General features: G+C 40.7%; 4 protein-coding genes and 1 long non-coding RNA gene across 9 annotated transcripts; 3 read left to right on the top strand and 2 right to left on the bottom strand.

The window, feature by feature from the left end:
- Positions 1-20,864: 20,864 nt before the first annotated feature.
- On the bottom strand, positions 20,865-39,347 carry Sce (E3 ubiquitin-protein ligase Sce). Its single transcript, XM_067150586.2, has 2 exons — positions 38,298-39,347; positions 20,865-22,405 (listed from the first exon to the last, which is right to left on the bottom strand). The coding sequence occupies exons 1-2, from the start codon at positions 39,280-39,282 to the stop codon at positions 22,185-22,187; spliced, it is 1,206 nt and encodes a 401-aa protein (XP_067006687.1). The 5' UTR covers positions 39,283-39,347; the 3' UTR covers positions 20,865-22,184.
- A 27,999-nt stretch (positions 39,348-67,346) lies between these two features.
- On the top strand, positions 67,347-299,804 carry SecCl (Secretory chloride channel). The gene is made up of 9 exons (XM_067149396.2): positions 67,347-67,415; positions 252,162-252,354; positions 274,101-274,330; positions 274,447-274,529; positions 282,270-282,428; positions 285,937-286,092; positions 291,194-291,359; positions 295,173-295,344; positions 299,472-299,804. Exons 1-9 carry the CDS (start codon positions 67,351-67,353, stop codon positions 299,721-299,723), a joined length of 1,476 nt encoding a protein of 491 aa, XP_067005497.2. The 5' UTR covers positions 67,347-67,350; the 3' UTR covers positions 299,724-299,804.
- A 42,459-nt stretch (positions 299,805-342,263) lies between these two features.
- LOC136876016 (kinesin-like protein KIF19) lies at positions 342,264-722,130 on the bottom strand. The gene is made up of 17 exons (XM_068228307.1): positions 721,909-722,130; positions 703,306-703,374; positions 665,222-665,395; positions 631,101-631,208; positions 614,456-614,659; positions 455,122-455,271; positions 452,165-452,377; positions 435,403-435,660; positions 420,553-420,764; positions 393,310-393,494; positions 390,568-390,725; positions 384,755-384,968; positions 375,819-375,919; positions 367,252-367,313; positions 358,251-358,349; positions 358,016-358,165; positions 342,264-342,426 (listed from the first exon to the last, which is right to left on the bottom strand). The coding sequence occupies exons 1-17, from the start codon at positions 722,128-722,130 to the stop codon at positions 342,264-342,266; spliced, it is 2,742 nt and encodes a 913-aa protein (XP_068084408.1).
- LOC136875792 (putative inorganic phosphate cotransporter) lies at positions 566,991-847,766 on the top strand. 5 transcript variants are annotated; one of them, XM_067149394.2, is made up of 11 exons: positions 566,991-567,126; positions 724,047-724,206; positions 763,666-763,743; positions 765,068-765,210; positions 769,542-769,778; positions 777,329-777,413; positions 796,870-797,252; positions 823,436-823,568; positions 831,242-831,397; positions 835,616-835,701; positions 847,314-847,766. In XM_067149394.2, the coding sequence occupies exons 3-11, from the start codon at positions 763,716-763,718 to the stop codon at positions 847,476-847,478; spliced, it is 1,416 nt and encodes a 471-aa protein (XP_067005495.1). In that variant the 5' UTR covers positions 566,991-567,126; positions 724,047-724,206; positions 763,666-763,715; the 3' UTR covers positions 847,479-847,766. The 5 variants fall into 5 exon arrangements, with proteins under 5 accessions (XP_067005495.1, XP_067005494.1, XP_068084236.1 ...); XM_067149393.2 differs by lacking the exon at positions 566,991-567,126 and adding an exon at positions 614,538-614,661; XM_068228135.1 differs by lacking the exons at positions 566,991-567,126; positions 724,047-724,206 and adding an exon at positions 739,387-739,594.
- A 211,576-nt stretch (positions 847,767-1,059,342) lies between these two features.
- Positions 1,059,343-1,138,317, top strand: LOC136875791 (uncharacterized). The gene is made up of 3 exons (XR_010860515.2): positions 1,059,343-1,059,375; positions 1,104,959-1,105,137; positions 1,138,230-1,138,317. It is a non-coding gene; the product is annotated as an uncharacterized lncRNA (long non-coding RNA).
- Positions 1,138,318-1,153,433: the final 15,116 nt, after the last annotated feature.

Raw genomic sequence — 1,153,433 nt, 5'->3', positions numbered from 1 at the left:
CTACAAGTGGCAGATAAGAGTCCAACATGCAAATGTGGATTTCCCAGACAAACCATCAAACATATCATCCAAGATATACCCTCTCTTCCTACTCTGAAAATGTTCTGTATTTCTTAGATACTACCCCAGAGGAAATACAATTTATAGATAATTTATTGATTAATTTGTAACTTTATTTCCTTTTTTCTTCCTGTATGTTGTATGTTCATTATGTTTGTAATGCTAAATGCTCAATAAATAAATGCATTCCTGAAAAATGGTATCCAGTCCAAATTAAACCTTTCGTTTGATGATATTTAAACAATGCTAACTTCTGTGCATTTTATACAAAATTGTTAAATGTTCTAATCATTTTGTAATGGTTACCTGAAGTTTCAAATACTAAATCACAGTGTATCATGTTTTATGTCCATTTAAGTACATTAAAATACTGAAATCCATCTTTGCCTATACACTAAGAAGGGGAATTAATAAGGAATATGAAGATACAAATGCTTTGGTCAGTCAATTCTGGAAATGTGTTTCCCAATTCAAAAGTAAAGTATACAAACACACAGATAAATCCAGAGGGTCTAGGCTTTCCATCCAGAGACTGAGATGCTAGCCATGCCTCTTGGTAGGTGTGCTAAGTACCAACTGATGAGCCCAACTTAGCACACGGGGGCGAAACGCTGGCAACCAGGAATGAGTTAGCGGAAAATTGAAGTCGTGAACTTCAAATGATGCAATTCCAAATAATTTAGTAAATTATTTCACGATTTTGCTTAAGCGTAAATAGTTTCGCGTTTTTGAGCCAAATCTGTAAAATTTTGTGCTTTGCGAAAAACAGGTGCCTCTAGTGATGAAGCACATTGTATCAGAACTTAACGGCAATGAAGTAACTCTTCAAACACTGACAAAAGGGACTGAATGTTCTCCAAGCATTTCATGGATAACCATTGCTAGTGGTGGACATCCTGAAATAGAATCTGATTATTTCTGACAGCATGGAAGCAACACAACAGTTAATTAATGCAGCAGGTTACAGGATAGAAGTGAATATAGTACGCGCACCTTTTCTTGAGCCCGGATCTCCATAGTAACGAATGGGAACCAGGGCTCAAGAAAAGGTGCGCGTACTATACTTATATTGAAATTGATTCAGATATTCCAACAGAGTGTGAGAGTGGAGACACGAAAACGATTTTTCAGTCAATCCAAGGGAAGGAGGACAAAAATGAAAATTCTGATGAAAGCAGCAGCAAAGGCGATTTTAATGACGACTTTGAAGAAAATATCGAAATTAATGTGCTGCCAAAAAGACTGAAAGAATTCTATTATAAACAAAACAGTGAAAAAGGTGAAAACTTGACACAGGATTTAATTCCACATAGTGAAAATATCATTGCTAAACCGATGTGGACAAAGCAAACAAACAGTTTAAGGATTTTTTAAGTGCTAATGTTTTACTAGAGATTGCTACATATTATTATACAATCTTCCTGCAACAGCTGCAGGTTGCCAAAGGACAGAGAATTAAAGTTTCAAAAACTTGTAGGTTGTTCAAAATTTTAACATGGTGGACAGTGTACTCAATACAGGTTTCCATAGAAGTGTTTTTGTCTCTTTGATACATCACAGCTGCAGTAGCGCATCTACAACCTTCTCATCCGAGTACAGTATATTGTACAATCTATATAAAAAGCAGAATGTCTGTCTGTACCTTATACAAATCCATACCATTGCACCAATTTGAACCAAATTTTGTATACTTAACTTTTAGGACCGTATGGGTAACCCCATCTACAAGAAATTTTAACATCCCTCTCCATTCCCTAGATTTAGGCCCTTTGGCATATTAACATAGGCTAATATATGCGAAACATTCAATTTGTAGTACAAGGATGAGATAAAGCTCATTTTGAGCCTCACAACGTGTAGAACAGAACTCGGTAAGTCCCTATGGGGCCCAAAAACCATGTTTTAAGGGCCTAAAACCAACCGTTTTGGAGATATTGGCATCACATTTCCCCACTCTAGGAAATGGATGAAGAAATGACCAGCAGTAACCATGGCAACGTCAGCTCAAGGATTCTGCAGTAGAATACAGTCCTGGTGTTCTAAGTAGGCACGTGCGTTAATGTAGGCTAAGCAAAGGAAAGATTTTGGTACACATGACTGTCTCAGAAAAAGCACTGTGGGGTGAGCAACCCCTAGGGGTTGTGGTTGGGAGGGGGTGCCATATATAAAAATAATTGAAAATAGTCCGAAATCATAGGTTTTGGAGTCGCTGAGCTGAACAGTGACACTCCGCATGTTGTTTAAGTCCAAGTTCAGTCCCGAACAGGATGGGGGTGAGAAGGGCTGAAAAAAGTCCAAAATGGCCCAGTTTATGGATTTATGTGTGTGCACCCCTCTGAGTGGGAGTGGAAATGGGATGAAGTAAAATAATATAAAAGGACCAATATTAAAGTAGAATCCATAGTTTTTGGCGTCATTGAGATGAATAATGACACTCCAGGTGTTGTTTAAGTCCAAGTTCACCCGCATCGGCACGGGGGTAATAAGGGATAAAAAGGAAAATATCCAAAATAACCAAGATTTTGGGTGATTGTATATTCCAGCATAGCTTTCAAACAAACAAAAATGACTGTGGGGGCAGGATTCCCCCAACACTGTCAAAGAAACATTAATATTTCTTTGACTTTAATGTACAATCAATACAGACCAAAATATGAGAACTATAATGTGTAAGCTATGGATTTGTCGCTAATATTGGTCGTTTTCGATTATTCTTGTACGTTATTCCCTCCCCTAGATTTGCTAGGTGTTTTACTCCTCCAGTATCTTTTCAAGATAGTAATTCGTATTTGTACGAAGTTTGGTTGAGAACTACTCTGGAAGATACTATAAACATGTACATCTACAATTTTGGTAATTTCATCTTTCACACCTTATTCTTTTAGGATTTGTATTACCTGTTTCAAGTGGCTTTTAAGTTTTCTTAATTGTGACGTTGCCGGCCCTGCGGTGTAGAGGTAACGTGCCTGCCTCTTACCCGAGGCCCCGGGTTTGATTCCCGGCCAGGTCAAGGATTTTTACCCGGATCTGAGGGCTGATTCAAAGTCCACTCAGCCTACGTGATTACAATTGAGGAGCTATCTGACGGTGAGATGGCGGCCCTGGTCTAGAGAATCAAGAATAACGGCCGTGAGGATTCGTCATGCTGACCACACATCACCTCGCAATCTGCAGACCTTCGGGCTGAGCAGCGGTCGCTTAGTAGGCCAAGGCCCTTCGGGGCTGTTGCACCATGGGGTTAGGAAATTGTAATGTTGATTGACTGTTTATGAACTCTTTTGCATATCTGTAAATTTAGAAATATTGGTATGTGTAATTGTATGTTCTAGATTAAGATTATTTTGTTTCACCTTAAAGTATTTCCTTCTGGCAGCCTAGATAGTCTGGGAAGTAGTTGATCCTTTCGAACAAATAATAAAAGTAAGTTATAACGTAATGTATTTACGCGTCTCATTATAGATATGATGTACACGGTTCCAACTGTCACTGAGACTGTTCCCAATCAGCCGATCGACACCAAAAACTGTAGATGTATGGCTTTTCAGGCGTTTGCTCTATTAACCAGCGTTTCGTCTTAGGTCTGACACTAGACTCATCAGAGTGGGATGTGTCAGACCCTACTCACTGACGCTGGAGTGCATGCAGGTGAACTTATCATAAGACTATTTAAGAGGCACAGTCTGATAACTGCATACGGGAGATAAAACTCCAGACCTCAGACCTAAGACGAAATGGTGGTTAATAGAGCAAACGCCTGAAAAGCCACACATCTAATTTTAGATCTGATTTTTGATATGCTCTATTGGTGGAAAAATATCTAATTCCTTCCATGGGAACTTAGAATTTCCATTCCAAAAACTGTGTAAATAACTTTTAATATCAGTGAATTTGGACATTATCGCCCCTTCTGAATCACCATGCCGATGGGTGCTGAACTTGGACTTAAACGACACCTGGAGTGCCACTATTCATCTTGACCCCAGAAACTAAGGATTCGACACTAATATAAGCTGTTTTAGATTATTTTACATGTCACCTCCTCCCCCAAGGGTGTCCTACCCCTATGGTATCTTTTCGACATAGTAACTCATATTTACATGTTACAAATCTCATGTTATGGTCCATATTAAAATGTACTTATAGTCAAATAATAATATCAGATTATAAAGTCCACCTGTTCAATACATAAGAGTTTTTGTAATTTAAATTTAAGAAATAGTTCTTAACATATCAGATATAGGGACATGTTTCACCCATAATGAGGGCATCATCAGCCTAAAAATCTCACACCTGAAAGAAAGATAGATCAGGATCCCGATCACTCTTACACGTCCAAAAGAATAAACAAGAGGATACTGTTTTAGGTACAAATGTGTATAAAATGACTAGCAAGCAGAATATAGTAGTTATAAACACTCCTATAAAGTCCCACAATCAATCCTCATTGTAGATCTCAACGGATGTCTTGCTTTTAAAAATATGGTAACAAGTAGTTAGTTAAAAGTTTGAAAAGAACACGTAATCTGCTGCGCTGAAATGAAATCAGGTAAATATGGTGCCTTATTCTGGAGATGGTGTAAGGAGCCTATAATAGTTTAATATTTAGGACAAAAGTCACTCTTAGTGGTAGTTAAATTTAAATCCAAACTGTTACAACTATGTTAAGAACTATTTCTTAAATTTAAATATTAAAAAACTCTTATATAGTGAACAGGTGGAATTTATAATCTAATATTATTATCTGACTATAATAACTCATATCCGTACCGAATTTGGTTGAGAGCTGTGATGGGGTTTGATCTTCAACTTAAATGCATCCAGAGTGTCAGTATTTATCTAAGCGACCCCAAAAACTATGGATTCTGCAGTAATATTCATCGTTTCCGATTATTTTTTAGTATCATCCCCTCCACCAGGGGTGCTGGGGTGTCTTAGCCCACGTAAATTTTTTCTAGATAGTATAGTAAGTCATGTGTGCACCAATTTTAGTTGAGAGCTATGCTGAAATATAACACGTACACCCATAGTCTCGGTCAATGAGTATGGTATGAAAATTAGCCTTTCGAAAACTAAATTGATGTCAGTAGGTAAGAAATTCAACAGAATTGAATGTCAGGTTGGTGATAAAAAGCTAGAACAGGTCGATAATTTCAAGTATTTAGGTTGTGTGTTCTCCCAGGATGGTAATATAGTGAGATTGAATCAAGGTGTCATAAAGCTAATGCAGTGAGCTCGCAGTTGCGATCAACAGTATTCAGTAAGAAGGAAGTTAGCTCCCAGACGAAACTATCTTTACATCGGTCTGTTTTCAGACCAACTTTGCTTTACGGGAGCAAAAGCTGGGTGGACTCAGGATATCTTATTCATAAGTTAGAAGTAACAGACATGAAAGTAGCAAGAATGATTGCTGGTACAAACAGGTGGCAACAATGGCAGGATGATACTCGGAATGACGAATAAAGGCTAAGTTAGGAATGAACTCGATGGGTGAAGCAGACGCATAAACCGGCTTCGGTGGTGGGGTCATGTGAGGCGGATGGAGGAGGATAGGTTACCTATGAGAATAATGGACTCTGTTATGGAGGGTAAGAGAAGTAGAGGGAGACCAACACGACGATGGTTAGACTCAGTTTCTAACGATTTAAAGATAAGAGGTATAGAACTAAATGAGGCCACAGCACTAGCTGCAAATAGGGGTTTGTGGCAAAGTTTAGTAAATTCACAGAGGCTTGCAGACTGAATGCTGAAAGGCATAACAGTCTTTAATGATAATAATGATAACAATTTAATGACAATCTGCCATTAATAATGAGACCGGTTTCGATCCACAACGCACAGTCTACCCTTGACAATCTTAACAGTTTAGACCAGCCATAAACTTGAAAACAGACAATAACAACTTAAAGTTAAAAAACAATGCGTAATAAATATGAGTGTACACTAATCTTATGGATAGTTGGTAGAAATTGACATGATTAAAACATGAGCTGGGAACAATAACTTATAACACTAGCTTAAAAGTTCTCTTTGCTGAAAATATAGCACCATTTCCTTTTTTGAATAAGTAAGGCCTTATACGAAGTGAAAATCCTCTTGATGAAAGTTCACAGAGTCTTGAAATGTGGGATAAAAAATGTTAGGAGCTTCAGTCAAAAAACCATTTTCAAAGCTCTGATTGAAATACTGGTCAATAAAATTGTATGTGATGTTCTTTCTTAAAATAACATAACATATTTTAAAACGATGTAACAAGTTTCTAAATCTGGAAAGAATGTGAAAATTCTTCAAGCTCCGTTTCTCATGATAAAATGCAGGTCTTCTCTAACTGAAGTAACCCTTAACAAAGCTATGGCTGGGGTTGGTCTGCTGTCAATTTACAATTTTTATTATTATTGAAACTTATGAAAACGACGCAGACACTGTATTTGCCCCAGGGTGCTAGAAGGTATTCTCAGTTCAAGGTGGGACCTGAAGCAGAGAGAGGAAAGGGGAAAGTTAGATTTTTTCTTTTTGAAAAAGAAAGAAATGAGGTCCTGTCCTAAAAATTTGAGAAAATATGAGACTCACCTCTGGTGGCATGTGTGATTGGGAGTTAGATAAGACACTGAGAGTTGTATGACACCGAGACCAGTGCGTACTTGTGTTGGGAGGGAAAGGGGAAGAGGATGATCAGGGGAGGTGATGGGAGGGAGCAGAAGAATAGGTAGGGACAGGGGAAGATGGAGAAGTTTGAGTTAGAGATGGGGTGGGAGGGGAAGAAGAAAGAGGGGAATTAGGTAGGGTGATGTGGTGAGAGAGCATGACGTGAAAACGTATTATGTATGCTTTCAAAAACTAATTAGCCCTTGGAAATTTTTCTAAGTCTAAAAAATGGAATCAGAAAGTCAAATTTTTTTTCGGGTTTCTCCGAGATGTCGTTGAGATTTAAACCTGAATTGTAGTATTGGTCTAGGTGAATGTAACAATTCTCAGTGATATCAAGCAAAGGAACTTTATTGAGAACCTGTAGTACTGTGAGACCTTGTTCAATATTAGTAAAATTATGTTGAAGATCCTTCATATGCTGACCTATTGCTGAGAACTTATTGTATCTGACGGTGTTGACGTGTTCTGCGTATCTGATCCTGAAATTTCTTCCTGTTTGTCCTAGATACAAACTGCTGCAATCGTGACAGCATAATCTGTATACTCCGGAACTATGAAAAACATTATTTTTATTTATTGAGGTGGAGTAGTGCAGAATATCAATGCTTCTATTACTAGTTCTATAAGAAATCTTAGAATTATGTTTTTTTAAAGATGTTAATGATAGTGTGAATTTTATTGGTAAAAGTGAGGTTGAAAAAATATTAGCTTTGGGTTTACTTCTCAGAAGGGCAACTTGTTAATGATTTTCTCCATAAAGGCATCCTGGAATCCATTGCTTTTAACTACTGAACAAATTAAATTGAGTTCTTTATTTAAATTCTTATTTTCTGGGCCAGGTATGTGGATGATATGTTTATAATTCTTGATGAACGGTCCACAACGCACAGTCTACTCTTGACAATCTTAACAGTTTAGACCAAGATATAAAATTTACCTTAGAGTCCGAGAATAATAATCAGTTAAATTATTTAGACTTAACAATCACTTGATCACTTTCCTCTTTTACATATAACATCTACAGAAAACCAACCCAAATGGCTATCACCATCAGGAATGATCCTGTGTCAAAAAAGAATTTAAATAAAGAACTCAATTTAATTCATTCGATAGCTAAGAGCAATGAAAAAGCAAAATAAATTAAACATATACACCATGTTAACACTCTGAAAACAACATAAGAGATATAAATAACAGTTTACGTAAGGTAGTTGCGGACGATACGAAACTAAAATTACATATGAGAAAATGGGCTCTCAATTTAGCAAAGAAGTTAAAAAAAATACTCGTTAACATAACACCACATGCAGGTAAAGACATTAGCAAGGAAAAGAAAACATGTTATTTATTAAAAATCCTAACTCAGAGCCGGGTTCCTGGCAACTTGGCCAGGGGCAAGCTTGATTCTGTTATCTTTTAATTCTGACTGGCGAAGGGAGTAGTCATCTCCTCCGTCTGATGGAACCTCCAGCCCTCCAAGGTTAGCACTATTTTTTTCATGTTTTGAATTTAAAAATTTAAATGTAAATTCTTATTTCACCTTCTTTCAGTTGCAAGTTATGAATCTCATTATAAAACTGTATTGGATTTCAGAATAAGAAGTTATTAATATAATTATAATAATATTATAATAATTAATATATTTCTTACAATTTCTTGTTATTAATATAATAACTTCTTTATCTTCTTTCCGTGCCAGAGTTTGCCCAGGGTATCTTCCATTTGCCAATTTTGCTTCAAATGACTTGGCCCTCGCAGTTAGTCATACCCCTTTGTTTTGGAGGCATTCCCCTTTTCTTTGGTTTTGTGTGATTAATATGTACATTTTAATTTGGTTTTGTGATAAATATGTAAATTTAATTTACCTCCGGGATTGCCTCCAGTAGTCCAGTTTCATCTTTACATATTGCCATTTAAGATATGCTCCTTATTCAGAAGGGTTTTTGAAAAGGCGGCTACTTGATCGAGCTCTGAGTTAGGATTTTTAATAATTAACATGTTTTATTTTCCTTGCTAATGTCTTTGCCTGCATGTGGTGTTATGTTAACGTGTATTTTTTCAAAAAACTTCTTTGGTTGTAAAGGGATAGCTCTTGCTAAATTGAGAGCCCATTTTCTCATATGTAATTTTAGTTTGGTATCGTCCGCAACTACCTTTCGTAAATACAATGTCATGACTTCAAATTACATACATACATACATTACATACATTATCATTATAGACTGTTATGCCTTTCAGCGTTCAGTCTGCAAGCCTCTGAGAATTTACTAAACGTCGCCACAATCCTCGATTTGCAACTAGTGTTGTGGCCTCATTTAGTTCTACACCTCTTATCTTTAAATCGTTAGAAACAGAGTCTAACCATCGTCGTCTTGGTCTCCCTCTACTTCTCTTACCCTCCATAACAGAGTCCATTATTCTCCTAGGTAACCTATCCTCCTCCATTCGCCTCACATGACCCCACCACCGAAGCCGGTTTATGCGTACAGCTTCATCCATCGAGTTCATTCCTAAATTAGCCTTTATCTCCTCATTCCGAGTACCATCCTGCCATTGTTCCCACCTGTTTGTACCAGCAATCATTCTTGCTACTTTCATGTCTGTTACTTCTAACTTATCCACCCAGCTTTCGCTCCCATAAAGCAAAGTTGGTCTGAAAACAGACCGATGTAAAGATAGTTTCGTCTGGGAGCTGACTTCCTTCTTACAGAATACTGTTGATCGCAACTGCGAGCTCACTGCATTAGCTTTACTACACCTTGATTCAATCTCACTTACTATATTACCATCCTGGGAAAACACACAACCTAAATACTTGAAATTATCGACCTGTTCTAGCTTTGTATCACCAATCTGACATTCAATTCTGTTGGATTTCTTACCTACTGACATCAATTTAGTCTTCGAGAGGCTAATTTTCATACCATACTCATTGCACCTATTTTCAAGTTCCAAGATGTTAGACTGCAGGCTTTCGGCACAGTCTGCCATTAAGACCAAGTCGTCAGCATAGGCCAGGCTGCTTACTACATTTCCACCTAACTGAATCCCTCCCTGCCATTTTATACCTTTCAGCATATGATCCATGTAAACTACGAACAGCAAAGGTGAAAGATTACAGCCTTGTCTAACTCCTGTAAGTACCCTGAACCATGAACTCATTTTACCATCAATTCTCACTGAAGCCCAATTGTCAACATAAATGCCTTTGATTGATTTTAATAATCTACCTTTAATTCCATAGTCCCCCAGTATAGCGAACATCTTTTCCCTCGGTACCCTGTCATATGCTTTCTCTAGATCTACGAAACATAAACACAACTGCCTATTCCTCTCGTAGCATTTTTCAATTACCTGGCGCATACTGAAAATCTGATCCTGACAGCCTCTCTGTGGTCTGAAACCACACTGGTTTTCATCCAACTTCCTCTCAACGACTGATCGCACCCTCCCTTCCAAGATGCCTGTGAATACTTTGCCTGGTATACTAATCAATGAAATACCTCGATAGTTGTTAAAATCCTTCCTGTTCCCTTGCTTATAGATAGGTGCAATTACTGCTTTTGTCCAATCTGAAGGTACCTTACCAACACTCCACGCTAATTTTACTACTCTATGAAGCCATTTCATCCCTGCCTTCCCACTATACTTCACCATTTCAGGTCTAATTTCATCTATTCCTGCTGCTTTATGACAATGGAGTTTATTTACTATCCTTTCCACTTCCTCAAGCATAATTTCACCAACATCATTTTCCTCCTCCCCATGACCTTGACTGTTTGCAACACCACCATGATGATTTCCTTTTACATTGAGAAGATGTTCAAAATATTCCCTCCACCTCTCCAGTAATTCCCTGGGATCTGTTATGAGTTCACCTGAATTACTCAAAACACTGTTCATTTCCTTTTTCCCCCCCTTCCTAAGATTCTTTATTACTGTCCAGAATGGTTTCCCTGCTGCTTGACCTAGCCTTTCCAGGTTATTACCAAAATCTTCCCATGACTTCTTTTTGGATTCAACAAGTATTTCTTTCGCTCTGTTTCTTTCATCTACGTACAAATCCCTGTCTGCCTCGGCCCTTGTTTGGAGCCATTTCTGATAAGCCTTCTTTTTACGTTTACAGGCTGCTCTCACTTCATCATTCCACCAAGATGTTCGCCTTTTCCCATCTTTACACACAGTTGTTCCTAGGCATTCCCTTGCTGTTTCTACTACAGCATCCCTGTATGCCACCCATTCACTTTCTATATCCTGAACCTGCTTACTGTCTACTGTTCGAAACTTCTCACTAATCATATCCATGTACTTCTGTCTAATTTCCTCATCCTGGAGATTTTCTACCCTTATTCGTTTGCAGACAGATTTCACTTTCTCTACCCTAGGCCTAGAGATACTTAGTTCACTACAGATCAGATAGTGGTCTGTATCATCGAAAAATCCCCGAAAAACTCGTACATTCCTAAAAGATTTCCTGAATTCAAAGTCTGTTAAGATATAGTCTATTATGGATCTGGTACCCCTAGCCTCCCATGTGTAGCGGTGAATAGCCTTATGCTTGAAGAATGTATTTGTAACAGCTAAACCCATACTAGCAGAGAAGTCCAGCAAACGCTTCCCATTCCCATTAGCTTCCATATCTTCCCCACATTTACCAATCACCCTTTCGTATCCTTCAGTTCTATTCCCAACTCTCGCATTGAAATCGCCCATTAGCACTATTCTATCCTTGCTGTTGACCCTGACCACGATGTCACTCAATGCTTCATAAAACTTGTCAACTTCATCCTCATCTGCACCCTCACATGGTGAATACACGGACACAATTCTTGTCCTAATTCCTCCCACTGACAAATCTACCCACTTCAAATTATGACTGTTAAAATTTTCTTTACATTGTTTTTAAAGTCATTGGCGTGAAGCTGAAACTTGCACTATTCACACTATTGATATCTTAAAATTTGTTCATTTACTATATTAATTTTGTTTGTATTTCATTATTGGTTTGTTCTGTAACGTCATTTTACAATTTTTTTTAATTAATTCAGTAAATATAGTGTTCAATGGGGATCACCGTTAATTTCGTTTTCCTGGCAACGCACTACTTTCTCACGGACCTGGCAGGCTTCTCAACTGCTTCCCATCTCTTTTCTTTTAGTCGTCATGTTGGTTAAACTGTTATTTATATCTCTTATGTTGTTTTCAGAGTGTTAACATGGTGTATGTGTTTCATTTATTTTGCGTGATCTAAATTTAATATTATTGTTATCATTAATATTTTGTGCTGTGTAACTCGGAAAGGTTACATAATCAAGTAGCCGCCTTTTCAAAAACACTTCTGAATAAGGAGCATATCTTCAACGGGAATATGTTGAGATGAAACTAGACTACTGGAGGCAATCCCGAAGGAAAATTAAATTTACATATTTATCACACAAAACCAAAGAAAAGAGGAATGCCTCCAAAACAAAGGGGTATGACTAGCTGCGAGGGCTAAGTCATTTGAAGCAAAATTGGTGAATGGAAGATACCCCGGGCAAACTCCGGCAGGGAAAGAAGATGAAATAAGAATTTACATTTAAATGTTGAAATTCAAAACATGAAACAAATAGTGCTCACCTTGGAGGGCCAGAGGTCCCATCAGACGGAGGAGACGACTACTCCCTTCGCCGGTCAGAAAGATGACAGAATCAGGCTTGGTCCTGGCCAAGTCGCCAGGAACCTGGCTTTCAGTTAGGATTTTTAATAAATAACATGTTTTTTCCCTTGCTAATGTCTTTACCTGCATGTGGATTATGTTAACGTTTTTAAAACTTCTTTGCTAAATTGAGGGCCCATTTTCTCATATGTAATTTTAGTTTGGTATCGTCCGCAACTACCATACGTAAACTGTTACTTATAGCTCTTGCGTTGTTTTCAGAGTGTTAACATGGTGTATATGTTTCATTTATTTTGCACAATCTAAATTTAATATTATTATTATCATCATCATTACTATTTTGATGCTGTGTAACACGGAAAGGTTACAATAATAACCAGCTCAGGGATTTGCTCAAGGCAATTTTATTACTGAAAATATTTGTTAACAAGAATGACAAAAAAACAGTCATTTTGATTTTCTATTTATTTTCCTGTAGGAAAACAAGCTTATAACATTCCAGGACATCTATGAATCAAATTCAACCAATCTGTAATGGACATGACAAGGATACAATGTTTTTCCTGTACAAGTATGGCAACAAAGATAAATTGAGCTGTAAGTGTAAATCAAATTCTCAAATTACTAGGTCTACCTATAACAATGACGTTATGTGCTTAACATTCCTTCAACAACTATCGATCTTCAGAGATATCAAAACATCAGAATTTTGCCCCAAAAAGGGGATCTTTCAATGTGCTATTAAATCTAATGATACAGGGGTATTGTAATTCAACATTATAACTACCAACGAGCCTAGGTACATCATTTCTTGATAATGGGCCCCATTACTGCTGTGATAAAATATGGAGGACCAAAGTCATGGAAACAATGTTGCCTGACAATGGCTATAAAAATTACTTCCAAGGCTATCTAATTATTTGTGATTAATGATCTCAGTTAGGCTTACACTTCTATAATTCTCACTTATATTGTATGAAATAAAAACACACTGAATCAAAATGACATTGGTAATCTAAGTTATAATATACATTTTATATGAATGGTTTGTGACAGAAGTTTAGGTCAAAAACACTTCAATATCTAAGTCATCATAAAAAAGATATAAAATAATACTAGACAGAAACAGACTGAAAAATCAAATTGTAGACTAGCATAAAGAACAATACTTGGACCAGTTAATGATCCATACAGTAACATTACAGAGCACTCACCACAAGTGTTGCATTGTTTCCTTTGAACATAGTACTTCTTCTGAAAACTAAATCCAGAAAGTCTTTATAAAAATATTAATATGACAGCAGACTGAATCCAGCAAAAAGCAACTGCATCACTTTAACAAATGTCACAGTCCTCTTGGATCTATATTTATTGACATATCTATCACGTTTTCTTAAAACTGTCTGTAATCACTTGCATACCATTACATTTTAGGAATTTATTTTCAATAAGGTTCCTCATTACACACGCAAATATATTCAAATGGGTAAAACATTAATAAAATAACCAATGAGAACAAGTTTGATATACACTCAATTGCAAAACAAAAAATTAAAATGTTGCACATCATGAATGAATTGCATGACTACAACAAAGGTTGTCACACAGTATCGACATAGGCTGACATGTCCCATCTGCGGGTAATGCCGACTGCGATTAGGGGGCTTACGCGTTCCTCCCTCACTCACAGATTTGACACCAAATAAGACTATAGGAGCAGCGAGGACCACAGAGCTAGGTGGAGCACGCCCCAACGGCTCATGCAACAAGCTTCTGACCAGCTAGACAAGTTGAGAGTCCACATTATTATCCAACTAAGAGAGACAGATTGGATGTTTTGGTGCACTGCTCGCCTCCTGAACCATTCTGACTACACTGTGCATTGATGTTGGATGCAGTGGGAACGTAAGGGTACATGCAGGCGTTGAGAAGGCTTGGGCCAACGCCAGCAGATCACCAGCACGGAGGATAGTTTCATCATGCAACAGGCTGTAAGCACTCCATGGACATCACTATGCACCATCCAGAAAGTCACGGCAGTCGGGGATATGCCTATGTTCACCAGTACCATATCCAAGTGGTTAACAGAGAAGGATCTGTCGTCGCAGCGTCCCTTATGACATCCACTATGACCTGAGAAACATCAAGCACCTTCTAACTTCTGCCAGGCACGAGCAGCATGCCAGCTTGCGGACTGGTGGTGAGTGGTGTTCAGTGACGAATCATGACTGCTGAATTCAAGTCTAGACACACCCTGGTCAGTGCAATGGTCCAGCCTTAATTGCAGAGCAGCACACCGCCCCGATGAGAGGTGTCACGGTGTGGTTTCCACACCCCACTGGGGGCACGGTGTTGCATCCAAGAAATTCTGCCAACATGTGTGCTTCCCTACCGTACAGCTCAACAACCTTGTTTTTCATCAGGATAATACCCAGCCTCACACAACATAGGTATCTCTGGCCTGCCTTCCTTGGTCAGCAAGGTCTCCGGACCTTTCGCCCATTGAAAACATTGAAACCCAGATTGGATAGCAACTGCCACCAGCAACAACTATGGCAAATTTGGAGGGTCAGTCACGCCAGCTGTGGTGTGATTTTTCTCAGGAGAATATCCAATGTGTGCCTCCATGCTTGACTAAACTGCTGTCTATTTCCATGTTATGGATGGTCCAACATCCTGCAGGTATTTGTTACTGTGCATTAAATGCCTGGTGTGGTAAAATATTCTTACTTCTTCTTTATACTACCATGCCCTGTGCCTGTACCCACTCATGTGCCCCTGCGATAGCTCATTCATTGTGTGCAATATTACTTTGCAAATGAGTGTGTTAGTATGAATCAGTGTTGCCAATTCATTTTCTCATGTCCCTACATTCGATCTGAAAGTCTCTTCTCCAGAGAAAATTCCACTGTATGTGAAATATGAAATGAAAATCCAAAGCCAGTTTTTTCAACTGGGTCAGGAATGGAATGAATGAAGCCCCCATCTAGTGGCGAGGATAGGAACTATGCCAGCAGCCAAAGCCTGTCGCTCTCCTCTGGAGCAATGATTAATGACTGACAGACGAAATGAAATGATATTGGAGAGTGTTGCTGGAATGAAAGATGACAAAAAAATCCAGAGTACCCAGAGAAAAACTTGTCCCACCTCCGCTTTGTCCAGCACAAATCATATGGAGTGACTATGGAACCCAGCGGTGAGAGGCCAGCAGGCTGCCGCCTGAGCCACGGAGGTACTTGTACTCTATGTAAATAAAATATCTAAGAATAGTGAATAAAAATATTATAGGAAAAGCACCTAATAACAATGATACTGAATGCATATAGTATACATACAAAGCCCTTTTTTACAAGTATGAAAGCTATACATTAAAGAACCTTCACTTAACAGCCGTTAGGTTCATTTTCTTATTTCCTCACCTGAATTATTATTATTATTATCGACTTTGCTTCTTAGTTCTTTCTAAGTCGTTTTCATAATTCCATTTTCTTTTATGCAATGAAACCATCAAAAGAAATCAACTACTGCTACAGTACCAGTATTTTATCTAACAGGAATTTATAGTTCAGTTATTATGAGTTTCGACTTGACGTTTAAGCACTGCATTTTGGTGGAGGGTAGGTGAATTAATCAACAGCCAATCGCTCTGATAGAGCGCGTTAGACTCCAGTTCTGGTTTCCAGTGTTGTCGGTCTGTTGTTTACTGTAACCACGTGCTATCAACTGTGTGTTGTATTGTGCTCAGTTCTTTTCATAGTCTTTTTGTGTGTCTTTGTGCCAGGTTGTTCATTTATATTTCGTGGTGTAGAGTTTATAAATTTATTGTTTAGTATTTTTTAATAGTGGCCTACAGCATGTTATATTGTGGTGAATAGTGTGTAACAAGGTACAATATTATTATCATACTGAAGATAACGACATCGAAATAATCACCGTGGAGTTAAGCAACATGACCATTACATCTGTGTACAAGCCTCCAAATGAAAAGTTCTCTTTCTTACCACCTGCAAATTTTGGTAATCAAACAAAGTCAATAGTAATCGGTGACTTTAACAGCCGTAGTCACGTCTGGGGATATGCTCAAGAAGATGAGAATGGAGAGATCGTCATTGCATGGGCTGAAACTCAGGAGCTTTCCCTTATTCATGACAGTAAGCTTCCCTCCTCCTTCAACAGTGGAAGATGGCACCGAGGGTATAACCCAGATCTTCTCTTTGTGAGCAACTGCTTTGTGCAGCAATGTTCTAAAGAAATGGGTTCACCAATCCCAAGAACACAACACCGGCCACTAATATGTCACCTCTCTTCACCCATAAGACCACACGAAGTTCGGTTCAGACGGAGATATAACTTTCGAAAGGCTGACTGGAAAAGGTTTTCCAGTATGTTGGATGAGAGGATAAAAACTGTCTCTCCTATACCCCAAGATTATGACAAATTCATTGATATCGTGAAGTTCTGTTCACGGGCATCAATTCCCAGAGGCTGCAGGACACGCTACTTTCAAGGTATAACTCGTGAAACAACTGCTCTGCTGCATGATTACTACAGGCTTCACGAAGAAGACCCATTTAGTGAGCAAACGATTCAAGCAGCACAAAGTGTTCTTTCCTCTATCTCCCAGGCAAAGAAGGAGACATGGATGAAGTTGATGTCTGAAGTCGATATGGGTAGGAGCAGTCAAGAAGCTTGGAGACTTTTAAAACACTTGAGCAATGATCCTACGCAAGGTAACACACGTCAATGTGAGTGCAGATCAAATAGCACACCAACTTTCGCTTAATGGAAAACCAAAGCTTTCCATGAAAGTAGGGAAGAATCCTATAGTCAGACAACCAGATGAGAGCAATGAGTTATCTAAGCATTTCACACTAACTGAACTGGAATTAGCTCTCAGTAAGTGTAAGATTGGGAAGTCAGCAGGACTCGATGACCTTCGAATGGAACAAATTAAGAACTTTGGTCCTACTGCGAAGTGCTGGTTGCTAGAACTCATGAATAACTGCATTCAGTCTTCCATGATACCTAAAATATGGAGGAAGGCTAGGGTCATAGCCATTTTAAAACCAGGCAATGATAAAAATGACCCTAGGAGCTACAGGCCAATCTCCTTATTATGCCATCTTTTTAAGATTCTGGAGAGACTAATCCTCAATAGGTTGACTGATAAAATCGAGCCACTTCTGATTCCACAGCAAGCTGGATTCAGGAGAGGGGAAAGCTGCACATCGCAGGTGTTGAAATTAAGTCAACACATAGAAGATGGCTTTGAAAGCCGGAAAATCACAGGAGCTGCATTTATAGATCTCTCGGCAGCATATGATACTGTTAATCACCGAATTCTCCTTGGAAAGGTATACAGCATGACAAAGGACTTCCATCTGACTTGTGCCATTAGAAACCTACTTCAAAATCGAAGTTTCTTCGTTGAGTTCCAGGGAAAAAGAAGCAGGTGGAGGATACAGAAGAACGGACTACCTCAGGGAAGCATGTTGGCACCAATGCTTTTCAATATTTACACAAATGATCAGCCTCTTCCTGCCGGGACGAATAGTTTCATCTATGCTGATGATTGTGTCATCACATCTCAGGGGGATAACTTCGAGGCGATTGAACAAACATTGTCCACAGCTCTAGACACTCTTGCTGGCTATTACATGAAGAATCAACTAACACCAAACCCAACTAAGACGCAAACCTGTGTTTTCCATCTAAACAACAGAGAAGAGCAGACCACAGCCCATTTGCTGCAATGCAGTTCATGCCCATTCAGCTGCACAACAGAAGACCTGGTTAAAGCAAAGCCAAATGCACTTGATGTTGCAAGGTTTTGGGCTCACATAGTTTAATGTGGCTCTTCGCCATTGGAGTATTTATATTATGTTTTATGTTTTTCCTTATCTTTAATTTTAAACTTATGTATGCTTCTGACACGATATAAATAAAATAAATAAATTAAATGAAAAGCGCAGAATGTGCAAAAACAGTTTTTGTACAGATAGTCAACTATGCTAATGCTTCTTATTATTGAGGTTGTCCTCATTTTGCAGTTTTATGCATGGTATCTTTCACAATGATCGTTGCACAGGTTACATATACAGTTTTCGTTCGGCTGGTGGAAGTTTTTGGTTTGGCAGAATCTGTGGTGAAATCCATGAGTGGCGTAACGTGTAATTACGTGCCGTAGCTCGTAATTTGCTTGCTTCCATTCTTGCGTCATTATAGCGGCCGTGGAATAGAAGGCGGACCAAATAGCATTCCTTTTCTCGTTTAAAATTTGGCGTGCATTCTCGTAGGGCTTGGTGTTTGGTAGACAAACTGTGTTTTGATATCGTCAATGAAGTAGTCCTCCTTGGTTAGAACATACGTTAACCTTGAAGGGGCTGACTTCCCAATGCCTAGTATTCTCTTGAGATATCGGGCCTTGACTTTTTCTATTGTCATCAGGTCGCTGAGTGTGAGTTTTTCCCAGGTGATGCTAATCCCATAGGTACAATAGTGATCTAGTTTATATAGGTAGTAGCTTAGTTTAATATTTTGTTCAGTAGTTATGTAGTAGGTTAATTTTAGGCCCGTGTGTGAATTTCATATTCTGTCATGTCGATTCCTACATCTAAAGATGAAGCTTCCAAGAGAAGCTCCCTAAATCGGTAACGGAATTAGACTCTTTTCATTCAACTATATCGATTCGTCAGCATATTTATGCCTATTACCGTAGGAAAGAATATCCTACTCTTGATAAATTGTGTTGTTCTCTTGAAAACAGTGAACTTTCCAGTGGGAGCAAATCTTCTTTTAGAAAAGTGGTTAGAAATCTGGGTTTTAGGTACAAGAAGTTTAACGGGCAAAGAGTGCTGATAGAGAGAATCGATTTCGTGATGTGGCGGTGCAGGTTTTTGGGAGAGATTATTGGCGAGAATTTTGATTCTATTGTATGGTATTAAAGAAACTTCACTTAACAGCCGTTAGGTTCATTTTCTTATTTCCTCACCTGAATTATTATTATCGACTTTGCTTCTTAGTTCTTTCTAAGTCGTTTTCATAATTCCATTTTCTTTTATGCAATGAAACCATCAAAAGAAACCAATTACTGCTACAGTACCAGTATTTTATTTAACAGGAATTTATAGTTCAGTTATGAGTTTCGACTTGACGTTTAAGCGCTGCCTTTTGGTGGAGGGTAGGTGAATTAATCAACAGCCAATCGCTCCGATAGAGCGCGTTAGACTGCAGTTCTGGTTTCCAGTGTTGTCGGTCTGTTGTTTACTGTAATCACGTGCTATCAGCTGTGTGTTGTATTGTGCTCAGTTTTTGTGTGTCTTTGTGCTAGGTTGTTCATTTATATTTCGTGGTTTAGAGTTTATAAATTTATTGTTTAGTATTTTTTAATAGTGGCCTATAGCGTGTTATATTGTGGTGAATAGTGTGTAACAAGGTACAATAGTGATCTAGTTTACATAGGTAGTAGCTTAGTTTAATATTTTGTTCGGTAGTTATATAGTAGGTTAATTTTAGGCCCGTGTGTGAATTTCATATTCTGTCATGTCGATGCCGACGTCTAAATATGAAGCTTACAAGAGAAGCTCTCTAAATCAGTAACGGAATAAGACTCTTTTCATTCAACTAGATTCGATTCGTCAGCATATTACTGTAGGAAAGAATATCCTGCTCTTGATAAATTGTGTCGTTCTCTTGAAAACAGTGAACTTTTCAGTGGGAGCAAATCTTCTTTTAGAAAAGTTGTTAAAAATCTGGGTTTTAGGTACAAGAAGTTTAACGGGCGAAGAGTGCTGATAGAGAGAATCGATTTCGTGATGTGGTGGTGCAGATTTCTGAGAGAGATTACTGGCGAGAATTTTGATTCTATCGTATGGTTGGATGAAACTTGTGTTAATGCTTCTCATTCCCAGAGCAAAGGCTGTACAGATGACTCAGTAGAAGGCACTATGCCAGTACCTGTTGGGAAGGGGAGCGGAGTCATAGTGATTCACGCCGGTACTTCCCAAGGTTTTGTGCCAAATTGCTTGTATGTGTTCCGATCTAAGAAAATCAGAGATTACCACGAGGAAATGAATAGTGGCACATTCCAGAAATGGTTTTAGGAAAGCCTGCTGAGCAACTTGCTTGAAAAGAGCATTATAATTATGGACAATGCCCCCTACCACTCTGCGACAAAGCACCAACAATGGCAGCTCGAAAGAATGAGTTGATTAAGTGGCTGAAGGAGCACAATATTTCGGTTTTGGATGACATGAGGAAGGGGGATCTCGTGCATCTTATGAAACAAAAGAAGCCCCAGTGCCCAGTTTATGTGGAGGATGAAACAGCCAGGAGGCATGGGCATAAAGTAGTTCGCCTTCCACCATAACATTACCATTTTAATGCCATATAACTGATTTTGGCCTAAGTAAAGGATTATGTAGCTGAGAATAACCAACTCTTCACAGTTTCGGAAGTTGAAAGACTTTTTCGAAGCCATAGGCCGTATAAGTGCGGAGGACTAGAGCAACGTTGTGAAACACATGAAATCCGAGATGATTAAAGCTTGGGAGAAGGAAAGTCTCACAGATGATTATGTTGAAGACTTTATTATCTTGTTAGGGTCAGGCGAGAGTGAAACCTCAACAGACGATGACAATGCCGATAGTGACTCAGAAATGAGTGGTGTGTTCCCTTTTGTAGGATTATTTCCTTCCTGAGGGGAAATTGAATCTAACAGCAACGCGAGCTCTTCTGCAGGGTGAGTAGAAATTTTATTTTATTTTATTTTCTCATGTTTTATCTGTTTGAGCATTTGACATATTTTTATCTTGTAGCCTTATCCTAAATGTGTTGTGTGTTGTTAATCTTATGTGAATTATGTTATGTTGTTACAAAGAATAATTGATTATAGACTTAAATTCCAGTATATACATTTCCATTCGTGTTTGTATCGTAAATCAGCTGTTTGTAGTTGTAGCAATTTGGCACCACCGTCTGACTTCTAGTTAACTGTCAAGTCGAAACTCATAAAAACAGAACTATAAATACCGACTGAAAACTATACTGTATGAACTGCTTATCACTCTAGAACTGAATTCGTTGCTACATTACATGATGTGAAATACTGCAGGCAGGAAAAAACAAGGGGATTCACCTAGCACATATCTCTGAGGATGATAAGATTATTTCCACCAACTTATCCAGCAGAGAGTTTGTCTTAATTACTTTTTGTCTCAGCATTTGGCAAACTACATCCATATAATTTGAAATGGATTCCAAAATCCATCCCTACTTCATAACAACGTAAGTCAAACATCCCTACACATAGGGACCGTAGGGACATGGTTGGCTTGGCAACAATGGTTATGTACTTATCCTCAAACTACTGAAGAACAAATTTAATACTGCTGATGACAATGCTTAATAAGCAAAACAATGTGCTTATTAAGCTTTCTCTGTTCAGCGTTAACAGGTGAACAAGTCGGACAGAACTTAAAAGTATAAATTCTTACTTGAAGAAACTTCAACGATATAATACAATGACATCCATCATAGTGCAAATGGATCAACCACAACATAAAGCATTAGATAAGAGATTCGAGGGAAACATGAAAAAAAGGTGATCATAAAAAATATAAGTCTGAAATGAGGAATGCCCACACAATGTGATGACAGATTTTACACAACCTGAAATACTATACAATTATAACACAATCATACTTTCACCATCATCTCATAAAATTTCAAACCTCGCACACTACACTATAGCTGTAAGTGTTCTCAAAGAGGTTTTTTTAAGAGCTTTTGGCTTGCGCTGATTTTACGCAAGGCTTTGTCCCTAGGACTTCTTCCAAGAGTAATACATCTCCAGGGGTTTGTTCACTTTCCAGAATTTATCGTTCACTTGTCGCAGAGTCTGTGAGCCACTTAACACTACTAGTTGGCCAGGTGTTGGAGCAATATAAATGCAGAAATTTAACAGACGCAAATTTTCTGGAAGATCAGCCTCATCGAGATCCAAGGTAAGTCTCATAGCAAGGTATTTGCTGAGATGATCAACTGTAACAATAAACGTCATAATTATAGTGAGAACCAGAACAATGCAAAAAAAAGAAGAAGAGAAAAAAGGAATAAACTCACCACAGCTGTTTCTTGTACTATTAAATAACATTATTGAATGGTTAGCAATTAATTAGCTTGCTATTACACACCATAAACAATGAAAAAATTTGTACTACCTCAGGATGAGTACATGAATTTGCATTTTTCACAACATGGGAAAGAAAAGAACAAATCATCAGTTAAATATTTACAAACTAAGCAAAAGAAAAACCAGGTTATAAAAACTGATGCTCAACAATAATTCCTTATTACAGAAACTGTCCCTCAACGGGCTTGCTAAAATGACTCAGAATAATTAAACAAATATATTACTATGCATAAAAATGGTGTATACGGAGGAAGCCGACCCTGTTACCTGGGTAGAGTTGCAACGTTTAAAACCAGTTAGATATATTTGGTAAAATACAACAACCTTGGTTTTAAATCATGTAATACCAGGTTCAACTGGTGTAATTGATTAGATTGGAAATTTCAATGCACTTACAGAAAAATAACATCTAGAAATTGTTACAATGAGTGTTTTATTTCACTATAGGCCTAGCAGAAAATATAGAAATACTTCATTATTCGATATGTAACTAGAAATTGTGTGTAAACCATACTTGATATATGAGAAGCAGAAATTTCATTATTACAATGTCAAACGTTTACCTCATATAGGCTACTGTACATGTCAGCAAAGTATAAAGAAGTAATTTTCATTGAAAAAACACAAAAAGAAACAAATTACCAATTAATCTCCAGAACAAACAAAAAATAATGTCTGGTAGTCTCTAATTATAATATTAGACAGATTCATCTTGACACGACGACTGAAATGTTTTGATGACCTGTGTGTCACCCATGTACCTGAGGTTCCACAGTATATAAACAAGTTTTTCAGTTGTTGTAGTGGAGTGAGAATTCATATGTGAGCTCACTTGTTGTTGAGGAAGGTGGTACATTCAAATTCTAGAAGCAATGAACATAGGGGTTGTTTAGTATGTAAGCCTTTCCACCACACAGAAGGAGATACATGTTTTCGGCTGTTCAAAATGAGGCCAAATTTCCCATAATAATGCCACTGTCGTATCCCAATACTTTACCATTATTGCAATGAAGTCTAGAACCTGTGCTTCCTCCTCCTGGCTGAGAGTTTCTCGCTTAAAGCAGGGATCCAAAATATTTGCCGCAGCATGAATAGCTTTACAGATAAACTTGTGCCTCAGGTTCACAGCATTTTTAATGGAATATGTATTACATTCTACAAATGCAGCGTCTACTTACTTCGCCAGAAATGCTATCGCAGAATTCATGTACATCCGAAAGTACAGCATTATTGGCTTCAACCTTGCGTATAGCTTCTGACATTGGTTGCAACAGACACCATGCTTCATCAAATTGCTGCCATGTTTCGTCTGCTAACACAGAAGTTTTAAGTGTTCTGTCGCACTGAACAGTTGGGCATACAATATTTTCTAACATAACCTCTTTATTCTTAAGTAAACTGTCCAAACAAATCACAGTACCTACCCAACGGGTTGGTGATGGAACTTTAGTGTCACAGAGGTATGAATGTATTTCACTTTCCTCTTGGTCTTCAATAAAGCACGGGGGACATGGCGATCCTCAAAGAATTTTACTATTTTCTTTGCTAGATGGAAGCACTCTTGCAGCATTCTTAGTTACATTATGTCCTTTATTAGTAGGTTAAATGTATGTGTTGCATAGCCTATGCAGGACATGTGTGTATATTGCTCCCCTACTATTTTCCACGCAGCACAAATATTTAATACCAATATAATGGTCCGTTATTGGACATTATAAATTTTCCAGCTAACTCATTCCTGGTTGCCTGCATTTCGCCCTCGTGTGCTAAGTTAGGCTCGTCAGTTGGGACTTAGCACACCACCCCAGACGCAAGGCTAGTGCATACCGTGGAGGCCACTGCATAGACTATTTGAAGCCACCAGCAGTGCCAACGCACCATGAGAGCTATGTCTCATTTCCAAAATAGATGCCTGCCCGGCCATCAAATGATGTCGATGTTGATTCCCATAGGGAACCTAAAATATTTGTCCTGAATGAGTAAATTTATAATACCAATATAATGGTCCTTTATTGGACATTACAAATTTTCCAGCTAACTCATTGGTGATGGAACTTTAGTGTCACAGAGGTACGAATGTATTTCACTTTCCTCTTGGTCTTCAATAAAGCACGGGGGACATGGCGATCCTTAAAGGATTTTACTATTTTCTTTGCTAGATGGAAGCACTCTTGCAGCATTCTCAGTTACATTATGTCCTTTATTAGTAGATTAAATGTATGTGTTACTAAATGAGTTAGCTGGAAAATTTGTAATGTCCAATAACGGACCATTATATTGGTATTATAAATTTACTCATTCAGGACAAATATTTTAGGTTCCCTATGGGAATCAACATCTACAGCACGAATATTTTGCGCATTGTCTGCGACCTCTCCTACGAACCTGCACCTATTTCACTAAAACTTCAATTAGTTCAGAAGCAATATAGTGTGCAGTTTCCCTTTCCTCACCAGGTCTTATAGAATTGGCTGAAGTAGTGTCACGATAAAGTTTACGACATTATTCCCTGATGCATCAGCCCATCCATCCAAAATCAATGCAAGAGCAGTTGAACAATCCAACTTCTTTGTGACAAATGTCTTCACAGCATGATATTTGTCAGACAGCAAAGATGTGCAAAGCAGGTGGTGACTAGGAGGCTTCCCGCCAATATTACAAATTAGCAGCTAAAGCATATACAGCCCTAGCAACAGCTTCGTCAATGTCACTATTGGTTGCTTGATGGGTATTCTTATGCCCAGGTGAAGAGGGTTGTGGTGTATCTGTCGTAAGATGTTCACTGAGAGAAGAACCAGAAGGCATGGATGATAGTGTAGATGAAGACGCTGTCCTTGATACAACAATATTCTGCTGCCCATTAATTTCTGACTTTTTTTTCCTTTTTTTTACTTGCGATTTATCATCTGAAGCTACCTGTTTAACAGACTGACAGCGAAGACATCTGATAAGATGTCCTTTAAAGAGTTTAAAACAACGCGTTTCACTGATAGGAAGCATGGCTTTAATTGAAATTTCCTCCAGATATGAATCATTAACATATGTAAATCCTGTACCCACAAATAAACCGTAAACAGTAAAGAATTTAACCAGATGCTTTTCATTGACGTGTGTGGACAATGACAAGTAAGCCAGCTGTTTCTCAAGGTTTATATCTTGTGGCTATTTACATACTCATGTCAAGCCTACCCTTCGTGTACAATTATATCCCACTTATACTGTCATATGGGCCGATGTTTGTACATAGTTGTGGATGGAGGAAGGGCAATTCTGAATTTGGACAGGTTGATGGTAGGCCCTTTGGTTGTTAAATACAACTCTTGTACAATGTTTCGATTGGTAGCTGTTATTAATGTAATAGTAACTAGTCGAAGCGCTCTCAATTTTCAATCAATTCACTACTAATCTGCATTTAGGGCTGTTGTCCAGGTGGCAGATTTCCTATCAATTGTTTACCAAGCTTTTTCTTAAACATTTTCAAAAAACTTGGATATTTATCAAACATTTCCCTTGATAACTTATTCCAATCCGTTACTTCTCGTCCTATAAATGAATATTTGCCCCAATTTGTCCTCTTGAATTCCAACTTTATCTTCACACTAAAAGCTCCACTCAAGCTTAATCGTGTACTCATGTCATTCCATGCCAACTCTCCACTGACAGCTCGAAACATACCACATAATCGAGTATCTCTTCTCTTTACTCCCAAGCCTTCCCAGCCCAATGTTTGCAACATTCTCGTAACACGTAAACAGGATTGTAAATAAAGATTTCTGCACATGGTTATGAGGGTGTTTAGGGGTTGTAGCAAGGACGTAAAGGAGAGGGCACACAAGTCTCTGGTAAGACCCCAACTAGAGTATGGTTCCAGTGTGTGGGACCCTCACTAGGATTACTTGATTCACGAACTGGAAAAAGTCCAATGGAAAGCAGCTCGATTTTTTCTAGGTGATTTTCGACAAAAAAGTAGCGTTACAAAAATGTTGCGAAGTTTGGGCTGGGAAGACTTGGGACAAAGGAGACGAGCTGCTCGACTATGTGCTATCTTGAATGTGATAAAAATCATTATGGTTCCGTATTGAAAGTACCTATATTAAATTAAAAACAATAAATGATTATTACTCGACTACCTTTTCAATACACTTATTGTTTTTAATTTAATATAAGTGCTATGTTCCGAGCTGTCACTGGAGATATGGTGTGGAATGACATTAGTAGACAAATAAGTTTGAGTGGTGTCTTTAAAAGTAAGAAAGATCACAATATGAAGATAAAGTTGGAATTCAAGAGGACAAATTGGGGCAAATATTCGTTTATAGGAAGAGGAGTTAGGGATTGGAATAACTTACCAAGGGAGATGTTCAATAAATTTCCGATTTCTTTGCAATCATTTAGAAAAAGCCAGGAAAACAACAGATAGGGTATCTGCCACCTGGGCGACTGCCCCAAATGCAGATCAGTAGTAACTGACTGACACTACTCCTTTTGTTGGAAATCACCCAGAACAAACCATGCTGCTTTCCTTTTGAGTTTTTTCCAGTTCTCGTGTCAGATATCTTGGCGAGGGTCCCATACACTGAAGCCACTCCAGTCTTACCAGATACTTATATATGGCCTCTCCTTTACATCGTTACTACAACCTCTAAATACTCTCATAACCACGTGAAGAGATCTCTAACCTTTCTTAACAACCTCGTTAATAGGATTTCTCCAATGAAGATCATTCCTTATATTAACACCTCGGTACTTACATTGTTCCCCATGATGTACTATCACTTCATCAACACAATAATTAAAATTGAGAGGACTTCTCCTCTTGGTGAAACACAACTTTTCATCCCATTTACATTCACACCATTGTCTGCTGTCCATGTCACAACAATGTTTAAGACTCCCGCAGATGCTCACAATCCTACGATTCATTTACTACTCCATAAATTTTTTTTTACAATTTGCTTTACGTTGGACTGACACAGATAGGCCTTATGGCGACAATGGGATAGGAAAGGCCTAGGGGTAGAAAGGAAACGGCCATGCCCTTAATTAAGGTACAGCCCCAGCGTTTGCCTGGTGTGAAAATGGGAAACCATGGAAAACCATCTTCAGGTCTGCCGACAGTGAGGTTCAACCCCACTACCTCCCGGATGCAAACTCACAGCTGCGCGCCCCGAAATGCACGACCAACTCGCCCGGCGCTTCTTTATACAGTATAATATCATTTGCAAATAGGCTTATCTGTGATTTCAGCCCTGTCTACTATCAAAGTCCACAATCCATAATGAACAAGAGAAGTTCCTCAATCCAGCCTGATGAACACTTGATTTAACACAAGACGAGTTTATTCAAAACCACCTTGTAATTTATTATTAAATCTGAAGCAAGAAGATACTTATGTTTATAATTATTTTATCTATGTAAATTGTTTAACCTAGTTTACAACTGTTTATGATGTCTTTCCAATATGTATAGATGATTGAGGATGACCCACATAGGGTTGAAACATGTAGGGTCTACCGTTGCTTTTATATGACTAAATTTACCACTTATCTGTAATGCTTTAGTCTTTTGTGTACTGAAAATGTGGACCCACAAGTATAAAATCTTTTAGAATTAACTAGAGGACCCGTGCTGCTCCGCAGCATTTGTTATAAATAGGTCAGATACCGTGACTTGAAAAATACTGGGATAAGAACAGAATGGTTATAGTTGTATTCCTGGATATTGAGAAGGCATATGATCATGTACCACGTAAGCACATATGGTAATGTCTGAGACGTAAAGAAGTGCCAGACGAGATCATAGCTCGAGTAAAACAACTATATCAAGAGACAAAGAGCTGTGTGCAAATTCAAGGAGGCAGGTCAAATTGTTTTAAAACCAAGAGCGGAGTCCAACAAGGAAGTTGTCTATCACCCCTTCTCTTCATTACTATAAGGGACGAGGTTATAAAAGCAGTGAAAATGAAGGATCAGACAACAAATGCACTTGTATTTGCTGATGATGTTATGCTATGGGGTGAGGCAGAAGCAGAAGTTCAAGCTAAACTAGATCTTTGGCAAGAAGAATTTGAAAGAACGGGAATGATCATCAGCCGAACTAAAAACAGTCGTTTTAATGATGATTCGAAATTCTGAAACAGCCCATCTGCGAGTGCAAAATGAAGAAGCAGACACTGGGTGGTGTGAATAAAAATGAGTCTAAGCGAGTGAGCGTATGCTCGCTGAGTGCCTGAGTGTCTCCCTGCCGATGAGCTTCCACTCCACATTGGCGGTGTCTGGAGCAGCCACTCAGTGTCACTGATCAAGGTCGTGCACGTGCCATGTCTATAACACCTTAGACTGTGATAATACTTCGATGACTTCTGGGTAGTTCAATAAATGCTTAACATGGCAGGCGACAGTGTGGAATTCCAGTCCGCGTTTATCTCCATTTTAAAGGAACATACAATTATGTTTTCAATGTCACAGTTACCGGATAAGAAGCACAAGAAAACAAGTGCAATAAATGCAGTTCAGTGTGAACTACTCGCTAAATTTAACTTATACATTTCCGTCCAACAACTGTCCGATTGGCTGAATGGTCAGCATTGAGGCCTTCGGTTCAGAGGGTCCCGGCTGGGTCGGGGATTTTAATCGCCTCTGATTAATTCTTCTGGCCCGGAGACTGGGTGTTTGTGTTTGTCCCAACACTTTCCTCTTCATATTTGCACAACACACTACTCTACCAACCATCTCAGAAACATGCAATAGTGATTACATCCCTCCATCTAGAGTTGGCGTCAGGAAGAGCATCCGGCCGTAAAACAGGGCCAAATCCACATGTGCGACATAATTCGTACCCAGGACCCCACAGAGGTGGGAAAGGCAGTAGAAGGAGAAGAATTTCTGTCCAATAACTGTTGCTAAAAACTTACAAAACGTGAAAACAAGACTGAAATATAAAGTAGAATTAAGGCGTACGGGAAACAAATGCATATCGTTAAAATAATGGGAGAAGCAGCTGATGAATCTGATGCAGGGTGAGAATAACCCTACCATCGGCCATCTGAAAGGTAGGAAATATTACGATATAAATAAATTGAGGAAAATGGTAGGCCTATAACGTAACTGACAAACATTATGTTGAAAATAATATATTGACAATTGAATGAAATTTTTAAGGAGCCAGATCTGCAGGACTGGATGAGTTGGCCATGCCGTTAAGGACACGCAGCTGTGAGCTTGCATCCGGGAGATAGTGGGTTCGATCCCCACTATCAGCAGCCTTGAAGATGGTTTTTTGTGGTTTCCCATTTTCACACTAGGCTGGGGTTGGACCTTAATTAAAAACACGGCCACTCCCTTCGTATTCCTATCTCATCGTCGCCATAATACCTATCTGTGTCGGCGTGACATAAGCAAGTTGTAAGATCTGCAGAAGTTGTCATCCCTTCGACTTCCTACAGAGGCGTCATAACTCTGCAAACATCGGAGTTCCTCCAAATTCGGGAGTCATAGACAGAAATGAAATGGCGTATGGCTTTTAGTGTCGGGAGATCCCAGGACGGGTTTGGCTTGCCAGGTGCAGGACTTTTGATTTGACGCCGTAGGCGACCTGCGCGTCGTGATGAGGATGAAATGATGATGACAACACATACACCTAACCACCGTGCCAGGGAAATTAACCAATGATGATTAAAATTCCCAACCCTGTCTGGAATCGAACCCCGGACCCCCGTGACCAAAGGCCAGCACACTAACCATTTGGCTATGGAGCCAGACGTCACAGACAGTCAGGCCGTGATACATCTACAATGGTTGAATTCTTCCTTTCCATTCCAAGTGGCCTGTACATTAATGCTAGGGATGCCTTTTCTGTAAATGTAGTCATTCCCATGAACATGTGGCTTCTGAATTTGTACATGAGTACAGTCTACACTTCCGACAGCATAAGGGAAGCTCAAACATTCTTGCCATTTAGCCCATGCTTCCTGCATCTAAGGCCGGCCCCGTGGTGTAGGGGTCCAGCCTCTTACCCGGAGGCCCCGGGTTCGATTCCCGGCCAGGTCAGGGTTTTTACCTGGACCTGACGGCTGGTTCGAGCTCCACTCAGCCTACGTGATTAGAATTGAGGAGCTATCTGATGGTGAGATAGCGGCCCCGGTCTAGAAAGCCAAGAATAATGGCCGAGAGGATTCGTCGTGCTGATCACACGACACCTCGTCGCTTGGTAGGCCAAGGCCCGTCAAGGGCTGTAGTGTCATGGGGTTTGGTTTTGTTTGGTTTCCTGCATCCAAGCAACATTTGTTGGAATTTTATCTAATAATCTGCTTTTATTTCTGTTCATGTCAAAACCTGCGAAAATGTTTCTTTACACAGTTCTCTGGGATGTCTTCACCAACTCCACTCGGAAACGCAGGGTCACCAACATAACGCAAGATTTACATTTTTTCTTCATTTGTTAGTGCACCACCTCTTGTTTCTTTGGAGTGCCCAAGGAAATGCTCTGCTAACCATTCAGCATGCTCCTTGAAAATCCACAGCCTGTTTCCAGTCATCTGACCGGGTCAGGAATGGAATGAATGAAGCGGTGAGGATAGAAATCGTGCCAGCTGCCAAAGCCTGTCACACTCCTCTGGGACAATGATTAATGACTGACAGATGAAATGTAATGATATTGGAGAGTGTTGCTGGAATGAAAGATGACAGGAAAAACTGGAGTACCCTGAGAAAAACCTGTCCTGCCTCCTCTTTGTCCAGCACAAATCCCACATGGAGTAGCCGATATTTGAACTACGGAACTCAAAGGAGAAAGGCCGGCGCGCTGCCGTCTGAGCCACGGAGGCTCTTCAGCATGCTCCTTACTGGACCTTTACGACACTCTGTAATCAAGTTGAGATGATTCTCTGCGAAGTTTATATAATTTTCTTTTCCGATTAACCACCACCATTACCTCTGCCATGCTATTGAACTTGACACTATCATTTGGAGTCACCTACTGAGTTAGCTCAAGGAAACATGAGCAGGCGCTTACCGGAAAGAGTGCCTGCTTTATCTTTATTCACCAGAAATCTGGAGTGCCCACTCTGCTACTCGAGCGACTGGAGTGTGTGCTCAAGGTCACAGGTCTGCTGTGAGTGATTGCTTCCGACAGGCGGTTTTTATTCACCTCACTGCGAGTGCCTGCTCTAAATTCGCGAGTAAAGAGTGCATGCTCATTTTTATTCACACCACCCATTATCAACCGCTTCAAATACTTAGGAAGTTTCGTTTCTTCTGATAATACCATAAACCAAGAAACAGGCAATCAAAATTCTACCACTCAGTCAATTACTTTAGGATGACTCATTTCCCCAAGCTCGCAAGCTCACGCTGTACAAAACATATCTTGTACCAATTCTAACATATGGACTGGAAGCAGGAACGTTGACTAGATCTGCACGGTCGCCTACAGGTCACTGAAATGAAGTTCCTTCAGTCATGTCTCCAAAAGACAAGGAGACACAAAATAACGAATGAAAGTATTCTGCAAACAACTTGGATTGGACAGGAGCCTGTTGGAAATCTTAGAATTAAGCAGATTACGATGCTATGGACATATGAGAAGGATAACTCCAATTAGGGCTCCAAGAGCATACTGTGAAAGGAATGTTGTTGCCAAGAGGCCCAGAGGGAGGCCTTGTGATAGTTGGGTAAAGCAAATTTTCAAAGTCCTTGTCAAACGTGATGTAAATTGGCAACAAAAGGTAGAACATCAGCTGTGGATGGACAGGACAAACTGGAAGAGGCTCGTAAACACCCGCACCCGGCTTGCTGGAGCAGAAAATCAATGATGACGACGGTGTCTTGATATGCCTGTCATAGTCATACTGTTTTACCTGCCCTTTTCAATGGTTTTACGAACATTTAATAAGAAGCACGTTATAGTATGCTGCAGTTCGTAGCCAGAATTCATCCATTCTGATGTCGTCATGCTGTCTGATAAAAATCTATCCATATATTCGCTCTTCTATTCTTCAGTTTTGACGTAGGCCTAAAGGTTGGTATTGTGTAGTAGAAGGCAATGGTATTTTTAAATGCAGCTCTTCTACATAGAATGGTTGTTTTGTGAGCTCACAGGTTAGTCACAAAAGAGCGGTTTTTTTTTGCCAGCCAGAGAACTTTTTTAAGATGCATGGCCTTCACTCTTCCTAGTGTAGCTAGGTTATCCTTCGACAGCTGTTTCCAGATAATGTCTAAGGAGTTTGCCATAATGGGGTCTGTTTGTACGTAGATTTTTTCTCTCACCAGCATGTAAGTTATTAGGAATGCTCTGCCATCTGTTGAATATATTTGGAAGCTGGAAAAGGTTAGAGTATCAAACAGTACCTAGCAGGGAATAGTATTCTTCTGTGATCTGGCTTGACATGTAGTAATCAAACATGGCTACATGCAATGACATTACTATGGATGAAAATCACATATATCAGAATATTAATGAAAGTGCTAGTTGCTTAGCAACCTGCTAAGTTGTACAGAATGCATTGCAGGTTAGGGTAAGCCTTCGACTGCAATTCTTGGAGTGATCATTTTAATTTATGATTACATAAAGTTGGCTGAATTCAGAGACCTATCAATGTCTCATGATTCACCGACATATAATTCTGGAGAGAATACACCAAAAATGAAGCAAACTGGCCTAGTAGAATGGACGGATGAATTTACCAAAGCTGTTTTTAGTAAACTCTTTTAATATATAGATATTCAAGAACTGTGAAGTCAATGTGAAACTGCTATGAAATTTATCATCGGTAATTCATCTGGTCTATCAACAGAAACCTACCGATATCCTTCTGTCTATTCAGTACAAGTTTTAGACTATCCACTTAAATCAAAATAAATGGCATATAAAGTCATGTTAAAATTAGTACATGTTTCGACCTTTGTTGGGTTATCTTCAGCTAATAAATGATTATGGAAAATATCTTAAAATTCATAAAATATGTTAGACAAGAGACATGATAATATGAAAGTTTGAAGACATTAACACATTAAAACATTAAAAACAACACGCAGAGTCTTTGTCTTGAGTATATTTTCTTAATCAAGTTAGTCGGTGGTGACAGTGTAAGTCTTATATTATAATAAGCAGAACCAGTGCTAATCAAAAGATCATAATAGGCTAGAGTGAAAATTCCCCTTTTATCTTATGTGGAGGATCTTGAAATCTGACGGAGTACTTCTAACAATGAAAACGTAGAGATGAAACGCTGAATATGTTGTCTAGTAGTAGAGTGCAATAGATCCACCTGTTCAATACAAAATATGCTGCTAATTTAAAATTACAATATTACTTTATTTGGTACCTGTTTCAACGTCTCAGATGTTATCATCAGCCAAAACTGGGCAGGTAAACAAAGATATACACAATGTTAAAATACATTATATAGACCTTTAATGGTTAAAATATTACTGGTTGGATAAAATACAATGCATGATGATGCTTAAGAAGAAAGTCATTCTCAAGATATTTTCACAAGTTGAGTACTTGTAAGTCATTTGTAAAACAGTAGGTGAAACCTTTGCAACTATTTGAATAAGTCTTAGTGGAACTTATAGTCTTAAAAGAGGCATTGTTAGCCACAGGATGAATTTTTAAAATGTTGACGTTTGAATTGCTGTTCCTCCGTAGAGCGCTGACAAAATATGTAGCCTTAGTGGTAACTCCTCGTAACACTAGTCTTCGTAAGGTGAAGTGCTAAGTCGTAATGTGATTGAGCAAGTGGATCTTGTTACAAATATGGATATTAAAGTTGTCAAATGACAGAAGGTTCCCAATCCAATACGGGATCTGAAGTATGAAAAATATAAATCAAATTAGAATCTGATACTGGAAAAAGGGCGAGAAAGTTAATCTTTAGTAAAGGACTCAGCTCGATCGGTCTGCTGTATATTACGGAAGGACGTTACGTATAAATAAGAATGATAAGATCTGTTCAGATAATTTCCAGGTCAGCGACTTTACAAATTCCCCGACTATACAGCAAAAAGAATGTTACATTCTTACTCTAATATTGTTTTGTAAATATTCCTCAAAACATAACTATTGATAGCATTTTCATGCTTTTCTTTCTTTTATCCCTCTCCTCAGATTAATGCCGTGATCTGCACCAAAACGTGAAACATCAACTGCTACCGCCCCTTCCAAAAGGGAGAGTCCTTCCAAGAGAAAAAGACAGGAATGTGCCAATCTGTTTATTGACAAGTGTCTTAATGTGATGATAGAATTTTTAAATGAGGGAATAGAAATATCTAACCGTAAACATTCAGGCAAGAATGCTAAAGCAAAAAAAGTAATGCATGAATGAAAGATCAAGCCCTTTCACAGCAGTGCATCTCATATCTTAAATATATGTCTACTTTCAGACTTTAAATAATAAACTGCTAAGAAATTCTTCTTTCATTTATCCAAAATTGCTTTGGCAACTTCGAAGTTAATATCTTAACACCACTTTCTTTCTAGATGTAATTTATCTATTTCCGTATATGAATTTCCATTGATATTTGAATTTGACGCGAGTTGCCAGGTCACACCACTATGAGTGCCACTTGTGAATTGTCTCCTATTTTAACAAGGTTAAATCCAGAAGTGTCCTGTATTGTCTATACGGTATTTACTTATAATCAACAACAAAGACTCAAGTTTTTAAAGTGTTTTTCTTGCTATATTTTAGATCTATTGTGCTTTAGTGTTTATTTTAAATATTTTATCAATAATGATTTTAATGTAATGGCAGAGGACGACCTCACAATCAAGGTTGAAACTAAGAGGCAGACATGCTACCCTTACACCGCGGGGCTAGGTTTATAATATAGTGTAAAAGTAACAAGAATGGTGTTAGAGACAACTGTGGCAACAAAGCTTGTAACACAAAGGGAATTATTTAACTGACACCATGGTTAGCCAGTTCGAGTCCTGTTGGTTGACGAAAATTTCACCATCAGAATACTGACCAGCAGGGTAGGAGAGGCGATGGTATACAATTTAAAATTACCAGACTGCGTGCCAAAAGTCTGGATTACATTCCAAACCTCTCCGCAGTGCTCATATGGAGTGAGGGCATATGACTCTGTTGATAGCAATTCGTCTGTTGGATAGGGACGTAAAGCCTTGAGCAGAACCCATGGTGCTATTCGACAGGAGAAAGCTATGTTACGGCACCGCGTTTCATCCCCTCCCTTCTTACTGTCATATATATATCATATCATTCATCTCATTAACTCCTCTGATGAAGTTGACGTCAGGAAGGGCATCCGGTCCTAAAAACACACTACGAAGATTAATCTCACTTCATAACTGACCGCGGTGAGAAACATGGATTCCTTATTTCTTAAAATTAAATTTTACGTACAAAGAATTTGCTAAACGTGTAGTCTTGAAGAGAATTTGTAAGTACGTTTCTCTAGCATAAGCAAAGGCTGTGGTTTCTGTTGTATAGGCGAGCTCAAACTAGTACAGGCCTACTGTGTTAAGAGCGGTTAGTTGTTCGAAAGGCAAAACCATTATCAAGCCATGGAACAGCATATTAATTCAGGAATACGTAACAGTGCTAAGTAGCACCCTGTATGCTCTTCAGAGCATCATCATTTCATGTACTTTTACAGTAATTAAACTAAGAATGAATAGATACTGTACCAGTAGACTGCTACAGACCAATGCCCTATTATTGCTAGCAGATTAAGTCAGTGACAGTCCAACTACCAACTGTTAATGAGTTGCCTATTAGTGACAAACCATTAGTGCCATGCATCTGACTCATCGTGACATTTCACTAGCCTAAATTGTCAGGGGTTTATCAAACCTATCTGTATTGAATTCTTTGAGTGGCACCCTCTGCTATAAATTTCAGTGATGGTAGTGGCAGCTGACATGGGTAGAATGAAAAATATTACAGGTAGGCCTAAACATTTGATTGCGGGTATCCAAAAGTTAGGTTAGAAATGCAAAATGGTGCAGCTCAGACGACATCATAATTCAGTAAACAGGGCAGTCAACATTTGTCCATTAACTTTACTTACACACAGCAGGAACAGCAGTACCTTCTATGTTCCTGTTAAATCAGGTATCACTTTACATAATTTGTATATGTTCAGAAATATGGGTACCGGCAACTAAAATGCTACTTTATGATATTCTTCCACAAAAGTAAGTATTTTTGGGGGGGCTAGGTCCTTAGCTTTGAAAATAAATACGACACACTACTACAAGCAAAACAAGGTAAAATATATACAGTAGAGTCTCGCTCATCCGACCTTCGCTTATCCGACATTCCGTGTTATCCGACACTGGTAGACTTAATTGGAACTTTTGGTGGAGACTAAATTCAGGCAGACCCGGTGTGGAGGGTGCGTCCATGGGACAAGCACTGGCCTGACCGCTGGCGGTAGGACAGGTTTTTTTTTCTCTCAAGGACAGGTGCAGTGAGTCTTCAGTCATTGTTCATTGTAGTATTGGTTGGGTGCGGATGTTATAATTTTCATATCCTCTGTGAGTATAGCGAGTACATGGAAGAAACTGATTGTTTCTCTGGAAGACAAGTTGAGTGCATTTAAGTCACTGGGCAAAAATTCTTCAAAATGTTGCTTCAGATTATGGTGTCGGATGTGTTACAGGGGGAGACTGGAAAGAAACAGAGGGAAGAATTTCAAAAGTGGTGCTCTACCAGAGCAGAGAAAAACATTGAAAAAATGTGAATACGAAAAAGTAAGTGAAGCACTATTTCTTTGGTTATCTCAACACCGGGAAAAGGGCCTGCCAATATCTGGCCCCATTCTGCAGGAAAAGGCTGTGTATTTCCAGAAGAAGTTTAATTAAGGGGACCCTAATTTTCCTGCCAATGCTGGGTGGCTTGATCGGTGGAAAAACTGTACGGCATTATGCAGCATAATATCTGTGGAGAAAAGTTTATTTTCGTAAGACATCTGGAATGTTTTCGTTCAATACTGTACAATTGAATTTATAATTCAATAAATAGAGTACCGTAAAACATGTCATTGTGTTAGTACTAGAGTATAGCCTTCCTCTTTGTTTCAGTTCATTTTCAAAGTAATTCTGTATTATCCGACATTTTCGGTGATCCGACGTACTCCAGGTCCCGTTTAGGTCGGATAATCGAGACTCTACTGTATATGATTTATACTTTAAAATGATGTAACTTATGCTGCAGTGCATATAGGCCTAGTACAATCTTACGCCCACACTACTCTTACCTAAAGCTGTTATACAAAGCAGCTAATGGTCCATTTAGGTATCCAGATTTAGTTTCCTTATTCCCCCCTCCACGTCCCATCCCGTAGTACCAGAATGAGGACCCTATTCCATAGTCCTTACTCCCGGCTTTCTCTGACCCACAGGTCCTTTTCTGTATGTATTCCAGCAATGTTTAATACCTTATCTATCAACAAGAATCTAGACATCTTTGTAACGTTTTTTTTCCTTCTGTCATGATATTTCTCATATAACATAATTTTCCTTCTTGTTCTTCCTGTGTTTACTGTAACTGTATTTTGCTTTGTAAATGTCGTTGATTATGTAAATATGTATTATATATGATGGTACAGTTTTTATTGTGTATATTTGTGTCCTTTGTAAATATTTATACATCTTTTATTTTAGATTAATATATATTGTACATAGCTCGGATCTTTGTAATTCAACGGTATGCTGTTGCTGATCCTGAATAAATAAATAAAAAATAAAAAAGAGTCTCTTGCATATTTTTACCTGAGCAGTTGGCTGTAGTCTTGATGTAACGGATAGAATTTTCTTTCAGTGCCTTAATCAATGTGTTGTCAGCTCCCATTTCTGTTGGATGAGGTTTAAACACTAACTCAATTTCATCAAGAGTCATTGGTTCAGAAGGACCTTCTTCACCTTCTCCCATAGAAGAATCTTGGGCATCACCACTCGATCCAACAGATTCAGGTTCCGAATTATGTAACGACTTGGAACGTTTAACACTTTTAGGTACACTTGGACTCTGCGAACGGCCCTGGGTCGAGGGCTGTGACGACTGTGATTGAGATGGTGAAGGCTGTGACAGCACTGGAGGAGTGCCAGCCTGTGCTGTTGGTGGAGGTGGAGTGGCAGGCAATGAAGACGGTAAGGGAGATGGCTGAGCGACAGGCTGATTTGGTACCGACTGCATCTCTCTCGCCTCATTTTGTAAGGGTGTAGGTGTAGTTGGAGCACTTACATTAGGTGTATTATTAGGCGTATTTTCTGGATCAGTAGCAAGTTTCCTTGCTCTCTGTGGCCTGTTCTGAGACTGCAGTTTGATTCCCTCCGTAATTGAATTTACGAGGGCAGCTTGACTGTGACTTTTATTTAGTTTTGCTAGAACCCTCTCTTGATGAGCCTCATACTCATCTCGACTAGGGTATATTTTGGAAATAAGCAAATCAAAATTAGGGTCAGGTCTCAGCGAACGTTTCGATACCAATTTCTTCCGGCAAGTAGGGCACTCCTTGTTGCCGGAACGTAAAGCTGTGATTATACAGTCAGAACAAAACCTATGTAAACACTCTTTAGTAGTCATAGTTTTTTTCAGCATGTCAAGACATATCGGGCACATTAATTCGCTATGCAAACTTCTCGGAGATACAGCTATTTCAGTGTTATCCGTAATAGCTTCTTGAGGAGTACGATGCAACTCATATAAAGAGAGTTCCCAGGTCTTGTTAAGACCTACTTGCTCCGCAGAAGCCATGTTACTACCACATTTAAAACATACACACACTTTACAACTTAAACAGATCTTCTGTTACCATCGGATGTTTGTTTTCACACTGAATGACGCAAGAACGTGTAACTTTTCACGGAATATTTATGGATATCCAAAGAATATTTAAAATATGCAGGGAACAAGTGAAGAACATTTCCAAAGATGATAGCAAAAACAGTAAAGACAATACGCGACACTTATACGGATTTAGCCTTGCTAAAATGGGAGACAATTCTACGGTGGCGCTCCTAGTGACTTGACTTGAAAAAATCGCGCTAAATTCAAATATCAATGGAAATGTATATACGGAAATGGTTAGGCCTAAATAAATTACGTCTAGAAAGAAAGTGTTATTGAGATATTAACTTCGAAGTTGCTAAAGCAATTCTGGATAAATGAATGAAGAATTATGTAAAAGGTTGTTATTCAAAGACTGAAATTAGACATATAAACAAGGTGTGAAAGGGACTCCTGTGAAATCGCTTGATCTTTCATTTATGGATTACTTTTTTAGCCTTAGCATTCCTGCCTGAACTCTTACGGTTGGATTTGTCTTTTTTCTCATTTAAAAACATTGTATCATCACATTAAGAGACTTGTCAATAAAAGGAATGTGCCGATATTTTTATTATCTGTCAAGTCACTAGGAGCGCCACCGTCGAATTGTCTCCCATTTTAGCAAGACGAAATCCGTAAATGTCGTGTATTACCTCTACTGTATTTGTGCACACACAGGGGTGAAGGTGAGATACGACAAAACTACAACAGGCCGTACTTCAGAGCCATGCCACTTGGAAGCGCTGCAAGGGAAAGAGTCGCGACGAGATTGGCTGGCTTGACCTATGCTCCTAATCACAGTCATAAATTGAAAAATGGCGAATGGAGTTCTATACGGTTTAATACGATATAGTTATGGGAAGAAGTTGCGACGAAGGTGTCTGTTAAATTTTTCGGATATGCTTAGTGTCCAAGTTTTGCTAGTCCTATATGTTTGAGTTCTGTAGTTTTGCAATTACATTGTAAGCTACATTTAGTCATAACATAAACGTTGTGAGATGTTATTTTATGCCGAAAGGTGCTAAACACAGCGAAGGTAAATTATGGAAATGTACTTGTAAATTGTGTATTCAATTATACTTTTTCATTCCTTCCATTTCCTTGTTTTCAGTTTTGTAACTTTGTTTTCAAATGTCATGTTCTTTATTTCAGAGAGGTAACACCTTGAGGTTAAAGTACTCCTGCAAGTTTCCAGCATGTACAAGTGGCTTTTATGACCATATGACTGGCAACTTCAACATCAACAATAATCATTTTTATAAATTTCCTAGGGAAACGAAGAAGGATGTCTGAAGAAGTGGAAATACGTGTGTCGTGTGAGTGATGGTGTAAATTGTTCTAGTTTTTTATGTTTGTGAAGATAATTTTCTTGAGAAGGGCTTCGTTATCTACCGGTACAATAGGCACCGATTAAATTATGATGTTGTTCAATCAATCAGTGATCTGCGTTTAGAGCTGTTGCCCAGGTGGAAGAATACCTATCAACTGTTTACCTCATATTTACATTTATTTATAATTGTTTACCTAGCTTTTTCTTAAATATTTTCAATGAACTTGGAAATTTATTGAACATTTCCCTTGATAATTTATTCCTCTCCCTTACTCCTCGTCCTATAAATGATTATTTGCCCCAATCTGTCTTCCTGAATCCCAACTTTATCTTCATATTAAAATTATGAAAATTTTCTCCTATAATCCCTGTAATTTAGAGATTCCCGTGTCAAGTAATAGCATTGCAGAAAATAGAAATCTAGGCCTAAATTTCAGTAATTTTACAAACAGGATTTGTCATCTAGATCTTTCAGTATTAAGTGACGTTGAAGAGATTCAAATTGGAGAAAACAAACAAACTGGTACCGTAGCGGTGTGGATGAAGGTGAGTATCATTTTTTGTCTTCACCCATAATAGAGACCAAAAGTAAGAGTGGTGTTTAAGGGTCAAGTGTAAAAGATCTGATTTGACAACCAAAATAGTCAAGAATAATGAGGTGAGTAAATCATTTATAAGTGCTCAGTTACAAAATGTTAACAAAGCTCCATCCGGTATGCGGTGGAATGTTGAGGATAAGGTTATGGCACTTTCAAATTATAAAACGTGGGCCTCGCTTATATCGATATTTGGCTACTTAATAATCTTCCCTCTGTCAGGCTTTTCAAGTCTTTACTATCTCAAATACATTTTTAAACTGGTCTTAATCCACCCATGGTTGAAGTACGGTGCTGAAAGTATAGGTTCTAAAATTTCTCTTATTGACAAATGTTGTGCCCTCATATTTGATGAATTGTCGCTAGAAAAGGCGTTATATTATGAGGCTAATAAACAACGTATATGTGGGTATGAAGATCTTGGTCCTTTAGGGAGGTCACCTGCTCTAGCAAATCACGCATTAGTTTTCATGTTAACAGGTATTCAAAGAACTTGGAAACAAATAATTGCCTATTATTTCACCATGAATTCAGTACCAGCAAGTAATGTAGCCTTACAACAGCTGATTGTATTTATTATAAGTAAAGGATTGAAAGTTGTTGCACAATTTGAGACCAAGGCTCGACAAATCAGAAAGCATTGCCAAAGTATTAGATAGACACAGTCCATTCCATTTTCTTGTGAATAGTGAAGCAATTGTTGTCATATGTGTTGTTCCCCATCTTCTGAAAAATACCAGAAGTGCTTTAATTGAAAATAATATTCAGGTTAATGATCAAAAGGTGGTAAAATTTAAATACATTAAGAGGGTATTCAATATAGAATTCAATATAAATCAAGTGAAAAGATTTAAAACTTTGCCCAAACTGAGAAAACAACATTTAAACTTCCAGGATGGCAATGTAAAAATGAAAGTTTAAGTTGCTGCTGCAAAGTTAAGCCATACTGTGGCAGCTGTAATTGAAACATATGTAGCTACTCAAAGTGTTGCCCTCAGAAGCTCTCTACAGAGCAGAATTTGTAAAAAAAAAGTGACAACCTTCTGAATTCCTTGAACAGTTGTAACCAGAATGCCCATAAAGGTTAGATGTATAGCTGTGCCCTTTCAGAAAATTCTCCACACATTGAGTTTTGGAACAGTATTCTGGAAAATAATAGACCTTAAAACTGGTAGAGATAAGACATGCACGTTCAGTTCAATCAATCAATCACTACTGATCTGCATTTAGGGCAGTTGCCCAGGTGGCAGATTCCCTATCTGTTGTTTTCCTAGCCTTTTCTTAAATGATTGCAAAGAAATTGGAAATTTATTGAACATCTCCCTTGGTAAGTTATTCCAATCCCTAACTCCCCTTCCTATAAATGAATATTTGCCCCAATTTGTCCTCTTGAATTCCAACTTTATCTTCATATTGTGATCTTTCCTACTTTTGAAGACACCATCCAAACTTATTCGTCTACTGATGTTCTCCCACGCCATCTGTCCTCTGACAGCTCGGAACATACCACTTAGTCGAGCAGCTCGTCCCCTTTCTCTCAAGTCTTCCCAGCCCAAACTTTGCAACATTTTTGTAACGCTACTCTTTTGTCGGAAATCGCCCAGAACAAATGCTGCTTTTCTTTGGATTTTCTCCAGTTCCTGAATCAAGTAATCCTGGTGAGGGTCCCATACACTGGAACCATACTCTAGTTGGGATCTCACCATTCATTGAAGGGTGGCAGCTTACTATAAGATATGTTATGTTTTTGTGGAATAAGCAGAAGAAAGTAGGATTCAGGCATCTTAATATGAAAGCCTCAATCAGGACCCCTTAGAGAATGCATTATTTTGTGTACGACAGCATGGCATTTCCAACACAAAACCTACATGTTTTCAGTTTGTAGCAACTCTATAAAAACCTGTATTGGAAATAATGTGGCTTTACCCTTCAAGACTATGAGTAGGTAAGTGCGAGAGTAATGATTGTTTTCCCCTTAGCAATTTATGTCAGTTATTGAAAAGTTCTGATGAGTACCTAAGTGGCACTGACTCTGTTGATCCTGAAGGCATAAATTACTGTCTAAGTCAGACTAGTGAATCCCACTCTGAACTTTTGGAGGACAATTAAGCTGTGACATACAGTATGTAGCAGGATACATTTTGAAAGTTTTAGGTATAAATAAAAAGTATGATGTGTGCAAGGGAATTCTGTATTCACCTAACTTGACCGAAAGCCATTTATTTACATATTTCAAAGAAAACAGTTTATCAACTAACTTGCAGTATGCCAGTGAACAACTGAAAGATTTTCTGCTTCATATTCATGACCAATCTATATATATAAAATAAGAGTTTTTCTGTACATTTCTCAGAATTTAAAAAGGATAGTAGTTCTATATCGGTCGTGTCAACGGTAAAAAGGAAATGCATTTTTTGATTTTCCATAATGTCTGTCTGTCTATCTGTCTGTCTGGCTGTCTGTCTGTCTGTCTGTCTGTCTGTCTGTACACGCATCGCTAGAAAACGGGTAAAGAGAATTTAATGAAAATTGGTATGCAAAGTCGGGGAATAAGTCGCTACAATCTGGGCCACAAGTAATTTTATTCACGCTGATAGAAATGGTAGTTTAGGGAAGGCCTAAAATTTAATTTTCAAATATTTATGTTATTAGAGGTCCTATCTTAATGAAAATTTGTATGCAAAGTCGGCGAATAAGTCGCTACAACCTAGGCTATATATAGTTTTATAGATGCGGAGTGAAATGGTATTTTAGCGGAAGGCCTAAAATTTAATTCTTAAATATTTGTTATTAGTGGTCCTATCTTAACGAAAATTGGCACTCAAAGTCGGAGGATGAGCCACTACAATCTAGCATATAAATAATTTTATTAACGCTGATTTAAATTGTAGTTTAGGGGAAAGGCTAAAATTTAATTCTTTAATATTTATGTTATTAGTAGTCCTATTGATAAATACTATATAACTTTAGTTATGTAGTATTAAATTTCCGATCATTTATGTATTATACATTTTTACCACACCGGCTATGATAACAGAGATATTCATGAATTTGGGGTTTTGTTGTTTAAGTCCATATCAGCGCCGAGTCACTAGAAAATGGGTGAACAGAATTTAATGATAATCGGTATGTAAAGTCGGGGAATAAAGAACTACAGTGTACGCTATAAATAATTTTTAAGACGCCCTAATATCACAGAGTCAAAATAAAATAAAATGTGAATGCCTACAATATAGAAAGGTTTGATCAACCATAACGTTACATTGACCATTGTTTGTTGTTATATGCTTTGTGTCTTCTGTTGCCAGTCATTTCCGATAGATGAGATTACTGCTGCGTACAGAGTATTTTTTATTTGCTTTACGTCACACCGACACACATAGGTCTTATGTTGACGATGGGATAGGAATGGGCTAGTAGTAGGAAGGAAGCGGCCGTGCCCTTAATTAAGGTACAACCCCTTCATTTGCTTAGTGTGAAAATGGGAAAACATGGAAATCCATCTTCAGGACTGCCGACATTGGGGTTCGAATCCACTATCTCCCAGATGCAAACTCACAGCTGCGCGTCCCTAACTGCACGGCCAATTCGCCCGGTTGTACCGAGTATAACAACCTGCCTGAATATTGGCGGGAAGTAGCTGGGGAGTTAGATAACTTTTTTCTGCTCATAAATTTTCTGATACTACTGCTATGTAACACACTGGTTCATCATAGCATTCGAGCTATTCAGTCCCTACTCTGTGGCACTGATTGGAATGAGCAGGGTGCACACTTACATAAATAATCGCATAGAAGTGTTCACGGCTATATGCGGCCTGGTCATTACAGCACTGGGACTTTGGACTGTTATATCGGCACCCTAGTAATGTTCGTTAAAATGAGGAAATGTGCCGTTTTTCATTTGACCGAGTATTTTATATGATAGCATTGCTTTTAATCGCCACATTCCTACGGACGTTTTCTGTAATGACCTTGCTGACTTCAGTTAGAAAACCATTAAGACGGTCTTTCTGAGCATCCCCTAGCGAAGCACGGGTACATCAGCTAGTTGAAACTATTTTCGGACAAATATGATCATACAGAAGCATTAGAAGATAGCTTTAAGGGTGTATTCTCTAGGCCAACCTACTCCTTTCTTTTAGGAAACATTGTCTTGAAAATGTAATTTTGCAGGCAGCCATTCCATTTTTCATTTAAAAGATTGTAAAAATTTGGTCAAGAGAAAGTATTCAGCTGGACATGGCAAGAAGGTAAAACATTCAAATCCCAGTAACAATTTTTATTCAGAACAAGGAGATAAAGACTTAAGTTAGAAATGAACTTTATGTAGGACCCGCTTTCGGTTGTGGGGTCATGTAAGACTAATGAATGTGTGGTGGTGGCGGTTGTTATTGTTTTAAGAGGAAGTACAACTAGGCAACCATCCTTTATCAACACTAATCAGAGAGAAAAAATGGAAGGGATTTGACACTTCGGAAAGTGAAGGAACCCATCGAAGAAAGAAAAGGGCTACAAAGGGCAGGAAAATGAAAGACTCCCTAGACCTCCATATGTAATAGCATCAGAGTTGGAAAAGAACACGAGTTGACCAATTGAGGTCAGATAGGATAGACAGTGAGGAGCCTGGCACACATAAGTGGAAGCAATGCTAGGACTCAGCTAAGGGCCTCGAGGTCGCCAACCCAAGCTCTCAATTCCAGAGGCCCTTTTAATTGCCTCTTATGACAGACAGGTAATATCGTGGGTGGTTTTTCTGTCGCCCCAACCCACAGGAGGAAAATGGATGAGGATGATTTCTAGGAGAATAATGGACTTGGTCATGGTGGGTTAAGAGAGGTTGGGTGAGACCAAGACGATGATAATGAGAGTTTAGAGGGATTTACCCTGCCTGTCGTAAGAGGCGACTAAAAGTGGCTCTAGGTGCTCCAAACTTTGGAGTGTAGTTTGGCGACCAATGGGGCCCTTAGCTGAGCACCGGCATTGATCCACTTACTTGTGCCAGGCTCCTCACTTTCATCTATCCTATCCGACCTCCCTTGGTCAACTCTTGTTCTTTTTGACACCGACGGTACTAAGTTGCGAATCCTAAGGAGTCATTTTCATGCCCTTCATGACCCCTGTCTTCCTTTGGCCGATATCCTCACTTTTCCAAGTGTCGGATCCCTCCCATTTTTTCTCGGATTAGTTTTATATAGAGGATGGTTGCTTAGTTGTACTTCTTCTTAAATCAATAATCAACACCACCACCAGCACCACCACCACTTAAAGGTCAGAGGTGTAGAACTAAACGAAACCACAGAGCTAGATGCAAAAAGAGGACTTTGAGGACACGTAGTTAACTCACAGAGGATTGTACACTGAACGGTGAAGGGCATAACCGTCCGTAATGAAGATATATGTATGTATTTTATTGATGCTTGTACTTTGGCTGAAGCCATGGTACGGTATTGTCTTCATTAACTGATGAAGGTCTAGGCAATTTTATGACTTGTGTGGTGGTAAACATTGTAATGAAACTACCACCTCGACGACAGCCCTAAATGCAGATCGCTGATGATTGATTGATTGATTTAATTGATTGATTGATTGATTGATTGATTGATTGATTGATTGATTGATTGATTGATTGTCTTCTTTTATGTACATATCCTTTCTCTGTAGGAAAGATCAGTTTCATCTGCTTCTCCTGTTGTCATCTATAATGTTTAGAGTGTTTCGATGTATTAATTAATTTGCATTTCAATAAACTTTAAAAACTTCAAATGTCATCATGATATTGTTTTTATTGGTTGATGCGGTTATTTTAGCGTTTCTCCCACAGAATACATAGCACTCAAAACTGCTTATTCCAAACTGAACACATAATGTCATAGTATGCGACATCGTGGTCCTGTTTCCAGTGACAAAGTTTATTTTTTAGCTTGTAGGTTTCCAAATGGAGTGAGCTGGCCGCGGTGAATAGGTATGAGAATCGTAGCTTGCAGAGTACATCCTGGTATGAAAACGTTCGTTTTGTTATTTAGAATATCCCGCCTCCCCACACGTTTCTCAGTATTTTAACATATTGAATTTCGTTTCATTATGCGTACGAAAGTCTGAAAATACAAAGTAATTTATGAACCAGTATTAAAACATATTGCGCAGTCATGCCATATTCATTATGAGAGAAAAATAGACTGTTACATGTTATTCAATATGTTAAAATACTGAAGAACGTGTGTGGAGGTGAGATATCCTCCTAAATAACAAAACGAATGTTTTCATTCCAGGAGGTACTTTGCAAGCTAAGATTCTCATACCTATAACCACGGCGAACTTGATGCGTCGCTCTCGCTGACGCAGCAAGGGATCTATTCGGCCGTGCTATCACTTAGCAGCTAGGAGCGCTGCGGTCATCTTTGTTTCCAAGCTCTAACATGGACTATGCAATTCTTTTATATATTGGTGGTTTTCCTATATCTCCTAGTATTGTATACATAATTTAATCACTCTCAGTTGTCTAGGTGCTACGTCTTCTAATGAACTATTTCAAGTACTTTGAAACCATTTTGTGAGTCCACTGCACGATCTACTTTACTCAATCTCTAGTACTACTCAATCAAAGAACATTGCGAACTGCATTGGTGTCCTACTTTATCGGAATTGTGTGCGAGTGTCGAACTAGTACAAATATAAAAAAGTATTGTGTCTGGGTGAAATAACGAGCCCAAATCAACTTCAAGAACAAATTAGAACAAATATATTGGTGTTCTGTGACTGCACACGTATCTACCTGGTCACTGGTGCAGCGGCATTTGTTTTTTCGTCTGTTGATAAGCAGAGTGTTTTTCATTTTGTGTGTGTAATTTTGTAATCCTTCCTTTTTACTTGTATAGATTATCGGAGAGTGTACTCACCTTTCGGTGAATAATGTATCTAGATAGTGTATGGGGTATTTTACGGGGACCTCCTGAAACTGGAAATGATTCCAATAATGAGGATTTCCTAATGAACGATCATATTTTTGATTCTCAAAGTGATTGCCCTAAATGCAGATCAGTATTGATTGATTGACTGATACTATTCAAGATCTCGTATGTAGCAAGGATCAAATTCAACAAGTTCCATCACATAAATACACTGTAACTCATCTTGGTCCATACATCGTACACGTGGAATCGAATGACTCTAACAAAAATAGGAGATATACATCCTATGGCTCTAGGGAGGTTATTCTATGAAAGACAAATCGGTGAAGTTAAGGAAATACATAGGAAGGGTAGAAATAGGATTCAGATTACCTTTCAGTCTAGTAAGGCTACAAACGCCTTTCTTAATCATCACATCTTTGTGGAAGATCACTTGAAAGGTTTCACCCCGTCATCGAATATTCATAGAGTAGGGGTATTACGGGACCAGATACGACCCTTTTGGAATCAGATATCTTAATCTATCTTCAATCTCCATACGCAGTTGTTGAAGTCCAACATCTCAATAGACGATCATCGAAAGGCGGAGAAACTGAATATATCTCTACGGGTACTGTGAAGGTCCCTAGAAGTATTTCCACATTTAATGTGATTTTAGAGGTTAGGCATTTATATTTTCAACATTAATATGCGAACGTTGTCAGCTGTATGGCCATACTGCTACAAATTGTCGATCAAGGGAACTTAGATGTGGTAAATGTACCCTCAATCACAATTCAGAAGACTGTAATCAACAATTCTTTAAATGTGCCAATTGTGCAGGTAACCACACCCAAAGGAGCCGAACGATGCGAAGTCCAAAAACAACAAAAAGAAATTAAACAGATTATGAGTATCGAAAATAAGTCATACTTAGAAGATTTCGTAACTAATCCACTCATGGTGCCTCAACACAAAAAGACGGATATTTTCATCAGATAAACGTATCGAAGATTAGAGTCTCAATTAGTCTTTTAGGACTCGAAGAAAAGAAGAACATTGCAAGAAAAGAATACATAAGAGAGAATACGATAGTAATCTATCGCGAAATAAGCCAAGAAATACGTATAAAACGCGTTATCTTCATATTAAATGCTAGGCAAAATTCAATAATCAACCTGCCATTAAACGCCGACAGGATTGAGAAGAATAAATACTTGAGAAGCTACGATAACGAAATAACACTGAGAATTGAGCGCATATTGTTTCACAAAACATGTCACAGAAAAGGCAACTCAAGCAATGATGGCAATGCATGAAATAAAAGACATTAGATCACTTAGTCTGGAGACAGCAATGTTGCTATTCAGAGTAAAAATTCTTCCAATAATGACTTATGGCATTGAAATTATCTGGACACATTTAACAACGAGGAACTTATCAACCTTGGAAAAGGTGAAAGCGAACTATATAAAGAAGGTGATAGGTGTATCAAAAACAACACGATCTAGACTTGTATATCTCCTCGCAAGGGAATCATTTCTCATAGAAGATCTCAGGACAAGTATGCCACTACCGAACACCGGTGCATCAAAGAAACTGCTAGCAAATCTGACGGAGAAGAGAGAAGAAGTCCAACCAGACTTCTATGGCACAGGGGCAATGATAGATCGCTCGTGGACAAAAGCTAATTTTGAATTAAGACATGTCATTACAAGATTAGCAGTTCACGGTTTTCATCACCTACTCTGCAAATCAAAACACTTCCATGACCCAAGTATAGACTGTGAGTGCAAACTATGTGGAAAAACGTGTGAACAGTACCACATTGAATTCTGTACAAGAAGAACAATGTCTATACGTGATTATGCAAATATGTAACCCATCAATGTAACCTATATTCTCTGTTATGGCTATTTGGCTGCATTAAATATATTAATAATTTTCTTTAATTAGAATGATCTGAACATTTAACCATGTATCAGCTGACTATAGATATGTTTTTGATTTGCATGGACGAACTAAGATGGGAGATGGACCGCCTGAGATGACCTGACCCGGGGAATGGCCAGCCGAAACCGAGGAAGACAACTTGTTAGCCCGCTGCCGGTCACAGGAGCCGTTTCCAACAGCGGAGAATGAAACAAACTTAGGCCAGTCCATAAGAAGAGGAAGGAAGATAAGTTTCTTGTACAAATTTACGTAGTTTGATGGAGAATAATTTTATGAGGTTTGATGTTGTCGAAATATAGTTGTAGGAAAGTTTTGGATCTTCAGATTTAACCTTTTAACATGTTAGATTCTCGCCAGTTCATGATAATTCGATTTAAAAGGAAGTAGCCTACATCGTCATCTATGGATACATGATTATTCCAAGAGAAAAGAGAGAATATGACTTAAGTAATGTTATGCCGTAGCCAAAAACGAAGTTCATGTCAGGAGAAAATGTTATAAAATCATTTAGAATCCAAGTGGTAGTTTCGAGATGAACGTAGCGAACGTATTCAGAGAACTATCTGCGCGCTTTTTAGCGATAGATTTACACCCTAGTAATGAAGCGGTCGACCTCGGCAATCTTTGAAACACAAACTATGAATCGCTTATGCATCGCTGTGCGGCGTCTGGCGTACACTTTACGTACTAGTACTGTTGCTATTTACGCAGCAAAGCCAAACTATATAATTTACTCTAAGAATAAGATTCGCATCGAGAAATGTTATATAATGTGTGTGAGACACAGTTGTTGGCTTGAAATAACAAAGGTTTAGAAAATTCATATCGATCGATCATATTATCGATTCAATTCAGATTTCATTTCCATTCAGTTGGCAGTACTAACGGAACCGGAAGAGCTCCCTCCTTGCTCCGCAAACCCGTACACAAATCTATCGCTAAAAAGTGCGCAGATAGTGTATAGATATGTAATACAATGGTACTATAAGAACGATTATGATGTACTGGAGTAAACAAGTAAGATTAATGTTATGGCGAGTTAAGAAGATGATGAATCAGTGTTAAAGATTACTAGTGCGCGCAGGGAATGTGTTATTAGGAAGATATAATGATAATAGGAAATATGAGTTGAAATGGGTGCTTTATAAAAATACGAAGATGATATATGAAAGAAGAAATGAAAGATGATTTAAATAAGAAAGAAGAAAGGGAATGTTTAATGTAAGGAATATCAATATCGACGCAAGCTCGGATCAAATGTGTTAATAATCGAGTAACATGCTATGTAATCAAGAGGTCATATACTTCTGTAACTGCAACATACCCTAACCTCATTTGAGACAGGATAATAGGTCATGATCATCAAGTACATATCCCTACTATGAATAAATATTGGTTATATTTGGACATGACAGTAGAACTTCATATATATTGAGAGCTGCATTCATTTAAGTTGATCTTGGCATAATTTGAGAAGTACGAGAGGATCATTGCTGTTGAATGTGAGAACGTATAAGGGTTAATATTATTTTATGTCTTCGTAAATAAGTTTTCCTAACTGAAAGTGATATATGCGAGATCTTATAGTCTTACTTAGAACTAGTTAAGGTTGTATATAACATGCTTGATTCTGTGATTACATTAGATAGGAATGTGAATTTCAAGCATATTCTTGATTGTATGGTTGGTTTTACTTATTGACAGCTAATTTATGGCTGAGGCAAACAGAAAACTTGTAGGAGTTCCGAAGTCTTAAGAACCATAAAATAATTCATGAGATAATGCAATAGTCAGGCTGGAATTCAGAAGTTGTATTCAGATGTAAAGCTATAAAAATTAATGTTATTGAGCTGTTGTGTGAACAAGTTAGAGTATTACAAATTACTTCGAATGTTAATTGAAAGGAATGTGATTTCAATGCAATCAGATTTCCCATAAGGATATTATATTTATTTAGAAATTTATTTAAGGAATGTTGTAAATAAGATTTTAGCAATTTCAATAGCGATGAAGTGAAGCATGCAGACCAAATTTGATCATTATAAAATAAATTTATCAATCCAGAGATACAGAAATCAATCAATTTCAGATTTTAATTATACTGTTTTTCTTCCAAGATTCATATACATTTTACTTAATGAGTAATGGTAGTTAGAATACTCGCGGTCTTGTTTATAGATTTCTGCCTTAGTTTAAGGTATCTTAGAATTAAGGTATTAAGTTGTTGGGTGGTCATGTCGACTCATTAACGCGTCAGATGGAGACTCCCATCGAATCCTCAGGTACTCAGAAAATAATACTCGGCGTATCAACTTTTTGACCCCACATAAAACAACTTACACATTCGAATACTCTGAGAAGCTGGCTGGGATTCTTTTTACGTGCACCGACTTGGACGCTGTAAGGGCGTGCTATGATCATACGCCAATAAATTCAAGCCATCATGAGATTCGTATAAAAATATCGACCAAATATTTAGGAATTAAAATTGAAAATAAATTACTATGCAAAGCATATATCGATTGTATCATCTCCACATTAGAAATAATAAACGCCCATGGGGATCTTATCCTTACATACTTCTTACGGTATATAAAAATACAATCCGTTCACTTTTAGAATATGGTTGCCATTTTATTGACGTAGCGTCCTCTTCCCACAAACGAAAACTTATACCGTTCAGTTTAAAGTCTTTTCGATTAATGTCCTCATTCCCAACGAGTGCACTGTTAGTTGAAGCATCGGAACCGCCATTAAAGTTTAGACGACAGCTACTTGCAACCAAATATATTCTAAAATTAAATAAATATCGCCATCCCATTCTCCCGAATTTACAGCTTTCAAAAGAGTGTTATCAAAAAAGGAATGTTTATGAAGAACACTAACCTGCTGTATTACGGACATTTAACCAATTTGGACATTTTCGAACTAAAATGGTACAAACCTTAAACCACCCAAAATAGACAATACCTTTCCGAGCTAGTACATTTAAACCCGACATACTTCACACTATATTCGAAGACAACATTCATTACTAAGAAAAAGTAGTCACATTACGAAAAGCATAATTAATCTATAAACATGTTATAGGCTTTTGGGCTTATGCCGTGTCAAGGAAATAAGGTGAAATTCTTTACGTTTCGTAGAGAACTTTGCTCCACGTCTTCTGAAGACGCAGAGCAAAGACCTACGCGAAACGTAAAGAATTTCATCTAATTTTCTTGACTTGGCATAAGCCCAAAAGCCTATATCATGTCTATAAGTACGGGCCGTGAAAGCATCAATGGCAATAATTAATCTAGTTTTAAACAATCACGATCAGTATATTATTTCTATCTCCAACTGGAGTAGGCGCAGCATTTTACTCCCCACAACTGGCAGTTGAAAATAAATACACTGTGCCAGACCTAGCTTCTTCTTTTACGGCCGAAATATTCGCAACACGACAGGTCCTATTGTACATAAAATATTCCGGAATCTTAAAAGCCTTAATATGTACCGATTCACTAAACACTCTCATGGCATTAGAAAAGCATGAACGCGCAAACAACTGGTATATTCAGACTTTACGTAAGTTAAGCTATGACTTATTCCCCCGAAATGTTAAGTTAGTCTTCACGTGGATACCAGGACATTCTGACATTATGAGCAACATCAAAGTTGACACACTTGCAAACGAGGCTGCGATGGGTAATGTATTAGAATATTACGTACCAGTTCCACACACAGACTTACGGGAACACTGTCGAAGATTCATCAATGAAAAGTGGAACGAGGAATGGCGTCGATCGTCACAGGCGAAACGTAAACACCTGTTTAATATAATGAATTATATTCCAAACAAACCATGGTTCGCTTTCGGAAAATACACACGTCGTCCTATTTAGAAAATTATACTGATCCGTTTTAACCATGAATGTACGCCGGAACATCTTTTCGTCTCAATAGTATTGAAAGTAATATATGCCCATGTGGACAGGCACTTGGTAGTATAAATCACATCTTCTTTCAATGCCAGACATATGAACATCAACTGCGTGAGTTCATTACCAACCTACTCAAATCAGGATACCAACTTCCTTAACTTTGTCATTTTTGGTATACCATCCGACAGTTCACATTGCAGAATTATTAACCAAATTTTTAAGTGCATGTAACATCCAACTGTAAAGTTTTCCTTTCACACATGATATGTACAGCAACATCCCATTCCTTATATTTGTGGTCCGGTATTTTTCGTTTGTAGTAAGCCATCGTGACGGATTACACTGACGTGAAGACTTAGAACCTTGTGTCGCAGTGTTTCGTGTAATATCCGGATAATATAGCCCTATTAAAATTGTAATGAACTAATTTAGTCATTTCGCTCTGTGAAATAGTCCCAATAAAAGGCATGCCTTCCATTATGTTGTGTAACTATCTTTTTAAGTTGGCACCTCCAGTAGAATATATCCAGACTGCAAACCAGTGACTGGACGTAGCGTTTTACTACGATGTACAAAAACTAAACAAGAAGGAGAAGGAAAGTTCGGATCGCTTGGTGCAGCTCCTGCAAGGCAGATCCTCCAACGAAGGTGGACGGCAGCGTCCGCCTGTGGGAATTGCGTGATTTTGTAGTGGAGGATTGTATTGTGTGTCAGTTTGTCAGTTGGAGGAATTTGGGGGACAGTACACACATCCAGTCCCCGAGCCAGGGGAAATAACCATTTAAGATTTAAATCTCCCATGCGACCGCGAATCGCTGCCATGGACCTCTGATCTGAAGGCTTCTGAGCTCACAATTCAGCCAAGGAGACGGAAACTGTGATAAATTTAATGCTCTGCATGTTGCCCTGAAACAGTACGAAAATGCCATATTTCGTTTTCACAATGAATCTGCACATATGATGTATAACAGAATTAATAATTTGTTTATTTACAATAATTCTGAGAGTAGACAGTGTGAATTTAAGACTAAAGAATTCTGTAAATTGTGGTGTTTTACTCTCTCATGTAGGTGAAAATTTTAGATATGTGTCCACTGACAAAATATTCAATGCTTTAATAAAATGCTATTTGAATGCAGAAAATGAAAAATGTGAATTGGGGAAGAAACATTAAAGCAGAGAAGATCATGCATATGCATTGGAATATTCAGCTTGGTGATGTTGACTCAGTCAGGACATGCCAGTTTATATATATAGAGAGATAGAGTGTTAGAGATGTCATCAGTGACAAAGCATAGTGTGTTAATATATTCTTATTTGATGAAGAAGATAAGCAAATAACAGTACATAAAAACGAAAAACATTATTGAATTTCATTATTTCTATCAATACTAACGTGCAACTTACTTAGTTTTAAATCTGCCGCCTGCTTTTACAAGGTCTGGCTGCCAGGTTCTCCACTATCAACATGTCCCTCAGTTTAGTAATAAATATTTATACAAGAAAATATGGAAGTTACCAGCACTGTCTATTATGTGTTTGTTTGCATACCCGTGTATTAGTTTTGTTCTTTTATTACCGGTACATAATTCTAAATGATAGCGTTCACAAAACTTTCAATCAATCAATCAATCAATCAATCAATCAATCAATCAATCAATCAATCAATCAATCAATCAATCAATCAATCAATCAATCAATCAATCAATCAATCAATCAATCAATCAATCAATCGTGATCTGCATGTAGGGCAGTCGCCCAGGTGGCAGATTCCCTATCTGTTGTTTTCCTAGTCTTTTCGTAAATGATTTCAATGACATAAATTTATTGAACATCTCCCTTGGTAAGTTATTCCAATCCCTGACTCCCCTTCCTATAAATGAATATTTGCCCCAATTTGTCCTATTGTATTCCAACTTTATCTTCGTATTGTGATCTTTCCTATTTTTAAAGACGCCACTCAAACTTATAAGTCTACTAATGTCATTCCACGCCATCTCTCCGCTGACAGCTCGGAACATACCACTCAACCGAGCAGCTCGTCTCCTTTCTCCCAGTTCTTCCCAGCCCAAACTTTGCAACTTTTTTGTAACCTACTCTTTTGTCGGAAATCACCCAGAACAAATCGAGCTGCTTTTCTTTGGATTTTTTTCTAGTCCTTGAATCAAGTAATCCTGGTGAGAGTCCCATACACTGAAAACATACTCTAGTTGGGGGTCTTACCGGAGAATTATAAGCCTTCTCCTTTACATCCTTACTACAACCCCTAAACACCCTCATAACCATGTGAGGAGATCTGTATCCTTTATTTACAATCCCACTTATGTGATTACCCCAATGAAGACCTTTCCTTATATTAACACCCAGATACTTACAATGATCCCCAAAAGGAACTTTCACCCCATCAACGCAGTAATTAAAACTCAGGGGACTTTTCCTATTTGTGAAACTCACAACCTGACTTTTAACCCCGTTTATCATCATACCATTGCCTACTGTCCATCTCACAACGTTATCGAGGTCATTTTGCAGTTGCTCACAATCTTGTAACGTATTTATTACTCTATAGAGAATAACATTATCCGCAAAAAGCCTTACCCCTGATTTCACTCCTTTACTCATATCTTTTATATACACTGACTGACAGAGCAAATGCAACACCAAGAAGGAGTGGTTCGAAAGGGATGAAAGTTGGGGAAAAAACAGAGACGGCACGGACGAATAATTGATGTTTATTGCAAACCGATATGCAGGTTACACAATGCGCACGGCATCGACTCAGTAGGATGTAGGACCACCGCGAGCGGCGATGCACGCAGAAACACGTCGAGGTACAGAGTCAATAAGAGTGCGGATGGTGTCCTGAGGGATGGTTCTCCATTCTCTGTCAACCATTTGCCACAGTTGGTCGTCCGTACGAGGCTGGGGCAGAGTTTGCAAACGGCGTCCAATGAGATCCCACACGTGTTCGATTGGTGAGAGATCCGGAGAGTACGCTGGCCACGGAAGCATCTGTACACCTCGTAGAGCCTGTTGGGAGATGCGAGCAGTGTGTGGGCGGGCATTATCCTGCTGAAACAGAGCATTGGGCAGCCCCTGAAGGTACGGGAGTGCCACCGGCCGCAGCACATGCTGAACGTAGCGGTGGGCATTTAACGTGCCTCGAATACGTAGTAGAGGTGACGTGGAATCATACGCAATAGCGCCCGAAACCATGATGCCGCGTTGTCTAGCGGTAAGGCGCTCCACAGTTACTGCCGGATTTGACCTTTCTCCACGCCGACGCCACACTCGTCTGCGGTGACTATCACTGACAGAACAGAAGCGTGACTCATCGGAGAACACGACGTTCCGCCATTCCCTCATCCAAGTCGCTCTAGCCCGGCACCATGCCAGGCGTGCACGTCTATGCTGTGGAGTCAATGGTAGTCTTCTGAGCGGACGTCGGGAGTGCAGGCCTCCTTCAACCAATCGACGGGAAATTGTTCTGGTCGATATTGGAACAGCCAGGGTGTCTTGCACATGCTGAAGAATGGCGGTTGACGTGGCGTGCGGGGCTGCCACCGCTTGGCGGTGGATGCGCCGATCCTCGCGTGCTGACGTCACTCGCGCTCTGCCTGGACCCCTCGCACGTGCCACATGTCCCTGCGCCAACCATCTTCGCCACAGGCGCTGCACCGTGGCCACATCCCTATGGGTATCGGCTGCGATTTGACGAAGCGACCAACCTGCCCTTCTCAGCCCGATCACCATACCCCTCGTAAAGTCGTCTGTCTGCTGGAAATGCCTCCGTTGACGGCGGCCTGGCATTCTTAGCTATACACGTGTCCTGTGGCACACGACAACACGTTCTACAATGACTGTCGGCTGAGAAATCACGGTACGAAGTGGGCCATTCGCCAACGCCGTGTCCCATTTATCGTTCGCTACGTGCGCAGCACAGCGGCGCATTTCACATCATGAGCATACCTCAGTGACGTCAGTCTACCCTGCAATTGGCATAAAGTTCTGACCACTCCTTCTTGGAGTTGCATTTGCTCTGTCAGTCAGTGTATATAAGAAAAAATAGAGGTCCAATAATATTGCCTTGAGAAATTCCCCTCTTAATTATTACAGAGTCAAATAAAGCTTCGCCTACTCTAATTCTCTGAGATCTATTTTCTTGAAATATAGCAACCCATTCAGTCACTCTTTTGCAGTGGTGGCGCGTTCTATATGTTCAGTGAACCCCCTAGAAATACATACGTTTAGGTAAAATGGTATATCAGAGCCTATTCCTTAAATTTGCTCCGTATATCAGCGCGCGTAGCGGTATTTTTGACATCAACACTCGCTTGCTCTCCGTAACCAGCAAATACGTTCAATTTCAGGACTGAACGCGCGGGGCCGTGAGACGTAAGGAGGGTGCGCAAGGCGAGGGGTTATGAGAAGCAGGGAAAACATAGCCCAGGAATCGCTGGCAGCTGGACCAGCGATAGACACGAGTTACATCGAGCAGTCCCGAAATTAGCCGAAGCATTGTCAGAGCACGCGGTTAAAATTTGCCGTTCGTGGTAGGTTTTGAAGGGATTTTAATTTGGCGATTTTGCCATTCTGATGTAATTAACCGCAATGGGCCAGAATATTTTGCTAACTACGGTTTGTATAGCATCAATAGGCGTACGTAACCTAAGTTTATGTAATTAAATGAAACTTTTCATTAGTAATATGTGCTTTATGAAAAGTAAACAGCAAAATACGTCAACACATAAATAACAGTAGTCTGCCTAACATGTTCTTGAAGAAGTTATTCCTACGTAAGCAACGTCTTCAAAATGAGGGGAAATTGGATCAGCTTAAAGTAATTGCACCTCATATTTTCTGTCTTTCATTCTTCATCGTTTTGGTAACTTCTTCGAGCTGTAGCCGTGTCTCTGCAAAGCAAAGTCGCGTTTCTAATAAAGCAATGTCACTATTTTACATCTATGTAAACATCAAGTAACAATTTTAATCTGAACACGTTATTTTCCACAACAGTGAACCCCCAGACGTTTCATCCACGCGCCGCCACTGCTCTTTTGTCTAGTCCACTTGCACTCATTTTAGCCAGTATTCTCCCATGATCCACCCTATCAAATGCTTTAGACAGGTCAATCGCGATACAGTCCATTTGACCTCCAGAATCCAAAATATCTGCTGTATCTTGCTGGAATCCTACAAGTTGAGCTTCAGTGGAATAACCTTTCCTAAAACCGAATTGCCTTCTATCGAACCAGTTATTAATTTCACAAACATGTCTAATACAATCAGAAAGAATGCCTTCCCAAAGCTTACATGCAACGCATGTCAAACTTACTGGCCTGTAATTTTCAGCTTTATGTCTATCACCCTTTCCTTTATATACAGGGGCTACTATAGGAACTTTCCATTCATTTGGTATAGCTCCTTCAACCAAACAATAATCAAATAAGTAGTTCAGATATGGTACTATGTCCCAACCCATTATCTTTAGTATATCCCCAGAAATCTTATCAATTCCAGCCGCATTTCTAGTTTTTAACTTTTGTATCTTTAATATCATTGTTATCATATGTAAATTTTAATACTTCTTTAGCATTAGTCACCTCCTCTATCCGGACATTTTCCTTGTAACCAACAATCTTTACATACTGCTGACTGAGTACTTCTGTCTTTCGAAGATCCTCACATACACACTCTCCTTGTTCATTAATTATTCCTGGAATGTCCTTCTTCTAGCCTGTTTCTGCCATAAAATACCTATACTTACCCTTCGATTTTTCACTAAAATTTGTATGACTGCCAATTATGATTGCTATCATGTTATCCTCAACTGCCTTCTTTGCTAGATTCAATTTCCTAGTAAGTTCCTTTGATTTCTCCTTACTTCCACAGCCATTTCTAAATCTATTTCTTTCAAAGCTGCACCTCCTTCTTAGTCTCTTTATCGCTCTATTATAATAAAGTGGGTCTTTACCATTCCTTACCACTTTTAAATGTAAAAACCTGTTTTCACATTCCTCAACAATTTCTTTGAACCCATCCCAGAGTCTGTTTGAATTCTTATTTACCGTTTTTCACCGATCATATTTAAAATTTAAAAACTGCCTCAATCCTGCTTTATCAGCCATATGGTACTGTCTAATAATCCTACTTTTAAAACCTTCCTTTCTATCACATTTATTTTTGACTACGACAAAAACAGCTTCGTGATCAGTAATACCATCTATTACTTCGGTTTCTCTGTAGAGCTTATCTGGTTTTATCAGCACCACGTCCAGTATATTTTTCACTCTAGTTTGTTCCGTCACTTTCTGGAAAGCTGTCCTTCCCACATTAGCTTATTTTCCATTTGTTGGTCATGCTTCCTGTCGTTCGCATTTCCTTCCCAATTGACATCTGGAAAATTCAGATCTCCCGTTACGATCACATTTCTTTCCATGTCGTTTCCCACATAGCTGACTATCCTATCAAATAATTCCGAATCCGCGTCAGTGCTACTCTTTCCAGATCTGTACACTCCAAATATATCAAGTTGCCCATTATCTTTAGAAATGAGCCTTACACCTAGAATTTCATGTTTTTCATCTTTAACTTTTTCGTAGATTACAAATTCTTCTTTCACCAGAATGAATACTCCCCCTCCCACCATTCCTATCCTATCTCTACGATACACACTCCAGTTTCGTGAGAAAATGTCTGCATCCATTTCTCAGCCATGATTCAACTCCTATAACAATATCCGGTAAATATATAACAACTACCGTAAATTACTTAATTCTATTCCTTTCTTTACAGTTCTTCTACAGTTCAACACTAACATTTTAATCTCATCCCTACTTGACTTCCAGATCTCTGTACCTTCATCACCCCCTAGACAGCACCGTTTCCCGGAATGTACCTGCCTATTACCCTTCTATACAAATTTCCTAACTTATACGTACCACTGCGATTTAAGTGAAGGCCATCTGAGCGCAGATCCTTATCTCCAACCCACCCATTAAGATATAGAAATTTCACTCCCAGTTTCCCACATACCCACTCCATAGTCTCATTTAAATCCCCATACACCCTCCAGTCAATATCCCTCCTACACAGTATTCCACTCATAACAATCTCCGCTTTCTTGAACTTCACCCGAGCTGCATTTACCAGATCTCACACATCCCCAAATATGTTGGTTCTTATATTAGCTTGCCTTACGTTGTTGGTACCAACGTAAAAACTACCACGTTCTCCTTCTCCTCTTCCTTCTCTTCTAATTTTCTGAGCATCTGACTCAACCGAATTCCTAGATAACACTCTACCCTGGTTCCCTTTCCTCCAAACACTTTCCCCACGTGTCTAACGATGGAATCCCCCGTGACCAGAGGCTCAACCCTACCCACCTTCTTTGATCCCCTCCCCTCCTGATCAGCCCTATCTTTCCTGATAGATGCAGGAGCTACTTCCTCCTCCCTTTTCTCCATCGCATGACCCTGTTCCACCTGTCTTTTCCTATCCTTTACTCTACATTTTCCTTTCCTACCTTTTCCCTTCCTCCTACTTCCACACATCTCAGCAACAGTCCCCTGTTCCTCATCTTCCCTCTGTTGCTCTAGCTGGAGTGGCTCGTACCGATTTCCCACAGACACCCCTCCTGAAGCTGCCTCTGTGGATCCGTGGTAGAGTGTCGGCCTTCGGATCCCAAGATAGCGGGTTCAAACCCGGCAGAGGTAGTCGGATTTTTGAAGGGCGGAAAAAAGTCCATTCGACACTCCATGTCGTACGATGTCGGCATGTAAAAGAACTCTGGTGATACATTTGGTATTTACCCGACAAAATTAATTAAATCTCAGCCATAGACGCCCAAGAGAGATCCGGTTTACTCTAGGTCCGCTAGATGGCAGACAGAGTAAACCGGAACGTCGAAATTGACGAGCAGACAGCCAGATGGCGTCAAATCGAAATGTCTGCAAACGGTAGCTGAGGCCATACGACTATTATTACCCCTCCTGAGTTCTGATCCTGAATAGAGCCCTTAGCCTGCAATCTCCTTCCCTTAGAAAATTAGACCACCTGTCTTCTACAGTTCCCCTCTTTCCTTCCCCTCCCTCTTATACACCTCCTGTAACCTGTACATTGTTTGAGAGAGTTCTATCTCTCTTCCTGTCTTCTGTGAGAATCCTAATTTTCTCCCTCAAGCTCTCTGTCTGGGATAGTACTCAAGGATCACACGACAATTAGGTAATTAATATACTGCTACAGTATAATACTACTTAGTCATATTCTATGTTTATCCTACAACGCCCTAACTAATAAAAACTACTGTTAATTACTGAATACCGAAAGGAATACACAAAAATTACACAATATTATTCTGCAGTTAAGCCTATCCTAATTACAACAACAGAATTTTAGTAATAGTGTTTCTACAGATACCTCTACTATACTACACAAAACTTTTCAATAATAAAATAAGCACGCCTATTTCTAATAAGATATTACTCGTATACTACTGTACAGTACACTACAATAATTTTAAAATACGTTCAGACGTATCCTAATTACAATACCGGTACCGTATGTCACTACTAAGCACAAACAGAAATTGAAATTGCATTTTGAAATTTACACGAATTACTGTACTCAAAGATTACCAACAAAGCTGAATGCCTAGGCAGATTATTATTAGTACTATGCTCTAATAGATGCACACACAAAGATACACACGAATATAGCAGGTAAGATACTATACTATCTAAATATATCGCATGTGCACTACAATACTAAACTGAAATGTGGTTATATGAATTTTACCGCTAATGGATTACTATTATTTTCCCTACTATGCGGGACGGTGAATATAATTGCCCTTAAATGCCGAAAAGTAAGAGGTTTTCTACAATAATTTCTGTCAAAGCTACGCCGGGGGTTTGAACTGCAATACTAATACGATAGGCCCTATAGGGATTTAATTATTAACTTTTAATCGATGTATGAAAGAAGGTGCAAAGTACATTACAAAGTATTCCGGGACCTTAGGCTATAAATTATCGGAATAAAGTAATCGGCTGATTTTGTATTTGTTTACACAACTACCATGTGCTTGTAGCCCGTACTCTTTGATCTCGTCGGAATGTACGGTATCAACAATCGTCAACAATCCAAAAACTATTAAGTACCATAATTATCCAGTGAAATTACCGTGTAGTCTCTTTAGCTTCTTTATAAATCCAAGTTTACAGGCGTGTCGTGTTTTTAATTTAGTAAATTATTACCTTCGTGATAGTTTGAACGGATATCTATACGAAATACCGGAAAAGTTGAGCGGAAGGTACGGTACTATTCCTTATGGTAATCTGCCTTTGTAAGTATTATATCAACGAACCTACAGATATTTACAAATATCTTTAAAGTTAATATTATTACCTGAAGTATTTCCTAAACCTAAATTCGAAACAAGGTACTCCTAGCTAGCCTACTTAACCTAGAAAACGTAATTTACTGAAGACCAAGTGAATTACTTGTTATAACATTTAAATAAATATCACTACTCCCAATTTCTACCAACAGGCACTGAATTCCACTACCGGTATATAAATAGCACTAAATGAATCACAAACACACAAAATTAAGCTATTTCAATATCACTAGAATAATGCAAGAGCTCTCTCAACAGTCAACCGTTCACAAGCGCAACCTTTGAACACAAACTACGAATCGCTTATGCATCGTTGTGCGACATCTGGCGTACACTTTACGTACTAGTACTGTTGTTTACACAGCAAAGCCAAACTATAGAATTCTTGCTAGGAACAAGATTCGCATCGAGACATGTTATATAATGTTATATGGCGTGTGTGTGACACAGTTGTTGGCTTAAGATAATAAACGTTTAGAAAATTCATATCCATCGATCATTTTATCGATTCAATTCGGATTTCATTTCCATTCATTTGGCAGTACTACCGGAACCGGGAGAGCTCCCTCCTTACTCCTCACCCCCCGTATACAAATCTATCGCTAAAAAGTGTGCCGATAAATACGCCCACAACGATAATGGCGGACAAGCTCAGTTTCAGTTTGAAGAAGGAAACAAAACTGAGCTATGTTCCCGTCTTCAAAATCCACTTTATCGAGAAAAAATAAATATTATCACGTACTAGCCGCCTGAAACCAGGAATTATAGGAATTGTAAAAAAAAAAGCAATTTTTATCTACCCTGTTCTTGTCTTATCAGCTATTTTTCCTTTAATTTCTTTATTTATTAACAAAACACTTAGCTCAAATTCGTCGCGGCTAACCGATTTGCACAGTGCCACAGCGAATACTAGAGACTTAGCATATGCCGTGAGGAAGAGCAGCAGCAGACACTGAGGTATGATTAGGGGTGGTGATTTTTAGCATTTCGAAATCAGAAATTTAGCACTTTGATTTGAACATTTAGCATTTTGCAATGTTTATACTCGTACATTTTCAATTTAGCATTTTATAGCATTTTGGAGAAAAAAAAATAACTTAATCTGGGATAATACTGCTAAACGACTATTACATTTAGAATTAACATCAATATGCCGCCTCTGTGGTGTAGTGGTTAGCGTGATTAGCTGCCACCCCCGGAGGTCCGGGTTCGATTCCCGGCTCTGCCACGAAATTTGAAAAGTGGTACGAGGGCTGGAACGGGGTCCACTCAGCCTCGGGAGGTCAACTGAGTAGAGGTGGGTTCGATTCCCACCTCAGGCATCCTGGAAGTGGTTTTCCGTGGTTTCCCACTTCTCCTTCAGGCGAATGCCGGGATGGTACCTAACTTAAGGCCACGGCCGCTTCCTTCCCTTTTCCTTGCCTATCCCTTCCAATCTTCCCATCCCTCCACAAGGCCCCTGTTCAGCATAGCAAGTGAGGCCGCCTGGGCGAGGTACTGGTCATACTCCCCAGTTGTATCCCCCGACCAAGAGTCTGAAGCTCCAGGACACTGCCCTTGAGGCGGTAGAGGTGGGATCCCTCGCTAAGTCCGAGGGAAAAACTGAACCTGGAGGGTAAACAGATGATGATGATGATGATGATTAACATCAATGTTAAATTAAAATCATGTTTGTGAAAGGTTCATTGTGAGATAATGATCGAAGTAGATTCTGCATTTGTTTTAAACTAAATTAGTATAGGTTAGAGTAGGTAAAACAGAGAAAAATAGAATAATTGATACAGCCTAAAGCATAACACAGGGAAAAAAGTGAGATGTATACTGAAACGAAACTAGAATAATAAAGTGAAAATATACAAACAAACAAAAAAAATCAAGTCATGCAAGTTCATGAATCAGCAACAGTGTTGAATGAAGTCATATGGAATGTACCTCAATATTTTGTTCTGTCATTAGTGTTCTCCTGTCACAACGAAAATGCATTTGCTAAAATATTTTTCAGCATCTAGAGTATGGTTCCAGTGTATGGAACTCTCACCAGGATTACTCCAATCAATCACTACTGATCTGCATTTCGGGCTGTCGTCCAGGTGGCCGATTCCATTTCTGTTGTCTTCCTAGCCTTGTCGTAAACGATTTCAAAGAAATTGGAAATTTATTACTTGATTCAAGAACTGGAAAAAATCGAAGGAAAAACAGCTCGATTTGTTCTGGGTGATTTCCGACAAAACAGTAGCGTTACAAAAATGTTCTGTAAAGTTTCGGCTGGAAAGACTTGTGAGAAGGAGACGAGCTTCTCGACTAAGTGGTATGTTCCGAGCTGTCAGTGGAGAGATGGCGTGGAATGACATTAGCAGACGATTAAGTTTGAGTGGTGTCTGTAAAAGTAGGAAAGATCACAGTATGAAGTTAAAGCTGGAATTCAAGAGCACAAATTGGTGCAATAATTCGTTTGTAGGGAGGGAACTTAGGGATTGGAATAACTTACCAAAGAAGGTGTTCTATAAATTTCCCAAATCTTTGCAATCATTTAACAAAAGGCAAGGAAAAAAGCAGATAGGGAATCTGCCACCTGGGCGACTGCCGTAAATGCAGATCAGTAGTGATTGTGACTGAAAAAAAAAAAAAAAAAAAAAAAAAAAAAAAAAAAAAAAAAAAAAAAGAACTATTACCACACTTAAGTTGTTAGGCTGTGAACTTTTACTTCTCTGTCCAATTTCTCTCAGAGGGCATCAAAAACTTACCATCCCCCAGACCAGGGTACTTCATGTTTTCTATAAATCTTGTTCTCCAACACCACCCCCGCCCCCCCACCATTCCACTCCTCCATTCTAATTCCCAATCACCGCTGCTGGTTTTCGGTCCTATTTTTTAATAACAAACAATGAGTTTCTATATGATAACACACGTTAGGTGTAAAAAGTTAATTTCGACTTTTTGGAGCTTTTTCCTTCTTCAAACTGTTGGTTCATTCTTATATTACATAACTTAATTTGGCACAGAATATGCTCGTTGGTTTGATTTCAAATATAAACGAAATTACCTATTCAGGTATATTGTGTCCGACTCATTGGCTGAATGGTCAGCGTTGAGGCCTTCGGTTAGAGGGTCCCGGCTTCCGTTCCCGTCCGGTTCAGGGATTTTAATCGCGTCTGATTAATTCTTCAATACTTTCCTCTTCATTTTGAGACAACACACTATACTACCAACCACCACTGAAACACGCAACCACCGGGCGAGTTGGCCGTGCGCGTAGAGGCGCGCGGCTGTGAGCTTGCATCCGGGAGATAGTAGGTTCGAATCCCACTATCGGCAGCCCTGAAAATGGTTTTCCGTGGTTTCCCATTTTCACACCAGGCAAATGCTGGGGCTGTACCTTAATTAAGGCCACGGCCGCTTCCTTCCAACTCCTAGGCCTTTCCTATCCCATCGTCGCCATAAGACCTATCTGTGTCGGTGCGACGTAAAGCCCCTAGCAAAAAAAAAAAAAGAAAAAAGAAACACGCAACCCTCTATATAGTGTTGGCGTGAGGAAGGGCATCCGGCCGTAAAACAGGGCCAAACCCGCAAATGCGGCACAGTTCGCACTCGCGACCCCACACATGTGGGAAAAGCGGTAGGTGTACTGTACTATAGAATGGTTTTGTGGGGGCCCGTTAGTTACGCCCCTGTAAGAACAGGTTACTATTTATCACTTAAGCCACCTTCTTGTTTCCACTTTCCAATTCCGTATGTGTGCGTGTGTGAATATTCTGTAGCCTTCCCGCCACAATACGTGAGGTGATAAGACAGTGTGCTTGGACAACCCTGGCGCGTTTGTTATCGGCGAAGAGGCAAGGCAAGGCAAGGTGAGGTTAGGTAGGCAGGACATGGAAGACTTCTGCAGTCAGTCGCACAACATCATGCGGGGCGTTCTCTGGTTGCTCGCCGGCTCCTGGCTTTGCGTGCTACTAGCGGGCGGTACAACGTGAGTACACTGCCATATCTCTAGCAATCGTGTTGTAGAATATTATCGCTGCACTTTATCAGCAACGATATATTCCTTCTTATTTTTTTTTTACATGGGAAACTTCCTTTGACAAACTGACGTTGGAAGAAGCTCCTCGAGTGAATGAAAGGCACATTCAACTTAACTTTCTTACGTATATGCGTTCCGCTACTACTTTCGTATTTTAATTCTTCGGACGTTATGTACATACGTGAGAGTAACATTTTTAGACCTTTTTACAGAGCTAAGGGGTTACTGTTATACATGTAGTTGTTGTTTTGTGCACAAGATACGTTTAAGTGAACTTCGTACCCTATTTTTATATATTTTTAAAATTTTCTACAATCTGCTTTACGTCGCCCCGACACAGATAGGTCTTATGGCTACGATGGGATAGGGAAGGGCTAATAGTGGGAAGGAATCAGCCGTGGCCTTAATTAAGGTACAACCCCAGCATTTGCCTGTTGTGAAAATAAGAAGCCACGGAAAACCATCTTTAGGGCTGCCGACAGTGGGGTTCGAACCCACTATCTCTCGGATTCTGTTTAAAGTAGGTGACCGCTATTTGAATTTTTGTTCTAACAAAGCAAATTTGGTAATTTTGATAAATAAACACATAATAAGAACAAGAAGAAGTAGGTAACCTGTAGGTTACATGTATTCAGTTTTTTTTTGCTACTGGCTGTATGTCGCACCGACACAGATAGGTCTTATGGCGACGATAGGATAGGAAAGGTCTAGGAGTTGGAAGGAAGCGGCCGTAGCCTTAATTAAGGTACATCCACAGCATTTGCCTGGTGTAAAATGGGAAACCACGGATAATCATCTTCAGGGCTGCCGACAGTGGGGTTCGAATCCACTACCTCCCGGATGCAAGCTCACAGCCGCGCGCCCCTAGCAATTCCAAATTTTATAAGTGGTTCATTAGTCATAGAAATCCTGTGAGCTTGCATCCGAGAAATAGTGGTTCCGAACCCCACTGTCGGCAGCCCTGTAGATGGTTTTCCATGGTTTCCCATTTTCACACCAGGCAAGTGGTGGAATGGTACCTTAATACCATGGACGCCTCCTTCCTTTGGGCCGATGACCTAGATGTTGGGCTCCTTTAAACAGGCAGCAAGCAAGTAAGCAGGCAGGTAGGCAAGCAGGCAGGCAAAGCTTCCTTCTTCCTCCTATCCCTTCGTCGCAGTAAGACCTATCTGTGTCCGTGTGACGTAAAGGGAATTGTAAAGCTATATGAATCGACTTCCACTGCTAAGGTGATTTAAGAAAAACAACAGCAACACTTCTGGGATGTCTTTGTGCGAAAGTGAATACTTGCATACTTTTTAAGTTTTCTCTACTTCATTTTCAAGAAATGGTTAGGGGTTCAGGTACACCTGCGTGTGATTTTCCTTAACGTAATTTTGAGACTGAATTCATTAAAGTTTTCTCTGTTTTAGTTTCAACGGATGTTGAGGGGTTTACGTAACCCTGCGTGTGATTTTCTTACGTTAATACGTTAATCTTTGAAAGTGAATGCATTTTAAAAATGTTCTGATTCAATTTCAGCAGATATTCAGATGTTCGCATTATCCAGTGTGTGATTTTCTTTTAAGTATCTTTGTGAGAGTGAACACATTCACATTTACTCAGTTTCAATTTCAGCAAATGTTTAGGGGTTCGCATACCCTAATATTAGCCCATGAAAAGAGTCCTGCAAATAGCTATGAAGTATCTATATATTGCTTCCGAAGTAGGCAATGCAATGCATGGCACAAATAATGTTGGCTTGATTTTAGAAGTCTTTGACCGAACCAAACAATCAGTGGAAGGTTTAATTTGGCCAGCACGTGACTTAGGCAGGAAATGTGCCGTACAAGACATTTTTCCGATTAAACCAGCTAGTGATAGTGTTAGTAGTAAATGTACTTGCATATTCCGTGTTATCTAAGTTTACTTCGTGCGTTTAGGTAGAACCTTTTCTTGCCTTACCCCAATTCATGGATGAGTACTGTTCTCTTATTTTGTAGGCTTGGGGCATTACAGTGTTGAGAATAGTAGTGATTATGAATATGCCGGTCTGAGTGGCTCAGACGGTTGGGGCGCTCGCCTTCTGACCCCAGCTGGCAGGTTTCATCCCGGCTCAGTCCGGTGGTATTTGAAGGTGCTCAAATACATCAGCCTCATGTCGGTACATTCACTGGCACGTGAAAGAACTCCTGCGGGACTACATTCCGTCACCTTGGCGTCTCCAAAAAGCGTAAAAGTAGTTAGTGGGACGTAAAGCAAATGACATCATTATTAGCAGAGTTTATTTCTTTAGGAGGAAATACAAATAGATAGCCGTAGTCCTTGCTAACTGTGATGCGGGCGAAGTGGTTCAGGTGGTAGATCACTGACTTTCTGAGCTCAAGTTGGCGGGTTCGATCCTGGCCCAGTCCTGTGGTAACTGAAGATGATCGAATATGGCAGCAGACTCGTTTCTTTAAAAAATGAGCTTCGTTTGGATATACTGTACTGTGTAGGAGTATTTGAAGCTCTGGCTGGAGAGAGATCCCACCCGATTCCAAGGACACTCAACCCGTAATTTTAACTGCCTTTTTTTTACTAGTGGTTTAAGTCATCTCTGTACAGGCCATGAAGGCCCTTGGAGGGGTGGAAGGTAAAGGCTTTCTTTCTTTCTTAATCCGTTTATCGTCCAGGGTTGGTTTTTCGCTCGAACTCAGCGAGGGATCCCACCTCTACCGCCTCAAGGGCGGTGTCCTGGAGCGTCAGACTTTGGATCGGGGGGGGGGGGGCAGTACCTCCCCCAGGCGGTCTCACCAGCTATGCCGAACAGGGGCCTTGTGGGTGGATTGGAAGATCGGAAGTGAAAGAGAAGGAAGAGGGAAGTAAGGGGCCGTGGTCTTAAGTTAGGAACCATCCCGGAATTTTCCTGGAGGGGAAGTGGGAAACCACGGAAAACCACTTCGAGGATGGCTGAGCTGGGAATCGAACCCCCCTCTACTCAGTTGACCTCCCGAGGCTGAATGGGCTCCGTTCCAGTCCTCGTACCATGTTTGAAATTTCTTGGCAGAGCCGAGAATCGAACCCAGGGCTCCGGAGGTGGCTAACCATTACATCACTACACCATAGAGGCGGACTCACATAATTTTAATATTATAATTATTAATACAATAAAATAAGTTAAGTGTTTAAAATCTTGAAAAGGCTCCAAGTTATTTAAACGTGGATTTCAGGTGCTGCTCCTTTTTCACGAAATGTTCAATTATGGCGCTATAGAAGGCTGTCATCAGCCAATTTCGCAATGCTACATAAAACTGCTAAACGAATGTTCTCAGTGAAAACAATACACACCTCACATACAGACCGGCAAGGGCACTTTGAGGAAAGGAAAGAAATGGGTTCTCGAATTGAGAAATACGGTGGCTTGTGACAATCCACTGCATGCAGAAAGGGTCGTAGCTTTTTTTTTTAGAGCTTACAACTGCGGGTTTCCCCATCTCCTTGTCGTCTCTCCTGCCACGGCTTGTTCCTGAGACAGGAAGGTGCCCCCAGGCTTTCAGAGGCACTGTGGTATAGTTGGGACGGCGAACGTATCCCCAGGCGGCAGCTTCTGATCCCAAAACGTGGCCCGCCCTAGTGATAACGAGGGTTGCCAGCCGGTTTCTTTCCTTTGGATACAAGGAGCGCTTGTCGTCTAAAAAGCAAGTGAACGCTGTCAAGAGCATGGTTGTCATATTTTGCATAGGTTATTTAAACATGATGGCATTTAAATTATTACAAACACAAAATATAATGATCAAAATCTGATCAGGAACCACAGCACAAACCAGTATCGCAGAATATGTTGTTTCGTGCTAAAGCAGTCTGGTGGTCGCAGATGTTTGAAGGAAGGAAGGAAGGAAGGAAGGAAGGAAGGAAGGAAGGAAGGAAGGAAGGAAGAGAAGGAGTAGGAGAGTAGGGAGGGTTTTGAAACCCGGTGCCGGCACATAGCCTACTCCTGACGCATAGCACCAAGAGGTCTGCTCAAACTGTGAGGATTCCTTTCGGGGAATGAGAATTTCCGGTTTAAAGCCCACTACCTCATTTTGGTATTGCCATTGGTTTTTGTGGTTTCCCTATAACTGCATAGCCTTTGGTGATGCTATTTGAGGATCCTACCTGCCTCTGGGCTGATGACCTAACAGACAGACCGTCATAAAGCGCTGGGCAAGCGAGGGGCCAGGAGATAAAACGTATGCCGTTTTCTTTGCTGCAGGCTCAGGATCGGTTGTCCGTCCCAACTATAAAGTGCATATATACTAACTTGCCTAACGTCTGTATACTTGCTTGCAGCTTAACCTGAAAAACTATGGATGTTTGTTTGTTTGTCCAATCCTTGTCCCGTTTCTCTACGGGGTCGGGTATGAGGTGAGATGAATCTGTCATGGCGAGTTTTTATGACCGCATGCCCTTCCTGATATCAACCTCATCAAAGGAGTTAATGAGATGAAATGAATGACGTGATGTTTGATAGTAGGAAGGGAGAGGGTGAAACCCGGTGCCGGCACATAGCCTACTCCTGACGAATAGCACCAAGGGGTCTGTTCAAGGCTTAATGTCTCCATCCGACGGACGAATACCATTAACAGCGTCGTATGCCCCCACTCCATATCAGCACTGCGAAGAAGTTTGGAATTTAATCCAGGCTTTCGGCACGCGATCTAGTGGTTAGAAATTGTATATCACCACCTCCCTTACCCTGCCAGCCAACATTCAGATGGTGAACATTTTTTTGAGCAACGGGACTCGAACCGGCTAACCGCGATGTTAGACCGCTTAGACTTCAACGCCTTAACGATCATGGTCACCAGGTGGATTATGGATATTCTTCTAAAATTATGCGAAAATGTATGTAACAAATATGTTGGGTATCTTAGAGCATTCTCCATATATTCGCCACTGTCAGGTTCATTCCTGGGGCAAAGGCGGCCGGGCGCAGAGCTAACCACTCGCCGAGGTTATGGATAGTACACCCCTCCATGGGCCTTCATGACCTGTACGGAGATGACTTTCCTTGCTTTTTTTTTATCACAGTAAATGTGGATTTAACCTAGTTTTACGGTTGGATGCCCTCCCTACGCCAGTGATGAGTTCAATATTGCATGTGTCTGCAATGGTTGGTAGTGTTTTACAAGTGGCTTTACGTCGCACCGACACAGATAGGTCTTATGGTGACGATGGGATGGAAAAGGGCTAGGAGTGGGAAGAAGTGGCCTTAATTAAGGTACAGCTCCAGCATTTGCCTGGTGTGAAAATTGGAAACCACGGAAAACCATCTTCATGGCTATGGTTGGTAGTGTGGTGTGTTGTGTGTATGTGTTCATACAACAAGAACACTCAGCCAATGAGTCTGAGAAATTATCAAGACGCGGCTGAAATCACCGATATAATATAATATAATATAATATAATATAATATAATATAATATAATATAATATAATATAATATAATATAATATAATATAATATAATCTTTTGGCGTCCCACCAAAATTTGATGCTCTAGCTCAATTTGCAAACATAGCACTTCTTAAACAGGTTCAATAATATGCTCTGCAGTCGCTTAAGTGCGGCCAGTATCCAGTATTCGGGAGATAGTAGGTTCGAATCCCACCGTCGGCAGCCCTGAAAATGGTTTTCCGTGGTTTCCCATTTTCACACCAGGCAAATGCTGGGGCTGTACCTTAATTAAGGCCACGGCCGCTTCCTTCCCAGTCCTAGCCCTTCCCTGTCCCATCGTCGCCGTAAGACCTATCTGTGTCGGTGCGACGTAAAACAACTAGCAAAAAAAAAAAAAAAAAATAATATGCTGGTATATGCTGTGGTGCTAGCCTTCCGATCCCAACTTGGCAGGTTCGATCCTGGCTCAGTCCGGTGATATTTGAAGGTGCTCAAGTACGTCAGCTTTGTATCGGTAGATTTACTAGCACGTAAAAGAACTCTTGCGGGACTAAATTCCGGCACCTAGGCGTCTCCGAAAACCGTAAAAGTAGTCAGTGGGACGTAAAGACAATAGTATACTAGAGGACCCGTGCTCTAGTTATAAACAGGTCACACAACTCGTCTTGATCTGCCTGTCTTAGTCATTGTTTTGTCTGCCCTTTTCAATGCTTTTATGAACATTTAATAAGAAGCGCGTTATGGTATGGCGCAGTTCGCAGTCTGAATTCGTCCATTCTGACGTCATCATGCCGTCTGTTTTGTAAATACCTATCCATATATTCGCTTTTTTAATCCTGTAGTTCTTGATGTAAAGTAGAGGCGGAAAACTATCGATAGTAATCGCCATCGATATTTTCCGATATTATGAGCTCTACTATCGATAGTAATCGATTGTTTTTCAAAAAGTGGAACAAATCATATCATTATGCCCGAAAATAGAATATTTATTGAACACAATCCACAAAAAGATCAATAGAAAGCACAACTATTTCATGTCCGGCTCCATGGCTAAATGGTTAGCGTGCTGGCCTTTGGTCACAGGGGTCCCCCGGGTTCGATTCCCGGCAGGGTCGGGAATTTTAACCAACATTGGTTAATTTCTCTGGCACGGGGGCTGGGTGTATGTGTCGTCTTCATCATCATTTCATCCCCATCACGACGCGCAGGTCGCCTACGGGAGTCAAATCGAAGAGACCGGCACCTGGCGAGCCGAACATGTCCTCGGACACTCCCGGCACTAGAAGCCATACACCATTTCATTTTTACAACTATTTCATGCTATGTAATTTCTGAAATTCAAATCGTAATCACTCATAAATCTCTTCAGTGGCACGTCCGAGACATTCTCGGGCTGCACGCGCTTACCCGTAACGTGACCGCCCGAGAAATTCTCGTTCAGCTGCAGTGTTCATTTTGCGATTGCCCGACATTTTCTCGGGTATTAAAATATCTTTAGAAAAATGTTTTAGAGCGTTCTCAACAAATGGCAGGAGAGTTTTCAGTTGCTTTCATGAAGTCTTTGACATTCTATTCGTCCTGTCTTTGACCTAAAATGTGCCTTATCTTCTCTCGCCTACATACAGTCTCTGACAACATATAAATCTCATTGTTTGCCCCGTATTGGCATCAACTCAACTAAGGTTAGGTTGAATGGAGAATCCCACCTTCCAAAATGCTAAATAGTCTTTCTGCCGGCACTGAAGTCGCAAGTACGCAGAGATACTTAAATGCACACCTATGAATTGGAATAAACTCCTTACTAGTTAACTGCAAACAGCCGTACAATTTCTGTTAGCGCGAAAAATAAGCCAAAGAGGGGAAAAAACTATCGTTGACTATCGATAATAAGTAACTGACTATCGATGTATGACGATAATGGTCGCTATCGAATAGTTTTCCGCCTCTAATGTAAAGCTTCGTATTGTGTCGTAGAATTCAATGGAAGCTCATAGATCAGTCTAGAAGGAGCGTTTTTTGCCGGGCAGATAACTTTTTAAAGACACATGGCTTTCACTCTTCCTGGTGTAGCTATGTTATCCTTCGATAGGTGTCATGTCTCAGGCGTATGTCATGATAGACTCTGTTTGTACGTAGACGTTTTTCTTTTAGCAGCCTATAAATTATTAGGAATGCTCTGCCATTGTTGAACATATTTGGAAGCTGAGCAAGGTTAGAGAATCAAAGAGTATCTAGCAGACAATAGTATTCTTCTGTGATCAGAGGAAGTGTATACTCTTTGGCTTGTCAGGTAGTAATCAAACATGGCTGCATGCAATGACATTATCACATTACTAAGGATGAAGATCACATAAATGTCAGAATATTAATGAAAGTGTTAGTCGCTTAGAAACCTGCTAAGTACAGAATGTATTGCGGGTTAGGATAAGCCTTCGCCTGCAATAATTGGAGCGATTATTTAATTATTTAATTTCATGATTACTCAAAGTTGGCTGAACTTAAAGCCTTATCAGTGTCTCATGATTCACCGGCAGCTAATTACGGAGAGAATAAAATAAAAATGAAACAAATCGGTCCAGTAGAACGGACGGACGGACTTTCCAAAGCCGTTTTAGTAAACTCTTGATGTTGTGGTTTGAGTCAACAGTCCATAGACTGGTTTGATGCAGCTCTCCATGCCACCATATCCTGTGCTATTAATTTCTACGTAACTTCCGCATCCTACATCTGCTCTAATCTGCTAGTCATATTCATACCTTGGTCTACCCCTACCGTTCTTACCGTCTCCACTTCCCTCAAAAACCAACTGACCGTGGTTTCCCATTTTCACACCAAGCAAATGCTGGGGCTGTACCTTAATTAAGGCCACGGCCACTTCCTTCCCACTCTTAGCCCTTTCCTGTTCCATCGTCGCCATAAGACCTATCTGTGTCGGTGCGACGTAAAGCAACTAGCAAAAAAAAAACAACAAAAAAAAACCAAAAAAAACCCCAACTGAACAATTTCTGTGTGTCTTAAGATATATCCTATCATTCTATCTCTTCTTCTCGTCAGATTTAGCCAAATAGATATCATCTCACCGATTCGATTCAGTATCACTTCATTCGTGATTCGATCTATCCATCTCACCTTCAGGATTCTTCTGTAACACCAAATTTCAGAAGCTTCTATTCTCTTTCTTTCTGAGCTAGTTATCGTCTATGTTTCACTTCCATACAATTCAACGCTCCAGACGCAAGTCTTAAGAAACTTTTTTTCTAATTCCTGTAACATGGTTCGAAGTGAGCATATTTTTCTTAAGAATGCTCTTTCTTCCTTGTGCTAGTCTGTATTTTCTGTCCTCCTTACTTCTGCTATCGCCGGTTATTTTACTACAACATTTATCTGCTTCCCCTAGGACTTCATTTCCTAATCTAATATTTCCTGCATCACCTGACTTGGTTCGTCTGCCATCCATTACTTTTGTTTTGGACTCATGTATTTTCATCTTGTACTCCTTCCCTAGTGTATATATTATATAGAGGCTACTAACACGAAAATCTGGAATGTATTTATTCCTAAATGTTCACCGACTATTCTGGTACTCGATCTCGTAACCTCGGGTGTTCCCCACAGCTGTTATTTCTGTTTGGAGCTTCCAGCTGTCTATAAGACAGCATGTCAACATATGGTTGATGTGAAGGTCATGCGTGAATTATTTTACTGATATGATACACAGTACAAGCAGGTAACTCGAAACTTCCCGTGATTGTGTTGTTAAAGAAAGATGAGAAGGTTATCGTACATCCCACGCGAATCTCAAGTTGCGATAACACTGTGTGCAATCGCCAGATTGAAATAAATCATCAACGTGTTGCTTACATTACTGTTACAGCACTGATTGAGACATCGCGCTATCACAATTCCGCGCGCAGGTTGCATTGTACTGTGATGTGTTTGCTGATGACTCACTTCCGAAATGGGAAGGTCGTATGCTAAAATACGCATCAGATTACTTCTGATTATACTACTCAACACATTTGAACTTTTATAATAACATTAAATTTACATATGATAACAATGACATTTACAATAAGATACAAAAGTTGAAAACTAGAAAAGCGCCTGGAATTGATAAGATTTCTGGGGATATACTAAAGACAATGGGTTGGGATATAGTACCATATCTGAAGTATTTGATTATTATTTGCTTGAAGGAGCTATACCAAATGAATGGAGAGTTGCTATTGTAGCCGCTGTGTATAAAGGAAAGGATGATAGACATAAAGCTGAAAATTACAGGCCAGTAAGTTTGACATGCGTTGCATGTAAGCTTTCGTAAGGCATTCTTTCTGATTATATTAGACATGTTTGTGAAATTAATAACTGGTTCGATAGAAGGCAGTTCGGTTTTAGGAAAGGTTATTCCACTGAAGCTCAACTTGTAGGATTCCAGCAAGATATAGCAGATATCTTGGATTCAGGAGGTCAAATGGACTGTATTGCGATTGACCTGTCTAAAGCATTTGCCAGGGTGGATCATGGGAGACTACTGGCAAAAATGAGTGCAATTGGACTAGACAAAAGAGTGACTGAATGGGTTGCTATATTTCTAGAAAATAGATCTCAGAGAATTAGAGTAGGCGAAGTTTTATCTGACTCTGTAATAATTAAGAGGGGAATTCCTCAGGGCAGTATTATTGGACATTTATGTTTTCTTATATATATAAATGATATGAGTAAAGAAGTGGAATCAGAGGTAAGGCTTTTTGCAGATGATGTTTTTCTGTATAGAGTAATAAGTAAGTTACAAGATTGCGAGCAACTGCAACGTGATCTCGATAACGTTGTGAGATGGACAGCAGGCAATGGTATGTTGATAAATGGGGTTAAAAGTCAGGTTGTGAGTTTCACAAATAGGAAAAGTCCTCTCAGTTTTAATTACTGCGTTGAAGGGAGTGAAAGTTCTTTTTGGGGATCATTGTAAGTATCTAGGTGTTAATATAAGGAAAGATCTTCACTGGGGTAATCACATAAATGGAATTGTAAATAAAGGGTACAGATCTCTGCACACGGTTATGAGGGTGTTTAGGGGTTGTAGTAAGGATATAAAGGAGAGGGCATATAAGTCTCTGGTAAGATCCCAACTAGAGTATAGTTCCAGTGTATGGGACCCTCACCAAGATTACCTGATTCAAGAACTGGAAAAAATCCAAAGAAAAGCAGCTCGATTTGTTCTGGGTGATTTCCGACAAAAGAGTAGGTTACAGAAATGTTGCAAAGTTTGGGCTGGGAAGAACTGGGAGAAAGAAGACGAGCTGCTCGATTGAGTGGTATGTTCCGAGCTGTCCGCGGAGAGATGGCGTGGAATGACATTAGTAGACGAATAAGTCTTTAAAAGCAGGAAAGATCACAATATGAAGATAAAGTTAGAATACAAGAGGACAAATTGGGGCAAATATTCATTTATAGGAAGGCGAGTTAGGGATTGGAATAACTTAGGCTACCAAGGGAGATGTTCAATAAATTTCCAATTTCTTTGAAATCATTTAAGAAAAGGCTAGGAAAACAACAGATAGGGAATCTGCCATCTGGGCGACTGCCCTAAATGCAGATCAGTATTGATTGATTGATTGATTGATTGATTGATAATTAATAAAAGAGGCTTATCGTAACTAATTTTGCATGCGCTGAACACGAACATGCCAGTGAATAGTTCGTAAAACGTATCGTTTTTGCGTTATACTAGGTGTATGCATAAGTCTTTTCCGGTTTCACCAAGAGATGGCACCAGCGAACAGTACGCAGGGTATGAATTTGACACATACGTCAGTTTGTTCGTCTGACATTAACCTACCCATAGACACAAGTTGAGTCCGCCAAACACTAGCGTCTGTGTTGTATCGTTCAGTAATCATGTCAACGTTTGTGTCTGAAAAAGAACATTTGCGGCACGAATTGCTTTTCTTATTTAATCAAAAGGAAAGTGCTGTGGAAAGTCATCGATTGCTGGTAGAAACATATGGTGAACACGCCCCGGCCGGAGTCTATATGTGCTTCAGCTCAGTAAAAAGATGATATGTCATCAACATCCGGGCCCTAGTCATGACCATGTGAAGAGATCTCTAACCTTTCTTAACTACCTCGTTAATACGATTATCCCAATGAAGATCTTTACATTGTTCCCCATGAGATACTCTCACCCCATCTACACAATAATCAAAACTGAGAGGACTTTTTCGCTCGGTGAAACTTACAACTTAATTTGTCATCCGACTTACATTCATACCATTGTCTGCTGTCCACCTTACAACATTGTTTGAGTCCCCCTGCAGTTGCTCACAGTCCTGCAATTTAATCACTACTCTATAGTCCGACTCGTTGGCTGAATGGTCAGCGTACTGGTACAGAGGGTCCCGGTCGAGTCGGGAATTTTAACCTTCATTGGTTAATTTCAGTGGCTCGGGGGCTGGGTGTTTGTGCTGTCCCCAACATCCCTGCAATTCACACACCACACATAACACTACCCTCCACCACAATAACACGCAGTTATCAACACATGACAGATGCCGTCCACCCTCATCGGAGAGTCTGCCTTGCAAGGGCTGCACTCGGCTAGAAATAGCCACACGAAATTATTATTATTATCACTACTCTATAGAGTATAATAACATCATGCGCAAATATCCTTATCTGTGATTCCAGATCTCTTACGCACATCATCTATATATCTATATTTATATAAAATAAGAGTTTTGTCTTCGTCGCCTATTTGTGTCGGTGCGACGTAAAGCCCCTAGCAAAAAAAAAAAAAAAAGTTATGTCTCTATATTGTTCAAAATTTAAAAGGAATGGTATTTCTCTATCGGTCGTGTTCACAGTGACAAGGAAATACTCTTTTTCATTTTCCGTCAGCTCTGTCTGTCTCTCCGTCGGTCTGTACGTATGTACGCGCATCACGAGAAAATGACTGAAGATAATTTGAAGAAAATCGGTATCTAAAGTCGGGGAATAAGACACTATAATTTAAGCTATAAATAATTTTATTCATGCCGAATGAAATGGTAGTTTACGGGAGGGCCTTAATGTAATTCTCAAATATCTACGTTTCTTGTTGTCCTATCCATAAATCTACTTAACTCAAGTTATATAGAAATACATTTTCGACCATTTATGTCTTCTACATTTTTTTTACCGTATCGGCTATGAAAACGGAGATATTCGTGAATTTGTATTTTTGGTAATAAGTCCATAAGTCCACGAGAAAATTGATGAACAGAATTTCATGAATATCGGAATGTAAAGTCAGGTAATAAAGCACTACAATCCAGGCTATAACTAACTGTATTAACGTTGGATAATAATACTGTAATTTATAATTTCGTGTGGCTATTTCTAACCGAATGCAGCCCTTGTGAGGCAGACCCTCCGATGAGGGTGGGAGGCATCTGCCATGCGTAGGTAACTGCGTGTTATTGTGGTGGAGGATAGTGTTATGTGTGGTGTGTGAGTTGCAGGGATGTTGGGGACAGTACAAACACCCAACCCCCGAGCCATTGGAATTAACCAATGAAGGTTAAAATCCCGACCCGACCGGGACCTTCTGAACCGAAGGTCAGTACGCTGACCATTCAGCCAACGAGTCGGACATTCACGTTGGATGAAATGGTAGTACAGGGCAAGGCGCTAAAATTAAATTTTTAAATACATATATTATTGGGCCTGTCGAAAAGTACTACATAACAAAAGCTATGGGAAATACAGTTTCCGGTCACTTATGTCTTTTGCAGTTTTACCGTAACGACTATGAAAATGGAACTGATGAATTTGGACTTTTGTTGCTGAGTCCATAACAACATGGAAGTATTGTTCAGTCGTGTTAACTGACGATGGTTTTTATGAAACCCCGAGGTCATCGGTCCGTATCGCCAGGGAAAATTGTGAACATGATTATCTATATATTAATTTTTTTATGAAAACTAAAGTCAGTCAGTCCGGCCATTCTATTCGGTAGATTTCTTTCGTTCTTTTTTTTAACTGAAAGGTATCCATGTTCAGATTTGTCATCAGGTACTATAAATCACTTAACTTCCGCCTTCCCCAAATTATTTGATTTTTGAATGTTTTGTCTCTTTGAAACAAGCATATCTTTGGTTCTAATTGAGGTACGGAGTTTATTTTGGCCTAAGAACACTCAGTGGGTCAAGCTATTTCATTTCAGCTCTTAACTATTCAAATTGGTTGATTCTGAGGAAAGTTATGAGTGCACATTCAATTTGACGTGTCATTTCTTCAACATTTTGTCTCATTGAAGCAATCCTATCTTTCGTTCTAATTGAGATACGCAGTTCGTTTTGTTTTAACAACACTCAGTGCATCAAGCAGTGGCGGCCGGTCAGTACGTGCTACCGGGCTCCAGCACGTAGCTTGGAACTGTAAGGAATATTATTTATGTACAGTACAATTATCCTGGTGCCTTTTCGTTGTTCTGAGTACGATATGAATTTGTGTTTTGTGAAAATCAGGACGAGATCTGTCGAACACCTAGCGCCGTTCTCCCGGGGAACAAGGCTCGTGCTCATGTGAAGTGAGCCCTTGCTTATTGCCTGAAGGAAGCAATACGCAGGCGCAGCCAAGCTTGCAACACTCCCCCTAGCCGACGGAGTATACCATAAACCGGGATCAACTTTCACTGATCCCGTCTATAGTTACTTCCTCTCCCGCAAGGGGGTAGAAGTGCTCGATGTCGCCTGCTACCCGGGGCGTAGCGAGGGATCCAGTCGGCCGTGCTTATGTTGAACGTGGTGAGCGAATCTGCCACTAGAGAGTAGCATCGTCTGGGCTCGAAAGTAAAGCGTAAGTGGAGGCAATCTATCTCACACATGCTTATTAAAATATCCATCTTCCTTTTGTGTCAAAAATAAGGAATTCGTAGGTGACTCCAAGAATCTTTGAGTGACTCTAAATGTTATCCCGCATTACAATGTAATTTACTCTGGTGAAATGAAATAGCGTATGGCTATTAGTGCCGGAAGTATCCGAGTACATGTTCGACTCGCCAGATGCAGGTCTTTTGATTTGACTCCCGTAGGCGACCTGCGAGTCGTGATGAGGATGAAATGATGATGAAGACAACATATACACCCAATGAGTGTTAAAATTCCAGACCCTGCCGGGAATCGACCCCGGGATCCCTGTGACTAAAGGCCAGCGCGCTATCCATTTAGCCATGGAGCCAAACATTTACTCTGGTAATAGGGAAGGTCTCAATGAATCAGTTGGCAGCTCTTTCAGTTGCTTTGTGTGGTTTTTAATCTCGCGGCTATATTGTTGGTGCGTGTTTTTTCTGTCATTGTGTTAGTGCTAAAGTTTATACGGAGATTTGCCAAGTTATTTATCCACTGCAGTGTATATAAAGTGAAATTAAATTAGTGTTCTTAGTGGGGATCTATATTCCCACGATTCTATTTGCACTGATGTAAGTTGCGCCATTAGGTTAGTAAAAACAATATTTCTCGAATGAATTATTTATCTCGTAGACAGTTGTCGAATAATTCATCTGCTTCCAAATTAATGTTGTTTTTGTTTGTTCTGAGTTATAAATTGTGAGAAAAGTTGTATTATTATTATTGTTATTATTATTATTATTATTATTATTATTATTATTAATATTATTACCAAGTTTGAAGTATGCGTTGTTCATCATGGCAATATACAGATTTAAAACAGCGTATTTAGCTTGTTTCTTGTAGCACGTAGGACGATTTTTTCACGAGCCGCCACTGGCATCAAGCGCCTCTTTTTGAGGTAATAACTACTTAAATTGTTAGATTCTGAGAAAAGTTATGAGTTGTTTCCATGACGAAGATCTTTGAAGGACTTTTTAACAGTTCGGCGCGTAGTGTTGTTCCAAGGAACGTTTAATTCAATTTCTTTGTGTGATGTATTTTCAAGTGTTTTGTTGACATAATATTACATTCTATTACCACAGCAGATCATGTGCTTTATTTCATGAACTCGAAACTTCGCAAATACATCCGTGAGGATAGTAACGAACAACACCATAGGCTACATTGCGGGCGGAGGGAAGAAGTAACAACAATGTAAATCGATCAACAATGTCGCACACGTTCTCTCTGTTCGTTGGCACCGCTGACGTTTGTTTCCCCATTTTGTAATCGTCAAATTATTTGTGACATTTCTTTAATATTAAACACTTTCCCTTTCTTTTGCTTCATCTTCACAGCGATGCTTGCTTCGACTGTTTAACAGACAAATTGATCTGAAATCTACAATCTACTGAAAATAGAGCTTGAAAATAAGCTTCACATACATAGTTGTCAACAATCCTCAAACGCGTAACGAACAAAAATCACTATTGGACGTTATAGTCGATACATTTCTCTGAAAATGTGATAAAAATACACCGTTTTATACGATGTCGTAATAAGCGATATAAGTGATTTTTAATACAATGTTTATATAGGACTAGCTGATGTACCCGTGCTTCGCTACGGAATTGTAGGTTACTTACGTTGTGAGTAAAGATCTATTAAATTGCATAGCTCTTAGCGTTACCCCAGAAACCCGTCTTTTCTCTTGTGAAGACTGGGTTAGGGAATTTTCACTGTAATGGTAGGGCCTCTTGCCTACCATCAGTCACAATCAAGTTGGAGAATTTTTATTATAATGGCAGACCTCACTCTCCACCAGCCTTGCAACTGAAATCAACACAGGTCACTACAATGACGTCAGTAGGAATGTTACGATTAAATGAAAAGCCACACATTTCTCACTTGTAACGAAGAGTACTGCGGTGCCAATCTATGCTATTATTCCATTAAGTGTGCACACTGCTCATTCCAATCAGCGCCTCAGAGTAGGGATCCAAACAGCTGGAATACTATGATGAACCAGTGTGTTACGTACCAGTAATATCAGAAAATGTATGAACCAGAGGAATGGCATGCCAAAGAAGAAAGTTAACTAACTCTCCGGGTATTTACCGCCAATATTCATTCAGGATGTTATACTCGGTACGCAGCAGTAATCCCATCTATCGGAGATAAGTGGCAGCAGAAGAGATATCACAACAAACAATGGTTAATGCAATGTTACTGTCGATCAATTTTATGAGCTTTCGATACTGTAGGCCTTCAGATTTAGTTTCCTTCCGACTCTGAAATACCACTATTATCATAGTCGGTACGGTAAAACTCAATAAAGCATAAATGATTGGAAATTGTATTCTCTATAACATTTGTTACGTAGTACTTTTCGATAGGGCCTATAACACAGGTATTTAAACATTACTTTTTAGGCGTCTTCCCCTGAACTAGCATTTCATTCAGGGTGAATAAAATTATTTATAGCCTAGACAATAGTGCATCGAAAAGGAAGTGCGACATCTTCTCCGTTCGCCCGTAAGAGAGCTCAAGAGTTTGGTGGGACACCCGCTTGGTGGCAGCACAGGCGATTGTGATGTCAACAGAGACCCTTGGCCATTAGCCCGTGTTATATTCGCCTTCAGTTGTAGTCATTTTTATTGCTCATTATTGTCGTTGTCAGAGATGTTTCGACAGTTTACATTATTAGTGTATTCACGATTGAGTTGTGTGAGAAGTGTTATGTTTTAAATATCTCGGTCTTTGTCGCTATTGTGCTATAAGGCAACGTATATCAGTGCGGGAGGAAACTACCACATCATGCCCTCGTGTTTTGTACCCGGCTGCAGATCTGGATATGACCGATCGTCTTCAGGTAGGTATTTCTTTAGGCCCCTTAAAGAGAGTGGTGTTTTACTGAAATGGGAGAAGGCTATCCATAGAAAAGACCGAAAATTAACTCGTAACTCTTTCGCGTGTGACATTCATTTTTGCGATGACTTCCTAGAAAAAGTAGACTCGTTTACAGTGAACGGTGAAAGAGTAGAGATACCAAGACAGCGCTGGAAATTAAAACCAGAAGCATTTCCTCACATATTTCCTAATCTACCCAAGTATATTTCTAAGGCTGTTAAGAAACGCAACTCCCCCACGAAGAGATTTCTCTAATAAAAGCCCTGAACAGATCGTAAATATCAGTGATAGTGATCAACCTGTATGCTCAGCAGTTGAAGATAGCTCTAATGTCGCAGATGCTAGGAAAACAAGTACGCTATTAAAGAGGAAATTGAAGAATCAGAAACGTAATTTCATTAGAACGCAGAATCAACTCAATGTCGCTAAAGCTAAGATACATTTGTTTGAAAAAAGACATTTCTGATATAAAATCAAAGAGAAATTTCACTCAGTCAAAACAATTAGGTTCTCTCAGCAAAAAACGGAAAATTATAGTCGGTACATTGTTAAAGAAATATCAAGCGAAATGTTAAAAAAGGAATGATATATAGTGATGAATTTCTTCTTGATGTATTTCTTTTAAAAATAAAGTCTCCCAAGGGTTATCGGCACTGTTTAAACCATGACTTGCTGCCTTTGCCTTCTGAATCCCACTTGGGAAATTTGGTGAAGGGCCAAAAATGTTCGTAAGGCATAAATGAACATGCTACCGCTGCTATAAGAGATTTTTTTAAATGGAAAGGAGGAACATTAACGCTTAGGGATATTGATATTTGACGAGGTAAAGTTACGAGAAGAAATTCGCTTTAACTCGGAATCGTTGCAAGTGAATGGTTTTGTTGATTTGGGGAAAATGTACTGAAGATAAAAGCAAGGGTCAGTTGGCAAATCATGCTGTAGTATTTATGTTTGTTCCTTTTCTATATAACTGGATACAACCCATAGCGATATATGCTAGCCAAAACGCCACCCCTGGTGATATAATTGCAAACATTCTCATTCAAGTCATCATACAATTAGAGCAAGTAGGTGTCCGAATCATTGGTTTCACATCGGATGGTAGCCAGTCGAATAAAAAGTTGTGGAAATGCTTAGGGATATCTGGTAACATAAAGAATCTGAAGTGTTATATGTCCAATCCAGCGACTCCAACAGAAAATTATGGGCATTTTCAGACGCGTCACATATATTTAAATGTGTAAGAAATCATTTTCATGACAAGGGACAGGTTAATTATAATGGCAATATTGCTGATTATTCATTCTACAAGAAAGTTTACGAATGTGACTCGTCTCCTCAATTTTCCGGATTGAAAGTTTGCTACAAACTGACCTCTGCCCACTTGATCCTAATTCATTTCAGCGAATGAATGTTAAGACTGGCATTTCAACTATTCAGTAGATCAGTCGCTAATGGTATAGCATTCTGTCGGGGTATTAAAACACAGGGTTTAGAAGACAGTAAACAAACGGAAATTTTCACAAGCGATTTAAACTGTCTGATTGACGCATTAAATTCGGCTATTCCCACTCAAGCACTGTATAAAGGATCACAGGTACATGAAACTTTAATTAAATGGCAGAATGTTCTCAGAGATACTAAAAATTCATTCGCTTCACAAAGGACACTGGAGTCTTTAAGAGTTAGCGCGGAAAGTACCTTAGAAGTGTATGAATATTTGTGGGAACAAAATTATAGCTACGTTTTGACAGGAAAATTTAATCAAGATCCCCTAGAACGTCATTTCGGCTGAGTCCCCATTGACATCTCTTGTTAATCAAATGCGTATTCTTGCAAGATAAATTGAAAGTAAAAATCGTGCAGTGAAGACACAAGCTGTAGATGAAATCAGGGAAAAAATTGTGAACATCGAAAATGGCATTCAAAAACCAGACTGGGAAAACAGTTTAGCTGAGTTAAGTGGGCGGAATTGTAGCAAAGAGTACGGTACGTAATGTATCATTTAGCCGGATAAATAGTGCGGAATATTTCAAAAGTGATTCAGTGTGATTTATGTCGTCCTTTCCTTTTCGGCAAACCGACTGATAATGTGCCTGCTTCCCTAACACTAATTAAAGATTACGGCTCAATGCAAAGCGTCACATATCTAACGTATGCGTCGGAAAGTGTTTTTATAATATGTTGTTTCGAGTGGAAAATATTGTTGCGGAAAAGCTATCGTGTACCGGTATGAATAGTTTATGGGGTGATACTTTCTTCGAGTGCTTAGATAAATGAGATGTTGTTAAAGTGAAGTCATCGCAGTTGGGGTGCTGTGAAGATCATGTGCTGTGTTTGCTACCAAAACTCGTATTTCACTACTTGAAATGTCGATTCTTCTTCCGCACGAAGGAGGTAAGAAGGTAGCTGGTTACTTCGAAGGCAGCGAAATCATCCAGGAAATATTCCAAAGTGTCCATCAGATGAAATCATTTTCAAACGTAAGTTTTATGCTTGAGTTTCTTAGTAGATTTTGAAGTAGTAGTCCCGATAATGCCTCTGTTATCCTCGCGCTCAGTCAGCACTGTGGATGGCAGTGCGGCGGTCCACGGTAACTCGTGAAGATGCACTTCCTCTTCGATGCCTTATGCCTAGACTGTAGTTCCTTATTCATTCAGTTCTGTTTATCTATTTTCTCGTGGCTCAGAATTGTATGGACTTTGTAATAAAAATACAAATTCATGAATATCTCTGTTATCACAGCCGGTACGGTAAAAATGTATAAGACATAAATGAACGGAAATTTAATTCTATGTAACTTAAGTTATGTAGTATTTATTGACAGGACCACTAATAACATAAATATTTGAGAATTACATTTTTGGCCTTCCCGTAAACTACCATTTCACTTAGCGTCAGTAAAATTATTTATGGCCTAGATTGTAGTGGCTCATCCCCCCGACTCTCCATACCGATTTTCATTAAAGTCTTTTCAGCCTTTGTCATGATGCGCGCACATACATACATACATACAGAAGACAGACAGACAGACAGACAGACAGACAGACAGACAGACAGACAGACAGACAGACAGACAGACAGACAGACAGACAGACAGACAGACAGACAGACAGACAGACAGACAGACAGACAGACAGACAGACAGACAGACAGACAGACAGACATTACGGAAAATAAAAAAAGTGCATTTCCTTGTTACTGTGGACACGACTAATCCAGAAATATCATTATTTTTAAAATTCTCTGTAATGTACAGACTTATATAGATAGATGTAGACGGGACCGTTATATTTCGTCCTTATATCCAGTATGTCGTTACAAGCGATGTCGCAATAAACGGTTTCGAGTATATTTGGATTAAACATCCAGTGATTTCCTACTTCTAATGAAATACTTTGTAGTGGGACTCTAGTGGTTATTGAACGCTGATTTAGTGGGAAATGATGCTTACTTTTTGTCAACATTGCGCACGCGCTAGCGATGGACGACCGTACAGACTGCAAGATTATTTTGCGGTTCTGCATTAGATCAACGGCGTATTTAGAATTGGACTGACCGCATTGAGGAAGTTAATATAGCACAAACATAATGGTATCACACGCATCAAACATTCAATTAACCAACATAAACATGATTTCATATAATGGACTGAATAAGAGTTTATGTGAGATAAAACATGATGTTATCAGTTTTACTGATATTAGGCAATTCCCTTCGATACATTTTACAGTTATACGGATTTGATTCTCGTAGCAGTCAAAGGATCAAACGAGATTTCAGTGTATAGTGTAAATGATCTTGGAATTAGAGTTGCATAAGAATAATGACGTAAGCGTTACTGATCTCGTGCAATACGTATTGTTATATAAGTGGCAATCTGAGTAGCGCTGAAGATGAATGATTTTTTTGTTTGCCGTAATATCCGAAGCCATCTTATTTTTCATTTGAGAAGAGGACGCAGGTCCTAGAAAAATGTACTACAGGATGTAACAATAAAGCACGGCCAAACTTCCAGGAAATACCGAAGGGGCTACGACAGGACTGGCATGTGACAATATCTGCATTCATGCTCAGTGCTGTGGAACCATGACGAATATAAGACCGAGTGTGAGGACTCGGCCATTATAGCATGAGAGTTCGTGCTCCCGCCACTGCAAGCACTGCAAACGATTATATCCAACACGCGCTCCAGTAGTTCCGGCAAGCCGGGTGTAGAAAAGTGCGGGAGACGTTTCTGTGCGAGACATTTTGGTGAATAATTTGAATCTTCTTTGCTTTCAGTTCCTAAACTCAGTTCATTGTGCGTTGTGTACTTCAAGCACGTATCGTATGTGGCTTGATTAATTTAATAGTGCAGCGTGCCGTACAATTTGTGCCTGGCTGTAAGTCAGGCTATGATGGAGAAGTTGATTACATGCTATTTCTTTCACCATCGAAGGATAGAAATAAATTTGAAAAATGGGCCAGACCTATTCCATGGAAGGACACTGGGTTAACGCGTAATAGCAGAATTTGTCATGTCCATTTCTCGGATGATTTGATAGCAAAATCAGACAATTTTGTAGCGAATGGTGAAAAACTGGATATCTCTCGTGTGAGATGGAAATTACGTCCAGGAGCAGTGTCTCACATTTCCCCTAATTTGTCGAAACACCTTTCAAGTTACATTAAGTCCCGTGAAACTCCCAACAGGAAAAGAACCTAGACACCATCAGGAAAAGAAGAAAGAAGATTGAAGATGGGAGTGCAGCAGCGAATGGGGAATTAAAAAGGCCAGTCTAATGTACATCACAATTTGGGTCATTCTGGTGTACATTTTGATGCCAAAAAGACATTATTATCGCTAAAAAGGCGCCTGAACATGCTAATCGAAATTTAATTCGAGTTCGATCCAGTCTGAAATCAGCAAAATCGAGAATTTATTTGCAGGAGAAGCAGGTTAGAAATATACAGGTATTTAATTGCAGAGAAAACGAACACATTAGCGAGAAGGAAAATATGAAAATCGACACCATGCTTAAGAAATGCCAGGTGAAATCGTCTAATGGAATGAGATACAGAAATGAATTCATTTCAGAGAGTTTATTGTTGAGAATAACATCACTGAAAGGATTCCGTCATTGTCGGCGACATAACCTCTTGCCTCTGCCCTAGAGAGTCACTTGAGAAAACTTTGTAAAGGGCTTAAGTGCCCTTATGAAGTTAATACGCACAGCGTTAATAAGATGAAGACTGTAGCTCTTATTTCCATGTATGATTTTTTCATTGTGCCCTGCCGCGGTATTTTAATTGTGAACTTTCATTTCTTTAAAAGGCAGTGTATATTCTTATCAGTTACGGAATAATACGTTTCCTCTGGTATCATTCCTAAGACCAGCTGATCAGTACTGTGGAGCTTGCCCTCTCTAGCGCTGCCTTGCGGGGCGCGCTTGAACTCGAGGAGTCCTCACACTTGTTCGTATATTCGTCATGGAGGGACTATGCGGCTACGGTGGGAGAAGGTTGATGTACGACGCTTATGGCACGCTCAAAAGCCACCGAAACGCATAGAGTGCAAGCCTGAAAGTTCAGGGCAGATGACGTAACAATAGAAGGTTCAGTGAGTAGAGACAAACCATAGCAATGCAGATGGCTGTGTCCGAATGTTTAACTTCACTCTTCTCCAAATCTTTTGACATGAATATATTTTATGCTGGAGCTCATCCGAAAATTTGTGAAACGTAACGAGACAAAATGTGTGACGTCACGTTAGTTGCTACCGTAGGCCTTGGTGCCAAAGATGCTGCGGCTGTGGATTGGTATACATAGATTGTGTTGAAATAAAAAGTGCACCGTCAGTGACGTTACATTAGTCCTTACCGTAGGTCTTGGTGCCAAAGATGCTGCGGCTGTGGATTTGTATAGAGTGTGTTGAAATAAAAAGTGACCGTCAGTGACGTTACATTAGTCCTTACCGTAGGCCTTGGTTGCCTAGGAGTGAAATTTCTAGATCCTAATGGGTGGGTAGGAGATAGGAATCTGCGCTCAGATGGCCTTCACTTAAACCGCAGTGGTACGTATAAGTTAGGAAATTTGTTTGGAAGGGTAATAGGGAGGTACATTCAGGGAAACAGGGTGGCCTAGGGAGTGGTGATAAGGAAACAGGGAACTGGAAATCAAGTAGGGATGACATAAAATTGTTAGTGTTGAACTGTAGAAGTATTGTAAAGAAAGGAATAGAATTAAATAATTTAATAGATATATATTTACCAGATATTGTAATAGGAGTTGAAACATGGCTGAGAAATGATATAATGGATGCAGAAATTTCTCACGGCACTGGAGTGTGTATCGTAGAGATAGGATAGGAATGGTGGGAGGGGGAGTATTCATTCTGGTGAAAGAAGAATTTGTAAGCTACGAAAAAGGTAAGATGAGACACATGAAATTCTAGGTGTAAGGCTCATTTCTAAAGATAATAGGCAACTTGATATATTTGGAGTGTACAGACCGGGAAAGGGTAGCACTGACGCGGATTTGGAATTATTTGATAGGATAGTCGGCTATGTGGGAAACGACATGGAAAGATATGTGATTGTAGCGGGAGATCTGAATTTGCCAGATGTCAATTGGGAAGGAAATGCGAACGACAGGAAGCATGACCAACAAATGGCAAATAAGTTAATATGGGAAGGACAGCTGGTTCAGAAAGTGATGGAACCAACCAGAGGGAAAAATATCCTGGATGTGGTGCTGATAAAACCAGATGAGCTCTATAGGGAACCTGAAGTAATAGATGGTATTAGTGATCATGAAGCTGTTTTTGTTGTAGTCAAAAATAAATGTGATAGAAAGGAAGGTCTTAAAAGTAGGACTATTAGGCAGTACCATATGGTTGATAAAGCAGGCATGAGGCAGTTTCTAAAAAGTAACTATGATCGGTGGAAAACGGTAAATAAAAATGTAAACAGACTCTGGGATGGGTTTAAAGAAATTGTTGAGGAATGCAAAAACAGGTTTGTACCTTTAAGGGAGGTAAGGAATGGTAAAGACCCACCTTATTATAATAGAGAAATAAAGAGACTAAGAAGGAGGTGCAGACTGGAAAGAAATAGAGTTAGAAATGGCTGTGGAAGTAAGGAGAAATTGAAGGAACTTACTAGAAAATTGAATCTAACAAAGAAGGCAGCTAAGGATAACATGATGGCAAGCATAATTGGCAGTCATACAAATTTTAGTGAAAAATGGAAGGGTATGTATAGGTATTTTAAGGCAGAAACAGGTTCCAAGAAGGACATTCCAGGAATAATGAATGAACAAGGAGAGTGTGTATGTGAGGATCTTCAAAAGGCAGAAGTATTCAGTCAGCAGTATGTAAAGATTGTTGGTTACAAGGAAAATGTCGAGATAGAGGAGGAGACTAAGGCCAATGAAGTATTAAAATTTACATATGATAACAATGACATTTACAATAAGATACAAAAGTTGAAAACTAGAAAAGCGGCTGGAATTGCCAAGATTTCTGGGGATATACTAAAGACAATGGGTTGGGATATAGTACCATATCTGAGGTACTTATTTGATTATTGTTTGGTCGGAGGAGCTATACCAGATGAATGGAGAGTTGCTATAGTAGCCCCTGTGTATAAAGGAAAGGATGATAGACATAAAGCTGAAAATTACAGGTCAGTAAGTTTGACATGCATTGTATGTAAGCTTTGGGAAGGCATTCTTTCTGATTATACACTGACTGACAGAGCAAATGCAACACCAAGGAGGAGTGGTTCGAAAGGGATGAAAGTTGGGGAAACAACAGAGTCGGCACGGAAGAATAATTGATGTTTATTTCAAACCGATATGCAGGTTACACAATGCGCACGGCATCGACTCAGTAGGATGTAGAACCACCGCGAGCGGCGATGCATGCAGAAACACGTCAAGGTACAGAGTCAATAAGAGTGCGGATGGTGTCCTGAGAGATGGTTCTCCATTCTCTGTCAACCATTTGCCACTGTTGGTCGTCCGTACGAGGCTGGGGCAGAGTTTGCAAACGGCGTCCAATGAGATCCCACACGTGTTCGATTGGTGAGAGATCCGGAGAGTACGCTGGCCACGGAAGCATCTGTACACCTCGTATAGCCTGTAGGGAGATGCGAGCAGTGTGTGGGCGGGCATTATCCTGCTGAAACAGAGCATTGGGCAGCCCTTGAAGGTACGGGAGTGCCACCGGCCGCAGCACATGCTGCACGTAGCGGTGGGCATTTAACGTGCTTGAATAGGCACTAGAGGTGACGTGGAATCATACGCAATAGCGCCCCAAACCATGATGCCGCGTTGTCTAGCGGTAGGGCGCTCCACAGTTACTGCCGGATTTGACCTTTCTCCACGCCGACGCCACACTCGTCTGCGGTGACTATCACTGACAGAACAGAAGCGTGACTCATCGGAGAACACGACGTTCCGCCATTCCCTCATCCAAGTCGCTCTAGCCCGGCACCATGCCAGGCGTGCACGTCTATGCTGTGGAGTCAATGGTAGTCTTCTGAGCGGACGCCGGGAGTGCAGGCCTCCTTCAACCAATCGACGGGAAATTGTTCTGGTCGATATTGGAACAGCCAGGGTGTCTTGCACATGCTGAAGAATGGCGGTTGACGTGGCGTGCGGGGCTGCCACCGCTTGGCGGCGGATGCGCCGATCCTCGCCTGCTGACGTCACTCGGGCTGCGCCTGGACCCCTCGCACGTGCCACATGTCCCTGCGCCAACCATCTTCGCCACAGGCGCTGCACCGTGGACACATCCCTATGGGTATCGGCTGCGATTTGACGAAGCGACCAACCTGCCCTTCTCAGCCCGATCACCATACCCCTCGTAAAGTCGTCTGTCTGCTGGAAATGCCTCCGTTGACGGCGGCCTGGCATTCTTAGCTATACACGTGTCCTGTGGCACACGACAACACGTTCTACAATGACTGTCGGCTGAGAAATCACGGTACGAAGTGGGCCATTCGCCAACGCCGTGTCCCATTTATCGTTCGCTACGTGCGCAGCACAGCGGCGCATTTCACATCATGAGCATACCTCAGTGACGTCAGTCTACCCTGCAATTGGCATAAAGTTCTGACCACTCCTTCTTGGTGTTGCATTTGCTCTGTCAGTCAGTGTATTAGACATGTTTGTGAAATTAATAACTGGTTCGATAGAAGGCAGTTCGGTTTTAGGAAAGGTTATTCCACTGAAGCTCAACTTGTAGGATTCCAGCAAGATATAGCAGATATCTTGGATTCAGGAGGTCAAATGGACTGTATCGCGATTGACCTGTCTAAAGCATTTGATAGGGTGGATCATGGGAGACTACTGGCAAATATGAGTGCAATTGGACTAGGCAAAAGAGTGACTGAATAGGTTGCTATATTTCTAGAAATTAGATCTCAGAGAATTAGAGTAGGTGAAGCTTTATCTGACCCTGTAATATTTAAGTGGGGAATTCCTCAAGGCAGTATTATCGGATCTTTATACTTTCGTATGTATATAAATGATATGAGTAAAGGATTGGAATCGGAGGTAAGGCTTTTTGCGGATGATGTTATTCTGTATAGAGTAATAAATAATTTACAAGATTCTGAGCAACTGCAACTTGACCTCGATAATGTTGTGAGATGGACAGCAGGCAATGGTATGTTGATAAACGGGGTTAAAAGCCAGGTTGTGAGTTTCACAAATAGAAAAAGTCCTCTCGGTTTTAATTACTGCGTTGATGGGGTGAAAGTTCCTGTTGGGGATCATTGTAAGTATCTAGGTGTTAATATAAGGAAAGACCTTCATTGGGGTAATCACATAAATGGGATTGTAAATAAAGGGTACAGATCTCTGCACATGGTTATGAGGGTGTTTAGGGGTTGTAGTAAGGATGTAAAGGAGAGGTCATATAAGTCTCTGGTAAGACCCCAACTAGAGTATGGTTCCAGTGTATGGGACCCTCACCAGGATTACCTGATTCAAGAATTGGAAAAAATCCAAAGAAAAGCAGCTCGATTTGTTCTGGGTGATTTCCGACAAAAGAGTAGCGGTACAAAAATCTTGCAAAGTTTGGGTTGGGACGAATTGAGAGAAATAAGAAGAGCTGCTCGACTAAGTGGGATGTTCCGAGCTGTCAGCGGAGAGATGGCGTGGAATGACATTAGTATACGAATAAGTTTGAGTGGCGTTTATAAAAGTAGGAAAGATCACAATCTATATATATAAAATAAGAGTTTTGTCTGTACATTGCTCAGAATTTGAAAATAATGGTATTTCTGTATCGATCACGTCCATAGTAACAAGAAAATGCACTTTTTACTTTCCCGTAATTTCTGTCTGTCTGTCTGTCTGTCTGTCTGTCTGTCTGTCTGTCTGTCTGTCTGTCTGTATGTATGTACACGCATCACGAGAAAACGGTTGAAGGGAATTTAATGAAAATTGGTATGTGAAGTCAGGGGATGAGCCTCTACAATCTAGGCTATAAATCATTTTACTCACGCTGAGTGAAATGGTAGTTTAATGGAAGGACTAAAATTGAATTCTCAACTATTTATGTTATTAGTGGTCTAATGAAAATCGGTATGTGAAGTCGGGGGATGAGCCTCTACAATATAGGCTATAAATCATTTTACTCACGCTGAGTGAAATGGTAGTTTAGGAGAAGGCCTAAAATTGAATTCTCAACTATTTATGTTATTAGTGGTCGTATTTTAAAGAAAATGGGTATGCAAAGTTGGGGAATAAGATGCTACAATATAGGCTATCAATAATTGTATTCACGCTGAGAAAAATGGTAGTTTAGGGGAAGGCCTAAAATATTATTCTCAAATATTGTTATTCGTAGTACTATCATGATGAAAATCGGTATGCAAAGTCAGGAAATAAGTCGCTATAGTCTAGGCTGTAAATTATTTTATTCACGCTGAGTGAAATGGTAATTTAGGGGAAGGCCTAAAACGTAATTCTCAAATATTTCTTAATAGAGGTGTAATCGATGAATGCTACATAACTAGGGTTATATAGTATTACATTTCCTATTATTCATGTCTTATACATTGTTACCGTACTGGCTATGATCACAAAGATATTAATGATTTTGGATTTTTGTTACTAAGTCCATATCAGCGCCGAGTAACCAGAAATGGGTAAACAGTATTTAATGAAAATCGCTATGTAAAGTCGAAGAATAAGAAACTACAGTTTATTGTATAAAATATTTTAAAAATCACAGAGAAAACTAAATGTGAAGGCCTACAATATAGAAAGCTCATAACATTGATCAACAAGAACATTACTTTGACCATTGTTTGTCGTGATGTGCTTTGTGTCATCTGTTGCCCTTCATCTCCGGTAGATAGGATTACTGCTGCGTACAGAGTATCTTTTATTTGATTTACGTCGCACCGACATAGATAGGTTTATGGCGACGATGGGATAGGAAAGGGCTAGGAGTGCCTTAGGCCTTAATTAAGGTACAGGCCCAGCATTTGACTGGTGTGAAAGTGGGGAAACAACGGAATACCATCATCAGCGCTGCCGACAATGGGGTTCGAATCCACTATCTCTCGGATGCAAGCTCACAGCTGCGCACCGCTAACCACACGGTCAACTCGCCCAGTCGTACAGAGTATAACAGCCTGCCTGAATATTGATGGGAAGTAGCTGGGGAGTTAGATAACTTTCTTCTTTAGCATGACATTCCCCTGGTTTATAAATTTTCTGATTCTACTGGTACGTAACACACTGGATCATCATAGCATTCGGACTATTCAATCCCTACTCTGAGGCATTGATTGGAATGAACAGTGTGCATATTTAACGGAATAATAGCAGATGAGTGTTCATGGCAATCTGCGGCCTGGTCATCCCAGCTCTGGAACTTTGGACTATTAGATTGGCACCACAATCCAACCGCAGCACTGTTCGTTAAAAGTGATAAAATGTGCGGCTTTCCATTTGATCGAGTATTTTATATGATAGCATTGCTTTTAATCGCTACATTCATACTTACGTTTTTGTAATTACCTTTGTTGATTTCAGGTTAAGAAAACCACAAAGTCAGTCTCTCTGAGAATCCCGTAGCGAAGCACGGGTACATCAGCTAGTATGAAGATAAAGTTGGAATTCAAGAGAACAAACTGGGGCAAATATTCATTTATACGAAGGGGAGTTAGGGATTGGAATAACTTACCAAGGGAGACGTTCAATAAATTTCCAATTTCTTTGAAATCATTTAGGAAAAGGCTAGGAAAACAACAGATAGGGAATCTGCCACCTGGGCGACTGCCCTAAATGCAGATCAGTATTGATTGATTGATTGATTGAGGATGCTGGGGCTGTGGATTTGTTTAAATAGAGTGTCTTGAAATAGAAAGTGTTGGGATAGGAAAGGGCTAGGAGCGTAAAGAAGTAGCCGTGGCCTTAATTAAGGTATAGCCCTTGCATTTGCTTGGTATGGAAATGGGAAACTACAGAAAACCACCCTCATTTTCGACTCACTTAATGTATAACTGTTAGGTCCTTGAGTCTGCCGAAACTTTTTGGTAATGATTTTATAAAGTACCTGAAAAAGAAAACATTGGTAACAGTATTATACTTAATTAAAATAGAATGATATGATTAGTTCTTCAAAGAACATAATCAGATTCTATCAACTCACACTCAAATACAGTATTTAGAAAAGTACATATAAACATATATTTATTGGTGCACCAGTGTCTGAACAGCGATTTATTTTTAACACCTCGCATTCTATGCTAGAGTGGAGAGAAGACATTAAGAAGTTCCAGATTCCAAGTTCGTAAGTATTTAAACAGAAATAAACACAAATGTTCATTTACTCTCAGGTTGTTGTGGTTACTGGTTGAGATTTAGATAATCGTGCACTACATTGTCGAGACGATGGTGGTGATGATTATTGTTTTGAGAGGAAGTACAACTGGGCAAAAATCCTCTATTCGCACTAATTAGAAGAACAAAATATGTCTTTGCTGGCGAGATGTAGTGTTTACAGTGCACTATGACTTCTGGTATGGGCTAGAATAAATTTGTTACTTTCATTGTCCTGTCTCAGTCTTATCGTTGGCTTTGACAATATGAAAGTGACTGAGGTATGAGCGATGCTAGTAATACCATTCCTTATGCAGCCGGTCCCTGTTATGAAAGGTGTGAAAATATCGCTCATAGGGTCAGTTGGTGCATGTATTTCAGTGGGCTTGGCAGACTGATATGTAATAGCAACTTCTGGCTCGGTGAGGAAAGCATCGGGGAACTACATCACTCCTCATTTCCGTAGTATGCCTCTTCAGTGACGCCTAGGCTGTTTGTGACAGCTGTTGGCGGACCTGTGGAGGATCGGGCTAAATACCCAACATACATACAGAAGAAAAATGGGGGAAATCGAAAAATGGAGATATCGGCGTGACAGTGAAAGACTCCCTAGGCCTCGAAAACCTAATACTGCTGGGTCGGAAAAGAACAAGAGTTGACCAGATAGAAAATATGAAGTTGAGGATACTGACAAAAGTAAGTGGAAGGATTGCCATGAATGTCTTCCTTGGATGTTATTGTACCTCTACGCCGCATCCACAGAGTTTACGTGCGAGAATGGAGCCGGAATCATGTGATGGTGAAGGGGTTACGGCATTTCCATTCCTCTGTTTGAATACATATTTTGAATTACCGGTAGTTATCCTCAAAATATTGAAAACTCTGAAGTGACTTCCAAATTTTACTCGAGAGGAATCATTTTGAAAGTCTGATTAGTCTCAGCTAGTAATGCAAGCCACTGTGTCTCTAACTAAAAATCACAAACGGGAGTAATGTACTTTTCCTTGCAAACTTTGGTGTCATTGCATCCCCATGTGAAAAAGAAATCACGGTGATTCCGAATGATTCGCGTCCTAATTGTAATTATTTTTTTCATGTGACTGTAATTGAACCTATTATTTACTTTTATTTTGAAATTTTCCCATCACTGATTGACTAAGCTTCAATTTGTGAAAATAGATAACCATATTATTGTACTTATTTATTCAGTAGGAATTCAGGGTCCACGAGAAAACTAATGGAGTTCCGAATAAATTATTAAAAAATAAACAAATAATCGAATTTCCACTCTGATTTTAAAGATTTGACACGAATTAGGCTGATTCATCCCTTGAAAATGTTTTCCACCCGGGGGAAAATAACAATATTTTAAAAATGAAATTACGTTATAATATGCAGTCTAGGGGAAGAGTGGCCGCGTCTCTCCCAGAGGCCTCGGGTTCCATTCCTGGCCAGGTCAGGATTTTTACCTGGATCTGAGAGCTGGTTCGAGGCCCACGAAGCTTTTGTGATTACAGATGACGAGCCATCTGACAGTAACATTGCGCGGTCCCGGTCTAGAAAGCCAAGAATACGATCAAGGGGATTTGTTACGCTGACCACGCGTCATCTAGAAATTTGCAGGCCTTCGGGCAGAGCAGCGGTCGCTTGGTAGGCGAGGCTGTTGCGCCATGGAGTTTGATTTTTAAATAGCTCTAAGATGTAAGACTTATCCTGAATTTTAAAACATAAATATTTAGCCCTTCTGCGATACTGAGGATGATGAATGTCAACTGAAAGGTAAATCCGGAGAGATAATCCTCCCTCTTAACTCTAATCGCCGGAGAAAGGAAAATATTTCTATCTATTCGAAGGAAAGATAAGAAAAGGGTGGGCCATGAAAGGCGTGACATTGGAAGACTGTAGGTTTCACAGACGTAAAAGGGGAGGACGGATAAAGAAAGGTAAAAAGTGAGGAGAGTGTCAGAAGTATGCGACACAATGCCACGCCTAGCTGGATATTCCGTAGTCCCCTCTCGACTTCGCTAAGTTCAGAACCTCTGTTTAGCCAGAAGGTGAAGAAGTATTACTTTATAATACTAAGTGTGTTTTGTTCACCCTTGTTTCGTGCTCGCGACAAAACGAGTTTGGTTGAAGTCAAGGTCTTTTCATGCGCTGTTTGGCAGATATCACTGCTGTTATTGATATGAAGATAACAAGGCGGTAGTGCGGGCATGTCAGTCCTAGCCCTACAACCATACAGAACCCACATTAACCTGGATGGAGCAGGTCTTGTATCTGTTTGTTTGCACTCAGAAAATAGTGGGTTCGAACACCGTCGTTAGCAACCTTGGAGATAGTTTTTCGTTCTTTCCTATTTTCACATCAGCAAATGCCGGGCCTGTAACTTAATTAAGTCCACGATCACTACCTTCTCGATCTTAGCCCTTTCCTGTCCCATCGTCGAAGTAAAGCTTTGTAATTTCCTGTGATGACAATAATAATGATGATGCTTGCTGTTTAAAGGGGCCTAACGCCGAGGTCATCGGCCCGTAATAGTACGAGATGGGAGGAATTACAATTTAAACTTTATCCACTGATTAGAATTTTAAAAAAATATTATAAATTTGATATAATCAGTGGATCTACAGTAATTCCAAATATCTTATTTTGTTATAAAATCACATTAGATTGATACTTTCATAGTCCATAATTGTAGACATGATAATCAAATCTACATTTAAAACGCAAAGACAGACTAAAACATGCAGTTAAACATAAACAATTTAAAACATATTATTTTTACTTTTAAACACGATAAAACAGGCCACTATCCCTCACAAAACGGACGACGAGGTCTGTTGACTGCTCGTCATCTTGTAGAATGAGGGAAGTTGTGGACTGCGGCGGAGATCGACCAGGTCCGCGCACTCGGTCAGATGACCGCCGCAAGTACACGTCGCAGGATGTTCTCCCTTCGGTACGTCGGCGTGGCCACGGCTGGTCCGACAGTTCTGCTCTCCGACCGACCAACTGAGCAGAGCTGTCCAGAGAATGATTTTCCGTGGTTTTCCATTCTCCTGCACTAAGGCGGGTGCCGGAAAAAGTTCCTAGTATAGGCCATGGCCGCCAACCCCCTCACCTTCTCCACAAATCTCCTTCTCCTATACAAATCTCCTGGCCTGAGAGACGGCGTCATCGTCTAGGGGGCCCACCTTCCCCTTTAGGGGAGGAATGAAAACATCTAGTAGCAGTAGTGGTAGTCCCTTCAGTAAGTAGGAGCGGTAGTGGCGATTGGAAATTAGAAGTGGGGGAGGGGTGAGGGGGCGGGGGAATTTTACAGACAAGAAAAAGTACCCGCGTTTGTTAATAAATAAATAGAATAAAGGAACGAATTAGCTGATAAGACAACAGGGCTTGTACAATTTCCTTTATAACTCCACTAATTCCTAGTTTCAGGAGGACAACATCGAAATGGAATAAAAATGTAATGTTTTCTCCATAAACTAGAGGGGGGAGGGGGAGCGACTGTGCCCCCTCGACCCCCCAATCAACGCCACTGACAAGGGGGCATTCCCTACTCGTCACCACCGATTTCGCTCAAATTTATAGAACATGCAGGGCTAGGCTAGAAATGAAAGTACCCAAAGTGGGAACTCCAGATGGCCAGGCGTATAGAAAATAAAAATAAAAATGTTGACGCGGCTCTCGCACCGCATAAGCCACTTACATTAGAGCGCACGCCGAGCAGTAGTTGGCGAAGCGGTAAGAGCTTGGACTAGTAATTCGATGGTCGTGGGTTCCACTCCCCGTGTGAAGAATTTTTCTCAATTTTTATATTATTCATTTCTTTTAATTTATTGTATGTATTTATTTATTTATATACAAGAGGCATATAGGACGTCCTTTTTTAATGAGCATACAATTGTAGAAAATTTGGAGTTGCGAACTTTCCCGACGTGTTCAAACAGAAATTCTTTTTTTCTCCTTTATTGGCTATCTCCCCTCCTTGGGGAATGTGCCATAAACGTGAATGGTCGTTTCGCTGTAGGATTCGTTTCCACCTGACAAGTGAAGGTTGCTCCTGGTGGCTGTACACAAACAATAGGTTCTTGGCGCAGGTAGAAAAAGTCTGACAACGAAATCGCAATTTTTTTCTTTTTCAATGCCTTTTGCGTATAAATAAATAAATAAATAAATAAATAAATAAATAAATAAATAAATAAATAAATAAATAGTCCGCCTCTGTGGTGTAGTGGTTAGCGTGATTAGCTGCCACCCCCGGAGGTCCGGGTTCGATTCCCGGCTCTGCCACGAAAATTTGAAAAGTGGTACGAGGGCTGGAACGGGGTCCACTCAGCCTCGGGTGGTCAACTGAGTAGAGATGGGTTCGATTCCCACCTCAGCCATCCTCGAAGTGGTTTTCCGTAGTTTCCCCACTTCTCCTCCAGGCGAATGCCGGGGTGGTACCTAACTTAAGGCCACGGCCGCTTCCTTCCCTCTTCCTTGTCTATCCCTTCCAATCTTCCCATCCCTCCACAAGGCCCCTGTTCAGAATAGCAGGTGAGGCCGCCTGGGCGAGGTACTGGTTGTATCCCAGTTGTCTGAATCTCCACGACACTGTCCTTGAGGCGGTAGAGGTGGGATCCCTCGCTGAGTCCGAGGGAAAAACCGAACCTGGAGGGTAAACAGATGATGATGATGATGAATAAATAAATAAATAAATAAATAAATAAATAAAATGAATTATTCACCTCTTTGCTTAATTGGAAAATGAATAATAAAGAAGTTGACATAAAACCGGTCTCCACACGGGGAGTGGAACCCACGACCATCGAATTACCAGTCCGAGCTCTTACCGCTACGCCAACGACTGCTCGGTGTGTGCACTAACGTAAGTGACTTATACGGTGCGAGAGCAGCGTGAAAATTTTTATTTTTATTTTTATTTTCTATACACTTGGCCATCTGGAGTTCCCACTTCGGGTACTTTCATATCTAGCCAAGCCCTGCATGTTCTATAAATCTGAGCGAAATCCTTGGTGACGAGTAAGGAATGCCCCCTTGTGAGTAGGAGTGCGTTGCTGTACCATGGTCGATCCGAAGACGACACAACCACTGATTTTCTCCGAGAAACCCAAAGGGAAGTCGTCTATATCTTCGTAGTTGCTCTAATCGTTCTTAGCTTATTTGAAAGGGGAGTGGCACTCCTGTGATGTCAAACAAATAGACAGATAAAGAACACAGAAGTGGTTAAGGATCCGTTTCGTTCGATACTACTGAACAGGATTTTCTCTTCACCACGTGTGGTGCAGAATACGTCCACGGTATCCCCTGCTTAGTCTGACATTGCTTCCATTGCTTCCACTAACTTCCACCCACCTTTCTGACCTCTCTTGGTCAACCCTTGTTCACTTCCGAACCCGAAGGTTTTCGGTTTGCGAGTCCTCGGGAGTCTTTCATGGCTCCTCCCTTTCCTTCGCTAACATCTTCATTCTTGTAAGTATCGAAGACTTTTCATTTTCTCTCGATTGGTGTTAACAGAGGATGGTTTTCCAGTTGTATATAGTCGGGCTGAGTGACTCAGACTGTTGAGGCGCTGGCCTTCTGACCCCAGCTTGGCAGGTTCGATCCTGGCTCAGTTCGGTGGTATTCGAAGGTGCTCAAATACGTTAGCCTCGTGTCGGTAGATTTACTGGCACGTAAAAGAACTCCTGAGGAACTAAATTCCGGCACCTCGGCGTTTCCGAAAACCGAAAAAGTAGTTAGTGGTACGTAAAGCCAATAACATTATTATTTTTATATTTCCAGTTGTATAATAATAATAACCATAATGGTTGCTAGTTTTCCAGTCTTAGACCCTTCCTCTCCCAGTGGCTACGAGGTTTGAGTCACGTAGTTAACAGCTTGCATTCGGGAGATAGTGGGTTCGAACCCCACTGTCAGAGCTCTGAAGATGGTTTTCGGTGGTTTTCCATTTTCACACCAGGCCATTTAAGGGCACGGTCGCTTACTTCCCACTCCTAGCCCTTTCTAATCCCATCGCCGCTATAAGACCTATCTATGTCGGTGCGACGTAAAGCAAATTGTAAAAAAATAAAATGTAATTTTGTTTGGAGGGGCGGTTGTGGTGCAATAGCACTTTTTGGCCCTGTGAAAAAAGCAATGGCAAAATACCTCGTTGTCCGCCTCTGTGGTGTAGTGGTTAGCGTGATTAGCTGCCACCCCCGGAGGTCCGAGTTCGATTCCCGGCTCTGCCACGAAATTTGAAAAGTGGTACGAGAGCTGTAACGGGGTCCACTCAGCCTCGGGAGGTCAACCGAGTACAGGTGGGTTCGATTCCCACCTCAGCCATCCTGGAAGTGGTTTTCCGTGGTTTCCCACTTCTCCTCCAGGCAAATGCCGCGATGGTACCTAACTTAAGGCCACGGCCGCTTCCTTCCCTCTTCCTTGTCTATCCCTTCCTATCTTCCCATCCCCTACCAAGGCCCCTGTTCAGCATAGCAGGTGAGGCCGCCTGGGTGAGGTACTGGTCATTCTCCCCAGTCGTATCCCCCGACCAAGAGTCTGAAGCTCCAGGACACTGCCCTTGAGGCGGTAGAGGTGGTATCCCTCTCTGAGTCCGAGGGAAAAACCGAACCTGGAGGGTAAACAGATGATGATGATGATGATGATGATAATAATAATAATAATAATAATAATAATAATAATAATAACAACCATAATGGTTGCTAGTTTTCCAGTCTAACTGAAGATCCAGTCAGCCTCCAGACAAATATTATTATTTATTATTATTTTTTATTAGGGCCTCCATGGCTCTGGAGGCAGCGCACCGGCCTCTGGCAGCTGGGTTCCGTGGTTCAAATTCCGGTCACTCCATGTGAGATTTGTGCTGGACAAAGCTGAGACGGGACAGGATTTTCTCCGGGTACTCCGGTTTCCCCTGTTATATTTCATTCAAGCAACACTCTCCAATAACATTTCATTTCAGCTGTCGTTCATTAATCATTGCCCCAGAGGAGTGCGACAGGCTTCGGCAGTCGGCACAATTCCTATCCTCGCCGCTAGATAGGAGCTTCATTAATTCTATTCCTGACCCGGTCGAATGACAGGAAACAGGCTGTGGATTTTCATTATTATTTTATTATTATTGTTGCTGTTGTTTGAGACATCTGCCCATAGACTGGTTTGACGCAGAACTCCATACCACCCTATCCTGTGCTAATCTCTTCATTTCTACGTAAATACTACATCCGACATCTGCTCTAATCTGTTTGTCATATTCATACATTGATCTACCTCTACCGTTCTTACCGACTACACTTCCCTCAGAAACCAACTGAACAAGTCCTGGGTGTCTAAAGATGTGTCCTATCATTCTCTCTCTTCTTCTTGTCAAATTCATCCAAATCGATCTCCTCTCACCAATTCGATTCAGTATCTCTTCATTCGTGATTTGATCTACTTATTTCACCTTCAGAATTCTTCTGTAGAATCGCATTTCAAAAGCTTTTTCTTTCTAGGCTAGTTATCGTCCATGTTTCACTTCTATACAATTCCACGCTCCAGAACAAAGTCTTTAAAAACATCTTTCTAATTCCTATGTCACTGTTCGAAATGAGCAAATTTCTTTTCTTAAGAAAGCTCTTCCTTGCTTCTACTAGTCTTCATTTTATGTCCTCCTTACTTTTACCATCGTTATTTATTTTACTACCCAAGTAGCAATATTCTTCTACTCCCTTTAAGAATTCATACCCTAATCCAATATTTCCTGCATCACCTGACTTCGTTCGACTGCACTCCATTACTTTTGTTTTGGAATTATTTATTTTCATCTTGCACTCCTTTCCTACACATCCGGAGGTGCATATGGCCCTGAGGTTCACTCAGCCTACACAAAAAATGAGTACCAGTTTAATTCCTCGGGGCAAAGGCGGCAGGGCGTAGAGCTAACCACTCTACCCCATCAAGTGCCGAGGTTACGGATTGTGGAAGACCTTACCTTCCACCCCTCCAAGGGCCTTCATGGCCTGTACGGAGAAGACTTTGCTTTGCTTTTTACTCCTTTCCTAAGATTCTGCCCATACCATTCAGCTTATTATAACAATAATAATATTTATTATTGTTATAAGGTTCATGGTGTGGGTTACTCTAGTCACGTCCTAGTTCGTGAACCATGGGCAACGGCTGAGTGGCCTAGTAAGTGGTCCTGAGACTCGGGATACCAGTTGCTATGGAATGGGAGTGGGCATCTCGGACATATTCTGAGTCATGGCCCTCTTTGTGCTCATTCGGCTAGGACTATACAATCCACCGGTGGTCCCTAACCCGTTATTTGAGAGATACTCACTTGGACTATGTGCAAATAGGGTAGCATCCTGCTTCATGAATTTATTGAGCTCAGAACATTTTAAGCAAGCCCCGGACCTATGGGAGTAACGGAGTCCCACTCCTATTTGATAGGCGAGGGACTCCTTGGAAATAACTTGGCGAACGAAATGGAATTCGATGGGGAGATATCAATATTAATCTTATGGAAGAAAAAAGTAGAACTGGCTGAGTCAGCAAAGAGGATGCATCTGGATGTGCTCGGAGTAAGTGATATTCGGGTAAGGGGAGATAACGAGGAAGAGATGGGAGATTATAAAGTGTACTTGGCGGGTGTTAGAAAGAGAAGGGCAGAGTGTGGGGTAGTGCTGTTTATTAGAAATACCATAACACGCAACATAGTTTCTGTTAGGCACGTAAATGAGCGAATGATGTGAGTAGAATTGGCAGTTGGAGGAATTAGGACGAGAATTGTCTCAGTGTATTCACCATGTGAGGTTGCAGATGAGGATGTTGACAAGTTCTCTGAAGCATTGAGTGACATCTTAGTCAGGGTCAACAGCAAGGATAGGATAGTGCTAATGGGCGATTACAATGCGAGAGTTGGAAATAGGACTGAAGGATACGAAAGGGTGATTGGTAAATGTAGGGAAGATATGGAAGCTAATGGGAATGGGAAGCGTTTGCTGGACTCCTGTGCTATGGGTCTAGCAGTTAAGAACACATTGTTCAAGCATAAGGCTATTCACCGCTACAAATGGGAGGCTAGGGATACCAGATCCGTAATAGAATATATCTTAACAGACTTCAAATTCAGGAAGTATGTTAGGAATGTAGGAGTTTTGCGGGGATTTTTCGATGATACAGACCACTATCTGATCTGTTGTGAACAAAGTATCTCTAGGCCTAGGGTAGAGAAAGTGAAATCTGTCTGCAAATGAATAAAGGTAGAACATCTCCAGGACGAGGAAATTAGACAGAAGTACATGGATATGATTAGTGAGAAGTTTCGAACAGTAGGCAGTAAGCAGATTCAGGATATAGTCTAGAAAGAGAATGGGTGGCATACAGAGATGCTGTAGTACAAACAGCAAGGAAGTGCCTAGGAAAAACTGTGTGTAAAGATGGGGAAAAGCGAACATGTTGGTGGAATGATGAAGTGAGAGCAGCTTGTAAACGTATAAGCAAGGCTTATCAGAAATGGCTCTAAACAAGGGCCGATGCAGATTAGCGAAACAAATAGTTGTTGAATCCAAAAAGAAGTAATGGGAAGATTTTGGTAATAACCTTGAAAGGCTAGGTCAAGCAGCAGGCAAACCTTTCTGGACAGTAATAAAAAATCTTATAAAGAGAGGGAAAAAGGAAATGAACAGTGTTTTGGGTAATTCAGGTGAACTCATACTAGCTCCCAGGGAATCACTGGAGAGGTGGAGGGAATATTTTGAACATCTTCTCAACGTAAAAGGAAATCATCCTGGTGGTGTTGCGAACAACCAAGCTCAGGGGGTGGGGGAAGAAAATGATGTTGGTGAAATTACGCTTGAGGCAGTGGAAAGGATGGTAAATAAACTCCATTGTCATAAAGCAGCAGGAATAGATGAAATTATAACTGAAATGGTGAAGAATAGTGGGAAGGCAGGGATGAAATGGCTTCATAGAGTAGTAAGATTAGCATGGATAATTGGTAAGGTACCTTCAAATTGGACAAAAGCAGTAATTGCACCTATCTATAAGCAAGGGAACAGGAAGGATTGCAACAACTATCGAGGTATCTCATTGATTAGTATGCCAGGCAAAGTATTCACCGGCATCTTGGAAGGGAGGGTGCGATCAGTGGTTGGGAAGAAGTTAGATGAAAATCAATGTGGTTTCAGACCACAGAGGGGCTGTCAGGATCAGATTTTCAGTAATTTATCAATGCTACGAGAGGAACAGACAGCTCTGTTGTTGTTTCGTAAATCTAGAAAAATGAAATGGCGGATGGGTTTTAGTGCCGGGAGTCCGAGGACAAGTTCGGCTCGCCAGATGCAGGTGTTTTGATTTGACTCCCGTAGGCGACCTTCGCGTCGTGATAGAGATGAAATGATGATGAAGACGTCACATACACCCAGCCGCAGTGCCAGCGAAATTATCCAATTATGGTTAAAATTCCTGACCCTGCCGGGAATCGAACCCGGGACCCCTGTGACCAAAGGCAAACACGCTAACCAATTAGCCATGGAGCGTAGATCTAGAGAAAACATATGACAGGGTACCGAGGGAAAAGATGTTCGCCATACTGGGGGAGTATGGAATTAAAGGTAGATTATTAGAATCAGTCAAAGGCCTTTATGTTGACAATTGGGCTACAGTGAGAATTGATGGTAGAATGAGTTCTTGGTTCAGGGTACTTACAGGGGTTAGACGAGGCTGTTATCTTTCACCTTTGTTGTTCGTAGTTTACATGGATCATCTGCTGAAAGGTATAAAGTGGCAGGGAGGGATTCAGTTAGGTGGAAATGTGGTAAGCAGTCTGGCCTATGTTGATGACTTGGTCTTAATGACAGACTGTGCCGAGAGCCTGCAGTCTAATATCTTGGAACTTGAAAATAGGTGTAATTAGTGTGGTATGAAAATTATTCTTTCATAGAGTAAACTGATGTCAGAAGCTAAGAAATTCAACAGAATTGAATGTCAAATTGGTGATTCGAAGCTGGAACAGGTAGATAATTTCAAGTATTTAGGTTTTGTGTTCTCCCAGGATGGTAATATAGTAAGTGAGATTGAATCAAAGTGTCGTAAAACTAATGCAGTGAGCTCGCAGTTGCGATCAACAGTATTCTATAAGAAGGAAGTGAGCTCCCAGACGAAACTATCTTTACATCGGTCTGTTTTCAGACCAACTTTGCTTTACGGGAGCGAAAGCTGGGTGGACTCAGTTTATCTTATTCGTAAGTTAGAAGTAACAGACATGAAAGTAGCGAGAATGATTGCTGGTACAAACAGGTGGGAACAATGGCAGAGGGTACTCGGAATGACTAGATTAAGGCTCAATTAGGAATGAACTCGATGGATGAAGCTGCACGCATAAACCGGCTTTGGTGGTGGGGTCATGTGAGGCAAATGGAGAAGGATAGGTTGCCTAGGAGAACAATGGACTCTTTTTTGGAGGGTAAGAAAAGTAGAGGGAGACCGAGGTGACGATGGTTAGACTCAGTTTCTAACGATTTAAATATAAGAGTTATAGAACTAAATGAGGCCACAGGACTAGTTGCAAGTAGAGTATTGTGGCGACGTTTAGTAAATTCACAGAGGCTTGCAGACTGAACGCTGAAAGGCATAACGGTCTATAATGACGTATGCATGTATGTATGTATGTATGTATGTATGTATGTATGTATGTATGTATGTATGTATTGCACCCGCCCCCACCCTAAAAGGCACCGGCATTGAATCTACAGGGTCGCACATGGGTCAAGAAAAATTATAAATAAATAGGCGCTGAACTAAAGTATTCTTAAAGGCGTACAGGGGAGGAGAAGCGGGTCATACTTAACTAAAAATGAGAACACATTCGAATTAAACATTTAACTCACAAACCGGTTTATTCAACCTTAATGATGATGGGGAATGGCGCATTAAGATACACTGATGAACTACATTAATATTCATAATTGTTGTGAATTATCATGTGTACGTCTGTCCATTATGCTTGATAGAAATGAGTACGTTTATCGCGAAGCGATGTATCGTGACATGAAGCGAATGGAAAATTTTACCATAACACTGAGGCTATATTATATCACTAACACATAAAACTAACATGCACCGACAACATGTCTGAGCAATCTCTACTCTAATGAAGACCTAGATTTCCCAATGAAATGACGTAAAAGAAAAATGCACTCATATGAAACAACACGTGGGTTCGAACCGACCCTCGCTAGTATAGACATTAACAGGCTGATGGACAGAACCACCGCTGATCTTATTTACAATCGAACATGACACAAAGAACACATAAAAATCATACATGATATGCAGCAAACATGCGCGAAGCACTTTAATCTTCTGACGCTGTAGGCTTCCAATGCCTACGTTGAGCATCGAACTGACAACCCCTTGTGATGAAGACATGGTCCTGTAATCCCTATCTATATTATATTCAAACAATTAACAATGATTCACTGGCAAACATAAGCATTATCGGCCGGGTCACTTGTTAATAAACCGGGCGAGTTGGCCGTGCGCGTAGAGGCGCGCGGCTGTGAGCTTGCATCCGGGAGATAGTAGGTTCGAATCCCACTATCGGCAGCCCTGAAAATGGTTTTCCGTGGTTTCCCATTTTCACACCAGGCAAATGCTGGGGCTGTACCTTAATTAAGGCCACGGCCGCTTCCTTCCAACTCCTAGGCCTTTCCTATCCCATCGTCGCCAAAAGACCTATCTGTGTCGGCGCGACGTAAAGCCCCTAGCAAAAAAAAACTTGTTAATAAATCCACTACTCGGCGTGTTGAATAAATCACATATTTAGCCGTTCAAAGTGGCCAACTTCCCTTTAACAGAAATGTCCCTCCTTCCTCAGCTACGGGACACACACACACAAAAAGGAAACACAACTGGGGCAAGGTCGGACGGCCACGTCCGCCACCCCAAGGGTCAATAGCCCACATAACAAGCGTAACATTCCCTTTCAAAAGGAAACAAGAACACTTCACACTGAAGTACATCCACAAAATAATCTAAGGGTTCATAACTCGCGCAAATCACCTTGAATTCAACACATATTTTCCCAACAGTATCACGTCACTTTCACAACGCGACTCCGGTATTACAATGCTAATATTTGCGCGATCATTATTATTATTATTATTATTATTATTATTATTATTATTATTATTATTATTATTGCCATTCTACATGACTTACCCGCTGCTTTGATCATACCTGGTCATCGTGCGGAATCTATTTAACAATTACAATATAATTACTTACTCGCACAGCAATTAACATCTAATTACTAACTTCTAGTTAATCGATGGTTAGCACCTGGTTACTTTATCGTCACACGGCAATACATTAATTAATCAATTAATATTCACACGGATTGATATTTGACACTCGTATTATAATCACATCCTGGTAAATTTAATCACTTAATCAATTTAAATCATAACGCTCCCTATCTAAGTATTTCAGGGGGGGGGGCTTTGGTTGTCAGTTCTGCCGGCGCTTCGTAGTTCCGTGCCTTCACACCATATAGTACTTACCATTTTTACTTGCCATGCACTTATCAAATTAGAATAATTACTCTAATTAATAACTACTCTAACTGCAGTCCCCTAAACTCATTACTACCGGTCTTCTGACGCAAATAATCAAACAAAATCTCCCAAGATAAAATAATTGAATAAATCTCTACCACATGCAAAACTAAAGTATTATATTCCCTAAATTATTTACAATCAATGACTCAGGCCTGTCGTCGGCTTCCTACACTAAGAATTAACAACTACGCGCCCATTTCGGCGCTTTATTTCAATTGGACTACTTCTTTAACCTTTTATAGCGTCAGCTTACGATAAACATTTCCCATCCCCACTAGGCATGCCAGATATAAAAATTAATACTCATCTCTATCACATGACGACACCTTTGTCATTTCAGGAGGTCCATCCTGGGCTTACTCTTGGTCCATGGGCACCGCGGTGATTACTTTCATTTCCATATCACCTTGAAGTTGAGAGTCCATGGTTCCTTGCTGGTGGAGCCGCTGGCAGTAAATCCTGTGCACAGACACGTCACTGTTAATTCCACACCCTGGTTAACAGCGTTCAGCGTGAACGTCCGGTCACGATCTCGGATACGACTACGTAGTCCGCGGTTCAGTACCGAATCCCGTCTATCTCTCAGTCACTATTCAGTCTGCCGCTACGTAATACTATCGTGCTATAGTAATGATAATAATATTACTTTCAGCTCTGAATGCTCGCGACACATCACGGTTTTATAAAACGTTAACACTGGTGTCACGGAGACCAAATCTATACACTGTTTATGCGAATTCTATTATTTCACTTGAAATTGAAGTTAAATTCACTTGAACAAAGAACTAATGAGGGCTAAACCAAGCATAGCTTCGCCGTCGATAAGCCGCGAGTCCCGAGTGACCCTCTTCCCTTACTGCAGTGGTGTTTACCAGGGAGCGATTCCCCTTCCACAAATTTGCGTATTGCCTCTCCATGGCACATTAGAGGTGTAATAGTATGACTATCAGGTGACCAATATTTAGTTGATGTGATTGAGACATATCCATTCAATTATCCTTCGGTGGATCTCCTTTAATTAAAATCTGTCCGGCTTCCCCTACCACGCGGGGTGAACTCCCTCCGTCAAGGACGTGTCATGAGAATAAACAGATGGCCCCGGTACTTTTCCACGCAGAAACAACACAATATTCTTTCTTCTTCTGAAAGTTATCAAGACATTAGACACTCTAAATAAATGTCCCAGTGACATTTACCCCTTTTAAATCGGGAGACGACTCCGGAATTCGAGTTTCATTAATTTCTAGATCGATCGCAGGACTGAGTGGCTCAGACGGTTAAGGCGCTGGCCTTCTAACCCCAACTTGGCAGGTTCGATCCTCAGTCCGGTGGTATTTGAAAGTGCTCAAATACGACAGCCCCGTGTCGGTAGATTTACTGGCACGTAAAAGAACTCCTGTGGGACTAAATTCCGTCACCTCGGCGTTTCCGAAGACCTTAAGAAGTAGTTAGTGGGACGTAAAGCAAATAACATTAATTAATTACTAATTCCTGGATCGTAGATAATTAAGTTGGCTAGTCCGAATTCAAGATGGCTCCTATATTTCGTTTCGAAAAAGTTGGTTTCCCCTCATTCTCTGAGTCTTGAGGAGGGATGTCTTCTCTCGAGTGATGTCATGGGGAATCCCCATTCATAACCCCTCCCGGGTCCAGATGGGCTTTCGTTCCGCTGCGGGCCCCCGCTACACAAAGGACAATATGGCGCAATAGGTCACAAACAAAGAAATCCCGTAAAATAACTTTAAAAGACTCAATTTATCTATCTTAATGGTATGAATATTAATTAGTTTCGGTATTACCTGTATTAATGATATGAATATTAATCAATTTCAGTATTGTTTTCCTTAAATAGCATTGCGTGCGTAATTACGAAGATCAATATCGAACAAAGGTCCTTGGATCATGCCCCTGTCGGGTTCAGTATGTATGTATGTATGTATGTATGTATGTATGTATGTATGTATGTATGTATGTATGTATGTACTGTTATAAGGAAAGCTAACTAAAACGTTGATGATGCTAATGTTTGACGGAACTCTCTAACCAGAGCGGCCCACTGAAATAAAAATGATATTGTTAAAGTAATGGGCTGTTTAACAGAACTATGGATTAATTTCTGATGTTTATCTACTGTGACTTCACTGACGTACTCGTAAGAGATATGTTATCTCACCTGGCCTACCGTTATGTTACTGCAGCACGGATTTACTGCTTCCTGGAAAGTAAATACGAATGCCAGCAGAGCTGAAAGTTCGAAATATTATTATAACAGGCTTTCTACACTGGTCAAAAAAATTGCATATTGCCAGATTTTGTATTTCTGAACACGTCCGGTAAATTATGTTGCATGTCTTTGTTTTGTATGATCTTTGAAACGCGTTACATTTGTTTTCCTGACAATGTGCTCATACCACCGCCGTCTCTGACCTGGCCGGGAAGCGAACCCGGGGCCTTCGGGTAAGAGGTAGGCATGCTACCCCTACAGCACGCGGCCGGCCTGTATGCTCTAGTGCTGTGATAAATCAAAGATTAGTGCTGATAATCAGATTGAGTTTATGTTTAAAAAGATACTTAATTAAACATCTCCAGTGGGAATTACTAGTAAGATTCATGATTAAGTCGAGCATGTTTGCACATAAGTAGTTATGTAAGAGTTATAATATGTGTGTGACGTACATATTTATAACAATAATGTGGCAGCCTGCACAGGTTTAAAATGTTTTATACGATATATTTCGCATTATGTACACTAAGCAGTTGACATCTTGTGTTTTAATTGCAACAGAGTGTGATATGCTGTCAGTTTCGCGGCGAATTACTGAAAGAACACTTAGCGCAGCTAAGCCCATAAACGTTTGAGATATTCATTACGTTGCTGATGAACACATTTCTGAAGTAATGCCCTTACGTCAACACTAACAGTAAAAAAAGTATCTACGTACTTTTCACAGATTAGTTTGAATACAAGTTGCATCAAACATAAACACCATCATCAGTCAGTAAACATAATGCGCAGTCCTGAAACACCACAATAATGAATATATGGTTTCAGGTCATTTATTTAAACGATAAATACAGAATTAAGTAATATCAGCTTCCATTTAGAAACACATGTTCAGAGTCAGCTGACGCCTGTACATCTATACCAGCGCCGCGTAGGGGAGGAACCAGCACTGTGTGTATTTATATTCGTCCTGATAGAACACTGCATACAGACACATTCTGTTCAGCAAAACGACGTACTCTGTGACCTGAGATGGGCCACCAACTTAAAAATTGCATTGCTAATCAGACCGACTCGCACCTATTAGTTTCCAGTTCTCAGCAACATCAGCTGCTCTGATTCTAGAATACAAGAAGATCATAGTAAAACCGGGCCTGCCTGACTTAAATATGAACCTGTTAAAATATCCACAAATGAGTTATGCCCGGAGAGCAACAGAGAGTCATTTTGATGATGTGGAGAGAAGAATGGAGGTTGAACACCATTCCTCAGCTTTGGTGTTATTTAAAGACAAACAACGCTGCACCTGGTTTTAATCTACCAAGGAAAGCTTGGACTGCTCTTAACGGGATTCGCAACAATAATGAAATCTGCCATGAATCTGGGAAAGAAAGGGCCAATACTCATTCCATTGTTAAATATGCTACAAATGTTGTTGACAAATGTTGCACATACCCCAGTATTGTCATGCTTCTTGGCAACCAGAAGTAACTTCAATAATGTAAACATTCTAATTAATAAAATTTTAAAATAAAATGTTCAAAATTTCCTGCCCTTTTAACAATATGTCACTGTTTCCTTCATAAGTCTCTTACTGTTTCACGGGTAATGATGATTTTTTTGAAGGTTTCCTCCCATAGTGTTTTACTAAAATCTGTACCTCGTTCAGGTCAATAGGATTTATATTAGATTCGATAAAATATATTTAATTTACAAAAAAACTAATATTTTCAGGTGCTCAGAATAAAAACTCGATAAAAATATATAACTCACAATGTATGATAGTGCTTGAGGTTCATTTTGTAGGTGGAGGTTTGATACACACTCAAGAGACAATCTCAGACACATTTAGGAAAACACGTTTCAAATTTTACGAACATATTCTTACAATGAGTAATCAGAGATTGTCCGGCTCCAAGGACAAATGGTTAGCGTGCTGGCCTTTGGTCACAGGATTCCCGGGTTCGATTCCAGGCAGGGTGGGGAATTTTAACCATAATTGGTTAATTCAATTTCCACGGGGGCTGGGTGTATATGTCGTCTTCATCATCATTTTATCCTCATTACGACGTGCAGGTAGCTTATGGGTGTCATTACAAAAGACATGCATCTGGCGAGCCGAACTTTTCCTCGGACACTCCCGGCACTAAAAGCCATACGCCACTTCATTTAATTTCATTAGACATTGACCTAAATAATTCTGAATTTCACCCTATTAATGAAAGTAAAAACAGCAATTAGTTGCTCAAAGTTGGAAAAAAATCTTCAGGAAACAGGTATCACAGATGACATTATGTTAGACAGATCTAAGTTCGCCAACAAAACCAGGTCAGAAGATCGCGAGAAAAGCCACAGAGAGAGAAAAAGGAAACGTCATCAGTTCCATCGCGTTCCTTAGTCGGGCATAACAAAGAAGGAAGAAATAAATGAATGAATACGTTTGGACTGTACAGTGTGTTTCATGTTTGGAACTAGAAAATAAAAACGCTCGCATATATAGATGGAACCGAGGACTGGAAGAAATACTGCAAGAGAAAGTACTTTATAAAATTCGTACGCGTTTCTAGTTTGCGGAAATATGTCCTTGAACTTTATGTAGCAGTGCAGTTCTTGGAATTTTTCCCTCGGTTACAGGCTAAACCCTATAATTATGCCAAATTTCAATTTTCTAGTTCATCTGGCAGATTGTGCTGTCATCTCGATTTTGGGGAGAGAGTTAAGATTAAGGATTTTCAGGAAACGAAAGCTAAAATATATGCAGATGATCATTACTAAACCTGAAACGGATAACTGTACGAAAATGTTGCCAAAATAGTCAATTTACAGACGCACGGTCGTTGCGATTGTATTTATATAGATACGTATCATAATAAAAATACGTCAACCCCTATTTCACTTCTTTTCAAGTGCCGACCTAAGTGGATTTTCAGAAAACAAAAAATATATGTTTCTTTACTTTTAATCAAGATTCCAAATACCAGTTTTCACGTCTGTAACATCTTCATTTTATGAAATATCAGCATGCAAATAAAAACAATTCAACCTCATTTTCAGTCCTTTTTACGATCTCCCACTACGTAATATTCCGGAAACAAAAATACGTGTTTCTTTATTTTAAAAGATCATATTTTAAAAATTCATCCTTTTTTCACTCCGGTTCACCCCCTGTAAAGTGGATTTTCCGAAAACAAAAAAATACGTGTTTCTTTATTTTTAAAGGAGATTCCAAACAGCAATATTTATATCTGTAATATCTTCAGTTTTTGAGATATAACTATCCGCATAAAAGGTATTGAACCACTTTTTCACCAATTTTCACACCCCTTAAGGGAATTTTCCGAAATCATAAAAGTACGTATTTCTTTATTTTTAAATTAGATCCAAAATACTAATTTTTACATCTGCAAACTGTTAAGTTTTTGAGACATAGATGTACCCATTTAAACAGTTCACTCCCCTTTTCACCCCCTCAGCGACGGAATATCCTAAAATCCTTCCTTAATGAGCACCTACACTGCAATAGAAATGTATAAACAAAATTGCATTTCTTTATGTCACGTAGTTTTGGCTGAGTGTTGATTACAGCCAGTCGGAGTTAACCTTTTATATGTAGAGAGATCGGTAAGCATTTCGAGCATGTCAAAGTACGCCACACTGCAAAATAATTACTGAAATGACACACCCACGTAACATAACTTATGTAATAAAAGTAAACATTGCAAACACCTCCTGTGGTATTGACAGGTATTAAAGGTGGTTTAGAACAGAGTATCCTAGGATATAAACCTAAGTCCAAAGCAGTTCCGTACATTATTATTGCGTTTTTATAGGTATTAATCAGAAATGCACACTACTATTAGTGCCAAACATCTTCTTCGCGTTATTTAGATTTCCTGACGTAATAGGCCGGGTCTTTACAGCTTGACTTTTAGAGTCCTTAGGCCATTGAAGAGATATGTTTAGTGATCATTGATTTCGTTTCATTGTTTATGTATCCTTCACACTGTCATCATCATCATCATCATCAGTGTTCTGCCATGTGTCAGATCTTCACATGGCAGCGCTCCACACAATCCTGTCTCTTGACACCCTCTTTGCTTCCTCATACTTGTATTCTATCCTGATACTGTTGGAATTCAAGAGGACAAACTGGGGCAAATATTCATTTATAGGAAGGGGAGTTAGGGATTGGAATAACTTACCAAGGGAGATGTTCAATAAATTTCCAATTTCTTTGAAATCATTTCGGAAAAGGCTAGAAAAGCAACAGATAGGGAATCTGCCACCTGGGCGACTGCCCTAAATGCAGATCAGTATTGATTGATTGATTGATTCGCATCTGATATCTTCTCCGTCCTCTTTGTCCTTTTCCTTTTCCTTCTATAGCATCTACAAGCAAGCAATCTCTCCTCATCCAATGACCAATTCAACTGTCCTTTCTCTTCTGGATTACTTTTAATATATTTCTCTTTTCCCCAACTCTTCTCAAGACTTCTTCACTCTTTACTTTTTATATCCATTGTATACTTTCCATTCTCCTCCAAATCCACATCTCAGATGCTTCCAATCTTCTTTCGTCCTCTTTTCTCGATGTCCAAGTCTCAGCTCCATACAGTGCCACGCTCCAACAAAGCACTTCACGAATCGCTTCCTCAAGTCTATATCCGTTAATATTTCCGTTTCGTTTCTGTAGCGTGTTTCACCCGGCGCATCGTACAAGCGCGAAAACTTACAGTAAATGATGCTTTACATTTCTCTTTCCCGATGTCCCGCTTGTCAGCTCCCCTCCCCTATAAGTGTTGAGTCACGCAATTCACACTACTGTATTGCTTGTCAACTGCACATGTAAAAAGCTGATACCGTGCGGTCCTCACTCAAGCGCCCATGTCCGTACTCCGTTCTTTAGTAGAGATTATGATCATTTCTGCGTACCCCATGCATTTTCTTTGGGTACTTTTCCTGCTAATATTAACACTCTTCACCGCTAATGTTCTGTTGCGAATTCAGTGCATTACGCCACAGGCCATAAGAGATATGGACCAGTTACCCCTGGCGATTAACCAAACATTTTTAGGAAAAATGGGTGGCGGATCCTCTCTTATAATATTGGGTTTATTATGCCCATAAATCTTTCCGCAACTTATTTTCAGACATCCTGTACATTTCTATACTTTTTGTTCTTCAGGTGGCAATATATTAAATTGTATCAATATAAACATAAGCAGTTGCCCTATAAATTGATTAACAAACATTCTATATACGCTGTATACTGTACATCATTCGCTTCCACTCATTTATCATATTTCTAAGCTCTGTTCGCTGCTTCAGGAACTATGTACACCTGTTTTCGTCTTATCTTCATCTTTAGGGAACAATGAACTATGTAAATGTTTTCCGTGCTACTCTTCAAGGAATTGGGTGAATCACAGGAGTTAATATCAGAATGAAACACATCAACAGAGAAATATTCGCTGACACAAGCCAAGCATACCCAAACGAGTGCTGTGGGTTCGATTCCCACCGGTGTCCTGTTGGCCATCTATAACATCTCTTTGGCTTGAGTTACTGTATATGTACTCGCCACAACCTTATAAGCTTAATAAGTTTAATATTCGAGATCGTTTAGATTGTTTGCTATAGGAGAATGCACTACGGTCAACCATAACCTCTATTTGCTGAAACCATATCTGTTCCAACTTACCGTGTTACTGAGTCCCAGCCGCGACGAGAAAGACGTAGTGGGACACTGATGTGACGCAGCGTTGTCAGATCAACTACATTTATATCTTCTATCCACTGATTTACTGAGAAGGGGATTCCTCGCCCTTAGCGAACGTCACCTCGTGATCTACAGGCCTTCGGGTTGAGCAGCGGTCGTTTGGTAGGTCAAGGTCCATCAAGGCTGTGATGCCACAGGGTTTGATTGTATTTACCGCATGCATGTTGCACACCATCATTTTTTTCTTTCATTTCATTACTTCAAGAAAAATCGTCAAAACCTTGCAAAGATTGTTCAAAATTGCTGAAGGTTTGACAAGATTTTAAAAGATTTGCCGAGGTTTGATAGCATTTTGATTTAACTTGGAGGAAAGGCAAACAGTAGTTATGCATCTTGGACTAGCAGTGGGATATATTCTCAAAAAGAAGAAAAACGCGCAATAATCCATCATTTACTGGGGAAAAATATTAATGAGATTATCTTCAACGTAATTTTTAAAGTGTATTTACTGCCATAACATCATTTTCAAAGGTTATGTTATGCTATGTTGCGTTTACTCACATTAAGTGAATAAAAATAATATCAATGCAACGGAAATTCACATCTTATTACATGGAAGCATAGTAGGAATTCAATAATAATAATAATAATAATAATAATAATAATAATAATAATAATAATAATAATAATAATAATAATAATAATAATAATTGTTACGGAGTTACCCGTGGAAGGCAGAGGTGAAAGAAGGTGCGGGCTGGAATGGGTCTAACTACAAGGCCGAAAGATGAATTAAAATTTCAATAAAGGTTATATTTTCGAACCTAGCAAGGTTTTACAATTTTTACATAGAATTTGGAAACTTAACAAGTACAACAAGTCAACAGCTATCCAATAATCAGGTACAAGGTATAATTTTACGAACGAAAGTACAAGTTTCGGGGTCTTAACAAGTTCTGGGCTTAAGCCCCAATTCCACAATCCTTGACCTACTAGCCCAACTTTACCAAGACACACATTTGTCCAAAGGGCAGAAAACCCCTTTATACAAGGAGCATTAGCTCCAAAAAACATATTAGACCCCCTAGAGGCCCTTTACCACCTCAAAAAGAGCTGATCCACTCTCAATTTTTCTGAGCCTACTAAAGGCCATAACAGATTTTACCAAAAATTGCCCTCAAGGCACCACTTACAAGAAAACAGGGGTATCTTGTACCCAGCCTACTGGGCCTTAATATAAAAATAATAGGTTAATTTAAATGGTCCTAAATGCAAAAGGAATGGAGGCGTGAATTAGCACTCCTAAATACACATTTTAAAACCTCAGAGGCACTAGGCCGATGACACAGGGGCTATTCCCAAACTAGGGAGGTGACTCGTATAAAAACTTTTTTTAACACATTAAGGAGGAGTAGAAAATCGGTTACGAAAACGTAGTCACCTCAAATCAAAATGAAGGGGAGCTCGAGAGGGTAAAGCACTCTCTATCCCCGAATTACAGTTAACGATATATGAAGTTTTACAAAGACTGAAAGAAATGTACATGTTTCAAGAGGTAGGTTACATATTAAAGGTTTCGGACCTGCCCCGCGGGTTAAACTGCTGAGCTAGCAAGAAATAAAGATGTTAATCGGCCATTAACTTGTTGAAGAGGTGCTGCCCGAAGGAAGAGGCGCTACCCGCCCCCTGCTACACGTCCATACACTAAGCTAGATGTAGAAGAATTGGCGAAGAGCCGTGAAAATCAGCAGTTTTTAAACCCTCGGAGAAGTTTTGAGACTTTTCATGAATAATTAAGACACACCCACCGTCTTTTATTAGCTAACATCAAAAGTTACACACAAAATCTGAGAAGAAACACATGATTGGTAGGAAATTAATTACAGAAATTCTTGATTGGTTAAAATCAAAACCGGCGGAAAGAAAAGATTAATACTGCCAACCTACAAATGAAAGAACGAAATTTAGTAAAGAGAAAAACTTATGAATACAAAATTTCTTCAAATAAAGTTCCTTCACTTCGCATCAGGGTGCATGATCATAGTTTTTTTTGTAGAGACATCTATAAGAGAAAGTTCACACTTCTTGATCAATAGAAAACAAAACACGTTGAAATCCACACAGTATTGACAACTTGGTAATCACAAAATTTTACTGTAGTGACATCTTCTGAGAAACTTATAAATTGCTCCAGTTTTTAAGGTTCAGATTTTCTCCAGTAGAGGAGGATTTATTGGCGCAAGATTTAAAATTGCGGCGTAGGGGTTTACCGCCCGGTACAATAATAATAATAATAATAATAATAATAATAATAATAATAATAATAATAATAATAATAATAATAATAATAATAATAATAATAAATATATCTTAATGTCAACATCTGACTGTGGCATCTGGCATGTGACTGGTTTTATGAACACTCCCCCACCCTATTGCATTTCGATTGGCCTGCAGAATCACCTGACTTGAACCCTATTCAAAATCTCTGGGACATGTTGGAACAACGGGTAAAACGCTGATATCAGCATGCCCGCAATTTGGTGGGAATGCGCGAACAAATCTTCAGAGAGTGGCTTAATCTGGATGCGACGTATCTGCACAACCTTGTGGACTCGCTTCCTAACCGAATGTCTGGCTCCATGGCTGAATTATTAGCGTGCTGGCCTTTGGTGATAGGGATCCCGGGTTCGAGGATCAGGAATTTTAACCATGATTGGTTAACTTCGCTGGCACGGGGGCTGGGTGTATGTGTCGTCTTCATCATCATTTCATCCTCATCACGATGCGCAGGTCGCTTACATGCGTCAATTCAAAAGACCTGCATCTGGCGAGCCGAATGAGTCCTCGGACATTTTTTCCTAACCGAATCCAGGCGGTTATCAAGTCCAGAGGAGGAGTTACACGATATTATATGATGCCTGTAATAATTTATCCAGGCGTGATAACTTTTTGTTAGATGAACTTACGTTTTGAATAGGCATGGCTCTAACAACAGGGTCTTTATTTATGCTTGGCAGGGACTTTATCGCTCGAACTTAGCCGTCGACGACAGGCCGCTACCGGCCGCTGGCGCGCGCGGTTTTCGGCACTTCTGCAGTTGCTGAGAGCTGAGCTCCGAGATAGTAGGGTGTTCAATGAAGCTACTGCGTACTGTATATCGCACTGTACAGTGTTTTATTGTGATTGTGTATAGTGCTGTAATGTATGTGAAAAATTCGTTACGTGAACGTGTATATCTCCACAATTAAGTGCAGAAAATCGTGCGCTAGGACAAGACAAAAGTTTCGAGCGAAATTTCCAGGGAGACCCATTCCTATCAATCGGACAATAAAACAACTGGCCAAGAGATTCAAACCTACAGGTTCAGTAAACAATAAAAATAGACTAAAGGTCGTTATCTCCTTACTGAAGCGTGTTTGGTACGAGGATCATAAGTAAAAATCTGTGGCCCCCTCGTAGCCCAGATTTAACGGCATGTGATTTTTATTTGTGGGAAATGTTAAAAAATGTAGTTTATGGGAACAACCCTCACACACTAGATTAACTTAAAGATAATATAAGAGTTGCAGTTGCATCCATCAGTGCTGAAGAACTTGGTAGAGTAACCGAAAACTTCATTAGGTGATGCCGATTATTTTGGCAGGGCACGGGGAACATTTTCAACATATACTGAAAAAAAAAATGGTGAGTAAATGTGATAAATGCATGATAATGATTTTTGAGCATAAACTGTAAACATGGTGAGTAAAATGCGTGAAAATGATTTTGAGCACCGTACTTCTGCCGTACATACGCTCGCGCGGTAACCGGTAACTGAACCGTCACTGCCGGCCAAGGTCGAGCGAGAAAGTCCCTGCCAAGCATAAATAAAGACCCTGTATAATTGTAATGTAGGACACATCTCCAAAGAGCATTAGCAAGATTATTACCAAACCTTACGTTTCTGCGGAAGAACCATAAGTGATGACGGTGAGTCTTCATCATTGTATTGTTTCTTGTGTTGTTATAATGAACTCACTTACTAATGAAAGATAGGTTAGTGTCGTGGCATTTCTCAAGAGTAGCTCTTATTGTATAATTAAATATATCTCTAGTCTTTCCCTCTTAATCAGATGAAAGGTAGATATAATCCAAGTAAATATAGACACGTTATCATAATTTCGTTATCCAGGAAGTCGGCCGATTACGCAGTGATATAATCAGATTAAGTTGAGGTCGTTCGACGCCTTATTTGCCGAGTTGCTACCAGACCGATGTGAATGACCAACTCGGGCAGGGGGGTGGGGTGGTTGTGATTAGGGGGCGTGCCGTGCCATTGCCCTGAGCGGCAGGATTTAGGGGCGGCAAAATCTCAAAACGAGATCAATAAATACATGGTTTACAGTGGATGAATGTGCGTTTTGTATACAAGAGTTCGCTGATACCTAAGCAAGAAACATTTCTTTCATTTAAGCCTTTTAAGAATGCAATAACATTTCATTCAATTTGTTATGTTTCATTTATTTATTTCATGCTTTTCTTGTCATTTATGTAATTTCACCATTTGATCTACTTCTCGCACTTTTGCTGCAGTTTCTTATATGACAGCATATTGAAAGAGATGAGTTCGAAACTTCGTCGTGATGACGCCCTCATTATCTTCGACGCCGTCGTTGTCGCTGCTGCTATTGCAGAAACTCACTAGTTCATTTATAATAGCTTGAATGAAAAAAGCCGGACAAGTGCCCGCGAGGCTTGGGTTAAGTAGCTATCAGTTTTCATTCGGAAGATAGTGTGTTATTTCAAAGCTCGCATATCTGACACATCTTGATCGTCAGATCTGGTTACAGTTCTGAGAGAATGTTTGTAGGGACATCTTCAGGCTTAAGGAAGAATATGTAATCTACAACTTTGACTTTGTATGGATTTTGTGGCCTGGCTGTTCTCATTCGAGCAGCATAATTCAATTTTCGGAAACCTCGTATGTGGAGATTAGCACATGGGAGATGGTAATGCTACATAGGAGTATGCTTATGTTCATACAATTATCCCTCACCCGATTAGTCCTCACATAGGACGTATTCTCCATTGTACAGAAAGTGGAATTCCGAATCCATTGATACTCAAATGTCAAAAATGAATTTTCCGTCACTTAGGAGGTTGTCTATCACCACTGACGATTTAATAATGAACGACTAGGGGCTTTCGTGACATTACAATATTTGCCAGTGTGAAAATGTTCACTTCTTATTCGTAGAACATTTTCGTGCAACACGCATGCGTAACTCCTGAATCGACAATGAAGCCATGTTTACAGCTGTAGTGCAGTGTTATATTTACAATTGCTTCTTACACGCTGCGCACGCATACTGCTTGAAGCATGATACGGAGGGTGGTATAAGCCGGGGGGCCAATGAAGCTACTACCTACATCACAAACATAGCGCTTTACTTCAAGCTCATGTTTCATACACACTGCGCACGCATACTGCCTGAAGGATGATACGGAGGGTGGTATAAGCCGAGGGGCAAATGAAGCTACTACCTACATCACAAACATAGCGCTTTACTTCAAGCTCATGTTTCATACACACTGCGCACGCATACTGCCCGAAGGATGATACGGAGGGTGGTATAAGCCGGGGAGCCAATGAGGCTACTACCTACATCACAAACATAGCGCTTTACTTCAAGCTCGTGTTTCATACACGCTGCGCATGCATACTGCCTGAAGGATGATACGGAGGGTGGTATAAGCCGAGGGGCAAATGAAGCTACTACCTACATCACAAACATAGCGTTTTACTTCAAGCTCATGTTCCATACACACTGCACACGCATACTGCCCGAAGGATGATACGGAGGGTGGTATAAGCCGAGGGGCAAATGAAGCTACTACCTACATCACAAACATAGCGCTTTACTTCAAGCTCATGTTTCATAGACGCTACGCACGCATATTGCCTGAAGGATGATTCGGAGGGTGGTATAAGTCGAAGGGCAAATTGAGCTACTACCTACATCATAAACATAGCACTTTACTTCAAGCTCCTCATGCTTGTTACACACTGCGCATGCATATTGCCTGAAGCGTGGTACGGTCGGTGGTATAAACCGAGGGGAAAAAAAGCTACTATCTAGTTCACAAACATTGCACTCTACTTCAGGTTCCTCCGTCGGTCAATCCATTCGCTAAATGAAGTAAAGGTACTGACTGCGGACGTTATCCTTTCCTTCTATAATGTATAGTTATCTTCCAAACCTCCTGCCTGTACGGACAGCAGTCTTTCTGAAAGTCCAAAGTTACTTAGGGCTGTATGTGCCATGGGTTTACCTAGCTAAATTATAATGACCTCATTGATTTTGCGTCTCACTAACTATTTAATGGGTTTTGAGGGAAGCCCAGATGCTGGAATTTTGTCACACAGGAGTTCTTTTACGTGCCCGTAGATCTACCGACATGAGGCTGGCACCTTCAAATACCACCGGACGAAGTCGGGTTCGAACCTGACACAGTGTGGTAGTACTCACACGTAGTTACTTACCTGATTGCTTACACATACATTTGTTGATGGGCGCCAGCTACAAATCAATGTAACGATAATGAGAGTCTCGAATATCTCTAAGGTGTGAGCTAATAAACTTAGTTTGACAGCATAACATATAGGTTCTGGGAAAAGGACATTGAAGTTTGATTTCCCCATTAAAATGTGAGATTATCTGATTTACTATTGAAATGAAACAATTAATTGCATTTGATACTAAACAAAATATATTCTTTAAATATTGACTTTAACGGATGAGACCTGCTGCGATAACATCAATGATAATATAAAACTCTGAACTAACAACTGAAAGAAACTCTAGGCATTAAATTTGAAATCCTCTTGACTGGACATTTAAAAGTTGTACAAGAAATTTATCCCTCACTGGTTCACGTAACAGTACCTTCAACACTTTGAGTGTTATTACGACGTCGTATTCCTCTGTATTGGTATCAGCTGTAGGTATCTCAAACCTAATTCGGTGATGTATCCTTTTAGTTTCACAAACGAGATATGGCATGACTTGAAATTATATTCACACTTCAGAATCAACTTTACAATTAATTCACTGATAACTGTTAGTTTGCATTACGACTCCCAACATATAATCCATTCGGTCACTGACGATTACGTATCCATGCGACTGCTTCTTCTTCTTCTCCTTCATCTCACTGACTCACTATCCGTCTGTCCGACTCTTTGGATGAATGGTCAGCGTACTGGCCTTCGGTTCAGAGGGTCCCGGGTTCGATTCCTGGCCGGGTCGGGGATTTTAACCTTCATTGGTTAATTCCAGTGGCCCGGGGACTGGGTGTTTGTGCTGTCCCCAACATCCCTGCAACTCACACACCACACATAACACTATCCTCCATCACAATAACACGTAGTTACCTATACATGGCAGATGCCGCCCACCCTCATCGGAGGGTCTGCCTTACAAGGGCTGCACTCGGCTAGAAATAGCCACACGAAATTAAAAAACTATCCGTCTCCTTCTAATTGACTCCGATTGACTTCATGGCAAGTCTCTCCATTCAACACCTTCCAACCAACTGCTTCCAACCAACTGAAATCCCCAACTGACTGACGCTTACGGATACAGCCCTTTATACCGACACAAGTTGTCACACCTACGTCATCTCTCAAAGAGTATATGTCACCACTCCCACCCAGCTACAAATGTTACATATTGTGTTAAAATAGCCTCAGGCAAATTTGGAACTCCTTAAATATTATCTCATCGCTAAAAGCATACAATGACAGAGCGATGACTGGACAGTTACTGTAATAGTATTACACCATACGTTGCAATGTCAAAAGGTTTCACAAAACATATCCATATCTGATATTAGGCAGCAACTCTCACTCTACATAATTGTGATGCTAATATACACACACACACATATATATACACAATATATCAATTACGATGAAGCAAGCGATAATTAATTAATACATAGCGAAATCAGATTATAGAATTGAACCAAGCAATAGTAATAGTTATAATAATAATAATAATAATAATAATAATAATAATAATAATAATAATAATAATAATAATAATAATAATAATAATAATACAGATGAATGCTGTGTAACGGGATTTGAACCCATAAATTTCTGAACAATTCCAATCGTGGCAATGACCACCGCTTTCTGCATGGTCTTGTAGATGTTGGTGTTGACATCCAACTTCTTCAGTCCTTCCACCAAGGTTTTATTTATAGCAGCTGCACTCGAAAGGATGATTGGTACAATGATCACCTCTTCACAGTGCCATATTCTTTGAATATGCTCCACTAGTGGTGTATACTCTTGATTTTCTCGGTATACTTTTAATGGAGATTCCCGATGTTCGGGGTAGCTACGTCGATCAGAGCGGCACGTTTTGTTCCCTTCTCTAACACCACTGTATCCGGTATTCTGTAGTTAGTATTTTTATTTTTAAACCTACATAAGTATTGTAAATAATTGGTATCCCGGAGACGCGACACGGATAATCACATTCCGCGTGTTAATTCATTGCGCATCATGTTAACAACCTTTCCTCTATGCATTATTAAAACTTCAAATTATAAATGTGAATATTATTTTTCCCACTTCTAATGTGCTGAATCTTCCGACAAATACCACCCGACTTTGTCATCATACGAACCAGAAGTATTTCCACACTGGCCGACCGCGACCAAAGAGTGACCGTGACGATAGTCATACGCTCGTGCTTCCTGTGACTGAATCACAGAGAAAAGTCACAGACTTTTTTGTGTCACAGATACGCCTGTCACCGATATTCTGAAATATCGGTCAAGCCCCATTCACAATGCGCCGACGTAAACTTAACTGCGAGTCCGTAAAATTAAGGGGTTGCAAACTCCAAGCTCTTACAGTTAATTTTACGTTAGGTTTAAGAACGAGCCAATCAGAGCAGACGTAAGCATTGTATTTTGTGCGCTATGTAATGACTTCTTTCGACGAAACACTTGTAATTCTCCTTTATCTTTTTGTGTATTTATGTTAAAAGGAAAAAGAATTACAAAGACGCTGTGCCTAAAGAGAATACCTGGAAATAAATATGCTGTAGCAATGAAATCGGACGGTAAATGGCGGGAGACAATCTCGCAGCGCTGACGACCGGGCGAGAGACAATCCCTGCAATAGATAAAACTGTGTCCCTATATATTTCTTAACATTATGACAGACTACTAGTTTGCGAAAACGACATCATCCAAACATCTCATCGGAGTGTGATAGCTAGGAGCATAGATGTTGGTAAAGGAGACCTTACACTTATTTTTATTAGGAAAGGGGAATCAAATCGTAAGTTAGCGTCAAGTAGTTCAGGTTTCATCCGCATGTACAAAACGAACTGATGAGGGTCATTTCTTACAGTAGATTACTGAAATCGGCCTGAGATAACCTTCTTCGATACAAGTGATGAATCCATTTTCCGCACCGTTGTTTAGTTCGCCTTTTCATGTACACAGTTCCCAGGAACAAAGCAAGAGATGTTTGAAGTAATATGAATTCCGTTACCACGTTGTTTGATTCCATCGAGGTCTTAAACTATAAAACAGACAGATAGCCTAAAGCCCGACTTCCGTGCTAAATAATATGGCAGTGTTTTGATTGACTGCTGTGTACTCCTTACGTTCATGCATTGTAAATACTACACATGTTACGTTAATTTTACGGTTACGTCACGTCGTTTTGTGAATGGTGCCTTAAGCTCATCTCTACTCGCAAGCCGGAACAAGTGCTGCTGCAATGCGCCACCTATTGGAAGCAGCAACACTATCTGGTGGTCGTAGACAGTACTATAGTAAATTTTCACGCGTACATCGCCACAATTTCAAATTGAAGGCTCCATGGGAAGAACATGCTAAGTCCATTTTTCATTTTTTTTTTCTGTTATTACTGCTATCATGTGGCTCTAAGAATGTAGTTTCAGTTCTCTGTCCAACAAACCTGTTAAGTTCCTAGATATGAGCAATTTTAAAAACCATACACAGGGAAAGAGCATAGAGTTAAAGTTTGATTAATGCTGTCCTGTAAAATTAGTAAAGTGTGATTTAGCGTGTTCTTCTACTGGACCCTTCAATTGCTAGTTTGCAGGAGTAAAAGGGAGAACGCCAATCAATATTGAACGTATTTCTTCTTTCTTTCTTAATCCGTTTACTCTCCAGGGTTGGTCTTTCCCTCGGAATCAGCGAGGGATCCACCTCTACCACCTCAAGGGCAGTGTCCTGCAGCGTGAGATTTTGGGTCGGGATACAACTGGGAAGGAGGACAATTATCTCGCCCAATTGACTTCACCTGCTATGCTGAAGAGGGACCTCGGGGGGGGGGGGATGGGAAGATTGGAAGGGATAGACATGAAAGAGGGAAGGAACCGGCCGTGGCCTTAAGTTAGGTACCATTCCGGCGTTTTCCTGGAAGAGAAGTGGGAAACCACGGAAGAGCACTTCGAGGATGGCTGAGGGGGGAATCTAACCCATCTCTACTCAGTTGACCTCCCGCGGCTGAGTGGACCCCGTTCCAGCCCTCGTACCACTTTTCAAATCTCGTGGCAGAGCCGCGAATCGAATCCGGGCCTGTGGGGGGTGGCAGCTAATCACGCTAACCACTACACCATAGAGACGGACATAAGATATACTAATAATCTAATGTAGAATTTCCTGTTACCTCATGGATAGTAATTTCGAGTGTCTAAGTGAGGTTTATGTACTACTATAGTAGTGACTGAAAAGCTGTTAAGTTACAAGCAAATCTGGCAGTGCAAAATACAAGTAAAGTAGCTGTGGACAGAAAGGTAGTCTGTTTACTAGAACTGCTTTAAACAAAGCTGCTCTAAATCACCGCTGTCGTCAGAGTTCCTACTTAATGCTGGGCTGAGAGAGAAAATACCTGTACAAACTCTCCGGTCTCTTTGAGTGTAATCAGCCGGGGGATTACAGTAAATACTTCAAGCTAACATTTTGCAATGCTCTATGACGACATTCAGGGTGAGTAAACTGCAGAGGCAGAGTAAAACAAGTGGAACACGGAGAAGCAAGATTAAGATGCCACTCTATCTATGTCAGCTCGAGAAGTGAGGCTCAAATGACGATGCCGACGGAGTTTGAGATTTATCCAGACTTATTTTAGGAAAGTACTAGAAACATAAAAGGAAGTTTCGACCTCATCGTTCTTCTGCGCGAAGAAAGCGATCAAGGACCTTCGGCGGTTGGGAGGTTAATAAACCATGTCGGTGCTTTATATCTAGGTCTTACTGATGTACAGTAATCCGAACTAATTGAGACTCTAGGTTGTCTGAATTAATGAAAGTCCGGATTAAACAAAATAAGTTATGAAATGGGCCATGGCACATATTTAAACATTCTATTCCGTAAAAAGCAATTATAATCATTACAAAAATATCAAAGTCATCTTAGTAAACAGTGCTGAAGAAAGCATTTATTAATCACAAACGGTCGTATTAGCACATTATTTTAATTCAAAGCCGGTTTTTGGGCGCTAAGGTCCATCATCAGTGTTGTTCGGCTCCATGCCTAAATGGTTACCGTGCTGGCCTTTGGTCACAGGAGTCCCGGGTTCGATACCCAACAGGGTCAGGAATGTTAACTATCAGTGGTTAATTTCGCTGGCACGGGGTTGGGTATATGAGCTGTCTTCATCATCATTTCATCCTAATCACGACGCGCAGGTCACCTGTGGGTGTCAGATCGAAAGACCTGCACCTGGCGAGCCGAACACGTCCTCGGACACTCCCGGCACTAAAAGCCACTTCATTTCATCAGTGTTAAAATTATTTAAAACTTTTAAGTCGATATGAGAGTGTCATCACAATGATATGTCGCACCTTTTACAACAACATTGTAAGTTTATACGTAGGCCTAATGTTTTGGCACACGCTTACACTTGTTCTTCTTCATCATCATCATCATCATCATCATCATCTGTTTACCCTTCAGGTTCGGTTTTTCCCTCGGACTTAGCGAGGGATCCCACCTCTACCGCCTCAAGGGTAGTGTCCTGGAGCTTCAGACTCTTGGTCGGGGGATACAACTGGGGAGTATGACCAGTACCTCGCCCAGGCGGCCTCACCTGCTATGCTGAACAGGGGCCTTGTGGAGGGATGGGAAGATTGGAAGGGATAGGCAAGGAAGAGGGAAGGAAGCGGCCGTGGCCTTAAGTTAGGTACCATCCCGGCATTTGCCTGGAGGAGAAGTGGGAAACCACGGAAAACCACTTCCAGGATGGCTGAGGAGGGAATCGAACCCACTTCTGCTCAGTTGACCTCCCGAGGCTGAGTGGACCCCGTTCCAGCCCTCGTACCACTTTTCAAATTTCGTGGCAGAGCCGGGAATCGAACCCGGACCTCCGGGGGTGGCAGCTAATCACGCTAACCACTACACCACAGAGGCGGACACACTTGTTCTTTCTTTTTCTTATTTTACAGGTGATCTCAACAGAGCTCCATTCTAACTTTTAAAAACTTATTTTAACTCATTTTGACGACACGCTGATGTGAACTTAAATGTTGTAAATAATTGTAAATACCGGGCGAGTTGGTTGTGCGTTTAGGGGCACGCAGCTGTGAGCATTCGGATAGCATTCGGGAGATAATGGGTTCGAACCAAACCGTCGCCAGTCCTGAAGATAGTTTTCCGTGGTTTCCCATTTTCACACCAGACAAATGCTGGGGATGTACCTTAATAAGGCCACGGCCGGTTCCTTCCAACTCCTAGGCCTTTCCTGTCCCATCGTTGCCATAAGACCTATCTGAGTCAGTGCGACGAAAAGAAAAATATTAACACTGGTGATGGACCTTGGAGTCCGAAAACCGGCTTTGAATTAAAATAGTGTGCTGATACAACTGTTTGTGATTAATAACAATAATGAATTCCGTAAAAAGAACGTGTGCAGTATTTTAAATTTAAGAAATCTCCCCCTCCTGGTGCAACAGCCCCGAAGGGCCATGGCCTACCAAGCGACCGCTGCTCAGCCCGAAGGCCTGCAGATTACGAGCTGTCGTGTGCTCAGCACGACGGATCCTCTCGGCCGTTGTTCTTTGCTTTCTAGATCGGGGCCGCTATCTCACCGTCAGATAGCTCCTCAATTGTAATCACGTAGGCTGAGTGGACCTCGAACCAGAAAATTCCTGACCTGGCCGGGAATCGGACCCGCGGCCTCCGGGTAAGAGGCAGGCACGCTACCCCTACAGAGCGGGGCCAGAAAATTTAAGAAATACAAAGCTTATTTAGTACACAATGTCCGCCTCTGTGGTGTAGTGGTTAGCGTGATTAGCTGCCACCCCCGGAGGTCCGGGTTCGATTCCCGGCTCTGCCACGAAATTTGAAAAGTGGTACGAGGGCTGGAACGGGGTCCACTCAGCCTCGGGAGGTCAACTGAGTAGAGGTGGGTTCGATTCCCACCTCAGCCATCCTGGAAGTGGTTTTCCGTGGTTTCCCACTTCTCCTCCAGGCGAATGCCGGGATGGTACCTAACTTAAGGCCACGGCCGCTTCCTTCCCTCTTCCTGGCCTATCCCATCCAATCTTCCCATCCCTCCACAAGGCCCCTGTTCAGCATAGCAGGTGAGGCCGCCTGGGCGAGGTACTGGTCATACTCCCCAGTTGTATCCCCCGACCAAGAGTCTGAAGCTCCAGGACACTGCCCTTGAGGCGGTAGAGGTGGGATCCCTCGCTAAGTCCGAGGGAAAAACCGAACCTGGAGGGTAAACAGATGATGATGATGATGATTTAGTACACAATATTGTCTTATGGGTGCAATATAGAATGCAGTGCAGTATTAGGCTCCACAGAATAACTAGTTCAGTACAGAGTTAGAACATGGCAATCAAGACACACCTTCATTGACCACATTGGTTTGAAGAAACTGCTGATCTTCTGATGTCTTCCTTTGATATTAATTTCTTTAACAATCAACAGGGGTTCCTGGCCGAGGCGGTAAAGGCGTGCTCGGTTCGCCCGGAAGGACGTGAGTTCGAATCCCCGTCAGGAAGTCGTAAAATTTAAGAAACGAGTTTTCCACTTCATGAGGTGCATATGGCCCTGAGGTTCACTCAGCCTACACCAAAAATGAGTACCAGGTTAATTCCTGGGGGCAAAGGCGGCCGGGCGTACAGCTAACCACTCTACCCCATCACGTACCGCAGTTAACAATGGTGGAAGCCTTTACCTTCCACTCCTCCAAGGGCCTTCATGGCCTTTCACTTCACAAAGTTTTGCCTTAGCGTTCATAATTTCATCTGCTTCATCCTGGTCATATACATCCGTTTCAGAGCATTCTGCAGCGACCACACTTTGAACGATCTCTTCCTCCGTAGTTTACAACATTGCACTTGTAACTCATTGTCAGCTTTATACTGTAATTGAATTTAAGTATGTCCGCCTCTGTGGTGTAGTGGGTAGCGTTATTAGCTGCCATCCCGGGAGGCTCGGGTCGATTCCCGGCTCTGCCACGAAATTTGAGAAGTGGTACGACGGCGGGAACGGGGTCCACTCAGCCTCGGGAGGTCAACTGAGTAGAGGGGGCCTCGATTCCCACCTCAGCCATCCTGGAAGAGGTTTTCCGTGGTTTCCCACTTCTCCTCCAGGCAAATGCCGGAATGGTACCTAACTAAGGCCACGGCCGCTTCCCTCCCTCTTCCTTGTCTATCCTTTCCAATCTTCCCATCCCCCCGCAAGGCCCCTGTTCAGCATACCAGGTGAGGCCGCCTGGGCGAGATACTAGTCATCCTCCCCAGTTGTATCCCCCGACCTAGAGTCTGAAGCTGCAGGACACTGTCCTTGAGGTGGTAGAGGTGGAATCCCTCGCTGAGTCCGAGGGAAAAGCCAATCCTGGAGGGTAAGCAGATTAAGAAAGAAAGAATTTAATGGCAATGTTTAGATGGTATTTAACTTCACAAAGTTTTGCATTACCGTTCACAATATCACCTGCTTCATCCTGGTCATATTCATCCGTTTCAGAGCATTCTGCAGCGACCACACTTTGAACGATCTTTGCGTACTTTAAACATTGCGCTCGTAACTCAGCTTTATACTGTAATTGCATTTAAGTATTATTATTAAACGGCTGTCCGGATTAAGCGAAGTCCGTAATAACGGAGTCCGGATTACTGCGGTTTTACTGAAAAGTCAAGAGCAAAGACATCCCGTACAGATCTTGAAGACCCCTGGAGGTGTAGAAGTGAAGTCTTCCTCGGCTCTCGGTGGGGTAGAGTGGTTAGCTCTACGCTCGGCCACCTTTGCCGCCATGAATTAACCTGATACTCATTTTTGATGCAGGCTGAGTGAACCTTAGGGCCATATGAACTTCCGAAGTTGAAAATCTTGTTTCTTACTTTTTTCGAATTTGCTAAGAGGAGCCGATGTCCTTCTGGATGAACTATGCACGCTTTTACCTCCTCGGCCACGCAACTTTTTTTCAACTTATTTCCTTTAATTCCACGTGGAACATAGGGCCTCGACGGAATTTCTCCAGTTTGTTCTAACTGCCGCCAATGCTTTTACCTCCCTACATATCTTGTTAACTCCAGCAATCTCCCTGTGTATGGTTCTCTTCCAGGTGATCCTCGGTCTGCCTTGCCTGCGACTTCCTTGTAGATTCCAGCTCAATGCCTGCCTTGTGATACTTTCGTAGGTATTCTCAGGGTGTGCCCAATCCATCTCCATTTTCTTCTCATTATCTGTTCCTGTATGGGACTGTGACTTGTGGTCTCCCAAAGGTCTTTGTTTGAGATTATCTTTGGCCATCATATTCTCATAATGTACCTCTAACACCGATTTATAAAAGTCTGTAACCTTGTGGTGATGTCTTTGGTCACTTTCCAGGTCTCACTTCCATACAGTGACACAGATTTAACATTTAAGTTGAATATTCTTAGCTTCGTTTTTATACGAATGTGGGGGGATCTCCATATTGGTCGTAACTGTGCAATGGCTCCTTTGGCTTTATTTATACGACTCACCACATCTTTAAAAGCACCTGCATCCTGGCTTACCCTGCTTCCTAAGCAGCAAAATTCCTCTACCGTTTCTATATCCATACCATCTAGAGTCAAACTAGAATTGTTACGATGGTTTATCCGCATTTCCTTAATCTTTTTGTTATTAATCTTTAAGCCCACTTCTTTAGCTTCTAAGTCATTCAGTTCGAATTCCATGTCCCGAAAACATTCTGCAAGAAGACAGAGATCATCCCCATAATCCAGTTCTTCCAATCGGTTATTTAATCCCCATTGAATGCCACACCTTCTATTCGTTGCCTCTTTCAGCATACAATCCAGTGTCATGATAAACAAGATTGGCGACAGTAGACATCCTTGTCTTACTCCAGATTTTACAGCAAAAGTTTCAGGCAGCTTCCCCTTATGTTCTACTTGACAAGTATATCCATCATATATTGTCTGTATAAGATTGACTATCTTTTGTGGAATTCCTAACTTCTCCATAGCCTTCCACATTTTCCTCCGGTTGACAGAATCAAAGGCCTTTTCAAAATCCATAGAAAGTACATACAGAGATGTCTGATACTCAGCAAATTGTTCAATGATTAGCCTTAGTGTGTTAATCTGATCCACAGTAGACCGACCTATTCTGAAACCTGCCTGTTCTTGACGTAGTCTTCTGTCAACGGCTATTCTTATTCTGTTCAGTATGACTCTTGACATCACTTTTCCCCCATATGGGAGTAACGTTATTCCCCTCCAGTTATTGCAATCTGAGAGGTCACCCTTCTTCGGTACCTAGATGAGAGCACCCTTCATCCATTCCCCAGGAAGATGTTCTTCGTTCCATATTAGTGTTAGAAGTGGCTCCATGATTTCCGCCGTCAAATCTGGATCACACGTTTAGGGCTTCTGGGATAATGCTATCTACACCTGGTGCTTTGCCACTCTTCATTTGTTTCACTGCTTGTGCAATCTCATGTCGTGTTGGTGGTTCTACCGAGATGTCTGGATCCTCCAAAATGGTTTCAACTTCTTCAGTTCTTGATTCATCACCAAGATTATTGAGTACTTCCATGAAGTGATGTCTCCATCTTTGCAATTGTTGTGTCTCAGATGTTAAGGCTACTCCGTTTGCATCTCTGACTGGTTTCTCCCCTGAAAGGTTCCTCCTCGAAAGCTTCCTCGTAACGGCATATACTTCTTTGCTGTTGCCGACTCTTGCTGCTTCTTCTGCCTGTGTTGCCAGCTGGTCTGTAAACACTTGTTTATCACTCCTGACTTTCTTCTTAACCTCCTCGTTGGCCTCCCTGTATTTTTCCATTGCTACTGATTTCTGGTTTTTTGCTCTACTGGAGTTGACGAGTGCCTTGCACTCTCTTCGCTTTTGGATTGATTCCCAAGTGTCATCCGATATCCATTCTTTCCTTCCTGGTTCTCTGTAGCTCACTATCTCTTAACACGTGTCATGAAAGACATTTAATATTCACCTTTTCATCTGGTTGTTCGGCGAGAGCTTCAAAACTATTCTTCAAATGTATCTTAAATTCACTTTGCACCTCAAGTTTCCCAAATTTCCCGGAGTTGAAACGTTTCATTCGTACTACTGCCACCTTCAATCTAATATCAGCTCTCTACATCTGCTCCATGTTTATTCCTCACATCTAGGAGTGAATGTCTCCATTTGTTACTTATTGCCAAGTGATCAATTTGGTTTTCTGTCTGGAGATCAGGTGACACCCACGAGATCTTGTGGCAGTTCTTATGTAGAAACAATGATCCACCTACAACCAATCCAAAATTACTGCATAGGTCTATCAATCTCTGGCGATTATTATTTTCTTCTCCTATTCCGTGTCTACCCATGCTGACTTCTCTTCCTTTATTTTCACTACCTATTTTAGCATTTAGATCTCCCATCAATACCACAGTGCCCTTCGTTATCCCTGCCAGTGTTGATGTCAGCCCATCATAAAACTCCTCTTTCTCTTCCTCTTCTGCTACGTCTGTTGGCGCGCAACACTGTATTGCACCCAAGGTTTGCAAGGGTGCAGTACTATGGTCACAGGTCTAACTTTGGTTCTTAGTAGTGTGATACAGCCGTCCATTCCATTATGTTAGTTTTTGCTTTCTTTGAGAGTAAGACATCCACTGTACTTGAAGGCTGATTATTTTCTTTTCTTCCAGAGTAAATGAAGAAACCACCCTCTTCTGTCCTCACCTCTCCGTAGAATTTCCATCTTGTTTCACTCCACCCAAGTACCTCCAGTTCATACCTTTTCATTTCTGCCATTACTTCTGTCAGTCTGCCAGTTTCATACATAGTTTTCACATTCCAGAATCCGATTCGTGTCGTGTATTTCATTGCAAAAGTGTCTCCATCAAATCCGGCCGGCACAAATTTCGTCTGGTTTCTGTAATGAGTTTTAATTCAGGTGTGCGAGTTCTTAGCCCACAGCACCCTAAGTCCAGTGGAGAGGCTGTCTCCTGTTTTCGCTACACTGCAGAATTTTTCTGTAGGGATATCCCCCGTAGCCTTTAAAGATCCCTCTTTACCAGAAGGCGGTGGTCTCTTCTTTATTTATCCCCATGAAGAAGGGCTGCCTCCTCCGCCAGCTTCACCGCACCAAAGGACTCCTTCTCCGCCGTTGCTGCCGTTGAGGTCTTCACCAGAACCCCGTTAGCCGTCACTTTTCAGGGTTCCTGTAGGGCCTTCACAGCTACCGTAACGGTCATGGGGCACACACAGTCCCCACTGTACATCACCTAATCCCCTACTTCATGCCGTTGCCCACCTCCCACGACGTGGACGAGGGGTTGGCCTTGTGGGAGGCCTCGGCCACGCAACCCCCTAAAAATTATAGATTTAATTGTTTCTGAGAAATGTGATATTTTTAAAGCTTTCATTCCCCTCCTGTTGAGGTGGGGCGGACCAACAAACACCCTCACTCTGTCCGGGAAGAACTATGCACCTGCGAGGAATTTACACAATACTGTGCCATCCGCCCATTAGAGTGACTACGTTGGCAATTCAATTTAGGTAATTCAATACTGTAGGGTGGCATGCCTGCCTCTTACTGAGAGGCCTCAAGTTCGATTCGAGGATGTTACAAGGGTTGGAATGAGGTTATTTTAGCTTTATGGGAGGAACCGCGGAGTTGTCTGAAACGAGAGCTCAAGAAAGCCTAGCATTACGGCTGGGGATGTCGAAACGAGACACTCCAATATCTCCAGGCATTCTGACTGTAGTAGCGGCCACTAAATCAGGCGGGTCAGAGAAATTTCGCTGCTGTCAAGTTTGGCGCAGAAATGTCTGATTGATTTTGTCTGCGGCAAACATGTAGAAACTCGTCTGTATTAACTGATTGGCTAACTTCAGCAGCTGAAAAGAATGACAACCGTGAGAGATATCGAATTATTTGTTTCATGTTATTTCCGACCACCCTCACTAGACTAACCATCTTTAACAGCATAGTAGGTGAGACAGCCTGGGTGAGGTACAGGTCCTCCTCCCCAGTTGTATCCCCAGACTCAAGTCTCAGGCTGCGGGACACTGCCGTTCAGGTGGTAGAAGTAGGATCCCTCGCTGAGTCCGAGTGAACAACCAATCCTGGAGGGTAAACAGATTAAGAAAGAAAGAAAGAAAGAAAAAAGAAAGAAAGAAAGAAAGAAAGAAAGAAAGAAAGAAAGAAAGAATAAGTAACTATACTTACTATTGGGCTATGCAAATCATCTAAAGTAACAATGTTAAGAAGTATTTAAAACAATTTTATCGTCTTATGTCTTAATCGTGTTAATCTGGCACTCGATAATCCGGCACGCATCAAAATCGAATTTTACCCGTATTTTGGAGGATTTAGCACTTGGCACGGCTGGCAGTACAGTCAGACGCGTTCGGGAGATGTTGGAACCTACCTTTCTTTCTTTCTTTCTTTCTCCTTTCTTAATCTGTTTACCCTCCAGGGTTGGTTTTTTCCTAGGACTCAGCGAGGGATCCCACCTCTACCGCTTCAAGGGCAGTGTCCTGGAGCGTGAGACTTTTGGTCAGGGGATACAACTGGAAAGAGGACCAGTGCCTCGCCCAGGCGGCCTCACCTGCTATGCGGAACAGGACCCTTTTGGTGGATGGGAAGAGGGAAGGAAGCGGCCGTGGCCTTAAGTTAGGTACCATCCGGCATTTGTCTCGAGGAGAAGTGGGGAAACCACTTCCGAGTTGGCTGAGGAAGGAATATAAACCCCCACTACTCAGTGAACCTCCAGAGGCTGAGTGAACCCCGTTCCAGCCCTCGTACCATTTTTCAAATTTCATGGCAGAACCGGGAATCGAACCCGGGCCTTGGGGGTGAAAGCTTATCACGCTAACCACTACACCACAGAGGTGGACGATGTTGGAAGCGTTCAGCCTTTCGTCAGTCACTTGGTTTCGTGATAGTATCACTATGATTCTACGTTCAAGTAGTCCGGCTCGATGGCTAAATAGTTAGCGTGCTGGCCTTTGGTGTCAGGGGTCTAGGGTTCGATTCCCGGCAGGGTCGGGAATTTTAACCATCATTGGTTAATTTCTCTGGCATAGGGGCTGGGTGTATGTGTTGTCTTCACCATCATTTCATCCTCATCACGACGCGTAGGTCGCCTACGGAAGTCAAATCGCAAGACCTGCATCTGGCGAGCCGAACATGTCCTCGGACACTCCCGGTACTAAAAGCCATACGCCATTTCATTTACAGTTACAGTACTTACATTTGCATCAGTGCGGTGCTGGTTTCTTCTACAGTTATTTAATAAATTCATTCTACTGTATCAGAATTTAGCTGTATGTACGATTACAGCACAGTGAAGAGTTCGTACGTACAGTGAATATGGCTGTTCTCTAAACCGAGCACCTCAGGGGCGAGTCCTCACAAGCCTTAAACGCCTTTGTGAAAATCACAGAAAGTAGCCAGCAATACGACGTTTCTGATATTATGCATCTCCACATTCTACAAAACAGTTTTGAAAAAAAAAGCTCAATCCAAGAAACAATAAAATATCCCTACAATGTTTCAGAGGGCTCTGAAAATAATCCCAAGCCACTCCAACAGTCAGACATGTTCCACGCCCTCGACACCACCAGACACCTATGCCAGGCATATATACAGTGATTCAGTTTGAACTGTACCAAATTCTTTGTATTTAACTATTTTTATTTTAATAGGCTACATTAACTTGTTCTTGGTTTTTCAAACGAATGGTGCTTTTTCCTGGTAATAGGTCTACAAAAATGATTTTTACTGATCTTTCCTAAACTTTGAGCCTAAAACTGATTTAACTGTTCAGTACAGTATTTGATTTTTTTAAAAATTTTGTTTTTACAGTACTTTACTGCATACTTTAAATCTTTTTGTACTGTAATATCTTCTGTTGCGGTTAACAAGTAGCAATTATTTATTTTTGTAAGTTAAAACTGCAGTTTTCATTCATATCTCCCTTGTTGCCGCCTCTGTGGTGTAGTGGTTAGCGTGATTAGCTGCCATCCCCGGAGGTCCGGGTTGAATTCCCGGCTCTGCCACGAAATTTGAAAAGTGGTACGAGGGCTAGAACGAACTCCACTCAGCCTCAGGAGGTCAACTGGGTTGAGGTGAGTTCGATTCCCACCTCAGCCATTCCCGAAATGGTTTTCCGTGGTTTTCCACTTCTCCTCCAGGCAACTGCCAGGATGGTACCTAACTTATGGCCGCGGCCGCTTCCTTCTTTCTTGCTTGTCTATCCTTTTCGATCTTCTCATCCCCCTCTAAGGCCCCTGTTGATAGCAGGTGAGGCCACCAGGGCGAGGCGCTGGTCCTCCTCCCCAGTGGTATCCGCGACCCGAAATCTCACGCTCCAGGATACTGCCCTTGGGGCGCTAGAGGTGGGATCCCTCAAATAAATAAATAAATAAATAAATAAATAAATAAATAAATAAATAAATAAATAAATAAATAAATAAATAAATAAATAAATAAATAAATAAATAAATATCCCCTTATTTAAACCAGGTTTTTAAAAATGGCATTGATAATCCTGCATTGGCAGATCCCCGAGCATGGCGGCTTATCGCGATCCTACTCTAAAAGGAATACACGAATATTTATGTAAATTTAATGCATTAATTCTACTCCATATTTTATTAATATTTAATTACATATTTCACTGTTATTTACTATGTATTTATGTACATATTTTGCACTTTCGAAATACATAAAAATCCGGACTTGACTGATGACCAGGAATTCTGTTTCTTTAATGTTTATTTTCAGGCTAAATTACTTGCTTACTTTGCTGAAGCTGTTCAAAAGGAACTTCATAAAATTAGAAAATTTAATCAGTTTCTTTGAAGACTCACTCCACTTCGAGATAGGGAGAGCACAATAATATTTACCGTCCTTTTATCATTTACGTAGCATACTGGGCAATTAGTATTCCATGTGATATCATTACTGTTGATCGGGGGATTAGGTTGACGAGCTTACATGCACTTGATTGCTTCTAGACCTCTTAACCAGAAACATAACGTCAAATATGAATGGTATTTTCCACTGAAATAACTTGCTAATCTTAAATCTCAGTTACTAAAATAAATATTGACAATATGACATCAGAGCCTCCGTGGCTCAGACGTCAGCGCGTCGGCCTCTCACCGCTGGATACCGTAGTTCAAATCCCGGTCACTCCATGTGAGATTTGTGCTGGACAAAGCGGAGGCGGGGCAGGTTTTTCTCCGGGTACTCCGGTTTTCCCTGTCATCATTCATTCCAGCAACACTCTCCATTCTCATTTCATAGCATCTATCAGTCATTAATATATCACTTTGGGAGTGGCGACCCCATCGTACTAACAGCCTATATATGCTTCATTCATTACATTCCTGACCCGGTCAATAACTGGAAAACAGGTTGTAGGTTTTCATTTTCAATATGACATCAATTTGTCAGCCAAGTACCTCGTGACCGACCGAGTTGGCCGTGCAGTTAGGGCGCGCAGTTGTATGCTTGCATTCGGGAGACAGTGAGTTCCAACCCCACTGTTGGCAGCACTGAAGATGGTTTTTCATGTTCGCGCCAGGCAAATGTTGGGGCTGTACCTTAATTTAGGCTACGGCTGCTTCCTTCCTACTCGTAGCCCCTTCCTATCCCTTCGTCGCCGTAGGATCTGTGTCGGTGCGACGTAGAGCAAATTGTTAAAAAAAAAAAAAAAAAAAAAAAGGAAAAGCCCCTCGTGATCTAGTCTGGAGTATAAATATGTCGGAATAAAGTGTAAAACCGTCCGGATATCTGAGTGTAGTTTTCCATCAAGATTTTTTCTTTAACGAGCAATTTATCCCATTTCATCAGAAAAGGCTTCGTTTTACATGCCATTTTCGGAATTGAACATGCACTCATCTCCGATGAGCCTACTTCTGTTTCAATAAACGAATAGATTACAGCCGGAAAGCAGAGGAGAACAATCATTGCTGAAAGAACACAAACTGTTGGCGATCTGGAGAAAGTGTTCGTAACTTTCTCCGGGATAATTAATCCATCCTTGCACATCACGTAAAGCCATACATGCTGATTTTCTTCCCTGGAGTCGATAGGGTCTTCTGCACAAGGCATGTCACACGGCTACAAATGTCTGACAGTGGTTGGGAGATCATAACCAAGAATTCCAAGAACTTTCCTCGCCTCCAAATTCCCCGGTCCTGAACCCGATTGAGCATCTTTGGGGTCATCTTGATGTCCGTTTTCACTCTATGGATTCTTTCCCACGCATCAGCCAGCAGCTGTGAGATGTAATACAGGAAGCAGGGCACCAGATACCTGTGACATCATACCAGTGCCTCACTGTCTCCGTCTAAATTTTGCACACTGTGGCTGTGTATCTTCCACAAGCAGGAACTGGTGCTGGTGATCTTTTTTTTTTTTTTGCTATTTGCTTTACGTTGCACCGACACAAATATGTCTTATGGCGACGATGGGAGAGAAAAGGCCTAGGAATTGGAAGGAAGCGGCCGTGGCCTTAATTAAGGTACAGCCCCGGGATTTGCCTGGTGTGAAAATGGGACACCACGGAAAAAACCCACTCTCTCCTGATTACTGGATACTGGTCGCACTTAAGCGACTGCAGCTATCGAGCTCGGTGATTATTGTTTTAAGAGGAAGTACAACTGCACAACCATCCTCTATATAACACTTCGAAAAATGAAGGCATCGTCCAAAGAAAGACAAGGGTCATGAAGGGCACGAAAATGAAAGACCGAGCTGGATAGCTGCAGTCGCTTAAGTGCGGCCAGTATCCAGTATTCGGGGGAGATAGTGGGTTAGAACCCCGCAGTCGGCATCCCTGAAGATGGTTTTCCGTGGTTTCCCATCTTCACAGTTAAGGCCACGGCCACTTCCTTCCCACTCTTAGCCCTTTCCTATCCTATCGTCGCCATAAGACCTATCTGTGTCTTTGCGACGTAAAGCAACTTGTACGAAAAAAATGAAAATGAAAGACTACTCAGGTCTCGATACCTAATATCGCCAGGGTCGGAAACGAACAAGAGTTGACCAAGGGAGGTCGGATATGATACATGAAAGTGAGGAGCCTAGCACAACTAAGTGGAGGCAATGCCAGGACTCAGCTTAGTGGCCCATGGTCGCAAACTCACTCCCTCAAGTTCAGAGCCCCTGGGACCCTTTCAGTCGCCTCTTACAACAGGGAGGAAATAGCGTGGGTGTTATTCTACCGCCCCCACCCACAGGAAGAGCACAAGCAGGAAGTACCTGATATAGTGTTTATCGGAAAGATAAGGCTGAGAAATAACACTGTCAGTGTCATTTACATGATACCCTCTCACGGTTGTTTGATCTTTAATTACGGAGCTAATTTTTGACATGAATATATCTTATGGCCGGGGGTCATCCGAAAATGTGTATAACGTAACGCGATAAAATGTGTGACGGAAATGACGTCACATTAGTCTTTACCGTAGCCTTGGTGGCCTATGATGCTGCGGCTGTGGATTTTTATAAATAGAGTGTGTTGAAATAGAAAGTGTGCCGTCAGTGACGTCACCTTAATAGTTACCGTAGGCCTTGGTGGTCAAAGATGCCGCGGCTGTGGATTTTTATAAATAGAGGGTGTTGAAATAGAAAGTGTACCGTTAGTGACGTCACATTAGTCTTTACCGTAGCCTTGGTGGCCAAAGATGCTGCGGCTACAAGTTAAGATCCTTTGACGTAGAGTTTCACTTCTCCTTGATATAACATTGAGTTTCATTTATAGCAAGACATATTCATGATCATTACATTTTCAGAAAGGGAAACAACTCTTTTTTTTTTTTTTACTATTTCCCTTATGTTGCACCGACGCAGTTAGGTTTAATACTAATGTTATTGTTGTTACGTCCCACTGACTACTTTTGAAGGTTTCCGGAGACGCCGAGGTGCCGGAATTTTGTGCCAATAAATCTACCGACACGAGACTGACGTATTTGACCACCTTCAAATACCACCAGACTGAGCCAGATTTGAGCCTGTCAAGTTAGGATCAGAAGGCCAGGGCCTCAACTATCTGAGGGATATAATCCCGGCGCAGATATATCTTATGGCGACGATGGGATAGGAAATGGCTAGGATCGGGAAGGAAACGACCGTGGCCTTAATTAAGCTACAGTGCCAGTATTTTCCTGGTGTGAAAATGGGAAACCACGGAAAACCACCTTCAGAGCTGCCGACAGTGGGATTCAAACGTACTCTCTCCGAAATGCAAGCTGCATGCTACGGAGTATGTGACACAAACCACACAACCACATGCTCGATATTGGCTTTATTCAACATACTTTATACCCGGTAGTACATTTTAAGACGAAATCACAGAAGAAGACGCAGGAGAAAATCAGATCAACTTGCCTGTTACTACCACGTGACAATACACTTTTAGAGGAAGATGAAAAGAAATAAGTGAATGTTCTTCATCTTCGTTCACTACTGATCTGCATTTAGGACAGTCGCCCAGGTGGCAGATTCCCTATCTGTTCTTTTCCTAGCCTTTTCTTAAATGATTGCAATTAAATTGGAAATTTATTGAACAATTTATTGAGTGCTAATGTGAGTCAATGTATTGTTTCACTTAAGCACCACTACGAGCGCTAATGTGAGTCAATGCAGAGTTTCACATCAGCCCTTAACTACATTCGGTGTGGATATTTTTCAAAAAATAAAAAACGCCTGAGGGCATTGAACCAATGAACACATTACAGAATAATTCTTACAGTATATCACTAGACTAAAATCACGGTGAGACAAGCCAATCAATGATTTAATTCCTGTGAGATGAGAAGTTAATTTATACTACACTGACTGTTAGCATCAGCTATCTCAACTTATTACATTATTTATATTTGAGAAACGATTTCGAGTGAGTAATGTGTAGTGCCCGTATATTTTTGTAATATCGAGCCGAGAAGTATGTACATAAAAAATATCATTGAAATATGTAACAGTATTAATGGACTATATTTACAAAAATTGTCGTATATTCCTTCTGTTATGACTTATGGTTATGATATGAGACAATAAAATTGTTTCAAATACCTCCATATTTTATAACAAAGTCACCATTGTTGCTTTTGGTAACTTGTAGTCTACTGTTTTCTAACATTGACAGTATTAAATAATCGATTTAAGGGCATAATAAAAATACTTCATATGCTTTAAGCAGTATAATAACTAGTTAAGACGTTAGTGTAGATGTAGGGGGTGCTCTAACATGTGGACTGGACATCCGCCGTGTTGGAGGCAGCTTAGTACGTTAGTGTAGATGTAGGGGGTGCTCTAACATGTGGACTGGACATCCGCCCGTGTTGGAGGCAGCTTAGTACGTTAGTGTAGATGTAGGGGGTGCTCTAACATGTGGACTGGACATCCGCCCGTGTTGGAGGCAGCTTAGTAGATTTAGTTAGGGGTGGTGCCTTACATGGTGTCTGGTATTCCACCCGTGTGGGGGAGCCACCAAGTTAGTTGTAAGATTAGAGGGTGGTAGGGTGGGGCCTTACATGGTGTCTGGTATATCGCCCGTGTGGGGGGGCCACCAAGTTAGTTGTAAGATTAGAGGGTGGTAGGGTGGGGCCTTACACGTGGACTGGTCATCTGCTTGTGTAGGGTTCCACTTAATGCTAAGTTTCAGACTAAATTAGTTGTAGATTTAATTGTAGGGAAGCAGTTAGTCTAACCATGTACTATTTATTCTTTATTTCCTTATACCTATGGTTTGTAACTATGGTGGGGTAATAAAGATGTAATGTAATGTAATGTAAAATGCTTCATATAAACAAATCCATAGTTCTTTAGGCAAGCAACTCAATGTTGAAAACATCCTAGGGATATGAGCTACGAATTTTAGGTAAATAAAATAAAATAAAATATGAGAATGTATTCGTTATTCCTAAAAATTACAATCCGTTTCTTAATCATCGTTATCCGGTCGAATAGATTAGCAGTTTACGTTTTCTGCCACTACGAACGCTAATGTGAGTCAATGCATTGTTTCACTTAAGCACCACTACGAGCGCTAATGTGAGTCAATCCAGAGTTTCACATCAGTGTGGGCGTTTTTCAAAAAATAAAAAAAAATCGCCTGAGAGTAGTGAACCAAGAAACACATTACAGAATGAATTATGTAAATACGTTAATTTGGATAGGATTTGAATAAAAAAGAAAACGAGTAAAACAAGCGATTTTAGGCAGTTTTTCCGGAACTGCATTTAGACCGGAAGTGATTTTCGAAATTTGTTTTTTAGTTTGATAGAGCTATCTAAGACTCCCAATTTTAAATTTTCCCGCTCCCTTTAGTCCTTAAATTTTGGGCACAATTGAGGAAATCGCTTAATTTTACGTTTTTCGTATTTTGTCTACTAAGAAGTATTTTCTACATTCAAATAATGTGTAAATTGCGGAGGATGTTACACAATGTATTGGTACAGATGATTTCCTCTTGCCTTCATGCCCTGAAAATGAAACAAATAAATGTAACTAAATAAAGTTAATATAGAATCTGTCTTTAAATCCCTATTAAGAAACACAAGTAGTACGGTAGCTTTCTATCGTGATGCGCATTATGTCACCAAGTACTTCTACATGTTTTCCATTGTGATGTTTTCACGCATATCCGATAAAATTCTCTTGTAGGCTCAGGAGGACCAGTCACTATCGCAGTAAGTCAGATGAAATTTGGCAATTAGTTTATTGTATTCTGAAAATTAAAAGAACTGACACAATTTTTAAATTGATGAATTACCTAGATATGTATAAAAATGTTACATTCTTCACGTGACATGTAAAAATCTGTAATATTACTAAGAATACGTCAAATGAATCACACGTTCAGGGTCTCTGATATAAACTAAGACCAGTAAAGCGGCGGTTTTACTCTCGGATACGTAAGCTCCAGTATGGGGGGCGCACACATAGCTCTTGACCTTGCAAGGAGGCTGCACGTTTTCCACCTGGCAAGCATCAGCCGCCAATCAGAATTTCAGAGAGGTACGATTTCATATAATATAGTATACACGCTTAAAGCAGGGCGGCCGCGCGCGTTTAAGTTCGACTGGGGCAGCTACTGTAGCGGTTTGAGTTCATATGAGAGACCCGGTATAAGCATATCAAAACCACAATTTGCCGACATTTTTCATTTTCAGTTGTCTACAAATGAAGCAATGGAATATGTAATTGCATAAGAATCCGGGTCTGAGTAATCTATGTGAAAGGGTGACCTGTCAATCTCCCCCAGTGGCAATCTCTCCCCCCCCCCCGACAAGGGACCGTTCTCATTAAAAAGTATTCCTGATGGTTTTCCCCACCACCTCTCTTTACTGTTCGGCAGGCCAGCTACGTACGGGGAAAGTGTTACACTGACTCTGCGAGTCCATCAGTTGTGTTCAGGACGACCAACTTATTCTTTAGGTTAGGTTAGGTTAGGTTAGGTTAAGTTTGATTAGGTTAGGTTAGGTTTAATTAGGTTAGGTTAGGTTAGGTTAGGTTAAGTTAGGTTAGGTTAGGTTAGGTTAGGTTAGGTTAGGTTAGGTTAGGTTTAATTAGGTTAGGTTAGGTTTGATTAAATTGGAATAGGTTAAGTTTGATTAGGTTAGGTTAGGTTTAATTAGGTTAGGTTAGGTTAGGTTAGGTTAGGTTTAATTAGGTTAGGTTAGGTTTGATTAAATTGGAATAGGTTAAGTTTGATTAGGTTAGGTTAGGTTTAATTAGGTTAGGTTAGGTTAGGTTAGGTTAGGTTAGGTTAGGTTTAATTAGGTTAGGTTAGGTTTGATTAAATTGGAATAGGTTAAGTTTGATTAGGTTAGGTTAGGTTTAATTAGGTTAGGTTAGGTTAGGTTAGGTTAGGTTTAATTAGGTTAGGTTAGGTTTGATTAAATTGGAATAGGTTAAGTTTGATTAGGTTAGGTTAGGTTTAATTAGGTTAGGTTAGGTTAGGTTAGGTTAGGTTAGGTTAGGTTAGGTTAGGTTCGGTTAGGTTTAATTAGGTTAGGTTAGGTTAGGTTAAGTTTGATTAGCTTAGGTTAGATTAGATTATGTTAGGTTTGATTAGGTTAGGTTAAGTTAAGTTTGATTAGGGTAGGTTAGGTTTGATTAGATCAGGTTAGATTAGGTTAGGTTACGTTTGATTAGGTTGGGTTATGTTAGATTAGGTTACATTAGGTGAGGTGAGGTTAGGTTGGATTAAGTTAGGTAAGCGCCTCCCGTGACTGTTCATTGATATTTCCATATGAAGCACAACTTTTTATAACTGGCTTTACGCCGTACCAACGCAGATAGGTCTTACGGTGACGGTGGGATAGGAAAGGCCTAGGAGTGGGAAGGAAACGGCTGTGGCCTTAAGTAAGGCACAGCCCCAACATTTGACTGGCGTGAAAATGCGAAACCACCGAAAACCATCTTCAGTGCTGCTGACAGTGGGGTTCGAACTCACTATATCCCGGATGCAAGCTCACAGCCCCGCGGCCGCACGCCCAACTCGGCCGGGTAAGCACAACTAGAATGCACTAGTAAATTATGACCAGAACAGTATGACACCCGGAGCGAAAATGAGAGGAAGCGGGGTGAACATGCAAGTGCATTTTTTCGTGTGAAAGTGGCAGTCCTGTTTATTTTCCCGTGGTCATTATTTCAGGGTACGAGCCGGACAGTGAGTCACGAGCAGGTGTAAACAGCTGGGAACGACTGTCACACATTTTAAGGTTTGAGCTATTGTTACAGGTGGCAAATTACATATATTCGTGTGAATATATCTGGTTACGGAAGCATGGGCATTTCAGTTCCTACATTTCCCTTTCGTTATCACTGCTATGGTAAACAAACGTTTATCATACTCGTATCACCTGTCAGACTACTGACTGACCTTCCATTAGAGTACAGGCGATATCCAAAGCCTAACGTAATTTTTAGTTCTCTCCAGCAAGTTTTATAAACATTCACAAATAAATATTGAGCTATCTGCATATTTCAGCTACAGATTTAGTAAATATAACTTAAATATTCCAGAATGTACTCCAGGTTCTGAAGATACTTCTACTTCCAGGTGTTTCGTCTTCGACTGTGACGGACATGTTCAGTGTCCAATTGGACTTGGTCGAAGTTTCCTTCGTGCCATCAAAATAGTAACTGTAGATTACGGTTCTGTGGCCTGGAGGATTTATTTTAGTGTAATTAGCTACTGAATACTCTATATCCGCCCGATTCAATAGGTTCACACGTTTATATAACGAATAGTTACTGTTAAATGCATATCTCAATCAGACTCGAGGTGTAAATAAGGTGATAGCCCCTTATCTGGAGGCTTCGAGTTATTTCGGAACTGGAGGGTTGGAACGAGGTTCATTCAGCCTCCTGAGTCCAAGTGCAGAACTGTCAGATATGAGAGGTAGCGCACCTGGTCATTAAAGCGAAGTCTTACTCCACGCTGCCCATGTGACACTAATATCTCTAGGACATTTGCCTGGGCAGCGGTCCTCTTGGCCATAATGACCTTCATCCGCCACGGGCTCGTTTGGTTACATATCTCATTAAACCTCGCTGCCTCCACATATTATAGTGAAATTTCAATATGTATCACTTTTGTGGTGATTTCGTAAACTGTATAATATATATATTTGCTACCTGCTTTACGTTGCACCGACACAGATAGGTCTTATGGCGACTATGGGACAGGGAAGGGCTAGGAGTGGGAAGGAAGCGGCCGTGGCCTTAAATAAGGTACAGCCCCAGCATTTGCCTGGTGTGAAAATGGGAAACCACGGCAAACCATTTTCAAGGCTGCCGACAGTGGGGTTCGAACCTACTATCTCCCGAATACTGGATACTGGCCGCACTTAAGCGACTGCAGCTATCGAGCTCGGTGTATAATATTTAGAAATACCATCGTTGAACGTAATGTTAAATTAGAACGCTTACCTTTACTGAAATGAATTCGTACTTAGCCTATGAACATTTAAATATTCCAGGAGACAACGCTTCCTGTTTTTTCCGAACGTTACGTAGAAGTTCAAATATAAGTTAATTTCCCGAGGAATCATTTTTAGTAGTTGGCGGGAAGTTCTTTACTTGCAAAGCAACACTGAGTGTCGACGAAACGGGGATGGTTCCCTAGCTGTATTTCCCCTTAAAACGTTAATTTTCACCACCGTCTCTCGGCGAAACTGTCTAACAGTGAACCCTCAAGGTACAAATATGTCGAGTTTCGTGGTACTGCCTACATTGCCCGTTTTTACTTACCTGACGTTAACAAATCTATGCGACTATTGCTTAACAATAGAGCTATAAAGATAATAGGCCTACTTCACGTTCGGAAATGAGAACCTATGAAAACATGGGAGGTATATAAAATACTTACGGGTGCAACATACAGCCTAAATATCTCACCATTAAGCAGATTCGCTAATGTAATTAGTTCAGTTTAGATTCGGTTCTCGAAATGTTTAATATGACAAAGATTGCATTCTTTTCTGTTTCGGGTGTTAACTAACGTAAGTTGATCGAAGCACGTCGTACAAACTTGTATATTGTTTCGGATGTATAAAATAGGAAAAAGCGAACTATTTCAAACAAGCGGTGTGTTTTAGCAGGATGTAGAGGAGGCAAGGACTCGCTGCGAATATCTTAGAACTATACTGTATACAGGGTGCTGGGGGACAATGTGAACCAGGTATATGAACGTTAGAGGGTTGGTCATACTGGTAAATAGTTTGAAAAAAAAAAGAATTCTTTCGCCGTTGTTATTTCATCAGCTGCTGAAATGAGCAAATCTGGTCACTTCGCGGATGAATTAAAATAGGCTTATGCGAGGCTCTGTTGCTAATTCTGCACGTGGCATAAGACACGCCGAGAAATCAGCATCAAACGCAGACACTTGCTAGCCAGTGTCACTGTCAGCTGGAAGGTCCGTGTTTCAATCCCTCCCCGGCCACGATTGTGCTCTCCAGCCAGCCTTAAGCCACGTCCAGATTTTGCATCACCGCCTCGCAAATCCCATTTTAATCACCCGCAAAGTGATCTGATTGGCCAACTTCAGCAGCTGATAAATTAACAACGGCGTGACATATCGAATTTTTTTTTTTCAAATTACGTGTCAGTATGACCAACCCTCATATACCCGGTTCACATTGTTCCGGACCACTCTGTATATTAATAGAATACGCACGGTTCGTCCCCTTCAATTCCGACTTTATCTGCATATTGTGATCTTTCCTATTTTTAAAAACACCATTCCGATTTATTCGTCTACTAATGTCATTCCACGTAATCTCTCCACTGACAGTTCGGAACGTACCGCTTAGTCGAGCAGCTCCTTTTTCAAGTCTTCGCAGCCTAAACTTTGCAACATTTTCGTAATGCTACTCTTTTGTCGGAAATCACCCAAATCAAAATATTCTAATTGAGGTCTTACCAGAGACTTATACGCCCTCTCCTTTACATCGTTAGCAAAAGCAAATTCATCTCCGTACAGGCCATTAAGGCCCTTGGTGGGGTGAAAGGTAAAGGCTTCCTCTATCCGTAACCTCGGCACTTGATAGGGTAGGATGTACGCCCGGCCGCCTTCGCCCCCAGGAATTAACCTGGTACTCATTTTTGGTGTAGGCTGAGTGAACCTCAGGGCCATGTGCACCTCCGGAAGTGGAAATCTCGTTTCTTGAATTTTACGACTTCCTGACGGGGATTCGAACACTCGTCCTTCCGGGCAAACCACCTCAGCCGGGCAGCCCCTTTTACGTCCTTACTATAACCGCTAAATACCCTGATAACCACGTGAAGAGAGTTCTGACCTTTATTTACAATCCCGTTTATGTGATTACCCCATTGAAGATCTTTCCTTATGTTAACACCTAGGTACTTACAGGGATCCCCATAATGAACTTTCACCACGTCAACCGTCCGACTCGTTGGCTGAATGGTCAGCGTACTGGCCTTCGGTTCAGAGGGTCCCGGGTTCGATTCCCGGCTGGGTCGGGGATTTTAACCTTAATTGGTTAATTCCAATGGCTCGGGGGCTGGGTGTGTGTGGAGTATTCAGCAGTAGAAATCACCTTAGGTAGGGCCCTCATCTTCACAGACATGCAGGTCGCCTAATAGGCTGTCTACGAGAAAAAGACCCGCACCAGGCCTCTTCAGAAGCCATACGCCATTATTATTACCACATCAAAACTGAGAGTGAGTCTCACAACCTGACTTTCTTTTATCTCGTTTATCATGTGTTTTATGTCGTAATTTTACCTGGCATTTTAACAGTTCATACAAATAGATAACATTTTTGAACTGTGAAATTTACTCGTGTCCGCATCTGTGGTGTAGTGGTTAGTGTGATTAGCTGTCACTCCCGGAGGCCCGGGTTCGATTCCCGGCTCTGCCACGAAATTTGAAAAGTGGTACGAGGGCTGGATCGGGGTCCACTCAGCCTCGGGAGGTCAACTGAGTAGAGGTGGGTTCGATTCCCTCTTCAGCCATCCTGGAACTGGTTTTCCGTGGTTTCCCACTTATCCTCCAGGCAAATGCCGGGATGGTACCTAACTTAAGGCCACGGCCGTTTTCTTCCCTCCTCCTTGTCTATCCCTTCCAATCTTCCCATCCCCCCACAAGGCCCCTATTCAGCACAGCAGGTGAGACGCCTGGGCGAGGTACTGGTCATCCTCCCCGGTTGTATACCCTACCCAGAGTCTGAAGCTCCAGGACACTGCCCTTGAGGCGGTAGAGGTGGGATCCCTCGCTGAGTCCGAGGGAAAAACCAACCCTGAAGGATAAACAGATTAAGAAAGAGAGAGAAAGAAATTTACTCGTGGTTTTCTACCCTGTTGACTACTACAAGCTGTTATAACAAAGATATCATTATCACTTTTACAAAACTTTTAAATACGCTATCTAATTTCGACACGGCCTTGTACGATTGGAGTACTGGTGATGCTTTTGGGAAATTGTATTTTCCACTAATACCTTTGATACTACCCTTCAATTTAAAACTTCTTCTTCCCCTTCTTCTAATACCGTTTTCCCAACACCTGTGGTGTTGTGGATGGAACTGTGTCGTGCATGAGAATTTGGCCCTTTTTTGTGGCCGGATTCCCTGTTTGACGCCAAACTACAGAAGCGGACTGTTTGCTTGGTCACTGCACACAGTGTCCGGTCGAAAGACATAAATTCGTTTTACAATAAAAAGTGTAAAATTACAAATATACCTAGATATCTTTTAGAAAGAAACACCTTAAGATATACTGGAAACTTAGAAGAGCAGAAGGAATGGAGGAAGGAAATATGATGACTTACGTTCGAAGAAACAGTGTTTATGAGGGTTTTTAGAGACCATTAAAGTCCAAAAAGTTTACCGCAATTCATTACGGACCGTTCCAGCTGAGAAAAACCCTAATAATAATTGTTACAGAGATCTCCGTGGTAGTTAGAGGTGAAAGAAGGTGCGGGCTGGAATAGGTCTCAACTACAAAAGTTCGAATTAAAATTTCAACAATGTTATATTTTCTAAACTTAACAATGGTAACATAGAATTTTGAGCGTACAACAAATAACAACAGTTAAATCAGGTACACAGCAACTTTACAAATTCTGGGCTACAAGCCCCAAAGTCTGAGCTCCCAGCTCACACCCACAATTTAACAAAGGGCAGAAAACCCCTTCATTACATGGAGCTCTTGCTCCCGCTTAATAATGTCAGGCCTCCTAGAGGCACCTTCCCAAAATACCAGAAAGAGCTGATCTGCTCTCGATTTTTCACAAGCCTTATCAAAGGCCACAACAACCCTTACTCCTAACTGCCCTCAAGGCACACATACAGTGAAACAGGGGTATCTAATACCCAACCTACAGGGCCTTTGCATGAAGAAAACAAAACATCAGGATGAGTTACTGGCCAAAAGTACAGAAAGAACGGGAGGCGTGAACTTGCACTACAAAATACATCTTTAAAACCTAAGTGGCTCTAGGCCGATACACAGGGGCTAGTCCCAAGCTAGGGAGGTGACCCGTATGAGAAAACTTTAATACATTAAGGAAGAGAAGAAACGGTTATAAAAACGTGGTCACCTCAATTTCAAAATGAAGGGTAGTTCGAGAGGGTAAAGCACTCTCTATCCCCGCTTTACAGTGAAAGAGATTTGTAGTTTTCACATAGACAGAAGAGGAATTTACATTTGAAAGTAGTAGGTCACATATTAAAGATTTCGAACCCTCGTAGAGGTGTACCGCCCGGTACAGACCTCCCACCCCAAAAGCCCTTCCAAGGGGTGACACAGAAGAAAACAAAATTTTTTGTTTTAAAACAAAGTCCAAGTTTTTTGCTGATGAGTTGAAGAATTTAGGAGAGAAAATATAACTTTTCAGTAGTCGGAGGTCTCAGAAGTTGTTTGATATAGGTGGGTGCGACTAGATTAAGTCCAGTTTTAGAATTTTTTGTAGTAGTAGAATGGCGAAACAAAAATTAATTCATGGAAGTAAAATTTTTCTAAGATTATCTGGATCTATTGTCTCAGGGACCAAAGGTTAGAGAGCGGCGTGTTGGGTACAAACTTAAACATCAGAGAAGCTGGAGTAAACTTATGGGATTCATGAACCGCCGAATTCAAAGCGAGAGCTAACCAATGCAGGGATGTGTCCCACCTGGAATGATAATCATGATGATAGGCAATAAGAGCCGACCTCAGATTACGATTGACCCGTTCAGCCAAAGATGGTTGCGGATAGTATGCAGAAGTAGTCACATGTGAGATGGATAGGTCAAAACAGAATTTACGAAAGAGATTGGAAGTGAAGTCTTTAGCATTATCCGAAACAATATACTGACACGGACCGAAAGAAGCAAAGATAGAATTTAAACACGAAATGGTGGACTGAGCAGTAGCCAGCTTAGTAGGAAATAACCATGAGAATCTAGTGAAGCCATTTACACACACAAGGATGAACTTGTTGGCATTCCCCTTTGACTGGGGGAAGGGTCCTACGTAGTCGATGTAAAGACGTTCCATGGGGCGCGACGCTTGATGAGAAGACAAAATCCCTTGCTTAGTGGACATGGTGGGTTTACTAAGCCAACAAGATTTACAAGCTTTTACTAATTCACGGATTTCTCCGTCCATACCCTTCCAAATGAACATTTCACGGATCTTTTCACGGGTTTTGAAGATGCCTAAATGCCCCCCTAGTGGGGTCTCATGGTAATACTTGAAGATCATAGGTACGAGAACAGCTGGAACCACAACTTTCATCTCCTTATCATGCCCCGACGGGCAACATAAAACACCATTCCTCAACACATAAGGGACGACATGTTCCCCAGAAGAAAGGGTTTCCATGACAGGGGCCAGCGTCGGATCTTCACGTGATATTTTTCGATATCCCTAAACAACATGGGAGCATCAGTTAGAATAGCACACACCCCATAAGGTATGGACTCGGGAAGTGAAGAGCTGTCTTCCAGAGCAGAGGTATCTACGCCATTAGAAAACATACGGCTAAGTACGTCTGCCACAACATTTTCGGTACCTCTAATATGCCTAACGTCAAACTGGAAGGCAGAAATTTGGATGGCCCACCTGGCTATACGACCAGAACGCCGCGGCCTAGCTAGGACCCAGCTTAAGGCTTGGTTATCTGTTTCCAAGTCAAACTTGACATGTTCCAGATAGAGGCGGAACTTTTCTAGAGCAAATAAGACTGCTAAACCTTCAAGTTCATAGATGGAATACTTGGATTCTTGGTCCGATAATGTCCTAGAGGCATAGGCGATGGGTCGCCTCCCTAGTTCAGTCTCTTGAAGAAGGACTGCAGCTACCGCCGACGACGACGCGTCGGTTTGGACGATGAATTTCTTAGAGAAATCAGGAATAGCGAGGACAAGTGCATTACAAAGGGCTAATTTGAGGTCTCCGAAAGCGGCTTGTTGAGAAGGCCCCCACTCAAATTTGACGCCTTTCCTGCGGAGTAAGTTCAAGGGCGCCGCTCTATTGGCGAAATTTGGAATAAATTTCCTGAAGAAGTTCACCATGCCTATGAACCCGGCAATACCCTTGACGTCCTTAGGAGGTTTAAAATCACGGATGGCCTGCTTTCTAGAATGATCTACAGCGACACCATCGGGCGACACAATATACCCTAGGAATGACATGGACGGTTTAGCGAAGGCAACCTTGGACAACTTCACCGTCAACCCTGCCTTACGAAGGTGACTTAGGACCTCATTCAGATGATCTAGATGTTCTTCAAAGGTCTCAGAAAATACGACGACATCATCCAGATAATGATACAAGTACTCAAATTTGATGTCGGAGAAGACCCTATCTAGCAATCGCGTAAGAACAGCTGCTCCCGTGGGGAGCCCGAAAGGCACGCGGTTGTATTCATACAAGTTCCAATCCGTGGCAAACGCTGTAAGTTGTTTAGATTCTTCCCCCAGAGGGATCTGGTTATAAGCCTGGTTGAGGTCTAAAATGGTGAAGAATTTAGCCTTTCGAAACCATGAACAACACGAGTGAAGGTCTGGAAGGGGCACAGATTGTAACACCACCTTCCAATTGAGAGCCCTGTAATCAATCACAGGCCTGAAGCTACCTTGGGGTTTCGGAACAAGGAAAATAGGCGATGAATACGCCGACTTAGAGGGCCGAATTATACCATCCTTCAACATCTGATCTATGATTTTCTTCAAAGCCTTCATTTTAGGTGGATATAGCCTATAAGGTGGAAGGCGGACAGGAATCGAATCCGTAACCTCGATCTTGTATTCTATGAGGTCAGTAACCCCAAGAGTATCAGAGAAAACTTCTGGAAACGACTGACACAACTTACGAATACTCTCTGCCTGCTCCTCAGGTAGATGTCTAAGATCTAACAACATCTCATCCTGGGTAGGCGAAACAGATGAACATGACACAGAACTACATTTCAATAAAGGGATATTGAATTTACTATCAAATTTGAAAGTGCACTACTTGCTCTGAATGTCGAGGACAAGACCGGTGTGTGACATGAAATCCGCTCCTAGTATAATGGGGCAAGACAAGTGCTTAGCCACAAACAATTTAAATTTCGAAGTAAATTTGGCAATTCTAATTTTGGCATACAGAAAACATAAAATTTCTAATGGAGAGGAGTTTGCCGAAACGCATTGAAACAAAGACGAACAATATTCAGGAAGTTTACAAACAAATTTTAATTTGGAGTACCACTCGGCCGAAATAATGGAACACACACTACAAGAATCTAATAGAGCTGTTACAGGCTCATTATTCAATTCAATTTTGAGAAAGGGGACAGGTGCGGGTGAATCCGCCGTAATCCTAAGACCTTCTTTGGGACATTCAAATGGTAATGTAGAACAGTTCTGACTTTTCCCTGAATTTTCGTCGGATTTAACTTGGGCTGAGCCTTGAAAAGATGAATCTGCCTGCTCAGCCGGAGCCACTAGTCACTTATAATTGTTGGTGGAAGTTGCACCCGAAGTTGAGCAGGAGGGAGTGCTATTCGAATTCGGGCAATTTTTCGCAATATGGGAGAACGCGCCGCATCTAAAACAGCCTTGGAACGACCCTGCTCCCTTGTTTGTCCCATTGGATTTAATCAAGGGGCACTTGTTCCGAAGATGATCTGCTGAGCCATAAGCATAACATTTGCGAGTGGTGACGGTTCGGCGAGGCGGAGGCCGAAAGTTACTTGAAGACGGAGGGGGCTCCCTCGCAACACGTAATGTGTCTGCATACCTAACCCCTTCGGCTGACACAGCCATAGCTTCTAGCTCGGCAAAAGTTTGCGGACGCGACACAAAACACAAGTAGGACCTGTAAGACGGTGAAATTCCTTCCACAATGGCTTGAACGATTTGATCTTCGGGAAAATGAAGGGCAAACACCCTAGTATAGAACTTAATATCCTGGATGAAGTCAGCCAAGTTTTCATCCAACTGCTGTACTCTACAATAGTACTTCTGAATTAGAGATGACCTAGCTGGAGCCGGAATAAAATTAGCTAACAGATGGGCATGGAAGTCTTCTATGGATGACTGTTCAGCAATTGCCCTAACTATCTTGTCTGATAGAACCCCAATTGAATAGGGATAAATGATCTGCAAAATTTGACACGGAGAAAGAAAAAACAAGGGCATGATCCTGAAACTCAACGAAAAATCTTAGAAAAGCAATAACATCACTAGTGGAATTGACGGAGAACTTAGAAATACCTCTGAGCAACATTGCTAAAGGATGGGGCAAACTGCTGAAGCCAAGTGACACAGTAGGTAGAGGCCTAAGTGGCGGAGAAGCAGATTCAGAAGGTACATTATTCAAAAAAGAGGGTGGAACGGATGTGCGACGAATGGACTCTGTTTCTAATGGAACAGAAGTTAATCGGACTTCTACATTTTTCCTACTTTCTTCCCCCGTGGGAGAATGCTCCTCGCTTACAACGTTTACCAGAGAGGGTTGATCGGTTTTGGGGGGGACTGCCCCAGTTAACAATAGGCTAACCTTACTGGACAATTCAGAAAGGTTTCGAGAACTGCACTAGCTTCCTTCCTTGGACTGTCATTTAACTTAAGAGACAATAATCAGTGACCCTATTGTAAAAGTGAAACAATCTAGCTTGCACACGTTTAAGTTGATTTGGAGAGGGATCATTTTCCTAAAAAAAACTAACTACATATGCTAGCTCAGTAGTATTATCAGTGATCGTGGTGAGAGCGTCGTCAATCTCTTTCTCTCCCAAAGTGGGGATGGAAATAGGCAAATCAAGGGACTCTTTAAGCTTGTTGGTATCTACTGCACGCGTGCCAATCCCAAATTTCTTTAATTTATTGTCAGCCAATCATGTATGTCTTCTTCGATACGGATATACATAAGACAATAAGGATTAATATTGCCAACCCAAAAAATAAAAGAACAACATTTAGTAAAGACAACAACTTTTGAATACAAAATTTCTTCAAGAAAGTTCATTCCTTCGCACCAGAGTGCGTAATCACAGTTTTTAGTAGAGACATCTGTTAGAGAATGTCCACACTTCTTGATCACTGAAAAACAAAAGTAAATCAAAAACACTCAGTGACATCTTCTGATTAAACCGTAGAGTTAGTTTGGTTTTTAAAGTTCAGGGTTTCTCCTGTAGAGTAGATTAAATTGGCGCAAGATTTGAACTTGCGTCGTAGAGGTGTACCGCCCGGTACAACAATAATAATAATAATAATAATAATAATAATAATAATAATAATAATAATAATAATAATAATAATAATAATAATAATAACTTGTGGACGACCTAGCAATATTAACTCAACACATTTTAACAGCCCAAAATCAGACTGTACTTCTGAAATAAATTGAGGAAAAATTCGGCCTTCAGATATCTTTTGAAAAGACAGAATACATGACCTGCAACAAACAGGCACCAAAACTCAAGCAGAAAAAAATATGGCGCAATTAAACGAGTATATCAATTAACGTATCTTGGCGAACCGATTCAAGAAAATGGACTCGAAACAAAAGCCAATAAAATTAGATGGCAAAATATGGAAACTGTACATCGACTAGCCCATAATGTCTATAACAAAAATGTATCTCGAAGCACACAAAACGTAAGACATTCTTCTTCTCCTTCGTAATCTGATTACCCTCCAGGGTTGGTTTCTCCCTCGGACTCAGCGAGAGACCCAACCTCTCCCGCCTCAAGGGCAGTGTCCTGGAGCATCAAACTTCGGGTCGGGGGATACAACTGGGGAAAATGACCAGTACCTCGCCCAGGTGGCCTCACCTGCTATGCTCAACAGGAGCCCTGTGGCGGATGGGAAGATTGGAAGGGAAGGAAGCGACCGTGGCCGAAAAACCACTTCTAGGATGGCTGATGTGGGAATCGAACCCACCTCTACTCATTTGACCTCCCGAGGCTGAGTGAAACCCGTTCCAGTCCTCGTACCACTTTTTAAATTTTGTGGCAGAGCCGGGAATCGAACCCGGGCCTCCGGGGGTGGCAGCTAATCACACTAACCACTGCATCACAGAGGCGGACTACAATACAGTCATTAAACCAGAATGTCTTTATGGATCAGAGACGCTAATTTTTAACAGGAAAGCAGACATTGAAAACATTGAGGAAAAGGAACCCAAAATCACACGAAACATTCTAGGCCCAAAACTCACCAACGGACAATACTGATTTAGAGGCAGAAAAGAAATCAAACAATGCACAAATATTCTCAGTGACACTAAAAAACGAATACTAAGATTCTATGGACACATTAAAAAAGTGCATCCAGATAGACTTACAAAACAAATAGGGGCCTAGTCGAAAATAGGAGTAAAGCAAAAACAGATACAATGAAATGGATTGGCGAAATAAAAACTGATTTGAAACAGGCAGGAATTACACCAACAGATGTCTAGAAAGGGTAATCTTCTGATCCAAAATTCTTCTTCTTCTTATGACGCCGTCTCCCGCCGAAGGTTGGCGATCCAATTGATTATGATTACACGCGAAACGGCAGCACGGAAAATTTCTATCGACGTATGTTCATACCTCCGCCGCAAGTCTTTCAGCCAGGAATTTCTCCGTCTTCTCACAGATCTTTTCCCATCTGTCTTCCCTTGAATGATCAGTCGGAGAAGTTCGTATCGTTCACCCCTCATGATGATAGCAAATTGATCAAGAGGAAAGACCAAAGAAGAAGACTGGGACAACCTGCCTGAAGACTGAAAGGAAGTCCATAGTAAAAGAATGAAAGAAATATAGGTGCAAAAGAAGGCAAATATACGCCACTAAGTACTTTGCATAGTACATTTTTTCTTCTGCTATATCCTGCTGGAATCCTACAAGTTGAGCTTCAGTGGAATAACTTTTCCTAAGACCAAACTGCCTTCTATCAAACCAGTTATTAATTTTTCAAACATGTCATATAATCCCAAATAATGTTTTCCCAAAGCTTACATGTATTGCATGTCAAAGCGTCTGGCCTGTTATTTTCAGCTTTATGTCTATCACCCTTTCCTTTATACACAGGGGCTACTATAGCAACTCTCCATTCATTTCGTATAGTTCCTTCATGCAAAAATAATCAGGTAAGTACTTCAGATATGGTACTATACCCCCCTTAGTATATCCCCGGAAACCTTATCTGCTTTTCTAGTTTTCAATTTTTGTATCTTACTGTAAATGTCATTGCTGTCATAGGTAAACCTCCTCTATCTGGACATTATCCTTGTAACCAACAATCTTTACATACTGCTGACTGAATACTTCTGCCTTTTAAAGATCCTCACATACATACTCCCCTTGTTTATTAATGATTCCTGGAATATCCTTCTTGGAACCTGTTTCTGCCTTAACGTACCTATACATACTCTGCCATTTTTCACTAAAATTTGTACGGCCAGCAATTATACTTGCCATCATGTTATCCTTGGCTGATTTCTTCGCTAGATTCAATTTCCTAGTAAGTTCCTTCAATTCCTACTTACTTCCACAGCCATTTCTAACTCTATTTCCTTCCAACCTGCACCTTCTTCTTAGTGTCTTTATTCCTCTGTTATAATATAGTGGATCTTTACCATTCCTTACCACCTTTAAAGGTACAAAAATATTTTCACATTCCTCAACAATTACTTTAAACCCATCCCAGAGTCTATTTATATTTTTATTTACCGTTTTCCACCGATCATAATTACTTATTAAAACTCCCTCATGCCTGTTTTATCAGCCATATGGTACTGCATAATAGTCCTGATTTTAATATCTTCATTTATTTCACATTTATTTTTATCTACCACAAAAACAGCTTCGTGATCACTAATACCATCTATAACTTCGGTTTCTCTATAGAGCTTGTGTGGTTTCACCAACACCACATCCAGAATATTCTTAGCTCTAGTTTGTTCCATCACTTTCTGAATCAGATGCCCTTCCCATATTAACTTATTTGCCATTTGTTGATCATGCTTCCTATCGTTCGCATTACCTTCCCAATTGACATTTGGTAAATTGAGATCATCCGTTACAATCACGTTCCTTTCCTTATCGTTTCCCACATAGCTGATTTTCTTATCAAATGAAATGTCGTATGGCTCTTAGTCCCGGGATATCCCAGGACGGGTTCGGCTCGCCAGGTGCAGGTCTTTCTATTTGACACCCGTAGGCGACCTGCGCGTCGTGATGAGGATGAGATGAGGATGAAGACAACACATCACCCAGCCCTCCTGCCGTAGGAATCAACCAATTAAGGTTAAAATCCCCGACCCGGCCGGGAATCGAACTCCGGACCTCCTGAGCCGAAGGCCAGTACGCTGACCGTTCAGCTAACGAGCCGGACATCTTATCAAATAATTTTGAATCAGCGTCTGCGCTACCCTTTCCTGGTCTGTACACTCCAAAGACATCAAGTTGCCTTTTATATTTAGAGATGGGCTTTACACCCAGAATTTCGTGTTTGTCATCTTTAACTTTTTCGTAGCTTACGAATTCTTCTTTCACCAGAATTAATACTCCCCCTCGTACCAGTCCCATCCTATCTCTACGTTACACCCTCCAGTTCCATGAGAAAATTTCTGCATCCATTATATCATTTCTCAGCCATGATTGAACTCCTATTACAATATCTGGTATGTATATATCTGTTAAATTACTTAATTCTATTCCTTTCTTTACAATACTTCTACAGTTGAGCACTAACATTTTTATGTCATCCCTTGATTTTCAGTTCCCTGTTCCCTTAACACCGCTCCCTACGCCACTCCGTTTCCCTGAACGTACCTCCCTATAACCCTCCTAAACAAATTTCCTAACTTATATGTACCACTGCTGTTTAAGTGAAGGCCATCTGAGCGTAGATCCCTATCTCCTACTCACCCATTAGGATCTAGAAATCTCACTCCCAGTTTGCCACATACCCACTCCATAGTCTCATTTAAATCCCCAATCACCTTCCAGTCAGTATCCCTCCTACACAGTATTCCACTGATAACAATCTCCGCTTCCTTAAACTTCACGCGTGCTGCATTTACCAAGTCCCACACATCCCCAACTATGTTGGTACTTACACCGACTCGTCTTAAGTTGTTAGTACCAACGTGAAACACTACCACCTTCTCCTTTCCCTCCTCGTTCTCTTCTACTTTCCTCAACATCTGCCTTAACCTAATTCCTGGATAACACTATACCCTGGTACTTTTTCCTCCACATACTTTCCCAACATAGCTAACAATGGAGTCTCCCATGACCAGAGCCTCAACCCTACCCAACTCATTTGATCCCCTCCACTCTTGGTCAGCCCTATCTTTCCTGACAGCTGCAGAAGCTACTTCCTCGTCCCTTTTGTCCATCTCATGACCTTGTTCCACCTGTCTTTTCCTATCTACTACTCCACATTTCCCTTTCCTACCTCTTCCCTTTACCCTACTTCAACACATCTCAGCAAAAGGTCCCTGCTCCTCATCTTCTCTCGGTTGTTGTACCTGCATTGACTCGTACCGATTTCTCACAAACACCTGTCCTGAATTCTAATCCTGAATGGAGCCCTTAGCCTGCAATCTCCTTCCCCTTAAAACATTAGACCATCTGTCTTCTACAATTCCTCCCTTTCCTTCCCATACCTTTTTTACACCTACTGTATCCTTTAAATTGTTTGAGGGAGGCCTACATTCCTTCCTGGCCTCTGAGAGAATCCTAATTATCTCCCTCAAACTCTCCAACTCCTCCCTCATACTCCTTAATGCCTGGCCACACCCACAGTTCCTACACTTGCACTCCTTAGCCGTTGGATTGTATTGCGGTTGGCCTGTCTAAGGCATTTGATAGGGTAGATCATGGGAGACTACTGGCAAAAATGAGTACAATTGGGCTTGACAAAAGAGTGACTGAATGGGTGGCTATGTTTCTAGAAAATAGAACTCAGAGAATTAGAGTAGGCGAAGCTTTATCGTCCCTGTAATAATTAAGAGGGGAATTCCTCAAGGCAGTATTATTGGACCTTCATGTTTTCTTATATATGACAGTGATATGTGTAAAGAAATGGACTCAAAGATAAGGCTTTTTTCAGATGATGTTATTCGGTACAGAGTAATAAATAAGTTACAAGTTTGCGAGCAACCTCAAAATAACCTGGATAATGTTGTGAGATGTACAGTAGGCAATGGTATGATGATAAACGGGGTTAAAAGTCAGGTTGTGAGTTTCGAAAATAGAAAAAGTCCTCTCAGTTTTAATTACTGCGTTGATGGGGTGAAAGTTCCCTTTGGGGATCATTGTAAATACCTATGTATTAATAGAAGGAAAGATCTTCATTGGGGTAATCACGCAAATATGATTGTAAATAAAGGGTAAAGATCTCTGCACATGGTTATGAGGCTATTAGGGGTTGTAGTAAGGGTGTAAAGGAGAGGGCATATAAGTCTCTGGTACCACATCAACAAGAGTATGGTTCCAGTGTATGGGACCTTTACCGGGCTTACTTGATTCAAGACATGGAAAAAATCCAAAGAAAAGCAGCTCGATTTGTTCTGGGTGATTTCCGACAAAAGAGTAGCGTTACAAAAATGTTGCAAAGTTTGAGCTGGGAAGACTTGGGAGAGAGGGGACGAGCTGCTCGACTAAGTTGTATGTTCCGAGCTGTCAGTGGAGAGATGGCGTGGGAGAACATCAGTAGACGAATAAGTTTGAGTGGTGTATTTAAAAGTAGGAACGTTCGCAATATGAAGATAAAGCTGGAATTCAAGAGGTCAAGCTGGGGCAAATGTTCGTTTATAGGAAGGGGAGTTAAGGATTGGAATAACTTACCAAGGGAGATGTTCAACGAATTTCCAATTTCTTTGGAATCATTTAAGAAAAGTTTAGGAAAACAACAGGTAGGGAATTTGCCACCTTGGCGACTGCCCTAAATGCAGATCAGTAGTGATTGATTGATTGATTGATTGATTGATTGATTGATTGAGCACTGGACACAGATAGGTCTTATGGCGACCATGGGACAAGAAAGGTCTAGGAGTTGGAAGGAAGCTGGCATGGCATTAATTAAGGTACAGCCTCAGCATTTACCTGGTGTGAAAATGGAAAAGCATGGAAAACCATCTTCAGGGCTGCCAACAGTGGGGTTGGAACCCACTATCTCCCGGATGCAAGCTCACAGTCGCGTGCCCCTAACCGCACGGCCAACTTGCCCGGTTTGCATAGTTCTAATGGGCTCATTCGCATATATAAGTAATAATAAACTAAACATTAGTGTCATAAGTATTTTGATTTTCAGAAGGTAATTAAGTGTCTGAGACTCTTAAACAGAAGGAAGTGTGCATAGCAATAACGATAGTCAGTTACCAAGTGAACGTATAACGGGATTAAAATTAGATTAGCGAAGTCTATTTTCGTCATCCGTGATTTCTTTTCGTTTTGCATCACCTGATAAGGAGTATTACTAAGCTTGAATTGGTAATGTATCAATGATACTATCTTGAAATTCGTCGCCTTAAGACCTATCTGTTTAGGTGCGACGTAAAGCTTATTGTAAAACAATAAAACCCACTAAGTTCAAATTTCTTCAAAGTGATCTGACATCGATATAATACATTCAATTTATTTCTCCTGGCAAAAGTATGTCTGGCTCCGAGGCTAAATGGTTAGCGTGCTGGTCTTTGGTCTAGGAGGTTACGGGTTCGATTCCCGGCCGGGTCGGTGATTTTCAGTCACCAGTGATCTATATTTAGGGTAGTCGCCCAGGTGGCAGATTCCCTATCTATTTTTTACTTAATATTTTCTTAAATAACTGCAAAGAATTTGGAAATTTATGGAACACCTCCCTTGGTGAATTATTTTAGTTCCTAACTCCTCTTCCTGTAAACGAATATGTGCCCCAATTTGTCCTCTTGAATTGCAACTTTATCTTCGTATTGTGCTCTTTCCTCATTTGAAAAACACCGGTCAAACTTATTCGTCTACTAATGTCGTTCCACGCCATCTCTCCACTGACAGCTCCGAACAACACTTAGTCGAGCAGTTCGTCTCCTAAGTCTTCCCAGACCAAACTTTGCAATATTTTCGTAACGCTACTCTTTTTTCGGAAATTACCCAGAACAAATCGAGCTACTTTGCTTTGGATTTTTTTTCCAGTTCTCGAGTCAAGTAATCCTAGTGAGCGTCCCATACACTGGAAACATATTTCCTGTTGGGGTCTTACCAAAGCCTTATATGCCCTCTCCTTTACATATTTACTACGACTCCTAAACACCCCCATAGCCACGTGTAGAGTTCTGTACTCTATTTACAATATCGTTTATGGAATCATATTTCCTGTTGGGGTCTTACCAGAGCCTTATGTGCCCTCTCCTTTACATATTTACTACGACTCCTAAACACCCCCATAGCAACGTGTAAAGATCTGTACTCTTTATTTACAATATCGTTTATGTGATTACTCCAATGAAAATCGTGCCTTATATTAACACCTAGGTACTTATAGTGACCCCTATCAGCACAGTAATTAAAACGGAGAGGACTTTTCCTAATACTGAAATTCACAACCTGACTTTAAACACTGTTTATCATCATACCATTGCATGCTGTCCATCTCACAACATTATCGAGGTCGTTTTGCAGTTGCTTACAAAGGGCACTAGGAAAGTTTTGCAATGTGAGTGAACGCTTTAGACTTTTTCAAAATAATTTCCACTCCACTCAATACACTTCTCCATACGTCGAAACCAGTCACTGAACCAACTCTGCCACTTTTCTTCGATTACATTTTCACACTCTTGATCCCATGATGGCAGAAGCTCCTCGTCGGATGCAAAACGCCGCCCTTTCAGCTTCATCTTCACTTCTGGGAAGAGTGCGAATTCACATGGGGCAAGATCAGGACTGTATGGAGGGTGTTCAAGCACAGTCAACCCTGATCTGGCATGAAAATCCATTGTTACATTAGATCGATGTGCTAGAGCATTGTCGTGATGCAAGAGCCAAGTGTTGAGCCGTGACCTTGGACTGAGCTGCTTGAGAGCCTGGATGACCTGAGGCAGACAAGTCTCACTGTACCACTTCGCAGTAACTGTCCTTTGTGTTTCTAGCACAACCCGAGTCAGGATGCCCCGTTTAGTGACGAATACTGCAATCATCCTTTTCTTCACTGACCTTAACTTTAGCACAGTCACAAGAGTACCCTCACCTTCAAACAGCCACACCTTGTACTGGGATTTTGTTGGGACATCGTAATAATAAAGTCAAGTTTTGTCACCTGTGACGATGCTATTGACGTTACGCGAAGTCCAATTATCAAACTTTTTTAGCATTTTTCGGCACCATTTCACTCGATGTGCCCTTTGTTCCTCTGAAAATGAATGGGGCACCCAAAGGGAACAAGCCTTTCTAACATGGAGATGGTCGTGTAGAATTAAATGAATAGTTGGTGCAGGGATGTGGAGGGTCTCTTCTACCTGCCGATATGTCAACCGCCTCTCTTGCTGCAATATTTTCCTCACAGCTTCAATGTTTCCTCAGTCACTGATTCAGCCGGTCGTCCAGAACGAGGATGGTCTTCAACCTGAAAATTTCCCCTCTGGAACTCTTTGTACCATTGGAAAATTGTTGTCCGATGTGGACAGTATTTCCCCAGCACAGGAGGCTGTTCCTCCAGGCACTGGTCGACAGTAAATCCACGCGCAAAATTGTAGCGGATAATTGCGCGATATTCAGCTTTAGACCACACTGACGTCTAAACTTGCTTTCAATCCCACTGCTTGGCAACAACTGGTGTGAAGGTCACGCCTTGCTGTCTTCTAGACCGGTTTTCACCCCTCTTTTCACCTCCCACCATAATTAAGGTGTCCAGTCAACCGTTTTTGCGTATTGCAAAACTTTCCTAGTGCCCTTTATACAATCTTGTCACCTATTATTCTATACAGTATGACACCATCCGCATAAAGCCTTTACTCTGATTCCAGTTCTTTATTCATATAATTTACACCTATATATAAGTAAACATAAATGTCCAATAATATTGACTAGAGGAATTCCCCTCTTAATTATTATAGGATCAGTTAATGCTTCACCTACTCTAATCTCTGAGTTCTATTTTCTAAAAATATAGCTATACATTCAATCACTCTTTTGTCTAGTCCAAATGCACTCATTTTTGCCAGTGATTTCCTACCAACTACTGTACCTTGTCAAATGCCATGGACAGGTCAATTGCGACACAGTCTGTATGACTTCTCGAATTCATTGGTTAATTCCAATGTCTGGGTGTCTATGTGCCCTCTTCATTATAATGAATCGGTATATGCAAAACGGGCCTGAGCCCACATTTTGTCGAAAATGAGTTTTTCTTAAAAATGGTATAATAGCGTTTATTAAATCGATTTGTAATGAAAGGGCGTTATTCCTATATGCCCAGGCAAAGATATAAGTTGCTAGTGTTAAGTGATATCTCCAAGAAAGGCTTCAGTCCGGGACTGAAGCCCTTTCTTCATATCACAACGAACACACACTACCCACTATAAACTATTATGCTGGCGACAATGTCGCGTTCACTGTTGATACTAATTATTTGGTTTAACAGCTGGATGTTGCATGTTATGTAACGGTGAAAACAGTGATATAATGGATTGAATATTGTTTTTCTCAACTTATCAAATTAATATGGACGAAAGTAGAAGAAAAGGAAAGAATGATCCGAATGTATGGAAAATAAATAAAATAAAAGCAGCAAGGTTAAAGGGGGAAACTACAAAGGCAAAGGAATTGCAGAAAGGAAAACTGGTCCCACATGTGGGTAAGTTTTAGTATCTGTTTTATTCTGTTATTTATATGTTTCTGTTTACAAACATGAAGGAATAAGCATTACCCTATCTCGCATTAATATATTTCAGTCACGTTTAGGTTATATTTTATTTTAATGCTTTGTCCTCTTCAAGAGAAAAGGAACAGAAAAAATAGTTTAATATTCATTCTAACCAATTTATTTTAACGTAAATGCTACTGCGTTTCTGTTTTACAGTTGTAGAATGCAGTGCTTTCTGTCCTTGTCGGGCGCAGATCAAGACTCAATCCTGGTGCGATTTCATGACTTGAAGTCCAAGAATGAGCAGGACATTTTCATTCAGGAATTGATAGACATTCTTCCTGTACGATGTCGCCACAAAAGAAAGGAAAATAGTGATAGAAAAAATTTCAATTTGTTTAAATAGCATGTATTGGTGAATGAGTTAAAGAAGAATGTATGTGTAACGGCATTCCTATCCCTTTTATCTACTTCTGAGAACAGAGTGAAACGAATACGGTTCTTAGCAGCTAACGGGATAAGCCCTCTAGACAAACGAGGTCAAAATGGAAGTGTAAATGTTCTTTCCAGTGAAACACTGGCTCTTATTCGAGAGCATGTAGAATAATTTCCATCAAAGGAAAGCCGTTACTCAGGCAAGTGCATTAAGTACCTGCATTCAAACCTGAACGTCAAAACAATGCACCGGCTATTCAAGGAGAAACACCCTACTGTCAAAATAGCCTATTGTACATTTCATAGATATTTTAAGGAAAACTATAATCTCGCTTTGGTCGACCGCTAGTGGATTCGTGCTGCGTTTGTGAGGAGGTTAGTCTGAAACTCACGAGTCCTCATCTCAATAAAACTACGAAGGGTGTAGCTGCTGCAGAACTACTTGTTCACAAGAACCGAAGCAAAAAATTATATCCCAAGACGCTGAACAAGAAAGGAACGTGTTTGCAATATGTTTTGATTACATGCAGAACATCAAACTGCCACAGATTCCAGTCCAAACAATGTTGTTTCCGACAGCTGAGTGACAGTGTTTTTTGTATATGCAGTATTAAAAAACACAGCAAAACTGTAGCCTATATCTACCATGAGGGCGAAGGAAGGAAAGAGCCTAACGAGGTTTGTTCATTCCTGCATGATTATCTTAAAGGTTCGCCCCCATGGTTAAATGGTTATCGTGCTGGACTTTGGTCACAGGGATCCCGGGTTCGAATCTCGGCAGGGTCGGGAATTTGAATTATCATTGGTTAAGTTCGCTGGCACGGGGGCTGGGTGTATGCATCGTCTTCATCATCATTTCGTCCTCATCACGACGCGCCGGTCGCTTACTGGAGTCAAATCAAAATACTTGCACTTGGCGAGTCGAACATGTCCTGGAACACTCCCGGCACTAAAAGCCATACGCCATTTCATTTTATTTTCATCTGAAAGATATTCCCCCAGATGTAACAAAGATACATCTGTTTTCAGACAATTGCAGGGGTCAAAATAAAAATCATGCTTTACCCAGATATCTGCTTGTCTTGACGGACACAGGAAGGTGCACAGAGGTTTTACACTTCTTTCCAATAACCGGATATTCATATCTTCCGTGCGACCTTGATTTCATTATAATAAAAAGAAACCTTAGACGCTATGATCGCGCTTATACAATCCAGGAACTTGCTGCCAGTATCACGAAGTTTAAGTTCACTGTCAAAGAAGTATGTGCTAATGATATTGTAGATTTCAAGGGCTTGTGGCTGATTTGTTCTAAAAAGACTATCATTTCAGAGGATACAAAGTCAAAAGACGTCCAAAGAGATCATAAAGTTCAATTCGACATCAGTAACGTCCATTTTTTGAAGTATGGAGCAAGAAAGCCTGGCCAAATAACAGCACACACATTTGTCCGAGGCCTGGTAAAAATTACCTTCCGGCTGTCACTTCTCGGAAAGTTTACTCCAATTTTATCCCAAGCTAAAGCTTATCGTGATGGTGAAGTACTCATTAAACCAGAAAATGTAGGCCGGGTTGAGTGGCTCAGACGGTTAAGGCGCTGGTCTTCTGACCCCAATTTGGCAGGTTCGATCCTGGCTTACTCCGGTGGTATTTGAAGGTGCTCAAATACGTCAGTCTCGTGTCGGTAGATTTACTGGCACGTAAAAGAACTCCTGTGGGACTAAATTCCGGCACCTCGGCGTTTCCGAAAACCGTAAAAGAGTACTTAGTGGGACGTAAAGCAAATAACATTAATTAGTTAGAAAAAGTAGAGGATCTCAGAAAGGTATTGCCATACTTACCCAGTGAGAGTGAGCAATTTTACAGATCAATTTTGGATTGGCCGACCAGTGAGGCAAGAGAGGACGAAGACTGAAACACCGACACAGATAGGTCTTATGGCGACGATGGGACAGGCAAGGGCTAGGAGTGGGTAGGAAGCGGCCGTGGCCTTAATTAAGGTACAGCCCCGGCATTTGCCTGGTGTGAAAATGGGAAACCACGGAAAACCATCTTCAGGGCTGCCGACAGTGGGGCTCGAACCCACTATCTCCCGATTACTGGATACTGGCCGCACTTAAGCGACAGCAGCTATCGAGCTCGGTACATTATATACGAAGGGCATACTATATTGTTTTATATTTTATTTTTTCTACCCAAATGAAGTATATTACACATCGGTTGTTACGTCCACCTTCTCAACATAATCTCCTTGTAACTGTATGCACTTTGGCCATCGATGTCAGTCTCTCCAGACCTTCCTGAAACCATTCTTTCTGAGTGATACGTACCCATCTCTTGACAGCTGTGTCCAGTTATGCAAAATCCGCAAAACGGCGACCACGCAGAGGTTTCTTCATGTTCGACATTTCTTTGGTGGTGGACTCTCCGTATGCTTCCATTGCATCGATTGTTGTTTCGTTTGCGGCTCATGGTAATGGAGCCATGTCTCATCACCAGTCGGAAGCCTAGCCATGCAGTCGTCTGGATCTTGATCATGGCGTTGCAGAAGTTCTCTGCATACGTCCACACGCCTCTGCTTTTCGTTTGCAGACAAGAGTCTAGGCACGCACGTGGATGACACCTTCCGCAACTCTAAGTGGTCGTGCACGATCCGCTGCAGGGTGTTTCGGCTAATTCCCGTGGCTGCCTCCATTTCCGTAAATGTGATGCATTTGTTTCCTTGTATGGCCTGTTCGACCCTCGCAATGTTGGCTGGTGTTGTCACTGTCACATTCCTTCCAGAACTGGTTCCCTTGTCCACCGATTTGCGCCCTGTTTTCCAACCTTCCTCACCCAGTTGTAATCTGTTTTCCGAGATGGCGCATGTTCTCCACCGACTGTCACTAAGCGCCGATGAATTTCTGCAGTGGTCACGCCTTCTGTCCACAGGGACCAAGTCGTAAGGCGCTGTCCATGACGATTGCTTTCCATGTTGTCTGCTCCTTCGCTGACAGTGTTGTTATGAAATGGCTATGGCGAGTGCATTCGTTGGCCCCTGTGCGTGTGCTGCTACCAAACGGTGGAACAAGACACTAGTTACACGTCAACACCTTCAAAAATGAAATGTGAACCATACCCGACGTACAAAAAATAAAGTGCAAAACAATATAGTAACTTACGCCCCTCGTATTTTTCTAACTTAAATTTAATTATTCTGTAAAATGCACGGATATTGAAATTTTTAATTGTTCGACAGATTAAAAGTTCTTTATGAGCTTCAAAATATAATATAATAATTTTAATGCAAATTGCACTATGCAGAAAGGGCTTCAGTCCAAATATTCTTTTTACTCAAAAACCGGGCAACGGGGATACGATAAATATAATCGCTACCCTGATACCACTGATAGACATCATCTACTTAAAATTGTTTCCTTAAAGAATCGTCAGACAAAGATACACAGTTTTTTTTAATTTGCCAAAATTTTAACTTTTATGACTGAAGCCCTTTTTGCATACAGCGATTCCATTAGAAATCATCTTAGGCAGGGCCCCATCCTCACAGGCATGCAGGTAGCCTATAGGCCGTCTACTAGAAAAAGACCTGCACCTGGCCTCTGCGGGGCCATACGCCACTATTATTATTGGTGAAATACTCGGTGCTGATTTGCTTTTGTGCTCGTCTATGGGAAGATAAACGTCCAATTATATCTATGTCCTGTTCCGTTTATCACTATAGGCGTCAGTCCCCTTTATCCAGTATTTCTAGGACACGTGTTCAGAGAATGTGACTAGCCATTACATAATTTTTCACTCGCTATGCTTCCGAACTCCTCCAAGTTCCTTTCGTATTTGATGTACTGCTAGTGGTCAAATCGCGATTCGTCCTCCGAGATAGGTGCCATGGACGTTGCATTTACCTAGATGCACAATGATTCGGCACACAAACACATTTTCCCCGTTCGGGTCTAGGATGTTCTGTCCAGCGTCATATTAGACGTTAGGTTATTCGAATTCAGATATTTTCTCATCTTCCTCGTCCACATAGTTTGGAGGTGCCCACGTCTCTTGCGACAAATTCAAAGTGAAATTTAAAAGGTCACAGTTGAAGTTAAATTATCTCAGATCATGTCTGATGATTCGAGAAAATAATTCCGATGCTAAACCTTACCTTATCCTCACCTGAGGATAAGAAAACTGCTTACTGAGGAAGTAAAAACTGCGGAAATATCTAACTACACCTTATACAGCAAATAACATTATATACGATACATTATTCATTAGATCAGGGCCTCTCAGGGTGCACAGTGCAAAAGACGACTTCGCTTAGTTGACCAGAGTGCAGACCCCCACTCCTCGATTTGGAGCAATAGCGCTGTCTCTCTCTTTCCTCACGCCTGTCTCGCTCGCTCCCCCTGTTTCCCTCTTCTTCACTTGCTCCGTAGCGCTCCAAATCCGAGCCGAGCTTAGCCGAGTAGCCCAGAGACGAAGCGTTGGTCCGAGCGGAGCCGAGCGGGACCGATGCACTGTGCACAGGAACTCTGCGCCCCAGTTTGCACGCGTGAGATTTTGGGCCTTTGAGAGGCCCTGCATTAGATGAAATTAACGAGTATGTAACTTATTTTTTGTTATTGGTTTTAGGTCGCACCGACACAGATAGGTCTTATGGCGACGATGGAATAGTAAAGGCCTAGGAGTTGGAAGGAAGCGGCTTTGGCCTTAATTATGGTACAGCCCCAGCATTTGCCTGGTGTGAAAATGGGAAACCACGCAAAATCATCTTCAGGGCTGCCGACAGTGGGGTTCGAACCCACTATCTCCCGAATACTGGATACTGGCCGCACTTAAGAGACTGCAGGTATCGACCTCGGTTTAAGGTGTTAAAACAGCCCTGATATGCTCGTACTAACAGTAAGTCTTTTGTCGAATTCTTTATGATAATACAATGAGGTCCGGTTACTGGCTCTAGAAAGAAATAGAGTTAAGCACACATTTCTGCAGTATAAACAGAGGCTGGCGGAGAGGTTTGTGCAGTGATACGCATGAATGAACAATAATTTCTTCTCTCTTTATTAATCCGTTGAAGGGTTGGTTTTCCCTCGAACCCAGTGAGGTATCCCACCTGTACCGCCTCATGGCAGTGTCCTGGAGCGTGAGATTTTGGGTCGGGAGGATACAACTGGGGAGGAGGACCAGAACCTAGCCTAGGTGGTCTCACCTGCTATGCTGAACAGGGGCCTAGTGTGGGGGGATGGGAAGATTAGGAAGGGAGAGACAAGGAAGAGGGAAGAAAGCGATCGTGGCCTGAAGTTAGGCACCATCCTGGCATTTGCCTGGAGGAGAAGTGAGAAACCAGGAAAAACCACTTCGAGGATGGCTGAGGTGGAAATCGAACCCCCTCTACTTAGTTGACCTCCCGAGGCTGAGTGAACCCAATTCCAGCCCTCGTACCAATTTTCAAATTTCGAGGCAGAGCCGGGAACCGAACCCGGGCCTCCACTAACCACTCTGAACCGAAGGCCTCAACGCTGACCATTCAGCCAATGAGTCGGACATGTTGAAAGCTGTTTAGAGGGGAAAATATCACTCCCTCATTAATCGAAAGGTGAAGAAGAAGTGTGGAAAAGACCAGGAAGGACAGGGATATGGAAGTCCTCCCAGAATTCACAAACATAATACCGTGGTGACACTGAAGAAAGAGTGTTAAGCGCGGTAAGTCGGCGAGGAAATCTCTTAATCCAGACCAGCATCGCCGCTAAGAAGATACTGTACCTTATCCTTCAGTGACATCATTCCTTGCGCAGAAGTCGCAGATGATTCACTCCAAACGATGATGTTCGCTGCAGTTAAAAACCTTTCTCCGTGAATATTGACAAAAGAAGGGAGAGAATCGTATTTGTTGATAATTTACGTGCCACCAAGGCTGAAAAGTCCCACAGAGAGAGAGAGAGAGAGAGAGAGAGAGAGAGAGAGAGAGAAATGTGAACAACGCAAGATAGTTTTAATTTATTCACCAGTCCTATATTTGTACAATCTTGGCACACCTTACAACTTAGCATTTTGTTTTTCGCGTAAAGCCATTCATTTCTCTGGAAGATGTCATTTACCGGGCGAGTTGGCCGTATGGTTAGGAGCGTGCAGCTGTGAGCTCACATCCGGGAGATAGTGGATTCGAACCCCACTGTCGGCAGCCCTGACGATGGTTTTCCGTGGTTTCCCATTTTCACACCAGGTAAATGCTCGGGCTGTACCTTAATTAACGTCACGGCCGCTTCCTTCCAATTCCTAGGACCTTTTCTGTTCCATCGTCGCCTAAGACCTATCTGTGTCGGTGCGACGTAAAACAAATAGAAAAAATGACGTCTTTTTACTGAGTTAATATCCAACAATCGTGCCCAGCATCATCATAATTGTTTCCCCCTTGAACTGCAGTAAATCTACCGCCACTTGCGATGTTTTCTTCACATTCACTTAAAAACAAGTGTTTTGTGATTTGAAAACAACGAAAGCAGTTAAATTTTGAAATAAATTAACCCCAGATTAACTGTAATGGTTTCGTATTTATTATTAACGAAAATGCGCACAATCTGCAAAATACAAAAACTGTTTTACGTTGCTCTAGTCCAAGTTTTGTTATTGATATTAGTCTTTTGCTGCAGATATTGCATGGTATCTTTCACTGTGTCCATCGTGCATTTCACACACACATTTTTCATTCGGGTGATGAAATCTCTTATTTTAGCAGAAATTATAATGAAAACCGTGTATTGCATATCGTGGTATTACGTGTCGAAGCTCGTAATTTGCTTGTTTCCAGTCATACGTCATTATGGCATCTGTTGAATAAAAGTCGCACCAGATATAGCTGCGTTTTTCTATGAGAATTTAGAATGTGGTCTCGTAAGCCTTAGTGTTTGGCAGGTTTATCTGATGTCTTCTATGAAGACATTTTCTTTTAGTAAGACATAGGTGAGTCTTAATGGTGCTGTCTTCCCGATACCCAGGATTCGTTTCATATAACGAACTTTAGCTTTCTCTAGCGTTATCAGGTCGTTAATTTTAAGTTTATCCCAGATTATATGGATCCCATAAGTTGCTATTGGTGCTATAGCTGTTTTAAATAGTATCACTGCTGTTTTTGTTGAAAGTTTTTGTGGTTGTTGAATGTTGTAAATTGCTTTTACTGCTGATGTTGCTCTTTCTTGATAAGATTGTTGAAAGATGCCAATAACTCCGAGATATTTGCATTTTGATAGTAATTCTAGAGGTTTATTTTAAAGGGTCAATGTATCTTTTGGAGAGAATTAACCACCTCTTCTGAAAGTAATTTGTTTAGTATTTTCGTTATTTATTTGTAAACCATTTTAGGCCCCATGAAGTACTGTAAGTCTGTTTAGTACCTTCTGGAGGTCTTCTCTGTCTTCTGAACCTATTACCATATCATCTGCATAGAGTAGAAGTATTGCTGAACTGATATTTGTAATGTCTGCTATCATGACGTCAAACAGTAATGGGCTAATCGGATCTCCTTGCAGAACACCATTTTGAATTAAACTCTTGGATAAGGTGATATCTTCAGATATTTGGATGAAATTGTATTTTAATATTTTTCATATTTACTATTTGAAGGAGAAAACAGCTGGGATCAAAATTAATGGTAAACAAGTACATTCTATAAGATTTGCTGATGATATTTCCATACTAGCAGAAACAGGCAAATGTATGCAGAGAATGATTAACATACTAGCAGAAACTTTAGGCAAATGGAACCTCAAAATTAATACCAGGAAAACAAAACCATGACAATATATAAATCCAAGAGAATACCTATAACACACTTCAAAATTGGCCTGATAAAACTGAATAAGTGAAACAGTTTTGCTACCTGGGAACGCTGATCACGAGTGATATTCGGAGCATATCAGAAGACACGAAAAGGACAGCAATGGCACAGAGAGCATTCCAAGATAAAAAGGATCTGCAGGCCAACAAATGTATAGATATTCAAACTGGGAAGGCCTTTGCAAAAACCTTTTAATGGAGCGTGCTGCTGTACGGTTGCGAAAGCTGGACCTTAGGAGAGCAGGAAAAGAAAAAAACTAGAATCAGTTGAAATGTGCATCTGGAGAAGAATGCAGAGGATAAGGTGGACTGAAATGAAGAGCAATACCGAAATCCATAGAGAGAGAGGAGAAGAATGGAATCTGGTAACTGAAATTGAAAAAAAGGAAAATACAATTTATTGGTCACATTCTGCGGCATGAGGAGTTCCTCTGTAACATAATTTAAGGAAGAACTGCAGGGAAAGGAAGAAGAGGACGACCCAGGGTGTCTTATTTCAAGAACCTTCTTCTGAGGATGAACTGCAAGACCTACGCTGAGTTTAAAAGACTGGCTCAAGATAGATAGCAATGGCTGCGGCGAAAGAATATGATGATGATGATGATGACTATTTGTTTGCTGCTACGTTGCTACTAACGGATACCGTTATATTGTCCTTGATAAGAACAATTTGTTTAAAGTGTGAGAATACCACCCCCTACTCTATTGTATTCCAGTAGCCAAAAGCTTGGAAAGATTAAAAAGAGCAAGAGGAAAATTATCTCTTTCTTTTTCTAACTCCGAAATACGAAATAGTTAATAGGAGAAAATTATGATTTTAGAAGGGAAGTTTACAGAAACTTCAATAATGTTTCAATCATCTATTGAAACGTAACAAAAGCGGACAAACAAGCTTTACTTTAAGCCATAAACTAACACTACAAAGAAAGTATGATAGGAATATCCAGAAAAATATCCAATTCATTTTATTTTGTTTTCTTCGAAAAAAGGTGCCAGTAAGAGGCAGGCACACTACCGCTACACAAAAGGAGGTGACAATAATAATAATAATAATAATAATAATAATAATAATAATAATAATAATAATAATAATAATAATAATAATAATAATGATAATAATAATAATAATAATAATAATAATAATAATGATGATGAAAGAATGAAGGCCTACTGGAACAACAAGAAGAACCCACAGAAAAAGTTGATTGAGTTATTTGGTTACCGTCTTCCAATATAAGGAGATTTCGCTAATAATGATTGTACCGGGTTCACACCTTCCCCGGCCAGTTATACGCGGGTCTTCTATAAGGCCATCTATGTAAACAAACTTGAACTGCTGTACTACAAGATACTTTGGTGTTCAATTGTTAGATGTCTCTATCATCGGTTTAGTTGCTCCCTCTAGCGAGATGAACTAGAACTTTTTCTCAAACGATTGTTTTTTTTGCAGTTGGCAGACCTTAGGATGCTTTTGTTTATGTATCAACGTTTTCAACGCCTCAGCTGGCTCCTTCTTCAATAGTAATCAACCTTTCGGAAGCGTGTAAATATTTTCTTTAGCCAATTAAAATTGGGGGTGTGTACTGGAATTCAGCCTATCAGTAAAGAGTTCTGGAAGCTTCCCCTTACAAGTACTATAAAATCAGGGTGCTTTAGGTGCGTATTTTCTGAATTGCTCCTATGTGAGGAGGGTGAATTGAAGTGAACCATGAGGCAGGGGCGCAGCGTACGTGAGGAAGGCCCGTCGATTCAAGGTAATGGCAGAATGTTCATAGACATGTGATAGTTCCTGCGGATAGTTTGAGGGGAAGGTTTAAACCCCTTTATTTTAATGTAAATGTATAAATTTGGTGCTATAAATGTAGAATCTTCGGCAAATCTGAGGAAGCTGTTCTATTCACTACTGGGAAATATGTAACGTAAGGGAACAAGGAGTGATTACCCCTTTGTTGGTTCCCATTCAACTTGGAATGGGGTGACTAAAGTTTAAAACCTATACATTTCTTAATACTACTTTGGCATTAACGTTTCTCACCTCGTCACCCCGGTGTAGCATAGGCTTAGCCTCTGTATTTTTGGGCCATAAGCCCACTTAGGGTTTTAACTATTTCTAAAACGAGGGCATGTGTTTTGCCTCCTAGCCGTTTGTTTATGGCCAGTCATGTTTACTTTTGCACTAAAGCCACTTAGTATGGGCAATCATGCCCCTGTAAATTCATAGTTGTGTGTAGAGTATTTCTGGGGTTAGTTCCCTTTGGGAACAGTGAAACCTATAACTGTTGAGAAATAGATTAGCCCACATCGGGGCAACTGTGAATAAATACTTTAATTGAGGACAACCGATAGGTTGTAAGTGCGCCATAAGAAAACTGATGCCTTTGCGAGACTGGACTATATTTGCAGCGCAGACTCCGCTGTAGTGTAAACGATAGGAGCAAATCGTGCTCTTGTAAATGTTGTAAATTAACTTTTGTAATTATTTCAAGTTTTGTACCAGATATTAGGACTATATTGTTAGAGCTGACGAACTCATTATATGGTTGTTATTCATTCAGATTGTCTATTTCTCCAATTATAAACTCAGAAAAAAGGACAGAAATAACATTTCAAAATTTGTTTTTTTAAGTTCTGCTATAGTTAATTCCTTGTCCACCCATTCATCCCAGGGGCTTCTTATACTTGTGTGATCTACGGAAACTCCGTAACAACAACAACAACAACAACAACAACAACAACTACAATAATAATAATAATAATAATGATAATAATAATAATAATAATAATAATAATAATAATAATAATAATAATAATAATAATAGCCTCCGTGGCTCAGACGGAAGCGCGTCGGCCTCTCACCGCTGGGTTCCGTGGTTCAAATCCAGGTCACTTTATGCGAGATTTGTGCGGGACAGAGCGGAGGCAAGACAGGGTTTTCTCCGGGTACGCCGGTTTTCCCTGTCATATTTAATTCCAGCAACGCTCTCCAATATTATTTCATTTCATCTGTCATTCATTAATCATTGCCCCAGAGGATTGCGACAGGCTTCGGCAGCCGACACAATTCCTATCCTCGCTGCTAGATGGGGGTTCATTCATTCCATTCCTGACCCTGTTGAATGACTGGAAACAGGTTGTGGATTTAATAATAATAATAATAATAATAATAATAATAATAATAATAATAATAATAATAATAATAATAATGTAATCTCTTTAACATCAATTGGGACTGCTAACAGAAGTAAATGTCAGGGTGACTGAATTTTATTCCATATGCGTTCTGGAAGCTAAATGACTCGGAGTTCTTACAAATAAATACTTTTAAATGGACCGACCGTAAAGAGGATCATGGAAATAGAAGACCTCCGCTAGATGGTATTAATGATGCAATTGTGCTGGGCTGGATCAAGACCAACTACAATTACAACAGACCGTAATCCAGAAAAAATATGGCGGACATCGGTGGGCGATATGAGACGTTGAGGAGAAGGTTATACATGTTTATTCCGAGTCACCTAAAGAAAAGATCACAAGTCGAACGTCATGAAATGCAACTCACTAACTCAAAATTTGAATAATTAAACACCAAAACTAGCGTTATCGCGTATGGAAGTCTAAATGTAATTTCAGAGGGGAAAATAACGAACTACTGGCAAAAATGAGTGCAATTGGACTAGACAAAAGTGTGAGTGAATGGGTTGCTATATTTCTAGAAAATAGATATCAGAGAAATAGAGTAGGCGAAGCTTTATCTGAACCTGTAATAATTAAGAGGGGAATTCTTCAAGGCAGTATTATTGGACCTTCATATTTTCTTATATATGTATATATATATAAATGATATGAGTAAGAAAGTGGAATCAGAGGTAAGGCGTTATGTTTTTCTGTATAGAGTAATAAATAAGTTACAAGATTGTGAGCAACTACAACGTGATCTCGATGATATGAGATGGACAGTAGGCCATGGTATGATGATAAACAGGGTTAAAAGTCAGGTTGTGAGTTTCTCAAATAGGAAAAGTCCTCTCAGTTTTAATTACTGCGTTGATGGGGTGAAAGTTCTTTTTGGGGATCATTGTAAGTATCTAGGTGTTAATATAAGGAAAGATTTTCATTGTGGTAATCACATTAATGGGATTGTAAACAAAGGGTACAGGTCTCTGCACATGATTATGAGGGTGTTCAGAGGTTGTAGTAAGGATGTAAAGGAGAGGGCATATACACTGACTGACAGAGCAAATGCAACACCAAGGAGGAGTGGTTCGAAAGGGATGAAAGTTGGGGAAAAAACAGAGACGGCACGGACGAATAATTGATGTTTATTTCAAACCGATATGCAGGTTACACAATACGCACGGCATCGACTCAGTAGGATGTAGGACCACCGCGAGCGGCGATGCACGCAGAAACACGTCGAGGTACAGAGTCAATAAGAGTGCGGATGGTGTCCTGAGGGATGGTTCTCCATTCTCTGTCAACCATTTGCCACAGTTGGTCGTCCGTACGAGGCTGGGGCAGAGTTTACAAACGGCGTCCAATGAGATCCCACACGTGTTCGATTGGTGAGAGATCCGGACAGTACGCTGGCCACGGAAGCATCTGTACACCTCGTAGAGCCTGTTGGGAGATGCGAGCAGTGTGTGGGCGGGCATTATCCTGCTGAAACAGAGCATTGGGCAGCCCCTGAAGGTACGGGAGTGCACATGCTGCACGTAGCTGTGGGCATTTAACGTGCCTTGAATACGCACTGGAGGTGACGTGGAATCATACGCAATAGCGCCCCAAACCATGATGCCGCGTTGTCTAGCGGTAGGGCGCTCCACAGTTACTGCCGGATTTGACCTTTCTCTACGCCGACGCCACACTCGTCTGCGGTGACTATCACTGACAGAACAGAAGCGTGACTCATCGGAGAACACGACGTTCCGCCATTCCCTCATCCAAGTCGCTCTAGCCCGGCACCATGCCAGGCGTGCACGTCTATGCTGTGGAGTCAATGGTAGTCTTCTGAGCGGACGCCGGGAGTGCAGGCCTCCTTCAACCAATCGACGGGAAATTGTTCTGGTCGATATTGGAACAGCCAGGGTGTCTTGCACATGCTGAAGAATGGCGGTTGACGTGGCGTGCGGGGCTGCCACCGCTTGGCGGCGGATGCGCCGATCCTCGCGTGCTGACGTCATTCGGGCTGCGCCTGGACCCCTCGCACGTGCCACATGTCCCTGCGCCAACCATCTTCGCCACAGGCGCTGCACCGTGGACACATCCCTATGGGTATCGGCTGCGATTTGACGAAGCGACCAACCTGCCCTTCTCAGCCCGATCACCATACCCCTTGTAAAGTCGTCTGTCTGCTGGAAATGCCTCCGTTGACGGTGGCTTGGCATTCTTAGCTATACACGTGTCCTGTGGCACACGACAACACGTTCTACAATGACTGTCGGCTGAGAAATCACAGTACGAAGTGGGCCATTCTCCAACGCCGTGTCCCATTTATCGTTCGCTACGTGCGCAGCACAGCGGCGCATTTCACATCATGAGCATACCTCAGTGACGTCAGTCTACCCTGCAATTGGCATAAAGTTCTGACCACTCCTTCTTGGTGTTGCATTTGCTCTGTCAGTCAGTGTAAATCTCTGGTAAGACCCCAACTAGAGTATGGTTCCAGTGTATGGGACCCTCACCAGGATTACCTGGTTCAAGAACTCGAAAAAATGCAAAGAAAAGCAGCTCGATTTGTTCTGGGTGATTTCCGACAAAAGAGTAGCGTTACAAAAATGTTGCAAAGTTTGGGAGAAAGGAGACCTGAGTGGTATGTTCCGAGCTGTCAGCGGAGAGATGTTGTGGAATGACATTAGTAAACGAATAAGTTTGAGTGGCGTTGGTTAAAGTTGGAATTCAAGAGAACAAACTGCAGCAAATATTCATTTTTAGGTAGGGGACTTAGGGATTGGAATAACTTACCAAGGGAGATGTTCAATGAATTTCCAATTTCTTTGATATCATTTAGGAAAAGGCTAGGAAAACAACAGATAGGGAATCTGCCACCTGGGCGATTGCCCTAAATGCAGATCAGTATTGATTGATTGACTGACTGAAGGGAGAATTATTGTATCAACGTCAGGTTGAAACAGACACAGAGTATTAAAATACTTCACATGTGAAACTCCGGTTACCAAATAAGACATATACAGTAGGTGTCAACAAAGAACATTATTAACCTTACATGAAATGCTATGCGACACCACTATAAACCACAGACCATTATGCGAATCACGCAAACAAATTTCTCCAACAAAATTTGAACCCTCCAAAATCCACCTGTATTTTCCAGTAGGTACAAGCGATATTTGTATGATACATTTGACCATCTAAAGCACTTGTCACCTTAAAACTCACCAGAATTGATGGTACAATTTTATTTTATATAAAAAAAGAACACAATCCTCATGTTCACTCACGGGAATTGGGGTTAGGTTTAGTTTACGCACGATCATTGTAAAACGTTGAAAATTAATTACATTATTCTTGCACCACCGTTTAAGATTAATTTATTCTCTAAATCATAAATCTTGGTCACGATTTTCCGGATCTTTCCGGGGCTGATTTAATTTTCTTTGTAGTAAGGCACGTTGGCTGATAGGGCAAATGCTAGGATAGGCATCATTAGTTTTAACTTCGGAAGTTTGTGCGGCACTCGAATTAGATTACCACCTTCTGTGGGTATATAATATCTTCCCTAACAATAAATTTGATTTCAAAAAATGATAAAATGATTAATACACACAACATTATTAGGCCTATCATTCTGTTCGAAGTTTTCCTTACGAATGCTCTTAGCCTAATTTTGCCTAAATACTAGGTCGATTGGAAACGGGAACACTGAAGCTTGTGTCCTACCTCTTACTTACATCCAAGCACACAGCACATTAAACTATAAACATATTGCATAGATAACTAAAAATAATGCCTTTGCTAGCGAGATGTAGTGTTTACAGTGCACTATGTCTTCTGGTATGGGCTATATCAAATTTGTTACTTTCATTGACCTGTCTCAGTCTCATCTTTGGCTTTGACAATATGAAAGTGACTGAGGTATGAGTGATGCTAGTAATACCATTCCTTATGCAGCCAGTCCCTGTTATGAATGGTGTGAAAATATCGCTCATAGGGTCGGTTGGTGCACGCATTTCAGTGGGCTTGGCAGACTGACATGTAATAGCATCAGCTGGCTCGGTGAGGAAAGCAACGGGAAACTAACTCACTCCTCATTTCCCTAGTACGCCTCTTCACTGACGCCTAGGCTATTTATGACAGCTGTTGGCGGAGCTGCAGAGGATCAAACCAGCCTTCGGGTTGAATACCCAACATACATACAACTAAAAATAAAGAAAATAGTTTCAGAGAAGAACACGAGAATCAACATTAACCTAATCATTACCGATATTGTCCAGATCCATGGCTAAATTGGTTAGCGTGCTGGCCTTTGGTCACAGGGGTCCCGGATTCGATTCCCGGCAGGGTCGGGAATTTTAACCATCATTGAATTTCGCTAGCACGGGGACTGGGTGTATGTGTCGTCTTCATCACCATTTCATCCTCATCACAACGCGCAGGTCGCCTACGGGTGTCAAATAAAAAACGACTTGCACCTCTCGAGCCGAACATGTCCTCGGACAGTCCCGGCACTAAAAGCCATAAACCATTTCATTCACCACCGATATTGTTGGAATAAATAAGCTCTTTGAGAACAAACAGCTTCTTACGGCACTGAAAGATGATCCATAACCTTCTTAAGACTATAAATAAATAAAATGTACGATTAATAATATTCAAATTTCCGTAAATATTTGGTAGCAACACGACTTACACAAATCAAAACAATCGCATGCTAGCACTCCAGCTGACGCCATTATGGACAGTTTCGATAGGTCGGTTAAGGTCTGAGATATTGTAGTTGGTCTTGGCTAATCCCTAGACCACGGAGGTGATAAATATTTTAATTATCGTTGGAATAAACTGCATTAGGAATGCAAACGTAACTGTGAAACGTTCTTGGAGGTCGCCTTATCTCAAATTGACTTTAAAGGCCATAAAATCATGACAGAGAGATAGATTATAAATAACACAAGCTACTTGAAATAAAAAAGTAGTTTTGAGAAATAACTTCACTAGTTTTCCTCTTAAGTTTATTGGGCACTTGAGTTCAAAGTGGTTTCGTTCTTAGTATCGGGTAACTCAGAAAATAATTTAACAACACTAGCCAGCGATGAATCTATCTTCTTCTTCTTTTTCTACCGATTTTTCCCACATCTGTCGGGTCGCGGGCGCGAACTATGTCGCACATGTAGATTTGGCCCTGTTTTATGGCCGGATGCCCTTCCTGACGCCAGCCCTATATGGAGGGATGTAGTCACTATTGCGTATTTCTGTGGTGGTTGGTAGTGTAGTGTGTTGTCTGAATATGAAGAGAGAAATGTTGGAACAAACACAAACAGCTAGTGCCCGGGTCAGAAGAATTAATTAAACGCGATTAAAATCCCCGACCCGGCCGAGAATCGAACCAGGGATTCTCTGAACCGAAGGCCTCAACAGCGATGAATCTATGGTCTCGGTGAAAGTAGGTTAGAGACGGAAAACAATGCTCTGATTTTCAGAGTGCCAACGGTTTTGTCGTAACTCTTACATACTCTTCTGTAACTTGATGTGAATATTACTGTAGACTCATGTCAGCACCACAGCCTTCGGTTCAGAGGATGCCGGTTTCGATTTTCGGCCGAGCTGGGGAGTTAAGCCTCATATGGTTAATTCCCCTGACTTAAGGACCGGGTGTTTGTTTCAATAAATACATCTTCATGTACCGTAGGAGAACACAGTACCAATCACCACAGAAAGACGGGGAGGGTATTCGACCTAAGTTCACGCATGCGACACAGTTCACTCCAGTGACTCCACCCGAATGGTACAGGAGGATAACTGTAGATGTAGATCATCATAACCATGGCTCCATGGCTTTGGTCACAGGGGTCCCGGGTTCGATTCTCGGCAGGATCGGGAATTTTTACCATAATTGGTTGATTCCCCTGGTACGGGGATGTGCGTTTAAGCCGTCTTCATCATCATTTCATCCTCATCAGGACGCTCAGGTCGCCTACGGGCGTCAAATCCAGGCCTTTCCGGATGCCACTTCATATCATAACCATGATAATCATGACACAGTTATAGCAAAGCATGCTCACTCTGTCTCGTGCCTGTCATAAGGGACGACTAGAAAGAGGTCTAAAACGAATTGGTAAGGTCAGCCCCTACTGTGGAAAATACTACGCTGCCAATAAAAATTTCGACAGGTCAAGGTCTTCCCTCCTAAATTTTCCCGTCTTTGAACTGGCAATGAACCGGTACAAATACAGTACCAGTTGGTTGGTGTGGTTACACTGTACTTGTTGAATCTCGCACCAACACATCGAAGGTTATCGGAGACGCATGAATGGGAAAGGGTTACGATTGGGAAGGTACACAACGGAGCTCGAACCTAATATCTCCCAAATGCAAGCTTACAGCTGTGCACCTCTAAACGCACGGCCAAATCGCTCTATCGATGCATCAGCCTAAAACGAGTTGAAAAAAAGAAGGATTTAAGAGTAATATTTGATAGTAAACTTCAGTTCAATATATACATAAATAACGCCGTAATTAATGCCTATAGGAACCTAGGATTTCTAATGAGAAACACAAACAAATTGAAAAATATCAAAGCTATTATACAGGTATACAATATGCACCTATAGTATAGAATCCATCATGTAATAAACGTACAAAAGAGATAGAAAATGTTCAAGGAAAATTTTTAAGATATCTGTATTTCTCTATCTCTAAAACCGGTACAAAATATGTTGCATGTAGTGACTTAATAACACCTTTGGGGATAGATATATTACATGCTAGGAAAACATTAATGAGTGTAAAGGACCTACATAGAATTTTGAAAGGTAAAGCAAATACCGAGAGTTACTCCACCAAAATAAACCTGTATGCACCGTTTGGAAGTAACAGAAATAATTTAACTTTCTTTATTAAAAGGTCAAACACAGATCACCGTATGGATAAATCATTTAACAGAATATGTCAGTCAATTAATAAAATGCCAAACGTGGACATATTTCACGAGGAGAGTGTCTTGTTAAGGTCAGTCAGAGGGGAACTCACACAGAGAGAAGACATAAATTAAATAGAGTAACATACTACTTCTTTAGTCCTTAGATTAATTTACGTTAACAATGCATATTTTAGGAGAAATTAACATAATAAGCTGAAACACACACTTATCGCTGTGCATAGTTCATAAGTACAGTATTAGGTATCATATTTGAATTTTTATTGTAAATTATTTATATCATTAGGAATAAGAAACGGAAATGTTCTGTAAGTGGGCAGAAATGCCTGTTGAACAATAAATCAAATAAATAAATAAATAAATAAATAAATAAATAAATAAATAAATAAATAAATAAATAAATAAATAAATAAATGTCTCAATGGCGTAATCAGTGAAGATTTGAATTTCACATCTTCAGATTGAATCGTCAGTGAAACATTCCTCAACGGAAAGAAAAGAGGGAAACTCGAAGAAATACAGAAACTACTATTTTCTGAATTGATCCATTATTATTATTATTATTATTATTCTTATTATTATTAGATACAATGCGGTAGTTTACTACAATTCCTACTAAGATTGTGGTATTACTAAACGAAATTGATTTAAGATATTGCAAACTAATGCAGTGAGCGTTCAACGGTATTTTGTGAGGAAGAAGTCAGCTCCCGGACGAAACTATATTTGCATCGACCTCCTTTCGCACCGACTCGACTGTACGGGAGTGAACACTGGGTGGATTCAGACTATCTTATTCATAAGTTAGAAGTAACAGGCACGGGAGCAGAGAGAATGATTGCAGGATGGTACTCCAAATGAGAAATTAAATACTAAATTAGGAGTGGCATTGATGGATGAAGCTGTACGTATTAACCGGCTTCGGTGGTGACGTCATACGCAGTAGAAGAGGATAGGTTACCTGGGAGAATAATAGACTCGGACGGTGGGAGGAGTAGAGGGAGACCAAGATGACGATGGTTAGACTAAGTTTTTTAACGATTTAGTGGTACGAGATGTGGAACTAAACGAGGCAACACAGCTGGTTGAAAATAGAGGATTGTAGATAATTCACTGATACCTGAAGACTGAACGCTGAACGGTATACCAGTCCATGATCAATATGTGAGTAAACATATGTCCGCACGTTCTTTGTCAGATATTCTGAGACTCAGTTTACCTACGCCAGAGTAATTTTACAAGTGCTTGGGACTCACCTTACCTCCCCCGCGAGCATCCAAGAAATCCAGAAAACTTCTAAATTAGGAAAACAAGGGGTAATCCTGGACAATATGTGTGATTGTATGTGTCGAATGATAACTAATTATTCGTTATCACGATTTTAAATTACCATGGAATACTTAAATCCGCCTCTAATTGATAGAAATGTCCATGGTGGGATTACCTGTTGTATGTCCGGCGCTCCCTTTCTCGCTCCACCAGCCAGCTGCACGCGCGCCTGTGTATCATTCTGCTAGCTTCGACGCGCAGCCCTCAGTGCGCGTGCCTGACCATCGAGTGTACTATAAATAGGAGCTCCCTGCCTGCTCACTTGCCCACTTGCCCGGTGTCCAGCTCCAGAATACACCCTACGTCGAGCACGGAGGCTACTCCTCTTGAAAATGTGCTTCGACCAGGTGGACTGAATTTCTGGCAGTACGAGGTTTCACCTCTGGTCACCGCTCCCTTACCTGTTTCCGCTGCCTATGTTCCGTAATTCTTTTACAAGCCATTTTCATTCCCTAATTTACGCAAGATCCCTTAGTTTCGCTAGGTGGAATTTCTTCAATCAATTGAACTTGCTTTTTAGGAATTCAGGCACTTCAACAAACAAGGACTCTCAAAGACATTCATGTTAGTGTGCCAGATAGTTCTCGACTATCAACGTGTCAATTCACAAAGACTATCTTTTCAAGATAGAAGTGTATATAAAGACTGCAAACCTGTACATATTGTATAAAGACAAACTTTTCTCAAGATTCAATATTCCTTTTTGCTTCAAAATAAATTTCAGTTATTTGTGTAAATATCATAAAGTGAAGCAATAAAAGTTGTGTTTTGTAAATTTCAACCTTGGTTACAACATTACCCTAGTGGATTAATCTGGGCAACATTGGTCACAAGTCATGGACACCCAGTTAGGTGCCCCAGACAGTCGACTGCCCAGTCCCAGTGTAGCCTTAACAAGTCGGGCTGAGTAGCTCAGACAACAGAGCGCAAGTTGTGTATTGAATCCCGCCTCAGTGCGGTGGTATTTCAAAGTGCTCAGATAGCCTACACCAGCCTCATGACGATAGACTTGCTGCTGTTTGAGTCATCAGTCCATAGACTGGTTTATATAGGCTACTTCATCTCACATCTGCTCTAATCTGCTTGTCATATTCACATCTTGATGCACCCCTACTGTTCTTACCACCTACAGTTCCATGAAAACCCAACTGAACAAGTCCTGGGTGTCTTAAGATGTGCCGTGCCAATCTATCTTTTCTTCACGTCAAATTTAGCCAAATCGATTGATTCAGTATTCCTTCATTTGTCATTACGTCTATCCATCTCACCTTCAGCATTGTTATGTGACACCACATTTCAAAAGCTTCTATTCTCTTTTTTTCTGAGCATATATTTGTGATTCCTATCAATGTTCGGAGTGAACCCGCCAGGTGGCCGGGATCGTTAAGGCATTCAAGTCTAAACAGTCTGGTACCGTGGTAAGCGGGTTCGAATCCTGTTGGTCGAAAAAGTTTTCACCATCAGAATGTTGGCAGGCAGGTTAGGGGAGGTGGTGGTATACAATTTCTAACCATTGGATTGCGTGCCAAAAGCCTGGATTCAATTCCAAACCTCTCCGCAGTGCTCATATAGAGTGAGGGCATATGACACTGTTGATGGTGATTCGTCCGTCGGATGGTGCCGTTAAGCCTTGCGCAGACCCCTTGGTGCTATTCGACAGGAGTAGGCTATATGCCGCACCGGGTTTCACCCTCTCCCTTCCTGCTATCATATCGTACATCACGTCATTCATTTTAACTCATAACTTATCTGATGAGGTTGACGTCAGGAAGGGCATCCGGTCATAAAAAACCCACTACAGATTCATCTCACCCCATACCCGACCCCGTAGAGAAACGGGATAAGGGTTGTACAACAATCAAACAAACAAACAAACATACCAATGTTCGGAGGGAGCAAATTTATTTTCGAAAGCCTTCCCTTGTGTGTGCTAGTCTGCATTTTATGTCCTCCTTACTTCTGTCATCGTTAGTAATAACATTCATCTACTTCCTTTAAGACTTCATTCCTTAATCTAATATTTCCTGCATCACCTGACTTCGTTCGACCGCACTCCATTACTTTTGCTTTGGATCTATTTATTTTCATCTTGTATTCCTTCCCCGAGACTGTTTCCATACCATTCAACAATTTCTAGAGGTCTTCTGCAGACTCAGCTTACTCGTACGTAATGGAACTCCTACGCGACAAAATTCCGGGGCAGCTTGACGTCCCCGAAAATCATAAAGTAGCTAGTGGGACTTAAAGACCAATAACATTATTGTATTAGAGCGTAGCATCACAAAGTGCAGTTCGGTTTCAGGAAGTAAGACTGGTCTATTGGGTATGAAGATGGTACTGGTCCGACCTTGTGCCCGTAGTGTGCACTAAGACAGCACGTTGCACACAATGCATCGCGTGCCTGTCATCGAGAGCGCGAATCTCGCGAAAACACTTGCCAGATCAAGCAAGAGTCGGAAATTCTGTTACGAAAGTGGGTGTGTGTCCATGAAATACCCCAGTGTGTCAGGGACATTCATGTGCGGCTGATATGGTCATGTAGAAACCGATGGAGTAAATAATGATTAATTAGGTTGCAAGGCCTATGTTAATAGAAACATTGGACAAGCTCGTCAGCCCCATACTGTAGGGGTAGCGTGCCTGCATCTTACATGGAGGCCCCGGGTTCAATTCCCGGCCAGGTCAGGGATTTTTACCTGAACCTGAGGGCTGGTAAGAATTGAGGAGCTATCTGACGGTGAGATAGCGGCCCCGGTCTAGAAAGCCAAGAATAACGGCCGAGAGAATTCGTCGTGCTGACTACACGACACCTCACAATCTGCAGGCCTTCGGGCTGAGCAGCGGTCGCTTGGTAGGCCAAGGCCTTTCAAGGGGGTTTGGACAAGTTCGAAATGATTTTTACAGTTATATTTATTTTTTATTTTAGTTGCCTAAAATAGGCACTCAGATATGAAAACATTGGTTCTAAAATATATTTTAGGCAGATTCAATTTTACGTATTTTAATAGACATTTCCATAGTACCAGACTCTGAGGATGAATTAAATAGAATGTTGAATATTTTGTGGGATACATTGAAACATTGCAAACTTAATATCAATAGTAAGAAAACCAAAATTTTAGTTGTGAGCAAAGATGGTAGGGGAGCTAATACAAACATAAGAACAGAAAATTCCAAAGTAGAACAAGTGCAATATTTGTGTTACTTAGGAAGCATTATCACTGAAGACAATAGATGCACGAAAGAAATTAAAAGAAGAATAGCTCTTGCTAAGCAGGCCTTTCACCGGGTGAGTTGGCCGTGTGGTTAGGGGCGCGCAGCTGTGAGCTTGCATCCGGGAGATAGTGAGTTCGAACCCCACTATCAGTAGCCCTGAAAATGATTTTCCGTGGTTTCTCATTTTCACACCAGGCAAATTCTGGGGCTGTACCTTAATTAAGGCCACGGCCGCTTCCTTCCCTTTTCTTTGTTTATCCCTTCCCATCTGCCGATCCCACAAGGCTCCTGTTCAGCATAGCAGATGAGACCGCCTGGATGAGGTACTAGTCCTACTTCCCAATTGTATCCCCAAAGTCTCACGCTCCAGGACACTGCTCTTGAGGTGGTAGAGGTGGGATCCCCCGCTGAGTCCGAGGGAAGAACAAACCCTGGAAGGCAAACGGATTAAGGAAGGAAGGAAGGAAGGAAGGCAGGCAGGCGAAGGAAGAATGGTTGCAGCGACAAGGCTTTAGTGTACGATGATGAAATAGATAACTCTTTGGGGAGGGGAGGGGGATATCAAACAAAATTCGTTCACTTCTTTGCTGCAAACGCCACAGAATATAATTTGACCGTACGATGAGAAGTGCGGAAATCCCTGTAATTAAAGACGACTTGGTAGATGACACTCATGGCGGGCGTGTGCTGCGGGAGGTCGTTATGGACATCCGGAGAGAACGAATTACAGCTTCCCGATTTTAAAACTTTCTTTGAAAAGTATTTCAAGAATATAGTGTTCAACATACTGAAAACGAGTTGGCAAATATTTTAGTTTCTCAGAATAAATTAAAAGCATTTTTAATCAATTAAGGGATAAAAGATGATTAATTATAGGAATATAGGCGAATGTAAGTTCTAAAGTCAATTTAGGCATTTTAGGCAATATAGGACCACATGAAACATTAATGAAACGTGTAAGTACAACTTCATTTTAAGCTCTCTTAAGGAACAAAATAGGTGTTTGCTTAAACTCTGAGGTCTAGTTATACAGCAGGCAGATGATCGAATCATCACTTTAAATGAGTCCTTTCTGCAGAAGGTTTCAACTATGTTAAGCATATATCTGAGAATAAACTAAGATATGGTTTTCATGAGTTTGGTAATGTTTCCTATTTCTAAAAATACTTGTAGCGGCGCTACGAAGAATTGAAAAGACTCTCAAAAATAATAATAATAATAATAATAATAATAATAATAATAATAATAATAATAATAATAATAATAAATTTATTTGCTTTACGTCCCCCTAACTGCTTTCACGGTTTTCGGTGACGGCGAGGTGTTGTACGTTTGTCCCGCAGGAGTTATTTTTAAGTGCCAGTAAATGTTCCGACACGAGGCTGATGTATTTGATCACTTTCAAGTACCACCGGACTGAGCCAGGATCGATCCTGCCAAGCTGGGGTCAGAAGGCCAGCGCCTCAACCGTCTGAGCCGTCAATCCTGACTCAGTCCGGTGGTATTTGAAGTTGCGCAAGTACGTCAGCCTCGTGTCGGTAGATTTACTGGCACGTAAACGAACCCATGCGGGACAAAAATTCCGGCACTTCGGCGCCTGTTAGTCAGTCAGTCAGTCAGTCAGTCAGTCAATGATCATTCATCTGCATTTAGGGCAGTCAGCCAGGTGATAGATTCCCTATCTGTTGTTTACCTAGACTTTTCTTAAGTAAATGCAAAGATTTGGAAATTTATTGAACATCTCTGTTGGTAAATTATTCCGGTCCCTAACTTCTCTTCCTACAAACGAATATTTACCACAATTTGTCCTCGTGAATTCCAACTTCATATTCAAATTGTGATCTTTCCTACGTTTAAAAACACCACTTAAACTTATTCGTCTACTAATGCCATTCCCAGTCCAAACTTTGAAACATTTTTGTAACGCTACTCTTTTGTCGGAAATCACCCAGAACAAATAGAGCTGCTTTTCTTTGTATTAAATAAAATATAAATAAATAAAAAGTTACAAGAAATAACAAAATATAATCTACTAATACATCCGGCTCTTTAGATGAATGATCAGCGTTGTGGTCTTCAGTTCAGAGGGCCCGGGTTCGATTCCTGGCCGTGTCTGGTCAATTTCTATTGCTCGAAGACTCCGTGTTTTTGTTCGTCTTATACACATCTTTATTTACGTACAACACACCACGCTTCAAACCGCCACAGAAACACGTAATGCAGTAAAACTCCGATTATCCACAAGTGCCACGAATTTCTTTTAAAATTATGAACCTCAATGAAACCAATTTTAATTAAAGCCAACAACAGGAAAAGTACAATAGGCCCTACAGTGCGAAGAAGAACAAAGCGAACGTGAAGAAGAGGAGGCGCCCGCATGGATGACACACGAAACTGCTTTGCAGCACGTAGACGGATTGCTTCAATGTTTAAAGGAACAAGATGACGACGCACATCTGGCAGAAAAACTCATGTTAAGGAAAGTACAATCTAGAATAAAGAAAAGGTGTTTCCAAAGCAAGAAGCAAAAACGAGTGATTGATTTTTAAGAAAAAAGCCGTAACTGAATACTTCTTGTCAACAGTTCAGTGTTATTTTTGTTTACTATTCTTTATTTTAGTGATTTAGACATAGAGCGAAGGTTTCTGCTGAACTGTACATATTTTAAAAGTTTTACGTGTTTTTTGTGCTGAAATATTTTTGTTGGTGTTTACACTACAGTTTTAGTTTTTTTTTCGGTTATCCGCGATTTTCATTATCCGCGCTGCCCTTGCCAAACAATTTCGCAAGTGTCAAGACAATTTTAAAAATTAGGAACCTCAGCACCCCCGGATGCTTTGGTTCGATATCCCGCTCTGCCATGAAATTTGAAAAAATGGTACGAAGACTGGAACGGGTTCCACTCGGCCTCTGGAGGAAGGGGGGGGGAGTGGTTGCGATATTATTTCGTGTGGGTACTGATGGCTTGGTACCGCCTTGTAAGGCAAACCCTCCGAACAGTGTGGGCATCTGCTGTGTATGAGAAACTGCGTCTTATTTTACTGGAGGGCAGTGTAGTGTGTAGTTGCAGGTAAGTTGGGGACAGGGGTTGTAGTAAGGATGTAAAGGAGAGGGCATACAAGTCTCTGGTAAGACCTCAACTAAAGTATGGTTCCAGTGTATGGGACCCTCACCAGGATTACTTGATTCAAGAATTGAAAAACATCCAAAGAAAAGCAACTCGATTTGTTCTGAGTGATTTCCGACAAAAGAGTAGCGTTACAAAAATCTTGCAAATATTGATCTGGGAAGACTTGGGCGAAAGGAGACGAACTGCTCGACTAAGTGGTATGTTCCGAGCTGTCAGTAGAGAGTTGGCGTGAAATGACATTAGTGGACGAATAAGTTTGAGTGGCGTTTTTAAAAGTGTGAAAGATCATAATATGAAGATAAAGTTGGAATTCGAGAGAACAAATTGATATCATTATTCATTTATAGGACGAGCAGTTAGGGATTGGATTTATTAAGGGAAATGTCCGATGAATTTTCACGTTCTTTGAAACAGTTTAAGGAAAGTTAGATAAATAATTCATAGGGAATCATTGATTGCTAGTACCATCCGCATATTCGGAACAGGGAGGTGTAGGTGCAATTTTAATAGGCAATCAATCAATCAATCAATCAATCAATCAATCAATCAATCAATCAATCAATCAATCAATCAATCAATCAATCAATCAATCAATCAATCAATCAATCAATCAATCAATCAATCAATCAATCAATCAATCAATCAATCAATCAATCAATCAATCAATCAATCAATCAATCAATCAATCAATCAATAAATCAATCAATCAATCAATCAATCACCTGCATTTAGGGCTGTCACCCAGGTGGCAAATACCGTAACAGTTCTTTACCTCGTCTGTTCTTAAAATACAGTATTTCAAAGACGTTGGTGCTGGTTGTCTGAATAGCGGTAACATCTGCAGATGGCGCATATTCTTTGAAAACCTCGCCGATGAACCGGGCTCCAACACCACCCACTGTAAGTGGCACTGAGGCGGCCATTCGAAATGATCGATGACTGCTTTGGTAATCTCGGCACAATCCACCTCTTATGGTGCATTGTCCCTGTAAACACTCGTGGTACTGATCCAAACAATTTTCCACTATGCCCTCAAGGTATCGGGATTAATCTCATCTAACAAAATGGTCTGTTTATCAACATTACAGAAGTGTGTGGAACATTTTTGAAGCAGGTGCTTTCTTGGGGGAGGTACAGGTAGGCATCACACTTTACACAGTGATTTTACGTTCTACTTGCCATCTGCTGGCCAACCACTGCAGCAAAAACAATAGAAACACACCCTGCGAGCCTTGTAGTCTGTGTTAACGAGGAGAAATCCTATTCCTAGCGCACTACACTTAAAAAATAACAACTAATTCTCAAGATCGTGGGGGTCAGGTTGAAAAGGGCTAGGGAATTTAAATGCCACAAGCTTCAAAGACCCACACCATGGGGAATGATAGAGATATAAAAGAAAACAAATAATTTATATAGACTAATGAGTAATGTGTTTAAAAGCCACAATGTAACTTTAGGGACTAAAATCAGACTTCTGCACTGTTACGTATTTTCTGTTCTTTTATATGGTGTAGAGACATGGACCTTAAATAAAAACACAGAGAAGAAGCTGGAGGCCTTTGAAACATGGCTTTATAGGCGGATCCTGAGAATATCTTGGACCCAGAGAATGACAAACGTGGAAGTAATGAGAAGGATGCACACAACACCTCAATTGATCAAGATAGTGAAATGCCGAAAGCTGCAGTATCTGGGACATACCATGCGCAACACAGATAGATACAACCTACTCCAAAAAATACTCCAGGGGAAAATCAACAGCAAAAGAGGTCCTGGAAGAAGACGAATATCTTGGCTTGACAATCTTAGAGGCTGGTGCAATATGTCATGAGTTGAACTGTTCTCCGCTGCCACAAACAGGACGAAAATAGCCATCATGATCGCCAACATCCGAAACGGACAGACACCGAGAGAAGAAGAAGAATGTAGCAGCTTTTTAATATGACTTTTTTTCATTTTTAATGTGGGAGATTGGTTTGCATCTTCTTAAGCATGAGGCCGAGCAAATGTTTTGAAAACAGTATTTTGTGTTGAATTAATGTGTAAAGAAAGGACATCTTAAGAGAAAATGACAAATAAACAAGAAATATCCTGGGCACATGCATGTCGACTATGGGTGGGAAATTTGGTCTATAATCTTTATTATTATTATTATTATTATTATTATTATTATTATTATTATTATTATTATTATTATTATTATTATTATTATTATTATTCTTTCGAATGGGCCACCAGAGGACCACGTGCCAATTTCAATTCCTTCTTCTTTGTTCTTTCCTTTTCTTCCAGTACGCTTTCATCTGTTCACTATGTTTCTTCTTTCTGACTTCAGACCACTTTGAACCAGTCTTTTTTACTTTCCTACCTTGGAATCCTTCTATTTTCAATACTTTTTCCCGAAAGCCTTCTCTATTATTTATTTCTTCTGTTGTTATATTGTTTTTTTCTAAATCCTTTCTTACTTCATCGACCCAGCTTGTCGTTGATTTCTTACCTCACAAATATCTGAAAATCTTACTGGTTAATCTACTATCTTGCATTCGATATAAATATCCAAAAAACATAAGTCTCCTTTTCCTCATTACATCTGATATATTTTCTATTTTTTGATATATTTCAGCATTACTTCGTAATTTCCAACCTTCTGCTCTGTTTTGTGGGCCTAATATTTTCCTCATGATTCGCCTTTCTAGTATTTCTAGTTTATCTAAATTATAGTTTAATGCCAGACATTCGCTTGCATATAGGCATTCTGGCTTCACTACTGTGTTGTAATGCCTTATTTTTGCATTTTTGGATAGGCATCTTTTATTATAGATATCTTTGGTGACACCATAAGCTCTCTCCATTTTATGTACCCTCTCCTCTACTGCAGATTTTTCTAAACCATTTTCTTGGATTATTTCCCCTAGATATTTGAAATTTTTTTACCCTCTCTATTTGGCCAATATCTGTTTTAAGAAATTTTGGTGCATCCCAAATTTTTGTTAAAAATTTTGTTTTTTCTGCAGAAATTCTTAAGCCAGTTCTGCTGGCGATTCTTTCCAAGACATTTACTTGGGTTATAGCAGATGTCACATTTTCAGAAAGTATTGCAAAGTCATCTGCAAATGCAAGACAATTTATTTCGATCCTTTTGTTTCCTCTTCCTAACCTTATCGGTGAAATGTTGAGTTCAATAAGTTTTTCGTTCCAAATTCTCACTATTTTCTCTAGGACACAATTAAAAAGAATTGGGGATAGTCCGTCGCCTTGTCGTACACCAGTTTTTATTTTGAAAGGCTGTGATATCTCTCCCAGAAATTTCACTTTAGAGATTGTGTCTGTAAGTGTTTCACGGATTAGATTTGCCAGTTTAGACTTTATGCCAAATTCTCGAATTATTTTATATATAGATAGTTTCTCTGTCAACAGAATCAAACGCCTTTTTGAAATCTACAAACATGACTACAATGTCCTTTGAATTAAGTAACCTGTGGCGAATTATTATTATTATTATTATTATTATTATTATTATTATTATTATTATTATTATTATTTAGGATGAGACCTTGCAGGGACAACATGTGAATTTATATTCATCCTTCCTTGTTTTTTATTCCGTTCTTTCCAGAATTCCTTGTTCTTTGATCTATACTTTATTCTTCTCTCCTCTATTCTATTCTATTCTTAAAACTTTCTTTTTTAAAATCTCTCTTTCTATAGTTTGCCCTTCTCTTATTTCATTTCTCTCTACATCTTTCTTGAGCTCTTGTATCCAGCTTGCTGATGACCGTTTCTGTACTTGAATATCTGTTCTGTCAGGCTTTTACCGTCTGTTCTATAGACATGTCTTATTGTGTCTGTTATAGTCGAACCAAGATGTCTCGAACCTCCATTACTCAAATTTTCAGTATTTCGAAGTAACTTAAATTTCTCGTCCGTTTGTCCTGTTCTTCATGTATATTTATTTCTCTATTACTCTAAATTCGGTTACGTGAATTTCTCAATTTCTCGAAGCAAACATTTCCTCCCTTGATGCAAAAAACACTCTGTAATTCGAATTTTGTGCATCATTAGCTCTACAGTGTGGTTTGTGAGGAACAGTTAACAAGTAAAGGTAGGTTTACAGTGATGCTGGGAACTAATATGACGGAAACCGAAAAACTAAAACTTCTAGTGATCGGAAAATCGGCGAAGGCTCGCAGTTTCTCGGGCGTGAATTAACTACCTGTCACGTACGAAAGGAACCCCTGAAATCGCGGATGGCAAGCTCTATTTATGTATCTCCGCTGCGTGGTAATGACGAGAAGTTTCAACGTGAAGGGAGGAAAGGTAAACAGTAACAAACAGAAGAGACTAACGGATGTTTTCCAAAGGTGTTAACGGAGGTATGTGTCTTGTTTCACTACTGTATCCTGTCTTCTAGAAAGTTACGATAATAAAGGTTATAAGAGTTGGTTTGCATATTTTTAAATACTGTTAAAAATAATGTATTCCGTATAAGCCCGCAGATACACATGATTCAATTATGCTGAAAAACAGTATTCTCGATATCTCGAAATTTCGATAACCGATATAAAATATTTCTCCTAGGTGATTCGAGATATCGAATATAGATATAGTAGGTTCGAACCCCACTGTCGGCAGCCCTGAAAATGGTTTTCCGTGGTTTTCCCATTTTCACACCAGGCAAATGCTGGGGCTGTACCTTCGTTAAGGCCACGGCCGCTTCCTTCCCACTCCTAGCCCTTTCCTGTCCCATCGTCGGCATAAGACCTATCTGTGTCGCTGCGACGTAAAGCAACTAGCAAAAAAAAATGTTATATTTCCTTATTTCCTTATTTCTGTTATTTTCATTGGAACTAAGATATTTCTCATGATTCTTCTTTTTAATACTTCCAGTTTATCTAACGTGAAGTTCACCACTAGACATTCACTTGCGTACTGTACTGTAGTGCCTTACTTTAAGACTTTTAGATAAGCCTTTATTGTTGTAAGAATTCTTAGTGATGCCATACGTTCTTTCCATCTTGTGTAATTATCATACATTTATTTTCTCAACTGTTGTCACCCGCAGTCTAGGGGTAAGTAAGGGTTCGGGTTCATTATTCCTGGTTAGGACAGGGATTTTTATCTGTAGGTTCACTGAGCCTACGCGGAACAACTGACGGGCTACCTGACGGTGAGATAGCGGCCCCGGTCTTGAAAACCAAGAATAACGCGCTCACCGCTCGTCAGCTCGTAATCTGCAGGTCTTTTGAACTGAGCAGCGGTTGCTTGGTAGGCCAAGACGTCATGAGATTTGGTTTGGTTTATCCACTTAACTACGTTTCTTGAGGTTCATTCCAGCCCGCTGTAATTCTTCAAAACAGTTCTAAATTCGCGAAACACAATGTGGGCAGGTGCTAGAACGATAACGTGTAGGCGGTGGCGGACTCCCGCTGTGTTCTTGTCAGCAATAATACAGTTAAACAAAAAATAAGTAATAAAAGTATACGTGTTGATAAGAAATGCTATTTTTGATTTGTTAGTTTAGCGTAGTTGACAATGCTGTAAAAAGACATCATTCAGAATGCAGGTTACTCGTAACTTAATGTACATCATTGTGAGGACATATTGCTTGTTGAATTCTAGATCGATTGAACGGAATATACAGTCGAGCCTCCATTAGTCGGATTTTCACTATCTCGAAGTAAGTTCAATTTTCCAGCCGTTTGTCCTATTATTCACGTCTGTTACTCGAAATTGGGTTACACGAATTTCTCGAAGCAAAAAATACTCTGTAACTTGAATTTTGTACAACATTGACTCTGCAATAAAGAATTTGTAGTTTGTGAGTAACAGTTGACAAGTAAAGAAAGGTTTACAGTGATGCTGGGAGCTAATATGACGGGAACCGAAAAACAAACTTCTAGTGATCGTAAAATCGGAGAAGCCTCCGCTGTTTTTCGTGTGTGAATTCATTACTGGTCACGTAGGAAAGCAAATTTGGAAATCATGGATGACAAGCTCCATTTACGAATCTTGGCTGCGTGTTTCGAACCTACATGCCGAGTCAGTCGAATATAAAAGACAGTATTTCTCACAGGAATAAATGTTGTTGAAAAGTATGTGGAAGAAATTTTTCCAAAGGTGTTAACGGAAGTGTGTTTCTTGTTTCACTACTGTATGTACTCTATTGTGTCTTCTAAAAAGTTACTTTAATGAGGGTTATAATTAAAGCGATGCCGTAAAATATGAGTTTGTTAGTACATTTTAAGTACTGCATAGAATACTGTATTCAGTGTAAGCCCGTAGATACATATGATTCAGTTATGTGCTACATATGCTCAAAACGGTATTTCTAAACATTTTGATAACTCGAAATGACATTTAGTTCCCGAGGTGATTCGAGATATCGAGATTCCACTATATTGCTATTTTATCTGAGATTGCAGAAGATCTGGAGAAATCGCTGAATGGTGTGGGCAGAGTGTTGGGGAAGGCATACAAGATGAAAATAAGTAAGTCCAAAAGAAAAGTAATGGAGTGCAGTCGAACGAAGTCAGGCCTATCGACACTGGGGTTTGAACGCATTATCTCCCGAATGCGAGTCGGCAGCTACGTAATCCGAACCAAGGAGCCACTCGCTCAGTCATTGTTACTAGTCACTAAATATCTTTTTCCAGTCCGGCTGCATGTCCAAATGGTTAGCGTGCTGGCCTCCGGTCACAGGGGTTCCGGGTTCGATTCCCGGCAGGGTGGAAAATTTTAACCATCATTGGTTAATTTCTCTGACAAGGGGACTGGGTGTATGTGTCGTCTTCATCATCATTTCATCCTCATCACGACGCGCAGGTCGCCTAAGGGTGTCAAATCGAAAGACCTGCATGCCGAACATGTCCTCGGGCAATCCCAGCACTAAAACCCATACGCCATTTCATTTCGTCTTTTTCCAAACAATGAGATTTCGATGGGTATATACTAGTATGAATGAAGGCGCATCTACTTTTTAAGTCTGTCCGTTCGATATTTTGTAAAACTGGAAGCTGAAGTGAACCGGTAGCGCCGATTGGGAATTAAAAGTGCGGGGACAAAGAAATTTACAGACAACAAACAGTACTTGTGGGAGGAGGGGGTGGTTGAGGAATACATACAACAAAACTGAAGAAACATGCTACAAAATGATCAGTTTTTGATGCTCTCTGAGCGAATTTTGACAGAGAGGTGAAGGTTGACAGTTTACCAATTTAAGTGCGATAACAATAGTTTTTTAAGATTTTGATTCAGTACTACACAATAAAACATTCATCAAAGGAAAAATATTACGCATTTATTACAATCAAGTAGAAGTACGGTGCGATTATACAATTAAAATCATTTAGTATTTGACAGCACACTAAGAAATATGAGACACTAAAGAGATTGTTAGACTGACGAATGCGCGCGGCAAGCGGGTGAATCATGCCTCAGTGTCCGTGAACTTGGCAAAAACAGTATATATACTCCCGCTTCTTTGACTTTTCCGCAACCGCAAAGCAAAACCCACCTGGTTTAAAGAAACTGAAAAGGACCAAGTAGAATTAAAAATTACAGAAAATTCACTATTCGACCGAACAGCTGAAGTAATAACTAAAGGCGAAAACATAAGGTTCCAAGACAAATCTACGGTAAAAACCAAATCTATTATCTCGGAGGGTGAGAGGAAACGAAGATCAGAAGGAATGAAGAAATACTGGGCACTAAGAAAAGAACAACACACAGAGAAATGATTGATTCAACGTACCCCAAAGAGGGCGAAACAAAAGAAGAAAATACCCCTGCTACCCTTGCTCACAGCCGTGTCGTCCCAAAACTCACGAGTTTCAAAACTCACGAGTCTCAAAACTCACGAATTCCAGGAAAAGGATTTATAAGAGCAAGTTTCTCTACCTTGGCCAGTCTCAAAACTCACGAATTCCAGGAAGAGGATTAGTAAGAACAGGTTTCTCTACCTGGGCCAGTCTCAAAACTCACGAGCAGGGCCAGTTCTTCTTTGAATGGATAAATGTCCACCCTGTTAGTGATGGGATAATGGAATTCTTTTAATAATCCAATAACTTCTATCCGATTATTTAAATAATCGAATGAATAATCAAATCAAATAATGGAATGAGTTTCAAATATCATTCAGTTATATGCGCCATGAATAATTTTTTCTCTTTAAGTGTGTCGGGTAGATAATCGACTGAAATAAGCGAATAGATGAACTCTTACGAAAAATAGAAACACGCCTTTTTTCCAAATGAATCTCCAAATGTTGAAACTAAATGAGTGAATTAACTGTCTTGATGTATATCTCTAAATAAAATTCCTTATTGAAGTAAATTCCGCCTTGGCCGCATAATGGATCTAAGCCCCAGTACTACCAACTGACAGTTTCTTTTTATTGACAGCGGGCAATATACCTACTTTAATTTGATGTCGTCCGGCTTTATTCATGAATACTTAGCATGCTGGCCTTTGGTCCAAGGGGTCCAGGGGGTCCCGGGTTCGGTAGATCAGTGTTACACTTGGGGAATTTGATCTTTGGTAGGATGATAATTCCTGTTAATAGTACATGGGAAATACCATTCTAAAAGTCGGTGGAAAAACATGGGTTGAAGGGAAGCGTGATTCATCGCGCAGCTCGTCCCTCCTGCGGTCATCGCAAGCACCTGCTGTCCGGAGTCGTGAATTTTGAGACTCATTCGAATGTTTACTTTAGTGACCAGTTTGTATTCGTGAGTTTTGGAACTCATTAGAATGTTTACTTTAGCGACCAGTTTGTGTTCGTGAGTTTTGAGACTATTTGTTACTAATTTTAGCCCGTGAGTTTTGGGACTCGTGAGTTTTGAGACATAACCCTCACAGCACGTCCAAAGTCTCCACTACTTGCTGTGGCGTTATACAAATCGGTTAGCCGTGACGAACGACATTTTGTGCGCATTTCCACTGATAACTTTCTTAATAAGTACAAATTGCTTTTTTAAATATTCCTAGTTTCAGCCAGCTAAATGAGAATACAAATGTAATATTTAATCCAAAAAGTTGGGAGGGGGGCGACTGCCCCCATTCGCTCCCCCTAATCGCCGTTCAATTTAAAAGAGAACTAAGTCACTGACAGACGGATGGATTTGTTAAATATACGTTTTCACTTGGCAAACCTCTCATGCACAATACCTTCAGCATGAATTCTTCACAGGCTTATTATTGTAGAGAGTGCCAATTAACAAGAAAAACATTGCAGGTACACAGGAAGTATACAAGCACAATCGGAATCGGCTATAACTACTCCCAAGTGACCGGCAATCAACGGTCGTCCCATAAACCGCTTTTCTCGTTGATAAAAATGCCACATCTGAAAGTTTTAGGCTTCACACTTTCATGTAGGCTATAAGTAATTAAACAGAAGTTAAAACATCAGAAATAAGTGTTGAATCAATCAATCAATCAATCAATCAATCAATCAATCAATCAATCAATCAATCAATCAATCAATCAATACTGATCTGCATTTAGGGCAGTCGCCCAGGTGGCAGATTCCCTATCTGTTATTTTCCTAGCCTATTTTTAAAGGATTGCAAAGAAATTGGAAATCTATGGAACATCTCTCTTGGTAAGTTATTCCAATCCCTAATCCCCCTTCCTAAAAACGAATATTTGCTCAACTTTGTCCTCTTGAATTCCAACTTTATCTTCATGTTGTGATCTTTCCTACTTTTAAAGACACCAGTCAAACGTATTCGTCTACTAATGTCACTCCGCGCCATCTCTCCACTGACAGCTCGGAACATGCCACTTAGTTGAGCAGCTCGTCTCCTTTCTCCCAAGTCTTCCCAGCCCAAACTTTGCAACATTTTTGTAACGCTACTCTTTTGTCGGAAATCGCCCAGAAAAATCGAGCTGCTTTTCTTTGGATTTTTTTCTAGTTCTCGAATCAAGTAATCCTGATGAGGGTCCCATACACTGGAACCGTACCCTAGTTGGGTGGTCTTACCAGAGACTTATATGCCCTCTCCTTTACATCCTTACTACAACCCCTAAATCCCCTCATTACCATGTGCAGAGATCTGTACCCTTTTTTTACAATCATACGTATGTGATTACCCCAATGAAGATCTTCCGTTATATTAACACCTAGATACTTACAATGATCCCCAAAGAGAACTTTCACTCCATCAACGCATTAATTAAAACTGAGAGGACTTTTCCAATTTTTGAAACTCACAACCTGATTTTTAACCCTGTTTATCGTTATACCCTTGCCTACTGCCCATCGCACAACATTATCTAGGTCATTTTGCAGTTGCTCATAATCTTGTAACTTACTTAATACTCTGTAAAGAATAACATCATCTGCAAACAGCCTTATCTATGATTCCACTTCTTTACACATATCATTGATATATATAAGAAAATATAAAGGTCCAATAATACTGTCTTGGAATTCCCCTCTTAATTATTACAGGGTCAGATAAAGCTCCGCCTACTCTAATTGTCTGAGTTCTATTTTCTAGAAATATAGCCACCCATTCAGTCACTCTTTTTTCTAGTCTAATAGCACTCATTTTTGCCAGTAGTCTTCCATGATCTACCCTATCAAATGCCTTAGATAGGTCAATCGCAATACAGTCCATTTCGCCTCCTGAATCCAGGATATCTGCTATATCTTGCTGAAATCCTTCAAGCTGAACTTCAGTAGAATAACCTTTCCTAAACCCAAACTGCCTTTTGTCAAACCACTTATTAATTTCGCAAACATGTGTAATATAACCAGAAAGAATGCTTTCCCAAAGCTTAAATGCAAAGCATATCAAACTGACTGGCCTGTAATTTTCAGCTTTATGTCTATCACCCTTTCCTTTATACACAGGGGCTACTATAGCAACTCTCCATTCATTTGGTATAGCTCCTTCAACCAAACAATAATCAAATAAGTACTTCAGATATGGTACTATATCCCAACCCATTGTCTTTAGCATATCCCCAGAAATCTGATCAATTCCAGCCGCTTTTCTAGTTTTCAACTGTTGTATCTTATTGTAAATGTCATTGTTATCATATGTAAATTTTAATACTTCTTGAGCCTTAGTCTCCTCCTCTATCTGGATATCATCCTTGTAACCAACAATCTTTACATACTGCTGAGTGAAAACTTCTGCCTTTTGAAGATCCTCGCATACACACTCCCCTTGTTCATTGATGATTCCTGGAATGTCCTTCTTGGAACTTGTTTTTGCCTTAAAGTACCTATACATACCCTTTCATTTTTCAATAAATTTGTATGATCACCACTTATGCTTGCCATCATGTTATCCTTAGTTGACTTCTTTGCTAGATTCAATTTCCTATTAAGTTCCTTCAATTTTTCCTTACTTCCATAACCATTTCTAACTCTATTTCGTTCCAACCTGCACCTCCTTCTTAGTATCTCTACTTCTCTGTTATAATATAGTGGATCTTTACCATTCCTTACCACCTTTAAAGGTACAAACCTATTTTCACATTCCTCAAAAATTGCTTTAAACCCATCCCAGTGTCTGTTTACATTTTTATTTACCATTTTCCAGCGATCGTGGTTACTTTTTAAAAAACTCCCTCATGCCTGTTTTATCAGCCACATGGTACTGCCTAATAGTCCTAATTTTAATACCTTCCTTTCTTTCACATTTATTTTTAACTACGACAAAGACAGCTTCGTGATCACTAATACCATCTATTACTTCGGTTTCTCTATAGAGCTCGTCTGGTTTTATCAGCACCACATCCAAAATATTCTTCCCTCTAGTTGGTACCATCACTTTCTGAATCAGGTGCCCCCATAATAACTTATTTGCCATTTGTTTTTCATGCTTCCTGTCATTCGCATTACCTTCCCAATTGACATTTGGTAAATTCAGATCTCCCACTACGTTCCTTTCCTTATCGTTTCCCACATAGCTGATTATCTTATCAAATAATTATGAATCAGCGTCAGCGCTACCCTTTCCGGTCTGTACACTCCAAAGGCATCAAGTTACCTATTATATTTAGACATGAACCTTACACCTAGAATTTCATGTTTTTCATCCTTAACTTTTTCGTATCTTACAAATTCTTCTTTCACCAGAACGAATACTCCCCCTCCTACCATTCCTATCCTATCTCTACTAAACACACTCCAGTTCCGTGAGAATATTTCTGCATCCATTATATCATTTATAAGCCATGATTCAACTCCTATTACAATATCTGGTAAGTTTATATCTATTAAATTACTTAATTCGATTCCTTTGTTTTCAATGCTTCTACAATTGAGCACTAACATTTTTATTTCATCCCTACTTATTTTCCAGTTTCCTGTTCGCTTAACACCGCTCCCTAGGCCACCCCGTTTCCCTGAATGTATCTGCCTATAACCCTTCTAAACAAGTTTCCTAACTTATATGTACCACTGCGGTTTAAGTGAAGGCCATCTGAGCGCAGATCCCTGTCTTCTACCCACCCATTAGGATCTAGAAATCTCACTCCCAGTTTCCCACATACCCACTCCGTAGTCTCATTTAAATCCCCAATCACCTTCCAGTCAGTTTCCCTCCTACACAGTATTCCACTGATAACAATCTCCACTTCCTTAAACTTCATCCATGCTGCATTTACCAGATCCCATACATCCCCAACTATGTTGGTCCTTATACCTGCTTGTCTTACATTGTTAGTACCAACATCAAACACTACCACCTTCTCCTTTCCTTCCTCCTTCTCTTCTACTTTGCTCAACATCTGCCTCAACCTGATTCCTGGGCAACACTCTACCCTGGTTCCCTTTCCTCCACATACTTTCCCCACATGTCTAACGTTGGAATCCTCCATGACCAGAGCCTCATCCCTACCCACCTCATTTGAACCCCTCCGCTCTTGGTCAGCCCTATCTTCTCTCACTGCTGCAGAAGCTACTTCCTTCTCCCTTTTGTCTCTCCCACGACCCTGTTCCACCTGTCTTTTCCTTCATGGCTGAGCAAAAATAATCTAGTAATAAGCATCTCAAAAACAAAATACATGATATTCCATAAACTTACACAAATTATCAAAACCTGTAACGTAGTAAAAGTGGCAATGGACCCATTGAAAGAGTAAAGCAATTTTCATATTTAGGCTTGGCTCTGGACAATAACTTAAGTTGGAATGAACGTATCTCAAATGTAAAGAAGAAATTATTAGTGTAAGTGGAGTACTAAAAAGATTGAAGGACTATGGATAAACAACCAATAGGTACTTAAGAAACATACATACCTCCCTCATACATTCGCACCTATGTACATGGATATTATATGGGGAAATTGTTCATAGGAATCTGTAAAGGAACTGCAAATACTCCAAAAGAGAGCTTTAAAAATTATGTACGGATAAGATTTTCTGAAACCATCTGCGAAAGTTTTTCACGAGACAAGCAAATTACCAGTACAATGCCAGATTAAATACTATCAAGCTTTATGATCGGGTATAAAAATAATATGATTTCTGTTAATACAGAACTACGATACAGCAAAGATATTCACACCTACAACACGAGATCAGCAAACCAGTTTTACAAAAATTCCACTAACACTACCAAATATTGTGTTATAATAATAATTTCGTGTGGCTAGTTCTAGCCGAGTGCAGCCCTTGTAAGGCAGACCCTCCGATGAGGGTGAGCTGCGTGTGCTATGCGTAGGTAACTGCGTGTTATTGTGGTGGAGGATAGTGTTATGTGTGGTGTGTGAGTTGCAGGGATGTTGGGGACAGCACAAACACCCAGCCCCCGGGCCATTGGAATTAACCAATGAAGGTTAAAATCCCCGACCCGGCTGGAAATTGAGCACGGGACTCTCCGGACCGAAGGCCAGTACGCTGACCATTCAGCCAACGAGTCGGACAATATTGTGTTAATAGCATTTCTTATTCGGCAAGCACAGCCTTTAACAATCCACCTCTCAAATTGAAACAAATCAATAAGTTGTACAGATTTAAAAACAAGTACACAGGTACTTCCTTGAACAATATGTTGGAGAATAAATCCGTAACCACCGTGTACCTATCTCTACTTTAGTTTATTTCGAATATCTTCTTGTTTTCCGTGTAAACTAGTGATATTATGATGTAAATCAATATTTGTAAAACATTCCTTATCTGTTAACTGATAGTGAAAGGTGCCGAGCTGTGATTGTAAAGGGCAGTCCCTCCTTGAGCCACTGGGACATTCTGTAACCAATAAATAAGTAAATAAATAAATATAGTGTTTAGGATTTATACGGGTCCGTTACATTTCGCCATTATATCCAATGTGCCGTTAAAAGCGATGTCGACTCTATATTGAATCTGATGGAGAAGTAGTTTCATTTTACAAGGAAATGTTGGTGTGGCCAACTACGACTAAAGAGTGTAACAAATTATTCCAATCCCTAACTCCCCTTCCTGTAAACGGATATTTGCCCCAATTTGTCCTCTTGAATTCCAACTTTATCTTCATATTGTGATCTTTCTTACTTTCAAAAGCACCACTCAAACTTATTCCTCTACTAATGTCATTCCACACCATCTCTCCGCTGACAGCTCGAAACATACCACTTAGTCGAGCAACTCATTTCCTTTCTCCCAAGTCTTCCCAGCCCAAACTTTGCAACATTTTTGTAAAGCTACTCTTTTATTGGAAACCACCCAGAACAAATCGAGATGTTTTTCTTTAGACTTTTTTCAGTTCTCGAATCAAGTAATCGTGGTGAGGGTCATACTCTAGTTGGGGTCTTACCTGAGACTTATATGCCCTCTTCTTTACATCCTTACTACAGCCTCTAAACACCCTCATAACCATGTGCAGAGATCTGTACCCTTTATTTACATTTCCTTATATTGACACTTACACTGGCCCCCATAAGGAACCTTCACCCCATCAACGCAGGTATTAAAACTGAGAGGACTTTTCCTATTTGACAAAGTCACAACCTGACTTTCAACCCTGTCTATCATCATACCATTGTCTGGTGTCCATTTCACAACATTGACGAGGTCTTTTTGCATTTGATCACATCTTGTAACTTATTTATTACTCTATAGAGAGACCGAGCTCGATAACTGCAGTCGCTTAAGTGCGGCCAGTATCCAGTATTCGGGAGATAGTAGGTTCGAACCCCACTGTCGGCATCCCTGAAAATGGTTTTCCGTGGTTTCCCATTTTCACACCAGGCAAATGCTGGGGCTGTACCTTAATTAAGTCCACGGCCGCTTCCTTACCAGTCCTAGCCCTTTCCTGTCCCATCGTCGCCATAAGACCTATCTGTGTCGCTGCGACGTAAAAGCAAAAAAAAAAAAAAAAAAAAAAAAAAACTCTATAGAGAATAACATCATCCGCAAAAAGCTTTACTTCTGATTCCACTCGTTTACTCATATCATTTATATATATATATAGGAAAACATGAAGGTCCAATAATACTGCCTTAAGTAATTCCATATTTACAAAATCATATAGTCGAATAAATCAGTTTGAATTCTTAAGGCCAATTCTCTACTGTCTGAGCTATTCTGACCGTGGTAGATCCAATAACATTGATTACTTTGCCTTGTGCGATAACTTGCACATACCGGATTGTGTCATAATGGATAGTTGCGTGTACACCATCACAGGGACTTAGCGGCGTTTCAAGGTGTTAACTTTGCCTGTAGCTGTCATCTGTTTCAGGCGAACATATCACGCAACCTGCAGTGTCAGCCAAGACAGACAGCGCCATCGTGCCTTGAAGTTTGGGGTTACGCTGTACAAGGCTGCAACATCTAGGATGCACGTCGCGGGCCTTGGAACCAGCTGCCAAGTGTGTATCAGTTAGGGCGGACAGGTTCACGGTCCTCAGGAACGTGTCTTCATTCACTACAATATCTCTCACGCTGAATACTAACGCACTGAACTGTATTCCAGGGAGCTTGAGACATTATGTAATGCGAAACACAGTCGTGAAGGAAGGACTGGGGGTTCGCTTCCACTGAAACATCCAGGTGAAGTCGACAACGATAACTGTAGCACCCAGCTATCAGACATCTCGGTGACTGGACTTATGGTAGGGCCTAGAGCAATGTTTCTCAACCTTTTTATGGAGCGGCTCTTCTGTTACGTTATACAGAGTGGTCGAAACAATGTGAACAGGTAGGTGAGCGTTAAAGGAGTGGCCATCCTGATAAAGTATTTGAAATATATTGCTCACTAGCTAATGTACCCGTGCTTCGCTACGGGATTCTCAGAAAGACTGTCTTTGCGGTTTTCCTAACTGAAGTCAACATAGATCATTACAAAAACGTCAGTACAAATGTAGCGATGAAAAGCAATGTTATCATCTAAAATATTCCATCAAATGAAAAACAGCACATTTTCTCACTTTTAACAAACAGTACTACGGTGCCAATCTAAGAGACCGAACTTCCAGAGCTGGAATGACCAGTCCGCAGACAGACGTGAGCACTCCTCTGCCATGTGCACACTACTCCTTCCAGTCAGTGCCTCAGAGGGACTGAATAGCTCGAATGCTATGATGAACCAGTGCGTTACGTACCAGTAGTATCAGAAAATTTATAAACCAGAGGAATGGCATGCTAAAGGAGAAAGTTATCTAATTCCCCAGCTACTTCCCGCCAATATTCAGGCAGGCTTTTACACTCGTATGACCGGGCGAGTTGGCCGTGTGGTTAGGGGCGTGCAGCTGTGACTTGTATCCGACAGATAGTGGATTCGAACCCAACTGTCGGCAGCCCTGAAGGTTGTATTCCGTAGATTCCCATTTTCACATCAGGCAAATGCCGGGGCTGTACCTTAATTAAGGCCAAGGCCGCTTCCTTCACACTCCTAGCACTTGCCTATACCAACCTCGCCATAAGACTTATCTGTGTCGGTGCGACGTAAAGCAAATAGCAAAATATACTCGGTACGCAGCAATAACCATATATACCGGAGATGAGTAGTAACAGAAGACACAAAGCCCATCCCAACAAACAATGGTGAATGTAATGTTATTGCTGATCAGTGTTATGAGCTTTCTATATTGTAGGTCTTCACATTAGGTTTTCTTTTGACTCTATGATATTAGGGCGTCTTATAAAAGTATTTATAGCGTAGACTGTAGTTCCTTATTCTCCGACTTTACATACCGATTTTCATTAAATTCTGTTTACCCATTTTCTTGTGACTTGGCGCTGTTATGGACTTAGTAACAAAAATCCGAATTCATGAATATCTCTGTGATAATAACCGGTACGGTAAAAAAATATAAGACATAAATGATCAGAAATTTAATACTATATAACTTTTTTTATGTGTTATTTATCGATGCGATACATAAATATTAGAGATTTAAATTTTAGCTCTTCCCCTAAACTACCACTTCACTCAGCGTGAGTAAAATTATTTATGGTCCAGATTGTAGTGATTTATTCCCCGACTATAAATACTGATTTTCATTAAATTCTCTTCAGCCGTTTTCTCGTGATGCGTGTCATACATACAGACAGAAGACATAAATCACGGAAAATTAAAAAGTGCATTTCCTTGTTACTGTGGACACGACCGATACAGAATTACCGTCCTTTTTAAATTCTGAGGAATGTACAGACAATACTCTTTCTTTCTTAATCTGTTTACCCTCCAGGGTCGGTTTTTCCCTCGGACTCAGCAAGAGATCCCACCTCTACCACCTGAAGGGCAGTGTTCTGGAACGCCAGACTCTGGCTCGGGGGATACAACTGTGGAGAATAACCAGTACCTCGGCCAGGCGGCCTCACCTTCTATGCTGAACAGGGGCCTTGTGGAGGGGTGGGAAGATTGGAAGGGATAGACAAGGAAGAGGGAAGGAAGCGGCCGTGGCCTTAAGTTAGGCACCATCCCGACATTTGCCTGGAGGAGAAGTGGGAAACCACGAAAAACCACTTCGAGGATGGCTGAAGTGGAAATCGAACCCACCTCTACTCAGTTGACCTCCCGAGGCTAAGTAGACCCCGTTCCAGCCTTCGTATTTCTTTTCAAATTTCGTGGCAGAGCTGGGAATCGAACCTGGGCCTTCGGGGTTGGCAGTTAATCATACTAATCACTACACCACACACAGAGGCGGACGACAATACTCTTATTACATATATATATTGATATCTCGCGCCTGTCATTTTATCAGCCGATCAGGTCTTTTCGTGGACGAATTTAAATAGGCTTTGAGAGGCGCTGTTGTTAAATCTAGACGTGACTTAAGGCTGAGTTCAGAGCACCAATCGAAGAAAAACACTTCTCCCGAGAAGGGATTGAAATACGGAGCTCCGAGCTGACAGGATTGTGCCATCGGCGACATCAGCTGAAACCCACGGTGTGTTTGTCTTTGATGCTGATTTCTTTGTATGGTTCTGAAGCCGATCTTAGTCCGACTCCTTGGCTGAATGGTCAGCGTTGAGGCCTTCGGTCCAGCAGGTCCCGGGTTCGATTCTCGGTTGGGTCGGGTATTTTAAACGCGTGTGATTAATCTTTCTAGCTCGGGGATAACATCCCTCCATATAGGGTTGGCCTCAGGAAGGGCATCCGGTCAAAAAAGCTGGGCCAAGTCCACATACGCGTCACAATTCGCACCCGCGACCCCACAAACTGTGGGAAAAGCGGCAGATGACGAAGAAGAAGAAGAAGAAGAAGAAGTTCTCAAGTCGTTCTTTAGCCACATTCAGTTTTAACAACACCGCCTCGCAAAGCCTATTTGAACTCGCCCACGAAGCTATCTGATAAGCTAAGTTCAGGACCTAATAAATTAACAATGGCGCCAGATACCAAATTATATATTTTAAAATTATTTATCAGTATGACCAACCCTCTAACGCTCAAATGTTGTTTCCGACCACCCTGTATTCATACTGCCCCCTTAAATGTTTAAGTGTGCCTGGCTTAGAGTTAGCCACTGTATCCCACTTGAAGCCAATAATAGAAGCCTTTACTTTCTGCTCCTACAAGGGCCTTCATGGCCTGTATGGCGATGGCTCTGTCTTGCTGTTTATCGAACTTTTAAAATAACGTAACACTACGCATGGAATGCACTTGATATCAATAGATGTATATTTTGTAAAATTATTTTGCTGCAAGTGTATTCACCTGTCAACACATTCACAGTTTATAATAATAACTAGCAGAGGGATTTGTCTTCATGCGGGTTATCAGGAACTGGCTTTAGTTATTCATACTGTGGGTGTGAGCGACTTCATTACTGGTGTACTTACTGTATTTAAGTACGTAGAAATTAAAATCATGTTTGAAATTATACTGCCGCTAGATAGTACCACAAATATAAATATTATTGAATGCACTTGTTTGATCCGACATTTCGTAACTGTTACAAATGTGTACCAATTTTGGGTGGCAAATCTCGCTGCTGTAGTATCCTTGAGTTGACGTTGCCATGGTTACGGCTCGTCGTTTCTTTATCGGATTCCTAGAGCAGGGGTAGTGTGGTGCCAGCATCTCCATAATGGTTGGTTTTAGGGCCTTGAAACATGGTTTCTGGGCCAGTAAGGCTTACCAAGTTTTGTTCTTTGAGTCAAGGGTCTTAAAATGAACTTTGTCTCGTCCCTGTACGACAAATTCGGTATTTTTTCGCCTATTATTTTTATTTCCACCCCCGGCGGCCCCCTGTAATTGTTTTGAAAATGTAAGAGTAGCGTAAGTTACTCCTTATACCATCAGCTAACTGCCAGTGAAAGTCCCGTCAAGATCAGTCCAACCATTTCGGAGATTAACCGGAACAAACAAACAGACAGACAGAAAAAAATTGTAAAAATGTTTTTAGTTATAAGTACCGTATATACTTTAATATAAACTTAGTAAAATGCTGTTATTTTGACATTACAAACAAACACTTCAATTTGATTTATTTGTATAGATAATAATAATAATAATAATAATAATAATAATAATAATAATAATAATAATAATAACGTATGCACAACAGTAAATGTGTAAGGATACAGATGCAGGTTCTTTTTGATAATGTTTCGACAAGATGATCTCTTACTTCCCACTTGCACTGATAAATGGCATTAATATTTCCTCGGACTTCCTTCCAGGCTTTCCTTCACAAAGTACGGTTTTTATTCCCTACAGAGGTTCAAATCCCGGTCACTCCATGTGAGATTTGTGCTGGACAAAGCGGAGGCGGGACAGGCTTTCCTCCGGGTACTCCGGTTTTCCCTGTCATCTTTCAAACACTCTCCAGTATCATTTCATTTCATTAATCATTCATTAATCATTGCCTCAGAGGAGTGAGACAGGCCTCGGCAGCCGGCACAATTCCCATCCTCGCCGCTAGAAGGGGGCTTCATTCACTCCATTCCTGACCCGGTCAAATGATGGAAACAGGCTGCGCAGAGCCCGTTTCGCACCATGTTGCATTGCAGACTTTGCCAAAGCACTTCCAGTCTTACAATCTTGCCCAAACCGTTCCGCACACGTTTTCCATGAATCGTGCTTCGCATAATACCGGCCAATGAACACGCGCTGTTTTATGCTGAGCACCATTTTGTGTTGCTTTAAACTGGTCACTGAACACGTCTGCTCCTCTCACTCATGCGTAATAACTAGGGCCTGGATTTTTAAAAATGCATATGCGCATATGCAAATGCATATTTGAACGTTAGCGCATATTTTGAAAGTTAGTGCATATATAAGTATATTTTTCTCTTACGTGTGATAATTATCTAAGATTTCTGATTGAAATGAAAAATCTAAAGGTCTCTGCATTTGTTGTACATCCCTCGGCAACACGAGAAGCCTTATCTGTTCAAGGGAAGTGTTTTCAGTTTCGCAGACGGATAATAACCCTTTTCACAACACCTATGTCCTTCTTTCTGACATTTAATCCCTGAGCAACTACATAAGTAGAATCAGGCAGTCTTTGTCCGAAGCAGTCGGCGCCAGAGAACAAGTATCACCCAGTTACGTCCGTCGACGTTGAAGGATCATTTTCAGCGTTTAAATTAATAATTTTGCAAGGAATGAAACACATTTATCAATTTAACACTGAATCAGAATTAAAGAATGCGTTTGGTAAGTGTATTTTGTTTTAGTTTTAGTGCATATTTTCATGCATATTTTCAACATTTTTAATGCATATGTGCATGCATATTTTTTGAGTTTTTAGTGCATATGAATCCGGGCCCTAGTAATAACACAGCGACTCTGGAGATGCGCACGCTCAGACATGTGATGGCAATCGACTGGTACATCGAAATCACGGTTTCCAGCGTTTCCTGTGACAGTCACTTCTCCTGCTCATTAACGAGAGTTATTTCCGTGTCAGTCTTATTGTAACTATTTCGCCGGGCTGAGTGGCTCAGACAGTCGAGGTGCTGGCCTTCTGACCCCAAGTTGGCAGGTTCGATCCTGGCTCAGTCGGGTAGTATTTGAAGGTGCTCAGCCTCGTGTCGGTAGATTTGCTGGCACGTAAAAGAAGTCCTGCTGCTTCTTGAGGTCTACGAAACCGTAAAAGTAGTTTGTGAACTGTAAAGTAAATATTATTATTACGAAAATATTTCCCGGGCCAGTTTTGTTTTGTCCACCCGGTACAAGAACATCCACGTTTTATTCAGGTGGATATAGTTTTCCAGATTTTGTAGCCCCAGCCCATCTTTTGAATATGTTGAAGCCGTTTGTAGAGCATTCTATGCTCATCTATTTTTGCGGTCTATCGCTGACGATTTAGGCAGCGTAAGCTTTGACTTTTTTTCATAAAAATCGACGCTACTCGGCGCCGTTTGCAATACAAATAAACGCTGCATAGTAAATGCTCTATACAAAATACATTCTCTGCTTCTCGAGATTATCTCACCAAAACACCGACAGAGACTTTATAACAAGTATGCGGTAGATCAGGCACCAATATTCTACATGCAAACAAAACACTCTGTGGATCAGCGGTGGTGTCGACCTTCATATCCCAAGATTACGGTTTAAATCCATTAAAGGCATTCGAGACCGAGCGAGTTGGCCGTGCGGTTAGGGGCGCGTAGCTTTGAGCTTGCATTCGGGATATAGTGCGTTCGAACCCCAGTGTCGGCAACCCTGAAAAGGTTTTTCCGTGGTTTCTCATTTTCACACCAGGTTGTACCTTAATTAATGCCACAGACATTTCCCACTCCTAGCCCTTTTCTATCCCATCGTCGCCATAAGACCTATCTGTGTCGGTGCGACGTAAAGTCAGTTGATAGCAGTCGTATTTATGAAGTGCGAAAAATATTCGTTTCAGCATTCCATATCTTAAGTTCATCTGGACGCAAAGCACCACAGCAACACGCTCTACTGAATACGTCCAGCCTTGTAAATTTGGCGCTAGCGAGGACGTCCGGCCGTCAAACTTCGTTAAGTCCAAATGTATGGCATAGACTTCGCCCGCGATTCCATCGTGGCGTCAGAAAAGCGGACAAGGCAAGGAATAAGAAGAAGAAGAAGAATAAGAAGAATGTACTGTATCGTACGATTTGAGGGCATATGGAAGATCCCTGGTGGCGAAGTCTGTTTTCGTCCAACAAAATTAATTACAGCTCAGCAAAAGACTTCCAGTATCTCTACCATCTTGTACAGTAAAGCAGAATGTTGAAACTGACAGGAAGTCAGCCTAAACGACCTTAACCATTAAATGCACAGTATTGTATACGTGCAAATGAGGTTTTACTTGCTTGATACGTCTGCTTTACGATTTATATACAATACAATCAATCAATACTGATCTGCATTTAGGGCAGTCGCCCAGGTGGCAGATTCCCTATCTGTTGCTTTCCTAGCCTTTTCCTAAATGATTTCAAAGAAATTGGAAATTTATTGAACATCTCCCTTGGTAAGTTATTCCAATCCCTAACTCCCCTTCCTATAAATGAATATTTGCCCCAGTTTGTCCTCTTGAATTCCAACTTTATCTTCATATTGTGATCTTTCCTACTTTTATAAACGCCATTCAAACTTATTCGTCTACTAATCTCTGCTGACAGCTCGGAACATACCGCTTAGTCGAGCATCTCTTCTTCTTTCTCTCAATTCTTCCCAACCCAAACATTGCAACATTTTTGTAACGCTACTCTTTTGTCGGAAATCACCCAGAACAAATCGAGCTGCTTTTCTTTGGATTTTTTCCAGTTCTTGAATCAGGTAATCCTGGTGAGGGTCCCATACACTGGAACCATACTCTAGTTGGGGTCTTACTAGAGACTTATATGCCCTCTCCTTTACATCCTTACTACAACCCCTAAACACCCTCATAACCATGTGCAGAGATCTGTACCCTTTATTTACAATCCCATTTATGTGATTACCCCAATGAAGATCTTTCCTTATATAAGTGTGCATTCACTTGTACCTTGCAGACGAATTTGCTAGTGTATTGGAAAATGAACGATATTTTATTTTACTATTTATTTTGCTAAACAGCTGGAGTGGAGTGCAAACTTTAAACAGTTCAGGTAAAACAAATACAATGTTGTTTACTTCAGAGATTCGTGAGCCAGAACACCCCTAAGATTGAAGTGTGGCAGCAGCTACAGTAATCGTATAATTTTGCATAACGCTACGTAAAACATTCAAAATTCTTAATATTTTGAGTGATCCAGATAAATGAAAAATATTTATTTTAACGATTATTTAAAAAATGTTTTTCGAATAATAATGTATTACTGTACGTTTGGAATGAAAACCATCATATTTAAAAGAAATAATAAATAGCGTATTTAAGGCTTAAATCAAAATATCTGCACAACGTAGCTGAGAACACGGATTATATTATTATTATTATTATTATTATTATTATTATTATTATTATTATTATTATTATTATTATTATTATTAAATTAACAAGTACTATGGATAGATGACCATTTATAGAAACACACTACAAGTAAATTAATGGCGCTACGTTTGAATTTTTTTTACTGGTTGCTTTACGCCGCACCGACACAGATACGTCTTATGGCGACGATACATTTGAATCATGTCCCACCTAAAGATGTTTACGTACCCCGGAGTTTATTTCCATTTCTTGTAAGCAAACTTCCATTATATGTGTCAGTTCATATCAGCCGCAGTATCTCCAGTTATACCTACTCTACTACCTGAGTCTCACGGGTGTGGTTTTACATTTCGAAACTCCCACATAAGGATTCCACCTGGGCTTCCTTAGAAAGTGAAATGTTTTCTAGGTCAAAACAGTCCTCCCGTGCTTCCCCGATATTAATAGAAGCTATGTCACCCCATTTCCATACAACTTCCAAGAAATACTATAAATGGATGTTTTTACCGAGCTCGATAGCTGCAGTCGCTTAAGTGCGGTCAGTATTCAATATTCGGGAGATAGTTGGTTCGAACCCCATTGTCCGTAGCCCTCAATATGGTTTTCCGTGGTTTCCCGTTTTCACACCAGGCAAATGCTGGGGCTGTACCTTAATTAAGGCCATGGCCGCTTCCTTCCCAGCCCTAGCCCCTTCCTATCCCATCATCGCCATAAGGCCTATCTATGTACATGCGACGTAAAGCCCATAGCAAAACGAACAAATAAGAAAAATGGATGTTTATCTGTTCTGACTGCAACCAATGTTATGTGGTTGTTATGCTGGTTACATAGTTTCAGGAGTCTTGTAACCAAACAAAACCGTAATACATAAATAGCCCATTATTTAGAACTTGGCTCACAAAGACGACTGCTCCCCAGGCAAACGGCCTATGCATACTGGTGAGCATGACGATATCTTCGGCCTATCGCGTGGTTTTCAAGAGAGTGTCCGCTACTTCTCATATCAGACAGCTTACCACATGGCCTCACAAGGCTGAGTTAACCTCGTTCCATTCCTCAGTTGAAATCTAGAATCGCTGGACCAGTCGGGAACCAAACCCGGAACCTCCGAGCAAGAGGTAGGTACGCTACTCGTACCCTATGGTTAATGTTCTGTACGTTAAATGGTTATGTTATTGTTTTTACGTCCAATAACTGCTTTCTGACGGTGTTCGGAGACATCGAGGTGACGATATTTTGTCCCACACAAGTTCTTTTACTTGCCAGTAAATCTACCGACAAGGTGCTGACGTATTTGAGCATTTTCAAATACCATTGCACTGAGACCGGATTGAACCCGTCAACTTGGGCTCAGAAAGCCAGCACTTCCCCTGTCTGAGCCACTCATCTGTCATAAACCACTCCATGGTACTACAACCCTAGCGACCAGTGCTGAGCTCGAAGATCTGAAGATAATGAGGTGATGCGATAAATCGTCTCTGCCGTTATTCTTGCTACTGTATTCTAGACCGCCTTTATCCACCATCCCCACCGCAACAAAAGGAAAGTAAAGCTCAAAATTGAAAGTAATTTTCTTTCACAGTCTGAATTAAATCATCCGTACCAAACGTACAGAAAAATGACATTATTACTTTTTTGTTTTGAACACGCTGTACAGTCTACGGTATGGACTTCCTGTAAGAGTAAAAGAAAGAAAATTGCAAACCTGTTAGGAAAAACAAGCAAAATGAGGGAGAAATTTAAAAGGAAAATATTTTTAACAGTCCAAAGTACAGGCTGTGGAGAAGTCCAAATTACACGCTATGTCAAGTTCAAAATAACAGATAAATAATATCAAAACTATATGAATTAGTTCAATGTAACTTCAGTGGAACTTACTTCAAAATTTTAGTAGTTACTGAGTGTATGAAAGACCCTAATGGCAAATTCTCAGCACACAGTCGGACCAGTGAAAGGAAAGCGAGCGATAAACTTCCTTTCTTCGTTCCCCCTCGACCTTGGATGTTAGAACAACACTACTTCAAAGCTAAAAGTTACCCTTAAGCACCTTGCTCACCACAACTCAGGCAAAGGGTCATTTAACTAGCAAATACAAAATTTCGTAGTGGTCCAAATTACACATCGGTCCAAAATACGCCAACTTCCCCTAATAATAATAAATATTGCATTTGAATAACCAGTCTATAAATGTAGGAATTAGGAATGCGTGTCACACAACAAGTAAAGGAACTGTTGCATTTCGACGTACGATGGTGCGGTACTGCCGTCGTGTTGCACGTGAATCTGAGACACCAATCACGAATGTTTCCTGTACCAGAAAATGCAGAATAGTGCGTGAGAAAGAAAGAAAGAAAGAAAGAAAGAAAGAAAGAAAGAAAGAAAGCTTGTAGTTTTGAGTCACCATCGATATTGTAGTCATAACGCCAGGACCTACAGTTCAACGTGGAATTCGTACGACAGGGACGTGAAATTTTATTTGATTAATCCCCATGGTGAGAATCACCTTGGTGAGAAATCAGCACGACACAAGAGAGAGATTTTTCTCCCGAAGTGAGCTCTGTAAGTGACGGTAACTGATCGTGACTACTGCAGCAGCATGTGGGAGCCGCTCTGGTCATGCCGTTGCTATGCTAATAAAATAAAAACAGCTCGTTTAGTCATTCAGTTCTAGGTAAGAGCTACGAGGCTCAGAGCCGTTAAATTTATTGTTAAGAGCGGTCTGGAATGCCTAGAAAATAGACCGGAGAACGTGCTTTTTACACAAATGAAATGCTGAACAAAAAGATGAACAAAACTAGTTTGAAAGAAAAAAGACAATAACTAAACGAGAGGAGTGTTAACTCGTGTCAATACTGGCTGGAGAAAAATAAGTCAATATCTGTTTTCAAAGACAGTAAGGCATGTATTTCACTTGAGAATGACTTGATAACGGAGAAAGCTCATTTACAGTGCGCTGCTATTTCCCTTTGTGGGTGGAAGAATGGGTTAAACTGGATCCATGGTGTTCCCTGTCTGACTGACCGAGAACGTGATGACTCTCGACCATGGTGATCGCGGGGTCTTTAGCTGAGCTGTGTCTGGCTCCCCTATCCGACCTTCCTTGGCCAACTCGTGTCTTTTTGAGTGACGGCAATACCTTCACAACCTTCTAAGCGTTAGTGAGACGTTAAACAACTAGAAAAAAGGCACACTGAGAACACGAAGAGGTTGACCACGATGTTTCAATGTTCTACGAAGAAGGAGCAGTAACAACAACATCGTCCAACACAGAATTAGATGAAAATCATACACCAGTTAGTCACGCGCCATGCAAATCTTTAAGAAGTGGAAGGTAAAGTCTGCCACTGTTCTTCAACTCAGAACTTACTGGAATTGAGTCGTTCGCATTTATTCCGTCAAGAATTAACTTGGCATTGAGTTTTGGTATAGCTAGAGTGAACGTCAATTCCATTCACATCTCCATAAAATAGAAGTCTAGTGTTTAAATGTCTCGAACTCACTTCCTTTTGGTTGAACGAAGCACGCGTTTTATATCACACCTAAACAGCCACTGAGAATACTTGCTATAGAACCACATAAAACTCAAGATGAGTATCGACTTGATATCACTGGAAATTAATAACAATAAATTGGCTGGAGGAAACAAGAGGCGATCAGAATGAATTGAACATCAGGGAAGACATCATAAAAAATCGCGAAGTCTTCAGGTCCTCAGTAAATAAACACACATTTATGGTCAAAATTAGCAGCAAGACTGGTACAGACTGGTCAGAAGAACGGAAGAGGCAACACAGTGAGTTCATGAAGAGATTTTTCAAGAATAGGAAGGCGAAAGTCATCTGGCCAATGAACAAGTATCAGCGCGGTCTATAAATGGGCATAACGAAATACTACTACTACTTGTTTTTACAATTTGCTTTACGTCGCACCGACACAGATATGTCTTATGGCGACAATGACATAGGAAAAGCCTAGGAATGGGAAGGAATGGGCCGTGGCCTTAATTAAGGAACAGCCCCAGCATTTGCCATGTAAAAATAGGAAACCACGGAAATCCATCTTCAAGGCTGCCGACAATGGGCTCGAACCCACTATCTCCCGGTTGCAAGATCACAGCTGCGCGCCCCTCATCGCACGGTCAACTCGCCCGGTTCTACTACTATTACTACTACTACTACTACTACTACTACTACTAATAATAATAATAATAATAATACCGAGCGAGACGACCGTGTGGTTAGGGTTGCACAGTTGTGAGATTGAATTCGAGGAGATAGTGGGTTCGAATTCCACCGTTGGCAACCCTGAATATGATTTTCCGTGGTTTCCCATTTTCACACCAGGCAAATGCCGGGGCTGTACATCGACTGAGGCCACGGCCACTACCTTCTCAATCGTTTCCTTTCCCATCCCTCCCTTCACCGAAATCTGATGTGTTAGTGCAAAATAGCAAAATAATAATAATAATAATAATAATAATAATAATAATAATAATAATAATAATAATAATAGTAATAATAATAAACCCTGATGAGTCATGGCCTGTCAAAGCCTCCGCTGCTCCACCCGAAGGCCTGCAGATTACGAGTGGCGCGTGGTCAGCACGACAAATCATTTCGGCTATTGTTCTTAGCTTTCTAGAGCGGGGCACGATCTCATTTTCAGATAGATCCTCAAATGAAATCATATAGGCTGAGTGGACCTCGAACCAACCATCAGATCCTGATAAAAATCCCTGACATCGCCGGGAATCGAACCTGGAACTCCGCTACCCCTAGACTGTGGGGTGCCATCAAATTTTTGATCCGTTTTTCAATAATATATCCATCCAAGAGCAGGTTTTCATCCATGGTGGACAAAAAAATGTACTGTGTCACAGTAAGCTATGTTTGGAGCCATGGCTCTCTTGAAACTGTTACTTGGACTATTACTTGGACTACCAGACATCAGAAAATAGTGTCACATCAAACAGGCACGGCCCTTCCATTGAAGTGCTGATGGTGCGTAATCTCTGAATTCTAGAATTAAGATTTAAAATTATTCATTCTTAGTCATTATGCTCGACTAAGTGGTATGTTCCGAGCTGTCAGTTGAGGGATGGCGCGGAATGCCCTTAGTAAACGAATAAGTTTGGGTGGTGCTTTTAAAAGTAGGAAAGATCACAGTATGAAGATAAATAGCTCAAACTGCGGCAAACATTCGTTTGTAGGATTGGAATAATTTACCATGTGGGATGTTGGATAAATTTCCAAATTATTTGCAATTATTTAGGAAAAAACTAGTTTCATGAGGTTACGAGATGCATGAAGAGGTGCCATGTGTTGCTGAGGGTGGAAGCAACCAGAGAATAGACATAATCGCAACTGACCGAGAAAAACACTTTGCATATATTCTGAACCCCACCGTTAAATATGAGGTCGACTGCAGTCAGCCACCAGAGGTGGACGCGGAGAAGCGAGCCATCAGCTACTTCAAAGAATCATACATCTCTTGTAGGACTTTTCATCGGAGCAAGAGGAACCATATCAAAATTCTTAGTTGATTTCTTCAAAAGTGTGGGCATTCCCAAGAATCTGTACTGTGATTTAGCCGTCTTGGCCATTGAAAGGCTCCGCCCAAATTGTTAGAAATCATCTCTATAGTAGATACTGCATCGAGAAGGACTAAACTCTTCATGGTTACACGTACATTAAATATTCAAATGTTATGGTATACTTTGTCAGATTTAGGCAGCCTATCATTGTAGGAAGTGCAAATAAATAAATAAATAAATAAATAAATAAATAAATAAATAAATAAATAAATAAATAAATAAATAAATAAATAAATAAATAAATAAATAAATAAATAAATAAATAAATAAATAAATAAATAAATAAATAAATAAAACAACAGATAGATAATCTGCCACCTGGGCGACTCACCCTCATCGAAGGGTCTGCCTTACAAGGGCTCCATTCGGCTAGTAATAGCCACACGAAATTATTATACCTGGGCGACTGCCCTAAATGCAGATCAGTGGTGATTGATTGATATTTTGATATTGAGTCTAACGTCTAGCGTTTTGTGAAACTTCCATACAAACAGGAAAAGTTGCGTTATTTTGTCATCATTGCATATTACTTGATACAGACACAAACTCTTAAATTTCTTGTGGTGTGCCATAAAAATTGTATTTAATTTCACGACCTTGTCTTAGTTACGATGTGTATTTAAAAGAACGGTTTTTAATCAGTTAAAACAGCCTTAGTAACTAGACAGGTATTTGAATCGGTTATTTTTAAAACTCCGTAAGTCAAAAATTGTAAGTTTGTGAGAAAGTAAGAAAAACTGAAATTAATTTATTACGTACAGAACTTTGAAATGCTCTTACTACTATAAAATTTAAACGTTGATTCAGGATGTCATAGAGATATGTAATTTGCTGGTATAAATATTACAATTGTTGTAAGACTGGTTTAAATGTTCATGGCTTACAGGATTTCAAAAACTAATGAAGAATCTTTTATCATATCTTGGCACAAGTTTCATATCAATTAGTAAACACATCGCTAGAAACTTAAGAAAATTGCGTTTTCATGAATGTGCACACGGTAGAAATGATTTTGAAATGATCAACCTTTTTTAACCACTCTCTGTCAGTGATATCTCAGTCATATACAGTTGTTCAGAACTGTTCATTCGTTATATGCCCTTCCAATTTTTTCAAATCCTCAATTTTCTGTATATTAATTAGAAGATTCTGTTTGCACGTTCTTTTTTCTGGCACCACAATGGCACTGGGAGTACTGTTCAGAAACATGAGGTTTTAACTTATAAGACCATCGCCGTGCTGGGTAGTATTAACCATACCAAAGTGATCCCTAGAATACACGAATTAGTTATATGTAACACCTGAAACTTTATACTTCCATATCCCGAGGCAGGGGCGGCCGTACCTTATGTGCTGAAGTGCTGCAGCACATGGTCTATATGAAAAATAAATTACTTTATTAATATTATCTACAATCAAACACAGTGCATGGAGAAAGGCGTTACTCAAAGAATAGGAAATCATACAACTCCCCTCACAACCAGGTAACTAGTCGCGCGCTTCACGCCGGGTGCTGTACAGATCACAGCTCAGGGAGAATTTCTAAGATTTTTGCCAGAAAGCAGGAACTCTGCCTTTTGCGCATGCGTGCCCAACTTTCCCGATGTGCTGTGGAAACAACAGCCAAGACATCACTCCACAGCTATTCGTTGGACCACAGAGAGGCAGTACTGGTCACACTTGCATTTCGACCGAAATGAGAACGTGTCAGGTGATACACCTCTTGACTCAGCGGCAGTATCGCTCAAAGCAAACTGGAAAACAAAATACTGCAGGGGAAGCCTTCAGCTGTTCCCGCCAGGTCTTTAAATACTCCCAACTTGCCTATTCCATAGCCACATTTGTAAATCGATGAACTATGAAATTGTACTTTTTACGTTCTCAAAATACGGACATAATGTTGTGCTTTCCTTTAATTACAAAATGTCTACTTCATAAATTTCACTATAACAACATAACATGTAAATTTGCACTACGACGTTGCTGGTTTTATTTCAGCGATTTTGGTAATATTGAAAAGTTCTATTTTTGCGCTCTCACGCCAATCGCTTTTGAGTTCATGTCATTGACGGTGTTAATTGTGTGTTTAGTTTTTATGAGGAATGTGTATATGTGTTGGGGTTGTTTGCGTGTTTGTTCAGTATTGAAAACTCAGTGGAAAGCCTCTTGAAAACCGCATATATTTCTAAATACTTTTACTTTTTGGAGGCGGGGCACACAACTGATTTTCTGCACCAGCCGCCACTGTCCCGAGGCACTCCCTTCCCATGGGATTCAATGGGCAGGACAGACTTCTTGAGCAATAGAGATCTCCAGAGTGGTAGTATAATATAATTTCGTGTGGCTATTTCTAGCGAGTGCAGCCCTTGTAATGCAGACTTTCCGATGAGGGTGGGCGCCATCTGTCACGTGTAGGTAACTGCATGTTATTGTGGTGGAGGATAGTGTTATGTGTGGTGTGTGTTACAGGGATGTTGGAGACAGCACAAACACCCAGCCCCCCGGGCCATTGGAATTAACCGAAGGAAGTTAAAATCCCGGACCCGGCCGGGAATCGAACCCGGGACCCTCTGAACCGAAGGCCAGTACGCTGACCATTTAGCCAACGAGTCGGACAGAGTGGTAGTGAACAATAGTTACGTTCAGAAACCGTGCAAATCAAGTATTTACGGAGTTTCGAAACCATTCTCGAAGTTCCCAGTCTTCTCACATCCATTCTCTTCATTAGGTTTCGGGATTTCTGCATAGAATGATTCACCTATGTGCAGCTTCATTTTCTCACATAACATGACAATCATGAAATGACAGAGTTAATGGGTTTTAAAAATAACCGATCATTTATATTTAGGGATATCTTCCTGGGGTTATATTGAAGTTTTAGTTACGAGTGAGAGGTACAATCTTACAGAAGTTTCAGGACCTCTACTTTAAGAAGAAGGCTATGCATAATGCACGCTTGTGTTGAAACGTCTAAAAGTGGTGACAAATGAGCGTACCGCTACCGCTCCAAAACTTTCTCAAATTCAAACCCTCATTGTTGTAGAAGCCTTCCTCGTGAACAGTCGAGACGCGGAGCGAGTTTCACCTTGTTTCCTCTGCACGTCATAAGCCCAAAACCCCATATCCTGTCTACGTTTAAAACTAATTCGTAACCTAATATATGTATGAATCTTTAACAAATGGTTTCTGCTTTATAAATATTCAAAGTGTAGGCATATGTATTATATACACCTCAATATATTAAAAGAACTGCAGAGTAAGCATTTTCTGGTGAAGTAGCCTCACAATTTATTTAGGGGATTCTGAAAGATCTGCTGGCACTCAAAGGACTGAAACCGAGCAGGTTGACTGACCATTTGTGGGGTGCGTAGTTGTCTCTTCATTCGGAAGATGGTAATTTCGAATCCCAGCGTTTATAGCACTGAATACGGTTTACCGTGGTTTCTCATTTTCACACCCAATAAATTCTGAGGCTGCATGTTCACTACCTTTCCCACACTTGCGTCGCCGAAAATCTTCAATGTGTTAGTGCGACGTTAGGCCCCTATCTTCGTTACGCCTGTGAAAACCGCTATGTGATAATAGTTTTGGAGAAATACTGACCCGCAGCACATATATTATGAGGAGGGAGAATTATGTGACGTAAGTCACTCAGTATTGAACCTCAGATGACAGAACATTACCGGCCAAAGTTCTAAGCTGAAATATTTCACACTGAGATTTTTGCAACGGCGTTATTATCTATACATGCAAATAAATAAAATTGAATCGTCTCTTTGTAATGTCAAGTTTACTAAGTTTATATTAAAGCATATACGATACTTATAACTAAAAACCAATTTTTACCATTTTTGCCGTCTGTCTGTTTGTTCCGGCTAATCTCCGAAACGGTTGGACCGATTTTGAAGGGACTTTCAATGGCAGATAGCTGAAGGTATGAGGAGAAACTTAGGCTACTTTTAAATTTTCAAAACAGTTAGAGGGCAGGCGACGAGGGGGTGAGATATAAAAATAATAGGCGAAATATCGAATTTTTCGTACAGGGATTAGACAATGCTTATTTAAGCCCCTGGAAACAAAGAACAAAACTCGGTAAGCCCTACGGGCCCGAAAACCATGTTTTAAGGTCCTAAAACCAACCGTTATGGAGATGCTGGCACCACACTACCCCTGCTCTAGGAATCCGATAAAAAATAGACCAGCATTAACCATGGCAACGTCAGCTCAAGGACACTACAGCAGCGAGATTTGCCACTCAAAATTTTTACACATTTGTAACAGTTACTAAATGTCGGATCAAACAAGTGCATTCAATAATATTTATATTTGTGGTACTATCTAGCGGCAGTATACTTACACCATAATAATTTCAAACATGACAATAATTTCTACGTACTTAAATACAGTAAGTCCACCAGTAATATAAATACCTAATGAAGTCGCTCACACCCATAGTATGAATAACTAAAGCCAGTTCCTGATAACCCGCGTGAAGAAAAATACTTCTAGTTTTTAATAAAAATAAAATCTAAGGGTTGAAATGCAAGCACCAGAGCGAAGTCCCAAGCCAAACCTCAGTGCTCCACTGGCCCTAAGGAAAAGTACAAAGAATGTGTTAAGAAGTGTTTACCAGATGGAAAGTAACACATCTCGATTTCCACAACCTGAGACTAGTCTAATCCTCTTTCTTTGAAGTAAATGTGACCAATTTCACTTCAGAAGCTGTCCAGACCTGGGCTAGAATGTTACATTATCTGCACATTCCCTATGGCACTTAAAAGGGGGAACACTTAGTAAAACAGCCACGCCCAGGCCATTTGGATATTTATTACGAAGACATGATCATCATTCTCAATCTGTGTTTAAGTGTTCTTACGCTGTGTGCATAAGCTATGGCTGCGGTATCCTTCGAGCACCCACGTGTCACTTGTAACAAACAGTGGTCGCCGTATGATGATGTAACGTAAAGAAACCTCTATGATCGTCGTATTTAACGAAGGGACGGTCCGGCTCTTTCTTCCACGCGTGCCTCTTCTTTTAAGGCCTAGGTCATTGAAGTTGATAACGAGGAGAAGTATATATATGAACATTTTAATTATTATACGACTTAGGAATATTCAAAGGCAGTGGTTGGTGTCCGAATGTAGGAGCAGGGCAAACCTCTCAGAATTCATTTAGATAAGTCAGGGTATGAACATAAATATTGTGAATGTAAATAGAAGAGATACACGAGGTTTGATCTGGTGGGTGATGTGAATTTATAAAAATAAGGGATGGATTAGGGAAAAGGATACAGTACGGTGCCTTCTCTGTAGCGAACATTTCACTTGCAGAAATTCACTAAAGAAACGCTAGTGATTGGAAGGAAATTTTTGAATGGTAATGAACGACATACGTTAGGTTAGGATCGGAGGGGTTATAGAATTATTAGGATGATAACCGTACAAGTCTAGTAATCCCAATAAGTTATTAATAATTCTTTTAAGAACGAAACACGCCATTCTATTTTAATTAAGATTTTTAGGTAGTTTATAAATTTGTAAACCGCGCTGGCCTCTCACCACTGGATTCCGCGGTTCAAATCCTGGTCACTCCATGTGAGATTTGTGCTGGACAAAGTGGAGGCGGGATAGGTTTTTCTCCGGGTGCTCCGGTTGTCCCTGTCATATTTTATTCCACCAACACTCTCCAATATTATTTCATTTCACCAGTCAGTAATTAATCATTGCCCCAGAGGTTTGCGACAGGCTTCCGCTGCCGACACGATTCCTATCTTTGCCGCTAGATGGGGCTTCATTCATTCCATTCTTGACCCGGTTGAATGACTGGAAATAGGCTCAGAATTTTCAAATTATTATTTTCGGCGGACTAAAGAATCTAACAGTTATGTAGAAATAAGTAGGGATTATAGCTTTGACCATAGCATATTTTATTGCTGCAGAATAGAGTGGTAACTTAGTGGAACGATTAACGGTGAATTCTGGAATACTTCATGAGATATTAGCCCTATACAGAAATTACACGTAACAGAAATAGTAATAATAACAAGTAGAAAAGACACGAAGACTATTACAATAAGTAAATGCGCATATAAGTTAATGATATTTTTAATTATTACTTTTTCATTCCGTATATTTGGTGAGAAAAATATAACATGAATATGATAATAATAATAATAATAATAATAATAATAATAATAATAATAATAATAATAATAATAATAATAATAATAATAATAATAATAATAATAATAATAATGTGGAAAATCATGAGAATTCTAATATCCATTTGTCATATTTGCGTCAGGCATTATTTCTCAAGAGTTTTAGAACAATTTACCCGAAGTTGGGTTTCGGATGATGACTACATCGAAATGTTCCTTGTATCTGTAGCATAGTGCGTCAGTTTCTATAATTAAGTGAATAAAGAATGTAATCTCTTCTCACTTGGGCATCTGTTCTTGTGAAATTGATGTTCATAATTCACAGTGTGTTTTATCTTTAGTAAACGAATACATAAATATATCTTCTTCTTCTTCTTCTTCAAAATCTGTTTACCCTACAGGGTTGGCTTATCCCTCGGATTCAGCGAGGAATCCCACCGTTACCGCCTCAAAGGCGGTGTCCTGGAGCGTGAGATTTTGGGTCTGGAGATAAACTGTGGAGGAGGACGAGTACCTCGCACAGGTGGCCTCATCTACTATGCTGAACAGGGCCCTTGTGGGGGGGGGGAGGGAAGACTGGAAGGGATAGACAAGGAGGAGGGAAGGAAGCGGCCGCGGCCTTAAGTTAGGAACCATCCCGGCATTTGCCCGGAGGAGGAGTGGGAAACCAGAGAAAACCACTTCGAGAATGGCTGAGGTGGGAATCGAACCCGCCTCTACTCAGTCGACCTCCCGAGACTGAGTGGACCCCGTTCCAGCCCTCGTACAACTTTTCAAAATTCGTGGCCGAGCCGGGAATCGAAGCCGGGACTTCGGGGTGGCAGCTAATCACACTAACCGCTACACCACAGAGGCGGACTACATAGATCTATAAAATCATAAATGTATGAATAAACCTAGAAAAGCAAAAAAAAAAAAAAAAAAAAGTCAAAGTCATCTCCGTACAGGCCATAAAGGCCCTTGGAAGGCTGGAAGGTAAAGTCTTCAACTATCCGTAACCTCGGCACGTGATCGAGTAGAGTGGTTAGCTCTACGCTCGGCCGCCTTTGCCCCACGGAATTAACTTGGTACTCATTGTTGGTGTAGGCTGAGTGAACCTTAGGGCCATGTGCACCTCCGGAGGTGGAAATCTCGTTTCTCAAATTTTACGACTTCCTGACGGGGAATCGAAACAACGTCCTTTCGGGTGAATGGATCACGCCTTTACCGCTTCGTCCAGGCAGCCCCTAAATAAACACACACAAATACATTATTAATATATTTTACCGTCACTTATAACTTCTAATAGTCACAGTTGACACCAGGATATTGGAATTTACCGAGAAGTTGGCGGCGTCATACGAACTATCGAACTGATCGAGTTGGCCGTGCGGTTACCGGCGCGCAGCTGTGAGCTTGCATTCGGAAGATAGTGGGTTGGAACTCACTGTCGGTAGCCCTGAAAATGGTTTTCCGTGATTTCCCATTTTCACACCAGGCTGTACCGTAATTAAGGCTACGGTCACTTCCTTTCCACTTCTAGCACTCTCCCAATCGTTGCCATAAGACCTATCTGTGTCGGTGCGACGTAAAACCAGTTGAAAAAAAAAAGGACCGTGGATGCGTGCATTGGAAAGATAGTGGGTTCGAGCTCCACTTTCGGCAGTCCTGAAGATACAGTAGCTTTTACATGAAGCAAAGCTAGCTAACTTGTTTCCTCAGCCCTAACCCCTTCCTATGCAATTGTTGCCGAAACCTCATCCGAGTTAATGACAAGTTAAACCATTTCTAAAAGAAAATGTTAGTATCTTGTTCCTACGGGAGTTCTTTAACGTGTCAGGAACCAACGGCACGGATTTGTTGCACTTTTTTTGCTAGGGGCTTTACGTCGCACCGACACAGATAAGTCTTATAGCGACGATGGGACAGGAAAGGCCTAGGAGTTGGAAGGAAGCGGCCGTGGCCTTAATTAAGGTACATCCCCAGCATTTGCCTGGTGTGAAAATGGGAAACCACGGAAAACCATATTCAGGGCTGCCGACAGTGGGATTCAAACCTACTGTCTCCCAGATGCAAGCTCACAGCCGCGCGCCTCTACGCGCACGGCCAACTCGCCCGGTTGTTGTTGTTGCACTAAAATATCCTCAAATGTATCGACCACAGCGCTATCTTGGGAGCGGAAGGACAATGATGTGTCACTCAACCGAAATTAACATTGACCTTCTAGATCAATCGAGTTATAGTAGCGGATTCCATTAAAACTTGCCTTTGCAAGAACTAATTCGCCTTGCTTTGCTGATGAATCATCATCCTTATCGGAACTACGTACTTATGTGTCGGTAGGAGGTTTCCGCTAAGTGATACTTCACACGTACGCTTCAAGTGAATAGAAGTTATGTTTCCAAAGGGTAGTGTTAAGTAACACTTCGTTAGAACCCCAGAGCCGGAGAGATTTTGATTAAGGAGACACATCGGAATATGTTTTTAATTTTAAGAATACTCTTTCCTAGTATCTAATGAGACAAGGCAATCCCTAGTGTTTGACTACGCGTGTGACATTACCCTTACGCGATCAACACAAACAAAACTGAAAAATTCACCATCAAGAAACCTGCAAGAAACAAGAACTCCAAAACGACCTAGATAAGAACGCCTTCAATTGACCAATGAGAAGCTAGAACTGATGTTGAAACAGGCTGAAAGGAAGAAGAAGGTAAAGAAATAAGCATACGGTGTTTAAAAGACCAATGGATTATGTAGTCGTGTAAAGCAAAGCAAAGTCACCTCCGTACAGGCCATGAAGGCCCTTGGAGGAGTGGAAGGTACAGGCTTCCACCATTGTTAACCTCGGCACGTGATGGGGTAGAGTGGTTAGCTCTGCGCCCGGCCGCCTTTGCCCCCAGGAATTAACCTGGTACTCATTTTTGGTGTAGGCTGAGTAAACCTCAGGGCCATATGCACCTCCGGAAGTGGAAATCTCGTTTCTTAAATTTTACGACTTCCTGACGGGGATTCGAACCCACGTCCTTCCGGGCGAACCGAGCACGCCTTTACCGCCTCGGCCAGGCAGCCCCTTATATAGTCGTGTGAAAGACCAAATTGAAATGATGATTAGAAGTTTGAAACCATTCTAAGCAGTTTTGACGTAAACTTCTATATCCACTTTCGGTAAATTCAGAGAATGATATCTTGTGTCCCGAGAGTACGCATATGTACTGAATGTTTCACATACATACTTGGCAGTCAGATGAGTGGTCTAACAGATCCCCCGTAGAAACTTTGAGCCTGAAACGGCTACCCGCATCAACGTAAAGTCTGAGACGTTGCCAATAGTTGCAGGGGCTGTAGACCAACCGTGAACTCAATTGGCTGAAACGTTCTCCAGAAGTAGAAATATTTTTCTAAATGTTTTCATTTCCTCAACTACGAACTGCCTCTGCTAGACAACCATTCAGATTTATTCTCAAGCCTTGACACATTAAGGAAATCTAAAGACTTCTGTTTGCAAAATAATCCATCTTGCTGGATATTAGGAAATTCACTTACGTACTTTTCTTATTTTGTTTCTTTCTTCCATTATGACTACTATCCCGTCATTCAGTGCTCAAAGTTGGCGTTCAACAGCCTGTCCTCGTCACACCCGATGTTCTGAACTACGGAGTCAATGGAATAGCGTTTGCTTCATCTCATCTATCTGTTTCATCGAGCAACTTCCAAGAACACTTTGCCATGCAACTTTTCCCGGAATAATGGTTTATCCAGTTTGTTGACGTGGAAAAGAAACCAATGGAGTCCCTGCAGTCCCGATATATATATTATTTACAATTTGCTTAACGTCGCACCGACACAGATAGGTGTAGAAAAGGGCTAGGAATGGGAATTAACCGGCCGTGGCCTTAATTAAGGTACAGTCCCAGCATTTGCCTGGTGTGAAAATGGGAAACAACGGAAAAACATCTTCCAGGGCTAGTGACAGTGGGGCTCGAACCCACTATCTCCCGGATCCAAGCTCACAGATGCGTGGCCCTAACCGCACGGCCAACTCGTCCGCTCCAATAATTATTTAAATCGAACTAAATCAAAGGACTATTTGAAATTATTCTGCTACAGGCGAATGTCGATACACCTGAAATTGAAAATATAACCACCCTCTATTGAATAGACTGCTAGCCAGTGACCATCGTAGTTGAACGCGAACTACATGTTATGGGCATGCGTTTGCTGCGATGGCCAATTAACACCTGTTGCCTTATTTACATTCAAATAAAATTATCAACAGAAAATTGGTATCATTCTGTGTACATAGAATCCAACAGGTCGAAGAACTCTTGTGGGACAAAAATACGGTCGCTCGGCGTCTCCGAAAACCGTAATAATAATAAATCCAACTATATTATTATTATTATTATTATTATTATTATTATTATTATTATTATTATTATTATTATTTTATAATTTGTTTTACGCCGCACCAACACAGATAGGTCTTATGGCGACGATGGGAGAGGAAAGGCCTAGGAGTGGGAAGGAAGCGGCCGTGGCCTTAATTAAGGTACAGGCCAAGCATTTGCCTGGTTTGAAATTGGGGAAACCACGAAAAACCACCTTCAGGGCAGCCGACAGTGGGATTCGAACCCACTATCTCCCGGTATTATTATTATTATTATTATTATTATTATTATTATTATTATTATTATTATTATTATTATTATTATTATTATTATTATTATTAATTGTTGAATCCAAGAAAAAGTCATAGGAAAATTTTGATAAAAATCTGGGAAGGCTAGATCAAGCGGCAGGGAAACTTTGTGGACAGTAATAATCTTAGAATGGGACGATAAATCGGTGAACTCACAATAGATCCCAGGGAATTACTGGACATGTGGAAGGAATAGTTTGAAGATCTAAAAGAAAAAAAGGAAATCTGTCTGTTGAAGTTGCGAATAATCGAGCTCATGGCGCAAGAAGGCAATAAAGTAATTGAAATGAAGCTTGAGGAAGTGGAAAGGGTGGTAAATAAACTCCATTGCCACAATGCAGCAGGAATAGATGAATTTAGACCTGAAATTTTATTAAGGTACCTTGTGATTGAATAACAGCAGTAATTGCACCTATCTATAAGCAAGGGAACAGGAAGGATTGCAACAACTATCGAGGTATTTCATTGATCGGTTTACCATCCGAGGTGTTCACTGGCATTTTGGAAGGGAGGGTGCGATCAGTGGTTGAGAGTAAGTTGAATGAAAACCAGTGTGGTTTCAGAACACAGAGGGATGTCAGAATCAGATTCTCAGTATGCACCGGCTAATTGAAAAATGATACGAGAGAAATAGACAGTTATGTCTGTGTTTCGTTGATCTAGAGAAGGCATATGACAGAGTACCGAAGGAATAGAAGTTCGCCGTACTGGGGTACTGTGTGATTAAGGGTAGATTATTAAAACCAATGTCCGGCGCCATGGCTAAATGGTTAGCGTGCTGGCCTATGATTACAGGGGTCCTGGGTTCGATTCCCGGCAGGGTCGGGAATTGTAATCATCAATGGTTAATTTCACTGACATGGGGACTATGTATATGCGTTGTCATTATCATTTCATCCTCAACACGGCACGCAGGTCGCCTACGGGAGTCAAATCAAAAGACCTGGACCTGGCGAGCCGAACATGTCCTCGGACACTTCCAGCACTAAAAGCCGTACGCCATTTCATTAAAAACAATCAAAGGCATTTATATTGTGAATTGATTTAGAGTGAGAATTGATGTACGGAGTGGAACGAGTTCTTGGTTCAAGGTATTTACGGGGGTTAGACAAGGCTGTAATCTTTGTCTTTTTTGTTCATACTTCACATGGATCATCTACTGAAAGCTATAAAGTGGCAGGGAGGGATTTAGTTGGATATAAATGTATTAAGCAGTCTGACCTATGCTGACGACTTGGTCTTAATGAAAAATTATGCTGAAAGCCTGCAGACTAATATCTTGGAACTTGAAAATAGGTGCAATAAGTTTGATACGTAAATTAGACTTTTCAAGACTAAAGTGATGTTTGTAGGTAAGAAACCTAAGAGAACTAAATGCCAGATTGGGGATTCAGAGCTGGAACAGGAAGATAATTTCAAGTATATAGGATGCGTGTCCTTCCAGGATGGTAATGTAGTAAGTGTGATTGAATCAAGGTGCCGTAAAGCTAATGCAGTGACCTCGCAGTTGCGATCAACAGTAAGAAGGGCAAGTCCTCTCAGTTTTAAATACTGCGTTGATGGGGTGAAAGTTCCTTATGGGGATCAATGTTAAGAAATCAGTATTGCTCTTATGACAACAGGGTTGCCATATCGAACGGGTCTGCTCAACACCATCACGGGAAACGTTACAACGTTTGACTCAGTGACGATGCCTACCTGCAGTCCGTTTAGACGCGAGTTGATCATAATACCAGGTGGCCCGTCAACATCGTACTTATAAGTGTACCGAGTGCACTAATGATGAATGGGATATCCATCAGCTGCTTTTACACGGGTATTCCTGCCTGCGATTTTTACCTGGATCTGAGGGCTGGTTCGAGGTCCACTCAGACTACGAGGAGCTTTCTCACGATGAGACAGCGGCCCCGGACTAGAAAGCCAAGAATAATGGTCGAGAGGATTCGTTGTGCATGCCTTCGGACTGAGCAGTGGTCGCTTCGTAGGCCATGGCCCTTCGGGACTATTGTGCCATGGGGTTTGGTTTGGTCTTTATTACTACGTGCAGGTTAGTTAGGTCGGAATACGACCGATGGCTGCGCTGCCCGTCAAATGCTCCCCCAGGCTTTAGTAAGTCTCGTTTCTGAACGCTCAGCAGTAGGCTGGTATTTGGTAGAGCAGCAGTACAGTTGCTGTCAACATACCGACATGGCTGGTGTTTTCACGATGAATACACAGACATAATATTAACCTATGCAGAATCTGGTCGGAATGCAGCCGAAGCTCGTAGACGGTATGCACAGGAGTTTCCAAATAAATGCTTCCATTCTATACATATATTTCGCCTAAGAAAGTTGCAATTAAAAGTTAATGGATTGTTAAAGGCACACACGACATATAAGCAACATTTTGGTAGAGTGAAATGTCTGTACGTGCATATATTATTGAGTTATTAAACTTTATTTTTTCTGCACCTTTGGCGTGTTTACGAGTGCGCCCTGTTACAGAACGTGTGTAGTAAAGTGGCTGCTATTTGTTTCTCATCCTAAATTCATCATGTTGCAGCGCTCCTTTGTAAACCATCGTTTAGGTATCTCATTCATCATTAGTGCATGCGGGACACTTATAAGTAGAAAGTACGGGGCTGGAGGGCCACTTTATATATGTCTGCTTTGGTCTAAAAAATAGCCCAGACCCGATGAAGATCTTTCCTTACATTGACACCTAGGTACTTCAGTGATCCCCGTAAGTAACTTTCACCCCACCAACGCAGTAATTAAAACTGAGAGGACTTTTCATATTAGTGAAACTCACAACTTGACATAACTCAGTTTATCAACATACCATTGCCTGCTGTCCATCTCACAACACTGTCGAGGCCCCTTTGCAGTTACTCACAATTTTGCAACTTATTTATTGCTGTACACAGAATTCATCATCCGCAAAAATTCTTATCTCTGAATCCACTTCTTTGTTTATATTTATAGGTATACTAGCAAATGTGCCCGTGCTTCGCTACGGTATTCGACATTGTATACGGATATCGAAGGAAACTACTGTTCACGCAGTGAATAATATTTTTGAAATTGCATGTATCAGCGCTAACCAAGAAACAGCACGAGGAGGTCCCCATACGTTGTTTCCAATGCAAAATGCGAGTTCCGGAGTTGTGATGATAATGGCAGGCCGACTTTCCTACTGCCATTCCAATTAGAGTTGGACGTTTTCATTATAACAGAAGGACCCCTTACCTACTGTGAGGTCACAATCGATATGGGGAGTTTTCGTTACAATGGCAGGCCTCCTTTCCTACTTCCATACACGATGGCGTAGGGGAGTTTTGAAGAAAATTGCTGCTCGCTTGCCTTCTGCCAGTCAAATCGGGAAGGGAATTATTCATTAATATGGTAGGCCCTCCTTACTAATGCCAGTTGCACAGGAGTTCGAGAAGGACCCCATTTCTACTGCCAGTCAAAGACGATGTGGGGAGTATTGATTATATTAGCAGACGCCCTCCTGCTGACAATCACTATCGATTTGTGAAGTAGTCATTATAATGGCAGACACACCCCTTCTATATCGCTGCAAATCGACTTCAATGAATATATATAGATCGACATACGAAAGTATATGCATTACGTACAATTTACGTACAATCGAGAAACAGTCAAATCTAACGCATAAGGGATAGAGATACGACAAAACGTCATAGGACTAAAGTTGTAGATCACTCCAAATTGAACTAAGATTGTGCCATCCATTTTGTGATACGACTTACCGTTTAGCCTCGAAATAAATCGAAACGAAGATCTGCGCCGTCATAAAAATTGCCTCCATATTTCAATGTTTTACGGGAGTAAAAGTGAAAAATTTAAACATCTTGGAATTTTTCCGTCGGTTACAGGCTAAAACCAATAATTTTGCCAAATTTCTAATTTTTTGCTCGTCTGGCAGATTGTGCCGCCATCTTGACTTTGGGGAGAGGGGTAAAAATGAGGACTTTCAGGAAACGGAAACTAAAATATATGCAGATGGTAATTATTACACCTGAAACGGACAACTGTATGAAAATTTCGCCAAATTTGTGAATGTACAGACACACTGTTGTAATGCTATGGAGATATTGTAGATTTAACCTCCCTCAAACTAGAGACTTTATATAATCCCACTGTTATTACTAAGGATAATAGAAATTAGCTAATCATGTCATAATTGTGTAAATAATAATCATCATCATCATCATCTTCATCATTCTCCTATTTTTTTCCTTTTTTAATCATAATATTGTATTGTTTAGTAGTTGCAAGATATTTCAATTGTAAGTGTACTTATTTCAATTTTGCACATGTAAAAACTGTCTTTTCTGGTTAGATGGAAGAGAGGGCCTAATGGCCTTAATCTTGCCAGACAAAATAAATCTATTGTATTGTATTGTATTATATGGATAAGTATCATATAAAAATACTTCAACCCCTTTTCACTTCTTTTCAAGCCTTCCTCGCCCTCAAGTGGATTTTTCGAAAAAAATACGTGCTTCATTATTTCTAATTAAGATTCCATATACCAATTTTCACGTCATTAACATATTCAGTTTTCCGGGCGAGTTGGCCGTGTGGTTAGGAGCGCCGCTTCCTTCCAACTCCTATGCCTTTCCTATCCATCGTAGCAATAAGACTTATCTGTGTCGGTGCGACGTAAAGTCACTAGCAAAGAAAATCAGTTTTTGAGATATCAATATCCTAATAAATATAATTCAACCCCATTTTCAGTCCTTTTTACCCCCTCCTTAATTAATTATTCCGGAAATAAAAAATACGTGCATTTTTATTTTTAAATGAGATTAATAATACCAATTTTCACATCTGTAACATGTTAAGTTTTTGAGATATACTGTAGACATGCTCATTTAAAAAAATTCACCACCTTTTTCACTTTCCCCTGAGTGGATTTTCCGGAAACAAATTATGCGTATTTCTTTACTTTTATAGGAGATTCCAAATAGCAATTTTCACGTCTGTAGAATGTTACATTTTTTTAGATATACTCTCGACATCCTCATTTTTAAAATTCACCCAATCTTCACTCCTGTTCACCCCCACCCCGTTAAGTGGATTTTCCGAAAACAAAAAATAAGTGTTTCTTTATTTTTAAAGAAGATTCCGAGTACCAAGTTTCATGTCTGTACCATCTTCAGTTTTTGAGATATAAGCATCCCCATAAAAGGTATTCAACCCATTTTTCGACATTTTTCACCCCGAAACAAAAAATGCGTGTTTCTTTTTAAAGTAGATTTAAAATACCATTTTTACATCTGTAGACTGTGAAGTTTTTGAGATATAGATGTACTCATTTAGACAGTTCACCCCCTTAGCGACGGAATATCGAAAACTCCTCCCTTAGTGAGCACCTGGACCGTAATATAAATGTATTCCCAAAATTTCATTCCTTTATGTCGCGTATTTTTGGCTGGGCGTTGATTAGAGCCTGTCAGAGTTAGGCCTTTTATACCAGGCGGCCCGCGAACGCCGTACTTTCTACTTACAAATGTCCCGCATGTAGTACTGATGCATGGGATGCCTATTCTCTTGTTTTCGACGGAGCACTACAACGTGCTGTATTTCGGATGTTATGAAACAAATAACAGTCATTTTACTGATCACATCCTATAAGAGGGTGCATTTATATATACGCCAAAGGCACAGAAAAGAAAATGTAAAAAGTTATTAATGTATTCACGTGCGGATATTCCACTCTGTAAAAGAGCTGTTTGTATGAAACAAAGCTAACACATACAGTATTATTATAGCTTCAAAGCTCAGAAAATTAAATTGTCTCACTTGGATCTTCGATGCTTGTTGTTTAAAGGGGCCTAACATCTAAAGCCATCGGCCCACACTTGGATCTACCAGAACGTTTCCTTCTACAACTACTCATCATAAGTATGCTCAAAAACATGTCCCTCATGGTGCAGGCAATGCTGAACACGGCTCGCAGTGTCTGCATGGACACGTCTCAACATTTCAGGTGTCACTGCAGCACAGGTCTCACGAATTCTTTGTTGTGTAATTGTTCAGCATTTTCTGGATCAGTTTCGTACATTTTCGATTAGATATATCCCCACAGAAAAAAGTCCAGAGGAGTGAGAGGCATGTACTGTGCCGTCGAAAACGAGGCTTACTAATGCAAGGGGTTGCACTAGACGGGTAGTGCTGAGGAACATGCTGCGAGTGACCGTCCATTGTTATCTCTTCTTATTCTCACGTAACCTGCCTGCTGGCTGTAGTGCCCCTGTGATAATCAGTTAGTAGACATCCCATGCACCATTATTGCATGCGGGACATTTATAAGAAGAAGGTACGGCGAATTGCACTCCTTTCTGCCAGTAGTCTCCCATGACGTACCCTACCAAATGCCTTTGATAGGTCAATCGCGATACAGTCCATTGGACCACCTGAATCTAAGATATCTTCTATAAGTTGCTGGAATCCTACAAGGTGAGCTTCAGTGGAATAACCTTTCCTAAACCCTAACTGCCTTCTATCGAACCTGGGTTTGCCCGCTACCTTTCTTGATTTACTTCTCTTCAGATCGGCACATGCGTGAACATTCCACTGATAAACCCTGTGTTTCAGGTACGGTGAACGAAGTAAATCTTGTAGTCTGGACGAGTTTGCTACGCGTGCTAATGTAATCAGTACTCCCCACATCGTCTTTGACTGGCAGTAGAAATGGGGTCCTTCTCGAACTCCTGTGCAACTGGCATTAGTAAGGAGGGCCTACCATTGTAATGAATAATTCCCTTCCCGCTTTGACTGGCAGAAGGCAAGCGAGCAGCAATTTTCTTCAAAACTCCCCTACGCCATCGTGTATGGAAGTAGGAAAGGAGGCCTGCCATTGTAACGAAAACTCCCCATATCGATTGTTTCCTGTCTAGAATGGGTTAAGTAGGGAAAGTTTAACTGTAGCCTCCCTATTTGATTAGAAACAACGCTCACATTTCAAGTCTCATTTACATTAGGAGAACAGACGAATTTCCACAATTGGCTTTCGCAGCATGAAAGACCATATGAGAAGTTTCACAAAAGCGCATCACACTTGACGGGTGGATATAATGTGGTCTGCAACGATACCTCTCGCAAGTACATGCTCGTTGAGTACAATGTAATGTTGACGGTGACATAATGTGTACATATTTGAAATCCACTCGTCAGTCCCATTCAAATAAACCGCAACTCATCTCATCTTACGCTAACTCTCCCTGAGCTAAACCGGTCCGTTCTAAATTGTTACCAAGCTCGTATTTTCTTAATAAAAAGAAAACATTTTTCAATCTCATTCTTAGGAGTTAAAAGTGTAGTCGATTGCCACACGGAATGTTATTTAAGTATCGAGATCAAGGAACAAGCTCGCATCGCGTGTCCAAGCCTGGAGAACTATGTCACGTTTTTATTAAGTTATTACCATTTGGGCGCGTTACAAGGAACAGTTAAGCTCGTTTGATCGATTTACATTACATCATTTGTTCGTAGAGCAATGCGTGAGAGGAATTCACAAAAAGGTAAAACAGTGCTGCGTTTTGGGTGATCGTGTTTGCTCACTGCTGTCTTGTTAGCAACTCTCTACCCCTCATCTCCCATTCGATTGACTTGAGTTCGAATCCCTAAGACTTGGAATACTACACTTAACTACGTAAGGTTCTGCACACAGTACGAATCGCTTAGCTATAAGCTTGAATTCGGGACATAGTTGGGTTCGAACGCCAACCCTAGTGGTTCTGAAGCTGGTTTTCTGTGGTTTCTCATTTTAATTTCAGACCCGTATAGCAACACTGAACAGATGTAGTATTCACGTATTCTTTGGCTCAGCTTAAAATGTTGACTTTTATTGCCAATTTCATCTTCAGAAAATGTTTTCGTTCTATTTATTCTATAATTTCTTCGTCAGAATCCCGTTAGTTGGTGATGTAGGAACCCTCATATTTCTTTCCACTTGATGACTGTTGATACACAAACTGGCATCCGATTGTTCTTCGTGACTGAAGGCCATAAACACTTTATAATATATTCAATCCTTTCAAAACGCAAATGTCAACGAAAAGTACAAATTCCAGAAACATACAAAAATATAATTGGGATGAAACCCAGTAGTATGCAAAGACTAATGTGATTTTACAGCTTATTTCATAACACGAAAAGTCTAATACTGTATTTCTAGAATTACCTGGTATAATCACGTAAATGGGATTGTAAATAAAGGGTACATATCTCTGCATATTGTTATGAAGTTATTTAGGGGGTTGTAGTGTGGACTTAAAAAAGAATGCGTGTAATTCTCTGGTAGGAACCCCAAATAGAGAATGATTCCAGTGTATCGGACTCTCACTAGTATTACTTGATTCAAGAACTGAAAAAAAATCTAAAGAAAAGCAGCTCGATTTATTCTGAGTGATATCCGACAAAATACATAGTTACGTTACGAAAATTTTGCTAAGTTTGGGCTGGGAAGACTTGGGGTGGAAAGGAGACGAGCTGCTCGACTAAGTGGTACGTTCCCAGCTGACAGTGGAGAGATGGCGTGGAATTACATTAATAGTCGAATTAGTTTGAGTTGTGTTTTTAAAAGTATGAAAGGTCATAATATGACGATAAAGTTGGAATTCAAGAGGACAAATTTGGGCAAATATTTGTTTATAGGAAGAGTAGTTAGTAATTAGAACGAATTCAATTAATTTCCAAATTCTTTGCCCTAAATTCAGATGAGTGGTGATAGATAGATAGATAGATAGATAGATAGATAGATAGATAGATAGATAGATAGATAGATAGATTGATTGATTGATTGATTGATTGATTGATTGATTGATTGATTGATTGATTGATTGATTGATAATTTTAAAATCTAACATCACTGAATTGAATGCCAATTCTATTGTCAAATCGTGACTAGTACATGAAAATCGTTAACTAGGATAGATTTTCGGCGACGCTGGGACAGGGAATATCTAGAACTGGGAAGTGGCTAACATTAAGGAGTAGCCGCTGAATGTACCTGGAGTAAAAATGACAAAGTGCGTAAAAAGTGTCTTAAACGTTGCTGACGCTTGGTTTCGAACTTCGTCATCTCATGAATGCTACTCACTGTACCCGCCGGCCGAGTGGGTAGAGCGAGAGCTGAAAAGGGGTTTTCTGTTCATTTGTATAACTTGCTTGCTAAGAGGGTCAAAACTTGTGATATTATACGGAGGGCAAATTCTCCAGCTCCTTGGCTGAATTATCAGGTTCATAGGCCTCTCGTTGGATTCCCGGTGGAATCGGAAAATTTGGTCGCGTTTTCTTGATTTATTCTAGCTCCGAGCCTGGGTGTTCGCGATTTTTATTAATGAACATATTCATTTAGATACAACAGATCGCAGCAACGTGTAAAAGTGAATACAGCCTGCGACATACGTTCGACGTCAGGAAGGTTAGCCAGCCCTTAAAATGAGTTCCACTTTAATGAATACCCTGGAAAATGGGAGAAAACTTAGGAAAGAAAGAAAGAAAGAAAGAAAAGGAAGCATGGAGGACTAAATAACTTTCTTTTTGCTAGTGGCTTTACGTCGCAGCGATACAGATAGGTCTTATGGCGACGATGGAATAGGAAAGGTCTAAGAGTTGGAAGGAAGCTCCCGTGGTCTTAACTCAGGTGCAGCCCCAGAAGTTGCCTGGTGTGAAAATGGGAAACCACGGGAAACTATCTTCAGGGCTGCTGACAGTGGGATTCGAACCCACTATCTCCCAGATGCAATTTCACAGCCGCGCGCCCCTAACCGCACGGCCACTCGCCCAGTGGACTAAATAACGTCATGGCATTTTGGCATTAATATGTGTTAATGATGGGGGTCATCCGAAAATTTGTGTAACGTAACGGGAAAAAATGTGTGACAGAAGTGACGCCACATTAGTTGTTACCGTAGGCCTTGGCTGCCAAAGATGCTGCGACTGTGGATTTTTATAAATATAGTGTGTAGAAATAGAAAGTGTACCTTCAGTGACGTCACATTAGTCGTTACTGCAGACCTTGGTCGCCAAAGATGCTGTGGCTGTGGATTTGCATAAATAGAGTGTGTTGAAAGAGAAAGTGTACAGTCAGTGACGTCACATTAGTCGTTACCGTAGGCCTTGGTCGCCAAAGATGCTCTGTGAAATGATGCAATAAATTGTCCTTACCAATATTTGAGTTTCATTTATTGAAAGACATATTCATGATCATTAGCTTTTCGCAAAGGGAAACGTTTCTTTTCCTTCAAGTCGAATCTTGAAAGTGGCGGGGAGTTTCAAAATGCAGCTTAAGGGGAAATTTACCTAAAGTTTTCAAAATTGTAACGTGCCCAATTATGGTGATGTTCACTTTTTCCTCTATGCTGAGAGAACAGGGCGGTGATATTAACAGCAGGGCGTGTGTTATACTGGATTTCATGGAAATTAGTGCTGTCATCATTTAGTTTCCTTCAAAACAACTAAGTAATCCACAGACTTGTCCAAGTGTACTAGGTCCGGGGTGCGGTACCTCATGTTAAGTCGTGTTTGAGAGAGGTTGATTTATTACTGACAGGTAGAAGAAAGACTAGAATGGTGTTGGCCAGCTTACTGGACAGAAATGTCAAGCTGAGTGTCAGTGTATTCTCTCGTGTTATCTTGTGTTGATCAAAGCTTGCGTGGCATCTCTAATGTAACTCCTTTGAATAACAAAGCTATTTGCTGCCTACAGACGACCAGCTCATTGTGTGTTTGAGACCATGTTATTGTTATTGTCAATATTCTCTCTCCATGACGTGCTCTTTAAAGAACTTATAGAGTGTGAAACCGTATTCTTTCTCAACAAGGAGAGGTCAGGATAACAAATTAAAATAAAATTCACGTTGTCATGTGACTTGCATCAGTGCTTCGAGAAGTGTGAGGTTACATCTCGATGACATGGTTTCAGAATGTTGAATATCTTCCTGTGGGTGGGGGCGATACATCCCCTACCTGTCATAAAAGATGACTAAAAGGGTTTCCGAAGGGAGAGTAGGTTGACGACCACTAATCCTTTAGGTGAATCTGAAATGGCTTTTACTTACGTGTGCCAAGCCTCCTCTCTTTCGTCTTTCCCATCCGACCTCCCTTGGTCAATTCTTGTTCTCTTTCGACCACAACGGTATTATGTTTCCGAGGCTAGGAGGTATTTCTTTATCACGCCCTTCACCGCCGTTTCCTTTCTTCTGCCGAGAGACTAATTCTTCGAAGGGTCACACCTCTTCCAATTTTCCCTCACATTATTGTTAATAGAGGATGGTTGTACTAACTACCACTGGTGTAGAACACACACATACACAGCTCAGTAAGTTTGGTAGCCTAAGTATCAGGTGCTTTCGAGAAGTAGACTTTCAGACCAAACTCTCGAAGAGTCGGCAACTCCTCTGCTTTACCTATGCTGCCAGACGGTCTGCTCTACTGCTAGAGGTTCATACGAGGGCTGAGAATAAAGAACGTAATTAACTAACAAGTACAATTGCATTACATTCTTTCAGTGTAGTCACGTCCAAAGTCAGTTACCTTTTACCAAATATCGGGAAGCCGTTTGTTGATGACAGCGAAGGAGCGCCCCACTGCGCGGAGTACAAGTGCCATGCCACGTTAGGAAATCGGTGGCCCCGGAGGGATCCTTCAACTTCGGAAGCAGGTCGAAATTCCAAGAAATCATGTCCAGTGTGTACGGAGGGTGTTCCAAGACCTCATTCCGACCCGCAAGAAACGACTTGACCCATCGTGCAGCCGTCCTAACAGTAATGCATTATCGCCACAGGCTTCGCGTAATACTCGACAATATTGTGATGCATTTTTGAATGGGCAACCTCGCTGATCACCTTTTAAAAATTTGCTTTAGAGAGGTGAAATCGACACTCTTCACTTCAACGCCACACATCAACAACAATTCCAACTGGATACCTGTCAAATACGCATTACACATCTACAAGAGCGCCACCTGACCGCTCCCATATCCTATTTGCGCAAGCCCGATCTGCGTTGCCAGTACTTTATTTTCAGCCCTCGTATTAGAAGCAAACACGTCTTTGTAAGACTCACCAAATGGGGGTTAAATCACTGTTCACGTGGGGAAGGGTATTTGTTGATGTTATATCATTACTAAATGTTCCAGTTGCATGTTGTTTGTTATTGATTGGAGCGGGGGCGTTATAGTAACGAGAATTCGGTGAATATGTTCTTCGTGTTTGCGAAAGTCGTAGAATTCGATTTATTTTTGAGAGGCTACATGTGTGACAAAAATTTCGCAAAAAACACGGTTGATGGAATGATGTTGTCTAAGTATTAGGGCACCATGTGAAAGATTCCACCCTTCATGCTGTCAAGGGTGAAAGAAAGTGTAATGATGCGTTTAGTACTTTGTGCCGAACAAGATGGTTTGATGGCACTTCGCAGTAACAAAATGCACTATTTTCTGTATTTACGTATTTTTCCAATCCATTACTAGAAGCTTTCTTCGTTAGTGTAGATCGTCCAGCTGCGGGATAAGGCATAGAGGTTGCCGGCACATCGGGAGTTCCTACTTCTGCAAACCATCTGTTACTTTAGGCTACCCAACTTACTGGGCGTATGTATCTGAAACATGCTGTAGATAATCCGAAAAATATTCTGCAACAAAATACATGGAATATGATGACAGAACTCTGATAGTCAATGGGAGGTATCTGAACATAACAATGTTATAAAACTCCATATTGGATCCTCCGTTGCTCTGATGACGAGATGACCCTCTCTAGGTAAAGAACAGAATACATCTAAGTCGTTGCACAGAACCACTGGAGAGGGAACGTGGTATGGAAGAAACGGAGGCACTAACAGAATTTGGAATTCCACTCACTTGTGCCAGGCTTTCCATTTCCATCTTTCCTATCTCCTATGGGCAAGTCGTGTTCTTTCTGGCTCCCATAGTATTAGGTTTACGAGGCATAGGGGATCGTTTATACAGTGTGTTTGAAAAGTACTTGGCATTATTTTAAGGTTGGATTCCTCACACATACACACACGCGCGCGCGTATACACACACACACAGAAAAGGAAACAATATATATATGACAATAGGACGGAAAATGCGTACTTCCTTGGCCTCCACAATCACCTGATCTAAACCCGTTGGACTTATTTGTGTGGGTATAAGCAAATTCTTTGGTGTACTGGACTGCTGTGGAGGACGAGGCAACACTTTACGGCATAACTTGTCAGATCCTTTCAAACAGCACGTACAACAGAGGACACATACGAGCGTGTTCGTAACTCCATGCGACGTCGAGCAGTAGCGGCGATTAGGGGAGGGGGGGTGGCACTTTGTAGAGAAAACTACATTTCTAGGAATTATTAAAAAGGCAATTTGTACAAGCCCTGTTGTCTTATCAGCTAAGGCTTTACTTTATTTTCTTTAATTATTAACGGAAATACGCACAAAATGCCGTTCGTCGCGGCTAACCGATTTGCATAGCGCCACAGCAAGTAGTGGAGACTTTGCATGTGCTCTGAGAAAGGGCAGCAGGTGTATATTTTTTAAGAAAACTTACCGCGCGCATTCGTCCGTCTGGCAGTCTCTTTAGTGTCTGTTGCCGGGCTGACTGGCCCAGACGGTTGAGGCGCTGGCCTTCTGGCCCCAACTTGGCAGGTTCGATCCTGGCTCAGCCCGGTGGTATTTAAAGGTGCTCAAATACGTCAGCCTCGTGTCGGTAGATTTACTAGCAGGTGAAAGAACTTATGCGGGACTAAATTCCGGCACCTCGGTGTCTCCGAAAACCGTGAAAGTAGTTAGTGGGACGTAAAACAAGTAACATTATGATTAGTGTCTGTTAGTTTCTTAGTGTGTAATCAGATACTAAATTGTTTTTAAATGAATAATCACGCCCTACTTCTATTTAATAAAATTGCAGTACATGTGTATATTAGAGCCTCCGTGCCTCAGGTGGCAACCCGCGGGCCTCTCGCCGCTCGGTTCCGTGGTTCAAATCCCGGTCACTCCATGTGAGATTTGTACTGGACAAAGTGGAGGCGGGACAGGTTTTTTCTCCGGGTACTGAGCTTTTCCCTGTCATCTTTCATTCCAGCAGCACTCTCCAATATTTCATTTCATATGTCAGTTATCAATTATTGCCCCAGAGGAATGCGACAGGCTTCGGCAGCCGGCATAATTCCTATCCTCGCCGCTACATGGGGGCTTCATTCATTCCATTCCTGATCCTGTCGAATGACTGGAAACAGGCTGTGGATTTTTATTTTCATGTGTATATTGTTCCTTTGGTGAAAGTTTTATTCTATAGTTTAGTATTGAATCAACATCTCAAAAACTATTATTACCGCACTTAAGTTGGTAAAAGCTTTACCCCTGTGTGGAAATTCACTCAGAGCGCATCGAAATCTTACCAGTTTGTAGCTTTTCTTTCTTCCATATACCCCGCCGTGCCCCCCCCCCCACCCTTCTACCTCTCTACCGCCCTCTATATCCCACTAACCCGGGTACTTTTTGTTGTCTGTACATGTTTTGACCCCCCATTTTTAAATCCGAATCGCCGCTACTGGTCGAGCATAAGCGTGTAGTATGGCAGGAGGTGGGTATTTTGAACAACTTTTGTAAGGTAATGACCGGAGTACATCAGTAAAAAATGTAAAAAGTTACCTTTTAAACATGATAAAAACAGGCCACTGTCCCTCGCAAAACGGACGTCAAGGTCTACTGACTGTTTGTCATCAGCGATGGTACAAATGATTTGTGAGGCTGCATTGGAAATAAACAGAAAACCGAGGAGATACAACTTTTCAAAATTCTTCTTGCGAGGTGATCGGGACGAATCGAACTTATAACAGTCAAGCAACATCGATGACCACTTCACTACATGGAATTCCCTCCGACATCAACACCAAAAGACGACGGGAACACTGGTACAGTTAGGCGAGGTTGGGTGCACACTCAAAAGAGAGCGCCTCCGCTAGTACCAACAATGGCTGGAAACAACGTGAACCGTGTGAGATGGTTGGTCATACTGATAAATAATTTTAAAAAAATCGATATCTCGCTCCGTTGTCATTTTAGCGAATCAAACCGCTGCGCGGGCGAATTCAAATCCGCTTTGGGCAGCGATATTGCTAGATCTCCACGTGGCATTAAAACTGGCAATAGGAAAACTTCGCCGTGGGAAGGTTTTGAACACGGACCTCCGAGGCGCCTCAGCAAGTGCGCTACAGTGACACCGGCTGAAACCTACGAAGTGTTTGATGCTGATTTCTCGGCATAGCTGTCAAACCCGTCTGAGCTTCCGTAGCTTAACGGTTAGCGGTATTAGTTGCCGTTCTCGGGGCCCCGGGTTTGATTCCCGGTACTGCCAGAAATGTAAGAATGTCACGAGGGCTGGTATGTGGTGAAAGTGGTACATACCGAGCTTGATAGCTGCAGTCGCTTAAGTGCGGCCAGTATCCAGTAATCGGGAGATCGTGGGTTCGAGCCCCACTGTCGGCAGCCCTGAAGATGGTTTTCCGTGGTTTCCCATTTTCACACCAGGCAAATGCCGGGGCTGTACCTTAATTAAGGCCACGGCCGCTTCCTCCCCATTCCTAGGCCTTTCCTGTCCCATCGTCGCCATAAGACCAATCTGTTTCGGTGCGACGTAAAAAAAAAAAAGAAAAAGAAAAAAGTGGTATATGCAACTCACCTCCATTGGAGGTGAGCCTGACAAGAACTGCACTGCTTTAGGATGAGGACAATAGTTTACTTTTTTTGTTTTTGCCTGTGGAATTAGCAACACTGCTGCGCAAGTCCATTTGAATTTGCCCAGGAAGCGATCTGATTTGCTAATATCAGCAGCTGACAACGGCTCGAATCATCAAATTCTGTTTTTTCAACTTTTTTATCAGTGTGACCAACCCTGCAACGCTCATATCCCAGTTCACGTTCTTTCCAACCATCCTGCATAAGTTCGACAGAAGAATTTCGACTTGAAGACATATTGACGATAAAAGGCTCTTGTGTCAGGGAAAACACTGATCCACAGATCACAAGGAAGAGGTGTTTCAATATCCCAGACACAAGATCAGAGTGCAAAAAATATCTATGATGTCATTAGCAAGAAGAAGACCGGGCGAGTTGGCCGTGCGGTTAGGGCCGTGCCGCTGTGAGCTTGCATCCGGGAGATAGTGGGTTCGAATCCCACTGTCGGCAGCCCTGAAGATGGTTTTCCACGGTTTCCCATTTCCACACCATGCAAATGCTGGGGGTGTACCTTAATTAAGGCCATGGCCGCTTCCTTCTAACTCCTAGGCCTTTCCTATCCCGAAGATCTATCTTTGTCCGTGGGACATAAATCCACTAGCAAAAAAAAAAAAAAGGCAAGAAGAAGGCTCTTCTATTTCCTACCTGAATTTTAAGTTTTGGATATTCAGAAAGAATAAAAATGACCACCAAGGATATGACATTTCTATTTATTTCCTAGTTCTGCTCTTATCAAGACTAGTTAATATAAACTGCCACTAATATACCTCTTTGAATATTCTATTAAATGTTTCTCAACAGTGTTAATACAATTGTTTCTTTCTTCTCTCACTTCTTCAGTGCAAATGATGAAGAGTGTTCTCCACTAGAGTCACTAAATGCAACGGGCATAAGTCACACCAAACTCATCAAGATGATGACAGAGCAGTGCCGTTACGATCGACTCATGAGGCCAGGAAAAAAACAGGAACCTCTAAATGTATCAACACGTGCTTATGTCTACCTCATACAGTCTGATTCAGCACAAACCCTGGTATGTAAAGTTTTGCATTACCTTTTGAATACCTAGGAAATATGATTTCTCAATATTGTTATATATCATTAGAACAAGCCTCGTATTTTCTTGACTAACTAATGTAGTACTCATTGTATGACATTAAACATTAAACCTAATAGCCTATAACAACATTATAAACTCGTATACTTCAATACATACATATGTACTGTCTGTGTTAAATAAAATAATGTACTAAACATTTTGAATAGAGCCTCCGTGGATCAAGCGGCAGCGTGCCGGTCTCTCACTGCTGGGTTCCCTGGTTCAAATCCTGGTCACTCCATGTGAGATTTGTGCTGGACAAAGCGGAGGCGGGAGGGGTTTTTCTCCAGCTACTCCAGTTTTCCCTGTCATCTTTCATTCCAGCAACACTCTCCATTATCATTTCATCCGTCATTCATTAATCATTTCCCCAGAGGAGGGAGACAGACTTCGGCAGCCGGCACAATTCCTATCCTCGCCAGTAGATGGGGGCTTCATTCATTCCTTTCCTGACCCGGTGGATTTTCATTTTGACAGATATGAAGTTCATGAAAAATGAATTAAAGTATTGTAAAAATGTTTACATTGGTAATGTACTGAATGTACTGATGTAATCGTCTATCCACATTCCATGTCTGGGCATCCTGGCAAAATCTGGTAGGCAATGCTGATCAAGTGCAGTGTGTATGTGTGTGTAAGGGGGTGGAGGGCATTCAAATGAAACTGAAACAAAGTAAACTCAAATAGTCATCGTCAATGAATGCAATTATATGCAACACATTTAAACTACTCCCCCCTGTGGTCTTCCTCGTGGTCTCTTTCCTGTTAACTTCTCCGACAAAGCTTTTTCTGGCACTTTTCCCTTCCCAGCAAAGTGCGTTCACTCTCTGGCTTCACTGTGGCGTATAATAAATAATAATAATAATAATAATAATAATCGTATGGCCTCAGCTACCGTTTGCAGACATTTCGATTTGACGCCATCTGGCTGTCTGCTCGTCAATTTCGACGTTCCGGTTTACTCTGTCTGCCATCTAGCGGACCTAGAGTAAACCGGATCTCTCTTGGGCGTCTTTGGCTGAGATTTAATTAATTTTGTCGGGTAAATACCAAATGTATCACCAGAGATCTTGTACATGCCGACATCGTACGACATGGAGTGTCGAATGGACTTTTTTCCGACTGTGGTGTATGATTCCTACGTAAATTGCTCGCATTTACGTCATGCTAGCCCGGCCGCACTGGGCTAGTCTCAAGGGGCGCCCTGCTGAGCACCTCTCATCTAGCTGGACGAGGTCTATATTTGCAGCAGGTTATGGAAGAAGACGTCTACATGGACAGAAGTAAATGGAGAGCACTCATTCACTGCACCCGGGAAACAGGAGCTGGTTCAAGATGATGATAGCATGCCTACCATGTTTTTACACAGTAAAGCTGTTTGCTGCTGTTTCTCTTGTCCTTTCCTTCTTGTAAAGTTCTTACTGTAACAGAAGAAGTTATTGCAAGTGAATAGGGACAAATTTGATAATTCAACACTTTATCAAGGCCGTTACAGGAGAGCATGAAGATTAAACAGCTAGGAAGACCAACATCAGCCCCTAAATTCTCACAAACAATTGTAATTTTAATAGAATTCTTAATGCTGGTATGTTAGAAAAATATGACTGACTGTGCAATAGGGATGTCAAGAATGCTCTATTTTGTTTTCTGTGTATTTTGATAAAGTTGCTGCATATGACACTGTTGATGGTGATTTGTCCATTGGACAGAGACATTAAGCCTTGAGCAGACCCCTTGGTGTTATTCAACAGGAGTAGGCTATGTGCCAGCAGTGTATTTCATCCTTTTCCTTCCTGCTATCATATATCACATCATTAATTTCATCTCATTAACATCTCCAACGAGGTTGATATCAGGAAGGGCAGAGAGATTTATTAAAGAAATAAATCATCCGTCCTCCAGTGAGGGTGACCATTTGGATCCGGAATACAGTTTCAGTTTCAATGAAGTTTAAAAATATCAAGAAATGGAAATTAAATCGTTGATGCTGTTATCCTCTTTCTTTCTCCAGGGTTAGTGGGGGAGGAATGTCAATCATGTTCTCAGGTACAGATGGAAATTAATGATTTGCAGAGAGTCCCTCAGTATCTGTATTACTATTTTTTCTAACTCGCAGAATGGAACTTTCAAGTTTTGTAGGAAGATTGATGTCTCACTAGGGAGGTTGCCTCTTGCTCCAAATAGCAGGCCTCTGACAATCCACTGATCGATAGGTATTTTATACTTGGATGAAAGGTAGGGAAAGCATGGAACATAAATAGCTCGCTTTTCTAGGTCCACTTCCCGAGCCTGATTAAGGTCTCTTTCAAAGCGAATAGTAGGATCTAAGACCATCACTTTCTTGTCCTCTCTGTTGATGGCTACGGTGTCCGCCCTCCAATTAGAGTTATCGGTAGAGATGCAGTGAACCTCCTCGTGCACCTCCCATCCACACTGTCTCAAGCCTTGAGCAATCGACGTTCTTACACGGTGGTGGCGATGGTTGCGCATTTCACTTCATATCAACCCCATAGAGGAAAGGGACAAGGGTTGGTCGTACAAACATAATCACATGTCTTCTTTTAATGCAGTAAGGAAAGGCTTTCCAATGCTAGGAAGTAGCTATTTAACTTCCTGTATGTACAAAGCAAGGCACAAAGATAAGAAACAAAAAATCACCAATATCACTAAAATAACAGGGAATGCTCAAGTTTCACCTACAATCAAGTCTCCTCAGTCTCCTTATTGATAAGTTAAACTACATGGCATAACAAAGATTCGTGTATCTGTCACATTCAATACACAGACGGTAACTGGGGTATTTGTCTTGAGGGCAGTGTTGCAAACCACTGAAAATTGAAAAACCATACAGAAATACAAAATAAACTGTATTCTTTATCGTAAAACTGTTCACTACTAATATTCACCCAAATACACTAAAATTCCTTTTTTTTTTTTTTTGCTTTACTTTGCACCGACACAGATAGGTCATATGGCGACGATGTGACAGCAAAGGCCTAGGAATGGGAAGGAAGTGGTCGTGGCCTTAATTACGGTACAGCTCCAGCATTTGCCTGGTGTGAAAATTGGAAACCATGGAAAACCATCTTCAGGGCTGCCGACAGTGGGGTTTGAACCCACTATCCCCCGGAAGTGAGCTCACAGCTGTGCGCTCCTAACCGCATGGCCAACTCACCCAGTATATACTAAAATTCAATAGAAGGTGTGCAATAATAGCAAGTAGCAATAAAATCGATTACGAATACTTAACTGAAACGTATTACTAGAAGTAAGAAAATGCAACATTTACACTTTGCTCTTCCTTCACATGCTGGATCAGGATGCAGCCACTTCTGTACTGTCTATACTCTCCCACAACTGCACTTTTGTTTCCTTTTAACAGGAAGTTTTAATTTTTGGGGTATCAAAGGAACTGCTTTATTTTTGCAATCAGAAGTTAATCGCGTCTTTATTTGTTTAACATTCAAAATTCTCCACGGCTGCCAAGCCAAGACTGAGTGCCTCAGCGTGGTGTGCTCATGTTTATATGTGAGTGCGGGAAACACTCTTCACAACATTGTGACCAACAGCCACACGAACAGAGTTCTGTATTTATATAAAATATAGGAGACATTATTTTTGGGATTACCTTCGTAAATGCCAAAGAAAATAATAAATACTTCATTAATACATAGTAAATTAACCAACAAGAAAATGAAGCATTGCACTCTCATGCAAAAAGATGTCTAAGCATATCACAATATTATTCATAAGTTTGACGAAATCACTTTATCCATAAGCTTTACAACTAGATGCTGCACTGTTACATGTTTGATGATACACCACACTTCACTCTGGTTAAGAAGTGATTGATGGAGTTCAGCGTGGGCTGATTCAAGAGTGAGACTGTAAACAAATATACGACTACGAGATTCACAGTTGATAAAGTTTGAAGTAGGGTAATCCCAGCCGCAGAGTGAGACAGAAAAATCTCACGTGTCAGACTATTCAGGCACTTCATTGGTTGACCTGAAACCAGCTCAAATGTGAATCATGATATTCAAAGCTTGGGAGTCCCCTGGAGAAATGACATCATACATGTCCAGGAAATGATGTATGTTCAAACAGGAGAAAAAATAATTTTGCATACAAAATGTTCATTTAAAAATTTCACAGAACCATATATAATACATACGGGTTTGTTATTCAAATCGTACAGCATACATAAAGGTATGAAAACCGTAAATGTACGGTTCAATCCATACGGTTGGCAATGTTGTTCAATCGTAATGAAATGTGCTGCAGGGAAATAAGTCCTCCAGATAGTGTGTTGAATGTAGGTAAATATTGCAGTTGCTGGTCAAATTTCCCCTTTAATTCAGTTACTATGTGCCCTACAGGACCCTATGGTTCCGGCCTGGCGAATGCCGGTCTCGAACCCAGAGTACAGTAGTGAAAGAACTCTCACAAACGTGAACTTGTGCACATAGTCTTACCTGAACACATATCCCCGCTCGGCCGCACAAACGCGCACTTCTCAGGGATAACATGGGTGAACCAGGGGCAATATTAAGATAAAACACTAGGATATGTGACTAATCAGGTAAGAATCAGCTAAAATAAAATAAAAAAAGAAATATCTAACAGAAAACATCGCTGCATTCAAAGTTTTACAATCAGGGATTTATTACATAAAAAATTACTATTTACAAATATAAGAGCTTTCAAATATGATTGGGGTAAAGATAATGTTGAGCCGATGACAACCAGTTCACTGCCTTCACGGAACAGCTCTGCTGTAACAAGCATGTTACAATTATGTAAGTAATGAAATGTAGAAAAATGGATATCTGCTGAAATACACATCTAACAGTAATTTCCATAAACTCTACTATGCCTCGTGTACCATCGAACCCCGGTGCAAACAAATATAAACACACAAAGTACAGTCTCCTGACTCGGTCTCGAACCCTGGTCCCATGAAGAGTAAGGCGTAGAATATTCATATACAAACAATATAAAAAGGAACACAACCACCAGGTCCAGAGGGTCAATATCAAACGGGCCAGTGTTAAAATTACAGTAGAACAAACAGAACAAAAATCTCTCCCTGCGTTCAAAACATCAAGGTCGTCTTCTCCCCCTTACACACTCGACAAGCTGCAGACAGCCATATAACCAAGTTTCAAGACTGTGACGTCAGGCACAATAACCCTCACCAGTCGAACACTCGACAAGCGGCAGCCCACATAATTTATGAGTCCAGCTGACTGACTAATAGTTGAGTTCTAAGAAACTTCGCCTTTCAAAACACCTCACATAATCTGGCTGCTAAAAGCACTCTTTTAAATACACACGGGCTATCCGCCCTCATCTCAATATCACCAGCAATATAACAAATCTTATTTCCGCCTCCCATGGGCTCAACCTTAATAATACAAAGGCACAAATCAGTAAGCTATAGTCACATGGCCATAATAAAGCATCTCAAATGCATCCAATACACTCTCAAACTGTGCTGGGGCTTTCTCATATCAATTCATACAGTCAGCTACTGTCCGCACACTTTATCTTGGTGCATTTACATCCTAGTGCTGAATCGGTCGACCTCGGCGATCTTCGAGATTCATACTGGCAACCTTTGCAACACAAACTATGAATCGCTTAAGCATCATTGTGCGACATCTGGCGTAAACTTTACGTACTAGTACTGTTGTTGTTTACACATCAAAGTCAAAGTATAGAATTCATGCTAGGAACAAGATTCGCATCGAGAGATATGTTTTATAATGTTATATAATGTGTATGTGACATAGTTGTTGGCTTAAGATGATAACGGTTTAGAAATTTCATATCGATAGATCATATTCTCGATTCAATTCAGATTTCATTTTCATTCAGTTGGCAGCACCAGGCAGCACTATCGATACCGGGACAGCTCGCTCCTTACTCCACACCCCGTACACAAATGCATCAAGATAAAGTGTGCAGACAGTACATGCATAATGCTCACATCTCTCAAACATTCGGACTCGCTCGCCCTGTCAGTAAAGCTAGGTGAATTACGGGTTAAATCCTGGTCTCAACTATACAGCCTACGTCTGCAGAGACAAATGCCTAAACGCGACACAATAAACATTGCCTGCCTGTCTGACTAACCTACCATGGCCAAGGGAGTTCGACCTGACCCATGAAGATAACACGTACGGTAATATAATACTATCGAAATGAAATATAAACACACCAACAAGGAATCTACAAACTATCATCTACCCTAATGTACGGGGTTCGAGCTTGAGGCCTAGCTCTTTATTACCAAGAATTTTCCTACCATAAACTAACCTGTTGGCTGACGGCCCCCTATTCCTATCTAAATTTAAATGACATGCTTGAAACAGAATTGGAAAGCTCTGACCTTATATGATTGATGACATGACGGAGCGGCCCTTCCTGTGGACCACTGAATTTACCACATCATGACAAACTGCGACGCTTGCAGCAGATACTGGTGAACAATTGGAGACATTCTATCTTGCGTGAGTCCTTCGTACAGCTCCTTAGATGGTTGGAAGATGTCCCCTTCGACGTCGCGCTGATCAGGTACGCCCAACGTTCCTGGATCGATTCCCGATGTCGTGCCGGCTTCAGCTCCCGTTGTGGCTCCCTCGCAATGATGATGTAGAAGCTCGTTCTGGCTTGATGCAGGGGTAACTGAAAACAAATTCATTTATTACAGACTGTCCAGACTCGATGCCTGTTTCCACTACTATCGTGCCTCACACGTTACATCGACCAAGTCTTGTTCTGAATTTAAAACCTGGTACACTATAGTTTCTTCATCACTCTTAGTAACACTGTTATTCCATCCTTTCACTCGGACAACATGTAGTGCTAGAAGAACTACCCTGAGCCTATATTTATTCTAGCATTACGTCAGTTACAACTTGACCTCACAGAAATATGAAGCTACTAGTTCATCAGTCTATTATAGGCAGTACCTCATCTCACCATAGCATATCCACAGGTAATATCAAGAATTTAGCTGAATAGGCAAGTTGATTACTTACTTCCTCGCAGATTCAGTAGTACTAGTTGTATGTGCAGCTCGAAGATAAAACGTTGTTCGCGGTGCCGACTTGTAGCATGACGACTTCGTTCAAGCAGCCTTACGGTCAAAGAATGAGGCTGATGTGCCAGGCGGCCTTGCATTTATAATCAGATTGGCGTAGCCATGCCGCTTGATCGCGTGCAGGATACGCGCCCCCGCGACTCGAAGTTTTCCCGCACAAAGCACGTCAAGTACCCTACTTAACGAATGCATTTATGATTACAGCCATATTGCATATCAAAATTAAGCATAAATTATGCAGGTTGCAATTCTTGTATCAGATCCAATGCATCTCTTTCGTAACCAAAGATATTAATTTAATTCTTTCTTCCCTCCGAAGGTTAGTTTTGCCGGGATCCGGGAAGCGTCCCCAATCTTCATTAAGAGGCTTGGCTTGGGACATAACTCCCTTTAATGACGTTCTGGAGATTTTCATAATGACGCTCTAGCTCTCTTCACACGAGAACACTTCTTCTGGAATCTTTTATGAAATAGACTATAAGACAATGACTTCATGGGTGGTCTTATGTAATCCCAATATCCAATACTAAAATCTATACTATTGGTCCATGAACAGAATGGTTCAGTAATTTGTCTTGATGTATCCACAAAGACGCACAAAAAATGATGTCAATTGTGTACACTTTTATTTACAAGTTATTTACACATCGATACCTTAAAGCACACAAGTGCTATGTCCACTTTTTTGGGATATCGACATATTGGTACCACCAGATTGGTCATGAGAAACGGCATTGAATGCACAGTTGTTCTTTGCCCATACCAAGTGAGAAATACGAGAAAAATCAAGAAACCTAAAATTACTATGTCCTCCCCTGTTTTCTTTACAAGCGCACACAAGTACTATGTCCTGATATCTTCCTTGTTGTCAGGTCTCACGTGCTCAATTGTGCTATGTCCGGACATAGTATCAGTGTGCATTTACTTCACGAAACAAGAATGGACGTAGATCATGTTCTTGATTCATTATTGGCCTTGGCTCGTGTTGTTTCGACGGTCCTGTACAGCAATTTGTGACAGAAATTGCAATTGTTCTGGCTATCATAATAGCTGTAGGTGTTAATCGTGAATGAGTGGCATGGTGTCAATACTGACTGTGAAGACTGCTTTTATATTTGTTATACTACACACTAAATCGGTAAGTTATCATCTTATTAAACTCATTCTTTACCTATGAAAACAATCAAAACCTCATATTTGTACTGAAGGCTGTATTAATGTCTTTATTTTGCATATGATTAGAAATGAGAACAGAGGCAGATCAATTGTGCTGGTGGTTGGATGAGTTGGAATCTGAAAATATGACATTTTGTAGACCCTGCAAACTGGAAGAGAAACGTCAAAAAGGTAAATCGGCAGGCTGGCAAAAGTTACAGCGACGTCAATGGCCGAATTATTCCATCCAAGGCTGTGAAACTGTATGGCATTGCATGTAGGTTCAAATGCCTAACGAACATTACTCGAGAATACCAACAAACACTGTTCGACGAATGTTATGGTTTCGAAAATAACGAACGCCAAAAGAGTATGTTGTGCAACTATGTTAGTGAGCAACCTGTTCATCGGAAGAGGAAATGGCAACCTGATTCGGAATTCAATAAAGAAGTCAGTAGGAAGTATACGTTGCCAAATGTATCTGGAAATGCAGTTCGAGTATGTCAAAGATTTTTCTGAATACCTTTGCTACTTCAACGAGTGTGGTAAACGCGGCTTTGCAGTATAAGAGCCCTCACGGATTCTACTTAGGGCGAGATCGGAGGGCTGGACGACCAGCTCGAAATGCAACTCCAGAATGAGTTGTTCGCCACGCTCGTGCCTTCATAACTCGTTTCCGAAAGTTCCTGCTCACTACTGTAGTAAGAAGAGCAATCGTCTCTACTTGACACCGGACATAAAAATACGAACCTTACATTACCCGTACAGCAAGGGTGCGAATCGCCCTCAGGTATCAGAATCTGTATTCCGGGCGATTTTTAATAAGTTCGAACCATCCTAAGCCATTTTCACCCCGAAGAAGGATCAATGCTCGATGTGCACCGAGGCGGAACGCACCAAGACAACTACCACCAACTCGGACTACTTGGAGCACATCACTCGTAAGCTTCAAATACGATAAATGAAGGAAGAAGGTACCTAAACTGCGTATGACAATCCAAAGTTTGTGTGTGGAAGTTTTGACCTGCAAGCGATACTCCAAATACTCTTTGCAGGGGACTTCCAAATTTACTATAAGATAAAACTCTCAGTTTTAACTTTATAGCTTATGATTCATTCAAGAATGGAACCTACTACTTGTGGAATGAGGCTCATGGTAGGAAAGGGAATGCAGAAATTGGCAGCTGCCTGCTGAGTTACATTAAGCAATTGCATCCAGAAATTGAGCATTTATTCCTGTATGTTGATACATGTGGTGGGCAGAATAGGAATTAAATGTACTTTCTGCTTTGCTCTACACAATGAATACCAAAATGCACTCTAACTTGATATGTATGGAGAGTGGCCATAGCTACCTTGAGGCTAACTCAATTCATGCCACAATAGAGAAATGTCGAAAACACAAAACTATTCATACTCCACACGAGTATAAACTTGTAATAGAAATGGCCAGAAAGAAGCCTCGGCCTTATACTGTCATTCAACCGAGCTACAACAGTGTGTACGACTTAGAACAGCTGACAAAACAAGTCATGAAGAATTGAACAAGTGATTCTATGAATGAGAAAGTGAATTGGCTTCACGTAAAGTGGTTTCGTTTCCAAGAAAATTGTTCGACAATTCACTTCAAGTATGGTGTGAAGGACGATTTCCACGAGATTGTGATGAATCCATGTAAAATTGATTGGGCAAACATTTCTCTGAAAGTAAAATACAGTGCTCAGCTGCCCATTTCAATTCAGAAAAAGAAAGATTTGTTGAATCTGGTGAAGAATGGTGTAATCTCATCTGATTAAAAGGGCTTCATCAAAAATTTGCCTTTTGAAAAGGATGTCTGTGTTGAAGCTGTATGGACACCGACAGCGGGCAAGGATGATTAGAACGTACCAAGTGGTGGTCTTTCTGTTCTGTGTCTTTTTTACATTTGATATTCCATTGAACATTTTATTGTATTCAAAGTATCGATATTAAGTGTATCGAGCTCCAAGCTGCAATTCTCGCAGTATCACAGGACAGGTTTTCAAATATCCCACTCATTCCAGATTTTGATCATGACTACTGTACTCATCCAGCATTCGAACAATTGTCCCCATTTGTGAGTGATGTAATGACATATATTGCTGGATTTGTGGTGAGGAAGGTGGAATGCCTTATCAAATGGTATAAATGTTTATCCTTGCGGTTAAAATATTGTATTTGTTGAAAATATCCTGTTTACGCCTTTGTGACACATAATAAAACTGTTAGTACTATGTCCAAAAATGGTGTTGAGAAAAGTGCTTATAATGTAACGTTAACACAATTTAACACAAATGCTCCAATTTATTTACATAAAACAAGTTTACAATTCACTGCACTGACCAAGAGATACATTGTACGCCATGATCTACACCACAACCAAAGATTACACAAACAAGATAAACAGTGTTGTGTCACTTGTAATGTTCATAGATATGCCAGTAAGATATGACACGGCAGTCCATGGAATAAATGTGGTTCCGTAACATCCTCCCACCTTGCAATTGTTATTTTCAATTGCAAAATACTCCGTACCACAACTGAAACAAAAACACATAACACAATAAATAAATGAACACAAAAGCAAGGTCACATCAAGAGTATTCACAAATCAAGTCTTGATGGCACTTTAATTCTCCGCCCCCCTTTTGACAATTTGAATTCTTCGTGTGGAGGCTTTGTCTCAGGCGAAGTGATAGTCACAGTTTCAGGCTGCTTCCACTCCTCTGGAGTTGTGTGCACCTCCAATGGATAGAGACGCTGGAGTGGTCTGATCAGCTCTCCCTCAGATGTCTTCAGTTTGGCTACTCTTGCTACTTCATCCTTCCCTGGATACACTTCCACGACGACCGCGAGGGGCCAGTTGATGCGTTTTGTGGAATCTGCTCCTATCAATACCACATCTCCCACCTTGATGCTGTTGGTCTTCCTCTGGCCGTGGTGAACTAGGAGCGCCAAATATTCATTCCTGAATCTTTGTCGTAGGTCCTCACGTAGTTTCTGGAGGTACCTACATCGTTTAACATAGTCAACCTTGTCAACTGCATCCAAATCTGGAGTCTCATTTGTAGGAATACCCTGCAGAAATGTTGCTGGTGTCAAAGGCTTTAGTTCAGACGAATGGTCCTCAATGTATGTAAGTGGTCTAGAGTTGATCGTCGCCTCGCAATCACATAAAACAGTATATAACTCTTCATAGTACACAGAGGCTCGTCCCAAGATTCGACGCAGTAGTTCTTTCACTGTTCTGATTAGTCTCTCCCACCATCCTCCCCACCAGGCTGCTGTAGGTGGGATAAATTTCCAAGTAATCTTTCTCACAGCCGAGTGGGTGACAATCTCATCCCAATCCAACGCTTTCAGGGCATTATTAAGTCCTATGAAATTGGTCCCGTTGTCTGAGTACAGCACAGAAATTCTTCCACGCCGGGCAATGAATCTTCTTAACGCCAGAATGAAAGCATCAGTTGTCAAAGACTGCACCAGCTCCAGATGTATCGCACGATACACCGCACAAGTAAATAATACAACCCACGCCTTTTCTCCAGACTTCAGGTACAGCGGTCCAGCATAATCCACTCCCGAGACCTCGAAAGCTGCTGTTGAGCCCACTCTATCCTTGGGCAAAGGAGCAAAAGCTGGTGCTGTAGGACTAGCCTTGTACCTTTTACATTTGACACATCTTGCAATAACTCTTTTTGCCACTTTCCTAACTCCAAGAATCCAGAATCTTTCCCTGAGTCTAGCTAACAGCGTCAGTAGCCCTGCATGCTGTGACCGATGATGTTCGTCCCAAACCAATCTGGTCACGATGGCATGGTTTGACGGCAACAAGACGGGTTTCGTGAATGCTTCACTTTCTTCCCCAAAGGTAAGTTTTGTTTCAACCCTCAGAACTCCCATTTCGTCCTTGAATACCCTGACTTTCTTCTGAAGTTCCTGCTCGTGATCTCGAAAGCATTCCTGCTGCACAACTCTCAACAAGGTGTTCTCGGCTTGTTGCATTTCTTCACCAGTGAGTTCACCTCTTCTTGCTTGTTTTGCCTTAGTAAGGTTGCGGAAGAATCTGATGATCCAACCAATCATTCTGACTATCTTGACATAACTTGAGAAATACAAGAGACGCGAGCAAAAGTCAGGTGAACTACACGCCACACTCGATATAACTGTCTTCCGTTTCTCAATATTGACTTCATCTTCAGGTGCGGCAATTTCATAAAAAGGCCACTGCTCTGGATTATCCTTTAGCCACCGTGGTCCTTCCCACCATTTGCTCTCAAAGAGTGCCTTTGGACTGCATCCCCTTGATGGAAGATCTGCTGCGTTCAGAGTCCCCGGTAGGTGGCGCCAATCCTCAGTATTGGTGTACTGTCGTATTTCATGACAACGGTTACCCACGAATGTACTCCAGTTGTCCGCCCGCTTTATCCAAGTCAAGGCTACTGACGAGTCGCTCCAAAAGAATGTTCTGCACCGTTGTAGTCCCAATGCCTCTCTCACTTGGGTAGAAATTCTGGTACCAATGACTGCTGCCAACAGTTCCAAACGTGGTATAGTGACATGTTTGACAGGAGCAATCCTCGCCTTAGCCTGGACCAACTGGACCGATACCTCTGCGCCTCTCCTTGCCCTTAAGAATACACAAGCTGCATAAGCAAGTTTGCTCGCATCACAAAATACATGAAGACTGATATCTTCCGCTCCCCAGTCCACTTGTACCATTCTCCTTGGAAGGCGACATCTAGCTAACCATTGCATCTGCTCCACCCAGTTCTTGAATTTACTTGTAATGCTATCCGGAAGCTCTTCATCCCATCGAAATTTGTGTTTCCATGTTTCTTGCAGCATCAGCTTTGGTAGTAAGGTAGACGGACATGTGAAGCCAATTGGGTCGAAAACACGCTGAGCCACAGACAACAGATTCCTCTTGGTAACTCGACAAGTGGTCATCGCAATGGTTTTGACATCACAGAGAAGCTCATCTGTAGTGACATCCCATAAGAGACCCAGGACTGGAACAACTCCATCTTGCATAGCAGCTCTGTCTTCTTGATGAACGGGGCTGCTGATCCATCCGCGAAGATCAAATTGTGCTGTAGACATCAGTGCAGTAGCTTCCCTCACAAATTTCTGCAACTGTTCTTCATTGGCTACACTGGTAACACAGTTGTCCACGTAGAAAGAGTCTCTGAGTCGCTCTGCAGTACTATTCAGTTCCTCAGGCGCATGTCTCAAGTGATGTGATATAGTCGCACCCAGTAGAAATGGACTAGACGACACTCCAAAGACAACTCTGCAGTGCCTGAGGATTGCCACCTCTTTGTTACGACAGTCCTTCCACCAAAGAAATCTTAAAAAATCCTTGTCACCTTGGGCCAGCTTGATTTGTAAAAATGCCTTTCTGATATCAGCTGTCACTCCAATAGTATGTTTTCTGAATTGTATCAACAGCTTGGGTATTAATTCCACCAAATTGGGCCCTTTTTCCAGACAGCTGTTAAGTGAGTTGCCTCTTTTATCTTGGGCTGAGGCATCGAACACAGGCCTAATTTTGGTGGTCATACTAGATTCCTTTATAACTGGCTGGTGAGGGAGGTAGTGACCATCATTCTTGCTGGCAGAGGGTATCATTTCCACTATGCCCTCCCGCAGCCATTCACGAAAGATTTCATCATACTCTTCCAACTTGCCAATGGTTTCTAGTCTTTTGCTTACACTCAACAATCTCTTCTCTGCTAGATCGTAGTTGTCCCTCAGCTGCGGGTGCCCCTCTTTCCAGGGAAGGCAAACCTCGTATCTTCCTTCTTGGTCAACTTTCACTGTCTTCTCGAAGAATTCAAGTGTCTCTGCTTCTAGAACTTCTTTGGTTTTGACATCTGCCGGGTCACTAATGCCTATGGCTTCCAGACGCCACAAATCAGCTACATTAAAACCTGCCATACTAAAGAGGTCAGTTACTGTATTGCAGTTGCTGAATATTCTACGCTGCCCCATCACCGTCCAGCCCAGCTTAGTTTCGAGAGCAACCATCGTGTCATCTAAAACTAATCTGCAGCCTGTTAGCAGTTGCCCCATTACGTCTGCCCCAAGTAATATCTTTACCTCAGGAACATTATAGCCTACATCTGATAAGATTATGTTGTGGTTTCGAAGCACTGGGTAATACCGCTGTGTCTCAAGCCGGGGTACAAAATCACAAATTTTCTGTTGGTCCAACATAGGAATGGTGCACTCAAATTTGTCATCTAAACTTCTAAGAGTAACTTCATAAATACCATGCACTTCTCGCCCTGTCTCTACTCCACCAAACAGATTATGTATTAACGTCTCTTCCCCTATCTTCTTCAGCCCAAGCTTGTGAACACTGTCCTTCGTGATGTATGATCTTTGAGATCCCGAGTCTAGTAACACTCTTGCCAACTTAACAACCTTGTCCACCGACACTTTAACCACCAAAGTTTGCAACAATGTCTGACCCTTTTGATGAGACAGTAAGTTCTCTGTTCTATCTGGTTCGTTTCCTTTCTCAACTGAACTTTTCTTGCTGCTATCGACTGGAATTATATCCTTTAAACCCTTGCACATAATAGTGTGATGCCCCTTGCAACAAATCAAGCACTTGAGCACAACTTTGCACTTTTTTGCACTATGGCCCACCTTGAGGCAATGGAAACATGCTCCTTTCTTTTTCAAAACTTCTTGTTTTTTCTCTGTAGTGAGACCTCTAGCTTTAAAACAGTCCTGAGACATGTGGTTCCCTTTATCGCACCAAATACATGCCCTATCACCCCTTTTCTCTTCACTCGAGAAAATTACTGCTGCTGTCGGTAGCTTTTCTTTGTTGTTTTGCGATGCACTCCCACAGCCACCTAGGAAATTAGAACGAGCCAGAAGGAGACGTTCTTCACTTTCTACCTCTTGTCTCAAAAATCTCAAAAGTGTCTCGAGATAATTAGATTGGTCACCCTTCTTACATGCCTGCGACATACGAGACCGCTCCCATGCTTTCAAAATGTCATCTGGTAGTGCTGATTCTACAAGCGGGTAGAGCATTGCCGCATATTTATCGCTAGTGACCCCTAGTGACTCTAGTGCCCTTAACTGGGTCTCCAGTTTATCAAAAAGACTCCGTAGACTTATATCGTTTAGCATGCTACTCTTTTGAAGTACTAATTGCAAGAGTTCACGAACGTAAATCTCAATCAGAAGTTCATCTCTTGCAAACCTCGATTTTAATTGCTCTATAGCTTTCTGATAATTTGAAGCTGAGGGTGGGAAACTTTCCACGAGTTCTCTAGCTGACGTCCCGGGTACAGTAGCCTGGCAAAGGTATTGGAATTTATCCTCTTCCTCGATTTCATCATCCTCATGTATCTTTCTGAACTGCCCCCAGAAGGCTATCCAGTTGCGCACATCTCCATCGAACTGTTTAAGTTCTAATTTCGGCAATCTTAAATTTCTTTTACTCCTGGATTTACTAGAACTAGTACTAGCAATACTATTTGCCCCATTGTCACTGAGTGTGTCATCATGCAAAAAATTCTCATACCTGGTCTTTAAGGTTAACCACCTTTCGCGGTATCCCTCCATGATTTCGTATTCGGCAGCGATCTCTTCTTCTTCTTCGTGCTCTCCGGCGTACCAAACATCACGAATTTTTTCATCGAGCACGAATAATCGTTCAGCTTTGTCCTCGAAGATCTTGAATCCTGCGGAGACCTCTTCTCTTGTGGGTTGTTCTGCATTTAACTTCTGTTCAAAGTCATTGCCAGCACGTGTAAACAATCGGCGCAATTGTGTTCGTTCACTTTTCAATTTCGTGATTTCTGCCATATTTACGCGGAAACTAGTCCTGTCACGGTCGCCAGATGTTGAGAAAAGTGCTTATAATGTAACGTTAACACAATTTAACACAAATGCTCCAATTTATTTACATAAAACAAGTTTACAATTCACTGCACTGACCAAGAGATACATTGTACGCCATGATCTACACCACAACCAAAGATTACACAAACAAGATAAACAGTGTTGTGTCACTTGTAATGTTCATAGATATGCCAGTAAGATATGACACGGCAGTCCATGGAATAAATGTGGTTCCGTAACAAATGGTATACTTGTTAGTGCTCAGTTGTGCCATGTCCCGACTTGAGTGAAAAAAACACATTAAAATAAGAACATTTTGAGAATTTTCACTTAAATTCTTTAGAATTTCGGCTCAGATGCATCATGCTTCTTAAAAATCAGTGTAATAGCATATAGAAACAATGGATTATAATGAAATATCAATTTCAAGTTTTGTTTTGCGATGTCCCACAACTTGTTAAAAGTGGACATAGAACTAGTGTGCTTTAAGGTATCGACATATTCTACACACACTCACTAATAAACTGCCATCTTGAAACAAAAGACTTCTACAAAGAAGTAGAAGAAAGTCCGCCACAATAGCATGTAACATACTAGGTACCAATTCACATATCGGTACTAAATCCTTTTTTTTTTTTTTTTTTTGCAAGTTGCTTTACGTCGCACCGACAGAGATAGATCTTATGGCAATGATGGGACAGGAAAGGCCTAGGAATAGGAAGGAAGGGGCCGTGGCCTTAATTAAGGTACAGCCCCAGCAATTGCCTGGTGTGAAAATGGGAAACGACGGAAAACCAACTTCAGGGCTGCCGACAGTGGGGTTCGAACCCACTATCTCCCGAATACTAGATACTGGCCGCACTTAAGCGACTGCAGCTATCCAGCTCGGTAACATACTCGATCAATGACTTGTACTCACAACTCTCGTTAAACAACAACTCTTGCAACTTCCAAGACTCAAGACTGCCTCTTTATATACATTGCCTGGTCAGGCATCTGGAAGAACACGACACAACATCTTTTCTCGTAATTTCGAGAGTCTCCAATAACCTAATTACAATGAATGGAATTTTCTGTAACTTTCTAGTGCCAAAGATAAGTTGTTCTGGACTATTAGCGTGTGTTGCACAACATTGCATTGGATATATACATCATGTATACAGGTAAATAAATTATACACTATTAATTACTTGTTCTTATGTTAAATAAACTCTTATTAATAGGTTATACGGCAGACGTGTTGTAACATAACCTCACATACAACGCACAAATAACAAGACCATGATTTACACCAAATAAAGTATACACATAACTACATAAATAATAATAATAATAATAATAATAATAATAATAATAATAATAATAATAATGATAATTATAATAATAATAATAATCATCATCATCATCATCATCAAGCTCGATATTTTCATTATTTACCCATGGGTTAGAGAATTGTTTCCAAGTTATAATAGTCTATGACACTTCCATCAGTCTATCAATATTTATTCTCCAAAAATGAAAAAAAGTGGCAAAACAAATTAACTAGTTTGATAAAATGTGTGATTACAGGGGAGCCGTGACTGAAAGGTTGCAATATTTACCCAAAATTCAAATTTTCAGTTTTAACCTTAAAAATTCTCAAATTCTTTCTCTCTTAAAACCTGTTATCAGTATTTTTAAAGCACCAGACAAGTTGGCTAAGTGGTTAGGGTTGCACAGCTGTGAGCTTGGATCCGGGAGACAGTAGATTCGAACCCCACTGTTGGCAGCCCTAAAGATGGTTTTCCGTGGTTTCCCATTTTCACACCAGGCAAATGCTGGGACTGTACCTTAATTAAGGCCATGGCCACTTCTTTCCCACTCCTACACCTTTCCTGTCCCATCGTTGCCATAAAACCTATCTGTGTTGGTGCGACGTAAAAAAAATGTTTTAAAGCTCTAAATGCCGGATTTAAAGGGCAGCAGTTCAGCGTAGATAGTTCAAGCCCACATCCTTTTCTATCGCAAACTTAGCCTCAAAGTTCATTTGGACTATCATTTCAGTAATACTGCTGGAATATTTGTACCTTGTAATAAGCCTACGCTGTGTGTAAGAGGAGAAAGACATCTGAGGGAGTAATTTACAAGGGGAGATCAAATGTAAACAGGATTTTATTTTTTAAGTTCATTTATTGAAAACCACAGGGCAATTACAATTTTTTTCCACATAACTTCCTGTTTTGGAAATGCACTTTTCCCAGTGCGTGGGCAGCTTTTTGATTCCCTCGTCATAAAAAGAACAGGGTTGTGACACCAGCCAGTTGCCCACGAAGTCTTCCACACTCTCGTCATCTTCAAATCGTTGCCCTCCTAGAGCTTCTTTAAGTGGTCGGAACAAATGGAAATCGCAGGGCGATAAGTCCAAGCTGTAAGGACGATGATCAAGTGTAGTCCAGTGCATTTCCTGTAACTTGGAGACAGTTAGAGCTGCAGTATGGGGCTGCGCATTGTCGTGGAGGAGGATGACCTGTCGAATCGGTTGGTCTCATCTTTACATAAAAACAATATATATACAATTCTCCACCTTATCAATACGAATTTATTTTACATTACAAATATTCAAGACTAGTTTCGACCCCTTATAAACAATAGTGGTCTCATCTTTTGCGGCGATATGCAACCCTCGCCTTGTTCAACAGCTCATAGTAGTAAGCAGCATTGATTCTGCGTTGCTCATGCAAAAAATAAATCAGCAATAATGTCTTTAACCGCACGAATGTTTTCATCTGTAATGCTGGTCTGAGGACGGCGATCGTGTTGCTGATTTTCCACACGTTCTTGTACTTCCTTGAACTTTTTATGCCAGGCAAACACACGCATCCTTGACAATGTTTGATCACCGAACTGTGCAGTCAATCTCTGGCAAATTTCCACCGCTGTAACTCCTTCACGAGCAAGAAATTTTATAATTATGCATTGCGCAGTGGAGGGGTGCACCTGTTGTTCTGACATCGTGAGCGTTACTGACAAAACGGCAGGATATATCTAACAGCATGCTCTCCCCACCCCTAACGGTCCCGCCTAAGCATAGCAGAACCATGGGGCCAGTCCTACCAACCACTGATGTTCAGGAACAAAAATCCTGTTTATATTTGATCGACATTCGTATCAAACTAATGGTGTACCGAGCTGTAGTCATCAATCAATCAATCAATCAATCAATCAATCAATCAATCAATCAATCAATCAATCCTGATCTGCATTTAGGGCAATCGCCCAGGTGGCAGATTCCCTATCTGTTGTTTTCCTAGCCTTTTCTTAAATGATTTCAAAGAAATTGGATACAGGTATTTATTGAACATCTCCCTTGGTAAGTTATTCCAATCCCTAACTCCCCTTCCTATAAATGAATATTTGCCCCAGTTTGTCCTCTTGAATTCCAACTTTATCTTCATATTGTGATCTTTCCTACTTTTATAAACACCACTCAAACTTATTCATCTACTAATGTCATCCCACGCCATCTCTCCGCTGACAGCTCGGAACATACCACTTAATCGAGCAGCTCTTCTTCTTTCTCTCAATTCTTCCAAGCCCAAACTTTGCAACATATTTGTAACGCTACTCTTTTGTCGGAAATCACCCAGAACAAATCGAGCTGCTTTTCTTTGGATTTTTTCCAGGTCTTGAGTCAGGTAATCCTGGTGAGGGTCCCATACACTGGAACCATACCCGAGTTGGGGTCTTACCAGAGACTTATATGCCCTCTCCTTTACATCCTTACTACAACCCCTAAACACCCTCATAAACATATGTAGAGATCTGTACCCTTTATTTACAATCCCATTTATGTAATTACTCCAATGAAGATATTTCCTTATTTTAACACCTTTCACCCCATCAACGCAGTAATTAAAACTGAGTGGACTTTCCCTATTTGTGAAACTCACAACCTGACTTTTAACCCCGTTTATCAACGTACCATTGCCTGCTGTCCGTCTTACAACATTATTAAGGTCATTTTGCAGTTGCTCACAATCTTGTAACTTATTTATTACTCTATAGAGAATAACATCATCCGCAAAAGCCTTACCTCTGATTCCACTCCTTTACTCATATCATTTATATATATAAGAAAACATAAAGGTCCGATAATACTGCCTTGAGGAATTCCCCTCTTAATTATTACAGGGTCAGATAAAGCTTCACCTACTCTAATTCTCTGGGATCTATTTTCTAGAAATATAGCAACCCATTCAGTCACTCTTTTGTCTAGTCCAATTTCACTCATTTTTGCCAGTAGTCTCCCATGATCCACCCTATCAATCGCGATACAGTCCATTTGACCTCCCGAATCCAAGATATCTACTATATCTTGCTGGAATCCTACAAGTTGAGCTTCAGTGGAATAACCTTTCCTAAACCCGAACTGCCTTCTATCGAACCAATTATTAATTTCACAAACATGTCTAATATAATTAGAAAGAATGCCCTCCCTCCCTTATGTGGATGTGAAACCTGGACACTTTATCGTTCGGTTATAAAGAGAGTGGAACTCTTCCATCAGCAGAAACTTAGATCCATCATGAACATCAAATGGGATGACTATTTAAGCAATGTGGCAGTACTTGAGAATGCACATTGAACAGCATAGAAGCCTTCACCATCATTCATTGGCTTAGATGGGTTGATCACATCTAGTGTATGAATGTTAGCAGACTGCCTAAACAACTTTTCTACGGTGAGATTGCTCATGGTAAAAGGCCTCAAGGTGCTCCTTTGAAATGTTATACAGACCAACTTTAGAAGACTATGAATAGCACCAACATAAATGCTAACATCTAGGCAACAACTGCACAAAACCGTGTTCTTTGGCACAAAGCTACTGCAGAAGGTGTCTCGCTGTTTGAGCAGGCATGTCACAGACAAGAAATTGAAACCCATGAAAAGTGGAAACTACATCAGATCCAACTGCATCCTACACCCATCTTTAGATGTGACCTGTGTGACCGCATGTTTCATAAGAAGATTGGCTTGATCAGTCATCAGCAACATCTCTACAGAGCCAACAGGCCTAAAGAAGAATTGCAGGAGAAAAAATAAATTCTCTGAAACGATTTTTACTCTTGATATAGCACAAAACTAGATTTTTGTCTATTGAATGAATTATTGAAAAAATTATATGCAATGGTTTATAACTGACTGCTAAATATGTATGGAGTTGTTCTTAAATATGTGAGTACTTCTGTCAAGTCTGCCAAATTATAGCCCCCCAGAAATTGAAACTGTGCCGCAAGGAGAATTTTCCATGCAAAATATAAAAATTAAAATTATTTGTCAATAACTTTGCGAACAATTAACTAATGAACTCCAAATTTTGTGTTGGGCTACATCTTATTAATATGTGCTTGTTTTAAATTTGGTTTTTATAAGTGGTAAATTGTAAAAGTTCAAACTTGCAGTCATGACTCTCCTTAGAAGTTAAATATGTTTACAGCATGAATCATTCTTGTGGCAGTGTAATGTTTCTTTCAAATATTATTTCTTACAGCATTTTCAAGTACATTTACTTCTCCAATTTCGGTATGAAGATCCTCGTCTTGCCTTTGGAAATGCAGCCCCACACATCCATGAGATTGTTGGTGAAGCAGAGTTACTGGATCGAATCTGGATCCCACATATCTATTTATCCAATGAACATAAGTCTGATATTATGGGGACACAAGCAAAGGATGTCCTGATATCTATTTATCCAGATGGACTGGTCATATTTGCTCTCAGGTATCAGTACTGTAAACTATTTAGTCTTGATTCAAGATATATCCTGATAACAATTCAAAATTTTAATCTAATATTATTGCTTAGTTTAGTTACATTTCTCTTTTTTTGTCTTTCAGGCTAAAAGCAATCTTATTTTGCTGGATGAGGCTAGAAAAGTTCCCTTTTGATGAACAGAAGTGTCCTCTCGTTCTTGAAAGCTGTGAGTATAATTATTTATCTGCATACTTTTGAATTTGCCATTACAGTTGACAATTTATTATACAATGCTTGACAAACAAGTTACAAGACTAATTTAAGAAATAATTTAGAAGTAAAATTTTTCTTCAATATACCACTGCCTGTTCTATCTTCATACGAGGCATGTTTTTTCAGTAAAGGCCATTTTGTTGCAGACTCTAGTAGTTCATGCAAGCACGTCACAACGAGCATGTGCATCTTGTGCCGGCATGCCTCAGGAACAATGGTGCTCAGTTGCAGCTCTGCTGCTAACCTGTATGGTTCTGTTCTGTGCTTGCTCAAATGTCCAAGATTATCGATTCACCCGCCCTGTGTGAGGTTCGGTCAGTGATGCGATTTTTATCGGAAATGAAACTGTCTGCTGCAGACATTCACCGACAGATTTGTGAAGTGTACGGTGCTAATGCTATGAGTGAAGGCAAAGTGCGTAAGTGGGTACGAGACTTCAAAGATGGCAATGACAACGTCCATGATGAGGCCTGCTCCAGTTGCTCCTTTCTGATCACAGACGATTTGGTGGCTTCAGTTGAAGCAAAGATTCGTGAGGACAGATGCTTTACACCACAGCTCTCTCAAAAGCCTTTTCTGACATGTCTAGGTCAGTGCTTTAAAAAATTGTTTGTGAAAACCTAAACTTTAGGAAACTGTGCTCCCATTGGGTCCCTAAACTCCTAACGGAGGACCACAAAAACAAAAGATTTGAGTGTTCGATGTCGTTTTTGACTCATTATGCTGAAGAAGGTGATGACATGTTAAGTCAGGTCATAACGGGAGACGAAGCAGGGGTTTCGCATATGACGCCCGAATCGAAGCAACAGAGCATAGAATGGAGACACCCATATTTGCCTTCAAAAGTGAAGGCCAAACAGACTGTCCCAGTGCAAGTTCATGGCGTCTGTGTTTTGGGATAGGTATGGTGTTTTGTTGGTCGACTTCATGCAACAAGGAACCACTATCAATGCGGAAGCCTACTGCCAAACCTTGAGAAAACTATACAAAGTAATACAAAACAAAAGGCACGGCATGCTGATGGGAATTGTCCTTCTCCATGACAATGCAAGGCCTCACACTGCAGCTCAGACCCAAGGTTTATTGGATACTTTTGGCTGGGAAGTTTTAGATCACCCACCCTACAGCCCTGACCTTGCACCGAGCAATTACCATCTGTTCCACCACCTGAAACACCACCACAGCGGCAACCACTAACATGATGACGATGAAGTGAAAATGGCTGTGAACTCTTGGCTATCGGAGCAGGTGGCAAGTTTCTATGAAGAGGGTATTCAAAACTTAGTTGTAAGGTATGGTAAGTGTTTAAACAAACTTAACGACTATGTTGAAAAATAGAGTAAATTAAGTAGAATCTGCAAATAAATGTGGTGTTTGAAAATTGTCTTTCTTTGTGTAGTTATTTTCAAATGGCCCTTATTTTAAAACATGCCTCGTAGTTAAAGACATTTCTGTGGTCAAACTATTCACATTCTTCTTTCCTTATGCATTATACAATATTATGTAACTGTGTGCAAGATGTGGAGAAGAGAATTAGTGTTGCCCATGCAGCATTTGGACGACTATCACACTGGGTGTTCATGAATAAAGACCTGACCGTGAAGACGAAACTCGTGGTGTACCACGCTGTTGTCATCATAACATTGCTGTATGAATGTGAAACTTGGACCCTTTAGTGACGTGACTTGAAAAAACTTGAGTGCTTCCACCAACAATAACTTTGATCCATCCTTAGGATCAAAAGGGAGGACCCATTCCACCGACATTGCTGTTCTTGAGAAAGCATATTCCAAGAGCATCGAATCATCTATCATTGGTCATCAGCTTAGATGGATTGGCCATATCCATCAGATGGTGATACCAGATTTCCACACCAAATCCTGTACGGTGAACTTTGTTCCGGCACCAGACTTCCTGTAACCTCTGTGAGGTGCAACAAGGACCAGCTTAAGCACACTGAAGATGACAGGTCTCAATTCACAAACCTAGGACATGCTTGTTCAAGACCGTTCAGTTTTGCGCTGGACCATCCCTGCTCCTGTTATTGTTTGAAGGAGAATGACGCAGATGTGAAGTGGCCAGGAGAGAAACATGAAAACTCCATGCAGCACAACTACGCCCTCCTCCAACAATTCTATGCAGTCTGTGTGAACACTTATTCCATGCTAGCATTGGTCTATTCAACCATCAAAAGTACATCCACAGACAGAAGTGAATTTATTGCAAGAAGTTAATTACTCAGAAACAAATTAAGCCAATGACGACAGTATCATGAATTTTCGGAGAAGATCACTGAAGCCAGAGCAAGGGATATACTAGAGCCTATCTTAGAAGAGGAACAACATGGCTTTAGGGGTGGATAAAGCATAACAGGTCTGATATTTGCTTTGAGGATATTGGCAGAGAAATACTGGGAAAGAAGAAAAGACCTAATTATTGTGTTTATGGACCTTGAAAAGGCGTATGATGATGTTCCTAGATCAACTATTTGGAAAAGTCTTAGCAAACTTGGTGTACCGGAGTACCTAATTAGGAAGATCCAAATGCTATATACAGTAGAGTCTCGATTATCCGACCTAAATGGGACCTGGAGTATGTCAGATCATCAAAAATGTCGGATAATACAGAACAACTTTGAAAATAAACTGAAACAAACAGGAAGGCTGTACTCTAGTACTAAAACAATGAAATTTTTTATGGTACTCTATTTATTGCATTATCAGTTCAACTGTACAGTGCATGCAGTATTGAACGAAAGCATTCCAAATGTCTTATGAAAAGAAACTTGTCAACAATGTCTGCTTGCCTGCTGGTCCACGTTTTCTTGCTGCGAGATCCCGCCATCAACGAAAAATCAGCACCTCCGATGCGCTTGCTTCCGGCTGTTGCTCAACATACAGTAGGTTAATGCCATTTCCAATACACTTAATCCTTCACTGTGAGTCATCGTTTTCTCCCCTTGTTCTGCAATGCCTCGTTCTTCTTCATCATCATCCTCATTTCCATTAGCATTCACAAAATCAATAATATCAGGGTCAGTTAGTTCAAACAGCTGATCTTGTGCACACCACTTACTCACATCTTCAGTCATAGCATCCTCACAGCCAGGAATGCAATTCAGTAGGGGCACAATATTTTCCATGTCTTCTTGTACCACCTCTCGATGTTCAACCTCACTCAACAATAAGTTCCAAGACTTTGGTAATGTCGTTGTTTCAACTTCTTCCCAAGACTGCACTATCCAATATGCCACGTCTTTCATGTTGATTTGTTTTAACTTTTCTATCATGTCGTTGCCATTGTCCATTTCCTCTATCAGGGATGAAAGGAGTTTCCGCCGATATTTCCTTTTCAATGTTTCCAGCAAACCTTGGTCCATTGGCTGGCATAATGACATCACGTTAGGAGGGAGGAACATGACTTTGATGTCACCACTTCTAAGTTGCTCTTCATTTAGGTGTGATGGTGCATTGTCTAGTAGAAGAAGCACTTTTCTAGGGAGATAGTTCGAAGCTAGAAATTTTTCTATATCTGGAACAAATTGTGTAAAAAACCAGTCTTTAAAGATGTCAGCAGACATCCAGGCAGCCTTCTGATTCATGTAATAGACTGGAAGAGCATTAACAGAAATGTTTTTAAAAGCCCTAGGCTTCTTTGCTTTACCAATCGTAAGCAATTTTGCTTTTAAGTTCCCAGTAACATTACTACAGGCAAGAACAGTAACTCTTTCCTTACTACGCTTGTAGCCAGGTGCAGACGTCTCGGCTTGGGCTGCGAGAGTTTTTGATGGCAGTATCTTGAAATTTAGCCCAGTCTCATCAAAAATCTGATCACTGGTTAATCCTTCAGCAAGAATTATTTCTTGAAATTCCTTTTTAAATTTCACAACCTCATCGGATTTAGCTGACAGTTTTTCTCCACAGATATTAAGCTGCCTAAAGCCGTTCCGTTTTTTCCACCGATCAAGCCACCCCACACTGGCAGTAAAATTAGGGTTCCCTTCATTAAACTTCTTCTGGAAATACACTGCCTTTTCTTGCAGAATGGGGCCAGATATCGGCAGGCCCTTTTCCTGGTGTTGAGTGAACCAAAGAAATAGCGCTTCACTTACTTTTTCGTACTCACATTTTTTCATTGTTTTTCTAATTTTCAGTGCATCACTTGTTGCTCTGGTAGAGCACCACTTTTCAATTTCTTCCCTCTTTTTTTTCCAGTCACCCACTGTAACACGTCCAACACCATAATCTGAAGCCACTTGTTGAAGAGTTTCTCCTTTGTCCAGTCTCTTTAATGCACTCAACTTGTCTACCATAGAAACAATCACTTCCTTTCATTTACTTGCCATACTCACAAAGGATATGAAAACTATAACATCCACACCCAACCAATACTATAATGAATAATGACCGAAGACTCGCTGCACCTGTCCTTGAGAGGAAAACCGGTCCTACCGCTAGCGGTCAGGCCAGTGTTTGTCCCACGGTCGCACCCTCCACACTGGATGTCCCTGAATTTAGTCTCCATCAAAAGTTCAAATTAAGTCTACCAGTGTTGGATAACACGGAATGTCGGATAAGCGAAGGTCGGATGAGCGGGACTCTACTGTACTAATTGCAAAAGCTGTGTCAGTATTGGAGATGGTCACTCTGAATGGTTCAATACAACCAAAGGAGTACAACAGGGAAGTTCCTTATCACCTCTTCTATTCATAGCAGTTATGGATACCATTTTAAAGGAGCTAAAGGGAAAAGGTAATAAAGATCTTCAGGCTCTGGTGTTTGCAGATGATGTAGCAATATGGGATGAAACAGAGGAGGAAGTGCAAAATAATCTGAATGCATGGTGTAAGAAGTTTGATGATTATGGAATGAAATTGAACCCATCAAAAACAGTAGCATTGAAAATCAGCAGACATAAGACAGAATGCAACATAAAAATACAGGACCACCAAGTTGAATTAGTACACCAATTCAGATATTTAGGAAGCATAATGACTAGTAATAATAGAGCTGAGAAATAACAAACAGAGTAACCAAAGGCTCTAACCTTTACAGTATTGTTAGACACCTACTATGGGATGAGAAGTTCCCACAAAGAACAAAAATGACTCTGTACAAGTCATATTTCATTCCAATCCTTACATATTCTCTGGAAACCTGCACACTAACATCAAAGGATTGTAGTAGGATTCAAGCCTGTGAAATGAAATTTCTTAGAACTGCCCTCCAAAAGACACGACTTGATCAAGTGAAAAACGACGAGATCCGATCTAATGTAGGTCTAAATGATTTGATGGAGACTTGTCTACAAAAAACAATAATGATAAGGAATGTGGATATCCAGCAACAGCTTGGATTGGAAAGAAGCTTGCTGGAGACTCTAGAAGTGAAAAGATTACAATGGTATGGTCACATGAAAAGAAAGGACTCTCACAGGACTCCTCAAACATATTTTGACCACAATGTTCCTGGGAAGAGACCAAGAGGAAGGCTTTGTGATGTTTGAGAAAAACAGATAATGAAGGATCTTGAAATTAGAGATGTGAACTGCCGTCGCATATATGAGCAGCATCTGTGGATGTATAGGAGAAACTGGAGGAGGCTTGTACACAACCGCACCCGGCTTGCTGGAGCAAATAAATGATGATGATGATGATGATGATCTAGACTTAAATGGTTTGGGCATGTTAAACGAAGGAATAGCACAAGGTTACCATGTGCTTATTTGGAAAAAAGAAGACCAGGTGGAAGACCAAGATGAAGATGGATAGACCAACTGAGGGAAGACATGGAGAAAAGAGGATGGAATTGGGAATCTATCATGGACAACAAAATCTTTTTGAATAGGCAACTTTGCTTGTTTTCAAACACCTGACCCGGCTTGCCTGAAGAGCAAACCGATGACGATGATGATGATCCTTCCAAGTTATTCAGCACTCTTGTGCCATAGCTTCTTAGCTTGTCTGTATTTGAAAAATATTATTTGTCTTGCTTGATTTCTAGATGTATTTTTGTGAGATGGAACTGATGTTTCACCTACGTACCAGTACTCTAAAGATATTACCAACCATAATCTTTTTCTTACTTTGCATATTTTTCGCACCGGGCAAGTTGGCCGTGCTGTTAAGAGCGTGCAGCTGTGAGCTTGCATCCAGGAGATAGTGGGTTCGAACCCCACTGTCGGCACCCCTGAGATGGTTTTCCGTGGTTTCCCATTTTTACACCAGGCAAATGCTGGGGCTGTACCTTAATTGAGGCCACGGCTGCTTCCTTCCAAGTCCTAGGCCTTTCCTATCCCATCGTCGCCATAAGACCTATCTGTGTCGGTGCAACGTAAAGTCACTAGCATATTTTTCCAGCATTGTAATATATTTACCCCATCTTAAGCATCACAGATAAGGCTATTAGAAGATTATGTAATACTGTATAGAGTATTATGCAGGACTGTGAGCAACTGCAGAGGGACTTAAACAATGTAGTGAGATGGGCAGCAGACAATGGTATGGATGTGAACGGGATGAAAAGTCAAGTTGTAAGTTTCACCAAGAGGAGAAGTCCTCTCAGTTTTAATTATTGTGTTGATGGGGTGATAGTACCTCATGGGAACAATGTAAGTACCTAGGTGTTATATAAAGAATGATCTTCTTTCGGGTAATCATATTAATGAGGTTAGAGATCTCTTCACATGGTTATGAGAGTATTTAGGAGTTATAGTAATGATGTAAAGGGGAGGGTGTATAAGTCGCTGGTAAGACAATAATTAGAGTAAGGTTCAGGTGTATGGGGGCCCTCACCAGGACTACTTGATACGAGAACTGGGAAAGATCCAAAGGAAAGCAGCACAATTTGTTCTGGGTGATTTCCGACAAAGGAGTAGTGTTACGAAAATGTTGTAAACTTTGGGCTGGGAAGGCTTGGGAGTAAGGAGACGAGATGCTCGACTTAATGGTATGTGAACATTAAAACAAGAATAATAGTTAACACCACTTTAGGCTAAGATTTATTTTCGGCTGATGATGCTTACGACTGTTAAGCGAAACATGTACCATCTTACAACGCCTGTTGTAATGTTTATTTCCTAAATATAAGGAAAGATAAGTATTGGAAAGGTGGTGTTAACTATTATTCTTGTTTTAATGTTCATATCTGATGTCCAATACGGTCTACAATGAGATTTATTACTTTTAATGGTATGTTTCGAGCTGTCAGTGGAGAGATAGTGTGGATTGACCTAAGTAGACGAATAAGCTTGATCGGAGCTTTTTAAAGTAGGAAAGATGATAATGTGAAGATAAAGCTGGAAATAAAGGGGACAAATTGGGGCAAATATTCATTTATAGGACAAGGAGCACAGGATCAGATTAAATTATCAAGGGAAATGTTCGATAAATTTCCAAATTCTTTGAAAACCTGTAAGAAAGAGCTGGGTAAACAATTACTAGATAATTTACCAACTGGGGCATGAGTATATGGTATTGTATTAGGTCCTCAGTTTCTCAGAAACAACTGAACTTGTAGATATAATAATTGTTCTGGACATCCACGGGGTTTGTATCAACAGGGGAGGTAAATAACATGTTGATAATAATTAAAAGTAAGTCTGATATAATGTTAAAAGTGAGGAACAATCAATTCAATATGCTCACTTTTGAGTAATTTTACATGTTTTCTAAAAATAGTTTTTTCTTTGGCAGGGACTTACAACACCAGTGAATTGATCCTGACCTGGGAACCAGACTCACCTGTGATTCTAAATCCAGCTCTACATCTGACGGAGTACACACTTATGGATATGTGGACAAACGAGAGTGATAGCACATACTTCAGTCCTAGTTATCACAGAGGACCATTTCGTAAGTCATTGTCGTCATCATCATCAACATCATCATATAACCTCCTCTGGCTCCCGCCAGATTGGGGTGTTGATGGTACTTCTCCACCAGTGCCTCTCCCTCCACCACTCCTCTTCAATAATTGTATTTCAGTCCAATCTTCTTTTCCTTATACTGTTCTTGACATAGTCTATTTGTCTTGCTCTCTATCTTATCCTCCAACACTTGTTTTGGTATCCGTCCCTCCTCCATCCTCATGACATGTCCAAACCATCTCAATTTATTCTTCTCCATCCTGTCACTTAGTTTTCTACCCCTATTTCTTTTCTTAGCTCATCATTTCTTACTCTGTCTCTCCTTGTCTTCCGTACCTTACTCCTCAGGAACTTCACCTCACTGGTCTGAATTTTTCTCTCATCTGTTGCCATCGATGTCCACGTTTCTGATGCACATGTTAATATAGGGGTATGGCACATCTTGTACTTTATCTCTTTACATTTCATAGGAACTTCTCTGTTCCACAACAAGTTCCTTACATTCTGGTAGAACATATTCCCCACTTGTACTCTTCTGCTGATCTCCTTATCCAACCTTGCACCTTGCATTATTTCACTTCAACAGCCTCAATGTTTTGTCCCCTGATACCCTGATACTAATGATTCCTTTTCCTTCTCTTTCTCCTCTTGTCATCACCATTGTTTTGCTCTTCTCCACACTGATGTTCACAACATATTTCTCAATATTGTTATTTAAAGCCTCTAGTTGGATGTGCACTTCTGTGTTGTTGACTCCCCAGATGACTACGTCATCCACAAACAACAATATTTTCATATCCCCTCATATGTTGCCTTTGTTTTCTTCAGAATTTCATCCATAACCATTAAAAATACAGGGCATATAATATTCAGTAGCTCAAATTTAAACAGCTGTAAGTATATGATACTAGAGGCAAAAATGTCTTAGTAAATGTGGGATAATTTGTGGTTCCCAGCCACAACAGACATCATTGTGTGTAAACGTCATCCTAGTTAGGAAAAGGTACCAATAAAACATTAAAAAAGGTTATTAGATATTTTGCAGTTGTGTTTATTTTTTTTTTTATTTCATGCCTTCATTTGTGGCAAAGTTAAGGTTCATGGCCCTCTCTTACACTTAACCACATATTATCTAAAATAAACTACATAAAACAGAATAATGAAATAATATAACAAAATATAAATCCTAACCTCATTCATTCTTCCATTCATACTGGTATTCATACAAGCTAGTTATAAATTTAATGGGTAATCTCAGCAAGACCGCTTGAAGGAAGCAAAAGAAGTTCAACTCCTGACACTGACTGGAAGGGAATTCCATAGCCTTGCACCAGACACTTCAAAGGAGTAGTTAAATGATGACGAGCGATGCAAGGAATTGAGACTGTAGTAGCCAATCGTGTGTTATGTTCATGAGAGGAGGAGAGTAAATTAAACTTTGAAGATAAATAGTGGGGTTTAGATTCATTCAACAGATGAAATACAAGAGTTGCAATGTGAAGATATCGTAGTTTATTGATTTTTAACCAGGAGAGAATTTCATAATAGGGGCAGATATGAGTTGAAAATTTAATTGAAAATATAAACCTAAAGCATGAGTTCATTACCCTCTGTAATTTTAATGTTTGTTCCGTGGTGGCATCTACCATTACAATATCACAATAATTAAGTATGGGAAATATGAGGGTCTGGATAAGTAGAATTTTCATGTTTAGAGGAAGAGGTGACTGGCAAGTGAACTTTCCTACAGATGCATGTTATGTGCTCACTCTAGTCTAGTGTGTTACTTATGATAATCTCAAGATTTTTTACTGACTTCTGCAGTGGTATAGCTACACCACAAAGAGAAAGTGAAGGCAATAACTTCTTATTAATGGTATTTAGCTAACTTTGTTGCCCCATAATAACAGCTTGTGTCTTTTTAGGATGAATTAATAAACAGTTCTTATTAGAATAGGAGCTAATCAGATTTAAAATAAAATTCATTTGATTAATTCCAAACTCAATATCAACAGCTTTACAGTGATAATATATTTGTAGATCATCTGCATATAAATGATACTTACACTTGCTGAACTGAGAAAATATATCATTAGTATACAGAGTAAACAGAAGAGGTCCTAGCACAGATCCCTGTAGGACACCTGTTTGCTTCGTCTTCCAGTCCATGGTCATACCATTTATGACAACACGTTGTCGCCGATTGGTGAGGTATGAAGCAAAGAGCTAAACAGCAGAGGGACTCAGATTAAATCTTTGTACTTTTGATAATAGTACTTCAATATTTACTGTGTCAAACGCACTACTAAAATCAAGTTAATGAACAAGGAAACCATCTTACTTAGTACGTTACAGTGACTGTACCATGAACTTACTCGTAGTTAAAGAAAGTGTTCAAAGTGTTGTCATTGTACCCAGATGCAGGCAATTCCCAACGCTCCTCAAAAAACTGGCAGAGTGGTACTTTCATGTTTGGAGTCATCAAGACAAGTGCACCAAAGGACAATCAATAAAGTGAGCACAGCAATTGCTATTTGGTTCCACATGAGGGAGCACGGCATTTGTCGTTTTAGACAAGTACTGGGAACTTAAGTGCTTACTGATGTAATATGACATCTGGCAGCATTTTTTGGAATTTTTCAGTTATTCGAATGGTGTTGCTGTACAAATCCTAGTTCTGTATGGAAGTTGTCTCTGACACGCATGTGTATACTCACTACAGTGTAAGAGTTTGGCTTGCCATTAGCCTATAGGTTACAACCAAGTGTCACAATTGCCACCAATGTGGATAGTTGTTTGTGCTCTTCGTAGCTGTAAATATTTTTGTTTCTGTAAATATAACTGTGTATATATTTTCGACAACTACTTGAGAAACATTTTACTGCTAAAAACAACGGAAGAAATGTTGCACGCCCGACTGGAGGTGGGACACAATATCCATTACGCCTCGAAGGTCGCCATTTTATGAGGCCACTCCCACAAAGTGAATCAAAGAAGCGCCTGTAAGACAGAAATAGTGATGAGAGTGGAAAGTGTTTGCAGTGTTTAGGAAACTGCATGTTATTGTGGTGGAGGATAGTGTTATGACAGCAAACACTCTGCCCTGAACCAACAGAACCAAATATCTATGATTAAAGCACCTGGGTTGGTCGGTAATGAAACCCAGGACTCTCTGAATTGAAGGCCTAGGAGCCGGACATCCTATTGTTCTATGGATTTGACACTGCATTCTTATATTAATTTTATTTGATGTACAGTATTATTGATATTAAAAAAATCTCTCTACCCCCACCAAAATCATCAGATTTTTTATTCAAACCCAGGGAAATATGTACGACTTACATTCTAACTCAAATGTAATCAAGTTTTCTGTATTGCTTTTGTGTTTGCTTTAGTGTGAGAGTTTCACCAAGGATTGTATTTAATATTAAACTGTACACAAACTTTCAGTGTGATTTAGAAGCTATGAAGTAAGTAAACATTCTCTGTTTCAGATGGCAACTACAGTTCCCTGTCGATCACATTCCATCTGTCCCGTGAGATTGGTTTCTACATGATGGACTATTATGTGCCCAGTATTCTGTTGGTTGTAATATCCTGGGTGTCCTTCTGGCTTGAAGCTAATGCACTCGCTGCTCGTATTGCTCTAGGTAAAAATATTATGTACCGCCAAGCAGGGTTGCATCCTGGGTGTAGGGGGTTGGCTGTCGCCACTGTAACGGTCGCAGGGTTTTAAGAGTTTCATAGACTTACTTATTAGAATTAAGACAAATATTACATGGAGAATAAATTTTATTCTTGCACTGTTTTGTTAAATCCTATTCAAATCCTTCTTTTCCATTATTAAATTTGTTATTCTACAGAGTGCGCACAAACCCATTGTTATCGACTTTGATTGTTGACAGCAGTTGGTGCCAAGATACTGCAAGAATGGCTGATACAAGTGATTGTATGATTGAGGAACGTTCACTGGCCACTGTATGGATTCATGAGCATAAAATTAGTGACAAAGCAATTAAAAATGCGAGGGATGAATTCAATGCGCGATTTGTTAAAGCAGCACCAACGTTAGCATGGGAAAAGAAAGCCTTTTTAATGGGCAGTGTTCACGACATGCTGAGAAGTGAAAGACTATGCACCAGACTTGAACTTTGTGCTGACGTGGAAAAATCTACTGAACAATCTCCGGTCAAATACATGCGTCATAGTTCGGGATACCAGGATCAACCATGAGGAAACACATCAAGATGGCTCTGAAAATGAGGTGTTGGCATCCATTGAGTGTCAATGAATTATCAGATGGTGATTTGGAGAGATGCGTTTATGCTTCTGGTCGGATGCTGCAACAATGAGAAAGATGTTGATTCCCTGTGGCCTCCACGGTGGGCGATGGGCACTGGCCATGCGTCTTGGTAGGTGTGATATTTACCAACTGATGAGCCCAACTTAGCACACTGGGGCAAAATGCTGGCAACCAGGAATGAGTTAGCTAGAAAATTTATAATGTCCAATAACGGACCAACTACATTGGTATTGTGCTGCAACAATTCCAAACAATGGTTCAGAAGGAATGTGAATTTTATCGCAGCACCCGTAATTGCAATGTTTACTTTTGGAGAAAAGAAAATCCAAATGTTTTCAAGAAACTTAGCGAAAACCCCTCACATCATGATCTGGGCTGAAATGACACAAATGCATCTGTTGGTCCATATATTTTTGATCGTTCTATAAATCAGAACAGTTATTTCCACATGATTAATGACTTTCTCATCCCACAGCTGAAAAATGAGGGAATTTTAGATGCTGTTTGCTTTCAACATGATGGGGCACCGGCTCACTTCACAGTGGCTGTTCAACGTCTGAACGCAGTTTGGAAATCGCTGCAACGGTCATGCATCGGACAATGATCCAGCTCCTCTTCCATGGCCACCAAGAAGCCCTGATCCAACAACACCCGATAACGCACTCTGGGGTTACATCAAGGAAAAAGTGAGGAAACCAAACCAAACCCCATGACACTACAGCCCTTGAAGGGCCTTGGCCTACCAAGCGACCGCTGCTCAGCCCGAAGGCCTGCAGATTGCGAGGAGTCGTGTGGTCAGCATGGCGAATCCTCTCGGCCGTTATTCTTGGCCTTCTAGACCGGGGCCTCTATCTCACCGTGAGATAGCTCCTCAATTCTAATCATGTAGGCTGAGTGGACCTCGAACCAGCCCTCAGGTCCAGGTAAAAATCCCTGATCTGGCTGGGAATCAAACCTGGGGCCTCCGGGTAAGAGGCAGGCACACTACCCCTACACCACGGTTCCGACATAAGTGAGGAAGCAGCGGTATATTGAAACTGATGATCTGAAAAATGCGGTGCGTGAAGCTTTCCAGACAGTGACCTCGAAGAGTTGCTTAATACGAGCATCAGAACATGGCGGCATATTGAGCTGTGTCCATGGAGGGGCACATACAGATATTTTAGATTCCTAAGATGTAAGAAGAAATAAATATATAGTGAGTACATGTACTTTTATATCACGTCAGTTTGAGTTTAATTTAATATAGGAATATATGAACTTTGTGCACACTACGGATACAGTTGACCACGATGTATTCATAACGATGGCTAACCTCCAACTCAACACAGCGCCATCTTATAACAGAGTGACGTCACATATTTAGCACAAATTTTGCTTTATTTTTAAGCGCTATTTCATGAAAACTGCATTTCATATTTTCAGTTCTTTTTCTGAAACAGGTAGCCTCCTCTTAGTTGAGACATTATACATAATCAAATACTCTCGGCGATATACGCGTTCTACCCGAACACTAAAAGCGTCTTAAAATTTTTCTTTCCATGTATCTGTTGTCGAGGAACGTAAGTCTTCGTTAAAGGTAATTGGGCTGAAAAGTTATCTGAGCAATATTTTGCCCAATTAGCGCCATTAGAATCTAACACTACTCATTTTGAAATTTGTGTTGAAGGGAATGGATTTTGTGAGGAATATTTGAACATATAGTGAACAATAGATTGCTAACATCTCTCGTACTATGAGTCTAATTGAAATAATATGTACTACCAAAGATATCACAACCGCCCCCCCTCCCATGCATGGTGCTACAGCCCTAAAGGGCCTTGCCCTACCAAGCAACAGTTACTCAGCCCAAAGGTCTGTACAATATTTTTTTTTTCCCCATCATCCATCTTCTGTACATATGTCATGTAATGTAATGAAATGTTGTGTTTTGCCACTGAGAGGGGCAGACTAAGGTGATTTTCACACTGCAGGTGGAGCAGAGTGTGTCCGAATTGGGCAAGACCGAGCCTAGAGAGTGTGCATTCACTGTGGCGATAGGTTGTTCAAAACAGTTTGTGTCCAACAACTGGGGTGTCGGTATGTCTCTACTATCAGTCGCTTTTATAGCTCCTAGATAATCCATGGTGGGGAACTGATAGAAAACGAGATGTTATTGGGTTCACAACTTGAATGATGATCATGAGAAGTATGGAGAATTTGCACGTTATACGAGGATATTCAGAATGACAAAGAATGTTTCTGAAGATTCTGAATGAGTACCAAGACATTTGACTACATACTTCCTGCTATATGTACTGTACTATCTCAGCCAAACAGAACACGATCTTTCAAAATGTAGCAAGGTAAGGTGCACGAGACATGCAGTATTACAACAACATGTATGATGATTTGCAGCTCAAGATTGTGCAGTCGACCCTCACACACTCCTCAAAATAAACAAGTTAGTTTCAACTCGCTCGGCTCGGCCCGGACTTGCTCTGCCTGTAGTGTGAAAGCCGCCTACGAAGGGAGGGAGGAATGAAAGCCCAACAGAGCTACCTTCCTGCCTAAGAGATCCAACACATTGAAAAGTGAATGTATCGGCAAAAGAAAGGCAAGGGCCACGAAAGGGATGAAAATGAAAGACAGCCTATGCCTTGCAACCTAATACCACTGGGGCTGTAAAAGAACGAGAGTTGAGCAAGGCAGGTTGGAGAGGACAGATGAAAGTGAGGAGCCTGACACAAGTAAGTGGAAGCAATGCCAGGACTCAGCTAAATGCTCTGTGGTCATCAACCTACACTCCCACGTTAAGAACCCCTGGGGCCCCCTTTAGTTGCCTTTTATGTTGGGCAGTGGATACTGTGAGAGTTATTCTATCACCCCCATCCACAGGTTGATTACTGTTATTGCTTATTGAATTGACCCAAAGTGTTTAACGGCCTGGTTGTGTTAAGTAATTTTCCCATCAGTGGTTATCTCATCAATTTTTTAAACATTCTCCAGATTAAAAAGGGAGGAATATTCTATAAAGAAAGTAAATTGAAAAATGCAGTTTTTTGATCCATAAGCCCCCTAAGATATTCATGTAAAGTATTGCCAACTGATGTATTTAGAAAATTGGAAGTAGTTGTGTTGTTACAGTAACAAAGAATTCTGAGTTTGTATTACAGCCTCGTAGCCTTCTCCTGCCCTTCTGTCATATTCCAAATATGTGACCCATTGAGATGAACAAAAGTGTCTGAGGTGTAAAACTTGCATTCCTCTGTTTTGACTTCTTGTGCTGCCTATCGGTCTTCTTAACAAACTAAGTTACACACAGTTCCAGTCTTCGCCACTTAGTGTCATGTAAACTTTGTACAATGGGTAAGAAAATTAGTGGAAGTTATAACTGTGTTCTTTTCAAAATACAGTGTTCTTAATAGCAACATTCAAGAATTAATATCTTCTGAAGTACCATAAAGTGGGGTAACTTCGGCCATACAGGGTAACTTCGCTCACTTACGAATAGCAACACTTATTTTCTCCTACCTCCTATATTGGAAAAGATGAACTACTTGCAACAACTTAAATGCACATAAAATAGAATGCTCTTTCAACACTCAGTAGTCCAAATAACATCGGCAGGGTCATTGTTGAGTCAATCGATTTTTTTTGCAGCCCCGACTATTGTCTTCTCTGGTAACAGCAGAAAACAAACTGTTCTCTAGCCCCAGCATTCGATTCTGCATTCCAGATGTTTATGGGGTCAAAATGTAAGTTTGTCTGGTAACTGATCAACACAATTTGATGCATTTTATTCAAATAGGTTTTTCAGGGAATAGTTTTGTGATAAAAGTTGTCCTCTTCCGGAGTAACTTCGGCCATGATAAGAACGTTGTGCTAAATACGTGATGTCACACGCATACTGTGCTGTGTTGACTCTCACGTTGTGCTAAATATGTGACGTCACATGCATACTGTGTTGTGTTGACTCTCATGCTGTGCTAAATACGTGACGTCACATGCATACTGTGCTGTGTTGACTCTCACGCTGTGCTAAATACGTGATGTCACACACATACTGTGTTGTGTTGACTCTCACGTTGTGCTAAATACGTGACGTCACACGCATACTGTGCTGTGTTGACACTCACGTTGTGCTAAATATGTGACGTCACACGCATACTGTGTTATAAGATGGTGCTCTGTTGACTCTCACGTTGTGCTAAATATGTGACGTCACACGCATACTGTGCTGTGTTGACCCTCACGCTCAGTTAGAGGTTAGCTGGAACAGCAAGAATAATTTCATAAGTAAGTCTACGAAACCCTGTGGCCATTACTATAGTGACAGCCTACTGCCAACTTTTCCTATTGCTCAGTATCTTATGGAAATTTTAGAACCACAAAAATCTTGGCCCCTTTCCGCACAACGAGTCTTATATGAGAGTGTATTTTATTGAAGTCATTTTTCTTGCTTGCAGGTACGAGTACTATGCTGACGTTCATCACTTTGTCTTCAAAGACTGGCAGCCAGCTTCCCAAAGTGTCTTATATTAAGGCCAGTGAAATTTGGTTCCTTGGGTGTACTGCCTTCATCTTTGGCTCACTGGTTGAATTTGCCTTTGTGAATACAATATATCGAAGAAGGTACTTATTTTCTTTCTTTTTCTAAATTTCAACTACAAAATCCATGGTATAAGACCATGCATTCCATTCACAATAGAGAGTTCAAATAGTAAACTACATGAAAGTATGGTATATTTCACCACCGAGTTCAGAAACTTACTAACCCTCAATAAAAATCAGAAGTAATACAACAAGTGAAAAAACTAGGAGTATTTTAAATCATGATTCATTCCCCACATAATTTAAACAATGATACTAACTATTAGGTTCAAAACATGGAAAACCCTTTTTGGTCATGACAGATTACTTTGAGTCCTCTATTCCCTGTTTCTGCACTTGTAGCAGTGAAACCAATATGCCAATCCAGTGCAGGCATAACATATTGAATTTTAGTATTTCTGATCTTATGTATTATCATTTTGATGTAAATGAAGTGTGTCATGAAATGCTTTTGCATATAGGGTGGATCAGAAGTCACTCATGGGTCTAAATCATTTATAATTATTTAAAAAAATGTTACAAATCAGTGTCTGCTTCACACTTTCTCTAAAACTCCAAAAATATCAAGTTGCTGAGCCTTAGACATAGAATTCAATGTTTGTCATCTTTAACTCTTTCATAGCTTAAAAATTATTTTACCAGAATGAATACTCCCCCTCCCACCATTCCTATCCTATCTCTACAATATACACTCCAGTTCAGTGAGAATCTTTCTGCATCCATTATATCATTTCTTAGTGATGATTCAACTCCTATTACAATATCTACTAAGTATATATCTATTAAATTACTTTTATTCCTTTCTTTACAATACTTCTACATTTCAACACTAACCTCTTTATGTTATCCCTCCTTCACTTCCAGATCAAATCAAATCAAATCAAATCAAAATCAAATCAAAATCTCTTTATTTGCAAATGAGGTGTTTACCTCGGTGGCAAATGGTACACTAAAATACATTATTGTCAAGCACTAAATATTAAATTAACAAGAGAAGAAAATTTTCCTATAATACAATATTATACAATTTATGCTAACAATGTTTTCTATTAAACACACAGCTCATCCTTAATAAATTTATATTGTTTACAAAATTCTACTTATAATATCTCCTGTACTACTTACAAATATAGTCAACTGATATACATTATGTGGAATTACTTCAAATGATACTATACAACTGGTATAAGATTAATATTTACATTGCATTTATTTATTTACTTTTTTTTTACCCGTTCTGGATCCTAAGTAGCATAACGACCTGCTGCGTCTTAACCAGAGCCCCTTTTGCCACCACTTTTCAGAGTTCCTGAAGGGCCTCACAGCTACCGTAGCGGTCCCAGGGCCCTCGAAGTCCCCACTGTACTTCACCCCTACAGGCAGTCCCCTACTTTGGCTGTCCAAACTCCTTAGACCAGGGGATGGAATTAATTTATTCACACACATTTTTTTTATTTACAATAACCTGCACTGATCGAATGCCCTCTAACACTTCATTTATTTTCTCTGTTGTTGTTTATTCTCTTCTTGAATATCTGTACAGATTTTGGAAAAGAATCAAACACTACCCCTGGTAAACTGTTCCACTCCTTCACACCCTTCCCAATGAATGAAAATTTACCCCAATCGCTTCTGCTAAAATTCCTTCTAATTTTATATTTGTGGTCAGTCCTGCCGATATAATTATTTTCCAACTGAAGCCTTTCACGGATATCTCCCCATGCTTCTTCTCCTGTATAGGCTCTATATAATCCTATAAGTCTAGTTTTCTCCCTTCTCTTACTTAAAGTTTCCCACCCAAGTTCCTTTAACATTTCTGATACACTACTCTTTCTCCTGAAATCCCCTGTTACAAATCTTGCTGCTTTCCTCTGCACACTATCTATTTCTTTTATTAGGTATTCTTGGTGAGGATCCCAAACACTGTTTGCATATTCCAATAATGGATGAACCATACTCAAGTAACTTTTTTCTTTTAATTCTTTGTTGCATCCTTTAAGTAGCCTCATTATGGCATGTAACGATCTGTATGCTTTCCCAACAATGTCATCAATATGACCCTTCCAGTACAAATTACTTACAAATCTCACACCTAAGTATTTGCACTTGCCATCTTTTGGGATAACTACCTCATCCAAAGTATATTCAAATTCAGTTTTTAAAGCTCCTGTTTGTAAAAGTTGTAACAGTTGATTTGCCTGCATTAACCTTCATATTATTTTCTTCAACCATTGTTGGATACTTTCAAGGTCCCTTTGTAATTCTGAACAATCCTCAATGTTGTTTATTTCCCTATAAACAATTATGTCATCTGCATACAATCCTATTTTTGATGTTATATTGTTCCCTAAATCATTTGCGTATATTAAGAAAAGTAACGGACCGATTATACTACCCTGTGCAATTCCCTTCCAAACTTTCTCTTCCTGAGATACATTATTTCCTACTTTGACTTTCTGAACCCTTGAATTTAGAAATGTTTTTATCCAACGTGTAACCCTTACGTCCAATCCTATTCCCTCCAATTTCTTAAATAATATTCCATGTTCCACTCTATCAAAGGCTTTGGAAAGATCTATGGCTATGCAATCTAACTGACCTCCTGAATCCAACTGATCTGATATGTCCTGCTGAAATCCCACCAGTTGTGCCTCACAAGAAAATTTCTTTCTAAATCCATACTGGCTCGTCATGAACCAATTTTTATCATCACATATCCCTCTAATGTACTTCGATATTAAACTCTCCAGTATTTTACAAACTATACTGGTCAGGCTGATTGGTCTGTAGTTCTCAGGTTTCCTTTTATCACCCTTTCCTTTATAAATTGGTATTATTATAGATTCCTTCCATTCCTTTGGTATTACACTATTATTTATGACATAGTCAAAGAGAAATTTTAAATAAGGCACTATGTACCACCCCACTGTCTTTAATACCTCCCCAGTAATTTGATCACTTCCTGCTGCTTTTCCTTGCTGAAGCAGTTGGATTTCTGTGAAAATATCTTCATTTGTGAATGAGAAGCTTCTTGTTTCCCTCTGTCTCTCTCCCTCTCTATCTTCTGTTTCGGTTTCCAACTCTTGACAATCATCTACTGAATCTCTAAATTCCCTACTAAATAGGTTTGCTTTCTCAGTATCTGTTAAATAGTTTTCACCCCCTTCTCCCACCATTGTAGGAATTTGGATTCCTTTTCCTTTTTGATTCCTGATATATGAATACAGCTTTTTCCATTTCCTTTTGTGGTCATTACCCTCTTGAAGTATGCCATTCATATAATTCTCTTTTGCTTCCTTTTTCACTCTATTCAGTTCCCTCATTAGCTGTTTTCTAGTTTCCATTTGGAATTGCTAGGCGGGCATTATTTCCATTGTGGAGTCTTATCTCCCGTATGCAGTTATCAGACTGTGCTTCATAAATAAGCTTCTGATAAGTTCACCTGCATACACCCCAGCGTCAGTGGGTAGGGTCTGACACATCCCACTCTGAAGAGTCTAGTGTCAGACCTAAGACGAAACGCTGGTTAATAGAGCAAACGCCGGAAAAGCCATCCATCTAATTTTTGATCTGATTTTTGATATGCTCTATTGGTGGAAAAGAATCTAATTCCCTTCATGGGAACTTAGAATTTCCATTAAGTCTTGCATGCACGCACCACACACGTGTAAATTCTATCATAATTTTGTAACTATAACCCTCCCCATCAGCCGATATTGGCTACGCTACTGCTTGTCTCTGAATGTTTAACAATATCATTTGAGCAAAAAAAAAAAAAGAAATGTGTGTGATCCTTTATCCCCTATAATGTCATTAACCTCTTTGCTTTTTCAGGCGAAATGTGGAGCTAGTGAAAGTGGATGCCAAGAATGTTCTTAAATCTGCTCTCACACCTCGCTTAGCTAGGAAGCAGCTAATGCAGCAAAGAGGCAGCTCACTAGAACGTTCCTCATCATGTCCATCAGGCATGGATAATGCCTTGTCCATTTCTACACTCAATGTCCAGGTAACTTTCAACAACTCATATTATTGCATATGTTTCTATCACACAAAGATTAATGTGGGCATGTAAAGTATATACCAGTACTTGTCTATGTAATTATCTACAAAAAATCTGATTCTGCAGCTGGATTATCAGTATTCTAGTCTTTGGACCATGAGATTCTGGCTTCAGTTTCTAACTGAGTCCTGAGATATGGTTAATTTCTTGAGTTAATTGTTTGACTATCTTGGGAGTAACCTAGCATGACAAGTTCATTTAGTTTGGGAGATGTATGGTAGAGGAGAAGTGCTATCCACTTAAAAAACAGAATGTTGTTATCTCTATTTTCTAAGAAAACAGGTGATGACAAATATGAAAACTAGTGCACCACTAGTTTGGTATCTCACACTTGCAAATTTTTAGCATGTATTATTCAACAAATGGTGAGACACGTTGAAGTTAAGTTGGGAGAAGATAGGTTTTGCTTCTGAAGAATGTAGGGATATGTGAAGCTGTACCAATTCTATGTCTGATCTCATGTAGATCTAGAAAAGGCATTTAATAATACTGAATGACCAAGCATCTGAGAAAGTGATCAGGATCAAATAGCAAGAAAGAAGGGTTATGTATCATGTGTATTAAAATCAATCTGCAGTAATAAAAATCAAGAAGCCTCCATGGCTCAGGCGGCAACGACCGGCCTCTCACCACTGGGTTCCATGGTTCAAATCCTGGTTACTCCATATGAGATTTGTGCTGGACAAAGTGGAGGCGGGACAGGTTTTTTTCTGGGTACTCCGGTTTTCCCTGTCGTCTTTCATTCCAGCAACACTCTCCAATATCATTTCATTTCATCTGTCAGTCATTAATCATTGCCCCAGAGGAGTGTGACAGGCTTTGGCAGCTGGCACAATTCCTATCCTTGCCACTAGATGGGGGGGTTCATTCATTGTATTTCTGACCTGATCGAATGACTGGAAGCAGGCCGTGGATTTTCATTTCAGTGACATGGATCAGGGGCTGTGAAAGAGAAGCATCTATCCAGAAAGCAGTAAGACAGGCCTGCAGTTTTCTCCTCTCCTTTTCAGTGTTTATATAGAGCAAGTATAAAAGGAAATGAAAGAGAAATTTGGGATAGGAACAGCTGGTCAAGGAGAGGAAATTAAAACTCTGAGATATACTGATGGTATTGTTACTTTATAATTTTTCAGAAGATATGGAAAAATTGCTCAATGGTATGAACAGAGTCTCTTGTAGAAGGAGTACAAGATTAAAAAATATAATTCCAACACTAAAGTAATGGAATGTAGTTGAACAAAGTTAGGTGATGCAGGAAATATTAGATTAGGAAGTGGAATCTTAAAGAAAGTAGATATATTTTTACTTTTGTAATACTTTAACTGCCAATGCCAGAAATAAAGAGGATGTGAAATGTGGACTAGTGCAGGCAAGGAAAGCCTTTCTTAAGAAAGGAAGTTTGCTCACTTCAAACTTAGATATCCATATTAGGACTTTTGTGTGGAGCGTGGCATTGCATAGAAGTGAAACATGAATGATAACTAGCATAGGAAGAAAGAGAATAGAAGGCTTTATATGCCATATTACAGAAGAATGCTGAAGATTAGACAGGTAGAGTGAATCACAAAATAAGAGATATTGTATTCAGCTATTAAGAGGGGAACGATTTGACAAAATGATGGAACATGTCTTGAGATGCCCAGGACTTCTTTGGGTAGTTTTTAAGGGAAGTGTAGGGGATAAATTCAGTACAGTAACAGTAGACCAAGGTAGGAGGTAGCAGTTATTTAGAAATGAAAAGGGTTAGCACAGGGTAGAGTGGCATGAAAAGGTATATCAAAACCGGTCTATGGAACAATGAAATAACAACCACAACAACTGCAGCAGGCTGTAAAGCTACACTTCACAATCTATGAATTCAGAACAAAGTAGTAGAGAAAGGTGTAGTCACCTTGATTACTGTTCAGAGACATTGATTGATGTATATATAAAGCTAAGGCTTCATATGTTCTTATTTCTGGAGTTCTACCAGGCTGATTTTAACACTTTGTACATCATTTCAAAGATCTGTTGGAATGGATTCATAAAAAAGTCTTTAACTATGGATTTCTTGGAAAAACCCATTGGAAAAGTTGAATACCTCTAACTCCTTAACCATTAACAATATCAAGTTGGTGTTTTTTAAAATTTGATTCCCCAACCCAGATATTTTGTGTAGGCTTTCATGGCTTATTAAAATAAATAAACAAATATTAGTATATTTTCTGGATTAAAGCCACTTTAAATTGTTGTTGTTTGAGGCAACAGGCCATAGACTGGTTTGATGCAGCTCTACATGCCACCCTATCCTGTGCTAACCTTTTCGTTTCTACGTAACTATTGCATCCTACATCTGCTCAAATCTGCTTCTCATATCAATACCTTGGTCTACCCCTACTGTCCTTACCACCTGCACTTTGTTCAAAAACCAGCTGAACAAGTCCTGGGTGTCTTAAGATGTGTCCTATCGTTCTATCCCTTCCTCTGGTCAAATTTAGCCAAATCGATCTCCTCCAACCAATTTGATTCAGTATCTCTTCCTTCATCATTCGATCTATCCATCTCACCTTCAGCATTCTTCTGTAACACCGCATTTCAAAAGCTTCCATTCTCTTTCTTTCTGAGCTAGTTATCGTCCATGTTTCACTTCCATACAATGCCAAGCTCCAGATGAAAATCTTCAGAAACATCTTTCTAATTCCGATATCAATGTTTGAAGTGAGCAAAATTTCTTTTCTTAAGAAAACTCTTTCTTGCTTGTGCTAGTCTGCATTTTATGTCCTCCTTACTTCTGCCATCGTTAGTTATTTTACTACCCATGTAACAATATTCATCTACTTCCTTTAAGATTTCATTTCCTAATCTAATATTACCTGCATCACCTGCCTTCATTCAATTCCACTCCATTACTTTTGTTTTGGACTTACTTATTTTCATCTTGTACTCCTTACCCAAGACTTTGTCCATATCATTCAGCAACTTCTCGAGATCTTCTGCAGTCTCATATAAAATAACAATAACATCGGCAAAATCTCAAGGTTTTGATCTCCTCTCTTTGGATTGTGATTCCCTTTCCAAATTCTTCTTTGATTTCCTTTACTGCTTGTTCTAAGTAAACATTGAAAAGGAGGTGGGACAGACTACAGCCTTGTCTCACTTCTTTCTGGATTGCTGCTTCTTTTTGAAAGCCCTCGATTCTGCAAACTGATTTTTATACTTAAAGAAAAGAGCTGAGCTTTCAGCCAAGTTCCATTGGCTTTCATCAGGGCAAAGTATATGAAGGTCTGCTGCTGACAGTTAATCATAGAAATTCTTCAAGGAGCATGGAAGTCATGACCACATTATCTATGGCCAGGATTTGAACCACAGAATTCAGTGATGAGAGGCCAGTGTCCTGCCACCTGATCTGCAAAGACTCATATTGACTGTTGTATGTACCATTTAATATTCAAGTCTCTTGTGTAGAAAGGTAAAACATGAATAGAAACGTGTAATGGGTTAAACATGACTGATCAGCATCCAAAGAGGTATATATATTAATATTTAGGGGATGTCTAACTGAGACAGTAAAGGTGTTAAAAATTAAATAATTGAAGTTCAACCAATTCAATACATAAAAGAAAGAAATGTAGTAATTACATTCTTATAATTTCAATACGGAACAATGAAATTTTTATCTTTAAACAGTAAAGGTGTGCTCAGTTCACCTGAAAGGACATGGATTCGATTCCCTGTCAGGAAGTAGAAAAATTTTAAAAGGTGAGATTTCCATTTCTGGAGGTGCATATGAGTTTTACTCAGCCTACACCAGAAATGGGTACCAGGTTAATTCCTGGAGGCCAGGGCAGTCAGTATAGAGCTAACCACTCTTCCCCACTTGGTAATGAGGTTACATAAAATGGAAGCCTTTACCTTCCACTTCTTCAACGATCTTCATGGCCTGTATAGAAATGGCATAATTTTATATTAATATTTACCGTATGATTTTGTCTATAATATTTAAAATTTCATGGTAATATAAATTGTAATATTCAACTCTCCTGGTTCTGTTAATGATATACAGAAATGTATTAATTTGGTAACTTGGTTTTCAGAACTCTACATCGAGTCTGTTGGACATCCCAGGCAGCATGACCACCTGCAAGAGTGATATGACCAATCATGATCCCAATATCACCAACAGCATTGAGATACCTGTTCCCATAACTAACCCTCCTCCAAACACCAGCTTCACCACCATGACGCCGCAGCAGATCTCTCAGTGGATCGACACTCGCAGTAGATTCTTCTTCCCAGCAGCATTTATTGTATTCAACATCCTTTATTGGAGCTTCCTATGGATATAAAATGTAGTGATTAGACTTTTGAAATGTAATTATTAGAATGAATCTTATACAGTGCCAATTTGAGATGATGACATGGTTCTTTGTGCCACAACATTTTTCTGGTATGATTTTGTGCATCTCCATCCCATTGAAAGTGGAAACTTGTCATTTCAAAATTATAATCTCTGCCAGTTTATTAAGTAAGGGAGGTTCAAGCAGTGAACAGAGATTGAAGATTTCTTGTGATAGGATTTATATTTTATGTTGATTACTATCATTTACAGGAATATAAAAATCTTTGGACAGCACGAAGAAGATGAAGTGCAAGAACTTAGAGCTTCAAGTCTATTATGTTTATCCATACAAGATCATGTTAGGCTCTCATGAACACGTTGGTATCTCTGTAACACATCATATCTAACAACCAACAGCAGTATCTTCACCACAACAGTTTTCACCCATATGACATGAGATGAGCACTACCATTCACAGCTTTACCTCTGAGGCAAAGAGATTTGTTCAACCACTAAAGCTTATGACTCCTACAACAATTTAAGATAGGCCTCCATTGTTAGGGGTTATCACGCTTGCCAGATTTTCTGAGTCATGTACTCTGTTTTCAGACTCTGAAAGCAACCAAACTCGGTACCCTTCATAACCATCATCCTGGTCTCCACAAAATCAACCACATTTTAAAAACAAGCACTCAATCTCCTCTCATCCACACCTCACACCCATGATCTTCCAAAGAGCCCCATAGTCACATTAAAATGCCCACCAACCCTCAAAAAACATTGTCACTCACTATGAACCTCCCAACACCTTCTGGCTCTTTCCTCTGTAAACACAACTGCTGCAAGACTTGCCATATATATATATACATACCAACACCTCTTTCACCAACAGCACCTCCACGAAATCTTACTAAACACATGATCATTTTGATTGCACTTCATAACATCATCCAGCAGCTTCAATGCAGATTCTGCCCAGCTTTCTACATTGGATTAACTACCAGTACTCTAGCTAAATGATTGTGCAGCCACTGTACTACCTGTAAACTTGCAACGTGGATCTTCTTATCCCTAATCACACCTGTCACCATCAAGCCACATTAGATGATTATTTCACAGTTGAAATCCTTTGAATATTTAGCCCTGTCTTCCCATTCTCTTGTCCTAAGAGATTCTGAATTTAGACATCAACTGGTGCTCAGGTATAGGGAAGCAACCAGCCTTAACATTAGATAAATGCTCCTTTATTCCATTCTCATATCTCACCTATCGCAGTACAGTGTCTACTGGTCAACAATGATCACCATCATTCTTATTCTGTCCTCCATTATCGAAGGCTTCAGCCGAAAATTTTGGACCCTTGTGTTCCTTTTTTGTATACTGTATCCATGCATGCTTACACAGTGAGTCACTGTTCTCCACATTTCTTCTATACGTATTTATCTCCTGTTAGCTTTCTTACCTGAACGTTCACAGAAACGCAAGTATACTGTCATGAAGAACTTAGCTGAAAGTGAAGAACCTAGTATTGATTGATATTTATGTTAAAACAATGTGACATTTAAGTCATGAGCCACAATCAAAATTGTCTGCCAATTTAAGAATTAATTTATAGAAATATTGTGTTAAAATATTATGGTCTTTTCTTAATAACTGGAAGTCATTTTACTGGATCATATTACCTGTAGGCACTTCATATCTTTATTAGTTACTACATAATGCTATGCAGCTTCATATTTTGTGAATGATGGTCTTATAACAGAGGGCCTGTTCTCTTTTAACTGCTTGGATATTTCCTTTGCAGCCAGTTAGCATAATTGTACCCTTCTTCTGTACAGAATCATACAAGTAATTGTTACACGGTACCTGCTTAGCAAAGAAACTGAAGATCTCTTCTACCCTTCAGACTGGAATAATATAATTCTAGCTAAGAAATAAGTATCTGGTTAGGTTTCCCATGCTCATAAGCTGATTATTTAGATGGTTTCTTGAAAATTCTTACTGCAGACTGGAAGAGGTGCCATATCATGATACTCATACAGCAAGCGGCCAAGTCCTTTAATCATGTGGCAGAGCCAAATGATGTCATTTAGGGTTAGTTATGGTGAAATCTAGCAAGGAAGGCACTTACCTATTAGAACAACATAGAATGAAGGTAGTGTAGTAAGCAATGGAAGCTTTCCATTTCAGAGGAGTTGAATGATTACCACAAAAATCTGTTTGTTATGTATAAGAAATGTTTAAAAAAGAACAATTTATGCCATAGTCTAATGGTATGAATTAGATGTAAGAGAGGAATTATTTCCCTCGGAAACAGGGAAGGCTTAGCAAGAATCTCAAGGAAAGAGATTATAGATAATATTTATCAGTAAATATTTCCAGAGTATTTATGCTAATGTATATGTGTGAATATCAGACTGAAGTCACATTGGATGCTTTACCCCTGCCTGGTTTTTCAGAGCACAACTATTAGAATTTGACTATGTACTCAATCGTAGTATGAGCAATAATATTTAATTTGGTGGGCAATCTTTGTGAACTTTTACTTTCTACATTAATGTTATTAATACATTGTGTTCAGTACTTTTGGTGACTACCAGAGTGGTATTACAAGATCATTTGACATAGTCAATGGTTTTATTTCAATGTTACAACCTGGTTGAGTAGCTTAGACAATTTGAAGGGTTCATTCCCAACTTAGCCTGGTGATATTTGAAGGTGCTCAAATATCCAGCCTGGTGTAGGTCAATTGAAAGAAGGTTTTTTTAAAATTATTATTATTATTATTATTATTATTATTATTATTATTATTATTATTATTATTATTATTATTATTATTATTATTATTATTATTATTACTACCTATAGTCAGAATAGCTCCATTCCCTATATGAAAGGAAGTTGCTGCAGATCTGGAGATAAAGAAGTAGGAGGCAGATCTCCAACACCCGCTCTATGGACACCAACTCAAGTCCCGACGGCTCAGAGCTTTATATCTTGATCATAGGAATAGAATGACCAAGTTGGTAGGTGAATTGGACAACCAAAATACCCAGGTTAAAGAAGAATATTGGATCTTGACAATAATTCCTCATTCACAGTTTGGAGATTGTTCTCTTGTTTAGAGTAGGAGCACCAAGATGCAAAACAAACTTGCAAAAATGAGGCTTCTTATCAGCTAACACAAATGTCCTACATGAGTGCAGTGCTATGCAAGATCTGGAGCATGTGCTAGTCTGCCATCAACTGGATGTTCCTTGCATAAAAGAACACATTGCCATAAATGCAATGATAAAGTCATAAGAGTAGCTAATTTTTAGACATCAAGAGTGCAACAAGACATAGAAAGTAAATACAGAGTGTCCGGCATGAATGTACAATAAAATAACAATATCTTGAGAAGTAATAGAGATAATCAGTGTCGGCTTGGTTCTACAAGTAGAGAAACTCAAAATGTTTCTTTTTAATCTAATACACCTCGATATACACATCATTCATGGTGCGACAGATGCCGAATCTCTATTGCACTGCCCCCACCCCCTGTCGGCGTGCTTAGTGTTGTGGTCCGATATCGAAAGCGATTTGCCAGTTTCCCAAAGGTTTCTGCCATTTTCTAATTGATATGTACGTAGGAAACATCCGTCACTTAGCTGCAGTTGATACTCCAGTTGAAAACTGTGTTGTACAAGCCTAACAGACAGCTAGTGGGACATGTGCTGTATTGCGCAATTGCCTGAGCTGCCTAACCTTCAAAAAAGAGAGACAGAGGATGCTTATCTTGCACGCCTTCTGTATGATGGGATCCTTACTCAATTAAACATTCACATATTAAATGCAGTTTTCACATTCAAATGCAGCATTCAAGCAGATACTGCAAATGCTGCATCTGCAATATAACAAAACACATGGAGAGAGATGGAATACAGTTTTTATATCTGTTTTGCCACTAATGGTGTGCATATTGAGGTGTATTACATATGTAAAAAATCATTTTGAGTTTCTCTATTACTTCTCAAGATATTGATCTTTATTGTATTACACATTCAAACCAGACACCGTGTGATAATACCACATATATGCAACTTTCCCATGCATATTTTTTCCAACAGTCGGCACCAAAATATTCAGGTGCACTTATTATTTGGGATGAAGTTATTACCATTAAATCCTGTCACACTTGAGCATTGCACATAGCAGCAGTTACCAGTTAAAAGGGAAGTGTGAATCATATGTTAAGTATGGCATTAAGGGCAATAAGTACTTATTATCACTTGCTCATGGCTAAAAAAAGAAAAGCTTTGTGTTATTCAAGATGCAGAGAACACTGCGGGAAGAAAGTACAATTTCAGCATATTTGCTTCTGGTAGTAAAGCATGACTCAACTTTTACGTCAATGAAAATACTTTTTTTTTTTTTTTTTTTTGGTAATATCTGAAGCCATTTCCTTCAGTTTCAAGTGAATGTATGTATGGTTACACAGTTACAAGTGAAATATGCTACCTTTAGCTACAGCGATGGAACTAAGCATCACAGGGTTCAAAGCTAGCTTAGTCCAACTAACAATACTTTTAAACTGCAATAGATTAGGCTTTCAGAGGAAAACTAGCATCGTTCAACAGCTTTCAGATGATTACCAAAAAAAGAGAGATTATGATTCATAGTGTTAAAATAAATTGTTATTTTATGTAGGATAAATAAAACACTAGTTAAAGGTTAACTTTTTATATTTTAGAATTTATTCTTTTGAATTTGGGTCTGTGGATTATACAGTAAATCTCAATATGAATATGTTATTAATAGATGTGGGAGTTTAGGCTCTAAAGAATGTTGTTTTAGGCACCAAAAACAGGCTTTTAAAGCAAGTAAATAGGCTTTTGAAGGAGAAAATAGGCACTTAAAATATGCTTCAAAAATGTGTAAATAGACAGAAAACAGACTTTAAAATATTACAATATACACTTAAACTGTATCATTACCTTCTACTTTAACAAACTTGATATACCTCCTCTTAACAGAAATAACAGCAAAATTAAGACAGAATTAAAAAGACATTTATTAAAAACAGTTACGAATTATATGAAAAAACATAATCAGTGCTGAATTAAAACCTTAATAGACATCCCATGATGGTATAAAAATGAATGGAGTATGTGTTTATTTACTTGTGAGGAACATTCCTACAACACTTTCATTCATAGTTTGCGTTAGAGTACATAATAATAATAATCATAATAATCTTCAAATATTCCAGAGTCAGGTTGTGTCTTTTGTATGTTGAAATACACTGACTGACAGTGACAATGCAACACCAACGAGGAGTGGTTCGAAAGGGATGAAAGTTGGGGAAAAAACAGAGACGGCACGGATGAATAATTGATGTTTATTTCAAACCGATATGCAGGTTACACAATGCGCACGGCATTGACTCAGTAGGATGTAGGACCACCGCGAGCGGCGATGCACGCAGAAACACGTCGAGGTACAGAGTCAATAAGAGTGCGGATGGTGTCCTGAGGGATGGTTCTCCATTCTCTGTCAACTATTTGCCACAGTTGGTCGTCCGTACGAGGCTGGGCCAGAGTTTGCAAACGGCGTCCAATGAGATCCCACACGTGTTCGATTGGTGAGAGATCCGGAGAGTACGCTGGCCACGGAAGCATCTGTACACTTCGTAGAGCCTGTTGGGAGATGCGAGCAATGTGTGGGCGGGCATTATCCTGCTGAAACAGAGCATTGGGCAGCCCCTGAAGGTACGGGAGTGCCACCGGCCGCAGCACATGCTGCACGTAGCAGTGGGCATTTAACGTGCCTTGAATACGCACTAGAGGTGACGTGGAATCATACGCAATAGCGCCCCAAACCATGATGCCGCGTTGTCTAGCGGTAGGGCGCTCCACAGTTACTGCCGGATTTGACCTTTCTCCACGCCGACGCCACACTCGTCTGCGGTGACTATCACTGACAGAACAGAAGCGTGACTCATCGGAGAACACGACGTTCCGCCATTCCCTCATCCAAATCGCTCTAGCCCGGCACCATGCCAGGCGTGCACGTCTATGCTGTGGAGTCAATGGTAGTCTTCTGAGCGGACGCCGGGAGTGCAGGCCTCCTTCAACCAATCGACAGGACATTGTTCTGGTCGATATTGGAACAGCCAGGGTGTCTTGCACATGCTGAAGAATGGCGGTTGACGTGGCGTGCGGGGCTGCCACCGCTTGGCGGCGGATGCGCCGATCCTCGCGTGCTGACGTCACTCAGGCTGCGCCTGGACCCCTCGCACGTGCCACATGTCCCTGCGCCAACCATCTTCGCCACAGGCGCTGCACCGTGGACACATCCCTATGGGTATCGGCTGCGATTTGACGAAGCGACCAACCTGCCCTTCTCAGCCCGATCACCATACCCCTCGTAAAGTCGTCTGTCTGCTGGAAATGCCTCCGTTGACGGCGGCCTGGCATTCTTAGCTATACACGTGTCCTGTGGCACACGACAACACGTTCTACAATGACTGTCGGCTGAGAAATCACGGTACGAAGTGGGCCATTCGCCAACGCCGTGTCCCATTTATCGTTCGCTACGTGCGCAGCACAGCGGCGCATTTCACATCATGAGCATACCTCAGTGACGTCAGTCTACCCTGCAATTGGCATAAAGTTCTGACCACTCCTTCTTGGTGTTGCATTTGCTCTGTCAGTCAGTGTAATTTTGAAAGCAAAAGGCGCTCCACACTCACACATGTTAGAGTGGAATTCGAAAATTTACCTACAATTTTCAGTTCAATTTCATTTTACTTTTTCCCCATCCATTACCTGATGTACCCTTTTCAGCACTGAATAACCTGAATTCTTCTGCAGTATGCTAGCCCACTAGTCCACTTTTATCCCCTACGTATTGAACACTGAAGTTTATAAACACTTCAGTCATTTTAAACTTATGATTTTCATTACTTGAATTGAAAATTTTGCTTTCAGTATAGGCATATTAAGCACTAAAATAGTAAAATAGGCTCCGAAGGTCAAATAGGCATTTTAGGGTACCATAAAACTCTGTAAATCTAATGGATTTAGCATGAAACAAGAACATATTTTTTAAAAATTCATGTTATTTCTTAAGGAACAAAATAGGTATTTCCCTTAAAATCCCAGGTCTAGTTATTATTGAGCTTGCTGGTGCCTACTTACACTGACAGCTTTCCCAGTCAGTAAGTTTTCAAGAGATAATTCCGTGTAATTGTCTGGTTAGTTGATATGTGGGTTAGCATCCAGAGAGACTGATGTTTGATACCTGAAGGCCTTATTAGCCTCAGAAAGTAGATTTCTCTACCAATTTAAGAAAAATTTTCTGTAACTTTTAATGTTCATTGTTACTGCTAAAACATCTTCATATATGTAATTTCTTTTGATATAAAACATTGATGAATGTGAATTGTATGTATCGGTAACTCCGTCCTCTTAGGTAATGTGAATGTAATAACTGTGGATGAGTTATTTTCTTAATACCGGTATTTGAAGACAAGTGTTCATTTTCTTGTTACTGACAAATGTATGACTCTCAGTGTATGTTCTTTTGTGTCACATCGATAGTGATTAAAAATAAATGATCAGTTTTTATCATAAAGAGTGTTGACGTATCAAATTCTCTTTATCAGTCACTATTGATCTGCATTTAGAGCAGGCAGCAGATTCCCTATCTGTTGTTTTCCTAGCCTTTTCTTAAATGATTGCAAAGAAATTGGAAATTTATTTGAATACCTCCCTTGGTAAGTTATCCCAATCCCTAACTCCCCTCCCTATAAACAAATATTTGCCCCAATTTGTCCTCTTGAATTCCAACTTTATCTTCATATTGTGATCTTTCTACTTTCAAAGACACCACACTCCCCTTATTCATTAATGATTCCTGGAATGTCCTTTTTGGAACCTGTTTCTGCCTTGAAGTACCTATGGCTATCAATGATACGAAGATAAGAGGATCTAAAATGTGAATCTTCTTCTTCTTTTACTACCATTTTCCCCACACCTGTGGCTTCACGGGTATGAACTGTGTCGCACAAGTGGATTTGGCCCTGTTTTATGGGCAGATGTCCTTCCTGACGCCAACGCTATATGGAGGGATGTAATCACTATTGCATGTTTCTGCGGTGGTTGGTAGTGCGGTATGTTGTCTGTGTATGAAGAGGAGAGTGGTGGGACAACAACAAACAGCCAATCTCCAACTAACCCAAATCAAACCCCATGACACAAGAGCACCAAAGGGCCATGGTCTATTAGACGACCGCTGCTCAGCCTGAAGGCCTGCAGATTATGAGGTGTTGTGTGGTCAGCACGACGGATCCTCTCGGCCATTATTCTTGGCTTTCTAGATCGGGGCCACTATCTCACCATCAGATAGCTCCTCAATTGTAATCTCATAGGCTGAGTGGATCTCAAACCAGTCCTCAGATGCAAGTAAAAATCCCTGTCTTGGCCAGGAATCAAACCCAGGGCCTCAGGTAAAAGGCAGGCAAGCTATCCTACACCAATCCTCGACTAAGAATAATAATAATTATACGAGATTAAAATCCTCGACCCTTCTCGGATTTGAACCCAGCACCCTCTAAACAGAAGGCCTCAACTCTGACCATTCAGCCAAGGACGTATGATTTGGTTTTAAATGGTCCACCTATTCAGTACAAACACATCTGAATACAACTACATCTTAGTGTTAGTTATATACTCATTTTTTAAAATTTTGGACTAGTTTCGACCTTTTTGGTCATCAGCCACCACAATCATTGGTACGTAAAAACATTAAAACACCTGAATCCATCTAAAATACAACACACATACAAACACTTATAAACACTCAAAATCTGTGTAGTGATCTTGACAGTGACGATCAGATCGTTAGGAGTTGCTGTGTGGTGAAAGTTTCCTTGAAGCTACCGGTGAGGGGGACCTTGTTTCTGGTTTCATATACACAGTTTTATTGGTCTGGAAGGATCTATTTTACAGATGTCCCCCTCATTCATGGTCACACATCTCATTTTTAGTGACTACCACAAGTTACAAGTTTCATTCAAGGACAGGTGTGACATGCACCAATGTTAATCGAGAGTGTTATAGTTGGCAATTATGACTGTCGATCTGATTGTCACTGTCAAGATCACTACATGGATCTTTTTAGTGTTTCTTAAGTGTGTTTATATTTTTAGATGGATTCAGGTGTTTTAATATTTTTATGTACCAATGGTTGTGATGGCTGATGATGACCAAAAAGGCCAAAACTACTGAAAAATAAAAAAAGAGGATATAACTTACACTAAGATATAGTTGTATTCACATGTGTTTGCATTGAATAGGTGGACCATTTAAATCAAATCATATGTAATTGGTGTCAATACAGATTAAAAATGAAATTTTTAACATATTATTCAACTAATGAGTTGAATAATTCCATGTATCTCAATATATGTTCTGTATCACCATTAGTTCATTCAGGGAAGACTTCATACAATGTGACCAAATTACACGTAAGTACTGCAAGTGGCTATGTACTAGTGCATAATAAATTTGTAGGAGGAGGTGTTTAGGGATTAAATATCTAAGTCTTTTTTTGTAACCCAGCAATTGGGGCGATTTTCTTAGTTATGTATTCAACATGGTCATTCCAGGTCAGGTTCTCATCAATAATTAATCCAACATATTTCACTTTATTTACTTTTTCTATTTCCGTATCATTTATGAGTAATTTATCACTATTTGAGTGAAGGATTTTTTGTTTTGAAATAAGTATGTATTTAGTTTTCTGCAGATTTACTGTCAGTTTGTTACACCGGTACCAGTGTAAGAGAGTGAGTATGTCCTGCTGCATGTTTTCTAAAACTGTGTCCTTACTTTTGCCCGTGTAGAAGATATTGGTGTCATCAGTGTATAATGTGATATAGCCATTTAGATTACATGAAGAAATATAATTTATATAAATGAGAAATAAAATAGGACCTAGTATGCAACCTTGTGGGACACCATGGGTTACATACTTGGCAGAGCTCGAGTAATTAGTCACGGTAACAAGTTGCTTTCATCCTGTTAAGTAATTTCAAAACCAATTCAGCGCAAGGCCACGAATTCCAGCCTTTTCTAATTTTCTTAAAAGAATACTATGATCAACAGTATCAAAAGCTTTGGTAAGATCAATAAATAAGCCTGCTGCAATGTTGTTGTTACCTACGGCGGATTGTAACATTGTAATGAGATCAACAGTAGCTACTTCAGTACTAGACCTCTCCCTGAACCCATATTGCCCCTTATAGAAGAAATTCTTTTTGTTTAGAAAAGCCAAAAGTCTTTTCTTCACAACAGTTTCCATAATTTTGGAAACAATTGATAAAATCGAGATTGGCCTATAATCACTTGGATTTTATTTCCTCCCTAATAATAATAATATACTGGGTGAGTTGGCCGTGCGCGTAGAGGCGCGCGGCTGTGAGCTTGCATCCGGGAGATAGTAGGTTCGAATCCCACTATCGGCAGCCCTGAAAATGGTTTTCCGTGGTTTCCCATTTTCACACCAGGCAAATGCTGGGGCTGTACCTTAATTAAGGCCACGGCCGTTTCCTTCCAACTCCTAGGCCTTTCCTATCCCATCGTCGCCATAAGACCTATCTGTGTCGGTGCGACGTAAAGCCCATAGCAAAAAAAAATTAAAAATAAAATAATAATAATAATAATAATAATAATCGTATGGCCTCAGCCACCATGTGCAGACATTTCAATTTGATGCCATCTGGCTGTCTGCTTGTCAATTTCGACGTTCTGTTTTAATCTAGGCCCAGTAGATGGCAGACTGAGTAAACTGAAACTCTCTTGGGCGTCTATGGCTGAGATTTAATGAATTTTGTCAGGTAAACACCAAATGTGTCACCAGAGATCTTTTATATGCCGACATCGTACGACATGGAGTGTCTAATGGACTTTTTTCCGCCCTTCAAAAATCCGACTACCTCTGCCGGGTTTGAACCCGCTATCTTGGGATCCGGAGGCCGACACTCTACCACTGATCCACAGAGGCAGCATTCCCTCCGTTAAACACAGGGATCACTTTATCTATCTTTAGTTTATTGGGTATTATACTGGTAGTCAGGGACTCGTTAATGATCTCTACGAGTAATCCTATTATAGCGTCCTTTGCTTTTCTTAATAGTGAGGTAGTAATGTCATCTATTCCACAGCTATTCATACTTTTAAGGTTGGATAAGATTGACTTTACTTCTGCTACATCCGTTGGGTACAGGTAAAGGGATTCAAAACTAGTAAATTCACTGAAAGCCACAGTCAATTAGTCAATTAATTTTTCAATTCTTTCACCCCCTCCCAGCTTCATTGGATTTTTCGAGAATACGTGTTCTTTACTTTTAAAGCATATTCCAAATATCAAATTTCACGTCTGTAACATCTTTATTTTTGAGATATCAGTAGCCTAATTAAAAGAATTCCACACCATTTTCAGTCACTTTTATCCCCGACATTACATACCGATTTTCATTAAATTCTCTTCAGCAGTTTTCTATTGATGCGTGTACAGACAGACAGACAGACAGACAGACAGACAGACAGACAGACAGACAGACAGACAGACAGACAGACAGACAGACAGACAGACAGACAGACAGAAATTACGGAAAAGTAAAAAATGCATTTCCTTGTTACTGTGGACATGACGGATACAGAAATATCATTCATTTCAAATTTTCAGCAATGCACAAGCAAAACACTTATTTTATATATAGATTACATTTCAGTCCTTCCCCTGAACTACCATTTCATTCAGTGTAATAACATTATTGATAGCCTAGATTAAATGGACCTATTCCCCGACTTTGCATACCAATTTTTGTGAAGATACAACCACTAATTAAATAAATATTTGACAATTAAATTTTAGGCCTTCCCCTAAACTACCATTTTTCTCAGCGTGTATAGCCTATATTGTAGCAAATTATTTCCCATCTTTGTCTAGCGATTTTCATTAAGACACGGTCACTAATAACATAAATATTTGAGAATAAAATTTCAGGCCTTCCCCTAAACTACCATTTCACTCAGCGTGATTAAAATCATTTATAGCCTAGATTGTAGCGGTTCATCGCCCGACTTTACATTCCGATTTTCATTAAATTATCTTCAGCCATTTTCTCGTGATGCGTGTACAGACAGACAGACAGACAGACAGACAGACAGACAGACAGACAGACAGACAGACAGACAGACAGACAGACAGACATTACGGAAAAGTAAAAAATGCATTTTCTTGTTACTGTGTACATGACCGATACAGAAATACCATTCTGTTCAAATTCTGAGCAATGTTCAGACAAAACTCTTATTTTATATATATAGATTACATTTCAGGCCTTCCCCTAAACTACCATTTCACTCAGTGTGAATAACATTATTGATAGCTTAGATTATAGCGACCTATTCCCCGACTTTCGTGAAGATACGACCACTAATAAAATAAATATTTGACAATTAAATTTCAGGCCTTCCCCTAAACTACCATTTTTCTCAGCGTGTATAGCCTATATTGTAGCAAATTATTTCCCATCTTTGTCTAGTGATTTTCATTAAGACACGGTCACTAATAACATAAATATTTGAGAATAAAGTTTCAGGCCTTCCCCTAAACTACCATTTCACTCAGCGTGATTAAAATAATTTATAGCCTAGATTGTAGCGGTTCATCACCCGACTTTACATTCCGATTTTCATTAAATTCTCTTCAGCCGTTTTCTCGTGATGCGTGTACAGACAGACAGACAGACAGACAGACAGACAGACAGACAGACAGACAGACAGACAGACAGACAGACAGACATTACGGAAAAGTAAAAAATGCATTTTCTTGTTACTGTGGACATGACCGATACAGAAATACCATTCTTTTCAAATTCTGAGCAATGTACAGACAAAACTCTTATTTTATATATATAGATTACATTATCGATATGGAAATGAAGTGGATAGTTTGTAAAACAGAAACTATTTAAAGAGATTGCTTTGTTTTGTTCAATCAATCATCAATCACTACCGATCTGCATTCAAAGTAGTTGCCCTGGTGGCAAATTCCCTATCTGTTGTTTTCCTAGCCTTTTCTTGAAAGATTTCAAAGAAATTGGATATTTATTGAACATCTCCCTTGGTAAGTTATTCCAATCCCTAACTCTCCTTCCTATAAATGAATATTTTCCCCAATTTGTCCTCTTGAATTTCAACTTTATCTTCATATTGTGATGTTTCCTACTTTTAAAGACACCACTCAGACTTATTTGTCTACTAATGTTATTCCATACCATCTCTCCACTGACAGCTCAAAACATACCACTTATAGCATGTAATAAACTTCATGGTTGGTCCGTATTGAAAATTGTATATTAATCTGAAACAATTAAGTTCATTGAATGGTCAACCTATTCAATATCTTCAGTTTCTGAGATATATGTATCATCATAAAAGGTCGGTTGACCATTCAAGAAACTTAATTGTTTCAAATTAACATACCACTTAGTCGAGCGGCTCGTCTTCTTTCTTCCAAGTCATCCCAGTTCAAACTTGTCATTCAAGTCCTGGCAAAGACAGCAAGAATAATTATTGTCCATAATGAAAAGTGTTAAAAGAAAGCAACATTTACTTTGTGTTGTTCATATCATCTCTTATGTATATAAGAGTGATATCACATCACTTTTGTTTGTTTGCTGATCTTCACTGTTCTTCTTCCCTCTTTGCTTTTCAGACACTGGTTCTGGATCATCAAGATCACCACTGTAATTCCCATTTCCTCTAGCTTGATGTGTCACCTTGTGATACTCCTTTCTATTTCAAGTCAGACCTTGCCAGATGTGACAGTTATTTTCTTGCTCCTTGGGTTCACTTTAGTTTCTTTTTTACAGGGTGCATTCCAGGAATTCTTCTAGTCCACTTTGCTATTGAAACAGTCATCTTCAGCTTCAGAAACTTGAGGAAGGTGCTGCAACACTTTATATTTATTAAGTGGATGGATTCTACTTGTTTGGAACCTTGCTTTCAGATTTTCAGCTTCATAATTTCCAGGTTAATCTACTGTCTCCATCAACAGCCTAGGGAACTGATCTTTTCTTATAGTCTCCTTGTGTTTCATTTTCCAGTCTGTTAGGTGGTTTCCCCCACATTACCTAAACTGGACTGAAAAAAAAGGCTAAATCCAATGGTTGGCATAAATGTGTGCTGTTAACCGTTTTACTGCCGAGTTTTGATGATCAGGTGAACCCTATGGGACAGGCTTTTTTAAGGAAGAAGCATTTTTACAGATAAAATTTTACTGATACTATTAATAGAATAGTATACCACAGACCCATAGTGCAATACGGGTTCAGGGATGAAGTGAGATTATATTTTACAGCTTGTTTCTATGACCAGATGCCCTTCCTGATGTCAGTCTTAGTTGTGAAGGTAATGAATATGAAATAATAAATAATTTCGTGTGGCTATTTCTAGCTGAATGCAGCCCTACTAAGGCAGACCCTCTGATGAGGGTGGACAGCATCTGCCATCTGCAAAGTAACTGCGTGTTATTGTGGTGGAGGATAGTCTTATGTCTGGTGTGTGAGTTGCAGGAGTGTTGAGGACAGCACAAACACCCAGCCCCCGGGCCACTGGAATTAACCAATGAAGGTTAAAACCCTGACCCGGTCAGGAATCGAACCCAGGACACTCTGAACCGAAGGCCAGTACGCTGACCATTCAGCCAACGTCGGACATGAATATGAAATGAACGATGGTAAATGAAACTGGGTGAGGAAATGGAAGGAATCGGCTGTGGCCTATGAATAGGAATTGTCCCAACATTTGCTTGGGAGTGCAAAAAAAAAAAATTCTCAGGACAGCTGACAGTGGGGTTCGAACCCACTCGCTTGCCAAACGCAGAGATTGGCTCCATAGTCATAGCATGTTAACATGCACGGCTACTCTGCTAAATGATACTATTACTGAAATATATATTTTTTAAATGTTGATCTGAGAACTGGTATTATCAAAATCATTAACATTTGGGAAAAAATAATTTGTTTGAGGAGGGGATGACAATTCCACATGAGATTCATCATTACTACTTTGTCTTGCAATTCAGTATCCTCCCCTGCATATTCTCCATCATCATTATCAAAATATGCTCTCCAGAATGACTATTTATGAGGAAACAGGACAGATGAATGTATACTACAAGACATCATGATGGCTGCACGTTAGCGGGAAAGGTGTTGCACTGCAACAAAGCTGAAATATATCAAATCACTTTCAAAATACACAAAACAGAGTGGTATATCTACTGTACAGAACTTCTTTGAGCATTTCCATGCAATTTCAAAGCATGACCCTATATTCTGTTCATTTATGAGATCGGTGAAGTACACACTGCACCGAAACATATATATACGGGTTGGCGTTGAATGGGTTAAGTGGCAAAAAGATGCCTCCAATACACGCGCCACGGCTTTTCAATCGCAAACATTTTCTTTTTCTTGCAGTCCAGTGATTTGTTACCTGAGCAGTTTCCCCTTCCACCTTATCTTTGTTCGGGCCACTCCCTTCTGGTCTACTGCAATATTGAACTCTCAGTTCACTGTCTGTTGGCTCTGTTGTGTGGTGCTTTCCACCGTGTGCGTGTAGTAGTGTGCCCCATTGTGACGGTCTACTGGGCTGTGCATGTAAACCCGTATACTGGAGAGGCCGACTTAGGTTGCTCGAGGAAATAACCAGCCAGGTGGGGAGAGCGACTTCAGTCGTACGCTGTTGTTTTATTTTTTCCTTGACTCTGAGCCTATTTGTAGTTATGAAATTCATCCCTCGTTATCTGCATGCCCCTGTCATCAAGTGGTATTTTTAGTAAGTACTTCCGTTTGATAGAAACACAGCAGATAGAGCTGTATCATTCAACAAAATTTGCTTCCGTGCAAAAGCGTGCTATGTGACACCTTATGTGGGAAGTGATCAAATGCAATCTTACTTTATTCGAATGCTTTAGTGTTTTATGAGACTGGGAACTGTATAGTATATCAGTGTGAAAAGGAATAATTGCAGCGAAGAGTGAATTTGAATGCGTTGCACTTCTATTGTTTCATGAAAGTACTTTTCAGTCATAATAATGTCTTCTAAAAGACATTGAGTTGAAGAATTATGTGATGACAGCTTGCACTCACTTATAGATGAAATGTTGGATTTTAGTGACAAGACGATGACTTCAGTGATTTCCATTCAGATAGTGAAGATAATTCATTCCCTGGAGAAGGAGGCACAAGTGGTACAAGACAGCATTCTGGTGCTATCACAGCGAATGGTCGCGGGTTCGAAAGTGACACCTTGTGTGACGATGGAGAGAACAGGCAGACTCAAATGGCAGTGATATGTCAGGGCCTATTACAAGGGTAGAAGATGGACAGAAAAGCAGTAGATTTCCAGCAAAATCATTTCCTGGAGTAAAAGAACAGTTGGATATAAAGAATCCAGAGGATATTTACGAACTGTTTGTGGATGATTCTGTCTGTCAGTATATTACTGAGCAAACTAATATTTATGCTCAACAGAAAATTCATGGGAAAACACTCATGAGCAAAATGAAACGGAGGAGTAGGGAAAAAGACTGGATTCCTACAAATAAGGATGAAATAAAACTTTTATTCGGTCTTTTGCTTCTTCAAGGGATTATCCACAAACCTACGATGGGGCATTATTTTTCTTGTAACAAGTTACTGGTCACGTCCATATTTTACGAGTTCATGACAGAAAAGAGGTTTTTCCTTCTACTGAAATTTCTCCTTTTTTCTGACAATGAGGCATATGATGGGAAAATGCCTCCCAAACTATACAAGGTAAAGCCAGTCTTCAATCACTTTGTGAAAATGTTTCAACAGGCTTACATCCCGGACAACCAGCTATCCATAGATGAAAGCCTTCTTCTATGGTAAGGTCACCTTGGTTGGAAGGTATACATTCCAAAGAAAAAGTCTCGGTTCGGAATGGAATCTTACAAAATTTGCAAAGTGAAAATTGGTTACGTGTGGAATATGTTGTGGTACACAGGAAAATCAACAGAACTCAACAATGAAGTCCATGGCATTGATGTATCACAGTCTTCCAAGCCGATGAGAAACAAGGATACCTGATAGGAATGGACAACTATTACAGCAGCCTTGAATTATACGACCTGCTAAATGACCTCAGTACTGATGCAATGGGTACAGTAAGTACCAACCAGAAAACTCTCTCTAAGGAACTTACAAGTAAAAAGCTGAAAAAAGGAGAGGTAACAGCTGCTTATCAAAAGAAACTCATGGTTAGGACAAGAGAGACGTTTGCATGTTCAGTAGTATCCACGATGCAGAAATGCTAACTTTCCCTATCAGACGAAAGGATGAAACTAAAGGGAAACCTGTAGTTTGCATTGACTACAGTAATTCTATGGGAGAATTGAATCTTCCCAATCAGTACATCATTATGTAATCCACAGAAAGGAAACAGATGAAGAAGTACTACAAGAAAATTTTTGGGCATCTTTTGGACCTCATGGTATTCATTTTATTCGTAATTTTCCAACAACATGGAGGAAAATTCACACTTCAGAATTCACTTCATTGATAAAATCCTCAAAAAGTGCGCAGGATCAACCCCCACTGAAGCCATGCCTGTCCTTTCACTTAGACCACTTCCCGCTGCTCCCACAGAAAGATTCAGCTGTAGTCATTTTCCTGATGTGAATCCACCATCAGGAAAAAGGCAGCACGGTGTGAAGAGGTGCATGGTGTGTGTGTCTGGTGAAAAGAGAGAGACTTGAAACAGTATACAGGTGCAGCGACTGCGATGTTGCTCTCTGCGCAGCTCCATGTTTATGTGCTTATCACATGCAAGAAGTGTAAAAACAGTACGTGAGATACAAACTGTGTGAATAGTGTAAATAATATAAGTAGTGAAATCAGTCCTGATGTGTAAACTCATTGTGATAAAGAAGTAATTATTGTGAGAATACGATTAGAACCAGGCTACTATTGTAAGTACTTACTCTCAACTTATTACTGAGAGTGCAAACCCTGTATTTTGCTCAACTGTGGCATTTATTTAAAAAACTTGTAGATTAGTTATGGTAAAGTGTATTTCCAGTGTACAGGTTTTATAATTTTTCTGAAAATAATATGAAAATAAAGATATTCCGAGAAGAAATTTATATCTATATAAATAAAACTGAATCGCTAAATATGTTGCTAAGCACAAAACTTGGGAACGGCTGGAACAATTTGGCTAATTTTTTAAAAAAATATTCATCGAAGTCCGAGTAAGAGAAAAACTGGAAAAAATGCCAGGAAAAACGTAAAAACCCCATTTCTCTTTTTCCATTCAAACTGTTCGTCTCTCTTTCCTTCTCCCACGTTTGTGCTTAGCGCTGTCCTCTAATCCAGCGCATTTGCCAAATGTCTGTAAATCTCAATGTTATCGGTTAAAATGGGTGAATATCGGATTATGTACAAAATTTCAAGCCGCATTTGATGCCATTAACAAAAGAAAGGTTTACAAAATAATTGAGTGTGAAAATGTTAAAATAATGGAATGTTACCTCAAATGCATAATCTTCATTGCTTAGAACTTATCATGTCATAACTCCTATTTTATATTTACTATATTTGTAATTTTTTCACTGCTGGTAAAGGAACATTTCAGCTCGATGTAGATAAGTTTGTTTCTAAATTTAAATGATAAAAACATGCACTATTTGCATTTCTTTTCAGTCATGTTCAGAGATTTTTATGTGCAGGCACGAAAAAGTCAGTCACTGGCCAACTTGCATGGGGGGTCAAAGTGAGGCAAATGGTCTTCAGATATGGAAGTTATTTTTAAAACAAACCGCAAGTTCTTATCTTGCTTAGTTCTCAGTTTGTGACAGGAAGAATGCCTCCTTGGGTTTTGCTTTCACGCGTATACACTCCAGACAGTCGTATGCAGTGTCGTGCTTTGTTATAAAATTGGAGACCTTTACCTACCCTGATTGTTTTTAAATCTTTGCTTCTCAACAAACAAGTTCATCAATTTCTTTGGTTGATTGGTTTATTTTGTGTGTGCTTCCATATACAGTATACTCATTTCAAGACTCATGCCGGCTATAAGACGCGGGCAGAGCAACTTCGGTCGAAGAACTCAAAATGCTACAAGCCAAGCTAATTTTCAATCTAATCGGACTGCACAACAACGTGAAGAGCGAAATGAAACTGAAAGGATTCGGATATCACAAATCTGTGCAGCGCGTCATTCAGCTAATAATCTTCTAAGTTTGAATCGAGCTGCTTTCAGTTACCATGTTTCAATTGACTACAGTGCCTACCAATGCATTGCTATTGGTTATATGAACTCAGTTTGCCAAAACTGTAAGGCACTGAAATACAAAAATGAAGCCGCTGGATTGTGTTGCGCAAATGGCAAAGTGAAATTAGTGCCATTGATTCCACCACCAGATCCATTGTACTCATTGGAACAGGAACAGATTCCATACATTTCCTTACAAATATCCAAAAATATTACAACTGCTTTCAAATGACTTCATTGGGGCAACAAGTAATGTACTTTTGGACAATTTCATACCAACATTCAAGGTAACATATAACAAACAGACTTATCCTCCATTTTGCTTTCTTTTCAACTATTCTAACGGGGAAGCATAAAGGAGAAGACTTTTTTTGATACCACGCATCCGTATGATTCCGATTGACATACCTATGACCATAAATAAATCCCAGGGGCAGTCATCGAGTGTTTGCGGCATTAATCTTGAAAACCCATGTTTCTCGCATGGCCAATTGTATGTTGCCTCTTCCCGTATTGGAAAACCATCAACTTTGTTTGTTTACGCACCAGGTACTCAAACAAAAAAAAAATACAACGAAAAATATCTTCATAGTGTTGATTGGAATCAGTGTTTTCTATGATAGTTATTTCATACGAAGAAAGAGGAGTAAGTTTTTGCCACATTATCTTCACGCCATGAACTCATCAAATTACTTGATTTGCAACGAGGGATAATTATGGCTCTGTGAGGGATTTGAAGACCTGCTGAACAGTTCACATCTACGTTACTGTCAATCAGGGTTATTTCTAGGTAGTGATATGCTGTGACCTATTTGAGCATTTCCTTATTCACAAACAGGATATTAATATTGCAGGTAATGAAAACACGTTTTTCCAGTAGTTTGTTACTAACTTTTGGTAGCAGTAGAAAATTAACTCATTTGATGTTGATGATGTAGTCATTTGCATTATTCTGATTTTTGTGTGCAGTACAGACTGAATTTCTGCTATTTGCTTTACGTCACACCGACACAGATAGGTTTTATGGCGACGATGGGATAGGAAAGTCCTTGGATTAGGAAGGAAGCGGCCGTGGCCTTAATTACTGTACAGCCCTAGCATTTGCCTGCAATGAAAATGGGAAACCACAGAAAACCATCTTCAGGGCTGCCAACAGTGGGGTTCGAATCCACTATCTCCCGGATGCAAGCTCACAGCCGTGCACCCCTAACCACATGGCCAACTCACCCGGTACAAACTGAATTTGAGTTCGATCCATTGTCATTTATTTTTGACAGAATGACGTCTGTCGGGTCAGTTAGTTTGTAATATACATAAGCTAGTACGAGACTTAGGTTGTTTTTGCTCTAAAACTAAAACACCCACAAATATTAATCAATAGGCAAAGAATCAATGTCTATATCAGAATTAGGGTGCATGTAGCATTTTATTATCAAGTATTTCAAAATTTGGAGGGTTTCTTGAATTTATTTGATTATTTTTTGAGTTACAATAATTTGTCCCCAACAGAATGGAGTTACTACTTTGTGCACTGCCCAGTTAATGGGTTAAACTTTCAGTGAGTTTTTCAATCATATATTGCATTTGGAAGTACCCTGAAATGGATTCAGAAGAAGTGAAAAATGAAAATCCACAAGCCTTTTTCCGGTCATTCGACTGGGCCAGGAATGGAATGAACGAAGCCCGCATCTAGTGGTGAGGATAGGAGATGAGCTGGCTGCCGAAACCTGTCACACTCCTCTGAGGCAATGATTAATGAGTGATGGATGAAATGAAATGAAAATTCTAAGAATGATCACAGGACCAAACTTTCAGGATAATATGATAATATACATCAAGAGCAAAACACTCTACAAGAAAATTGAAAAACTCTCAGATACTAAGCAAAAAAGTAGAATCAATTTTTACAGTCATCTTCTCAGAATGAACTCTAACAGGTTAACCAAACAAATGTGACTTCTTCTGTAACTGCAAAACAAAATTCAACTGGTTCAAAGAAACCAAAAAGGACCTAGTAGAATTAAAAATGACAGAAAATTAACTATTCGACTGAACAGCTAAAGTAATACCTAAAGAGGAAAATACTGTATAAGGTTCCAAGACTAAATCTACATTAAAAGCCAGACTATTATCTCAAAAGACGAGAGGAATCGAAGATCAGAAAGAATGAAGAAATACTGGGCGCTAAGAAAAGAACAACACACAGAGAAATGATTGATTAAATGTACCCTAAAGAGGGTGAAATTAAAGAAGAAGAAAAAATGATGTTGAAGAGTGTTGCTGGAAAGAAAGATGCTAGGGAAAAACCAGAGTACCTGGAGAGAAACCTGTACAACCTCTGTTTTGTCCAGCATAAGTCTCACATGGAGTGACCTAGATTTGAACCATGAAACCCAGTGGTGAGAGGTCAGTGCGCTGTTGCCTGAGTCAAGGAGGCTTGCCTCAGAAGAAGTGAAAAGGATAAATAACTTGCTTGATAGTGGAAAGGAATATAGACCGAATGAAGCATTACTAAATGACCAGTGTGTTGCCAGAAAGAGACGTTTTCACAAAGAAAATGAAGATGAGAGTGAAATGTTATCTTCAGAAGAGGAGAAAGGCAATGCCAATAATGATATAAACATGGATGTTTTGGCTGATACTGAAGGAGAAGATGGAACTGAGGATAACTGTGTCAGTCTTGAACTCCCTCCTCATCCACCTCAGTATACTGAAAGAGACTTGCAATCTAAATGAAACATACACTGCAATGCTTATCATTGCCGAGTGAGGAGACACAACATTGTAGCACACATCCCTGGCTCGAAAGGTATGGCTCAAGATGTTGCAACTCCTGTAGAAGCATACAAATTATTCTTTCCCGATCGTATACTAGATGAAATTTTAAATCATACAAATATTTGGGTAGGAAAACAAAAGGGAAACGTAATGATTGAAGCACAAACATGACTGAAGTCAAAGCTGATTGGTTTACTTTATTTAGCTGGGGTACTGAAGTCATGCCGTCATAACTTGAGAAATGGAAGCAGGCTTGAGCGTCTCCACATCCAGAAAAACCAAACCCCATGGCACTGCAGTCCTGGAAGGGCCTTGGCCTACCAAGCTACCGCTGCTCAGCCCGAAGGCCTGCAGATTACGAGGTGTCGTGTGGTCAGCAGGACGAATCCTCTCGGCCATTATTCTTGGCTTCCTAGACCGGGACCGCTATCTCACTGTCAGATAGCTCCTCAATTCTAAGCACATAGGCTGAGTGGACCTCGAACCAGCCCTCCGGTCCAGGTAAAAATACCTGACCTGGCCGGGAATCGAAGCCGGGGCCTCCAGATGAGAGGCAGGCACGCTACCCCTACACCATGGGGCCAGCGCTTCTCCACATCACTATGGGCATAAACAGATTTCAGTTTTCATACTCCAGGCTTTATGGTTTGACTCTGTTACTGATAGAAGAGAAAGATAGAGTGTTGATAGACTGGCAACTATCAGAGAAATTTCATCTGATCAAACAAGGAACCATTCCTGTAGTTTTTAAGGAATTTTCTTAAATTTGTAAAGTCCTCCAATGGCAAATGTGTTATGTTGTTGATGGATAACAACAAGACTCATTGCAGTATGGAAGCTCTTGATATGGCACAACTAATTTGGGCATTGTAATACATAGTCGCCTTCAGCACCCCATCCCCTGCCTTCACATATACTTGCCATAAACTACAATCTCTTGATTGAACTGTTTGTTTGTCTCTGAAGTCTTCCTACAATCAGTTAATACTGTAGATTCATGGCTTGTCAGTCATGTAGGACAAACCTCCGACATCTATGAAGTAGGGGAGCTTATGGGAAAAGCTTGTCCATGTGCATTGACTCCTATAACGAATGGTTTCCAAATTTTGTAATGATTTCAAACATTAATTTACAACTGTTTTCCATCTATATTTCCTGTGCTCCAAGATAGAATATAGTATTTTCCATGGAGGGTACTTAACACCAGCCTAGAAGTTACTTTTATTTACTACTTAGGCCCCTAATATGAAAGTAAAACAGAAGTATATAAACAATCTTGACAGTTGAATACTGGAGAGACAAAGTGTAAACAGAGTATTTGTAAATATATTGTAGTGATTTCGGACACGGATAAATAAATAAATAAAACAGGAAGCTATAAAGGAAATGTTGGTACTTATTGTCAGCAATTATGGGATTAAGAAAGCTATCACCCAAATTTTTTAAAAAGTCGTAGAAGTGTTCCATATAGTAGGCACAATAGTTTCCCCTACAGCAGATGTAAGGCTTCGGATACAGAAGTACTGTTACCGGTGATACTTTCATTTGAGATGTTATATCTGTAGCCATCTCAAGAGAAATTTTAGACAAAGAAAAGAAAGAAAGAAAGAAAAGAAAAGAAAGAAAGAAAAAAGAAAGAGAATGAAAGACAATTGATTATATACAGAGAGATTTATTATTCATTATTAACACTCTAAAATATGTACTTATCACATTTGTACAAGTCACAATTTTTTTCAGAATTACAAATTTTACAGGACTTTTAAATGAGTTTCAATTGAAACATAAGACAGAGTAAATACAGAATATTTTTCTTGACAGTGAAGTATTAATAATAAGGATAATCTGAGATTAGTTTAACTAATTTAAAAGAAAATTATTTTGAAAAACAGGAAGGTTTTTTTCCATAGATAAACAAATACTGACAGATAAAATTCAACTTATTTGATAATTTGTTATGATTAAGATGGAGACAAGTTCTCTACATACCCTCTGTATAAAGAATGTTTTTAAGAAATACAATATTTGTACATTATATAACACATTTAAATATATACAGTATTGAGACAGTTTACATTTAATTCCATGAAGCAACCCTTTTTCATTTTTCAGTGGGAAAATGAAAATTACGTTTTTTGATATTTACAGCCATATTATGTACATCATCACAAACATCAGGAGGCACCTTAATGGTTAGAAAGTAAAGTATAATGAAATACTCTTATACTGTATTTAATTTATCAGAGAGTAATATCTCAACAAAAAGTACAGCTGGTTCATACCTTTAGATGTTAAAGTAGTACTGGAACTAGTATTGATATTTTATACTTATTGTTGATAGATGGATTGAGAGGTATAAGTCCACTCCACTTAAGATTAATTTTGTTGGTAAACATTCTTTGAAGATAAAATATGTGAGATTTTTAGGTCCGTGTATGGTGTCAGAATTTCTCTTTTGGGAAGGTAGAAGTGGGGTGGAATGTCTTTGTAAGATGGTCGGTGTTGCATGTACACTTTGATGATTTAAGGAACTATAGCACAAAAATAAGTTCACTTTAATTTCTGACTTTGAATATTGAATTATATAGAGTAATATTTTCTCACTGAATTCTAGTTTAGTGTATGTTCAAAATAATAAATGTAAATTTAAATTATTTACATAGCTGACTGACAGATTGGGGGGTGTAAGTCCACTCCACTTACGATTAATTTTGGTAGCAAATATTCTTTGAATTACTTATTTTACAATGTCAACATAATATGGATGAACAGAAATAACACACATTTATTTTTTTAGCTGTAATATTTTCTGCAACAGTGTCCTTCATGATGACACTGAGTAAGTGCCTCCAGTTCAAGTAAGTGGCCACAAACGTGTTAAAAATGGGGATGTCACTGCATTGCCTATATATAGGGTGTTCCCAAATATGTGGGAAGTGAAAGGGGTGGATAGGATAGCCCTAAACAACAAAGAAAATCTGTATGTACATATGCCCTATCATCAATCATTTATTCTTGTTTTAGTTATTAGCTGGGATGCGGGGGTTAGTTCATATTCAGGATTAAGTTTGGAGTCGGGCATGCCAGAAGTTACTGAGACTTGAACGCTGTCCAGAACATTGAAACTCACCGCGTACTGGGTTATAATCTGTCCAGTCATGCTGTACGTGTGTAAGATGTGGACCCTAAATGAGTGCAATAAGAACTTTCTATGGGTGTGGGAGAGGAAGACCTTCAGGGAGATCTTCAACGTGGTTCACGATTGAGGAAAACGGTGAATCAGGACCAACGAAGAAGTCTTTGCCCTGTACGGTGACCATGAGATAGTCTCAGAGGTGAAAAAAGAGGAGACATTTGTACCTTGGGCACATTGCAAGGATGGATCAGGACCATGCAACAAAGAAGGTCCTACACTAACATCTTGGCGGCCAGTGAAGACAGGGGAGGCCAAGGACAAGATGACTGGACAATGTCTCAAGAGATCTGGAGTTGCCAGCGATCCAGGGCTGGAGAAGAAGAGCTCTAGACAGAAAGAAGTGGGCAAGTGGCTTTTTTTTTTTTGGAACTTGTTTTACGTTGCACTGACACAGATAGGTCTTATGGCGTTGATGGAAGAGAAAAAAAGGGCCGGTGTGAAAAATGGGAAACCATGGAAAACCATCTTCAGGGCTGCCAACAGTGGAGTTCGAACCCACTATTCCGGAATGTAAGCTCACAGCTCATGCCCCTAACCACACAGCCAACTCACCTGTTGAGTATGTTTTGGGAGGCCAGGGCCCTTGATGGGTTATAGCACCAGGAGAGTGAGTGAGTGAGCCTGGAGTGTTTGAACATGTCTGACAATCACTGAGGTGGACTTCTTGTATTAGAATGCAGTATCCTTGCTGGTGTCTGGCTCCATGGCTAAATGGTTAGCGTGCTGGCCTTTGGCCACAGGAGTCCCGGGTTCGATTCCCGGCAGGGTTGGGAATTTTAACCTTAATTGGTTAATTTCGCTGGCACGGGGGCTGGGTGTATGTGTCGTCTTCATTATCATTTCATCCTCATCACGACACGCAGGTCGCCTACGGGTGTCAAATAAAAAGACCTGCATCTGGCGAGCCGAACTTGTCCTCGGACACTCCCGGCACTAAAAGCCATACGCCATTTCATCCTTGCTGGTATGCCAACATGATGACAGCTACTCGAAATGGGAGTGCTATGTACAGCTATTACCGATACGTCCTGTACAAAGTTCGAAAGTAAATAATTGACTGTATGGATTCATAGAGACTTTTGTGGTTGTTTGGGGGTACTATCCACACCCTATAATTGCTTCCCACATGTTTGGAACACTCTGTACATGTCTCAGAATCTACAAACTCATGAATTCAAAGGATATAAACTTCATGGTTTTGATCCGTATTGAATTGTAATCACAATAATAATTATTAAATTAATGTCATATGGTCCACCTTTTTTCAATACTAAATTATGTGATATTATTGAATTACATTGCTAAACTAGGGACTAGTTTCAGCCTTGGCTGGCTATCTTCAGCCTTAATGTAATATATCTAATAACTAAACAAATGTAAAAACACACAATTGACATGAAAAATTATGTACAGATTTATGTTAATTGTGTGTTTGTACATTATTTTTCATGTCAATTGTGTGTTTTTACATTTGTTTAGTTATTAGATGTATTACATTAAGGCTGAAGATGGCCAACCAAGACCAAAACTAGTCCCTAGTTTAGTAATGTAATTTAAAAAATTGCTTAATATAGTATTGAAAAAGGTCGACCATATGACATTAATTTAATAATTATTATTATTGTGAACTTATGAAATTGGTGAAAACTGTCATGGGTCGAGAGCAAACCACACAAGTCTAATAATAACTCAAAGGATAGTGAACCTGTCTCTCTCCCAGAGGCTCCAAGTTTGACTCCTGGCCAGACGAGGGAATTTTACCTGGATCTGAGGGCTGGTTTGAGATCCACTCAGCCCACGTGACAAAAATTGAGGAGTTATCTAGTGGTGACATAGCGGTCCCAGTCTAGAAAGCCAAGATCACAAACAGCCGAGGGGATTATCAAGTTGACCGCACATCACTTCATAAAATGCAGGTCTTTGAGATGAGCAGTGTTCGCTCCATAGGCCAAGATCCATCTGGACTGCAGCATCATGGGAGTTAAGATGAATTAACTTAAAATGTAATCACATATTTACTTGAAATCCGAATAGATGTCGTAACTGGTTCCCCTAAGACAGTCAATGCAAAAGAGATACACATGCAGCTCTTTGTTGTCAAAATATCCTTATTTGGAAGATGTCTCTAAAGGCATTGGTAATTTATGGTGAGCAGATAATTTGGATTTGAGTCTTGAAGGGGATTGCATTTTCAGATCATGTGTCTTATAAATTATTATTATTATTATTATTATTATTATTATTATTATTATTATTATTATTATTCTGCCTGCAGTTGCCACTGGGTGGATTGAGTAGCTCAGCGGATGCTGTTGCCGGTCCCAAGTCTGGATAAAGGAGGAGGATTGCTTAAAACCGTAAAATAGCAGCCAGGAAACATCTTGAGGCAACCTCTAAGGCTCAGTACCTTAGTTGCATCCCTGAGACCGACTTCGATCAATCTCCACACTATCTTCAACTTGTTACCATGATGGAAACATCAGTTGACAAAACAATTACCCCAGGCCCTAGTACAAGTACTAGTTTATCTCGATCATCAGATTCCGGGGGACTGAGAACATCATGCAGGAATGAATCAGAACTTCCCAAATCTCTTCCAGCGAAACAAAAACATTTCATAGCTACTTTAAACATCAACACATTACTTAAAACTGGCAAATTAAAACAACTAACAGACATGTTGGACAAATTTGACATTCAAATTCTTGCAATACAAGAAACTTGATATGCAGACGAAAGTCACATGGAATCGGGGAACTACAGAATTTATAAAGGGAAGCCAGCAACATCCTTCCCCAAAACTCCATTGCGGTTCAGCACAGCCTTTGCAGTCAAGAAAAGCCTTACCAATTGCATATTCAATTTCACATCTCCTTCTGAAAGAATCTCACTCCTTTCAATCAAATCGGGAAATAAAGTATGCACATTAATCAATGCCCATGCGCCCACAAATAATCACAATTGGAAAGATCCCCCTAAACTAGAAGAATTCTGAGAACTGCTGGAGGAAGTTTCAAATAAGATACCAAAACAGCATGTCAAAATACTGTTAGGAGACTTCAATGCACAAATTGGTAAAGAAAAGAAATTTAGGAGCATAGTAGGATAATATCCAGCACATAACAGAACAAACAGAAATGGAGAAAGATTAACATACTTCTGCAGACTCTTCAGTTTAAAACTAATGTCAACAAACTTCTTGGCCCTACCCAGAAAGAAAATGACTTGGAGATCCCCCAATCAATATCTAGGCGAATTTCAAATTGATCATGTAGCCATCACCATGCAAAGTGCGGCTCCATGGCTAAATGGTTAGCGTGCTGGTCTTTGGTCACAGGGGTCCTGGGTTCGATTCCCAGCAGGGTCGGAAATTTTAACCTTAATTGGTTAATTTCGCTGGCACGGGGGCTGGGTGTATGTGTCGTCTTCATCATCATTTCATCCTCAATCATGACGCGCAGGTCACCTACGGGAGTCAAATCAGAAGACCTGCATCTGGCGAGCTGAACTTGTCCTTGGACACTCCCGGTGCTAAAAGCCATACGCAATTTCATTTCACCATGCAAAAACCAAAAAGAAGTCATGAATATTAAAGTTTATTTTTTTATTTATTTATTTCATTTCAATATAGGCACCTGAGCCAAAGCTCTTCTTGGTGCAATACAGATTCAGATCATTACTTGTCCTTAGTAAAAGTGAAGTTTCAGCCTAACAGGTCCAAAATGAGAACATTTAAAACACAAAAAATTGACCCAGAATTTTTCAAATTCCAACATTTTCCTTTCAAATTTACCATCAAATATCTCCTCAGACTGGAATAATCTAAAAAATATAGTATGCGAGGCATCCCAGAAAATTGGAACACCACCTAGAAAATGGAAACAGAGATGGTGGAATGGTACATGTGACAAAGCAATAGAACTAAGAATTAGAACATGGCAAATATGGAACTCCCATAAATCTGAAGTCAAATGGCAAGAATTCATTAAAGTACAGAAGGAAACATCCAAAATTATTAGAGCAGAAAAACGAAAACAATACCAAACCCATCTGAAGGAAACAGGTCAAGACTTCCAGAAAAACAACTCCAGAAACAACTACAAGAATTTTAAGACTGGGTGAGTTGGCCATGCGGTTAGGAGTGCTCAGCAGTGAGGTCGCATCCAGGAGATAGTGGGTTTGATCCCCACTGTCGGCAGCCCTGAAGATGGTTTTCTGTGGTTTCCCATTTTCACACCAGGCAAATGCTGGGGCTGTACCTTAATTAAGGCCACAGCCGCTTCCTTCAAATTCCTAAGCCTTTGCTGTCCTGTCATCACCATAAGACCTATCTGTGTTGGTGCGACGTAAAGCAACTAGCAAGAAAAATAATTTTAAGGAAATCCAAAATTACCAAGTGCCAAGTCTTTGCTTCAAACATCCAGACGGATCATTAGAAACAAATAACAAAGAAAACTGCAAACTTCTGGCAGACTACTTTAAAAGTCTACTAAATTGTGAAGGTCCACTATACCAATTAACCTTTGATAAACCTACACTAAATCCAGATTCAGAGCCTCCCACTCTAGAAGAAATCAAGCAAATAACTCAAAAATTGAAATATAATACAGCACCAGGAGAAGATGGGATAATTGCTGAAATGTTGAAAACAGGTGGATAGAAAATGGCTTACACAATTCAGTAAATCATACAGAACATTTGGGATACTGAGAAAATTCCAGAAGACTGGAAATGTGCACTAATTCACCCACTCCACAAGAAGGGGGATAAATCAGATATAAATAATTACAGAGGGATTTCCTTACTATCATTCATCTACAAAATTTTCTCTATAGCCCTATTGAATAGCCAACGGCCGTAGCCGTGTTGAAACACCGGATCCCGTGAGATCTGCGAAGTTAAGCAATGTTGGGTGTGGTCAGTAGTTGGATGGGTTGCCACACGCTGTTTGTGCGGGGGGGTAAGGGAATGGAGGAACGGAAAGGAACTGGCCACCCTACCGCATGTAAACTCCGGCTCAGGAACACCTCTGCGGAGGTTCGGACCTGCCTTCGGGCAGAATAACCCTTACCTTACCTATTGAATAGATTAGAAAAACAAACTGACCACCTCATTGGAGAATATTAGGCAGGGTTTCGAAAATGAAGATCATGCCCAGAACAAATCTTAAACCTAAAAACTATTTTACAAATTCGTAAAACAAAGCAAAAAATAATTACTGTTGTTGACTTCAATAAAGCTAATGATTCAGTGGACTGACAGACTCTATTCAAGATACTTGAGGAATTTCAAGTTGACAGAAAAACAAGGGAATTGATCAAGCAAACTCTAACAGGCATAACAGCGAAAGTTTAATTTTTAGGAGAAATTTCAGAGGCATTCGAAATTACAACAGGGGTCAGACAAGGAAATGGATTATCATCACTACTATTCAAGTTAGTTCTGGAAAAAGTGGTTCAAGAATGAAAAAATGAAACTAAAGGTTCAGTATTGGTAGCCTTCTCAAAAACAAAATTCACCTTGAATGCCTCACCTTTGTAGGTGACTTGGCAATCCTCTCCAACAACAGTCTGTAGAAAAATTTCATGAAATAGCTGCAAGAACAGGTCTGCAAATTTCATACCGTTATGCAAAGACAAAGTATATGGAAGGTACAAAATCAGTATTTAACAACCATCCTATAATCATTAGATATGGGAAAATCTCCCAAGTAGATAAATTCAAATACCTAGGTGAAATTCTACAACCAAATGGGATAAGTCAGCAAGCAAACAAAGAATTATACAAAATTACAAAAAGCATACAAAATAATTACAAAAAACATACAAAATTGTCTGGAGCAGATACAACATAAAATTGATATCCCAAAATGGAAAATTATGACACTACAACACAATTGTCAAACCAGAAGCCCTTTATGCAACAGAAACTCTGATAATTGGTGGCAGATCACAAATTAAAAACATCAGAAAATAAGAGAGGAAAATTTTCAGGAAAATTCTAGGACCTAAATGCAAAAATGTTATTTGGATGAAAAGGGAATCACAGAAAATCTATGAAGTAACAGAAAAAAATCACAGACACCATTAGAAAAAGAAGATTAAAATTCTATGGTCACCTGATCAGGATGGATAACAATAGGCCAACAAAGAAAATACTAAATCTCGCAGTACCTCTAATAAATCACTACTGGCTTGCAGAAATAAACAAAGATCTTCAGGAAATTGGTATAAATGAAGAAATCTTGCAAGACAGAAAAAATTCAGAAATCTCATAAACAAACATAAATTTGCTCATCAACCTAAAAGACAAGCTACAGGATGGACGGAAGAACGCAGAAAGAAGCACAGCGAAAGGATGAATTGATTTTGGGAAGACAAGAAGAAATGTTGTGCTAAATAAGTTCACACACGCTCCTTAGTTGGCCATAGCCTCAGTGGCTCAGGTGGCAGCGCTCTGGCTTCCTACCACTGGGCTCCACGGTTCAAATCCCGGTCACTCCACGTGAGATTAGTGCTGGACGAAGTGGAGTCGGGACAGATTTTTCTCCAGGTACTCCAGTTATCCCTTTCATTCCAGCAACACTCTCCAAAATCAATTCATTTCATCTATCAGGAATTAAACATTGCCCCAGAGGAGTGCGACGGTCTTCGGCAACCAGCACAATTCCTATCCTCACCACTAGAAGGGGACTTTATTCATTCATTCATTCATTCATTCAACTTCCGACCTGGTCGAATGACTGGCAACAGGCTGTGGATTTTAATTTTTAATAATAATAATAATAATAATAATAATAATAATAATAATATCTTACTACAAATACTTCCCACAGTAGATCAAATGTTACAAACAGATAAAACAACTCCGCACAATAGACCGGACATAACATTAACAGACAAAAAGAATCAACGGACATATCTCATTGACATCGCTATCTCAAATGACCACAATATGGGATGGAAATACGGGAAGGAGGTCGAAAAATGTGCTCCTCTGGCTATGGAAGTAGCAAGGATCTGGAAACAAGACAGAGTGACAATCCTTCCTTTTCTCCTTTCTGCCACTGGATTCACACTAAAATCATTTCCAGAAAACTTATTGAAATTAGAACTCCCCATCTACACTCACAATGTGGCACAAAAGGCTGCAATTTTAAAGAGTTGTAACATTGTCAGAACATTCCTGAATGCTCAGTATGGACCATAAATTGAAAAGGCTGTAACCTCTGTAACGAAGAGTTTAATGAAGGCTTATATTGGAAAGTTATGTAAATTATGATTAACCTCTATTTCTTATATGAAAAATATTGAAATACTGTACATGCTATATTACCACCTATAAAATTGCAAAATAAAGAATAGTAATAACAATAAAAGCTAAATTTAACCAACATGACTTCCAAGGTAAATTTCAGGGGAGAAGTGTCAAATCTTTTTACAATAAAAACTGACCTGAGACAAGGCGACAGATTATCTCCGTTGCTTTTCAATATGGACCTCAATTACATCATAAAAATTTGGCAAAATGAAAACTCACCTAAAATCAAAATTGGAGCAGAACCCTCAATAAGAACAAACTGCCTGGGATTTGCAGACTATTTAGCTCTCTTAGCCATTGACTTGGAAGAAGTTTGTGCCAGATCACTATTCTCCCAAATATTGCCCTAAAAGCAGGATTACAAATATCCTTCAACAAAACTGAGATCAGGTCCATGAAACCCCTGAGCACAAATAAAGTCTTCATAAATGTTAAAAAATTAATGTACTTCTTCAATTTAAATATATTGGATAAATCATCACACACAACTTAAACGAGAAAGAAACATGGATAAATAGAACTAACAAAATGAAAAAAACTACAATTTGTAACCTGGTCAACATGTAATAAGAAATACCCGTCAACAGATGCTAAGATCCAACACTATAAAACTGTAACTCTCTTGGAAGCCACTTACGCTTGTGAAACCCTATCAAAAATTAAAATTGAAAAAAGAACTGATCAGCTCTTTAAAACTGAAAAATAATCATCAGAACTTGCATAAATAGAAAGTACCAGGTGGAAGGATTCTGGAGAATCCTTCATAATGAAACTGTCTATCGTGAGATTGATCCAGTCAACAGCACATTGAATGAGAACTCACATCTTGTGACTGCCAAGAAACAGGATTTTTCAACAGCTAGTGATGAGAAATCTTAGAAAGAAGGTAAGAGGACAATGGATCCAATAATTCAGCAAGATCTCAAAGCAGTTGGACTTGAGATAGCAGATGCAGAGAACAAAAATAAAATTAATATCCTTCTTAAGATTCAGAAATTTTTAGCAGAAATGACACATAGAAGGACTATAGTGATTTGAGAAGAATTGAGAAAATTATGGTCAAAACAGATGTAAAAGTACCAGTCAGATCACAAGAATTAAACACTATGACCTTCAAAGAGAAAGTGAACGTGGAACGACTCAAGTGGTCCAATGTATCCAGTAAAGTTAATATCATTATCATGACCACCACCATCTCCTTCCTGGCCTTTTCTCAATTATTTTTGGTCAGCCCTACATGTAAATTTGGTCCAGTTTTTCAGACACTAACCCTATGTGGAGGGATGTATTCACTTCCATTTGTCTCTGCAGTGGTTGATAGAGTGATGTGTTTTGTGTCATATGAAGAGGTGTATAGTAAGTCAAACCCAATCCTTGGGAATTAACCTGATGCTGGTAAAATCCCTGACCTAAGCAGGAATTAAACCTGGGACCCTTGGAATCGAAGGTCGATATACTGGCAATTAAGTCAAAGAGCTGGAGAATAATAATAATGATTTATTTAATGCCTTGCCTTTCAAATTTAGCCTAATAGCCTTATAATTGTTTTGTTAATTGGGACTTAATACCGGTAATTATTTTTTCATTCTGTATAATATTATTAGTTTCCATGGATCACTCCCAGGAATTAACATGTTAAAAGGAAAGTAAGTGGTATCGTACTTATCTGCTGTACTCAGGTACACAAATACAGTTTTCATTAACTTTTTCTGTTTTAAATTTATTTTCAGTCTTCACAAACTAATGAAGACTGTCTTTTGAGTTTGGGAGCTGTATTTAAGGGTAATAAACATTATTATCCTCTTTTATTAGGTCTACTTTCTGATGTCCACTTCCACAGAAACTATTGGAAAGTTTTTGAAAATATCCATTCTAGAGAGTCTTCAATGCTTCCTCATCCTAGTCAAATATTTTTTTCTCTCAAGAACTTGCTAAATGCATAGAACAAAGAAGTTTTCATATGGAATCTCAGATGCTTGGCTGAATATGTTCAGTATCAGCTGATTTGCTGATTTGTTCAAACAATGGTTTAGAAATGGTATCCTGGAGAGAGATGATCTCAGTTTGGCCATATTGGTGGTGGACGAACCTGAAAAGTGAAAATTGACAGTAAATATTTAATTTTTACTCCTTATTTTGGTAAGTAGAAGTAACTGTATGAAATACAGGTTTACCTTCTCAGCCGTCGTAGAGACATTGTCATCGCTTGCTGCACGTCTAAGACCTCGACCACTGTAAACAACCAGATAAATAGTCATTTTGTTAGGATAGTTATATCATTTCAAACAATTTGCATAGTGACCCAAGAAGAATTTGAGTTTTTCAATATAATCCATGGGTAACACATCATTTTCAGTAAAATCTCCCATGGGAGAGGAGTTTCTGTTCATTTCTGTTGCATTCTTTGTCTTGAATTTCCCTTCCTTCTAGTAATACATTATCTACTTGTCCATCATATACTGGATAATCACCCCTTCCCATCAGAATTATCCCCACTTCTTCCTTCTTTAATTTAATTTAATTTAACTAGCTTTCTTCAAAGAGACCATGGAAGAAAATTTTCTCTCCAAAGGATGACCTTATAAAAGAAACCTATGATAAACATTCTCTCTCCTTTGGTTTTTTTGACTATGTTCACTCAGATTACTTCATTTACTATTAATTTCTAGCTATGTGCTTTATGTTGCACTGACACAGACAAGTCTTATTGTGATGATGGTATAGAAAAGACTCTGAAGGAAGTGACTGCAGTCTTAATTAGGATACAGCCCCAGCGTTTACCTGGTGTGCAAATGGGAAACCATGGAAAACCACCTTCGGGGCTGTTGACTGTGGGGTTTGAACCCAGCATCCCCTGAATGCAACGTGTCCCAAGTCGCATAGGTAACTCGGTCTGCAACTAATTCAAGCCTTCTGTCCATAGTCGGCATGACATGCAGTATACTCTCTGAAAGCTGAGAATCTGTTCTCCTTCCTGGTGTTAGAATGAATATTGTACAATGCATCTTATAGCAGGAATTTATTAATTCTAAAAGTACGGTGATTTGCCACTTGGCAGTCAGTAGAGTCAGTAGAAATAGCCAGTACTAGTAAACCTTGCATTACAAGGAATGAAATCGAACATATATTACAGGATAGCGCAACTGAATCAGATAGTGATATAGTTTCAGAAAGTGATACAATTTTATTTACTATTGGGGAAAATGATAGCAGTGTTTGGATGGGAGTGAGAGTGAGTTTGAATGTGACAGTGATGATGAACCCCAGCTTGCCTCCAAAAAAGACAAAGAAGGAGAAGGAAGATAAATCCCATTATATCCCTCTCTGCTGATCTCTCCCCTCTAGACATTTTTCAATACGTTATTCATGACTCTTTATGGAATTACATAATTACCGAAACAAACAATTTTGCTGATCAGTTTTTGGCAAAAAATCACAACTCTCCCTGTATGAGCTCATCCGGGTGCAGATTGTCCAGTTTGAAAATTATCCATGCAGCCCCCCCAAGGTTTATTTTCAAAAATTATATTTCCTTTATTTTTCTCACAGCATTTTGAATATGCGTGAAGAGCAAGCTTGAAATTCAAGCCCGCTCTTGACTACAAATGTGCTGGCAGCATGCTTTGTTCAAGAACCAAACAATAAACAATGTACTGTATTGCTGGTGTTCTGTGATGGCAGTCATGGGTATGAAGCAAAAGAAAGTACTTTTAACTTTAAAACAAAAGCTTGAATTAATTGAAAAGCTCATTTAAAAAAAGGAGAATCAGTAAAGAAATTAGTGAATGATTATGCGATTAGTGTTCAGACAGTTAGAGTCATTGAAAATATCAAAGAGAAACTCTTATAATTCACTTTTTGTATCTCATGTGTTTTGCCAACAACAGATGTTGTTTATATTGGCCTACTTTATTGATAAAAGTGGTTACTGAATGTGTTAAATTTTTGAACTTACTGCATTTTCAAACAGTATAATATGTTTTGTACTATTGAAAGTTTTGTTGTGCATTAATATGCACAAAATCATATTATCCACGTTTTCAGTTATCCATGCAAACTTGTCTGGTATTTAGTCCAGACAATGAAGAGTTTTTACTGTATTTCTCCAAATCCAAGATGATCCTGAATGCAATGACGACCCCCAATTTTTCCTTAAAAAAAAATTAAATCATGCTTAAAAAGTGCTTTGTAAAATCCTATGAATGCCTTTCATGTACAGTACGCATTATTAGACTACCTTTGTCTTCATGCCAATGCCGAACATTGGCTTTAGTTATTCCTATTTTTTGTGGCTGCACAATTGTTCTTTATTTCTGTGGGTTTAATAACCATTAACTTAAAATTGGCATCATAAAAATCAATGAGAATCCCTTGAAAATTTGCTTGCAATACCTGTTCCACCCATCTCTATAATACAACGATCCATCAGGAAAATATTCCTGCTGTCTATAAAACTGTTACTTTTACTCAATGTCAGGTACAACCGGCTGCCATTACATACACATCTCGCTTGCTAGGTTCAGCTGTCTTCAACGGCTAGTGATGTATAGGCCTAATAAAAACACGGATGTTGAACGTCAACAAACAAGTTTATTCCGCCCTTGCATTTTGTGTGCACATTTTTGCTCACAAATTTTGATGCCATTCTGCGGATTTGAGAAACATTTGTGTAGAGGCTAATAGAATTTCATTCTCTCTTCACTATTTCTCCAGATCCAGTGACGTTACACAGAGGCACTGTACATGGCTAGTGATGTACAGAGTGGCCAAGAGTAAAGAGGTGAACGATGATTGTCAACGGGTTTTGTGTGCGCATGTGGGTGGTGAAAAGCAGCAACATGGTTACCGTGGTAGCTGCCAGTGGTGTTCATTGCTGTTAGGTCACAAATGCAAGACGACCCTTTATTTTTCACATGAGTTTCTGAGAAAAAATGGTCTTGGATTTGGAGAAATACGGTATATATGAATGCTCAGCATGTTAAAAGTAGTAGGTTAATATGGGAAGGACAGCTGAATCAGAAAGTGATGGAGCGAACTAGAGGGAAGAATATTCTTTGCATGGTGGTAATAAAACGAGATGAGCTCTATAGAGAAACTGAAGTGATAGGTGGTATAAGCGATCTTTTTGATGTGGTTAAAAATAAATGTGATAGAAAGGAAGGTTGTAAAAGTAGGACCATTAAGCAGTACATATGGTTGATAAGACAGGCATGAGAGAGTTAAAAAAAGTAATCATAATTATGATTGTAATCGTTGGAAAATGGTAAATAATTTAACACATTTGTTGAGGAGTGTGAAAACAGGTATGCACCTTTAAAGGGTGTAAGGAATAGTAAAGACCCATTATATTATGACAGAGAAAGAAAGAGATTAAGATGGAGGGGCAGGTTAGAAAGAAATATAGCAAGGAATGGTCATGGAAGTAATTAAAGGAATTTATTAGAAAATTGAATTTAGCAAAAGTCAGCTAAGGATAATATGAAGGCAAGCATAATTGTCATTCATATGAATTTAGTGAAGAATGGAAGGGTATACATAGGTACTTTGAGGCAGAAATAGGTTCTGGGAAGGACACACCTGGAATACTACTACTATTACTTCTTCCAGCAAGATATAGCAGTTATTTTAGAATCAGGAAGTCAAATGGACTCTAATCACTACTGACCTATCAAAAGCTTTTGGAAGGTAGATCATGGGAGCCTACTGATGAATGAGGGTCCCTGAACTATTGGACTAGAAAACAAGAGTGACTGAATGGATGTCTACATTTCTAGAAAATAGAACTTCAAGAATTAGAGTAGAAAAAGTATTATCTGATCCTGTAATTTAAAGGAGGATTCTGGAAGACAGTTTTATATGACATTTATATTTCTTACATTAAATGACATGAATAAAGAACTAGAATGACAGATAACGCTTTTTGCAGATGGTGGTGTATTGTCACTGCGAGCAACTGCGAAATATCTCGACAATATTGCGAGATCAACGGTCAGTGGTTTAATACCGCACTAACACATCAAAGGTTTTTGTTAACAGAAAGGTGGAAAAGGGCTAGGACTGGAAAGGTAGTGGCCATAGCCTTCACAAAGGTACAGCCCTAACATTTGCTTGGGTGTGAAAATCGGAAACCACTGAAAACCATCTTCAGGGCTGCTGTTGGTGGGATTCAAACTCATGGCCAACTCTTTCAGTATGAGATGATAGTAAATGAGGTGAAAGGACAGGCTGTGAGTTTCACCAAGAGGAAAAGTCCTCTCAGTTTTAATTATTGGTGCTGACGTGGTGAAAATACCTCATGTAGATCACTGTAAGTACCTAGATGTTTATAAGTTATGATGAAACATTTTCATTGGAGTAATCAATGTATGAGATTGTAAATAAACTTTCCAGATCTCTTTATGTGATTATGAGGATATTTAGTGGTTGTAGTAAGGATGTAAATGCAGGGCATAAAAGACCCCAGTTAGAGTATGGTTCTAGTGCATGGGACTCTCAACAGGAGTAATTGATTGAAGCTCTGGAAAGGATCCAAATGAAAGTAGAACAATCTGCATGATTTATGACAAAAGAGTAATGTCGCCCACAGAATTCAGACAGGTAGCAACTTCTACAAAATAGTTAAAAACATAATATGGAACAGGAAAATACCAGCAAAATGTTAGAGAGTCATATATGAAACCTATTACGTACCAATCCTCACCTATGATTGCAAAACATGGACCATGAAAAATAAAGATGTTAGTAGAATCCAGGCAGCAGAAATGAGATTTGTCCATAGCATGATCAGTAAAACACGGAGGGACAGAGTCTGTAATGAGGAAATCTGCAAGCAGGCTCAAGTTGTAAGACTGCAGGACAGAATAACAGCACAGTGACTGAGATGGTATGGACATATGCGATGCATGGGAGATAACAGATTACTGAAACAAATGTATGATCTAAAACTTGAAGACAAAAGACAAAGACTCAGGTACAAGGACATGGTGAAGATTGACATTGAACAGCGAGGACATACTTTGGAAGACATCGAAGAAGGAGATAAGTTCAGAGACCGGAACTGGTGGAGAAGTCTTGTTCGCCGACCCATCGCTTAAGATGGAACGATGTGGGCTATGAATGTATATGTATGTATAGTAATGTTACTAAAATGTTGCAAATTTTGGGCTGGGAAGACTTGGGAGTAAGGAGATGAGATGCTTGACAAAGCGTTATGCTGTTAACTCACATAGGTTTTTGGCAATGATGCTCTAAAAAGAGAGTTAAGATTGTAAAGTTATTCCAAGCTGTCAAGGGAGAAATTGTGTGGAATGGCATTACTAGATGAATAAGCTTGAGTGGAATTTTTAAAAGTAGGAAATTTCATGACTTGAAGGTAGACATGGAATTCAAGAGGAAAAATTGGGACAAATGTTTGTTTAAAGGAAGAGGTATTAGGTAATCACTAGAGCCTGGATTTCCATGCAAATGCATGTTTTTCAATAAGCTGGTTACACTTCTCAAACTTTGCAAATATTCATTTTACGACTTAACAATTCCAAATAACCGTCCTTTTTCCATGCATGTTTGCACATTTTGGCCATTTTAGGAGAAAATTCATGCATAATGCATATTTGGAAGATTTTGGATTTAATAACGAATATTTGGAAGTTTAATATTGCATAATATGACTTTCTGATTTTGACGCATATAAATTGTTAACATGCATGATAGTGCCATTTCTGAATGTTAGTGTGCAGAATTTGGGACAATTTTTCCACGTTATAGGCTGTAGTATGTCTATTACTGAGAGATGGAGAGAATGTATTCCTTTTTTTTTTTTTTTTTGCTAGTTGCTTTACGTCGCGCCGACACAGATAGGTCTTCTGGCGACCATGGAACAGGGAAGGGCTTGGAGTGGGAAGGAAGTGGCCGTGGCCTTAATTAAGGTACAGCCCCAGCATTTTCCTGGTGTGAAAATGGGAAACCACGGAAAACCATTTTCAGGGCTGCCGACAGTGGAGTTCGAACCTACTATCTCCCGAATACTGGATACTGACCGCACTTAAGCGACTGCAGCTGTTGAGTTCAGTGAATCTATTCCTGGCATCCTATGTGACAATCAAAGTTAGTAGCCTACATACGGTACAAGTCCTATAATCCAATTAAACAACACTTTCTTATCTGTTGCTTGAGTAAATAATGACGTATTTTGGAAGTCCCCACGTCGATATCTAATGCTTAGGAATAAGGTGACCCAGTTTTACAGATGTACATTGCTATAAATTGAACCATAAATTGTACATTAATCATTGACGGCTCATTTTTCGTCTGTTAGACGAACAAAAGAAAACTTGTATCGCACTTCTGTGGTGCCGCGTTACTGGGATAGCAGCTTACAAACTCTGGTTTTTCATTGAACCCTCTACCGTTGTTATCTTGGAATGTCCTACCTGGTACCCTCACTCGTCACACATCTTTGTTAACGCAGTTATTGAGGACATTCAAATGTGTCTGCAATCATCGCATGGAGAAGTAGCTGCCGCAGCTAGAGATAAGTTGAACAAATTAATTAGTTCAAATCCTGATTTTGAATTCGTCAAGCTTATAGAAGACGCGTTATGGTGAAAATGCAAAAGATGTACAATTTGACCTCATTTTGTCCAAATGTCTTCATTGAAGTATGCATCTATCACTTCCTGTGATGTAAAAAGATCATTTTCTGTGCTTAAGAATGTGCTGATAGATAAACGGATGGGCTTAAATCAAGACAATTTGGAGAAATTAAGGTAGTTTCTGTACAATGTTTCAAAAGGAACTGAATTTTGGTGGTGCATATTTTCCAGTTTATTGTGCATGTTTTGCCATATGATAGTGCATGAATGCATGCATTTTTTTGAGATTTGATAGTGCATGGAAATCCGGGCTCTAGTAATCACCAAGGGAGATGTTCGATAAATTTCCAATTCTTTGAAATAATTTTTAATGGCGTGTGGCCTCCGAAGAGCCTGGTACAGGTCTTTTGAGTTGACAATGTAGAGGCAACCTGCGTGTCTGTGAGGATGAATTCTTTGATGAATTCTAATGATGAAGACGGCACACACACTCCCAGCCCCTGAGTCATTGGAATTAACCAATGAAAGTTAAAATCCCGACCCAGCCAGGAATCGAACCCTGGACCAAAGGCCAGCAGCCTAACCATTTAGCCATGGAGCTGGACTTTAAAATCACTTTAAAAAAAGATGAGTACGTAAGCAACTGATATGGAATCTGCCACTTGGGAGACTGCCCTAAATTCAGATCAGTGGTGATTGATTATAAAGGAGGGCCAGAGATAAAATGTCACCACAGCATTTTCCTTCAGAGAGTATGGAAAAGCATGAGAAAAAGCTATACTCAGGTCAGTTGGACATCAATATTCAAAAATATAATCATTATAGTAATCTTAATAGAACTTACAAAAAATCAAGGGAAGTGATGTCTAAGGCTGAGGAAGGATCTCTGGAATAACTTGTTTCAAATGTAGAATTAAAAAGTTCCTTCCATTGCACTGGATTTAAAATGAAGATCAATTTGCTGCATACCAGAGGTAACAATAACAACTAAATATCATATCTCAAGCTCGAAGTAGAATGAGTCTAGTATTTTCATCTCATTGTATTAAAAGTTGGAATTCAAGAAGACAAACTGGGGCAAATATACTCATTTATTTATTTATTTATAGGAACAGGAGTTGTTGGAATCATTTACTAATGGATATTTTCAATAAATTTCCAACTTCTTTGAAATCATTTAAGAAAAATCTAGGTAAACAACTGATAGGGATTCTACCACTGGGCAACAGCCCTAATGCAGATCAGCGGTGATAAATTCTGTAAAATTCTAATGTCGATGAGAGATTGTCTCAAATATTCAATTCCTAATAATTCTTCTTAAGTTTCATATTTGTTTGACTAATTTTAGTTAAAAGTATCAGTAAAACTAACCTTCGCCTGTGTTGTGGCCTAGGGAGACGTGAAGTGGGTACAATGCGGTTCTCAGTATATCTCACTGGATCAGACTGTCCTGTCCTCATTCCAGACCTAGAGAATAACGAAAAAGACAGTCATTGAAATTAATAACCAGTGTCTTTCTCTCTTGTTACTAAATAAAATTGGTTTTAAACTATCAACCACTTGAATTCATTGACTGTGCAAAATTACTTCATTGTGATCATTTCCCAGAAAATGAAGTGTTAATTAACTTTATTGTATTACAAGTTGTATGGAAAGAGACAGACATAAGACAAGAAATGAGGAACTACTGCACAGTTATGTAATGGAAAAGAGCAATGGAGAAGGAAGGAGAAAGTTCAGAAGCTGAGGGTGAAAGTGAACCTCCCCTAACCAGGTCAGAGGTTGAAAACGCTGTAAAGAACATGAGGAAAGGCAAGTCACCTGGCATTGATGAAGTGAGTGCTGACATGATAAAGGCACGGGAATTCCTGGACTTTATTGGTTGTTCAGAGTTATGAATGCCATCTGGAAGGAAGATAGGGTTCCAGAAGGTTGGACAAGGGGGATTATAGCTCCCTTCTTCAAAAAGAGAAGTAGATGTGAATGTAGCATCTACAGAGGAATCACACTCCTGTCTCATGGATTAAAGCTTATGGAGAAAATTATTGATAAATGGCTCAGAAACATCATGGGACCTCAGCTAGAAGAAGAAAAATGTGGATTTAGGGGTGATAGAGCAACCACTGACTTCATCTTTGCTGTTAGGAGGACCATAGAGAATACTGGGGGGAAGGCAGATCTCATGGATCTCGAAAAGGCTTATGACAGCGTGCCTAGGGACAAAATCTGGGATTGTCTATCAAGAAGAAACGTTCCAGACTCTCTTATCAGAAAAGAGAAAATTCTCAGAAGGGATAACACCAGACTCCAGGCTGCGGATGTGAAATTTCTGAGGTCAATGCTGCAGAAAACGAGATGAGATAAGATCCGGAATGTAAAGTTCCATCCAGACATTCAAGTGAAACCATTCAACGAAATTCTAACAACATCAGTTTGAGATGGTTTGGTCACTTGAAGAGGATGGATCTGAATAGCGTAACATGAAAATAGTTTGACAAATATCTGGTGGGAAAGCAACCTAGGGGCAGACCAAGGACACGATGGGTCTCCCAAATTAAAGATGACCTGCAAGGAAGAGGAGTAGAATTGTGTAAAGTTGAAGACGAAGAAGTGCACTTGCATAGACATAAATGGAGAGTGCTCTTGCACTACACCCTGGAAACTGCAGGCGGTTAAATGATGATGATGATTACAAGTATATCTATATTTGTATGTTATAAAACTCTTCAAAATTTGCTTTGTTCCAAAAGATATGAAAATCAATATTACTTCTAGAAAAATATAATAATTATCAGTAGTGGCTGGTGGTACCTGAAGCTGGGCAATGCATCAAAATTTTCAATGTCACATTTTTATATAAGAAGCTTACAGAAACGACAATAAACTGCATTATCACTAAGTAATGAACTAAATTCCTATTAAAACTGAAATATATCTGGCAATTAAAACACAGGAAATAAGAGGCTAATTTATAGTATAACTACAGTTATTCCTATTGTACCGGGCGGTACACCTCCACTCCGCTAATTTAAAATGTGCGCCTGTTGAAACTCCTCTGCTGGAGGAAGTCTGAACTTTATCTACGCTGTTACTTCTTTACCTTCTCAGAAGATGTCACCACGTGGAAAATTTTGAGTTTTTGAACTGTGTCATTTTTGATGTGTTTTTGTTTCGCTTGAAGTAAGAAGTGTGAACTTTCTCTTCTAGAGGACACTACTGAAGATCTACAATAGTGCAACCTAGTGCGGAGTCAAAGAATTATTTTTTTGGAGAAAATTTAATTTCAAGAGTTTGTTCTTTGTTAAATTTCTTTCTATCATTGTTTAAGTTGGCAATATTTACCCCTTTCTTCCCCTTGTGTTGAACCTAACCAATCCCGAATTTCTTAAATTAATTTCTATCCAATCAGATGTATCTTCCCCCAACTTGAATCTGTTGCGGGGTCCTATCCAATAAAGAGTTTGTGGGAGGGTGTTTTCTTTCCCCTAACGCCTAGAAACTTCCGCGAGAGTATTTAAAATGCTGATTTTTGGGTCTCTAGGCCACTTCTGTTCCATCTTTCAGTGTGTTAAGTACATAGCAGGGGGCGGGAAGCGCCTCTTTCTTCTCCAGCCGTTCAACACAAGGTAATGGCCGATTAATAACTTCTTTCTTTGCTAGCTCAGCAGTTTAACTTTCGGGGCGGGTTCTAAGCGTTCAACCATGTAACCTTTTCCTAAAATGTAACTTCTCTTTTCATCTATTCTCTTGTAAAACGACATATTGGGATAGAGAGTGCTAACCCTCTCGAGCTCCCACTCACATTGTCTTGAGGTGAACTTATTTTCTCAACCTATTCTTCGTTAATGTAAAACAAATTGTTCTTTTCTTAAGTCACCTCTTTAGCACGGGATTAGCCCTTGTATTAACGGCCTAGTGCCAAGTAGGTCTTAATCAAAGTGTATTAGGAGTGCAAGTTCGCCTCCTCTCAAATTGTTATTTTAGAGGTCATTTAATTAACCTGCTTTTCTTTTAATAGACCTCAGTAGATTGGGTATTTTACCCCTGTGTTTATGTCCGTTGAGGACAACTTGAAGGTGGAGTTTGGTGTGGCCTGGGAGAGGCTTAAATTTTGAGAGCGAGTGGCTCTTTTGAAAATTCTGGGTTGTATGCCTCATGGAGGTTTTTCAGTGTAATTTGGAGCAAGGGCTCCTAGGTATAAATGGGGTTTTCTCCCCCTCTGTTAAAACTTGTGTTTGAGGTAAAACTGAGCTGATTGCCCAAGCATTGTGAAGTCAGGGCGCGAAGCCCAAATTCTGTAAATATTGTAACTAACCCCTTTTGAATTGCTACTTTGTACCTGCCCTGCTTGTTATTTCTTTGTTTTCGAAAAGAAAATATAACCTTGTTAACTTTTAAATTAATTTTACATTGCAATATAATTTCGTAGCTTGAAACCCATTCACACCCGCACCTTCTTTCACCTCTACCTACCACGGAAAAGTCCGTAACAAGTGGTAGCAGAGCGTGGTTGAATGGGTCTCAATTTAGCCCCTTTTGACGGCTACACATTGTTTTGATCCGAACTCTAACCATTTTCTCAGTTGCTGGAATTTTTTGACCTTTTCTAAATTGGTCTGTCATCATGCCCGGCCCTCGCGATGTTCTCCTTCTTAACTATTTGCGCAAGGAGGAGTTGATCTATGAATTAACTATCAGAAATGTGCAATCTGGAGGCACGGTTGCAATAGACACTAACAAGCTTAGAGAGTCCCTTGATTTGCCCATTTCCATCCCCAATTTGGGAGAGAAAGAAATTGACGACTCTCTTTCCACGATCACGGAGAATATTACTGGGCTAGCTTCTGTAGTTAGTTTTTTTGATGAAAATGATCCGTCTCCTAATCAAATTAAGCGTGTGCAAGGCAGGCTATATCATTTTTCGAATAGGGTTAACGATCTGTTGTCTCTAAAACTGAATGATGTTCAGAGGAAGGAAGCTAGTACGCTCCTGGAAAATATTTCCGAATTATCTAGTAAGGTCACTCAATTGTTAACTGGGGAAGTTCCTCCCAAATCTGATCAACCCACCATAGTAAATGCAGGTAGTGAGGAAGCGCCTCCCAAGGGAGAAGTTAATAGAATAACCGTTGCTGCTCAAACTATCCCTGCCCCACTGGACAACGAGTCTGAACGTCGTGCATCATTGAGTAACATCCGTTCTGAATTAACTTCCTTGCCATTGAAACCTTTACCTACTATGTCACCCGGGTTTAGTAGCTTGCCTCATCCATTGGCAATGTTGCTCAGAGGTATATCTAAGTTTTCCGTTAATACCACCAGTGACGTAATTTCATTTTTAAGATTTCTAGTGGAATTTCAGGATCATGCCCTTGTTTTTTCTCTTTCTCCATGTCAAATCTTGCAAATTATCTATCCGTATGCTATTGGTATTCTCTCTGATAAAATCGTAAGAGCCATTGCCGAGCAATCATCTATTGAGGATTTCCATGCCCATTTGCTAGCTAACTTCATCCCTGCTAGGGCCAGGTCCTCCCTTATTCAGAAGTACTATTATCGTGTACAGCGCTTGGATGAAAACTTGGCTGATTTCATACAGGACATTAAGTTTTATACTAGGGTGTTTGCCCTTCATTTTCCTGAAGATCAGATTGTACAGGCTATTGTAGAGGGAATTTCACCTCCCTATAGGTCATATTTGTGTTTCGCGGCGTGCCCGCAAACTTTCTCGGAACTTGAAGCATTGGCCGTCTCAGCGGAAGGAGTTAGATACGCCGATTCTTTGCGTGTCGCGAAAGAACCCCCGCCTTCCTTTAGTAATACTCGGCCTCCACCTCGCCGATCAGTCACCCCCCGTAAATGTTATGCTTGCGGGTCGCCTGACCATCTGCGCAATAAGTGTCCTCTGATCAAAACTAGTAGGGCAAATAATGGAGCTGGTTCATCACAAGGCTGTTTTAAATGTGGGGCTTTCTCACATATCGCAAAGAATTGTCCCAATTCGAATAGCACCCCCTCCTGCTCAACTTCTGGTGTAACTTCCAACAACAATCAAAAGTGACTAGTGGCTGCGGCTGAGTCAACTAATTCTGCTTCCCAAGGCTCAGCCCCTGGCAAAAAGGTCGAGAATTCAGGGAACGATAAGTCTTCGAATACATCTTTTGAATGCCCCAAAGAGTGTCTTAGGATTGCGGCGGATACCCCCGCACCTGTTCCTTTTCTTAAGATTGAGTTAAATAACGAGCCTATAACAGCTCTCTTAGATTCAGGCAGTGTTTGTTCGATTATTTCGGCTGAATGGTATTCTAAATTGAAATCGGTTTGTAAACTTCCTGACTATGTCTCATTTTCTATTCAATATGTTTCGGCTAATTCATCTCCATTAGAAATTCTAGGTTCCGTACTGGTCAAAATTCGTATTTTTAAGTTTACTTGGAAAATTAAATTGTTTGTGGCTAAGCACCTGTCTTGCCCCATTATATTGGGAGCTGACTTTATTTCTCACACTGGTCTTGTGCTCGATCTCCAGTCTAGGTCGTGCACATTCAAATTTGCTTCTAGTTGTAAAATACCACTATTAAAGTGTAATTCTGTGTCATGTTCTTCTATTTCGCCTACCCAGGATGAGATGTTGTTAGACCTTAGACATCTACCTGAGGAGCAGGCTGATAGTATTCGCAAACTGTGTCAGTCGTTTCCCGAGGTGTTCTCTGATACTCTTGGTGTTACTGACCTTATTGAATACAAAATTGAGGTCACGGATTCGATTCCTGTCCGTTTTCCACCTTATAGGCTATCTCCACCTAAAATGAAGGCTCTGAAAGAAATTATCGATCAGATGTTGAAGGATGGTATTATTAGGCCCTCTAAGTCGGCGTATTCATCGCCTATTTTTCTAGTCCCGAAACCCCAAGGAGGCTTCAGGCCTGTCATTGATTACAGGGCTCTCAATCGGAAGGTGGTGTTGCAATCTGTGCCCCTTCCTGACCTTCATTCTTGTTTTTCATGGTTTCGTAAGGCCAAGTTCTTCACTATCTTGGACTTGAATCAGGCCTATAATCAAATTCCCCTTGCCGAAGAGTCTAAACACCTTACAGCGTTTGCCACGGACTGGAATTTATATGAATACAACCGCGTGCCTTTCGGGCTCCCCACGGGGGCAGCTGTGCTCACTAGGCTACTAGATAGGGTCTTCTCCGACATCAAATTCGAGTACTTATATCACTATTTAGATGATGTCGTCGTATTTTCAGAGACTTTTGAAGAACATCTAGATCATTTGCGAGAAGTTCTCGATCGCCTTCGTAAGGCTGGGTTAACTGTTAAGTTGTCCAAGGTTGCCTTTGCTAAGCCCTCTATGTCTTTCCTAGGGCATATTGTGTCACCTGATGGTGTAGCAGTCGATCATTCTAGAACACAGGCCATCCGTGATTTTAAACCTCCCAAGGACATTAAAGGCATCGCCAGGTTTATTGGTATGGTGAATTTCTTCAGAAAGTTCATTCCTAACTTTGCTAATAGAGCGGCGCCCTTAAACCTCCTTCGTAGGAAAGGTATCAAATTCGAGTGGGGACCTTCTCAACAAGCCGCTTTTGAAGATCTTAAATTAGCACTTTGTAATGCCCCTGTACTTGCTATACCTGATTTCTCGAAGAAATTCATCGTCCAAACCGACGCGTCGTCGTCAGCAGTAGCTGCAGTCCTTCTTCAAGAGACTGAACTAGGGAGGCGACCTATCGCCTATGCCTCTAGGACCTTGTCGGCTCAAGAAGCCAAGTATTCCATCTATGAGCTCGAAGGTTTGGCAGTCTTATTCGCCTTAGAAAAGTTCCGTCTCTATCTGGAACACGTCAAATTCGACCTGGAGACAGATAATCAAGCATTAAGCTGGGTCTTAGGTAGGCCGCGTCGTACTGGTCGTATAGCCCGCTGGGCTATTCGTATTTCCGCCTTCCAGTTTGATGTTAGACATATCAGAGGTACCGAAAATGTTGTTGCTGATGGACTCAGCCGTATGTTTCATAACGACGTCGAGACCCACGAAACGGTCGACAGTTCTTTTTGCTAGGGGCTTTACGTCGCACCGACACAGATAGGTCTTATGGCGACGATGGGATAGGAAAGGCCTAGGAGTTGGAAGGAAGCGTCCGTGGCCTTAATTAAGGTACAGCCCCAGCATTTGCCTGGTGTGAAAATGGGAAACCACGGAAAACCATCTTCAGGGCTGCCGATAGTGGGATTCGAACCTACTATCTCCCGGATGCAAGCTCACAGCCGCGCGCCTCTACGCGCACGGCCAACTCGCCCGGTAGGTCGACAGTTCATCACCTCCCGAGTCCATACTATCTGGTGTTAATGCCATCTTAACAGATGCTCCCATGCTTTTTAGGGATATTGAGAAATACCAACGTGAAGATCCGACGCTGGCTCCGATAATGGAAACCCTTTCTTCTGGGGAACATGTTGTCCCTTATGTTCTGAGGAATGGTGTTCTATGTTGCCCATCGAGGCATGATAGGATGATGAAAGTTGTCGTTCCAGCTGTTCTTGTACCTATGATCTTCAAGTATTATCATGAGACCCCATTAGGAGGGCATCTTGGAATCTTTAAAACTCGTGAGAAGATTCGTGAAATGTTCATCTGGAAAGGTATGGACGGTGAAATCCGTGAACTTGTAAAAGCTTGTAAATCTTGTTTGCTCAGTAAACCCACCATGTCCACCAAGGTAGGCCTTTTGTCTTCGCATCAAGCGTCGCGCCCCATGGAACGTCTGTATATCGATTATGTAGGACCCTTCCCCCAGTCAAAGGGTAATGCTAACAAGTTCATCTTTGTGTGCGTAGATGGTTTTACCAGATTTTCTTGGTTATTTCCGACTAAGCTGGCTACCGCTCAGTCTACCATTACCTGCTTAAATTCTATTTTTGCTTCTTTTGGTCCGTGTCAATATATTGTATCTGATAATGCTAAGGCTTTTACATCTAATTTATTTCATAAATTCTGTTTTGACTTATCAATCTCTCATGTAACTACTTCTGCTTATTACCCTCAACCATCTCTGGCTGAAAGGGTTAACCGTAATCTCAGGTCAGCACTTATTGCCTATCATCATGAAGATCATTCCAGGTGGGACACGTCCCTGCATTGGATAGCTTTTGCTTTGAATTCGGCGGTTCATGAATCTCACAAGTTTACTCCAGCTTCTTTGATGTTCAAGTTTGTTCCCAACTCGCCGCTCTCTAACCTCTGGTCTCTGAATGACATTCTACCCGAGACAATAGATCCGGATAACATTAAAGATCTTTGGAAGAAGGTTAAAGCAAATCTTAAAGTGTCTCATGAAAAGGTTAGGGAAAAGTATGATCGTGGACGGAGACCCACCCCTTTGAAGGTAGGTGACCAGGTTATGGTCAAAAATTTTGTTCCCGCGGGCAAGCTTGCCCCCAGATTTCATGGGCCATGCATCATTCTCGATTTTCTTACGCCGGTTAGCTTGTTAGTAAGCAATCCAGCCACCGAGAGGATATTTAGGGTTCACCTGTCACAGGTGAAACCAGTGTAAATTTTGTGTCAACTTGCTTCATATAATTTGATAGGAATATGAAGGTTATATATTTTTTTTTTTTTGAGTTCCACTCTTAAGGCATTCTGCTCCTTCTATTTTATTTTATATGTAAGCATTTCTTGTAAACCTCCCCGATTGTTAAACTGCCTTCCTGTCCTTACCTCGGCCATTACCACGCTCCCGTCTCCTGCGTCAATACACACAGTGGCTTGACTTATGCCATGGATATTTGCACGCCGCTGGCCCCTCAACCTCTCCACAAGCCTGTACCCTCAAAAAAGATGATGGTCCAACACAATTCTGCCGCCAAGCTTTAATGTTTCAGTGCCCCCGCAGCCGCGCGGCGCCGTGCAGCAACTGGAGCTGAGGACGGGCCCCCTCGGCCCCAGCGAGGAAGACGTGTGCACGGCGAGCCGGAGCTCTCCTCCCGGCCAAGGCTGATGTGCGGCGCACGACCTGCTACTTGCCCGCAGCCTGTATATGTTCACCGCGGGCGCGGCGTGCTTCAACACCTCTGCTCCCCTCATAGTGCGGGCGAGCGGTATCTCAGGGTACTTGAGGGGTCCGAGCGGCCTCCTTTGGACGCAAGCCGCAACGGCCGGTCTGGCAATCCCACTTCATCACCATCTACTACATGAACAGATACCATAAGTAATGACTACACTTGGGAATTCAACTGCAATATTTGGTGGACTTTGAAATTTTTTTTTTTTCTTCACTTTCAAGTATAAAAAGTTATCTTCAGAAATTCAACTTCTACAAATATAAAGACTTTACTTCATCTGCAACAACAAATTTTGAAACCAAATCAACCCAAATTAAGAAAATCTTATAAATTTTTTTGGCAATCAATCTTCATACCCACAGCATAACTTGGACCTTGTTTCAAACTGATTTCATGTGTCATCCCTGGAGGAACTTTTGGGGGGGGAGGTCTGTACCGGGCGGTACACCTCCACTCCGCTAATTTAAAATGTGCGCCTGTTGAAACTCCTCTGCTGGAGGAAGTCTGAACTTTATCTACGCTGTTACTTCTTTACCTTCTCAGAAGATGTCACCACGTGGAAAATTTTGAGTTTTTGAACTGTGTCATTTTTGATGTGTTTTTGTTTCGCTTGAAGTAAGAAGTGTGAACTTTCTCTTCTAGAGGACACTACTGAAGATCTACAATAGTGCAACCTAGTGCGGAGTCAAAGAATTATTTTTTTGGAGAAAATTTAATTTCAAGAGTTTGTTCTTTGTTAAATTTCTTTCTATCATTGTTTAAGTTGGCAATATTTACCCCTTTCTTCCCCTTGTGTTGAACCTAACCAATCCCGAATTTCTTAAATTAATTTCTATCCAATCAGATGTATCTTCCCCCAACTTGAATCTGTTGCGGGGTCCTATCCAATAAAGAGTTTGTGGGAGGGTGTTTTCTTTCCCCTAACGCCTAGAAACTTCCGCGAGAGTATTTAAAATGCTGATTTTTGGGTCTCTAGGCCACTTCTGTTCCATCTTTCAGTGTGTTAAGTACATAGCAGGGGGCGGGAAGCGCCTCTTTCTTCTCCAGCCGTTCAACACAAGGTAATGGCCGATTAATAACTTCTTTCTTTGCTAGCTCAGCAGTTTAACTTTCGGGGCGGGTTCTAAGCGTTCAACCATGTAACCTTTTCCTAAAATGTAACTTCTCTTTTCATCTATTCTCTTGTAAAACGACATATTGGGATAGAGAGTGCTAACCCTCTCGAGCTCCCACTCACATTGTCTTGAGGTGAACTTATTTTCTCAACCTATTCTTCGTTAATGTAAAACAAATTGTTCTTTTCTTAAGTCACCTCTTTAGCATGGGATTAGCCCTTGTATTAACGGCCTAGTGCCAAGTAGGTCTTAATCAAAGTGTATTAGGAGTGCAAGTTCGCCTCCTCTCAAATTGTTATTTTAGAGGTCATTTAATTAACCTGCTTTTCTTTTAATAGACCTCAGTAGATTGGGTATTTTACCCCTGTGTTTATGTCCATTGAGGACAACTTGAAGGTGGAGTTTGGTGTGGCCTGGGAGAGGCTTAAATTTTGAGAGCGAGTGGCTCTTTTGAAAATTCTGGGTTGTATGCCTCATGGAGGTTTTTCAGTGTAATTTGGAGCAAGGGCTCCTAGGTATAAATGGGGTTTTCTCCCCCTCTGTTAAAACTTGTGTTTGAGGTAAAACTGAGCTGATTGCCCAAGCATTGTGAAGTCAGGGCGTGAAGCCCAAATTCTGTAAATATTGTAACTAACCCCTTTTGAATTGCTACTTTGTACCTGCCCTGCTTGTTATTTCTTTGTTTTCGAAAAGAAAATATAACCTTGTTAACTTTTAAATTAATTTTACATTGCACTATAATTTCGTAGCTTGAAACCCATTCACACCCGCACCTTCTTTCACCTCTACCTACCACGGAAAAGTCCGTAACACCTATCATGAAGCCCACAAACGAGTTCATCTTATGTGGGATTCACACTGTATCTCTGCATGCGTATATGGAAGTTTATGTATGAAACTGACTGTGAATAAAAATATTTAAAATGTAACCTCAATTGAATTGCAAATATGCCCTGGAAAATGTTGGTAATATTGTGGAAAGAACCGGTATGTTGTTCACTAGTAGCATGGAAAAGAAATTACCATTGCGAGAGGAGAGAAAGCAGGAATGAGGTCATCTTTGCAGATTGGTGCAATCTAATGGGGACATTTGGAATGATTCCAAATTATTCTAAACAATTATTGTTTCTCGATAGAAAGCTTCCTGACTTTGTACAACACCCCAAGGATTGATAATGATGAGCGTGCTACCTGATGCTAACATACAGGCTTAGGCTAGTCCCTGTTGAAACTACATTGCGCTATGCTATCCGCTTGGGAGTCGTTGTAGGAAAGCAAGAGTCTGATTTGAAGGCAACAGCGTTTATTGATCCATTATGAAGCATTAGCACATCGAACAACCAAACATTTTAATGTACTTTAGAATATATGTTAGGTTTATTAAACTAAAAAATAAGAAAAAACGACAAATGAAGTGTAAAATGATTGGAAGTTGTACAACACTGCAACAAGATAATTATGATGATTATTGTTGTTTTAAGGGGCCAAGCTTCGAGATCATTACCTCCCTGGTAAAATAGAGATGAACATAAAAATCAAACAGTCATACATTCTTAGCTTTGTTCTAACAACCACATCCGGATAAGTACTGTATATGTAACATTCTATGCACTTGGGTTTCTTATGAAAGACCATTTCAGAGCTCAATCAAATAAACAACTTAATCACAGCATCTGCACTCAAGCTTTCCATAAAAAGTGATGGGTCAGTTCAGGTCACATATTGTGTTGGCAAAAATTTAGTGTAATATTCATAGATCATTTTGTATGGCAATGCTTGAATGTACAGTATGTTGCATAAGATGTGTTGACTTAATCAATGGATCTCAGGAGTGCTCTACAATCCAGCTGACTCCACTAGATTAAATCCTTCTGACTTTGACGTGAACTTTACTGTCCTCCATTCATAAGAAAAGCAAAATGCAGACTGGAATCATCTACATTCAGCTGCCCCAAACTACTGACCACCCTGAAAACATTTTATCACCTTTTTCCTAACCTATCTATATTAATAAATGGAAATGTAGTGAGATATATATACAAAAAAAAAAAAATATCATAATCTGAGAAAGTGTTGAGGAAGTTTTTCAAGATATTAAACATGAAATCAGATATCCTCATACATCAGGTAGCTATCCACCCAGCTTTTGTCAAGGTAAAATATATGATTTTATTCTCTGTGCAAGGTCTGAATGGTTGTCAAATGTCTAGAATCCCATCAAATGATATCTGGCTTTCCAATAAGATTTTACACTTGTTTTCACATATATTACACTTAAAAGCTAATCTGCGTAAAGTGATCTTGGAGGAGATTCCACTCCCAATGGGAAGTCTACTTTCTCTTTTACTGGAACTAATAGTTTTCTACAACTTAGGACTGTTTTCTTTATTCCATTAAATTCTTGGACTGTAGGGTTCAATCACTACTGATCTGCATTTAGGGCAGTCGCCCAGGTGGGAGATTCCCTATCTGTTTTCCTAGCCTTTTCTTAAATGATTGCAAAGAAATTGGAAATTTATTGAACATCTTCCTTGGTAAGTTATTCCAATTCCTAACTCCCCTTCCTATAAACAAATATTCGTTCCAATTTGTCCACTTGAATTACAACTTTATCTTCATATTGTGATCTTGCCTACTTTTCAGGACACCACTCAAACTTAGTCTACTAATGTTATTCCATGCCATCTTTCCACTGACAGCTTGGAACAAGGCACTTAGTCGATCAGCTCGTCTCCTTTCTCCCAAGTCTTCCCAGTCCAAACTTTGCAACATTTTTGTAACGCTACTCTTTTGTCAGAAATCACCCAGAACAAATCAAGCTGCTTTTGTTTGGATTCTTTTCCAGTTCTTGAATCAAGTAATCCTGAACCATACTCTAGTTGGGCTATACTAGAGACTTATATGCCCTCTCTTTTACATCCTTACTACAACTCCTAAACACCCTCATAACCATGTGCACAGATCTGTACCCTTCATTTACAATCCAATTAATGTGATTACCCCATGGAATTTATTTCCTTATATTAACACCTAGGTACTTACTGTAATGTGATCTCCAAAAGGAACTTTCACCCCATCAACACAGTAATTAAAACTGAGTGGACTTTTCCTATTTGTAAAACTCACAACCTGACTTTTAACCCCATTTATCATCATACCATTGCTTATTGTCCATCTCACAACATTATCGAGGTCATTTTGCAGTTGCTCAAATGCCTGAGACAGGTCAATCGCGATTTAGTCACCTCTTAGAACGGGTAGAGGATTTCATGGGTGTATTCTACCGCCCCCAACTCTTCTCCAGAATGCAAAATGTTGATGATGTTATTATTATTATTATTATTATTATTATTATTATTATTATTATTATTATTATTATTATCATTATCATTTACAATGTATGGCCTTGAATGGAACGTTAATTCAATTTTATAAAAATAGTTTTTCAGCTCTCTGTCAGCCCAATATTTTTTCATTTTCTGGGATCTTAGCTTCCTTTCTCTGAAATCACCCACCCCATTGTCTGTTGATCTTGGTTTGTAGTCTGGTTTGTTTTTGAGTTTCTGCGATCTTTTGAGACTCAGCACTAGCTTGGGGGATTCATCTAGTAGGATGATGATCCCCATCAGAGGGCCGTACTGCCTTAAGGAGCAGAAGATCCTATTTTCTAGTGTCGTGAGTAGTTGTCCAAAGAATGAGATCAGTTTCTTCTTGATTGTGCTCATTCTGGTTCAATTTCCTTGTAGACTTAGGGGCTAGTCTCCAGTGTCCATTTTCTTGGTAGTTTTTGTTTTTGAACATTCTAATTATTATTATTCCAATCTTGAGTAATGTTTCTATTTGTGCAGTGTTAGTTGTTTTGGAAATGGTTTCACTTGAGTATGTTATTTCTCGTTGTATAACTGTTTTATAGTGTTTTAATTTTGTGGATATTGAGGAGCCTTTTATATTGTTTGTGTTTTTGGTATATTGTGCTCTGGTCAGTTTATATATTCTATTATGTCATGTCTTTGTGAATTCCTGTTCATCTATTGTGATTTTATTTATGGGTGGTGGGCAAGTTAACATGATTTCTGTCTTTTCGAAGGATATTCTGAGGCAAATTTTCTGTGCTATCTCCTGTAGTTATTTAACTTGTTATCAGGCTTCATTGAACATTGTTGGACAGGAGAGCAAGGTTATCAGCAAATCCCAGGCAGTTTATACTTATGTTTTCTTTGGATCTTCAAATTTTGATTTCCTTCAGTTAATCCTTGTACCATCCTTTCATTATATATTCCAAGGCATAGTTGAACAGCAGAGGTGACAGGCAATCTCCTGGTTTTAAAAGTGATTTTATGAGGAATGGCTCAGAAAATTGTTATTTGTTATTATTATGCTGTTGTTTCACGTCACACTGACTAAAACAGGTCTTATGGTGACTGTTCCCCATATTACTGCCATGTCAAAGTCGTCAATGGTATGGTAACATTTTTGGAGATTGGTCTATGCTGTTGCTTTCCAGGTATGCGCAGAGGAGACCTTGAACCATTGTCATCACAATCCTTTGCTTGGTGCCTGATAGTTTTAATCATGGATACTGAAACACCATATTATTTTTCTGCTCTCTCTGTTGCACAAGTCAGCAGCTCTTTCTGTCATGCTTCTTGGTCACATATGATATTGAAAGGTACTTCCTGTGCTTTACTTTGGACAGTTCTACCTTTCTTCCAAACATATTAATCACTAGATTAAATATATTTCACACACACCAATACAAGAAATTGCCTGCCTCCTAATAAGAGCAATGCGCTCACTAGCTCACTCACTTACTCACTCAAAGTGACCAATACTTTTATGATGGTTGGACAACATGCCCAACCAATCTCCTGCTGGCCTCTCTCTCCCTCTCCACTCAGTCCACCAGGACATACTCCCCCCTCAGAGCTTTCCTTCTGAATGGAGGACAGTAAAATGAGGAAACTACTTTACAATATTCGATTTGGAACTATTCTAATCATTCAATAGGCAGTAGATGGCTTTAATCAAGCGATAAACTCAATGGCTGAGAAGAAAATGGTCTAGAAAAAGTGGGATTGATGTAAAAACAGCAGATGCAGAGATTGTCCTAGTTCCTTCATATTCTTGCGCTTGTCCTCGTCTCCCTCTTTCTATACTGACTTCTCATTGTGTTTAACCTGTTATGTGTTCCTATCTTTCTATGTAGGTCTTGATTTGTAACATGATTATTCCTTTCCAGTACTCCTAAGTGTAAGCCAGCATTTGATAAACTGTCTTTCTGATACTCAAATTAATAAAATCTACGAATCTTTACTAATTCATTGTTTGAGATCTGATGTGTTTTGACAAAATAAAGGAATATATATTATACCAAGCATATACAGTGCCTGCAAAGGTACTGATCTCTTTGAAATGAACTACCTTGATACATATATTAGAATTTATGGGTGTATTATTTTATTTCCTTTACCCAGAAGTCAAATCAAATCAAAATCTCTTTATTTGCAAATGAGGGGTCTACCTCGGTGGCAAATGGTACACTAAAATACATTATTGTCAAGCACTAAATTTTAAATTAACAAGAGAAGAAGAAAATTTTCCTAGAATACAATATTAAGTTATACAATTTACGCTAACAATTTTTTCTATTAAACACACAGCTCATTCTTAATAAATTTATTTTGTTTACAAAATTCTACTTATGATATCTCCTGTACTTACAAACATAGTCAACTCATCTACAGTATGTGGAATTACTTCAAATAATACTATACAACTGGTATAAGATTAAAATTGACATTGCATTTATTTACTTTTTTTTTTACCCATTTTGGAACTAATGAGACTTTGGAAATTAGAATCTGTATTACCTTGGTATTTCAGTTGAAAATCTGTTTGGGAGTCCAATGGGAGGGAAGAGAACTGCAGGAGGTGGATTCATTTCCAGCTGACCAGGACGAGGTGGTGTTGAGCCTGTGATCGGTGGCAGTGGTGATGGTGAGTAGTCAGACCCAGCAGAACTGTAGGAGTAGGTACGATATATACATTAAATATGATACCACTTCATGGTAACCACTTATATATCTGTTCACACATTCCACGTACCTGCTTGGAGTTCGTAAGCTGATGTCACTGTCAATACGTCTGATGTCACTGTCAGTGTCTCTTGAGAACCTCATGGATCTCTGGAAGAGTGGTTCCACTCTGTAAAAGAAAGGAAATGAAACAATAATAGAAAATTTGGTATGCAGGAAATAATTCTGTATCCCTACAACTGGTGGTACCATTTAGTGATAACTGACCTAAAAGAAAGAATTTGTTACATTAGGAACTTTTAGTCTGAACTTAAAGGTTAATTGTTAGCTTTCATATTGGTCACATTTTTTATGAGGATCATGTTATGGTTCTATATAAGCTTTGTTGAAATGAAAAAAATAAAAATAAATAGAAGTTGGCAGATGCAGAGTAGGTTTTCATCTACTACAGGTGGCCGTGGCTGGTAAGTACGTAGTCCAACATCTCTCCACTCTGACCAACCAACCAAGCAGAGGAGGGTGCCCACGGTTCTAAGTCTCTGTATTCGAGAGACGAAGAGGGGCTGAGCTCCACCTTCCGCTGTCCTGAGAATGATTTTCTGTGGTTTTACATTCTCCTGTACTAAGGTGAATGCTGGGACAGTTCCTGGTACAGGCCAGGCCACCAACCCTCTCGCCTCCTCCGAACATCTCCTTTACCCTGGCCTGTGTTAACACGTTTGTCCTTGTCTCCTATTTCTGTTGTTCTCCCTTCCCACAATGATCTGACATTGTGTTTGTCCTATCACATGTGTTACTTTCTTATTCCAGTCCCGCCCTCTTTCTCATACTGATCATTGAATATTGCAGGACATCGAGGAGCACTAGCTGGCATAATTTATAGGACTATTCGTGTGAAATCACTGTTAAAGGAGCAAAGAATAACCATTTTCTCCTAGAACATGGTTACTGGAGATGAAAATCAGAGTCATGATATGAACTGGACGTCTTCCCAAGATATTCTCAGAGATGGGTCTCCATCACAAGAAACTGATATCACATGTCAGCTAGGAGTGCAAGGCCATGATATTTTATGAGTTACTGCTTATCCAGATGATCAATTTGATCAGCTGCTGTAAAGAACTGAACAATAGCTTTTGCCCCAGAGTGACATGCATACATCAACAGAACTTTCACCCCTACCATATTTTAGCAACATGCTTGTAAATTACTGGATGTGCACAGTCAAATCAATCACTACTGATCTGCATTTAGGGCATTTGTCCAGGTGGCAGATTTTCTATCCGTTGTTTTCCTAGACTTTTCTTAAACGATTGCAAAGAAATAGGAAATTTATTGAACATCCACCTTGGTTGTTCCAATCCCTAAGTCCCCTTCCTATAAATAATTATTTGTCCAAATTTGTCCTCTTGAATTCCAACTTTATCTTCATATTGTGATCTTTCCTACTTTTAAAGACACCACTCAAACTTATTCATCTACTAATGTTATTCCATGTCATCTCTCCACTGACAGCTCAGAACATACCACTTAGTCATGCAGCTCGTCTCCTTTCTCCCAAGTTTTATTATATATATATATATCAATGATATGTGTAAAGAAGTGGAATCAGAGATAAGGCTGATTGCAGATGATGTTAATTTGTACAGAGTAATAAATAAGTTACAAGATTGTGAGCGGCTGCAGAGTGAACTCGATAGTGTTGTGAGATGGACGGTGGGCAATGGTACGATGATAAACGGGGTTAAAAGTCAGGTTGTGAGTTTCATAAATAGGAAAAGTCCTCTCAGTTTTAATTACTGTGTTGATGGGGTGAAAGTTCCTTTTGGGGATCATTGTAAGTACCTAGGTGTTAATATAAGAAAAGACCTTCATTGGGATAATCACATAAATATGATTGTTAATAAAGGGTACAGATCTCTGCACATGGTTATGAGGGTGTTTATGGGTTGTAGTAAGGATGTAAAGGAGAGGGCATATATGTCTCTGGTAAGACCCCAACTAGAGTATGGTTCCAGTGTATGGGACCCTCACCAGGATTACTTGATTCAAGAGCTGGAAAAAATCCAAAGAAAAGCAGCTCAATTTGTTCTGGGTGATTTTCAACAAAAGAGTAGCGTTCCAAAAATGTTGCAAAGTTTGGGCTGGGAAGATTTGGGAGAAAGGAGACGACTTGTTCGATTAAGTGGTATGTTGCAGGTTATAAACTTCATTTTCCTTGTCTGTATTGAAGATCTACTTGTGATACAATTCCTTTAGTTTTGTCAATTGACAAAACTAAAGGAATTGTATCATAAGTGGTATGTTCTGAGCTGTCAGTGGAGAGATGGCGTGGGAGGACATCAGTAGACAAATAAGTTTGAGTGTTGTCTTTAAAAGTAGGAAAGATCACGATATGAAGATAAAGTTGGAATTCAAGAGGACAAATTAGGGCTAATATTTGTTTATAGGAAGGGGAGTTAGGGATAGGAATAACTTACCAAGGGAAATGTTCAATAATTTTCCAATTTCTTTGCAATCATTTAAGAAAAGGCTAGGAAAACAACAGATAGGGAATCTGCCACCTGGGCGACTGCCCTAAATTCAGATCAGTAGTGACTGATTTGAAGTCTTCCCAGCTCAAACTTTGCAACATTTTTGTAATGCTACTCTTTTGTCAGAAATCACCCAGAACAAATCAAACTGCTTTTCTTTGGAATTTTTCCAGTTCTTCAATCAAGTAATCCTGGTGAGAGTCCCATACACTGGATCCATACTATAGTTGGAGTCTTACCAGAGATTTATATGCCTCTCTTTTATATCCTTACTACAACCCCTACATACCCTCATAATCATATGCAGAGATCTGTACCCTTTATTTACAATCCTGTTTATGTGATTACCCCAATGAAGATCTTTCCATATACAGTAAAACCTTGTTAACTCAAAGTCATTGGGACACAAAAATTGGACTTCAAATTATGTGGTTACGTGTTAATTTTAAGGACACTTCCTCTAAAGCATTACTTTAACAATTTATATATTTTTCATCAAAACAGTGTTATGTGGCTGAAGATGTTGATAATATACAAAACATGTACCACTTTTAACCATTAAATTGCCTTAAGAAATCATTGTATTGACTTGGTGGAAAATAAATAAATACTTAATTGTGAATTTAACCTGCCAACTCGTAATTCAGAAATGCCAACTCTTGCTGCATCACAAAGTCTTCTACGACCCGTTAATGCATGTAATCACATTGATTCACACATTAGACTTTTCATATGCAATGGAAAAACCTAGTTCTGAAATGTATCCAAGAAGGTGCATTTACATTATTCAAAAAATACTCTTGGATAAATCGCTGGCAAACATAATTTCACACAATGAAAGAAAAAACACACGATTCAAAGATGAGGACAAATTATGCTGGCTCTCCTGTGCAAATGCTTTATATTTTGGATTACTGTACTGTTTGCATTTTTAGATCCCTTGTACTTGCATGGAAACGCCCTAAAACACCGTGGTTACTCCAACTTTCCTATGATGAGGGGAGGAAGTCTAATGTAAAACAAAAGCTGAAGGTTTCCACCTATTCAATACTATTTGTTGCAACCTTAAAGAAGTTACATATATTTGTTGAAACTAGTTTCGGTCAGTCAAAATCAATAAAAGTTAAGGCAAGATATGAATTATAGATAAAATTTATGAAGCAAGCATGTGTTGCTGAAATTCAGTTGCAAGACAAGTAAAGATTTGGATGTCAAACACTCATCACAATCACACCTCCTGTGCAAGCTCTCAGCCTTCCTCCAATTTGAAGAATGCACTTCACCGAAGTCCAGCTGAAACACTTAAAATACCAGCACTTGAGGAATCTTCTAGAACTCAGCTCAGCTGAAACATGTGTGAACAGAATGATGTTGATGGGAAAGTCCATTTGTTACCAATATGAAAAAAAAAAAGCCTAAGTTGAGGCTGAAGGATGTGGAATGGTGAGTGATTGCTCGAGGGAATTTGGAGAAAAATAAAGAAAGGGGTTTAGAGTACATAATTTCTTTTTATTGAAAATAGGAATTAATTTTCTTTTTTTGCTAGGGGCTTTACGTCACACTGACACAGATAGGTCTTATGGCGACAATGGGATGGGAAAGGCCTAGGAGTTGGAAGGAAGCGGCTGTGGCCTTAATTAAGGTAGTGTGAAAATGGGAAACCATGGAAAACCATCTTCAGGGCTGCTGATAGTGGGATTCGAACCTACTATATCCCGGATGCAAGCTCACAGCCGCGCGCCTCATAGGAATTAATAGATCATATAAAGGGTTTGGTTTTTCTGATATCTCATTAAGGTTGAAATTGGTATTAAAGAATTGATCCAGGTGGATGAAACAATTCTCAAAGATACTGAGCAGAGAGCCATTTATTAACCATTTTTAAGATCTTGAGCAATATTCGTGAATTTATGGTACGAGTCCATCATATGATTTCCCATAGCTGAAAATCTATTATATTTACCTGAATTTATATGTTCTAAGTACCTCGTGTCAAAGTTGCTACCTGTTTGGTCGAGGTAGGTCGACAGACAGCTACTACATTTAAGCATACAAACACCTGATCTATAGAATTTATTATTAATTGAGTTTGTGTTGTGTAATCTGATGCATTATTATTGCCTCTTTTAAAAGATATTTTTACATCATGTTTTTGAAAATTGTAGAATCTGATGTATCTGTGGATTAATAAAAGTGATTGTCGCCATAAGACCTATTTGTGTCGGTGCGACGTAAAGCCCCTAGCAAAAAAAAATAAAAAATAAAACTGAAAGTGGAAATTAAGGTTTTGTTAGTTTCTTTTTTTAATGAGGGTGGTGGAAAGTCGATGTCTGACTTTCTTTATTATTCCTTCAATGAGATGTTGACTATACCCATTGGCCTTGGCTATGTTTCTGATGGTGTTTAATTCATGTACAAGATTTTTTGACATTGGGATATTGAATGCACGATGAACCATGCTGTAGTATGCAGCACGTTTGTGGACTTGTGAATGTAAAGAGTCTTGATGAATGGTGTTTATGGTTTGTGTAGGTTTTCTATAAATTTTGTAGCTAAGGGAATTGTGGTGTCTTGAGATAGTTGTCTAAAAATTGATTTCATATTCAGTTTATGATTCTAGAATGAACTTGATATATAGATCAAGTGTGTTTAAGTTTGAAAGGGTGGTGGTTGCGTCAAAGTCTCTCACTTCCGGGTGTGTGGATTGCATCTCAGTACAATGACCCCACCCTTGTACGATTTCCTGGCTGGCACTTCTCTCCTTTAAAACCATAAGTCTGTTCAGGCTCGGCATTAAAAAAACATTGGAGTTTCATCGGCATTGACAATATTGTTCTGTGTGTACTAATGGATTGTATGAGCTTTTTCGCCAACTGTCAGCATTACCAGTGTTCGCGGATTCTGCTTCTCTGCGCACTGCCTGCTACATGATATTGTGGAATTACAAGATATCTGTTGGCCTTGAATATGTTTCTGATGGTGTTTAATTGATGTACAAATCATTTTTTGACATTGGGGTGTTGAATGCATGATGAACCATGCTAACGCTGAATACAAAAGAATTACGATTTCACTCAAACTTAGCAAATATGAAGCACACTGTAGACACACCAAAGTGAGTGAAAGTGCACGTTTGGAAGGCGCATTCTATCATGACGTAGATAAATTTTGAATTTCAATTATTCTGCAAAATACTATTTTTTTTTACAACGTAAAGGCATTTTTGAATTAAAAGTCTGAATTTCAGTAATGGGACTGACATTGTTCTTTGAATTACGAATTATCTGTATTTCAAATTAAATAATTTAAATAACATGCAAAACCATACCTCATGTTTCTGGGAACGCGAGTTTCTTTGAATCAGGCAGGTTTTTGAATCAACTGATTTTGAATTATCGAGGTTCTACTGTACTTAACACCTAGGTACTTACAATGATCCCCAAAAGGAACTTTCACCCCATCAATGCAGTAATTAAAACTGAGAGGACTTTTCCTATTTGTGAAACTCACAACCTGACTTTTAACCCTGTTTATCATCATACCGCAATATTACAATGTGAGGCTGCATGTATCTATGGATTAATAAAAGTGAAAGTGGAAATTAAGATTTAGTTAATTTTTTCTTTTTTAGTGAGGGTGTTGGAAAGTCGATGTAATCTACTAAAAGTGCATCTTTGTAGCCTTGCCTAAATAAGCCTCTTTTCTTCTACAACCTATCTACTTAATTTTTAAATTTATTTACTGATGAACCAGCCCAATGCCTTAGGAGTAGTAAGCCTGCTTCTTACCTGGAGGCCCCAGGTTTAATACCTGGTCAGGTCAGAGACTTTTACCTGAATATGTGAGCTGGTTCGAGTTTCAACTTACCCCCTCCATCTTTCTCCAAATCCACACCTTTTTTGCTATTTGCTTTACACCGACACAGATAGGTCTTATGGAGACGATGGGATAGGAAAGGCCTAGGAATGGGAAGGAAGTGGCCCCAGCATTTGCCTGGTGTGAAAATGGGAAACCACGGAAAACCATCTTCAGGGCTGCTGACAGTGGGGTTCAAACCCACTATCTCCCGGATGCAAGCTCACAGCTACACACTCCTAACCACATGGCCAACTCACCCGGTAATGCACATTTGAAAAGCTTCTATCTTCCTTTCTGTTCCATACATTAACACACTCCAAACACAGCATTTTTCCAGTCTCTTTTTTAGATCTTTACTCAGCTGTCCACACATCAGCCTTTGTTTCTTGCAGAATGATTCCTTTGCTGTGGCAATTTTAGTGTTGAAAACATTTCTTAGCAGACAAAGTAGGGCTCTCTGTACTACAAAAAAAGGGTCCAGAAAGGTTTCAAATCGTGATTATTGGATACTTCTATCAAACTTAAAAAAAATTCAGAAATCACTTCTGGCCTAAATGCAGTTCTGGTAAAACAGCCTAAAATTGCTTGTTTCTTTACCATTGTTTTCTTTTTTATTAAAATCCAAGCCAAATTAACTTATTTACATAATGCTTTCTGTAATGTGTTCCTTGGTTCAATACCCACAGGTGTTTTTTGATTTTTGAAGAATGTCCACACCGAATGTAGTTATAAGGGCTTAAGTAAAACTTTGCATCGATTTACATTGGTGCTCGTAGTGGTAGATAAAGACAAACTGCTAATCTAATCGACTGGATAACGATGATTAAGAACAGGATTGTAATTTATATTCTCATACTTTATTATATTTTATTTACCTAAAGTTCGTAGCTCATATCCCTAGGATGTTTTCAATATTGAGTTGCTTGTCTAAAGGGCTAGAACTGTGGAGTTTGTCTCCTTTGAGCAGTACATATCTTTGGTAACATAGCTTCCCAGGTATTAAAACTATATGAGGACAATTTTGGAGCTATCTGACAGACAGCAGCTGTAGCCTAGAAAGACGCGATTTAAAGACCAAGAGAATTTGTTGTGCTGATCCTGCATTCTCATGATTTGCAGGCCTTCGTGCTGAACAGCAGTTGCTTGGAGGCCTAGGTCCATCAGGGCTGTGGCGTCTATTTCTTCATTGGTTGACGATCAATACGTCATAAAAGCCACAATGTTTTTATCTTAAAATTCTATATCTGAGCAATTTCTTATACAAGGTCCATTTTGTCAGTTTTATGTCTGTATCATTCCCACTCTCACCAGTTAATTACAACTCAGAGACTTGATAGTGCCAATTTATTTTAAAGCCAAGTTTACACAGGGACAATATGTAGGACAGGACTATACTGTTCAGTTGCACAGGACAAGAAAAGACAATGTTCATACTTCAGCAAAACAGATTCAAGGAAATTGAAGTACATGAATACATATTTTGTATGCAGAAGTATCTGATATGAATTAACCAAAAATAATAAAAGACTGTGGATATGGAAATGAATGACATGCTCTTTTCCATTAGGATAATCTATTTTATTATTAAAGGAATTAGAAGAAGGTCCTCAGTAATACAAAACATGTATGAGGATGTCAACAGAAAATTTTTAAAATTTTTGAACAATGGTATTTTTGACTTAGAGGCTACACGCTGTGTGCACCAGCCCCAGATCGCATAAGAACCCTGTATTCTTGTTTACTTCTATCAAGTATGTCGACCTGGGGCTTTGGATCCTCATTTTCATTCTTTTCAATCGAAATCTAATAGCCATGTCTTCTATTTTTTTCCAATCATGTTTTTGTGACATTGTTATTCCTATATTCTCCACTAATGAACTTGGAATTTAAGTCGTAATCCTAGTTTGGTGGCATTTTGACGAACACTTGTCTTTGTATACGGCCTGTATTTTCTTTTTGTTCTGTCCAAAGCACATTCATACGAGGAGAGGACAGTAAGAGCAATGGTGGGGAGTAAGACATTGTCCCGACAGATAGGAAGCGAGGCTAACTCACAAGACACTACCTTAGTCATTGTCCTGTCCTGGGATCATTCGTGCACACGAGGAAAATACTGTCTTGTCCTGTTGTATTGTCCAGTCTATTGTCCCTGTATAAACTCTGTTTATGGGATTACAACATTTTAGGTAATCAGCACTGAACTCCTTAGAAAAATCAGCCGTATAACTATACCCGTAATATAAAAGAAGTGTTTTGACAGGTAGTGCTGGAGGGAGGAGCATTGCACAGTGTTGCAGCATTCCTGCACTCCTTTCTCCTTCCCTTCGCTTCCAGATTGCTTGTTTCTTTGTTCAGACCGCTGTGTTCTGTAGTACATAACTCAGAAGTGCGAGGTCTGACAAGACCAAGCAACACAAGCCGGTCAGCAGGCTTAATTCCATGGTAATCGCAGTGGGCACATCCACGTTATCATGCCAACCGTACCTGCCACTCCCTTCTCCTCACCCAGGCAACAACCTCCCTCTACGAACTGTCAGAAGGCATCTTTCAGTATTATGATCATAGACTTGATAATTCTTAATAATGAAATATTTTAATTGTACATTTTGTTTTTAGGCATCATCTTATTTTGGAAAGTACAAGTTAATATAAAATATTACAAACAATAATAAAACTTACTGCTTGCTGATTGGTGGCAGTTTTTCCTTGATCCGTGAATAACTGCTGAATGGAACACCTTGCTAGATAAAGCAGAGCATACAATAAATATATTAGAAAACATTTCCATTTTGTATTCTAGTAGTTTAAAACTTTGAGTAATTCCCCATAAAAATGTAAGCCAACTCTAACAGCATTGTCATTAGTTTCAAAACAATATTTGCAATAATTGGATTATAAGGCATGATAAGAGCCCTACAGAACAGGGACTACTAGTGTATTTTAACGAAGGCTAAATAAGATATACACTGCCAGAAAAAAAAAAATTAGTACACCTGGAAAGACGATTTCGGTTTTGAACCCATGACGGTAGATGTCACCTGAGGGACAGTAGATATTGATAATAGTTTCAATGTCATCAACCAACAGATAGCGTAGTGACATTGCTGCCAGAGCACCATCTGTGTGTACCCTTTAATAAGGAATGTTTACAGCCATAAGGCTCAGTGTGAAGCAAACAGGCACCATACCACAGAGACGCACTCGTGCTTCCTACAGCCAACTTGAGCGAGTTTGACAAGAGTCAAATTATGGCCTTCCGAGCAGCAGGATGGTCCTTCTGGAGAATTGCCACATAAGTTGGACGTGCTGCATCAGTTGTGCAATGATGCTGGTTGCATTGATCATGTGATCATTCTCACACTCGTAGAGGAGGTTCTGGACGTCCACGCAGCACAGACGTCCGCTAAGATCATCATATTGTAAAGGCAGCAGTGGCAGATCGTACAGCTACCACAGCACAGATAGGGTTTGTGAGCCCAGAAGTGTCAACACGAACTGTTGCCAACCGGTTACTAGGAGTGGAACTGTGGGCACGCACACCTCAAGCCCATCTTCCACTCACGCCACAGCATCGACGTGCATGGCTCAACTGTTCCCGTCAGAGGATCACTTGAAAGATAGAATGGAGGGCCATGGTCTTCAACGATGAAAGACCATTCTGCCTGCATGCAAGTGATGGTCATTTGTGCATACGAAGTAGACCTGGTGAGCGCTGTCTCATAGAGTGCATTCATCCAAGACACACTGGACCCACCCCAGCCCTTTATGTTCTTGGGTCCGGTAAGCTACAACTCTCGTTCACCTTTGGTATTTGTGGAGGGAACACTGACCAGCGCTCTGTACGTTCAGAATGCCATTCTTGCAACAGGAAGGTGATGTGTTGTTCCAACAAGATAATGTTCGCCCACACAGTGCGCGTGAAACTCAACGTGCTCTGCAAGATGTGAAGCAACTTCCCCTGGCCAGCATGATCTCCGGACTTGTCTCCAATCAAGCACGTGTGGAATATGATGGGATGACAACTGACACGTGAGACTCGTCAACTCAAAACTCTTGCACAACTACGTGAACAGGTCAAACAGGCATGGAATAATGTATCCCAAGATAGTATTCGCCATCTGTATGATCGAATGAATGCCAGAATCAGTGCCTGCATTGCTGTCCATGGAGGATACACCACATACTAGTATGGGTGTTTCAGCATGGATCGACACCTGCTACCTCTGTACTGCTTGAGCTATTGATCTGTAAATATAATGATTTCATGTACTCCATATGCACTCTTTCAACAATAAATCTTGAGTGAATTGGAAAACTCTAAGAGGGTGTACTAATTTCTTTTCCTGGCATTGTAAATAATTCATTAATATTCCATTCTTCAGTTTTTGATCACATTAAAAGATGGAATAATTAAATTGTTGTCCAACTCGTTGGCTGAACGGTCAGTGTACTGGCCTTCGGTTCAGAAGGTCCCGGGTTCGATTCCCGGCCGGGTCGGGGATTTTAACCTTAATTGGTCGATTCCAATGGCCCGGGGGCTGGGCGTATGTGTTGTCTTCATCATCATTTTATCCTCATCACGACACGCAGGTCGCCTACAGGCGTCAAATAGAAAGACCTGCACCTGGCGAGCCGAACCCGTCCTGGGATATCCCGACACTAAAGCCATACGACATTGCATTTCATCAAATTGTTAAAGAATGTGTGTTGGTTTTGTCAATCTATATTCCATATCATTGCCCTCTGAAAGTACTTGGCTACAGTGTTTACAAGGGATGTCATCTTAACTATCAGTCAAGAGAATCTGGTGAGTACATGATATAAGCAATAAATGATTGTACTAGCATCTGTGAAAACAAAATTTTGAGAGAAAAATTTAATCTACACTTATAACTAGCTAACACTTCTAAGTAGACATAAGTAGTCCAAGTATCATTTTTACCATGGGCTTCCCATCAGTTATAAATATCTCTATTCAAAGAGTCAGCAACATCCTTGATGATATCTTTATGATGGTTCCCTACTGCTTCAAGAATGGGTCAATGGCAGTAATTATCAAAGGCTGTCCTTGATTTTGGCTGCATTGTAATCATAGCATATGATTCAGGTTAACAACTGTGGTATCATCAAACTGGGTGCATTTAGATGATGCTGAAAGTTCAGACATTTGTGTAATGTGACCTGTTGCACAGAACGGGATCTAAAGTCAGATTTTAATTTAAAAAAATATTTTTGTGGTTCTACAATTTCCATAAGATACTGAGTGTTTTAAATAGAGTTCATCCTTATAGGTGCAATACTTCAGAGGATATTAATTATTGACTGTTGATATTAAGAAAACTGTATTTTGAGTAAAACACAATTACAGTTTTCACCAATCTTATTACCAATTATACAAAGTTTTCATGACATTAAGTGGTGAAGTCTCAAACTGCTGCTTAACTTAGTTTGTTATGAAGACCCATAAGTAGTGCAGGAAGTCAAAACACAGAAATGCAATTTTTATACCCCAGACACATTTGTTCAGCTGTGCTATAAAATTTCCTCTGCCAACTTTCAATCCTTTTCCTCGCAACGGGTCACATATTAGGTCTAAATGATGATAAGACATGCCACAATGTTACAATTAAAGCATGAGGCTTTTTTTTGCCTTCATTTGCTGCTGGTCTGGAATGTGCTGTTGTATTTAGCTATTTAGCACACCTTTCGATTATAGTACATTCGCACTTTGCTGTTGAAGCAGATTTAATGCTCACATAAGAGGTTAATATAATTTGGTGTTGTTCTTATCAATCAATCAATCAATACTGATTTGCATTTAGGGCAGTCGCCCAGGTGGCAGATTCCCTATCTGTTGCTTTCCTAGCCTTTTCCGAAATGATTTCAAAGAAATTGGAAGTTTATTGAACATCTCCCTTGGTAAGTTATTCCAATCCCTAACTCCCCTTCCTATAAATGAATATTTGCCCCAGTTTGTCCTCTTGAATTCAAACTTTATCTTCATATTGTGATCTTTCCTACTTTTATAAACGCCATTCAAACTTATTCGTCTACTAATGTCATTCCACGCCATCTCTCCGCTGACAGCTCGGAACATACCACTTATGATTAGATGTTGATTCCCATAGGGAATCTGAAATATTTGTTCCGAATGAGTAAATTTATAATACCAATATAAATGGTCCGTTATTGGACATTATAAATTTTCCAGCTAACTCATTCCTGGCTGCCAGCGTTTCGCCCTCGTGTGCTAGGCTGTGCTCATCAGTTGGTACCTAGCACACCTACCAAGACGCTGGCTAGTGCATACCGGGGAGGCCACTGCGTAGGCTAATTGTAGCCACCGGCAGTGCCAATGCACTATGAGACACTTCGTCTCATTATCAAAAATTGATGCCTGCTTGGCCATCAGATGATTAGATGTTGATTCCCATAGGGAATCTGAAATATTTGTTCCGAATGAGTAAATTTATAATACCAATATAAATGGTCCGTTATTGGACATTATAAATTTTCCAGCTAACTCATTCCTGGCTGCCAGCGTTTCGCCCTCGTGTGCTAGGCTGGGCTCATCAGTTGGTACCTAGCACACCTACCAAGACGCTGGCTAGTGCATACCGGGGAGGCCACTGCGTAGGCTAATTGTAGCCACCGGCAGTGCCAATGCACTATGAGACACTTCGTCTCATTATCAAAAATTGATGCCTGCTTGGCCATCAGATGCATACCGGGGAGGCCACTGCGTAGGCTAATTGTAGCCACCGGCAGTGCCAATGCACTATGAGACACTCCCCGGTATGCACTAGCCAGCGTCTTGGTAGGTGTGCTAGGTACCAACTGATGAGCCCAGCCTAGCACACGAGGGCGAAACGCTGGCAGCCAGGAATGAGTTAGCTGGAAAATTTATAATGTCCAATAACGGACCATTTATATTGGTATTATAAATTTACTCATTCGGAACAAATATTTCAGATTCCCTATGGGAATCAACATCTAATCATCTGATGGCCAAGCAGGCATCAATTTTTGATAATGAGACGAAGTGTCTCATAGTGCATTGGCACTGCCGGTGGCTACAATTAGCCTACGCAGTGGCCTCCCCGGTATGCACTAGCCAGCGTCTTGGTAGGTGTGCTAGGTACCGACTGATGAGCCCAGCCTAGCACACGAGGGCGAAACGCTGGCAGCCAGGAATGAGTTAGCTGGAAAATTTATAATGTCCAATAACGGACCATTTATATTGGTATTATAAATTTACTCATTCGGAACAAATATTTCAGATTCCCTATGGGAATCAACATCTAATCATCTGATGGCCAAGCAGGCATCAATTTTTGATAATGAGACGAAGTGTCTCATAGTGCATTGGCACTGCCGGTGGCTACAATTAGCCTACGCAGTGGCCTCCCCGGTATGCACTAGCCAGCGTCTTGGTAGGTGTGCTAGGTACCAACTGATGAGCCCAGCCTAGCACACGAGGGCGAAACGCTGGCAGCCAGGAATGAGTTAGCTGGAAAATTTATAATGTCCAATAACGGACCATTTATATTGGTATTATAAATTTACTCATTCGGAACAAATATTTCAGATTCCCTATGGGAATCAACATCTAATCATCTGATGGCCAAGCAGGCATCAATTTTTGATAATGAGACGAAGTGTCTCATAGTGCATTGGCACTGCCGGTGGCTACAATTAGCCTACGCAGTGGCCTCCCCGGTATGCACTAGCCAGCGTCTTGGTAGGTGTGCTAGGTACCAACTGATGAGCCCAGCCTAGCACACGAGGGCGAAACGCTGGCAGCCAGGAATGAGTTAGCTGGAAAATTTATAATGTCCAATAACGGACCATTTATATTGGTATTATAAATTTACTCATTCGGAACAAATATTTCAGATTCCCTATGGGAATCAACATCTAATCATCTGATGGCCAAGCAGGCATCAATTTTTGATAATGAGACGAAGTGTCTCATAGTGCATTGGCACTGCCGGTGGCTACAATTAACCTACGCAGTGGCCTCCCCGGTATGCACTAGCCAGCGTCTTGGTAGGTGTGCTAGGTACCAACTGATGAGCCCAGCCTAGCACACGAGGGCGAAACGCTGGCAGCCAGGAATGAGTTAGCTGGAAAATTTATAATGTCCAATAACGGACCATTTATATTGGTATTATAAATTTACTCATTCGGAACAAATATTTCAGATTCACTATGGGAATCAACATCTAATCATCTGATGGCCAAGCAGGCATCAATTTTTGATAATGAGACGAAGTGTCTCATAGTGCATTGGCACTGCCGGTGGCTACAATTAGCCTACGCAGTGGCCTCCCCGGTATGCACTAGCCAGCGTCTTGGTAGGTGTGCTAGGTACCAACTGATGAGCCCAGCCTAGCACACGAGGGCGAAACGCTGGCAGCCAGGAATGAGTTAGCTGGAAAATTTATAATGTCCAATAACGGACCATTTATATTGGTATTACATACCACTTAGTCGAGCAGCTCTTCTTCTTTCTCTCAATTCTTCCCAACCCAAACATTGCAACATTTTTGTAACACTACTCTTTTGTCGGAAATCACCCAGAACAAATCGAGCTGCTTTTCTTTGGATTTTTTCCAGTTCTTGAATCAGGTAATCCTGGTGAGGGTCCCATACACTGGAACCATACTCTAGTTAGGGTCTTACCAGAGACTTATATGCCCTCTCCTTTACATCGTTACTACAACCCCTAAACACCCTCATAACCATGTGCAGAGATCTGTATCCTTTATTTACAATCCCATTTATGTGATTACCCCAGTGAAGATCTTTCCTTATATTATTTATTATATATTATTTATTATTATTATTATTATTATTATTATTATTATTATTATTATTATTATTATTATTATTATTAATTATATTATATTATATTATATTATATTATATTATATTATATTATATTATATTATATTATATTATATTATTATTATTATTATTATTATTATTATTATTATTATTTATTATATATTATTTCCTTATATTCCTTATATTATGGACGATGAGCATTGATGAACCTAATTTTTTGTAAATTTGTTTTATTTAACTGTTAACTTTTCATTTGTTCTTATTTACTTTTTGCTTTAACTGCTCCTAACAGGGGAATCTGTTCTGAGTTTGGACATATCACGAAAGTATAAGAGAAAGCCTGTCAGCCAATTATTCACAGCAAGCTCTACAGGAAACACTTGCTTCTATCAAGTGCTGTAATCTGTTATTTAGAAAACCTTCTCAGAAATACAGAATTTCTATATCAGCAATAGAAAATAACTGGAACAAAGTTCATTCAAAGAAATCAAGCAGCTTACCACTGTTTAATGTCACAGAAGAGCAGCATTTAGTTGAAAAGATTCTCCAAATATAACTTCAGCAAAGACTTGAAGATAAGAGAAAAACTCAATCTTGGACAGTTAACAGACAGTGGTGCCAACTTCCATTATTTTTGTAAATGACATAAATATGAATGATAAGGATAAGAAAAAAGTGCCTTTGTCAAGTTGGTGGATTTAACCAGTATTTGTTCAATGTTATATTTAATCTGAAGCTTAACTTTTACATTAAACAAATACTACTTACCTCCACCAGCTTGATCAAGGCATTTATTTTTAAAAATTCTTATCGTACTGATAGATTACTTGGAGATGTGGAAGTGCCTGTGCAAGAATTTTCTTCTTTTCAATGGATGAAGTAAAAAAAAACTGCTCCTGTGCTCCTCCATTTTGATCATTTGTTTTCTTGCACAAAGTGCACGAGGGGACAAGCAGATGACGTTAAGTTGCTTGACTAATATCAAGCTCTGAAAGTGTAGATGTTCAAAGTGGTAGATTTTTCTTCAGGGAAATGGATTCCCAGTGGAGTGATTTATTTCATCAATCTACAAATCAGGAATACTATTCAGAACTGCAGAAAATACATGAGTTCCAGTTTTTATTAGCTGGCTCATATTCAAGTTTGACATAGTTTTCAAGATGATGATGAATATTCAGTGGTCAAATGAAGAAATTGGAAGTAATTTAGCCACGGTCTATCAAAGGTACCGACCTTGCATTCGCCTGGAATTGAGAATGGGAAACTGTACAAAACCATTCCCAGGATGGCCGAGGTGGGATTCAAACCCATGCTCTTCTGAATGCAACACACTACTAATTCACTGATGGTGAATTCGGAAATGAAACTGGCGCTCCATCAGAAGAAACAATGACTCATGGAGAGGCAACAGTGCAGCTGGATAAACTGATGGCCTATTTAGAATCTTAGACTAAAACTACACCGGCAGAACTGTTGTTAGTAAAATGTCTTCATGACCGTGCTGTGCACAAACATTATACAAATTTAAAACAGAAAAAAAATGTACACATTATTTTAGTGCATAAAACAGAGTTGTAAGTGTAAGAAAAGTGTTCTTATATTTTTTTTGTACAACTGAAAAAAGGTATTACTGCACAACTTATGTTAATAAATAATATAACATGTACTGTATTTGTTTTTCAGATTATCCAGATTTTCAATAATCCAGATCAGTTCCGATCCCACTTAATCCGGATAAATGAGGTTCTTGTGTACTTTATGATCCCCTTAATACAATTTAGGAACTTGAAAACAGAATGTTTATCTATATCTTTCACAGATCAGAAGATATTTGAGTTGGACAACTGTATATCTAAATATGGAGAACTGATATAAGCTACAAATGCTTGTGACTAATGACAACAAATTTGTAGGAAAAACTTTAACTGCCTTTATGTTACACTCAAAAATTGACCTCTGAAATTACAGACTAGTTGGCTAGCATATGGTTATAAGTTACAAGCAGCTCACCTCTAATGGGGGTATGCCAGAATGAACACTGCACCACATGAATTTATGTATACATTGATGGATATTTTTCATAGAATACTGAGTGTATCTCTATGTATTTGCAAAAATTTCCATAGTTCCCTTATATTCATTTTGTGAGGGTGATATTTAAATTTACAGCACTCTCTTTCTTCACCTTTTCTGGTTCAACTCATTGATGTCCAAATCTGACTAATGGGTTAAGGATGAATTACTTGAAGGTAATTCTTTTAAAAACTCTTGTACAAGAACTGATCAAAGCATGAACTTTGTAAATTTTAAACCTCCTTTTACAGTTTTCTTGTTTCAATATTTTTATTTCCTTGTGTATATCGTGAAATGAAATTCATTAGATTTTTGTGGTATACCTGCAAGACAGGGCTGGCTTCATTATATGTAGCTGCATGTATCTCCCGCTGATATAGTCGGTAGAGTTCTTGCAGGTCTGGTGGTAACGATAGACAGCCTTCTGCAATCAAGTAAAGTAAAAAAGTACAATATGATAATTCTTCTGAAATATCCCAAACATGAAATATTACAGTATACTCTAATAACACTGAGCTAGGATTCAGTTTTGTGACTTGGCCTTGCTGCATGTTACAGTTATAAACTTCAAAGCCTGCCTGGTCCAACACAGAGGTTAGCCAGTTCGCGTCCCGTTGGTCGAAAAAATTTTCACCATCAGAACTTTGGCCGGCAGGGTAGGGGAGGTGGTGGTATACAATTTCTAATCACTAGATTGCGTGCCAAAAGCCTGGATTCAATTCCAAACCTCTCTGCAGTGCTCGTATGGAGTGAGGGCGTATGACGCTGTTGATGGCGATCCATCCCTCGGATGGAGACATTTAGCCTTGTGCAGATCCCTTGGTGCTATTTGACAGGAGTAGGCTATGTGCTGGCACCGGGTTTCACCCTCTCCCTTCCTGCTATCACATATCACGTCATTCATTTCATACCATTAACTCCTCTGATGAGGTTGATGTCAGGAAGGGCATCCAGTCATAAAATCCCACCATGACAGATTCATCTCATGTCATACCTGACCTCGTAGAGAAACGGGACAAGGGTTGGACAAACAAAGGGATAAACTTTGAAAGCACATAATGATAATAAATGAGACAAACTGCCTAGCTACTCTACATCTCAAGGAAATCCAATTCTTTTCCTCAGAACAAACCACAATCACTTCTTTTCTTTTTCTTCTCCTTTTTGGTTTGTGTTTCCTGTTTTGCTACTTTTGCAATGTCCCACTAACACATCAAAGATTTTCGGCGATGGAAGGATGGGAAAGGATTGGGAAGGTAGAGGTTGTAGCCTTAAATAACACATCCACACTTATATCTGAACATGGCTGGATTAGGATTCATGTGTGTAAAATACCATATCCAACCTTAGTCGGATTTGAATTTGCACGAACTTTCTATGTTCAAATGTTTGGTAGATGACACAGTAGATCAGTTTGCCGCTAGATGTGGGAAGATGAATGCTTTACTACAGCTTGGGGTAACTTACTGCAATATGGGATTTGTGCTAAATAAACACGCGCCAGTCCCAAGATCTCTGGAGTGTGTGGTTGGAATTTGAGTGGCGCTCAGTGATACAATGAATAGTCATGGCAAGTAAAGAATCATACTGGATCATCTTGTGAAGGTATGTACAAATTCTCAGGGTTTATAGTATAGGAGTGTGTTACATTTAGGTCAGGGTGGCATCTAAAATTGGCTGGGCTGCACGATTAAATACCCGCATAGGGAGCTGGGAGTGAATGTGTTAAGGTTGTTGCAACTACAAAGGCGCACACATGAAATGCTGTTGATTATGTACAGTTTTATTTACAAATTACACACACACACACACACACACACACACACACACACACACACACACACACACACACACACATCGTAACTGCCCTCTTGAACAAAACACTGCTATGAAGAAGAAGCAGAAGAAGACTGCAACACTTGCATGTTAACGAACTACCAACCCAACAAAGTTCACATACTTGACTAACGACTTCCACTACAAGTCTCACTAAACAACTCAACTCAACTCCCAACACTGCCTCTTTATATACAATGGCTGGCCAGGCTTCTAGAAGAACAAGACACAACATGTTTTCTCGTAATTTCAAGAGTCTCCAATAGCCTGTTTACAATGAAAGGAATTTTCTACACAATTCTATTGGCAAGATGTATTATTCTGGAATCTTACCCTGTGTTGCACAACAATACGCTGGATTTATACATCATATTTACAGGTAATAATAAATTATATACTATTCATTATGTCTTCTTACATTAAAAACACTCATATTAATATACATACAGCAAATGTATCATGACATAATGTCACAAATATTATGATCACGATTTATACCAAATAAAGTCCATACATAGCTATGTCAATAATAATAATAGATGTAAACAACTTTATAGCCACACTTCACAAAGTCATAAAAATAATAATAATAATAATAATAATAATAATAATAATCATCATCATCATCATCATCATCATCATCATCATCATCATCATCATCAAGCTTGATATTTCCATTATTTACCCATGGGTTAGAGAATTGTTTCCAAGTTATACTAGTCCATTACGCTTGCATCAAGGTATAGCCGTAGCATTTGCCCAGTGTGAAAAATGGGGAAACCACAAGAAACCATCTTCAGGGCTGACAACGGTGGGATTCGAACCCGCTTTCTCCTGAATGCAAGCCCACAGCTGCGTGCTCCTAACTTTACAGCTAATTTGCTTGGTGGCTAGTGTTTTATGATGCTTGTTGTTTAAAGGGGCCTAACATCGAAGGTCATCGGCCCTCTAGTGTTGTTCACATTAACTCAGACGCGGTTTTGACAAGAGGGGGTTAGCACAGGGCTAGGACTGGAAGGAGAGTATCCATAGCCTTAATTAAGGTAGAGCCATGGCATTTAATGTATCTGGTATGAAAATGGAACCATCTTTGGATGACATGGGTTTGCCACTCCATTTAATTGATCTCCTCAAGTCCTTGTATAAGGAAAATACAGCCACTGTGAAGATTCAAAACAAACAGTCTCAGCAGTTTCGTACAAGGGCTGGAGTTCGCCAGGGATGTATCCTGTCACCGTTACTTTTCAATATCTATGGTGAATATGCAATGAGAACTGCATTAGAAGGCTGGGACAAAGGGTTTTCCATTGGGGGATGCAAGATCAACAATCTGAGATTTGCTGATGACACCACCTTGATAGCATCATCTGAAGAGGAGTTGACAGAGCTGATCAAGAGAGTAGAGGAAGCAAGCCTAGAAATTGGATTACGCCTAAATCGACAGAAAACCAAAGTCATGATTGTTGATCGTAAGAACAACAACAGTCCACATATCAAACAGATTGGAGGGTGTGAAGTTGTACATCAGTATGTATACCTAGGCTCCTTACTATCCAATTGTGGTGGTTCCAAAGATGAAATAAAGCGCAGAATTGAAATAGCAAAGGTAGCAATGATCCGTCTGCGGAAGATCTGGAAAGATAACAATATAACCATTAAGACAAAAAAGAAGCTCGTTGAATCTCTAGTCTTCTCAGTCTTCTTGTATGGCGCAGAGACGTGGACCATCCTCAAACGTGATCGTGAACAGATAGAAAGCTTTGAAATGTGGTGCTGGAGGAAAATGTTAAGGATTCCTTGGACAGCTCATCGCACGAACACATCAATCCTGAACCAACTTCAGATAAAAGTTCGTCTATCGTGTAAGGTCTCTCAACGAATTGTACGCTACTTTGGACATATAATGCGCCGAGATGGTAGTGTACAAAAGCTGATTGTTGAGGGCAAAGTCCAGGGAACCAGACAACGAGGACGAATACCAACGCGATGGATTGACATGGTGAACGGCCCCCTACAGTGTTCTCTCAGAGTAACCACATTGAAAGCTCTAGATAGGGAAGAATGGCGGAGTATGGTTCATCGGCTAGAGAGCTGAATATTATGATAGTCACGACGCCTCAGTCATGAGGCAAAACGAAGAAGAATGAAAATGGGAAGTCATAAAAAATTATCTTCAGTGCTGCCAATGGTTGGGTTCAAACTCACCATCTCTCAGATGCAAGCTTACAGCTGCATGGCCCGGACCTCTTGGCCAGCTCACTCTATAACAATTCTAATAATGGTGAATCATCATCATCATTATATTCTAAAGGCTAAGCCTTGTCACCGCAGCCACAGATGTCTATCTTGAGCCAGTCTTTTCAACTCAGTGTAGGTCTTGCACTTCATCCTCAAAAGCAGGTTCTTGAAATAAGACACTCTGGGTCATCCTCTTCCTTGTTTTCCAGCAATTCTTCCTTCAATGATGTTACAAACGAACTCCTCATGCTGCAGAATATGACCAATAAATTTTATTTTCCGTTTTTCAATTTCAGTTAACAGATTCCATTCTTCTCCTCTCTCTAATGACTTCTGTATTGCTCTTTCTTTCAGTCCACTTTACCCTCTGCATTCTTCTCCAGATCCACATTTCAATTGCCTCTAGTTTTTCTTTTCTTGCATTCCTAATGTCCAGCTTTTGCAAGCATACAGAAGCATGCTCCATACAAAGGATTTTGCAAAAGCTCTCCGAGTTTGAGTATTTATATATTTGTTGGCCAGCAGATACTTTTTATCTTGGAAGCCTCGCTTTGCCATTGCTATTCTTTTCATGACTTCTGATATGCTCCGATCTCCACTTGTGATCAGCGTTCCTAGGTAGCAAAACTGTTTCACTTGTTCAATTTTATCAGGACCAATTTTAAAGTGTGTTATAGGTGTTAATGGTGAAAGGAGTGAATTAAATGCCACCATGGTGTTATTCATGAAGAGATAACCTTGTCACCATATGGCTCACTATGCACCATTATACAGGGTGGTCAGAAACAATGTGAACTGGGCAAAGAAGTGTTAGGTGGTTGGACATACTGATAAGTAATTTGAAAACAATAATTTGATAACTCACGCCGTTGTTATTTTATTACCTGCCGAAGTTAGCCAATCGGATCGCACCACGTGCAGGTTTAGCAGCACCGCCTCATGAAGCCCATTTGAATTCGCCCATGAAGTGATCTGATTGGCTAACTTCAGCAGCTGATAAAATAACAACGGCACGAGATATCGAATTATTGTTTTCAAATTATTCATTAATGTGCCCAACTCTCTAATGCCGGGCTGAGTGGCTCAGACGGTTGAGGCCTTCTGACCCCAACTTGGCAGGTTCGATCCTGGCTCAGTCCGGTAGTATTTGGAGGTGCTCAAATACGACAGCCTCACGTTGGTAGATTTACTGGTACGTTAAAGAACTCCTGCGGGACTAAATTCCAGTACCTCTCTGAAAACTGTACAAGTAGTTAGTGGGACGTAAAGCCAGTAACATTATTATTACTCTCCAACACTCATATACCAGGTTCACATTGTTTTCAACAACCCTATATACACAAAACATTTTGTTCCAACCATCTTGTACTGAACACATACCTCAAAACCTCTTGGCCTGAGGCCCTAGAGTACAGAATTTTCAAAGAAGGAATTAGAAATTGAAACAATGATTTTCAGGGTAGAGAACTACTGTTAAATAAGTTATAAATCAAAATGGCAACTTCTTTGATACATATTTGTTAATTAAATACTTTATTCTTACTTTCATATTAATTTTCTGAATATACATGTTTAGCAGTTATTTACAGTATATTGTTCTCGATTCACTTATCAAACATTTGTGAATACATACCTGTACAGTACTAAGTTCAGATCACACAACATCTGAAAAGTCAAAACATGTTTGCACCCTTCATTGGTGGTTTGAAATACGAGAAAACTAGAAACCACTCTATTTTTCAAAAATACTTTGGAATGTTTAAGCCCAGATTGCATTAATATTACTCAGATGCGTTGAAGTTTAAATTGAGCACCACGAAACGAATTAAGTAGATGTCTTTCAATACATTACAGTAGGGCAAATAGTGCAAACTCACACAACTTTTTCATTCTTCTCCGCGGGTGATATTGAAGTGTGTGACAAGATTCATCCTCAAAACATCAGGCGCGGAAGACCTCCGATTATCACTTAACACATTCTTATAAGAAGAGAAGCTCCTTTCAACGTCACAATATGTTATTGGTGCATATTTAAATAATATTAAAACACTGCTGTCGAGTATGCACTCATCTTGAAATGTACTGGTACCTTCTCTTCTAAGAACATCATTTATCTTGCACACACGGCAAAAACCGTTACTTCGATTAAGAACGTTTTGAAGTTTCCGTTTTACACTGACACCAACTATTCCATATGATTGTTGTGCTGAAAGTTCAACACTTCTCACAATTTCAATACTTGCATGAATTTCTAAGCTAGCAGCTTCTAAACGAGTAATTGCACTCTATATAATTTCAAAGTTTGACTTAATATTTGCCAGACTTTCTGACAAACTGTTGGAAAACAATTCCTGCGCAATCTTGATAGAAAAAGCAGAGTATTCCACTTGAATTCACTACAGATGTGATACAGAAAAGCAGTTTTTTGAATACTAGTTCTCATTTGGAAAGTTGACGATGATTTTGCACAGCTACGGCTGTTGCCAAACTGCCAAAATATGAGCAAAATGTGACGTTTCTACGAAAATAGCTCAAAATATGACCTTATGACAAAATGTAGCCAAAATATGTATCTATATGACAAATAAAAATCACTCAATTGTGATGATAATCATCTGATTTGCACCAAAATCCAATCAAGCAAGAAAATAGAGACAAAGAAAAAAATATGACTTTTCCTAAATATCGAAGCCCAATTAATAATATTATTAATATTAATAATATTTCTGCATTTTCTGCATTGTTTAAAGGAATATTATTGCAATACATTGCCTTTGCTGGCAGGACCTAGTGTTTACAGTGCACTATGTCTTCTGGTATGGGCTAGAGTAATTTTGTTACTTTCATTGATCTGTCTCTGTCTTATCCTTGGCTTTGACAATATGAAAGTGACTGAGGTATGAGCGATGCTAGTAATGCCATTCATTCTGCAGCCAGTCCCTGCTATGAATGGTGTGAAAATGTTGCTCATAGGGTCAGTTGGTGCATGCATTTCAGTGGGCTTGGCAGACTGATATGTAATAGCAACTTCTGGCTCGGTGAGGAAAGCATTGGGAAACTACATCACTCCTCATTTCCGTAGTATGCGTCTTCAGTGACACCTAGGCTGTTTATGACAGCTGTTGGCGGACCTGTGGAGGATCGGGCTAAATACTAACATACATACAGAAGAAAAATGGGGGAAATCGAAAAATGGAGATATCGGCGTGACAGTGAAAGACTCCCTAGGCCTCGAAAACCTAATACTGCTGGGTCGGAAAAGAACAAGAGTTGACCAGATAGTCTTTGTCTGACCCTGTAATAGTTGAGAGGCGAGTTCCTCAGGGCAGTGATATCGGACCTTTATGTTTTCTTATATATATAAATGATATGAGTAAAGGAGTGGAATCGGAGGTAAGGCTTTTTGCGGATGATTGTTATTCTCTATAGAGTGATAAATAAGTTACAAGATTGTGAGCAACTGCAACGTGACCTCGAAAATGTTGTGAGATGGACAGCAGACAATGGTATGTTGATAAACGGGGCTAAAAGTCAGGTTCTGAGTTTCACAAATAGGAAAAGTCCTCTCATTTTTAATTACTGCGTTGATGGGGTGAAAGTTCCTTTTGGGGATCATTGTAAGTATCTACGTGTTAATACAAGGAAAGATCTTCACTGGGGTAATCACATAAATGGGATTGTAAATAAAGGGTACCGATCTCTGCACATGGTTATGAGGGTGTTTGGGGGTTGTAGTAAGGATGTAAAGGAGAGTGCATATAAGTCTCTGGTAAGACCCCAACTAGAGTATGGTTCCAGTGTATGGGACCCTCACCAGGATTACCTGATTCAAGAACTGGAAAAAATCCAAAGAAAAGCAGCTCGATTTGTTCTGGGTGATTTCCGACAAAAGAGTAGTGTTACAAAAATGTTGCAATGTTTGGGTTGGGAAGAATTGAGAGAAAGAAGAAGAGCTATTCGACTAAGTGGTATGTTCCGAGCTGTCAGCGGAGAGATGGCGTGGAATGACATTAGTAGACGAACAGGTTTGAATGGCGTAAGTAGGAAAGATCACAATATGAAGATAAAGTTGGAATTCAAGAGGACAAACTGGGGCAAATATTCATTTATAGGAAGGGGAGTTAGGGATTGGAATAACTTACCAAGGGAGATGTTCAATGAATTTCCAATTTCTTTGAAATCATTTCGGAAAAGGCTAGGAAAGCAACAGATAGGGAATCTGCCACCTGGGCGACTGCCCTAAATGCAGATCAGTATTGACTGATTGAAAAAATCTGACAGTCTACTAAGTAAGTAAGTAAGTAAGTAAGTAAGTAGAGTTTTCTAAAATACTGCCATATATATTTACACTATTTTGATCATGTAACATGTGCATTGCAATTACAGAACAACAAAAATAATGAAAATGATATTAAAAAAATTGTTCAATAATAATAGTAATAACTATAACGAAAATGGGAGCTCTTATGAAATTTTATTGATATATTTTTATGTGATGACAGTGGTTTGGAAAGCAATATTAGCGAAGATACTCAGAGTGAAGATGATATTGAAGTTATGTAATTATAATTTAATTCACAAATGGAATGATATTATTGTCATCCATATATAAATTCAAAACAACTTCTTACATTTCATTATGATTGGAATTCGTTTTACAGCCTGCCACCATGTTCCCATGCATTTCACATTTGCGTGAATACAAAAGAATGTCCGCATATTAGTAAAGTTTTCTGTTTTTTTTTGTTTTCAGACATGAGTGATTACGATTACATAAAATATCGAAAATATCACTTTCATAAAGCATGTGTTTGCCAGGAGAAACCATGTTTTAGAGTACATTGAGTGACAACATCTAATAATGCACACTCGTCGAAAATATAAAAAATTCTCTGACTTAGACTGATAATACTGCCATCTGTTGAGATACTCTTGTAACTAATACATGAAGAAACATGATGTAGCTTCCAGAATGAGTGTATAGCTTGTTCTTGATTTTTAGTGAATTGTCAAACCTTCCTATGGGCTATGCTTGCAGCACGTCATGAACAACATTATGGCCACTGCAAGCTCACAATTAGACTGGAATGAGTTAAGAGAACTATTTCTAAGACATTTATTAATTGAGTCACTTTATAATAACTAATGTATAAATAAATTAAATTGATACATTATATAGATTTACCTTCCATAAGTTGTCTTTGCCGAGTGATAATCTCCTCACAGAGTTGCCGCTGCCGGTCGTAACGTAAGATAAGGATGTCTCTCCGACGCAGCTCGTGTTGCTTGATGAGACGCTCACTTTGGAGGGCCATCTTCTCGACTTCTAGCTCATGCACACGACACATTAATGCCAACAGCTCACGTTCCTCGTCTGAACTGATACGTGATGGCAGCTCCTAAGCAACATGAAGTTCCAAATATGGTGTATTGGTCTGATAATGTTTGATTCCCAAAATGATTCTTCACATTCAAGTAAGCAGAGTTGGGAACTAACTGAGTACAAGTAATTGAATTACATTTATAGTTGTTTTTATTTGTAATTGTAACTTTTTACTAAAAGTAATTTTTGTTGGTAAGAAAACACACACACACACACACCTTTATAGACCCTTAAGCCTTTCAGCATTCAGTCTGCAAGCCTCTGTGAATTTACTAAATGTCGCCACAATCCTCTATTTGCAACTAGTGCTGTGGCGTCATTTAGTTCTATACCTCTTATCTTTAAATCGTTAGAAACTGAATCGTCATCTTGGTCTCCCTCTACTTCTGTTACTCTTTCTAACAGGGTCCATTATTCTCCTAGGTAACCTATCCTCCTCCATTCTTCTCCAACCATTGTACCTTTAAAAGTTAAGCTGAATTCATCTGCGAAGAACTTTAATAAAGAAGAAAAGACTAGGAAACATTTTAACTTGCTGATGAGAAGGACATTCAATAGAGTAAAAACGGCATTTGTAGTTTGGTCCCACATGAGGGAGCACGGCATTTGTCGGTTTAGACTAGTACTGAAGACTTAAGTGCTTACTGATGTAATATGATATCTGGCGGTGTTTTCTTGGAACTTTTTTAACTTATTTAAATAGTGTCACTGTACAAATCCTAGTTTGGGATGGTGGTGGTCTCTGACGGGAATGCTTATACTCTCTGCAGTGTAAGAGTTTGGCATGCTGGGCTGAGTGGCTCAGATGGTTGAGGCGCTGGCCTTCTGACCCCAACTTGGCAGGTTCGATCCTGGCTCAGTCCGGTGGTATTTGAAGGTGCTCAAATACATCAGCCTCATGTCGGTAGATTTACTGGCATGTAAAAGAACTCCTGTGGAACTAAATTCCGGCACCTTGGCATCTCCGAAAACCGTAAAAGAGTAGTTAGTAGGACGTAAAGCAAATAACATTATTATTATTATTATTATTATTATTATTATTATTATTATTATTATTATTATTATTATTATTATTATTAAGAGTTTGGCATGCCGTTAGCCTATAGGTTACAGCCTAGCGTAATGCTTGCTGCCAATGTGGATAGGCCTAGTGGTTTGTGCTCTTCATAGCTGTAAATATGTTTGGTTTTTGTAAATATAACTGTGAATATATTTTCGACAACTGCTTGAGAAACACTTTGAAATTAAAAACAACAGAAGGAATGTTGCACGCCTGATTGGAGGTGGGACACAAGATCCATTACGGCTAGAAGGTCGCTATTTTATGAGGCCACTCCTACAAAGCGAATCAAAGAAGTGTAAACTTCTCAGGCAATACTATGTGTGCAAACACACCACCCGATCAGGACAGAGGAGGAAAGAAACGAGCTACGAGGGATCTACGTGTGAGGTCGCTCTCTGCATACATCATTGCTTTGAACAGTATCATTAATTTAAAAAAGTTGTGAAATGACAGTGTTTTCTAAATCCAAAATGTGTTTTCATGTCTCTCAAATTCTCTCAAAGTTGTAATAAATAAGTTCATTGTAATTTTAAAACAATTCTTACTCCCAGAGGTTGTTTACCGCTCAAATACGTACTCAGATACGGCCGACATTATTGCACAGCATATGTTGTGCGAACTTGTCAAAAGTTTAAATGGTAATTGAATGGTAATTTACTTGGAATAAAATTGTAATCATTACATTCTAACAGGCTGATTGATATACATCACACAGAAGCAGAAACAGGGAAAAACAAATGATGACAGTGATTTGTTTAGTTGTATTACAGCACAACCAGTAACTTCATTTGTGCATGAGGTACTCTCTTACTTCTCCAGTACTTCCAAAGACATCATTCTTATACTAATGATGTTCTTAAAATTAAACACAGGTATTCTTTCAAATGCCCCAGTAAATGAAAAAAATTATGTCCCCCCCAAAGACATCTAGGCTTAGCGATGAGAATCTTAAGAACCAGGTAAAGTAAGAAAAAAATAAAATAAAAAATAAATGAAATGCTGAAAAGTTATTAATAAAAATTTAAAAAATATATATATATTTTTAGTCACTACTGATCTGCATTTAGGGCAGTCACCCAGGTGGCAGATTCCCTATATGTTGTTTTCCTAGTCGTTTCAAAGAAAGTGTAAATTTCTCCCTTGGTAAGTTATTCCATTGCCTAACTTGCCTTCCTAAAAACAAATATTTGCCCCAATTTGTCCCCTTGAACTCCAGTTTTATCTTCATATTGTGATCTTTCCTACTTTTAAAGACACCACTCAAACTTATTTGTATACTAATGTCATTTCACGCCATCTCTCCGCTGACAGCTCAGAACATACCGCTTACAAGGGAACATCAGCAATGGTTAAGTCTCTGATCATGATGAAACTTGGAAAACACATTGAGGTACACATAAAGAAGATGACAGCATCAATTTTGGGTCCGACATTCATTAGGACCACTTGCTGCTTGTTGTTTTAAGGGGCCTAACATCGAAGGTCATTGGCCTCATTAGGGGATTAACTAAGGGGCCTAAAAGTTGAGACATGACAAGTTCCACGCGAACAGCGATGAATACCTGCTGGCCAATACTAAGCCGGCACACTTCCTGCCTGGTACCACACCTCTGCACCTCCTCTCCTAACCCCTCCTTCTGTTCGCCGCCACACGTTTCCCTTCTTCCCGTGCCTGGCCGCCTGCTCAGCTGTTGAATGGGACTGGCGCTATACTTTGCGTACTCTATCAGTCTTCCTCATAGCTCTCCTTTGTAATTCCCACATTGTATTTGTCAGTTTACTTTTTCTGAAAGGTTTATAAAAAAACATTTGTGATGATTCCTTAAGCGTAATGTTGTTGAGCATGTCAAAAATTATTTTTCACCTTCAAGCAAATCATGAAAGTCAAGGTGAAGGTGGTCTGCTGAACTTTCGCGAGCTGCAGCGTTATGACGCGATGGTAATGATGGGATAGAAAGAATGTTAAGACTGGGAAGATAATGGCTGTTGCCTTAATTAAGGTCAGCTGCAGCATCTGCCTGGTGTATAAACATTTCTTTAGAAAACTGATGTCCCTGCCTATTTTGGCAATTTGAAAATAATCTGCCTGGTGTGTAAATAAGAAACGATGGAAAAAAAACCAGGATTTGCCTTGTGTAAAAATGGCAAACCATACAGAGGAAACCACCTTCAGGGTTGCTGGCAGTTGGGTTTGAACCCACTATCTCCCAAATGCAAGCTCACAGCTGCATGCCCCTAACTGCACAGCCAACACTATGAGATGTTTCAAATAGATTTCACGTCACCACTTTGTTGTCAAATACACGCTAAGACCATGTAAATTTGAGTTGCTGTAGACATGTATATAAGACTATTTTTTTAATATGCTAATTTTACTGTTTAACTTTCATTCCTTACTAGGCTGAATATGTCCTCAGGAGGGATGAAACATGCACACATAACTTCGCTTTAAGAATAAAAACTTTTGTAAGTATTGTAAAGAAGGAACAACTCCATCCACAGACCATCATTATTAAAAATTTTAAGAGATTTTGGACTTCACCCAAAGCTAATCAAATTGATTGAACCTACTCTAACTAATACAATTTCTAAAATTAAGTTCAGAGGGGAACTTTCCGAACCATTCTTGGTAACAACTGGTTTAAAACATGGTGACAGATTGTCACCTCTTCTTTTTAACTGTGCACTAGAGTACATCATGAGGGAATGGTACAAGAACAACTCAAAAAATATAAAAATTGGAACCCAGAAGGATAACATACATTTGAACTGTCTAGGATTTGCTGATGATCTACCTCTTCTTCCAAAGATATTCAGGAAACAAAACAACAAATACAATCTTTACAGGAAATGGATCAAAATATTGATTTGAAAATTTCATTTGAAAAAACAGAAATTATGCTAACTCAACTTTTGCTTGTAAACAAAATCAAGCTGGGAGACCAAGAAGTAAAAAGTTTAGAAAAATTTAAATATTTAGGTGAAATAATCACATACAACGTGAACAAGAAACCAGCATGGCAAAATAGAATATATAAATTGGTTACAGCACAGCATCTTACCGAGAATACATATAATAAAAAGTGTGTCTCAGTAGCAACCAAATTGAAACACTACAAAACAGTCACCCAGCCACAAATTACTTACGCATTTGAAACATTATTGAAAACAACAAACACAGTTGCAATAGATAGAGTACTCGTTAGCAAGGAGAATAGTAAGAACCTGTTTAAATAAAAATTATCAAGTAAGTGGAGTCTGGAGACTAGCTTCCAATGAGAGTGTTTATAAAGAAATAGAACCTGTGACTAGCACAATGAAAAAGAAATGAATATCATTGTTAGGGCATCTAATATGGTCACCAAAAAATAGAATCAGCAGAAAAATTATGGAAGGGTAAGAGTAAGAATAATATTAGATAGATCACAGAACTTAAAGATGACATGAGAGAGTTGCATATTACAATAGAAGATTTAAAATACAAAACATATAACTTACACTCAACATATTGAAAGATAAACACACTAGACTACAGACAAAAATCAACAACCAGAGAATAGGAAGAGTGATTCCAGAAGCAGAAAGAAAATAATGTTGTGAAAGGATTAAACAGTATTGGGCTGACAAAAATAAGTAAAACCTCCATAAACCTGACTAAGTAGTCCTATGACGAACGAACGAACGAACGAACGAACGAACGAACGAACGAACGAACGAACGAACGAACGAACGAACGAACGAACGAACGAACGAACGAACGAACGAACGAACGAACGAACGAACGAACGAACGAACGAACGAACGAACGAACGAACGAACGAACGAACGAACGAACGAACGAACGAACGAACGAACGAACGAACGAACGAACGAACGAACGAACGAACGAACGAACGAACGAACGAACGAACGAACGAACGAACGAACGAACGAACGAACGAACGAACGAACGAACGAACGAACGAACGAACGAACGAACGAACGAACGAACGAACGAACGAACGAACGAACGAACGAACGAACGAACGAACGAACGAACGAACGAACGAACGAACGAACGAACGAACGAACGAACGAACGAACGAACGAACGAACGAACGAACGAACGAACGAACGAACGAACGAACGAACGAACGAACGATGGAGGAACTTTTAATGTTATCTTTAAACTGTTTAGCCAAGTCTCTCAGTCTCTATCTATGACTTGATTACTAGATTGTAAAGAATACAATTTTATTTCATGAGTAAGTATTACATTATTATAAACATAACCATGATTTTACAAAAATCTATTACCAGTACAAGTTTCACTTAATTATTTACTCTATTATGCACTTCAGAGACTTTATTCCATCATCAGGTGACATTTCACCTCCGAAATGCATAGCAGAGTAAATAACTATATAAGACTTGTGACTAGTAACAGTTTTTCTTATTTCAGAAAGTAACGGTAGGTAAAAATTACTATAAAAGTACTTGTTACGATTAATTCAGTTGTACTCATTTACTTCCCAACTCTGTAGGTTACATTTCCTGTTATCTTATTACTTACATTTTCAAGTTCTATTCCATGCTTGCGAACATCTTCAAGCTCCTTCTCAGCTTCCGCTCTCATTTCAGCGTATCGCTCTTGTTCCTTCTCGATGTATGCCAACTCTGTCCAAGCTTGGTGCAGAATGTTGTCACCAGGTGATTCTGTGTCTGAGGAATCTGTGGCAGACAGTGTATATATAAATGATCATGCAAGTGTACAATCTGTTAAGTCATTTTCATAAGACAGTCTTAATATAACAGAGTTTTTGTCTCATTGTGGAGATAGCCTCAGTGTCGCAAGCAAGAATATCCATTAATTGAATTATAGAATGGAATTTGCAAAAATTTGCTGAAGATTAAATAAAAAAACAACTTCAGATTACAGTAAGTTACTTTATTCACAAATGCTCTCCACTTCTTATGATGATAGATAATCACTGGCAAGAATGTTGATTTGATATATTATGTAAGTCAGCAAACATACTGCTATATTTTTACAGTAAGATTGTGACAGTAGATCTATCGATCTATTGCATTGCCACAAAAGAATAGAATATTATTTGACTTTCAGTTTACTATGAAAAGATCCACAGCCTGTTTCCAGTCATTCGACTGGATCATGAATGAAATGAATGAAGCCCCATCTAGCAGTGAGGATAGAAATTTGTGTTAAGTGCCAAAGCCTGTCTCAGTCCTCTGGGGCAATGATTAATCACTGACAGATGAAAGGAAATGATATTGGGGAGTGTTACTGGAATGAAAGATGACAAGGAAAACTGGAGTACCTGGAGAAAAATCCTGCTGCATCTCCACTTTGTCCAGCACAAATCTCATGTGGAGTGACCGGATTCGAACCACAGAACCCAGCGGTGAGACGCCCGTGCATTGTCACCTAAGCCATGGAGGCTCACAACTTTTAGTTTACTGTACTGTTTTATTAATAATAATAATATTTGATGCCATTCCAATAGTTTTCTAGAATGTGTTTAGAAAATCATAGAAGAAATTCACTTGCAGAATACTTGCTACAGCACCAAAATTAAAATCTTGAGGCTCCTATCAATACATCTCAATATTGAACAATTGTGCTGGGTGTTTTGATATGTTGCAAAACAAAAGGAGTGAATGTTACATGAAAATACACAATACAAAGTTGTATCATAATACATATAAAATGTTTTATTGAATTATTTATATCAGTGCCTAATGACAGAGAATAATGATAGATGGTTCATTTTGCATATTTTAGTCTTTTATTGTTTGAGTCATCAGTCCATAGATTAGTTTTATGTTTTCCTTGTCACCCTATCCTGTGCTAACATCCTACATCTGCTCTAATCTGCCTGTCAATATTCATACCTTGGTCTACCCCTACTGTTCTTACTGCCTACACTTCCCTTAAAAATAGGGTGACCAGATGTAAATAGATATAAGAGAGGACAAAACCTCAATCAAATATAAATGGGATTCTTGTTCCTGAACATCAACAGTCAGTAGGACTGGCCCCGCGCTTCTGCTATGCTTAGGCGGGATTGTTAGGAGTGGGGGGAGCGTATTGTTAGATATTTCCTGCCGTTTCATCAGTAACGCTCACGATGTTGGAGCAACAGGTGCACCCCTCCACTGCACAATACATAATTATAAAATTTCTTGCTCGTGAAGGAGTTACAGCGGTGGTTATTTGCCAGAAATTGACTGCACAGTTCGGTGATCAAACATGTCGTGGACGTGTGTATGTAAGGAGTGGTGGAGGAAAGGGGAGGCAGCACCAGGCAGAGAAGGTGGTGTTTGGTATGGTGGAAGAGGCAGCCTTGGACTCAGAGATAAATATGAGTATAATCTAAAGAGGCCAATGCTTCGGGCAGATGAGGCTCTTTAGAATGGCTGATGGTTCCTTGGTGGAGGTAATACCACAAAAGTGCATCTAGCAGCGTCTGCACTCCATGTTAGGGACAGTTACAAAAGGCATATGTTTCCCCGTGATAGGGGTGGCCTGAAAATCTCCTGGCAGTAGGTATGAAATGCCTTTGGATGTACCGAGCACATCATACTAATAGCTTATAAAATGACTGAAAGTGAATTGAGGCGTTGGAAATGATTAGGGTGTACCATAGAAGCGACACACAGTTCCTGGTGTCATCGTCCTGGGGAATTGTGAGAAATAGAAAACTGTAAAGGTCCTTGATTCGCAACCCAACCCAGAAGACTGGAAATGGAAAAATAAAAAGAAGATTCATTATAATTATTATTTGTTCAAAGCATCCAAACTGTAACATTAGAGCCAATGACCACATCTCAGAAACTACAAGTACAATAAATAAATATAACATGTAAAACAATGTTATGATAACTTCCAAAAATGGCTTTCACGGCTGCAGATCTTAAAATCATGGGAATAGAACCAACTTTTGGGTGGTTAGGTCATGTGAATTTGCAGAGTGGAAATTGTATTTCCATGGGGAGTACATATTTTTCAAAATGGAGAATTCACTTCTCCTTTAGCAGGTTAGCAATCCCTATATTTTGCTGACATGGTGGGACCACTCAGTTGGTCCACCACTGCTAAACAGAGTCTTGGAGGGGCATGCCAATCCAAGTGATCAGTCCAAATGGTACGTCTGGGTGAAACTCTGCAAGTGCACATGGACTAACCACCCAAAAGCTGGTTCTATTCCCATGATTTTATTATGATAACTAATTTCTCATTGATGGTTATTAAATTTTAAATGCACTGTAGAGTCTATCCATACTGGTATCTGACCTCTGTCCATGTCGAGCTCAGGATCTGTGTTTGGCCTCTGTTCCTGTCGCCACCTAGTGCTTGCATTACGTTGGTTTTTGTACAGTTTGTTATTTTGAGATTCCCACTGAGAGATCAAGAGATGCTGTCGTTCAGCCTCGGCTGCCAAACCCAATAGAGCACTGTCCAGTTCCATGAGATGTCGCCTAGAATTCAGACAAGCTGTTAGACATTGTCAACAACAGCTAATCAGCTTATAGTATCAAGCAGTCAGTAATGAGTTGTTAAGGTAGATAATACTAAGATTATGCAGATTTCTTGAAAGCCATACTACTTGCTGAGGAAGAGCAAGAATTCCTGATAGTTGATCTGCAAGGAAACTCTTGCATGTTATAGTCATTGTTGTAAATTAAAAATTAAAAGGTGAATGTAATTCAAGTTGTCTGACAAGGATGTAGGACACCATCACTTGTACAAGTATCAGTTGTAAGGCTCATGACAAGAGAGTAACAAGGTAAATCTTGTTCTCCACTTGTTACAATAAAAAAGAAAATTCAGAATTAATTGCTAGTTATTCTTCCTCCAGTGTAGATGTTATAAGCTTATTTACAGCATTTACTATATCAGATATTTCACTCTTTCTATGATGCAACATCTTAGGTGTTAGAATCAAGAGCAAATTTAGGCACTTGTAACCTTGCAGAGAACCGGAAATTGGCACACAAATTCCAGAATGTGTAGTCGTACTGTGCTATGTTGTTAGACCTTGCTTTGGATAGATTTCCTGGTCTTATCCCTGACATTGTCTAATCACACTAGGAATGCCACATCATAGTATTGGTGTGTGGTGGCTCCATCTACATTAAAACGACTCCATAGACTTAGTGACCAATCATTACATTCTCTCTTTGCTCCTTTTAAGTTTGTATAACCTCGTTGTTGAATGTATGTTTATCAAGATGTTTATGTAGGTTTGTTTATTTCTGGTTGTTAATTGTGTGTGGTGCTGTGTTAACAATAAATCATTGCTTTTTACCGTTTTCATTCTTGAGTAGCAATTTAAGAACACGAGTCAAGTTAGCTTACTCTAACAGTGGTGACCAACGTGATGAAATAAAAACGTGTGCATTCAAGTGTTGTGCAGTGTAACCGTTGACTATTGTGTTTCTGTAAAAATGCCTAACACTGAGAATACGGAAGGAACCCTATCAACAGACATTTACAAGAATAGAAATGCACATATCGCATGCATCTCGGTAAAAATACCACCAATTTGGTGAAAGAACGTAAAATTATGGCTGATGCAACTCAAAGCACAATTTGCTACGGCCAGTATTTTGGCAGAATTGACAAAATTTAATTACATAATAGGATCGCTAGAGCCTGATATTGTAGAGCTTGTAAGTGACTTTCTGAATTGACCATTATCCAATACACCTTTTACAGACCTCAAGTCTCGTCTTATAATTGAATTTGAGGAATCAGAAGGATGAAAGTTAACCAAACTTTTAACAGAAATCGAACTTGGTGATAAGAAGCCTAGTCAGTTACTCAGAGAAATGCGAACCCTTGCTGGAACACAAGTTCAGGATGACTTTTTAAGAACCATTTTCATGCAAAGATTACCAGTACATTTAAGGTCTATATTAGCATCTTCCAGTGATACACTGGATAACCTAGCAACAATTGCAGACCAGATATTGGATTACTCAAGTCCTAGCATACCTGCTATTCAGTCGCAACCATCAGCATCACCCACCGATAGGATTTCTAGGCTTGAAGAACAGATTGAACAATTAACATTATCAATAAATGGTATTCTGAATCGACCACAGTATCGTTCTTGCTCAAAGTCCCGCTCACCTCACCGTAAACATTATCAACCACGTGGTTCATTATGCTAGTACCATTCCACATACCGACAAAAGGTGAAGAAGTGTACTCCCCCATGCAGTTTTACTCTTACTTCTTTTGATTCGGGAAATGCTTAGGCCCCTCATTAGAGGTGGCACATAGTGATGTGGACCATGTAAATTCTCGCCGCTTATTCATTACAGACTGCTCCTCTGGCAGGCGATTTCTGATCAATTCAGGAGTGGATTTGTTCGTTCTTCCTCCCACAACATAAGATAAAAAGCGTGCTTGCAAACGCCTTCTATATGCAGCTAACAGGACACCAATCAAAACGTATGGCGAGCGCTTAATTCCACTTGACTTTGGTTTGAGACGATCTTTTTTGTGGCCATTCACAATAGCTGATGTTCAGCAACCTCTCCTCGGTGCTGACTTTCTTAATAACTATGGGCTGTTACTTGATATAAAACACAAAAGACTCATAGATGGCACAACTAATTTATCAACCCACGCACTACCAGTATCGTCCCCTGTTGCAGGAAGTGTTCATTTCCTCGACCCTCACAACAAATACTCTGTTCTACTCCAAGACTACCCAGGCCTACTTTGGGACAATCCAGCATTTACTGCAACCGATATACATTTTTTCCACACCATCTCTACAATTGGCCCACCAGTCGCTGCCAAAGCGAGAAGACTGTCTTCCGATAAACTTTCTCAAGTGAAGATAGAGTTCCAGAAAATGATCAACTTGGATATCTGCAGACCTTCAAAGAGTCCTTCATCCAGACCTCTCCACATGGTACAGAAAGAAGATAGCTCATGATGATCCTGTGGGGACTACAGGGCCCTCAATGCCATCACAGTTCCAGGCAGGTATCCTATACCTCATCTCCAAGACTTCAATACCAGACTATCAGGTAAAACAATTTTTTCAAAGATCGACCTAATCAGAGGTTTCCACCAAATCCCAGTCGCAAAAGATGACGTGGCCAAGACAGCTATTATAACCCTGTTTGGTTTATTTGAATTTGTCAAACTTCCATTTGGTCTATGAAATGCTGCCCAATCCTTCAAAGGTAAAATGGACTCCGTTTTGAGAGATTTGGACTTTATGTTTTGCTATCTCGATGATATCCTGATTGCATCTCAAAATGAAGAAGAGCACGAGCATCACTTAAGAATTCTCCTTGAACGACTGCATAAATACAGTATCAATGTGAATATTTCAAAATGTGTTTTTGGTGCCTCAGAAATTTCCTTCCTAGGCTACAGTGTGTCATCTTCGGGCATTAAACCACTCTCTGACCGTGTTGATGCTATTTGCTCATTCCCACAACCTCGTACTATTGCTGTCTTGAGACAATTTCTTGGATTAGTAAATTTCTATCGCTGATCATTATCAGACACAGCTGCTACTCAACGCTTAAGGCCACCACACACAGAAAGCTAGGCTAAGCTAAGCTAAGATACGCGGTGTTGTGAAAAATATCGCTCCAAATACATTTAAGTACGATGAGACACACAGGCCGCTATGCTAAGCTATACTATGCCAAGCTAAGCTAAGCTAAGCTAGACACATCGCTAGGCAGGCGATTTCCTTGGCTGTAGCTGGCCTGGTGCATGCGCTTTTCATTTCTGAGCAGTTGGTCTGGCGGGCTGTTGTGTGTGTTTAGAGTTTCGTGTTAGTCACTTCTGGTAGTACTTCAATATTTTAATACAATGGATAACAGGCCAAAAGAAGAATGACTAACTGAGGAGGTGAAAAGGTATCCCTGCCTTTATGACACGTCATCAAATTACTACAGAGACTTGATAAGAAAGGAAAACTGTTGGCAGGAAATAAGTTCAGTACTTCAAATTGATTGTAAGTAGGCTACAGTACCATTTATAAATTAGCTATGTAATCATAATTTTGACAGTTCTAGTTGTTTGAGAAGAATACATTTTTAAAATGGCTTTACATACATTATTTACAATTTAGCAGATACAGTTGAAGCGCTGTTCTGCAACTGTATACCATACTTAAATATATCATCAGTTACTAAGAACGTGAAAGGTAAAATAATAGCATATATTGTTTTGGGTATAGAACTGAAAAACTTATGAAAATGACTGAGAGGCTGTTTTTTTAAGGAGGCACTGAAGAGACGAAAAGAGAGTAAAAGTGGATAGGAAGGGAAAAAATGGAGAGATTCCACAAACAAATGGAATTCCTTCTGCTTTTGATTGCCTTATATTTATATAAGAAGGTGAGCTGTCATTTTAATGCAGAAAATATTTTTTAAATGTTAAAAATCGATGAAGTTTATAAGTGAATGTATGTGTTGAGTATATTATCATTTAAAACACATGTAATTCATTCTAGGTTATAAGACAATAAGAACGTCTGGATTTGTTATGTTTTGCAGCTAAGATAACATTTCACTGATAAAATGAACATGAATAATTGCGTTTGAAGCACAAGGACCAGGACAGTTCAATATGCTCATTTTCCATAAACAGATCTCCATGTGTCATTTCTTAATATACGCTTGGATGTGTATTAATAGCTTAATTTTCCTTACAGCACACATTCAAACATTGACAGGCAGGAAACATATCGACATCAAGAGATAATTGAAGTAGCCACCCAGATTACTGAGAGTGCGGAATGTGATGACCTACACGCCTTATCACATATATCTGATTCATCATCTGTTCCGTCCGCCCCCACACCGACACAATCTCAGCCAGTGAACCCCTTCGAAAAAAGTAAAATCATGCCACCGAGCAGTAGTGCAGAGAGAGTAATTGATTATTTACAACAGCGAGACAATAAAAGTGCTGCCTACCGAGCTCGATAGCTGCAGTCGCTTAAGTGCGGCCAGTTTCCAGTAATCGGGAGATAGTGGGTTCGAACCCCACTGTCGACAGCCCTGAAGATGGTTTTCCGTGGTTTCCCTATTCCACACCAGGCAAATGCTGGGGCTGTACCTTAAGGCCACGGCCGCTTCCTTTCCATTCCTAGGCCTTTCCTATCCCATCATCACCATAAGACATCTGTGTCGGTGCGACGTAAAACAAATAGAAAAAAAAAAAAAAAAGTGCTGCCTAGCATAGTTTAGCTTAGCTTTTTAACCGTGTCACAGCACACCACAGCTTGGCATTGCTTAGCAAAGCATAGCGTAGCCTAGCTTAGCTTAGCTTTCTGTGGCCTTTACTCTTCAGTCTTTGTAAAGACACACGCAAGCGTGATTGCAGAGAGGTTAACTGGACACCTGAAGCAGTACAATCCTTCACACAACTTAAGGAACAGATAGCAAATGCCACCCTTCTGGCATATCCATCAGGTGACTTACCATTAGCCTTGCTGGTTGATGCATCTGACTTCATTACATCAAATCCGTGACACAAAGATGGAACCACTAGGATTCTTCTCAAAGACTTTCTCCAATGCACAGAAAATTATAGCATGTATGACCATGAATTATTGGCAGCTTATTCAGCTGTAAAGTACTTTCATCACTTACTAGAAGGCAGAAATTTTACCATCTACACTGACCACAAACCTTTGACATTTGCCTTTCAACAATGCCTTGATAAAGCATCGCCCAGACAACTTCGACATCTAGACTTCATTGGTCAGTTCATAACTGACTTACGGTGCCTACGTGGGAAAGACAATATTCCAGCTGACTTCTGTTCACGTATCTCATCCATTTCCATACCATCACAACTATCATTTGATGAAATTGCCCAAGCAAAGGCATCTGATGATGAACTTCGCCAACACAACAATCCACACAGACAACACTCTAGTTCAAGACCATTACATTACCATCAGGAGCTGAATTAATTGTTGATGTTTCTACAGGAGAACTCTGACCATTTTTGCCAAGTCAGTTCCGTAAATTTGCATTTGATGCATTACACAATATGGCCCACCCAGGTATTAATGCATCTATCAAACTTGTACAACAACGATATGTATGGCCGTCAATGAGACAGGATATTAAATTGTGGACTAAATCCTGTGTAGCCTGCCAGTGTTCCAAGGTCACAAGGCACACTACCAGCCCTATAGGCACCTATGAACCAGTGGACCACCGTTTTCCACATATTAATGTAGACATCGTCAGCCCTTTTCCTCCATCTGAAGGATACACCTACATCCCCAATATAATTGATAGTTTTTCAAGCTGGCCGGAAGCTACGCCCCTGATGGATATAACAGCTGAAACAGTTGCATATGCCCTGCTGCACACTTGGAAAGCTCGATACGGCATACCATTTGTTATCACCACTGACCGAGGCAAACAGTTTGACTGTTCTCTTTTCAGTAACCTGATGAAACTCCTAGGAATTCACGACATCAAAACAACTGTGTATCACCCGGCTGCTAACGGGAAGATCAAACGTTGGCATCGTTAACTAAAAGCTGCAGTGTGTACACAACTCTCCAGCAACTGGATGCCCCAACTCCTGCTAGTTCTTCTTGGTCTCCGATCTATCATCATACCTCACTTAGGTTCTACTCCTGCTTACTTGCCTATGGAGAACCAGTGAGGTTACCAGCAGACTTCGTGGAGGAGACGCCACCAATGACAGATGTATAGTCCTCTCCGTGTAAGGACGTACCCTAAGGGTGCAACCTTACCCTTTCTCCCCTGTAATATTAAGATAATGATTTATGGTTACTTTTCTTGCTGTTGGGTCTTTTTCAGTGTCGGTAACCATACAGTTTAGGGACCCTACTTGCCGATACGACGTCTTACATTTACCGTTAATCTGGCACGTTGGCAACGTTCAATCACTGCTCTAGCGTGAAGTGCGTGTTGCCACCGCATCGCCGAAAGTCACTAGTGATACATTTGCGAGAATATTTAAAGCATATTTTCTTTTTCTGTGGGATTGTAAATCTATTTGGCTAATACCAGGTAAGTAGGATTGTGGCATGTTCGGATAATGCATTTAATAACATAGTTTGTGTGAAATGATGAAAGTGCTCAAATACGCCAGTCTCATGTCTAGATTTACCGGTACATGAAATAACTCTTGCGGGACGAAATTTTGGCAGTAGAACTTATAACATTATTATTTTCAAATCCGCAGTGAACTTGAAAGATGACCTAAATTCCGTTCACGGAGCTTGGCACATTAGTATTCCTATATGTTTCCTGATAAGCTTGAAGATATAACCAGCCTGCAGGCTGAAAATATGCCCAATAATCTCTCTCCTTACTGGTTACCGGTATTGAAGAGAGAAGGAAATATTCGCGCAAAAGAAAGGGAAGTCATTGGATGTCTGGAACTTTTGAAAATCACACTGCAAAGACTTATTAAATAAATTGCATCGTTTAACACGCCCCTCTTTTCAAGAATATGGTTATAGTACGCCTACTGTATATCAAAATAAAGACAGATAATTTAAGTGAGAAAGTGTGTTTATTTCTTTAATTCCTCATTGAGGAGATATTCATAATTATCTTGATTTATTTCGTCTTATCTTTTATCATTTACTAGGGTAGGGAAACATTCATTATCGGTGTTTACATTGAGGTTAGTTTGTTATGGTTATGTCTGATGATTTTAATATGTAACCAGGCAGGTTGGCAGCAGTGTTCAGCCTTTACAAAAAAGAGAAAAGAAGAGCATTGGGCGGCGATATTTACTTTCTGGGGTATTTCCTTACGTGGCAATTACTATACCTTGCTTTGTCTTGAAACTCAAAGAGCACATCAAGTCCTTATGTCCAGTTCAACCAATACACCACTCAGTGAGAAAGACATTCATTCCCTCTGACCTTCTAACTTGTTCCCATGTATTTGTTTGTCATGACACAGTTCGGAAACCATTACAGCCAATCTACGATGGACCCTTCAAAGTACTTACTAGAAGAGAGAAACATTTTGTGATTCAATTACCTAATGGTGAACAGACTGTATCAATAGACAGACTGAAACCTGCTTTCCTTCTAGATGACAAATTTCCTTCACAAAATGGAAAACAACAGCCCACCTACCAAGAACTACAGAACAATCCTCCATCTCCTGCAGTAGAAGAGAAGTGTACCCGTTCTGGACGAACTGTTCACTTTCCAGCTAAATGCCTCTCCGTTATCACTGGGGAGGGAGTATGTAGTGGCTCCATCTACATTAAAATGACTCCAAAGACTTAGTGACCAATCTTTACATTCTCTCTTTGCTCTTTTTAAGTTTGTATAACCTCCTTGTTGAATGTATGTTTATCAAAATGTTTATGTAGGTTTGTTTATATCTGGTTGTTAATTGTGTGTGGTGCTGTGTTAACAATAAATCATTGCTTTTTACCGTTTTCATTCTTGAGTAGAAATTTAAGAGCACGAGTCAAGTTAGCTTACTCTAACAGGTGAAACATTTAAAATCATACTATATAATTATCATTATTTTGGTTTCTGCAACACAGAAAACTCAAGCTCTTATAGATTATCTTGTTTTCTTCATCCAAAATGAATGAACCTTTAGTTTAGAAAATGAATCATTAAATTAAGTAATGCATGTATGATGCAGCAATAACAACAACTGCAGCAGCAGAAAGCCTAAACCTGCAAAAACGTTTTAGATGCTTGTCAACATTAGCCAATTTGTAAATCTTGGTGAGTATGTGAAGATATTAAAAGAATTGTTCTGTTCACAAATTGAGCACATAGATATCTAGATTTTTCATCCATTGTCAAGCCATTGACTTCATTTTGAGGTAAGGAGATTATTCCTTGTGTTTTTAAAAGGGTAAAGAAAATGAATCAAGCCAATACCTATGCAATGTGGCGTATGCACCATTATCTAAATAAGAGAGATATGAACCTGGATGACATCGACAATGTTTTCATTACAGTGACAATAACAGACTGCACAATGCAGCCACAAGTGAAGACTTATCAAGATATTAGTGTGGAAACCAGCTGATCATATCAACCACTGCAACTCAGAATTTGTGCAAAAGGTGCTTCTGCACCTGAAAAGCTGCATTTCCCTTGAAGATGATGGTTTCCGAGAAGCTGTGAATATGTGGTTATCACCACAAATGGTATCATTCTACAAAGCAGGGCTACAAAAGCTGGTATCTCATTAAGTGTCAAAGTAATGGTGGAAATGATGTAAAAATGTACTCAAAATGATGTAAAATACAATGAAAATGAAATATTCTAAAAATTTGTTTCCTTTATCACTTTTATCATTTCCATTTTGGAAATGTCCCATAAAGATTTGTTAGTTATGATTAATTCCTGGTAAAGTATGGTAGCACACATCTGTTAACAAAAGGATGGTTACTGTTGAAGCCATTCAGAGGGCATAAACCTAAAATATGATAATTCATCTGATGACCATCCTGTTACTTCATAAGGCTCATATAATGTAACAAGAAACATCTTAATTGGAGCTATGATGCTGTCTTCAGCTCCCACTTGGAAGGCCAGTGTACAGTGAGACACCTGGTGACAAACGAGTGTACCACTACAGCTCCAACGGTAAAGCATTCTTAAAATCAAACCCTCATTATTGTAGAAGACTTCCTCCTGAACAGTCAAGATTTTCTTCTGAAGATACGGAGCAAATTTCTTTGTGAAACATAAAGTGTTTCATCTTGTTTTCTTCACATGGCAAAAGCCCAAAAGAGTATTATCATGTCTATCTCTTCCTTACATTTGCTTTAATATTTACACCATGTTAAACCAGTAGAGGTAGACACTGTCTTGCTAAGACTTTATGTTGTTAAGGTTGGACTTTATATGAAGCAGTAGCTACCAAATGAGTCTGAAAAGTTGCGTCTGGTGGAAATGTACTGAAGAACAACCAGTAGGCCTACACCATGAATATATGTGGATCACAGAGTGCATGCAATGCCAAGATGATGACAGCAGAACATCTTTTGTACAGTTAGGTGACTGTGAGTGCAAGGGCTAGTGGGGTGTTACACAGAATTGTAACTTGCATGGGATATGATGTATCAATTGTCCATAAGTGGTGGACATGATAAGAGGTAGAGGGTTTTCTTAGCAGATGTGCCCCACTAGTGCCATCCCAATGCACTGTTAAGTGCCTGGACTGGACAGCAAGATTGTTAAGGCCACTTTCAAATAGGGATAACAATTATCAGTGCAATAAGATCTGACATAGCCTCCCACATCTGTGCACAAACAATAAGTAATCAGTCATTCGAGACAGATCTGGTTTTCATGTTTTTCTGGCAAGTGCACCCTCAACACCAGTTCTTTGTTGAAATTATCTCCACTGGTTGGAAAGGTGTTTTTTCTGCCTTGGACAAAGCGAAGGCTTTGTGAGCGGGATTTTAAATGGTTGCTTGGGGACTAGGTGTTTGTGCCATTCCCAAAATCCCTACAGCTCACACACCACACTTAATACTACCCTGCATCACCATAACATGCAGTTTCCTATACATGACATATGTCGCCCACTCTTGTCAGAGGGTCTGCCTTATATGGGTTTCACCAGGCTAGCAACAGCCACACAAATTTCTTCTTCTTCTTCTTAACATACGCTCACAACTAAAATCGCAACAAAAAACATCAGCAATACTGAGTCACATAATTGCCTAAAACTGTTCACTGGTAACATCACAGCATTGTCAACAGCGCTTTGGAAAATCTCATTGCATTCTGATACATGAACAATGGTATAGCAGAAATTTCTTCCTCAATTACTGTTTTCAGCATGTCGATGTCTCATGATTTTTGAGCATAAACTATCTTCTTCAAATGCCCCCACAAGAAATAATCACAGGTTGTGAGATCGGGAGAGCGAGCAGTCGATTCTATCTACCCTCTCTTTTCTACACATCTGTCTGGTAATTCGCAATTCAAAATTTCCCACAATAGTATAGTGAGGGAGTGTACTGTGCTGCTGGAATACGCAATGTTGGTGCTGAACACTTTGCATTACCGGCATCACAACTTTGTTGGGTATTTCACCGTACCATTCACCGTTGACTGTCTCTCCCAAGATACACATACCTAGCAGTCCTTCCCATCCAATCATTGCCCAAACTGTCACTGATCTGCATTTCATGTGCTTCTCTTCATTAGTTTTATGATTTTCTCTCGCATAATAATGACAGTTGTGTCGATTAACATTCCCATTCACCTGGAACACAGCTTTGCCTGAAAAATGCAATTTTTTGTATCAAGAGTCATCAATTTCACATTCCCTTTACACAAATTCACACAGTTGGAACTTCACTCAGTTCATGTACATGAATCAGGTTGAAAGTTCTGTACTTCTCACATCTCAAAACAAGAGACACACTGGACTGACTGATGTCAGTTTCACATACATATTGGTATGTTGATTTCTGGGGCTATTCCCGAATGCTTCCATGATCCTTTGCGTTGTTGCTGCATCAGTGCTGCTGCAAGGCCTTCCAGGAGGTTTTCCCTTCTGAATATTTCCCGTTGATAGCAGTTTCCCATAGTTAATGGTAGCAATGTTATGTTAAAATCATGTCTCGCGTGTCTCACAGCCCCATGATCATTCTGAAAAAGCACATGCAGGTACGGCAACTTGCTGCTGCATATTCAGCACCATTTTGGTTAACAATGTAACAGATTTTATTGTTGCATTTTGTGTGTCAATAATAAAGAGTCTTGGCTCTCTGATGGTGCCATTCTTGCATCTGTAAGAGTTACAATCAAATATCAGCAATTGATAAAACATATAACTGTATTTCTGACATGTTTTATCTTTTTAATATACGGTACATACAAAATTATTGTATGGGACAAATTTATGAACAACTGTTTAAATATGAATGTGCCAATAACTATTTCCAATAGTATTTCTATTAGGTACTACTTATTAGTACATCCCACCTCAAGAACCAAAAATTCTGATAAGGAAATTATCTTAATGCACACTACACTGTAACCTATGCATAAAGTGAAAGCAGACTTAAGCCTGATTCTCAAAGAAAGAAAATGGGAAGGATCTATTGAACTACAGAAAGTTAGTTGCAAATCTATGTTCTATTCATTCAAATGCCCTAGCTTTTAACAAATAAAGGCTCAGGGAAGGAAGGTATATAAAAACAAACCTTTTCAAAATTGCTATAATAATATTGTTGTGGCTTCTGTAGCTGAAAGAATAAATAGCTACATAAGAAAGTTATTCCAGTAGGTAATCACTATTAATTACATTCTCTGGAATGAACAATTATATTTATTTTATTCTTACTTAAGGGAATTAGGACCTTTCAGCAAACAGAAAGGTGCAGTTTCTAAGATTTATAAATTTATCCAATCCATTTTCAGAAAATATTTCCTTTAAATATTTCTCCAAAACATTTACAAAGTCTTCTGTTTAGAGACTTTCAGTATTCATCTTTCATTATTGCATACAGTGCAAATAGGTACATTCCTCTTTTTGCCATATTCCCAATTTTGTGGGATTGGTAATTTGGATTCGGTTCAGGATGCACTACCTGACGCCAACCCTACATAGAGTAATGTATTTACTATTGCATGTTTCTGTGGATGTTGTAGTGTTTTGTGTTGTATGTAAATGAAGATTTGCACTAAGACCAACACAAAACCTCAGCTCCTGAGCTACAGGAGCTATCCGTATGAAGTTAAGATCCCTAACTCAGCCGGGAATTGAACCTGGGTCCTTCTGAACTGAAGGCCACTACACTGACCATTGAGCAAAGCAGCAGTATGTATGAAAAAGTCCATTTCCTAGAAAGTAAGAGATGTCAGTATTTTAAAGGAAATAGGTACCCTTTATCAAAAATTGTTACTCGGCCTGGTTATTTATTTTATTTATTTATTTATTTATTTACTTATTATTGCCTTGTTTTCTATGGTGTGGCTCAAGCTATAGAGCCTGCTATTATGCCCAACCATAATAGACTGTTTAATTTTTGTTAAATTCTTCAACATACTACAATTTATTATGTAACTTAGAGGCTAACTGGAAAAGCTTATCATCTAGTTCCTATGGTTAATATTTACATGGAGAAAGTAAATTATTTTGATGCTTGTTGCTTGTTGTTTAAAGGGGCCTAACACTGAAGGTCATCGGTCCATAAATTATTTTAGGATATGTTCTATAGATTATGTTCTTATATGTACATACGTAATGTTTGTAACGCCTTCTTTTGAACAGCTGAGTATTCTATAGGAATGCCTCTGATTTCAGCTGGCAGGGAATTCCACAGGCAGATAGCGAGGATGAATGAATCACTGTAACTAGTAGTGTAATGAGCAGAGAAACTTAGCAGGGAGCTAGATAATGACCTTGTTTGGTGATTATTTTTGGAGAACAGGTACTGAAGATCAGTTTTCAAGTAACCCAGGGTTTCATTCTGTAGAATTCTATGAATAACTGACACAGAGTGCAGATTTTGTCTCTCCTCTAAATTTAACCAAGGTAACTGATTGAGGTAGGGTGAGACATGGCAATGTCTAGGTTTATTGAAGATAAAGTGTGGACACATGCATTGTATGTGTGCTGTATTTTGGTACTGAGTGTGCTGTTTAAACTGTTGTATATAACGTCTCCATGGGTAGAATTAAACTTTGTATGAGTAATTTCTTTGTTTGAAGTGGGAAGAGAAAGTTTGCTGATTATGGCTTAATATTGTAATTTTGGAACTAGAACTATTCAGATCTCTTGATTAGTTATTGGAAGCCAGAATAGTCCCTATTGGAAATATCAATGTGAATGCATTAAGCTTCTGCAAACCAAAAACTTTATACTGTAATCGAATACCCTAAGTTTCTGATCACTCATCCTGATCTAGCAGGTGGTGTAGCAAACTGCTGTCACATCTCTGTTACAAATTAGGATGGGTTTGAGGAAGTGGTGAAGATGATGTATGTTCAATAAACTTTCAGTTATATCAGTTTTAGGGAGCATCAAAGAGCTGGAAATTTGTTATGAAAAATGGTTGTTCATCTTTTGCCTTCTGACAACCTTAAATACCAACTGACTGTCTGGCTACTTGACTAAATGGTTAGAGTGCTGGCCTTTGGTCACGGGAGTCCCTGGTTTGATTCCCGGCATGGTCAGGAATTTTAACAATAATTGGTTAATTTCGCTGGCACAGCGGCTGGATGTATGTGTCATCTTCATCATTTCATTCTCATCATGACACGCAGGTCACCTCCGGGCGTCAATTCAAAAGACCTGCACCTGGTAAGCTGAACTTGTTCTCAGACACTCCCAGCACTAAAAGCCATACACCATTTCATTTATACCAACTAACTGCATCAAGATTTAATTTTGCTACCTTGGGCACAGAATTGAGTGCTTAACCAACTACATTGCATAAGCAGTGTGTGGTTTACGGGTGTGGGTCAGAATTCTCTCAGACTTGTAAACATAACTGGAAACTTATGCTATCCAAGAAGGTGAAAACATCTGTCCAATAAAATATTGTTAATGGTAGTGTGATCTGTTGTCCTGATCACAACTTAATGAAAACAGCAAGCTAAAATTTTAGTTTTATAAGATTGACACCATGAACATTAGCCATGGAATCTCCAGTTTTATGTGAAATTTGAATTAGAGGGACTGGCTTTTCATTTTAAAATTCCACATGAATTGGCTGGAATTCAGACCCTCGTTTACCCTCATGAGAAGACAGTGATTAACAGACTTGGCTATAGACTAAGTAATACGTTCCGAGCTGTCAGTGGAGAGCTGGCATGTAATGACATTAGTAGACATATAAGTCTGAGTGGGGTTTTTTAAAGTAGGGAAAACCGGGCGAGTTGGCCGTGCGCGTAGAGGCGCGCGGCTGTGAGCTTGCATCCGGGAGATAGTAGGTTCGAATCCCACTATCGGCAGCCCTGAAGATGGTTTTCCGTGGTTTCCCATTTTCACACCAGGCAAATGCTGGGGCTGTACCTTAATTAAGGCCACGGCCGCTTCCTTCCAACTCCTAGGTCTTTCCTATCCCATCGTCGCCATAAGACCTATCTGTGTCGGTGCGACGTAAAGCCCCTAGCAAAAAAAAAAAAAGTAGGGAAGATCACAATATGAAGATCAATTTGGAATTCAAGAGGACAAACTGGACTGAGCACATAGCCACATGGTTTGGGGCATGTAGCTATGCAGCTGTGAGCTAGCATTCAGGAGGTAGTGGGTTCGAATCCCTCTGCCAGCAGCCCTGAAGTTGGTTTTCCATGGTTTCCCATTTTCACACCAAGAAAATACTGGGGCTGTACCTTAATTAAGGCTACGGCCATTTCCTTCCCTCTCCTAACCCTTTCCTATCCTATCATCACCATAAGACCTATGTGTGTAGGTGCGATGTAAAGCAAATTCAAAAAAGAAAAAGGGCAAAGTAGGGTAAATATTCCTTTATAGGAAGAGGTGTTACGGATTGGAATAATTTACTAAGGGAAATGTTCAATAAATTTCAAATTTTTTGCAATTATTTAAGAAAGGACTAGGTAAACAACAGATAGGGAATCTGCCATCTGGACAACTGCCCTAAATGTGATCAGTGGTGATTGATTGATCGATCATGCCCTCACATGTTACTCAGTTCTGCCCAAGGAATATGATCAGATCACTGGTTAGAAGGCTAATATTATTTAGTATATATTTTTGATTCTTAAATATATGAATAAACACCTTTCTGTTGTATCAAACCTCCTACTTCCCTCAAGTAGAAACATTATTATACATTTTAATAATTACAATCACCAATAGAACTGAGCTGAAAAAGTTCCATACCCCTCAATATTTATTGCAATGCACAGCATAACCAAATATCCTGATACTCTGTGAAAAGCTTTTCAGTTTAAGAAATGTTCCAATTGTTAATAAGTGAAAAGTTTTCAGATGGTGTTCCATATTAAGCAGGATTTTACAATATCATCACTTAAGCTAGCCATACACGTACAGGAAATCCTCAAGGAAAAAGCCTCCGGGATTTCCTTGGGGATTTCCTCAACTGAACCCTGCCCATACAGGGAGAGGAATTCCTCAAAGAAATCCTCAAGGAAAAGGCCTTGGGCATTTTCTCAAGGTTCAATTCCAGGTCAACACAACAGTTCTGTTGACTTGTGGTGGTTGGTTGTTCACGTGGTGTTGCAAATAGTTTTTATCATGGTAATTTTTTGAACTCACTTGCCACAAGCAAGGGTCATTCTGGTATATTTGTATAAATTATGTTAAAAGTTCTTGAGACATGACGATATAGGACGCCCCCGACAATTACTTCACTTCACAAATCCTCAAGGCCCAATGCCATCAACACATACACGCAGCAAGAGATTGGGAAAATCTGGCCTGCTTGGCCTCAAGGCGGAAAAAATTGAATTTTGTTTGGGATTTTTGGATCTCTCGCACCCAGCGCGGCCTCAAGGACACCGCCACACAAGTTGGGGAATTCCTCAAGGATTGGACTGTTCAGGCTGAACGTTGAGGAAATCCCGCTCGTGTATGGCCGCCTTTAGGCTGGGTAGCTCAGGCAGTAGAGGGCTGGCCTTCTGAGCTCAAGCTGGTGGGTTTGATACTGACTCAGTCCAGTAGTATTTGAAGGTGCTCAAATACATCAGCCTTGTGCCGGTACATTTGCCGGCATGTTAAAGAACTCCTGTGGGACAAAATTCCGGCACCTTGGCATCTCCTAAAACCGTAAAGGTAGTTAGTGGGACGTAAAACCAATTAATTCTCTTTGAAATGCCCATTGTATTTAATCAAGGAATTTGCCTTCCATAATGTTTACACTTAAAAAACACCTTGCCAAAGAGAGTACTGTATGTTCGCATTATGACTGAAAAAACTAGAAACTGCAAACTAATTAAATGAACTAGCACCAAAGATGAGAAAGTCCACCTATTCAATACTATATATATGTAATATGTTCATTTTACTTATTACATTAGGACTAGTTATCATCTTCCGCCTTAAATTATAAATTGACAAGAATATTAAATGTAAGTTGCAAACACCACCTAATATAACAGCATTGGCATATCCTGAAACATTGACAAAATATGTTAAGATTACATATGAGTCCATTAAAATTGATGTCTCTTGCATATTATATGTCCAACACTTTTGTGTCACTTTTCCTTTTAAGAAAATCTTAGTCCTCATATAAAACAGTACATTATTACAATGTCTGTTTGGTGTAGATTTTATCTTGCATTATTGTTGAAGTAAATAGATGGATGTCTTTGGTCTTCAGATTTAACTATTGCTAAGAGTAAACTGCCATTCTGTGGTACTGATAGGGACATTCACAGTCAGGGGTGGCTTTTCAGGTGAAGTAGGTGAAGTGCCACTTCACCACTTATTTTTACCATAATAAGTTACTTAAATTTATTTTTCTTATGACATTTGTTGGTTTTACAGAAAGAAAATGTTTTATTGTATGGCGTTTGGAGCACCTCATCACCTGATGAGAATCAGGGGAACTCATGAAAGCGCCGGCTGTTGGCCACAGTACGGCGGGTGAGACTGAGTGAAGACGAGAGATTCCGCAGCTGCCTCTACCTCCCAAGTGCTCCCTCCTAGCGCTTGGCCTTGGTGGTTGCCATGACAACCATGATGTCACCCGCATACTTTCCACATAGCGGAATGTGATAGTGAAGTAGTCGGAAGAGCGGAATATTTTGTCTTCCCTGTGTTATCCTGTGTGAAGTACGAGTACTTACGCATCCTGGTTCATTTGTAGTGTTGTGCTATTTTATTTAAATATGTATCCTATTTATGACATAGTGTGCATTTTATTAAATTTTATGAAATTTATGAAATTCTACGTTTTGATCGCCCTACTGAATCACTGCAAATTTGTGCTACAAAAGAAGTGAAACATTCCGGTAAATCATACAATCTTAGTTTCAAACGATCGTGGTTTAAGGAATTTCCATGGTTGTGCTCCTCTCCAGCTCTACAGAAGTTGTTTTGTTGGGCCTGCTTGCCTTTTATCAATAAAAATAAAGTTTGGAATAAAGAAGGATTTTCAGCCCTTTTGAACATAACACGTCCTTTACATAAGCACTCGGACTCTGCAGAACATAAAATATGGCAGCTAGATTTCAAGACATTGGAAACAAACCAAAATACGATCTCTGATGTCCTGAAGGAAAATGCCAGACTGTATATTGTAATTGTACAGTTCCATGAAAATGTACATTTAAATAGGCTTTTCCTTCAGTTGGTAATTGATGCAGTGCTCTATTTAAGTAAGCAAGAACTAGCTTTTCGTGGTCATGACAAAACATTAAATTCAATAAATCGTGGTCATGTGCTGGACCCTCTGCCAGTCACAGGTACGAGGTACGAGTACAAAACAACCAAAAACAAAATGTAGTTCCTAAATCTTGTCCTCCTCTGTGGTGTAGTGGTTAGTGTGATTAGCTGCCACCCCGGAGGCCCGGGTTTGATTCCCGGCTCTGCCACGAAATTTGTAAATTGGTACGAGGGCTGGAACGGGGTCCACTCAGCCTCGGGAGATCAACTGAGTAGAGGTGGGCTTGATTCCCACCTCAGCCATCCTGGAAGTGGATTTCCGTGGTTTCCCACTTCTCCTACAGGCAAATGCCGGGATGGTACCTAACTTAAGGCCACGGCCGCTTCCTTCCCTCTTCTTTGTCCATCCCTTCCAATCTTCCCATCCCCCACCAAGGCCCCTGTTCAGCATAGCAGGTGAGGCCGCCTGGGCGAGGTATTGGTCATCCTCCCCAGTTGTATCCCCGACCCAGAGTCGGAAGCTCCAGGACACTGTCCTTGAGGCGGTAGAGGTGGAATCCCTCGCCAAGTCCGAGGGAAAAGTCAACCCAGAAGGGTAAGCAGATTAAGAAAGAAAGAAAGAAAGAAATAAAGAAAGAAGTTCCTAAATCTGTCATTCGAAACCAAACGGGTAATAGCTCTTCACCATACTTTACAGCCACGAGCCGCCACTGTTCACAGAATGACTCTGTGACCTTCTGGTCCGGTGGAGTGATCTTTCAAATTATACTATACAAAGCGAAGGTTGAGAAAAGAAATGCAAAAGAAAATTAAATGGGAAATGAAACAATATAAAGAAAATGTATGTGATACATCTGTAGGTGCCTCATGAATTAAAGTTTAAATACACAATACCAACACTGGCTAGTGGGATTTATAGGTATAGCTTATAGTGGTTGTTGGTGGGTAGTGTCAGGTAGTGGTGGATTGGGTAGGGGTATATGAATTGGAGGGTTTAATGTTGTACTATTATTCACATTTCTTTTGATTTGGATAGGAAGAATTATGTCAAAAAGTATGTTAGGTTTCCATTAATTTTATTGATATTGTAATTTGGATTTATGTACTGTTCAAGATGTACTGGTATGTAAAAGTTTTCCAAAATGTTCAGCACTGGACCTTTCTTTTCTGCTTTTAGATCGGATAAATCATCGTTAATAGATGTAAAAGTATGAATGGAGTCTGTCATACACTGTCTTATTGCGGACAGTGAGGTTCGAACCAAGTATCTCCTGAATGCAAACTCCTAATCGCATGGCCAACTTGCTCGGTTTGTAAAGGTTTACCAGTATATGGATCACCCTCTATATCTATACATTACTCTCCTAAAAATTTATAAAAAAAGGTTTTTTTTTTAAACCTTAAGATTAGTTATGCTGTATGGTACTCAAGAATGGAAAATCCAGCAATATCAGTTTGACAGCTCAAGATGGTATACTATGAAAAATATGTTCAGCTCAGTTCTATTTGATTAATCATCCATTAATAAAACACTTATACAATTAGCAGATTTTAAAAACCTGGCACCCTCTGCCAGGGTTAGGATATACAAGTTTATGATATTATAGCTCTGTCCAGGTTGGTGTTTTTTTCACAGTGTAACATCTTGATCTGTTAATATGATACATATGATTTTACAAATTCACTGAGCTGGAATATAAATGTAGCCGGCCCCGTGGTGTAGGGGTAGCATGCCTGCCTTTTACCCGGAGGTCCCTGGTTCAATTCTCAATCAGGTCAGGGATTTTTACCTGAATCTAAGGGCTGGATCGAGGTCCACTCAGCCTATGTGATTACAGTTGAGGACTATCAGATGGTGAGATGGTGGCCCTGGTCTAGAAAGCCAAGAATAACGGCCAAGAGGATCTGTCATGCTGACCACATGACATCTCGTAATCTCTAACCCTTCGGGTTGAGCAGCAGTCGGCTAGGCCCGTCAGGGATGTTGTGCCATGGGGTTTGGTTTGGAACACAAATTTGGCCTATTGATTAGAAGTGCTACTTTTATGCCCCTGAAGTAACTCCCATGTAAGTCCTAAGGAGGGTATTTTCAACTACATATACATATATAGCTACATTTAAAGCAAGTACAGTGAATAATACTGCTGCTCATGACAACAAGACTCAAATCTTAGAATACCAATATTCTGATAACAGCTGTTAGATTTTACCTTGATGATTACTGAACCTCACACGTAGTTTGTCATTTAGCACTATACCTACTGTATTTATTTGTATATTGAGTTCTCAGTCACCTCTATGGTGCAGTGGTTAGTGTGGTTAGCTGCCACCCCCAGGTTTGATTTCCAAGTGTGCCACAAAATTTGAAAAGTGGTACAAGGACTGGAACATGGTCCACTCTGCCTTGGGAAGTGAACTGAGTAGAGAGGGATTCGATTGACACCTCAGCATCCTTGAAGTAGTTTTCTGTGGTTTCCAACTTCTCCTCTAGGTAAATGTTGGCCGGAATGGTTCCTAACTTAAGGCCAATGCCGCTACCTTCCCTCTTCTTTGCCTATTCGTTCCAATCTTCCCGTCCTGCTCAAGGCTCCAGTTCAGTATAGTAGGTGAGGCCACCTGGGTGAGATACAGGTTCTCCTCTCCAGTTGTAACCCTGACCAAATATCTCATGCTCTAGGACACTGGAGGCAGTGAAGGTAGGATCCCTCGCTGAGTCTGGAGGGAAAATGAACCCTGGAGGGTAAACGGATTGAATGAAAAGTAAAAAGAGTTCTTAGCCCAAAGGATGATCAGATTCCCAACAGCTCCACCATCAGCTGTCATAGATAGCTTTGGTGTTACTGAAGATGCATACTGGGGAAATGAGGAGTGAGCTAGTTTATCTTCGCTTTCTTTATTGACTCAGAAGGTACCATTGCCTATCAGTCTGCCATGCCCGCTGAAATGCATGCATCAACTAACCCTAAGTGTGGTACTTCCACACCATTCATGACAGTGACTGGCTACATAAGTAATGACGTTATTAACATTGCTCAAGCTTCAGTCACTTTCATACTGTTAATGTTAAAGATGAAACCGAGGCTCGAAGATGAAAGCAACAAACCTGCTCTAGCTCATACAAAAGATACAGTGCACTCTAAGTACTACAGTATATGTCACCAGAGATAGATCTGGGTTGTATAATTACTTAGCTGACTATAAATAATTAAAGGCCTGCAAGGTATTGCTTCCCAGTAGGCAATACTTGCTTGAATAGTGATCGGTATGATCTGAATTTTAGTTACAATAAGATCAGCTTAGCCAATTTTTAAAATTCTGAGCTGTTGACAGCTTGTCATATTTCTTTATACCTTACACAGACATGCCGAGGCTCCAGTTCTGGGGTGATGAATGCTTTCTTCTCAATTCAGCATACCAGTACAGTAGATGATTTACATCTTATAGGTAAATTTATTTCCTGAACCTATTTATTTACTTGCAGAATTAATCTGAAAATGTTACTAACTCTAACTTGAGCCAGCATACCTCAGCTAGAGTACTGGAAACAGAGGAGCCTTGTATTAACAGCCCAAAGTACCATATGTTTTGACTATGAGTACGGAATAACACCTGGCAATGAGCTAGTTTACTATAAACTTGTATCTCCTAGACATATTTAGTCAACTTATGACTGAAACACATTTCTATGAACAGATTTACAAAAAGAGAGAAATGACAAAGACAATGGTATAAATAAACCTCTATATCAATGAGAGGAGAATTGTCATTGCTTGCTAATGAAATTAACAGACTTATTTTATATTTGTGAAGGTTTTACTGGTTACTGTTATCTAGAGCATTCTTTCAAAAAAGAGATTTAAGAGATTTATGTGAAACTTAATTATGACTTAAGAATATACTAAGGGTGATTAGGCAAAATCCATATTAAAAAAAAGAGACAAAACATAAATTATAATAAACCAATTAAAATGGCAAATATATGAAATATTGCAAAAATAGCACTGAAAGACAGCAAAAGTACAAAATATGTCATAATCATCCTCATCCAGTTATACATAAAAGTTTCAAGTACAAAAACTGATACCGCTACATGTTAATACTTTCAGCAACTACTGTATGTGATGTACCCACAAGAAAACATGACCAAATTGGGAAGTTCTTAAGATATATTTGATATTTGGATTAAAATCAAATGCACAAAGATAAGATCAAGGATAGAAAAATGTACTATGATAAACACAATGACAGGAGAAGAGGGAACAACAGAAAGAGGAAACAAACACAAACAGGAAAACAGAAGAGGACAAGAACAAGCTCCAAATCTTCATACACAGCGTCTATGAGCTCTCTCTTTGTCAATCACCGTTCTTCTACTATACATTAATTTGTCCCCAGCGGACCCGCTCCTGGTTACTAGAGTACTTTTATGTCGTGAAGTCAGATGGGACAATGTCCACTTAGTATGGTGGTGATAATAGTAAGGTATTAAAGTCAATTAGACTAGTTATAGTTTTATGTGTCCGCCTCTGTGGTGTAGTGGTTAGTGTGATTAGCTACCATCCCTGGAGGCCCGCGTTCGATTACCGGCTCTGCCACGAAATTTGAAAAAGTGGTATGAGGGCTGGAACGGGGTCCACTCAGCCTCGGGAGGTCAAATGAGTACAAGTGGATTTGATTCTCACCTCATCCATCCTGGAAGTGGTTTTCCGTGGTTTCCCACTTCTCCTCCAGGCAAATGCCGGGATGGTACCTAACTTAAGGCCACGGCCACTTCCTTCCCTCTTCCTTGTCTATCCCTTTCAATCTTCCCACCCCCTCACAAGTCCCCTGTTCAGCATAGCAGGGGAGGCCGCCTGGGCGAGGTACTGGTCATTCTCCCCGGTTGTATCACCCAATCCAATGTCTCATGCTCCAAGTCACTGCCCTCGAGGTGGTAGAGGTGGGATCCCCCACTGTGTCTGAGGGAAAAACCAACCCTGGAGGGTAAACAGACTAAGCAAGCAAGCAAGCAAGCAAGCAAGCAAGCAAGCAAGCAAGTAAGTAGGTAAGTAAGTAAGTAAGTAAGTATAGTTTTATGTGATGCCAATGTATAAGTTTCATACATATTTATATTATAAACACATCAAAATAGTTTTTACATCACCCATATCAGAACAATTTATGACATTTAATACAAAAGTAAATGAGAGATATGAAAATTTGACATATCTGCCATATGTACTGCTCATCAAAGGATAAATATTATTCAAGAACACAGCATCGTTTATCAGTTTGTACTGTGCATTTCAATCTTAGCATCTTTAATATCCATTAACCCGTGACAGCTGGAGTGTGGATTATTTTGACTGAGCTGCCAAATATTACTTCATATCTCCTCTATAGGTAAGGTAAGGGCGTATTCTACCCGAAGCAGGTCCGAACCTCCGCAGGGGTGTGCCTGAGCCGGAGTTTACGTGCGGTAGGGTGGCCAGTTCCTTTCCGCTCCTCCATTCCCTTACCCTTCACCAACAGCGCATGGCAACCCATCCAAATCTTGACCACGCCCAATGTTGCTTAACTTTGGAGATCTCACGGAATCCGTTGTTTCAACACGGCTATGGCTGTTGGCATATCTCCTCTATGAACAACCCTTATTTTCTGTAGCTTTCATTACCTTCCTTCTTGACCTTGAACTACATGCTGCATGTGTTGGCAAATCTATTCTGATCCCCAAGGTGAAGATATTTGGTTATATTTCCTCCTGGGTCAAAAATACCCATGGTGCCAGTGCTCGTGTAACAATTTTCTGGTAACAGGCATTCTTATTTCCAGCCTCCATTGCTGCTAGTTGTTAGTGTTGCTTTGTATGGTAGTGAAGATGTATTGGGAAAAGAGACAGACAAGCATTAAAAGTTGAAGGTTTATCAGAAGAGCGGTCGGAAGAAGATATTGGTGACGATGTTGGCCGCTTATGATATTTTATGCCATGTTAAATATTGCTGATATAAACTCCCTTGTTACCTATCAATAGAAGAACCTTTAGAAAGTAATCAGATGAGCATTTCTGAAACAGTTGTTTGGGGAAATGGTCCTCGATCACGTAAAATGTTGAGAAGTTAGGAACAGCCTTCCTTGTTCAGTCGAAAAGACACTTCCTTGCCTGGAACTCCACCGAAAGTATCCTCAATAACATATGCGTATTGCCCCTCTACTGCAAACAGGAAATCAAAAACCAAGTGTTACATATGTAAAACTATGATCTGTAAACAATACAAGACTCCTATATGCTATTAAAGGCCCAGTAAACTCATGAAAATCAATTTTCTGTTTTTTATTAATTCAGTTAGATTTTGTATAGAAGAGTGGGAGGCTGAAATTGGAACTTAAATATCTCCATTAGCTTGTGAGATTTGAAGATCCCAAGTTTTAGGTACAGGATAGTGTGATGTCACTGTTGCCTTACGACAGGATATTGCATGCCACTTTCGTCAGTCTACAAGTGTTTCTCAGTGTTGGAATGAATAATCATGTCCAGAAAAGTGAAGCCTTATCAATATGAACCGAAGTACACAACATCAACTAGAAAACGAACCCCGTGTGTGTTATTTCGGAAAGACTGGGAAACACTGACTGATGTAAGTGTGAACATTGTGAAGTGATGCCCCCTGCTGCTGAAAGTTTCTGCTGGAAAGAAAGTGAAACAATAAATGGAAGTGTGACGTGTATTGTTTGGCTTGAGGACTTTTCTAATGTTGTGTCAAATACTGCAAGTTGTATTTCTATGGATAAAACAAATATCCCTTACGTGAGGGAATGACTGGCTATGAAAACATCGTTTTTTTTGCTAGAGGCTTTACGTTACACTGACATGGATAGGTCTTATGGCGACGATGGGATAGGAAAGGCTTAGGAGTTGGAAGGAAGCGGCCGTGGCCTCAATTAAGGTACAGCCCCAGCATTTGCCTGGTGTGAAAATGGGAAACAAAGGAAAACCATCTTTAGGGCTGCTGACAGTGGGATTCCAACCCACTATCTCCCAGATACAAGCTCACAGCCGCGTGCCCCTAACCGCACAGCCAACTCGCCCGGTGCTATGAAAACGAATGCTACCTAGCGGTTTGTAGCCTTTCATCAGTTTGTGTACTGCGTCAATTGATGGACTACTTTAGTGATAGTGAAGGCAATCCGAGAAAATATATTGTCACGAAGGAAGTACTTATGTAGGATTCCACACTGCTGAGGCGTAAGAACCGGAATACTTTGATTAATAACAAATTTAACAGTATGTTTAGAATATTTCAAATTACTTCATAATATATGTAGTTGCATGCTTTGCAATAGGAACAGATTTCATTCCCCTCATATAGTTCAGGCCCAGAACCTTTTCCCGACACATATTTTCTACTTTGTCTCAAGAGTTTGGATTTATATTTAATTGATAGTTCATAATCCTGCTCTCTGAAATGTGTAGAGTATACAAAACTATGTTGGGTTGGTGAGAAATTAGCACAACTATGGTAATTTTTAATAATTTTTAATAATTGAGTACAATATTTCTTTGGAGATTTCTCTCATTAGGGAAATCTGTGAAAACCTGCACCTTCTTCCTTCGATGTTTGCATGGTTGCAACCATACACAATACAGTAAATCATGTTTTCACTTAGTTATCGTTTACAGTAGTTAAATATACCGAACCAATAGTTGCACTGTCTGATTCTGTTACACCTTCTAACAGTGCACAGGAGACGACTCGCTGACGTCACTCGCTCAAGCGTTGTAGCCATTTCTTGCTTATATCTCCTAAACAATATAAAATAATACGTTTGGGTTTTCAGCATGTTGATTAAAATTGAATACTGTATTCAATGAGCTAAGAAAATAAAACTCCAAAATAAGTTGCCTGGGCCTTTAATACATGGAGCGCGCTATTGGAAATGATGAGTGACAAAGTGAACTTTGGACAACTATTGCATGTTATAAATATCATTCGGTATTGATGGTTATCAAGAAATACAACGATTGCGGACCACAGTTTTGTATACGTACCAGTTGTAAATGTGGAATGCCACTTGATCAGTGCTGGCGAAGAACGCAACAGCACAGCATCACTGCAACTGTTATTTTCTTGTAACGGTTTCATTCAGCAATGGTTGTGTTCCAGAAACGATTGCAATGAAATGGTTGTGTCGTATCTCTCCCAGCTCTAATAGAGACATGAGACCGACAAGGTCGTACCATGTGAGATGACAGCCTTCTAATGAATGATGTGCTCTCATTATCCCCTTATTGACAGTCCCACTATGGTGTGCAACACAGATTTCTACTTTTAAAAGGATTAGCAAGTTTTATGTCAATGAAATGAGTTTTCAGATGAGAGGATTTTTCTACCTCAACATGTTTTATCATGTTTTTACAGTAATATGTTAATCATGATCATTGTCTTTTAATCCCACACATTTTATTAGATGGTCTTTTTTTAAAATATTTTTTTTTTGCTAGTTGCTTTACGTCGCACCGACACAGGTAGGTCTTATGGCGCCGATGGAATAGGAAAGGGCTAGGAGTGGGAAGGAAGCGTCTGTGGCCTTAATTAAGGTACAGCCCCAGCATTTGCCTGGTGTGAAAATGGGAAACCACAGAAAACCATTTTCAGGGCTGCCGACAGTGGGGTTCGAACCTACTATCTCTCGAATACTGGATACTGGCTGCACTTAAGCGACTGCAGCTATCGAGCTCAGTCTTTTTATATTGAAAAAAGGATAATATTAAACATTTTTATTTGTTACATTTGGACAACTATTCCTACTTCCTGGATCATTACAATGAATTTTAAATACTACTGTTCTTATTCTTTATAAATATAGTGATGTTTTCATGAAATATTATATTTACTGTCTGAAAAACTCTTAATTTTGTAGTTCAATTTTTTTAGTGCATGAAGAAGTTAAAAAATCATCAAAAGGAACATATTCTGACTGTAGATAGATTACTGAATAAAATGCAACCTTCGTTTCTCCTATAAAATTTAGCAGTAATCTGGGTGAAAGACGAATGTTCTTTCCTAGTTGGAACACAGATCTAAAAAAAAGGTCATTTTGTAGACAGCATGATTAAGAGAAATGACTCCTTGCATGGCCAGGAGATTGGTGAGCTTAACTTGGAGGATAAAGGAGAATGTCATATTTTGTCATGAGCTGTTAAACTCCTAGTATAATCTACTTCTCTCGAAAATGAGTGAATTACCTTAGTCTCATTTGCTCCTTGAATGTTGTCACAATTTCATCCCTGAGCAGCTTCAGCTCCGTCCCCACACCCTTGTGCGTTGTGATGTCTCCTGACCGTGGGCGCTCCTCTTGCATCTTTGTACGTAGTCGAGCAATTTCTGCTCTCAGTTCACTGATGATTGCTCGATATTGTGACACATGGTATGACACATCCAGAATGTTACGTTCCACCTGTTGAAGATTAATCATATTCAAAAAGAGTTTTGGATATCACATAACCATTTGAAAAATAAATAAAAATAAAGATTTTTTTTCACAGTTTGCTTTACATTGCACCGACTCAGATAGGTCTTATGACGATGATGGGATAGGGCCAGGAATGGGTAGGAAGCAACCGTGGCCTTAATTAAAGTAGTGGGGTTTAAACCCACTATCTGCTGAATCCTACTGTAGCTTATATCTATGTGATCCAAACCACACAGCTACATGCTCAGGAAAAAAATAAAATTCTGTTGATGATTCATATCGATTTCATGAAATTCTATAAAGAGAATGTCTTGATTACAAGTAGAGAGAAAGAGAACAAATCTTTTGAATGACCTTAGTACCATTCACATAGTGGCATTGCAAATCTTTGCAATTCAGTATTGAATTCTCTCAGTACAATATGGAACCTAACATTACTATTCAACAAACAGACTTTGTAGGTCTCTCTGGGGATCAGTAGTAAAACGTCTGCCTCTGAACCCCAAAAGAGCCTGCAGAGGTCGGATTTTTGAAGGACAGTAAAAGTCAATCAATCAATCACTACTGATCTGCATTTAGGACAGTCACCCAGGTGGCAGATTCCCTATCTGTTTCCTAGCCTTTTCTTAAATGATTGCAAAGAAATTGGAAATTTATTGAACATCACCCTTGGTAAGTTATTCCAATCCCTAACTCCCCTTCCTATAAACGAATATTTGCCCCAATTTGTCCTCTTGAATTCCAACTTTATCTTCATATTGTGATCTTTCCTACTTTTAAAGACACCATCCAAACTTATTCGTCTACTGATGTCCTCCCATGCCATCTCTCCACTGACAGCTCGGAACATACCACTTATGATGTAGATGTTGATTCCCATAGGGAATCAGAAATAATTGTTCCGAATGAGTAAATTTATAATACCAATATAAATGGTCCATTATTGGACATTATAAATTTTCCAGCTAACTCATTCCTGGTTGCCAGCGTTTCGCCCCCATGTGCTAGGCTGGGCTCATCAGTTGGTACCTAGCACACCTACCAAGACGCTGGATAGTGCACACCGTGGAGGCCACTGCGTAGGCTAATTGTAGCCACCGGCAGTGCCAATGCACTATGAGAGACGGTATGCACTATCCAGCGTCTTGGTAGGTGTGCTAGGTACCAACTGATGAGCCCAACCTAGCACACGGGGGCAAAATGCTGGCAACCAGGAATGAGTTAGCTGGAAAATTTATAATGTCCAATTACGGACCATTTATACTGGTATTATAAATTTACTCATTCGGAACAACTATTTCTGATTCCCTATGGGAAACAACATCTACATCATCTGATGGCCAAGCAGGCATCAATTTTTACTAATGAGACAACGTCTCTCATAGTGCATTGGCACTGCCGGTGGCTACAATTAGCCTACGCAGTGGCCTCCACGGTATGCACTATCCAGCGTCTTGGTAGGTGTGCTAGGTACCAACTGATGAGCCCAGCCTAGCACACGGGGGCGAAACGCTGGCAACCAGGAATGAGTTAGCTGGAAAATTGATAATGTCCAATAACGGACCATTTATATTGGTATTATATTGGTAACATACCACTTAGTCGAGCAGCTCGTCTCCTTTCTACCAAGTCCTCCCAGCCCAAACTTTGCAACATTTTTGTAACGCTACTCTTTTGTCGGAAATCACCCAGAATAAATCGAGCTGCTTTTCTTTGGATTTTTTCCAGTTTCTGAATCAAGTAATCCTGGTAAGGGTTCCATACACTGGAACCATACTCAAGTTGAGGTTTCACCAGAGACAAATATGCTCTCTCCTTTACATCCTTTTGGCATGCAATATCATAAATGATGTTGACAAAATATATTAAAACTTTGTAAGCCATAAACTAGTCCAAGAGATTCATTTCTTGCCATCTGGTGGAGTAAACCAGAACAATGAAATTGACATGCTGGCAATCGAAATGGCATAAAATAAAAAGAGCTTGCACATGGTATATTTGAGGTCATATCCTTCTTCTTCTTCTTCTTCTTCTTCTTCTTGTCATTATTATTATTATTATTATTATTATTATTATTACTATTATTATTATTATTATTAACAGACATTGTAGACATAAAGCAATGCTAGACTTATCAGTAATTCAAATCACTAAAACAGGAATAGATGGAAGGAATGCAGATCACCAAGTGTTGAGATAATGAAGAGTAGGAATGTTTCACTCCATTTATACAAAAAGGATTCCTAGGATTCATTTCTCTGGCAGTTCAAGGATTTAAATTCTGGTCACAGAGTTGGAACACGGTCTATTCAGGCTTGTGAGTATAACTGAGTAGCAATTTGTGAATGCTAAAAAATGTATGTGGTCAGATGACACCCCAGTATCTTTGAACTGGGCAGCAGTTACCCTGCCACTGAACTGTATGAGTTGAGTAATAAATTATGTTTAACTTTTTTCAAGCTTTTACAATACACTCTATAATCCTCATGGCATATGCGATTCAAAGTTCATTGATGTAGAAATATTCATGGAAAGACTTGTTTTGAAAAGGGAGAGCACAAAAGGGTAAGTTTTCTGTTTTTCTCCTTAGCAATAAGAAATGAAAATCCTCAGCCTGTTTCCAGTCATTTCACCGGGTTAGGAATGTAATGAATGAAGCCACCATCTAGCGGTGGGGATAGGAATTGTGCCGGCTGCCAAAGCCTGTCCCACTCCTCTTGAGCAGTGATTAATGACTGTTATATGAAATGTTATTGGAGAGTGTTGCTGGAATGAAAGATGACAGGGAAAACTGGAGTACCTGGAGAAAAACCTGTCCCACCTCTGCTTTGTCCAGGACATTTCTCACATGGAGTGACCGGGATTTTAAGCAACATGAAATATTGGGGCAATTTCAAACTATGTCACAGCACTTTTGGTAGCAAGCAACCTTGTAGTTTGACGTGACTGTTGATATTATGATTATAGCCTCAGAACCTCCAGATTTACGTAGAATCCAACCACAGTGATGTGACTTTTCATTTCAAAATACCATATACATTGGGTGGGATTTGAATTGCAGACACCTGGGTGAGAAGCTAGTGACCATGACAAAATATATGGGATGTGTGACAGTGGGCTGAATATTAAAGGTAAACTTAAAAACAAGAAAATACACCCAATGGTACAGCAGATACATGACCTTCTATGCTTCTAATATCTAAAGATCTTAGAGGGAGGTCCATGTACTGCCTGCCAGGGCGGGATAAAGGGGGTGGTTGCCATGGAAACGAGGGTGGGGCAACTGCAGTTGCCATGGAGATAAATCTTTTGGCCAGCTCGTCTTGCTTGGAGTTACAAGTCGTCCATTTTATGACCGTATCGATGAGTATAATCAAGAAGTGGTATAATCGACTTAGTGGTCGAAACATGTTCTGTAAGTGTTAATATATATTCAATTTTGCCTGAGGCAAAAAATAAAGTATCGATTAGGTGGTTCTTTATATTAACTTCTTGCTTGGAGTTGCCAGACCTCTCACTTCTGAGTGAGATCTTATCGCAAGCAGTTCAGTGCGAGTGGCATTCTATTTCTGTTTCTGTTTTGTGGCCTTTAGTAAGTATCTAATGGTATTTTAAATACTAATTATGTACAATTATTGTATTTCAATATATATTTTGAGTACGATAAATACTCCTGGAGGGAGAGGGAGGCCCAGAACTCGTCCACCTCATGAAAAAAATACCGCCGGCCGTGGTGTGACAATTCATCACTAAGGAAGAGAAATACTATGTACCGCAAGGTAATTCTTTGAAGAGGTGGCTAAGAGTTGTTCAGAAAGGAATACTCCCTTAAGTCCATTCCAGAGAGTCCAGGAACGCACTGCCAAAGCTCTTAGATTTAGCAAAAGTACTGTGACAAGAGTTACGATGGAGAAATATAATAAGTCAGAAGAGCGGTCATCCAAACTGTCCACGCCTGGAAAGATGCTGCCTAGAACTTTCAGAATTACAAAGCTGCATTTGTTTAAAGAGGTTGCTATTCACCATCACAATATTCCTATTACTCCAGGAGGGAACACCCAACAATTCAAAAGCTGCTATTTACACTTCCGAACGACTTATTTAAAGGCAGTTACTCTTCCTTAGTGAAAGTGGTTCATAACCTTGATTTTGAATATAAAACTATTAACAGTAGGAAGCTGCTGTTGGAGAGAGGTGACATAGTAGCTCTAAGGAGTATGTTCCTGCAGAAGATTCAAAGGCAGGATGTAATGTCTAATGTGTGGCTAGATGAGACGTAGGTCAATGCTGGCCATTCCAGAAATAATGGCTGGACTGATGACTTTCTCAAAGGAAGGACACGAGGCTGACATATTTGAGCACCTTCAAATACCATCGGACTGTGCCAGGATCGAACCTGCTAAGTTGGGATGAGAAGGCCAGCGCACTACAGTCTGAGCTTATCAGCCTGGCCCCTGTTAAAGATAACGGAACATGAGACCAAGTCAGTCACAGCCTGGCCAGGTAGTTTACAACAGAACACAGCGGGCTGAATGAATGAGGGAACAAGTGAGCCGGAAGCGAGGGATAAGAGAAAGGAATGCTGGAATGTGGCATCATCATGCAATGCTCCTCCCTCTTTAGCCAGGCTGGGCGATGCTGGCTCCAGAATCACTTTAGCGTGGCTCCCAACTGCAGGAAATGAACTTGCGAATGAAGCTGCAAAAGAAGTGGCACTTTTACCACCTACAGCTATGAACGTACCTGCTACGGACATTTTTTCTCAGCTATGTTGAACCATCTTGGCATCCTGGGAATCAGAGTAGCTATCTGTTGGAAATCCTAACAAGCTGAGGGCAATTAAGAAGACAACTGCCATGTGATGGTCCTCTTTCCAGCCTTCGCGGAGAGAGGCCATAGTTTTTTGTAAGCTGAGGATAGGTCATGGAAGATCTACGCACTCTTACCTCCTAAAGAGGGAACACCCCCCAGTGTGTTCTTACGCCATGGCCCACATCCTCACAGAGTGTGAAAATCTCTCTGGCCTAAGACGGAACTTTGGCCCGCAGGAAACACTCCAATTCATACCAGCCGATGATGCGACTACTGCTGATCTCGTCATTTGCTTAATGTCTGAGAGTATATTAATCAAGGGCCTCTTCTTCTTCTTTGTTGTCTTCGCTGTCGTGAGTGGGTCAACATTTGTTGGCTTTTTCTTTTAGCCCAATATTCCTTCATACACAGTGAATGGGTGTGTTTTTGTTGCAGGGACCATACATGTCAGTTAGTCTTTCTCTCATAATTCTCAAAACCGCGTGTGAATGATTTTTCTGATTTTGTCTTGGTCCAGTAGGTTTGGTGATCCTAATTCCTTCAGACTATCAGCCCCATCTTCACGCTAATTGTAGGGGAAAGTGAAAAAATATAGTCTTTGGAAAACTGGGTGTGCTTCCCAGCTCTTGAATTCCTAGATGTTATTATTGTTCGGACAATGGTGGGTTCAAACCTTATCATCAGCAGCCCTTGTTTTTCATAATTTCCCATTTTCACACAAGGCATATGATATCGTTGTGTCTTACCTAAGGCCACGACTGCTACCTGCACAGTCTTGGCCCTCTCCCAACCTTCTGTCTTAAAAACATGATAGTGTTGATGTGATGTTAAGACCACTATTAAACAAAAATAAACCCATGGTGTTTCTTGATTCCTTGAGAAAAAGGATCCTGTGTTTTGTATATTACATACCAATTGTGAAATTTCCTACTTTATGAATCTGGCTAGCATTTATTTCCCTGTTTCGTGACATAATTTGTAGCGTTTCTTTGTTCATAAACTGTTCATAAGTCCAAAGAAAAGCAGCTTGATTTGTTCTGGGTGATTTCTGTCAAAGGAGTAGCATTACAAAAATTTTGCGTAATTTGGGAGAAAGTAGACGAGCTGTTCGACCAAGTGGTATGTTTCGAGCTGTCAGTGGAGAGATGGTTTTGAATGACATTATTACAAGATTATGTTTGAGTGGTGTTTTTGAAAGTATGAAAGATCACAGTATGAAGATAAAGTTGGAATTTGAGAAGACGATTTGAGGCAAATATTTGTTTATATGAAGAGGAGTTAGGGATTGAAGTAATTTACCAAGGGAGATGTTCAATAACTGCAATTATTTAAGAAAATACTAGGTAAACGATAGGGAATCTGCCATATCAGCGAATGCCCTAAATGCAGATCAGTGGTGATTGATTGAAATTTGCCACTAATGTAGAGAGGTCTTTGTCTGTTCTGTTTGTAGCAACTTGATCTGGTGGTTTTATTCATTAAGAATGTGTATATTCTGTGAGTCAGTCTGTTTGAGACCATTCTTTATAAGTACCCCACGAATTGTATTCTTCGCATGTGGATTGTGTCTGTAATTTTTTTATGTTCTTTCCAGTTTTATAAAATCTTTTCATTTTTTACTTTTTAATTCATTTCCGAAATTATCTGTTTAATAAATAGTTTTAATTTTTTACATTTTTCATCTTTCCTTTCCCTTAATTTGTTTGGAGAGGATGGTTACCTCGCTGAACTTCCTCTTAAAACAACCACCACCACCACCACCACCACCACCACCACCACCACCACCACCACCACCACCACCACCACCACCACCACCACCACCACCACCACAGAGAATGAAAATGAATATGCTCAGTTAGAAAATGAGTCAGCTGGGAAAGCTAAAATGGGACACCTTAACCCTAGATAATCCCAGAGGATCCAGACTGCAATAGTGCACATAGACATGAAGAAATTATCCCCCTCCCCACCTAAAATTATTTAGAAACAAGCAAGATACTCGTGCTTCACTACGGTATTATAATGAAATTTATAATTGAATGCTTAATGTTTTATATACACTGACTGACAGAGCAAATGCAACACCAAGAAGGAGTGGTCAGAACTTTATGCCAATTGCAGGGTAGACTGACGTCACTGAGGTATGCTCATGATGAGAAATGCGCCGCTGTGCTGCGCACGTAGCGAACGATAACTGGAACACGGCGTTGGCGAATGACCCACTTCGTACCGTGATTTCTCAGCCGACAGTCATTGTAGAACGTGTTGTCGTGTGCCACAGGACACGTGTATAGCTAAGAATGCCAGGCCGCCGTCAACGGAGGCATTTCCAGCAGACAGACGACTTTACGAGGGGTATGGTGATCGGGCTGAGAAGGGCAGGTTGGTCGCTTCGTCAAATCGCAGCCGATACCCATAGGGATGTGTCCACGGTGCAGCGCCTGTGGCGAAGATGGTTGGCGCAGGGACATGTGGCACGTGCGAGGGGTCCAGGTGCAGCCCGAGTGACGTCAGCACGCGAGGATCGGCGCATCCGCCGCCAAGCGGTGGCAGCCCCGCACGCCACGTCAACCGCCATTCTTCAGCATGTGCAAGACACCCTGGCTGTTCCAATATCGACCAGAACAATTTCCCGTCGATTGGTTGAAGGAGGCCTGCACCCCCGGCGTCCGCTCAGAAGACTACCATTGACTCCACAGCATAGACGTGCACGCCTGGCATGGTGCCGGGCTAGAGCGATTTGGATGAGGGAATGGCGGAACGTCGTGTTCTCCGATGAGTCACGCTTCTGTTCTGTCAGTGATAGTCACCGCAGACGAGTGTGGCGTCGGCGTGGAGAAAGGTCAAATCCGGCAGTAACTGTGGAGCGCCCTACCGCTAGACAACGCGGCATCATGGTTTGGGGCGCTATTGCGTATGATTCCACGTCACCTCTAGTGCGTATTCAAGGCACGTTAAATGCCCACCGCTACGTGCAGCATGTGCTGCGGCCGGTGGCACTCCCGTACCTTCAGGGGCTGCCCAATGCTCTGTTTCAGCAGGATAATGCCCTCCCACACACTGCTCGCATCTCCCAACAGGCTCTACGAGGTGTGCAGATGCTTCCGTGGCCAGCGTACTCTCCGGATCTCTCACCAATCGAACACGTGTGGGATCTCATTGGACGCCGTTTGCAAACTCTGCCCCAGCCTCGTACGGACGACCAACTGTGGCAAATGGTTGACAGAGAATGGAGAACCATCCCTCAGGACACCATCCGCACTCTTATTGATTCTGTACCTCGACGTGTTTCTGCGTGCATCGCTGCTCGCGGTGGTCCTACATCCTACTGAGTCGATGCCGTGCGCATTGTGTAACCTGCATATCGGTTTGAAGTAAACATCAATTATTCGTCCGTGCCGTCTCTGTTTTTTCCCCAACTTTCATCCCTTTCGAACCACTCCTTCTTGGTGTTGCATTTGCTCTGTCAGTCAGTGTATAATCCGCGATCTAACTCTTTTCCTGAGAGAATCCGCTAAAATTCGTGATCTGACTCGTTTTCTAAGAGATTACGGCAAAGTTCCTCCCATTTTTCAATCTTCCTTTCCAGCAATCAATTTCGTACTTCCCGGGCTAGATCCAGATATTCCACCCGGTCAGTTGAGTCCCTAAATCTTTGCCATCTTTCCCTATAAGCATTTTTAATATGAATCAAATCCTTGAGGAGATCCGGCGTGGTGTCGTCTTGGGTGCCTTAGCGGTACTGAACCCGCGGCCGGAATGCAATCGTAGTCATTACCCGTCCAGGACCCGTTTCCAGCGCGGTCCGCACATTTTGACGACGGTTCAGAACATTATTATTATTATTAGGCTGAGTGATATTAGTTGAATTTAGGTTAATAATAATAATAATAATAATAATAATAATAATAATAATAATATTGATGGTCTGGAACCCGCAGCAGGATGCAAGAACGCTACTTGGCGGTAAATTACATCTGTTACCATTGTCATTGCTGACAATGTGACCAGCACCATCGTCGCGCGTGGGCAAGTGTGCGAGATTTCTGGCGACACGAATGATATACTTCCGTGCATTATTGACCTTATTATAGAGGTGAACAACTGTACGGTCAATATCATTCCTATCCTTTATTTCAAATGTGTTTAATTTTTTATTTATATGCCAGGAGAGAATACTGTAATCTAACTTTATGTTCTCCAAAGGAAAAGATGGTTCTTGAAAACGAACCCAGGAAAGATTGAAAATGATCAGTTTATGATCAGAATAAGTACATTATGAACAGTAAAATAAACTGAACTCAGCTCCTTTTTCACCCCATCGCCGTTGTTGATTTACGGCCCCCCCCCAAAAAAAAGAGAACGCGTGTTTCCTTATGTTTAAAATAGATTCCAAATACCAATGTTCACATCTGTTACCTTCAGTTCTGAGATATAAATATCCCCATAAAAAAGAATTCACTTTTTTCACTTCCTTTCACTCTCCCCCCCCCCCTTAAGTGAATTTCCCGTTAAAAATACTTGTTTCTTTAATAGTACAGGATCTTCCAAATACCAATTATCACGACTCTAACATCTTCAGTTTTTGAGATATGTGTCCTCATAAAAGGAATTAGACTACTTTTCACCCTACCCCCCAGGATGATTTCCCCCCAAAACGCTTTTTCTTTGTTTTTAAAGCAGATCCAAATACTCATTTTCACGTCTGTAACAACTTCAGTTTTTATTAGATGTAAGTATACTCATACAATTAATTCAATTAAATTTTCGATTCTTTCACCTCCCCCCTTCATTGGATTTTCCGAGAATACGTGTTTCTTTACTTTTAAAGCAGATTACAAATACCAATTTTCACGTCTGCAAAATGTTTTGTTTTTGAGATAATAGTATCCTCATACAAATAATTCATCTAATTTTTCAATTTCCCTCCCCCCTTTAGGTGGATTTCCGAAAAAAAATACTTATTCCTTTATTTTTAAAGGAGATTCCAAATATCAAATTTCACGTCTGTAAAATCTTCAGCTTTTGAAATATAAGTATCCTAATTAAAATAATTCAACCCCATTTTCAGTGACTTTGACCCCTCCACCCAAGTGGTTTTTCAGAAAACAAAAGTACATGTTTCTTTATTTTTAGTAGAGATAAAAAAAACTATTTTTCACTTCGGTAATATGTTAGGTTTTTGAGATATACTGTAGAAATGCTCATTTTAAATTTTCACCCCCTTTTTAGTTCCCCGTAAGTGGAGTTTCCAAAAACAAATCACCTATGTTTCTTTACTTTTACAGGAGATTCCAAGTACCAATTTTTATGTCTGTAACATTTTACGTTTCTGAGATATACTGTAGATATAGTCTTTCTAAAAATTCACCCCAAATTGTCACTCCTGTTTAACCCCCATTAATTGCATTTTCCAAAAACAAAAAAATACGTGTTTCTTTATTTTCAAAGGAGATCCCAAATACCAATTTTCAGGCCTGTAATATCTCTGTTTCTGAGATATAAGTATCCTCATTTAAGGCATTCAACCCCTTTACACCCTTTTTCACCCCTCCTATTGGGATTTTCCAAATATGTGTTTCCTTATTTTTAAAGATGTTTCTAAATACCAATTTTCACATCTGTAAACTTATAAAGTTTTAAGATATAGATACACTCATTTTAAAATTTCACCCCCCCCCCCCTTTTCACCCCCTTAGCGACGGAATACCCAAAAATCCTCTCTTAGCGAGCACCTACATGTTAATATGAATGTATTCCAAAATTTCATTACTTTATGTCCAGTAGTTTTGGCTGGGCGATGATGAATCAGTCGGTCAGTCAGTGAGTCAGTCAGGACAAGTTATGTATATAGATTATGTCACGTTTTACAAGCAAAGAATCCAGAAGAAACCAAAATAATTGGAGGTTGGAATGCACAATGTCCATTTAAGAGCGGCAGCTCTAGGTTGATTTAGATCTACTGGAAAGATGGAAAAGAATTAGCACTTTGAAATCAGAGTTCAAGTGCAGGCTAATAACTTCACATGCACGGCTTCCTACATTTTTTTAACAGTTCGTGCTTAATATTTCAAATCGACGTGATCTCTAATAATGCGTAATAATAATAAAAAAAACCAAATGAAACCAATTTGCTGATGACATGGCACTAATTGCCCAAGATATCTCTGATGCACAAAAGTAACTTGAACTACTACAAGAACAAGCAGCGAAAATTGTATTACAAATCTTGTTTGAGAAAACAAAATTTTTGACCGACATCAAAATCACATCAAATGAACTTCTAATAGGCAATAACAAGATCTTTACAGAAAACGAATTTAAGTATTTAGGTGAATGGATTACAGCAAACTGTAACAAAAATAAATCTATTGAACCTAGACTCCAGAAAGTGGAGATTGCTTTTTAGTTAACAAAAAATGTATACAACAAAAGGAGCCTCTCCTGGAACTGCAGAATCCACCATTATACAACTGTAATCAAACCTGAGTGCCTCCGTGGCTCAGACGGCAGCGCGTCAGCCTCTCACCGCTGGATACCGTGGTTCAAATCCCGGTCACTCCATGTGAGATTTGTGCTGGACAAAGCAGAGGCGGGACAGGTTTTTCTCCGGGTACTCCGGTTTTCCCTGTCATCTTTCATTCTAGCAACACTCTCCATTCTCATTTCATAGCATATATCAGTGGCGACCCCATCGTACTAATAGCCTATATCTGCTTCATTCATTCCATTCCTGACCCGGTCAATGACTGGAAAACAGGTTGTAGGTTTTCATTTTCATTTTTAATCAAACCTGAAGCACTCCGTGCTCGAGAGACGCTCAATCTCCAACACAAACCACTAAAACACCAAATAGAAGTGAAAGAACGTAAAATAATGAGAACATCCTTGGGCCTAGAAACAAAGGCGGTGCATTATCCAAATCCTAACACAGGAATATATAAAGAAATTCCCAAAACCACAGACACAATGTAAATGCGAAGAATTCAATTCATGGGACACTTAGAAAGAATGGACCCGAACAGACTACCGTACAAAATACATTCATAAAGAACAAGGGTGTCCGCCTCTGTGGTGTAGTGGTTAGCGTGATTAGCTGCCACCCCCGGAGGTCCGGGTTCGATTCCCGGCTCTGCCACGAAATTTGAAAAGTGGTACGAGGGCTGGAACGGGGTCCACTCAGCCTCGGGAGGTCAACTGAGTAGAGGTGGGTTCGATTCCCACCTCAGCCATCCTGGAAGTGGTTTTCCGTCGTTTCCCACTTCTCCTCCAGGCGAATGCCGGGATGGTACCTAACTTAAGGCCACGGCCGCTTCCTTCCTTCATCCTTGCCTATCCCTTCCAATCTTCCCATCCCCCTACAAGGCCCCTGTTCACCATAGCAGGTGAGGCCGCCTGGGCGAGGTACTGGTCATACTCCCCAGTTGTATCCCCCGACCAAGAGTCTGAAGCTCCAGGACACTGCCCTTGAGGCGGTAGAGGTGGGATCCCTCGCTGAGTCCGAGGGAAAAGCCGAACCTGGAGGGTAAACAGATGATGATGATGATGAAGAACAAGGGTACTAGACAGAATTGGTACAAGCTTACAGAAAAAGACCTGGAGGCATTAGGATCACCAAATATACTTGCCCGGAATGAAATGAGGAAAATTACTCACACACGGGATTCGAGGAAGAAGAGAAGACTACACAACATACATGGTCAGAGCAACAAAAACAGATCCAATCGCTGCGCATGAAGGAATACTGGACCAACAGGAAGGCTAGAAAGTGTTGATTTGGCGTGGTCCTAAGCGACCCCTTCGATAAGAAAAGGAAGAAGAAGAAACCAATGTACTTGCATTTATTTTCATAAGATCTAGCTCAAAGCATCTAGGGTCAAGAAGTAGGACATAAAGGCCTACTTCGGCATATATTGCAGCACGTAAATATGCCTACGACTTGCTATGTCCTGGGTTGGAAGTCAGGTTACGACGAAGAGTCGAATAAAAAACGACATTTACTTTTTACTACTGTTCTCCAAGTGGCTGAAGACAAGATCTGCCTTTAACTGATAAAAATCATGGTAGTCGGTGAACAGAAAATCTCCGACATATCACTGGAGAATCCTTACTAATGTGAGAATGACCGAGCAAGCGGCTATGTGGTTCGGGTCAGAAAGTTATCAAGTTGCATTCGGGAGATAGAGGGTTCGAATCCCACTATTCGCAGCTCTGAACGTGGTTTTCCTTCCCATTTTCACACCAGCCAAATGCTGGGGCTGTACCTTAATTAAGGTCACGGCTCCTTCCTTCCCACTCCTAGCCTCTCCTATCCCTTACATTACAGACTATAAATTTAATTTGCTGTTTTGACGGTTCAACTCTTACAATAGTAGCCTATATGTATTTATATTAATGTAAGAGTCTCCTATACCATCGTGACCTATCTGCGTAGGTGCGACGTAAAGCAACTTATATAGGAATATAAGAATGGGATTCAAATATAAAAATCAAAAACGAAATCGGTGTTGCAGGAAGTAATGTTTCCGAAATAAAAACATCCTGTGTACAACTGTGTCCTCCGAATCGAAACTAGTCGGTGTGTTACCGTTACCGCTTCTGCGGTCTCGAAGGCTGGACTCTAAGGACCTTCGCCAACGAACTGTCTACAATGAATGGATGTATCTCCGTCACTGGCTACAGAGCATGAATTCCGTAGAAAATACTATTTTTCTCCGTCATTTGAAGAGTAAGCGAAATTGTGTACATGACGAAAAATACTTAAAGTGAAGCGGCGTTTCACATAATATAGTCCACAGATTTTACATATAATGAATAGTGTAAATGAAAATTGAAAAGAAACCTCTTCTTGTCTTCCTATAAGCACACAGTCTGTTCAGTGATTTTCACATGATATGCATATCAAAACGTGCTCCTGGACGATTAGACTAAATATGAAGTTTGGTTGAGATATAACCAATAGCGTAAAAAAATATATTGAAAAACTCTTCTTTCATTCCTACAAACCCCCAGTCTATTCCGTGTATGCATATTGAAACCTGCTCCTGGATGATTAGACTCTAAATATGAAGGTTGATCGAAATATAATTAATAGCCTAATGTAAGAGAAAATGAAAAAAAGTCTTCTAGTCTTCCTATAAACCCCCAGTCTGTTCGGTGATTTTTAAATGATATGCACATCAAATGGTCCTGAATAAGTAGACTCTAAATGTGAAGTTTGGTCAAGATATAATCAATAATGTAAAATAAAAATAAAAGAAATCTCTTCTGGTCTTCCTATAAACCCCCAGCCTTTGCAGTGATTTTTAAATATGTATATCGAAACCTACTCCTGGATGAGTAGACTCTAAATACGACGTTTAGTTGAGATCTATTCAACCGTTTATCTGTGATGGTGGAACAAAAAGACAAACACACGAAAGCAAAAACTATTGATGTGATCTTGGGTTGACCTAAAACGGATAAATATATCAAAATTTGGCGAAATAAATAACATTACAGACAGCGGAACCCCTAGAATTTTATTTGTAAGACTAAGACATATTTCTTTAATGTTTCACCACACTCTTTCAGCTGTCTACTGATTTTATTATATGTGTTGAACGCCAATTTAACTATAGGTAATAGCAGCCTTAAGCGACCAATGCAACCTTCTCTCATAATGCTCTCCAGATTTTGTGCTTCTTAGTTGGAGTTACAAAGTTTTGGTGACATAAACATGATTCGAATGAATCAGAACTTCTTGATGCCACAGGATCATAAGGAGTGTTACCATATATACTTAGCAGAGTGAACTTCATTTGTAACCTACCTTGTTGGAGATATTCTTGGCCCGATCAGCGTACAGCAGAGTATTTCGACTCTCCTCTTTGTGCCTGACAGCAGGGCTCACATGAGCCACCATTACTGTTCGGCAGTTGCCGCTCAGAGCGTCCTTCAAGAGGCGAGTAAGTTTGGAGTCGCGGTAGTTGACATATCGAGCTCCACCGGATAAGGCGTTTATGCAGTTCCCAAGAGCTAACAGGGAGCGATTGATGTGAGCTCCTTCCTGGAGTCTTTTACCTCGATTCTGTAACATAGGAAACAAGACATTTCATATGTTTAAAGTTTATAGAGACTTAGAGTGAGTTTTCACATGTCTATTTGTGTAAGGTACATAAAGTAGGTGCTCGAGAGTGTTCAAGGTTTGTTTCCCGTTGATATCCCTCAAATGGTATTATACTTCTGTGAGACAACTACCGGACTTTTTGGGGGCCATCTCCTCTCATTCCGAGGTTCTGATTCATTCTCCCTTTGTGTACCTTTCAGTTGGAGTGTTGGCTCCATGCAGTGAAGGTGAAGTGCCGTTTGCTCTCTTTGAGCTTCAGTAAAAGCACGGCAAGTTCGCTGCGCCATCTCGCAGACGTATGATACCAGTTACGTGGCTATCGTTTGTGAGAGTTGTTAATCAATATTTTGGGTTTATTATGCTTTAATATAATGCAACTTGTAGGATTTCAACAAGATATAGCAGATATCTTGGATTCAGGGGTTCAAATGGACTGTATCGCGATTGACCTGTCTAAAGCATTTAATAGGGTTGATCATGGGAGACTACTGGCAAAAATGAGTGCAATTGGACTAGACAAACGAGTGACTGAATGGGTGGCTATATTTCTAGAAAATAGATCTCAAAGAATTAGAGTAGGCAAAGCTTATCTGACCCTGTAATAACTAAGAGGGGAATTCCTCAAGGTAGTATTATTGGACCTTTTTTTTGCTACTTGCTTTACGTCGCACCGACACAGATAGGTCTTATGGCGACGAAGGGATGGGAAAGGCCTAGGAGTTGGAAGGAAGCGGCCGTGGCAGTAGTATAATTGGATGGTTCGGGCGCCACCTCCACCTCAGGCTCCCAGTGGCCACCTCCACCTCCACCTCAGCCAGAGGCCTCCCAGTGGCCTCCTCCACCTCAGCCAGAGGCCTCTTCCAGTGCTGCCAACTTAACCTAACTAGCGCGAAATTTGAATTTCTAAACAAAGCCACGTGCTTTTTGACAGACAACAACGCACCGCTAACCTCAGTACTGCCATCTTGACGGGCCTAAACCTCAGTAGTGCCAACTTAACCTCACAAGCGCGAGGTAAACAAAGCCACGTGCTTTTTGACAGCCACGTGCTTTTTGACAGATTTGTAAACAAAGCCACGTGCTTTTTGACAGCCACGTGCTTTTTGACAGATTTGTAAACAAAGCCACGTGCTTTTTGACAGCTGTCATCGACAACAACGCATCGCAAACCTCAGTACTACCATCTTGACGGGCCTAAACCCCAGTAGTGCCAACTTAACCTAACTAGCATGAGGTAAACAAAGCCACGTGTTTTTTGACAGCCACGTGCTTTTTGACAGATTTGTAAACAAAGCCACGTGCTTTTTGACAGACAACAACGCATCGCTAACCTCAGTACTGCCATCTTGACGGGAATAAACCTCGGTGGTACCAACTTAACCTAACTAGCTCGAGATAAACAAAGCCACGTGCTTTTTGACAGCCACGTGCTGTTTTGACAGCTGTCATCCGCCATCTTTAAACTACAGAGCGCTGTGCTGCCCTCTTTCGTCACCTGTCATCGGCAGTGCTGCCATCTTGACGGGCCTAAACCTTAGTGCTACCAACTTAACCTCACTAGCTCGAGATAAACAAATCCACGTGCTTTTTGACAGCCACGTGCTTTTTTGACAGCTGTCATCCGCCATCTTTAATCCATAGAGCACAGTGCTGCCCTCTTTAGCTACTTACCTTTGAAATGTGGTGGCGGATAATTTGAAAAAATGCTTTTTTGACAGCAGCCATCTTTGAGCGCCGTGCTACACTCTTTAGCTAGTTACCTGTGGTGGCAGGCAATTCCACATGACAGCAGTCATCTTTAATCAAGAGAGCACCGTGCTGCCCTCTATGTGGTGGCGGCAAATTGAAAAATTCTACATGCTCTTGTTTGGAAACAAACTCACGCGCTTTTTTGACAGCCGTCATCCGCCATCTTTAATCAACAGAGCACAGTGCTGTACTCTTTAGCTAGATACCTTTGAAATGTGGTGGCGGCAATTTGAAAAATTCTATGTGCTCTTGTTGGGAAACAAAGCCACGTGCTTTTTTGACAGCTGTCATCCGCCATCTTTAATCAATAGAGCACTGTGCTGCTATCATGCGGGCAATTTCGTCAGCTGTCATCCGCCATCTTTAATCCAGAGAGAACAGTGCTGCACTCTATGTGGCGGCGGTAAATTCCACGTGCTTTACAAACCCATGTGCTTTTCTGACAGCTGTCATCCGCCATCTTTAATCTAGAGAGAACAGTGCTGCACTCTATGTGGTGGCGGTAAATTCCACGTGCTTTACAAACCTATGCGCTTTTCTGTCATCCACCATCTTTAATCTAGAGAGAACAGTGCTGCACTCTATGCGGTGGCGGCAAATTCTACGTGCTTTACAAACCTATGCGCTTTTCTGTCATCCACCATCTTTAATCTAGAGAGAACAGTGCTGCACTCTATGTGGTGGCGGCAAATTCTACGTGCTTTACAAACCTATGCGCTTTTCTGTCATCCACCATCTTTAATCTAGAGAGAACAGTGCTGCACTCTATGTGGTGGCGGCAAATTCTACGTGCTCTTATTTGGAAACAAATTCTACTCGCTCTTCAGCTGTCATCCACCATCTTTAATCAAGAGAGCACCGTGCTGCCCTCTTTGTGGTGGCGGATAATTTGAAAAAATTCTTTTCGACAAGCAGCCATCTTTAATCCAGAGAGAACAGTGCTGCCCTCTTTAGCTACTTACCTTTGAGGCGGTTAATTTGAAAAATTCTTTTCGACAAGCTGCCATCTTTAATCCAGAGAGAACAGTGCTGCCCTCTTTAGCTACTTACCTTTGAGGCGGTTAATTTGAAAAATTCTAGCTGCCATCTTTAATGAAAAGGGCATCGTGGTGCTATCTTGCGGGTAATATTTTACGTCACAGCTGTCATCCACCATCTTGCATTGCTAACCTTAGTGCTGCCCTCTTTAGCTACTTACCTTTGACAAGCTGTCACCCGCCATATTGCATCGCAAACCTCAGTGCTGCACTCTATGTGGTGGCGGATAACTTGAAAAAATCTTTTTGACAAGCAGTCATCTTTAATCCAGAGAGAACAGTGCTACCATCTTTAGCTACTGCTATCTTACATCGCTTACCTCGCTGCTGTACTCTATGTGGTGGCGGTTAATTCGAACAACTTTAATCACGCATCGGGTAAGCTAGAGTAAGCACGTGCTGCAGTGATGACGTTATCATGCATGTTTAAACCCGTTCGTTGACTAAAAGCTTTAGTCTTCGGGGAACAGTGATAGAGTGTGGAGTGCAAACATGACGAAAACATTAATAGTTGATGTGCAAGGCTTTAAAGTAAACGGAAACAAGTTTGTGTTTAAAGAGGTGGCTGTGTTAGATTGCTGTGTGTTGTGGGCACCAAAACTTGTTAGTTTAGTATTTAGTCCACCGTTCCCTTACTGTTTGCAAACAGATGAAGATAAAAAGCAGACTCAGTGGATTGAAAACAATTTAGGTTTGAAGTGGGAAGAAAAAGGAATACCTTATCGTTTTCTACCTTTAATGATGAATGCACATTTGTCAAGAGCAGATCTTGTTCTTTTAAAGGGTTGTGAAAAGAAAGAATGGTTGCGTGATTTTCTACCATCATCATGTGAAGTTATCGACATGCATGAATTGGGGTGCCCATCATTTAAAACTCTTCCGAAAGAGCATAGTAGAGAAACAACTAAACAGTCTTTACAACATGTATGCATGCTCTTTGATTGGTTGTGTCGCAGTGCATGCCGGGAAGTGAACAACATATGTAAACTGCAGTGTCGAAATAACCTTAGTGTAAAAGAAACATTTGTAGAGTAAAGACATCATGTCATTTCTAACAGATACTAAGCGTAACGCAGTTGAAAAGGCGATCGTAAAGTTTTATGCATGCAAAAAGAAACTAAACACTTTTACTGAAGAAGAGTTAAATGCATTACCAAAGGTATTTTTGGTCAATGTAGCTGCGAATGCTGTAAAGAAGATTTGGGATAAGGTGCCTCGTGAGTGGACTCAAGATCCTGTTTTGTCAGAGCTTCAAACGTGTAGTTTACATCATGAACACGTGAGTTTAGCTAGAAGACCTTCTGTGAGACAGTGCCGTACATGTCAACTAATTAAACTGTATCACGGACCTAAAACTAACGAGTTGTCTTCGCTTATAAACACTTATCATGGCTGTGGAGAGAGTAAACAAGGAAAAGGTGAAGAAACGTGCTGGGAGAAAGATGAGGAAGCATGTTGGGCGTGGACTCATCAATAGAGTGATTGATCTTCTTTTCTTCGTGCTTCATCTCCCCTGCGGCCCTAGAACACATTCGCCTGATACGTAGTTACATGCTGCCTGCATGTCGTGTAGCTGTTAAAATCTGCTTCGTAAAGTTATGCTGTGTGTTATTACCTAGTGCTTTAGCTGCTCAGAAGAATATAGCAGCACTTGTCGTTGTTGGTGCAATAAAACGAAAACTGAGTGACAAAGACCGTAAAATAAACAAAGGATAAAAATGTATGTATATAGTCTAAAATAAATATGAATTGTCAAAACATATTACAGGTGTTGTTTAATCCTACAGCATGTCCTAGTGACTTAGAAGAAAGGAAACGTAGAGGATTAAAAGAAAACACACATAAGATTTAAAGTACATCCTCTTTATTAATCCATGAATTAAAGCTGTTATTAAAACCAAGCCATTTAACATACAGTTTATTACCACGACGTCGAATAACACGTTCAACTAAATAGTGATCAGGATATTTTGTTTTCTGCAGTTCTTCGATGTAGAATCCTCCTTCAATAGGCTGTCCTCTGAGATCGCGAAGTAAATACGTAACTGGATTAGTAAGCTTAACACTTCTGATTTGAAAAATTTCAGTGCTCCAGTTAGGTGTGTATCCTTTTGCAAAGATAGACTTGTGTTTGCTGATGCGAACGAAATCACCTTCTTTAAAGCGATAGCGACGTGGATCAGCTGTTTTGATTACAAGATGAATAGCATCTAGACGAGGTGTATTCTTTGTAACAAGACGTGGCTTTGTTCCGATAGTGCGATGAGGTGTATCGTTGTAGGTAGATAAAAGTCTAGGTAGCAGATCAATCCAACGATATGAACCTTGCGCTGTAAATTCTCGCCACATCATTGTTTGAGTGTACGATTAAAGCGTTCTACAACACTTGCCTTGAGATTACTGAACGTAGAGTAGTGTTGAATGCCAAGTAACTTGAGGTAAGAAGAAAAATCCTTGTTGTAAAACTCTTTACCTTGATCAGTTTGAAGAAGCCTTGGGCAGCGTTTCGATTCTTCAACAATATGTTTAAATGCTTCTTTAACTTGAGCTGCTGTTTTAGAACGCACGGGCTGTGCAAAAGCAAACTTTGAGTACACATCGATAACAGTAAGTAGATACTTATAGCCCTTATTACTAGAAGCATATGGAATCATTTCTACTAAGTCTGCTTGCCAGAGATCATCTTTTCCTCGTGTAATAACGCGTCTGCGACAGTAGGTGCGACGTGCTGGTTTATGTAACTCATGTGCGATGTTTACCTTTACAGGTGAGATCTTCTCTTGACGAGCCATTACAAAATAATACCGGCATAACGTAGTTCTCTTTCTATTTCTAGAATTTCTGATCCGTGACCCGTGTGACCAGCCTCTTGCGATGCTCTTAAAAGTTGTAATCGTTCAACGAGTAAGTTTGGGTCATTCCAGTATCTTACATCCACATACGGCAACAAAGGCTTGTAGATAACGTCTAGACTACGTGCAGTCGGAAACAGCTTAGAAATAAACTCACGATACTTGTAAATCTTATTCGCATTTACAGCTTCTGTTCTCTTGTAATTACGTCGTGTTGCATCAGTAGCAAAAAGTATTGCTTTATACTTTTTAAGATCATCTTGTAAAATTATATCCTTGTCAGGTATTCGTGAGAAAAGAAGTTCTAAGAGTCCTTTCGTAGGTTTATAGGTAACACCTTTTACAATGAGTTTGTTGCTATTAATCTTAACATTTGAATTTCCTATCCGGAAACAGTCATCTTCGTAGCGAATACCATAGGTAGTGTCAGTTTGTCCTGTAAAAAGTTTTTCTATATAAGGTGCAAAGAGAGATCCATAGGTATCTTGAATAAAAGTTCTAAACTGATTGCGATACTCTGGTGTAATCATCACCTCAGACAAAGATGGTAGATTTTGCGTCGATGTAGTAGGTGTTTCTGCAATAACATCTGTAGTTAAAAACTCAACACGCTTAGATGGTGATGCATAATTAAGTTCTTCTTCTTCTTCTTCCTTATCTTCCTCTTCTTGATCTACGTCCTGCTTCTTCTCTTCCGTATCTTCTTCATGCTTTTCTTCTTCATGCTTCTCTTTATGATATGATGTTTGCATAGAAGCAAAACTTGAAGTAGACTGCGGTAATGAAGTAGAATTAAAAATTTCTTTGAGTGGTGTACTTAGTTGTGTTTTTAAAAATAAATCCGTGTCTGCTTGAATACGTTTAAGCTCTTTAAATTTCCGTCGAATATTGTTTCGAGCTTGGATGATATGTTTTGTGATCTCCTTGCTAGATGTTAACATGATGGTGGTTTTTAATCAAGTAGTTACTGTAATTCTGTGTTAATGCATATAAAATGATCGAAACCCATGCGATATCGTCCATGCTGTACATCACTTTCTTTATCAATAACTAAAAAGCTGTAACGGTGTAATGACCAACATTTAGCACACATACGTTTAAAGTCATCGAATGTCATATCAGTGTCAACATGATCGTTATACACATGTCGCATGTTGCGCTCATCTTGCCGAAAAAGCACAATAACATTTGCGTTGTCGCGTATCAACTGCTTGGGCACACGAGAATAGGTTTGGCACAAATAGATGCAATCAACATATTTATGTCGACCCATACTAAAGAATGCACGAATAACGTTTTGCTGTTCTGTTGCGACATCATCAAAGATCATTAGAGAATTAGGAAGCACATCGTCTGGTGATGGTACTTGCTCATGTGAATTAAATTTAAAATATCTTATTCCATCTTTAACTAGATCGTGCATTACAGTTTGTAGAATAGTATATAGCGGCTGATAGAGTGACTTTGCGAAAACGTAAATATTCTCGAAGCGTATACCATTTACAGAAGTAATAAGTGTGAGTAAAAGATTTGTTTTACCACATCCCGACGGACCTGATATAATACATCGAACAGTAAAAGGAAACAACGTTCCATGACGTTTTCTTGTAGTTGTACTAGAACTAGGTAAGAGATGTGGTACAATGTCGGTAACAGGTAGCGTGTCTTGCTGCTTTATAATCTTCATGATAACTGAATCATAAAGTACGTAATAGTAATATATATATTAAACGAAACAAGAGGCAACGGTTAGTTTATGATTTGCTCTTGACTAGTAAAGTCGTGTCCAGCATGGTGAAACAACGATATCCAAACGACATGAAGAAGAAGAAGAAAGTAAAAACTGTTGGATGGAAAGATGTTATAAAGGCTGCGCAAAAAGCTATTCGAGGGGAATACAATCCTCGGGGTACCTATTACTAAGGCGTTACGCGCAGCAAGAGCGAGAATTTCTCCAAAGTGCAGTGCAATATTTAGTAAACGTGCGCGAATTATTCCTGTACCAAAACGAGGAGGATTTCTTCCTGCGCTGTTTGCTGGCTTAGCAGCTTTAGGGTCATTGCTAGGTGGTGCTAGCGCTGTAGCGAGAACTGTCAAAGCTGTAGAAGAAGCGAAACAACAGTTGAAAGAGAGTGAACGTCATAACAAGACGATGGAGGCAATTGCGTTACGAGGCAAAGGTGTGAACATGAAGCTAGCGCCATACAAGAAAGGGCTTGGTATCTACATTTCTCCAAAAAACGTCTACTGAATGCACTGCCATATCGAGCTCTAACGCATGATGAAGTTTTTACGTTTGCTAAACAACTAGGAATTCATTATTTTCGAGGAGTGTATATGCGTGATCAACTACCAGCACGTCCACGTGAACGTGAAAGTGCCGTAATTAACTTGGACGACAGTCGTGGACCTGGAACTCATTACGTTGCTTATGTAAAACGTAAATCTAAAGTATGGTATTTTGATAGCTATGGAGATTTACCTCCTCCTTTTGAGCTCATACGTTATTTCGGAAGCAGTGCAGACATTGTTTACAATAAAAACCGTGTGCAAAACTTTAATACACGCATGTGCGGACGATTATGTCTTATGTTCTTATATCAAACCCAGACAGTAGAGAAAGTGTATTAGTGTCTACGTGATGACGAACAGTGAAAGAACGTTTGCTGTACGTGGAGAAGGACCTGAAACAACCATCTATTTTAATCCGCCAATCGAACTTGGTTATCAGCCGCATAGTCTTGGACTAGTATCGTTTGAAAGCTACAATAAAATCTATAATGTGCGTGATGGTTTAAACAAGTTCTATTACGATGAGTATGTGCTAACAGTACCCTCAGGTAGTTATACAGTAGATGATATTCACGACTATATTGAAAGTACGTTAATTGATCAGTTTGGGGAAGATAGTTTTAGTAATCATAATTACAAGTTCTCAATCACTATAAGCAACATTACGCACAAATGTGTTATTGAATCATCATTTAAGATTGACTTCAAATCACAACCTGATTCGATTGGTCCACTGCTTGGATTTTCATCGAGGGAGCTCCTACCGAACGTACGTTACGAGTCTGATCAACCTATAAAACTCTTCGATGATTATAATGTGAACATTACTTGTAATATTATTACAGACTTGAATAGTAATCTACAACCTTCGCACGTCCTGCACGACTTTATTGTTACAGAGGAACGTGGATATACTATTTGTGAGAAACCAGCAGTAGTTCTTTATCATCCTGTGTCTGTAAAACACATTAGCAACATTACTCTTAGACTTGTAAATAAACATAATCAGCTTATTCATTTAGATCAGCACGCGTACGTAGCTTACAAACTACATCTTAAACCAGTATGAAAACCATCTATAAAACACGGTGTACATTCCGAAGGCATACTACATGTGTGCAGAGACTCATCGAGTTAACAGATACCCATAAGCAGATACTCCAAGATTTAGGATATACACTACTACAACAGAATGGAAGAAATGCTAGACATTACGAATACAGTAGAAAGTCGTGAAGGTGTAGTACGAAGTGAGCTTCATTCCTATCAACCTTTTACGTTTGGATTAAATAACAATGATGAAATTCATTTTATTATTAATCAACAAGATGTTTACACCTTACCACACGAAAGCTACCTCTATATTGAAGGACGATTAGAAAAGTCTGATGGAAGTGGACCAAGCACTTCACAACTAAACAACCATGCTCTAGCTTTTCTCTTTTCTGAAGCGCGATATGAAGTAAATAATGTTGAAATAGATCGAACGAAGAATGTTGGTATTACAAGCGCAATGAAACTCTACCCTTCTTTCTGTGATGAAGAAAGTAATCTTTTGCGGATGGCTGGATGGTGTCCAAAAGCTACTAACAACTGGATGATTAATGAGGATGGAACTTTTACGGGTATGTTATCACTGAAACATATTTTTGGATTCGCAGAAGACTTTACACGTATTATAATCAACGTAAAACAAGAGCTTATTCTAATCCGTGATCGAAGTGATTACAATTCTCTTAAAGCAGTAGAAACACCTGTAGAATCGAAAATAACACTGCATCGTATACTGTGGCGGATCCCACATGTAACCTTATCTGATCGTGAAAAACTTCGATTGCTCAAGATTGTAGAAAATGATACACCATTACCTATACGTTTTAGAAGTTGGGAGCTGCATGAATATCCTGTGTTACCACCTACAAACAAGCATAGCTGGGCTGTTAAACATCACGTTTTACTGAGAAGCCCTTGTACATTATTTTTGGATTTCAAACTAATCGTAAATTCAATCACGAAAAAGATAGCTCACTGTTTGATCACTGCAAATTAAGACACGTTAGACTATATCTCAATGGAATTACGTATCCCTACGAAAACATCGACATTAACTTTGAGAAAAATAAGTTTGGGATGCTCTATGACATGTTTTGTAAATTTCAATCATCGTATTATCAGAAAGAAGATCGTCCGCTATTTACACCTCAAGAATTTAAAAATAAAGCACCGATTGTAGTTATAGACTGCTCTTATCATGAAGAATCTATAAAAGAATCTCCAGTTGATATTCGTTTAGAATTTGAAACATCTGAAAACATTCCTGCTAACACAGCAGCCTATTGTCTTATTATTCATATGAGTGATGTTACTTACCATCCGCTAACGAATATTGTTACGAGACTATAAATAAGAATAGATCTTTATCATTTTCATTAGTGTGTGCTTCGACATCGTACGCTATGGAACAAAACTGTAAATGTGCATGCTGTTTGCATGCTCATACACAACATCTTATTTATGTTTCACGAGTGAGTGAGGCTATTAAGATGTTCTATAAACGTAGATCGTCGATGCCGAAACATCTTATTCAATACTTACCACCAGGATTTTTATATACGTACGCTGCCTCTTACGTACATAATTTTTGGGACATCCTTCCTCTACACAGTAAGATGTCAATCGAAGTAGCTTTATGCAGAACTTGTGAACGACATTACAAGCATCGAGGAGAAAATGGTGATGATGATTGGGATGGACCAAATCCGAGGATTGAACACTGTACACAGTGTATGAATGAACTTTCTCTAGTACTTCATGATGATGATGATGATTCCGAAAAGGAATAACAGCAAGGTAAGAAGTACATGATCTTCTCTGTAAAGCATAACATACTTAGTATAATATATTTCTAAATGCTTTGTTTAATTTGAATGTTGCAGGAGGCATTTCGGAAGCATACGTTGTTAAGAAGCACACCAACCTTGTCAGCAGTAAAAAACGAACACTGTTGTAGTACATTTGTAAATAAATATTTGATCGCATTCAAAAATGTTGTACTTATTGCATTGCTTTACTCCGACTTACTCTTAAGAAAAACGATCAGGTCTAAACATGCACAATGACATCATCACAACAGCACGTGCTTACTCTAGCTTTCCCGATGCATGTTTAAACTCGTTCGAATTTACCGCTACCACATTCCTTTACATCGACTTACTCTTAAGAAAACGGACAAGTCTAAACATGCATGATAACGTCATCACTGCAGCACGTGCTTACTCTAGCTTACCCGATGCGTGATTAAAGTTGTTCGAATTAACCGCCACCACATAGAGTACAGCAGCGAGGTAAGCGATGTAAGATAGCAGTAGCTAAAGATGGTAGCACTGTTCTCTCTGGATTAAAGATGACTGCTTGTCAAAAAGATTTTTTCAAGTTATCCGCCACCACATAGAGTGCAGCACTGAGGTTTGCGATGCAATATGGCGGGTGACAGCTTGTCAAAGGTAAGTAGCTAAAGAGGGCAGCACTAAGGTTAGCAATGCAAGATGGTGGATGACAGCTGTGACGTAAATATTACCCGCAAGATAGCACCACGATGCCCTTTTCATTAAAGATGGCAGCTAGAATTTTTCAAATTAACCGCCTCAAAGGTAAGTAGCTAAAGAGGGCAGCACTGTTCTCTCTGGATTAAAGATGGCAGCTTGTCGAAAAGAATTTTTCAAATTAACCGCCTCAAAGGTAAGTAGCTAAAGAGGGCAGCACTGTTCTCTCTGGATTAAAGATGGCTGCTTGTCGAAAAGAATTTTTTCAAATTATCCGCCACCACAAAGAGGGCAGCACGGTGCTCTCTTGATTAAAGATGGTGGATGACAGCTGAAGAGCGAGTAGAATTTGTTTCCAAATAAGAGCACGTAGAATTTGCCGCCACCACATAGAGTGCAGCACTGTTCTCTCTAGATTAAAGATGGTGGATGACAGAAAAGCGCATAGGTTTGTAAAGCACGTAGAATTTGCCGCCACCACATAGAGTGCAGCACTGTTCTCTCTAGATTAAAGATGGTGGATGACAGAAAAGCGCATAGGTTTGTAAAGCACGTAGAATTTGCCGCCACCGCATAGAGTGCAGCACTGTTCTCTCTAGATTAAAGATGGTGGATGACAGAAAAGCGCATAGGTTTGTAAAGCACGTGGAATTTACCGCCACCACATAGAGTGCAGCACTGTTCTCTCTAGATTAAAGATGGCGGATGACAGCTGTCAGAAAAGCACATGGGTTTGTAAAGCACGTGGAATTTACCGCCGCCACATAGAGTGCAGCACTGTTCTCTCTGGATTAAAGATGGCGGATGACAGCTGACGAAATTGCCCGCATGATAGCAGCACAGTGCTCTATTGATTAAAGATGGCGGATGACAGCTGTCAAAAAAGCACGTGGCTTTGTTTCCCAACAAGAGCACATAGAATTTTTCAAATTGCCGCCACCACATTTCAAAGGTATCTAGCTAAAGAGTACAGCACTGTGCTCTGTTGATTAAAGATGGCGGATGACGGCTGTCAAAAAAGCGCGTGAGTTTGTTTCCAAACAAGAGCATGTAGAATTTTTCAATTTGCCGCCACCACATAGAGGGCAGCACGGTGCTCTCTTGATTAAAGATGACTGCTGTCATGTGGAATTGCCTGCCACCACAGGTAACTAGCTAAAGAGTGTAGCACGGCGCTCAAAGATGGCTGCTGTCAAAAAAGCATTTTTTCAAATTATCCGCCACCACATTTCAAAGGTAAGTAGCTAAAGAGGGCAGCACTGTGCTCTATGGATTAAAGATGGCGGATGACAGCTGTCAAAAAAGCACGTGGCTGTCAAAAAGCACGTGGATTTGTTTATCTCGAGCTAGTGAGGTTAAGTTGGTAGCACTAAGGTTTAGGCCCGTCAAGATGGCAGCACTGCCGATGACAGGTGACGAAAGAGGGCAGCACAGCGCTCTGTAGTTTAAAGATGGCGGATGACAGCTGTCAAAACAGCACGTGGCTGTCAAAAAGCACGTGGCTTTGTTTATCTCGAGCTAGTTAGGTTAAGTTGGTACCACCGAGGTTTATTCCCGTCAAGATGGCAGTACTGAGGTTAGCGATGCGTTGTTGTCTGTCAAAAAGCACGTGGCTTTGTTTACAAATCTGTCAAAAAGCACGTGGCTGTCAAAAAACACGTGGCTTTGTTTACCTCATGCTAGTTAGGTTAAGTTGGCACTACTGGGGTTTAGGCCCGTCAAGATGGTAGTACTGAGGTTTGCGATGCGTTGTTGTCGATGACAGCTGTCAAAAAGCACGTGGCTTTGTTTACAAATTCAAATTTCCCGCGGGAGGTGGAGGAGACCTCTGGGAGGCCTCTGGCTGAGGTGGAGGTGGAGGAGGCATCTGGGAGGCCTCTGGCTGAGGTGGAGGTGGAGGTGGCCACTGGGAGGCCTCTGGCTGAGGTGGAGGTGGAGGTGGCCACTGGGAGCCTGAGGTGGAGGTGGCCGCCGAACCATCCAATTATACTACTCGTGGCCTTAATTAAGGTACAGCCCCAGCATTTGCCTGGTGTGAAAATGGGAAACCACGGAAAACCATTTTCAGGGCTGCCGACAGTGGGGCTCGAACCCACGATCTCCCGGATGCAAGCTCACAGCCGCGCGCCTCTACGCGCACGGCTTATTGGACCTTTATGTTTTCTTATATATATCTAAATGATATGAGTAAAGAAGTGGAATCAGTTGTAAGGCTTTTTGTGGATGATGTTATTCTGTATAGAGTAATAAATAAGTTACAAGATTGTGAGCGGCTGCAGGGTGACCTCGATAGTGTTGTAAGATGGACAGCAGGCAACGGTATGTTGATAAACGGGGTTAAATGTCAGGTTATGAGTTTCGCAAATAGGAAAAGTCCTCCCAGTTTTAATTACTGCGTTGATGGGGTGAAAGTTCCCTTTAGGGATCATTGTAAGTATCTAGGTGTTAATACAAGGAAAGATCTTCATTGGGGTAATCACATAAATGGGATTGTAAATGAAGGATACAGATCTCTGCACATGGTTATGAGGGTGTTTAGGGGTTGTAGTAAGGATTTAAAGGAGAGGGCATATAAGTCTCTGGTAAGACCCCAACTAGAGTATGATGGTTCCAGTGTATGGGACCCTCACCAGGATTACTTGATTCAAGAACTGCAAAAAATCCAAAGAAAAGCAGCTCAATTTGTTGTGGGTGATGTCAGACAAAAGAGTAGCGTTACAAAAATGTTGCAAAGATTGGGCTGGAAAGAATTACGAGAAAGAAGATGAGCTGCTCTACTAAGTGGTATGTTGCGAGCTGTCAGCGGAGAGATGGTGTGGGAGGATATCAGTAGACGAATAAATTTGAGTAGTGTCTTAAAAGTAGGAAAGATCACAATATGAAGATAAAGTTGGAATTCAAGAGGACAAATTGGGGCAAATATTCATTTGTAGGAAGGAGAGTTAGGGATTGGAATAACTTACCAAGGGTGATGTTCAATAAATTTCCAATTTCTTTGAAATCATTTAAGAAAAAAGATTAGGAAAACAACAGATAGGGAATCTGTCACCTGGACAACTGCCCTAAATGCAGATCAGTAGTGATTGATTGATTGATTGATTGATTGATTGATTGATTGATTGATTGATTGATTGATTGAAAGCTGTAAGAACTGAAATTTCTAATAAGAATTTTTAGATCACTTCAAAACTAAAATAGAACAATTTTTGCTGCACATTATGATGTGTAATGAAACATAGATTGTTTTTTTGTGACAGTGCTTTGTAACTAATTTTTACAAGATGGACCTACGAGCAAGGCCATCTCATAAATCAGGACATACTGATTGGAAAATCATACTGATTATTATCTACGAGTTCTAAGAGCAAATCAATCAAACTTCGAAATTGATTTAGAAGAAATTATTACTGAAATGATGGACGACAGTGATAGAAGTGATAGAAAGTTAAGCGGTTGATAAAATCGAGGGGAGGACATAGGGACACGTGAAGATGATTTAACAAACATACATTTTAGACATCGAAATGTGAATTTATGCTTTCCAGTGATTTTTTCTTTTAACGATTCTAGGTTCTTCATAAAAGACTGATATAGAAGAGAAGTATTCAATGAAAGTGTTGTTTCTAGATTTTTGGAAAAATAGGAAGGTTCACTTTTTCGGAGCTTAATTTTAGTATTTTTGTATTTCCTTCTGGATTTATTTTTCTCCTAAGATTTGCTATGACATGAACGAAAACATTAAATTCAATAAACAACAATAAAGAGTAAAGAAATATCGTATTATTTAATAGTAGTATACATGTTTGACACCAGTTGAGGGACAGGCATGATTTCCGTTAGTTTCAGAACCTTCCTTTGATGTTATCTGAAGCCATCTATTTTTACTTTCGACTGAGTTAATTTATAACTGTTAGCTTCTTCAGTCTGCCGAAACTAATTTTGAATAAATACATTTATAAAATATTCGAAAGAGAAAACATATAATACGATCTGATCACCAGCCAGGCGACTAATCTGCGCACGTTGCACCGCAAATGTGCATGCCAAGTGAGATAGATACGTATTCATAATTACTATTGACCTTAATTATTAGGGCTCATGTACTGTAGGATTGAAATAAACGCAGACAAATATTCTACCGAGTGAGTTGGCCATGCGGTTAGGGTCGCGCGGCTGTGAGCTTGCATCCTGGAGATAGTGGGTTCAAACCCCATTGTTGGCAGCCCTCAACGTGGTTTTCTGTGGTTGCCCATTTTCACACCTGGTAAATGCTGGGGCTGTACCTTAATTAAGGCCACGGCCGGTTCCTTCCCACTCCTATCACTTTCCTATCCAATCGTCGCTGTAAGACCTATCTGTGTTGGTGTGATGTAAAGCTAATTGAAAAAAAATATATAGTTGTGTATCAGCAAGTGGTGAATTTGAACTTCTGAACACACAACACTATAGTGACCCGTTACCACCCTGGGAGAAGTCGGTTGATGCTGTTCTTATACCGTAACATTTCACTATCAATGAAGTTTCTTGTTAACATGGAGCGTTCTTTTTATAGTTCTATGTATTCATACATTATTACCTCCTCACTCCTGTTCTCTCAGCAACGAATACACGTATTTCACACAAAAACTACACAAGAAATTATTATCGGACGTCAGAGGAATTTTTTCACTTAGATTATAAAAAGAGGGGTTGCGTAAATCCGAAGAAATAGGGGCGGATGTTTCACCTGGTATGTCACCCTTTGTCACCCAATCTTAGATGTTTGTTCAGAACCTGCTAGATTTATATTGAAGAAGAGACTTTGTTTACAATTATTTTATTCGCAGTTTCAACCCACTTGGTCTGAGAAGCTTGTTCACTGAACCTAAATTGAAAAGGCCTTGAATTTTTGTAGCTATTTTGACACTCAGATTCTGCTACCTTGTTCTGAGATACTTGTCATATCTAAATTGAAAAGGAGAACTACTCTTCGGCTGTTGTGATTCCAACTTACCTTGGTCTGTGATGCTCGTTCAGATCCCGCCAGATCTATCATAAACAGACGGCCTTGCTTGACGCGAGCTCTCGGCCGGTCTGAGTTTTGTCGTAAAGGTGATGTTTGACGCACCGTAACACTGAGAAGTGCATGAGAGCGAGACGATGTCTTATTGGCTGCTGTGGGTTCCACAGTTCGAGCGCGGTTTCCCTTCTGCAGCAGTCTCATCACCTGTAAACAATACAGAGCAATATTTCAGTAAATGACTGTAAGAGTTGATCCTAGTCGCCTTTGCTTCCACGGTGTAAAATGTCAACCTCGAGAAAGGGTTTGCCAACAGGCTAATATAGTTTATAGCCTGAGAGTTATACGATTTCATATAACTAAAAGTATTATGTAATTGGTATTTAAAATGCGTGATCAGAAAGTTTCCGTTTGAGGGTGTTGCTGCAGTGAACACGCAATGTAGAGCGACTCCGATGCGAGCATATGATCACGGACATGTAGGCAAAGGGATTAATGTAACAGTCGTGTCGTGCCGAGGTGCGTGCGTTAAATGCGGCCATGTGAACTACGGCGACGTTATTACCAAATGCGTCCAAACAGGATCAACGTGTTGTTATTTTGTTCTTGGCTGCCGAAGAACGAACACCGGTGGACATCCATCGGAGAATGAAGACTGTGTATGGGGCAGCATGTCTGTCGAAGACCACTGTTATGGAATGGTGAAGCAAGTTCTGTGCGGGTCGCGTTTCGACGGCGGTGACCTGGGAGGTCAGGCTCGTCCATCACGGACGACAACTCAACTGAGAGACACTCGAGGACCCGCCCTGTAGTCCTGATCTCTTCCCATACTATTATCACGCCTTCGCTCCCCTCAGACAGGCCTTGAAAGGGTCGACGAGCATGTGCAGCAGGCGCTGGCCTTCTTCACTCAGCAGGACACAGTGTTTTCCCGCACGGGGATGTTCAACCTGATGGGATGAGTGCCTCAGTGCTCACGGCGATTTTGTCTGATTGAAATCTCGATTCAGGACTCTACAGTCATCGAACGGAAACTTTATGATTGCCCCTTGTGTCATGTCACGCCGTCCACTGAGAATCAATTCGAATGTACAGGAAAATAGTTCTGACAAATAAATTATAACTTACCACCAAATACTCAGATAAATATTAAATATACTCTCATTAAACTAATTCAATTCAATTCAATTCAATTCAATTCAATTCAATTCAATTCAATTCAATTCAATTCAATTCAGTTCATTTCAGTTCAGATTTCTCCGAATAACAATTTCCTTTACTTGTTGATAACTTAAAAAAATCGACGAAATTTGTATCTGATATATTTGGGTTTCATTTTACATATTATGTGAAGAATGTTAACATTCTTGTACGTATAAACAATATTAACTTACTTTTTTCATTTTCAGAGCATGAGGGCAACAGGAAATTAGCTGAAACAACTATTTGTGCAAAATACTCCGCGATTAACAGTACAGCCCGTCTGGCGAACATGTTCGTTATAAGGTCTGACACCGTGGTTATCCGGTCCGAGTCCCGCTGGTCAGAAAAGTTTCACCATCAGAATATTGAAGAAGTGGTGGTGTACAATTTCCAGTCACTAGATAGCGTGCCAAAAGCCTGAATTCACTCCCAAACCTCACCGCTGTGTATGTATGGAATGGGGGTATATGACACTATTGATTGTGATTCGTCTGTCGCAGGCGACGTAAAGCTCTGAGCAGACCTCTTCGTGTATTCGACAGGAGTAGGCTACATGCAGGCACCGGATTTCACCCCTTTCCTTTCTACTATCACGTATCGCGTGATTCATTTCTTCTCATAAATTCCTCTGATGGGATTGACGTCAAGAAGGGCATCCGGTCGTAAAAGTTCTCCACTTCATAATCAGCCCCGTGGAGATACGGAACAAGAGTTGACATACACTCCACGACTTACAGTGCAAAACATTCTTTTTATATGTCTGAAGTATTCTGATTATGCTCTTCATTTGATTATTTAATAAGTGATCATACTTACTGTCAAGATTAGAAAAGGGCAGGTTATGTCAATTATTTAAAGCAACAACTATAACTTTGTTGTTGGCTAGGTGGTATTTAAAATAATTTTACTGTCTCATATCTTAACCGTTGTCATAATAAAAGGAATCCAGGAGGATTTTTGTTAATACTATTCCATGTCCACCTGTGTGGTGTAGTGATTGGTGTGATTCGTTGCCGCCCCTGGAGGCCCGGGTTCCATTCCCGGCTCCGTCACGAAATTTGAAAAGTGGTACGAGTGCTGGAACGGGGTCCTCTCAGCCTCCGCAGGTCAACTGAGTAAAGGTGAGTTCGATTCCACCTCAGCTATCCTCGAAGTGGTTTTCGGTGGTTTCCCACTTCTCTTCCAGGCAAATGCCGGGATGATACCTAACTTAAGGCCACGGCTGATTCCTTCCCTCTTGCTTGTCTATCCCTTCAGATCTTCATATCCCTCCACAAAGCCCCTGTTGAGCATAGCAGGTGAGGCCGCCTGGGCGAGGTACTGGTACTCCCCCCAACCCAAAGTCTCATGCTCCAGGACACTGTTCTTGAGGCGTTAGAGGTGGGATCCCTCACTGAGTCTGAAGGAAAAGTGAACGCTGAAGGGTAAACGGATAAAGAAAGAAAGAAAGAAAGAAAAGAAAGAAAGAAAGAAAGAAAGAAAAGAAGGAAGGAAGAAAGGAGGTAGTTAATGCACCGGAAATAAAAAGCATGGAATTCTGTCATTAATGCTCCTTCAAATGAAATCGATCTCAGGCCGGATCGATTCCAAAATCTTGAAAACAGAAGGACAGCGACCAATCGACTTCTCCACTGATATCACCTTAAAGAATATTAGACTACGGTACGTAATCACACCGCTGAGTTCAAACGGTATAGCATAGACTCTGCTATGTATGGTATGCAGTGATAAGAGTTTCTGTGACTTACCTCTTCGGTAGAAGTGGTGGAGATCTCGAATAGCCCAGCCACTTGGATATTCCTCCCTCGAGGATCCTCACGCAACTCCAGGAAGCCCGAACTAGGATTTAGAAGATCGCGAATATTCTCATTGTAGATCTCCAGGTACGACATCGTCACCTGCAACAAAACACGGCGTTCATAAATATCCAATATAATATGATTATCCAATTACCGTCCGGCTCCATGGCCTTTGGCCGGCAGGGTCGGGAATTTTAACTATAACTGGTTAATTCCCCTGACACGCGCAGGTCGCTTCCGGACGTCAGATCAAAAGACCTGCACCAGGCCTCTCCGGATGCCACACGCTATTATTATTATTATTATTATTATTATTATTATTATTATTATTATTATTATTATTATTATTATTATTATTATTATTATTATTATTATATCCAATGACTGCCTAAAGGAGAGGGACAGTCGTTTCACTTTCAATTCTTGTGTTGTTGGGTGATAGCATCTCACGAGGAACACTGTCAGTACCTAGCTGTTAACATGAGGAATGATCTTCATTGGAGTAAGCATATTAACGTGGTTGTTAAGAAAGGTTACAGATCTCTTCACATGTTTATGATAATATTTAGGGGTTGTAGTTTTCATCTTCTTCTTCGTAACCTGTTTATCCTTCAGGGTTGGTTTTTCCCTCGGACTCAGCGAGGGATCCCACATCTATCGCCTCAGAGGCAGTGTCCTGGAGTGTGAGACATTGCATCGGGGGATACAACTGGGGAGAATGCCCAGGCGGCCTCACCTACTATGCTGAACAGGGGCCTTGTGGAGGGATGGGAAGATTGGAAGGGATAGACAAGGAAGAGGGAAGGAAGCGGCCGTGGCCTTAAAAGTTAGGCACCATCCCGGCACTTGCCTGGAGGAGAAGTAGGAAACCACGGAAAACCACTTAAAGGATGGCTGAGGTGGGAATTGAACCCACCTCTATTCAGTTGACCTCCGGAGGCTGAGTGAACCCCATTCCAGTCCTCGTACCAGTTTTCAAATTTCGTGGCAAAGCCGAGAATCGAACCCGGGCATCCGGAGGTGGCAGCTAATCACACTAACCACTACACCACAGAGACGGACAGGGGTTGTAGTAAGGATGTAAAGGAGAGCGCATGTAAGTCTCTGGTAAGATCTCAATTATAGTAGGCCTATAGTTCCAGTGTACTGGTACCTAACTTAAGGCCACGGCCGCTTCTTTACCTCTTCCTTGCCTGTCCCTTCCACTCTTCCCATCCCTTCACAAGGGCCTGATCAGCATAGCAGGTGAGGCCGCCTGGGCGGGGTACTGGTCATTCTCCCCAGTTGTATCCCCGACCCAGAGTCTGAAGCTCTATAGGATTCTGCCCATGAGGCGGTAGAGGTGGGATCCCTCGCTGAGTCCGGGGAAAAACCAACCCTGGAGGGTAAACAGTTAAAGAAGGAGAAGAAGAAGAAGAAGAAGAACGGTGTACGGTGACCTGTTAATGAATTTGAATTGTTTTTGTCAAGTATCGAGAGTGCCGACATCGTACGATATGAAGTGCCTATTGGATTTCTTCCTGCCCTAAAAGAAGGCCGGACTTGAAACTACAGTAGAATCTTGATATCCGGATGCTGACTGTTGATCCACAGAGGAATACCGTGTCATTAATAACTGTGGAATATCAGTGCTTTTCAGAAGAAAAAAAAGCCGTTACTTAAATGGCAAAATAGTTCCTTTTCCTGTCGTCTTTTTACGGGCGAGTATCTTAATTTTTCTATTTTGACTAGGGAAACCATTGTAACGATAACGAATTTTAGACATATCATTTCATGCCCAGGTGTATCCCAGCAGTTCACTGTACGGTGTCACCTAAGAGAGAAATCTTACATTTTCTCCCCCATTTCTACTCAAACAGTAGTTATTTTCAAACTGGTAGGTTGTATTCTGTGTTTCCACCCCGCTCGCCGATACTTCATCTTTCAGTTATCTTTCAGCTCGGATACTGACAGCATTTTTCGGGATTTGCGAGGAGATGAAGTATTTGCAATATAACATCGTGAATATTACCAGAAGATTTGGGAGTGTATGTATGTTGGGTATTCAGCCCGAAGACTGGTTTGATTCTCAGCAGCTCCGCCATCAGCTGTCATAGATAGCCCAAGTGTCACTGAAGAGGCGTACTAGGGAGATGAGGAGTGAGGTACTTTCCCGTTGCTTTCCTCACCGAACCAGAAGTTGCTATTACATATCAAACTGCCAACCCCACTGAAATTCTGCACCAACCGGCCCAGTGAGCGACATTATTACACCATTCAAAACAGGGACTGGCTGTATAACGAATGGCATAGCTAGCATCAGTCATACCTCAGACACGTCTTCCTTTGTGGTTGAGCGCCGTTGAATAACATCTACGGTATCGCCATACCAGAAGACGTAGTGCACAGTAAACGCTAGGTCAATCAACCAATCACTACTGATCTGCATTTAGGGCAGTCGCCCACGTGGCAGATTCCCTATCTGTTGTTTTCCTAGTCTTTTCTTAAATGATTGCAAAAAGACATTGGAAATTTATTAAACATCTCCCTTGGTAAGTTATTCCAATCCCTAACTCCCCTACCTATAAACGAATATTGCCCCAATTTGTCCTCTTGAATTCCAAGTTTATCTTCATATTGTGATCTTTCCTACTTTTAAAGACACCACTCAAACTTATTCGGCTACTGATGTCATTCCACGCCATCTCTCCATTGATACCTCGGAACATACCGCTTAGTCGAGCAGCTCGTCTCCTTTCCCCCATGTCTTCCCAGCCTAAACTTTGCTGCAACCTTTTTGTAACGCTACTGTTTTGTCGGAAATCACCCAGAACAAATCGAGTTGCTTTTCTTTGGATTTTTTCCAGTTCATGAATCAAGTAATCCTGGTGAGGGTCTCGCTAGCAAAGGTACTTTCGGAGTGAAAGTGATTAATATTTTATTTTCCTTTATGATTTTAAAACTATTAGGATAATATCAGGTAAGTATAACAGTAATATCTACGAATAATATATTTAATAACTTACTGGTGTAGGATTACATTTTAAGTATCATGGTAAACGAATATCCTTTGTTGTTATTTGCATTGAGATACTGTCTGGTTTGATAATATTTAGTGATTTTCATAAGTAACTATACAGGCTGGCAGCAATGGCGGCTGTTACATACGGCCGATCACTTGGATGAATGGTCAAAGTAGCGGCGTTCGGTTCAGAGGGTCCTGAGTTCGGTTTCCGGATGGGACGTAGATTTTAAACGGATCTGGTTAATTTCTCTTGCTCTGGGGCTGGGTGTTTGCGTTCGAATTTATCGCAACACATCACACTACAAACGACCACGGAAATACGCCACATGTTCCACATAGTATTGGCGTCAGGAAGGGCATCCGGCCGTAAAACAGGGCCAAATATCTAAAAATGTTCCGACCCTCGATAATTGCACAAAGGTCAGTAAGAAGAAGAAGAAGAATATTTAATTGGATTTTCCAGATTAGCCTTTTAGGGAGCAATTCTACATTATTTAACTATCTACAAAGACGCGCACGAGATGCTGTCAGTTGGTACAATTAATTTTATTCACATATATTCACAAATTAACACACAACACACAGAACCTTAATCACAGTATCACAACAAACACTTCACTTCGAGAATATCAACAAAGCCACCATGATTAAAAAACAACTACCAATCGCTGCACATGGAGATTACAACTTTGAAACACAGTTGAAGACATATGACTGCGTCAAGCATGTCACGCAATTACAAGTATCACCTTGGTACACCTAACTCGTCAACCAATAACTTCCAAATGATAACTAACAGTAACTAACTTCACCGTCAAGATCGTCTCCTAATATATCTGACTGACCAGACTTCTAGAAAGTTACATTACAAAATATATCTTCGCGAAAGTTCTAGACTGTCTAATACACAGTTTATAATGTACGGAATATTCTCAATCGTTGTAGTGTTTATATCATTCTGGAAGTTACAGTGTGTTTCACAATATGGATTACAATTTATAAATACAGGTAGGAATAAATTATAATATTAATTTACAGGTATTTACATTAACTGAACCGATATAAATGTCTATATACAGTGCCTGTTTCATGACATAACCTCAAAAACGACGCGTTCCTATCGCATGTACAGTACGCGAACTTTTTCTTGAGCCCTGAGCTCCATAGTACTGAATGGGAACTAGGGCTCAAGAAAAAGTTCGCGTACTATACGCATGATGTAATAATAATAATAATAATAATAATAATAATAATAATAATAATAATAATAATAATAATAATAATAATAATAATAATACCAAATGGATGTAACACTTCGCAGCTATACATACAAAAATAATAATAATTGTAAAATAATAATAATAATCGTAAAATAATAATTATTATTCGAGCTCGATATCTGCATTAGTTAAGAGAATATTGTTTTCAAATTATACCTGTTATTGCACTCGCGTCATATTTCAACCGTACATGGTGTTTCTGAGCCCCAACATTTGCATCCCTAAGGATATCATTGCAGGGTTTCTTTTTTTTTTTCACAACGAAATCCTGCCTGGGGTGTACCTTAATAAACATCATGGGCGCTACCTTCCCATTCCTAGCTATTTCCTATCCCAAAGTCGTCGAAAACCTGCCTGTATTAGTATAAAGTAAAACAGGTAGAATAGAACACACCCATCCCATAGTTCCGGAAACTGGCGAGAGAGCAATAATTTATTGCAATGCATTTATTCGATTATTCTTTTTTCCTTTCCTTTCTTTCTTCCTTTCTTTCCTAATCTGTTTAACGTCTGGGTTTGGGTTTTCCGTCGGACTCAACGAGAGATCCCATCTCCACCACCTCAAGGGTGGTATCCTGGAGCGTGAGACTTTGAGTCTGGGAATACAACTAGGGAGGAGGACCAGAGCAGGCGGCCTCATCTGCTATGCTGAACAGGGGCCTTTTGGGGGAAAGGAATATCGGAAGGGAAAGAGAAGGAAGCGGCCGTGGCCTTAGGTTATATACCGTATCCTCATTTGCTTGGAGGAGAAGTGGGAAACCACGGGAAACCATTTCGAGGATGGTTGAGGTGGGAATCGGACCTCCCTCTACTCAGTTGGCCTCCCGAGGCTGAGTGGACTCCATTCCAGCCCTCGTACCACTTTTCAAATTTCGTGGCAGAGCCGGGAATCGAACCTGGGCCTCCGTGGTGGTAGCTAATCACACTAACCATAACACCACAGAGAGGGACATAAATGATCCTTTTTACAATTATTTGACTATTACAATATTAAACATTACCCTTAAAGCTAAAACTGTTTATATTCATTCCACAAATAATCATCCCTTTTTTATACTTTCTTTTTGTCCTAGATGTAGTGCAGTACTATCCCACCCTTCATTCTTTTAGTTATTTTCCATTTCTTTTTTAATACAAAAATTGCTATTCATCCCAGTGTAATCTATTATTCATTTAATGACTGAACAACTGTATAGAATTTTTCTCTCTTTCTGTTTTATGTTCGCGACCCAAAAATTTAACTTCAAGTGCGTCAGTTCTCCTCCATACTCTCTATAGGTGAGCCTCTTCCATTGTTTTTTCACAAATAAACAATGATTTTCTTTATGTTTTTCTCTCTGACTCGTATTTTTTATAATATATCACCATTAGCCACCACACCACACCTCAAACCTTTTTTTCCTTATTGACATTTTCGATCATTTCACAGAATTCCAATAATGTTATTTTAGTCTTGCATTCTGCTATAATCATCTGTTTCTCAACATCCTTCACTCTAAACGTTACTTTCTTGCTGAATGTCTTTTCTCTGTTTTGAATCTCTTTTCCACAGTAGTCCCCCATTCCTATTTTGTCGAGCATCCTTTTCATCTGGTATCTGTATATACTGTATAATGTTCGATACCACTCCTTAAGGTAGACTACATGGCTGATAACATCTGACCGCCAAATATAGGTTAAGGCTTATTCTCCAATGTCGACTCTAAGGCACATCAAGGTAAGACGGTAAGAAGTCTGCCCTTGGTCTGATATTAATATAGCGTCGGTGTGCCCTACTTCGCTATGAACATGGCGTGTTCTCGGTCGACAAGAAGCGACGCTACTCGCTCAAATTACCTCGCTCTTGATCGATGTTCCTCAAGAAATGGATCTTTTTACCTCCTACACAACAAGTCGCTACCACTGCAATAAGCAACAGTCACTCGTCGGTTAGCTGTAAGTCTCTCCAAGTGGCTTCTATTTCTTCCCTTTGATTAAAAAAAATAAATAAAAAAAGTACGCGCTTCCGTGGGTCAGGCGGCAGCGCGCCGGTCTCTCACCGCTGAGTTCCGTGGTTCAAATTCCGCTCACTTTATGAGATTTGTTCTCGACAAAGCAGAGGCAGGCCAGGTTTTTCTCTGGGTACTCCGGTTTTCCCCGTCGTCTTTCATTTCAGCAACACTCTCATTTCATCTGTTAATCATTGCCCCAGAGGAGTGCGACAGGCTTCGGCAGCCGGCATAGTTCCTATCTTCGCTGCTAGATGGGGGCTTCATTCATTCCATTCCTGGCCCGGTCGAATGACTAGAAACACGCTGTAGATTTTCATTTATTAAAAAGGTGTCGTTGCGCCTGCGTAAACCACTATCTATACAACTAAAGTTGTAGGGGTCCGCTGTCTGTAATTTCCTTCGATTTGCCAAATTTTTAGATATTTATCCGTTTTAGGTCAACTCAAAACCGAATCGGTGGTTTTTATTTTTTGTGTCTGTTTGTTTGATCCACAATCACGGCGAAACGGCAAGATAGATCTCGACCAAACGTCATATTTAGAACATACTCATCCAGGGGAAGGTTTTTGATATGCAAATGATTTAAAATCTTTGAATAGACGGAGTGTTTATGGGAAAACAAGAACAATTTATTTTCCTCCATTTTCCATTATACTATTGGTTTTCTGTGAAATCCGTGGAGTGTACGTGAAACGCCTCTTCGTTATAAACAACTTTTGTTATATTCATAATTTAGCTTACTCTTCAAACGACGGAGAGAATTACTACTTTCTGCGCGTATCATTCTCTGCATTGAGTGACCGACAGACCGACAACGAACCTACAGGTTACTCTGGCAACACTTCTGACTGCTTGCCAGCAGGGAAGTATAGTATTGCCATTTTCGTCATCATTCCTGTGAACTTATTGTTGTTTCTTGGGTAGAAAGCAAGAGAGACGTCAATCGGTCATTCTGCGGGATATTGGCGGAATATCGTTGGGTGTTATAACTGTCCTCGAATAGCTTAAGTAATAACACCATAAGTCATTTTTTATCTGCTTACCTAAGAATCCCTGCACCTAAATTTCTCCCTTGTTAGCTCTTTCTTATATCCGTAATTCATACCATCATAATTTATTGAGGAACATTCGATTTTCCAATACATCCACTTGGTATTTACATATTTGACCTATCCGGCTGTCCTAAGTTATAATCCTATTTTGTATTAATTTCAACTTTCTTAACTGTATTACTTTATTCCTTAATTATTCTGTATGTATGCGAGTGCGAATCCCGAAACCTGGACACACTTTTTTGAGGAACAATTCCAAGCTATACAAATGTATAACTTTTGGCCCCAGAAAATATTGAAATATAAATGCAATTTTAATGACGGCGTAGACCTTCGTTTCGGGATAATTGGTGGCTAAACGGCAAGTCGTATCACAAATCAGAAAGAATAATCGCCGTTCTATTTGGAGAGATCAACAACTTTGGTCCTATTTTCGTGCCTCGATTGTTGATACGTTAGATAGCGCTGCATTTATCGGTTTTAATCAAATCTTTCGAACTCGACTATGACTTATATTACGAAAAAGGTCCTGTCTTTATAATGAGAACTCTCCATCTCTATTGTGAATGGCAGTTGCCAAGTGAGCCTGCCGTTATAGTAGAAACTCCCGAACTCGATTGTGATTGGCAGTAAGAAATGTGGCCTGCCATTATCCTCAAAACTTCCCCATTGTTTACCTAACATCGGAAACGACGTATCTGTCCTTCCTGTTTTGTTTTTAGGATAGCGCTAAGGGGCATGCAATCTAATATAATCTTACTCACTGCTTTTACAGTAATTTACGGAGAAATTCGTATAAAATATGGAATACCGTAGCGAAGCGCGGGTACTTTTGCTGGTGTGATAATATTGTGGGAGAAATACTGACACTCAGTACATATATTTAGAAGGTGAACTTTTTTCTTTTTAAAATTTTGTTTACGTCATACCGATACAGATAGGTTTTATGGCGACGAAGGGGTAGGAATAATAATAATAATAATAATAATAATAATAATAATAATAATAATAATAATAATAATAATAATAATAATAATAATAATAATAATAATAATAATAATAATAATAATAATAATAATGTTTTTACGTCCCACTAATTACTTTTGACGGCTGTTGGAGGCGCCGAGTTGCCGGATATTTGTCCCTCAGGAGTTCTTTTACGTGCCAGTAAATCTATAGACACGAGGCTGACGTATTTTAGTACCTTCAAATATCACCGAACTGAACCAGAATCGAACCTGCCAAGTACGGGTCACAAGGCCAGCGCTTCAACCGTCTGAGTCATTCGGCCCGACGATGAGATAGGGAAGGGCTGGTAGGAATCGACCATGGCCTTAATTAAGGTACCGTCCCAGCATTTCCCTGGTGTGGAAATGGTAAACCACGGAAAACGATTTTCAGGGCTACCGGAAAATTCTTTGGCAATATTGGCACAGTATTGAACTTTAAATGATAGAATCTTACCGGCCAAAGATCTAAGTTGAAATATTTCACATATCTTGCACCACCATAATGAGGATCAGATAGTTAACTATATACAAAAAAATAATAATATCACGGGGCTTAAAAGTTGAGCGACATCACCACTGGTTCTCAATAAGGCGGCCGCATTTCGAATTTTGAAGTAGGATTTTAAAAATGAAGACTCATGTTCCTGCGGTTTGGATTCCGCAGAAAATTGGAGATCCTAGACTATAATCACAGTGTCAACAGTTTCATAAAGTTAGGAGAACTCCTGTGGGACAAGATTCCGACACCTCGGCCTCTTCGGAAACCGTAAAAGTAGTGAGAGGGACGTAAAGCAAAATAACATTATTATTAAAATTAGAAGAAGAGAACAACGTACCCGTAACACAACAGCCCTTTAGGGCCTTGGCCTACAAAGAAGGCTGCTGTCCAATGAAATGTCCTGCAGGTTTTGGAGTGACACGTGATAAGCGAGACGACATTATCAGCCGAACTGCTGGGCTTTCGTGTCTGGGCCGTTGCTCTTCTTACGAGACGGTCCTCACTGATTGGTTTGGCTCACGAGGCTGAGTGAATCTGGTTTCAGCCTTCAGTTCAAAATTAAAAATCCTGGACTGGCCAAGAATCGGACCCGGGTGTTTCGGGTAAGGGGCAAGCACGCTGCCCCCACATCGCGGAGCTGGTAGACTAGTAATAAAACTACAAGCTTGAATTATTTTACTATTTTAAAGTCTAGGGAATGTTTCACTTTCATATCTTCCCCCATCTTTACGTAATATTCTAAATCTTCGAGATATATTCAGCATTTCAAAACGACATGGAACACCACCATTTCTGAAAACATTCATTTCTTATTTTATTTTGAATTTTAAATGATTATTCCCCTTTGAGATGATATGTACTCATGGAAATATTTTTAAAACTACTTTTTGTATAACGGAACATACGCTCATTGTACTAAATTGACACTTCAATAATAATTACAGGGAAGTTTATTTTATTAACACTTAAGAAACATTTTTTTAAGTGTAGGCACATGAAAATCTAATTTTCTTTAATATCTGAAGACAAGGCCAAATTTAGACATTAAAATATTTTTGTGTTAAATGGGCTCTTAGATAACAAAATACTGTATGACAAGTCTGCAAAAATAATATTTTAGATGCGGGGGGGAGGGGGCAAACTTTTTCAAGGGCCCTTTGGCGGTTCTCTGCGTGTGTGTGTGAGGGGGGGTGGGTTGGGGGAGATTTTGACATCAAGTCTTTTCTGCTCAGTTTGATCTTAAGGAGCATACCTGTAAAAACCCACAGTTCAGGCAAGCAACTCAATGTTGAAAACATGCTAGGCATATGAGGTACGAATTTTAGGCAAATAAAATATAATACGAGTATGAGAATATATATTCGGTTCTTCATTTATTCCTAAAAATTATAATCCTTTTCTTAATCATCGTTATCCGGTCGATTAGATTAGGAGTTTGCCTTTTTCTATCACTACGAGCGCTAATGTGAGTCAATGCATTATTTCACTTAAGCACCACTACGAGCGCTAATGTGAGTTAATGCTGAGCCCTTATAACTACATTCGCTGTGGACATTTCTCTAAAAGTATTGAACCAGGGAACACATTACAGAAAGAATTATGTAAGTAAGTTCATTTGGCTAGGTTTGAATCGGAAACGAGTAAAGAAACAAGCGATTTTAGCCTGTTATTCCGGAACTGTATTTAGGCCGGAAGTGATTTTCGAAATTTGTTTTTTAGTTTGATAGAGCTATCCAAGATTCACAATTTTAAATCTTTCCGGGCCCTTTAGCCCTTCAACTTGCGGCACAATTGATGAAATTGCTTAATTTTACGTTTTTCGTAGTCTGCTAAGAAATATTAAAACAGTACTTGTGGAATATCTTGGAGACCACACACCGTGCAGCTACCTATAGGCTACCTTGCATAGAAGATGACGCAACAATAATTATACCATAAAACACAGAATGTGTCATGTATGATACAAAAGGTCACCACTCGTTACACTAATTGTCTGAGCCTGAAAAAGATCAGATACATAACGTATCATATAATTATGATAACATAGGTCGTAGAGGTTATTTGTTATATAGTTTTAACGCATGTGCTAAAATGATATTTTGGTGATAAGTCAGATATCAGAAATTTAATTAACTTTGGAAAGTCATATTGAAAAATTACATATCCAGAAAAGACAAAACAAAAATAATTCCCTTATTAAGAAAGCAACAGTTTCAGTTTCAAGCCAAGATATGCAAGTATAACCTATAAAGTATGTCTGTAGACTGTTTGTGAGAAAATATTCCTTTATGTATTGCATGGCTTTTCGTTGTGAGCATGGGGTGCCACGTTAAGAAGGACAGAAAACCTCGTTGCTTTCTCCTGAAACAAGAACCATCACATTAGTCTATCATAGTGTCCTGTCAAGGAGCTAGTCGAGGGAAGTGAATCATTTGATGAGAATGGTATGAAGCGCGCGAGGTATTTACCGTAGGTATTCCTCTGGTCACATTATGTTTCTAATGCACGATATCTGTATTACCGTTGTGTTCCAAGAAGCTTAATGCCGAAGCTAGCACAAATTTATGATCATTGTTGCCTTTCAGCATCAGATTAACAGAGCCTTAATATCAGCAATCAACATGGTGGTGGGAATAAATTATTCAATGAGCTACGACCGTGATTACAGTGATTAAATGGGCGTTATTTTCAGGTAATGTCGCAGTCTCTAATTATTCAGCACTCCCCGTCGATGTAGCATGTTGGATAATTCAATTTACGTGACCAAATTTAATCGAAACGGTGTTGTTCTACCGAAAACAGACAAGAGGGGAAGTCGTAGCAACGACGACACAATATGAAAGGAAGAAACCACTTTTCCCTTTGCGAAAATCAATACATTTGTCTCTCGGTCATGGCCATCCACCAACGGCTGCTAGTTTCAGATGCCAGTCAGCCATAGGACACAGCCTGCATGGTTGCTAGGTAACACTCTCTGAACATCCATCCATACTTTACATCACTGCCTTCACGGTTGCTAGGTAACATTGTCTGACCATCCATCCAAACCTTACATCACTACCTGCACGGTTGCTAGGTAACACTGTCTGAACATCCATCCATACCTTACATCACTGCCTGCACGGTTGCTAGGCAACACTGTCTGACCATCCATCCATACCTTATATTACTGCCTGCATGGTTGCTAGGCAACACTGTCTGAACATCCATCCATACCTTATATTACTACCTGCACGGTTGCTAGGCAACAATGTCTGACCATCCATCCATACCTTATATTACTGCCTACACGGTTGCTAGGCAACACTGTCTGAACATCCATCCATACCTTATATTACTGCCTGCACGGTTGCTAGGTAACACTGTCTGAACATCCATCCATACCTTATATTACTGCCTGCACGGTTGCTAGGCAACACTGTCTGAACATCCATCCATACCTTATATTACTGCCTGCACGGTTGCTAGGCAACACTGTCTGAACATCCATCCATACCTTATATAACTACCCGCACGGTTGATATGGTTACACTTCCGTCACACGTTTTGTTGCGTCACGTTACACAAAGCCAGAATTTATATTTATGTAAAAAAGCCAGCTTCAGAATATAAGTTGAAAAAGGATTGGTGAGAGGATACAACCTTGTCTGATAAGGGACCTATTGGCGAAGACATAAACTTATGAAGACTGGGGGAATGATGATTGGAATGTATTACCTGCAGCTGTCTTAGAGCCTTTTCCCAAAATTGTAAGATGCTTCAAGAATAGACTCCAGCATTCTGTAAACTGTGTGTAGATTTCTACATGATGGTGTCATATCTTAATGTAATGCTCAATCCACTATAAATTGTAGTATTAAGGCATCTGAATTATTTAAGGTATGTGTGAATGAGTATATGAACGTGCTGTATTTAAAATGCTCAATCTACTGTAAGTCATAGTGTAAAATTTTGAAATACTTAAGTTACGTGTGAATTTGTATATGACGGTGTTATAAAGTTAAGCTAGTTGTAAGCTCAACCTATTGTGGCAGGAAGGCACAGGCCCTGGCACATACGAGTTATAAATCTTTATTCATGAGCGAACGGCTAAGTTACGATGCACAAACAGCTGTGTGAGAGAAGGTTCTCATTCTCACTGCACTGCGTGAGGGAGACCGCATGAGTGGAGCAAGGTCAAGTGACATCAGCACTGCCTGTAGCTTCCCTCCCCTTAGAATTCCCTAGAAACCATTTTTAAACTCAACGACCGGATCAATAAACATGAGCCCGCATATTAAAAGTACAACCCTGCAAATCTGAGATCAATCCGTCCAGTGGTTTCCAAGATATAACAAGTTGAAGTTTGGGACACTCGAATCCTTTGAAATTGTGCGAAGACGTCGCAAATAAAGTTTCTACCGCGTCGTGACGAAGGAAGTGTGATAAAGTTTTCTCCGACTAAATCGTCATTATATAGTATTTAGGAGTGTGTTAACCGAGTGAAGTTACAATATAAATTGTGAATTGAAATGTCAAGTATTTCATTTACCGGTTAACGATATTGTGGACTTTGTTCACGTAATTTTGAACTTTATCATTGAATGTGACAGTATTCTAAGACATTGCGTGTGATAAACTAAACTTCTAATTTGTGACCATTTTAATGATTCTGAGACGCATTTCTCATATTCTAGTACAATTGTGAACTGTGTGAGGCACTATTCCACTAAACATTTAACCAATAATAAGGCTAAATGTGACTATTTTTTCGTGCATTTTCTCGAACTTTCGATCACCACTACAAGAAACTAACTGAATATTAAGAGCTTTTTATGGCAATATTAAGTCGTACGGACTCGTGTTAAGCAAATTCAGTCATAAAATATTCTTAATCTCTGAACAGTATTATTCCAAAGACTGTTGTAGGGACTGCTGTTAATGGCATTTTTTCAAGTGTTTTATGGACTGTGATGATTATTCTACGGTCGAACCTAAGAAATGATCAGTAACTATTATAAACTGTGACAGTGTTCAACCCTTATTCTATAAACTTTGTGTGTGAGAAACTGTGTTTTGCGTTTTGAAAGTGATTGTAAGTCATTACTTCATTAACCTGACTTACAAATCATACTGTGGCATAGACTATGATATTCTAAGACACGTATTCAACTCCATGAAACGAACGTGAGAATACGAACTGTGCATTGAGACTTGTGACAGTGTATAATACTAATCTTAATGATAATTGAGAGCTCTATTGTGCCAATTGAACTTTCCGTGTTCCGACATTATCTCTAAAAGAACATCGAAAATCTGCTGCATCGAACGTCGTTTCCAACGTGGGATTAACGTGGTTTCATCGATCATGGTACCCATCGAGGGACGTCGACGAGGTATAATAACGTGGTATCTTCATTGAACGGACTTGTCACGCTGCTGGTGCTGAGTTCGAGCCTTGGCTGCACGCTGCAGAAAGTGCCAGTCACCAAGCCGCAGGACAGCACTACACCAACACTTATAAGCAGATTCCAGGTGATTTTTCTTATATTTTGAGTGAGTAATTCCACTTAGACTTTAACTGACTTTTAACAAAGCACTCAGTTAATCATAGTGCTTCATCCAACAACAGAAAAGTGCTTCTTGTGAATTTCAGCTTGCTATTCCTAATAATTTAAGGAGACTTCATGTCTTGTTTTTGAACCGTAAATTATTCTTAAAAATCTTTTATAACTTGAAGTAATTTCACGTACACGAACTCTAGGGTTTGCAAGTGCATTATTTTATTTTCTCATAAAATCAACTTAGATGAACTGTAGGAATATACAGCAAGTGATCAAATATTTTTATTTCAACTATCAACTTATTTATGGACGTGTGTTAATATTATGTTCAAAAATGTTAGAAAAACTGTAGGTTTGCGTCAAAATTGTTGGACTTAATGAAATTCAATGTGCAAAGTGTTATTTTGGTATTTAAATCCATTTATGAGATCTTAGGTGAACTGTAGGGTGTTTACGACCTCTAAAAGAGTGATATTTATTTTGGACATTTTTAATCAAGTGGATGTCTCAAAATACAACAGCCTCGATATTTTATTTTGCATTTTTTGGAAAACATTGACTGAAAATTTAATTTTGACGATTCAACTGCAGGGTAATTTTTATGAATATTTTTAGTAAATATTATCAAAAGATTTTACCATCTATTATTCGCCCTGCGATACTATCTATCTCTGTACCTTCTCCAATAAGTAACTGAACACTACCTGAGATCCTTCCCATGCTCTGGCCCCATAAACATTTCCTGGTACACTATGGTATTGTAAGCCGTAGTGTTAAGCACTGGAAATACTTAAGTTGTGTGTGAATTTTTATGTGTTGATGTTGGATTTACAATGTTAAACTAGTAGTATTTCTTGTAATATTTTCTCTTCATGGAATTGCTTGTTGTACTCTTGCTGTTGTAGTTGTTGGGTAATTATGTTTTTTTTTGCTATTTGCTTTACGTCGCACCGACACAGACAGGTCTTATGGAGACGATGGGGCAGGAAAGGCCTAGGAATGGGAAGGAAGCGGCCGTGGCCTTAATTAAGGTACAGTCCCAGCATTTGCCTTGTGTGAAAATGGGAAACCACAGAAAACCATCTTCAGGGCTGTCGACAGTGGGATTCGAACCCACTATCTCCCGGATGCAAGCTCACAGCTGCGCGCCCCTAACCGCACAATTATGTTTTAACTTTATTTTATTATCAGACTACTGCAAGTGATCACTGACACCGGGATATTTCCCAATTGCGATGTATTTGTTAATAATAATAATAATAATAATAATAATAATAATAATAATAATAATAATAATAATAATAATAATAATAATAATAATAATAATAATAATAATAATAATAATACACTAACTAATCACTTTGGGCAGGGAAAAACTGGCGATAGATTGTTTAGCATTTGCGGACTAAACGAAGACAAAGTCACCTCCGCACAGGCCATGAAGGCCCTTGGAGGAGTGGAAGGTAAAGGCTTCCACCATTGTTAACCGCGGCACCTGGTGGGGTAGAGTGGTTAGCTCTACGCCCAGCCGCCTTTGCCCCCAGGAATTAACCTGGTACTCATTTTTGGTGTAGGCTGAGTGAACTTCAGGGCCATATGCGCCTCCGGAAGTGGAAATCTCGTTTCTTGAATTTTACGACTTCCTGACGGGGATTCGAACCCACGTCCTTCCGGGTGAACCGAGCACGTCTTTACCGCCTCGGCCGGTACCTAGCAATAATAACCCGAGACATTTCAACAGCTCAAAATTAGATTGAACTCCTGAAAGAAATTGCGGGAAAAGTCGGCCTTCAGATATCTTTTGAAATGACCTGCAACAAACATGCACCAAAATTCAAGGAAACAAAGTATGGCAAAATGAAACGAGTATTGCACTTCAAGTACCTTGGTGAAACATTTCAGGAAAATGGACTTGAAACAAAAGCTAATGAAATTAGATGCCAAACGATGGAAACCGCACATCGACTAACCCAAAATATTTTTAACAAAAAATGTATCTCCAAGCATACAAAACTGGGACACTACAATACAGTCATTAAACCCGAGCGTCTTTATGGATCAGAGACGCTAATTTTGGACAGGAAACCAGACATTGAAAAGGAACGCAAAATCATAAGAAAAATTCTAGGTTCGAAAATCACCAACGGACAATACCAACTTAGAGGCAGACAGGAAATCAAACAATACACAAATATTCAGATTGACATTAGAAAACGCAGGCTGATTCTATGGACCTATTCAAAGAATGTATCCAGACAGACTTACCAAATAAATAGCCGAACTCTATGAAAACAGGAGTAAAGCTAAAACAGATACAATGAAATGGATTGGCGAAATCAGAACAGATTTGAAACAGGCAGCAATTAGACCAGTAGATGTCCAGAACAGGGTAATCTTCAGATCCAAAATTCACAAATGGCAAGTTGACCAAGATGAAAGACCAAAGAAGAAGACTGGGACCATCTACCTGAAGACAGAAAGGAAACCCACAGTAAAAGAATGAAAGAAATATGGGCCCAGAGGAAGGCAAATGTACGTCTCTAAGTACTTTGCGCAGTCTTAATGGGCTTATTCGCATATATAATAATAATAATATCATCATATAGTCGGTTAACCCACTAAATCCACCTCTCTCTAGTAACCTCACAAATCGCACACTGCTGTAATCCATCACTGACTCTGAGGTGCCAACTATAATTGCTAGGTGAAACGTCGAGGCTCATAAAAGGATAGACATGGTGTAACTATTTGAAAAGCTCAACTTGCAGCTGACTGTGAAGCCTCCATTTTTTGAAAACTAACGGAGTTCAGCCCTGGAAGACCATGCATTCTGTATTTACACGTCGAGAAAGTATACAATTATAGATATTCGTGGTTGAAATAGCTTCATAACGTAATACTACAGTCTGATAAATATTGAGAAATTACGACACATAATTGCGGAGTAAGGTTTGTTACGAGTCTGACAGCTGAGGTTGGTATTGGGGTATAAGAGTACATAGAGGTCTGCTGTTGAGAGCACTTCTTACAGTGAGTGCTGTCCAAGGCCTTCATCCTGTTGGGATGACTTGGTTAGCATCCATGACCAAGACGCATTCTAATTAAATATGTAAGGTGCCTTCATGTTAACTTCCAGTTCTACTGATTAATCCACAAGGATAATAAGAAAATACATTTAATTCATTTTCAATGGAATTTTTTAAATGTTGCAATCTTTATTAATTTTAGGGCACCTACCCCCGATGGGTTCTATTTATCCAAATTACTTTTAAGTTACTGTATACGGATGATTTAGTACTATTTGGAATGAATCTCTCAAAATCGCAGTTGAAATTCCTTGTAGAACAGTAGTAAGGTGTCGAAACCTTTTGAAAATATTCGCAGAGAAATATGTGATTCTCCCGCGCACACAAAACAACATACCAATAAATTCCCAGTTATTAATTTTGTACTTGTGTCCTTAGTCACGAAAGCAAGACTCATAGCGCCTCTTCTTTTCTGCACCAATCTCTTTGGACTTCTTTTCTTCTCGCTCGAATTGAGTGTTGGATCGATAATGACGCGCATGCTGGATTTCCCAAGACCGACTCCAATCAAGACCAACTACAGTTTCATCAGACCGTAACCCAGAATAAACATGGCGGACATCGGTGGGCGACATGAGAGGTTATGTATGGTTATTCTGAGTCACCTAAAGAAAACATCATAAGTCAAACGTCATGAAATGCAACTCATTAACTCAAAATATAATAGTTATGCACCAAAAGCAACATTATCGCGTAATTGTAATTTCAGAGGGAAAATAACGGAGGGAGAATTATTTGATCAAAGTCAGGTTGAAAAACACACACACTATAAAAAATATTTTACGCATGAAATTCCGGACAGCAAATAAGATAAATAGATGTCAATAAAAACATTATTAACCTTACATGAAATCATAAAACATCATTAACCCATTTCGTAAAACATGCAAAAAAAAAAAATAAATGCATTTCTCAAACAAAATTTCAACTCACCACGATTCACTTCAATTCAACTCACGAGGAATGGGGTTGGATTTCGTTTACGTACCTCCGTTGTAACACACTAACAAAATTCAATTACAACATTTTTGTACGCATTTAAAAATGTTTCATATCTCATTCGTAATTCTGAGTCTCCGGTTTTATGTTGAACTACAGCAATGCCTCTCATACAACTATTATCAAATTTTCTGAGCAATAAAACGTTAAGAAAGAAGTGGATTAGGGATATACATCGCGACTATTTTGAAGTCGATGACAAAATAGTAACGTGCATACATCATGTTTTTCTTCTGATTCATGCTGTGGTTATCTGTTGTCAAGCAGACTACATCAAATTGAAGCTCGTCCGTGTAGGTTAGACATCATTAGTTAGTCAGTAGAGGTTTTGCATTCATGTACCTGATAGGTAAAGAGCTATTATATTTGTTGTCTGAACGTTTCATTACTAAGTTTACCTTCATTGCGCGAGTTGCTGCTATGCCATACGTTAACATATGTTCCAAGACTTTCCAGAAAGGAAAGCTTAGCATCACCAGGGCCGTTAATTGGGTTAGCATCATCATTCCTATGTTTCATAGTTCTCATGCGAGTGAATAAATTGATGAATTTCACACATTTATTAATTTTTAAGATTAAAAATGATGTTATAAACATCATTTTAACAGTTTTATCGTGAATTTCCATCTATCCAGTGACGTGAAATGTAGGGAAAATGTTATTTGAGTAAGTATGTATTTCCAACCCTTATACCGTTTCGCTACGGGGTCGGATGTGAAATGAGATGAATTTTCGTAGCGAGATTTTACGGCCGGATACCCTTCCTGATGTCAACCTCATCAGAGGAGTTAATAAGATGAAATGATTGACGTGATATATGATAGTAAGAATGTGAAATCCGGATTCGGCACATAGCCTAATCCTGTCAAATAGCACCAAGGAGTATGCTCAAGTCTTAAAGTCTCCATCCGACGGACGAATCACCACCAACAGCGTCATGTGCCCTCATTCCATTTGAACACTGCGAAGAGATTTGGAATTGACCAGGCTTTTGGCACTCAGTCTAGTGATTAGAAATTGTATACCACCACTTCCCCTACCCTGCCGACCAACATTGTGATAGTGAACATTTTTCTACCAACGGGACTCGTATCGGCTAACCACGGTGTCAGACCGTATAGAATTGACTTCTTAACGATCGTTAGCGCCAGCTGGGCTGTTATTTGACTAAGTGGAGTTTCTAAATCAGCTTGTTGATCTCTTTTACTGTGCGGCCTTCCGTCTATTCTGTTAGAATATATGTTATTATATGTGATGGGTGGTTACTGGCGAAGCGTTTTCATAATATGTGCAACAGTGATTTATTTGATGATATATGTACGAAGGTCGTACTATATTGTTTTACACTTTATTTTTTGTACGTCCGGGTATGGTTCATATTTCACTTTTGAAGGTGGTGACGTATAACTAGTTTCTTGTTCCACCGTTTGGTAGCAGCACACGCACACAGGCGCCAACGAATGCACTCGTCATAGCCATTTCATAGCAACACTGTCAGCGTAGGAGCATACAACATGGAAAGCAACCGTCATGGACAGCGTTATACGACTTGGCTCCTATGGAAAGAAGGCGTGACCACTGCAGAAATTCATCGACGCTCGGTGGCAGTCTGTGGAGAACATGCGCCGTCACGGAAAACAGTTTACAACTGGGTGGAAGGTTGGAAAACAGGACACACATCGGTGGACAAGGGAACCAGTTCTGGAAGGAATGTGATCGTGACAACACCAGCCAACATTGCCCGGGTCGAACAGGCCAATCATGGAAACAAATGCATCACATTTAAGGAAATGGAGGTAGCCACAGGAATTAGCCGAACCCCCTGCAGCGGGTCGTGCACGGCCACTTACAGTTCGGGGAGGTGTCATCCACGTGGGTGCCTAGACTCTTGTCTGCAGACAAAAATCAGAGGCGTGTGGACGTGTGCAGAGAACTTTTGCAACGCCATGATCAAGATCCAGGCTTGTGACTGGTGATGAGACATGGCTCCATTACCGTGAGCCCTGTTTTCGTGTTGGCCAATACCAGCAGTCCGGCTACTTAGGCCGCCATGTTTTTTCTATGTTACGATCTGAGTCAAAGAGGATAGAATAGAATAGAGATGTAACTCAATAATGAATTTCGGTACCAAGCCACTAGGCGCTGGTAGTTTCAGTTCCCGATCAGAGATAGCGCTAGAGTGCGCATTTTGTGCAATACCTTACTGCTATTATCAAGAGATAGCGCAACGAAGAAACATCCGGCGCAGTGATGCACATCCGGTTATGCTTACAGCTCCCCTCCCTCTCCTTTATCATGCCCCTTACCCCGCTACCCGATGATTATAATGCAGTTCTACTACTTCCATGCCCAATACATTGTGATTCATATATACTTATTTTCAAGTACTTATTATGTTGTAAATAATGATCTGATACCCCTAGTTCGTATGGCATACTATGTTAATGAGAAAGAAATCTCGCACCTCAAAGCAGCTTTAACTTCAAATGAATGATTGGCACATTAACACAAAGCTGATATTATAACAATTAAGAAATCCCTTCAAAAGCAAGACAGCAGAGCACACCATATACAAGAGAATGGGGTATCACATCAATATCCAAGTACTACATGAAAATAAAAATAACAGAATTAAATGCACTGAGACAGGAAATATATAGAACTACATTAATAGAACCTTTCAGCTCAGCCCTTGAGGTGTACTCAAACAGGAAATACAGGATTTCAGGAGGACTGGCAGAGATATATTTCTAGTAAACAAGCACAAGGAACAAAGTTTTACAGCACAAGCACATGCGCACTTGGAATTCAAACAACACAAATACTGTAGCGTACCATCATGGGAACCAAAGGGGATAGAATCAAGACCGACTCCAATTCTCAGACCGTAATATTAAAAAAAACATGGCGGCCGAAGTAACCGGATTGCTGGTATTGGCTAACACGAAAATATCGCGTACATATTATAAACGGCGGTAAATTAACATAATAAATGTAACATCATAGGGACAATAATTTTATGAACTTTGTGTGTATTTTTGTACATAATTTGTAAATAGCTCATATTCCTCCTTTCATCATACGATAAAGAAATACATAGGGAAAATCGTTTTTACACGTATGAAAACGCTTCGCCAACAAGAATCACATATATTTTACTAGAAAAGAGACTAACAAGCTGATTATTTAGAAATTTCAATTCGTCGAACAACGCTTTTTCTTACATTTCACTTTGCTGGATAGATGAAAATACATGATAAAACTGTTAAAATGATACTTCTAACATCATTTTGAGTGTTTCAAAATATATTAAGGTACGAAATTCCTCGATTTATTCGCTCTCATGAGAACTGTGAAACACAATCTGTTGCCTTAGTTTTGAAGTGGTGGACAATTTCTTAAAATCAGCACCCAACTAATAGGAAGTACACCCGAAATAATAATGTTATTGGCTTTGCGTCCCACTAACTACATTTGTTACGCTTTTCGGAGACGTCGAAGTGCCGAAACTTAGTCCTGCAGTAGTTCTTTTACATTCCAGTTGAGGCGTTCCAATTAACAAATAAACTTGAAATCTGACGGTGTACGTCTTCGTATATCTGTATAATATATTTGGACTTTTCGTATGTGTTGTTGGACCATTTGCACGGCACATTTTACACTCCTATGTTGGTAACATAGTGTATTCAACTGCCTGAAATGTGTACGTTAACGCCATCTATGCGCACGCAGTGGAACTTATGGTGAGTTTGAACGCTGATACACAGATAGCGCGTGACTCACTGAACTGTCGGGTGTTGCTCTGAGCGCTCCGCAAACGACTGTCTGCCTGTCTGCTATTTGAACTTACTGGAATTAGACGCCTTGTAATGTCTACGATATATTGCAAGATGGATTTCGTTGCTACGGCAATCGGATAAAGTGGTGTTGTGCATCCCTATTCAGGGATGAGTTGTCAATATATTTAGTTATATTTTAATTTGATGAAAAGGATGTAGAGTTTAATGTGATTTTTTTGTCTTGTGACGGGTGGTTGCTTGGTGCACTGTTCATTTATGGATTATTTGGTAATTTTGTGTTTTTCATTTCTGTAAGTACCTCCTCTCTTTATTTGTGGACATGTTTTTTTCTAAATTTTGTAGGCGCCTCGTAGTTTGACGTACTTATTTTGTGAGGCGTAAATTATGTTCGTTTCATTTTCGTCATGTGGACTTGTATTTTGGAGCCGTCGTATGTGCATTGTGATGTCCGCTGAACTCTTGGTGTGATTTGGTCTTTTCCCATTTTATTTTTCATATTTTTTAATTTTATTTGTGCTAAACTTTTGTGTGTTTCTCGTGACGTTCCCTTCGTGCTGGTGTTTTTCATTTGATTTATTGCTGCCTTTACTTGTAAATTCTGCCGGTGTTTTACGTTATATTTTGTTGTGACATCTTGTTCTATTTATTTTCATTATTTTATTGCGGGTTAGTTTTTCCTCTCTAACTGTACATTTTGAATTGTGCACCGAGCAATCTCTGTTGACACTAATTTTCCCAAATAATAATAATAATAATTATTATTAAAAATTAATTAAGATAGATAAGTATATTTTGGGCTATTTGGTGACAACAGATTTCTTTATTATTCATTTTGCGAGTAGTGTTTCTGTAGAATGTAAGGATATTGTTAATGGAGGGCTTTAATACGTTCGTGTCATTATTCTTGCTTTGTTGAGTGGCCTTATCACCTCGAACCGTGTCGGTTGCCATTGTTGGTTATCTGTTCTTATCTTTGCTTGTCGTTACGTAGCTGTTGTATTGTTATTATTGTTATCTTATCGCGTGTGTAGTCTCCCTCTGGATGCTGTTGCGTTCGGATCTCTCTAATTGTTGTTGCTCTCTTATGAGTGTGTATTTGAGTATGTGATTACTAACATTTTGTATTACCTGACCGGTTCTTTCTTGAAGTGTACGGCATATGAACGATGACTTCTCGTTTCTTTCTGTTCATGGTTTTATATTGGTGATGCTTAATTTTCTATGCTATTCTGTCCTATTTCTGGGATATGCTATGTGACTGATATTTTTCGTCAGACATGTCTTTGTGATTGATTCGTGTGACGCGTTTTGCATTTATCATTTCCTGCTACGCGTTCGGTGTAGTGAACCCTCAATTAAGAATGGTCCGTAGACAATTTATTTATTTTAAGTGTAGATAGCATGTAAAATGATATATTTTAGGTTTGTTCAAGGAGCTCCTTTCTTAATTAGGTCGCTAGGGTTAGTATTTCGTTTAAAAAAATATTTTCTTAAATTTGGTACTATTTAAATAAATTATTTATTTATTCAAATTAAGAGATGGTATATTTATTTGTTTAAAACTTCACCTTAAAATTTATACATTATTTGTTCTAATTTTAAAGCACCATATATATCCAAATTTCTCTTTTTTAAAGAAACAGAATTATTATGTATTTATTTTAAATTACTCGAAACTTCAATATTTCTCTAACTAAATAAAACTTATTTGTTTCACCTATTTATTTGCTGCTAAAGATGTAATGGTTTGAATTAATTTTTGAATTAATTATAGTATAGTTTTTGAAAAGGGTGTACAAAGGTTTCTTGTAGATGCTTGTTCTGGTTCTCTTGTTGATCCTACCCTTTGTTCTTTGGGAAATGGGTCCTTAAATATTCACTCTTCCACATTTATTTTAAATTTTTCCTGTGTTTTGGTAGCATTTTGATTTTGTCGCTTACTTGTTGTGATACGCTCACCCCATGGTGTCACTAGCCGGACATCATTTTGATATCACTTGTGTGAGGGGGCGTGTCACAGTAAATATACCGACACGAGGCTGACGTATTTGAGCACCTTCAAATACCACCGGACTGAGCCAGGATCGAATCTGCCAACTTGGGTTCAGAAGGCCAGCGCCTTAACCGTCTGAGTCACTCAGCCCAAGTACACCCGAAATGATTAGCCTATGTTATCCAATGAACGGCCCTGGTAATGTTAACATAATGTTAACATATGGCATAACAGCACTTCACACGATGATAGTAACATTAGTAATGAAACGTTCAGACATTAAATATATAATTGGTTTTTACCCATTAGAGAACATGAGTGCAAAAACTCTATTGACTAAACACTGATAATTAACCACATGCACGAGCTTCAGTTCGACGCAGTCTGCTTGATAACAGATAACAACAGCATGAATCGGAATGTGATGGTAGTGTAAAACCCTACGTTACAAACCCAGCTAATCCCTCTAAGTCACTATTTCTTCTGTGCAACAGTATACAGATTGCTCCAAGTGTCACACTTATCAGTTTTGTTGTACTCCGAGATCCAGCCAAACATTTCCACAGGCAAAGCACAGATTATTGTAAAATAAACTTCCATCTAAATCACTCGACACTTTGAAGCACAATATTAATTATATTCTAACTAAATTAATATTTTTCCAGGGACACAAATAGTTTGGTAGTAGAGTGGCTTCCCTAATCTCAAGACTTATTATCAAAATGATGTATGCACGCTGCAGTTTTGTCATGGACTTCAAAATCACGATGTATATTCCTAATTCATTTATGTCTTAATGTTCTATTCCGTAGGAAACTTAAGAATAGTTGTACGAGAGGATTTGCCATAGTTAGACTAAAACCTGGTCCACCTAGTGCACTCATGTTCTTTAATGGTTAAAAAACGATCAAAACAAGCATATTCTTACATTACTGCGTATAATTACAGATCGTATCTGTCCACTGATTCATATAAATACGCTCGCGCACTTATATTCTACAAAGAAACTAACATTTATCGTCAACTTTCATAAAATTACACAAACTACATACGATAACAACAAACCAAAACAAACCCAGATTTCCAACAATTCCGGCTACTCGTTTCGCCATCTTTGAACGATCGAGAGTAGCATGAAGGTCTGAGGATTGGAGTCGGTCTTGATAGAATATGGGAACTATCCAAGACCATCTACAATAATATCAGACCTTAAAACAAAAACAAAATGGCCGACGCATCGGTTCAATGTAAACACGCCTATGATACGTAAACATAACCTTTTGAATATCGTATTGAATTGCTAAGCTGTCAATAATAACGAACAGAATACTTTACTGTGGGCAATAGACCAATACTATCTAGAAATATCCTATATTTAGATAAGCAATATGTGGATAACTCAACATATAAATATTTTCTATGAACGAGTATGGTAAAGAAAGTAGGTAACATAGGATTGCATTCTAAAATAACAATCTTGGGGGAATATTTGATGCAGTTCAATTCAGTCAATTGATTAATCAATCACCAATGATCCGAATTTAAGGTTGTCGTCCAAGTCGCAGATTACGTATCAATTGTCCACCTAGTCCTTTCTTAAGTGATTTCAAAGAAGTTGGAAACGTATCTAATTAGTGTTGATATAGTAAATTATTCCAGACCGTAATCCTTCTTCCTATAAATCAGTACTTGTTTTAGAAATGCATACCATACGTTTTAAAATATAAATATAATAGCCTACGTCGTTCAAGAAATATGTTAGAAACATAACCTTGCCGCGAATTTCAATTCTCTCATAACAATTATTCTGATAATGATCCACCAAACTGCTACATCTGTTTCACTTCAGATAATCGATAGGGGAATCAATTTGAAGTTATCTGGTAGCATATGAATTTTCGTATAAAGCACTTTAACACCCAAATCGTTGGCAACGTAAATAGCCTACGTACTGTGACACTATATCAGTTGATACCTTGTCCTCTAATTTTAACAAAGAGAATGTAATCTTCATTCACAGATAAAATGAATAGCTTTATCACTTTTTATAACCTCACTTTTAAAATCCTCAAAAGGTATAATAACTGAGAAATGTACTAGGATTGGTAACAACACAGAGTTTTGGCCTTATCCGGAAAAAACGGCTCATCAAGTACAGGGAACACATCCTCTCTATTAACGAATGTTTTAATGCACCCTAATACATTACTTGTAACTACGAAATAGTCACGATGCATTAAGTACACTTGATCTGAATGTAAGTGCATCTGCTGTAATATGAATTACATCCAGGTATGCAATATGATCGACACGTCCTAATATATCAAAATAGTTTTAAAACCAAATTTCAATAAAAACATCACTACACTAACGTTTCCTAATAAAACCAAACCAACAGAAAGAACTAAACAGATGCTTCGCACATGCTCATGTTTACATTTGAACAAACCGATCGGGGCGCCATTTTAACTAATATCGATAGCTGCATTAAGGTCTGATATATTGTAGTTGGTCTTGAACTATCGCTTAAAATCGATATAAGTTCGAACAAGGTCTATCGATTGGGTAAAGTCGGATTCAATGCAATCCTGCAATATTATCTCCATAATACTTGATGTGATACGACTAATTCTTTGTCAGAAGTGCCCACTGATTGAGGTTAGACTTGAAATACTTCACTTCGAGGCAAATTGCCTTTAATTATTAATATCGCTCATTTCATCCTTCTTGCGTGCCATCTACAGAACCTGTCTACAACTATCTACACGTTGTGAATGACCTCCAGCGCCATCTGAAATCGGGGACGGAAACTACCTGAGGCTAGCTACAGATTGGAACCATAAGCCCCATTAGACTTTCACCGGGGTGATCTGAGTATTGGAGTCGGTCTTGGATTTCCTGTCAATGACTACAATGTCGGCTCGTTTACTGGATCCTTCAGTTGACGTACAGGTTACTTCTTCATATGCTTCAAATTGGTTTGTATTTCGAAAGCAGTCAACTATACTTCTTCGTTTCGGCAAAAACCAAGAACCTGAGGAAGAGTTTCAGTCCCGTTCCACTCGCGGCAACGGACATCCAGACTTCTGCCGGGAACACTACAATCTGTGGCAATATTAAATTTCATATGTATGGCGTTCTTCCATTGAGGTGAAGACATATTTTTCGGATGGTGGGATGAATTCTAGTGTAATGCTTTCCTCTTACAAACTGTGACGTGATCCAGTAGTAAGATCATTCCTTTGTAGGTCTCTTGCTTGATGATTGGCAGGACATCTGAATGCGGGGCTTCCCGAACTGCCTTCTGGGCGGTATAGATTAAATTCACAACGACAGGACATACTGATGTGTTCATAAGTTCCAGTTTATGTTGTAACTTCTAAACAGCGCACTGCGAGTCAGAAAGTATTAGAATCTAACGGAAGTGACGAATTTCATAGCTAATGGCTGAATGGATATCTAAGACACCTACTCTAATGTCTCTTGAGAAGCTGTCACTTGCACATCCTTTGCGCACGAACTCTGGAAGTTGTGACTAAAGGTTTAGCCTGTTCAATTAGTGGGCCGTCACTGTTTTCCTCTAAATATTCTAGGAGACGTAACATTGTCAAACATTGCTTGTTCGTCATGATTCATTTTTTAAAAGTCTTATTGTCAAGGCTACACTGAAGTTGAACTTTGTATTGAAGTACAGATTTGTTGCGTGTTAGAGACAGCCTGTGTTTACACTATAATTTATAACGATGACATGCAAGAAGGGAACAGTGAAGATATCTGTAATGCTATTACCCATAAACCTCACACCCCCTTAAACACTGGTCTTGAGAGTTCTGGATTGGATTTTCTATATTTTTGGTTACACACACTTTTAGATAGAACTATAATACATACATATATACATACTATACATTATCATTATAGACTGCTATGCAATTCAGCGTTCAGTCTGCAAGCCTATGTGAATTTACTAAACGTCGCCACAATACTCTATTTGTAACTAGTGCTGTGGCTTCATTTGGTTCTATACCTCTTATCTTTAAATCGTTAGAAACTGAGTCTAACCATCGTCGTCTTGGTCTCCCCCTACTTCTCTTACCCTCCAGAACAGAGTCCATTATCCTCCTAAGTAATCTATCCTCCTCCATTCGCCTCACATGACCCCACCCCCGACGCCGATTTTGTGCATACAGCTTCACACATGGAGTTCATTCCTAACTTAGCCTTTATCTCCTCATTCCGAGGAGCTTCCTTTTTTTTTTTTTTTTTTTTTTGCTACGGGCTTTACGTCGCACCGACACAGATAGGTCTTATGGCGACGATGGGATAGGAAAGGCCTAGGAGTTGGAAGGAAGCGGCCGTGGCCTTAATTAAGGTACAGCCCCAGCATTTGCCTGGTGTGAAAATGGGAAACCACGGAAAACCATCTTCAGGGCTGCCGATAGTGGGATTCGAACCTACTATCACCCGGATGCAAGCTCACAGCCGCGCGCCTCTACACGCACGGCCAACTCGCCCGGTGAGTAGCTTCCTACCATTGTCCCCACCTGTTTGTACTAGGAATCATTCTCGCTACTTTCTTGTCTGTAACTTCTAACTTATGAATAAGATATCCTGAGTCCATCCAGCCTTTGCTCCCATAAAGCAAAGTTGGTCTGGAAACAGAGCGATGTAAGGATTGAGAGCTATAATTTCAAAGATATTTGGACGTTTGTGAAGAACGTAATAATAGCGAAGTTTTTAGATTGTATTCCTCGTACGGTAAACTCGCATAAAACATCAGAAATGGTATTTTTCACAACTTTTGTGATTTAGCCTACATTGTAGTGGAGAGATGGCCACAGTTCGAGACGTACCACTTAGTCGAGCAGCTTTCTCTCAAGTCTTCCCAGCCCAAACTTTGCAACATTTATTTAACACTACTCTTTTGTCGGAAATCACCCAGAACAAATCGTGCTGCTATTTTTTCCACTTCTCGAATCAAGTAATCCTGGTGAGGGTCTGGATGTGCTCAGGACTATAAATTATTTGACGTGGCTCAGCAATACTAAGCATCAAAACAAAAACATCATATTCCTTCGTTAATATCAACTGCGTCCTATGACAACCAATAATAATTTCCACACTCATCGTCATAACCATTATTGCCGCCACTGTAGTTCGCTATTACAATATTAAGTTAGCCCATTTGAGCCTCGAAGTGAACTTTAATGTTATTATGTTACGAACCTTGAGAAGTTAATTGGTTGTAAACTGTCTAAGAATGTTAATTACATCCTGTTGCAATACACTTTATGTTCATATCATGTTTTCTCCTTCTCGATTAAACAAGGGCCTTGCATCAGAATGAAGAAGTTGACAGAATGAAGAATGTCGATATTTACTATTTAGACAAAGTAAGAACATGCAAATGTTTTCCAGTTGGTCGAACACCAGCCACCTGAAAAACATTGTTTATATTCTCAACAATTGCTTGGTTTGAACCCTGTGAACACTAGCACGTGGTAGCTCTTCATTTGTCTCTAATCCATGCCTCGTCTGGCATCTAGCGGCTCACCGACAAGGCGGGCGGCCACAAGGCTCACAACTGTGAGGTGGAAGGTTCGAGTCCGGGGCGAATGTTCTATTTTTTGAAATATTTGTTTAATACGTACCGCACGTAATGTAAGTTCAATTCCCGCTTTGAAGCAAATTGTGTGCGAATGAATGTGTTTATCACCCTAAGAATGGCCGAAGAGTTAGCAGGCCGGACACATACGGACCGGAAATAGTAGGAACACAATAGCCCAGACAAAGTTTCATCACAGAAAATGCTCGATGTGGTGACGGTTTTGGTTTATGCACATTCTGGCCCGGTGTCTAATAGATCGTCTTGCACGCTGAAGCATTCCAGGTGTAGTTGTTCGTCAGGTGTTCGTGATGAGTTGCCGAGCTGGTCGGGTTTTCCAATGCTTGAGTGAAAACGACGTTCTTCCAATGTCCCCACAAGAAGATGTCTAACGGCGTTACATCCGGTGATCTGGTCGGCCAAGAAACAGGGCCTCCTCGTCTCATCCATTTCCCCGATCAGATAGTTGCGAACGGGTAAAGCCGAACGTGGCGGAGCTCCATCCTGTTCCAACCACATCGTCGAACGATCTTGCAAGCAGTAGGAGTTCGTGACGCAGAACGTGCAGGTAGCGCGGGCCCGTTCAAGATTCCACACCGTACATTTACTCCCCATTGTACTTGATGGGCAGCCTGTTGCATGGATTGTCCGGACTCCAGTAATGCGTGTTGTGGCGATTGACGTTCCCGTTATTGTGGAAGCGCGATTCGTCTGAGAACAAGATGTGCCATACGAATGCTGCATCGTTGTCCAGCCTGCCTAATAGCCACCGTCAGAACTCCATTGGAGCTTCGAAATTCCGACCATGGAGCTCTTTCTCTAGCTCAAGAGGGTCTTTCTTTCTTTCTTAATCTGTTTACCCTCCAGGGTTGGTTTTTCTCTCGGACTCAGCGAGGGATCCCACCTCTACCGCCCCAAAAGGCAGTGCCCTGGAGCGTGAGACATTGGGTCAGGGGATAAAACTGAGGAGAAGGGCCAGTACCTCGCCCAGGCGGTCTTACCTGCTATGCTGAGGAGAAGCCTTGTGGGGGGATTGGGAATGTTGGGAAGGGAGAGACAAGGAAAAGGGAAGGAAGCGGCCGTAGCCTGAAGTTAGGTACCATCCCGGCATTTGCCTGGAGGAGAAGTGGGAAACCACGGGAAACCACTTCGAGGATGGCTGAGGTGGGAATTGAATTCCCGTCTACTAAATTGACCTGCTGAGGTTGAGCGGACCCAGTTCCAGCCTTCGTACCACTTTTCAAATTTCGTGGCTGAACCGAGAATCGAACCCGGGCCTCCGGGGGTGGCAGCTAATCACGCTAACCACTACACCACTACTGCACTGTTACCTAGCTTTATGCACTGATTCGCCTCTTCGTTACACACGGTCACTAGGCACGACACATTAACATAGTTACATGGTCAAATACGTCGCTACATGATTTCAAGGCGTCATGTTTAATGATAATAATAATAATGTTATTTGCTTTACGTCCCACTAACTACTTTTACGGTTTTCGGAGATGCCGAGGTGCCGAAATTTAGTCCCGCAGGCGTTCTTTTACGTGCCAGTAAATCTACCAACACGAGGCTGACGTATTTGAGCACCTTCAAATACAACTGCCAAGTTGGGTTCAGAAGGCCAGCGCCTCAACAGTCTGAGCCACTCAGACCGGCACGTCACATTTTGCGAGCGGACGATATAACCTGTCGTTAGGGTTCAGAATGTTCTCACTGGGCCACACAGTATCAACCACATCACACGTTAGTTGGATTTCATAAAACTACATTGGAAGAGGAGGCTGAATCACACGGTATATATAAATGATATGTGTAAAGAACTGGATTGCGATATAAGGCTTACGGAGCTCGATAGCTGCAGTCGCTTAAGTGTGGCCAGTATCCAGTAATCGGGAGATAGTAGGTTCGAGCCCCACTGGCGGCAGCCCTGAAGATGGTTTTCCGTGGTTTTCCATTTTCACACTAGGCAAATGCTGGGGCTGTACCTTAGTTAAGGCCACGGCCGCTTCCTTCCCATTCTTAGGCCTTTCCTATCCAATCGTCGCCATAAGACATATCTGTGCCGGTGCAACGTAAAGCAAATAGAAAAAAAAAAGAGATATAAGGCTTTTTGCGGATTATGTTATTCTGTAGAGAGTAATAACTAAGTTACAAGTTTGTGAGGAAATGCAAATACAAAAAACAAAAGAACAAAAACCAAACAACATCGATAGTGTTGTGAGATGGACAACAGGCGATGGTTTGATGACAAACGTAGTTAAAAGTCAGGTTGTCATTTTCACTAATATGAAAAATCCTCCCAGTTTTAATTACTGCGTTGATGAGATTAACGTTTTGGGGATCACTGTAAGTACCTAGGTGTTAATATAAAGAAAGTCCTTCATTGGGGTAATCACATAAACGGTATTGTAAATAAAGGATACAGAACTCTATAGATGGTTATGAGGGTATTTAGGAGTAGTTGTAAGGATGAAAGGAGAGGGCATGTAAGTCTCTGGTACGACCCCAACTAGAGTATGGTTCCAGTGTATGGGACCCTTACGAGGATTATTTGATTTGAGAACTGAAAAAAATACAAAGAAATGCGGCTCGATTTTTCTGGATGATTTTCGACAAAATGTTGCAGAGTTTCGGCTGGGAAGATTTAGAAGAAAGGAGACGAGCTGCTCGACTAAGTGACATGTTCCCAGCTGTCAGTGGAATGACATTAGTAGACGAATAAGTTTGAGTGTTGTCTTTAAAACGAGGAAAGATCACAATATGGAGATAAAGTTGGAATTCAAGAGAACAAATTGGGGCAAATTTCGTTTAAAGGAAGAAGTCTTTGGAATAATTTACCAAGGGAGATGTTGAAGAAATTTCCAAATTCTTTCCCATTATTTAAGAAAAGGCTAGGAAGACAACATTTAGGGTATCTGCCACCTGGGCGACTGCCCTAAATGCAGAGCTATGGTGATTGATGATAGTATGGAATACGTGTACGTAAATTTTACCGTCGTGTCCGGAGGCTCCTTGGCCATCGAAAATTACTATAATGCGGTTGTTTAAGAAGTGGAGGAAGAGGCTCTGTTTCCGTTAGGAAGAAGCGAAGTCCTAAATGACCTCTCGCCCAACACCTACTTCAAGGTATCCGAGCGTGGATGGAACTGCGTTCCAAAAAATCAATCTGACGCCTCTCCCAAGAATGTGGCATGTCTATAGATTCTGCTGTAAAGCCGCAGAGGCCTTAAAATGATCATGTTTCGCCTGCACAGAGTAGGTAAGAACTAACTTCGAACTCAATAGTTTTCAGTCAGGGAGCTGTTGCCACCGGCTCCCGCTACGTGCTGCCCCGGCGAGGCTGCACCAGTGGTGGTAGCCGGGCCCGGTGTTCAAAGTTCTGAACGCCCCGCAGTTTTCAATCATTTTTCCTTGACTGAAAGGGTGATATAATAATATCCGCCGTATCCCCTGCGTGCCTTAAGAGGTGAAAAAAAAAAGTGGCCCCTGGGGTTCTAAACATTGGAACTTTTCCAATTCTCGTATCAAGTAACCCTGGTGTGGGTCTCATACACTAGAATCATATTCGGAGACCAATAGCGCAGCAGGTCATGGGAGAACGTGGAAATGGTTAGGGGGACACCCTCGGACGGGGCGGAGGTTCAATTGGGAAAGAGCGTAATCCGCAAGGCGGGAAGGGACAAGGTAGGCCACGGATGACATAGAGATTTATAGATCGGGAACTTGCAGCTGTGAACAATACTTGTCAGGAGGCAAGAGAACTGGTGAATAACAGAGTGAGATAGCGACTCTTTTTGGAGGCCCTGTGTTCCACTGGCAATTAATGGGCTATTGCAGAGGTGTAAGAAGGCACCGGGGTGAACGGGTGGACAGATAAAAGATTAAAACATAATTTAAAACACCAACATTTGAAAATTTATTTCTTTCCCTTTTTTTTCTCACTTTAAACTTTGGTGATGATCTGAATGAACAACAACAAATAACAGTTGAATAGAATAGCGATGAGCTCGTCAGGTCAGACTTACGTCAAACTTCGTGTACACTATCATTTACAAAAATGAGCTTGTAGCTTCAAAGTTACACTATTTCAAAGAACACTTTTCTCCACTCAATTTACACTCTAGGAGCTCCAACGTTTACTACCGCTCGGCCTCTCAAAGGCACAAATATTACATTAGATCTGTTTGAAAACAGTGGTTACTGTCATTGCTGCTCTACAATTGTCTAGAATGTAAACAGGGGCAGTAAGTGCCCATTCTGAATGGCCGAAAGGTACAGACAGGAAAGGTTTAAGAAAATCGGCCTTGAACAAAATGCTAGGAGGCGAAGCTGACGCAAGTGAGATAAACAGGTATAACTTGAAAACAATATTCTCTCACCCATGGGTAACTAATGCAGATATCGAGCTCGAATTATTATGGCTATTATTATTCTTATTATTTTACGATCGTGATTATTATTATTATTATTATTTTACCGTTATGCTTATTATTATTATTATTATTATTATTATTATTAATTGTATGTATAGCTATGAAGTGTACATCCATTCAATAGTATTGTTATTAGTTACGTAGTCGAATGATCGTATTGTGTGTGAGGTTATGTCATGGAACACGTGTTGTACATAGACATTTATATAAGTTCCGTTAATGTAAATACCTGTAAATTAATATTATAATTTATTCTTACCTGTATAAATTGTAATCCATAATTGTGAAACACACTATAACTTCCAGAATGGTATAGAAACTAGAACGATTGAGAATATTCCGTACATTATGAACTGTGTATTACGCACTCTAGAATTTTCACGAATATATATTTTGTAATGTAAATTTCTAGAAGTCTGGCCAGGCACATATATGAGGAGACGATTTTGACGGTGAAGTCAGTTACTGGAGTCACAGTTGTTGGACGAGTTGTTGTTTGGAAGTTATGGCTTGAAGAGTCATGGTGTAGCAAGGTTATACTTGTGGCCACGTGGACGACATGCTTTTAAGCATCCAACTATTTTATTTGTGTTTCAGTGTTGTTATCTTGATGTGCTGCAATTGGCAGTTGTCTTTCAATGGCGGTTTTTGATGTGAATGTTTTGTTTTTGACGACAGTAATTAAGGTTATGCGTGTTTTTTGTACATACATGTGAATAAATTAATTGTACCAACTGACTGCATCTCGTGTGCGTCTTTGTGGATACGTTAAAGCACTTGTACTCCTTTCGAAATCTTTTTGGAAAACACTTAAAATCCTATATGGGCTTATGGTCCTAAGTTACAGAGGCTAAGCCTATACTACAGATGGAGAAATATTAAGTTCCAAAATAGTGTTAACATTTTAGAGTTTTAGCAAAACATAGTCACCCCCGTACCAAGTTGAATGGGAATTAAAAGAGGATGAACACTCTTTATTACCTAGGATACATATTTCCTAGCAGGGATTTGAATAGTGTCCTTAGACTCATCTGAAAATTTACATTTGAAATGTGATGTTAAACTTTAGAAATTTACATTAAGAAAGAATTTTGATACCTTCCCCTCAAGTTAACTTTCTCTAGCTATCACATATTTAAAATATGTCTGCCATTACCTTGAGCTGGTGGGCCTGCCGATGACGGGCAAGTGCCTCTGCCTCAACTAACCCCGTATGCACTTTAGACTGGAGCGATGAAGAAGACAACATAGCTCAAAAGCTCTCAGCTTTTATAGCTGAGGGGAAAGTTCCAGTACTCTCTAGGCAGAATGCCTGTACACACCCCCAATTTTAATTAGCTGCAAAAATACTGTATATACAAAAAATATGATAGGCTAATAATTTAAGGAAGAAGGAAACCGTAGTAGTGTTGACAACTTCAGCACATAAAAAAAAAAAAAATTAGAAATGCATAAGGTTTACCAAAGTAGACACTATTAAATTCCCTTTAAAATTAATTGTCCGTCCTCCTGCCAGAGGGAGCACATAGGTCGACAGTAGAGACATCTGAAGATTAAAGGTCCAACTTCTTCTAATACATACTTTCAGACTGATAACAAGGATGGCCTTCTAAAAGGCGTTCAGTTGAAATGCACGGAGAAGATGTACCTCCGGTACAACTGTTATATACAGTATTAGCTGAAAATCCTGCAGGAACTAGTACTGGACCAGAAATCCCATAAACTTATCCAGCAGACTTTAAATAACCCCAGGCCACGGATGAAGTTCAGAGGAACTCTCTCAGAAAGTTTTGAAATCATCACAAGGAGACGTCTTTTCTGTCCCCAATCCGCTGTAACTGTGCTCTGGAGGAGGTAATAAGAGAGTGGCAAAAAGGGGTTAACTAGGCATGGGATTACATGCGGTATCTCTCTGGAACACAAGCGCAATGGACTGAATCTTGACTGTGCGGCATTCGGCGACGACCTAGCACTTCAATCTCATTCTATAGAAACAACAGTGAAACAACTCAGTGTTCTCACACAAGTAACAAGGTAGGGCTACACACTTCACTTGAGAAAACACAATACATCACGAATATTAGTGAATCTCCTTGTACGTTGCATCTAGAGCAAGGAACGATCAAGGAAACCAAAAGGTTTATGTACCTGGGAGAATGGCTGGAACCCATTCTCTCCAAAGAAGTAGCATTATCAACTCGAGTTAATAAGCTAGAACTGACATGTCAACTGACCAAGACCACCTACAATAAAACGCGTCTCTCCCGTAATACTAAAATGAAGCAATATCAGACAGTCATCCGCCCTATATGCTTCAAAATATCTAATATTCAACAGGAATTTACTCACGTATAAGATGGTATTAGGACAAGTCAAGGAAGGAAGGGAATGAATACAAAAGGCGACCCAACCAAGAGCTCTACAAATACTGTGAAAATATCAAGGACGTGGCCAGGAAGAGACGCCTAGCATTTTATAGACACATATACAGGATGCATCGCACCAAATTGACCAACCAGCTTCTCGTTTACTGTTAAAAGAAAAAGATCAAGTCGCCATGGCTGATGGAAGTAAACAAAAATCTGCAGGAACAGGGAGGAACAGAAATAGATTTTTTTGGCTAGTTGCTTTACGTCGCACCGACACAGACAGGTCTTATGGCGACGATGGGACAATAAAGGCCTAGGAATGGGAAGGAAACAGCCGTGGCCTTAATTACGGTACAGCCCTGGTGTGAAAACGGGAAACCACGGAAAACCATCTTCAGGGCTGCCGACAGTGGGGTTCGAACCCACGATCTCCCGGATGCGAGCTCACAGCTGCGCGCTCCTAACCGCACGGCCAACTCTCCCGGCGAAAGAGATTTAAGAGACCGGATACTTCTCAGAATGTTTCAGGACACACCACCAAGAAGGAAGACGGGAAGAACACAGTGAGAGGATGCACAATTACTGGTAAAACATGAAACCCCTCCCCACTGTGGTCCTTAGTCGGCCTAGACGAAGAAATCATCGCACAACACTTGCAGGTTACCATACGGACAAAGAGTACCAATAAATATTATTTCACAAACTTTTTTATATTAAAAATGTTAAATGTTATTCGTTTTATCCATTCAAAGAGCGCGTAGGAATTTATTTGTTAGATTGGTGACTATAGCCTTCTTATCCTCTCAACATCTTTTCATGAATTCACTCTGCTGTTTATTTTGTTCTTCTGAGAATTTCTTTCCACTTTTTGTAAATTTGTGTATTTTACTGCTGTTGTAAAGGATTTGCGACTTCTTTTTTTGTTTCTTTGCAATTGGCTTTACGTTGCACCGACACTGATAGGTCATATGGTGACGACGGGATAGGAAAGCGGTAGGAGAGGGAAGGAAGCGGGCGTGGCCCAGCATTTGCCTGGCGTGAAAATAGGAAACCACGAAAACCCATCTTCAGTGCTTCCGACAGTGGGGTTCGAACCCACTATCTCCCGAATGCAAGCGCACAGCTACGCGCTCCTAACCGCACGGCGAACTCGCTCGGTATCTGTAATTTCTTATGAGGTCTTCTGTTACGCTCATTTCTTTCACTTTTCCCTTTGTTTCTTCTAGTCAGTTTATCTTGGAATTATTATTATTATTTATTTATTTATTCATTTATTTCTTTTCTAATCCGTTTACCGTCCAGGCTTGGTTTTCCCTTGGACTCTGCGAGGGATCCCACCTCTACCGCCTCAAGGGCAGCGTCATGGAGCTTGACACTTTGGGCCGGGGAGAGGAGGACCAGTACCTCGCCCAGGCGGCCTCACCTGCTATGCTGAACAGGAGGCTTGTGGGGGAATGGAAATATTGGAAGGGATATACAAGGAAGAGGAAAGGAAGTGGCCTTAAGTTAGGTACCATCCCAGCATTTGCCTGGAGGAAAAGTGGGAAACAACTTGGACACTGGCTGAGGTGGGAATCGAACAGCCCTCTACTCAAGTGACCTCCCGACGCTGAGTGTACCATGTTTCAGCCCTCGTACCACTTTTCAAATTTTGTGGCAGAGCTGGGAATCGAACTCGGGCCTCCGGGGGTGGCAGCTTATCACACTAACCACTATTATTATTATTATTATTATTATTATTATTATTATTATTATTATTATTATTATTATATAATTCGCTGGGGCCATCAAGGACCACGTTAAGTCTTGTTGCATTTGACACTGAACTTGGCCTTCCTTAGAGCCCAAATTTCCCTCATTCTTTGTGAGTGGGCCTGCTTACGCTCCTCTGTCCAAGGGGCACCGTGTCTTCTCTTCGGTTGCTCGTCTCGGTTTAGCCCGTTCGTCAATATTTTCTTGCGGAAGAGATCTCTGTTAAGGGCGTCTTCAGCTGAGATATGTAGCATTTGAAGGTCTTCTTTGGTATTTCTAAACCAGGGAATTGTGGTTTTGGGGTTTGAATCAAAAAAGTGAAATATTTCTTTAGTTAACTTTCTTCCGTCCTTTCTTTTGAGATGACCGTAAAATCGTGCCCGTCTTTTTCTGATTGTGTCGGTAATTTTCTCTATTTTGCTGTAGACTTCCTTGTTGGATCTCTTTTGATGGACTCCATTTCTGTACTTTGATCCCAAGATTCCTCTCACAATTTTGCGTTCTCTTTCTCCAGTTCTTCAAGGAGTCCTTTGTTGGCATTTAGAGACAGGGTTTCGGCTGCATATAGAACTACTGGCTTCAGAACTGTTTCATAGTGACGTATCTTGGTGTTTTGGGAAAGGCATTTTTTGTTGTAGATTGTGCGGGATGTTTGGTAGGCTATTTCCAGTTTGCGTACTCGCTCCTGAAGTGCTTCTTTGTCCAGTCCATTTTTCATGATGATCTCACCCAGGTATTTGAATTTGTCTACTCGGGTGATGTCGCCGTATTTTGTATGGAGTTTTTGTGGAGCCTCTTTGATGTTAGTCATTACTTCTGTTTTCTCAAACAATATCTGCAAACCAGTTTGTTCGGCAATTTCCTTTAAAATTTCAACTTGAGCTCTAGCGGTTTCTATGTCGTTTGAGAGAACAGCAATATCATCGGCAAATGCTAAGCAGTCTGATGCGATCCCCTTAGATTTGGTTCCTATTCTCAATGGACTGTAGTTGGTTTCCTGTAATCTCACCCGCCAGGTTCTGATGATCTTTTCAAGAACACAGTTGAAGAGTATCGGGGATAGCCCATCACCTTGTCGGACTCCTGTTTTGATGTCAAAGGAATGCGGGAGACATCCGTGGAACTTCACCTTGGATTTTGTATCAGTCAGGGTGGCTCTAATTAATGCCAGCAGTTTCAAATCAACTCCAAATTCATTTCAGATGTTTAACAGGACTTCCCGGTCAATGGAGTCGTACGCTTTCTTAAAGTCCACAAAGACAGACACATACTGCTTGGACCTTAGTGTACAATATCTGATGATCGTTTTGAGATTTTGGATCTGTTCAGCTGTTGAGCGACCTTTTCTGAACCCTCCTTGGTATTCACCTATTTGATGTTCGACTTGTGCTTCCAAACGCTCCAGGATGGCAAGTGATAGAATTTTGTAAGTCACGGGTAGCAAAGATATTCCTCTGTAGTTGTATAACGTGCTCCGAATTTTTCTACTGTTTTATGGATTCTACGTCTACTACGCTGCATATGCCGCTACTAACCTGCCTGTGCTCTCTTCGCCCGTCCAGTTTCAACTGCTCGTGCTGCTTACCCTCCCTCTTTCCTTCCCCTACCGCTTCGCTGCGCATTGTGTACTGTATGCTCTCGTCCTTTCTGGACGCTTCTACCTGAATATAAATTGGCCTGCTCTGGGCTTGAGCAGCGAGTTGGGACGAACACGACGATTTGTGTGGAGGGAGGACTTGGTTTTATTTTGCTACCAGCTGGACTGTGTGCAATGTTTCTTTTAAAAAGTGCTTTTGTTTACCATTGAAGAGCTACGACTGCTGGACGGGTGAGCGAAAACTTTAATTTATTTCATTTCCTTGTTGCTCTTTGAACTTTCTTTTAATGCAGCACTTCCTCATTTTCAAATTGCCGTTACTGGCCACCAATGACAGTTCATGTTGACAATAAGCTAACTGCAGCTATTGATAGCGGTACCTTACTTTGGAATTACATTACCTTCTCACTCCGAAGTTGAACTTTGTGTTACGTCAAGTGATCGCTGCGATATGAACCATAGAAACTCAACTGTTTTCCCGAGAAAACGCATGAATTGAATCAATTGAACTACCACCTGGTTTCTGTTTGCTATTTTTGGAATTTCATTAATACTGGCTGGTCCTATTTTTCCAAAATCCCTGTTGGCAACCATTGGTACTGTTTTCTTTCACGTCCCTCCCCTTTCCCCACCTTCCCATTCCGCATGCCTTCCGCCTTTTTCTTCTACATGTATTATTGTACAGTGGCCCATATGTCGTTCTAATTTTAATGTTTTTTTTTTGTTCATACGTAAATTTCTGTTTTCCTTGTGTAGGACACTCCTCATGTAAAAAGGAGGTTTTATTATTATTGAAAGTTTCGAGTTTAGCTGTTCTCTTTAAAACCAAATCAGAAAATTAACATGGTCGTCCCATCTGTTTTTTCTCTTTTGGAAGTCAGAACTAACTGACCTTTGGATGATTGTTGTTTTCTTTGGCTTGTAAATGTTTCTTCTGGGTGTTTTTTGCTAATATATTGTTATTATGAAAAAAACAATTTCTTCTTTGCCCTTTTTTTTGTTGTCGTACGCCTTTCCTTGCCCTCTAAAAATTTTGTACCTACCTCGGTTCCTCTGAATATATGGACTCAGTGAAAATGCTTCCATCATGCGCTCTGCTGAAAACCTTTCACCTTGAAAATTGAAAACTATCTGAGAACTTGTGCACGGACGGACTTATATTTTTTTTTTTGGAGTGTTGTTACACTCCTTTTGCTACGCCATCACGTGCGTTGATTGGTACTGCGTCAGTTGGATTAGTACACTAGTTTATGCCTCGTGTTTTTCTTGGTGTATTGTCTTACCATTCCCATTCTGGTGCATGCCGAGATCATATTCTGAGCCTACATACTTTACATAAAATACGACACACACCTACCCATACCAACTGTCACGTCACAACTCACTCGTAACACACACTACAGTTGTTGATGTTCTTCATGCTGCCTTTTTTATGTAATGGATGGATCAAAGCTATTTTCCAATCTTCGGGTAGGGTCTCCTTGTTCCAAATTTCTTCTATTTGCTTTTGCAAGATATCAAGTGATTCCTCTGGAGCATATTTCCATAGTTCTGCTACTACTGAGTCTTCCCCCGGCGCTTTGTTATTTTTGAGACGGGCAATGTGGCGCTTGATTTCATCTCAGTCGGGTGGTCTGGAATCTGGGTACCTGAGTAAGGGTTCCTTGGTTTCAATGGGGCTTTGCGGTTTAGAGCAACTAAGTAAATTCTTGAAGTAATCTGCCAGAATGCTGCAATTTTCTTCATTTGACGTCGCCAGTGAGCCGTCCTTTCGCTCAAAGCATAGAGATGGTGGTTTATAGCTAGTGAGTTTGCGTTTGAAGGCTCTGTAGTACTCTCTGCTTTCATTCCTCCTAAAGTTTTGTTCTATCTTTTCAATGAGAGATTTTTCGTATTTACGTTTCTCAGTTCTGAACACCCTAGCTGCTTGGGCACGTTGGGTTTTGTAGGTTTCCCAATCATTTTCTGATTTAGTAGAGTAGTACTGTTTCCACGCATTGAGTCTTTCTTGGAGGACTGATTCGCAGGTACCATTCCACCAGGCATGATTTTTGCTTCTCTTGATTTCTGCAACGTCTTTGGCGGCCTCAACAAGGAGACTTTTGGCGTTGTTAAAGTCACAGTCGTTTGGTCTAGCTTTCTCCTGGAACTCCTCGACCCTTTGCCGAAGTTTATCATTGTCGAAACGTGTGATCTGTTTGGTTGTCTTACTTGTGTTTGCGGGAATTGGTTTGAATTTGATAAGAGACATATAATGATCTGAGGCCACATTGATGCCTTTCTTTACCTTGACATTCATAATCTCAGGGCTGTTTCTCCTGGACATTGCAACATGATCAATTTGGAACTCTCCGAGAGCTTGGACGGGAGAACGCCAAGTCATTTGCTTTCTGGGTAGATGGCGAAAGTGTGTCGACATGACCTGCAGGTTGTGATTTTCGCAAATGGACACCAGTCTTTTGCCGTTGGGATTGGTTCTTTTGTGAGCAGGGTAATTTCCTATAACTTTCTTGTACTTCTGTTCACGACCTAGTTGGGCATTGAAGTCACCCAAAAGAAGCTTGACATGGTGTTTGGGGATTTTGTTTAATTTTTCATCCAGTAGGTCCCAGAAATTATCATCTTCGTCTGGATCAGACTTGTTCTTATCGTTTGTAGGAGCATGTGCGTTAACTAGGGCGTAGGTTTTGTTCGCGCATTTAATTGTGAGTATAGACAGTCTGTCATTCACAGGTTCGAAATTTGCAACCGATTTAAGGATCTTGGTTCTAACAGCAAACGCGGTTCCAAGCATCACAGCTCCATTGAGGATTCCTCTTTGCGCTTTGCTCTTGAATAATCGGTAGCCTTCGGATTCAAAAATCTCTTCATTATTATTGTTATTATTATTATTATTATTATTATTATTATTATTATTTCATCCTTTATGTAGATCACAATCAAGCAGGAGAAGTTCTCATAAAGTTTACCTAAATTCCATCCCGTCCTGAACATGCTGAGGTCATTCATTGTCATATTCGAAATCAATGAGAGATCTATTATTTACAATCGCTCGAGGTCAGAGCTTTTAAATTAAGGACGAAGGGTGAGGTTCATTTCGTATGAGAGTGGGCAGAACAAAATTGCTATCCTTTGTCTGCCTCTCTGCGTTGTGAACGCAAAGTGACAGTTTAATTCTCGTAAACATGTGCAGTTATGGTGATATACATTTTTGATTAAATTTCAAAGTACAGTATTTTGAACTCTTATTGTCTTACATTTCGTGATAGATGGGGACTTTCTTCTTTCTTTCTTTCTTCCTTTCTTTCTTTCTTAATCTGTTAACCCTGAAGGGTTGGTTTTCCCTCGGCCTCATCGAGGGATCCTACCTCCACCGCCTCAAGGGCAGTGTCCTGGACCGCGAGACTTTTCGTCGGAGGTTACAACTGGGAAGGAGGACCAGTAACTCGCCCAGGTGGTCTCACCTGCCATAGTGAACAGGGGCCTTGTGGGGGATCAGAAGACTGGAAGGGATAGACCAGGAAGAGGGAAGGAAAAGCCGTGGCCTTAAGTTAGGTACCATCCAGCCATTTGCCGGGAGGAGAAGTGGGAATCCACGGAAAACCACTGTGGCTGTGGTGGGAATCGAATCCTTCTCTACCCAGTCGATCTAACGAGGCTGAGTGGACCCCGTTTCAGCCCTCGTACCACTTTTCAAATTTCGTGGCAGAGCCGGGAATCAAACTCGAGCCTTCGGGTATGGTAGCTCATCACACTAACCAGTGGACCACAGAGGCGGTACGTAGGTATACTTGGCGGGGTGAGTAGCACGGAGAGTAGAGCGCTGGCCCTCTGAGCCCAACTTGGCAGGATCGAGCCTGGCTCAGTCCGATGGTATTTGAAGGTATTCAAATACGTCAACTGCGTGTCGGTGAATTTACTGGAAGGTAAAGGATCTCCTGTGGGCCAAAATTCCGGCACCTCGGCGTCTATAAAAACCGTAAAAGACGTAGTTTGTGGGACGTAAATCCAGTAAAATTATTGCTATTATTACGTAGGTATAATTCTAAAAGTTAGACCTGAACTTTCTGATACGCACGTATTTTCCCCACCAGGAATCTTTGTTCATCAGCGACCTCGCAATGGAGCAAGCGAGGAAGTATCGTCGTCGTCATCATCATCAACAACAACAACAACAACAAGTTTTATTCCCCTCCCTGAAGGGGAGGGGCGGGCCACCTAGTAGTTAACGCCTACTCTCTGGTCGGGAACGCGATGAAGCGACGTTGCGTCGCTTGTATAGCCTACAGTTGCCTAGCACCTCTCATCTGTGAGTTTTGTTCATGAAATTACTTGTAACGAGTTCGTTTCGGTAACCAGCGGTATGTTTCATCAAACTATTTTGTTCTTGCTTGTGAAGAGACGAAACAAGAAGCATTGACTGTGCATCAAATGTAAATGTGCCTTGTGACGTCCTTCCTGTTAGTGTTTCCCATAAGCTGAGTTCACAAATCGTCTACGAACAGATGGAAAACGTACAGGTAACTAGAGTAGAAAGTAGGCTACTGTACTCCGATCACAGAGTGAAATAAATGTTATGCCTAGACAAGTGCAAGTGACTTGGTTCGAGAAAATTGACTTTCTTGAAAAAAGAAAAAAAGAAAAAGCTGGCTGAAGTAACAGGGCTTTGCCTGTAGTATATGACTATGACACTGCTTTGGACGTATCTTGACAGCCTCACATCCTACAGTGTTTTACTTTTATATAATGAGTTAATGTCCGCCTCTGTGGTGTAGTGGTTAGCGTGATTAGCTGCCACCCCCGGAGGCCCGGGTTCGATTTCCGGCTCTGCCACGAAATTTGAAAAGTGGTAAGAGGGCTGGAACGGGGTCCACTCAGCCTCGGGAGGTCAACTGAATAGAGGTGGGTTCGATTCCCACCTCAGCCATCCTGGAAGTGGTTTTCCGTGGTTTCCCACTTCTCCTCCAGGTGAATGCCGGGATGGTACCTAACATAAGGCCACGGCCGCTTCCTTCCCTCTTCCTTGCCTTGTACCGGTAACGGCGGTACAAACTAAGTCCCCGTCATAGAAATTTTAAAAACTTACGTGTTACGCTCCGGGCCGCCTACGAAAGACTGACTGGACGGCGAGCAACAGCTGTGTGCGTGTGACGTAGAGAGTGGGTGACGTCACAGCATGCCTCGCCGGGATACAGAGCCTAGACTGATGTGGAATGTTCTTCGAGTTTCTATGGGTAATAACTTTCCCCACAATAATAATTAAACAAATTTAACAACATCACCATGTAACTCGATCCCTTATCTATGTTCCTGCCGAGTTTCGCGAAAATCTGACATGAGGCGATAAAGTTATGGAACGAGAGGTGAAGGCCCGGATCAGATATAAATACGTACTGCTTCGCTCAGCAGACCAGTGTGTGTTGCCAGAGTGTGTGGCCTGAGTATGTATGTACACGCTAGGCAGTGGAGTTCACACAGTCGGTTCGCGAGCACCGTGATCGAGCGTGAAGCAGCTATTAATCTTCGAGTACGTGGACTTAAACCTAATCGCGTCGAATATGGACTTGTACGGATTTCCTTATAGTGTGAGTGACCACTTTTTACTCCGATGGGACGTGGTACGAATTGTGCTTCGTCTGAACATTATCGAGTGACTGTTTTCCTACACGAGTGTCTAAGACTTGCGAATGTTTTCGAGTGCTCGTAATTTGAAGTTTCATGTTATGTACAGGACTTAGAACAGTTTGCTCCTTACAGAGTACTAAATACTTCGAGTTTATGAGACTGTGTTTGAATCCAGATTTACTTGATTCCAAGCATGACTACGTCACTAATTTACCATTTCATGAACTGTGTAAATATTTTAGGTCATGAACTGTGAACTGTGCATGTGTGAACTGTGCATTTCAATTCTACTAAACAGCACATTTCAATTCTACGAACATTCAGTTTACGAACAGTCGAACCGAGGACTGTCAATACTCGATTAATTTCGTCTTCTGATTTCATGTTGTTATCAATACGTGAATGAGTTCTAATTCACGAGTGGAACATCTTTATTTTCGAATCCAATTAAATTATGTTGAACAGTGCCTCAAAAAAACTAAGTCGTGCGGCATTACTTTACCTTGTACCAAGTGCCACAAACTTTAAGTGACTCCGTTAAAATTCGACGATAAGTTTCGAGTGGACTTTTATTTTTATGAGTATTAAACTTACATGCTCATTCGAGTCTAGTGGCCTTCTTTCACTTAACACGGGACAAAATTTAGTGACATTTCACCGTGTGATAAACTCTCAAGGATACATTTTTGTGTTTGAACCTTGTTAAAACATTGATAAACTTTCCTCTCATCTGTGCAGAAGCAGTCTTTGCATTAACTCGCCCCAAGGCTTAACGATGTTCATTCACGTTCATCATTCACGAGGACTACCTCAACGCCCTTCATCAGCATCGTATGGATCTTAAAGACGTCGAATGGATTTTCTAGAACTTCCATCGGGGGATGAATGGTGGTTCACTGGTATGGGAAAAGGAGCTGCCGGAATCCAAGGACATCGCCAGCCCTAGGACGAGGAACGTTTTCTACTGTGTCTGCTGTACAGAGGTGACATGACTTTGAATTTATTAATAAACTCAGAGGAAAAAATTTTAAGATTTATTTCTAAACAAACCCTCTCCCTCTGTACGCGCTTCAACGAATGGTACACGCCCTGCGTCTCATGTCTACCGAAGTACCACATTTACTGTTACAGCCTATCCCTTCCAATCTTCCCATCCCTCCACAAGGCCCCTGTTCAGCATAGCAGGTGAGGCCGCCTGGGCGAAGTACTGGTCATTCTCTCCAGTTGTATCCCCGACCAAGAGTCTGAAGCTCCAGGACACTGCCCTTGAGGCGGTAGAGGTGGGATCCCTCGCTGTGTCCGAGGGAAAACCGACCCTGGAGGGTAAACAGATGATGATGATGATGATGATGATGATGATAATGAGTTAAGGAACTCAGGACCGAATGAATAATTAAACAATCACTGTTCCTTTTGGCGCTGAGCAATCCATTTCATTAAAGGCACGTTACAGAAAATAGCTCATTAATATGTTTGGCTGCCTTGCTGCACTTGCTTGGTGTACATCTGAGAGAGTAGAAGCGGCAGTTTTGACAGCTGACGGACAGCGGCGTGGTGCTGTGTCGAACTAGCCCCGTGGTGAAGCAAATAGAGCACTGTCCAGCCTGAACACACTAAGAGACCGTGCAATTGCTATTGAAAATAAGACCTGATTGGTTTTCTAATAATTCACATAGAACAGTTTCATTAGGAGTGTATTTAGTCGAAACCGTTATTGCGACATCGCTTTTAACGACGCAATGATTGCCAAGACGGTGCCGTCTAAATCCTATATAAACCATGAATTTAAAAAATCGTTTAGTAGGACATCGCTTAATGCGATATGTCGTATACTATAACGGAATTTTATCACCTTTTCGGAGAAATGTGTCGACTATAACGTGCAATGTAGATGTTTGTTACGCGTTTGGGGATTGCTGACAACAATGTAAAGGTTATTTTCAAACTCTTGTTTTCAGTGGATTGTAGATTTCAAATCAGTCTGTCTGTTAAATAGTCAAGGCAAGCATCGCTGTGAAGATGTCGCAAACGAAAGGGAACGTGTTTAATATTGAATAAAAGTCACACACAATGCGGCGATTACAAAGTGGGGAAACACGTCAGCATCGCGTACAAATTGAGTGCACCACGCTGAACGATATCTACAATTCGGAAGGACGGAGAGAACAATCAATCAATCAATCAATCAATCAATCAATCAATCAATCAATCAATCAATCAATCAATCAATCAATCAATCAATCAATCAATCAATCAATCAATCAATCAATCAATCAATCAATCAATCAATCAATCAATCAATCAATCAATCAATCAATCAATCAATCAATCAATCAATCAATCAATCAATCAATCAATCAATCAATCAATCAATCAATCAATCAATCAATCAATCAATCAATCAATCAATCAATCAATCAATCAATCAATCAATCAATCAATCAATCAATCAATCAATCAATCAATCAATCAATCAATCAATCAATCAATCAATCAATCAATCCTGATCTGCTCTGCATTTAGGGCAGTCGCCCAGATGGCAGCTTCCCTATCTGTTGTTTTCCTTGCCTTTTCTTAAATGACTGTAAATAAATTATAACTTTATTGAACATATCCATTGGTAAGTTATTTTATTACAGTCCCTCACTCCCCTTCCTGTAAATGAATATTTGCCCCAGTTTGTCCTCTTGAATTCCACCTTTATCTTCATATTGTGGAATTTCCTACTTTCCTACGTCTCATTTATTATAATCATAATAAAATATCAACTTAGTAAATAGTGCTGATGGTAGTATTTATTATTGCAAGTAATCACTACATAACTACTGTGTGCTTATACGACTGTACAGTATATGACTGACAATAGTAAATCTCATTTATTAGCCAAGGCCGCGTGCGACATTATTGATCAATGTACTTCTTCTTTTTTGCTACTGCGTTTACCACACCTGTGGGGTCGCGGGTGCGAACTGCGTCGCACATGTGGATTTGGCCCTGTTTTACGACCGGATGCCCTTTCCGACGCCAACCCTATATGGAGGGGTGTAATCACTATTGCGTGTTTTTGTGGTGGTTGGTAGTGTGGTATATTGTCTGAATTGGGACAGACAAATATACCCAGTCCCCGAGCCAGAAGAATTAATCAGAAGCCTAAATGATACATATATTTAACTTTTAATAACAACAAAAACCGGTTTTGTGCGAGTATTGTCTATAACGACGAGTCGTTGTAACCGGTTTGTGCGACTATCGCCTATAACGACGAGTCGTTATAACCGGTTTGTGCGACTATCGTCTATAACCGTCTGAGCCACTCAGCCCGGCTGTGATTTATTTTTTAATGTTACTAACATGTCATATTAACAGCGGCAGGTTGAAACAACAAAAATTAGTCGTTATTATGGCAATTAGTTTGAAATACAGTCGAAACCGGTTATAACGACTCGCCGTTATAGGCGATAGTCGCACAAACCGGTTATAATGACTCGTCGTTATAGACGATAGTCGCACAAACCGGTTATAACGACTCTTCGTCATTAGCGATAGTCACACAAACTGGTTATAACGACGAGTCGTTATAACCGGTTTGTGCGGCTATCGCCTATATTGACTCGTCGTTATAACCAGTTTGTGTGACTATCGCTAATGACGAAGAGTCGTTATAACAGGTTTGTGCGACTATCGCCTATAACGACGAGTCATTATAACCGGTTTGTGCGACTATTGCCTATAACGATCGCTAATGACGAAGAGTCGTTATAACCGGTTTGTGCGACTATCGTCTATAACGACGAGTCGTTATAACCGGTTTGTGCGGCTATCGCCTATATTGACGAGTCGTTATAACCAGTTTGTGTGACTATCGCTAATGACGAAGAGTCGTTATAACAGGTTTGTGCGACTATCGCCTATAACGACGAGTCATTATAACCGGTTTGTGCGACTATTGCCTATAACGATCGCTAATGACGAAGAGTCGTTATAACCGGTTTGTGCGACTATCGTCTATAACGACGAGTCATTATAACCGGTTTGTGCGACTATCGCCTATAACGACGAGTCGTTATAACCGGTTTCGACTGTATTTCAAACTAATTGCCATAATAACGACTAATTTTTGTTGTTTCAACCTGCCGCTGTTAATATGACATGTTAGTAACATTAAAAAATAAATCACAGCCGGGCTGAGTGGCTCAGACGGTTAAGGTGCTGGCCTTCTAACCCCAACTTGGCAGGTTCGATCTTGGCTCAGTCCGGTGGTATTTGAAGGTGCTCAAATACGACAGCCCCGTGTCGGTAGATTTACTGGCACGTAAAAGAACTCCTGCGGGACTAAATTCCGGTACCTCGGCGTCTCCGAAGACCTTAAAAAGTAGTTAGTGGGACGTAAAACAAATAACATTAATTATTTATTAAATAAATCACATGAGAATACTTTGATTCAAAAGTAGCATTCTTTCATGAACTGCTAACCAGAAACATGTAAATTCACTAAGTTCTTGAAAAATTAGCTCGAAGCTCACAAAAATCGTGAATATTAAGAATTTTGCCATACAATTATATTTTTTTTATTAAACCTTCTCAATTACTTATTTACATCTAAGTGTGAAACGTTTTGGAATGATTTCAGTTCTTACCTTTGCATGGAAATATCTCACATTTTCAAGAGTAAAAATGTTGGTTAAAATTAACAAACAGTCGGACACAGCCATGTGGTTGCTGCACTGTTGTTCTATGCCTCTACTCGATTACCCTGCTCTTGTTACGTCATCTGCCTTGAAATTTCCCCCTTGCATTGTTCTGATGGCATTTGTGCCGGCCATAACTGCTCTAACGAATGCTGGCGATGACGATAATCTCTTGATGATTAACTGATACATTATAGAAAGCTTCCAGCATTTGGAAATTAGCAGTGACAAGACATTTCATCAATATCGACTGAGCTCATTCATAACTGCAGCTCACCCTGGTGGGCAGAAAATCGAACCACTTGTATGTAACGAAGTGACGAAAGCAATGGCCATTAGATTCCGTGCTCAATACGGTCGGGCTTTAGCACGCAAAATTTGCTATTGACCGTGACTATGACAAGAATGTACAGTAAGTAGTGAGGAGATATTTATTATGTGAAATAATGGGAACAGTATATATCAAGTATATAAGCGTATTTATTTGCTGATATATGCATATCGATTAGCCAGCCGTAGACTCGTAAATGTCCTTGAAATGAATTTCTGTTCACCGATGATGTACTAGATGTACAATTCATTGTATGTCCTTTAATGAAGATTGCTTCTGCGGACATGGACATGTCGACAAGCGGCGAAATGAATAAAGGTGGCAGTGGTGATTATTTAGAGGAACTACAACTGGTATACCATCCTTTATTCACGCTAATCAGAGTGAAGAAAAGGAACAGGTCAGTTCGGAAAATGAAGATATTGGCCAATGAAGGGGAAGGGCCACGAAGGCATTAAAAATGAGACTCCCTAGCCTCGAAATATGCACCGTCGAGGTCGGAAAAGAACAAGTGCTGACCAAGGGAGGTCGGAAAGGATAGATGAGGTGAGTGGTCTGACGAAAGTTAGTGGAAGAAATGGCAGACTCAGCTAGCTGAACTATGGTCGCCAACCCATGCTCCCAAGTTGAGAACCGCTGGTCCGTATTGAATACAGCATATGCCATAGTATCATACATGGGCTACATATGTAGTAAAGTAGTGTCACTGCGATGCACCACAATATGTTGTCGCGACAGTTTTTCACTAGTTCCAGCAAGAGACAGTTGCGTGCGCACAGTATAAGCAGAACTACGGTCTCTGTTGTAAAGGGTAGTTGAATGTCATCGGCGGAACTTGAGAATGCCGTAGTTTGACCAAAGGGCAAATTTCAAATTCTGCCAAAAATTAGGCAAATTAGCTAGCTTAAATGTTGGAGATGATCAAGTCGAAATCGCCCGGATCACATTCATTTTCGTTATGGACTATTATGTCTTTCACCTTTCAGTCTGCGAGACGCTGTGAATTAATCGAGTCCTTCAAAATCCTCCACTTGCAATTTGCTCCGTGCTCTCATTTACTTCCACACCTCTTACCATTAAATTTAAAAAAAAAAGCCTAACCATCCCCCCTTGGTCTTACCCTCAATGACCGAACCCATTGTTCTAAAAGTAACGTATACTCCACTCCATTCACTGGTTCATATGCGCAGCTTCATTCTTCTAATTCATGCCTAACTTAACATTTATCTCCTCATTTCTAGTACCCTCCTTCCATTGGCCCCTCCTATCTGTAGTAGACATCATTGTCACCACCTTCATATCTGATGCTCCCAATTTATGAATAGGATATCCTGAGTCGACCCTTCTTTCACTCCCGTACAGGAACGTCGGTCTGAAGACAGACGGATATAAGGAGAGTTTCGTCCAGAGAAATGACTTCTTTGTTACAGAATATCGTTGATTGAAACTGTGAGCTCACTGCATTAGATTTTCTGCACCTCGACTGTTTTGCTTTTCAGCGTTCAGTCTGGAAGTCTCTGCGACTATCTCTATGGCCTGGTATAGTTCCGCGCCTCGGTGAGGGAGACAGATGGAGGTTACAGTTCTAGGCCTCACTGTTCGTATTTGAACAGTGCGGATTTGTGCATCTTGTTAGAGTTGTTACTAACCATGCACACTGAATTTCTCCTGGACTTGTGTTATTTCTCAAAATAAAAGAAACGTTTCCCCTCACGAAAAGCTAATGATCATGAATATTTCTTTCAATAAACGAAACTCAATGTTATACCAAGGAGAACTGCAACTGTACGTCAAAGAAAATGAACTTGTAACCGCAGCACCTTTGATGACCAAGCCCTACGGTAACGACTAATGTGACGTCACTCACGGTAACGACTAATGTGACGTCACTCACGGTAACGACTAATGTGACGTAACTGACGGTACCCTTTTTGTCCCGTCACGTTACACACATTTTTGGATGACCGTCAACTATAAGATATATTCATATCAACATGACATTTAAATTGTGATATCAGGATACGAAATCATTGGACTTGTGTCGTTTCTGTCTAAGATGATGCATTTACATTTGAAACACGTAACTGTGTTCATAACTCAAAAGGTATAAAAACTTGACTTGTGCCGTTTCTCAAACGACCGATTAACTTATTAGCGAAAATGATGTCCAAATTTCTCCTGTGTTACCAGTTTTGCTTCGTATGTGTTCTTGCCCCTTGGGGACTCTCTCTCTCTTTTTCACTCCAGCGGTCTCGTCTGACAATGCTTCAACTCCTAGAAGGGATGCCTTTAATTTATATACATTTCATCTGACGTGTGTGTAAAATCTGTCTCCTACGAGTTGACGACGAGTAACACAGCTAATGCTTAATATTTTCTCCTATCCTGCTTCACGTGAGATCCAGGGAAAAGTGGCATAAGCCATTACCGATTATTGCTAAAATTTATGCTTTTCTCCTTTCGAAACCACAACAAAATTACTTAAATCATAATTTTGCACGAATATTTCATTATGTTTATATTAACCTTCATTTATATCACTATTTTAACAGCGAAATATGACCTAAACTAACTGAAACAGAAAATAATCGGAATTTGTCAAAATATGGACTTACGTCATTCTTCTCCGGGACTCACGATTGGTTTCCTTCATTTGTCCTTGTAATCAGCAACTACTGTGCCGAATTCTCCGTTCTGGGTATCTTCAGAGCTTTTTCAATTGTCTTCAGGGGAAGTAGACCAAGGCTCGAGACCGACCTTCAACACCAACACCATCTACTTTTCTGTGCGACAGTTCTAGCCTATTGCAATTTTCCCACCTCTATGAAAATAATGTGTCGATATCATGTATTTCTATACAGTGAAGTACTTACAATGTTTTCAGTAACTTCGAACAAGAAGATTTGAAGTTTATTTGCTTTAGCGTGATGCAATGGCGTGTATTCCTTTGTTTTTCAAACTGTCTAGGGCATTAAATTATTCGCGTGAGACTAGAACAAAAACTGTTAATTGCTAGAGAATGTGAAATGCCATTTATTTCTACTGTTGTACTTTTCAAGTCCATTATAGTAAGTCTATTGTTCAGTACTCTGCATAGCGGATAGGCACGCAAATAACAGGAGAACTCCAAGTCAGGCAAGAAGACCAAACTTATAACTACTGAAATAAAGAAAATTCCTTTTCGTTTAAGAATGTAAGTATGCGGTTATTGAGGAAATCGACAGAAATTATTGGGTGGTGAGTAAACTCACCAGGATGTAGAGTCATGTTTACACTGTTGTTGTTATTTGGGTCATCAGTCCATAGTCTGGTTCCATGCCACCTTATCCAACTAAAAGGTAAAACATATCTCCGCACAGGCCACAAAGGCCCTTGGAGAAGTTGAAGGTAAAAGATTCCAAAATCGGTAACCAAGGAACTAAGTGGAAATAGAGTGGTTAGCTCCACGCATGGCTGCCTTTGCCCCTGGTAATTAACCTGCTTCTGATTTTTGGTGTAGGCTGAGTGAACCTCAGAGCCATGTTGACCTCCTGAAGGGGAAATCTCATTTCAGAAATTTTCGACTTACTGAAGGGGAATCGAACTCACACCCTTCTGGGTCTACCACCTCGACTTGGTAACCCCATTCTCTATCCTACTAACTTTTAAATTTCTATGTAAACCTCCATTTAATCTAACAGTTTTGCCACATTCATGCGTTGGTCTATCCGTGCCCAGTGTGAGGGGAGGTGGTACAATTCATCCACATTATCCGCTGCATGTCGTAAGAGGTGAATAAATGGGGTCCCAGGGGCTCTTAACTTAGGGAGCGTGAGTTGGCGACCACGGGGCCCTTAGCTGAATCCTGGCGTTGCTTTCACTCATTTGTGCCAGGCTCGTCACATTTATCTATCCAACCTCCCTTGGTCAACTCTTGTTTTTTTTTCGATCCCGACGCTATTATGTATGGCGACAGCGTTACTTAATTGTTACGTCCTTGGTTGTCCTTATCTTTCTTTGGCCGAAATCTTCATTTTTTTTGAACTGTCGGATCACTTCCATGTTTCCCTCTCATTAGTGTTAATAGAGGATTGTTGCGCAGTTGTACTTCCTCTTAAAACAATAACCACCACCGTATTCTCCCATACGAAAACTTAGAAACGTAAGTTAAACACATGATCCTGGCGCTAAAGGGATGTGGTTGTCATTTCCATAAGCAACAAAGGAATTCAGTATTTTGGAAAATAGCTCAAAGTAGGTGCAATGACACGAAAGCGAAATACTAAAATGTTAATGGTTTGGTGATGCCATGCCGAGAAATCAGCGTCTAACGTCCGGCTCCATGGTTAAATGGTTAGCATGTTGGCCTCTGGTCACAGGGGTCCCGGGTTCGATTCCCGGCATGGTCGGGAATTTTAACCATCATTGGTTAATTTCGCTGGCACAAGGGCTGGGTGTATGTGTCGTCTTCATCATCATTTCATCCTCATCACGACGCGCACGTCGCCTACGGGTATCAAATTAAGAGACCTGCACCTGGCGAGCCGAACTTGTCCTCGGACAGTCCCGGAACTAAAAGCCATACGCCATATCATGTCATGTCATGTCATGTCAGTGTCTAACACCGTGGGTTTCAGCCGATGTCATCGTAGCGTACTTGCTATGGTGCGATCATGACAGCTCGGAGCTCCGTGTTCAAAGTTCTGCGATTGTGACTCTCAAGCCGGTCTTCAGCCATGTGCAGATTTAGGAACACCGGATCAAAGAGCCCATTTTAATTCGGCCGCGAAGTGCTCCATTTGGGCAACTCAGCAGCTGACAAAATGACCACGGCGAGAGATATAACCGACCCTCATATACCTACCATCTGTGTCGGTGCGACGTAAAGCAAAATAGCATATACCTACTGCACGTTGTTCCCAATCAGCCTGTATGTGTGTGTTCTGTGAATAGTACCTCCGACAGAGTGACGTAATACAGGTATTAAAAAATATGTGATGAACATCCATCGGTTAGACATTTATCAACTACCGGCCCGGTATTTATTGAACGTGCGAATGTTGCATCCGCTAAAAACTAAAGTAGTGGACGAACGGTTAGTTATATTACCAAATAAGGCACAACGTTTGGATTTGTAATTCAATTTTATATAAAATGGACATATGCAATTTTTTGTAACTCTAATCATATTACAGGAAATCGGCTTATATGTGTCTGTGCACACATTCCAGAGCACTTGCCGACCGAGCGCTTAGGGTTGGGTATTTGGGCGGTTCTCGGTAGGTCCTGTTCATTAAGACTGGACACTGGAGTGTCCGAAGTTTGGTGCTTAATATTTACACATCAACGAAGTACGTGACACCGCCAACCACCATCCCGTTAACGGCGAGCAAATTCTGCTAGTTAACTAATAATCGTATGCGCAGAAATTTTAGTCTGACGCATTTACATTGACTGGGTATCTGTTTCACTCTACCAGATCCTAGAGTAAACTTGATCTCTGTTGGGTTAAGTATGAATGTGTTCTAATTATTTTTGTTGGTAAACACCACATGTGTCACCAGAGATCCTTTACATGCCGACATAGTACGATATGGAGTGTCGAATGGAAATTTTTCCGCCCTTCAAAAATGTTCGACTGCGTCTGCCGGGGTTGAATCTGTGATCTTTGGATCCGGAGGCCGAGACTCTACTACTGATACACAGAAAAAAACAGCCGTAAGGGATTAATAATTAGGACTAAGGAGGTAAGAAACACCAATATCTTAGATCAGAAATACAGGATATGCGAACATTGATAGGGATATTGCCAATAGAATAAGCAGTGACTGGGCAAAGTAGCAGGTAGCTACAGGACTTGTGTCTCGCCCAACCTCAAAGACAAAACTTATAAGATCATTTGCCCGATTCTATATTGCTCAGTTTGATGGCTAAAGTTCGCCTCTGTGGTGTAGTGGTTAGCGTGATTAGCTGCCACCCCCGGAGGCCCGGGTTCGATTCCCGGCTCTGCCACGAAATTTGAAAAGTGGTACGAGGGCTGGAACGGGGTCCACTCAGCCTCGGGAGGTCAACTGAGTAGAGGTGGGTTCGATTCCCACCTCAGCCATCCTGGAAGTGGTTTTCCGTGGTTTCGCACTTCTCCTCCAGGCGAATGCCGGGCTGGTACCTAACTTAAGGCCACGGCCGCTTACTTCCCTCTTCCTTGCCTATCCCTTCCAATCTTCCCATCCCTTCACAAGGCCCCTGTTCAGCATAGCAGGTGAGGCCGCCTGGGCGAGGTACTGGTCATACTCCCCAGTTGTATCCTCCGACCAAGAGTCTGAAGCTCGAGGACACTGCTCTTGAGGCGGTAGAGGTGGGATCCCTCGCTAAGTCCGAGGGAAAAACCGAACCTGGAGGGTAAACAGATGATGATGATGATGATGGCTAAAAAGGAAACGAAAGAACAGAAATACCACATAGCTGAGATAAGGACAGGCACATGGAGCGACTACGCTCGAGAAAGTATGAAACGACGCAAAGCGAAAATCTCTGAGCGTAATACCAGCCTCACAGAAATTGAGAGAACACCGTTTAAGATGGTTTGGTCACCTTCAACGACGATAAAAGAAATATGCCGGATGTTTGAAAATAAGTTACGGGAATTGTAAAAGGTCATAGCATTTTGAAACAAAAATCGATCTCTACAGTAGCGTATTTTATTTCCTCCTAATGAAAGCTCACCAGAAAGTCGAATTTCAATCGCGAGTAACTTCTGTGTGAGCCAAACCTTGAGCGGTGCGCTAACTTACTGGACTGACCTGTGGCTCGCTTCACATGCAGCTAGAAATGACGGCGTATAACAGAGCAGCCTCTGATCATCATGCCCGGATAATGTAACACCTTTACTCTGATTATTATCCTGAACCAAATGGCGCACAAAACTGAAATCTAATAAAACTCCTCATTTCTGGCGAGAAAATAACATTTGCATTATGAAGCATATTGGTAAACACGGTACATTTCGTCCATGTCAAAGTTCGTCACACTGAAAAATAATTACTGAAATGACACACTGTACCCATCCCGGGCATATCAGGGCAACTATTACATAATTCGGTTTCACAAACAGATGGGTTTGTTGGATGAGAACCTTCAGAAGTCATTTCCCAGGCTTGAAGTCTCGTCCTCCCTACTTTCATTGCGTCAACGGCTGGAGCTCACAAGCATATGGGCAATGGAATGTTCGTAAAAGAAAATAGGCACTACATAAAATATAACGAAAGTAGGGCTTTCTATAATGTGAGAGGAATACACTAATATTATTAAATGAGAAGAATCTTTGTTGAAAATATTTGCTAAACATTTTATTATACTGATAAAATCACTCGGTAAGTACACGAGATGATGCCATATTACAACACATAAACAAAGAAATAATCAAGACTGAAGCAATAATTATATTTAGTATGCCTTAATGTCCTTTTAGTTTATTCACAGTTGTAGTTGTCACTCGGCATACCTTAAATCATTTGATTAATACGCACTGATACGTGGATTTATTTATCTACAACAGTGATACTAAATGGCATCTATTACTTTAATAGGCTGATCAAAAATGGCACCTTCTTGTTGAATCATATCGTTAATTAACCATCATGGTTGTGGAATGTATGCATTCCACGAGTACATTTACTTTTACACACGAGATTGCATCGTCGTATATCAAACACATGGTCTATTTGACCACAACAATTACGTATTACACTGAACACATACGCGTATCCTGGGTTGACCTAACAGATTATATTCAAAGTAAAATCAACCAACGCTGGTATCGAACCCATCACTGTAAAACACTTTGGGTGCGGCCAGTATCCAGTATTCGGGAGATAGTAGGTTCGAACCCCACTGTCGGCAGCCCTGAAAATGGTTTTCCGGTGTTTCCCATTTTCACACCAGGCAAATGCTGGGGCTATACTTTAATTAAGGCCACGGCCGCTTCCTTCCCACTCCTAGCCCTTCCCTGTCCCATCGTCGCCATAAGACCTATTTGTGATGGTGCGACGTAAAGCAACTAGCAAAAAAAAAAAAAAAAAAAAAAAAACCACTTTGGGAATAATGAAACACGTAAACACATTATATAGGAAAATATCAAATATATAGCATACAATAGATCTTGAAGATATGGCTTAATCAAGCCATAGTATCAGGTTAAATCCATGGTCCCGACGTGAGTCGAACTCATGTACTTCAGCTTCCGAGGTAAAAAATCTGAAACTCCTATCACGAGCTAATCTAATGCATAAAAATGGGGAGGAATCCATCCTTCTCAAAATCATAAAATTATCCACGTTACTAATAATGTATCATTAACATGGAATCGATACTGCACTGGCAAATGAAAGGAAGCTTGGAGGTAGACACTAAGATTGATGGAAACAACACACTCTTCTCTGAGACCGTGCAAATCCTTAGATCGTAAATCCGTCAATCTATGACAATAGCTGTGTGCCTTGCTCTGCGGCAACAAAATATCTTGTATTCCTTCTTTCTTTCTTTCTTCCTTTCTTTCTTTTTCCTTTATGTCATCTTGGTTCGTTCTCAAGTACGCATTCATTTGAGAGCCACCACTTCTTATTACATATTATCTGGCTATATATTCAGCCTAATTCAATATATCACAACAGCCATAATTATTATAATCCTTTATCATTCCATCATCTCAAACATCTCACAAGCTTCACCTTGCCATATCATACCACCGCATCTCAAATCCGTTCTATTAATTTACAGAGAAAACTCCATTCTCACAGGTTATTTAATTATTTCAATTTCATCCGCGTATCTATATAACTCACATATTACTTAGGTTTGAACATCTTCAATGATCATTTATTGTTATATGGGATTTATAAATACCTGAATCACCTTGAAGAAAACATATAGTCTATATTCAAATTGCTATGAAAATCTTTACTAGATAGTAACTTACGAAGAAATTATAAATTTAGCTAAAGCGCTATTCTTCTCAAAATATGTGCTTCATATGCACTAAGAATTTATGGGGTCTATATACTAATTCATGCAATAAGCCCACTAAATATCAATGATTATTCTTGAATCACCTAAACCCTAATTAAAATAATAAATAATCTTTTCCCAGTCACACGCGTATAGTGTTCCCTACATTTAATATTATTAATTATAACATTTTAATATTTACTAAATAAAAATTGCTACTGGCATGCAAATCTCGTTGTTTAATATATTCAAATTAAATGTATTTATCGAATGCTGGATATGGTTTGCTGTCATCTCGAGGTACACTTGAGATTTTACACCATCATGATGACTGCTCTTCTCTTTGATAGTCCTTCGTTCCTCTTCATCCTCACACGATACATGTCTCGAACTACGGTCTTGTTAGTAGAGTCTATAGACGTTTCCTGAAGAAAATGACTGCAGGCAATAAGGCGCGATTCTCGTAGGCTCCAGTTCTCGGGGTTCGATGATCACTCACGAACATGCAGGCAAAAATGGGAAAATCAGTTACCAAACACTGTTTATGTGCTTTCAAAGAATCTACTGGTCATTAGATCCACTAATAACTTTAAATAGATTAATCCAGATAGTGGCAAGTTTGTATAAATCACTATTCATTTCCTCATTAATCACACAGTCTAATTAATTATCACCACAAGTGTCCATGGAGTATGCAAACGCTAATTTTGTCAGGAATATCGTTCTTTAATTTTACTGAACGTCACTCGCTTCTAAAATGCTTTAGATCGGTCACTATTAATTACTGAACGTAATTAGCTGTCTCACTACTTCTAAACAACCTAATGGTGCGCGACGTAAAGCCCCTAGCAAAAAAAGAAAATAGCAACCTAATGCTTTTGCCCTTTCACTAATAATTGCATCATGAGCTGCAACTGACTGTCGTTGATATTTAAAAGATTAAATGTTGAGATAAGACTTCTATTCATCAATACTGTACATTATCTTGTACCACACGGCTTATTTCGCGATATTTTACATCGCACTGATGTGTTTTTCTTCCTCGACACAAAACTTCATACACTGATCTCCAAGTTCACTCCTAACGTGTGAGTACTTCGGCTACACAAATTACAATGGGATACTGCATCTAAGTCCAGGTTCTACTTATAGTATCCGGACTGAGTGATCGGGGGGGAGGTAAACCACGCCCCTGGTCGAAATGAAGCTCCGGTAAACGGAATCTTTCAGCGACGTGAAAGCAATCAAATTACAGCTCGTGACCCATACTTTCTACTGATCTCATTTAAAACCAAAACGAACAGTGGGTCATTCACAATCTAAAAAAGCGTCCTTTTAGAAATTCACGCGTCATGGTTCATCACGCAAGACCTCCCACATTTTTCCACACGTTGTCAGATTTCGGCAGTCATCTTTAATCTGCGTACTACTATGACAGGCGTCATTAACGATCCACTATTAAAGTACTGCATTTATATGCATCAACAATGAGCATTAAATACATCGGTTCGAATGAGACATGACTCACAAATTTCCAGAAATTATCTAAGATGAAGGCGTTTTTCTTCCTCTTTTAGTTAATTATGGTGAAGTGGCACCAATGAATGCGGTGTTGAATTAGTAAAGGATATTTATTTCTTGGGGGTTAACACACATTACTTCAGCCCACTCTCTGACAACCTGGATTTCCACGCGTAGCGTCATCTCTCCTCCTCGCTCGCACAAAAAGAGAGCGCGATTTCAAGGTCCAGCAGTAATGCACTATCCTTTTCTCGATACAGCGCAGAAAACTGCTCCCTTCGGGCTGGCGTATCGCAAATCACATCCCGGTTCGGCATGTAGACTGCTAATTACTACATTATATGTCGCAGAATGTTGCGGAAAACGGCATATATGATTGACTAAACCTTCTAACATGCCTGTGGCATGGTGATGAACGGTTACAATACCCATATAACATAAAAGAAAACTTGTTTCAGCTTATCACAGTTATTTTTGGGGTCGCTGAAGCCCATTAGGTTCATTTTGTTGGTTTTAGCCGGGGGTTTAAGACTGGATGCCCTTCCTGACGTCACGGGATTCTTGAGATGAAAATCTCGACCGGGATTCGAGCCGCAGCCTTCCGGGTGGGAAGCCAGCAGCTAAGGCATAGAGCTAATCACACTCCCCCACACCCACCCATAGAACATAAGTTATGTAATAAAAGTTAACATTGCAAGCACGTCCTGCGGTGTTGACAGATATAAAAGACTATGCTTAGAACAGATTATCCTAAAACTACGTCCAACGCAGATCCGTACGTTATATTTGTGTTTTGATAGGTGTTAATCAGAAATGTACACTACATCTTATTTAGATTTCCTGACGTAACAGGCCGGTCATTCACAGCTTTAAAGAGAGATGAAAAGGGAGGTAGTGACGCATAGTGGATAAACTGCGGGTTTGGTAACATGGCAAGAAGTTAGATAATGATGGTATAGTGCGTAATGAGAGGTAACATGAAAGCAGAACTATGCACCAAGTAGAAACATGAAGAAAATGTAGGACACAAACTCAGCAGTGACGCAACATGATGACTGTGCAGCAAGTGGTAGTGCATCGTGTGAGAAGAGGTGAAAGAGGGAACTGTCCTCCATATGGGTGGACTTGCGCCAGGATGCTGATGTGCCGTGCTACCTCATTTCATTTTATTTTGCTATTTTAATTTTTCCTTTTTGCCATTTGTTCATCTAATTGCTGTACTAACATGCCTATCGGTTCTCCGGGAGGGAGTTGTCCGTGGGCCATTTGTTAGCAGATGCCGATTATATTTTATGAGAATTTATTTTGTGTGTTTGTTTGTCTGTATAAAAGCTTGTCTAGGTTAGGCATTATTATTTTTCTCCATTAACGGATCAATAAGGTAGTAAATACTGTAGATCCGGAGGAAAATAAAGATGTAATAAAGATGTAATAAAGTAATTTACAGCTCTACTTTAGAGTCCTTAGGCATTAAGGAAGTATGTTTAGTGATAATTGAAAAAATGAAGTGGCGTATGGCTTTTAGTGCCCGGAGAGTCCGAGGACAAGTTCGGCTCGCCAGGTGAAGGTCTTTAGATTTAACGCCCATAGGCGACTTGAACATCGTGATGAGGATGAAATAATGATGACGATGACACATAACCCACCCTCAATGCCAGAGAAATTAACCAATGATTGTTAAAATTCCCGACCCTGCCGGAAATCGAACCCGACACCCATGTGATCAAAGGCCAGCACGCTAACCATTTAGCCATGGAGCCTCTGATAATTGATTTATGTTAATGGTTCATGTACCGTACATGTTGTGGACATTACTATTTTAATTTTACTTTTATATTAGTGACACCAGCAAGGACATGACGTGGACCAAAGAGAATCAAGATCAGGTGCACATAATAATGAGATTCGCCATTCATGCTTTCCATCATACGACATGTTCAATCAGAACATTCCGCAGCCCGAGTGACAGACGTGTATGTCTACTATGTTTTCAAAGATGTACCAAGTGTCATCTAACGATGTGCCACAAAGAAATCTTTTAGTTAATACAGTAAACATTAATCCCCATTTGGGGGAACTTTTTCCTTTGTGTTTGCGTTTCAATAAAGGATTATTATTATTATTATTATTATTATTGTACCGGGCGGTACACCTCTACACCGTTTATTTAAAAGTTGCGCCAGTTGAAACTCCTCTTCTGGAGGAAGGTTGAACTTTATCTATTCTATTAATTCTCTACTTTCTCAGAAGATGTCACCACGTGGAAAATTTTGAGTTTTTGAACTGTGTCACTTTTGATGTGTTTTTGTTTCGCTTGAAGTAAGAAGTGTGAACTTTCTCTTCTAGAGGACACTACTGAAGAATTACAATAGTGCAACCTAGTGCGAAATCAAAGAACTATTTTGTTGGAGAAATTTTTATTTCAAGAGTTTGTTCTTTGTTAAATTTCTTTCTGTCATGGTTTAAGTTGGCTGTATACCCCTCTTTTTCCCCTTATTTTGGATCTAGCCAATCCCGAATTTCTTTAATTAATTTTCCACCAATAATGTGTTTCTTCTTCCTCTATGTAGGGGTTTCTTTTCCCTAGCCAATAAAAACTTTGAGGGAGGGTGTTTTATTTCCCCTAACGCCTAGAATCTTCCGCGAGAGGATATAAACTGCTGATTTTGGGGTCTCCGGGCCACTTCTGTTCCATCTTTCAGTGTATTAAGTACATAGCAGGAGGCGGGAAGCGCCTCTTTCTTCTTCAGCCGTTCAACACCAGGTAATGGCCTATTAATAACTTCTTTTCTTGCTAGGTCGGCAGTTTAACACTCGCGGCGGGTTCGAAGCATTTCCATCATGTAACCTTTTCCTAAAATGTAATTACTCTTTTCATCTTTTTCTTGTAAAGCTACATATTGGGATAGAGAGTGCTAACCCTCTCGAGCTCCCACTCACATTTGTTTTGAGGTGAACTTATTTTCTCAAACTATTCTTCGTTTATGTAATTGTAAAGTGTTCTTCTCTAAGTCACCTCTGTAGTATGGGATTAGCCCTTGCGTTAGCGGCCCAGAGCCAGATTAGGTTTTAAAAAACAAGTGTATTAGGAGTGCAAGATCGCCTCCTCTCAAATTGTTAGTTTAGAGGTCATGTAATCAACCTTCTTTTCATGTAATAGACCTCTGTAGGTTGGGTATTTTACCCCTGTGAATACGTCCTTAGAGGACAGCTTGAAGGTAGAGTTTGGTATGGCCTTTGAGAGGCTTAAATTTTAAGAGCGGATCGCTCTTTTGAAAATGGAGTGTCATATGCCTCGTGGAGGCTTTTCTGTGTAATTCGGAGCCAGGGGCTCCTAGGGATGAATGGGGTTTTCTGCCCCTCTGTTAAAACTTGTGTTTGTGGTAAAACTGAGCTGATCGCAGAAGTCAGGGCGTGAAGCCCAAAACCTGTAAATATTGTATCTCCCCTTGTTTTGCTACATTGTACCTGCCATGTCTGTTATTGCTTTGTTTTTGAAAAGAAAATATAACCTAGTTAAATTTTAAATTACTTTTACATTAACTTTGATTCCGTAGTTTGAAACCCATTCACGCCCGCACCTTCTTACGCCTCTACCTACCGCTAAAACACGGTAACAATTATTATTATTATTATTTCATTTTTGTAGTTTGTTTCACCCGGCGCAGGGCACAAAAGCGCGAAAAGTACAGGAAATGATAATTTAAATTTCTCTTTCCCGATGCGGAAAACAATTCGAGAACTCCCCTCCCCTAAATTGGATCCTTTCTCATCAACCCCCGTAGCTCATGGGACCATGTGACAACGAAAATTTACCCCGTACGGGTCATGATCACATGGGACCACGCGCCACAGAGACCATCAGTCAAGGGACCTTTTCTGTCCAGTGACAAATGCCACCTCATCTGGACTGTAACAAGTAATCCGAACTCATGAGATAACAAATGCCCGTACGACAGTGCGAGGTCAACGGCACCTCCTCCATTACAAGATACGAGCACAAGCCTCTCAGGGCCATCGATCATCCGCGGCTATTTAAATATAGCTTACAGGCATAAATGAACGGAAGAGACTAGGATGCATTTCTTGGCAAAAGATAAGCAAAAATAAAGTTTTAAAAGGTTTAATTACTCTTGTTAAGACACACAATCAAAATTTTATAACCCTGTTAAATTAATTTGAATACATCAACCAAGCTATGTTCAATAATCACTTAAATTGTTAATGGAATTGTCCATTCATTTTTAATAAAATAATTGAGTGATTCTTCTTCCAATTATTAAATATTTAAATCCTAAAATGTTTACATGTTGATCCACCCTTTTTAATATCACCTGTTGTGTACGAATATTTGTCCGACTCGTTGGCTGAATGGTCAGCGTACTGGCCTTCGGTTCAGAGGGTCCCAAGTTCGATTCCCGACCGGGTCGGGGATTTTACCTTCATTGGTTAATTCCAGTGGCCTAGGGGCTGGGTGTTTGTGCTGTCTCCAACATCCCTACAACTCACACACCACGCATAACACTATCCTCCCCCACAATAACACGCAGTTACCTACACGTGGCAGATACCACCCACCCTCATCGGAGGGTCTGCCTTACAAGGGCTGCTCTCGGCTAGAAATAGCCACACAAAATTATTAGTACGAATATTACACTCCTTTCATTATAACATCCAAACACAACATCTATTTACACATGATTAACGATTTTGCGAATGCGAAATATTCCCCGGGAATACTCCCAGTCCACACAATTAAAACAACACTTATTAAATCTGGGATTAGTCTTAGAGTGGCCGCCTACTTTAAATATTGCGCAACTAAATTACACACCAAACGTAAGATAAAGAAAAAGCTAAAAAGACATCCCGTATATTTACAACACATAATACACTAATAATAATAATAATAATAAACTGAACCAACGTGAACATAAATCTCACCACGTTTGATGATCAACAGTGCAAAGTCGAAAGGATCAGAGAGAAGAGGTAGGAATTTTGAAAATACTGGAGGACTTTCACGAAAATGAAAAGGAATTTAGTCCGACAAAAATGAACCACGTAAATCCATTCGAGATAAAACTGGGCTTGGAAGGAATGGGTCCTTTTGAGAGAATGAACACCAGTCATGATCAGATAGCGGGTGCACAGATTCATAATTCGACGTCACTTCCCATCTACAATATGGTCAGAGTGGAGGAAGATCGGTCGAAAAGTTTCAAACACAGGGCTAATATGACTCCGAAGAAATTCCTGTTTGGAATGGACGGCCACATGACTGACCACCGGATAACTCCAGAGCGAAAATTGAGGGTCGTCGAAAAAGTTTTGGAAGACCAGGCCCTCTTGTTTGGTTTCAAGCATTCCGTTATTGCTTCGACCGATATGATAGCTTCAAAAAGGCGTTCCTGGACAAGTATTGTGGGTTGATGGGAAAGGTTCCAATATGTGTTGGGTCACGCAATGCACTCTACTGTAGTGCTTGCCAACTGCAAAGCACATGTAATCATCCGATACAGTGTGGTTCTCAGTCAGGCGCTAATGTCTGTACTCCGGTCACTAGTAGAGATTGTGATCATTTCTGCGTATTCCATACATTTTTCTTAGAAATTTTGAATGCTAATAATTACACTCTTCACCGCTAACGTTGTGTTGCGAATTCAGTGCACTACCTCTCAGGGTGTAAAAGATATGAACCAGGTACTCATAGCGATTAACCAAACGGTTTAGATAAAAGTGGATGACGGATCCTCTCTAACAGTATTGGGTTTATTATGTCCATAAATTTTCCGCAATGCATCCGGGAGATAGTGGGTTCGAATCCCACTGTCGGCAGTCCTGAAGATGGTTTTCAGTTGTTTCCCATTTTCACACTAGGCAAATGCTGGAGCTGTACATTAATTAAGGCCACGGCCGCTTCCTTCCAACTCCTAGGCTTTTCCTGTCCCATCGTCGCCATAAGACCTCTCTGTGTCGGTGCGACGTAAGCCACTAGCCAAAAAAAAAAAAAATCCGCAACTTATTTACAGACAGCCTGTATAACTCGTAGAGTAAAGAGGCTTGTAGGAGATGATTAACCAGCCTTAATGAGATCGAAAACAAGATAGAGGCCTGCGTTGGAAAGGACCTTGACAACAACAGTGGCGATGTAAATAGGAATAGACTCATAGATAGAAGATAATGGAGGAGGGAGACAAAAACAACCGATCTCATCTGAGTAGGAATAATAATAATAATAATAATAATAATAATAATAATAATAATAATAATAATAATAATAATAATAATTGTACCGGGAGGTACATCTCAATGCCGCGCATTTAAAACTAGCGCCCACTGAGCTCGATAGCTGCAGTCGCTTAAGTGCGGACAGTATCCAGTAATTGGGAGATAGTGTGTTCGAGCCCCACTGTCGGCAGCCCTGAAGATGGTTTTCCGTGGTTTCCCATTTTCACACCAGGCAAATACCGGGGCTGTACCTAATGTGTATCCATGTCGTTCACTCGAAATAAAACGTGTATTTCCTTTAACTATAAACTAGGTTACGATGACCTGAAACCAGTAAATGAGGTTAAAGACCTCGGGATTTTATTAGACCGAAAACTCACCTTCACTCCACATATACAGAAGGTAGTTGCTGAGTCATACAGGACATTAGGATTTGTGATCAGGAATGTCAAACCCTTTAAACTCCTAAAAACCTGTATACATCTCTACAGCTCTCTCGTCAGGCCCAAAGTAGAATACGCAATGGTTATATGGAATCCAGCAAACAAGATATATATTGCACAGATCGAAAAAATCCAAAAGAGATATTTAAAATACTTACATTTCAAAAAAACCGGTACCACACATAGCATACAACGAACTTCTCCTAAATTTTGAAATAGAAACCTTGGAACTGAGGAGACAAAAGGATGACGTGACGTTTCTGTACAAAACTGTAAACTCTATTATTGAAAACCCTGACTTTTTATGCCCCTTGAGCTTCCATGTGACCCGCTTTAATGCGAGGACAAATGTAACTTTTCATAATAAAATTGTCAGAACAACCGCTTACAAAAATTCCCCACTCTACAGGCTATGCAATGTCTACAACAGTGCAGTTCAGAAAAATAATTCTTTAGATTTCTGTGTACCTCTAGGCCTGTTTTTACAACAATTCACCATCTCCGTGAAAACTCTGTAATGCTGATTTGAACCAAAAAAATGTATTATAAACATTCTACATTAAGCCCTATCCCATAAATGTAATTATAAGTGTTAGAACTAGAAAAAAATAATAGTTTAGATATGAAATTACGATTTTTAATTTTTAAATTTTTTCCTCTTTCATATAAAGATTTAATTAGACTAGATGTGAAATACTGTTCCTTTCTCATTGTCAATATAATATTAGACTAGTTTAGGTATTAGATTATTAGACTAGTTTAGATACTGTCCCCCTCAAATTTGGCATAAAAGTAATATTTTAATATCTATGTGTGTAATAATATTATTTCATCAGCAAGGGCGGAAATTTTCCTCAACTCTGTGTCACCGAGAGATGAGCTCTTTCGAAACCGGAATTTCCAAGCGAGGGGAGAGCAGTGGATTTTTTGTGTGTCAGACTGCTAGCTGCTTGCTACGTGACCTACAGGGAGGAACCAAGGCCGGCCGATCGATTCGATCAAGGTCGTTCTACACCTTACAGTATTCCAATAAAAATGTATCAGCCTATCAGGTGCAAGTCTTCGACCAATCACAGACAATTTACGGCGACACACCCTCATCTTAAGACAATTATATAGCAGTGTTTCCCGAAGGAACTGTTCTTTGTTATTTGAGCTTTTCTCTGGTCTGCGTCTTTTTCTTCGATTTGAGATATTTTTGACTGTCTTGGGAATTCAACGCCGACGTTCACATTGCAGACATTCTTGGGTTCGATCATTCGGCAGTACAGACTCATCACATATTCTAGATCTACGAGTTTAGCAGATTGACGGAAGAAGATACGTATTATTCAGAAATATAATTTATCGTGTGTATGTGTACTGGGGCACATCTTAAAACTTATTTGTCAGTTTCAGCTCCTTCTACTTGGGAAGAAAGAAGAGGAAGACTACGTGCGGATCGAGACAAATTCAAGATGGCAATACATCAACAAGAGGAAGTCTACAACTATTCCATGTTTGTCCTCGCAGCTACAATGGTATTCTAAAATGTGAGGCAATTTCCGACATGGAGGAGACGGCGATCGACGGTGGGTGACCTACCTCATGTCCAGGGTCATCGGCCGAAATACAGTTTCATCAATCACTTAAGTATAATATTATGATTTATATCTGTTCATCTTTGTAAACACAATGTAGACATAACGCTTCCTTATTCATTTGACATAATTCTCTTCTAGTCTTACAGTAGTTTGCTGTCCGCCTCCGTAGCGTAACGGTTAGTGTTATTAGCTGCCGTCCTCGGGGGCCCGGGTTCGATTCCCGGTACTGCCAGGAATTTAAGAATGGCAGGAGGGCTGGTATGTGGTTGGAATGCTACATGCAGCTCACCTCCAATGGGGGTGTGCCTGAAAAGAACTGCACCACCTCGGGATGAGGACACGAGTAGTTTGCTATTTCATTTCTTCTTTCCATGGTGCAAGGTAGTTAGTTATTGTTTGTGGATGAGTATTGGTTTCTATTAGATTGTGTTGTGTGAGTGTCTTCGATATTTATTCTGACTGTCCCAATTCAACAGTATAGGAGTGATTTAAAATAATTGACCTCTCCGATAATAATGATTTAATTTTGAAATAATTTGTAAATTAATTTGGAAGTCATGTGGGACAGATTATCGGCACGTTTCATTACGTCGAATTTCCCTAGACGTTATTACGATCTTTATATGGATTTCAAACGTGTTAGTGTCATCTGGTAAATTTATCAAACTTTAGCTTACGCGGATTTGTGATCTCGCACATTTAATAATAATAATAATAATAATAATAATAATAATAATAATAATAATAACAATAATAATTATTATTATTATTAAACTTCATCACGGGTTAAATATGGAAATAAGGATCATGAGTGTAAATATTGTTTGTTCTTGTGTGAAATATTAATATGTGCTCTAATAGGGTAAATGTGAGCCTGGAAAACGGCCGAATCTTGACGGATCATTTATTATATTTGTTATATTTATGGACTTGGGAATGGATCAGTTATTATGTGTTTGACTTGTGAATCCATTTATTGAGTCTCATGTGAAGAGAATATGTTGTTGAACATAATTTCTTCGAGTGGAACACGTGTTAGTTGATAGCCATTATGATAATAATAATAGTGTCGTAATTCATGAACCATAAACGCGTACGTTTATATTTGACCTGCGTTATGTGCGTTTCTATAAGATAATTTTCCGATGATATCTATCACTGATATTTTCATGAACATCGTTGTTGAACCTAGTTTCTTTAATTGAGTGATAATCCTAACATCATCACGTTCCTAATTGTTGTAATGGTATTTCTTTAGCCGATACCGTCATCAGAAAATTTCCTATGACTTAGATTAAAAATTAAATATAATTATCAAGGACTAGAAATCGCCATAAATATTATAAACTGTTACCGTGTACCCTAGTGTGAATGTTGTATGCGTGATTAGTCATTATTTCTATGAAGTGTGATATTTTTCATGACTACAATTTGACTCAATCTCTTGTTCGTTGCGTGTGTTCTGATTAATATATCGTTATTTGTGTTGCTCACATTTTGATGAGAAGTGAATCTTTAGTGAATTTTATTCCAAAATAAGATAGAGTAGGGTTTAATGTCTTAGAAAAAATGAATAAGTAAGGGTCATGTCCGAGGACAGGAGTCACGAGCGATTTATTGTAAAACCTTTAACATTGAAGAAGGATATTGCGTTAATTTAAGAGATTATTATGGAGAATTTTGAGACAATAATTCTGAAGAAAATTTTTATTTTATGAATTTAAAGTCTGAGGAAGGCATGTTGAATGTAATTTCGACAGGAAAATTTTATTTTAAATTTTTCTCATTAAACAGAAAAGGGATACTTTAACCACTGACGATTAATGAATCAAAGAATTATTTATTAAAAATTTTAATTTGAAAATAATCCTATTATCATTAGAGAAAGGTCTTCTCATAAATTACGTTTATTATTTTATTATATTAGATGTAGGCTAATATTCGTCTGTATATATATATATCAGCAGAATTCTGGGAAGAATAATTCCGTTGTAATGAAAATACCGGCAGAGAAGATAATTTAAAATCCAAGATTTTGTTCAATTTTAAAGTTTGTTGTTAAGAGTGCTTAGTTGTAATAAATGTTAAAACCTTATATTTAGTGTTAATTTTATTGTCGCTAGTCCTTATATTTATCCCTGCCCTTAAAATTTTTGCAAAGCCAGAAAATGAACAGTCTGCGACTGAGACTCTCGTTCTTCGGCTGAGTAACCAGGTAAGAAGGGGGCAATACGAAATTATGTTGTTTCTACTTGTTTCTTGTAAGGATTAGATATGTAATATTATTTATTTTTCAACGTAAATATAATAGTAGAATAGTTTAGATATTAAGATATTAGACTGATTGAAACATAAAAAAAAAGCACGTGTAAACATTTGCCACTGTAATTGGGATTAGAAATCCTGTAGTGCGCAGTAAATAAATAAATAAATAAATAAATAAATAAATAAATAAATAAATAAATAAATAAATAAATAAATAAATAAATAAGACATATCTGTGTCGGTGCGACGTAAAGCAAAAAAAAAAAAACTAGCGCCTAAATGAACTCCTCCAGGTGTTAAACTGTGAAACTGAAACTACACCAACTTTTATCTTAAATCAGAAGATGTCACCACCTAAATATTGAGTAATTTTTTATTGTGAAGTTTCCTGAACTGACTGAATTTCTACTAGTTTTGTTTGCTATCCATCAAGAAGTTTGGACATTCTTCCACAGATGATACTACTAAAAACTATGATCATGCACCCTGGTGCGAGGTGTAAGAACTTATAATTCAAAGAAGTTCTTTTCTGATTGATGTTCATTTATTTTTGGGTTGGCAATATTTCCTTTTTATGTCTGCCAGTTTTGAATCTAGCCAGTCCCTAATTTCTGTAATTAATTTTCCACCTATCACCGGCTTCTTCGATTCTGAGTGTAACTTTGAAATTAACGAATGAACTTGTGAGTTTAATCTTGAATGGTCTCCAACCTTCCCTGAGGGTTTATAAACTGAGGATTTTCACGTTTCTGGGCCAATTGATCGTCATCTTACCGAGTGTTTGTGTCATAGCAGGAGGCGGGCGACCTTTTCGTCGGTAGCTAGAACTGCTACCAGGTATGGCCACATAATTCTATCTTTCTTCTTGTAGCTACATCCGCGGTTTAACCCGAGGGAAAGGTCCGAATCGTTAACTATGTAACCTTCTTTTCTAAAAAATGTAACTTTCTGCCGGCAAATGTAAAATCTTCATAAATTTTTGGCTGTACATTGGGAATAGAGAGTGATGTACCCTCTCGAGCTCTCCTTCATCTTGGTTTGAGGTGACTACGTTTTGTAACTGTTTTTCTTCCTTTCCGTAGTACATTAATTTATCCTTATACGAGTCACCTCAGTAGTTTGGGAATAGCCCCTGTTTCATCGGTCTAGTGCCCTTTATGTTTTAAGTGTGGAAGTAGTGCAAGTATTCGCCTCCATTCATTTTGTGTTCGGGCCATTAATTTAACCTGTTATTCTTATCCCACGAAGGTCCAGTAGTTGGGTATTTAATACCCCTGTAAAAATAAGTTCCATTTGTAAATAGTGCCTTGAGAGGCCTGTAATTGTAAGATGAGGTTACCTCGAGTAGGATGGGAAAACTGAGAGCCTGTTCGCTCTTTTTTTTAAAGTTTTGTAAGATTTATGAATGCCTCTTGAAGGCTAGATATTGTAATTTTGGGAGAAAGTGCTCTTTGAATTACGGGATTTCTGCCCTTGTATAAATTTGTGCTCTTTTGTAAATTTGAGCTAGGAGCTCAGGAAATGTAAAGCGAGGGCTTGAAGCCCAGGATGTTAAAACCACTATTCTTGTCTTTTCCTAGACTTGTAACTGAAATTCATTTTTATGAAGTAAAACTGTTAAGTTTGAAATTCTGAAAATATAACCTTCAGTTTAAGTTTTAAATTAAATTTCATTTTATAGTTAGACCCATTCCACCCCGCACCTTCTTTAACCTCTTTCTGCTCCACGGTTAACCCCGTACCAATAATAATAATAATAATAATAATAATAATAATAATAATAATAATAATAATAATAATAATAATAATAATAATAATAATAATAATAATGCTTCTTCTAGTGTGAGAAATCCGCGTCCATTAGCATTTCTGTTATCAAATAAGCCTTTTCATAGAATCATTATATTCCATGTTTGGAAAATATTTGGAAATTTTCTAACCTGGCTACGGGTTTTTGTCGTAAAAACAATTTTAAGAAATGGCTCTGATATTAACCATTACTATTCGGAAAACAACTCGAAAACGTATTCCGCTTCCTCTCCCAAGCCCAAATGTGAAGGACGCGTTTCAAAACGAAATTAATTTCAATTGGCCATTTTGTTAGAACCAGTGGTCAATGAGGTGTAAATCTTGTTTGAACCACCGAAGCCTCGGATTGTCGATAGTTCGTGGTGATAAGTTCGGTAACCGGACTACCAGCTCATCCTGAAAGGAATAGTATACAGGCTGAGAACGTCGCTGTCATAATTTCTGAGCAGACAAAGAGTTGAGTTTGGGCGAGATGTTTTAGATAAAGGTGAACTTTTAAAAAGGCTGTATTTTCTACGAGCACGGAAAGTTGAAATGTCAGATGTTATCTAGCGTACAACATGCAATACTGAAACAACTGAAGAACAGGAATCAGATAACGTTACATTTTCTAATAATGGTTGTTTGATATTATTATTACTATTATCATTATTAAGTTACAAGTAACAGACATAAAACCAGAGAGAATGATTGCTGGTACAAACAGGTGGGAACAATGGCAGAAGGGTACTCGGAAACAGGAGCAAAATTATAAGTTGGGAATGAACTTGATGGATGAACCTGTGCGTATAAACAGACTTCGACGGTGGGGTCATGTGAGGCGAATGGAGGAGGATAGGTTACCTACGAGAGTAATGGACTATGTTGCAATTTTTTTTTTGCTATTTGCTTTACGTCGCACCGATACAGATATGTCTTATGGCGACGATGGGATAGGAAAGGCCTAGGAAGTGGAAGGAAGCGGCCGTGGCCTTAATTAAGGTACAGCCCCGGCATTTGCCTGGTGTGAAAACGGGAAACCACGGAAAACCATCTTCAGGGCTGCCGACAGTGGGGCTCGAACCTACTATTTCCTGGATGCAAGCTCGCAGCCGCGCGCCGCTACTGAAGCACAACTGACTTGGTACAAGACGTGACCTTTACTGCTTACCTGCGTTGCAAGGGATGTTATCAAGGACTTTGACGTGAAATAAACCATCTGTACGAATACTTTTTATGCATCTATATTTCGAACTTATTGGATGACACGTTTGTTAAAACAAACATTTCTAAAATACTATTGTTATTTCCGGTACGTAGTCATTAACATATTTCGCGAAATACCGAAATGTAGAAAAGTAGTGACATTTCTATCAGCCTATGGGCAATGCGTCAACTACAAACGACAACATTGCTTAACGTATAAGGTGTACGTATACTTTTTCCCATAACTGTGCATTGAAAACGGTTTTTGACTTTTTCTTTCGTTAGTAGTGAACAGTTTCTCGCCTACTTATGAGCCCGAAGGCCTGCAAATTACGAGGTGTCCTTTGGTCAACACGACCCTCTCGGCCGTTATTCTTGGATTTCTAGACTGGGACCGCCATTTTACGGTCAGATAGTTCCTCAATTGTAATCGCGTAGGCTGAGTGGACCTCAAACCAGCCCTCAGATCCTGGTAAAAATCCCTAACCTGACCGATAATCGAACCCAGGGTCTCCGGGTAAGAGGAAGGCACGTTACCCCTACACTGTGGGCCGGCCTCTATTTATAAAACAAGTTATATTAGAATCACCGGTAAAACTATGACGAAACATAATTATTACAATTTTTTCAAGGGTCCACACACTCTTGGGCAGTTCAAATTACTCGACATGCAAAGATTTAATCAAAAACTAAATAATATGCAAAGTACTTAAAGTTTGTGAAAGAAACTATGTTAAAACTTAACTAGACATTATATCAGTACTTGTAAAAGCTAAACACCCTCTTGACTGAAATAACTACTTCATAGTACACTTACATGTTATCATGTAAGCTTACAAGGAATGTGAGTATTAAGATTGTTTTCCTTTTCCCCTTACAACCTTAAGACCATTAGCAAAACAACTTCCAGGAACCCTCGGCTGTCTTGCTGAACTTGCTCACACAAGGGGTGACTAAACTTGCAAATACCAAAAGTATTATCGGTACCTTGTACCTTGTGTATCAGGGTTTATTAAAATTGGAATAGGGAGTTATTTTTCCCGAATTAAAAAGAGCTAATTTGTTATATTGGTTAGTGTAATGTTATTATAAAAATAACAAGTTTATAGTGAAATATTAGTCTGTTTTTAAGATATCTGGTTCTGCAAGAAATGAATTTAATTCAGCATTCAATAGCAGCTCTTATATTAAGGAGTGGTAAAATCTGTATGACTACATTAGCTGATAAACGAACAGCTAATGTTCCTGGGTGGATGATATTACTAATTGTTTGAATACATACTACAGGCAGGTCCAAAGTACACGGTCTTCCCCAATAGGGAAACTGTTCGAACATTTGTTCATGCGAATTTATTGAAGGAACGAACATCTCCACGAACCCGACCCTAATCCTTTTCCTCATTGTATTTTATTAGAACGGCCATTGCAAAATATTTCCACCCATCCAACTCATGAGACGGTCGTGTTCAGACCGTCACCAAACAGACAAATACTGCGATTTCTTTCCATACGCTCCATCAATCAATATCGGAACATACGCAACGTATACTTAGCACTGTCAGAAAAGTGTTAGGGAAAAACTTTCCTCAAGGCGATTATCTTACTTAAAACGCCCGTGCTCTCAGGAATTTTACTCGAGTATTGCTGGGTTTCTAGCCACTGATGAATTCATTTCGCTAGAATAATTACTGATCTTCCTGATTCACAAAGCAATAGCTGTGTTTGGAGTCGTTTATTGAAGTCAGTCCTTCCGGAACAGCATGATATCTTCCAGAAAATCAGGTTGACTTGTGCTCAAGGTCCGGCCGTATCAGGATTTTGCCAACCTTTCTTTTTGTCTGACTCCCATCGCACACAAATCCAACAATGTGAATCCTAGCATTTTTATAGTTCTTTCCATTCATGATTATTCCATACTAAACTTCCCTAGTATTAGCTGTGTGCCCTCTAATGCTGGTGATAAATCACAGGTTAGTGCTGACGATCAGAGGGAATTCATCTTAAAAAAGAGAATTAAGCATCACCAGAGGAAGGCTACTTTTTTAAGTATAAGATTAAAGGAGGAAAAGAAAACGAATGCTGAACTAGAAAGTGAGCTTCAAGAAATGAAATCGCCTAATAAACAGGTAAATACTTCTAATGAAAGACTAAGTAGGAAACAGAAGACAATAATTGATACTATATTGAAGATGACCAATATCAGAAGTTCAAAAAGCATGCATTATGATCAGGAATTTCGCTGGAAGCACTCCTATTGAAAATTAAGTCCCCGAAAAGTTACAGGCATTGTAGACAGCATGACCTTCTGCCGCTCCCATCACCGTCACATCTTTGCAGTCTGCTGAAATGCCTGAAGTGTTCGTACAGTATCAACCATCATTCAGTCAGTGCCATTTCTCAAGCCTTTAACGCTTATGATGATGATGATGATGATGATGACAACACCAGGTTAAGAATGTTAATATTTGATGAAGTTAAACTAAGAGAAGAAATAAAGTTTAATGACACTACTTTAAAAGTAGATGGATATGTGGACTTTGATGATCTCACACCAGAAGACCAATAAGCAAATATTGCAAATCATGCCCTAGTGTTCACCTTTGTACCACTCTTAAAGCACTGGGTACAGCCTCTCGCAATATGTGCAAATCACAATTCCACACCTGGTGACATGCTGCCAAAAATAATAATCCAATTTATTATTCAACAAGGAACTCAGGAACAACTGTCTGCAACGAAGCTATCGTAATTCAAGCTCCCTATAATAATCAATTGTACAATATTTGTAAATTCAGAATGACCAGTACGTTAAAGAGCGCTTCCCAGGAAAAAAATATGGCTGTCTTAAAATTAATAGGAGTTGAATGGACGAAACAATAATAATAATAATAATAATAATAATAATAATAATAATAATAATAATAATAATAATAATAATAATAATTACACGAGCATCCCTTGTATTCGCTAGAAAATAACCCCTATTACTTACTGCCACCGAAACGGCCGAGCTCACGTTAATGTAGAAAAACATAACATCACCTGCACCAATTCTTGAAACCACAGTGGAGAAGAACTGTCATATTCTGGAATCCGGTCACTCTAGTAACTTCAAGACTTATGCTTGCATTAGCTGCTTGCTCAACCATGACTACTATATCTACACAGACTGCTCTCGCACACTTAATAACACTGAATCTGACAAAGTGGGATGCGCATTCAATGTCTACGAGAACAACAGGGAAGTGTTTCGAGCCCAATACACATTTCTATCCAGCTGCTTAGTATTTCAAGCCGAGCTATGGGCCATCAAGTCTGCTGTGGAGTGGTCTGAACAGAATAGTAGTAGCGCTAAGATACTAAGTGACTCGCAGGCTGTGTTGAGCACAATGTCAATTCAATAGCTGCTAGAGCACAGCAGCGCCACTACGTCTTTAATGGATCCCAGGACATATCGGTTCTCCTGGAAATGAAAAGGCAGACATCCTCGCAAAAGCAGCTTCCTCATCCAACATAGAAATCACCTACAACAAATTATCCTAAAGCTATCCAAAATCCCAAATCAAAAACACATCTAATAAGACAGTGGATAACCTCTGGACGTCAAGTACAACAGGGTCTGTCACAGGAGAATTATTTTCCCCCGACTCCAGTGCAAAACATTAGTGCCCGAATTCATTCTCTCCTAGTTTCTATCCGATCATGGGAAGTTTAAGAGCTACTTTGAACGCTTTAAAATTAACATTGCAGGCGAATATTGTGCTTTTGAGGATCTTCACAAACGGTGGGCCACTTACTGTTCGACTGTGCCATGTACGGAAGGACAAGATTCGAGCTTGAGTGTCACTTGGGAATTTTCGAGGCCATTATACCATCTGTTTAGGAAGTCCTGCCGCTGAAGACAGTTCCTTAAGCTAATTCACCACATCTTCAAAAATTTAGTTTGATCATTTTCTGTCAAGGGCAACCAACCAACCAACCAACCAACCAACCAACCAACCAACCAACCAACCAACCAACCAACCAACCAACCAACCAACCAACCAACCAACCAACCAACCAACCAACCAACCAACCAACCAACCAACCAACCAACCAACCAACCAACCAACCAACCAACCAACCAACCAACCAACCAACCAACCAACCAACCAACCAACCAACCAACCAACCAACCAACCAACCAACCAACCAACCAACCAACCAACCAACCAACCAACCAACCAACCAACCAACCAACCAACCAACCAACCAACCAACCAACCAACCAACCAACCAACCAACCAACCAACCAACCAACCAACCAACCAACCAACCAACCAACCAACCAACCAACCAACCAACCAACCAACCAACCAACCAACCAACCAACCAACCAACCAACCAACCAACCAACCAACCAACCAACCAACCAACCAACCAACCAACCAACCAACCAACCAACCAACCAACCAACCAACCAACCAACCAACCAACCAACCAACCAACCAACCAACCAACCAACCAACCAACCAACCAACCAACCAACCAACCAACCAACCAACCAACCAACCAACCAACCAACCAACCAACCAACCAACCAACCAACCAACCAACCAACCAACCAACCAACCAACCAACCAACCAACCAACCAACCAACCAACCAACCAACCAACCAACCAACCAACCAACCAACCAACCAACCAACCAACCAACCAACCAACCAACCAACCAACCAACCAACCAACCAACCAACCAACCAACCAACCAACCAACCAACCAACCAACCAACCAACCAACCAACCAACCAACCAACCAACCAACCAACCAACCAACCAACCAACCAACCAACCAACCAACCAACCAACCAACCAACCAACCAACCAACCAACCAACCAACCAACCAACCAACCAACCAACCAACCAACCAACCAACCAACCAACCAACCAACCAACCAACCAACCAACCAACCAACCAACCAACCAACCAACCAACCAACCAACCAACCAACCAACCAACCAACCAACCAACCAACCAACCAACCAACCAACCAACCAACCAACCAACCAACCAACCAACCAACCAACCAACCAACCAACCAACCAACCAACCAACCAACCAACCAACCAACCAACCAACCAACCAACCAACCAACCAACCAACCAACCAACCAACCAACCAACCAACCAACCAACCAACCAACCAACCAACCAACCAACCAACCAACCAACCAACCAACCAACCAACCAACCAACCAACCAACCAACCAACCAACCAACCAACCAACCAACCAACCAACCAACCAACCAACCAACCAACCAACCAACCAACCAACCAACCAACCAACCAACCATTTTCTATTTGCTTTACGTCGCACCGACACAGATGTCTTATGGCGACGATGGGACAGGAAAGGCCTAGGAATTGGAAGGTAGCGGCCGTGGCCTTGACTAAGGTACAGCCCCAGCATTTGCCCGGTGTGAAAATGGGAAACCACGGAAAACCATCTTCAGGGCTGCCGACAGTGGGGCTCGAACCCACTATCTCCCGATTACTGGATACTGGGTGCACTTAAGCGACTGCAGCTATCGAGCTCGGTCAGAAACATTCATTTGATGTAAAATGTTTATACGAATTTGTAACGAGTATTGTATGGTATATGTCTTAATATCTATATTTAGAGCCTAGCTGATTGGCTCAGATGGTAGAGCGTTAGCACTAAGAGCTCAAGTTACTAGGTTCGGTCCTAGCTCAGTCCGGTGCTATTTGAACATACTCAAATACGCCTGCGCCGTTTCGATTTATCAGCACGTAAAATGACTCATGCGGAACAAATTTTTTCCTTGCTAATGGCTTTACGTCGCATCGACACAGATAGGTTTTATGGTGAAGATGGGATACGAAAGGCGTAGGAGTTGGAAGGAAGCGGCCGTGGCCTTAATTGAGGTACAGCCCCAGCATTTGCCTGGTGTGAAAATGGGAAACCAGGGAAAACCATCTTCAGTCCTGCAGACAGTGGGATTCGAACCTACTATCTCCCGGATGCAAGCTCACAGCCGCGCGCCCCTGTGGGGAACAAAATTCCTGTACCTCAGCGTCTAGAAGGAACCGCAAGAGTAGTTAGTGGGACGTAAAACCAAACTATCAACATTTAGAGGATAAGAAACGAGGTTAGGTGGAAATAGTTCTACATTTGTTGTCACCATTTCTCTGTACCGTGTGAGGCAATTTGAAGAGAAATTCAGAAGAATCTTGTGTAGGCTACTTGTTGATTATGTACGTTGTTTTCTTTTATATCATGAGTGCGTTGCTTTCCTTTTAATATGTTATTTTGTAATCCGAAATCATGCTTGTACGATATGCGAACAACAAAACCTCGTGGCGCTATGCCTTGGACTAGCTAGTGACTGTTGCTCAGCCCTAAGGCCTGCAGATTATGAGGTGACGGATGGTCAGTGTGATGAATCCTCTCAGCCGTTATTCTTGGTTTATTCACGTAGGCTGAGTGGACCTAAAACGAAACCTCAGGTCCCTGACCTGGCCGGGAATCGAACCCGGGGCCACCGATTGAGAGGCAGACAAGCTATCTCTTGACTGCGGACCCAGCAGCGATATGGGAACAGGTCATTTTATTTCCATTTACTGTGTTATAATTCAGAGCTGAAGAAAAGTAGAGCCAGATGGAGCCTGTTGCGTTTGGACTGTTGCGATCAATATTTATCTACTGTGCATGTAAAGCTCATGAAACATTCACTTCACTCTGGCGAGTCACACACGTTGCATGTCGACAGCTAAATAAAAGGAGAAGTACTGACTATGAGGGAGGAAAATAACTTTCTGGACATCCTTGGAACTATGCCAACTGTAGTGTGTGAAGTATGCAGTTTGAAAGTGATGCCTTGTTTAGAGGCGGGAGACAGTAAAAGCACTGCTATTTTGAGCCCAAATTCGTGGGTTCGATTCTGTTTCCATCCGTTGCAATTTGAAGTTGCTAAAATATGTCAGCTTCATATGTGTAGATTTAGTGGCACGCAAAAGAAGTCCTGCGGCACAAATTCCGGCACCTCGGCATCCCCGAAATCGTAAAACTAGTTTGTAAATCAATAACACTGTGAATGTCCACTTTAGGAAAATTGAATAAGGTACAAGACAAGAGTACATGGATAATAATTAAAAAGAATGCCCCACATTGGAAATGTGAAGGTCTGATACGGCTCCGTGGCTGAATGATCAACGACGTGGTCTTCGGTTCAAAGAGTCCCGGATTCAATTACCGGTTGGATCGATGATTTTAGGTGCGTCTGGTTTATTCCTCTGGTTCGGAGACTGAGGTTAGGGTTTCACTCAATACTCACCTCTTCATATACTCTCTACACCGAGCGAGTTGGCTACACAGTTTATATCACGCAGAAATAGTGGGTTCGAACCTGAATGTCGGCAGACCTGAAGATGGCTTTGCATGGCTTCTCATTTTTACTCTTAGAAAATGCTGGGCTTGTAACTGAATTAAGGCTATCACGGCTTCCTTCCCATTCTTAGCGCTCTTCTATCCCATCGCCGCCATAAGACCTACCTGTGTTGGTGCGACGCGAAACGAATAGCAAACAAAAACAGAAAAAAACACACGTCACACAACCAATAGTTAATACATCCTCCACATGGGTCTAGCGTCAAAAAAGGAAATCCTCCGTAAAACAGGGCCAAATACATATGTTAGCACTGGGGTAATAATAATAATAATAATAATAATAATAATAATAATAATAATAATAATAATAATAATAATAATAATAATAATAATAATAATCATCATCATCATCATCATCATCATCATCATTTGGGTTAGTCCAAAACATCTACGAAAAATCCATGCCAAGACATACAGACATACGAAGATTCAGCATTACAACACAGTCGTGAAACGAACAGTGTTTACGTAAGTGAAACATTTGCATTAAACAGAAAACAAGGACTTGAAGAAACAAAAAAGGAAGAGAGGAAGATTATTACGGAAATTTTAGGAGCAAGAAACACCCAAGACGGTTACAAGTTACAATCAATTAAACAGAAATGTTTTCAAGCATCGAAACTGACATTAGGAAAAGACGAATGAAATTCTTCGGCCATCTCACTAGATTACCAGAAGATCGTTTGACAAAAAGGATAAAAGTTTACGTAACCCAACTGAAGAACTCAAAACCCAGGCTTAGCGAACTTCGAAAGGACCTCAAAAACACAAACATAAATTCAACAGACATTCTAGAAAGAGTCATCTTTAGACAGAAAATAAATAATTGGGAAGCTACATCAGAGGAATCGCAGCAAAAACAGCACAGACCAAAGTGGTCGGAAGAACGTAAACAAGTCTTCTCGGAAAGAATGAAAACCTATTGGAAAAACAAGAAGAACCCACAGAAGAAATGATTGAGTTATTTGCTTAACGTCCTCCAATATCGGGATAATTCGCTAATAATAATAATAATAATAATAATAATAATAATAATAATAATAATAATAATAATAATAATAATAATAATAATAATAATAATAATAATAATAATAATAATAATAATAATAATAATAATAATAATAATAAATGATAGATAAATTGGAGTCCTGTTTTTCCGCACGTGACTTGAGGTGATTTATTTGTTTTGTAGCCATGGCTAAAGAATCAGAGAAAATTGCTAGATCATCTGCAAAACTGACCGAAGACGTTTACAACAAAATTTTCGTATTCTTGAACGCAAAACTCAGACATTACTGCACTGTCATAAGACCAGAGGCTTTGTGTGCAGTGGAATGCCTTGCTAAGGAAAATTCTTAGCCCAATTAAAGACAAAGATGAATATAGACGTCGGCATAACCATGAACTGTATACTGATGTCCAGAAGTTCTCTGATGACATGCGGAGAAGGAGAATTGCATTTTATGGCCACTTGCTTCGATTGATACCCACACGATTATCGAACTAGATCTTTACCTATTTTAAAGATAAGAAGACCCAGCCAACTTGGTCCAAGGAGGTGGAAAGGGACCTGCAGGAGATGGGGATATACAAGAATGCGACCCATTCAGGAGGTTTTCAAGAGAGGGCAAAGTTGAAGATTGGAAAGACGTGGACAGAAGAAAGAAAAGTGCAACACGGGAACGAATAAAGGAGCACTGGGCAAAGATCAAAGCCCAGAGAAGAAATAACGTGGTCCTTAGAAGGTCGATACGAACAAAGTAGATACACTGGACGTAGGTAGTGGTAAGAAGTATCAGAAGAAAAATCTTAGGACCAGTGAAAAAACAACAGAACAATCGAAAAGAAGCAGTAATGAAGAAATATACCAGAACACAGAAAATGTAACAGAAACAATAAGAAAACGGAGACTGCAATTTATTTTGATCATATCCATAGAATGGATGATAACAGATATTCAAGTAACTTTGGGAGAAAAAGGCAACAACGACCCGGATACAAGATGTCAAGAAGGGTTTTGAAAGAAATAAAGTAAGATACGCGGAAAGTACAGAAAGAGAGATTTAAGAAAAGAAAGTTTTAAGAATAGAGAGATTCCAAGGAAGAATATGAAGAAAATCTGCTCCAGCGTACTCTGAGGAGAAGAGAATAAAACATAGTGCAATGATGAAGGAATAATGGAAAGAACCGAACAGGATGCAATAATAATAATAATAATAATAATAATAATAATAATAATACTTGAAAGATAACTTAGACAAAGGTATTTTAATAATAATATGTGTCTACCTCGTTTCTTGATATGGGGTCACGAATTTAGTGAGATGAATTTATTTGACATGTTTTACGACCAGATGCCCTTCCTGACGCAAACCTCAGTTGAGGATATGACATCAAATGAATAAAAGCTGGGTACGTAGGTGGAAGGGATTGGCTGTGACCTATGAATAGGTACTGTCGCGATATTTGCCTGGAAATGAAAAAGTTAATAATGTAATTGGATTTACGTCTCACTGATTACTTCTTTACGGTTTTCGGAGACGCCGAGGTATCGGAATTTAGTCCTGCAGGAATTATTTTACGTGCCAGTAAATCTGCCGACACGAGGCTGACGTATGGACTGAGCCAGGATCGAACCTGCCAAGTTGGGGTCAGAAGGCCAGCGCCTCAACCGTCTGAGCCACTAAGCCCGGCGGAAATGAAAATGGAGGAACCACAGAAGGCCATTCTCAAGGCAGCCGACGGTTGGGTTCGAACCCACATGTCTCCCGAACGCAGAGCTTGGCTCAGTAACACACGTGGCTGCTCCGCTCGGTCAGGTATTTTAATAATAATTTTAAAAAATATTGATCTTACATCCCACTGAATAATTTTACGGTTTTGAGACATGCCGAGGTACCAGAATTTTGCCCCGGATGAGTTCTTTAGAGTGCCGTAATATGCCGACCGGGCTGAGTGGCTCAGACGGTAGAGGCGTTGCCCTTCTGACCCCGACTTGACAAGTTCGATCCTGGTTCAGTCCGCTGGTATTTCAAAGTGCTCAAACACGGCAGCCTGGTGTCGATAGATTTACTGGCACGTAAACGAACTCCTGCGTGAAAAAATTCCAGCATCTCGGCGTCTCCGAACTCCGAAAAATTAGTCAGTGGGACGTAACTCTAATAACATTATTATTATTGTTATTATACCGACACGAGGCTGATGTAGCGTCTTTAGTTACCACCGGACTGAGCTCGGATAGAACCATTAACTTTAGCTCAGAAGGCCAGTGATTTACTGCCTGAGCTACCCAGCCCGGTCAAGGTGCTTTTACTGATAACCTCGAGCAATAAGCATCTGCTTAAATCTCGTATTACGAGTAGATCACGCCATGCCATATGCGGCCCATTATCGGAACATGGTGTCTCAATGAAGACATGACAACGCGTCAATGAATCAATACTGTTACCACAGAGCTGGGCAAACACTTACTGGCTTGAGCTTCAAATACTGAACTAGATTTCTAAGGCCAGCTGAGTGTTGTAGACACCATTCTGAGATAAGGAAAGGGTGTTTTTAACATGTTTAGTAATCCACCAAGGTTGCGTGATATGCATATCAGGTCACGAGGGGATGTGTTACGAGGCTAGACTAGGGCTACCTGACAGACTAATACCAACCGGGGCACTAAATGAAGGTCTTGGGATTGAAAAGGCCAAATGAATATGAGATATGGCGCCAAGCCAACCTTGAACTTCAAAACTGTGGGTGGGAGGACAGATGAAATTACCTCACGCAAACTTGGCCTTGCTTTAATGACATTCTTAAAATGGATCCACAAATACTGTAGGATACATAGGGGAATCCTTAGAAGAATGAATCATGTTCCATTTCCATCTCCAGCGACTATTCTGACAGCTTATGGCAATACTGCTCAGCGTACACGACCCAGCCTAGTGAGTATTAGTTTTCACACTTACCATATTCCTTCTTCGTTATGCACGATTTTACTCACTCACCACTGATCTGCATTTAGGACAGTCAACCAGGTGGTAGATTCCCTATCAGCATTTCCTTAAACATTTGGAAAGAATTAGGAAATTTATTGAACATCTCCTTTGGTAAATTATTCTAATTCCTAACTCCTCTTCCTATAAACGAATATTTGCGCTAATTTTTCCTCTTTGAAGTCCAACTTTATCTTCATATTGAGATATTTCCTACTTTAAAAAAATCACTCAGTCTAATTCGTCTACTAATGTCATTCCACGCCATCTCTCCACTGACAGCTCGGGACATACCACTTAGTCGAGCAGCTCGTCTCCTTTTCCCCAAGTCTTCCCAGCCCAAACTTTGCAACATTTTCGTAACGCTACTTTTTTGTTGGGCATCACCTAGAAAAAAATCGAGCTGCTTTCCTTTGGATTTTCTTTGCAGTTCTCGAATCAAGTAATACACTGGAACCATACTCTATTTGCCGTCGTAACTTTCAATGGGATACAATAAAAATGAAAGGACTGTCTGACTATTATTCCATAGTACCCATCTTAAAACAATATCTTAAACGTACAGGACATTTTAAGGAGGGATTAAAACAACGAAAAAAATATTTAGTTTATTGGCAGAAGTGCTACTGACCAACGTAGAGGATTACAGGAACTCTTATAGATTGGGGAAGAATGGCTTGTCTTTTAAGCGTATATGGAAGTACGTAGAAGTCCACACCGCACATACCCGATTTCAAGGCCATTTGCACAGAAACTGCTGTATATGGGTGTAGGTAAACTGAGAAAAATTTACCTGCGCTTGAACTGAGATATGCAAATTGTAATCATCTCGAAAAGTAAATACGTAAATATTGAGCAAAATGGATTCGTAAATTAGAGTGTGTGCTTGATTACTGTAGTGTTATTATAATCGATGAACACAGGCCTTTCCGACATTCTGTCCGGGCACGATCATCTACGAATGTGTGTACAGCAGTAAACGTTGTTCGTTACTGAGTGGAGCAGGCGGCGTCGAGTTACTGTACGGGTAATGTTGAAGGCAGCTGCCTTTTGCATCCCGAGAGTGACAGTCCATCACCAGTGGGCAATGTATGTATTAATAATAATTTCGTGTGGCTATTTCTAGCCGAGTGCAGCCCTTGTAAGGCAGACCCTCCGATGAGGGTGGGCGGTATCTGCCATGTGTAGGGAACTGCGTGTTATTGTGGTGAAGGATAGTGTTATATGTGGTGTGTGAGTTGCAGGGATGTTGGGAACAGCACAAACACCCAGACTCCGGGCCAGTGGAATTAACCAATGAAGGTTAAAATCCACGACCCGGCCCCAGGAATCGAACCCGGGACCCTCTGAACCGAAGGCCAGTACGCTGACCCCCGAGTCGGGCACTGTATGTATTGAGGCGCCTATTTCCTGTGCGGCGCAAGTTTCCTGATGCAGCTAGAAAAGCTGTAGACATGGATCACGGTAGCACTGGGACACTGGCTAGAATCTTGAATATGAATCCTGTAAACGTCCATAGAATTATTAAGTAGGATCTTAATGGCATCCGTTTATGATTTACATGATGCAGAGAATGCAGCTTCAGCCGTCACTCAGAATTTTGGAACAAGTAAGTTTCTAAATCGTTATCACTAGGCCTATAGCAATACCGTACCGGTATAACAGCTTTTCTTCATTCCATTACCAGATACTTTCCACTTTAGGATAGAGCGTCCCGCTGCACAGAGAGGTTGCCGGAGCAGCTGATACTTTAGGCCACCCATCTTACTGAGCTGTAAGTATCTGAAGCACGCGGCATGTATGTATTATGTTGTTCCCTCAGTCGAAGGCTACTTGGATTGGAACGTCAACAGTTCCACCATAAGCTGTCAGAAAGTCTGAGTGTTTCTGAAGAAGCGTACTTGGAAAATGAGGAGTGGTTGCTTACCTCATTGAGATAAATGGCACCACAACAGAAATATACACTTCAAGTTATACTCTACGGTAATTCAAAAATATTTATCACAGAATTTGGCTGAATAAGGAATATTATTACTAGTATCGCCAAACCTTTGTCAGATTGATAAAAGTAAGGATCTTGTTCTAGCCCATACCAGAAGATACACATGTCTCTGGAGATGTAGCATATATGAGTCAAAAAGAAAGTAGCTGTATTTCGGACAACAACTTACACTCTATTCATCAGCTTCTTAGTGTTCTATTTCTGACTTGTCGAAGGAGCTGGACTAAACAGGCTATACTTTGCCCCGGGATCAATCAAGGAACAGTGGTGTCAAGTTAGGGCTTGCAATGGAGGCGGTTACGGGGCTTAAGGGGGGCCCAGACTTCCGCATAAAAAGTAAACCGAAACCAAACCAAAGAGTCCTGGCCTACCAACCGACCGCTGCTCATCCCGAAGGCCTGCAGATTAGGAGATGTCGTGTGGTCAGCACGACGAATCCTCTCAGCCGTTATTCTTGGCTTTCTAGACCGGGGCCGCTATCTCACTGTCAGATACCTCCTCAATTCTAATCACGTAGGCTGAGCGGACTTCTAACCAGCTCTCAGGTCCAGGTAAAAATCGCTGACCTGTCCGGGAATCGAACCGGGGCCTCCGGGTAAGAGGCAGGCATGGTACGCCTACACCAAGGGGCCGGCAGATAAAAGTAAAGAAATGAATGGCTCTGTGCACGTAAAAGCTGACATTACCTTGTGTTTGTAATATGGGCCGAAATCGTTTATTATTGTCTGTTTTTGTGGAGTAATTGTGAGATGGTTGTAGCTGCCTGCAAATTATTATCTTTTGTTGAGTTTAAGACCACTATCTATCGTAACACGAGCGGCAAGTTCCCTGACAAATATTTGTGCAAGTTATTACTGAAGAAACAGTGAAAATTGGTTGCAAATATCGTACGTAGACCTAATTATTCCTGTTGCTGTATTTTTCAAGGAACGTTAATTTTCGAAACTGAAATATATAAAGAACCAGCTTCGAAATTTTGTGACTCAAGACAGACAGACAGACAGACAGACTGTGAAGTCAGTCTCCTTAGCTTAGAAAGTGCCTTCATAGGTATCAGTGAAGTCGTCAGTGCTTTTGGATCCCAGGAAGTACGCTGCATGGTCCAGTCTCCTTAAAATCAAATGCGAGTACAGTAAAGCTTTACAATTTTAAAGACAAGAGAAAGAAACATACTGTATATTCATTTACAGCGTATTTCAATCCCTACAAAATTTTTAACTTTTAAAATACAATCTGTTAATAAATTATTTATTTATGTACTCTCTGTTCACATTAAATGGATATACTTTGCTTTAAAGTTTCTGCTGAATTTGCTATTTTGCTTTACGTCGCGCCGACACAGATAGGTCTTATGGCAACGATGGGACAGGAAATACCTAGGAGTGGGAAGGAAGCGACCGTGGCCTTAATTAAGTTACAGCCCCAGCATTTGCCTGGCATGAAAATGGAAAACCACGGAAAACCATCTTCAGGGCTGTCGACAGTGGGGTTCGAACCCACTATCTCCCGGATGCAAGCTCACAGCTGCGCGACGCTAACCGGACGGCCAACTCGCCTGGTCTGCTGAAGTTACATTTATAAGTGTGGTTCCAAAGTTGTTTTCTTCAGGCCGGCCGTACCGCACCACATTCGTGACACCTTTATGGGACGCAGTAGATGTTGCCACACTGAAAATCTGGTACTCTAATATTAGCAGGCCGTCTGAATGAACAGCAGTCATATTGACAAGCCAAGACTCTGAATGGACTCTGCTTATTACGGGTTTCTTTGTGTTCTGATTGACAGATAATTTCATTCAGCGTTATTTCTCCTTCTATAAGCTTTCCAGAAAACATTACAAATGCATATAAGGTTCAATTAAAAGAGAATTAATGAAGTGTGTCCGCCGAATATCACTGTCACTGGCTTCTCACCAGGGTGGGTGCGGGTCGAATCCCAGCCAATGTGTGCGGTATTGTTGAAATTTAAAGTCTTTTTTGTGATTTTGGATTCCAGGTAAGACTGGAAGTCTCGTGGCTATAGAATAGAATATAATTTATTGCAATCCTACAATTCATCATCATCATCATCTGTTTACCCTCCAGGTTCGGTTTTTCCCTCGGACTGAGCGAGGGATCCCACCTCTACCGCCGCAAGGGCAGTGTCCTGGAGCTTCAGACACTTGGTCGGGGGATACAACTGGGGAGTATGACCAGTACCTCGCCCAGGCGGCCTCACCTGCTATGCTGAACAGGGGCCTTGTGAAGGGATGGGAAGATTGGAAGGGATAGGCAAGGAGGAGGGAAGGAAGCGGCCGTGGCCTTAAGTTAGGTACCATCCCGGCATTCGCCTGGAGGAGAAGTGGGAAACCACGGAAAACCACTTCCAGGATGGCTGAGGTGGGAATCGAACCCACCTCTACTCAGTTGACCTCCCGAGGCTGAGTGGACCCCGTTCCAGCCCTCGTACCACTTTTCAAATTTCGTGGCAGAGCCGGGAATCGAACCCGGACCTCCGGGGGTGGCAGCTAATCACGCTAACCACTACACCACAGAGGCGGACAATCCTACAATTACAAGATATATTTGAATGAATGAATGAATGAATGAATGAATGAATGAATGAATGAATGAATGAATGCCTACATGATTTGGTTGATGCATGGTTTCTTGATTGTGTTCTTGCATGAATTAATGAATAAACTCTCTTCTCACCCAGTCGCGGATACCGTGGCTATAAGAAGGATATCGACGAAAAATGTTCTTTTAATTATAAGAAAAAACTACGTAGTAAATTACTTTTCTTTACATGCCAGAAACCACAGACGTTATTATTTTTCTAACGAGTTACGGTGAACTTCGATCTTTGTGGTAGAGGTTTCAACGCGATACCTGTATATGCCGATGACTCGGTTGCGTGTCTTAACACTGCAGTGAAATCATTAGTTACTTTTTTTCCCAAGGTCACGTTTTTCTTTCATTTGGTGTGGTTATCTCAAGAAATCAAGGTTATTGTTATGCACAAGGCACATGTTACTGGACAAGTGTGGACATACATTAATTAGACCCTGTATTGTTACGTCTATTGATTATCTATAAAGAAATAATTTTATAATACCTACTTAAAATGCATAGAGTATTTTCATAAACTGTTAAAACATTGTTGTTTATTAACCCTTATCAGGAATCGAATACCTTTAGGTTATTAGATCGTCCCACCGCACAGGTAACTCGGAGAGGTTGTCGACATATCGGGAGTTAGGACTGAAAATCATCAATACTAGCAGACACACCATATGCCGATACTTGGTGTTATTGACTTCTCATAGTATAGTTCGTTGACGAGTAATTTCTAAACAGAAACATTTGCACACGCTGGTGTACAATCTGAATTTACTGGACCTACCAAGAACCGGCCAAACACCCAGCTGAACAACGCTCGGCCAGCGAGGAACGCTTGCTTTAGCACATACAAGCCGAATTTCCTGGAGAATGCTTGGAGTTACAAATAACATGCATATGGACTTTTATTTTGAAAAATGAGATTTAGGTACACTTTCTTGGCTTATTTTGGTTTTTAGGGGATAAAATATGCAGGAGTTCTCTAAATGCCTACATATTAATGCCTGAAATTTAGGAAAAATTATTATTGAAAATTTAGAGTAGACTTATATTTGAACTGAATATCTCAGGTATATCCATTCCAAATTTCACCTCAACTAGTCCAGTATTTTAGACTTGATTGAATAAGAAGTGAAATAACACCATTTCATTTTAACGGACATACGATTCGTAAATATACACTCGAGGGGAAACAGAATAATTGGGGCTATTATTATTATTTTACATTTATTTCCACTTCACCTTGCACACGGTGTTCTTCTCGCCAAAACACGAAATAAACTGCGTTGCGAGACGAAACCCTCATCTCCCTCCCTCACAGCTGTCGGCTTAGGGTTCCAAGATAACTGGATGACCCAGTATTCCGGGATTTAAAAATTAATAAATTTTCAGGTCTGTATTTTGAAATAGAACGTACGGTAGTTATTCTAATGACAGATCCGTCTGACCATTATTTGGGCGAAGTTTCATGTAATTTTGTCCAGTTGGTTAGATATGCGCCGTTTCGGAAAGCAGACAAACGCCATTTGGTGGTGGTGGTGGTGGTGGTGGTGGTGGGGCCATGATTAGCTCAGTGACTTTACTAGTGGCTTGCCATCCGGAAGGCTGGTGTTCGAACCCAGGACGATGAATGGTTGAGATTTTCATTTCACTATTCACGTGGCGTCAGGAAGGGCATCCTGACTCAAAACAACTCTTTATCTTCTTCTTTATCTGTTTACCCTCCAGGGTCGGTTTTTCCCTCGGACTCAGCGAGGGATCCCACCTCTACCGCCTCAAGGCCAGTGTCCTGGAGCTTCAGACTCTGGGTCGTGGGATACAACTGGGGAGCATGACCAGTCTCTCGCCCTGGCGGCCTCATCTGCTATGCTGAACAGGGGCCTTTCGGGGGGAGGGAAAGATTGGAAGGGATAGGGAAGGAAGCGGCCGGGGCCTTAAGTTAGGTACCATCCCGGCATTTGCCTGGAGGAGAAGTGGAAAACCACGGACAACCACTTCCAGGATGGCTGAGGTGGGAATCGAGCCCACCTCTGCTCATTTGACCTCCCGGGGCAGAGTGGACCCCGTTCCATCCCTCGTACCACTTTTCGAATTTCGTGCCAGAGCGGGGAATCGAACCCGTGCTTCTGGGGGTAGCAGCTAATTACACTAACCACTACACCACAGAGGCGGACCTCAAAACAACTCCCGAGAGAAAACGCAAACTAACCCGGGTGGCTCCAGCAACTGCAGACATAACTGGGGTAAGCTGGGAAAAGAAAAACAGACATACAGTAGACATAAAATTAGATTTTTGTCTGTACATTCTTTCTGTTTGTGTTTGCTTGTTTCTTTCTTTGTTCGTGTGTTTGTTTGTTTGTTTGCTTGTGGCGAGATCACGGAAAAACTGATGAACAAAATCACTCGAAGGTCGGTATCTAATTTCAGGGATAGCCGAGGTGCGAACAAGGCTGTGTATTATTTGAATAGTATACAGTGGCGTAGAGATAGTAAGGGGACTGTAACAGAAAGTGTCAAATTGTTTCGTTAAAATTAGCTGTATCGAACAGCTGTACCTAGTAGGAGTTGTGCAATCTTTCCAAATGATCATTATTCACGAGTTTCAGAATGGAGGAAAAAATAACGAAATTATTAAGTTGTTATTTTATTTTTGCATACTTCAAAATATCTCCGAAAATATCAATTATATCTAAACATTTTTCATAACACTGTTTATAGAAACTAAAATTTGCGATCTATTACGTATAGGCCTCTCTCAGACATTTTTACAGCATGAGTTTAGATTTTTATTGGCAAGTCAATCAACCCAACCATCGCTGACATGGAAACATTGTCCAGTTGTGAAGGTAACAAATGAACTGTCGTTGGTATTGGTATCATTTTTATAACGCGCCAACCTATGTAGTCAACGTCAGGCAATTGTGATAATCGAAGTGAGAAGGGAGACTTGGATAATAAGGGAACAGGGAATCATAAAAGAAGGTGGGATCGAAAAACTCCCTTGACCTCGAATATTCTAATATGGCTTAGTCCGAAGAAGACTAAATATGTTAGTATGTAATGTTGTAACGTACAAAACTGATCAGTAATAGAATTACACGGACAGCTCTTAGCTGAGGTGTGATTTGTGTCTTCTACTGCCACTCATCTCATCTATATGGCATTACTGTTGAAATTAAAACATCTAACCCGTTTACAACAGCTAGTAGAGAATAAGTAATTCTGGGAATATAAAAAGAGGAAAATTAGGAAATATATAAAAGTGCCGAGGGAGTTTGCTGGGTCTTAATTATGCATTCGAGAGATGCACCCACCAACATCGTGTCGGCACTCCTGCAGACGGTTCTTCGTAAATTCCCACTCCAATAGCATATAAACGTCGGGGTGGTATTTTATTCAATGTGAAAACCATTAGTTGTCCTGTCCTGGACCTTTCTCAACCTAGCGTAGCCGAAAGCCTGCCTGTTTTAGTGCGATGTTGAATCACAAGCGAAAACAAGTAGCAGCATAGGGATATTTAAAAAAATGGAACTGATGCGCCCGCTGCCACACTGGGCGAAACGCTGGCAATTTCACGATTGAAAAGGCCTCAATGTTTTTTAAAATGATGTTTTCCTCGCTAGTTGTTTAACTTCGCTCTAACACAAGAAGGTTGTCAGTGACTGTGAAACAGCCAAGAGCCAGGGCAGAGAAGGTAATAAGGGTGGCCTTAAGTACAACCCCGGAAGTTGCCTGGTGTGATAATGGGAAAATTAGAAAAATATCGTCAAATATCTCTACGGTAAGGTAGGAACATATGTTTCCAAAGTTTCTCAAATTAAGCTTAATGTTACACGCGTGGCCCCGTTGCTCGATGGAAATATTTCCCTATATTTATTGATGAACCGATTTCAGCAAGTAATTACAGAAGTACATTACTACATAATTGTTGCATTAAGTACTCTTGTTGTAACTTTTCGATAACTGTAGGACTTTCTTGTGCATTAGGACCTGTTGTTATTGTCCCTCGAACGATGCCCGTGCGTGAGATCTTTTAACGTATACAAGTTGGCCCACTGCAACAGACACAGAGCGCCCTTGTGCAGGTCTTTCAAACTGACACCATTGGAAACCTGCACGTCTGCGAGTGCGGGGCCCTTCCTAGGATGGAATTTAATGTTGAAAAGGGTACACACATCAAGTCCCTGAGCTAGAATAATTAACCAATGTGGGTTAAAATCCACGACTCGGCTGCAAATCGAACCCAAGAACCTTCGGACTAAGGGTCACCATGTATACATTAAAAGATCTCACGCACGGGCATCGTTCAAGGGACAATAACAACAGGTCCTAATGCACAAGAAAGTCCTACAGTTATTGGAGGGTTACAACAAGAGTATTTAATGCAACAATTATGTATTTCTGTAATTACTTGGTGAAATCGGTTCATGAATAAATATAAGGAAATATTTCCATCGATCTGTTATGTTAATGTTGCATCATGTTATCACATGTAGATACAGAAAAGTCAAACTGACATAGTAACCGTTCAACAGGGTTACAGACTGCATTCAGCATTCATTATAATTATTTACATTAATTGACCCGATTCATTAGATTTTATATTCTGATTTTCATCATTTAGATTGTAGTATTAATTAGGTATCACGCATCTCATGTCATCTAATCATTCGATGAAGGATTTCTGTTTGTAATCGTTATGAATGTAAATAAGTGAAATTTGTTGATTGGAAAACAAAGTCATGTTTTAACTTGTAAGTGAAGGCAGAAGAGATGGCATGACGTCATGGAAAAGTTACGGCCATGGCTTTAATTAATGTATAACCCAAGCATATATCTGGTATGAAAATATAAAACTGTGGAAAACCATCTTCGGTGGAATTCGAACCCAATATCTCCCGAATGCATGGTCTCAGTTGCGCGACTCTAACCGCGGGAGCAAGTCGCTCGGTCAGTATTAAATCGTGAGAACACTGTAGTATATTTCTATTTCATGGTAAAACATTCGTATTCCTTTAAGATTTGGCTGTTCCTACTCTAATGACCTAAGAAGTTACAGTTTTGTCGAAGGTAGCTGTAGATTGGAAACTGTATTGGCCGTTGGTAAAGAGATAAGAGAAGACAGATAATGAAAGTAATTGCTAGAATGCAGCGGGATGTTTACTCGCCTCTTTGGGACACTACGATCGAAGCAAGAATCGAGATCTGAATTTACGGTTCGAAGGTGGAAAGGTCAGTACGTATGGAACGTCGTATGTTTACAGTATCTTACAATTGGTAATCGTCTATGCTTATCTTCCCTTGAATGTTTGTCCGAAGACTGTTGACTAGTGGAAGTGAGTGATAGATTGCATGTTCAAAACGTGTGGTGTGAGTGAATATGTACCTGGAATAAACACAAGTCGTATGGCGTGTGCATTCGATTTATGACACTAATGATCGACTTGGAGCTGAACTCACTATCAGTCCATACTGGCCAATCTCTATTTGAGAGGCATTCATGATCACTGAATTCTCATCAAGCTGACTGCTATTTGAATTTCGGCCAATGCACGTCAGGATTTTGGAATGAAAAGTGACATTCCTGTGGTTCGGATTGCACGTAATACTGGATGTGTTACCGCGATATCAACAGCATCTAAAACTATAAAGCCGGGCTGAGTGGCTCAGACGGTGGAGGCCACAAACTCAACTTGGCATGTTCGGTCCTGGCTCAGTCCGGTGGTATTTGAAGGTGTTCATGTCGGTAGATTTACTGGCACGTAAAACAACGTTCTGGTACCTCGGCGTCTCTGAAAATCAAAAAATTAGTTAATGGGACGTAAAGCCAATAACATTATTATTATTAAAAGTAAACGCTTAGGTTGTTCTTTTATTCTCCACAGCCATTTCGGTCAGTTGCATAAGTAACCCATTCTCTTGAATTGGTCTCATACGATCCCACCGCTAAAGCTGACCCAATCACACAATGTGGTCAGAGACAATAATAGTGCTTCAAGTAGAATTTGAGCTTATTAGGTAGGGTCTGAATGAACAACACTGAAGTGCAGTTCGATCGTGAAAAGTAAAAACATTCAATCTAACGGCCAACATCGGGCGATTAGCGCATCTTCTAGGCTACAGACGACGGGTACAGAATCCATCATCTTACGAAGTTCTATGACCCACATCGCGAAGTTAACGCACTCATTAAGCAATGGTTTACAAGTTTTATTGGGCCTAGGGAGTATGTATTTTTCCCGCCCGTCGTGACCCCACGCCCTTTCTTTTGATGATATCTTCATTCTTTGAAAGATCGGACCCCTTCGTTTCTTCTTCACCCAGATATACTGTATTTCGCCTTAGACACACAATTTATCCAGAGATAACTAGAAGGACCTGTTAAGCATGCTACAATTCTTTACCTAAGAGTACAGGCAGGTTTTCGCCAATACTTGTCACCGAGCATTAGACATAACAGTATATATTCAGGATTATATTTATCACCAATCACATTATTTCATTTTAATTTGGTCAAATATTTATCTGTTTCTAAATTTTTATCATCAAGAGCCAAATAAATAATCCCATGGCCTTATCTCATTTGTTATCATATGCCTGTTCAGTGGACGTATCCGAGTTGTAAAACATTTCCTCGTTCTGTATTTTAAGGAATGAGATAGTCTTTTGTATTCATGTATTGTGGAACGTGCACATTAGTCTGGTGATGCAGGAAGTAATAGATTAGGTTGTCTTATTTGATTAAAGCTCCACTAACAACATTTACGGTTTTCGAAGAGACCGAGGTACCGGAATTTAGTCCTGTGGGGGTTCGTTTACGTGCCAGTAAATCTACCGACACGAGGCTCACGTATTTGAACACTTTCATATACCATCGGACTGAGCCAGGATCGAACCTGCCAAGTTGCAGTCAGAAGGCCAGCACCTCAACCGTCTGAGCCACTCAGCCCGGTAATATTAGATTAGGAAATTAAGTCTTAAAGGAAGTAGATGATCATTGTTACTTGGATAGTAAAATACTAACGATGGCGGAAGTAGGGAGGAAATTAAATGCAGCCTAGCACAAACAGGGAAGGCCTTCGTTAAGAAAAGAAATTTGCTCACTTTGAACATTGTTATACGAATTAGAAATGTGGCATTGTATGGAAGTGAAACATGGGCGATAACTAGCTCAGAAAGAAGGAGAATAGAAGCTATTGAAATGTGGTGTTACAAAAGAATGCTGAAGATGAGATGGGTAGATCGAATCACGAGTGAAGAGATGCTGAATCGAATTGGTGAGAGAAGATTGGTTTGCCTATATTTGACGAGAAGAGATAGAATGATAGGACACACCCTAAGGCACCCCGGACTTGTTTATTTGGTTTTTGAGGGAAGTGTAAGAAGTAAGAATGTTTTTCTTTTAGAATATACTTAGCACCGACACGGGAAGGTCTTACGGCGACGATGGGATAGGAAAGGTCTAGTAGTGGGAAGGAAGTGGCCTTAATTAATGTACAGCCCCAGCATTTGACTGATGTTAAAATGGGAAACCAGGTAAACCATCGTTAGGGCTACCGACAGTGGGGTTCGAACCTACTGTCAACCGGATGCAAGCTCACAGCTGCGCGCCCCTAACCACGTAAGAATATTAGGTGTAGACGAAGGTATGAACATGACAAGCAGATTAGAGCAGATGTAGGATGTAGAAATTACCTAGAAATGACAAGTTTAGCACAGGATAGAGTGGCATTGGGAGCAGCGTCAAGACAGTCTATACTCTGATGACTCAAAGAACATGGTACATTACCGGGCGAGTTGGCCGTGCGTGTAGAGGCGCGCGGCTGTGAGCTTGCATCCGGGAGATAGTAGGTTCGAATCCCACTATCGGCAGCCCTGAAAATGGTTTTCCGTGGTTTCCCATTTTCACACCAGGCAAATGCTGGGGCTGAACCTTAATTAAGGCCACGGCCGCTTCCTTCCAACTCCTAGGCCTTTCCTATCCCTTCGTCGCCATAAGACCTATCTGTGTCGGTGCGACGTAAAGCCCATAGCAAAAAAAAAACAAAAAAAAACATGGTACATTATTTTTTTGTTAATATCTAGAAATGCTGAGTTTGACAGTTATCATCTTTGGAATTTGAAGTCTTCAGTTGTAGGTATCTGCCGTAAGTTACTATGAGCTAGCAGAAATTCTGTAGTATTCTGTGGGATTACATGTTTTAAAAGATAGTATTTCAGAGAGAAACTTGACTTTCTGTGTGTTACTTTCTCAGTTACTGCCATGGCAATATATTGTTCATGAGGTCACCACTTCCGTATTGCGATATGAAGTATTGACCGGACAAGCTCTCGCTCCTTAGGTCACACTAGCGTGTTGCTGTAGAGCACGCGACCTCGACAAGGAAAGTCTTCAAGAGGTCTGGAAAATTAAAGGAGATATTACCTCCGAAAATGACCAATGTTACCTAGGAACGTAGTTATTATTTTTGAGTTACACTCACTGGTAGTATGCAGTCCCGCAGCTCAGTGTAGTATGGTGGGCAACAAAACGATCTGTTTCCAGGAGATGAAAAACTGAGTACCAGATTACTAAGGGGAGAGATGCACGAAATCCTTGAAAACTATGATTTTTGTTGTTGTTGAAATTGTTCGGTTATTACGTTGGGAATCTTGTCCCAAAAGGGTTTGGTTAAATTCAGTTCCTAAGTGAACTTAAAAATTTAAAATCCTAACACTTGCGCGTCAGGTGCAACGTCCCCTTTTTCATGCATCGCTTTTTCTCATCTTCGCTGAACTCTTTACGACTGTTTAGTCAGGCACTTGACGACATCACACTTAGGAGTAGTGGAGAATGCTATGGAGCATCATTTCTGGTAGCTCAAGCATGGCTATTACCGTGGAAAATTTATTTTGATTTGAGAGGCACAGTGTGAGGTTGCATGTTGAGAAATTCAATTGTCAATTCCTGGAATTCCATTTTCCATGTCAAATGTACCTTTTCTCCGGAACGACTAAAAGTATCAATTTGAAACTCGATAGACTGGCATGCTAAACACTGACATAGCCTACATTATCGTGCAAGGAAATTATGAAATGTGCAATTTTGTGGTCTTCAAAGTTCCATATGTATATTTTTGTGAACTATTCAAATTTATAAATTAATTTAGTTTTAAAAATCGAAATACGCATGCAGTTAGACATGCCTGCAGGTATTAAGTCATCAACGTCTTAGAAAGCACTAAAATAAATTATAAGGTCCAGGATCTCACCATTGCTTCGAAAAATGCACATAAGTATGACCAAAATTCAAATTTGAAAGAATATTTTTACAAAAATAAATTTATGAGAATTAATTTATCATTTTTTGTAGCTAGACACAGTGTATTCTAAATCAGTGTGTATAGTTTCGTGATTCTAACTCAAATAGTGTCCGAGTTACAGATATAATTTAGAAAATCAATGAGTTTTCGAGCATGGGGATCGGGCATAGAGCTGACCCCTCTTTCCCACTTAATGCCAAGGTCACGGATAGTGGAAACCTTTACCTTCTATTCCTCATAGGTCCTTCATGGCTTGTATTAGGATGGCTTTGCTTATCAGGAGATGCATGTGTGAGTAATGCCATCCAGTGGAGATGATAGGTAGCAGAAGAGACAAAGTGCACCTCAACTAACAACAATCAGTGCAATGTTATAGCTAGGGCCCCGGTTTTTTAGCTACTAATAGTTTAGCGGCTGTAAGCTTGCATCCGGGAGATAGTGGGTTCGAATCCAACTGTCGGCAGCCACATCTGTGTCGTAAAATAAATTGTAAAGGCAAAGTTTAATTTAGTTTCTTGTACTGTGCATGCAGACAGAAGGAGATTGAAGGAGCTAAGGCAGAGTACAGGCTGCCTGTGACCAGGTGAGCCGCAGGGGAAGTGGGAGGTGGAGGGTGGGGAGCCAACCACGTGAGAGCAGTCAGGTTTTACAGGGAAAATATGTTAAATTCATTCAAAATATGATTGTAAATTTTTCTATATATTGCCTAAAACAACTTTATCATTCGGGAGTTGGGTAACTGAAATCGAGGGCATTTTGGTATTAGTTTACGAGGGGAAGTCGCCAGGTGTAAGAACCTAATTTGCCAGAAACTTCTGGCAGTGAAAGAGGGAACACGTATTTCGGCTTATCCGTAGACACTCGGCTGTTTCCGAGAAAATGACGGTCTAAGTTTCCGACGTGGTGGCGCCGCGACTTCACACTCTTACGCCCCGTGTTCACATCCCGATGTTTGTTTTTGTTTGTTTCATTTATGACTTATGTCAATTGATGATTACTACACGAATATTTCTTTTCAAGTTATTGGATACAAGAGCGTTACGTTGATTGTAAAATTACAACTGGGTTTCGCAATAAGTGGTATGTATGTTAGTGCTTCAGGGAGATACGGCGCATTCCCTTGGATGATACCAATCGTACAAACATTCGAAACATAGAAATTTCGCACACTACGAGCATCGCGCGAAGGTAGGTTTGCCACAGTTACGTTTCTGGGTGGGAATGTCACTCGGCCGTTAACATTACTGAAGATTTCGCGTGTTGGGACTACGTTTGGGATACGCCAGGCATAACGGATCTTTTTTTCAAACACTGGCGCTTACAGTTGATTATGAATCAATGCTTGCGTTCTAGTCATTATATCCTTTTCTGTTCAATGATTGTAGAACAATTAATGTTCTAAAATTTAGCAGACAGAAGGTTAATAGACGAAAAGGGGCAACGATATTTCAAAACACATTGAACAAGACATATTGTGTAATAATCGTCAGCGGACAAAACTAAATACGTGAAAAAAACCACAACACAACACATTTAATCGGGATTTGAACATGGGGCGCAAATGTGTGAAGGCCCGCACGTCGGAAATTTCGAACGTACTTTTTTCAGAAACGGTGGAGTGTCTACGGATAAGCCGAAACACGTGTTCGCTTTTTTATTTCACTAAGCGAAGATCATGACACATTGGGCTCTTACACTTGGCGAATTCCCCTCGTTAGAGTCTGCCAAGAATATGTCATCCGCCATGAAATCTATACACCATTTCCAAGCTTGGAGGAATCTTCCCTCGATAAGTCTCAATGCTCCTCACAATTAAAGAGAGTAAAATCGGATGGTTTCACATCCTTGTTGGGCACTCTTTGCGATATGAAAACGTTCTCCAAGTCAGTTACTGCCGTTCATTTTGAAACTACAAGTGTATACCTGCTACCCGGCATGGATTAATAGCTGTTCGATTTTCACTACATGAGAACTACCAGCGTATACTGTTGTTTGTACTATGCAAAGCTAACCTTTACTTCTTTTTATTCCAAGCAAAGGAAGCGCCCTAACATTCAGAGCCCTCTACCGGTATCGATTATCCGTTCTGCGACATACAGTTTTTTCGTTCACAATATCAATAGAAGTATGGTTTCTATAGAAGAGAGCAACAACATTCTGATCAATATACCGTGTGTTCTGTACATTCACGAGTGCCGGCCGCGTATATATGTACATAATCCGAGAGGGGTAGCATTTTAAAACATGCAATGAAACCAAAGAGAAAGACAGAAGCAGTAATTATTTCTAAAGGAGGGCAGAGAAGGATTTTACATAGCTGGTCATGAAATGCTTCGTGTTAAGTACCTTGGTGTGAATGAAAACTGAACAGTACTGAATGCCTGCGGTATGGACTAGTCTATTATGTGCCGTCAGGTCTCCAGTAAGGTTTCTTAGCGCACCACGGATAAAGGACCAGCCGCACCTTAGCAGGACTGCGATTAAAATGTCATATTTGAAAGAAAAACCAGCACTCAGATGTATGCCGGCTCAACCAGTCGCCTGGCTGAATAGCTCAGACGGTTAAGGTGCAGGCTTTCTGAGTCTAAGTTGGCAGGTTCAGTCCGGCGGAATTTGAAGGTGCTGAAATACGTCAGCCTTGTGTATGTAGACTTACCTGAACGTACAGGACTCTCAAGGGACAAAATTCCAGCACTTCGGCGTCTCCATCTTGTTATTATTATTCGTTGTGCCCGACTAACGGGCGCGATTGAATTTATTTAGGGTGATGGTGGTGGTGGTGATTATTGTTTTTAAGAGGAAGTACAACTAGGCAACCATCCTCTATATTACACTAATCAGAGAGAAAGACGGAAGGGGTCCGACACTTCGAAAAATGAAGGTATCGGCCAAAGAAAGACAAGGGCCACGAAGGGCGTGAAAATGAAAGAATCCCTAGCCCTCGCAAACCTAATAGCGTCGGGGTCGGAAAAGAACAAGAGTAGACCAAGGGAGGTCGTATAGGTTAGATGAAAGTGAGGAGCCTGGCACAAGTAAGTGGAAGAAATGCCAGGACTCAGCTGAGGGCCCCGTGGTCGCCAACCCACGCTCCAAAGTTCAGAGCCCCTGAGGCGCCTTTTAGTCGCCTCTTACGACAGGCAGGGGATTCCGTGGGTGTTATTCTACCGCCCCCACCCACAGGGGGATATTTAGGGTGATGTCGTTTCCTTTTTATTTTCCCCAAATCCCTTCATCTACTCGTTGCGGCTTTTCCTGCGATCTTCTGACCAGGGTTTGTTGCTGGTTGGTCTGCAAAGAGGTGATTGTGACTACTTTACTTTTTTACAAGTTGTTTAATGTCGCACCCACAGAGATAGGTCTTATGGCGACCATGGGAGGTCTTAATTAAGGTACAATCTCAGCATTTGCCGAAAAATGGGAAACCATGGAAAACCCAGTATGTCCCGAATGCAAGATCACAGCTGCGCGCCCCTAACCGCACGGTAAAATCGCTTTGCGACTAATTTTCTGAACTTAGATCTGTCTAATTAAATATTGTCTGTGATGCCTATTTCCTGCAGATCTTTCCCCACTTCAAGCATCTAATTGTTTTTTGCTTTCGTTGATAGGACAAGGTTCAGATTTGTTTTGGCCAATCTCTGATTGCTCATTCTGTGAATATGTCCGTAAAATTTCAAACTTCTTTTCCTAAATGTCTCTAAGACATCATCCAGACTCACTCTGTACAGACTAGTCCAAAAATATTCCTTAATATTTTTCTTTCTTGCTGTTCTACATCTTTAATCAATGATCTGTCCCATTGATGAGTGTTTCAAATGTGTATTATTATTTATGTATTTATAAGTCTAGGCTAATTTTTGTTACAGCGATATTCAGAGTACAGCTGAACCGATTGGCATCGTAAAGCATTATGCCGAAACCTATTGGCCTGTACATTTGCAGTGCCTCTAAGCACATTAAAATTTCTTGCTGTATATTTTTAAATTATTAAAATAGTACAGTATTCTTATTGGCTAAAGCGCTTGCCAGTACTTCAAACCCACCTTGACTGTAGGAGCGCTTAGTCCTGAGGCATACGAGATGGGAGGTGGAATACGGAAAGCACGCATGCGTATTCGGACGTCTTTCTGGTAAGCTGTTCCAGTCTGTGTTGTGTTGCAGAGAGTCGCTTAGTCGAGAAGACTATTCCTTTTCTCCATATCGTGAACTTCTTCGACTCCGGTAGCTAGGAAAGTGAGTCGGTCAAAGAAACCCAAAGGACTGTCTACGACTTGACTGCTGGCCAGGAGTCCCAGTACACAGTACATTCAAAATAGGTAGAGAGTTATAATCTCTCGAGATGTTTTAAATCCATCAGATCAAACACTTCCATTTTCTTGGAAGTGGTACCAATTTCCGATTTCCAGTTTCTAATTGGCTTGGCATTTTGTATTACGATCTATAAATCTCAAGCGAAACACTGGATCGTGCAGGTTCCAATTTACCTAAGCCAGTCTTCAGTCATTGGCATATATTGCAATCTCAAGAATGCAAATTATTGTTGTCGTTAAAGTTGCAAATCACGCCAAAAACTAAGTGTACAAAGTATGTCTTAGGTATGGAAATCCTTACTAAATATTTGCCCCTTTGACCGTCATGTTTTGACGGGTTTCCACTAGTTATTATTATTCATGCAGAAACCCATTCATAATTACGTGACTTACTGTCTATTTAAGTAGTACGAAAATGGTATGTTACACCATAAAAGAACTATTTTAAAGGTCTAGCGTTAGGTTCTTACACTCTGTGTCATCCGGTTTTTCTTATTTTGTCACAGTTTATTTAATCTTGACTGCATATTACATTGGCGACACACCTATGTGCATCAGCATGTTTTAAATAATTTTTTAATCATTGATGGTTGTTATCAACTAAAAATTTGTGTACTGATACAGCTGTTTTATTTTAATAATAATAATAATAATAATAATAATAATAATAATAATAATAATAATAATAATAATAATAATCAAGGAGCGACTGTTCGACGGCCGTACAGTCTTGAATTGGGAAGCCAATCAGGCAAAATTGCCGTGAGCATTGAAACACTCACCCCACCAACGCACCGGGCTGAAGATCCCCGTGTCGTAAAACAGCACATCATCCTCCAGTTCTGCCCCATATGTCCTTCCTGATGCAAACTCTAGGTGGGCGCATTCATTCACTACCAGGTGTTTCTGTGGTGCGTTGTGTGTTGTTGTCTGTAATGGATGAGGCCGGTCTCCCGAATCGAACGGCGTCTTGCGTCGAAACGCGACCCGCATAGAACTTGGTGCACTATTTCGACAGACATGCTGCCCCATACACTGTCTTAATTCTCCGATGGATGTCCATCTGTATTTGTCCTTCGGTGCCGGGCTGAGTGGCTCAGACGGTTGAGGTGATGGCCATCTGACCCCAGCTTGGCATGTTCGATCTTGGCTCAGTCCGGTGATATTTGAAGGTGCTCCAATACGTCAGCCTCGTGTCGGTAGATTTACTGGCACGTAAAAGAACTCCTGCGGGGCAAACTTCCGCCACCTCGACCTCTCCTAAAACCGTAAAAGTAGTTAGTGGGACGTAAATCAAATGAAGTTATTGTTGTTATGTCCTTCGGTAGCTAAGAACAGAATAACAGCACTTTGGTCCTGTTTGGACGCATTTGGTAATAACGTCACCATAGTTCTCGTGACCGCATTTAACGCACGCACCTTGGCAGAACAAGACTGCTACACTAATACCTTTGCCTACATGTCCGTGGTTATATACCCCCATCAGAGTCGCGCTACGTTGCATGTCCGCCCTCAAACGAAAGCTTTTTGAGCACGCCTTTTCATAATGATGATAGTAACAATAATATTTATAAATGATTTTAATTATTCTATTTTACAAATAGTCTTAATGTTCTGAGTAACGAAGTGGCTAACATTTTTTATTTATATCTAAGCAAAGCAAAGTCACCTGCGTACAGGCCATGAAGGCCCTTGGAGGAATGAAAGGTAAAGGCTTCCACCATTGTTAACCTCGGCACGTGATGGGGTAGAGTGGTTAGCTCTACGCCCACCCGCCTTTGCCCCCAGAAATTAACCTGGTACTCATTTTTGGTGTAGGCTGAGTGAGCCTCAGGGCCATATGCATCTCCGGAAGTGGAAATCTCGTTTCTTAAATTTTACGACTTCCTGAAGGGGATTCGAACCCACGCCCTTCCGGGCGAACCGAGCACGCCTTTACCGCCTCGGCCAGGCAGTCCCTTTTATTTATATTACATGCTCATATTACTGTAGTTAGATTTCAATGTACTACAGCGTTATACAGCTGAATAATACAAGTTATTCTTTTACTTCTGGCTAGCCCAGTCTGAAATATATCGCCCTTGAACAAACATTGTCACGGGAATTCCCGTTGTAGTTTTATGCATAGAAAAGATTGTAGTGGCACATATGATTATTACCAGGAAAAGGAAATTGCCCTCTGACTGCGGTGAACAACTTGTGCAGCTATCGACTCAGGAAACAAACAAAACTTCATTCTCATTAGTATCCGTTTAGGCTTCGACCGATCGATAGGAGGCTAGTGTCATGTGACCTTTGTTAAGTTCACAGCCTTTGACATTCTTTACTATAGTATATTATGGCTGGCTAGAAAATAGATCTCAGGGAATGAGAGCAGGCGAAGCTTTATCTGTCCCTGTAAAAATTAAGAGAGGAATTCCTCAAGGCAGTATTATTGGATCCTTATGTTTTCTTATATATATATATCAATGATATGTGTTAAGAAGTGGAATCAGAGATAAGGCTTTTCGCGGATGATGTTATTCTGTACAGAGTAATAAATAAGTTACAAGATTGTGAGCAACTGCAAAATGACCTCGATAATGTTGTGAGAAGGACATTAGGCAATGGTATGATGATAAACGTGATTAAAAGTCAGGTTTGAGTTTCACAAATAGGAAAAGTCCTCTCAGTTTTAATTATTGCATTGATGGGGTGAAAGTACCCTTTGGGTATCATTGTAAGTACCTATATGTTAATATAAGGAAATATCTTCACTGGGGTAATCACACAAATGGGATTGTAAATAAAGGATACAGATCTCTGCACATGGTTATGAGGGTGTTTAGGGTTGTAGTAAGGATGTAAAGGAGAGTGCATATTTGTCTCTGGAACTAGAGTATGGTTCCAGTGTACGGGACCCTCACCAGGATTACCTGATTCAAGAACTGGAGAAAATCCAAAGAAAAACAGCTCGATTTGTTCTGGGTGATTTTCGACAAAAGAGTAGCGTTACAAAAATGTTGCAAAGTTTGGGCTGAGAAGAACTGGGAGAAAGAAGACGAGCGTCTCGACTAAGTTTTATGTTCCGAGCTGTCAGCGGAGAGATGGCGTGGAATGACATTAGTAGACGAATAAGTTTGAGTGGTATCTTTAAAAGTAGGAAAAATTAAAAATAAGAAGATAAAGTTGGAATTCAAGAGGACAAACTGGGACAAATATTCGTTTATAGGAAGGGGAGTTAAGGATTGGAAAAACTTGCCAAGGTAGATGTTCAATAAATTTCCAATTTCTTTGCAATCATTTAAGAAAAGGCTAGGAAAACAACAGATTATAGGGAATCTGCCACCTGGGCGACTGTCCTAAATGCAGATCAGTAGCGATTGATTAATTGATTGGGGGCAGTGTTGTAAGGAATGGATGGATGGATGGATGGTTAGACAATGTTACCTAGCAACCGTGCAGGCGGTGATGCAAGGTGTGGATGGATGGTCAGACAGTGTTACCTAACAACCTTGCAGGCGGTGATATAACGTATGGATGGATGGATGGTTAGACAATGTTACCTAGCAACGTTGTAGGCGGTGATGTAACGTATGGATGGATGGATGGTTAGACAATGTTACCTAGCAACCGTGCAGGCGGTGATGCAAGGTGTGGATGGATGGTCAGACAGTGTTACCTAGCAACCTTGCAGTCGGTGATGTAACGTATGGATGGATGGATGGTTAGACAATGTTACCTAGCAACCTTGCAGGCGGTGATGTAACGTATGGATGGATGGATGGATGGTTAGACAATGTTACCTAGCAACCTTGCAGTCGGTGATGTAACGTATGGATGGATGGATGGTTAGACAATGTTACCTAGCAACCTTGCAGGCGGTGATGTAACGTATGGATGGATGGATTGATGGTTAGACAGTGTTACCTAGCAACCTTGCAGTCGGTGATGTAACGTATGGATGGATGGTCAGACAGTGTTACCTAGCAACCTTGCAGGCTATGTCTCATGGTTGGTTGTCATCTGCAATTGGCAGTCGTTGATGGATGCCATGACCCGGAGACATATTTATGATCATTTGATTTTCGCAAGGGGAAAAGTGTTTCCTCTTTCACCGTAAGTTTTTAAAACTATTCTTTAAAGACAACTTTTCTAGGGTTTCTTACGGAATTGAAGGTCGTTCGATAAATAGTGAGATATTTGATATGTAAACGTAGAGGAAGATTTGAGAATAGTTCACTGCATTGTATTACATGCAATGCCCAGGTGGATGAAGTGAAAGTGTGCATTATCTTTACCACCTTCATGTCGTAAGAGGCTACTAAGAGGGGGACTACTAAAGAATCTGTACTCACTTTATCGTCTTCTAAGACCAAAAACATACTCATAAGTATACGATTTTCCGTGTAGTTGGTACATTTCCATATATCGTTTTCTTCTGTAGGTAGTTGTTCAGCTCGATCAACAAACGGCATTTCAGCGGATACAAGATCAGAGTAATCTGGATGTATTAGAGTTTATTTCTTAGTATTTGTATGTTTCTTTGATGTTGTTTGTGATATGTAGGACGGTATTTCCTCTCTCATAACCTATTACGCCGTTCCAGGTTCAGTCTGCTAGCCCCTGTAATTTATCTACTTAAGCCCTTTATCCTCCATGTAGAACAAGCACTGATTCTATGACTTTTATCGTATTCCACTATGTGCTACCCTGAAGATGGTTTTCTGAGCTTTCCCAATTTTCGCACCAGGCAATTTGTGAGGCTGTACCCAAATAAATATAATGATTGTTTACTCCTCACTCCTGTCCCTTTCCTTTCCAAAACTGTGTTGCTCCAACGTAAAGCAAGATGTAGAACATCCACAGTTAGCTCTTCAGGCAAGCAACTCACTGTTGAAAACATCCTAGGGATATGAGCTATATAGTAAAGTGTGAGAAGATATTGTTCATTTATTACTAAAATTACAATAATTATGTTAATCATCGTTATCCGGTCGACTAGATTAGCAGTTTGCCTTTTTCTACCAGTACGAGCGCTAATATGTGTCAATGCACTGTGTCACTTAAGCCCTTATAACTACACTGACTGAGCAAATGCCATGGGATAGCGGAGCACTGATGCGCAGGTGTGTTGTCTGCGCACCACACGCCCCCTGTGCCAGCGGCAGTTGCATAGGAGACCTTGTGAGCAGTGGCTGTGCATGTGACCGGTGTAACATGGAACGTCATCGCGAACTGACACCGTTCGAACGGAGTATGGTGGTCGGTGCCCGACGGATGGGAAGTGCGATTTCGGAAGTGGTGCGGGAATTTGGCTTCACACGATCAACCGTTTCCAGGGTGTATCGTGAATGGTTGAATGCGGGTGTCACCGTCCACAATAGACGAACGACCGGCCGTCCAGCCACCCTCGATGACCGTGACCGGCGATATCTGAGACGGATTGTCAATAGTGAGAGACGGGCAACCGTGCAACAAATCACAGCTCAGTTCAACACAGGCCGTGCTAGACACGTCTCCCAGTGGACAATCCGTAGGAACATGGGTTCTATGGGGTATGGGAGCCGGCGTCGCACACGGGTGTCACTGTTAACCCAACGTCATCGGGCACAACGACGCGCATTTGTCGCCAGTCACCAGGGATGGACACTGGAACAATGGCGTAACGTGATATGGTCGGACGAATCACGATTTCAACTACACCATGCTGATGGGACGCACTGTGTATGGCGCAGACCACATGGAGCGATGGATCCCGCCTGCCTCAAAGGTGTGGTCCAGGGCGCTGGTGTCTTTGTTATGGTCTGGGGTGCATTTTTCTGCTATGGAATGGGACCCCTAGTTGTTCTGGAAGAGACTATGAATGGCACGCGGTATGTTGAGCTCCTTGGGGACCATCTCCACCCATTTTTGGCCTTCCAGGGCCCAGATGGTTCTGCGGAGTTTCAAGATGCTAACGCGCCGCCACCGCTCCCACGTCGCCCGGGAATGGTTCCAGGAACATGCAGCGGAGGTCCAACGACTGCCATGGCCACCCAGGAGCCCTGATATGAACCCTATCGAGCATATCTGGGATGTTCTGGAACGCAGGCTCCGTGCCATGGATCCTGCACCCACGAACAGACAAGCATTGGCGGCCGCTCTGCAAACAATTTGGTGTCAGCTGCGTCCAGAGGACTACCAGAGACTCGTCGACTCACTTCCACGGCGTCTCACTGCAGTTCGCAGGGCCACAGGAGGCCCCACACGCTATTAGGTGACTGTCCCATGACATTTGCTAAGTCAGTGTATATTCGGTGTGGACATTTTTCAAAAAAAAATGCCTGAGTGTATTGAACCAAGGAACACATTACAGAAATGATTATGTAAATAAGTTAATTTGGCTAGGATTTGAATAAAAAAGAAAACGAGTAAGGGAACAAGTGATTTTAGGCTGACTTTCCGGAACTGCATTTAGGTCGGAAGTGATTTTCAAAATTTGTTTTTTTAGTTTGATATAGCTATCCAAGAATCATTGTTCCGGCCTAGCTATGGCTGGACCACCTAGTTGCTCGCTACCACTTCCTAGGACAGATAGCAGCACCCTTCAGTGTGTATTTATTTGAAGGCCCTCAGCCGGAAGTGGTGTGGATGGAAGGGAATGAGAGATTGTTATGCTTGGGTGCCTCGAGCGGGAGGACACGGGAACGTTGACTGTTATCGAGGACGTCTGGCCATACTCAGTATTATGTATTCATAATGTGTTATAAGTTCGTAAGTGTAATAAATGTTGTTATTTAATCAAGTGAGTGAATTACCTACAAAACACTCACAATTTGAAACCTTCCAGGCCCTTTATCCCTTTAACTTTCGGCACAATTAACGAAATTACTTTGCCTGCTAAGAAACGTTTTCAACATTAACAATTAAACACCTTGTCTACGGCCAACCAACGGGAGGATGACTGAAATGAAGTTTTCTTTGTTGTTGATTAATCATGTATCCTTACCTCCATAACGACTCGAAAATTTCCCTGGACCATTTCTCGGAATTTTATGGTAAAAACTGTAATTTTGACTTTCTGAAAATGTTTAAGATCACGAAGTGTACAGGTCATCTCTTCAGAAGAAAGTTTACCACTGGGTAAAATATTCCTTAAACTTGCGTACCTAAGTGTTTTATTACCGAGCACTATTTTAAAATCACCCTCATTCCCACTGGCCTTCTCGAAGAGTTTTAGGAATATTCAATTTTTCTAGGCATCTTGGAAGTATAAGTTTCTCTGGTATTAATTTTCAAGTTTCTATGGTGACTGGATATGCCTCATTAAAGAACGTATAATTTCACTTTTATACTTCTATACATCGTTCGATGTTGGTCACGTAATGCATGGCGAGCGATAACGATAATGGTTCTAGTTCTAGGACGACTTAGCGCGTTGCTTTACATTTATCGCTGAAGATAAATATATTTTGCGACACACTTAAAGTTTCGACTTACGTGCAGTTATCAGTTCCCGTCAACATGTAGTGAAACCAAGTTAGTGTTGTGCATTGTCTTTCCCTGTCATAAACAGGCGTGCTCAACTGCGAGTAAGCTCATCAGATTTTCTTGCACTGAGTTAACATCTAACTTTTATGAAACTCACCGACTGGACGATACAAGGTAGGAGGATTAAATGTTTTACTTTTTACGTGACGAGTGTGTGAGTGTTTAGCTCAGTAGATTATTAATCCTAATGCCTTCTTTATTCAATCAGAACATTGCAACATTGACGCATAAAAAAGGGGATATTCTGTACAACAGTTTGTTTGTCCAACCCTTGTACTGTTTGTTTCCGGGGTCGGGTATGAAGTGAGATGAATCTTTTGTAGCGGGTTTTTATGGCCGGATGCCCTTCCTGACGTCAACCTCATCAGAGGAGTTAATGATATGAAATGAATGACGTGATATATAACAGAGTCCTGAAGTGAGGCCCACCGCGCAGCAAACCCGTGGACTCTGGGAGACCAGCCCGTGCAGTGTCGTCCTCTTCTGACGCGGCCGCTTGCTGGCCCACAGCACTGGTCCCACTCAGCAATGGGCGTCCGCTCTGTACAACGAAATGTTAATTTCACACTTCTATTCGGATTGCTCGCTATACTAATTCCCGCACCCTAATGACAAATTTTAGTGCACGCTAATCGCAGTTTGAAATAAAACAGTGAAAATATCTACTGTGCTGAAATAATAATAATAATAATAATAATAATAATAATAATAATAATAATAATAATAATAATAATACCCATGTGGGGATTTACCGGTTACCTCCATCGGGCGCGTCCCATTGGAATTGGGGAAGCTCGCTGGCACTGCCGCCAGCAGAGTCAGAGGCTAGTAGGGAAATAAAATACCACCGTGAAAGAAAAAAAAAACTGGTCCCTTGCCAGGGTTACGGCGAAGACTGGTAAATGACCATAAGCCAGAAAATATCTTGAGGCAACCTCTAGGGCTAACAACCCTAGTTGTAAAAGGATGGGTACCCGTCCAAAGCAAAGTCAAGTCAAAAGGCATGATAGCACAACATTTCAAGAAACATACCCCAGGGAGTAAATCTTCGGATAAATCCCTCGTCGTGAACGCCACGTCGCACGAGTCTCGTTCGGATTCTGGGGGAGACTCGACATCATTCAAGAGACGAGTCGGAGCGTCTCGGTGTACCCCGAAGAGTCAAAAACTCAGGCCAAAATCTAAAAACTTTCTAGCAACTTTCAACATAAATTCACTTACACAAACTGGCAAGCTGAAAACCCTCACCAAAGCTCTTCACGAAAATCAGATATCCATAATGGCCCTACAGGAAACAAGATACCCAGATGAAGAGATTTTTGAATCCGAAGGCTACCGATTTTTCAAGAGCAAAGTGCAAAGAGGAATCCTCAATGGAACTGTGATGCTTGGAACCGCGTTTGCTGTTAGAACCAAGATCCTTAAATCGGTTGCAAATTTCGAACCTGTGAATGACAGATTGTCTATACTCACAATTAAATGCGCGAACAAAACTTACGCCCTAGTTAACGCACATGCTCCTACAAACGATAAGAACAAGTCTGATCCAGACGAAGTTGATAATTTCTGGGACCTACTGGATGAAAAATTAAACAAAATTCCCAAACACCATGTCAAGCTTCTATTGGGTGACTTCAATGCCCAACTAGGTCGTGAACAGAAGTACAAGAAAGTTATAGGAAATTACCCTGCTCACAAAATAACCAATCCCAACGGCAAAAGACTGGTGTCCATTTGCGAAAATCACAACCTGCAGGTCATGTCGACACACTTTCGCCATCTACCCAGAAAGCAAGTGACTTGGCGTTCTCCCGTCCAAGCTCTCGGAGAGTTCCAAATTGATCATGTTGCAATCTCCAGGAGAAACAGCCCTGAGATTATGAATGTCAAGGTAAAGAAAGGCATCAATGTGGCCTCAGATCATTATATGTCTCTTACCAAATTCAAACCAATTCCCGCAAACACAACGAAGACAACCAAACAGATCACACGCTTCGACAATGATAAACTTCAGCAAAGAGTCGAGGAGTTCCAGGAGAAGGCTAGACCAAATGGCTGTGACTTTAACAACGCCAAAAGTCTCCTTGTTGAGGCCGCCAAAGACGTTGCAGAAATCAAGAGAAGCAAAAAGCATGCCTGGTGGAATAGTACCTGCGAATCAGTCCTCCAAGAAATACTCAATGCGTGGAAACAGTACTATTCTACGAAATCAGAAAATGATTGGGAAACCTACAAAACCCGACGTGCCCAAGCAGCTAGGGTGTTCAGAACTGAGAAACGTAAATACGAAAAATCTCTCATTGAAAAGATAGAACAAAACTTTAGGAAGAATGAAAGCAGAGAGTACTACAGAGCCTTCAAACGCAAACTCACTGGCTATAAACCACCATCTCTATGCTTTGAGCGAAAGGACGGCTCACTGGCGACGTCAAATGAAGAAAATTGCAGCATTCTGGCAGATTAATTCAAGAATTTACTTAATTGCTCTAAACCGCAAAGCGCCATTGAGACCAAGGAACCCTTACTCAGGTACCCAGATTCCAGACCACCCAACAGAGATGAAATCAAGCGCCACATTGCCCGTCTTAAAAATAACAAAGCGCCGGGGGGAAGACTCAGTAGTGGCAGAACTATGGAAATATGCCCCAGAGGAATCACTTGATATCTTGCAAAAGCAAATAGAAGAAATTTGGAACAAGGAGACCCTACCCGAAGATTGGAAAATAGCTTTGATCCATCCATAACTCAAAAAAGGGCAGCATGATGAACATCAACAACTACAGAGGAATATCTTTATTACCCGTGACTTACAAAATTCTATCACTTGCCATCCTGGAGCGTTTGGAAGCACAAGTCGAACATCAAATAGGTGAATACCAAGGAGGGTTCAGAAAAAGTCGCTCAACAGCTGAACAGATCCAAAATCTCAAAACGATCATCAGATATTGTACACTAAGGTCCAAGCAGTATGTGTCTGTCTTTGTGGACTTTAAAGAAAGCGTACGACTCTATTGACCGGGAAGTCTTGCTAAACATCTTAAATGAATTTGGAGTTGATTTGAAACTGCTACCGATACAAAATCCAAGGTGAAGTTCCACGGATGTCTCTCGCATTCCTTTGACATCAAAACAGGAGTCCGACAAGGTGATGGGCTATCCCCGATACTCTTCAACTGTGTTCTTGAAAAGATCATCAGAACCTGGCGGGTGAGATTACAGGAAACCAACTACAGTCCATTGAGAATAGGAACCAAAGCCAAGGGGATCGCAACAGACTGCTTAGCATTTGCCGATGATATTGCTGTTCTCTGAAACGACATAGAAACCTCTAGAGCTCAAGTTGAAATTTTAAAGGAAATTGCCGAACAAACTGGTTTGCAGATATCGTTTGAGAAAACAGAAGTAATGACTAACATCAAAGAGGCTCTACCAAAAGTCCATACAAAATACGGGGACATCACCCGAGTAGACAAATTCAAATACCTGGGTGAGATCATCATGAAAAATGGACTGGACAAAGAAGCACTTCAGGAGCGAGTACGCAAACTGGAAATAGCCTACCAAACATCCCGCACAATCTACAACAAAAAATGCCTTTCCCAAAACACCATGATACGTCACTATGAAACAGTTCTGAAGCCAGTAGTTTTATATGCAGCCGAAACCCTGTCTCTAAATGCCAACAAAGGACTCCTTGAAGAACTGGAGAAAAGAGAACGCAAAACTGTGAGAGGAATCTTGGGATCAAAGTACAGAAATGGAATCCATCAAAAGAGATCCAACAAGGAAGTCTACAGCAAAATAGAGAAAATTGCCGACACAATCAGAAAAAAGACGGGCACGATTTTACGGCCATCTGAAAAGAATGGTCGGAAGAAAGTTAACTAAAGAAATCTTTCACTTTTTTGATTCAAACCACAAAACCACAATTCCCTGGTTTAGAAATACCAAAGAAGACCTGCAAATGCTACATATCTCAGCTGAAGACGCCCTTGACAGAGATCTCTTCCGCAAGAAAGTATTGACGAACGGGCTAAACCTAGACGAGCAACCGAGGAGAAGACACGGTGCCCCTTGGACAGAGGAGCGTAAGCAGGCCCACTCATAAAGAATGAGGGAAATTTGGGCTCTAAAGAAGGCCAAGTTCAGTGTCAAATGCAACAAGACTTAACGTGGTCCTTGATGGCCCCAGCGAATTATATATAATAATAATAATAATAATAATAATAATAATAATAATAATAATAATAATAATAATAATAATAATAATAATAATAATAATAATAATAATAATAATAATAATAAATAATAATAATATGACACAAACAGAAACGTAATTAGACATAGGTCCATAATTGGCATCAAATTAACTGAAAATGAATCTAAATAACACGAATCATATGCAAGGTAGTGCTGGTGATTATTGTTTTAAGAGGAGGTACAACTGGGCAACCATCCTCTACTAACGCTAAGCAGGGAGAAAAACATGGAAGGGATTCGACACTTCGAAAAATGAAGATATCGGCCAAACAAAGGCAAGGGCCAAGAAGGGCGTGAAAGTAAAAAACTCCCTAGGCTTCGGATGTCCTAATACAATCGGGGTCGGAAAAGAACAAGAGTTGACCAAAGGAGGTCGGTTAGGATGGATGAAAGTGAGGAGACTGACACAAGTAAGTGGAAGCAATGCCAAGACTCAGCTACGGATCCCATGGTCACCAATCCACTCACCCGAGTTAAGAGTTACTGGCGTCCCATTTACTCGCCTCTTATGAAGCTGAACTTGACGCTTGCATACATAGTACTTTCTTGGCGATCTGTTGTGGATCGTTTTTTCTACTTGTCCTCCAATATATGGTATTCTTCTATTGCATAATTTTGGTTTAAATATCTTTCCAGCCCATCTGTTGGAATAGGACCATTCTCAACGTCAGCTAACTTCATTCATTACTTTGGAAAATTATGGCGTAGTTGTGGAGTGTGATGACCCGGGGAGATCAGGATGTTCGTCATTCATACACGCTTTGTTCAGATCGTTCAGTACACAACATCAACGTCTTTCCCATCACTGTCAACTACATGCTTGAATATCGACCAAATAGCCTACGACTTTTAATGTTCGGGTCCGGTTCAGAAGTCTTGTATTGTCCGGTTTCTAGTTTTCCTTTTACTTCACGTTTTCTTGCCAAGGTTTCTTTTGAAGGGACAATCCGCATTCATTTCCGAAAACAGGATATTCGGGGAAGTCAAATAGAAAACCACAGAAAACGTGATCATTTTATTTTCATTCTTTTCAGATATGGTTCAGACATACAGTATGTATGAAGTAGAGAAAACAGGTAGGTGATAGATGAACTAAGGATGATTCGAATTGAAAAGGAGCAGTAAAAATGTCGTCGAAAGAAGGTGAATTTGCGAAAATATCCGTTAAGACTTAGGCTAAAAAAGCTGTTAAGGCTTAGGCTTAAAACGGACAGACAAACTAAAACACGCCGAAAATGGGAAAAGTTCAAATAAAACTCACCATTTTCTGGCCTACAGTAACCCATAATGAACATATATTCTGTAAGGACTCGTCTTCGGATAGTCGAGAAAAATTCCTCTACTTTCTAGCCCTACTTATAACACATATGCAAGTAAAAATAAACGTAACGAAAATAAAGACAAGGAAGAAAAATGAAAAGAAGAAAATGCATATACGGAGAAAATAACGACCTGAAATTTTATTTATTTGTCATACGTCTGTACAGGAATTCTCCTCCACATTCAACAGACACTATACATGAGCCGAATAACTGAATAAATGAATGAATGAATGAACGAATTAATGACTGATTGCCTGATTGAATTTTATCCATGCATACATGAATCTGAATAACCACTTCTCTCCCAGTCACGGATAACCACAAACAGAGAAGAGAGCATTCCTATTTGAATGAGTCGATGAATGAATGCATGAATGGATGAATTAAATGCACTCGGCCTATACCTACGAACCACCAGCAACTACGGAGGGACCAGCTCATTCGGGGTGAATGAATGGCATTTATGCATGAATGAAAAGCAAAGGAAACTATTTACTCCCATTAACGCAAAACTAGTCACTGCGGAGAGAGCACTTAAGATTGAATAAATGAATAACCGAATGAATGAATAACTGAATGGATGGAGTAATGAATGACTGAATGAGTGACTTAATGTTCTCATCCTACAGCTGCAAAACACCAGCAGTTGAGGAAGAAACACTCCATCTATTCGACCCTGACCCATTACATGAAATTCAACTATTAATTACATTATGGAGTACTCACAACAACGACAATACAATGGTACTAATACTCACTATACTAAGTTCCACCATTGATAGATTCTTAAATAACCCATTCATAACTGAAATACCTATCTGTCCGTAATCTGCTCTACCCGCATTACAGGATTTTGCAACTTTCTTCTATATAGATTTCTAATTGAAAACCTAGATCCTGTTTTGCAGTCAATGACCGGGTCAGGGATGGAACGAATGAAGCCCCTATCCTGCGGCGATGATAGGACTTGTGCCGGCTGCCGAAGCCTGTCGCACTCCTCTGGGGTAATGATTAATGAATGAGAGATGAAATGAAATGATAGTGGAGAGTGTTGCTGGAATGAAAAATGACAGGAAAAACCGGAGTACCGGGACAAAAACTGTCCCGCCTCCACTTTGTCCAGCACAAATCTCACATGGAGTGACCGGGATTCGAACCACGGCACCCAGCGGTGAGGGGCCGACGCGCTGCCGCCTGAGGCACGGAGGCTCCTATATAAATATCTAATTTCTAATTACGATGTGAAAAGTACATCAAGGGAATTCCTATACTATGAAAATACAGGAATTAAAACAATGACCGGGTGTATATGTTGATGTGTAATATTTCCAAGACAGGCTGTAAAAGAGTAGCGACATCCTGTAGCGATCCTGAGTTATGTTAAACGGAGGGATTGCAAAATGCAAGGGTTGTCAAATCTAAGTGAGTGCGTTTTAACAACGCATATTTTAAGTACAAGCGATTTTTTCCCATAATTCTTATTTTATGTAGTAAAGTCATTTAAGTCAGGTTTACAATTCCATTTGCATTTTGTTATAACCGACCTCATCATCATCTGTTTACCCTCCAGGTTCGGCTTTTCCCTCGGACTCAGCGAGGGATCCCACCTCTACCGCCACAAGGGCAGTGTACTGGAGCTTCAGACTCTTGGTCGGGGGATACAACTGGGGAGGATGACCAGTACCTCGCCCAGGCGGCCTCACCTGCAATGGTGAACAGGGGCCTTGTAGGGGGATGGGAAGATTGGAAGGGATAGGCAAGGATGAGGGAAGGAAGCGGCCGTGGCCTTAAGTTAGGTACCATCCCGGCATTCGCCTGGAGGTGAAGTGGGAAACTACGGAAAACCACTTCGAGGATGGCTGAGGTGGGAATCGAACCCACCTCTACTCAGTTGACCTCCCGAGGCTGAGTGGACCCCGTTCCAGCCCTCGTACCACTTTTCAAATTTCGTGGCAGAGCCGGTAATCGAACCCGGACCTCCGGGGGTGGCAGCTAATCACGCTAACCACTACACCACAGAGGCGGACTATAACCGACCTCACGAATAAAATGAATTCTTGCGCATGGTCGAGGTAGGATTTGCTTATTGGAAATTAAATTTTATTCTGTATCTTTATGATACGAAAAACATCACGAATTGGAAACATTGCGGTTGATAGAGTGAGTTTACTCTGCGTATGTTGATGAATGTTTACTTTACTGGAGAGTTTACAATGATACATGCTTGGAGTGTTGACATACCAGGTTATCTGGAGCCTCACACTGTACGCCATGCCGCGAATATCATGGTGGTTGTGATTATTCTTTTCATTCGTATCACATAATATCAGACGAGGTTTGAGTTGACTTTTATTTGGAGAACTTCCCTGTATGTGTTTGAATTTCAGCGAGTGATAGATTGAACTATTCGAACCTATTATGTAAGTTCGATGTCACACTTTATCATAGGAAATGGACATAGTTAATATTATTCCAGATTCGCGTTCATTTATGTAACGGATTTCACTTCATGTGTTTGAATTTAATTAAGAATTAGATTTAAATATCCGGACATTATTTTAAATTTTCGATTTCGCTCAGCAGTATCAGTGATGGGCCGCCTCTGTGCTGTAGTGGTTAGCGTGATTAGCTGCCACCCCCGGAGGTCCGGGTTCGATTCCCGGCTCTGCCACGAAATTTGAAAAGTGGTACGAGGGCTGGAACGGGGTCCACTCAGCCTCGGGAGGTCAACTGAGTAGAGGTGGGTTGGATTCCCACCTCAGCCATCCTCGAAGTGGTTTTCCGTGGTTTCCCACTTCACCTCCAGGCGAATGCCGGGATGGTACCTAACTTAAGGCCACGGCCGCTTCCTTCCCTCATCCTTGCCTATCCCTTCCAATCTTCCCATCCCCCTACAAGGCCCCTGTTCACCATAGCAGGTGAGGCCGCCTGGGCGAAGTAGTGGTCATACTCCCCAGTTGTATCCCCCGACCAAGAGTCTGAAGCTCCAGGACACTGCCTTTGAGACGGTAGAGGTGGGATCCCTCGCTGAGTCCGAGGGAAGAGCCGAACCTGGAGGGTAAACAGATGATGATGATGATGATGATGATGAGTATCAGTGATGTGAAAATACCACAGTGTTGGCTCAACGATAGGTTAAGGATGCCGCGTGTACATATTACTGTTGGAGATGTGTAGACACTGCAGCGCTGGCTCAACCATAGGGTCAGTATGCCGTTTGTACATAGCCAAGTTATAGGTTAGGCATTTTCATGAATCGACTTGAGCGATGATAGTGTCTGCAGTAGTGGATGCAGGTATGGAAGATATTAGCAGGTACTATTCAGGCCACGTTTCGGCATAACCTTCACTAGCTGGAAAGTGCTTCCATAATATGCACGTGTTGTCCCACGTGGAAACCTGGCTGATGGAGACTGGTCCATACTACTTAGCCACGTGCGTTCAATCCCGATGACCTTTTATTTTTTATTGTTTTTCTTTTACTTCGAGATTTATTGTTCTGGTGTACGGTATGTTACGATAGGGCAATGTGTTGACAGTAATTTTTTTGTATTAAGGGATTTACACTACGAATGCGATTTCGATTCATCAGCTGTTAGAAATATTTCATTTTACGTTATTTACATTACTAAGGTGAGACGTTGGCCTACCGATCACTTGTAGTTTAGTTTAAGGGGACAAGTGTAGGTAGACAGATTTGTAATTGTAGTTGTGTACAATTGGAAAGATTTCATGTTGGTTATTTTTATATTGTCGACTTGTAATTTAATTTAACGACTTAACTGTTTCATAACCTGAAAGTTAGTTTAGTAAGAAGACTTTTCGAATGATTTACTACTTTTATTTAACTTCAGTGCTTGGCATTTCTTCTAAACGCGTAGTGAGTTGATGTTTCCCTGCATTTCACAGTTTTGTTCGTTCAGAATGATGTGACGTACGATCCTCTCGGATCAAGTGTTGTTGGTTCATTCTGAACATCTGTTTGCGGTATGCATATTTCGGCATCGGGATTTACTGTATATATAACTTAAGGGTGTCACGAAATGACAATACATCTTGTGATTTTATTTCAGATTTTGATAAATTCGGTTAACTTGTAACAAACACCATGCTTTCGAATAACATTTCGTAACCTACCCAGAGCAACTGATGGTTAATTTGCTTCGATTATCGATCCATTCGGGGGATATTCCGGTACTCGAGAGGATATTAGACTCGTGGATAACCTTAATTAAATGTAAATCTGGAATTCTATTTGGTGAAGGACAGATTTTCCACGGTTCGTGTGGGTTAACTCTCAATTATCGTTTGGGTCAATGTTGCCCGAATTTCAGTTTTTTTTGTTCTTTCTCTTCTAGTTTTGCTGTCCATTGATCTTGTATTGCCGTTCACGTTATGCAATGTGACTGATATATAACATTTTTCGATAATTTTTTTTCATGGTTATTCAGTAACCGAAATTATCGTGATTTCGTTCAATAAATTTTTAGTGACCATTCCTCATTCGAAGTAGTTATACTCTGCTCTGAACCCTGTCGATCGGTAGATGAAGTGACAAGGAAGAATTCTACACACCTCAAGATATAGGAATGAATATTGCTGTACTGAAGCAGCCAAGGCAGACGACCCACAATGGAACGGTAGATTCAAGGTTTCAGTATGAGGGATGAAACGTGGTCCATTCAGCGTCGGGAGGTCAACTGTGTAGAGAGAGGTTCGATTCCTACCTTAGTCATCCTCAAAGTGGTTTTCCACTACTTCTTCAGGCAATTGCCAAGATGGTGCCTAACTTAAGGCCACGGCCGCTTCCCTCCATCTTCCTTGTCTATCCCTTCCAAACTTCCCCGCCTTCCACAAGACCTTGTTCAGCATAGTAGGTAAGGCCACCTGGGAGAGGTACTGGTCCTCTTCTCCAGTTGTATGCCCGGCGAAACATCTCAAGCTCCAGGACACTGCCCTTGAGGCGGTAGAGGTTGGATCCCTCGCCGAGTTGGAGGGAAAGAACAGCCTTGGACAGTAAACGTATTAAGAAAGGAAGAAAGAAGTAAAGAAAGTAATTCATCTACGTTTATAGCCCTGCGTCAATACGGGGTCCAAAATGAAATTTATATGTTGCCAGCGTCTTTTAAGTTGTTTTCACTCCTCCTTCATTAGCTTTTCCCAGTAAGGTGTTATATTTTATGAGGGCTGCTTACCGCGGTCGTATTGCATCACCTGTTGTCGCGGCAGTAGAGCGCTGATAGTGTCGTTATGGCGTTGGTCGCGTTGTCTGCGAACTGTCAGTTTAGAAGAAAAGCCGTATGGAGCGCAAGAATCTTAAACTGGAAGATACGGCATGTTCTTCCTAATGTTTTAATTAAGTTCTAAGAAATCTTGACGACTGCCTTTATAAGTTAAAATGAAATGCCGTATGGCTTTTAGTGCCGGGAGGTGTCCGAGGACTTAGGCTCGCTAGGTCTTTTGATTGGACTCCCGTAGGCGACCTGCGCGTCGTGATGAGGGAGAACAGCCAGCCCCCGTGCCAGCGGAATCCCTGTGACCAAAGGCCAGCACGCTAACCATTTAGCCACGGAGCTGGACGCTGTTCGAAGTGGTCTAGCATTACAGTTATTGAGATTGGAAGTATGGTTGTTGGGTGATACAAGACCAGAGTGGGCGTTGCAAATAATGTGTTTCTGAAACTGAAACTACTTGTGTACAACCTTGACTCACGATTCGAAACTCGTTGGGTGACGTGAAGAGTTAAATATTACTGAACAGCTTTATGGTGTCTTTGTCTTACAATTAATCAGAGAATACGTAAATAAGATAAAATAAAAATATTAAAATAATAAATAAAATAAAAAGAGACTGAAACAAATTACTATGCTACACGTATCTTTAAAAGAGAAGCTGTTTGTTCGGGGTGGCGACCTAGAAAGATCTTTTATCCCTACTTGCACCATAGGTGAGGAGCCTGCGTGTATTTTATAAATGGCGGAAGTGTAAAGTATTGAATGAGGAAAGGAACGTTAAGGGCGACACAAACACCCAGTCCCCAGGCCAGGGATATTAATCATTTACAATTAAAAACCCCTGATACGACCGGGAATCGAACCCGAGGGCACCGGGTGACAGGCGGACGCGTTGCTACTCGTATCTTACTGTACATACAATATCTATTGTAATACACAATATAAATGAACATTACGCTTGTTAAGTACAATAATGTCCGCCTCTGTGGTGTAGTGGTTAGCGTGATTGTCTGCCACCCCCGGGACCCGGGTTCAATATCCGGCTCTGCCACGAACTTTGAAAAGTGATACGAGGGCTGGAAGGTGAACTGAGTAGAGAGGTTCGTTTGCTACCTCAGCCATACTCAAAGTGGTTTTCCGTGGTTTCCCACATCTCCTCCAGGCAAAATGCCCAGATGGAACCAAACATAAGGCCACGGCCGCTTCCTTCCCTCTTCCTTGTCTGTCCCATCCCTACCACAAGGCCCCTGTTCAGCATAGCAGGTGAGGCCTCCTGGACGAGGTACTGGTCCTTTTCCCCGGTTGTATCCTCCGACCCAAAGTCTCACGCTCCAGAAAACTGCCCATGAGGCCTTGAGGCGGTAGAAGTGAGATACCTCGCTGAGTCCGAGGGATAAACCAACTCTGAAGGATAAACCGATTAAGAAAGAAAGAAAGAAAGAAAGAAAGAAAGAAAGAAAGAAAGAAAGAAAGAAAGAAAGAAAGAAACACAAATAAAACGAATTACGATAATAATAATAATAATAATAATAATAATAATAATAATAATAATAATAATATACATGATATGGGGTTTATATTTAAAATGGAATGTCCAATTCAGAAATTTCTCATAATCACGAAAGTTTCAGTTTTCATGTTAAGACTGTGGGCGAAATCATTTACAAGTTTGGGATCGGGATAAGCATAACTATACAGATGAGTACTACTAAAGGATATACATTAAAGGCTTCGTCAGTGAACCGAACACAGGCGAACATGGGTGGACCAGCGAGGAGGTAGTCGGGCGTACGGGGAAGTCATGTGAGCTCTTAACCCTTAAAGAAATGCAGGAAAGCAATGTATTTCAGTCTAATTTTTCGAAATGACAAACATCTACGTCTTACGGCGACGATGACATATGAAAGGGCTAGGAGTGGGAAGGAAACGGCCGTGGCCTTAATTAAGTTACAGCCCCAGCATTTGCCTAGTGTGAAAATGGGAAACAAAGGAAAACCACTTCAGGGCTGCCGACAGTGAGGTTCGAACCCACGACCTCCCGAATGCAAGTTCGCAGCTGCTGGACCATAACCGCACGGTTAATTCACTCGGACGAGAAAATTTATTGTTCCCAACTCATGTAAACTCCGTGGTCAATTGTTTGGAATGCTAGCGTTTGATCGAAGGAGTCTCGGGTTCGTTTCCCTGACGGGCCTGGATTTAAACTTGGATTGGTTAATTCCTCTGGTTCGGGGGCTAGGTGTTTGTGCCGTCTTCATAATTAGAATTGATCTTAGTTAGGGCACCATCCTCACAGAAAGGGAGGTCGCTTGTAGAAACACCTACACCAGGTCTCGTCTGAGGTGGTGGTGGTAGTGGTGATTATTGTTTTTTAAGAGGAAGTGCAACTAGGCAACCATCCTCTGTTTAACACTAATCAGAGAGAAAAGTGGAAGGGATCCGACACTTCGAAAAATGAAGGTATCGGCCAAACGAAGACAAGGGCCACGAAAGGCGTGATAAAGAAAGACTCCCTTGGCCTTGAGTGTTCTAATACCGTCGGGGTCGGAAAGAACAAGGTTCACAATGGGAGGTCGGATAGGATAGATGAAAGTGAGGAGCCTAGTATATGCAAGTCGAAGCAATGCCAGGACTCAGCTAACGGCCTCATGGTCGCCAACCCATGCTCAAAAGTTCAGAGCTCTTGGGGCCCCTTTTAGTCGCCTCTTACGATATGCAGGGAATACCGCGGGTGTTATTCTACCGCCCCCACCCACTGGGGTATCTCTTCTGAAGCAAAACGATATTATTATATGACTGTGTTAAAAATAATAATGTCGTATTGCCTCCGTAGAGGTCAGGTGCAGGTGTTTCGAGTTGACACCCGACGACCTGGCTGGGAATCAAACCCGGGACACCTAGGACCAAAGACCAGCACGCTAACCATTTTGCCATGGCGGTAGAATATATCGAGGGTGTCCCCTGCCTGTCGTAAGAGCTGACTAAAGCGGAACCCTCCTTTCAAGAAGCTTTCATCTTGGAGACCGTGGAAGGCGGACCACTGGGTCCTGAGCTGAGCCTTCAATGTGTTTATACATTTCACCCGAGTCATTACTTTCCTACTCGACCTTCCTTGGGCAACTCTAGGTCTCTTCTAACCGCAGTGGATTAGTTTTGCGAGGCTGGTGAATATTCATTTTCACGGCCTTTTTGGCTATTTCATTTTTTCGTTTGTCAATATTTTCATTTTTCAAAGGTCAGTCATCTATCATTGTTCCTCTTCTTAGTATTGAAAGAGAATGGTTACCCTGCTGCACTTCTTCTTAAAACAATAATCACCACCATCACCAGTTGACAGAAGGAGCCCGGCAGAAGTAAGTGACATTCACCTCAGGAGGTCTCGTATCAATAAATGTGAGTAACATACGTATATCTCCATTATTGACATGCCTTTCAGTGTTCAGTCTGCAAGCCTCTGTGAATTCACTAACCGCTGCCACAATCCCCTACTTTTAACTAGTTCTGTCGCCTCGTTTACTGTAGTTCCATATCTCGTTAGAAAATAAGTTTAACCATTGCGTTCTTGGTCTCCCTCCACTTCTCTTGCCCTCCGTAACAGAGTCCATTATTCTCCTAGGTAACTTATCCTCCTCCATTCGCCTCACACGACCCCACCACCGAAGCCGGTTTGTACGTACAGCTTCATCCATCGAGTTCATTCCTAACTTAGCCTTTATCTTCTCATTCCGAGTACCCTTCTGCCATTGTTCACACCTTTTTGTTCCAGTAATCCTTCTCGCTACTTTCGCGTCTGTCACTTGTAACTTCTGAATAAACTATGCTAAGTGCACCCATCTTTCACTCTCCTAAACCAAAGTTAGTCTCAAAACATACCGATGTAATGATAGTTTCATCCGGGAGCTAACTTCCTTCTTACAGTTGATCGCATTTGCGAGCTCACTGCATTAGCTTTACTGCACCTTGATTCAATCTCACTTGCTATAGTACCAACCTGAGAGAAAACACATCTTAAATACTTGAAATTATCTACTAGTTCCAAATTTGTATTCACTATGTGACATTCAGTTCTCTTAGATTTCTTGCCTACGGTCATCTATTTATTCGTGGAAAGGCTAATTTTCTTACCACACTCTCTGTATCTGTATTCAAATTCCAGGATTACCGGCTTTCGGCACAATGTGCAATTGAGACCTAGTCGTCAGCATAGGTCAGACTGCTTACTACATTTCCACCGAACTGAATTCCTCCCTGCCACTTAATACCTTCCAGGAGATGATCCATGAAATGAAATAGCGTATGGCTTTTAGTGCCGGTATGACTTTCGATTTGACTCCCGTAGGTGACCTGCGTGTCTTGATGAGGATGAAATGATGATGAAGACGACACATACACCCAGCTCTGTGCCAGCAAAATTAACCAACGAGGTTAAAATTCCCGACGCTGCCAGGAATCGAACCGGGGAACCCTGTGATCAGAGACAAGAGACCGGACATGATCCATGCAAAGTATGAACAACAAAGGTGAAAGATTACAACCCTTGGGTGTACTTAAAAGCAAAATAAAATAATCAAGTTTTGTTGAGTATAGTGAGTGAGTTGGCAACTTATTGTGATATTCAATATCAGAGGTTCCATTCTACTGTACACGTGAGACCTGGATAATGGTGATAACTACAGTGTTATTAGTCAATGTGGTGCACACCGTCCGCAAGGCCACACTGATATTGATTGCTATAGAACCAACCAAGTGTATTGTTTTATGTGAAAGCTTCACGAAAGAGACCTGAGAATGCAAGTCATGTGTACTTAAAACTGTCTGGTGACGTATGTGGTAGTGACTGTGACAGGACTGGAAATGAAGTGGCTATAGACCGTGGTATTCAAACATTTTGGTTGGCGTATCCCCAAAATCCAATTGCTTTACCTTCGCAGTGGTGGTGGTGGTGGTTGTGTGGTGTAGTGGTTAGTGTGATTAGCTGCCACCCTCGGAGGCCCGGGTTCGATTCCCGGTCCTGAAAAGAAATTTGAAAAGTGGTACGAGGGCTGGAACGGGGTCTCCTCAGCCTCGGGAGGTCAACTGAGTAGAGGGGGTTCGATTCCCACCTCAGCCATCCTGGAAGTGTTTTTCCGCGGTTTCTCACTTCTCCTCCAGACAAATGTCGGGATGGTAGCTAACTTAAGGCCACGGCCACTTCCTTCCCTCTTCCTTGTCTATCTCTTCCAATCTTCCCATCCCCCACCAAGGTCCCTGTTCAGCATAGCATTTGAGGCCGCCTGGGCGAGGTACTGGTCATCCTCCCCAGTTGTATCCCCCGACCCAACGGCTCACGCTCCAGGACACTGCCCTTGTGGCGGTAGAGGTGGGATCCCTCGCTGAGTCCGAGGGAAAAACCAACCCTGGAGGGTAAACAGATTAAGAAAGAAAATTACTCGCAGGACGAACTTTTGTGAGAGACATTTTGTTTTATTGCTGGCATGTGAGGAGACGCGCTGCGACGCCCGAGTGCGCGAATTTCGGTTCAGCCTTTATATCGTCGCTGGGCAAAGGGAACCTCGCAAAACTTTACAGAAGAAGCCCAAACGTGAAAGGTCAGCAATGGCCGAAGAACTGTTCCTGGTATTTTCATTGCTGAGCAATGAACACGCACCGCTGGAGTCTTCTTTTCCTTCTCAGGCAACGCGGCCACAGTTTTCTTTCTTTCTTCCTTTCTTAGTCCGTTTAACCTCCAGGGTTGGTTTTTCTCTCGAACTCAGCGAGGGATCCCATTTCTACCCCGTCAAGGGCAGTGTCCTGGAGTTTCAGACATGGGGTCGAGGGATACAACTGGGGAGGAGGGCCATTGCCTCGCCCAGGCGGCCTCACCAGCTATGGTGAACAGGGGCCTTGTGAGGGGATGGGAAGATTGGAAGGGATAGAGAAGGAAGAGGGAAGGAAGTGGACGTGGCGTTAGGTTGGGTACCATCCCGGCATTTGCCTAGAGGAGAAGTGGGAAACCACAGAAAACCACTTTCAGGATGGCTGAGGAGGGAATTTAACCCCCCTCTACTCTGTTGACCTCCCGAGGCTAAGTGGACCCCGTTCCAGCCCTCGTACCACTTTTCAAATTTCGTGGCAGAGCCGGGAATCAAACCCGTGCCTCCGGGGGTGACAGCTAATCACACTAACCACTACACCACAGAGGCGGACAGCATAGTTTTCTTCTGAGTGGAATTACGAGGTGTTCATTGCCTAGCAACGATATATACCAGCATGATGATACATACTGCTAATAAAGAAAATAGAATTGTATGCAAGGATTTCGAAACAGAAATGTTAAAGAGAGCAATGCAGCATCAGTAAGCATTTGTACGTACCTAGTAATGGGAAATACAAACTGAAACATATTTTAGAAAGAATAGTTCAGAAAGGGAATCCCCGTGGCTCAGATGGCAGTGCGTCGGCCTCTCACGGCTGGGTTCCGTGGTTCAAATCCCCGTCACTCCATGTGAGATTTGTGCTGGAAAAAGCGGAGGAGGGGCAGGTTCTTCTGTGAGTACTCCGGTTTTCCCCGTCATCTTTCATTCCAAACACTATCCACTATCATTTCATTTCATCTGTCGCTCATTAATCATTGCCCCAGACGAGTGCGACAGGCTTCGGCAGCCGGCACAATTCCTATCCTCGCCGCAAGATGGGGGCTTCATTCACTCAATCCCTGACCCGGTCATTGGCTGGAAAACATGTTTTAGGTTTTCGTTCATTCATTCAATTCGAAAAGGGAACTATGTGCAGTGGTAGAAAAAAAAACCCACTAAATCAAAAGAAGATTTTGTTGAGAATGAGCAGGTTCATCTCTTCTCTGAACTGTTGAATGAAAACAGTTAGGAGCTATGATAAATTTGCGCACCACTTGAGACGAGTCCGTGTACGCGCACCACACTTTGAATACCACTCTCATAGAGTCTTCTTCTTCTTCTTTTCTACCGCTTTTCCCACACATGTGGGGTCGCGGGTGCGAACTGTGTCGAGCACGTTTTACGGCCGGATGCCCTTCGTGTCGCCAACCCTATATGGAGGGATGTAATCACTATTGTGTATTTTTGTGGTGGTTGATAGTGTAGTGTGTTGTGTGAATATGAAGAGGAGAGTGTTGGGATAGCCCCCTCTGTGGTGTAGTGGTTAGAGTGATTAAGTGCGAGGCCCGGGTTCGATTTCCGGCTCTGGCACGAAATTTGAAAAGTGATACGAGGGCTGGAACGGGATCCACTCAGCCTCGGGAGGTCAACTGAGTAGTGGTGGTTTCGATCCCCACCTCAGCCATCCTGGAAGTGGTTTTCCATGTTTTCCCACTTCTCCTCCAAGGAAATGTCGGGATGGTACCTAACTTAAGGCCACGACCGCTTTCTTCCCTCTCCCTTGTCTCTCCCCTACAAACTTCCCATCTCCCCGTAAGGACCCTGTTCAGTTTAGCAGGTGAGGCCGCCTGGGCGAGGAACTGGTCATCCTCCACACCACTGCCATAGAGTATAAGAAGGGAACGATTCGTTTTCTACCCCAGTCAAACGTGACGGGAGAAGAAGATATTCATTTATTGTAATCGTTACTAATATACCATCTCTCTTATAAAGAGTTGTCCTGGTACTGCTGCTGCATGGACAGATCACTCAACAGGCCCATGCATTTAACTTGTGCCAATGCAGTGTTTGAACTGGCATACCACCACGTGCATTGCAGCGTCTCACACATAGTGAATTGAGTTTCGTTTAAAGCGTAACAGTTAAACTTGAAATTGAGAGATGGTGGATTCAAAACCCAACTATATAACATAAGATAGATTTCCGTAGTTTCCCATTTTCAAATCAGGCAAATAGCGGGGTTATATAAAGTTAATGTCACGGCCGCTACCTTCTCAGTTCTAGCCATTTCCCATCCCGGCGTTGGCGAAAACCTGTATTTGTTAATGCGACGTAAAATCATTGTAACTTCTCACACAGCTGCTCCAAGATTTTCACAAATTCATCTGAGGATACTTTTGGTTACTTTTGAATTTTTGACTTCAGAAACTTCCCTGGACTTTACCATTGTCGACATTCCTCTCCACTTTGAGTGTCGGACCCCACGTTAAATTCCTTAGCAGAGCCATTAGTCTTATTTAAACAACCAGAGTTATGAGCTGTTATTGTGTGTAGACTGCAGAATGACCTGAACTCTGCGCCTTGTACCGACATCTCGGAGGTGTTGCTGACGTTACGCCATCACTGAGCCATGCGGTACTCTCCTTAACAAGGTAAACAGTACTCTACTGTGCCATATCAACCAATAACACAACAGCGTTGACTGAAATAATCCCGTATTTGGATAACAGTTTGTGTCAGGTTTCCTGTCACCGAGTTCGCCGTGCGGCTGTGAGTTTGCATTGGGGAGAGAGAGGGTTCGAACCCCAGTGTCGGCAGCCCTGAACATGGATTTCCGTGGTTTCCCATTTTCACACCAGGTGAATTCTGCGCTGTACCTTATTTTTCTTATAAGTTGCTTTACGTCGCACCGACACAGATAGGTCTTATGGCGACGATCGGACAGGAAAGGGCTAGGAGTGGGAAGGAAGGGCCATGGTCTTTATAAGGTATAGCTCCAGCATTAGCCTGGTGTGAAAATCGGAAACCGCGGACAACCATCTTCAGTGTTGCCGACATTTGGGCTCGAACCCACTCTCTCCCGAATACTAGCTACTGGCCGCACTTAAGCGACTGCAGCTGTCGAGCTCGGCGTGTGCCTTAATTAAGGCTGCGGCTACTTCCTTCCCACTCCTAGCCCTTTCCTATTCCATCGTCACCAGTGTCTGTGCGACGTAAAGCCAATTGTTAAAAAAAAGTTACCTACCTTGAATTAACTGTAGTTCATTTCTTAGCTAAAAGTCATATTTTAGACTTTGACTAACGATCATTACTAAACGAACGACGGTGAAATGCTACTTATTACGTCTCATACTCTATGCTCGAGTTCGTGTGATGGAATACCTATAGAGCTGGTAGGCGTACTGAAATGCCTAATTGGGAGATTTCTTTTGCTAGTGGTTTGACGTCGCGCTAACACATCGAAGGTTTTCGGCGACGATACAACGATAGGAAGAAGGTAGGCCTGAGAAGGCAATGACGGTGGCCTTAATTAAGGTACAGCCTGGGGTGAAAATAGGAAGCCCTGGGAAACATCTTCAGGGTTTGAAACCACCCTTTCCCGAATGCAAGCTCACAGCTACTTGACCCTAACCGCATGACTAACTCGCTTGGCATTAATAATAATAATAATAATAATAATAATAATAATAATAATAATAATAATAATAATAATAATAATAATAATAATGTTATTGGCTTTACGTCTCACTAACTATTTTTACGTTTAACGGAGAGGTCGTGGCGCCCGTATTTGGTCCCGCTGGAGTTATTTTACGTGCCAGTAAATCTAGGGACATGAGGCTGACGTATTTGATAACCTTCAAATAACACCGGACTGAGCCTGGATTGGACTTGCCAAGTTGGGATCAGAAGGCCAGCGCCTCAACCGTCTTAGCCACTCGGCCCAGCCGTATTATTATTATTATTATTATTATTATTATTATTATTATTATTATTATTATTATTATTATTATCATATATTATTCTTCTTCTTAATCTGCTTACCCTCCAGGCTTGGCTTTTCCCTCGGATTCAGTGAGGGATCCCACCTCTACCGCCTCAAGGGCAGTGACCTGGAGCGTGGGACATTAGGTCGGGGATACAACTGAGGAGGATGACCAGTACCTCGGCCAGGCGGCCTCATCTGCTTTGTTGAATAGGGGCCTTGGTGGGGGATGGGAGGATTGGAATGAATGGACAAGGAAGAGGGAAGGAAGCGGTCGTAGCCTTAAGTTAGGTACCATCCCAGCATTTGCCTGGAGGAGAAGTGGCAAACCATGTAAAACCTCTTCCAGGATGGCTGAGGTGGGAATCGAAACCACCTGTACTGAGTTGACCTTCCGAGGCTGAGTGGACCCCGTTACAGCCCTCGTACGACTTTTCAAATTTCGTGGCAAATCCGGGAATCGAACCCGGGCCTCCGGGGGTTGCAGCTTATCACGCTAATCACTACACCACAGAGGCGGACATTTATTATTATTATTATTATTGTTGTTGTTGTTGTTGTTGTTGTTACGGGGATACCCATGGAGCAGAAAGAGGTCAAAGAAGGTGCGGGCCTGAATGGGTCTAACTACGATATCAAGGATTGATTTAAAACTATAATAAAGGTCATATTTCTTTTAGAACTTCAAACTTAACAATTTTTCATAACAATGAAACATCAGGTGCAATGACAATCTTGAAACAAGTCTAGAAAAATCCAAGATTAGTGAACTTTATAGATCCTGGGCTTCAAGTCCCTCGCTTTACAATTTCTGAGCTCCCGGCTCAAATTTACGAAAGAGCACAAATTTATTCACGGGCAGAAATCCCCTAATTCATGGAGCACTTGCTCCCAAAATACAATTTCTAGCCTTCTAGAGGCACTCGATAATCTTGCAAAAACTTTGAGAAAGAGCTAACAGGCTCTCAGTTTTCCAAGCCTACTCAAGGCAATCACTGACCCCTCAAGGCACAACTTATAATTTGAAAAATTATTTTATACAGGGGTATTTAATACCCAACTTACGGGGCCTTCATGGAAAAGAACAGGTGAAGGAATGGAGGGTTACACTGCGCTCCAGGACAATGAAAACCTAAAACCCTAAAGGGCTCTAGGCCGATGAAACAGGGGCTATTCCCAAACTAATGAGATGACTCGTATAGAAATTACTTTACCACATTACAGAATGGAAAACAGTTATAAAACGTAGTCACCTCAAACCAAGATGAAGGGGAGCTCGAGAGGGTAATTCACTCCCTATCCCCGATTTACAATTAAAGGGTTTACGAAGTTTTTACATTTGCCGAAAGATGATTTACATTTTAGAAAAGTAGGTTACATAGTTAAAGATTCGGACCTTTCCCTCGGATTAAAGTGCGGAGGTAGCAAGAAAGAATACAGTTATGTGGCCATTACCTTGTAGATGTTCTAGCTGCCGACGAAAGAGGCCGCCCGCCTCCTACTTAACACACACACTCAGAAAGATGACGATCAATTGGCCAGGAAACGTGAAAAGCCGCAGTTTATAAACCCTCAGGGAAGGTTCGGGATCATTCAAGAATAAACTAGCCACAACCTCTCAATTTTATTGGTTGAGTTCAAATGTAACACTCAAAATCGAACAAGAATCCTGTGATAGGTTGAAAATTAATTACATAAATTTTCCATTGGACAGATTCAAAACTGGCGGAAAGGAAAAGGAAATATTGCCAACCCAAAAATAAATGAACATCAATCAGTTACAAAAACCTAGAAATACAAAACTTCTTTAAATTATAAGTTCTTTCACTTTGCACCAGGGTGCATGATAAATTTTTTTTGGTAGTGTCATCTGTGGAGAAATGTCCAAACTTCTTGATGTATAGCAAACAAAACTAGGAGAAATTCAGTCAGTTCAGGAAACTTCACAATACCAGAATTACTCAATATTTTAGTGGTGACATCTTCTGATTAAAGTTCCAAGTTGGTGTAGTTTCAGTTTCACTGTTTTACCAATAGAGGAGTTCATTATGCGCGAATTTTGAATGGAAGGCGTTGAGGTGTACCTCCCGGTACAATTATCATCATCATATATTATTTCAGTAGTACAGATCCCTTTTGTGGCGCTCACAAGTAACCGATCATGACAAATGAGCATTTAAAGGAAAGAGAAGCAGTGACGAATTGCATTCTCATTTCATAAATATCGATACATTCTTTAAAAAAATGAGTTTAAAAATTGTACGAAGTGTGCGATATGCAAATACTGTTGCTGTAGGGAAATACTGTAACCTTTCCAAGGCATCTGTACATAAACCAGTTACCATTGTTCATAAATATGACGTTAGAATGGAGCACCATCGGTGAGCTTCGAACTCAGCCCGGTTTGTCGAAGCCTCACCTTCCCCTACTGGAATAGTTCGCTAGCCGAGTCGGTATCGCATTTTCGGGTCTGTGGACTGTCCGATGGGGCGGTAAGTCCTTTAAAATAGTCTCTATAGTAGGGGGAAAAGTTAATTATGAGAGGAATACCATTTCATTACTAAAGAGAAGAGAGACAATATCTTGTATAATAAATTTTTACTTATACTAGTGAAACACATTATTTACATGGGTATGCCATACAAACACCTTACATATATTAACTTGGGTGATCTTAACGTTTAAATGTTCGGTAGTCTTTTCTACACTTCATTATACGTTTAAATATTCAAAATTAAGAAGGCGCTCCCTCTCGAACTATTACACTACCGGTACCTCAGACTTAGAGAGGCGTTTTCTCTCTAATTATTTCACTTTACACTTACACTAATCACTTTACACACACATCTATTCAACATAGGCATACCCAGCTGTAATTCTGTTTGTTTGTCGAAAATTAATATATTCAACTTGCATCAAATTATGATATAAGTTTTCTAGTATCGTATGAACTGAAATAGGCAATTTACACTCCCAATCCTTTGAAAGTCGCGTTACAACACTACTTTAAGTTATACGTTGCCAAATATGCAGTATGACAAACACGCCCATTTCATTAGGATTTTTATCAACACATATATCAGGACATTATTTACACAACGATGTTACCTATGGACAAGCATTTAGCGACTTCAATACCAGACATCATAAACAAAGTATTATAGCACTCCCTGCAACAAATGGACAAGAATATATACACTTCACATACACATAATGGGCCGCAGGTGGTCTTATTTCACCTGCCGCTTGTGACAGAAGGCTTTACTGTCTCCTGCGATGAACTCAGGACCTTCTGAGACGGGGTATATCTGACCTGGAATTCCCTATACGCTGTGGATAATTAAAGAAATAAATTGGAGGGATCCTTCATTTAATGCTCATTTGGAATCTCTGCGACGTTGGCTCTATTTAAATTAGCACACATAATCTTTGTATCGAGAGGAAAAAGAACTCGCCACTTGTATCTGTTCTATTTCACTGAAGAAACGCCTTCACTCCCCCGTTTAAAGGGGCTCATAAAACTCCCGCTGGGAGCTACCCGTGCCACACTTTCAAAGAGCAGTCCACTAGCCTTCTCGGGCAATGACTTCACGGCAAATAATCTATTCACTTCTTTCAATACTGGCCATAAATGGCATCACACAAATCACGGCCCTATATCCGGCCTAATCAACATATTCACATCGCGATATGCGCCTCGCGTGTCTTAATGACAGATTCCAAGGGAACTTCACATTTCATTTCGCAATATATATTATGGCTACAGCCTGTTCAGCCATTTCATTTCCTCTCGGTACATCGACCACGATGCAGATCTAATGATGATCTCCTGCCATCAGGGTCCAAGTTAACTTGCACATTCGCGAACTAATTAGCGATGTAAGATGTATACCCCAATCTCATGCTCCATTCGTTGTTCCAGCAGTTTTAATTTCTAGTAAGGAGGATTTCCTAAGAGCTTGTGAAGTACAAAAAAAAAAAAAAAACAGTTACTGAGATATCTCTGAGGACTCCTATTGGCTGTAAAAAGATGATAACTGGAGTCGCTTACGTAGAATATTCAGGCCCTTTTACTTGACGGTACTTCACACTTAATTAATCTGAGGTCCTTAAATTTACGTCATGCATTATCAAACCCTTGTAAAAAAAAATGGAAGTAAAGTATGGTCGTTCCCAAACCATGAAGAAAGTATTCTATAAAAGACCCAAATAAAATGAAATTATAATTATTATCCCTCTGAAATGGCGTGCTTGCAGTCTACGTTATATCTAAGTGAAAAATTTACATATTTACAATGGGACACGACCTTCAAAGAAATAAATACTTGGAAATGTACTCAGCCTTCTGGATACCACGTTCACAGCTTTACAGGGAGGCACTCCATGGATTTTAGACTGCTTGCATCACGTCATCGGCGATGTGAAGACCCATGATGACTTCCTGGCAGGTCACGAACATGACGGCTTGATCTGGTATGACGTTCTCGACGTTCTCTGCTACACCAGGCGAAGACAGCTAGGCGTCTGGTTCTCTCTAATATGCAGGCAAAATTCTGGCATTCAGATGGGCGTCGACGTTCACTCCGGCGTTCACGTAGACATGTAAATGAGGGGAAACTGTCTCAAGTGAATACGTTAGTTTATCACACACCACAATTTGAATATATGGTTGGATCTGCTCAATAGCACGAGCATTCCAACCCAATGCCGGTATTGTCTCTGTAGCCCGACACTGCTCCCTCCTCATGTACCTATTCTTTTATAAACAGCATGCAGCTATTCTAGGTCCTGAATAAAGAATGTCACTGGTTAGGTCACTACTGGATTAAAATTTCTCGTCTCACACGACCACACTTCAAGCATATTCTATCTCGCCTAGTCATGCGTAAGTCAGGCTCTCAACTGCATTATCGATTTTATAGACGTGACACTACCCTTAATTATGCCGACACTGAGCCGTTCACGCACTTTCTTTGTATCTCTCAATTGTGTCGAGACACACACACACGACTCCACGCACTGAGTTACCTGGCTATTGTGGTTAATTAAGCCGTATTAGTATCGGCACATATGAGGCTCGACGCACGACCTCTTCGACACACGGACAGCAGTCATTTCGGTTTCGTGCTGCTCCCACTATATTAAATAGCGACACACTATACTCGCAAAAAAAAACTTAGTTAAATTGTGGGTATTTTCGCAGATGTTCACAGGGTTTAATGAATCTGCATAACACTGCTCAAATTACAAGATTATTTCTTCACAAACGACTCATACACAAACCACCACGAAATACTACCGTGCTGGCGTCACATTGAGAATACACTGGATGGTGTCTCCTTCTCAGCTCATGAATATATAGGCGCACTACGCTAGAGACCCGAATGCTGAGGGTGGGGGAAAAAATGCAATCCTTTCTCACACATTGATCCGTTAATACGCAACGTACAGTGACGAACGGGGTATCGAAATGTAGCTCCTGTATTCCCATCTCCACTGAGTGACTGTTATTAAAATAACTTCGTAGGTTTTGAAGCAATCTTAAAAGCGTCCTTTAATCTCTGGCGGTGAATGATGACGAGCACAGGGGATTCCTTGTGTTCCTTGGCACGGTTAGGGCCCAACATCTGTTAGTCATTAAGACGCGCCCTTGTTTACAGCGCAGTTACTGCCCTGTCAGTTAAGTAGAGCACTTCTCGGTCCCATAATTATGCGTAAAATTCCCTGATTCAAATGAATGTTTGCGCTTAATTATCCATTGGGTATTTTGCGATTTATGAAAATTAACAGAAATAAAACAGTTGAATGCGTTAAGTTGGCAGTGGTGAATAAGCGAGGAAAACAGGGTATAATGTTAGTTTTCACGTTGGACCTACTCTCTGGGCTCAGTTAGTGACCTAGATTCTTTGTCACGTGATAACGCGTATGGTTTCATCTCGCTCGTGGTGGGAGTGAGAGAGTTTCGAGTACAAGCGCTCTTGCACCGCCTTGCTGCTAATTACCAGCAACTAGAGCTGGGTCGCGCGACTCTGGATATTGCAACTCGAGTCCTGGAGCGGGCAGAAAAATTCTGACTTGGGCAGTTTTTATCGTAGAATGACGCGGAAAACGGCATATTTCATCTCCTGGATATCATGACATACTATAGGTGACGTTGTGAACGGTCACAATACGTGGCATCATTGTTGTCCATTTCACATTTTGGCCGCTGGGACGCCTGTTTTATGTCATTATAATGTGCTGTAATTGTCAGTTAAGGAAATAATGATAGTAAAACAAAAAAATTACTTCCGGAACATTTGTCAGTATAATAATGCACTTGCATTTGCTTCCGTTCAAGGGGATACCATAAATGTTAAAAAATCAAAGATTACATTAAGTGGTAAGTAAGACTGCCTAATATTGCACTAATTTGTATATTCCTTAGTTCACCAGTAGTTCACCAAGGGGCTACTCCCCCACATACTTTATGAACATGGGAGATTTCTCGGACGGGTCCCCTAGTAATAATAAAATCCTACATAAACTCTGTACTTAAAATCCGGGCTGAGTGGCTCAGACGGTTGAGGCGCTGGCCTTCTGACGCGAACTTTGCAGGTTTGATCCTGGCTCAGTCCTGTGGTATTTGAAGGTGCTCAAATACGTCAGCCTCGTGTCGGTAGATTTACTGGCAAGTAATTAAACTCCAGCGGGAATAAATTCCGGCACTTGGCGTATTCGAAAACAGTAAAATAGTTAGTGAAACGTAAAGCCAATAACATTATTATTATTATTATTATTATTATTATTATTATTATTATTATTATTATTATTATTATTATTATTATTATTATTATTATTATTATAAATTTACAAGTACTAATCTCCATGTACTTCTTTACAAAACATATAATAGAACTTATTGTAGAAGCCTTCCTCGTGAATCGTCGAGATTTTCTTCTGAAGACGCGAAGCAAAGTTCTCTGTGAAATATAAAGAGTTTCACCTTGTTTTCTTAACACGGTATAAGCCCGAAAGCCTATATCATGTCTACAACTACAGACCGTGAAAGCATCAATGTTAACCACAAAACTGATTCTTGTGCAGACTAGAGTCATACAGTTCCCAATTCTAGCACAGTTTAATTACAAACTGACGTATAAGTACCGACGCCACAATAATACAACGTACCTCGAAAACTTGGCTCACACAGGAAACAAGGAAGCTACTTGAGAACGAGATCGGAAGTGCAATGTCTAGTTAGGACCATTCGAAAGCAGCTACAAATGTTAATATTTTTGGCGATGTGCTAAACGCTACGGGTTGGCATATAGTGCCAAATCCGAAGTACACATTTTAATACATTTTGCCTGAAGGACCTATACCAAATGAATGGGGAGTTGCTATAATAGCCACAGTGTATAAAACAAAAGGGTGAAAAATATAAAGCGCAGAGATGTTGAAACTTTGAGGAGAAGAGCTCATCAAAAGAATCCACGCACTCCTAATAGAAATCTCGGAAACAGAAGCGATCCCCAGGACTGGAAGTGCGCGTTGATTAATCCGTTGCATAAAAGAGGTGACAAAACAGATCCGAATAACTACAGAGATTCATCCCTGCTAACCTTTGCTTATAAAGTTCTATTCTAAAGCCCTGCTACCGGGCGAATTGGCCGTGCGGTTAGGAGCGCGCAGCTGTGAGCTCGCGCCAGGGAGATAGTGGGTTCGAAGCCCACTGTCGGCAGCCCTGAAGATGGTTTTCCGTGGTTTCCCATTTTCACACCAGGCTACGTTAATTAAGGCTACGGCCGCTTCCTTCCCATTCCTAGGCCGTTCCTGTCCCATCGTCGCCATGAGACCTATCTGTGTCGGTGCGACGTAAAGCAAATAGCAAAAAAATAGAAGCCCTACTAAACCGACTAGAGAAACAAACAGAGCATCTGAATGAGGAATATCAAGCTGGTTCCTGTGCTGAACAGGTATGGAATCTAAAGATCCGCAGAAGCAGCAACACGATTGTCACCTTCGTGGACTGAAGAAAGCGTGTGATGCTGTGCACAGACAGACCAGAGAACTGACAAGTCAGACCCTCACAAACATAAAATATAAGGTATAAAATTTGGGGGGGAAATTTCTGACTCTTTTGAAGTACACGCGGGTATTCGGCAAGGAGATGGACTCTCTTCTCTTCTCTTCTGTTTAATTTTGCTTTAGATAAAGTCATCAGAGAGTGAGAAAAGGATATCACATGCACAACTATCGGGACTGGTGGGAACAAAATCAAAGTGAAATATGCTTGGCTTTCTCAGATGACCCAGCGATCATCACTGAGGACAAGGAGGGATTTAGGTATGTTATCGAGACATTACACGGAATAGTATCACGAGCAGGCCTTCAGATATCATTCGAAAAAATCAAATATATGGAGAATTTTCAGCAAAAGTGCAAGAAAGATAAAACTGAAATATCACATGTGACAATTTCCCAGGTATCTTTTCTTAAACACCTTGGAGAAATAAGTCTTCCTTTGGGATTACGCAGTTTGGTCAATACATAAAGGGCCTCGAAACTTCAGAGGACATTTAGACCAACATGAGATCACTGCAGTAAATGAGGAATGTCCCGTAATGCTAAATTGAAACATTACGAAACAGTTATTCTAACGGAGGCTCTATATGCATCAGAAACTTAACTTTAGGAGGTCAGTCAAAAATTTCAGATACTAAAAAAACAAAAATGTTGCACCCGGAAGATAGCTGGTTCAAGCCCCACTGTCGGCAGTCTTGGAGATGGTTTTCCGTGGTTTCCCTTTCTCACGCCAGGCACGGCTCGTTTCTTCCCACTCCTAGCTCTTTTCAATTCTATCGTCGCCATAAGACCTATTTGTGTTGGTGTGACGTAAAACAGATTCTAAAGAAAATTAAAAATTTTAAAATCTTATGAAAATTTTCGGTCCTGTGTAAGTAAACGGAATTTGGATCAAAAGACGAACTGAAGATATCTGTAGTTACACACACAGTTTCATCAGTACTATACGGAGGAGACGTTTAAACATTTTGGATACATTTTCTTGATTTGATAATAATAGACTCACAAGAAGATGATTTAATATAATAAATTCCCAAAACAGGATAATTAATTAGCTAGAGAAAACAAGAGGAGCCTGAGTGAATTGAACATCAGAGAAAACATCGTGAGAAATCGCGATATCTTTAGGACCTCAGTGAATAAACACATATTTTTGTGACAAGTCGCAGGACTTGTACAAAGTGGCAAGAAGAACGGAAGAGGCAACGCAGTGAGTTCATGAAAAGATTTTGGCAGAATAAAGAGAAGTCATCAAGCCAATGAACAAGTTCCAACGCGCCCTATGAATGGGCGAAACGAAACAAGAAATAATAACAACAATAACAACAGTAATAATTGTTCCGAGGTATCTGTGGAACAGCAGATGTGAAAGAAAGTGCGGGCTGGAATGGGTCTAACTACAAGGCCGAAAGATGAATTAAAATTTCAATAAAGGTTATATTTTCAAAACTTAACAATTTTCACATTAAAATTTCAGATTTTAACAAATAACAACAAGTCAAATCAGGTACAAGACCAAGAAAGCCTAGATTTAGAGAGACATTAACAATCTGGGCCACAAGCCCCAATTTTTACAATTCCTGAGCTCTCAGCTCACAACCACATATTACCAAAGGGCAGAAAACCCCTCATTACGTGGAGCACTTGCTCCCAACTTTTAACCTCAAACCTCCCAGAGGCACTTTTCAAACACAAGAAAGAACTGAACCGCGTTCAATTATTCAAGCCTATTAAAGGCAATAACAGACTATTACACAAATTGCCATCAAGGCACCACTTACATCAAATGAAACGAGGGTACCTCGTACCCAACCTACTGGGCCTTAGAGGAAAGAACAGATTAATTAAACGGCGCAAAATACCAAGATGAATGGAGGCGTTGCTTGCACTCCTACAATGAATCCGTATAAAACCTAAGGGGCACTAGGCCGGTGATACAGGGGCTATTCCCAAACTAGGGAGGTGACTCGTGTAAGAAAATTTTAAGACATTAAGAGTAGAAAATCGGTTATGAAAACGTAGTCACCTCAACTCACGAAGAAGGAGCGCTCGAGAGGGTAAAGCACTCTCTATCCCCGATTTACAGTTAAAGTTATAAGAAACTTTTACATAAGCCGGCACTAAGTTACATTTTTAGAAAGGTAGGTTTACATTGAAAAGGATTCGGACCTTCCCCGAGGGCTAAACTGTTGAGCTAGCAAGAATTAAAGATGATAAAAGGCCATTACCTTGAAGAAGAGCTGCTGGCGGATGAAAGAGGCGCTTCCCGTCTCCTGCTATACTTCCATACACTAAGTAAGGTGTTGTACGAGTGGCGGAGAGCCAGGAAAACCAGCAGTTTTTATACTCTCGGGGAAGATTCGAGACCTTTCATGAATGATTAAGACACACCCACAGTCGTTTATTGGGTAGCTTACAGTTACACATCGACATTGGTAAAAAAAGACACCATTGGCTGAAAATTAATGACAGCAATTTACGATTGGCTAATTTAAAAACTGGCGGAAAGAAAGATTAATATTGCCAACCCACAAATGAAAGAACAACATTTAGTAAAGAACAAACTTATGAATACAAAATATCTTCAAGAAAAGTTCCTTCACCTCGCACCAGGGTGCATGATCATGGTTTTTGGTAGAGACATCTGTCAGAGAATGTCCACACTTGTTGATGATTAGAAAACAAAAACAATTCGAAATTAACACAGTGACATCTTCTGATAAACGGTTGAATTAATTCACTTTCAAAGTTCAGAGTTTCAGCTGTAGAGGGGAATTCAAATGTGCGGCCTGTAGTTGTACCAACCGGTACAATAATTATAAATAATTAATTATAATTATTAATACTTAAGATCCAGGCAAATGTTGGGATTGTTCCCAAAATATGGGTCACAGGCGATACCCTACAAACTCTAATCCCATTTAATTGCAGAAACACACATCATTATCGATAAAACAACAACAACAACAACACAAGTTATCTGAAAGATTCGTAACATATTTTTCTCACGTATCTGTTATCCAATATATCCTATTTCCCCCAACATATCTAGTCTAGAAGCAGATAGAATGTGTACGATGAAAAACCGTCTATTTTCTTCTTCATCTACTCTTCCTCCTTCTTCAGGTCTATTGTGCTATGTGTTTTAAAATAATAATAATAATAATAATAATAATAATAATAATAATAATAATAATAATAATAATAATAATAATAATAATTGTACCGGGAGATACACCTCAACGCCGCGCATTCAAAGCTAGCGTCTAAATGAACTCCTCTATTGGGGAAACAGTGAAACTGAAACTACAACAACTTGGAACTTTAATCAGAAGATGTCACCACCTAAATATTGAGTAATTTTGTTATTGTGCAGTTTTCTAACCTGAGTGAATTTCTACTTGTTTTGTTTGACATTCATCAAGAAGTTTGGACATTCTTCCACAGATGAAACCACTAGAAACTATGATCATGCACCCTGGTGCGAAGTGAAAGAACCTATAATTTAAAGAAGTTTTGTATTTCTAGGTCTTTTTAACTAATTGATGATCATTTATTGTTGGGTTGGCAACATTTACCTTTTCTTTCAGCCAGTTTTGAATCCAACCAATCACTAATTTCTGTAATTAATTTTCCACCTATCACAGGCTTCTTCTCCGGTTCTGAGTGTTATTTTTGAAATCTACCATTAAAATTCAGAGGGTGTGTATTGATTAATCGTGAATGGCCTCGAACCTTCCCTGAGGGTTTATAAACTGCGTCTTTTCCGTTTCTTGGCCAATTGATCGTCATCTTACTAAGTGTGTGTGTCAAAGCAGGAGGCGGGCGGCCTCTTTCTTCGGTCAGTAGTACATCTAAAAGGTAATGGCCACATAACATTTTTCATTCTTGCTAACTACACAGTTTAACCCGAGGGAAAGGTCCGAATCATTAACTATGTAACCTTCTTTTCTAAAAATGTAACTTTCTGCCGGTAAATGTAAAAACTTCGTAAACTCTTTAACTGTAAATCGGGGATAGAGAGTGATGTAACATCTCGAGCTCCCCTTCATCTTGGTTTGAGGTGACTGCGTTTTCTAACTGTTTTCCACTGTAAGTGGTTAATGTAATTTCTATACGAGTCACCTCAGTAGTTTGGGAATAGCCCCTGTTTCTTTCGGCCTAGAGCCCCTTAGGTTTTTTTGGTGTTCATATCTAGGAGCACAAATTACGCGTCCATTCATTTTGTATTTCGGGCCAGTTAGTTAATCTGTTCTTTTCCGCAAAGAGCCAATAGGTTGGGTACGAGATACCCCTGTTTCAAATTGTATGTTGGGCTTGAAAGGCCAGAGATTGTGAGTTGATGTTGCCTTGAGTAGGCTTGAGAAATTGAGAGCCTGTTAGCTCTTTTAAAAAATTTTGTAACTGTAAAGTGTGCCTTGGGGAAGGCTAGACATTGTGATTTAGGGAGCAAGTGCTCTGGAATTAGGGGATTTCTGCCCCTCATTAAATGATACCTCTTCCTTTGTAAAATTGTAAAACTTGGGTCTTAAAGCCCAAAGAGTTAAGGTTGTGAATCTTGGATTTTTCCCTATCTTGTTTAATGATTGCTACTTGTACCTGTAAGATAGTCATAAAATATTGTTGAGTTGAAGTTCTGAAAATATAACCTTCAGTTTAAGTTTTAACTTCCATTTTTTACATTGTAGTTAGACTCATCCACCCCGGCACCTTCTTTCACCTCTGCATTCCATGGAAACCCAGGGACAACAACAACAACAACAATAATAATAATAATAATAATAATAATAATAATAATAATAATAATAATAATAATAATAATAATAATCCACGAACCTACTACGGTGTCGTAGCAGGCGGAGAGGTGATACTCCGATGTGGCGCGTCCCAGGTGGCGGATAGGGGGTTCCTCACCGGCTTGCCGGTGGACTTGAGCGAAATAAAATAGCTCTCGCGGACCAAATACACAACATCAAGAAATCCACTAGTGTCTGTTCTGGTATCCAGCGACTAGTGGTCTGCATCTGTTCACCTAGTTAGTGCGGCAGTGAAATATGGCTTGATCTCAACAATCAAGTCTGTGTAATTACCGTGATCTTTATTAAAGATCACCACAACCAACTTCAACTTGAAGTAATCATGATGGAACAAAAGGAAAGAAATCAGCTACCCCAGGCCCCAGTCAACGAACTGGACTTTCCTGGTCATCGGATTCTGGCGGACCAGGAACATCATGAGAAGAAGAGTCGTAGCTTCTCAAAATCTCTTCTCAAACACTACATTGGCACTCTCAATGCAAACACTCTCTTCAAACTTGGAAAACTAAAACAATTTACAGACATGCTAGAAAAATTTCATATCAAAATACTCGCCATTCAAGAGACGAGCTTTATAGATGAAAACCATTTCGATACAGAAAATTACAGGATTTACAAAGGCAAACCTGCTGTCAGAAGAGGCAAACCATTATTGTTTGGTACAGGATTTGCAGTACACAAATCAGTCGTGGATAACATCATAGACTTCAATTCCATATCAGAACGTATCTCCACACTCTCCTTCAAATCAGGTAATAAAGCAAATACAACTATCAATGCACATGCACCTACAAATGACCATAACAGAAAGAACCCACAAGAAATTGAAGACTTCTGGGAAGACATGGAAGAAGTAACCAACAACGTACCAGAAAGACATGTGAAAATTTTAATGGGTGACTTCAATGCGCAATTAGGTAAAGGGAGAAAATACAGACAAATAACAGGCCCGTACTCGGCACACATTCGCACAAACAAAAATGGGGAACACCTCATAAAATATTGTCAAAATTTTAACCTCAAAATTATGTCAACGCAATTTTAAAAGCCAAGACGAAAACTTACAACATGGAAAGCACCTAACACAGTGTGGGGAGAATTCCAGATTGATCATGTGGCCACAAGAAAAATATGCGGGAAATTTTAAATGTCAGAATGCGTAAAGGATTCTTCGAGTCTGATCATTATTTGCTACAAGTTAAGATTAGGCCAATCCCAAGACAGAAAAAAGACAGCGCAAAACAAAATAGTCAAACCTGATCCGGATTACTTGAAGATAAACAGGGAAAAAATCGTTGAAGAAATTCATAGGCATTCAACAGACACTTGGACAGATCTTGCGAAGACAGTTCAGAAGATAATGCGCTGGGGACAACCTCCTAGAAAACGAAAACATAGATGGTGGAATGTAAGTTGTGATCAAGCCATTGATAGAAGAAAACAAGCATGGGAGAAGTTCAGCAGTAACAGAACATCAGAAACATGGAAGGAATTTCACTTAGTTCAGAAACAATCATCGAAGGAAATCAGAAGAGAAAAACGAGCATACGACAATAACAGGCTAAAAGAAATTGAGGAAGATTTCAAGAGAAATAACATAAGAATTTTTTACAGAACTTTCAAAGAAAATATTAAAGGATATCAACCTCCTAGCCTCTGCTTCCGAAGAACAGATGGATTCCTGGAAACAAACACGAAAGAAAACTGTAAAATTCTCAAGCATTACTTTGATAAACTTAATTGCAAAAAACCCACAGAAAAACTAACATTCCAAAAATCTACATCCAACCCCGATTCTAATCCACCCACAATAGAAGAGATAGAGGAAATCATAAAAAAATGAAAAAATAATAGAGCAGCAGGAGAGGATGGTATTATCTCCGAGATCTGGAAGCTCCAAGATGAAAACATCACCAAAAAAATCCATAAGATTATCACAGATATGTAGGTCACGGAGAAAGTGCCAGAGGATGGAAATGTGCATTAATTCATCCATTACATAAAAAGGGTGATAAGTCAGATCCAAATAATTACAGAGGTATTTCGCTAGTACCAGTTGCGTACAAAATTTTCTCTAAGGTGCTATTAAATTAAACAGGCTAGAACCACAAACAGATCCACAAATAGGTGAATACCAGGCAGGCTTCAGAAAAGGGAGATCATGCATCGAACAGATCTGGAACTTGAGAACAGTTTTGAAAGTCAGACAAACAAGAAACACTGTAGTTACCTTTGTGGACTTTAAAAAAGCGTACGACTCCATAGACAGACAGACGCTCTTTGACGTACTGGAGGAATATGGCATTGACAGAAAAACCAGAGCACTTATACAACAGACACTTACAGACACCACCTCCAAGATCAAGTTCATGGGAGAAATTTCGGAACCCTTCCAGATACACACAGGTGTCCGACAAGGAGACGGGCTCTCACCTATCTTGTTCAACATGGTGTTGGACAAAATTATCAATCAGTGGGAGGAACAAGTTAAAGGAATACAGCTGGGAAGAACACGTGAAACAAAAACAATAATAAAATGTCTGGGATTTGCAGATGACATAGCCACACTTAGCAATAATACACAGGAGGCAAAGGAAGCACTGGAACGCTTGCATGAAATAGCATGAATCTTACGAGAAGACCCAATACATGGAACGACAGAACAACAATGTGCACACCATGCATACTGTATATGGATCCGTAAAAAGAGTAGAAAAATTTATATATTTAGGGGAATACATACAAATAGGAGGATAAAACAAGGCGTCTAACATAGAACGAACGGAAAATCTCCAGAAAGCATACACACTCACATGGTCACATTATAATAATAAGAAAAGCATACCAAGACAGGCCAAACTTAGACACTACAAAACAGTCGTATTACCAGAAGCATTGTATGCGTCAGAAATGACCACAATTGGAGCATCAGGCATCATAGAGACAGAAAACAAAGAACGTAAAATTCTCAGAAAAATATTTGGACCAATACAGAGAGATGGCATATGGATGAAACGACCTACTGAAGAGCTGTACCAGCACGCTGACAGACTCACAGAGATGATGAAGAAACGCAGACTAACTTTCTATGGGCACATACAGAGAATGGAAAGCAACAGACTTACAAAGAAAATCTTTGATGTAGTAAACAGTTCAAGCAAGAAAACAAATTGGTATCATGAAATAGAGGAAGACTTAAGGCAGGTGGGGATCAACAGGCAAATGATAGGAGACAGAAACGAATTCAGAAACAAAATTAGGAATACAAAATTTATAGTAAATAATAATAAGAAGAAGACAGGAACATTGTGGACAGAACAAAGGAAACAGGAGCACAGCCAAAGGATGAAGAGATTTTGGGAAGAGAAGAGGAAGAAGAGAAAGAAGTGAAAATTGTGTCATCATAAGATATTCGAGTTCAAACACTGTCCATAAGACCAAAAATGATATGAATAATAATAATAATAATAATAATAATAATAATAATAATAATAATAATAATAATGAGGAATTTTTAGGAAACGCATCTCCAGGGAGATCAAGAGTAGGACAACCCGCTTGTCTTCTTAATGTTATCTGAGGCAGAGTGTATGCCATTTCAAATCCTTAATCCAATCTTAAATTCGTGACTAGGCTGGGCCTCTTGGTAGACATTATGTTTGCCCATAGAGCACGGGGTGGATTGAAATTTCACTGCACACTTGAATGTACCATTAATTTATTATACTTAATCATTTCATAGAGATACAGCACTATATATGTAAATTTTACCCGTTCCGCCTGCTAACAAGAGGTGAATAACTGCCGAGAATAAATCGATTACGATGCATAATTCATCATGAAGACATGTGTCGGCAAGAATAACAAGCTCAGTGTAAAACATTCTGAAAGGGCTTTGTGTTATACAGAACGAGCTCTTGTGGTGATTTGGTACGAATCGTCGAACAAACAGAGAGGCAATCAGTTTACTCTTACAAATATAAACGAGTCTTGTAATTGTTACAGCAACATGATTATAACATCAGAGTGTGCTGCATTAATACTTGACAACCACGTTATAATATATTTCTAATTCACTTTGGAGGTTACGGATGGAGAGGAGATATGGCGAATCTAGTGACGATTCAGTTTAGATATTCTTCGTCGGTAAAGGAACAGTGATCTCGAAGTGTCCAGAGCAAAGGTTTGAAACTGTTTAATAATAATACTGTTATTGGTTTTACGAATTTCGTCCCTCAGGAGTTCTTTTACGTGCCAGTAAATCTGTCGACACGAGGCTGACGTATTTGATCACCTTCAAATACTATCGGACTGAGCCAAGATCGAAGCTGCCAAGTTGGGGTCAGAAGGCCAGCGCCTTGAAACTGTTTCTAAGCCTTGGACCCCAGTTTTAATTTTGACTAGCTCTCACAACTCTCTTCGACAGACGAGCCATATAGGTGGTCAGAGGGTGGAGAAATCAAATGAAAAGCGCTTGTGATCTACCAATGCAAAGTTCGAGTGGTGATATGAGCTGGCCATGGCCAGCGGGGAAAACTACTCCGTTCATTGTGAAAACTCTCTATCGCTATCAATGTCTCCATAACACTACCCGGTTTGGGACAGACAGACAGACAGACAGACAGACAGACAGACAGACAGACAGACAGACAGACAGACAGACAGACAGACAGACAGACAGACAGACAGACAGACAGACAGACAGACAGACAGACATGACGGAAATGTAAAAATGTATATTTTTCTTATTCTGGTCATGACCAATATTGAAACATTGTGTTCAAAACACAGAGAAACTCTTACTTTTTATATATGTAGACAGATACCGTATTTTTCAACACTTCTTCTTGTTCGTACATTTTGACTTCGAACTACAGTGTCACAGGATATCTCATGCGCAGGATGGGTAGACTCTGGAATATAATTTTCTGTTTTAATCTGCAGTAACTTCACTCATGTTAGGAAGAAGCGAGTGAGGGGATTTATGATATACTTATCTGCCAGCCCCGTGGTAGCCCCTCTCCGTACCTTTTCGAAGGGGCTAGTGAGTCAGACGACCGGGGATCTCCCAGCCGGCCTGGAGGGCGCGGCCGGCCTTTCAGTGTATTGTTCTCGTCGGCTGGTTTACCAGTGAGTTTCTGGGAGGTGCAGCGAGAATGTTTCGTCTCTAGCCACATGGCGAATATTCTGGTAAACATCAACCGAACTTATAAAGGAGGCTAGCCGCGAACAGTCAGCCTATGTTGGAGTCGGAGTTCGACTTAGTGTGCTGGGGTTCGGTGGCTTGGCTGAGGGCAACAGAGTTGTATGCTGTCAACGGAGCCTGAACGAGAAGTGGTAGTTGCGTCGGAGTGACGAGTGAGTAGCTGAACTGAATACGGCTGTTGGCTGCCGTCATTGTCCCATTGGAGCGAAGGTAGCACGCGTACGGGCGGAGTACTGTGTGTGTGTGTGTTTGTGAATGTGTGCTTCTGTGGACTGAGGATCGTCGTGGATCCATTGATTGGAGCACCTATCTTGAGCGTAATTGGAAAGTGTTGATGGTCGTTGTTGTGAGGAGTACTGTCCTGTTGTTTAGTTGTTCACTGTGTGTGACTGCTGAATTTCTCTGGAGTCGAATCAAGGAACACTCATCGTTTCTCCCGTATCCCCGTGTTCAAAACTAGCCGTCGGCACTCACGGTGTGGAGTGACTGGACAGGTGAGCGCAGGTGACAGGCCCGTCAATCAGGATTATAGCCTGCTTCAGGTAAAGACTGACCAGATGGAGTCCTGCTGTAAGAAACTTGTAAATAGGCAGCAATTAGTGAGTGCAGTTAGTCATGATTGAATAGATGATAATAATGTTATTGGCTTTACGTCCCACTAACTACATTTTCGGTTTCTGGCGACGCCGAGAAGCCGAAATTTAGTCCCGCAGGAATTCTTTTACGTGCCAGTAAATCTACCGACACTAGGCTGACGTATTTGAGCACCTTCAAATATCACCGGACTGAGCCAGGATCGGACCTGCCATGTTGGGAACAGAAGGCCAGCGTCTCAACAGTCAGAGCCACTCAGCCCGGTACGATTGAATAGAATTGTGTATGTGTGTGTATTTATTGGGTCAACCTGAAATGAATTATAGTAATAAAACAGTGTTTTATTCGTAACAATATTATTGGTTTTACGTCCCAGTTATTATCTCAGTCGCTTGTACTCTTATGCCATATTTGTTTGGACATTAAATCTCCTATTTTGCTCGTATATGCCAACTCCGATATGTGTTTATTATAAGAATTGCGCCCATTAACGGCACCGTTTAAGGGGACATAGACGTGAGAGGGATGGAAGTGGGTCCATCGGTGGAATTAAGATCACGAACCTTCGCTTTGCCAACGACACTGCTCCAATTGAACACATTGAAAGATGATAGCGCTGAATATGGTTTATATTTCAACCCCAGGAAAACCAAGATCATAAGTGTTGATCGCGAAACCCTGAATCGGCTAAATATCAATAGGATTAGCAGCGATCAGGTGGAGACTTAAATCGCATATGTGGGAACAATACCGAGCAGTGATGGTATGTATGAGCCTAAGATACGTAGACACATAGGACTGGGCTCATTGTCATGATACAGCTGACCAAAACATACCTAAACATTTCGATAACCAGTGCAACAAAAGTCAATTCTGTGAACACCCTGGTGTTCCCTGTAAAGTCCTATACATCAGAGACATGGACTTTACGGACCACAAGCCACCACCGCGTCCAGGCATTTGCGGTGTGGCGCTGATGACATATGATTAGAATTTCGTGCACAGTACACGCAACTAATGCATCTGTCCTCGCGGGTGTTCGAACGCAACGAAGACTGTCTAACCTGTGGGAATGTCGCTTGTAGCCTCCACATGGAGGAGCTGGTGGTCCAGGGCGAAGTCGTAGACACCCTGCTCAACATCAACCAGGAGCTGTACGTGCCAACGTACCATAATCATAACAGTGTAGCCATCACACGTCTGTAGAGACGTTCGGAATACGACACACGAGTAGTAAGCTTCCCTCAGTCCATAAATTTACAATGTATACTTAGGTATACATTCCTACAACAAAAGTGTTTTAAATGGCTGTTTGAATATGGTGGTACTGCTGCTATTATCTTTCACACCTCGGCTAACATATTCGGAACTGATATATTTTTTAAATTTTTAGGTAAATTTTTATCAGGGACCATAATCCAACTCAGTAAACTTCTTTAACTGCCTAAAAGCTACTAGCAGGACTTGAAGAAAGTACATTCTTCCCTAAAACATAAGTAGGTACCACCAATTCTTTCAAGGTAAAAGTAGTTTTTTTGAGAGTTAATTTAAATTGCGTAAATACGTTTTGGATACACTTGCAAGTGCCTGTTGTCGGTACTATTGGTACTGCCTTGTAAGATAATTGAATATTCACAGCCTGTTTTCGGTTTCAACGCGGTCAGGAATGGAAAGAATGAAGCCCCAACTAGCGGCGAGGACAGCAATTGTGCCGGCTGCCGAAGCCTGTCGCAATCCTCTGGGGTAATGATTAATGACTGACAGGTGAAATGAAATGATATTGGAGAGTGTTGCTGGAATGAAAGATGACAGGGAAAACCTGAGTACCGGGGGAAAATCCCGTCTCTCCTCGGCTTTGTCCAGCACAAATCTCACATTGAGTGACCAGAGTTTGAACCACGAAACCTAGCCGTGAGTGGCCGGCGTGTTGCCGTCTGAGCCACGGAGACTTCTGCAAAATAATTTTTAGTCATAAAGTAATATCTTTCGTGAATGATGTACCTAAAATTGTGGCAGAAGTTTGATTTGGTTTTTGTGAGTGGTTTAGCGTCGCACTAATACTTTAAAGGATTTCGGCGATGTAAGGATACGCTAGGTCTAGAGTGGGGAAAGTAGCGACCATGGCCTTAATTAAGGTATAGTTCCAGCATTGCCTTGGTATGAAAATGGGAAACCCCGGAAAACCATCTTTAAGGCTGTCACCAATGGAGTTCGATCCTTTTTCTCTCCAATGCAACCTCACAGCTTCGTGAGTCAATTTACTCAGGCGCGATGTAATGCAAAACAGCAATTCAGTAATTGCAACGGGTAGAATTCTACGTTCTTACAGGTTCGGTAGGTGCAACGATCAGCACTCTTCAGTTTATTATCGCTAGGACAGCGAATGTGATTAATCAAGTGCATTACTTTTGTGACTCGGGTATGGAAGTGGAGACCTCAATTGGGAGAACATAATATTCAACTGTCAGCATCCCAGACACCGTCGCTGCTATGTGGAAATGTTGAGGGGAGAAATACTGGCCCGAAGCACATGTATCACTTCGAACGAAAATGTGTTGATATACGAGGGCACGTCAATAAGTCCGGATCTTTCCTCATCCTTCACGCTCGTGCGATACCTTTTGAACTGTTCAATCCACTGGTAAATACTTCGCTGTGGAAAAACTTTGTCCCTATATTTTGCTGAAAGTCTTCTATGAATTTTTGCAACTGGTACACCGTCAGATAACAAAAAAAAGTATTACGGAACGCTGGGGCAAATATTCGTTTATAGGAAGGGGAGTTAGGGATTTGAACAACTTACCAAGGGAGATGTTCAGTAGATATCCGATTTCTTTGAAATCTTTTAAGAAAAGGTTAGGAAAACAACAGATAGAGAATCTGCCACCTGGGCATCCGTCCTGAATGCAGATCAGTATTGATTGATTGATTGATTGATTGATTGATTGATTGATTGATTGATTGATTGATTGATTGATTGATTGAAGGTGGCCAGTTGAAGAAATGGGTACCCTTGGCAGCTTTAGCTCATTCTTACTGATGCTGTCTATATATCATTAATCTTACAATTAATTTTGTTAAGTTGACCGACACGACAAGTGCCTCCTATTGAATAGATACCGAAACTGATCTGGGTTTAGAGCTCGGTCGGCAGTTGCAGCCTATAAGTGGCCACTGCTGGTCCTTGGTCCGATAGCTCTGCACTCCGACCGGCCAATCGAGCAGAGGTGGAGTGGCCGCACCTTTGCCATGGCTCTACACCTCTGCATTCGGGACACGGAGAGGGGCTGGTCCCCGCCGCATCGACTGTCCTGAGAATGGTTTGTCGTGGTTTTCCATTCTCCTGCACTAAGGCGAATGCCAGGACAGTTCCTAGTATAGGCCACGGCCGCCAACCCCCTCACCTTCTCCGCACATCTCCCTGGAGTGAAAGACGGTGTTACCGTCTAGGAGGTCTTCAGGGACGGAATGAAAGCTTTTGGTAGTAGTGGGTTTACCATTGCTATATCTCACAAGTAGGTACAGTGCATAATGTAAACATATTTGGAGTATCGTGACAATATATGATATTGTAATAAGCAATTGCGTGCTGAAAATCTTCTATGTTTTTTCGTAACTGGTTTGTTTTGTTCTCAGAATGACAAACATCTCATAACAGGCATTGTAGTTACACAGGTTATTACGTACAATTCATCTACAGAATAAGTACCAAGGGCTACTGACTTCGTTATCTAGCTCTTAGAGTTATGAAATAACGGCTAAGATCACATTACCTATACCACTTATCAACACATTAATGTTCCAGAGAGAGTAACTCAGTGGCAATAAGACGCTGCTCGTTAAGTGACTCATATGCTGTGCACAGCGTAGTTCTGAATCACGTTCCTTTCCGCCTTATTCTAAATCAATATTATTTATTGACCATCAGTACACTTGGCAGTTCTCACCATTAGGCCAAGAAACTCAGTTTAATACACTATAATTTCCAAATACACTGGAGTCCTTCGACCAGTATTTTTCATTTTTAAATGTACAATATTTCATGTGTCAGAACGAAGGACTTAATGGCTCAGAATTACTAGTAAAGTACTTCATAGAAATAGGATGTTCCTTTACTTGCGACTCTGATTTAAAGTAGACCGTGCACGAGTAAAAAAAAAGAAAAAAAAAAAGAAATGTCGTATGGCTTTTAGTACCGAGAGTGTCCGAGGACAAGTTCGGCTCGCTAGGTGCAGGTCTCTTCACTTGACTCCCGTAGGCGACCTGCGCGTCATGATGAGGATGAAATGACGATGAAGACGACACATACACACAGGTCCTGTGCCAGCGAAATTAACCTATGATGGTTAAAATTACCGACGCTGGCGGGAATTGAAACCGGGTCTCCTGTGACCAAAGGCCAGCGCGCTAACCATTTAGCCACGGAGCCGGACCACACTGCCAAATATAACCGATTACATGCTCTCCTAATAACGTATGTCTACAGCGTCTCATATAAACTAAGACGGAACGCGCGGTGTTTGTACTATGCGCTACGGCAGCTACCTCAGCCGAACTTAAGCGTGTATACAATCTCATATGGGATCATACCTTATACAAAGATGCTGGAAGTGTCGTCCTTCCTGGGTTATACACGCACTGTATCTGGTAACCACATTCTGGCTGATGCGAGTGAGTTCTGACACAATCATGTTTCCGATTTCATTCGTAAAGTTTTCTGTCAGTTCCTCCAGTGTGTGAGGGTTCACTAGGCTAGATGGCGACAGTCCCAATGACAGTACATCATTATCTAAATGAGCGACGCGTAACCACATACCACCATCACTTTGGTTATTTTTATTATTGGTCTGAAAGGAACGTCTAATTCGCAGACAATATGTGTGGCAACAAGCACAAACTTCCACCCAAAACATCTACAACTTTAAGAACCTAAAAAATTAAAAAACTTGAAATTAAACACACAACAATAATTGGAAAAGTATAAAACTTCGTAAAATTTCAATCAATGTCACAATGAAAATGAAAATTCACAACCTGTTTCCAGTCATTCGACTGGGTCAGGAATGGAATGAATGAAGCCCCCATCTAGCGGCAAGTATAGGAAATATGCCGGTTGCGGAAGCCAGTCGCACTCCTCTGGGGCAATGATAAATGACTGATTGTTGAGCGGTTTATTCGGTGACCGTTTGTAGCCTCCTTAGCTCAGACGGCAGCGCGTCGGCCTCTCACCGCTGGGTTCCATGGTTCAAATCCCGGTCACTCCATATGAGATTTGTGCTAGACAAAGCGGAGGTGAGAAAGGTTTTTCTCCGGGTACTCCGGTTTTCCCCGTCATCTTTCATTCCAGCAACACATTCCACTATCATTTCATTGCATCTGTCAGTCATTAATCATTGCCCTAGAGGAGTGCGACAGGCTTCGGCAGCTGGCACATTTCCTATCGTAGCCGCTAGATGGGGCTTCATTCATTCCATACCTGTCCCGGTCATTGATTGGAAAACAGGTTGTAGGTTTTCATTTTCATTCGGTCACCGTTCAAGATTTGCACCAATGTGATCCAGCTGTTCCTCTGTTAAAACTATTCATGTGCGCGCATGTTTTTTTTATTGAACACTGAGCCACGAGTTTCAAATTCAGTTCCAATTAAGTCGCGTGAATCTGTGCTCGTGAAGGCGGCACTTCACCAGGAAATTGCTGAACAAATGCATCTCGTACCCGCCAAGCCGACTTGTACTTAAATTAACTTTTACATACGAAAATACGGTGTTGCAATGATGGCTGTCTCACCATGTTAACAGCTGAGACTCAGACTGGCGACTGATGCTTGCAAGGTCAAGAACAATCCCACGCGCCTTCAGTACTGCAGCTTATGTATCGCAAAGTGGAAACGCCGCTTGGGCGGTCTTAGTTCATACGGGAAACCCTGTATATACTGCATACCTCATTTACGAAAATGGAGCGAGTTGGTCGTGCGGTTAGGACGCCCAGCTCTGAACTTGCATTCGGGAGATAGTGGACTTGAAACCCCACTGTCGGCACCCCTGAAAATGGTTTTCGGTGGTATACTGTTTTCAAACCAGACAAATACTGGGGTTGTACGTTAATTAAGGCCACGGCCGCTTCCTTCTCACTCCTAACCCTCTCCTATCCCATCGTCGCCATAAGGCCTATCTGTGTTCGCGCGACGTAAAGCAAATTTTAAAAAGAAGGTAAATGTTTTATTGGTGTTTTTTCTATCTCCTTGCCTGAATGGTCAGCGTAGTGGCCTTCAGTTCAAAGAACCTCGGGTTCGATTCCCGGACCGAGGATTTTCGACGGCTCTGATTAATAGCTACAGCTCGGGAGCAGGCTACTTTGTCTGAATTTTCATTTTCCTTTTGTTGGCAGGTTCGATCCTGACTCAGGCCGGTGGTATTTGAAGGTGCTCAAATACGTCAGCTCTATGTCGGTAGATTTAGGGATACACAAAAGAAATCCTGCGGTACAAAATTCCGGCACCTCGCCGTCTTTGAAGGTCGTAAATATAATAGTTTTTACGCAAACACAATAACATTGTTATTATTATTATTATTATTATTAGTAGTAGTAGTAGTAGTAGTATTAGAGCCTCCGTGGCTCATGCAGCAGCGCGCCGGCCTCTCACCGCTGGGTTCCGTGGTTCAAATCCCGGTCACTCTATGTGAAATTTGTGCTGGACAAAGGGGAGACGGAACAGGTTTTTCTCGGGGTAGTCCGGTTTTCTCTGTCATCTTTCATTCTAGCAACACTTTCCAATATCATTTGATTGCATCTGTCAGTCATTAATCATTGCCCCAGAGGAGTGCGACAGGCTTCGGTAGAAAGCACAATTCCTATTCTCACCGCTAGTTGGGGGCTTCATTCTTTCCCTTTCTAACCCACCCGAATGACTCGAGACAAGCTGTGAATATTCATTATTATTATTATTATTATTATTATTATTATTATTATTATTATTATTATTATTGTTATTATTATATCTTCCTTTACATATAAGACATCACTACTAATCACCACAGAAGAGCGAATTTTTTACAAGTAGTTTAACGTCGCACTAAAACATCGGAAGATTTTCGGTGTTGCAAGGATTGGAGAGGACTAGAATTCAGAAAGTAGCGGCCGTGGCCTTAATTAAGGTACAGCCCCTGCATTTTCCTGATGTGAAAAGGGAATACCACGGAAACCCATTTTCAGTGTGGCCGATGGTGAGATTCGAACCCACACTCTCCTAAATGCGAGTTCACAGCTACACGACCCTAACCGCTTAGCCAACTCGCTCGGTAAACACGCAATCATGAATACAAGGCTCCACATTAAGTTAGCATCGGTCGTAAAACAGAGCTCAATCCAGATGTAGGGTCGATACGAAATAACTGAGAAATGGTCAAGAAGAAACATAATAAAAATAAGAATGAGAATCTCTTAATGATGTTCTACTCGTAATTCACCGAGTGTTCATTTCTCAAAAGCTACACCCATCACGTTACAGAAATGTACCATATTAGCACAATTCAAGCAAGTCGAACGCCAACCATTTGGTCCCGGTGTCAGTATGTTGATGTGTAGGTAAGGGAGGCATGCAGAACTAGCCAAATCGTGGAAATTCCTGTTAATTTCATGGATTGTCACGTGTGCATATAATCGACGAGAAGGAGAGAATCAACCAAAATTCACGAATATATTACTCTATTACAATAGAATCCTCCACGACTCCCTTGGCACTCAATATGGAATTATCAGAGACCTTACTGGTACTTGAAATCCATTAACCAAATGAGGTCTAATAATAGTAGCCTCTGAAGTCACCTGTACCTAACCAACCGTATTGCTAATAATAACAATAATAATAGTAATAAATTAGAATAATAATAATAATAATAATTGTTCAGCGTCCGTTCAAGCTGTTCGATATCTTAACAGCCCGTTAGTGTCTTGGCCTGTCAGGTGGCCTGCAGATACTGGAGTGCCACATGATCACAGTGATGAAATCGTCAGCCATTTGCTTGGTTTCAGTGACTGGGTCCACTGTCTCTCGTGTCAGTTGGCCTCACGAGGTTGAAAAACCCCCATTCCTGTCCTCAGTCAGGAATTGAAATTCCTGCACTGATCGGGAATAGAACCCGAGGTCTCGACGTTCGAGGCAGCCACGCTAAGCCAACACCACGTCGTACTAGACACCCTCAAGTGCCAGTGAGCTCAGCTAAGATCGAACCTGTTATCATACGAGCGGATGGTCAACAACGATGGTTGATTGTGCTACAGATATGAGTGATATTATTTCGACAAAGACATTTCCTGAGCTGGTGGTGGAGACTAGCGACTCACCACGAAGTGTTCCGGGTGCGGCGATTCTCGGACGTGTTGGAAGAGGTCGTTGAGCGCTCGGACCATGATGCCGGGCTGCTGTGGAGACCCCACCATGGTGTGAGTTTTACCAGAACCAGTAGCGCCGTAAGCGAACACAGTGGCGTTGTACCCCACCAGGACGTCCTGAACCAGACTGCGCGTCGTGTGCTCGTAAACCTCTTCCTGTAAGTACAGCAACAATTCCTCTTTTAAAAAGAAACAACTTTATTAATTCAGCATTGTTCTTCAGCAGTTAATCAGTCTAGAGAGCGGATTTTTGAACAGTAATAGATTAGATTTCAACGAGTAGAAAGCGTACAACGCTCCTGTTTAAAGAGTTGCATAAACATTAGGGACCAGAACTTTGAAATCTCTAATATCGTATTTATGCAATTTTTCCTACTAAACTTACGTGCTGGGCAGATGATGCCCTCCAGTCTTTGAAATCTGATCTATTACTGCATGGAAATCCGCTCAAATCACCGACTTTTTAAAAATAATCGACAAACGAAATGACAATTAGTGTGTGCTCTATTAAGCCTAAATGCCCTACATTAATCTTATATTTTCTTGTATTTTACCCGATGTTATTTTGGTCAGCAGTTGATGTGGATTTGGTTCAGTTTCACGGACAGCTACCCTTCCTGACGACAACCCTATGTGGAGGGATATACAGGCTGTATAATAATTAATAGCGCAAATTGAAACACCTCTAAGTACACGATACTAGAAGCACAAAAGTCTTAGTAAACATTGGTCCGCAAACGAATCTTTTGCGAGATAATTAAGAATTTGTGATTACCTACCACCAGTGACTTGATTGTGTGAAAACGTGATCCTAGTTAGAAAAAGGTACCAATACAACATTAACAAAAGTTATTAGATACTTTGCAGTTGTGTTTAATGAACAAGAAACCAGTGCATGAGTCATCACATCAGCGACATTTCTCAAAGGAGGGAATTACCTTCGGTTTCTGCGTCTTCATATTCCAGGATTGCCTGCATCTGGGTACAAGGACGACAGTTTGAACACTTCCTTTAACCACGAGTAAATACACTGTACACTCATTGTAACAAGTAACTGTTACACACTAAGTAAGACAGTTTTCTTGTTCATAAAAACAACTGAATTTCCACCAAAGTATATAATAACTTTTTTAAATGTTGTATTTGTACCTTTTTGGAACTAGGATGGCGTTTACACACAATCAAGTCAATGGTGGAAGGTAACCACAAATTCTACATTATCTTACAAACGGCTCGTTTGCGGACCCATGTTTACTAAGACTTTTTTGCTTCTAGTATTGTGTGTTTACAGCTGTTCCACTTAGCAGCACCATTAATTGCAATACACCCTATATTTAATACTGGGTGTTTCTGTGGTCGTTGCTAGTGTGTGTTTGAATATGAAGAAAAATGCATTAAGACGACCAAAAACACCCAGTCTCCGAGCCTGAGCAATTAACTACACGCAGTAAAAATCCCTCATGCAGCTGGGAACCGAACCGTTGGCTCTTTCAGCCGAAAGCCAGTACGCTGAACATTCAATCAAGGAGATGGACAAAACATTCCTCATTTCAATCTTATAAAATTTATCAATTTTTTGTTAGTCTAAATTTCTTCTTTTTTACTTTCCTTCACCGGGAGAGTTGGCCGTGCGGTCAGAGGCGCGCAGCTGTGAGCTTGCATCCGGGAGATAGTGGGTTCGAACCCCACTGTCGGCAGCCTTGAAGATGGTTTTCCGTGGTTTCCCGTTTTCACACCAGGCAAATGCTGGAGCTGTACCTTAATTAAGGCCACGACCACTTCCTTCCCATTCCTAAGCCTTTCCTATCCCATAGTCGCCAAAAGAGCTATCTGTGTCGATGAGACGTAAAACAAATAGAAAAAAATTACTTTCCTTCATCGATTACTGTATTCTCGTGCATGAATTTTGTCTGTACATCATTTTTCTTCTTCTACTTGTTATTATTATTATTATTATTAATAATAATAAATGCAAGCTACAAGCAAGCTTGCAGTTTTACGAAACTGTTGAACTGGTGATCCTAGCCACGGGCTCTCCACTTTTACGTGGAATCCGAACTACAGAGACATATATTTTCATTTCAAAAATCCCAGATGTATTTGTCGGGATTCGAACCACGGCCGCCTTTTTGAGAAGCTAGTAACGATCCTACTCGGCTATTTAACCCTCATATTTCTCGCCTCCATGGCTAAAGGGTTAGCGTGCTGGCCTTTGGTCACAGGGGTCGCAGGTTCGATTCCCGGCAGGGTCGAAATTGTTAACTATCATTGGTTAATTACGCTGGTATGGGACTGGTTGTATGTGTCGTCTTCATCATCATTTCATCTTCATCATGACGCGAAGGTCGTCTACGGGAGTCAAATCAAAAACCTGCAACTGGCGGGCCGAACATGTCCTCGGACATTACCGGCACTAAAAGCCATACGCCATTTAAACTTACCCTCATATTATTATTATTAATATTATTATTATTATCATCATCTTGGCAATCGGTAGGCTCCGTGGCTCAGAAGGAAGCGCGTCGGCATCTCACCGCTGGGTTCCGTGGTTCAAATCCAGGTCACTCCATGTGAGATTGGTGCTGGACAAAGCGGAGGCGGGACAGGATTTTCTCCGTGTACTCCGGTTTTCCCTGTCATCTTTCATTTCAGAAATACTCTCCACTATCATTTAATTTCATCTATCGGTCATTAATTATTGCCCCAGAGGAATGCGACAGTCTTCGGCACCGGAACAATTCATATCCTCGCCGCAAGATGGGGCTTCCTTCATTGCATCCCTGACCCGGTTATTGACTGGAAAACAGGTTGTAGGTTTTCATATTGTGGGAGTCATTGATGTAGGACCGTTCGTTTTCGGGCGTTGGGTTGCAAGACGCCCTTGTTCGAGTACTTGCGACAAATGGTAACTGACATGGTGATGTGATGTCCAGGTGGTCCTGTGACTTTAGCTCCCTGGGTTTCGTGGAAAAGAATTTTGAAGTTGGAATTTACATTGAAGCTGAATTTTAATTTGGGCTGCAGAGAGTGTAAAAGGACGTTTCTTGTTTTTGTGTAGGGTGAGTCGTATGATTCCACGCGGTTGCAGATTGTGAAGTTGAAGTCTTAGAGTAGTTACTATGGCACAGTTCAGACGTATTCGTATGCAGTGACCAAACACGCTAATGTTTTAAAACATAGGATAATTTTTGAAATTTTGCACACCGCGTAATTCCTGTCCTAATAGTCCTAAGTCTATTACAATATTACTGTCAATCCTCAGAAGAGGCCCCTACAATCAGGTAACAAATTGACTGTCGTCGTTAACTGAAGTCTTTTCTGCCACCTTCTGCCATCAAGCACTTTCTCTAGACGGCGTTACTGTTCGCATTGTACAAAATCTAACCGATCAACGGTGGGTAAAGCGGTTAGTTGTTTTTAAGGACAATGTTGTCCCTAGCTGTGCTTTCTTATCTTTTGTTTTTCCTTCTTCTTTTTTTAAAATTGAATTTTCCTCGTGTTGGTAAATTTATGGCGGGACGAAATTGCGGCATCTCAGCGTCTCCGAAAACCGGAAAAGTAGTTAGTGGGACTTAAATCCATAATAATAATAATAATAATAATAATAATAATAATAATAATAATAATAATAATAATAATAATAATAATAACGAGCTCAATTCCTAGTACTGTAGAATATCGTTTGGTATTTTTTTAAATTTAGTCCGCCTCTGTGGTGTAGTGGTTAGCGTGATTAGCTGCCACCCCCGGAGGCCCGGGTTCGATTCCCGGCTCTGCCACCAAATTTGAAAAGTGGTACGAGGGCTGGAACGGGGTCCACTCAGCCTCGGGAGGTCAACTGAGTAGAGGTGGGTTCGATTCCCACCTCAGCCATCCTGGAAGTGGTTTTCCGTGGTTTCCCACTTCTCCTCCAGGCGAATGCCAGGATGGTACCTAACTTAAGGCCACGGCCGCTTCCTTCCCTCTTCCTTGCCTATCCCTTCCAATCTTCCCATCCCTCCACAAGGACCCTGTTCAGCATAGCAGGTGAGGCCGCCTGGGTGAGGTACTGGTCATACTCCCCAGTTGTATCCACGACCAAGAGTCTGAAGCTCCAGGACACTGCCCTTGAGGCGGTAGAGGTGGGATCCCTCGCTCAGTCCGAGGGAAAAACCGAACTTGAAGGGTAAACAGATGATGATGATGATGATGATTTTTTTTAATTTATATTTTTATGTTTACGAACTTAGTGCACTAGACGCTGAAGGCGGTCTTAAATACGTAAAGAGTCGAGAATCGTACTCGAGCTGACTGGGCAGGTTGTTACTCCAGATATCGAGATGCTAAGCCACGTTGCATGAGTGATCAGGAATTCAAAACCAAGCAGTTACCATGAGTGTTGGTTTTCCTTTCATCGGATGTCTCATTTACCCTAGAACGTACATTATCTCAATACCTGGCCCCAAATAAATTAAAGTTATTTACATTTTGCCACAGCCCCATACAATAGAAGTTATCACTCTACATACAATCATGTGGAGGAGTTGACCGAAGATGTTCCATAACTCAATAACAAGCCACTGCGTATCATTACAAAGGTGACGAGCTGGCAGGTAGATACCTTGTTAGCTCAAGGTTAGAGTTTGTTGTTTGTAACACTTGAGATACACGTGTAATGTGCCCAAAGCACATACGAATGTGTGTGCAAGTGTCTTAAATTTCAGTTCAAATGTTTCGAACAAAAGAAACCTTTACGCACTTTTCTAAAATTTTGGATTATGGAAGCGTGTTTAGGTACATATTTTTGAGAAAGTTATTTCATGGAGTGCCACCAAATTTCATGATTCATACTACCATGTACAGGTGCTTTCACTGGACCACTTTTGTAAATTTCATTAATGGAAAATTATTTCTTTCTTTCCTCCTTTCTTAATCTGTTTACCCTCCAGGGTTGGTTTTTCTCTAGGACTCTGCAAGGGGTCTTACCTCTACCACCTCAAGGGCAGTGTCGTGGAGCGTGAGACATTTGATATAAAAAATAACAATGCTATTTGCTTTACGTCCCTCTGACTACTTTTACGGTTTTCCGAGACGCCGAGGTGCTGGAATTTAGTCCCGCAGAAGTTCTTTTACTTTCCAGTAAGTCTACCGACACGAGGCTGACGTATTTGAGCACCTGCAAACAGCACCGGACTGAACCAGGATCGAACCTGCCAAGTTGGAGTCAGAAGACCAGCGCCTTAACCGTCAGAACCACTCAGTCCGGAGTGAGACATTTGGTTGGGGATACAGTTGGGTAGGAGGACCAGTACCTCACCCAGGTTGGCCTCACCTGCTATGGTGAACAGGGACTTGTGCAGGATGGGACGATTGGGAGGGATGGACAAGGAACGGGGAAGGAAGCGGCCATGGCCTAAAGTTAGGTACCATCCCGGCATTTTCCTGTAGGAGAAGTGGGAAACCACGAAAAACGACTTTGAGGATTGCTGAGGTGGGAATCGAACCTCCTCTACTCAGTTGACCTCCCGAGGCTGAGCGGATCTTTGTCCAGTCCTCGGACCACTTTTCAAAATTTCGTGGTATAGCCAGGAATCGAACCCGCGCCTCCGGGGGTAGGAGCTATCACACTAACCGCTACACCACAGAGGTGGACACATCACCTTATACCAGGGCCTCTCAAACGCCCAAAATCTCACGCGTGCAAATCGAGGCGCAAGAGCTCCGTGCACTGCGCATCGTTCCCGCTCGGGTCGACTCGGACCAACGCTTCGTCACTGGGCTACTCGGCTAAGCTCGCCTAAGCTCGGCTCTACTCGGCGCAACTCAGCTCGGATTTGGAGCGCTACGTAGCAAGTGTGGTAGAGGGAGACAGGGGGAGCGAGCGAGACAGGCGTGAGGAAAGAGAGAGTAAGCGCTATTGCTCCAAATCGAGGAGTGGGGGGTCTGCACTCTGAGAGGCCCTGCCTTATACGATACAAAATCGCTGCCGTACATAGCTAAAAATGGGTCAACAAATGTCGAGTTATCCTTGTGGGACTATCTAGCCTCCGTGGCTCAAGCGGCAGCGCACCGGCCTCTAACCGCTTGGTTCCGTGGTTCTAATCCCGGTCATTCCATGTGAGATGTGTACTGGACAAAGCTCCGGTTTTCCCTGTCATCTTTCATTCCAGCAACACTCTGCACTATCATTTGGTTTTCATCTGTCATTCATTGCTCCAGAGGAGTGCAACAGGCACAATTCCTCTCCTCGCCGCTAGATGGGGGCTTCATTCATTCCGTTCCTGACCCGGCCGAATGTCTGGAAACAGGATGTGGATTTTCATTTTTCCTTTTCTTTGTGACACCTAATATACACTGTTCAAATACTCAGTCCTAGTTTTACGTCATCCATGCTAGAACCGGGAACTGAACCCTGGGGGCTCCCACAGTTGATTGACGACTCTCTGTGCTAACTCAAGTTGACACTGACCGAGGAAGAAGGCATACCTCAAGAATATTGGATTCCAATAGAAAGGACCTGCCAGCTATGAGGTCACAGCTCATTTGATAAGGGAAGGCTATTGTGCGCGTGTTTTGGTGAACGGCGAGATAAGTGCATAACACATGACTCATTTCGCTTGCTGAGTAACATACTGGTTATATCAGAAGAGGAAGAAGTTCCTTCACTTATAGATAGGTCATGTACCGTACCCAATTGTACCCAACTCACACTTCATGATAGGAATAGGAAGTTGTACCATTCGAAGAATCAAGGTGTGATTTCTTCTTCTTCTTCTTCTTAGTCAGTTTACCCTCCAGGGTTGGTTTTTTCCTCGGACTCAGCGAGGGATCCCACATCTACCGCCTCAAGGGCAGTGTCCTGGAGCGCCAGACATTGGGTCGGGGGATACAACTGGGGAGGGTGACCAGTACCTCGCCCAGGCGGCCTCACCTGCTATGCCTGGTCATTCTCTCCAGTTTCATCCCCGACCCAATGTTTCACGCTCTAGGGTGGCTTTTGAGGCGGTTGATGTTGGATCCCTCGCTGAGTCCGAGGGAAAAACCAACCCTGGAGGGTAAACCGATTAAGAAAGAAAGAAAGAAAGAAAGAAAGAAAGATTTGTTCTTATATTTCATTTTTTGTTCTAACCGCTGTTTTTAACTTTTTTAAATTTAAAGTGGTTTAGAATTTAATATCTGTGAATGTATTGAAATATTTATGGCACAGAAGAAAGAACCTGATAGGATTTTGAATGAAACCCCTAATGGTAATAAATGGAACTTGAGATGACGCAATGTCACGTGCTACTAGCATTCTCCGGTTCAAAGCTGAACGTCTGTTTAGTACCTGCCCAACAGCTTTAAGAACATGTCCAGCCAGCCCTTCTGAAGGTATGTTACATCATAAAACAACAATTCTTAAGGTCCAGCTTAGTTTTTTACACTCTGTCATTCGAGTGCCTTTTGTATGTAGCACTTTACTTCATCTTGACTGCATTTTACCTTGATGACACACGTATTTAGTTTAACATGTTTTAAATAATTTTTAATAACTGATGATGGACCGCAGTGTCTGAAAACTGGCACTGAACTAAATCTGTTTGTACTGAGAGGACTACTTAATAATAATAATAATAATAATAATAATAATAATAATAATAATAATAATAATAATAATAATAATAATAATAATAATAATAATAATCAGTGCTTTTTTCTCGGAGAAAAGGTGTCTGTTCACACCATGTAGGTGCCTATTAGAGCAACTTCCACACTTCTAACATCCACTCCGAAATTTCTGCTTCTTCAGTCTTCCTTTCTTTGCTCGTTGCCTAAAAGCAACAACTTACTTTTACCGTTTTTAACGATGTTCGTACTGATTTAACTTAATCACCGGGCGAGTTGGCCGTGCGGTTAGGGGCGCGCAGCTGTGAGCTTGCACCCGGGAGATAGTGGATTCGAACCCCACTGTCGGCAGCTCTGAATATGGTTTTCCGTGGTTTCCCATTTTCATACCAGGCAAATGCTGGGGCTGTACATTAATTAAGGCCAAGGCCGCTTCCTTCCCACTCCTAGCACTTTCCTATCCCGTCGTTGCCGTAAGATCTATCTGTGTCAGTGCGACGTTAAGCCAATTGTAAAAAAATATCATCATCATCATCATCATCTACTAAAGGCAATGCCTTGTCGCTGTAGCCACATCTGACGATCTTCTGCTAGCCTCTTCATGTTGTTATATGAACCCTATGCCAGTTCATCGTCGGAGTTCCTGATGTGTGACATCCTTGGTTGTCCCCTGGGTCTTCTTCCCAGTATTTTAACTAGGAGTAGATAAATTCGAAATTCACCCAAACACCCGCTTGTTGCAGAGTGGATATAGAACTGACAGTCTGGCATTGGAAACAATCGGAAAGAGAACACAACTTCCTGTTTCCGACTGCGTCGCCAACCTATGAAGCCTACGAAGCATTCAAGCATGGTACCAACTTTCAAGAATAAAACTGAAAATTCAATTTGTGAACACAGTACCACCTGCTGGAATATTTATAATAAATTGCACTGTCAATAAATCGCAGTTCTTTTAAAAATAACTTTGGAAAAGAAGGTGCCGGTGATGCGTACCAGCAGATAATAATAATAATAATAATAATGATAATAATAATAATAATAATAATAATAATAATAATAATAATAATAATAATAATAATAATAATAATAATAATAATCTTTATTTTGTGGAAGGAGTCTCCGTGGCTCAGGTGGCCTCTCACCGCTGGGTTCCGTGGTTCTAATCCCGGTCACTCAATGTGAGATTTGTGCTAGAGAAAGCGGAGGCGGGACAGGTTTTTCTGCGGGTACTCCGGTTTTCCCTGTCATCGTTCGTTCCAGAAACACTCTGTACTATCATTTCATTACATCTGTCAGTCATTAATCGTTGCCCCAGAGGAGTGCGACAGGCTTCAGCAGCCGGCACAATTCCCATCCTCGCCGCAAGATAGGGCTTCATTCATTCCATTTCTAACCCGGTCTAATGACTGGAAACAGACTGTAGATTTTCATTTTCCAAATATTAATGTTCCTTTGTGTTAATCTCCTGTGTGCGATGGGTTACGTAAGGTCAGAACTTGCCTACCGGTTGTAGGGCACAAATACTTACCTACTTCTCTTCTACGTTGTCATAAGTACGGTCGTAAGACGGCAAGTACAATGGGGTTTGAATTCGCGTCTTTTTATGAGAAGGACTCGCTCTGCAGACGCCTCAGCAACGGAGACACGTTGGCCACTACTGAGAATATTTTCGTTGCGCCCAGATAAACCGCTGCGTGACAATATTACAGCTTAGAATTCTGACCAGAAAAGTTCTTTCATCTAAGGTTCAGTACTACCACTACTAAAGTTTACAACCTTAATGTAGGTTGGCAGCAGCTCACCAAATGTTCCGGTTTTGCGCCATTCTCTTCATTTGTACGTAAGATCGGCATCCCAGCTCCTCCACCAGTTGACCAATATATTCCACTTTAGGCCTTTCCCTACAATTTCTTCCTTCCACAGAACCCTTCAAGTTGAAGGCTAGTAATAATTAATGTTATTGGCTTTACGTCACACTAACTACACTTTTACGGTTTTCGGAGACGCCGAGGTGCCGGAATTCAATCCCGCAGGAGTTCTTTTACGTGCCACTAAATGTACCGACACGAGCATCTTCAAATACCACCGGACTGAGCCAGGATCGAACTTGCCATGTTGGGGTCAGATGGACAGCGCCTCAACCGTCTGAGCCACTCAGCCCGGCATGACAGCTAGGAAACTCTCATGTCTGATTATACGCCCAGTCCATGTATTGTCTTCATATTCATTGATAAGCTCGGGGTGTCTCCTTCCATTAGTTCCTCATTAGTAACTCTATCTCTCCAGTATTCGTCTATAGCACCATTGTTCAAAGGCTTCTACTCTCTTGCTCTCTGTCACCCCCCTAGTGTCCAGGTCTCACTTCCGTACATAAATACGCTCCATACATACTGTATATCTTAATTTTTTCCTCAGTTTTAAGCTGATATTTTTTTGATGTGAAGAGTTTTCTCTTTTTGTTGAAGGCTATCTTTACCTGATTAATTCTGCTGACTAGATCTCTCTTACTTCGGTTATCAGCTGTTATTTTGCTTTCTAAGTAAGAAGACTCTTCAGAGTTACTGAGCTGGGTCCTACGCAGAGCTATTTTTCATTTTCTTTCTTGCCTACTTTTCGCCATTACTTTTGTTTTGTCTGAATTTTTTAAATGTTATATTCATATGTAAAAGTACTGTCCACTACTTCCAGCATTGTCGTCAATTGTTCTTCATTTTCTGCTATTATTGCTATGTCGTCAGCAAAACGAATTGTATCTATTCTCTCTCCTTGAATCTTAACACCACCTCTTTGTCCTAGCTTCTCCCTGGTTTCATCTAGAGCTTTCTGGATGTAGCCTATCAGTTGAATAATACTGGTGAGAGGCGCATCCTGTTTGGTTTGCTTCTTGTTGTTTCCCTACAGCAGTTTATCACCACTATCAGTACTGCTTGAACTGTATCAACGAATTTTCAAATTGGGTTGTGTGTAGGGCGGTTGTGCAACTCGGGTCAATTTTTCATCGAGAAGTTCATTGAAAGTGTCTATATCCATTCGCAGAAAGTTTCTAAAATCGAATGGTAACTTCATCATCATCATCATCATCATCATCATCTGTTTACCCTCCAGGTTCGGTTTCTCCCTTGGTCTTAGCGAGGGATCCCACCTCTACCACCTCAATGGCAGTGTCCTGGAGCTTCAGACTCTCGGTCGGGGATACAACTGGGGAGAATGACCAGTACCTCGCCCAGGCAAGGGATAGGCAAGGAAGAGGGAAGGAAGCGGCCGTGGCCTTATGTTAGTTACCATCCCGGCATTCGCCTGGAGGAGAAGTGGGAAACCACGGAAAACCACTTCCAGGATGGCTGAGGTGGGAATCGAACCCACCTCTACTCAGTTGACCACCCGAGGCTGAGTGGACCCCGTTCCAGCCCTCATACCACTTTTCAAATTTCGTGGCAGAGCCAGGAATCGAACCCGGGCCTCCGGGGGTGGCAGCTAATCACGCTAACCACTACACCACAGAGGCGGACTGGGTCTACATTACCTGTGATTATTACCACCATGCGAGAAACACCATGAATGATTAGACCACTAAAGGAGGAACACCATGGTTCTGCTTTACTACTGACTAGCTGATGTACCCGTGTTTCGCTACGGAATTCTACATCTATACAGAGTGAAGCGAAATTCGCGCACTCGGGCGTCGCGGCGCGACTCCTCATATGCCAGCAATAAAAAAAAATGTATCTCACAAAAGTTCGTCCTGCGAGTATATCCGGGAGAAAAAGGACGTTGAAGAGTGGCAATCTGGCAACACTGTAACCCCATGTAAGGTAACTACCTCTGTCAGCACACAATAGTCGCGCTGTACAGTTGGTGCAGTGGCTGGAGTTCTGGGTTAGCATGCAGGAGGTCGAGGGGGTCGAGCCTGGTTTGAGGCGTATTTTTTATTTCGTAAATGTAGTCCAGGTGGTATGGTATCTGGCATCTTAATCATCAACAGCGATTGCAGCGCGTCCTCTAGAAACCATTTACACTTACATACTACGATCCTAGAAATAGACGAACATTCGTTTTCATTCGTCAGCTTTGAAAGACGCCCTTTCCAAATAGTGGGCGTGAATTTGTTCGCACCTCTTCATTTACTAGATGCGTTACAACGTGTTCAGCTTTACTAAATTTTGTAAATGTAGGATACATGTGACCTAAGAAACGTTGTCTTACTGTATTACAGTATGTAGTGTCCGATGGAAATTAGCAAATAAAAAAGGGCACCTCAACCCAGGATCGAACCCTCGATCTCCTGCATGCTAACCCAAAACTTTACCCACTGCACCAACTGCACAGCATGGCTAGTACGTGTTGACAGAGGATCCTACATGTGGTTACAGTGTTGCCAGATTGCCACTCTTCAACGTTCTTTTTCTGCCGGATATACTCGCAGGACGAACTTTTGTGAGATACATTTTGTTATTGCTGGCATGTGAGGAGTCGCGCTGCGACGCTCGAGTGCGCGAATTTCGCTTCACCCTGTATATATAAAATTGGATGTTGGTATGTTTGAAGCTAATAGACTCAAAAACTACTGGACCGATTTCGCTGAAATTTTCACAGTTTGTTCTTATTACATCTGAGAGGGATTATGAAGTGGTTTGAACGAAATCTGATTGGTAGTTCAGCACTTAGGGGTGAATATTAAAACTTATTTCTGCTTTTATCAAACAGTGTGGGGGCAGGATACCCCTCTCAGCGCAAGGGGAGAGGATGAAATGTAAAAGTAATCAAAAACGACCGATATTAGTGTCGTATATGCTGGGGTACATAAATGTACACAGGCAGGACAACGTCTGTTGGGTTTTGCTAGTTGTATACATAATTCTAGGATATGTAGTGTAAACATTGTGAATATGTAATAAATTGCATAGCTCCACCTGCCTTTTTAATGACACCAGTAGGAATATCGCGATTAAAAGCAATGCTATCATATGAAATACTCGATCAAATCAAAAACGACACGTTTTCTCACTTTTAACGAACAGTACTACCCTGCCGATCTAACAGTCCAAAGTCCCAGAGCAGAAATGACCAGGCCGCAGACAGCCGTGAGCCGTGAACACTCTTTCTTTTCGCGGGTTGGCGGGAGTGGTGGTGGGGGGGCGAAGAGTGGAGTGTCCCAAAGCAAAAAGATACCCTTTTACACTCTGTTTCCTAGGAGTACGGGATGAGTTGGAAAATCTCAATTCACTACACTGGCGGGGGAAAATCTATCTGACTTGGAGGTAAAATTTTCCTCCAAGCCAGAGGAAAATTCCCCTCTTGGCTGCTTATTTTGGAATAAAATGAATGTAGAATTAAAGGAAAGTGAAGAGGAAGAAGCTTTTCTTAAGAAACGGCTGATTTCAGGGTTGAATTTTGAGTTATATAGTGAATTGTGGTGCTGTAATTTGGAACAGGCCGTAATTGTAATTCTAGACCAGGTCATAAGTGAGCCTCTGCCATTACTCCGTTAATTGTGCACATTGATCAATCCAATCAGCGCGTCAGAATAGGGATCGAATAGCTGGAATACTATGACGAACCAGCGTGTTTCTTACCAGCAGTATCAGAAAATGTATGAACCAGAGAAATGGCATGCTAGAGAAGGAAGTTATCTAAATTCCCTGATGTTTCCCGCCAGTATTCAGGTAGGCTGTTATACTCGGTGCGCAGCACTAATCCCATCAATCGGCGATGAGTGGCAGCATACGAGACAAAGAACATCACAACAAACAATGGTCAATGCAGTGTTAGTCTATAGTTGATCAATGTTATGCGCTTTCGATATTGTAGGCTTCACATTTAGTTTTCTTCAGATTCTGAAATACTACTCTTATCGTAGTCGGTACCATAAAACTGTATAAAACATAAATGATCGGAAATTGTATTCTCTATAAATTTTGTTATGTAGTACTTACAATAGGACCAATAAAATAGATATTTAAGAATTAAAGTTAAGGCTCCTTCCCCTAAACTACAATTTCACCCAGAGTGAATTTTATTATGTATAGCTTAGACTGTAGTTTACTATTTCCCGACTCTGTGTATTGATTTTCATTAAGTTCTGTTGGTCCATTTTCTCGTGATGCATATACATACATACATACATACATACATACATACATACAGACAGACAGACAGACAGACAGACAGACAGACAGACAGACAGACAGACAGACAGACAGACAGACAGACAGACAGACAGACAGACAGACAGACAGACAGACAGACAGACAGACAGACAGACAGACAGACAGACAGACAGACAGACAGACAGACATTACGGAAAAGTAAAACATTGCATTTTCTTCTTACTGTGGATACGACCGATATACAAATACGATTCTTTTTAAATTCTGAGCAACGTACAGACACATTTCTTATTATATATATTGAACCCTTTGGTTCAAGGTCATGGGTTCATAATAGATTAGTGCCATTATGAGTAGTCGGTGACCTGGATTTTGGACCCTTGTAGATAATAAGCATCATTTCAGTAATTAAGACATTGTGAATTGGATCCAATGTTCTTTTTTTCACGGTCATGTTTTCGTCATTATTCGTTTCAAATTCTACTCAGTGGATACATTTTGAAGTTTTAATTTTCATTTCGTTGCATCTCATACCAGCTGATGACCTAGATGTTAGGCCCCTTTAAACAATATATATCTTCATCAATTCTTTTCTTTGTAATAACAATTTTTAGTCCCATATTTTCTCTTTCGTATCGACTTCAGTAACAACAAAGCCAGTGCAATTCCTATTTTTTGAAACTTAGAAAATGAAGGGGCCATGATCACGCGTGTTTACAGAGCAGATCGGACCCAGCAGATTGGGTAGCGTGAAGGGGCCATGATCACGCGTGTTTTCAGAGCAGATCAGACCCAGCAGATTGGGTAGCGTGAAGGGGCCATGATCACGCGTGTTTTCAGAGCAGATCGGACCCAGCAGATTGGGTCGTGTGAAGGGGCCATGATCACGCGTGTTTTCAGAGCAGATCGGACCCAGCAGATTGGGTAGCGTGAAGGGGCCATGATCACGCGTGTTTTCAGAGCAGATCGGACCCAGGAGATTGGGTCGTGTGAAGCGGCCGTAAGTGATTCATGTCAGTATTTCTCCGCTCACATAGCGGATTTATGAGGCGTAACGATGGTATTCCTCCTGGCCCTGTTTAATAGTTGGTTAGCACGTACAGTATTACACATTCTTCATATAATTTTACAGTGTGTTTACCAACATTGTCCGTTTTGTCGGTGTGCATTCATCCCTCGAACTTCCATATCACGGCTATAACGCTCCGTGTAGGAGACTCTTTAGAGCTTAACAATTTGTAGCGTACTTCTAGTACTATTTCTTGATGGTGGAATCACATTTTGTGTTTTATTGATTATATTGTTGTTCTTTTCGACCCTAGATGTATGCATATTTCCTAATTCATGCATCTAAGAATCCTTCCCCGTCCCTCTAAACATCTTTCTTTCTTAATCTGTTTACCCTCTAGAGTCAGTTTTTCCCTCAGAGACTTTCCCACCTCTACCACATCAAGGGCAGTGTGGCGGAGCCTGAGATTTTGGTTCGTGGGATACAACTTGCTAGTGGCTTTACGTTGCACCAACACTTATAAGTCTTATGGCGACGATGGGATAGGAAAGGGCTAGGAGTGAGAAGGAAGCGACCGTGGCCTTAATTAGGATGCAGCCCCGGCCTTTGCCTGGTCTGAAAATGGGATACAACTGAAAACCATCTTCAGGGCTGCCAACAGTGGGATTAGAACCCACTATCTCCCGGATGAAAACTCACAGCTGCACGCCCCTAACCGCATGGCCAACTCGTCCGTTGGGGATACAACTGGACAGGAGGACCAGTACCTCACAGAGAGGTCCTCACCTGCTGTACTGAACAGGGCCCTTATGCGGGGATGGGGAGATTGGAAGAGACAGGAAGGAAGGAAGGAAGGAAGGAAGGAAGGAAGGAAGTGGCCGTGGCCCGGCATTTGCCTGGAGGAGAAGTGGGAAATCACGGAAAACCACTTCAAGGATGGCTGAGGTGGGAATCGAATCCACATCTACTCAGTTGACCTCACGAGGCTGAGTGGGTCCCTTTCCAGCCCTCGTATCACGTTTCAAATTTCATGACAGAGCCGGGCCTGTGGGAGTGGCAGCAAATCACGCTAACCACTACAGCACATAATGCGGAGTAACTGAGTAGCTGACAAATGGAGGCATTATAGGAGAGCTGGCATCTGACTCGCCGACCCCGCCTCATGCCTGTCTCTTACCCGGAGGCCCCTTGTTCGAATCACGGGCACGTCAGGGATTTTTATCTGGATCTGAGGTCTACTCAGCCTACGTGATTATAATTGAGGAGCTATCTGACGGTGAGATGGCGGCCCCGGTCTAGAAAGCCATGAATAACGGCAGAGAGGGTTCGTCGTGACGACCACGCGACACCGCGTAATCTGCTGACCAACGGTCACTTGTTGCGCCATGGGGCTTGGTTTTGTTGTTTCAAAAAGGCTTAGAGACGTATCAGGCGTATCAGTCTGCAAAGATGTATTAACAGGTGTTTGAGAAGTTCGTCAGAGAGGAATTTATTCAGGAATATTTCAATAGTTTTAAATATTTTTGTATAAGAGTGCCGATTATTTATTTTCTCGTTGAAATGTTGAGAGTAGGAGTTCGATATATCAATAGATAAATCTAAGTAAAGACTCAGAGGAATAAAAGGAATCGTCTGTCAGTGCTTGAAATAGAGAAACGTGAAAGCGGTGTATTCAAACAGAATACCTGGGCAGCTAAATATATGGTATAGCGTGTCTAATGGTAGTCGTACATCCTGATTTGCTCAGGAATCACTGGAGAGGTTAAAAGTCGCTGACGTAAACCTGTTTACTCACCTGACGACCAGAAATAACGTTTCAGTTTGGGAGACTATTCGAACCTTTATTGCGTTCCATATTCTGATACGTGAATACGTGATCATACTGAAGTCTTACCTGAGTGGACTCTTCACCAAAAGCCACGTCGTACACGTATCGGCGTTCACCGCCTCTCTTCTGACGTAGAACATCGTTCTTGTCCCCATCATCCTCCAACACCACCATCTGAAAACAAAAAATATACAAACGTGTAGTTATATCGCAGAATACGGACCTCATGGAAATAAACTGACTGCCGCACTTAAGGATAAAAACGCACATTACCGGTACTTCATAAGCTGAAAACATGCATCGTCATTAGGACCAGGAAGTCGTCATTGGCCTCACGTAGCTTCTTCAAATTTTATAAACCGAAATAGATTACGATATCTTCATCGATCAATAACAAAGGCGCTATCATTACCAAAGGGCTCTTACTTTATGTCCAACTTCTCCATTATTCGTCCGGCTCCGTGCCTAAATGGTTAGTGTGCCGGGCTTTGGTCAGAGGATTCCCGGCAGGGTCGGAAATTTTCACCATCATTGGTTAATTTCGCTGGAAGGGGAGTGGGTGTATGTGTCATCTTCATCATTATTTCATCCTCATCACGACGTGCAGGTCGCCTACGGAGGTACCATACACCATTTCCATTTTTCTTTACTTTATTATTTAATATTTTGAATATATAAATGACTCCGCCTCAGTAGTGTAGTGGTTAGTGTGATTAGCTGCCGCTTTCGGAGGTCCAGGCTCGATTCCCGGTTCTGCCAAGGAATTTGAAAACTGGTGCAAGGACTGGAACGGGGTCCACTCAGCCTCTGGAGGACATCTGAGTAGAGGGGATACTATTCGCACCTGAGCCATCCTTGAAGTGGTTTTCCGTGGGTTTCGACATTATCTCCAGGCAAAAGCGGAAATGGTACCTTATTTAAGGGTACGACCGCTTCATTCACTCTTCCTTGCCTATCCCTTTCAATCTTCCCATCCCCCTACAAGGCCACTGTTCAGCATAGCAGGTGAGGCCACCTGGGAGAAGTACTGGTCCTCCGCACAAGATTTATCCCCGGCCCAAAGCCTCGCGCTCCAGGACACTGCCCTTGAGGCGGTGGAGGTGGGATCCGTCGCTGTGACTGCGGGAGAAACCAACAACGGACGGTAAACTAAGAAAGAAATAAGAAATATGTAAATGATCCTAAAGAAATATGAAAATACTATTTATTAGTTATAAATTGGTGTGCCTTACTATGATTCTCTTGTGATATTTCCATTGAAAGTATTTCTAAACACGGGAAATACTTGGAGGTGGTCAGAAAATATCCCTCACTTACTAATTCATGTGATCAAATGATATAGGCAGGTGGGTGTCTGTCTGTCTATCAGGGACTGTCTAGAGAAGGCTGTAAAGAAGGTCCACCTGCACTCAGAAGGAAGTGGGTTCGATTTCACGCCAGGAAGTAGAAACAAGTAAGAAACGAGATTTCCACTTTTTTACGTCGCACCGACACAGACAGGTCTTATGGCGGCGATGGGACAGAAAAGCCTAGGAGTGGGAAGGAAGCGGCCCTGGCCTTAAATAAGGTATAGCCTGGTGTGAAAATGGGAAACCACGGAAAACCATAATCACGGTTGCCGACAGAGGAGTTCGAACCCAATACTCGTATCTCTGGAATGCAAGCTGACAGCTACGTGACCGAAAGCGCGGGGGCACTTGCTTGTATAAGATCCAAACTGCCTGGTTATAAGACCTATTGATCAGGAAGATAATGAACATGACTCTAGAAATGGGTTGAAAACGCGAAGAGGAATTTGAGATAAGAGCTATGGGAGGAAGGTGGGGGGGGGGGGGGAGGAGATTGTCTTAACCACGTGTGATGTAATATTTCTAAGTCTGAGGAAAACTAAATGTGATGGACTACAATGTCCTAAGCCAGGGTTTCGCAAAGTCCTTGTGTCTGAAGTCCCCTTAGCGTGTCCAAGGATCCCTTAGCCACAGACATAACACTGCATTCAGTAAACAAGGAACAGAGTTTTGTAATGTTACCATGTTTGAATTTATTCGTATAATTTAGGAATATAATTTAAGTTTAATTAAACTTAATTTACATACAGGTAATTTATTGAGCCGGCCCCGTGGTGTAGGGGTAGCGTGCCTGCCTCTTACCAGGACGCCCCGGGTTCGATTCCCGGCCAGGTCAGGGATTTTTACCTGATCTGAAGGCTGGTTCGAGGTCCACTCAGCCTATGTGATTAGAATTGAGAAGCTATCTGACGGTGAGATAGCGCCCGCGGCCTAGAAAGCCAAGAATAACGACCAAGAGGATTCGGCGTGCTGACCACACGACACCTCGTAATCTGCAGGCCTTCGGGCTGAACAGTGGTCGCTTGGTAGGCCAAGGCCCTTCAAGGGCTGTAGTGCCATGGGGTTTGGTTTAGTTTTTATTTATTGAGTATATGCATAGAAATTATAAAACAATGTGACACCTGGCTAACAGCTACAACAGCCTGGATTTGAAATCTTACTTGAGAGAGTTCACTTGGCACGGTTGTTGGATCAATGAGACGAACGGTGCTGTTTTCCAAGGACCAAGCGTTTTACAAGCTCAGTCACTCGAACCGAAGTTCAGACTCTACAGTAGCTCTGTTTCTATACTTCATTTTCAATTGTTTCAGAGCATAAAAGATACCCTCACACAGGTATGTTGTCATGAATGGCATTAAACGCAGTATTTCCTTTCTAGAAATTGTAGGGTACAGAGGATGTCGGGGTCTTCAAAGGAGATTCACAAGATACTTCCGCTAGTTCATTTTCCTCAAGGGAGGACAATGTACGTCATATTGCGTAGTAACCCACATTCTAGGCACATTCTACTCATAATTCAGTCACTTTCATATTGTTAAACGGATGCAAGTGTAATGGACTAGTATAACTTTAACCCATGGCTAAATAATGAAAATATCGAGCTCGATCAGTAGGTGTTATTATTATTATTATTATTATTATTATTATTATTAGGCCTGTGAGGTGGGCTATGAAGTCGTTTACGTCTATTACTATTATTTGCGTAGTTATGTACTGACTTTATTTGGTATAAATCCTGAAAGTATTATTTGTGTGTTGTGTAATAAAATATGTGAGGTTATGTCATGATACATCTGCTGTATTTATATTAATAAGAGGTTATTTAATGTAAGAACACGAATTTAATGGTATATCATTTATTATTACCTGTAAATATGATGTATAAATCCAGTGTAATATTGTGCAACACACGGTAACATTTCAGAACAACGCATCTTGTCACTAGAGTTGTATAGAAAATTCCATTCATTGTAAATAGGTTATTGGAGACTCTAAAAATTATGAGAAAAAATGTTGTGTCATATTCTTCTAGAAGCCTGGCAAGGCAATGTATATAAAAAGGCAGCTTGGGAGTCTGAGCTGAGTTACTAGCGAGACTTCTTAGTGAAAGCCGTTAGTCAAGTGTTGAACTCATGTTGTGATTCCGTTGTGTTGGTAATCGGTTGGCATGCTACTCTAGCATTCAGATGTTTCTCAAGATGGCGGTTCATTAATGTGTGTATATATAATTTGTAAATAAAATAGTGTACACAATTGACAGTATCTCGTGTGTACGTCTTTGTAAATACAACACAACCCACGGATGAAAATATGAAAGTGACGTCATTATTGCGGACCCCCAGGTGTCCGCGGACCACAGTTTTGGATCCTAACCCATAAAAATGATGGACAATAAAATTGCACTGACTGACTATTGTTAAGTGAGGTATCTGTTCTGTTGTTACTCATCTCCACTGCATGGCAGTACTGTTGTCATTACAAAATGTAAAACAAACGCTTACACAAAAATTAGTCCTCTCTTTACAAAGGAAATTTAATTTGTCCTCCTATTCAGTACATACACATCTCTATCTTTAGATGGAGTAATATTAATCATACATGTTTCAACTCGTTTGAGCCATCTTCAGTGAAAAACGGTTAACATTTTTTCTACATAACTGATGCTAAAATAATATGTTAAAGCACAATGTAGAAGAGATTAAAACAAATGAGACACGATGGCATTAAAAGAATAAGTGATGATGGCGAGGTTGTGGACCTCTTAGTCTAGACGTGCACTGTGTTACAATTAAAAAATGAGGACGAATTCATTGTGCTAAAATTTAAAGTGACAGTCTATCTTCATTGTGTCACAGTCTCAAATTGTCAAGAGGGCAGCGAAAATATAGAAACTATATTTGAGAAAAATCAAATGCCAGATAAAATGTATGTGAGTCATAGTGGAAACCGTCAATAAAGTTCAAATCTGTAATGGAAAAAATGACTGTGTATGAGGACTTGGGCTAATAAGTAAAATATACGTGTGAAGAAAACTTTAAACTTACTTTACATTTCCATAATAGTTAATCTTCTTTCAAACTTTACATGGGATTAGGAAGTAAGTGAAAGCAACTTTAGATTCAGCTAGAGTTTTGATGTTACCAACTCTTGCTGCTATGTTGCGAGCAACTTGACAAGCATTACCTGCTTGAGGTAGAGACACTACAGGAAAACAGATTATCACACAGAGATGAATTACACGAAAAGTGTGCAGAATGGGTCTCGCCACACAAGAGCCACGTCTCTACGAGAGAACTGGAGGAGCTGGTCGCCAACGTCAGCTGTCGTCAGAATGGTTTCTCGTGGTTTTGCACTCTCCTGTACTAAGGCGAATGCTGGGACAGTTCCTAGTACAGGCCACGGCCGCCCACCCTCTCACCTTCTCCGAAACAAATCTCTTGGCCTGAGAGACGGCATCACAGTCTAGGACAGAGGTGCTCAGCTGGGCACCCAGTGTGGCCGGGCTGACGTGACGTAAATGCGGGCAGCTTACGTAGCAGGAAGGGAACGATGACGTTCTTGTCATTGCGAAACTCTCCTCTATTACTCTGCGAAATGCTGAACGGGGTACAGCATTTTAAAAACCCCGCTATAATCGCAAGATATTCTGGCTTGATTTATACTGCGCTCGATATAAACAGTCAGTTTTATTTTCTTATTTTATACATTCAAAGAAAACTAACACCTTATAATTTTTTTGTTACAATTAAAATTCCTTGGATGGGAATGACAGTAAATTTCCATGTCTTTAAAGGTAAAATTTCTACTGTTCATTCAGCAAGAAGTAATATGTTTACATAATTCAACAAGTTTACTGCTTGATTTTGCACAGTGTTGTAGTGTTGTTTGAATTTCCCTGTTCACCGAATTTGAAAGTAGTAACAGCTAGCCTCTTAACGGTGAGGGAGTTTCATCACAAGTAGATATTTACTATCCAACAACAATGTAAATGCATATACCAAACGGCATGTCTTCAAATAAATAACCTAAAAAGCAAAGCAAAGCAAAGTCATCTCCGTACAGGCCATGAAGGCCGCTGAGAGTGGTGGAAGGTAAATGCTTCCACTATTCGTAACCTCGGTACTGGATGGGGTAGAGTGGTTGGTTCTACGCCCGGCCGCATTTGCCCCCAGGAATTAACCTGGTACTCATTTTTGGTGTAGGCTGAGTGAACCTCAGGGCCATATGCACCTCCGGAAGTGGAAATCTCATTTCTTAAATTTTACGACTTCCTGACGGGGATTCGAACCCACTCCTTCCGGGCGAACCGAGTACGCCTTTACCGCCTCGGCCAGGCAGCACCCCAAATAAATAACCTACCTGATGTTATTCCAGGTAAGCATGATTGGACTGTTGGCGAGTTTCAGATAATTTAAACCCAAGTAACCACAAATAACTGGGTACCATCTTGGATGACCAACGTAACTCCAAACGGGAGATAATATCTAGAATTGAGCAGGCCAGGAAACAATTCATTACCATGAAGAAAGTATTTGTGAGGTCAGATCTCAGTCTCTAACTACGAAGTCGTATGATCCGCTGCTATATATTTTCTGTCCTATATGGATGTGAAAGCTGGACTCTGGATCCAATCATAGAAAAACGCATTGATGCCTTCGAATTGTTCCTGTATCGCCGTCTCTTGCGGATATCCTGGGTAATGAAAATCTCAAATGCCGAGGTCCTTCGTCGGATGAAAAAGCAAAAAGAACTACTGCTCACCATAAAACAGAGGAAAACGCAATACCTAGGACATATCATGAGAGGTGAGAGGTATCAGTTATTACACCTCATTATCGAAGGGAAGATACAGGGGAAGAGATCTGTTGGGAGAAGAAGAAATTCATGCTGAAAGACCTTCGAAGATAGCACTGCTGTACTTCAGAAATGGCATTCCGTTCTGCGCTGTCAAGATCAGAGCTAGTTACGTGGATCGCCAACCTCCGCTCGAAGACGGCGTCTTAAGAAGAAGAAGAAGAAGAAGAAGAAGAAGAAGAAGTAACCACAAGCCACAGTTTAACCACCTGAACTCCTTATTAGCCTATATTAGTAATGCTTCTAAAGCAGCTATTAAAATTTAATACTGAATACTGTAATTCATTACGTACATACAAAAATATTTGAGGTTGTAGCTCTTTTTATAGTGCCCGGTCAAAACACATAAACCGCAATGAACGTATTTGTTACAACGTAAATTGAACATGACGTGGATTTCTCCCCTCTTTCTTTCTTTCATTATTTTCTGCCTCCGTTTCAAACTGGTGCATCACCGCAGTGATCGAGAGTGTCTAGGAGAACTTCGCCGAACCTTCATGGCCTGTGACGTAGCCACAACGTCACTGGCTGAACAGCATACGCTCATAGCCCGTTTACAGTGACGGGCTCCCGCGGGACGAAATGCCCAGCGTGAGCACCTCTGGTTTAGGAGACCCGAAGTAGTACAGGGTTCTGGTGGCCTTAGAACAGTGTGAAAGGGAATGTTTTCCCCCCATCATGCGGGATAGCACAAAATTTTATTTTCAAGGCATACGTGAAAACCATTTCCATTTTGGGCATCCTGTAAGCACTAAGAGGCCTGGTGCATATTTTTCGAATAGACACCGCTTAGGCGACCTGCGTGTCTGTGAATATGGGGCCCAACCATGATCAATTGTAATGTTGAAAGCGGACGCACCCAGTTCCCGACCCACAGGAATTAACAAATTAAGTTTTGAACCTACGACCCGGCCGGGATTCAAACCTGGAATCCCTTGGACCAAAGGCCAGTACGCTCCGGACATTGTACATTGTAAAACATATGGAAGGTAGTACACGCACTGCGGTACAGTATGTCATGAGTCACTTCAGTCGTCGCAAGTGTAAGCGACCTGTCGTGACAAACACAACACACCTGGACGAAGGTCAAGAAAGTGGAATGAATCACAACCAGCAGACGAACTCCTTATTTAATTTGATGTTTAAAAATACTCGCTAACCGAAAAAGTGGCCGTGCGGATAGGTCGCGCAGCTGTGAGCTTGTATTCGGGAGATAGTGCGTTCGAACACCACTGTCGTCAGCCCTGAAGATGGTTTTCCGTGGTTTCCCATTTTTATACCAGGAAAATGCTGCGACTGTATTTAAATAAGGCCACGGACGATCCCTTCCCACTCCTAGCCCTTTCTTATCCCATAATCGCCAAAAGACCTATCTGTGTCCGTGAGATATTAAGCAACTTATAAAAACACGATGTGTGTCATTGACACAGACACCTGTGCCCTGGTTGTTTGTTTGACGGTCACCCTTGTGAAGTGAGTTTACAAATACTCGCTATGAGTGTGACGTAAAGAAAAACAGACAATATTGACTTGTGTCCGCCTGGACAATAACAGGATGTTGACAGCTGTACGACACTCTAACAAATAAAGCTTCCTATACACCCTTCACGTTTTCAGTTTGCACTCTTTATCATCATCAACAGTGTTTTGCCCTGCGAGCCTCCGTAGCTCAGGCGGCAGCGCGCCGTCCTTTCACCGCTGAACAGCGTGGTTCAAACCCCGGTCACTCCGTGTGAGATTTGCACTAGACAAAGTGGAGGCGGAACAGGTTTTTCTTCGGGTGCTCCGTTTTTCCCTGTCATCTTTTATTCCAGCAACACTCTCCAATATTATTTCATTTCATCTGTCAGTCATTAATCATTGCCCCAGAGGAGTGCGACAGGCTTCGGCAGCCGGCACAATTCCTATCCTCGCCACAAGTTGGGGGCTTCATTCATCCCATCCCTGACACGCTCATTGACTGAAAAACAGGTTGTAAGTTTTCATTCATAGTGTTCTGCCCTAGAGCAGGTCTTCAAGTGGCAGCTCTCCATGCAATCCTATCACCTGCTACCCTCTTAGTTTCCTCACAATTGGCGTCTATCCTCAAACTATCAACCGCCTGGTATCTTCTGCGTCCTCTTCTCCTTCCATTCACCGTTCCTTCCATAGCATCCATCAAAAACAATCTCTTCTTGACCAATGTCCAAGCCAACTGTGTTTCCTCCACCTCATTACCTTTAATATTTCTTTCTCTTACCGAACGAGTTGGCCGTGTGGTTAGGGACGCGAAGCTATGAGCTTGCATCCGGGAGATAGTGGGCTTAAACCCCACCGTCCGGAAACCTGAAGATAGTTTTCCGCGGTTTCTCATTTTCACACCATGAAAATGCTGGGGCGGTACCTTAATTAAAGCCACGGCCACTTCTTTCCCACTCCTAGTCATTTCCTAGCCTATCGTCACCATAAGACCTCTCTGTGTCGTTGCGACGTAAGCAAATTGTAACAATATTTCTCTCTATTCCCCCAGTCTTCTCAACACCTACTCAATTCTCACTTTCTCTACTCATTTTAACGCCCTCCATCCCCCTCCACACTTCAAATGCTTCCAGTTTTCCTCAGAGCCTATGTCTCAGCTCCGTCTAATGCCGTGCTCCTCATAAAACACTTCGCCATTTTCTTCCTCAGGTCCCTGCCCATGCTCCTACAAAGAAGCCTCCTGTTTTTAGAGTTCAGTCAACAATTTTAAGCAGAAGTAAAGACAGGAGCACTGACCTAGACTCTAATGACATCATAAAAACAGGAAGTACTCAAGAGGTCGGCGATAGAAGATTTTCTAAAGGACTCAGTTGATAGTAATTATTGCTGTGTCTTTGAACACGGCTAGCGACTATAAGGAGAGGGGCTGCCGTGTAAATCGTGGCCAGTGACCTTGTTTTATTGATCCTGATAATGACCCTGAGCTATGAGGGGCGCTGACAACCTCTCGTGAAGGCAGGACGGACTTATTCTTTATAATAGCATATTGCTGCAATGTGTTATGATCTGATGTGAGTCTATGAAATACTCTCATCCCATGCGAACGTGTTTATTTGATAGCAGTTTTTAGGAACTGGTAGAACCGTCAATTGTACTTTGTACGCCTGTGTCAATAAATTGGCGGATAAAAGTAAATATGTTGCACACTCAGACACAAATAATTTCATAATAATAATAATGTTATTTGCTTTACGTCCCACTAACTACTTTTACGGCTTTCAGAGACGCCTAGGTGCCGGAATTTTGTTCCGCAGGAGTTTTCTACGTGCCAGTAAATCTACCGACACGAGGCTGACGTATTTGAGCACCTTCAAATACCACCGGACTGAGCCAGGATTTAACCTGGTAAGTTGCGGTCAGAAGGCCAGCACCTCAACCGCCTGAGCCACTCAGCCCGTCGAAATAATTTCATTAGAATATATATAAAGTGTCACTTACTGTTAACCAGAAACCATCTGTGATAAATGGCTTTCCACGCATGCAGAGCTGCGAACTGGGACTTGACTTACTCCGTACTTACGATATTTTTGTTACGTTTTTCGAAACTAACAATAATGTTATTGTGTTTTACGTCCAACTAACTACTCTTTGACGGTCTTTGTAGACACCGAGGTGCCAGAATTTTGTCTCGCAGCAGTTCCATTACGCGCCAGTAGATCTACCGACACGAGGCTGGCGTATTTGTGCACCTTCAAATACCATCGAAATGAGTCAGGACCGAAGCTGCCAAGTTGAGTTCGGAAGGTGAGCCACTCAGCCCGTCTAGGAGCAACCTTCCAACGAAGGTAGCCTTATGGGACTCCGTAAAATCACTAACATAAATTTTACATAAGGTTTAACAATGAGGTATGGTCAAACATTCCCCACACGGAGAATAATAAAATATGAAGACTCCACTTCAGAAACTGCCTACATCCTTAATAAAATATTTTGTAAAAATCGCGGAAAACTAATAACTCCTTTCTTTTTGCTGGCAGAGGGGAATTTTTTTCAGTTTTATAGCAGAGTGAACACACATTTATTATAGTCATACATATGAAGATCAAGGTTCGATATTTGCAAATTTATTAAAGATTTTTGGTTGGATGTAGAACGTTTTGGAATTGAACACTGAAATGAGAGAGTTTTGAAAACGACTTATCATTTAGATTAAATTCATATTATAACTGCGTACATTCCTGTAGCCAGAAATCATAAACGTTAACTACTGTTATCATTACCATAAAACTGTAAAATATTACAATAGCTTTCTGAAACTCAAACTGTGTTTATAATATTAAGCACGCGGTTCGTGGTGACATCATACCATACTGACTTTTTCCCTTGCCACGGAAAATGTTTAAACATTAAATCAAAGTTAACACACCAGTTCAGATAATTGGGTCATCGTCCTCTACAGTGGGATGATGTAATTCCTCGTGGTCTTCATTTGATTCTTAATACCCTGCATAACATCTTTATAGAATGACAAATCATTCATATTCCTCTACTCGTACCGGAATTTATTTTCGTCTTTTTTCAATAGTCGGCATAAAATGCTGCATGTAATTTTCGTATATCTGCCATTGTATTATTACCTTACCATAAACACAAAGTTTTCGATTAAATCCTGGAATATTAGGCCTATATCTGAAAAGAAATACATTGAAAGTAATTAGCAGTGAAATTACTTTGTATTATTTATGCCAACTATTCAATTTGCATGAAATTGTTTAAAGAATTAGGACTCACACCCTTGGAATTAAACTTATAGTTACCCTTAACTCTAATATTTCCCTTGGTTTTTCCTCAATTTTAAGGGATCAGTCAGTTTCTTCCCGTCCTCTACCAGGAGGGGATAGCAATCTAGCTTATACAGTGTTAACAATATTGTTGAAAACATGAAATTAAATTGCCCTTGTAGGATACATTAAAAGAAGGTTGGAGAGAGTTTAGGAACCGAAGAAACAAAACTAGTAATCTTGTTTATGGATTGAATAAGTTCTGAAAATAATTTATATAGGGGGAGAAATAGTTTTGGAGCAGTACACATGGTGGAAGGAGAGAGTTTTGAAAAATTGCATCATCCTTGAAGCTATGTTACGCAGAGAAATGTCAAGTTTAGCCATGAGATGGGTAACAGATTTGTTAGAAGAGTTTGTTCAGAGGCCGAAACCGAAATTACTTCATTTTTTAAAAAGTAGAAAGTGACTGTTTTGGAAGTGGAGTCTTCATATCGTCTTTGCACCTAGAAAAAACGCTATGTGATAATATTTCAGCTTAGAACTCTGACCAGAAATGTTCTGTCATATAAGTTTCATTATTCCATGAACTGTATCATCGAATTTTCGTTCTATGTGGGACATGTGCTGCGGGTCAGTATTTCTCCCCTCAAAATGGTTACATAGCGGTGTGTGTGCTGCGGGTCAGTATTTTTCCCTACAACATTATTACATAGCGGTATATGTGCTGCGGGTCAGTATTTCCCCCTAAAACATTGTTACATAGAGGTACATGTGCTGCGGGTCAGTTTTTCTCCCCTCAACATTGTTACATAGCGGTATATGTGTTGCGGGTCAGTATTTTTTTCCTACAGCATTATTACATAGCGGTATATGTGCTGCGGGTCAGTATTTCTCCCCTCAACATTGTCACATATGTTATATGAGCATTGGTCTGGAAACGCTTTATTTCCATGTTATAACCTAGGTATTTAAATTTATTAACCTTGTTGATTTTCTCCGACACTGTTTTTAGCGCTGCGGGTGAATCCCTAATATTTGACATGAATTTATTCTTCTCCAAAGATATACGAAGTCCAATTTTTCCTGCCATTTCTTTCAGAAGGATGATTTGCTCTAAGGCAGTCTCTATGCTTCCAGAGAGGATTGCTATGTCATCAGCGAAGGCCAAACAGTTTACACCAACCCCTTTGTACTTTGAACCTAATCTTATCTCATGATGGACTCCCCTTTCTTTAATTTTTTCTTCCCATATTCTTATTACCTTTTCCAAGGCGATATTGAAAAGATTCAGGGAAAGCCCATCTCCATGCCTGACACCGGTCTTAATTTCAAATTCATCCGAGATTTCTCCCATAATTTTCACTCTGGACTTTTTCAGTCAGAGTTCGGCTAATTATATTGATTGATATTGTGTCAACTCCGAATTTCTCTAAAATGTTTAGTAGCGACATTCTGTCTACTGAATCTTACGTTTTTCTGAAGTCCGCATTAACTATGACATAGTTTTTGTTCTTTTCAATTTTAAAAATTAAAAACAGAAAAAAGAAAAATAACTTTTCCTTTAGCGAAAGGCTAATGTTCATGAACATGTCTTTCAGTAGGGACCGATGACCTAGATGTCAGGCCCCTTTAAAAAACTATCATCATCATCATCATCATCATCATCATAATATGCCTTTCAATAAATGAAACTCAAATATTGAAAACAAACGATTTATTTGCATCATTTCACAGAGATGGATACAGAGGTTCCTTTTTTTAAAATACAAATCTACACGCCGCGCCGTGCACCTCTCAAGTAAAACATCAACGACTGCTAATTTCAGATAACCGCCACCCATAAGACGTAGCCTAAACAGGAGGCCGTGTGTACGATAAGAGGGAGATCATGGATCTGAACGTTACTACTACCACGGCCGACTTCATGCAGTGTAGATGCATAAGTTCGTGCGGTTCTTATATTTTATTTTATTTTACTGCCACTCTCACTGTCACGCACTGTAACTCACAATCATAATCCAATCACTCATTGATGTATTCACCTCCACTCTCTATGACCCTCTGCCAGCGTTCAGATAGCAGTTGAATGCCTCGCCTGTAGAACTGTGTTGGTTTTGTCAGGAAGAAATCTGTTAGCCATTGGTCAAAAGAAGCTTAGTCAGGAAAAAATTGCCCCTGAATGTGATTAGAAAGAGAGCGGAAAAGATGGAAATCTGAGGGGCAAGGTCAGGGCAGTACGGACCAGGAGGAAGAGGTTCCCAACAAGTTCAGCCATCACACCTTTGTTCAATACTTAGCGGTGGTACTACACTACGGATATTAAACTACAGCCTTATATTTCAACACAAATCTACAGCCCGCGAACCTCTCAAGGTCACTGTTGCTAGGTAAAACATATTGTGACGTCACTTACGTTACACATTTTGTCGCGTCGTGCCACGCCACGTTTCGCAAATTTTCGGATGATCACGAGCCTTCAGACATATTCGTGTCAAAATTTACATTTGTTAAGGTGCTGATCACAGAATAACAACATTCAAATGGCTTTTTTGCACTTGTTCAATATATCACCCATTCATAATCAGCGAAAAATGTATGAAATCTGAACAGTTTGGTATGCCTTTACTGGCGGGACCTAGCGATTACAGTGCACTAAGCGTTCTGGAAAAATGTGTTACTTTCATTCAACCTGTGTCAGCCTCGTTATTGGTACTGGCAATAAGTGAGTGAGGTATGAGCGATGCCAATAATACCGTACCATTCCTTATTCAGCCAATCTCTGTCGTCAATGGTGTGAAAATTTCACTCATAAAGTCAGTTTGTGTGAAAATTTCATTGGGATTCGTAGACTGATATGTAAAAGCAACTTCTGGATCGGTGAGGAGGGCAACGGGAACTACCTCACTCCTAATTTCTCTTGTACACCTCTTCAGTGACCCGTAGGCCATTTATGACAGCTGATGGCAAAACTGTTGAGGATACAAGTAGCCTTCCGGATGAATACTCAACATACAACATAAAGTTTGATACATCTTATACGCTTTGTAAATACAGTAAGTGATTTGATGCCGGCCCCACGGCGTAGGGGTAGCGTGCTTGCCTCTTAACCAAAGACTCCAGGTTCGATTCCCGGACAGATCAGGGATATTTTACCTGCATCTTAGGACTGGTTCGAGGTTCGTTTAGCCTACGCCATTATAATTGAGAAGCTATCTGACAGTGAGATGGCGGCCCCGGCCTCGAGAGCCAAGAATAACGGCCGAGAGGATTCGTCGTGCTGACCATACGACAACCCCGTAATCTGCAGGCCTTGGAGCTGATCAATAGTCGCTTGGTAGGCGAAGGCCCTTCGGGCCTGTTGCGTCATGGGGTTTTGTTTGATTTGATAAAATCTCAGAATGTTCTTGTGGAAGGAAACATAACAATTCTGCTATGAATTATGGGTTTTATTTTACATGTATGTATGTATGTGTTTTTTACATTTGTATTTTATGCTGGACAAACTACAAAAAAATGATTAAATCGATATCGAAAAGAATGGGTTCCTTAAAACAATCTAAGAGAAATAAATTTACCAATTATTAATATTTTTATTTTTCGGAATTAGCTTTACGTTGCACCGGCACACATAGGTCTTATGGCGACGATGGGATAGGAAAGGCCTAGGAGTTGGAAGGAAGCGGCCGTGGCCTTAATTAAGGTACAGCCCCAGCATTTGCCTGGTGTGAAAATGGGAAACCACGGAAAACCATCTTCAGGGCTGCCGATAGTGGGATTCGAACCTACTATCTCCCGAATATAAGCTCACTGCTGCGCGTCATAAGACCTGTCTGTGTGGCTGCGACGTAAAGCAAATTGTTAAAAGACTCTGAAGCGTGAAGCGCTCTTGAGAGCGAAGCCACCCGAACTGCGCGTACAACATTGTGAGAGTAACGAAGTCCACACATCAATCTCATTATGAACACACTGTAATTTCCTCGCCTTTTCTACTTCGAGGTTACATCGCAATAATTTAACTGGGGGAAATGCAAGTGATTCAATTAGAATTGTCTAGAAAGCTGCGAGATAACAGGAAGGCGGCTGGAAGGAGTCTTAGAAGAACCTCGCACTGAACTACGTGCACACACCAGGACCACTTGATACGAGAAATGGAAAAAATTCAAAGGAAAGCAGCACGATTTTTTGGCTGATTTCCGACAAAGGAGTAGTGTTACTAAAAAGTTGGAAACTTTCGGGTGGGAAGACTTGGGAGTAAGGAGACGAGATGTTCGACTATGCGGTATGTTTCGAGCTGTCAATGGTGAGTTGGCGTGGAATGACGTAAGTAGAAGAATAAGCTTGAGTGGATCTTTTTCAAGTAGGAAAGAACATAATATGAAGATAAAATTGGAACTCAAGAGGACAGATTGGGGCAAATATTCATTTACAGGATGAGGAGTAGGATATTGGAATAAATCAAGAGAAATGTTCGATAAATTTTCAAGTTCAAGCTAGTCGACCCTCGATATCTCGAACCTCCATTACTCGAATTTTAAGTATCTCGAAGTAACTTCAATTTTCCGAACGTTTGTCCTATTCTTCACGTGTATTTATTTCTCTATTACACGAATTTCTGGATTTCTCGAAGCAAACGTTTCCTCCCTTGAAGCAACAAATACTCTGTAACTTGAACTTCGTACTACATTGACTGTGCAGTATAGCATTTGTTGTAGTTTATGAGGAACAGTTAAGAAATAAAAAGGCGACTACAGTGATGTTGGGAACTAACATGACTGCAAACGGAAAACAACGGAAAACAAACGTCTAGTGATGAGAAAATCGGCGAAGCTTCCTCTGTTTTACGGGTGTGAATTTATTACCGGTCACGCAGGAAACCAAGCCCGGAAATCGTGGATAACAGGCTCCATTTACGAATCTTGGGTGCGTGTTTCGAACCTACATACAAAGTCACTGTTTATCACAGCAATTAATGTTGTTGAAAAGTCTTCTTTTTCTTCTTCTTCTTCTGTTACTACTACCACAGCTTTTCCCATATCTGTGGGGTCGCGGGTGCAAATTGTGTCGCACATATGGAATTGTCCGTGTTTTACGGCCGGATGCCCTTCCTGACGCCGACCTTATATGGAGGGATGTAATCACTCTTGCGGGTTTCTGTGGTGGATGGTAGTGTAGTCTGTTGTCTGAGTGTGAAGAGGATAGTCACGCAGTCCCCGGGTCAGAAGAATTAATCAGACGCGATTAAAGTCCCCGACCCGGCAGGGAATCGAACCCGGGACCCTCCGAACCGAATGCCTCAACGCTGACCATTCAGCTAATGAGTCAGACAAATGGTGTTGAAAAGTATGTGGAAGAAAAGAAGGTTAATAATAAAAACGGAAGAGACTAATGAAGGTGTTAAGAGGTATGTTTCTCGTTTCACTACTCTATTCTACCTTCTGAAAAGTTACTTTAATAAGGGTCATAATTAAAGTGATGCCGTAAAATACGAGTTTGTTGTACACTTTTAAATAGGCTACTGTAAAAAATACCGTATTCAGTATAAGCCCGTAGACATATGGTTGAATTATGCGCTGTATGTGCTCAAGAACGGTATTCTTTATATCTCCAAATTTCGATAAATCAAAATATAACTTAGCTCCCGAGGTGATTCGAGATATCGACGTTCCGCTGTATGAAGTAAACATTGTTAGCGAGACTCGTTAGTGAAAGTCGTTAGTCGAGTGTGTGAACTCACGTTGTGATTTTGTTGTCTTGGTAGTTGATGGACATGCTAATGTTGCAGTGGTTCATTAATGTGTACACAATTGACAGCATCGCCCGTGATTACAACCTTGCAAAGGTCACTCGAAATCTTCCGCGAAGCGATCTGGTTGGCTAACTTCAGCAGGTGATGTAATGACAACGGCCCTACATATGTAAAAAAATGGGGTAACGGGTCCCATTCAGCCTCGGGAGGTCAACTGAGCACAGGGAGTTCGGTTCTGATCCCAGCCATCCTCGAAGTGGTTTTCAGTGGTTCCCCACTTCTCAGGGCAAATACCGGGATGGTACCTAAATTAATGCCACGGCCGCTTCCCTCCCTTTTCCTTGTCTAACCCTTCCGATCTCCTCCTCCTCCTCCTCCAAACAAGGCCCCTGTTCAGCATAGCAGGTGAGGGGCGAGGTATTGGTCCTCCTCCCCAGTTCCATCCTCCGACCCAAAGTCTCACGCACCAGGACACTGCCCTTGAGGAGGTAGAGGTGCGATCCCTCGCTAAGTACGAGGAAAAAACCAAGCCTGGACCATAAATGCATTAAAAAGGAAGAAAGAAAAAGTATCGGATACTATATAAAGCTGATCTGAATCAATATTGTATTTATCTGTGAGCAACGAGTATCCAGCTTTTTTAAACGTTGTTACGGCCTTATTCGACCACGTTTGTGTACTGTCGGTTTCCAACCATATTTACGTATCGTTGCCCACATGGCCTTCGTTCTCTTAATATGAGCCTTTTAATTTCCTCTGACCGAGGAAACGTTTCGCTGGTTTGACCTCATCTTCAGGTAGTCTGCTGTCAGGCATACGGAACATGTGACCGAAGAAAGTCAGCCTCTTTGTGCTGATGACGTCCGTTACTTTACCCAACTTGTTATGCACTTCTTCATTTTTCCCCCTGAGCTTCCTCGTTCCTTCCTTGGGTATGTGAACGAATCGTATCCATGAAATTTTATTATAATTTCTGTCGTAAATGGAAGACAATAATTGCTTTTATGCAAATTAAGATTAAAATTAGCGGTAAATTAACAAATACCATTATTACTAGAGAAATGTGAAAAAAGGAAACCTATAACCTGTTTTCCAGTAGGTGACCGGGTCAGGAATGGAATGAATGAAGCCCCTATCGTGCGGTGATGATATTATTATTATTATTATTTATTATTATTATTATTATTATTATTATTATTATTATTATTATTATTATTATTATTATCAAATACATTGCAAATGGGAAATATCCCAGTGGCAATGGTCATTTACAGTAACCCGCGCTCGATGGCTGCAGTCGCTTAAGTGCGACCAGTATCCAGCAATCGGGAGATAGTGGGTTCGAATCCCACTCTCGGCAGCCCTGAAGATGGTTTTCCGTGGTTTCCCATTTTCACACCAGGCAAATGCCGGGGCTGTACCTTAATTAAGACCACGGCCGCTTCCTTCCAATTCCTAGGCCTTTCCTATCCCATCGTCGCTATAATACCTATCTGTGTCGGTGCGACGTAAAGCAAATAGCAAAAATAGCATTTACAGTAATGTAATAATAAAGTAAGGTAAGGGTCATTCTGCCCGAAGGCAGGTCCGAACCTCCGCAGAGATGTTTCTGAGCCGGAGTTTACGTGCGGTAGGATGGCCAGTTCCTTTCCGCTCCTCCATTCCCTTACCCCCACCAACAGCGCGTGGCAACCCATCCAACTCCTGACCACGCCCAATGTTGCTTAACTTCGGAGATCTCACGGGATCCGGTGTTTCAACACGGCTACGACCGTTCGCATAATAAAGTAAAGTTAACATAATTACCCAACAACAAACAAACAGACAAACACACAAACAAACAAACAACAAGAGTACAACAAGCACATCCATAGAAAGAAAATAATACAAGAATTACTACTAGTTTAACATTCTTTTTATTTGCTATTGGCTTTACGTCGCACCGACACAGATAGGTGTTACGGCGAGGATGGGATAGTAAAGGGCTAGGACTGGGAAGGAAGTGGCCGTAGCCTTAATTAAGGTACAGCCCAAGCATTTGCCTGGAGTGAAAATGGGAAACCACGGAAAAACATCTTCAGGGCTGCCGACAGTGGGGTTCGAACCCACTATCTCCCGAATACTGGATACTGGCCGCACTTAAGCGACTGCAGCTATCGAGCATCATCATATACAAATTCACACACAACTTAAGTATTTCCAGTAATTCCAGGATATAAATTGTGCCGGCTGCTGAAGCCTGTCGCACTCCTCTGGGGCAATGATTAATCAATGACAGATGAAATGAAATGATATTGGAGAGTGGTGCTGGAATGAAGGATGACAGGAAAAACCAGAGTACCCGGAGAACCGCCTGTCCCGCCTCCGCTTTTTCCAACACAAATCTCACATGGAGCGAACCCCCTGTGGGTGGGGGCGGTAGAATAACACCCACGGTAACCCCTGCCTGTCGTAAGAGGCGACTAAAAGGGGCCCCAGGGGCTCTAAACTTTGGAGCGTGGGTTGGCGTCCACGGGGCCCTCAGCTGAGTCCTGGCATTGCTTATACTTTCTTGTGCCAGGCTCCTCACTTTCATCTATCCTATCCGACCTCCCTTGGTCAATTCTTGTTCTTTTCCGACCCCGAAGCTATTAGGTTTGCGAGGGCTAGGGAGTCTTTCATTTTCACGCCCTTCGTGGCCCTTGTCTTCCTTTGGCCGATATCTTCATTTTTCGAAGTGTCGGATCCCTTCCATATTTTCCCTCTGATTAGTGTTATATAGAGGATAGTTGCCTAGTTGTACTTCCTCTTAAAACAATAATCACCACCACCACCACCACTCACATGGAGCGACCGAGATTAGAACCACGGAAGCCAGCGGTGAGAGGCCGATGTGCTGCCGTCTGAGCCACGGAGGCTACACTAGATACTACATATTTTGCTACATTACGAATATGAATTCTACTACATCGCTGCACTTCAATATTTGTTTTATTCGTGGAACACTTCTGTGTGTTCAGTCATGTTACTTTGTGGGGCGAGTTGTTGACTTGTACCCATAACTCATTCATTAACATAAATATTGGACCGGAATCATACTATTTTTCTTTCAACAAAAATATTTTTGTGTTACATACGGTGTATTTCCGCCTTCATTTTCCCGTTTGAACTGGCCGCGCTGGTCATGATGGGCAAAGATGTTGAGAATTCACAGACATAGAGCTTCTATTGGTCGGTGCTAGCTCTGAACCTCAGGAGGGAAACAAAAGACTGCATGATGCAGTGGAATGCCACAGAAGAGAGTCGTGTATACACCGAAATAATCGCCGTAGTTACGTATCTATATATCTATAGTAATAATGGTATTTATTAATTTACTGCAAATTTTATTCTTGATTTGTGTGAAAGCAATTATTATTCTCCATTTAGGCCAAAAATTACAATGAAATTTCGTGGATACGATTCGTTTACGTAATCTCATTCCGTTTTAATGGGTCCGAAGATCTTTCTTCTTATCCTTCTCCAGTTCTCGTTTTGAGGTTTTATTTCTCAAACTCAATGTTTCTGATACATGTAAAACTTGTGGTCTTAGACTGTCCAGTCTGATTTCTAAGAAATACTTTACAGAATAGCTAGAATATAATACTACATGTAAGTAATAGATTAGAACTGATACTTGGCTAAAATCAGTTTTGTGCAACTAGGCTGGGTTAGGTAAGCTGCTTAGTTAGTTAGTTAGTTAGTTAGTTAGTTAGTTAGTTAGTTGGATATTTCATTATCCCCATGCCACTGTATTCTTACTCTGTTCCATAAGAACTAAACGTTATTAGCATATTAACATTCTTCTTGAAGATCAACTGTACAATGTACGTTAAATTTACGAGTGAATTTCCGAATTGAAGTATTAGCATTTCCTTCAGCAAAATATCATAGAAGTAAATGAGTAAATGGTCTTTGAAACGATTTACTAAAAATAGTATGGCCTTTGCAGTTTGCACTGAAAATTGTTTCCTATCATCAGACCGAACTGAATTAACAAATGAAAAGAACTTTTCTGATCGCTGAATTATAAAAAATATTTGATTATCGATCTAAGCAGTAAAGTATCAAATAATGGACATGCCATTTAAAGAAAAATAGAATTAGGAAATATTTCTCACGTGATTATTAAAATATTTTCAGAAAATGATAATGCGGGATAAAAATTAAAGAAAATATATTTTAAATTAAAAAAAGTAAACGGAACACTGATTTGAAACAACGGGACACTTAGCATCTAAACATATTTTTCCGGGGTAGGGAACAAGGAGCTGATAAAAGGAAGAATTTTAGCCACAACAGGACGTCTGATCACCCTGTTATCTACCGAAAATAATGAAATAGCGTCATTAGAATCTTTAAGTGTTGTTTGTTCCATATGAACTATTTCTACTTGGGTATATCTGTCTAACTCTGTCGTACATGAACGTTTTCCAGTTTTGTTCAAATTGACGGACATTAGCTACAGTACATTCTTCAAGAATCAAAGTTTTAAGGGGTGGAATTCGATATCGGTCGATATAAATGATTTTTGGCAACGTAAACGGAGTATTCCGGGCAATATCAATTAAAACTCAACAACAGATCACCAAAGGGACTTCCGATTTTTTTTCCATATGGTTAAACGGTAGCGCCTATGTCGAAATAAATATCGTTGTAGGATTCTTACCCAAATGACAGTGGTTCGAATCGTACCAATGTGTGAGTATTTTTATAAGGTAAGTAATGTGCCAGTGTTTCGGATTCTATACGAAATTCGATGATGTATGACTATGATCACGATATGAACAGCGACTGAGCCAGACGATACTCCTTCTTCTAGTTGGCACTTTGTCAATTACTTGGAGCTGGCACTTCATGTAGATTAAGCCTAGTTTCATGACCGGCTGTCCTTACTGACGCAGAATCTATACGAAGGGATGAATTCACTATTCGTGCTTTTGTGCTGATCGGTGGTGTGATGTGTTAAGTATATGGGGATGCGTGCTAAGGCGAATACTAAAATCCAGGGCTAAATCTCCGACCTGGTTGGGAGTCACACCCAAGGCCCTCTGACATGAAAGTAAAAAACTGACCACTCAGCCAAGGAGCCGGGTCGGAAGAATGATTATTTATTTAATGCAGTGAGCTCGCAGTTGCGGTCAACAGTATTCTGTAACAAGGACGACAGCTCCCGGATGAAACTATCTTTACAACGGTCTGTTTTCAGATCAATTTTGCTTTACGGGAGTGAAAGCTGGGTGGACTCAGGATATCTTATTCATAAGTTATAAGTAACAGACATGAAAGTGGCGAGAATAATTGTTGGTACAAATGAAATGGCGTATGGCTTTTAGTGCCGGGAGTGTCCGAGGACAAGTTCGGCTCACCAGATGCAGGTCTTCTGATTTGACACCCGTAGGTGACCTGCGTGTCGTGATGAGGATGAAATGATGATGAATACGACACATACACCCAGCCCCCGTGTCAGCGAAATTAACCAATTATGGTTAAAATTCCCGACCCCGCCGGGAATCGAAATCGGGACTCCTGTGGCCAAAGGCTAGCACGCTAACCATTTATCCATGGAGCCGGACATTGTTGGTACAAACAGGTGGGAACAATGACAGAAGGATACTCGGAATGAGGAGATAAAGTTTAAGTTAGGAACGAACTCGATGGATGCAGCTGTACGCATAAACCGGCTTCGGTAGTGGATCATGTGAACAGAATGGATGAGGATAGATTACTTAGGAGGATAGTGGACTCCGTTACGGAGGGTAAGAGACGTAGAGGGAAACCAAGACGACGATGGTTACTCAGTTTCCAATGATTTAAAAATAAGAGGTATAAACTAAACGAGGCCACAGAACTACTTACAAATAATAGAAGATTTGGCGAAGTTTAGTAAATTCGCATAATAATAATAATAATAATAATAATAATAATAATAATAATAATAATAATAATAATAATATTAATAAGAATGGCGTATCGCCTCTGGAGAGGCCTGGTGTGGGTCTCTTTCTCGTAGACGTCCTATTAGGCGACCTGTATGTCTGTGAAGATGAGGGCCCTACCTAACGTGATTTCTAATGCTGAATACGCCACACACACCAAGCCCCCGAACCATTGGAATTACCCAATTAAGGTTAATATCCCGGACCCGGCCGGGAATCGAACCCGGGACCCTGTGAACCGAAGGCCAGTAAGATGTCCATTCAGCCAACGAGTCGGACAGTAAATTCACAGAGGCTTGCAGAGTGAACGCTGAAAGGTATAACTATCTATAATGATGATGTATGTATGTGCGTATTTATTTATTTATTTATTTATTTATTTATTTATTTATTTATTTATTTATTTATTTATTTATTTATTTATTTAATCCGTTTACTCTACAAGGTATGTTTTTACCCGGAACTCGCCTCATTGGCAGTGTCCTGGAGCTTGAGACTTTGGGTCGGGGGATACAACTAGAAAGGAGCAAGTGTATCTCCCCCAGGCGGCCTCACCTGCTATGCTGAACAGGCGCCTTGTGGGGATGGGAAGATCGGTAGGGATACACAAGTTTTTCCCTGGAGGAGAAGTGGGAAACCATGAAAAACCACTTCGAGGATGGCTGAGGTGGGAATCGAACGCCCCTCTACTCCGTTGAACTCCCGAGGCTGAGTGGACTCCGTTCCATTTTTCAAATTTCGGGGCAGAGCCAGGAATCGAACCCGGGCCTCCAGGAGTGGCAGCAGTTATTCACATCAACCACTACACCACACAGGCGGATATTATTATTATTATTATTATTATTATTATTATTATTATTATTATTATTATTATTATTATTATTATTATTATTATTATTATTCCTTTATTTACATGGCGAGACTCAGGATATGAAGCCTGCTATTGTGCCGAACCATACCTTATAACGTACATACAGTTTAACAATTTATTATACATATCACACACTCACTCACTCTCTCTCTCTCTCTCTCATACTAAACTGAACACATAGTTTTAAAAACACATTGAATGACAGGAAGAACGTACTGTATATATAATAATACAGAATAAAGTAAATTGTCCTATGCATCAATAAAAACAAATTAGTAAAACTCAGTGACACATGGAATTAAATAATGAAGCAGGAAAATGAAATTCAATTCTGAACATCTCTTCACTATCTATTACATGATCTGAATACGACCTCATACGATGCAAGTTTATTTCGAGTAAAATGTGGTGGTGAAGATTCAATATTCTTTGATGTTTTACGTTGAATTAATTTCGCGTTAAATTATCGACTAGAAGGGCTCTAGCTGGACGAGCTAACAAAGTCCTGTTGCGTGTCTGAAAGTTCCTGAATTTCAACACTGGTCGGAGTGTTTGATCAGTTGCGTGCATGATTTAGATCGGCATTCTACTACTGGTTTTGGTTTGTATTTTCAGGACAGTGGGCAGGCAATCTGTTTAGTGCTATTTAACTTCTTTTTCTGTACATTTCTCATTATTAAAGGTTCTAACTTGATTTTATGGTTAACTTCATTACATTATTATATGGTAGGAAGCTTAGTTTTATATCATTCGTATATTTACTCATTACTTCATTACTTATTACTTCATTACATTATTATATGGTAGGAAGCTTAGTTTTATATCATTCGTATATTTACTCCTAGTATGTTTGTTAATCGGATATCAAAGTAGTTCACTCTACTCAAACAATGAGTGTCCACAACTCTAATGAGAATGTACTTATTTTTAAGTGTATATGGAAAGGAAATTGCCACGTAATCTTTCGTTTCCATGACGTATATTGACACATTGCGTTCCTTTCCTCCTTTTCTGTTTTTCTAAATTCTTAGTCTTTCACCGCCCAATGGCCATGAACGTTAAAGTGTCAAATGGTCTGAGATCGTTGTTAGCCAGCTCGAGTCCCATTGGTGGAAACATTTTCACCATGAGACTGTTGGCCGGCAGGTAGGGGAGGTGGTGGTATACAATTTCTAATCACTAGATTGCGTGCCAGAAGCCTGCATCCAATTCCGAACATTTCCACAGTGCTCATATGGAGTGAGCTGGCCCCGCGGTGTAGGGGTAGCGTGCATAACTCTTACCCGGAAGCCCCGGGTTCGATTCCCGGCCTGGTGAGAGACTTTTACCTGTATCTAAGGGCTGGTTCGAGGTCCACTCAGCCTACGTGATTACAATTGAAAAGCTATCTGACGGTGAGATAGCGGCCCCGGTCTAGAAAGCCAAGAATAACGGCCGAGAGCATCCGTCGTGCTGACCACACGACACCTCGTAATATGTATGCCTTCGGGCTGAGCAGCGGTCGCTTGGTAGGCCATGGTCCTTCGGGGCGCCATGGGGCTTTTTTGATTGATATGGTGTGAGGGCATAATGACACAGTTGACAGTGATGCCTTTAGCAGACCACTTGGTGTTATTCGACAGGAGTAGGCTACGTGCCGACACCGGGTTTCACCCTCTTCCTACATCATCATCAGACGCATGCGCGCAGGTCACTGATAGGCGTCAAATTGCATGCACTAAGAAACATACGGTGAATAAATAAACAAATAAATAAAAAATATATAAAACACCTGTAAATATGTTTATTATTTTATTTCTTCCTTTTTCTTGTATTTATCCGGCTGTATACTTCACACACCAAGACACTATCTGTCGAGTTAGCTTCTCAATGAGTATTTTGCTATTATTGTTAAGTAATTTATCTACATGATTGCTAGTTTCTTGTTCTGTTCATTCAAATCTAATGCCAAAGAAGAGCACAAGAGACTTCATTTAAGAGTATAATGTTGTCAAGCATTTTAATTTACGCCATATCATTAGCAGCTTATTTGTATACTTATTACTTTGTTTGTGGATTAACATGAAAGAAGAGGCAAAAGACTCTACTATTGTTGTAACCACAAAGACGCACACACGAAATGCTTTCAATTGCGTACAGTTTTATTTACAAATTATACACACAAACACACACACAAGCTAATAACTGCCCTCTTGAACAAAACACTGCTGCGAAGAAGAAGAAGAAGAAGAAGAAGAAGACTACAACACTTGCATGTCAACCAACTACCAATCCAACAAAGTTCATATACTCGACTTCAAACACTCGGCTAACGACTCCACTCGACTCCCAAGACTGCCTCTTTATACACATTGCCTGGTCAGGCTTCTAGAAGAACATGACACAACATTTTTCTCGTAATTTCGAGAGTCTCCAATAACCTGTTTAGAATGAATGGATTTTTCTGTAACTCTCTAGTGCCAAAGATACGTTGTTCTGAACTATTACTATGTGATGCACAACATTGTATTGGATTTATAGAACATATATACCGTACAGGTAATATTAAATTATATACTATTAATTACGTCTTCTTACATTAAATAAACTCATATTAATACACATAAACTAGACGTTTCATGACATAACTTCACAAATAATAACACTAATAGATGTAAACAACTTCATAGCCACCCCTCAAAGTAATAATAATAATAAATAATAATAATAATAATAATAATCGAGCTCGATATTTCCATTATTTACCCATGGGTTAGACAATTGTTTCCAAGTTTTACTAGTGCATTACACTTGCATCACTATAGGCAGAAAGTTTTTTTGTTGCTAGTTGCTTTACGTCGCACCGACACGGAGTCTTATAGCGACGTTGGGACAGGAAAGGCCTAGGAATATGAAGGAAGCGGACGTGGCCTTAATTAAGGTACAGCCCCAGCATTTGCCTGGTGTGAAAATGGGAAACCACGGAAAAGCATCTTCAGGGCTGCCGACAGTGGGGTTCGAACCCACTATCTCCCGGATGCGACCTCACAGCTGCGGTGCGGTGTGGTTTTGCCCGCCACAGTAGACCCCTTATCTCCCCGTTTGTTTAGTAAAATGTTTTGGCGGTGACTTCTGCACCAGAAAACCGAAGTAATTTTCCGTATATGTCTGTACAAATATACATTTCAAATTTAAAAACTCTCCGACAAATTTTTCCCTTTCTATAGCCCAAGAACCACTGCTATGCTCACTGGGGTGGGTGTCGAAATATTACTCCTTTCGCTTCGCTTCGATGTGCTTCCTCCTCATGAAGCAGGAAGCAGATGTGGAGACTGGCCTTGCCCTTTTGTGTTTCATGTTTATCTTTGTCTCCTCTTTCTATCGTTTCCTGTTTCCACACACTGACCTGCCATCGTCTTTATCTATCGCATGTTCCCTTTTTACTCCCTTCTTCCTATGTAAAAACCCTATGGGTATCAGCCCCGAAGGTCATTGACCTACCAAGCGACTGCTGCTCAGCCCGAAGGCCTACAGATTACGAGGAGTCGTGTGGTCAGCACGGTGAAATTGCACGGCGGTTATTCTTGGCTCTCTACTTCGGGGTCACCATCTCGCTGTTAGGTTCCTCAGTCGTAATCACGTAGGCTGAGTGGACCTCGAACCAGCCCTCAGATCTAGGTAAAATTCCCTGACTTGACCGGGAATCGAACCCGGGGCGTCCGGCTAAGAGGCAGGCACGCCATATCTACACCGCGGGACTGGCCATCTTCCTATACATTACTTTTAAAATATTCACATACTCTTGGACATCGAAACTGCTTATTCAAATTGTCAGGTCTCGATACCGGAAATTAAGTATTATTATTCCTTTTGTTGGTTTATTTTAAGTGATGGGGATGTCGAGGTCATAATACTGATACGCTTAAATGTGTATTTGCGTAAATGTTATCAGATAACAAAAACGATTTGGCGTTTTGCCGAACCAGGAGAGAATGAGTGATAGTCGACTGCGATGATTTGTACATGTGCTACGAGCAGGATCAGAAGCAAGAATCGCAAAGATGAGCTACTCGGTGGGTGTTGTTGGTAAAGGACCCAACGGACAATCCAAGCACTCTGATATGGTTCACGACCAAATGAAATGGAGAACTCTGTCACTTGGTAGGACAAACGCTGGCGAGCATGATGTTATAGAAGCCATGGTTTTAAGACGTCAGCTACGATGGACAGGGCGTGTAATACGCATGCCTGATAATCGCATTCCCAAACAAATATGTTACTCTGAGTTAACAGTGGGTAAAATTTGTTTGGGAGATCAGAGGTGGCGATTTAAAGATTAAAAGGCTAACATGAAGATGTGCCACGTTGAAGTTAGCAAATGGGAGACCTTAGCCCTCAACCGTTCATCCTGGAGATCATTAGTTCATCGCGGCACACTACTTTTCGACGAAAACCGTAGGTGGATAGTGAACGATACGAGGCAACGTAGATAGAGAAAAGAGCGAAAGAGGAGAACAACGGCTGCTCCACCTAGGACTATCTGCCATCTCTGCGGCAAAATGTATTGGGCTCTGCAGTCACCTACGGACTCACAGATGAAGAGGAGTTCTGTTTGGAAGACCAATCAACTCGTTTTCGAGTGTTTGCTGTTGTATTGTATATCTACGCATTCTTCTCAGCTGACTTTGTATAGATAATACAGGTGTCAGTGAGATTCGTCTTGAACACCGAAACCTTTAACAGTTTTGACATAAATATGTCTTATGGCTGAGGGTCGTCCAAAAATTTCTGTAACGTAACGAAACAAAATGTGCGACGGAACTGTAACAATAACAACCATGGAGGCAGTGATGTAAGGTACAGATGGATGGTCAGACAATGTTACCTAGCAACCGTGCAGGCAGTGATGTAAGGTACGGATGGATGGTCAGACAATGTTACCTAGCAACCGTGCAGGCAGTGATGTAAGGTACGGATGGATGGTCAATGTTACCTAGCAACCATGCAGGCTATGTCTTATGGCTGGTTTCCATCTCAAATTAGCAGCCGTTGATGGATGGTCATGACAAGGAGACATTTTTAAGGGGCCCATTCACAGTCGAGCCGGTTGGCGAGCCCGTCCATGTATAAAATCCACACCCCGAACCCGACTGGCTCGACGGTGACCATACACTGGCGAACCCGTTGGCGGACCAGTCCGCCAGTCTGTATTGCAAATAGTATCTGCATTGCCTAGTTTTTGTTATAGAGAAAGTGGGTTCGAATCCCACTGTCGGCAGCCCTGAAGATGGTTTTCCCTTGGTTTTCCATTTTCACACGAGGCAAATGCTGGGACTGTACCTTAATTAAGGCCACGGCCGCTTCCTTCCAACTCCTAGGCCTTTCCTATCCCATCGTCGCCATAAGACCTATCTGTGTCGGTGCGACGTAAAGCCACTAGCAAAAAAGTGTTTTTGTTATGGCCCAACGAAAACATGCCAAAGTGGCTGTAGCTGTTGCAGAATTTGTGCAATGATGTAAAGAAGAAGGAACGTGTGTGAATGAAGGAATGGTTGAGAGATAAACCAGGATTTTCACACGTCAGCCTATTAAGAACTCTGTGCGTACAAGAGCCTGCAGATTATAAGAACTTTCTGCGTATGGGTAGCGACAGTTTTTGCGAAAAATTGTTGGAGTTGATTCGGCCAAACATAGAGAAACAGGAGACACACAGGAGAGATACCATCTGTGCTGAAGAGAGGTTAATTGTAACATTGCGATTTCTAGCGACAGGGAGAAGCTATGAAGACCTGAAATTTAGCAGTGTAATATCTCCTCAGCTACTTGGAAAAATCATTCCTGAGACGTGTTGGGCAATCTTCGATACGTTGCAGTCGGAATATTTGCACGTAAGTGGGCCTACGCAATTTTGATTGTGATGTATTATAAGATCGTTTTTATAAAACAAACGTAATATTCTTTTGAAAGTGATTAGTTTGGGAAATCTTATTTCACTACTAATTATGAAATACAGAAAATGCCACTACTGTAGTAATGTATGATACATACTTACAGTATTAACAAGTTAAGTGCAGTGGCGCGAGAGTCATATGTCATAGCACAATGGTCTATAGGCTAATAATATTTGTACGAGAGTATCGGGAGACCATGGATTCTTCTTCAAATTACTATTATTACTATTATTATTAGTGTTCGAATGTCGCACTAACACATGGAAGGCATTGCGTGACGGAAGGCTGGGAAAGCTCCAGGACTCGCCCGGTACATTTCAATAAATTCTTCCCGGAACTGCTTATTATTCTCAAAAGTCAGTTATTTCAGGTAGGAGTAATTAACTCACACAGAAACCAAATTAAGCTACAGACGAAACCACAGTGAGCCGGTCAGGTAGTGGCCATACACACACTGACGGGTTGGCGAACCGGTCGGGTTCGCTGGTTTAGCAGTCGAACCGCCAACACGGACCCAACCTCGAGCCCAACCCTCAACAACCCCCCATACACCTTCGAGCCGGTCAGTGCGACCAAGGTCACGAACGGGCTCGCCAACCCGCTCGACTGTGAATGGGCCCCTTTATAGTCATTCGATTTTCGCGAAGGGAAATGTGGTCTCTTTTTTAATTACGAGGGTTCGTCGGTGATCTACAAATGTGTGTTTCCGTGTCTCTGAAACTTCTCGAACAAGAACTTTTAAATTTGTAGAGCTGTTTATAGCATCTCTTGTAAATTTACTCTAACAGAATGATTATTATGGTCTGAATAAGGTGATTATATCTTTTACTTAAAACCATTTTTGGGCGGAGCCAAACCAAACCAACCGCAACCCCAACCCCAACCGCAACCCCAACCCCAACCCCAACCCCAACCCCAACCCCAACCCCAACCCCAACCCCAACCCCAACCCCAACCCCAACCCCAACCCCAACACCAACCCCAACCCAACCCAACCCAACCCAACCCAACCCAACCCAACCCAACCCAACCCAACCCAACCCAACCCAACCCAACCCAACCCAACCCAACCCCATGCCGCAACAGCTCCGAAGCGCCAGGACCTACCAAGTGCCCGCTGCTCAGCCCGAAGACCTGCATTTTACAATTTGAAGGCAACTAGTACCACAAAATTTATCTCTGAGTCAGACCATCAGGGAGATTATACTGCGATTTGGTTCCACGGTTTTGAGAAATAGTTGTAAAAATTGATGAATATTTGAGTATTATCTGTGCAGTAGATTGTCAGATAGAGGTATGTATTATACTGAAAATGTGCAATGCAAATATCAATGGTACGGCAATTTCATGAACTGGGCGAGTTGGCCGTGAGGTTGGTGGTGGTCAGCTGTCATTGGGCATCCGAGAGATAGTGGGTTCGAACCCCACTGTCGGCAGCCCTGAATATGTTTTTCCGTGGTTTCCCATTTTCACACCAGGCAATTAATTAAGGCCACGGCCGCTTCCTTCCCACTCATAGCCCTTTGCTGTCCCGTCGTCACCATGAGACCTATCTCTGTCGGTGTAACGTAAAATTGTTGTAATTTCATGAGAAGGAATGATGAGCATGGAGGTAAAAGGTAAGTGTATTGATAGTGTGAATGTCGAGGGCACTAGAGGACGAGGAATATCAAGAAGGAAATAGCTGGACTGCATCAACAAGGATATGAAAGAGAAAGAACTAAAGTACGAGGATGATGTGTGGAACAGAGCTAAGTAGAAGCTATTCTCCAGAAACCTCGAACCAATATGAGTGGGAAAAGACACAGGAAGAAAAGAAGATGAATGCAAGAAGCTACGATCGAAGTAATTTATAAATACTCATATCATGAATCACTTAATTGTTAACGAAATACTCTGGGAAATCAGGAAATCATATTCGCTATGACAGAACTATCTTTCATCCTTTCTTAATGCGTTTACCGTCCAGGGTTGGTTTCTCCCTCGGACTCAGCGAGGGATACCACCTGTACCGCCTCAAGGGCACTGTCCTGGAGCGTGAGACATTTGGTCGGGGATACAACTGGGCAGGGGACCAGTACCTCGCCCAGGCGGCCTAACATGCTACGCTGAAGAGAGGTCTTGTGGGGGGAGGGGAAGATTGGAAGGGATAGACAAGTAAGAGGGAAGGAAGCGGCCGTGGCCTTAATTTAGGTACCATACTGGCATTTGCCTGGAGGAGAAGTGATAAGCCACGGGAAACCACTTCGAGGATGGGAATCGAACCCATCTCTACTCAGTTGACCTCCCGATGCTGAGTGGACCCCGTTTCAGCCCTGGTAACACTTAAAATTTCGTGGCAGAGCCGGGAATCGAACCCGAACCTCTGGAGGTGGCAGCTAATCACGCTAAACACTACACCACAGAGGTGGACAAGACAAATCTATAATGTTAAAAAATGAAACTTTCCGTAAAAATTCATGGTAACCAGTCTTTAGCAACTTGTTTAGAATCTGCAGAGGGTAAAAAAATACCGCGTGAAAATGCGATAGGTTTTAACTATACACTGCTAAACGCTTGTACAACAAGTTTCTTAACAAATGACATACCAACTTTATCAGGATATATATATATTTTTTTTGTGGACGAAAATTATTTAAAAAGTAAGTTTTCCGTTTTTAGGATTCCGTCTCCCCTTAACTGAATCTAATATTCTAGTCACTTAATGAATTTGAAGTTTGATAGATATTTCTGGTTTAAGAATGCCAGCAAAGGAGTTTAATGTTCTACTGGACGTCCCTGGATGTTGGTAAACATTCCCTCTAGAAACACCAAACCTGATGTTTGTATCTTATCGTGCTTTACTCAATGATTTCACGGTTTGAGGCTGAGTGTCATGGGTGAATGCAGTGTGGACGATGTCGTTACACATGTAACCACTTTTGAAGAATAAATATCGAATCATCAAGCCGTATAAATATCATCGGTTTTTCACACCGAAGGAAATCATTTTTGGTTTAGATGAAGTGAACTTTGTGATCAGTGCAATGAATCGTTCTTCATTCATTGCCACTAGGTTGTAACGCCCGACTCCATGGCTAAATAGTTAGCTTGCTGGTCTTTGGTCACAGGGGTCCCGGGTTCGATTCCCGGCAGGGTCGGCAATTTTAACCATAATTGGTTAATTATCCTGGCACGGGTACTGAGATATGTGTAGTTTTCTTCATCATGTCATCTTCATCACGACGAGCAGGTCACTTACGGGAGTCAAATAAAAAGACCTCCACCTGGAGAGCCGAAGTCCTCGGACACATCCAGGCACTAACAGTCATACGCCATTTCACTACGTTTTAACGTACTTTAGACATGAAGAAACTCAACGGAACACTTTACGAATTTTAACCGAGCAGATGGCTGCAGTGTTTGGGTGACGCAGCTATCAGCCAGCATTCGCGAGATAGTGGGTTCGAACTCACTTTAGGCAGCCCTGAAAGTGGTTTTCCATGATTTCACATTTTCATCGAGGTAAATAATGGGGTTGGAAGGAATCCATGGATACACTGGACTTCAAACACTCAAGTCGAAAAGCTTGGAGCCTTCTGAAGAAGCTAGGAAGAATACCTCACGGTCCCCAGCTGAAAGCAGAGGTTTCACCTAATCATATTGCCAGTCGCATTGCCAGTTGGTCCAAATCCAAGCAAAACAAATTGCACAAAAGGTTTATTAAAAATGAACTGTCTCATTTGAGAAAGCAGTACAGTACTTCTTCCAATATTTCTGCTCCTTTTACTGAGCAAGAGATTTTGCTTGCCCTAAATGAATTGAAAAATGGAAAGTCCCCAGGTTTTGATGGTATACACCCAGAATTTTAGAAGCACTGTGGAAAAATGTAAGGAACTGGCTAATGCAGTTTTTCTCTAACATACTCCGAACAAGTCAACTCCCTTCAGAGTTTAAACGAACTAAGATACTAGCTATTTTAAAACCTGGAAAACCTACGGATTCTGTCGGAAGCTACAGACCAATTGCCTTAATTAATGAGTGTCTGCTTTAAGCTCTTGGAACGGCTTATTTACAATAGAATTATCCCTCTAATTTTTAGAATCATTCCAATCGAACAAGCTGGTTTTAGACCTCAACGTAGTTGTGAAGATCAGGTGCTTGCTCTGACAACACATATTGAGACAGGTTTTGAAAAGCAATTAAAGAGTGGAGCAGTGTTTATTGATCTAACAGCTGCATATGATACAGTGTGGAGAGAAGGTATTGTGTATAAGTTCTTTAAACTGACAAAGTGTGGTCAAATGTCGCGTCTGATTAACAATATGCTCTCAAATAGAATTATCCAGGTAGTCATGCATACAAATCACAGCAAAATAAAGGTACTTAACAATGGTCTACCTCAAGGATCTGTTCTCTCTCCATTACTGTTTAACCTGTATATTGCAGACATACCTGTCACGAGCTCTCGTCAATTTGCTTATGCCGACGATCTGGCAATAATTAGTCAGCATGTGGATGCTAATGTGATAGAGAGAACTTTAAATGCAGACCTGGATGTTGTGTGTGCATACTTCAAAACGTGGTGCTTGAAACCAAGCCCTACTAAAACGGAAACCTGGTTCTTTCGTTTAAATAACCGACAAGCGAATATCACCTTGAAAGTGTCACTTAATGGAAGTCTTCTCCCTCACAATGCCAACCCCAAATATCTTGGAGTTGCTCTCGACCGAACGCTTTCATACAGGAAACATCTAACCAGCCTAGCAGCCAAATTAAGGTCATGCAACATCATCCACAAGCTTGCTGGCTCCACATGGGGAGCTTCTGCATCTACTCTGCGTACTTCAGCTATGGCGTTGGTGCTTTCCACAGCTGAGTACTGTTCTTCAGTTTGGATCAACAGCTCTCGTACTAAAAAGGTAGACTCGGCCTTGAATGAAACAATGCGTGTCATAAGTGGCACAGTAAAATCTACTCCTCTTTTCTGGTTGCCAGTGCTCAGCCACATAGAACCTCCTAGAATTAGAAGATTGAACAACTTGTATAGAGAATACAATAAGATATTAACTAATCCTGATCTCCCTATCCATCAAGATGTTAACGTCAGATTCAGTCGCCTCAAATCAAGATCTCCTCCTATTCAAACAGCACAGGAACTTGTTATGAGGGATTTCAATAAAAAAACTGATTGGCAACAAGAGTGGAACAGCGTAGTTCCGATTCAATGGCAGACACTGTTCAATTATAAGAATCTTCCAGCTGGCTTTGATTTGCCCCGCAAGGCATGGGTAACACTCAACAGAGTACGTACTAACCACGGGAGATGTGGATCAATGTTGTTTAAATGGGGTATAAGATCAGCTCCAGCCTGTGACTGTGGTGCAGTTAAGCAGACCATCAACCATATTGTCACCGAATGCATTGGAAGGGCATTCGCTGGATCCAGCCAGGACTTTGTAGTGGCTTCTTCTGAGGCCATACAATGGCTAGAGAAAGATCTAACTCTTTGAACCCTTTTGCTTGCACGATTGTTTTCAATGTTATGTGTTTATCTTGTAATTATGTATATACTATTTTGTGCTGTATATTTAATCCTTGTATTGTTTTGTGTACGTTACCATACGCTAATAATATTATTAATAATAGGGTTGTACCTTAATTAAGGCTCTTACGGGAATACCGTGGTTGACAGAGGCGTAATAAAATGTGGGCATGAATGGGTGGATAGAGAAAAGAACAAATTTTAATTTAAAACTCTGAAATTCGAAATTTTATTTCTTTCCTTTTTTTTGTATCTTTTCAGATCTTAATCTTTGTTAAACAATAACAAATAACAATAGGACAAAGGTTAACTCGCGAGCTCGAGAAACAATATTAGAAAAGCCTAAAACAACCAGACAACAACGATCTAACAAAATGAGCTAGAAGCTTCCAAGTTACAAGTTTTACAAGAGTACCATTGTTCCTTTCAATAAATCCTCAAGGAGACTGAGCTCCAAAATACACTACGTGCAAAAGGAGCGTCGTTGTTTGACATACTATTTCTTTCTAGGAGACTACTCTGCAAAATTGACAAGATCCAAGCCCCTCAAAGGCACAATTCAACTTTTACATTATATAAACAACAACCAGTTTCCACTGTCTTGCAGTCAACATTGCATTAAATAGGAAATAGAATAAGAATAGTTAACAGGGGCAATAAGTACCCATTCTACATGGCCTTGGTGAGAAAGAAAAGGTTAACGGAGGCGAAAACTTGCACACCAAAAACAATCTACAAACAATTCAGTTTTACCAACTTATGACTACAAAATCTTCATGAAAATTAATTGTCTATCCTCTCACCAGAGGGAGCACATAAATCGACAGTAGTGACATCTGACAATAAACGTTCAAACTTTTCCACTAGAGGCTTCACAGTTCGTATTACAGATGGCCTTATAATAGGTGCTAAAAAAAGGCAAGAATCTATGTTGTTATTAGTTTTCATGTAAAGCAAACAACCAACCAAAAATATCAAACAACAAAACCAATAGATAAACAAAAAATCACTACGTATAAGAAGGTTAAAAGCAAAACTGAGGGAAGTCATTACTGGAACTGAATATCAATTGTTTCTCTGAAATATTTGAAACTCGGGGTACGATTTCTCAATATCATACCACTAACCGCAATCTCAGATATCACGTGACCTGTAATTGTGCACCTGTTGCACGTAGCATTCTCAAACCCCTCTTTACTGAGTCCCTTTAATCTAAACATAAACGTTCACTGGCATTATCCACTAAATCATTTGAAATAAATCAATATGTTTTGTGGACTGAAGCGATATTGTGTGTTTGTAGCTCAAAGGGAATGGTTTATCTCGAAACCATTGAAGTTCTGCTATGAATCGTTTGTAAATGTCTCTATACTTCACCACGCGGGTGATCACAATCATTCACTTACAGAACGCCGCGACTGAACAAATGGAGGACTTCATTTTGAAAGAACCCTCTTACAGTTCAATAGTCAGTTGAAATACTATGTTGGGCTGAGTGGCCTAGATGGCGAAACAGCTACCGTTCTGAGTCCAAGTTGGCAGTTTTTATCCCGGCTGAGCCCACTGTCGGTACATTTACGAGCACGTAAAATAATTCCCACAGGACAAAATTCTAGCTCCACAGCTTCTCCGAAAACCAGAAAATGAGTTAACGGGGCGTAAAAGCGATTATATTATTTTTTATAATTTGCTTTACGTCGCACCGGCACACACAGGTCTTATGGCAACCATGGGGTAGGAAAGGGCTAGGACTGGGAAGGAATCGACTGTCATCTCAATTAACGTACAGCACCTTGTGTAAACATGAGAAACCGCGGTAAACCATCTTCAGGGCTGCCAACAGTGGGGTTCGAACTCACTACCTCCCGACTGAAAGCATATAGCCACGTTAACCAACGCGTGCAGCCACTTGCCCGGTGATAAAATTATTATTATTATTATTATTATTATTATTATTATTATTATTATTATTAATTTAATAATTTACGGACTTCATTCGTTATGGCCATATATGGACCACGTTTACGCAATCCACCACATCTTCTATCTCTCAAACTTATTCCATCTCTTTTTACAATCCTTAGGTGCTGCCTGACCGAGGTCGTAAAGGTTTGCTCGGTTCACCCGGAAGAACGTAGCTTCGATTTCCCGTCACGAAGTCGAAACATTTAAGGAACAAATTTTCTACTTCCGGAGGTGCACGTGGCCCTGAGGTTCACTCAGCCTACACCAAAAATGAGTACCAGGATAATTCCTGGGGGCAAAGGCGGTACCAAGACCCCACCAAGTGCCGAGGTGAAGAATAGTGAAAGACTGTTCATAAATTGTTTAAATATAACTTTTATTGCAAACTGAGCTTGCTTGTGATATGAACTGATGTCGTGTAACTTGTACTTAACTGAACCCGTGAGCTGCCTCTGTGGATCAGTGGTAGAGTGTCGGCCTCCGGATCCCAAGATAGCGGGTTCAAACCCGGCAGAGGTAGTCGGATTTTTGAAGGGCGGAAAAAAGTCCATTCGACACTCCATGTCGTACGATGTCGGCATGTAAAAGATCTCTGGTGACACATTTGGTGTTTACCCGACAAAATTCATTAAATCTCAGCCATAGACGCCCAAGAGAGTTTCGGTTTACTCGGTCTACCATCTAGTGGGCCTGTAGTAAAACGGAACGTCGAAATTGACGAGCAGACAGCCAGATGGCGTCAAATTGAAATGTCTGCACACGGTAGCTGAGGCCATACGATTATTATTATTATTATTATTATTATTATTATTATTATTATTATTATTATTATTATTACTATTAACTGAACCCGTTTTGAGAATCATCCTAGGTTCAATACGGAATATACGGACGCATTCAGTTTCAGAAAAGAAATTATATGACAAAATCTAATTTAATCATCGAATCATCTAAACCCCTAGCTTTAGATGGTGGAAATAGGAATGATCACTAACAACTAAAGTGTTAACACCAAACAATGTTATTGCTGGATATTACCATAAAGCATGTCCGACTCGTTGGCTGAACGGTCAGCGTACTGGCCTTCGGTTCAGAGGGTCCCGGGTTCGATTCCCGGCCGGGTCGGGGATTTTAACCTTAATTGGTTAATTCCAATGGCACGGGGGCTGGGTGTATGTGTTGTCTTCATCATCATTTCATCCTCATCACGACGCGCAGGTCACCTATGGGTCTCAAATAGAAAGACCTGCACCTGGCGAGCCGAAACCTTCCTGGGATATTCCGGCACTAAAAGCCATACGACATTTCATTTCATTACCATAAAGCATTTCCTAGCACCGCTTACGTTTCATTTTATGTTATTAAAAATATATTCAGGATTCAAATCGCAGTTTGAATGTGTTAATCACACACATTGCTTATTGAAAGTACTCTTGTTTACTAATTGCTGGCTGGATGTTAGTGAGGTAAGTAGCAATTCTAAGCACATAATTGCACTGAAGCTGTACACACCACTTCCCAGCGGCTTCAGATATTATAATAATGTTCTACTAGCATCAAGCGAACTTTATCACACTGGAAAGTATTGCAATGTTTGTCAGCAAAGCCCTAAGTCGTTCGTCTTTAGATACTACCTGAGCTACAAACATCAAATGTTCAACTTGATCTTTTATTTTTGAAATAGGACATTATTTTGACGTCGTATGAATACAAAGCTCTACCAAATAACAGCAGAAAAATATTTGTACTTACTTCAAAACATTCTGTATACGTAATTTGTCATACGTGTCACTGGGCGACCATCCAGACAAGTTAGTTCGCAACACGTCATCCGTTAAGATAAGACCACAAATAGGTTTTTGTTTACTCTATCTATCATATTTTTGCTAGTGGCTTTACGATGCACCGACACAGAGAGGTCTTATGGCGACGATGGGATAGGAAAGGCCTAGGAGTTGGAAGTGGCCGTGGCCTTAATTAAGGTACAGCCCCAGCATTTGCCTGGTGAGAAAATGGGAAACCACGGAAAACCATATTCAGGGCTGCCGACAGTGGGATTCGAACCCACTATCTCCCCGATGCAAGCTCACAGCCGCTCGCCTCTAACTGCACGACCAACTCGCCCGGTAATCTACCTATCTATCTATGTACAGTATTTATTTTTTCATTTTTTTTATTGGCATGACAACTGCCCACTGCGATGCCATTCATCTTTTACTGTCGCTGTCCGCCTCTGTGGTGTAGTGGTTAGTGTGATTAGCTGCCAACCTCAGAGGCCCGGGTTCGATTCCCGGCTCTGCCACGAAATTTGAAAAGTAGTACGAGGGCTGGAACGAGTCCACTTAGCCTCGGGAGGTCACCTGAGTAAAGGGGGTCCTATTCCCTCCTCAACCATCCTCGAAGTGGTTTTCCACATCATTTCCAGAGAAATGCTGGGTAACTTAAAGCGATGACCTCTTCCTTGCCAATCTCTTCCAAACTTCCTATCCCCCACAAGGCCTCTGCTCAGCATAGCAGGTGAGGCCGCCTTGTCGAGGTACTGGTCCTCGTTCCCAGTTGTATCCCCGACCCAATGTCTCACGCTCCAGGACCCTGCCGTTGAGGCGGTAAAAGTGGGATCCCTCGCTGAGTCCTGGGGAAAATCCAACCTTGCAGGGTAAACGGATTAAATTCATAAATAACAAGTGATCGGCCACTTGTTCCGAGTTCACTATCTCATGTCTTTCATTGCACGGAAGGTGAGACCTGTGCCGGGCCGCGCTACCACGGAAACCCAGCGGGGTAGTCCCTTACTTGTTCCCACCACACCTTTTTAAAGAAAAGTTCGTTACTTTAAACTAGTAGAGAGCCCGCGTAGTGGCCATGATCGTTAAGTCTAAAGGGTCCGACACCGTATTCAACCAGTTCGAGTTCCGTTCGTCGAAAATCTTTTTACCATCAGAATGTTGGCCGAAAGCGTAAGAGAGGTGGTGCTATACAATTTATAATCACTAGATTGCATTCCAAAAGTCTGAATTAAACTCCAAACCTCCAAACTCTGCTGATGATTATTGGTCTCTCGGATGGAGACGTAACGCTTTGAAGAGACCCCTTGGTGTTATTCGAGAGGAGTAGGCTACATGCCAACACTGAGTTTTACCCTCTCCCTACCTCATTATAATCTCACATTCAGACGCACAACTCGCCTATGTGAGTCAAATAGAACAGACTTGCGGCAGGCGAGCGGAACTTTTACTCGGACACTTCGGGCACTAAAAGCCATACAACCGGGCGAGTTGGCCGTGCGGTGAGGGGCGCGCGGCTGTGAGCTTGCATCCGGGAGATACTGAGTTCAAATCCCACTGTCGGCAGCCCTGAAGATGGTTTTCTGCGGTTTCTCATTTTCACACCAGGCAAGTGCTGGAACTGAATCTTAAATAAGGCCACAGCCACTTCCTTCCCACTCCTAGGTCTTTCCTATCCCATCGTCGCTATAAGACCTATCTGTGTCAGTGCGATGTAAAGTAAGTTGTAAAAAAGAGCCGTACGATAAATAAAATAGTTAAAATTGTTCATTTTTGTAAAATATACCTTCAGCTTCAAAGTATAGGAAAATAACAGGAGATAGGTTATGATTTTAATAGAGTATGTATTTTCATGGATCGCTTAAGTGCGGCCAGTATCCAGTATTCGGGAGATAGGAGGTTCGGACCCCACTGTGGCAGCCCTGAAAGTGGTTTTCCGTGGTTTCCCATTTTCACACCAGGCAACTGCTGGGGCTGTATATTAATTAAGGCCACGGCCGCTTCCTCCCCACTCCTAGCCCTTCCCTATCCCATCGTCGCCGTAAGACCTATCTGCGTCGGTGCGACGTAAAGCAACTAGCAAAAAAAAAAAAAAAAAAAATTCATGGAACGTAGCTTGATAATTCATGTATGGGAATCTGCAAGATCAACTACCACTCCAAGTGTTAAACATCGGAGCTGGAAATACCTTGTCTAGCCATGACGTTGCCACTGACAGTGCTAAGAACTTACTCTGCCTGTGTACTCGTGTACGAGGCCATAAGCTTCTTCACACACATGGAGCTGATCTGCTCTATATTTAGTGAATCTTTCACGTCATCTTGTTTACAATGTTTATAACTCTTTAAATATGCTTCTTCACCTTAACAAGAGTAAACATATGGTATGGTAGAAAATCAGAATAGCTTACGAAAGACTATGTACTAGGGAGTCCGAACCTACGTGTACAAAGTGATAAAGGTGGCAGAGAAAACCAATGTTGGAGGGAACATTACCTGGCTACAGAGACCATGTCTCAATATTCTCCTTCAGGTATACATCAAGCACTTCGTAAATGAGACACCTCTTGAATCAAAACGGAGTCTCAAGCAGAAATTGCTATCATCATAGGAACCACGCACGACATGCCTGGAGTCTTTCAAAGTGAACAATGCTCATTGTTCCGAATGCACGCATTCCTGTTGGTGATTGCACTCTCGAGCATCTTACAGTGTGACTCAGTTCCTAGCTTTCCACAACATCTTTGTATGCGCCCACTAGCACCAGTACATAACAAGTAGAGGGGTATGAAGCAATTTCCTAGTTCAAACAAGGCACAGATTTAAGAATATAACTTAATAATAATGTTATTGATTTTTACGTCCAACGAACTACTTTCTGACGGTTTCCGGAGACGCCAGCGTGCCGGAATATTGTCCCGCCAGTAAATCTACCAACAAGAGGCTGACGTACTTCAGCACCTTCAATTACAACCGGACTGAGCCAGGATCGAACCTGCCAAGAAGACCAGCGTCTCTTCCGCCTGTGCCACTCAGCCCGGAAAGAATATAAGGTCTGAAGTGCTACAACACGGGGAAACGGCTCGCTAGTTGCAGGTCTTTTGATTTGACACCCATGAGTTGACCTGCGCGTCGTGATGAGGATGAAATGATGATGAAGACGACACGTACACCCAGTCCTCGTGCCAGGGGAATTAACCAATGATGGTTAAAATTCCCCACCCTGCCGGGAATCGAACCCGGGACCCATGTGACCAAAGGCCAGCACGCTAACCATTTAGCCATGGAGCCGGACAGTACTGGTAGTAGTGAGAGAACATTAACTTTGTTGCATCGAATGATAGCTGGATCACCGAGCGAGTGGCTGTGCGGTTTGGGTCACTTTCAATAGCCCTAAGGATGGTTTTCCCTGGTTTCCCATTTTCACTCCAGGGAAATACTGGGGCTGTACCTCAATTAAGGCTACGGTCGCTTTCTTTCCACACCTATCCCTTTCGTATCCCATCGTCCGCATAAGACCTGTCTGGTGCGCTAGGTATCCCACCTACTGTACTTTCAAGTATGGGTGGTGGTGGCTATGGTTTTGAGAGGAAGTACAAGTGGGCAACCATCCTGTTTTAATATTAATCGGAGGGAAAAAATGGAAAGGATCCGATACTTCGGAGAAAAAGAAGGTATCGACCAACCAAAGACAAGGGCCACGAAGGGCGCGAAAATGAAGGACTCGTTAGGCCTGGACACATAATGCCGTTTGGGTGGGAAAAGAACAAGAGTTGGCCAAGGGATATCAGATAGGATAGATGAAAGTGAGGAGCCTGACACATGTAAGTGGAAGCAATGCCAGGACTCACCTAAGGGCCCCGTGGTTGCCAACCGACACTCCCAAGTTAAGATCCCCGAGGCTCCTTTTTTATCGCCTCTTACGCCAGGCAGGGGATACCGTGGGTTTTATTATACTGTCCTAACCTACAGGGGGACCAAGTATGAGACTGATTTAAATAAGTAACAAAATCCACCCCATAGTCTATTGTAAGATATTGTGTTATATTTCACAAGAGGCTGACCCGGCCTTAACGATTTCCATATCAGTTCTTTTATGATGGTTTGATGTTTCCCTGGCCCAGTGGTCTAGTCTGTATCTTAGATGAGGCCCTGGCTTCAATTACCGAGCACAAGAGGGATTTTATCAGGATCTTAGGAGCTATCTGGTGGTTGGATGGCAGTCCCGGCCTATGAAGCCAAGAATAAGAGGCAAGAGGATTCATCATGCTGATCACGCGTTACTGTATAATTTGCAGGCCATATAGCTGAGCAGCGGCAACTTAGGAAGCCAAGGTCTGTTAGGGCTTTAGCCATATGAGGTCTGGTTTGGTTCAACGTCGCACTACCACGTAGACTCTAGGATAGAAAATGACTCGGACTAGAAGGGTATTAGCAGCCGTGGCTTTAATTAAGGTAAAACTCTAGCCTTTCCCTAGTGTAAAAATAAGAAACTGCGTAAAATCATCTTCAGCGCTGCCGGTGGAGGGATATGAACCCACCATCTCCTGATTCCAATCTCACAGTTATACGATTCGAACCGCGTAACCAACTCGCATGTTCAATCAATCAATCAATCAATCAATCAATCAATCAATCAATCAATCAATCAATCAATCAATCAATCAATCAATCAATCAATCAATCAATCAATCAATCAATCAATCAATCAATCAATCAATCAATCAATCAATCAATCAATCAATCAATCAATCAATCAATCAATCCTTATCTGCATTTAGAGCATTCGTCCAGGTGGCAGATTCCTTATCTGTTGTTTCCTAGTATTTTCTATGATTTGAAAGAAATTGGAAATTTATTGAACATCTCCCTTGGTAAGTTATTCCAATCCCTAACTCCCCTTCCTATAAACCCAATTTCTCCTCTTGAATTACAACTTTATCTTCATATTGTCCGACTCGTTGGCTGAATGGTCAGCGTACTAGTCTTCGGTTCAGAGGGTCTCGGGTTCGATTCCAGGCCGGGTCGGGGAATTTCACCTTCATTGGTAAATTCCAGTGGCCCGGGGGCTGGGTGTTTGTGCTGTCCCCAACATCCATGCAACTCACACACCACATATAACACTATCCTCGATCACAATGACACGCAGTAACGTACACATGGCAGATGCCGCCCACCCTCATCGGGGGGTCTGCCTTACAAGGGCTGCACTCGGCTAGAAATAGCCACACGAAATTATTATTATCTTCATATTGTCATCTTCCTACTCTTAAAGACACCACTCAAACTTATTCGTCGACTAATGTCATTCCACGCCATCTCTCCGCTGACAGCTCGGAACATAACACTTAGTCGAGCTGCTCGTCTTTTTTCTCCCAAGTCTTCTCTGCTCTAACTTTGCAACATTTTTGTAACGCTACTCTTTTGTCGGAAATCACCCGGAACAAATCGAGCTTTTTCTTTGGATTGTTTTCTAGTTCATGAATCAAGTAATCCTGGTGAAGATCCCATACACTGGAACCATACTCTAGTTGAGGTCTTACCAGAGACTTATATCCCTTCTCCTTTACATCCTTACTACAACCTCTAAACACCCTCATTACTATGTGCAGAGATCTGTTTTATTTACAATCCCATTTATGTGATTACCCCAATGAAGATCTTTCCTTATTATAACACTTAGATACTTTTAATGATCCCCAAAAGGAACTTTCATCCCATCAACGCAGTAATTAAAACAGAGAGGGTTTCTCCTATTTGTGAAACGCACAACCTGTCTTTTAACCTTGTTTATCATCATACACTTGCCTGCTGTCCATCTCGCAACATTATCGAGGTCATTATTTTTGCAGTTGCTCACAATTTTGTAACTTATTTATTACTCTATACAGAATAACATCATCCGGAAAAAGCCTCATCTCTGATTCCACTTCTGTTCTCATATCATTTATATATAGTCCGACTCGTTGGATGAACGGTAAGCGTACTGACCTTCGGTGCAGAGGGTCCCGGGTTCGATTCCCGGCCGGGTCGGAATTTTAACCTTAATTGGTTAATTCCTACGGCACGAGGGCTGGGTGTATGTGTTGTCTTCATCATCATTTCATCCTATGCAGGTCGCCTACGGGAGTCAAATAGAAAGACCTGCACCTGGCGTGCCGAACTCGTCCTCGGATATCCCGGCACTAAAAGACATACGACATTTCATTTATATAATAAGGAAACATAAATGTCCAATAATACTGCCTTGAGGAATCCTCCTCTTAATTATTACAGGATAAGATAAAGCCTCGCCTACTGTAATTCTCTGAGATCTATTTTCTAGAAATTTAGCAACCCATTCAGTCACTCTTTTGTCTAATCCAATTGCACTAATTTTTGCCAGTAGTCTCCCATGATCCACCCTATCAAATGCTTTAGACAGGTCAATTGCGATACAGTCCATTTGACCTCTAGAATCTAGTGTATAACATAATTAAACGCAAAATAAGCCGGGTGGCTCCAGCGACTCAAGAAATAATATTTAGAATATGCTGTAGAAAGTCTACTTCATGTCTGTCAGAAAGATGTATTCTACGTGACAATCCTTACGGTCGCGCCTTCGAACAGCCCGTCCAGCCAGTGGTTCAATCTAGCGCTAGCTGCGTACAGACGCTGGGATACTACGACTGGGAAGGTGGCCTTAATTGAGATGCGCTTCAGGCATTATCTGGTGTTAAACTATGAAAACAATCTTCAGGGCTCACAAGGGCGAGGCTAGAACCAACCACCTCTTGAATACTAGCATAAAGCTACACAGCTCCTACCACTCAGCCAACTCGCTTGGTATAATCATTCACTAAAGAAATGAACTGTCGAAGTCCGCAATTTAGGAGTCGAAGTTTTACCATAACGAATTCGATGCAGAATTCCGGTGGCATCTTGTTTCTGAGAAAAAATGCTTGCAATTTTAGGTTATTTTTACTATCGTCGTCATAGCCAAGGATCTTCAAGTTTGTGGAATCCGAACCCACAGTGGCGTGATTTTCCATTTAAATGCTTCCACGTGTGAAAATGGCAGTTAAAACCATGCGCAGGTAGGTCTCTAAGTGTGCGCAATGTAGATGTCAGCATTGACTTTCCAGGGGCGTAACGACAGGCCCTGCAATGCACGTGGGCCCCTCAAACTCCTCGCAATGATGTACTGATGATTTGAGCGATTTTGTAGAATCAGCCAAAATTGTTTTTTCTTTTCTTTTTTGGCCTCTTGATTGTTTACATCAGCAGTTTATTGTGTTGAGTGTAACAGCTCGGCTGTGAACAATGTTTGCTCTTGCCATCTCTCGGAAGACCGCAACAAGCTCTAAAAAAAAAAAGGAAAAGAAACTTAACACCAAATTAACTAAAATTGATTACAGCAATGAAAATTGATACTAAAGTACCGGTATCATATTTTAGTTGATATTTTGTACCTGAGATCTTATTAGGTACAAAATTTGCAGAACATTTCACTTTTGTCACACATTTATTCGACAACAGTGGCAATAAGAAGTTTGTACAGTAACAATCACTCAACTCAGTTTCGGACGAGCTCGTTCTGCGCGAAGGTAGTCACTATCAGTTGTGCGATTTAATATATTTAAAACTTCATTTCAAGATATCTTGATTTAATTTTGTTCGTATATTTTTCTGTGTTGTAGTCCTGCTCCATGGCTAAATGGTTAGCGTGTTGGCCTTTGATCACAGGGGGCCTGGGTTCGATTACGGGCAGGGTCGATAATAATAATAATTTCGTGTGGCTATCTCTAGCTGAGTGCAGTCCTTGTAAGGCAGGCAGACCCTCCGATGAGGGTGGGCGGCATCTGCCATGTGTAGGTAAATGCGTGTTACTGTGGCGGAGGATAGTGTTATGTGTGGTGTGTGAGTTGCAGGGATGTTGGGGACAGCACAAACACCCATCCCACGGGCCATTGGAATTAACCAATGAAGGTTAAAATCCCCGACCCGGCCGGGAATCTAACCCGGGACCCTCTGAACCGAAGGCCAGTACGCTGACAATTCAGCCAACGAGTCGGACAGGGTCGATAATGTTAACTATAATTGGCTAATTCCGCTAACACTGGGGCTGGGTGTATGTGTCGTCTTCATCATCATGTCATCGTTATCATCATCATCATCATCATCATGTCCGACTCGTTGGCTGAACGGTCACCGTACTGGCCTTCGGTTCAGAGGTCCCGGGTTCGATTCCCGGCCGGGTCGGGGATTTTAACCTTAATTGGTTAATTCCAATGGCACGGGGGCTGGGTGTATGCGTTGTCTTCATCATCATTTCATCCTCATCACGACGCGCAGGTCGCCTACGGGTGTCAAATCAAAAGACCTGCACCTGGCGAGCCGAACTTGTTCTCGGACACTCCCGGCACTAAAATCCATACGCCATTTCATTTTTTCTGTGTTATAATCGAATACACTATTCTAATAACCGAGACTTCGGTATCTGTTACAGAATATCGTTCTATAGTTACTGAAACAGAAATCTATTAAAATTAAGCTGCCTCTGTGGATCAGTGGTAGAGTGTCGGCCTCCGGATCCCAAGATAGCGGGTTCAAACCCGGCAGAGGTAGTCGGATTTTTGAAGGGTGGAAAAAAGTCCATTCGACACTCCATGTCGTACGATGTCGGCATGTAAAAGATCTCTGGTGACACATATGGTATTTATCCGACAATATTTATTAAATCTCAGCCATAGACGCCCAAGAGAGTTTCGGTTTACTCGGTCTGCCATCTAGTGGACCTAGAGTAAAACGGAACGTCGAAATTGACGAGCAGACAGCCAGATGGCGTCAAATTGAAATGTCTGCACACGGTAGCTGAGGCCATACGATTATTATTATTATTATTATTATTATTATTAATTATTATTATTATTACGGAGTTATCCGTGGAAGGCAGAGATGAAAGAAGGTGCGGGCTGGAATGGGTGTAAGTACAAAGCTGAAAGATGAATTAAAATTTCAATAAAGGTTATATTTTGGGAACTTAACAATTTTCATATAGACTTTCAAAATTCAACAAGTAGTAAATCAATAACAAGCCAAAATCAGGTACAACGAATCACAAGTTTTAGGAGATAATTACAAGAACTGGACTTCGAGCCCCAAGTTTAAAATTCCTGAGCTCTCAGCTCACAACCACAAATTACCAAAGGGAAGAAAACTCCTAATTCAAGGAGCACTTGCTCCCAACTTTTAACCTCAAGCCTCCCAGAGGCACTTGTCAAACACAAGAAAGAGCTGAGCCACTTTCCATTTTTCAAGCCTATTAAAGGCAATACCAGACTATTTACACAAATTGCCATCAAGGCACCACTTACATCAAATGAAACCGGGGTATCTCGTACCCAACCTACTGGGCCTTAGTGGACAAGAACAGATTAATTAAATAGCCCAAGATACAAAGATGAGTGGAGGCATTACTTGCACTCCTACATGAAACCTTCTAAAACCTAAGGGGCACTAGGCCGATTTAACAGGGGCTATTCCAAAACTAGGGAGGTGAGTCGTATAGAAATGTTTTTTAATACATTAAAAGTAGAAAATCGGTTAGTAAAACGTAGGGACCTCAAATCAAAATGAAGGGGAGCTCGAGAGGGTAAGCACTCTCTATCCCCGATTTACAGTTGAAGTAATAAGAAACTTTTACATAAGCCGGCACTAAGTTACATTTTTAGAAAGGTAGGTTACATTGAAAAGGTTTCGGACCTTCCCCGAGGGCTAAACTGCTGAGTTAGCAAGAAATAAAGATGTTAAAAAGCCATTACCTTGTAGACGAGCTGCTGGCGGATGAAAGGGGCGCTTCCCGCCTCCTGCTATACTTCCATACACTAAGCTAGATGTTGTACGAGTGGCCGAGAGCCAGGAAAATCAGCAGTCTTAATGCTCTCGGGGAAGATTCGAGACCGTTCATGAATGATTAAGCCACACCCACAGTCGTTTATTGGGTAGCTTCCAGTTACACATCAACATTGGGGAAGAAAGACGCCATTGGCTAAAAATTAATGACAGCAATTTAAGATTGGCTAATTTCAAAACTGGCGGAAAGAAAGATTAATATTGCCAACCCACAAATGAAAGAACAACATTTAGTAAAGAACAAACTTATGAATACAATATATCTTCAAGAAAAGTTACCTCACTTCGCACCAGGGTGCATGATCATAGTTTTTGGTAGAGACATTATTATTATTATTACTATTATTATTACTAAAATTAAGAACTGAGATTTAAGAGATGTATGGTTGGCAGTTCACCGTCTTAGCCGTTAAACCACAGAGGCAGTCAAATAAAACCTATAAAACAATAATCTTCCAATAACGAATAATCCCCTTCTTCATACAACTTCACAATATATTGCATTAGTTCTGCCTGCTGTAATTACATTTATATTAAGTTGTCCATAAGTGTTAGCCTACATATTGTTTGAGGGGCCCGAACTTTTATTTTGGCAGGCGTGCCCGTATCACGTTCGTTACAATCCTGTGAGTTGCATTGACTTCTAACAGAGGAGGACGATATGGGTAATCTCTGTTTTGAGCTCGCAATGACGAAATTCTCTCTCTGAGGCTAATATTGCTGAGTGATAACACCCATATTTGTTGTCACAATGGCCTTGGGAGAGATAAGGAATTCTGTGAGAATACATTGTCTATGCTGAAGATAAGAAATGTTTTCAAAACAATCCTTAACTTCTCCACCAAATCGCTCTGCCCTCCTACGAACATTAGATAACGTTCTACAAAAGTCATACGTGATAATTCTAGTCGTTGTGTTACGTTTTGGTTTCAAAAGTGACCGAAGTTTCGATATCCTTCCAGGAAGTTCTGTCAAGGCTGACTTCGACTGTAAACAATAAATGTAAAGCCCACAGTAACACTCAAAGCACAGGCCACTCACCAACGCAGGGTGCAACATAACAGCCACATAATCAGCTCCAAACACGGAAGTTTACGAAACAAAATCCTAGAGAAGTTTCACAAGATTGTAACTTATCACAAGGCCTCGGAAGTTGAAGAGCTACAAATTGCCATAAAAGGACCTACAAATTCGCAAAAAGACTAACAATGCGATCCAAATACATTCATAATTTTAATTACGTAGTTAATGAAGGGATGCCATGTTTAAAATGCAAAATGCTGGTGGTACGCAACATTCATTGCAAAAATACTTCTTCTTTCAGAATTTTATATTTGTAGGTTAACATAATTTCAAAAAGGAACTCAGCGTTTGTTAAAGTAAGTGCTTGCAGAATGAAATGTTTTTTCCACCTAGAATGTATTCAGCGAACCTGCAACGGACATCCTGGAGAAAGAAATCAAAATTGGTATAACTGGAATCATATTTGTCTTACGCACACTAGGGTTACAGAAATTGGAATTCGGAAACCTTTCCTCAGTTGGCTTTGCAGTATATAACAACAGTAATCTCCAGGTTCTTAGGTGTAAAGGATCCTCGATTTTCAGACAGCACGTTGTGAAACATCGAGAAAATTCTCTCTTCATGAACGGGTGTTATGGGCTCATACTTGAAGCAAGTGAGATCTTCCGCTTTAAAAGCACTCACATAAAATCCTTCCCTTACAATATATGCCTTATCTTGCACATAATTTGACACCCCTGGTTTTTCAACTCGGTTCGCCCGGAAGGACGTGGGTTCGAATCCCCGCCAGGAAGTCGTAAAATTTAAGAAACGAGATTTCCACTTCCGGAGGTGCATATGGTGCTGAGGTTCACTCAGCCTACACCAAAAATGAGTACCAGGTTAATTCCTGGGGGGGGGGGAGAGCGGCCGGGCGTAGAGCTAACCACTCTACCCCATCACGTGCAGCGGTTAACAGTGGTGGAAGCCTTTACCTTCCACTCCTCCCAGGGCTTTCATGGCCTGTACGGAGGTGTCTTTGTCCTTTTTTGTTTTTTTTAAAGCACCACTTTCGGTTTTTCATTTAATTTTCTCTCATTTCATATATGATTTTAATATATGTATTTACAGGAGAAAGGATGTTTTAGAGGTGACGAATGAACTTGTGATCATTCTAATTGAGAAGGGACAGTGAAAATGTAACTGAAAGAAGGTGCGATTGCAGAAAAGGAGTTGAGATCTACTAAAAGGCAAACAAAGGACGAATAAGCCAAAACCACCGAAAAAGGCAAAGAACGAAAAATAACACCCACCATTTTGTGGCCTACAATGACCCGGAATGAACATACAGTCAAACTTCGATATCTCGAACCTCCATTACTCGAGTTTTCAGTATCTCGAAGTAATTTAAAATTTCCCGGCCGTTTGTCCTATTCTCCACGTAAAATTATTTCTCTATTTCTCGAAGCAAATATTTTATCCCTTGAAGAAAAAAATACTCTGTAACTGGAATTTTGTGGAACATTAACCGTGCAATACAGCATTTGTGGTTTGTGAGGAACAGTTAGCAAGTAAAGAGAGGTTTACAGTGATACTGGGAGCTGGTATGACGGGAACCGGAAAACTAAAATTTCTAATGATCGGTAAAATCGACGAAGCCTCACTGTTCCTCGGGTGTGAGTTAATTACAGTCACGTACGAAAGCAACTCCCGAAGTCGCGGATGTCAAGCTCCATTTACGAGTATCGGCTCCGTGGTATTGACGAGCACTTTCAACGTGAAGGAAGAAAAGGTTAACAGTAACAAACAGAAGAGACAACGGATTTTTCCAAAGTGGTAACTGAGTTATGTTCCTTGTTTCACTGCTGTATCCTGTCTTCTAAAGGAGTTACTATAATAAGGGTTTTAATTAAAGTGATGCCGTAAAACAGAGTTTGTTTGTATATTTTTAAATACTGCTGAAAATAATGTACCGAGCTCGATAGCTGCAGTCGCTTAAGTGCCGCCAGTATCCAGTATTCGAGAGATCGTGGGTTCGAACCCCACTGTCGGCAGCCCTGAAGATGGTTTTCCGTGGTTTCCCATTTTCAGACCAAGAAAATGCTGGAGCTGTACCTTAATTAAGCCCACGGCCGCTTCCTTACCATTCGTGGCCCCTTCCTTTCCCATCGTCGCCATAAGACCTATCTGTGTCGGTGCGACGTAAAGCAAATAACAAAAAAAAAAAAAAAAAAAAAAAGAAAAGAAAAATGTATTCAGTCTAATACCGTAGATGCATATGATTCAATTACATGATCTACATGCTTGAAAACGGCATTCTCGATATCTCGAAATTTCAATACTCGAAATAAAATTTAGCTCTCGAGGTGGTTCGAGATATCGAGGTTCGACTGTGTATAATGTTGGACCTCATCTTCGGACACTCGAGAAAATAAAATGATTTTTTCCTCAACTTGCGAGCCCTAGTTATTACATTTTGGCAAACTATACTGTATATTTTAAAATCCTTTCGACATATTACAAAGTTTATTCCCGTCCCTAAGGCGAGGGGCAGTTTACCGGACACGATTCCCACGATGCTCCTCTTTCGGTACTGGAGATATTCTGATACAGGTGTAAGATTTCCTAAGGATCAGTCTTTCGTCGCTCCGCTTCAAAAAACCACTATGTGCTAATAATATCAGCTTAAAAGTCTGACCACTATCGCATGAACTTTACCATCGAATTTTCGTTTTAACTGATACATGTGTTGCGGGTCAGTATTTCTCCCCTCAACTTTGTCATATATTTCAAGGCGCAGTGACGATTTGACCTCTTCCACCGCGGGGCCATGAGGTAATCTCGGTCCAGGAAGCGGTAACATAGTATAGTAAGCTATTTGCACCGTGTACAGGAAATATAAAAAGTTTATACATTTTTTGAATTCTGAGTGTCGGCCTTATAACATGTTCTTGTGTTCTCTTACAGTACCTGCATATTTTTCGTGCGTGAGAAACGCTCTCACTTTGCCCCTGTATAAGTGGAAGTGTGGTTACTCATCCAAGGGATGACCAAAGTACGTGTTGATTAACCACGGGTGCGTGTAGTTGGTACTCTTTCACTGTACGAGTCTTGTTGTGAACCTATTTCGGCATACTAAATCTGACTTCCATCAATGGTAATAATTCTTCCTTCTTTCTTTCTTTCTTTCTTTCTTTCTTTCTTTCTTTCATCGATTTTGGCCTACTTTGGGCCACGGTAAACAATAATTGACTTCCTAGTTAGTCTTTATTTCTCCCAGAACTCCTTCAACATTTCGTTGTGATTCCTCCTCTTCTGCTATGACCACATCTTCTTGCACTTTTCTTCCCAGTAACCCCTTGAATTTATCAATTTTAGCTCGAAAAATATCTCCATTAAAGATTTCTTTTGGATTGAAGCCAACTTCCTCCATGTTCTTTCTTGTTTCTTCTACCCATTTAGTAGTTGTTTTTAATTTGATGATATTTAAAGAAGTTATTAGTTATTAAAATGGAAAACATCAATGTTCCTATAATGTCATACTAATTCCCTCGATTAGGATTTCTTGACTTGGTATAAATTCTCAAACTGCTGTGGTTGCACCTCCCGAAAACATCCTACGACGGGCAACTCAAGTAGCACAATGTTTCCAGATATTAAGCATTGTTTGTGATATGATTATTGTTTGATGTCGGGGAATAGCAAGGCGTATTAACATGTCGATTACAAGAATTAAACCTGATAGTAGAAAGGAAACAATCACACACACACACACACACACACACACACACACACACACACACACACACACACACAAATAAATAAATAAATAAATAAATAAATAAATAAATAAATAAATAAATAAATAAATAAATAAATATACACATGCATACAGAGAGAGAGAGAGAGAGAGAGAGAGGGAGAGAGACCGGGCGAGTTGGACGTGCGGTAAGAGGCGCGCGGCTGTGAGCTTGCATCCGGGAGATAGTGGGTTCGAACCCCACTGTCGGCAGCCCTGAAGATGGTTTTACGTGGTTTCCCATTTTCACGCCAGGCGAAGGCTGGGGCTGTACCTTCATTAAGGCCCCGGCCGCTTCCTTCCAACTCCTAGGCCTTTCCTTTCCCATCGTTGCCATAAGACCTATCTGTCAGGTAAAATAAAACATTACTAAACTAAACTAAACTAAACTAAACTAAACTAAACTAAACTAAACTAAACTAAACTAAACTAAACTAAACTAAACTAAACTAAACTATCTGTGTCGGTCCGACGTAAAGCATATTGTAAACATAAAACCAACATAACTTTCAACTTCGTGTGTGTAGATGCTAAGATGTATATATCACTTCTAATTAGTAATTAGTCAACCTTTGATGGAGAAAGTTCATCTCCATGTGGTCCTATGAGTAGCTGAAGAAGAAAATGACACATTAAGCAACAATTGGTGTTTATCATACAACGAGGCTTTTTCCTCGAAGTTAGGTGCCACCATTTCCTTAACTTCCTGTCAGCCTGTATACTGGGGCTTGTGATCAATTAATTCAATACATCTGGGACAGGAGATCGTAATAGAGCTCAGGTATTATGTAAAATGGGAATAGGCTTGTCTATGAATTGGGGAGGAACTTTCGGAAACATTTGTTTGGAGTTGAAAATGGGGGATCGCGACAGACTTTAGGAAAACCGACCCTGGAATTCGAATTCTCATGTCTCCGGAGTTTCGCTAGCCTCTCTTAATAACCACCGCGTATACTGCACCTTACTTTAAAATGTTTCTTTTATAAATTAGTATTTTTATAATTTTCTATTTGGAAAGAAGATCGTTTATAAATCCTCTTTGGAAAATAATGAACAAGAGGAATGGAAGAACAAAATAATTATTAGAATTATGTTTCTAAGATCACTCTGTGTCTCTTGTGAGTTTGTGTGTTTGTAAAAAGTAAGCTTGTGTAATCATAGGTACATTTAACCTGAAGTTTAACGTGGAGTCCGAACGGCAGGGACGAGACTCAATTCAAAACTCCCACAAAATTTGCTCGGGATTTGAACCAGCATTTGGAGACAGGCATGTATATGCTACGCCTTTTTTTTGCTAGCGGCTTTACGTCGCACCGACACAGATAGGTCTTATGGCGACGATGGGATAGGAAAGGCCTAGGAGTTGGAAGGAAGCGGCCGTGGCCTTAATTAAGGTACCCCCAGCATTTGCCTGGTGTGAAAATGGGAAACCACGGAAAACCATCTTCAGGGCTGCCGATAGTGGGATTCGAACCTATTATCTCCCGGATGCAAGCTCACAGCCGCGCGCCTCTACGCGCACGGCCAACTCGCCCGGTACTACACCTTTCAAGAAGAGAGAAGGCATTGACTATGATATTCACCTTTCAGTGTGTGTGTGTGTGTGTGTGTGTGTGTGAGAGAGAGAGAGAGAGAGAGAAGTTGGGGGAGCGAGAAATCGGCTGTGCGTTTCGGGTCACGTAGCTCTTGCCTTTGGGAGATAGTGGATTCGAACCCCACTGTTCGCAGCCCTGAAAATGTCTTTCAGTGGTTTTCCATTTTTACACAGGGCAAGTACTGGGGCTGTATCTTAGTTAAGGATTCCTTCCCATTCATAGCCCTATCCTATCCCATCGTTGCCGTAAAACCTACCTGTGTTGTGCGACGTAAAGCATATTGTAAAAAAATATTAGAGAGAGAGAGAGAGAGAGAGAGAGAGAAGTAGACTGTTCAGTTTATCACTACAGTGTTCGATAAGTTATTTTTTAATACTAGAAACATTATTTCCATTTAACTTATACATTTTCTTGATTAAATTTCACTTCATAACAGGGTAAAAGTTGTCCAGTTCAGGGATCGATCGTTAGACGCAATATGCCAGTGGAAAGTATTCTAATAAAAGTGATGGGCCGGGCTGAGTGGCTCAGACGGTTAAGGCGCTGGCCTTCTGACCCCAGCTTGGCAAGTTCGATCCTGGCTCAGTCCGGTGGTATTTGAAGGTGCTCAAATACGTCAGCCTCGTGTCGGTAGATTTATTGGCACGTAAAAGAACTCCTGCGGGACTAAATTCTCGGCGTCTCCAAAAACCGTAACAGAGAGTTAGTGGGACGTAAAACAAATAACATTATTATTATTATTATTATTATTATTATTATTATTATTATTATTATTATTATTAAAAGTGATGGCATTCAAACATAAAAATGCCTCAACATTACTTCGCATACCGTATCATTTCTATTAATTATAATGCTGATCAGAGACGGAGAATCGATAAACTTTTATTCATTACTAGCAGCACGTGTCCATTTTTGCCGGGAAACTGACATTATTATAGTATTAAAAATAGTTACGAGTAGAAATCGATTCGAGGCGAGTGGGTGTAAGTCTTAATCGTTGCCATCCTTCTTTCCTGAAGATCATGTATTCAGTCCTTTTTGCGTTGCGGTGACCTCTAATTGGTCCACATGGTATGGGGAGTATCAGTTTGTCAGAACAGCAATAATTGCAAATTGCTTAGAAAGGAAATAAATCTTTCGATTAACTTGCCAGTTCCAGACCTACAGGGCATTTAATACATTCTACTAATTAAAAGTTTCATTAATTGCATAAACTTAGGCTACGCACGCCCATTGATGCTTCACAAATCGTAGTTACCAAAATATTCTGGTTCATTGCGGTTAATTACACCTGAACAGCAAAATCATGAAATCAAAATCCCTTCAAAACATACGACAAATTTTAACCGCACCCTATGAGACAGCGCTTCGGCTAATTTCGGGGACGCTCGATGTAACTCGGGCCAATCGCTGGCCCAGTTGCCAGCGATACCTGGACTATGTTCTCCTTGCTCCTCATAACTAGGGAGGGGATTTTTTAAAATACATATTTTGTGGGTTTAGTGTATTTATTGAATATTCTAAACATAACAGCATATTTTAGCATATACATTTGCAATTAAGTATACTTGAAAACATGTCGAACAAAATTAGTTTCACCTGCGTATTTGACATGCTTTGTAAACAACTTTCTGAGTAACGGATAATGAGATAACAGTATTTTACACAAGCTTGATGTCTAGCTGTTTCAAGAAAGGGATGGGGTGGGACATTCCTTTCACCATCTCGGCAGCCAGTAGCCTGGGGTTAGTTTTGAGGGGAGTTTCTTCAGTATATGTGTTACTTTATTCTTAGTGTGCATATCCTTTACTCAAAATGCCCAAAGAGAAGAGGAGCAGAAAGTATTTATTAAATCAGCGGGTGTCAGATAATAGTGATTATTCAACTGGTGACGTTGTCGTCTATTGCCAAGTATGCTCGAAGGAAGTGTAATGTGCAAGAAAATTCAACCTAAACAACATGCAAAGGCGACACCATATATTAGAGCAAAGGAGGGAAAGGATTTTTATTTCGATTCGCTGCGCAGCAGGGAACTCCCATCCATTCAGTAACCATGGGGGTGTTCACACCGAAATTCTTCCTTATCACCATTACTGTTACTTGTCTGCGTGGACACAGTCACCAAGGATTTACAAACACTGTATCCGTGGACCTTGTTGTATGCTGACAACAAGAAATGTCGTATGGCTTTTAGTGCCGGGATATCCCAGGACGGGTTCGCCTCACCAGGTGCAGGTCTTTCTATTTGACACCCGTAGGTGACCTGCGCGTCGTGATGAGGATGAATGATGATGAAGACAACACATACACCCAGCCCCCGTGCCACTGGAATTAACCAATTAAGGTTAAAATCCCCGACCCGCCGGGAATCGAACCCGGGACCCTCTGAACCGAAGACCAGTACGCTGACCGTTCAGCCAACGAGTCGGACTGCTGACAACATGATGGTGGCATTCGAGTCAAGGCACCTTAGTCCAGGCTTGGAAATAACGCCATGATGAATTTCAATTGTGTCTGAATATCAAGAAAAGGCAGGATATCTCAAGTGTGTACAGTGTAACAACACACTTAACAGTGTGTTTGATTTTCTCTACCTTGGATTGGATTATACATATGGCTATAGGACCTTAGTGGACGCCCCATAGAGTGTCGGTGCCAGCTGGATGAAATGACGACTCTGTAATAGTAAAATGCCTGTTACCTCAAGTTTCAAATTTACAAGGTCGTGGCGAAACCTGTGCGTGATGCTGTATGGGACAGAAGGTACATGCAGCCATCCATTGGTTACAATTGATTACCAGACTTGATCGTATAAGAAACAAATAGATCAGAGGAAAATTTGGTCTGTCCTAAAAAAAAAAAAAAAAAAAAAAAAAGCGAGTAAATCGCCTTCGATTGCACGGTCTGGTATACCGGAGTGCCGATAGTTATAACTACGCTCAAAATTTCTCCTCCAGGGCACCGAAGAAGAAGAAGACGGAGGCTTCAGTTTTACATGTACTAGAATTAGTTGTAGTGCGTTATTCTTCTTTCCCTCCGTCGACCGTGCGATTAGGGGCGCGTAGCTATCAGCCTGCATTCGAGAGATGGTAGGTTCGAATCCCACCGTCCGCAGCCCTGAAGATGATTCTCCATGGTTTCCCATTTTCACTCCAGGCAAGGACCCTAGTTAAGGACACGGCCGTTTCCTTTCGATTCCTACCACTTTCCTATCCCATCGTCGCCGTAAGACCTATCTGTGACGGTATAACGTATTACTATTACAAATACATCGCAATTGAGGATTCCCCGCTGGCAATGGTCACTTACAGTAGTGTGATAATGAAGTAATGTCAAAATGTAATTACCCATCAACAACAACAACAACAACAACAACAACAAGCAATTAAATGGAAAGAAAATATTACAAGAATTACTACTAGTTTAACATTATAAATCCAGCATCATCATACACAACTTCACACACAATTTAAGTATTTCCAGAGCTTAACACTATGGCTTACAATATGTTGAGCTTACTGCTAGCTTAACATTATAACACCGCCGTATGCAAAATCACACGTACTTAAGTATTTCAAAATTTTTCACGATATCTTACGGTAGATTGAGCGATCCAAATACTAACTATTGTCTTAGCATTGTAAATACAACACGTTCATATACAAATTCACACATACCTTAAATAATTCAGATGCCTTAATATTACAATTTACAGTGGGTTGAGCGTTACAGTGAGGTATGGCACCATCACATAGAAATTTACTCACGATTTACTGAATGTTGGAGTCTCTTCTTGAAGCGTGTTACATTTTGGGAAACGGCTCTAAGACAGCTGCAGGTACTGCATTCCAATCATCAATTCCTCGATTTACAAACGAATATTTGCCAAAGTTAGTTTTATGCGATCTGCGTTTTGCTTTATCTGTCCTACATTTGTATCAGGGCATTTCTAGTGGACTTATACATGACACATTGCCGTGTTCGTTTCCTTCTAGCTCCCAGCGTCAAGCAAATTGAAAAAAAAGTAAAATAAATAAATAAATTCTTTCCCTCTTTTGCTCAAATATGTGCAGTCGTTTTTAATGTTGATGAAGTTGAAATTTCTTGCACATTACACTTCCTTCGAGCATACTTGGCAATAGACGACAACACCATCGGTTGAATTATCACTATTATCTGACACCCGCTGATTTAATAAATATCTTCTGCTGCTCTTCTCTTTAGGCATTTTGAGTAAAGGATATGCACACTAAGAATAAAGTAACACATTAACTGAAGACACTCCCCTCAAAACTAACCCCTGGCTGCCGAGATGGTGAAAGAAATATCCTACCGCATCCGTTTCCTGAAACAGCTAGACATCAAGCTTCTGTAAAATACCGTTATCTCGTTATCTGTTGCTCAGAAATTTGCTTACATGCGATGTCCAACATGCAGGTGAAACTAATTTTGTTCGACATGTTTTCACGTGTACTTAATTGCAGATGCATATGCTGAAATATGCTGTTATGTTTAGAATATTCAATAAATACACTAAACCCACAAAGTATGCATTTAAAAATCCCCTCCCTAGTTATGAGGAGCAAAGAGAATATAGTCCAGGTATCGCTGGCAACTGGACCAGCGATAGACGCGAGTTATGTCGAGCATCCCCGAAATTAGCCGAAGCGCTGCCTCATAGCGTGCGTTTAAAATTTGTCGTATGTTTTGAAGGGATTTTGATTTCATGATTTTGCTGTTCAGGTGTAATTAACCGCAATGAACCAAAATATTTCGGTAACTACGATTTTTATAGCATCAATAGGCGTACGTAGCCTAAGTTTATGCAATTAATGAAACTTTTATTTAGTAGAATGTACTAAATGCTCTGTAAGTCTGGACGGAAACTAATCAATTAGAGATAAACGCAAAAAGGACTTCCTCTCGGGACGTATTGATTTACAAGCAAGACGCACTACGAATCGTAAACAACTTGAAATACCTTGGCTTATCCCTACAGACGACTGCATGTTTCTACAGATTACACATAACATAAAGAGCAACAGCAACAATAAAAGCAATATACTACATCAAACTTCGCAGCAGATTATCTCTGAATACTGCCATGGCTCTATTTGACGCCAAAATAATTCTTGATGATGATGATGCTTGTTGTTTAAAGGGGCCTAACATCTAGGCCATCGGTCCCAAAACAGATTATTTGGGATAAGCTAACAATGCACAACCTTAGGACGCTAGAAAAGTTTAAGGCTCGCTTCCTAAAGACAGCCGTTGGTGTTTCTACATACAAGGTATCTCATATAAACTCAGACCGAACGCACGGCGTTTGTACTCTGCGCTACGACAGCTGCAGTACGGGAGGCGCGCGCATAGTTGTTGACCTTGCAAGCAGCCTGCACGTGTTCGACCTGGCAAGCATGAGTATTTTTGTATTTAAAAGTTCTGGTTTAATCTTAATGGTCGTGTGAACAGTCTTAACTCTCGATACTCTTGTGCAGAAAATGCTGATGATGTTTATAAAATCCTTCGTTTTGATAGGAAAATTGCTGTTTGGTGTGCTGTTAGTGAAAGACGAATAATTGGGCAATTTTTCGAGACGACAGTAAATGCAGAGAGGTACCAAGGTGACATTTTGATGCTGTTCTCCCATCAGTTAACGGAAGAAGAAAAACCTCGTGGGTGTTTTCAGTAACATTCAGCCCCTGCTCATAAAGCAGCAGATTCCGTTATTACAATCTCAGAAGTGTTTGCAGACAGAGTGATCAGTGCTGGTCTGTTTCCCCCTCCTTCTCCAGATCTAACAGTGTGTGTGATTTTTACTTGTGGGGTAAACTGAAAGAAAAAGTGTATCGAACAAATCCTTACACTTTGGAGGAACTGAAAAAACAACACACATTACGAATAAAATCAGAAACATTACAGTGGTGGAACTCTCTCGCGTCAGCCAGAATGTGGTTACCAGATACAATACCTATATGACGCAGGAAGGACGACACTTCTAACATCCTTTATAAGTGAAGATTTCCTAGTATACACGCTTAAAGCAGGGCGGCTGAGTGTGTCGTAAGTTCGGCTGAGGCAGTTGACGTAGCACATAGTACAAACACTGAGTTTATATGAGAGACTCTGTATACAAGATCAAGACTAGCATACGAACTCGCCGGATAACCTTCCCCATTTGAAACGCTGAGATGTAAAGTACATTTATCCTCTACGGATAGGTGGAAGAGGCTACTGCAGGAAAGGGAAGCGAAGAAAATAGAGATCTGGACACTACAGAGGCCATGGTGGACACAGACTAGGAGCTGCCACACTTCGTGACCTCTGTAGGAGTACACGGACTCCATCACAGGGCTTGCAAGTTAAAAATCATTCCACGACCCAGGCGACAAGTGCGAGTGTGAACTCTGCGAGTGAGGTGCAAAAACTACCGAAGTCTATAACAGAGTTCTGTACGAGCAGTCAATCAATGAAAAAATGAAATGGCGTATGGCTTTTAGTGCCGGGAGTGTCCAAGGACATGTTCGGCTCGCCAGGTGCAGGTCTTTCGATTTGACACCCGTAGGTGACCTGCGCGTCGTGATGAGGATGAAATGATGATGAAGACGACACATACACCCAGCCCCAGTGCCAGTGAAATTAACCAATGATGGTTAAAATTCCCGACCCTGCCGGGAATCGAACCCGAGACCCCTGTGACCAAAGGCCAGCACGCTAACCATTTAGCTATGGAGCCGGACAGTCAATCAATGCACCATTTGTGCGCTCTGTTACTACTATTAGCAATACGTGTTTTATGAAAGGTAAACAGCAAAATACGTCAAGACATAACCTAACACGTGCTTGAAGCAGTTACGGTATTCCTACGCAAGCCACGTCTTCCAAATCAGAGGAAACTGGACCAGCTTAATGCAATCGCATTGTCTTAATAACTTCTTCGAGCTGCAGCAAAGTCGCGTTGTTAATCAAGCGATGTCACTATTTTACATCAAGTAAAAATATAGTTGAAGACGTTATTTTCCAAATCGGTGAACTCCAAGAAGTTTTCTCAACGCGCCCCTAGTGGTAGGATGTTATTTCTGGCATTGAATTTTTGCTCGGTGTTATAGCAATGTGCTTTGAAGGTAATCCTATCTGTTTCAGAATGAAAGAATGCTAAAAAGAGGTGTCTGTCCGAGGAACTTTCAATTTCACTGTCGTCTGCCTGTTTCTAAGCTGAAAAATTAAGATTTATGTTGCAGTGGGTTACGTAGAACTTCCGTGAAACTCAAGAACATTCAAAGTATTATATTAATAATTCTATACTTTTCATGAATAATGAAAGATAATATTTAGAACCCGGAATCATATAACTCATTCCTGGAAGAACTTGTTTCGGTTTATTTTCGTTTTTGAAGTAAGCTATTAACGTCAACGCTCTCTATTCTTTGACACTAATGAGATAAGTCATTTCGTCACATTATTGAAGAGATAGCCAAATTTGACTTCCAGATTATTCAAGAATACAAAACAGTCCCCGGTAAAAACCAGATAAGTTGAGTTAATATTCTGAATATTGTTGAAAAATGTGGTTTCAACCAGATAAGTCAGTTTGTCTTATGTGTTACATATTTTCTGTCGTTATTGTGTGGGTGGATATTATTATCATCTTGTAAATGAATTATTGTCAGTGAATTAACACAGGTGCTTCTGTTAAAGGCAACTATTAAATCTTAATAGCTGAGAACCTCCGTGGCTCAGGCGGCAGCACGCCGGCTTCTCCCCACTGGGTTCCATGGTTCAAATCCCCGTCACTCCATGTGAGGTTTGAGCTGGAGAAATGCGGAGGCGGAATAGATTTTTCTACGGGTTTTCTGGTTTTCTCTGTCATCTTTCAATACAGCAACACACTCCATTATCATTTCATCTGTCATTCATTAATCATTGTCCCAGAGGTGTGTGATAGGCTTCGGCAGCCGGCACAATTCGTATCCTCGCCGCTAGATTGGGGCTTCATTCATTCCATCACTGACCCGGTCAAATGACTAGAAACAGGCTGTGGATTTCCATTAAATCTTAACAGTTAACAATAAACAAATATGACTTACACCACTTTGATTTTTACTGGTGCACATAAGAAAACAATGCCCGGTCAATATGGAACAGGTCACTTTGATCCACGATCCAAAGAAAATACTTCTTCATTACAAAATATCCAACCAAAACCATTATTCAAAAAAACTCTTTCACGTAACGAAGAGTGGTTTGACAACATTTGGTGAATCGGTGATTACGTATTGTTTAAAAACAAAAATAAATGCTTCCCCTGGGAACTTTAATTTTTTGACTTATTGCCTGGGGCGAGTGATATATCCTAATGGATTAATTATGCCATGTGATGTGGGAAAACTGCAAGGTAAATGTCTTTTCGAATACCTTCCCGCGTCCTTAGAGTTGTGGAAAAATAAATCAACAATCAATAGAATTCAAATCTTTCGATTAGTGTGGCACGCTTCTGGACAAAAGAAACCCCTATCTGATTGTTGAATTTGGTCATATTTTTGCTCTTATTTACCTGCTGTGTATTCATCCATCACATTAGTAGGTCCCCGATACAAGTAAAATAGAAAAAAATGCACCGGAAACAGAAAAAGGGCACTGGTGCATAGAAATATTGATGAGCTGGTTCTTGTAATCATCCTGCCTTTTTACGCATATTTCCTCAAAGAGGATAGAAGGCAGTGAATGCCAATATCAGCTCTTCAAGGTTTTCCAAGAATAAGGCTGTCAGGTGAGCAAATTGTTTCTTCTAAGCCATCGGCTCATGCTTGCCACTCTGCAAGAACAAGGGCTCATTCCACCGGAAGCAGAACAACAGGCAATTTGTTTTCAATACAACTCCACGTCAGTCTATTGAATGGACCAGCTGTCAATATCACGCTGCCCTACTAACCTCCAGGAACTGGGATTGTTGTCTTATTTTAAAGTAGAACGTTTCACGCCAGCAGCACGTCAAGTATTAAAGCAAACGTTCGTGCATAATACGTTACTGAACGGACAGCCGTAACCCATTCACATCTGAATTTTTGTTTGCTGTAAAAAATATTCTTCTATAGTGTGTAAGGTCATGACGTACAGAATTCTATAAAATAACGACGTTCTGAAACCATGACATATGGCATCGAAACTTTCAATGTGCATGATCTTTCTTTTATCAATCAATCAATCAATCAATCAATCAATCAATCAATCAATCAATCAATCAATCAATCAATCAATCAATCAATCAATCAATCAATCAATCAATCAATCAATCAATCAATCAATCAATCAATCAATCAATCAATCAATCAATCAATCAATCAATCAATCAATCAATCAATCCTGATCTGCATTTAGGGCAGTCACCCAGGTGGCAGATTCCCTATCTGTTGTTTTCCTAGCCTTTTCTTAAATTATTGCAAAGAAATTAGAAATTTATTGAACAACTCCATCAGTAAGTTATTCCAATCCCTAACTCCCCTTCCTATAAACGAATATTTGCCCCAATTTGTCCTCTTGAATTCCAACTTTATCTTCATATTTCTCCCAAGTCTTCCCAGCCTAAACTGTGCAACATTTTTGTAACGCTACTCTTTTGCGGGAAAACACCCAGAACAAATCGAGCTGCTTTGGATTTTTTTTTCCAGTTCATGAATCGCCTCATCCACCGCTCGCTTGTTGTCGGTAACGGATGAGGATGACCTTCCAGATCGACCGGCGTCTTGTGTCGAAGCGCGACCCGCACGGAACTTGGTGTACCACTCCACAACGGTGGTCTTCGACAGACATGCTGCCATATACACCGTCTTCATTCTCCGATAGGTGTCCACCGGTATTTGTCCTTTGGCATCCAAGAACAGGATAACAGCACGTTGGTCCTGTTTGGACGCATTTGGTAATAACGTCGCGATAGTTCACATGGCCGCATTTAACGCACGCACCTCGGCACGACACGATTGCCACACTAATCCCTTTGCCTACATGTCCGTGCTTATACACCCGCATCGGGTTGCGCTACGTAGCATGTCCGCTGAAGCAACGCCCTCAGACGGAACATTTTTGATCACGCCTTATATTAATATTATTACTATCAGATTACATGATTATGCTAGCCTTTGGTCCAACGGGTCCGTGGTTCGAGTCCCGAAGGGGTCATGGATTTTAACTTTCATTGGTTAATTCCTCCGGTTCGGCGGCAGTGTGTGTATGTGTGTGGCGTCTTCAGAATTAGAATTCTACTTAGGTAGGGCACCATTTTCTTTGAAGCGCAGGTCGCCTATACGGTATCAACTCGAAATACATACACAAACCCTCTCCGGAGGCCGGACCTTCCCCCTTCCCCTCCCCCGAAAGTTGCGAAAGTGAAATAATGACGACAAATGTCTCCCGGTCATGGCCATCCATCAACGCTGCTAATTTCAGATGGCAACTAGCCATAAGACATAGCCTGCACGGTTGCTAGGTAACATTGTCTGACCATCCATCCGTACCTTACATCACTGCCTGCACGGTTGCTAGGTAACATTGTCTGACCATCCATCCACACCTTACATCACTGCCTGCACGGTTGCTAGGTAACATTGTCTGACCATCCATCCACACCTTACATCACTGCCTGCATGGTTGCTAGGTAACATTGTCTGACCATCCATCCACACCTTACATCACTGCCTGCACGGTTGCTAGGTAACACTTCCGCCACGGTAACTTTCGTAACGTACTATTATTTCCAAAGTTAATCGTCGCTACATGTTTTTATGCGTTCACATCCAGCAAAAGGTGTGTCTATTTAGGGACGATAACACCGTCCGCTTGAATATAAACATAGTTCCGACTGAATGTATTCAACACGGTTTATCTCAAGGCCATACCTTTTCACTTTATGACAGGCACATCAATACAAAATGATGTGTACCTTTCCTGGCGCTGTATGAATAGAGAATTATTTCAACAACTCCAAAATGCTTTTTGCGAACACATTTTCTTAATGGTTAGTGAAGATTATATTATTTTGTATTTGACAGCTGTGTTTACGAACAACAACAACGTGTAACTATGCTCGTTTAGGATTCCCACATAGCCGTTATCCGACAATAACAAACCTTTCATACATTTGTAAGCTTGAATACACAGACTTTCGAGGACAAACAGGACGAACTTCGAAAATAACAGACTAAAAATACTGTACTTCAATTTCTTTGTTGTTACGGCGGGTTTAGTCTTTGTGGCTAGGAACAACGAGGTCATATTATGGTCATGGTATTTGGGAGTATTTAAATGCGGCGCTGGATTCTAGCACGTTAATAACTTTCGCGAGACAAATTTTTAATCCCTTAGTGTAGACGTAGTGTGTCTTCATTTTATCTGGAAGCCCTGGGTTAGAGTCCGGGCCAGTAGACGCATTTAAATTTCGAACTGGAGGCTGGAACGGAGCTCATTCAGCCTCGTGGGACTAACTAATGAGCTAACTGCTGCGAGAGGCAGCGGACTCGGTAAAGAGAGCCAAAAGTATGGCTGACCTACGTGACACACCAATATTTGCAAGGCATCTGGCTGGCAGTCACCTCGGCTGGCCAAAGCCCTAATGGGCTGTTTTGTTTTTACATTTCAGAAACCTGATATTTAAAGGGATGTCATACAAACATCTATTCCCAGTTTACTGATTTGCTGGCTAGGCGGTTTGGGTTACGCAGATGTGAGTTGGCATTCGGCAGATAGTGGGTTCGAACTCCACTGTCGGCAGCCCTGAAGATGGTTTTCTATTTTCACACCAGGCGAATGCTGGGGCTGTACCTTAATTAAGGCCAGGGCTGCTTCCTTCCCACTCCTAGTCCTTTCCTGTCCCATTGTCGCCGTAAGACCTGTGTGTGTCGGTGCGACGTAAAGCAACTTGTAAACAAATGCTAGGGCTGTATCTTAATTAAGTAGGCCTATACGGTCGCTTCCTTTCTAGTCATTGCCCTGCTTTATTCCATTATCACCATAAGATTTGTCCGTATGTGTGTTTTTTTGTGTTTTTGCGACGCAAAACAAACATAAGTTTATTGTTTTTCCCTTGGTATGTGGATTTCAGTATCTCTACGGCCGATTTACCCGATTTAATGCAAACTGTAATGTTGGCTTGTCGTTCCAGTTTTCTGATCATGATGTAATCCCAGATTACAACACACACGTGCGTTCACTGGAACACCACTATATCGACACCCAATGTTAATATAGCGGTGTCTCCGGGTACACTGCCTTATCGAACTGAAGGCCACTATAGTTGCTTGTAAAATCCTGTTTACTCCTTTTTCAACATTTGTATCTAATTTAAACGTCAAAATTCACGTATCATTAAAATTAAATGCTGTAAATCACAGTAAGTCACCATAGGAGAAATCAGAGGCATTCTTTTAAACCATACGTACACAGACTAAACACCAATTCTTCATACAGTTTCACCTTGTTATCATAACATACTAAAACGCTATTAAGAGTACTCATCATGAACTTACTTCTTGTCATAATGTCAGGCAAAAGGAATGCTTAAGCGACAGCGGGGTGAATTCAGAAACCTGAAGAAGAACCCCAAGTTTGCAAATGTGTTATATTCTCTACTGGTGCTTGATTTGCTTCGAAAAATGAAAATCTACAGCCTGTTTCCAGTCATTCGACCGGGTTAGGAATAGAATGAATGGACCCCCAATCTAGCGGCGAGGGTAGGAACTGTGCCGGCTGTCGAAGCCTGTCGCACTCGTGTGGGACAATGATTAATGATTGGCATATGAAATGATATTGGAGAGTGTTTTTGGAATGAAAGATGACAGGGAAAACCGGAGTGCCCGTAGAAAAACCAGTCCCACCTCCGCTTTGTCCAGCATAAATCTCACATGTAGTGGCCGGGATTTGAACCACGGAATCCACGGAGGCTACTTGCTTTGCTTTTCTGTTCTTTGCTTTGTCCAGTTTCTCCAGATTTCCGCGTTGATGAAGGAAATGTAAGTCAGAATGAACGGACGAATGGATAAAGATAACTCAAGATAAGGAAGAGCACTCCTTTATTTATATAATTACCAAAATTATTCAAAAGGTGTCGTAGCTTAAAATGAGTTTCTCCTCCTGGATGAACCATTTCACCACTTCATTAATTGTCTGCCCCGCAGATAAGTTCATTAACACATTACCGATGTTCGTGAACAACCACTCTTCTCGTCTTCTTTCATAGCCCTTCAGACTCTGCAAATTTTCGCCCTTATTGACAGGCATCTCTTTTTCAGAAATATAGAAAGAATCCTTATGCGAATGTTTCCAAGTTCTATGCTTTCTGCCTAAAAAAGGGAAATCAGATCACTGTGCTCACCTCCTAACGCGATGATTCGTTCAGTACCTTCATCATTTTGGGCATGTTTCTTTTTTCACGGACTTGTGCATCTGTTTGCCATCAATGGGTGGAACGAATATACCCGTATAAGATGCAGCTAGTTCTGCCCTTCAAAGCAACAATAGAGCTATAAAATGAAACCATCCTCATTACCACTACTGCCCGCTGGTCTAAAACTAAGGACACACACACACACACACACACACACACACACACACACACCGAGCGAGTGATTGCGCAGTTTGGATCACGCAGCTGTCAGCTTGAACCCCACTGTCGGCAGCCTTGAAGATATTTCTCCGTGGTGTCCCACTTTCACACCAGGCAAATGCTAGGCCTGTCCTATCCCAGCGTCACCGTAAGACCTACCTGTGTTGGTGCGACGTAAAGCAAATTGACAAAATATTAACACTCACACCAACACAGGCTCCCGAGATGCCAGAAAACCTCCCGGATAGCATATCAACGCCCAATGTCGGTGAGCTGCACGTGCTATTTTAACGACATACCAGTCTTCCTGTCATTCTTAAATCTCTGCTAGTACCAGGAATCGAACACAGGCCTCCGAGAACAGCAGCTACTAGTGGAAACAGTTATGCTACTTAGGCGGACAATTACGTAGTGATATTAGTCGAGAGACATCGGGGGTGGTCGACACCCGGTTGCGTGACCGGACGCATCCACAGTATCAAGATTCAAAATTATCTATTGCAATAAACTAACAGACATGGCCTCATGATTCGCAACGTGAGTCCCACACTGACACGCACCACATTGCATGGGCTTATTTCTTCCTCACTGAATATTTTCAAAAGGCACACTCAAGTACAGCAGATATGTAAAGAAGAAAGAAACGTTTCCCCTTGCGAAAAGCTAATGATCATGAATATGTATTTCAATAAAAGAAACTCAACGTTATATAAAGTAGAACTGCAACTCTACATCAAAGGAACTTAACTTGTAGCCGCAGCATCTTTGGTGACCAAGGCCTACGGTAACGACTAATGTGACGTCACTGACGGTACACTTTCTATTTCAACACACTCTATTATTCAAATCCACAGCCCCAACAGCTTTGGTGACCAAGGCCTACGATAACGACTAATGTGACATTATTTCCGTCACACATTTTGTTGCGTTACGTTATACAAATTTTCGGATGACCCCCAGACATAAGACATTTTCATGTCAAAATCACACCAACACATAAGACAAGAACTTACCAATTACACATTTAGAACGGTGTACCGGTATCCGTACTGCGCACACGTGATCTACGGATGGCATCACTAATATAAAAGAGTACCAATCTTTTCTTTATTTCTGAGCAATAAAACAGAGAAATTACTTTTTGACTTAACCTTTAAAAGGGCAAAACTTGGATTAAGTATTTGTGAGTATGACAGTATGGCATGCAGTTTTACGTTAGACATGACATCAAGTGACAAGGTTACTGTAGCTTATCTCCGCTGCACGACACAATGATTATCGCACCATGCCAGGTTCAGATACTTTTAAGGTATACGACGCTACTGGTGGTTTTAGTTACTACCAGCGACCAAAGACCGCCAGGGCGTGTTCCTGTGTTTCTCTAAACGTTAAAGATCAGTAGACTAGGGCGAAATACTCTTTGACTCATGCCGCACCAGCCAGAGCCATGTGGTATCCAATGAAAACCTCAGAATGCTGGTCGACTGTTTCTAGTCAGTTCCGCGTGGAGTGATGCGCTGTGTTGCGATATCTTGTCTTGTATTGTTTTAGTTCGCTTGTGAACTGCAAGGGAGTGAACTTGCAGCCCATTGTCTTATCAAAAGGGCGGTTGAAGTGACAAAGCTCAAATCGCAGAAATGACTTGGAGTTAGAAGGCTATGCGGTTAGGGTCACGCAGTTGTGAGCTTGCATTCGGGAGATAGTGGGTTGCAACCCCACTGTTGATGGTTTTCTGCGGTGTCCCTTTTGTTTGCACCACGCAAATGCTGGGGATGTACTTTAATTAAGGCCATGGCCGCTTCTTTCACTCTCCTAGCCCTTTCCTATCCCATCGTCACCATAAGACCTATCTGTGTCGATGCGACGAAAGGTGTATTGTAAGAAAAAACAGGAATTGCTTGCAGTTAATTGATGTTTTATCGTATGACTTTAAGTGCCGGAAGTATCTGAGGACATACTCGACTTACCATGCCTGTTGCTGCTTTTCCCGGTACAACCCACCAGGGGCGCCGCTGCGTCAGGGTGTTGTCTGTGGGTGCAAGTGTAATTGTATGGTCTGGAAATTGAAAGGAAGTGGGCAGCTGTAATCGCTCAAAACGTTGCCCTGAGAAAGGTACCATCGCGGTATTTGCCTGAAGTTGAAATTGGAAACCACGGAAAACCATTTCGAGGATGACCGACGGGGTTTCGAACCCACCTGTCTCTCAAGTACAGAGCTAGCAGCCATAATTGCTAGACATTTGGTCATGTCCCATTGGGAGACGGAGTAGCAGGCCATCCCTCTTTCAAATAAGCTGAGAACGATTAAGGGAACTACAAAGTTATGGAAGACTTCCTTTCGTGTTTCTCGGAGAGAAGCAGTGGTATTGCGTCACATTCGCATTCTTACTTACTGAAGGGAGAAGACCCCTTGGTGTGTACTTACGGCGGTCGTCTGACTACAACAGACGTCCTTACGGAGTCCGTGGACCTCACCGACCTGCGCTGTCGTCTTAAACTTCTTAGTACCATTTCTCTCATTCTACGAGATGACGAGCAGTGAGCAGACCTCGTCATCCGTTTTATGAGGGATAGTGGCTTGTTTTATCGCGTTTAAAATATACACTTTTTAAAATTCTTATTTTATTGTTAACTACTTTTTTATTCCCTCCGTTCTGTTTTAGTCTGTTTTTGTGTATTTTAATGTGTTTTAAAAAATACAGAGAGAGATGGCTGTGCGGTTAGGGACGCGCAGCAGCTGTGAACTTGCATTTGTGTGATAGTGGGTTCGAACGCCAGTCAAGAGCCCTGAAGATGGTTTTCCGTGGTTTCCCATTTTCACACCAGGCAAATGCTAGGGTTATACCTTAATTAAGGCCACGGCCGCTTTTTTCACACTTCTAACCCTTTCGTATCCCATCGTCGCCATAAAACTTATCTGTATCGGTCCGACGTAAAGCAGACTGAAAAAGAGAAGTGTTTAAAAACTTTTAAAATGTTGAAGTATGTGATTTCATTCCAAAGACAATGCCTTTTTCCATTTTAATCCAATTTTCATAAGAAAATAACTTATTGCGAATTAGATGCACTGATTACTTTAAGTTCATAATCATTATCTTCATCATCATATTTTAAATCCGTTTCATCTCGTACCATTAGGGGCCGATGACCTAAATGTTCGGTCCCTTCAAGTAACATGCATCATCACCATTATCACCATAACTGGACGTGTCATAACGCATTGAGCTAACTTGTTTGGTATTAACTGAAGTGAGAAGGGTATACTTTCCTTAAAAACACGTCATCCCATCTTCAAATGTTGAAAATTTGCGCGGGAAGGAAGCGGCCGTGGCCTTAATTACGGTACAGCCCCAGCATTAGCCTGGTGTGAAAATGGGAAACAAGGGTAAACCATCCTGAGGGCTGCGGATACAAGCTCACAGTTTTGCGCCCCTAACCGCTCGCCTAACTCGCTCGGTTATTTTTATAATAATTATTATAGTTATTACAATCGTTGAATATCATATGCTAACGCCAGCCAGATATTTACTATCAAGCAACAAGTTAATACAAACTGCTGAGATCTCAGCCAAATTAAGCTTTCTGTCATCGTTCAGTACAACTACTAATATAGCGTGCAGATTAACATTAATAAGGAAGAGGTTTCTTAAACTAGAAACTCACCTTGTGGTCCACCATGTGCAGTACACGAGACCCCTCATTTTGCTTCAGTGGTCGTATTCGTACAGCAACCTGAAAAAAAGGGAAGGATTACTGTATTTATTTATCATTACTAGAAATATGACGAAAGGTAAGACTCTCCATGTGAATAATTATTGTATGCTACTTCACTAGTTTCGGAACCAACCCGTACACATGATCCGTAGTATAAATATAATAATGCGAAATGACCCATGGATCTTATAAACGTAAGCATGGCTTAACAAATTCTATGCTAGAAAGAAAAAGCTTGATTCCAGGGATCTCTCTGATATTGCGTTTCTGGAAACATATTTCAGCGGATAAACCCACAATTACAAATGACAACAACATTTGTGTGATTTGGTCAAGATTTCCTGAAAATGTTTTCACATCCATTACTACACTTTATTTTGATGTTTATGTAACAATAATAATAATAATTAATTTCTTGTGGCTATTTCTAGCCGAGTGCAGCCCTTGTGAGGCAGACCCTCCGATGAGGGTGGGTGGCATCTGCCATGTATAGGCAACTGCGTGTTATTGTGGTGGAGGATAGTGTTGTGTGTGGTGTGTGAGTTGCAGGGATGTTGGGGACAACACAAACGCCCAGTCCCCGGGCCACTGGAATTAACCAATGAAGGTTATAATCCCCGACCCGGCCAGGAATCGAACCCGGGACCCTCTGAACCGAAGGTCAGTACGCTGACCATTCAGCCAACGAGTCGGACATAATAACAATAATAATAATAATAATAATAATAATAATAATAATGTTATTTGTTTTACGTCACACTAACTACTTTTACGGTTTTCGAAGACGCCGAGGTGCCGGAATTTAGTCCCGCAGGAGTTCTTTAACGTGCCAGGAAATCTAGCGACACGAGGCTGACGTATTCGAGCACCTTCAAATACCACCGGACCGAGCCAAGTTGGGGTCAGAAGGAAAGCACCTCAACCGAAGGAGCCACTCGGGCCGGCCCTGTTGTTTATGAAGCTGCACTGACAGCAACTTGTCAAGTGAGGTGCTGAAGAAGATGAATATTATCATTGGACATCACACTGTACAATGCTAGGAAGGAGCTATTAAGGACTTCAGAGAAAGCATTAAGGGAAAAAAGGCAAGAGGAAAGAGGAACATGGAAGACACCTATGAGGAGGATCACCATTACCAAGTATTCCATTACGTCGTACAATTTTTGTTTGTTAACAATTTGGCATTCGGTCTGTAAGACCATGCTGCCAGCTCTGTACAATTTTTAAAACAGGAAGGTCAAAGAACAACATCTTTATAACATGGTATCTGTCATGGCGTTGTGACTACTTGCTGATAGAAAGCCACGGCACAGAATCTTGGGTTGGATGAGGATAGTTTAAATAGAGACTATAGAACAAATGTATCAAACTGTTAAATAGGCTTCACTTAAAAGTATGTATTTGGAAAGACTAACGGCACTTTCGTCTGTGCATCATCTCAAGAACACTTTCAAGAGATGACTCATCAAGCTTATTGTGCGTTAATCTCCACATTGGTTAAGAAGCAGGCTACGATGAGGATACGTTATGATGATGGAGTGAACGAGAACAGCAAGGAATTTCTTTGACAGAGAAGTGAAAGGAAAGAGGCCAGTAGGGAAGCCGAGCAATTGATGGAATAACACAGTGAAATCGGAGGTCAGCAAAAGGAATTTAAAGTGGGAGGACATAGAGGAAAAGAAACTCCACTTTGACAGGGAGAAGTGGCGACGAATTGTACACCACACTGGAGTTGGATGGTGATGATTATTGTTGTTCCTGCCTGTATCGAGAAATATTGGTTGCTGTTGCTTGGTGCATGCACTACTATGTAACTCTGACCTTGTTTTAGAGCTACATTCATGAAGTCCTGTATTTTTATTCCTCTATGGATTAATGGTAGAGTGTTGGCCGCTGAAACCCATTAGGTTCAAACACGGCAGAGGTAGGCGAATGTTTAAAGTGCAGAACAAATACGGCAATCAATTGAGCACTCCATGGCATACTATGTCTGTCTATAGAATATCTCTGTGGACGCACTCGGTGTCTGCTAAGCAAAATTGATTACAAGTTAGCTAATTAGTAGTCAATCAGATCGTACAAGCGGCCTAAGTGGCGCCTACACGCAGTAGGTGCGGCGGAGCTTTACGACAATATTCTTCCTATTCTTATCCATCGTTAGGGTAAGCCTCCGTGCCTCACGTGGCAGGACGCTGGCCTCTCACCGCTGGGTTCCGTGGTTCAAATCCCGGTCAGTTCATGTGAGAATTGTGCTGGACAAAGCGGAGTTGGGACAGATTTTTCTCCGGGTACTCCGGTTTTCCCTGTCATCATTCACTCCAGCAACATTCTCCAATATCATTTCATCTGTCAGTCATTAATATTATTGCCCCAGAGGAGTGCGACAGGCTTCGGCAGCCGGCACAGTTCGTATCCTCGCTGCTACATGGGGGCTTCTTTCCTTGTAATCCTGACCAGGTCAAATGACTGGAAACAGATTCTGGATTTTCATTTCATTCATCGTTAGGGTCACTGAGGACCACGAGATCTCAACTGTTTTTCTTCTTGAGGGCCCACCAGATTTTCAACTTTTTGGAGTGTGCTTTCTTCCACACATCAGAATGGACATCCTTCAGTCGAGTTGGAACTTCTTGATGAATCCGTCCATTATTATTATTATTATTATTATTATTATTATTATTATTATTATTATTATTATCAAATCCATCGTTTTCTTTCTTTTCTTTCTTAATCTATTGACCCTCCATGGTCGGATTTTCCCTCGGACTCAGCGAGGGATCCCACCTCTACGACTCAAGGGCAGTGCTTGGAGCATGAAACTTTCGGTCGCGGATCCAACTGGGGAGGAGGACCACTACCTCGACCAAGCGGCCTCACCTGATACGCTGAACAGGGGCCTTGTGGGGGGAGATAAGATTGGAAGGGATAGGCAAGGAAGAAGGAAGGAAACGGGCGTGGCCTAAAGTTACGTACTATCCCAGCATTTGCTTGGAGAAAAAGTGGGAAACCACAGAAAACCACTTCGTGGATGAATGAGGTGGGAACTGAATACCCCTCTACTCAGTTGACCTCCAGAGGCTGTGTGGACCCCGTTCCAGATCACGTACCACTTTTCAGATTTCGTGGCAGAGCCGAGAATCGAACTCGAGTCTTCGGAGGTGGCAGTTTATCACGCTAACCACTGCACCACAGAGGCGGAAAACAAATGCATTGCAATTGGGAAATATCCTGGTGGGAATGATCACTACAGTAGTGTGATAATAAAGTAAACTTAAAACGTAAATGGCCAACAACAACAACAACAACAACAAAATAAACTACAACAACAAAATAAACTACAACAACAAAAGTACAACAAGACATTATATGGAAAGAAAATATTACAAGAAATACTAGTAGTTTAACATTCTAAGTCCAGCATCATCTATACAAATTCACACACTACTATTTCCAGTGCTTAGCACTACGGGTTACAGTACTATAGGTTGAGCTTAACATTACGAGTAGTTTGTATGTGAGTGGTGCTCGGAGTTGAGTGTCTGTTTGTGTGGTTCCATAATTTAAAAGATCCTTATTGATCTCTACCAACCAAGGAGGAATAATTTTGAGACTTCTGAAGTAGGATGTCTATGTGTGTATGTTAAGTGCTCAGCGCGGAGGCTGGTTTGATCCTCAACAGTTCCACCATCACCTGTCATAGGTGGCCTAGGTGTCACTGTAGAGGCGTACTAGGGAAATGAGAAGTGGGGTAGTTTCCCGTTGCTTTCCTCACTGAGCCAGAAGTTGCTATTACATATCAGTCTGCCAAGCCCACTAAAATGAACGCACCAACTTACCTTATGAGCAATATTTTCACACCGTCCATGACAGGGAGTGGCTGCATTACTAGCATCACTCACACCTCAGTCACTTTCATGTTGCCAAAGGCAAGGATGAGACTGAGACAGGTTATTGAAAGTAACAAATTTGCTCTAGCCATTATCAAAAGACATTATGCACTGAGAAAACTAGGTCTTGCCAGCAAAGGCATCTGAAGTAGGATCACAGGTAGGATAACAATAGTTTAATGAAAACCTACAACCCGTTTTCCAGTCATTGACCGAGTATGGGATGTTATGAATGAAACATATATAGGCTGTTATTACAGTGAGGTCGCCACTCCCAAGGTGATTTATTAATGAGTGATAAATGCTATGAAAGGAGAATGGAGAGTGTTGCTGGAATGAAAGATGACAGGGAAAACCGGAGTACCCGGAGAAAAACCTGTCCCGCCTCCGCTTCGTCCAGCACAAATCTCATATTTAGTCACCGGGATTTGAACCATGGTATCCAGTGGTGAGAGGCCGACGCGCTGCCGTCTGAGCCACGGAGGCTGTAATAGTTTAATAATAATATGTATTCTTCCTCAAATGACTGAGCTTGCCAACCAACAAACAATATCATACAGTATACATTTTGAACAGTCCGCCTCTGTGGTGTAGTGGTTAGTGTGATTAGCTGCCACCCTCGGAGGTCCGGGTTCGATTCCCGGCTCTGCCACGAAATTTGAAAAGTGGTACGAGGGCTGGAACGGGGTCCACTCAGCCTCGGGAGGTCAACTGAGTAGATGTGTGTTCGATTCCCTCCTCAGCCATCCTGGAAATGGTTTTCCGTGGTTTCCCACTTCTCCTCCAGGCAAATGCCGGGATGGTACCTAACTTAAGGCCACGGCCGCTTCCTTCCCTCTTCCTTGTCTATCCCTTCCAGTCCTCCCATCCCCCACAAGGCCCCTGTTCGGCATAGCAGGTGCGGCTGCCTGGGCGAGATACTGGTCTACCTCCCCAGTTGTATCTCCCGACCGAAAGTCTCAAGCTCCAGGACACTGCCCTTGAGGCGGTAGATGTGGGATCCCTCGCTGAGTCCGAGGGAAAAACCAACCCTGGAGGGTAAACGGACTACGATACGATACATTTTGAACAGAGTACTCATAATGTACAGAAAAGAAAGAAGCAGCAGGTAAATTACTTAATTGATGGAATTAATTGGCTGGAGCGTAGAGGTGATGCCTTAAGATCGATGTCGAGTCTTTTAATGTTTGTGTGTCCCAGCTCACGATGGTCTCATTCGGTACACCAACGCGCCCTAAGTAGTTGACCAGTAGTTTAGGAGTGCTGCCCCTTGCACCCTGCATAAGCCCTAGGACCTGATGTCCTCAAGGTTGTACTTATTGAGGTAATATGGAATAGTTGGTGAATATATCATAATTTTCTCTTCATCGATGTCAACGGACTGTTGTGCATGTTCTTCAAATCTGACAGTCGGGTCGAGAATGAAACCTTCTTTGCTCCCGGGTTTGAAGGTGATCATGTCGATTAGTTTCGTCCCACCGCCAACTGCGAGGCCATGGTCTTCGTGTACTACGTACCCTTTACAACGTAGCGTATCGCCCAAGGAAGACTGGCTGTGATGGTGTATGGTGTTCCGCAGGCATACGCTGAATGGGCAAGATCCTAAGACGTGAGCCAAAGTTTCAGTCTCACCGCATCTCTTTGGATCTGCCTGCATTCTTTCAGCTGGCAATCTGAAGAGATGAGCATAAAAAGTTATCCTCCGTTTCCAGATTACACTTGATATCTTTTTAGTGTGGGTATATATTTCTAAGTTGCTCAGAAGTCTGTAACCCCATCTTTGAGGGTGGGACCAAGAATTTTTCGGATAATCCTCCTTTCCTTTATTACCAATTTTTCAAGCAGGATATGTGTTCGAGAAATTAAACCTTCCGCTGCATATAATGCTTCAGATCTAATAACAGTTTGATAGTGTATAATTTTTGCATTTCGAGATTTTAATATTATTATTATTATTATTATTATTATTATTATTATTATTATTATTATTATTATTATTATTATTATTAGTATTAGTATTAGTATTATTTATAGAGCCTCCGTGGTTCAAACGGCAGCGCGTCGGCCTCTCACCACTGGATACCGTGGTTCAAATCCCGGTCTCTCTACGTGAGATTTGTGCTGGACAAAGTGGAGGCGGGGCAGGTTTTTCTCCGGGTATTCCCGTTTTCCCTGTCAACTTTCATTCCAGTAACACTCTCCATACTCATTTCATAGCATCTATCAGTCATTAATAAATCACTTTGGGAGTGGCGACCCCATCGTACTAATAGCCTATACATGATTCATTCATTACATCCCCGACTCGGTCAATGACTGGAAAACAGGTTGTAGGTTTTAATTTTCATATTATTATTATTATTATTATTATTATTATTATTATTATTATTATTATTATTATTATTATTATTATTATTATTATTATTATTATTATTATTATTTCATGCGATTTCTGTACCCAGTTGGAAGGCTCCACCCTGTTTCAGTTCGAGGTTTATTGAAGGTGCTCAAATATGTCGGCCTCGTGTAGGTAGATTTATTGACACGTAAAATGACTCCTATGGGACAAAATTCCGTCACCTTGGTATCCCCGTAAACCGAAAAAGCCATCAGTGTTCTTCTTATATTTATTCCACAGCTTTTTTTCCACACCTGGGGAGTTGCGGGTGTGATCGGTGTAGCAAGTGTGGATTTGGCCCTGTTTTACGTCAGGATGCTCTTCCTAACGCCCACCCTATGTGACGTGAAGTATCCACTATTGCGTGTTTCCGTGCTAGTTGGTAGCATTGTGTATTGTCTGAAGATGAACGGGAAAGTGTTGGGAAAAACACAAACATCCAATCCCCAGGCCAGAAGAATTAATCAGACTCGATTAAAATCCCCGCCAAGGCCGGGTATGGAATCAGCGACCCTCAGAACCAAAGGCAACAACGTTGACCATTCAGCCAAGGAGTCGGGTTAGTGTATTATTATTATTCTTCTCCCTCTTCTTCTTCTTCTTCTTCTTCTTAGCCTTCCTTGAAACCATGATCGTTAAGGCGTTGAAGTATATCAATCAATATTCTGGATATGATGCAGGTAAAACCAGATGAGCTCTATAGAGAAACCGAAGTAATAGATGGTATTAGTGATCACGAAGCTGTTCTTGTCGTAGTTAAAATTAATGTGAAAGAAAGGAAGGTATTAAAATTACGACCGTTAGGCAGTACCATATGACTGGCAAAACAGGCATGAGGGAGTTTTTAAAAATGAACTATGTTCGGTGGTAAACGGTAAATTAAAATGTAAACAGACTCTGCGATGGGTTTAAAGCAATTGTTGAGGAATGTTTGTACCTTTAAAGGTGGTAAGGAATGGTAAAGATCCACTATATTATAACAGGGAAGTAAAGAGACTAAGAAGAAGGTGCAGGTTGGAAAGGAATAAAGTTAGAAATGGCTGTGGAAGTAAGGAGAAATTGAAAGAACTTACTAGGAAATTGAATAATTGAATGTGGCAAAGAAGTCAGCTGAGGATAACATGATGGCAAGCATAATTGGCGGTCATAAAAATTTTAGTGAAAAATGGAAAAGTATACATAGGTACTTTAAGGCAGAAACAGGTTCAAAGAAGGACATTCCAGGAATCATTAATGAACAAAGGGAGTGTGTATGCGAGGACCTTCAAAAGGCAGACGTATTCAGCTAGCAGTATGTAAAGATTGTTGGTTACAAGGATAATGTCCAGATAGAGGAGGTGACTAATACTAATGAAGAATTAAAATTTACCTATAACAACAATGACATTTAGAGTAAGCTACAAAAGTTTAAGACTAGAAAAGCACCTGGAATCAAGATTTCTGGGGATATACTAAAGACAACGGTTTGGGATATAGTACCACATCGGAAGTACTTATTTGATTATTGTTTGCATGAAGGAGCTATTCCAAATGAATGGAGAGTGGTTATAGTAGCCCCTGTGTATAAAGAAAGGGTGATAAACATAAAGCTGAAAATTACAGGACCGAGCTCGATAGCTGCAGTCGCTTAAGTGTGGCCAGTATCCAGTAATCGGGAGATAGTGGGTTCGAGCCCCACTGTCGGCAGCCCTGAAAATGGGTTTCCGTGGTTTCCCATTTTCACACCAGGCAAATGCCGGGGCTGTACCAAAATTCAGGCCACGGCCGCTTCCTTCCACTTTATAGGCCTGTCCTATCCCATCGTCGCTATAAGACTTATCTGTGTCGGTACGACGTAAAGAAAATGAAAATAAGCCAGTCAGTTTGACATGCATTGTATGCAAGCCTGGGAAACTATTCTTAATGATTATATTAGTCATGTTTGCGGAATTAATAACTGGTTTGATAGAAGGATTTAGGAAATGTTATTCCACTGAAGCTCAACTTGTAGGATTCCAGCAAGTTATAGCAGATATCCTGGAATCAGGAGGTCAAATGGACTGTATCGAGATTGACCTGTCTAAGGAGTTTGATAGGGTAGATCATGGGAGACTATTGGCAAAAGTGAGTGCAATTGGACTTGACAAAAGAGTGACTGAATGGATGGCTAAGTTTCTAGAAAATAGATCTCAGAGAATTAGAGTAGGCGAAGCTTTATCTGTCCTTGCAATGATTAAGAGGGGAATTCTTCAAGGCAGTATTATTGGACTTTCATTTTTTCTTATATATATCAAATAAGTGGAATCGGAGATAAGGCTTTTTGCAGATGATGTTACTCTGTACAGAGTAATATATAAGTAAAAGCAATATAAATGGTCCGTTATTGGACATTATAAATTTTCCAGCTAACTCATTCCTTGTTGCCAGCGTTTCACCCTCGTGTGCTAGGTTGGGCTCATCAGTTGGTGCCTAGCACACCTACCAAGACGCTGGCTAGTGCATACCGTGGAGGCCACTGCGTAGGCTACTTGGAGCTACCGGCAGTGCCAATGCACAATGAGAGACTTTGTCTCTTTACCAAAAATTGGTGCCTGCTTGGCTATCAATGATATAGATGTTGATTCCCATAGGGAAGACTAAACTGATGTCAGTAGCAGAGAAGTTCAACATACAAAGGTGGAACAAGTAGATATTTTGAAGTATTTAAGTTGCGTGTTCTCCCAGGCTGGTAATATAGTAAGTGAGATTGAATCAAGGTGTAGTAAAGCTAATGCAGTGAGCTCGCAGTTGCGATCAACGGTGTTCTGTAAGAAGAAAGTCAGCTCCCGGACGAAACTATCCTTACATCGGTCTGGTTTCAGACCAACTTTGCTTTACGGGAGCGAAAGCTGGTTGGACTCCGGATATCTTATTCATAAGTTAGAAGTAACAGACATGAAAGTAGCGAGAATGATAGCTGATAAAAACAGGTGGGAACAATGGCAGGAGGGTACTCGGAATGGGGAGATAAAGGCTAAGTTGGGAATGAACTCGATGGGTGAAGCTGTATGCACAAAATCGGCTACGGTGGTGGGGTAATGTGAGGCGAATGGAGGAGGATATATGACTTAGGGGGATAATGGACTCTGTTCTGGAGGGTAAGAGAAGCCGAGGGAGACCAAGACGAAGATGGTTAGACTCAGTTTCTAAAGATAAGAGGTATAGAACTAAATGTGTTGCAAATAGAGAATTGTGGCGACGTTTACAACATTGACAGGGGCTTGCAGAGTATGTATGTATGTATGTATGTATGTATGTATGTATGTATGTATGTATGTATGTATGTATGTATGTATGCATGTATGTATGTATGTATGTATGTTATTGTTATTAGACGGTATAAGGATTAATCCCAGAAGATGTTAAGATCACCTAAGAAATACGCAACGGGTTGAATTTATACTGGATTGAGCCACTCGAATCAAAAATTCCATTTTGGGATTATTGAAAGTAGATAAATTAATGTCCGGCTTTGTGGTGTAGTGGTTAGTGTGACTAGCCTCTACCCCCAGAGGCCCTGGTTCGATTCCCGGCTCTGCCACGAAATTTGAAAATTGGTACGAGGGCTGGAACGGGGTCCACTCAGCCTCGCGAGGTCAACTGAGTGGAGGGGTTCGATTCCCACCTCAGCCATCCTCAAAGTGGTATTTCATGGTTTCCCACTTCTCCTCCAGACAAATGCCGGGATGGATATCTAATTTAAGGATAAGGCCATTTCCTTCCCTCTTTCTTGTCTATACCTTCCAATCTTCCCATCCTCCATAAGGCCCCTGTTCAGCATTCCAGGCGAGGCCGCCTGGGCAAGGTACTGGCCATTCTCCCCAGTAGTATCCCCTGACGCAAAGTCTTACGCTCCAGGATACCGCCCTTGGGGCAACAGAGGTGGGATCATTCGCTTAGTCGGAGGAAAAAACCAACCCTGAAGGTAAAAGTGTTAAGCAGGAATTATTATTATTATTGTTATTATTAGATGGCGGCCCCGTGGTGTAGGGGCAGCGTGCCTGCCTCTTACCCGGAGGCCCCGGGTTCGATTCCCGGCGAGGTCAGGGAGTTTTACCTGGACCTGAGTGCCGGTTCGAGGTTCACTCAGCCTACGTGATGAGAATTGAGGAGCTATCTGAAGGTGAGATAGCGGCCCCGGTCTAGAAAGCCAAAAATAACGGCCGAGAGGATTCGTCGTGCTGACCACACGACACCTCATAATCTGCAGGCCTTCGAGCTGAGCAGCGGTCGCTTGGTAGGCCAAGGCCCTTCAAGGGCTGTAATGCCATGGGGTTTTGGTTTGGATTACTATTAGACGGTATAAGGATTAATCCTAGAATAAGTTTAGGTCACCTGAGAAATATACAATGAGATGAATACACGTTCAGAATGACTACCTGAAGTTACACCTGATTGAGCTATTCGAACCCAAAATTGCAGTCCCGGATAATTGAAAGTAAATAAATTAATAAAATGTACTCACCATCAGTCGCTCCTCTGCTGACTTTGGTGGCAGTGAGGTTGTGCTTGTGTCCATATTAAATGGTGAAGAATGAGTGATTGTCTGTATCATTCCTAAACACTTAACACGACAGGAACAAATAAACACAAAATACACATTTCATCTTTTTTATAGAAAATGTTAGTTGAATATTTTAAAACTCGCGGATATTAAATAAATATTGTTCCTTTTTATGTAATCATGTTTTCTCTCCTGCTATGGTGTTGTAAAAACTTATCGTACAAATATGACTTGTAATGATACAGGAAGAAGGCATCTTGCCCCACATCGATAAGTATCAAAGCCATTGCTAGTTACTTGCAGATTTTGCAAGTTGCTGCGCTCTCTTTGCATATAAGAGGAATTTATGAAACATGACCTTGAAGAATAAAACAGATTTAACATTTAGCATTTAAGTTTTTACTTAAAATCTAACACATTCACCACTTCACAGTTGCACTATTCGTTTTAATTGTAAAAGTTTAAGTATCTGTGGCTACTGTATTCGCGTTTGGCTGAGCTGGAATGAAAGCAACTCCTCCGAGCAAACACCTGCAAACGTGTGGCGCGCTAAGGCGCCGAATAAATTGATCGAACCATGGTGCGGGGTAACGGAGGTATGAGTACTGCCATGCGCCCAAGTACTCACGAAAAGGCAGCACGATGTCGTGACAGTGAATGCTGTGTTTGTTATGACTACCAGGGACACAATAACTCACAGCAGTGCCACCAACTTTTAAACTTTAATGATTATCCTGCGGAATGTCTGATCAACACTACCCTCTGTTGTTATCCAGTGGGCTAAGAAACAGGTACTATAGTTGGGGACAAATCATGACCTCGCCTTACACCACTACTTTCCAGCGGCAGCTCGGTGTCTATTAGCGGCTTATAGGATTTACTACCTCTACTGCAGCCCGAGTTGCCAAATCGGCTACGGCACTCTACACGAAGAAAGAGTAAATACTACAGAGAGTGAGGAAGAAAGTGGTTTGGTAGCCTCTCCAAAACAAACAAGGATCACTTAGAACTCGTTAACTCAGCAGGGTGCGAGGTGTGATTGACTGCTGGCTTCCAGCTCGCTTCCAGGAACTGAGGCCGTCGTGTTTTGTCCCCAACTATACGAATAATGTCCGACTTCTTGGGTTCAATGGTCAGCGTTGAGGCCTTCACTTCAGAGAGCCCCGGGTTCAATTAATTCGCGTCTGATTAATTCTTCTGGCTTGGGGATGGGGTGTTTGTGTTTGTCCCAGTACTTTCCTCTTCATATTCGTACAACACAACCACCACAGAAACACCAATATATTCTTCCACATAGGACTGGCTCCGGGACAACTGGCCGTAAACGTGTGAGCAAGCAGCAAAACTACAACGTGTACAGAACTCTTGCATTCGATATCCTTCTACAGTACCGATCAAATGTTTAGAACCACATAAAGAAATCACGAAATGTCATCTAGAACCTAAAATTGTGCCACTAGACCTCTGTAATTTTTTTTCTGATACCTCACATCTAATAGAATATATGTCACCTGATTTCATTGAGTCAGTTCAAGTACTGTAGAAGTTATGAATTTTTAACTCTTGGACGGTCACAACAAAAAATAAAAAAATTTGGTAATATAATGTACTGAATACTCTAATTGGTTGCAAGTATCACCAACAAGATTTTTCTGTAGTCTTAGGAATAGTTGGGGGTCATTTTAGTATAAATATAAAAAATCCTAAAATATGCGGCATGTTTTTTTTTTTTCGTGGTTTTTTTTTTGAACCGGGGCCAAAATTGTTGATTATTCTTTGCCTTTTTCATGTATGGCCCCAGGTCTCAGTGTGAGCTATCGGCGTCAAACTTATCTGCCCTGATAGTTTCATTTGCACTCTATGGATGGCATCCAAGAATACGTTTCTGATGTGGATAGCTCACACTGAGACCTATGACAAGAACAAGGAAAAATTGACTATTTTAGCACTGGTTTGAAAAAAAAAAAAAAAAACATTAACCCACAAAAATGGATGCCGCATTTTTTCGGAATTTTCATATTTATACTAAAATGACCTCTAACTATTGCTAAGTCTCTACAAGAATCTTGGTGGCGATACTTGAAACCAATTAGAGGATACAGTACATAATATTTCCAAAAATGTTGAGATTCTGATGTGACCTTATAACATTTAAAATTGTATAACTTATACAATACTTGGCGTAAATCACTGAAATTAGGCGATGTATAGAATATTAGATGCAAGAGCTCAGGAAAAGTGATACAGAGGTCTAGTAGCAAAATTGTAGGTTCTAGATGGAACTTCATGATTATTCAATGTGGTCCTAAACTTTTGACCGGTACTGTACTTCCGACATTATTCCCATATAACACCATACTACTAAAAGTTCGGATGGTCACGCTTAAACGACCGTAGGAAAACCCAGCAAATGACCCTAGTTTATCAGTTGCTTTCTACAAACAGCACCGCCTATCTGTAGTCCAATTTTAGGCTTCTTCCTTCATTCCACAAAATTAACACTCATTCCGGATCACTACTTGAAATAGGTGCAGCCATTCATTCCTGGTCACCGCTTCGAGGTAATGGAATACGATCCCGGAGGATATTAAAAAGTCTTGCCGTTTAAAACAGTCTACCATAAATTCATCCAGAGTGCATACAGTTGACTAGAAGGAATGTAAGAGTGAATGACGTGTGAATGAAACGAAAAATTACGTATTACAGTAGATTTAAGTATCCTAGGCTATCCTATTTACGGTTTTACTCTTCTTATTTTAAGACTATACACTATTCCTAGAAACAGATAAGATAGTAACATGGTTTTTTGTGAACTTAGATTGCAACATATTAATAATCAGTTATTTTTTGCCTAATATTAGAATAAGTTTTCCTTTAACCCAGTTAGTAGATATGCTTTTTAGGTATTAATTTGATTTCCTTTTCTTACTATACATTCTCTATTGATCCCATAATTTTTTCATCAATAGTAATCTTAATTAATTGTATTATTGTTAGTCCTCATCTGACTTACTCGTCTTGTCTCATTAACTGTAATTGATTACTGTGATATTTTATATTAATGCCGTAAATGACTAAAAATTGTCTGTGGCTATGTGTAAGAGAGGGCCAAGAGCCCTAACTTCGTCACTTTATAAATAAATAAATAAATAAATAAATAAATAAATAAATAAATAAATAAATAAATAAATAAATAAATAAATAAATAAATAAATAAATAAATAAAACTGGGCCAAATCCACATGTGCGACACCGTTTGCACCCGCGACTCCACAGTCGTGGGAAAAGCGGTAGAATAATAATAATATTAATAATAATAATAATAATAATAATAATAATAATAATTGATTAGTACCGGTACATGGGAAATACCATGGTTCTACTTTACTAGCGATAAGTACCACTATGAGGGGCCGTTGACCTGTATTTCGGACCCCTTTAGACTACAAGCATCATCCTTTCAGGATTGTGCATCGGTAGCAGCCCCTTGGTCAGCATATACCATTGTTTTAAGTTACTTTGTGGGAAGGCGGGCATTGCGGGTCGGATCCACTGATTGTTTTAAGTTCATAATCATTATTCATCGTCGTCTTCTTGAATTCTAGTCAGTGGGATGATTCTGAAATTATTTTTAATATTCTTAGTTGGATGCGCTGATTCTTTATAATCGTATTCGTCCATTCATTCTTCATCATCAAGTTTTGAATTTTGGTGAGTGGATGAATTATGGAATTTTAAATTTTCATTACATTTCGTACCATTAGAGGCCAATTACCTAGATGTTAGGCCCTTTAAACAACATGCATCATCATCATTACATCATCATGATCATTATCATCATATTCCATCCCACTAACTAGTTTTACGTCGAGGCTGACGTATATGAGCACCTTCACTACCGGACTGAGCCTGAATCGAATCTGCGGTCATTCTTCATCTTCTACTTCTTCGTCCACAGCTTTTCCCACATATGTGGTGTCGCGGGTGCGAGCTCGGTCGCACATATGGATTTGGCCCCCTTTTTCGGCCGGATGCCCTTCCTGACGCCAACCCTATATAGAAGGATGTAATCACTATTGCGTGTTTCTGTGGTGGTTGGTAGTGTAGAGTGTTGTCTGGATATGAAAAGGAAAGTGTTGGGACAACCACAAACCCCCAGTCCCCGAGCCAGAAGAATTAATCGATTAAAACCCCCGACCCGGCCGGGAATCGAACCCGGGACCCTCTGAACCGAAGGCCTCGACGCTGACCATTCTTGTTCAATGAGTCGGACAATCGAAACTGCGGCTATTAACTATCACAATTAGCTTCTTAATAATTAAATTCACATGCAGTTGCTTAGAAAATCTAAAGAAAGACAATCCCGGTTATTTCTTCTTGTGACTGGAGCAATTTACAGCACCACACACGTTTGCCTAATATATTGAGTGCAGTACGGCTGTAGCCTACACGATCATGGACGTACAGCGTTTCTTCCTGCTTGCGGCTTGGAGCGCTGTAGTCGCCTCAGCTGAAAGATAGCATACAGAGCTTCGCAACTCGTATACGAAGGGTGATCAAAAAATAGTGAAACGTGTACATTTTGTTTCATACCACCAATACAGTCAACTGATAGTAAATGCATTACGGTAGGTTATTAGTCTCCGAATCGATTTAGTCAGTTGTCGCTTCGTGGGATGCGTTTGAATATTCCCTCCTGGTAAAAATCTTGGACTTGGGCGTTCAGCCACTTTGTCGCTGTAACGGTTCAAATCCCGTTAAAAAGTGATATGTTTATTTTTTTGCTATTTGCTTTACGTCGCACCGACTCAGATATGTCTTACGGCGACGATGGGATAGGAAAGGCCTAGGAATTGGAAGGAAGCGGCCGTGGCCTTAATTAAGGTACAGTCCCGGCATTTGCCTCGTGTGCAAATGGGAAACCACGGAAAACCATCTTCAGGGCTGCCGACAGTGGGCTCCAACCCACTAACTGCCGATTACTGGATACTGGCCGCACTTAAGCGACTGCAGCTATTATTATTATTATTAGTATTATTATTATTTTATCTGTGAGATTACTATTATTGTATTATTATTATTCTTGTTCAATTCAATTCTGCAATGATTGTCGCTTGCGTGATTGTAGTTAAATTATATATATATACGTGTGTGTAGATTAACACTAAAAACATGTAAAGTAAGACTTGCTGTATATCAGATGTGGATTTAGTGTGTGCAATAACTTGTGACATTGTAACATTTCGAAATACTGCTGGAGTAACTGCCGAGTCATCGCTCTGTTATCGTGCGTATTTAGCGGTGAGTTCACTTTGTTTGAGAAACCCAAGGTGCCGCAGGCAATTTCGCCATAGTGTGTAACAGTTTGAGCAGGGTGGGAGTAGATCATAGTTATTTCTGGAGATTGCGTAGATGTGTCAACTAATGTCTATATAAGCCGGCTGTATCTTGTAGCGTGAGTCATTTATCAAACGGAAGGTGAACAGTGAAGAAGTAAAATGGATAGTGAACAGTGACGAGTCAACGGGATGGAGAGACCTCAGTCGGTCATTAGTCATTAGTCAAACGGAATGTGAACAGTGAAGAAGTCAAATGGATAAGTGAACAGTGAGGGAGTCAATTGGAAGGAGAGGCCGCAGTTAGTTGGCCAGTGCAGTTGGAAGGAAAGGCTAGCCATACAGTCATAGAAGGATAAGCTTGCCACGAAGTTATAGAAGGATAGGCTTGCCATGAAGCCATACAGGACAGACTTACCAAGAAGTTATCTGGATGGAGAAGAAACAGTCACATGGATACTTAGTCGTCAGTGAAACAAAAATGATACATCACCAAATTAGGCTTGATACATCTACAGTAAACACCAGATCAAAGAAATACGTCGTAATTACACTCAAAGTGTTGAAGGTACAGTCAAGTGAACCAGTGAGGGATAAATTTCGTGTATAATTGTTAAATGTCTGGTCAAGAGGAATTCAAATTAATGCCTAGCTTTTTTCAGTTGCAATGTCGTACTTTTGTATTCTCATCTGTTTTATCGCAGCAGTTCTCACTATTTTTATTGAAATTATTTCAAGAATATATTTTGTTCTATCAAATTAATTTATCGTTTTATTTCCAGAGTAGAATTATATAACCTAAAATTTAATGGGGAAACCGAACGCCAATCTCCTTGTCCCAGAACTTATACGATATGTTGTCAAAAGTAAGCTTATTACCACACACCATAGAGATATTCAAGATTATCATTCTCTTATTGCTGCACTGAGTTGTAGCCGTCGCCCTTCGAATAACGTATGTGTAAGTAATCAGGGAAGAACTAAGTGTGAGTACAAGGTCCAACGATTGAGTATTTTATTTAATGAATATTAATTTTCATATTTTTCATTTAAATGCAGTAGTATATTTTTAAAATAAAGTCAGCGAGTCAGGAACTTTTATATCGCGAAGTGTTTAACCTTCTCGTCTGAAGCGAATCGTCAGCCTACTAGGTACTCCTTCAGGTGAGGAAAGAGGTGCAGGTGCAGGTCGCTTGGAGCGAGGTCAAGGCTGTAGGGAGGGTGATTCCAGCGAAACTGCTTCAACAGCGTCTCGGTCTGCTGGGCTGTATGAGGTCGCGCGTTGTCGTGAAGGAAGATGACAGGCTTGGTGAAAAGTCCTGGCCGCTTCACTCAATCGTGTCAAGGTCAACGGTCTTTCCAAAAACTCCACGAGTGTGACACCCGTGCTGACCCACAACACTGTGCCCATTACCATCCCGGTAGATGGCGTCACCTTCAACTGCTTAGTCTTTGGAGAGGAGGTATGTTTGACGACCGCTTACTGCTAGGGGTGTAGTGGTAGATCTATGTTCCGTCACCTGTGATAGTACAGTGAAGAAAACTGTTTCCTTCCGTGGATAATCATCGTAACAGTTGCATGCTTGCCCCCATGCACTTCTCCTTGTGTTAGTTGGACAGGTTTCGTGGAACTCATCGGGAACACATTTTCCGATACTGCAGAATATCGCGAACAATGTGACGAACACTTCCGAATGACATTCCCAATTCTACAGTCATATGACCTAAACACTCAGTGAAGAGCACCGCGGTAGGATTTCATCGGGGTCCGCCTACGGCGCGCAGGAACCGCGCGCGGATAACCACGGCGGCCGCGCGCTTTCGACTCGCCACCGCCGGCAGGACGTCCCACGAACCATGCCAGTTAGACACCGACGAGCGATGAACCGACATCGTGGGACAAAAATCCAACTACGAGCTTTTTAACCGCAACAACTTCAATATACGCTATTGGAGCTGGAATTACCGCGGCTGCTGGCACCAGACTTGCCCTCCAATGGATACTCGTTAAAGGATTTAAAGTGTACTCATTCCGATTACGGGGCCTCAGATGAGCCCCGTATCGTTATTTTTCGCCACTACCTCCCCGTGCCGGGAGTGGGTAATTTGCGCGGCTGCTGCCTTCCTTGGATGTGGTAGCCGTTTCTCAAGCTCCCTCTCCGGAATCGAACCCTGATTCCCCGTTATCCGTTACAACCATGGTAGGCGCAGAACCTACCATCGACAGTTGATAAGGCAGACTTTTGAAAGATGCGTCGCCGGTACGAGGACCGTGCGATCAGTCCAAAGTTATTCAGAGTCACCAAGGCAAACGGACCGGACGAGCAGACCGATTGATTTTGATCTAATAAAAGCGTCCCTTCCACTTCTGGTCGGGACTCTGTTTGCATGTATTAGCTCTAGAATTACCATAGTTATCCAAGTAAAGTGGTACGATCTAAGGAACCATAACTGGTTTAATGAGCCATTCCGTAACGTGATCCTCCTGTTGTCCTGAATCAGTTCTTCCACGCGAGCTGTGTTCAAATCTGTTGATGCCGTGCTAGGTCGGCCACTGCGATCCTCGGCGGTGACCTTTTCTCTACCGGCTGCAAACTTTCGACACCATTCTGCGACTTGCTGATGGGACATTACAGTCTCTCCATAAATCTCTACCAGCTACCGGTGAATTTCACCTCAGTTACATGTATCGCCCACAGAAATCGAATAACTGAACGGATTTCTTCGTGAGACGAATTTTCCAAACAAGTCGCCATTTGTGTTTACCTGCAACTAGCGCTGTAGGTGGAGGGTGGCTGAAACTCTGCACAGTTGTCAACCGTATATATCAGAATTGCCGCACACTACTAATTTCTCTGTAACAGACGAAATTGCAGGAATATCGGTCATGTCGCCTTAGTTTTGGATCGTCCCTCGTACTAGACTGTGGTACAGTCAATGTTCCATACATTATTGAATTTTAATTATTAATAAAAACCATGGTGACGAGAGAGATATCATGGACGAAGTTCAGTTTATCGCTGTAATTCAGTGAATTTACTGTTGAACAGAATGTTTCAAAATTCAATACTTAAAGAAGTAGCAGGGAATTTACGTGAAGTAATTAATAATTACTCATTTTGGAAAGGTTAGGTCATTGGCAAGAAATCTTTCTGGACAGTAATAAAGCATCTTAGGAAGGGAGGGAAGAGGGAAATGAGTAGCGTTGTGTGTAAATAAGGCCAACTCATAATATATCCCAGGGAATCACTGGACAGGCGAAAGGAATGTTTTGAAAATCTTCGTAAAACGAAATCTTTCTGGTGACATCGCGAACAACCGAGCTCATTGGAAGGAGGAGAATGATGTTGGTGAAATTACGTTTGAGGGAGTTGAAAGGATGGTGAATAAATTCCATTCTCCTAAATCAGCAGGAATAGATAATATGAGACTTGAAACGGTGAAATATAGTGGGGAGGCAGAGATGAACTGGCTACACAGAGTAATGAGATTAGCAGGGAATTTTAGTAAGGTACCTTCCGATTGGACGAAAGCAGTTATTGCACCTATCGTGTCTATAAACAAGAGAACAGAAAGGATTGCAATAACTATCGATGTATTGCATTGATCAATGTACCAGGCAAGGTGTTCACTGGCATTTTGGAAGGGAGTGTGTGATCAGTGTTTGAGAGTAAGTTGGATGAAAACCAGTGTGGATCAGACCGCAGAGGGGCTGTCAGGATCAGATTTTCAACGAGAGTTATAGACAGTTATGTTAAGCAGAGAAAAGCATATGACACGAGCACCGAAGGGAAAATATGTTAGCTATATTAGGGGATTGAGGGATTAAGGACATAGTATTAAAAGCAATCAAGGGCATGACAAGGGTTAGACAAGGCTTTAATCTTTTTCACCCTTCTTATTGGATCATCCACTGAAAGATATAAAGTGGCAGGGAGGGATTCAGTTCGATGAAAATGTGGTAAGCAGTTTCGCCTATGCTGACGAATTGTGAGCAGACCGTACCTCCACAGCTGGAGGATCTATTTCTTTACATTCTGACTGGCCACGTCCAATCGAGTGAATCAAGGACCATTTTATCATATCGAACAAAAAGAGGATTTTATATTCAACGACACGAAAATCCCTACAATATTGTAAGCAATAGTTTGGGAAATCATTTATGTACTTAATTGATATTTTCTGATTTAATTTAAGATATAATGAGGAAACATTGGTTTAATCTGAAGGTATTTAAGAGAACCGTAGGGCACAGAATATATATATATATATTTTCTGAGCAAATTAAAGCAGATCCCATGGTGGAACAGCCCCGAAGGGCCTTTACCTATCAAGGGACCGCTGCTCAGCAGATTACGAGGTGTCGTGTGGTCGGCACGGCGAATCCTCTCGGCCGTTAGTTTACGCTTTCTAGACAGAGATTTTCTGAGCATGCTGAACTTATTCCACTTAATTCTCTTGATTTCTCACTATTCAATGATCACTCTAATCAACTCTGAGTGAAGTTGTATTCGTTAATTGAACTGCTTGCATTTTTTCTTTCACAGGTTTACTTTATCCAGCTCTCGCGGCTGCACGAGCTTGGAAGTTCGGGTGGCACTTTCTCAACTTGGATTGTTCAATAAAACTTACCAGCCCATGCTTTGATACGGATATTTTTCAACCCTGCCATAAGGAAAACGGATAGCCCGCACTGTAAAGTCGGAGGTAAGTTGCTTAAAAACTTTCAAAATAAAATAATTAGTATACAAGGAATTTTCCGAATTTGTAGACCAACATGTTTACATCGCGCATTCCTATCTACAAAATGTCATTGTAAAGTTTGTCATGAATGGAACAAAATAATTGCTTTTACTTAAATGAAGTAAAAAATCTGCGGTAAATTAAGAAATACCGTCGTTATTAGAGAAATATGAATACATACTTAAGGCCTGTAGACAGGACTCATTGGTGGTGCCGTCTTTTGTTAATTTCTTGAGGTCCATGGCTAGCACCCTGGAATGGGAGTGTTATGTCTGTGGATTCTCATTATCGTTGTCCATATGACTAGAGCGGCCAGTTGAAACAGCAAAATGGAGGTCAACAGCATTCACGATGTTATCTCGTTCTTCAATGAGGCAAATGACCATGTTATAGTGATGTGGCTGGAACTCTACGGAGAAACAACTAAGGACGCATTCAACAACTTGGTGCTGGAAATTACAGAGAAATATCGTTAATACCACAAAAATGATTTTTGTTGAAAGAAAAATAGCATGATCCCTGGACCAATAAATCACTAGTCCACAGAATTCTTCTTACGTACATTGGCCATAGCTTTTCGTCGCCTATTAAATCTTGCATATCGCGATACAATTCAGGAAATGATGTCATTGACAACTGAAGCAATGAACTTTAGTGAACACAGACATCACACACGAAATTGTTGAAAGTGTAAGACAAACAAAATATATACGTGTGTTACTGTGAGCGTAGCACCAAAAGTACTTGTAAAGTAGTAAAGTAGGTATATATAATATTCTCCAAAAATAACATATTTTTTAATTTACAGCAGATTTTAGACTTACAGTGTAAAAGCAATTATTATGTTCCATTTGTGACAAATTTTACAATGACATTTCGTAGATAGGAATGCGCGACGTAACCGACCAACATTTCACCGGCAGCTTCACCCGACAGGGTCCACTGTGTGCGAAGGTCAGTAGTCGCAGCAACTCAACTAGACAACAGAAAACAAGCCCGGATTGTTTTCAAAATTAATCGAGAAGCCTGATAGAATATCCATGCAGTAACACGAGTGCAAGTGACAGAGAATGAAATGTTTCTTTACGTCGCACCGACACAGATAGGTCTTATGGCGACGATGAGATAGGAAAGGCCTAGGAGTGGGAAGGAAGTGGCCGTGGCCTTAATGAAGGCACAGCCCCAGCATTCGCCTGGCGTGAGAATGGTAAAACACTGAAAACCATCTTCACGGCTGCCGACAGTGGAGTTCGAACCCACTATCTCCCGGATGCAAGCTGACCAACTCGCCCGATAATGAAATGTTTTTGACACTATAAAACTTAACAAGAAAAAATGTGAAAAGTTCAATTGTTAGCGGTAACTAGAACTGCATACCACTTTTTCATTAGCACCTCAATTATTATTTGAGGTGGGCCTGTTGTAAGGAGATAGGTATACCTGTGGACGCCACTGATCCGCACGGTTTACCTTCCGTCGGAAGCTTTTTGTCTCCTTGTCATTTGCATGCGCCCCTAGCGTCATCATTATAACACTCATCATCATCATCATCATCATCATCATCTGTTTACCCTCCAGGGTCGGCTTTTCCCTCGGACACAGCGAGGGATCCCACCTCTACCGCCTCAAGGGCAGTGTCCTGGAGCTTCAGACTCTTGGTCGGGAATACAACTGGGAGAATGACCAGTACCTCGCCCAGGTGGCCTCACCTGCTATGTTGAACAGGGGCCTTGTGAAGGGATGGGAAGATTGGAAGGGATAGGCAAGGAAGAGGGAAGGAAGCGGCCGTGACCTTATGTTAGGTACCATCCCGGCATTCGCCTGGAGGAGAAGTGGGAAACCACGGAAAACCACTTCCAGGATGGCTGAGGTGGGAATCGAACCCACCTCTACTCAGTTGACCTCCCGAGGCTGAGTGGACCCCGTTCCAGCCCTCATACCACTTTTCAAATTTCGTGGCAGAGCCGGGAATCGAACCCGGGCCTCCGGGGGTGGCAGCTAATCACGCTAACCACTACACCACAGAGGCGGACCATAGCATTTATCACTCATTAATAATCACCTTGGAAGTGGCGACCCCATTGTAATACTAGCCTATATATGTTCCATTCATTACAATCCTGACCCGGTCTAAGACTGGAAAACAGGTTGTAGGTTTTCATTTTCACCGGGGAAAACCAAGGTAAGTCCAATTTTTCATTTTTGCTGTAACCTACTAACCTACAATGCTCTCTATCCTTTGACACTAACAAGATATTTCGTCATAATATTGAAGAAATATCCAAAATTTACTTTCAGATTATTCAAGAATACAAAACAGTCCCGGTAACAACCAGATAAGTTGAGTTATCTTGTTAATATTCTGAGTATTGTTAATAGAAGTGGCTTCAAACGGATTAAGCAGTTTATCTTGTGTGTATTGCATTTTCTGTGGTTAATGAAAAAAAATGAAATGGCGTACGGCTTTTAGTGCCGGGAGATCCCAGGACGGGTTCGGCTCGCCAGGTGCAGGTCTTTTGATTTGACTCCCGTAGGTGACAAGCGCGTCGTGATGAGGATGAAATGATGATGAAGACAACACATACACCCAGCCCCGGTGCCAGGGAAATTAACTAATGATGGTTAAAATTCCCGACCCTGCCGGGAATCGAACCCGGGACCCCTGTGACCAAAGGCAGCACGCTAACCATTTAGCCATGGAGCCGGACTCTGTGGTTACTGTGGAGGTGGACATTATTGCTTTGAAAATGAATTATCGGAACCGGTTGAGCTAGCCGTGCGGTTAGGACCTCACAGCTGTGAGCTTGCATCCGGGAGATAGTGGGTTCCAAACCCACTGTTGGCATCCCTGAAGATTATTTTCCGTGGTTTCCCATTTTCATACCAGGCACACCGACACAGATACCGGCAGGGTTTATGCCGACGATGAGACAGGAAAGGGCTTGGAGTGGGATGGAAGCAGCCGTGACTTTAATTAAGGTACAGCCTGGTGTGAGAATGGGAAACCATGGAAAACTATCTTCAGAGCTGCCGACAGTTGGGTTCGAATCCACTATTTCCCAAATCCAACTTGGTAGCTGTGCACCCCTAACCGCATGGCCAACTCGCTTTGCTGTAATAATAATAATAATAATAATAATAATAATAATAATAATAATAATAATAATAATAATAATAATGAACCCTTGGGCCACTATGAAGGATACCTACCTTCCTTACCTATCAGCAATTTTCATATCTGTCTCTTGGGTCGTTTCGGGTTCTTCGTCACTTGCTGAGGTAAAAGGTAGGGTTCAGTAATCCTAATCTATGTACTCAAATGAAAGGTCTATTCACAAAATATTTGTATTTTATTTTAGAAATTACTGAAGAAATTATTAAATCAATATTTTTGATTCAATCTTGTCCACTTGACACCACAATAATTTAACACAGAGGAGCAGAAATACTTGTAGAGCCTTTGACTTAATTGCCTGATTGGTATCCTTACTAGAAAGCATTGTCTCAATTATTAAATAAAGAAAGAAAGAAAGTCTGAAGATCCTTAAATTCGGCTTCCGTGTGAGGCTGCATGTACCATCATAATGATTCTTGATGGTCCAGTCCTCGTAACACGAACTCTGGACTCTGGTTATAATTATGGCAGCCCAATCGGTGTGTGCCACACAGCGGTTGTACGGCATGGTCCCTTAATTGAATCAATGTGACCTGCGAATATGTCATGAACTGACATGTAAACTTCTAAGTTATTTTAAAGTCATTCTGGATGACGACCGCAAGAAAATGATGCTACAGTGGCATATGGCCCTAATCTAAGTCACTGAGGTTGACGACCCCAAGACCATCCAAGTTTCTACGCTGAAGGCTAAACACAATTAAGTTATATCAGTTGATGACCAAAGTTTCCACTTTACTAACCCCAGCACATGTACTGCTCAATCAATTAAAGTCAAATAATGCAACAACAACAACAATGCTCACAATACTTTGTGGCAGTAAAAATCCATTACCTTCGGATATATCTCCTTAATCGTAACGTTAATATTTGAACTTTCCCAAAAATCAACTAAGATTTCCAGAATGCATCTTCAAGTTATTCACTTAGTTTAAAGTTATTTCACAAATACGGTTTCCACTGAATTTCATAATTAAATGATTTAAAATGCTTCCTTTTCCCCTCTTTCTTGACTAATAATATGAGAGACCATACCAAATCCTGGAAGAATTAAAATATAGACTTCGGGGTGGCCAAAAAATCAAAATAGGTGTTGATAGAGAATAGGATCTCCCCCACCTGCAGGATCGAAGAAAGAGGTGTTTAAATTTCGGTCACGCTGGTGCTTCTGTTGACTTAGCAATTTTTCTATGAACGTTAATAAACAACAAATTCTATCTCCGCGAACGAATGGTTTTTTCACAAGTCCCAACTCAAATTCTGACGTAATTAATTTTAATTCGTTTGATGTTTATCATCTGCTGTTATCGTGCAGCTGGAAAAAATTACATAATTTATTTCCAGTAGTATATCTTATTTCATGATATCACATTTAAATCTAATCTAATACTAGCCATTATTAATACTTGGGTAACCCTAATAATTAAGTACAAAACCATAAGTAACTCGCCGTACAATGTAAGCCGATTACAATGTCATATCTCCTCATAACATTTCCATATAGCTCTGTGCATTACTCAAAAATAAATCAGTCATCACTACCATCACTCTATATTTTGGACAACCCAAAAATTGGCTAACCTCCTCATTACACTCTAACTTCGTGGTTTCAAATGTACATTACGATCTCAATTAAACAAATTCACAGTATGTAATAACCTACACGTTACTCCCGGATGAAAATTTCAACTAGTTCACACAATTAATGATCTTCGTTGCCAAGAAATCTCATTTTCGACACGTAACACACTACATAACTCCCGTTATGCGAACTGCCCCTCTCGATCAGCTGGCGGCATTAGAAACAAACGACCCTCACCCTGTCAGCTTTGATATGAAACACATGTCTTTTGTCATGATTGACTGGCCTCTAAGAATGAATTCTTCGACTTCGCAAATAGAATTAAAATACGATATTCCTGACCAAACAGATATGCACACAGATTTTACTTTTAAATATCCTTCAATAATTGTACACGTCGCAAATTAATACATGCGTTGATTCTCTCGCATTTTTCCATCCCAAACATTATACAAAATCTTCCTCGGGCTCACATAAAATCCCGGAATCATCTACAGGCTTCCACTCACCTGATTCGCAAATCCTATCTCAACTCATACGGCAAATATAATCTCTTGTCCCAAACTCGACGACTCTCACTGACAAAAGAACTGGAATAAAAATCCTTCGAATCCATGACGCATAATTACGCACAAATACTTTAATAATGAACAACTTCGCATAAAATGATCTCGTATTTTAAAAATGGATTTTCACAAAAAATGACTGACAAACTTTACTGTTATGTATTGTCAGTGAGACACAGTTTAAACGGACATAGAATAGTATTACACTTCGTGACAAAATTCACCGATCTGTATTACCACGACAGCGCGATTCCATCGACTAAAATGGGTAACCACGGATTTTTTACACCAATTCCCTCAAAATTTAAACAGAAATTTTTTACGTCAAATAAAACACCTTAATTTGACATCACAAAATATAGGCAATAAAATCACAAAACAACGATCTACTTTAGCCGTGATATCACTTCGAAACCCTCACTAATAACTTTTTACAACATGTTACACGGCACTCGCAATACTTTAAAAATTTATCCAAGCAGAAAATAAAACAAATGACCTTTCTGACATTCACAAAAAACATATGGGTGACCAACTGCGTCATAAGTACCCATTACAAATACATATACGTTTGACATCATAAAACAAGATATAGTAGGCGGTAAGATGGTATTTTCACCTACCATAATTGTACGTCAGCTTCCATTTTTGACTCACCAGTAACCTTTCTATATTTATTTCTTCATTGTTACACTTATGGTTTCAGATTTTGTTTGAGTCGTATTTCCTGAAAAATAAATACGTACATTATCATTATAGACTGTTATGCCTTTCAGCGTTCAGTCTGCAAGCCTCTGTGAATTTACTAAACGTCGCCACAATCCTCGATTTGCAACTAGTGTTGTGGCCTAATTTAGTTCTACACCTCTTATCCTTAAATCATTAGAAACCGAGTCTAACCATCGTCGTATTGGTCTACCTCTACTACTTTTGCCCTCCATAACAGAGTCAATTATTCTCCTAGGTAACCTATCCTCCTCCCTTCGCCTCACATGGTCCCACTACCGATGCCGGTTTATGAGTACAGCTTCATCCATCGAGTTTATTCCTAAATTAGCCATTATCTCGTCATTCTGAGTACCCCCTGCCATTGTTCCCACCTTTTGTACCAGCAATCATTCTTGCTACTTTCATGTCTGTTACTTCTAACTTATGAATAAGATATCCTGAGTCCACCCAGCTTTCGCTCCCGTAAAGCAAAGTTGGTCTGAAAACAGACCGATGTAAAGATAGTTTCGTCTGGGAGCTGACTTCCTTGTTACAGAATACTATTGGTCGCAACTGCGAGCTCACTGCATTAGCTTTACGACACCTTGATTCAATTTCACTTACTATATTACCATCCTGGGAGAACACACAACCTAAATACTTGAAATTATCGACCTGTTCTGGCTTTGTATCACCAATCTGACATTCAATTCTGTTGAATTTCTTACCTACTGACATCAATTTAGTCTTCGAAAGGCTAATTTTCATACCATACTCATTACACCTATTTACAAGTTCCAAGATTTTAGACTGCAGGCTTTCGGCACAATCTGCCATTAAGACCAAGTCATCAGCATAGGCCAGACTGCTTACTACATTTCCACCTAACTGAATCCCTCCCTGCCATTTTATACATGTCAGCAGATGATCCATGTAAACTACGAACAGCAAAGGTGAGAGATTACAGCCTTGTCTAACCCCTATAAGTACCCTGAACCAACAACTCATTCTACCATCAATTCTTACTGAAGCCCAATTTTCAACATAAATGCTTTTGATTGATTTTAATAATCTACCTTTAATTCCTTAGTCCCCCAATATGGTGATCACCTTTTCCCTCGGTACGCTGTCATATGCTTTCTCTAGATCTACGAAACATAAACACAACTGCCTATTCCTCTCGTAGCATTATTCAATTAGCTGGCGCATACTGAAAATCTAATCCTGACAGCCTCTCTGTGGTCTGAAACCACACTGGTTTTCATCCAACTTCCCTTCAACGACTGATCGCACCGTACCTTCCAAGATGTCAGTGACTACTTTGCCTGGTATACTAATCAATACCGAGCTCGATAGCTGCAGTCGCTTAAGTGCGGCCAGTATCCTGTATTCGGGAGATAGTAGGTTCGAACCCCACTGTCGGCAGCCCTGAAAATGGTTTTCCGTGGTTTCCCATTTTCACACCAGGCAAATGATGGGGCTGTACCTTAATTAAGGCCACGGCCTCTTCCTTCCCACTCCTAGCCCTTCCCATCGTCGCCATAAGATCTATCTGTGTCGGTGCGACGTAAAGCAACTAGCAAAATACTAATCAATGAGATACCTCGATAGTTGTTGCAATCCTTCCTCTTCCCTTGCTTATAGATAGGTTCAATTACTGCTTTTGTCCAATCTCAAGGTACCTTACCAACACTCCATGCTAATCTTACTACTCTATGAAGCCATTTCATCCCTGCCTTCCCACTATACTTCACCATTTCAGGTCTAATTTCATCTATTCCTGCTGCTTTATGACAATGGACTTTATTTACCATCCTTTCCACTTCATCAAGCGTAATTTCACCAACATCATTTTCCTCCTCCCCATGAGCTTGGCTATTCGCAACACCACCAGGATAATTTCCTTTTACATTGAGAAGATGTTCAAAATATTCCCTCCACCTCTCCAGTGATTCCCTGGGATATATTATGAGTTCACCTGAATTACTCAGAACACTATTCATTTCCTTTTTTCCTCCCTTCCTAAGATTCTTTATTACAGTCCAGAAAGGTTTCTCTGCTGCTTGACCTAGCCTTTCCAGGTTATCACCAAAATCTTCCCACGACCTCTTTTTGGATTCAACAACTATTTGTTTCGCTCTCTTTCTTTCATTCTTTGTCCCGCGGTAGTTCTTTTTCGTGCCCGTAGATTAACAGACATATTTGACATATTTGCGCACCATCGAATTATTATTAATTTATTTTCCTTAAATTGTACATATACAACCTAGGATGGTAGATCGAGGGAGGGCAAGCCCCACATACAAGGAAATGCCTCCACCCCCATGTGTATGTTCACATAAACTCTACTGAATATGTGTAGACAATTTTAAATTTACATATTTACACTCCAAACACTGTACTCTCAGAGTAATAATTTTATCTTGATTTGTGCTGTACGTATATTAGAGTAAGAAGATCCAGTCCTTTATATCCTCACTCATACCCCTGTATACATACTTTTTCACAGACACTTTCACACCCGCACATATACACATTCGCCCACATTCAGCTGTACTTGCATACATCATTCTTGAAAGTCTAATTTGTACAAGTTATATACATCCCACACAGGTTTATATTTACATATACATTTTATTTACTACGTGGGGGAAATGAGGGAAAGGAAGCAGTTTTACTTCAGATGGTAGAAGACTGCACAGACGAGCAAACCGTGCATAAAATCCATTTCAGTATCAGGTGGTTTTGGCGAGGCGGAACAACAGTAATTCCTTGGCCTCTCTTAATAGAGTGGACTGAGCTAGAATCGAACCTGCCAACTTGAACTCAGAAAGCCAATGATTTAACAGACTGAGCCATTCAGCCCAGCTTCAATGGAAGCCAGCCCATGATTCAAAAATAATTCAGTGTAGCTAATAGGCCTACTATAGACTCTAAAGGTGTAAGGTGCAATGTCCTAAGGAACGGTGCAATTAGCCACGTAGGGAAGGAAGAACTAGTTTTGACAGTTGTCACATTGCTAGTAGCGTAAGACCTACTGTAAATAGTTTTAAAAATGTCACGGATGTAAAAATTGCATTTCTATATTTTGAATTCTTGCGCTATCTATGGGTCTTCTTATCAAACTAAGTTAAGCTGCAATTCGATTCTTCGCCACTCGATTTCATGGAAACTTTGAACGATTGGTAAGAAAATTAGTGAAAGCCGTAACTGAGTTTATCTCAAAATACAGTTTTCTTAATAGGAACAGTTAATAACAAATATCTTCTGAAGTATTGCACTTAGAAGTATGAACTCCTCTTCAAAATGCTCAATACCTTATAGCAAATTTAGAAACACAAAAATCTCAAACATCCGCCTTTAGGTTCCTTTCCGCGTAACAGGTCACATATTCGGAAAAATCAGAAAAGAGCAGATTTTACGGCAATTTAGACGAGTTGGATTTATCTTACTGGCGGTGAACTTTACAAAAGTCCCTAGATGCCATAAAAATCACGTAAGAATTGTATTTTTGCACAGCTGTTCATCGCCTAAAAATTAAACAATCCATTTTTTCACATAGTATAAAAAAATAGTTACTCATTTTTCAAATTTAAAACTGTTAGCTTCTTCAGGCAGTCAAAACTAATTTATGAGTAAATAAAAATTAGAAAAAATCTGAAAAAGAAGTCAAATGATAACAGATTAAGTTGTTCCTTTTTCAGTTATCAACTAAGTCTTAATTTAAAATAAATTATTTCCACTGCAACAACACATTTTTGAAATGTTTTAAATTATTGTGACTTTGTACTGACAGACGCAACCGAACAACGAACAATGGAACTCAGAAGAGGATGAATTCGTGCATCATAATTTATTCTTAAACTTTGGGACACACAATTCCTCTTATTATAAGAAACCCTTCTGGCAAAAATAAAATGAAAGCTAAGAAGCTTGCACACTGTTACAACAAGGACTGCCGAGCAAATCAACACCTGAATATAATATATTCTCAAATTGACATCAGTATGTCTTATGGCAGGGGTCATTTAAAAATTTGCGTTACGAAAGTTATCGTGACGGAAAAGTAATCTTAGGAAACTTACAGGCTGTGATGTAAGGTATGGATGGATATCCAGATAATGTTACCTAGCAAATGTGCAGGCTGTGATGTAAGGTGTGGATGTATATCCAGATAATGTTACCTAGCAAATGTGGAGGCTGTGATGTAAGGTATGGATGGATATCCAGATAATGTTACCTAGCAAACGTACAGGCTGTGATGTAAGGTGTGGATGGATATCCAGATAATGTTACCTAGCAAGCGTGCAGGCTGTGATGTAAGGTATGGGTGGATATCCAGATAATGTTACCTAGCAAGCGTGCAGGCTGTGATGTAAGGTATGGATGGATATCCAGATAATGTTACCTAGCAAATGTGCAGGCTGTGATGTAAGGTATGGATGCATGGCTAGATAATGTTACCTAGCAAACGTGCAGGCTGTGATGTAAGGTGTGGACGGATATCCAGATAATGTTACCTAGCAAACGTGCAGGCTGTCATGTAAGGTGTGGATGGATATCCAGATAATGTTACCTAGCAAACGTGCAGGCTGTGATGTAAGGTATGGATGGATATCCATATGATGTTACCTAGCAAACGTACAGGCTGTGATGTAAGATGTGGATGGATATCTAGATAATGTTACCTAGCAAGCGTGCAGGCTGTGATGTAAGGTATGGATGGATATCCAGATAATGTTACTTAGCAAATGTGCAGGCTGTGATGTAACTTGTGGATGGATATCCAAATAATGTTACCTAGCAAACGTGCAGGCTGTGATGTAAGGTATGGATGGATGGCCAGACAATGTTACCTAGTAAACGTGCAGGCTGTGATGTAAGGTGTGGATGGATATCCAGATAATGTTACCTAGCAAATGTGCAGGCTGTGATGTAACTTGTGGATGGATATCCAGATAATGTTACCTAGCAAACGTGCAGGCTGTGATGTAAGGTATGGATGGATATCCAGATAATGTTACCTAGAAAATGTGCAGGCTGTGATGTAAGGTGTGGATGGATATCCAGATAATGTTACCTAGCAAATGTGCAGGCTGTGATGTAAGGTGTGGATCGATATCCAGATAATGTTACCTAGAAATCGTGCAAGCTGTGATGTAAGGTATGGATGGATATCCAGATAATGTTACCTAGCAAATGTGCAGGCTGTGATGTAAGGTATGGATGGATATCCAGATAATGTTACCTAGCAAACGTACAGGCTGTGATGTAAGGTGTGGATGGATATCCAGATAATGTTACCTAGCAAGCGTGCAGGCTGTGATGTAAGGTATGGGTGGATATCCAGATAATGTTACCTAGCAAGCGTGCAGGCTGTGATGTAAGGTATGGATGGATATCCAGATAATGTTACCTAGCAAATGTGCAGGCTGTGATGTAAGGTATGGATGCATGGCTAGATAATGTTACCTAGCAAACGTGCAGGCTGTGATGTAAGGTGTGGACGGATATCCAGATAATGTTACCTAGCAAACGTGCAGGCTGTCATGTAAGGTGTGGATGGATATCCAGATAATGTTACCTAGCAAACGTGCAGGCTGTGATGTAAGGTATGGATGGATATCCATATGATGTTACCTAGCAAACGTACAGGCTGTGATGTAAGATGTGGATGGATATCTAGATAATGTTACCTAGCAAGCGTGCAGGCTGTGATGTAAGGTATGGATGGATATCCAGATAATGTTACTTAGCAAATGTGCAGGCTGTGATGTAACTTGTGGATGGATATCCAAATAATGTTACCTAGCAAACGTGCAGGCTGTGATGTAAGGTATGGATGGATGGCCAGACAATGTTACCTAGTAAACGTGCAGGCTGTGATGTAAGGTGTGGATGGATATCCAGATAATGTTACCTAGCAAATGTGCAGGCTGTGATGTAACTTGTGGATGGATATCCAGATAATGTTACCTAGCAAACGTGCAGGCTGTGATGTAAGGTATGGATGGATATCCAGATAATGTTACCTAGAAAATGTGCAGGCTGTGATGTAAGGTGTGGATGGATATCCAGATAATGTTACCTAGCAAATGTGCAGGCTGTGATGTAAGGTGTGGATCGATATCCAGATAATGTTACCTAGAAATCGTGCAAGCTGTGATGTAAGGTATGGATGGATATCCAGATAATGTTACCTAGCAAATGTGCAGGCTGTGATGTAAGGTGTGGATGGATATCCAGATAATGTTACCTAGCAAGCGTGCAAGCTGTGATGTAAGGTATGGATGGATATCCAGATAATGTTACCTAGCAAATGTGCAGGCTTTGATGTAAGGTGTGGATGGATATCCAGATAATGTTACCTAGCAAATGTGCAGGCTGTGATGTAAGATGTGGATCGATATCCAGATAATGTTACCTAGAAATCGTGCAGGCTGTGATGTAAGGTATGGATGCATGGCTAGATAATGTTACCTAGTAAACGTGCAGGCTGTGATGTAAGGTAGTATATGGATGCATGGCCAAACAATATTATCTAGCAATCGTGCAGGCTTTGATGTAAGGTAGTATATGGATGCATGGCCAAACAATATTATCTAGCAATCGTGCAGGCTTTGATGTAAGGTATGTATTCATGGTCAGACATTGTTATCTAGCAGACATGCAGGCTGTGATATAAGGTACGTATGCATGGACAGACAATGTTACCTAGCAAACGTACAGGCTGTGATGTAAGGTATGGATGCATGGCCAGATAATGTTACCTAGCAAACGTGCAGGCTGTGATGTAAGGTAGTATATGGATGCATGGCCAAACAATATTATCTAGCAATCGTGCAGGCTTTGATGTAAGGTATGGATGCATGGCTAGACATTGTTACCTAGCAAACGTACAGGCTGTGATATAAGGTATGTATGCATGGCCAGACAATGCTACCTTACAACTGTAAAGGCTGTGATGTAAAGTATGTATGCATGGACAGACAATGTTACGTAGCAAACGTGCAGGCTGTGATATAAGGTATGTATGCATGGCCAGACAATGTTACATTACAACTGTAAAGGCTGTGATGTAAAGTATGTATGTATGGACAGACAATGTTACCTAGCAAACGTACAGGTTGTGATGTAAGGTATGGATGCATGGACAGATAATGTTACCTAGCAAACGTACAGGTTGTGATGTAAGGTATGGATGCATGGACAGACAATGTTACCTAGCAAACGTACAGGCTGTGATGTAAAGTATGGATGCATGGACAGACAATGTTACCTAGCAAACGTACAGGCTGCGATGTAAAGTATGGATGCATGGACAGACAATGTTACCTAGCAAACGTGCAGGCTGTGATGTAAGGTATGGATGCATGGACAGACAATGTTACCTAGCAAACGTACAGGTTGTGATGTAAGGTATGGATGCATGGACAGATAATGTTACCTAGCAAACGTGCAGGCTGTGATGTAAGGTATGGATGCATGGACAGACAATGTTACCTAGCAAACGTACAGGTTGTGATGTAAGGTATGGATGCATGGACAGATAATGTTACCTAGCAAACGTGCAGGCTGTGATGTAAGGTATGGATGCATGGACAGATAATGTTACCTAGCAAACGTGCAGGCTGTGATGTAAGGTATGGATGCATGGACAGACAATGTTACCTAGCAAACGTGCAGGCTGTGATGTAAAGTATGGATGCATGGACAGACAATGTTACCTAGCAAACGTACAGGCTGCGATGTAAAGTATGGATGCATGGACAGACAATGTTACCTAGCAAACGTGCAGGCTGTGATAAAAAGTATGGATGCATGGACAGATATTGTTACCTAGCAAACGTGCAGGCTGTGATAAAAAGTATGGATGCATGGACAGACAATGTTACCTAGCAAACGTACAGGTTGTGATGTAAGGTATGGATGCATGGACAGACAATGTTACCTAGCAAACGTACAGGTTGTGATGTAAGGTATGGATGCATGGACAGATAATGTTACCTAGCAAACGTGCAGGCTGTGATGTAAAGTATGGATGCATGGACAGACAATGTTACCTAGCAAACGTGCAGGATGTGATGTGAGGTATGGATGCATGGACAGACAATGTTACCTAGCAAACGTGCAGGCTGTGATGTAAGGTATGGATGCATGGACAGACAATGTTACCTAGCAAACGTGCAGGCTGTGATGTAAGGTATGGATGCATGGACAGACAATGTTACCTAGCAAACGTACAGGTTGTGATGTAAGGTATGGATGCATGGACAGATAATGTTACCTAGCAAACGTGCAGGCTGTGATGTAAAGTATGGATGCATGGACAGACAATGTTACCTAGCAAACGTGCAGGATGTGATGTGAGGTATGGATGCATGGACAGATAATGTTACCTAGCAAACGTGCAGGCTGCGATGTATTGTATGGACGAATGGCCAGGCAATGTTACCTAGCAAACGTACAGGGTATGTCTTATGGCTGATGGTTATCTGAAATTAGCAGCCGTTGATGGATGCCCATGAACTAAAGACATATTTATGATGATTCGATTTTCCCAAACGAAAATGTGGTTTCCTCTTTAGCTTTCTTTCCTCCTTCCACGAGCCTTACACATGATTGATTCCTACCGTTATAAGCCTTTTACCCCTCGTTGCTGTACCATCGCTCCTTTGTGGTACCCCATGCAAGGCTATGGAATTCTCTCCCAGTACGTATCCGAAGTAGCCTGATTTAAGTGGTTTTGCCGAGACTTCCTTTTAACATTTTCACTCCCATTCCCGATTCAGCTCGGTGATCTGTGTGTCTTCCACTATCCCAACCACGAGTTATCATGTATTTCAAAATTTGCATTCTCTCGCAGTCGCGTGTTTAATCATGTATTGCGATTCTCCCATTTGACAGCTCTTCAGTCGCGCTCGAGGGCTGCACCCACTAGTAAACAAAGATGATATTTTAGATGTTTGAGGTAATGATGCGTCTGTGTATTACGAGGAGAGTGAAGATGATATCTTTGCGAATGGTTCTGGGGGAAGTGATAATAGGACTTGTGGAGGTGGGGAGGAGGAGGAAGCAGAAAAGTCAGCCTGCTCATGTGGTGTATACGCGTGTATGGGAACTTATCATATAGTCGTGATATTTCGATGAAAATGGGAAGAGACAATGTTTTAATTTCATGTTTTGTTCTAAAACTTTGTAAATTGTTATAGGTATAAATTACCTATTAGCCTATTTCAATTAGTGTTAAAACATCCAAAATTACCTGACATGGGATATTTATAAGCAGAGAAGATACCTGGGAGTAAAAATGTTAAATAGGTAAGCAGTTTGTGTGATTGTTGGAGTGAATGAGCGTGTGTATGATGTAGAGCTATCACTAGGCTAAAATATGCATAGAGAATGCTCGGCATGAACACAATAATACTAGCACTGTTGTTTGAAATTGTAGATATAGTGTATTACGTACTAACTTTGAAATTATGTCACTATGTATGTGTGGTTAAGTGTAAGAGAGGGCGCAGAGCCCTAAACCCGCCATAAAGGAATAAAATAAATAAATGAATAAATTCACTGCGTGCCCCGCGGTGTAGGGGCAGCATGCTTGCGTCTTACTCTGAGGGCCAGGGTTCGATTCCCGGCCATGTCAGAGATTTTTACTTGGATCTGAGGGCTAGTTCGAGGTCCACTCAGCCTGCATGATTACAATTGAGGAGTTATCTGATGGTGAGATGGTGACCCCGTTCTAGAAAGCCAAGAGTAACGGCCGAGAGGATTCGTCGTGCTGACCACAAGACACCCCGTAATCTGGAGGCCTACGGGCTGAACAGCGGTCGCATTGTTGGCCATAGATCATCGGGATTGTTGCGCCATGGAGTTTGGTTTGGTTTCGAATAAATTCACTAATTAATTTGTTAGCGAATTCGTCAGCCTTCCATCGGTGTGTTCCATAACGAGTACCAAGGCCGGGACAATTAAAAGTGTTGAAGGTCATATTCTACGCTACTGACAAGTCTTCACTAAGACATTAACAAGCGAATAGATAAAGCTTGATTTGTTCCAGCAAGCGCCGAGGGCAGATATGAGCGTGTGTTTGATATCAGAACAGCTTACGAATATCCATCAGGTGAGTTGTAATATTAACTTGGGAAACAGTGTCAATCATTACATTGATTATATGAACATGGTAATTATTCGACTTATTAACTCTCATAGTCATAGTCGAGGATTCTTCCAAATAATTTTTCGTTTGAAAAGCAGCTCATTCCTGCACGCTGTGAGGTAAAGGTTATTCAGGCAACTCCCACGGGAAGTGATCTACGTCACGAGTGAGAGGCGAGGGCAGAATTTCTAAACGTGTTGTGTACAATAGTTTTATAACACTATTGTGAATTTATACGTTTTAAATTAAATATTTGTTTATAAATAATTCTGATACGTCACCACGCAATTTATCCACGTTTGACTCATGGAGTGACGTTTCTTCCTTGAGTTGTGTGCATGTGTTGCTATGGAAGATACAAGAGGTGTTTACATAGAATTAATGTGGTACAAAAACAACTCACTAAGCTACCAGAGTCGTAAACACGGTCACCTGACCCTGTATTAATGATACACTGTGTTACGTACGATATTTATTTGTCGGAAATGGATTAACCAATACATTAGTCAACTTGTTGATGGCGGCAGAATGTAGAGATGCTATTTTTGGTGTAGATGCGTGCGAAACTACAGTTCTGTTGTCAGTCTGACGAACAACTCAACAAGGTTAAGTTAGATGTTCACTGATTCATAATCTTTCTGACTATCCGTGTTTGTTTAAAGATAAAAATTTCATAATGTTCCGTTCTGAACTGTATCACAATTAAATTGAAATAACAAATTATGTGGTTCAACAGTAAATAAGAAATGTAGGGTTACATTCTTATTTGCTTAAACGCGGTACCGGTTTCGACCACCAATCTGGGTCATCATCAGCCGATTTAAAGTACGAAAACAATGCATAGGAAAACAAAGAATTAAAGGATAAGTCTTTCACAAAAGCACTTCAAAGCAAGATAAGAAAATAGGGTTAGCACTGCGCGATTTTAAATCATGAAATCCACAAGAAGTCGAAGATCAGTCACTTACAGTATATATAGCAAGGCGCAAGTCCCTGAAGAGTAGCACAACACACGCAATGTCCGGCACTGTGCTTTGAAATGTTTACGAGAAGTGGTGAACAGTTCATTAAACAAGCTTGCAAACTCTGCCAGATTCAAATGTAACAACTTCAGCTCCTCGTACATTGGATAGACTGGACGCAACTTTAATATCAGATACTCCGAACATATCAACGCCATTAAATACAACAGATTCTCTGCTATAGGACAACACATACAAGACTCCAAACATAATTTCACCGATATTGAAGAAGACATAAAAATACTTAAATTTAATAACAAAGGCCCCCTTCTAAACTCTACTGAAAATTGTTTTATTCACCTTGACCAATACTTCAACCCTAATTTCAATTTAAACGAAATTTCTGAAAATCCCAATATTCTATTCGACTGCCTAATTCATATTCTCAAGAATGCTAAATTTTAAAACCCGAATTCAATTTTCCATGCCTTACACAGTTCCTACCCACGTTTTCTACCTCCAATAACTCATCCTCCTAACCCACCCTAAACTACCTTTATTTCCTATACTTTCCCATCTTTATCTAACTTCCAATTCTGTTTTAAACTTCTCTTATCTACTAATCCTGCTCCTTTATTACCTTATTCCATCTTTTCTTATCTTTTCTTTTCACCTATCCTCTCGATTAAAATAAAAAAAAATTAAAAACATCCCGAATTCAAGAAATAACACGCTGTACATATGCGTTTTTCACTTGTTTCCAATATTGCGCTCTTTAACATTTTTCTCCTCACAATTGTTTTTTACGTCAACTGTTCCGCATCTCTAAAGAATCTACAAGATCCTATTAACATTGATATACTTCAAGTATATTAACTTGTACTATGTATTTTCGCGACTGAAGCATTTGCCGGTTTGTTCTTTAAGCTATTCACCGAGTTTCATCGGCATTTAAAAGCACAGTGCCCGACATTGCGTGTGTTGTGCTACTCTTCGGGGACTTGCACCTTGCTATATATAAGTGACTGATATTCGACTTCTTCTGGATTTTATGATTTAAAATCGCGCAGAGCTAACCCCTATTTTGTTATATTGCTTCTTGAACTGCTTTTGTGAAAGACTTTCCTTTAATTATTTGTTTTCCTATGCATTGTATTTGTATTTTTAATCGGCTGATGATGACCGAGATTGGTGGTCGAAACCGGTACCGCTTTTAACGAAATAAGAATGTAAGCCTATATTTCTTATTTACTTGTATTGAATAGGTTGAACCACTTAATTTATTATTTCAATTTTATTGTAATTATCCGTGGTTACCTTACTATGAAACCGAGTACGACCAATCAAAGACGATTTATTATAAATACTTCTTCTTTCTTCGTTATGCCCACCCAAAGTGAGTGTTGGAACTTGTTCTTTGGCCCGATGGTTTTTCCCCTCCTTTTCCTCTTTGCACTGAGTTGCATCTTGCGTTCAGTGGACCACTTCCTACCAGTTTTCTTTTTAGATTTCTCCGCAATTTCATGCTGGCAACTATTGTACTGAAAGGTCCACTATCTTCTACGATGTCGCCCGTGTTGTTCATTTCTTGCAGGTCCGCCTTAGTTTCTTCTACCGAGCTCGATAGCTGCAGTCGCTTAAGTGCGGCCAGTATCCAGTATTCGGGAGATAGTAGGTTCGAACCCCACTGTCGGCAGCCCTGAAAATGGTTTTCCGTGGTTTCCCATGTTCACACCAGGCAAATGCTGCGCTGTACCTTAATTAGGGCCACGGTCGCTTCCTTCCCACTCCTAGCCCTTTCCTGTCCCATCGTCGCCGTAAGACTTATCTCTGTCGGTGCGACGTAAAACAACTAGCCAAAAAAAGTTTCTTTTAGACAGTTTCTTTTGACCTTCTTTGAGTTTATCATTTTAAATAATCTTTTGGCGAGTCTGTCGCTGTCCATTCTATAGATATGGCCATAGAATTCCAGGCGCCTTTACGTACGGCATCAGTGAACCTGTCAGTTAATGAGCAAAGGTCCGCTGTTCTCTTAATCCACATTCCAGTTTCTCTCGTGGGACTAGAATTTTTCCGGAGAATTTTGCTTTCTTGCTTTTCATTTCCCGTAGTTTTAGAATGACCTCCAATGAATATGGTTTCTGACGCGTGTAAAGTTTCCGACCAAACAACTGTTTTGTAATGTCATAACTTTGCATTACGCGATGTGACTCTCTTGTTGTAATTCCACGTCAGTCTGTACGCCTTGTGGAGTTTAGTGGCACATTCTTTATTATTATTATTATTATTATTATTATTATTATTATTATTATTATTATTATTATTATTATGTATTTATTCAATTAAATTCAATTTACAGCCTCTGTGGCTCAGGTGGCAGTGCGCCGGCCTCTTACCGCTGGGTTCCGAAATATTTAGAAATAATTAAATAGTTAATAACTCATGAACAAATCACACTGAAAATATAAATAAATTAATAATATATTTCTAAATATTTTTCAGTGCGATTTGAAGATGATCTTTCAAGAACTGGACATGTCATTACAAGTGTACTGTTACTCAGGGAACGCACGTTCCCTTTTAATTCGTTGGTAGTTTTTTGGACTAACTCATTAATTTTTTGTTTTACGGTACTTTGTACTGCGTTTTCTAGTTCCTTTGTTGAATATATTTATTTATTTATTTATTTATTTATTTTATATTTCTTTTCCACTAATTTGTTCATGGAGGACGATTACCTAGTTGTACTGCCTCTTAAAACAATAATCACCACCACCACCACTTTCTTTCTACTATTTACTTTCTCCCTCTGACTCGGCGAGGGATCTCGCCTCTACCACCTCAAGGTAATTGTCCTGGAGTGTGAGACTTTGTGTCGGGGGATGCTGTTGGGTAGGTTGAGGAGTACCTCACCCAGGTCGCCTCACCTGCTATGTTGAACAGGAGCCTTGTGGGGGATGGAAAGGTCGGAAGGGATAGACAAGGAAGAGCGAAGGAAGCGGCCGTGGCCATAAGGCAGGTACCATTCTGGCATTTGATACACAGTTATTATACATGCTTATAAGAGTACACACGTATTATAACAACGTAAACAAAGGAATTCCAAGACCTCTAATATGTCTTCCATCAGCTGACTTCTTTTTAATGTATTTCTTTCCATATAATTGATATTTGTGTCACGATAATTATCTCTGGCGCTGTGGTGTAACGGTAGCATGCCTGCTTCTTACCAGAAGGCCCCGGGTTCGATTCCCGGAGAGGTCAGGGTATCTAAGGGCTGGTTCGACGTCAACTCAGTCTATGTGATTACGACTGAAGAGCTACTTGACGGTGAGATGGCGGCCCACTTGTAGAAGACCAAGAATAATGAGAGGATTCGTCGTGCGGACCAAACGACACTTCGTAATCCCCAGGCCTTCGTGATGAGGAGCAGGCACTTGGTAGGCCATGGCCCTTCGAGATTCTTGGGCCATCAAGTTTGGTTTTGGATATGATAATAGACAAAAATTATGTATGAAACCTGTGTAATGTGAATTTACTTGCACTCGTGCAATTTAAACGCTCACGCATTTCCACTGAGCAAAAAAAAAAAAAAAAAAAAAAAAAAAAATAACAAAGGCCACTCTACGCACGAGTAGCAATATCAAGTATTTTGTGCGTATTTTCTCCATTTCTCTTGTGTATCGTTATACCAACAGTTGACTATAACACTTGCTTTATTCACACTGTCATTTATATTTCCATTGTGATTATTGTTTAGTTTTCAAGTAATAATAATAATAATAATAATAATAATAATAATAATAATAATAATAATAATCATGTTTGAGTCATCAGTCCATAGACTGGTTTGATGCAGCCCTCCATGCCACCCTATCCTGTGCTAACCTTTTCATTTCTACGTAACTACTGCATCCTACATCTGCTATAATCTGCTTGTCATATTCAAACCTTGGTCTACCCCTACTGTTCTTACCACCTACACTTTCTTCAAAAACCAACTGCACAAGTCCTGGGTGTCTTAAGATGTGTCCTATCATTCTGTCTCTTCTTCTCGTCAAATTTAGCTAAATCGATCTCCTCTCACCAATTCGATTCAGTGTCTCTTCATTCGTGATTCGATCTATCCATCTCACCTTCAGCATTCTTCTGTAAAACCAGATATCAAAAGCTTCTATTCTCTTTCTTTCTGAGCTAGTTATCATCCATGTTTCACTTCCATACAATGCCACGCTCCACACGAAAGTCTTAAAAACATCTTTCTAATTCCTATAGCAATGTTTGAAGTGAGCAAATTTCTTTTCTTAAGAAAGCTCTTCCCTGCTTGTGCTAGTCTGCATTTTATGTCCTCCTTACTTCTGCCATCGTTAGTTATTTCACTACCCAAGTAACAATATTCATCTACTTCCTTCAAGACTTCATTTCCTAATCTAATATTTCCTGCATCACCTGCCTTCGTTCGACTGCACTCCATTACTTTTGTTTTGGACTTATTTATTTTCATCTTGTACTCCTTTCCCAAGACTTCGTCCATACCATTCAGCGGCTTCTCGAGATCTTCTTCGGTCTCAGATAAAATAACAATATCATCGGCAAATCCCAAGGTTTTGATTTCCTCTCCTTGGATTGTGATTAGCTTTCCAAATTCCTCTTTGATTTCCTTTACTGCGTGCTCTATGTAAACATTGAAGAGGAGGGGGACAAACTTCAGCCTTGCCTCACTCCTTTCTGGATTGCTGCTCCTTTTTCAAAGCCCTCGATTCTTATCACTGCAGACTGATTTTTATACAGATTGTAGATAATTCTTCGTTCTCGGTATCTGATCCCAATCACCTTCAGAATCGTAAATAGCTTCGTCCAATCAATATTATCGAATGCCTTTTCTAGATCTACGAATGCCATGTACGTGGGCTTGTCCTTCTTGATTCGATCCTCTCAGATCAGACGTAAAGTCAGGATTGCTTCACATATTCCTAAATTTCTTCTGAAGCCAAATTGATCTTCTCCTAACTCAGCTTCAACTTGTTTTTCCATTCTTCTGTAAATAATACGTGTTAAAAATTTGCAGGCATAATATACTAAACTAATGGTGCGGTAGTTTTCACACCTGCCAGCACCGGCTTTCTTGGAAATAGGTATAACAATATTCTGCCGAAAATCGGATGGGACTTCTCCTGTCTCATACATCTTACACACTAAATGGAATAACCTTGCCATGTTGCTTTCTCCTAAGGCAGTCAGTAATTCAGAAGGAATGTCGTCAATTCCAGGTGCCTTATTCCTATTTAGGTCTCTCACAGCTCTGTCAAACTCTGACCTCAAAATTGGGTCTCCCATTTCATCAGCATCAACAGCCTCTTCTTGTTCCAGAACCAACTTATCTACATCTTTACCTAGATACAACTGTTGGATATGTTCCTGCCATCTTTCTGCTTTGTCTTCTTTCCCTAGAAATCGCTTTCCATCTGAGCTCTTAATATTCATACAGCTAGATTTCCGTTCTCCAAAGGTTTCCTTGATTTTCCTGTATGCAGCATCTACCTTTCCCAGGACCATACAGCCTTCGACATCCTTGCACTTCTCCTTCAGCCATTCTTCCTTAGCTACCTTCAACTTTCTATCCACTTGATTCTTTAATCGCCTGTATTCTTTTCTGCCCTCTTCATTTCTAGCATTCTTGTATTTTCGTCGTTCATCAATCAGGTCTAGTATCTCCTGAGTTATCCACTGATTCTTAGTTGATCTTTTCTTCCTTCCTAACATCTCTTCGGCAGCCCTACTGACTTCATTTTTCATGACTATCCACTCTTGTGTTTCCTTCAGCCTTTTCATTTAGCCCTTGTGCCACATGTTCCTCAAAAACAATCCCTCACACTCTTTTCTTTCAAATTGTCTAGATCCCATCTTTTTGCATTTTTTACCTTTCTTCAATTTCTTCAACTTCAGATGGCATTTCATGACCAACAAGTTGTGGTCAGAGTCCACGTCTGCTCCTGGGAAAGTTTTGCAATCCAACACCTAATTTCTGAATCTCTGCCTAATCATAATTATGTCTATTTGATACCTTCCAGTGTCTCTAGGTCTCGTCCACGTATACAGCCGTTGTTTTTGGTGTTTGAACCAAGTATTGGCAAGCACTACATTATGATCAGTGCAGAATCCAACCAGCCGACTTCCTCTTTCGTTCCTTTGTCCCAATCCGAATTCTCCTACCACATTACCTTCTCCTTGGTCTACCACTGCATTCCAGTTTCCCATCACAATTAGATTCTCGCCACCTTTTACATATTGTATTAAGTCTTCTATCTCTTCATATATTCTTTCGATTTCCTCATCATCCGCTGAACTAGTAGGCATATAGACCTGCAGTATTGTAGTGGGCATTGGTTTGGTGTCAATCTTGACGACAATAATTCTCTCACTATGCTGGTCATACATAGTAGCTTACCCATTGCCCTATTTTCTTATTCATTATTAAACCAACTCCTGCATTTCCCCTGTTTGATTTCGTGTTGATAATTCGGTAGTCGCCTGACCAAAAATCCCGTTCTTCCTGCCAACGTACTTCACTTATACCAACTACATCTAACTTTAGTGTATCCATCTCCCTTTTCAGATTCTCTAACCTGCCACAACGATTCAAACTTCTAACATTCCATGCTCCGACTCGCAGAATGCCAGTATCCATCCTCCTGATGATCGCTTCCTCTCGTGTAGTCTCCACCAGGAGATCCGAACGGGGACTAGTTTACCTCCGGAATATTTTACCCGGGAGGAAGCCATCATCAGTACATTATTCGTACAGAGAGAGCGGCTTGTCCTCGGGAGTTAGTTACGGCTGTAGTTTCCCGTTGCTTTCAGCCGTGTAGCAGTATCAACACAGCTAAGCCATGTTGAGTATTATTACAAGGCCATATCAGTCAATCATCTAGACTGCCGCCCTTGCAACTTCCGAAAGGCTGCTACCCCCCTTTCGATGAACCATTCCTTAGTCTGGTCTCTCAACAAATACCCATCCGATATGGTTGCACCTGCGGCTCGGCTATCTGCGTCATTGGGACACGCAAGCCTCCCCACCGCGGCTAGGTCACATGGTTCATAGAGGAATAATAATAATAATAATAATAATAATAATAATAATAATAATAATAATAATAATAATAATAATAATAATAATAATAATAATAATAATAATAATAATAATTGTACCGGGAGATACACCTCAACGTCTCGCATTCAAATTCTGCACCTAAATGAACTCCTCTATCGAACTAAGGTGGAAACTACTACAACAGGAACTTAGAACTTTACACAGAAGGTGCCACCACAGAAATATGATGTAATTTTGTTATTATGCAGTTTCCTAAACTGACGTAATTTCTCCTTGTTTTGTTTGCCATTCATCAAGAAGTTTGGACACTCTTCCATAGATGACACTACTAAAAACTATGATCATGAATCCTGGTGCAAGGAGTAAAAAGTTATAATTTAGAGAAGTTTTGTATTTCTAGGTTTTTGTAACTGAATGATGTTCATTTATATTTGGGTTGGCAATATTTCCTTTTTCTTTCCGCCATAGCGAATCCCTAATTCCTGAATTTAATTTTCAACCTATCACAGGCTTCTTGTTCGATTCTGAGTGTTACTTTGAATTCCACCAATAAAATTGAGAGATCGTGGTTAGCTTAATGATCTCGAACCTTCCGTGAGGGTTTATGAACTGCGGCTTTTCACGTCTCTTGGCCAAATGAACGTCATCTTTCTGTGTGTACGTGTTAAGCAGGAGGCGGGCGGCCTCTTTCGTCGGCAGCTAGAACGTCTTCAAGGTAATGGCCAGATAACTTTATTCTTTCTTGCTACCTCCGCAGTTTAACCTGAAGGAAAGGTCCGACTCTTTAGTTACGTAACAAGCTTTCCTAAAATGTAACTTCCTTCCGGCTCAGGTAAAACCTTCATAAATTCTCTAACTGTAAATCGTGGATAGGGAGTGAATTACCCTCTCGTGCTCCCCTTCATCTTAGTTTGAGGGGACTACGTTTTATAACTGTTTTTCATTCTGTAATGTGGTAAAGTAATTCCTATACGAGTCACCTCAGTAGTTTGGAAAACGCCCCTGTGTCATCGGCCTAGAGCCTCTTAGTTTCTTTTTGTGTTCATATCTAGGAGTGCAAGTATACGCCTCCATTCATTTCGTGCTCGGGCCATTAATTTAAGCTGTTATTGATATTCGACGAAGGCCCAGTAGTTTGGGTATTTAATACCCCTGTAAAAATAAGTCCATTTTTAAATGGTGGTTTGAGAGACCCGAGATTGATGTAATGGTGCCTTGAGTAGGCTTGGAAAACCGAGAGCCTGTTAGCTCTTTCTCAAATTTTGTAATTGTAAAGAGTACCTCTAGAAGGCTAGAAATTGTATTTCGGGAGCAAGTGCTCCATGAATTAGGGGATTTCTGCCCCTGAATAAATTTGTGCTCTTTGTAAATTTGAGCTGGGAGCTCAGAAATTGTGAAGCGAGGGGCTTGAAGCCCAGAAGTTGTAAAAATCACTAAAATGTGGATCTTTCTGGTCTTGTTTCTAGTTTTCATTGTACCTGACATCTTATTGTGTTCACTCAATGAAAGATTGTTAAGTTTGAAGCTCTAAAAGAAAAATATAACCTTTTACAATTTTAATTCAATTTTTGATACTGTAGATAGATCCGTTTACCCCAGCACCTTCTTTAACCTCTTTCTCCTCCACGGATATCCCCGTAACAATAATAATAATAATAATAATGATAATGGTTGTACGTCCCACTAACTACTTTTACGGTTTTCGGAGATGCCGAGGTGCCGCAAATTAGTTCGACGGGACTTTTTACGTGCCAGTAAATCTATACTTTTACGGTTTTCCGAGACGCCGAGGTGCCGGAAATTAGTCCGACGGGACTTTTTTACGTGCTGGTAAATCTACAGACACGGGGATAACGTATTTGAGCACCTTCAAATGTCACCGGTCTGAGTCAGGATCGAACCTGCCAACGTAGGCTAAGAAAGCCAGCGTCTTAACCATCTGAGGTACTCAACCCAGAAGTATTGTTTACTTTGAAAGACTGGTTGGTAAATTCTGCGTCAGTTCTGTACTAATCGTTGTCATTGCAATTTGTAATGAGGAAATGAGGGGAAAACAGAATGTAAAAGACAGTGGAGTTGTAACGAAAATGATGTGTGAAAGCTGCCCTGGGGACGAGAATAGGGAAGTAAATCAGCCGTGTGTAAATTTTAGAAAGTTCATTTGTTAAGAAAGTTAGCGTGTATTGTGAAGTATGTGATTCAAACCAAGTGGACTCAGTGAACAGTGATTCAGAGTGATATATACTTCCATCTATTATGTACAGAGTGATTGTGCGTTTGTTTGTATGAAAGGGTGTTATCTCAGAAACTACTGGACCGATTTCGAAATTTCTTTCATCATTTGAAAGATAATAAAAATACCAATGGACATCGACTATGTATCAACCTAGAATATGAACGTATTCCCACGAGAAGCGTGATTGAAAAAAATGCCAGCAAAAGTAATTCTGAATTTATGTTTTGCCGGTTTATATGATTTTATGTAAAAACTGCCAGACAGAAGGAGTTCAAATTGTGTAGTATTATAGCTGGCACATTCGGTTAACATATAGGGTACTCAATATCATATTTTACCTTAAAGGGACCGTGCAGGGAAATAACATATGAAACAAATCATACGAAAACTCACTCGTAGGACCCTTAAAAATGTCTACCGTGCCTAAAGGGTTAGTCTATAAATAATGGAGTCGGCGAGTGTTTTACGACTGGGAATCTGCCATTAAAATGAAAAATCTCCAATCCGGACTACACATCAGAAACGGCGTGTTCCTTAGGTAACGATGATAATAATTGTTCCCGGGATATTGTGGTGGACGGAGGTGAAAGAAGGTGCGTAAAGGATGGGTCTATCTAAGGCAGTCAGAATATTAATTAAAAGCTTTAAAATTAGCGTTATATTTCTTTGTTTCGTTTATCTCTTTTTTTTTCAAAAACAAACTTTGTCATTCAGGTACAAAAGTTTATAAGATAAGGGAACAATTTTAGAATATCGAAGAACAACAACCTTGAGCTTGAAGCTCCCTAATTATTCATTCTCCATGAGCTCTGCGGCTACTTCAAGAAAACAGTCAATGAGACGAACCTTCCAATTTGTTCTACAGAGTATTCAAATTATACAATGTTTCAAGAGCCCCTCCACTCCACACCGGCCTTCCAAAGGCACCATTCAACCATTAAAGAGGAGGGTCTTTGCTCTATTAAAATTTTACACTTGGAAACCTAGTTCCAGAAAGGTCAAGGCCTGTCAAAGGCAAAGCCTACAAATTTGCAATTCAAACAGTATTCACTGTTTTAGACACTCAACAGTCTACCCTATTAACATAAAAGAATGACATTGAATTTTACAGGGGTATCGAATTGCCATTCTACTGGTCATTTGTGGACAATAACAGTTTTAAGTTACTGGCCCAAAAATCAAAATGATATGAAGGCGGACACTTGCACTCCTTGAAATTTGCAATTAAAAGATTAAAACCCTATTTGGGCTTCTGGCCCGAAGTTACAGAGGCTAAGCGTAAACTACAGGGGTGACTCGATGGTGAGAATATTTAAATGACAAAGATTTCAAACTGAAACAGGTTACAATATCATAGTCATCTCAAAGTCAAGTTGATAGAGAACGCGAGAGGGTATCACACTCTCTATTCCGTGATTTCGGCTAAGTTCTATTGACTTGTTTAACATTTTAGAAAATTAAAGTTACATTAGTAAAGACTGGAAACCTTCCCCTCGAGCTAGCTGGGACTGCAATTACCTTGAGCTGATGGTTTACTCTGCGATGGACAAGGCTCCCCGCCTCCTTTACTAACACACACACTAGACTGGAGCGATGAATAAGACCACCTGGTCGAAAAGTGTGCCAGCTTTCTTACCCGAGAGGGAAGATCCAGAAAACTCTGAACTAAGTCCAGACACACCCGTAATATCCATTGGGTAATTAAATAGACACAAGGTAGATGTAATTGGATGAAATATAAAAAAAATTCTATTCACCAGCATCCAAATTTGGCGGGAATAGATAGAAGTGTTGTCGACTTTAACGTTCCAAAAACAAAGAATAATCAACTCAGTGTAGTAAACCTTAAAATAAAAAGTACCTAACAATTTTAATAATTCCTCTTCACACCAGAGGGCATAGACATAGTTTGTAGTAGAGAAATCTGTCGACAAAAGCTCAGACTCCTTGTATTAGTTATTGCAAATTCAGGATGGCAAATAGCGTTCTTCCAGGCGCTCGATTTAAATGAAAGGGGCGGGTGTATCTCCCGGTATAATAATAATAATAATAATAATAATAATAATAATAATAATAATAATAATAATAATAATAATAATAATAATAATAATTGTTTGAGTCATCAATCCATAGAGTAGTTTGATGCAGCTCTCCATGCCACCTTATGCTGAGCTAATCTTTTCATTGCTACGTAACTGCTGCATCCTACATCTGCTCTAATCTGCTTGTCATATAAGATCTGGTTTTTCACGGGTACTGCGGCCACCACCATCACCCGCCCCTGGATGAGGCCTGATCCGGTGGGTGACGTCACAGCGCGGTGCGGGCTGCTAGCTCAGAGCGCGCTCTTAACCTTACACGACCTTACGCTGGTTAAGTGTCCAGGCTTAACCTTGCAGACCTCGGGTCCGACCCTAGATTTAAGGGCGTTCAGCATACAGACCCTAGTTCGAAGCCTAGGAGTACAAGCTTAACTCAAAGTTCAAAGTTTTCTACATCCTGGCTAAATGTGCAGGCTTAAGTTAACGCTGACCACGCGTTAATCTAATTTAACCTCACCGGACTTAGAGATGAACTTGGAACAAGATGGTGGCAACACATGGGACTTAGGAGATGGTGTAAGGCTTAATACATGTGTTTAATTCATAGGGGCGTAACGCTGGAAGGCACCCTCAGATTCTTGGAGCTGAACTTGTAACAAGATGGCGGTACACATGGCGATTGGGAGACGGTGTAAGGCTTAACACGTGTGATTTATTCATAGGGGCATAACGTTGGAAGGCACCCTCAGGGGCTTGGAGCTGAACTTGGAACAAGCTGGTGGTTACACATTTCACTGAAGGGACTAGGGAGATGGCGTAAGGCTTAATACGTGTGCTTTATTCATAGGGGTCAAAACGTTGAAAGCTGAACGTGGAACAAGATGGCGGCAACACATGGAACTAGGAAGATGTTGTAAGGCATAATACTTATGCTCTGTTCATTGGGGCATAACGTTCGAAGCTGAACGAGGAACAAGATGGCGGTTACACATGGGACTAGGAAGATGGTATAAGACTTAATACATATGGTTTGTTCATAGGTGCATAAAGCTGAAAGGCGACTTCAAGTGTTGGAGCTGAGCGACAGCATAATGGGCAAAAGGGCGAAGAAGGCTAAATGGCGAAATGGAAAAAGTGCTAAATCTCGAAAGGGAAAAGGGGGAAAAGGGTTAAATGGCTAAAGGAGAAAAGAGCAAAAGGGTTAAATGGCTAAAGGAGAAAAGAGCAAAAGGGTTAAATGGCCAAAGGGCAAAAGGGCATAAGGGTAAAAGTCAAAAGGGCTAAATTGCAAAAGAGAATAAGGGCTAAAGAGCCAAATGGAAGAAGGGCAAAAGGGCGAAATGGAAGAGGGCAAAAGGAAAAAAGTGCAAATGGGCAAAAGGACTAAATGGTTTAATGGCAGAAGGGCGTAAGGAATGAAGCGAATAGGGCAGAATGGCAAAAGGGCTAAAGGAAAGAGGGAAAATGTGCTAACTTGCTAAAGGGAAAAATGGCTTAAGGGTAACGGGCAGAAGGGCAAAAGGGCAAGAGGGCTAAATGGCTGAAGGGCTAAAGAGAAAAGTGCAAAAGGGCAAAAGGGCTAAGTGACTAAACGCAAAAGGGATAAGTGGACAAATGGCTAAACGGTGAAAGGTCTGATGGGCAAAGAGGCTAAAGGGAACGAGTTATGGTTTAGGGCTCAGAGCTGAATTTGATCACGATGGTGGTACGGGGCTAGGGAGATGGCGTAAGGCTTAATACGTGTGTTTTTCATAGGGACATAACTTTAGAAACCTCTTCCAAGTTCTTGAAGGTGAGGAGCTGCAGATTCAAGATGCTGGCGTGTGAACTGATGCGTAATGCGCTATTGGTTTTTGCTGTTTGGAACACTGAATTTCTGATTGTGACATTTCGAGCTTGTAGATTTAAACTCTATAGACATTCAATTGACTACTGTAATGTTGACATCACTTAGAGATTAAGACTTTGTGTTCAGAACCGAAAGAAAAGTTTGCCCTACACATGCTAGGGAATTGAACTCAAGGCTCTTCCCTTTGGGCTGCTAAGTAAATGACTGCGCATTGAACGCGTGCGTTAAATTCAAAACACCCAACGTTCCAGCTACAATAAATTAAAAAATCGCTGACCCGATGAATAATTGTGCCCGTAGCTCCTCTACTTGGGCAGTAAACAAGCATGACTGTACGTTAAAACTTGTGCGTTTAATTGAAACACCTGGATTTAGCGCTACAAGAAATTAAAAATAACTGACCGAATTGGGATTCGAACCTGGAACTCACTTGAACACATCGCTCAAGTGCTATTGTTTAATTAAAAACTTAACGTTTGAGCTGTGGGAAATTATAAATCCCCACCCCGACTATGATTCGAACCTGGAGCTCGCTGGACTCAAAACCGAACTGCTATTGTTTAATTCAAAACATCTCACTCTGAGCAAAGAACAAAAATCGCTGGCTTGAAGTTTCTAACCTGTAACTCACTTGGACTCAGAATTATAGAGCTTAAGTGTATATGAAAACTCTTCAACGCGACTTGAGATCGATGGCGAGCTTTACTTTCACTTAAGACTAAGAGTGAACTGTTAGTTCAAAGAACGTTCATTGAATAGGGGGTGAGAATGCAGCTAAGGTGAAGTCGTGGCACTGTGCATCTCAGCAAAAGTAATTGCCAGCACGCATTTACCATAGTACGCACATCTCAGCAAAAATAAATAAATTTGTGATACGAACAAACTTACTAGTCTTGGATGTAACTTATTTGCGGAGACAAGGAATACAAAGTTCATTGTTTCCGCATTCAGCTCTGAGCTGTAGTTCTGAACGCTGGAGACATGTAGTTGCCCCTGTAATGTTTACATCACTTAGAATCTAATGTTTGAGTTGCGAGAAATTAAAGAATTCCCCACTTCGACTGAAAAAAACTCAGCATTTTGAGCGAAATGTAGTTTTCACGCTGGAGTGACATAGATATGTCGAATCGATGTGAAAGTGAGAAATCACGTAAAATATCCTCAGGGTTGGGGTTCGCACTTGCTTTCTTTTGTGTTCAAGTTCACGGTAAGTAGGATTTAAAATGTATGTAGCAAAATCGCTCTGTGTAAAAAAGAAAAGCAAGCTGACACTGACTTCGAGATGCAAAGAGCTTATGTATGATATCCTGATGAAGGATCAAGCTTTGAGGCGTTGACTTCCCCGTGCAACGTATGGTTAGAAAGAGCGTTAGCAGTAGGCACGGATGTTAGCGTGGAGTCAACAAAAACACTTCACTTTTGAGACCAGGCGAGCTCCAGGTTCGAATCCTCGTCGGGGTGGGGATTTTTAATTTCCTGCAGCTCAAACGTTAGGTATTTTGAATTAAACAATCGGACTTCAGCTTTCTTTCCAGGTTATAATCCCAATTCATTCGGTGATTTTTTCCTATCATGTAGCTCTAAAGCTTACACTCCTTTTGCGGTTAGCCTGGGAGGTTACGTTCAGTTTCGAGCCCCAAATATTCTTCCCAAGTATTACGCCCCTATGAATAAAGTACATGTATTAAACATTACACCACCTCATCTCAGTTCAGTTCTAAGCCCCGAAGTCAACTTACGACATTACGCCCATATGAATAAAGCATATGTATTAAGCCTTATAGCCGCCATCTTGTTCCAAGTTCTGCTCCAAGTCCGGGGAGGTCAAGTTAGGTTAACGCATGGTCAGCGTGAGGTTAAGCCTGCACTTTTCCCCAGGTTGTAGAGAAGGGCAACCAGTTAGGTTAACGCCTGGTCAGCGTAAGGTTAAGCCTGTACATTTTGCCAGGCGTGTGACTTAGGTTAGGTTAAGTGTGGTCAGCGTAACGTTAGACCTGCACTTTTATGCAGTTAGTCGGCGAATCGAACTTGAGGTTTGCCAGGATAAGCTTACACTCTTATGCAGTTGGTCTGGGAGGTTAGGTTAGGTTAACACTCGGTCAGCGTAACGTTAGGCCTGCAGTTTCATGCAGTTAGCTCGGGTATTGAACTTGAGGTCTGTTAGGTTAAGCTTACACTCGCATTTGGTTAGCTTGGGAGGTTAGATTAGGTTAACGTGAGGTCAGCGTAACGTTAGGACTGCAGTTAGCTCGGGTATCGAACTTCAAGTCTGTGTGGTTAAGCTTCCACTCTTATGCGATTAGTCTGTGTGATGAACTTTGAGTCTCTTAGGTTAAGCTTGTACGGTTAACGCCCTTAGGTCTAGGGTTGAATCTGAGGTCTGTAAGGCTAAGCCTGGACACGTAGCCAGCGTAAGGTTGTGGTGGCCGCAGAACCCGTGAGAAACCAGTAACTAGGTCCACCCCTAACGTTCTCACCGCCTACACATCCCTTAAAACCAGCTGAACAAATTTTTGTGTCTTAAGATACGTTCTATTGTACCGTACCCAGGGATAAGAACCCTCCACGACGATGCCTCCATTTCCTGATTAAACATCCGACTAACTCAGGTGGGGTAGAGATGTGGGTACGTTGTCGCGGGTAAGTCTAAAAAAGTCGAAGTTTAAAATTTATCTTTAAGTATTATGACATGAATAAAGGAGGTTTATCTCGAATATGAAACACTGATATGGGGTAAGATAAGTTTATTACATAAAGTAATCCGAATCATAGTACAACACCAAATTAATAAGAATCTGATTAATAAAACGGCTCAAAACTGGCATTGAAATGAAACTTAAATTAGCAAATTTGAATGTGGAAAACAAACATTAATATCGCAAAACACATCAAAATAAGAAAATGAAAATTCCAATTACAAATGTTAATATCGATCAGTTTCGAAATGACTCAACATTTATAGTCCAACGTTCCTGTTCACATGGAGTATCACCACTATGAGAATCACAGCTATACGGATTGATATTCGGGAAATTTGCCGCGATAAGCGCATTTAAACGTAATTTAAAATTGAACAAAGTGGGACACAACGATATGAACTACGAATAATACTAGTGGCGTTTCCCTACACTATATTTACAATAATCAAAACAAACTAAAATAACCTAAGTATTTACTGTACAATACAATACAATACAATACAATAGATTTATTTTGTCTGGCAAGATTAAGGCCATTAGGCCCTCTCTTCCATCTAACCAGAAAAGACAGTTTTTACATGTGCAAAATTGAAATAAGTACACTTACAATTGAAACATCTTGCAACTACTAAACAATACAATATTATGATTAAAAAAGGAAAAAATAAGAGAATGATGAAGATGATGATGATGATGATGATTATTTACACAATTATGACATGATTAGCTAATTTCTATTATCCTTGGTAATATCAGTGGGATTATATAAAAGTCTCTCAGGTGGGAGGAAACTTACACACTACACTGACACGACGTGAAACACGGTTCACCGAAAGTTCTAGTCAGAACTAGAATAACCATAACCATCCAATTAGCACTTGGCCTGTTCCCCTTTTATCAGCGAGACAACAGACCAAAAACACAATGAAATCATATAAATACACAATCCTGTAAGAGAAAACAAACAATATAATTCAATAAACAAATGGAAAGCAACGGGCAACCATCGCATTCATCTTGCTGCATTGGCGCGCAGGGTAGCGCCCTTCCTCAATTACATATTTCCTGGTTGGCAATGAGATGAAGGAAACGTTAAAACTCGAGACTACTCTTGGAAATTGGTCACTGTTTTGACAAGATTATATTACATCTCACTTCATAACTACAGTATAACCTTGGCTGATAAACTGTCCTGCATATCGGGCTAATGTTTCAACAACTGCTCGGGGATTCACATACAAAACATACATATTACCACCATGCTACTATATTTCAACACACATGTAATATTCACTGGCCTGACAATTACTTCACGGCAATTCTAATTCTCAATAATATTCCAGAATACAATCACAGGCCTATTCTTACCTCACACAATTCTCATAACAGTTCCAGGCATGCACTCTGACCGCATCATTAACTTCATATTTTTCTTTCAGCATGCACTAAATTCTCATGTATGTCCAGTAATTTCATCAGCCTTTCATTTCGAATCAGGGTTCGATTCCCTTTCCAATCATTGTTCAAAAGAGTTTCCAACCCGCATTAAAAGAACCTATTGTAATCAACGGTGCACATACTGCTCCACACGTCACACAGCACCTGTAATGTATGCAACAAGCGTCCTATCTGTCACTAATCTCTCAAAATAAATAAATCAAATTTAGTCTCGACGCTGCGAGTGTGTAACTCGGAATGTTTATGATTTTGGCAATCTAATCCTTCTATCTCTATCAAACAAAAACCCAGGAATAACCTTAAGCTAGGTAACATGCATAATTCACACCGATTAAATCAAAATAAATCCTAACATTTCCCTCAATATCCCATCTAGCTAATTATAAAGTAAAAGAATTAAAGATAATCCATGCAATCCCAACCTGTACATATTTACAACATCACAAATATAAAATGAACACATGTCATCAGGTGAAAATTACACTAAAGAAAATCCCTAATCTAAGCCTCACTAGTATTAATCGTAATTCATAAAACATGCCATTTAAACCAAAACATTCGTCTTATCTTGGCAACTCCCAGGACATCTGTCACGGGTTACATCCCCGCTAATATAGGGATCCACTCCATGGACGTCATGGTTTCAATACATGGATCCACTCTTCTTTCTTCTATAGGCGATGCCATCTTCTTGAATTTAATTCCTGTATAACAGCAACACACAAGATTCTGGTCATTCTCTCTTCACCGCTCTCCGTGCACGTTGGACCGAACAATCCCTCTGTCAGCTGTAATTATAGGCCAACATAAATAAAATGACACCAACCACACGTTCATAATATACAGTTAATATTAAGGGTTTAAACACAGTCAATAGGAGCGACTCGAGGATCGATACGAATAGTCACTCGCGAAACGCGACCGGCCCGAAAATAATCCACGGATGAACGTCTCTCACTCGATTACCAGTCTGCGGCTGATATTGCCGTCTGTTCCTTTAATACAAAAACTTGCCACATCACGCACTAGGTGAAATATAACTGCATCCAGTTTTAGTAACAATGTTCACAAGAAAGAAATTCACTGTCTTGGTCGGTACGACCTTACAACGTTAGACTCCTGCCCACGTGGCAGCATTTATGCGTCCCGCGCACACTGTAGTAGGACACTGATGCTTACTCCACGACAACACACACAATAAGAAGAACGCTTCCAAGAGGTGAGGCGCTTAAGTAACTAAGCAGACGCCGTTATGGCTAGGGGATTCCCTGAATATTCAAGTACTCAGCCAATCAGAGCTCTTATTACACACAATGTCTTTGTAATTTACTGAAATGAATATCAGATGCACTCATGATTACCAGATTACGGCTGAAAAAATTGACATAATTTATTCCTAAATATTTCTCGCTCTCAGACCTGTGGAACACCCTCAAATAACAGAACTGGCCTCTCTTTCTCGTTGCACATATTACACATAAAACAATGTTGGTCATTCTGAAATTTTAAAACTGCGTGGTCCAGAATTCACAGTAGCCACACCCTCGCTTTCTAATTGGCTGAACACACCTCGTGGCCTAACGATTTCTCCACGTGTTGGGTTGTGCTGACTCTTGCTAAAACTGAGCGTTACCCACGGTCGCAAGCAAGCTTCTCGAAGTATCCAGTGACATTCTGTCTCCTGGACTTCCGATCTCAAGTGTCCTGCCATCCTGATGCCCGACTTCAGTCCACGTTTATAATATTACCAAAAATGTAATTTAATATTTCATTTGAGCCGTCAGGGTACGGCGCACTATCATCTTATCCCTTCTTCTCGTCAAATTTAGGCAAATCGATCTCCTCTCGCCAATTCGATTCAGTATTTTTTCGTTCGTGATTCAATCTACCCATCTCACCTTCAAAATTCTTCTGTCACCCCATACCTCATAAACTTTCCTTTTCTTTCTGAGCTAGTTATCGTCAATGTTTCACTTCCATACAATGCCACGTTTCATACGAAAGTCTTCAGAAACATCTTTCTAATTTTTCCTCTATCAATGTTTGATGTTAGCAAACTTCTTTTCTTGATAAGGGCCTTGCTTGCTTGTGCTAGTCTGCATTTTATGTCCTCATGACTTCTGCCATAGTTAGTTATTTTACTACCCAAGTAACAATATTCATATTTCTTTTAAGGCTTCATTTCCTAATCTTATATTCGCTGCATCACCTGACTCCATTCGACTGCATTACACTACTTTTGTTTTAGACTTCCCATTTCATCTTGCACTTCCTCCCCAAGACTCACACTAGAGAATTCAGAAATTTCCGCAGATATTCTGCAGACTCGGATACAATAGCAATATCATCAGCAAGTCTCACAATTTTGATTTTCTTTCTGTTACCATGTTATCCGTGGTTCGCAGAGGGAAGGAAGCGTGTAGAGTAATGGCCGGACAAACAATAACACAAAGTTTGAGAATCGCTAACAAAATTAGAGAAAAATTTTGTTTTCTTGCTTTTCCAATGTATAAATATTTAATACAACGGCGACAAGTTAACATAATTAGAAGAGAGAGCAGGAAGCTCGGATTATTACAAGAGGAATACGAATGCTCAGCAAATCTTATAATAATGTAGATTGTAATCTCAAAATATTCATATTAAAGGAACTTGTCAGCTCATAAATTTTCAAAATGGAGCTCGGAAGCTCACAATATGTGCAGTAATGAAGCTCGTACGCTCAAGGTATTTATATAACCCAAGAGGAAACCTCACATTACGAATCAGGCCTCCACAGTCAAGTGTTTTCAGAACAGTGAGTCCAATTAATATTTTACAAGTTCTAAGGGAAGGCTAGCCTGTACCTGATAGAGCGAAGTTATAATTTAGAGAAATAAGTTGTAGCTTCTGCAACAATGTTACATCAGTCGTGTCTCGAAGCCCGTAGTACATTTACAATAATTTTCACAGTGCTCTTTATTGTGCCATGAAATTACACACGTGCCAATAGGAGTCACAACAAAATACTTGAAGAAGTTAATACACTGCTGTATTAATTTATCACTTAATACCTACGCTAGCCTCGAAAAAGGATATGAACACCCAGAGGCATAAGGCCCACGGTAAACGGCCACGAAAAAGAAGAAGGAAAAGTGGTTACTTCTGAAAGGCGGAGAACCAAAAGGAAATGGAGGCGGAAACTCAAGCACTCAAAAATTTACGCTAACTGCAAACAGCTACATGGGCATAAGGGCCAATGACACAGAGGCTACGCCCGTGGTACGAGATGATCAAGTACAGGCAATTTAGAGTGTTGGGAAAATTTAGTCATCCAAGATAAAATTAGAGGTAGGTTACGTGGGTAACCACTCGTGTTTCCTTATATTTTAACAAGTTCCCATTCGCGGCTGTGAGCTTGCATCCGGGAGATAGTAGGTTCGAATCCCACTATCGGCAGCCCTGAAAATGGTTTTCCGTGATTTCCCATTTTCACACCAGGCAAATGCTGGGGCTGTACCTTAATTAAGGCCACGGCCGCTTCCTTCCAACTCCTAGGCCTTTCCTATCCCATAGTCGCCATAAGACCTATCTGTGTCGGTGCGACGTAAAGCCCATAGCAAAAAAAAAAACAAGTTCCCATTAGGGGGAAAACTCCAAGGACCTGCATTTTAATTTAAGTTATAAACGAGAAAACGTATATTTAAATTTAAGAAAACGCCGCATGACCTAGCATTTGCATGTTAACGGAGAACGTAGGAATCTTCCTTAGCTTTGCACGCAGTAGATTCACTTGGATTAAAATTCTGCCCTATCTTGTTTATTAACACGCCACCGTGCGAGTGGGCCGTGCGGTTATAGGCGCGCACCTGTGAGCTTGTATCCGGCAGATAATGGGTTTAAACCCCACTATCGGCACCTCTGAAGATGGTTTTCCGTGGTTTCCTATTTTCACACGAGGCTGGGTTTGTAATTTAATTAAAGCCACGGCCGCTTCCTTCCCACTCCTAGGCCTTTCCTCTCCCATCGTCGCCGAAAGACCTATCTGTGTCGGTACGAGGTAATGCCACTGGCAAAAACAACATTAATACGCCATCATGCCGGATCCCCGCTTCCGCATTTCCTGAAGGAGATCTCCTCTATCCTCCGTGTAGCAGAGCACACAAGAACACTGTCGCAAGATTAGACCACTTATGCTTAAAATTGTTCTCTTATATAGAGGAACGGTAGAATAATCTAAATGGTTTAGTAACCGCCAACTTGATTGTGCAAAATAATTCTAATATTAAAGTTTATAATAGGTGAATCAATTTAATGTCAAGCCTTTTGATAGGTGGACTAAGGTAATGCCATTTTTGATAACATTGGAATATTAAAAAACAATAGAATGTAGATAGATTTTACAACTTCCAAAATGCAAATATCCTCAATGATTAGTAATGGGATTTGAACCCAAGATAGCACTAGGAAATATATGTCAACGACATCTAGTCCTCAAAGGAAAACTTCTAGGACTTTACATAGTTTTTAACCTATATAAGAGATAGATGCCCAGCAGGAGAACGGCGCTAATTAAAATTGACGGAGGAGCCTAACTCACGGTACACACTCAATGGATTGTGATTCCCTTTCCTAATTTCTCTTTGATATCCTTTAACGCTCGTTCTATAACATGTACACATATAATAAATAGATAAAAAGCAATTTAGTCAAATTCCATTTCTTCTTTTGTATCCTTGCTCCTTGAGAAGTACATTTCAAAATCTGTTTGTGTACTCTGTACTAATTGACTACTACTATTACTACTACTTCTACATTAATAGATAATTTTAAATTGAATATCTTATTATGTTCTACGTCCACGTACTTTTTGACGCACTGTCCTCTGTTACAGGTTCTCTAGACGTGTAATCGCTCTCATCAGCGGGGCACAGCACTGCCATCATGTTCTCTGCATTGCGAAAATGCTCCGGTAAGAGACCAACTACGCCCTATTTATTATTATTATTCCCAATAGCACACATAACATACAAGAAACTCCTTAGTAATTTACAGGATTTCCACACTAGCGGAAAGTGATATACCATACCAACAGCAAGAATACATTTGTTTAGAAGAATGCAAGTTAGTCTAAGTAATTGTCTGGGTAAAGTATTTATTTTATTAAACTTTCGAGATCACAGGTTCAAGTAAGTGCGAGAAGAAATCTGACATGGTGGTACTTTACTAACTACTGTAGTCGTCGCCATGATTTTGAACGCAAACATGTAAACGTTCATGCATTGTATCGTACAGGTGGCGTATGTCATTTTGCGGGATAGGCTTTCACGCCAGATGCAGTTGGCCAGTCAAATCAGCAACGGTCAATGCTGAATTTATCGTTCTATAGTGTCCCATACGTACTAAATGGGTGAAAGGTCTGGTGATCTCGCAGGCCAAGGCAGAACATGTTTGAGGACAGCAGCGGTGTGAGTACGAGCGTTATCTTCTCGAACACTGCGAATGAACGGCAGCACCAATCGGCTGTCGAGTATCTTGCAGTAACGACGGGAGTGCTCCTGCTGTCAAAGAAAACCGCTCTTCAGGCCATAAATCCTCGTGTAGGTCCAGTGTGTTAACGCCATGGACAGTTTGTTTCCAAGTGCTCAGCAGGCTCCTTCCTATCAACTTACGGCCATCACTGGTACCAAGACAGCGGAATTCATCTGCGAACACAACAGATCTCCACTCCGCTGTCCAATGTGTTCTAGCTTGACATCAAAGTCGCTTGTGGCAGTGATTCGGAGTTAGTGGCATGAACACTACAGGACGTCTAGCTCGGAGCTGTCCCTCAAATAATCGCTACTAGCACCTCTCTTGTCGATGAGCGCGCAAATCGGAATAGGCCTCATCTTTCAGATGTACAAATACGTCTCCCGAGTTTCGTTTATCTAGCACAACTCCTCGGAGTTGGGATTCAGTTTTCAGCCAGAGTAGAAACATACAATAGTTACTCAATGAGAACACAAATACTGCACTATTCTATTTCACTTTCTACATTTTATGCCAGGTTGTACAGGTTTTAAATCTTAGGAGTGTAATTCCTTATTGAGAACGCCTCTCGCGCATACTTAAACCTGAGACCTGGACACTTTTATCGAATAAATATGTTACCTAGACAGTTTCTTAGCCTGAGATGCATTCCTTCAAACTAATGGTTTTTTGGTGTTGGGATTTCATTTTCCGCTAGGGTATTTTGAGCAATGTATATTTTATAATTTCACGTGCCTCTTGTTATAGACAGTATTTGATTTCAGATAAGATACCTGCACGACTGGTTGTGGCCATTATGTGTTTCTTCGCCTGTTGGTGTACGTACATGCTCCGGCTCAATTTGAGTGTCGCCATCATCGCCATGGTCAAACCACTACCCGGTAAAGAGAGCAAGGGAAACGGTGATGTAAGTATCACTCTGTTGTCTAGTAGAAGCAAATTGCAACGCAGCTCTCATTGTCATACTGGCACTTCTGTCTTCTGCTAGCTCAGCAATTATTATTGCACTAAAGCCATTTTCTATTTATCACAAGAAGGTAATGTCAAATGACCTTTATATACTTGTATTACAAGAATTAATTGAGAAGGTGTAACTAAGTTGTAAGTCTAATTTGAATCTTCCCGTCGCTATTTCGCTAGAACGCTCATCTCTGTCCTAACTCATTAAGGAACGAATTTTACTCCCTCTTTTTCTCCTTTTACACAGCACCTACAGCCTTAGCAGCCTTATTCACAGCTTTGGAGACTTTCTTTATAAAATTTTAAAACACTGTACATGATAATTCTGTTCTGTGAAAGTTCACGTGACTTATTTGGAGAGGTCTCCATTCTATTACATTTCCTCTAAGCATCACTGAAAACGCAAAAATCTAATTGATTTCTGACAGCATTTCACCGCATATGACCAACAGCTGTCCGGCTCCATGGCTAAATTGTTAGCAGGCTGGCCTTCGGTCACAGGGGTGCCGGATTCGATCCCGGCACGGTCAGGAATTTTAACCATAATTGGTTAATTTCACTGGCATTTAAGGGGGGGGGGGCTGGGTGTATATGTCTTCATCATCATTTCATTCCAACCCTGGCGCACAGGTCGCCTACGGGGGAACTTATCCTCCGACACTCGTGGCACTAAAAACCATACGCCATTTAATTTACCAACAGCTGTGCTATTGATAAGACAATGTACTCCTTTACCATTCTCAATAAAGTGACAGATTGGGTTATTACTCGGTTCATAGCGAAGAAGTTTCCCTCACTACCGCCAGTAATCACCCGTCGGAGATGTAACAAACGAGTGGGTAAGTAGTGGAAATGTACACAGCATCCACAACGTTACGGTGGTGGTGGTGGTGATTATTGTTTTAAGTGGAAGTAGGCTAGAACTAGGCAACCATGCTGTATATAACACTAATCAGAGAGAAAGAATAGAAGGGATCCGACACTTCGAAAAATGTATTTATTTATTTATTTAGCGTATGGATTTACAGATAAAACACACAATGATTTTGAAGAACACACTATATATTTATATCCAGGTTATTTATATAGCTAACTGTCGCTGGAAGCGCATGAGCAAAGTCACTGATATCGCCACTGTACTTTCTTTCTGGACAATCGCTGATAATGTGCAGGATGGTCTGCTTAGAGGCACCACAGTCGCAGTTAGGCGTAGGAATTCTTTTCCACTTGCAGTGCAGTTACCATGGCCCGATCGTATCCTGGTAAGAGTAGACCAGGTTATCCGAGGAAGCTCAAATCCAGGTGGCAGTGACGATCCTATGAGTGGCAAAGTTGACTCAGGCCTAGTATCTTGTCTTCCCTGCCATTCCTTAGTAATATTGAAGTTGGTATTTTTCAGTTCTATTGCAGTTCTCATTGGTGGGTTTCTGGACCTTAGACAATTCAGATGAACATCTGCGATGTCGTCATGTATTGGTAATTGGGGATTATTTACTAATTTCCTAAATTCCCTGAGGAGAGCGTTTTTACGTCGAAGATCTGGTGGGGAGATGTGGCTGAGAATAGGTAGACAATATGTGGGTGTAGACCTTATTGTGCCAGTGACGAGATGCAGCGTGTTGTTGAGCTGCGTACCTATGAGGTTGGTGTGAGGGCTATTCAGCCAAACAGTTTCGCAGTACTCAGCAGCCGAGAACACAAGTCCCAAAGCGGTGCGTCGGAGTAAAGTTGCTGTTTAACCCCAAGTTGTACCACATAATTTTTGGATTACGTTGTTGCGAGTTCTTACTTTGGATTGGACGTTACGAAGGTGTTGTCTAAAGGAGAGTGTTCTGTCTAAGGTAACTCCTAGGTATTTAGGGAATCAATTGTGTCTCAATATCTGATTTCCAATGTACACCTGCAATTGTTTGTTAGCCATCTTGCTGTTTAGATGGAAGCAGCAGGAAGCAGCATACTTCTGTTTTATTGGCATTAAGTGTAAGTCTCCATAATTTAAAGTACTGTACCAAAACTTTTATCTCGTTCGTTAAGGTCATCTCGGATTTCTCGAATGTTGTATCTCTGGTAACAACAGCCCAATCATCGGCATATCCAAGTTTTCTTGAAAATGTGGCAGGCATGTCTGAGATATATAGACTAAAGAAGATTGGAGCAAGAACAGAACCCTGAGGAAGTCCATTATTTAGTGATCTTTTGGTGCTCACAGTATTCCCCATATGTACTTGGAAAATTTTTTGGTTTAGCATATCATTCAAGAGCCGGGCAGTCGTCTTACATGGTATCACTTTCAGAAACTTGAAGAGTATGCAATCCTTCCAGACTATCATAGGCTGCTGTCAGATCAATCAAAGCCACTGATGCCTTAAGCTTTCTCTGATAGCCTGCTTCTATGTAAGTTGTAAGATACATTATTTGGTCTGTAGTGCTTCTGTTCGGTCTGAATCCTGCCTGCTCCACTGGGATTTTCTGTATTTCTGGGCCAATTCTATTGAGAAGGAGCCTTTCTAGTGATTTATATGACATACTAAACAGGGCAATAGGTCGATAGCTCTCTGGTTTATCGCTGGCTTTGCCTTTCTTAAAGATGGCTATGATCTTTATTTGTTTGAATAGCTTTGGCAATTGCCCACTCTGTAGGATGTTCGTGAAGAAGGTAGACAACCATACTCTAGCTCTATCCCGAAAATGAGTGATAAATTCTGGGTGAATACCATCCACACCTGGTGCTTTGCCTGGCTTGATATCAGCAATTGCAATAGTTATCTCATTCTCAGTAAGAGGTCTGGAGTACTCAGATATATCTGGGACACTGTCCTTCAGGATTTTCAGATTCTTCTTTATTCGTTTCGTGAATACTTTATCCCTGCTACTTTTAGATGTCGTGATTATAAGAGATGCAATTTTGTTTGGGTGAATTTCTGATTTTATTCGTATAATGGGTTTTCCATTCCCCAGCTTCCTGAGAAGGGACCAGGCTTCACGACTTGATTTTGTAAAGTCAAGAGATTCAACCTTTGGAATCCACTTTTGTCTTCTTGCAGAATCTAAGCTATGTAAAAGTTCGTGATCACCGTGTTGATAAATATTATCTGTTTCCTCACTCCATCCAGGGATATACTCTCTACGAAAGGGATGTGCTTTTTTGCTGTAGATATCACAGCTCCCACGAATCTCTCATATCCTGTACTTGTTGGTGGTATCTTTCGCAAAACATTGTCAAGGTCCTCTGTAAAGACAGACCAGTTAACTTTACTGAAGTTCCAGCGTGGTCGTGGGGTAGTTGAAACTAGAGGAATCTGGATTCCAAGCTCATAGAGGACTGGTCGGCGCTGGCTATGAGGAAAGCCTGTGAGCACTTTCCGGATGATTGGTAAGGATTTATCGTCTTTGTTTCTAGACACAAAGCATAGGTTCGGGCAATACTCTAATCTCCATGCTGCAGATCTAAAAGTACCTCGATCCTTGGCATCAGAAACATGGAAAAGGTCATTAATTTCAACCCAACCCATTAGCGCCTCTCCATTGTCGTCGTTGGTTCTATAATTCCACGCCTGATGATGGCTGTTCTTACATAGTATCGGCTAAAGGAAGACAAGGACGACGAAAGGCGTGAAAATGGAAGACTCCCTAGACATCGGGAACCTAATACCTTCGGAGTCGAAACAAGAGTTGACCAAGGGAGGTCGGATAGGATAGATGAGAGTGAGGAGCATGGCACAAGTGGAAGCAATGTCAGGACTAAGCTAAGGAACCCGTGGTCGCCAACCCACGCTCCTAAGTTGTGAGCCCCTGGAGCCTGTTAGGACAGTCAGAGGATACAGTGGGTGTTATTCTACCACCCCCGCCCACAGGGGTAAATTATTTTTAACATGCTTACTCTATTCTGTTTATTGGCTGACCAAATGGCTATAGCTGTAATATTAAAGAAGCATTTTGACAGTTAGTGCTGGAGAGATGAGCATTGCACAGTGTTGCCACATTCCTACGTTCCTTTCTCCTTCCCCTATCTTCGGGATCACTTGTTTATTCTTTCAGACCGCTGTGTTCTGTTGTATACAGCTCAGAAGTGAGAAGTTTGGCAACTCCAAGCAACACGGGCCGTTCAACAGGCTTATCTCCATGGCAACCTCAGTGGGTCCGTCCGCGTTTCCATGTCAAACATACCCCCTACTCCCTTCTCCGCACCCAGATAAGCAGTAAACGGACCTCCCTCTAAGAACTTTCATCTTTCAATATTACAATAAAAAATCAGGTATTCAATTTCTTTTGTTTCAGTTTGGTCCGAGATATGACTGGGGAGAGAAAATTCAGGGGGACGTGCTTGCTGCCTTCAGCTACGGGTACTTCTTAACGCAGTTCCCTGGAGGTATCATAGCCGAGTACTTCGGATCCAGGCTGGTTGTGTTTGTGTCGCTCGTGGTCATGTCGGTCTTCACGATCCTCACACCTTTCTCGGCGGACATACACTGGGGCGTTGTCATAGCTGCTCGAGTCATTATCGGCCTGGGTGGTGTGAGTACTCATTTTATTACTGCTTTTATCGCCATCTCTCTTTATACATAAAACAGTCATTAAGTTAGGGAACTTACCTCATCAGATCGCGTGGCACCATGTGTCAGTTCTTCACCCGTTCCCGGGAGAGGCAGTTTCATACATACAGTGTAACGCTAAGCAGAACTACGGTCTCTCTTGTGAATACGAGTGTGGGACTGGCGATATTTCAGCAACGGGGGAATGTCAATATCCTCCAAAAATTAAACGAATCCACTAGAAAAACATTTCAGATGATGAAGTGAAAATCGCCAGTAACACTACGACGAAAAAGAAAAAAAAAACGGAGTGGCCAAAAGGCATCCTGATGCCCGAACTACATTTTCTACTCAGTGAGAATTGTGTACTTAGAGTTCAACCCATAAGAAGCAATTGTAAACAACAACAGCTACAAGGAAGTTCTTCGAAGTCTACTTGATTCAATTCATTGAAAGCATCCTGAAATGTGACGTAAGGAGATGATGCAGATGATGTTATTCTATACAGAGTAATAAATAAGTTACAAGATTGCGAGCAACTGCAAAATGACCTCGATAATGTTGTGAGGTGGACAGTACTCGATGGTATGATGATAAACGGGGTTAAAAGTCAGGTTGTGAGTTTCACAAATAGGAAAAGTCCTCTCAGTTTTAATTACTGCGTTGATGGGGTGAAAGTTCCCTTTGAGGATCATTGTAAGTACCTAGGTATTAATATAAGGAAATACTTCGTTGGGGTAACCAGATAAATATGATTGTAAATACGGGGTACAGATCTCTGCACATGGTTATGAGGGTGCTTAGGGGTTTAGTAAGGATGTAAAGGAGAGAGCATATAAGTCTCTGGTAAGACCCCAACTAGAGTATGGTTCCAGTGTACGGGACCTTCACCAGAAGTGCTTGATTCAAGAACTGGAAAAAATCCATAGAAAAGCAGCTCGATTTGTTCTGGGTGATTTCCGACAAAAGAGTAGCGTTACAAAAATGATGCAATGTTTGGGTTGGGAAGAATTGAGAGAAAGGAGACGAGCTGCTGGACTAAGTGGTATGTTCCGAGCTGTCAGCGGAGAGATGGCGTGGAATGACATTAGTAGACGAATAGGTTTGAATGGCGTAAGTAGGAAAGATCACAATATGAAGATAAAGTTGGAATTCAAGAGGACAAACTGGGGCAAATATTCATTTATAGGAAGGGGAGTTAGGGATTGGAAAAACTTACCAAGGGAAATGTTTCATAAATTACGAATTTCTTTGCAATCATTTAGGAAAAGGCTAGGAAAGCAACAGATAAGGAATCTGCCACCTGGAGGACTGCCCTAAATGCAGATCAGTAGTGATTGTTTTAAAAGAACTGGCTGTTGTTACAAGACAACGCCCCTTCACATCGCAGTGTGCTTGTTCAGGGGGAGCTATAGATCATTCCATGTTAAGGCAACAGTATTGCGCTTATGACAACAGGGTTGCCAATATCGAAAGGCTCTGCTCTACACCATGAATGGAAAACGGCGGCACATAAATTTGTGAAATTCAATATTTAAGTTCAAGATAAAAAGCGGAAGAAATTAAGCTCCAAATTATTTTTATGAAGTAAAGTGGACGGGGGTTTACAGGGGCTATTTTTGGTTTGTACAGAATCAGAGGTAAACTGCGGCACATAAAATATCTCAACATTGAAGTGTAAGGCAAATTGGGGGAGAAAAAAAAATGGGTTCGAGTGCTGAGGGATGCAGTTAATTGCATTTAATAAATTTCCCTAGGCAACGCGGCGTGCTACTGTGCTGTCTTATCGATCACAAAAACAAGAGTAAAATTTGAATGCGGTCCAAAAATGTGGTAAAATTAAAATGGGCTTAAGAAAGAACAGCTAAATAACAAAACCAAGCACAAATAAAACACTCGGAATTTTTTTTATCAGTACAAGTTATGCAATGACGTATCTCCGCACACCATAATACCAAAATCTCCAGTAACAACTTCTGTACAGTACGAGAATAACAGAACATTTTCATGCCACTTTCATTTTATCCTCCCTGATTAGTGTTAATAGAAGATGGTTGCTCAGTTATATTTCCTCTTAAGACAAAAACCATCAACATCGCGACCACCACTTACTATACTGTGCGTGCTGTCTCTGACGACGGGGAGTCACACAATACCACCAGGGGTGTACACGGCATTAATTACGCACTCATTGTATTTCTGTAATTTATTACCCTGTTTACTGTACAATAGAGAAATTGTATTATGATCTTACACTCTGAAGATATATAGACTAAAGGAACAAAAACTATCGCTAAAAAGTGCGCAGATAGTAGGTAAGTTTTGCTTCTTACCTGGAGTCTCTGGATACATGCAATTTAATGCTGGTCTGAATATTGGGATGAGATGCAATAAGCCTCATAAGGTCCGATGGGTGATAGGAGACATAGGAAGCTTCATCATCGCGAGTCAAGATTTAGGGCTGGGAAAATCATCACTCTGACCGTATGGACACTGTTTGGAATGAATGAGCTAAGTCCGACTACGACGGTATTAGAGCATTTAACCCTAGAAATGAAGACTGTCTTTCTGGAAGATGGTATAAGTGCGATCTTCTCTCTGAGAGACGGTGTCGTTCTTCCTATAACTGGACACCAGGTGGCACTAATATAAATACTGATACTTTCATATTAATTTTTGAAAGACTTTGATAAACAAGCAACGGTCTGGAGAAGTTCATTTAGCTGTAGAAGTGAAAGTACTTTCCTATGTTCTCAGAATCAAGATGGCAGCCCACTTTCTTGAGGATTCTAAACCAAGCCCTTGATTTTCGAAGATCTTAGAGACAGTGCTGATGGCGACAGTGATAATTGTGTTAATTTCGACCGGCAAATAGTGAAATTGACAGCGAAGTACAAGGTGCCTCGAAAGTAATGGGTAATTGAGATAAGCGGAATGATGTGCAAGTCAATCAATCAATACTGATCTCCATTTAGGGCAGTCGCCCAGGTGGCAGATTCCCTATCTGTTGCTTTCCTAGCCTTTTCCGAAATGATTTCAAAGAAATTGGAAATTTATTGAACATCTCCCTTGGTAAGTTATTCCAATCCCTAACTCCCCTTCCTATAAATGAATATTTGCCCCAGTTTGTCCTCTTGAATTCCAACTTTATCTTCATATTGTGATCTTTTCTACTTTTATAAACGCCATTCAAACCTGTTCGTCTACTAATGTCATTCCACGCCATATATCCGCTGACAGCTCGGAACATACCACTTAGTCGAGCAGCTCTTCTTCTTTCTCTCAGTTCTTCCCAACCCAAACATTGCAACATTTTTGTAACGCTACTCTTTTGTCGGAAGTCACCCAGAACAAATCGAGCTGCTTTTCTTTGGATTTTTTCCAGTTCTTGAATCAGGTAATCCTGGTGAGGGTCCCATACACTGGAACCATACTCTAGTTGGGGTCTTACCAGAGACTTATATGCCCTCTCCTTTACATCCTTACTACAACCCCTAAACACCCTCATAACCATGTGCAGAGATCGGTACCCTTTATTTACAATCCCATTTATGTGATTACCCCAATGAAGATCTTTCCTTATATTAACACCTAGATACTTACAATGATCCCCAAAAGGAACTTTCACCCCATCAACGCAGTAATTAAAACTGAGAGGACTTTTCCTATTTGTGAAATTCACAACCTGACTTTTAGCCCCGTTTATCAACATACCATTGCCTGCTGTCCATCTCACAATACTTTCCAGGTCACGTTGCAGTTGCTCACAATCTTGTAACTTATTTATCACTCTATAGAGAATAACATCATCCGCAAAAAGCCTTACCTCCGATTCCACTCCTTTACTCATATCATTTATATATATAAGAAAACATAAAGGTCCGATAACACTGCCCTGAGGAACTCCCCTCTCAACTATTACAGGGTCAGACAAAACTTCACCTACTCTAACTCTCTGAGATCTATTTTCTAGAAATATAGCAACCCATTCAGTCACTCTTTTGTCTAGTCCAATTGCACTCATTTTTGCCAGTAGTCTCCCATGATCCACCCTATCAAATGCTTTAGACATGTCAATCGCGATGCAGTCCATTTGACCTCCAGAATCCAAGATATCTGCTATATCTTGCTGGAATCCTACAAGTTGAGCTTCAGTGGAATAACCTTTCCTAAAAGTCATTTTATTATTGGCAGTTCGTCAGTTTTTGAAGAAACTATTGAGGAGATAAGTGTGAACTAGTGATATTTGTGTAGATTGTTATAAGGACTTTGATCACAACACAGGAAAACAAGAAACTGACCTAAGAAAACAAAGATAAGCTGTAGGTTCAAAATACGTGAAATGAACTCAAAAACAATTTCAAGAAAAAATTTGCGTAAAGACATACTTGTGAGTTTCAGAATATCATGTTTCAGAAATAAATTATCTATCAGAAATTCTTCTGTTAGGGCAAAATATTCCAACAATTACCCTTGTTGAAAAATGTATAATTGTATTTTACGATAGTTAGAAATCGTGAAAATATTTTTATTATTTCTGTCATATTCATATAGATCAGACTTTCAGCTTTCTAGTGGTGTATAATATGGATTTACTAGACTTAAAATGTGATTACAGGCAGGATTTCAATTTCATTGTCTGTATTGCGGAATATGACTGCAGCATTTGAGAGATTAACCCGCAGCAGCCCTTCGTGCCCCTTGCTTTTCTTTGGCCAATGCCTTCATTTCTTGAAGTATCGGACACCTTCCATTTCCTCCCTCTGATTAGTGTTAACAGAAGATGATTGCCTAGTTGTAGTTCCTCTTAAAACAATAATCACAACCACCACTGGCTGGAAGGGAAGCAGCGGTCATGACAGGCTCAGTACCTTTTTAGATCATATGAGCTGTGGGCGATGCTCTCCAAGATGTTCACTCTTATTCTGATGAAACCATTGTCACTGACACTAATGCTAACTAGACCCTTTTGAGGAGATGAATGGACAACTGCCTCGACATGCCGAGAAACTGCATTTATTATTTTATTATTATTTGCATCGGTACAGACACCTATACACAACCTACTTCTCTCCCTTCCTTAGGCTTACATTTGTTTGTTTACATATTGACCAAAGGTTTCCCAACCACACTCTTCTTTTCCGCCGAGTTGTTTAGCAGGTTCTCTCTTTCTCTGGATCATCCCTCAACTCCGCAACTTTCTTCATAACGGTGGTAATACAGTTCCTTGTTTGATCTCAGGTGGAAGACAAAACCGTCGGACATTTTCTTAGGTCCCAAAGTACTTCTGTGTAACTTCCTTCCCTTTTATCAATCGACATATCTCCCAGTTTTTCTTGTGTTTCTGCAGCGTAAACGCATGCCGGTCTCACCACTATAGTTGGGCCCGCGATAGTTGAAGTCTGACATTTGAGCGGCGAAAGCAGTAACTACGAAGTACGCTGCGTTGTCATAGTTACCTCCATCTGCGACATATCACCCTTTCATACAGGCTGAATATTTAATCACCTTTGTCGGCCTAATGCAATTCAATAAACTTTCACCCGTTTCTAAGCTCGCGCTAATAATTCGGGCATTTAAGACAGAACACGCCATTACCGATAAATACGAGATTTCATATTCACTAAACTGACAATAACCTCAACAAATGAACATGTTAAATAGAGACTAGAACTGTACAACTTGCCACTGATTTTAATAAAATAAAGTAACAACGAAAACAGTAATCAGGAAATAAACACTTAAATTAACTAACAACTAACACAGCTAACACAGTACTACTGCGAATAATATCACAAAAGCCACTGAGAGCAAGCCGACCCACGTGGCGATAATCTTAAAATGTGGCATCGCTCTTATCATTGCCATAGCAACAGACCATTTTCGAGCAGCGTTATTCAACTTTTTCTCGCCGTCAGATTTCAACTCTCGTGGGCCCAACTATACTCCGCCTGTGGGTTGGGGCGGTAGTGTAACACAACCGGTCCCCTGCTAGTTATAAGAGGTGACTAAAAGGGACCCCAGGGGCTCTGAACTTGGGGATCTGGGTTGCGACCATAGGGCCCTTAGCTGACTATTGACATTTCTCCCACTTACTTGTACTAGGCTCCTCACCTTCATCTGTCCTGTACCACCTGCCTTGGTCAACTCTTGTTCTTTTCCGACCCCGACGGTATTAGAGCCCTCGAGGCCTAGGGAGTCTTTCGCCGATTTTTCGAAGTTTCGGATCCCTTCCATTTTTCTTTCTGATTAATGTTATGTAGAGAATGGTTGCCTAGTTGTACTTCCTCTTAAAACATTAATCACCACCACCACCACCACCACTCTCACTACTATGTAGTAGTGTCTCAGTTTAGCCTGGCAGGAGAAGGATTTGGATCTGTAAGTACGATGGCTCATTTTAAACGCCTATTCCATTTTCATTGCTCTCTCCCACAGTGCTTTATTTTCATTGTTGTTCGTGGTAGTAAGAACAACGCAAAGGTATTTAAATTTCATGGTCCTCCGCACAATCCCATAAGCCGTCTCAATGCTGTGAGTGGAGTCTGTCTTTTCCGAACGCATATACTCGCCCTTTTCAAAGGAGATCCGTAAATCTGTTTCAGCAAATATTTGTTGAAGAATTTCCACCTGTTTCACTGTTGTCTGAAGATTGTCTGCTAAGTGCACTCATCATCCAAAAAAGCCAAACAGTCAAAAGTGATGCCTGTGTTTTTGCATCCCACTCTCACTCCATTTCGAAGATTACTTTCGGTCAACTTCTCCTCCGCTCTCTGATTACCTTCTCCAAAAGACAATTGAACAGGAAAGACCATCCCTCCTCGTCCTGCCTGGTTAGTTCATGCAGAGGTCGGGCTTTGAATAGAGTTTTTTTTAAAAATTTCGTGTGGCTATTTCTAGCCGAGTGCAGCCCTTGTAAGGCAGACCCTCCGATGAGGATGGGCGGCATCTGCCATGTGTAGGTAACTGCGTGTTATTGTGCTGGACGACAGTGTTATGTGTGGTGTGTGAGTTGCAGGGATGTTGGGGACAGCACAAACGCCCAGACCCCGGGCCATTGGAATTAACCAATGAAGGTTAAAATCCTCGACCCGGCCGGTAATCGAACCCGGGACCCTCTGAACCGAAGGCCAGTACGCTGACCATTCAGCCAACGAGTCGGACTTTGAATAGAGTAAGGGATGGGCATAACTTGGTATAAAACGCTGGGATGGGGTACCTCTACCACGACACGGCGCGTCCTAATGGCTGATAGAGGACGTTCAACTGAGGTAAAACGGAAACCGGTCAATGGCCTCTAAGGCGGAAGAAAAGTATTCCCAAACGTTTGGAGGGCGGAATAACTAATTCCAGGTCTTACGAACTTGGTTTTATTATCGGACTGGGCATTGCTCTGTTCCCGAAGTCCTACTGCACACAACTACCAGGATGGATGCAAAACGTTCGGAAATGACTACATTTATTATTATTATTAATGTTGGACATATATGTTGTGCTGTTATAGAAAGTCATTTAAAATGTGTTTCTTTGTAGGGAGCTGTCTACCCTGCCTTACACTGTCTTATCGCTCGCTGGGCTCCACCGGAGGAGAAGGGTAGATTCATCTGGTCATTGCTTGGTAAGAACTTATTTTTATCACAGATATACTAGCTGTTGTACTGGTCGTGGACGCAACATTCCCTTAGCATGTTCATGCTTACATTTTTGTCAAACACCTCCCCCCCTCCGTGATGTTGCTGCGATTATGCGGCAAGCCGAGGGCAGCCTCGCCCTGTCAGTCACGGGCCCTGTGCCATTTCATCTTCTTTACATTTGATTTCTTCTTTCTGGTATCAAAGCAGATTATTAGGTTAATATTAAAAAGTTCACAGTTCTAGCACTTCAAACAAATCTCAATCTTAGAATCATCCTAGGGATATGAGCTATGCCTTTTAGGTAAATAAAACGTAATAAAGTATGAGAATATATTCTTGATTTATTCCTAAAAGTTGCAATCCTTTTCTTCATCATCGTTATCCGGACGATTAGATTAGATGTTTGTCGTTTTCTATCACTGCGAGCGCTAGTGTGAGTCAATGCAGAGTTTCATTAATATTAAGCCCTTATAACCACATTTGCTGTGGACATTTTTCAAAACTCAAAACCCGCCTAAAGCAGGGAGCACAGTGCATCCGTCCCGCTCGGTTCAGTTCAGTTCAGCTTACCGAGTCTTCCGCCTCTTTCGGAAGCTGGCTTGGAACAGCGCCTGTTTGTCCGAAGTCAGAGAAATCATAGACTGCGAAGAAGAAGAGAGAAAAGAGAAGATTTTGAATACATTAAATACAATTAAAAAGTGAACAGTGTGGTGAATATTACCTTTACTTTGCAGACTTGCTCCTTGATGAGCACAACTTCTTTAAATATTTCAGAATATCAGCCTCCAAGTTTTTGAGTTGGTAAGCGTTCTACCCCTCAAAAAAATATCAGAAAGCCAATATCACCTGGTGAGCGACTAGCAGTAACAATGAAGTAACTATTGATTTCCTTTCATATTTTATTTGATAATACTAGAGTAGTTATTTTAGATTTAAATTCAATTTGTAGCAGAGGACTAAAATATCTCACTGTTTATTCCATGGTTTCATAAAACTTTTTGCCGGGAATCCGCGGGCTTTATGTCCACTTTTGCATATTTGTCAGTTAAAAAATTGCCCAATTCATCGGCCACAGTGGTATTTGATCTCTTTCTTTGTATAGAAACCGTAGGTGGAGTCGCTGCCTCATTATCACTTCTTGCCGATTGACTTAATTTTGTACGACTTCGGTTACCTGTTCTTCGTTGATCACACTCATTGAACTCAAATAAAACACTTGGCTAGAGGCTCGCAATGTGGGGCCTACCTTCCGTCTTCCGTCAACTTTGCTGAAGAGGCCAAGCTCGACTGAACGGATAGTGGGCGGAGAAACGCTGAAGCGTGCGGAACTGAAGCAGTGTGCTCCCTGCTTTAGGGTATTGAACCAAGGAACATATTACAGAAAAGAATTATGTAAATAAGTCAATTTGGCGGATTTGAACCAGAAATGAAACGAGTAAAGGAACGAGGAATTTTAGGCTGTTTTTTCCGGAACTGCATTTAGACCGGAAGTAATTTTCGAAATTTGTTTTTGGTTGATAGAATTATCCATGAATCAAATTTTTTAGTTTGATAGAACTACCCATGAATCAAAATTTATTTTTTAGTTTGATAGAATTATTCATGAATCAAAATTTGTTTCTTAGTTTGATAGAATTATCCATGAATCAATTTTTTTAGTTTGATAGAACTATCCATGAATCAATTTTTTTAGTTTGATAGAATTATCCATGAATCAAAATGTATTTTTTAGTTTGATAGAATTATCCATGAATCAAAATTTGCTTTTTCAGTTTGATAGAATTGTCCATGAATCAAATTTGTTTTTTAGTTTGATAGAACTATCCATGAATCAAAATTTGTTTCTTAGTTTGATAGAACTATCCATGAATCAAAATTTGTTTTTTAGTTTGATAGAACTATCCATGAATCAAAATTTGCTTTTTTAGTTTGATGGAACTATCCATGAATCAAAATTTGCCTTTTTAGTTTGATAAAACTATCCATGAATCAAAATTTGCCTTTTTAGTTTGATAAAACTATCCATGAATCAAAATTTGTTTTTTAGTTTGATAGAACTATCCATGAATCAAAATTTGCTATTCTAGTTTGATAGAACTATCCATGAATCAAAATTTGCTTTTCTAGTTCGATAGAACTATTCATGAATCAAAATTTGTTTTTTAGTTTGATAGAACTATCCATTAATCAAAATTTGCTTTCCTAGTTTGATAGAACTATCCATGAATCAAAATTTGCTTTTTTAGTTTGATAAAACTATCCATGAATCAAAATTTGCAAAGTTTCCGGGCCCTTTAGCCTTTCCACTTTCGACACAATTGAAGAAATCGCTACATTTTTCGTGTTATGAGGACCACTATTTTGTCAGCTAGGAAATGTTTTCAAGATTAAAAAATAATAATGGAAGGTTATGTTACTAGGAAATGGTACATAAAGACTCTTACTAAGAAACACAGAGTTAGTTATCGGCTCTTGGACTCAATAGTTCACAAGATCACCACTCATATTTCCCTTATTTTCACTACATCAGAAAACTGTTTCAACGATGTAGTTTGTACGTAAGATTCTAAATCAGTTCGTCGTGAGCAATTTTTCCTGTAAAAGTAACCGTCAGAAAGATTCATCAAATTTTATGAAGTCTCTTTTCTACTGAAAATTTGCAACAACTTATAACTTAGCTAAGACCTTATTCTAAAATTATATACCAATTTTCATGCGCGCCTTATGAAGAAAGGTGGTCATTTTAAGCATTAAGGGGTCGGAAGTTGAAGACCTATAAAATGTCCAGAAAATAACTGTAAACAGATCTTAAAAATCCAAAAAGGACACAAACCTGGCAAAAAGTACGGAAAAAGCGATCAAAATTCGTTCATAATTGTAGTTTTAATTACACATTTAAATAAGTGAAATTAAAACCTACAACCTGTTTCAAGTCTGTGACAGGGTCAGGGATGGAATGAATGAAGCCCCCTTCTAGAGGCGAGGATAGGAACTGTGCCTGTCGCACTACTCTGGGGCAATGATTAACGACTGACAGATGAAATGAAATGATATTGGAGAGTGTTGCTGGAATTAAAGATCACACCGGGATACATGGATAAAAACCAGTCCCGCCTCCGCTTTGTCCACCATAAATCTCACATGGAGTGGCCGGGATTTCAAGCACGGAGCCCAGCGGTGAGAGGCCGACGCGCCGCCGTCTGAGCCACGGAGGTTAATGAAGGAATACAGTGTTTTAAAATGAAAATTCATGTAGTAGGCAACACGCAGTGCAAAAATATATAAATGAAATACCTCCTTCAAACATATATTTTTAGATTAACATAATTTAAAAACGGAATTCCGTGTTTGTTAAAGAAGTACTTCCAGAATTTAAATGAAATATTTTTTCCACCTAGAAAGAATTTAGCGAACCCGCAATGGACATCCTGGATAAAGAAGTTGAAATTAGCCCAACGAAATCATAAATGGCTTAACCAGTCTAGGATTACTGAAAGTGGAATTCGGAAACCTTACCGCAGTTGGCTTTGCAGTACATCACAATAATAATTTTCAGGTTCTTAGGTGCAAAGGATCGTCGATTTTCAGACATCACGATGCGAAACATTGAGAAACTTCTCCCCACACCAACGCACATAAAGGGTCACACCTGAAGCAAGTGAGATCTCTCTCTTAAAAAGCACTCACACCAAACTTTCCTCCTTTAAATAGTGCACTTAATCTTGCACATAATCTCATACCCTTGGCTTTTCAAGGACTATGGTCTAATACTGAAAGAAGCGTTCCTAGAGGGAGATCCGTTTACCACCTGCCTAAGTGGGGAGAAGGGAGTAAGGGGTATGGTTGAGAGATTAACCTGCTCGCTAGCTCCTGTTGCTTGGAATTGCCAAACCTTTCACACCTGATCGGCCTGAACGAACAAACATATGGAAAGAGAAAGGAATGCAGGAATGTGGCAACACCGTGCAACGGCACGTGAAGTGTTCCTCCCTCCAACCCTATTTGTCAGAATGCTTCTCTCAATATTACTGTACGTAGATTCATTTTTCATTTCATTTACCCGCTTTTCAGATAGAGTTCAACTGTATACATTTACTACAGAAAATGGGCTTAAGAGGTGATGGACGAACTAATGATGATTCGAATTAAGAATAGGCAGTAAAATGCAGTCGAAATTAGGCGAAGTTACAAGAACACCGTCAATATCTTAAAAAAAAGTCCAAAAAGGACCGAAAAGACCGAAAAAGTCAAGAAGGACAAACACAACTCACCATTTCCTGGTCTACAATAACCCAGAATGAACATAGATTATGTTGGATCTCGTTTTCAGACACTCGAGAAAGAAAGGATCTGTCCTCAACTTCCGAGCCCTAGTTATAACGTTCTCGTCTACTGTGCTAGCCTAGGGTACTGTAGTATTACCCAAGAGAACCGATACTCACAATGACGATGCCATATCTCGGAAAAGGTTGCAAATGCACGGGTGTGGTTGACCACAATAATGCCATCATATCTCGTAAACGGTTGTTTTCCGGACCTATGTTTGTTTAGAATTTCTTCCCCTTTTCATTGTTTCACATTCAGCCCTCAGCTTTGGTCCTGTAGTTTTTAAACACCCTGTTTACACACGGTCTTCTTTTCAAAATTTCCCAGCCTAAATAACTACTTTATCTTATTTAAATGAACGACACATCAATTTATATGTCGACGGGGAAGTTTAAACCAGGGTTAATTACATTTCGCGTTTCTTACCGTTGCCACCCCGGCCTTGACATTTTAAATGACACCCCTCCTCCTTTCGGGTCAGATATTGCCGGTTTTCTAACCAATACGACTTCTACCATCCGTAACGTCGGTGAAACCTTTTATTCCGGACTGTTCGTAAACTCTTCACGGTCTGTTTCCTCAGGTTCTCCAGGCACAAATTTCATGTGAAGGCCTGGGATCGATCGAGCGTGGAATTTTGTTGTGCCACTGGAACTAAAACTATTACTTGTTCTGTAGATTCGTTAATTATACATCCATTGTGGAAAGAAAAATCTATCACCTTCTAATGTTCATTTCATACGGCGATCTTATCTTTGTGTTACTCTTGGCGTCGATATCCAGGAAAACTGCCATCGGTGGTCGTTGGTTCATCCTGCTCAGTTTACTGAGGAGTCTTCTTTCTTCCGTTACTGAGTAGGTTACAGAAAGTTTCGTTTTAATTTTAACTGTTTCTACTCTACTTCATATTGCATCTTGCTCACTACGAGTTGAATATCTAGCAGCACAATGTTTACTTCTTACTAGAGCTACTGCACTTTAATAATTCTTTGCTATTAAAATATTCATATAGACTTGTTCAACAAGGAAAACATGAAATAAACAATCAACTCTGTTTCCTCTGCTGACTAAATGGGTTGAAATTCAATGACGGTATTCTTCAACATTTGAGCAATTCATAAACTTGAAGCATTTACTGGCGCGTTAGGCTCGATTGTGAACATATTTGAACATTTAGAGTACGTAGCTTCGTTACCGTACTAATAAATGAACAGCGGTGTCAGTAGTAGGGCTAGGCGGGTTCTAAATCAATGGGTGCTGCGTCAGCATTTTGCCATGAGGTCATTGACCCCAGGACGTCATGGCCACGTGACCGTGACGTCACAGCCACGTGCTCTTGTTTAAAACAAGACCAAGTGCTCGTGACAGCTGTCATCTTGACAGACCCTAACTTCACTCTCGTGTTTTCGCGCGGAATCTTGAGTAAGTGCTCATGGTTAATCTCGCTGCTGCCATCTTGACAGGTCCTAACCTCGTGCACTTGCTTTGGCGCGGAATTTTGAACGACCGTAACCTTACTGCTGTCATCTTGACAGGTTCTAACCACGTGCACTTGTTTAAGGCGGAGTTTGAATAAGTGCGCTTGGCCAACCTCACTGCTGTCATCTTGACAGGTCCTAACCACGTTCTCGCGTTGAGCGCAGAATTTTGAACGACCCTAACCACACTGCTGCCATCTCGACAGGTCCCAACCATATGCTTGTGACAGATATGAGGTGCGGAATATGAATAAGTGGGCTATCTAACCTCACTGCTGTTACCTTGACGGGACTTAGCCACGTGCTTTTGTGAGGCGCGGAATTTTGAACGACCTTAACCTCACTGCGGTCATCTTCACTTAGCCACGTCGACTGGGGCCTAACTACATAGAACTTTCCCAACGCCATCCTTTCTTGGAGGGGTGTAACCTCACAGGGTCCTAGTATTAAGGCTAGATGCCATTCCCGATACTATATTGGAGGGGCCTAACCTCAGAGGACCCTGGTTTTAAGGCTAGCTGCCCTTCTTGACACATCTTACCAGATGCCCCTTTCCCGACACCATCCTAGAGAGGTCTAAGGACCCTAATTTTATGGCTAGCAGCCCTTCTCGACACTATCTTGCTAAGTGCCCTTCCGACACCATCTTGGAGGGGCGTAACCTCAGAGGTCTCTAGTTTTAAGGCTAGCTCCCCTTCTCAACATGCCCCTTCCCGACATCATTTTAGAGGGACCTAAGGACCCAAGTTTTGAGGTAAGCTGCCCTTCTCGATACCATCTTAGAGGGAGCCTAAGGACCCTAGTTTTAAGACTAGCTGCCCTTCTTGTCACCATCTTGCCGGATACCCCTACCCCGATACCATCTTGGAGGAGCCTAACCTCACAGAGTGGCCAGATGCCCCTTCCCAACACCTTCTTGCTAGATTCCCCTTCCCGACGCCATCTTAGACGGTTCTAGCCTTACAAGGCATACTTTAAAAACGAGATGCCCTTCCCGACGCTGCCTTGCCAGTTCCCTTTCCCGACACCATCTTAGAGGCTTTACGTCTCAAACCGACAGAAAAATAACTATGATCACACTTCTTCTTCCTTTTGCACCTGTGTTATCACGATGTTTGCTTAATTCTTTACATCTCCATCTGACAGATATTTGCCCTCCTCCCTCCTCCTCATCGTATTTGCCCCTACTTTTAACGGATATATGCCTTCCATTCTCGTCCTCCCCCCCATGCCCCTTCATGACGTAGGGAAGATATAAAAGATGAAATGAATGACGCAAGAAAACTGGTCCAGTCCGGTTTTTAGCTGTACTTATCCTAGTCGCCATTTTGTTTTTATGCTTTACGTTTCCATCCGACACACTACTTAGTTGTGCAGTCTGCACAAAGTTTTACGTTACTATCCGACGGAGGCTATTGGACCTGGCCCTGCTCAAGGCTTTACGTCTCTATCCGACGGACAAATAACGTGACGTCACAGTTTGACTTGCTTCCTCCTTATGAACAAGTCTAAACATCACGACAGGGCTCAAGCAAACTGTGCAGCTTCTATCCTGTTACAGAGGACCGGAAATGCATTGTGCTGTACTATTTACCAAGAGCAAAACTTTTCGTGTTTACAATATGTATAGTCTCGTGTTATCCTACCTTACTCATAAATTTCAAATATACATGTATTTTTTTAAAGATTTGAATAGTCAGCATACATTCCCTCGTGTTCTCAAAAGAAAACTCCTCTTGATTATAAATATATGTTAGGTGGAGGGCTCGGTATCTTGTTGATAAGAACAATAGAAGTTGACACGCAGACACACGATGATTCCATGGAATACAATTCAACGGGAAACTACCTATCTCTCTCCTTATTTCGCGAATATAACATTAAATTTATGACGCAATCATATAGTCACCGTAACAGAATAAAAATTCAACCCTGATCTCTCTGTTCAGTGTTAGAATAAAAATATCTCTAATTCATGCAACTCATGGATTCGAACCCTGATCTCTCTGTGTAATGCTAGGATAAAAAATAAACTACTTCACTCCTTGTTTCGTGTGCTGTGTACACATGGTTCATGATAACATAAACTTAATGACGCATATACATAGCCACCATAACAGAATAAAAATCTCTCTATTACTCTCATGGATTCAAACCCTGATCTCTCTGTTCAGTGTCAGAAAAAATCTCTAACACATGCAACACATGGATTGGAACCCTGACCTCTCTGATTAATGCTTGAATAAGGAAATGAAACTATCTCATTCATTATTATGTGCTGTCTACACATGATTCGTGACACAAACACACAGTTACCGCAAGAGAAATAATTGCATGCATTGAATCGAACACCGAAACTCTCTGATGTGTAAGATATCAACAGACTATACATGATAACGAACGCACTACTTCTCATTTTCGCTAGTTCACTTCTTTGGTGTTATACGCATATACACAGCACTCACTGTCGTAAAACCGAACGCACACCCAAAATACGGAATTGTTACATAGACCAAATTAAATATTTGTGCGACAAGCAAATGCTGTGAACTATCCACTTACACACGTATATAAACAAACACACGAGTTTAATGCTCTGCAAACTTCATTTACATGCTCACAGTAAGAAACTTAAATATTGCTAAAACACGAGTTTAATTCTTCATTCACATTTTTTACTATTTAATTTTGTTTACCTGAAATACTTACATGTGGATAAAGGGGGAATATTAAAATCATATTTTAAGATTTTTTGTATATAGGTGTGTGTGCTTTGCGGGATGCCATAGAAAGAAATGAACGAGATCCTGTGGGTCTGCCTGCATCTCGGTGGCTTAACCGGATGTGTTGGCTCAGCATAATCGAGTAGTACCTGACCTTGCCGGGACTCTACTACTATTATTATTATTACTATTATTATTATTATTATTATTATTATTATTATTATTATTTAAAAATTGCTCTTATAATTATAATTGCTTTTTAGTTTTCATAATATGTCTGTAGTGAAAGTAGTCAACCACATAGAACTTGAACCGCTGCCCTAACCCTCTGAAGGCCTGTAGATTGCGGGGGTGTCATGTGGTCAGCATGCAAATCCTCTCATCTGTTACTCGATTCTGACACTTTTTAATTTTTATTACCTCTCTATCGGATATCCTTACAGTTTTTCCTGACCTGCCCAAAGAATTAAAACCCGGGAACCTGACCGGGGTCACTATCTTACTATCGGCCGATTTTTACACTAGGCAAATATGTTGAGGATGTACCTTATTTGACCCGTACGTGACTTGCGCGTCACCTACCCAGGTAACTAAAACCCGGGGGCCTGACCGGGGTCACTATCTTACTATCGCAGGTTAAATCCATAGCTCTGTAGCCATTGTTATGTACAGTGTCTCTAGTAAGGCAGACCCCGTGGTTTCCTATTTTTACGCCAGGAAAATATGTTGAGGCTGTACCTTATTTTGACACCCCGTAGGCGACCTGCGCGTCGTGATGAGGATGACCCGCAACCTCTATAGCCGCTGCAGTTGAATCTGTCACAGCTGGATTCCTTCCTTCAAATCCAGAGTTACTCTAAGTTTTGTACGGAGGCGGAAGACAGATACTCCATGTTATCTTTTAGCTCCGTAGGTTCGATTCCCAACAAGGTCAGGGATATTTTAGCTACAACTATAGGGCTGCTAGTAAGATAGCGACTCCGGTCTAGAAAGCAAAGAATAACGATCGTCGTGCTGACAGCGGTCGCATACGGACTAATGATTCAAAACAATAGGATTTATTTATTTCTTCTTCTTCTTCTTATTATTATTATTTCTCGTTGGGTTTTGTCAACTATGAACCACGTTAATTCCAATTAAGCGTCATCTGTTCCTCGTCGAGTTCTCCTTCATCCTGTCCGTGGCACTTCGGTACGGGATCTAAATGTTCCCTGAAACCTTTTCGTGGCCTTGATCTTCGACTTGTTAACATTCCTGTTGTTGATTTCCGTTGCTTGTATTCCCATTTCTTCGAGTTTCCTCTTCATCCACTGGTACCAGCGCACGTAGTTTTCTTGATCTCAAAAATTCTTATTAGGTATCTGATTTGTCAGTCTTCCTGAGGACATTCTGTAGGTATGTCGGAAGAACATGGCTCTCCTCTTCCAGATGGTATCTGAGATCTTTCCCATCTTGAGATATAATTCTTGGTTTCCTTTCTTTTTGTGTGATCCATCCTCTGTTCTTTGAGATCCAAGTATCTTCCTCAGAATCTTTCTCTCCGCTAGTTCCAACTTCTCGACCAATCCTGATTTCATCAGGTTCAAACTTTCAGCTGCATATAAAGTCTCCTGGTGGATCATTGTCTGGTAGTGTCTGAGTTTTGCATTGATCGAGATATTCTTGTTGTTGTAAGTGTTAATAGTTAGTATATATGCCTAGTTCATCTTGTTTATTCTGGATAACAATGCCTCCCTTTCTTACAGGTAATTGTCTATCCGCTCCCCCACATTTTGAATTTCTCCACCATCTGAATCCTTTCTCTCTCAACTGTCATCCATCTGGGTGCTGTTTTCATGTCGGTCACATACTGTGTCTTCTCTTCCTGGACTTGGGCAATTTGGTTCTGTGCCTCCTCTATTGACTCTAGCAATGTGATCCGCAAAGGATAAACAGTCAATTCCAGTTCCTTTGTTCTTGCATCGCATTCGTATACCACATATTCCTTACACTTTTCAGTGCCACTCTATAATCACTTTGTCAAAAAACAAACAAACAATTGAATAGAAGGTGAAATAGTCCATCTCGTTGTCTGACCCCTGCTTGAATCCCAAATGATTCCGATGGGATCCCTCTGAACTTGACCTTGGGTGTTGTGGCTGCCACTGTCTGTTCAATGAGTTCTCTTGTCTTCATATCTAGGCCCATTTCTTCTAGGATATGAATCATTGTTTCGCTGTATACGGAATCGTAGGCCTTTTGAAGTCCACAAATATGAGTACAAATCTCTTGTTTCTCGGTTTCTGGTATGCACTGATCAATTTTAGGTTCAGGTTCCGTTCTGCACATGACCTGCCCTTTCTAAAACCTCCTTGATACTCATGAATTTGTGGCTCCAATGGTTTTTCTGCCCTATTTATTCTTGACTTACTTTTCTGGCGAGGTTAGCGCTATCGGCCCCTCTCTTATACTTATAAACTTGGAATAATTTTTCCTTCCTTCTTAATCCGTTTACCCTCCAGGGTTGGTTTTTTCCTCCGATTTAACGAGGTATCCCATCTCTACCGCCTCAAGGGCGTGGGTCGTGGGGATAGAACTTGGCAGGAGGACCAGTACCTCGCCCAGGCGGCGTCACCTGCTATGCTGAACAGGGGCCTTGTGGGGGGGATGGGAAGACTGAAATGGATGGGCAAGGAAGAGGGAAGAAAACGGCCGGGGCTTTAAGTTAGGTACCATCCCGGCATTTGTCTGGAGGAGAAGTGGGAAACCACTTCGAGGATGGCTGGGGTGGGAATCGAACCTCTCTCCACTAAGTTGACCTCCTGACTTTCAACAATAACATTTTAAAATGTAAAAAAATAAATTAAAGGAATGCATAGTAATTCTGCAACAATCTAATTACTGTAGGTTGACACAACATGAATACGATTAAAATTAAATGCTTAGTACGGTACATGTAATGTTTCCTAAATGCTTCCACCTATCAGTCAACTGAAATGAATCAATAATAATATTCTTATAATAGATAGCAGGAAATGTAAACTACCAAACTGCAGTTTAAAACTGGAAGTTATGGAAAATGAAATATAACCATATAACAATTTGGGAAATGGTATACATGGAGATTTACGAACTGCCTATCAAAATAGTCAAGATATTACTATTTTCACTTGTCAAGTGAATAGAGAATCAAAAAATTATTTAACCATCTAACCGATACCTTTATTTGACTTTGGCAATTTTATAAAACGTTACTAGTACATGTTTCGTCTGCTTCGCAATTAGTTAAGAATAGTTTTAATTATACTTTAATTACATCTCAAGTAATTAGTTTGTAAAAAGTTAATTGGTGTTTCTTCAAATACGCTTCCGAGCAGAAGCTAAAAAAGGAGACCTAAAAGAAGTTTATGTCTTCTTATTTGAGGACCTGGATGCAATAACAGCGTTAGTAGATTTAAGTTGTGTTGAGAAACAGGAAGTCCAAATTTTAAATTTGAATAACTAAAATATAAATAAAAATATAAGGTAATATGTTACATAAACATAATATTTAACAATCAGATAAGACATTCTAAAGTTCGTACTCAAATATCTTGAATGGATACACAGAAAAAATGAAATTTTCTCCGTAATACTATATAAATGGAAGTTGTGAGTAATTACATCAGATGAATACGGATCCACTATGATTGGAAAATATTTTTGGATGATAAATTGTATTAATTGACATGATTTTCATTCAGTTTAATTATTTATATCTCTCATGCATCGTTACAATCGGAATCACTTTCAGATTCACGCCTCACACACAAGACATTTTCACACCACTCTATATTTTCAGGTTTTAAGTCCTTAGCTATGGATATTATATCACCCCCTTTTGTGCTTTCACACCTGGCTTATGCATATTGCTTAATTATAAATTATTGTGGACAGAACGTTAACTTTTTAATTTATAAACACAAATAGCTGAAAGTTGGAGAAATATGTCTGAGACCCAGATACAATGCCATTCTTGTAATGAAGCCTCACGTATTTGTGGATTGAAAATGTACACCCTTTTGCAGTAGGTACTCTTAGAAACATGTTTTATAATATTTATCTTCCAGTTACCGGTGTTTTCTCTTTCTTTTCTTCCGTCTACACGTAGGTGTAAAACTTTCATCCACCTCCTTTTTATTAACAAAAAAAAAAAAAAAAAACAGATTTATTACACTTGCACGCGCCATTTTCACTTACGCTGTTGATGCGGGATCGCTCTCGTTCCTTATAACAACACGCCGTTCATTACTGTCATCTCCTTACCTCTTACAGAGCTAAGACATAGCTTGTTGGATAACAGAGGGTTCAAGGGTTTTGAATTTGATGTTTATGCTATAAGAGCGTAAGTTGACTAACGATTTTATTGTATCCAGGTCCTCAATTGGAAGAAATTTTTAACAATATTTTAGTTGAAATGAAATGGCGTATGTATTTTAGTGCCAGGAGTGTCCAGGGACAAGTTCGGCTAGCCATATGCAGGTCTTTTTATTTGACTTCCTTAGGCGACCTGCGTGTCGTGATAAGGATGAAATGATGATGAAGACGACACATACACCCAGCCCCCGTGTCAGCGAAATTAATCGTTTTATGATTAAAATTCCTGACCCTGCCGGGAATCAAACCCGGGACCAATGTGACCAAAGGCCAGCATCCTAACAATTTAGCCATGGAGCTGGACAATATTTTAGTTAAGGTCAACTTATAAATCGCTTTTTAAGCATTCTTCCACCCGTCCAAACCCGCCGTCACCATCATCGTCCTTCTCCAAGAGACAAAAGTAATTTTCACATGAAAAGACACCAAGGCTAATACGAGAACATATATTGTGCATACTCAACCGCACCATGTCACGTTTGCCTGTTCTGAAGATGTTGAGTTCCTAGCGATCTCTTTTATCAATTGTGAACGGTTACCCTTCCCCATCATGTGTTGTTACTACTAAGTAAACTTTTCCCTATTCCGGTAGATGGCATCTCATGCGTCAGCATATGTCAAAGCATTTCTTTTTTGTCCGTCTTGTTGGGTTATCTTTCTAATTGGTTGGATGGAGAGTTCTTGATTTGAGAATATGGAAACGATGGATTTCCAAGTCGCCTTTGTGGCGTATAATAGATATTTTAACAGATTCAAGATGTCTTTGTACGATTCTCGGCCTTTCGAAGGTAAAACTTCAATCTTACTTACGCAAGTTTGTATTATAGTAATCATGGCTGACGGTGGGCGAATGGACACTGCCATTGGTTGAAGGCTAGTCCAATGAAATGTCGTTCACATAATTCAATACAGACAGAAGTTATGACCAACTTACGCGATGAAAAGACCTAAGAATGAGGCAATGTCGAAGAATAACCATATGAAACAAATAAGAGTAACAATATCTGGCTATGTTGAAGTATGGTAGTGACATTTCATAGGGCAAATCTTCAGCCGATGGCAGAGTCCATTCGTGCCAACGCCAGCCACGATTATATAAGAACGTGATGAAATGGTTGAGACGTTTCGATGCAGTAATTACGATTCTAAACACTAGAAACCATAGATAGCGCTAGTTATGCTTAAATATGAATATGAAATAGAGGCTTAAATCCCTGCGACTTATGATTGAATATAAAAAAGAAATAGACAAGAAGAATGTTTGTAAATGAAACCAACCTTAATGTAATGGAGGATACGCGACGACATGAAAAAACAACACGATTGAACTTCTCATTCACTAATAATTTAACTTCACGGCCACACCTTTCACATACTCTGCTATTTGAAATCAAATTGTGACGTACATAGAATTGAACTAAATCATTGAAGTTGTTCTTGTAATTCGATGAAAAACTTGTTACATTAATAACACATCAATCGCACGATGCCATGTCAATATAATTAGATATGTTTTCTGTATCAACAATGGAAAGATGCACTGGATGCGCTATGTACGAAGAAAGAAGTAGTAGGCTTTGCTGCTATCAATCCTATCATTTCGTGACCAGTAACCGACATAGAATGCCGTGGTGTATTAATGTGAAGAGAAACGTGATTGTGGTCCAGGGCTAAGTACCGTAACATGTGAAAAGAAACGTAATTGTGGTCCAGGGCTAAGTATCCCAATATCTGAAAATAAAGGTAATTGTGGTCCAGGGCTAATTACCGTAACATGTGAAAAGAAAGGTAATTGTGGTCCAGGGCTAACTGCCCTAACATGTGAAACAAATGTACTGTGGTCCAGGGCTCAGTACCATAACCAATCCAGACCAATGGTCTTATCCATGCCCTCCAGACCCCCTTTGCATGCTGTTCGCGACTTCAGACTGGGGACTTGCGCCCCCAGACCCCCTTTGCTAACAGATGGACTAGCTCCTAAGTACACTGGTTGGCAGCATCGGCGAGTCGTGCGAGTCGTCTGCGAGAAATAAACATAGGACAGTCATACCGCGCGTAGATATTGCCGATGAAAGCGGTAACCATGGTACTACCATGGTACTAATGTTGCGTGAGATGGACTGAAGTTTTAATCTTTCGAGAGTGTTAACTGCCTACATATCTCGGCCTTTTGAGAATGTTAATTGACTATGTATCTAAGGTATTTATTTTTATTATTATTATTTTTATTATTCTCTTGATCTGATAATTGCTTCATCCTATTCTCACCATGGTTGGGTTAGAAAGGCTTTTCTCATTACATGTGTTTCTAATTTATTTGTATGTCAACTTTGCTTTTAAATGCTTGTTTCGGTATTTTCCTTGACAGATCCGCTATGTTTGTTTTGAAAACAGAAGATGACACGGATTCATGTGTGTGTGTTTGGGATTGTTTGCTGTGCTGTCCGAGACCTTCCACTCTATCACTTCTTTAACATACCGCTTGAGTTCATGTTGTATTATTTTTATCGCGTGTTCTGTATGTTTCATGTCCACCACATTTGCGTGGTATGAATACAAGCTAACAACGTGATTGAATGCTTTCTGTGTGTTTTGGATGGATACACCCCGTCTCTCTAAGTTCGACCACTTTCTGGTCTGCACTGTCTGTATGAGCTCGAGAGCGGTTATTTATTTAGTTATGTGCTGTGTGGCTGGCGTTCATATGCATCCGGCCTGTGTGTCCCTTATTCGGCGACCTAAACTCAATGGTCTCTCTGTGGACGAGGGTGGTTCTGACCCTTGGATCCGAGGTGCCTTTCGTGTATAATTTACTTATTTATTATTCGTTACGCATTGCTGTCATTGGTTTATTCTGTTTTATTCTTAACGGAACGCCTTCCTATTTAGTCTTTGTTATTTGGCATGCAACCATGGTAACCTCCCCGTTTCCCTTTTCTCTTTGCTTTAATTTTATGAGCTTGGTGCACCCTTCCCTCTTCTCCAGTTTTATTTTTTTATGTTTTATTTATTTGTCTTTAATAGTGGCGAAGTTCGGACTCATGGTCCTCTCTTACACTTAACCACGTCTTTGTACAGAAAAAACGCATAGAATATTAAATATTTTAAAATAAACTACTTTGTATCATAAATAAATACATCATAATTATACCAATATGAACATATCATTTGTCAAACTACTAAATGAAGTTTAATGATAAATAAGTTTAAATTAATTTAAAGAAAAATTAACTAAATTATACACACATCCATACGTCACCATTCACGAATCAAGATTCACGCCGTGGGCTTATGAATTTAAGAGATACCTTCTGTGGGAAGACTTGGAAGACTCTAGTGAGTTACTATATCTGATGTTATTTGGAGCAGAGTTCCATAATCAACTTCACGTCGCAATAAATGAGCGATTATAGGCAGCTGGCCTGCTAAGGGGAATGGCAACTGTTGTAACAGAGCATGTATTATGCTGGTGAAAAGAGTAAAGGTATGTAAAGTTTGATGACAGGTACAGGGGAGTTCTCTCAGTTAGTGATCTGTACACCAACAGGGCTACATGAAGTTTTCTGAGTTCTTCAAATTTCAGGAGGGAAAGTTGCTTGTAATAAGGTGTGACATGAGTGTCGTAGCGTAACGAAAATATAAATCTGATGCAGGAATTCATGGTGCTTTGTATTTTCCTAATTTGTTCTTTCATTGCATCTATGAATACAGCATCACAATACTAGAATAAAGGTAGAACTAATGTTTTTATAAGCCTGACTTTCATATTTAACAGTAAATTGTTATAGTGGTATTTCAGAGGATGGAGTGAGGCATATACTCTGTTACAGATACGTGTGACGTGTTCATTCCAATTTAAGTTTTCATTTATAACAACACCTAGATTATTTACCGAGCTTTCATACGGAATTTTGGTACCGGATAGAGTGAGTGAAGGGATGTCTAAAGACTTTGTCATGTTTATCAATTTCGATTGTCCAACTGTAATAGCTTTTGTCTTGGAGGGATTTATTAATATAGAGTTCTCACAAGCATATGATTCTATATTTTGTAAGTCGGCATTCCTTTTATCAGTTGCTAGACGAATATCTCCCAAATTTGTGTGATAATATATCTGGTGGTTATCCGCATATATATGATAGTTACAATATTTCAGTCGAGATGTTATGTCGTTTATGTATAAAATAAAAAGCAATGGTCCAAGTACAGAGCCTTGGGTTACTTCTGCCTGTTCCATTGCCCATTGAGAAGTCTTATTCTTTATAACGACTCGTTTTACTGCGGTTTGTGAGGTAAGAGCCAAAGAGTTGTAAAGCAGTCTGATTTATATGAGGGGATTTTAATTTGGCTGGCAATATGTCTAAGTAAACAGTGTCGATTGCACTGCCAAAATCAAGAAGATTAAGTAATGTGACCTTCTGTTTACTCATTGCGTATCTAATGTCATCTGTAACCCTCAATAGGGCAGTGGTCGTGCTGTGTCCCTTTTTAAAACCTGACAGTTATTGGTCAAACAAGGAATATTTGTTAAGATACCCCGTTAGTTGCCGATGGATTATCCGTTCGAAGGGTTTGGAGAGAGATGAAAGTATACACAAAGGTCGATAGTCTGATAGGGAAATAGCTGGAGACTTTTTGGTACCAGATTTATGATTGCATCTTTCCATATCCTTGGATATGTTCCAGAACTGAGGCAGAAATTATATATGTGAGTAATTACTGGGCAAATAATATCTAGAATGCGTTTAATCGTCAACTCCAGTGGTATTTGACTTGACCGAAAGCAGTTCAAGTTTCACCTCAGTTTCGTTAACAGTAAGGAATTTAAACATTGGTCTATTTGGTGGCGGTTTAGTCAGTAATGTGTTAATTGTATGAGTTATAATCTGTGGTTGGTACTTAATTTTAACGTCAGAGAAGTGTTTATTTAAGTCGTCAAGTGATATATCTGGGTTACAATGGTTAGGTTCAAGCTTCCCTCTTCCCATGGAGCGAAGCTCTCGCCACGTGCTTCGTGCATTCATATTATTATTGGCTAGCTGTAGGTAGTGAGATAATTTCTTATTTCGGACCCAAAATTTAATTTTGTTGCGCAGAGACCGATACTGTTCAAGAATATCAGGAGAGTTGGTTCGTCTATATAGCCGATGTAATGAATCTCGAAGGGACATCATGCGTTTGACGTTCAGTTAGCCATGGTGATGGAGGTCTAGATACTTTAACTCTAGCTCGTTTACTTAACAATCTTGTATTCTCGGGGATATTATGTTTGTTTTATTCGAGGGTTATTGTAGTGGGCATTATGTCTCATCTTTTGGACTAAAACGGAGAATTTTATGATAGAGTCCTGTTTTTCCTTTAAATTACGGTCGCTTGGAACTGATATGCATAAAAGAAATACTTTGAACCCAGCTGAATTTATGTTCCTCATTTAATTGAAGTGGATGTCATGCCATTATACCTGAGTTTTCATCTCGTCTTATATTAAGGTGTGAGAAGGTGTGATAAACCGTGAATCTTATGTATTTTCATTGTGGGCCACGCACAATTAATATAAATTATTAGATTATTTGGCCTCCTTGTTTTGCCTATGCGGCCTTTTTGATTTTTCTCTTCTTAATAAAATGTTTTTACCCTTATTCCTATTATACTTTAATTTCTTTGTGTCTCTTACATGTGTATTATCTGCGTAAGAAACGCGGGTCCAGTTCCTGGCAGTCTTTGCTAGTTTTGACCAAATCCACTGTATTTTGTCTTGGAGTTGCTTTCTTAGTGGTAGGTCAATACTTTTGCCTTATTTTACACATAAGCATACATGAATGTAGCTGATGATTTGTCATATCGATACGGACATGAAGTGGATAGTTTGTAATAAGTGAATAGAGATCAAGAACTAGGTAGTGTGTGATATGTAAGCAAGACATTTATGATGGCAGGATATGAGAACTAGAACACTCAACTCAGTGCAGGTTAAGGAGAATTTCCCCACTACTGGCTCACCGTGGGAGGGAAAGGATGGGGTGTGAGTGCACGTGTTTTTGAGGAGAGGGACCTGACCTACTCGTGAGATGATCGTGCTAGGTCGCGAGTGACAAGCTAGGCGGACCCCTGCTGGATATCCGCGGGGTGGAGGGGGATCATCTCTCTACTGGGCATCCGTGAAGAGAGGTAAGGATGATTGCTCTGGTTACAGTGTCTCTGTGGTTAGGGCAGGTATAATTAGGGATACACATGCGGCCACGCCCTCTATAAGAAGCTTTTTATATGTAGTTATCCTTTATATTGTGTTTTATTCTACGGTTATTTTTATTTGAATGATCCATTACGTATCTACTGTACAGGTCTGGTGAAAATGAAGTTTGTTCATTCATTCTATTATTTAGTCGAAGTACATTCTGCAAAGAAAACATTAAAATACTTTATTTTTACCCATAAGTGTGTACCTTCTCTCTTTGAAGGATGGATTATTAATTATGCGATTTCGGTCAGTATGTAAGTGATGGCTGTTTTCCTTGCAGGTGGCACGTTTGGAACTGTGATCTCCTTTCCTGTGAGCGGGGTTCTTGTAGAAGAATGGGGTTGGCGTGAAAGTTTCTACGTGTTTGGTGGTGTTGTCTTATTCTTCTCCATATTTTGGATATGGTTGATCCGGGATTCTCCAGACAAGCATCCAAGAATTAGTGAGAAAGAGCTGACATACATTGAGGAGAGGATCGGTACAAATGTGGAAAGGAACGAGGGTGCGAAAACCCGCAGCAAACTTCCAATACTGAGAATTATGACGTCACTGCCCTTCCTCGCATTACTGCTGTGTCATTATGGCAACCTTTGGGGTCTCTTCTTCCTTCTAACGTTGGCCCCTAAGTTCATGTCAGATATTCTCGATTTCGACCTCAAGAAGGTAAGTAAAACTAGGCATTACAGGAAATATTCTGTGCGAGGTAAGAATCATTTTTCACTCCTCATGCACTGAAGGTCCAATAATTTATGCCGTTGTTTCAAGTGTTGTGTTGATACTTTTTGCACCACCATGAATGCTACAGACGCCACTAAATTTATGTTTATGTTATACATAAATTGTATTTTCTGTACGTATATTGGGTTAAGATCAGGAGAATGTGGTATCCATGATATGCCTGAACATGAACGTCGACATGTACGCATGATTCCCCGACTATCGAAAGGTGTTCGATTACGTACCTGAGACAAAATTTGCTGAGATTTTAAAAAAATACTAGTGTTCAGTTCTATTGGAACCAAAGGACAAAGATGAAAATAGAGGGAAACACGACTGAGGACATAGCTATGCGACAGGCGTGTGCCCTGTCCTGTCCTCTCAAAGAAGTTGTCGAGGATGTTAACCGAGGGATCAAGAAAAATGACGATGTCAAATAACATCCGTTTTGTTGATGATAACGTTGTGTTAGCCAGTAATCAAGGTGGTCTTCAAATTATTATCAGCGTTGTAACGATCGGTGTAGAATTCGGTCTGCTCATAAATTTGTGGCTTGGTTATAAAAGGGCCAATGTCAAAAAACCTGTTTTTGAGCTACGAGCATTTGAAGTTTTGCTTATAGTTTTCCAATAATTTTTTTCAATAACTAACTGTAAATAACTTTATACTTTCTTTGTGGAAGTCACCTTATTACACGCTAATTTTTTCTATCGTATTCTTTAAAAATTGCCAGGTTTCTAATCTTTGTTTGTATTCTAATATTATTGGCAAGGGCTTATTTAATTAAACGTTAACTGCTCGTTTAGTACTTAACAGAGACATTGGCCCTTTTAACATGTTGCGAGCCAGGATAAAACGCGTTTGTATCAGTTAATATCTCAATTTCGATAAAAAAAATGACATTGGCCCTTTTAGAACCAAGCCACAGAAATATTGGCAAGAGTATGTTGATTGTATTTCAAAAACACCTAAGACTACGCAGGCCTCCCTGTAATAATAATTTCGTGTGGCTATTTCAAGCCGAGTGCAGCCCTTGTGAGGCAGACCATCCGATGAGGATGGGCGGCATATGCCATGTACAGGTAAATGCGTGTTATTGTGGTGAATTATAGTGTTATGTATGGTATGTGAGTTGCAGGGGTGTTGGGGACAGCACAAACACCCAGTCCCCTGACCATTGGAATTAACCAGTGAAGGTTAAAATCCTCGGCCAGGCCGAGAATCGAACCCGGGACCCTCTGAACCGAAGGCCAGTAGGCTGACCATTCGGCCAACGAGTCGGACTGGCCTCCCTGTACATCAACAGCACAATTCTTCAGCAAGTGTAATTTTTCAAATACCTTGGAATTGTAGCAACTGAGCATTGCGATCCCAAGAATTACATCTTATCCAGGATTGGGCAATCTCTCACGATTTATCACAGTCGATTGGATTGCCAATCTTCGTTGGGAGACAGCATCATAAGAAAAAGATGAAGAAGAAGAAGAAGAAAAAGAAGAAAAAGAAGAAGACGAAGGTCAAAATAGGCAAGCCCCCTTACCGATAGTTATTGGACTAGACAAAAGAGTAACCGAATGGGTGGCCAAATTTCTAGAAAATAGATCTCAGAGCATTAGAGTAGGCGAAGCTTTATCTGACCTTCAAATAATTAAGAGAGGAATTCCTCAAGACAGTTTTATTGAACTTTTATGTTTTTCCTATATAAATGATATGAGTAAAGAAGTGGAATCAGAGATACAGCTTTTTGCAGATGATATTATTCTGTATAGGGTAACAAATACGTTACAAGATTTTGAGAAACTGGAAAATGACCTCGATAATGATGTGAGATGGACAGCAGGCAATGGTATGACGATAAACGGGGTTAAAAGTCAGGTCGTGAGTTTCACAAATAGTAAGTCCTCTCAGTTTTAATTACTGCGTTGATGGGGTGAAAGTTCCTTAGGGGGATGACTGTAAGTACCTAGGTGTTAATATAAGGAAATATATTCATTGGGGTAATCACATAAATGGGATTGTAAATAAAGGGTACAGGTCTTTGCACATGATTATGATGGCACTTAGGTGTTGTATTAAGGATGTGAAGGAGAGGGCACAAAAGTTTCTGGTAAGACCCCTACTTGAGTATGGTTTCAGTGTATGGGACCCTCACCAGGATTTCTTGATTCAAGAACTGGAAAAAGTCCAAATAAAAGCAGCTCGATTTGTCCTGAGTGATTTCCGACAAAAGAGTAGCGGTACAAATATATTGCAAAGTTTGGACTGGGGAGACTTGAGAGAAAGGAGACGAGCTGCTCGGCTAAGTGGTATGTTGCAAGCTGTCAGTGTAGAGATGACGTGGAATGACATTAGTAGACGAATAAGTTTGAGTGGTGTCTTTAAAAGTAGGGAAGATCAAGATGAAGATAAAGTTGGAATTCAAGGGGACAAATTGGGGCAAATATTCGGTTATAGGAAGGGGAGTTAGGGGTTTGTATAACTTACCAAGGGAGATGTTCAATACATTTCTAATTTCTTTGCAATCATTTAGGAAAAGACTAGGAAAACAACACACAGGGAATCTGCCAAACGGGCAACTGCACTAAATGTAGATCAGTAGTGACTGAATTATTCAATCCGTTTTGGAGAACCGTAAAGAAAGGATAGCAGGGTACGGTGTTCTGTTCAATGATCCATCTCCAATACTGAGGACTGATGCAATGATACAGTATGTTCTAGTTTCGTTCTAAGGATGTGAAGCATGTTAAGGTTCCTGAGAAAGGAATGTAGGTACATGATCTCCTGAAGAGTGCTTCTCAAACCATTGCAACGCCTGCAACACTGTCATCCGAGGCCATTTCTTGGCGTGGTAAACTGTGTATCCTTAATCTCTTGTCCAAATTGTGCACAGGGTAATTCAGATAAATTGTCCACCTCAAAGAATCTTTGATCCATTAAAGTTATAGACCTGCTCTTTTCAAATTATTAAATTCTATTAAGGGGCTTATAAATACTGTCCTATTCCTCTCGATCACATATGTAATTACCGAGAAACTGATAGCAACTTTCTTATTTAAATGGGTCCCTACGAATTTCACCCAATGGAACAATAATATATTGTGTGACAAATTCAGTGATGTGCTTTTCATATAAATCCGACGAGGCTTTCAAAGGTTTTCAAATTAGTAGGCACTAGACAGAAAGAGATGCGCCACTCGCCTTTAGGTCGGCGCGTAGTTCTGGTGCTTGACTCACGCCTTGTTGATAAACACACAAACCTCGCCAATATCTCGAGGGGCGTCGGAAAGACAGCATGAAGAATGCGTGCGACATTTCGAAGTTACAAAGCTTCTGTTTCATTGCCGTTGAATGAGAAAAGACCATCAATAGAGTGAAATTGTAATAATTTTAGTCTTTCATTGTCCTTCCCATGAGTACATAGAACATGAGATGAAATCAATAACTTCAAAATCCAGTGAATGGCATAGTCATTGGAAATAATCGATGGACATTTAAGAGACAACATTATTGTTGGGCTTTTTGGTTTTCCTTAAAGCCAACATGTACCTTTACAACAGAGAGTGGTCGAGTTCGAAATCAATTACTGTTGGTATGCTAGCATAAACCGCTGTTCAGACAAAAAGTTCATGTGTTTTTATTTTTAGGAGCATTGTTTTATTATGCCCCATTTCAATCACTTGCATCACGCAAAGAAATGTACAGTCGGTCAAAAAATCGTTGAGTGTATGGGATTATTTAATTCTCTTCCAAGTATATGCGCACTTGCGTTAAACTGCCCCGCTTGGTTTACATGTTCCTGAAAAAACAATTCGAATAAACCGAGAGAGATGGTTTAACACGAGCGCAGGTGTTCTGAGATACGATACCATGCTCTCAATCATTTTTGAGGGACTGTAGATGGTGATGGTGCTTGTGGTTGTAAATTTAAGGGTGGAACATGGAGGTTACCAGCCGTTCGTAACAATAAACAAGTAGAAAGAGAAAAATTAAATTTTGGGCCGCTTGAAAACTAAAGATATCGATAAGAATGTGAAAGGCCATGCAAAGCAGAGAAACGGAAGGCAATCTATGCGAGTGACGTTTTACAATTTGTGATCTGGCGAGGGTGAATATTTTCTGAGGCAAGGAATGCAGTTTCATTGAAAGGATTTATTTTAAATGTTTATTGTCGATGTGCCCTTTGACGTCTTAATTTGCTATCTGTATGCCATACCGTCCTACTTCCACCACTGCTACAGGTGAATTTCGAACATGTATTGTGAACACTCAGCGGTAAAAAAGGCTCCAGAAATGTGTTCGTGAAGTACTGTTGTTCCTGGAAATAGAAAGGTGATGCTTGTCCTGTCCGCCTCTGTAGTGTAGTGGTTAGTGTGATTAGCTGCCTCCCCCGGAGGCCCAGGTTCGATTCCCGGCTCTGCCACGAAATTTGAAAAGTGGTACGAGGGCTGGAACGGGGTCCACTCAGCCTCGGGAGGTCAACTGAGTAGAGGTGGGTTCGATTCCCACCTCCACCATCCTGGAAGTGGTTTTCTTCGGTTTCCAAATTCTCCTCCAGGTAAATACCGGGACGGTACCTAACTTACGGCCGCTTCTTCCCTCTTCCTTGTCTATCCCTTCCAATCTTCCCATCCCCCCGCAAGGCTCCTGGTCAGAATAGCAAGTGAGGCAGCCTGAGGGAGGTACTGGTCATCTTCCCCAGTTGTATCCCCCGACCCAGAGTCTGAAGCTTCAGGACACTGCCCTTGAGGTGGTAGAGGTGGGATCCCTCGCTGAGTCCGAGGGAAAAACCGACGCTAGAGAGTAAACAGATTAAGACGATTAAAATGCTTGACCTGCACTTTCCCGTTCGCTTACAGGCGACTCGAGTTGAAGTCACTAGTTTAACATGTGCTCGGTAATATCATCATCAACCGCAATGCACATCTGGAATCTTTTGGTTAGAGGTGCACACACGGACTGAAGTATTTCTCTCGATATCGTAAAGCATGCTGCAACAATGCGGTGCTTTAGGTCATCTGGAGTCTTCTGGGCTTGTTGATAGACTTTGTCCTTTACTGTGGCCCAGAGAAAAACCTACAGGAGTAAGATCAGGAAAACGTGCTGGCCATATTTTTCATGCACACCTATTAAGGGCTTCCCTAGCAACGACTGCGTAGTGAGCAGGAGACCCGTCGTGTTTGAACCAAATGCTCGTACGTATTGAACCCGAGTGACTTAGGCCCATAGTCAGTCATGATTTGATCGGTAAAATAATATGGTACATTTATTGAAATACAGAAGGGACGTTGAAGATATTTCGTTTATGTAATGTCGAAATCAGAGCGAAGGAAGGACGACAGACTGGAGGAGCCTGACGGATTAGCTCAACACGACAACTTTTAGCTACTTCACAGCAGGGAATATCATTAGTTGGCGTACAAGGAAATACAGAGTCCACAAATAAGTCTTGGTCAGAAAGAGGAAGGGGGAGAGTCATACAAAGGAAACTCACCACATGAGTAATACCTTGGGATATTTTTGGCAGGACAGAAAGTCCGTGACCTCATGGAAAATTACAGCGGCTGAGTGTACGTTCGCTAGCCTAAGTTCGAGCAGGTGGAGATTTAAATCACGTGACCGCTTGCCGGCCAATAGTAAAAATTTGATGGGAGACTCAGGGATACCATCTTAAGGAATGATGGATGAGATATTTTCGTAACTACAAAAGTATTCAGTAATAAATTATTATGAGTACGCGGATGAATGTACTGAATTTATTAGATGTCACGCATGGAAAAATAATCAATACTTATTGGCAAATTAATTAAATTGAAGGCTGGATTTCTTGGAAACCAGACAGCTTGAATCTCATTGGCTGAAAGAAGACCACGTTGTCAGAGACGCTTACGAAGGCGCGAAATGTGAGGAGCTAAATCCATCCATATCTCCTAAATCTGTGATCACCTGGAGTTCATATTTTATCCAGCAGATATGCTAGCGGAGTGGATTAATTTGATGTAAATTTTAACTTCCAATTCGGAGTGCAAGTACCGATATTAAAAATCCACCCCCTCCCTCAGGGGTATGACGTCAACGAATCCGCGGGAAAAAGGCTTCATCCATATATACGGGGCAAGGGATCCTCGCCAGTACACTTGTCTTGAATCGTTGGAGCTGAATTGACGGTCGCCAGCACACGTGAATTGAATATCGGGAGCTGAACTGTTGGTCGCCGGTAACTTAGAATTCTACGGACGTACAGTCATTTAATGGCGCGAGCATCCGCCAGTGTTTGTAAAGTGTGATCGCGCTCAAGCAACATGTTAAATCTGGAAATAGTCAACGTAGGATAGTGTTTGTTATTTATGAATATCAGTGACGTAAAGTAATTACCCCGCAAGAGAGTAGTATAAAATATATCACCATAAGTACGTACATAATAGACTGTGTGACGAACAGTACTTTAAGGAAGTAGTAGCCTGTACTTAGCTATACCGAACCGATGTCATGAACACGTCAAGAATGCCGTATAAATCGGGCGTATCGCGACGGGCGTAATAGTTGACACCTCGTCGTACGTGTCCAGGTCCATTGTGCGGTAGGTGGACGAAGATTAAATAGTGTATATATTAAATTCTTGGGTCTAGGATAGAAATTTGTTGCATCCAAGTTAAAGTATACAGTGTTAACGTTGTAAATGGTGAAGGTTTGTGGTAATCAAGATATGAGTGTAAAATGATAATGTGCCAGGAAATCTTTTGTGAAACTACGCCATCAAGAATGGAGGAGTAAAACGCAGAGAGGGGCCGGATGGGGCCTCTCGTCTGCAAAGCTGCAATGGAATACCGATAACTAAGATGAGTACTAAACTGTAAATAATATTTGGGAAATGTTATCGTGATGGGAAAAATGGGAATAATTTGATTATACTTGGTTACCTTCTGTAACAAGATGGGTCGCTTAACGACCCCATCCTCAATTTGTAGCACGGACAGTAGTAAATCATAATAATGTAAATAATCGGGTCTTTTATGTATTCAGTTTGTTGGAGATGTAAATTTGTATATATAGTGTAGTACGTTAAGTCATGCATGCATTCATATTTTCTTTGTAGTCAATAATTTTCTTTACATTTGATTTTGGTTATGCTAGTTAAATAAGACCCGATATGTGTTTTCTGTTTTGTCATTTTAACGAGCCATTTAATGACATGGAAGGAAAATCCAGCTTCGCCATACCAAGTGTGTTTTGTTGTAATTAATATGGTCATATTTTCAAAGTGAAGTTGTTAAATTTGTGAGATGCGATTAATATAATAATATTCCAAGTAAATCATATCTGGAGTGGTTAGAGCCAGAATAAATCGACTTTGTGAAAGGGGTTATGCGTTAAACATATTAAGAGTGGACTACCGTGTAACAGGCGAAAACTATTTTTTTTAATTAATAATAATAATAAATAAATAATATAACTATTTTTTTTAAAGAAGATATTTTTTTTAAATATGATAATAATAATTTATGTGATCAAGTGTTGAGTTTATTGGGAATCATTTAATGACGGGATGTCGTTTTTAATTCGGAATTAAAGTGCGTGATAATTTAATTTGGTCAATTAATAATATTGAAATGTAGATCGGTGCTAATAATCCGTACATGTTAATGAACGTGTGGTTTAAATTACGGTCCAATATTTTTACGTATAAATGTCGTGTCTTAAAGTTGCGATTCATTAGCCGGAACATGTAGTGCTAATATTACGAGACCATGATTGTCAAATTTTGGTAAATATAATTTCAAGATGTTACGATTATTTGTGGATAATGAACTAAAGCTAGATCAAAATGAGATAGAAAATGTGAAAGAATCTGCAGTCAGATAATAAAGGTCGTACGATGTCAGAATGAATAAATAAGTCAGTTGATAATTCTGTGAGAAATAAATGAATCGAGGAATATTGAGATAGAGAGGAAAATAAATTCCGTACGAGAGACACTTAGGATATTGAAATGAGTGTAAAATGTACGGGCAGTGTCACAGAGAAATACTGAGTTACGCAGCGGGTAGAATTCGAACCCGTGACAGCATGTACGAAATAAATAGACTGCACAGCTGTTCGTTGAGATACAACGGATCTAAGGATAATGAGAGTTCAGATTCCACATAAATGGTCGTATATTGTATTCATTGTAATGACGAACGAGAACAATCATGATGTCGTGATAATAATAATAATAAATATTGCAGATAAAGGATTGGACCGCCTTAATTAATTGAGCGTTGATAAAGATGTTAAACGGGAATCTAAATGATAATATGCAACCGATAATAATAATAACAATGTTAGGACGATGTTAAATCATCGCGATCAGATTAATAATAATTGTCATAATAATAACTGTAATGATGTCGTTGGTTGATCAGTGAAATGTTTGTAATTGCGACCGATATCTTAATATAGATTTTGGCGGATGTGACCGATTCATTAATAATAATAATAAACTTGTGTGACGTGAATAATAATATTAATATCTTGAGTCACCTATTCATTAATAATAATAATAACCACGAGAGGGATATAATAATAATAATAATAATAATAATAATAATAATAATAATAATAATAATAATAATAATAAGAAGAATAATTTCATGAATATTGTGACGATGGTGAATTAAATTGTTTGGTGACAACATCCCTCTATTCGTATGTTGAATAAAATGAATGATAATATTAGAGTCATTTGGTACCTCGTTATCGTACGGTTTCCGTATGGGACGATGTGACTGTATACTTGGCGTGTTTGTTTACTTCGCTCGCGATGCGAGGGGGGTCACTGGCACGGTATTTCCCACCGCTTCTCGTTATCTCATCTGTGGCAGTAGTCTATTGAGGCTAACTGGAAACATCTCAGATCACATGTAAATAATATATAAATGCTGATTCAGTGGTATGGCATCAGCTGGATATCGTAAGATAGGGACTGTCCGTGGAATCCAGTTTTCGCAATTCACGAGAAACATTACCCAGTCCGAGTACCGGTCTCGGAAAAATGTACATAGCCGGAGTACGTCATCTTAGTTAAATCGGGAAGCCGACCGTAACATGGGTTATGCTCGGGCTCCCGATAGAAGGAAGCTATATCTTTGAACAACGGTTCGATTCAAATAGAATCGATCCGTGAATTATACCTCCAAAATGTCATTTTATTTCAGAAGCAACGCAGCAAGATATTGATACCACTTGCGGTATGGCAAGTGATTTATATATGTAACATGTGTGGAAATTCAAATGTTGTTGCCAAGTGTATCAAAGTTTCATACGTCAAATGGCGTAATAAACCGCTCCTTCTGGCAATTATTTCAAAGGAAACCACTCTCATAATCTTTTTATTGTAGATAGATGATGCCCTTTTTAAAGTAACAGTCACTTCCTAGTCCTATCATGGAGTCCTTAAATTCAAGTTACAATCGAGCATTCCCCATTTTAATTTTAAGTTGCTCCGTTCATCCCCGTGTTCTATTATGCCGTTATATTTATATTTGATGATTTAAATAATGAACCGACACCCCTGAGATAAATGCTAGTCTGGGACTCGGGAGGTGGACGGGTGCAGTATATCGATTGGAACATCCTCGAGGAGAGCAAGTAGTACGTCCCCAAGAAAATCTGCGTACTTGTGACTGTTAATATACCTTCCATGATGTAATGACCGATCACCGTCCCCCAGAAGCCCACACCACACATTAACACTCCACTGCCCCTGGTGTTCCACCAGCCTCAGCCAGTGCGGTTTTCCGTAGTGCAGTGGTGTATGTTCCTCAAGTTTACGTTGCCATTGTTACTGAGGTGGTGTTGGTGGTGGTGATTATTGTTTTAAGAGGAAGTACAACTAGGCAACCATCCTCTATATAGCACGAATCAAGAGTGAAAAAATGGAAGAGGGGTCCGACACTTCGAAAATGGAGGTATCGGCCAAAGTAAGACAAGAGCCACGAAGGGCATGAAAATGAAAGACTCCTAAGGCCTCCATACGTAATACCGTCGGGGTAGGAAAAGAACAAGAGTTGACCAAGAGAGGTCGGATAGGATAGATGGAAGTGAGGAGCATGGCACAAGTAAGTGGAAGCAATGCCAGGACTCAGCTAAGGCCCTCGTGGTCGCCAATCCACGATCCAAAGTACAGAGCCCCTGGGGCCTCTTTTAGTCGCCTCTTACGACAGGCAGGGGATACCGTGGGTGTTATTCTACCGCCCCCACTCACATTATTGCTGAACGTGGCTTCGTCGGTGAAAATAACTCGCTAGAGGAACTGTCCATTATCTCGTACTTGCACAAGAAAAGACTGACAGAATTCCTTCCTCCACGATCATGCAGTTGCTGGTGAAGTGATACGTGGTACGGATGGTACTTGTACCGCTCTGAAATACGAACGACACTTGGCTGCCCCTCGAAATGCCCCTTGTGCTCGTGTGCAAGAACGTCTATTGTCGTTGATTCACCTGTTGCTTGTTTGTTTCTGTTTCTCTTACGAGGCATCCAGTTTCCGTCAGTAAACAATTTCCTACATAATCTGCGAAGGATATTTCGTGAAGGACGCTGTTGCAACGAATACCTCTCCGTATATAATGTTTTTTTTTTGCTAGTTGTTTTACGTCGCACCGACACAGATAGGTCTTACGGCGACGATGGGACAGTAAAGGGCTAGGAGTGGGAAGGAAGCGGCCGAAGCCTTAATTAAGGTACAGCCCTAGCATTTTCCTGGTGTGAAAATGGGAAACCACGGAAAACCATTTTCAGGGCTGCCGACAGTGGGGTTCGAACCTACTATCTCCCGAATACTGGATACTGGCCGCACTTAAGCGACTGTAGCTATCGAGCTCGGTCGTATATAATGTAACAGCTGACGTCGCATTCCTTGTACAATCGCCATAAATAAGAAGCATGTCCAATTTTTCCTCGTTGCTATAGTACAGCCCTGTCCAACGCGGCGCCCGCGGGTGCCATGACGCCTGAGGTGTCCTTTTATGGCGCCCTTCGCAATTAATTTCCAAATTAAATTTTACTTAATATTTGGAAACAATACTTTTGCACTTCAATAAATATTCTTATTTTTCTCTTAAAAATACCGTCCTCAAAGTCAGGAAATTTTTTATATCCGTACCTCCAAATACACAAAGAGCTTTGAGTAATCCATAAATGTGATCTAGGCCTAACTGACTCGTGTCCGCAATTAGTGAAGAGATAGAAGAAAGGTTCATAAAGAGAGCTATTCGACATGTAAGTAGTTGCGACAAAGGGAAATACTCCACAAACCTCTCACAGTGGGGGGATAGCGCCAGGTATAAGGCCCTCTCTACTCATGGAGCCAAATATAGCCGCATATTTATTCTGCCAAACAGAACCACTTCCTTATGATTCACTTGATTGCAATGCCATAAACAACCTACCATGACAAAGTTTCACCAGGACGACAATGGGACACCCAATTTGCCCACAAAGTAACTTTAATCCCAACAAAGCTGTGCCGTAAACAATGAACAAACGATTTATGAAAGTCTTGCAATTGGAATGTTCCCAGTTCCTAGCTTTCAGGCGAACATTCAGTATTACTTGTGAGCTTATGCAGGGCTTATGGAATACGTTTTGAGTGCATTTGTGTTGTGATAAGTTGTACATTTAACATGTTTCGTGTGCTTTCTTTCATTACTATTTAAACTTTGAATTATTCATTAAACATAACTCGTCTTAACGTGGCCTAAGGCAAAGAAATTATAACTTTAACAGTGAATGGGAGGACCAGTATTACTTTATTGAAAACAAAGGAAAGTCTGTGTGTTTATTGTGTAATGCTAGCGTGTCTGTTCCTAAGAGAAGTAATGTACAGCGACATTTTTTGACTAATCACAAAAAATTTGACAGTGAATTTCCTGTTAATTCTGAATTAAGAAAACATAAAGTGAAAGACCTAAAATCTAAATTAGCATTGCAACAATGTGCTTTTAAGAAGCTATTTCAGCAAACGCGTAAGGTGACAATAGTTTCTTACAAAGTTTGTTACGTCCTAGCTAAAAGGAAAAAAACATCAGTGATGGGGAAGTAGTGAAAGAAGCTATGCTAAATGCCGCTGAATCTCTGTTCGAATCTCACAAAGATAAATCTGAATTGATATCTTCAATCAAAGGACTTCAGTTGTCCCACCAAACTGTTGCTAGGCGGGTTGAACAGATTTCTAATAATGTGGAATCTCAATTACATCAGGATTTGAAATCGTGTGAACATTTTTCACTCCAGTTTGATGAAAGTGCTGATATGTCTGACACTGCTGAGTTGTGTCTATTTGCTAGAATGGTTCTTAATGATTTTACAGTAAAGGAAGAATTTGTCAAGCTATTGCCACTTCATGGACGCACTAGGGGAGAAGATATATTTAATGCTCGTTAAATTCACCAAAGAGAGTAACTTACCACTGTCAAAGACTGTCGCTATAACAACCGATGGGGCACCGTCTATGACTGGTAGAAATAATAGATTTCTTTCTCTTTGCGCTAAGGATGAATCATTTCCAAAATTCCTTTCTTATCATCGTATTATTCACCAAGAAGCTTTATGCGCAAAGGTTTTAAAGTTCGATCATGTCATGAAAATTGTAATTCATGTCGTGAATTATTTAAGATCGTCATCTACTCGTCATCGATTGTTCAGAAATATTTTAAGTATGTCAGATTCGGAGTATGGTGACGTCATCCTTCATGTAGACGTAAGGTGGCTTAGTAGTGGGAAAACACTCGAACGGTTTTGCTGCCTGTTGGATGAGATACGAGACTTTATGAAATCATCTCCTGGGAAATATTATCACGAACTTGATATATCTTGGCTAATCGAATTCGCATTCTTGGCAGACATCACCTCAAAATTAAATGAGTTAAATCTCGAATTGCAAGGAAAAGATCATAATATTTCAGGTATGATAATTATTGTCAATGTATTTGAAAAGAAAAAGTAGAGATTGTCCATTTTAATAGAAATCCCCTTTTACATTTTCCAAATTTGAAATCTATGGCAGATACAGTAAATGGCGGCAAGCGTGATTTTTCATCTCTTGCTAAACATCTTGAAACTCTTGGGTCCGAATTTGGTAGCAGATTTAGACAGTTTCCAATGCTTGAACCAGTGATCATGCATGTCAATAATCCCTTCGCTTCTGTTGACGTTTGTGAGCTTGGAGGGAGGGTGTGTGAAATATTCGAAAATTATAATCCTGAAGAATTAGAAATGGAAATTTTAAGCCTTCAGTCAGACCTTTCTTTGAAATCCTCCTACACAACATGTGCCAATTTCTGGACTCTGGTGGACGGTAAAAAATACCCCATTACCAGCAGTGTTGCTCTGAAGATGCAATCTTGTTTTGGTTCAACCTATCTTTGTGAAGTCGCGTTTTCGACTACGAACATATTCAAAAACAAATACCGATCCTGCCTGACAAACTCATACCTGGATGACGCGTTAAGAGCAGCCTATTCCAGTTACACACCAGACTTTTCTCAACTTGCAGCGAGCATGCAGTGCCCGGATTTCACATTAATTATGTGAGTAAATATATTTTCATATAATTTTTAATTCTAGAATTATTATTATTATTATATAGTCGTTGTAGTACCGACAACAGTAGTCGAATTAGTGGAATCGTACCTGGCGCCCGCATAGCCTTAGTTATCATGTGAATGTGCTCGCGTAGAAACGAACGTAGTAGATCAGCAGTAGTCTTGTAACCGTACAATAGAGTCGTGTGTGGAATGCCGTCTCGTATGTCCATAAGCATTTCCCCCACTCCACCCCGTCCTGTATCCTATCTGACACCACCTTACTGCATAGGATAAATGATAATCACTTTACTCTTTCAATACTGGTGACCTAAATAAATGAGTTAATTTATACATTACAATTAAAAACTCGCCCATTTAGTTTCTTGTGAACGTCTCTTCTAATTATATTCTTATGAGCGTGGCTGACCATCAAACATTTTGATAATACACAATACCATCACAAAATGCTATGTATGGAATACGTTCCGTATGCGTGTTTATAAACAAAGCGTGAGTCATGCAGGAAGACAGTACACTGGGCATCACAGCGCGTGGCGCATCGCTTTCTCTCTGATACCCACTCATACGTCCTGCTCCATGGCTAAATGGTTAGCGTGCTGGCCTTTGACCGCAGGGGTCCCGGGTTCGATTCCCGCCAGGGTCGGGAACTTTAACCATAATTGGTTCATTCCGCTGGCACTGGGCTGGGTGTATGTGTCTTCTTCCTCATCATTTCATCCTCATTACGACGCGCCGGTCGCCTACGGGCGTCAAATCAAAAGACCTGCATCTGGCGAGCCGAACTTGTCCTCGGACACTGCCGACACTAAGAGCCATACGTCATTTCATTTCCCACTCATGCGAAACTCAAAAAACAAAACTAAGTTTCTACCGGTTTCTCGGCAATTACATACGTATATGGTCGAGAGGAATAGGACAGTATTTTATGAGCCCATTTAATACAATATAAGAATCTGTAAAGAGAATGTCTATTTTAAAGGATGAGAAGATATAGGAGGTGGACAACTTAGCTGAAACTCCCTGTATAGGCTATAACAATTTGCTGTACGTCGCACGGACACAGATAGGTCTTATGGCGACGATGGGATAGGAAAGTGCTAGGAATGGGAAGGAATCGGCCGTGGCCTTAATTAAGGTACAGCCCCAGCATTTGCCTTGTGTGAAAATGTGATGCCACGGAAAACATCTTCAGGTCTGCCGACAGTGCAGTTCGAACCCACTATCTCCCGAATGCAAGCTGACAGCTATGGGACTCGAACCACGCAACCACTTGGTCGGTGTATGACTAGTTGTTTGAGGATATCACACAGGTCAACCGATTTTCGACATCCAGATGCTCAAATGCCAGAGACTGTCGAATAGGCAGGAGCTTTTATCTAAAAGTAAGGTGAAGTAAAGTTCTTCCTTTAAGTGTTTTATATAGAGGACTGTTCCAAGTGAACCTACACAACCAAAGAACAAGGGCTACGAGTGGGGAGGAATTGACCGTGGACCCTGGCCTTGATTAAGGCGTGAAAATGGGAAACCACGAACGAAGGATACTCCAGCTTTATCCAAATGCAAAAGTCCCTGTTAAAGAAATATTTTTTGTTTCGGAATTTTACTCTTACCGAATGATGGAAATAGAGGCTCAATAAAACTAAATGTCAGCTATCTCAATCTGCTTAATCCGTATTTGGTTGAGGTGTACGCACACTCGAAGTAAATTGCAAAAAAGCTGGGCAAATTTCTGATCTTAGCAAGATCGTTGTACTACTTTCATGTTTTTCATATTTTACATGCACGAGCTGAATGCACTTTGTGCCACCATCCCTTTCTGCATCTGAAGCGTTTTCACACCAAAGCGGAGATTTAGAAACTGTTTCCCTCGCAGGCGGCAGAATTCTACTCCGAAGGTCTACAAAACTTGCCCTACGCTACGAAAAATATTTCAATAAGTATGCAATTATGTATAAAATTATTATTATACATTATTAATCATATAAAAATTGAGGAGCTATCTGACGGTAAGATAGTGGGCCAGGTCTAGAAAGCCAAGAATAACGGCCGAGAGGTTTCAGCGTGCTGACCACACGACACCTCGTAATCTGCAGTTCTTCGGGCTGAGCAGCGGTCGCTTGGTGGGCCAAGGCCCTTCGGGTCTTTTGCGCCATGGGGTTTGCTTGTTATTATTAATCACAACAGTCGTATCAGCACACTATATTACTACATAAACGGTGTTAGGACTCTAAGGTCCATCATCAGTGTTAAATCTATTTACGCCGGGCTGAGTGGCTCAGACGGTTAAGGCGCTGGCCTTCTAACCCCAACTTGGCAGGTTCGATCCTGGCTCAGTCCGGTGGTATTTGAAGGTGCTCAAATACGACAGCCCCGTGTCGGTAGATTTACTGGCACGTAAAAGAACTCCTGCGGGACTAAATTCCGGCACCTCGGCGACTCCGAAGACCGTAAAAGTAGTTAGTGGGACATAAATCAAATAGCATTATTATTATTAAATCTATTTACAAAATTTAAGTCTATTTTATTTATTTATTTATTTATTTATTTATTTATTTATTTATTTATTTATTTATTTATTTATTTATTTATTTATTTATTTATTTATTTATTTATTTATTTATTTATTTATTTATTTATTCATTCCTGACTTACATTTGTGTCGAAGTTCGGGCTCACGGCGCTCTGTTACACTTAACCACTTTAAACAACAAAATCTTGAAATGTAAACATAAAAGTAAGACATAGTAATTCTACGAAGAAATATTACTACGAACAGATATACTAAGTTACAAATCAGTACGGCAATTAGTGTGTCAATACTAATAATACTACTTCTTCTTCTTCTTTAGCGTTTGTCCCGCCTGGTGGCAGGGTCCGCTGTATGGATTCGTTGTCTCCATTTAATTCGGTCACGGGCCACGTCTTACAGCTTTCAGGTCGTTGTGCACTGTATCGATTCTTCGCTGTCTTGGTCGTCCCTTGGGCCTCTTTCCAGCGACTTCAAAATGTATACGCTGACTTTGCCAGTGTATTGTCTTCTGCATGCAATACATGTCCAAACCAGCGCAGACGATTTTCCTGCATTTTCTTCTGGATCGGTGCAACGCCAAAGCGTTTCCTAATATTGTCTAGTGATGCCAGCTGTCCACCTAAGCATCTTTGTCTCCATGACGCTTACTCGACGTTCTACCTTCTTCGTAGCAGGCCAACATTCGGTGCCGTATAGAGCGGCGGGACGGATAACAGTCCGGTAGATCTTAGATTTCAGATGGTCCTTCATCCGACGGTCGCAGGTGACGCCCGTTGTCATTCGCCACTTCAGCCAGGCTGCGTGTATCCTTGTGTTGACCTCATCAGTAAGTCTGCCATCGGTAGAGAGTGTGGAGCCAAGATATTTAAATTTCTCTACTCGTGGTAGATCTTCACCATCAACGTGGATGGTTCTAACTTCTCGAGGATCTAATGACATGTACTCTGTCTTCTTTTTGTTAAGGCCCAGGCCGTATTGCGCTAGTCGGTTGTTCCACTCTTCTGTTTGGCGCTGGAGATCAGACTTATTCTCAGCAGCCAACATGACATCATCAGCATAGAGAAGTGTCCATGGTATTGGCTTGTGCAGATCGGATGTAACAGTGTCCATCACAAGAATGAACAGCAGTGGTGATAAGGCAGAGCCTTGATGTACTCCTACAGTGATGCAGAAATCATCGGACGCTCCTGCGGCAGCTTGAACATAACTCCTTGGTTATACGTAGAGCATCTGTACCCACTTAACAAGGTGCTCTGGAATGCTGTGTTCTCGTAGTGCTAACAATATTAGGTCGTGTGGCACCCGATCAAAGACCTTCTCAAGATCCAGAAAAGCGAGATGAAGAGGCTTATCCTTTTCATGGTGTTTCTCAACTAACAGCCATGCAGCGTGGATTGCATCCGTTGTGCCACAGTTTATCACAAATCCAGCTTGGTTCGTTGTATGTTTAGCTATCTGGCGAATCCTTTTTTCGAGAATACGTTCGAAGATCTTCATCGCGTGGCTCAGAAGTCTGATTGGGCGATAATTAGAACAATCGGCAGGACTTCCCTTCTTCTTGAAGATTGGTACGGTAATGCTCCGTCGCCAATCTGATGGTATTTGACCTTCTTTGATGATCTGATTGAAAAGCTGTGTTAGCCATATTGCCGCATCCCACCGTTCAGAGCACCAGAACTCTGCCGGAAGATCGGGGCCGGTGGCTTTTCCTGGTTTCATCTCCTTCAGAACAGCCTGAACTTCCGTGACGTCAATTTCCTTCACTGGGCCTTCAATAGCGGAGGTGGTTGGGATTGGTGGGTGGGGAAATTCTTCGCTTGAAAGTTTCTCAAAATAGCTCCGCCAGCGTTCTCGCGCTTTCTTCCATTCGACCAGCAGGTCACCTTTTTCGTCATTGATGCCGTAGAAACGTTGGATGTCTTCCGTTTTGCGGTACCTCGATTTGAGTAGCCGGTAAATGTGCCGCTCACCTTCGCGCGCGTCAAGTTTTGCATATAGGTCTGCATATCGGTTTGCTTTTGTTACAGCAATGACCTTCTTCGCCTCACTACGGGCTGTTTTGTAGGCATCCCAACGAGATGGTGTTTTATCTGAAAGAAACCCATGGTACAGCTGTTTCTTCTTCCGCACTGCATCTTTAACATCATCATTCCAAAGCCATGTGTCTTTGTCAATCCTACGTCGTCCTGGATTAGTTGTTCCAAGAATAGAGCGTGCGGCTTCATGAACGGCGTCTTTCAGTTTAGTCCAGCTCTCTTCAACCGTGGTGATTGGTGGCACTGTAATTTTTGTAACAATGTCGGCCTCCTTCTCCTTGTAGCGCCACCATTTGATTCTTTTAGGTCCATTTCTGAGTATGAATTCAGCTCTTGGCGGCTACATCCGTAGCTTACAGATGACAAGCCGGTGTTGCATCGCGACGGTTTCGTAAGGAATAACTTTTGTATCTAGGACATCTTTGAAATTCCGTCGTCTCACAAGGATGTAGTCAATCTGAGTTGCATTGGAGCCACTGTAGTACGTGATTAGATGAGTATCACGCTTTTTGAACCAGGTGTTCGTGATGATCAGATCATGAATTCGTTGGCCATCGCTGTTCTTCTCTCCATGTCCACCATGGGCAGTGTGGTCTTCTTTCCTCTGTCCAACGTGTCCATTTAGATCACCGGCAACGATAAGGTAGTCCTCTGGTGGCACTTCAGCGGTCTTTTTGTCAAGCAGTTCCCAGAAAGTATCTCTTGTTTCCGCGTCTAGGCCGGTTTGTGGAGCATAAGCACTGAAAAAATGGACCTTCCTTCTATCCGCGACATATACGATTTTCATCAATCGATCATTGTAGCGTTGCACCTCAGAGACAGAACCATCAAATTTTGCTGATATAACAATGTCAACACCGTTAGTTGTTCTTCGGGTTCCGTTGTATATGAGTTTGTATCCACACCCAATGCCACGTGTCTTTTCTCCACTCCATCTTGTCTCCTGCACCGCGCAGATGTCTATATGCCTTCTTTCAAGTGCTGTGGCCAGTTCACTGCTTCGACCAGACATAGTCCCGACGTTCAGTGATGCTATACAGAATGTGGGGGCTCGCTTGTTTAGCCGTCGCCGCCCGTGCGACGGTAACCCTTGCATACTTTTCGTGCTGGCTGGGCCCTTCCAACACGCGTCGCTTTTAGCGGGGGATGCCCTAGCCGTGGTTCCGATTCCATGAGACAACATTTCCATAAAGTTGTGACGGTATGTTTTTACGGCCGGCTTGTCACGGAGCCTGTCGCCAAGCATTTTAGAGCTGCTGCCAGCAGGTGGTTAGGCCGCTCCTGACCTAGAGAACAGACGCGTTTTGTAGCCGCTCCTCTGGAGTACAAACGCTACGTTCCTCTCTGCATTAACTCCCAGAAAGATAGAGTGCCTCATTTGCCAACTACACCGTACCGATGGTCTCCATCTCCGCCGAAGTTGCCATTAAGGACTTTGACACACTTCCATCACTGATGAAAGTTATTTCTAGTGTGGTCCGAAGACCACAAAAATACAACCAGGACTGTGAGTCCTGGAGGCAGCTCTTCCGCTCTCTCCGCCGTTGGGAATCTGAAACTCCTCTTCCGTCTTTGAGACCGTTAACCCTAGGCAGGGGCCCTTACAGGGTACTACCATCCGGACCCAGATGGACCCTGGTTTTTTAACGAGGTGTTGCTCCTCCCCCTCCTCCTTCCCCATCACTTGCGAGATGGGGCCCGGACTTGGGACCGGCACTGGTGGAGTTACTAATAATACTACTATAAAGAGGAAGTATAGTAATAGTAAGGATAAAGACTGAAGTGCATACAACAGTAGAAAACCCATTCACACATCATATACACAATGACTCACACAACTCAGTTATGTGTTGCCAGGAAAAACTTTCGGCAGGCAGACTAGAATTTATGGGAGGAAGTAAGCTGCCGAATGTCCATTGGGTGTGTATTCCAGAGTCTTGTTGCAGTAACTAAAAAGGAATGATTGTAGGAATTCGTTCGATTGAGTGGAATTTCAAGAAGGGAACCACAACGGGTACTAATTTCATGGAATGAGGAAAGGAAACGAAAATTAGAAGAGAGGTAAGTAGGAGTGTTCTTCGAGAGCACTTGGTAAACAAGTTTCTTTAGGTGAGAATTCCTTCGTTCATTTATGCGTAGCCATCCCAATGTTTTGAAATATTGTGTTAACATGAGCGTCATGTCACAGATGGAAGGCATGTCGTATGCATGAGTTTTCTGCTCGTTGAAGTCTCAAAGTTTGTTCAGCATTTAGATTGACTAGTAACGTATAGCAGTAGTCTAAAATTGGAAATAGTAGAGCTTGGATTAATTTTAAGTTTTTGATGAAAAAATTCTTGTGACGTTTCAGGGGATAAGTTATAGAGCTGCATGAAACTTTCTACATACATTATTTACCTGTTCATTCCGGATCAGAATCTCATTGATGGAGATTCCAAGATTAGTTAGTTTCTTACGGTACGATGCAGAAAGGTCACTGATTATGATTGGAGGAGGATTGATATTGCTTATTACATGTAATAATTTAGAGTTTCCTATGATAATACTTCGTGTTTTTCAGGATTTAGGATTAAGTGGTTGTTTTTAGCCTTTCAGTATCTGAAATAATATGCCGAGTGTGTAGTCAAAATAAATTAAAAATTAGTTAAAATAGAGCACTGGTGAGATCAACTATAAGATAAAGGAAAAGGTAGAACATGTGTGAGAGTGTAAACCCGTCCCGTTTCCCTGCGGGGACGCGTATGAGGTGAGATGAATCTGTCGTGGCGGGTTTTTATGACCGGATGCCCTTCCTGACGTCAACCTCATCAGAGGAGTTAATGATATGAAATGAATGATGTGATATATGATAGTAGGAACGGAGAGGGTGAAACCCCGTGCCGGCACATATCCTACTCCTGTCGAATAGCACCAAGGGGTCTGCTCAAGGCATAACGTCCCCATCCTACGGACGAATTACCACCAACAGCGTCATAGGTCCTCACTCTATATGAGAACTGCGGAGAGGTTTGGAATTTAATCCAGACTTTTGGCACGCAATCTAGTGATTAGAAATTGAATACCACCACCTCCCCTACCCTGATATATCTGATGGTGAAAATGTTTTCGACCAAAGGGCTCGAACCGGCTAACCTCGGTGTCAGACCGTTTAGACTTCAGCGCCTTAACGACCATGGCCACCAGGCGGATAAGGTGCACGATCAGGTGCTAAGGCCGAGTACTAAACAGACGTTCAGCTTTAAGTGCGGAGTGCGCTGGAAGCGCGTGACATTATGTCGTCTCAAAGTTATGAACATGTTACTGTTTCTGTACCGGGAGGTACACCTCAACGCCGCGCATTCAAAATAGGCGCCTTAATGAACTCCTCTATCGAATAAAAGTGGAAACTACTACAACAGGAACTTAGGACATTAATCAGAAGATATCACCACTGAAAATTTAAGTAATTTTGTTATTGTGAAATTCCCTAAACTGACTGAATTTCTCCTTGTTTTGTTTGCCATTCATCAAGAAGTTTGGACATTCTTCCATAGAAGACACTACTAAAAACTATGATCATGCACCCTGGTGCAAGGTGTAAGAACTTATAATTTAAAGAAGTTTTGTATTTCTAGGTTGTCCATAACAGATCTATGTTCATTTATTTTTGGGTTGGCAATACTTCCTTTTCTTTCCGCCAGTTTTGAATCTAGCCAATCAGGAATTTTTTACATTAATTCTTGTTTACTTTGTGTTAGCCAATAAAATTTAAGGGGGCGTGTTCTGATTAATCTTGAATGCTCTCGAACCTTCCTTTAGGGTTTAGAAACTACGGCTTTTCACGTTTCTTGGCCTATTGATCATCGTCATTCTGAGTGTGCGTGTTTAAGCAGGAGGCGGGCGGCCTCTTTCGTCGGCAGCTAGAACATCTACAAGGCTACATACCTTCAATTTTCTTGCTACCTCCGCAAATTATTCCGAAGGGGAAGGCCTGCATCTTTACTATGTAACCTACTTTTCTAAAATGTAACTTCTCTTTGGCTCCATAAATTTTTTAATTATAAATTGGGTATAGAGAGGGAATTACCCTCTCGAGCTCCACTTCACCTTGGTTTGAGATGACTACGTTTTTTAACTGTTTGTCATTTCTGTAATGTATTAAAGTAATTTCTATACGAGTCATCTCAGTAGATAGGGAATAGCCCCTGTTTCCTCGGCCTAGAGCCCTGTAGATTTTTAGGCTTTCATTATCTTGGAGCGCAGTGTACGCCTCCATTCCTTTTCTGTTTGGGCCAGTTATTTAAGCTGTTCTTTTTCCATGAAGGCCCCGTAGATTGGGTTTTAAATACCCCCGTATAAAATTATTTTCAAAGTGTAAGTTGTGCCTTGAGAGGCAAGGGATTGTAAGTCGATGTAATGTTGCCTTGGGTAGGCTTGGAAACCTGAGCGCCGGTTAGCTCTTTTTCAAAGTTTTGTAACTGTAAAATGTGCATCTGGGAGGGATTTAGGGAGCTAGTGTTCTTGAATTAGGGGATTTATGCTCTTAACTAAATAATAGTTCTTCCATTTGTAAAATTGTGAAACTAAGGGCTTGCAGCGCAGAATTATTAAAAATCACTAATCTTGGAATTTTCCTAGTCTTGTTTCAAGATTACTTTTCTACCTGACATGTTATTTGTTAAGTTGTTTTCTAAAAAAATATAACCTTCAGTTCAAGTTAAATTAGTTTCGATATTGTAGATAGACCCATTCACCCCAGCACCTTCCTTAACCTCTTTCTGCTCCACGGGTAACTCCGTAACAGTTTCATTTAGAATTTTACCGGGATCCTTTCTCTGTGCCAAAAATATCTCGATGTTTTCACGGGTGTTTAACTCAAATACTTAATTACCTTCGAATATTAATTTCCTGTACTTTTCAGTCCCTTGAAGGTTATGATTTCTATTAAAACGTGTTCCGCAAAAGCTGAGCATGTGTTGTACTCTACTGCCTTGAAATGAAATGTTCTTGGTATCTTCGTCGAGTCCTTCCAATGTAAAACATTTTGCAATCGTCACAAGTGAACCTATATACCTTCTGAATTGGTGTAGACATCTTTTTTGTTGATCAAGTCAAGTCAAGTCAAGTCAAGTCAAGTCAATTACTCCTGATCTGCATTTAGGGCAGTCGCCCAGGTGGCAGATTCCCTATCTGTTGTTTTGCTAGCCTTTTCTTAAACGATCACAAAGAAATTGGAAAATTATTGAACATTTCCCTTGGTAAGTTATTCCAATCCCTGACTACCCTTCCTATAAACGAATATTTGCCTCAATTTGTCTTCTTGAATTCCAACTTTATTTTCATATTGTGATCTTTCCTACTTTTAAAGACACCACTCAAACTTATTCGTCTACTGATGTCATTCCACGCTCTGTCTCCTCTGACAGCTCGGAACATACCATTTAATCGAGCAGCTCATCTCCTTTCTCCCAAATCTTCCCAGGCCAAACATTGCAACATTTTTGTAACGCTACTCTTTTGTCGGAAATCACCCAGAACAAATCGAGCTGCTTTTCTTTAGATTTTTTCCAGTTCTAGGATCAAGAAATCCTGGTGATAGTCCCATACACTGGAACCATACTCTAGCTGGGGTCTTACCAGAGACTTATATGCCCTCTGCTTTACATCCTCACTACAACCCCTAAATACCCTCATAACAGTGTGCAGAGATCTGAACCCTTTATTAACAATCATATTTATGTGATTACCCCAATGAAGGTCTTTTCTTATATTAACACCTAGGTACTTACAATGATCCCCAAAAGAAACTTTCACCCCATCAACGTGGTAATTAAAACTGAGAGGACCTTTCCTATTTGTGAAACTCACAACCTGACTTTTAACCCCATTTATCATCATACCATTGTCCACCGTCCATCTCGCAACACTATCGAGGTCACCCTGCAGCCGCTCACAATCTTGTAACTTATTTATTACTCTGTACAGAATAACATCATCTGCAATCTGCAATCTCTGATTCCACTTCTTTACACATATCATTGATATATATATAAGAAAACATAAAGGTCCAATAATACTGCCTTGGGGAATTCCCCTCCTAATTATTACAGGGTCAGATAAAGCTTCACCTACTCTAATTCTCTGAGTTATATTTTCTAGAAATATAGCCAGCCATTCAGTCACTGTTTTTTCTAGTCCAACTGCACTCATTTTTGCCAGTAGTCTTCCATGATCTACCCTATCAAATGCCTTAGATAGGTCAATCGCAATACAGTCCATTTGGCCTCCTGAATCCAGGATATTTGCTATATCTTGCTGAAATCCTACAAGCTGAGCTTCAGTCGAATACCCTCCCCTAAACCCAAACTGCCTTCTGTCAAACCAGTTATTAATTTCGCAAACATGTCTAATATAATCAGAAAGAATGCTTTCCCGTAGCTTACATACAATGCATGTCAAACAGACTTGCCTGTAATTTTCAGCTTTATGCCTATCACTCCTCCCTTTACACACAGGGGCTACTATAGCAACTCTCCATTCATTTGGTATAGCTCCTTCAACCAAACAATAATCAAATAATTATTTCAGATATGGTACTCTATCCCAACCCATTGCCTTTAGTATATCCCCACAAATTTTACCAATTCCAGCTGCTTTTCTAGTTTTCAACTTTTGTATCTTACTGTAAATGCCATTGTTATCATAGGTAAATTTTAATACTTCTTTAGTGTTACTCACATCCCCTATCTGGACATTATCCTTGTAACCAACAATCTTTACATACTGCTGACTGAATACTTCTGCCTTTTGAAGATCCTCGCATACACACTCCCCTTGTTCATTAATTATTCCTGGAATGTCCTTCTTGAGACCTGTTTCTGCCTTAAAGTACCTATACATACTCTTCCATTTATCACTAAAATTTGTATGACTGCCAATTATGCTTGCCATCATGTTATCCTTAGCTGACTTCTTTGCTAGATTCAATTTCCTAGTAAGTTCCTTCAATTTCTCCTTACTTCCATAACCATTTATAACTCTATTTCTTTCCAGTCTGCACCTCCTTCTTACCATTCCTTACCACCTTTAAAGGAACAAACCTATTTTCACATTCCTCAACAATTGCTTTAAACCCATCCCAGAGTATGTTTACATTTTTATTTACCATTTTCCAGCGATCATAGTTTCTTTTTAAAAACTCCCTCATGCCTGTTTTATCAGTCATATGGTACTGCCTAACAGTCCTAATTTTAGTACCTTCCTCTCTTTCACATTTATGTTTATTGGTAGTATGTGAATTATAGGTTTCTGCTTCTGGTTCTGAAAACTGTTTTGAGATGAATATATTGAAAATATTAGCGATGTTGGAAACTTCAAAATGTGTGAATGTTAAAAATTGACTACGATCAGAGTTTTTCATTTTTTGTATCATTGTTTTTATTTTTCCATCATTTTCTTTTTACGTGAAATTCTGTCGTCGATTTCTGGGTTGTAGCCATTTGCTTTAGCTATTGGTTTTAGTACTGTAATTTCTTTCAGTTTGTTTTCTTTACTCCTGGGTATGTTTAATACTCTCTTAGTATAGCTGTTGTAAGCTGTTTGTTTGTTTGTTCCTGGGTGGTTCGAGTTCTTGTTAATAATGGTAATTTACATTGTGGGTTTCCTAAAAATAGCAAAATCTATTCTATTGTTGTTTCTTGTTATTGTGAGGTCCAAAAATTTAACTTTCAATCGTTTGATATTTCCATAGTGAATTTTATATTGCTGTGAAGCAAATTTAAAACACCCAGAAGTGTTTCGGGAGTAATGAGGTCTCCATTTAAAAATACTACCGTGTGTTGAACATAAGGAAGCCATGATTGTACTTCCTTCTGTTTTATGTCCAAGATGGATTTCTCAAGGTTATTTAAATAAATGTTAGCTAAAAAACTCATATTTGATGTTTTGTAATTAATATAATTCATATTTAATGCTATTATAATTGTTTCTTCATTCTAGAGTGGAGGCCTCTCAAGCCTTCCCTACCTGGCGAGGGTAGGATTTGGTTTTGTATTCAGCGCTGTCGGCGACTACATGGTGAAGAACGAAACTTTTAGTCGGACGACGATCAGGAAAATTTTCGTCGTATTCTGTAAGTAAAATTACATTCTATTTACTCTTTCTTTTAGTCCTCAAATTTTGAATTTATATAACACTGTAAATGTTTGGAAAACGGTTCTGGTTTACTGCTGGGCTGGGATCTCTCTCGAGTTAGCGCCATCATTTTAGCGCGGACAGAAAGCTGCTACCATGGTAACCAGGGAACAAGTCTGCACTAAGTCTACGTCATCTCTTCTTCCTCAGCTTTCTACCGCGTGCCAGAACTCGGCTCTATACACCGTGGGTACAAGGGGCGCCATGTCTTTGACTGGCATTTCGTGTAGGTCACCGTAAACACCGAAGGCAGCAGAATTTGTAATGATGAAAACATTTCTTAAGAGACAAAGTAGGCGTCTCCATACAACAAAAAACTTATAATTAAGCAATTTCTCAACTGTGCCAAAATTTGAAGGGATAAAAGGCCTGAAAAGGTTGCAAATTGTGAGTCTTACATACCTCTATCCAATAAAAAACAGTTTAGAAAATTACTTCCGGCCTAAATGCAGTTCTGGAAAAATAGCCTAAAATCGCTTGCTTCCTTACTCGTTTTCTTTTTTATTCAAATCCTTGCCAAATTAACTTATTTACATAATTCTTTCTGTTTTGTGTTAATTCGGTCAATAACCTCACGCGTTTTTAAAAATATCCACACCGTATGTAGTTGTAAGTGCTTATGTGAAACTCTGCATTGGCTCACATTAGCGCTCGTAATGGTGCTTAAGTGAAACAATGCATTGACTCACATTAGTGGTCGTAGTGGTAGAAAAAGGCAAAGTGCTAATCTAATCGATCGGATAATGATGATTATGAAAAGGATTGCAATTTTTAGAAATCAACTATCTGAAGACAACCCACTTCGCTGAGTTTTCTTTGTACATCCGTGTAGTTTTCTCTATATAATACAGAAGACGTGCATTCAAAGACTACTCTTTCACTGTTTCTTCCCTTACGTTTATTCGCTTTTTCTGGATACCTAAATTTCTTACATGCTAAGCAATTTCATAAAATTACGTTCTTGTACACTACGTTTTATGTCTTGTTGTCTGGCGAATGCACAAGCAGATTTCTGCTTGTCTGACACGTGAGAAAGCAACGTTGAGCTGACCATGTGATAAACATGAATCCTTCAAATTAACTCCGCAATAGTGGAACGTTTGACCCTGAGCCTGATTGCTAGTCATACTGCAAGATAATATCACTGGAAATTGTGATCGTTTGAAACAAATTACAATGGAATTCATGGTATGAAAACCAATTTTCCTTTTTCTTTGTCGGTTAGGATTACTGCTTCAATGATACCGTCTAGGAACTGTTTCAGTAAGTATCTTCTTTATATTAAAAATTATAGAAAATTCTCACTTATAAACTCAAGCGGCAAACTGTTATACTTCTGAGATCGCAATACTCGTGCCATATGAATCATAGATGGTATATAAAACCAAGGAGTACACATCACAGCCTTCTAGAGCGTATTCTCACTCCGATCCTTCCAGTACATTCTCACTTATTTTAATACATTCAGTGACGAAGTCAGCCAATTTCAAGCGTCACATCTCCCACACCACCACAGCCACCGACACGAAACCACTATACTGCACGACGGGAGACTCGAGGCTACTACTACACAGTGTTGTGGCTCCAAGGTGAAATGTACGAACACACACGTCTATTTGCGCCCTTCTACTGTAATACGAGCACTTTCTTCCGACCTCACCCCGCTTGAATATGTTGTGCGGGGACGTTCGCAGAGTTTGGTGTATCAGGCTCCAATTGAATCGGAGGAGGAAGGACTGATCTCTCGGATGCTTGCTGCTACACTTATTTGGAGTCCTTGAACGTGCTCGATAGTCAGTGGCACATTGTTGTAGAGTTTTTATTGCAGCATGTTGCCCGACATGTGAAGTTCGTTTTGCAAAGGATTACAGTTGAATTGAAATGAAAGTGTTTATTTTTCTTCATACCAAAAGGTATCCCAATTGTCGGCTTACGACCAGTAGTTATTTAATAAGACTAATTTGTTTTGGACTCGCCTCTCATCCCTACAAATTTGATTACTGAAAATTTGTTTACTTGTTCGAACCCTCTGTCGGCAGTGCTGATGATGGTTTTCCTTGGTTTCCCATTTTAACACCAGGCAAATGCTGGGGCTGTATCTTAATTAAGGCTACGACCGCTTCCTTCCCAGTCCTAGCCCTTTCCTATCTTATCGTTGCCATAAGATGTGTCTTTGTCGGTGCGAAGTATAGCAGATTATAAATCAAATGTTATATTTAGCATAATGAATAACTTTTCACACATACAATTAAAGATTTGATGATGGTAATGATGACGATTATTATTACAAGAATCGATTGCTTTAAAAAATAAGGTGAAATCCAGAGAGGAGTGAGGCAAGACTGCAGTTGGTCTTCGCCCCCACCCCCCTTTTCAGTGTTTATATATAACAGGTGCTAAAGGAAATCAAGGGGAATTTCGAAACGGAATCACAATCCAAGGAGATGATGATATTATTTTTACCTGCGACTGCAGCAGATCTGAAGAAATTGTTGAAAGGTATAGACAGAGTCTTGGAGTAAGAAGTCCAAAACAAAAGTAACGGAGTTCAGTGGAATGAAGTCAGATGATGCAGGAACTGAAGTCTTAAAGGAAGTAGATGAATTTTTTTTTTTTGCTATTTGTTTTTACGTCGCACCGACACAGCAGATATCTTTGGCGACGATGGGATAGGAAAGAGCTAGGAAATGGAAGGAAGCGGCCGTGGCTTTAATTAAGGTACAGCCCCGGCATTTGGCTGGTGTGAAAATGGGAAACTACGGAAAACCATCTTCAGGGCTGCCGACAGTGGGGCTCGAACCCACTATCTCCCGATTACTGGATGCTGGCCACACTTAAGCGACTGCAGCTATCGAGCTTGGGCAGTAAAGTATCTAAGGATGTCAGAAGTAAGGAGGACATGAAATACAGACTAGAAAGGAAGGCCTTTCTTAAGAAAGAAAATTGCTCACTTTGCACTCTGATGAAGGAATTAAAAATGTGTTTTTGAAGACTTCGTATGGAGCATGGCGTTATATGGAAGTGAAACATGGACGATAAGTAGCTCACAAAGAAAGAAATAAAAAGCTTATGAAATGTGGTGTTACAGAGGAGTGGTGAACGAGAGATGGCTATATCGAATCACGAATTAAGAGATACTGAATCGAATTGGCGAGAGGAAACTGATTTGGCTAAATTTGGCAAAAAGAAGAGATAGAATGTTAGGGCTCATCTTAAGACACCCACCCAGGACTTGTTCCGTTTGTTTTTGAGAGAACTGTCGGCGGTAAGAACTGTTGAGGTAGAGCAAGCAGACTACAGCAGATGTACTAGTTATGTAGAAATGAAGAGAAGCATAGGATGGGATGCATCAAAACCAGTCTATGGCCTGATGCCTCAAAATAACAAAAACAACAACAACAACAACAACAACAACCAAAACACAGGATGGTAGGAAACAACGTGAACCTGATGCATGAGCATTAGAGGGTTGGTGAAAATGAAAATTCACAGCCTGTTTCCAGTCATTTGACCGGGACAGAAATGGAATGAATGAAGCCGCATCTAGCGGCGAGGATAGGAAATGTGCCGGCTGCCGAAGCCTGTCGCACTCCTCTGGGGTAATGATAAATGACTGTCAGATGAAATTAAATGTAATGGCGAGTGTTGCTGGAATGAAAGATGACAGGGAAAACCGAAGTACCCGGAGAAAAACCTGTCCTGCCTCCGCTTTGTCCAGCACAAATCTTACATGGAGTGACCGGGATTTGAAGAACCACGGTATCCAGCGGTGAGAGGCCGGCGCGCTGCCGCCTGAGCCACGGAGACTTTAGGGTGATGACAGACCTAAGGTACACAAATTCCTTTACTACCTCAAGGTCAACCTGTTCAGTTGAATTCGGCCTTACGATCAACTGCCATTATTCTGGTATTTTTCATGTTTATCTCTAGACTAGTAAAGGGTAATATTCTTCACTCTTGTAAACAGTTCTGTGAGTGGCTCTTAACTTCCAGCGAAAAAGCGCAGGTAGCTAAATTTTCTCCGGCCAAACGAGATTTCACCATTCCAGCCATGGAGAACTCTCTTGAAGACACTCTTTGCAAAGATGTAGAGTTGAGGTGATAATATACAACCTTAACTTACCCCATTTGTCATATTGAAAATGTCCGAGAAATCACCATCCAGCTTATGGTTGCTGCATGCTTTTCATTGAGACCATTCAGTAATGATATTACACGCAGTGGACGCCAAATTCCTTTAGCACCTGACACAAAATTGTTCCACATAATAAAATGAAAGACCTTTTTGTAGTCAAGGAAGCAAATAAAGGCAGGGCAGTAAAAGTCACGACTTTTCTTGATTATCTGCCTCATGTTCAGGATTGACTACCGTGTCGCTTTACCTGCAAAAAAGCCTGCTTACTCTGAGGATATCTGAGGTTGCAGAAGTGATCTTAGGCGCTGATTTATTATGTAGAACAGGATCTCGCTTGCATGAGATAAATAGTACGATAATTGGAACAACCCCTTACGGACCCTTAAGATTAGCAGCTCATAAAATGACAACGGTTCGCACCGACACAGAGAGGTCTTATGGCGACGGTTCGATAGGAAAACACTAGGAGTGGGAAGGAAGCAACAGTAGCCTTAAAAAGCGAGAGCCCGAGGATTTTTCTGGTGTGAAAATGGGAAACCACGGGAAACCATCTCAGGGCTGCCTACAGTGAGGTTCGAACCCACTATCTCCCAAATGCAAGGTGATAGCTACGTAACCCTAACCGTTTGGCCACTTCCTCGATTATTATTATTATTATTATTATTATTATTATTAAGCTAACCTGGAAACATTCAGTGTATAACCAGCTGATACATTGACCGTTGGCGAAGCAAGATACGCAAAGTTCTTAAACACTGACGGTACCCAGCATCGGGTTGAAGAGAATAATATGAAGGTTAATGGAGGATTAACTGTCGCAACATTTACAAACAGGAGCTTAAAAACTGAATTTAAATATACTTTGGATGAGGAAATTATCCCGCAAGATGGCAAGTGCAAATACTTAGGTGTGAGATTTGAAAGAAATTTGCACTGGAAGATCATGTTGATGGCATTGTTGGGAAAGCATAGAGATCTTCACGTGTCACAATGAGGCTATTTAAAGAACGCAACAAAGAATTATAAGAGAAAAGTTACTTAAGTACGGTTCGTCCATTATTGGAATATGCAAACAGTGTTTGGGATCCTCGCCAGTTATACCTAATAAAAGAAATACATGGCGTACAGGGGAAAGCAGCAAGATTTGTAACAGGGGATTTCAGGAACGAGAGCAGTGTATCAGAAATGTTAGAGAAACTTGGTTGGGAAACTTTAAATAAGAGAAGACACAAAACTAGATTTAGAGGATTATATAGAGCCTATACATGAGAAGATATGTAGGGGGTGGGGTGAGGGAATCCGTGAGAGGCTTCTGTTGGAAAATAATTATATCGGCAGGGCTGATCACAAGCACGAAATTAGACGGAATTTTTGCAGAAGCGATTGGGGTAAATTTTCATCATTGGGAAGCTCGTGAAGGAGTGGAACAGTTTACCAGGGGAAGTGTTTGATCCTCTTCCAAAATCTGTACAGATATTGAAGGAAATAATAAACAGCAACACAGAAAATAAATGAAATATTAGAGGGCATTCGACCAGTGCAGGTTATTGTAAACAATGAATTTTTGTGAATAAATTAATTCCGTCACCTGGGCTATGGAGATTGGACAGACGAAGTAGGGGACTGCGTGTAGGGGTGAAGTACAGTAGGGATTTTGAGGGCCGTGAGACAGCTATGGTAGATGTGAAGGCCCTTCAGGAACTCTGAAAAGCGGTGCAAAACGGGCTCTGGTTAAGACGCAGCAGGTCGTTATCGTTGTATACATTAGGAACCATAACGGTATTAAAAAATAACGCAATGTAAATTCAAAACTTACAGCACTTGTATAGTATAATTAGAAGTTATTCTACATACTGCATTGAGTTCATTATGTGCGTAAGTACAGATGGTATTATGAGTAGAACTTTGTAAATTATATACATTTATTAAGTATGAGCTGTGTTTTTAATAGAAAACTTGTTGATGTAAATTGTATAATACTGCATTTCAGAAAAGGGCCTTCCTTCATTTTTAATTTAAAATTTAGTGCTTGATGATAATATACTTTTGTGTATCGTTTGCCACCGTGCTCATTTGCAAATAAAATTATTTTGATTTGATTTGATTGGAAAATACAACCTGTGACAATAAAGTTCGGTGAATAGTCCTGTACTATCAACATAGATGAACAATGCACGGCAGTGACCTTACTGTCCTTCGAAATGGTCCCCTCCCATAACTATGCACTGCTGAGATCGGCGGTACATGTCCTGGAAACTTTGCAAAAAGGCTTCCTTTGGTATGGTGTTCAAAAGCCTCGTCACGTTTCGTTGGATGTTAGGAATATTGTCAAATCGCTATCCTTTCAAAGCGAGTGTGAATCGTGGGAATAGGAAGAAGTCTGGGGGATTGAGATCTGGCGAGTATGGGGGATGTTCAAGTTGCACCACCCCCTTTTTTACCATGAACTGTTTGACAATATTGGCTGTGTGTGGGCGAGCATTGTCATAGACAAACAACCGTGAAGCTTGTGGTGCGTACTGGGGTCGTACGCTGCGTAGACGTTTCATGAAACGGGTCAAAATTTCAATGTAGCGTGCAGCATTCAACGTCGTTCCCTCAGATAGAAATTCCTTGTGGATAAAGACTTGACTATCGAAAAAGGTGATGAGCATCGGTTTGATGCGTGACTTTTCGGCTCTGACCTTTCTCCGACGAGGGAGACACCAGGTTTCATCCTCAGTGACAATACAGTTCAAGAAATTTGGTGTCGCATCCGACGTTTCGACAAAATCTTGTGAAGTCTCTAAACATGCCTGCTTCTGATCGTCATTGAAGTAATGTGGCATAAGACGAGAACACGTTTCTCTCTTCCCTAACTTCTGGGTAACGATTTGTCGCACGGATTCACGGTTAATCTGCAGTTCACCCGCTATCATGCGCACAGTTAATCGCCGATCGTTCGTGATTAATGTCCTCACCTTCTCAATGTTTTGGTCTCCGCTACGGGGGTTGTCAGAAACACTTTCCCGACCTCCTCAAAAATGGGCGAACGCATCGTACACACACTTCAAGGACAGTACTTGATCTTCATAAACACGTACCAGCATCGCATGCGTTTCTTTCGGTGTCTTGCCAAGCTTAAAACAAAACTGTACATTGATCTTTTGGTCGTTCGTGTTCCTGTTCGCAGTTCAGAACCAACGCACTAAACACGCACTGTGTCAAACAGGTCTTACATGGTACACACACGATGCTCAACTGAACAACGTTGGGAGCAGGTGATCAAAACCTGCTGCTACGCAGGTGCAGCGTAGTGTGTTGCCAGTGTTACCGAATCGACCGTTCTGACTTAATTCACCGAACTTTATTTTCACAGGTTGTACAAGCAGTAGCAGAAGCAACAGGAGAAGAACAGAATATTTGTTATATGGTTTTGCTGCTACATGTGTATCAGGTACTGAATTACCAAGACATTTCCCGTTCAATATTTTCAGCCCACTTGGCGTCAGGCGCACTGATGTTCCTCATCGGCTACATGGACGAATATTTGTGGCTCACCGTGTTGATGATGACGCTGAGTCTTGGGATGAACGGGGCCGCTACGGTGTCCAACCTAACCAACCACCACGACTTAGCGCCAAATTTTGCTGGTGAGTTCAATCATACTCTGTACCGGATCATCTTTTGAACATTTATATTAATTTGACCACGATAAGTGATATTGTTTTGATTAATTAACTCGTGAACCCGTGCTGCTCAATAGCTTTTGTTATACGCAGGTGACAACTCGTCTTGATATGACTGTGGTAATCATATACTTTTGCCTGCCCTTTCCAATTGTTTTATGAACATTTTATGAACTGCTGCACCATTAGTTTAGTTTCTCACGCCTGAAACATTTTAACACGTGTTATTCACAGAAGAATAAAAAGACAAGTTGAAACAGAACTGAAAGAAAATCAATTTTGGTTCAGAAGAAATGTAGGAACATGTGAAGCAATCCTTAATTTACGTCTGATGTTAGAGGATCGAATAAAGAAAGACAAGCCCATATACATATAGAATCTAGAAATGACGTTCGATAACGTTGATTGGACTAAGCTATTTGAGATTCTGACGGTGATCGGGATTAGATACCGAGAAAGAAGAATCAATGCCAACACGAAGCATTAAGTTATATACAATCTGTACAAAAGTTAGTCTGCAGTGATAAGAATCAAGGGCTTTGAAAAAGAGGCAATCCAGAAAGGTGTGAGGGAAGGCTCCAGTTTATCGCCCCTCCATTTCAATGTTTACATAGAACAGGTGATAAAGGAAATCAAACAGGAATTTGGAAAGGGAATCAAAGTTCAAAGAGAGGAAATCAAAACCCTGAGATTTGTCGATGATATTGTTATTTTATATGAGACTGCACAAGATCTGGAGAAATTGCTGGATGGTATAGACAGAGGCTTGGGAAATAACTAGTGTGGAATGCGAATTTGATCTCTCGCGGAGTGTATGGGTTCCACTAAACAGAGCATGGAGGAAGTGGCTCTGCGATGCATTCCTGAGGTCTTCGACCTTACCCAAGCTGTCACTGTGGTGAAGAATTGCAGATAATGCGAAAAATCACCCTCAGATGCCCACATACAGCCTTCCGCGGAACTATCGACGGCCTCCTGACAGCTTCAACAACGGCCATTCAATGGCTGCAACAACTGGACATCCTAATTTAGTTTTCATTTCTAATTTGTTAATTTATGTATTTACTTATATTTTACATCGTTTATATGTGTTGTATTTTTGTATTTTTTTAATTTCTATTTTTCTGTATTGCATATACCTCTCTCGATTACTACTCTATGCTTTACCTTGACTTTTTGTATTTCTTCTGTTTTGTAAATTATTTGTTGATGTTCATAATGTCAATCATTTGTGCGCGGCTTAACTTGTACCATAAGATAAAAGAATAATTATTTAATTAACTAAGCAAATCCATATAAAAAAGTGATTCTTACAAGGGAGATTTTCGGAGTCGAGAATAGCCATTTATTTTCTCTCAATTAAATTATTTCAGTCTTATGCGGTGAAGAATGCATAACAGATGACATAATACGAGCCAGTTCCAATGCGAATCCCACAATAAAATCAAGGAAAGATAACTGTGTAACACACACTCGTTTAGGTATTGAAACAAGCCGTTGATAATACCCTTTACGAGGTTCCACACAATCTTTGTTCATGTTGTTTGAGTCATCAGTCCATAGATTGGTCTGATGCAGCTCTCCATGCCACCCTCTCCTGTGCTAACCTTTTCATTTCTATGTAACTACAGCATCCTACATCTGCTCTAATCTGCTTGTCATATTTATACCTTGGTCTACCCCTACAGTTCTTACCACCTACAGTTCCTTCTTCTGTAACACCACATTTCGAAAGCTTCTATTCTATTTCTTTCTGAGCTAGTTATCAACCATGTTTCACTTCCATACAATGCCACGCACCACACGAAAGTCTTCAAAAACATCTTTCTAATTCCGATATCAATGTTTGAAGTGAGCAAATTTCTTTTCTTAAGAAAGCTCGTCCTTGCTTGTGCTAATCTGCATTTTATGTCCTGCTTACTTCTGCCATCGTTAGTTATTTTACTACCCAAGTAACAATATTCATCTACTTCCTTTAAGACTTCATTTCCTAATCTAATATTTCCTACATCACCTGCCTTCGTTCGACTGCACTCCATTACTTTTGTTTCGGACTTATTTATTTTCATTTTGTACACCTTACCCAAGACTTCGTCCATACCATTCAGCAGCTTCTCGAGATCTTCTGCAGTCTCAGATAAAATACCAATATCATCGACAAATCTCAAGGTTTTGATTTCCTCTCCTTGGATTGTGATTCCCTTTCCAAATTCCTCTTTGATTTCCTTTACTGCCTGTTCTATGCAAACATTGAAAAGGAGGGGGGACAAACTGTAGCCTTGCCTCACTCCTTTCTGAATTGCTGCTTCTTTTTCAAAGCCCTCGATTCTTATCACTGCAAACTGATTTTTATACAGATCGTAGATAATTCTTCGTTCTCGGTATCTGATCCCTATCATCCTCAGAATCATAAATAGCTTTTTCCAATCAACATTATCGAATGCCTTTTCTATATCTACGAATGCCATGTACGTGGGCTTGTCCTTCTTGATTCGATCCTCTAAGATCAGACGTAAAGTCAGGATTGCTTCACGTGTTCCTACAAATTCTTCTGAAGCCAAACTGATCTTCTCCCAACTCAGCTTCAACTTGTTTTTCTATACTTCTGTAAACAATACGTGTTAAAATTTTGCAGGCATGAGGTACTAAACTAATGGTGCGGTAGTTTTCACACCTGTCAGCCCCGGCTTTCTTGGGAATAGGTATAACAACATTCTGCCGAAAATCGGATGGGACTTCTCCTGTCTCATACATCTTATACACTAAATGGAATAACCTTGCCATGCTGGTTTCTCCTAAGACAGTCAGTAATTCGGAGGGAATGTCATCAATTCCAGGTGCCTTGTTCCTATTTAGGTCGCTCACAGCTCTGTCAAACTCTGACCTCAAAATTGGGTCTCCCATTTCATCAGCATCAACAGCCTCTTCTTGATCCAGAACCAAATTATCTACATCTTCACCTCGATACAACTGTTGGATATGTTCCTGCCATCTTTCTGCTTTGTCTTCTTTACGTAGAAGTGGCTTTTCATTTAGGCTCTTAATATGCATGCACCTAGATTTCCTTTCTCCAAAGGTTTCCTTTGTTTTCCTATATGCAGCATCCACCTTTCCTAGGACCATACAACCTTCAACATCCTTGCACTTCTACTTCAGCCAGTCTTCCTTAACTACCTTGCACTTTCTATCCACTTCATTCTTTAATCGCCTGTGTTCTTTTCTGCCCTTGTCATTTCTAGCATTCTTGTATTTTCGTCGTTCATCAATCAGGTCTAGTATCTCCTGAGTTACCCACTGATTCTTAGTTGATCTTTTCTTTCTTCGTAACATTTCTTCAGCAGCCCTGCTGACTTCATTTTTCATGACTATCCACTCTTCCTCTATTGTGTTTCCTTCAGACGTTTCATTTAGTCCTTTTGCAACATGTTTCTTGAAACAATCCCTCACACACTTTTCTTTCAAATTGTCTAGATCCCATCCTTTTGCATTCTTTCCTTTCTTCAATTTCTTCAGCTTCAGATGGCATTTCATGACCAACAAGTTGTGGTCAGAGTCCACGTAAGCTCCTGGGAAAGTTTTGCAATCCAACACCTGGTTTCTGAATCTCTGCCTAATCATAATGCAATCTATTTGATACCTTCCAGTGTCTCCAGGTCTCGTCCCCGTATAAAGCCGTCGTTTGTGGTGCTTGAACCAAGTATTGGCAAGGACTAAATAACAATCAGTGCAGAATTTAAGCCGCCGACTTCCTCTTTCATTCCTTGTTCCAATCCGAATTCTCCTACTGTATTACCTTTTCTTTCTTTATATCAAAACAGATTTATGTACGTCCTCTCAGTACTCCAAATGGTAACGGGCAACAACCAGGTCGTCACAGTGACTACATAAACGGTACGACAGCGTTCTTAGTGAGTAGCGCTGGCATGAACCACACTCTCCAGATGTTTCACCCTTGTTCAAGACAGAAGCGTAATTTTTTGCATATCCTGCTTTCGACGCATTATCGTTGTATGTTGTCGGCTCCATAGAAATTCTCATCAACAACTCCACGGCTCTCCCTGGTTAGTTGTTAAGTTACATTTTAGAAGATCGATACGGAGTAGATTAAGAGTAGCAATGTTTGATCATTGGAACTAGTTCCTGTGCTCATGATATCTAATATGAATGGTTGTTTGTTCACAGGCTCTCTCTACGGTATCATGAACGGGATTGGTGTCACCAGCGGCTTCATCGCACCAATGATATCCGGCCGTATATTAGAGAAGAACGTAAGTTTTGCACATTGGAGTCGCATTATTATGACTGACTTACTGTAGGCGATACAGTTGTGTGCGAGGTCTTCGGCCTCCTTGATCACAGATTTCTAGTCAATTCGACGTTCTCCACGTCTGCGCCATCTCACACGAGGCCAAGCTCTCATTCTTCTAAAATCAGAATATATAACGGCAGTTGAAAAAGAAACTATTCGCAGGCTATAAAATGAAAACCTGTCCCGTTATTTCAATAGTATTGCTCAGCGATCTTGAGGCACATATCCCACTGCGATGCAAGGCGCTGAATGGCAGTCTCTTAAAATTCCTGGAGCTGCGTTTTGATCCAGTTCCCAACGTATTGCTTGATGTTGATGTCCGAGGTAAATCGTTTGCTTCTCAGAGCCTTTTTTAAGCTCACCTTGAATGTTTTGGGTCGCGGCGACCCTGCATGCATCCGCTGGAGACTTTGTCGTTTTGACTTGGTCTGAAGTGATGACACCATGTCTCTTCTCCAGCGACCACTCGTGACAGGAACTTGGCATAACGCAGCAGATGCTGAGGACAGAGGTCCATTCGACACGCTTCCTGTGCTGGTTGAATAATGTGAGGCACCCATTGGGCGCACTTTTAGTGACATTTCAATATGTCCTTAGTGATGGCGTGAACACTGTGGCAATGGCTGCTGCCGTAACTCATCCGTCTTACGGGCATCCACCTATTGGACAATGGCATTTATCGCTTGTGCCACGCCTTGACACCTGCAACGGACATGCAAAATTCTCCGTACATTTGTGCCATTTTTCGATGAATTGTTATTCTCCTCATTCCTTCCGCTGTTAGAAAATGCTCTACACCCCCTTTTCTATTATTTTGAATCCTCCTTTCACTGTTTTCAGCACGACTGGGTGCGGTGAACTATCAATGGGTGCGCGTGCCCGCTCTGTCGTCACGTAGTGTGCACCCACGTCCCTCCAGCGGTGGTTTCAGGACCTCAGCGCTCCTATAGATACCTTACCGTCTTTCACAGGCAATTGTATTTCGATAATTTGAACGGTTTTTCATTGTATAGCCCAGACTCGTTTCTTTTTGAATGGCCCTCATACTACTAGAGTGTTCTTTGGATACCTTTCTTCCTCCATCCCGCGCACATTGCCTGACATTCACGAGCATACCACGCTGGGGCTCTTTATACAACTATATAACTTCTTCGTGAGTTCTAATCCTCCCTGTCTCTTCACTGGGCCAAATATTTACGTTTTTTTCGCCAGACATTCATTTTCTCCTCCACAGCCTATAGTCAGCACCCGAGCCTCACTGGCGAACATAGAAATGATTTGATCGGTAAATTCTCACTTATCAGTAGAGAGTACAATGTTCTGTGTGCTCTCTGACACCCTTAAAATGATTTGCTATGTCTGCCTCCAATTTTTTCTGATGTTACAATTGTTGTTATAAGTTATACGCGGCTCTCTACTACTTCAAAGGTGTTCCTTTCATCTTGGAGACCCTCTCAGTTTCTATATACATCCACTTACCATGTACTTGGAATTTGGGCAGGACATAATCGATGAAGTACATCGCTTGTTGTGAGCTGACATGTTGGCTACATAAGGGGTCTGATAGGCACTCTGCACACTTATCATCCCCCTGTGTGTGGGGACGATTTAATAACATCTACGGTATCGCCTGCCTGTTATAAGAGGCGACTAAATGGGGTCCCAGGGACTCTTAATTTGGAGCGGGTTTGGTGACCACGAGGCCCTTACCTGAGTCGTGGGGTTTTTCCACTTGTATCAGGCTCCTAATTTTCTGCTATCCTACCCGACCTCCCTTGAACAACTCTTGTTCTTTTCTGACCCCGACGGTAATAAGGTTTGCAAATCCTGGAGAATCTTTCATTTTCACTCTCTTACGTAGCCCATACTTCATTTTTCGAAGTGTCTGGCCCCTTCCATTTCTCCCCTATAATTAATGTGTTAAGAGGGTTGCCCAAGTTGTATCCCGGCCAACAGGTGAGACGCCGAGCGGTGAGTGGAATCACAACAGTACTAAAAACGAAAGGGATATAAGATGGTAATTTATAGGCGTTAGGTAAGTTGGTTGTTAAGAGTTGAAACTCATATGATTTCCTATATATGTGCGTACAATTGAAGTCGGTCACATAATGTGACGTACTGGAACTAGCCTTCCTCAGAACGGCTACTCCAAGTAAATGCAAGTGGACTCTAAAACATTAGAGTGCCACTGGAATGCTAAGCGATGTTAAAAACAGAGTATCGTGGAGTCTCACAGAGATTCCTCAGTTTTAAGTTGCAAACTACGATAAAACCCAGAAGAACTAGGGCTTAAGTCGAGAATCAAAGTATGAATGGTGAATACCAAGTGTTCGCACCACCGTTCAACCTGATCTACTAAGAAATATTCTAAGTAGCGAGACCGCTTGGAGAATTGATCACAATTCCCTAACGTGAGCGGAAGGCAAGTTTTCCAAAGCGAAGACTAATGCAATAAGACGCTTGTTCCTTCAATTACATACGTATTTAAAGGGACTAGCAATATGATATGAGGGTCTCCCCCCTCTCAGATAAAGCCTTACTGGCCTACTATTGGTGCTACCACCTCCCCCATGTATTTCAAATCCCACGCTATGCACGTGGCAATATTTATTAACATGAACTTGAATTCTCGCCCTTAAACCTATGCTCATAAAATAACTCCCCTATTTCTAATACTTGTCATCATAAACATGACTCTGCGTCCCGTTTCACTTAATTGGGTCGCCCATTAGTTTTAAGTATGGTATCCTTCAAACTACTCCCTTTTCTTGCCATCTCCAGACGACAGGACGTGACTATTTAGATTTGTCCGTATCGACTTCCTCGTGCGACCTCTTGACCTCACACAACTCTGTTTTTAACTGTCATTCTATATCACCCCCAACACATGGCTGCTCAGACAGCACGGCCAATGGATTGAGTTACCAAAATAATCACTATGTATTACTTATGAACTGCTACTTGATGAAGGTTCGTGTCCTTGGATATGACAAAGTCCGACTCGTTGGCTGAATGGTCAGCGTACTTCCCTTCGGTTCAGAGGGTGGCGGGTTTTTATTTCCGGCCGGGTGGGGGATTTGAATCGCTTCTGATTATTTCTCCTGGCTCGGGGACTAGCAGTTTGTGTTTGTCCCAACCCTTTCCTCTTCATATTTAGAGAACACACCACACTATCAACCACCACAGACACGCGTAATAGTGATTACATCCCTCCTTATAGGGTTGACGTCAGGAAGGTCATCCGGCCGTAAAACATGGCCAGACCACGTGTACGACGCAGTTGGCATTCGCGACTCCATAGGTGTTGGAAAACGCGGTAGAAAGGTTGCCCAGTTGTACTGTCTCTTAAAACAATACAGTCACGAGCGAGGCATCGGGAGTGCGGACGTGTGAGTGAGCTGAGTTGCGCAATATGGGAATAACGCTACAGCAATACAGCCTAAGAATTGGAAGATTGCATGGTGCAAGGCGGTGTTGGAAGGAAGGTGGAGCTGAGAGAGGAAGAGAAATTAGTGGTTGTAAAGGACTGTTGGAGATTATGTTGTGTGCGACGGTTATTGCTGGTGGTAGGAGGAATAGAAAAGAACCCGGGTCCAAACCAGGGACCGTCCGGTTCGGAGGAGCTTGAAGAGATCAAGAGAGTGGTGAAGGAAGTGAGCAAAGGAGAAGAAATAAAGGAAATGATGGAGGAACACCAGGCAACCTAAATGAAGGAGATGAAGGACTTAAAAAATTTTTATAAAAGAAGAAATTGGAGGGGTAAATGACAAGTTAGCGGAGACAGAAGATGAGGTAGGGAGCCTGAAAAAGAAGGTGGTGGCACTGGAAGAGGAATTGGCAGCAATGAAGAGAGAAGTGAGGTTAGCGAGGAACGAATCAGCAAGAAAAAATGTGTTTGTGTATGGTGTACCTGAGGAAGGAACAGAATCAAAAGTGGAGTTAGTATTGAAAGTGGTGGACATAGTATCGAATAAAATGAAGATAAACTTCTCTGAAGTTGATATAGATGATATATATATATAGAGTAGGAAGGAACAAGGGACATAGGCCGGTGAAGTTAAGATTAATTTCAACCCTGATGGCCGTTATAATTCTGAGGAATGCTGGAAATTTGAAAGGATCGAACATTTATTTGAAGGCTGAGATAGAGAAAGAATACAGGATGCGGTTGGATGTCTATAAGCGGCATATGTGGCGTGCTAGAGCTCAGTGATTGATTGATTGATTGATTGAATAGAGGGATTGCCAGCCAAGATAGTGGGGAGGTGTCTGGTAACTTCAGGCAGAAATTCGACGGATCGTGGACACAGGAGGAACTGCTGAGAATGGGAAAATGTGAGGAGGAAATGAGTTGCAGAAATCGAGAGAAGGGCGACATCAGTACGGAGAAGGAAGAGAGAAGACGGGACTGCGGTGTCAGCGGTCAGGTGGCGGAGACAGCAGAGTCCTTGGTGAGTCAGAACAACCCAAGAAGGAGTGAATCAGCAAGAAGGACACTAGACCGAAGTGAAATGGATAAAGGTAGTGAAGAAGTGACGGGAAGGGAAAGGAGTCAGGGTAGTGACTCAACCTCCCCGAATAAGAGAAATGCAGAAAGAAACCTGGAGATAAATCAGGCGTTGATTAAGGCGAGATCGTTAAGTTTAAAAGATCTATGGGGTGAAAAAAGGCTCCGGCACGGAAAAGGGGAAGGATGGGGAGGAGAAGAAAGGGAGGGAAGGGGAGAGGGATGTGGTGGAGACAAAAGGAAGAATTACGAGAAGTAAGGGGGGAAGTGGTGAAACGCAGAAGTATAGGGAGGGTCGGCGAGGAAATAAATAACTAGAGATGGTGATAGGGGTGCTGAATATTGAGGGTTTGATGGGGAAGTTAGGGAATAGGGAAATTGTGGATTTAGTGAAAGATTTTGAGATAATTTCTCTAGTAGAGACGTGGTTAGGGAAGGGGGTTGAAATTACATGGGACGGTTATAGAGTAGTTGACGTGTTAAGGAAAAAATAGGGAAGACGGGCCGAAACCCAGGGGGCATAGTAGTTTTAATAAGGAATGAGGTAGCTGAATGGGTTGAGACGTTACAGACTAGGGTAGAAAGGGTAGTGTGGTTGAGAGTAAAAATGGGGAAGGGGGCAGCGGAAGCAATTTGTCTGGCACTGCTTTATAACCATCCGAGCGATTCAGTTTATGCAAATAAACATTTTTTGACGAACTGATTGAAGAAATAAACACAATTAAAGAGATGTATGTAGAAGATGGGATGATTTTATTGGGAGATTGGAATGCGAGAGTGAGCAATAGGGTACCGGTGTACGGGAAAGAAGTAAAAGTAGACGGGGAACTGCAAATAAAAAGTACGGATAATGGTGTAAATAGTTATGGAGAAAGGTTATTAGAGTTATGTGCTATAAAACATTTATTTATTTTAAATGGCTGGATGAAGGGGGATGGTGTTGGAGGTTTGACGTATATTGCAACAAATGGAGGGAGTGTAGTGGATATAGGAATACGCTCAGAGATAGCTTTAAGGAGAATAATGAGTTTTGAAGTGTTAGAATGCGGGTTAACGGAACATATGCCTATCAAAATAAAATTGAGAACTTTGGTTGCTGATGAGAAGGGAAAGATGGGGGAAAGTAGGGAGAGATATAGAAATGGAGGATGGAAGTATGTATGGGATGATAATACTAAAGAGAAATTGAGACGGCATTTGAAAGAGGAGGGAGATATATTAAGGGTAGGAATAGAAAGGGCGGCAGAAGGGAACGATATGGATAATGTGCTAAAATTATTAGAACACCCTGCATGGAGGGTGAGGAAGAAAGCGAGGAAAAGGGTAGAGGGAAAAAAGAATAAAGTGAATGGATGGTTTGATGAAGAGAGCAGGAGAAAACGTGAGGTTGTAATGAGAGCTCTAGCGGAGTTTAGGAATGAGGGTGTGCAAGAAAAAAGGAAGGAATATTGTAAATTGAGAGGGAATATAAGGAGGTATTGAATGAGAAGTAAAGAGGATGGAAGGAGGCGGAAGCTGAAAAAATAAATAGATATTGTAGAGAGAAAAAAAATGAGAGGATATGGGAGTCAATAAACAAGCGCGGAAGAAATAAACCGGTGGGGAAGGGGGATAAAATAGGAGAAGACGAGACGAGGAAGGGAATTGGAAGTAGTCATTACAATATTAGATTGGGAGATAACAAGGCAGGAGGTAATTGGAGTATTAAAAAATGCTAGACCCAAGGTTGCAGGAGGTGTGAACGGTATTTCCAATAGTGTATGGAAGGAGGTTGGGGAAAATGAACCGATGTTGAGGGGGATTGTGAAATTCTTTAATATGCTGCTAGAAACGGGGAATTTTCTAGAGAATGGAGGAAGGGGGGTATTATTCCCTATTTATAAAACTAAACGAGCTAGGAGTGATCCTAACAACTATGGAGGAATTACACTCCTAGACTCGTTGTCGAAGGTGTACACAGGGGTTTTGGCGAATAGGATAACAAATTGGGCGGAACAATACGGTAGGGTATCTGAGTTCCAAATTGGATTTATGAATACATTCGATAATGTTTGGATTCTGGACACTTTGATTACAAAGTATGTGAGGATAGCAGGGCGTAAATTATATGTAGCAGCGATCGATTTAGAAAAAGCCTTCGATACGGTCAGTAGGGAGGCGCTATTTTTGAGATTAAGGGAGGTTGGAATGTCGAAGAAAATGAGGGTGGCAATAGAAACAATTTATGAAGAAGTGTTTGTGATGATTAAATTGCAAGATGGAAGGATAAGTGAGTGTTTTGAATCGAAAAGCGGGATGAGACAGGGGTGTATGCTATCCCCGATATTATTTATATTATTTATAAATAATATTTTAGAGGGCCATGGTGGAGAGGCATGGCAATGCCCTTGGATAGGGAAAATGGAGCTTCCGGGGTTGCTATTCGCGAATGACCTATTGATTTTGGCTTTGACGGCAAGCGGACTGCAAAAAGGGTTGGACAAGGTAGTTGAGTATACTAGGAGTGGTCTCTCAGAGTAAACGTAAGAAAGACTCAGATAATGGTGTGTAGGAAAAGGGGTGGGAGAAAGAATAAGGAAGTCTGGAGGCTAGATCAGGAAGAAATTAGACCAGGGGCAAAAAATTGAGTATCTAGGTGTAATAATTAGTAAGAATGCTTCTTGAAAAATCAGTGTAAGAGGGCAAAATTTAAAGGAAGAGGATCGCTTGTGGCAGTGGGGTATTAGAAAAGAAATTTCCAGATGTTAAATACAAAATTCAGAAAACGGTGTTTAAATCACTCGTAATGGGCAAAATGCTATTTGGGGTCGAAGTATGGGGAATGGAGGAGGGCAAGTGTGAACTAAACCAGGTGGTGGCGAAATTTAGTAAGATCATGATGGACCTCCCGAACTGTACAGCCAATGCCGGTGCCAGATTAGTCTGTAAATAATCGATAGAGGTTGAAATAGCTAAGAGAGTGTTCAAGTATTAGATAAGATTGGAGGAAGGGAAGGGTGGGGCATTAGTACAAGAAACGTTTAGTTTTCAGAAAGGTATGACGAATGAAGGTTACTGGGTAAATAAGTGCAAAAAATGGTTACAAAAGATTGGATTGGGGGTATATAGAGAGGTTTGGTGGGGGAGGGGGGTAGGAATAAATTGATATGGGAAAGAATAAAGGGAAGACTACTAGATATTGAAAGACAGAGCTTAATAGGGGAATGTAGGGAGAGAGTCTCTTTATCAGTGTTAAATAAATTGGTGGAAGTAATAAACCCGAAAACGGAGTTTGAGGGTAGAAGGGGTAAGAGAGGTTTGTGTTGGTGGGTATTGGGTGTTCCGAGGAATAGGGGATGAGTAGGTAGGGAGAATAGTGATAGATGTGTGTTATTTGGAGAGAAATGGGAGGACCTGTATATTTCTAATCAATGCCGAGCTTTGGAGGAGATAAGGATCAAACTACTAAGTAAGAAGGAGCTGGATATGGTAGGAGAAAGCTATAAGATGACATCTTGGTTATGTAGAGAGTGGGAGAAAGGAACGAAAATAGCGAAATTCATAAATGTGGCCAGAGCTAGATTTATAAAGAAATTGAGGGAGTAACAGGGGTTGTGTAGATAATGGGGTTCTTGCCGACGGAGGAAGGGGGAAGGCACTCTGCTCAGAGGAATGGATATCTGCCCTGAGCAGATGCGGGAAGGGTATCATGGTAACCATGATATCAGAAGAGGGGGCTGTAGTGTTAGGGGAAAGGGGGAGAACACCTTGCCCTATGGAAAGGTGATCCGCCTGGGGCAAGTTGTTGGGAAGTAGATAGAGAAGTAGTAGGATGGGTGGAGGTGACAGATTAATGACTTGAGGAATATGAGAGTAGATGCGTTTATGAGAAGAGTTGGTAAGAAGGGAAAGCCTGAGAAAATTAGGTAAGAGTTAAGAAAAGGGGAGGTTGAGTAGGCTTGAGGGTAGTGTAAATTTAAGAATCTGGTTTATATTTTAAGTTTATCGCGGATAGTTGAAATGAAGCTTAGGTGCAAAAAAAGGAAAAAAATAGTGAGATGATAACCACAGCGACAAATATTTATATATAGTTGAATTATGAGACAATTTTGAACGTGATCGTGATGCAAAATTTACCGATACTACAGAAATACATGTTTTGATAGAATGCTAAAATTCCCTAAAATGCTCACAGAAACTCTAAGACAGTTTTGTAACCTGATATTGTTTTTATTTATTTACCATGCAAATATGTTCTAACGTAGGTGTTTGGGTATATAAATAAATAAATTTAAAAGCTGTAATTATTTATTTATATATCCATGGTAGATTTCCCTTAGTGAGGGGTGAAATCAATTTTTTCTTCAAGGGTTTTTATTTCCTCTTGTCAGCGAAAGAAAAACCCACGTATGGTCTTCAAATTTGGCTTAGAATATTTATATATACTACTATTTATGATATTATTACCAAAGAAACCTAATAAATGCACGTACGAGTCATTCAGATTGAATTTCATTTTGGGCTACGAGTAACGCTGCGTGTATTCCTAGCGCGAGTGTCGGAGAGTTAAGTAAGCTACAGCCCAACATTTTCCTGGTGTTATAATTGGAAACCACGGAAAACCATCTTCAGGGCTGCCAACAGTGCGGTTCTAATCCACCATCTGGCGAATGCAAGCTCACAGCTGCGTGCCCCTAACCGTACGGCCAACTCGCTCAGTACCTACGTGTTAATATAAGGAAAGATTTTCATTCGAGTAAATATAGGTTACAGGTTTCTTTATATGGTTGTGGTGGTATTTAGTGGTTGTAGTAAGGATGAAAAAGGAGAGGGCGTATAAGTCTCTGGTAAGACCGCATGGCTACAGTATATGAGATCCTCATCAGGAATTCTTCTTACAGGAACTGGAAAAGACTCAAGACGCTTTGATCTGGCTGGCTTGCAGCAAATGAATAATGCTACGAGAATGTTACAAACTTCTGGCTTGGGAACAAGCAGACGAGCTACTCCGCTAACTGGTATGTTCCCAGCTGCCAGTAGAGAGATAACCTGGAATGACGTTGGTCGACGTATAAACTTGAACTGAGTATTGTTAAAATCTTTCTTTCTTAATCCGTTTACCCTCCAGCGTTGGTTTTTCCCTCGGTCTCAACGAGAGATCCGCATTCTACTGCCTCAAGGGCAGTATCCTGGAGCGTGAGGTATTCGGTCGGGGATACAACTGGGAAGGAGAACCAGTACTTTACACAGACGGCCTCACCCGCTATGCTCAACAGAGGCATTGTGGGGGGATGGGAAGTTTGAAAGCGATAGGCAAGGAGGCCGTGGCCTTAGGCTAGGTATCATCCCAGCATTTGCTTGGAAGAGAAGTGGGAAACAACCGAAAATCACTTCGAGAATGGCTCTTCTCACTTGACCTCCCGAGGCAGAGTGGACCCCGTTCCAGTAATCGTACCACTTTTAAAATTTCGTGGCAGAGCCGCAAATCGAACTCGGGCCTCGTGGGGTGGCAGCTAATCCACTAACCATTACACGACAAAGGCAGACGAACATAATAATTTGGAGATAACATTTGGATTCAAGAGAACAAATATTCATTTATAGGAAGAGGCACGAGGGATTGGAATATTTAATCTAGGGAGATGTTTGAAAACTCTCCAACTTCTTCCGAATCATTTAAAAAAAGAGTAATTAACTGATAGGAAAACTACCACCTGAGTGACAGCCCGAAATAAAGTTCAGTGGTATCGATTCACTGATTGATTGATTGTTTTGTTTGTTTGTCCAATCCTTGTCCCGTTTCTCTACAGGATCGGCTATTAGCTGAATCTGTCGTGGTGGGTATTTATGATCGGTTGCCCTTCCTGACGTCAATATCATCAGGGGAGTTAGTGAGATGAAATGAATGACGTGATATATGATAGCAGAAAGTGAGAGGGTGAAACCCGGTGCCGGCACATAGCCTACTCCTGTCGAATAGAACCAAGGCGTCTGCTCAATGCTCAACGTCCCCATCCGACGGACGTCATATACCCTCACTCCATACGAGCACTGCGGTGAGCTTTGGAATTTAAACCAGCCTCTTTTTTTTCAATTTGTTTTTCGTCACACCGACACAGATAGGTCTTACGGTGTCGATGGAATGGGAAATTCTAGGAGTTTAAAGGAAGCGATCGTGGCTTTGAAGAAGGTACAGCTAAGCATTTCTAGGTTTGAAAATGGGAAACAATGAAAAACCATTTTCAGGGCTGCCGACAGTGGGGTTCGAACTCACTGTCTGCCGGATGCAAGCTCAGAGCTGCGCGCCTCAGCCGCACGGCTAACTCGTCCAGTAATCCAGGTTTTTGGGACGCAATCTAGTGATTAGAAATTGTATAGCACCACCTCCGCTACCCGGCCGGCCAACATTCTAATGGTGAAACATTTTGTCCAACAGGAAACGAACTGCAATAACGTCGATGACAGACCACTTAGGCCTCAACACATTAACAATCATGGCCACCCGGCGGGATATTTGATTGATTGAGTTGATTGATTGATTGATTGATTGATTAATGCATTGATTTGATTTGATTTGACTTGATTTGATTTGATTTGATTTGATTTGATTTGATTTGATTTGATTTGATTTGATTTGATTTGATTTGATTTGATTTGATTTGATTTGATTTGATTTGATTTGATTTGATTTGATTTGATTTGATTTGATTTGATTTGATTTGATTTGATTTGATTTGATTTGATTTGATTTGATTTGATTTGATTTGATTTGATTTGATTTGATTTGATTTGATTTGATTTGATTTGATTTGATTTGATTTGATTTGATTTGATTTGATTTGATTTGATTTGATTTGATTTGATTTGATTTGATTTGATTTGATTTGATTTGATTTGATTGTAACAATCTTCCTTCTCTTAATTGGTCCACATGACGTTGTTTCATCTTCAGATTTCTGAACCTAGTCTATATTTTTAAGAATGTTAACTAATAGAATAAGGATTCAGTAAATTTACAATCTCATTTCTTCAACTAACTTAAAAAATACAAATAAAAAAAAGTCACGTCACTTTTGCTGTTGCAGAATGGTCTCTACGAATGGAGGATCCTGTTCATCATCGGAGCTCTATTCTACATCATTACAGGAGTTATATTTATTATTTTCGGTTCTGGAAACATTCAGTCATGGAATACACCCAAGGCAACGGCGGAAGACTCGCAGCCGGAGGAACAAGGCGCAGAAGACTAGAACGCCTAGACACAACCAACGTCCTGACGAGGAATTTAATATTGTTCTTTTCATATGAGTACCTGCTTTATCATAATAAAATAACAGAAAAGTGACATTTTAGTCGAAACCTCTCTTTTATACCTTTAACAATACGAGGGTCATCCAGAAATTAATTTTCCCTATATTTAAGAAAAAGACAACTTAGTTACATAAAAACTGTATTGGCTCACGATACAGCAATGTTAGAGCTATTTTAAGAACATAATCACCACCAGAATTGAGTCACTTGTAATATCGTCGGATCATCTTTTGTATGCCAGTGTCGTAGAAGTGGATCCAGCGTGTGACATCCCTCTTCAGCTCTTCGTCCATGTGAACATGCTAACATAAGGACAGGGATTTCTTGAGGTGCAAGAAAAGATGAAAATCTCTGGGAGTAAGATCAGGGCTGTACGGTGGATGGTCAAACACCTCCCAGCCGAGCTCCAGAAGAACAGTTGTTGAGCGCCGGGCATTGCCATGGATCAACACAACACCTGCAGTCTTGTTTTGAATCGCCCATCGCAATTTCCGTAGAAACTTTATCACACAGCGAACCTCGCAGGCGGCGGAAGAGAGAATACGAGGCACTGCAGCTGCGCTACTGACACTAGGCGGGACTTGTCCGGCCGGTATATGATTGCTAGGTCAAAGATCTGTAGCGCATGCTCATATTTACTGGCTATATACGTTTACAAGAAATAAATAGGGAAATTTAATTTCTGGATGGCCTACGTAATTTCACGTGGCTTGTGATGGGCTGATGCTGTCCTCGTAAGCGACACCCCCCAAGGAGGGGGGCGGTACCTGCCATGTATCGGAAACTTGGCGTTGTTACGGATGAGGTGGTAGTGGTTATTGTTTTAAGAGGAAGTACAACTAGGCAATCAGCCTCTATATAACACTAATGAGAGAGGATAAACACAAGGGATCAACAATACGAAAAATCAAATTATCGGCCAAAGAAATACAAGGGCCACGGAGGCGTGAAAATGAAGGACACCCTAAGCCTCGGGTGTTATAATACCGGCGTGGTCGGGAAAGAACAAGAATTGATCAAGTCAGTACGAACAGGATAGATGAAGGTGAGGAGCCTGGCACAACTAACTAGAAGCAATGTCAGGATACAGCTAAGGGCCCCGTCGTCGCCAACCCACGCTCCAAAGTTCAGAGCCCATGTGGCACCTATTAGTGGCATCTTACGACAGAGAGGAGATGCCGTGGATGTTATTCTACCACTGAGGGACGACAGAAACAGCCAGTCCCCGAGCTTAGAACTGACCTGGAATCAAAGTGGGGGCCCTAGGGTTCGAACGCCAAGACGTTGACAACGCATATATGGAACCGGACTACATAATAATTACAATTTAAGCACCAGGGAAATCTACTACAACTACTACTAAATGTTTTCATTCCTCCCCTGAAGGGGAAGGGTGGCCTCTTAGATAGCGACGCCGTCTCTCAGGTCATGAGGTATGTATTGGAGAAGATCTGTAGTGAAGGTGAGAGGGGGAGAGGGGCATTCTTGGCCTACACTAGGAACTGTTCTGACGTTCTCCTTAGTGCAGGTGATTGAAAAACCACGGAAAACGATTCTCAGGACAGATAACGGTACTCTCCGTCTCCCGAAAGCAGAGCACAGTTACCAACCGCGTTCGGCACAGTCCCGCCAGATGGCACTTAAAAATTCGCAAATTTTCTTCAAATCCCGCCAGAATTTCAAACTATTACTGTACATTTATTGGAAATGGGGCGCAATTGAATGTAAACTGTGGGTATTGAGCGAGATGATTGCCAATATCGCAGTTTAAATTCATTTCCAAATCATACAACATGATGATGATGGTTGTTGTTGAGGGGCCTAACATCTAGGTCATCGGCCTCTGATGGTACGATCCCCCTGTGGTTGGGGGTGGTAGAATAACACCCACGGTATCCCCTGCCTGTCGTAAGAGGCGACATAAAGGGGCCTTAGGTGCTCTGAACTTTGGAGCGTGGGTTGGCAACCACGGGGCCTTAGCTGAGTCCTGGCATTGCTTCCACTTACTTGTTCCAGGCTCCTCAATTTCATGTATCCTATCCGAACTCTCTTGGTCAACTCTTGTTCTTTTCCGACCCCGACGCTATTAGGTTTGCGAGGGCTAGGGAGTCTTTCATTTTTACGCTCTTCGTGCCCCCTGTCTCCCTTTGGCCGATACCTTCATTTTTCGAAGTGTCGGGCCCCTTCCATTTTTTCTCTCTGATTAGTGTTATATAGAGGATGGTTGCCCAGTTGTACTTCCTCTTAAAACAATAATCACCACCACCACCACCACCACCACCACCACCACCACCACCACCACCACCACCACCACCACCACCACCACCTGATGGTACGAAATGAAATGACGAAACAAAAGTTTTAAATCATTCACTGACCAAAATAAAAAATGGCATGAAGAATGAATGGATGGACATGAACCTAAAACAATCAATGGATCCTACCGAAAAACTACCAGAAAGAACCAGCATTACCGACCGACGATGATGATGATGATGATGATGATGATGATGTCCAAAGGGGTCCAAAATCCAGGTCAACGGCCCCTCATAATAGTACTCATCGCTAGTAAAGTAGAACCATGGTATTTATCATGTTGGGGTACTAATCAAAAGTAGCGTAGACTCACGGTGTTCCACATATGATGGTACTACTCACAAGTACTGGACGTCGTACAGGCAACGCCCAGACCCGTGGTGTTGCTCACGTGGGTACGACTCACGGGTACTGGAAACCTACAGTGAACCTCTCTCTGCTGCTACTAATCACAAACCTATTTCGGACCTAATATAGTGGTACTACTCGTAAGTAGGCAACCCATGGTGTTCCCCGCGTGATGGTACGAATCAAAAGTAGTTCCATGGTTCTAATTCAACCATGCCTTGATCGCCTCCTTTAGTCACCTCTCACGACAGGCAGGGGATACCGTGGGTGTAGTTTTCGTCTGTGTCCCCCACCCACAGGGGGTAGAGAGAGAGAAAAATGGAGAAAGAAGGGATACGTCACTTCGAAAAATGAAGTTACGGGCGATGAAAGGCAAGGGCCACGAAGGGCGTGAAAATGAAAAACTCCCTAGGCCTCGCAAACCTAATAGCGTCGGGGTCGGAAAAGAACAAGAGTTGACCAAGTGAGGTCGGACAGGATAGATGAAAGTGAGAAGCCTGGCACGAGTAAGTGGAAGCAATGCCAAGGCTCAGCTAAGGGCTCCGTGGTCACCGATTCACACTCGCAAGTAAAAATGAAATGGCGTATGGCTTTTAGTGCCGGGAGTGTCCGAGGACAAGTTCGGCTCGCCAGATGCAGGTCTTTTGATTTGACACCCGTAGGTGACCTGCGCGTCGTGATGAGGATGAAATGATGATGAAGACGACACATACACCCAGTCCCCGTGTCAGGGAAATTAACCAATTAAGGTTAAAATTCCCGACCCTGCCGGGAATCGAACCCGGGGCCCCTGTGGCCAGAGGCCAGCACGCTAACCATTTAGCCATGGAGCCGGACACACTCGCAAGTTGAGAGCCCCTTCGGCCCCTTGTAGTCGCCACTTTACAACAGGCAGGGGATACCGCGGGTGTATTCTAAATGTGCGTTCCCCACCCGCAGGGGGTGATTATACAACAAAAAAGGAGAAAAATAGGCGTGTGAACTATAAACTCACCAAGATACCACTGAAGCATCTCCGGAAAAACGAAAAATGAACACCTTTGACGCAAGTGAATAAGGCTTGCCGTACTTCCAGGGAACACTACGAGAGGGCATTGCAATGGATGATCAAACGGAAAGCGCTGCGGACACACCAGGAACCGCGTTATCAGCCGTTGAACGTTGCAAGCTGCGCAAAAGTTGCGTCACCGCCAGAGCCAGTACCAGCCAATTCGCAATGGCATATGCAGTTCAGTCTGTGTCTGCAGCATTGCTAGCCTGCTGCAACAGCGTGCACGTGAACCGTTTGTGCAATGGACGGAGTTTCAGCGAGGGCATAATATTGTGTGTCTGCGGGGGGTAGTGTGGTTGTACCGCAGAGTTGCGTAACACGTCAGGCGAGAGATGTTGTCGCCAGTGGTCAGCGGAAGGTCGGCCCAGGTTCGTACAGGGGCGACGCACAGATACATGCCAATAAGTGTCGTATTGGACCGGACCGCGAATTCACAACGAATTAGGGACACTGTTGCTCTGAGGATATCAGCGAGAACCATTCGGAAACGTCTCTATGGAGCAGGGCTACGATCTTGCGTGACGTTGGGCGTCTTCTGCTCACGCCCCAACATCGTGCAGCGCGCCTCCAGTGGTGTCGGGACAGGCGCTTATGGAAGGGCGAATGGAGACGTGTCGCCTTCAGTGATGAGAGTCGCTTCTGTCTTGGTGTCAATGGTGGTTGTAGGCGTGTGTGAGCACCAACGTCTGGAGTGTATACTACAGGGGCACAGAGGACCAAAACCCGACATCATGGTATGGGGAGCTCGTTCTCCTCTCGTGATCGTCGAGGGGACACTGAACAGTGCACGGTACATCCGAACCATCATTTAACCCGTCGTGCTACCGTTCATGCACCAACAATGCGATGTGCTTTTCCAACAGGACATCGCGGTCCACATGTACCCCGAACCACCCAACGTGCATTCCAACTACCCTGGTTAGCACAATCCTCAGATTTGTCCCTCAGTGAGCATGTTTGGACCGAATAAAACGTCTTCTTGCACGGTCTGCACGACCGGCAGAAAATCTGGCCTAACTGAGGCACCAGGTGGAAATTACATGCCATGCCATTCCGCCAAACTACATTTGTCACCTCTACGATCGTTCCGATGGGAGAGCTGCCTGCATTGCTGAAAAAATGAGGGTATACACGGTACTAGCGCTGAATTTGCGCACGCTTTGCTTTGTCGACTGTACTCAGATGTGTATGGCTCTGTCGGTGTGACCGTGTGTTGTACACGTCCTCAAAAGCGTGTCAATTAATGTTCCCCTCTGCTGGGTCGGCGAATTCATGGTGTTCTTTTTTCATTTTCCCGGAGTGTACATTAACTCCTCAGCCTCGTTGCATGGCAGCACAAAGGTCCTTTAAAATTTGGAACTGGTACGGTTATTAATGCATTCTAATAGATTAGAAAATGCACATGGAAAAATTCACCAGGTATCTCCATACCCAGTCCTTAAACTTCGGAGCCGATAACCACTTCTTTAGTAAACACTGTCGGTAATTCGGATTTGGTATGTTCTGGGAACGGTACCTAAGCTATGTAATAACGTATTTGAACTGCAACTATTATAGGAATTGGATAACTTGTCAGCTCTCACGGAAACCTGAAGTGTTACTGAAGTGTGATGTATCTTTGTGTATGGTGGGTTCCACCAAGGGGAGAAAAACATGCAAATTCGACAATGTTCCACACTTCCAGACACTTTGACATTATAGACGGCACTGCCTTTCATCTGAAGTACAGCCGTAACGAGCGAAAGACAGACGATTATGCCGGAAAGACTCCGATTTCCTATTTTTAGCAAAAGACATAAAGCCATGATGCATCATTATGCAGACGTTTTATTGATATTAGAGTACAAAGCCTCGCTTACTAAAATATAATTTCAGTTGTTGGTTATGTACCGATAATAAAATCGTATTTAATAGCATTGATATTTCATGTTAGACTCCAGCTATTCATACAGTAAGTTAGAATCTATTAGCCCCTGTCGTTGATTTTTACTCACTAACATAGCAATAAAAATCTCCATATCTAGCGGTAAAACCACTGAATTGGCAGCGTGGACTAGACGTGGTCACTTGTAGACCGAAGCCTACTCTTCAAACCCCAAAGAGGCCACGCCATAAGTCTCAAAGAATTTTTTTTTGCTAGGGGCTTTACGTCGCACCGACACAGATAGGTCTTATGGCGACGATGGGATAGGAAAGGCCCGGGAGTTGGAAGGAATCGGCCGTGGCCTTAATTAAGGTACAGCCCCAGCATTTGCCTGGTGTGAAAATGGGAAACCACGGAAAACCATCTTCAGGGCTGCCGATAGTGGGATTCGAACCTACTATCTCCCGGATGCAAGCTCACAGCCGCACGGCCAACTCGCCCGGTCTCAAAGAATTAGAGCTCGCCGAATATGATAAGGATTTAGGCTTCCGACAGGAATTAGGTGTTGGGTTCTATTTCTGAATCCAATCTACAGAGGCTGCATTGGTGTGAGTGGATAAGGGCCAGTTAAAAGGGATTCGGACTAGTCAGAATATGACCTGTACCCTGTTGGGGGTGACTAACTTAATATAACCTTGAGACGCTGATAGTGAAGACCAAGAATCTATAATTTCCCAAAGCAGAAACGAGGGCGTTGAGTTTGTGGATTGGTACACAATAGAAATTCCGGGACGTCTTCTTTATTCTGGTACTAATCTTGAGAGTTTGATGGATGTCACGACTCCGTGCTAAGCAGTGTGCACCTGAGGTAAGTATCCAGGTGAGGTTTGGATGCCATTCGCCAGACTGGACAGTCATATTCAAGGATTGGCCTAAGGGATGTCTTGTACAGCGTGAGCCTGTTTTCTAGATCGAGGCCTTGGTCGGCTTTCATGGGGGAAAACATTTCAGATAAGTGTCTGTTCACTTGGATCGAAATAAAAGTAATATGGTCTGTGAAGGTTAGTTCTCTGACTAATGTAACTCCCAGGTATTTTGTTCCATTTCTCTACCTGATCACTTCGCTAAAGGAGATCAGTGGGAGAGGTTCAGCACTGGTACGTTTAGAAAATAAAGTAGCACTACTTTTGTTTACATTAATTTTGATTCTTCACTTCCGAAGTCATGGTATTTATCTATTTATTTAATCAATTACTTTATTTATTTATTTATTTATTTATTTATTTATTTATTTATTTATTTATTTATTTATTTATTTATTTATTTATTCTCATGTCGTCATTTTTGGCGAAGTTAAGGCTCACGGACCTCTCTTACACTTAACCACATATTATCTATAATAAACTTCATAAAACAGAATAATGAAATAATATAACAAAATATAAATCCTAAACTCATTCTTTTTCTATTCATACTGCCATTCATACAAGCTGGTTATACATTTAATAGGTAATCTCGGCAAGACCTCTTGAAAGAAGCTGAAGAAGTGCAATTCCTGACACTGACTGGAAGGGAATTCCATAGCCTTGCACCAGACACTTGAAAGGGACGGTTAAATGAAGATACACGATGTACAGGAATTGAGAGTGTAGTAGTCGATCATGAGAGGAGGAGAGTAAATTAAACTTTGAGGATAAATACTGGGGTTTAGATTCATTCAACAGACGAAATACGAGAGTTGTAATGTGAAGATGTCGTTGTTTATCGATTTTTAACCAGGAGAGAATTTCATAATAAGGGGAGATATGAGTTGAAAATTTAATTGAAAATATAAACCTAATGCATGAGTTCATTGCCCTCTGTAATTTTAATGTTTGTTCCATGGTGGCATTATCATTACAATATCACAATAATTAAGTATGGGAAATACGAGGGTCTGGATAAGTTTAATTTTCATGCTTAGTGGAAGAAGTGATTGGCGAGTTATGAGAGGGTGAAGTGACGAGTGAATTTTTCTACAGATGCTTGTTATGTGCTCACTCTAATCTAGTGTCACTTATGATAATCCCAAGACTTTTTACCGACTTCTGAAATGGTATAGCTACACCACAAAGCAGAAGTGAAGGCAATAACTTCTTATTAATGATATTTATCTGCCTTTGTTGCCCTATTATAATAGCTTGTGTCTTTTTGGGATTAAATAACAGTTCTTATTAGAATAGGATCTAATCAGATTTAGAATAGAATTCACCTGATGAATTCCAAACTCAATATCAACAGCTTTACACTGATAATATATTTGTAGATCATCTGCATATAAATGATACTTACAGTTACTGAACTGAGAAGATATATCTTTGATATATAGAGTAAACAGAAGAGGTCCAAGCACAGATCCCTGTGTGACGCCTGTTTGCTTCGTCTTCCATTGCGTGGTCATGCCGTTTATGACAACACGTTGTCGCCGATTGGTGAGGTATGAAGCACAGAGCTGAATGGCAGATGGACTCAGATTAAATCTTTGTAGTTTCGTTAGTAATATGTCAATATTTACTGTGTCAAAAGCACTACTGAAGTCAAGTAAGATAAGTATAGTCACTTTCCGCTCATCTATCGCTCGTCTAACGTCGTCTGTAATTCTTAGTAGTGCCGTCCCTGTGCTATGTCCTTTCTTGAAACCAGGTTGGAAGGGGTCACGCAGAGAATATTTTTCCAGGTATTGTTCAAGTTGGCTATAGATCAATTTTTCTAGAGCTTTAGACACTGTTGAAAGAATGCATACAGGACGAAAGTCAGATGTTACATTGGATGGCGACCTGTTTGGAACTGGCACAACTTGTGCATTTTTCCACTTTGTCGGAAAATAACCACGGGAAAGGCAAGCATTAAATAAGTCAGTACTAACCGGCAATATTATATCCGTAATGTTAGTAATAAAGAACATAGGGATTTCATCAGCCCCCGTTGCATGGGATTTAATTGAGATCAGTTCTAGTTTCACTTCAGACTCCGAAACAGTTCGAAATTCGAAACATGGGCGATCAGATGATTGTTGTATTATAGACTTGATGGTGGCCTGCACTATATAGTGTTCAGGAGTAAATGCATCTGTTGAAAAGTGTCTATTAATCTCGTCAAGCAGTATTTCTGGTTTAGCATTGTTTACGGGAGGCATTCCAATACGTTCTGAACGAAGTTGTCGCCAAGTACTACCAGCGTTTATATTATTGGATATACACCGGAAGTAATCGAATTTCTTATTTGCGGATAATTTGTTTAATTCAATTTCTCAGCACACGGTATTGTTCAAATGTGTCAGCTGATAAATTTAGTTTGTAACGTCTATATAACGAATCACGCTGAGCCGTCAGAGATTTGATTTCTGTTGTCAGCCACGGACAGGACGGGCGTGTTACTTTCACACAGCGCTTAGGAGCATGTTTATTGTAAAGTCCATGAATATGAGAATTTATATTTTCCAGTTTTCATCTATATCATTCATTAGTATTATGTCACCCCAAGGACATTTAGATTCATCTCCTTTTCGGTGATGGAAATCTATATTTTTAATGTCTCTAAAAGTCACGTATTTCGACCTATATTTAGGAACTTCTAGCGAATACGCTAAGTATATAAAGGCATGAGTTGATATTTCAGGAATAGGTATTTGACCGTGTTTAAGAAACTCGTGTGGATTATTGGTTATCATGAGATCAATGAGTGTATCAGAAGAGACGGTGGAAGTATGAACGTGGTAATTGAAGGTAATTTCGTACTCGGGAGGTTGCCAAGTATTACGGAGGTACCGTGGTGGAGAGAGGTAAGAGAGGGTACGGCCATGAATGGGTCGATGTACGGTAATCAGAAGATTAATTTAAAACATTGAAATTAGAAATACATTTCCTTCTCCTCTATTTTTTGGTTTCTTTTCAAAGTTAGACTTTACAATTTCAGGTACCTAAATTTGCTTACAAGTTAGGCGACAACGTTTAGAAAATCAGAACAATCAACAAATGACGAATTAGCAAACTTGAGCTTGCAGCTCCCTAATACTAATGTTGCAGGAGCACAACTGCTCCCCATTACCAAACAGTGAAGGAGACGGGTCTCCCAAGTTCTTTTACATCAAAATCAGAGCATCTTTGCGCTACAAGTTAATATAGGAGACTACTCCCCGAACCTTATGACATTACAGCCTTCCAAAGGCACCATTCAACAGTTACATGACTAGAAGGAGCGGCTCTGCTCTATGAAACTTAGAAATCTAATTCCAGAAATGTCCAGGCCTATCAAAGGCATAATGTACGTTTTACAATTCAAGCAGTATGCGCTGTCTTATGTACTCAACAGTCTACATCCTTACACAGAAGAAATGACACAGGGATGTCGAGTACCCATACTACCAGGTCTTTGTGAAAAACAACAGGTTAAGTTACTGGCCTAAAAAATCAAAATGGAGAGGAGGCTGACATTTGCGCTTCTCTAAAATCGAAATGAAAATTTAAAACCCTATTTGGGCTTACAGCCCGAAGTTGCAGAGGCTAATCCTATACCACTCAGGTGACTAGATGGAGAAATTATTTAAGTTAGTGATTATAAACGGTTACAAAATCATAGTCACCTGAAAATTAAGTTGATGGGGAACGCGAGAGGGTATCTCACTCTCTCTGTTCCTTGATTTCGGCTAAGTTCCTTCGACTTCTTTGAAATTTACATTTGAACTTGGAATTTACATTTCAGAAAATTAAAAAGATCGGAAGCCTTCCCCTCGAGCTACCTTTCAAAGACTATTAATTAATGAAACCAGCACTGCCATTACCTTGAGCTGATGGACTACTCGATGATGGGAGAGGAACCTCCACTTCCTTTCTTAACACGCACTCTGTGGACTGGAACAATCAATAAGACGACCTGGTCGATAATATGCCAGGTTTTCGTACCCAAAAGGAAGGTTCTAAAGAGCTCTGGACAAAGGCCCGACACACCCTCAATTCTTACTGGGTAATTAAATACTAGACATAGTTTAATTGGCTGAAAAATAAATATACAAATTTTTCTATTGGCCAACATCTTAAGTTGGCGGGAAGGGATCGAAGTGTTGTGAGCTTTAACATACCAAAAACCAAGAATAATGAACTCAGTGTAGTAAACCTTAAAATAAAAGGATACTTAACAATTTTAATAATTCCTCTTCACACCAGAGGGCATAACATCAGTTTTTAGTAGAGACATCTGTAGAGAAAAGTCCACATTACTTGTATTAGTTGTTGCGAACATATATCAGATGGCGTTCTCCAAGGCGCTTCTTTTGAATGAACGGGGCGGGTGTACCTCGCGGTACACCACGGAACAGAGGAGATAGCCGTTTCATGAGAATACATCATAGACCTTCGCCTGCGTCGGTTTAAGTATGTCAGTCATGTATAAGTTAAGGAGGACAGGAGTGAGAACTCCACCCTGGAGGACGCCAGGCACGATATGGCGGTGGTCCGACAGGATTTTGTTAACTTCCACCTGGAATTTCCTGTCAGAAATGTAGCTTTAAAGTAATTATAGTATATAAAGAGGGATGCCTAAGGTTTGTTTGTTTGTTTGTTTGTTTGTTTGTTTGTTTGTTTGTTTGTTTGTTTGTTTGTTTGTTTGTTTGTTTGTTTGTTTGTTCGTTTGTTTGTTTGTTTGTTTGTTTGTTTGTTTGTTTGTTTGTTTGTTTGTTTGTTTGTTTGTTTGTTTGTTTGTTTGTTTGTCCAACCGTTGTCCCATTTCCCTACGGGGTCCGGTATGGGGTGAGATAAATCTGCCGTGGGGGGTTTTATTACCGGATGCCATTCCTGATGTCAACCACGTCAGAGGAGTTAATGCGATGAAATGAATGACGTGATATTTGATAGTAGGAAAGGAGGGGTCTAGCCCGGTGCCGGCAGATAGCCTACTCCTATCGAGATCTATAGTGCCATATGTCTTCTGGTATGGTCTAGAGCAACTTTCTTACTTTCAATGATCTATCTCAGTCTTACCTTTGGCTTTGACAATATGAAAGTGACTGAGGTATGAGCGATGTTAGTAGTGCTATTCCTTATGCAGCCGGAATATCGCTCATAGGGTCGGTTGTTGCGTACATTTTAGTGAGCTTGGCAACTGATACGTAATAGCAATTTCTCGCTCAGTGAGGAAAGCAACGTGAAACTACCTCACCCCTCATTTCCCTCTTCAATGATGCCTTGGGCATCTATGACATCTAATGATAGAGCTGTTGAGGATCCAACCAGCCTTCGGGCTGAGGACTGAACATGCGTAGGAGTTCTTTAACGTGCCGGAAACCAACGGCACGGAGTTAATTTCATAACTTCTTGTGAAAGTTATTTATCATAAATTTAAAATGCGCGAGGGTCCAATTTTCCAGAGGCAAGTGATTACCAGGTGTATGCATAAGTTGTTGGCGGCTTTTGTAGTAAAGAAAACGTGTAATATTCAAGGGAAATTCATTTGTCGTTTATTGAAAACTTTGGCTTCTACACACTTCGCCCACCTTTCAGGTAAGTTATGGATACCACGCCAGGAAAACTGCTTGTCTTATGCGGTAAACCATTCGTCGAGCCGTTTTCCAACTTCCTCGAAATTGCTGAAATGCTGTTGTGCGAGCCCGTGTCCCTTTGATGCAAAGAGGTGATAGTCAGATGGTGCCAGGTCGGGGAAGTACGGCGGTTGCTGAAGGATGTCCCAAGCAAATGATTTCAAGGTGTCCTTCACTGGTTTTGCTGTGTGAGACGGCGCACTGTCGTGTAACAAGATCACTTTGTCATGTCTTCTGGCCCATTATGGTGGTCTTTCAATCAATGCGCGATTTAAATTAATCATTTGTTGGCGACGGCGTTGAGTTAGATCTGGGTCATCATCCAGTAACGCCTGAAATTGCCCGTCTTCGCACTTTTGTGGTCTACCAGACCGCACTCCCTTTCACATTGAAATCACCAGGTTTAAATTGTCGAAACTATGCCTCACATGGCGCGTGTTAACCATATGTTTCTACCAGAAAATGATGGCTTTGCACAGCCTTTTTCTTTTGATTAAATAAGAAAAGCAATGCGTGACGCAAATGCTCTTTTTCAGGTGGTGGTGGTGGTGATTATTGTTTTAAGAGGAAGTACAACTAGGCAACCATCCTCTACATAACACTAATCAGAGGAAAAAATGGAAGGGGTCCGACACTTCGAAAAATGAAGATATCGGCCAAAGGAAGACAAGGGCCACGAAGGGCGTGAAAATGAAAGACTCCCTAGCCCTCGCAAACCTAATAGCGTCGGGGTCGGAAAAGAACAAGAGTTGACCAAGGGAGGTTGGATAGGATAGATGAAATTGAGGAGTCTGGCACAAGTAAGTGGAAGCAATGCCAGGACTCAGCTAAGGGCCCCGTGGTCGCCAATCCACGCTCCAATGTTCAGAGCCCCTGAGGCCCCTTTTAGTCGCCTCTTATGACAGGCAGGGGTTACCGTGGGTGTTATTCTACCGCCCCCACCCACAGGGGGGTCTTTTTCAGGCACAGACGTTGACATGATCACATTGAACGTTATAACAGAGGCGCTAGTTTTTAGCGGACTCAACTTGAGTGTGTTGGTAGGCTAATATCAGACGAACAAACTAACGTATGTGTCAAAGTCATGAGCTACGTACTGTTTTTTGTCACCATCTCTTAATGAAACCGGAAAATACTTATGCATACACCTGGTATAACTCATTGAAATTGTAAGGATTTATATGGATCGCCCTAAACTCGAGGCCCAACTAAGGCACCAGGTGGAAATTACATGCCATGCCATTCCGCCAGACTACATTCGTCACCTCTCCATGGAAGAATTGCAGCCTGCATTACTGCAAACGGAGGGTATACACGGTTCTAGCGCTTGTCAACTGTACTCAGATGTGTATGGCTCTGTCGGTGTGATCGTATGTTGTACAAGTCTTCAGGAGTGTGTCAATAAATATTTCCCTCTGCTGGGTCGGCGAATTCATTTTGTTCTTTTTTCATTTTCCCGGAGTGTTTACTAACTCCTCAGTCTCTTTGCACGGTAGCACAAAGGTCCCTTAACATTTGAAACTGGTACGGTTATTAATGCAGGCTAAAAGATTAGAAAATGCACAAAGAAAATTTCACCAGGTATCTCCACACCCAGTTCTTAAACTTCGGAGCCGATAACCACTCCTTTAGTAAATACTATCGGTTATTCGGTTTTGGCATGTTCAGGGAACGGTACCTACGCTACGTAATAATGTATTTAAACTGCAAATGTTATAGGAATTGGATAACTTGTCAGCTCTCGCGGAAACCTGAAGTGTTACTGATGTGTGGTGTACCCTTGTGTATGGTGGGTTCCACCAAGGGGAGAAAAACATGCAAAATCGCAATACTCCACACTTCCAGACACTTTGACAGTATAGACGGCACTGCCTTTCATCTGGAGTACAGCCGCAAGGAGCTAAATAGACGATTATGCCGGAAAGTCTCCAAATTCCTATTTTAGCAAGATAAGAAATAGAGCCATGATGCATCGTTATGTAGACGTTTTTATTACCAATAAAATACAAAGTCTCTCTTACTAAAATATATTTGGGGTTGTCACTAACTCAGCAATAAAAACTTCCAGATCTAGCGGAAAAGCCACTGAATTGGAAACACTGATGCAATGTGTAGGCCCATCTTACTGCTGCGGCCACCCCTCCCTTTCTCGATTGGTCGGTCGGCGAGTATAGCAGTCGGAGCTGTGGCCACTTGTAGGCCGATGTCTACTTTGCAAACGCCGACGACGCGACGCCTAAGTCTCAAATACGATTAGGGGTCGCCGAATCTGATGATGATTTTAGCCTTCCGACAGGAATTAGGTCTTGGGTGCTATTTCTAAATCCAATCCGCTAGCCTTCATTGGTGTGAGGGGATGAGAACCTGTTAAAATGGAATCAGACAGGTCAGAATATGACCTGCACCCTGTTGGGGGTGGCTAACCTAGGACGACTTTGGGACGCTTCACAACGGGGAAACGAGGGCCATAGGTTTGTGAATTAGTCCAGAATAGAATTTCCGGGACGTCTTCCTTATTCTTGTACTAATCTTGAGAGATTGTTGGATGTTACGATTTCTTTCTAATCAGTGTGCACCTGAGATACGTATCCATGTGACTTTTGGCTGCCATTCCCCAGGCTGATCTGCCATGCTCGATAATTGGTCTAAGGGAGATCTTGTGCAGAGTGAGCCTGTTCTTTAGATTGAGGCCTTCGTCCGCTTTCATGAGGAGAATGATTTCAGATAAGTGTCTGTTCGCTTGGGCCTAAATAGAAGTAATATGTTCCTTGAAAGTTAGTTTTCTGTCTAGGGTAACTCCCAGGTATTTGGTTGCATTTCTTCACCGGATCGCTTCGCCAAAGAAGATCAGTGGGAGAAGGTTAGTCCTGGTACTATTAGAACAGTATTTCTGTACGTTCCACTAACTACTTTTTACGGTTTTCTGAGTCTGATGTATTTGAGCACCATCAAGTACCACCTGCCTGATCCACGATCTAACCTGTCAAGTTGGGGTCAGAAGGCCAGCGCCTCAACCGTCTGAGCCACTCAGCCTGGCGTTTAGAAAACAACGTCGCACTACTTTTGTTTATATTAATATTGATTCTCAACTTCCGAAGCCAAGGTTCGAAGGTGGAGAGGGCGTCTTCAAGATATTTGCGTATTCTGGGTATGTGCCACGAGACAGAGGAGATAGCCGTGTCATGAGCATACACACAGACCTTCGCGTGCGTCGGCTTAGGTATGTCTGTAATGTGTAGGTTGAAAGAGAATAGGAGAGAGAACTCCTCCCTCGGGAACTCAAGCCAAGATAGGGCGGGGGTACGACAGGGTTTTGTTAACTTTGACGTGGAATTTCCTGTCAGAAAGGTAGCTTTTAAGTAATTGTAGCATGTAAGGTGGGATGCCTAAGGTACTGAGTTTGGGACCTTCATGCAGTAACTTGTCGAACGCATGAGGGATGTCTAGAAAACAGACTCCGTGTGCCTCCTACCATTGAAGTTCTTGCTCATTTCCTCATCAAGTCTCGTGAGTTGATGGACTGCCGAGTGCTTACTTCGGAATCCGAACTGCTCAAAGTTGATTAGGTTATTATCATCAATGATAGTGTTTAGCCTATGTGAGTAAAAGGGGTTCAAATAATTAGGAAAGAATAGATAAGATGCAGATGGGCCGATAATTCTGGGGGAATCCAAAAGGGATTTTGAGATGATAATGACTTTAGCCAGTTTCCGTGGAGTGGTGAAATGAGCAAATCAAAAGATGGAATTGAAAATTGCAATCTTTCTCTATCCACCAATTCATGCCCGCACCTTCTTTCACCTCTGTCCTCCACGATCACTCCGTAATAAAAATAATAATAAGGTGTCCAAATTTTTTCCCGCAGGGGTTCTTTCTGCCTTTGCTGGTGTGACCTAGAGTGCACTGTGTCTTCTGGTATGGGCTACAACAGTTTTGTTACATTTATTGATCTGTTTCAGTCTTATCCTTGGCTTTGCTGAGGTATGAGCGATGTTAATAATGCCATTCCTTATGCAGTCTGGCCTTGCTATGAATGTTGTGAAAATGTTGATCATAGGGTCGATTGGTGCATGCATTTCAGTGGGCTTGGCAGAGTGATATGTAACAGCAACTTCTGGCTCAATGAGGAAAGCAACGGGAAACTACCACACTCCTCATTAGCCTAGGAAGCCTCTTCAGTGATGCCTAGGTCATCTATGACAGATACTGGTGAAGCTTTTGAGGATCCAACCAGCGTTTGGGCTGAGTACTTTAACGTGCCGGAAGCCAACGACAAGGAGTTAATTTTTATAACTTCTTGTTAAAGGTATTCATCATATTCATTTAAAATGCCATAGGCTCAAATTTTCCAGAGTGAAATAATTATAAATCATTAAAATTGTAAGGATTTATGTGGATCGCCCTGTACCTTCAGTTACAATACGGGTTGTACGATGAATTACCCCCAGCACTGAAGCCTGTTGTACGGCTTTGTATGAAGGCTTGCCTCAACGGCAGGGGTTTCAATTTACTTCATGCTTGGCATTCGCCTTTAAAACCCTATAAAGTGTACGACCACACTGCGTGAAATGAAACGAAACAAAACCGTTTCAGGCCGTCTGCTTCAATCACCTAGCCCTCGAAATACTGACGGGGAATGATGACAGACCAAACTGCAGAGGCAAAACCTTTCGTTTGTTCCAGGATGCCTCAATCCGGCGGAAGTTGTGCTGAGGCTCTTTGTTTGCAGCAAACATAATAAGTCAAGGTAAGACTCCTGTTGTACACTCTGTATCCTCACAAAAACGTAAAAGAGCAAACTGCAGGTGATAAGTTTGCAGAACCCATGATGGTCCTTCTACAGGCAAGAACAAAGAACATCGGAGACAACAGAAAACCCAACTCTTCGCTTTTTGAAAGTTTTAGTTGAGGATGTAGGTAAATTATTTGATGAAAGAAAGCGGTGATTTAAAACAGATGTGATGATACTTATGAACCGCTATATGGAGGAGCAAGAGCTATTATCAAATCTTCCACCATCACAGTCTTCCCCTCCTGCTCCTGATACGCACTTCGGCAATGTATCAAATGGCACTGAACTGTACACCCTTGTATAACATGATGTACCTACAGAGGTGTGAAAATTATTAGAATAATTGTGATTAACACAATTGTTTTGGTTTCTCTTCTAATTAGGTGTACTATTTCACTTTCATTATGAGTTTAAATGTTAGTACATTTCATTTTCATCTTTTAACAGTGATTTGGAATATTTACTGTCTTACAAAAGAGTAATTTCAGAATAATTGGGACATTTCTTCAAAATTGTGTCATGTTAGCTACAATGTGTGTTTGAACAGTTGACTTCAGAATTCAGGTTCTGTCATTGTGAAAGTGTTTTAGTATTGTTATGATTGTTGTTATATGTTACCATAGTTTCCCAGCTGATTTCTTTGCCTAATTTATTATGATTTAGTGGTTTTTATCAAACTGTTAAGGTTGTTAATTGTGTGTGTGTGCTTTTGACAGTGGACAAGAAATGTGACCTTTCTCTTAGGAAAATGGCTTTCAAACGCTACACGCAAGGAGAAATAGCATATAGATTACAAATTTCACAAACATTTGTGTGTAGAGTGAAGAAGTCTTTGAATTCTGGTTTCGAACATGCAAATTCTCGGGTAGGAAAATGTGGAAGGAAAAGTAAATTCAGTCCTAAGACTGAATGGAAATTACTTCAAATGGCAAAGAGACATAGAAGAGCCACTAGCAGAGATTTAAAACGGAGTTTGGAGAACCACGGAGTAAATGTCTGCTATTCAACCGTTTGTCGAAAAATAATTTCTGCTCATCTCCCTGCACGCCGTCCAGGAAAAAAGGCTAAGATCACGCCTGCAATTGCAAAGAAGAGACTTTCCTGGGCAAAAGACGTCAGAGAACATTTCAGAGATGACTGGAGCAGGGTATTATAAAATTAGTATCAGTTACTTAGAATGATACCAGTCAAAGAACCTGAATTGTAATATGATATTCTGAAGAAGGAAAATTCCAAATTTAAAACAAATGGATAAAGTTATCTTTGCAAGCAACTTACTCACTTCATTTTCATTATACTGAAGTGTGTATGGTATTATATGATGTTTTTAAATTTTCAGATATGTTTTCCCGACGAATCAGTGTTTGCAATAACAGACAAAATTAGCCGGTACGTGAGGAGAAGCACTGATGAAGAGTGCTTGCCCCAATGCATTGCACAAACTGTCAAGCATCCCACCCAGGTTATGGTCTGGTGTGTTACGTCAGTTCATAATATAGGACGTCTGTACATAGTAGAGGGTATGATGAACTAGCATCAATACAAAACAGTACTTGAAAGAGGATTTTTGCCGCAAATGAGAGAATGGTTTCCCAATGGTGGCTTTATATTCATGCATGATGGTGCTCCGTGCCATTAACCGAAGTCTATGACGAAGTTTATAAGTGAAAACGATGTAAAAACTCTTCCTTGGCCTGGCAATAGCCCAGATCTAAACCCTATTGAGAAACTCTGGGCCATTGTGAAGAGGAAAATGAAGAAAAATAGCATTACAACCAAGATAAATCTCATAGAGACACTCATTAAAATATCGCATCATGATACGGAAATCAAAGATTCCGGCAAAAAATTTTAGAAAGCATGCCAAAACAGATTAAATCTATCAAACAATCCAAAGAGCATGCATACCAAATACTAAATATGTGATTAATTTCAATTGGAAGTAAAATATCAATGAATAAATATGATTTTATACAAAATTTTCAAATTATTCTAATAATTTTCACACCTCTGTATATCAAAAGGAGTAATAAACTGAACATAATTACTACACGACATGCTCTATCATTTCGTTTCGCTCACCTCAATTCCACAAGTAGTTTTCCTCTGGGGTTATGCTTTTCCAGAAATTCGTGTCTTGTTTTGTAATCTCGTTTCCAATCAAACTTAATAAAAGGTCGATAGTTGCAAGGGTCATCTTGTGTAATTAAGAAACTTATCTTCATAGTTCCGTAGTTCATTTATCAAGGACACTAGCCTAGTACTTTCAAATATTTTAACATTTAAAGGGTGAACCCAAACTTTTCGTGGTGGTTTTGAATTGAAGAGCAATCACTGCCTCATCACTGGTATGCAATCATCTACATCCTCTTCTCCAAACGACATCTTGATGAATGCCTGAGTTTGCTGCAGTGTGGTTCTAGCCTAATGTACAGTAAACTGACATAACACATTGAACCCACTGTGAAAAAAGCTTTCGTGTTTCGTCTGAGGTTTATTGCATTACTCTGTGTTTTGTGTTACAACTTAGGATTATTGCATATTTCAGTCTTTACCACTGTTCTGAATATATTTTCACGGAAGTAAGGATGATAAGTGTAACAAACCGAACGAATCATAATTACAGTATTACTCTGTAACCAGCCACTAGTGACCACGGGTCCCTTATACCAATAAACTCAGGATGTAACCCTAAACAACCTCAAAAAATTTATCGGTGGAGTTGGGGTTCAGTCTGTATACTGTATATATTGTTACAACATTATACGGACTGATGACACGGTCCTATCGTCGTCAAAAGAAAGCACTCAAACATAAAGAGTCTTACAGAGATAATTCTCAACATCACCAAATCTGACATAGCACAGATACGTCTACCCACAACAACCCTATAAATATGCTGCCGACATGGCTCTCGGCTCAACAAGCAGAAACGACCTCAAAATATCACTTAGCCTACGTATAAATAGAGTGGACCGAAATAAAATGGAAGTAAACCCGGAGACACAGTCGAAATGCTGTTCACGAAAGGTGGGAGAAGGTCAGAGGAGGACATCAACGTGATTAAAGAGAAACCACTGAAAATTGTGAACTACTTCAGGTATTTGGGGGTAACACTGCAGCCATCAACGAAGTCTTTTGGAATACACTTCATGGAGGGAACCACTCAACGACCAATCAAGGATCTGAAAATCCTCAGCCTGCCTTCTGCCATAAAACTCTTCGAGGTCAAATCCATTCCGACCCTATGTTAGAGTACAAAAGTAATATTGCATAGTTTCAGTGTAAAGGGCCTCAAGACACTAGAGAAAATTAAGGCCGGTTTCTTAAAGTTGACACCAGGATTGTCAAAATACACCTCATCGAGGTTAGTATATGAAATGTTCATGATGAAAGACGTACGAGTAATATTCTCACTCCCCTGGACGCATACGTGGGCAAAAGTTGTACAAGAAAGGCAAGGGAAAAGGAAAGCAATATGTACCGAGTTTTACACCGCAACTGCAATGCTGGATCGTCCATGGATGCCCTACGTGGCCCTTGTTCTGTTTTGGCCGATACCTTCGGCTGCCCAGTTGTACTTCCTCTTAAAACAATAATCAGCATCGCCACCACCACCCACGTCAGGACCTTTGTCATTTGACAACGGAATTAGCGAGGCATAGTTACCATCACAAAATATGTAGAACCAAATCATTCCATGAACCTCAACGGGAATGCGTGTGGGAACTTTGCAACCAGCCATGTGACAGATATCACACTATTATCTGTAAAAGATGAACAAACTCAATCAGCTCCATTTTAGGATATGATAGCCCTTCGTTATACACACTTGTGCGCAATTCTTACATTATACATAGCCCAATGTTACGAAAAAATGACTATGTTCTACCGATGTAATTAAATGTAGGCTGGCCCAATTAGTGCCGGCCCCGTGGTGTAGGGGTAGCGTGCCTGCCTCTTACCCGGAGGCCCCGGGTTCGATTCCCGGCCAGGCCAGGGACTTTTACCTGGTCCTGAGGGCTGGTACGAGGTCCACTCAGCCTACGTGATTAGAATTGTGGAGCTATCTGACGGTGAGATAGCGGCCCCGGTCTAGAAAGCCAAGAATAACGGCCGAGAGGATGCGTCGTGCTGACCACACGACACCTCGTAATCTGCACGCCTTCGGGATGAGCAGCGGTCGCTTGGTAGGCCAAGGCCCTTCAAGGACTGTAGTGCTATGAGGTTTGGTTTGGCCCAGTTACTACATACATCATTATATCTGAGAATGGATGACAACAGCTCCCTAATTAGTAACTATTTACGAAGTATCTTGTCCTCCTCACAGCAGGTAGTCTGGCTCGCTGGTATTACTTGAGATGACGATAATTCAGATGGACGTCTCACCATTTACTTGGCTGGGCGCGCTCAGTCACTTCACACCGTGAACTACTGAGCACCACTAAACAGCGAGGACATTTTAACAATACTCTTCGTCATGCTCATTGAATAAAACTCTGACTGCAGCTTCATTACTGCTATCCAACTCCACAACTCACACTAAGTCTGGTGAAACACTCAGCACACACTTAACACTCCCACACACCGCCACGACTACCACCACCACTACCAACAACAACAACAATAACAGCCTAGGCTACTGCAGTCCACCTCCAACTACACTGAGTGACTGACTGCTCACGCGTAGTCTCCGGGTGATAGAGTCCTGGAATCTTCGGGGAACTTGTTCACTTCGTGTTCCAGAAGGCGCACGGGGAAACCATAATCCAAGGAAAGACTGGCTTACTCGTCTCCTTCAAATAATACCGAAGCGGGCTCTATAAAGAGAGCTGGTATGTTCTTATGACGGTACCCAACAGATAAACGACCCGTGACCTCAGTGAGCAGGGATCATTATCATATTCATGGCTTGGTCTCCTCTACCGCACTGCCCCTCTGTGTTCGAGAACACATACGGTATCTCTTGCCTACTGAAAGAGGTAACTAAAAGACGAATCCCAGGGCCTCTCAGCTGGGGAGAGTTCGTTAGTGACCACACGTCCCTAACCGGACCTGGTATGATTTCCACCTACTTGTGCCAGTCTTCTCACTTAAATATTTCCTTTTCTTTTCCGGCCTTCTCCGAGAGGAAGAGCACCGAGCAGCAGAATCATCAGCCCGGAACGCTAACTCATCCGCCTCTGGCACTCCACCTTCCCGCACCAGCACCAAGAACGTCCTGTGGAAGCCCCTCACAGAGCCTACCAGCTTTCAGCGGCAAGCCACTTCCCACTTGCCGTATCCTTCAGCCCCCTCCCGCACTCCATCCAGAACAACGTGTCACCAGGTGGCAGCACCAAGCCGGATCCAACCACAACAGCCGACTTCAGTCTGCTGATCCCACAGTAGAGTTCTAAAAATTCAGGGAAGAAAGCAATTTATCACAACAGCTTTGTGTGCTCAGTTCGCGACTTGACAGTGGCATCAAATATTTAAAAATACTAGCCCTGTTACAACTCAGGCACCGAGAAAGTGGGTGTGCGGTTTGAGTCACGTAGCTAACAGTTTGGATTCGAGCCCCACTGTCAGCAGCCCTGAAGATGATTTTCCGCTGTTTACCATGTTCACACCTGAGAAATTCTTGGTCTGTAACTTAATTAAGGCCACGTTAACTTCCTTCCCACTCCTAGGCCTTCCATATCCCATCGTCGCTACAAGACTTATCTGTGTCGGTGTGATGTAAGGCAGAGTGTAAACAACTCAGAAAACAAATTCCCACACACAGCCCGGCCCAGACGTGTGTTTGACCATTTCATTCTTACAAACGCACCACAATCCTACTCCCCAAACCCCTCCATTTCAAATGAACAATGACTGTAACGTCCAGGAAACAGGACTACCGGGGCAGGCTAACTAGCCCAGACTAATACACCTACTGAATCACTCCTCCCTCAAACCCCACATTGCACTGCGATAAATTCAGAAAAATAGTCGTCAAACTCAATACAGAACTTTCCCCTCCCAGCCGCACATCTGACAGCCAATCTGATACCCTCTTCGATTACCGTCACCAGCAACCTCTTCCTACATTTCGGCCCCAATTTAAACTTACCCCAACCAGTAAAGAGTACTCTTACACCTACATCAATAACAAGGCCGCTTTTTCCTCAGTCACCTCTACATGTAAAATTCTCATGTTTCGCCCCTTGCTATCGCAAGACCGGTGCCTGTGACCCCGTTTGGCGTACTGGAAGCCCTATCTGACGCTATTCATACCCACATCGCTGTTATTGAGAATTCTCACACTAACATGTTTAAGATCACCCCACTCAGAATTCCCCCCATCCTTACCGAAGTAGAACACTTGAAAGTAATCCCTACATATATCCCCAGTCAATACAGCATGTCAGCTAAGGGAAGAGATGTCCCTGCCCATGCCCTGAACCAAACCAAGACCATCACCACCAGAATCCAGAATCCACCACTACTGTACCACCCAACATAAACACTGAAACAAAAACCGCTCCCTCCCACACCAATGAAACAACCATAAAACGATCCACCACCTACACTCCAACTAAAGTAATACCTAAACTCCAAGACACGTACACCTTACCTTCCAAACACAGAACAAAAGCTGCACCCTTGAAAAGTAATCACAAACACCTAACAACTTCCTGAGACCAAAATTACGCTAATTAAAAACCCACGCAAACCTCGGTAACCGAGAGAGAGGCTGCGCGGTGTGGATTACGTAGACGTCAGCTTGCATTCGGGAGATGGATGGTTCGAACCCCACCATCGACAGACTTGAAGACAGTTTTCCGTGGTTTCCCACTTTCACACCAGGCAAATTAATTAAGGCCACGGCTGCCTTCTTACCACTCCAAATTCTTTCCTATCCCATCGTCGGTGCGACGTAAAGGAAATACTTCAAGAGCGCTAAAACTCACCTAGCACAAGCCGTCACAACGTCCAACGTGCTACAATTGCCAGAAAAACTGAACCACTCCACTGCCGAGTAATGATCAGGAGAAATGTGCAAATTACCACGGAAAACACGCCAATTCACTTCGTTCCCTGGCTTCCCTTACTTCAAAGAAGGTGTTAAAACCCGTTGCAAAAGCACACGCCTCCCTCGTTAGCCTGCGAACCAGTCTTTCTCCTTCGATTAACAATCTCACCCAGCTACTTCAACCTTCTCCGCTACCAAGATCTCCACACCTTGAACACACCCTCCGTCTCCAGTTACTTCTATTGAACCTTTTAACGAAGCACTGGAATTTAGAGAAGCAGACAAGAAGATCGCATACAGATGCAACACTAACTATAGTATCATCAGTTTACCTCCAGTACCAAAGACTACTCACTCGTAAATATTAACCAGCTGAATCAGACAAAAGTCGTTAAGCGACAAAGGATCTAAAAGTGTCGGCGATCCCACCTTTGCAACGATCACTTCACTGCTCCAATATGTTAGCTGTCGGCTTCGTCTGAATCAATCACCACTGATCTGCATTTAGGGCAGTCGCTCATGTGACAGATTCTATATTGTTTTCCTAGCCTTTTCTTAAAAAATGCAAATAATTTGGAAATATATTCAACATCTCTCTTAGTAAATTATTCCAATCCCTAAGTCTTCTTGGTATACACGAGTATTTGACCCTATTCGTCCTCTTGAATTCCAAGTTTATCTTCATATTACGATCTTCTCTGCTTTTAAAAACACCACTCAAACTCATTCGTCTACTGTCATTCCATGCCATCTCTCGACTAACAACTTGGAATACACCACTTAGTCGAGCAACTCGTCTCCTTTTCTCCCAAGTCTTCCCTGCCTAAACTTTGTAACATTTTCGTTACACCCGGTACTGTTTTGTCGGAAATCACCTACCACAAATCGAGCTACTTTTCTTTGGATTTTTTTGCACTTCTCGAATCAAGTAGTCCCGGTGAGGGTCCCATACACTGGAATCACGTTCTAGTTGAGGTCTTACTAGAGACTGATATGCCCTCTCTTTACATCTTTACTACAACCCCTACAGAGATGTAAGCACATGGACCTAAAAAGCGAAAATGAAGATTGTTTTCCATTTAAATACAGTATACTTCCAGATATTTGAGACCAATAACCCGGCAACTGTGAATTAATTGTTAAATTTAGCGATTGTTAGATTAACTATGGATATAGAGAGGGGTGCTGAAATTCACATCGGTCGTCAAGGGAAGCTGTTTTCACTGATGTTACTACGGGGAAGAAAAATTATCCCGTTGGCAAAGTGATCTAGACGTATGTTAAACCACGAGGAACCTCAGGACATCCGTTTACGAAATGAAACTTTAGCGGTAAGTCTCTTGTATGGAATTTTTCTGACAGCTTGAAATACAAAGAGATAGTACCATTGTGGTGAAATATCCCCCTGTGGGTGGGGGCGGTACCATAACATCCACGGCATCCCGTGCCTGTTTTAAGTGGCGACTAAAAGGGGCTCCAGGGGCTCAGAATTTTGGAGCGTGGGTTGGTGACCACGCGGCCTTTAGCTGAGTCCTGGCAGTACGTGCCAAGCTCCTCACTTTTATCTATCCTGTCCGGCGTCCCTTGGTCAACTCTTGTTCTTTTCCGACCCCCACGCTATTAGAGCACTCGAGGCCGAGGGAGTCTAATTTTCACACCCTTCGTGACCCTTGTCTTTCTTTGGCCGACACCTTCAATTTTCGAAGTGTCGGATCCCTTCCATTTTCTCCCTCTGGTTAGTGTTATATGGAGGATGGTTGCCTAGTTGTACTACCTTATAAAACGATAATCACCATCATCACCACCACTTGTGGTGAAATAAAGGTGCTAGGTCAGTAATAGATCCAGTTTTACGTATTTACAAATGTTTCTCTCAATAGCTGAACATTTTAGATCTTTACGTTTGTCACATTCTACAGACTGTGCTGACACCAATTGAGAGTTAGAAATATCAGCCGGGTTTGAACATTGGTCACCTTGGTGAAAATCAGTTATGTGTAGGTTGAACGTCTCTCTTGATAATACTACGTTAGTGCTGAACTGTCTACTGGCAACTGCACTAAACTATAGACTGAAAGGTCCTAAGCATTATTTCCAAATTCTATTACCTTTTTCCGCAAAATCCACACATGAAAATCCGTAAGAAAAACTGTCGAAATTGAAACGAAGTTTACTGGATATTTTTATTCAACAGATTAAAATTAAAACGCATTTTTACTCATCAAAGTTAGTTCCCTGTGGGTGGGGGTGGTAGAATAACATCTATGATAAACTCTGTCTGACCGGCCGAGTTGGCCGTGCGGTTGGGGGCGCGCGGCTGTGAGCTTGTATCCGTGAGATAGTGAGTTCGAATCTCACTGTCGGCAGCCCTGTAGATGGTTTTCCGTGGTTTCCCATTTTCACATCGGCAAATGCTGGGGATGTACCTTAATTAACGCCACGGTCGCTTCCTTCCAACTCCTAGGACTTTCCTATTCCATCGTCGGCATAAGACCTATCTGTGCCGGTGCGACGTAAAGCCACTAGGAAAAACCTGTCTGTCGTAAGAGGTGACTTAAAGGGGCCCCAGGGGCTCTTATCTTGCGAGCGTAGGTTGGAGACCGAGAGGTCCTTAGCTGTCCTGGAATTGCTTGCACTTAGTTGCGTCAGGCTCCTCACTATCGTCTTTTCTATACAACCTCACTTGGTCAATTCTTGTTTTCTTCCGCCGCGATGGTGTTAGGGAGTCGCTCATTTCCAGGTCCTTCCCTTCCTTTCCTTCGTTCTTCTAAGTGTCGGGCCTCTGTAATTTTCATGTTAAATGAGGATGTTTGCCCATTCTTACTACCACTATCCCCACCAATTCCACTTAAAAAAGAACGAACATCACTTCCAGGTAATAATTAAGAGGGGGTTCTGCAAGGCAGTATTATTGGACCTCTATATTTCCTTATATATATATACTAGCAAATGTACCGTGTTTCATTACGGTATTCTACATTGTATACGGATACCGAAGAAAATTACTCTTCACGCTGTGAATGCGGTTTTTCTAAATTGCATGTCTCATAGCGCTATCCAAGAAACAGCATGGCCCCATATATTTTTTCCAATGTAAAGTGCGAGTTGCGGAGTTGTGATCATAAGGGCAGGCTCACATGCCTATTGCCATTCACAATCGATTTGGTAAGTTTTCATAAGGCCCCCTTGTCTACTGTGCGTGGAGTTTTCGTTACAATGGAAGGCCCCCTTTCCTATTTCCAGACACAATCGTAACGGGGGTTTTGAAGAAAATTGCATGTCCCCTTGCCTTCTGTCAGTCAAGTCGGGAAGGGAATTATTCATTACAATGGTAGGCCCTCCTTACTAATGCCAGTTACAAACGAGTTGGAGAAGGACCCGTTTCCTACTGCCAGCCAAGTCGATATGAGGAGTATTGATTACAATAGTAGACACATTCCTGCTGACAGTCACTATCGATTATATTTAATTATAATGGCAGACACACCCCTTCTAGATCGCCACAAATCGACGACCATGAGTATATAGAGACCGACATACGAAAGTATATGCATGTTTACATACTGCAGACCTTAATTTATAGATTAACTGCTTCTAAACAGTGCGTTATATACAAAAACGGATTGCACCATAAGACTCCCCTTTTAGCGGCCTAATGGCTGATCCTATGATATTGTCTCGTATATCCTGTATTTATGAGTTAGATTGAGAAACTTTGAAAAGGGAGAAATTTGGGTAAGGTTTTCAAGCACTGAATTACTTCCGTATAATTATGTGACAGCTAGAAACATAGAATTTGGCTTATATATTGCTACAGGGAGAGCCAAAGTTCGTGCCGAATTTGATGATTCCGTCGTTCGTATAACTGTGACAAACTATGAATTATACGTGTAAAAACTGCAAAATTTACGTAGAATCGAGAAACACATCCAAATCTAACGCACAAGGGATAGAGGTACGAAAAAGCATCATAGCACCAAAGTTGTAGATCACGCCAAATTGAACCGAGATTGTGCCATCCGTTTCGTGATACGTCTTACCGTTTAGCCACGAAATACATCGAAACGAAGACCTGCCCCATCGTTAAAACTGTCTCCATATTTCGATATTTTCCAGGGGCAAAAGTAAAAATTGAAACACCTTGGAATTTTTCCGTCGGTTACAGGCTAAAACTTATAATTTTGCCAAATTTGAATTTTCGAGCTCGTCTGGCAGATTGTGCCGCCATCTTGATTTTGGGGAGAGGAGTGAAAATGAGGACTTTTAGGAAACGAAAGCTAAACGGATAACTGTACAATAATTTCGCCAAAATAGTCTATGTACAAACACATGGTCGTTACGATTTTATTTATATAGATAATTATAATAATAAATATACTTCAACCCCTATTTCACTTCTTTTCTACAATGCCATAAGTGGATTTTCACGAAAAAAATACGTGTTCCTTTATTTTTAATGAAGATTCCAAATACCAATTTCCACTTCTATAACATCTTCAGTTTTTGAGATATCAGTATCCTAATAAAAATATCAACCCCATTTTCAGTCCTTTTTCCCCTCCCCTTGTGTTTCTTCCGGAAGCCAAAAATACGTGTTTCTTCATAAAAGAGATTAGTAAAACCAATTTGCACGTCTGTAACATATTAAGTTTTTGAGATTTACCTACGATAGACACGCTCATTTTAAAAGTTCACCCCTTTTGTCACTTCCCTTTAAATAGATTTAATGAAAACAAATGTCCTATGTTTGTTTACTTTTACAGGATATTCTAAATACCAGTTTTCACGTCTGTAACATCTTAAGTTTAAGTATCCCCATCAAAGGTATTCAAACTATTTTTCACACTTTATCACCCCCTTAAGGGAATTTTAGGAAAACAAAATATACGTATTTCTTCATTTTTAAAGTAGATTCCAAATACCAAATTTTACGACTGTAAACTGTTAAGTTTTTGAGATATATACGTACCCACTTAAACAGTTCACCCCCTTAGCGACGGAATATCCCAAAATTCTCCCTTAGTGTGCAGCTACACTGCAATACGAGATAAATGTATCACCAAAATTTCATTTGTTTATGTCCAGTAGTTTTACCTGAGTTTTTATAACAGCCAGTTGGAGTTAGCCTTTCATATAGAGAGAATATATAAATGATTTGAGTAAAGATGTGGAATCACACATAAGGCTATTTGCGGATGATGTTTTACTGTATAGAGTAGTAAATGAATTGCATGACTGTGAACAGGGGACTTATACGATACTGTTCTTGTCTGTCATTGAAGATGTCGGAGCGGACTAGGGTAAAAAGGCCCCCAGTCGCTCCGCCGTCCACAGCTAATTGGTCTTTGGAACACAAACGATATCCTCTCGTTGTCGTGTCGTGTCCAGATCTCAAACGAGATTCCTGTAGACAGACTATGGAGGCCTCATTGACGTAACTCAACCTAGGCAACAGTAATAACTCCATATGTCAGTTGTCCGATGACAGTGGTTCGTAATGGTAGTAATCAAAGTCGAGCAGCGATCGTAAATTTTAGTCCGTGTGACTTCGATCTTATTGGCTACAAACAATACATCGTACGAGCATTTCGACGCGAGATATTGCAGATTGACGAATCTCGCCCTTCTGATGGTATTTTCCTCATCCTTGGCAACGATCCGGAGAAACCTTAAGGCAGTACTTTTTTTTGTTAGTGGCTTTACGTCGCACTGACACACATAGGTCTTATGGCGACAATGAGATAGGAAAGGCCTAGGAGTTGGAAGGAGGTGGACGTGGCCTTAATTAAGGTACAGCCCCAGCGTTTGTCTGGTTTGAAAATGGGAAACCACGGAAAACCATCTTCACGACAGTCGACAGTGGGATTCGAACCCACTATCTCCCGGATGCAAGCTCACAGCCACGCGCCGCTAATCGCACGGCCAACTCACCCAGTAGGAGAGCACTTTGGAGGGCGTTTAGCGGATTGTAAGAAAATCAATGCGGAGAAGTGCAAAATAGTGGTGATGACATGAGGATAAAGAGAAGGAACCATTAGTGTCAGGCGACAATGCCTTGAGGTTGTTCAATGCTTCAAATATTTGGGTAGTGAAATAATGCAAGATGCAAGGTTGGATAAGGAGATCAGCAGAAGGGTAGGAAATATGTTCAAACAGAATGTAAGGAACTTGGTGTGGAACAGATAAATTCCTATGAAATGCAAAGAGATACACGATGTAAAATGCTCCTATATAGGCAAACACGAGTCCCCATCCCGAGGTGGTGCAGCTCTTTTCAGGCACACCCCCATTGGAGGTGAGCTACATTCACCATTTCAACCACATACCAGCCCTCCTGCCATTCTCAAATTTCTGGCATTACCGAGGACGGCAGCTAATAGTGCTAACCGTTACGCTAAAGAGGCGGACAATACTCCTATATAAAGGTATGCATCAGTGTCTTGGACACTGACAGCAAGAGATGGGAGTAAAATTCAGGCCAGTGAGATAAAGTTCCTAAGGAGTGTGGTAGGGAAAACAAGGAGAGACAAAGTAAGAAATGTTGATGTCGGACAAAAATAGTGATAGAAAAACTGAATGATAGGATGAGAAAGAATCACTTGAGATGGCTTGGACATGTTATAACGATGAAGGAAGGAAGGGTTTTAAAACAAATGTTGGAGAGTAAGAACAAGAGCAAGGCCCACAGCGAGATGGACAGACCATCAAGAAGAGGATAAGAGATAGAAGGCTGGACTGGAATACAATTACTGAAGAGGAGTGATGGAAGGAGAGGCAACTGTGGAGAAGTGCCATTAACACCCCGATCTGGCAGAAGCTGGACAAGGGGAAATGGAAATGATGATGATGATGGAACAATCAAATAACGTATGTGTAAGTAATCAGGTAAGAACTAAGTGTGAGTAGAAGGTCCGACGATTGTGTATTTTATTTAATGAATATTAATTTTCATATGTTTAATTTTAATTCAGATTTATATGATTTTATAAATAAGTAAGCGAGTCAGGAACGTCACAATGCCATGTTTGTCCTTCTACATTATCCCAGATTCCTGCGTATCTACTTTACGTGGTGTTGCCTTAAAATTCCCTCTTCATACACTTTCCAATGTAGGTAATACATTTTTTGTGTTCGAGCTGTTTAGAGAGATATGTAAATGTAGGAATATCAACGTATTGGTCATAAAATAAAGTTTGCTATAAATCAACTGCTTTTTAATCTACTTTACAGACTTTAGTAGTAACACTTATTAGGTACACAAGGATATAAACAATGTTAAATAGTGCTATTTTCCACCTCCCACGCGGACCGTACGAACTCCTCCATTCACCCTTCAGACCTCTTCCATTAAGAGCGGTATTCCCGGTCAATCGTGGAAATTAGTTCGAGTGGTGAGGTTTTCACTAGATTAGCAATATTTTATCTCATGCTTCTAAGAATAGATTGGTTTTCGTTGCAGATTTTGTGATGCGCTCCGTGAAATCCCTCAACACTGGCCTCATTGTCAGATATCACACATCGTGGCCGTATCGTCACCCTCTTGAAAGAGCCACGGAAGGTGATGTCCATCGGTACAGCATTTACTAACTCAATACCTACTGTGACTATTGTGAGTATCAAGGGACAATGTGACTTTCTTGTCATAATGACATTATCGAAGAACTTACCAATTTCATTAAGAATATTAAGTCCAGTGACAGAGATCTCGTGATGAAGTGCCGTTATGTGTCCCAAATTGCTTGGTGGTGCTGTGGGTAGCGCTCAAGGTTCCCCGCAACATTCGCTGGTGCAGGAGATCCGTGAACTTCTAGCGAGGTTGTGTGCTACAGAACCATCTCCACGTAGCTTTGTAGCCACATTGGGAGGGCAGGAAACGACCTGGCAGATACGGTTGCAAAGTAGTACAGTACAGCTACTACGTATAAACAAGATCCTTCAACTCATAACTTCTTTAATTTTTCATCGCTAAATGCATCGAGATGTAGGACAAATAACTAGTAAGCACTTGTACTCACAATTATTCCTAAGTGACTGTACACTCCAACGCCTTGTGTTTCGAGTCATTATCCCTTTAAATTATCGATTTCATCTTAATATTCTAGCGTAACGGTGCAATATACATACCTGAGGCTTACAAAATTGTGATCCTCCCCCAAGATGTATTACTTGTGCAAATTGTTCTGCATCAGTTACCTTCCAACTTGTACATATGTCGAAAAATTACGTGGAAGTTAACCAGAAGATAAATTTTTTTCGCTGTGTGTCGTATATACACCTGCAGCCACTGTCAAAATTGCGCACATGTGAAACTTCAATAGCTATGCTCAGAGAAGTAACGAAATAAATTTTCCTTTACATTTTTGGACTTATAGGCTTATAACTAATAAAGTAATATCACAATCCACTGCCTGCTAATATGTTTTGTTATTACTTAGGCGGTTTAAGAATTGTTTAGTCATTACTTTAAAGTGACTTCAATTTTAAAATAATTTCAGGAAATTACAGCACCTTATTTGTCACAGTCAGTAGAATTTAATAATTTCATTTAGGCACATCCATATTTTGAGGAGTTTGTGATTTTTTGACATAGATATGTCATAGCTGGGGGTCATCAGAAAATTTGTGTGTCGTGACGCAAGAAAATGTGTGACGGAAGTGTAACTATAAGAACCGTGCAGGCTGTGATGTAAGGTGCGGATGGATGGTCAGACAGTGTTACCTAGCAACCGTGCAGGCAGTGATGTAAGGTGTGGATGGATGGTCAGACAGTGTTACCTAGCAACGGTGCAGGCAGTGATATAAGGTATTGTTACCTGGCAACCCTGCAGGCAGTGATGTAAGGTGCGGATGGATGGTCAGACAGTGTTACCCAGCAACCGTGCAGGCAGTGATGTAAGGTGCGGATGGATGGTCAGACAGTGTTACCCAGCAACCGTGCAGGCAGTGATGTAAGGTGCGGATGGGTGGTCAGACAGTGTTACCCAGCAACCGTGCAGGCAGTGATGTAAGGTGTGGATGGATGGTTAGACAGTATTACCTAGCATCCGTGCAGACAGTGATGTAAGGTATTGTTACCTAGCAACCGTGCAGGCTATGTCTTATGGCTGGTTGCCCTCTGAAATTAGCAGCTGTTGATGAATGGCCATGATCGGGAGACATGACTATGATCATTTGATTTCCTTTTTGTCTTTGATGCTTACTCTTATTTGATGCAATATATCTCTGCCCAGATACTTTTGAAAACGTCAATAAAAACGTAAACATCTGGATGTGAATTATTAAACTGTATACCTAAGGCAGGCATTTGTTGTCCGATTTGTTGATACGGTAACTGACTTAAAGACGAAAACGAACCAGTAACTTACGATCTTTCTTACATGACACTGAGAACGTGCTTGTGTTTATAAGGACGAATACCAGCACACAATTCTACTATGAGACACGGACATGTCCGAGTACAGTTCACTGTTAGTGGTATACTGTCTGCTGGCAGTGATACGGTGTGTTAAAATGGGTTGTGTGCACCTTATGACCATTTCAAACAGTTAATGTCTTAAAATTGTGCCCAAAGTGTTCATTCCCATGTTCCCTCCACAAGTAAATAGAAACAACACACATTATTCAAACCGTACGAATAACTTAATTCTTATACAGTGAAGTCACAAAATCAGCTCCACTAATTTAAATGTTCTAGCTGTAGAAGTTTCAGACGTACGGGGCATTCAGTGGGTAATTTTAACATTGAAGAAATGAGATATTCCAACATCTCTTTAAATAACCTCCAACGTCACTGACCACACGACAGACCAAGAGTAGCAACTAAACAACGATGATGATTGCGATTATTAATTCTTCATCTTCTTCTTTCTTTCTTTCTTTCTTTCTTTCTTTCTTTCTTCGTTATGCCCATTCATAGAGCGCGTTTGAACTTGTTAGTTGGTTTGATGGTTTGTGCCTTCTTATCCTCCCAAAATCTCTTCATGAATCCACTGTGTTGCTTCTTGCATTCTGTCGACTACTTCCTACCAGTTGTCTTTTTTGGTTTCTCCATAAATTTATAATTGGCTACTTTTGTTCTAAAAGCTCCACGATTTTCCATGATGTCGTCTGTGATATTTATTTCTTGGAGGTCCGCCTTAGTTCATTCTATCCATTTTATTTTGACCTTCTTTGAGTTGATTACTTTGAATAATCTTTTAGTTAGTCTGTCGCTGTTCATTCTGTAGATATGGCCATAGAAATTAAGGCGCCTTTTCCGTACGGCATCAGTAAACCTGTCGGTGAAGGAGTAGAGGTCCGCTGTTCTCCTCTTAATCCACATTCCATTTTCTCTCGTAGGACCATAAATTTTCCTGAGAATTTTCCCCTCCGGCTTTTCAATTTCTGTAATTTTAGAGTGACCACCTAAGCATATGGTTTCTGAGGCATATAAAGCTTCGGGCAATACAACTGTCTTGTAGAATTATTATTATTATTATTATTATTATTATTATTATTATTATTATTATTATTATTATTATTATTATTATTATTATCATTGTTGTTGTTTTACCTTAAATTCACTACCCGAGTCCTTGGGACTCACATCTATTTTTCCGTCTTTGTGCTTCTCATTCTTTCACGCCAACTCTTTCCTGTCATTCGCTATACCTTCCTTCTGTTGAGCGTTGAATGTGCTGCGAAGTGGATGTGTGCAAGCGACGTCCGTCCAAATGAGTCTCTGGGAATCAAGGTAGATCGACCTGTAGTTTAATTGATGACCTTACTTGTGCTTATTCTTGCTTTCAGTACCGGTATTAAAATATGAATCACAATCGAACAGAATGTTCACTTTCTCTTTGCTTATTCATTTATTTGTCTGAAGACATGTTCGACTCGCCTGATGCAGGTCGTTCTATTTGAGGTCCAAGCGCGACCTGCGCGTATACGCCCACACTCCATATGGACACTGCGGAGAAGTTAGAGATTGAATCCATGCTTTTGGCTTTTGATGTTGAGGCATAACTCTAGAGTTCGGCAAGCAGGGATAGTAACAGGAGGCACTGCTAGGTGGCGCACGCGATGTGACTGTCATTTGTTTAATAGTAGGTTATCCACTAGTAGCGATGAGGTAAGTAGAATGATATTGCTGCCAACTGTTAATTGCTGAACTGTTTTTTGTTGGTTCGGTTGATATGGCTTTGTGCGTTGGATGTGAGATTAATGTTACCCAGTTTTAAGACGATTTTAAGGAGAATCAGGGTAATTTTATTGATTTCCTTGAACGACACTATTTAATCAGCACTACGAGGAATTGTGGCAAAATGTGTGCCAAAGATAAACTAGTTATTGTTAGGTGACGTCGCCGCCTTAAAGGCGCACAATAGAGCGAGTGGTACGAGAGCAGGAGGAAGAACATTTTCTTTGATGACTCGAAACTATCTATATTTGACATTGGCCTTTCTATTGTCCTTTACTGCAGTCTGCCCGAACCTATCACTCTTTTCGTCAAGTACGAATTAGGTTTTCCCTCCAACACAATTCTTGACTGGAATATCTTTTGTCGCGAGGTGTGCATTGCTTTGGTTTGGTAGCAGAAAACTGTTGGTCCAGGAGTCGTTCGTGAAATTGACGAAAACAAGTTTGAAAAGTTCAAGTACGTACCATAGAGGGTCATTGGGTGTTTGGAGGTGTGGAAAGTGTGAAAGTGTGATTACGGTAATAGTTAATGGGGTCTCGGAGGGTAATCCCCAGGTTAAAAGAGGAATTGAGAAAGAGTAAGGTTATCGTCCGTGCCTTGACACTTTCAAACTTTGAGGGTCTCTTCAACATTTTTTCTTCTGCAGTGGTTGGTAATGAAATCTCTGCCTCTTCATTGGTGGTAATAGCGTCACCTTTTTCCATAGCTCAGGCAATTTCCATGATAGTAGCCCAGATATTGGGTATATGGTGATGACAATGCTACTTATGTAGGGAGTGTATTAACGACACATAGCCTACTCCTATTGAATAACGCGCCTGAAACAGTATTTTTGTTATAAAAGCAACTATACTTCTAGGGACGGGTGGGTTGGTCCCTGGCAAGTGTAATGAGCACATCTCTCCTCCAGAATCAATTCTAGGTAAGGAAAGCAGTACTGAGACTGACATGTTAGATTGGACTCTATATCTCTACCGATGGTAAGTCTTGAGTGGTCCCCTTGGCCTTATTCAATAGGAGTAGGCTCTGTGTCGTTTACATACTCCCTACATAATTAGATTGTCATCACCACATACCCAGATGCACAAGTTGCCCATGGTCGTCAGGTAGAAAGACCTTTGCGAGACACATCATCATTACTTAACGTATTTCTCTTTACAGGGTGACGCTGACTGCTTCGGGTTGTAAAGCAGAGTACCACCAAAATGGCCTGCCAGAATGCTGATGGTAGGTGCAGCAAGGTAAATTAGTGTTGTTCCCAATTCCAGCAATATTCATGGAATACTGAGACAACTGACTGAAGATTGAAGAAGATACGTAACACATGCTAGTACAGATAGTACAAACATAATCATACTCGGCTGTTTTTCGTTTCCGACTTTACAGTTTCTCCTACTTGTAATCCATTTGTACTCAGTACTTTTTGTGCTTTACTTACGATGACTGAACAAGAGACATTTCTATACGTTAGAAAGGTAGCGGTTGAATACTACAGCAATCACCAACTCTCAGCCATTGACAAGTTTACGCAAAGTAAACAATGTTGAACATGTATGCGCATGATTTAAAGTGATATGATAGAACCTGAGGATGTTCTTGTAGAACGAAACATATCATTCTTTGCTTAATGCAGTGTATTTTTACAGGTATGTTATAGTGTTATATTTAGTGTTTTGGACAGATTGAAAAGCCTTAAAGTTACAACAACTATGTGGACACTGGAAAATATGGCTTCCTCCTTAACAAAAAGAGTAATCTGACGGTGTATGCGTTTCAGTCGTTTTCACTATCATGCTACGACGTTCACGCTCAAACAGCTCAGCAGCAGTAGACACAGATACATGGGGAGTATTCATTTTCCACCCTGAAGGGGTGGGGCGGGCCACTTCATAGGGTACAACAGTAGACGTGGCTCAGTGCCAGAGTCAGCGGTCCTTGGCAAGTGTGTCCCAGATCTGATGGTTCATATCTGTGACGTTTGTGGTTGAATAGATATGATATATTATGACTAACAGTAGAAACTGAGGAGTACTTTGCATAAATCTATGACCCTGAAAATATGAAATAGAAATATTAACGGTCAATGTTTTCATTGCATTATAGGGGCATGCTAAAACTCTCAAATACGTTTCTTCAAACATGTACAAATTTTATTGAACGGATATGTCAGGGATAGTCATAAGCCACAAAATTGTAATTTTACAGCAGACCACCTTAAAATTGAGCTTAAATCACACAATATAAATTAACATAATTAATGTTTATAAGATTCTTCACAAAAATAGAATTTTGGGGAAAGAGTACGAAATGAAAATAATTAAGTCCAAAACAAAAGTAATGGAGTGCAGTCGAACGAAGTCAGGTGGTGCAGGAAATATTAGATTTTTTTTTTTTTTTTTTGCGATTTGCTTTACGTCGCACCGATTCAGATACGTCTTACAGCGATGATGGGATAGGACAGGTCTAGGAGTGGGAAGGAAGTGGCCGTGGCCTTGATTAAGGTACAGCCACAGCATTTTCCTGGTGTGAAAATGGGAAATCACGGAAAACAGTCTTCAGGGCTGCCGACAGTGGGGTTCAAACCCACTATCTACCGGATACAAGCTCACGGCTACGCGCTCCTAACCACAGGGGCAACTCGCCCGGTAAATATTAGATTAGCAAATGTAATCTTAAAGGAAGTAGATAAATATTTTTACTTGGGTAGTAGAATAATTAACAATGGCAGAAGTGAGGAGGACATAAAATGCAGACTAGACCAAGCAAAGAAGGCCTTTCTTAAGAAAAGAAATTTTCTCACTTCGAACATTGATCTAGGAATTAGAAAGACGTTTGTGAAGACTTTATCCTCGAGTGTCGCATTGTATGGGAGTGAAACATTGACAATAAATAGGTGAGAAGGAAAGATCGTAGAAGCTTTTGAAATGTGGTGTTACAGAAGAATTATCAAGGTGAGATGGATAGATCGAATCACGAATGGATATTGAATCGAAATGGTGAGAGGAGATCGATTTGGCTAAATTTATCGAGATGTATAAAGGGAATGACATTTAAGACACCCAGATTTTTTTCAGTTGGTTTTTGGAGAAGTGTAGGTGGTAAAAATGGTACGGGTAGGTCAAGGTATGAATATGACATGGATATTAGAGTTGATATAAGATGTAGTAGTTACGTAGCAATGAAAATGTTGGCAAAGGATAGGGGGACATATAGAGCTACATCAAACTAGTCTATGGATTGATCACTCGAACAACAACATTCTTCACAGCTTTGTAACAATATTCGAAAGTGTAAAATATGTAAGTGGCACTAAATCTACCAAACATCTACCAGGGCTATGATTTTATTAATTAATGAATTAATTTATTTATTTATTTACAGAATTTTGGCTCCTTGTAAAATAAATTGTAGCCTATAACTAGGACCTTTAGGTGCAACATTTTATTTTTAAAATGTGCAAAGTTTAAATGTAAATTTTCATACATCATATAAAATGACAGAAAGTTCACTCATGTTACCACGTATTAAAAATCTGCCTAAACCATGTCCCAGAACACAATGTTATTAAAATCACATGTCCAGAAAACTGTCAAACAGGCAAAATGTCAATGTTATTTTCAGTGAGGTCGCATCTCTGGTCACTAAGTAAATACTTATACATAGCAAAGAAGTGTTTAGTGTCAACAGGCACAAATGTTTCATACTTTGTTTACAGTCGATATTAAGTGCCTGGTTGTTGTTTGGCTAAGCTCTGTTCTAGTATCTGCTTTGCAATAACATCCAATGCTTCCTTCACATTCACATAAGAGCCCATTTAAGAATTTTAGCCTACTTATTCTTTACCTGTCCAGGAAACTACGTCTATACCTACTGCACTACATGATTGCGTTGGTTTTTTGTACCATTTGTTATTGATACATCACAGAACTGACCTGGCACTCTAAATACTACCAGCACTAAACTGTTTAGTGCAATCACATATTTTCTCGGCGTTCATTTTCTCTTTCCCCATATTTGATACTGTGACTACAGTAAGACCAGACACCGTAATATTTTAAGCTATTTGCTAAAAGGGAAATGGCGGAAGGCAGTCATAAAGATGCTATATAAAGGACAAGGGGACACAAGCAAACCAGAATCTTACAGAGGGATAGCCCTGGAGTCGGTGACATTTAAAATAATCACCAAAGTATAAGAACAGAAAATAAGTAACCTGATGGAACCACTGTTACCTGATGAACAATTTGGATTCCAGAAAGCGAGAACCACCCTGATAGCGGCGAGCTCCCTACTAAAGGACATACAAGAAAGAACACAAGCCCACGGGAAGAAGTATGCAATCTTCATTGATTACACCAAAGCCTTTGACACTGTCAATAGAAGGAAATTAATCGAGAAAGTGGAAAGCCTCGTCGGACGATCGGATATGACGAATTTAATACCTAATATACTTGCGGCAAACCAAGCGCAAATCAGTGACGGGCTATCGCAATCAGACCATCGGAGTGCTACAAGGGGACCCCTTGAGCCCTTTATTGTTCAATGCGCTGACCCAGGATCTCCCTACAAAAATCAAAGAGGGAGCACAAAATGTAAGCATATACATATATGCGGATGATATGGCACTAGCCGCTGATAGCATAAAAGTTTTACAAAACGGAATGGAGCTTGTCACACAATGGGCGGATGACAACGAGCTAAGGATGAATCTAAAGAAGACAGAATTAATGGTATTCAGGAGAGGAGGGCACTTATCGAAAGGTGACTACATTGTTATGTGGAGGACACACATTAACACCGAAAAACCAGTTCACGTATCTAGGGATCACACTACAAGTCTCCGGGATGACCTTCTCAGCACACATAAAGAAGAGATTAGCTGCTGCACTTAGAAGCATAAGTGAAATCAAACATCTGCAAAGAATGTCACTGGAGACGGCCATGAAACTTTTCCAAGTCAAAGTGCTACCAACGCTCACATACGGATTAGAAGTAATATGGGAGTACCTATCATGTAAACAGCTACGAGAAATGGAAAGCATGAAACCGAGATATCTTAAGAGGGTCCTAGGGGTATCTATATTCACCCGATCCCGGTACGTATATGTTTTAGCACGAGAAACCTTCTTGATAGAGGATTTAAGACTACAAATGCCTCTACAGCAAACTTCGGCATACGAGGAGCTGTTACGAGAACTACGAGAGAAAAGGGACTCGAACGAGGAAAGCTTTTACAGTACCGACGCACTGATAAATAAGGATTGGATGAAAGCGGAATATGAGTTGAGACATTTGGTGACAGACTTTGCAATACACGGCTTTCATCACCGTATCTGTGCCAAGAAGTCCTACCACCGGACCAGCCAGGAGTGTGTATGTGTATTGTGCAATGAACAGTGTGATACATATCACGCAATGAAGTGCAAGAAAAGAACAGTCCCTCTGAATCAATTTTGCTCAGAACAAAGTGCTCCTTGAGTGAACTGTAATTTACTCGATGTAATATGTAAATTTTGCACATTGTGCGCAATAAAATTTATTATGAAAAGGGAAATGACAGACACCACACACCGTAAAAGTGCATTCTGAACCGTCACCTACGTAATAACCAAAAGGCCTGCAGGTAAGCAGCTGATGAAGGGCGGCAAGCTAATATTTCAACAATCACCACGTTCGTACTTAAGCACTCAATTAGTGCAGTATAGGGAGCTTACAATTTTAGCAACAAATTGAGGAACTACACAGAACATAGAACCGAGCTTTACAGACGACATTTTTGGCATCGCTTATTTAGGAATAAAATACGGAAAATGAGCCAGAAAACTATTAAACAAGTGGAAAAAAAAGTGCTGACATTAAGAAACGGTGCAAGCATTAACAAAAAGGTGCAAAAAGGTTCATTTTATGTTTTCTTTGCAATACAAGCTAATTTGGGCCTGTTAATAGCGAAAAGGAATTAATATGCAGCATCTAAAATCCTAGCTCTACTTGTGAGTATATCAGATGTAGAAATTACTACACTGATACCAAAACTTAGGTTTATTGCTGAACTAACAGCAGAAGTTTAAAATACATAATTATTTCACTGACATTGTTTTGCGAATGCGTCAATTAAACTCACTTGATCTTATTCATATTCTGATTCTTCTGTTTGAGGAACTCTGAACAACTGAGAATAACTTTCATTTTCATTTTTTCAAAACTTCGATCAGCTGTTTGTCAGCCTGAGAGAGCAGTTCCTTTTCGGCGGCTGCCATTTTACTGTAGATTATAATATTTTGGGAAAGATTACAATAAAGCAGAACGGGATAAAGCAAGTCCTCGTCACCTTCTCAATTGCCACTATATCGGCGGAGTAGTTCGATTCAGAGACGTGTACGTATCGAACACAAACAAAAAAAAACACATTTCTTAAGAGATGTGACGGACCCCTTTCTTTGTTATTCCATTTCTACAACAATACGACGTGAAAGCTAAGGAGTTCACGCAAAGATATACACAGTATATCATTGTCGAAGTAAGGAATTGCTTTTAGTTCATGTTTGATAAAATACAATCAATCAATCAATCAATCAATCAATCAATCAATCAATCAATCAATCAATCAATCAATCAATCAATCAATCAATCAATCAATCAATCAATCAATCAATCAATCAATCAATCAATCAATCAATCAATCAATCAATCAATCAATCAATCAATCAATCAATCAATCAATCAATCAATCAATCAATCAATCAATCAATCAATCAATCAATCAATCAATCAATCAATCAATCAATCAATCAATCAATCAATCAATCAATCAATCAATCAATCAATCAATCAATCAATCAATCATGAAGGTTACAGATCTCTTCATATAGTTATGGGTTGCAATAAGGATTTAAAGGAGAGGGATTACAGGTCATTCATAAGACCTCAGTTAAAGTAGCATTACGAAAATGTTACAAACATTCGGCTGGGAAGACTTAGGAGTAAAGAGACGAGCTGCTCATCATTGTTGGATGCGCTTGAGAACGGTTGGCTGTTGAGAGAGCTCTTGCATTATTGTAGTGATAAAGTAGTGAAAACCTATTGAAATAGCTTAATTTTGTGTCTATCTGATTCATTTAGTGCTGTTTATATAGTGGTGTTTAGTGCTTGTTGGTAGAAATTGGGAGTAGTAATAATTATTTAAATTTTGTAACAAGTAATTCAGTTGGTCTTCAGTAAATTACGTTTTCTAGGTTAAGTAGGCTAGCTAGGTGCACCTTGTTTCGAATTTAGGTTTAGGTAATACTTTAGGTAACAATAATAACTTTAAAAATATTTGTAAATACCGGTATCTGTAGGTTCGTTGATTGTACTTACAAAGGCAGATTATCATAAGGAATAGTACCGTAACTTCTGCAGCAACTTCTCCGGTACTTCGTATAGATATACGCTCAAACTATTGCGAAGGTATTAATTTACTACATTAAAAAACACGATACGCCTGTAAACTTCCATTTAAAAAGAAGTTAAAGAGATTACACGGTAATAGTTAGCAGTCGTATTGTTATTGATTATTGTCGCTCCTCATATTCAAATATTGCATTGTTGGCTACAGTCGTGAACAAAGGGTGTAGTGTAGTCAAGTAAATATAAATAAAAATCAGCTGACCTTGTATTCCATTCATTTGTACTTCTGAGTAGGTAGTTAGTATCCGTAATTTATATTTCGCTCCCTCGATCTTTCAGTATTTATGAGCGGTTAGATAATAATAATAAATTTCATATATCCCAGTAATTGCAGTTCAAGTCCCTGGAGTAATAGTAGTAGTAGTTTTGACAGAAATATTTGAGAAATTATTGTAGACAACCTCGTATATTTCAGTAGGCCTAATTAAGGACACTTTTTTTTTCTCCGTCCCGTGGAGTAGGGAAAATAATAGTAATCCACCAGCTGTAATAATCACATAACCACATTTCAGTAGAATTGTAGTGAAGATAAGGTATAATATATTAGATAGTATCTTGCCAGTTATATTCGTGTTCTTCTTCGTGTACGGCAATCCTTTTGATACTTAAGCATTTAACCAAACGCAGTATAGTGTAGTGTAGATACATTGTAGTATAGATACAGTACGGTACATTTAGATAGTGCCGTATCTTGCCTGCTATATTCGTGTGTTATCTTTCGTGTGTATCTATTAGACCCTAATACTAATAATAATTTGTCTAAGCACTTAGCTTCGTTGGTAATCTTTGAGTACAGTAGTTCTTGCAAATTTCATTTCTGTTGTGCTTAGTAGTGACATACGGTACGGTACCGGTATCGTAATTAGGATACGTCTGAAAGTAGTTTAAAAATTACTGTAGTGTACTGTACAGTAGTATACGAGTAATATCCTATTAGAATTTAGTGTGCTTATTTTATTATTGTAAAATATTTGTGTAGTACTGGTGTAGTAGAGGTATCCGTAGAAACTCTTACTAAAATATTGTAGAAATTAGGATAGGCTTAATTGCAGTTTGGAATTGTGTAGTTCTTGTGTATTACTTTCGATATTCAGTAATTAACATTAGTTCTTATCCTGTTAGGGGTTGTAGGATAAAAAAAATAGAGCACGACTAAGTAGTATTGTAGTGTAGTCGTATATTAATTACCTTATTGTTGTGTACTATCCCAGACAATATATCCCTCCGTTCATTTATTTTTTTGCAAATAAGTTACTAAATTTTTTTAATTTATAATTTTCCCCCCGTAAAGAATGGCTAAGGAGCGCGAGTGTACTTATTGTGGGTATGGTGAGGCATTAAGGGGTATGAGGGAGGAGTTGGAAAGTTTGAGGGAGATAATTAGGATTCTCACAGAAGACAGGAAGGAAGATAGGACTCCCTCAAACAATGTACAGGTTACAGTAGGTGTACAAGAGGGAGGGGAAGGAATGGGAGGAGTTGTAGAAGACAGGTGGTCTAATGTTCTAAGGGGAAGGAGATTGCAGGCCAAGGGCTCTATTCAGGATCAGAATTCAGGACAGGTGTCTGTGCGAAATCGGTACGAGTCACTCCAGGTAGAACAACAGAGGGAAGATGAGGGACAGGGAACTGTTGCTGAGATGCATGGAAGTAGGAGGAAGGGAAAAGGTAGGAAAGAGAAATGTAGAGTAGAGGATAGGAAAAGACAGGTGGAACAGGGTCATGGGAAGGAGAAAAGGGAGGAGGAAGTAGCTTCTGCAGCTGTCAGGAAAGATAGGGCTGACCAGGAGGGGAGGGGATCAAATGAGGTGGGTAGGGTTGAGGCTCTGGTCATGGGGATTCCATCGTTAGATACGTGGGGAAAGTGTGTGGAGGAAAGGGAACCAGGGTAGAATGTTATCCAGGAATTAGGTTGAGGCAGATGTTGAGGAAAGTAGAAGAGAGGGAGGAGGGGAAGGAGAAGGTGGTAGTGTTTTACGTTGTACCAACAACGTAAGGCAAGCTGATATAAGTACCAACATAGCTGGAGATGTGTGGGATCTGGTAAATGCAGCACGGGTGAAGTTTAAGAAAGCGGAGATTGTTATTAGTGGAATACTGTGTAGGAGGGATACTGACTGGAGGGTGATTGGGGATTTAAATGAGACTATGGAGTCGGTATGTGGGAAACTGAGAGTGAAATTTCTAGATCCTAATGGGTGGGTAGGAGAAAGAGATCTGCGCTCGGATGGCCTTCATTTAAACCGCAGTGGTACGTATAAGTTAGGAAATTTGTTTGGAAGGGTAATTGGGAGGTACATTCAGGGAAACGGGATGGTCTAGGTGATAAGGGAACAGGGAACTGGAAATCAAGTAGGGATGACATAAAATTGTTAGTGCTGAACTGTAGAAGTATTGTAAAGAAAGGAATAGAATTAAGTAATTTAATAGATATATATTTACCAGATATTGTAATAGGAGTTGAATCATGGCTGAGAAATGATATAAGGGATGCAGAAATTTTCTCACGGCACTGGAGTGTGTATCGTAGAGATAAGATAGGAAAGGTGGGAGGGGGAGTTTTCATTCTGGTGAAAGAAGAATTTGTAAGCTACGAAAAAGTTAAAGATGAGACACATGAAATTCTAGGTGTAAGGCTGATTTCTAAAGATAATAGGCAACTTGATATATTTGGAGTGTACAGATCGGGAAAGGGTAGCACTGATGCGGATTCGGAATTATTTGATAGGATAGTCAGCTATGTGGGAAACGACATGGAAAGAAATGTGATTGTAGCGGGAGATCTGAATTTGCCAGATGTAAATTGGGAAGGAAATGCGAACGACAGGAAGCATGACCAACAAATGGCAAATAAGTTAATATGGGAAGGACAGCTGATTCAGAAAGTGATGGAACCAACCAGAGGGAAAAATATCCTGGATGTGGTGCTGATAAAACCAGATGAGCTCTATAGGGAAACTGAAGTAATAGATGGTATTAGTGATCATGAAGCTGTTTTACTGGTAGTTAAAAATAAATGCGATAGAAAGGAAGGTCTTAAAAATAGGACTGTTAGGCAGTACCATATGCCTGATAAAGCAGGTATGAGGCAGTTTCTAAAAAGTAACTATGATCGGTGGAAAACGGTAAATAAAAATGTAAACAGACTCTGGGATGGGTTTAAAGAAATTGTTGAGGAATGCGAAAACAGGTTTGTACCTTTAAGGGTGGTAAGGAATGGTAAAGACCCACCTTATTATAATAGAGAAATAAAGAGACTAAGAAGGAGGTGCAGACTGGAAAGAAATAGAGTTAGAAATGGCTGTGGAAGTAAGGAGAAATTGAAGGAACTTACTAGAAAATTGAATCTAGCAAAGAAGGCAGCTAAGGATAACATGATGGCAAGCATAATTGGCAGTCATACAAATTTTAGTGAAAAATGGAAGGGTATGTATAGGTATTTTGAGGCAGAAACAGGTTCCAAGAAGGACATTCCAGGAATAATTAATGAACAAGGGGAGTGTGTATGTGAGGATCTTCAAAAGGCAGAAGTATTCAGTCAGCAGTACGTAAAGATTGTTGGTTACAAGGATAATGTCGAGATAGAGGAAGAGACTAAGGCCAAAGAAGTAATAAAATTTACATATGATAACAATGACATTTACAATAAGATACAAAAGTTGAAAACTAGAAAAGCGGCTGAGATTGATCAGATTTCTGGGGATATACTAAACACAATGGGTTGGAATGTAGTACCATATCTGAAGTACTTATTTGATTATTGTTTGGTCGAAGGAGCTATACCAGATGAATGGAGAATTGCTATAGTAGCCCCTGTGTATAAAGGAAAGGGTGATAGACATAAAGCTGAAAATTACAGGCCAGTAAGTTTGACATGCATTGTATGTAAGCTTTGGGAAGGCATTCTTTCTGATTATATTAGACATGTTTGTGAAATTAATAACTGGTTCGACAGAAGGCAATTCGGTTTTAGGAAAGGTTATTCCACTGAAGCTCAACTTGTAGGATTCCAGCAAGATATAGCAGATATCCTGGATTCAGGAGGTCAAATGGACTGTATCGCGATTGACATGTCTAAAGCATTTGATAGGGTGGATCATGGGAGACTACTGGCAAAAATGAGTGCAATTGGACTAGACAAAAGAGTGACTGAATGGGTTGCTATATTTCTAGAAAATAGATCTCAGAGAGTTAGAGTAGGTGAAGCTTTGTCTGACCCTGTAATAGTTGAGAGGGGAGTTCCTCAGGGCAGTGTTATCGGACCTTTATGTTTTCTTATATATATAAATGATATGAGTAAAGGAGTGGAATCGGAGGTAAGGCTTTTTGCGGATGATGTTATTCTCTATAGAGTGATAAATAAGTTACAAGATTGTGAGCAACTGCAACGTGACCTCGAAAATGTTGTGAGATGGACAGCAGGCAATGGTATGTTGATAAACGGGGCTAAAAGTCAGGTTGTGAGTTTCACAAATAGGAAAAGTCCTCTCAGTTTTAATTACTGCGTTGATGGGGTGAAAGTTCCATTTGGGGATCATTGTATGTATCTAGGTGTTAATATAAGGAAAGATCTTCACTGGGGTAATCACATAAATGGGATTGTAAATAAAGGGTACCGATCTCTACACATGGTTATGAGGGTGTTTAGGGGTTGTAGTAAGGATGTAAAGGAGAGTGCATATAAGTCTCTGGTAAGACCCCAACTAGAGTATGGTTCCAGTGTATGGGACCCTCACCAGGATTACCTGATTCAAGAACTGGAAAAAATCCAAAGAAAAGCAGCTCGATTTGTTCTGGGTGATTTCCGACAAATGAGTAGCGTAACAAAAATGTTGCAATGTTTGGGTTGGGAAGAACTGAGAGAAAGAAGAAGAGCTGCTCGACTAAGTGGTATGTTCCGAGCTGTCAGCGGAGAGATGGCGTGGAATGACATTAGTAGACGAATAGGTTTGAATGGCGTTTATAAAAGTATGAAAGATCACGATATGAAGATAACGTTGGAATTCAAGAGGACAAACTGGGGCAAATATTCGTTTATAGCAAGAGGAGTTAGGGATTGGAATAACTTACCAAGGGAGATGTTCAATAAATTTCCAATTTCTTTGAAATCATTTAGGAAAAGGCTAGGAATGCAGCATATAGGGAATCTGCCACCTGGGCGACTGCCCTAAATGCAGATCAGTATTGATTGATTGATTAAGCGGCATGTTCCGAGTTGTCAGTAGGGAGATGACTTGGAATGGAGTTAGTAGACGTAAAGGATTGAGCGGAGTTTTTAAAGGTAGGAAAGATCATAATATGAAGATAAAGTTGGAATTCTAGGATGACAAATTGGGGAAATATTACTTTGGTGGAAGAGGAATTAAGAATTGGAATAACTTATCTAGGGAGATGTTCCACACATTTCCAACTCCTTTGCAATCACTTAAGAAAAGTTTGACAATTGATATGAAAGAGCAAAATGACTTGGAGTAGGAAGAGTTTTCTCCTTGAAGCGGATAATGAAGCATAATTTGAAAAACTGCGCCAAGGATTACTTCCGATATTACGAGAGATTCAGACTTGGCCTGATGTTTCATTCAAACAACGCGAAGAGCAAACCAATGCCTACACAAATAAGACACATCCAACACCCACAACTAAGTAAATTATGACGACCGACTGCCTTTATTGCCCTACGTGCCACTTGATTATCATTCATTTTTCACGAAGATCTCAGTTGCTGAAAATCAGAGCGAGAGAGAAAGTAAAAAAAATGTTTCGGTATGCTATGGATCAAAATGTCGGTAATATTGTAACGTGTTGGTCGTGTAAATACAGTAAATGAAGATAGAACCTGCATTGTTTAGTTACAAAAACACACAGGATTATCGAGTTCACAACTTACACAAGTACACAGCACATACACGCTACGAGCTCTCTCTCTCTTAGTCCTCACTGTTTGTTTATACTAACACACACAGACTTCCATCATTCTCACTCACTCAGTCACAAAGTCCTCACGTTGCCGCTGTCACAGTTCACAGTTTGCAGCCCATGCACGACAGTAGAACTTGGTGCACAACACGATCCCGACACTCCAGTGTTCTCTTCTACGCTGTACCAGAACACACTCGATAATCCCTTCCAACAGCTGGTCCAAGAGACACACAAACACGGCGACAGGCGTACAGTATGGGTCCTCAGTTTGGCAGACGAACACTTCACAAACTGCCGCTCTCAACTCAGGTTGTACTCATCACACTCGGCCACTAACTGACGAAGCTGACACTGCCTCACTCGTGAGTGTAGCACTCGCTAAGTTCTCCTTCGCTCATACCGAGTCCACACACTCACTCGCCGAGCTGTCAACTCCAACTATCTGCCTATTTTTTTTCGGGGGGCCCCCGAGGCCCGCTCCCCCCGCGTGACCATCGACTCAATCTACATGGCCTCCGACATGCTATTAATTTCTAAGAAGAAAGAGATAGCAGGGGAAGAGTGTGAAGTGATACAAGGAGTATCTGCCGGTTTCCGAGTCAGACTCGCTACCACGGCAAAGTTTGTAGCCTATTGGTTGGATAGTGTTAAGGTGTGGTATTGAAGGGCCAGGGAGAAACCACATAGGCAGAAAAAGAAATAGCCTACATGTAAAACCTGACAGCATGTGATAGCACATGCAAGGATGTGGGCTGGAAAAGGTCCAGTGATAGTTTTAGTTGAGAAGAGGTATTATGCACCAGCCATGATCCGCCGTTCCATCTGCCAGGGGATCAGTCTGTCTAAGCACTGCCGTGACTAGCGCGGGCCTTGCCGGCTGCGGAGCCATGCGTCGAGTACCACTAGGGCCCGCCGCACAGCACCACCTCCTTGGGGTCCCTCGTACCCAATCTCCGATCCCGGAGAGTGAGGCCAAGCCCGCCGAGGCGGAGGCCTCCTGAAAGGGGGTGGGTCAAGAAGCCGGGCCTCCTTCCTCTCTGCCCGCGCCATGGCCCGGTAGACTGGGCAACTGCCATAGGAGGCCGGATGGCCCCCGCGCAGTTGGCGAACACCGGCGCCTCCTTAAGTGTTGCGCAGGTCGTGTAGTGGTGATCACCCCCACAACGGTTGCACTTCACTTGGAGCCCACACCTCTCCTGCCGGTGGCCCCACCTCAGACAGCGAAAACACTGCAAGAGCTGCTGAGGGGGACGTTTCAATCTCACCTGGTTGCCGCTACCCGCTGAGGTCCTCTCGTGGTTGGCTTCTCGCTCTGCTGCTGTCATGGGAGTAGTCCTGGATTGTGGCTGGGCGGCCCTTTCCTGGTGGGCCAGCGTCTTTTTCTTCTTCCTGGTCCTGGGGCGGCGTCTTCTTCCCGGGGATCTCTTCTCGGCAGGGGAAGAGGCCTCTTCCTGGTGGCCCTCCTCCCGGCCTTGTGATCCCGCGGTAGCAGGTGGTTCCGCTGCGTCGCCGTCTTCTTCCTTCTCCTGACTGGCGGCGGTGGCGTCGGTCGCTGGTAACCCTCGACTGAGTTCCCTGTCCTCTGGGGCGCACGTCGATGTCTGCAGCTCGACAGTCACACTGGTGGGCTGGGCCTGTACAGCAGCCTCTAGACGCCAGGGGGCGTCCTCCTCCACTGCTGTCCAGCCGTCCGCCGTCCCGGGCGCTTTCCTAGATTGCGCCCGGGTAACAGGCCCTTCCTGGTAGACCTGCGTCTGCGTGCACTTCGCCTTGGCAGCCGGTCGACGATCCTGGTTGGCGGCCTTGTTGGTCTGCGTGTACTTCGTAAAGTACAGCGGTCCACTTGGGGCGCGCCGTCGCGGCGCTTAGGAGCGCCGCCGTCGTCCTCGGTCCTTGGCTCCGTCTGGGTGGCTGCCTCCTGGTAGCCTGAGACCTCCAGGTTCTCCCTGAGCCCTGGTAGTCGGACCACTTGGTGCTGCTGGGACGCCAACTCTTCGTATCTCCTGAGGCTGGTTGCATCCCTAGGGCGGATGATGACCGCACAGCCAGGGGTCACCTCGCTGATGATCTCGAAGAGCGACTCTCCGATGAACTCCGCGATGTCTTTAAGGAGGTCGATTATATAAATCGTCTCCTCGTAGGTGTGCTTCCCCCACGGGTTGTACACCAACAGCGCCGGGTGTCGAAGATCGGGGGCCTCCGCTTGTAGTTTCGCTACGGCTCTCCCGCAGTCGTAGTCGGCCGGTCTCGCTGGAACAGTTAGCTTCTCCATCCTGGTGCCCCTGAAAATAAAGCTCCTGAAAGAGAAATAGCGAGCACTGAAAAGTGCTCAGCTCTGACAAATGCTCTTTCGAAGATGTACTAATAAGTACAAGTGCCTGGCTGATACTTAAAAAGTACAGAGCGCCTGGCAAGGAGAGAGAAATCGGAGCGAGAGGCACGTACGTCCTTCCGCTACGACAGTCAGCTGGCAAGTCACTGCTGCCTTATATACCTGCGGCCGGCCCTTCCAGATGCGTCGGTCTCGCGAAGCTCGTAGAAGCCTCCAGAGATAGAAATACCTCGACCTGCGGGACTCGTAGTTTCCCCCTCTCGGGGCTACAAGGGAAGTACTGGCCAATGTAGCAGTGTCTGACCTCCCACGAGGCTCCAGCCCGGTGAAGTCTCACAGCTGACGTACGCTGGCGCCGCTCAACGTCGGATATTGAGAATGACGGGTGGAGAGGGCCACGCCCGTAATTATTTGATTCAAGGGTAGTGAAGAATACACAGTCGGTAATCCTTGGAAAAACTTTCTTGACGTTTTCAGTTTATTCTAATGCCGTAGCTTTGTGTGACAGTAGTCGAAACCGTAGAGGAGACTCGTTTAAATCTACAGTGTGGCGGCTAATTCTAAAGTAACTGAAATATAACTTTACTGCAGTTTTACTCCAAAGTGAGGAGAAGGGCTGATCGGAATATTAACTCCTCTAACACTTCTTGTTCTCTGATGGCAAAGGTTGGAAACTGCGCAGTAGATGCCTTTGGACGCAGCATTAATAAACTTCAGTACTTATTCGGGTTACTGTGATTAGAAGACAGGTTTCTTTTACGCTATTTATTACTACTTTCACGAATAATTATTTACAGTATCATTCGCAATTAATTCACGGACTACTGCGGAATTACATGGACTGCTGCTAATTTAGCCGAGGTAATATAATTGAATTCAGCGAATTAATTTATAAAGTAAATTATAATGTAATTTGTATAACTAAATAAATACAGACTAAGTTACAGTTGTTCCACCGTTTAAATGCCATTTTGATTACTTCATACTTTCAGTTTTAATTTAAAATTGCGGATTTAACCTAGACTCCCCTATTAGTGGTTCATGTCGAATGGTTACCTGTCCTGAAATAACCCAACCTAGTTTTGTGTTTTTTCAGGGCAGGATAGCCTTCGTGCGTCGAATCCCTCCGATGAAGACAGCGAAGAAACATCGCCACTCGGCTGCACATTTATTCCTGTGACGGTTATTTCTGGTTGCTACCATCAATAGTCATGGATGGTAATGATCCCAATATTCCATACAACGGTACATATTTCATTAAGCTTTGATAAATGATAATCTATGTCATCTGACCTATACACTTCTGAACCATTCATTGTTGTGACTGCCGGCATATATCTTGTCCTATTGTTAAGGCCACGTTTTAAACAGACGTCATTAAAAGAGTAAAACAATGTAGAATTATCACCTGCTGAATTTTGGAGATCGTAAAATTTATTATACACTGAGCAGCAATGCCGAAATTGGAGCTTCAAATGTATATTGGTTAGGATTCAAGATTCAAGATACCCATCTCCCTTTATCTCAAAATCATAGATTAGGGAGAGGGTATTATTTATTGTAATCGTTCCATAATTTCATAATTTCATAATTTGTGATACATGCCGTATACAAAATTAGAAGCAGTAACTTAAATAACTATTGTGAATATTGTTAATAATTGGTACATGCGATAAATGTTCGTATAAGACAGGTGCATAGAAATTGAACAGAGAAAGAATACTACAAACTGAATGTTGGACTTCCATTCATATATAGTATTATGTCAGAAAGAAACACCAAAACATCTATTTATAGTGATATCTTTTCAGATTATCAAAGCTAATATTGCCTTTGCAGGCTGTTAAGAAAAAAAAAAGAGAAAACGGAAATTATTACTCGACAATACATAAAACTAGTAGAACTACTGTAACCAGGTAGTTCCATACTATCCCTTAACCCTATGTACCTAGTGGCTCTAGACTTCAACGGAGTTATATTGTCTAGGTTACCTTAGGCACCATTCGGTTCCTGGCTGACATGTATCAGATCCTTTCCTTCCTTCAATTTCCTGCTCCACCTTCCCCTAATAATGTTAAATAATTCTGCAATTCTATCCGGGTGCATCCATTCTCTGTTCAATAACTTTACAATTGTATACAACTGATTTTCGTTCTCAATTTTCTTTACATCCTCATCGTCTATGAATTTTTCTCGTATTTCCTTTGTCATAGGGCAATCTTTTATAAGGTGTGCCCATCCCATCTCTTCAGAGCATATTAGACATTTATTTTCATCCCTGTTCCTTCTATATGCTTTATTTTTATGTATCCCCATTAACCACCATATTATACCCCTCATTCTCTTTTTTGTTATAAACTCTACATTTATTCTCATTCTCCCATATATATTACAAAATTCTTCTAGTGACCTCTTACTTCTACATTGTGCATCAATGTCTTGTTTTTCAATATCCTTGATCCTTAGAACTATTTTTTTACATATTTTCCACTTCTCAATACATTCTTTTTCCCAGTAACATCCCATTCCAATAGTTTCAAAAATATTCCGTACCCCATCCACCCAGTATCCTTGGTTCTGATGTTTCATTTGGTGCTGATATGCTATCTGTAAAATTTCGCCCCCTTCTCGCAACTTCATTCTCAACCAATACTTTATTATCCTTTTAATAATGTCCACTCGTAGACTTATATCTTTACACATCATTCTCACTCCACAATTAGCTGTACAGCTGGGTAGACCCATAATTATTTTCCCAAATCTACTCGTAATTGTATCAAGTGAGTCAACCCTTTCATCAAATCCCCAAATTTCTGCTCCGTACAACATTCTAGATTTAACTACTGCATTAAAAACATTTTTATGCACTCTGTAGTCTGTGTTGGGCATCTTCTTCTCTAGTATGCTAATGGCTGACAGTGCACTCATGCCTTTCAGCTTTGATCTTTTTATTTGCTCTGACCACTTTCCGTTTCCACTTAAAATCATACCCAAGTATTCTACTTTATTGACAACTTCTAACCTTACATGTAATAATGTTACTTAATGTTATTATTTCAACTTCTAACCTTGTCTCGCCCATCCACCATTTTTCATTCTTTGATAATTTGTGTCCTTTTTTACACACCATTACCTTGGTTTTCTGTACATTGATTTTTAAGTTCCATTCTTGACAGTAATTTACCACTACATTTATACTACCTTGCATACTATTGGGTGTCAAAGTGAGCAGAAGGATGTCGTCAGCAAAAATGAGGCCCGGAATATCCCGGTTCTCAAGACTTGGATAAACCCCTGCCTCGAAGCCTTTCGATTGAAAGATATCATTTATAAAAAGTAGAAACAGTACTGGTGACAATTTACAACCTTGTTTTAATCCTACATTGGAAAATATTTCTCCAAATACTACGCCCTCCTTTGTTTTTATTGCGCACCTTACTTCTGCATATATATTTTCAACCGCTGTCATCATCTTCTGGGACACCCCTATCCCTCTCATCTTGGCCACGACCGCCCCTGTGCTCACAGAATCAAATGCTTTCTCCAAGTCAATAGTAGTCATGTATACTTTTCCTCTTTTCTTTTTTACATACTTATCTATTATTGTTTTCACTACAAAAATATTATCTGTTGTCCTCATCCTTTCTCTAAAACCTGCTTGCAGCCTCTCTAGAATCGATTCCCCCTCTGCCCACTTCATTATCCTCTTTGCTAACACCCCTGTATACATTTTACTTAATGTATCTAGCAACGCGTTATACCCCTGTAATTGTTAGGGTTATTTTTATCTCCCTTCTTCTTATAGATTGGGCAGATCACTCCCTCTTGCCAAGATTTTGGGAACTCACCTCCTTCAAATATTTTGTTAAATAGTTTCGCCATACTTCCTAGGATATCCTTATTTTGCGCCAGCTGCTTCCAAAATTCGTTGGTGATAACCGAAATCGCTCCAGATTTGCCTTTCCTGGCTTTCCCTAGTACCTCCTTTATTTCTTCTTTCGATATTTCCTTATCTAATGCCGGCACAGTACACCTTAGCCCTACCGATATACCGGTATCGTTTACTCTCGGTCTCCACCTATCTTCAGTCTCTAAAAGTTTCTTATAGTGCTCCACCCAGATAGCCTGACTTATTACCGTCTGCCGCGGCAGCTTCCGTATTCCACAAATCCCCTTAATTGTACTCCATACTTTTCTACTATCATTCTGTTTTGCATTGCTATTTAATTCGACAACTCTCTGCTCCTACCATTCAGACTTGGTTGCATACAGTAATTCCCTATATTCTCTTCTCACGTTACAAAATCCCATCCTATGGTTTTCTCCCCCATGCTTCCGAAACTCCTTCAATGCTTTCATCACTTCATACTTTTTATGCCTGCATTCGTCATTGTACCAGCCTTTTCCTATTATATTCTGCCCCTCCTTTATCTTCATCTTCTCCCCTGCCATCTTTACAGAATTTTCAACTATTTTAACTGCTGTATTCGTTTGCTTACTCTCGATCATTGAATCTATACCAGCTTTCACTATCTGTCCTATTTCTCCATCATAATAATTCATAAACTCGTTTTTTAGCTCCTCTCTCCACCTATATTTTGTGACCATCGTTTCTTTGTATTTTATCATATTGCTTGTTGGTGTCTTACCCTCTCTAACTTTTATTCTGACAATAATTGGGAGATGGTGTGACTCACCCCATTCCTTAACCTCCATACTTTTAATCACAGACAACGCACTCCTAGAGCATAACGCCAAGTCTATGCTACTACCCCCTGTTTCCATAATGTATGTCAGGTTCCCTAATTCGTCGCCATGCCACCATCCATTCAAAATATATAATTCTATCGTACCATATAGCTCTAGCAACTTTTCTCCATTTTTATTACAACCCTTATCCTGGCTCACTCTCTTTTTTACATAAACAGCTTCTGTCTCCTTGTCGTATACCGGCTTCTGGTCTGCAACCCTCGCATTGAAATCCCCCATTATAAGAATGCCTGCATCCTCAAAAATATTTTGTACTCTATTGATTTCCAATGCCAACTCATCAAAGAAAACCCTTTTCGCAAATGGCGAGGTTTCAGGAGGGTTGTAGACAAAACCAATACATAAGTCTGTCTCATTTTCATCATACATCTTTATTCTGACCCATATCATTTCCTCCATTTCTGATTCTATCTGAATTATTCTAGCTTGCAAATCCTCCCTAACCATCACCATTATCCCCCCCCGGGTATCTGCCCCTTTCGGTTCGTCTCTCTTTTGACATAATAGACTGTGAACTCTCCTATTTCTATAATAGTTTTCGGTGGAATCCATGTTTCCACACATGCGAGAATATGCAAGCTATGTAATAACTCTTTAAAAGCTTCATTCTGTAACTTACTCCTAAGGCCTTCAATATTGATACACCCTACTATTATCTCTAGTTATGTCTTTCTCCCTTGCCCCTCACTCTGGCTGATCTTCTTGGACCTCGTAATCCTTGTTACATCTAGATCTTCTGGGTTCTCATCTAACGTGTTAACACCCTCTCTATCAAGGCTACCCTCATTTGCATTACCTTTTCTGAGCAAGAAGTCCTTGATACTCACACGTCTGCGTTTCGGTGTTGCTTCTTTCATAGAGTCCGCACTCAGCTGCCTCTGAAGGTCGCCTGTACTGCCTTCGCTAATCGTTGATTCAGCATCTGTTACTTCCTCTCTCCGTCCTTGTTGCATTGCTGGCTGGTTGTCCCTCGCTGCTCCGCATTCTGCTGGTCTCAGCTGCCTCGTACGTTCACCTTCCTCCTCGGCCAATGTACTCGCTGTATTGTACATATTCTTTAACTGCTCTACTCCCCGGGTCCTCGTCCAGTTGCTGTCCCCCACCACTAATTTGTTGCGCCTTATGTAGGCCCTTAATCCTTCACGTCTAGCTTTCCCTAGGTGAAACTGTAGCATTTTCTGGTTCCTGAAGGCTTCTTTTTCCATCTCCTGTTTGACCCATATTTTCTCACCTTTCAACCGACTTGTACTATGCAGAATCCTTCTCACTAATAAGTTTGATACAAATCTCACTCTCACTGGTCTCTTGCCTTTTGTTTTCCCCATTCTCTGTAATTCTTCTATATCGGCCTCTCCACAGCTAATCTTCATCTTCTCGTTAATTATCTCCAGCACTTTGAATACCAGGTCTTCTTTAGTGTTCTCTGGTAGCCCATATATAAAAATCTTTTTCTTTCGGGTTTCCTCTTGTCTTTTTTTCTCTTGCCATCTCAACTCTTTTATCTCTTCCTCCATTCTCCTCACCTTATCCCTCAAACTTGATATTTCTTTATTATTTTGGACCGCCCTTTCAGTCACTTTTCCTATCTCCTCTTTCACCATTTCTCGTATATCACTAGATTGCTCTCGTAATAGCTCTCTCATTTGTTCAGTTTGGGCCTTACTAAATTCCCTTATCTTCTCCATGTCTTCCCAACCAACCACATTCTCATGATCAGGTCCAGGGTTCATCTCGACCTCTCCAATAACCAACAACACTGCCATCACTGATGCAGCCATCAAAATTGAAACCAAACTCACCTGCTGTCCGGTTCTGCCACTCATATTGCGCCTCGTATTCCTGACTCTACCGTGCCAACGACCTATCGTCGCCCGGTACAATTCTATTGAAATCCCCATGTCAGCACTCACTCACTCAACAACCTTCCTCTTCGCTTGCACGATTACAACTGGTATATTGGTTAGGGATGGAATATGTGTGTATTAAGAACTATGCAGTAAATGAACAAAGACTATGTAGCTGCATTATACGCATAAAATAATCTATTAGCTACAAGTCATACACGTATTTCAAATCAAAAATCAAAATCTCTTTATTTTGCAAATGAGGTGTCTACATCGGTGGCAAATGGTGCAATAAAATACATTATTGTCAAGCACTAAATATTAAATTAACAAGAGAAGAAAATTTTCCTATAATACAATATTATACAATTTACGCTAACAATGTTTTCTATTAAACACACAGCCCATCCTTAATAAATTTATATTGTTTACAAAATTCTACTTATAATATCTCCTGTACTACTTACAAATATAGTCAACTGATATACAGTATGTGGAATTACTTCAAATGATACTATACAACTGGTATAAAATTAATATTTACATTGCATTTATTTACTTATTTACTATTTTTTTTACCCGTTCTGGAACCTAAGTAGCATAACGACCTGCTGCGTCTTAACCAGAGCCCCTTTTGCCACCACTTTTCAGAGTTCCTGAAGGGCCTTCACAGCTACCGTAGCGGTCCCAGGGCCCTCGAAGTCCCCACTGTACTTCACCCCTACAGGCAGTCCCCTACTTTGGCTGTCCACACTCCTTAGACCAGGGGATGGAATTAATTTATTCACACACATTTTTTTACTTACAATAACCTGCACTGGTCGAATGCCCTCTAACACTTCATTTATTTTCTCTGTTGCTGTTTATTCTCTTCTTGAATATCTGTAAAGATTTTGGAAAAGGATCAAACACTACCCCTGGTAAACTGTTCCACTCCTTCACACCCTTCCCAATGAATGAAAATTTACCCCCAATCGCTTCTGCTAAAATTTCTTCTAATTTTATATTTGTGGTCAGTATTTAGGCCTATACGTTCAGTGTGCATATAATAGGATGAACATCCAGCTCTCCCTTTTACTGGGACCATACAGCATAAGAAAATTTTGATAAAATCAGAGTTCCGGGTCCCTTAAAAGTGAATACACTGCCTACCCGCTAGTTCTATTAAAACCGAAACCTACCAGGTGTATCTAGAATTTAATTTCCTGAAAGAAAGGAAATATGTCATTTATTCTGAACTCTAACATTTTCTTTTCCCAAAGTGGGTGGTGGCGCTAGGAGGTGAGTAAAAGAGGCCCCGGTGATTCTTAACTTGGGAGCGTGGGTTGGCGACTGTGCTACTCTTAGCTAAGTACTGGCAATGCTTCCAGTTACTTGTACCGGGCTCCTTACTTTCATCTACACTATCCGACCTCCCTCGGACAACTCTTATTCTTTTGCGACGCCGATGCTATTAGAGCATTGGAATGCTAGGGAGTCTTTCATTTTCACGCCCTTCATGTCCTTGTATTTTTTTGGTCGATACCTTCATTTTTCTAAGGGTCGGATCCTTTCCATTTTCTCTCTCTCTCATTAGTGTTATAATATAGAGGATGGTTGCCCAGTTGTACTTCCTCTTAAAACGATAATCACCACCACCTCTAACAATTTTCCAGGAATAATGTATTCCTGTCATTTAGCGAATGCTTTATCCAAAGGAAATGGCAGTAATGGGTAAACTGTTAGTTTTCCAAACAAGAGGAGCAGTAAAAGGTGCACGAAACTGTTCTGTACAGCTCTCCCCTAAAATACAGAGAAAATTATATTATGATCTATTCTTTTTACGTTATGACATACCTTTCTTTCAAATTAGGAAGAATTGTTATATATTATTCGCGTAACATAAAGCTTAAATTAGTTGGTTATGATCTGACCAATTTTGTATTTCAAACAGTCAGCATTGACAGTACCATGTCCAAGACGTCAATTGTGGTAGTGACGCCAAATATGTTTCTCTTAAATCGCTGCCTCTTCAGTTTTAGATAATGCTTCACTTACTCCAATTTTATGGGTTCAGTTTTCCAGTAATGTAGCCCCCAATTCAGTCACTCAGTTGATTTTCCCAACTGCCCTCAATGTAGTCAGTTGTCTCCCACGATCTACCCTATCATAAGTGAATCCTATAGATCATAGGTTATTATCATAGGTTATAAACTTCATGGTTCTGATCCTATTGAATTTTAAGTGCAATATAATTATTGAATTAATGTAGTAATTGTCCACCTTTCAATATTATAATATGTAATATTGTAAATTACATTAATTAATTAGGGACTAGTTTCGGCCGGGGCTGGCCACCTTCAGCCTTAATGTAAAACATCTAATAACTAAACAAATGTGCATGCACACAGTTGACATAAAACAAATGACATAAAAAACTGGGATGAAATTATGATTAGATTTTAAAATAAACTAGGTTCTAACATCTTGAGTATGCTCATCATTGAGAATATTGCAAATATTAATTTATACACACAGAATATCTAATCATTAATAATGGGAACTGGTGCATGTACATTTGTTTAGTTATTAGATGTTTTACATAAAGCCTGAAGATGGCCAGCCCCGGCCGAAACTAGTCCCTAATTAATTAATGTAATTTACAATATTACATATTATAGTATTGAAAGGTGTACAATTACTACATTAATTCAATAATTATATTGAATCCTATAGATTCAAAATCCTCTACATCCACTTCATAAATTTTTCAAGAAGCGACTTTTTCTTTGATAGCTTATTATTGAAATGGTATTGAACAATTTGTGTTTTCTAAACATGCAATTTGGAATTAGAAGCAATTTTGGAAATATAAAATACATTACGAGATGTTAATATGCAGTAAAGTCAGTGTTCAATATGAACGTATGGGTTTTTGAATTTCAATGCTAACATATGGGATTTTGAAACTCATAATCATGGACACTACTGGATATGGAGCATTTTGAATCTAACTCACTTTACTTCAGCTTTTATCATGAAAATGATGTTACAATATAAGATGACTGAATCACATTTTTATACGACTGTTTTGCATTCTTGGCCTAGTAATCATGAATAAAATCTTCTAAATCACAGTCAACAATTGAAATAATAACATTAAGTTATTTATTAGACCACCTAATCAATACAAAATCGTCTTGGATGATTTACATAAATTTGTTAGCTAATAGTGGGACATGTTTCGCCTTCTCTGAAGGCATCATCAGCCATAGTCTTAACCTTAAATTAAAAATAAGCGTCTAAATAACATGTAGTGATGAAATGAATTTTAAAATCTTTAAGAGATTTGAAGTAAAATAACATTAAAAATAACAATGATGGTTTGAAAATACAATGTGATGAGATACAATAGTGGAAGTATTAACAAAATTAACCTTAGAAGGCTGCTAAAATAAGTACAATGGAATAAAACAACAGATTGTTATACAACAAGTAGTAAGATTGCATAAAAGTAAAGTTGATAGTAATGGCGGTTATAATTAGACGATGGCGAAAAATCTTATGTAATCAAAGTAAAGAGGAGAGAGTAAAAGTCAAAGTTAGTCGAGAGATCCGAAGTTCATTATGATCTTGAAGATAAAGGATGAAAGTCAGATGCATATGGTGAAGTTGTAGAACACGTTGAGGATATGAAGTTGGTGAATAGAAGTTGAAGAACAGTTTCAAATAGGATCACTATGGACCATCTCAAAATTTGAAGTGATGTTCAAATGTTGTAAATTGTGAGTTTGTAGATATTCTAGTTGAAAAAGCATATACAAGTGGAATCACTTGACGGTGACAAAGATAGCTTGTAATATTATGAGTAAGAAGTATTTGCAACAGTAGACTTCTTGCTACGTGTGTATATGCTTTTTCAACTAGAATATCTACAAACTCACAATTTACAACATTTGAACATCACTTCAAATTTTGAGATGGTCCATAGTGATCCTATTTGAAACTGTTCTTCAACTTCTATTCACCAACTTCATATCCTCAACGTGTTCTACAACTTCACCATATGCATCTGACTTTCATCCTTTATCTTCAAGATCATAATGAACTTCGGATCTCTCGACTAACTTTGACTTTTACTCTCTCCTCTTTACTTTGATTACATAAGATTTTTCGCCATCGTCTAATTATAACCGCCATTACTATCAACTTTACTTTTATGCAATCTTACTACTTGTTGTATAACAATCTGTTGTTTTATTCCATTGTACTTATTTTAGCAGCCTTCTAAGGTTAATTTTGTTAATACTTCCACTATTGTATCTCATCACATTGTATTTTCAAACCATCATTGTTATTTTTAATGTTATTTTACTTCAAATCTCTTAAAGATTTTAAAATTCATTTCATCACTACATGTTATTTAGACGCTTATTTTTAATTTAAGGTTAAGACTATGGCTGATGATGCCTTCAGAGAAGGCGAAACATGTCCCACTATTAGCTAACAAATTTATGTAAATCATCCAAGACGATTTTGTATTGATTAGGTGGTCTAATAAATAACTTAATGTTATTATTTCAATCTACATCATCAATACGGACCAAAAATGATATTTATTACATGCACAGTCAACAAAGTAAATATAAGAACTTTAATAATATTTCTTGCAGTCTTTTACAAACTGATAAGAGAAGTAATTGAGCAGCATATTACACAATTATTTTTGGAACTTTATTCAAATCTTCACAACCACACTGTTCATCTCATTATGCTCTAACAAACTGCTCTTGACCAACACTATGTAGTTTATTAAAGAACGTGAGGCTCGTAATACTGTATTTCTCCAACTTTGCCCATAGTGTTTTGCAAGTAGCTTGTACACATCTGGTACTTTGTTGGGATTCCGTGCGACAGTACGAGTAGGATTTATATCAGGAACAAATTTCCCCTTTTTTGTTACATATTTTGAAACACCTAGATCTATTTTATATCTATAATCTCTTCGAATTTTGATATCGTTCCTGGTCTGTGTTATGTAGAATCTTTTAGACTGGTTAAATCTGAAGTGCCAAGATCCTGTGGTCTTGAAATACTTAGTTGCTTCTGACTTCCAATTGTACATTTGCACATCATCACTTCCTAGTTTGTGTAGGATACCTTGCTCACTAATAATGTTCTCATAGGTGGTGGGCTCCACAGCAACTTCTTTCTTTCTCAATACTTTTCTATTTGTGCAAAGACCCTATCTGAGGGAATGAACGAATATCCAACAATCGGAAAAATAATTTCTAGAGTGGCTACATTGAGCGTCCGAATAGAGCCATTTGCTAGCCATAGCAATTATACTTGAATTCTTATTTTGCCCTTCTCAGTCATCTGCTACTAACCTAACTGTACCTATTCCCGGCATGTCTGTACGTTTAAGTCTATGGTAAACACAACTAGCTATTTTATTCGAAACTTATGGACGATTACTTTCATTCCAACAGTAGCAATAGATGTTCTGTTTTGACAAAGGACTCCTAGAACTGCCACTTACAATAGTAAAATTGTAAAAATTTACTATCTACTAAAGTAAGCAGCCTGGACAGGTAGTTTCGGCAGTAACAGTCATAAGAGACAATTGAAAGTCCCTGTCCATCCTCTCGTAACATATCATAGAATGCACTTGCTTTCAATTGATGAATTCTTTCCTGTGTTATAAGTTTTTGCTTTTAACAAGTGTTTGTTTCTATCTTAAGTTCTTCTCCCAATTCCAAGCACACAGGACAAACATCTGCTCTGAGACTTCCAAAACCAATATTGTAATTTGTACAGAATACTTGACGAAAACCACACTCCTTAACATTAAGTTGACTTTCAACAATTGTGTTGTACATTCGCCAAAGCTTTCAAATATTTAATTCTGGTGGCAAATATAACCTACGATCACTTTTCCTGCTCTGGCAGTGGTAAGGCTCTGCACACTGTAAGGACTCTACGCATATGCCTACAGCTTCTCTACGACTTATAATGTATACACTTATTCTGTCCCCTCCCCCGTTTTTCTTGCAACTTGACCTCCGTTAATATGTGATCTTCTAAGAACACCTTGCACACGATCCTTCTTCAACCCCAAAATCTTGAGAAATGTGTCACGACACACAGGAATGAGTGAACCACAATTATTTTCCGCACATGGCCGTGAACGTCAGGCTTACAAGGGGGCATTCCCTACTCGTCACCACCGAATTCGCTCAAATTTATAGAACATGCAGGGCTTGGCTAGAAATGAAAGTACCCGAAGTGGGAACTCCAGATGACCAAGCGTATAGAAAATAAAAAATTTAAAAAATGTTGACGCGGCTCTCGCACCGTATAAGTCACTTACGTTAGTGCGCTCGTCGAGCAGTAGTTGGCGTAGCCGTAAGAGCTGCGACTGGTAATTCGGTGGTCGTGGGTTCAACTGACAGTGAGTAGCGTGTTTTTTCTGTCAACTTTCATATTATTCATTTTCCAATTAAGGAAAGAGGTGAATAATTAATTTTATTTATTTATACCCAAAAGGCATAGAAAAGGTAAAAAAAGGGATTTATTTGTCAGACTTTCTTCTACCTGCGCCAAGAATCTATTGTTTGAGTACAGCCGCCAGGAACAACCTTCACTTGTCAGGAGAAAATGAATCTTACAGCGAAACGACTATTCACGTTTATGGCACATTCCACAAGGAGGGGAGAAGAATTTCTGTTTGAACACGTCGGGAAAGTTCGCAACTCCAAATTTTCTACAATTGTGCGCTCATTAAAAAAAATGACGGCCTATATGCCTTTTTACATACAATTAAATAAAATAAGCCGGGCTGAGTGGCTCAGACGGTTAAGGCGCTGGCCTTCTAACCCCAACTTGGCAGGTTCGATCCTGGCTCAGTCCGGTGGTATTTGAAGGTGCTCAAATACGACAAACCCGTGTCGGTAGATTTACACGTTAAAGAACTCCTGCGGGACTAAATTCCGGCACCTCGGCGTCTCCGAAGACCTTAAAAAAGTAGTTAGTGGGACGTAAAGCAAATAACATTATTATTATTATTATTAAATAAAATAAATTAAAAAAGAATAATATCAAAATTGAAAAAAATATTCTCCACACGGAGAATCGAACCCACGACCATCGAATTGCTACTCCAAACTCTTACCGCTATACCAACTACCGCGCGGCGCGCTTACTAACGCAAGTGACTTATACGGTGCGAGAGCCGCGTCAATATTATTATTTTTATTTTTATTTTCTATACGCTTGGTCATCTGGAGTTCCCACTTTGGGTACATTCATTTCTAGCCAAGCCCTGCATATTCTATAAATTTGAGCGAAATCGGTGGTGACGAGTAGGGTATGCCCTCTTGTTAGTTTTGAATCTCCTACAACTCTCCTCCTCGTTGGTTTTGAAGTAGTGCAGTGCTTGATTATGAAATGTTCTGCTCTAATTTGTTTTGTGTTATGTATAATGCACTGTTAAGTTCTCTGACATCCTCAATCTACAGCGTAGAATACTGTTATGTTTTGCTATTGTGCTTGAATTTTGGGTTTTCAGGTGGAAAACAGATACTGTATCTGAAATAAATAGTAATATGACGAATGAATATTTTATACAAGATAACAAACTGTTAATTGTGTGATCTACAGTAAAACTACATGTCTCTGTTCATTCGTTTATTACTTTCTCCGAAAGAACGTGGCAGTAACGTGAAATAACATAAAGCTAAAGAAAGTCGAGACAGAATGAGGACGATTTCCTCATTTATTGCACGGTGCAGTTCCTGGTCCGAAGTTGTGCGAAATTCTCCCTATTTTTCAGTTGCATACTATGCTGGTGTGGTGCTGTGACTGAAGACTCCGATGTTATCAAATACTGTACATAGAGTCCGGCTCCATGGCTAAATGGTTAGCGTGCTGGCCTTTGGTCACAGGGGTCCCGGGTCCGATTCCCGACAGGGTCGGGAATTTTAACCATAATTGGTTAATTCCGCTGGCACAAAGACTGGGTGTCGTCTTCATCATCATTTCATTCTCATCACAACGCGCAGGTCTCCTACGGGAGTCAACTCAAAAGACATGTACCTGGCGAGCCGAACTTGTCCTCAGACACTCCTGGCACTAAAAGCCATACGGCATTTCATTTCATTACTGTACATGGAGACCTGAACTGCAGAAATACTTGCACAACGCCACCATGGAACAGAGGGACGCACTCACGAAACCACCGATAGAGGGCGTTGAATCACAGCACGACGATCCTTGAGTCGAAATAGTGGGGTAGGCTGTGGATAGAATGGTCATGACTTCCACGTTTCTTTGAATTTCTTTGCTCACTTTCGGAAGCAGCCCTGATGATGGCCAATGCAATTTGGCTGAAAGCTCGACTTCATTAAATAAATATCGTGACTTTAATACAGTATTCATTTTATTTACAATAAGTACGATATCTAGTTTCAGTTGAGGTTAAGATTAACTTTCTAACAATTGCAAGTCTAGCTCTATCTTCTTTCAAGCGTTTGTAATCATTTGTCTCTGATCTGTGTTGCCATTTTCTGTTTCTGCTGAGCAATCCGTATTTCGTTGACGATGTGTAGGCAGCGACTGCAATGACTGCTCACTGGTTGTGTTTTGTATAAATGAAATGACCTTCCTACCAGTTGTATTGGCTCCATCCAATGATGTTCCACTTAGACGGTACTGTGTAATCCTCTGAGGGCAGAAATTTGGCTCACGACCAGCATTACATATCGAACTGTGAGCAGCGCTCTTCTTAAATCACCGAGCGAGTTGCCGTGCGGTTAGGGGCGCGGAGCTGCTACCTTGCCTTCGGGAGACTGTAGGTTCGAACCCAACTGTTGGGAACCCTGAGGATGGATTTCCGGGGTTTCCCATTTTTACATTAGGCACCGTACTTTAATGAAGACCACGGCCGCTTCCTTCTCACTCCTAGACCCTTCCTATTTCATAGTCACCATAAGACCTATCTGCGTCGGTGCGACGTAAAGCAATTTGCCACGCCTTCTGAAGCAGTCTTGCGTGGGCTAAGTGAGTTAGATAATAGAGTGCGCCTAGCTGTCCTGATCCTGCCTGAGTTCGATGATATGTGAAGAGCTGTTGCTCGTAGAAAGCTGCAAATCTGCAAAACTCGTGTCGGTAGATCTACCTGTACATAAATGAACTATTGTGGCACAAAATATCCTTGTCTCTGCGAGCTGAGCGGTGGTGGTGGTGATTATTGATTTAGAAGTACAACTAGGCAACATCCTCTACATAACACTTAGCAGAGAGAAAAAATGGAAGGGACCCGACACTTCGAAAAATAAAGGTATCGCCCAAAGAAAGACAAGGGCCACGAAAGACTCCCTAGCCCTCGGAAACCTAATAGCGTCGGGGTCGAAAAAGAACAAGAGTTGACCAAGGGTGGCGCTATAGGATAGATGAAAGTGAGGAGCCTGGCACATGTAAGTGGAAGGAATGCCAGGACTCAACTAAGGGCCCCGTGGTTAGCAAACCACGCTCCCAAATTAAGAACCCTTGGGGCCCCTTGTAGTCGCCCCTTATGATGGGCAGGGGATACCGCGGGTGTTGTTCTATCGCCCCCCACACACACAGTGGGGATTTTCGAAGGACAGCTCGGTTTTAGTAGCCATAGTAAAAGGCACCAACTGCTGAAAGTGTCACAACGTACCCACTGACTCTAAATGAGTTCCAGTTAACCATTTCCTAAATAATTTCTGTTAATATTTTTAGTGAAATTTACTGCTAAACATCAATAAATGCAACCATATAATGGACCAGGACATTGTCTATATTTTTCCGTGAGTCATTTCTGAAAAGAAATTAGTGGGAAGTATACGTCCCTGTGGTCTCCTCTGTGCCATAATACTGTGATTACATTAGCCTTTCAAATTGATAATTATTGTATGGAGATGCTCAGAAATAAACAATAATAACACAGTAATATATTTACATGTATTCTTAAACAGAAAACCAATACATTTCCAGATAAAAAGTAACATCTTTACACACTGATCGTAACCAATTTTCAACCACCACTGTAATGTTTATAGTGCTGCAAACTGATTTTCAGAATGTTTTGGTTTAGTAGGTAGTTTACTCCTCATGAAATTGAGCAAAACGAGGAAATGCACAAAGCGGTACTCGATAAGCCAAACAGATAACCTTGGAGCGTTTCTTCTCATTTTTTGTACCACATTGCCTACATCTACACCAGCCTTTGCCTTCTGCTGGCATATGAATACCTACTTGTGACAGACGAATGTCATCAGGTACTCCAATGACACCTCGCTTTGGTACCTTGAATGCCACTATACCTCTCCGCTTCCTTGAATGTAGCGGCCAATTAGCTTTAGAGCTAATCCTTTCCTAAATGTCAGCTGGTCAGTGACTCCAAGTTTGTTGAGTCTCCCCTCCATAACCAGCTGTGGACTCAGCAATGGATTCCTCAAGTATCATCAAGTTGAATTCAGGCAGATTAGCCATCTTTGCCACTGCATCTTCATTCTTGATCCTCCTCAGAGTCATCAAAATCAGGAATGGAATACAAAGTCTCCAGTAACTGTAGATCTAACAACCCTTTCCGAGCCGTCTGAAAAATATTACGCATTCGTCATACAAAAGTTTTGATAAAGGAAAATATACTGGGATAATAATAAATAATCCACATAGTTTGATACTTGAGGTGACTAAGTATGTATGCTTGAGAGATAAATATGTGATCTTTTATAGAAATTGAAACATATATATGCCTGTAATAAAAATCGGGTAACACGTGCTCATGGCATATGAGCAGACTAATGGTAATATATTCCCCACTAGATATTCATTATTTATGACCTAATATGATGGCAGCGCATTTAAACATAAACTTAAAATACATAAAAATGGAATGAAACATACCTGCACTCGAATTTCAGAAGTAAGGATGAAAAATCTCCGATTTCACGCACTTTCAGCTCTGTTTACATCAATTCACAGCCTTCTTGGTTAGATATCCATGTTTTATAGACGCACGAGTCAAAGAACTTCATTGCTATAATTTTGTTTCGCGTTTCCTGGTCACTTCGCTAGATGGCAGCACATACTTAATCAGCGAAACCATAGACTGCGAAGAAAAAAATGCACGAAAGAAATAGTGCTTAATATCACTCGAAGACAGTCCAGATTTCGGGATCATCACTTTCATACATACGGCAAATTAAGGCAGATATTAAGACAGTTAAGAAAGTTGACAATAACCGGGGATAGGATAATACCTAATTTCAGACGGATAGGGCAAGTACCGAGCTCGATAGCTGCAGTCGCTTAAGTGCAGCCAGTATTCAGTATTCGGGAGACGGTAGGTTCGAACCCCACCGTCGGCAGCCCTGAAAATGGTTTTCCGTGGTTTCCCATTTTCACACCAGGCAAATGCTGGGGCTGTACCTTAATTAAGGCCACGGCCGCTTCCTTCCCACTCCTAGCCCTTCCCTGTCCCATCGTCGCTGTAAGACCTATCTGTGTCGGTGCGACGTAAAAAAAATCAACTAGCAAAAAGAAAGATAGGGCAAGTATGAAATATTGACGTATTGGAAAACTGAAATGCCCCTCACTAAATTCTGAATATATGAGGTACTTCTGAAAGGAGAAATTTAGGCGCAGGGTATGTTAAGCATTCAAATAAGATGACTTAAGCCCAAAGAGTCAAGCAATTAAAACAAGTAGGGGAGAAATACAGAAACAATTATGGAAATTGCTAGAAAACATCTTACATTGTGAAATAATGGGGTACACTCGCGGTACTGTTCAAATATTAAGAACCACTTAACATTATTCGAAGACGATTATAACCTCCAACAATATTACGCAAATATCCCGCAGAATGACAGCTTGACAGTTCTCCCGCCTTCTGCCAAACGAACAACCGCGAGCTTACAGGAATGATTAATAAAAGAGAATTATGTTACTTCCCTGCTGCAAGCAGACTAACAATGAGACGTCACCATGGCAACCGGTGGATTGTTGTTGATGTGCGAAGGTGTCCGTCACTGGCTGCAGAGCATGAAACCCAAAGAAAATAGTAATTTTCTCCGTTATTTGCAGAGTAGGCGAAATCACGAACCTAATATAAATAATTTTACAAGAAATCAACAGTGTATGAGGAAATATCAAATAACTCGCTTGGTCTTCCTATAAACCCTCACTTTGTTCAATGATGTCATATTATATGCATATCAAAAACCTGTTCCTGGATGAGTCTACAAACAAAGGTGGGTCGAAATATATATAGCAGTTTCTCCGGTATGGTGGAACACAGAAGGAGATACGAAAGCTAAAAACCATTGATACGGCCTTGAGTTAACATAAAACAGACAAATATCTCAAAAGTGGCAAAGTAAATCAAATTACAGACAGCGGACCCCATAAAACTTTATTTATATCAATTTGCTGAATGTCCTAAACATGTGGAACCCTCATTTAAAAGAGCATATAAGGGTTAAAGTTTAACAACAAGTAAATAAGTTTGCCCAGATATATGCTGTTTAGATACTGCACAGTGTCTCCAGGTATGAGCTAGATCAAGTTCATTACGTTCGTTGATCTCATCCTTGGCTTTGACAATATGAAAATGAATGAGGTTTGAATAAAGCTAATAACACCATTCCGCATGCAGCCACTCTCTGTGATAGTGTGAACGTGTTGCTCATTGTGTCGGTTTTTGTACTGTATTCCAGTGTTATTGGCAGAATGATTTAACAACACTGTGTAACTCATTCAGGAAAATCTCCTCTAATCTCTAGTGCCCCTCTTGAATGACGACGAGAGTATTTATATATGGTGATGGTAGATCTGTTTAGGATTCAATCAGCCTTTGGGGTGGTGACCGAAAATAAATTAATTCTTGATCCATAACACATAATTTAAGGAAGTAAATTACTGAAGACATGGTAAATGAGTGTGAGGAAGAATTTGAAGCAGCAGTATTTACTAAAGGGGAATTTATATTTCCACAGAACAATTGTTAAGGTGGCACTCTAGTGGACATAATGTGCTTACACACGTGGCCCAGTGAAAACAACATTGTTTCCACAATTTGAGAAGATTCGTCTGCAGTACTAAGTTTCAAACGTTCAAAGTATCACTTGACCGTCCCAGGCCTTAAGGAAACTAAATGAATATGATGTCTGACACGACATGGGACATCCAGTTTTCCGTGGCATATCAACGTGTTTTTCATTTCAAAATCTGACGTGCAGTGGCAGAGATTCGAATTGCGGCCACCGGTGTCGCAAATGCTTATAAATACACTCCTTTATTATACAGAGTGTATCAGAACTATATCGACAAAAAATCAATGACCGAGCTCGATAGCTGCAGTCGCTTAATCGCGGCCAGTATCCAGTATTCGGGAGGTAGTGGGTTCGAATCACACTGTCGGCAGCCCTGAAGGTGGTTTTCCGTGGTTTCCCATTTTCACACCAGGAAAATGCTGGGGCTGAACCTTAATTAAGGCTACGCCCGCTTCCTTCCCACTCCTGGCCCTTACTTGTCCATCGTGTCCGGAAGACCTCTCTGTGTTGGTGCGACGTAAAGCAACTAGCAAAAAAAAATGATACCCTCCGTGTCATATTAAGAAAGATGGTGGAATCAGTTTGGCGGAAAAAATAAAATATTTTCGAAACAATGAGGTTATTTTTGTTACTTCCGGGCGCGCGATTCAAATTGACAAACTCGCCATATTAGATGAGCCAGAGCGCAAGCCGGTGCCTATTTCTGTTGGGAAGGGGGAGACAGATGTAATGCTCCGTGCGAATACACAAATTTCTCGTTCGTTTCGCTACCGAGCCCCAGTAGGCAGTGTACAGCTTGTTCTGCAGAACTGACTACTATGAAAACCCCGTAACAAGAAAGGATGAACTTGTACCTAGAATTCAGACAGATTTCCACACCACACATCCTGAACAGAGTCCATAGCTCACTACTGCACCGTCGTGAACTGTGAATCGAAGTAGGAAGGGGGCATATTGAACAGCTACTGTAATCAACCATTGGGCGTGTTGTTCCCTTCGTTCAGTATTTAATTTCATTTACAATGTTGTGAGTAAAGGAATAATAATAATAATAATAATAATAATAATAATAATAATAATAATAATAATAATAATAATAATAATAATAATCGTATGGCCTCAGCTACCGTGTGCAGACATTTCGATTTGACGCCATCTGGCTGTCTGCTCGTCAATTTCGACGTTCCGTTTTACTCTAGGTCCGCTAGATGGCAGACAGAGTAAACCGGATCTCTCTTGGGCGTCTATGGCTGAGATTTAATTAATTTTGTCGGGTAAACACCAAATGTATCACCAGAGATCTTATACATGCCGACATCATACGACATGGAGTGTCGAATGGACTTTTTCCGCTCTTCAAAAATCCGACTACCTCTGCCGGGTTTGAACCCGCTATCTTGGGATCCGGAGGCCGACACTCTACACAGTCCGAATCGTGCACGCGGAAATAACTAAGTTACCTTATTTTCTCGAAAATAAAAATTTCCTCTGCCAATCCGATTGTACCATCGTCCTTACATACCACGAAGAGCATGTCTGATTTCTTTTGTCGGTATAGTTCTGTACACCCTGTACAATTTTTAATTGTGGCTCATTACTCATGTTCTGGGCGAGTTGGCCGTGCGGTTAGGGGCGCGCAACTCTCAGCTTGCATCCGGGAGATAGTGCTTTTAAACCCCACTATCGGCAGCCCTGAAGATGGTTTTTCCGTGTTTTCCAATTTTCACACCAGGCAAATGCTGGGGTTGTACCTTAATTAAGGCCACGGCCACTTCCTTCCCATTCCTAGTCCTTTCCTATCCCACCGTTGCCATCAGACCTATCTGTGACGGTGCGACGAAAAGCAAATAGCATTGGGGCCGATGACCTTCGATGTTAGGCCCCTTAAAACAACAAGCATCATCATCATCATCTGGAAATAGCATTATTCATATAAAAATAATTTCTTATTGTAGTTTTGGGAATGAAACCTATTAAAAATATGTACTCTTGTGACTGTTCTAGAAGCTGCATGGTTCTGTCTGAATCTCATGGGTTTCTTGGCCTTTTGGTGTCTCTTCCTACTCCGTCTCAATCTAAGTGTAAGCATTGTCACTATGACAGAAATTCCCCGGAGACTGAACACTGCAAAGGCAGATAATGTAAGTAATTCATTATGAATTTATATATTGTAGCACTAGTAAGTTTTCGAATTCCAATAGAGATTAGTATATTCACATATTTTCACACTATTATTAATGGAATGGTTATTTGATTGTTCTTCCACTTAAAGCAATAATTACCACCACACATTCACCAGTCTCACTACGCATTGCCAATCCACATAACTGCTGCTGTCTCTTCGAGACGTCAGTCTACAAACTGATACAAATCTCCTTGCCCCCTTATCCAGTGCTTATCATTTTATGTCTACGGAAATCTTACATCTACATAAACGGCTTATCATATTTACGTTTCGACCATCTTTAACATTTCTCATCTTTTCAATTCCCTCATAAAGCAACGGAATAAATTGGGAAGGTTTGTTCATAAGCCATAAGTTTCAGTGTTACCTAGATCTTGTTTCTTTATATACCAGGTGGCCCTCCAGCCGCGTACTTTCTACTTATAACTGTCCCGCATGCAATAATGTTGAATGGTATGCCTAATCGCTTGTTTACAAAGGAGCGCTATAACGTGCTATATTTCCGATGTGAAACAAATAGCAGTCATTTTACTTCACACGTTCTGTAACAGGGTGCATTTGTAAATACGGCAAAGATGCAAATATTTATATTTAATAACTCATTAATTTATACACGTACAGACATTAAACTCTACAGCAAGAAGTTGCTCGTATGTGGTATTTGCCTTGAACGATCCATTAGCTTACTGTGCGGCGAAATACGTGAATAGGAGGAAAGTGGCCACTTAGAAACTCCTGTGCATACCGCCTGCAAGCTTCGGCTGCATTCCGAACAGATTCCCCATACATTAGAATTAGGTCTGTGTCTTCATTGTTGCTGAACACACCAGCCATTGTCGATATGTTGACAAGAGCTGTACCAAATAAAAATCTACTAGTGAGCGTTCGAAAACGAGACTTACTAACGGAAGGGGGGAGCATTTGACGGGGAGCGTTAAGCAACATGCAGCGAACGGTCGTCAGGTATTTATCTTTCCATATTCTGACGTAAATGATCTCCAGGCAGTGAAACCCCTGTGAAAATCAGCTATTATACATCCCATTCATCACTATTGCGTGCAGGACACTTTACAAGTACAATGCACGGCTCTGCTACAGTATTGAAGAACGTTTTGGAAGTTGTGGTTTACTGCACTTTGTATTTTTCTATGCATATGGCACGTACATGACACATTACGAAGGTTATATACAAAGGAAAACAGCATGCGATCAGGTATGCAAAAGCAATAGAAACGCAGCAAAAGCACGAAGTTGGTAATGTGGGATTTTAAACTGAAAATCATCGTTCATCGTGTGGCATATCAGTACTATATATAGCCAGGTAGGATTGAACACGACGAATCATTATCAGCACCAAAGAATCCAACTTGTCTCGCGGCAGATTGTCCGTTATTTGGATAACAGCTTAGGTTAGTTTCTGAATGTTAGCAGAGGATTAGGATGGAGAGTAATTGTTCTCTTCAGTTCACCAGTTCAGGTCATGCATGTTCAACACAGTTCATGTCGGCAGAATACACCGGACACACCATTCGCTGTAAGCCATGCGTCTCAAGGAAGGGACTGACCACTCCGGCTCGATGGACACGAACATTACCAACCACTAGCGTGTAACAATAAGTTGCAGGATGTTCGCTGTGTACATGGTTCCTCTTATCAACACTGACTGTCCAGCGGTGTTTTTACTCTCCGAGACCTAAGCAGCAGTGCGGGAGGCGTGCGCATAGTTCTTGACCCTGGAAGGAGCGTGCACTTGTTCGACCTAGCATCAAGCCAGTCTGAATTTCAGCTGTTAACATGATGAGACTGTTATCACTGCAACACCATATTTACGTATGTAAGAGTTATTAGTACGAGTCAGCTCAACAAGTATGTGATGCATTTGTTCAGCAATTTTCTGGTGAGGTGCCACCTTCATGAGCACAGATTCACTTAATTGTAAATAAATTTAAAACTACTTGCTCAATGCTCAATAAAAGACAAGCGCCCACTACAACATATTTAACAGAGGAAAAGCTGGATGGCATTGGTTCGAATTTTGAACGGTCACCGAATAAATCACTTGCAAAATTTGCAAAAAGAGTAGGGGTTTCGCTTCCTTCTGCACACAGAGCTACAAAGCTGTTACACATCAAACCGTGCAGGTTTACATGGACCTATTGTTTAGAACCTGCTGATCCAGCCACACGAGTGAGATATTGTAAGTGGTGTCTTGCATCATTGAATGGTCGACCCACAGCTTGTGTTCTTTTCGGATGAGGCCTGGTTTCATCTTACTGGTCGTGTGAACAGTCGCTCTTGGTGTGCAGAAAATGCTAATGGTCTTTATAAAGTCTCTTATTATGAAGGGTGACACTTCCAGCATCTTTTACAAGATAAGATTTCATATTATAAGATTTTATATACGTTTAAAGCAGGGCGGACGCGTGCGACGTAAGTTGGACTGAGGCAGCTACTGTAGCGCAGAGTAGCGAGATCCTGTATATACCAGACCAATCATGTTACTCTGGACAGGAATCAATGGCGTATGGTGACCACGCGTGATCCCACCCCAAAACATGGCGGAACCACCTTGCTGCTGATGGTGCACCAGGATCAAGGGCTCGGTCCATCTCTCACCGGATCGTCTCCACAATCTAATGCTCCTCTTATGTGCGTGCAAGCTTACGGTGGCCCCATCAGAAAAGACTGTATGCATCTACTGTATCTGATGCCATGAGGTACTGCACCATATCCTGTCCTAAAATCCGGCCAAAATCAGAGTAAAAGCGCGTGCTTGCGATCGAAAAGCGGGCACAACCAAATCTCTGACTAAACTACTTTTCTGAATGAGACACAGGTTAACGGGTATGATGGATTTATTTAGCCAGAAACATAAATTCACTTCATACTAATATAAATGAAAAGGTTAAATTAATATAAAGTTGACTCCACTAAAATTGTGGCACGCACATAAAAATCACTTTTATGACAGCATAATAATTATACAAATGTTAAATCATGGAAATTTGATTCAGGTTATTTATTTGAAGGTGTAACTGCGCCGGCTAAATTCCTAAGTCTGCTTGCCCGCTGGCATTGATCTTAATCGTCCAAATTTATTCTTCAGCGATACGAACACACTAGTGAAAAATCTGACTATGCATATTTACAATCCAAGATATTCGGACATAAAAACATTAAAATACTGGTCCAGGGCTGTACCTCATCAACCCTTCTAAAATGAATCACTGATTCTAATTATGAGCTCGTACTCATATGCAAATGGACCAGAAAGCCCTGGAATCCCTTCAATTTAGCCAGCGAGGTAAACGCATCCCAATTACACAGCACAAGACAGAACAGTGAACAAACAAGGCACACACACAAATAAACCTGTAAATAAAAACACATACAAAAATGCATAGAACAAGATGGAGCTATCGGGCATCGATCCGGACATGCACAAGCTGCGTAGACTTGCGTCAAAACAAGACACAACAGTTCAGTCGTTCCCTCCCCACGTGGGTTGGTTGGTCAGCTGTACGATCGCAAACATTACCTAATAAGGGCAAGGGATGCAGAGTTCTTGGAATCATAACCGACCCTTGAAAACTCACCTTCACTTAAGAGAGGGGAACACAGCACATCAGCTGTCAAACGGGCCAGCTTACACAATTAGTCGGGCCTGTCACGGACAATACATCTCGCAAACGAGGAACAAAAACAGCCACTGCTTTCAAAAGCAACTCACCGGCTTCCTAATTAATACACATACAAAATCACAGCTCCCAGTAACAAATACGGTATCCTCGCTTTTTTCACATCAACATCTCTCTGACATATCTAACCTCTCATTTCACATAGCCATGGTTCGATCCCATGATACCCCAGAACTTGCCTCCTTCCCAATATAAAAGATCCTACTTTATCTTAACGGTGCACACAATTGTACCGCGCATCTTGTAGTATCTGAAAAGTTCATGCTTCATTCACAGACAGACATCCTTAACTAATGATGTACTCATTTACGCACCGCTGAGAGCTACAACCTATTTGATTTTATGAGAACTCTACCAAACATCTCTATCATAAACAAAGTGAAGAAAAATAGACTACACTACGGACGTATTCTTAGTCAACGGCCAGGAAATACCTCAGAAGTCTAAGGATGTAAAATTTTCAAATTTATGTCTAAATAACGTTCATGGAATAGGTGCTGTATCAGTATATTACAGTTTAAATATGTTTTGTGACATTTTGTGATTTGAAGATTTTAATGAAATAAGGGCGTAAGTCAGCAAAATCCATTTTCTTGTAAAAGTGAGTTTAATGTTTGAATGTGCATAATCTTACTAAAAACAAAAAAATGACACCTGAACTTGTTATGGTAAGGTAGAAAATACTTTTTATATGACACATAATTGCTTACAACTGATGATAATCATTTTATGTATGATATATGTGCCAAAATATGACGAACGGTTTAAGCCCTTTTTCCATCAAACGGAGAAATCATAACAAATACTGCAATGTTAGTTGAAATTTTGATTTTAATTTTCAACCAAAGTACCATCTGAACTAGAAATAAACTACATAACCGAGCTCAATATCTGCAGTCGCTTATGTCCGGCCTGTATCCAGTATTCGGGAGATAGTGGGTTCGAACCCCATTGACGGCAGCCCTGAAGATGGTTTTCCGTGGTTCCCATGTTCACACTACGCAAATGCTGGGGCTGTACCTTAATTAAGGCCACAGCCGCTTCCTTCCCACTCCTAGCTCGTTCATCTCCTATCGTCGCCATAAGACCTCTCTGTGTCGGTGCGAGGTAAAACAACTCATAAGAAAATATAAAAATGCATAATATATAACACTAAAAATTGCACAGAATTTTTTCACAACACATCAGTCTTTTCCTCTTTTTAATTTTCACTCCAGGTCATGTACCTCAGAGTACTCAGAATCAGCTGCTTCGTTAGTCTTGACACTCTCCAAAAGATCTTCTTTTCCAGGCTTTCTCTGTATTACGAAGAAAGGTCCTGAATGTCGTTCAACGTAGCTGCTGCTATAGCTGGTTTCTCGATTGGTTCAAGGAAAGATATGTCTTTAGGCAGAATGTTTTATTTCTTTTGGAATACAAAGTGCATGACAATCTTGAAATATGTTCTTGAGGCACTGATTGTACCATCTATACCAAACTGCATACTTACATAAGACTGAAGTTGAAAGGGATATTTTCTCTTTGACTTTGGATAAAAAAGTCCATTAATTTTGTCTTCCTGTCCTTTAATAATCTCACTTCCATCACAGACCTGGAATGGTTCAGGCCTTTCCCTGCACTGCAGACGAACTTGCACGTACTCTTCTTCTGAATGGACATTTTTCGTCTTCTTTAACTTCTTTCCATAAATTCCAAAGTTTCTGCCACACTGACTGTAAGAGTAGCCACGCACTGGGAAAATGTTCTATTGTAATACATTTTTGTATGTGCTAGCCAAGTGCAGAAGGCAGTCACAACAATTTTTTTGTTTTGCTTTCCTGCTGCAAAAGAAAACAGAATTATTTTCTTAACATTTGGTTACTCTTGGAGCTTCTTGAATATGAACTTATAAAGGTATGTGCAGACAGAGTTTGCATCCTTTTTACCATGAAGTTTCATGAAATAGTACAAAGCAGTTGAACCATCATTATGGCAGTGTATATTGAAAATGTACAACCAAGCGAGTCTTTTAGAGAACTGTGCATTCACCACAAGATATGGCAATGGTAGATTTTGGCCATAGTCAAACCCCAAGCATAGCAAACTATCATCCATCTTACACTATACAATGATATACTGTTTTTGTTTGTAATAATCTAAGCCTCAACAGATCTTTCATGAAGCTGTAACTTAATTTCAAGCTCCTTACTTCCTTCCGATTTAAGTCTTGTAGTCATTTCACAGTAAAAGTCACAAATGTCAGATCTTGATCGTCTGAATGCATAGTACAAAGTTTTAAAATTATTATTATTATTATTATTATTATTATACAATCTTCCTGCATTAGCTGCAGGTTGCCCAAGGACAAGGAGTAGCATAACAACATACTGGATATAGATACAGTTCATAATGCGATCTTATGATGTTAAGTGTAGACAAACGAGTGAGGCACGTCAAACATCTATTTGAGGCCCGCAAGCATGGTTCTTGAAGATCATGATGGACTTCTCGAGTATGGTATTGCGATGTTATAGATGAAATCTCTATTCAGCCTAAAGGTATTGCAGAAGTTGACAAAAATGTAGGTACGGTTCCTCGAGCACCTAACATCAAGCCGATTACAGAGATTGATGAGAGCTTATACTTTTGCTTACAGAAGTCCACCGTTTCTTCATGAATTCTTCTTTTTTCCGCATCGACCTATTCTGGCTGGTTTTTGTTGGTCTCAAATCTAATTGTTAGATCAATGATGAAACCTTCAGAACACGATGGCTTAAAGCAATAATGTCAATGCGTCGGTTTCTTCCTCTGTTGGAGAGACCGTGTACTTCCTCATAGACAGTATAACCTTGTTCTTTCAAAGCGTTGGCTATCATTGATCTGGCTACATTATGGCGTGAGGTGCGTAGTAATTCACCATGTAGACAGGCCCCCAGGACATGTGAAAGAGTTTTGAACTCTCAGTGGCAACGCCGACTGAGGCTGTTGCCCTGGGATCTGCCAGGTACAGTACGCACATCAGAAACATTGGCATCATTTTTTATTGCATCACGCCATTTACTGTAAGATAATTCTTTATGATCACGAATCCGTATATTTGCTAAGTATACGATTTAAATAGGACTGTACTTTTGCCTTTATGCTCTTTCTTGCTCCAGTAGTCGAACTTTCTTTGTATCTAAAAACCATGCCTTTTGTCTCGAATAGATTCTGTTTCTGCGGCGAGGCTCGTGCTGATTTCTTGACATGAGTTTATCGTTCAGTTAAAAAAAATGTTATTGGAAGATTTCAAAATTTTGCATGCATTAATATGTTGCAGGTACATTTCCCATGATACACAAAATAAACCCAGACCTTTAAATTTCATTTCAGCGTATATGATGTCATTCGGGACATCCATGGGAAGTTCCGAACTTTCCTTTAATGCTCCCCTAACCATAATATCTGCGTCGTTTTAAATTTGATTGGAATATTTTTTGGTGGTACTGTCTGAAATGTTTATACCAAACTGGGACAGATGGAAGTGTTTATGATTACAAATTTTTAATCGGAATGCCAAAGCGGTGAAGAAATGAGAATGACTTTGAGCTTATTTAGGACCTCGACGGACTAGAAAGTAATTTCATTGGAGAAATTTACACCCAAATACTTAATAGATTCTCCTTTCTTCAGACATGGTATCTGTTTTTCATCTGCCGTGGATAGCTTTTCTTCTGAGAGGTGACCATGTTTGATGCATATTCCTTTACATTTTCCAATATTGATGTTAAGTCCGATTTCTTGTAACTGATGTATTGCCGCATGAGCAAGTACTAAAACTGACTCAGAATCTTTTCCAACAATAACTACATCATCAGCAAAACTTAATACCGTTAGAGCTTCACGATCTGGACTCAACTGAATACCATATCGACGTTTCGCTAAGTTCATCCAGAATATGATTGATGGCGAGATTAAACAGGATTGGCGACAGAGTAACACCCCTGCTTACCAAGATAGGTCTTGTTTTGCTTCCCTGCGTTTGAATTTGTGTTACATTTCCTGTTTGCGGATTCATGATTAAATTCGCAAGTTTGGTTGGAATTAATAACGACTTTAGTGTCTCATAAAATGAACATGACCAACTTTGTCAAACTCTTTCTGTATATCTAAGAATATAGTAGTCAGATTGGCTTGTTTCTTTTTAGCTTCACGGAGAAGAGAGTCGAGTATCTCAGTGTTGACAAGCGTTCCAGAGGAGTTAGTAAATCCTCGTTTATTGGGGTTTAAGTCAACATGTTCACAAAGACGCCTGTCAATGACCCGCTCAATTATTCTTATTACTGAACATATTGTGATAGGTCTCCAGTTCTTGATATTGAGTGTATCTCCACATTTATGGATTAGAACAGTCCTGACCTTTTTGAAGATAGAAGGTACACCCCCAGTTTTCAACATACGTGTGGCAATGTGAGCTGTTATGTCGACTGCAATACTCTGACGGGGACATGGTCTGGACCGGGTGATGTGTCTACGGCTATATGATTAACAGCAAAGCTGATTTCATCTGGGATTATAGTGACATTAAATGAAATGTCAGTTTCTTGCCTATCAATATCACTTGCATGAGAAGGGTATTGGGATCGAATCATGTCATTAGGTTGCCCGACAATTCCAGAGAAATAATGGAATATTTCATGTGAAGGAATTTTACAGTTTTTAGCATTGGAATTTATAAAATCTAATTGCCTTTGTACGCCGATTTAAAATTGGTACTGGGTAGGCTGATATTTGTATTTTTCGCGGCGTTTTGTTCGGTCCCGTTTTGTTGTCAGTTCAAGATTGGTTGTCTGTTTATATTTCCTTTGGTTGCCTGTAGTTTGTTTATTTTACCTATACTGGTGTTTGAGGTCAGGGAGTAGATCATTCGCAGAAGTCAAGAATTCACACCAAATGTTAATCGCATGGTTAAATTGCTCGTCTGTCAAAGTTTTTAAAAATCTACTTCGCCACTTCATCATTTTCTGCGGTAAATTGTTGACATCGTTAGTTTCCATGTTAGCATGAGAGTCACTTTCTTGAGCGCTTGTTTCGACATTTTAGAGAGGGATCACCCCACGCCAATTTCTAGAAACTAAACTTTGACGGTGAATATCAGGATGACCTCTGCTGATGTGTATTTTGACCCCACGGGAACTGGAGTAATGACATCCGCAGTGTGAATACTGATTATTTATATTGTCAAATGCCTGATTTGAAGAATTCGCAGTGTGTGTAGATGATAAACTTGGATGAAGAGTTTGAGATGCCTGAGGAATTCCTAAATTAACGTGCAATTTTTTACTATCTACCATTGATGAGTCCTGAGATGGTGGCTCGTGAGCTCTTGCTATGTGTACGTTAATGCCCCTCTTTGTAAACTTTCTGTGACATATCTTGCATTCAATAAATGTAGGCACAGCACTTGGAGTGCTTGATACTTCCCGAGAATCGACCATGCTCTGGAGTGTTTGGCTAACCTGTAATAATGCTGTTTTTGAATTATAGATCTTACCGAGTCAGATAGTTATTTCCATTGTTAACACAAAGGTGAACACACCGGGCGAGTTGGCTGTGCGCGTAGAGGCGCACGGCAGTGAGCTTGCATCCGGGAGATAGTAGGTTCGAATCCGACTATCGGCAGCCCTGAAGATGGTTTTCCGTGGTTTCTCATTTTCACACCAGGCAAATGCTGGGGCTGTACCTTAATTAAGACCACGGCCGCTTCCTTCCAACTCCTAGGCCTTGCCTATCCCATCGTCGCCATAAGACCTATCTGTGTAGGTGCGACGTAAAGTCCCTAGAAAAAAAAAGGTGAGCAGCTGATGTGAAGCGTCAGAATAATAATAATAACGCTTGTATATCGTCATATGTTCAACCACAGTGGTGCAGAAATCGACCGACGAACCCGTCATAGAATGTACCCCACAATGATATCACGGAGGTTGGACTTTGGTAATGTAACAGAGGAAAATCAGAGGCAGATCATTAAAATAATCTATACGATATCATAAAGATTCTACCACAGTACTACCATCCAGTTAATTATATAGTAAGATTTGTTATATAAATCCAATATATCCAATCAAATGTCCAAATGCAGCACGTTACAAATTGTTCCTTACGTATGTAAGCAGATTAGACTGTGGTCACGAGATGATACAATTCTTACTCATAAGGGCCTAAAGACTGCCATAATATTGTCCTAAACGGAGATTGTCTTAGTTAATTTTCAAAATATTCGTGATATAGAATAACATAGCCACCATTCGATGAACGTAAACAAACAACACGAGTACTAACCTATAACTATACGACAAAACAATTATAAACGCAGAAAACGACACAAACCACAAAACATAATTCAAAATATCATCAAGACCAGAAAATCTGTAATAAACATGAATATTAACTTAATAAAATGTCAAAATATCAAGATCAGGAGAGCCTCCGTGGCTCAGACTGCAGCGCGTCGGCCTCTTACCGCTGGCTACCGTGGTTCAAATCCCGGTAACTCCATGTGAGATTTGTGCTGGGCAAAGCGGAGGCGGGACAGGTTTTTCTCCGGGTACTCCCGTTTTCCCTGTCATGTTTCATTCCAGCAATACTCTCCATTCTCATTTCATAGATAGATAGATAGATAGATAGGATTTATTTTAACTGGCAAAGTTAGGGACACGTGTCCCTATCTTACACTTAACCAGTGAAATACATAATTAACATAAAAATATATAACATACTGAATAAATGAAAAAAGAGGCTGAAACAAATTACTACGGTACTATGCTATCCTGCTGTACATAAAAATAACTATTATAATACACAATATAAATTAACATATTGCTTCCTACGAAGAAATTAACATACAACAAAGAACGAATTACAATTTCAATAATAATAATAATAATAATAATAATAATAATAATAATAATAATAATAATAATAATAATAATAATAATATAGATACATCTACTACTATTTACAATTAATTTGTCCAATTCCAGAAATATATCACATTGACGAGTGTTACAGTTTTCATGTGTTTACTGTGGGTGAAAAAAATTGCAAAATGGGGATAGGGATAAGGATAACTATGCAGGAAACCACAGCTGAGTACTTTCTAACACTATTGATGAATAAGAAGAAGAAGAAGAAGAAGAATAAATACCCTGGGGAGAATAATAATAATAAGAAGAATTACCATCATAATAATAATGCGCCGTCCCCGCTCCCTGAGAGGACGCATAAGATCCAGGCTAGCTTAATTACGATCCTTTTTGGCTAACACAATCTACCATTTGGGCTATGAGTTCCGAATATGAGAAAGACCTACCATACGGAGCCAAAGAAATCTTAAATTACACATAGATACAACTCTCATACGTTACTTATTGAATTTCTTACGCTGCCAAGATGTTGTAGCATTCATTCACTTAAATCTAAGTCTCTACGCTACGATACACATTGAAAGAATGGTTTAAGTTTTACATATCTTATTTATTACATACTTGTTTCAATCCAAAGGTCGAACATTATGCTATCCTCCCTAAAGGATTTCTAATAGAGGAAACTGCATGATCATCTGATTATTCCATCCATCTCTAGCGAACATGGCCTTAATTTGTTAAATCTGTCTATTTCTTCTACCCGAATGCATAATCAATCATTTTACTTCCTCTCTTCGCCTCTCTCCATATCAATATTTCAGTTAACACATCCACATTTCTGGCGTAAGGAGAAATCGAAGAAATGTCAGTATCGGGTAAAAATACATACAAGCGACGTTCATCTTAAATCTGCCGGTAATTGACACGTCCGGCACCCACTATGCATTATATAAGAAATGCTATCTGAGTTAGTCATTTTAAAAATGAATCTATTGAAATCTACTGCACTAAGTGCTTAAATCTTGACTGACCCAAAAATCAAGGACAAAATGTAATATACGGCAAATTATTGAAGTCCGTATAACCAATTATTTAGCTGAACATTACTATAACTCAGCTCGTAATTAACAAATTAAAAATTATAAGTTCAAAGATGTCAAACTCACCATCTTAGGTTTGTAAAGAAATGATTAAATCGAAATAAAGTTAAAAGATTAATAGACTGAAGCAACTAAATTAAAATATGTTTGGGTAATTAAAACATGTTTGGATAATTAAAACTTGTGTGGGTGCACCCTAGCAAAGAAAAATATTTACAATATGATACCTTACAAGCTAAAGTGTAGACTGAGGGTGGTTTCAAGATATTCAGGACGCATTTTAGGCCTAAAACCATATCTCATGAATTGGAATTCTCCTCTGTCGCCTATGAAGTTTTTGAGTTAATTGCTGGCTCTCACTCGGAGCTCATATTAATCTGCTGACATATAGTTATTCCTATCCCTCACAACACATCAATAGATACCTATAAATATCAACCTGGGAGGATAGTTTCCTAATATTTCTATGAACAACTGATTTACAATTCTGAATATTCATGCTTTTTTTTCTCTTCTGCGTGAATATTGATAAGTCTTCTTCTAAATTAATGTATTTTTAATAAATGGTTCAACAAGTACCAGAAGGTTCCATATACTATTCTAAAATCTGAATCTTCTCATCATTTTTAATTGAACATACGTGCGACTCTATATATTCTAACGACTACTTTACTAGTTTCTCCTGAAGTATACTAGCTAATGTGGTCTGCATTGTGCGAAGACTCGATCATAAGATGCAACTTATACACCTACAGTCAGTCATCAGTGATAGGGTGTTGCCTAAGAAGTTACTACACGTCCTTTCGCTTGAGAATAGATTATAATTAGAAAACATCTGTGACATAGTGCATGTGTTTGGCTCATCCTCATAACTGAGACTTCATTGGTATTACCAAGTATGCACGCTAACCAACAGGTGTCACTTCAATCATACTTGAACTTTCTCATGCTTGCCCGTAAGAGAAATAGTAAATATAAATGCTACATATTCATTTCCACTTAGTAAAAACTCAACTTGAAACCATTAAGTCCACTACTACATCACCGTGCTCATACACGCGAAGAATCAATAACTACCACCATTATAAATTATCAATCTCTTATCAACTTCTCTTAAAATAATCATTATTATGCTTCCAAACATGCTCCTTTACTAAATACGTATCCACTCCATTTAATCGTGGCATTTATTATTTTAATCACGGTTCATGGACATTAATCACGACATTATGACCTTAATTCCGTCATAACCTTAAATTATTGTAAACACATCTATCTATTTGGCAAGCATATCCTACTGTTGGTTCCTAACTTGACATTCTTTGGTCATAACCAACGTACACGCGTACCTAAGTCTCTCTTTGACATAGTATACAATTCACTGTCACCTTAACGAACTCAGTATTTCACACTACATGGATCACATCTCGAACGTAGGCTTGCATCACTGATTGACTACCTATCTATGGATTTGTCATTCATATACGAAGATTACCTAACCACCTTTGATCTAATTCAATACACCACTTTCGTCGCTTCATGATTTCGCACGGAATAACTTAACAAATTATATTATACTCACATATGAATATATAAACATTACTACATTAATTTAAAAACAAGACTTATCTGAATTCAGCAGCTCCAGTCGTCGGCATATGTCCAGCTGACAGGGCATAGGAACACGCCTCTTTTTACTTCCCTAGGTGAATGGGAAATACTGGCATAATTCTCCTCTGGGCTTAGTCATCTCTCGGCAGGCAACGTCATCCGACGGCACCCATTTGGGCAGTCTGGCCTATCATCTTCTTAGAACATCTTGCTCATTTCTGGACGAGTTGGAATAGAATAACAAACAGAATCAATTAGCATTGCCATCATGAATAGCTGTGATAATCTGCTTAACGCGAAGATTGCTTTCTTTGAAAGAGTTGATCTACTTGACAAATAATAATATTGGGGTAGTATAATTATATGACTCGAAATGAACAGATTTTTCTCCTTTGTCTTTCCAGGAGTTATTATAGGATTCCCACTTCTATAGTTCTTTAACTTGGGTGATATCGAGTAATACGTCAGCAGAGACTGCCGTGACGTAAGCTTGTCGTAGTTTATGCTTGAGTTTCCACGTATCTTAAAGTTCGCGGAACGAAATTAAAAAATCTTCTGCTTGATCTGCGACGCAGCTTCCAATAAATCTGCTCCTTGTTTCTGCTGAAATGATCTCTTGTCGATACCTTCTTTCCTGTCCGACTCATTGGCTGAATGGTCAGCGTACTGGCCTTCTGTTCAGAGGGTCCCGGGTTCGATTCCCGGCCGGGTCGGGGATTTTAACCTTAATTGGTTAATTCCAGTGGCTCGGGGGCTGGGTATTTGTGCTGTCCCCAACATCCCTGCAACTTACACACCACACATAACACTATCCTCCACCACAATAACACGCAGTTACCTACATATGGCAGATGCCGCCCACCCTCATCGGAGGGTCTGCCTTACAAGGGCTGCACTCGGCTAGAAATAGCCACACGAAATTATTATATTACTGATAGATGCCATGTTGTAACTTCCATGCTTGGTGACGGACGTGAGTGAGTGAGGCTCCACAGTAATCAAGTGATTTGAAGGTGTCATACAGCAGTGAAAGTGACAAAAATTTGCGGAAGTGCGGACGTACGAAAATTGTCGGAAATATGTCTTGGGTGGGCAATTACTATAGTTTGGGACTTTTTCGGGTTCAAAATAAGTCCATGCTGGTAAGACCATTTACTTATGGCCTCTAGATCCATGTTAATTTTCTCAATTGCTGTCAAAACGTCTGTTGTTTTGCATGGAGGTACAATTGTACGTCGTCAGCATAGATGTGACGTTTACAATGTGTCAGCTGTTTAGCTAGGTCGTTGCTATAGACGGAAAATAGCAACGGAGCAAGGGTTGACCCTTGTGGGACACCTCTTTTTACATATTGCCATGAAGAAAATGCACCTTGATTGATGACACGTTGTTGACGTTCGTGTAAATAAGCTCCCAACCATCTCAGAGTACTGTAGGAGAACCCTAGGTGATAAAGAGTGGATAGGAGCAGCTCATGGTCTACAGAGTCAAGAGTCAAATGCTTTGCTGAAGTCCAATAATACTAGGATAGTCAGTTTTTGCTCATCAATTGCCAGTCTTATATCGTCAGCCACGCTTAGTAAGGCAGTACATGTACTGTGATTGCGTCGGAAACCTGACTGGTTTGGGTCTAATATGTCGTGGTCGTTGAGATAGTTGGTGATTTGATTATGCACAATGTGTTCGAGTCCCTTGGCTACTATTGACAGTATATTTATAGGTCTGTAGTCACTGTTTAGTCTAGGAGATTTTGTCTTTGGTAAAGGATGCACCAGGGCCATTTTCCAGACAGTTGCAAATACACTATTTTGAAGGGAGAAATTGTATATGAATGTCAATACTGGAATAATAGCGTCGATAATTTTCTTTAGCATTATAATACATACATTGTCCACCCCTGTGGATTTAGTTTTAATTCATATGATAGCCGCTTTCACTTGAAGAGGTGAGACATAACTAAAATAAAATTTGTCTCTGCCTACGGGTGGTGTGTTGTAATTTGCACACAAAAGATTTTCTTTTGCTTCTTCGTTTAATTGTACATGGGAGGATACGAAGTGATTATTCAGTTCATCAAGAGAAACTTCCAAATCGTCTACCTTGTCCGGTTTATTTAGTCCAAAATGGCGGATTGACTTCCATAAAGTAGCGGGTCTTACGTCAGGTTTTATAAGGTCATGGGCGTACCGTAGTCGAGCGTTTCTTACTGTCTGAGTCGTTTTATTACGTAGTCGTTTGTAATAGATAAAGTTTTCCTCTGTCGGGTAATGTTTATATTTCCTATGAGCTGCATCCCGCTTAGCCATATTGCTCTAATATCATCATTTAGCCACGGGGAGAGTCTTTTACAGACGCGTGCTGTTCGCATAGGGGCATGTTTGTCAAAAATATGTAGTATCATGTTATTGAAAGTGGTGACCATGTCGTCAATATTAGTTTTATGAGTTATCTCCTGCCACGGCATCGAAAAAGCGTCTTCCAATAATTTTTCGTTGTTAATACGGCTATAGTCACGGTAAGTTACGTACTTAGGTTTATGTTTAGGGCATTGCATTGCGTAAGACGTAAAGATGATGTCATGGGCTGACAGTCCGGGGGCAGAGGTCTGGCCCTGATGTAATACTCTGTCAGGGTTGTTCGTTACTATTAGGTCCAGAATTGTGTGTGAAGTTTTAGTGTGGTGAGTGGGAGAAAGTGGGAGGACAGCCATGCTGCATGCCTGAAACGTATTCAATAGATGGGTGGCTTCGGAAGAATCTGGATCTAGAAGATTTGTATTAAAGTCTCCCATCATTATAAAGTGTTTGTACATAGGTAACAGTCTGTTAATATCAGTCTCTAAGTCATTCAGACGGCGAGCTTTAGGCGGTTTGTATACTACACCTACCAAGCATTTAACAGTAGCGACCTGTATCTCTATGAACATGTACTCAGGTTTACGCTCGTACTGTTGAGGCGACTGACAGATAATTTGAGGTTTCAAGCGCGAAGAGACAAAAGCACAGACCCCACCTCCCTCTTTGCCAAGTCTGTCATTCCTCAGAAGGCAGTAGCCTGGTAATTCAAGATTCTTAGCTTGATGTTTGACTTTCAACCAACTTTCACTGCATAAGATGATATCAAAGGACAGTGGAATGAAAATCGCTTTTAGTTCATCTATACGAGTTTGAGAAACTAAACTCTGGGCATTAAGGTGACATATGTGAAGTGCGCTTTTATGTCTATTTAGGGCTGACTGGAGAATGTGTGTTGTAGCTTCAAGGGGTGGGGTTCGGGTCAATGGACTTGCAGGTAGACAGGTTGAAGGGATGGGTGGGGAAGGTCAAGGGGAAGTGTGTCAAGGAAAATGGTCAGAGGGATTACTGCTGTTAGTGGTATGCATTGCCAATTGTTTAAATGAAAAACTAACTAGAAGTAGAACACAACATGCGAATACATCCAATGAATAATCAGCAATTTACGTATTTTAGATAGCTAAATTGTCTATAATAATAATAATAAAATAATAATAATAATAATAATAATAATAATAATAATAATAATAATAATAATAATAATAACGTGCAACAGCAGATTACGCTTACAGAATAACTCGAGTAGGAGCTTATTCTACGTAATATAGATGTTAGATCTATGTAGACGTAAATACGGGGGCCTGATTTAAATTAGAGCCAGTTAGGAAAGTGACTAAAGAGTAAGTCAATCGACAGATGGTAGGATAAGAAGACAGATAAGCTAATGGATATTTAGATCAATTGATACGGTAAATGGATGGATATGTAGATAGATAGATAGATAGATAGATAGATAGATAGATAGATAGATAGATAGATAGATAGATAGATAGATAGATTTTCTTAAACTAAATAGAAAGATAGCTTCTCAGCTGTGACTTACGGTAAAGGATGGGAAGTAGACTCACATTGTCAAGTGATAAAGCAGCACTGCAACAGAACCTTATGCCATAGGAAGTTCCTTTAACTGTTAAACTCTTAATTTCATCCCGTCCGCCTTCTTGATTATGATGTCTCCTGAATCAGTCCAAGTGTTTGTAAGTCCAAAACGCTGGATTGCTGTCTTCAAGATGGACATTCTGACAGCCGTAAGATCTTCACGGATTGTTGTAGATGATCCTTTCATTTTCCTTTTCTTCGTGAAGACGTCCTGCCGTGAGCGATACGCCACAAATTTCACTAGGATAGGTCGTGTTTTTCCTGGAGATCGAGGTCCTACTCTGTGACACCTATCGATGTCATTAAGACTCACATCTGCACCTACTGCTTTGCACACGTTGAACACTAGTTCATCGCAGTTTTCGTTCGAACTTTCAGGAATGCCGAAAATTCTTACATTATTTCTCTTGCTATATTGCTCCAATGAATCACACTTAGCGTCCATATCCTCCTTCAGTTTGCGGATTTCCGCCTCCTTCTTATCAAGTTTTTCAGTTAACTCTGACAACGCTTCGATATTAAATTTTAAACTTTTTTCAAGTTCTTTTATGACCACTTCTGTTATGCGGGTCGAAATGCCCTGCACAATTTTTTCAAGGAAGCTGTTCGAGTTAATGAAGTCATCCAGCGCGCACTTCACGAGGCGGTCTACGTTGGCAGCACTGGTAATGGCTGGGCTTCCAACTCCGTTGTTTCGGCGACCCATTTTCTTTACAATGCGAATTTGGAAGAAAAAGAGGATCAATACCAACAAAACGTTTGTGTAAATTGATTGGTAAATACAAATGTAACACTTCCGCAAATTTTTGTCATTTTCACTGCTGTGTAACACCTTCAAATCACTTGATTACTGTGGAGCCTCACTCACCCACGTCCGTCACCAAGCATGGAAGTTACAACATGGCATCTATCAGTAATATAATAATTTCGTGTGGCTATTTCTAGCCGAGTGCAGCCCTTGTAAGGCAGACCCTCCGATGAGGGTGGGCGGCATCTGCCATTTGCAGGTAACTGCGTGTTATTGTGGTGGAGGATGGTTTTATGTGTGGTGTGTGAGTTGCAGGGATGTTGGGGACAGCACAAACACCCAGCCCCCGGGCCATTGGAATTAACCAATTAAAGTTAAAATCCCCGACACTGCGGGGAATCGAACCCGGGACCCTCTGAACCGAAGGCCAGTACGCTGACCATTCAGCCAACGGGTCGGACATCTATTAGTCATTAATATGTATCACTTTGGGAGTGGCAACCCCATCGTACTAATAGCCTATATACGGTTCATTCATTCCATCCCTGACCCGGTCCAAGACTGGAAAACAGGGTGTAGGTTTTCATTCGTCAAGATCAGGAAGTGTGTCTTGCCTACCAAGAAACTGAGGGTTCTCATTTATGGTATGTTATGGAAATCCCTACAGTGCCATTCGCAAAATGTTTATTTATTTAATGAACTATCATAGAAGAAAAATTTTATTTTCCCAAAGTTCTGGAATTGTTCTATGCTGAATGAGTCACTCGCCAAGGACGTACGACGTACCAAACTCCTGTAATGTTATGATTCGCGAGGGATTATATTAGCCTCTGCTGTGTGATATTGCCGAAGAAGTTGGAGCTGAGATGTGATTTCGGATTAAGAGATAGTGACACAAGTTGGTGACGGGACATTTGGCAAAACTTGGTCGATGTTCCCTCACTGTTTGTCCAGAACATTTGCGGTAAAGATAAAGTAAAACAACTTTTACGGATGTTCCATGCAATCCCGTGTTCTAGGACAGAACTACACTTTTCCAGCTCTTAAACCTCATCGTAGTAGTACCACATCTAAAGATGGCACTCACTTGAGTTTGAGTAAAAAAATTGCCAATCCACTACATCCTGCAGATTTACACTACGGGTGATTTCAGTTGTTAGCAATATAATTTTTCCGGATAAACTTTGAAGATATTATTTTTTTGTTAAAACTGTGCATACATTTTTCGAAAGCCATCTCACACAACAATCACAGGAATAAGGTACATTATCTCATAAACGATTGCATCAATCAACTAGGAATTATTAGATTATGTTTATACGTTGATGGGCATTAATACGACGAACAATAATTTTTGTTCTATTCATAGTACTTGAAAAATAAACTAATAATTTAGAACTTTTCTTGATTATGACTATTTTGGAAAATTGAAGGAAAACTTGAAACACCAGGGCAAAATTGTTTCATTGAGTTGGCATGCTTGTTCTGTGCTTGCCTATTTTAAAATTTCTACTTTAATACTTGATTCACATATGTAGCTATTTTAGAAAGTTCAAGGCTTAAGAATTTGTTCATTTGCAGGCTAATTAACAGTGAAAGACCTTTCCTAACAGGATTTTACCCACTGTACATTTTAAAGTGAGAACAATAATTATCTACATGTATTCATTTTATTACCGAGCTCGATAGCTGCAGTCGCTTAAGTGCGGCCAGTATCCAGTATTCGGGAGATAGTGGGTTCGAACCCCACTGTCGGCAGTCCTGAATATTGTTTTCCGTGGTTTCTCATTTTCACACCAGGCAAATGCTGGGGCTGAACCTTTTTATCAGTAGTTTTTATGGTAGGAGCATGACATTGAAGAACAACGTGAAATGTAAGTCTGTTATTGCTACCTCATGAACAGAGCCCTGCACGGATATCTGGATATCCACGAAGTTAGTGCCTTGGTGGATACAAACTGTATAGCAGTGTGGATAATTTTGCTGATAATTTCCAACTAGTGATGTTTATTTTGGTATATTCAGGTTTATCTCGAGAAGTCCGTCTTTCATACATTCCACGAAGTTATTTTCCCTTATGGCGAGGCGACCCTTTACACTTATATGGAAGAATGGTAATATATAAAGAACCTTGAGTCCATAAAGCCTTAGATCTGATTCAAGCGTAACTGGATCCTGTCCGCAGTTAGTTGAAGGGAGAATCAAAAGTTCCGAAAGAGATCCGCTCAATATGTCTGTATATGTCGCAAGAAGAAATTCCTCATAAACCTGTTACTGTAGGGGGGACTGGTGGCAGGTGTCAGGCCTATTTTATTATGTTGACAGATCTAGAAATTGTAGTAAAGGTTGTAATATAGTTAAATCGTTGTAATATTGTCGGGTAACAATTCGAGGATGTAGATGAGGATAATATTTTATACATTCGCGCAGGGCTCTTCCAATGAGACATTATTTTATTCTCAAACATGTTGCCAATATCTCCTGCATACCATGTTTCAGTTTGGTCCACGATACGACTGGGGAGACCAGATCCAGGGAGATGTACTTGCGGCCTTTGGCTACGGGTACATCATAACTCTGATCGTTGGTGATGTAATCGCTCAAATCGTTGGTCCGAGGCTGGTGGTCTTCGCCTCTTTGCTTCTCATGGGAATCCTCACTGTCCTGACTCCGCTAGCCGCAAAGAGCCACTGGGGTGTCCTCATGGTGGTTCGCACTTTAATTGGCTTCGGCGGAGTGAGTACCCATCTACCTTCATATTATATCGAGAAGCCTCTATAAAACAGTAGTTAAATAAACTAAAGTAAGCTTTCATTACCTATGGTAAAAATATAAAACTCCTACGGGTTACTAGAGCTCTTACGCTTTTCAGACGTTTCGTTTTTATTTGTGACATACACAGGATGTTTCAAAAATATGGGCACTACTTCAGGGTTGGATTCCTCACATAGAGAAGGAAAAAGGAAAAGCGTATATAGACATGGGTGCGCAAATGGGTACTTTCTTGGCTTCCTCGATCGCCTGATCTAAACCCACTCTTCCTTGTGTGTAATTACGCAGTCTTTGGTGTACGCGACTGCTTCTGAAGATAAAGTAACACGTCATGATACAATAAGTTGTTTCCAAACAAGACGTACAATCCCAGTGATATTGTAGCGTGTTCGTAACTCCATGTGACGACAAGCACAAGCCTGCAATACGGCACTAGGTGGATATTTTGTAGACCCACCTTGTAAGGTAATGATCGGAATACATCACTACCAACAACACAGCCCTCAATACCTTAGATTCTACTCCACGACAGAGTCTGATATCTTGCACATTTTCGGACTCAAGTTTATATAATCCTTTTTCTTTCTCTATATATGAGGAATCCAACGATGAAATTTTGCCACGTATTTTAGCTTAGCGTAAAGATCAGATCTGATGTGACATGCGGATTGCCGATCAAGAGTTAATTTACATTTGTTAGCTCTATATTCTCGGTTCATATTAAATCGAAAATTAACTTTTAATTATTTATGCTTTTCTAAAAACATTTAGAATTCTCACATAAGAGATATTCTTAAATTGGAATTAATCCAAGTACTCCTGTTCCCAATTTTAGACTACTGTGATACGGTACTCCTGAATCTAAATACCGAACAAGCTTCGCGACTTAAACGAGCATAAAACTCATCATGCGTACGATATGTTCCAAGTGCGACAAGACGCTCGTGTTACAGCCTAATTCAAAAGTTCGGATGGCTACACATAAATAAACGAAGGAATTTTCACCTAATGTCACTTGTTTGCCAACTTTAACACTCCTACTTATCTATATTCTAATTTTCGTTTCCTTTCATCATTCTATGAAATTAGGACCTCCACTAAATCGAACGAGTTCCTACAATCATTTTTTCTAGTTACTGCATCGAGACTCTGGAATACACTTGCAATGGACATTCGCCACTTTATTTCCTCTCATATATTCAAAGCAGCCTGGCGAACGTTTTCCCTGGGGACATATAACTGAGCTGTGTGAGTTACTGTGTGTATGTTGTGTGAATTTTGTTTTAATCAATTATGCACTTCATTCATTTATAACTGTTAGGCCCTTCAGTCTGCCGAAACTAACATTGACTAAATACATTTTGTAAACTACCTGAACGGAAGAAAATTAGTAACAGAATTAAAGCTGAAAAATAAATAACTTAAATTTATTTACTCAAAGTTAGTTTCGGCAAACCGAACAGCCTAACAGTTATAATTTCACTGGGCCAAAACTGAAAAAATAAGGGTTCAGATATCATACTTCATCCATAATAATAATAATAATAATAATAATAATAATAATAATAATAATAATAATAATAATAATAATAATAATAATAATAATAATAATAATAACAATAATAATAATAATAATAATCCCGTGTGGGGATTTACCGGTTACCTCCATCGGGCGCGTCCCATTGGAATTGGGGAAGCTCGCTGGCTCTGCCGCCAGCAGAGTCAGAGGGTAGTAGGGAAATAAAATACCACCGTGAAAAAAACTGGTCCCTTGCCAGGGTTACGGCGAAGACTGGTAAATGACCAGAAGCCAAAAAACATCTTGAGGCAACCTCTTGGGCTAACAACCCTAGTTGTAAAAGGATGGGTACCCGTCCAAAGCAAAGTCAAGTCAAAAAGCATGATGGCACAACATTTCAAGAAACATACCCCAGGGGCTAAATCTTCGGATAAATCCCTCGTCGTGAACACCAGGGCGCACGAGTCTCGTTCGGATTCTGGGGGAGACTCGACATCATGCAAGAGACGAGTCGGTGCGTCTCGGTGTACCCCGAAGAGTCAAAAACTCAGGCCAAAATCTAAAACCTTTCTAGCAACTTTCAACATAAATTCACTTACACAAACTGGCAAGCTGAAAACCCTCACCAAAGCTCTTCACGAAAATCAGATATCCATAATGGCCCTACAGGAAACAAGGTACCCAGATGAAGAGAGTTTTGAATCTGAAGGCTACCGATTTTTCAAGAGCAAAGAGGAATCCTCAATGGAGCTGTGATGCTTTGAACCGCGTTTGCTGTTAGAACCAAGATCCTTAAATCGGTTGCAAATTTCGAACCTGTGAATGACAGATTGTCTATACTCACAATTAAATGCGCGAACAAAACCTACACCCTAGTTAACGCACATGCTCCTACAAACGATAAGAACAAGTCTGATCCAGGCGAAGTTGATAATTTCTGGGACCTACTGGATGAAAAATTAAACAAAATCCCCAAACACCATGTCGAGCTTCTTTTGGGTGACTTCAATGCCCAACTAGGTCGTGAACAGAAGTACAAGAAAGTTATAGGAAATTACCCTGCTCACAAAATAACCAATCCCAACGGCAAAAGACTGGTGTCCATTTGCGAAAATCACAACCTGCAGGTCATGTCGACCCACTTACGCCATCTACCCAGAAAGCAAATGACTTGGCGTTCTCCCGTCCAAGCTCTCGGAGAGTTCCAAATTGATCATGCTGCAATCTCCAGGAGAAACAGCCCTGAGATTATGAATGTCAAGGTAAAGAAAGGCATCAATGTGGCCTCAGATCATTATATGTCTCTTATTAAATTCAAACCAAGTCCCGCAAACACAAAGAAGACAACCAAACAGATCACACGCTTCGACAATGATAAACTTCGGCAAAGGGTCGAAGAGTTCCAGGAGAAGGCTAGACCAAATGACTGTGACTTTAACAACGCCAAAAGTCTCCTTGTTGAGGCCGCCAAAGACGTTGCAGAAATCAAGAGAAGCAAAAAGCATGCCTGGTGGAATGGTGCGTGCGAATCAGTTCTCCAAGAAAGACTCAATGCGTGGAAACAGTACTACTCTACGAAATCAGAAAATGATTGGGAAACCTACAAAACCCAACGTGCCCAAGCAGCTAGGGTGTTCAGAACTGAGAAGCGTAAATACGAAAAATCTCTCATTGAAAAGATAGAACAAAACTTTTGGAAGAATGAAAGCAGAGAGTACTACACAGCCTTTAAACGCAAACTCACTGGCTATAAACCAACATCTCTATGCTTTGAGCGAAAGGACGGCACACTGGCGACGTCAAATGAAGAAAATTGCAGCATTCTGGCAGATTACTTCAAGAATTTACTTAATTGCTCTAAACCGCAAAGCCCCATCGAGACCAAGGAACCCTTACTCAGGTACCCAGATTCCAGACCACCCGACAGAGATGAAATCAAGCGCCACATTGCCCGTCTCAAAAATAACAAAGCGCCGGGGGAAGACTCAGTAGTAGCAGAACTATGGAAATATGCCCCAGAGGAATCACTTGATATCTTGCAAAAGCAAATAGAAGAAATTTGGAACAAGGAGACTCTACCCGAAGATTGGAAAATAGCTTTGATCCATCCATTACACAAAAAAGGCAGCATGAAGAACATCAACAACTACAGAGGAATATCTTTGCTACCCGTGACTTACAAAATTCTATCACTTGCCATTCTGGAGCGTTTGGAAGCACAAGTCGAACATCAAATAGGTGAATACCAAGGAGGGTTCAGAAAAGGTCGTTCAACAACTGAACAGATCCAAAATCTCAAAACGATCATCAGATATTGTACACTAAGGTCCAAGCAGTATGTGTCTGTCTTTGTGGACTTTAAGAAAGCGTACGACTCCATTGACCGGAAAGTCCTGCTAAACATCTTAAATGAATTTGGAGTTGATTTGAAACTGCTGGCATTAATTAAAGCCACCCTGACCGATACAAAATCCAAGGTGAAGTTCCACGGATGTCTCTCGCATTCCTTTGACATCAAAACAGGAGTCCGACAAGGTGATGGGCTATCCCCGATACTCTTCAACTGTGTTCTTGAAAAGATCATCAGAACCTAGCGGGTGAGATTACAGGAAGCCAACTACAGTCCATTGAGAATAGGAAGCAAATCCAAGGGGATCGCAACAGACTGCTTAGCATTTGCCGATAATATTGCTGTTCTCTCAAACGACATAGAAACCGCTAGAGCTCAAGTTGAAATTTTAAAGGAAATTGCCGAACAAACTGGTTTGCAGATATCGTTTGAGAAAACAGAAGTAATGACTAACATCAAAGAGGCTCCACCAAAACTCCATACAAAATACGGGGACATCACCCGAGTAGACAAATTCAAATACCTGGGTGAGATCATCATGAAAAGTGGACTGGACAAAGAAGCACTTCAGGAGCGAGTACGCAAACTAGAAATAGCCTACCAAACATCCCGCACAATCTACAATAAAAAATGCCTTTCCCAAAACACCAAGATACGTCACTATGAAACAATTCTGAAGCCAGTAGTTCTATATGCAGCTGAAACCCTGTCTCTAAATGCCAACAAAGGACTCCTTGAAGAACTGGAGAAAAGAGAACGCAAAATTGTGAGAGGAATCTTGGGATCAAAGTACAGAAATGGAATCCATCAAAAGAGATCCAACAAGGAAGTCTACAGAAAAATAGAGAAAATTACCGTCACAATCGGAAAAAGACGGGCACGATTTTACGGTCATCTGAAAAGAATGGACGGAAGAAAGTTAACTAAAGAAATCTTTCACGTTTTTGATTCAAACTCCAAAATCACAATTCCCTGGTTTAGAAATACCTAAGAAGACCTGCAAATGCTACATATCTCAGCTGAAGACGCCCTTAACAGAGATCTCATCCGCAAGAAAATATTGACGAACGGGCTAAACCGAGACGAGCAACCGAAGAGAAGACACGGTGCCCCTTGGACAGAGGAGCGTAAGCAGGCCCACTCACAAAGAATGAGGGCAATTTGGGTTCTAAAGAAGGCCAAGTTCAGTGTCAAATGCAACAAGACTTAACGTGGTCCTTGATGGCCCCAGCGAATTATATATGTATATATATATATATATAATAATAATACAGGAAATCCATATTCCAAAACGCTAAATTGCGACACTTCAACACAGTTGTCAAACCAGAAGCCCTATGTGCATCAGAAACTCCGATAATTGGTGACAGATCACAAATAGAAAACATCGAAAAAGAGGAGAGGAAAATTCTCAGGAAAATTCTAGGACCAAAATGTGAAAACGGTATTTGGATGAAAAGGAATTCACAGGAAATTTATCAATCGACAGGAAAAATCACAGTCACCATTAGAAAAAAGAAGATTAAAATTCTATGGTCACCTGATCAGGATGGATAACAATAAGCTAGTAAACGAATAATAAATCTTGCAGTATCTCAAAAACTCACAACTGGCTTACAGAAATAAACCAATACCTTCAGAAAATTGGTATAAACGAAGAAATCTTGCGAGACGGAAAAAAATTAGAAATCTGATAAACAAACACAAATGTGCTGATCAGCCTAAAGGACAAGCTACAGGATGGACGGACGAATGCAAAAAGAAGCACAGCGAAAGGATGAAGAGATTTTGGGGAGACAAGAAGAAACGTTGTGCTGAATAAGTTCCCACGCGCTCCTTGGTTGGGCACAATGAATAAAATAATAAAAATATCCGCTTACCCTCCAGGGTTGGTTTTTCCCTCAAACTCAGCAAGAGATCCTACCTCTGCCGCCTAAAGGGCAGTGTCCTGGAGCGTAAGACATTGGGTCCTGGGATACAACTGGAGAGGACGACCAGTACCTCGCCCAGGTGGCCTCACCTGCTATGTTGAACAGGTGCCTTGGTGGGGGATGGGAAGATTGGAAGGGATAGACAAGGAAGAGGGAAGGAAGCGGCCGAGGCCTTAAGTTAGGTACCATCCCGGCATTTACCTGGAGGAGAAGTGGGAAAGCACGGTAAACCACTTCCAGGATGGCTGAGGTGTGAATCGAACCCATCTCTACTCTGTTCACCTCCCGAGGCTGAGTTGACCCCCTTCCAGCCCTCATACCACTTTTCAAATTTCGTGGCAGAGCCGGGAATCGAACCCTGGTCTCCGGCGGTGGCAGCTAATCACACCGGCCACTACACCACAGAGGCGGACTAATATAATAACAATAATATTAATAATAATAATAATAATAATGCAAAGTATAGGCATAATTTCAGGGTTAGATTCCTCACATATAGAGAAGGAAAAGTGTATATTTATTATTATTATTATTATTATTATTATTATTATTATTATTATTATTATTATTATTATTATTATTATGGGCTGCCTATCCGAGGCGGTAAAGGTGAGCTCGGTTCGCCCGGAAGGACGCGTGTTCGAATCCCCGCCAGGAAGTCGTAAAATTTAAGAAACGAGATATTCACTTCCGGAGGTCCACATGGCCCTGAGGTTCACTCAGCCTACACCAAACATGAGTACCAGGTTAATTCCTGGGGGAAAGGCGGACGGGAGTAGACCTAACCACTCAATCCCATCAAGTGCCGAGGTTACGGATAGTGGAAGCCTTTACCTTCCACAAGTCCAAGGGCCTTCATGGCCTGTACGGAGATGACTTTGCTTTGCTTTTATTATTATTATTATTATTATTATTATTATTATTCCTGTCCGGCTCAATGGCTGAATGGTCAGCGTTGAGGCCTTCGGTCTGGAGAATTCTGAGTTCGATTCCCGGCTGGGTCGGGGATTTGAATCTCGAGTGATTAAATTTTTCGGCTTGGGGACTGGGTATTTGTGTTTATTTCAACAGTCCCCTTCATTTTCAGACACACACCCCACTACCAACCACTACAGAAATACGCAATAGTGATTACATCCCTCCAAGTGGGGTTTGGGTTCAGGCAGGGCATCCGGCCGTAAAACAGGGCCAGATCCACATGTGTGGGAAAAGCGGTAGAATAGAAGAAGTTGATGATTAAATTTACCCTTTTTATTCTTATTGTTAGTAATATCAGTTCTATTCCCTTACACATTTGAAACCTAATCTTAGTGAATCTGTTCCTAGTATTCAGTTTTTGTAGAATTGCTACGTCTTACATTTTCGTTTATATTTTTAAGTTTTATTATTAAAAGTGGTTAGTGTGAGAGTAGTAACTTCGCCACAAATATAAGTCAAAAATAAATTCTTCAAATATTGTTCTCTCACTGTCATCGAAAATGCCGCATCACAGTACGGGTGGAACGTCTGACAGTGTAAAAGAATTGGCGGGATTCGAGACATATCAGGCCACAAGGGCTTTGGCCTACCGAGACAAGTAGTGTGCCGACAACCTAAAGCGTATTACTTGACCTGGTACACTGCCCCTCGTATTAACAGTTCCTTAATTGGTCTCACCAGTCCGTATTCACAATTGTATTCCAGTCCTCAGACCATAATTAAAATCCCGGACTGCCCTGGAATCGAAGCCGAAACCTCCGTTCAAAAGGCAGGTGCGCTATCCCTGTAGAGTGAGGCAATGGTGCTGATACGGAAGAAACAATAGATCAAAAAGACTTTCTGTTCGTTACTATTTGTTTACTTTTTATGACACAGTCAACTAATTATTCTAAGTATCTCTGCGTAGGACAGAGAAGGTAAAATCTGTCTACAGACGAATAAGGGTAGAAAATCTCCAGGTCAATAAAATTAGAACCGGGCGAGTTGCCCGTGCGCGTAGAGGCGTGCGGCTGTGAGCTTGCATCCGGGAGATAGTAGGTTCGAATCCCACTATCGGCAGCCCTGAAGATGGTTTTCCGTGGTTTCCCATTTTCACACCAGGCAAATGCTGGGGCTGTACCTTAATTAAGGCCACGGCCGATTCCTTCCAACTCCTAGGCCTTTCCTATCCCATCGTCGCCATAAGACCTATCTGTGTCGGTGCGACGTAAAGCCCCTAGAAAAAAAATTAGAAGTACAGTACATGGATTTGATTAGTGGAAAGTTCCAAACAATTAACAGTAAGCAGTGAGGATAGCTTGTAAACTTAAAAGGAAGGTGAATCTAAAATGTCTTCAAACAAGGACTGGCGCAGACAAGGAATTGTTCTAGATGAAAGAAACAGAGCGAAACAAATAATTGTTGAACGAAAAAAGAGGCCATGGAAATATTGCAATAATAACCTGGAAAGGCTAGGTCAAGCAACAGGGAAACCTTTCTGGACAGTAAAAAAGGATCTTACTGGTAAAAAGGGAGGGAAAAAGAAACGAATAGTGCTTGAGTAAATCAAGTGAAATCACAATAGATCCCAAGTAATCATTGGACAGGTGGAACGAATATTTTTAAAATATTTTCTGCGTGAAATGAAATATTTCTGGTGACGTCGCGAACATTGTATTTACTGCAGTGGTTAGAATCTACCCAATGCCTGCTAGAAAGAAGGCATATTATTTATTTTTGTTACTACTTGCGTTTTAATTAGTCGCATTACTTAATGCTTAATGCACATCAACTGGCGGCGTTTTTGATTCCTGTGACTCATTCGCAATATATTCTTCCCATGACTTCAAACTGCATTGTTCGATCGTATAAGATCAGGTTGGTAACATTCCGCGTATCTTGGCGTCTGGATTAGAGTATGTTATGTTTTACATCCAGCAATATGTATTTCGGTATTAAGTCAAATGTAAGAGAACAAGGCAGAATGAAGTATTAAACCCTTGAACTTACCATTCCATCGTTGGTCGGCCACAGCTGCTACAGTAGAGCAATATAGAACTCTTAAATCATGGGTCGTTGCGGGAAGAAATTTGGTCACGATCTTAACCAAACGATGGGGTTCAGAACAGAGCCTAACTACTTGAAATGAGGAGCAAATATTTGCTTACTAACTTTTATTAAATTCGAAATGGCACGACAACATTGTTATTTTAATACAAATCCTTGAAATAAAACATTATAAATCATTTATTATTGAATGTTTCAAACGCAGTCACATTGCATGCGTTGATTTATTTCTCGCAATATCGAAGAGTTGCTTCGGAGAAAGTAATAAATTAGTGGACAGCGAAACTGAAAAACTGAAAAAGGAAAGACCTGAAAACCGGGCACCTATTACTCCATACGAGAACTGAGAATTCATCCACACGATCCGTGGAAAATCTGACTTCCAACAAGTAGAACGCCTGATTTACTCTCAATTAAGGTTATCCACCAGTCGAATACCCTTGCGGATACGGAACACCCGCCGAATGGACCCTTAATCGAACCAAATTGACTATCAGTTGCTTTGGATAGGTTGCGAAATATTATGGGAAAGCATGGTGTTCACTACGAGTTAACAGCATCATTCACAATTGAAATAAAATTCCACCATGTATTTGTCATTCATGACACCCTTAAGTGATAAGGTAATCCCGATGCTGAATGTGCATCACCCAAACAACTGTTCGGAAGGAACCAACAGCAACATGATCCGCGAGGATCTTACGTTACGTCGTTCTGAAGGAAAAAACTGCGAAATGCAGGAAACACTTATTCATCACGCATCTAGAAGAAATGTCAAACATTGAAGTTAATTAAAAAGAGGTAAATCACTTGAAAAGTATTATTATCAAACCGATTTTCAGGTTAGAAATAGTTATGTTACGCTTAATAAAATTACCAGTCCACATTGAAAAGTACAACAAACTTAAGGAATTCTTTCCTTTTTCAAACAATGACTACCAGTACAGATCCATCTACTTATTGTTTGTCCCAACACACTACCTATAAAGTTAGCACTTAATCGAACTCAACTACGTATATAAATGAAAGAACGACAAAGATTGAAAATAAAAATAATATTACTGGCTGACGAATCGAAACCACATTCGCAACTCAAGTCTCACACTAATACATTGAGTGTCAATATGCACACTATCAAAACGAAACGTACGTCAGAACGACAAAACAATTAAGTCCGTAAAATAAAATAAAATATCGAAGTTATTTAAACTCAACACGCATGGAGAATTACAGTAAAATATTTAATCACCATCAGGTCGATATCCAATGTTGGGCAACCCTCATTCGCCGATAACGGTCCCATATCTTAGGGAGCACCTTCCAGTTGTTTGGAGCTGCGCACAAGTTGGCCTCATTATTACCGATCTAACCCTCTTCATATTTCGTATTTTACAGTAGATGCTACCTTCTCCCAGGTCACTTCGCAAAAACAAAACAAACATCTAATCTGAGACTTGAGTATGTACAGCTGACATCCCAGACCTATCGTCGGGCTCACTTAAAATCTGTACATCCTAACACTAATCTCTATGTACATGGTACCTTCCTAATTCTATCGTCGAGCGTGAACTAGGACGTCTCATCGTCAGTATACTCCTAGGATAACATGTGACGTCCTAAATCTATTGTCGGGCGTAAAGTGGGTCGTATTATGCTTCCCCTAGCATATCAGGCGAACTAGCAATTTCGAACAAACTCTGACTTTCAATTGTAGACCTGGTCAGACTAATAACTCACAACGGAACAACGTCTCTTACCATTAAACGAATGCAAGTAGGAAAATGCAGTAAGTCTCTATCACGTTACAAAACGTGAACTCGAAAAATAAATATACGGGACGAACAATCCCCAACTCAAACACGATCTCAGCATGCGCAATGAAGCTTTAGGGAAGAATATAATAATTCCCAACACACGTCTACCATTTAGCGGATGTTGTCCAAAAATATTAATCATCACTACCGCATTGGAAACCCTCAAATCGCCTACCGTCAATTTCAAATATTTATATCTATGACTATCCAGTGAAACGAAATTCAATAAATTTACACGGTCAATTACACCAACCGTGTATTCTAAATGCTCTTTTATCCTTGAGGTCACATTATCTTAATATTCATACTGACTTTACGTAACTAGTCACTTGACTTTTACTACCAAGATTTTTAATCTTTACTAGAATCGTTTTTCACTTGGAATCTTACTAGAAATCTGCGGTGCCTCACACAGTAGTCGTCTCGATTTTCGGATTGTTAGCGGAATACACTACAGCCTGCCACAATACAGCCGGTCTCACAAATCCTTCCTCGGCAAACATAGCCTGTCTCAAAACTCATTCTCCTCGCCTTATCCCAGCGGTATTACTTAAAATCCAGGCTCCCTTTCACCTTCAGTATTCCTATCACTCTCATCTCCGCATATATAAATTATTCGCTCTCAATCCATTTACTTATATTTCAAGACCCTTTTCACATTTCGATCCTCTTGTGAAAACCAATAACCATTACAAAATACACCTCTTTATTTTACTGTTACTACAACTTTCGGACCTCGAGAATACAAGAACACACCGCGATTTTCCGTATCATCGACATACACGATGTCACAAAATTTTACTTCCCAAGAATAAAAGATAACTATCGAATTTCACTGGAATTTTTCTAAATGCCTGCCATCCTTGTGAAACATACTCGTTAAATGCAATTTTAACATAGGAAAATTTTTATCCCGCGGTAGATATTATTATTATTATTATTATTATTATTATTATTATTATTATTATTATTATTAATTTCGACAAAACTTCTGAATTCAAATTATACTTGAAATTAAGACATTCGCCACGACTACTTTACCATTATCGCTTTCCTAATTTTCCTCACTTTGGACAATATCTCATAGAACATTAACACCAGATTGAAATGTCGCATTTTACAGTTTCTTGACATGAAATTTTACAAAACTAAAGATTTTTACACGCTGACCAAAATTATAACACTTCTCGCCTGATAATTACAAATATCGACCCGACACACGTCTTGAAAAAAATTGGTTGGGACAAACAAAAATGTCTAACTACAACATAATACAAAATATGGACAGACCTGCATTGACGTCATCTCCAGTATTCTGGCTACATTTTCGCCAGCTGACCTCGTGCTTAGCCGCACATCGGTACAAGGAACATCATCTTCTCAAACATATCTATCTTACGAATACTGCCTTTTCACACGTTATTAAATGATAACACAAATCACGCACTTTCTTCGTTATAATTTGTACAGCAAACCTCCTTCGTTCTGCAGTCGACTGCGACTGTCTCCCTTCTCTCAGAGTCGGCTTTCAGTCACCCTAATACAACAGGTGTTCAACAGATAACGAAATCTGAACTACTCTGACTAGCTTCCCAACTCCCTTAACACTTTCCAACACACACGAGGTGATACAATAAAAATCTGCTATGTACTTTAACTGCCTGCTGTCATTTCTTGATGGATACAGTACTTTTGCAACCATCTCTTGGCACAGGCCAGAGTAAAGTGTAGCTTCCATCGAAGGCCCAGTCTCATCCATGGCTGTGACAATATGGAAGTTGCTGGGGTATGGGTAGTGCTGAGTAATGACATTCAGAGCACGACTAGTGCATCTGAGTGTTATGAAAGGTGCTGCTCATAGGGTCAGTCGTGTTGCAATAGTACTTTCTGACCCAGTGAGGAAAGCAATGACAAACTATCTCACGCCTCATTTTGGTGCTGCCATTGGTTTTTGGGGTTTTCTTATAACCGCATAACCTTTGGTGGTGCTATTTGAGGATCCAACCAGCCTCTGGGCTGATGACCTAACAGACAGACAGACAGACATGTACTTTAACAGACGCCTATGCTTTCACAGTTTGTCGGCGAAAGTTCAGAAAATTTCTATCACCTTCCCTTTCTAACAGAATATATGGACCACAGCCACGAACATGTACTAAGTTATTTGGAGATCAATCTTATGCAAGTTTCTGCTGACGACGGGCGTAAGCTTCCGCTGCTTCAGAACCCAGACCGACACTGAGAAATATGCAGAGGGGGGTTTCTTTTATAGTCTTAGGAGTGACGCTACTCACACCACTAAGCTTGATTACGTAATCTGCTAATTTCGCGTCCAATAGACCGATTTTCATGAAACTTGTTCCAGAATTCCGGACAGACTTGCGATTTACTTAGATATTAATCTCATAATTTTACCACACTCGCAACAGGTGAAATAAATTATATCTGCCCGGGCGTTTCGCAGGTTTTCTTCATCCATTGACCTTGGCACGTGGAGCTAGTCCACTGATCTGACGCTGATTTGTACTTAGGCTTAACTGCATTTATATTTACCCTGGGGGTTCTGTCTTCACGTAGGGTGTAAAAATAATTTAGATTATTTATTTCTGTATTTACTGTGTTGCCAAAATTTCTCGTTACGCAGAATTCCGTGAATTTGAAGAATTGTTGGGTACTCGAAATCCACCAAGGTGTCACGGTATTTCACGAGCTTACCGCGGGTGAGTTCGTTCCCACGCGACAGCGAGGCTCTGGAAGTGCAACATCGCTGCTCTCAAAAAAATAAAAGTAGCTTGTTATTTGAAATAAATATTGAGAAAAATGAAAAATATTTTTCTCATCGTAGAATTATGGGTTCAGTATAGTTACAGAAAACCAAAGCAATAGTCCAGACGATAGGAGACATGTGTAAAATAAGAAAGATCTCCTCTGTTAGTTTAGGGAGAAATTAGGGAGGATTAAGAGATAAATCGGTAAATGATAATAGAATGACTTGTATGCATGAGAACTACAAACCCGACCGCAACATCGATATCAAGTCATAGGCACGCTTTAAACAGTTAGAATTGTGAGGACACGTTTTCAGCATCGGATATGTATAAGTTCTAAACGTTCATTAGTGCTATGAAATATATCCAGCTACAGATAATTTATTAACTTTTTTATTTACCATAAATCCTGTACAGAGTTTATGAATCATCTAGAGAGAAAGGGCAAGCCCCGTATACGTTAGATGCATCACAGATCTCGCATATGATAATGGGCAATAATTTCGAAACTGAAGCAAGTGATAAAGTACACAATAATAAATAACTGACTTAATTTAATGAAAGGAATTGGAAAACGTAATTCCTAATTTCAAACACTTCTCATCTCTTCCTCAACATGTTCATTATTTACTATACTTGTTGCTATAATCATAGCGTATTTCCTTACGGGAGGCTGTTTCTGACTCACTTTTCATCTCACGTCGCACATAAATTCCTGATTGGTTCATTTTACTCTGGATTAACTTTGAAGCCAGTCACAAAGAGAGGCCACCGGTAGATTCCGTGGTTCAAATACCGGTCACTCCATGTGAGATTTGTGCTGGACAAAGCGGAGCCGGGACAGGTTTCTCTCCGGGTACTCCGGTTTTCTCTGTCATGTTTCATTCCAACAATACCCTCCAATATCATTTCATTTCATCTTTCATTCATTAATCATTTCCCCAGAGGAGTGCGACAGGCTTCAGCAGCCGGCACAATTCCTATCGTCGCCGCTAGATGGGGCCTTCATTCATTCCATTCCTGACGCGGTCGAATGACTGGAAACAGGCTGTGGATTTACATTTGCATAAAGAGAGGCAGAAGGGCTGAGTGGAATTACGTTTAGGTAGGTAAATGTGAAAACGTTACAGAAGAAAACACTTTATTGCGAGTTAGGGTAATGGGCTAGATATTCTCCTTGCAAGTGTACATTACCAGAAGCATAACATTTCTTTTCTTTTCATTTAGGGAACCATCTATCCTGCAATTCACAACCTCATAGCTGAGTGGCGATCGCCGGACACTGAGGGTGGATTCGTCTGGCCACGTTTCGGTAAGAAGTCTCTCCTCATTCGCAAGCTCATGCAGCCGCTGGCTTCTTGAAGGGACTCAGAGGTGATCATAACTAAACAAATATATTAATTTTCTGTTTATATAAACAAACAAACAAACAAAACAAACAAACCCCATGGCACTACAGCCCTTGAAGGGCCTTGGCCTACCAAGCGACCGCTGCTCAGCCCGAAGGCCTGCAGATTACGAGGTGCCGTGTGGTCAGCACGGCGAATCCTCTCGGCCGTTATTCTTGGCTTTCATGACCGGGGCCGCCATCTCACCGTCAGATAGCTCCTCAATTCTAATCACGTAGGCTGAGTGGACCTCGAACCAGCCTTCAGGTCCAGGTAAAAATCCCTAGCCTGGCCGGGAATCGAACCCGGGGCCTCCGGGTAAGAGGCATGCACGCTACCCCTACACCACGGGACCGGCTTTCTGTTTCTATATAAAATATTAATCAAATACTCCTCTTCGAGGAAAAATTAGATTTATCGTTATTGTTACTTTTATGCATGCCTGTAAAGAAATGTGTGACTGAATACCTACAGAAGTTTAACGGGTACGCTATTCGGCAAAATACTCCTATGAGGAAAGAAGTATTTCTTCACACCACCTCCTTCCCAATGAAAAGAATGGCCTGTGCCCAATAGGTGAAGTTTCGTGGTGGGCAAATAAAATCCCAACAAAGTTTATAATCATACCCATGGTTTGCCAGACGTGATATAGCTGCAAAGAAGCCAACATAGCAAAACTTTACGAAGATCTCAGCATTATGAATAAATAAAATAGCTGGCACGCCAATAGCCTCTGCCATTGGCTGAAACTTTGCTCACTGTAACGTCACTCCCATAATTCAACACAGCGAGATGTTACCACCAACTGTGGCACAATAATAATGACAATTTTAATTTGTAATTAATAACAACTAGCAAATGTACCCGAGCTTCGCTACGGTATTCTATATTGTATATGGATTTCTGCGTAAATTACTGTACACGCAATGAGAATTTGTTAACTTGCATGTCTCTTAGCGTTATCTGAGAAACACCATGGGGAGGTCCCCATACGTTATTCCCCATGCTAAGTGCGAGTTGGGGAGTTTTAAATATAATGGCAGGCCCCCTTTCCTGCTGTCAGTAAAGTCGAGTTTGGGAGTTTCGATTATAGTGCCAGGTCCCCTTGCCTACTGCCATTCACAATCAAGTTTGGGAGTTTCCATTATAATGGCAGGTCCCTTGCCTTCTGTGAATCATTATCGATACGGGGAGTTTTCATTACAATGGGAGGCCTCTTTCCTACTTCCAGACACGTTACACTACAGGAATTTTCATTATAATGGCAGGTCCCTTTCCTACTTCCAGTCAAAATTGAGTTGTGGTGTTTTCATCATAATAACAAGATTTTTTCCTAATACCAGCCATGGAAACGCTTCCAAATTTTGAATCATGGCCCGAAATATTTTCTTGTCTAATATATGAACTTCCTGGATGTTGGGCTTCTCTAGAACTTTACGAAATTCTTTAATCTATGTCGGCGTTGTTTCTTATTCTACAGGTAGTCGAATAACGTTTTGGTTAGTCTGGTCTTGTCCATTCTGTACAAATGTCCGAGAGATGATAAGCTCCTCTTTTTCATGGTCTCCGAAATTTTCTCCACAGTTTTGTAACTTAGTTGTTCCGAAGTTTACAGCCGGTTTCAGTCTGGATTGGGCGCAAGATTTTCCTTAGTATTCTTCTTTATAGGATCTCCAGGTTCTCCAACTTGGAATTCATCGAGAGGCATTCGCTTGCATACAGGCATTCTGTTTTTACTGCGGTGTTGTACTGCTAGGTGGCAGAGTAAATCAAATCTCTCTTTGGCTACCCCTATAAAACGAGGGACTCCGCCGAGCTCACGCTCATTGTTATTATTCTGTTTGGTGACTTTGTTTGCTCGCCATTGAAAGTGCGCCGTGCGTACCGCTCACTATCACCTTTGAGAGCGCGCGCTTTATTTAACTGTTAGAACAATCTGCATTTCAACTTGCTACAGAAAGTAACTAGCTCATCCGAGTTTATAACGTGAATATAAACAAATGATTAAGACGTAAATAGCTCACCCGAGCTGAGCCAGTGAATTTGAATAGCATAAGATAAACAGAGTTAGCGGATGGTTTTGAGTGCGGTTCGCACAGATATGCCTTAGGAATTTGTATGTGACTGGTTTTATAACCGTTATAGGCTTTGCTTTTAACAGACTAATTTAAAAGTAGTGAGATTTGTCAATTGGTCTCGACTAGATCACAGCACCTCGCGCGATTACGTAAAAGGCAATCACAGGAAGAGTATTCCTTTTGCAGCAGCCAGTTCGAGAACAACATAAGCTAAAGCAAGAAGAAGACGGCAAAGCAGGTGATAGTCCAGGGATTCGAGTGCCGAGGTTTCAGACTTGATGTCCACAGCAACATGATGGCTTAAACCAACCATGAGTTTCAGCTGGTATCTGGAGGCGTTGCTGGAAGACAATCAGATGAGTTAATCTACACTTTTCAAGCAATGTATACAATATACAATATGTAGACTCGTCATATGCCCAGTTCTTTTTATTTTTAATTAATCTTGTACATATTTTCATTACGTTCAATTATATGCCCTAAGCATAATTATTTCATTTTATTTAAAGTAATTTAACTTGTGGCTGACGACCCGCGTGTATACTTTTTAGCTTTGATTAGAAGGTTTGAGGGAATAATAGTTAAATGATTATGTGTTTGTTTTATGTAGTTTCGGGTGCACCTTTTGTTTGGTGCAAGTTTAACGATGTCATTGTCATTATTTATTTACGAAGTAAAGTCGCCTCTAATGTTTGTGCAGGAACTTGGGACAGAATATGAAATAGTTAAGGCTTGGTTGTGCATGACGCACGATGTTTTCAGCTTGGAGCCAGACTAACTATGTATTAAATTTTTCCACCGTTGTAAGCAAGGTTCTTTTATATTAATAACGCAACAGACCGATCCGTAGTCGAGGTGAGATGAGAATGTAGACGGGACGGATTATAAGGCCCGAATGCGCCTACAGATTTGAGTACGACCGCTGATATAGCTGTGAATTACTCGCAAGACGACTGTGTTGAGAGGCTGTGTATAAGCCGAGTTATGAACCTGCGTGTGCTAGATATGAGAAGCAATTAGCGCCGATGAGTAGATTTATGTGAAATACGGCTTGTCATACGCCGTTAGAGGCGGTATTATTGATGCAAATTTTGAATTGCAAGTATACCGGTTGGTACATCAATACGCCGCACATTTGAATTTTCCGCCTTAAAGTACTCCTCTACAGCTGAAACTCTGAACTTTAAAACTGAATTAATTCAACCGTTTATCTGAAGATGTCACTGTGTTAATTTCGAATTGATTTTGTTTTCCAATTATCAAGAAGTGTGGACATTCTCTCACAGATGTCTCTACCAAAAACTATGATTATGCACCCTGGTGCGAAGTGAAGGAACTTTTCTTGAAGATATTTTGTATTCATAAGTTGTCTTTACTAAATTTCGTTCTTTCGTTGGTGGGTTGGCAATATTAATCCTTTCTTTCCGCCTGTTTTGAATTTACCCAATCAGTAATTTCTGTAATTAATTTCCCTCCAATCACAGGTTTCTTCTTTATTTTTGACTTGTAACTTTTAGCCGACCAATAAACGCATGTGGGTGTGTCTTAATTATTCATGAAAGGTCTCGAATCTTCCGCGAGGGTATAAAAGCTGCTGATTTTCTGGTCTCTCGGCCACTCGTACAACATCTAGCTTAGTGTATGGAAGAATAGCAGGAGGCGGGAAGCGCCTCTTTCATCAGTCAGCAGCCCTTCAAAAAGGTAATGGCCGTTTAACATCTTTAATTTCTTGCTAGCTCAGCAGTTTAACCTTCGGGGAACGTCCGAAACCGTTTTGATGTAACCTATACCATTTCGATGTAAAATTTTCATGTTACTTTAACTGTAAATCGGGGATAGAGAGTGCTTTACCCTCTCGAGCTCCTCTGCATTTTGATCTGAGGTGACTACGTTTTAATAACCGCTTTTCTTCTCTTTCCTAATGTATTAAAATTTTCGTATACGAGTCACCTCCCTAGTGTGGGAATAGCCCCTGTTGAATTGGCCTAGCGCCACTTAGGTTTTAACTAGTTTCATGTATGAGTGCAAGTTCTCGCCTCCATTCCTTTTGTATTTTGGGCTGTGTAGATTAACCTTTTTTTATTTAAGGTCCAGTAGAACGGGTACAAGGTACCCTTGTTCATTTGAAAGTGTGCCTTGAGAGGCAGGCAATGCGAAAGTTGTTGTGGCCTTTAATAGGCTTGAAAGATTGAGAGTGGTCAGCTCTTTATGATGTTTTGAAGGGTGCCTCTAGGAGGCTTGATGGGAGCAAGTGTTCCATGTAGTGAGGGGTTTTCTGCCCTTTGGCAATTTGTGATTGTGAGCTGAGAGCTCAGAGATTGTAAAAGGTGGGGTTTGAAGCCCATATCATTAATTTGTCTCTAAATCCTTGCTTTTCTGGTCTTGTACCTGATTATTGGATAGCTGTTGACTTGTTGTACTCGTTAAGTTTTCAAATTCTATGTAAAAATTTGTTAAATCTTGTCGTCTATTCAAAATATAACCTTTATTTAAATTTTTAATTCATCTTTCGAACTTGTAGTTAGACCCATTCCTGCCCGCACCTTCTTTCACATCTGCTGTTCCACAGATACCCCGGAACTGCGAGGAAGGCTAATTTGCGTTTGTTTCCCTGCCTGTGTGCAGTTGAAGCTTATTTGTGTGAAGCCACCAAGGCAAATCTTTGTGTGGAGAGCAGGTACCCTAAATGTAAACGAGCCGAAGCATAGCTGGGGTGCGTCATTTTCGTTATTGTAGTAAGCGAGGTTCGGCCGGTCTGTCTGCTGTGAAAGATCATTTTTGCTCATTCATTTCACTTTCCGCTCAGCTGGTAATCTTCGCATTGTCGTCCCAAAACTCGCCCACACGGGCCGGGCATGAGCATTGACACCTCTTGAACGCAGCAGGTTATCGTGGTATGATATGAAGGGTATTTTCATGTTTCTTTTACACGACGTGTTCTCAATGTATTAAAATTGTTTTATGTTTGTCTTGTAGTCTCACTTGTATGTACAACGTCGTTTAAAGAATGTGCTTACAGCGCGTGCTGTAATTTTTTGTCGCAGGTTCTGACCTGTTCAATTGTATCCGGGCGGACCCGATATAGTAGAATCAGTGCATTTTGGGGGATATTGTGTCAGTCCCAGGACTGTGCTTTTCATGTATGTGTTACCGACCATTTCGCGTATACTTGTAAATATTTGGACGAGACGCGAGTATTATTATTGTATGTCAATGCAGGGTATAGATTACTCATGGCTTCATACCACTCATAGATAACTCATCCGATTAATCCCGCGAAGTACGTAATCACCTCCGTTGCTCACCACTTACGACATTTATTTTTGACATGGGTTCGTGATCATTATTACGACTCACACTTGTAAATGTGTAAACTTGTGTTATAGTTTGTTTCTTATCGTATTTTATCATGCGTTTTATTCATTAAAATTTTTATTCTACTCGTTAATGCGGTGACTTCTCATTTACTAAAACATGTAGTCTTGCACCTGTCCAATTTAATTTAAGTAAATTCTAGTTAGTTTTGTAACCCACTTTTCTTTCGAACGACGCACGCAGCTTCTCCGCTGAGCTAGGTCAAGATTTAAGGACAGGGTAGGGTACAGTAAAAATTCTCTATTTTTTAGACACTACGTGCATTTCGCATACCAGATAATGGATTTACCAGCATGCAGCTCCCTCTCACACTAATGTTACAACAGCATACTACACGTCAATATTGGCTACACTGTGGATGCACATTGCAAAGAAACGACCTCATTTTTCTTGGCCTGGGTGGCAATTTCATCATGACAATGAACGGCCTCACCTCGCAAATCAAGTCATGTAGTTTCTGGCTCGATTCAACATTACCTATGTAGCGCATCCACCTTATATCCCTGATCTTGCACCCTGTGATTTTTTATTGCCATCACTAAACGTAAAGCTTAGGGTCATTCGATTTTGGAAGTCTGAGGCAGTGCTGAAGAAAAGTAAGGCAATTCTCAAGGAACTGACGAAGAATGGTCTGCAGCATACGTTTAAAGACTGGCAGTGACGCTACAAAAATTACATTGATGTAGGAGGGGACTACTTTGAAAAAGATCATGTAAACTTTGAAATGGAGTAATAAACATCTGTGAAAAAATCAGTCTCAGTCTTTGTAAATCAGCCCTCGTATATCGTCTTCACCGTAAAAAATAAAACATTAAAATCATGGGGTATTATAAAGTATGTTCATGGAGTAAACTTCATTGATTCACCCTTACGCAAAGACTTTTCACTTTGCGAAGAAACTGAAAAATAATACCTAGATCATGGTGTAATAGAAAGACTTTGCACTTTGAAATAATTGATAAGTGCAAGTTGCAAAGTTCGTTAGTGTAAAAAAACCTCTGAATGTAGAGTATTACAAATCATCTCAGCGATCCCGATAAGTATGCATTCGACACTTATATTGGTCGTTTCTGATTATTTTTCATGTTACCCATCCCAAAATCAACTGTAGGAATCCTAGGGGTGTCTTACCCCACAGTAATTTTCGCCAGGTAGTGAGTCATATGTGTACCAAGACTTTTTGAGAGCTATGCTGGAACATACACATGTATAACCATAATCTCTGTCGTTTTGGAATTTCATGTTTCACTCCAACCCCCCTCCTCCTATGTCGAAGGAGACTTGTTGTAGTGATGGTGGTGATTATTGTTTTCAGAGGAAGTTCAACTAGGCACATAACACTAATCAGGCATAAAATACAAGGGATCCAACTCTTCGATGAAATGATGAATCACTAGGCCTCGAACGCGCTAATAAAGTAGGGTCGGAAAAGAGCAAGAGTTGACCAAGGGAGGTTGGGTAGGACAGATGAAAGTGAGGAGCCTGGAACGAGTAAATGGAAGCAATGCCGCGAATCAGGTAAGGGTCCCGTGGTCACCAACCCACACTTCCAAGTTCAGAGCCTCTGGGGTCTATTTTAGTCGCCTCTTACGACAGGCAGGAGATACCATGTGTGTGTATTTACAGCCCCAACCCACATGGGGACCGATAGAAACTTAAAAGGTACCAGCTGGTTTACTGTTCATCTTAGCGAATCCGAAAAGTATGGATTCAGCATAGGTGGTTTTCGAATATAATCTATTACTCGTATAATACATTTTTCCAAGTCACTTCCTCCCCAATCCCCTAGGGGTTCTAGATAAGTCTTACTCCCACGGTGTTTCTCTCCAGATAGTATTAATTCATATGTGCACCAATTCTGGTTGCAATTGCACGTTTGCCCGTAGTTGGCTTCTTTTTATTCGTCTAGCTTCGCTGATATCTTCACGTGAAGATATTGCTCCTTAACTACATGCAACCTGCTAAGCACAGAATGTATTGCGGGCTTCTCTACACAGGAGGCGTGTTGCTGTGACACTAATGGTGGCAATGATCAAGTTGTACTTTAAGTACTGTTTCTTCTCTCCGCAGAAGGAGCGTTGCTGTGACACTAATGGTGGCAATGATCAAGTTGTACTTGAAGTACTGTTTCTTCTCTCCGCAGGAGGCGTGTTGCTGTGACACTAATGGTAGCAATGATCACATTGTACTTTAAGTACTGTTTCTTCTCTCCGCAGAAGGAGTGTTGCTGGGACACTAATGGTAGCAATGATCAAGTTGTACTTGAAGTACTGTTTCTTCTCTCCGCAGAAGGAGTGTTGCTGGGACACTAATGGTAGCAATGATCACGTTGTACTTTAAGTACTGTTTCTTCTCTCCGCAGAAGGAGTGTTGCTGGGACACTAATGGTAGCAATGATCAAGTTGTACTTGAAGTACTGTTTCTTCTCTCCGCAGAAGGAGTGTTGCTGTGACACTAATGGTAGCAATTATCACGTTGTACTTTAAGTACTGTTTCTTCTCTCCGCAGAAGGAGTGTTGCTGGGACACTAATGGTAGCAATGATCAAGTTGTACTTTAAGTACTGTTTCTTCTCTCCGCAGAAGGAGTGTTGCTGTGACACTAATGGTGGAAATGATCAAGTTGTACTTAAAAAACTCTTCTTTCTCTCCGCAGGAGGCGTTGCTGGAATGGTGTTCAGCTTCCCATTAGTGGCGGGGATGATTAATTTGTACGGATGGCAAGGAAGCTTCTACGTACTTGGGTCATTCGCCATTGCATTAAGCGTAGTTTGGGTACTTGTTGTAAGACACCCGCCCAGAAAACGTTCAAATCAAATGCAACCTGAAGATGGCACAGCTCTTTTTAAGACTGTGATGTGTTCGCCTCCCTTCCTAGCCCTCTTATTGTGCCATTATGGTAACTTATGGGGGCTCTTTCTACTCCTCAATATGTTGCCCAAGTACACGGTGGATCTCCTGGACTTCGATCTCGGAGTTGTGAGTATTATTCTAGTATACAAACATAGTTCTTTATCATCATCATCATCATCATCATCATCTGTTTACCCTCCAGGGTCGGCTTTTCCCTCGGACACAGCGAGGGATCCCACCTCTACCGCCTCAAGAGCAGTGTCCTGGAGCTTCAGACTCTTGGTCGGGGATACAACTGGGAGAATGACCAATACCTCGCCCAGGCGGCCTCACCTGCTTTGCTGAACAGGGGCCTTGTGGAGGGATGGGAAGATTGGAAGGGATAGGCAAGGAAGAGGGAAGGAAGCGGCCGTGGCCTTATGTTAGGTACCATCCCGGCATTCGCCTGGAGGAGAAGTGGGAAACCACGGAAAACCACTTCCAGGATGGCTGAGGTGGGAATCGAACCCACCTCTACTCAGTTGACCTCCCGAGGCTGAGTGGACCCCGTTCCAGTCCTCATGCCACTTTTCAAATTTCGTGGCAGAGCCGGGAATCGAACCCGGGCCTCCGGGGGTGGCAGCTAATCACACTAACCACTACACCACAGAGGCGGACACATAGTTCTTTATACAAAACGAAAATGAACTAATTAACAAAAAAGAATCCATGTGTTTTCTATAATTCATTCGAACGGTCGAAATTACAGTAGTCCTATTTATCGGGTGATTCTCTTGCGCCTACCAAATTTTCGTTATGCAGCCCAAAAAACTTGTGAAAACATCGTAAAGTCGTTATTGCTGGCATGCTTTGTGATACTCATGCCCACGTAAGTTCAGCAAGCAAGCGACAGTTGCTATAGTCCGTTCGAAAACATTGCAACATTTAAATCATGTATTCTACACTGTAATGTTAATATGTCGTGCCTAGTGACTGGGTGTAGCAAAGGGCAATATCAATGCTTAAAACGAGGTCGCAGTGACGTGAAGAGCGTATGAAGTAGTGGACATGTACGCTAATCTGTTATTAATACAAACACACGCTCGCCGAGCCACTCTAGCGTATGTGGTTAGATGCGAGCGGTGCAAATAACGGAACTTATCATTGATGGTTCAAATCTTGCTTCTTCCAACTTTCCTTTTGCATCAATATTATGTTTTAATACTTAGGCCCAGGCTAGTGTGTGCCACATGCAAATAATACAACTAGTAGTCCGTCTGTGTGGTGTAGTGTTTAGCGTTGTTAGCTGCCACCCCCAGAGGCACGGGTTCGTTTCTCGACTCTGCCACGAAATTTGAAAAGTGGTACGAGGGCTGGAATGTGGTCCACTCAGCCTCGGGAAGTCAACTGAATAGAGGAGGGTTCGATTCCCACCTCAGCCATTCTCGAAGTGATTTTCCGCGGTTTCCCACTTCTCCTCCATGTGAATGCTGGGATGATACATAACTTAAGGCCACGGCCGCTTTCTCCCCTCTTCCTTGTCTATCCCATCCGACCCTCCCATCCTCCCTCCCCCCCACATGGCCAATGTTCAGCATAGTAGTAGAGGTACTGGTCCTAGTCCCCCACTGCCCTCAAGGTTGTAGAAGTGGATCCCTCGCTGAGTCCGAGGGCGAAACCAACCCTGGAGTCTAAACAGGTTAAGAAAGAAAGGAAGGAAGGCTGTAAGGAAATGTCGACAATGGTGCAGCATTTCCGCAGAAATTTTTTTTTCTCGGACGAATCGCGGTTCCACAATAACGGAATCACCAACCGCCACAGCTGTCTATCCTCACTGGGTGCAAGAAGCAGCCTATCAAGTACAATTGGGAGTGAATGTATGGTGTAGAATCCTGGGTGATCGCCTTATCGGACCGTATATTTCGGGGGTCAGTTAACACGTACTCGATACCTGCACTTTCGCGGCCATGAACTCCCACTTCTGCTGGAGGATGTACTGTACCATCTGGAGATCGTTTAACGATATGGTTTCAACAGGAAGAAGCTCCACCGCATTCGATCGAAGTTAGACGTCCGTCGCCATCAGAATGAGACACATCGAGTAGCATGAGAGGAAAAAGAAGGACCTGCTCCTTGGCCCGCAAGGTCAGCGGATTTAAGCGAGGACCTATACGTCTGAACATTAAGCAGAAAAATGGAATGTATTAAACTTTTTATTCCTAGGCAATGGTAATGAGTACTAAAAGAAAATTTAGTGTGACAAACACATCATTCCTTAGTAATTTGCCTACATATTTCGAAATCATATAAACTTATGCCATTGCATACAATTAATTATTCAAAATGGCGGTGTATCATGTCCACTGTTTTGCCTTTTCCCTGATAATTTCCAAACACATGAATATTTGTTCTATGATTATTTTTATTATGATTAGTAATGTTATAGCTGCAACATATACTAGAAAAAGTGACCTCCATCAAGTATAAATATATTTTCCATGAAATTATTTTCAAGTAGTCAACTTTCTCATTATTTTCATTTGAAAATAGGTCCGACTCATTGGCAGAATTGTCAGCGTAATGGCCTTCGGATCAGAAATTCCCGGTCTCAATTCCCGGCCGGGTTGGGGATTTTTAACCTTCATTGGTTAATTTCAATGGCTCGGGGCCGGGGTACTTGTTCTGTCCCCAGTATCCCTGGAACTCACACACCACACATAACACTATCCTCCATGCAGTTACCTACACATGGCAGATGCCGCCCACCCTCATCGGAGGGTCTGCCTTTCAAGGGCTGCACCCGGCTGGAAATAGCCACACGAAATCATTATTTCAAAATATTTTTTTTTAAACTTAACGAATGAAGGTAGCTCAAAGGACTTGCTTGGGTGACAGGGCCTCATGGTTTTTGTCATAACCCCGAAAGTATTGGAGATATTAACAAAATGTCCACACTGTTATAAATAGAAAGGCTTAGTTTTTAATGAAAAATGTAAATTGAAAAATCAAATTTTGGTCGGTCAAAGGTGTTGGTCCCCCACTTAATGCCATTGGACTTCTTCCTATTGGGGGCATTTTGAACAACAATAAAGTCCGGCTCCGTGGCTAAATGGTTAGCGTGCTGGCCTTTGGCCACAGGGGCCCCGGGTTCGATTCCCGGAAGGGTCTGGAATTTTAACCATAATTGGTTAATTCCACTGGCACGAGGGCTGCGTGTATGTGTCGTCTTCATCATCATCATCATCATCATCATCATCACGACGCGCAGGTCGCCTACGGGAGTCAAATCATAAAAAGACCTGCATCTGGCGAGCCGAACTTGTCCTCGGACACTCCCGGCACTAAAAGGCATACGCCATTTCATTTCATTACAGATCAATAACGCCGGCCATGCATCCGCGCGCTAGAAGATCTATTCAGCAGTGAACCCAGATATGCATAAAGCAAGCTGGTCTTCACTTCAAAAATTGTTCTACCCTAACTGAGCATTGTCAGTGCAGTTTGCCCCCCCCCCCCCTCACTTCCTATTCCGTACTTATCCGGGCCTGATGTCAAATCGGTCCTTCGTAGGTCCACATGCACTCTCATTTAATTAAAATATGCACAAAAGGGGATATTTCATGAACATTAAGATACAAATCACAAAACCGAAATTAAAAATGTATTGTAGATCCGAAATTAAATCTCCCACATCACACTCAAGAACTGCCTGCTTAGCAACTACGCTAGAGTGCACTGCGACACATCGTTTCCAGATAACAGCTCATGTAATAGCTTTAATGCGCCATAATGCTCACTTCGTGTTTCAAAAGACGTATCATTTTCAGATAATTTAGGGAGTGCACTCGTGATTGCCATTGTTTAATAATGTTACAGTATAACGACTTTCCATTATGGTTAGACGGTAAATTGAAAGATATCTGTCCCTTTTTGTTGTGTGTACCAGAACGGCCTACGTTTTCATGACATATATAAAACCGCCGGTCAGTTGGGCAGCATAAAACAAAATTAGTAGGTAGAAGATAATCACCCGGTATTATTTATTTATTTAGCGTATGGCTTATACAGACAATATCAGTAATATATATACTTACAGTTGAGAAACAAAGTAATTTGTGCTTCACAGTTGAATGTCTAGTTTTACAATCCAGCGTACAGCATCTGGAGTTGCCAGCAGGAAGTCATCTCCATCACCGTGATAGGCTCGAATCTTACATTCCCTCACGATATGACGAATAGTCTGGTGTGGAGCTTCGCAGTCACAGTCTGGATTAGGTAGCTCTTTCCACTTATGGAGAGCGGCTCTGCACCGGCAATGTCCTGTTTTGATTCTATTCAGGGCAGTCCAGGTCTTGCGTGGAAGGTGGGATCCACTTGGAAGTCTGGGGCCTGAGAAGAAGGTATGCAGGCGCACATCTGTTTCTGCTTCCCATCTACCTTTCCACTCATTAAGAGATTTAAAATCCTTAGCATCTAAGTCAGCAGTATCATGGCGTGATTTTAGTCTGTCAGAAATCAATAGTGGCAGGTCACTATGGACGGATAGACAAGGATTTCTCAAGATCACTCGGTATATACCTGATATATGTGGTGTCTAAGTGTATATTCATTACTGTCGCAATTTTGAGATGGTTAATAGAATACACGATGCATGACGGCTTTTGGAAGTCTTTATTTTTTCTTGGGGATATGCTAAAGCGAATGAGTTGAGATATTGTACCATATACAAAGTACTTATTTGATTACTGTTTACATTAAGGAGTTATACGAAATGCATGGATAGTTGCTATTGTAGCTCCAATCTACAGGAAGAAAGGCTGATAAACATAAAGAGGATAATTACCGGCCATTCGCCTTGGCATGTGTACCTTTTTCGCTCTGGGAAATCATTATCATTACATCAGACATGTTTGCTTTGTCTGCTTTGACAGAAGGCAGTCCGGGTTTAGGAAATGTGATTCTAGTGAGTCTTGGGGATGAGACAAATGGTTACTTTCCAGCATCACGTTCCTGTATATCCGTTACAGTGTAGTATCAGGTTGGCGTATTAGGATATATAAGTAACATAATACCAGTCGCAGGTCAACTTTTGGAAGGAGACTCCTTTATATGTCTTGTCTCCTGCAGCCCCAAACCTCTCCTTAGTAAGTACTTAAATATTGAAACTTCATCTCGCCTTCTTCTCTCTCAAAATCTAGAAAAAAGAATTGATGCTTTTGAAATGTATCTATATCGCCGCCTACTCCGCTGAACATTTCAAATGACGAAGTCCTTCATCGCATGAAGAAACAAAAAGAACTAATACTTACTGTAAAAGAAAGGAAAACCCGATATCTAGGGCACATTATGAGAGGCGAGAAGTACCAGCTATTACAACTCATCATTGAAGGTAAGATACAGGGGAAAAGGTCTGTAGGCAGGAGGAGGAATTCATGGCTGAAGGACATCCGAAGATGGCACAACTGCACTTCAGAAGATGCTTTCCATGCTGCAACATCACATTCGGAGCTCTCTATGTGGACCGCCAACCTCCGCTAGGAAAAGACGCCTCAAGAAGAAGAAATTAATTCTCTTTTCTTTTCCTTGGGAGTGTGTTTCATGTTTTCACACTTCTTGAGATTGTTCAAATTTCATTACAAGGACAAGTCGATCATTGGATCGCATATAGGCCAGCTGATCAGGGGTGGTACCGTATTTTAACTAGGCTAATAATTATTATTTACGTTCATATAACACTAAATTTTACTAGTACTAATTCATGACGATAGTCTTTGTATTTCAGTTATTTTCTTTATTTAAAGTTAAATATGAGACAGGCTTGATGTAGCAAGATGATGTGTAGTTAAAACCTCGTTAATAGGATTATCCCAATGTTGATCTTGTCTTATATTAACACCTAGATATTCACAGTGTTCCCAGTAATTAAAACTGAGAGGACTTTTCCTATTTGTGAAACTCACAACCGACTTTTAACCCCGTTTATCGTCATACCATTGCGTACTGTCCATCTCACAAACATTATCGAGGTCATTTTGCAGTTGCTCACAATATTATAACTTATTTACTAATATATACAGAATAACACCATCCGCAAAAAGCCTTACCTCTGATTCCACTTCCTTACTCATATCATATGTGAATATATATAAGAAAATATAAAGGTCCAGTGATAATATCTTGAGGAATTCCCCTCTTAATTATTAAAGGGTCAGATAAAGCTTCACCTAACTCTAATTCTCTGAGTTCTGTTATTTAGAAATGTAGCCACCCATTCAGTCACTCTTTCGTCTAGTCCAATTGCACTCATTTTTGCCAGTAGTCTCCCATGATCCACCCTATCAAATGCCTTAGACAGATCAACCGCGATAAAATCTATTTGACCTCCTTTATGAAAGATATCGGCTATATCTTGCTGAAATCTTACAAGTTGAGCTTCAGCAAAATAACCTTTCCTACACCCAACCTGTCTTCTTATCGAACCACTTATTAATTTCGCAAACGTGTCTAATATAACATTATCGGAAAACAAACGTAGCTCTTTGACATTTTCTGGTACATATTCTTTTATATCATCAAATAGGAAGGAGCACACTTCATTTTCTCCTTTCTTCGCAATGCCTTCATGGTATAAATGCATTACAGACTCGTTACTCTTCATGTTATGGATACAAAATACATTTACCCATAGCTGCCACATCCAAAAAAGGAAATGGAAAACACATAGCACCGAATCATTCGCATTCTCAATTGCAGACTTATATCCGATCTTGTAAATAGCTGTTTCATGCTAAAAAATTGTCTCCTGGTCTGTTCTATTCTAGATTTTATCTCTCTCTTGGAATCACATTCCACATCTAGCAAAGTGCCAAAGTATTTGAAGGAGGATACTTGTTCAATATTATTGTCTTTTATTGACAGGCTTGCTTGGATTTTTCTTTTTGAGAAGACTACAACTTTGGTCTTGGAGGCATTGACAAACAGGCCAAAGTCTTCACTGAGCTGGACTAATTTGTCTATGATGCGTTGGAGCGCAGGTAATTCATTTACTATGACAACAGCATCATCTGCGTACCTGATATTGTGAATTGTCTGTCCATTTATAACTATCCCACTGTTTTCTTCCAGCAACACTTCCCTAAATATTGCTTCAGAATAAATGTTGAACAAGAGAGGTAATAGCACACATCCCTGACGAGCACCTTTTCTGATTGTAGTCGTTTCAGATGTTCTTTGGTCGATTTTGACATCTGCGGTTTGATTCCAGTACAGTGCGCTGATAATGCGTAGATCGCTTTGGTCAATACCAGTCGATCTTAATATCTCTACCATCTTTTCATGTTTCACACAGTCGAAGGCTTTTTTGTAGTCAATGAAACAAGTATATACATCGACATTCATGTCCCTGCACCTCAGTACGAGTACATTTAAGGAGAAGAGTGCTTCACGTGTGCCGACCCCATTTCTGAAACCAATCTGGGTCTGATCCGTATGAGATTCACATTTCTTGTAAATCCAGGTGTGTATAATTCGCACAAATATTTTGAGTACATAGGACATCAAACTAATCATACGGCAAACGTCACACTGGGAGGAGTTCTGCTTCTTTGGTATTGGCATCAAAGTTGATCTCAGCCAGTCAGAAGGTATCTTTCCTGATGTATAGATAATGTTGAACAACGATGTTAGTAGACTGAGGCCGGTTGAGTCCTGTTTAGCTATAACTTTAACAACTTCAGAGTAAATTCTGTCTGAACCGGTAGCTTTACCATTCCTCTGAAGTGTAATGGCATTCAATACTTCACTCTTTGTTATTTGAGGACTGGCTTCATTGATTCTTTCATCAGGTGGTGGAGGATCATCTCTGTCATCTTTGAAGAGATAGTCGACGTATTCGTTCCATCTTTTCTCTTCAACTCCTAAAATAATCTCATTGTTTGCGTTCCTTAATATTTGTCCGCATCGGTTCCTTTGTAGACCACTCAGCTCTTTCACCTTTTTATATAGGTTAAAATGATCATGTTTCTCCTGAAGTTCCTCTATTTCCTTGCATTTGTCAGACATCCAGGATTCCTTTGCTTCTCTGCATTTTCTACGTATCTCTTTATGTAGATTTTTTGTATGTTATGGGGTCTTTATCTTTATATTTCTTTCTTTCATTCATAAGCTCCAGGATTTCATCATTCATCCAGTTTCGATTTTTGTTGCTTGTTGACGTATCCAATGTTATTTTCCTGAACTTGAGCTATACTGTCTCTTGTGGAATTCCATGTGGATTCTACTTCTATATGTCGAGACTCTTTTATTGCTTCTATCTCTTCTTCCAGAACAGCACCAACACTAGTTCTGACATCAGAACTGGCCAATTTTCTGATGTCTATGCGTCTACACACCCTGTAGCGTTTCTAAAGCGTTGCATTTTAAAGTCAGTTACTACTGGGTTGTGGTCACTGTTAATGTTGGTATCAGGATAAGATTTTACTGATATAATAAATTTCTTCAGCTCTTGTTTCACTAGAATAAAATCGATCTGATTTATGACAGTTTTTTCTTCATTATCTGCGGGTGAAATCCATGTATATAGCCTCCTAGGGTGAAGTTTTAAAAAGGTAGAAACGAAAACTTCATGTTCTGTGCAAAACTGCATCAATCTATCTCCCCTTGTGTTTCGTTCACCAAGACCATAGCTCCCTACAATATCGCCTTCAGCACCGAGGCCAATCTTTGAGTTGAAATCACCCATGAGCAATATTATCTCTCCTTTCTTTGTAAGTTTCACTGCTTAATTCAAGGTATCATAGAATGATTCTATCTCTTCATCATCTTTGTCAGAAGTTGGTGCATGAACCTGGATGATATTCAGAGGTCGGTGTGATGTTTGCAACGTTACTAACATACTCGATCACTAATTGGAACGAAATCTAAAACTGATTTTGCAATCATTGATGACACAACCACGCCAACTCCATACCTGTGGTTAATATTATTTCCCCCTGAAAAGTACGAGGATCCTTCCTTAATAATCCGAATCCCCGATCCAGGCCATCTTACTTCACTTAACACAAAAATGTCAGTTTTCAGCCTACATTGTTCTGCTTCAACGTTTGCAAGCTTCCCTGCCATATATAAGCTGCGTGCATTCCATGTAGTAATTCGAACTTTGTTGTCGTACACTTTGATCTTTCCAAAACTGTCGGGCTTTCTAGTCAGAGCAGAGTTCAAAGCCTCACGCCCCACCCCCGGAGATCCGAATGGTGGAATAGAAACTCCGGATATTAATTTTGCGTTAAACAGAGCCATGTCATGTGAACTTAAAGGGATATCCTTCAGCATCTTTAATGCAGTGATTTCCCGTTGCCTTCCGCATCCTAATTACATTGACAAGTTGTAGTTTCCTCCGCCTTTTAGGACCATTTCCTGTCCCAAGGACCATAGAGTGCCCTAACCTCTACCCGCTCTAATCACTAATACTCGCTACTTACTTGACAAACTATCTAGAACTGCTTCTGGACAATCCAGCATGGTTGAGTGGTTTAACATCTATCGCGTTATTCCCCGGCTTTCAAGCGATAGTTGTTGCACGACCAAGGACAAACAGAATTTAGAATATTAAAACCAAACTTACCTTCACAGTCCAAGAGGTCGCGAAAACCTGTGAGCGTACAAGACCCAAGAGGTCGGATGAATCATCAGAAGAAAATAATTCAAATATACTGACTTAAATAAGAACACTGTATATGAGAAACAGATAGCTTTAATAAACCGAAATTGATTAATTAGTTAGGTTTCCACACAAACTAAAGGTCCAAAAGAAAGAAAAATAACTATTACGGATTCACTTAATCTTTAAGATCAATACTATAGGAGTAATAAATTATTCCCTTTTTACACATCCACAAACAAATGAAATTAAACCCTAATTTTTTGAGTTACAACCTATTCATCAATTATCAAAACGAGATTTGTTTCTTTCTTTCTTTCTTTTTTTTTTTTTTTTACAATTCTGTAATCTTAGATCACCCTTGATCTTAAACTTCGGGAGCCGAAAACAGTCTCTTATGGCTATCTCCAGACAAAATAAAGCCTTCCCAACCCAACGGTCAGCAAGATTAAGTTCCACGAGAACAAGTCTCAGAAAAATAAAATCAAGGAAATTCAAGCAATCTCCAAACGGCAAACTCTCCAGAAATAATAATGTTTAAATGTCAGTTATGCAGAGAACATCTCCACCCGACACGTTTGGCATTCACAGTCCGCAACTATAACCCACACGAATCCTGTTTTGTTCACAAAGGTCTCACTTCATATGTTGAAAAACAATATTAAATGATCGAACGTCAAATATCAAAATGAAAATAGTACACACCCACAAATATGTTGTACTAAGAGTGGCCATGGGAACACATCACGTGACACCCGAAAAAGCAACATGGCTGCTCAAGGACTGAGCTAGTCAAAAGAAACGATTTTACGGCTCATTAATTACCCCCGAGCTCTGAGTTTGATAAATTAAACATAATTAAGAAAATACTGGGTAAAAACCCTCTTCACCTAATAACAGAATGAACCTTCGTGAGATTACAGTTATCGAGTTACAAGATTCTTATGCCCCAGTAAAATACGTACATTTTTTACATCCATATAATTTTAACAATTTTAGAAATAGTCACTCAAACAAACTTATTCTTCAAAATTGTCATTACATCAAAACAAACCCCAAATGACTTGGAACAAATATATTAGATCATGGTGGGCGAAACACAATACCGTAACTTTCCAAATATAATTTCATTTTACGAAGTAATCCAGCACAACAAACATTATTTAGTAGATCGTATCCAGAAGAAGTCCTCCACAGTTGGACCTTAGGTTGAATTGATTACTTCATTTCTCCTTGAGATTAGGAAGAAGTGGTGATGTACTTACAATTTTTCAGGAAACCATTACGATAAAATAAATAAATATTTTCCCTTGTTCGGCATTACGCCGACCGGGGATTAGCCTAACCGGGGTCGACCTGCAGCACTATTTCTTCTTCTTTCAATCAAATTATATATTAGATTTCACCAGCAGAGCAAGGGAGGACGCTCCTTTTTACGATCGACAACAACCAAAACAAATGCCACACTCCTCATTACAGCACGCCCATTCGTTGACAAGCGACTGTCTCAGTTCTATCAACGCAACTAGGTGGCTCCACTATACAGTCAGGCACTCAGAGGCGATCACTAGTAGCGGCGCACAACGGAACTATCGCGAAAACACAAGGCAGCATTATGAATTTAATTACAACCCGCTGACAGTTTCAGGAAACGGAAACATGCAGAATAATGTTCCTCGAGTCATTTTCAAGTATGCAGTGGCAAGACATCTCTTAATTTAGTATAATCGCCATACAACACTCCAATAAACTAATGTTAGGCATGGTTTAGGATATGGGCAACTCAATGAACAGAAATGAGCCCTCAAATCACTCCAAGATGTCCTCCTAGTCATAATACACAAGAAAATTCTAAGAAAAATTTCATAAATTACATGAGAGATGTTACGACATCACTCAGTTAAATGATGTAGTAGATTTGAATACTGGCGTAAGTAACGATTCAAGTTGAACATATGGGACTTTTTACATACCAAAAAGCCCCTATCCTAGCCATAGGGGAAACTTCACATAAGAAGTTCTCAACTAAACCTGTTTATCATGGTAAAGTAAGTAAACTCGTGTCCTCATACCGAGGTGGTGCAGCTCTTTTCAGGCTCACCCCCATTGGAGGTGAGCTGCGTGTACCATTTCAACCACATACCAGTCCTCCTGCCATTATTAAATTTCTGACAGTACCGGGAATCGAACCCGGGCCCCCAAGGACGGCAGATAATAACACTAACCGTTACGCTACGGAGGCGGACTTTATCATGGTGAAAACACATTATTACATGAAGACTTGGGAAGGTAATGAATTCACGAATGCTCAACATCTCTGTCTTGGGTATAGTAAAATGACATTCAAACAAAACTCTGGGACCCTGCCTTCCACCTATAACAATCTCGCAGAGCTTGTTCCTGCATAGCTGATACACAAAAACTTACAAAACCTTTTCTTCACGAAAGGTAACGTGGCTATTAACATATCACTTGCTTCACAGTTCTCAACATAATATAACCCACCCATAACAAAGACAAGTTTTTTGCTAGGGGCTTTACGCCGCACCGACACAGATAGGTCTTATGGCGACGATGGGATAGGAAAGGCCTAGGAGTTGGAAGGAAGCGGCCGTGGCCTTAATTAAGGTACAGCCCCAGCATTTGCCTGGCGTGAAAATGGGAAACCACGGGAAACCATCTTCAGGGCTGCCGATAGTGGGATTCGAACCTACTATCTCCCGGACGCAAGCTCACAGCCGCGCGCCTCTACGCGCACGACCAACTCGCCCGGTCAAAGACAAAAATAAACGGAGAAAATTCCTAAGTATAATCTGACTTCTCCACATCCTTTCAAACAACTAAACCGACCAAAACTTGGCATACATATTAATAATTATAAGAAGAAGTTATGAAATGCGTCGTCTACAATAAATGATGGAAAACATTTTACCGCCACCGGGTTTCACCCTCCTCCTTCATGCTATTATAATAACACACCATTCATTTCATCTCATTAACTCCTCTGATGAAGTTGAAGTCGGGAAGGCATCCGGTCGTGTTGGGCATTCATACATATATAGCCAGTCAGACTAATTACGGCTCCTCGGTTCGATTCCCAACAGAGGAAGGGCTCCTTGCTGTGTCTCAATAGTTCCTCTAGCTCATTGTTTGGGCGTTTTTTTTTACTTTATTGTGCTTTCGGCGAACGGGTGGATAACACACCATGATGGTGTGACTGCTCTAAGGATGACCGCTAATGTCACAGCAGTTAGAGGCATGCCAGGCAAGTCCCAGGACAATAACCATTGTTGGCATTGTCACGAGATAGAGACCCTTTCTTATATCTTGGGATACTCTCCGTACGCTGAAACCCTGCGACTTACTAGACACCACGCGATACGAAGCTCGATCGATCAGTCATTAAGAGACGCTTGTTACACAGTGCATGAGGAGGCCAATGGATTGTCGAAGAATGGCAGTAGCCGTAGGACTGATATGATGGCCTTCAAAAATAACAAGTGCTATATTATTGAGACCGGCTCCGTGGTGTAGGGGTAGCGTGCCTGCCTCTTGCCCGGAGGCCCCGGGTTCGATTCCCGGCCAGGTCAGGGATTTTTACCTGGACCTGAGGGTTGGTTCGAGGTTTACTCAGCCTACGTGATTAGAATTGAGGAGCTATCTAACGGTGAGATAGCGGTCCCGGTATAGAAAGCCAAGAATAACGGCCGAGAGGATTCGTCATGCTGACCACACGTCACTTCGTAATCTGCAGGCCTTCGGGCTGAGCAGCGGTCGCTTGGTAGACCAAGGCCCTTCAAGGGCTGTAGTGCCATGGGTTTTTTTTGCTGTATTATTGATCCTACAGTTCAGTTTGAATCACACACTAACCAGGCCAGTGAAGTAGACGAGGAAAAGAAGAGCATTTACGAACCAACTATCCCCTTCTACTGACGTCAATACGGACTGGATAACATCGAGGTGACAGGCCGCATGATTGGTGCAAGAGGAACAATTCTTAAGTTCTTCCAAGAATTTCGCTCAAGATTAAAACCACCAGAGTCGTTGGCGAAGAATGTGATCCTCAGTGCCTTGAAGAGTCCATTATAAATACTGGGACATCATGAATTGTCATAAATGTACTTAGTATAGAGATCCGGTTTACTCTGTCTGCCATCTAGCGGACCTAGAGTAAAACGGAACGTCGAAATTGACGAGCAGACAGCCAGATGGCGTCAAATCGAAATGTCTGCACACGGTAGCTGAGGCCATACGATTATTATTATTACTCATAGGCAACCTCCTTACGAGGGATGTGTTTAATATCTGAATACATTTGTATGTGAACAATAATCACCACCACCACCACTTCCCTTTCTGTACTTATCATCAGCCACCTGTAAATAAAAAATGTACTTAATTGAGTATCTTAGGTTTCTTTCATTTCACCCGAAGTCAGACTCGCGGTGGGTGACGTTCTCACGAAATACCAGTGGAACAGACACCCCCCGCCCCATGCCCCCCTCGTATTTTTAATGCGTGTAACTTGGTCACATCTGTGTTGTTTCAGTTATTGGTACGTTATTTCAGAGTGGAGGAATGGCATGTCTTCCGTTCCTGGCGCGGGCTATATTTGCTGCCGTGTGCAGTACTGTGGGCGGATACCTGGCCAGACATCAAATTGTTACCAACACTGTTATAAGGAGGATCTTCGTTGTCTTCTGTGAGTAATAACTTTTTGACTGTCCTCGACCTAACTCAATATTTTTGTAATATTTTATTTTATTTTATCGATTTCATTCCAAATTACTACACGGAAGGGTGAAATGCAAAATTACGCCATTGCAGGTCACTTAAGCCAGTGATGTTGATTTTTTGAAGTAAGCAATCCTACATAACTGAGTCGTTTCATAACTTATAGCAAATGAATCTTGCAATAACGGTGCAACAAAGGCACTCCATTGTATTACCCTTACTTGTTTTTAAGTATACCAGGCAAGTTGGTTGTGACAAAGTTGGATTAAATAGTGTGGTTTCACACCACAGAGAGCCTGTGATAATCAGATTTTCAGTATGCGCCAGGTAACTGAAAAATTGCTGCGAGTGGAGTAGACAGTTATGTGTATGTTTCGTAGATCTATAGAAGGCATATGCCAGAGTACGAGAGATAAGATGTTCACAATACTGAGGGGCTGTGGGATTGTCGGTAGATTAGGAAAATCAATCAAAGGCATTTATGTTGACAATTGAACTGCAGAGAGAATTGGTGGTGGAGCGAGTTCTTCGTTCAAGGTCCTTACATGGGTTAGACAAGGCTTTAATCTATCATCTTTGTTGTTCATAGTTTACATGGATCATCTGCTGAAAGGTATAAAGTGGCAGGGAAGGATTCAATTAAGTGAAAATGTAGTAAGCAGGTTGGCCTGTGCCGAAAGCCTGTAGTGTAATATCTTGGAACTTGAAAATAGGTGCAATGAGTATGGTATGAAGATTAGCCTTTGGTGGTGGTGGTGGTGGTGGTGGTGGTGGTGATTATTGTTTAAAGAGGAAGTACAACTAGGCAACCATCCTCTAAATAACACTAATCAGAGGGGAAAATTGGAAGGCATCCGAAACTTCGAAAAAGAAAGGTATCGGCCAGAAGAAGACAAAGGTCACGAAGGGCGTGAAAATGAAAGTCTCCTTAGGCCTCGCAACCTAATAGCATCGGCGTAGGAAGAGAACAAGAGTTAACCAAGGGAGGTCGGATAAGATAGATGAAAGTGAGGAGCCTGGCACAAGTAAGTGGAAGCCATACCAGGACTTGTCACGCGGTCGCCAACCCACACTACCAAGTTAACAGCCCCTCGGGCCCATTTTAGTCGTCCCTTACAACCCGCAGGGGATACCGTGGGTATTATTCTACTGCCCCAATCCCCAGGGCGGAATATTAGCCTTTCTAAGACTAAAGTAATGTCATAAGGTAAGAAATCCAAGGGAATTGAATGTCAGATTGGAGATACAAAGCTAGAACAGGAAGATGATTTCAAGTATTTAGGATGTGTGTTCTCTCAGGATGGTAGTATAGCAAGTGAGATTAAATCAAGGTGCAGTAAAGCAGTTGCGACCAACAGTATTTTGTAAGAAAGAAGTCGGCTTCCGGGCGAAAGTTTTACATTGGCCTGTCTTCAGACCAACTTTGCTTTACGGGAGTGAAAGCTGGGTAGACTCAGGATATCTTGTTCATAAGTTAGAAGTAACATATATGGAAATAGCGAGAATTATTGCTGGTAACACCAGGTGGGAACAATGGAAGTAAGGGACTCGTAACAAGAAGGTAAAAGCTAAGTTAGAAATGAACTCGATGGATGAAGTTGTATGCATAAATCGGCTTCAGTGGTGGGTCATGTAAGGCGAATGGAGAAGGATGGGTTACCTAGAATAATGATGGACTCTGTTATTGAGGGTAAGAGAAGTAAAGGGAGACGAAGAACAATGGTTAGACTCAGTGTCTAACAATTTAAGTATAAGCAGTATAGGACTGAACGAGGCCGTAGAACTAGTTAGAAAGAGAGAATTACGGCGGTGGTTAGTAAATTCACAGAGACTTGCAGACTGAACGCTGAAAGGCATAACAGTTTGTAATGAAGATGTATGTATGATGTTCTCTTGCTGCAGGAATGTCTATGGGTCAGTAACTATTTCGTTAGCGAACTTAAGCATCATGTTTTCCTTAACAATGTAGCCGTAACTTTAAGATATAGTTAACCAACGTATAACAATAAAACTTTTAACTTTGACTTTAAAAGTTATGAGGTTTGTAATTTAGGAAATTTCTGGTTTGACAAACATTTTGACTTCTTGAGATACCCCTTTACGCTTAGGACAGCTGTATGTGCGTTTGAGGACAAATGGTATGTGCTCCTCGCTGCTAGTGTCAAATTGGTTGCAGGTGCAGGTGCTAACAATTGCGGTAATCGAAGGATATTATCTTGAATACCTACATTATTGTTTTATTATGCATTAAGTGAACTCAAAAGCACATTACAAGCAGATGTCATAGATTACAAAAGTTCGACTCATCACGTCGCTTCCTTCAGAGTGAAACTGATCCAGGTGGATACGACATGTCTCGTATCGAGTCAATTTCTACAGGTACTTCTAGCCGCCAGTACTGTGCCCGTGTACTGTGCGATAATAACCTATAACTAGTACCAGTTTCAGCTGAAGGAACATTCTCGTGACCTCAATATCACTGTTCATGATAAACAGAATTGCGGTTTTACGTATATAGAATCTAAGCGACACAGAAAAGTACGGCAAGGTGATGCACAAGCTTGATGAAATAGTACGGCCATCCGGCCTCAAAGTATGAATGCAGCGGCAAGTTAGGAAACGGAACACGAGGAAGTCAGGAAGTAGCCAGTTTCAAGTTCCTTAGTGAATGGATAAAGCCCAATAGTCAGGCCAAATAAAGGAGAATGAAAAGGGATTGAATCAGCCTACAAACTCACGGAGAAGACACACAAGAAGAAGTCATTATCCATTAGAAATAAATTAAAACACTACAGCACAGTGATAAGTCCAGAAGCAATATACGGATCCGAATGTCTAAAGAGGCCCATAGACGTGCAATATTATTGCACAAAATGGATTGTACAATATATTGTTAGCTGCCCATAGACGCACAATATTATAGCCACAACAATCAGGTTTAGGCAGTAAATAGAATCCTGTGGAGATAATATTGTTGGTTGTGCAATATATTGTGCAAAGCGGTCATAGACGTACAATATGCGTGGCAATAGTCAGTCCATGCCGATTTGTCTTTTTTTTTTTTGTGAACACTTTTCTGTATCAGGAAGCCGTTTCACTTCCTTTCGGAAGATTGTACGCAGAGAGCTGATTTTTTAAAATAACTTCTTGCTTGTCGGCGTTCGGTTATTTTTCGCGATATATCTCAATAAGCACCTCGTTCTGTTCACCTTTTTTAATGCGATTACTGTAATCTTTGCTCATAACGTCCCATAGAGCCAGAAGGCCATGGCACACTCCGATAAACTCCAAAATAAACCTTTTTACCACCTGTTTGTCTGCCATCACGATACGTTCTCCCCCACTTGTTGATACCAACTGAGGAGAGGACGCGATATTGCACAATATTGCAAACACACGGCACAGTATTTTGCGATTTGCGCAATATATTTCAAACCTTTTTGATTTCGTACAATATATTGCACAATATTAAATGCACATTATCAGTTATATTGCACAAACCCCGATATTGCGCAATAATATTGCACATCTATGGGCCCCTTAACGTACACCAGGAAAACAGAAGCTGAGATGATGAGAGTGGTAGAGAGAGAATAATTCTAAGAAAGAAATTAGACCGTAGAAAGACAGGTTACGTCTAGATGAAAAGGAAGAGTAAAGAATTTCGCACACAGATTAGTGAACTGACCAAAGAAATGAGAAAAAAACGTTGGTTGAGTAACAGTAGATTGGCTAAAAGTATCTGGGATTACCCTGCAAGATCACCACGACCTGGACGAAAGAAGTAAACGAAGATCTGAACTCTGGACATATACTGGTCAGAAACACATTCAGAAAGATGGTCAACACATGCAGGGAATTCCAGAAACCCGAGAAACAGCAGCAGAACCTCATAGAAGACAAGAGAGAGGTCAGAAGTGAAACATGAAGAAGTTATGGGAATAGAAGAGACAGGAAGTAGAAAAGCATGAGCTCAACGTGGTCCAACATCTGGCGTAGGCGAAAGTTATAGTTATATTCAGGATTGCCAACTGTGGAAGAAATAAACGTTTGCTTACTGTTGCAGCTGGTCGTATTTCTCTTAGCTACGTCAGCATTGTGCATCCCTGTAGATTTATGCTGCTCCAGGAGGATTTCCGCTCATCTTTACCGTGAAAAAAAAATATCAGCACACTTCGGTTAGCGTGCTAGGGTATTGCAGTGCGGTTTTTAAGTTGGTTACGGGAAACTTCCTTTCTTGGAGCATGCGTGATAGAAAGCTACTCACCATCCGTAGTAAAGTTTCGATCTGCAGCAATCCATTTTTTCAATAAATACGATTGAGGTATTGCTTCACCATACGAAAATATCAAATTTAGGAAAGTACTGCAGCAACCATACTTTTTATTTATTTATTTATTATGGCTTCTTGCATGTGGCGAAGTTAGGGCACACGGCCCTCTCTTACACTTAACCACAATACAACAAATAATATTAAGGTTGCCTATTACTAATTATACTAATTATACTACTTATACTATTTCCTAAATTAAGCTTAAGTTACACACCCACACAATATGCAGCTCTTCATATAAAGAAGGCAAAACAGGCATTTAGGTTATTTTAGGTTTAGGTATTTTTAGATACAACGAAATTGATACATTCTGCTTCAGGAAACGTGAAACGAATGTGTATCTTGAAATTTGTTAATGAAATAGCCAGAAAAAAGAGATTTTAACTAAAACTGCAAGCCCTATAGTCCAAATACTATGTAAACGTCCTGCGCGGGAAACAGCTGTGCATTTGGGGCGGGGCTGCCTCGTCTTCCACACCTCTTCGTCTACACATCCTGCTAAGCACTGTACGCAGCGGCTGACCACAAGCGAGCGAGTTAAGAGACAGCGAACCGGGAAGAAGGAGAACGCGCTAAACAGATTTCGCACACTACCTACATGACCACGCTCCGCCGGTCACTTAGAAGGACATTTACTAAGTATTCGGACTATAGTCATTACTATGTTGTCTTTGTGATACAATTAGACTTCTGGTCAGTGAAGACGCTTCTGCAGCGGTAAACAGTTCGTACTATAGTTGCTTGTTGCTGCACGCAGGGGCTTCCCTCACTTTGGTTACATTTTCTGGTGAATTGACTCTACCAATTAAAAATGTTTGCCCTGTAAATATATGGAAAATATTTCACAAGCTGCATGTCATTCGGATTCGTTACTAACTCTTATAATTCCTACGTAGATGGCTGTGAATAGTTATTGTTCTCGGTGGTGTATGCAGCAAAATAAATAATTATTTAACATGACTTTAATATCTTATTGCATTGTGTACCTTTAAGCTTTGTTCGAGTTCATTCCATTCCTGTTTAGTTCGCATAATTTTTACGGCGTTGAAGATGGATCCAAGAAGACTGCTGGCAGTACTGGCTGCAATAGTATGCTCAATATTCATACTGGCTGCCAGCCGTGAGCAACACGTGGGTGATGCTGTAACGCTTGAGTCGCAAGTGAAATACTTTATAGCTAATAAAAGTGGGGGGAAGGGGGGATTAAGTAGGAAGACTGAACAAATTATTATGAACGTTTACAGTTGCCTACGAGATGAGAATCCACTGTGGAGGAAGTAGTAAGAAAGAAACCGCGCAGCTGACCGGCGTTGCTACGTACAATGTTTACACAGTTCGCGCGGAATTTTAAGCAATTCGTATGTTTTCTTGAGGTACCATATCGTATACGCTGGCCTGTGGTTGATTATACATGCCGTGAGGGTTTCTGACGATACGTCTCCCTAATGTCGCAGAAAATTTAGTTTTAAGCAGTGTCTGAATTATGCAAACAAGCAATCATGGCTATAAGCATAGTGAAACAAAACGTAACTCAACAAAGCTGAACGCCAGAAAACGTTTGTTCGCTTGACTATTCGTCAGTAGGCCTATGTACTATGCACTCGCCGTAAGTAAAACAGGAAGGGCTTAACACGGTATGGGTATAGGATCCTTAGCGTACTGGAAATAATAATAATAATAATAATAATAATAATAATAATAATAATAATAATAATAATAATAATAATAATAATAATAATAATAATAATAATAATGTTTTTGTAATTTATTTTCGCAACTGCTCTCTAGTCCGCCTCCGTGGTGTAGTGGTTAGCGTGATTAGCTGCCACCCCTTGAGGTCCGGGTTCGATTCCCGGCTCTGCCACGAAAATTTGAAAAGTGGTACGAGGGCTGGAACGGGGTCCACTCAGCCTCGGGAGGTCAACTGAGTAGAGGTGGGTTCGATTCCCACCTCAGTCATCCTCGAAGTGGTTTTCCGTGGTTTCCCACTTCTCCTCCAGGCGAATGCCGGGATGGTACCTAACTTAAGGCCACGGCCGCTTCCTTCCCTCTTCCTTGTCTATCCCTTCCAATCTTCCCATCCCTCCACAAGGCCCCTGTTCAGCATAGCAGGTGAGGCCGCCAGGGCTCCGACCAAGAGTCTGAAGCTCCAGGACACTGCCCTTGAGGCGGTAAAGGTGGGATCCCTCGCTGAGTCCGAGGGAAAAACCGTACCTGGAGGGTAAACAGATGATGATGATGATGAACTGCTCTCTATCTGCAGAAACGTTCGACTTTTACCTTCCGAATGAGGTAAGGTAAGGGTTATTCTGTCCGAAGGCAGGTCCGAACCTCCGCAGAGGTGTTCCTGAGCCGGAGTTTACGTGCGGTAGGGTGACGAGTTCCCTTCCGCTCCTCCATTCCCTTACCCTCCACCAACAGCGCGTGGCAACCCATCCAACTCCTGACCACGCCCAATGTTGCTTAACTTCGGAGATCTCACGGGATCCGGTGTTTCAACACGGCTACGGCCGTTTTCCGAATGAAGAGACTACAATTTTTACAACATTCCTGGAAATACTGTATTTTGCAAACCCACTCATAGGTGGGCTTTCAGCTTGTTGGACTGTGATAAACTGCCACTGACAGCCGTTGCACGAGAGAGGAATCGTATACTTATGTCGTCATACTTTTCGTTGAAGTCCCCATGTGCCTCATACAAATTGCATTATGAAATACAAATAAACCTGGCTTCTCTTGCCTCGTTATTCGTCAGTAATCTGTAGGTTTTACATGGTCAATAAAGGATTAAATAGGTATGGCACGTGATCAAAGTACATCTATGTAAAAGTAAGTGATTTCTTTTGACGCTACACTATTTGAGAATGAAGTACTTGTCAGATAGACGCACGACGTTAATAATAAGCTGGTTGTGGCGGAGAAGGAGAACCGGGACGGGAAGGGGGAACAGGGGACGTCTTCCTCAGCTCTTGAGTTGACTTTCAGTATAGTCTACGTTTCACTGGAACAGTACTTATATATTCCGATTGCTTTCAGCTCACGTGATGGCAGGCATCGCCATGTTCTCCGTAGGCTTCATGGGTAAGAGTGTGGCATCTCCAATGACTCTCCTGACGGTGAGTCTTGGAATGAATGGTGCAGCTACTATGTCCTGCATTTCCAACCCCTACGACTTGGCACCCAATTATGCAAGTAAGTCTGTAAGTAATTATTTCTACTATTTCATTCATTATATGAATACTTGACTAATATTATAAATAAGTACAATATAATTTATGTATAGGATTTTTCTCACGTTGGAGTGCGATTTGTATCTAGATTCACATGGGGCAAGTTACTGAAGTTCAGCTTTTAGGATTCCAACATGATATAGCAGATATCTTAGACTCAGGAGGTAAATGAACTGTAACACGATTGAAAGGGTAGATCATGGAAGACTACTGCCAAAAATGAGTGCAATTGGATTAGATAAAATAGTGGTTGAATGGGCGGCTAAATTTCCAGAAAATAGAACTCAGAGAATTAGAGTAGGCGAACCACTATCTGATCCCATAATCATTAAGGGGGAATTTTTCAAGGCACTATTACTGGACCTTTATGTTTTCTTATATATATATATGAATGATATGTGTAAAGAAGTGGAATCAGAAATAAGGCTTTTTGGGAATGATGTTATACAGTATAGAGCAATAAATAAATTACAAGATTGTGAGCGCCTGCAAAGATATGGCAACAATGTTGTGAGATGGACAGCAGGTAATGGCATGTTGAAACAGTAAACGGGGTTAAAAGTCAGGTTGTGAGTTTCACTAATAGGAAAAAGTCCTCTTAGTTTTATATACTGTGTTGATGGGTTGATCACTATAAGTAGCCAGGTGTTACTATAATGGAATTTATGTACTGGAGTAACCACATAGGCCTAAACAGGATTGTAAATAAAACGTACAGATCTCTGCACATGGTTATAAGGGTATTTAGGGCTTGAGTAAGGATATACAGGAGAGGGAAATATAAGTCCCTGGTAAGACCCCAACTAGACTATGGTTCCAGTGTAGAGGACCCTCACCAAGATTACCTGATTCGAGAACTGGAAAAAATCGAAAGAAAAACATCTCGATTTGTTCTGAATGATTTTAGACAAAAGAGTAGCGTTGCGAAGATGCTGCAAAGTTTGGGCTGGGAAGACTTGGGAAAAAGGAGACCAGCTGCTCAACTAAGTGGTATGTTCCGAGCTGTCAGTGGAGAGATAGCGTCGAAAAACATGTGTGTTTTAAAAGTAGGAAAGATCACAATATCAGGATAAAAGAGGACTAACTGGTGCAAATATTTGTTTGCAGGAAGAGTAGTTAGGGATTGGAATAATTTACTAAGGGTAATGTTCAATAAATATCCAAATTCTTTGCGATTATTGGAAAAGACTAGTTTAACAACAGATAGGGAATCTGCCACCTGGACGAGAGTCCTAAATGCACATCAGTGATTGATTGATTGATTGATTGATTGATTGATTGATTGATTGATTGATTGATTGATTGATTGATTGATTGATTGATTGATTGATTGATTGATTGATTGATTGATTGATTGATTGATTGATTGATTGATTGATTGATTGATTGATATATTATTTTACACGAGGTCTGCGGTCTTCATAGAAGTTTCAGAGATATTTTCAATCACAGTTATGTTGTTTGGTGTCTAGGCTTTATGAAGCGTCAGGATTTTCAAAAAGACCGGATGACAAATGTTTGCTCAAATATAATAGTCCCCTTACTGTCTGGCTCCTTGGCTGAGTAGTCAGCATAGTTGTCTTTGGTTCAGAGCGTCCCAGATTCAGTTCCCGGACAGGATAGTGATGTTACTCGGAGTCTGGGTTTTTGTACGTATTCTTCTCAGTACACATCTCCTCATCTGCATACAACACACCTCACTACCAACCATCACAGAAACACGCGTTAGTGATTAGGGTTAGCATCGGGAGGACATTTGGCCGTAATACTGGGCCAAATCCGCACAAAATGTCGACATATGCATCATCATCTTGGTCTCCCTTAAACGTAGCCTTCATTTGCTGTACTCCTTGATTTCTTACTCGCCGATAAACGTAAATTCCGGTACAGTTTTTCACTTTCTGAATACCAGGAGTATGCATACGATTTAGCCGGGTTTTTAAGGTAAAGTAAACACGTAATTTTCAAGAGAAATTCATTTTTTGTTTGTTCAAAATATTGGTCATCGGTTTCTACACACTTCGGCATCTTTCAAGTAAGTTTTGAATACCATGCCCGAAAAACTGCTTGTCTTTTGCGGCAAACTATTCGTCGAGCCATTTTCCAACTTCCTCGAAATTGCTGAAGAGCTGCTCTGCGAACGCGTGCCCCATTGATGCGAAGAGGTGCCAGGTCAGGGCAGTACGGCAGATGAGGAACGATGTTCCATCCAGGCGATTTCATGGTGTCTTGCACTAGTTTTGCTATGTGAGGCGGCGCATTGTCGTGTAACAAAAACACTTTGCCATGTCTTCTGGCCCATTCCGCTCATCCTTCGATCAATTCGTGATATAAATTCATCATTTGTTCACGATAGCGTTGTGCATTAACGGTTGCGTCTGCAATCGCTCGTCTTCACATTTTTGTGGTCTACCAGAGCGTGTATTGTTCACAATGAAATCATTGTCGAAACTATGTCTCACATGTTCTAATCGATGGAGCGTGTTAACCATATTATGTTTCTACCAGAAAAAGATGACTTTCTACAGCCTTTTCCTTTTGATTAAAGAAGAAAAGCAATGCGTGTCGCAAATGTTCTTTTTCAGGCACAAACGTCGACATGATCACCGAACGATACAGCACAGACGCTGGTGTTTGGCGGACTCAGCTTGTGTGTGTTGGAAGGTTAATGTCAGACAAGCAAACTGACATATGTATCAAATTCATACGCTGCGTACTGTTCGCTGACGCCATCTCTTAGTGAAACCGGAAAAGACGTATGCATACTCCTGAAAAGTATTTATTGTTTAGGTACAGTAGAGTGCCAATCATCCGGACTTCACGGGCCAAGGGCAGTCTAGATGAGAACAAGTCCAGATAATTGGAAGGGTGAAAGTGTTAGATCACATATTAATAAAGGGTTACAGTAATGTAATGTAAAATGGAAGATTTTCTGGTTATCTCTTTGGCATGTGTATTCCTTTCAGTATCAAATTGTAAATTTTATTTTCATTTGTTACTCTTCTGGAATTGTGTGATTCAAATTTAATTTTAACATTTTGCTCTATTTAAGTTATTTAAACATCCTGAACTATCACCAACATATTATGCTGCTTTAGTCTGACATATTTGCAAGTATCAGAAGTAAATTTGTTAAATGAGAGAGAAACTAATCTAACCCATGGGAACTCATATTCACAGGCGCTCTCCACAACTTTTTGAACAGAATCGGTGCTACCACTGGCTTCATCGTGCCAATGATAGCGGGGCGCATTCTTGAGATGAAGGTAAGAATATTACAAGAGTATAAATATACTTTAAGAGGAACATAACCTGAATTTTAAAAATCACACATGAACATATGTTTCCTATCTATAAATTTGTTGGCCTATTACGATCTCACAGTTTTGACTCTTTTATGGTTAGCAAAAGCAATGGCTTCAATATCCTGTAAATATTGTGCAATGCCCTATTTGGTGGTGCACTTACAATGTAAAATTAGTAGTAAGTCATTGTACCACTAAATCTGGTGTAAATCATAGTGTTAAATTATTGAAAAGCAAGTCCCTCTGCATTTGTACATGATTTAGTTTCAGTTATTATGCTACAATTTGTATTTTGGTAAATTCTGTGTAATTTTCTGAGTGACAACGTCGTGATTATGATAGTCTACACGTAAGGAAATATTTCAAACTTCTACTTCTGTAGCCGATCGTTTGGTGTTGAAATCAAACAAGATACTGTACTGAAAATCAAACAAAAATAAGTTTCCTTTTCCCTGTTCGTTGTTGAAACCAAATATATCACCGACTTGCTTTACTTAATATGCGCGGGTATCACGCGTGCTCAGTCGTTGTCCACGAGATACAGCGGGAAAAGGCCTACTTCAAAACGCGAGACGTAGTAGTTCTCAGAGTTTCCGCCAGATTGCACTCGTTTAAGCTATACATTGCATAGTCATGTTTCAATACGTAATAATATTATGTAGTAAGATTTTTCCCAAGGACTAAGGCCATTTTCTGAAAGGAAAAAAGAAAAACGAGCTTACAAATGTATTAAGATGACATTTCATTTTAAATAAAACTGGTTTTCTGTAACTTTCATTACTGAGTAACATATAGAGCGGTAATAATAACTTCCCTAGACTCCAATCTCTTCATTTCACTTTTTAATCGAACAGCTCCCGTTATTCGAAAATGTTATTTCGTTTGTAATAAATATTTATATCTTATGTTGTAAATATTCCGTGGTATAATGATTAGTGTTATTAGCTGCCGTCCCGGAGACTCCGGTTCGATTTCAGGCTCTGCCACGGAATTTGAAAAGTGGTACGAGGGCTGGAACGGGGTCCACTCACTCTCGGGAGGTCAACCGAGTAGAGGGGGTTCGATTCCCACCTCAGCCATCATCGAAGTGGTTTACCGTGGTTTCCCACTTCTCTTCGAGGCAAATGCCGGGATGGTACCTAGCGTAAGGCCACGGCCACTTCCTTCCTTCTTCTTCGTGTATCCCTTCCGATCTTCCCATCCCTCACAAGGCCTCGTTTCAGCATAGCAAGTGAGGCCACCCGCACGAAGTACTGGTCCTTCTACCCATTTCTATCACTCCAACACAAAGTCTGACGCTCCAGGACACTGTCCCTGAGGCGGTAGAGTTGGAATCCTTCGTTGAGTCTGAGGGAAAAACCAATCCTGGGCTGTAAACAGATTAATAAATAAATAAATAAATAAATAAATAAATAATGTTTTAATTACTGCAATAAATTCAGTTTTTTCTGCATTATCCTCATTTTATGGGAAGTGAGGTAACAAGCACAACAATTTATTCTCATAAAAAAGTTTAGTGAGAGTCTATTTCGGTAGACTTTCCAACATAATCACTGTCGTATTCAGTCCCTTTTCTATCCAATCTGGCTTTCCCTCCCACCTGCTAAGTTTTTCATAACTTTTACACCGACGTCGCCTCTTTCTTCTAGAGTGTACAGATTTTCAGGATTGTTTCTGCGTACCTGATATACGTTTTGCCATAAGCATCAATTTCTTCTAAAATAAATAGAACTTTTGTTAAACCATTTTTCACCGTATTTCTCTATTTTATGAATTTCATCATGCAGTTTTTATTTTTTCTGCTCTTTCCTCGACTCAAATCTCCTCATTTCATTCTTTAATCGAATGACTCCCCTCATTCGAAAATGTTATTTCGTTTCTAATAAGTATTGATGTCATATGTGGTAAATATTCCGTAGACCCTTAGCGGATAGGTCCAACGCGACGCGTCTCGGTCGTTATCACAGCGACAACACATGGCTGCCAACTTAGGAATCTTTAAAAGACCACTAGCCCCTAGGTCTGCACCATTGGTCTGCAATGGTTACGTCCGCAAGTCCATTACGCTGGAGTTACAGTTGTTATAAGGTTACAATGCCGGTTACTCATCCCGTGAACGATTAAAACGTTAATAATTACCGGTAGTTCTTCGTCCATTCGTTACATGATAAATGTCTAGAATTGAAAAATCACATCCGGCGCTTGCCATGACAAGTTCAAAATGCGCGGTTTTCTTCTTTTCAACGAAGGTGGCAGCCTTGTCGGCACGCATGATGCGAGGTCTATCGGAGCAATAGAAAACTAATATTGATAACAGCACAACAGCTAACATAAGCCGGCCAATAGCTACACAGCAAATGGTGGCAAATCTCAGATTTACTGCGTTTTCGTTTTAATTCTTCGATATAAGTAAGAATACTTCTAGGGTAAGGTCGGTTGATAAATGACAAGCATAAAGGAAGGATCTCTTCACTACACTACTTCAGATATTGTTTCATGTCATTTATTATTTTCTTATGTAACTTTTCTTTGTAAGTTGGATAAGCTGGGGAAGAAATTCGAACTCATATTCCTTGACGTAGCCGCGTGTGTGCTTGTCTCTTCTGATAGTGACATGTCACTTCGCAAGTAGTCATCGCCCTCAACAGCTCAATTTACATCCTTCACTGCTATGAAACTATACCTTCAAAAGGCTCCTTCTACACTTCACAGGTGAACAAGGTAGCCACTAAAAATACTGAAGGAAATTTATTGGAAAGTAATATTTTACTCTTTTCACTCTGCTTGAAATGCAAACTGTATATTTTTGAATTGTTATTAGGAATCCAGAGTGAACTTCGCTTTTCACCAGCCTGGAAACTGCAATTAACCACTTCTCTCTTAGTTTCGCTTGCTTAGAGAAAATATGAAACGTTAAACCACCATCCTTTATAGACGAGTCTAGTGAGCAATTTGTAATACAACAGTATCCCATATTCCTGAACACATTGCTAACGATAACACAAAAAGTACTAAATAACCACGATAGGACAAACTCACTACTACTAATAATAATAAACGTTTTCATTCCTCCCCTGAAGGGGGAGGCGGGCCTCCTAGACGGTGACGCCGTCTCTCAGGCCGGGAGATTTGTTACGGTGAAGGAGATGTGCGGAGAGGGTGAGGGGATGGGCGGCCGTGGCCTATACTACGAACTGTCCCAGCATTCGCCTTAGTACAGGAGAATGGAAAACCACGGAAAACCATTCTCAGGACAGCCGACGGGTGGGGCCAGGCGTGAAGTCCGGCATAGTGCCCCAGGCCCGTTTCCCGAATGCAGAGGCGTAGAGCCACGATAGAGTCGTGGCCAACTTTCCTCTGCTCGGTTGGCCGGTCAGAGTACAGAGCTGTTGGACCACAGGCAGGCCGTGGCCTCTTAAGGGACGAAACCCAAGGGCCGAAACCCACTCTGCATCCACGGACCTGAAACTTACTACTATCTGCGTCTGTCAAGAAGTCGCGGTAGTTTGTTGGAAGGGCACGAGTAATACGTAACACTCCAGGGGATCTCATTCCCTACACCCGCACTTTTATTCCCGCCTAATATCGCCTCTTGCTGACGTCACGTGGAGGGCTCCTGTCGTCAGCTGTTGCGGTGACCGATAAGGAACTCTCTCTTAGTATAGGCCTACATTGCGATATGCAGTCTTATAACATTTTCCTTATTTTATCGACGGATGTGTTAAACATGAATAAGGATTCTAAATATGGATTATGAGAATGGCTGCGCAGTTATTTTCCAGGCGCACAGCGCTGGCTGTGCGGAATACTTTAAACAAAGGACGCTGAAAGCAACTTCGAGCTAGTCAACGACACCTTCGACGGTTTGAATTCCAGGGTGCCTAAATATGAAACGACTCCCTTTAGAAGTGGATATAGCTTAAACTTAAAAAGCCAGGAAAATATTCGAAGCGCTTTCTGGAGGTGAGAGTTGGTAAACGGAAAACTTCACTTCGTTTCAGAAGGGGTTAGGAATTTCTATAAAGTCTCTCTTGGGACCTTTTGAAGACATGAGCAATGAAAATATTTCTTATATTTTAACTGTCACTTTAACCTAAGAGTTATTTTCACGTGTCCGTGGCCTTGGGAACTTTTTATAGCAATCCGTCCCCTTTTGAACTACGTAACAGAATTCGATTGTTATTACTTACAGGCAGTAATGAGATCCCTCTCCCAATAATGTGTCAGTGGAAGCTGAAAGTAATCCACATGTTATTGAGGGGCCCTTAACAACTGGACCCATAGAAGAACCGGAGGAAACGTAGAGGTTATTAAGGATGGAAGACTTGAGCCTGCATTTCGAAACTGAAACCAGGATGCAATTAAATATAATAATAATAATAATAATAATAATAATAATAATAATCGTATGGCCTCAGCTACCTTGCGCAGACATTTCAATTTGACGCCGTCTGGCTGTCTGCTCGTCAATTTCGACGTTCCGTTTTACTCTAGGCCCACTAGATGGCAGACCGAGTAAACCGAAACTATCTTCGGCGTCTACGGCTGAGATTTAATGATTTTTGTCGGGTAAACACCAAATGTGTCACCAGAGATCTTTTACATGCCGACATCGTACGACATGGAGTGTCGAATGGACTTTTTCCGCCCATCAAAAATCCGACTACCTCTGCCGGGTTTGAACCCACTATCTTGGGATCCGGAGGCCGACACTCTACCACTGATCCACAGAGGCAGCTATGATGATGATGATGATGATGATGATGATGTTTGTTGTTTAAGGGGCCTAACAGCTAGATCATCTCCCCCTAATGGTACGAGATATAACGAAATGCAAATTAAAACATCAAAACGAATTCACTGACTAGAATCGAAAGTGAATGGTGATGAGTAAATGATCGTAAAACAGAAATCGTCAGTGGATCCAATGATCAATGCTTTAAATACTGGGATGGTGCTTATCTAAAGGGGTCCAAACGCCAGTTCACCGGCCCCTCACAACGGTTGTATGTTGTTCAAATGTTTTCATTCCCCACCCTGAAGGGGTGGGCGGGCCACCTAAAGGGTAACGCCCTCTCTCTGGCCAGGATATTAGACGGGCTTTGGGAAGAAGTGAAAAAATGGGGGTGGTACTTATCCCTAGTAAAGTAGAACCATGGTCTTCCTCCTACAGAAGTACTAACCACATGTAACGTAGACTCATGTGGTTTCTCGCATGGTGTTACTAATCACACGTAGTGTAGATCCACGGTATATCACAATGGCACAACTCACGGATAACACAAACCCATGGTATTCCTCACATAATGGTACCACTACTCTCGGGCAATGCACAAAGTGAGACGAATATCCTTAACGGAGCGGAATATTGGTAATAAATCTCAGAGCATAGCTTTAAACTCGCTTGAGTCTGAGAGAAAAAGAAAACCAAACCCCATGGCACAACAACCTCGAATGTCCATGGCCTAACAAGCGATCGCTGTTCAGCCCGAGGTGTCGTGATCAGCACCACAAATCCTCTCGGCCGTTATTCTTGGCTTCCTAGAGCGGGGCCGCCACCTCACTGCTGAGTTTGAGAAAGGATGAATATTTTTCCAACCCGGTTGAGTGTACTTCAATTAGCAGCACTCTTTACGAGGATTTAGCTTCTGCATTCATTGCAGGTTGTGTACTGCTAGCGATGAAGTCAGACAATTCTTGCAAACAAGTGGGGCCATGGCACCATATATCGAGAGAAAACATTTGTGAATGTAGAACACCTCGAGACAAGTAGTCAGCTGGATTACTACGGGAAGGTGCATGTCTCCAATCTGAGGTAGAAGTAAGAGACTGAATTTCAGCAACTCGATTGGATATGAAGGTTTTCCAACGATTGACGGGTTTCTGTAAACAACACAGAACTAGAGTGCTGTTGTTCCAGTAACATGTGGAGAATGAAACAGGCAGTTTCAAGGATTCAATTACCTTACGGTACACATAAGGCGAGAAAGCAATAGCGCAGCACAGGGCTGTAAGCGGGCAATGGATTGCTGTTTCAATGGACCAACTCTTGGCTTGGAAGACAACAGGAGCACTGATACCTCATCATTATTAGATAATGTCCTAGTACACATTCATGCACCATAGGCATCTTCTGAAGCATCAGAGAAGCCATGGATTTCAAAAACCCTCTTCTTGGCAGAGGGAATTCAATTTCTCTGCACTCTGAGTTCGTTTAGAAAGGAAAACTCGCAATAGATGGAACTCCAGATCTCAAAATTAGAGAATGGATCTAACTGATTCATTTTTAATTTCCAAAGAGACTGTAGGGAACTTAACTACGGCACATCCTAACAATCCAAGAGGGTCAAATATGGACGCAACCATTGTAAGAATGTTTCTCTTATTGCTTTCCTTAGGTGATTTTTTCAAGATTAATTGAAACTGAAGCCGGCCCCGTGGTGTAGGGGTAGCGTGCCTGCCTCTTACCCGGAGGCTCAGGGTTCGATTCCTGGCCAGGTCAGGGATTTTTACCTAGACCTGAGGGCTGGTTCGAGGTCCACTCAGCCTACGTGATTAGAATTGAGGAGCTATCTGACGGTGAGATGGCGGCCCCGGTCTAGAAAGCCAAGAATATCGCCCGAGAGGATTCGTCGTGCTGACCACACGACCCCTCGTAATCTGCAGGCCTTCGGGCTGAGCAGCGGTCGCTTGGTAGGCCAAGGCCCTTCAAGGGCTGTAGAGCCATGTGTTTTTTTTTTTTTTTTTTTTTGAAACTGAAATTCGTCAGGTTTAGGTTGCCAAACAATACCTAAGGTCTTAATATATTCATTCATAGTGAGGTTATAAGGTGACAAGGTTTCTTTATCTTCTACAGGAACATTGACAAGGGCTTATGGGATGGAAATGTGCACTATCAAGCACGGAACATAATTCTGATTAAAGCTCCTCTATTATTCGGCAGTGATTTCTCTAGCTCGAACTTGAAATGTCCAGCAATCCTCGAGCAGTGCTATGCGCTTGACCTTAGCTGTAGGTACTGAATTCGGAGCATTTGCATTACTATCCCTTTCAAGAGAACTCTCCGTAAGTCGTACGGAAGAAGTAGCGGCATTCATCTGAGACAGTCGATCTTTCCGCTTGTCTTTCGTATCCTAAAGGCACCGTAATACCTTGATCTTAATTCTCGTTTCCTTACCTTAGACTTATTTTCTGATAACTTGTATTTTCCTTTCTGTGTGATATAGACAAAGAAAACAGCAAAGCTTGCTAATTAAAAAAAGGGCTTACAAACGACAACCCAGTCTACTGAGTAATAATGGAACTGTGAGGAGCTTCATCACAACGTACGCAACAGCAATAAATGACAACAAACGAAAACATAAGAATTCAAAGAAAAAGGAGCCAAGAAACGTAGAAACAATTTGGAACAGAAGACAAAGTTATCACATGCCTTCACAAGGCATGTATAGGCCTGCTTGTCTGTGCTGGTACGAAAAAAGTAAAATGGAAGGAAACTAATGAGTGAAGATTAACTTAGCGAGCTTGGAAAGCACAATAGAATCCAAACAAATTTAGTAACTAAATAGATACCGTATGTCACTTTCTTATTCATACAGTTTCATACTGTGAAAAGAGCAGCATATTTTGGACATTCAAATGGATGTTACAGTAATTGTATTTTAAGAAATTTATTCCTGGTAAATTTCTTTACAATACCAGACAAAAATTAAATTTATAACAACATATAGTAAAATATACTGGAGAATATAACAAAACATGACCTTTTCCTACGTCATATTGTTATTCATACAGATGCCAGTTCCTCAACTAAGCATGCGAATGAAATGAATCATAGCACCAATCCCAGTACTCTTGGCTTTATTGACTGCTTGACACATACGGTGCATGGAATTTACTGCCCTCGCACACGTCTCATGGATGGTACTGTACCATTCTTGGGTCACAGCTCATTTTAATTCATCTTTGGATGAAACCTTTCTACTGTGAATCCTAAACTTCAAAAACACCCATAAATGTTCAATAGGTTTTAAGTCAGCAGACTGGAGAGGTGTTTTAATTGTTTTGGAATGTTCCAAATGAACCAATCCTTGTTCAGAGCAGTGGTATGTTTGGGGAAGTTTTCCTGTTGGAACATGTGGGTCGGTAGCATTCCCAATTGTTCAGCATTTTGTTTAACATTGTTCTCCAAAATATTATTGTACACTACTTTGTCCATTGTGCCTTCAATTAAATGGATATTCTCTACACCTTGTGCTGACATACGCCCGCACATCATAAGCGATGCACCTCCGTGTTTCACTGTGGGAATCGTATTGGCCACATCGTTGTCTGTATTGGTCTTTTCCCACACCCTACGGGCACCATCGGAACCAAGCAGGACGATTTTAGTTTCGTCGAACCAGATGACCTGGTTCCAAAACTCCTGGCCCTTGTTTACATGTTCTTTCGCAAAGAGCAGTCTTGCAGCATGGTTCTTCTTACTAACATAGGGCCTCTTCCTTGGTACACGGCCATGGTAACCGTGTCGATGTAAGACTCGCAGGACCGTCTGAGTACATATTTTCTTCCGAGTAGCAGCTTCCAGGACTGCCCGCAGCTTTGGAGTACTTATGAGAGGGTTGGATTTCACTCGGTTCACAATAAGTCTTTCAGCTTGTAGGCCTAGGCTTAGTTTCTTTCGTTTGGGCTTTCTTGGCACATTCTTCACCGACCCTTCGTACTTAAATTTATTCACGACATATTTAACAGTGGCATGACTTTTCTTTACCATGAATCCTATTTTTGGTGTGGTGTACCCTATAAGTGATAGATTGAAAATTGTTTCAGCTCATATCCAAGCTCTTTACCCTTGCCCATTTCTACCAGCTCTCTCTAAGACGAGCACACCCAGCAACACCTCTCCTCACACCATACCTACTTACAGTACGTATGCCCCGTTCAATGTTGTCAGATGACGCCATCTATATTAGTGTGTGAATCACAAAGTGGCTTGACGTTTTGAAGTGTATGAAGTTTTCATTTGTGCAAACACAAATTATTTGCAATAACAAACTTTTCTCATTGAGTATTTGCGTTTTGTTATTACATTCACGACACACAACTATAAATCAATAATTTCCATATACAGTGGCTCTAAAAAGTATTGGTCTGCCCATAGCCGTGGTACACGAACGGAACAGTATAGTACAATTAATGGTGCATATAATGGAATTACACGTATGTATAAATGTAGGACAGTCAAGTACATTAGGAGGTTGAATATGGAGCCAAGAAGATTCACGCTATTTGCAAACGGACCAGTAATACACCGGCGTGCGTCATTACACGCCAAACAAGTAATGGTCTAGTATGGCCTAGTAAACAATATACTGTAATCGTGGCATCGTGCTGTCTGCCGCAACTCGGGCACATTCTGTCTGTGCTGACACGTTGGAAGGTGGAGGAAAATGAAAGCAGCAACCGTGGAGTATAGGAGGATTGTAGTGCGACTATTTCAAAAAGGTACATCTTTCCAGGACATAAGTGAAATAATTGGAAGAGCTGTTGCAACTGTTAAAAATAGTGTGTACAGGTACAAAAGAACAAAGACTATAGAAAACAGACCAAGAACTGACCGTTGCTCAAAGTTAAAGTACAAGACAAACGGCAAATTGTGCGTAAAGTGGCCCAAAATCCTCAGCCAAGTGCGCCGAAGATAGCAGCTGCGTTAAACCAAAATGTAGGAGTGCAAGTGTCGTCTGAAACCATCCGAAATGTGCACTCGAAAGAGGATATGCGGGCAGAACAGCCCGTAGAAAGCCGTACATCAGTAAGGCTAACAGAATGAAGCGACTTGCGTGCGCTAAAGAGCACAGAAATGACAGCTATGAGGATTGGAAGACAGTTTTTTCTTACCGATGAGATTAAATTTACCCTCTTCAGGTCAAACAGACGAGTTACTGTGTGATGAAGACGCATTATGAACTTGAAGAGAAGAACTTGACAGCCACTGTGAAACATGGAGGTGGTTCCCTGATGCTGTGGGGTTGCTTGAGTGCGAATGGTGCAGGTGAATTAGCCTTCATTGAAGAGACTATGGATCACAACATCCTCAAGACACATCTTGCATCAAGTGTACAAAAAATGGGACTCTCAGTAAAGTATACGTTTACGCAAGATAACGACCCCAAACACACAGCCTTGAACAGGAAGCTATGGCTGTTATATAATACACCACGTTGGATGGAAACTCCACCACAATCTCCCGTCATCAACCCCATCAAGAATTTGTGGCAGTATTTGGAGCAGAACTTGAGAAAACATGCAATATCAAACAAAGCTGACCTGAAAGAAGCCTTACTCACCGAATGGAATAACATACCAAAGGAAACTACGGAAACCGTGGTACTATCGATCCCAACTAGGTTAGCTGAGATTATAAAGAGGAAAGGAGGAACTACCAAGTACTGAAACGTTCACGAAGGATCAAGAAACTGCGTTATGTTAATTCAAGTGAAAATGATTGTTTTAAGTTATGGTGTTTTAGTTATATGGACATGGAAGAATTGTTTTTTCCTTGCAATGTATATGTTACACAAGATGATAAATAATGAAGGATTCTAGTATATGTCAATTTTTATCATCATTCCCTTCGATTCCTCGTCCTCACATGTAGCATATTTCGACAGACCAATACTTTCTTGAGCCACTGTACGTACAGGCACATAGAATTCTTTATAACGAAATCGGTTGTGTATAAATAGGAAAGTGACATACTGTAAATAATCACGTACAGACAGGCAATAATGTTACGAATAACTCTAATAAGCATTAATGTAGTAAGTAATCTTAAGCATAGGCTTAAATAAAGTATATTTGTAATTAACAAGCGCATGGCAGTATACGTAGACTTCAGGGCAATTTTTATTTTAGTTTTATAGGTTCATGCTGCTCGTATATTGTTAATGTATCCAGTAACATAAAGTAGTTTTTACTGTATGACTAATGAATCAACCAATCAAAGCATGTCTTGTAGGTGGTCTTTAACAAATATTCCTCTGTTTGCAGAATGATTATGACGAATGGCGATTGATCTTCATAATAGGAGGACTATTCTACATCATCCCGGGAATAATTTTTATTATATTTGGTTCCGGTCTTAAGCAGCCTTGGAATATACCGAAGGATATCGTAAAAGTTGAGGAAGAAGAAGATGATCATGACGTTGAGACTGATCGTGATAGAGAATCAGAGACAGTTCCAGCGTCGTCATCGAAACCATCGTCATCATCGAAACCATCGTCATCATCGAAACCATCGCCGTCATCGAAACCATCGCCGTCATCGGCAGCCACTAAATAGAGATCTGTACCCTACATGTCAAGATGAAATATATGATATAAACCTTAGTTTGTTTACCTAATTCCTGTACTTAGCTACATCCACAAACCGGCACGAACAATAATGTTACTTGACCCGACAATTCGTTTGGAATGAGTCTGTTATTCACTTATGAGTCCTTTTTTTAATTAACACGCGAGAGGGCGCACCCGCGGCAATTTGCGGCACTTTTAAATATTTGTTAATAATTTCGGTGCTAGCCGCTGTAGGGCTTAGGGCTCTCGTTTCATCCCTCCCCTCCCTCTCTCACGCCTAACGTTGATTGTCGTCAGTGAATTGCCTGCTACATTCCGGAGTAGTTTAACTTTTCTTTCACTCTCGCATCTGCCGCGGCATATTGCCTTCATGCGACCCCTCGCGTAGTGCATTCTTACATGACTGCATTTCGAATAAAGTTTCTTAAGTAAAGTTCATGAGGTTTATGGTGGCTTTCAGTGAAGTATGGTGCTGTAGTTTTATCTTGAATTGTGACCAAATCATTCACTGAAATGTACAAATGGAAACGTTGCGGCAATTTGCTCACGCGCGACCTCTAGTGCTCTTTAAAAACTCTCGTAACTTTACCAGATTTTGCGACAAAATTCATTAATTTCTTACATTAAGAAAATATTGTTACTGGGTAATTATGTTAGTACTAGTCGAAAGGCAGTTTCATAGGGTACATATTAATATTTTTATGAGAGCATTCACCGCCAAAGGCAAATAGCAGCTCATTAATATGAAGCGTGAGCAATTTGCAATTTGCCTTCGCGCGACATCTCGCGTTCTAAAACGGGTGCGGCCTCTCGCGTGTTAAGGACCGCTCGCCAATATAGAACGAACCACAACATATTATTGGTTCTCCGTATGGGAATTAGTAATCGATTTTACGATTCCTTCATGAATTTATGCCAAGTTATATGCCTGTATTTAAACGTTTAATAGGGCATGTTAAATTGATATTCTCCTACAAAAGCGCGTGGCAGTAACGAGCAGTACGACAAAACTGAACAAAGTGGAGACAGAATGGGGACGATCACAGAATTTATTGAACGGTACAGTTTCTGGTCCGAAGTTGTGCGTAGTTCACACTGCTTTTAGTTTACATATTGTTCATCTGAGACCGGGAGTGTGGCTGAAGACTCGTGAAATCCATCGTTGACAATAACCTCTCTTATTATCTGTTCTATCGGAAAGAATAAAATGGCTCTTTAATGAAACCATTTAACCCAACCTGAAATGACATGACTGTATGTAAAACAGTTTATTAATAACTCCCTTATCATCCTCCTATCGAAAAGTGCATATAAGAAAAAAATTAGAAATTGTTTTCTATTAAGGCTGGTACTTTTCCATTAAGGTTGGCCATGTATATTTTGTGCGAGGATAAAATCAATATTTTGACATCCCATAAACCCTAAACATATCCGGGATTTAGAAATAATATTGACCCTAATACCTACCCAAGGACAAATATAAAGTTTGGTAGTAATGCATAGAGTAGTTTCCCAGTTATAAGAATTCAGACAAACAAACTGACAGCCGGGCTGAGTGGCTCAGACGGTTAAGGCGCTGGCCTTCTAACCCCAACTTGGCAGGTTCGATCCTGGCTCAGTCCGGTGGTATTTGAAGGTGCTCAAATACGACAGTCCCGTGTCGGTAGATTTACTGGGACTAAATTCCGGCACCTCGGTGTCTCCGAAGAACTTAAAAAGTAGTTAGTGGGACGTAAAGCAAATAACATTATTATTATTTAACAAACTGACACCATGCCCACAAATTATTCATGTGGTCATTATTACATCTAAAAAGGAAAACTGAGTGAACATTTCGCCAATATAGTCAATGTACAGACACACGGTAGTTACGATTTTATTTATACAGATTCCTTGTTTTATAAGGCGTGATCAAAAAGTTTCCATTTGAGGGCGTTATTGCAGCAGACATACAATGTAGCACGACTCCGACGCGGGTATAGAAGGACGGACATGTAGGGAAAGGAATTAAGTAGTATAATTGAATGGTTCTGCGGCCACCACCACCACAGGCTTCCAGAGTCCTCCTCCACCACCACCACAGCCAGAGGCCTCCCAGAGGCCTCCTCCACCACCCGTGGGAAATTTGAATTGGTAAACAAAGCCACGTGCTTTTTGACAGCTATCATCGACAACAACGCATCGCTAACCTCACTGCTGCCATCTTGAAGGGCCTAAACCTCAGTAGTACCAACTTAACCTAACTAGCGCGAGATTTGAATAGGTAAACAAATCAACGTGTTTTTTGACAGCCACGTGCTTTTTGACAGACAACAACGTATCGCAAACCTCAGTGCAGCCATCTTGACGGGCATAAACCTTAGTGCTACCAACTTAACCTGACTAGCGCGAGATTTGAATCGGTAAACAAATCCACGTGTTTTTTGACAGCTGTCATCCGCCATCTTTAATCAATAGAGCACTGTGCTGCTATCATGCGGGCAATTTCGTCAGCTGTCATCCGCCATCTTTAATCCACAGAGCACGGTGCTGCCCTATTTATGACATGTAGTAGCGGGCAATTTGAAAAGTTCTGTTAGCTGTCATCCGCCATCTTTAATCAAGAGAGCACCGTTCTGCCATCTTTAGCTAGATACCTTTGAAATGTGGTGGCGGCAAATTGAAAAATTCCACGTGCTCTTGTTTAGTAAACAAACTCACGCGATCTTTGTCAGCTGTCATCCGCCATCTTTAATCTATAGAGCTCAGTGCTACACTCTTTAGGTACATGCCTTTGAAATATGGTGGCGGATAATATAAAAAGAAAAATTCTACATCAGCCATCTCTCGACGCTAATTGCACAAGATGGTGGCTATACATGACTCCTTAAAGGTGCTTATGCAAGCTGTCTTCTTGACGAACCCTAACCTCACTTTGAAGGATAATAGAGCGTCGCTAACCTCACTGCTGCCATCTTTACGGCGGTAAACCTCAAGGCTGCCACCTTATGCATGTTATAACGCGGAATTTAAAATCCAACAACGGAACATTGCTAACCTCACTCTTGTCATCTTTACGGCGGTAAACCTCAAGGCTGCCACCTTATGCATGTTATAGTGCGGAATTAATAATCCAACAACAGAACATTGCTAAACTCTCTGCTATCATCTTGAAAAGTTCAGTGTTCCAAACACTAGCTCGAAAAACGTAACTCATCGCACCTCTGGGATTTTATTAGGTAAGACGTAACCCCTAGGTTCCATTCCTTGTTCTGAACATGAAACCATTTACAAATAAAGATTAATTTTCTACACTTAACAAAGTACAAGCGTTCTTGCTGATAGCGATCGATGAGGTTGTTGCTCCTTTAAGCCTTTAGCCCTTTAGCCCTTTTGCCTATTAGTCCTTTAGCCTATTAGCCCTTTTGCCCATTAGCCCTTTAGCCTATTAGCCGTACAAGGAATGTGCGGTAATCTAATCTTCTTAGAACAAAGGTATCCCCTGACATGTTCTAAACACATGTTGTATCGAGTACAGTGTTCTATTTTAGTCTTGATTACTTGTTTAGTGTTCTAAACACTTCAATCAATGTTCCGATCACACGATAAAGTTCACGGCATAGAGTGCAGTGTTCGATTCTAGTCTTGTTACGTTTCTTTTGTGATTTGCAAGTCTAAACATGCTTAATGACGTCATCACTGCAGCACGTGCTTACTCTAGCTATTCCGATGCAGGTTTAAACTTGTTCGATAGAGCTATACCTTGACATAAGAGGAGGCCTTAACAGCTTATGTATAGCCGCTATTGTCTAAAGATAGCTGCTGTGAAGAAAAAGCACGTCGAATTTTTCAAATTGCCCGCCACCCCATTTCAATGGTATGAGGTTTAGTGCTGTAAATATACCTGCACGATGCAAAACTAGCTTTCTTCATCAGAGCAGCCACCATCTTGTGTGAGCACCTCTAGGCCGTATCATAAGCAGCTGTGTATAGTCATCGTCTTGTCGCTGCTACCTCCCGCAAGCACCCCTAGGGCGTCTCATAAGAGCAGCAGCCATCTTGTGCAAGCGCTCTTAAGCTGTCTCATAAGAAGCTATGTATAGCCGCCATCTTGTAGAAATAGATAGCTGCCAATGCCAAAGGGCCTAAGTAGGAATCGAACCGTCGATCTCATCATTAGACTATGTTTTTCTTATGTTATCATGTTCCTGATACTGCAAACCTGGATATTAGGTAGAAAAATTTTGTCCGTTTTGCTCTACGATGCACCGTTTTCGAGATATATAATATTTTGCATTTAAGCCCCAAATTTAATGAATCGAACCTGCACGGCACGTCATACTCTCTACCATAGCTAGACTTGATCATGTTGCGAAGACTTGCTTCATTACAAGCTGAAACAGAGCTAATGCCAAAGAGTCTTAGTTAGAACCGAACCGTTGATCTCATCGTTAGACTATGTTTTTCTTATGCTATCATGTTCCTCATTCTGCGAACCGAGGTATTCGGCAGAAAAATTTTGTCAGTTTTGCTCTACGATGCACCGTTTTCGAGATATTTAACATTTTGCATTTAAGCCCCAAATTTAATGAATCGAACTAGCACGACACGTTAGCCTCTAAGCTAGCTTTCTTCATAAGAGCAGCAGCCATCTTGCGCAAGCACCCTTACGGCGTCTCATAAGGAGTCGTGCATAGCCGCCATCTTGCGTCCGCCATCTTGCGCAAGCATCCTTAGGGCATCTCTAGCCATCTTGTGCAAAGGACCCTTAAGCCGCCTCATAAGAGCAACCGCCATCTTGCGCAAGCATTGCTAGGGAGTCTCATAAGGAGCCTTGTATAACCGTCATCTTGCGCAAGCATCCCAAGGGTGTCTCATAAGAACCTATGTATAGCAGCCGTCTTGCATAAGCACCTTTAAGGAGTCATGTATAGCCACCATCTTGTGCAATTAGCGTCGAGAGATGGCTGATGTAGAATTTTTCTTTTTAAATTATCCGCCACCATATTTCAAAGGTATGTGCCTAAAGAGTGTAGCACTGAGCTCTATAGATTAAAGATGGCGGATGACAGCTGACAAAGAGCGCGTGAGTTTGTTTACTAAACAAGAGCACATGGAATTTTTCAATTTGCCGCCACCACATTTCAAAGGTATCTAGCTAAAGATGGCAGCACGGTGCTCTCTTGATTAAAGATGGCGGATGACAGCTAACAGAACTTTTCAAATTGCCCGCTACTACATGTCATAAATAGGGCAGCACCGTGCTCTGTGGATTAAAGATGGCGGATGACAGCTGACGAAATTGCCCGCATGATAGCAGCACAGTGCTCTATTGATTAAAGATGGCGGATGACAGCTGTCAAAAACGCACGTGGCTTTGTTTCCAAACAAGAGCACGCGGAATTTGCCACCACCACATTTCAAAGGTATCTAGCTAAAGTGTGCAGCATTGAGGTTTGTGATGCAAGATGGCGGATGACAGCTGTCAGAAAAAAGCACGAGAGTTTGGAAAGCACGTGGAATTTGCCACCGCCACAAAGAGGGCAGCACGGTGCTCTGTAGTTTAAAGATGGCTGCTGTCACGTGGAATTGCCTGCCACCACAGGTATCTAGCTGAAGAGGGCAGCACGGTGCTCTCTGGATTAAAGATGGCTGCTGTCAAAAAGCATTTTTCAAATTATCCACCACCACATTTCAAAGGTAAGTAGCTAAAGAGGTCAGCACTGTGTTCTATAGATTAAAGATGGCGGATGACAGCTGTCAAAAAAGCACGTGGATTTGTTTACCGATTCAAACCTCGCGCTAGTGAGGTTAAGTTGGTAGCACTAAGGTTTAGGCCCGTTAAGAGTAGCAGCACTGCGGATGACAGGTGACGAATTTGCATCTACTACGATAAAGAGGGCAGCACAGTGCTCTCTGGATTAAAGATGGCGGATGACAGCTGCACGTGGCTTTGTTTACCGATTCGAATCTCACGCTAGTCAGGTTAAGTTGGTAGCACTAAGGTTTAGGCCCATCAAGATGGCAGTACTGAGGTTTGCGATACGTTGTTGTCTGTCAAAAAGCACGTGGCTGTCAAAAAACACGTTGATTTGTTTACCTTATCAAATCTCGTGCTAATTAGGTTAAGTTGGTACTACTGAGATTTAGGCCCGTCAAGATGGCAGCAGTGAGGTTAGCGATGCGTTGTTGTCGATGATAGCTGTCAAAAAGCACGTGGCTTTTTTTACCAATTCAAATTTCCCGCGGGTGGTGGAGGAGGCCTCTGGGAGGCCTTTGGCTGTGATGGTGGTGGAGGAGGCCTCTGGGAGGCCTCTGGCTGTGGTGGTGGTGGAGGACGCCTCTGGGAGCCTGTGGTGGTGGTGGCCGCAGAACCATCCAATTATACTACTGAATTAGTCTAGGAGTCACATGTCGTGCCGAGGTGCGTGCGTTAAATGCGGCCACGTGAACTATGGCGACGTTATTATAAAATGTGTCCAAACAGGACCAATGTGCTGTTATTCTGTTCTTGGCTGCCAAATGACAAACACCGGTGGACATCCATCGTAGAATGAAGACTGTGTATGAGGCAGCAAGTTCCGTGCGGGTCGCGTTTCGACACAAGATACCGGTCGATCTGGAAGGTCAGCCTCATCCATTGCGGACAAAAGCAATTCAAGTGGGAGATACTCGAGCACCCGCCCTATAGTCCCGATCTCTCCCCATGCGATTATCAAGCCTTTGGTCCCCTCAAAACAGGCTTCCTGCCCAAACAACTATGTATAAACTACTATCCAATCCTAAACTGAAGCACATATAGAAAGACCGACGGAAGGGCGCCAATGGGCGCACCGGTATCGATATTATACATAGCACCTATCTTTTCAGAGATAGGTGCACATACGGATGATCAGGGACGCTTCCTGTTGGTCAAGGATGTGCAGCAAGACGCGGTGTTTTACCATACGGGGATCTTCAACCTGGTGCGTCGGTGGGATGAGTGTCTCAATGCTCACGTCGATCGGTACCCGATTGAAGACTGTGCGGCGGTCGAACGGAGAATTTTTGATCGCCCCTTATATTTCATTCTATAATGCGTACTTTTTCAAATTTCATGCTCATTGAAACGACCATGGTTTTATCTGTAAATAATTATTCAGAAAGAAGGGATAGCTGCTCAAATGGTACCATCTTTAATGACAATTTTTTAAATGATGGATTACATATTTATTTCACAAGCAAGGATTTAAGACTGGAGAAATATTGCATTCCAAATATTTTAATCTAGCCACCAGAAGAACTACAAGATCAGCTTTCTGGAGTCTGCAGTAGGTCCAAACTGGGAGACTGGTTTCCTAAATTGTACCAACGGGTACCACAAATTCTGTTTCTTAGACAATTGTGTACCCATCAAGCAACAACAATACTAATTTTTGTTTTGTAGGTTTGATGCTATAAATGAAGTGTTGTAGATATGCCACAAAATAATTCGAATTTGTGCAACCTTTTTCGGATATTGCCACTATCTTCAGATTCATGAAAATAAGAATTGGTGGAATGTAGCGAACGAATCAGAGGCACTGACACAACATGCGCTTGTTATGTACACTCCACATTTTTCCGCTAGATATCACACAATCTGTTCTTATACCCTTTATAATAATATTTTTGTGTTCTCCTCGGTACTGTAGAAAACTTACTCTCATCTTCGTGGGATATTCTGGTGGGACCTGTGCCTCTCCCATACGCTTTCTATAAGATCGAAGAATCCATCCGCTCGTTCCTGGCAGAATCGTCTGGCCCGAACCATGGCAGTACTTCAGACTGCTTGCTTAACAAATGAGGGTGAATGTAGAGAACCACATTTCTTCTATTTCCTATGATTTCACGGTCCTTAATTGTAAACATAAGTTTTGCTTGAGATTTTCTCTGAGAAACGTAAATAATTTTGGCCTTGTTTTCTTGACATGGGTAAAGAACAAAAGCTTATTATCATCATCACATTTCTCCTGTCATATCCCAGCCGTGATGGAAATCATGAAACAAATAGTATTACTATGAAATATCTAACACATGTTCTGGTAAATTTGAGAAAATAGAAGTCGATACGAACTACTACTCCTGGAATGTTTTTATTTCTTCACTGAAGTGGGAGGCGGGCCTCTTAGACGGTGCACCACTTCTCAGGCCAGGAGATTTGGGACGGTGAAGGAGATGTGCTGAGAAAGTGAGAGGGTTGGCGGCCGAGAACTCGGCAGGCGTTCGCCTTAGTGCAGGAGAATTGAAAACCATTCTCAGGACAGCCGATGGTGGGTACCCAGCCCTCTCTGTCTCCCAAATACAGAGGCGTAGAGCCACGGTGGAGCCTTGGCCACCCCTCCTCTGCTCGGTTGGCCGGTGGAAATGCAGTGCTGTCGGACCACGGACCCACTCTACATCCGCCGATGTTGAGGAAACTTCATTTTCTCTTTGTCACATCCTTGAAGCTTTACTCATGTTAGTAAGTACGTAAGAATTGGGACGTATTGCATGTATTAAGTTCAGTATAGCACGACTTCTTTCCTCTTATCTTCTAGACGTCCTTTCCTTCGCTAATTAATGAGAAAATTATACTTAAGCGATGTTCCCTCCCTCAGTTTACGATAAATAGAACCATAGCACCACGTATTGTTGTTGTAACTTTTACCAAGGTGGTTCGATTTTGGTTCTGATAAAAGTAATAAAACGATTCCCTGAACATCATTTGGAGTATGGAAGGAATATGGTATACATTACGTATGTGCTACAAATTTACAATATGTGGTGTGGCTGAAAAATATTTGGTTTAAACTCGACTGTAATTTACATGATTCCTTGCTCCCGCTGATTTATTTATGTTGGCCAAAAATGTAGGAAGACGCAACGGAGGTTAAGAAACATCGCAGGTACTTACGCCTTTTCCAGCCAGTACAAATATTTCCCCCGGTGGTTACTGCTACTATTCGCTTCATGAAAGTCAGCCATGCTCGTTTATAAATACAAGTTTAGACTTTTCAGATGCCGAATCGATGCCGCACTTTGTGGAATCAATTTTTAAGACATTCACATTCCACAACATCGATGACGGAACTCAGCACACCCGGCAAAACGGTCCAGACTGTACACATTTCTATTTACCAGGTAGACGAAAGACTACAGTGGCTGAATTATGATTTGATTGAATACGTTAAAACAATTCAGTTGAAACCACAACATGCAAAACTTAAGGGTCTGACTAATGAGACGGCAGATGCTCTCTTGCTAACTATGAAATCTACAGTGGAATGTGTGCTTTATTTGTAACATAGTGGGTTACTTTATATACTCACTAGAAAAATTCCTGGGGACGTCGTGGAAGGTCTATTAGTGCAGTGAGATTAGGCGGTCCATCTAATTACATAGCGGATGCTCGCACTGCCGTATTTGCTACAAAACGTATCCTCAAATCTGGACACACGATACCTTCTCACAGTGCGAATATTCCTGCAGGTTTACCACGTACCACCGTACTAAAACTAGAAACTGTGTCAGTCATGCTGTCAGGAATACGAGACCGGGCAAGTTGGCCGCGCGTCTGTGAGCTTGCATCCGGGAGATGGTAGGTTCGAATCCCACTATCGACAACCCTGAAAATGGTTTTCCGTGGTTTCCCATTTTCACACCAGGCAAATGCTGGGGCTGTACCTTAATTAAGGCCACGGCCGCTTCCTTCCGACTCCTAGGCCTTTCCTATCCCATCGTCGCCATAAGACCTATCTGTGTCAGTGGGACGTAAAGCCCCTAGCAAAAGGAATACGAGATATGCATTCCGAACCATAACATCCCCTTACATAACTATACATAGCCTTAAAAATATTAACCACCATTAAATATGAAAATTTTCAACACACTGTAAAATTGAACTTATGTTTGTTCTAAACTATCATACTATCACTAAACTTCTCTAATAACTACAGCAGTCATATACCTCAAATACTTCTTCTTTTCTGCTCTGATATAAGTCTTATAAATATAAAATCATACTAGCAAATCTTAATTGACTGGATGAGGAACATTAAATTACGCTCTCAGAATCTCTTCCCAGGGCGCGAGGGGGGGAGGCTAAATTATTTCGGATTGGATAGTGCAGATATTGGTAAATTGGTGATTTTGATGATTATCCTCATGAGAAACAAATCAAACACAATGAAGAAACTGCTCTTTCCGATAATGTCTCCGTCCTTCTGGAAAATATTCGCGTGCCAGTTGGTACGGTGGAAATAAATTTAGAAACAGCCTCCCAATATTACATTTATAGGTATTTAGTGCGTGTGATTGAAGAAAGGCCAGGACGTGGCATGTGCGTATGCAATATATCCATGCCCGTCATGTCATCAGTGCTAATGCAGGTCATTATCAATCAAGACCTTCGCTACGCCAAACAGTGCTTTGTGGGACTTGTATTTTCAGGATTTTTTGAGCTAATGTTTTCTGTTCCGCACTTTAAAAATTAAGCTCTGTTTTGAAAACGATACAGGACATAGTGACATCTTTCCTATCACAGTGCGCTTTGCTGGAATGTGATGTTCCAGATCATGAGCAAGTGGACAGAGAAATAGTGGTAGAAAATGTGTGCGTCCACAGCTGGTAAATATCGGTAAGGAAAGGACTGAAAAGGTGGTCCATTACTTGTGTACTCCAAACCCTTGTCGAGAAACATCCTAAAATTGTGAAGGACCGTGCAGCAATAGGGTGATCCTGATATACCTACCGTGGGTGGTAAGATTTTTATATGTTTTGCTTTTCTATATCTTAAATGAAGCTGAAAAGTGAATTGTATGTTTCTATATATGCATTATCTTCTCAGTTAGCATGGTAAGGATTATTTCTCATTATATATTGGACATACGGACGAACTCTCATTTAACTAACATATGATCTGGATGCTGTAATTGCTGCCATCTTTTATGTCGCTGAAAACACTATTTTCACGGCACAGAGCAGGCAGTAATATATAGAGATTGAGACGGCAGTAGTTAAGTCTTAACATCTTTATTCTTGACTCTGGTGGCCCTGGAATGAACTACATTTCTAACAGGGTCTCTCTATCTTGAGACCGCCTACTATAGAGCGTTGCCTACGCTATAGTTCAAGGCTTTGAAATGCACTCATGAAAATGGGTGGTATCCTAGTTCACTATTCAGCCACCAGGATCGCGTTCTTCCCCATTGTATTCGCATGGCCGAACATGCCGGTAAGTAAATTGTATCCTAAATTGAAGAGAGCTGAGTATGTTTTGATAATTTACAGTGGCTAATTTATAGAGCGATGTTTAAATGGCTTGCATAAGTCACTTAAGTTTTAAAAATTTCCTATCAAGAGCTTCTTATCAATTTTCAAACTCTCTTCTATTTGAGTGGCTCGAAGCAATGTTGTCTAATAGAGGTATCAGAAATTTTCGGAGTAGAAAAAGAGGTAGTTTGTCGTCTTTACACTTCCTACACTTAGTTTCACTGATGAACATATCTTTAAGAAAAAGGTACTGTGCGCTACAGCATCCAGTCTCTTTCAAGCAAACGCTGAGAACAAACTGGAAATGCTACAGTTGGTAAAATACTCACCTAAGTGGTTCGTAAACCCTGGCACATAGCTTACCTTAATTCCTGACTTCCTCTTCTACAGCTCCAGACTAAACAGCCGCCGAGTACGGTGGGTTAAATAAGGGTGTCGATAAATTAAATTGAAGAGGAACAGGATATTTCGAGTTTAAACTGCATTAAATTGACCTAAATAACGTGACGTGCAAACGAAAATATCATAATCAAATAACAATTTGTATTTACAAAAAGAGAGATATGAAATGCAAATGCTTTGTTGATTAATGAATTCAATGAAATTTACATTAATTTTACAAATGATAATACCAAGAAAGGGCATATTCACGTACCGTCAGATTTCCAACAAAAGAAGTCCTGCTTAGTCTTCATTATCGTAGTTTGCTGAGTGATTTTTCTTACTGCTTTCTCACGGTGCAAACAGATTCTACGCAATAGATATTTGCTTAAAAAAGATAATATTGTTGAGTTAGAGATGAATAACTTCGCTTTATTTAACCTAATAACTTCCCTGTTTGGGAGATATTTACATTACACTGCAGGACACAGGACACCTTAAACTATGAGACAAGTACTTAAAACTTTTTTTTTTTTGCTAGGGGCTTTACGTCGCACCGACACAGATAGGTCTTATGGCGACGATGGGATAGGAAAGGCCTGGGAGTTGGAAGGAAGCGGCCGTGGCCTTCATTAAGGTACAGCCCCAGCATTTGCCTGGTGTGAAAATGGGAAACCACGGAAAACCATCTTCAGGGCTGCCGATAGTGGGATTCGAACCTACTATCTCCCGGATGCAAGCTCACAGCCACGCGCCTCTACGCGCACGGCCAACTCGCCCGGTAGTACTTAAAACTATACACGCAAATCTCGTCGTTCACTATCCGAGAGATGAACCTACGACCCGTCTTGGATCCATGCAATATTTTACAACAAATATAAATGTGATTAAAATATAATGACGATGCACGGAGTAGTCTGGATATCGCTCAATTCCTGTAAAATAAATCACACAAAGAACTGTATTTTTCTTTCCAGCCTTCAAAGCACGTTGTTAAGAATATGTCTGCGGTGGCGATGACCTTCTCCTGGGCAAGGGGACTGAAAACCCAAAACAATGATGTCCGAACTCACCCCCACGACACAACTCCAGACACCTGCAGGGGGGGGGGGGAGTGACGGCCATCATGGATTCCACACTTTATTTATGGGCCCATAATGTGACAGCTTAACGACTCTGACTACTAAGGGATTTCTTTCACTCATTACATGCCCACAAATAATAAACTGAATTACTTGGCCCTTTCATAACATTATCAATCGTGAAACCTTAACTCTTATTCTCATTTTCTGTGCGTATATCTGCACACAATATCCCTCAATTACAGAGCTCAATACAAGCCATTTAAATCCCTCATATCATGCGCTTATATTCGCGTATCTACACAAATTTGGGCTCTTTCTATCTCAACATCTCTGGGCTGATTAAACTTCTATATCTCGCCTGGGCCTTATTTCTCTACATTAAACAGTCTGCTGTTCGAATCCCTCTCATTGTCTGTGAGAGTGTTGGAAGGAGCTGTTACGAAGATCTTACAGCTTACAACGCTGTTCACTAATATGCAATTATATCTCTAAGGCACACACTTGCAATTATCTAACTAGTTCACCTAAGACACAAGGTCTGCCTATCACATTTACCCGACCGTGCAGGTCATTCTATTGAAGACTTTACAGAATAATCCCTCCTTCAATTGACTGACAAATTTATGTACACAATCAAAGAAACAACTAGAACTATGACAAATAGAGAATAGAACACATATAAATAAACTACACTACAATGCATGCTTGTCCTGAGCACAAAACGTAATTTACATAGTCGCCTGAAGGGCAAAATTTTTATTTACAACATTAGCGAAGCTATCCTAACTCTATCTCATGCTCAAATGGTAGAATCTGTCTGACCTTGATACGTTGCTCATCTTAACGATCCTCCATGGCGGACTGCAGCTTTTATCAGGTCATGCTACTGCCGTTGACACAGGGCAGCACTCCTAGATTCGAGTCCAACAACCTCACCATGGTCTTCTTAACTGGAACATTTGGTATTGATGTCTCGTATGGACCGTGATGACCCAACGCAGAGCAATTATGGATCTTCTTCTCCTTGCAGCTACTGAAGTCTTCCTTCATCTTCTCGTGCAGCTGAGCACACCGTGATCTATTAGCGCTTGTAGACAAGCGTTTGTGTGATCCAATGAAACTGGAAGGAAATGCAATGTTAACGTTTGTATCTGGCTAAATGCATATTTCCTTATTTCGCATATTAGTGCACTCCTGACATTTATTTGCAAAAAGTTCGAACTGACAATTTTGTTAGATCACACACGAACTTCACTCCTAACACCCCGTACAATAAAGTTCTGGACTAATGCTTTCTTTCGCCTACTCCGCCGTAATTAACATATTTACAATTCTATGGCGTTTCTTCGAGATAACTGCCTAATGTTTCGGCAGATAAATTTCTGTCCCTGTGGAAGTGGTCCATTATAAGGCAGCTAGATTATACTGTTCGTTTTGAGCCTGCACCGACTTAAGAACAAGTTAGCGTTCAGACTACACTGGATTTATACTTATTCAAAGAACAACTGTAGTGAATAAAAAATTTTCTAACTTATATCATTTTATTAGGCTTTCTGCTCAGTTCATGACACAAGATTACTGTATTTGCTGTACGTTTAAATACACAGACCAAAGAAAAGTTCTCTATCTTCGAATCACAAGTATGAAATGCTTTGTTCTATCTAAGCGCTATCGACACGCGACACGTATCTCATGGTCTGAATTGAATGTAGAGAATGATCACCACGTCCTCTCAGCTGAGTATTTATTGGAGTGACTATCCCAAGCCACGCTACGATTTTCCCCGCTTGGGCCAATTGAGTTCTTTGTTTGGAGCTGCTCGGTTCCCACGATGCTCAAGATAAATATCAACTAAATCGAGGAGATGATAATTAGCTTATTGAGGCATATCAAATCACTCAGAAAATTATTCTCAATATTCCTATCGATTTATATTTTCTAGATTCCATCTGTCGATGGAGATACTTCTCAAGTTTTATTTCTGACAGACCTGGATTCTTCTGCTTTTTCTCTCTCACATCTTGGCTGCAGAAAATCCCCGAATTGAAGTGGTTGGCTTGGCTTATCTCCTTCCTTGTTTGGCAGGGAACCGCACCCAAAGCGAAGGTATGATGCTCTCAAAAACGCGCACTATTGCGTCATGATGTACAATATTATACCATTCCTTTGTGGTCACATCTGCTTGTAGTAACTGCATTAATATTACTTCCAATGACCCATGAACAGAAGGGTTAAGTTCACATTTTCAGTAACGGTCTTCGGGCCAAGTGCTGCACAGCAGAGGTGACAGATTCCGTCGTGCACGTGAGAAGTGTCACAAACGATGATTTCGGGTATGTGCGGGCTCCACGACCTTGAAACGAATAAGACATAGTGTTGGACTTGGAGGAACTGGAAAAGAGACATGTTCTAAACAGCCTTCATAGTCTGTTCTTCTGCCACACGCATAAAGTATCTGCTATCATAGCTGCAGGAATACCAGGCATTGTAGATGCTGATCCTGAAACAAATTAATCATATTTATACAGTAGCCAACACTTTATATTAAATTATTTTTCAAATAGATCTGATATCATTTACCTTGCAGGGGTTTCTTTAATGATAGGCATTATGTGCTCAGGAAGCTGCGGAATGCTCACATTCTGCGACTGGCATGCCTCTTTTTCACCAATCTAGGAATCTCTTGATTTTAGTAAACCGGTTCGTAGTCCTTTTATACCTCAGCTTTGCGTCGTAGGTAGCTGGAGATTTCTATGCCATCGCTTGTTAGGTTCCACGGCAAGACATAATGCAAATGTATTCTTATGAGGTATTTTACGCAGGCCATAGTGGATTGGGCAGTCAAGATCAATGCCTGATACGTTTCCCTCGTGAATCATTTAGTTTTCTCATGGTGCATTTTAATTTTCTTAAGATATGACAGGAAACAATTAGTTAACCAACTGAGGCGTTCATCTTCAGTGCTGAAAAATGCCAGTTTGTTCTCATTCGTCGAATATGTATCACGTGAGGTGTTGCAGACGTCATGCGCATCGAACTATTTCATAAAATATAGGGATTCTTTAAACTGTCTCTGTATTTAATGCTCTCGAGACAAACCACCTATATACTTTTCAAACCAGCGATTGTTTCGGAGGAAAGTACAATATTAGCTCCTGCTACATTCATTTTCTCCAAATTTGTCGGGCAAATTACTTTTCTGGTTGGTTTCCTTACCGGCTTCGTAATCGAAGGTTTCTGAAGTTTGAAAAGGCCTCTCAAATGATCGCCGATCTCTGTAGTATTGTGCAAAAAGATGTCCCGTGACAAATGTTGGGATCGTACGATTTTTACGACGTGACTGGGATCAAGAAGAACAGAGACCTAATTTCATCAGCTGGATGTCGCATCTCATGCCTACCTAATGCTTTTTCTGCATAATGTTTCGAACATCGAACATTCACTGGAAACTTGTGACAAAATATGTAACGCGATTTTACCTAGCAACAGCACCTTGAGAGCAGCAGAAGCCATGGACCTATATGCCATGGCTATCCATCAATTCTTCACGGCTGCTAGGTAACATCTCGTCAAACATTTTTTGGAAAGACATATTTATGATCATCTTATTTTCCCGAAGGGATATTAAATAACTTTCTTAAATTACTATTTTCTCTACCACTACACTATATTGGTTTTCTGTCTGCAATCCTCAAATAATCACAATAGCTATGTCCTTAAGCACATTCCTTCTTGTTGTTTGAGTCATTAGGGATACCTCTGGTGGTGGGGGCAGTAGAATAACACGTGCGGTATCCCCTGCTTGTCATAAGAGGTGACTAAAAGGGGTCCCAGGGGTTTTTAACATTGGAGCGTGGGTTGCTGACTACGAGGCCCTTAGCTGCGTCCTGGCATTCTTTCCGCTTACATGTATCGGGCTCCTCACTTTTACCTATCCTTTATGACCTCCTATGGTCAACTCCTCTTCATTTCCGTCCCCGACGCTCTTAGGTGTGGAGGCCTAGGAAGCCTTTCATTCACTCCCTTCGTGGCCCTAGTATTTCTTCGGCCGATAACTTCATTTTTCGAAGTGTCGGACCCCTTCCATTTTTCTCTCTGATTAGTGTTGTGTACAGGATGGTTGCCTAGTTGCACTTCCTCTTAAAACAATAATCACCACCACTACCACTCTTCCTGTGCTAGTTATTGTAAATGTTTCACTTCCATTCAGTGTCACGCTCCAGACGAACATATTCAAAAACATATTTCTATTTGCTATATCAATGTTTGAAGTGAGCACATTAGTTGGCTTATGCTAGTCTGCATTTTATGACCTCCGTACTTCTGCTATCCTTAGTCATATTACTATACAAGTAACAATATTCATCTTCTTCCTTTAAAACTTTACTTTCTAATCTAATATTCCCTGCATCAGCTCACTTCGTTCGTCTGCGCTTCAGTACATTTTCTTTTGGACTTACTTACTTTGCATCTTGTACTCATTCCCCAAGACCATTCAGCAATTTCTGCAGATCTTCTTCAGACTCAGATAAAATAACAATATCATCAGCAAATCTCAGGATTTTGATTTCCTCTCTTTGGAGTGGGAGTATTTTTCCAAATTCCTCTTTAATTTCCTTTCCCTGCATTTTCTATATAAACAATGAAAAGGGGGAGATCAAACTTCAACCTTGCCTCCCTCCTTTCAGGACTGCTGCTTCTTTTTCAAAGCCTTCGACCCTTATCACTGAAGAATGATTCCTGTCCAGATTGTAAATAATACTTCTTTCTGCGTATCTAATCCCGATCACCTTCACAATGTGAAATACTTTGGTACAGTCAAAATTATTGAATGCCTATTCTACATCTACAAACGCCATGACTTTCTTAATTCGATCCTCTAAGATCAGACGTAAAGCCAGGATTGCTTCGCGTGTTCCTACATTTCTTCTGAAGCCAAATTGACTTCCTACCAACTCAGTTACAAATTGTCTCTGTAGCGAAATACTAAACTAATGGTGCGGTAGTCTTCAAACCTGTCAGCAACGGCTTTCTTGGGCATAGACACAACAACATTCTGCCGAAAATTGGATGGCATACACATTAAATGGAGTAATCTTGCTATGATGGTTTCACTGGAAATATAAAGGATTTTGCATTTATGTGAATACTGTATCTCGGAATCTACTTTTGGCGCTCGGTTAAGCGATATTAATTTATTAACAACCGACACCTTGGTAACCAGGCAATCTGTGTTCGTTATCTTCTTATTCTCGTTATTACCGTGTGCCAGTACTCCGCCTTCTATACACAGTAGCTACTAATGGAGTCGTGTTCCAAACGAGTTTCCGCTCTCTTTGACTGGCGTTTCGTCTACGTCACAGCAAAGCCCCTTACACACGGTAACGTTAGTGAACGCAGAAGAATTTTCTTTCATAACACCTTGCGAATATATATGGCCATAAAATGTTGCGCTAAATCAGCGACCATTTTATTGGACGTAGATCTTGACAGATGAGGGAGGCTACCTTGTCACATGACATGGGAATGTTGTGTTCCGGATCAGCTGCCATATTGTTGGACGTAAATCTTAACAGGTGAGGCTACCTTGTCACATGACATGGGAATGTTGTGTTCCGGATCAACTGCCATTTTATTGGACGTAGATCTTGACAGGTGAGGATACCTTGTCACATGACATGGGAATGTTGTGTGCCGGATCAACTGCCATATTATTGGACGTAGATCTTGACAGGTGAGGATACCTTGTCACATGACATGGGAATGTTGTGTGCAGGATCAGCTGTCATATTGTTGGACGTAGATCATGATGCAACATATTTCTTTCAGTTTATCTCAACACGATATCTCCGCTGTGAGTGACGTGTACTCTCAGCATGCCGTACGAGGCTACTAAGACGGGAAATCGCTCTCTCGTTTCTTAGCCATGATTCTATGCGTTTCCACGTAGCGCACACGTTAACGTATATCTTTTTTCTCCAATTCTTTCAAACACGTGCTCATTCCTTATCCTTTCTAAGTAGGATATCATTCCTTCCTTCTCCATAACCACATCTCAAATGCTTCTAGTCCCCTTTCATCTTCTATTTTTAGCGCCCAGGTCTAGGCTCCATACAGCGCAGTGCTGCCAGGCCTACAAATAAAAAATCGGTAGATTGTACGTAAACATTTTGGGAGTTTAAATGAACATTTCGGTAGCTTCTCCAGCACTGAAATGTTCTAATAGAACTAAATTAAAGAATGCAATAGTCATGTGAAGTTATTGTGAGAAAAATATAAAATTAAACTCACCCGTACTCTCTGGTCACTATGCTTCTTCTTATTATTATTCTTCTTCACTTTCTCCCCATTCTTCCCGTAGATATAGTTATTCATGAGGCGTAGAAACTGTGGACCAATTTTGAAGTCGCAGCAGGATGCAGATTTTTCATTCGATATGCGGTTCGGTGATTTCCCTTTGAATGATGCAGTCAACAGTTAGCTTTGAGTTCAATAAGAGGAGAGAGATTACGTAATTGGAGCCTAAAATGAATGCTGGGAAACGTCACGCAGTGAGACAAGGGAAGAGCTTTTCAGCACAAATATATTATATACAATTAATCATTGTTATTCGTTTTCCTTATATTTGGATTAGAAGGAATTTCGGGAGATTTTTTCGAGTTTTCTGGTGTGTTGCAAGAAAATCTGCAGAGCTCCTGAAATTTCGGGTGACCCGGCAAAACTGATGCAGCGTCAGACTAAAAAAACAATAAAACACATTTGGCAACCTCTTCCTTAACGAGGAGTCTATTCTTTCTTCTGAAGATTTCCTTAGCAATAACAATGCGATGGTGCACACATTTCTCTCACCACAGCTTTCGTCTACAAATTTTCGAGAGTCTTCCGTCAATGTATTTAATATACTCTGCATAACACCACAACCTTTGGGATTTACTTACATGCAGTAATATTAATATTAATAATAATGATAGTTCCGGGGTATTTGTGGATCGCAGAGGTGAAAGAAGGTGCCGGGGTGAATGGGTCTAACTACAATGTCAAGAATTGAATTTAAAACTTAAACTGAAGGTTATATTTTTTTTAAACACAAAATTTAACAATTTTACAGGTACAAGTAGCAATCATTAAACAAGTCTAGGAAAGACAAGATTGGAGGTATACACAAGTCGTGGGCTTCAAGCACTCACCTAATTCATCCTGAGCTCCTAGCTCAAATTCACAAAAGAAGACAAATTTATACAAGGGCAGAAATCCCCTAATACATGGAGCACTTGCTCCTTAAATTACCATGTCAGGCCTTCCAGAGGTACTTTTACAACACTTGAAAAAGAGCTAATGTGCTCTCAGTTTTCCAAGCCTACTCAATGCAACATAGCATGAAACTCTAATAATCTCGGGCCTTACAAGGCACTATTTACAAATAGAAATCTTATTACACAGAGGTATCTAGTACCCAAGATACAGGACCATAGTGAAAAAGAATAGCTTCAATAAACGGCCCGAGTATAATTTGAATGGAGTCGAAGTCTGAGCTCCAAATATTTAAAACTTATAGGGTCCTTGGCCGACGAAACAGGGGCTATTCCCAAACTACTGAGGTAGCACGCATGGCAATAACTTTAATACATTGCAGAAACAAGAACGTGGCATCTCAAACCAAGATGAGGGGGAGCTCGAGAGGGTACATAACTCTCTATTTACAGTTAAAGATTTTATGAAGTTATTACATTAGCTGGCAGAAAGTTACGTTTTTAGAAAAGAAGGTTACATAGTTAACGTTTCGGACCTTTCCCTCGGGTTAAACTGTGGAGCTAGCAAGAAAATAAGGATCTTATGTGGCCATTACCTTGTAGAAGTTCTAGCAGCTGACGAAAGAGGGCGATCGCCTCCTGCTTTGACACACACACTTAGTAAGATGACGATCAATTGGCCAAGAGACGTGAAAAGCCGCAGTCTATAAACCCTCAGGGAAGGTTCGAGGTTTCACGAATAAACCAGCCACACCCTCTCAATTTTATTGGTTAATTTAAAAGTTACACTCAAAATCGAGAAGAAGGCTGTGATTGGCAGAAAATTAATTACACAAATTATTGATTGGTTGGATTCAAAACTGGCGGAAAGAAAAGATAAATATTGCCAACCCAAAAATAAATGAACATCAGTTAGTAAAAAAACTTATGAATACAAAACTTCTTTAAATCAAAAGTTCTTTCACTTCGCGCCAGGCTGCATGATCATAGTTTTTAGTAGTGACATCTGTGAAAAATGTGCAAACTTCTTGATGAATGGCAAACAAAACAATTAGAAATACAGTCAGTTCAGGAAACTTCATAATAATAAAATTATATCGATTTTAGTGGTGACATCTTCTGCGTAAAGTTCTAACGACGGAACACATACATGTGTTTCACTCGGATTCGGTTGAAATTTGGTAGAAATATTCGTGGTAGGCAGTAGAATGCTTAGGTGAAGACTGCGTGTGCCCAACGTAGGTTTAAACGCCAAAAAAACAAAAACAAATGAATAGTCATAAAATTAGAAGTGCCGCGGGAGTATCGGGGTGATAGTCGGGCTGCTCGCTCGAGTCGAATGAATGACCACCCACCCCCTCTCCCGGCCACTCTTCTTTATTACACCGCAGTTCGCACATACTTCGTATCTTCCCGATTAGAAACGTCAAAGCAGATCAAGAGGTGCACACTGATTATTCGTCCGATGAGACAACGTTCTTCCAATGACAGGTAAAATCTGACGTTCTTATAGTCATTTTTATGAATGGGGACTGTATACTGTATTTACTTTAACCATGTATGGCAATAATTGATTTTTTACACTTAGATACAGCTAAACGCCCACTGCAGAAGTCATTCAATCCGTGGAATGTAGTAGCGTGCCTTCAGAATTGTTTTGCAGAGTGTGACAAAAAAGACACCCCATTTTCTGAAGATAAAAGAAATTTGGGATTGGAATTATATCGTAAGTAGATCAATCTATTTATATATATTTACTTTTACGAGAAAAACTAGCGTTCACAGGAATTACGTTCTTGTCTCCGTTTTACAGGTCTAATTGCCGATCAGGGTGTTGGATACCGACGTGACAGTCGAACTGGAGGGCACATTGGATATGTCAGATGATGACTTCGATTTTGAGGAAGACAATATTGAAACACCGTTATTTGACCTCGTCTCCAAAAATGTTGCTCCTAACCCTGCATCCACAACGACGGCTGAATGATGCCTAATCCCAATAACTTATAAGAAGAAGGTCGTCGAATATTGGTGAAACAAATGTGGGAAACAGAGGAGCTTCGCATCAGTGAAACACAGGTTTCGTAAATTAAAGTTCCGGGAAGAGCTTCACAGGTGGGAGCAACAATTGGAAAACGCTGGCACAATGGGAGAAAAAAAAATATTTTTTTTTACGAAGAAGACTCATCTAAAGTTCAAAGAAAGCAGACAATGAAACAAAATTGTTCACGATATAAATATTTAAAAATAGGCCTTAAAGTACGCTCGTCTAGTTAGCTACGAAACGTTTCGAGCGTCTCATTCCTGGATAATGAGTTTTAAAAAGAAATTCAAAATTGGATCAAGAAAGATGTGCAAATTCGTATCTAAAATTATCAATTTGAACAAGAGGATACTAATTGTAACGCGACACTGTTTGTGGAAGAAGTGTCGCAATTAATAGAAAGTCACGGCCCAGAGTGAGGGTTTAATACTGATCAGTCTGGTTTGCATGAAGAGTTCCATTCTGGCAGGACCCATAATGAACGAGGAGAAAAAGTATTAGCGGAAGCACAATCTATTAATTCACTAACTCATAGCTACACAATACAGCCAATAATTTCGGATGATGGACAACACCTGCCGAAGTTGCTAGTGGTGTTGAAAGAAAAAATGGCAAATTTGGTCCTAATATAGAAAAAAACTATTTACCGCACCAAATGTGTTACACCTTGCCTTCAAAGTCTGGAAAACTGACCAAAGAACTTGTACAGAAATTGTTACGGGATGTTTATTTTGAGCTAGTACCAGATTACAGTGTTTTAGTTCTCGATTCCTGGGCCGGACAGAAAGAAGAAAATATTTTAAATGCTATTATCATTAATGTTCGAACAATTCCAAATGGAGCCACTGGACTCATCCAGCCGTTAGTTGTTTTGATCTTCCGCATTTGGAAGCAATTTATACGTATTTTGTACGATTTAATGTTGTTAAACTCGTTAGACATGAGGGTACATTTAAGGAACAACTTTTTAAAAGTGCAATCTTTGACGCACAACCAGTTCTCCTCTCCGCGTTTTCATAGCATGTGGCAGTACAGTTGGTACAAACGTGGCTATGTTAACAAGAAACCTTCACAATTTGTTAATCCAGTGAACTGACATTGTGTTTGTCGTTGATTGTGTTCAACACAATATTGTACGTTTAGAAACGCCTTTAGAGGATGTATGCGGGTAAGGGAAATACGGTTAGATTAGAATACGATTACAAAACGGGTTAAAGACGTGAGAATTTAATTATCTAATGTAGGCTATTTCTTAGTGAATATTTACATAATTTCAACTTTTCTGCAATATTTGACATTTAGAAATTGCTTTAGAATACAGCTTCATAACCTCTTCACACCCGATTTTTTCACGATACTTAGAAAAACAGTTTTCATGAAAACTACTTTCTTTGCTTCCTGAAAGGAATGAAGATGAACTTCGCCCTACACATATTGACATAAATATGTCTTCAAGCAGCGGGGTCATATGTAATAAAACGGTGTCCTGTAACAAAATGTGTAACGTGATGTTACGTGGTAACGGTACGTTGAGAGCTCCACAGACCATTACCTCCTGTGGGTGGGGGTAGAATATTGCCCACGGTATTCCCTGCCTGTCGTAAGAGGCGTCCGAAAGGGGCCCCTTGCTCTGAAGTTGAGGGTATGGGTTGGTGGCCACGGGGGCCCTTAGCTAAGCCCTGACATTGCTTCCACTTGTGCCAGGCTCCTCACTTTAATCTATCCTATGCGACCTTCCATTGACAACTCTTGTTCTTTTCCCACCCCGACGGTATTAGTTTTGGGAATCCTAGGGAGTCTTTAATTTTCACGCCCTTCGTGGCCCTTATCTTTCTTTGGCCGATACCTTCATTTTTTGACGTGTCCGACCTCTTCAATTTTTCTCTCTGATTAGTGTTCTATAGAGGATGATTGCCTAGTTGTACTTCCTCTTGAAACAATAATCACCACCACCACCACCGCATATACCATGGACTTACATACAGAGAGCTGCACAGGCCGTGAATTTGTATGTCATGGCCATCCACTTGTTTGTCCAACTCTTGTACCGTTTCTCTACGGCGTCGGGTATGAGGTGAGATGAATCTGTCTTGGCGGGTTTTTATGACCGGATGCTATTGCTGACGTCAGCCTCATCAGAGTGGTTTGTGAGATGAAATGAATGACGTGATGTATGATAGTAGGAAGGGAGGCGGTGAAACCCGGTGCCGGCATATAGCCTACTCCTGTCGCATTGGTGATTATTGTTTTAAGAGGAAGTACAACTGGGCAACCATCCTCTATATAACACTAATCAGAGAGAAGTAATGGAAGGGGTCCGACACTTCGAAAAATGAAGATATCGGCCAAAGGAAGACAAGGGCCACGAAGGGCATGAAAATGAATGACTCCCTAACCCTCGCAAATCTAATAGCACCGGGGTCGAAAAAGGACAAGAGTTGACCAAGTGAGGTCCGATAGGATAGATGAAATTGAGGAGCCTGGCACAAGTAAGTGGAAGCAATGCCAGGACTCAGCTAAGGGCCCCATGGTCTCCAACCCACGCTCCAAAGTTCAGAGCCCCTAGGGCCCCTTGTAGTCGCCTCTTACGACAGGCAGGGGTTACCGTGGGTGTTATTCTACCGCCCCCAGCCACAGGGGGAATAGCACCAAGGGGCCCGCTTAAGTCTTAACGTTCCGATCCGACGGACGAAACACCATCAACAGCGTCATATGCCCTCACTGAGGAGTGGTTTGGTATTTAATCCAGGCTTTTGGCGCACAATCTCGTGATTAGAAATTGTATACCATCACCACCTCTACCCTGCCGGCCGACATTCTGACAGTCAACATTTTTTCAACGAACGGGACTCGAACCAGGTAACCACGGTGTCAGACCGTTTATACCTCAACGCCTTAACGATCACGGCCAAGAGGCGGGCTACGTCGCACATTTATTGAAGGACCATATTTATGATTATTTCATTTTCCTAGTGGAAATGTAATTTTGTATGTCCAGTTCCAAACTTTAGTTGCCCTTAACGGCGCCTGTGCTTACTTTAAGCACTTATGACTATATACTTGCAAAAGGTAACTTAAAAGAGAGACAATTGTCTGTCATGTAACATTAAAGACTAACATATATTACCTCAAGTGTACTGGCTGGCCGACTCTTGAGGGATAATTTTAATATAAACCAGAGCTGGCGGGATGAGTGGTCAAATTCTACATCTGGAACTAATGCTTATGAGCCAAATGCAACTCGGAAAATGAAGGGATTTGACTTCCCAAGAAAAGTATGGTGTCGCCTCAACAGACATTTAGCCCGTTCGCATCTCGTAGACCATCTACAAAATGGCGGCGTAGGAAGGTATGGCCCATGCGATCTACTAAGGCAATGAACTTTTTATTAATAAAGCATATAGGAGGCTATGCACGTCATGGAACGGACTGATTTGGAAGACACTGCAGAACAGTAGAGGCTAATTTTGAATTGTTTAAAAAAAATATAGCAGCGGAAGGATTGTTTAAGAATATACTCTAAAAATTACATCCGCAGAAGTAAGACGCAGATACGAGCGAAGCTACACATTTGAAGAATATTCTAAACTACTGAGAAGATATTAACTGTTTACAATCGGTGAAAACATACGATAAAATAATTCACCGGCGTATGCTAAAAAAAAGGAGACGAAATATTATAGAAATAAATAACTTGTGGTGAGATACGTCTGACTTGGATCCGTGAGCAACCACTCTACGATTGAAGAAAAAGGGACTCACCATATTGCAGAACTGATAATTTCATACGAGAAGATAGTTACCCCTGCGGTAGTAAACTTAATATCTATTTACGGAGAAATTATTCCAACCGAAGAAAACTTCGTCGTTTACAATAAGTAATAGAAAAATGGAATATAACATGACTGATTGCTCCGCAAAAGGAATTTTCTTCGTTGTCTGCAGATTCGAAATAATGACTGTCTGCTAAATCTACATGATGGACTGAACTGGGGATATGCACCGTCGAGCCAGAGGACCAGCTGATGATGATTGGACCGGCCAACCAGAGGACAGGATGATGAGGATGATCACCGGCCAGCCAAAAGACCGGACGATGAGGAGTGGACCGGCGAGCCATGTGACCAGCTGATGACCAAGAACATGCTATCCAACCAGAGATCCAGATCCGATCAGAGGGTCTAACTACAACCGAGGAATGGAGCAACAACCAGACCAAATGTAGCATCTGACGAGCTAAGTCCATACATTTCTTTAGTAGAGTAGTTTCTTGTAATCTACACCCTCAATCTAACTCGGCATGTGCTGAATATTTGGTGATATTTATTAATTAATTAAGAACGTGTGTGAAATATAAAGTGAAGTGTGAGATATTTAAGGCTATAAGATAAGATGGAAGTGTAGATTTAGAATTCTATTATGACATATACAGGCTACCGCACTTGCATACATACAGTAGAAACTAGCTTGGATAAAAAAAGAAGTGTTACTTGTGAAGACCTAGTGGCAATGAGTCTATTTAACTCGTGAAATTTCGATTAATCTCGCTTACCTGTACATAGATTACGTCACGAATTACCTGCGCGATACAGATGAATATTGTCAAGTTACGTATTCCTTTCTTCATAGAAAGACGGCATTGAACTCGAACTGCAGTTTTTAAGATAAAGGTTATTAAATGCGTATATTACAAGGCAATTCTAGAATGTTTGGCATATAGTTTTGGGTGTAATTGGCTATATACATACGGCAATATGTATGCCGGTGTTATGTTAATGTATGTTAGAATGGCGTTGAAATGTGATTATTTATTGGAGTATATTGATGAATAGTTGAAGCTCTAAGTCCGCCTGGTGGCCATGATCGTTAAGGCGCTGAAGTCTAAAACGGTCTAACACCGAGGTTAGCCGGTTCGAGTCCCGTTGGTCGAAAAAAATTTCACCATCAGAATGTTGGCCGGCAGGGTAGGGGAGGTGGTGGTATACAATTTCTAATCACTAGATTGCGTGCCAAAAGCCTGGATTAAATTCCAAACCTCTCCGCAGTGCTCATATGGAGTGAGGGCATATGACGCTGTTGATGGTGATTCGTCCGTCGGATGGGGACGTTAAGCCTTGAGCAGACCCCTTCGTGCTATTCGACAGGAGTAGGCTATGTGCCGGCACCGGGTTTCACCCTCTCCCTACTATCATATATCACGTCATTCATTTCATCTCTCATTAACTCCTCTGATGAGGTCGACGTCAGGAAGGGCATCCGGTCATAAAAAACCGCCACGACAAATTCATCTCACCTCATACCCGACCCCGTAGGGAAAGGGGACAAGGGTTGGACAAACATTGATGAATAGTTGAAGTATGGAGGTTTGTTTATATTCTACGGAAAGAGTAAGAATTGCTATTCGACGAGGAAACGTTGTATTAGAATTACGAGGTGAGTTTCTGTGCCATATTGGAATGAATATGTCAACGTGTGAACATCGCGCAGATGACCATTTTAAGGTAAGATTGACATGTATTATGATATAGTTGTGTATCGTGACAGTTGTATTTATCTGATATTGGTAAATGGCAGGTACCAAGTATAAGATAGTACTTTAATATACGGTTCACTAGGCTCATGACTTAGTATACATGTGATATTCTTTGGTGCGGTGACGTTATAGTATAATACGTTATAATTTCATTCTATACTGTCCATACGAGTTGAGTAGCTCGTATACATATGAGATATTGAAAAAGAGCAGTTTGCTTAAGCACATTGAGCCGTTGATAGAGGAGTGTGTGGATTGGAAACTACTTGAATAGTTAGATAGATGTTTATTTCTTTTCATGCAGTAATGATTTCAATTGAAGTATTTTAAATATGAAGAATATGATAATGGTTAGTTAGGAGCCATATGTCGTAGGCTTTAGGGAGGTATTGTCTTAGCCCGTAAGTTGTTATTTGTGCGTACTCGAGATATGTGACCAAATAATCAGAGTTCAAATTTATGAATGGAGAAGTTGGAGAGCACTTTTACGATTTAATACTCACGCAAGAGTTTGTTTGGGAAATACTTACGTGAAAATATGAGCAGATTTACATTTACAATCTGACTTTTCCCATTTAATTTTATTACGTTTCAAGTTAGCAAACCATTCATTTTATCTCAGCAAGGTGACATAAATGTTGTGAGAATAATTTAAATAATTAGCGTGTCAGTATTCACAACGAGTATTTTTATTGATACCGTGATTGCTCAGTGATCTCTTGAATATAATTGGAGAAAATCAATTACTTTTCGGAGCATGGCTACGAATATTGAGGTAAATATTAATATGAATTTGAACATTAAATAAGAAAGATTGTAAATATTTTAAGGTTTAATTATTTTATTTTATTTGAGCCAGCGCTGACTCTAATCCTTCATGCTTAAATATTACTCAGATAATACTACCCAGATTTCACTTTATCTTACATTGAACATTATTTATTCAATAAATATTCTTATTATATTTCTTTTAATAACTGTCTGTGTCTTAATTTCTGTTTGGGTAACGGCTAGTTTGTAAGTTAGTTAATAAGTTTTGTAGATATAAGCAATTGATTAGTTTCACAAATGGAAAGAGATTCCTTTGAAGTTATCGGCCACAGGTTCTTACTTGAGCGTGTGGGTACTCCCGTGATGCGTATCCCCAGACCTACATCCTCAGGGCGTCAGTAGACCTGCGCTTTCTAGTGTGAGGTGATGATTGAAAATGAAGTAGGGAGACGGTGAAACCCGGTGTTGTCATATAGCCTGCTCCTCACGAATAATACCAAGAAGTATGCTTAAGGCTTCAGGTCCCCACGCGACGAACGGATCACCATCAACAGTGACATAAGCCCTCACTCCGTATGAACATTGTGAAGAGGTTTAGAATTGAAACCATAATTTTGGCTTGCGACCTTTCTTTCCTAGTCCGTTTACCGTCAAGAGTTGGTTTCTCACTCGGACTCAGCGAGGGATCTGTCCGACTCATTGGCTGAATGGTCAGCATACTGGTCATCGGTTCAGAGGGTTGCGGATTTGATTCCCGGCTGGGTCGGGGATTTTAACCTTCAATGATTAAATTCCAGTGGCCCAGCAGCTGGGTGTTTGTGCTGTCCCCACCATCCCTGCAACTCACACACCACATATAACATTATCCTTCACCACAATAACACGCAGTTACTTGCACATAGCAGAAGCCGCCCACCCTCATCGGAGGTTCTGCCTTACAAGGCCTGCACTCGGCTATAAATAGCCACACGAAATTATTATTATAGCGAGTGATCCCACCTCTTCCAACTTAAGGGCAGTTTCCTGGAACGTGAGACATTTGTTTGGGGATGCCACTGAGGAGGGGGACCAGTACCTCGCTCAGACGGCGTCACCTGCTATACTGAATAGGGGCCTTGTTGGGGATGGGAAAATTGGAAGAGATAACCAAGGAACAGAGAAGGAAACGGCCGTGGCCTGAAGTTAGGTACCATCCCTGCATATGCCTGGAGGGGAAGTGGGAAAATACGGGAAACCACTTCGAGGATGGGTGAGGTGGGAATTGAACCCCCTCCTGTGGCTGAGTGGACCTCCTTCCAGTCCTCGTGACACTTTTGAAATTTCATGTCAGAGTCGGGAATTTAACTTGAGCCTCCGGGGATGGCAGCTAAACACTCGATCCACTAAGCAACACAGGCGGATGGCAAACTGTTGTGCTCACCCTGAGGCAGTGCAGCGCTTTTCGGACACGCCCCCAATGGAGATGACCTGTATGCACCGTTTTAGGCACACACCAGCTCTCCTGCCGTTCTTTAATCCTGGCCGTACCAGAAATCGAACCCAGACCACCGAGGATGGCAGCTAACAATTCTAAACTTTACGCTAAGGAGGCGGCACGCAATCTACTGTACACACTGTTTACCACCACTTCTCCTACCCTGCTGGTCAACACTCTGATGGCGGTGTATGGTAGTGTGAGCTGCAGGGATGACAGCCCTGATTCAATTGTTCACAACTAAAATTCCAAGATCCGGTTGGAATCGAATTCGGGGCTCTGATACCCGAAAGCCAAAATGCTGACCAATGAAATACGCAGTCGACCGGGATGTGCTACGCTGACAAGATAATGTAGCTTCTGCAGGAGTGCACCTCGTAGATAGCCTTTATTGATAGTAGATAACTCATGTTTGTATATTTGTTTGTTTGTTTGTTTGTTTGTTTCTTTCTTTCTTAGTCAGTTTACCGTCCAGGTTTCGTTTCTCCCTGCTATTCAGCGAGGGATCCCACCTCCGGCACCTCAAGGGCAGTGTTCTGGAGCGTGAGACATGGGCGGGGATATAACTGGGGTAGGGTGGAGGACCAGCATTTCACCTTGTACCATTACGTTACATTAGCGGCCGTCAATGTAATGGATACAGTGGACAAAGATGGCGGACAGTAGCTTCAGGTGCAAGTGCACAGAGTACTGATCTAATAAATCGATATCGCCCGGCCGCAAGGGAAAAGAATTTCAAGAGTTAAATAATGACGGACGGAAAAATTTGAAAGAGAACGATTCTTGACTACTTTGTGAAGATCAAGTTACAAGTTGAAGGGAAGTTGCACGGCGTATAGAAAGATTATAAAAAGTATCAACTCAACGTCAAATACGAAAATATTAGTATATTAACAGAATAGAAGACTGTATCTGTAAGAACATAGTACGGAAAAAGACTAGATTTGAAAGAGATATTCGTCATTGTGAGATCTGAATTCAGAAACGGAAAGGAAGCTTCAGCTGAATTACACGTTGCCGAAATTAATACCATAGCGGCATAATTTATTGCTTCCAGGAGGGAGGCAATATCTGTTTAAGCAAAAGAAAGAGCAAGGAATAGGCCAGATTAGAAAAATCTATAAATTTAAAGAAAAGAATATTTTCGTCCAACTCGAATTTCTAAAAAACAAATATTGTGAATTGAATTGCCTATTATTCACCAGTATACTATGTATTCTACTATGTATTTGTTCTTTTATGATTGCATGATGACTGGTGACAAGATGGACTCAGATTAAACAGAAGGAATGTTTTGCTCAAGACTGATTAGCTCAAGCCAAGACCCAAGATGAAGCCGCAGATGACGTAGTCTTCGGATCGCAGTGGTTGCCTACTCGGAGATGCCGTAGTCCAGCAGAGATCCAGCGGCAAAATCCCGTTACGAGATAAGTATTATGAGTTGCATCGTAATGAATTTCAAATCAATTAATGAAAAATATTTATAGGTGTACAGGAGTGCTAGATATAAGAGATCAAGTGCCAATGAAAGGATATATGAATATAAATGCCAATTATTAGCCGATGAAATGTGCTATTTTATGCTATATAACTGCAGTGCTTATGTGATAATTTTAAGGTTATTGGAAGCTAGATCTGATTGAGTATTTGTGCATGTTTTGTGCCAATTAATACGTATAGACCGTGAAGCGGTTAACTAGTTATGGATGTATAAATATAAGCGAGATATAAGACGTAACCTAGAACTTCAGGTCAATATGTATACCAATCATGGCCAGTATGATAATAATATGGTAAAGAAGTGTTTGAAATATTATGAAGTTGCAGTGTATAAGAGAATAATCAGGATAGTGAATATTGCGTCCGTAACACAGAGGTTATTTTAGTGGAATTGAATGATGATATATCTTAAATATGGAGGAATATATATATACAGAGGAAATGAAGTGTTAATGTGGCATGTTATAAGTAGAATGAGGAGATATGTTTCTGTTCGTTATTTAAGAATGGGATAGATAACTGAAATGCGAATTTCTGTGTAACATATTACATTTAGATTTGGGTTAGCACTGCAAGTAAAGAAGATAGGCCATGTTGAGTTAAATGCATGTCTCGAGCCAAGCAGTATGTGTTTCGTGGTAACTTTCGGAGGAGGATATAAGGAGGTTACGTGTTTGATATGCATTACGTTATATATATTTGGGAATAGAATGAAATCTCGCACATTTACGTATTTGAAGGTCAGCACGTTACACGGAGTGCGGTTTGCTTTATCGAAATTATAGCACAGCGAAGAAATATTTGGGAGTATGTAAATATTTTGGCACATGACTAGGACTGTATGGCACGATTTTCGCAGATTAGAATGACGTACCGTCAAATCTATGGCACTCCGTACTAGTTTTATTTGGTTTGTGTTGTACATATGGTGATGTACTGATTTAATTTATTCATTTGGGTTATGATAGGAATATTGGTAACTGTATGGGTGTTTTGAACCCATAATTAAACATGCTAATGCTTATCTCGTAACGTGGTGAGTCACAAACAAGAATCCAAACATGTGTTTAAATAAATTTTTGGTCAAATAGACCGAAATATAAAATGAAACTTAACTTATGCCCCAAAGAAAGGCCCAAACAACATTAAATGAAAGATATTCCACCCCTCCTTGATTTAATAAAGTTCTGATCCCTATTTTTCCCCTTATATGAATTTAATCATGGAAGATATGGTGTAATTTGATTATTAACAAATATGTAAGCAAATATGTTGAAGATATAAAGTTCTTTCAAATATGTTTATCCCGGAAACCAAGCATTTTGAGAATGATACTTATAATACTATGATTTTCCTTTCCTTATTGCCAATGAATATATATTATTCAATTTTATTATACGTTAGCATGCTAATAAATTAGATATAGATTTGATTTTGCTTTTCTATTCTTTATGTAGGTAGTAGTAGGATAGTTTACGGAATTATTGAGTTAGCTTACGCTGAATATTAGATGAGGATCGGATAATTTCTTTTGACAGAAGGATATGATATGAATGTTTCAACGGTCGGCGACTCTTCAACGGAATCCGCGATTTATTTAATGCATATAGGAACAAAGAAGCGAATTTTTACCCTGAGAAATGATTATATGCCATATGTTGGAACTTATGTTCATAAATACTATTCCAGTTTGGAATCTTTGTATGACTTGCGACCCGATACTTAGAATTTAGTGACCGGAGCAATATTTAAATAAGTGAATACTCAGTTAATATTCCAGTAACATAAGATAGAGGCATCGGGAAAGGTTACACTGATGTTAAGGCATATAATTTTGGCGCCCAACGTGGGGCAAGTTTGAAGAGGTCGGATGATTAATTGAATTCTGGGTGTACAGAAATTTTATAATTTGACTATGGAGCAGATATTGAGGATGAAATATGGATGATTGGATTGGACATGGGTTATATGATGCCGTAGCTTCAAGCAAGTTATTCGTGAAGTGAGCCGTTGAAAGAGGAATGAGGAGGAAAATATGTCGCGATAAAGGAATATTGAGAAGACAGATTATGTATGACATGAAGATATATGAGGTCAGATTATAGCGGTGAAGAGAGATAATAGAAAAAGGGGATGGTAAACATAATATAGTGTACTCTGATCAAGAAGAAAGCTGCACATTGAATTAGAATGTAACTATGAGGCTGTATGGAAGAATGAGATGAAGCATGATGGATTGCGGATGCAAATATGGCATGCGATGAAGGATGATTTCTTATATACTAGGAATAATGTAGGAAAGGGAGTGAATATGCATTTATTTAGATTGTTCCGAGGTAAATTTCGTTAGGTACTTAGGATAGTGGAAATGTATTAATGGAATGTTAATTTTATTTATTATATATATAGACTAAGTAAACAAGGGATAAACATAATTGAAAATGATTATTATTTTAAATGTTTGGATTCTTATGTGACTTGGACAGGCTGGTTTGGGTTGAGCTAAAGTAGTCTTGGGTGAACATTCCTAATTAAGAAAGAATTTGTTGAAGTAATAGAAGTAGTAGAATAAGTGTATAATTAAGTCGGACAGGCTGTGTTATAGTAATATTTAGAGATTGAATTAGTTGAGTTAACGAATATATAGAGAAAGTTAGGTTTATAGAGAATTTAACAGGTACATTAGAGAATTGTAAACGAGATAAAGATGTCGAATTTAGCCCAGCTGAAATCCCAACTTGAGGGATACCAAAAGGTAACTGAGGAGAAAGTCAGGAAGAGAGATGAAGCAATAAAGGAAGTCAGGGATAATCAAAAGGGGATTTTGGAAAAATTCCAAGAAATAATTAGCAGGCAAAATGAAAAATTCCAAGAAATGATTAACAAAATGGAAGGAAGAGAAGAAGAAGCAAGAAAACGGAATGAGGAAGAAAGAAGAGAAAGACAGGAGGAAGCAAGAAAACGGAATGAGGAAGAAAGAGAAAGACAGGAGGAAGCAAGAAAACGGAATGAGGAAGAAAGAAGGGAAAGACAGGAAGAGGCAAGAAGGCAAAATGAGAAATTTCAAGAGATGATTAATGGGCACAATGAGGAAACAAAAAGGCAAAATGAGAAATTTCAAGAGATGATTAATGGGCACAATGAGGAAACAAGAAGGCAAAATGAGAAATTTCAAGAGATGATTAATGGGCACAATGAGGAAACAAAAAGGCAAAATGAAAAATTTCAAGAGATAATTACCAGGCAGGAAGAAAGATTACAGGAGATGATTAATGAGAGATTTCAAGAAATGATTATCAGGCAGGAGGAAAAGCAGAAAGAAGAGATTAACAGGCAAGATGAGAGGCAACAAGAAATGAGGGAAGAGATGAAAGAGGTCATAAGAACGGAAATTGAGAAATTTGGAAGTGAAGTCACGGAAATTAAAACAGATATTGACGAGCTGCGTAATCAGATGACGGAAATTGTGGAAAACAGGAGTGAAGAGGTTAATAAAAAATTAATGAGGTCAGCAAGGAATTGAAGGAAAGTAGAGAGGCTATACGAACTTTGAAGGAGAAGGAAATGAAAAGTTTGACGGAGAATTTGGAAAACTTGAAATTAAATTCCACGGAGAGATGGGAACAATATCAAGAGAGGATGAGCAAGTTAGATGAGATAATAGGAAATACAAATAAGTCAATAGAAGTAAATTTTATCTTGGCGAGAGAACAAGTATCGAATAAAATAGAAATAATCCGAGAGGAAGTAGAGCGGAATAAGAATGAGGTTGACAGTAGAGTTAACAATACGGAAAGGGAGTTGCGGACTATCCGAAAAGAGATACAGGAATTAAGGGTACATGACCAAAACACAGGATCCAATGTGTTAGGGAATATTGATATTCGAATGAATGAGAGAGAAACAACACCGACGATGACGACGGATTCCAACCAGGTTATCAACGGTGGAATAATTGGAAACGGGAATTGTAGCAGTGGAGGTCCAGCCGTAATAAATATTATTAAGACAGTTGATGATAGACCAAAACATTTTGATAACACTGCAAGTCTATCACCTAAGCAATTTCTTCGGGAAATGGAGGATTACTTTAGGGCTAATCAGATTCCGAATGAAAGAAAGCTAAAAATAGTTGAAAAACACTTAGATTCTAATCCTGGTATATGGTACCAAGCATTTAGGTACAGCTTTCATGATTATGAGGAATTTAAAACAGCATTCTTGCGAAGGTATTGGAGCTCAGAGGCACAATTACAGCTTAGGATGGAGCTATACTCCCGAAAATTCGCATTTAATGGGCAGACAAGATACTCAGACTATTTCGCGTTCCAATTTCAACGATTTCAAGATCTGGACGCCGCACCAAGCGAATTGGAAGCAATAAAAACAATCCAGAGGCAGTTTCCGCCCGAGGTGCAAAGGCACTTGGCAGTAGCAAATGTTCAGACTGCTATAGAAATGGAAGACCGGCTAAGACAGCTAGATATGGCAACTGCACATCCCACAACCAGGTTAATGAGGAATGCAGAGAATGAGGCATCGATAAATGTGATAACGCCGGAGAATGTGGAGAATAATAGATGGAGAGAACTTAAGAATGGTGTTAGAAACCGGGAAATGGATGGAAAGAAAGAAGCGAAGGAATGCCAATGCCAGAAAGGATATGTAAATCGACGGACATATCAAACGAGCGATAGATATGTACCATATTATAGGACGAATAATAGGTACTCAGGAAACGGAGCTCGGAATAGTTTTCGGAGAAGGCCACCATACGAAGGAAGAAGAGAACAAAGTTATAGAGGTAGAGAATTTGCCAAAAGAAAGTATATCCAAGAATTAAGGGAAAATACAAATAATAAGAATAAATGGGAACAGGCGATTAGGGACAAAGAAGTGGTTGGTGATATAGAAGGTGCGGAGAGCTTAGAACTCCAGGAATACAAGAAGATGGAGGCAGCGAAACGAAGATTGAATCCGAATGCACAAAACTTTAGTGCAGGGATAGACGTTTCCGAGAAGGAAAAAAACGTCGATTATAAATTAGGAAATCGGATGACAAAATTTTGAGTAGGATTGATGCCAAATAATACTTTAGGAATAAAAACGATCAGGAATGATTATACGGATGAAATTTAAAAAATTCAAACATGAAAAGAGATACAGAGAATGAGGATAATGTAACGTAAAGGTCCATTATACAAGTATATGGAAGAGCGGATTAAATATGTTGTATCCAACATATGTAAAGTTAACGTGGAGGTGAAATGTACCATTACGTTACATTAGCGGCCGTCAATGTAATGGATACAGTGGACAAAGATGGCGGACAGTAGCTTCAGGTGCAAGTGCACAGAGTACTGATCTAATAAATCGATATCGCCCGGCCGCAAGGGAAAAGAATTTCAAGAGTTAAATAATGACGGACGGAAAAATTTGAAAGAGAACGATTCTTGACTACTTTGTGAAGATCAAGTTACAAGTTGAAGAGAAGTTGCACGGCGTATAGAAAGATTATAAAAAGTATCAACTCAACGTCAAATACGAAAATATTAGTATATTAACAGAATAGAAGACTGTATCTGTAAGAACATAGTACGGAAAAAGACTAGATTTGAAAGAGATATTCGTCATTGTGAGATCTGAATTCAGAAACGGAAAGGAAGCTTAGCTGAATTACACGTTGCCGAAATTAATACCATAGCGGCATAATTTATTGCTTCCAGGAGGGAGGCAATATCTGTTTAAGCAAAAGAAAGAGCAAGGAATAGGCCAGATTAGAAAAATCTATAAATTTAAAGAAAAGAATATTTTCGTCCAACTCGAATTTCTAAAAAACAAATATTGTGAATTGAATTGCCTATTATTCACCAGTATACTATGTATTCTACTATGTATTTGTTCTTTTATGATTGCATGATGACTGGTGACAAGATGGACTCAGATTAAACAGAAGGAATGTTTTGCTCAAGACTGATTAGCTCAAGCCAAGACCCAAGATGAAGCCACAGATGACGTAGTCTTCGGATCGCAGTGGTTGCCTACTCGGAGATGCCGTAGTCCAGCAGAGATCCAGCGGCAAAATCCCGTTACGAGATAAGTATTATGAGTTGCATCGTAATGAATTTCAAATCAATTAATGAAAAATATTTATAGGTGTACAGGAGTGCTAGATATAAGAGATCAAGTGCCAATGAAAGGATATATGAATATAAATGCCAATTATTAGCCGATGAAATGTGCTATTTTATGCTATATAACTGCAGTGCTTATGTGATAATTTTAAGGTTATTGGAAGCTAGATCTGATTGAGTATTTGTGCATGTTTTGTGCCAATTAATACGTATAGACCGTGAAGCGTTTAACCAGTTATGGATGTATAAATATAAGCGAGATATAAGACGTAACCTAGAACTTCAGGTCAATATGTATACCAATCATGGCCAGTATGATAATAATATGGTAAAGAAGTGTTTGAAATATTATGAAGTTGCAGTGTATAAGAGAATAATCAGGATAGTGAATATTGCGTCCGTAACACAGAGGTTATTTTAGTGGAATTGAATGATGATATATCTTAAATATGGAGGAATATATATATACAGAGGAAATGAAGTGTTAATGTGGCATGTTATAAGTAGAATGAGGAGATATGTTTCTGTTCGTTATTTAAGAATGGGATAGATAACTGAAATGCGAATTTCTGTGTAACATATTACATTTAGATTTGGGTTAGCACTGCAAGTAAAGAAGATAGGCCATGTTGAGTTAAATGCATGTCTCGAGCCAAGCAGTATGTGTTTCGTGGTAACTTTCGGAGGAGGATATAGGGAGGTTACGTGTTTGATATGCATTACGTTATATATATTTGGGAATAGAATGAAATCTCGCACATTTACGTATTTGAAGGTCAGCACGTTACACGGAGTACGGTTTGCTTTATCGAAATTATGGCACAGCGAAGAAATATTTGGGAGTATGTAAATATTTTGGCACATGACTAGGACTGTATGGCACGATTTTCGCAGATTAGAATGACGTACCGTCAAATCTATGGCACTCCGTACTAGTTTTATTTGGTTTGTGTTGTACATATGGTGATGTACTGATTTAATTTATTCATTTGGGTTATGATAGGAATATTGGTAACTGTATGGGTGTTTTGAACCCATAATTAAACATGCTAATGCTTATCTCGTAACGTGGTGAGTCACAAACAAGAATCCAAACATGTGTTTAAATAAATTTTTGGTCAAATAGACCGAAATATAAAATGAAACTTAACTTATGCCCCAAAGAAAGGCCCAAACAACATTAAATGAAAGATATTCCACTCCTCCTTGATTTAATAAAGTTCTGATCCCTATTTTTCCCCTTATATGAATTTAATCATGGAAGATATGGTGTAATTTGATTATTAACAAATATGTAAGCAAATATGTTGAAGATATAAAGTTCTTTCAAATATGTTTATCCCGGAAACCAAGCATTTTGAGAATGATACTTATAATACTATGATTTTCCTTTCCTTATTGCCAATGAATATATATTATTCAATTTTATTATACGTTAGCATGCTAATAAATTAGATATAGATTTGATTTTGCTTTTCTATTCTTTATGTAGGTAGTAGTAGGATAGTTTACGGAATTATTGAGTTAGCTTACGCTGAATATTAGATGAGGATCGGATAATTTCTTTTGACAGAAGGATATGATATGAATGTTTCAACGGTCGGCGACTCTTCAACGGAATCCGCGATTTATTTAATGCATATAGGAACAAAGAAGCGAATTTTTACCCTGAGAAATGATTATATGCCATATGTTGGAACTTATGTTCATAAATACTATTCCAGTTTGGAATCTTTGTATGACTTGCGACCCGATACTTAGAATTTAGTGACCGGAGCAATATTTAAATAAGTGAATACTCAGTTAATATTCCAGTAACATAAGATAGAGGCATCGGGAAAGGTTACACTGATGTTAAGGCATAACCTGCTATGCTGAACAGGGGCCTTGAGGGGAATGGGAAGATTGGAAGTCATGGCCAAGGAAGAGGGCAGGAAGTGGCCGTGATATTAAGTAAGGTACCATCCAGGAAAACCAATTCGAGGATGGCTGAGGTGGGAATCGAATTCCCCTCTACTCAGTTGACGTCCAGAAGCTGAGTGTACCCCGTTCCAATCCTCGTATCACTTTTCAAACGTCTTAGCATAGTTGGGAATTCAACCCAGGCCTCCGCGGGTGGCAGATAATGACTCTAAAAACTACACCATTCATTCGGTGTGATATTCACTGTTCTGGAGTGTGTCGACTTGGACCCCGCGGCGGTGGAGAAGTATAATAGGAGTGAAGACCCTCGATGCAATTCTCAGAGGTACCACTACAACCTTGTTTCTGCCAGCGACGTTTAACAGATGCGAAATACGCGTATCTTCTTGTGTCTATTGGAGAGGATTACTGTCTCAATAAGAGTGCAACACTTTGTATTCATTCATTAAATGTTCAATAACACTGGACTGAAGTAGATGAAGCAATGAATACACAAGAGAAAAGTTAATCTTCTCATGTACGTTGGACTTTGCTGGTGCTCCCAACTCTAGCTAGTGTTTGTCTTCATGCCGAGCTTTCATTAAGTTTACCCTTGATCATGATTGATTCTCATCCAATTACTCCCCAGCGTAGTTTACAACCCAGGCTCAGGATCGTTCGTCCAAAATAACAATAATCCTTGGACGCATTCAATGCCGCATTTCATACGGGAGATGAGGGAAGTGAAACTTCTTTATTATGAAACTTGAGATTTGGAACAAGTCGTCTTGTGAGTGGATTCCATCAGTATGTTCAATGTTCGTCCAATAGTGATGTGATATAATTCTAGCCTCGTGCTCTTTGTTTAATTCAATCGAAGAGCAGTATAGGTATTAGCGCTCTCTGTGGATCAGTGGCAGAGTGTCGACCTCCCGATCCCAAGGTAGTGGGTTCAAACCCGGCAGAAACAGTCGGATTTCTGCAGGGTGGACAAAAGTCAATTCAACACTCCATATCGTACGATCAATCAATCAATCAATCAATACTGATCTGCATTTAGGGCAGTCGCCCAGGTGGCAGATTCCCTATCTGTTGCTTTCCTAGCCGTTTCCGAAATGATTTCAAAGAAATTGGAAATTTATTGAACATCTCCCTTGGTAAGTTATTCCAATCCCTAACTCCCCTTCCTATAAATGAATATTTGCCCCAGTTTGTCCTCTTGAATTCCAACTTTATCTTCATATTGTGATCTTTCCTACTTTTATAGACGCCATTCAAACCTATTCGTCTACTAATGTCATTCCACGCCATCTCTCCGCTGACAGCTCCAAACATACCACTTAGTCGAGCAGCTCTTCTTCTTTCTCTCAATTCTTCCCAACCCAAACATTGCAACATTTTTGTAACGCTACTCTTTTGTCGGAAATCACCCAGATCAAATCGAGCTGCTTTTCTTTGGATTTTTTCCAGTTCTTGAATCAGGTAATCCTGGTGAGGGTCCCATACACTGGAACCATACTCTAGTTGGGGTCTTACCAGAGACTTATATGCACTCTCCTTTACGATGTCGGCATGTAAAAGATCTCTGGTGACACATTCGGTGTTTACCCGACAAAATGAATGAAAACTCAGCCATAGACGTCCAAGACAGATTCGGTTTACTTTTCCCTCTGGTAGTCGTAGAGTGAAACGAAACGTGGAAATTGACGAGCAGACAGCCAGATGGCGTCAAATTAATATGTTTGCAAATGGTAGCTGAGGCCGTACGATTGTTATTTCGTTTATTGTACGAATTTCGAACATAAAAAGTACTTGTTGTTAATCAATATACCGTTTACCATTTTCACATCAGGTGGCTTCCTTCCTATTTCTAGTCCTTTACTACTCCATGGTGGCCGAAAGACCTATGTCATTGCGAATTAAAGGAAATTGTAAAAAAAAAAATCATGGCTATATTTTCTGTAGTCATAAACATACGTCTTTATAAAATAAGCGCACGTACTTACAAGCGGTTCACACGGAAGGTCGTGGGTTAGATTCCCCGTCAGGAAGTCGAAAAATTTAAGAAACGAGATTTCCATTTTCGGACGTACACATGTCGCTGAGGTTCACTCAGCCTACACCAAAAATCCACAGTTCTAGCCGTTCAGGCAAACAACTCAGTGTTGAATACATCCTAGGGATATCAGCTACGAATTTTATGTAAATAAAACTAATAAAGTATGAGAATATATTCTTTATTTATTCTTAAAAATTACAATCCTTTTCCTACTCATCGTTATCCGGTCGATTAGTTTAGCAGTTTTCCTTTTTCTTCCACTGCGACCGCTAATGTGAGTCAATGCATTGTTGCACATAAGCACCACCACGAGCGCTAATGTGAGTCAATGCATTGTTTCACTTAAGCACCACCACGAGCGCTAATGTGAGTCAATGCCAACGAGCTAGAAAGAGGACTATAGAGTGGTTATTGGACCGCCATATTTGAATCTACTTGAAAGCCACGTCCGCCATATTGTAAGCGACCAAGTCGAGTGGGCTTGTGATGAAGCAAGTACAGAGGCTGCGGGAATAAATACCGTTTCACAGTTTTCTTTATTAGGGAAGGGCTCAAAGATGCGCAATGTCTGTTTAAAAGGACATTAAAAAATACAAGATACAGGCTACATACTTACATATTGTATAAAGAAAGAAAATTAGCGCATTTCCGCTAGTCCGAATTACAAAACAAATCACAAGACATTGCCAAAAATTTAGACCCACTTACAGGGAATGAAAATATAGAACAGAAAACCTTGAGCAAAGCAATATAACAACATCGAGAAATAATTCATATAACTTTAATAATAATAATAATAATAATAATAATATTAATAATAATAATAATAATAATAATAATAATAATAATAATAACAACAATAAAATAAGAACAAGAATTTGTAGGATAAACAATTTCAAATAATTGCTAAAAAAGAGAACAGTTCTTCTTGTGATAATGATCTTAAATCACATAAGTTAACTTTCCTGAATAATTCACTTCGATTATCTTTGGAAGAAGATTATGGTAACGCCGATTTTTTATTTGCCTTATGTAGCACCCACTCAGACACGCCTTATAGCTACGATGGGATAGGAAAAGGCTAGGACTGCGAAGGAAGTGTCAGTGGCATTAAGGCACAGCAGCCCCCGTATTTGCCTGATGTGAAAATGGGAACCACGGAAAACCAGCTATCAGTGCTGTCCGCAGTGGGATTAGAACTCACTATATCCCGAATGCAAGCTAAGAGCTATATACCGCGAACCACGTAGCCAACTCGCTCAGTAGTAGTGGTGATGTAGGACTGAAAGTCCTCATATTACTCCGTATCGTTGGCAAAGGGGATGAGCTGACTAGGAAATTCTAAATATTGTAGGTGTGGCGTTGGACAGCAGGCGTCTTGTAACATCGTTGTTCACTTTATGTTTATTTTCAAAATGCTGGGGAAATGTGCTCTGTAGGATACAATGTAATAATAAATAGTGGTATTGGTTTTTCGTCCTACCGACTACTTAGTACGGTTTTCGGAGAAGCTGAAGTGCCGGAGATTTGCCCCGGTGGAGTTCCCTTACGGGCCGGTAAATCTACTGACACAAAGGTAACCTATCTGAGCACCTTCAAATACCAAATACAAGAAAATAAAAGTAGGCCTAATGTACACGTGCTGGATTGTGCTACACAGGCAACGTAATTCTGCTAATCGCCCAAAACTGTGTACTTTAGTAAAAAAAGAATCTTATCTAAAATATGATATTTATTCTTCGTGTTTTCTCTACAATTTATGCAATTGCATGCCACACACGTAGAGAGCATATTTTCTTGGATCTAACCTATTAGAAGTATCACACCGTATGCGGAGAAATTATATGAATGGCGCTTAAACTATGGAGTCGCTATTTCGCCTTGGCACCACCCAGAGCGCTGTAGCAGCCATGTTAGCCACTCTATAGTCCTCTTTTTAGCTCGTTGGTCAATGCATTGTTTCACTTAAGCACCACCAAGACCGCTAATGTGAGTCAATGAATTGTTTCAGTTAAGCACCACCATGAGCGCTAATGTGAGCCAATGCATTGTTTCACTTAAGCACCACCACGAGCGCTAATGTGAATCAATGCATTGTTTCAGTTAAGCACCACAACAGGCGCTAATGTGAGTCAATGCATTGTTTCAGTTAAGCACCACCACGAGCGCTAATGTGAGTCAATGCATTGTTTCAGTTAAGCACCACCACGAGCGCTAATGTGAGTCAATGCATTGTTTCAGTGAAGCACCACCACGAGCGCTAATATTTGTTAATGCATTGTTTCACTTAAGCACCACCACGAGCGCTAATGTGAGTCAATGCATTGTTTCAGTGAAGCACCACCACGAGCGCTAATGTGAGTCAATGCATTGTTTCACTTAAGCACCACCACGAGCGCTAATGTGAGTCAGTGCATTGTTTCACTTAAGCACCACAACAGGCGCTAATGTGAGTCAATGCATTGTTTCAGTTAAGCACCACAACAGGCGCTAATGTGAGTCAATGCATTGTTTCAGTTAAGCACCACCACGAGCGCTAATGTGAGTCAATGCATTGTTTCAGTTAAGCACCACCACGAGCGCTAATGTGAGTCAATGCATTGTTTCACTTAAGCACCACCAAGACCGCTAATGTGAGTCAATGAATTGTTTCAGTTAAGCACCACCATGAGCGCTAATGTGAGCCAATGCATTGTTTCACTTAAGCACCACCACGAGCGCTAATGTGAGTCAATGCATTGTTTCACTTAAGCACCACCAAGACCGCTAATGTGAGTCAATGAATTGTTTCAGTTAAGCACCACCATGAGCGCTAATGTGAGCCAATGCATTGTTTCACTTAAGCACCACCACGAGCGCTAATGTGAATCAATGCATTGTTTCACTTAAGCACCACCAAGACCGCTAATGTGAGTCAATGAATTGTTTCAGTTAAGCACCACCATGAGCGCTAATGTGAGCCAATGCATTGTTTCACTTAAGCACCACCACGAGCGCTAATGTGAATCAATGCATTGTTTCACATAAGCACCACAACAGGCGCTAATGTGAGTCAATGCATTGTTTCAGTTAAGCACCACAACAGGCGCTAATGTGAGTCAATGCATTGTTTCAGTTAAGCACCACCACGAGCGCTAATGTGAGTCAATGCATTGTTTCAGTGAAGCACCACCACGAGCGCTAATATTTGTTAATGCATTGTTTCACTTAAGCACCACCACGAGCGCTAATGTGAGTCAATGCATTGTTTCACATAAACACCACAACAGGCGCTAATGTGAGTCAATGCATTGTTTCAGTTAAGCACCACCACGAGCGCTAATGTGAGTCAATGCATTGTTTCAGTTAAGCACCACCACGAGCGCTAATGTGAGTCAATGCATTGTTTCAGTGAAGCACCACCACGAGCGCTAATATTTGTTAATGCATTGTTTCACTTAAGCACCACCACGAGCGCTAATGTGAGTCAATGCATTGTTTCACATAAGCACCACAACAGGCGCTAATGTGAGTCAATGCATTGTTTCAGTTAAGCACCACAACAGGCGCTAATGTGAGTCAATGCATTGTTTCAGTGAAGCACCACCACGAGCGCTAATATTTGTTAATGCATTGTTTCAGTTAAGCACCACCACGAGCGCTAATGTGAGTCAATGCATTGTTTCACATAAGCACCACAACAGGCGCTAATGTGAGTCAATGCATTGTTTCAGTTAAGCGCCACCACGAGCGCTAATATTTGTTAATGCATTGTTTCAGTTAAGCACCACCACGAGCGCTAATGTGAGTCAATGCATTGTTTCACATAAGCACCACAACAGGCGCTAATGTGAGTCAATGCATTGTTTCAGTTAAGCGCCACCACGAGTGCTAATGTGAGTCAATGCATTGTTTAGCTTAAGTCGTTATAACTACATTCGGTGTGGACAATTTTCAAAAATCAAGAAAACACCTGAGGGTATTGAACCAAGGAACACATTACAGAAAGAATCATGCAAATACGTTAATTTGACTACGATATGAATCAAAAACAAAACAAATAAAGAAACGAGCGATTTTAGGCTGCATTTAGGCAGGAAGTGATTTTCGAAATTAGTTTTTCTTTTTAAGTTTGATAGAGCGATCCAAGAGTCACAATTTGAAATCTTCGCGGCCATTTAGCCCTTTAACTTTCAGCACAATTCAGAAAATTTCTTAATTTTACGGTTTTCGTAGTATGGGGACTGCTGTTTTGTCCGCTAGAAAGGTTTACAATTTACCCCACCAAGTGCCGAGGTTATGCATAGAGACGGCGATGCTTTGCACACATCTCCAATGTTAAACCAATATTTCCGAAGAACTTCGTAAAGTTTGCAGTACTCGCGGTGTCGGGTCACCTTATCACCTGTCAACAGAAGTTGCATAAACACAAGTCAGCAAAGAATCGAAGGGCACATTACAGTGACTTTCACCTTCTCCATGACATAAGTCACGCTTCACATAAAAATAGGCTTCAGAAAAAGAAGTTAAATCTTTGTCTACGTTTGAGATGAACAATTTTCTTAAGAAGAACATTCCTTGCTTGGGCTGGTCTACTGATGGATAAGACGAGTTTCGGTACGGACCACCTCAATACTGTGAAGATGATGTAGACTCTGATCGTCTTTTGCTTCACAGAGGAATGTTTCATGAATCGCTACTGAATTAAGGAAAAGTAATTGAGAACTTCAAGGATATTATCATCAGTTTTTAAATTTGCTTTATGTCGCACAGATACAGATATGTCTTATTGCGACGATGTTATTGGGAAGGAAGCGACCGTGGCCTTAATTAAGGTACAGCCTGGGAAACCACAGAAAACCTTTTTTAGGGCTGCCGAGAGTGTGGTTCGAACCCACTATCTCCCGAATTCAAGCCGATAGACCCGTGGCCACTTCCCGCATATATTATTATCAATCAATTCAAGAAAGTCGTTCATCTGAAGAATTTACTCTCAGATCCGTTCAAGCCTTTGAAAATAGCGATGATAATTCCCGTGACAACTTCAACAGCTGAGAAGACTTTCTCAGTCCTTAAAAGATTTAATATATATTTGCGTTCCACTACAGGCGAGGAGAGATTAAATTAATGGAGCCTTCTGAATATACACAAGGAGTCTGCTGGAGAAGGTGGGTGATGATTTTATATCAAGAAATGAGATTATAAAGCGGGCATTTATTCAGAGAACTAGGCCCTACATTTCCCAAAAGAGATCGTAAAGGCGTTAAAGGTTTACACATTTCACATCATTAAATGAACAATATATAGTAATAGGACATTAATCAGAAAATAATTAGCTACCACCACTGGAGGTTCGGGTTCGACTCCCGGCTCTGCCATGAAATTTGAGAAGTGGTACGACGGATATAACGGGGTCCATTCAGCCTCGGGAGGTCAACTAATTATAGAGGGATTTCGTTTTCCACCTCTGTCATCATCGAAGTGATTTTACACGGTTTCCCACTTCTTCTCCAGGTAAATGCCACGATGGTACCTAACTTAAGGCCACGGCCGATTCCTTCCCCCTTCTTTGTCTATCCCTTCCTATCTTCCCATCCCCCGACAAGGCTCCTGTTCAGCATAGCGGGTTAGGCCCCCTAGACTAGGTACAGGTCCTCCTATCGCGTTGTATCCCCACGACCCAAAATCTCACGCTGCACGACACTGCCTTTGAAGCGGTACAAGTGGGATTCCTCGCTGAGTCCGAGGGAACAACAAACCTTGCACGGTAAAAGGATAAATGCATAAAGAAAGAAAGAAAGAAAGAAAGAAAGAAAGAAAGAAAAAGAAAGTTCTACGTTTTTCTGTTTATTTATGATTATTTGATACCTCCATACGTAATATATTCCATCAAAATATGCCTTTATAAATTAAATTCTAATATTCCGCTTATTCGTGAAAAATGTATTGTTAATATACAGGATACTTCGTACGATTAGTTGTTCATCAATCCATATGCCTGTGTTCACGTTAATCATGCCCCCCCCCCCTCCGTCCAATAATTACCGGAAGTCGGCACGCCTGGGTTTCACTCAGCCTCGTAGCATCAGCTGAGGTGCTGTTAATATGAGAGACGAAGATCTGTCGGCCAGTGCCTTTCATATTCTGTTTTTGCAACTGGGTTGTTTAGCAGCGGAGTGTAGCTCTCAGTTCCGTATCTTGAATAGTTACCACTTACTTCACATATGAAGTTCGATCAAATTTGAAGGAAACTTTCGAAACTGGTGCGATATTCTTTAAGAGCAACGCGGCATTAGTGTGTAGCTGTTGGGAGTGGTTAAGTGCGCTCCATACTGCATACTTGTTTCTACGATCATACAACAGATGTTGCATGAATTTGTTGAAATAGTTACAGCTCTTAAAAATAAAAACAGTTTCTATACGCACACATATTTAAATAATATTAACATCCTCATGATTGTCTCGTATTGATTTTTAGAGGGCAGTTGTGCGCTCATATCCATTCCACTTCTCATCTTATACGTAAATCCTCCTTATATTATCTTCACCATGAATTCTTCTATTTCATACCTTCCTTTGCACTGACGTTTATCAAAACATTGTCTATCCCTTTAATAGCTTTTAACACAACCTTTTCTTCTTTTTAAAACATTTATCGACATATTTTAATTTTGAATATTCACTGACGATGGAACCAAGCTTCCGAAAACAAATTTTGAAATAAAATACTTTTATCTGTGCGGATATAAATTGTCTTTAATTTTTAAGAACTGTATCAACCCCTCAGTATTGTTTACAGTAGCTTTTATTTTTTATAATACTTTATATTTGCGAAAGCCTTGGGCAGATTGCATGAACACTTCGGTTCTGAAGCACTTTCGAAGACTCAAGTATACAAGTTGCACAGCACAGCAGTTTCTAAATGTCTTAAATTTAAAGAAAATCTCCTCTGACAATGATAAAACATTTCGTGTGCAGTTGATTACGTTCCCGTTCTTTTATAAAGAAGAAATCAAGAAAATGTTCGTCTTATGGAAAGAAATATCTAGATATTAGCGAAAGCTAAGTAAAAAAAATAGTTTAGTGCCTGTGTCGATACAACATTATCTAATTAAGAATTTTTAAGAAGTCACACTCATATTTAGCTGTTGCGGCGGGGATGTATTACATATTGTTTCTTTAGCATTTCATCTTCAAGATGTGCTCATACGTTGATGAAGTGCAAGTGAAAACTAACCTTGATGGTGTCAGTACATATGTTAGTGATATTTACTTAGTCCCGGTGTAAGCTGTGTATTATCTGAATATCTATCACACAAGAGACTCTCTATTCTTCGAGGTCACTCCAGCACTATTTGAACCTCACAGGTGTTTGCCGAGTGGTGAAATTGGATTCTGAACAGTTAAGTACATGAGAGCAGTTACATCTTCACTGGCTTCTAAACAAGCTCGGTGTAATTTGTAGCCTCGCAAATGCATGCAGCTTTTCTTAATCACATTCCTGTGGTTTGGATTCCTCCTAAAACTGCAGAACTCGTGGTTAATGATCATAATGATCAAAAGTTGAATCCCTGTTTTGATAGGTGGAGGGAAGGTAATCTTTTGCTCGTTGAATCAATGGTGAATGTGACGTGTTACTCACTTCCGGGGCTGCAGTATCCGTTTCTCCACCACAGACCTCAGCAGGGACTTCAGATTAGTAAAGATAAATGGACGGAGGTGATGATAACAATAATAATTACGTATGACCATTGCTATCCTGCTGTACACCTTGTAAGGAACACCCTCCAGTGAAGGTGGTTGGCATCGAGCACAGGACATATTCCCAGTCGCCGAGCCAAGAGAATTAAACATTTAAGATCAAAATTCCTGAACCGGCCGGGTAACGTACCACGAACCCTCTGAGAATTCAGCATCTACACTATTGGTAGGATGCCAAACACATTGGAAAACTGCTCAGACAAACTCTGGGTTATTGGAGGTTGAAAGTCAACAGCGTGTGTAGACAGTCCAAGGGTGCACAAACACCTTGGTTTAAGTTTCGAGAAGAATACTAAAGTACGTAAATGAAGTTTTATTTAGAAGAATCGTACGATTCGCATTTTTATCACTTGGGTATAATTTTTTTCGTGTTTTAAATGCTTTTTTCATAATATCGCACTTTTAAAAGTGGCCTACTGGTCGTGAATAATTAAAGATTCCGTAGGCCTCGGGAATCTAATACCGCGGGAGTTGGAAAAGAACAAAACTTGACTAAGAAAGGTCGAATATGATAGAGGAGTCTGGAAGCTAGGATAACCGTGGTTGCCAACCCAAGCTCCCAAGTTGAAGGCTCCTGATCCTCCCCTATTAATCGCCTCATAGGACAGGCAGGGGATGCCAGGAATGTTCTTGTTCCGCCCCCCCACCCAACCACACTGAGAGCAGTATCGGGAATCAAAGCCGAGTTATCGAGGATGAGAGTTAATGCGCAGGTGGTGGTGCTGCTGGTGGTGACGAGGTGCAACTAGGCAACCATACTCTATATAACACTAATTGGAAGGATCCGACATTTCTGGAAATGAAGGTATCGGCCAGAGGAAGTCACGAGTCACGAATGGCGTGACGAATGAAATGCTCTCTAGGCTTCGCAACCTAATACCGTCGGGGTCGGAAAAGTACAAATGTTGACCAAAGGACGTCGGATAGGATACATGAAAGTGAGGAGCCTGTCAAAGTAAGTGGAAGCAATGCCAGAACCCAGCCAAAGGCCCCGTGGTTATCAACCCACGCTCCGAAGTTCAGAGCCCCTAGGGCCCCTTTTAGTCGCCTCTTACGACAGGCAGGGGATACCGTCAGTGTTCTATGTCAGTTAATGATTTCATCCTGAGCCTCCTACAAAACCAAATCCCACAGAACCCAGGACCCCTTCGGTGGATTGAGTAGCCGAGACCGTGGGGAACCAAATCAGTACCCCCTCCCCTCCTAAATTAATTCCCGCCAAGATTACAACATTACACTCATGTAAATTGTCACTTCCCTAAACCACGTACTCAGCCTATTAAAATGCATTCAGTCCACAGATGAAGCACTGGTTCTCGGGGCGAGGTAGGTGCATCATTAACTTAACGCTGCCCAAACAACAACGCTGTTTTTCAAAATTAATTCCAACATGTACTAAAAATTTAATTAACATTAAATTAGCGCAAAATATATGGCATGAGCTAACTGCTACATACAAGCAATAATAAGCTAGTTGATGCTGAAGGGATAACCGTGTGTCAACACATGCCATAACACTAAGAAAATTTGTGTCAGTCAATCTCTGAGACTATACACGTTCGATCCTTTAGTCAAAAACTCGCATAATTAATTAAATAATTACAAATTCAAATCTAAAATTATTACCACACCATTAACTAAGCACATAATAATTTTTCTATCCTCTAAGATAACCCTATTACAAATAATGACCGTCAGGAGCGCAATGAACCGCACCGGTATCGGTAGCTCACAAACCACCTATCTCCGGTTCATACGGATGACAGTTTATAATGCTAACGGTGACACTACGGGGACGGAAGGGGCAGGGGAGTAAATGGGCGTGTTTCAAACGAGTGAGACTTCGAGTTAACGACTGTAGCTACCTAACCTTATGAGAACAATTGGTTGGTGGTTTATAGTCAAAGAGCAGTAGACGGTTATAGTGAGGTCTCTTTCTGCTGCACAATGTTTCAGTCTGTAGAACCCTCCGGGTGAACACCTCAAGTCAACGTTTTTCTATATAATAAAAAAGGGAAATTCTCTACAAAACATGTGACACATTTGCAACGTACTGAGACTTTCGAAGTCTGGTACCATTTATTCTTAAGGTACTTATTTCTATGGATACTCACCTCCTTTCTACTAGTAAGATATAAAAACCCACTTATCGAAAACTTATTTCTGTGTCCGGAGAATAGCACAGTCGAAACAGTTTATTGCGACATCGCTTTTAACAACGTATTGGAAATAACGGCAAAATATAACGGTCCCGTCTAAATCTATATAAACACTGTATTTCAAAGATCGCTTAATGCGACGTCGCTTATAACGACATATCGCATAGAACGATGTATTTTGATCACATTTTAGGATGAATGTATCAGCTATAACGTCCAATGTTAATTCTTGTTTGTTGTTGGGGACAGCTGACAATGTAATGCTTCTTATTATTGTAGATTTCAAATCAGTCTGTTAAATGGTCAACGCAAGCATCGCTGTGAAGACGTCGCAAGAGAAAATGAAACTGTTTATTGATGAACAAAAGTCACACGTAATATGGCGATGAAAATGTAATGTCGTATGACTTTTAGTGCCGGGATATCCCAGGACGGGTTTGGCTCACCAGGTGCAGCTCTTTGTATTTGACGCCTGTAAGCGACCTGCGCGTCGTGATGAGGATGAAATGATGATGAAGACAACACATACACCCAGTCCCCGGGCCATTGGAATTAACCAATCAAGATTAAAATCCCCGGCCCGGCCGGGAATCGAATCCGGGACCGTCTGAACCGAAGGAGAGTACGCTGACCGTTCAGCCAACGAGTCGGACATATGGCGATTAGAAGATGGGATACAAACCTCAGCATCGCCAAGGAATATTGAAGTGTGTTTACTTAGATGGTTTAAGCAGCAAACAACAAATAATGTGCCAATAATGGACCTATTCTTCAAGCGAAAGCCAATTAAATTCCTTGCAGCTCTGTCCACAAATACTGTACCGTGCTGTAAATACAATAATTATTTCAGCTACGTTTTTGAAGTTTTAACTTAAATCATTTAAATAATCAAATAAATGCGCAACCTAAAATTTACTGATATGAAATTTTTAGCAACAACGATAACATTCATTTTGTGTGACTGTCGGCTATAACGAGCATGATTGGCGGGCCCTTCGGTGTGGTTATAACCAATTTCGACTGTTCCTCCTTGAAGATATGTGTTATCAAATATAATCTAGGGATAGGCATGTGTGACATGAACGCTTTGGCTTATGAACAATCAGAATAAAGAATATACACATTTTCATCAAGGCTTTGAAACAACTTAAAGGGACCACTGAACAAAACCTCGAAACTTAATTTTCTCAGTGAATGAATTAGACATTCTTACGTAATATATGTTCCTGTCAAAATTTATTTCATGCAACTTAAATCGTACTGAATACCTTATCACATTATAATCACTTCTAAAAAATTTACAATTGATGCCAAAGGCAGACGCAAATACAGCGTTTCTCATGTAAACTAAGACCGTAAAAGTGGCATTTTTACTCTTCGGTACGTACGCTGCAGTATTGGAGGCGCGCGCATAGTACTTAACCTTGCAAGCAGCCTGTACATGTTCGAGCTGGCAAGCATGAGTCGTCCGTTTGAATCTCAGCAGTTAACATGGTGGAAGTTCTGATTTCATTTTAATTGTCGTCTGAACAGTCATAACTTTCGCTAACGGTGTGAAGGAAATCTTAATGGTGTTTATGAAGTCCCGCACTATGATAATGAAGATTGGTGTTTGGGGTGCTCTTAGTGCAAGACGAATAATTAGGCCTATTTTTTTCGATACGATAGTAAATGCAGAGAAGTACCAACATGACATTTTGATGGCGTTCTTCCATTAGCTGACGGATGGAGAACAATCGTGTGGATGGTTTCAATAAGATTCAGCCCCTGCTCATACAGCAGATTATTTCCTTCTGATAGTTTCTGAATTGTTTGCAGACTGAGTGATCAGTGATGGTCTATTTCCCCATCATTCTCCAGATCTACCAGTGTATGATTTTTACTTGTGGGGTAAACTGAAAAAAGTGCATCGAAAACATCCTCACACATTTGAGGAACTGGAAGAAAACATTACGAATAGAAGCAGAAATATAACAGTGGTAGAACTCACTCGCGTCGGGCAGAATGTGATTACCAGATACAATACCTGTATAAAGCAGGAAGGACGACATTCTCAGCCTTTTATATAAGGTAATATCTCATATAAGACAGTATACACGCTTAAAGCAGGGCGGCCGCGCGTGACGTAAGTTCGGCTGAGGCAGCTGCCATAGCGCAGAGTACAAACACTGTGTGTTCGGTCTGAGTTTATATGAGAAACGCTCCATTTCATAACAATAGCTGAAGGGATTTCAGAGATATACGAACTTCTTCTTCGTAAATGTATCTTAACTGAGACGTTGATATTTTAGCCGTAAATATGGGTTTAGCTTTTATGGGTATGCGCTTAGGGACGAGCTTTAATTCTATATATTTCTTTAATACAATTAATTTTTCAATATTCATGATTTTGATTTTAAGTGATTGAGTTTCTTGACTTCGTAATTTGCCTGTTTGGCCGTATAATTTGTTAAGAAGGAAGCCATACCTTCCATGGTTGACTCAGTGTAACTTGAAAGCTTTTCAAGTCTGTCGAACACACAAGTTCAATATAAATGTTACACTCTAACATACCCGTAGAAAAACACATTCTTAAACAAGGAATACAAATACACACTATTAAACAAAGAATGACATATTTCTCTCTTAAAAGGACATCATCAGATTCTATCAAGCCATATTCAATATTTGGAAAAATTATATGTCATTTGCTTCCAAAAAAAAAACCCTTGGAATCTGAAATCTGGAACTTATCTTAATGTGGTCCTGCCTTGTTTCAACTCCAGCATGCACTGGAAAGTATGGCTTCCTTCTTAATGAAAATAAAAATTCTTCTTCTTCCGTGGCTTATCCCTCACTCTTCACAGTCGCTGTTCCTATCGAGCGTCCTCCATTGCGCTCTCTCTCTCTCTCTCTCTCTCTTTCCTGATCAACTACAATATTTAAATTATTTTCCAACAGGTGATGTCGCACCTACCCCCCAAAGATATCAAAATTGCAGGGGCTTTAAGAAGCATGTTGAAGAGTTTACCACTCAACACTCTGAAGGTATTCCTCAGGATTTGACAATGTGGGGGCGAGCATTGTCATGGTGATGAACAATGCTGTTCAATAGTACTCCCAGACGTTTTGATTTAATGGCATGCTTCAGTTTCTGCAACGTGTCTTCATAGCGCTTAGCACTGATCGTGACCTTAACATCGGTTTGTATCGGACAGCGACGAGTGTGACTGGTACAGATGTGGTTCCCTCAACAGCCCACCAGCTTCTCCAAGAATGTGATTAAACATCTCATCACTCAGTGGGATACATGGCTTAACGGTTCTTTGATTAATTTTCAAGTACGAAATATTCTACTAAACATTATACTCGTTTAGAGATCGGAAGTTTAGGCAATTATAGGTTAGAATACAAATTAATTTGGCTGGTAGGAGTTTTCGGCTAGCCCTTTCTTCCGTAATGTAGCGAGAATAACGTAACGTCTACGAGCTCTAAGAGGCCGGGCCCCTAATGTTTATGCAAATCTTCAAGCAGAACTGTTGTCCGGACTAGTTCTAACAGGCCGGGTCCCTAATGTTTATAGCAATCTCAAAGCATAACTGTTGTCCGCTCTAGTTCTAACAGGCCGGGACCCTGAAATTTATGCCAATCCGAAAGTAGAACTGTTGTCCGGACTAGTTCTAACAGGCCGTGCCCCTGAAGTTTATGCCAATCTCAAAGCAGAACTGTTGTCCGGACTAGTTCTAACAGGCCGGGTCCCTAATGTTTATGCCAATCTCATAGCAGAACCGTTGCCCGGGCTAGTCCTAACAGGCCGGGTCCCTAATGTTTATACAAATCTCAAAGCAGAACTGTTGCCCGGGCTAGTCCTAACAGGCATGACCCCTAATGTTTATGCCAATCTTAAAGCAGAACTGTTGTCCGAGTTAGACAGTACCTGTTACTCCTTTAAGAAAGTTTGCATTCTAACCTATAAAAGCTTGAACGGCCGGTCTCTAAATATTACGTAAGTAGAATAGTGACCATCCTGTTTCTATTTCTTGATGAATGCAGTATTTTTACACCTTTCTGTTGGAACATGCAAGAGTAGCTTCCCGAAAAGTTCTAGTCTAATTCACGGCTGTAACAGTATGAAAGCCGCTGATGTAAATATCCAGAGCGTCTGGGTGTTATGAGGGGTGCTCCTTACAGGGCTAATAGTGCTGCAGTAGCATTCACACGCCTCATTATTATCTTTTACGCCTAATTAAGTCACCGTCATAAGTTTTTACGGCTTCCCTGCAACTGTATAATATTTGGCGGCGTCTTTTTGACGATTCAACCAGCTCCTGATTCAAGGGCTAGACTGACAGAATTTTGGCTTGTACGAATAACGTATTTAGAATCCTGATTGTTGTAACGATACCCCTTCCATGTCATAAATAAACCACTTACGCAAGTTAATCTTTACTATTGTTACTTGCATTGATATAATGCTTGGCTTTGCAGCGTTTTTTGTTCATCAATCAATTCATCATCAATGATCTGCATTTAGGGCTGTCGCCCTGCTGGAAGATTCCCTACTTAGCCCTTGCCTTGATAATTTACTCCCTTACTCTTGTCCTATAAATGAAAATTTGCTCCATTTGTTCTCTTGAATTCCTAATTTACATTTTGGGCTTTCCTACTTACAAAAGCTCTGTTCAGTCTTATTCGTCTATTAATATCATTCCACGCCATCTCTCCACTCACAGCTCGAAACATACCACATAGTCGAGGATGTCCTCTCCTTACTCCCAAGTCTTCCTCAACCCAAAGTATGCAACATTTTAGTAACACTACTCCTTTGTTGGAAATCATCCAGAACAAATCGTACTGCTTTTCTTGGGAACTTTTTAAATTCTAGTATCAAGTAATCCGGTTGTGAATCTCATACACTGGAAAAATACTCTAGTTGGGAACTTACCAGAGACTTACACACCCTCCCGTTTACATCCTTACTACAACCCCTAAATACTCTCATAACCACGTGAAGAGATCTGTAACATTTCTCAACAACCTCGTTAATATGTTTATCCCAATGAACATCATTCATTATATTAACACCTAGGCGATTTTCATAATGAACAATTGAAGTTGGTGCCAATGATGGATTCTTCTTAGTTCTTCCATATTGGCATTATGCGTACCAACGTAATATGATTTCAATCATAATATTTTTCTAGTAGTTAACTCATCCTCAAAACCTTAGAACCTTCAGGACCTTATCCTGGTCTGATCATAAGTCAAATGTGATACTAAAAGTTGTGCCATGCATGCATATTTTGAAAAGTAACGTGTCATGTACACAACCTTTCATTCGAAAACTACTTGTTCAAAGTCTTATATTCCCAATAACTGACGATGGTTCAGTTGTATAGAACGACTTACTTGAAACTTTAAACATAAAACTACGGAGGGTACAAAACGCATGTGTACATTACATGACAAATGTCAGGCGTTATGAACACATATCACCATATTACATACAGCTGCAATGGTTGAAACTTTGTGAACGTCAATAAATTTCAGTAGCTGTTGCTACGCATAAAGTTCTAGAACTGAAGACCCCATCCTACCTTTACAATGCATTTAAACCTATGGAGTCGGTACATAACAGAGATAATAGGTCTACAGAACTACCCTTCAAATTCCCCTCCATCGTACCACTAAATTTTTTTCCCTATTTGCTTTACGTCGCACCGACACAGATAGGTCTTATTGCGACGATGGGATAGGAAAGGCCTATGAAGTGGAAGGAAGCGGCCGTGGCCTTAATTAAGGTACAGCCCCGGCATTTGCCTGGTGTGAAAATGGGAAACCACGGAAAACCATCTTCAGGGCTGCCGACAGTGGGGCTCGAACCCACTATCTCCCGATAACTGGATACTGGCAACACTTAAGCGACTGCAGCTATCGAGCTCGGTCCCCCCACCACTAAATTTAACTAATCCTTTGTTTGCACTTCATCACGTATTTTTAACATCTTTAATCTTCACCGTTCCGCAAATAACACTAACCGCACCCAACTGAGGCAGTCCTAAATGTCTATCTTCCTGGAGTACTCACGGGGCTGAGATCGGGCATTCTTGTGTCTAACAATCAGAAATATGTGTATTTCTTAGAAAATTATGTTACTTTCTGTTTTAGCTTTGTATTCTTTAGAGACCTCTAGTCTAAAATAATAAATAGGCTTATTGATTTACTTTCTTACTTATTATAAAACGTATGTTTTAATTCTACGGGATCTGGTATCTGTAATTGTTTTTAGTTTAATTTTTAATTGAATTATATAAAAATGTAATTAGTGTGTTCATAAACCTGTATAACCTGTATTGTATTATACGAAGACGCTATATAAAGGGGATGTTCAGCCTCAGTGGCATGTAAATTATCAGTAAATTCAAGTAAAAAAATTCAAATTCTAAAAACCTACCATTTTTCATGTTGAACTTGGAATTTGATGTTTTTACGGTGTACTTCCATCACACACAGCTAGTCAAAATATGTTGCTTGATACAGAACTCCTAAACCTGCAGGACCAGAGCGATGAATAAGTGCCTGTAATTATTATTAATAATTAATTGAATAATGGTCTTACGTCCTCTAACAACGGTTTTTGGAGGCGCGGACGTGGCGAAAATTTGCCTCTAAGGAGTTCTTTTCCGGTGCCAGTAAATCCACCGACACGAGGCTGATATTTTTCAGTAGAGGTGGTGGTGATTTTTGGTTTAAGAGGAAGTACAACTGGGCAACCATCCTCCATTAGCACTTATCAAAAGGAAAAAGTGAAAGGGGATCCGACACTTCGAAAATTGGAGCTAACGGACAAAGAAAGATAAAGGCCACGAAGGTCATGGAAATGAAAGACGCCCTAGGCTTCTTTAAGTTAAGAGAACAAGTGTTTACCCAGCGAGGCTACAGAGGAGCGATCAAAATGTGGAACCGGACACAAGTAATTTGAAGCAATACCAGGCTCGGGTAGAAATCCTGTGGTCGTCAACTCACGCACCCTCATTTTGAGCGCACGTGGGGTCTCTTATAAGACGCCTCTTACGACAGGAAGGGGATACCGTAGATACATCCTATCGCCCCCCAGGCACAGAGGACTGAGGTATGTGAGCACCTTCAAATATCACCAGACTGAGGGAGAATCGAACCCTCCGCGTTGGCCTCAGAAGGCCAGCGCTTCTTTACTTTGAGCCACACAGCCCGGCGCTTGTAATTCATGGACGCAGGTAAATGTCATGCCTGTGACCGTTCAAGAAAGCTGTCTTTCCTAGTGGCTTGTGCTGTACCGAAGAAAGACAAGTTAACGCTGTGACGTAGCTCGCCTTGGAGGAGGTGCCTTGCCCACGTCCCGGGGCTAAACAGCTGTCAGTTGGCCGCAGAGGAGCTCCAAGACAGCTGCGTCGAGCGGTGAGTATCAATCTCTTTCTCGGACTCTCGCTTTGCTGCCTTTCTTCCAGAATTTGCATGAATACACTGCATGTTTGGTAATTTATCGACTGGCAAACGGCGTTAAATACTACCTCACTGAGAAGAATAACAATACTGACGGTTCAGAGTAAGTTGGATTAAGACCAGGGTAGATTCAGACCACAGAGGGACTGTCAGGATCATATTTTCAGTATGAGCCAGGTATTTGAAAAATGCTACGAGAGGAATAGACAGTTATGTTTATGTGTCGTAGATCTAGAGAAGAAGGAAATGTTATCCGTACTGCGCGACCACGGGATTAAGGGTAGATTATTAAAAACAATCAAAGTTATTTACGTTGAAAATTGGGCTGCAATGAGAATTGATGGTAAAATGAGTTCTTAGTTCAAGGTATTTGCAGAAGTTAGACAAGGTTGTAATATAACAATAAATAATGTTATTTTTACGTTCCACTAAATACTTTTGACGGTATTTAGAGCCGCCGTGGTGCCGAAATTTAGTCCCGCAGGAGTTCTTTTAGTACCAGTAAATCTACTGACACGTTTGTTGTTCATAGCTAGCATCGATCATCTACTGAAAGGTATAATGTGACAGGGAGAGATTCAGTTGGGCGAAAATGTAGTAAGCAGTGTGGCTTACGCTGACGACTTGGTCTTAATGGTGGACTGTGCCCGAAACCTGCAGTCTACTATGTTGGAACTTGAAAATAAGTGCAATGAGCATGAGATGAAAATTAGCTTTTAAAGACAAAACTGATGTCAGAAGGAAAGAAATGCAAAAGAACTGAATGCCAGATTGGTGATACAAAGCTGGAACAAGGAGATAATTTCAAGTATTTAGGATGTGTATTTTATCTTTTCATTTCTATTTGTTTAACGTCGCGCTAACACATCGAAGGTATTCGGCGACGGAGGTATGGGAAAGGGCTAGGATTGGGAAGGTAGCGTCCGGGGTCTTAATTAAGGTACAGCCCCAGAACCCCAGCACTTCCCTGGTGTGAAAACAGGAAACCACGTTCAAAACTACCAATGGTGAGATACGAAACCACTATCTGCCGAATGCCAGCTCACAGCTGCGCGTCCCTAACCGTACAGCCAACTCGCTCGGTACGTGTATTCTCCAAGGAGTGAGATTGAATCGAGCTGCAGCAGAGCTCATGCAGTGAGGTCGCAGTTGCGATCGACAGTAAGAAGGAAGTCTGCTCCCGGACGAAACTATATTTTAATCGGTCAGTTTTCAGACCAACTTTACTTTACGGGAGAGAAAGATGGATGGACTCAGGATGTCTTATTCATAAGTTAGAACACAAAAGTAGCGGGAATGGTTGCTGGTTCAAAAAGGTGGGAATAATGGCAGGAGGGTACTCGGAATAGGAGATAAGGAATGAACTCGACTGATGAAGCTGTGAGCATAAACCGGTTTCGGTGGTGGTGTCATGTGAGGAGAACGGAGGAAGATAGAATACCTAGGAGAATATTGGACTCTGTCATGAAGGGCAAAAGCTTTCAATCCGCACCCAGGTGCGGCGGGCCTCGCAAGTCAGGGAGGTTTGTATCGTTGATGTGCTTTGCGGTGGCTGCGGCTGAGGCCTAGAAAAGGAGCTTCCCCTTCATTCGCCTCAGTGCAGGGGAATGGAATACCACGGAAAAGCCCTTCTCAGGAGGGCTGGCAATTGGCTCCCAAATGTAGAGCTCCGATGCTAGCCGCTCTTTAGCTTCAGCTTACTCTGTTCGGTCACATATACGATGCTACATCATATGCTTCACAATCGGCATGTTACCACGTACAATTATATCAACATAACGAAATGCTCTTCTCTTTGTTTTCTGATACAATAATAATAATAATAATAATAATAATAATAATAATAATAATAATAATAATAATAATAATAATAATAATAATAATAATAATAATAATACTATAGTGACGATAAGGAACTCTACACTGTTTCAATAACTGCGTAGGGACCGAGTGAGTTGGTCGTTGTGTTAGAGGCCGGCAGCTGTCAACTTGATTTTAATGAAGGCCATGCCGCTTCCTTCCTACTCCTAGCGCTTTCCTACCTCATCGTCACCATAAGACCTATCTGTGTCTTTTTTACAAATTTGCTTTACGTCACACTGACGATGATATTTTGACTGATCCAAATAAGTATAATAAAAAATTTTGGCAAAAACTTTTTAAATGTTTTTCTGATAATAATGTATTGCACTTGGAATGAGAAACCATAATATCTAAAAGAAATGATAAATTGCGCATTTAAGGATTAAGTCAGGCAAAAAGAAGCCCAAAATTCATTTCAATGTAGCTCGATGTAGCCTCTTCCCTCTCATCAGAGGGTACTACTCTAAATTCATAGAGCAGTCAATCCTTGAGCAAACAATGTCAAAATTTTTTTTTTTTTTTGCTAGGGGCTTTACGTCGCGCCGACACAGATAGGTCTTATGGCGACGATGGGGTAGGAAAGGCCTAGGAGTTGGAAGGAAGCGGCCGTGGTCTTAATTAAGGTACAGCCTCAGCATTTGCCTGGTGTGAAAATGGGAAACCACGGAAAACCATTTTCAGGGCTGCCGATAGTGGGATTCGAAACTACTATCTCCCGGATGCAAACTCACAGCCGCGCGCAATGTCAAAGTGAATTCCATAATAATATTATTGATTTTACTGTACGTCCCACTAACTACTTTTACGGTTTTCGGAGACGCCGAGTTGCCTGAATTTTGTCCTCCAGGAGTTCAGTTGAATGCCTTATGTTGGAAATACAAAGTGTGCTCCTTTTTGCCGCGAAAGGACTTTTGGCTTTAGATGTCCGGCATGTGATTTCAGTTGAGCATCAATCATGTTCCGGCCAAGTGATTTAACTTGCTCGAACATGTGTTCCATTGTGTTACAACATACATCCCGGAGTAAGAGACGGTAAGGCCGATTGCTTGATTGTAGCTGGATTTATTTATCATAAACAGGTTATTCGCCCAGTTATAGACGATTCAATAAAGCAATATACACAACAAATACACCTTAAATAAATAAATAAAACGTATTTCCTAAAATAATTATCAAGTTAAAACTAAACCTAGAAAGGTGTATGTATACATTACATATTTACAACAACTTAAATACAGGCGAAACCGTTTTTTTACGACATATCGGATAAAACGACGTATTTCTTATCACATTTTAGGAAAAATACGTCGGCTATAACGTCAGTAGTATAATTGGATGGTTCTGCGGCACCTCCGCCGCCGCACGCCTCCTCCTCCGCCGCCTCCTCCTCCGCCGCCGCCGCCGCCCGCGGGAAATTTGAATTTTGGCGGGAAATTTGAATTTTGGCGCGAGATTTGAATTTGTAAACAAAGCCACGTGCTTTTTGACAGCTGTCATCGACAACAACGCAACGCTAACCTCACTGCTGCCATCTTGACGGGCCTAAACCTCACTAGTGCCAACTTAACCTAACTAGCATGAGGTAAACAAAGCCACGTGTTTTTTGACAGCCACGTGCTTTTTGACAGACAACAACGCATCGCTAACCTCAGTACTGCCATCTTGACGGGCCTAAACCTCAGTAGTGCCAACTTAACCTAACTAGCGCGAGGTAAACAAAGCCACGTGCTTTTTGACAACCACGTGCTTTTTGACAGATTTGTAAACAAAGCCACGTGCTTTTTGACAGCTGTCATCGACAACAACGCATCGCAAACCTCAGTACTACCATCTTGACGGGCCTAAACCTCAGTAGTGCCAACTTAACCTAACTAGCATGAGGTAAACAAAGCCACGTGTTTTTTGACAGCCACGTGCTTTTTGACAGATTTGTAAACAAAGCCACGTGCTTTTTGACAGACAACAACGCATCGCTAACCTCAGTACTGCCATCTTGACGGGCCTAAACCTCAGTAGTACCAACTTAACCTAACTAGCGCGAGATAAACAAAGCCACATGCTTTTTGACAGTCACGTGCTTTTTTGACAGCAGTCATCCGCCATCTTTAAACTACAGAGCACCGTGCTGCCCTCTTTCGTCACCTGTCATCGGCAGTGCTGCCATCTTGACGGGCCTAAACCTTAGTGCTACCAACTTAACCTCACTAGCTCGAGATAAACAAATCCACGTGCTTTTTGACAGCCACGTGCTTTTTTGATAGCTGTCATCCGCCATCTTTAATCTATAGAGCACAGTGCTGCGCTCTTTAGCTACTTACCTTTGGAATGTGGTAGCGGATAATTTGAAAAATGCTTTTCGACAAGCAGCCATCTTTAATCCAGAGAGAACAGTGCTGCCCTCTATGTGGTGGCGGCAAATTGAAAAATTCCACGTGCTCTTGTTTGAAAACAAACTCACGTGCTTTTTTGACAGCTGTCATCTGCCATCTTTGAGCACAGTGCTGCCCTCTTTAGTTTGAAATGTGGTGGTGGTAAATTCCACGTGCTCTTGTTTGGAAACAAAGCCATGTGCTTTTTTGACAGCTGTCATCCGCCATCTTTAATCAACAGAGCACTGTGCTACTATCATGCGGGCAATTTCATCACCTGTCATCTGCCATCTTTAATCCACAGAACACCGTGCTGCCCTCCTTATGGCTACTACCTTAAGCACGTAGTAGCGGGCAATTTGAAAAGTTCTGTTAGCTATCATCCGCCATCTTTAATCAAGAGAGCACCGTACTGCCATCTTTAGCTAGATACCTTTGAAATGTGGTGGCGGCAAATTGAAAAATTCCACGTGCTCGTGTTTGGAAACAAACTCACGTGCTTTTTCGACAGCTACCATCCGCCACCTTTAATCAACAGAGCATAGTGCTGCCCTCTTTAGTTTGAAATGTGATGGCGGCAAATTCCACGTGCTCTTGTTTGGTAAACATAGCCATGTGCTTTTTTTGACAGCTGTCATCCGCCATCTTTAATACAGACAGTACCGTGCTGCCCTCTTTATCGTAGTAGATGTAAATTCGTCACCTGTCATCCGCAGTGCTGCCATCTTTAGCTAGATACCTTTGAAACGTGGTGGCGGATAATTTAAAAAGAAAAATTCTACAGCAGCCCTCTCTCGACGCTAATTGCATAAGATGGCGGCTATACATGACTCCTTAAGGGTGCTTACGCAAGATGGCTGCTATACACAGGTTCTTATGAGACGCCCTTGGGATGCTTGCGCAAGATGGCAGTTATACATGGCTCCTTATGAGATGCCCTAGGGATGCTTGCGCAAGATAGCGGCTGCTCTTATGGGACGGCTTAAGGGTCCTTGCACAAGATGGCTTGAGACGCCCTAAGGATGCTTGCGCAAGCTGGCGGACACAAGATGGCGGCTATACATAACTCCTTATGAGACGCTTTAAGGGTGCTTGCGCAAGATGGTTGCTACTCTTATGAAGAATGCTAGCTTAGAGGCTAACGTGTCGTGATAGTTCGATTCATTAAATTTAGGGCTTAAATGCAAAATGTTAAATATATCGAAAACGGTGCACCGTAGAGAAAACGGACAAAATTTTTCTGCCTAATACCTAGGTTCGCAGTATGAGGAACAAGAAAATCATAGTCTAATGATGGGATCAACGGTTCGGTTCCTACTTAGGCCCTTTGGCATTTGCTCTGTTTTAGCTTGTATTGAAGCGAGTCTTCGTAACATGATCAGGTCTAGCTATGGTAGAGAGTATAACGTACCGTGCAGGTTCGATTCATTAAATTTGGAGGCTTAAATGCAAAATGTTAAATATCTCGAAAACGATGCATCGTAGAGCAAAACGGACAAAATTTTCCCGCCTAATACGTAGGATCGTAGTATCAGGAACAAGAAAAAAAATAGTCTAATGATGAGATCAACGGTTCGATTCCTACTTAAGCCCTTTGGCATTCGCAGCTATCTATTTCTACAAGATGGTGGCTGCTCTTATGAGAAACAAGATGCCTTGAGACGTCCTAGGGATGCTTACGCAAGATAGCAGACACAAAATGGTGACTATACATAGCTCCTTATGAGACGGCCTAGGGGTGCTCGCACAAGATGGCGGCTACTCTTATGAAGAAAGCTAGCTTAGAGGCTACTGCGCAAGATAACAGCTGCTGTTATGCATGTGGTGGAGGGTAATTTGAAATTCTATGTGCTTAATCAACAGAGCACCCTGCCGCCCTCTTTAGCTGAAATGTGGTGGTGGATAATTTGAAAAATTCTTTTGACAGCTATCATCTTTAAAAACAATGGCGACTATACATAGGCTGTTAAGGCCTTATCATTCTCCTCCTCCTCCTCCTCCTCCCCCCCCCCTCCTCCTCCTCCTTCTCTACCTCCTCCTCCGCCTCTTATGTCAAGGCATAGCTTTATATCGAACAAGTTTAAACCAGCATCGCGAAGGCAAGCGTGTGCAGCGATAACATTATTGTGCATGTTTAGACTTTCGAAACATAAGAAGAGTAGAATCAAACGCTGTACTCGATACGACATGTGATCAGAACATTGATTGATGCGTTCAGAAAACAAAATAAGTGATCAAGACTAGAATCGAACAATGTACTCAATACATCATGTGTTTAGAATATGTCAGGGGATACGCTTGTTCTAAGAAGATCAGATTGAAACATAACAAGACTAGAATAGAACACTGTAATCGATGTTGTTAACTTCAACATGTGATCAGAACATTGACTGATGTGTTCAGAACACAAAATAAGTGATCATGACTAGAATCGAACACTGTACTCCATACAACATGTGATCAGAACATTGATCGATGTGTTCAGAACACGAAATAAGTGATCAAGACTAGAATCGAACACTGTACTCAATACAACATGTGTTTAGAACATGTTAGGGGGTACCCTTGTTCTAAGAAGATCAGAATGAAACATAACAAGACTAGAATCGAACACTGTAATCGATGTTGTTAACCTCAACATATGATCAGAACATTGTTTGATGTGTTCAGAGCAAAAGTACAATTTTGATGATTTGCTTAGTGTAAAATCAAAAACTATGGAAACACACTGTGCACATATCGCGTAGCTAACTCGCTCAGTAAGCAATATTGCAAAACTACAACTTCAATGATTTGCATAGTGTAAAAATCAAAAACACACTGTACCCATACTGCGCAGCTAACTCGCTCGGTAAACGATATAGCCAAAGTATAACTTCAAATTATTTACCTTCCATCATTCGTCTTGTGTGTAAAAATCAGTCGAACAAGTTATCGCATAAACATAGCTGAAAAAAAATCGTGGTAGGGTATGGAACCCAGGGGTTACATCTTATCAGAAGGGCAAAAAGGATGAAAGGACTCTTCCTCCTCCTTACCGCACATTCCTTGTAGGGCTAATTGGCTGAAGGGCTAATGGGCAAAAGGGCTAAAGGGCTAATGGGCTAAAGGGCTAAAGGGCTAAAGGAGCAACAACCTCGTCGATCGCTATCAGCAAGAACGCTTGTACTTTGTTAAGTGTAGAAAATTAATCTTTATTTGTAAATGGTTTCATGTTCAGAACAAGGAATGGAACCTAGGGGTTACGTCTTACGTAATAAAATCCCCGAGGTGCGATGAGTTACGTTTTTCGAACTAGTGTTTGGAACACTGAACTTTTCAAGATGATAGCAGAGAGTTTAGCAATGTTCTGTTGTTGGATTTTAAATTCCGCGCTACAACATGCATAAGGTGGTAGCCTTGAGGTTTACCGCCGTAAAGATGGCAAGAGTGAGGTTAACAATGTTCTGTTGTTGGATTTTAAATTCCGCGCTATAACATGCATAAGGTGGCAGCCTTGAGGTTTACCGCCGTAAAGATGGCAGCAGTGAGGTTAGCGACGCTCTATTGTCCTTCAAAGTGAGGTTAGGGTTCGTCAAGAAGACAGCTGGCAAAAAAGCACGTGGCTATGTTTACCAAACAAGAGCACGTGGTCGTGACGTCACGGTCACGTAATCAATCCTTAGCTCGACGTCCTTAAGAGCAGCATTAGGATTAGCTATTCTTAAAAGTCTTGGGAACAGAGCAGCAGTATGAATTGCCGTGTTTCAAAGCGTGTACACATCGCCTATCGATTTTACATGCATCGACCATCGAACTAAACTTCATCCGCTAGATCGTACTGCTATCTTAGCATAACCTATACCCGTAAAATTAAAGTACAATGAATAGTCATGTTTCAAAGCGTGTACACATCACCTATCGATTTTACATGCATCGACCATCGAACTAAACTTCATCCGCTAGCTCGTGCTGCTATCTTAGCATGACTTTAAAGTACAATGAATAGCCATGTTTCAAAGCGTGTACACATTACCTATCGAATTTGCATGTATCGACTCTCGTACTGAACTTCTTCCGCTAGATTGTGCTAGTATCTTAGCATAACCTATACGCATGACCTTAAAGTACAATGAATAGCCATGTTTCAAAGCGTGTACACATTACCTATCGACTTTGCATGCATCAAATATCGTACTAAACTTCTTCCGCTAGGTTGTGCTGCTATCTTAGCATAACTTATACACATGAATTTAAAGTACAAAGAATAGCCATGTTTCAAAGCGTGTACACATTACTTATTGATTTTGCATTCATCGAATCTCGTACTAAATTTATTCCGCTAGATTGTGCTGCTATCTTAGCATAACCTATACCAATGAACTTAAAGTACAATGAATAGTCATGTTTCAAAGCGTGTACACATCAACTATCGAATTTGCATGTATCGACTCTCGTACTAAACTTCTGCAGGTAGATTGTGCTGCTATCTTAGCATAACTAAGACACATGAACTTAAAGTACAAAGAATAGCTATGTCTCAAAGCGTGTACACATTACTTATTGACTTTACATTCATCGAATCTCGTACTGAACTCCTTCCGCTAGATTGTGCTGGTATCTTATCATAACCTATACGCATGGTCTTAAGGTACAAAGAATAGCCATGTTTCAAAGCGTGTACACATTACCTATCGATTATGCATGCATTGACTCTCGTACTAAACTCCTTCCGCTAGATTGTGCTGCTATCTTAGCATAACCTATACGCATGACCTTAAAGTAAAAAGAATAGCCATGTTTCAAAGTGTGTACACATCACCTATCGATTTTGCATGGAACAAATATCGTACTAAACTTCTTCCGCTAGATTGTGCTGCTATCTTAGCATAACTTATAAACATGAACTTAAAGTACGAAGAATAGCCATGTTTCAAAGTGTGTACACATTACTTATTGATTTTGCATGTATCAAATATCGTACTAAATTTCTTCCGCTAGATTGTGCTGCTATCATAGCATAACCTATACCCATGAACTTAAAGTACAATGAATAGTCATGTTTCAAGGCGTGTACACATCAACTATCGATTTTGCATGTATCGACTCTCGTACAAAACTTCTTCAGGTAGATTGTGCTGCTATCTTAGCATAACTAAGACGCATGAACTTAAAGTGCAAAGAATAGCTATGTTTCAAAGCGTGTACACATCACCTATCGATTTTGCATGTATCGACTCTCGTACTAAACTTCTTACGCTAGACTGTGCTGCTATCTTAGTCTAACCTATACGCATGAACTTAAAGTACGAAGAATAACCATGTTTTAAAGCGTGTACACGTCACCTATCGATTTTGCATGCATCAAATATCGTACTAAACTTCTTGCGCTAGATTGTGCTGCTATCTTACCATAACCTGTACGCATGAACTTAGAGTACAGAGAATAGCCTTGTTTCAAAGCGTGTACACATTACCTAATGATTTTGCATGAAACGACTATCATACTAAACTTTTACCACTAGATTGTGCTAAAATCGTGTAAGTGTGCTGCTATCTTAGCTTAACCTATCGATTTTACATGACTCGACTATCGTACTAGACTTCTTCCGCTAGAGCATGTAGCAATCGCTTTTGTGTATCCCTAACCCATGTGCACGAACTTAAAACATAAAGAAGAGCTATGTTCTAAAGCGTGTACACATCACCTATCGATAATGTATGCATCGACTGTCGTACTAAACTTCTCCTGCCAGAGCGTACGACTATCGCTTGTGTGTGCACGAACTTAAAGCATAAAGAATAGCAATGTATAAAAATCTTGTAAACAAAGCAGCAGCATTACGTATAGTCAAGTTTAAATTCGTGCACACATCATGTATCCATGATGCACATAGTACTAAACTTATTCCATTAGAATGTACAAAGTTCGCATGTGTTTGTACTGCTATCTTAGCATAGCCTATGTGCATGAACTTAAAGCATAAAGAATAGTTATGTGTAAAAAATCTTGTGAACATAGCAGAGTGTTAACTACGTAGGTGTAGACATTGAACTTTACATGCTGAGGCAACATACTACGTGACCGTGACGTCACGACCACGTGCTCTTGTTTGGTAAACATAGCCACGTGCTTTTTTGACAGCTGTCTTCTTTACGAACCCTAACCTCACTTTGAAGGACAATAGAGCGTCGCTAACCTCACTGCTGCCATCTTTACGGCGGTAAACCTCAAGGCTGCCACCTTATGCATGTTATAGCGCGGAATTTAAAATCCAACAACAGAATATTGTTAACCTCACTCTTTCCATCTTTACGGCGGTAAACCTCAAGGCTACCACCTTATGCATGTTGTAGCGCGGAATTTAAAATCCAACAACAGAACATTGCTAAACTCTCTGCTATCATCTTGAAAAGTTCAGTGTTCCAAACACTAGTTCGAAAAACGTAACTCATCGCACCTCGGGGATTTTATTACGTAAGACGTAACCCCTAGGTTCCATTCCTTGTTCTGAACATGAAACCATTTACAAACAAAGATTAATTTTCTACACTTAACAAAGTACAAGCGTTCTTGCTGATAGCGATCGACGAGGTTGTTGCTCCTTTAGCCCTTTAGCCCTTTAGCCCATTAGCCCTTTAGCCCTTTTGCCCATTAGCCCTTCAGCCAATTAGCCCTACAAGGAATGTGCGGTAAGGAGGAGGAAGAGTCCTTTCATCCTTTTTGCCCTTCTGATAAGATGTAACCCCTGGGTTCCATACCCTACCACGATTTTTTTTCAGCTATGTTTATGCGATAACTTGTTCGACTGATTTTTACACACAAGACGAATGATGGAAGGTAAATAATTTGAAGTTATACTTTGGCTATATCGTTTACCGAGCGAGTTAGCTGCGCAGTATGGGTACAGTGTGTTTTTGATTTTTACACTATGCAAATCATTGAAGTTGTAGTTTTGCAATATTGCTTACTGAGCGAGTTAGCTACGCGATATGTGCACAGTGTGTTTCCATAGTTTTTGATTTTACACTAAGCAAATCATCAAAATTGTACTTTTGCTCTGAACACATCAAACAATGTTCTGATCATATGTTGAGGTTAACAACATCGATTACAGTGTTCGATTCTAGTCTTGTTATGTTTCATTCTGATCTTCTTAGAACAAGGGTACCCCCTAACATGTTCTAAACACATGTTGTATTGAGTACAGTGTTCGATTCTAGTCTTGATCACTTATTTCGTGTTCTGAACACATCGATCAATGTTCTGATCACATGTTGTATGGAGTACAGTGTTCGATTCTAGTCATGATCACTTATTTTGTGTTCTGAACACATCAATCAATGTTCTGATCACATGTTGAAGTTAACAACATCGATTACAGTGTTCTATTCTAGTCTTGTTATGTTTCAATCTGATCTTCTTAGAACAAGCGTATCCCCTGACATATTCTAAACACATGATGTATTGAGTACATTGTTCGATTCTAGTCTTGATCACTTATTTTGTTTTCTGAACGCATCAATCAATGTTCTGATCACATGTCGTATCGAGTACAGCGTTTGATTCTACTCTTCTTATGTTTCGAAAGTCTAAACATGCACAATAATGTTATCGCTGCACACGCTTGCCTTCGCGATGCAGGTTTAAACTTGTTCGATATAAAGCTATGCCTTGACATAAGAGGCGGAGGAGGAGGTAGAGAAGGAGGAGGAGGAGGGGGGGGGGGGAGGAGGAGGAGGAGGAGGAGAATGATAAGGCCTTAACAGCCTATGTATAGTCGCCATTGTTTTTAAAGATGATAGCTGTCAAAAGAATTTTTCAAATTATCCACCACCACATTTCAGCTAAAGAGGGCGGCAGGGTGCTCTGTTGATTAAGCACATAGAATTTCAAATTACCCAACACCACATGCATAACAGCAGCTGTTATCTTGCGCAGTAGCCTCTAAGCTAGCTTTCTTCATAAGAGTAGCCGCCATCTTGTGCGAGCACCCCTAGGCCGTCTCATAAGGAGCTATGTATAGTCACCATTTTGTGTCTGCTATCTTGCGTAAGCATCCCTAGGACGTCTCAAGGCATCTTGTTTCTCATAAGAGCAGCCACCATCTTGTAGAAATAGATAGCTGCGAATGCCAAAGGGCTTAAGTAGGAATCGAACCGTTGATCTCATCATTAGACTATTTTTTTTCTTGTTCCTGATACTACGATCCTACGTATTAGGCGGGAAAATTTTGTCCGTTTTGCTCTACGATGCATCGTTTTCGAGATATTTAACATTTTGCATTTAAGCCTCCAAATTTAATGAATCGAACCTGCACGGTACGTTATACTCTCTACCATAGCTAGACCTGATCATGTTACGAAGACTCGCTTCAATACAAGCTAAAACAGAGCAAATGCCAAAGGGCCTAAGTAGGAACCGAACCGTTGATCCCATCATTAGACTATGATTTTCTTGTTCCTCATACTGCGAACCTAGGTATTAGGCAGAAAAATTTTGTCCGTTTTCTCTACGGTGCACCGTTTTCGATATATTTAACATTTTGCATTTAAGCCCTAAATTTAATGAATCGAACTATCACGACACGTTAGCCTCTAAGCTAGCATTCTTCATAAGAGTAGCAACCATCTTGCGCAAGCACCCTTAAAGCGTCTCATAAGGAGTTATGTATAGCCGCCATCTTGTGTCCGCCAGCTTGCGCAAGCATCCTTAGGGCGTCTCAAGCCATCTTGTGCAAGGACCCTTAAGCCGTCCCATAAGAGCAGCCGCTATCTTGCGCAAGCATCCCTAGGGCATCTCATAAGGAGCCATGTATAACTGCCATCTTGCGCAAGCATCCCAAGGGCGTCTCATAAGAACCTGTGTATAGCAGCCATCTTGCGTAAGCACCCTTAAGGAGTCATGTATAGCCGCCATCTTATGCAATTAGCGTCGAGAGAGGGCTGCTGTAGAATTTTTCTTTTTAAATTATCCGCCACCACGTTTCAAAGGTATCTAGCTAAAGATGGCAGCACTGCGGATGACAGGTGACGAATTTACATCTACTACGATAAAGAGGGCAGCACGGTACTGTCTGTATTAAAGATGGCGGATGACAGCTGTCAAAAAAAGCACATGGCTATGTTTACCAAACAAGAGCACGTGGAATTTGCCGCCATCACATTTCAAACTAAAGAGGGCAGCACTATGCTCTGTTGATTAAAGGTGGCGGATGGTAGCTGTCGAAAAAGCACGTGAGTTTGTTTCCAAACACGAGCACGTGGAATTTTTCAATTTGCCGCCACCACATTTCAAAGGTATCTAGCTAAAGATGGCAGCACGGTGCTCTCTTGATTAAAGATGGCGGATGATAGCTAACAGAACTTTTCAAATTGCCCGCTACTACGTGCTTAAGGTAGTAGCCATAAGGAGGGCAGCACGGTGTTCTGTGGATTAAAGATGGCAGATGACAGGTGATGAAATTGCCCGCATGATAGTAGCACAGTGCTCTGTTGATTAAAGATGGCGGATGACAGCTGTCAAAAAAGCACATGGCTTTGTTTCCAAACAAGAGCACGTGGAATTTACCACCACCACATTTCAAACTAAAGAGGGCAGCACTGTGCTCAAAGATGGCAGATGACAGCTGTCAAAAAAGCACGTGAGTTTGTTTTCAAACAAGAGCACGTGGAATTTTTCAATTTGCCGCCACCACATAGAGGGCAGCACTGTTCTCTCTGGATTAAAGATGGCTGCTTGTCGAAAAGCATTTTTCAAATTATCCGCTACCACATTTCAAAGGTAAGTAGCTAAGGAGCGCAGCACTGTGCTCTATAGATTAAAGATGGCGGATGACAGCTATCAAAAAAGCACGTGGCTGTCAAAAAGCACGTGGATTTGTTTATCTCGAGCTAGTGAGGTTAAGTTGGTAGCACTAAGGTTTAGGCCCGTCAAGATGGCAGCACTGCCGATGACAGGTGACGAAAGAGGGCAGCACGGTGCTCTGTAGTTTAAAGATGGCGGATGACAGCTGTCAAAAAAGCACGTGGCTGTCAAAAAGCATGTGGCTTTGTTTATCTCGCGCTAGTTAGGTTAAGTTGGTACTACTGAGGTTTAGGCCCGTCAAGATGGCAGTACTGAGGTTAGCGATGCGTTGTTGTCTGTCAAAAAGCACGTGGCTTTGTTTACAAATCTGTCAAAAAGCACGTGGCTGTCAAAAAACACGTGGCTTTGTTTACCTCATGCTAGTTAGGTTAAGTTGGCACTACTGAGGTTTAGGCCCGTCAAGATGGTAGTACTGAGGTTTGCGATGCGTTGTTGTCGATGACAGCTGTCAAAAAGCACGTGGCTTTGTTTACAAATCTGTCAAAAAGCACGTGGTTGTCAAAAAGCACGTGGCTTTGTTTACCTCGCGCTAGTTAGGTTAAGTTGGCACTACTGAGGTTTAGGCCCGTCAAGATGGCAGTACTGAGGTTAGCGATGCGTTGTTGTCTGTCAAAAAGCACGTGGCTGTCAAAAAACACGTGGCTTTGTTTACCTCATGCTAGTTAGGTTAAGTTGGCACTAGTGAGGTTTACGCCCGTCAAGATGGCAGCAGTGAGGTTAGCGTTGCGTTGTTGTCGATGACAGCTGTCAAAAAGCACGTGGCTTTGTTTACAAATTCAAATCTCGCGCCAAAATTCAAATTCCCCGCCAAAATTCAAATTTCCCGCGGGCGGCGGCGGCGGCGGCGGATGAGGCGGCGGAGGAGGAGGCGTGCGGCGGCGGAGGTGCCGCAGAACCATCCAATTATACTACTAACGTCCAATGTAGACTTTTTGCTTGTTACGCGTTTGAGGATTACGGACAATACTGTAAAGCACATTTTCAAAATCTTTTTTTCTGGGTAGATTGTAGACTGCAATCAATTACCACTGATCTGCATTTAGGACAGTCGTCAAGGTGGCAGATTCCCTACCTGTTGTTTATCAAGTCTTTTTCTAAGTAGTGGTAAAGAATTCGGACATTTATTGGACATCTACCTACCTTGGTAAATTATTCAAATCAATAACTCTTCTTCCTATAAACAAATAGTTCTTTTTACCCCAATTTGTCCTCTTGAATTCCAAATGTATCTTCATATTGTGATCTTTCCTACTTTGAAAAACACCACTCAATCTTATTCAGTTTCTCTCCATCCATTTCAAATCATCCTGTCTATAGTCAAAGCAAGCATCGCTGTCAAGATGTCAAGAAGAGTCACACATAATATGGAGATTACAAAACACGGGTCAGCATCGCAGAGCAATAGGGTGCCTCACACTCAACGATTTCTACAACTTGGAAGGACAGAGAGAATATTTAACTTATTAGCAAACACCGTTTGTGACATTACTGATCAATTTACATTGTTGCAACTTATTTTCTCACTTATTATTTTATATTTTGCTGAAATATTATTTCTGTGCGTGCTGTGTTAAAATTCCTCTCAGTACCACTCCACGAATACTGTATTCTAAATACAGAACTCGTTTCACGTTGTTTTTTTTTTAGTTTTAAATTTATTTTGTTAATTAAGCATGCCAACCATGCCTACAACTTACAGCTATAACGTTTTTGGCAACAACGAAAACCGGTTCGTGCGACTATCACCAATAACGACCTTTAATTGACGCTCACTTCGGAGTCGTTACAACCGGGTTCGACTGTAAATAAAAACGAAACTCCATAAATAATTGCCCTCATTAAACTAAATCTAGAGACACTTACATACACATATTTTGGCATATTTCATTATCCTCACCCGTATTCCACATGAAATATGGACGTAAAATATGGGTAAAGGCTAGGATTAGGTAAGAAGCAACTGTGGCTTTAATTAAGGTACAGTATTCTCCTAGTGTGAAAAATGGGAAGTACTGAAAACCATCTGAACGATGCGGCGAGTGGAATTCCAGCGCAGCATGAAAATTTACAGCTGCTCAGCCCGAACTCTCTCGGTGCATGTGTATAACAAGGCAGAATGTATGCTATTATTATTATTATTATTATTATTATTATTATTATTATTATTATTATTATTATTATTATTATTATTATTATTATTATTCGTTGGGGCTATTTGGCAGTTTGCTTCGCTTCGTGTTGATCCCAGAATTCCCTCATTCTCTGTGAGTGCGCCTGCTTGCGTTCCTCTGTCCAGGTGGTACCTTGCCTCCTTTTCGGTTGCTTGTCTCGCCTTAGCCCATTCCCCAGTATCTTTCTGCGCAAGAGATCTCTACTGAAGGCATCTTCGGGTTTTATAGGCAGCATTTGGAGGTCTCCTTTGGTGTCCATAAACCAGGGCATTGTGGTTTTGGGTTTGGGGGTCAAAAAAGTGAAAGATCTGTTTAGTCACCCTGTTTCCGTCCATTCGTTTGAGATGACCGTAATATCGTATCTGTCTCTTACGGATTATTATTATTATTATTATTATTATTATTATTATTATTATTATTATTATTATTATTATTATTATTATTATTATTATTATTATTGAAAATCCACAGCATGCTTCCAGTCATCTGATGATCGGGTCAGGAATGGAATGAATCAATCCCCCATCTAGCGGCGCGGATAGGAAATGTGCCGGCTTCCGAAGCCTGTCGCACTCTTCTGGGGCAATGATTAATGCATGACAGATGAAATAAAATGATATTGGAGGGTGTTGTTGGAATGAAACATGACAGGGAAAACCGGAGTACCCGGAGAAAAATATGTCCTGCCTCCGCTTTGCCCAGCACAAGTCTCACATGGAGTGACCGGGATTTGAACCACGGCATCCAGCGGTGAGAGGCCGGCGGACTGCAGCCTGAGCCACGTAGGCTCAAATATTATTATTATTATTATTATTATTATTATTATTATTATTATTATTATTATTGCTAAAGTTTTCTCTGTTGATCGGGGGTAGCGTGTTTGCCTCCGGATCCCAAGATCTCGAATTCAAATTCGGCAGACGTTACTTTTGCTAGTGGTTTAACGTCATATCAACTCAGAGACAGGTTTCCTGGTGACGACACGGCAAAAACTGTGAAGCGAACGACCGCGGCCTTAAATAAGGTGCAGATCTAGCCTTTGCTTGTGTGTGAAAATGAGAATCCACAGAATACTATCTTCACGCACTTCGAACCCGTAATCCAACTCACTCTAATTTTACCCGACAAAATTAATCTAAACTCCGTCGTAGATCGCCCGAAAGAGTTCCGGTGTCTCTGCCATCTAGTGGAATAAATGGCCTGCACGCCTTAGCTGAGACAATACAGTTTCATCGTTTTCCTTTTTTTTTCTGACATGCTGTCATAGTTTTACAGTTTGAGGTTCCAAGGATATTATTTCTCACACGAGCCACTGAGCACACCACACCTTCTGTTCAAGAACGAGGCGGCCAGAACCTTGGAAGAATTCCAGAAATAAACATGACAATATACAAGATAAATTGCACCTAATAACCCACATGATACCAAACTGTAACTAATGAACGTGTCTGTGAATAAGTACTTTGTGGTGAACGTGGAATTCTGACTTTATCATTCAGGGAAGTGTTAATATTTTCGGAGTGGTTAAGAGAGAAGTGCATTCGGACACAACGTTAACAGCTCCGAGCGTTTTAATTACAATGGAAGGCTCAAACGCTCGCCAGCAATGTGTGAACACTGCACTCGGCTAGGAGGTGGGTCGGATCAGTTTCACCCTTTGGTGCCTGCAAATAAAATAGTTAGGAAGTTATTCCGTTATATTTTAACATGTTATAGGGGCTAACTAGTCGAGGTGGTAAAGGCGTGCTCGGTTCGCCCGGAAGGACGTAAGTTCAACTCTCCGTCAGGAAAACGACAAATTCAGAAAGAAGACTTCCACTTCAGCAGAGGTATGTGAGCTTGCACCAAAAATGAGTACCAGGTTAATTACTTTGGACAAAGGCGTCAGGGCATATAATTTACCTAATCCACACGGCGCCGAGGTTACGCATAGTGGAAGCCTTTACGTTCCACTCCTCCATAGTCTTCGATTGCCTGTTCGAAGATGGCTTCTTCACTTCAACAAGTCACTCCTACACGCAAATCAACTTTAATTGTCTCAATAAATAATACATACCTGCCAACCTTCGAAAATAAAACATCAGGTGAACGTCGAAACACCCCTTTCCTGCCACGCGATGTCAACATATCACGCCGGCAAACAGTCCAAAATACAAAACTTGAAAATTCCTTTGACACACTAATACATGAGAACTTTTCCGATTTTTTCAGAAAATCGGAATTATTGCTTCGCCATAATCGAACATCAAACCTTGAAAGTGCACACCATGTCAATAAATATTCTAAAGGCTAATGCCTTGTCGATGCAACCACTCTTTTCTTTCATTGGCTGTTCGTTTCAGTTCCATGTAATTGACACAACCTGACCTCTTCTTGATGTCGTCCAAATACTTCATCCTAGGTCTTCCTCTGCCTTTCTTTCCCAGCAGTTTCCCTTCAAGTATGTTAGTGATGAAAGTATTGTGTCTGATGACATCTCCAATAAATTGTAATTTTCTATTTTTCATTTCGTTTAAAAATCTTCTCCCTTTTTTAACTTCCCTTAAGATTTCCAGGTTGGTTTTTCTTTCCGTCCAGCTCGTTCTGGTCATTTTCCGCCATATCCACATTTCAGCAGCTTCAAGTCGATTCCTTTCTAATTTACCCACAGTCCAACTCTCACTTCCATACTGAAGTGTACTCCATGCAAATGATTTTGCAAAGGATTTTCTGACATCTATATTTATGTGTGTGCTGGTTAAAATATTTTTCTTGCTCATAAATGCCCGTTTTACCAATGCTATTCTTCTCTTTACTTCTAGGAAGTATCTATTATCCTCTGTTATCATACTACCAAGATAACAGAATTGTTTGACCTGATCAATTCTGACGTCATCAATTTTGAAATTGGTTTTAATTTCTTCCATATTTTCCGTACTACCATTACTTTCGTTTTCCGTTTGTTTACTTTTAATTTCCATAGTTTAAGAGTGCCTGAGAGGACTTTCAGCATTCTATTCATTTCTTTTTCTGAGTCTGCAATTAATACGATGTCATCCCCAAATCTGATACAATGTATCCTTTCACCATTGATTTGTATTCCCTTTGTCCTCTCCTTCATGATCTGAATAGCTTCCTCAATGAACATATTAAATAAATACGGTGATAGGGGACAACCTTGTCTAACTCCTTTCCTAATTCTGGCCTTTTCTTCTACCTGATTGATGATTATTTTTGTGCTTTGGTTCAGATACAGTTGATTAATCATTCTTCTATCCTTCCAGTCCAGTCCTATTTTCCTCATAGTTCTAAACAGTAGTTCCCAGTTCACAGTGTCAAAAGCTTTTTCTAAGTCAATGAAGGTAAGGTAAGTCGTTCTATTCATTTCCATCCTTCTCTCCAATAACATGCGTAAGGCCATAATTGCTTCTCTTGTTCCTCTGGCTTCTGTAAATCCAAATTGGTCTTCTCCAACATACTTATCTACTTTTCCTTTTATTCTGTTATTAACTATGTTAAGGAGTATCTTGGAAGCATGTGTTAATATTGATAGTGTTCTGTAATTGGTGCAGTCAACTGCCCTTCCTATTTTAGGTATGGTAATGGTTCTGCATTGTGTGAAGTCTTCTGGCATGATTCCTCTTTCGTAGCATTCATATATTACTCAGAATAACTGGTCTTTCATGTTGATACCTAAATTTTTCAGTAATTCTGCTGGGATGTCATCTACACCGGTTGTTTTTCCTTCTTTCAGACTCTGAAGGGCATGTTCAAATTCATGTCTCATGATTGGAGGACCTTGAATTTCTCTTCCACACTCATTGATGTCTTCAATTAGCTTATTGTCATTCTTGAAGTCCTTATCATCGTACAGTTCTTCAATGTATTATTTCCATCGAGCACATATCTTATCGTTGTCTATCAGCAACATTCCTTCTTTGTTTTTTACTACTGCAGATTTGATTCTATTTTTGTAATGAAGGGAACTGATTTTGTTATAAACTTGATCCTGTTTTCCCCTTTTTATATCTTCTTCTATCTCTTCAGCAATGTTTTTGGTCCATTTCTCTTTTTCTTCTCTGTATTTGGTTGTGATCTGATTTTTAATTCTTTTGCAGTCACCTACATTGTTTTCCTTTCTGAGCTTATTCCTTTCTTGAATTAGGTTTAGTATTTCTTCTGTCATCCAAGGTTTTCTGGGCTCCAATTTCTTTTTTCCTAAAAGCTCATTTGTTGCTTCAGTTATCCTTACCTTGGTGTTATTCCACTTCATTGGCTCATCACTTCCATTATCTACTTTATTGGTTCGTTCTTCAAAAGCCGCCTTTGTTGCTGCTTCTTTCAGTCCTTCTAGTCTCCACTTCTTTTTGCTAGATCTTTTGGTTCTTTTAAATCTAATGTTGCACTTTGCTAACACAAGTGTATGGTCACTATCTATATCAGGACTCTTACACAAAAAGAAGTATTTCCTCTGGCTTTATCACGTGAACGAACACTTCAAAATACTTTCTCTAAACAAAACTGGATTACTAAATGATCACAGTTGAATTTATTCAAGCCACACTTGTCAACCTGCTGAACACCATAATCATGATCACTGCAAACAGAAACACGATGCAACACGAGGGTGAAATAGATCACCAGATTGAGCACCGCGATATTGATTTTAAAGCCGAAAGTGTGATTAGGACTTCAACCACACGGCAGCCAAGAAACGCATCTTTAGCAGCTCATAACGGGCAGAAAGCTAAGCCTTTGAGAGATGGCCATAAAAGGTCAGGAGTTTCAAAACATACTCCAAATTCTGCCGTCATTGACTTAAATCGGGAGAAAGGAACTAACTGAGCGGGAGGTTGGGAAGCTACGCAAAAGATCGGGAATCTCCAACGTAAATCGGGAGAGTTGGCAAGTATGAAATGTAATAAGAATTTAGTGTCCGGGAGCAGTTATGAATTTAAGGCGATAAGTTACTTTTAACCGACGACTTATAAGATTTCCTTGTACACGACATTAGTCGTTTTTCCTCCAGAATGATCACGAAAACTTTCGTTTTGATGCAACACAGGGAAGGGTAACGTAAAGTTGTCCATGAGAAAAACATTCTTCATTGAGATCAGCTCCAGTCACGCTGTCTGACACTGTGCTTTGTTTATTGTCATGACAAAGCAGACTCTTACCGAGAACTAGAATTGCTTGAAATAAAAAGGCAAACCTGAAGGAATCATAGAGATTATCGGTATGAAGACCGGTTCAGCCAGTTAAATTGGTAGCTTCAATCAAATAATTTTCTAAAATGTTCACTACAATCGCGTCCCATTGCATACCTTTGGCGGTGTAGACTGCGTAACAATATTGTAATATGTACCCCCACTTTTAAGTGTGGTGGCAAACCGGATGGATGTAAGAAATTTAGAAATTCTGTAGTGTAACGAACAGCTTTTTCACTACTGACTGCTGTGCATACGTATTAATATATTTGAATCCGGACAGTGAATTTAGAGAAAGATGACTTTGCCTTTGTGATTTTTTTCTCTGTACTGTGATATTCGAGAATCCCTTTGTTGGTCAGTTTCATTGTTACGTGATAAAAACACTATGCTCTATGCACTATGAGCTATATTCGCTTTCTCTCTCGGCATGATGCGTTACCATAGATTTTATATAGATAAAGAAATATCACTGCAAAACTATTCATTATTGTATCGTAGCATGTTCAACGAATGCTGGCCAAAGTCGTTGATTGCTCACCCGCTGGCTCGCATCTCCTCGGTCGCTTTGAATCTGGTCATTTACAGTTACTCCATATTCCGGAATGGAGAATGCGCGAAAACATGAAAAATGACGATATCTCCGAAAGTATAGATGAAAGTAACTTTCTGTAAATTGTATTTTATACATTAGTTACTTGAGGGAAATAAACAACTCATTTTGATAAGGATTAAATAATTAATTTAAAAAGTTGTTTTTAAATTTGACGTTTTTACATCAAACTATAATATAAAATCGTTATAGTGGGTTAAGTTTTAAAAATAGGTATATGATGTCAAGGAATTTTCGTGGAACTTGTTATGCAAAAAGAATTCTTATCTTCATGGGATAGATGTACCTTTAATGGTTTAGCCACCTTAAGGTACAAAGAGGCTCGGATGATCGTTTGTTTTTTGATTTGCTTCACTGAATTCGTTACTGCTCGTCTTTTTTTGGTCATATATGAATGTTTCTATACATAAACCTCTCCAAGAAATGCTCGATAGAATGGTGAAAACCGCATCAAAATCAATCCTGTGGTTCTTGAGATTAGTCGTAACGGACAGGCAGTCAGACAGACAGAATCTAGGACTTTGTTTTACCCTAAGTAGAGGTTTATTTATTTATTTTTTATTTATTTATTTATTGTACCTGTGCGGCTTTTAGTACCGGGAGCGTATGAGAACATGTTTGATTCACCTGGTACAGGTATATCTATTTGACGCCCATCATAGATCATACGTTCATTCCAATGTTTCTCTTCTGATTTGGGAAAGTTGTTTTACAAAGGATTGATGATCCACAATGAGACTAAAGGATGATATATGAAAACTAAGTAGTCGGTACACAAGTGCCCACCAAACCAGCAGGAGATTTCAATCCCGCTAGCAGGCTGAACTTACGCGTTCTAAACTTTATGAAAGCGCATTTAAACCTAGAATCTCTGTACGTTGAAGTTCTTATGTCTCTTGCTGTTTTTTAGCCCGTAAGTCAGGTTGGATCGTGACGATGTACCGCGAAAGGTCGATAGCGGCGGGACAATGAAGCGTACGAGACAGAATGAGGAGTCAAGTAGTTCGCGAATGCTATCATCTCTGGGCCGGAACTTGCTACTGTAGTACCACCCACAGCTCAGCAACTTTCATACAGTCACAGTCATCTGGGGTGTCAGCGTAAGCTACATTTTCTTCTGGCGAAGAGACAGGTGCAGAAAAGACTGCATCTTCATTATTATTATTACTACAAATATTATTAATAACAAATACATCGCAAATGAGAAATATCCCGGTGGCAATGGTTACTTACAGTAATGTACTAATAAAGTAAAGTTAACATAATTACCCTACAAACAAACAAACAAACAACAAGAGTACAACAAGCAATTTCATGGAAATAAAGTATGACCAGAAATACTACTAGTTTAACATTCTAAATCGCGCATCATATACAGTTTCATACACAACTTAATTATTTCCAATACTTGACACTAAGGCTTACAAAACTATAGGTTGATCTTACTACTGGCTTAACGTTACAAGTTATAATAAAGTAAGGTTCAAACATAATTACTGTACTCAACAACAACAAGAGTATAATAAGCAATTCCATGGAAAGATAATGTTACAAGAAGTACTACTAGTTTAATCTTCTAAATCCAGCATCATCATATACAAATTCACTCACAACTTAACTATTTCTGATACTTAACACTACGAATTACAATACTAAAGGTTGAGCTTACTACTAGCTTAACAGTACAAGTGATAACAAAGTAGATTTAAAACATAATTGCCCAACAACAACTGGAGTACAACAAGCAATTACAAGAAAAAATATATTACAAGAAATACTACTAGTTTAAAATTGTAAATCCAGCATCCGAATCAAGAAACTTTTGCACGCAATATTGACGTCAATCGCGTACCACATGCATTGTATGTTACTTTTCCTATCACAGACACTGACATGCCAGAAGACATCTAGTATCGTGTAGGCCTTCCTCTAGCTCGGCCAACTCCAACACCGACAATGTTTACACTCGCTCTCGAAATGTCACATCACACCTCACACAGGTCTGGCCACATCTAAGACGTCGTGGTACGGTGGCACCATCGGTTATTACCTTTAAATACCGCTATCCCATGACTGTTCCCAAGTTGACTTTGTCTTCAAGATGTGCACATTTCCTAAGAATTAAGAAATAAAATGTCAATAATAATATTTCAAACCCATAGGACAAAAATGCTTCATTTCAATACTTACTGGGCGGTACGTATTCTACGTCAGACAAAGACCCATTCAGGTGCAGAGTAGGCCAGTGGCCACGGCTGGTCCGTTGTCCAACAGCTATACACTCAAACCGACCAAACGAGCAGAGCACTGGTGGGCAAGGCCCTACCGTGGTTCTACACCTCTGCATTCTAAAGATGAAAAGGGCTGGTTCCCACCGTCAGCTGTCCTGAGAATGGTTTTCCTGCACTAAGGAGAATGCTGGGACAATTCGTAGTATAGACCACGGCAAACAAACCCGTCATCTTCACCGTACTTTTTCACCAACTCAAATCTCTTAGCCTGAGAGAAAGCTTCACCTCTTAAGAGGCCCCCTGTAGTCCTTTAGGGTACAGAGTAAAAACAACTTTAATAGTAGTATTCGATTGTATTTATTTATTTATTTATTTATTTATTATTAGTGATTGAATCCCACTAGGGAGGGTTTAGGACTAGTTTAGGACTATTTCTAGAAAATAGATCTCAGAGAATTAGAGTAGTTGAAGATTTATCTGACTTTGTAATAATTAAGAGGGGGATTCCTGAAGCCAGTATTATTGGACCTTTATATTTTCTTATATCTGTATATATATATATTTTAAAAAAGGAGTTTTGTGTGTACATTGCTCAGAATTTAAAAAGGATGGTATTTCTGTATCAGTCCTGTCCGCAGTAACAAGGAAATGCACTTTATAATTTTCAGTAATTTTCGTCTGTCTGTCTGTCTGTATGTATGTATGTACACGAAACACGAGAAAACGGCTGAAGAGTATTTAATGAAAATCGGTATGCAAGGTCAGGGAATAAGTCGCTACGATCTAGGCATAAATAATTTTATTCACCCTGGCAAAGCAGGGATGATATATTTACTGATGTCGATTTGTAGAGATCGAGAAAGGGTGTGTCTGCTATTGTAATTAGTACTCCCCACATCGACTTTGGCAGTAGGAACGGGGTCCTTCTCCAACTCCTGTGTAAATGGCATTAGTAAGGTGGGCCTACCATTATTATGAATAATACCCTTCTCGATTTGACTTTCAGACCGCAAGGGAGCATGCAATTTTGTTCAAAACTCGCATACCCGATTGAGTTTGGCAGTAGGCAAGGGTACGAGCCATTATGAACAAATGTACCCATTTAAAATGCGACTGTATTAGGCATAGTGGCCTGCTATTTTAATGGAGGCTCGCCTACTCGGTATGACTGGCACTAAGCTGGCTGGCAGTAGAAGAAGAGGTCTGACATTATAATGATAATAGCACACCTCAATTTTGACTGGCAGTAGGGAAGTTGCCTGAATTACAATAAAAACTCCTCAACTGTGATGTCTGGAATTAGGAAAGGGGGCCTGCCATAGTAACGAAAACTTCCCAAATCGATTGCGACCACGCATTAGGCAATGGGGCCTGCTATTATAATGTATACTTCCCGGCTCGATTGTGAATGGCAGTAGCCAAGTAAGCCTGCCGTTATCATCGCAACTCCGCAACTTACACTTTACATTGGAAACAACGTATGGGGACCTCCCAGTGCTGTTTCTCGGACAATGCTATGACACATGCAATTTAAAAAAAATATTCACTGCATGTACAGTAATTTACTCCGATATCCGTATACAATGTAGAATACCGTAGCGAAGCACGGGTTCATTTTCTAGTTTAATTCTACATAATTTCAGTTATGTATTTATCGATAGGACCACTAATGAAATAGATATTTAAGAATTAAATTTCAGGCTTTCTCCTAAATTACCATTTCACTCACCATGGATAAAATTATGTATAGCATAGATTGTAGTGCCGCACTCCCAGACTTTACACACCGATTTTAATTTTAATCACTTGAGCCTTTTTTCGCAATGCGCGTACATAAAGATAGAAAATGTTGACGGGAAATTAAAGTGCATATCTTTGTTACTGTCGACACGACCGGTAGACAAATACTATTCTTTTTAAATTTTGAGCAATGAACAATCATCACTTTCTTTATTTCTTCTTCTTTCCGATGAGGCCTGCTAAGGACCACGTACCAATTTCATTTCAGTTTTTCATACTTTGCCGCTCCTTCCAATACTCTTTCATCCTTTCACTATGCTGTGTTTCTTTCTATCCTCGGACCACTTCGCACCACGCTTCTTGTTCAGTCTTCCTCGGAATAGTCTTCCATACTTACTACCCTTTATCTAAAGACTTCTCTGTCCGCAGTTTCTTCTTCTCTTATACTATTTCTTTCAAAATCTTTCTTTAAATTTTGAATCCAGCTAGTTGTTGCCTTTTTATCCCAAAGTACTTGAAAATACTTTTTGTTAATCAGAAACCAAGCATTCTGTAAATATGTCCTAAAAATTTCAATCTCCTTTTTCTTACGGTTTCTCTTATGTTCCTGTATATTTCACCATTAGATTTTAATTTCCATACTTCTGTTGTTTTCACAGGGCCTAAGATTTTTCTCATGATTCTCCTTTCAAGTACCTCAAGTATATCTAATCTGTTGTTTAGTACCGGGCATTCACATGCATATAAGCTTTCCGGTTTCACCACTGTAGTGTAGTGCCTTATTTTAAGATTTTTAGATAGACACTTTTTGTTATAAAAATTCTTTGTGATACCATATGCTCTTTCTATCTTATGTACACTTTTTTCTACTGCAGATTTGTCTAAACCATTTTTTTAAATTATTTATCCCAGATATTTGAATTTCGTTACTCTTTCCGCTGGACCAGGATCTGTTGCCAAAACTTTCGGGGCATACTTGATGTTTGTAATAAATGATTTTTTCTACGGAGATTCTCAAACCTGTCTTGTTTGCTATTTCTTCCAAGATATTGATTTTTTGTTGCACTTGTTAGGTTGTCTTACAATATAGCAAAATTGTCTGCAAATGCTAGGCAATTTATTTCAAAGCCTGTGTTTTTCTCCTCAAAGTTACCGGCAAAATGTTATGTCCTTTAAGCTTTACACTCCAAATTCTTACAATTTTCTCTAGAACACAGTTGAATAGAAGGGGTGACAAACCGTCACCTTGCCGTACCCCTGTATTTATCTTAATAGGTTTTGATATCTCACCCATAAATTTCACCTTTGAAATTGTGTCAGTAAGTGTTTCACGTATTAGGTTTGCCAACTTAGTTTTCGCTCCAAATTCACGAATTTATTTATTTATTATATATATATGCGTTAGGCCCTCTAAGGAGCACGTAGAACCATTAGTTAGCATTCGTCTTCTTGTTTCTCTTATCCTCCCAAAACTTCTTCATCCTCGCACTGTGAGTCTGTCGTCTTTCTTGAGTCCATGCCTCCTGGAGTTTCAAGTTTCTTGTACATTGTCTGGCTGCAAAGCTGTGCAAGTTAATTTTGTGTCTAAATGTAGTCCGTGTAGTTGTCAGTGGGTCAACGCCGACTTCTGCGAGATCTTTTTGGGTTTCAGCAGCCACCGTATTTTATTTTGTTGCGCTCCGCTGATAATGAGGAAGATTTTCTTGGTCAGTCGCGAGTCGTCCATTCGTGCTAGATGTCCGTAGAATTGCATACGTCTTTTCCGGGCGATTGAAGTGAATCTTTCGGTCAGCGAGTAGAGTTCTTCCGAGCTTTTTCGCATCCATATTCCATCTTGGAACTTTGGTCCAAATATTTTCCTAAGTATTTGCCGTTCCATTTTCTCGATGCCATTGATATTGATGGTCAGTGTTGATGTTTCAATCGCGTAGAGTGCTTCATGAAGAGCTACTGTATGGTAGTGACGCAGCTTGGCTTGGATGGAAAGGGATTTCTTATTGTAGATATTCCAGGTGACTGTGTAGGCTTTAAGTAATTTTTCGGCACAGGTTTTGTTGGCTATCCTGTCGTTAACAGTGCTTCTAATAATTTCACCTAAGTACTTGAAATGTTTAACTCGTTTGATATTGCCATATTTGGTCCCAAGTAATTTCACACTGGTGTTCCTGGAGTCCATGTATTGTGTTTTCTCATATGATATTTGGAGGCCAGTCTTAATAGCAATCTCATGCAGATTCTCATGTCGTGACAGACAGGATTGAGCTTATAGGTGAGCTCTTAGGAAAAGTCAGATTAGTTGGAAAGTTGTTTGGATCGTTCCCGAGCGGTTGGAACGTATAGGTTGGGAAGTTTCAACTAAGGTGCAGATCAGGAGGAAGACGACGCTGTGGATTCCCACGAAGTTAATATATTCTGATACTGAAGGTTGACTACAATATGTACACTATGTACAATTAAAATAAAGACTTAATGTTGGTAAGTCTTGAGCGAGAAGTCTGTCTACTAGCCGTCCGTTAAAGTATATAATACTTATTATTATTATTACTGATTGCGTAATCGTCCTACCGACCGGCAGGGATTCTACTGGCAACTGGTCCGCGAAGTGAATGGTAGAAGCCCTGAATAATGACTTCCTTGCCCTTATATAGCCTCCGGGGCCACGTCCCATGTTCTCGAAGCTTGTGGTTACCGGCGTACATGACTGCCTAACTTTCCATAATTCTGGCCAATCAGAGGCCTGTATCCAAGAGACCCTTCTAGTATATTCTTACTGTGTCTACGCTGCTGAACCATGCCCTGTCAACATGAGTCACATCCTGTATGACAAACTTCTCTGTTACTCAAGATTTCCTAACATGCAAGAAACATGATTTCCACTCTTAACTGACTATTCAATTCCATGAATATAATTATTTTACATCTTTTAATTATTATCAGGTACGCCTATTAGGTAAGCCTATACCTGACTCCTGGCCTCTATTACAGGCTGATCCCAATACATCAGGTACAGCTATTCTTCCTACGTTCCCTGGATTCGATCCTCGGAGGGAATAGCAGTCCTGGGTTCAAGTCCCTGGGAGGACACGACACTCAAGAGCGGTTTTGGCTTCCTCGGTAGTGCGGGTGATTATTGCTAGGTCGTCAGCAAAGGCAAGACACTTAATATTGATTCGCTTATCTCTCGTTCCCATATTTATCCCGTGTACTTCTTTCTCCCATGTTCTAACGATCTTATCTAGTACAAGATTGAACAGCAGTGGAGATAATCCATCACCCTGCCTCACGCCTGTTCTTATCTCAAATGATTAAGAGATTTCGCCCATGAATTTCACTTTAGAAGTTGTGTTAGTTAAAGTATGTTGGATTAACTTCGTTGTTTTGTTGTCAACACCATATTCATGAAGTACATCTAATAGGGTGGCACGGTCAATCGAGTCGTAAGCTTTTTTAAAGTCAACAAAAGTGACCACTGTTCGAATTGATTGGCGATGTTGGAAAATCATCTTGAGGTTCCAGATCTGTTCTGCACACGATCGGTGAGGTCTGAAGCCCGCCTATTATTCTCCAATCTTCCATTCTATCTGTTGTTCTAATCTGGTACGGAGAGCACGAGAGAATACTTTGTAAGCAATTGAGAGGAGAGAGATACCTCGGTAATTGTTCGGATCTGTCTTGTCACCCTTTTTGTGTAGAGGATGAATCAAAGCAGCTGTCCACTCTGCAGGTATGATTTCGCTCTCCCATATATCCATAATGATGGCTTGTAATCGGTCAATAATGACCTCACCTCCGATCCTGAGCATCTCGGCAGTTGCACCATCTTCCCCTGGTGCTTTGTTGTTTTTCAGATTTAATACAATATTCTGTATCTCGTCATGTGTTGGTGGAAGTGAGTCATGGTTTGGGGTGGATATGCTGAATTGCAGTTTTTCGGCAGGAGGTTCACAGTTATGTAACGCCTCAAAGTACTGCTTTAAGATGTCACAGTTGGCTTTTGTATTCGGCTCAAGTGTTCCATCGATGCGACGAAAACAAATACTAGGGGGTTTGTAGTTAGTCAGTTCTTCTCTAAAAGTTCTATAGAAATTTCGAGTGTTGTTCCTTCTGAAATCGTAATCGATTTCTGACAATCAATTGAGGTGGTAGGTACGTTTAACTCGTCTAATAGTTTTGGCTGTTCGCTTCTGTATTTCTTTGAAGTCACTCCAATTTTCTGGTGTTTGGTGACTATGCCAATTCTTCCAAGCTTGCATGCGGGATTCCAGAGCTCTATCGCAATCGGCAGTCCTCAACCTGTGTTTACGTTTTCGTGGAGGTTGGCCAAGTTTCTTCGCTGAGTCTTGAATGGTTGTAAGAAGGGTGTCCCATGTTTCTGTGTTAGTCTGCATTGATTCCATGAATTCCTGTGCGTGATCTTTTAAGTATTCTGGATCAATGCGTGGTATTTTAGGTTTCTGATAACTTTTCCGGTTAGGTCTGAAGCGGACTTTGATTTGTGAAAGATGGTGGTCGGACTCTACGTAACCCTTGCGAACTCGTACATTCATGATTTCAGGAGAGTATTTTCTTGTGATGGCTACGTGATCAATCTGATATTCACCTATGTAGTTGATTGGTGATTTCCAAGTGGTAATTTTCCACGGAGGTTTCTTAAAGTATGTGGACATTATTTGGAGGTTAGCCATTCTACGTACGTTGATTAGACGATGTCCATTGGCATTGATCTTCTTGTGTGCTGAAAAGCACCCAATGATGCTTCTGTAATCTCGTTCCCTGCCGATTTGTGCATTGAAGTCCCCAAGAAGAATTTTTAACGTGATGCTGAGGTATCTTGGCGAGTGCTCGTTCGAGTTGCAACCAGAACTTCTCAATTTTGTTTTTGTCAGTTTCACTGTTCACCGGAGCGTGTGCATTAACCAGTGTGTAGGCTTTGTTAGCACATTTAACCGTGAGTAGAGAGAGACGTTCCGAAGGTGATGTAAAATTTATCACCGAGTTCTGTATGCTGTTATGTACTAGGAATGCAGTGCCCAAAATATTTAAATTACTATTTGCGAGTTTACTTGCAGGCTTCCCCTTATTTATTTATTTATTTATTTATTTATTTATTTATTTATTTATTTATTTATTTATTTATTTATTTATTTATTTATTTATTTATTTATTTATTGCAAATATGGAATTAAATTTTGTTGAAGGGAGGATATGGCTACTTGAATTAGCTGTCGTATTTTCTTGTTCAGTTACGTTTACTACCCCATAACTGAACTCCTTCGTAGTTGACTTACTGTTTCATGGCTGATATCACCCTCATTATACGCGGGGATTGAATCTTCATCACTTAGGCAAAAACAGCATTGCTGTCAGGAAGCACCAGAAAAACATGTCGTCTTCTTCGTCTGGAATTGACGGTACTTCTTCAAGAATTAATCAGTATAAGACTGTTAACTTCATCTCTGCGATGTCTCTCAACCAGGCACGGAAACACAGTCCAAATACACCCAAACTGGGAGGAGACGTAAAAAGCCTGCTCCCAAGTCTGAGAAGACACCAACATATAACACCACCACAGAGACTCGAACCCGCACCTCCCCCTGCCCAACACTAATCGCACAATGTTTTAATTGCCTGAATCAAAATCATTCAGCAGCTACGTGCTCTGAACCCACCCGCTGCAACAGGTGTGGCGGCCCTCACCGTCACCCTGATTGTTAAGGTGCCGAGGCACCAGGCGAGGTGCGCAAACTGCCATGGTAGTCATGCCGCCTCATTCCCTGGCTTCCCTTCTATCAAGAAGGCAATTCAAGAACACTACAGGCACTCACAACACCTACACGCACACCAAACCCTCCCCCATTGTTAAGCCTAAAAATCCAGCCACCCTCGAACCCCGGTCATTTCACCCAAGAGTACACAAACCAGCCCAACCAAGATACCTCCACTCTCCTAATTATACTCCTGTTTTGACTACTGTCGGCCCAAAGTCACCCCACCATGCCCAATAGACAGCTGATTATAACTTAAACCCCATCCGCCATGAACCCCGCCAAGCAACCACAAAACAGTCCTCACTTTCTACTTCAAAGCACTGGAACACACGGAAACCGAAGCGGGTACATCGCTAACCAACTGCCCAATTACTATGCTGTTTTCTAAATTTAACGTCGCACACTCACACTAAAGTTAACATTCAGTTTACTAAGTGTGAGTCATTGCTTATACGAAGTCGGTAAACACACACTGCACACTTCCAAACGCAACCGGGCGTGGCTAGCTCCTGGATGGATGACCAGCAGGACTACCACAGCCGACACACTCGTAACTGAATCAGGCAAACGACCAGACCACACACACACACACACACACACACACACACACACACCAATGCACACAAGTACACATAACTATCAACACACACATATACAAAAACCTGAAATTACAATAATACACAACTTTTGAAAGCAATATTGAGCGTGGTCACCCGAGCGTGGGTGACCACGCACCCACACACAACTACTCACAACCAATCAACTGGTAACACGCATACAATCCCACACACCTGACTTACACTCCCTACAGTCCGACAGAGACACCGGTATCGGCAAGTCACAAACCGGAGATACAAATAACCAGGGTCTGCGATGCCCACTGCTCACACAACCAATATACAATCATATATTTTTGACATTTTCACATTCCATTGTAGGTCACGGATCTCATAACAGTAGCTGTCACTGAAGAGCTACAACGAACCCTTGCACTTGAACGAGTATGAGATTTTTTTCTTAGAGTGGCCACAACAAAGTAGCGAATGTGTCTTATTCGTAACTATACATTGCCATTTTCTTTCTACTATTCGTTTTTGGCGTACTACAAATAAACGAATACGTCACATTCGCATATTTTCCGTACGTGATTTATTTTTGATTGCGAAGGTCTTGCGGAAAACTGAGCAGCATGCCATATGTGGTGGTACTCAACGGAAACCAGCGAAGGTGTCATTGAATTTTTGGCCAATTACACCTGTAAATGAGCTTTTGTCTAAATCTCTACGTTGTATTTTCAGTTGAATGCTCATTGAAAATGTTCTATTAATGTTAATATGTAATTCATATTGAAGAAATGAAACTCATGAACCTTTGTTAAAACTCGTGATTCGATCATTCGAATCCACCCACATCAGACAGATTATGGCAGAGGTCTCCTTAAAGAGATAAAATTATGATTATGTGCTGAATGTTTCACAAAATATGTAATTCATTAAATTAGTTCTCAGAACAGTACAGTCTCCGAGTGTTCTACATATTACTATATGTTACGGGGCTGTAATTAAATAAAGTAGCGAAGTTCAGATAGTAGACAATACTCCGAAGTATTCTCCAAAATATCAGCTCTCTTGACATTAGTGTTCAAGAAGCAGAGACGATCATGCGTAAAATATTTGGAGCATAGAAACATCGAATGTGTTGTAATTAAGAGGAGAGCTTTCTTCTAGATACGCCTCGCATCTTCCTTCTTCTCCCGACTAAAATAGAAGGCATGTCCCGTACTCAGATAACATTATACTTCACCATTCGACGGTGACAAGACTCTCGCACATCCAAACATGAACAGCAGTTGGTGACATCGATACCCACCCTCCTAGCCTCAGAGGGCAGAGATATGTACCTTTAGTATCTCAAAGCAAAGTCAAAGTCTTCTCCGTACAGGCCATGAAGGCCCTTGGAGGGGTGGAAGGTAAAGGCTTCCACTATCCGTAACCTCGGCACTGATGGGGTAGAGTGGTTAGCTCTACGCCCGGCCGCCTTTGCCCCCAGGAATTAACCTGGTACTCATTTTTGGTGTAGGCTGAGTGAACCTCAGGGCCATAGGCACCTCCGGAAGTGGAAATCTCATTTCTTAAATTTTACGATTTCCTGACGGGGATTCGAACCCACGTCCTTCCGGGCGAACCGAGCACGCCTTTACCGCCTCGGCCAGGCAGCCCCTCCTTTAGTATCTCAGGTGAAACATAATTTATTGGATTACATATTATCTGTTTTATGCTGGCTTTTTTGTTCATCTGAACGTCATTGTTAAGCCTTGATGTGTTGTTCACTTTACAGGCACAAGCTGATTTGTTGTGTTAGTGAATTTTTCTTTTATGCTGGCTTTTTTGTTCATCTGAACGTCATTGTTAAGCCTTGGTGTGTTGTTCACTTTGCGGGCACAAGCTGATTTATTGTGTTAGTGAATTTTTCTTTCAGATTCTTCAGAAGAAACAATAATTCATATTAACAGGAATTTAGAAATATTCATTTGAAATATGCCTTTGCTGGCGAAACATAATATTTACAGTACACTATATGCTCTGGCGTGGGCTAGAGCAATTTTGTTACATGCATTGATCTGTCTCAGACTTATCGTTGGCTTTGACAACATGAAATTGACTGAGGTATGAGCGATGCTAGTAATGCCATTCCTTCTGCAGCCAGTCCCTGATACGAATGGGTCGGTTGGTGCATGCATTTCAGTGGGCTTGGCCGACTGATATGTAATAGCAAACTACTGGCTCAATGAGGAAAGCAACGGGAAACGGCCTCACTCCTCATTTTCTTAGTATGCCACTTCAGTGATGGTGGTGGTGGTGATTATTGTTTTAAGACGAAGTGCAACTAGGCAACCATCCTCTATGTAACACAAATCAGAGAGAAAATATTGAAGGCGCCCGACACTTCAAAAATGGAGATATCGGCCAAAGAAAGACCAAGTCCACGAAGGGCGTGAACGTGAAAGACTCCGTAGCCCGGCTGAGTGGCGCTGGCCATCTGACCCCAACTTGGCAGGTTCGATCCTGGCTCAGTCCGGCGGTATTTGGAGATGCTCAAATACGTCAGCTTCGTGCCGGTAGATTTAGTGGCACGTAAAAGAACTCCCGCGGGATGAATTTCCGACACCACGGCGTCTACGAAAACCGTAGTTAGTGTGACGTAAAGCAAGTACACTTATTATTGTTAATACTTTAATACCGTCGGCATCGGAAAAAAACAAAAGTTAACTAAGGAAGGTCGGATAGGACAGATGAAAGTGAGGAACCTGGCACAAGTAAGCGGAAGCAATGCTAAGACTCAACTAAGGGCTCCGTGGTCGCCAACCCACGCTCTCAAGTTGAGATCCCCTGGGCCACTTTTAGTCGCCCCCTACACAGACAGGGGATACTGTAGGTGTTACTCTACCACCCCGAACCCAGAGGGGGATGACAGCTGATGGTGGAGCTGTTCAGAATCCAGCCAGCCTTAAGGTTGAGGACAGAACCTACACAGCACTCATTTAAAATAAATGTAGCTGGATGTTTACGTTAATTATCAACAAATAGGACTATTAAAAAAAAACTCTCATCGCACTTAGTACAACATACGCCGGCAAGATGAGAATTATATTATCATAACAGTGAATCTTTGAATTTCCTTTATGCCTTGACAAATGCTACCTTAGCCGTAGGTGGAAACGCAGACTGTTGGGCCGTACAGTAGATAAAGCCAACGACAGAATCTGTGCATAACAACATTATTATTCCTTGAACAGGATTTCGTGAATAAGCACCGCCGAGATTCCTTCTGTCGTAAAACTGTTTTATTACTCTCGCCTCGCGTGTTTATTTATTCTGTTTCTGGAAGAGAACAAGCAATAAAATGTTCAGGAGGAACACCTGAGTGTTTTGTACAGCTAAACAGAGCGTTATCTACCCCATAGAAGGGAGGACTTCAAACATTATGCAAACAATTCTATTACTGACTGTTCATTTAAATATTTCCGTATCTTGCTCCATTCTAGGTGCCTGGTTGAGTGATTCCGATGGTAGAATGCTGGTTTTCGGAGTCCAAACTTACGGGTTCAATGCAATCTCAGTCCAACGGTATTTGGAGGTGCTCAAATACGCCAGCCTCATGCCGATATTTATCGGGACAAAACATCTGAGGCACAAATTCTCGTCTTGGCATCTTCAAAAGCTGTTAAATTAATTAGTGGTATGTCCGGCTCCATGGCTAAGTGGTTAGCGTGCTGGTCTTTGGTCACAGGAGTCCCGGGTTCGATTCCCGGCAGGGTCGGGAATTTTAACCTTAATTGGTTAATTTCGCTGGCACGGGGGCTGGGTGTATGTGTCGTCATCATCATCATCATTTCATCCTCATCACGACGCGCAGGTCACCTACGGGTGTCAAATCAAAAGACCTGCATCTGGCGAGCCGAACATGTCCTCGGACACTCCCGGCACTAAAAGCCATACGCCATTTCATTATTATTGTGACAATAAGCCTTATCATTTAATCGTGTATATTGTGTTCTTGTCCGGCTCCATGGCTATATGGTTAGCGTGGTGGCCTTTGGTCAGAGGGGTCCCGGGTTCGATTCCCGGTAGGGTCGGGAATTTTAACCATCATTGGTTAATTTCGCCGGCTCGAGGGCTGGGTGTATGTGTCGTTCTCATCATCATTTCATCCTCATCACGACGCGCAGGTCACCTACGGGTGTCAAATCAAAAAAAAGACCTGCACTTGGCGAGCCGAACATGTCCTCGGACAATCCCGGCACTAAAAGCCATACGCCATTTCATTTTCATTGTGTTCTTGATACCTAAAATGTAATCTACTGCAAAATTCAATACTCCAGCTTCAAAGGATGCTAGAAGAGACAAAAAAAGAACTTTTTTGTCTTATATAAACCTGGGTCAGAAGCAGATTTTTAACTGAGAAATTTAGGAACTGTAGTCTCATTCTTCAAATCTATCAGTAGACTTTTAAATATTCTGTTCAACATGCCATGAGTTCAGAATGCAATGCAACACTTTTGTAACAAAACGAGAGTGTATGAAAATCCAAGCGAGAGTTCGTTGCTTGGGTGCTTGCAGTTGTGTACTCGTTACAGCACATGCCTTGTGAACGACAGGTGCTTGCAGTTGCGTACTCGTTACAGCACATGCCTTGTGAACGACAGGTGATTGCAGTTGTGTACTCGTTACAGCACATGCCTTGTGAACGACAGGTGATTGCAGTTGTGTACTCGTTACAGCACATGCCTTGTGAACGACAGGTGATTGCAGTTGTGTACTCATTACAGCACATGCCTTGTGAACGACAGGTGATTGCAGTTGTGTACTCGTTACAGCACATGCCTTGTGAACGACAGGTGATTGCAGTTGTGTACTCGTTACAGCACATGCCTTGTGAACGACAGAGCGGCTATTACAGTAGGAGGACGTGTTTTTGTACACGATTACCCTTTCAAAATATAGGCCAACTTCAGGTATTGCTTTGTGACTTATGTTTATTTAATAATTGTTTTCAAAGGCTGGTTTTTTCTTCAGTCATACCAAGAAATTTGAGTTATAAAATTTGATGTACCCTATACAGGGTAAAAATTTGTCTAGGCTAATAAAGTTTACAATAAAATTATAGAGCAGTTGTTATTAGAATTAACGAGTAGAAAATACCATAATACAGTGCTACAATAAGTGAAATATACAAAGTAGGCCTACATATATTTCTGTATCAATTTACCCTGAAATTGTCAAAATGTTCTTCGAACGCTGTCTATAGAGAAACGTATGCAAACAAACAACAATTCTAATAGAATTTCACATCCATATACAAATTTCATTTCAATATAAAAAAATAAAATTTTACCGAGCGGAGAAGCCGCACGTGTTGACGCGCTATGGCTGTGAAGCCAAGCTCTACATTTGGGACACGAACGGGTTAGAACCCCACCGTCTAAGGTCCTGAGAATGGTTTTCCCTGCTGTCGCTTTTCACTTCCAGGAAATTGACTGGAGAGGTCGTATTCTTAGGCCTCAGCCGAGTCCTTCTACCTCGTTACCCAATTTCATTTAGTTTCATTCGTTCCTTCTTTAACAGCTCCTCAGCTGAGGTTCACGTTAGGAAAACATGCCAAATAATTTCATCTCCCACGAACTTACTACGCTGGCGTAACAGGGGGAGAGGTGATACTCCCACGTGGCGCGTCCTAGGTGGGGGATAGCGGGGTTCTAACCAACTTGCCGGCACTTTAGAGCGATATAAAATAGCTCTCGCGGCCCCAACACACAACCCCCAGAGGGTGGGGGACGCAGACGAAGAATACACTCGTGGTATTCCCAGCCTGTCGTAAGAGGTGACTAAAAGGGGTGACCAAGGGATGATGTCAGTAGAACCATGGGATTAGTACCATTACGTGGGGAACGCCATTGGTCGACATTACTTGGGACTAGTACCACCTTGAAAGGATAACCATGGGTCTACGTTGACTGTGGTCGCACCACTTTGCGAGAAAAACCACAGGTTTGACTGGCGCCCTTGATAAGTACCACTGTGATGAAAATCATAGGTCTGCGTTGCCTGAGAGTAATGCCATCATGTGAGGAACACCATGGGTTTTGTGTTGCCTGTGGGGTTAGCATTATGTGTGATACACCGTGGGTCTTCATTGCCTATGATTAGTAGCACTATGTGAGCAACACCATGCGTATATGTGGCCTCTGATTAGTTTCACTAAGTGGGGAACTCCACGGGAATATCGGCGCCCGTGATTAGTACCTCCATGCGACAAACACCATGGGTCTACGTTACCGGTGATTAGTACCACTATAGCAGGAACACCATGGTTCTGGTTTACCAGTGATTAGTACCATCATAAGGATCCGGTGACCTGGATTTTGGACCCCTTTTGATAACGAGCATGATCCCAGTAATGAAGGCATTGTGAATAGGATTCATTGACTGTTTTTGTTTCACGATCATTTTTTCATCGGCATTCGTTTTAGACTCTAGTCAGTGGACATATTTTGAAATTTTCATTTTCATTTCCTTTACCTCGTGGCATTAAGGGACGATGACCTAGCTGCTAGGCCCCTTTAAGCAACAAACACCATCATCATCAATTTCGTCTCGCCTCATCCCCAACCCCAGGCCTTTCCAACTGAGGTGTCGCCAGGGTCCAGGTCGGCCCCGGCTGCTGCACCGGCGAGATGTGGCGGTAGGTGGTAACTGGCAGAGGCCTAGTTTTTAAAGTTTTTGAACACAAAGCTTTATTGGAAAGAGGTACAAAGTCATATAAGATGTACACGAGATGTGGAGTTTATACGACGATTCCAGGTTGGAGATGGAGGGTGAGGATGTGCTAGGTTGTAGTAAGATTGCAGAGGGAAGATGTGAGGAATCGGAGAAGGTCTAGCGTCAAAGGTGTGAGGGGAAGGAAACTAGGCATGGGAAGGGGTGGACTAGGTTGAAAAGATGGGGCTGGCCGGGGGCATCGAGGAGTGTTGCTGAGGGAGTGTCGAACTGGTTGGGGTGGAGAGATTGATGGCTCCACACTGTAGCGGTGGTTGTAGATATATGCGCCATTTTTAATCAGCCGTTGAACATCTTGAACTGTCGGGAGTTGGAGACGGACCATATATGTCGGGCCAGATGCATTCATAATTCGAAAAAACTCGTCGGACAGGGATTCCTTCTGCCTGAAGTTGGTGAAGAATTGTGCGAGCTGAGATGGCCGCGGAGCACGCAGCTATACGTGGTGTGATGTGCTGATGGTAGATCGGCGGCAGCTGCGGCGTTCTCGTGGAAAGGCGATGGCGGCGCTCCTGCAGTGGAATCCAGGGGGGTTTCAGGGAGTTACTGGAGATGAGATTGCTCGGGGGTGGTGGAAAGAGGAGGGGATGATATCACAATGGGTGACGGATGGCATGTCTTTATTGTAGTGATGAGATTGTGGGATGGGGTAAAGGCTGATGTCGTAAAGGTCGAGGTTGTGGTAGTTGTGTGGTGAGAGGAAGAGGAGGGCGGTGTCAGCTGTTGCGAGGTCTGAAGTGGAAACGCGTTTACTACGGGCAGGATACTTGGGTCGGCGGAGAGCTGAGCTAGTATGGGTTTGGGAGTAGGCTCCACTTGTTAAAAACGGTGACGAATGGTCACTCCGGTGGCGATGAGGCGCTTCCAGGCGTCCAACGTAGGTCGGTATAGAAGGATCTTCGGTGATGCTGATGAGGTGTAGCCGTCCAGCAACCGGTATGCATAGTCCACGGGGATGCCGGCGGAGCGAAGCTGGCTTATGATATCTTCCGAAATGGTTGGATCAACACCGTTGATATTGCAGGTGAGGATATTGAAGGTAAGGTCGACTTCCTTCGCGATATCAGGCCTATGTGCTTTATTGGCGCTGGCGAGGTGCAAAGTAGAGTTGATGCGGCACCTGGCCAGCCAAAAAAGTGCAGCGTTGATGTGGAGATTTAGATGTCCACAAGAAGAGGTTTGTGGGTGATGACGGTGTGTGTGTTGTGGTGTGTCCCTTGTGTCCCTTCGTTATGTGTGCCTTGTTGACATCGTTTTGCCTCAACTAATGTATCAATATTGGTTACACTCAGTTTCTAAGGTACGGCCTTTAAGGCAACATCACACATAGAAGTCATGGTTTCGCTTGTATTTAAATTCATAACTTAAAACATCTGTTCGTATGCATAAGTTGTACACATCAATCGCGTAACTTTCAAGACAAGTGCATGAAGTTCCTGAAATCCCTGTGGATGAACATTAAATCACCGCTGTAGTGGTAGTACGCGTACCTGTCGTTCAGGACTGTAATTTTATCAGCTCTGTTTGGAAATATGATTACTTTTTAGGACGCATTGCAAGTGGCATCATAAATATTTAAAGTTGAGTTGCCGTAATTTCTTTGAACCGTGCGTTGAATTCATCGTACAATTTCTGGAACGACATCAGGTATTCTCCGAGACTTTTGTCATTAGGCAAATTTGATGATTTTAATGAAGGAAAATTGTCAAAATTTCCGCCTTTAAAAGTAAAAAGAAAGAAAGAGCAAAGTCATCTCCATACTGGCTATAAAGGCCCTGAAAGGGGTGGAAAGTAAATGCTTCCACTATTCGTAACCTCGGCATTTGGCGAGGAAGAGTGGTTAGCTCCACTCCCGGCCACCTTTGTCCCCAGGAATTAACCTCGTACTCAATTTTGGTGTAGGCTTAGTGAACCTCAGAGCCATGTACACCTCTCGTTTCTGAAATTTTATGACTTCCTGATGGGGAATCGAACCCACGTCCTTCCGGACGAACCAAGAACTCTTTTACCGCCTCGGCCTGGCGCCCCTAACAAGGTAATTTATCCAACGGCACGTGGAGTTCTCATGTGGTCACCCATCCAAGTACTGACGACGCCCAATGTTGCTTAACTGCGATGATTGAAAGAGAACCGCTGGCTTCTAGCTTTAATTTGTTTTTAAAATAACAATTTCTGCATTTGGAAAGTCTTAATTATATCACACATTATGCTAATCAACTTGTTCCCCACGTGAGTTTCACAAATAAGAAAAGTCCTCTCAGTTTTAAATAATGGGTCGATGGGGTGAAAGTTCCTTATGGGGATTACCGTAAGTAGTTAGGTGTTAATATAAGGGAACATCTTCTTTGGGGTAATCATATAACTATGATTGTAAATACAGAATACAGATTTGTGGGCATGGTTACATGGTTATGAAGGTGTTTAGGGGTTGTATTAAGGACGTGAAGGAGAGGGCATTATAAGTCTCTGGTATATGTGTGTATGGGACGCTCACCAGGATTACTTGATTCAAGAACTGGAAAAAATTAAAAGAAAAGCAGCTCGATTTGTTCTGGGAGATTTCCGACAAAAGAGTAGCGTTACAAAGTGTTACAAATTTTGGGCTGCGAAGACTTGGGAGAAAGGAGACGAGCTGCTCGAGCTGTCAGCGGAGACATGGTGTGGAATGACATCAGTAGACGTATAAGTTTGAGTGGAGTCTTTAAAAGTAGGAAATATCACAATATGAAGATAAGGTTGGAATTCAAGAAGGAAATTGGGGCAAATATTAATTTATTGGAAGGGGAGTAAGAGATTGGAATAACTTACCAAGGGAGATGTTCCATAAATTTCCAATTTGTTTTCAACCGTTTAAGGAAAGGCTAGGAAAACCACAGATAGGGAATCTACCACTTGGGTGATTGTCTGCCAAAATTAAAATTCGGGCCCCTCAAATAAAATGTAAAACCTATAAATTATTTAATACAAATGTAATTACAGCATGTAGAATTAATGCAATATATTGTCAAGGTTTATGAACAAAGGGATTAGGCCATTTGTTATTGTAAGACTATTAAACATTCGTTTTAACAGGTTTTATTTGACTGTGTCTGTGGTTTAACGGCTAAACTGCTGAACTGCCAACCGTGAACCAGTTAGAATTTCAAACTTAACTTCAATTGTTTCATTTTTCAGTAACTACAGAACTATACTGTGTAGCCGATACCGAAGTCTCGGTTACAATAATTTACTCGATTATAACACAGAAATACATGCGAATGAATTTAAATAAAAAGGGGTTGAAAAAATCAAACCGCACAACTAATAAACCTGTTATTAACTTCGTGCAAAGAGAGCCCGTTCGAAATTGAGCTGACTAATTGTTACTACACCTTCCTACTGGCGTTATACACTGTTGTCGAATAAATGAGTAACAACAATTTGTGCATATCAAGAAAGATCATTTCCTAGCTAAAATATGATATTTTCGTATCAATTTTCATTATTTTAAAATAATTTGGTGCAGGTCTTTCCTGAAGAACGTGTCGCAGTGTTGTGAGAGACGGCAAGGGTAACTACTTTTTTACAGCTGTACCTTTACATAACTGCTGCTAGATACAACTACAGTAAGTTGCAATTCCCATACGTACAAATTATTGCCAAAAAAAAAAGAAGAACTATTTCGACTGATTGCACAAAACCACCTAGACCATTTTCGTACAGAGGCGACTTTAAGGCCCTTAAAAGTCCTGGCCCTCCTGCATTGCAGACTGTGCAGGCCCTAAGGTTACGACCCTGCTTTACTGTCTCTGACACACCCCACCGCTACATGGGGAAAGTGAGGAACGGTGCCGCCACAGCGCCAAGTGTTCGAGCCCGACCCAGTATCAGGACACGGTTATACACTATGTGAAATATTATGATTCATCAGGAAGAAAAGAAGGAAAACGGATTGGAAAAATATGCTTGATGTGAAACGGCTTATAAACCGTTAGGGAGTGGTATGCGTGTGTGGCGGGAGGGGGTTAGGGGGGCAGGTGACGAACTCTACTGCTGGCAGCTATGCAGTGAAATTGTGTATACCAAGCATTTTCTTATAGCTCCGAAATAATGAGAGATATCCAAACGGGGCATGGGTTATTCGAAAGAGAAAGGTTGAAAGAATACACAAAATATTGTTGCTGTAACAAGTGTACGGCCTCTCCCTAGTGGTAGAACGCCTAAATGTGATTAAGTCTCGCGGATACTGTCTGAACGTAATGAAAATAACATAATTTTCAAGTTTATTAGCAGATGTCGCTATTTTTGGTTTGGAGTGCCACCTAGGGCCTTGGTATGACGACTGTTTAGCAGACAATTGAAGTCGTGAATTTCATAACAGCAGAAGTCTACTCATCAGTGTTTTGAGAAAAACATGTTTCTTTTGTATATCCTTAAACCTACTAAAGCTATTCCTTTGATTTTTTTATGCACAGATATTACAAGGCGTATGAGTCCTGCAAAATATTATATCAAAACTATGAACGGTGCCAGAATTTTAAAAATATATAAAAACGGTGTTTTTAAGCTGTTTTGGAAATCATTGGATTTCTTTTTTATACTACTTTTATTAACGTCTGTTTGGTTGCATACAAATACATGGGAAGAGTTTAATTTTGGGGGAAACATATTGACAAAGATATTAATAAATACATGACCCTAAAAAATGTTCAGTCTGATTCCTAGGCGTCACTTTCTGCGGCGGCATTATCATTGTCAGAGTTTCCATAATGTGGTAGACGCTCAAAGTATGGCCAATGCTGTGCGTTAATGAATAGTACTATATACTTTGAGATGATTATCATTGCTCAAAACAGATGTGCACAAAACGGATATTTTGTGCTTTTCTGATTGTCACGTGAAAGCTTACGACGAGACGATTTCAACGATACCCATAACTCATATAGCGTCAAAATATGGACTTGTGCTGTTTTGGAATTCATGGCTTCAATTGTACCTGGTAGAGGTTGGACTTGATTGCTTATTTCATCTATTTCTACGTTGTCACATATAAACAGTATTTTAAATAAAGAGTATGAGGGTATTTAGGGGTTGTAGTAAGGATGTAAAGGAGAGGGCATATAAGTCTCTGGTAAGACCCCAACTAGAGTATGGTTCCAGTGTATGGGAACCTCTCCAGGGTTACTTGATTCCAGAACTGAAAAATTCCAAAGAAATGCAGTTCAGATTGTTCTGGGTGATTTCCGACAGAAGAGTAGTGTTACGAAGACGTTACAAAGTTTGGGCCAACGAAGTGGAATGTTCCAAACTGTCAGTGGAGAGATGGCGTGGTGGCGTGGAATGACATCAGTAGACAAATGTGAGACGGTGTGAGTGGTGTTTTTAAAAGTAGGAAGAGTCAAATTATGAAGGTACAGTTGGAATTCAAGAGGACAAATTGGGGCAAATATTCGTTTATGGGGAGATGAGTTAGGGATTGCAAAAATTTACCAAGGGAAACGTTCAATCTTCTTCTTCTTTTCCTGCCGCTTTTCCCACGCCTGTGGGGTCGCGGGTGCGAACTGCGTCGCACATGTGGATTTGGCCCTGTTTTTACGGCCGGATGCCCTTCCTCACGCCAACCCTCTATGGAGGGATGTAAGCACTATTGCGTGTTTCTGTGGTGGTTGGTAGTGTAGTATGTTGTCTGAATATGATGAGGAGAGTGTTGGGACGGACATATACACCCAGTCCCCGAGCCAGAAGAATTAATCACAAGCGATTAAAATCCCCGACCCGGCCGGGAATCGAACCCGGGACCCTCTGAACCGAAGGCTAGTATGCTGACCATTCAGCCAACGAGTCGGACAAGGGAAACGTTCAATAACATTTCAAATTCTTTGCAATTAGTTTCGAAAAGGCAAGGTAAGAAACATGTAGGGAACCTACTACCTAGGCGACTGTCCCAAATTCAGATAGAGCTGATTGTTTGATTGATTGATTATCATTATTATTAAGCCACTACTGTGATTTCAAATTAGGTCAACCAATCATCACCCATCTCCCCCTCTAAATAGAAGCAATCTTGGACCTTATTGATCTGGATCTTAGGGTTGGGCCGCGTTTACTTAATTTTAGTCTAGGTTTTCTCTTAGCTTAATCTGTAAAATGTAATTTTCTAGGCTTTCTTGTTACGGAGTGTCTAATAATGTATTAATAATCCACGAGTGTGGACCCTCCTTTCCGTGGTTCACTTTGCATTTTTTGTGACTAAACTTTTCCAAATTTATAAAATCTTCTTCTTGCTTTTCTGCCAGTAATATTTTCTCCTCTTAGTCACCAGTGTAGTATTGTTTATCCTCTCTGTGATAGCACATGGTCGACTCACAGAAAGATGTTACACACAATAAACTATAAAATTTGACGAACAGTAATATATTGTCATTTATTTTCAGAATTTCATGAGGTGGTAACCATCGCTATAGACGACCATGCAGAGGAAAGTTACGAGTTTCTGGACGACAACTCCTCTGAAATATTTGAGTCCATGAGGATGAAGAGCACAGCAGTGATGTTGGGCACCCACAAAACATCGGTGGAGGAAATTCATGATGAGAGGCCAGAAAATCGACAGGTTAAACAATAAATTACACTTACTTTGAGAAACGTCTGATAATTTTTCTTATTATTTTTCTGGAATAATGCATTTGGATTTTAATTTATTTCGTATTTATGTTGTCAAGTAACTACGTTACCACATTGAGTGTAGTATACAGAATATTCCACTCGCTACCTAACAAGGCATTTCTTTAATTATTGTAACAGTAACGAAGACATTGCAACGAAATTTGAAGCAGATTTATCATATTTGGTAGGAAATACAGGGTGTAACAGCAATGTACGGCAAAAATTGCAGAACACATTCCTTACACATAGACGAAGAAATTCTGTTATATGAAAATGGGTCCGGAAACGCTTTGTTTCCATGTTAGACCTTATTGCCTCCAACTCATTGATCAGAACAGAACTTACCAGCATGCCACATGCAACGCTTTCTCACAGGGGATGTACAATATGCCCTCCGTGAGCATTGATACACGCTTCAACCCGCCGTAATACCAAATCTCGGATGCGCTGATGTATCCCTGGAGTATTGAGTATGGTTTCGCAGCCTTCCATAGTACGGACACGGGGACTCTGAAAGTCTTGTACTGGGTTCCTATACATAAGAGCTTTCAAATGTCTTCACAAATAAACATCCAGTTGGTTTATGTCCGGAGAGCATGGAGGCCAGGCAATTTTTCCATCTCTACCTATCCATTTGTCACCGCCTCTGTTATTTAGAAGCCGACACACATTAACACTAAAATGAGGAGGTGATCCATCGTGCATGAAGTACATGTTTTGTCGCACAGCTTAAGGCACATCTGCTAACAGATCATATAGGACATTCTCTACGAAATTATGGTAACTTTATCCGTTCACCTCGGGTGGAAGAAGGTGAGGCCCTACCAAACCGTTACCAGCAATCCCGGTCCATACAACGACAGAAAATCTACAACAGTTGCGTGCGGATTGTCGACAGCCGATACATGCCGATTGTAAAAATTTACAGTCTGATGTCGTTTAAACGACAGTACCTTTACATTAAAATTAAAGTTGACACTTCGTTGAATAAACCATACGCAGAAGGATACCCGTGGAGGAAAATCACCTGAGGATAGTGGGTGCACACGCTCTAAATTGTATGGAGACAGCTAGTCATCGTGTAACACTCGTCGTAACGTCACGTGGTCAACATTCATTGTTGCAGCTTCATTTATTTTATTTCGTATGGCATGAGGATACATTGTTACAATTTGGTTATTAACTATATTTATACATTTGAGCTCATCAATATCTGCATTGCTGCTAAAGCTGAATGTCCAGTTTTGTTAGCCAACTCACAGCTTCATCACTGGCCTCATGGATATCCTTTATTGTCCCACTGAATCTTCGGAGTGGGCACTCTGTGACGATATGTTGAACGGTCTGAGGCACATCAGAGCAGTCGCAATAAGGATCGCTGGTAATCTTCCACTTGTGTTTCCAGAAGTTGCATCTGCCATGTTGAGTTCTGATCCGATTAAGTGATGACCAGATTTTTCTGGGTAAGTTGAAACCAGCTTCATGTCTTGTACTGATACCAGGGTCGTCACCAACTGCATGAAGAATTGCCGCCTCTTCTTGCGGTGTCCTTGTCCTTCTAGGCCTCCCCCGGTCGCGAGTATCAGAATGAAATGCCCCATGATCCCTAAGACGACGATCAATGGCTTCAAACGATTTCCTGTCGGGGCACCTTCATCCTGGAATTTTCTTCCGGTACAAACGTCGAGCGCGAGCGCCATTGGCGTCTGCTAATCCATACATCAAATGGGGATCTGCCATATCTGAATTCGTGTTCACTCCCATTACACTAGCCAAGTCTGTTATGAACTCTACGTAGGCTACGTAGTAACCCGTGTGCTTGTCAGGGACGTACTGATCACTGGAACAGTTGATGTTATCTGTAAACAAGCAATGACGTAAGTCGCATGGCAACAGGGACATGAGAAACGAAACAAAACAAAACACTAGGATAACGACACCGTAACCAGGCATAACCAAGAGTGCATGTTCCCCATGATTCAAACGTTCTCTTCTTGTGTGTTTCCCATGATTAATTAGTTGGAGACAATGAGATGTAATATGGAAACAAAGCGTTTCCGGACTCATGTTCATCTATATAAATAAAATTGTAGGGGGTCCGCTGTCTGTAATTTCTTCTGTTTTGCCAATTTTTCAGATATTTATCCGTTTTAGGTCAACTCAAGACCGAATCGGTGGTTTTTACGTTTCGTGTCTGTTTGTTTGTCTGTTTGTCTGTTTGTCTGTTTGTCTGTTTGTCTGTCTGTTTGTCTGTTTGTCTGTTCCACCATCACGTCGAAACGGCTGGATAGATCTCAACCAAACTTCATATTTAGAGTATATTCATCCCGGGGAAGGTTTCGATATGCATATCATTTTAAAATCTTTGAATACACGGGGGGTTTATAAGAAAACCAGAATGGTTTTTCCACCATCACGTCGAAACGGCTGGATAGATCACAACCAAACTTCATATTTGGAGTACACTCATCCCGGGGAAGGTTTCGATATGCATATCATTTTAAAATCTTTGAACAGACGGGGGGTTTACAGGAAAACCTGAATGGTTTTTCCACCATCACTTCGAAACGGCTGGATAGATCTCAACCAAACTTCATATTTAGAGTATACTCATCCCGAGGAAGGTTTCGATATGCATATTATTTTAAAATCCTTGAATAGACGGGGGGTTTATAGGAAAACCCGAATGGTTTTCCTCCATTTTCTCTTATACTATTGATTTTCTGTAAACTTAGTTTACCGTACGTGAAACGTCTCTTCATTATAAACAACTTTCGTTATGTTCATAATTTACCTTACTCTTCACATGACGGAGAATTTTACAATTTTCCGCTGGTATCATGCTCTGCATTGAGTGACCGACAGACCGACAACGAAACTACAGGTTACCATGGCAACGTCTCTGACTGCATGCCAGCAGGGAAGTAACGTATTGCCATTTTCCTCATCATGCTTTTAAATTCGTGTTTGTTCCTTGGGTAGAAGGCAAGAGAGGCGTCAATCAGCCTATCTGCGGGATATTGGCGGAATATCGTTGGATGTTATAACCGCCCTCGAATAGATTAAGTAATAACACCATTAGTCATCTTCTTATTATTTGTTTACCTAAGAATCACTGGACCTAAATTTCTCCTCTGTTACCGCTTTATTATATCCATAACTCACACTAGCATAATTTATTGAGGGGCATTTGATTTTCCAATACATTCACTTGGCATTTACATATTTGTCGTTATCCGGCTATCCTCAGTTATAATCCATTTTCTATTACTTTCAACTTTCTTAACTGTATTATTTTCTTCCTTAATTACGCCGTATGTACTCGAGTGCTACAAACTACTGGATGTATTTCCACCAAGACTCACATTTAGAATACACCTGTCCTCGATAGGTTTTGGGCAAATATTGTTTCTAAATCCCTGAACTGACTGGGGGTTTATACGAAACCGAAACAGTGATTTTGCACTTCCACAAAATATACACAACCAAACTTAATGGAAATCTACCTACCTTGGTAGAAATTAATTTCTAATTTTTTTCCTCATGTGCATCATTTCGATACGAGGATTAATAAGGGAGATATCATTAACGGACCGTTTTTCTGTACAAGTCCCATCGGACTTAACTCAGGAGCGGGTGCGTGTAAAGCGTATTCCTTACAACTTGAAAACTACTGAAGACATTCGAACCAAACTTTGTATTTAGCATCCACCTGTCCAAAGGTAGGTTTTAAACTTAAATAACATTTCATGTTCCGGAATGGACTGGTGGTTTATAGGGAACCGAAATGGTTATTTTACTCTTCCACAATATATACAGAACAAGACCAACCTGACGAAATCGACCAAACGTGATAGAATTCCACCTCTAAACCCTTTTTTTTATGTGCATTTTTTCGTCAGGAGGATTAATAAGGGAGATATCATGAATGGTCACTTTTGCATGTTAAGTCCAGCGGACATAGCCCAAAGGGTGTTTTACATGGAGCAGATTCCTTATCTATATAAATCAAATCGTAACGACTGTGTGCCTCTACACTGACTATTTTGGCGAAATTTTCGTACAGCTTTCCGTTTAAGGGGTAATAATGACCATCTCCATAACTTTTGGTTTAGTTACCTGGAAGTCCTAATTTTTACCCGCCTCGCTAAAAATCCAGATTGCGGCATAATCTGCCAGAAGAAAAAGAAGATAATTGAAATTTGACAAAATTATACGTTTTAGCCTGTAACGAACGGAAAACATCCTAGATCATTAAATATTTCACTTTTTATCCCCGAAGAATATCGAAATATGCAGGCAATTTTAATGATGGTTCAGACCTTCGGAAATTCCTATCACATAACGGATTGCACAATCTCCGTTCAATTTGGAATGATCTACAACCTTGGTCTTATGACTTTTTGCCGTATCTCTATCCCTTTTACGTTTGATTTTTCTCTATTAATCGATGTTAAGTCAATTTGGAATTTTCACATGCATAATTCATTCTTTCATTTACTTATATCAAATACAGAATCATCAAACTCTTGGCCCACTCAGTAGCCATATGTGAGCCAAATGCTATGTATGTAGCTGTCACATAATTATCCGAAAAGTAATGTAATGTGAGATAATCTTACAAAACCTTTACCCTGTTCCACGTTTCTAACTCAATCTGACCCAAGAATAGATGACATATCATAGGACCAGCCATTTAGGCCACTACATGCGGCGTGTCTTATGGTATAATCCTTTGTCGATATGACGTACGTTTAGTAGCAGTTAATCTGTAAATGAAGGTCTTCAATATTGTAAACACGCATATACTTTCGTATGTCGATCTATATATATTCACTGATGTCGATTTTTAGCGATCGAGAAAGGGTGGGTCTGCTATTGTAATCAGTACTCCCCACACCGACTTTGACTGGCTGCAGGAAAGGGTTCCTTCTCCAACTCCTGTGTAAGGAAGGCCTACAATTGTAATGAATAGTTCCCTTCTCGATTTGACTTGCAGAAGGCAAGTGAGCATGCAGTTTTATTTAAAACTCCCCTACCCGATTGTGTTTGGCAGTAGGCAAGGGTGCCCACCATTATAAACAAATGTCCTCATCTAATATGTGACTGGCATTAGGCATAGTGGCCTGTTATTTTGATGGAACCTCACCAGCTTGGTGTGACTGGCAGTAAGCTGGCTGGCAGTAGGAAAATGGGCCTGGCATTATAATGATAACTGCACAACTCAATTTCGAGTGATAGTAGGGTAATTGCCTGCCATTATAATAGACACTCCTCAACTGTAATCTGTCTGGAAGTAGGAAAGGGGGGCTGCCATTTTAACGGAAACTCCCCAAATCGATTCTGTCCGCGTAGTAGGCAATGGGGCCTGCAATTATAATGTAAACGTTCCAACTCGATTGTGAATGGCAGTAGGCAAGTGAGCCTGCCGTTATATCACAAATCCGTAACAAACACTTTACATTGGAAACAACGTACGGGGACCTCCCCATGCTCTTTGTCGGATAACGCTAAGAGACATGCAATTTTAAAACAATCTTATTTACTGCATGTACACTATTTACTTCGATATTCGAATACAATGTAGAATACCGTAGCGAAGCACGGGTACATTCGCTAGTTAATAAATAATACGAATGAAGAACTGGAATCACAGATAAGGCTTTTTGCGGATGATGTTTTACTGTGTGGAGTAATAAATACTTCATAGGATTATGAGTGACTGCAAGAAGACTTTGAATAAGTTGTAAGATGGACAGCAAACAACGTTATAATGATAAGCGGGATGAAAAGAATATGTCTTTCGAACAAGGCCTACGGTAACGACTAATGTGACGTCACTGATGGTATACGTTCTGTTTTAATACACTCTATTTATACAAATCCACAGGCGCGGCATCCCTGGCATCTTTCTTCGTGCACCCAGCCAAGAGAGCACGTCAGACAGATCGAACCCCGACAACTGCGTCTGGAACCCAGACTACCGACTCACCGACCCTCAAGAATACCTCCCCACCACTAGCAGCCGCTAGCCCCAAGGAAGACCGCCGCAAGCACCAGTAAGATTTCCCACAACCAATCTGTAGCTACGAGCCACTGTTACTGGCACCTTGAGCATTTGTCTGGGAAAATTGGTGACCTCGGTTCGTGACTTGTCCGTGGCGTCATCAACTTAAATATTAGCCTGACACGACCCAGGCAACAAGTTGTCGTTAACAAGTCCTGTCCGCAAGTGCGTTTGACCTCCCAGTATTTCATCGCTCCCCTCACACTCACATATACACCCTTCCCTTACCTGCTAAGACAGCCTACTCCCAGTCATGGCCAGAAACCAGATTGAACCCGGGGATCGAGTAGCTGGGCTCTGGCCATACCCCAACCGGCAGCCTTGCCGCTACTGACGAGATTTCTAAGAGAGTAACCCGGACACTCTTATCTTCAAGTTACTCCTCCACTAGCCCAATTCGAACCCTGTCACCAGCCCTTTTCCACAAATCAAGATCAACAACTTGCACCTACCCTGACCCAAAATCACACAACCATGATTTCCCGTTCATCAATTACTCCTCTTACCCACCTCTCCAAAATTTAACGTCATTATGTTCCCTCTTGGCATCTCAGGACCAGTACTCATGCAAAGGTGCACTATTCTGGAAGCTATTACAGACATCACACCAACTCATATAGCACTGAATGAACAATCGCGAAACAATATGCTCACGATCCCCCCTTACGAGAATTTTACATGCAAAGTATCCTAGAGAGGATAATATCCCTTTAAGATATCCGTCAGCCCATCATTATCCACCCCGTACCAACTCCCTGTCACCCTGAACCAGAGGAAGAAGAATATGAAGAAGGAGAATAAAAAGAACAACCAGCTATTGCACTTTTCGATTTCAGCACTCAAACTTTACCTTTACTTTACTGGAAGCACCGGACAATACCTTTCTAGCTGAGCAAAGCACGAAAACTAATACGGACAGCCATCATACTGAAGCTGAAATAATTTTGCATAGGAAACTTGCAAATAACACCAATGGGCCGATTGCAGAAACCTCCCGTCCCCCCACCCGCCAAGCCTAAACACAAACCAAATCAACCAAAAAACAAACCCATCAAAAAACCCAAACAGCCACCTGGCAACCCATTTTCCAGTCTCACAAACAACTCGAACTGAAGCACCGCCAACGGTAACCAACCAACAAACTACAGTACAAATAGCCCTACAAGTTAACCCCTTCACCAAAAACATTGCACCACCTGAGAATCGAACACGCACTAACCTCCCAACACCTCATTTCCACCCCTCATTGATCACAATGTGCTACAACTGCCTTCAACTGAATTATTCCGCTGCAAATTGCACTAACGACACCTGCCGTAACAGATGTGGTAATCATCACCATCACTCTGTATGCACAGTGCCCCAGGACATGTCACATCATATCCTGGATGCTACTTCTTCAAAAACTTTGAAGGCTCATTATGCCAGCAGAAAACTTCTACAGAGCTCGCAACCACAAACCCACCAACCCCCGTCTCTCTTGAGCCTCATCTCATCTCAATCACACCTCTTAGCCTCAAGCTCCAATAGAGCAATTAAAATTTCTTCTATCATTTTTACCTAGCTCCAATTAACCTCAAGCTAGCCCTAACACTCTCAGACACCACCCACTGAATGCCCATCTAATCACTACAACCAACTCCTCGTAGCCCTCATAATGCGTGCCAGAACAGATGCCGGGTGCCTTTCTGTACGTTTTAATAGTCTCATCTCTCATAATTCCCCGTCGAAACCTTGGATACTCTACACTTTTCCGCCACCATATTTCAATTATTCCACCTTCTCAAATCTCACTAACCTTTCCTGAAATACCGAAAAATAAGGCCAACAAGTCACAACGACGTTTAGACGTCCTCTTAAATGCTGCGAGCCATCAAAAAGCTTAAACATACAAATACACCAACTATTCGTCATAGGACATAGGATTTAGCGGTAGCGGGTCTCGTCATTCATAATCCACTTGTGTTGCATTACATGAACCCCAGCCATACGACACAGTCATGTCAAAAGCTCTGGATCGAATGAGAAAGAAACTAGGACAAAGACGAGCTCTTACCATCCAAGGAGAGAAAACAATTATACGTAGAATTGCTGATGACATTGCCGTAATGGCAGAATATGATGGGTGAGGGGCTATTGACGAAAATACTGGAAGCACCGGACAATACCTTTCTAGCTGAGCAAAGCACGAAAACGAATACGGACAGGCATCATACTGAAGCTGAAATAATTTTGCATAGGAAACTTGCAAATAACATCAATGGGCCGATTGCAGAAACGGTATTTAGGCGATGTTAACGGTTAAACATCGCAAAGACGTTATTTATCACTTAACACTGCCGGGGACATTGCTTAACCTCAAATTTAATTTTAGGAGCGAATCACAATTAGAGGTTATGTACCATGAAACGTATGACACAAGGGACAGTCTGGTAACTGTCAACTTGACCACAATTCTTGGCAACCGATATATTTTATTATATTTAGTATAAGTTCCCTAAAATTATAGGTTCAGTTCGACTACATTCATATCAGAAAAACTTGTCCTGATCGTCAGAGGGCTGTTACATACATCATCTGGGAGGGATTCAGTTATTACATGTAATGCAAAGTAAGCACCCAAAATAGTGACACTAAAAAGTAGGGTGTGTGCGGGGGAGGGGGAGGGGTTGCCGATAATCGTCGCGGTAATTCAGGTAAGTTTTCGGCAACTATGAGATAGGGAAAGGCAAGGACTGGGAAGGAAGAGTTGTAGCCATAACAAATCCAGTATTTGCCCGATGTACAAATGGGGAAAATACCGAAAACAATCTTCAGGGCTGCCAATGGTGCGTTTCGAACGGATGATCTCCAGAATGCAAACTACTTCTATGTGGCCCGTAGCAAAAATGAAAATCCTCAGCCCGTTTCCAGTCGTTCGACCGGGTCAGGAATGGATTGAATGAAGCCCCCATCTACCGGCGAGGATAGGAAATGTAGCGGATGCCGAAACCTGTCGCACTCCTCTGGGACAATGATAAATGACTGACAGATGAGGTGTTAATGGAGAGTGTTGCTGGATTGAAAGATGACAGGGAAAACCCGAGTACCCGGAGAAAAATCTGTCCCGCCTCCACTTTGTCCAGCACAAATATCACATGGAGTGACCGCAACACGGCCCTTACAACTCATTCAATCACATGGTAATATAGTTTCATCTCACCTTCCCAGAAGCTATTCCGATTGATTAGACTCACCGTAACAACACTATAATCAAAACTACACTTCCTCGTACGGTGGCGTGTTGTTTCAGCGTCGATAATATTATGAAATGTTATTACCACAGAAAGCGATCTTTTGATCTGTGACCAAGTCATGTTCATGCTTAGCCATATTTCAGTAATGTGTAGGAAGACGACAGATGACTAACGTTTGGCGCATGCCCCGCCCAACGACAAGCAAGGAGTTTTTCTTTCTTTTTTTTTTTTTTTTTTTTTGCTTTACTTCGCACCGACACAGATAGGTCTTATGGCAACGATGGGACACGGAAGGGCTAGGAGTGGGAATGAAGCGGCCGTGGCCTTAATGAAGGTACAGCTCCTGTATCTGCCTGGTGTGAAAATGGGAAACCACAGAAAACCATTTTCAGGGCTGCCGACAGTGGGGTTCGAACCTTCTATCTCCCGAATACTGGATACTGACCGCACTCAAGCGACTGCAGCTATCAAGCTCAGTAGTAGCAGCAAAGAGTTGCATGGAAGATACTTCCATTTCCATTTTTCAACCAGTACTGAAACTTTAAACGACGTCTAGCTAAACATCGGCTGAACATTGTTTATGCAATATAAGATCGTCATCGACTCAGACGTTGATTAGGTACACGTTGTTTAAGCCTTAAAACTAATCATCGTTTCTGCAATCGGCCCAAAGAGTTTACTCATTACTTAGGAAGTAAAATAACAGATAACAGAAGAAGTAAATGAGATCTGTCTTTTAGAATTAACCAACCTAAGACAGCCTCAAATAAGAAAGTTGTGCTCTTCACAACTAACAACATCAACATGAGGCTCAGAAAACAACTGATCAAAACATATCCGTAGAGCGGTTCTATGGAAGTGAGACTTGGACACTAGGCGTGACAGACAGGAGAAGAGTCGAGGCATTCGAGGTGGGGTATTATGCCGAATATTGAAGATGTCGTGAATACACAGAGGTAACAGCGAAGAATTATTGAGCTAAACCTAGGGACACTGAATTACAAGCTTGGTCTGGACGTTGGTCTAGTATTTGGTCAACAATTTGGCGTGTCTTCGATTCTTGGCTCCGCAACGAGATGTCTAGTTCGAAGGACTAAATCAGGGCGCACTCATCCTCAGTAAATAGACGAGTTAAAGAAACTTTCTCGGTCTTCCTAGAGGTGGTATTCGTGGTTCCCTCATTTCAACTCCAGTAAATACTGGTACGACACCTGACATATGAGGACGATCAACCCCTTCCCTGTCACAGCTACAGATATATTTATACAGACATGTGCACACATCATATCAGCACAAGTTGTCTGGAAAGAATTTTCACCAAAACTGACAAGGGGAGGCCACGACGTTCGGATCACGGATTATCTTCGCTATTCACTTTACGTCGCACCGACACAGATAGGTATTATGGCGACGATAGGATAGGAAAATGCTAGGATTGGGAAGGAAGTGGCCGTGGCCTTAATTAAGGCACAGCCTCAGCCTTTGCCTCGTGTGAAAATGGGAAACCACGGAAAACCATCTTCAGGGCTGCCGACAGTGGGATTCGAACCCACTATCTTCCGGATGCAAGCTCACAGTTGCGCGCCCCTAACCGCACGACCAACTCGCCCGATCGGATTATCTTCAAACTTTGTACACTTTCAGTAGTCCATTAGGACAACATTATGCACAAGTAGTAAGTCGTACTACTTGGGCGTTCTCGAGAAAATCACAAGAGAATCTTCGCGTCGAATATGTACCGGTACGTTGCGATCAGGAGCAGGAGAGGTGACCGTCGAGTGATTAGCGTTTAAGCTCGGTAATCGCTGGATCGAGTCCCGCTCATCGGTTTCTTTTCTTCAACGTTGGTCATATTCCTTCATATATATTACAATTCAAACGTGATATAATGAAACAATACCTGTATTTGCATGAAATTTCATTGAATTTCCAATGTTATTTGGCTGTTTACTAATGTTTATCATTACGAAAGATATATTATTTATAATTATCGATAAGTAAACGACCAAATGCATAAAGTTTTCCTGAAAATGTGTGTGTGCCTGTCGTGATTTGCTAATTCCCTCATACCTGACAGTGAAATCGGATAATGTACCCAGAACTGCTTTGCACCTGGGCGCTTTGACATGAAATAAAAAAAATAGTACACAGCCAAATAACATTGGAAATTCAATAAAAGTTCGTACAAACACATGTATTTTTTTCATTTTATGGCCTTTGAATTGTAATGAGTATGAAAGAAGATGACCACTGTTAAAAAAGGCTATGAGTGAGACTCGATCCAGCGATTACGGAGCTTGAACGCTAACCCCTCGACCGCTGCCATCTCGTGCTCAGGATCGCAACGCACTGGTACATATTCGACGAGAAAACTTCTCTTTGATTTTCTCGAAAACGCCTAAGTAGTACGCCTTCCTACTTGCAAATTATGTTGTCCTAAGTATGAAGATAATCCGTGATCCGAACGTCGTGGCCTCCCGTTGTAAGTAAAGTCGAAGTGCTTGTGGAGGCTGAAATACGTGTATACTACTTCGACTCCACCATTACTATTATATTTTCTCTACATCTACAATTTGGTATTTCAAAACCAACATTATGAGGCCTTTATAGGGAAGATTCTCATCTTGGATAGTTACAAATTCGTATTCGTTGTAACACTGTACTCCATCCTATTGACAACCCCCAACAGGTCGTCGCCAACTGATGAATGTCCTTGAATAAAATTGCAAAATCTGGCCAAGGCTTGACCAATCCAGCAGGACAGGGATTCCCAACTTTCACACCATCCCGTCCTATCAACAGCGTTCTCAGTGTTGTGAAGTAGCCTAAAGTAGGATTTTAAACTGCTGTGTTCCGCGGCTAATCAAGCAATACACTCTGACTAAAATGTAGGGATTGCTTATGTTCCGAGGTATCTGTAGAACAGCAGAGGTGAAAGAAGGTGCTGGGGTGAATGGGTCTAACTACAAAGCCGAGATATGAATTAAAATTTCATTAAAGGTTATATTTTCGAATATAGAAAAACTTAACAATTTTCACATTGAATTTCAAAATTTAACAAATAACAACAAGTCAACAAATAACCGACACTCAGATACAAGACCAGGAAAAGCCAAGATTTAGAGACAGTTTAACAATTTGGGTTCAAGCCCCAAGTTTTACAATTTCTGAGCTCTCAGCTCACAAACACATATTTACCAAAGGGCAGAAATCCCACCTAGCAATGTCAAGCCTCCTAGAGGCACATATCCAATACTTAAGAGAGCTGACCCGCTCTCAGTTTTCCACGCCTATTAAAGGCAATACTAGGCTTTACACTAAATTGCCATCAAGGCACAACTTACACAAAATGTAACGGGGGTATCTTGTACCCAACCTACTGGGCCTTAGTAGAAAAAGAATAGGTGAAGTAAATGGCCCAAAATGCAAAACTGAATGGAGGCGTGAATTTGCACGCCTACATGAAACTTGTTAAAACCTAAGAGGCACTAGGCCGATGAAACAGGGGCTATTCCCAAACTATGGAGGTGACTCGTATAATGAATAAATTTAACACATTAACGAAGAGTAGAAAATCGGTTACGAAAAGGTAGTCACCTCAAATCAAAATGAAGCGAAGCTCGAGAGGGTAAAGCACTCTCTATCCCCAATTTACAGTTAAAGATATATGAATTTTTTACATAAACAGGAAGAAATTTACATGTTTATAGAGATAGGTTACATGGTAACGATTTCGGACCTTCCCCGCGGGTTAAACTGCTGACCTAGCAAGAAATAAAGATGTTAAGCGGCCATTACCTTATTGAAGAACTGCTGCCTGAAGAAAGAGGTGCTTCCCGCCTCCTGCTACACGTCCATACACAAAGTTAGATGTTGATGAAGTGGCCGAGAGACAAGAAAATCAGCAGTTTTGATACCCTTGGGGAAGATACGAGTCCTTTCATGAATAATTAAGACACATCCACAGGCTTTTATTGACTACAGTACACAGTTACACACAAAATCGAAGAAGAAAGACACGATTGGTCAAAAATTAATTACAGAAATTCTGGATTGGCTAAGTTCAAAACTGGCAGAAGGAAAGATTAATATTGCCAACCCGCAAATGAAAGAACGAAATTTAGTAAGGACAAAAACTTATGAGTAAAACATTTCTTCAAATAAAGTTCCTTCACTTCGCACCAGGGTGCATGATCATAGTTTTTTAGTAGAGACATCTATGAGAGAATGTCCACACTTCTTGATAAATAGTAAACAAAAGCAAGTCGAAATTCACACAGTGACATCTTCAGAAGAAAAATTTAAGTAAGTCCAGTTTTAAGTTCACTTTTTCTCCTGCAGAGGAGTACTTTAAGGCGGAAAATTCGAATGTGCGGCGTAGAGTTGTACCCTCCGGTAGAGCTTATACTATACTTATATATGGAGATGAGTTAAAAGGCGGAAAATTCGAATGTGCGGCGTAGAGTTGTACCCCCCGGTAGAGCTTATACTATACTTATATATGGAGATGAGTTATGTTCAGGTTCATTCTAGAGGAAATAGATTTTTGTGAGGATCATGTGTACGCATAACCGTAATGTTACGCATGATTTCGAGTTACAGAAACACATTTTGCATCTGCGCTTGAAAATATTATTCGTGGTATCAAACAATTCGTATTATAGAAAGTATATAACACGTAAATCATACAGGACTATGTCGGAAAACGAAAATCCTTTCGAGATATCAAAAATTCTAGTTATAGACATTCGAGTTACATAAGTTTGACTGTACATGACAATGGCGAACCATTAACTACAAATCATCCACTTGGTATTCCAAAACTACTTCGAAGGTACATGTTCGAAACTATTCATTAATCTTCTATTTAATGTACAGTCATTCACTGTGGTGCTGTTGGTAACGCAGCACAACGGCGCTGACGACGGCACCTGCCACAGTACTATACTTAGCCGAATTCCCACAGGACGTATACGCCGTTCACTCAGATGGGAGAATTGTACAGCACACAGACGCCCCTTAAAGTGAACATGAGATATAGGGAAACTAGTGATGTGCGCGAGTGATGCTTGGAATCGCGGTACTCGACTCTTTCGAGTCCAGGCTCGGGCTCGTATCGCTTGCGAAGACTCGATGACAGCATGACGTCACACGTTCGCTCTCTCGCCCGCTGTTGGATGGATGGAGCATATGTACAAGTGGTCGCCGAGGTTCTATGGGATTGCGATAGACCGGTACGATATAAATATTCTTAATGAGTGAGCAAAATAAATAATCTGAATTTGATGATGACTTGCGAAAGATAATACTACAACTACATACGCATAATAAAGTATGAAAATATAAGTTCACGGCGTCTCTCACCCACTCCACTGAATATCCCATCTGTTCTAATAATGATAGCATAGTTATCTGGACTTCTGAGCCCAACTTGGCAGGTTCGATACTGGTTTAGTCCGATGATATTTGAAGGTGCTCAGATACGTCAGCCTCGTGTCGGTAGAATTGCTGGCACATGAAAGAACTCCTGGGCGACTAAATTCCGGCACCTCGGCATCTCCGAAAACCATAAAAATGTACGCAGTTGGACGTAAAACTCATAACATTATTATTATTATTATTATTACTATTATTATTATTATTATTATTATTATTATTATTATTATTATTATTATTATTATTATTATTTAAAATCACTGTCACTGTGTCCTGCTCCATGGCTAAATGGTTAGAGTGTTGGCCTTTGGTCACAGGGTCCCGGGTTCGATTCCCGGCAAGGTCGGGAATTTTAACCATCATTGGTTAATTTCCCTGGCACGGGGGCTGGGTGTATGTGTTGCTTCATCATCATTTCATCCTCATCACGACGCGCAGGCCGCCTACGGAAGTCAAATCAAAAGACCTGCACCTGGCGAGCCGAACCCCTCCTGGGATCTCCCGGCACTAAAAGCCATACGCCATTTCATTTTTTTCACTGTCACGGTATGCCTACAATCGTCCGAGGGGACAGATGAATAGTTTATACTTACATCATACTTTCGGCAGATATAATGTAGGGTATTAGGATTAGGCGTCCGGAATGTGATGTATGTACACGAAGCAAATAATCAGACAGAACGTCGTTCTGTTCTAGCTAAACAATGAACGCAATGAACAAAATACACCCTCCGTTTTGGCGTTTATCATTGCAACACATGACTGTGCAAAGGAACAAAACCGAGTGTAGTCTTAAGAAGTTGAGCGAAGGTCGAAGAATAGCGGCGGGATGTAAGCAGTACCGACACAGATAGGTCTTACGGCGACGATGAGATAGGAAAGGCCTAGGAAGTGGAAAGATGCGGCTGTCGACAGTGGGATTCGAATCCACTATCTCCTGGATGCAAGCTCACAGCCGCGCGCCCCTAACCGAACTTTCGTGTTTCTGTGGTAATTTGTAGTGTAGTGTGTTGTGTGAATATGAAGAGGAGAGTGTTGGGACGGACAAAAACATCCAGTCCCCGAGCCAGGAGAATTAATCAGAAGCGATTAAAATCCCCGAACCAGCCGGGAATCGAACCCAGGACCCTCTGATCCGAAGGCTAGTACTCTGACCATTCAGCCAACGCGTTGGACAGTAACAATAAGTGATACTACAGCACATGTATGTTTCTGAACGCGCTACACATGTATCTTTGTAATAAATTCTCTGGCAGTAATATTGTCATTATTTCGCACAATATTATTACACGTTTTCCTACAAGGACGTCGCGGGAATAATATTTCATAGCTATCAACAAATCCCTGGTGGCTACTTCCAGGCTGCACAGTAATAAAAGTAATAATAACAATAATAATAGAACGCTGCCGTTATCGACATTAGAAAAGGTCCCCACCACAGTGTGGAAATTGTCCCCGTCCTACGCTCATCTTCGGTCCTACGTGTCTATCTCTCAAGTTGATGGTTTGTTAGTAAGTCATAAATACTTTGCCTATGATGATAATAATTATCGTAACAATCAAATTATTGACGACCGATGACTCAATAAAACCAATCATCAGCAGCAAACATATTGCAATCCACATCACAAAAATATTCTGTGGATGACCCTGAATGCCGTGCAATCCAGTACAATAGATTATAGTTCTGAGATATGTCCACTGATAGCGACACTAGTATGCTTGGACTCGAGGCTGGAGTCGAGTATACCGATTCTAAGAGCACATTACTCGATTCTACTCGATTCCGTCGCTAGCCCATCACTAAGGGAAACTGTTCAGACCAGGGAAGGGAAGTTAAATTTACTTTAAGTCGTGCCCTAATGTAAAGGTAATGGCGAGGGTTGGGTGAAATATATCGCGTGTCTAAGGTTAAGTGGGGCATGACCTAATTTTGATCTCAATAACGTGCATGTTTTACACACTGAGTAGCGTTTCCTGCTCTTAACGAAGAGCGAAAATATACTTTCCTTTATACGACGGCGTTTGGTGAAGTATTGATCATCGCTGACGGCATAAACAGCTCTTTCAAAACACTTTTCTCAACATAATATGGTATAACATGCCTTGACATGGTGCTTCAACCACGACAGCTCCGGTGATCAGAAGATAACCCTTCGTATCCCAGCCCATACACAAGGACTCTAATATTTATTTACTATTAGCTTCCTCTGTGGATTAAAGGACAAGTGCTGACTTCTGGACGCTAGGATCCTCGCTCCAAACCTGGTAAAGGTAGCTTGATCTTTAGAGGGAAGTCCTTTCGTCACTCCATGTCATGGTTGCCAAAGCCAGATTCGACAACGAAGTTAACATTGTCTTGGGTCAACCACACACAGGCCGAGACACTCGTCTCTGTTTGTCAGAAACTGTACGGGACATCTCGAAGAAACTAGAGTTTGCGTAAGCACGCTCCCTTGTTTCCATTCGTCAGTAAAGGAATAAGTTTAATACAAAAATCATGACTGGTAACAGATTGCCTTTTGAACGAAAAAGAAAGTGTTCTGTATAATTGTGTTAGATTTATCTTTTTGAACCAGAGTACTTTGACACAGCCATCAGTAATGATTAAGTTCACGCAGTTGCCAAGCATACTTCGTTCAATTAATCACGTGCCATTTAAAAAGCATCGAAAAGCATTTACATTTATTAATAAGTTCACAACAGCACCGGCTTAAAATATGTTTAAACATTTGACGAAAACTAAGAGAGGAGTTATTTTCCGTCTAGTTCGTTACCTAAATGTTCGTGCTAATGTACTGCATATCTTTGGTGCCTCAGATATAAGGTGCTTAAAGGCTGCAGAACTGGCTTTTCATCGGAGTAAGAGGAACCATATCAATGTTATTATAGTCGTAATATTGAAACATGCGTTCTGACAGTTCTTCGAGGGAGGTCCGTTTATTGCCTGCGTGGGTGGGGAGAAGGGAGTAGGGGGTATTGTTGCCATGTAAACGTGGGCGGACCCACTTGTGGTTGCCATGGAAGCGTGAGTAGTTCCGTTGCGGTTGCCATAGAGATAAGCCTGCTGGTCAGCTCGTGTTGCTTGGAGTAGTCCAACCTCTCACTTGTGAGTTACGTACAATAGAACACAGCGGTCTGAAAGAACGAACGGACAATTGAGCCGGAAGCGAAGGGAAGGAGAAAGGAATGCGGGAATGTGGCAACACTGTGCAATGCTCCTTCCTCCAGCTCTATCTCTTAAAACTCTTCTCTTAATAATACGGGTATAGTTCAGTTTTTGAAAAGTGATCGTATCCCCATGAATCCACAGTACATTGCGATTTAGCCTCCTTGGCCATTGTTAGAAACCACGTTTTAGTGCTCTATACGAGAAGGACTAACTCAATGGTTAAAAATGCATTCAACATTATTTTAAAATTATGGTATAATTTGTCAGATTTAGGCAGCCTATCATTGTAGGAAGTACAAATAAATAAATAAATAAATAAATAAATAAATAAATAAATAAATAAATAAATAAATAAATAAATAAATAAATAAATAAATAAATAAATGCTACGAGAGGAATAGGCAGTTGTGTTTATGTTTTGTAGATCTAGAGAAAGTTTATGACAGGGTACCGAGGGAAAAGATGTTCGCCATACTGGGGGACTATGGAATTAAAGGCAGATTATTAAAAGCAATCGAAGGCATTTATGTTGACAATTGGGTTTCAGTGAGAATTGATGGTAGAATGAGTTCTTGGTTCAGGGTACTTACAGGGGTTAGACAAGGCTGTAATCTTTCACCTTTGCTGTTCGTAGTTTACATGGATCATCTGCTGAAAGGTATAAAATGGCAGGGAGGGATTCAATTAGGTGGAAATGTAGTAAGCAGTCTGGCCTATGCTGACGATTTCGTCCTAATGGCAGATTGTGCCGAAAGCCTACAGTCTAATATCTGGGAACTAGAAAATAGGTGCAATGAGTATGGTATGAAAATTAGCCTCTCGAAGATTAATTGATGTCAGTAGGTAAGAAATTCAACAGAGTTGAATGTCAGGTAGGTGATACAAAGCTGGAACAGGTCGATAATTTCAAGTATTTAGGTTGTGTGTTCTCCCAGGATGGTAATATAGTAAGTGAGATTGAATCAAGGTGTCGTAGAGCTAATGCAGTGAGCTCGCAGCTGCGATCAACAGTATTCTGTAAGAAGGAAGTGAGCTCCCAGACGAAACTATCTTTACATCGGTCTGTTTTCAGACCAACTTTGCTTTACGGGAGCGAAAGCTGGGTGGCCTCAGGATATCTTATTCATTAGTTAGAAGTAACAGACATGAAAGTAACAAGAATGATTGCTGGTACAAACAGGTGGGAACAATGGCAGGAGGGTACTCGGAATAAGGAGATAAAGGCTAATTTAGGAATGAACTCGATGGATGAAGCTGTACGCATAAACTGGCTTCGGTGGTGGGGTCATGTGAGGCGAATGGAGGAGGATAGGTTACCTAGTACACCCTTCCGGGCCTCGAATGGATGACCCACGCATAAGAATGCCTCTACGTAACGGGGTAAACACCTACGGATGAGATTGGATTGAAGAGCGGGTCGAATTGCTTAACGAGCTTCGAACCGCTCCCCTTCCTACTTTCTGTGCTGGCCCGGCAGCCTGAGCACTTGGGGAGTGGTACGTTCGAAAGAAAGAAAAAAAAGAAACAAATACTTAAGATGGAGCCTTATGTATATAATATGAAAGTAGGATCTCTGGGTTCAAATGCCTACTGGATACTGCTTAGCACTGCTACAAATGACAAGAATCATAAAATAGGGGTTACGAATACTAATTTATTCAAATATGACATGTTAAAGAAATTGATACAGCTCTATACAATGAACTCTCCGCATATGGGAGGCAAAGAAAATAACGATCACTTTAAAATATGAATCGCCCATGGGCGTCGTCTGCATAACGGTGTAATTGAGGTTTCGCGATTGCTATCGTTCATCCTTCCTCATTAGTTCATACCGTTCATGACATTTTTTATATTATTCTGTCGATCACACCGTGAGATGATCTGATGTCCCTACTCACATATTACCTCCTGTTCTTAGCACGAAAATAACCGGGGCCTACGCTACATAATAACCATATTAAAAGAAACATTTGCATAATACACAAACAAACACACATACCATTTAGCTAAACCCCGGACTTGCTCATCTATCACCAAGACCACGCAACGTTGTACAAAGGTTCTGTTTGAACTCAAAAATATATGCACATAATTACGAAACATACACAGATATATGTATATATACACTTCATGCATAAAGGAGAGCCATTCCTAGGAAGAAACAGCATGGTTATCACTGTCTGCGGCCCAAGGCGCAAGCTTGGGGCAGCTCGCTTAAGGGCGCCATCATGATCCAGGGTCGAACTGGCCGACTCCCGACCGAGAGGTACTGTGGTTTTCTGAAAATCCCTAGACTAGCTACAGTCTCATATCACCGGATATCTGGGGGAGATCCCTACTCATTTATTAAATACCTTCTAAATCAGCGTGATAATATCATTGCCGGCAGTGTTTTAGTTGGACCAGTTAAACAACAGCAATTTACGGGGGAAGCCCATAGCCTCAAACCTTAACTATAATAGCACAGCGGGACCAGCTCTGTCGTGAGGGGGTGAGGAGCAAATACTCACAAAAAAAAGGAAGGTCATTCGCTACTACAGCCATCACTCATTCATTAGCCACGGCAGGTTCTTGACCCCTCTCAATTACCATGGCCAGCCGGGGCACATATCCCTGGCCCATTTCATTTGTTTACATCATCTTACCGCTGAGTTCCCAAGAAATACACTTTTATCCTCTCCCTTCTCATTATTACCGCTGAACGCCGACTGTGGGCACGATCACTTCTAACTCATCTCATCGTAAATCCCTCGGGCATTCGGCCCTCTCATTACGTCTCATATCGCGTATCTTCTTTCCTTGGGCATAGGGCTCTCATGACTCCTCAGTCCACTTTTTCCATACTCCTCGCTCCTCGCACAGGAAATATACCTATATTTAAATCTTTTGACCAAAGATTAGAGACTCCTGCCTCTGGGTCTCACCCCGGCTATAGATTTAAAAAAACACTCCAAACATTCTGGCCAATTAATCAAAAATCACGGGAGACTTGGACATGGTCCCTCACAACTACCTAAATAACACAGCATATACCTCTCCCGGTCGGGATTTCTTCTCTCTTGCTGTACATGCACTGATTATATGTGTAAGCTAGGCATGCATTGTCTGACTGACCCATGAGTTTCCCCGGCATATACGATAGCCACGTGGGACAGTAACTAACAACATTTTGACATGGTTTTCCCTGCTCGCCAGCATTATTGTTCCAGCCACCCCTAAGGGGAACTCAAATATTCTCCTAACCGTGTTCCCATATTTGCTAGGACATTCTACATATTACTAAAAATAACCCTCACGATAAGCTAATGATTAAGAAAAAAAATGGGTCATCCGGGAATTCAGCTCCCTTGAATTTACTTCAACATTATAAAGATCAATAAAATTTTCATATTAGGACATGCATTATCTTACAACATTTTGATATTTACAAAAGAAAGCTAATCCTATCCCCGGTTACATTATCATGCTTAAGAAATTAGATTTGGACATCACTCATCTGTTTGGTGGCCGTTGTTTTTCCTTCCACGGGAGACCCATGGTGGAGTTTAGTGCTGCATGACCCCGGGGCTGGTGGCGGGCGTGCAGTCCTTCATCCCTGGTCCATACAAAACCGACATCCTGGGGAACTCGTTCACAGCTGAAATCTTACAGTAATCCAAAATAGGTAACACTTCACCACTCGTCACTCGGCCTCTATTTCATGAGTTTACACCACGAAAAAGCCGGTCTTTCAAAACACGGCGGGCGCGTTCACAACAGGGATCGGGTGGCTCACGAGACTCGAGCACCCGGATTCAGAGTAACACTTTGGGTGATACCAATTTATGAATATCATTGACTCATTTAATCCGGCACTGTCCCAGCCGTCTTCCGCTATTCGTTTGTAAATTATGCTCGCGGATTAACTAGTTTGACACGCGGCCCAGAGACACTTTACCCAGGCTCGTTTGGCCTCCCGTTTACACTTCGCAAAGGCTTTGTACTTCACGGCCACGATTGACACAATAACACTCTTAGTAAGCGGACAATGGGTTCGGACTGTAAAACTGTGGCACAACGTGACACAATGTCCCTTTTCAACGACCCGCAAAGAACTGTCTTCTGCGATGGCCAGCCCGGCCTATATTATTTTCCCCGACGGAAGCCTGGGGGCGTAAACGTTCACGGTTCATTAAGGACAAGAGCTCCTTTCATACCAAGAATTGAAGACATTTAAATAGTGCATCTTGTGGCCCTCTATCTCCTCTTTCATTTGAGCAAGGCGTGCTGGACCTACGATCGGCTGTTTTTATGCAATTTGCTTCCCGCTTTTGATTAATTCATTAGCGTCCCTTGGGGGTGGAGTCTTCTTTTGAGCGCGGCTCTTAGCTTGGGTGACGCTGTTGTATTCACATGTGTTAGCAATATGTTACATCTGGACATTCGGTGACCTCCTTTCTCCCCCTGAATAAATTATTACATATTTTTAGTCTGGGAAACGCAGAAAATTCAGCTCTATTCATTGGTGCGTCTCACATAATTTTCCTACGTCTGGATCAAAATATCATCCCATTTTTACGCGCCAAAATCCGACGTTGGCACCCGTAACACGTGCATAAAAAACCGGAAGTTCCTCATGTTAGTCTGGAACTCTGGGAAGCTAAGCCACACCTCGGGGCGTATCTGACTACTCCAGCATCGCGTCCTCTTCTAGCTCTCTCTGCAAGTTGAGAGGGTATTTTCGCGGGGGCTTGGCTCCTGCTCTGTCTTCCCTTTGTTTTCCAGGCGCTCTTTCGCGGGTTCCATTCTGGCCGGACGCCGCTCGATCCCCATCGCCCATACTGCTACCAATGACGCGACCTTTAGGAGTGATTTTAATGAAGTAGAAAGGCACCTATAATTCCAATGAGCTGTACAGGACACTGTACGGTTTCATTCTCCCCCTGCTTCATCAAAGAAAAGTCACGAACTCGGGATTTTTCTTTCCTTTTCAACTGTCTCGGAAAGTAGTCACTGGTCATGTTCGCGTAACTTGTAGACCTTCTCGGTCAACTCTGTGTTTTCCAGTTGTATCTGGTAGCACAGATTAATTAAAGCGTTCCTAATACCGGTCCTCTCAGAGCATTCTGGACAATCTTCACAGGCTGATGCCTCGGACTCGTTCCCTTCTTCGAAAACAATGTGATTCACGGCATCATCTTCTTCATCGGCTTCCATTTCTTCCATTTGATCCGGGTTGTCCTCGTCATCCCCGGCTTCTCCTGGTTCTTCTTCATCCGGACCTTCTTCAGGGTGTTGTCCTGGGCGTGGTAAAATTTGAGATACGCAGCGTGGTATGTGGTCTCTGTTCTTCCGTCCATTGACTGTACTTCGTAAGTGTTATTCTCTAGGTTCCGATGTAGAGTTCTGCAAACTATGGTAATAATTCCTCGCTCTCAGACTCTTCTCGGCTTATGCCTGGACATCTTGCACCGTTGTCTTCACACAAGTTCAGTTTTACTCTTTCTGGACGCCCGTCGATTCCAACTTGGTCTCATCTGATGCGTAATTAATAATATATTCGTGCCCCCTTAAAATATGCGACAAAAAAGCATTTGCTTACAATTATGGTGAAATTTATTTACATAATATACAGTTCCTCGTGCGACCACAATTCGCTATCACTCCTGTAGATCCTCTCTTCGCCCTCCGGGATCGTAATCTGAGACGTGGGGGTCTAATTGGATGCCCCTGCCTCTGCATTTCTTAGGATGAGGTTCACAACTCTTCCCTTCTTTCTTCCTTCCTGTGCTAACGTTCCCGTAGCAGCACCGGTCCTCCTTCTTCCGAGCTCTATTATTACGTAAGGTGCGCTTCACTGGTCGCGATATCATGATTCATCCGTTGCGTCGCTCCTCTCTTCTTAACTGCAGCTTTCTCCGTCTAGCGAACCATCCGTACTTGTAGCGGTATCGTCCTTTATTTCGACCTGACGCCTTCTTCTTCCGTCCTCTGGGCTGAGATACCCAGTTCGATTCTCCAGCCGGTTGAAACTGTTTGTTCTCCATCACCTGTTCGCTTAGCTCCGTACGAGAATTAGCGCCCGTACTTACGTCTCCCATTACATTTACATTGGCGACCTTTCTTTCATTATAAGCTAGGGATACACCTGTCGCCTCTTGTCCACTCATAATGGCCTTGGTACTTAAAGATAGCTCGCCCCCTTCTTTCAGCTCTGCTCCCAGATGACCCCATGCCTTCCTTTCTTCTTTGGAGTTCACTACCTGCTCCCAGCAGTTTGTGTCCCTCTGTTCCACGGCTATTGCTATGTCCATTAACGAGTCACACTCCCTGGCTCCATTCCTTGACCTTTCCATCTCGAACTTCTTTTCGACATCTGGGTTCGCATCTCTTTCCACTAAGTCTTCTGGTTTGAGTTCGATATCTGCCTGATGTACACGTGACTCCCTATCTTCTAGTCCTGAGTTCGACTCCCCAGTACCTCCAACTGACGCTTCTATGTCATTAGCCGTTCTCGCTGTTCCTGCTCCTACCAATTCAGTTTCTACTTCTTCTCTCGACTCCAGATGGCTTATCACGACGTCATCTATTATCTCCATTATCTCTTCCACTCTTGAGTACACTCCGCCAGCCATGTCACACATCTCCGAGCCTGGTGGTCGCCGTATGTCAGTTTCATCTACCTCGACGTCACCCTGGGTTTCGGATGCGTCTATTTCGGTATCCCTTTTAGTGGCCACCTTCTCTACTCCGTTGTTCCTATCTCCTTTCACTATATGTTCTGTAGAAACTTTACAGATCCGTCCAACTCCCATTTCTTCGGTCATCTCCTTCCGTAGCTTCTCGACCTCATCGTACATCTGCGTCTGGACCTCCTTGAATTTGGTTGTCGCAGTATCCTGCACTTGGGCTATGCTGTCACTGAGTTCATTCGCCACTTTGTCGAGGGCCTCCGTCGTCCGTGTCCTTAGTTCTTGGACTTCCGCCTTGGTATCCAGCACGTCTCTTGCAACATCCTCTACGCGGGTGCTCACCTTCTCCATCTCTTCATCGCACGCGCTTACCCTGGTGTCCGTCACGTCGATCCTATTTGTCACCCTAATCTCCACTTGCTTTAATTGCTGGATGACGTCCTCTAACTTCCCCTCTAACGCCTCGGTCATCTTTGCCTCCAGTCTGGCGGCGTTCTCGTCGCTGCGTTCACGCCCTAATCTCATATCCTCTGCGAGCTCGTCTAACGAAGCCTTATTCGTAGCCGCCTGAGCCTGGCGAAGCTCTGACTGCCTGTCAAACTGAGCCTTAAAGCCTGCTGCCTGCTTGCCTAATTTTTCTTCGAAATGTTCCTTTAAAAGTTCTCCCTGCTTGTCGAACTGCGCTTTAACATCTGCTGCCTGCTGATTTGCACGTTCCGTCATTCTCTCTAACTGTTCCTTTGAAAGGTCCCTGTCTTCCTTTGCCTTTTCTTCGCGTTCTGCCAATAATTGGCGCATCATATCCCTCATGACCTCCGTGTCCATATTAAATTCAATTTTGGAGAAAGCGGATCTCCCGTGGGCAGAAAATTGACCACCGGTAATCGACAGAAAGCATAGATACATTCAAATATTTAATACAAATTTCAGCGTGACCTAACCTTACTCGAAATTCCAACAAATCAATCCAAACTGGGCCTACAAACGGCTTGTGTCACGCCCCCTACCATATTAACGTCACCATTCATTGTATAGGAAATTTCATCATATCACTCGAAAATAATAATAACAATAATAATACTGATTCTACGTTAGCCCTTTTAACCTGGAATAAGTTTTCCAGTCTCGCGCGCGGCCTACCGTGGGCTCGATTTTACGTATGCCGGAAACAAGGCATACCCCAGTCACAAATGGATGTTATCACCTTGAGATTGATAAGATAACGTTAGCAGACAATTACCCGTCTCAAACTGGCAACATCGCATCCGTCACTGCGCAAAAATTAGAGCCTGGGTTGAGGTACCCTGCTCTTATCCGCGGCGTCTAAAGCCCTCTCGAAAAAAAAATATTTATATCTGCCAAATGTTGTTACCTCAGCGCACACTCTTTGGCTGATACCCGTAGCTGGCGAAATTTGAAGAATTTTTCCGGCCGTTTTAACCTCACACTGAGAGAACCATAACATTGTCTCCCAAAGAAATGACAACTTCATAGTCTGTCCCGGGTACCAATTTTAATTTATGAGCGACACTCTTGCGGATCTCCACTTAAACTGGACACATGATTTTTCTGTTCTTGTCATTTTCCTATCCTATTTATTATTCACGTCGCTCCCTTTCATGGCTGATCTTGTGTGAGTTATCATCACGAGTTGTGTCTTACGCACACCCGTACGATGACCATGACAGTCCTGCTGAGTATCACACAATCTGAACAACCATTGCAGTATCCAATCTATAATTATGAATCTTAGCACTTCGGACATGTGCTTAACGTCTCCATCCGTTCGGTTACGTGGCGGGTACTCCATTTCAAATAACTGCCAACCCGTTCGATACCAAATGTAATCAGACTGTGGCACGAACCTGGCAATTTAACACCATCATAGCACACAATCCTCCCTGTGGGCGGCCTATCTCTTACTAAAAATGCTCCAGCGTAAACTATAAACAATGGCCCGCCCCGGAGGGCGCAAAGTATACACCCTTCCGGGCCTCGAATGGATGACCCACGCATAAGAATGCCTCCGCGTAACGGGGTAAACACCTACGGATGAGATTGGATTGAAGAGCGGGTCGAATTGCTTAACGAGCTTCGAACCGCTCCCCTTCCTACTTTCTGTGCTGGCCCGGCAGCCTGAGCACTTGGGGAGTGGTACGTTCGAAAGAAAGAAAAAAAAAGAAACAAATACTTAAGATGGAGCCTTATGTATATAATATGAAAGTAGGATCTCTGGGTTCAAATGCCTACTGGATACTGCTTAGCACTGCTACAAATGACAAGAATCATAAAATAGGGGTTACGAATACTAATTTATTCAAATATGACATGTTAAAGAAATTGATACAGCTCTATACAATGAACTCTCCGCATATGGGAGGCAAAGAAAATAACGATCACTTTAAAATATGAATCGCCCATGGGCGTCGTCTGCATAACGGTGTAATTGAGGTTTCGCGATTGCTATCGTTCATCTTTCCTCATTAGTTCATACCGTTCATGACATTTTTATATTATTCTGTCGATCACACCGTGAGATGATCTGATGTCCCTACTCACATATTACCTCCTGTTCTTAGCACGAAAATAACCGGGGCCTACGCTACATAATTACCATATTAAAAGAAACATTTGCATAATACACAAACAAACACACATACCATTTAGCTAAACCCCGGACTTGCTCATCTATCACCAAGACCACGCAACGTTGTACAAAGGTTCTGTTTGAACTCAAAAATATATGCACATAATTACGAAACATACACAGATATATGTATATATACACTTCATGCATAAAGGAGAGCAATTCCTAGAAAGAAACAGCATGGTTATCACTGTCTGCGGCCCAAGGCGCAAGCTTGGGGCAGCTCGCTCAAGGGCGCCATCATGATCCAGGGTCGAACTGGCCGACTCCCGACCGAGAGGTACTGTGGTTTTCTGAAAATCCCTAGACTAGCTACAGTCTCATATCACCGGATATCTGGGGGAGATCCCTACTCATTTATTAAATACCTTCTAAATCAGCGTGATAATATCATTGCCGGCAGTGTTTTAGTTGGACCAGTTAAACAACAGCAATTTACGGGAGAAGCCCATAGCCTCAAACCTTAACTATAATAGCACAGCGGGACCAGCTCTGTCGTGAGGGGGCGAGGAGCAAATACTCACAAAAAAAGGAAGGTCATTCGCTACTACAGCCATCACTCATTCATTAGCCACGGCAGGTTCTTGACACCTCTCAATTACCATGGCCAGCCGGGGCACATATCCCTGGCCCATTTCATTTGTTTACATCATCTTACCGCTGAGTTCCCAAGAAATACACTTTTATTCTCTCCCTTCTCATTACTACCGCTGAACGCCGACTGTGGGCACGATCACTTCTAACTCATCTCATCGTAAATTCCTCGGGCATTCGGCCCTCTCATTACGTCTCATATCGCGTATCTTCTTTCCTTGGGCATAGGGCTCTCATGACTCCTCAGTCCACTTTTTCCATACTCCTCGCTCCTCGCACAGGAAATATACCTATATTTAAATCTTTTGACCAAAGATTAGAGACTCCTGCCTCTGGGTCTCACCCCGGCTATAGATTTAAAAAACACTCCAAACATTCTGGCCAATTAATCAAAAATCACGGGAGACTTGGACATGGTCCCTCACAACTACCTAAATAACACAGCATATACCTCTCCCGGTCGGGATTTCTTCTCTCTTGCTGTACATGCACTGATTATATGTGTAAGCTAGGCATGCATTGTCTGACTGACCCATGAGTTTCCCCGGCATATACGATAGCCACGTGGGACAGTAACTAACAACATTTTGACATGGTTTTCCCTGCTCGCCAGCATTATTGTTCCAGCCACCCCTAAGGGGAACTCAAATATTCTCCTAACCGTGTTCCCATATTTGCTAGGACATTCTACATATTACTAAAAATAACCCTCACGATAAGCTAATGATTAAGAAAAAAAATGGGTCATCCGGGAATTCAGCTCCCTTGAATTTACTTCAACATTATAAAGATCAATAAAATTTTCATATTAGGACATGCATTATCTTACAACATTTTGATATTTACAAAAGAAAGCTAATCCTATCCCCGGTTACATTATCATGCTTAAGAAATTAGATTTGGACATCACTCATCTGTTTGGTGGCCGTTGTTTTTCCTTCCACGGGAGACCCATGGTGGAGTTTAGTGCTGCATGACCCCGGGGCTGGTGGCGGGCGTGCAGTCCTTCATCCCTGGTCCATACAAAACCGACATCCTGGGGAACTCGTTCACAGCTGAAATCTTACAGTAATCCAAAATAGGTAACACTTCACCACTCGTCACTCGGCCTCTATTTCATGAGTTTACACCACGAAAAAGCCGGTCTTTCAAAACACGGCGGGCGCGTTCACAACAGGGATCGGGTGGCTCACGAGACTCGAGCACCCGGATTCAGAGTAACACTTTGGGTGATACCAATTTATGAATATCATTGACTCATTTAATCCGGCACTGTCCCAGCCGTCTTCCGCTATTCGTTTGTAAATTATGCTCGCGGATTAACTAGTTTGACACGCGGCCCAGAGACACTTTACCCAGGCTCGTTTGGCCTCCCGTTTACACTTCGCAAAGGCTTTGTACTTCACGGCCACGATTGACACAATAACACTCTTAGTAAGCGGACAATGGGTTCGGACTGTAAAACTGTGGCACAACGTGACACAATGTCCCTTTTCAACGACCCGCAAAGAACTGTCTTCTGCGATGGCCAGCCCGGCCTATATTATTTTCCCCGACGGAAGCCTGGGGGCGTAAACGTTCACGGTTCATTAAGGACAAGAGCTCCTTTCATACCAAGAATTGAAGACATTTAAATAGTGCATCTTGTGGCCCTCTATCTCCTCTTTCATTTGAGCAAGGCGTGCTGGACCTACGATCGGCTGTTTTTATGCAATTTGCTTCCCGCTTTTGATTAATTCATTAGCGTCCCTTGGGGGTGGAGTCTTCTTTTGAGCGCGGCTCTTAGCTTGGGTGACGCTGTTGTATTCACATGTGTTAGCAATATGTTACATCTGGACATTCGGTGACCTCCTTTCTCCCCCTGAATAAATTATTACATATTTTTAGTCTGGGAAACGCAGAAAATTCAGCTCTATTCATTGGTGCGTCTCACATAATTTTCCTACGTCTGGATCAAAATATCATCCCATTTTTACGCGCCAAAATCCGACGTTGGCACCCGTAACACGTGCATAAAAAACCGGAAGTTCCTCATGTTAGTCTGGAACTCTGGGAAGCTAAGCCACACCTCGGGGCGTATCTGACTACTCCAGCATCGCGTCCTCTTCTAGCTCTCTCTGCAAGTTGAGAGGGTATTTTCGCGGGGGCTTGGCTCCTGCTCTGTCTTCCCTTTGTTTTCCAGGCGCTCTTTCGCGGGTTCCATTCTGGCCGGACGCCGCTCGATCCCCATCGCCCATACTGCTACCAATGACGCGACCTTTAGGAGTGATTTTAATGAAGTAGAAAGGCACCTATAATTTCAATGAGCTGTACAGGACACTGTACGGTTTCACTAGGAGAATAATGGACTCTGCTGTGGAGGGTAAGAGAAGTAGAGGTAGACCAAGACGACGATGGTTAGACTCGGTTTCTAACGATTTAAAGATAAGAGGTATAGAACTAAATGAGGCCACAACACTAATTGCAAATCGAGGATTGTGGCGACGTTTCGTAAATTCACAGAGGCTTGCAGACTGAACGCTGAAAGGCATAGCAGTCTATAATGCAATGTATGTATGTATGTATGTATGTATGTATGTATGTATGTATGTATGTATGTATGCATGTATGTATGTATGTATGTAATGTATAAATAAATAAATAAATAAATAAATAAATAAATAAATAAATAAATAAATAAATAAATTTAACATTGGTTAGATCGCAATGTTCATATTTTGGAAGCAAGAATAATAAATTTAGCAAAGTTCAATATTATTATCTTCATCCCCCTTTCCCCTCATCCAGCTCCTGCCAGGTCGGAGCATTTATGGCTCTTCTTCACCTTCCTCTCCCCTTCCTCTTGCATCATTTTGTCCCTGTGCAGGTTTCTTCTTCTTCTTGCGCTTCTCTTTATCTCCACCTTCTTCTTGGTCTCCCTCTCGCTCCCTTTCCCTCAAACTTCATCTCCATTATCTGTTATGCTATTCTTTCCTTCTCCATCCTCTTTACATGTCCAGACCATCTTACTTTACAGCTATCAGTTTGTTTTACGTCTCATCGACACAGGTGGGATGGGAAAGACCTAGGAGTGTGAAGGAAGCGACCGTGGCCTTAATTAAGGTATATCCCAAGCATTTGCCTAGAGTGAATATAGGAATCCACGGATAAACATCTTCAGGGCTGTCGACAGAAGGGTTCTAACCGACTAATTCGCGGATGCAAGCTCACGGCTGCGCGCCCCTAACCGCACGGCCAACATGCCCGGTCTATCTTAGTTTACTCCTATCAATTCTCACGTTTAGGTTTTCCATTCCGACCTCCTTTCTTATATCTTCGCATCCCAGTCTTTGCTTCCTTGTCTTTTCTATCAAACTTCTTAAGTATTTCACCTTGCTGGCTTGAATTCTACTCTCCTCTCTACCTGTCATTGTCCAACTCTCAGCTGCATTGGTCAATATGGGTGCATAATACATTTTTGTTTTGTTTTTACGTTATCTCTCAACACATACTAGAGTATGGTTCCAGTGTGTGGGACCCTCACCAGGATTACCTGATTCAAGAACTGGAAAAAATCCAAAGAAAAGCAGCTCGATTTGTTCTGGGCGATTTCCGACAAAAGAGTAGCGTTACAAAAATGTTGCAATATTTGGGTTGGGAAGAATTGAGAGAAAGAAGAAGAGCTGCTCGACTAAGTGGTATGTTCCGGGCTGTCAGCGGAGAGATGGCGTGGAATGACATTAGTAGACGAATAAGTTTGAATGGCGTTTATAAAAGTAGGAAGGATCACAATATGAAGATAAAGTTGGAATTCAAGAGGACAAACTGGGGCAAATATTCATTTATAGGAAGGGGAGTTAGGGATTGGAATAACTTACCAAGAGAGATGTTCAATAAATTTCCAATTTCTTTGAAATCATTTAGGAAAAGGCTAGGAAAACAACAAATAGGGAATCTGCCACCTGGGCGACTGCCCTAAATGCAGATCAGTATTGATTGATTGATTGATTGATTGACATTCTTATTCCAGACAAAGTTTCCTGCACTCTGGTAGAATGCATTGCCCCGTTCCACTCTTTTGCTAATCTCCATGTCCAGCCTTGTATTCTGCTTAATTCACTCCCTAGGTATTTGAAACTGTCAACAATTTCAATGCTTTGACCACCAATTTTCACAACGCCATTCCCTTGTGTTTCTTCACTTGGCATCGCCATGGTCTTGCTTTTTCTCTGCACTGTTTTTCATACCAGGGGCTGCCTGGCCGAGGCGGTAAAGGCGTGCTCGATTCGCCCGGAAGGACGTGGGTTCGAATCCCCGTCAGGAAGTCGTACAATTTAAGAAACGAGATTTCCACTTCCGGAGGTGCATATGGCCCTGAGGTTCACTCAGCCTACACCAAAAATGATTACCAGGTTAATTCCTGGGGGCAAAGGCGGCCAGGCGTGCCATCACGTGCCGAGGTTAACAATGGTGTAAGCCTTTACCTTCCACTCCTCCAAGGGCCTTCATGGCCTCTATGGAGGTGGCTTTGACTTTGATTTTCATACCATACATCTCGATTTCCTGGCTCAGTGCATCAAGTAGTTCTTGTACTTCTTTGTTGTTTGTTCTCCAGACAAAAAATCGTCTGAATTAAAGGGTGTTGAAGAAAAATTCACTATATCATATTATGAAAATTTAAATGCTCTTTCGAAAGTTTCTGAAACAAAGATTCCACTTAGACTGTCAACCTGGATGGGAGTCAGATCGAAAGACCTGCACCTGGCGAGCCGAACTTGTCCTTGGACACTCCCGGCACTAAAAGCCGTACGCCATTTCATTTTTTATTTCAACAGAACACATAGCCAAGGTGTTTGCCCATCTTCAGTCGGTGAGGCACACAAACAAGAAGGTGAGTAGAACCAGTAAACCTTAGGCTTTCTAGAGTGGAAAACTCTAGCAAATTTAGTAAGATTGCCATCACTAGATGTATTCAGAAACCTCAACACTGTGGCCATTGAAAGGTGTTATATGCTTTTATGACAGCAAGCTGCTGTAAGGTAGGAATCATCACTGAGTTTCACACAAAAGCCAGTAGACAGCCAACCTGTGTCCCGTGAATGTGTATCCTTGTACGGAAGCACCAGCCGGCTTAAAATGTTGGGTTTTTACAGCTGTAATGTCAATAAACGCTACATTTCAATGCCATTATGCAAGTACCTTCAGGCATGATTCAAGACGACTCTCACTTACAGGTGGCCATGGAAGTTGGCAGCCTACGGGCCGCGATCCTGCAGCGAGACGAAAGTGCGGTGCAGCGAATCCTAACGGCATCTGATACCAAGTACGGTAAGATTACACTCGAAACTCTGCTTTTATACATACTTACTAAGTCATCACAGATATTATTATCGTTATACAGTATTTACAAATATTTCAGATTAATGTCCGCCTCTGTGGTGTAGTGGTTAGCGTGATTAGCTGCCACCCCCGGAGGTCCGGGTTCGATTCCCGGCTCTGCCACGAAATTTGAAAAGTGGTACGAGGGCTGGAACGGGGTCCACTCAGCCTCGGGAGGTCAACTGAGTAGAGGTGGGTTCGATTCCCACCTCAGCCATCCTGGAAGTGGTTTTCCGTGGTTTCCCACTTCTCCTCCAGGCGAATGCCGGGATGGTACCTAACTTAAGGCCACGGCCGCTTCCTTCCCTCTTCCTTGCCTATCCCTTCCAATCTTCCCATCCCTCCACAAGGCCCCTGTTCAGCATAGCAGGTAAGGCCACCTGGGCGAGGTACCGGTCATACTCCCCAGTTGTATCCCCCGACCAAGAGTCTGAAGCTCCAGGACACTGCCCCTGAGGCTAAGTCCGAGGGAAAAACCGAACCTGGGGGGTAAACAGATGATGATGATGATGATGAAGTACGGTATAACAAATTAAAATTGTTAGTGAGGACAACTAGATTAGTGTGTAATACTGAGATTTAGTGAAATTTAAAGTTGGTACTATTTATTGATACCATTATTATTTGGTATATCTAAATGGATCGTTCGGGCATTCTTAGACAGTACGGCTTACGCAAATTTAATGTTGCAGATATGTGGTAGTGTTGTTATGGTAACCCATCGAACTACTGACCACTCCCGATTGTTACCTCAAGTTGGTAACAGGGCATTTATCTGTATTATTGCAAGGACTACACATCTAATAAGCTGTTTGGTTTATAATTAATGTGAGTATGCAGATGTTATTTTGATAGCAGCGTAATTATCGGCTCGTGCGTCGCACCGTACCTCATTCCGGGTACCAGTGCTTCAACGGGTATTTATTGAGCAATTTCGTTAGAGAGAAGGTGGGAGAAGTTGAATTATTGTATTTAAGGCAGGAGTGAGATTTCTCATAGTATTCTCGGAGGGAGGGGAAGGAATTCTTGGCTGGTTTATCCAGGGTCTCAGCTACTCAATCCTCCGAGGTGACCCTGGATAGTGAGAGTTTTGATTAGGGATGAGGGTTAGGAGTAGGGAAAGTACGGCATTTGTTACTTGGTTGGGCTGAGGAGAGTTGGGGTGGGAAGTAGGGGCGAGGGTGTTGTAGGGGCTGTGTTGGGTTTGGTGTGTGTGTATTTTTTACATTTGCTAATATCTGCCTTTTAAAAGTAAGGGCAGAAGGGAAACAGGGCCACGTAACTGCCTTGGCAGTTCGCGCACACTGCCCGGTCCCCAAGCACCTTGCATTCAATGTGACGGCGGGGACTGCTATACCTGTTGCCTCGGGTGTTATTTTTGCAGCGAGCTGCATGATGGTCTAGTTTAAGGCAGTTATAAGTGTAGGGTGTGAAGAGCGTGAGTGAGTTGGGCGAGTGTGTAGTGGTGTTGGTGGGCTTGGGTTCAGTGTTTAGTGTTTTCTTCTTCTTAGGAGCCTGTGTCGTGGTGGTTTGTGTGGAGGTGGAGGTAGTGCGTTGTTTAGTTTGGACAGATTCTCTCTCTGTCTCTAGTCCGATCACTCTAATACGTACATGGTGACAGTAGCGGTGATTGGGAATTAAAGTAGGGGCAGGAGTGACTTCCCCTCGCCAATTGCCGCTACTCCGAGGTGAGGTGACATTACGTCTTGATGGAATGAACTAAGCTCTTCAAGTGTCTCAGTTTGATGCTCCGCCCATGGTTTCCTGCATTATCTGACCAATGACCCTGACCTACCAAAAAATTTGGACAGTTACCGTCGATTTTGCCTTGCGAAGTAATGAAAATGGGAAACCACGGAAAACCATATTCAGGGCTGCTGACAATGGGGTTCGAATTCACTATCTCGTGAATGCAAGCACACAGCTGCGTAACTAACCGCACGGCCAATTGTTCTTTAGGCCATTACTTCTTCAAGAAATGTGCACAAAACATCGAAAGAAGTATACCGAGTAGCGACCGCTCCTCAGTCCCAAGGCCTGCAGACGCGTGGTCAGCGAGACAAATCCTCTCGCGTAGGCTGAATGGACTTCGAACCAGCCTCAGATGAAGGTAAAAGTGCCTGGCCTGACCAGGAAATGAACGCTAGGCCTCTGGGAAAGACACAGGCTCACTATATCTTGACTCGGGTCCGACGAAGTAGAGCTTCAGATCCCCGTCTGAGATGTGTGGTACTGTGGACTGCGAAAGCATGTCATTAGTCCGCCGAGAGGATGACAAATGGTTAATGTTTTAATTCCGACTACGACGGTAAATGTTGTTTACCTGAACCACTTCTCTAAAACAGCCAGGCACATAGAGCCCATTAAGTGCTCATGCCTGCCGAGATGACGTGCAGTCAGGCAGTGAGAGTAACGACGTCTCAGTCGTATTGTTTGACGTTCGAAACGGCATCATCTATCTCCCCTAATAGACCACTCCTCAGCTCGTCTCACGGGGCTGAGTGAAACCCGCTCCACCCTGTCCAGAATTAAAATCCTTGGACAAGCGAGAAACAAATCCAAGATACGTTACCCCTACTTGCTGGCCACTACCATTCTCTTTAATTACTTCACCAAAAAAATCTCTTACCTACTCATGTATCACAATAAGATTAATAATATGAGCGACTGGAATATTTAGAATTCTATTGTGGATCAAGATTGTCAATGAGTTGTGTAGGCCATATGCTAATGAAACACGATTGAACCGAACAGTCAAATAATTCACAACACATTTCAAACCCAAAACACTGTTGTATGTGACAATTACGACATTTTTCTCCATAAATTCAAACGCGGAGGGATGAGACTAAGGTCATAGAATTCGAAAAATGCGCAATATTTCGAAACGATAGATCCTAGTGGTGGTCGTGATTGTTGTTTTCAGATTAAGTACAACTTAGCAACCATCCTCTGTATAACACTAATCCGAGATAAAAAGTGGAAGACTGAGGTCGATAGCTGCAGTCGCTTAAGAGCGGCCAGTATCCAGTATTGGGGAGATAGGGGGTTCGAACCCCACTGTCGGTAGCCCTGAAGATGGTTTTCCCTGGTTTCCCATTTTCACACCAGGTAAATGCTCGGGCTGTACCCTAATTAAGGCCACGGCCACTTCCTTCACATTCCTAACCCTTTCCTGTCACATCGTCGCCATAAGACCTACCTGTGTCGATGCGACGTAAAGCAACTCGCAAAAAAAAAAAAAAAAAAAAGGAAGACTTCCGACACTTCGAAAAATGAAGATACCGGCCAAAGAAAGATAAGGGCCGCGAAGGGCGTGAAAATAAAGAAGATAGGATAGATGAAAGTGTGGAGCAAAAGCAATCCCAGGATTCAGATAAGGGCCCAGTGGTCGCCAACCCACGCTCCCAAGTGAAGAGCCCCTGGGGCTCCTTTCTGTCGCAGAGGATACCTTGGGTGTTTTTCTACCGCCCCTGCTACTCTCTACCATAGTTAATAGTTATGCTACTTAGAAGCGTTGATACGTGGCGGACTTCTACAGTAGTTCATTCCTATTTCGCATAGGTTTGCCTTAGAGCCATGATCGGTAAGAGTTAAGTATATACATGGTCTGGCACCGCGGTTAGCTGGTTCGAGTCCCGCTGTTAGAAAGCATTTTTCACCATTAGGAAGTTGGTCAGCAGGATAGGAGAAATGGTGATATAAAATTTATAATGATTGGGTTGCGTATCAAAGGTGTGGGTTCAAGTCCAAACCTTTTCTTTTTTTCAATTTGCTTTACGTCGCATCGACACAGACAGGTTTCATGGCGGCGATAGGATAGGAAACGGCGAGGGGTGGGAAGGAAACTGCAGTGGCCTTAAATAAGGTACAGCCCCAGTATTTGCCTGGTGTGAAAATGTGGAACCACAGAAAACCCTTTTTAGGGCTGTCGACAATGGTGTTTGAACCCACTATCTCACAGCTGCGCGTACCTAACCGCACGGCAAACTCGCTCGGTAAGTCCAAACCTGTCCACAGTGTTTAAAGGAGAACACAACACAAAAATCAAGTTGCCTGAGAATCAAAGAGTGTATCGGACAGTGTTCAACTATATATTTGCTTTTGCTGTGCGCCGCTCCGCAGGCCGGTGAACTAAGGAAACACGAGTAGCTGCGACGTCACTGCGCTGTAAGCGCTGAGCGAGCCATCCAGTTGGTTATTGCAGTACGCGCTTAGCCGCTCTTCCGTTTACTTGAAGTGTTGTTTATTATAATAGTGCGGTGACTGTTTGTCGAAATACCTTCCTGTAGTGTGAACGGCTGTAACAACACAACGAGTAGAAACCGAAAGTGTAGAGAGAAAGATATACATTTCCATAGGTTTCCAAATCGAAGTAAGTCGCCTCAAAGGTTTAGCAGTTGGGTACAATTTTGCACGAGGAAACACGTTTTCCCCGGTAAGGGAACTACTGTGTGCTCAGTGCATTTTAAAAATACAGACTATGATAAAATGCAACTTTTGAAAATGAAGGTGATGCCTACGGAAAGCTGAAAGGTCCTAAATTGAAGCCAGGGTCTCTTCCTTCAATAAGATGTCTGGTGTCGACAGACTTCTCAGGCAGGAATGCTGATTCATACGGAAGCCGCTTCACAAAATATACTGTGGGAGTACTCGTCAGAAACTAAAAAGAGCAGGACGGAAAGGTATGAGGCTAAAAGACGAAGGGAGTTTGTTGACACAGTATTAAACGAAAGTGATAACGATAATGATGTACTCGACGTTCAGAATGATATGAGTGAAAATATTTCACCAGACAGACACGAATATAGTGTAGAAATACAGTGTGAGTTAGGAAGTGAAATAACTACACGTTGCAACTTCCGGCACAGCCTTGAACAGTGACGTACTGGGAGAACAGTTGAATGACAGTTTCTATGAACCAGACGAAAGTGACAGTGAAAGTTACATTAGTGATACTGATAACGAATACACTCAGGACGATGTACATATTACAGGTTCATATTTCTTTGTAGCGGGGACAAGTTTGCTCACACTCTTTGAAATTTGTTATATTTGTAAAAGTAAAGTGAAAAACATTTCACATTACATTAAAGGGGCTATGTTGTGCGTAAAATCACTTTGCGATTGTGGTAATAAAGTCCGTTGGTATTCACAACCTATGGAAGGAAAGGAACCGGAAGCAAATGTCCTAATGTCATCAGCATTATTGTTGTCCTGTTTGAACCTTTTCGGTCATTCTGTAAGTCCATTAACTTACATATGATGTCACGAACTGTATATGATAGAATTATTCATAGAGTAACTGGTGCGATAGTGGGGGCTGCTTGGGATCAAGAAATGACTAATGTTATTGATTGTGTGGAAAGCAGTGCCAAACCCATTTGGTTAGCCGGAGATGGCCAGTACGATTCCCCCGGCTTTTCAGCCAAATATTTAGTGTATTCACTAATGGATATAAATACAGGCCACATAGCTCATTTGGAACTTGCTCAGAGAGTGATGGTGAAAGGTGATCTTGAAAGGGCTGCGTGTGAAATCGCGATGAGGAAGATTGTACAAGAAGAAAATCTATATATATATAAAATAGCTTGTCCTGACTGACTGACTGACTGACTGACTGACTGACTGACTGACAGATTCATCATCGCCGAGCCAAAACTACTGGACATAATGAAATGAAATTTTGGGGATACATTCATATTAAGATGTAGGTGCTCGCTAAGAGAGGATTTTTTGATATTCCGTTGCTAAGGGGGTGAAAAGGGGGTGAAATTTTAAAATGAGTGAATCTATATCTGAAAACTTTAAAAGTTTACAAATGTAAAAATGGGTAATTAGAATCTTCTTTAAAAATAAGGAAATACGTATTTTTTTGGTTTTCAGAAAATCCCAATAGGAGGGGTGAAAAAGGGTGAAAAAGGGGTTGAATGCCTTTAATCAGGATACCGGTACTTATATCTCAGAAAATGAAGGTATTACAGACCTGAAAATTGGTACTATTGATCTCTTTTAAAAATAAATAAACACGTATTTTTTTGTTTTTGGAAAATCCAATTAATGGGAGTGTGAAAAGGGGGGTGAATTTTTAAAATCAGTGTATCTATATCTCAAAACTTTGAAAGTTTACAGATGTAAAAAAAGGTATTTAGAAACTTCATTAAAAATAAAGAAACACGTATTTTTTTTGTTTTCGGAAAATCCCAATAGGAAAGGTGGAAAGGGGTGAAAAATGGGTTGAATGCATTTAATGAGGATACTTATATCTCAGAAACTGAATATATTACAGACCTGAAAATTGGTGTTTTGGATCTCCTTTAAAAATAAAGAAACACGTATTTTTTTGTTTTTGGAAAATCCAATTAATGGGGGTTGAGAGGGGGTGAATATTTAAAATGAGTGTATCTATATCACAAAACTTTTAAAGTTTATAGATGTAAAAAATTAGTATTTAGAATCTTCTTTAAAAATAAAGAAACACGTAAATTTTTGTTTTCAGAAAATCCCAACAGGAAGGGTGGAAAAGGGTGAAAAATGGGTTGAATGCCTTTAATGAGGCTACTTTTATTTCAGAACCTGAATATACTACAGACCTGAAAATTGGTATTTGGGATCTACTTTAAAAATAAAGAAACAGGTATTTTTTCGATTTTGGAAAATCGAAATATGTGGGGTGAAAAGGGGGGGTGAATTTTTAAAATGAGTGTATCTACATCTTAAAACTTGAAAAGTTTACAGATGTAAAAATTGGTATTTAAAACCTCCTTCAAAAATAAAGAAACATGTATTTTTTGTTTTCGGAAAATCCCAATAGGAGGGGTGTGAAAGGGTGAATAATGGGTTGAATGCCATTATTTTAATTAAGCTTCTGATATTGTGCCATTTCACTGTTATAAGAAGTTCCGTCCGTAAGAAGAACAAAGATGGAACCCAGGTATCTTAGAATAATTAACGTCGAAAGGTCTGATCATACCGCAAGTGAAGACGAAAGTATTCACCTCAGGCGGGAGAGAAAAAGATTTTAGATCCAGAAGGCAGTGAAAAGGATCGAACGGGAAGATTGTTACTAACAATTATTGAAAAAAAAGTAGAAAACGAGATTGGATTGCTACTTGAAAAATACGAGTCGAAGACGGAAATAACTACATCAGAATTTTAAGGACGGTACAACAAGAAATCAGCTCAGCGGGAACAAAGAACGGATTTTTGAAGCTACGTTGCAAATTGAGTGGAAGACTAGTAATTTCATTCCGCGAATTCCAAGATACGGGAAAAGTTGAAATAAACGGCAACAAGCTTACGTCACCGCATTCTCTGCTGACGTATATCACGATATTACCAAAGTTAAGGAGTTACAGAAAGGGAATCCTACAATAACCCGGAAGAGATTGAAGAAAGAGAATTTGTTCATTTCAAATCATAAAATTACCTTACCCCCTGGAGAATATTGGACAAGTAGATCAACTCTTTCAAAAGGAAACAATCTTTGCATTAGACAATTTCTCACAGCTGTTCACGATGGAAATGCTAATGAATATTATTTGCCATTCTATTCCAACTAGTCCAGAGATGAGCAAGGTATTCTAAGAAGATGATAAGCCAGACTGCCCAAATGGGTGCCGTCGGATGACGTTGCCTACCGAGAGATGACTCAGCCCAGAGGAGAAGTTCGCCAATATTTCCCGTTCACCTAGGGAAATCAGAGGCGATGTTTCAATATGTCCTGTCAGCTGGACATATGCCGACGACTGGAGCTGCTGAATTCAGATAAGTCTTACTTTTAAATTAGTGTAATAATGTTTATACTGTATTCAAATGTAAGTGTAATATGACCTGTTAATTTCTTCCGTGCGAAATAATTAAGTGACAAGAGTGGTGTGATCAGTTAGAGCAAAGGTGGATAGGTAATCTTCAGATATGTATGACAAATCCTTAGATAGGTAGTCAATCAGTGATGAAAGCCTACGTTCGAAATGTGATCCATGTAGTGTGAAATACTGAGTTCGTTAAGGTAACAGTGAGTTGTATGATATGTTAAAGAGCGATGTAGGTACGCATGTACATTGGTTATGACCAATGAATGTCAAATTAGGAACCAGCAGTAGGATATGCTTGCTAAATAGACAAATGTGTTTATGATAATTGGAGGTTATGACGGAATGAAGGTCATAGTATCCTGAAATATGTCCATGAACCGTGATTAAAATAATAAGGGCCACGATTGAGGGAAGTGAACCCGTATTTAGTAAAGGAGACAGAATATATGTTTGAAAGTATAATAATGATATTTTAAGAGAAGTTGATACGTGTTTGATAATTTAGAATAGTGGTAGTTATTGATTCTTCGCGAGGATGAGCACGGTGATGTAGTAGTGGACTTAATGGTTTTTCATGTTGAGTTTTGCTAATAAGGAAATGAATATGTAGCAGTTTCATGTACTGTTTATCTTACGAGCAAGCATAAAGAAACTCAAATAAGATCAGATTGACACCCGTTGGTTAGCGTGCACACTTGGTAGTGTCAACGAAATCTCAGTTAAGAGGATATACTAAACACATGTACTGTCACAGATGTATTGAACCCTTTAGGTCCATATTGAGGGATACCTACCTTTCTTACCTATCAGCAAAGTTCATGAGATCTGTTTCTTGGGTCGTTTCGGGTTCTTCGTCACTTGCTGAGGTAAAGGTAGGGTTCATTAATTCTAATCTATCTACTGGAATGAAAGGTCTATTTAAAAGATTCCTATTTATTCAGGGAAATGAAGTAATTTACTTTGTCAACGATGTCATAGTCAATTGTGTCCACTGGACACCACAATCATTTTTACATAAATGTCAGAACACTGGTGTGAGACTTTAACGTAACTGCCTGATGGGCAATCTTACTAGAAACCATTATCTCAATTATTAATCATTTAAGAAAGGAAAGTCTGGAAATCCTTAAATTCGGCTTCCATGTGAGACCACATGTACCATCATAGTGATTCGTTATGGTCCAGCCCTCGTAACACGAACTCTGGACTCTGAGTATAATTAAGGCCGTCCAATCGGTGTGTGCCACACAGTGGTTCTACGGCATGGACCCTTAATTGAATCGATGTGACCTGCGTCTGTGTCATGGACCGACATCTACTCTTCTAAGTTACTTTAAAGTCATTGTGGATGATGACCGCAAGGAAATGATGCTACAATGGCATATGGCCCTAATCTAAGTCACTGAGGTTGATGACCCCCTGACCATCCAAGTTTCTATGCTGAAGGCTAAACACAATTAAGTTACATCGGTTGATGACCAAAGTTCCACTTTACTATCCCCAGCACATTCACTGCTTAATCAATCAAAGTTCAATAATTACAACAATAGCAATGCTCACAAACTTTGTGGCAGAAAAATCCATTTCCTTCGGATATGTCCCTTTAATCTTCACTTTATTTTTAATATTCCCCAGACAACAAACTAAAATTTCCAGAATGCATCTCCAAGTTATTCGCTTGATTAAAGTTATTTCAAAATGCGGTTTCACTGAATTTAATAATTTAATAAATTTAAATGATTTAACGAAATATTAACAAACAACAAATTTTATCTCCGCGGACTCTGGTTTCCTCACAAATATCTACGCAGCTGCGATGTAAATTCAATATTGCGATGTTTATCTGGCTGGAAAAGAATTTGTTACATCATTCATGTCCAGCTATATATATCTCATCTCGTGATATCATGCTTAAAAATCTAATCTAATCCTAACCGTTTAACACTTGGATATCCTAATAATCTACGTACAAACCAAACAACTCGCCATATAATTACGATGTCATATCTCGTCATTACCATTATGAATTTTGCACACCCCTCACAGACAAATCGATCATCACGACCATCGCTCTATATTTTGGACAACCCTGAAATTGGGTTACTCTGTTCCTTGTACTCAAAGTTCGTGATTTCAAATGTTCATTACGTCCCCAATTACAATATTTCACAATACTTAGATCATTACCGGCTATGAAATTTCAACTAAATCCAGCATTTTAACGTTACCCTGGGCGAGAATACAGTCTCAATACCAAGCCTGTCCCGTTAGATAGCTGAGGTGTCTCACCCCCCTCGCTCGCTTGGCAGTTACAGGAACCACCTGGTTTATTCACAGTTGACTGACTTCTCAAAATGTTCCCTTTAAACTCTGCCGACATAATTAAACAAATACGATATTCTAACCAACAAAATGCACAGATTATGCTTCAAGATGCCCACACTAATTATACGCGTCGCCAATTGATACCGCTACAGATTTCTATGAATTTCTTTCCATTCCCAACATTATAAATATTCCTCGGGCTATCATATCCCGGCTTCAATGACAGGACTCTAACCTGATTCGCACATCTCATCTCAACTCATATAAAACACTCCTCGGGCTTCAGTGTCCCAGCTTCAATGACAGGTCCAACCTGATTCACAAACTAACCTCTGTTTCCCAGCTCCACAATTATCATCGACCAAGAACTGGAATAAAATCCTCACTAGAAATACCGACGTCTAATATCGCACAATGCATTAATCATGAATAACTTCGCATAAATGATATCGTATTTAATAACTTGATCTTTACGAGAAATGACTGAAACATTCTACTAGATCTTTTATTGTCAGTCAGACACAGTTTAAAATGGGCATTAAATAAAAACGTTTCTCTCCGTGACCAAATTCATCCCCTAGGTTCTCACCCGACAGCGCTCTTCCTCTCGATTGAAAATGAGTAACCATGGATTATTATTATTAACGTCAAATTGCAGTCAGAAGAATTTTACGTCGAATGAACATCTTACTTTGACATCACAAAATATAGGCAGTACACTCACACGGATGACGATCTACATTGGACGTGATATCACTTCGGAACCCTATTCAATAACTTTTTACAACATTATATGGCACTCGCAAGACTTCAAAAATTTATCCAAGTGGAAAATAAAACAAATGACTCTTTTAGTCGTACTCTCACATTTACAAAACTTAGTAGGGCGACCACTGCGTCGTATATCCCCATGCAAATACACTTTAAGAAATCACGAGACGAGATATAAGAGGCAGTAAGATGGAAAGTCACATTACCTTATGTAGTCACACCATTGTTCGTCATAGGGCTCACCTGCGACCCTGGCATTTTATTTAGCCATCTTTACATTCATGGCTGTACATCTCATTATGTTTCTTCAGGTTTCCTGGAATAAAGCATAAAAAAAAAGAAATACCCTTCACTTGTTTGCGGAGCGCACACGATGGATTGTAATTATTCCCGCACACGAATTACTTAATCACATTAGAATTTTTCAGTACTTCGACCGTCCTATCTGATACACTTATTTCTCTCAAGAAAACTATCTCCCCATGGAGTCAAGACTTAGCCGCAATGGCTAAAATCTGCAGTTGAACTCAGTCTACTTTCGTTGGTTTAATTTAGCAGAGCAGCTCAACAATTTTTCGTCCGCTTTGTATCACAAATGCCGGAGAAGGAAGCTTCGTCATGGCGTCCCTTCATATTTATAGCAGTTACCCCCTCTCTTCGGATCTCTCCCTTTCCCGCCAAGAAAAATTTTATAAATTTTCTGACTTACCTAAACTGTAATTTCAAGAGTTTTGAAAGTGACTACATGCTTGCTACATTTCTGACGGTAGTGTTCATGGACATTTAAAAATTTTACGGGTTCGATTTGTGAGATGATTGACCTCCTTTGATAGGCACTATATTTTTTTTGACTTGGCGTGGTCACGCCGTGTACACGCGCTTTGAAATAGTTCATAAAAATGACTTGAGATTCTTCCGCCGTCGACACGTGTGGTTGACGTCACGTACCCCAGAGCGTGGGACCGAAGGTAATCACCCTCTCGTCACGTGTCAAATCCATGCTATCCAGAATCCAACTTTAAATTATTTTGTTACATTATGCATAATGTTCTTAGGGCACAAAGGTCATGGGTTCATATTTCCCCCAAGACACGAATTCCTTTCGCGCAGTGACAAGGAATTTCCTTTAAATACTCCAGATGGCGAAATTTCTAATTTTGACGTCTGATGAAACATGACCTTTGAACATAAATTCCTTTCTTCTCTCTTATGCAGTTGGTCATCTTCTGGTGTGCGGATACTGGTTGATGCCTTCAGCTTCCTGGTAGTTCTCCACTGAATTTTCGACTGAGCTATTTATCCCTTCCTCGCCGTCAAAGTCCTCCTCGCTGTCAAAGTCTTCCTCCTCAGAACCTTCCTCAAATTCTCCCTGTTCTATCGAGATTTTCTCTGTAAGATACCAATACTCCTCAAATGCTCTCAATATCACAGAGTCTGGGACTTGCCTGCATTCCCTACATCGTTTCAGTGGGTCATCCTGCTTTTCTTCGAGCGGTTCCACATCTTGATCCACCACTGATTCAATGAGGTTAACTTCCTGGTCCGCCATATCTTCAGGTTTGCGATAAACCTTCAAGTTGGCTGCATTTAAAATAGCCTCAGAGCGTCCATCTAACGACTGGATTTTATAGGAATTATTTCGGAAACTCTGGATGACTTTAAATGGACCCATATACAACGGTGCAAACTTCGCGTAATACTTGTCCTCAGGTTTTGAAAGAGCGGGTTTACGAACAAGCACATATTCGCCTTCTTTCAAGGGCCGATGAAATCTCTTATTTTTGACGCGTCTCAAACGTCGGTCAGCTTGCTGACGAAGGTGCCTAGCTGTCTCTTCAATGCGCATCGCTTGAGTCGGCCGTGGGTCGCTCGGACACTTCACCACTGCGTGCCATGGTCTCAGAGGATAAATATCGGAATGAACCACATTTGGGACGCATCCTATAGATTCGTGGATTGTGTTATTCACGCAATCTTCTATGATAGGTAACACATCCATCCATCTCCAATGCTCTTGAGCACAGAAGATCCGACAGAACTTCGCGATGACCTGCATAATTCGCTCTGACGGGTTTCCCTCCGGATGGCGAACTGAACTAAGAATATGTCGAATTTCAAGCCTTTGCAACTCCTGTTTAAATTGAGCTGAGGTAAATTGTGTGCCGTGGTCCGTTAATAAAAACATGGGCTTCCCCATAGCTGGAATTATGGTCCTATTTATAGCTCTTAATACCAATTTAGTGTTTGCTTTCTGTAATGGACATAACGATGTGAACTTAGAGAATACGTCCACGGTTACCAAGACGTATCTATTCCCTCTACGTGACTTGGGAAGGACTCCGTAAATATCCATCGCGAACAATTCACGAGGTTTAGCTGGTAAGAGAGGTATCGGTGCCTGTCGAATGAGGTACGGGTTCGCCTTAACCCTCTGGCATGTGTCACATGTAATTACAAGGCTTCTCACGTCTTCTCGTAGATGAACCCAAGTGAACGTTTCCTGAAGGGTGGCGGTGACCTTGTCAATCCCACCATGACCGGTTATCCTATGGGCATGCCATATAAGACCCTTCCTAAGTGGTGGTGGTACCACAATTCGAGATTTAGTGTGATCCTTGTCTATGAATTTCAACAAGGTGTTGTCGACAAACAAATAGCTCTCAGCTAGCTTCTCAACTTCTCCACGTCCTGGGTCGTCATGTGGAAGTTCTCCCTTCAACATCGAAATTAACCTGCCACAGAACTGGTCCTGTCGTTGACATTCTGGTAATCGTGTCAGCTCATTTAGAAAGGTTCTATCCTCGTCAGTTAACTCCACGAAGTTCACCTCATGTTCGTTATCGTTTGGGTTTCGACTTAGGGCATCCGCCAGGACATTTGACATTCCTGAACAGTGCTCGATGGTCAGATCAAACTGCTGAATAAACAGTGCCCACCTAGCTACTCTCTCGCTAGCAACTACCGTCTTCATCACAAAGGTCAAGGCCTTGTGATCCGTCCTAATGGTTATAGGGAATCCAAAAATCATCTTTCTCCAGTGCTGTAGTGATTGAACAATTGCAAGCATTTCTAATTCAGTGACACTGTATTTTAGCTCGTGTTTCCTAAGTTTACGGCTAAAGAATGCCAAGTAGTTCTTCTTCTTGGGTTCTTCTCCTTCCTCTTGGTATAAAACTGCACCAATCCCTACGGTGGAAGCATCAGTTTGCAAGATAAAGGCCTTATCGAAATTCGGGTACCCTAGCTTCACACTTCTAGCTAACATCTCCTTAGTATCCCGAAAAGAAATCTCATGTTCCCTAGACCATTTCCATCCATTGTTCTTTACTAGCAAATCTTGCAATGGAGCCACAACCTCCGTATAATTTGGACAGTGATCACTGAAAAATTGACTCATACCCAAGAACTGTCGGACGTTCTTTACCTTGATAGGCCTTGGAAAGTTGTCAATTGCCTGCAATTTCACTGGGTTAGGGCGTACTCCTTCACCATCAATGATGTGTCCTAAGAAGAGAACTTCCTCCTGTCCGAAATTTGATTTTTTCAAGTTGATCTTAAAACCAGCCACCCTGAGATTTTCGAGTAGCAACTCGAGATGATGAAGATTTTCCTCGAAATCCTTCGACGAAAGCAATATGTCATCGACATAGCGCGTAGTTATGGCCTTAACCTGTTCGGTGAGGTTGCGATCTAGGGCGCGTATCAGAGCTGCACCGGCGTTTTTTATCCCAAACGCGAGACGGTTAAAAACATACGTGTGCTGGTCATACAGGAATCCAGTAAACAATCTTGACTTCTCATCGAGCGTTATATGATGATACGACGAGGTCAGATCAATATTAGTGAAGCGGCGCTTGCCCCTGAACCTCCTAATAACTTCTTTGATGGGAGGAGCTCTATCATTTTCAGGGATTAGTCTGTCATTTACGACCCTTGCATCCAAGCATACCCTCAGGGACCCGTCGGGCTTCTGAACGGTAACTAAGGAATTAACGAATGGTGTATTTGCCTTGGAAATCAACCCACTTTCTTCCATCTCTTTAATAATTTTTCCAGCCTCCTGGCGATGTTTCTCCGGAATGGGATACGGCCTACGTTTGAACGGCTCCCAACTGTTTACAGCCAACACATATTTGAAATTTGGAA

This window comes from Anabrus simplex, chromosome 6, assembly GCF_040414725.1.
Source record: "Anabrus simplex isolate iqAnaSimp1 chromosome 6, ASM4041472v1, whole genome shotgun sequence".
Classification (NCBI taxonomy): domain Eukaryota; kingdom Metazoa; phylum Arthropoda; class Insecta; order Orthoptera; family Tettigoniidae; genus Anabrus; species Anabrus simplex.
Note: the sequence above shows the minus strand (reverse complement) of the source record. Positions and strands in the feature narration are given on the sequence as shown.

Bases quoted from the DNA above. Each gene is read 5' to 3' on its own strand.
- LOC136875792 (XM_067149394.2), top strand. From the start codon at position 763,716: ATGTTCTCTGCATTGCGAAAATGCTCCG. The intron at 765,211-769,541 runs GTAAGTATCACT...CTTTTGTTTCAG, and splicing joins AGAGCAAGGGAAACGGTGAT to TTTGGTCCGAGATATGACTG. The intron at 777,414-796,869 runs GTAAGAACTTAT...TTTTCCTTGCAG, and splicing joins ATTCATCTGGTCATTGCTTG to GTGGCACGTTTGGAACTGTG.
- SecCl (XM_067149396.2), top strand. From the start codon at position 67,351: ATGCGGGGCGTTCTCTGGTTGCTCGCCGGCTCCTGGCTTTGCGTGCTA. The intron at 252,355-274,100 runs GTATGTAAAGTT...TATTTCTTACAG, and splicing joins CTGATTCAGCACAAACCCTG to CATTTTCAAGTACATTTACT. The intron at 295,345-299,471 runs GTAACTTTCAAC...CTTGGTTTTCAG, and splicing joins TTTCTACACTCAATGTCCAG to AACTCTACATCGAGTCTGTT.
- Sce (XM_067150586.2), bottom strand. From the start codon at position 39,282: ATGGCTTCTGCGGAGCAAGTAGGTCTTAACAAGACCTGGGAACTCTCT. The intron at 22,406-38,297 runs GTAAAAATATGC...TTATTGTTACAG, and splicing joins GACTACAGCCAACTGCTCAG to TTGATCATCTCAGCAAATAC.
- LOC136876016 (XM_068228307.1), bottom strand. From the start codon at position 722,130: ATGTCCCATCAGCAAGTCGCAGAATGGTGTCGAAAGTTTGCAGCCGGT. The intron at 703,375-721,908 runs GTAATTCTAGAG...CCTTTTTTTCAG, and splicing joins ACTTTACTTGGATAACTATG to GTTGCTGTACGAATACGACC. The intron at 375,920-384,754 runs GTAAATCTATAT...ACTTGATTGCAG, and splicing joins GCAAAGACAACTTATGGAAG to AAGGCTGTCTATCGTTACCA.